General features: G+C 34.4%; 2 protein-coding genes and 1 pseudogene across 6 annotated transcripts; 1 reads left to right on the forward strand and 2 right to left on the reverse strand.

The window, feature by feature from the left end:
* Window positions 1–139,012: 139,012 nt before the first annotated feature.
* On the reverse strand, window positions 139,013–139,404 carry LOC120367766 (developmental pluripotency-associated 5 protein). Its single transcript, XM_039479141.2, has one exon. The coding sequence runs from the start codon at window positions 139,402–139,404 to the stop codon at window positions 139,054–139,056; it is 351 nt and encodes a 116-aa protein (XP_039335075.1). The 3' UTR covers window positions 139,013–139,053.
* A 44,446-nt stretch (window positions 139,405–183,850) lies between these two features.
* Window positions 183,851–974,008, forward strand: FSTL5 (follistatin like 5). 5 transcript variants are annotated; one of them, XM_074396780.1, is made up of 17 exons: window positions 183,852–184,221; window positions 184,567–184,611; window positions 234,999–235,140; window positions 317,888–317,921; window positions 434,730–434,978; window positions 574,100–574,296; window positions 595,303–595,423; window positions 697,830–697,996; window positions 760,152–760,272; window positions 809,946–810,107; window positions 814,718–814,852; window positions 851,154–851,180; window positions 861,444–861,562; window positions 878,435–878,584; window positions 894,630–894,737; window positions 898,922–899,046; window positions 971,470–974,008. In XM_074396780.1, exons 3-17 carry the CDS (start codon window positions 235,015–235,017, stop codon window positions 972,170–972,172), a joined length of 2,544 nt encoding a protein of 847 aa, XP_074252881.1. In that variant the 5' UTR covers window positions 183,852–184,221; window positions 184,567–184,611; window positions 234,999–235,014; the 3' UTR covers window positions 972,173–974,008. The 5 variants fall into 5 exon arrangements, with proteins under 5 accessions (XP_074252882.1, XP_039335041.2, XP_074252881.1 ...); XM_039479105.2 differs by having other exon boundaries at window positions 183,852–184,611; XM_039479106.2 differs by having other exon boundaries at window positions 183,852–184,611; window positions 317,891–317,921.
* A 62,523-nt stretch (window positions 974,009–1,036,531) lies between these two features.
* On the reverse strand, window positions 1,036,532–1,047,227 carry LOC101053531 (glutathione S-transferase Mu 5 pseudogene; annotated as a pseudogene).
* Between the last annotated feature and the right edge of the window lie 86,580 nt (window positions 1,047,228–1,133,807).

Here is a 1,133,807-nt window from a genome sequence, read left to right on the forward strand (position 1 = left end):
AAGACTATCCAATATACTCTACTCTGCAGGCACAACTTCAGGATGGTTAAAATAAAATAAAATAAGGGGAATAAAACAGAACTACGTGAATGTGAATTCACCAAGAAGTGTAAGCCAAATAAGAATGAACCAGTATAAGAACTTTTAGCAGCATGAAATGTCTGAAAGCTTTGACCCAACCAAAGGATCATAATAGCTTTCTAATAGTGGACCTTAATCAAAAAGGAAATTCAGAAATAACAGAAAAATAATTCAAAGTGTGGATTGTAATACAGCTCAATAGGGTTCAAGAGGAAGTTGCAAAACCAACGCAAAGAAACCACAAAAGCAATTCAGGAAACGAACACAGATATCTTAAAAACAAACAAACTGAACTTTTGGAAATGAAGAATTCATTTAAGAAATTTCAAAGTAGAGTTGAAATTTTTAACGATAGACTAGACTGAGCAGGAGAAAGAATTTTAGAGCTTTAAGACTAATCTCTTAAATTAACCTAGTCAGAGGAGCATGGGAGTAAAATAAATAAATAAATAAATAACCTAGTCAGGAAAACAATAAAGAAAACAAAAATTTTAAAGCAATGCCTTCAAGAAATATGGAATGACGTAAAGTAACCAAACCTACAATTTATGGGCATTTCTTGGGGGAAAGAAAAAGTAAGACATTTTCAAAACATATGTAAGAGAGTAATGGATGAAAAGTTTCCTGATCTTGCTAGAGATGTAAATATCAGATATAAGAAATTCAGAAAATACCTGAGAGTTACTATGTCATATAAGCATCACCAAGGAAAATAGTCATCAGACTATCTGATGAGATTTGACTGTGTCTCCACCCAAATCTCATCTTGAATTTCCACATGTTGTAGGAGGGTCCTGGTGGGAGGCAATTGAATCATGAGGGCAGGTCTTTCCCCTGATGTTCTCATGATATGAATGAGTCTCACAAGATCTAATGGAAATATAAGGGAGAATTTCCCTGCGTAACCTCTCTCTCTTTGCCTGCTGCCATCAAGTAAGATGTAACTTGCTCCTCCTTGCTTTCACCGTGATTGTGAGGCCTCCCCAGCCATGTGGAGGTGTAAGTCCACATAAATTGTGTAATTCCAATAAACCTCTTTCTTTTGTAAATTGCCCAGTCTCAGTATGTCTTTATCAGCAGCATGGAAAACGACTAATACAGCATCCAAGGTCTACATGAAAGAATAAGTCTTAAAATAAGATAGAGAGAAGCATCAATCCATTTATAAAAAGAATTCCATCAGACTAACAGTGAACTTTTCAGAAGTCTCACAAACCAGAAGAGTTTGAGAGTTTATATTTAGCTTCCTCCAAGAAAACAAAAATGCCAGACAAGAATTTTATATCCTGCCATACTAAGGTTAAGAAATAAAAATAAGTAAAGTTTCCCCAAACAAACCAATGCAAATGAAAGTCGTCATTACTAGACCAGACCTACAAGAAATGCTCAAAGGAGTTCTAAACATGGAAACAAAAGAAAAATACTTGCTATCATAAAAGAATACATAAGTACAAAGCTAACAGGTCTTATTAAGCAATAACATAAGTGAGATTCCAAGGCAACTAGTTAACAAAACTATCAAAGTAACAAAAATCTCCTATATCATTATTACCCTTAAACGTAATGGTCTAAATCCTCAATGCAATAAATACAGTGTGCTAAATTAGATTTAAAAGCAAGATCTGATGATCACTGACTAAGAGAACTATCTAATAGCCAAAAAAAAAAAAAGTTAGATTCAAAGGAATGAATAAATATATATCATACAAAAGGAAAACAAAAGTGAGCAAGTGTAGTTATTCTCATATAAAATAAAACAGACTTTAAACCAACAACAGTTAAAAAAAAGGACAAACAAGAACATTATGTAATAATAAAGGTTCAATACAATAAGAAGATTTAACTATCCTAAATGTATATGAACCCAACACCAGAGCACCCAGATTCATAAACCAAATACTACTAGACCTATGAAAACAGACTGATAGCAATGTAATAGTGGGAGACTTTAGCACAACACTGACAACATTAAACAGGTCATTCCACAAAAATCAACAAAGAATGTCTGTAATTAAAATGGACTATAAAACAAATGAAACTATTAGATATTTGAAGAACATTTCACCCACAAACTGAAGTAAATGCATTTTTCTCATCTGTCCATGGAACATTAAAAAACTGACCATATGCTTGGCCACAAAGAAAGTTTCAAGAAATTTTGTATGTCTGGTAGAATTTGGCTGTGAACCCATCTGGACCTGGGCTTTTATTGGGTGGTAGGCTCTTAATTGCTGCCTCGACTTCAGACCTTGTTATTGGTCTATTCAGGGTTTTGACTTCTTCCAGGTTTAGGCTTGGGAAGATGCAGGTGTCCAGGAATTTATCCATTTCTTCCAGGTTTACTAGTTTATGTGCATAGAGTTGTTTGTAATAATCTCTGATGATGGTTTGGATTTCTGTGGAATCTGTGGCGATATCACCTTTATCGTTTTTTATTGCATCAATTTGGTTATTCTCTCTTTTCTTTTTTATTAATCTGGCTAGTGGTCTGTCTATTTTGTTAATCTTTTCGAAAAACCAGCTCCTGGATTTATTGATTTTTTGAAGAGTTTTTTGTGTCTCTATTTCCTTCAGTTCTGCTCTGATCTTAGTTATTTCCTGTCTTCTGCTAGGTTTTGAGTTTTTTTGATCTTGCTCCTCTAGCTCTTTCAATTTTGATGATAGGGTGTCAATTTTAGATCTCTCCTTTCTGTTCTTTTGCATTTGCTGAGGAGTGATTTACTGCCAATTATGTGGTCAATTTTAGAGTAGGTGTGATGTGGTGCTGAGAAGAGTTTTGTAAATGTCTATTAGGTTTGCTTGTTCCAGGTCTGAGTTCAGGTCCTGGATATCCTTGTTGTTTTAAAAATCACTAAATCATGCAGTATCTTCTTGGACCACATTGGAATAAAATTAGAAATCCATACCAAGATTAATTGTCAAAACAACACAAGTCCATGGAAACCAAATAGCTTGCTCCTGAATGACTTTTTGGTTTAAAAAAATTAAATGAATGAAAATAGAGACACAACATACTGAAACCTCCAAGATTCAACAAAAACAGTTGAGGAAAACAGCTACGAGGAAAGTTTATACTACTAAACACCTACATCAAAATGAAAGAAAGAACTCAAATTAAGAGCATAGTGTCACATGTCAACACACTCGTAAACTATACCCAAATTTAGAAAAAAAAAATTAACAAAGATCAAAATATAACTAAACAGAATTAAAACAAAAAAATGATATAAAGGATCAACAAAAAAGAAAACCAAATACTGTACATTCTCATACGTGTCCATGAGTACACATGGACATAAAGATGGAAATAATAGATGTTAAGCATTACAAAAGGGGAGAGGGTGGGTAAGGGATGAGTTGAAAAATTGCCTGTTGAGTACAATGTTCAGTATTTGGATGATGGGTACACTTGCAGTCCAATCCCCACCCATATGTAATATACTCATGTAACAAACCTGTATGTGTACTCCTAAATCTAAAATGGAAACAAACAAACAAAAAATATTTTCAGAGTTGGATAGTTTGTGCTTGTTCAGGTAGTAGATAAATTTTATTTAATAGTATAGCTTATATGCTTTCTATTTATATGCACATAAAAATCTGAGACAGTAAAAGTATAGTCTTAAAACATAGAGGGTAGGACTAGAAAATAGTTAAATGATAAATGGTCATCAAGGAAATACAAAATTGATTCTGAATTTGGTTATGTACCCTAGGATTATGTGAAATTTTTCAAATTTTTAGTGTAACATAATGGACTTGGGGACAAAAACTTAACTTCTGAAAACCCAGAACTCAACAGTAAATAGGAAAATGGCCTTACGACTCTTAAATTGAGCTGTTAAGAGATGCCCTATTGAGGCCATTATAGTCACAACATATGTACCCAAAAATTACCTTCCATGTTTGTCAGTTTCACACATTGATGACTCATATTTTAAAATGTGACATTTTAGATAAGTTCTAAACTTCACACACTGTCTCTCAACACTACTCTACACAAGAACATCAGTAACTGGAAAAATTATCCTAGCTATTGTTCAGATCCAGTAGTCACTTCTGATACCAAATATTCTATAATGAACTTAGGTGGTTTGAACCTAAACACCTCTACCTAAATTTCTTACCCTGTAAACTTTTGTCACTTCCTACAGGCAAAGACATTAGTTTCCTCTCCTTTCCAGTTTTCTGATATGTTTATTGTCTGTTTGTTGCAATTCTGTGTCTTCTTATTCAATTCTATTCTTTTTGTATTTACCAATAAAACAATAAATATGTATTAAACATTCATTTCATAATTAATTTTATTAAAGAGCAATTTGTAGAGAATTTATACAACTATTTTTTATTTTATTAGGAAACTATATAAAGTAAAAGGTGTAGATAATAATACAGTGAGCACCTGCATATTAACCAATCAAGTTAATGATAAAATATTACAATCATTAGGTGAAGTTTTCTAAATTTTTCTTCCTCTCTCAAAAAGGACATTACAAACATTACTTTAGTTTTATCATAATTATATACATTTTTCACTTATGAGTCCTATGCATATGAACTATGTAATAATGGAATATTGTTTTGAATGCTCTTGAGACGTAAATAAACTATGTCCTACTCCACTTATAAGTTTGAGATCTTTTCCACTTGTGTATTAATGAGAATTCAATCAAACTAATTTTTTAAATTGTATAAGTCTCTCTTTTATTCATTCTTGTTTTTTATGGCTGCATAGTATTCCATAGTGTATATATGCCACATTTTCTTTGTCTAGTCAATCATTGATGGGCATTTGGGTTGGTTCCAGGTCTTTACTATGGTAAATAGTGCTGCAACAAACATATGTGTGCATGTGTCTTTATAATAGAATGATTTACAATCCTTTGGATATATACCCAATAATGGGGTTGCTGGGTCAAATGGAATTTCTATTTCTAGATCCTGAGGAATTGCCACACTGTCTTCTATAATGGTTGAACTAATTTACACTCCCACCAACAGTGTAAAAGTGTTCCTTTTTCTCCACATCCTCTTCAGCATCTGTTGTCTCCTGATTTTGTAATGATTGCCATTCTAACTGGCATGAGATGGTATCTCAATGTGGTTTTGATTTGCATTTATCTAATGACCGATGATGATGAGCATTTGTTCATATGTTTGTTGCTTGCATATATGTCTTCCTTAGAAATGTGTCTGTTCATATTCTTCACTCACTTTTGAATGGGTTTGTTTGTTTTCTTGTAAATCTGTTTTAGTTCTTTGTAGATTCTGGATATTAGCCCTTTGTCAGATGGGTAGATTGCAAAAATTTTTTCCCATTCTGTTGGTTGCCAGTTCACTCTGATGATTGTTTCTTTTGCTGTGCAGAAGCTCTTAAGTTTAATTAGACCCCATTTGTCTATTCTGGGTTTTGTTGCCAATGCTTTTGGTGTTTTAGTCATGAAGTCCTTGCCCGTGCCTATGTCCTGAATGGTGTTGCCTAGGTTTTCTTCTAGGGTTTTTATGGTGTTAGTTCTTATGTTTAAATCTTTAATCCATCTGGAGTTATTTTTTGTATAAGGTGTAAAGAAGGGATACAGTTTCAGCTTCCTGCATAGGGCTAGCCAGTTTTCCCAACACCATTTATCAAACAGGGATTCCTTTCCCCATTGCTTGATTTTGTCTGGTTTGTCAAGGATGAGATGGTTGTAGATGTGTGGCATTGCTTCCAAGACCTCTGTTCTGTTCTATTGGTCTATATCTCTGTTTTGTTACCACTACCATGCTGTTTTGATTACTGTAGTCTTGTAGGATACTTTGAAGCCAGGTAGCATGATGCCTCCAGCTTTGTTCATTTTGCTTAGGATTGTCTTGGCTATGCAGGCTCTCCTTTGGTTCCATATGAAGTTTAAAGTGTTTTTTTTTTTTTTTTTTTTTCCATTTCTGTGAAGAAGGTCAATGGTAGCTGGATGGGGATAGCATTGAATCTAAAAATTACTTTAGGCAGTATGGCCAGTTTCACAATATTGACACTTCCTAACCATGAGCATGAAATGTGTTTCCACCTGCTTGTGTCCTTTCTTATTTTCTTGCACAGTGGTTTGTAGTACTCCTTAAGAGATCTTTTACATCCTTTGTTAGTTATATTCCTAGGTATTTTATTCTCTTTGTAGCAATTATAAATGGGAGTTCATTCATGATTTGACTCTCTGTTTGTCTGCTGTTGGCGTGCTTGTGATTTCTACACATTGATTTTGTATTCTGGGGCTTTGCCAAAGATGCTTATCAGCCTAAGGAGGTTTTGGGATGAAATGATGGGGTCTTCTAAATATACAATCATGTCATCTGCAAATAGGGACTATTCGACTTCTTCTTTTCCTAATTGAATGCCCTTTATTTCTTTTTCTAGCCTAATTGCTTTGGCTAGAAATTCTAATACTTATCGAATAGGAGTGGTGAGAGAGGGCATCCATGTCTAGTGCCAGTTTTTAAAGAGAATGCTTCTAGTATTTGCCCATTCAGTATGATACTGGCTGTAGGTTTGTTGTAAATAGCTTTTATTATTTTGAGATACATTCCATCAATACCTAGTTTATTGAGAGTTTTTAGCCTAAAGGGCTGTTGTATTTTTTTTTTTTTTTGAGGTCTTCTCTGCATCTATTGAGATAATCACGTGTTTTTTTGTCTTTGGTTCTGTTTATGTGGTGGATTACATTTATAGACTTGCATTTTTGAACCAGCCTTGCATCTCCAGGATGAAGCCTACTTGATCATGATGAATAAGCTTTTTGATGTGCTTTTGGATTTGGTTTGCCAATATTTTATTGAAGATTTTTGCATCAATGTTCATCATGGATACTGCCCTGTAGTTTTCTTTTTTAGTTGTGTCTCTATCAGGATGATGTTGGACTCATAGAAGGAGTTAGGGAGGATTCCCTCTTTTTATATTGTTTGGAATAGTTTCAACAGGAATGGTACCAGCTCCTCTTTGTATGCCTGGTAGAATTCGGCTGTGAACCTGTCTGGACCTAGATTTTTTTCAGTCGGTAGGCCATTAATTGCTGCCTCAACTTCAGCCTTTGTTATTGGTCTATTCAGGGTTTCAACTTTTTCCTGGTTTAGTCTTGGGAGTGTGCAAGTGTCCAGGAATGTATCCATTTCTTCCAGATTTACTGGTTTATGTGCATAGAGCTGTTTGTATTAATCTCTGATGGTAGTTTGCATTTCTGAGGAATCAGTGGTGATATCCCCTTTATCATTTTTTATTGCATCTATTCAATTCTTCTCTCTTTTCTTCTTTATTAGTCTAGCTAGCTGTCTGTCTATTTCGTTGATCTGTTAAAGAAACCAGCTCCTCGATTTATTGATTTTTTTTAAGTGGTTGTTTTTGTCTCTATTTCCTTCAGTTCTGCTTTGATCTTAGTTATTTCTTGTCTTCTGCCTGCTTTTTTTTTTTTTAATCTTGCTCCACTAGCTCTTTCAATTTTGATGATGGATTTTGATTTTAGATCTTTCCTTGTTTCTCATGTGAGCATTTATTGCTCTAAATTTCCCTCTAGACACTGCTTTAAATGTGTCCCATAGGTTCTGTTACACTGTGTCTTCATTCCTGTTGATTTTGAAGAGCATTTTTATTTCTGCCTTCATTTCACTGCTTATCCATTCGTCATTCAGGAGCAAGGTGTTCTGTTTCCATGTGATTGTGTAGTATTGAGTTATTTTCTTAATCCCGAGTTCTAATTTTATCGTGCTATGTTCTGAGAGACTGTTTGTTATGATTTTCATTATTTTGCATTTGCTGAGGAGTGATTTACTTCCAATTATGTGGTCAATTTCAGAGTAAGTATGACACGGTGCTGAGAAGAATGTGTATTATGTGGATTTAGGGTGGAGTGTTCTGTAAATGTCTATTAGGTTCACTTGGTCCAGATCTGCATTCAAGTCCTGGATATCCATGTTGACTTTCTGTCTCATTGATCTGTCCAATATTGTCAGTGGAATGTTAAAGTCCTGTAGGTATTGTTGTGCAGGAGTCTAAGTCTTTTTGTAGGTTGTTAAGAACTTGCTTTATGTATCTGGGTGCTCTTGCATTGGGTTCATATACATTTAGGATGGTTAGCTCTTCTTGTTGCATTGATCCTTTTACCATTATGTAATGACTTTCTTTGTCACTTCTGATCTTTGTTGGTTTAAAGTCCATTTTATCAGAGACTAGGATTTCTAGCCCTGCTTTTTTTTTTTTCTCTCCATTTGCTTGGTAAATCTTCTTCCATCCCTTTATTTTGAGTCTATGTGTGTCTTTGCACATGAGATGGGTCTCCTGAATACAGCACACTGATGGGTCTTGACTTTTTATCCAGTTTGCCAGTCTTGTGTCTTTTTATTAAGGCATTTAGGCCATTTACATTCAATGTTAATATTGTTATGTGTGAATTTGATTCTGCCATTTTGTTACTGGCTGGTTGTTTTTTCCATTAGTTGACATGGTTTCTTCATTGTGTTATTGTTCTTTATCATTTGGTATGTTTTTGCAGTGGCTGGCACTGTTCCTTTCCATGTTTAGTATTTCCTTCAGCAGCTCTTGTAAGGCAGGTCTTATAGGAACAAAATCTCTCAGCAACTGCTTGTCTGTAAAGGATTTTATTTCTCCTTCACTTGTGAAGCTTAGTTTGGCTGGATATAAAACTCTAGTTTGAAAGTTGTTTTCTTTAAGGATGTTGAATATTGGCCCCCACTCCCTTCAAGCTTGCAGGGTTTCTGCCAAGAGATCCATTGTGAGTCTGATGGTCTTTCCTTTGTGAGTGACTTGAGCTTTCTCTCTGGCTGCCCTTAGGTTGTTTTCTTTCATTTCAACCCTGGGGAATCTGACGATTATGTGCCTTTGGATTGCTCTGTTCTCTGTATTTCCTGGATTTGAATATTGGCCTACCTTGTTAGGTTGGGGAAGTCCTCTTGGATAATATTCTGAAGAGTTTTTTCCAACTTGAATTCATTCTCCCTGTCACATTCAAGTACATCGATACAGCATAGATTAGGTTTTCTTCACATAACCCCATAGTTCTTGGAGGCTTTGTTCATTTTTTTTAAAGTCTTTTTTCTCTAATCTTGTTTTCTCATTTTATTTCATTGATTTGATCTTCTATCTCTGATAGCCTTCCTTCTGCTTGATCAGTTTGGCTGTTGAAACTTGTGTATGCCTCATGAAATTCTCGTGCTGTGTTTTTCAGCTCCATCAAGTCGTTTATGTTCTTCTCTAAGCTGGTTATTCTGGTTAGCATTTTATCTAACCTTTTTTCATGGTTCTTAGTTTCTTTTCATTGGGTTAGAATATGGTCTTTTAACTGAGAGAAGTTTGTTATTACCCACCTCTGAAGCCTACTTCTGTCAATTCATCAAATTCATTCTCTGTCTTGTTTTATTCCCTTGATGGTGAGGAGTTGTGATCCCTGGGAGGAGAAGAGGTGTTCTGGTCTTTGATGGTTTCATCCTTTTTGCGCTGGTTTCTTCCCATCTTTGTGGATTTATTTCCTTTTGGTCTTTGAAATTGGTGATTTCTGGAGGAATCTCTGAGTCAACGTCCAGTCTGTTGAGGTTGGAGCAATTTCTTTTTTGGCCTGTAGAGGTGCTGTTTGGCTGTCTCGGATTCAGTCAGGTTGCTGGCTATGCAGTCCTTCCCTAGAGTCTATTTGCAAGTGAGATTAGCCCCACCTACCCAACAGCCTCTCTCTTTCCCTGAACTCAATCTTCCTGGTTGGGTCAAACTGGTGTATTTGCTGCCAACCTCTCTAGCGCATGAGATTCAGTTTGAGTTCTGTGGGAGTGGGGCCTGCCAGACCTTATGGCCTGTTTTCCTGCTCTTTCTGTGGGAAATGTCCATCCCGCTGGCATTAGTCCAAACTTCCACTATCAACTTGCAGCACCTGGCAGGAGCCATTGCTCAGGTCTGTGCTGACAAATTGTGGCACCCGGAGGGAGCCATTCCTCAGATTTTCATCGACAACCCACTGTGCCCCTCAGTCTGGTGGGGCTCTTGTGGACCCTGGGTTGCAGAAGGGATGAGATAAGCACAGGATTCGAATTGGAGTACCAAGGGGGTGAAGTCCCAGATTCTCTGAGCCAGCTGCACATTCCAGGTGGGGACCTGCCGAGCCCTGTCCCAGTTCATACTCCCTGGGTGGCTCTCGCCTTGTGGCTCCTTCCGTGGGCTATTTTCAGTGCCTTATCAGTCCCACCAAAGTGAAACGGCACCTCACTTGGAATCATGAAGTCCTCTAGCCCTCTGCATCTCATTCTCATTTGCTGGGAGCTGCATTCCCATGTTGCCTCCTCTCAGCCATTTTATCAGGCCCCCCCCCCAACTTCTTTCTTATATTAATTGAGTGCACTTAGTAAAATGCATTGCTAATTCTTTCTCTCTTTTTAAATTTACTCAATTGTAATAATTTTTAAGACAGACATTTAGACCATTTCTAATATAGTTTGTCTCTTGTTATTCTTAGATTTCTTTTGTGCTTTCTGTTTACCTGCTTTACCTTCCTGGAAAATATCCATTATCTTAGATTTGACAACTTAAAATGCATGGAATATTTCTAAACTCAAAAGTTAATCACAATGTTTTTCTTCCCCCTGAGTGGCATATATACCTTAGACTCATTTAAATGAGATCACTCATTGCCATTCAAGTGGGTTTTCCAGTATTGAATTCCAATTTTTTGAGTAATTTAGTCATTATTATTATCTTACCTATTATCTGTGTTCAGTTTTTGTCTTATAGAGCATTCTTTAGAGATTATTTGAACAAAAATACATTAATAACAGAGCTCCTGTTCTATTTGTCCAAGCATATCTTCAGCTCATTTCTTGTATCTGAATGATACTTTGGCCAATTCAAATTCCAATTTGCCGGATTTGCTCAGAACTTTGAAAAACTTTGCTGAACTCTAGCTTCAATATTTCTCTTTAAAAGTTTTCTGCACTGAATCATTGTAATTATTCCTGTGCCTCTCTTCTAATTTTATTTTAAATATTTTATCTCTTTGGGGTGTTTAGCATCTTTATTTCAATTTATTTAAGTGTGACTTAGTTTTCTTTATCATATTTGGAATTTGTAAAGGGTCCTGGAGTCTGGCGATATATGCCAGTTTTCCCTTAAATTTTTTCTTCCCTACTCATTTTGGTCGTTTTTTCCCCTAAATTTTCTATTATTTCGTTTCATATTACTTTTGTTTAAAGCTCTCTTAAATTTTTCCCGTTTTTAATTCCTTTATTTTCTATTTTGAAGAAAGCTTTTATATCTATTATCTAATGTACAGAGAAAATTTCAAATAATTTTCTTAATTATCTATTCAGTTATATCTAGACAGGTGCTTAATCCCTGCTATTATTTTTGGAATTTCAATTATTATATGTTTTATATGTATGAATTATATGTCTAATATCTATCGCTTTATATAGTATTTTACTTTATCATATTTTATATATTACTAATGTTTAAAAATTGTTTTATATATTTACCCTTTTCATCTGTAGCCAATATTTTTATTTTCTGGACTTTGACATTCCTAATTCAACTACTTTATGTTTACTCTGACTCTCTTTCGTGGTTTTGTAATTCAGAACTGTGATCTTAATTACAAAACCATGAAAGAGAGTCAGAGGAAACACTGTGATCTTATATTTTGCTGCTTTAATCTGTGGAAATCCTGTGAGGTCCAGTATAGATATTTGCTTGCTTCTATCAGGTGACCTAGGAATTAATTGGTTTCTTATTACATTTTTATGTTAATTTTCTAGCTTTTTACTTGACTGATGACATAGGTCATATAATTTTTCATCCAAAATCCATTTGATCATAGGCTCTGTGATATTGAATTCTGAATAAGACTTCTTTTATTCTTTTTTTCTCACTAGCGTCTCAGGTCAGCATAGACTTACTTGCTTTAATTTTACTTCCTTTTTTTTTTTTTTTTTTTTTTTTTTTTTTTTTTTTTTGCAAACAGGTTTAATTTCTATTTCCCCTTTCACTTATCCAGTAGCTGCTGAGAATCCTAGCTTTGGTTCAAATGGTTCCAAAGCATTGTCTTCCATACCTCTAAGGACATTACATTTTCTGCACAATCCCCAAGAGGCAGTTAAAATATTGTCAACGATTCAGCTCTGTAATTTTAGCTGCTTTTTTACTTTGATCTCTGAGAATTTTACTTCTTTAGATGTTCTACCATCTAAAATAGTGTTTGGCATATGTTTTTAAAAGTTCTGAAGAGTTTGAATACAATCCTAGCTAATACCTGGATCTCTCCTAATGAATTCACTTGCCTGCCAGCTCACTTTACTAGAAATTTTTATTCATTTTAACATATCTTGATTTAGAGTCACAAGAAGAATTTTCATTCATTTTTTCTTTGTAACCTGCTTCCTAATCACTACTTTTACAACTTCTTATTAAATCTGTCTACTTGGAGCCCATCCAAACTTGACAACGTAGCACTATTATTATTAATAATAATACATTCAATGTCTAATATGAATCTAGGTGAAATTAAGTACTTTGCACATACTGATTCACTTAATCCTAGGAAGTAATTACTATTATTATGTTGATTTCAACAATAAAAAATCTGAGCTAAAGTGTAGGTGAGTAAATGATAAATTTAATATTTGAATCTGGGAGATCTGTCTTCAGAGCCCAACCTCACAGCAACTATTCTATGTGATTTACTACTTCACATTCCACATTTTTTGATATCCAAGGTTAATTTGATATTTAGCTTTTCAGTTCATCACTTTCCTTTAAAACCAATTTCTGCCATAATTACATAAATTTCAAAATACACAGGAAAACTCATCAAAAACATAGCGTCCATTGGTATTTTTTCAACAGCAGTAACTTTTACATCTAATTCACTCTATTACACACCTCAAAAATTCTACTCTGAACCTTGGTTGTTTTCTACATTTTCTGGTCTGGAATCATAAACTCTAAACATATTCTGCTATTCTTGTATTGCTTTTAATACCTTATTCACAACAAACCTCACATTTAAGATAAGAGAAATTTGCAAATGGAGAAGATTCATAACCTCTCCTTGCCACAGTTTTCTCATCTGTAAACTAATGCTCCTTCTCCAAATGTTTTATAACCTAAAAAGATAGTATGTGTAAAGCTGTAACATAAATCATAGAGAATACATCTGATTCTGATTAAAGTCCTAAAATGCACTCTTATTAAAGTCCTAACATGCACTAACTTGTCTTTCTAGTACCTTAGCTATGTGTCATTTTACTTCTTTCATTGACCAATTCTGCCTGCCATAATTATTTAGTTTATACAATTATTTAATTTATGTAATTGTAATTATTTACTTTGTATAATTTACTTGTTCATATTCTGCAAATTGCTGACTCTCAGAGAAGTATCACAGTGGGATTGCATAAAAAACAATTGGACCAAATAGTTAATGAACAGAAAATCCTTATTTTTGCAAGCGTTTTTCATACTAGCATGATAAATTTTATATTTATATGTTCTGTGTTTTACTTACTCTAATAAATTATTTGAGGGTTTGGGATTAAAATATAACACATTATAATTTCCTTCACTTAAAATAATGATAAATAACATCCAGTTGATATTTTTTGCAGTATATTTGTTTCCAGGAACAGAGTATTGATTTTAACATATTTGCGTGCATTTTTGAAAATACCAATATTGTAAAGCAAGTCTAGGTTAATAAAATAAATGATCTTGTATCAGACTCTTTGTATAATTTCAAAAAAGGCAATCATGCTTTTTATAACAAACATTTGGAAATTTGACTAGCATAAAACATTTGCCTGGCATGACCATTGTTTTTTTCTTGTAATCAAGTAAATATTTATAGCAAAAATCCCTTATAGTTTAAAAATAGTTTTAAAATCTTTATATTGATAGCATAGAAATACCTGTGTAATTTTAGTCTTTAGTTACATATTTTTAAGGAAAAAAATCAAATTATACCTTTTTCTTGATATTTTGTGGCATACCACAGACCTATTTCAAAACTTTGACCCAAATAATCTGTCAGTTTATATTAATTTGAAAAATAAGGATTAGATTTTATAATTTTCATTTACATATAGTGGGAATTATGAGAGTGCTTTGGGTAACAGGAGGAATGATCAGAGGATTTAAGGCCCTAATATTAATTTATTCACTTATCATGGAATTTTGTTCCCATTTTTATGGAAAGATATTAGCTGGAGTGCATTGTCATGATCTCAGCTCACTGGCCTTGATCTCCCAGGCTTAGGTGATTTTCTGACTTCAGCCTTCCAGTAGCTAAGATTACAGACACATGATATGACACCCAGCACATTTTTTATATTTTTTTTTGTAGAGAGAGAGTTTTGCCATATTGCCCAGGTTGGTCTCCAACTTCTGGATTCAAGCAATCTGTCCACCTCAGCCTCCCCAAGTTCTGAGATTACAGGCATGAACCATTGTTAGCTATTCTTAATACAAAAGGGGGTACGAACAAAATGGAAGTTTTGTACAATATGGAGAAACTGTTTTCATCAATTATCAGGATGCATTTAAATCTACATGTACTCATACTCCAGTTTCACAGCCTACTGAACATAGCAAATCACAACAGAAATTCAGCACTTCAACTCTAATATCCCTTAGATTCCTCTACTGGGGCTAGTAACATCAGCATTCCATCTATCTGTCCATTTATTTATTTATTTGTGACTATGGGAAAACATGATTCTTCACTTTCTAGGGGGTTTTATTTTTCGATATGAGAAAGAGTTAGTTTCATATTTTACTTTTCCCCGAGGAAGAAGCTAGACTGATTAAAATCTTGCCTACAGTATTCTCAAGAATGTCATTTTTTGGTTTGCTCTTCTCACAGTGTTGTACACATACCTAAGGAAATACTTGGTGATTGATATTATTTTTATAAAGTGTGGCTTGTCCCCCATGATTTAAATGCTATAGTGTAGTTCTGTTTTGTTTCTATTGTAACTTAAAATTGGTCAGCAAGTGGTACTTTATTACTGCTGACATGGTAGCAACAATGAAGAAAGGATCCAAACTTTCTGTGTTGTTTTAAATTAATACCTTAAACCCAAAGTTCAGGGAAGTATATATCCTGTTGCAATACAGTAAACTGTATTCAAATGAGAGTTTTATAAAACTGCTAAGAGTGAGTTCACATATTTCTGTACATTTGATCTATTTCTGTCAAAGTTAGAACAGTTTCAAGCTTCTGCTGGTTTTCTGATAATGTGATAAAGTGATATTCAGCTTAATCAGGTCTGTGGCAAGGCAGAGACCCACGTTTATAATTAGATGCTGTTGTTTTTGACTTGCATCTTCTGAGACATCTAACTTGTTTGAAGTCGAATACAATTGCATTCACCTAAAGCATTACTTTTGGATTTTCATCATTTGCAAACCTACACAGTGACCTAGGTGTATAGATATTTCTGGCAGCATGTAAGCTCACCTGTAATTTCTCTTAGTGTGTTGGATACAGGCAAGGCATTAAGATCAGCCTCAATTCATGAATAATTACATTTGTATGTGCTGTCAATTACTGGACTACAATGTCTTGAAGGTGAAGAATTTTTACTGAGTTTTAGGCCCCTAACATCAGATTGTTCAGGGCCCTGAAGATACTTATAAAAAATAATGGCATTTGTTATATATTACAGGACTGATGGCTCTTCAATTGTTCCTTCTTTCAAATTCCTCTCAAGATTTACTTTATTTTAGAAATTGAGACAGGGTGTGGTAGCAGATTTGATTTAGTCTTGACTTCATTTACCACCTGCACATGAATGACTTTTGTATTTATAACTCCACCCAGATATCTCTTCTGAGGTCCATACCTATACAGCCAATAGACTCCATAAACTAATCTCTAGAATATCTCAATAGTTCTAACCAAATTCTATAGCTTCACCATAGCCAAAACTGTAACAATGAATCAGGAACACTGAGAGAATGCTTCTCACTTCAGTGAAGGTATCCTTAGCCAACTAGATTATGAGGTTTCAAGCTAGAAACCTTATAATCTTGATGATGGTCTACTTATAAAATAAGCTGCCTTCATCAAGTCCACTCTATCACATTCATTAAATACCTCTCAAATTAATCAACTTTGTCCCCGTTACAGCCCCACTCCATCAGTTCAAAGTTTCATCAAGGCAGATCTCCTCTTAATGCTAATAACTCCCCAGTTTACGAGGTTTCTACACATATCTTTATGAAACCTAACTAGTTAGGTCACTAAACATGTCTTTATCTGTTTTAACCAATACCATCGTTATACTCATGCATAGAGATCAAATGAAAATGTAAATCTGAGCATGTCGATTTTCTTCCTTTAACTCTCAAAGCTTTCTCATGACCTGGAGAATAAAAACACAAACCTTTATCTTTATTCAAAATTCTACATCATGCCAATTTGGGTGTATTTTCCACATGCTCTCTCTCTTTTTTTTTTTCTTAAATTTACAAAACCCTCTTAGAAGTTTCTCAAAAATGCGGTGACCAGTGCTGTTTCAAGTTTTTACCAATATATATTATTTACCTCCATGGCTGTAATCTATTATTTCTTCCCTTTGGTAATTTTACTTGGCCTTCAGTTCACAGCTCAAGAGGTCTTCATTAAGCTTAGGACTGAAGCAGGTGCTTGAGTTACATGGCCACATAGTTTCTTATGGTTTTCCTTCATAGCTCTCATCATGGTTTACAATTTAAACTTGGCGGTTTTAACCTATTCTGTTTATTATATGTGGATTTAAATTTCCTGTGGCCTGAATTCTATCTGTTGCATCCATCATTGAATATTTGGTTCCAATTAATTGCCTGGAACCAACAAATACATGTTCACTGGTAAATATTTTGTGTGAAAATTTCTTGAACTGTTACTGGCCTGGTATTTGTTCACAGCTACCTATATGCCATAATTTACATAAAATTAAAGACTGCAGTCCTGAAATTGGGATTTTGGACTCCCAAATGACTTACAACATGACGATTATTAGATTACTCACCCATGATTGTGTCGGGTCAGAATATAATAAAATGATTTTCTCTTTCTCTCATATTGTTTTTTCCTAAAGTTGCTGCTTTATCTCCTTTTATATCGGCATGGAACGATATGTGCTTATATGGTTCTGTTAAAGTTATCATTTTACACTTGATCTATTTCTTCTATTTAACTTTCAAAAGAGAAACGTTGTTTCGCAAAGAAGAGAGAAAGAAGACGGGAAATTGAGAAGGAATTTTTTAAATGTGCGCTACAAGTTTTGCATGCTATTACTTGATTAATATTCTTGTGAGATATTCTCCTCGATAATCAGATCCCAAACCAATTTTCTACATGAACTACACAGCAAAGGTCATAGGAAATGTTCTCAAAGCTCTACTTCTATCCCACAGTAGTAAAAGGAGGGCAGTGCATTGTGATGCAGATTTGCTGCCGTGTTCACCCTGGTTCTCCAGCAGGCAGTTTCCAATGAATATCATTATCCTGCTCATAAAGAGAAGCACACCTAGTAATGGTTGAGAAACTACCCATAGTAAGATGAAAAGCCCTCCCAACTAGGAAACCTAACCACCTGACATTTCAATGTTTGGATATTACCAACAGGTTCAAGGAGGCAAGACAATAAGGATATTAGGTTACAGTTTAAGGAATCGGGAAGAAAGAGTTTAGTATTATCTCTGAGAGATGTTGAACTGGGCTTGGTATTTAACAAAGATTATGTATTTGAGAGCAATAATAAAATATGGAAGGCTATGGAAATGTGTACACATTTTAGAAACATTGTCAAAAAAATCTGAAGGGTCTCTCTAAAAGGAATATAGTAAATGAGACACTTTCATGTTATTATGGGCTTTCAAAAAAAATCTTGATGTAAAAATGTATGTATTTTAAACCATTTGATGTATATTCGATGTTTTACTAATTATTTTACTTTCTAAGACATTATTCTGCTATGAAGTGGAGTCTCAAAAATAGATTCAAGTTTAATTTATAAATGATTCTCAATGAAATATATTTGTATAATCTAATGTGTACTAAATAATAAACCTCAAGAATTTTTAAAAAGGAACTTTTGTCATCTCAAGGAAAATAAAATTTAGACTTAAAAGTCTAGGATAATAAAATGCTCTGAAGGATCTTGGTAATCTGTTTGACTTTTGAATGAACAATGAACATGCAAGAGGCAGACTTATCTTGTTTCCATATGATTTCAAGAGATATATCAAGATGGGAAGTCCATATGTAATATTTTGTTATTGCCAGCATTTATTAGGTTTCTATCATTACAAAAGGATATTAATTTTGAAGTAAATATCCTTTACTGATTTTTAAGAAATCGGTGATCACTTATTACTTATTTTAAACTATCACTGAATTGCTGTCTAAAATAATAGTGTATTATTATGACACTTAAAATGTTACAATATTTTGCATGATGATACCGATTATAAACTCTGTACAAAATGTAACATAAAACTACTTGAGGGCTCTGAAGAGTGAATAAACAGATTTTGGAGAAGAGTTAAACCTTACGCAAAGTGAATCACATACATTTGTTTCCTGTTTCAGGACACTGGTGGCTGGGTGGCCAAAACTCCAATAGAGTCAAGCTGTACTTCTGGCTGGAAGAACCAGAGAAAGTAGCCTTGTCACTAAAATGATCCAGAAACCCTGTAAAGGAGAAAGCCACCAAGAAAGAAACTCCAACAAGTTTGCCCAGATTGTACGCATGTGCAGGGTAAACAGAAAGCAGTCTGATTTGAGACCTGAGTTCCTACCTACCAAAGGTATGGCAGAAATTTTGCTCAAATGTAGATTTCACTACAAAAAAAATATCAACTTCCTTCAGAAAAACATAAAACAATTCAGAATACCCACAATGCAACATTCACAAAGTTGAGAATATAATCTAAAATAAACCAACATAAGAAAAGCCGGGTAAGTAGAATCATTATCAAGGGGAAAAAAATAAACAGACTTTAAAATGACCTATGTTGATGTTATGAGACAAGGACTTTAAAGGAGATTCCTGCCATTGAGGAAAACGAATACTGAAAAATATTCCCAAAGAAATAAAAACAATTTAAAATATTTTAATACGGAATATTTTAAATGGAAAAAAAGCAATTTCTAAAATAAAATCTCTAGAGCCAGAGTGTAATGGGAGAAAGAGATGTCAGACAAAAGTTTCAGAAGTTTGAATATAAATTATTTGTGATAATATCATCCAATCTAAAAGCAAGAGAGAAAAATTAATAAAATAGTTGGAGTCCCTGGAACCAGTGAATATTTTGTCTCCTGTAGGTTATGAGAATTTTATTCATTCATCTATAAATGGGCAATTGAAGGGCCAAAAAAAGAGAATTGAACAAATTAAATGTTTCTATAAACATTTGCTGAATATTCCAAGATTTCAACCAAAATAGATTTACAGATTCAAGAAGCTCAACTCAGTCTAAATGGAAATAATTAGGAACACATACACATACATACACATACACCCCAGCAAAACTGAAAACCAACAATTCCTGAAATCAGTTGGAAAAAATAAGGCATGCCAAACATAAAGAAGCAATGATACAGCAAGCGCAGTGGCTTAGGCCTGTAATCCCACCACTTTGGGAGGCCGAGGTGGGTGGATCAACTGAGGTCAGGAGTTCAAGACCAGCGTGGCAACATGGTAAAACCCCATCTTTACCAAAAATAATACATAATTAGCCAAGTGTTGTGGCAGGTTCCTGTAATCCCAGCTACTGGGGAGGCTGAGGCAGGAGAACTGCTTGAACCTAGGAGGCAGGGATCGAGCCACTGCACTCTAGCCTGGGCTACAACAGTTGAAACTCCATCGCAAAAAAAACAAGAACCAATGACTCTGATGATCTCTGAGTTTGCTGAAGAAACTGTGTAGGCCAAAAAAGGGAAAAAATATAAGTTTTAAAAATATATAAATAAAGGGAACTAGGCAGATTCGAATAAACAATGTCTGAGAGAAATTATTGCTACCAGACACACAGTATGAGAAAAAAGTTAAACTTCTTGACACTGAACCAATTATCCCAGAGAAAAGTTATCTTCAGGAGTGACTAATGAACATAACTCTGTGTGTGTGTGTGTGTGTGTGTGTGTGTGTTTGTAGGGAATATATATATATATATATATATATATATATATATATATATATATAATCTAATGAAATGAAACTGTAAATGAAATCTGAAGTGCTCCAGATGAGAGGAACTATCTGTCACTGGTGAAGCCACCCAAATTTATGGAACAGAACCAAGTGGCCATGGGGGTGTTGAGAGAGGAGCAGTTGCAAAGCCTTTGTTCTCAGAAAGGCAGCTTTGGACAAACTTTGTTTTATGCTACTGGGCCAGAACAGTTCTTGTAACCAAAGCTAAGATAAACCAGCAAGAAATCCGCACTCTCCATAGCAAGTTGTTTGGAAGAAACATCTGACAGAGACTTCTGGTTTGGGAATTGGAAACCACCCAATCAGGGCTCAACTATTGTGACTAATTTGAATACTTTATTTGCATAAACAGACCTGATTAAGAACAGTGACAGAAACTTCCTCTATTTAGGCCAGGCTCTTTGTTCTTTGGAGAGCATACTTTCACTTGTCCTGAAGGCTTTGCTTTCTCAATCTGCAGATTTTTTTTTTTGTTTTTTTTGTTTTTGTTTTTTTTTAATAGAAAATATCTCTTTCCTTTTTTCTCCAAAAATCTCAGAATTTCAGACTCTTTTCTTAGCAATCCCAATCAAAATAAAAGCACACTTTCTTAAAGTGACAGGTAAATTCTAAAATTAATATAAAACACATAAACTTACAACTTAAAGAAAGTGAATTTAGAACAGAAGAACGAAGTTGGAGATAAAACATTACGTATGAGTTTAAGATATAAAGTTGTAGTAATCAGGACTCTAGGTTCACAGACTTTTTCTGAAAGAAAGAATATACTTTAGATTTCACAGGTCATCTGTACAGTCACTCACAATTACTCAACTCTGTCATTGTAGCAGGAAAGCAACATAAATATATAAACTAGTAAGCTTATTTTCTGATACAACTTTATTTACAAAAATTGGCAGCAGACCCAATTTGCTTATGGGCTCTAGTTTGCTGCTCTTGATTAAGACTGTGGAATTGACAAAAGGATAGACCTGTATAAGTTGGTGGAAAATGTCCAGACTCCAGAATAGAGCCACTCATATATAGTTAACCAATTTTCAACACAGATGCTAAAGCAATTTATTGGTAAACATTTGGTAGTAATGTCTCTATGTAGTTATATTATCTTTCCCTAAGTAATGGTGTTGAATATCACTTGTCTTTCAAGGACTTTATTGAACTATCTGATCAAATCTTTTTTTTTTTTTTTTTTGGTGAAAATTTAAAGAGACTGACAAGACAAATATCTAATATACATATGGAGCAACTGGAACCCTATACATTGATAGCAGGAATGTAAACTCTTCACTGCTTTAAAAAATGTTTTGGTAATTTCTTAAAATAGTGAACAAATACCTACTGTATAAGCTGGCAATACTACACCTAGCTATTTACCCAAGGGACATAGAAAAAAACTATGTACAGACAAAGACTTGTAAATGAATGTACATAAGATATATATTTATAATAGCCAAACCTGTAAAAATACTTCCATCTCTTGACTGATGAAGGGATAAACCACCTATGTTATATCCATAAGTTGAGTAATACTGAGCAATAAAAAATCAAAGCTCTGAAACAATCACAATACGAATGAATGTCAAAACCATTATGCTGACTGAAAGATGTCAGAGGCATATACATTTCTAGAAAATGTGATGTGACCTAGAGTGACAGAAAGATAATCAGTTCCTTATGACTACACCTAGAAGGAAGGGTGGTTTGTAATGAGACATAAGGGATTTTGTATGGGCATAGTACATGTTCTACATCTTTGTGGTGGTGGTTTTATAGTCATAAACAAAAATAAAATTCTGCACATATTTATCTCAAATGGATGTAGTTTTCATAATGATATATTATTTCTATGCAAATATTGTTTAGGAAGATGTCAATAACATAATTTGATGCAACATAGATACACATGATTGCAATTATTTCTAATGTAGTATTTGAGAGAACTCTTGAGTAGCAATCCAACAATTCATAGTGGAATAAAATTTGTTGTGCTAAATTTGAGAGTCTGGACTTTATTGATTTCATTGGTAAAAAAGAAGCTACATTTGTGTAACAGTCAGTGTGCAGGAAGCAAATCACAGTACAGTCTCCCCAGTGTATGCATGGGGGATTGGTTCTAGGACTCCTCATGAATACCAAAATCTGTGGATCCTCAGTCCCTTATATAAAATGATGCAGTGTTAGCATATAACCTATGCACATTCTCCTATATATTTTAAATCATTTCTAGATTGCTTATACTACCTAATACAATGTAAATGCTATGAAAATAGTAATTACACTATATTATTTAGGAAATAATGGCAAGAGAAGAAAAGTTTGTCCATGTTTAGTACATACACAACTATTCACATTTTTTCCGAATACTTTCGACACAAAGTTAAATTCATAGATGCAGAACCCAGAAACAGAAGTGGTTGACTGTAATTTGGAAAAGGAATATTTACTATAAAGAGTATTTAGCTTGTAACAGGAAATTGGACTATTATTAACTAGTAGCAAGTAATACAGGATTAGCAGTTATACAGAAGGAGCAGTGAGATTCTATAGAACAAGATCTTATAGAACAACAATCTGATGGCAAGAATTTTCTTACCTAGAATGGCAGATAAAGACAATAGAGTACTATGCCACTTGTTTGATAAAACAAATTACAGTTCAATTTTATCTTACATGATAAGTTTATCTTAATTTATTAATAGCCCATCTTAGTTCTTGATATAGTTTGAATATTTATCCCTTCAAAATCTCGTGTTAAAGAAAAACAGACTGTTAATACAGTTATTTATGTGTTATTGCCATAAACAGAACAGATAGATGTTTACTAGCACAACACCTGATTTACAAATTTATGCACAGGTGCCTTGCTTTCTAGTTGTCCTTACTTATAGCTGATTCCATTCTTATAGGCAGCCTTATATTTTTAGTTTTTTATATCAGTTTACTCAGACCAAAAATATGTATCATTCTGTTACATGTTATTTTATGTACTAAAGTAGATGAGTTGTTTGCCTTTCTGGAGTAACAGAATCCTAACTGTCCTCAAGAGATCATCCAATGTAATCTGACATCTTTATATCATAACCTGATTCTACGACATTTCTCACACACAACTCTAGCCTTATTCTGTAATAGTCAAGTCTCCTAAAAAGGCCCCTTAATTTCATTACTCTGCTTTATTTTAAATCTACCCTCTCATATTCTACCTCATGTATGTCTTAGAAATACTCATTTCATGTGCATCAAGATTAATACTTGTCTGAAACATTGGTTATAGCAGTGAATCATTAACAGTATTGTGCCATATATTATAAACCTTGTTTTTTAATTTGATCATTTAAAAGTTCATTCATTCAATAATCTTTTATTTGGAGCCAATTTCCACTTAGGTCTTGTCTTAATAATAGCTATTATGCTTCTTCTTTCATTTATAAAGTACATCTATGAAATGTCATCTATAATATCAAGGTGAGTTCTTTAAGAATGATTTAAAAAATAATACTAAAATAATCTGATCAAACAAAAGGGAATCATGCTAAGCATGCCTTTCACTAGAGAGATAGAACACTTGTTCCTGAGCATACTAGAGAATCATCTCATATGACCTAGAGAACGTCAACAGGAAATATCAGTCAGAATAGTAAATAGAGAACTTGTGGTAAATATAGCAATGTCCTTTGAGTTGAAACTCTTTTTGAGAGTTTCTATGACTTTTCCAGTTCTACTAGACCATCAACTAAATTTGCCACTTGTATATTTAATAAATCTCTGCAAATATGCACACTTAATAAAGATCTAGCAAAAATCACTTCTCTTTTCCAATCTTCAATGTTTTCTTCTCTAAGATAAAAAGGTATAGATAGATGTGATGAAAACTAAACAGTTTAGTGTAGTGATTAATCACTCACAAATATTAATTTAAATAATTGCTAACAATTATCTGCTTTTAGTAACAAACTAAGATTGCCTTTTTGTTGTTGTTGTCATTGTTTTAAATTTATTCATTATATTTTAAGTTCTGGGGCACATGTGCAGATCGTGCTGGTTTGTTACCTAGGTATACAGGTGCTATGGTGGTGGTTTGCTGCATCTATTGCCCTGTCATCTACATTAGGTATTTCTTCTAATGCTATCCCTCCCCAATTCCCCCACCCCCTGCTATTCCTCCCCAAGACCCCCACCCTCCAGGCCCAGGTGTGTAATGTTCCCTTCCCTGTATCCCTGTGTTCTCATTGTTCAACGCCCACTTATGAGTGAAAACATGTGATGTTTGGTTTGCTGTTCTTGTGTCAGTTTGCTGAGGATGATGGTCTCTAGTTTCATCAATGTCCCTACAATGGACATAAACTCATCATTTTTTATGGCTGCATAGTATTCCATGGTGTGTATGTGCCACATTTTCTTTATCCAGTCTATCATTGAGGGGCATTTGGGTTGGTTCCAAGTCTTTGCTATTGTGAACAGTGCCGCAATAAACGTATGTGTCTTTATAACAGAATGATTTATAATCCTTTGAGTATATACCCAGTAATGGGACTCCTGGATCAAGTGGTATTTCTATTTATAGATCCTTAAGGAATTGCCACACTGTCTTCCACAATGATTGAATTACACTCCCACCAACAGTGTAAAAGCATTCCTATTTCTCTGTATCCACTCCAGCATCTGTTGTCTCCTGATGTTTTAATGATCACCATTCTAACTGGTATCTCAATGTCGTTTTGATTTGCATTTCTTTAATGACCAGTGATGATGAGCTTTTTTTCATGTTTGTTGGCTGCATACATATCTTCTTTTGAAAAGTGTCTGTTCATATCCTTTGCCCACTTTTCAATTGGGTTGTTTGTTTTTTTCTTGTAAATCTGTTTTAGTTCTTTGTAGATTCTGGATATTAGCCCTTTGTCAAATGGGTAGATTGCAAAATTTTTTTCCCATTCTCTTGGTTGCCAGTTCACTCTATTGGTAGTTTCTTTTGCTGTGCAGAAGCTCTGCAGTTTAATTAGATCCCATTTGCCTATTTTGGCTTTTGTTACCATTGTTTTTGGTGTTTCAGTCATGAAGTCCTTGTCCATGCCTGTGTTCTAAATGGTATTGCCTAGGTTTTCTTCTAGAATTTTTTTGATGTTAGTTCTCATGTTTAAATCCTCAATCTATCTAGAGTTATTTTTTGTATAAGGTGTAAGGAAGGGATCCAGTTTCAGCTTTCTGCATCTGGCTAGCCAGTTTTCCCAACACCATTTATTAAATAGAGAATCCTTTCCCCATTGCTTGTTTTTGTCTGGTTTTTCAAAGATCATTTGTTCTGAGGCCTTTGTTCTGTTCCATTGGTCTATATCTCTGTTTTGGTACCAGTACTATGCTGTTTTGAGTGCAGTAGCCTTGTAATATAGTTTGAAGTCAGATAGCATGATGCCTCCAGCTTTTTTTGCTTAGGATTGTCTTGGATATGTGGGCTCTTTTTTGATTCCACATGGAGTCTTGCTCTGTTCCTCAGGCTGGAGTGCAGTGGTGCAATCTGGGCTCATTGTAACTTTTGCCTCCCCAGGTTCAAGCAGTTCTGGCTCAGCCTCCCAAGTAGCTGGGATTACAGGTATGTGCCACCACAGCCATCTAATTTTGTTATTATTATTTTTTTTTAGGTAGGAACCATTTTACCATGTTGGCCAGGCTGGTCTGGAACTCCTGACCTCCTGATCCTTCAACTTCAGCCTCCCAAAGTGCTGGGATTATAGGCATGAACCACCACATCCAGTCAGCGTTTTTTTGTTTTGTTTTGTTTTGTTTTTTTAACCATGACTGTTGTGGGTAATGGCAGAGATATGGTAATGGTAAATGAGATTAAATGATAAATGAGAGATAAATAAGGGCAATAGCAAACATATGCAAATTGGGCAAGGTGCAAATAAGAGTAAGTGGGAAAACAATTGGTCTTTAAGATATATTTTTGACAGTTCTGAGGAAACTGTGGGAGTCAGCTTGAATTGCTCTGTTGTTTTGTTTGTTTTGTGTATTTTCTCTGATTTGTAAATAATTATGATTAAAGTCATAGACTTTGAGGAGTTAGAAAAATTCTCTGGATGTATAAAATGAAGGTCATGTTAAGTTGAGCTAAGAAAACTTTACTTAAGTTTAACCAGAGTTTGTCAAAGCTCTCAAATAATTGTGAGCATCCATTATCTTAAATACATAGAGTTAAATATCATAGACCTCTTTTGAGATATTTTATTCTGGAAAACATCTTTCTTCCCTTTTTAAATACATTATTGATGTCATAAGTGATATGGAAAAGGTTAATAGTTACAAATCTATAGATAAGTCATAATTGTGATTTTAGAGAAAAGCATTTTCACATTTACATTAGTTTCTGTGATATTAAGTTGAATTATTTTTATTTTCAAATTAATCATCCAATATAAACCCTGTGATAAAATGTTAACAAATAGGGAAATACATTCATACTTGTTACTAAATAAAGCTAAATATCTTGAGCCTTAACCAAATATTGCTCTTGGGTGATTTGTTTTATTTTCTTTACTTACTAGTTGACAGTCAAAGTTTGGAAATTTTATTGTCTTTCATACTTCTTAAACTAATATTTACCCCTTAGAAAATAATATTATCTCACTTTTTTCATAACAGATGTCATGGGGTTACTACGTGGGTCAGATGACGTATAATTGAGGCAAGAAAGAAATATTATTGGGTAAAACTTGCACATATCATGCTGGGCAGATGTGTATTCAAGTGTGAGCATAATTAAATCTAGAAAAATGACTAATGCATTTACTAAACAGCTATTTAGAGACAGGCATTCATATATCAGGTATTTTTCTGGATGCTGGGAACAAACAGAAAATGAAATACACAAAAATATGTGTCCTTATGGTACCACAAAGGTATTTTACTTTTCTTGGTTTCTAAATCCAAGTTTCCAAGGTAACAGAAAATCAAGAGATTGAGAATAGAAAATCTAAAGGAGTTTTAGAAAATTTAAACCAATTTTATGGAACAAGGATTTACACAAGTTGAGGCAAAAAAAAAAAAAAAATCCAACCCAAATAAACATTACAAGGTAAGTATTACTACAAGACTAAAATTGCTTAGAGTGGGATCAAAGGGAAATGAGTCCTGTTTAAAACAAAGAATAAGGAACTGACGGAGAATAGGAAATGCTCCATAACCTGTACCTTGATCTTATTCTACCAAAGAGAATGACAATTCAGAGTCAAGTGTGGCTTCTCATTAAGCTTCCTAGACAGTTGAAATGGCTATTTGATCTAAGACAAAATGAACCTGGCATATTTAAAAGTAGAATAGGACAAGTTATACACATAGTTTTTGTTTGTTTGTTTGTTTGTTTGTTTATTTTTGAGACAGAGTTTCGATCTTGTTGCCCAGGCTGGAGTACAATGGCAGCATCTCTGCTCACCACGACCTCTGCCTCCCAGGTTCAAGCGACTCACCTGCCTCAGCCTCCCAAGCAGCTGAGGTTACAGGCATGCACCACCTTGCTCAGCTAATTTTGTATTTTTAGTAGAGACCGGGTTTCACCATGTGTTTTAGGCTAGTCTTGAACTCCAGATCTCAGGTGATCTGACTGCCTTGGCCTCCCAAAGTGCTGGGATCACAAGTGTGAGCCACTGCCTCCGGCCTATACATAGTTACTTTAAGCCAACTTTTAAAAATCCATTATTCTGGACAGTGTCTATTTAAGAGAATAAACTTTTGATGTAATTTTAATAATAATTATAGAAAATAGTAGAATTTGTCCAATTTATTTTCTCTTTTAGGCTATAAGTGACAAGGTACTAGGATTTATTTCTGCCTCATGTCAGAGAAGCCTAAAATTGCTAAGAAACAGATTCATTCCTAAATCATCACAGTTAAAGAAGCTCTGCCTTGGAGGTTTCAAGGCAAGGCAAGATTCACTTTGCCCTTCAGATTGTTTCTTTTGTACAAAAATGACATTTTGGTTGGAATTTGTGTTTGACAGCTCTATAATGTAATTTTCCAGGATGTGTTGAAGTGAAACGAAATGTCACTGGCTTCATTCAGTATGTTTTCTGCCTGGTGGAACATACCATTACTGTACTATTTATTTTTACAACCGATGAAAAAATTGATTATTTTGATTTGTGGAGTTCTTTTACACACAATTTTCCAGAAGATAAAGATCATATATTAGCCCCTATAGATGCCCTTGATTACACATTAATTGACTTTGACTGTTAAGAAACTGCCTATGTTAGTTCCATTTTGGCATTACTTACACTAGCAGTCAATAGGTTGTATATTGGATTAGAGTATGTGTGAGCAGTGGGAGAACTCTGTGCAATGATTTAAAGGGTGGTCATGTAAAAGCCATCCAGAAATGTTGAGAATGAAAAAAGGCATTTATAATAGAAAACCAACTCGCGGTTTGAGAGTAGAAGTGAAGTTGAGTCAACTACAAGTGCTGCGTCAAAAACTACAGTCTTGGTCGCATTGCTTCTGGGGCAGAGAAGCGGAGCTAAGGACAACAGTGTTAGAACTACTTAGAGTGTCTTTTTTGTTTTGTTTTTGTTTTTGTTTTTGTTTTAGACCAAAAACTAGACTGAAAAATAAATGGTATATAGGGTTTAAAGTGGTAGAAAAAAGAAGCCCAGACAGACATGAAGGTTTGTTTCTTTGTGGTGGTTATTGTTTTTTGCCACTAGCTACATTGAAATCAGAATTCTAAAGTGAAATTTTGCTTAGCATTTTTTTTTTAAATCATATTAATCAAAGTAACACTTGGGACACTAGAGAACCCATGGCTACTTGGAGAGAGAAAATTACTAGACATTGTTGTCATTTTAAATTTTTTTAAGAGGATATTTTGCTGCTTATCAATATTCTATTCATAAAAGGAGGAAAATCCACCTATTAGCATACAAATTATAATTTTAATCTATCTGCTTATTACACTGAATTTGGGAATAACTCACAGAAAAACCTTTCTTCGTGTAAAAAGAACTTAAAATCATAGTGTTTGTGATTTTAAATTTATAAACTTAATTTTTTATTTGCTTTTGTTTTTCACCAATGCTTTTTGGCATGAAGATATTGTATGGCAATAGCAAATCAGGATGCCACAGTGGTAGATGGGTTGTGCAAGAAAATGGAAATCAGAACAGTGACATAAAAGACCATCATATGATATGACTGATTATTTAACAGAGTGGGAACACAAATACAGGTGTTAGGACAAAGGGTATTGTGAATCAGGAATCTGGGAAATATCCTGTGGACCCAGACTAAACACATTAATTATAATTTTTTCCTCTGTTTTGCTGCCATTCTTCAGGAAGCTTAGGCAGATATGAAAAGCCATTCATGGGAAGTTTTTTAAAAATGAAGTAAACTTAAACTTCTCAGTCTTTTTAAAGAGAATAAAAAACAAACACGTACTTTCCTTGAGTCAAAGCTGGCCTGATCCCTCCTTCAGACTGTTGAGTTATATATGAAACCCTATTCCACGTTGCCCAAACCTGTGAAAGTTATCTGACCTTCCTGCCTTAGCTGTCTCTCCGTGGTGAGCCTTACTCATTTCCAGCAGCTATAGCATTTCTGCTTCCTAGAACTAAGTATCTTTGATGGCCATTAGCATACTTTAGTTTTTCAATTTGATTTTTGACTTGGTTATAGTACATCAAATCTTCTAAAGTGGTCTTTTCGGTTACCCTGATATGATCCCAGGACTACAGTTTTTCTCAATTGATTAGTTCTCTTTATTGTATTCTGCAAGCTAGACTAATCTAACTTGGCTGTATCTGCTACTAATCAACAGTCTACCTCATGTCATTTCCATGAGCATTGAATGAGAATGCAGTTAGGGGCACATCATATTATCTGGTACTGAGATATCTATTAATCTTGGTACAAGACAATATGTTGATTAACACTCTTCCTATAACATAAAAGTTTCATACTAGTACTGTCCATGATAAATCTAATGTGTCACATATGTAAATTTAATTTTTGTTAATAATATTAAAACATATACATAAGTAGGTGAAATCAATTTAATGATGTATTTTTCTTAACTAAACACAGTATATCCAAAATATAATGATTTCAACATTTAATCAATATGAAAAATATTAATGAGCTATTTTACTTGTTTTGGTTAAGTCTTCAAATCCACTGTTTTTTAACACTTAACAGAATATCTCAATTCAGAGCAGCATCATTCCAAGTATTTAAAAGCCAGATGTGATTTGAGGCTGCCATATAACACAGCAGCAAAGTTGTATGGATCTGAATTTCCTGCTATGACCAAATACTCATTTTTTGAATCAGATCACTAAAATGCTGTATCTTTTCAAAGGATTCCTGTCACCCTGAGGTAAAAGTATAAGGACTATATCATTGCAGTCAAAGTTTCACATTAACTGACTCCTGTCAATTTCTTAACTATGATCATCTGTCATTTTTTTAATCTATATTTCTCCAGGAAAACAGCCTTTCTCCCTTCTTTTCAAATAAGTTAAACTTACACCATCTCAGAACCTCAATTTGCTGTTTCTTCTGTTTAGACTAGTCTTTCTTCAGATTTTTATTTACGTAAGCTGCTATTCACATTATTCATGTCTTTGTTAAAATGTCCAATAATTACAGAAGATTTTCACAAAGTACTTCATTTGTAATATCAAATGTCTCTCAGTCCATATCCAATATCCTGCCCTTTCCCACCACTCCCATTAACATTACATTGCATCATTTTTATTCTTTGAACTTTACTCATCACTGGCTTAATTTTTTTTTTAATTTTATTTTTCTATTTCAATAAGTTTCTGGGTAACTGGTGGTGTTTGATTTCCTGAATAAGTTATTTAGTGGTGATTTCTGATATTTTGGTGTGCTCATCACCCAAGAAGTGTACACTGTACCCATTGCAGTCTTTTATCCCTCACCACCCCTACCCTGTCCCTCAGTCCTTAAAGTCCAATGTGCCATTCTTAATGCTTTTGCATCCTCATAGCTTAATTCCCACATATGAGTGAGAACATACAATGTTTGGTTTTCCATTCGTGAGTTACTTCACTTAAAATAAGTCTGCAATTCCGTCCAGGTTGCTGTGAATGCCATCTTTTTCATTTTTTTTTTTTTAATAGCTGAGTAGTATTCCATAGTGTGTGTGTGTATGTGTGTGTGTGTGTGTGTGTGTGTGTGTGTGTGTGTGTGTACAGTCTTGAACAGATTGCTGCTGGGGAAGAAACACGAAGGTAAGGGCAAAAGTATTAGAGCTACATTAGCGTGTCACAAAGATTTGTTTTTGTTTTTTTTCTAGACACGAAACCTGCCTGGAAATTAACAGTTTGTAGGGTTTAACGTGCTAGAATAAAGAGACCCAGAAAGACATGGAAGTTTGTTTCTTCGTGGTTGTTACTGTTGTTTTACTACTAGTTACATTGAAATTAGAATTTTAAAGTGAAATTTTGCTTAACTTTATTATCATATTAATCAAAGTAACATTTGTGACCATAGGGAAACTGTGGCTACATGGAAAGGGGCTATTACTAGACATTGTTGTCATTTTAGAAATTTTTAAGAGGATATTTTGCTGCTTATCAATATTTTATTTATAAAATATATAAATACATACATATGCATATATATGTACATATACATATATGATGTGATATATATAATATATATATATGATACATACATAAACATTTTCTTTATCTGCTCATTGATTGACGGGCATTTGGTCTGATTTCATATTTTTGCACTTCGAAATCGTCCTGCTATAAACACGCATGTGCAAGTATCTTTTTCATGTAATAAATTCTTTTCCTCTAGGTAGATATCTAGTAGTGGGATTCTTGGATCAAACGGTGGTTCTACTTTTAGTTCTCCACACTGCTTTCTACAGTGATTGTGCTAGTTTACATTGCCACCAGCCATGTAGCCCCACAGTAGTTCCCTGTTCCCTGCATCCCCACCAACATCTATTACTTTTTGATTCCTTGATTATGGCCATTCTTGCAGGCATGAAGTGTATCACGTTGTTTTGATTTGTATTTTTCTGACAATTAGTGATGTTGAGCACTTTTCCACATGCTTGTTGGTCATTTGCATATCTTCCTTTGAGAATGTTCTATTCCTGTCCTTAGCCTACTTTTCGATGTGATTGTTTGTTTTATTTGTTACTGATTTGTTTGATTTCTTTGTAGATTCTGGATATTAGTCCTTTGTCAGATGTATAGATTATAAAGACTTTCTCCAACTCTGTGGTTTGTCTGTTAACTCTGCTGATTATTTCTTTTGCTGTGCAAAAGCTTTTAAGTTTAATTATTTCCCATATATTTATGATAACTTTTGTTGCATTTGCTTTTGGGTTCTTGGTCATAATGTCCTTATGTAAACCAATGTCTAGAAGGGTTTTTCCAAAGTTATAGTCTATAATCTTTATGGTTTCAGGTCTTAGATTTAAGTCTTTGATCCATGTTGAGCTGATTTTTGTATAAGATGAGAGATGAGGATCCGGTTTTATTCTCCTGCATCTGGCTTGCCAAGTATCCCAGAATCATTTGTTGAATAGGGTGTCCTTTCCACACTTTACGTTTTTGTTAGTTTTGTCAAAGATCAGTTGGCTGTAAGTATCTGACTTTAGTTCTAGGTTCTCTATTCTGTTTCATTGGCCTATGTGCCTATTTCTTATAACAGCACCATGCAATTTTGGTGACTATGACCTTATAGTACAGTTTGCGGTTGAGTAATGTGATGCCTCCAGATTTTGTTTTTCTTAATCTTGCTTTGGCTATGTGGGCTCTTTTTTGGTTCCATATTAATTTTAGGATTGTTTTTTCTAGTTTTGTAAAGAATGATGGTGATATTTTGATGGAAATTGCATTAAATTTGTAAATTGTTTTTGGCAGTATGATAATTTTTACAATATTGATTCTACCGATCCATGAACATGGGATGTGTCTCCATCCCATGTTTTGTGTTGTCTATATCTTTCAGGAGTGTTTAGTAGTTTTCCTGTAGAGGTCTTTCACATCCTTAGTTAGGAATAATTCTAAGTATTTTATTTTATTGCAGCTATTTAAAAAGGGGTTGAGTTCTTGATTTGATTCTCAGCTTGGTTGCTGTTGGCGTAAAGCAGAGATACTGATTTGTGCACATTAATTTTTTGTCCTTGAAACTGATGAATTAGTTTATCATTTCTAGCAGCCTTTTGGTTAAGTCTTTGGGGTTTTCTTGGTATGCAATCATATCATCAGCAAATTTAGTAACAGTTTGACTTCCTCTTTACCAATATATATGCCCTTTATTTATTTCTCTTGTCTGATTGCTCTGGTTAGGACTTTCAGGACTATTAATATGTTAAACAGAAGTGGTGTAAGTTATTCCTTGTCTTGTTCCACTCTCAAAGGGAATGCTTTCACCTTTTCCCTATTAGTATACTGTTGGTTGTGGGTTTGTCATAGATGGCTTTTATTACCTTAAGGTATGTTCCTTCTATGCCGATTTTGCTGATATTTTCTAATCATAAAGGGATGCTGGATTTTGCCAAATGGTTTTTCTGTGTCTTTTGCGATGATTGTGTGATTTTTGTTTTAAATTCTGTTTAAATATGGTGTATCACATTTATTGACTTATATATGTTAAGCCATACTGCATCCTTAGTATGAACCCCACTTGATCATGGTTGATCATCTTTTTGATATGCTGTTAAATTTGGTTTGCTAGTATTTTGTTGAGGATTTTTTTATATATGTTCATTGGGGATATTGGTCTGTTGTTTTCATTATTGTTACTTTCTTCCCTGGTTTTGTTATTAAAGTGATACTGACTTCATATAATAATTTAGGAAAAAATTCCTCTTTTTGTATCTTGTGTAATGGTATCAATAGAATTGGTACCAATTCTTCTTTGAATGTCAGTTAGAATTCAGCAAATCTGTCTGGTTTTGGGCTATTTTTTTGGCAATTTTTTTATTAGCATTCAGTCTCACTGCTTGTTATTGATCTGTTCAGAGTTTCTATATTTTCCTGTTTAATCTGGGAGAGTTTAATATTTCCAGAAATTTACCCATCTTCTCTATGTTTTATAGTTTATGTGCATAAAGATGTTCGTAGAAGCCCCAAATAATCTCTTGTATTATTGTGGTATCTGTTGTAATATTTTTCTAACTGAGCTTATTTGGATCTTCTCTCTTTTCTTGGTTAATCTCACTAATGGTCCATCAATTTTATTTGTGCCTTCAAATAACCAGCTTTTTGTTTTATTTATATTTTGTGGGTTTTTTTGTTTCAATTTTATTTAGCTCTGCTCTGATCTTCAGTATTTCTTTTCTTCTGCTGGGTTTGGTTTTGGATTGTTCTTGTTTCTCCAGCTCCAGGAAATGTGGCCTTACATTTCTATTTGTGCTCTTTCAGACTTTTTGATGTAGGCATTTATTGCTATGAACTTTCTTCTCAGCACTGCCATTGCTGTATCCCAGGGGTTTTGGTAGGTTGTTTTCCTATTATTGTTCAGTTCAAAGAATTTTTAAACTTTCATTTTGATTTCATTGTTTACCCAGTGATCATAGGAGCAGGTATTTAATTTCTATATATTTGCATGATTGTGAGAGTTCCTTTTGGAGTTGATTTCCAATTTAGTTTCATTGTGGCCTGAGAGAGTACTTAATATAATTTCAGTTTTCTTAAATTTACTGAGACTTATTTTGTGGCCTATCATATGCTCTGTCTTAGAGAATGTTCCATGTGCTGATAAATAAAATGTATATTCTGCAGTTGTTGGGTAAAATGTTCTGTAAATATCTGTTAAGTCCATTTTGTCCTAGGGTGTAGTTTAAGTTCATTGTTTCCTTGTTGACTTGTCTTGATAATCTGTCTTGTGCTTTCAGTAGAGCATTAAAGTCCCCCACTATCACTGTGTTGCCATCTTTCTCATTTCTTAGGTCTAGTAGTTTTATAAATTTGGGGCTCCAGTGTTAGGTGCATGTATATTCAAAATTGTGATATTTTACTGTTAGACTAGTCCTTTTACCATTACATAATGTCCCCCTTTGTCTTTTTTTAACTGCTGTTGCTTTACAATTTGTTTTGTATGATATGAGAAGAGCTATTCATGTTGACTTTTGGTGTCTATTTGCATAGAATATCTTTTTTCACCCATTTACCTTAAGTTTATGTGAGCCCTTATGTGTTAGGTGAGTATCCTGAAAACAGCAGAAACTTGGTTGGAGAATTCTTATCTGTTCTATATATTTTAAGGGGAACATTTAGGCCATTTACATTCAATGTTAAAATTGCGATGTTAGGTAGAATTCTATTCATTATGCTATTGTTTGCCTGAATACCTTGTTTTATATTTAATTTTGTTATTGTTATATGGGTCCTGTGAAATTTATGTTCTAAAGAGGTTCTATTTTTGGTGTGTTCTGAGGATTCACTTCAAGATTTAGAGCTTTTTAACAGTTCTTGTAGTGCTGGCTGGTAGTGACAAATTCTCTCAGCATTTGTTGGTCTGGAAAAGACTGTATCTTGCTTTCACTTATGAAGCTTAGTTTCACTGGATACAAAATTCTTGGCTAATAATTGTCTTTTTTATGGAAGCTAAAAATAGGACTCTGATCCTTTCTAGCTTGTAGGGTTTCCACTGACAAATCTGCTCTTCATATGATAGGTTTTCCTTTATAGGTTATGTGATGCTTTTGCCTCACGAGTTTTAAGATTATTTCCTTCGTCTTGACTTTAGGTAACCTGATAAATATGTACCTAGGTAATGATATTTTTGCAATAAATTTCCCAAGTGTTCTTTGAACTTCTTTTATTTGGTTGATCTCTAGAAGGCTGGGAAAGTCTGTTCAATGATTTCCTTGAATATGTTTTCCAAACTTTTAGATTTATCTTCTTCCTTGTGAACACAAATTATACTTAGGTTTGGATATTTAACATAGCCCCAAACTTCTTGTAGCCTTTGTTCATTTTTTTAAAATTATTTTTTCTTTGCTTTTGACACATTGGGTTAAGTCAGAAGCCTTGTCTTTGAGTTTTGAAGTTCTTTCTTCTGCTTCTTCAATTCTATTGCTGAGACTTTCCAGTGCATTTTGCATTTTTCTAAGTATGTCCTTCGTTGTCAAAAGTTGTGATTTTTTTTGTTTATGCTATTTCACTGAAGAATTTTCCTTTTGTATCCTGTATTATGTTTTTGATTCCTTTAAGTTGCACTTTATGTTTATTTCGTGTCTCCTTAATTAGCTTAATAATCGACCTTCTGAATTCCTTTTCTGTCAGTTTAGAGCTTTTATCTTGGTTTGAATCCATTGCTGGTGAACTGGTATGATCTTTTGGGGATGTTAAAGAAACTTGTTTCCTCATATCACCAGAATTGTTTTTCTGGTTCCTTTTCATCTTGGTAGACTACGTTAAAAGGAAGATCAGACTTCAAGAGCTGCTGTTCAGATTCTTTTGTCCACCGGTACCTCCCTTGATATAGTGCTCTCCATTTTCCCTAGGAATGGAGATTTCTGAGAACCAAACTGTAGGATTGTTTTCGTTCTTGGGTCTAGCCACCCAGCAGGGATACTGGACTCCAGGCTGGTACTGGAGGGTGTCTGCAAAGAGTCCTGTGCTGTAATCCATCTTCATATCTTGCAGCCATGGATACCAACATCTTCTCTGGTGGAGGTTGCAGGGGAGTAAAGGGGACTTTATGAGGAATCCTTGGTTGTGTGTTTGTTTAGTGCACTGGTTTTGTGTTGGTTGACCTCCAACCAGGAGGTAGTGTTTTCAAGAACTCATCAGCTGTGGTCCTATAGAGAGGATGCAAACTTGCTCTAGGAACACTTGGTTAAGTATTCAGGTTTCTCAGGCAGTGAGCAAGGTCATAGATTTCCCAAGAGATTATGACCTTTTTCTTCAGCTACCAGGGCAGGTAGAGAAAGAGCACTAGATGAGGGCAAGGATAGGTGTGTCTGAGCTCAGCCTTTTCTTGGGCAGGGCTTACTGTGGCTACTATGGGGGATGCAGGTGTCATTTTTTTCCCAGTCCGATAGAGTTACTGTCCCAGGGAAATTATGGCTGCCTCTGCTGAGTTATATAGGTCACCAGGGAAGTGGGAGATAGCTGGCAATCACAGGCCTCACTCCACTTTCACTCAGCTCACTGTCCTAAAGGCCGAACTCATTCCTACCATCACTCAGCCCACTGTCCTAAAGGCCGAACTCATTCCTACAATGCCCTCCCAACAGCACCGAGTCTATTTCCAGGTAGCCAGAGACCAGCGCTGAGAACTAGCTCCAGAACACGAGCCTCTCTGTTGAGAAAGCAAGCAGACACACAGTTTTTTGGCATCTCAGGAAGCCTGCAATGGTGATCCTGTTCCTTCAAATGGTCTGTGGATTCTCTTGGCTTTCCTGGTATGTTCCTGTGGTAGTTCTTGGAGCAAAGGTTCATGACATGAATCTCCATATGCTGCTCTGTCCATTCAACTGGGAGCTGCAAGCTAGTCCTGCTTCCTATATGCCATCTTAACCCCTGATTCCACATTTTTTAGATTAAAATTTATATTTCATAAATAAAATTATCGGCTTTGTTTATTGGTGAATATCCAGTACCAGGCATAGAATCTGTCTCACAGTAGGTGCTCAATAATATTTGCAGAGCTGGTGAATAAATTACACAAATACATACACTCTCATACAATATATACATACACATAGACACACATATATATCTTTAAGTAAAACTATAATCTTTAATAAGTGACTTATCTACCTAATGCAGATGTGTACACACATACACACAGACAAAAAAAAATTACACACAAATCTGTGGAGTCTGAAAAACTGTCCTAAAAGCACAATGCCCAAAGGTTAAATAAAGAATGAAAATATGCAAAATGTGTGGCTAAATAGAAACTAGCTAAGTATTAACTTTCTTTCATCACACCGTATTATATAGTAGTTTTTAAAAATATGAGTAAGGTTATCTATCATTTGTACAAAGTGGTAAACAATATTTATTTTTCCATAGATTATTACAAATACTAGAATTTCTGAATCTAAAATGCTTGAGCATGATCTATTTTTTTAAAGAATACATTTGACTGTATTACATATTGAAAAACTATACACTTGAAAGAACACCAATAAGAAAATAAGAAGGCAAGACCTAAACTGGGAGAAATATTTGCATGTTATATATTTTGAGAAATAATTATATCTAGGATATTAATGATTAATAATATCCTAGATAAAAGATTAATGATACAATTAAGTAATAATATTAATTAATTAATATCCTAGTAAAAAGATTAATGATACAATTAAAAATTAGCCCAATATTTGAACAGACATTTCACCACAGAAAATATATGTATATTTAGTAAACACTTGAAAAGATGTTCAACATTATTATTCATTAGGAAAATGTACATTGCAACAAAAATCAGTTATTACTTCATACAACTCAAATGGCCATAATAAAGAGGACAAACAGTAACAAGTGTGGTGCAGAGAAGGAAAAGATGGAACTCATTCTCTTCTTAGGAATGCAATATGGTGCAGCCATTTTGGAATTTCTGATAGTCTTGTAAAAGGTAAAACATATTTAGCATACCACCCCGTGATCTCACTTCTAGGTATCTGCTCAAGAAAGATGAAAGTGTAATCTATACAACCACAAACATGCAAATATTTACAGCCACATTATTGGTAATAGCCAAAAGCTGGAAATAATCCACTAGTACATCAACTGATGAATGCATAAATAAAATGTATGTACTGAATTGAATATTGTCTCCTCAAAAAAATCTATCTTTATTTGGAAACTTAGAATGTGATTTCATTTGGAAATTGGGTCTTGCATATGTAATTACTTAAAATGAAGTCACACATGATTAAAGTAGGCTGTACTCTACTGACTGGTCTCTTCATTAAAAAGAACAAACGTAAGAGACACAGAGGCAAAGAAGGAGAATACCACATGATGATGGAGATGGAGATTGGGGTGATGATTTTGCAAGCCAAGGAACAGCCAAGGATTACCAGGAAGTAGAAGCAGGTAGGAAGGGAAAAAGAAGGATCTTTCCCCTTGGACCATTAAAGAGAGTGTGACTTTGCTGATGCTTTGATTTCAAACATCTAGCTTCCGAAATTTTGAGAGAAAAAACTTCTGCTGTCTTAAGCCCCCAAGTGTTTGGTACATTTTTATGACAGCCCTAGAAAACTAATACAATGAAACACTATTGAGCATAAGGAGGAATACACTATTGATATATAAAAAATTATCGATGAATTTCAAAGTGTTATGCTAATAGAAGCCAGACTCAGGAGATCATGTGTTCCATGGTTCTATTTATATGAAACGTACAGATAGAGGCAGAAAGTGGATTAGTGTTATCCTGGGGTTTCCAGTGAGAAGAGGGATTGTCTACAAATGGTTCAGAAGAAAGCTCTTTGATGTGATGGAAATGTTTTCCAATTAGATTGTTCTGATAATTGTACAACTCTGTAAATTTACTAATAATTGTCAAATAGTATATTTAAATGAGGAAATTTTATTGCATGTCTGTTATACTTCAATAATTTTTTTTTAACAAAAAGAAGAAAAAAATGATGTTGTGAAGAAAGCTGATGGAAACAAAGTAAAATACTTCTAGCCCTCAAGAATGCAAACATTAGCAATGGATTCAGAAAAAAATAAATAAATAAAAAGAATATGAAAATCCACACTTTTTATCCTGGACATAATTTCCTATTTTATTCTTTATCTTTAAAAATATATTTTGCTTTTTATATGCATCCTGTAATAGGTGTAATAGATTGGAGAATTATTTAAAAGCCATTGCATGTCTGAATCTGCTTATGTGTGCACATAACTCTAATTCCAATGATTTCTAGCCCAGAGGCTTCAGGTTCCTGTAGTACATTTAAAAGAATAATGTATATTCTCAAAGTACATTCATATTTCAATAAGCATAATAGGTTATTATAATATAACAAGGTTGTTATAAAGATCACCCTTTACACTTTACTTTTACATGTTCATATACTTTTGCATGCAATTATATTTACTTCATGCTGAGACACTTTTTTGGTGATCTGAGTTTCTATATGATATATGCTATGATTCACAAGAAATTATTAAATTATTACTTGACACATGCTACTGTTCAATCAAATATATCCTTTAGTATGTAATACCTTATATTAGAATAATGATTAGAATTATGATGGTAAATATTTAGAATTAGTTTGTTCTCACATTGCTATAAAGAACTACCTGAGACTGAGTAATTTATAAAGAAAAGAGGTTTAATTGACTCACAGTACTGCAGGCCATATAAAAGCATAGTTGGGAAGCCTCAGGAAACTTGAGATCACAGCAGAAGGGAAAAGGAGAAGTAAGCACATTTTCACATGGTGGCAGGAGAGAGAGAAGGAGTAAAGAGGAAAGGGCTACACACTTCTAAACAGCCAGATCTTGTAAGAACTCTGTCATGGAAACAGCAAAGAGGAAGTCTGCCCTCATGATTCAATCACCCTTCTACCAGGCCCCTCCTTCAACATGTGAGGCTTACAATTCAACATGAGATTTGGGTGGGGACACAGAGGCAAACTAGATCAGTAACCATTGACTCAACTTCTATTCACATATTTTATTTTTCAAGATTTTTCTTATGGAGAAAGAACATATTTTTTTTCATGAGAAAGAAAGATCTCTCAGTGGTCAAGAGCTATCAGAAGTCACATGTCATTTCCAGTGAGTTTCAATGTAAGTTTTATAATTTTTCATTAATACAAATATTTGAAATTGGTTGTTTGTTTGCTTTATTTTGTTTCATGTACTTGATACATTCTTAAACAATCTCCTGTATTCTTCAGAGTGTCAGTTAATAACCACAAAAGGAATGATGGCTATCTGTAGAGGTTTTGCTTACATGTGATAATACTAAATTTAGGAATGTCACTGAATCATTGATGCTTATGCACACAGCATTATTTAATACATCAAGTGTGTTGAACATATACTGAAAGAGAAGAGAATTGATGAGCAATAAATACAGTACTGGCAACATACTTAGAGCAACAAAATTATGGAAACTGCTTATTAATACATTTTAATAAACATAACTGACAGCATATATATTGAATATATATTTTTCAAATGTATGAATGCAAGTAAGGCCCCTGATCATCTGTGTAAATACAATGATTTATAAGCAAGATTTACATAACACAATTTTTTTGGATGAAAATTTGCAAGATTAAAACAAAAATTATACCTTTTTGTGTTCAGTGTTTTATCTGAAAAATGGAAAAACGTTTTCAGGTACAACCAAATTAATATTATATGATTTTGTGTAGGATTTACATAAAAGATGCAAACATGAAGCAATAAATTAAACAATATTTAAATATTCTTCTGAAAAAATTATGAAATGACTTTAATAAAAAGAGAAATAAACAGAGTATTTTAGCCATTTTTATTATTTTGGATAGAGGCCTTCCATTAATTATCTGCTCATTTGCTGGAAAATCTGGAGTATAATAAAATCTTCGACATGTGAGAAGACTGCTCTGAGTGGTAAATGTAAGCCCACATCAAGTCAGCTAGAAAAACAGAAAGAGTTTCCTTCAGGTTATCAGTGTTAAATATGAAGCATGACTTACATAAAATCTCAATATCCTTTGCCTTTCTGTCTTGTCTATATGATAGGCGGCTGCTCTTCAAAACAGCCACTTGATTCTTGCTTACTTTTATCGATCGTCTTCTTCCAATGCAATGTATAAATTGGACCCAAATGCAAACTTCACTCTATCAAGGTATGCCCTTCTTCAACTCTACATCGTATGTATAAAAATACACAATATATATATGCCTGTATTAGGCCAGTGCAGTAAAAATTTAATTCAGTTTTACAAAGATACATATTGGCCACGTAATATTAATATGCTGGCACTGTATACAATTATTTTTAGGAAACTCAATTGTATGACAGCATTTTAAGCATTTCAATCAGAATTCATAGTATTAAATAAAACAAGGTTCTATTGTTTTTTAAAAAAGTGGTTCCTTAAAAACATAAACACAGAATTACCATATTCAGCGATTCCACTTCTGGGCATATATACAAAAGAATTGAAAGCAGGGACTAAAACATATATTTGCACACCAATGTAGATAGTAGCATTAGGCACAATAGCTATAAGGTGAAAACAATTCAAATGTCTATTCCCAAATAAAAAGATATGCAAAATATGATATGTACATATAATTGATTATTATTCATCCTCAGGAAGCATCGCATTTTTCTAATACATGCTACAACACAGATAAAACTTGAGGGCATTATGATAAGTGAAATAAACAAGACACAAAAAGATGTTATGTGATTTCACTTATATGAGGTACCTGCACTAGTCAAATTCATAGAGACAGAGATAACCGTAGTTACCAGTGGCTAGAGGGAGGGAGTATGAGGAATTATTGTTTAGTGGGTACAAAGTGTTAGTGTGCAATGATGAAAAAATCCTGAACATGTATAGTGGTAATGATTGCACACCAATGATAATGTAATGAATATCAGGGAACCGTATGCTTCAAATGGATAAAGTATTACATTGAAAGTTATGAATATTTTACTTCCCCTTCACTTCCTGCTTCTTGGATCCTCCCTACACTAAAATAAGGGATTTTTAAAGATGGAACTCAAATAGCATGAAGGTGAGGTTGTTTTATTGTAGTTAGATGTAGGAAAGATTTAGGTGGGAGGTTTCAAAGTTTTTAGATAACCTGTAGTGAAGCCATGGCTTTCCCCATTCATTTCCTCCACATGTCTCACACTATCTCATCTAAATATAACATAGAATAATACAGGCTGGTTATAATAGAAACTAGAGTCTTAGAACCTTTTCTTGCCCCACAAATTTCATCAGAAAGACCAAACATTTATCATAATATATACTAGATTACCAAACAATTTTTATAACATAGTGATTTTTAAAATTTGTAACTTACGTTGTTACACTTAATATTAAGTAGAACTTAGAGAATATATTTTACCAGATATCATGTTTGTAGAATTTTCACCGATTTTTTAAAAATTTATAAATTATTTCTTACAGTGCAATTTAATGCTGCAGTAGTGAGGGCTATTCTGCACATAATAGCAACACAATTAGAGAACATTACATACAACAGTTTCTATAAACATAGGAAGGCCATTCTGTAAAAGTGTTCTATTAATGAAGCAGAAAGTAGCCACTCAGGAGACTGTGGTAGGAGAATCACTTGAACGCAGGAAGTGGAGGTTGCAGTGAGCTGAGATCACACCACTGCATTCCAGCCTGGGTGACAGAGTGAGATTTCGTCTCAAAAATAAATAAATTAAACAAATAAAGTTGAAATTACAGGTCATGTTTTACTTAGCATAGAAAAATGTAAGGACACTAATATCCATAGAGAAAGAAAATTAATAAAACTACTTGGCAACGTGATTATAGTCTATATATTGCTAATTTGATGTGAATACAGCGTATGTGTCACTTTACTGGGGAGGTCGAGGAGCTACACTTGTTTTTATTCTAGCTGGAGAAGAAGGAGGCAAATGACCAGCTAGCACCAAAGAATTTTAACAAGCACTCTGTGTGTGTGCGTGTGTGTGTGTGTGTGTGTGTGTACAAGAATGAGAAAGAGAGACATTATATTTCTAAATTTATGAAGTTTGGTGTATTCTATTAAAATATATCACTTTAAAGCACACAATGACTTACGGAGGACTTCCAGAAAAGAAAGCAATCATTTCATAATGTCTAAGGTTTCTTCTGGCTCAAAAGTCTGTAACTTCATATCTTTTAATTGAACAACCTTTAGTGTTACATTCTCATTTATATAAATGCAAATATATATATATATATATATATATATATATATATATATGTTACAATAAACTGTTTGGATTCAAGAACAGCTTTCTTAACATAATATTCTAGGTCACTGTTAAATCTTTTTGAATTAAATTATGTGTTCTTTCTCAAACATGGTCAAAAGTATAGCTACTATTTTCAGGAGTTTCTCTATCCTAATGAAACAAACAAACAAAATCCCATAATGAAACGGTTCAAATAAGAAATTTCATCAGACACTGTCAAGGAGACAATGAACTGAGAAAGCTTAAGTAATTAAATAATCATAAATTGTCATCATACAAAATCATTTTTATACACACTTAGATTATAAAAAGTAACTTGAAATTGCATACAGTGAGATCATTCATTAAAGTTGTTTATATTTAATAAGAAATACTTCATTTCACAATGCTTATGCAGTATTGTACGAAGGTAATCTTTCTCAGTTATTTTACTATTATGTGCCTTTCCATTTTTTCAATTTTTAGAAGCTGCAATTTCGAAAATGATTGAGACACAGTAATGCAAGATGTAAGTTAATTAATTCTAAATATTGAATTAGTTCTTTATAAACCTCTTACCATTATTCACGGTGTTATAAATCTAAATCCTCTGCATTTTACTTTCTTGATTTTCTCTATTTTTGCTTTGTCACGCAATGGAATAAACAAGCAAAGGTTTTTAAAAATAGAGGCAACAATTCATCTCTTATTGCTTTATCTTGCTCATGTTCTCCCTCTCCCAGTCCCTAGCAATTACAATACAGCATGTTGTTTATGTTTTGGAACAAAAGATAGTAGTAATAAGCATCATGTATTTCAGTTTTATTGTTAGGAACTCAAGTGTTAAATAGCAAAAACAAACACAGCACATATTCTACAACTGTGTTATGCAACCCCGTTTCATATGCTTTCTCTTTACACTTGCAAATTGTATAAATACAGCCACAGGTATTTTGACAGCTAATTAAATGTGAAGATGTGTGATTATATCTCAGTTAACTACTACTATTTGGTGAATAGTAATAGTACATTTTATCATCTAAAATAAGATGAGATTGGTATAATTTGCATTGAAGTACTTTAAATTCTGCCACTTACAAACCTGATTTGATGATGCTTACAAAAACATTCTAATTGAAATTTCTATCATATACCTATATACACATAGAACCCAAATACAAACATATATATACATGCATGTATGTATGTACCTAGGTATTTATTACTAACTTGATGGCATTTTTTTAGCATATCTCATAAAATGCTACATCTGTGAAAAGCAAATAATGTTAGTTTGGAAATAAATCTGGAAGCCCTGATTTTTTTATTATTTTAGCCTTTCTCTTTTGTAAAATTATTGTAGAAAAAAACATACTGTCAGACTTTTAGAATGCCTAAATCAATGAGAAAAATCTATCATTATTGCTCATTTAGTTCAATAATCTTGGGTTAGACACAGAGACCTTGAGTAATAGTGTGGCCTTCTGAGTTACAATGGAAGATGAGATGGACACATGACCCAAGGTGGTAGAATATTAAAATATCCCCTACAATTAGTCCAAATTCAATAGAATACCTTATGTTTCTGACAGCTTATACTTTTACTGTGGTGTTACATCTTGCATTCGGCTGTAAATTTGATCATAAATTATTTAAAGATGTAGCTAACATAAGGTAATCATACAAAGAAGAGGAAGTGTTTTAAAAAGTAGGGCATCAATCAGGACAATAAAAAATGTATAATATAAATTCCGTATATAAAGTGGGCCACAGATCTCCCTCTAGGTTCTAGAAATCAGTGTGAAATGAGAAACTGAGCAGATTGATAATGTCCAATGACTGTGAAACATACACCAACTGCTCATTTTAAGGTGAGAATTTTTTTTTCGAAGTTATCTATTGAAAAAGACACTTTTAATTAGCAATGCCTTTGACAGCAGGATTACAATCAACATTGTTGCTTTTCTTCTAACTTTTCTCAATAAAATGTTAAGGAGACTCATATTATGTTCAATAAAAAACATTTCAAGAGCAGAAAATCAAACACCGTATATTCTCACTCATAGGCGGGTGTTAAACAATGAGCACACATGGACACAGGGAGGGGAACACTACACACTGGGGTCCATTGAGGGGAAATGGGGGAGGGACAGCGGGGTGGGGAGGTGGGAAGAGATAGCATGGGGAGAAATGGCAGATACAGGTGAGGGGACGGAAGACAGCAAACCACACTGCCATGTGTGTACCTATGCAACAATCTTGCATGTTCTTCACATGTACCCCAAAACCTAAAATGCAATAAAAAAAAAAAAAAACATTTCCAAAGGGCAACCATATGTACATGACAAATCTGAAACTCTCTGTTAGCCTGGTTAAGTTCTGATGTAGACTTTTAGTTTACGTCCATGAAGCATTCCTTAATAACCAGGGCTATTTTTCCAAAATTTCACATCCTTGAGCCCAGTTTTGTTAGTTCTCTGACCTAACGTTGGTTAAGTCACTCCCCAAATGCCTTTGGAAAACTGTCCACGTAACTTGGTGGTTTCTTCCCACCCACCCTGCCTTTCCTCTGGAGAGCAATGATTGGTCTTAACCAGTCAACGTTCACATTCCCTTAGCTAAGAAGGGAGGTGCAGAAGCAGGCATATTTCCAAAACAAAGCCCATGAGACTCTACGGGCTCTGAGGTGCAGAGAGTGTAGGTGTTTTTATTGGGATCTCTTAATGTTTCTTAACACTGAACAATCTTAACACTAAGTAGTAATTTAAAAAGTATTTTACACACTTATTTTATGAGTGTGTATTTTTTTCCAACAGTAGGGCAGATTTTTCTCCTCTTAAAAGTATTATTTCTATTCTATACAGCTGCATTTTAAGGATTCTTTATAACGCTATTACAAATATCTTAAAGTTATTCTTAGACATTTTAACATTTCTTCTTGTCAATAAGTATTATGGTAAACAGCATTCTAAGATGATCACAATTATCTTCTACTTTGTATAATCCTTTCCCACCTGTGCAGCATGTGAATATGATGAGTCATTGTCGTCATGATTTTATTACATTATATGGCAAAAGAGAGATTAACTCAGGAAGGAAGGCCTGACTCATCAGATGAGCCCTTTAAAAGCAGAGTTTTCTCCAGCTGGTCCCAGAAGGGGAAGTCAGACATTTGAAGTATCAGGATTTGGCACTGTGTTGCTGGCTTCAAGATGAAATGGCTCATCAGGTAATGATGAGGAACTGAAAGTGGTTTCTGGCCAAAAGCCAGCAGGAATGCAGGGCCTTTTATAAGTCAACTCTAAGGAGCTGAACTCTGCCAATAAGAGGAATGAGCTTGCACAAGGATCCTGAGCTTTAAATGAGAATGGAGACAGCTGGCGTCTTGATTTTAGTTTGAGCAGGGAAGCCAGCCATTCTCTGCTGGACTAACAAACAGAAGTGTGAACTAATAAGTGGGTGTCATCATTAGCCATAAGGTTTGTGTTAATTTGTTATACAGCAGTAGAAAACCAACACAGGAGTGTTCACCTATTTTAGCTTCGAAGAGGATGTTATGTGTTACTTATTTCCAGGCCCCATTTTTGTGCCCAATTATTTCACTTAATCACCTCATAATGAGCAAAAACAATTAAATTTCTCTTTTTCTAGATTATCAGGTGAAAATAAATAACATCTGCAGGTAAGAATGTGTTTGCCACATGGTCTCACTCACATGTGGGAGCTAAAAATATTTGATCCCATGAAGGTGAAGAGTAGAATGATGATTACCAAAAACTCAGGGGAAAAGGCGAAGAGAGACTGGATGGTGTTAAATTAAACATTACAGTTAGATTACACATTAATCTAATGTTAGATTGAAACATATAGTGAGAAGGAGTAAGTTCTAGTGTTCAGTAACATTGTAGGGTGACCGTAGTTTAAAACATACTGTATATTTCAAAATAGCAAGAAGATTCAAAATATTCCCAACACAAAGCAATAATAAACGTTAACCTTGATAGATACGCTAAATAACAAAGATTTAATCATTACACATTTTACTCATATATCAAAATAGCATATGTAACCCATAGATATGCAAAATTGTTATATAGCAGTCAAAACAAAATACTATATTTGCCTTTTTCATTTTTCCTCCTGTTTAACAATTTTGACGATTATTACAAAATAATGTTACCTCATAAAAATAATTACAGACATTTGTATTATACTGTTGTCATCCTATCTATGGTAGGCTTTTTTTTTTTTTTTTTTCTGGAAGCAACTGAAACTGCTTGAGAGCTTTCTCTGGATACAGAAGTTGAAACAGTCATCATTCAGGGAAGAAGATAAGTATTGGAGATTGTATTATTTTCCTATTGTTTCTATATCAAAGTATTTCAAATGTAGTGGCTTAAACAATAAAACATATTATCTTACACTTATGCAGATGAGAAGCCTGACACAGTCTCACTGGGCTAAAATCAATGTGCTGCAGTATTATGTCTGTTTCCGGATACTATGGGGCTCATCTATTTCACTGTATTTCCAGTTTCTATATGCTGTCCACATTCCTCAGGTCATGCCCTCTGTGCCCCATCTTCAAATCTAGTAACAGTAGATTACGTCCTTTGTACATCACATAACTCTGACCTGACTGTCCACTACTTCTAAGAATCCTGGTAAATAGTTACACTGGACACATTTGCATAATCCAAAATAATCTTCCTAATTTAAAGTAATGTGATTAACAAATTAAATTACATCTGTAATTTTAATTCTCTTCCGTGTAACTTAAAATATTCACAAATTTGAGGGTTATGACTTGAACTTTTTTTGGATTGGTTGTGTGCGTGTGTGTCGGGGGGTGGTATCATTATTCTTCCTAGAAGAAGAATATATCTCAGCTTCCTCGCCACTTACATACACAGCTTTAAGGTGTGATTTACCATTGTGCATAGGGTACAGGTAGGACTGAGCCTCAGTTGCACTTATTCATGTACTCAGTGTTTTCAGAAAGGTGTTTAAGATCTTTCTTTTTTTCACCCCTTATCGGGATTGAAGGATTTGCCTAAGACACTTAGGAAGAGGAGTGGCCTTAGGAGCAAGAATCTTACAGAGGAATTGTAGAACTAGATTACTTACTGATCAAATGATGATGGTGATGGTAATCCCTAATATACATAAGCATCACCATTTATTAAGATTTTTGTGGCAGGGCATGGTGGCTCATGCCTGTAATCCAAGCACTTTGGAGGCCAAGGCAGGTGGAACATCTGAGGTCGGGAGTTCTAGACCAGCCTTACCAACGTGGTGAAACCCAGTCTTTAAAAAGAAAGAAAGAAAGAAAGAAAAGCTAACCCCTTGAGATGTTTAGATTCTCTTCACCCAACCCAGCTTCCCTTAACACCGGGCACAGTGGCTCAAGCCTGTAATCCCAGCACTTTGGGAGGCTGAGGCGGATGGATCATGAGGTCAAGAGATCGAGACCATCCTGGTCAACATGGTGAAACCCCGTCTCTACTAAAAATACAAAAAATTAGCTGGGCATGGGGGCACGTGCCTGAAATCCCAGCTACTCAGGAGGCTGAGGCAGGAGAATTGCCTGAACCCAGGAGGCGGAGGTTGCGGTGAGCAGAGATTGCGCCATTGCACTCCAGCCTGGGTTACAAGAGCAAAACTCCATCTCAAAAAAAAAAAAAAAAAAAAAAAAAAAAAAAAAAAAAGAAGATTTTTGCTTGAGGAGAGGAGTAAAGAAAGAAAGACAGAAGAAGATGGATGCACTATTTTATGCGTAGACTGAGAACTTCACAGTTGTGCAGACTGGTAATTATAAGCATTGAGAAATTGTTTGACAGTTGTTAATGGCCAGGTTTTTAAATTTCAAAGGAAGAAAGTAAGTCTGCAGTCAGCAAACTATCAATCCAGGATTCACTGTGAAAGCTAAAAGGCCATGGCTGCACTGTTTAAAGTGACACTCATCTCCTGCAGGCAGGTGGAAGACTATTTTGGAAATTTGGCCCAGGATTTGATAGTGGAAGTAGTGGAATTATAAAGGAAGCTAAAGTCAAATCTCTGGCAAGATATTCATGCTAACACCTCATAGAAAAGCGGGGAACTCAGAGACTTAGAATTGGTATTTTGTGGAAATTGCTTGAGAATCTTGAACTCACAAATTCTCTGTATGTTCTGAATTAGCAGAAATAGCTCTTTTCCCCCAGCTAGAGGAAGCCTCTCACTGCTTGAAGACTATGCAGTTTTCATCTGAGAAAGATGCCTTGCATGATTATGTTTATCTTTAAGATTTTCCACTGTCTCCCTTCACTATTTCTTCCTTAATGAAGAACGAAGCTTCAGCATCAATAGGCCTAAAGTGCTGTCTCCAGTTATGAGAAAAGAAAACCATTTACCAAAGAGCTAAGGAGTGTGGTTACTAGGTACAGACAGGAACTGCAAGAGAATGCCTGGGTAAGAATCTTGATGGGGCTACACCGAAGAAGGAAGACTGTAAGACTGGAAGAGGGAAAGTTTATCAAGATGGGGCCACTCTCCCATGATGCAAAATTAACTTATTGGCAAGAACTAAAGTATCTGGAATATGTATCTGGAATAACTATTTGAATTTTGGGAAACATTAAGGATTTACAGTAAGTGAGTTGGAGCTGCCAGAATTAAATAGGGGGGTAATAAGGGGTTCAAATGCCTTTGAGATGTGGGAATGTGGAATGAATTTGTTATGTAAGACTAGAGAACCTGGTGACTGAGAATGCAGTTCAAGATAACCCAGAAAGCACTCCTTCACAACAAGACAAGAAATGCACTAGCAAGGGAGGTATTGATATATCTGAGAAACTTCGTGGGGGCTGTCCTCTGTGAACAAAGATTGATGGTATCCTCTGCAGCTTTAGAATAAGTCTACATAATGTCTACCAATATACTAGGATTCTGGGAAAGCAGAAGTTGGGGGTTACTATATAAGCTTGCTAGGTATAAGATGAAGTTAATAAAATAGTAAGCAGCAAGACCAGACTGGCAATCATGCAGGCTTTAACTATAGGCATTACTGACACAACTAAGAGACTATGTTGTTTCTTCTAGTGGCAAAGTAGATAGACATTCAATGAAGTTACTGCTTGACATGAACAACCAGAGAATATGACAGATGAATGAATGTGAAGGAAGTGAATGAAGAGTAAGGGCTGATGTTTAAATGTCATAATAAAAAATCACCATTCATCAAACGTTTTCCAGACTTAAAACATTTTTCAGCCTAAAGTCCATTGATTGAACTGGAACCCAGGTACTCTTGAGGACATATTGATACAAAAATGTCACAGCAAGTATATATAATCACTATTCTTCTAAACTCTCCCCCAAAGGGAGCTAAGCCTATTTTTAAGAGTAGCTGTCCATTGGAAAAGGAATATATTCAGAATTTTCATGGATTATTAGATGCAGAATATGAGTTGACAATGATAACAGAGGGACAAAAATAACACAATGCCCCTTCCCTATAAAATCAGGTGATAGGGTCAATACCCACATCTATCCCACCATAGAGCCTATGGGTATACTAAAACACGTGGTAATTATTTCTCTGGACTCTGATTTTATAATAGGAATATTTGTACTCAGCAACAGATTCCTTGAGTGAGTCCCCTGACCTGTGAACTAAAACCTATCACAATAAAAAAAACGTCTAAGCAGAATAGCAAAAACTGTGATTACTTTCTAACCAAACTAATATTTGGCCATAGTAGAGACTCTGCCCTACACAGGTCATTTGTCTATGTACCAGAGTTGGCCATGATGAGCTGCATATTGTAAGATCCACCATTTCATAAAATAGACAAATAGCATCCATTTCTTGCCAAATGGCACTGGTGTATTCAGAGTAGAAATCAAGCAGGTTCAAAGACATAAGTAAGCTTCAGATATAAGAAGCCCAGATCTCATGATGCCTATCCCTGTTGAACAAATGGATCTATTCTAGTAGTACATGTAGCCTTTGTAGAATTTCCTACAACCAGAAAAAGAGAAGCCTGAGGTTGGTTCTCAATATACCAAAGTGAACTGAAAACTGATTGATGTTTCACTCAGTGTTTTACCTCAAAAGGCTAATTATGAGGAAAAACTTCTCCAAATCTCCCAGCTACACTGTTTGTCATCATCTTTACAGGGAGAGAGGTGTAGTCTAGAAGAAATACATATGTTAACTACTGAAGAGGAGGATGTGCTTTATTAGATTGTCAGGGAACCAAAAGCAAAGAGGTCTGGGAGGAGTTTTGATGATGGACCCATAGAAATTAGCACAAATATCATAAACTTCTGTGTCTCTTATCAGAGTCCATGAGGCATTGCTTTTTCAGCTGTGACAGTATCTAAGTCAGCTTTCAGGCTAGGGAGCCACAGCAAATCCATCACCTTCTGTCAGAAGCAGAGTCTACTGCTGAGTCTTTGATATGATATTTCTTAGAAGACCAATCAGCTCTTGGTGCCAGGTTTATTTTACTATACTTTGTCTATCATGGAGAAAGCAGGAATTCATTTTTACGGAGATATTCTAGATTTAGTTTTTCCTTCTTATCTGGCTTAGGCACTCTATGAAACTCTTAGAGTGCCTTATTTAAAATGTTATATAAAATGTTATATAAAAACACTTTAAATAAAGGTAATAAGACATAAGAAATGTGACAATTGGCTTATGTCATCTGGATTTCTTGATAGATAGACATAATTTCAACTTTCAGATTCAGTGGGTATATGTGCAGGATGGTTACCTGGATATATTGCATGATGCTGAGGTTTTGAGTATGATTGATCCCATAACCCAGGTACTGAGCATAGAACCCAATAGTTTTTAAGTGTATCATTGCTGGCCCCCTCCCCTACTAGTAGTCCCAAGTTTTTATTTCCATCTTTATGGTCATGAGTACCAAATGTTTAGCTTCCAATTTTAAATTCAGTCACTGTGGAAAGCAGTTGTAAGATTTCTTAAAGAACCTAAAACAGAGCTATCATTCAATGCAGTAATCCCATTTCTGGGTATACATGCAAAAGAAAATAATTTTTTTCTGCCAAAAAGATACATTCATTTGCATATTCATTGCAGCACTCTTTATGATAGCAAAGACATGGAATCAAGGTAGGCGCCCATCAATGGTGGATTGGATAAAGAATATGTGGTACATATACACCATGGACCACTATGCAGCCATTAAAACAATAACGAAATAATCCAACATGATGCAGCTGGAGGCCATTATTCTAAGTGAATTGACACAGGAATAGAAAACAAATCTTTCACATCTTTGATTAGATATATTTCTAATATTTTATTTTTGTAACTATGATGAATGGGATTGCACTCTTGATTTTACTCTCAGCGTTAATGTTATTGGTCTATAGAAAGATAAAGAAGTTCAATAAACTAACAACAACAACAACAACAACAACAACAAAAGAATATCCAAATAAACACAACTGGAAATGACAAAGCTGACATTACAACCAATATCATAGACATTCAAAAGGTCCTCAGAAATGACTATGAACCTTTAAGCACACCAATGAGAAAACCTAGAAGAATTGAATGAATTTCTGGAAACACACAATCTTCCAAGATTGAATAAGGAATAAAATGAAACTCTGAACAGAACCAATATCAAGTCCAAAACTGAAACATTAATAGAAAATCTACCAACCAAAGAGAGTCCTAGAGCAGACTTATTCACAGCCATATTCTATAAGATGTGCAAAAGCTAGTACCAATTCTACTGAAACTATTCCAAAAATCAAGGAGGAGGTACTACAGCCCATCTCGTTCTAAGGAGCCAGTATTATCCGGATACTCTCTCTCTCTCTGGAGAGAGATCACCAATGTCTAGTATATGGTGCTATGACTCCAACAACTAAAATATGCTTGTACAGGAAAAATAAATAAAAAGTAGAATTTTTTTGCGTGACCCTCTTAAACATTAATCTCAATAACCCACTTAGAAAAATTATACTAGAGAAGATAGCTGAATCGGAACAGCTCTGGATTGCAGTTCCCAGCGAGAACAATGCAGAGGGTGAGTAATCACTGCATTTCCAAAGGAGTTATTACTGCCCACATACTAGGAGATTCCTGGGCTGAAAAGTGCCACTGTTTTCCAGTATAACTGTTTCAGCTGGTACAGTGGGTCTCCAGACAGAAACTCATACAAATGGGGTGGCCATTGCAACTGGTGCCTGGAATGCCTGGGAGACAGAACTGCCCATTTAACTGAAAAAAGGGGGCTGAAACAAGGAATTGACTTGGTGGGTTCCACCCCCACAAAGACCAGTAACTGAAATGCTCTGGATTGAGAGTTTCACAGCAAGTACAGCTGGAACCAGGACAGTCCAGCTCTGTCAGTGGAAGGGCACCTGCTATTACTGAGGCAGTCCAACACTACAAAGGCAGTCCACCATTACCAAGGCAGTCTGCCATTACTGAGGCAGTCTGCCACTACAGAAGCAATCCACCATTATTGAAGAAGACCACCATTACCAAAGCATTTCTAAATATACCTCTATAAGCAAAACTGCAAGGAAATTCACAAAGCAGCTGGGCAGAGCTCACAGCAGCTCAGTAATGACTCTGCTAGCAAACTATGACTAGACTACCTCCTTACAGGGCAGGGCATCTCTGAAAAAAGGCAGCAGCACATCAGGAACTTATAAATAAAGCCCCACCTTCCTAGGACAGAGCACATGGGAAAAAAAGTGTTTATGAGTTTCATTGCAGCAGACTTAAATGTACCTGTCCAGCAGCTCTGAGATGAACAACAGATCCCACATATCAGCACTTGAGCTTCTATAAAGGTCAGATTGTCTCCCCAAGCAGCTTCCGACCGTCATACATCCAAAGAGACATCGCATGAAAGAGAGCTCAGACAGACATCTGGTGGGTATCCTTCTGTAATGAAGATAACAGAAGAAGAAATTGGCAGCAACCCTTACTGTTCTGCAGCCACTGCAGGTGATCCCCAGATAAGCAGGGTCTGGAGTGGACCTCCATCAGTCCTACAGCAGAGGAGCCTGACTTTTAGAAGAAAAACTAAAAAAAAAAAAAAAAAAAAAAAACAGAAAGAAATAACATCATCATCAACAAAAAGGATGTCAACTTGGAGACCCAATCCAAAAGTCACCAACTACAAAGGACACAGGTAGATAAATCCACAATGATGGAAAGAAATCAGCACAAAAAGAATGAAAACACCAGAAAACAGAATTCCTCCTCTGCTCCAAGTGATCACAACTCCTAACCAGCAAGGAAACAAAGCTGGATGGAGAATAAGTCTGATGAATTACAGAAACAGGCCTCAGAAGGTGGGTAATAACTAACCTCTCTGAGATAAAAGAACATGTTCTAACCCAATGTAAAGAAACTAAAAACCTTGAAAAGAGGTTTGATAAAATACTAATGAGAATAAACAGAATAGAGAAGAGTATAAATGACCTGATGGAGCTGAAAAACACAACACAAGAACTTCCTGAAACATACACATGTTTCAATAGCTGAATCGACCAAGCAGAAGAAAGGATATCAGGGACTGAAGATCAACTCAATGAAATAAAACAAGAAGATTAAAGTAAAAAGAGTAAAAAAAAATGAACAAAGACTCTAAGAAATATGAGATTATGTGAAAACACCTAATCTACATTTGATAGGTGTACCTGAATATGTCAGAGAGAATGAATCCAAGCTGGAAAACACTCTTCAGGATATTATCCAGGAGAACTTCCCCAACCTAGCAAGGCAGGCCAACACTGAAGTCCAGGAAATGCAGATAACATCATAGATATTCCTCAAGAAGAGCAACCTCAAGGCATATAATTGTCACATTCACCAGGGTTGAAATGAAGGAAAAAATGCTAAGGGCAGCCAGAGAGAAAGATCAGGTTACCCACAAAGGGAAGCCCATCAGACTCACAGTGGATCTCTCAGCAGAAACCCCAAGCCAGAAGAGAGTGGGGGCCAATATTCAACATCCTTAAAGAAAATAACTTTCAACTTAGAATTTTGTATCCAGCCAAACTAAGGTCTATACATGAAGTAGAAATAAAATCCTTTAAGGACAAGCAATTGCTGAGAGATTTCATCACCACCAGGCCTGCCTTACAAGAGCTCCTGAAAGTAGCACTAAACATAGAAAGGAACAACCAGTACCAGCCACTGTCAAATGTACCAAATGCTAAAAAGCATTGATACAATGAAGAAACTGTGTCAACTAACTGGCAAAACAACCAGCCAGCATCAAAATGGCAGGATAAAATTCATACACAACAACATTAACCTTAAATGTAAATGGGATAAATGCCCCAATCAAAAGATACAGACTGGCAAATTGGATAAAAAGTCAAAACCCACTGGTGTGCTGTATTTAGGAACCCATCTCACATGCAAGGACACACATAGGCTCAAAATAAAGGGATAGAGGAAAATCAACAAAGCAAATGGAGAGCAAAAAAAAAAAAGCAGGAGTTGCAGTTCTCATCTCTGATAAAATAGATTTTAAACCAACAAAGATCAAAAGAGGCAAAGAAAGGCATTACATAATGGTAAAAGGATCAATGCAACATGAAGAGCTAACAATCTTAAATATATAAGCACCAAATACAGGAGCACCCAGATATGTAAAGCAAGTTTTTAATGACCTACAAAGAAACTTAGACTCCCACACAACAATAGTAGGAGACTTTAACACTGCACCCTCAATATTAGACAGATCAATGAGACAGAAAATTAACAAGGATATACAGGACTTAAACTCAAATCTGAACCAAGCAAACCTAATAGACACCAACAGAACTCTCTACCCCAAAATCCACAGACTATACATTCTTCTCAGTGACACATGGCACCTACTCTAAAATTGACCACATAATTGGAAGTAAATCACTCCTCAGCACATGCAAAAGAACAGAAATCATAGCAAACCATCTCTCAGACCACAGTGTAATCAAATTAGAACTCAGGATTAAGAAACTAACTCAGAACCACACAACTTCAGGGAAATGGAAGAATTGGCTGTTGAATGTTGACTGGATAAACAATGAAATGAAGGCAGAAATAAATATGTTCTTCAAAACCAATGAGAATGAATACACAACATACTAGAATCTCTGGGACAAATTTAAAGCATAGTCTAGAGTGAAATTTATAGGAATAAATGCCCACATGAGAAGCAAGGAAAGATATAAAACTGATGCCCTATCATCAAAATGGAAAGAGCTAGAGGAGCAAGATTAAAAAAAAAAAAAAAAAAAAAAAAAAAAAAAAAAAAAAAAAAAAAAACTCAGAATGCTGGGAAGATGGCCGACTAAGAACAGCTCAGGACTTCAGCTCCCAGTGAAAGTGCAGAGGGTGAGTGGAGCCACATTTCCAGATGAATTTTTATTGCCCACAGACCAGGAGATACCCAGGCAGAGGGGTCACCAACTTCGCTGTTTCAGCTGGTGCAGCTGTTTTGGCCCCCGCAGGGCTGATTTGGCCCGCACAGCTGCTTTGACCACACCCTGTTGCAGTGGTTCTCCGTACAAAAGCCACTGGTCTGGGAGCCCTCTTAGCTGACCATCAGAGCCCTGAGATGGCAGATTTGCCCATTCATCTGAAATAGCGAGCCAGACCAGGAGATTCCTAGGCAAAAACAACCACCAGGAGTCTTGGTGCCGCTGTTTGAGCTGACTCAGTGAGTCGCAGCATGGGAGATCCTGGTGCCTTTTCAACAAGCGACTGGAAGTCTGGGTCATTCAACTTAAAAAATGAAAAAAAGACTCTGAGTCAGGGAGCCAGGTGATCAGGCTCAGTTGGTCCCAGCCTCCACCCCAACAACAACAACAACGACAACAAAAACAGTAATTGAAAATGCTCTGGGTTGAGCATTTCACAGCAAGCACAGCTGAAGCCGGGATGGTCTGGCTCTGTGGGGGAGGGGCATCTGCCATTACTGAGACTCTCCACCACTACGGAGGCAGGCCACCATTGCTGAGGCAACCCGCCACAACAGAGAGAGTCCGCCATAACAGAGGCAGAGTCACCATTGCTGAGGCAGTTCTAACTATGCCCATATAAACAGGACTGCAGGGAAGAGTACAGGGCAGTTGGGCAGAGCCCACAGCAGCTCAGCAAAGCCTCTGCAGGCAGACAGTGACTAGGTGGCTGTTAGCTGGGAGGGGCAGACCTGAAAAAAAAAAAAAAAAAAGGGGCAGTAGTACAACATACACTCATAAAGCCCTAACTCCCTGGGGCAGAGCACCTGGGAACAAAAAGCAGTTTATGAGTTTGGCTGTAGCAGACCTAAACATACCTGCCCAGCAGCTCTGAATGAACAACAGAGCTCACAGCTCAGGACTTAAGCCCCAATAAAAGATAGACTGTCTCCTCAAGTAGCTCCCTGACCCCCACAGATCCAAAGAGTCAACTCATAAAGGAGAGAACGGACTGACATTTGGCGAGCATCCTTCTGGGACAAAGATAACAGAAGAGGAAACTGGCAGCAACTCTTACTGTTCTGCAGCTGCCGCAGGTGATCCCCAGGCAAGCAGGTCCTGGAGAGGACCTCAGCAGTCCTACAGCAGAGGGTCCAGACTGTTAGAAGGAAAGCTTAAAAAAAAAAAAAAAGTGACTTCAGCATCCATGAACTAGAAGCTCACTCAGAGACCCAATCTGAAAGACAGTAACTACAAAGACAACAGGTGGATAAACCCACAAAAATGGGAAGAAACCAGGGCAAAAAGGATGAAAACTCCCGAAACCAAAACACCTCTCCCCCTAAAAGGGATCGCAACTCCTCACCAGCAAGGGAACCAGACCGGATGGAGAAGGAGTGTGATGAAATGACAGAATCAGACTTCAGAAAGTGGGTAGTAAGAAACTACAGTGAGCTAAAAGAACATGTTCTAACCAAATGCAAAGAAACTAGGAACCTTGAAAAAAGAGATTGGACGAAATACTAATTAGAATGGACAACATAGAGAGGAATATAAGTGAATTGATGGAGCTGAAAAACACAACACGAGAACTTTGCGAAGCATGCACAAGTTTCAACAGCCAAATTGACCAAGCAGAAGAAAGAATATCAGAGGTTGAAGATCAACTCAATGAAATAAAAAGAGAAGGCAAGAACAGAGAAAAAAGCGCAAAAAGGAATGAACAAAATATTCAAGAAATGTGGGACTATGTGAAAAGACCTAATCTGCGTTTGATAGGTGTACCTGAATGTGATGAAGAGAATGAATCCAAACTGGAAAATACTCTTCAGGATATTATCCAGGAAAACTTCCCCAACCTAGCAAGGCAGACCAATATTCAAATCCAGGAAATACAGAGAACACCACAAAGATATTCCTCAGAAGAGCAACCCCAAGGCATATAATCGTAAGATTCACCAGGGTTGAAATGAAAGAGAAAATGCTAAGGGCAGCCAGAGAGAAAGGTCTGGTTACCCACAAAGGGAAGCCCATTAGACTCACAGCAGATCTTTCAGCAGACACCCTACAAGCCAGAAGAGATTGGGGGCCAAATTCAACATCCTTAAAGAAAAGAACTTTCAACCCAGAATCTCCTATCCTGCCAGACTAAGCTTCACAATTGAAGGAAAAATAAAATCCTTTGTGAACAAGCAAGTACTCAGAGATTTCATCATCACCAAACCTGCTCTACAAGGACTCCTGAAAGAGGCTCTACAGATACAAAGGAAAAATCATTACCAGCCACTCCAAAAACATACCAAATGGCAAAAGAGCATCAACACAATCAAGAAGCTGCATCAACTAACCAACAAAACAGCCAGGTAGCATCAAAATGACAGTATCAAATTCACACATAACAATACTATTCCTAAATGTAAATGGACTAAATGCCCCAATCAAAAGACACAGACTGGCAAATTGGATAAAAAGCCAAAACCCATCAGTGTGCTGTACCCAGGAAACACATCTTACATACAAGGATACACAAAGGCTCAAAATAAAGGGATGGAGGAAGATCTACCAAGTAAATGGAGAGCAAAAAAAAAAGCAAGAGTTGCAATTCTCATCTCTGATAAAATAGACTTTAAAGCAATAAAGATCAAAAGAGACAAAGAAGGACATTACATAATGGTAAAAGGATCACTGCAACAAGAAGAGCTAACGATCCTGAATATATACACACCCAATACAGGAGCACCCAGATACATAAGGCAAGTTCTTAATGACTTACAAAGAGACTTAGACTCCCACACAATAATAGTGGGAGAGTTTAACACCCCATTGTCAATATTAGACAGATCAACCAGACAGAAAATGAGCAAGGATATCCAGGACCTGAACTCATACGTGGAACAAGCAAACCTAATAGACATTTACAGAACTCTCCACCCCAAATCCACAGAATATACATTCTTCTCAGCACCACACCACACCTACTCTAAAATTGACCACATAATTGGCAATAAATCACTCCTCAGCAAATGCAAAAGAATGGAAATCATAACAAACAGTCTCTCAGACCACAGTGCAATCGAGTTAGAACTCAGAATGCAGAAACTAACTCAGAACTGCACAGCTTCATGGAAACTGAACAACTTGCTTTTGAATGTTGACTGGATAAACAATGAAATGGAGGCAGAAATAAAGATATTCTTCGAAACCAATGAGAACGAAGACACAACATACCAGAATCTCTGGGACACATTTAAAGCAGTCTCTAGAGGAAAATATATAGCAATGAGTGCCCACATGAGAAGAAAGGAGAGATCAATCATCAAAATTGAAAGAGCTAGAGGAGCAAGATCAAAAAAACTCAAAACCTAGCAGAAGACAGGAAATAACTAAGATCAGAGAAGAACTGAAGGAAATAGAGACACAAAAAACTCTTCAAAAAATCAATAAATCCAGGAGCTGGTTTTTTGAAAAGATCAACTAAATAGACAGACCACTAGCCAGATTAATAAAAAAAGAAAAGAGAGAATAACCAAATTGACGCAATAAAAAACGATAAAGGTGATATCACCACAGATTCCACAGAAATCCAAACCATCATCAGAGATTATTACAAACAACTCTATGAACATAAACCAGTACATCTGGAAGAAATGGATAAATTCCTGGGAACTTGCACCCTCCCAAGCCTAAACCAGGAAGTAATTGAAACCCCGAATAGATCAATAATAAGGTCTGAAGTTGAGGCAGCAATTAGTAGCTTACCAACCAAAAAAAAAGCCCAGTTCCACATGGATTCATAGCTGAATTCTACCAGACATACAAATAGAAACTGGTACAACTCCTTCTGAAACTATTCCAAACAATCCAAAAAGAGGGAATCCTTCCCAAATAATTTTATGAGACCAACATCATCCTGATTCTAAAACCCATCAGAGACTCAACAAGAAAAGAAAACTTCAGACCAATATCCATGATGAACATACATGCAAAAATCTTCAATAAAATACTGGCAAACCGATTGCAACAGCACAACAAAAAGTATCCATCACTATCAAGTAGGCTTTATCCCAGAGATGCAAGGCTGATTCAACATATGCACTTCTATAAAGGTAATCCACCACATAAACAGAATGAAAGACAAAAACACTCATGATTATCTCAATAGATGCAAAGAAGGCCTTTGACAAAATTTAACAGGGCTTTGTGCTAAAAACTCTCAATAAACTAGGTATCAACAGAACATATCTCAAAATAATAAGAGCTATTTACAACAAATCCACAACCAGTATCATAATGAATGGGCAAAAAATAGAAGCATTCCCTTTGAAATCTGGCACTAGACAAGGATGCCCTCTCTCACCATTCCTATTCAATGGAGTATTGGAAGGTCTAGCCAGAACAATGAGGCAAGAAAAAGAAATAAAGGTTATTCAAACAGGAAAGGAGGAAGTCAAATTGTCTCTCTTTGCAGATGACATGATTGTATACTTAGAAGACCCCATCATCTCAGCCCAAAATCTCCCAAAACTGATAAGCAACTTCAGCAAAGTCTCAGAATAAAAAATCAATGTAGAAATCACAAGCATTCCTATACACCAATAACAGACTTAAAGAGAACCAAATCAAGAACAAACTGCCATTCACAATTGCTACAAAGATAATAAAATATCTGAGAATACAATTAACAAAGGATGTAAAGGACATCTTCAAGGAGAACTACATACCACTGCTCAAGGAAATAAGAGACGACACAAACGAATGGGAAAATATTCCATGTTCATGGTTAGAAAGAATCAATTTTGTGAAAATGGCCATATGGCCCAAAGTAATTTATAGATTCAACGCTATCCTCATCAAGCTACATATGACACTCTTCACAGAACTGGTAAAAATTACCTTAAACTTCATATGGAACCAAAATAGCCAAGACAATCCTAAGCAAAAGAACAAAGCTGCAGTCATCACATTACCTGACTTCAAACTATACTAGAAGGCTACAGCATGATACTGGTACCAAAACAGAGGTATAGACCAATGGAACAGAACAGAGGCCATGGAGGCAATGCCACACATCTAAAACCATCTGATCTTTGACAAACTGACAAAAACAAGCAATGGGGAAAGGAATCCCTGTTTAATAAATGGTGTTGAGAAAACTGGCTAGCTATGTACAGAAAGCAGAAACTGGACCCCTTTCTGACACCTTACACTAGAATTAACTCCAGATGGATTAAAGACTTAAACATAAGACCTATGGTGTTAACCATTTTTTAATGGTGTTATCCATAAAAACCCTAGAAGAAAACCTAGGCAAAACCATCCAGGACATAGGCATAGGCAAGGACTTCATGACCAAAACACCAAAAGCATTGGCAACAAAAGACAAAATAGATAAATGGAATCTAATTAAAAACAATAAAAGACAAAATAAACAAATGGGATCTAATTAAACTCCAGAGCTTCTGCACACAAATGAAGCAATCATTAGAGTGAATCAGCAACCAACAGAATGGGAAAAAACTTTTGTAATCTACCCATCTGACAAAGGGCTAATATATGAAGAAGCTACAAAGAACTAAAACAGATTTACAAGAAAACAAACAAACAAACCCATTCAAAATTGGATGAAGGCTATGAACAGACACTTCTCAAAAGAAGACATATATGAGTTCAACAAACATATGAAAAAATGCTCATCATCACTGGTCATTAGAGAAATGCAAATCAAAACCCCATTGAGATACCATCTCATGCCAATTAGAATGATGATCATTACAAAATCTGGAGACAACAGATGCTAGAGAGGATGTGGAGAAATAGGAACACTTTTACACTGTTGGTGGGAGTGTAAATTAGTTTAACCATTGTGGAAGACAGTGTGGCAATTCCTCAAGGACCTAGAAATAGAAATTCCATTTGACCCATTACTGGTTATATATCCTTAAGATTATAAATTGTTCTATTATAAAGACACATGCACACATATGTTCATTGCAGCACTGTTTACAATAGCAGACCTGGAACCAATCCAAATGCCCATTGATGATAGACTGGACAAGGAAAACGTGGCACATATATACCATGGAATACTATGCAGCTATAAAAAAACCATGAGTTTGTGTCCTTTATGGAGACATAGATGAATCTAGAAACCATCATTCTCAGCAAACTGACACAAGAACAGAAAATCAAACACTGCATGTTCTCACTCATAGGCAGGTGTTGAATAATGAGAACACATGGACACAAGGAGGGGAGCATGACACACTAGGGTCTCTTGGCGGGGGGAATTAGGGGAGGGACATCGAGGGGTAGGAAGGTTGGGGAGGGATAATATCAGGAGAAATGCCAGATACAGGTGACGGGGGGCGGGGTTGGAGGCAGCAAACCACATTGCCATGTAGGTACCTATGCAACAATCCTGCATGTTCTGCATATGAAACCCAGAACCTAAAGTGCAATTATATATATATAAAATATGTATATGAAGAAAATTTTTTACTGGAATCAAGTTTATTGAAATATATGTTTTGGATTTTTGTTGGGGGATTAGGAGCTGGGGTATAGATGCTTCAATCCTGGAACAGCAGTGGTTGCAGAAGGGTGGGGCAGAAGGTTGGGGGAGAGTGGTAGAAGCCTTCATTCCTGAAAGGAGTGAGGATTTTATCACTGATATTGTTTAGATTTGCTGGTGCATTTTGATAATAAAACTGAGCCAAATATAGATAGTTTATTATTGTTTTTATATTCGATGCAATGCATCTTCTTATTGCCTGAACCTAGAAGTAAACAAAAGCACTCAACATCCTCCACCTTGGTGCACCATTGGTTAGCAGTAAAGTTTCCACTAAAACTTAAGCTAAGATTACCACCTGATCACTTTGCATTTTTTATGCCTCTGGACCAACAGGGATTGAAATCTGTCACTGCAAAGGCAGGAAAAACCAAATGTGAGTTTCATAAGGAGATAGGAGGTGAACTCATAATAGGACCTGGAAGGTCAACTCTAAAATTCAGGGCATTAACTAAGTACATGCCTCCTGGTATTTTGTGTCCAAGATTAGTCATTAACAGGCAAATGCAGCAGCCACAATCTGACAAGCAAACAATAGCCACAGGCCAAATTCCTCAGGGATAGAAGTCTGGTTACTTACAAGGGAAAAATCTACACTAGAAAAAGTCATGATGAGAGTGGAAATCTAAAATGTGTTGTAGAGAAGGGAGATGTTTATAAATTCTGGTTTTTGGAAATAGCTAGATGGATGGTGTCTATAGTTGTAGCTTTTATCTCTAATTCTTCTTTTGTAAGTCTTCTTTTTTCTTTTTCAACTTTTATTTTAGATTCAGAAGGTACTGGTGCCTCTTTGTTACCTGGGTATATTGCATGATGCTGAGGTTTGGGATATCAATAGTCCCAGCATCCACGCTCTGAGTAGAGTGTCCAGCAGTTAGTTTTCAACCCTTGACCCCTCCTTTCCTCACTCTCAGTAGTTTCCAGTGCCTATTATTGGCATCTGTTTTTTCACAAGTACACAATATTTAGCTCCCATTTATAAGTGAGAATATGCAGTATTTGACTTTTGGTTCCTGCATCAATTCACTTAGGATAATGGCCTCCAGCTGCATCCATGTCGCTGAAAATGGCCTGATTTTGTTCTTTCTTATGGCTGCATAGAGTGCAATGGTATATCTGCACCACACTTTCTTTACCTAATTCACCATTGAGGGACACTTAGGTTGATTCTAAGTCTCCTATTGTGAAGAATGCTGCAATGAACATGGAAGTAAACATGTATTTTCAATAGAATTGTTCATTTTGTTTTGGATATACCCAGGAATAAGATTTCTAGGTCAATTGGTACTTCTATTTTAGATTCTGTGAGAATCTCCAGCTGCTTTGAACTGAACTAATTTACATTCTCACCAAAAATGTCTAAGTATTCTCTTTTCTCTGCAGCATTGCCAGCATCCATTGTTTTTTTGACTTTTTAACAGTAGTCATTCTGACTGGTATGAGATGATATCTCACTGTGATTTTCATTTGCCTTTCTCTGATAATTAGTGATGTTGAGCATTTTCTTTTCATGTTTCCTGGCTGCTCGTATGTCTTCTTTTGAGAAGTGCCTGTTTACATTTCATGCCAATTTTTAAAATTTTGTATAATTTTTTTATGTTCCTTATAGATTTGGCATATTAAACCTTTTTTGGATGCATAGTTTGTGAATATTTTCTCCCATTCTGTAAGTCATCTGTTTACTCTTTTGATAGTTTCTTTTTCTGCATAGAAGCTTGTTAGTTTAATTAGGTCCTACTTGTTCGTTTTTGGTTTTGTTGCAATTGCTTTTGAGACCATAGGCATAAATTCTTTCTAAGACTGATGTCCAGAAAGTTGTTTCCTAGGTTTTCTTCTTGGATTTTTATGGCTTGAGGTCTTATATTTAAATCTTTAATTCACCTTATTTGTATATTATGAACAGTAAAGATTCAGTTTTGTTCTTCTGAGTATGATTAGCCAGATATCTCAGAACAATTTATTGAATAGAAAGTCCCTTCTTTATTGCTTATGTTGTTGAGTGTTTTGAAGTTTAGATGGCTGTAAATGTACAGCTTTATTTCTGGGTTCTCTATTCTTTTCCATTGGTCTCTAGGTCTATTTTTGTACCAGTATCATGCTGTTTTGGTTACTGTAGCTTTGTAGTATAGTTTGACATCAGGTAATGTGATGTCTTGGGCTTTGTTCCTTTTGTCTTAAGAGTGCTGGTAAATTATTAATGGATACTGACATATCAGTGATAGAATAAACATATTGTGGGGGCACGAGTGAATCTGAGATATGCAAAAAATGGAATGTAATAGACAGTGTAAAAACTAAACAGTCTCTTTCATGCCTTTTTTTTAATGCAGGCAAATTTAAAGCACAGTCTAGAGTGAAATTTATAGCAATAAATGCCCACATGAAAAGCAAGGAAAGATCTAAAACTGATGCCCTATCATCAAAATTGAAAGAGCTAGAGGAGCAAGATTTAAAAAAAAAAAAAAAAAAAAAAAAAAAAAAAAAACCCTCAAAAGCCAGCAAAGACAAGAAACAACAAAGATCAGAGCAGAAATGAATTAGATAGAGACACAAAAAATCCTTCAACAAATCAATAAATCCAGGAGCTGTTTTTTTTTTTTTAAAGATCAACAATTAGCTGATCTTAAAATAAGGAGATTGTTCCGGATTATCTAAGTAGGCCAAAGTAACTTTAAAGGACTTTAAGGAACGTGGCAGAAGAATGAGTGTCAGAAAGATTAGATGTAAACAAGTCATTCCTCGCTGCCTTTGGGAATGGAACAGGGAGAAAACAAAGAAATGAGGGCAGCCTCAGCAGCTGGAAAAAGGAAGGAATCAATTATCCCCCATAGTATCCCTAATTGGAAACACAGCCTTGCCAATGTCTTGATTGCAGTCCATTAAAACCCATTTTGGACATGCAACCTCCAGAACTGTAAGAGAGTACATTTTTGTTTTCTTGAATAACTAAATTAATGGTAACACCTTATGGCAGCAATAAGAAACTAATACACTAGCCGCTCTTGTAGAACAACTTCTGAGGCTTACAAATATCTCCAATAGGTTCCGTTGGGTAAACTTGCTTATTTCCTTACCCTCTGTTGGCTCCATTCTCTTTGTAGATATATTTCCATTCTGTACTATCGATGTTTTCCAGGGTTATTTTCCAAATAAACTACTTGTCCCTAAACTCATGTCTCAGACGTTATTTCCAGAGGAATTAATCCTAAACCCAAGTTACTGTTTTACTGTCCTTAATGGAACTCTTTCTGTTGTTTCACCCTCAGACTGGTGTTGGCTTTGTGGTGTAGGGTTTCTTTGACTCTTGGTACCAAATATATTCTTACTGAAACAAATTCTTCTTATTTTGTGAGAGATCACAACCTGTGGAATTGGCTGAGTGACAGATGTGTGAGAGAGAGGTCCTGGGAGTTGGCAAAACACAGCTGGTTAAAGTTGGAACTAAATGACTCGAGAATCCAACTGTCTGTCAAGGTGGTAGCCATAGGAGACGTGAAACGTAAAACCAAGATATATCGTATTGTCTACTTATTGTGACTTTCAGTAAAATGCAGTGTGTATTAAATTTCAGTTGACAAAAAAGAGACTCGGGCTGTGTCAGCAGTTCTCCATAATTTGAAAATCCTAAAAATCATTCAAGCAATCCCTAACCATATGGATAAAAAGTACACTGCAATATGGGTAGGAATTTGAAGTCATCTTTATGTTACCAGCTCATATCTGGTCTTGTAGTAAAGCAATAGAAAAATTTTCAGAGAGCAGATCTACAAAATATGAAAGAAAATGTTTTGAAAAGCATGGCAGTGATCATTGTGTTGTTTCCCATTTGATTTTTTCCTTCCCAAATGGGTCTTTTCACTGCAATCATTATGTTCTCTCTTTAACGCAGTGAATGGAGTGTATATTCCAGGGTTAAGATTTGTGTATTGATTACACCTGCCATTGATTCATCAGTTGCTATATCTAGTTATTCATCAGTAAATCTATCTATATGTTATGATAATCATTTTCTAGTTATCAGTCCATTTTTTTTCCTGGAAAATTCATAGACTATTTTAAAATTTTCTTTGCCTGAAGTTGTAGGCAAATATGAATGCTATCCTATTTTTGTTTATAATTTTAGTTATTTCTGTGGAAGTTTCTGTAATGAATAATGATTATGTCAATGACAGAAAAAACATTTGAGGAAGTGGTCGAAAAAGTATGGGGTAAGCAAACTTAACTTTCCCTAACTGTCATTTACTGTACCACATTTAGCAACTGTAGGAACAATACAACATTAACTCTAGAATAAGATGTCAGAGAAAGACAAGAGCTTTTTTGTCAATATCACTTTAATATATATTTTATTTTAGAAAACAATTGTACTATAGAGAGTAGTTGTTCAGTGTTATTCTTCGATTCCAATAGATTACAGGATTCTTTGCTCTAGGCAACAATTATTGAAATTTGTTTCCTTCATGTCTTGTGAGCATGCTTTATTTTACAAGTCTCTTAGTAATGATGAACATTTTTCTTTAAGAAAATTGAAAAACCATAACATAACCTTTTAAATCGTATTTTTAAAAGCCTGGTAGATATATACAGCTTTCTATTACAAATACCATTGTTCAGAATATATTTCTGTGAGTTATACATTAGATTTATGTAAGCATAATTAATTAGTTAGGTATTTTCCTATTTTACACATTAAATTGAGTACTATAGGTGGCATAAAAATGAGGTTTTGTGAATAATATCTTTGTTTACCAAGAATCTAGTTGTTGCCATTTGCTATTGCTTTTAATATATGCTTGTAAAGATTGTTTCATTTTACTATTGCTCAATTAATTAGCTCCTTTAGCTAAAAACATTTCATGTACAAATAAAACATAATATAAAGCCTACACCGCTCTTGTCATTGTTATTCATAACCCTTTCATTTTTCAAACGTTTCCTATTCATGGGCTATTACAGTAATGCCCGTTTCTGAAACCAGGAGGCTATAACTTTCATAAAATGGTAATATATGTAGTGATGATATTTAGAATTCAGATACCTATTACAGTATTGTCATAGACATTGACTATTTTCTAATTAAAATGAGAATCTTAATTACTGTTTCACACTGAGGATGTAAATTTGTACAGTGAGATTGGTGTCTCACTCTGAAAGTTCTGGGTTCTTTAAAAATGTGTTAAGATGACTGTGAAGTGACTGAGAGAAACACTGTCTTAGCTGGTTTTGTACATTAATAGGAGACGTGGCAAACAGCTTAGCAAATAAATATCTTAAATTTTCTGTCTTAATTGACAGGTAGAAGAGAAATAAATAAAACCTACCTTATGTTGATATTATATGTATTTTTTTAAACAGTGTATTTAAAGCTCTGAGTCATACTGCCTGGTATGAAATAGGCAGACAAAATTTGTTCTTTACTTTAAAAAATATTTTAAATTATTGTGGATAGACAACAGTTGTACATATTTATGGAGTACATGTGCTATTTTGATAGATACATATAATATGTAATGATCAAATCAGGGTAATTGTGATATTCAACACTTCAAGATATATTACGATTATGATTATAGTATTACATTATATATATATAATGTATTATTATATATAATGATACATATATGATGTTGCCCAGGCTGGCATGCAATGGTGCAGTCTCAGCTCACTGCAATGTCTGCTCCCCAGGTTCAAGTGATTCTCCTGCCTCAGCCTCCCAAGCAGGTGGGATTATAGGCATGAACCACCACTCCTGGCTAATTTTTGTTTTTTTAGTAGAGATGGGGTTTCACTATGTTGGTCAGACTGGATGGTTTCAATCTCCTAACTTCAGGTGATCCACCCACCTCAGCCTCCCAAAGTGCTGGGATTACAGGAGTAAGTCACTGCACCCAGCCCATATTCTATATTTTATATAGAATATATATTTATTTATTTTATGTAAATATATATAATTTCCTACCACCCTATTCATATTATATATGATAACATAAATGAGTGTTACAGAAAATGACATTTATAAAAGTCTTCTGTTCTCTGACAATAAATTTCTATTACATATTATGGTATTAAGTAGATTATGTATTTACATCTAATATTTTTATATTATATGAAATCAGATATATATCTGATCATAATAAATATGATCTGAGGAAATAAATGAGTTTGGTTTAATAATATTCCCATTTAATAATGGGCCAACCTGCACATGAAATTAAATTTCCCATATATTTTTGTAGATATTTATCCTAAGATGTAATTACCTAACTGCAGATTGCTATGAAAAGAAACAAAAAAAAAATCACTGTACTTTTAAAAAGACTTTTCAAACTGGAAGCTAATATTAATTTAAAGGGAAAAGAATGATAAATACAAGAAAAAATGTATTTTTGTATTTCCAAAAAGAAGAAATTAGAAATCTTCAGATGTCCCCAAGTGGTAGAAAGTATGATTTGTGTTTGTTGTGATGGGGTGCGTGGGGGTTATCTTTTTTTCAAGATGTTATTACTTGAAATGTAAGACGGGGTGACAGAGTTTGTTATTAAAAAAAGTCAGGGAGGACAGCTTTAAAGATTAGATAGTAATAATTTTTGTTCTTAATCTTTAAGTTCAAGAAAACTTTGTGTAAATTAAGTATTATACAAAAATCATAAGCATAAAATTAGACAAACGTGAGACCAGAATGATTTAAGGTGGGGTTGATGTGGTGTCTACTCTTTTTCCAACCGCACATGCCTATCTGCAAACAGAAAAACTGAGACTTAACTGAAATTAGCTGTTTAGAAAGTAGAATGATTATGAATTACTGTGAACATTACAGTAAAAAATAAGTAAATGAGTGTATTATTTTATTACTTTTTCATAAAGATATCTTCCCAATATTTTTGTTGCAGCCCACAAGAGAGAGTCTTTTCCATTATCATATGTTTTGAATGGCTATTTACATCTTTTCAACTTTTTGAAAAGAAACACACACACGCACACAAGACCACAAATTTTCAGGCTTAAGCACTCTTGAATTTCTGTCACGGATTTCTGAGATTATTCTGGCTTGTGTGAATTGAGAATGCTTGTTAACTGGGAAATTTTTCAGATCATGATTTTGCTTTAAATGATAAGACAATAAATCTTGCCTTCTCATCTCATATTCCTGAAAAATGAATTATTCTCTTCCTGTGTACATTGTAAATCTCCAAGCAGAGACAAAATTTCCTTGTTTCATTTGGATGTCTTTGTAGTTCCTTGTTTAGTTTTTAATCACTTGGCGAAATTCTCTCTGAGGATTCTGAAATAGGTTACATTTTGCATTTTTAAGGCCTATGCTTAACTTAGAATGAATGGCAAAATTAAACTAGATTGTCTTTAAAATTTATTCTAGTACTAATTCTGATTTTTATATCATTTTATTGGAATATAAAACAATATGTATTACCATAAACTATTCCGTATTTTTTAATGGTTAAGTAAATGCCTTCTTGTGAAATTATACTGTTCATTAATGTGTTTTTGAGGGGATGCCATCCATTTATCTAAGTTCTAAAAGTAGAAAAATATCATTGCTTAACATCAATGTCATTGGTCACTATCCATGAATACGTTTTCTCAATCTGATACCCCTAATAGAGGATTGCCATCCCACACAGGGGCAAGGAATAGAAATGCTTTTGCCTGCCTATGTTTTCTTCATTGCTGCAGCCACGTTTATATTCTAATGAGTGAAACATTTTGGAAATCCATATCCCACATTCCCATTTGTACATAAAGGAATTAATTAAAACCCAAGAAGTTAAAACATACTCATTTTTTATGCCGTATAATGTGATATTCCTATTGTGTTCACTGTCCTACAGGAATAAAGTAACAGACTGAACAGGAAAGTAGGCACTCAGACTGTTCAAATTCAAACCTTAGCTTTGCTGGTTTACCATTCAGTAACTATCTGTGTGTGGACAAATTACTTATTTCCTTTTTGCTTCAGTTTTCTTATCCACAAACAATGATAATGACAAGATTTACTTCCAAGTGTGTGTATTTCTTCCCCCTGTGAGGAGTAAGTTAATTAATATAATGCACTTAGGCAGTTTCCATGACACAGTAAACATTCAGTAAAAATACAGCTTTAATATCAACCCATTTGCCCTATGGAATTATAAATGTAGATTCCACCTGATAGATGTGAAAAAAAATTGCAGCTTATTTTCTAAACCTAAGCTTGTTTTTCTCATATATCACCCTCACAAACCCCTATTGTAATTGTAATTGTAATTGTAATTGTAATTGTAATTGCAGGGAAAACACAAATAAATAGATGAATGTGTTGTTTTTATTTAACTATAATATTATTTAATTAATATTTTCTTAGTCTTTTCTAACTTCAGATAGACTTATTTAGGTAGCTAAATATCTTTAAAATAGCAGTTTTCTTTTTTATCCACAGATTCTCTTCTTCTTCCCTCTTCTCTCCCCTTCCCTAAATGGCAGGTGAGTATATGAAGCATTTATTCTGGTAGTAAAAGAAAGAGAGAGAGAGGGAGACAGAGAGAGAGAGAGAGAGAGAGAGAGAGAGAGAGAGAGAGACAGAGAGAGAGAAAGAGAGACAGAGAGAGAGAGAGAGAGAGAGAGAGAGAGAGAGAGAGATCCATTCTGATTGTGCAGGATTTTGTACTATTATCTTTTGACAAGTGTCTTACCTGTGGCCATCTCTCTGAATTGTTAGCTGCTAAGGTAAAACTGCTTCCATCTGGTTTTAGAGTGCTGTGTTACACCCACAAGAAAGACCATTGTCTCTTTCCTAGCCCCAGTGTCCCTAGCCATTTACACGTCCACGGGTATTCAGGACATCTTCACATCCTCGTAGAAAGACAACCTGGAACTCCAGATCACACACAAACTATTCAAAACTTTCATCAATCTTATGTTTATGCTTAACTTAAAATAGAGATCATTAGCACAGCCAACACCAACATTCTTGGAGAGGTTTTGCAATCATTTCTATGAGTCAGAAGGCAGAAATGTAGCCTCCCATCCAAGTTCTAACCCAGCTTAGCTTCTGAGATCAGACAAGATTGGGCACATTCAGAGTGGTACGGCATAGACAGAAATGTAGTTAGTCTCAATACATTTTTTCTCTTTTTTTTTTTTTTTGCATTAAAAAAAAGTTTCTGTTCATTTACTCGATCAACTGTGATAACTGTGTTATGCCTGGGGATTGTTTCTATTTCTTTCTTTCTAAAAAAAAATTCATTTATTTTTCTTTAGGTCCATATTATATCTGGCATTTCTCCCCATGTTATCCCTCCCTACCCTCCCCCCTCCCCACTCCCCACTGTCTCTCCCCTACCCCCCCACAACTGCCCCCAGTGTATGATGTTCCAGTGTATGATTGTTCAACATCTACCTATGATTGAGAACATGCGGTGTTTGGATTTCTGTTTTTGTGTCAGTTTGCTGAGAATGATGGTTTCCAGATTCATCTAAGTTTCTACAAAGTACACGAACTCATCGTTTTTTTTATGGCTGCATAGTATTCCATGGTGTATATGTGCCACATTTTCTTTGTCCAGTCTATCATTGAAAGACATTTGGGTTGTTTTTTTTCTCTATTTCTAAAATCATCATTTCCAATGTTTGTGCCCTAGAGGAATGACCAAGAAGTTGGTTGTTGGTGGTGAAGAAATTGACTTCTTTTATTTCTGTAATTCATTTATTTCTTCTTCATGATGTAACTCATATTTATTTTCCCTTTTTGGAAAGTACTTCTCTGTCATCTAGTCCTTTGTTCTTGGGTTGTTAAGACATAGTTTATATTTAATGCCAGAATGGATAATAAACAGGTAAGGACATATCTAAACATAACTTTGACTTCATCATAGTTGTCTCTGAAATAGTCTTCATCTCTAGATGCCTCTGAAACTGTCTTCACTGGGTAATCCATTTTTACATAGCAGGCATGATATCCTATTTATTCTATATCATATATGTCTTTGCAGTCAATTCACTCCTTTCTGTTCATACTGTCATTGCTATGTCACAAATGTGAGTTGGATTTTAACTACAATATTGCACTCACTCTATTGCCACCAATCCACCTTACTTCCAATGTCTCTGCCTACTCAACAATGTGTTTATTAACGTACTTAACACCCTATCATGTACAGCAGGGAAAACTGACACAGTTGCCAATAAGTGCCAGGCTAGTAACATAAATGAGTGTTAGGATCCATGTAGTAGTGAGGAAGGCACACTTTACCTTAGAGATTAAACATCATACAGCCCCATGCTGGAATCTTATGAAAAAAACAGTATTACTTGACTTTCTGATTTTTCAGGATTAAGATTGGCATTCCGATTTTGTTGAAATAATTGCCAATGCTTGAATATTTGAAAAAAATTCAACAATTCTTGAACACCTTTGGTAAGTCAATGAAGTGTCTGTAGCTAAAATTTAGCTCAAGGATAAGCAGTTGTCAAAAATCCAATATACAGCAAAAAGATTGAAACATTTATCCTGCCATCGCAGGCATTATTCCTTCTACTTTGCTTCAATCTACATTTCCAAAACCTCTTTTATCAATTCCTAATATGTATTCTAAACACTATGGTTCAACCCAATCATTTTTTGTTCTCATAATTAGTTGCAGATATATGATATTTACACATCTTAATCTTTTTGTCCATGATGTATTATTCACTGAAGAATTTCCTTTAATAAGGTTGATGTCAATGATTGTCTCCTGATTGCTGTGTTAAACAGCTATTTATCTGTTTTCTTAAGATAATTTTCTAGAAAGCTTTATTATATAACAACATTTACTTGAAGAACAATTAAATGATAACTTCATAGAGGATTAATACACTTTAAGACAGAAACCTGCTGTATTCATCTTTATTTCCAAACTCCCAGATCGCATCATATAGAGAAGAAATGCTCATCCTGATAAAAGGAAGCAGATTCCCTATGATGCTTGAGCATGAAATAAAGATATAGAAGTGCTACCATCCTTAAGAGCCTCAGAGTGAGCCCTAACTTGTTCCAAATGCAAATGCTGAGCCCACCCTTCCCTATCCCCTGTGCAGGGATTAGTTTGCAATTTTTGATAATTTTTTATCATATGTATGCATCACAATTGTTCATTCCCACTGCCAGCACCCTACTTTAGTCCCCAAATGATCTCCCTTATTTCAGTTCATTTTACTTCTAATCTCCTCTACATTAATGTTAGACTACTTAATACTATTTGATGTCTATCTCGATTCTAAAATAATCACTAATGAGACTTGAACTCATTGCTTTTTGACCTTGACCTTGGTCCAAGACTGTATGTAAAAATCTTACAGATTATGGTCTGCACAAAAGCATCTGCCTAAATTGGAATGGGTAAAAGTGCAGCTTAGGGTGGTCATCTGAGAAGAATGACTTTTTCTAATGGGTGTATTCAAAGAGGGTACCTTTATCTAACAACTTGGGCAAGGGTACTAATTATGGTTTATCCATGGGGTAGGACACAGTTACTAAATTTGTATAATGGCATAGCTTGTGCCGAACAGGAGGATCTAGTTTGACAGAATTCCTAGCATTTTATTCACTGACTAGTATCTAATCTCTCCCCTGCCCACCAACTTTTTTTGTTGAGTCATAATCTGTATAAAATGAATGTTATAGATATTAAGTAAAAAATTCAGTGAGTTTGGATCAGGTATAAACAACACTTCAAGATGTACAACGTATCTGCCAACTTGGAAAGTTCCCTTTTACTTCATTTAGTCAATTTATATCTCCCACAGATAATCATTGTTTAAGTCAAAGTTCTCTAGAGGGACAGAGCTAATGTAATACACACACACACACACACACACACACACACAGACGTGTGTGTGTGTATTTGTGTAACAGCATATATGCATATGTATATATACATGTATGTATGTGTGTACATACGTATACACACATGTATACACACATATTTGTATATATGAGTTTATTAAGTATTAACTCACACAATCACAAAGTCCCAAAATAGGCTGTCTGGAGGCTGAGGAGCAAGGATAGCCAGTCAGAGTTCCAAAACTCAAGAACTTAGGATTCCGATGTTTGAGGGCAGTAAGCATCCTGCACAGGGGAATGATATAGGCTAGGAGGCTAAGGCAATCTTTCTCTTCAGATTTTTCTGCCTGCCTAAATTCTAGCCTCACTGGCAGCTGAATAGATGGTACTCACCCAGCTTAAGGGTGGGTCTGCCTTTCCCAGCCCACTGACTCAAATGTTAATCTCCTTTGGCTACATGCCCCCAGGCACCCCCAGGCTCAATACTTTGTATCCTTCAATCCAATCAAGTTGACACTCAGTATTAACCATTGCAAGTTCACCCACTGTAAACTTGAACCCACACATACCTTCTGAGATCATCAAATAAAGACAAAAATAAAGATAATACTTACGCCTAACATAATACAACTATCCTTCCTACAACTAGAAACACACCAATCCCCAACCCAAATTGTCAAGCACATCACTCATGTGAAGAGACCACCAGGCAGACTTTGTGTGAGAAACATGGCTGTTCATTCACCAGGGTGCAGGCAGGCTGAATCCGAAAAGAGAGCACAGGGTGGTGGGATAAGAGTTTGTTTTATAGGTTTGGGATAGGCAGTGCAAAGTTACAGGACTTACAGTTCAGGGGGTGTTATGGGATGCATGATCACAAGGGTAGGGGTTATTTATTAGAAACAGGCATGATTATAAGGGTGGGGGTTAACAGTCGTAAGCAGAGGGAAGAGTGCAGTAAATTACATAGTTACAGGAGTGAGGGTCTGGAGAAACTCAATGTCCAGGGGGATATTTTCACAAGACTGGGCAGGAATAATGACTACGGGTTGCAGAGAGAGAGCAATTAGCTGAGGCAGGAACAAGTTGTTTCACTTCTTTCTGTGGCCACCTGGTTACTTGTGGTTACTTCAGACTTTCTGGCTCCTGGGGACCATCCAGAGGTGTACGTGTGGATCACCAAGGCTGTAATGGCCAGGCTTGGACTTGGAGGCCTGACACAATACTATTACATAAAGTTAACAATACTTAAATGTTGATGGAAGTCAATTAAGCTTATGTTACATGGTAAAGGAGAAAGGAAATAAAATGAAGATCCTTTCTCAGTACAAGTGTATACACGGCCAAACATGTTTTTAACAAAAGAAGGAGGAAATACTCATGACAATTACAGTCTTTGGTTCTGCAGCTGATCAGGTGATCGTAGCTGCTATTGATGGCTCCTTTCTTCTACTACACATTCTTTTTTCCCTTTGTCTTCAGCAAGCACTTCATCATGTCTTGACTTTTTCCCGGTGGAGTGACCCAAACCTTCATTCTTGAAGGGTCTAAGTCATTTGTAGTCCTGCCTAATAGGGCTTTTGTAGTTTCCCATTGACCTTAATTATAGGGCATGGGAATACTGAGAGACATCTTAGTGGATCTCCTGTATTTCATGAGTACTCTTTCTTATCCTGTTGTGGAGTAGTAGACTGATTTCATCTTGATAATCTGGGTGAATCACCCCAGCCAACATGACTTGCTCAAGCCCAATCATGCATGTACCACTTCCATTTGATGATGGGATGCTGCTGTGCATGACCCACTTTATGGCCAGATGGGTCAGAAAGCATTCAGTTCATGATAGGCAGTTCAGGCACAGTGACTTGATGACTCAGAGTCAAACGTTCAGTTTCCACGAAAGCCCAGTAATAGGCCAAGAGCTGTCTCTTGAAAGGACAGCAGCTAGCTGCAGAAGATGGGAGGGGCCTTGCTCCAAAATTCTAGAGGCCTCCACTGTGATTTACCTATAGGGACGTGCCAAAGGCCCCAAACAGTGCCCCTATCTGCCAGGGACACCTCAAGCACCAATGGATCTGCTGGATCATATGGGCCCAAACGGCAAAGCAACTTACACAGCAGCCTGGACCTGTAGAACCTTCTCCTCTTCTGGACCCCACTCAGAACTGGCAGCCTTTCAGGTCACTGAAAAATTGAGCTGGAGTAAGACACCCAAATGAGGAATGTGTTGGCTACAAAATCTAAATAGATCTGATAGGCATTGTGCCTCTTTCTTGGTTGAAGGAGGGGCCAAATGCAGCAACTTTTCCTTTACCTTAGAAGGAATATCTTGCAAGCCCCACATCACCAACCCCTAGAAATTTTACTGAGGTAGAAGGTCCCTGAATTTTAGTCAGATTTATTTCCCATCCCCTGGCACGCAAATGTTTAGTGTGTTTGCTACAGCTTGCTCACTGGATTCAATCAGCATAATATCATCAATGTAATTGCTTCTGGTGGGACTTTGGACAGGAATGAAAAAGGCATTTGCCAAGTCAATGGCTCCATACCAGGTACCAGGAGATGTGTTAATTTGCTCAAGCAATAAAATCACATCTGGTACAGTGGCTTCAATTGGAGTCACCACTTGGTTAAGCTTATGATGATTCACTGTCATTCTTCTATATTCAGCTGTCTTCTGTACAGGCCTAATGTGAGAGTTGAACGGAGATGTCACGGGAATCACCACCCCTGCATCTTTCAAGTCCTTGGTGGTGGCACTAATCTCTGCAATCCCTCCAGGGATGCAATATTGTTTTTGATTTATTATTTTTCTAGGTAGTAGAAGCTCTAATGACTTCCATTTGGCTTTTCTTACCATAGTATCCCTCACCCTACCAGTCAGAGAGCCAATGTGAGGATTCTGCAAGCAGCTAAGTATGTCTATGCAAATTATGCATTCTGGCTTTGGGAAAATGACCACAGGATGCGTTCAGGGACCCATTGAACTCACGGTAAGTCAGACCTGGGCTAAAACTCTATTAATTACTTAACTTTCATAAACCCCTACTTACTGGAGGACTACAATGATGTTTTGGGTCCCCTGGAATCAATTTCAGCTCAGAACCCGCATCCGGTAGTCCCTGAGATGTCTGATCATTTTCCTTTCCCCAATGCACAGTTAACCTGGTAAAACACCAGAGGTGTCCTTGGGGAAGGATGGGAGAAAGATTCACTGCATACATTGTTGGTAGTGTAATGAGATTTTTCCTCAAGGGGGCCTGGCCTCTCCTTCATTCAAGGGGTTCTGGATCTGTAAACTGGCTCAAGTCTGGAAATTGAATAAGGGGCCATGATTCTCTGTTTTATCATTTTAATTAGATTTTTATCCATTCAACTTAGAAGTTTTCTGCTTATATAAATTAAGTAGGAATGCGGTATAGCCTGCCTATCAATATCACTTCAAAGAACATTGTGATTAATTAGCCAATGCCAGAGTTCTACACGAGTCAGACTATTCTAATCAGAATTTGTCTCTGCTGTCCACTACAGTAGCTACACCCACCTTGCCATTGACAGTTGAGTGCTGCCACTTGGCCCCTGCCTCCTTAGGATCCAATTATTCCCATTGTATTTAAATTTTATAGTTGAGTGACTGTGGTTCCCACCATTAGATCTGACATACAGAGAAGAGCAATTACAGGGTTCTTCAAAGACATAGGTGTTGCCCTCACAAATCTATTTTGCAAGGCATTGGTCAAGGGTAATATCTCCTAGACCCTCCCACCTTGAATGAGTAGGTCTAAGGTGACTAATCCACTCTACCATGCCAATTTCCCTAAGTCTTTGGATCCCTTCCTCTACATCAAATCAAGGGAGATCAGACATTTCCATCTCACTCACAGTGGGCCATCTTTTAATCCACATTTCAGCTAACCAAGTAACTAAACTATTAGAACCTTGTTTAACTCCTTGAGCTGCAACATTAAATGCAGAGTCCCTACTTAGTGGGCCCAAATCAATAAATCCAGCCTGATCTAAGTCTACATTCCTTCCACCATCATCCCATACCCTTAATATCCATTACCTTGTCCATTCTCCAGATTTCTCTGTATATAAATTAGAAAACTCAAGCAGTTCTTTTCAAGTGTAGCACATCTTCTCATGGGTTATGCTCTTAACCTCACCTCTAGGGCCTGCTGGAACTTTAGTATAGTTATATGTCTAGGAGCAAGCAGAGGTGTTGGGAGTGGTTCCTGAGGAAAATCCACGTTATCATGCCTGGCAACTGCCTCACAGGAGGCCATCACTGTTGCCTCAGTATTTATCCTGTCTGAGGATTTATCTCCTCAGACAAAGGTGGAAAGGCTGATGGCAGCATGGGGCTGGGAGGGCATGCTGTCACCATGGGGGATGAAGAAGCTGTTCCTTCTGGCAAAAAAATGGTTTGTCATGGTTTACAGACTCGGTGTTGCCAACTTCATCAGGGTCCTCCCACACATCCCATTCCAAGTTGCAGGCTTTCATTCTTTCACAATCAACGCCCTCACTTTAACAGTAGACACCTGGTGAGGCTGGGCGTGTACCTTTCATTGCAAGTCAGCCACTCACATGATAAGAACTTGTGTCTGTTTTTCCACCATTTTAGCTCTTTCTCTACAAGAGATAAGACTCTCATTCAGGGCATTCTTACCAGATTTGAGGCTCGGCATCTGCTTCTGAAGCCAGGAGATAGAATCCTCGAATTCATAATTTTCTTTCATCACTTTGTCCACTGATCTTAGGAGGAACCAACCAGCTTCATTATGCTCCTTGGTTCTCCACATATGGTCAAAAGTACTTTACACAGAGACACTAGCTCCTTGATTCTCAAGAGTGATGAATCAGGAGCATCAAATGCATTTATTTTGTATAACTCTCTAAACAGTTGGCACCAAAAACTATCCGTGTTCCCCATGCTATTAGAAGTAGACTCCTGAGCATTTTGGGGTCTAATCATACTAAACAGCCAACTCCAGAAACCCCAAAACCTAACAAAAGAGCTCCATCCTTAATATTCTGTTTCACTAGAACCACTCCTGGTACCAAAGTCTGAATTAGTCAGGGTTCTCTAGAGGGACAGAACTAATGGAAAAAGATACATATATATATATATATATATATATATATATATATATATATATATATATATAAAGGTGAGCTTATTAAATATTAACTCACACAATCACAAAGTTCCAAAATAGGCCAGCCGCAAGCTGAGGAGCAAAGAGAGCCAGTCCAAGTTCCAAAACTGAAGAACCTGGAGTCACATGTTCGAGGGCAGGAAGCATCCTGCACAGGAAAAAGATGTAGGCGGGAAGGCTAGGCCAGTCTGTCTTTTCAGGTTTTTCTGCCTGCTTAGATTCTAGCCCTGCTGGCAGCTGCTTAGATGGTGCCCACCTAAATTAAGGGTGGGTCTGCCTTTCCCAGCCCACTGACTCAAATGTTAATCTCTTTTGGCAACACACTTCCAGACACACCCAGGATCAATAGTCAAAAAACATTTGTTTTCAGATTGAGGCTCTTATAAACAAAGCTGCTGTAAACATCTGTATGTGAGTCTTTTGTGAACAAGTATTTTCGTTTATTATTAAATGAAATGTATTATACCCAGGAGTGTATTTGCTGGAGTATAGAGCGTGTGTTTGTGTTTTACTATATAAGAATCTGCCCAAAAGTTATTAAGAGTTATTGAACCATTCAATACCCGCACCTACATTGTATCAGAAGTGAAGTCCTCTACATGTTTACTAACATTTGACCTCAGTCTTTTCAATATTAGCCACACTAGTGGGAGTGCCCTTAGAATTATGGTTCTAGCAGTCATTTTCCTGATGATTAAGGACATTATACATCAAAATAGTGTTTTGTAAATTCTAACTTCTTTCTCAGGTATGTATATTACAAATAATTTATTCCATAAAGGGTTTGACTGATTTTATGTAGTATCTTTTGACGGTGAGGAGATTTTAATTAGCATGAAATAAATTTTTCAAATTTGTATTTTACAGTTACTGCTTTTTATGTTTACTCTAAAATATCTTGCCTATGCCAAGGTTGAAAAATATGTTCTTAGGTTTTCTATTACAATTTTTGTGGTTTCAGTTTTGTGTTTAGCATGATGATCTGTCTTGAACAAACTTTGTATATAGCATGAGGCAGAAGTTAAGGTTTTACATATTTTTATTCAACTTTTCCAATACTTTTTTGTTTCTTTGATTTCCTCTTTGTTGTTGTTGTGGTTGAGTGACATCTTCACCTTTGACAAAAATCCTTGGCTTTGAGTGTGTAAGGCTATTTTAGACATTCTGTTTTGTTCCATTGATCTATGTCTGTTTATGCCAATAATGCACTGTTTTATCTACTGTAGGTTCGTGGTAAATTCAAATATGTTATTCCTTTATGAATATGTTAGGTGTTTTTATCTCATTATAAATTGAAGTAACTCAGGAATGGAAAATCAAATACTGTTATGTTCTCACTTATAAGTGAGCGCTTAGCTATGAGGATGCAAAGGCATAAGAATGGTACAGTGGACTCTGGGGACTCAGGGAGGACTCTAAAAAGGGGATGAGGAAGAAAAGATCACACACTGGGTGCAGTATACACTACTCAGATGATGGGTGCACAAACATCTCAGAAACCATCACTAAAGAACTTAACTTTTACATGCATCCAAATACCCCCAAATCTATTGAAATAAAAATTAAAATTAAGGAAAAATGTAGGGTCAATTTGTTAACTTTTACAAAAATAAAACAAAACAAAACTAGAGATATGATTGTTATTACAGTGTATCTATGTATCAATTTGAGGAAAGCTGACCTCTTAATGATGCTTCATAGTCCTTTACATGAATATGGAATATTACTTAAGGCATTTAGATTTTCTTTGAGTTCTCTGACTAGTGTTCAATGATCTGTAGTTTTCCATTTTTGAGTCTGACATATTTTGATATATTTGTTTATAATTATATTCTGTTTCAATTCTATAGTAAATGGTATTATAACTACATAATACTGCACAAAAAATACAGTAAAGAGTATTGTTAATTAAATTTTATTTGTAGCTTTTAAAATAGCTATGCAATTATTATTGTTGTTATTTTCTTGTTTTTGTTATGTTCATATATTGATCTTACATGCTGCTACCCAGATAAATAAACTTATTAAGCTATGTGCCATGGCTCATGCCCGTAATCATACAACTTTGTGAGGCCAGTGCAGGAAGACTGCCTGAGCCCAAGAGTTTTGAGATTATGGAAAGCTGTGATTGCACTATTGCACTCTGGCTTGGATGACAGAGCAAGACATTGTCTCTCTTTTTATTTATTTATTTATTTATTTATTTATTTATTTATTTTCAGATTTTTTTTTTAATTGCATTTTAGGTTCTGGCTTTGGAAGACATTCTCTTAACAAACAACTTATTTGTTGAAATAATTTTTTCTTAATTTTTTCAGGGGGAGTTTTATATAGACTCTTATTATCTGTGAATAAAGACAGTCAAAAACTTTCTTTAGGCCGGGTGCATTGGCTCAAGCCTGTAATCCCAGCACTTTGGGAGGCTGAGGCGGGTGGATCATGAGGTCAAGAGATCGAGACCATCCTGGTCAACATGGTGAAACCCCGTCTCTACTAAAAATACAAAAAAAATTAGCTGGGCATGGCGGCGCGTGCCTGTAATCCCAGCTACTCAGGAGGCTGAGGCAAGAGAATTGCCTGAACCCAGGAGGCGGAGGTTGCGGTGAGCCGAGATCGCGCCATTGCACTCCAGCCTGGGTAACAAGAGCGAAACTCCGTCTCAAAAAAAAAAAAAAAACTTTCTTTAATGGGCTTAATTTTATGATATTCTTAGGGTTGAAGTTGAGTTTCATGTGGCATAAAAGTGGTGGTAACAGACATCTTTGTCTTTTTTCCCTTATAGGGGAGAAAGCATTCTAAAAGCATTCGATATTTCATAATTAAGATGTTGGTGTTAGTTGTTTTTTTTTTTTTTTCCTTTAAATGATACTCTTTATCCAAATGAAGTTGTACAGTTGCATATTGAATGGGAGCAAAGATGGCATTTTCTGCAACTATTGAAAAGTTCACTTGAATTTTCCCTTATATTTGTTAATGTCATAAGTTACTGTGGTTTTCAAGGTTAAAACAAACTTTCATTCCCAAAGTAGACAATACTTGGTCGTGCTGTATATCCCTTTTTATATATTGTGGAGTTTTATTTTGTTGTGTAATTAAGGACTTTTGCCTCCTCGTTTATAAAAAAACTTGACATAAAATTAGTTTCTTCTGGTGTCCTGTTCAAGTTCACACTGGTGTTATATTACCTTCTTAAAATAAGCCTGCAATTGTTCCTGCCACTATTTATCAGAGATTTTGTGTAGAATTAGTATTAGTTTATCCACAAGTAGTTAAAATACCACCAATGAAGCCACTTGGGTCTGAAATTTTCTTCAAGATGAGCCTTTTTTTTTCTTTTGTTCTTGTTTGCTGGCTTCTTTTAATTTATAAATTGAATTTGTTTTATAAATATATCAATTTCAATCACTTATGTTCATATTGATAATTTTTGTTTTCAAGAAAATTTCATATTTCATCTAAGTTGTTAAATGTGTTGGCATAAGATTTTCCTTAAGGTTCTCTTCTTATTCTTTTGTCATATACAGTGTCTCTAGAAAGATTTCTTCTTTCATTCTTAATATTAGAAAGTGGTTTTATTCTCTTTTCTTGAGTAGTGTTTTTTAGGAGGATATGGGTTTTCATCTTTTTAAATAATCATCTTTTTGTTTTATTAATTTTTTCTTCATTTTTCCCTGTTATGTTTCACTGATTTCAATCCTTATCTTCATTTTCTTCATTCTAATTTTTCTGAGTTTAATTTGCTCTTTTTTTCAGAGTCTTAAGATGGAGGCTTAATTAACTTTAGTCTTTTATATTTTTTCTAATATAAGAATTTCATTTAAAACTCTAATAAGACTAAACTCTTTCCTTTAAGCTCTGCCTTACTACATTCTACAAATTTTGGCGTTCTTGTTTAAAATATCTGTCTACTTTGAAATAGTTTCTATTTATCCTCGTGATCTTCTTCTTTGACATTTTATTTATAGAGAAATTTGTGGTTAATTTCCAAATACTAGTGGATTTTTTAGATATTTTATTGTGATTGATTTCTAGTTAACTCTGTTCTCCTCAAAGATTTCAATCTTGTAAAATTTATGGAGGCATATTTAATGGCCTACCATATGGTGGAAATGCTCAAAGTGCACTTGAAAAACATGTCTATTCCATTATTATTGTATGTTATGTTCCATAAGTATCAATTAGATTAAATTTTAGTAGCTAATGTTGTTCAATATCTACATCTCTCCTGAATTTTCTTCTGCTCAGTCTGTCAGTTAATGAGAGAAGGGTGTTAAAATCTGAAATTGTAATTTTGGATTTACTTATTTCAATCTTTAAGTTTTATAGATACGTGTCTCCATTTATTTAGATTTGCTGTTATTATTAACATTTATATTGAGGATTATCTCTGCCCAATGACTACATTTTAATGTTGTAAAATTTTTCTCTTTTTAATCTCAATAATATGTTTAGCTCGAAGTCTATTTTGTCTGACATTAACATCACACCAGCCTTCTCATGTTTATTATTAAGGAATATATTCATCTATAATTGGAAAGTGCTTACCAAAGTGCCTGTTGTGTGGTCAGTGCTATGTAAGTGGGTAAATAAACAAATCCATAATTTCTAATGACAACATTATTCCATATAAAACAGTCTACATGTTAGCCTTTTTATATGCTGTTCTTCCTCAGAAAAGCTATTCCCCTTGCATGAATTGCCCTCCTACTTCTGTGTTTCTTCTATTACCCGTTTTTCATTTTTATTTTTTTTTCTCCCTGAGAAAAGGACAAAATGTAGGCTTTCTCTAAGTTCCTATAGCCCCTGCCACCTCTTTCTCACTTACACTTGTCATTTACTTCCTCATAAAGCAAGTTAGGTTTTCTGTTTCTTTTTATTCACCATTAGGCCATATGCTCTTTTCATGTTAGTCTACACTCTTATTTTACCTGTTACCCTCTTTCCTCATAACAGCTTAGGTAAATGCATTTGTGCTTTGGATCACTTACATTTTAGGGCTTCTCCTAAGAATTGCCATTGGCATGTGGAGAGGGACAGAAAAGTCAGAGAGAACAATATGGCAATGAGTAACTGGAATCAAAGAGGCACATGGGAGGAGAAGAGCTCTGACAGGACCAGCTGCATGTTGCAGAACTTACCTTAGTCTGCTTCTTAGTTTTACGTAGGCTGACTTGGGATAATTTTGATTGAGTAAGCTGTAAAGAATCAAGTATACACAGAATCAGGGCATGGAAAGTCTGGGGCTTTCTACAACTATGTACCTGCTTATTACCATAATGAATATTGATAATAATCATAATAATATCCTATGAAATATATGTCATGTACCAGGCCCTTTCTAAGTGGTTCATATGCATACTGACACTTTAATCTTCATAATAATTGTATCATTTAGTTTTTATTATTCACTTTTTACAGAGGCAGAAACAGACTGCAACAGCAAGTAACTTGCCCAAGAACTCTGAGCTATTAAAATCAAAGCGAGATTTTAAACCAAAGTGACTAGGGTGTGGAATGAATATGCATGAATAGGAGTTGTCTTTCTTCGATTTGTCACAAATATAGCAACAGCATCTCTAATCCTCTAAACCTTCATGAGTGAGGTAGAGAGAGGTTGGTGTAAGAGTTCTCATTTGTCTTGGGTGGCCAAGATGGGCGGCTCATTTGAGGTCAGGAGTTTGAGACCAGCCTGGCCAACATGGTGAAACCCTGTCTCTAGTAAAAATACAAAAGAATTATCCAGGCATGATGGCAGGTACCTGTAATCTCAGCTACTCAGGAGGCTGAGGCAGAAGAATTACTTGACCCGGGAGGTGAAGGTTGCAGTGAGCCGAGATTGGGCCACTGCACTTCAGCCTGGGCGACAGAGCGAGACTCCATCTCAAAAAAGAAAAAAGAGTTTTGATTTCTCCTATTAACCTGCTAATACCTTCACTGTGTCTGTATAGAAGAGATACACCATTAGCCTTTGATCACTACTGCAGGCACATTTTTTAAGATAAAAGATAAATAACAGATGTAAATGACATTTGTGGATTAAAATTCTACAGAGCACAGTTATCTACTCATTATCCCAATGACTAATATACTCCAATGTCTTCATGTGCATTATAAAACACAATAAAATATATAATAGATACATATATCTTCCTTAATAATATTACTACAATTTAAATTCTTCTTTAATGACATGAATAGGGGTACATTTCTGTAAAAGTCAGATTATAGCTCAATAAAGGCCTGTATTATTATTTAAAGAAAAATTAATGAATCATCCAATATAGTATGCAGTGATTTTTTGCATATCTGTTTTTATTTGAATTATTTCTTTCTACCTCTAAAACAAAACCAGTATATCCTACACGCTCTCAGAGTAGATTTCCTCTAGAATGGTAACAAAATATAGCTTAACAAATTATTACTCATAGATAATTTTTCATGATTCTGACATAAGACTGTCCATTACATTTTAAAATGAGCTATTAATAAGAGAAAAATGTAGTATGATAAAAGCAGAAGTTTTGTGTTATCTATTGTTTAACAAGAGCAGGTCTTACAGTTGTATAATATCAAATTCTACCACAAAATGGATCTCCTAAAATGACAGCCTAGTACGACACAGCTTAGAGTTACTACACCTCAAAAGATAAAATTAAAAAAAAAAATGCTCACAAATCCCAAGTACGCGATCCCAGGGTATACTTCATTTTGTTTATGTCTTAAATGGAACATTAAATGCATATCTGCAAAAGAAATCCATAGCACTCAATCTAAGTAAAGACATTTTCTGGGAAGCATTATAAAATTGAATGAAACCTATTGCTGTGAAGTCACCCAGAATGAAATAGCAACTTTAAAAATTTTTATGAAGTTTTCTATTGTATAGCTTGACAAATGGTATATAGGAATGTTTTACTGGTATCCTTCTTTCCTCCCCATGTTCCTGTTTATTCCAAGAAATGTTCCTAGTGCCTCATGAATTGCAGAATAAAATAGTTCACTAAATCATGGACATTTCATTTCTAAATCTTAAGAATAGCTACATATTTATAAATGCATTGGTATCCATAGAGACATAGGTAGTGTAAATGTGTGTTTCTGCTTTATTTCTAAGTTCTGAAACTGAATGTTATCTTTATTAGAACTCAAAGTTAAACAAAATATGTGGGTAGCAGCAAAACAATCTGCAAACTTGTAATTATTCTTTTGAATGTGATTGCTTGTGATTTGAAGAAAAAGTAGGATAAATAATTCTCAAGGTCTAAGGCGATTTTTAGAACTGTTGACTTCGTGCATATTTAGAATCATAAAAAAGTATTTAAGATCTACTTAACTGTCAGTTATGTTCTGTTTATTTTATATGAATACATACCTGTCAGACTCAGGTCTTCAGAATTAGTTTTTAAATACTTTGGTGAAGTAACCTTTAACTTTTATTATAACAGTGTTGCAATACACACATTTCACTGAATTTCTTTCTGCAATGTTTCATTTTCCAAATCTGGATAGCATTTGCTATTTCAAAGATCAAATGGATAGGGATACAAATGGGGAGGTGTCCCCTTTTTTTTGACACACTAACAAAAACCAAACTTAAAAGAATAATAAATATAACTTCCTAATTTCAAGCTTAGTCAATATGTCTATAGAGATAATTTAAGAAAGTAGATTTTATACTGATACTGAAATTTTCTTTGTTAAAACCAAAGATACATGTAATAAAGACTTAAACATAACACCTAAAACCATAAAAACCCAGAAGAAAACCTAGGCAATAGCATTCAGGACATAGGCATGGGCAAAGACTTTATGACCAAAAGCAATGGCAACAAAAGCCAAAATCGACAAATGGGATCTAATTAAACTAAAGAGCTTCTGCACAGCAAAAGACACTATCATCAGAGTGAAGAGGAAACCTACAGAATGGGAGAAAATTTTTGCAGTCTATCCATCTGACAAAGGACTGATATCTAGAATCTACAAAGAATATAAACAAATTTACAAGAAAAAAACAACCCCATCGAAAAGGGTGCAAAGGATACGAACAGAAACTTCTCAAAAGAAGACATTTATGTGACCAACAAACATATGAAAACAAAACTCATCATCTGGTCATTTGATAAATGCAAATCAAAATCACAACGAGACAACATCTCACACTAGCTAGAATGGTGATCATTAAAAGGCCAGGAAACAACAGATGCTGGATAGGATGTGGAGAAATAGGAATGATTTTACATTATTGGTAGGATTGTAAATTAGTTCAACCATTGCGGAAGACAGTGTGGTGATTCCTCAAGGATCTAAAATCAGAAATACTCTTTTACCCAGCAATCTTATTACTGAGTATATACTCAAAGGATTATAAATCATTCTGCTATAAAGACACTTGCACATATATATTTATTGCAGCACTATTCACAATAGCAAAGACTTTAAACCAACCCAAATGTCCAGCAATGAGAGACTGGATAAAGAAATTATGGCACATCTATATCATGAAATATTGTACAGCCCAAAAAAAGGATAAGTTCATGTCCTTTGCAAGGACGTGGAAGAAGCTGGAAACTATCATTCTCAGCAAGCTAACACAAGAACAGAAAACCAAACACTTCATGTTCTCTCTATATTTGGAAGTTGAAAAATGAGAAAACAGGGACACAGGGAGGGGAACATCACACACCAGGGTCTGTCAGGGGGTGGGGTCCAGGGACAGGATAGCATTAGTAGAAATACCTAATGTAGATGACGAGTTGATGGGTGCAGCAAACCACCATGGCACGTGTATACCTATGTAATAAATCTGTGTATTCTGCACATGTATCCAAGAACTTAAAGTATAGTAATAAAAATACTTTAACATTTAATTCAATTGATTATGTTTCTTTTTCCTATTTCTCAACCGTATTGTATATGCTTTGTTTACTTTACATAACTGGTAAACATATTGGAAACTATTAGGAAAAACTCATCTTTTATCCCACTTTCTGTCTTTATTTTCATTATGTTAAAATAAGTATCATTTGTATTTTATATCAAAATAATTTAAAAAAAATATATACAAAAAGCATACCCCTTAAAGCTTCATTAGAAAAATCTTAAATATTTTTTTGTAAGGAAATTGCTAGAAAAAAAAAAAGCCCATTTAAATAGTACAGTTTTTCTAGTTCTGTATGGGATCTCCACCCTCTGATAGTAATGCAATAATTTGATGATTTGTCATCATCTAGTCTCAATACTTAGAGTGGTTATTATATCAGTGATATTATTTCATAACACTACTTGTGTTTTATCATGACATGGCTGTACAATAAATTATAAAAAAAATAGTGGTCAACACACTGATAACAATGCCATCTAAAATCAGCCTGTTTCCTCCTAAAAGTCATTCAGGAGTTCTATCAATGAGAAGCCAACATTGATTTCTCTCGATTCCAGGTCTGTTTAGCAGGTAGTTTGTGTACTTAATTCTTTCTTTATCGGCTATGTCAACACCATCTTTTCTCCCCTTTCTGTCCCTTATATTTATAGTAAAAGACCCCATTGCTTTTTTGTGTTAGAGTTAGTGTTGTCGAATCCAAACAAGTCTTCAGCAACCTCAATTCTTGCCTTCTCAGAAGAAAGAATTTGACTGAGGGGCATAAGGCAGATTGAGAGTTGGAGGCAAGTTTTAGAGCAGGAGTGAGAGTTTATTAAAGAGCTTTAGACCAGGAACCAAAGGAAGTGAAATACGCTTGGAAGAGGGACAAGTAGTCGACGTGAGAGCTCAGGCATACCATTTGACCTCTGACTTGGGGTTTTATATGTTGGCATGCTTTTGTGGGGGTTGCCTCCCTTCTCCCCTATTCTTCCCTTTGCGTGGGCTGTCCTCAAGCACAGTGATCTGTCAGCACTTGGGATGGGCTGCATGCTCAGTGTGTTTACTGAAATTGTGCACATGCTCACTTGAGGCATTCTTCCCTTACCAGTTGAGTGTTTCTGGAGGAAAGTCATACACCAGTGAAACTGCCGTTTTGCCTTTTACTATCCATGGTTGAGCCCAATCACCCAGTTCCTGAGGTCTCATAGGGAAGCTGCTGATCACCAACATGACTTGTTTTCCATCTATTGGGAGACTGCTTTTCCCTGCTGCCCACTGTGACCAATTACTGCTTTAAAGAGGCAGTTTAACAACCACCTGGCCATCCCTTGGTGGTTGCCTGACATTCCTAGTGGACGAGGGGCCATCTCTTGCCCTGCTCATATCTGCCTCATTACTTACGGTAACATTAGAATTTTTTAATAGTTTATTTTTTAATGACTATATCTTTATTTAGCTTGGGGGGGCACCATTTCCATTTTGTTCTCTGGTCAAGAACCCACAATAAAAATATTAACCAATCAGAATCATTCTAGGCAATAGTGCTGGGGTCGGCTCTTGTGCCAGTGAGCCTTTCACAGGAGTGGATGCTCCACCAAGCTCCCAGTGTGGGGAGACCACCCGAAGGGTTTTGTTTTGTTTTGTTTTGTTTTTGATTTCAACTGACCTGATTCCAAACATATTCAGGAGATGCGTAGCCTGCTGTTCCTCTGGAATGTGCGATAAGTGGAGCAGCAACTAACAAAACACAACATAAATCTCATTTCTGAATCCCAGAAGCTTGGAATGATTTTTATCAAATAGAAAACTTCAAAATGATTTAAAACAAAACAAGAAATAAAGCAAAAACTCTCAGAGGATCCCTTGTCAGTAAATAAATGTTACAATACCAATTTTACAGATATGGTATTGGTATTTTTAACTATTTCCTGAAAATGCCATAGAAAATTATGACAATTACTGGTATATAATGATAATACAATTACATAAATTCTTAACTGAGATGAATAATAAAATAGTGTATGTATACAAAGTTACATTAAATGCCAAACTATTAGTTTTCATCCAATATCTAACTGTCTGTGTATTATGATATTGGTCATTGAATATTTTTTCTACTGACAACTTAAAATAATTTTGTAAATCTATAAAGCCTGTCACATATTTTTAAATTGACATCTACAATTTTTCATCATAAGTTTAAGTAGTTGCAATATTTTTTTCTAGCATACTTTGTGTCACATATATGCATTGAATATATTTTTCTTGAAATTGTGAAGCTGCAAATTTATCTTATTCACCTTATAATGTCACAGTGTGATTTAATCGGCAAAGTCAGTGTGTATTGTCAAACAAATCAGCCAAATCAGACTTACTTTCTGTCATGAAAAAAAAAAAATCTGAACTCATTTCAATCCAAATAATCTTCCTAATAGGCTTCCCCTTAAATAATCATCTCATTTCTGAACTATTTCTAATGTACGCCTTATCTTAACTATGTAGATTGAATGAAGTAGGTTACATACGCAGCACAAATGCTTTCTAAAAACTCAAAATTCTTTTGCACTGAGTTGGCTTTTGGTTTTGTGATCTGAAACTTTTGACCCACATAAACTGCATTTGAGCAAGCTTCTGGATGTCTAAAAGAGAAACCTCTTCTTCTGAAAAGTGGGGGAGTTCCTATTGTAAAAAGTGCGAGAGTAAAGAAAATACAAATAGTGAGGTGGACATATTCCCAGCCAGGCAACTTTGAAAGGCAGATTTAAAGTACGGAATCTGGTAATTGATTCTCTTAAGATATGCTGCATATACTCCGGAAAGTTTGTGCATACATCCATGCCTTTGCAAGCCCAAACGCAAGGACCAGTGCATTATAACATATCCAACATATGTTTTACATTTACACTACCACGAGCAATTCTAAGTCTATTTATGTTAACTTCTTCCTTTTCAAATTGTATTTTGTTTTCCCTCTTTTCTAATTATACCCCAAATGTAGCATATTAAAATGACAACTGAGCTTTGCTTACTAAATGGCAAAGTTTTTACTTGTGTAATTTCTTTGAATTATCACACCAACTCTAAGATGCAAAATATGCCACTTTGTAGATAAAGAGTTAGAGAAGTTATGCAACTTAGCAAGTTGCCTAAATTCACAAAGATAGCAAGGGTTGAAGCTAGGATTAAAACTCATATTTGTCTTACGTTAGAAAATATGTACAGTTTGTCCTATTCTTGAATTGATTTTGTTTTAAATAAAATTAAAGTACACCAACAATTTAATCTGAATGTAATTTAAAAATCTTTATATAGTTACAGCTACTATTTTAACAAAACTAAATTTTAATACAAATGTATGTGATGTTAAATAAATTTCTGTATAAAGGTTTTTAAATCTTCAGGAATTGAAGATAAGTCATATTTTAAGGTAAAATTTAATTTGAGTTGCATTTGGATTAGAAATGCCATCCATTTATTATTAATAGAATAACATTGATTATTTTGTGTTTTTTAAGATAATTATTACATATTCTTATTTCCATATCTAAACCGAGGCTCCATTCAACCACAGTACTGTACAAAGCAGGATCATGCACCTTTTCCAGTTGCTGAATGGACGCAAAAGTATAATACCTTTGTAAAATATACTCCATGCTGAATTAGTTAAATTGGTCCATGTATATTGAGTGAAAACAAGATATACTAATGAGAAGAGTTCAGGTGGTTCTGGCACCTCAGTGGCAGATAATTGAAGTGGTGATTTCTAAGGGCTGTGAGTCTAAGTGACTCTATAATTCATGTCCTCTTGCTTATGATATATCAAACACATGTTAGAAGACAGTGTACAGAAGGCTGCTCTGACTATATCCCAGGCTGCCATGTCCTAAGAAACCAGTACCGGTCAAACCTGGCCCTATGTCAATTGGTTTACACAGATTACAGAATCTGATTTCACCTTGAAATTAAATAAAGATAATTATAAACAAAATGGGCCGGGCGCGGTGGCTCAAGCCTGTAATCCCAGCACTTTGGGAGGCCGAGGCGGGTGGATCACGAGGTCGAGAGATCGAGACCATCTTGCTCAACATGGTGAAACCCCATCTCTACTAAAAATACAAAAAATTAGATGGGCATGGTGGCGCGTGCCTGTAATCCCAGTTACTCAGGAGGCTGAGGCAGGAGAATTGCCTGAACCCAGGAGGCGGGGGTTGCGGTGAGCCGAGATCGCGCCATTGCACTCCAGCCTGGGTCACAAGGGCGAAACTCCGTCTCAAAAAAAAAAAAAAAAAAAATGTAGAAGACAAAAAAAAAATGGGAAATGATGTGCTGGTAAATTAAAAATAATGCCCACTCCTACAAAAAAAAAGTCTATTTTTAGTGCTTTACATGGTGTAAATACTCCTATCATAACCAATTTTATGCCAATGAATGTGAAGTTGTTAAGAAATGTAAAGCCACACTCCATTACGTAGCAATTCACTTTTCAGATAACAATGGGGTTAAATGACCTCACCAGCTTCTCAGCGATATAGTGAAATGCTACAGTAAAAAGGAAGTGATGTATTTTGAGTATTTATTTTTTGCATTTAACATCACATATGTAGTTATGATTTTAAAGTTATTTTATTAAATTTTTTTTAAAAAAATTTAAATTGAGAAATAATAAATGTGCATATTCATGGAGTAAACAATGATGTTCTAATGCATATAGTATATAGTAATTGAAATAGGGTAATTAGCATATCTGTCATCAATTTTAATACTTGCTATACTTAACAATCAGCTTGCAAAATTTCTGAAAATTTATCTCTTCTCATGATCAGTATAACTGGCTTCAAAACATCACTGCTTGGTTTATATGTCACAGCATGCATCAGTTTGTCTCCACTTATCTTTCTGGGAAACAGAAAACTTTTTTAAATTTTTTTTGCTAAGAATAGCTCACACATTTCAGAGGGCAGCCTAAAATATGGGTAGGTGGATGAGATATATAGCTTTATTTGTGAGTTGAGACTGACACACATGAATGATACTGAGAACTTCACATTGAATAGATGTGATGTCTTTACCGTTAAGCCCCTTTAATCACATACCCTTTAAATAAGTTGTTGCCAATATAAGAATGATTAACTAGCATACATTGTAAATCAAATAAACTTTCAGCTGAGATAAAATTAAAATCAGTGACAAAATAAACTTTACAAGTTATGTGTCTTTACAGATACTTGAGTACGAATTATATGATTTCCACAATAAGATAATAAATGCAGATGCAGCAGAAATTTCGAGCTCCAATTAAAGAACCACCAAGAAACACTGTTGTTCAGTCAATGCAAAATACAACCAAATACGAAGTGGGAGAGACAACCCTGAAGAAGATACAAAACAGACACCTGAAAATAATGCTATTTAGCATAAACACAAAGAGGATGTAAATATATCAGGAGAAATATTTGTGAAGAGAGCTTCTCTGAAGAAAGTTAGGCCTTGAAGAGTTTCCTTCCATGGGGGGAAATTAGAACTGCTTCTTCTGGACCTTCTGGATAAAGAGGATTTATTGGGACTATTTTGGAGAATGTAATGTGATTCTTAAGAAGTTCTCATCAAAATTCACCAGAGAAACAGAACCAATAGAGAAAGAGGGAGAAACTTCAGAGCAGACCAGTAGGCTGGAGACTCGGGGGAGAATTGATGGTTCAGCTCGATTTCCCAGGTAGGTTGGAGGCAGAATGCTTTCTTCAGAGGAACTCTGATCTCAGTCTTTTTCTCTTTATTTTATTATTTTTATTTTACTTTAAGTTCTGGCATACATGTGCAGAACTCACAGGTTTGTTGCATCGGTATACATGTGCCATAGTGATTTTGCCATACCGACCATCCCATCATCATCCAGGTTTTAAGCCCCACATGCTATTTGTCCTAATGTTCTCCCTCCCCTTGCCTGCTCCCCACAACAGGCCCCAGTGTGTGATGCTCCCCTCTCTGTGTGCACATGTTCTCATTGTTCAACCTCCACTTATCAGTGAGAACACGTGGTGTTTGGTTTTCTGTTCCTGTGTCAGTTGGCTGAGGGTGATGGATTTTAGCTTTATCTATGTCCCTACAAGGGACATAAACTCATTCTTTTTTATGGCTGCATAGTATTCCATGGTGCATATATGTCACATTTTCTTTATCCAGTTTATCATTGATGGGCATTTTGGTTGGTTCCAAGTCTTTGCTATTGTAAATAGTGCTGCAATAAACATACGTGTGCATGTGTCTTTATAGTAGAATGATTTATAATCCTTTGGGTATATCCCAGTAATGGGATTGCTGGGTCAAATGGTATTTCTGGTTCTGGATCCTTGAGAAATCACCACACTGTCTTCTATAATAGTTGAACTAATTTATAATCTCTTTAGGCCTTCAACTGATTGGACAAAGTGCTCCACATTATAAAAGGTAATCTGCTTTCTTCAAAACCCACTATTTAAATGTTAATCTTATTTTAAAGGCAATGTCTGGTCTGATGTTTTATGAAACAACTGGGTCACCTAGTTGAGATAAGACATAACATTAAACATCACAGACCCCAATCAAGAAAATCTTAAAACCAAAGTCTATTGACTATTCTCTCAGCATGTTCAAAGGAGATTTGCATGTATTGGGTACCCTGCTCTTCCATAGTTTATGCCTGGAAAGAATGCAAAGGCATTTGGATATTTTTAAAACAGCAACAAGATATAGTTTTTCATGAGTGGAAGGTCAGCTGAAATTATTTAAAATTGTACCCAAGAGTATCACTTGGAGTGACCATAGGACTTTAACATAATTTCTGGTTAAAGCCAATTATCAGTGGAGCAAGAATTGAAAAGGAGCTGAAAAAGAAAACAAACAAACAAACAAACAATAAACATTGCTGATGTCATCCAGGAACACAAGCCCCTTGAAGGGAAGTGTCAGCTTTACTATTCTGTCAGATCGAAGAATAAATATTGAGTACAGGAAAGAACTGTTTAAGAAGTTCCCTGTTCTTTTCACCTGTTTTGTCGCCCTTACTCTATCCCAAAATGATCAGAGATCATAAGAAACCAAACGAAGGAGGAGGGTTGGAAGCTAAACAGTGTGGAAACTTGACTGACCCAAGCAGTCTTGTAGATTTCTCTTGCCTAAAGCAAGCTCCAGTTGGGTAAGGAGTAGCTACAGCATTACATAAGGTTGAAAATTCTTGAATAGTAAATGCAACTGGACTCTAAGTACTGAATCAGTACCATATTTATGTCTAAAAGCAATTATGTATTGAACAAATGTGACCAGAGAAAGTATGAGACTTCATCCAAGGAAACAGGAAGAATTGGCTGCATTGAAAGGTAGGGCAGGAGACCAGAAAATGCTTTTGGTTTGTATACTGTAAATTGTTTGTTCAAAAAAATAAAAATTTAAATAAGGATGTTTTTCGAAGTGTGATGATGCCATATTATACAATTTACAACTTCATAAAATAACTGATACCGATAAGGAACATGAGATTGGAAAATAGAGCTCTCACAAAAAAAGTTGCAAAGAGCATCCATGAACCTCCCTCACCCATAAATAATGCTGTTTTGTGAAATGATATGTAAAACAATTTTGATATTTAAACCTTTTAAATGATTATTTCTGCTGACTTAATTATATATTAATACTAAATGTTTATGTATTTCTCAAAATATTCATTTGCCCTTTGGTATATGAAAACATAATTTAGTATTTTAAAAAGAATAGTTATGTGTTCTGTACCATAAAAAAATGAGACCAAATAATTTGTAAGAATGCAAAAAGGGATTTTTTTATTGGAAATAACACGGTAAATTGTACTATCTAAAATTTTGCCAATATGCTGTTCTTATCACACTGCACATTTTGCAATGTGAATTGTAATACTTTATAGACAAAATTGCAAACCTTTTGAAAAAAAAGCATAAAATAAAAGAAAAATAGTATTTTAGTGTAAAATATTAATGAAAACAAGGCAATATGATGAAAGAGACCCTATACCCTATATTTCTTATCTTGGAAGAACATTATGGCTTATAATCTTCAATACCTCATATTATAGTTAGTTAACTTTTATATAATATTCTATAACCTAACATAATTGGACACAAAGGAATGTTTATAAATTTCCAAAGAGGAAACATCAACTGCACAGAAAAAATACATGCAAGTTTGAAAGCGTCCCTGAGTTTGAAAATTGTAAATCTTCCTGGACTTTGTCCTTAAAATCATCTTCCAGAATCTCATATGCCCTATCAGGATGTGATTATTCTATCATGCTGGTAAGATAAATGATTCCTATCAGCTTCAGTAAGTTCCTGCCTACCATTCATCTTTTTGATTTCCACCTCCAATGCCAATGTGTGATGTACTCAACAAGCTTAAAATTGGTCAAGGTCACTAAATAAATGGTCTTTGGAGATGAGTGCTGCGATGGACAATCAGATTTTGACAGCTGGCAAATAAAGTACCCCAGACTCCTGGCAAGTGACCACTGTCCAAATAACATTTTCAGGGTGTTAAACTGCTGGAAGACTATCATCAGCTGAAAATCTAATTTTGATCTTAAGGTCATAATTATTACCTTCAGTAGACACTGTTCCTGAGGTATTAGTATGTATCCACATCATAAGTCACACAATATTGAACTGGAATAGAAAACCCGGCATTGTTTTTATGTTATTTCTACCAAGGGCTAGCTGTAATATGCCTTCTTTTATATTTATATATGTGCCTGTTTTTCTTAATAGAGTTTGATGACATATTGATAGTGTATTTGTTCCACTTAGCTAACAAATATTGAGAACTCAATAATTGCACCCAGAGAAAAGGGATCCTTTATATCTCTTGCCATATTGCTCCTGCATACACAAAAAAAGAGGGTTTATCATGGACTGATTACAAGACATTCTGCCAGGGAAAAGATTTGAGTATTAAAACTTTTTTTTTTTTTTTTTCGAGACGGAGTTTCGCTCTTGTTACCCAGGCTGGAGTGCAATGGCGCAATCTCGGCTCACCGCAACCTCCGCCTCCTGAGCTCAGGCCATTCTCCTGCCTCAGCCTCCTGAGAAGCTGGGATTACAGGCACGCATCACCACACCCAGCTAGTTTTTTGTCTTTTTAGTAGAGACGGGGTTTCACCATGTTGACCAGGATGGTCTCGATCTCTCGACCTTGTGATCCACCCTCCTCGGCCTCCCAAAGTGCTGGGATTATAGGCTTGAGCCACCATGCCCGGCTGAGTATTAAAACTTTTAATGGGGCTAGACTATCAGTGTTCATGAAATTGGTTCCATTCACTGTCTTGTTTCTGTATGAGCAAAATTGTGAGTACCAGCACTCACGTGGTAGACTGGGGTGAATTCTCAATATATACATATTTTATTCTCACTTCCAGCATCAAGACATAGACAGAATTTCTTCTGTGATCTGAGAAGGTCTAAAGTGTGCCCTTCAGCCTACTCGGTGGTAGGCATCAAGGACAAAGATGTGCATTCTCATGTCACTAAAGTGTTAATTTCCATTATATGAATTTGTATATTGGTGGTGGTGGGTTATGGATGCACAAAGAAAAATTGACTGTATGGGGTACATGGGTTAGCCATTTTGGTATTTTGGTGTTGAAGTTTGGTACTAGATCCTCAGCTAATGACCTACTATGTTTTCTGCTTTTCTGTTGCTTATTCCCATTCATTTGGGAACAAAATTGTGTTGGGAGGTGACTGGGCCAACTTCAGTTTAGGCATTTCTGAATTTTCTGGCCCTTTAATACTTCATATTATGCTCTTAATTTTATAACTTAATGACAGTTTTGTATTACTTGAACAACATCTATTTTTATATTGAGACCTCTTCCTTAGCTGACAAGAGTTCTTTAACTTCACTAGCTTCACTATAAGGTATATCTTTTTCATGATTTTTACATAAATTAGAAAATAACTTGTCCTGTTATTCTGATTTATAAACCTCAAAGGATGCAACACCTTTTCATCACCATAACAACCAGGAGTCTAATCAGAGAGAATGTTAACCATCTGAAAAACTTTCACCTGTACTTAAAGATATCTGTTGCAGAAGGTTTTCTTTCTTTTCTGTTTTGTTTTTTCTCTTTGTGAGCATCTCGTAATTCCAGCTCAATATCTTAACACTTGTTTTCCTCCTTTGGGTCCAAGATCAATAGCTCAGAAAAATTCTCACAAATACAAATATTTATAACACCTAAGAAAAGTGAAAAAATTCAACGATACAAAGAATACAGGTTTTCTTGGAGTAGATCTATTTATTAATTTAGAAAATCAAAATTGATTGACAAATATAATGCAGAAAAACAATAGCAAAAATATTTTATAGGGTCTTGTGTAACTTCAGTCGATGGTAGTTTTTTCTTTTTTTTACTTTCTTTTTTTATTTTATTTTTTATTTTTTATTTTTTATTGCATTTTAGGTTTTGGGGTACATGTGATGAACATGCAAGATTGTTGCATAGGTACACACATGGCAGTGTGGTTTGCTGCCTTCCGTCCCCTCACCTGTATCTGTCATTTCTCCCCATGCTCTCTCTTCCCACCTCCCGACCCCCCCCGCCCCTCCCCCATTTCCCCCCAACAGACCCCAGTGTGTTGTGTTCCCCTCCCTGTGTCCATGTGTTCTCATTGTTCAACACTCTCCTATGAGTGAGAATATACGGTGTTTGATTTTCTGCTCTTGTGTCAGTTCGCTGAGAATGATGGTTTCCAGGTTCATCCATGTCCCTACAAAGGACGTGAACTCATCGTTTTTGATGGCTGTGTAATATTCCATGGTGTATATGTACCACATTTTCCCTATCCAGTCTATCATCGTTGGGCATTTGGGTTGGTTCCAGGTCTTTGCTATTGTAAACAGTGCTGCAATGAACATTCGTGTGCACGTGTCCTTGTAGTAGAATGATTTATAATCCTTTGGATATGTACCCAGTAATGGGATTGCTGGGTCAAATGGGATTTCTATTTTTAGGTCCTTGAGGAATCGCCACACTGTCTTCCACAATGGTTGAATTAATTTACATTCCCACCAACAGTGTAAAAGTGTTCCTATTTCTCCACATCCTCTCCAGCATCTGTTGTTTCCAGATCCACGGTAGTTTTATGTCACTTGAGTCAAAATTCAGCCATGCCATTTCTAACTAAGCTACATTAACATCTGTTATGCCCAGAATCATGCCAAACTTGAGGACGGAAGAGGTAAAACAGATGAATAGCTATAGTTTTTGGTGTTGGTGATAAAGATATAAACATCGACAGGACATTTAAGTATAATAGGACACTTGCTAAGAGAAAATAGCCAGAGAACAGAACAATTGATACAGCATGAATTATCACGAAAGGCTTCTGTGAAAGTCATCAAACTGAGTGGGTATAATACAGGAAGCAGTTACCTAGCCCAAGAAAGAGAAGGTTGGGAATGAAGGTAAAGAAGAAGGCATTCTAGATACCAATTTTTAAAAAGCTTGCATAAAACACAATGGTATGCATATGGAGTACAGGTAGTTAGGTATGACTTGAGTCTACTCACAAAATACAGTACAGTTTGAGATGCATTTCACAAAAGTAGTTCTTTCATGCCTTAGACATCAAGCTGATGCATAATGCTGTATTAAATGGAATTTTTAAAAAGCCCTAATTATTAAAATATTTTAATATTTGTCATCCCCAAACCTGACAGTAATTTCTTACATAAATTTTTCAATTAGTAAATATAGATCAAAATATTAAGGAGATATGAAAATTGTTTGCAGAAGGTAAAGCTTCATCAACATGTTTTACACATTATACAAAGTAAGCTTGTTGAATTGTTTTAAAAGACAAAATAAGCTAAGTCTTTGGAAAAAATGCTACATGTGGTTTTAGTTTAGCCAAAACATCTGTTAATGTTATAGTATAAGACTATAAGACTGTATAATCTTATAGTCTATATAGTCTGTATCTTATAGTCTAAAACTGTCATGGACTGAAGTTAAACAAGACCCTATAAAAATATTTTTCCCATTGTTTTTCTGCATTATATTTGTCAATCGATTTTGATTTTCTAAATTAATAAATAGATCCACTCCAAGAAAACCTGTATTCTTTGTATCTTCGAATTTTTTCACTTTTCTTAGGTGTTATAAAACATCTGTTAATGTTATATATATGGTCTTTGATCATTACTAATGTAGATATTCACAGTCTATCTTATTTAGCCCCTTTGGGATATAGTAGTGATAAAAGGATACAGTACTATAAAATAAAAATGTACTTTTTAAAAACTAGATGTATTAAGTGAAATCCTCCAAGAAACAGGTTCTGAGGCAATAATTGGCTTAAAGGTGGTTTTGAGGGAGTGGTTTGGGAAAATACCTGTAAGTGAAGGAGAGAAGTAAGATTAGACAGAGGGGGAAGGTGACCTGCAACATACTAGCAGCAAACGCCTCAGGTGAGCTCAATAATAGAATGGTCCTTAGAGGGGTCCTGGTTGTAGGTGAAAGGGCAGGCTTTGTGCCCTCATAACAAGGAGTCTTTGGTTACTAGCTGCCTGAAGACAGCTGCTTTGGTCAAAAAAGAAATTGTGGAAAAATATCTCAGCTGTGAGCCATTAGCAACCAAAGTTATCAGCAAAAAATTTTTTTTTTAAAGTTTCTTATTCATGAATGGGTTACTTGACCAGCTTACCACCAACATGGTACATTTCATCTTTTGGACTACTTGAATCCACTTATTCCAAAGAGTGAGTACACACTATCTGAGAAAATCTCCTCCAGGATTTTCATAATTCTTCCTCTGGAGAAACTTACTAAAGTTAGGTTAGTGTGACAAAACTGTAGTCTGTGCCATTCAAAGTGGCTTCAAGGCCACACGTGATATACAGTGTCTCCTCCCTGTCCTACCCAATTTAGAGTCCCGTAACCCTTGGCTAGCAGTTTTTATGGTTTAGTAGATTTACCTTTCAGAGTAAACCTTCATCTTTGAGGCATCTGAATTTCTGGCAATCATGACTTCTCAAGTGCTGACTGCTGCACTCTTTCATTTACAATCGAATTTGGACAAGGAGTTAAGAAGAGACTATCCAAGAGATTGGCTGGCTGCCAAGTGCCTTCATTCCTGTTGCCTGGGCTACTCCAGCCCTCTCATCTCATGATGATCAGAGTCAATTACCCTAGAAAATTTGATGACTCCTCTTCTTACACACTGATCTCTTGGCACAAGAATCCTGGAATAAAAATGTGGTAGTCACAGCTTAAAATTCAATATGATATTTCTGTATCTCCAGGAATAAGTAAAGTGAATTCCATTCGAAAACCATGGTTTTTAGACCAGAGAGCATAAGTGTGTAGCCGTAGAAGGCACATGTCTCCAAGATGGGTTACTGGAGGGATGGTAATTTTGACTATTTCTGCTTCCAGATCTATGTATTCTATTTATTGGAGACAAAACATAGGTAATTATGATTAAATTAGGGTGTATACCACATCTTAAAGGATAAGAATCCCATCACTGCAGAATTATGTCATCTGCAAACTGGGTCCTCAGATGCACATGTATTCTCTATCAGGCTGGCAAGTTATGATGCAGTGGTGCACAATGTGATACAATTGCCACATTCTATTGTCATATACTCATTCCCTTCCTCTGCTGTGAAGTGAGTATTTTGTTTTAGGTCTAAGTTATGAATTTAGCCTTAACAGTGTTTTATATAGCACTTAATCCTCAGATAATATTATTGAAGGACACACAGGCAGGAAAAACAAACTTATTTCTGCCCTATACAGTATGTATTGATTCCAGTCGAGATGAAATGGTGGCCCTATTGTGGTGTAAAAGAATCAATGTCAGTACTTGTTATAAAGAGGATGGTGGAATTTCTCAAGATATGGTGTTCTAACGATGACACAGCATGGAATCCTCTTGCTGGTAGATTAGATATTCAACAATAGCAGTAAGTGTAACGTTGCTTTGTGGGAACACGGCCTATGCATGAGCCCATCTTGCTTTTAATATCGACACCCTGTCCCCTGACCACTATTATTTCCGGGTGCTATCATTTCCATTGTTATGATATAACCAGTTTTATAGTATTTCCTATCATCTACACAGGACAGCCATCATTGAGTTTCCTAATCATGTATTTGTTCCTTTTACTAACACATTCTCCCATTGCTTCGTAAATGGGATGTAGTTTAGGCTTGACTGCAAACCCACCCAAAATCTCTTGAATTGTAATCCTCATGTGTCAAAGGTAGGACCCTTGGAGGTGGAGGTAATTGGACCATGGGGACATTTTTTCCCATGCTGTTCTCATGATGACTCTGATGAGAGCTGATGATTTTATAAGCATCTAGCACTTACCCTGCTTGCTATCACTCCATTCTGCTGCCCTATATGGAAGGTACCTGCCCCTCCTTTGCCTTCCACTATGAGTAAGTTTCCTGAGGCCTCCCAAGCAATACATAAATTAAACCTCTTTTCTTTGTAAATTACCCAGTCTTGGGCAGTTCTTTAAGGCAGCATGAGAATGGACTAATATAGTAAATTGGGACCAAGAGTGGAGTACTGCTATAAGGATAGTTGACAATGTGGAAGTAACTTTGGAATTAGGTAATAAGCAGAGTTTGGAACAGTTTGGAGGACTCAGGAATGTACAGAAAATGTGGGAAAGTTTGGAACTTCCTAGAGACTTGTTGAATGGCTTTGACCAAAACGCCCATAGTGGTATGGACAATTGAGTCCAGGCTGATGTGATCTCAGATGAAGATGAGGAACTTCTTGGGAACTGGAGTAAAGGTCACGTTTGCTATGCTTTAGAAAAGAGACTGGCAGCATTTTGCCCCTGCCCTAGAGATCTATAGAACTTTGAACTTTAGAGAGAAAATGTAGGGATCTGGTAGAAAAAAAATTTCTAAGCAGCAGAGTGTTCAAAATGTGATTTGGATGCTCTTAAAAGCATTCAGTTTAATGCATTCACAAAGATAGTGTTTGGAATTAGAACTTATGTGTTTGGAAGCAGAGCATAAAAGTTCAGAAAATTTGCAGACTGACAATGTGTTAGAAAAGAAAGCCTGATTTTCTGAGGAAAACTTCAAGAAGGCTGCAAGAATATGCATAAGTTATGAGGAGCCAAATGTTAATCTCCAAGACAATGGGGAAAATGTATCCAGGGCATGTCAGGGGTCTTCACAGCAGCCCCTACTATCATAAGCCCTGAAGCCTAGGAAGAAAATATCATTTTGTGGGCCAGGACCAGGACCTCACTTCTTTGTGCAGCCTTAAGTCTTGGTGACCTGTATTCCAGCCATAGCTAAAAAGGGCCAACGTATAGCTCAGGCCATTGCTTCAGAGGATGCAAGCCCCAAGCTTTGGTGGCTTACATGTGGCATTGGGCCCTGTGGGTGCACAGAAGTTGGGAATTGAGGTTTAGGAGTTTAGAGGATGGAAATGCCTGAATGTCCAGGCGGAAGTTTGCTGCAGGGACAAAGCCCTCATGGAGAACCTGTGTTAGGGGCGTGCAGAAGGAAAATGTGGGATTGGAGCCCCACACAGAGTCCCCACTGGGTACGTGCCTAGTGGAGCTGTGAGAAAAGGGTCACTATATTCCAGATCCCAGAATGGTAAATCCACCAACAGACTGCACCATGCACCTGGAACAGCTGCAGACACTCAACACCAGCCTGTGAAAGCACTGGGAGGGGGGTCTATATCCTTCAAAGTCACAGTGGTGGAACTTCCCAAGGGAGTGAAACTCACCTATTGCATCAGTATGACCTGGATGTGAGACATGGAGACAAAAGATCATTTTAGTGCTGTAAGATTTGACTGCCCACTGGACTTTAGACTTGCATAGGGCCTGTAGCTCCTTTGTTTTGGCCAATGTCTCCCATTTGGAACTGGTATATTTACCTAATGCCTGCACTTCCTTTTCATCTAGGAAATAACTAACTGGTTTTGGATTTTACAAGCTCATAGATGTAAGGGATTTCTCTTCTCTTAGATGAGACTTTGAACTTGAGCTTTTTGGGTTAATGTTGGAATGAGTTAAGATTTTGGGAGACTGTTGAAAAGGTATGATTGTGTTTTGAAATGTGAGGACATGAGATTTGGGAGGGCCAGGGTGAAAATGATGTGGTTTGGCTGTGTTCCCACCCTAATCTCACCTTGAGTTTTAATCCTCATGTGTCAAGGGTGGGATGAGGTAGAGGTAATTGAAAAATGCAGTAGTAGCCCCCATGCTATTCTCATGATAGTGAGTGAGTCTTATGGAGTCTGATGGTTTTATAAGTGTCTAGCACTTCTCCTGCTTGTTCTCACTCCATCTTGCTCCCTTGTGAAGAAAATGCCTGCTTCTCCTTTGCCTTCCACCATGATTTTACATTTATTAAGGCCTCTCCAGCAATGCATTAATTAAACCTGTTCCCTTTATATATTACCCAGTCTTAGGCAGTTCATCACAGCAGTGTGAGAATGAACTAATGCGGGTGTCTTTCTAGATATATTATGAAATGTATTTATTTAGTAGTTTTTCTAGCATTATGTGTTTAAATATTTATACATAAACATGTAGTATAAGTACGTATTTTATGTCCATTTATGTCTTTTGATTTCTTCCTCTACCATCTGTCACAGAGTTCTGCCATTTTTACTTTCCTAGGCACGACCATTACTTCTTCAAGATTTCAAGAGCTATCCTAGAATGTCTGCCACTTCTGGGCTATTGTAACGATGTTAAATACATATCAATGAAGAATGCTACCATATGGATATGCTCTCATTTTATTAATTTTAAATCATAACTTCTTCAATCCAATATCCTCAAAATTCAGTTTAATTTATGTTTCCCTGACTCCTATTCCTACTCCAGCTAGGTTGCACAGGTCTTTTGTATAGAGTCTTTTATCTCTTAACAGAGTCAGCACATCCTCTTACAACCCATCTTCTCATGTAAGGGGATCTGCTAGCCTGTAATGGGAATGAGTAGTCTACTTATGTAGATCCAGAATGTTCAGAGTAGTCTAAGTATTCAAAATTTTAAGTGCATATGTGCTCATGCAAGTTCAGAGCCCCATGCCTTATCAAGCAGGAGCTTGACCTGATATAACAGACTGTTTAGCTTGAGAATTAAAATTTATCTGGTAAAATGCTATCCTAATAATTAAATCTTAGACTTAATCCTCAGTAGTTGTTTTTAACCCTTCAAGGCAATATATAAGAATCTCCTTATATATCACTTAAGCACTTAAAACATCTTCTGCTTTCACTCACATTAAGTTAATATTTAATAACTCTAAGCTTTTTATTGTCCTTCTCCAGTACATCACTAAAACCCACTGAAAGTCATTTAATTTCATAGTTATTATAACTACTATTTCCCTCAATATCCTGAAAGACATGAGTTACTGTACTTCTTAGGGTATTTCCTCCTTATGACATCCTGTATACTGCTAGTGAAAATTTTGACATGAATATAGTTTATTGTGTCAAGAGTACAGCATGCCATAGCACCCACCTTCCACTAGTAAAGAGATCTTCCTGGCTGCATGTGCGGTGGATGATACAACTACAGATCCTATTTTAGAGGGCTACTTAGGATCTGTTTGTTGGAATTCACTCGAGGTAGCTGGCAAAATATTAGGGAAATATTAGGGAAACTTAGAAGATTATAGAAGGCCAAAAGGTTTTAATGGAATAGATGGAATAGACTGAAGGCCAAACGATTTTAATGGAATACGCTGAAGGCAGGCAGCTCCTTACATTAGAATTTTAAGTGATAGGGTAAGATTAAGTAATAAAGCTTCCCCAGGTAAGTCTGTTTGCCCCACATTTCTTTGTCTCTACTCTGTTTACTCATGTAAACTTTGTGCTGGATGGTCCTCTCAGGGGGAGGTCAAAAGGGAATTACTCATTAATGGTGTTTACTTTGGACCCTGGAAGCAAGACCTTTTATTGTTCATAAAACCACTCTTTTAACCATGTTAATTATCCACAAGCATTTTGGTTTTAATAAGGGGACTTAGAACCCCTTATTAAATCTATACTGAATAGATGTGAGGAGGACAAGGAGTTGTGGTCAGTTAGCTGCAATTACTCTCTGAAAGCAGCTGACAGCCATCCCTAGCCCACTCAGATTCTTTGTATTCTAGTGTGTGCAAGTGCATTCATTCATCTGGTCATTGAGTCATGGTCTGCAGTACAGACCTCCACAGGTGGTGATCAATGTCTCAGGTGGTGACCCCAACAGGATACTTGCCACACTGTTTTGATACCAAATGTTTCAAATTGTTTCCAAGAAAATTATGTTTTCACATTTATGAACCAGTAATTTGTGTGGAAGAGAGTTCTATAACCAATAAGACTCACATAAAAATGGGAGAAAAGGACTGGTCAGAGCAAAAAGTATATCTGGAAGACTTTCACAACACATACCAGCCAATTCCACAGGGAGCTCTGGAGCTGGGCTGACTCTTCAGATATTTTCTGAATCAGAGAAAGTCTTTTAACCTTTGTATCAGTGATGCATTTTGATTTCCCACAGAGAGAAGTATAATCTTTGAGGCAGGTCTCTTTCACAAAGATAAATTTCTAGAGAATGGCTAGAATGTGAGTCATCAAAACCAACAGTCTCAAAAGTCGGAAGAAGGAAGACCTAGGTACTGAGAGGTTCTAAGAGTGACATGCTTTCCTACATTAAAGGTTATAGAAAGAACATATTTGAGGAAAGAGAAACTTCTATTTTAGAGAAACATATTGCTTTTTATACTTCCTTATACTTTGTAAGTCATTTTTGGAGTCAGAATGCAAAACATGATTATAATAAATTGCAGTTCATTTATTTGAAAGGTAAAGAGAAAATGATGTCTGGTCCTGAGATTGTGTGAAAATCAGTAGAAAGCAAATTGATTTGCTTAAGAAAAACATATGGCATGCTAAGGTAGAAAACCATCACTCTTTTATTAGTTTATACTTTTATATTTTCTACTTTATACTTATGGCATATTCAAATTAAATTTATAATAGTTCTGAAATATACATAAGGAATGCAGTCAAATATTAAAAACTACCTAACCCATAGGAAATTTTTTTAATAAGAGATTGGTTATCTATACAACTTACAAAAATATTTTATACATGTTTTGGGTCATATAAATGAAACTTATTTAAACTGTACTATTTATAGTTGTTAGCTATTTCCTGAATTGTAAACTCCTTCAGGATAGGATACATGTTAAAATCATCTCTATAGCACGTTCTTTAAAGGCGTGTACTGAGCCATTTTTTATGCTTAAATTTTGATTGAAAGAATGAATAAAATGTGCCATTTTTCTAAATATCAAAGACTGATATCTTCTCTCAAACATAAAAATAGAAAAATATGAATAATACAAAACACAACATGTATGTAGCCATTGAAAAATTATCTAGCAGTACATATTTTAAAATAAATTTGGAAAATCAGGTGAAATATTATACTTCATGTCATCTCAATCAAATTTATTTTTTAAAAATCATGAATACTTCCTAAACAAAATATTTAAGTTGGAAATTAAATGTCTAGGAAAATCTCAGTTATCTGAATGAATAGCATTATTTGCAGATCAACCAGGTGGTTTATCTGCACACTGTCCAACTTGAAGATTGGACAGTGTGCAGTAAGTGTATAATATTTTAAAAGTGTTTTTAGGCACCACTGTTCAGTGAATCTTTTTTATAACAAAAATTATAATAACCTAAGTGTGATACAATATCTATTTATTTTAACAAGGCTAGAAAATAGCATTAAATTTTACCATGTTCCTTATAGTCCTAAGTCCATCACTTCACATTACTTTTTGCTCAGGTTGATGTGTGTGTTCACAGTCATTGCCACACTCCCATTACCATCTTCCCTGTCATTTATCATGAGCATAGGATAGAAAGCCAAGAAGAAACTTAACGTGATGAGGAATATATAAAAGAAATACAGAAAATAAAATGAAGTGGTCCAGATAATATTCTTTGCATAATCTTGTACATTGCAAGTTAGAGAAATAATATTATTTTGGTATTTGTTCCCTTTCTAATATTGTTACATAACTCATATGGGAAATATGCTAATGATACATGAATAAGGAACAAATATGCAGAAATGTATAAATTAGTCAAGTAGATTAAAAGTTATATTTTCATTCCAGTTTCCTTCTCATAATTTATGAAGAAAGTAAAAAGCACAGCATTGTGATTCAACATTTTGTTGAGATTACAATATGGGGAATTTGAGCTACACTTATGTCACTGTCAATTGATGAGACCCATTACCTCAAGAGTCAGTCCTTTCAGTTTATGAACTTCCTACCTGTGTCAAAACTATTTATTGAAAAACTGGAATGTAGAAATATTTTCTGAATATATAAATATATCAGTAGTCTAGTTAACACTGTAAGCTCTTGGGAGTGGTCTATCATCATCAGGAACGTTGAACCCATCTGTCCTCCCAATGAAGTCCTCTCTCTTTCCATACCTTTGGCTATCAATTCACAAAATCATACAAACAACTGCTGCAAAACCAGCGAACTGAAATTGATAGAAAAGAGTAAAATAAGGCAATAAATTATATAGATCCTCTGCTTAGAGTTGACCAAAAAAAAAATGATCAATTATCAGTCCATTCAATTATGAGAAAAAAATCAATTATACCTACATATGAAGGGCATATAAAGAAAGTAAAAAAGATAGAATTGTCTCAATTATATTTAGACTCTCTGTCATCGGTTGCTTGCATGGAAATTGTAACATTGCTGTGTATATTTCAAAACATAAGATTAATCACTAGCTCCTGACCTGAGAGAAGTACATAGTCAATTATATTGCAATTGGGATATAATTAGAACGTACTTGACAATTAGTCCAAAGTCCATTGTGAACCCAAGGCAAAATTGTTGCCAATTTCTTCATCAGGGATTAATAAAAAAGAAATCATTCTAAGTATGCTTTTTCCCTCTAAAATGGAAAAAATACATACTAACAACACTTTGCTGTTAGCCATCCTCCAACAGGATTTGTGAAAGGGAAAGCATTTTTCATTAAATTAAAATTGAGACATTTTGGTCATATTAGATAGGATTACTTAGTTCTTAACAGCTATTTATATCTCCTACATGCCTTGCTGTTTTGCAGTAATGGCAAAGCTGAAAAGTATATTTCCAAGAATCTCTTGCTAGATGTTTTAGATGCAAATTAAGTTTTATTGAGTATAGGAACTTAAAAGGTTTGTAAGATAAAAGAGAAGCCAGCGTCAACTTACTGGTGCTTTGTTTCTTTATTTAGCAAGAAAAGCCAAGACTTTGAGGACATAGAGGTCTCTCTGTTTTAGTGAACGGCCTCATGGATGTGTAAGGCAATGGCGTGAACTCATTTGTAGCTTCCTGATCCTGGTTTTCTTATCCTTAGATCAATAGCATCTGAAGCAGCCATGTGATTCTCGATCATCTAGCCTTTCCAATACTTTATAAAACTGTTGCAGCAACTGCCTTTCTGTGTAAAATACCTAGAGCGGTTTTAACTGTTGGGACAAAGTCTGACTGTTGTTAAGAAATAGAAAGTAGAAATGGGAAATAGAGATTAGTTTGTTCCTTATGTCCAAAGCAATAATAAGACAGAGGTATCAGGAATGTAAACACAAAGAAAAAAGTCTTTCTTCAATGTCCTAGTCTCATCATTTTCCAAAGTGACAACCTATGATTGATGAATTTCCTATGTCAACATTAAATCTGAAATGTCTTAATCTTTGATGAACATTTGGAAATGTTCTCTCACATGACTTCAACATCACATCCCATGAGATCCATTCTCTATGGATCTGCAAAAGAAAGAAGTGGGTTATTTAAAAATTTCAGAGAAAAAATGTATGACATATGTACCACTGAAAATTTATTTTTAATTTTTTTTATTTTTAGTGACTATAGATATATAATAAATAGTTGTACATATTTATGGGATACATGTGACATTTTGATAGAAGTATACAATGTGTAATGATAAAATCAGGGTAACTGAGGTATCCATCACCTTAAGCATTCATCATTTCTTTGTGTTAGGAACATTCCAATTCCATGATTTTTGTTATTTAAAACCATATGATATATTATTTATGTCATATATATATATAAATATATAACAACGTTAATTATATTGACTATAGTTACCATATTGTACTATTCAATAATAGGTCTTACTTAGTCTACCTAATTGTATTTTTTATCCATTAACAATTCCCTGTTTATCTCCTCCTTTCCAGTACCATTTCCATCCTCTGGTAAGCATCAATCTACTGTCTATATTCATGACTTCCTTTTGTTTAGCTAGCACATATGAATGAGAACATACAGTATTTGTCTTTCTATATCCAGCTTCTCTAGGTTAAATTAAGTTTTATTGAAAAACAGGCAATAAAAAATGCTGTCAAGGGTATGGAGAAAGGGGAACCCTAAAACACTTTAAGTGGGAATGTAAATTAGTACAGACGCTATGGAGAACAGTACGGAGATTCCTCAAAAAACTAAAAATGTAACTGCTGTATAATTCAAACATTCTACTGCTGGGTATGTATCAAAAAGAAAGAAAGCATTATATTGAAGAGATGTGTGCATTTTCAGGTTTATTCCTGCACTCTTCACAATAGTAAAGATATGAAATCAACCTAAGTGTTCATCCACAGATAAATGAAACAAGAATATGTGAGATATATATATATATATATATATATATATATATATATATACACATACATATGTGTGTGCATGCTTGTGCATGTGTGTGTATACACACACACACACACACACACACACATGCACAAAGGAATATTATTCAACCATAAAGAATGAAATTCTTTCATTTGCAGCAACATGGATGGGACGGAGAAATCTAATGTTAAGTGAAAATTTTCATTTTTAATGAAAGAAAACAGAAAACATGACATCACTGATTATATTCCTTACTTTATTAACTGAAGAACAAATCAGCACTTTTCAGGGAAATAAACAGAACTGTCAAAGATACGACCCTGATTTGATCATTACATAATGTATATATGAATCAAAACATTACATTATACCTATACAATTATGTGTCAATTAAGAGCAAAATAAAATTTATTTTTAAGAAAACATCATCATAGAAAGTTCTACTCAAATCATTCAGATACAAGCTGATTGATCCTCCACCATTTCAATTTTTTTCAATAACTTCTAAAATATTGTAAAATGCCATATAGGGTTTTATTAGATATCAAATAAATGCTCTGGCCAGAAGGTGATATACATTATTTTTGTTCACAATCTTTGACCAAAACTAGAAAAGGGTATTAACTAAAAGATAAAGAAGCCCCAAGTCCTATCCTTCCATGAGGGAGACACAGCCACAGCAAGAAATATTTGGAAAACATGCAATATAATGCATTAGGCAGTCTGCGAGGCACAGGATCTTTTGCTACTTGAAGTATTTCTTCTATAATTTACTTTAGTGTGGGTCTATTGATGAATTTTCTGTTTTTGTCTGTTTACAGGATATTTTCATTGTTACTAGAGTCCTGAGATGATCCTTCTTTCACCATTTTGAAAATGTTATACTTTGTTTTCTTTGCTTGAGAAATCAGATTCAAGCGAATTCTTTCCAAGGAATTTTATTCTTCCAAGTTTATTTACTCAACGAATTTCAAAGGGTATAAAGCATATGGATACATCTTTGACTCCAATAGAATTAAACTGAAAGGCAGTGACAAAAAGATAGCTAGAAAATATTCAATGCGGGCCGGGCGCGGTGGCTCATGCCTGTAATCCCAGCACTTTGGGAGGCCGAGGTGGGTGGATCATGAGGTCAAGAGACCGAGACCATCCTGGCCAACATGGTGAAACCCTGCCTCTACTAAAAAATACAAAAATTACCTGAGCGTGGTGGCTTGCGCCTGTAGTCTCAGCTACTCGAGAGGCTGAAGCAGGAGAATTTCTTGAACCCAGGAGGAGGAGGTTGCAGTGAGCCGAGATCGCGTCACTGCACTCCAGCGTGGTACCTGGTGACATACAAGATTCTGTCTCAAAAAAAAAAAAAAAAAAAAAAAAAAAAGAAAAGAAAAGAAAAGATTCTAGAAACTAAGCAATATACCCTGATGGGTCAATGAACAAATCACAACCGGTATTAAATAATACTTCGAGGTGAATGTTAATAAAAGTATTTCATTTCAAAACTTGGCTGTGCAGCTGAATAATACTTAATGAAAAGATAATCTCTTTAAATGAGTGTAATAGAAAGCAAGGCTGAAAATCGATGTCCTAAGCTTTCTTCTTTAGAGTTTAGAACAAAAATAGCAAATTAAAGTAAAAGTGTGAAACATAAAATAATAAAGAAAATAGCAGAAATTAATAAAGAAATATACCACAGTTATTAAAATGGTGTTTGAGACTAATAAAATTGACATATCTATAGAAACAAATCAAGAAATGTATAAAGTAGTTATACATAAACTAATATATAAACAGTATTAGTATTTAAAATGTTAGCACTACTAGAACCTACATTTATTTCAATGTTAATAAAATAGTTCTAAAACCAACATTATGAAATAAATTTGAGTAATATAAATACAATGAACACATTCTAAGAAAAACAGTTATAAAACTGACACAAAAATTAAGGCTAAACACACACATACACACACACAGACACACACAGACACACACACACACACACACACACACACACACACACACACACTACCTGATTTCTATCAAAGAAAACTCAAGACTTAAGTGGTATCATGGTGAATGCAACTTGGCTCGCAAGATAAAGGAAGGTCACAAGAATACTTTCAAATCCCTCCCACTCCCCAGACTTTAAGAGGAAAATTGAAATTCACATAAGGATGTTCTAGGACTCAATTGAGAAGCACAGGGTGCTTGGCCAGGCTCCAATACAAGCTGGGTGTTATATTTAAATGTATGTTATTTGGGAGGTATAAATGTATTTCATCACTAGGTTCACATGGAATGAATGCCATTAATAAATATAAATACCTTCTCCAAATTGAAATCAATATTACTAGATAAAAATAACAGCATAATTTCAGAACATTTAAAACTTGATAGGAAATATACTAATACAAGTATGAGGTAGGTATTATTATCATTATTACTATTTAAGTTAAACTTTTCAGCCTTTAATTATTTCATTGACTCTGAGATTAGTACTAGTAATATCCACATTTGATGAGAAAACTGTGTCACTGGAAGGATAGTTAGGACATCCGAGTTTGTAAAGTTCTTAAGTCCCAGAGATATTAATCCCAGATTTGTCAGCCTCCACAGTCAGTGGTCTTACTCTCCATGTCAGCATGCTAACTTACCCACCTACGTTATTGCTTTCCTCAGCTTTCATGATAAGTAGGTACTAACCCCAGTGATTTTTGTCCAGACTCTTGGTAGCCTTCTTTCTAAAGATACACACATAGTCAAGTGTGGTGGCTCACTCCTGTAATCCTAGCACTTTGAGAGGCTCAGGTGGGTAGATCACCTGAGGTCAAGAGTTTGAGACCAGTCTGCCCAACATGGCAAAATCCTGTCTCTACTAAAAATACAAAATTTAGCTGTGCATGGTGGTGCATGCTTGTAACCCTAGCTACTTGGGAGGCTGAGGCAGGAGAATGGCTTGAACCCAGCAGGCAGAAGTTGCAGTGAGCTGACATTGCACCACTGTACTCCAGCCTGGGTGAAAGAGGGAGACTCTCTCTCTCTCTCTCTCTCTCTCTTTCTCTCTCTCTCTCTCTCTCTCTCTCTCTATATATATATATATATATATACACACACACACACAAACACACACATACTTTTTTCTTTCATATATATTTATATATACATATTTTTCCTTTATAAATGTATTTTTTCTTTTCCATCTACTGTGTTATGTAGTAATCCTTGAATATAATAAAATATAACACATTCCTCTTGAATAGTAAGTGATCTATTGCCCACAGACGACCATGTGCATCTCTGTGGTTTAGGTGCAGCCACAAAGGAATCTGATATTTTTGAGGGCAAGTAAAAAACCAGGCATGATATTGTTATTTACAAATACTCTTCATTTCAGCTAATGCAGGTGTGAGGGAGGGTTGTATCACCCTTGTTTTATAAATAAATACATTGAGTTTGACAAAATTAGAAGAATTGCCTAGGGCCACAGCCAGTTACTAACGGAACTAGTATTCAAATCTTCAAAACCTGGTTTAATCCAAGTATTTTTTTCTGCTCTTTGGTTAAATCCAAGTATTTTTTCTACTATTCTATGTCATATATAGAAGGAATATGTATACAAGAGTCAAAACTATTTGCAGATTTTTAAAAAACCAATTTCCTTGGTTTATCTAATGTTATTAATGTCTTTGAGAGAAACAAAACTTACCCCAAGTGCATGCAGAAAGCCATTAGTGACTTTCACAAACCCCGGCTCCTTCACTAGATCATCAGAGTCCAACAGTCCTAATTGCTTTCATTACAAGTTTTGTCACAGCATTGTGTTTATTGCACCAATGGAATCACCTCGTGGCATACTTTCCCTGATAGTATTTTTCTATTTGTAGTTACTTGAATGAAAAGAATAGCCACACAGGAGAGTGCCAATTATTTTTTATTGATCTTTTACTAATATATCCTGCTTTCAGACTAGAGGGAGAACGACTGGATCTGTAAACATCAAACTCACATTATAGTTCTGCATTTTCTTCCAATTAGTGTTTATTTTCCTAAAATTCTGGTGATTCATCTCCCTATTATGCACAGTTTACCAGCATCCCTTTCCTCATTCTAATTTATGATCTAACCATCACCCACTGATACTATTGATACACTATTCCAGGTGTTGGAAATATTTCTCCTCTTTGCTTTATTGGGCATCGAATGAAGTAACAAACCTAAAGGTATTTCCAAATTCTCAGCTTGGGTCAGAGAGGGACTTGCACAAGTCTGCACTAAAGGGAAAGCTAATTTGTATTCCTTTTGTGCTGAGCAATTCTCTGCAGAGTCCTGAACAATCAATTGTATATCACAGCAGTGAGACTAGCAATACTCATCCCATACCTGACATTCACTTGATTATCTCAAAAATGTCCTTGTATCACTTTCTATTGTTGTTGATAAAACATTAGACAAATTGTGTCCCTGTTCTATTTGTTTCATCCTTTTTCTTATTATTTTGATTAAAAATCGGAGATAACTTAAATTTCTCATGTAATTTCCTTCTGCCTTGATTTTCCTCTTCAATATCAATAGCAAACAGTATATTTCCTTTTGTTTGTGAGGTTTTTTATAGCTATAATTAGACTCTGTCTAAACTTGTGGTAATTGTTTAATGTGATATGGAAAAAAAGCATATTATATATATATGTATAATTTACACATTTACATGTAAATAATTTCACTTAGGTGTTTATACTAACTATTTATACTTTGGGTAATTCTTTCATGGGATCATTTATTCTTCCTTTAATTAGGAATGAAAAGGTTGTTAAATTGATAACAAAGTGCAATTATCTTTCTGTGGCCTCTCTTAACATCTGTTTACAGTTATATGTTAATGTATCCTATTTAGATTGAAAAGCTTTTTACTTCTCTTGACAATTTCAAAAAGAAGTTCAATATTATTCATGCAAACGTATATCAATTCATGTTTACACTGAGAAAAAAATTCAAGATTTTACTCTTCAAGAACCATTAATTTTAATGAGATAGATATAGCTAATGTTGTAAATATTCAAATGAAGATGTTTTCCTACTTAAGTATTAAATTACAGAATATTATACAATTTCACAAAATTATCATATAAACTTCTGAACATACGTTAAAATAAACGTTTTAAAAATTATACCATGACTATTAATTTCAAAATGCTACATTTCTGTTTATATGGAAAGTTCAAATAATGAAAACACATGAGAATTGGGAAAAGACATTCATTCATTCATTTAATAGAACTTATTGGACAGTATCATAAGAAGAAAATATTTCCCTGAGAAGACAATTTAACTGTGAAATGTGTAAACAACTTAATATTTTTCAATTGTTGTCATAAGTGATTACATGTATTTTCAAAGAAACACATACATGAGCAAGTAATACCACACAAGAGATTCATGGAAATTTGGCTAGAGTTAATAGTTCAACTATGACAGAGAGAATGTGAACAATGACATTTCAAGCAGGGGGACAAAATCAAAGTCATGTAAAGCACACGGCTGGGTTAGGAATAGGGAAAAAATCTATATTAACTTTCTTGGGTTGCCACAACAATGTACAACAAACTAAGTGGTTTAAAACCACAGAAATTCATTTTATTTTACAGTTCCAGAAGCTAGAATTCTGATATCAAGAAAAATTCTAGGGAAGACTCCTTTCTTGTCCCTCTTAGCTTCTGAAAGTTGCTGGCAATCCTTGGCTTTCCTTGTCTTCCAGAGGTATCACTTTAATTGCTATGTTACACATATAATTGCACATATGATACACATATATGATTAAAGGCCATATGTTAGCATTATTTAATTATATATGTGACTAGGTATACATGTGTATAGTTACATACATTAAATATGGGCTTTAATTAATATATTATGACATATTAATATATCATGTAACTATATGCATGTATATAGTTACCATATATAGCTCCTGCTATCCACCATCCACTTACTTGGTAGCTCAATTTCAGCAGACATGTATAATTTTAGTATACATGTTTCAGTATTGTTACTGAATTTCAGTATACCTGTTTCAATTTCAGTAAACGTGTTCCAGAATTGTTAACCAATATCCCAATATATATATATATATATATATATATATATATATAATTGCTACATGATACATTAATTAAAGCCCACATATTAAATAATATTTAAAGCCCATGTATTAAATATTAAATATGGGCTTTATTAAATATTAAATATGGGCTTTAACAATCTCATAACTATATATAGTTACATAAATAATTACATGTATATATAATTTCCTCAGTCTTCCTCCAATATATTTTTATTGTTCCAGGGTCCCATCCAAAATATTAAATAATATTTGATAGTTAGTTTTCCTTGAGCTGCTCTTAACTGTAATACTTTCTCACACTTTCATTATTTCTTATTACGTTGGCCATCTTGAAGATTGCTGGTAAGGTATTGTGTAGAATAACGTCAGTTAGAATTTTTCTGATGTTTCTTATGATTAGACTGCAGTTACAGGTTTTGAGGAGGAAGACCTCAGAGGTAAATTGCCATTTTCATTGCATCACATCAAAGGTCGATCCTATCAAAACGATGTTCACTGTTATCATTGACTTTGATCACCCTTCTGTGCAGTGTTTGAAAAGTTTGAACACTGTAAAGTTACCAATTTTTCCCCCTCCTGTAAAAACTTTGGGAGAAAGTCCTATACACAGCTACATTTAAGGAAATAGAGTTATGCTGTCCCTCCTTTAGAGCAGAATATCTAGGTGAAATTTACATGTAATTCTTCCATAAGGGACATTTATCTCTTCTCCCCTACTTATTTATCTAACCATTATTTGTATCAATATGGACTCAATTGCAGGTATTTTTGAGAATACCCATGCCTTCTAGCAGTACAACGTGGTGCAGGTTCATCATGTATTTCCTTCCTTAGTCCTAAAATCAACCATTTTGTAAGGAACCTTCATTCCTATTACTTAAGAAGAGTGTTAGAAACCAATTCTTGTAGCTAAGTAAGCTCATCACTATGAAGTGCCATTGCTTTCGGACCCTCTCAGATGACATAGCAACAAAATATATGTGTGTCTACTGATCTGTGTATACACACCTACCAATAAATATATAAATACTGGAATTTATATTAAGCTAAATATGAATTTATATCCATAACCAAATATATTATTTTTGCCACCTAACCCTGTTTTTCTCTAATATCCCAATCTAACAGTAAGAGACCTAGCTCCCACTCTTCACTATCCACTTACTCGATAGTTCAATTTCAGCATACGTGTATAATGGTTTCAGAATTGTTAATCAATATCCAATTGAAAACCGGTTATATTAACTAGGGTACAGACTTCAATCATATTTGAAGGTACTTAGGTTAATACCTTTTTTCTTTGCCCTCTCAGTGAAGTCATTTAATATATTTGTGTATACTTTAATATTTTAATAAAAATGTCTTAAAACAATTATTGAATTCATATACAAAGGCTTTACATTTTTACAGAAAAAAGGAACCCTGGCCATACTTAATAATCATCAATAAGTTAAAATGACTGCCATAATAAAATGATCATGTTTTCTAATGCAAAAGATACTTTTAAACTGTTTCTATAAGATGCTTATTTAGTATTATTTTGAAATTATCTTTGGCAGGGTAAGAAATAATGTTGTAAATACTTTGCTAAGTAGGATTTATCCACATTAATTTTCAAAAATTTTAGAAAAGCAACAGGGATTTAGTATTTATGTTAACATTTTTATACAGTTGTATTTCTAAAGATTTTTACAATCAAAAATGAAATGCCAACTATCTTTAGAAAATCAAACCAATTTGTGATGTCTCCAGGCAAATATCATATCCCGTTTGTTCAGATTACCAGTCAACATTTTGTACAAACTAAACTATCTCAGAATCTTCCGAGATTACACTAGCAAATTTAATTAAAGAATAGTTCCATGTGTACAAAGATCTCTCCTCCTAAACTGTTAGCATAGTCTTAACGTTGAGAGGAGCAACAACTTAATATTGTGACATTTTATATATTTAACCTATCTTCCAAGAGTACTTTGAAACCAAGTATAATAACAATCTATGCACCTGAACACACCATGAAATTTGCTGCCTTTGGTAGCGTAACATTCTTCCTCATCAGTGGCCATCTTTGTTGACATTTTACACTTTTGAAATCCTACTCATTCCCTGAAAAACAACATCTAGGATATGATACTGGGGAATCAAACCAAAATGTAGGAAGAAACATAAAATCACTTCTTTTTATCTGAGAAGATATGTGTCTCAGACCTAGAGTTTTTATAAAATTCCTTGTGATCTTGAGCCCTCTCCTTAATCTCTTTTCTCTCTATTTCTTATTTAAAAGTTTATTTGCTTAGATGTACTTCAGTGAATCCTCTAATTTTAATATATAATTTTCTATAAAAATCACATATGACATTCTCTATCCCTCTAGCCACATCTATAAATTTATATAACATATAGCATGGCTTCCCAGAAGCAATGTACGAAGCAACTGAAAAAATATATAATAATCTGTTTCATTTTAAAAATATTTTTCCTGAAATTTTATCAAAACCTGCAAAGGGACTAATAGTAATTCTGAATATAGATCTAATCATTAATTAAAATCCTATCTATAGCTGAGGCAACCCCGGTAACCAAAATATATCTTACTGGGATGACTCTTCTTTCACCATTATACATACTACTCCGTAAAGGTGTTTGGAAATAACAGGCAAAAGTTTCAGAACAATTTAGTGAGAAGCATCTCAATAAATAATTGAAGATTCTGCTCCCGACACATAAAATTTGCTTTCGAGTCAGCTTTTCACAAACTGTAGTTTGAAAATAGAGTATTTTCACTCTTCAACATTTAACTTCGTAGAAAATAATTATAACACTGTGCTTAGCATCGAGCCTCTTAATTATCTGGTCCATGTCTATAGCTCGAGGCTCACGGCCCCGTCTTCCTTATAGTCATCCATGCTACAGCCCTTGCCAACTGCTCTTGCTGCCCACATGGGATATTCCATCTAATGCGTCTAGTATGCCTTCATGAATGCTATTCTTTCTGAATGCAATTTCCATTTTATTCTATTTTCCGTTTTCTATTTATTTCTGAATATTTAACAGACTGAAGCATTTTGTAAATCTCCCAACTGCTTTGGAGTTTGACATAGCTGTTCATTTCCTGATTCCAAAGTCAAATTTCATGCATAGTTGTATGCACTGCATTTTGTATTGTTGAGTTCCTACATTTCTCCCTTTTGGATGTACTTCCTTTAAGACCAAGGACAATGTCTTATTTTATTTAATAAGAGCAACATTTAACTAAATGGGGTAATCACTCAGTAAATGCCTTCTTACTGAATCAGTGAGAAGTCACTGATAATTTTCTTAAAATATATTTTAAAAGTTCATAATAGGCCTACTGGGTTTATGAATGTACTGATTAGTAATATACCTAATCTTTAAAAGTTAAAACAGACTGCTACATGAAAAGTAAAGGAAATTAACTTCTGATTGAGCTGAATTTGACTGATCTTGGTTATGATCATTATAAGTAGATTGACCTTAAACAAATTGCTTACATTTTATGGGACTTAGTTTTTTTAAAAAAGTTTTAAATAATTGAATGAAAATAGCTATATATCCTATATTATTAAGAGGTTTGAGTAAAATAAAAAATGACATGAGGTCAAGAGATCGAGGCCATCCTGGTCAACAAGGTGAAACTCCATCTCTACTAAAAATACAAAAATTAGCTGGGCATGGTAGTGCACACCTGTAGTCCCAGCTACTCAGGAGGCTTAGGCAGGAGAATTGCTTGAACACAGGAGGCAGAGATTGTGGTGAGCTGAGATCATGCCATTGTACTCCAGCCTGGATAACAACAGCAAAACTCCGTCTCCAAAAAAAAAAAAAAAAGAAAGAAAGAAATATGACAACAGTTCCTCCTATATGCAAGACATACCTCGAATACTACTTATATTCTTCATATGGTTAATTTGAAGTTTAATTATATTCTAAAAGACTTAAGTAATGTATGAGATCTGTACATTAGTCCTAAAATCATAAAATTTTATCAGCCAAACAAATCCTTAGATATTAATTTGTTTTTTTATCTTAAAATTTGATATATCAGAATTTTTGCAAGTTACAGAAATATCACTTTTAAAAAACTTTAACCTTAAATTAGTATAAAACTCTTTAAGTAAATGACCAGAGAAAATCATCAGGCATGTTGGGCATACTTGACTACCAAGAACATAGTAAAGATAATCAGTACTTGTATCCAGGGTAAATTACTACCATTCAAATTTCTACTAGGTTCTAATTAGGTTTATCAAAATTATATGAAAGGTGTAAGTCTAAATGGGCCCTAATTGTATTAAAAAGTGAAAAACTAATGAAAAGATTATTTTCATCGCAGTGAATATCAATATAGCGTGACAGATATCTGCAGTTAGGAGTGACAAATTACATATTATTATACCATAAAATAACCTATTAAAAGTGGTTGATTATTTTGTTAACAGATACATTAAAATATCAGATTTCAAAACTAAATTTATTTTTCTTCCATTGTAGGCTTTTACAATTATAGTCCTAGTAGCACATTGTTGAACAGTTAGTGTCACAATAATTCATGTAGTTAAATATTAAGAGAAAAATAAGTGACAAATATTCAGAAATTGACCTTTGTGTTGTTAACTTAAAAAAATTCTAAACCAATACTTTGGACATGTAAAAGTAATTTAATGACATTAGTAAAATACTAGATATTCTGAAAACCCAATGTCTCTTACGGAGATCATAACATCTATAGCATATGGATACAATCTAACTAAAGCTATAAAGTTACAGTAAATCAAGTTGGAAAGTGTTGATACAAGAAAATTAGTCACTCCCTGATTGACTTCTAGCAGTCTCATGGTTTTAAATACCATCTATACTAGGAGAACTAATAAGTGTACATCTTCAGCGCAAACTTTCTTTTGAATTTTATACTCACATATTAACTGCTTACTTAATATCGTCACCCAGATGCTTTGTCACATTAAAGCAGAACTCACTTTTAAACCTTCTTATCCTACATTCTTCTCAGGTAAGTGGCAATAGTGTCCTTCTAGCAGTTTGGGCCCACTCTTTGGACTCATCTTTGACTCTTCTCTCTGACTGTTCGTACGCAATCCATTAGGAAAGTCTGACAGCTCTGCCTTTAGATGTATTGCTATCCAACCACTTTCCAACCTGGTGACACTATCACTATAGTCAAAGCCACATTATCTTTCCTCTGAATTATTGCATTAATTTTCTAATTGGTTTGCCTTCTTCTGCCTATATTACTCCAGTCCACTCTCAGCACAATAGCCTGGATTATTCTGTTAAATGTAAATTATAATATAACTTCTCTGTTAGATACTGCCTAATCCCACCAGTAACACGTTTTTAGTCAGTATTAGGTTTATCTAGCTTGTTGCAGAAAGGGAAAGTTCCCATCAGAGGAAACGGGGAATCTCAGTAAGACAGGGCTTAAAGGGAGGACCTTATTATAAGTTTCTAAAGAATTGGGAAAGCAGAAGTCTGTTTTGGAGAGATATTGTTAGTAAGCAGGGGCAGTTAGCAATTGGGCAGCTTGGTATAATTGTTCAGAAGGCAAGAACGATGTGAGGCTTTAAAGGAGAAACAGTCACAAATAAGGAAAGCTATGTTGTTGCTGTCATGTAGCCTTGTCTGTGTCCTTTTAGAAACTTTCGTTGATGTCGTGATAAGTAAACAAAGACTGATTACCAGTGGGACTCATTTTCATCTTTTCAGAACTCATGGATGTACCATTTACTCATTTCAGGAAAAAAAGAAAAAAAAAAACAGAAAGAAATAAAACAGTATTATCACAGTGAACTACAAAACCTCATTAAATTTTATCACACCTCTCTGAACTTATTTATTCCTACTACTTTACTCTTTTCTGTACACACTTCTCTTTGTGTGTTTTGTTTCACTTTTTGCTTTTCAACAACCAGGTACATTACTTGCAGGGACTTTACACTTGATCTTCTTCTGCCTAGAATGTTTCTCTTTAAGATACATGAATAGGTTCACTTATTCTCCATCTTCAGATCCTCTCAAAGGTCACCTTCTTAGGGATGCTTTCGTTTTCACGTTGTTTTAACATTGCAAATCTCAACCTGAATATATTCTCTGTCTCACATTTTTGCCATATTTTTTTCTTTAAAAAACTATGCAATCTGGATTGCTATATAGCTTATGTATTTCCTCTGTTTATTGCCTGCTCAATTGTGCTATATGCTAAGTTTTGTGAAGGCATGGATTTTTGTCTGTCTTGCTTGTTGATAAACCTAATGCTTAGAACAGTGCTAAGCACAAAGTAGCTGTTTAGTAAAGATGTGTTGAAAGAAAACAACGACTAGGAAATTTTTTTTCTGTGAGACTTAATCACAATTGTAAATTCAGTAGGCTAAGTTCATTAATTTTCTACATTACTGCCCATGTCTGTGATCATTTGAACAATGGTAGGCCTTTATCAGGATGATATTAATTCTGAAATTAGAAAGTCGAATAGTCCAAATAAATACAAATTTTATAAGTTGCTATAAATTATGCTATAATTCAGTTTTTTATAGTTTTATAGAATTATTTTGGAGATATTTCTGAAAATTTAGAATGAAAAATAGTGCAGCATCTGTGGAAGTATGATAAGGAAAATTTACCCCATAAAAATCCTGACCTAAGAAGACATTAGAAATAAATCTAGATTGCTATGCTTCGGGTTTGGAAATGTTAACATAAGAAATTATCAATTTAATAATAATATTTACTGTGACAATAAATCCAGCATTTTAAATCTGCATATTTTTATATCGTAAAATAAAACAGCTGTCTTGCCTTCTTCAGCATTTCTAGAATGGAACTTCTAAAGTTTTTGCATTTCTTCAGTAATAAGGGTGACTTTGTATTGACAGTGGATGGATGCCTAGAAATATGCTTCAGATTACACTTCAGATTACAGATCAGTCAAGTGTCCCTCAGTAGTTTCAAGACAGGGAAACTGAATAAAGCAGAAAGACAAAGCATCTGATTAGTGGGTTGGAGTTTGAGAAAGATGATATGAGCTTGACATTTGGGGAGGAAATGAGGGTTTGGTCAATTATTTCATCAATCAAGCCTACACAAGAAATAGCCAAGAAAAACATAGGAAACTGAAGCTCACTTAGCTTGGCTGGGTGGTGAACGCATTGATGTGCCAGCAGAGCATTGCATCCTGATTCCGTGAGGAGAGTTTCTCTCTTTCATCCAGGCTGGAGTACAATGGCATGATCTCGGCTGACGGCAGTCTCCGACTCCCAAGTTCAAGCGATTCTCCTGCCTCAGCCTCCTGAGTAGCTGGGATTATAGCCAGCTGCCATCATGCCCAGCTATTTTTTTTTTAATTTTAGTAGAGATGGGGTTTCACCATATTGGCCAGGCTGGTCTCAAACTCCTGACTGCATGATCTGCCCACCTCAGCCTCCAGAAGTGCTGGGATTGCAAGCACGAGCCACTGTGCCTGGGTAAATTTCTAAATACTTAAACATTTTTTAAATGTTATCACAAGACTTAAATGATTGCTCATGAACTTTGGCACACAGATTTAATTCCTTCAGACTTACTGTGTCTGTGTTTTAAAAACTGAATGTGTGCATTTTTACAGTTGGATAACCTCATTTTTTAAATCTTTGACAAATTTGAACATGCCAGAATTTTTAGCCTAAGAACGTATACAGGTAACTCACTAATAAGCCTCATTTGCATTATATCAGACAAAGGAAGGGGGCAAACAAGAGACGGCTAAAAGATGCCCTGGCTTCCCAACTTGCATTACAACAGCTCTGGGAGCATGAGGAGCTGAAATAAAGCCTTTAATATGTCAAATAAAATATCATCTCAGAAAGATCAATGTGAGCAAAATACTCATTAGCAGGAACAAACTCCTAGTGTAAACAGCTTTAAATAGAAAAGGGCATCAAAAAACAAAGAAAGGAAAGTTCAATCACTGTCTTACATGGATCACTATGATTCAAATTTCTTCCTGATCAAAATGGGTAAATTTGTCTTTTAATTTTTTCCTCTCTTTGAAAAATGTATTCACATCAGCAGTTAAAATATGTTTCATTTTCCAAATCCTCTTCATTTTCCAAGGTCAGCAGTTCTTTGATTATAACTTCTTTTTTTCTGACAACTTTATTGAGATACCATTTACGTATTAGAAAATACACTCTTTTAAAGTGTACAATTTACAGAGCTGTGCAGCCATCATCACTATCCAATTTTAGACATGTTCTTTACTCCAGAAAGAAAGTTTATACATAAAAGCGGTCTCTCTCCATTTTTTTTTTTCCTCTCCCAACCGCTGGCAACCACTAATCTATTTTGTCTTGTGAATTTGCCTATTCTAGATTTACCATATAATCGCACCATACGTGTTTTACATGGCTGGTTTCTTTAACTTATAACATTTTCAAGGTTCCTCCTCGAAATGAATCATGGAATGAGTTGGAATGTGTCAGTTCTTAATTTCTTTTTATTGTCAAATACTATTCTATCATATGAATATATCATATTTTGTTTAATCGTTCATAAGTTACAAACATTTGGCTTATTCCACTTTTCAGTAACTGTAAGTCAATATGCTGATTTGAATATTGGTGTACAATGTTTTTGCCTGGGCATATGTTTTCAATTCTCTTGGTTGCCTTCTTAGAGGTAGACTTGCTGGGTAATACGATAACACTATATTTAGCTTTTTGAGTAACGGACACTGTATTTTCCAAAGCGGTTGTGCACTTGACATTCCCATCAGCCATACATGAGGATTAAAATGTTTCCACACCGGTCACAGCACTTGTTGCCTAGTTTTTTTCTTTAAATTCATGGGTGTGAAGTGGTACCTCATTGAAGTTTTGATTGACGTTTCACTAATGACCAAATATATTGAGCATCTTTTCACATGCTTGAAGATTGTTTGTGTATCTACTTTGGAGGAAAGTCTATTTAAACCTTTTGCCCATGTTTGAATTGGTTTGCCTTTTTATTGCTGTGTTGTCATTGTTCTTTAAATATTCCAAGGCTGGGTGTGGTGGCTCATGCCTCCAAGAAAATATTGTCACCACCAGGACAATGTTGAAGAGAAATGATGAAAGCAGGCATCGTTGTATGATTCCTTACTTACATAGTAACACATTCAATATTTCCTATTAAGTAAGCTGTTATCATTGCATGGATTACTCCTATCAAGTTGAAGAAGCTCCCTTACATTCCTGGTTTATTGAGTGTTTCTATCATAAAAAACAGTGTTGAACTTTACTAAATGATTGTTTCTGACTCCGTTGAGATGACGGTGTTGTGTTTGCCATTTATTCTATTCATATGATGCATTACCTTGATTGAGCTTTTATACGTTAAAGCCTGTTAAATTACTGAGATAAATCCTTCTTGCACATGTTATATAATCGTTTTCATAATTCTTTTATATTATGCAATCCAGTCCACTAGTGTTTGGTTGTGGATGTGTGTGTCTATATTTGTATTGGTTACTTGTTTTTAGTTATTGTTTATATTTCTTGAGATGTCTTTTTCCAGTGTAAGGATCCAGGTGAAATTAGCATCATGGAATGAGTTGGAAAGTATTCCTTTCTATTGTGTTTCTGTTTTTGTGAAGCAGTTTGTTAAGGATTTATGTTAGTCTTTAAACATTTGGTAGAAGTTACCAGTGAAGCCATCTGTGCCTGAAATTTTATTTGTGGGGTGTTTTTTTTTTTAATAATTAATTAATTTTAAAAAGTGTATCTTTTTTGAGACAGAGTCTTGCTCTGTCACCCAGGCTGGAGTGCAGTGGAATGATCTCGGCTTGCTGCAACCTCTACTCCTGGATTCAAGCGATTCTCCTGCCTCAGCCTCCCAAGTAGCTGGCACTACAGGCACATGCCACCACACCCAGCTAATTTTTTGTTTTTGTTAGTAGAGATGGGGTTTCACCATGTTAGCCAGGATGGTCTCCATCTCCTGACCTAGTGATTCACCTGCATCAGGCTTCCAAAGTGCTGGGATTACAGGCGTGAGCCACCATGCCCAGCCGAGAAGTTTTTCTTTGTCTAATTGATGCACTCTCTTTATTTGTAGTTGCATTCAGGTTCTTTATCTCTTCCTGAGTCAGTTCTAGAGTGTGGCTTTCTAGGAATTTGTTTGGTTTGTCAAGGTTATTTAGTATGCTGGTATATAATTGTTTATAGCCTTCTGTTATTTATAATCCTTTTAATTTTAATAAAGTCAACAGTGTTGTCCTCTCATTCTTGGTTTTAGTAATTCGAGTCTTCTTTTTTTATTGGTTAGTTCAGCTAAGAGTTAGCTAATTTTTTCTGTTCAAAAAGCAAATTTTGACTTTTGTCAGTTGTCTTTATTATTTTTCTTTTCTCCACTTCATTTTTATAACGTACTTTCTTCCTTCTGCTTGCTTTGAGTTCAGTTTACTGCTCCTTTTCTAGTTTCTAAGGTTGGTTGGTACAGCTGTAAATTCCTTTATAACCCCTTTCTTAACTGCAGCCTATAGGTATATAATATCATGTAGTTTTCCCTCATATAAAATTATTTTTGATATCCTTTGTGTTTATTAAAAATCTATTGATTAAATAGAAGTGTCACAATCATTTTCATATATTTCAAGTTTCTGAACTTCACTTCTATCATTGATTTTAATTCTATTACAGTCAGAAAATAAACTTTGTATGATTTAAACACGTTCCATTTAAATGGCTTTTTAAATATCTAACAATCTGGTCTATCTCTGAGACTGTTTCATGTGTATTTGGGAACAATTTGTATCATGTTGCTTCTAGGTTAATTGTGCCATGGATTTTTGTTAAATCTAGTTGCTTAGTAATGTTGCTCATATTTTCTATTTTCTTGTTATGTTTCTGTCTAGTGTTTCTATCCATTATTGAAAGTGAGGTACTATGGTTTGAATGGGTCCCCATCAAAACTCATTTTGAAACTTGATTTCTAATATGATGGTGTGGGTTAAGTGGGAGGTTTTAGGCTCATGAGGGCGGATCTCACATGAATAGCTCGTTGCTGTTCTCACAACAGTACGTGAGTTCTTGCTCTGGTGAGACTGAATTATTTCTTAGAGAAAAGGGTTCGTTCCTATGAGAGTGGGTTGTTATAAAGTGAGGTTGCTCCTCAGGTTTACCTTTCACATCTATCTGTTTCCTTTTTGGCTTTCTCCACCATGCTATGATGGAGCATGAAAGCCCTTGCTGAAGCTAGGGCCATGACCTTGAACTTCCCAGCCTATAGAACTCTAAGCTAAATATTCATAGTATTTAACATACTCTGTAGGTTTCTAAACCTCTTTTCTTTGTAAATTACCTGGCCACAGGTATTCTAACAACACAAAATGGGCTAAGACATGAAGTATCTAAGTATCTAACTATTATTACTAAATCATGTCTTTCTCTCTTCAATAAAGATTAAAGCTGAAATGACATGTTACTTCATAATGAATCAGAAAAATAAGCAATCATAGATATTGAAATATTACTATACTCCTTTTTGTAGGACCAGGGAACTCTTTTCAGAAATTTTTTGCATGCATTTAAAAAAGTAATTATCTAAATAACATTTGATACAGTTTGTCATTTTAACCCTATATTCATCAGTTTTACAATACACTGACCATATAAATCTATAGCTATTATGGCATAAACCTCATTTATAAAAATCACGTATCTATTTTCAGTATGGCTATTGTAAAAGCATACTATCAAAGAAAAGATACAAAAATCTCAAAACATGTAACAATTTTTATTCAATTAAAAATACATTTTTTAATATTTGCTAGACCTTAATAATCACTTACTAGTCATATTTCTTTCCCAAAACAGCAATTTTTTTTATTCTCACACAAGTAGTTATAAACTTGCAATTTTGAAATCCTCACATTTATAACATTGTCATTCATTCTCATATCCTTTTAAAGAAGTTGTATTATATTTGTCTGTCATAATTTTTCTTCAATTGCTCCACATTGCCTCAAAATAATGAATATATATTAAATGATACATATTACTTGCAACTTCTTTTTAAAAATACTCCAGTGTGATTTTGTAAGTCTAGAGACTTGATCTAATTTAGAAGAATTGGTTCTCTTTTACAACCTCTTTAAAACTGTCAACTTTAGGTCCCACTAATGTATGTTAATTCTACATTTTTTGATTCTTCATATCATTCACTGTAATTGATAATATGGTAACAGTACTGGGGGTGAGAAGTGGAAATACTAGAGTAAATAAGTAGTAAGAATATTGAAAATCTTGTTCCTTGGCCTGTTTCATCCGGACAACTTAGTGGAAATATTTTCAATGAAAAATTGCAGAAAAAAGATGAATAGCTTCACTATTCTACAAGGAAAATGAGTCGAATGAAAAAAATCTTGCAAAACATTGAGATCGTCAGCTTTTTTTTTTTTTTTAACATTTAATGGCTTCAACAAGGCATAAAAGTGTGAGAGTCACACTTAAATTTAAAATAACTAAAAAAATATGTTTCCACATTATTTTTTAGAGTAAAATTTTCTTAGTTCACAATAAAAAGAACAAATCTATTTTGTGATATCTGTTGCATCTATAAAAATAGCTGTATCACTGTTTGGTTGATGGTTTTGATAGACAGGATTTTGTGTTCAAAAACTATCATTATCATACTTGAGAAGCTTGTTCTGAAAGCTGTTTAGCAGAGCTCTCCAAATAGGAAGAGCATTATTTTTTAAAGAATTATGTTAAATGTTTAATGTATCTCAAGTGGCTTACTTATTATCCAGAAAAAAATACTTTATACAGAATAATAATGTTCAGTGATATTTTATTTACTTACCTTTGACACATTAATCCCACTTCTAGCAATGTGTTTTAAAGATATACCTCTAAAATTGCAAAAGTGCAGATGGACATGATTATTCTTTGGTGTACTGTTTTGAATTGCAAAATATGGGAAACATTCTAAATGCTCATTCATAGGAAAATGGTTGTACACACTATGCAACTTTCACACAATGGAGTATTATGCAGCTGTAAAACAGAAAGAGGGAAATTTCTGTGAACTGATATCCAGTGATTTCTTGAATATGCTGTTAAGTGAAAAACAGCAGATCACACACACACAAAATCTATAATCTACTACTCTCCATGTAAGAAAAAAATAGAATGTGAAGAAAACATGTCCATAAACAAGGGGTTTCCATAACTTGGATATTGTGATAATTCTGCAATAAACAAGGGACTACATCTATCTCTTCAAAATCTTGTTTTTTGTTGTTTTTTTTTTTTTTCATATAAAACCAAGTGTGAAATTGTTGGATTATATGGTAATTCTATTTTTTTTTTAAATCATACTGCTTTTCATAGCAAATGCACCATTTTACATTCTCACCAACAGTGTATAAAGTTTCCAATTTCTCCACAGCCTTGCTAACACGTTATCTTTTTCATAGTATGAAAACTAACAGAATCATAGTAACGTTTTACATACACATCACATATTTCAAAAACTAAACAATTTAAACCAACCAGAATATAAGAATTCAAAATGAAATATAATCCCTAACAAATAAACCCAACTTTATATTAAATAAATAAAATATCCACAATGAAGGAGTTGGGAAAGGAGAAAACTAACCCAAGGAACTTTGAAAAATGGGCCTTGAGTGAATGCTTTAAAACTAAAACAAAAAAGAATAATAAATACTGCAATCTATAGGTAAATATGTTCATAGTTCTGAAATAATAATTTGTAATACTAGAATTGAACAAATACATAAATGCATAATTGTAGATAATAAGAATCAGATTTGACAATATCAGGAACTTGCACATTTAAAAAGCAGTATGGGGGCTACAATTCACCCTGTGGCATTAAATTGGTATCCAAAGTGTCAATATGTGGCATGGTTTCAGTAGATCGATTGATAGGCAGACAGACTAGATAACCACATATATATGTGGATACACACACAAGTACAGAAATATAGACATGTGTATACATGTGGGTTAGCATATATACATATAATTCCTATTCTAAACACTGAGATGAATTGGAAGGGATAATTTCTCATAATAAAAGTGATGTGTAAGGGCCATTTCTTGTTTATAAATGCTAGTCTTCAAAAAAGAAATGTGAACATCTTGAAGATGTAATTGATTACAAGCCTGGGGTGGGGGGAACAAGATGAACATGAAATACGTTTCAGTGCCACAAAAAAAAGAAAATACAAGAAAAGAAGAAAGGAAGGCAAATGAAAGAAGGAGGGACAGTGGAAGGAAGTCACTGAAAGACAACAGGAGCTCACCTCAAACCCTTAATGGTCAAAGGTGGAAGAGTTTGACTCTCTAAAATAATTAAATACTGATGGTTTTGGATTATAATCCATAGAATAAAAATCCGTGAGCCCATATACATATACATAATTAATTAAATAAATGCACAGGAGATGGACAGCTCTCAAATGCAGTAGAATTCTGATTACCAAATGTAGAAGAAAACAGAACAATAGAAAATCACTGTTAGGCAAATATCTCAGTAAATAATATTGTAGACAAGGTCAAGTTATGGATACGATTGTCACAGGATTTTTAGGGTGTCACTGCACCAGCCAGGAACTTGTGTGGCTGGCGGTGCCTTCTGCCTGAGTACTGCTTGTACTCACAGGGCTTGTTCCGCCCACTCGGCCCAGCAGGCTACACTCAGTTCATGCTATCCGCCTGGATCTCACACATGCCAAGGGTGAGCCAAGTGCAGAAAATGAGGGGTGTGTGAAAGAGTGAATGTGGGGTCCAGCCACTGCACACAGCCAGGCAGCTGCAGCAGGGTGTGCTGCTCTAGGCATCAGCACAGATGCCAGCTCCATACGAGGCTGCTGCTGGACCAGATGTACTGCACGCCACTTCTGCTGTGGGCATCTGCATCTGGACGAGAGGAATGTGGTAAACACCCAGAAAGCTTGGAGACACCAGGAACCATAGAACCCCAAAGACGGTGTCACAGGCAGGGCTTGGGCAGCCCTTAATTCTGGGCTCCCGGAAGGGCTGCCTCTCTCCCCTCCTCGCTGAAACCCACAACGTGGTGAGTTGGGGTGGGAGGGCATGTCTTAACCCTCTGTTACAGCTCTTTTAGTCCCACCATTTGGCAGGTCCAGAGTTACTGTCCTGTGTCTAGGAAGAATGAGATACTTGGACAACTGGAGGGTAAGCAAGGCTAAGAGGAGCTCCACTGAGCTGCAGAACAGTTCTCAGGAGACCCTACATGGGTAGCTTCTTTCCTCAGGGAGGTCATCCCAACAAGTGTCCAGTGCCAGCTCTTAGTAGAGGGGAGACTGGCAGTGGGCAGCTCTTTTCCACAGGTAGGCCATTCCCACATCTGTGTGGGTTTAGCTGAGTCCGAGTTTTTTGTGGGCTCAGAAAGGAGGCATTGCATGTGGGTTGGTCCATGGGTGACCATGGGTGGAGCCCATTAAAGCACCACAGGTTCTCACTCTGGGCTCTGGACACTACCCAGAACTGGTAGCCCAGTCCCCAGGCTTCAGGCCATTCCCGGCTCGAAGGTGCGGTTTCAATGGGGACCTGCCGTTTTCCAACCAGGAACCTGTCTGCCTCTCACCATCAACATGTCATCCACAGTGTCCAGGCTGTTCACCTGCAGCCCAGCAGACCGGTCCTCAGATTGTCCCCAGCCTCCCTCCCTGAGCTCCTTAGTGCCCAAAGTTTTGGAGGAGTCTGAGGTAGTAGGGCAAACTGCTGGCGTGTCAGTGCTTTCTCGAGTATACACACTCAGTCAGATCACGACAGCACCCAGGCTTGACTTCAACATTTCTCTGAAATCGGAGCAGGCGCTGGGGATGGAGAGGAGCAGGAGCAGGCACTTCTGAGCCTGCAGGGCTGGGGGCTTCTCTGGCTCCCAAGAGCGCAGATTTGCCTGGGTCCGGAGCCACGGCTGGACGGCTGCAGCTGTGCATGGGAGTGCATGTTCCCAACTCCGCCCACTCGGTAGTGGGAGGGACTCCCACCTACTCCCGGCTCCCACTGGCTCCATGCAGTGCACAGACCCAGCCATGCCTCCCCGACTACAGCTGGTGTCCCCACAGCAGCTGCTCCACATGGGCTGCTGCTGCCATCACTAACATTAGCAAGCAAAACTTTCAAGAAAAAACAGCAATTTCCTAACTGTAAAGTATCTCCCTCAAGATATTTGTGAAATCAGTGGAGAAAGCTGGTAACTTTAGAGTGAGGAAATCTAACAAAACTAACTCAACAGATTGATCAAGGTCAACATCACTAGTAACAGCATGTACTGGCATCTTAAACCTCCAGGTATGCTGTACAGGGGTGGTACAACATACTTTTCATGGCATTCCTGTAAAAAATGCAAAACATTCAATGAATTATGAAACAGTGTCAGTGTCAAATAAACCCAAATCAAGGAATGTCCATTGCGAACAAAAGCTTTGAAGTACAAAAGACAAGAAAAGACCGGGGAAATGTTGTAGACTGCCGGAGGTAGTCTATAAGGAATGTGGGATCGTGAGAGAATCCTATAAACAGAAAAAAAAAAAAAAAAAAAAAAAACGAAAAAAATGTTGAAATTTAAACAATGCCTATGTTGGGAAATTAGCATTATTTTAATTCTTGGGTTCTGATCGTAGCACTACGGTGACTTAAGATGTGAATGATAGGGGTAGATTGGTAAAGGATATATGAAGATTCAGCATTGTTACCCCAGTCTTCTGGAAGTCTAAAGTTAATTCGGAATGTAAACCTGAAAACAAAAAGTCATTAAGCTAAATGACACGGCTAAGCCATTGTAAAATAATGGAACTCGGTGGCGGCTGGAAAGGAGGAAAACTTAATCTAGGGAGGAAACTGCCATTTGCCACGTGTACTTGTTGCTGTCTCCAGGTGGCCTAAAGACTTGTCTTTACTGAGGTTTTACCTAAAAGACACAAAATAGCCAGGTAAACCTCCCAAACAGGAGACATATGAGACACTATATAATCAATAAAGATCTACACTTGAAATGGGAATACTGGATAATTTTCCACAGTGCATAAGAACATGGTGATACTTGTCTGTCTCTTCTTTTTTGGTGGGTGGATGGAAAAACAAAATAAAAAAAGGAAAAGGAAAAGAAAACAACATAGAAACAAGGGAAGAAAAGACTTTTTACCTCATGGCCACTCTTATACTAACAGAGAAATAACAAGTTAGAAATTTTTTTTTTTTTTTTTTTTTTTTTTTTTTTTTTTGAGACGGAGTTTCGCTCTCGTTACCCAGGCTGGAGTGCAATGGCGCGATCTCGGCTCACCGCAACCTCCGCCTCCTGGGCTCAGGCAATTCTCCTGCCTCAGCCCCCTAAGTTGCTGGGATCACAGGCACGCACCACCACGCCCAGCTAGTTTTTTGTATTTTTAGTAGAGACGGGGTTTCAACATTTTGACCAGGATGGTCTCGATCTCTCGACCTTGTGATCCACCCGCCTCGGCCTCCCAAAGTGCTGGGATTACAGGCTGAGCCACCGCGCCCAGCCTACAAGTCAGAAATTTAAAGTGGTCTCTGGTTGACACTATCCAAAGCTTAGGTACAACCAAATACTTAAGAAAAATGAGTCCGGAAGAATTATTACAGATAAATGTATAGAGATCACACCAAACAAAACAAAATGAAGCAAAACTCGCAGATGAACTTGAAAGTGAACATTTTTTAATGAAAGTTAGCAGATACACACATAGAATATATCTTAAAATGTGTACAGATATTTAATCTGTTTAAAGACTGGAAAGATAGTATGAAAAGTATTATGAAGGAGGAAACAGATATCGAAAATGACAAGAGAATTAAAAAAAAATAACCAAATAGAACTATATTAAATTGTAGCAGAAATGAAAATAATTACTGGAAATTAGAAACCCAAGAGACTAGATAAACAGGAAGAGAAAATTAGTGAGCTGGTAGAAATTACACAGGAAAAAGGTGATACAATTTATGCATGTTAAAAAAATGAATAAGTGAAAGCCACCAAACATTTTTCACAATATATGAAAAATAATTCTTTAGAATCTCCGGTGTAGTTGTGGCATGCAGTTAAATTAGAGGGCAGAAATCGCAAATGGAGTCCTATTTCTTGTGGTCTACCTCAATAATACAAACGGGAGGTAATAAAGGCAGACATTAGTGTAGTGACCGTGGAGATGGGATGAAGAAAAAGAATGCAAAGCTATTTTGAAAAAGATAGATTAGTACATGATGGTTTTTTGATAAGAGTTTCAGCATTTCCTTCAGATTAATCATCTGTATTAATGAAAGCAGAAAAAACTAGTGGACTTTTTTTGAAACTAAAAATAAACTAAATCATATTAGAGTATATTTTAACAACCAGACTTTTAAGAATGTAATTTGCCTAATTTCACATGATTGTCTTGTTAAAATGCAGATACTACGCCATTTAATTTGATCTCTGCAGCATTTCCAGAATGCATACATAATTTGTTTATTTTTGGAGAAATCGGAAAATCACACATCCCAACAAGGGAAGTTTAAACAATTCAACCATTAAGGTACAAATACTCAAATAAACAGCACTAACACATTGGAGCCGAACAATGTACTCTGGGTGGTGTTGCTTGGAATACTGTTTGGAAACAAGCTTTATTTCTCCATTTGGGAGATAAGGAAAAGCTCCTTTTCCAATCAAAAGTAAAAAGAAAAATTAATTTTCCAAAATCTATTAAGTATGTATTCAGTATAGCTTAAACATTGGTTAATTTCTTTATTGTGGGTTGAAATACAGCAGTTAGGAGGCACCTTTGACAAAGTCTGGTTTATAGACGGTGATGTTGTGATATATGTTGGTTTTCACCCAAGGTTCCTAGTTCATAATTCCCACATCCCTTTACAGTATTTTGATATAATATTGGGTAGGTTTGGCCTCAGGAGCAGGCTTCAGGAAACAGAATCTCTCTCCTGTCATCTATTCACCTGCCCTAAAGCAAGACTTCAATCTTTCCCCACCTTTATGATTGTGAGTCTTAAAACCCTGCCCAGAGAGAGCCCCACATTATACTTCAGAGAGTGGAGGTAAGAAACCCTCATGTCAGAAAGCTTCCATAAAACCCAAGGGAGGCCGGGCATGGTGTCTCACGCCTGTAATCCCAGCACTTTGGTAGCCGAGGCAGGTGGATCACCTGAGGTCAGGAGTTTGAGAGTAGCCTAGCCAACATGGCAAAACCCAATCTCTATTAAAATTACAAAAATTAGTTGGGCTTGGTGGTGCATGTCTGTAATTCCAGCTGTTCAGGAGCCTGAGGCAGGAGAATTCCATCAACCCAGCAGGCAGAAATTGCAGTGAAAACAAAAAAACAAAACAAAACAAAACAAAACAAACTGGGTTTGAAGAGCTTCCAGCGAGGGCGAGGAAACTCCCTACCCTTTCCTTCATATTTGTCCTTCACATCTCTTCATCTGTATCTTTCACATTATCCTTTATAATAACCCAGTAAATATTAAGTGTTTCCCTGGGCTATGAGAGATAGTCCAGCAAATTAATCAAATCCAAAGAGGGGGTTGTGGGAAACCCAACTTGAGCCAGTTGGTCAGAAGTTCCAGAAGCCTTGATTTGAGACTGATGTGGGTGAGCTTGATTTGAGACTGGTGGGGTGAGGAGTCAGTCTTTGGGACTGAGCCCCCAACCTGTGAGATGTGATGTTATCTCCAGGCAGATAATGCCAGCTGGCATGCACTGCTTGGTGGTGGTGAGAAACTGCTCTGGATTTGGTCATAGAAGTCTTCTGTGTAGGTGATTGCTGTGGTTAGTGTGAAAATGGAGGAAAAGCCTGATTAGATGTTTATTCTCCAACCACAGACCTTTTTTTTTTTTTTTTTTTTTTTTTTTTTTACTTACCGATTTAAAACTTTATTGTTCATTTTTAAAATGGGGAAGAAAAACATTTATTGGCAACCATCAAAGATATTCACAAGACTCAGACCCAAGGTAGAGACCCCTAAACAGATGATTTTCCCTCAACTCCTCAGGCTGGAACAGATTTTAAACCAAGCTGGAGACATCACTCCAACGCTGGCCACAAACTAATCTCTACATCCTGGTCTTCATCCTGATTGGAAGCTGGTTCACTTCATCCAAGAGCTTAGTTCGAGGGCATTCATGGCTTCCTCAAGTTTGAGCATCCCTCGCTCCTGGCGCTGGCGGTGCCACTCAGCCATAGACTGGAGCATCCATTTGGCTCGGAGCTTGTATATATAGGAGCCGTAGACCACGACCTCGGTGAAGTCTGGAGACTCCAGAGCCTTCAGCTCGAGCATGGCCTTGCTCACCTGCTCGATGTAAGGGATTCGACATCCGTCCCGGCCGAACATGGCTTCCAGCAGCCGCGTCTGGACCTGGAACACTTCTGGATCTTTCAGGTCTTCAGGAACTTTCACCCACGGCGGGATAGTTCTACGTTCCGCGAGCGTTCCCATCTTACGACCCTCACAAGCAAAACCATGCTCCAGCGCCTTTTTTTTTTTTAACAGGAAATTAATTTTATTTTTAAATCCAAGGGGCCAGAACAAATGAGACACCTACCCTTGGAGGACAAACTGAGGTGGCCAAGGTTGAGGGAGGGGATGACAGCAAGGGGGTGGGGCAGGAACGCGTCCAATCACAGCAGGTGGAGAGGACCGCTTCACTCCGGCGCAGCCTCCATCAAATACCCATTCTCCGGAGCCAGGTAGCTGTCGCCACCCTCAGACTCCATGTACATGTCTCGGCTGTCGTTGCCCAGACCCTCCAGCCCGTTGTCCTGGCCGCCGCCACCCCCACCTCGGGCCTCATCCCTGCCCCGCTCACTGCCTCGCTCCCCCGGCTTGTGCTCGCGGTCACGGTCGAGGTCACGATCCCGGTCCCGGCGCCGCTCACGCTCACTTTCTTAGGATCACACAAATGTGCACACAAATGTAACTTTCTTAGGATCACACAAATAGAAAGGGGTAAAACAAGGATTTAAAAAATCTTAAAATTGCATAAAATTGTACTCTTGTCACTGGATGATATTACCCCTCTGGCAATTTGATCAAATCATAGCTAAGTTTATACTTAGAGAATAAATCTACATTTCATGTTTGTTCTCGTTGTGTTCTGATAGGCTTAAAATGTCAAGCACAATTTCATTTAACTTAATTTAATTTCAAATTTAGAACATAAAAAATTACATAAGCTTTGTAATAACAAAGCCTCTTTTTTTTTTTTTTTTTTTTTTTTTTTTTTTTTTGAGACGGATTTTCGCTCTTGTTACCCAGGCTAGAGTGCAATGGCGCGATCTCGGCTCACCGCAACCTCCGCCTCCTGGGTTCAGGCAATTCTCCTGCCTCAGCCTCCTGAGTAGCTGGGATTACAGGCACGTGCCACCATGCCCAGCTAAATTTTTGTATTTTTAGTAGAGACGGGGTTTCACCATGTTGACCAGGATGGTCTCTATCTCTTGACCTCGTGATCCACCCGCCTCGGCCTCCCAAAGTGCTGGGATTACAGGCTTGAGCCACCGCGCCCGGCCCAACAAAGCCTCTTTTAACACTCTTCAAAGGGGAAGAAAATTAAATGGTTATGCTTTATCAGTGAATTAATATATAGCATCCAAAGTATGGTCATTCAAAATCAGTTCCCAGGCCTGGCCCAGTGGCTCCTGCTTGTAATCCCAGCATTTTGGGAGGTCAAGGAAATAGGATCACCTGAGGTCAGGAGCTCAGGACCAGCGTGGCCAACATGGTGAGACCCCTATCTCTTCAACATATACAAAAAAACTGGCCAGGCATTGGGGGTGGTACATGCTTGTAGTCTCAGCTACTCTGGAGACTGAAGCAGGAAAATCATTTGAACCTGGGAAGAAGCGAGCCCAAATGGTGCCACTGCACTCCAGCTGGGTTGACACAGCAATACTTTGTCTAAAAAAAAAAAAAAATCAGTTCCCGAACTAGCTTTTTTGTTTTATCCAGGGCCAGTAACACTCATGTATTTCACAGTGCATTCATTTGGAATACTTGAACACATCATACACCCTAAAGTTGGAAAATACTTTCACCTATTTCAGTCCTTTTTATATTTGAACTACTTTTTCTTTATCTCTTAGGTCAATTTTCTAAATTTATTCTTTTTCTTGTATTTTGAGGGTACTTGTTAAGAACACATTAAAAAAAGTATTGCATATTATAAATTTATGCCACAATACAAACAAGGAACTGTTGAATAGTAAAAACTATAAGTAACCATAAGCATAAATAATGTTCAGCCTTATTGGTAAACAAAGGAATAAATATTATAACACAAAAACACCAGTTTATACCTACACAAGTGGAAGAAAATTTTAAGTCGTTACGTTGATAAGAACACAGGGAAACCAGCAATGATACTCTGAAATAATACTGGTCAGAGTGTACACTGACATCCCTACTTCAGAAAGCAAATAAGTAATATATGTCCAAAGCTTTAAAATATTGTGTAGTCATTCATAATTATTTTTGGAAAAATAAATAAGGGAAACAAATCATGGTATACCAAAAGGTTAAAAAAAGGTTTATGAAATCTTAAAAAAAAATCCATAGAAACATTATTATTTATTATGTTGTATATGGTTAAGTAGTTAGAAGACAAGAACTGGCCTAGGTGCTAAGGATAAAATGTGAATTAGATAAAGTTCCCATGCTCAGAAGACTAAGAAAATTAAGTAGCAAAATATTGCAAATAGAACAAAGAAATCACAAAAATAAGATGTAACTTTAAAAAATACTCACCCCACAATGGGTTTTGCACATATATCCCTTTCACGTCTTCCTAATACTCAGCTCTAATCAGGCCCCTGATCTCAACATTTTATGTGTTCAGTATAGATCTTTCAAACACATTCACTCAAGAAGTGACAACCTTTAATCTTTTTCTTGGAATATAAGAAAATTGTTTTGAAACATAGTAAGAAACACTTAAACATGAAAAAGCCATTTTTATGCATTTCTTTGAGAAGTTACATGCACACTCATTTTGAGGATTCTTATATAAGCTACTAAAACCTGTGTTTTCTTTTACATTACTAAATAATACTAGAAAATAAGCATTTTTATTTCAAGCATTCCTGAAACTCACTTCATTGTTAATTTTACGAAGGCGACATATTATAGATTTTATATTGTACATATATCATAGAAGTGCTATGTGGACAAAAACAGGCTTTTAGAGACAGGTCCACTTTTTATAATTTCTTTTAAAAGTGTCATTTGTTTTTCAAAGAAATGCAATTTTTTAAAAAAACATTAATATCTAAGATATGTTCAATATAGGCAATCCCCATTTTGTGCAGTAGTAACGAACTGTAAAATGACCAGCAAATTCAAGCCATACAAGTAATCTCAATAAACAATGGAACAAAATATAAATTTTTAATGACCTTTAAATATTTTTCATCAAAATCTTAAAAATTCATATTTTCACTAATGATAAATAAAAATAAATTAATATTCTGTAAATTATTACAAACATTGAGAATTAAAGCATTATTTTTTGTAAAATACTTATAAAGTATAGCATCAACAGTGTTTGCCTTCTTTTCATTGTAAAATGCACCATGAAGCAGATATATTTAATATGCCTAACTTTGTATCAGCTTCCAACACTTTATCTTTTGTCCTTTCAAAGTTGTGAAGTATCTTCCGAAGTTCCCTGAATGTGAAACTTGCCAGTGTGACTTCCTCTGGGACATACTCATCATTTTAATCACCATCACTTTTCTCATAATGTCAACATGATTACCTTGACTAAGTTCCCCTGGCTGCATATCTAGATTTTCTTGAAAAGTAGCACTGCCGAGGTGGGTGGATCATTTGAGATCAGGAGTTCGACACCAGCCTGACCAATATGGTAAAACCCCATGTCTACTAAAAAAACAAAAATTAGTCCTGCCTGGTGGCACTCACCTGTAATCTCAGCTGTTTGGGAGGCTGAGACAGGAGAATTCCTTAAACCCGGGAGGTGGAGGTCGCAGTGAGCTGGGATTGCGCCACTGTACTCCAACCTGAGTGATAGAATGAGATTCTGTCTGAAAAAATAAATGAATGAATGAATAAATAAATAAATAAGCATGGTCTCCACACCCAGGTCTTTCTTTTGTAACTCCTTTTATGTTTGATTCAAATTGCACTACCACTATTATCACTCTTACAATTTTTTAAACTTTTATTTAAAGTTCAAAGGTACATGTGCAGGTTTGTTACATAAATACACTTGTACCATGGGAGTTTGTTATACAGATTATTTCATCACCCAGGTATTAAGCCTAGTACTCATTAGTCATTTTTCCTGATTTATTTTCTCCTCTCACCCCTTATCCTCCCAGAGGCCCCATTGTGTGTTGTTCTCCTCTATATATCTATGTGTTTTCATCCATTTAATTCCCACTTGTAAGTGAAAATAAGCAGTATTTGGGTTTCTGTTCCTACATCAGTTTGCTAAAGATAATGGCCTCCAGATCCTTTTACAGGACTTGATCTCATTCTTTTTATGGCTGCATAGTATTCCATAGTGTATAGGTACCACATTTTCTTTACCCAGTCTATTCATTGATGGGCATTTCATGTATTTTCTATTGTGAATACTGCTGCAATGAACATTTCTGTGTATTTGTTTTATACTAGAATGATTTATATAACTTTTGGTTATAAAAATCACTCAGTATAGGATAGCTGGGTTGAATGGTATTTCTGTCTTTAAGCCTTTAAGGAATCATCACCATACTGTCTTACATAATGGCTGAACTAATTTACACTACTAACAACAGTGTATTATAACTTAAAGTATAATTTAAAAAAGAAAGAAATTGTTGTTTATATATACTATGGAATACTATGCAGCTGTAAAAAGGGCAGAATAATGACGTTTACAGCAACCTGAATGGAATCAGAGATTATTATTCTAAGTGAAATTACTCAGGAATGGAAAACCAAACATCATATGTTCACACTCATAAGTGGGAGCTAAGCTATGAGAATGCAAAGGCATAAGAATTATACAATGGACTTTGGAGACTTGGGGAAAAGGGTGTGAGGGGGTGAGGGATAAAAGAGTACAAACTGGGTACAGTGTATAATGCTCAGCTGATGGGTGCACCAAAATTTTACAAATCACCATTGAAGGATTTACTCATGTGATCAAACACCACCTGTTCCCCAAAAATCTATGGCAATTTAAAAACAGGGGAGAAAATGTTTGTTCATATCCTTTCCCTACTTTTTAATGGGGTTGTTTTCTTATAAATTTGTTTAAGTTTCTTATAGATGCTGGATGTTAGAACTTTGTTGGATGCAGAGCTCTTTAATTAGATCCATTAATAAATTCTTTGCTTTGGTTACTATTGCAATTCACATGGAACCAAAAATGAGCTAGTAGCAAAAGCAATCCCAAGCAAAAAGATCAAAGATGGAGACATCACACTAACCACACTAACTTTAAACTATACTAAAAGTCTATAGTAACCAAAACAGCATGATACTGTTACAAAAACAGATATGTAGACACATGGAACAGAATAGAGAACCTAGAAATAAGACCATACACCTACAACTATATGATCTTTGACTGATATGACAAAAACATGCAATGGAGAAAGGATTCCTGTTTCAATTAATGGTGCTGGGATAACTGGATAGCCATATGCATAATCTGGACCTCTTCCTTACACCATATACAAAAATTAACTAAAGATGAATTAAAGACTCAAATGTTAAACCCAAAACTATAAAAACCCTGGAAGACAACCTAAACAATACCATTTAAGACATAGGCAAGGACAGAATTCATGACAAAGATGCCAGAATTATCACTTTTTTTGTTGTTTTGCTACATTTTCGTCTTTATTGCCAATTCTGTTTTTTATTATCCAATTTTAGGAAACTTTTTTTTTTATTAAGTACGTAGGAGACAACCCAACTACATGCCTTGCTGTCTGAATGAAAACTGAATAACATATGCACAGAGAACAGTCTCCTTAGATTTTGGAAAAAAAAAAGTGGCTCAATTGGTCACAGATTATTATATACATCTATTATTTACTTAGATATTGTGGACTTGAGGAGCTAGCAGAAAATTTTGCACTTTACTCTCTTACTCACAGTTAATAGACCGTGATAACTGAAAATTGAAGCATGTTGTTAAGAACTAGTATTATTTAAACAAACCATGGTAACTAAAATTCATGCAGATCAGAATCATTTAAAGTAAGTGCTGCCTGTAATTTCTAAACAGAAAAGTATATTAGATACAATTAAAATGTTATTTTTGATGAATATTTTCTAATAGGGATTAATAAAAAATATATTTATAAGTCTTGGTGAGATAGTTTTAAACATGTGATCTTGTGTGCCTGTAGATCTTAGAATAGTGATTTCAAACTTTCAGTATAATTAATATTATGTCTTTTGATTGCTTGACTTTTGATGTGAAAAGATTACTGTGATTCCTATCAGTGAAATATTACTAAAAACAACATGGTTTTGACTCTTAAAAATTAAAATCCTTTTTTTTTAAATGAGTTAACGTGACAAAAATGTGTAATCTGTTGCTATTGCATGGAACATTCTGCACATGTTTGTTGAGTTCATTTGGTCAAAAGTACAGTTCAAGCCTAGTTGTAGTAGTTTGAAATACTAATTGATTTTCTTTCTGGATGATCTATCTCTTGCTGAAAGTGAGGTATTAAAATTCCCTAAACTTATTGTTATAGACTATATCTTACTTCAGATTTCTTAATGTTTGCATTATATATATTTGTGTTCTGATGTTGCATTCATATATATTTACAATTGGTAAATCCTTTGGGTGAATTGACCACTTTATCATTATAATAAACTTAAGTATTTTTTGTTTGTTTGTTTTTTGAGACAGAATCTTGCTTTGCCACCCAGGCTGGAGCGCAATGGCTCAATCTTGACTCACTGCAACCTCTGCCTCCTAGGTTCAAGCTATTCTCATGTCTCAGTCTCCCAAGTAGCTAGGATTACAAGCACCTGCCACCACTCCTGGAAAATTTTTGTATGTTTAATAGCGACTGGGTTTCGCTATGTTGGTCAGGTTGGCCTTGAACTTCTGATCTCAGGTGATTCACCTACCTCAGCCTCCCAAAGTGCTGGGATTACAGACTTGAGCCACTGTGCCTAGCTCACCTTAAGTTTTTAGCCTAAATTCCATTTTGTCTGAAATAAATACAGTTCCTCCTATTTTCTTTCGGTTTTTATTTGCATAGAATATTATTTTCAATCCATTTACCCACATTCTGTGTGTGTCCTTGATGGTAAGGTGAGTCTCTTGTAGAAAGCATATAGTTGGTTCCTTTAAAAAAAGAATTCATTCAGCCACTCTATGCCTTTTTATTGGAGAACTTATTTATAGTCAAATAAAAGTTGATAGATAAGTACTGCTAGTGCCATTTTATTAATTGTTTTCTGAATGTTTTGTAGATCCATTGTTTCTCTTTTGCCTTCATTCTTTGTGTAGTATAATGATTTTCTGCAGTGGTAAGATTTATATCTTTTCTGTTTATCTTCTTTGTGTTTTTTTGTGGATATTTATTTGTTTATTAGCCTGAGAATTACATAAAAAAACCTTAGACTTATAACATGGTAGTATACATTGAGAACAAATTAATTTTGATCACATACACAAAATTCACATTTTTACTCATTCTCCTCCCACATTTTAAGACTTGATGTCACAATTTACATTTTAGTATTTATGTATTTTTAAATTTTCCATCCAACAGCAACAAAAAACACATTATTCTCAAGTTAACATGGAATATTCTGTAAGATAGATCATATGTTAGGTCATAAAATAAGTCTTTATAAAGTTTAAGAGGATTGAAATAATATCAAGTATCTTTTTTGACTATAATAACATGAAACTATAAATCAATAACAAGAAAAATTCTGGAATGTTAACAAATATGTAGAAATGAAATAATATGCACCTGAACAACTATTGGGTTAAAGAAGAAATTAAAAGGAAAATTTAAAAAATATTTATCTTGAGCAAATTTATATGGAAACATAGCATACACAAATTTATGTGAATCACAAAAGCAGTTCTAGGATAGAAATTCATAAATGCCTATGATAAAAATGAAGAAATATCTCAAAAAAGCAACCAAATACTATAGGTCAAGAAAGTAAAAAGGGAAGAACAGACTAAACCCATAGTTAGCACAAGCAAAAAAATACAGATCATAGCAGAAATAAGTAAAATAATAATTAGGAAACAATAGAAAAGATCAACAAAACTTAAGTGTTGGCTTTTTTAAAAATCTAAATAATTAATTGCTAAACCCTTAATAGACTAATTAAGAAAAAAAATGAGAGTAGAATCCAAAAATACAATCAGAAGTAAAGGAGGAAATACAGCTGGTAAACACAGAAATACCAAAAAAAAAAAAAAAAAAAAAAAAAAAAAAAAAAAAAAAAAAAAGAGAGAGAGAGAAAGAGAGAGAGGAAGGAAAAATACCATGAACAATTATATGACAACAAATTAAACAATCTAAAAGAAATGGATAAAATTATTAAAAGCTTATAATTCACCAAGACTGAATCACGAAGACACTGGAAATCTGAACAGATCAATAATAAAGAGATTAAATCAGTAATTTAGATTTCTTATCAAAGAAAAGCCCAGAGCCACATGGCTTCAAGAGAGAATTCTATCAAATATTTTAAGAAGAACTAATATTCATTATTCTCAAACTCTTCCAAAATATCAAAGATGAGAATATAATTTCAAACTGATTTTATGGGTCCAGCATTAGCCTGATGCCAAAGCCAGATAAAAGCAGCACAAGAAAATAAAACTACAGGTTAATATCACTGATAAACATATATGTGGAAATCCTCACAAAAAAACGGTAAGATCATACTTAACAGTACATTCAAAGGATCACTCAACATAATTGAGATTTATCTCTGTAATATATGTCTGACAGTCACAGATGAATAAATGTGATTCACCATATTAAAATAAGGAAGGTCAAAACCATATGATTAACTCAGTAGGCATAGGAAAAGTATTTAACAAAATCCAACATCCTTTTATGATAAAAACTCTCACCAAATTATGTATAAAAGGAATGTTCCTAACCACAATAAATAGCATATTTGACAAGCCCATAGCTAAATTTTTACTCAACAGTGAAAAGTTGAAAGGCTTTTCCTCTAAGATCACGAAGAACACAAGGATGCCCACTCTTACCATATTGGTTCAACACACTACTAGAAGTCGTAGATCGAACAATTAGGAAAAACAAAGAAATTAAAGGCATCCAATTAGGAAAAGAAGAAGTGACAATGTGATCTGATATGTACAAAACCCTGAAAATGCCATCAAAAACTGATTTAATGGATTCAGTAAGGTTTAAGGACACAAAATCAACTTTTGAAAATAAGTATCATGACGACATTAACAACAAACTATCTGAAAAAAGCAACAGGAAAGTAATTCCACTTAAAATGACATTAAAATGAATTAAATACTTGGAAGAAAAAGAGGTAAAAAATCTATAAACTTAAAACTATAAAACTTTGATGATAGACATTAAATAAGACATGAGTCAATAGCAAGACATCCTATTTTCATGGATTGAACAGATTAAGATTGTTAAAATGTTCATATTACCTAAGATGATCTATAGATTTAATGCAATCCCTAACCAATTTCCAATGTCATTTTTAAAAGAAATAGTAAAAAAAAATCCTAAATTTTTTATGGAACACAGAAGGCCCTGAATAGCCAAAATAATTATAACCAAAAAGAACAAAGCTGGAGGAGTCACACTATCAGATTTCAAAATATATTACAAAGCTATAGTAATCTAAACATCATGGTACTGGGATAAAAACACATGCATCAAGCAATGGATAAAATAATAAGAACACAGAAATAAACTCACACGCTGTGGTCGAGTGATGTTTGACAAAAGTGCAAAGAGCATGCAATGAGAAAAGTAATGTCTACTCAAAAAAATAGCATTAGGAAAACTGGATATCCATGCACAGAACAATGATAATAAACTCTCATCTCACCCCTTTTACAAAAATCAACTAAAATTGGATTAAGTATTTAATCATAAAATGTAAACCTATAAAATTACAGAAAGAAAACACAGGAAGAAATTTCCATGACATTGATCTGAACAGGAATCTCTTGATTATGACCCGAGAAAGAACAGGCAACCTAAGCCAAAATAGACAAAGGAATCACATCCAACTAAAAGCTTTTTTCACAGCAAATAAAACCAGTAATAGTGTGAAGAAACACCCCACAGATTGAGAGAAAATATTTGTAAATCATACATTGAATAAAGGGTCAAAATTCAAAACATCCAGAGAACTCAAACTACTCAATAATAGGAAAACAAATAACCCCATTAAAAATAGGCAAAGGACGTAAATAGACTTCAAAATGAAGACATGCAAATGGCCAATATATGACAAAAGTTTCAACATCTCTTATCATTGGAGAAATGCAACTTAAAACCATAAAGATATATAATCTAATACTTGTTAGCATAGCTACTAACAAAAACGATGAATGCTAACAAGTATAAAACAATATATTAAAATATTGTTCCATAAATACAATGTTTTGTTTTAAATATAGTAGAATCAAGCCTGTAAAAACGTGTTATAGATTGAGACTTGGGTTAAAAACATACTATGAGTCACAGATAATACTTATAGAGAAAATAGGCTAGCAGAAGGTCAATATAAAAACGCAAAGATATCTTACTAATTTTATTATAACACAAAAAGATGTGCAATTGTCAATAACTGTCATTGTACACTCAGTGGACTTGCAGAAATTAATCCTTTTGGTCTACCTTCTCAGAGATGAGGAAATTTGTCAGCAGGTTATACAGGCTACTGGGGCTAGGCGGTCAGGGTTTAGAAGCTCCCTGTCTGTAGTATTTTCCTGGGAATCACATCTTCCCAGCACTTTTCATGTCTGAGAGAAATTACAGGCTTCAGGGCCTGTGAGAGTGAATCAGTGGCCCTGTGGGATGCATTGACTACATCTTATTCTGGTAGAAGATGGGTGGGGCAGCGGAGTTCCAGCTATTTTTGTAAAAGAGGCACAAACGAGATTGCAAGGCAGACGCAATGGAGAAGTGCCTTCCTTTCTTTTATGTTTTCTGTCCCTGTTAGCATCACTCCAGCATCATCATTTTACCCAGCATCTGGCTTTATTTACAATGCCAAGAACTAGGTTTCCAACAGCTTTCAGAAGTAACATGGTTGATGCTCCCTTTTCCGATGTATAAACCTCTTCTCCAAGGCGTTATGCCTTTGAAATCCTGACTTACCTCAAGAGGATTTAATCACTGAAGTTAAATCTAATCAATATTATAATTTAAATATATTGAAAGCATAGAAACTAATATGTGAGTGTATCTGTTTAGGTTATAAAGTGTGTTAATAGTAAGCTAGACCTTCAACTTCCAAAGGAAAAGATAAAATTAAAAAAAAAAAAAAAACAGAAAGAAATTCAATAAATAACAATATGAACCTATGTAGAGATAGATGTAGGAATTAATAGCAAAACATGAGATTTTTAAAAAAGAAGTAAAATGCTTTTGATAAATTGTAAGTGGAAGGGACGCAGTGGACACACCTTACTGAATTATTTAACAGTTTATAGTAAATATATGTTACAATTTGATAAAAATAAAAATGAAACTATCAATTCAGAAAATCACTTCTATATAATAAAATCCATTACTCCAAGTAACAGGAAACCTAACATTAAATATTATAAACCTTAATCTATTTCCATTACATTCAAGAAAAAGATACTAATAACAGCTCTTACTAATATTTTCAGCACTATTTTGGAGGACTTAACTAGAACTTTAAGAAAAAAACTGTCTAATGTATACATCATGAAAAACAGGAGGTAAAATCTGGTTGTATATTATAACAATGGACTTTTCTAGTCAGTCAGCCAAACAGCAGTCAAAATACAATTGCAAATACTTGTGTATACATCATGGCCAAAGCTGTTAATATTGTCTGCTTTTTCGGAGTGATGTTTTTCGAACCATGCATACTGAATGTAATATACCTTAAAAAAAAGAATATGCTAGGATTTGACATTGACACAGAAGTTATCTTGTACACAAAAAGGCTTGGAAACAGTAGTGGTGATGTGCATTTAACATAGTAAAGCAAGTACTTGTTATTTGAGACATGTTTACAATTTCATTTTCTTGTAAAAGAAAAACACAATGGCTTATGGGATCTGAGAAAAGACATAGAAATACTCAAAGCTATGTTATATTTTTTCATTTAGGTGTGAACAAAAAATTTTCTATTACAAACCATGTAAAAGCACTATGGTTGGAGAAATTGCCAACTCCTTGGAATAGATGAAAATAAATTTGAAGCAATGAAAGGCTGATTTGACCAATTTATATTTTATGTGTGACTCTTATCAAGGAAACAAAATATCGTGTTGTTAGAAATAACCTGCTCATTTTCAACAGAGACTACTTAACTTCCAGCAATACATGATCCAAATGACGAAAAAGCAAAGTTATAATGCAGTCAAAAATGAAATGCAGATAAAACTCTGGTGCACCTCAACACGTGTAAAAAGTATGCATCTAATCCTAAAGATCCCAAAGAGGTCAAGATCATCAGCCCAGGTTGCAAAAACTGTTGCTTCATTGTGATTATATTGTCACATTTAATTTTAAACTGCAGAAGAAGGACATATCCAAAGATTTTACTGTGAGGAGAAAAAAGTTTTTATAAAGACTGAAAAATAAGGGTAGGGTAGATAAATGTAATTAAAAGTAAGCATAGAAAACATAACTTGAACTATATCTATTTAATAATTGCATTTGTAATCAGAAGCAATTGCAAAATTGCTTCTTACAATGAAGACTTCAGACTAAGAAAACTTCAGCATTGACTTCTGGCCAGTATTTCAGGATGTCAAAACGTCCTTGGCCAAACTCTTACAATGGAAAGGAAACAACACTAAAGCCATGTTGTAAAGCCCAGAATCATCCTCTTTTCAAAGCTGGGAAGAGCATTACAAAAATAAAAATAAAAAAGGAAGAAGAAAGGTTAGGTATATTTTATGAACACTTAATACGGAATCTTTCACCATATTATAACAAATCAAATTAAACAATACACAAAAGCATTATACAACATGGTAAAATGGGGTTTATTCAGGAATTGAGTGATATCTTGTAACAAAATATCACTTTCACTTGCTACTTAAAATAACTTTCAACAAGGTAGGAATAGAAAAACACATTCTTAATTTTCCAAAGTACATTTACAAATGTCTTACAACTAACAAAATAAATAATGGTACAGGTTGAATGCTTTCCTCATAAGCTAAAAAAAAAAATGCAGTGATGTTTATCCTCACATCTTATATTTAATGATTAACCAGAAAAGTAGAATGTGTCTGAGTATAAAGAAATTACAGATGACATGGCTGTTTACATAGAAAACCCTAAATTCGTAAACAAATTTGCTACAACTAATAAGTGAGTTTATCAAGTTCTAAGGATACTAAGTCAATATGCAAAAATCAATTACATATGTATATACTAACAACAAACATTTGAAAAATGAAATAGAATAAAGATTATATGCATAGTAGCAAAGCTAAAACATATCCCCACTTAGCTAAAATCTAATATAATATAAGCATAATTTTATACTGAAAACTACAAAATAGTGTTTCAAGAAATTAAATAATACATCAGTAAATGGAGAGAACCAGATTTAGATGTCACCTCAAACTTGCTACACCAGCTTTGTGAATTGAAATTGTCATTCGTTGTTCATGAGAGTGGGATTGTAAAGTCACACACACACACACACACACACACACACACACACACACACACACATACACACTCTTCTGCTATAAGAGCCAGCAATTCTACTCCCTGGTGTTTGTTACAGGTTGAATTGCGTCATTCCAAAAAATGTATGTGAAGGTCCTATCCCCCAGTACTTCAGAATTTCACTTTATTTGGAAGTGTGGTTCATGCAGATGTAATTAGTTAAGGCAAGACAAGGTCCCACCCAAGGAGAGTGTTCCCTTGATCCAATATGACTGATGTCTTTGTAAGACAACTGCTTTCAACAATAAAGCCACACGAGGGAAACGTGATAACAAAGGCAGAGTATGGAGTTAGGCAGCCACACATCAAGGACTGCCAACAATTGCCAGCAAACTATCAGTCGCTAGGGAGAGGCAAGCAAGGATTCCTCTACAGGGTTCCGAGAGGTCATGGCCCAGCTGACAGAACCTCTATTTCAGGCTTCTAGTCTCTAGAAGTATGAGACAATATTTTTATTGTTTTGAACCACCTACTTTGTGGTACTTTGCTGCAATACCCTAGAAAACTAATACAAATATACGTCAAGAAAAAATAAATACACGTCAACAAACAGACTCGAATAAGAATATTTATATCAGCTTTATTCGTGATAACTTTCAGAGGGGAAGCAATATACAGAAGTAATGAACAGAAGAATGGAAAACAAATTCAGATAATAATTCTGCAATTAATACTGACCCATTACTAACAAAGAATGAATTATAAAAATGCTAATCAACATGGGCTAATCTCACAAAGATGGTGATAAAAAGAAGGCAGGCAAAAAGGATTAAATATTGTATGATCTCATTGATATGCATGTCAATACCAGGCCTAAGAAAACTTTCTCACATGGTAAAAGAGGTAGAGCATTAGCACAAATCCCTAATGCATGCAGGGCTTAAAACCTAGAAGACGAATTGATAGGTGCATCAAACCACCATGGTACATGTATCCTATGTTACAAAACTGCATGTTCTGCACATGTATCCCAGAACTTAAAGTAATTTAACAAAAATCTTTTCTGTCTTGAGTGATTCTGCTTCATCTCCCATCCTCCCACTTCCCAATAATTTTCTGCATTTAGCTTTTTGTCTCCTTCACTATACTCACTTCCTCTCCTCCCATCATACCAGCCTCTTCTGTTTCTGAAACTTACTAAACAGACCCTTCCTCAGATCCTCTGCACTCACCATTCTTCTTGCATGGAACCCTTGTTCTCAAGAAATCATGTGGCTTTCTCATTCACAACTTTCATGCGTCTACTGAGATGTTTAATATTCAGGACATCTTCCCTTATTACTCTATCTACAATAATACTTCTTATAACTTTGTTTTTCTCTGCCTGTCACACAATAAGTTCTCAATATTTATTTGAACAACTAAACAAATGAATAAGCTCAGTTGAGTGATTAACTTCTAGAGAAATAGAGAAAATATGTTTAGTTTCCTTCACTTGCTATAAGGTAATCAGCATTTATAAATAACCTTATAGGTTATGATGCTTATTCAGAAACCACAAAGAATCACATGAAAATGGAACAAATTATTTAGTTGTATTCTTTCTTTAAATAAAAAACAGCACCTTCTTGAATGTAGACACATAATTTAGTCCATCAAAATTAAAAGAGCACACCTTATATGAAAATTAAATTGAATTAAAATTCATTAAATAGAAGCCTAAAAAAATGTGTTTGATTTCCCCATACCTGAAGGAAATATATATATATATATATATATATATATATATACACACACACACACACACATACACACACATATGTGTGTATGTGTGTGTGTGTGTATAAAACAACAAAAATTAGCAGGGACAGATATACCAATTATGAATAATTAATCTGATAATTTTGACTACTTTAAGACACTCACTAATTGATAATTTTGTAAATGAAAGCATTAATGGATTTTAAAACACTAAAGTGCTACCAAGCTAAAACTTCTCATTTAATATATGGTTTTACACATTTAAAAATCATTGCTTTGAACTTGCCTCTGTCATACAATTTTAATAACATTGTTTTCAAGAGGATAGCAACATTAATACTACTTACCTCTTATTCTTAGAGCATTGCAACATTGCTAAAAGAAAAAATAAAGAACCCATGATTTGACAAATATATATGTATATACATATCTATGGATATAACTACTATATAAAAGGTGCAGAAGAAGAAATAACTTATTCCTTAAAACATATGATTTGTACTTTTACACTGTTGGTGGAAGTGTAAATTAGTTCAACCACTGTGGAAGACAGTGTGACAAATCCTCAAAGACCTAGAAATAGAAATTCCATTTGACCCAGCAATCCCATTACTGGGTATATATCCAAAGGATTATATATTGTTCTATTATAAATACATATGCACATGTATGTTCATTGCAGCACTCTTTACAGTAGCAAAGACCTGGAACCAACCCAAATGCCCATTGATGATAGACAGGGCAAGGAAAATGTGCCACATATACACCATGGAATACTATGCAGCCATCAAAAACGATGAGTTTGTGTCCTTTGAAGGGACATGGATGAATCTGGAAATCATCATTCTCAGCAAACTGACACAAGAACGGAAAATCAAATATCGCATCTTCTCACTCGTAGGCGAGTGTTGAAAAATGAGAACACATGGATACAGGGAGGGTAGCACTACACACTGGGGTCTGTTGGGGGGAACAGGGGAGGGACAGTGAGGGGTAGGGAGGTTGGGGAGGGATAACATGGGGAGAAATGCCAGATATAGGTGACGGGGGGATGGAGGCAGCAAACCATGCTGCCATGTATGGACCTATGCAACAATTCTGCATGTTCTGCACATGTACCCCAGAACCTAAAGTGCATATATATATATATATGTATATACACATGAGTTGTTTGAGAAAGTGTAAACAGTACATTCAACCTAATTAGAAATAAAGGAAAAAAATGACCATTAAGCACAGAGTAAGAGTGATTAAATTTAAAATACACATCTCAGGATAATATTTTTGTTTGGGGGAATTCTGATTTTAATGTCAATAATAACTGGAAGAATATAGTCTACATGCTTCTTATTTCCAGATTATGTAGAGGAAACTGTGTGTTTGTGTGTGTGTGTGTGTGTGTGTGTGCGTGTGTGTGTGTAATAAGCAGGAGGCTCTTAGCCTAAGGCTGTTGAAACCTTACTTAGGCATATATATATGCACATATATATGTATATAATGAATATACATGGACTTCATCAGTCACAAACAGCCAAGATTCATCCAATCATAGGCATTCAGTTGATCAAACCATACCGAAATTAAACAAATGCTTAGCTATAGCCAATCTGATGAATTGTCTACTTTGCTTTTGTGTTCAGCCTGTAAAGGTTAACTTCTCACCTTGCTAAGTGGAGCTCTCTGAATCTTTTCAGATTCTGAGTGCCATCTGATTCATGAATAATCCTTTGATCAAATTAACTTTGCTAAATTTTATTTGCCTCAAGTTTTCGAATATGTGTGGGTATTTGCACACATATATGCATATGTATATATGCATACACAAACACACATAGACTCAGATTTGAAGAAGTATAGTTTCCTATTAACTTTATGGGTCAAAAAATCATTTAAAGTTTGTAATTATTTGAGTTTAAATGAATTTAGGTTAACCTTACTACCACATACAAATGAGATTTTTTTCTTCACCCATGGACATGACAGTCCTTATCCGTCATAACATTCTCTTTGCCAACTGGTTAAGTATAAGTAGCAAGGTGCATGGACTATGGGTTCAAATCTGAGCTCCATACTGGCTGACCTTGGACAAATTAAAGATTATCTGACCTTAGTTTCTTCACCTGTGTAACTGGAATATACGAATGACCACCAAAAAAGCATTAGATAAATGTTAGTTCTTTTTAGGTTTAATTGTACACCTTTATTATTTTATCAAAATATTGCACTATTATTATTCTTTGTTCTTTTATTTGACTGATAGAAAAATTATATCTTCTTTACTTAGCCCAATGCATAGAAAATGAAACGACTTTGTTTAATGTTAGTCTAATAAATGATTTATCAATTTTTCTGGGTATATTTGTTCTTAACACACAGAAAAATGTCATAATTTGGGCTCTGAATATTAGATACTAAGGACAGTCATCACAGCTCTCAGAAAATTTTGAATTAACATAAAGCTAATGTTTGAATGTAAGGTATGACCTTCCTACTCAGTACTATTCTCAAGCGTCAGGCTTGAAAGTATGATTCCGTGCACACACCAATGTATACCTACCCTGACACATTTCTGCTCTAAGTAAACATTAACTCAAAATAAGAATATGTTAACATCAGCAAAGTGCAGAAAAGGTCATTGCCTTCACAAGTCAAAACTTTTAATTATTATCTTTCCAGATAAATCAAAAAGATTTCTATACATTTCAAAAAACACCAAGAGATCTCCAAAATTAATTAAATCTTATACAATAGACATAAAAATGAGTTGAAATATCAGTAATTTTTTTACATTTGAGTGAAAAATCAACCTATACTAATCAAATCGGTAATAGAATGGACATACGGAAAGCAAAAAGAACACGAATTTTTCTTCAATGTTGTCTGCCCATTTGTAAATCCTATTTTCTATTCAGATAATCAACATGTGTCTTATACAATCCTCTACAACTTAAGTTATGATTCAAGGATCTATGTATGTTTTGTGTGATGAATTCTGTCTAATGTATAAAAGTTGGAAATAAAAGTTAAATGTGTCTTTTTAATTATTTTGTAAGTGAAATCACTAAATGCCCATAATCTTTGACATTCTAAGCAGTCAAGCCAGATTACTTTTAAGCTCCAAGTCATTTCAGTTACTTTTTCTGGTTACTTCAAATTGCACTGAGAATTATCAAACATTAAACTGTCTTGTATGACTTTGCTCCTTGGCTGTTTAAGCAGAAGTTTGGATGGCTATACCTCAGGGATATGGTAGGAAGACTTCCCCAACAAAGCATCTTTAAAGAACCTAATAAACCTGAAATTCTACAGTTCATTAAAAGAAATCATAAGAATGAAACTTTACATTTATGTTTGGATCCAATACTATATTATTATGTACATATTTGTTGTAATGATGATAATTCTGGTTCAGAAAGTATAAGTGTCAAAAATTCTTAGTCTGAAAAGATGTAAGTAGAGAATTCTCATAGATAATTCTAACTAATAAATTTCCAGGGAAGTAGATATTTTTATTACACTAATAGAGTTTTTTGTACTACATTACTTAGTGAAGGTGAGATTTCAAGTATACAGTTTGACCCAAAGGATTTTAGATGTTTTAAAAATAAGATTATAAGGATCTAATTAATATTAAAAGCATCACTAATAAAACTTGTGGTACTGCAGATAGAAGTGGGTTAAAGTTGCTTAGTCACTAAGAGAAAATCCAAACAAATTAATAGTATTCAAAAATGACTGTATACAGTATTCAAATGGTTCAATTATACATTGTTAAGAATATTTTAGAATTTTAAAATATCAAAACATTAGACAAAAAATTATAACTAATTACATTTTTCTTTGGGAAGCAAAGTACATTGTGAATGAATTTTAAAACAGCATTATTTAAACAATATATACAATATATCTTATTTATAATTCTGAATATTTATTTGAGGTAGAATATTCATCATATTATTAATAATAACTTCTACTAAATCAAAAATACTGAATCATTAAAGTTGAACCACAAATAAAAGAATTTAAATAATTAAGCAAACAACAAAATATGTAAAAGTCTCTGTTGCAAATATATAGAATGTAGTATCATTGGAGATTAATGCTCTGGTAATATGTACATCATAAGGCAAAAAAGACTGAAAATAAAATGCTAGAAGTCAAGATTTTTTCTGCTAGATTAAGTATCTAAATGAAGAAACAAACTTGAAATTTAATTTGATAAATTGAAATACAAGAAACAAATTCTTTTTAATTTGATTTTAATCTATGGAGAATGATATCTTAATATAGGCCAGATGAATAATACATTGACTTAAAGTAGATCAAATTTATCTCATTAAAGACCATTTTATATACATGTATTCATAAAATAATTAATTGCTTATAGTTTATGTAGAAGAATATACTTCTGACATATACTGAAACATTCTTGAAGGTAGAGTTCACTTTCTACTTCCTAATCAAGATATAATTTAATATTTCTGAATTGTTCAATAAAGGGGATATCAAATGCCATTTTAAATTATACATTAATCCCTCAAAAAACTAAATTTTTAAATTGTTACAGAAAATGTGATATAAAAATTTAAAAGAAAAATTAGTATTACTTTATGCATATAACACTGTTAAAATAATGATTTTGTGTGTGTGTGATCCAAAATTGTAACAAAAAAAATCAGAATGGTTTATAATGGTATTATGCATGCATTAATCCAAATGTTACTGTTTTATTAATCCAAATTTATATTTATCATTGGTAGAGGGGAAAAGTAAATAATAAAAATTTTCAGAGACTTAGCCAAACAACTATAAGAAACATCTGGATTAATTGGAATTTAACAATGTCAACAGATGTAAAACCACCAAGGTGATGTTTATTGCCAGTATTGTATGTTAAGTGTGGATATTCTGCATATATTTTAGTGACATTGATTAAATAAGATTGTCAGAAACATTGAGTGCCCAATGAGTTCCATGTATTTATATTATCTAATTTTATCATTGAAAATTCTGAAAGCTATCTATCCACAATTAAATGACAAATAAACTGAGGTGAGTAGTCAGGATATATAGTAATTCAGTTTGTCTGAAAAGGACAAATGGAAGTTTTGGAAGAAATCAAGAAGGGTTGCAGGAATGGGTAGAATCCAGGACAATCCTAGTTTACACCTGTTGCCTGAGAGTGATTATTTATCATGCCTCTTTTAGTCTCAACTGTCTCCCAGTTTGAATGACAAATTATATGGTCACTGGAGCAACGGAAAACCATGACAGACTGTTTAGTGGATAATGACATGACGTGGGCAATGCTTTAGAAAGATTAATCTGGAAGAAATGTGTAGAAAGGAATGAAGATAAGAAAGACCTGAAGCAGAGAAACCAATTAAGTGTCTACCTCAATCACCCCAGGAAATGTACTGAAAATCTACACTAGGAGAGGGACAGTAGAAAGGAAAGAAACCTGTATTTGACAAGCTGATCAGAGCAATGTTACAGATATGTAATAAAAAGCTGTTGGATGTTAAATACTTTATTAGAAAGACTGACGAATTCATGCTGATTGCAAGGTTTGAATCCTGAGTAACTGAGATTATCACAATACGCCTTGTGATTGCCCTCTTGGCCTGGAGGTACCTTTTTTTTTTTTTTTTTTTTTTTTTGAGAAAGTGGTTTCAATTATTATGGATTCTGTGACTTAATACTTTTTGGGAAATTATTGCACTTCCAAAACTGAGGTGCCAATATATATTTGTCTTCAGAATTTCTAGCTATGTCACTTATATGCATAGTTGATTTTAAAAACTGTTAATCATGAAAACCCATATTTTCCAAATTTTTTACAAGTGATCATGCTTTCCTGTTTGTGCATATTATTCTGTATAACAACAGCTCACCCTAGCACAAGCAATATTATACAATTTTTAAAAGGTTAATTATAAAGTTGTCTATCATATTGTCCCATAGAATCAACATTCTGTATAATGAAAATTATATGTAATGAATGTCACTTTTCAGCACTTTTTGCCCACCTTCTATGCTTACTATGCTTTTAGATAAAAATATTCTGTGGAAATCTTTCTTAGAGAAATAGAATTTAACTAGACCCCAAAGATTTTTTAAAAGTATATTTTAATTCAAATTACTCTAAATAAACCTCTATGATAGCAATGTAGTAACCAGTTAATAAATAAAACATACTCTAAAAGCTACTGAGAGTGCAGTGGATATTTTTTTCTGCCCCTCCAGGTGCATATCTAGCCATCTCCACTCCACTCTGTGCCTCCCACGGCTGAAACATGAGAGGATGATATCACTGGTTCTTCAGTTGAATTCATCAAGTAGGTGACTCAGAAAGGACATCTGTAAATGGGAGCTGGCAAAGCCAATTTAAGGTACTCTTACCCCCATTCGACTTGACAGGTTTCCTGGACCGGCTGCATCCTTCTGAGTAAAGTGTCACTTCCCTATAATCTTTCTTTTCTGTAGGGACCAGTAACTTTTCCTCATCCCTCTGACCATTCAGACGTCTGTGTTAACAGGTGCTGGCAACCCGGGTGGCAGTGTCTCATGTGCTTTTCCTACATTGTTTGTCTCAGTTTGCTAGGGCTGTCATAACAAAAGAATACACACTGGGTATCTTAAACAATGAAAATGTATTGTGTTAGAGTTCTGGAGACTAGATGTCTGAGATCAAGGTGTTGGCAAGTTAGGTTTCTTTTGAGTCTGTGAGAGAGATCTGGGTCATGCTTCTGATGATTTGCCACCAATCGCTAGAATTTGTTAACTTGTAGACACAGCATCCTACGTTTCAGTTCACATTCACATGGCGTTCTTCTTCTTCCAACATTTTTGAATACAGTAAATTATCCATTTTTAAATCCAGGACATTAAATACTAAATTATTTATTTATTATGTGCAATCTATGTTTAGAACACAGATCATGATATTTTACAGAAGTCCAGATATAAAAGAATTTCCCTTGATTTACATTCCAAATTGCTTAGGCAAATTTTATGAATTTCCAAAACAAAATTTATGCAATTTTGGCATAGAAAAAAGAGCATAGTTTTAACCACACTACTAAAAATTCTTTCATCTTAAAGATGTTTATATTAAATAAATTCCATTTCTCAGTTATTTTTGCATAACCATACAATCATGAACTAATGTGAAGCATCCATGTAATATCAGGGTTACAATGTTTATTGCCTTTCCCATTGTTAAGACATTCATTGCAAATATATTAAACAGAATCAATCATTTAGCAAACATAAAACATGTGCTAACAATGATATAATTTAGTACTTACACTGCAGTAGTCAGATATGAGAAAGAAGGCAATGTCAAGACTTTTGATGGAATATGGTATTTTTCAAAGGGTAAGAAATTGTTTCAGTTAGGTTAAAAATTGGAGAACTTTATCAGAGAGTGGAAGAGGTGACTAAACTGATGGAAATGTGTGTGGAGTAGAATTTGAAGTAAAAGTCATCCTAATGCAAAAATAAATAAATAAATAAATTAATTAAACAAGTTAGCCGCCTCAATGCATAGATACTCTTTTCCATTTTTGCTAATAAGATTTTTTGAGGATTAAATATATGATAATATATGTTATATAATATTGTTCTTCCAAGACATTCAATATCTTAAAAATAAATACTAAATTACATTATAGGTATATATTTAGGAGTATAAAAATATGAAAGAGGGGTTAACTTCAGACTCTGGCCAAAAATGTTGATGCTACACATTGGTTTTTGGCATTATGAAAAAGGAGGGTGTATGCAGCCTAAACATTTTCAGTAATGTAAGAATGTCCTAGTTCTTAGAGGACGTCTATCATTATTTTGCCATTTCCTCTGCCTGCTTGTTTCAATGCCATGCTCAGGGAAACAGGAGAATGAGCATGTGTGAATGCACAGGAGGATATCTCCAGACAACAAGGTTGCGTGAGCAGCAGAGGGGTGCCAAAATGGTCAGAAGTCCATAAAAGTCGTGATTCAATCAGGAGAGACAGATAAATCTACAATCTTGCAGAAAAAGGAAAATATACTGTATAACTTTATGGAGCAAAAGAAAGAAGAAATGAAGATAGTCAAGTTGGAGAATAAGAGAAATTGTATGTTAGACTGAGAAAAAATTAACAGAAGAAATGAATATGAAATTGACAAAACAGAGTCTGGCATGAGGAAGATGATGCTAAACTTTGGATGCATGACTTTTTACTGTCCAGTAATTTAAATTAGGATTTGCCTCGATCTTATAGTTGCCTCTATTGTTCGTAAGTTCTCATACACAGATCCATCAAAACCTTACTTCTATTAGCCTATATTTAGGAATCTGTCTTCAACAGAGCAGAGAACATACCAATGTTATCAGCTTCTTCTTATGAGGTTGAAAATTACTTGTGATCCTCCGATCTACGTGCTGGCAATTCATCACTAATAAGCATATATGTGCCATCTGGAAAAGTTTCTGCTTCAATACAGGTACCTATAAACCTAAACTTTTTTCTTGGAGAAAAAAGATTGTAGCTACCGGTATAGAAGGTCGAAAAATCAAGGGTATTAGATTGAGGCAGGAAGAGGCGAAGCCTAGTTTTGCCCCTTCCTAGACTTTAAAATATCAGTTTGCGTCTCTAAGTTGGGCATAAACTGGAGCATAAACCTCTTTAAAATTATAGGTTAATGAAAACGACACAAAAATTACCATTTTAATCATTTTAATGTGTGATACAGTAGTGTTAATTATATGTAAATTGTTGTGCAACAGATCTTTAAAAGTTTTTCATCTTGAAAATCTGAAACCGTATGCATTGGATAGCAATGCTCCACTTTTCCCTTCCTCCAGCCATTGGCAACCATCATTCTACCTTCTCTTTCTCTGAGATTAAGTCTTTTAGGTACCTCATATAAATGGAGTCATACAGTTTATGTCTGTGAGTGACTTATTTCACTTACTATAATGAAATTCACTTAGTATAACGTCCTCACAGTTCATCCATGCTGTAATATTTGACAGCATTTTTTGTATTTTAAAGGCTGAATAATATTCCATTGTATGTACATACCGTTTTAAAAAATTAATTCATCCATTGATGGATATTGGGTTTACTTCCACCTCTTGCCATTGTGAATATTGCTGTAATAAACCTGATTATACAATTATTTCTTTGAGATCCTGCTTTCAGTTCTTTTCAGTAAATAGTTTAAAATAGAATTGCTGGATAACACAGTCATTCTATTTTTAATTTTTTGAGGAATCTCCATAGTGTTTTTCATAGCAGCTGCACCATTTTACATTTCCGCCAGCAGTGCACAAGGGTTCCAATTCCTCCACACTCTAGCCATCACTTGCCTTTCTCTTTGTCTGCTGTATTCCCAGGGACTCTTACAACATCCGACCCAAAGAAGATTCTCAATACATATTTATCTAATGACTAAAGTGATAAATACATGTGATAATCTAATATATGTGTATATATCAGGCAGATATACACATTTAATTTAGAAGCAAATACATTGGAAATATATTCTTTTTATATTTAGAAAAATGGACTTGAAACACAGTTAAAATTGAATTACTATTCAGTAATCCAACTTTGTCAAGGAATTTTATGAAAGTTTTAAGGTGGAGCGAATGCAGTGAACATTTATGGGAAAAATATGAACTTCTGTAATAGGTGAGGTGGAGTATGTTGAGAATCTTCAGCTCTGGTTTAGTTAGGATTGATTAAATGTTAAAATGATAATGAAACAAGGGAACTGGAACCATTAATTGAACATGAAGACAGGTAATAAGGCAGGTTATCTGAGAACTGAACCTAAGGAATCAGCTTTGTGAAGTCACCTATGATTATTCTGGAACACCTATTACGTAGCTAAGTGAACTTTGTTACTTGATCAGAGTCAGCATAAAACAGTGTACCAGGAGCAGGGCTTGATTTAAAGAAAAATACATAAATGACCAAACAAAACATTGCATTATGTGTGCAGTGAATTGTTGCATATGTCTAAGGCCTCTGATTTTCTTAATGTTTTTCATAAATTTTCTTTACTAGTTAGTCTTGATATTTTATGCTCAAATAGTAAACATAGCCAATAGAACATATTAATCTTCAAGAGGCATTTTAAAATGTGTTATTTCTCTTCGTTTTTAACTTTTAATTTCTTTCTTATACTTCACCGGCTAACAAAACACTTATATTTATTCAGTATAAAATGTCCTCATATAACTATTTTCAGTAATTTAAGCAGCATTCTGTAAAATAAGTGATGCTGTAAAATTCTTTGGACTAAGGTTTTATGAAACAATTTAGTAACACGGTATTGTTACTCATAATTGCTATACACCATTGAGGATAATTTAACCATGATCATTTTTAATGTATCCTGCCTGTATTACATTTGTTCTAAATTCTTTCTCTACAGTAATTACATTACTTTAAGCTCTATTTTTAGGTGAAATAAGTAGTATTTGTACATAATATTTAAATCCTATAGTACAAAATATTTATTTTATTTGCCACTGGTTTACTCAGGTAAAATATTAGGTAGAAATATTAGGCAAAAAACACAATTACTTTGGCACCAACCTATCCTTAAGTTACCCTTGTTTACATCTCTCTCCTACACTTAGCAAGAATAAATATAGACTAAGAGTCTACAAAGTGCTTTACAGAGTAAAGTAAACTGAGACACCTAAGGCCCTGTTAGAAAGTTGAAACGTATAAATCAGTGTGCATTGCTTAGTCTCAGATAACAAATTTTCTAGCCACATTATCCCTAGAACCTGGCATACATTTTTGTAAATGTTTCTAAAATATTAAATTAACTATTTTCAGATAAAATTAGGCATAATTAAAATTCTAGTAATGTTCAGATATTGCTGGATAGAATAGACATTTAAATGATCAGTGAAGATATAGCAGGCTTAAAATAAATTTAACAGATGATAATAGGAGAATTCTCACTGACAAGTTTCTAGAATATTTTAGGGAATGTTATATTAGTGAAACAAATATTCAGATATTCACTCTTTCAGCAGTTTTTTAAGGGGTTTCTCCTACTTGCTGGTTCCTGAGGAGATGAGGATATAGTACTGAACAAAAAATAAGTCCGAACCCTCATTCTAGGACAGACAACAAACATAAATAAGTAGAGAGAGAGCAAAGACATAAATTATAAATACACATGCTTCTAGATTATGTATTTACTGTGAGTCAGAAATTTACAGTACATTATGGATATCAAGCTCATGAATTTTAACTGTTTTCTTGGAGGTGATCACTATCTAGTGATTAGACAGAGGAACTGAAAAAAAAACCTTTTAAGTCAGAATTAACATCATGATTTAATTCTACAGTGCTTAAAAGAAAGTGTCACAATCACTTTGCAGATAGATAAAGTTCCGTGAAAGAAATAGCATTCTATATGCTCTTTAAAAATGGGTAGAATTTAAAAGGCTATATGCTCTTTAAAAAATAGGTAGAATCTTAAAAGGCGAAAAGGCATAGAAAATTAATGCACTGCCAAGTTAATTAAGGTATTTATCCAGTAAATATATATTGATCACTTATATTATGGACAGTTTTCTAAGCATTCAGAATATAGGTGTGAAGAACTTGGGCCTTACATGCAATAAAGTAACATTTGGGTGGGAGAAGACATGATATTGATGAATGAATAAATAATATTAAGTTGGTGTAAAAGTAATTGCAGCTTTTGCCTTTGAAAGTTACGGCAAAAACCAGAATTACTTTTGCCTCAACCACATATAATTTCAGACATTCATGTATGATTATCTGAAGCAGCAGCAGCAACATAATGGTTAAGAATTTGTGGTACGCTGTATTGGCAGGCAGGAAAAGCCACTTCAGAGAACTGAATGCTACCATGTCATCCACAGGGAAGTCTGTGGAAACAATTTTGAAAGAAGAAACATGAAGAATATGTTCAAAGAACAAGAAATACAATGACTGGAACCCAGTGAAGAGACGGAAAGGAATGAAATACGGTATTAAAGACTTGAATACCAGATAGTAAAAGATATGGGAAAATCGTAAATAATAAGAACTTTTGAAATACCCAATGACAAATGAGATGCCAAATTCCAGCAAAGGACATAATTTGACATTTAAAAAATATAGCTGATGTGTAGGAAATAGTTTAATGGAAGGAATAAAGTAAAGAGATCAATTAAATCACTAATATAATAGATGAGTCCATAGAATGGTAGGTTGGACTAAGGTGTGTAACAGTGAGAAAATAAACTTACAAGGTTTAGCAAAATTTGTGCTGCCCAAGTTCAATTGTGTGAGAAGTTAGTTAGGAATTTGGGCAACACCAAGAGATTTTCAGGAGGTTTTATTTTACTTAGTAGACAATAGTAACTCCTTAAATGTTATTTTGTTCTTGGTGATGGAGTTTTCTTGTCGATTTGTTTGTTTGTTTGTTTGTTTTAATTCGGGGGTAATGTGCATTTTTGTTACCCGGGTATGTTGCATAATAGTGGGGATTGGGGCTCAGAGGGTGCACTGGGGCTCACAGGAGGGGTGAGGCTCAGAGGGTGCACTGGGCTCACAGGAGGGGTGAGGCTCAGAGGGTGCACTGGGCTCACAGGAGGGGTGAGGCTCAGAGGGTGCACTGGGCTCACCCGAGAGCTGCCTCCTCACTGCTGTCAGACCCCACAGCAGCTTCCTCTGGAGGCTGTCGCCCACAGGGTGGGCCACGTTAGCCACACCTGACTCCCAGCAAAGGGAGGAGAAGATTGTTAATTTGCTTGATTTATTTTATTTAATTATTTATTTTGAGATGAGGTTTTGCTCTTGTCACCCAGGCTGGAGTACAACAGCACAATCTTGGTTCACTGCAGCCTCCGTCTCCTGGATTCAGGCGACTCTCCTGCCTCACACTCCCAAGCAGCTGGAATTATAGGTGCCCACCACCACACCCAGCTAAATTTTGTTTCTACTTTTAGTAGAGAGGGGGTTTCACCATTAGAGCCAGGCTGGTCTAGAACTCCTGACCTCCAGTGATTGGCCCATCTCGGCCTTCCAAAGTGCTGAAATGACAGGCGTGAGCCACTGCGCCCAGCCTGTTTGCTTGACTTAATGAAAACACACCCAATACCCCTTAGGTACACCTGTGACTGAAGTAAAGCAGTGCAGAAACCTCCTGCCCCATGGAACAGGGCAGAAATCATCAAGCTAGTGCCAGGCTCTGTAGAAAAGCCTGCCATGGAGCCCAGATGATGTATTATCTCACTTCTTTGTTGAAGGCTTTGTTCAAATAAACTTCTGAAATCATACACACACACACACACACACACACACACACACACACACACACACAAAATAGTGGGGATTGGGCTTCTAGTGCACACATTTCCCAAATATTGAGCATTGTATCAATAGTTAATCTTTCAACCCTCAACCTCCTCCAAGTCTCCACCTTCGGAGTATCTAGCGTCTATTATTTTCATCTGCATGTCAGTGTGACCCCATTGTTTAGCTCCCACATATCAGTGAGAAGACGTGGGTTTTTGATTTTCTGCTTCTAAGTTATTTCATTCAGAATCATGGCTCCAGCTCCATCTATGTTGCTGCAAAGGACATAATGTCATTCTTTTCATGGCTACATAGGATTTCCTGGAGTATATAGACCACGTTTTTGTTATCCAATCAACCATTGAAAGACCCTTGGTTTGGTTTTATAACTTTGCTCTTGTGAATACTGCTTTGATAAACATATGAATGCAGGTGTCTTTTTTATACAATAATGTCCTTTGAGTAAACACCCAGTAGTTAGATTGCTGGGTTGAAAGGCAGCAATCTTTTTAGATCCTTGAGATACCTCCATACTGTTTATTTGTAGACGCTGAACAAATCTGCACTTCACCAAAAGTGAACAAGCATTCCCTTTTCTCCACATCCGTGATAATTTCTGTTACTTTTTGTCTTTTGCATTTAATTTGCATTTCTCTGAGGATTAATAATGCTGAACATTTTTTCATGTTTTTGTTGATCACTTGCAATTATTTTGAGAAATTTCTGTTTATGTACTTTGTCCAGCTTTGTTTTGTTTTTTGTTTGTTTGTTTGCTTGCTTTTTTTTGTTTTGTTTTGTTTGAAACAAAGTCTCTCTCTGTTGCCCAAGCTCGAGTGTAGTGGTGTGATCTCAGCTCACTGCAACCTCTACTTATGGAGTTCAAGTGATTCTCCTGACTCAGACTCCCGAGTAGTTGGGACTACAGGCATGTGTCGCCATACCCAACTAATTTTTGTATTTTTAGTAGAAATGGGGTTTCACTATGTTGGCCAGACTGGTCTCAGACTTTTGCTTTGTTCAGTTTTTAATGAGATTGTTTGAATTTTATGCTGAGTTGTTTAAGTTACTTGTAGATTGTAAATATTAGTCCTTTTACGGATGTATCATTTGAATTTTTTTTTCTTTTATTCTGTATTTTGTCTGTTTACTCTGTTAATTATTCCTTTGCTGTGAGGAAACTTTTAAGTTTAATTAAATCCCATTTGTCTATTTCTGGTTTTGTTGCATTTGTTTTTGGGATATTCTTCATAAATTCTTTGTGTAGGCTGATATCCAGAAGAGTTTGTCCTAGGTTTTCTTCTAGGATTTTTATAGTTTTTGGTCTCACGTTTACATCTTTAATCCATCTTGAATTATTCTTTGAATATGATGATAGTGGTCCAGTGTCATTCTTCTTCATATGGATAGCCAGTTTTACCACCACCATTTATTGAATAGGATATCTTCTTCTTGGTTCACCTGTTTTCCATTCTCACTCATCCTACTCCTCCTCGTTATCATCAGAATCTATTTTCCTCCTCTTTCTTCTCTCTTCCCTTCCCAAGACTTCTTCCAATTGTTGTTTAGTTATAATTTCACCACTTAACAAATCCTCCTACTACATAATATAGTCAATACAATAACTCTTGATGTTTTAAAAAAATTTCATGAAAGACATTGTTAACCTTATTAAAGTGAAGTTCCATGGAGTTGTGTGATTCTTTTGAAACTTCAGTGAGCAATTGCTGTTGTTTTTCTTGAATTGTTCTTTGTTTATATATAATGGCGATAATCACTGTCTTTCACGTCTTTATTGTCTTTATAATTACTACTATATTTTTACCTCAGCTCCATATCTCTTATTTCATCTTGTCTTTCTAATCCATCCTCAATGTGCACATTGTCACTCCTCTTTTAAAGGTTATCTTTTGGAACTCTCAAATTCTTGAACTTGTATAATGCACTATATTTAATACATCTATCATTAACTATTGACTCTATGCTGTGAGACCAGTGTGCATTAATGTTCAAGATCCAATAATGAAATTTCTCATGATACCTACCTTCATGGAGATTATAGTTTAGGAAACAGGCTATATGCTTAAATATGTAGTTATAGAATGCAAAAAATATAATTTAGAAAAAAATGAAGGTATAATTGACCATAATGTTTAAATACATAATTAAGCATCCAGAATTTACTTCAGGTATTTTAAAATGTGACATCTAAGCCAAAATGCAAAAAGAAAAAAAAAATACAGTAAGATCTTGAATTTCAATTCTGATAGAAGGAGGTGTCATTCAATAAGAAATGGAATGTAAAAGGAAAAGATTTCAGTAAGGCACATGGGTTCAATTTGGGACATGCTGGGTTGGAGATGCCTGAGAATAATTTTGTTAGATATGCTCAATAAGGCATATGAATCTATAGCACCAAAGAAGGTCAACGAAATATAGGCAGTTGTGAAACAAGAAGAGGAGAATTCTAAGGCAATATGTAGAATGAAATAAGAGTTATGATCCAACCTCTGAGAAACAATGTATCAGAAGGCAGAGGCAAATGTGGAAAGAAAGAGAGAGAGAAAGAAAGAAAGAAAGAAAGAAAGAAAGAAAGAAAGAAAGAAAGAAAGAAAGAAAGAAAGAGAAAGAAAGAAAGAAAGAAAGAAAGAAAGAAAGAGAAAGAAAAAAGAAAAAAGAGAAAGAAAAGAGAAAAGGGGAAAGGAGAGAAAGTAAAGAAAAAAATAAAGAAACAAAACTAAAAATGATCAGGCAATTTAGTCAAAACAGGAGGTGTAATGTCATAGATGTGAAATGAACAAGGTGTTCCAAGACCAGAGTGGACAACAGTGTTAAGTGATTCTGAGAACTCCAGAAAGAACAGGTGTTCTTGAGATTTATTGAAAAAGACCTATTTGACTCTGACTAGAGCAGATTCTAAAGAATGTTTGGAGCAGACACTTTAAAGGGAGAGTACATGGAGAAGTAAATGCAAGAGGAGAAAATGAAAATAATGATCGGAGACAATTTTTAAAAAGAAACTCTTGCTGTTTCTTTGACTCTCTTCATGAACATCATGGAACTTATGTTTTGTATACTGGATGACTTTATAAACCATAAAACCAACTATTCCACACACTATTTCTTTTGAATATTTTCCTGTACCTGCAATGACGTTTTCTCTTTTGTAAAGTAATCCCTTGTTTCTGGAAATAAAATTGGTTGTCTTCCTACTGTTTTTATTATACCTCAACAAAACAACTTTAAAATACAAAGGGTTATAGAGACATACTATGATGGTAAGTGGAAAGAAGTTTCGAATTTGAGAGGCTGCGATTAATTCTGGTGTCTTTCACTTTCTTGATCCTCAACATTGGGTCAGTTAATTAACTTCTCTTCATGCCTTCAACTGTAAACCAATGATAGTAATAATAAAGTCAAAAATCTTAGTGAGTTATAAAATAAATAACAGATTTAAAGGATTTAGCAGTGTTTGATGCCAAATATTTTCTCATTTAAAGCTAGTTTCCGTCTTTGTAACTTTTCTTTGCACTTGAATGAATTTCCTTATGTATCTGCTAAATAGTTTGTCCTAACAATTTAGAACTAGTATAAGTCTTGGAAAAACAGTTGGATTTGACAAAATTGGATCAACTCACTACCTTAAAGAATCAATGGAAAACAGTGTAGAGATTTCTTAAGGAACTAAAAGTAGGACTACCATTTGTGCCACCTATCCCATTACTGGGTATCTACCCAGAGGAAAATAAATCATCATATGAAAAAGGTACTTAAACATGTATGTTTATTGCAGCACAATCTGCAATTGCAAAAATGTGGAGCCAACATAAACGACTGGAAATCAACCAGTGGATAAAAAAATGTGGTGGAGAGAGATCCAAGACAGCCATTTAGCAACAGCTCAGGATTGCAGCTCCCAGTGAAGGTGCAGGGAGTGAGTGAACACCAGACTTCCAGATGAATTTTTATAGCCCATGCACCAGGAGATTCACAGAGGAGGAGCACGACTCTTTTGGCCGGCTTGGCTTTTTTGCCAGCTTTCTGGTGTAGTGGTTCTCAGTGCAGAGTATGCGGGACTGGGTGCCCTTTTGGTTGGCGTTTGGAGCTCTGGGAAGGCAGAGTCACCCATTCAGCTGATTGAAAGGGGGACTGAAGCGGGAAGCCAGACCAGGAGATTCCCAGGCAGAAAAGCCCCACGAATCTCAGTGCTCGCTGTTTCAGCCGCCTGGGACACTGCACGAGAAATTGTGTAGATCCCGGCACTTTTTCAGTGGGCGACTGGGGCACCTGGGAGAGAATCGACCATTCAATTAGGAAAAGAAAAATAGGGGGCTCCGAGGCAGGGAGCCAGGTGATCAGGTTCGGGTGGTCCCACCCCCACAAAAAAACAGCAATTGGAAATGCTGAAGGTTGAGAGTTTCACAGCAAGCACAGCTGTACCTGGGAAGGTCCAGCTCTGTGGGGGAAGGGCATCCACTGAAGGAAAACAAAGAAGCAGAAATAACATCATCACCAACAAGCTGGACGTCCACTCAGAGACCCAATCTGAAAGTCAGCAATTACAAAGATGACAGGTGGATAAATCCACAAAGATGGGAAGAAACCAGTGCAAAAAGGCTGAAAACATCTGAAATCAGAATGCCTCTCCTCCTTCAGATGATCGCAGCTCCTCATCAGCAAGGGAACAAGGCCTGATGCAGAATGAGTGTGATGAATTGTCAGAATCAGGCTTCAAAAGGTAGATAATAAGAAAGTTCTGTGAACTAAAGGAACATGTTCTAACCGAATGCAAGGAAACTAAGAACCTTGAAAAAGGTTTGACAAAATGCTAACAAGAATAGACATTTAGAGAGGAATATAAGTGAATTAATGGACCTGAAAAACACAATACAAGAACTTTGCGAAGTGTGCACAAGTTTTAACAGTCAAATTGACCAAGCAGAAGAAAGGATATCAGAGGTCGAAGACCAACTCAATGAAATAAAATGAGAAGACAAGATTAGAGAAAAAAGGGTAAAAAGGAATGAGCAATGTCTCCAAGAAATATGGGACTATGTGAAAAGACCTAATATACGTTTGATAAGTGTGCCTGAATGTGACAAAGAAAATGAATCCAAGCTGTGAAATATTCTTCAGGATATTATTCAGGAAAACGTTCCCAACCTAGCAAGGCAGGACAATATTCAACTCCAGGTAATACAGAGAACACCACAAAGATATTCCTCTAAAAGAGCAACCCCAAGGCACATAATCGTCAGATTCACCAGGGTTGAAATGAAGGAGAAACTGCTAAGGGCAGCCAGAAAGAAAGGTCAGGTTACCCGCAAAGGGAAGCCCATCAGACTCACAGCAGATCTCTCGGCAGAAACCCTACAAGCAAGAGGAGAGTGGGGGCTAATATTCAACACCCTTAAAGAAAAGAACTTTCAACCCACAATTTCATATCCAGCCAAACTAAGCTTCATAAGTGAAGGAAAAATAAAATCTTTTGTGAACAAGCAAGTACTCAGAGATATCATCACCACCAGATCTGCTTTACAAGAGCTTCTGAAAGAACCACTACACGTAGAAAGGAACAACCGGTATCAGCCATTCCAAAAATATACCAAAAGGTAAAGAACATCAACGTAATGAAGAATCTACATCAGATAATGGGCAAAACAGCCAGCTAGCATTAAATGGCAGTATTAAACTCACATATATTAATATTAATCCTAAATTTAAGTTGACTAAATGCCCGAATCAAAAGACAGAGACAAATTGGATAAAAAGCCAAAACCCATCAGTATGCTGCATCCAGACCCCATCTCACATGCAAGGAAACACAAAGACTCAGAACAAAGGGATGGAGGAAGATTTACCAACCAAATGGAGAGCCAAATAAATAAATAAATAGCCAAAATTGCAATTCTTGCCTCTGATAAAATAGACTTTAAAGCAGCAAAGATCAAAAGAGGCAAAGAAGGACATTACAGAATGGTAAAAGGATCAATGCAACAAGAACTAACGATTCTAAGTATATACGCACCCAATACAGGAGCACCCAGATACATAAGGCAAGTTCTTAATGACATAAAGAGACTTAGACTCCCACACAATAATAGTGGGAGACTAACATCACATTGTCAATATTAGACAGATCAACAAGATAGAAAATCAACAAGGATATCCAAGACTTGAACTCAGACCTGGAACAAGTAACCTTAATAAACATTTACAGAACTCTCCATCCCAAATTCACAAAACATACATTCTTCTCAGTACCGCATCACATCTACTTTAAAAGTGACTACATAATTGGAAGTAAATCACTCCTCCATAATTGCGTAGCATTTCACAGGTTTAAATGAAATATTGGTTGGCTGCTCGTTTGTTATTTTCCTCCCTTATTCCTTCCTGTCTCCATTGTTAAGCACAATTATTGGCATAAAAGAGGTTTTTAATACCCATTTTTAGACTGCATTCTAGCCTAGGCAATAGAGCAAGATTCTCATTCTTTCTCCCTCTTTCTCTTCCTCTTTCTTTCTCTTTCATTCTTTTTTGTCTTTCTTTCTCTTTCTTTCTTTCTTTTTCTTTCTTTCTCCCCCCCCCAAAAAAAAAAAAAAACCCTGTGGCATATATATGTATGTACACACACACACACACACACACACACACACACACACGATGGAATGTTACTCAGCCATACAAATGAATGAATTAATGAATTAATGACCTTAGCAGCAACCTGGATGAGACTGGAGACTATTATTCTAAGTGAAGGAACTCAGGATTGAGAAACCAAACATTGTATGTTTTCACTCATAAGTGGGAGCTAAGCTATGAGGATGCAAAGGCATAAGAATGACACAATAGACTTGGGGGACTCAGGGGGAAAGAGTGGGGATGGGTGAGGAATAAAAGACTACAAATAAGATGCAATGTATACTGCTCAAATGATGAGTGCACCAACATTTCACAAATCACCACTAAAGAACTTACCCATGTAACTAAATACCACCTGTTCCCCAATAATCTATGGAAATAAAAATTTTAAAGAAAAAGCAATGGAGGCTAATTGCTGAAATTCAGTCATCTGGTTAATCACAATATTCAAAAGAGAAGGTAATTCCTTTTTTTCTTTCTCAGTAGATAGAATAGCATAATATGCATTTAACTAGCAGTTGCTCAATCTAGTGGATGGAGGATGGAGTCTGAAAATAGAGAACACACACAGACAATACTCTAAAATCCGTCGTCAGGTATTTGATATCTAGAGCAGTATCCATAAATCATATTAGTCAGTGCTTCAGAATAAATTTTAAAGGCAAAACTTTTGCCTCTTGTAGAAACAACCTTAAGGCTTATCAGACTGGGATGATTTTAGGCATATCACAATAATTGGGTTCTTATTACATAGTACTGTAATGGCTTGGTTGGGTCTTACTATGGTGTTATATATTGTTTACTAATCTCTAATTCCCAGCATATATCTGTCACAGTAGGCACCTGATTTCTATTTGTTGAATAGATAATTGAAGATATACTTGAAAAGAATTAAGTAGGTTCTTATTCTGAGCAAAGATGGGTAAGTGGAAATGAAATTCAGATAACTGAAGGATAGCAAGCCATCACTCAATGTGCAGAGTGAAATTCAGATAATTAGTTCTAGAGTAATGCATCTGGGCCAGAATAACAGAAAAGCTAAGTTGGTACAGAACAATAGAGAGGGATCTTGCAGCAATGACTAAATTTTCAGCTCCAAAGTGACTTGTGTCACTTCCACTTCTAATTGTTTGTACAGAAGTGGACACATGGCTCCACTCAATTGTTAGAGACCACAGAATGTGATTCAAACATGCACAGGAGGAAAGAGCGTAGTTAAAAGATGAGATTTGCTTTATCTAATTCCAGGTAAATATAAAACATAGAGAATAAATAAGCCTTTATCTTAGGAAATCAGTGTGATCTATCATGTAAGAAGCTAGGTAACTCAGAAAATGTGAAACTAAGGCATTGGTGAGGGATTAGTGCATACACAACTATTTCAAAATCAGTTCAGTTGCTGAAACATATGAATTTCTTTAATCAACTTATGCTGTGGCAACAGACTAACTAACCTCAAATCTCAGTGGCCTAAAACAAATTTCAAATCTCAGTGACCTAAAACAATCAATGTTTATTTCTTGCTCATGCTTTGTATCTGTAATGGGTCAGCAAAAGCATCTTGGTTCATGATTGTCCTTCGGGAGCCCACTCTGTCTAAGCAGTCACTATTTCAATTGTTAACAATTACTTTGACAGAGAAAAAGTCACAGGATCTTGCATCAACAGCTAAATTCTCAACCCAAAAGTAACTTGTGTCACTTCCACTCACAATTCTTTGTACAGAAGTGGGCACAGGACTTACTCAACCACTGGAGACCACGGGGCATGATTCAAATATGTGCACAGCAGAGAGTGGCCATGATGTGGTAAGCAGCCGTGATGAATACAAAACAAGTAAATTGTGCAGTGCTAATCTGCTATGTAGAATTGTTTCAAGTTTCTTTTTCAGCAGCGTTTGCCTATTTAAGTTCAAATAATTTCTGCATAATATCAACAAACAACAGCAATGACCATTTGAAAAGTGAGACTTTAAGAAAAGTAACATAAACATGTCTGTTGGGTCCCTTACCATATTTACTCCCAGAGAGTTCTAGTGCCATTCTTGGGTTCAAAAACTGGAGCAGTTACTTTGGATCATATGGTTTAGAAGGATGTTCTATACAGGAAAGGCTAAAAAGCATACAGGAAAATCAGTAGTAATTTCTCACTTTGTCAAACTCTTGTCTTTGCTTCACTTTAAAGATGCATCCCTTTGAACCTGAGATTTTACTAATTTTGACCTGCTATACTTACTCTATATTTCTAATACTTTTCATTTATAACTTACTTATCTTATAATAGAATTTTAGTAATAGAGTTATTAATTTATGTTTGTACATTTTTCACATACAGATGCAAGAACTTAAATTTCAGATTTTTCTCCATCCTTTCTCGTAACTGTGCTTTTTATTTCCTAGCAAGTACCTGTGATACTTTGGAAAGAATCACTTCTCTGTCTGGACAAATATGCAGATTATTTTCATGAGTAACATTATATTTTCTTACACATTATAATATTTCTCAACTTGACTTAGTTATATTCTTTACATCCTTTTAGATTTTGCTATCAAAGATTATAATGTAAAATATGTTACTGTGTGTACTTCTTTTGAAAGCTGAAAGAACAATTATTTTGTCTCTCCTATAAAAATTTAGAAGTGTAAATAAAATGCTGAAGGCAACTAACATGCACAGTGACATATTAGATTCTAAAAAACAATTAACATTCATTTTTAAATGTTGAAATAGCCAATATTGAAACATTTGTAAGACTAACTCCCATTCCTATTTGTTTTATGCATTTGCTTAGTACTTTAAATTCAACAATAGATACTACAGATTTCCAAAATAAATCTATTCATCAGCAGCACGTATTTTAATCACTGTGGGTAAATATATAACTCAAGTTGTGCAAACTGTAATTCTCATATGCAATACTAACATTGGCCAATAGATGCCCTAAGAGCTCTCTTAAACACAAGAACTCTAAGAATGAAGGTTGTCTATTTGAACATCAGCAAGTCTCATGCTTTTTTTTTTTTTCATAGTTCAATTATGAAATAGCACCATAGTTTTAGATTCCAAAGACTTTTAATATTACCGAACTTTAAACTGCCTCCCGACATATGAATTCAATTCTATTAAAGTAACAGAAAAAAAAAGGAAAATTCAGTGATTTGAAAATCTATTCATACAGAGAAGGTAACAATACATCTGATTCATGTAATTGATTATTTCTAATTTTAAAAATTTAGCCAACAATATTATTTATTACTGTGGCACATAAATATAATTCTAGGGTTAATATCACAGAAACAGATAAGATTGAGTTGTAAAGTATTTCTTGAATTAGCCAATACATTTAGGGTTTGCTGCTTTTACTATAATTTCAATCTTTTTTTTTACAGTGTTGCTATTAGCAGAGTGTACTTAGAGTCCTATTAATTGATGATATTTTAAGTATGATTACTACTTCTAGATTTTTTAACATTGAAGTTAATTCATAGAAAACAAATGATACTTAAATATATTTGTTATATAAATCTAGCAAAATGCAACTATGTTCTTATCTCACCAAGTTTAGTTTATAAGGTGTTATATGCGGATTTTTTTTCTAAGCCAAGGAACAAATGATTTACTTACAGGCTTATGTCCATATCTTCCTAATGAGGATATCTTAAATTGTGAAGATACATAGCTCTATAATAACAATTTTTACTTCTTATTTAATTATATTTATAATAATAATAATAATTATTATTATTATTATTTGAGATGTGGTCTTGCTTTGTTACCTAGGCTGAAGTACAGTGACACTATTTTGGCTCACTGCAACCTCTACCTCCCGGGTTTAAAAAGTTTTCCTTCCTCAGCCTCCCGAGTAGCTGGAATTACAGGTGCCTGCCACCACACCTGGCTAATTTTTGTAATCTTTTTAGAGACAGGGTTTCACCATGTTAGCCAGGCTGGCCTAGAACCCCTGACCTTGTGATCTGCCCGCCTTGGCCTACCAAAGTGCTGGGATTACAGGTATGAGCCACTGCACCTGACCCTTATTAATTTTTTCAATCAATTAATCATTTCTATCTATATTTTATAGAGCAATATTTATTGAATCTATTCATATGAGCTTAAGAATTCTGTGTATGGGCCGGGTGCGGTGGCTCAAGCCTGTGATCCCAGCACTTTGGGAGGCCGAGGCGGGTGGATCACGAAGTCGAAAGATCGAGACCATCCTGGTCAACATGGTGAAACCCCGTCACTACTAAAAATACAATAAAACTAGCTGGGTATGGTGGCGCGTGCCTGTAATCCCAGCTACTTAGGAGGCTGAGGCAGGAGAATTGCCTGAAACCAGGAGGCGGAGGTTGCGGTGAGCCGAGATCTCGCCATTGCACTCCAGCCTGGGTAACAAGAGCGAAACTCCGTCTCAAAAAAAAAAAAAAAGAATTCTGTGTATGGACATGTTAATACTTGCTAGCTCTTACTGAAAGTTAATTTCCGTTGTTTACAGACTAGTGTGGGAAAAAAAACAAACATTTTTACCAAGCCAAAACAGAAGGCAAAATACAGCTTGGGAGGAAACTCATAGTAGTATTACTTGGAAACCAGAAAGAGGGTGTCTATAAAGTTGACAACTAAATAAAAGAATACAAAAATGCATGAAGACAAGAATAGTTAACACAAATCCGAGTCTGCTCAATCTGTATGTTAATGTTGATTCCCCATGATGTGGCCATAAAAGGGGCAAGTTTTTCTCCTTAAACTAAGAAGATGAAACTTACAACATTACATGAAGAATCTACATTTTTCATGGAAAATAAAACAGGGCTCATTGTCTTTGCACCTTCAGCATTCAATGCATACTCTGATTCTGCAGTCATCCTTTAAGTGGCCAGTTACTGCAATTCTGAATGCATTTTGACCCAAAATTATTGATTACAATGAGCAAATCTATTATTTAAAGCCAAATCTAGGTTTCTGTATTAAATATGGTAGGTTTTAGCTTTCCTGTTAAGCAACACTTATTAAACCATGTTATATCTTTCTCCAATTAATATTACCTCAATAAATATTGATATCAAACAATTTCTTAAACCTGTAACTTTTATTCATATGATACATTTGTCCTGGTTATGGTAGAATTTGAGAAGCCTATTCACACAGTAAAAACTAATGTTTATATGTGCATTAATTTGATAATTAATGGGGTAGAATAGCAAAGAGTTATAGTCAACTTTTAGCCTGGTATTTCTGAAAAAGTCCTCTACTCCTTTGTGAAATGTGCCATTTTGATGGTGGATTTATAATTACAAATAATATGTTAATGTAGGTACTAGCAAGAAAAGACCTTTCACAGTAGTCTTGATTAAATTTAACGATCTTGTCCAAAGTTACCAAAATGCTTATGCTACAATATATTATAGAGAAGAAAAAATAAACAATACAATCTCAATTTTGACATATATTGAGATTTCAAATAATCCAAATTAAACTAACTGAGACTTAAAATTAAACTGATACAATCTCATGAAAAGTACGTAGTTCATTGTAAATGCTGCTTAGATCAAATACCCGCATATGCATAATGATATAGTGTTAATTTGCAGCTTTATTTATTAGTAGTGAGTTTTAAATTTATATATTTTAATGTTTATTTCCATAATTTTAAGAGAACATATTTGAAAATCCTCCTTAGTATAACCTACCTACACACACACACACACACACACACAAATGTGTTTAAGATCACAGTTTAGAATTAGCTAAGAAATTTAATATAAATGTATTGTATGAACATTTCGTTCAGTAACAACATATTATATTTAGATGTCCTTTAGCCCAGTAGACATACAACTAATAGACATTTTAAATAGAACATTAAAATGAAATAAAACATAGATGAAGAGCCTGAAAGTGCCCAAGGGAGCAACAGATAGAAAGTAGGAAGGTAAGAAAATAATGGAAGTAAAGAAGCATGAAAGAAAAAGGAAACAAAAGTATATATTTCAAATATCAAATATACAAGTCATGTTGTATACGATATATATATGTGTGTATATAAAATTTGGAATCACTATAAAAAGGTTAAAAAGAAGGAGCAGAAATTAGTTTTTGGCCATAGATTGGTTCATAGCAGCTAATGGTTAAATGCAGCATCTACTCTTTAAAAAACTTTATGTACATATGCGTTATCAGGAGAAAGCACAATCATGTATAAGCTCATATTTCAGGGATGTTGAGTTCTCTTAATCATGTTAGTGCTTATGTCGAATCATTTTGCTCTCTTTTATTTAAAAAAAAAAGATTATTTATAGCTATCAGTTTTTTTCTGGCTCTGCTTTATTTTGATCCCCAAAAACTAAGCATGAAAATTACCTAGCAAAAAGTGTATCTTTACTTTTCAAAATAAGCATGTTCTCAATTACTAGCAAACCTTCTCATAATTGATTCAAAAAGAAATATTAACAAAACATACACTGTTGTTTTCTTTATTTATAATTCTAATGTACTACAAATGCATTAAAATAATTATAATTTGAAAAGGAGCTTGTAAAATTTGATGATACTACAGAAGCCCCAAAATATGCACATTCGCAAGACAACATTACAATGTGCTTCATAATTTCTGTGTATTACAGTCTAATATGTTCATGTAAATAACCTAAATTAAAATCCTTCAGTAGATGTTGGTCATCCAGCTTTAAAGAAGTTCTCCTCAAGCATGCTTGCTTAATTTTTAGCCATCTTTTCAGTGCCAATTTGCAACTAAAAATCCATCTAACCACTTTCGCATGCCTTAAATTTTATTGTTGCTTTACAATTACTTTAAATATCCTGAACAGTAACTATATCTGTGACTATATGAGAGATTATTGCAATATGCTTATAAAATAAATGAATGCTTTAACTGGTCTATTTTGCCTTCTTTTAGTTTTAACCTGGGTGGATAAAATTTATTTTTTGACCTCTCTTTGCCTCATAGTTGATCTTAGCCACTCTTCCCCTCTCCCCACCGCCCAACTTAATTACATGAAGATATCATTTTCACAGGCTTAGTAACCAGATGCCAATTTATCCCATTTAGGGGAAAAATTCTTAAGCTTTTAAATTCTAATATAAAATTTTAAATTCTAATATAGAAATTTCTGAAGTTTTGAAGTCTAATATAAAATGACAGAATGACAAGCATATAATGAGTTTTAGAGGCAATGGGATAACCTACATATTTTACAAATGATGAGTGTGATGAAAAGGTTTAAATAACTTGCCCTCAGTCACATTGCCATTTAGGACAGAACAAAACCACGAGTGCCCTAGGAGAATATTCTCAATGCTTTTCTGCATGTTTTCATCTTTGTTCTTGCTTGCCAAAATGGCTCTTTTCCTTTTGTTTTCGTTTCTTTCTTTATTCTGTCTCTCTCTTTTTAAAGACAGTTAAAAAATGAGAAAATGATCTGCCTTTCCTTTCCATCTTTGAAAGGAAGGTTTGTTTTCCAGTTTTATTCCCTCAGGCTTTTCAATAATATTATGACTGCTTTAATTGAATTCATAGCCCAAAACGTTATGATCACTAGAGTAAACTGAAAAATAGTGTCCATTATACAAACAACATAGGTCTTGGTGGAATTTTATAAGCATACATAATGTACTTTACACATTGTTAAAGTGAACTATTAAGATTTCTCTGACATTTTGGCACATTGGCATGAAGCAGACCAGTGTGCTATGTGATGTTCTCAAAAGAAGCATATCATGGGTACGAAAGCCTAAGTTCAAGTTATGCAGTTGGCTCCATTGAAATAATAATTGTGCAACACCCACCTGACCCCACAGATCATCTTCCTGCCCTATCATGGTGTCTGCCACCTTTATTAAAATGACTTTGGGAATTGAAGCACTCTTAATACATTCATGTGTATCTGTGCAAAAAGTCACGGCATTTGACACTTACATATAAATGTAAAATCAGTAACTGTCTGAGAAAACAAAAACATTGCAGATAACCCAAAATGCAGCAATCATAATCAAGGTGTGTTGGAGAAATACTACTGCGGGTTGTACGTTCAGAATAGAAACTGGCAATTTCTGGAATAAAGCCACAGAGAAAGGTTTCTGTGGGTGTGAATCAGGATTAAAAAAAGTTCCTTCCCTCAAGCAAAAACATCATAGCTTTTTTTCCTCTATTTTTTTTTTCTTATTTAAGTCACTAGAAAGAAGGAGTTTAGGGGTATTGGTCCACAAAGTAAATATATCTCCCCAAATAACTTCTTAATATTACAGAAAACAAAATTTATTATTTCTCCTGATGGGGAATAAACAAGTGTATTCATTGGATTGGAGTCTGTGAAAATGCTTGTGAGTGGATCCAGTGCTAGATTATGTCAGATTCCTGGGGTCTGATGACACATATCAGTATATATGCATTCTGGTGGAAAACAATATGTGAATGCTATGAAATTTTTTGAATAAACAACCCTTTTTTATTAAACATGCTTTATCCAACTTAAGAAAATTTAAGCTTAGTTTTAAATATCCACTTCTCTGTACAAATAAGTCATAATAGCTCTAGGTGGGACATGTACATGGAATGTGAATAATCACCCTTCTGGATGATTGATTGCTTCAGTTCACTGAAAGTATTTGTTTATAAGTTTAAGCAATCTGTGGAATTTGGCATGACAGGCCCCCTTTCTCTTGCTTTCAAGGCCTTTAGAGCCTCACTGGGAGAAGAAATATCACATATACTGAGAAAATTGCTAAAGGCTATGTAATGCTTCCAGCATATCCCATCTTTCATAGAACAATTGATATATTAGACATAATAAATATTGCATAACCTTCAGAATTTTGGCAGTGGAAGTAGAAGCTGATAACTTTCACTTTTTATTATTAAATTAATTTTCTTTTAACTCTGGAATCTCCAAGTCTATACAGTTTGAGGATATATTTAAATCATGATAATGAATAGGGAAGGTTCTGTCGGTTTTATAGGAACGCATATGTAGTCTCATATGTACTATGGAGCGCTTTCAGGTTTTCTCCCAGTGCTCAAGCATTTTTTTTTTTTTTTTTTTTTTTTCCAGGCAAGTTTCTGCAGCAGTGACTCCCTCCAGCGGTTCCGTGAATCCAGGGAAGGGAGCAGGAACACCAAATACACAGGCGTTCAAATAACCAAATGGCAGGGAGAGGCAGCAAAGTTTGGCCAGGAAGAGCAAAAGGATCGGAGATGTTTTCAGGGACGGCTGAACAGATTCATTCCATTTCTCCGTCTCCTCCCCACCGCCTCCCTCTCGGTCCTCTCCACGCTCCGCTGCCCCTCTCTCCGCCCCGTCTTCCTTCCAGAGCTGTGCCCGCAGCGATCTCTGGAGTGCGCAGAAACGGCAGTCCCAGCGAAGGCAAAGGCTCCAGCGCCGCCAAAGCGTTTAGTTTCTACTGGACTGGTTGAGAATACATCTTGAAGTCCAAAGATGCCCACGCTGACCTTAAGCCTGGATTTTGTCGCCTCGATTGCCGCAGCTGACCCCAGCAGAAGCCCAGTCAAGGGGGCGGCCCCTCACCTCTCTGCGAGTTGATATGCAAAACAGTTACGTCAGATGGTGGGGGCGGGGCACCCCCGGGTTGAGTGGCAGCAGCTCCTGCCTCGGGAGGAGGAGCGAGAATCAGCCTGGTTCAGTGACTGAGACAAACTGGAGGTGAGAGACGCTGGTACTGTCCACTGTGCTGTCGGTGCTGAATCTGAGACGCGAGCGGACCAGTTGCTCCAGCACTTGGAGGCAACGCCCTCTTGCACCCTCTGTGGGACCCGCTTCGCAAACAGGACCCATATCAACTTGACAAAGGAGTGTGGTATCGGACGTGGGAGAGAGTCCTCTGTTTGCCACCTGGGCGCTCATTCAGGCGTGACTTTGGAGATTTCTGTAGTTTTAGAACAAACTATTTTGTTTTGTTTTGTTTTTCACCCGGCTAAGAGGATCTTTTTAGTTTTTGTTTTCTGGTTTTTTTTTTTTTTTTTTTAATTGTGATTTATATTTCCACAGCGTTTAGGAATCTTTCTGGGGGACTTTTGTGACTGTTAAGATAAGGTAAGAAAAAGAATATTGTTATAAATGATTACAAGCGGGGGAGAAATACAGACTGCTATACAAAAATTCTAAAACAAGTTATACTTATTTTTATAATTTGAAATTGGACTTTTGGCAATGATTGCAAAAATATTTTAGTAATTACTATTATTATTATTACAAAATCAACTGTTAGTGATTATGCACTAAATTCTAGAGGGGAAGTTTGAGAGCTTTGATTTTTTGTGAAGTTAATGTCATCATGTTATGTCTTGCTTTATAAATATAAATATTTTAGAGCAATACTTCCATCAGGGTTCAAGGGATAAGAAGCATTCAAGAAAATCCCCAAATATATAAGAAAATGATGTTAAATAAATCAACCAGCAAGTTGTTTAAAACAAATATAATCTAATAATTATTTGAATGGACTAATCTCTGGTTAATCATCAATATTATTTCCTATATCTAAAGCATAGACTTCAAAGTGAAGAGCTCTTTAAACATTTTTTGGAAGGGAAGAGGTAGAGACAGGAACAATTATATCATGCTGGGTCCATTTACATATGTTGTTATGCAGTAGATCCAAATAAAACTTACGAAACTCAGTCTCTGAGAATTCCACACCCCAAGGTCATGTGTATTTCCAAGTTGGGGGCTGTTTGTTCTGCTATTGACTAGTAAATGTCATCCTCTTGCCACCCCCTCAGGTTAGAGGTGGATATAAATTGGAAGCTCTGATTTAATAATACAGTATTAGTTTGTATTACAGTTGCTTGTGCTGTTGGTAATTGAATGGAACTGGGAAGCATGGGCTGAGAAAATGTCTCACTATTTCAGCAATGTTTAACCTCTTGCATGCTTAACAGAGAGCTTTTCTCTACTTAGAAGATTTTCTTTTGAGGCTATGTTCCTTTTGTCAATTGGCTGTGTGTTCTGGGTGTGTACAGAGAAAGAATTCAGTGTGGAAAACGACTGAACAGTACTTCTCATAGTGAGCAATTATTAAATGATAGAAGTTTATCCTGTGCTCTTTGTATTTCTTATTACTATTCATGACTTTATTTGACAGATGTGATGGTTTGCCTGATAAATGGAATTACGGTCTCTCATTTATGTTATTGAGTGACATTAGATTAAGTATAAATGATTGCTGGAAAAGCATGGGGGTGGGGGTTATTTTCTTTAAATTCCAGAGAGAGAGAGAGTTTAGGTTGCAAGTACACATCCAATATTAATAGGAATGAGTTAAAAATAATGCTGTTTTATAATTAATAAGTATTATTCAACAGATTAGAGCTATGTTTTTCAGCAGGAGTACACTAAGTTAAGTTTAAATATTTGTATATTTCAAAATATCATAAAATATCTACTCTAGTTGCATTAGAGCTACTAGGATGAACTTTAGCTTTAGAATTTCATGATTTAAAGTAAGCCCTCTAGGTAGGTATTTTTCATTTTATTTACTACACATTCCTACAAGAGAGTGATTGCCACAAGAAATGCATATTGTTGCAAATACTAGAGGTCAAATGTAAATCTTTTTAAGTTATTCACATCTTTTACCCTAAACAGATATTCTTTGTAGGATTCATGTCAGTCATGTGATCTTAAACTAAATATTCATACAAATTTTGAAAGCCTGGATTGGGTAGAAAGGCAAAACAGAATATATAAAACTCTGAGCTAGGAAATTTATACAACATAATCTCCTTTAAATACACAAAGAATCGTTCTTTACTATTACAAATTTTGAAATGTTCTTGTTAAAACTAATTATATTGGTATAAATATTTAGACTGTGAAATTTCTAACAGAATTATGGCTTATTTTATTTTCTATTTTATTTATTATCTTGAAACATTAATATATATCTTAATTTTATAGCTTATTTGAAAGGCAGTATAATATGTAAACATAGTATTTATTCAAAATGCATCTGAGTGTGTGTGCATCTGACTTCCGTTTGCACAAAGTTTTCCAAGATATATGTCTTTACTCAAGTATAAACATTTACCTGGAAGTACCAATATCTGGAATTCTTTCAGACGAAATTTAGTGTTTCATCTAACACTAACATAGCTGAACACTAAAGTCAAACTAAGCTACTGGCAATACTAATCAAAGGTTGAGTTGATGAGACAATAAATTTTAAATGTTAGAATCATTTTTTTTTCTGATTTTTCTATACATTTAGCTTTTGTACCTTAGACCTGAAATAAGTTAAACTGGATTCCCACCATAAGTCCAAATTTAGCATATAGGGGACACTATTTAAATGCAGAACAAGATTCCCACTGAAACTAATAAAATTGCCAACTTTAAAGACACTTATGAAAGGTATTCAAATGTGGTGGCCCCTTAGTAAGTCTTTGATCCACAAAGAAATGACCATATTTTGGAGTTACAATGAATTCATGTAAAACATAAAGGACTATTCAGCAACACAACACTGGATGGCTTGTTAAGATATTAACTCATTTCATTACAGACACGTTGCAAATATATGCAGCACTGTTTGCACAGCAATGATGAACTTCTTAAAGTCTATAGAAAATTATTAAAATAATTTAATTACATATTACATGACATACTAGGTTTGTCTTTCTTGTTTCTCAACCTCATAAGGTTCATCAATCGAACAAAAAGAAATTGAGTCAAAAATGAAATTTGTAAATAGATTGTTTCTCCTTACAAATAAGATGAATTCCTGTTTATGTTTTGTGAGATTTAAGATGAGGGTGGATCAATTTGGAGCTTCCGTTATCAAGGCTATATACGCTTTATTTTTCTTTCTTTTTTTTTTTTTTCTTTTTTGGTTTTCCATTTACTAACATGGGCAATAGAGAAATACTGGTCTTAATTACTCTAAAAATTTTGAAAAAACTTTAAAAATATCATTTAAAATAATATTTAAGTAGTTGTTTGCCTACTAATTTATTGATAATTTTCTTTGAATAATGACCATTTAAAAAATAATATTAAAATCTTGTTTATCAATGAGACCTAAAGGTCTTGAATGGCATCTATTAGTCCTTCATACTTGCCCCAAATTGCCATATTATCTCTCACATTTTTTACTACTTAATATATTATGAAGCTCCAAAGACTCTTGTGAAATAATAAGCTAGAAAAAATACTTCCTGTTGTTAGATTAATTCTAACAGTCAAGTGACCAATTATCCTTTACCAAACAGACGTAATCACCTTCTGCTTCAACACCTCCAATGCCTTTTGGGCATAGTCTGCTTAAGGTTAGCTGTAGAATAGCTTGTGGAAATATCCTAATTTTCCAATTAAATCGGTAACCATGCAGAAAAGCAATTGGTCCCTTTGTGTTTTAAATCATCTTAGTATTGAGGAATTAATATTATTATAATGGATGGAATCATGTTTTGATAAACTCAGAGTTCCAATGGGTTTTCTGAAAGGGGATGAATTAAATAATAGTATAAGTATTTGAGACAATTAGAGTGTGTGTGTATGAATATATGTATGTACATATACATTAACACATATATGTATATACACTTCTATATGTAAATTCTACTCTACAGTGAACATGCAAGAGGTATGACCTAGAACATGCAAGTTAAAGACATGCTACTTAATACAAAATAATTTAAATAATAAGCTGTAATACAATATATAACTTTTAGGGGCAAATTTGTCTTTTAATTTCTGTTATTTTTTTATTTTGGCTAGAATGCTTGTGCACATACCAGTTTATTTGGCATGAAAATGACATTTAGAACCTGTGATGCTGATTGGCAAGGAAAAGAACAACCGAAAATGAAAATTTACCAGGAATAAAAAACAAAATGGATGTGTGCATAATGAAGAGTTTATAGCATCACATTAATTATGAGAAAATATGAGTTCTGATGAAGGATTTGAAACTTACTGTCTATAAAAGTAAAACATCAGGTTTACCTCCTACAAATCTTCAGGTAGTAAGCCATACCCCTTTGTGGAACAGAGCCTGGATATCCCTGCACATAACATATTTTTATTCCTTGTTTATTAATGTTTTCATGCATAGATGTGGCGAAATAGGAGAACGATTTCATTCTGAACTTTCTTGGTTTAAAATCAAGTAGTTAATATTAATTTAACGTGGCTTTTCACATCAAATTATGTAACTCTCTAAAGCAAAGTGGTTGTTTACTGAGTTCATTTGCAGGTCAATACATAAAATATTATTTCAACTCATAACTAGTTCACCTCACAACTAACAATTCTAAAGCAAACAATTTAAAAATACGTCTTCATTAAGTTGTATTTAAACATATATTGTAATAGCGAAACTTACTTTACTGATGTATTTTTCTCTGTTAATATAGCACCAAGGTAGCAATTAAGACATACACACAGTAGCAATTAGAACATACACACTTGAACTGTGTTCCCCAAAGATGATGATGAAATGGAAGTAATTTACCGTTGTTAGTTGGACCATGCCCACGAAAAACATTAAGTACTGTTTTACTGTCTCTTGAGTTATTCTTATGTTTTAAAATTCTAAAACCCTAAAAGTAAAAGTCCTTACATGGAAACACAAATGCCTACCTGCCCTCTGCCGCTTTTCTAAGAGCCCCAGCAACGGCTGTGGCTCCACGGTCAGTCAGACTCTGAGCTGCCTCACTTGGGTTTAAAGAGTCTGGGCCTTCATATTTCTTAAGAAAAAGAGCCGGTGGGTTTCTACTAGTAAAAAATATTTATTGCTTCATAATGGAGTGCCTACTGATACTTTGCCATTTGGTCTTTGATCCTGGATTTGCTTTTTCATCTGGGAAGAGGAATAAGATAGACATAGTAACCACTCAAAGTATTAATAGGTATTCATATGTATTTATTGATATCAGGCTATTTTACCCATATTAATTCATGTAACATTTACGTGGCTTTGAAAATATTGATATTATTCTTTTCTTAATTATTCACATTAATTTGAGAAAGCAAAAACTCATATCAGGTCTCCACACCACTGTATCTTGTGGTCACACAACTAGGAATAGGTGACTTAGGAAATCAAACCAAGTTTACAAGCTACACTATACATGTCCAGTACCTCTATTTAAATCAAAAGTCCAATTAGCTATGTCATTTTCAAAACTAAGCTTTTTAACTGTGATAATTTCTTTGCTACATATAAATGTCTCTTATTTCCCAAAGACTATTCCTTAAGTCATTGAAATTATTTTATAGCCTATATTCTTTAGTATATACACTTTAGAATGCATAATACCAAAGACCTTAAAGAGTTTTTCCTCTGTATTTAATGTTATAAAGATGCTACATTAATTGATGTCATAGAATATTCAAAATATTAGCACCACCCAATGTTTCCCTTGGCGCCTCAAACACCATAAGAAACAATAGAATAGAGTAGTTAATGTTTCCTAGGAATTAAAATTGTTTTTCTTGTTTCCCTTAAAAGTCCAGTAGAAGATCAAATTCAAACACTTGGTGAAATTTAGACCATTTTGAGCAATCAGCATTTGTAGTATCAACTGCTATTCACATATAATCCTTAAGATAGACTGGATAGGGAAAATGTGGTACATATACACCATGGAATATTATGCAGCCATCAAAAACGATGAGTTCACATCCTTTGCAGGGACATGGATGAACCTGGAAACCATCATTCTCAGCAAACTGACACAAGAGCAGAAAATCAAACCCCGCATGTTCTCACTCATAGGTGGGTGTTGATCAATGAGAACACATGGACACAGGGAGGGGAGCACTACACATTGGGGTTAGTTGGGGGGAAATGGGGGAGGGACATGGGGGTGAGGAGGTGTGAAGAGATAGCATGGGGAGAAATGACAGATACAGGCGAGGGGACGGAAGGCAGAAAACCACACTGCCATGTGTGTACCTATGCAACAATCTTGCATGTTCTTCACATGTACCCCAAAACCTAAAATGCAATTAAAAAAAAAGATTAGTTAGCTACTAAAATTTTGAATAGTCTATGAGATTAAATCAAGATTAAATAAAATAATCAAAACAAATGTCTAGATTTGAGGCACAATACCAAGGGATTAATCTAAGGTGGGCTCTTGAAGGCTTTGGAAACATTAAATACTTTATTCTATTGTTTCTAATTATATTTGAGGTAAAAGGAAATAGTGGCCACTAGCTGTTGCTCTTTGTTTTCATACGCATTTAGGGTGGCAGAAAGAGAAGAGGTAACTGCTGTTTGCAGTAATTATAACACAGCTTCCAGAGGAGCCAGAAAGTTGCATCAGACTCCCTACTGAATCCTCATTATACAAGTTCTTGTTGTCTTTACTAAATGGATCCCAAAGGAGATAGAAAAGTTTTATTTTGTTAAGAAAGTTTAACTTTAAAATGGAAAGCATATAGGGCCTTTGATTTAATATTTTACATATTGGTTAGCCATAATTAATGTTTCACTTTTGACATGAAGCCTGGCATAAAAGCTTTTAATCTTGAAATTTTTGTGAAATTGTGTATACTATTTGTTGAATTCATTGCTCCTCATTCTCTGTGGAGCCCTGGGAAGTCCATTCACTCTAACAGCTACAATAATCATCTCTTCACAGATATTCTCCAAATCTGTAGCTCTGACCCAGATCTGAAGTCCATTAATGTATTTACAAAGGTGTTTTGGACATTTTAACTCCGATTTCATGGTGACAGCACAAACCCCATGAACTCATGAGCTCATCCCTAACATGATCCCCTATTCTATTTTTTTCTGCCATTCAGTTAATGGCAAATTCTCTTTCAATTTTCTCTGGTCTAAAAATCTACAGATATTTAAAAATTACATCATTCTTCCTATATAATATGCAGCCGGTACACAAGTTTTAACATCCCTCGCTTTATCGTGTAGCTTTATGTGATTCCCAATTCTTTATTTTTTCTCTTATCATTTTGACCTTGACCCAGACTGCCCAAACTGAGACAGAATTATTTTGACATCATTTACACTAGTGTCTCTTATTCCTGTTTCTTCCTGCTGTAATAATAATTAATGAGATAAAATTTCTGGTGATTCATAATATGCCATGGATAGCCTTAAGCATTTATAAAAAGAGTTTCATTTTATATGCAAAGTAGATACAGGAAACCCATCTTTTTTAAAAAAAAGTTAATTTATTTTTCAACTTTCATTTTAGACTCGGGATATATGTGTATGTCTGTTACATAGAGGTTTGGGGTATGAGTTATCCCGTTACCCAGGTACTGAGCATAGTACCCAATAATTACTTTTTCAGCCGTTGCCTCCCTCTTACCTCTCCCCTCTTGTAGTCTCCAGTGTTTGTTATTGTCATCCTTATGTCCATCTGTATACAACATTTAACTCCCACTGATAAGTGAGAACATGGGGTACTTGGTTTTCTGTTCCTGTGTTAATTTGCTTTGGATAATGGTCTTCAGTCACATCCACATTGCTATACAGGACATTATCTTGTCCTTTCTTGTGGCTGCATAGTATTACATGGTATTAATGTACCATATTTTCTTTATCCAGTCTACCACTGATGAACACCTAGGTTGAATTCATGTCTTTACTATAGTGAATGGTGCAGCAATGAGCGTTCCAGTACATGTATATTTTTTGTAGAATGATTAATTTTCTTGTGGCTATATACCCAGTAATTGCATTATTGAGTCAAATTGTAGTTCAGTTTTAAGTTCTTTGAGAAATCTCCAACCTGCTTTCCACAGTGGCTGAAGTAATCTATATGGCGACCAACAGCGTATAAGACTTCACTTCTCTCTGCAGCCTCACCAGTATCCGTTGTTTTCTGACTTAATAATAACCATTCTGACTGGTGTGAGATAGTGTCTTATTGTTGCTTGACTTGCATGTCTCTGATGATTAGTGAACATTTTTTCATGTTTGTGTGTCTTCTGAAACCACATCTTAAGGTGTTGCCCACAGAGCTGAGACTCAGATCAAGTTTTGTCTGAAGTCAACTGCCTAATAAGATCCTAGTCTTTATGCCCTGCTCTTACAGATTTCGTATTTTCTCTGGATTTCTCTTGATAAAAATATGCTTTAAAATGCCACTGTGTTCAGAAATCATCACTAGATCTCTAATTTTTTCATTAAGTTGACACTCTGCTGCTTTAAAGATTCTTCTATTGGCTTCTACAGCCTGTAAGTAGTCAATCTGCTTTTCCATCTACTGGTATGTGAAATGCACATATGCAAAACAAAGAGAAGGTAAAATATAAAGCATAGAGTAGTTCTTTACCTCTATATAAACATAGTGTCCTGTCTGGACCCTTTAACTTTAAGGAATCCCAGTTTGTGTCCAACTCCCTCACATCCTGTCAAATGTTCTTATAGTGTGAGAGCATATTGTGCTCCAGTGTGATTCTCAGAGTTGCTGTACTTTTTGTTGCAGTAAATGTCATGTCGATGTCACCCTGGATCTCACCAAACTGTTCACTTTTTAAAAACATATGTATGTTTTCTGTTGTGAAGTACAAATTATCACAGACTTAGCTACATAAACATTTATTATCTCACAGTTTACATGAACTATAAGTCTGGGTACAGGTTAGCTAGCTCCTCTGCTCAGGGCCTCACCATCAAGGTTTCTGCCTGGGTTTTTACTTGAGGCTCAGGATCATTGGCTGGATTTGTTTCTTTGCAGCTCAGAACTCATGGAGACTTGTGTCTTCAAGGCCAGAAGAAGAATTAATCTGATTGTGTCTATTTCTGACCTCTAACCCCATTTTTAAAGGCTCACTTATCCAGTCAGGCCAAACTAGGCTAATCTCCCTTTGATATACACAAAGTCAACTGATTTGAGACTTAATCTTTAAATCCCTTCCTTTTTGCCATATAATGTGACCACAAGAGCAATAGCACATTACCTTTGCCATGTTCTATTGGCCAAAAGCAAGATATAGGTCCTGCCTATATACAAGGTGAGGTGATTATACAAGAGTATGTCATTGGGATTCATGCAGCATTCTGCCTAATGCACCTGGTTAAAGTTTTACTTAGACCTTAGTCTTTATTGCTTGAATGCCACTGAGCTCTTCTTTCTAACCCTAAATTTATGACCTATAACTGTGTAGTAGACAGTTTGGAGTTGCTTCTGGATTTTTTAATGTGTCGTAGGCTGTTCTTTCTAAATAATCCTTTTATAGGAAGAAGCCTAGAAACTTCTGTGTGTAAAAAAAAATGCATAGTTTAAAAAGTTTAAAATTACTTCATATATACGTAAATTAATTGATTCTCATTGGATTTTATTCTCATTTTATACTCGCTTTTACTACACAATGTTTTGTACATGTAGAACCATAGTAGCTTTATGCTGATGGATTTGGGTAATGGTTTTTGTTATTAGAGTTTGGTAATCTGCTGTGTTTTCCCATTCTTAACTTTGGTCTCTGCCTAACTGAGAACCACACAAAGAATATTTTATTATGACCTTATTGCATGCAACATGGACTATTTTCATGCAAATCAGAAACTTGTATTTAATATTATATGTATACTCCTTAACAGATAATGTAATAATTACATAGAAAGTGAGCATGACATTTTACACTTGCTATTTAGGAAAAGTGCAACAGATGTATTTTAGATTTACTTTTAAAAAATACTTCAACATTTAAAAAAAATGTCATGTTCCAAAGATCTTCAGAAGATTTATGTGCTATGGATAATTTTTTCTTGTTTATGTAGTCTAAAGATTAGTAAATTATTGGGCAATTACTTTTTACTAACGTTAATTATACAGAAAAAGCCATTGCACTTATATCTTTTACATAGAACTAAAAAAATTTCATCTTGACAAAAGCTAAATAAAAATAACTAAGTCATAGATAAATTCAATTTTTATTCTTTTATAGACAGTGCTTTTAACAGTATTATTAAGATTATAGCATTTTAGCTAGGTATGGTGACAAAAGCCTATAATCCCAGCACTTTGGGAGGCCAAGGTGGCCGGATCACCTGAAGTCAGGAGTTCAAGACCAGTCTGGCCAGCATAGTGAAACCCCATCTCTACTAAAAATACAAAAAAAAAAAATTAGCCAGCTGTGGTGGTGGGTACCTGTAATCCCAGCTACTTGGGAGGCTCATACAGGAGAATCATTTGAAACCAGGAGGCAGAGGTTGCAGTGAGCCAAGATTATGCCATTGCACTCCAGCCTGGGCAACAAAAGCAAAATTCAGTCTAAACAAACAAACAAAAAAAGATTCTAGTTATTTTAAGAGAAATAAATTACTTCAATAAATTTATTAAATACCTACTAGTTGCTGGGGTTGAGTAGAGAGAGACAGAGTACCTGCCCTACGCTCTCAATGGCAAGACAGACAATAAGCAAACTAGTAACACCAAAGTAAAATATAATGTCTGGCTTTGATAAGTATTCAGGTAAAAAGTAAAACAGGTAAAGTATTACTAAGGAGTAAGAGTGCTACCTAAGATAGGAATTATCATGTGTTCCAACTTCATGTCATTCTGAGGAACTCATTAAGTAGTTTCTGATTAACGTTAATATTCTTTATCATTCTAAAATGTGTGAATGTTTTATCCATAATAATAACTGAGAAAAGGTGATATTAGTAAGCCCCAGGGACTTTAAGAAAGAGCTTATCATCTAGAAAGAAGTCAATACATTTCAGGTGGGGCAATGTGGACTACTGAATATCTACTCACAAAATCGAACTTTATGATTACATAGTATCGATTCGATATAATGCCATAAAATCCTCTAGAATGAACTTCCATTTGTAAAATTCTATTCGGTCTTAAATGCCAAATTGTTGGCAAAAACCAGAAGACACATATCATGGAAAAAAAAAATTACTTTCTGTGGTTTTCTTGTTAATGAAAATTAGCTTTCATTTTTGTTTGGCACTACAGTGTATTTGAAATATGTTAATTAGATTATTTTCTTTCCACTTTTAAACATACTATACAGAGCACGTTGCAACTAAATTCTTGGAGTTAAAGCTGATTTCTGAGTATAAGTTTAGACCCTTTTAGCATTGTGCAGTTTATTTGTTTAGAACTTCACATTTTTTCATCGAAATTTTAAGTGTTCTAAAATGTATGTTCCTTTAAGGCAATGATTGAGTGAGCTGGTATTTATATCAGTGATTCATTATCCCAGACACTATGGCATTATTAGGGAAAGAGAAATGCTTAGAATGCTTTTTGGGTTTGTGCACATGCTTGAGAAACTACAGTGATGGTTTATTATTATGTAATTGCATTTTCTTTATTCAGATAGTGTGACATTGTTGGACTATGGAAGAAAAAAGCAAAAAAAGTAATAGTAATAAAAGTACATCTACACCTTTAGAAAATAAGTGGAAAAATTAAGTGAACACAATATCTCAATCCCTTGGCAGAATATCAAAAGTTAGTGCACTTACAAAGAAAATAAGACTTGAAAGAAATACATGAATTGTGCCAAAAATTTTCCTGAATTATTTCCTTGGTGAGAATTCTCATAAAGCTATAATTAATTGGGGTAAAAACAATTAAAATCTGAAGAGAAAGTTTCTAGAAAATGCTTTGCATGTACAGTCTACTTATTTGCAATTCATGACAACAACAATTTCAAATTAATACCCTCTGCAACTGTTTATTTTTCAGTCAGTGCCCTGTTTCTCTACATGTCCTGAGGCCTGAGAAAGTCGAAGCCCTTTCATTCAGTTTGTTTCCCTGTCTGTGCACAAATAGTACAATTTAACTGATAATGTCTGTAGTAGGACTGTGTGCCCAGCTGTGAAACCTGCTACAGATGTTAGCACTCTACTGGACTTCTAGTTAATTATACATGTTTTGCTGAACATCTCGCTTAAGTTAAAAATTGTCTAAAAATCAGCAGAGGGAGCTCAAGAAGGCATTAAGGATATTCCGATTCTGACCTTCTAGTGCCACTACGTTTTGCCTCAAAAAATAGTCTTCAGGTAGAGGAAATAAAGGTATTTTTAAGCACAAAATAACCTTTTGAAGTTGCAAAACTCAGAATTGTTTAAATGGAGAAGCCACACTGTCACTTTTAAAATTGCTGTGTCCTATTTATTATTGGCCTTAAATGGATTTGATTTATAAATGGACACTATGGAAATCCTGCTGTGTGATACTCAGGCTTTTACTGCCCCAGTTTTTAGATCTTAACACTGGGTTCTTGATCCAGAAAATAGAATGTGACAAGATGCCGAGTATACAAGAGACTTCTGTGAATCACCAGCAGGCTTAAATTCAACCTGTGGTAGTCATTAGAATACGGCAGGTCATATCCTAAAATTTTGCTGTTTAGTTCAACTGCAATGGACTTAACCATTATTTTTTGCTCTACTTCAGAACCTTTCAAACTTTTAAAACTGGCACAAAGTTAAAGCATATCAGTCTTCAGAAACTGTTAAACAGACAGAATGTTTACAGTTAGCAACTTCACACCAAGAGCCATGTCCCACATTTATATACCTCACATATTTGAAAATAAAAACTATCTCAAGTTATTTTTGATTGGGATGTTGTTATATGATTTTTAAACATCCTGCTTAAAATATAAAACCTATAAATATAAAATTTAAAAACTTTTTCCAATTAAATTTTTTTCTTTTTTTGTTTTTATCAAAGAGTATAATATATGTCTAATGATTCAGTTGAAAACCTCCATTGGAGCATTCTGGAAAAAGAAACAAAACTGTATTTCTAATGATTTGACATAACTTCATCTTGAGAGTGTTATTCATTCCTGATTTCATACTAAATTAATGGATTTCTCCATAATGGCATTTTTGTAATTGGTTGATTTTTTTCTCCATGAAATTTAAATTTAATAACAGTACATGTGATTTACTGAGATTACATGAAGCCAAATTTTAGTACAATTTGCTTATTTGGCATGCCGTTTTTATATAAATGTCTAGTTATCTACAAACTTTGGAAGTGTATGTTTGAAATTAAATTATGCTTTTATTATTATAAAGTTTTCTCAGAAGTTGAATTACGTGGTAAAAATCACATGATCACTTTTAAGTGATAGGAATAGCTATTATCGTATTATTTTTTAGGAGGATTAAATCTAGTAATGGTTGAGATATTATTTAACCATAGTGCTGGGTGTTACAATTTTGTTAAGAGTAAAAATGCACTCTGGATTTTTATTTACATTTACTTATTAGTGAGTGTGACATTTTAATGTTTTTTTCTTGTAGTAATTCTTCTGCTGTAACATTTATTTATATCTTTTGAGTGTTATCTTAAAAGAAACATAGCTTGATTGTAAAGTATCAATGAACATAGATGCCATAGAATAATAATAATTGTGTATTGAACAATTAATGTACTTCAGACACATTTCTAGACACTATTAAGTTATTTTGATAAAAGTTTAGAAGAGCTTTTAAGGTAGAACCAAGCTGAAATCAAGATTTCTGAGAGGTTACAGACTATACTGTCTCAGACAGGAAACACACATGTTTCTCTCTGGCTCAAAAGTCCCCAACGATCTCTGTTCTATATTAAGAACTCTGTGACTTTACTGTTATATTTTCCACGTAAATTGATTATTCTTCAGTGTGTAAAGTCTTCCTTAAAAGTCATTAGGCCCAGTATGTTTTTCTAGGAAGCACTTGGCATTCTCAAGTATGTAAATATTTCTTCCAAATATCTTATCTCTTGAATATCTACGATTCCAAACAAAATATATTATTCTGATATAATCCTGATTATCTAATATTATTTAAGACGTTCTAAACTGTTAGCAAAAACCAAAATTACCACTAATTAAAAACTTTCCTGATTTAGAGGAAAAATAAAACTAATTTTATTAATGTGGTTATATATCTGTTTTTCATTCAAGTCTTACCACTAAAAGGTAGAATAGTGAAACTTCTATTTCAGGCGTACTCCACATGTTTTATCTTAGTAGCAGATGTCAAACTGAACATAGTATTGAAACTGAGTTACAAATTAAGTAAAATCATAAGGTAGCATTTCTACCGGGAACAAAAATATTTTTTCAGAAGCCTGTTATATGTATATTTGTAGCTACATGTATATCTATAAAAATATTTTTTCAGAAGCCTTATATATATATATTTGTATCTATCTATATCTCTATCTATCTGCCTATATATGTAAATACATGTAGATTACAAATACATAGACAAATTGATTGAATCTACATTGACATTTTTATTTTTTGTATTTTCAGAGACAGAGTCTTGCTCTGTTACCCAGGCTGGAGAGTAATGGCATGATCATAGCTCACTGTAGTCTCTACCAACGGGGCTCTAGCAATCCATGAGGGGCTAATCCACATCAGCTTTTCAAGTAGCTGGAACCACAGACATGCAACAACACACAGATCTAATTTTTTTTTTTAATTTTTAGATTTATTTGTGGATGGGGGTCTCTCTATGTTGCCCATGCTGGTCTTGATCTCTAGGCTTGTGAGCCACCACACCTGGCTAAATTTAAAAAAATATATTTTTATATTTTGAAGAGTTTGTGGAGAAGGTCTCTCTATGTTGCCCAGGCTGGTCTTGAACTACTGCCTCAGCCTCTATTACAGGCTTGAGTCATCAAAGTGTTCTGATTACAGGCATAAGCCACTGCACCCAGATACATTGACTTTTAGTGAGTGGGAAGAATCTTCCATATGAGTTTCATTTCAATTAATACTCCCAGATTTGTTGATAATTCTAAACAGATAACATTCAACTACTTTGTTTTTGGGAGTGTTTTCAAAATAACTTTTCAATATTAAAACGCTATGGGCCACAGAGCTATGATCATATGGTAAATGACACACACATACAAAACATTTTGGTTTTGACTTTGCAGTAATTTTCCTCAAGAAAGTTTGGCTAGAGTAATCTAACATCGTTTTGTTTGATTGCTTGCTTGCTTGTTTTATGTATATTCCTTTCAGGCTGCCTACTAAATCTGGTGTTTCTGAAGAATTTACCCATTGAAATCACTATAGCATTTAAAATTCTTTTACAATTATAGATTTTACATTCACTGAAAAATGGTTTGTGTGATCACTTCTTATTGAAATGTAGGTTAATAATGCCTGACCCAAAAATAAAAAGTATAGTGATGAATCACATGCACTTTGGAACATTTCATATCATATTTAGAAGACATTACAAAGTAACTTTACCTGTGTAAGATTAACACAATAATCTTTTTTGGGGAATGAGCTACAAAGACGATAATTTATTATAGATAGTGGACACTCTAATCATGTTTATTTTGAAAATTTGTTTTTGTAATGTATAAATGTATATATACATAATCTTTAAAACTTTTAATTAAATCAATGTTTTTTAGATCCATTAATATGCAGATAAGTACATTTTCAATAAAGCATTATGTTGATATATTAAAATTTGAGGACCCACTAGAATCACAAATATATTTGAGGACCCACTAGAATCGCAGATACAATGATTGAAAATATATTAAAGGTCCAAATTCAAGACATAAAAGGAATTTAGAGTGCCACAATAATTATCACCCTAAAAAATACAAACAGTGGATTTTTTTCTTAGTTTATTTTGGATTGTGTTTAACAAGTTTTTCAATGACAGACTAGTTGAGGTATTCAGAGGGAAGATCTGGTCAACCAGCTTAGAATAGCCTAATTTATTCACCAACTCATGTAACATGGGGAGGTTCAAATGACTTCCATGTTATTGTATTTATTTATTAGTTATAGATATCAAATTTCACTAAATATTGACTAGTGATCTGCCAGATTCAATGTAACTCAGATTGTGGTGTAAGTAAAGATGGATTGGTTGGCTAGGTATAAATGTCTTATTTACCTAAGTAGTCTACATATTTCAAACACTAATTTTTATTTTTTATTTTTTATTTTTTAATTTCTGAGATAGAGTCTGGCTCTGTTGCCCAGGCTGGAGTGAAGTGGTGGGGTCTGAGCTCACGGCAACCTCCCCCTCCTGGGTTCAAGCAATTCTCCTGCCTTAGCCTCCCAAGTAGCTGGGATTACAGGCGCCTGCCACCATGTCCAATCAATTTTTTGTATTTTTAGTAGACACGAGGTTTCACCATGTTGGTCAGGCTGGTCTCGAACTTCTGACATCGTGAAAGGCCCCTCTAGGCCTCCCAAAGCACTGGGATTAGAAGCGTGAGCCAGCGTGCCTGGCCCAAACATTAATTTTATGGATATAAATGAATAAAAAGTAGAAAAACTAAGGAACTAATACAAACAAAAAATGTTTCTGGAAAGCCTCTTCAAAGAAAACACAGTGAACTAATCTCAAGGAGAACTGTTACTTATATAGTATACAAAAAATGTGACTTTTATGAGGATTTATCACTCTATTTTGTATTTTCTTCCTCCCCCCCCACACCCCTTTTTTGAGACAGAGTCTCGCTCTGTCGCCAGGTACCAGGCTGGAGTGCAGTGGCGTGAGCTCGGCTCACTGCAACCTCCACCTCCCGGGTACAAACAATGCTTCTGCCTCAGCATCCCAACTAGCTAGGACTATAGGCATGCACCACCACGCCCAGCTAATTTTTGTATCTTTTTATTTTAGTAGAGACAAGGTTTCACCATGTTGGCCAGGATGGTCTCAATCTCTTGACCTCGTGATCTGCCCACCTCTGCCTCCCAAAGTGCTGTTTATTTTCTTATAGCAATAGAGCCATTGTATAATTCTGTACTGCAAATAAATCTTACAGCTTTTGTTATTGGCCATACTTTAAAAAATCAAGCATGAAAGAATAATTGTAGATATAAAATCCACCTTTTGCCTGTCGTGAAGACAGTTTCTTGATGTTGAACTTGATGGACACTTTTTGAAAAACAGTATTTCTATATTAAGTTAGAGAATGTGAACTAAAGAGAAATAAGAGCTAAATTTAGAAACGAATTTCCAGATAAGAATAATTATAAAAGTTTGAAGAAATAAAAATAAGAAAACAAGTGAAATCATAGTTAAGAAGAGCCTACAGAAACATAACTAAATGCCATGTTAATGCCATGTTATGTCCCGAATGGGATCTTAGGAAAGAAAAGGACATTAGAGCCAGGTGTGGTGGCTCATTCCTGTAATCTCAGTGGTTTGGGAGGCCGAGGTGGGCAGATCACTTGAAGTCAGGAGTTCAAGACCAGCCTGGCCTACATGGTGAAACCTGGTCTCCACCAAAAATACACAAATTAGCCAGGGTGTGGTGGTGTGCACCTGTTGTCCCAACTACTCAGGAGGCTGAGGCAGGAGAATGGCTTGAACCTGTGAGACGGAGGTTGTGGTGAGTCAAGATCCCGTACTCCACAACTGGGCAACAGAGCAAGATTCCCTCTTAACAAAAAAGAAAAGTAAAGAAAGAAAAAAGAAAAAAAAAAAAAGACGTTAGGTAAAACAGAAACTCAGAATAAGGTGTGCCTCAGTTAGTAATAAGGTATTGGCACTGGTTTATTAGGTGTGACAAATGTATCATACTAACATGAGATGTTAACAATAGGATATATGATAACTAATACATTGTATACGTACTGTCTTTGCAACTTTTCTGTAAATCTAAAACTATTATAAAATTTAAAAATGAGTGAGACATAAAAGTATGTTAAAAAAGGCTATTTTAGCTATAGATATAGTGACCAGTTAGTACGGTATTAAGGAATTTACTCTAGAAAGAAAATTTTATATTTGATCCTTCTATTGGAATAGATTCACTCCAAAGTGACATGGATATTTCAGTTAAAAGGGGAAATATTCTTCAGATGGATAGACAAATATATGCATAGATTTATAGATAAATATATAAATACATAGATAGCGACATTATATTTATATAGATATCTCCATTCAAGTGTTAGAAAGAAAACGACGTTGGGTGCTTAATAGGTTTAGCTTTAGGTTACACAAAAATCACTATTATTTCCTTTATATAAGAAAATTCCAAACAAAAAACAAATTAGAAATATAGCAATTAACGAACCAGATTATCCATACACATATACATCATATTTCACCTAATTCTCTTTGTTTTCCTGTATTGGTATCTTACTGTAATATGTATTCACTTTTTTTTATGGATTGTTGTATTTGTCTAATCAATTTTTAAAAGAACCATGATGTTCTTGATGTTTACAACCTCATCACCAAGAAGCACTGCTTTTGTATTTGGTGTCATCAGGCAGAGCTGACAAGGTTGTTTAAAATATTAAGTCAAATTTGACTCCATACTAATCATACACTCGGTATTTGAGTGATTGCAGGCACCATAGCATACTCTGACATGTTTGATTGTAGTGAATGGAATGAAGCTCAAATAGTAACTTAGAAATAAATTTCTGTTTGGAATAGCCTTGTAGGAGAAGAGTTCAAATTAAATCCTCTTAGTGAATTAAAATGCAAATATAAGAAGGCAATCCAATTGAGCTACATCGATAATAGAACATATAACACAAATGGAAATTCCTCCCAAATAATTAAGTTATAGCTATATAAATCACTGAAGTGTGCATTTGAATTTTGTTCCTTGTGTGAATGCTTGAAAGTTCACTAACTTTGGATCACATTAGAAAATTTTTTGTTTATCTCCTGCAGACCAGTCTCTTGGCAGGTTCTTTTCTCCAGTGAGGCCAATGAAGGCTCTTCACTGTTCACTGTTCTTGCTGTGCTACAACTACGGCTTTAAGCTCTGCCAGCAGGTTTTGTTTTAGACCTAATTATGGAAGCTCTTTAATTGGGCCATCGCCCTGGGAAGTTCAATGTCTTGAGCTTCTTCAGTAAATAATTTTGACTCTAAAATGTGCGTTATCATGAGAGCAATAATGTTTGTACTTCATTTATATGATCTTTGCGGGGGTCGGGAAGACTTTAGGGATAGTTTTGCTTGGAACCTGAAAAGATTTTTTTTTTCCTGGTGTGTGTGTGTGTGTGTGTGTGTGTGTGTGTGTGTGTGTGTGTCTGTGTCTGTGTCTGCGTCTGTGTCTGTGTGTATTTAAAGTCACCTTAGCTTTTAGGATTTAGGATTCTAAGCCTTAGGGTCTTAAACAGTTTGTAATGATTTAAAGATCTAGATCCCTTAAAACATGCAGCTTATAACAGTAATGGAGGCCGATTAATATTGCAGTAAAAAGAGATAAACAGGAAATAATATGTTTTGGACATTTAAATTAATAATGATGACAATTTTATGTGCAATTAGCATGGAGTATTAGCAGTGGTGTTCACCACTAAACGTGAAGAATTGCTTTTGGTCTTGGAAAACAATTATTTGCTTTCAGCTTTAAATTATGTAAGAAACACTGATAAGTGATAGTGTACATCCATAAATAAATATTAAAATAAAATAAAATTGAATGAAATTAAATGGAATATATTTAAATTTAAAACACATATTCTAACGCCTAAATATAAATCACAGTAAAGTCAATTATCTTTAAAAATTAGATTTTTATTATTGTAGTTTAATATCTGTGCAAGAAACACAATGACTAAAGTAACCAAAAATTACAGATGTCTAATGATGTAAAATGTACAGATATTTTTGAGTTAATTTGCCTAATGTTATCTATAATTAGATATCAGCATTTTTGAGCAGGAGGTAACTCTCTTAAGGTGCTGCTACACAGCTACAGACATAACATTTAAAGCTTTAAATGACTATGACAATCAGAAATATCCCAAGAATGAAGTAGTTGATTTTATCATTAAATAATAATGGTAGTAATAGTTGTCATTATTTGAGAGCCTAGTGTGCGTCAAAGCAATGCATTAGGTATTAAGCATACACAATCTTGTTTAATTCTTAAAACAGCTTCATATGAAGGAAAGATTACACAGATGAAAACTGAAGTAGAAAGACTAAATAATTTGGTGAAAGTCACATAACTAATGATTGACAGCGTCAAAATAAAATTTATGCAGGTATGCATGTTTATGATTGAGAATGCTTTTTCTTTCATCTTTTACCTTTCAAAAAACATTGGAGTATATCAATAACTATATTACGTCTTCTCTTAGCTACTCAAGGGCATGGGTCCAAGGGTCCTCCATTCTCTTTTCCACTTTATCAGTCTGTTTCACTGTCCTGGATCATTTTTCATTTTTATCAGCATGAAAGAATGGTGCTATTTTTCCTGTCTTTAAACAACAACAACAAAAAAACCTAGCAAAACTCTCTTGAACTCCATATAGAATTCCTTCTTTTTTCTTTATTTTATGCCAAAATAAAGAGCTATCTCTATCCACTGTCTCAGATTTCTCTCTATATATTCTCTCTCAAACTACTAGACCATTTCCCGAATTCTAATAATAATCAACAGATTATTAAATACCTTGGTCTCAGTAATGCTTGAACTATCAGATAAATTGCCATAGTTGAGAGTACTTCCTCATCCTTCAGACATTTCCTTTACTTGCCTTTCAGGACACCACAATCTCATTTCCTCCTGATCCTCAGGCTATCTCAATCTCATTTTCTTTGCAAGATCTTTGCCCCAACGCCAAAGCCGGGTTTCTTAACAAGGTCCCCTAAATTTGGCACCACTGAGATTCTGGGTGGGTAATTCTTTATTGTGGGGGTTGCCATATACATTGCATAATGTTAGGCGGAATTTCTGACCTCTACCCATTAGATACAATAGCACCTTCATTTCCCACTGGAACAACCAAATATTCAGAACAAAATCACCTTTGGTAGAGAACCATTGCTTGTGGTAGTGGAGTACTCTCAAGCTCTTCTTTCTATCTGTGTACACTTCCTCAGTACTCCCAGGCATGGCTTTCAGTACCTGTTATTTGGGACTTGACCTCTCTCTGTACTTCCACATTTGTAAATGGAACTCCTTTCTCTACATATGCATTTGAGGATCTATGAAGCCCGTCAGACTTAAGTATCACAAACCGAACTGGTTATCTTCTGCTCTTCCCGCCACCACCACCAACACGCATGTCTGCAGAATTCTCTGTTTTTCTAAATACTTGTCTTAGTTCATTTGCATTGCCATAAAGGAATACCTGGATAATATAAAGAAATGAGATTTACTTGGCTCATGGCTCTACAGGCTGTAAAAGCAGCACAGTGCCAGCATCTTTTTTTTCTGGGAATTACCTAAGGAAGCTTAACAATCACGGCAGAAGATGAAGACGGAGCAAATGTGTCACACTGCAAAAGAGAGATCAAAAGAGAGGAGGGAGGGAGGTGTCACACCCCTAAGCAATGAACTCTTGAGTGAACTAATATAGCTAGAATTCACTCATTACTCTCATTGAGATTTTTTTTTTTTTTTTTTTGAGATGGAGTCTCACTCTGTCACCCAGGCTGGAGTGCAGTGGCTCAGTCTCGGCTCACTGCAACCTCCACATCCCAAATTCAAATGATTCTCCTGCCTCAACCTCCTAAGTAGCTGGCACTACAGGTGCGTGCCACTACTCCTGGCTAACTTTTTGTATTTTTAGTAAAGACAGAGTTTTATCATGTTAGCCAGGATAGTCTTGATCTCCTGACATTTTGATCCACCCATCTCGGCTTCCCAAAGTGCTGGGATTACAGTCTACAGCCGTCACTGCTATTTAAATCATGTCTACATTATCTCATAATAGAGTCAGGATTTCACCGTGTTGGCCAGGCTGGTCCTGAACTCCTGACTGCAAATGATTCATCAGCCTCAGCTTCCAAAAGTGCTGGGATTACAGGCATAAGCAATGGCACCCAGCCCGAATGGCCGTGCTTTTTTTTTTTTTTTTTTTTTTTTTTTTTTTTTTGAGACGGGGTTTTGCTCTTGTTACCCAGGCTGGAGTGCAATGGCGCGATCTCGGCTCACCGCAACCTCCGCCTCCTGGGTTCAGGCAGTTCTCCTGCCTCAGCCTCCTGAGTAGCTGGGATTACAGGCACGCGCCACCATGCCCAGCTAATTTTTTGTATTTTTAGTAGAGACGGGGTTTCACCATGTTGACCAGGATGGTCTCGATTTCTTGACCTCGTGATCCACCCGCCTCGGCCTCCCAAAGTGCTGAGATTACAGGCTTGAGCCACCGCGCCCGGCAGCTGTTCTTAATAGGTCTAGCTCCATGACCCAGACACCTCATAGCAGGCCCCACCTCTAACATTAGGAATCAGATTTTAATTTCAGATTTGAAGGAGACAAACATCCAAACTATATACTTATGTTAACATCTTGGGGTCATATTAACCATTTTTCTTTCTCCTACTCCTCATTTCAGATTCTTCAGCAATTCTTTAACATCGGAATACATGTAGAAACTGGACATTGTTTTATCACCTCCACTGGTGTTACCTTTAAACAAGTCAGTGCTATTTCTACATTGATTGTATTACTCTTAAGACTAATCTCCTTGCTTTTTATCTATCCTTAAGGTATTATCAACACATCTGTCTGAAAGATCAATCTTATGAAACCTGAGTCAGGCAGTTTCACTCATGTCAGATCCTCCAATGTCTTTCTGTTTTATTTAGAATAAAGCCAATGTTATTAAAATGAACCTCAATGACTTTCTGAAACTGGTCCTCAGCCCTGTTAACTTTCTGACCTCGCTGGATTCTTTCCTTATGATGACTCTGGTAGCTTTCATACATTAGTTTTTACTGTTGTAAAGGACTAGAATTGCCAAGTAGGTAAATGTTCAGCCTTACTAGACAGAGTAAATAGCTTTTTTAAGTGATTGTGCCTATTTACATTCCCATCAGCAGTATGTATTTTTTTGGTTGCTTCCTATTCTCACTAGTACTTTATACTATCATGTCTTTAAAAAAAAAGAAAAAAAGCCGGGCACGGTGGCTCAAGCCTGTAATCCCAGCACTTTGGGAGGCTGAGGCGGATGGATCACGAGGTCAAGAGATCGAGACCATCCTGGTCAACATGGTGAAACCCCGTCTCTACTAAAGATACAAAAAATTAGCTGGGCATGGTGGCACGTGCCTGTAATCCCAGCTACTCAGGAGGCTGAGGCAGGAGAATTGCCTGAGCCCAGGAGGCGGAGGTTGCGGTGAGCCGAGATCGCGCCATTGCACTCCAGCCTGGGTAACAAGAGCGAAACTCCGTCTCAAAAAAAAACAAAACAAAACAAAACAAAACAAAACAAAACAAAAAAAAAAAAAAAGCCAACTGCTTAGAGTGTAACAATACATTTCTAATATTTATTTATTGGCATTTACCTAAAAATAGTGAATGTGAACATATTTCTAGATATCTATGAGTTTTTTTTTTAACATTTTCTTTTCTGCAAAATTTCTACTCATGTCTGTTGTCCATTTCTTCATTGAGCCTCTTGATCTCATCCTGTTGACAAAAATTCTTTGGTGATGACAAAGATAAAGATCTTCCAGTTGTACCATGTCTTTTTACTCTCTTTGTGGCATCCTTTGATTTAGTGGCATTCTTACTTTTGTCACAATATACTTTGCAAGCTATCTTTTATGATGTGTGACTTTTGTTCCTGGAGAATTTCCTCCTTACACACATTTGTAAGGAAATTCTCCTGCATTCTTTTAAAAGTTTCATCATATGGCTTTTCATAGAAGACTAGATTTTATGCCTTGTGTCAGACAGAAATTAATTTTTTTCACACAGCTATTCAATATTCCTTGCACAATTTTTCAATCACATAATTCATCTTTTGACATTTATGTGCAGTCTGTGTAGGAAAAAGATACAATTTTATGTATGCTGCCTCTAACTTTTGCCTAATGTGGTGTATGTGTGTGTATGTATCTGTGTGTGTGTGTGTGTGTGTGTGTGTGTGTGTGTGTATACTCTCATGATATGTCTTGCAATATGGTTTGAAAAATCCTCTCCCTATTCTTTCTTCAGGAATTTCTCAGATGTTCTTGGCCCACCTTTTTCAATTTCCCTTCCAATTGTCCTTGCAATTAAAATCTATTTATCAAATTCTACAAAGAAGTCCATTAAGGTGTATGTGGCCATGAAGATAGAGATAATAGACACTGGGAACTCCAAAATGGTCTACAGAAGTTGGAAGGGAGGGGAGCCTTAAAAATTACCACCTGGTCAAGAAATGACTGTATCTAAATAGTGCTTTTAAGAAGGTTTTGTAACTTTCTTTTTCATGATTACAAGACAAATTTGTTTTATTATGCATAATTTGGAAAATGTACCTACATTTATTTATTTGGGAATTTAAAGTATAAATCTAGATTACAGACCACATTTAAGAATCTCCAAGGCTTCTTAATAGCTGTAGTATTAATCTTTGTAATTAAAGGTGGTAAATTTGGTAAAATTTTTGCTAATTTACTTATAAATCATTATTATTTAATGTTTACTAATATTTTCTATACATATTCTTATTTGCAAAAAAACAAAATGAAAAAACAAAACTTCAGCTGCTCCTACTTGAACAGATTTCCCTCTTTGGATTCCCCTCCCACCATAACAGCGTGGGAGCTTCTCTCTCTCTCTCTCTCTCTCTCTCTCTCTCTCTCTCTCTCTCTGTTTCATAAAAAAAAAAAAAAAAAATTACCACCTGGGTACAATATTTACTGTTTTTCTGATAGGTGCACCAGAAACCTAGACCTCACCATTATGCAATATATCCATGTAATAAACCTGTACATGTACCCTGGAATCTAAAATTTTTAGAAAAGTAAGTGAAAAAATGTGGTAAGAAAAGAAACCTATTAAGATGTTAATTGGAATTGCACTAATTCTATACAACTCAGTTTGAGAAATATTGATACATTTATTATAGAGAGTTATTTCCAAATGTCTCCATTTAAGTAATATTTAATGTTTTCAATAAAATATTAAAATTCTTCCATAAAGGGCTTCTACATATTTTTATTGGCACTCTATTCATTGAAAATACGTAAAATACATTTTCTGATGGAATGTGGTCGTCTGAAGATTTTCTATTGCTTGTTGCATGTCAGATTTTTCTTTCTTCTTTTTTTCACCAAGCCTTACTTATTCTAATAATACAAATATATTTGGGATTTTCTATGTAAAGAAGCACTTCATTAAAATTAAACAAGGTTTTGTCTTAATCTTCTAATTATTACATATTTTATTTTATTATGTTTTTATCTGCACTGATTAGGAATCCAGTACAACCCTAAACAGAATGAGTAATAGCAAACATTTTTCTTTGCTGCTGGCCTTATTAAAATTTATCTCAGTATGATAGTCTTGATATTTTTCTTTTTACTTTAAGAAAAATAGATGTCTTTTTAAAGATTAAGCATGTTCCTTCTATTCTTAGTTTGTTAGGAGTGTTTATCATACACTGACTTTAATTTTATTAAGTGAATAGTATCTGTATGCACTGAGATATGCTCTAGTCTCAGTATCGCTGTCCTTTAATCTGTAAATGTGGTAAATTACAATAGCTACCAAATTAATGAATTCAGCTAATTACCTAATTGAAGTTCTGTAACTCTGAAGAGTTTTCTCGATCATACCGTAATTTCCTCAAAAACTTCTTCAAATTCAGAATACAGCTGGATTGTTGAATGTCATGTTATTTAGTACATTGAAGAGCAAGAAGGCTTATATAGATATAAATATAAGTAATATTATACATATATATATTTTACCTTCTCAGTTATGCTTTCACAATGTTGCTTTTCGGCTGTCTATGACCTCAGTGAAATATTTAAAGCTTGCTGCAGGTCTTATCTTTTGCTTCTATGTCTCACACCCCACCTTCCCACCAGGTCTCTGAGTGCACCTGGGAACATAGGTGTTCCCCTTCTTGCCAGGAGACTGGTCACTGACATGTACTTCACACTTCCGTTACTCCTAACTGAACATGTTATCCTCCCTAAAAGCTTAGGTTATTTGACATTACTTTGTTAATGAATGCATTAGTTTATGATATGCTAGCTATTATATTGCCTTTTGACAGTAATAGAATAGTATCATATAAGTTATAATTAGCAACGCCTCTGGAAAACAAAAGCAATTTTTTTCTGTAAGTTGTGATCGTGTCAGTAGACAGGTTAAATCTCTTTCAAATACTATTTGTTCAAACCTTTTTTTTTTTTCATAAATTTGTGAACAATGCAGATGTCTACTGCCGAAGAAGGACAACTTATTCAATCCATCAGCTAATAAACATTTTTTGTGACAAACTGAACTACACATTGAGGCAAAAATAGCAAAGAACACAGTCTCCTATGAAGAAATCCTAATGTAGATTTCAGATACGATTCCAAATGTTAAAACAGATTTTGGTACACATGTGTGTGTGTGGTATGTGGCCACTAGCCACTTTGTCCATGTGTAGCTGAAATTCCTTGTTCCTAAAGCAAACATTATATTCTAACTATAGTCTCTGTAAATAACCCTCTGGGCCCTGGCATATTGGATGACTAGATGATCTTCGGACTTTTAAGAAGTGGACTTTGCTAAGATGTAACCTAGGAAATGGCCGATAGAGATCTGACATTAATAAACTAATATTAAACGTGCATGTGGAGATATTCTGGTACATATATAAAGTATTTATTTTGTGGAAAATATTATCACTTTTTGTTTATTTCTTGCTCAGAGAGTAATGGTGATGACTACTGATTTATAGCCAAGGTAGGAAAATAGCTGAGAAAACGTTGAAGTATATTTTAAACATGTATTCTCTCTTATTTGGTATGTTCCATTTTTTTCAGTTTTGTTTTACTTAGTATCTACTACAGGTTACTGGGTTGCCTGAAGATATTTATAGCGGTCTATTTCAAAGTTTAATCACAGGTCTACTTATCCCTTAATGTGTTCTTTTAAAAAATAGAAAATTTATTAAATATGTTTAAGAAACTTGGCATATACTACAGCTTCCTCTTGGTGTTTCTGAAACATATTATCATACTGAAAAATGTTTCAGGATTTTCTTTCAATCTCAGTATCTCCAATCCTTATTTAACCATCTAAGTATGTTTTATTTCTATATAAATCCAACTAATACATCACTACTGTTCTGCAGAATAAGCTTTGGATAATACAGTTATAAGTAAGAAATGTATAATTTTGCAATAATACTTTGAATTACTTTCTTTTGGTATATAAATGGCTATATCGACAGGCTAGATTTTCTTACATGGATTTACAGCCTTTTTCTCATGTTTTGGGCTCATTGATCCACTGCTGTGGGGTTCTGTCTAGGTTTTTTCGTTACTACTCCAACCAAGTTCCCATCTTTATTTCAATTAATTTTGCAGGAACCCTTATATCTGCAACTCTCCCAACTCTAAAGATGTAAAATAAAAATTTGACATGCTCTCAGTAAGTAATTTGGTTTTCTGGTGACTTTTCCTCCAAAGTAATTATCACAGCCTTGTGAATCCTTCAGACTGATCTCAATTTTTCTCCTTTTCCTCTGATAGCTGAGTTCTCATCATCCCTTAGGGTCTTGCCCACTTCAGTGTGACTGTTCCTAAAGATCTCACAGCAGGATGTTAAATATGTATGTTGAAATGTTTTGGCACATATTAAAATATTATGTAGAAAATATTTATCATTTCTTATTTATTTCTTGCTGGGGGAATTTTGGGGCCTGGGAGAGAGTGTATTTTTTGACTTAAGACATGTTTTTGAGATGGGTATATCACAGTAGGAAAGTACAGTACTCACTCACATTTCTGAATCCAGGGAGAGAAGATCTCTAAAGGATTTTGATTTAGGAAAGATAATCTATATGGCAACCGGAGTCACAAGAGTGCATGAAAAGCCAGACAGAACGTGAAAGATGAAGGTCTAAAACAGAAACTCACTAGTATAAAATGTGTATAGAGAACAGAAGAAAAAGAAAGAGATTTTGAACATTCTTCTGATAAGTAATAAAAATCCAAAAATTTGATTGCTGTGAAATAAATTCACACATTTTTTTGAGATCAAAGGCTTGATCATTTATTCAACAAAATATCTGGAAAGCCATTTTATCTGCCAGGTACTACACTGGTGCTAGACTACAAATATAAACAATACGGTTACAATCTCTGACCTCATGGAGCTTAAAATACATGATATCCAAATATTTGGGAAAAGTCAAGGCAGATGAGAGAGTATTAAGATGGGGCATTGGTTAACCTTAATAACACTGAGGCTGTAAAGGACCCAGGGAAATAACTTTTTATGGAGCAGAGGTGGAATAAGCCATGTTGAAATTGTTTGAGCTGCAAGGCATTTATTTTAGGTTATATGTATGAAGAAAAGATGGAAATATAACAAACTATGAGCTTTCATTGCTTCTAGACAGTGAGATTACAAGTTATTTTCATTATAGTTTTTCTTCTCTGTATTTTTCTCATGTTTTATAAATGCCTACAATGAAGGTATACCCTTTCTATAAAAAGAAAATATATAATTTATTATGTTATCAAAAGAAAAAAGAAAAACTATTTTATTGAAATGTTTTAATATAAATAAATTGAGATATAACATTATAGGTTAATAGTCTGATAAACATAATGAATTTAACCAGAGTATTCAAACAAATAATAATAATGAGAAAATTTGAGTAAACCCATTTTGAGGACCTCATTGTTGTGATAGGCTCCGTGATGAGCTAATTAAGTGAATAATTGCAGAAACTCCAGTTGTACTATGCTGACAATTCACATCTACCAAACTAAGAGCTGGTAGAAGTTCTTTAAAAGTAGTAATCAAAGCATTGATTTATGTAGTTTCCAAGTTAGTACATGTGAATGCTTTCAAGACGTACAATAGCTTTAGTTCCCACCAGTTTAGCAGCTGACATGCTTATGTGCATGGATCCTCTAGGAAATTGAGGAAACAGTAATAACAATCCTAGTTAACAACAGAAGAGAAGGACTGCCTGGCTGACTGTGTAAGTTTCCTACGTTAACACTGATTATAAACATAAGTGGTGGTAAACACAGCCATTCCATGAGATTGAGCAGCGAGCATTTATGGGAAAATGAGATCAGCAGCTATGATTCCATTCTATTAAAACAACTCCTCCGAGAACTATGTAAGATAATACCTTTGTTGTTCTCTACTCCCTCTAGCAAGTGAATGGGACTATGAAATTACAATCTCCATGAGGTAAATGAGAAAGGGTTAAATTGTTAATTTTGCTTTCAATGGTATTGTACTGTTAAAAAATAATGTATCTTGGAAACCAACGAGTTATTAAGTTGTTTTGTTTTGTTTTGCTTTCTTGATGCCTTTCAGAAGCAAATGAAAATATTTTTGAAATCTTCTCAGGTGGTCTCCCATGTCATTTTACAGAAAATAGTGCGGAATTGCTAGCCTCAAGCTCATCAACCAGCTACACATTAATATGCACCTTCTAATGTATAGGACCTCAGGGGCAGTGAAATCACGTATTTTGAAATTGATTACTTTGAGTTACTCAGTACACCTCTAGGTCCCTCTGACAGAAATTATTCTCCCCCAGTTCACTTCCACTAAGCTTCCACAGGGTGAGATACCCCCATGCTTAAAATATCCAGGATGATTCTTATTCCTCAACATTTTACAGTGCAGTAGCCCAGAGGTGGAGGTGACAGAAAATAAACTAGATATAGTAAAAAGGAAGAATCATGGGAAGTATGAACTAGAAATCAAAGCTTTAAGAAACCATGGAGATCATCCACTCCAGATTTTGAAATTGACAAACACCAAAACAATTTCAGTGATTTACCTAATGTGGCACAAAGTTGAGGCCAAATCACAAGTCCTTCAGCTCTAAAATTAATTGCTCTTCCAATGGGAGCACCATTACCCTAGTCGTTGAGAAAATCAAAGTCGTCACAGAATCCCAGAGAACAGCTGGTGGGCATTGGCTCTCCAGGTAAGAGAGAATCCTGACTGAGAAGAAAGGAAGTTGAATTTCATTAAATGTATGCTAAGATCTCTATCCTTTATCATTATAAAGCTGTTTTCTTAATGTTCTTTAAAAACAGAAACGGAAGAAATGAAGCATCATTTTATGGCTTCAACAATAACACATTTAGGAAGTCTTGTCATTTTATGATAGAATTTTATTTATTCACTTATTAAATATATATCATGAGTCTACCATATGACTGGCACCAGTTGAACCACTCACCTCATGTACAATAAGGGCTATATTTTATATATTTTGTATATTCAAGGTGTCTGAATGTTACCAATTTATATTAAAATGAAATCTTACATAGAATGACAAAGCTAAGCAAAAACAAAATAAAATAAAAAACAAGACTTAGGTAAGAAGAGAAGGAAAGCATTGGAAGTTAAAGAAAAAACCGTTAATTAACAATGACTGCTGCTTCTACTTGATGTGCTGTAAAAATATGAGTAGGAACCAAAAGAGCTGAATGGTAGGGTGACCTTGTAGCATACTGTCTGTGTGACCTTGGAGAAAGTACTCACCTCCTGCAGCCTCACTTGTGCAGTCATATACTGCAGACTGGACTCTTTGTTCCTTTCTCACTTTCAATGCTATTTAGACTCAGAATACTTGTTAAAAGTTTAAATGCATATGAAAGTACTGATTGACTTCCACACTACGACCTTCTGACAATATTAGAATTGCATTACTACCACTTTTTCTGCTAAACTTTGAAGTGATTTTGACGTATTTCTAATAATTAACATAGGTCAGACTTCTAGAAATTAGTTATAATCACCTAATACCGTGTGAAAGTTTACAGTTCCCAGGTTGACAATCTTGAGAGCCAAACAACCTCCTTCTCTAGAAGATAAGATGGAGTTCCTCCTGGAGAGTAGATGACAAAAATTCAAAGAGAAATTCAAATTACCTGCAATTTTCTTGAATGTAGCTTCTTCTTCATGCTCTGAAGATTATTTCACAAAGCAGAGATAGTTTGCACATCTAGGCAATAGGCATAGATGTCTTATTGCCAGACTCTGAGGAGCAATGCGATGTGCAGGTGTTTTTAATGTCACTAACAATTGCATCTCAGGTTAGAAATAATGGATTTTTAAATTCTCGATTGTATAATATTTTGCCTCTGATGGCGCGCTGTAGTGCCTACAATTATTTTCTGACCCCAACCCTATAAATGAGGGTGCTTCTATAGATAACAATTCTGCCCGTCCCTGTAGAAGTAGACAAGAAAACCTAAACTTAAACACTGAAATCACATGGTTTACTTCTTAGATAATGTTCTAAAAATGCTGCATAGTCACCCACAGATAATCTGCTAGACTTTGGTATAGAAGTTTTAATTTAAATGCTTTAAGGTTAATCTATTATTCACCTGACTATAGCAGATAGTCTACAGCAGTGTTTCACAAGTATGAGGCTTGCTCCAACTGTATTGAAATCACCTGTGATCCCTGTTCAAATTGTAGATTCTTGGATCTCATCTAAGACCCCTAGAAACAGAATATCTTTGATCTGGCCTAGGAACTTTGTCAAACACTCCCTGCTCATAATTTTCTTTCCCACCAAAATCTGATAACTGTAAACATGGTATAAGATCTGTTGGTCTATAACAAGGAAAAGAAAAGGCAAGATCAGAAAGCCAGTGAGGTAGAAACTAGCATGGAGCAGTGTCATTGCAGACACCAGTGGGCTCTTACTTTGTAACTGAAGCTTCTGACTCATTCTCATGCTGCTCGTGTCTTTCTCGCCCAGGGAATCTTCTCTCAGTGAGAAGCCCCTGCTGCAGTAGGTACTATCCAATTCCATGGAGTAATTTTATATCATTGTGACATTTGATTACTATAATCTCTGTAAATAGAGTTGAATTGTTTAGCCACATCCTCCAGAGATCCAAAGTATATCTTTAGGAATGTGAATGCAATTTGAAATGAAGGCATCAGATGGCCAATTTTAGAAATGATCAATGAACTTGTTCCTAAGTGGGCAATGGATCCACATATTTTAAATTTTATTTTTTATATTAAGCAAATTTGATATTTTTATACCCACAATCCATAGTTTGTCACCATGTGAGTATAAACAAATACATTCATTCATTTAATATAAAATATGTATAGGGCTGTATTAGTGGCTCATAAATAACAAGATATCCTCCAGTGAGAAATCATGTCCTGTGGACACTCAAATTACTCAGATATCTGAGATTCTAGTTCTATTCAATTTAAGGGTGACTGTATAATAATGTATTTTTGCTTTAAGTACATTCTTAAATCTTCTAAAGGGGTTATGTTACAGCTAACAGAGCAGACAATGATATATAAACCCCTTGGACTACCACGTTTGCAATGAGCATAATTTGTGTTCTAGTTCAAATGATACTTTTACATAGGCTTTCAGTATTTGGGACAGAAAATGTGACTCTCTAAAATAATAGGTGATAAAAAGTATTTTTTTCATTTAATATTATTCGCATATCTAATATGTTGAATGCATTGTTATTGGCCATATTTAATATCTATGTTATTAAAAATATTGATAATGTTACCATTTTAAAACTATATAGTCAGTGTCTATTCCACTGTGATCTAAATCTTTTGTCAATGTGTTCATCTTGGGCCAATCACTGCACATTCCCAAGCCTCTGCTTTTTTTGTTGTTGTTATAAGTTTAATTATTCATATAAGCTATGTAATTTAGAGCCCCGAATAAGATAATCACTCAGAAAATGTTTGCTATTGTCATTATTATTTTGTTTTTACTCTGTGGGGCTTGACATATCTTGAACAGATTTTTCTATAGTTTTCTTTGCCCTGATGCAGGTTTTATAAACACAAAAAAACTAGGAATAAAACAATTGCTTGTACTTGAAGTTTTTTCTTATTTCATATAGACTAGCAGTCATTTGAAAAAATATTGTTATAAGGATAATAAACAATATTTTGTTCACATAGGACATGGATATTTAGCTCATACACCTTCTCACTTTCATAGGAAACACAATATCCTTGTTTGATTGTGCTTGTTTTAAAAGACTATATGCAATTTTCAAACCCATAAACCTATTTATTGTGCAGGTGATAGTAAATGTATAGTTATAATGAAACATTTAATACTGATATTACTAAACCTATGGACTTAGGAATATTCTTCCCTCCTAAGAACGAACTCACATAGACAGTGAAAACAAAACACAAAAAGAAAGATTTCCCACTATCAGACACATGATTTTTTTCCTAAATTCTTCATCAAGTACTCAGGGTTAGCAGAGTACAATCATTTTACAAGACCTTCACTTCGTTGCTTAAAATGGCAGGGTGATTTCAGAAAATGAAAAATGCTCAATATCTGTGTGGACTTTATCCCTCTAGGCTCTTTAGAATTCTATTGCTTTATATTTGTAATCTCACTGTGTTGTCTTCCTAAAATATATTTATAGTGCTAGCATGTTGCTTCTCTAAAAAGGGCACATTTAAAGTCTTGTGATAAGTAAATCTAAAAGAACTGATGGCTCTGTTTGATTAAATCTTTCCTCTCCTTCCTCCATATTACACGTAATTCTGACTACTATCTCTAAAGCTATACAATTTGGAAAATTGTTTTGATTACTTATTCAAATTTAGCATCTGCATAAAACAGATACATATAACAAAATTGTTTAATTTGCATTGAATTACTGTGTAAGACAAATATGAGAGGATTATTTTTTCACTTTGTTTTGTTTTCAATATGGAGCTGTGAGATGCCTTCTCTTATTAATACTGCCATAATATATTTTGCAACAATATTAGAAAGTTTTACCATGATGTAGCAAGGCTTAAGTCCCTTCTCTGGGGCTGATTGTAAACAACGTTCTCTTGATATTTTTGATTATCATGTGTTTCTTGATTACTGTGCTTTAATTAAAAACTTGTTATGCACCATCAAGTATATTTATCAAAGTTTTCTCTCACTTTATCTTTTTGTAAAGAATATGACAATTTGCCGGGCGCGGTGGCTCAAGCCTGTAATCCCAGCGCTTTGGGAGGCTGAGGCGGGTGGATAACGAGGTCAAGAGATCGAGACCATCCTGGTCAACATGGTGAAACCCCGTCTCTACTAAAAATACAAAAAAAAAAAAAAAAAAATTAGCTGGGCATGGTGGCGTGTGCCTGTAATCCCAGCTACTCAGGAGGCTGAGGCAGGAGAATTGCCTGAACCCAGGAGGCGGAGGTTGCGGTGAGCCGAGATCGCGCCATTGCACTCCAGCCTGGGTAACAAGAGCGAAAACTCCGACTCAAAAAAAAAAAATAAAAATAAAAAATAAAAATAAAAAAAATAAAAAAAAAGAATATGACAATTTGCAGACACTTGTTTTGGAGATATTAAATTTCAGATGAGTTTTCTGGGAGATGTGGTTTTAAAGCTTAAAATACAAATGATATGCAGTAGGTTATCACTTTAATATTTGAAGGATTACACTTTAGGTAAGGTGTGAATTTGAACAAAACAAATGAGTTAATTAACCATAAAAATAGGTAGTCTCCAACAGTAAGGTATTATAGCTAAATTTAACTTACAGATAACATACTGCTGCTGTGTGACCAATATTTTTTATATCAAGTCTTTTACGATGCGAGTCATTTTAAGAAAAACATGTAATTTACAAACATCATTGTAGATATATGTATACTAAATAATGAAATAGATAGATCAGGAAAAAGAAAACGCCAATAGCCTTTTTCTACTTTCTTAATTGTTTTTCTACATCTTCTATGATATTGGAATAATCATATGGAGTTATTCTATTAGAATCTGTCTCAGTCCGTTTAGAGTGGTATAACAAAATGGCATAAGCTGGAAGGTTATAAATGTCAGGAATTTATTTCTGCAGTTTGGGAAGCCCAAAATCAATGCAGATCTGTTGTCTGGTGAGGGTCTACTTTGCGGTTTGTAGAAGGTGCCTTCTCCCATGTACTCACATGGTGGACGGGGTTTTAACCATTTTCCATAAGGGCGCTGTTCCCATTTTGAGAGCTCTGCCCCTCATGACCTAATCACCTCCCCCTAAACCCACCTCCTAATATTATCACCTTGCTTGTTAGAATTTCAAAATATGAATTTGTGAGAGACAGAAACATTCAGACCATAGCAGAGACTTTCAGTGAAAACTGGAGTTTTAGAAACTTTATATCTAGATATATTCCTCTACAAATATCTAGAAATATTTCAGACATATTACTAAAGTAATTAGTTATATACAATCAGAGTTCAGTTCATCATGCTGATTCTTCTTATATTTCTGTAAAAAGTGTTTTTGTATTATATATATTCTAAGGTGTCATATAAAATTCTAGTTTTACAGGTTTCATGAATTAGATTTATGTTGATAACAAGTTAAGTTTAGCATATTAATTATTTGTGCTATAGTTTTTGAAAATCCATACAACTAGTGGGATTTTCTTTATAAAGAAATTTAGTAACAATTCCTTTAGTGAATAATTTGAATTATTTATAGGATATATATCCAATAAATTAATGATTTGCCAATATTACCATCAATTTTCTTCACCCAAGGGTTTCAGTTAGTGTATATATAAAATAACCATATGTCAACCCTTGTTTATAAAAGATCCCATTCAGATTAGCATCTTTTTCTTTTCTCTCTTCCAGACTTTCATAGTAAAGTCTCAGTTCTATCCTTAAACTGTATATATATTAGTATTTTCAGTCCAAATTTGCATTTAACGAAACTCATGAATGCATAGAAAATTTACCTCCTTCACTTTTATCATGAATAAAGTTCATGAAAATGCTATCATCTAAGTAACTTCAAAGAAACAAAGGTTGCAAGATATATGTTGTCATAAAAGGACTTAATAATGGTATTTCTGTGAAACAAACAAAAAAGTTTTAATGACTTTTAAGTTTATTTTCTGGGTCTACCCAATAAATAGTTAATACTTGATTCATCCTTGCAAGTCCAAAAGCTACAGATGAATTATGAACATGCCTCAGGTACACCAGCAATTTTGAAACAGAACAAAACAGAATCATTACTTTACTTAGACTTTGAGGCTATAACAAAGCATAAAAGATAAAATAGTAATAAATAAAACACAAAAAGGGAAATGAAAATGGCATAGCTTTGTGGGGATGTACGAGGCGTAACTGGTGAAAGTTAAGAGTTTCCAAGGAAGCAGGAAAGGCAGCCTGGAGATTTTGCTTTTTTGGGAAAATGGAAAAGAAAACATTCCCTTGCAAGTTCTTGGAAGCTGCCACAATCAAACCAGTTCCTCAGTCCAGGCAAAGGGATAGTATTGATTGAGATGGGCTGGTTAATGGTGTGGCTTAGATAAAGCTGTGTGTTGAGAGAGGTGGATGCTTAAAAAAGCATGGTGATCAGGCAAGCTGGCCACTAGGTTGGTGATTCAATCTGCAATGCTCTCAGCATAGTCAGATGGTAGAAGACTAAAGTTGCCTGCATCAGCATGGGAGGTAGACTTAAAAACACAGACAAACACGTACCCTTTGCCAGGCATGCATGCACACACACAATCAACAGATAAATACATAAATGCATATGATTATATTCCAGAAGAAACAAAATTTTGTAAAAACCTGAATTTAAAAAAATGTATAATGTCTAAAAACACAAGAAATTAAAAAATCAAATCAGAAAAAGTTAAATATAAAATAAGCTGATACTTTTAAAAGACAAAATGATGCAAAATCTTGACAAAAATCATCTATAGACATTTAAGTAAAAGTTAAATGGAGAGGCTACACATTGAATTATACACATTAGATTATAAAAGGAAAAAACAATGAATTGTAAATAGTACTGGGAATTTCATCAAAATAATATGCTAGACTCTTAAGAGAAAAAGTAAGTTTAATAAAAAGGGTGTTAAAAGCTACCAAAGAAAAGACACATTGCCTAAACAAGAATGATAATTAGATTAACAGGAAACATCTCATAAAGTTGTAAATGCCACAAAACATTTGAAAGTGTTGGGAGAAAGTTCTAGAATTATTTACATATCTAAAATTATAATAAGGTTATTTCAATTAATAATTCTAATATTGAGGCTAGTCAAAGACAATTTAAGATCCAAAGAACAAGAGATGTTGCCTCTTATTAGCCCATATTGAAATACTATAGATACAGGTTTACTTCAGCAGAAAAGTAACCTATTAGAAAGGTACGGAATCCAAGGAAAAATGGCAATCACAGAAGTGAAGTAACTATCGACTTTAATTGTAATAAAAACTAATTTCTTATCTTTTAAAGGTAGAATTATTTTTCTCATTAATTTCATATGTGTTTGCAAAACATGTTTAAAGCTTAAGAGTTTGTCTTGTTCAAAAGAAAGATAGATTGAATATTTTAGACTCTCTTGGCCTCTACCAAGAGAAAAAAGCAGATATATTGAAAATGTGTACCAACACAATTTAAAGTATGAAAGAAAACAAAATAATTAGAGATATACAATGGTAAACACACACAGGCACGAAAGTACTTGTAGAAATATGTGCAAATATATTAGCATCTTAATAAATGTAAAGAGACTAAGTTTATCTCTTAAAGATGCATTATTGTCATAGTAAGGAACCAACTTCATACACTGCTTAAATAATAGGCACCTAAAGTAAATTCCATGAAGGATTAAAAATAAATGCAAATCAAATATGAATTACAATGTCTGAAGAAGAACTGTATGTGTTCATTCTAAAGTGAATACGGAGGAGAAAAGAGCCAGAGATTTTCTTATTGAATGTCAAGAATCATTACAAAACTCTAGTAGTTAAAAGCTGTGGTACCTGCATAGGAATAGATAATTTAATGGAAACAGAGAGCTTAAAAGCATAGCCACAGATACAGGTCAATCCTACATCTAACCAAAATATAATTATAAATCAGATAATGTTTTCAAAAACCACAGTTTACTTTTTACAAGAATAAAATAAAATATTGTCATCATAATATACCTCAAAATTAATATCAGATCAATTAAAAATTCAAATGAAAAACTTCAGATAAAATTACATAAGATTATTTGTGTAAACTGCCAAGGTAGCTTTTCTCAAACATGACAGTTTTATCATAAACCATTACATAATCCAATGAATTAATAAATTATAATCAAAAGTTTTATAAATTATAAAGTAAACATTTTAAATACAATTAAAATTTCATTTTTATAATATAAAATGTTCAGTAACCAATGTGGATAGAAGGCTGTGCTCTGGGCTAGTGTCCCTATATACTTTATAAGCAATTCTGCTACTTAAGGGTTGGCCTTAGTTATTTTTGTGTTTGTTGTAGGACAGTCAGTGGACTGAATCAAACTTACAGCTTGCTTTTTAAAGAAAAGTAGTGAAATCAAAGAAGCTTTGCTGTATGTTTTGATATATCCTCCATCCAGTGCTCAGTATTATTTTGGCAGCTCTCTGGGTGTTAAAGGCCTCATTTTGCAAGATTCTCTCATTAAAGAGACATTTCTGTCAGCCTCCACCCAGAGGAAGTAATTAATGCTTTCTGTTTCTAGTCCTTTAAGAACAGAAGAAGGGAGATACACTTCACTACCAATCTGGTCCCAACCAGTTGTATTGGGAATTTTATATTAATTACCCAGAGAAGAAGAGAGAATGGAGAATGTTGCTAAAAATTACTGGTGGTCAGGGTTACTGTGGATTTAACAGAATTACAGGGGTTCTGAAGCAGGCCATTAGTGGGTGGTAGGATGATGCCACTAAATATTTGATACCCACCATCAGCCTAGAAATGGCATCTTGATAAAGTTGCATTTCAATTCTAATTATATATTTCTTAAATTCAATGTAATAAATTTAATTAGAGGCATCATTTCAAAAGTTCACTTGTGCAAGATTCTTATCATACTAGTACCAATGTCTTGCCTTTATTATCTGTTAAAAGCATTTGCTTCAAAAGACATATATTTTTAAGTGCTGTTGTAGATATATTTTCTGAACTCATCTGAGTAGTCTACTAGAATAGTTTATGTTGACAGATTATCAAGAATTTTATGACAGCTCATGGTGTAACTGTGCCTGGAACACATTATATATCCAATATGCACTTTTAATTGTTATATTATAAAACACTATGTTACTGCCTTATTTTCACCTTTCTTCATTTTTTTCTTTCAAAATCTGATACAATTTAGTTAAAAAAAAAAACCTTTTATTTTGATACAATTTAGTTTAAAAAAATCTTTTACCTATTGCCTCTTTTTCATACTTGAGACACTGGTCTAAAATAAAATGTAAGTTTTATGTCTCTTGCTGAAAACAAACTCGACTTTTGCTGTGTTATTTACTCATGACTTGGGTTCTGACCACTGGCTATGATAGGCCACATGACCAGATGACATAGTCCAAATAGCTTTAGAGTTTTCTTGCAGGGTTTCAGCGCTTCTTGTCTGCTTTGGTTTATACCGCTAGAAATGTGCTTAAGTCTTCAGTTGACTGAGCTAAAGTTCATCTAAAAGAACAGCTTACTCTGCTTTCCATAAGAAAACATGGAGTTTTTGATTCCAAGAAACTGTGTGAGAATCTTTATGGTGCTGCTAAGTATCATTAACTTTTCTCCTTCGTTCCTCTGCACACCGGGGTGGCCATCTCTCTTCTGGGATCTGTCTGGAAAAGTATCTTGGGTCTCAATGACTTCTGCTAACTGTGGACTATTCTCAGACTCTCCATGGTATTCTAAGAATGGTATTCAGAGAATTCCTCTGAAACTTAGCTGACCCCAATGAATCGGCAAGTTTTCCCTATGGCATTTCAGTTTTAAATACAGAGGAAATTAACTTGTTCCCTGTGCAGCACTTCATTGTTAAACTGTGACAGTTTTTTTTTTTTCTTGTACAATAAATGTAGCTCCAGTTTTAAAGAACACGGGCTGCTGGAGACCTTGGTACGGAACAGGTTGAATTTAAAATCCATCTGACATTGACAAAATTGCAATAATTTTTTTTTAATAGCAAATAAAATCTGTAACATAGTACCTTTGGGATTTTAAGCAAAGTCAGTCCTAAGAGCTGTATTCTTCCTTCATTTACATTTTAAGTGCTCATCAAGGTAGAAGGCAATGAATTCAGAAGACAGAGCCTATAATAATTTTCCGTTTTCTTGAACCAAGGAATGATCTTCAAGGTCATATAATGTATTATTATTTTCAAACTTTTAAAACATCATTTTTCCACATTACACTAGGCAAACTTAGGTTTAGCTTATATACAAAGGAGGGTAATAGGTCTTTCAAACTGGACACATAGGAAATGTGCAATAAAGTACATACATAGTGTTTAGGAGAAAAAGTAAAGCTAGGATCCATGTGATTGGGTAGGTTTAATTGGCGTGATAACATCCAGTTGGTATCTATTTTGAGAAGTAATAAGATATTTTTTCTTAACTTTCAGCTTGTGTTATTATGACATACAGATATTGTTCCTTCAATGTTCATTGAAGATAGTATTGAAAATAAAAATGTAAAAAGTAAACATTATCAGGCTGATTAAATTGTTTTCAGACATTTAACATAGCGAACCTGTAACTTAATGAGTGCAGGTGAGTAAAGGAAAGTGGAAAAAGAAACTACAAAAGCATGACCAGGAAATGAAATGAAGTCATGAGAATATCTGGTGTGTTTGAAGCTACAGGGAGGAAAGATAAGAGCAGTGGTGACCTCCCAGCCGACAGTTTAAGTGGGTTAGTTGGTGGTAGAAGCAGAGTACACTGGATTGAGAATGTTAATGCAAGTGTTAAGAAAATCAGTTTATGAGCCCAGCCACAAGTAGAATCATGTCTTTTGACTTTTAACCTATTGTTCTTTCTACTATAGTATGTCGCTGCTGAGTATTAAAAGTACTTTTTCTGAATTGGTACAGTTTTGAGAAATAAAGTTAGCCCTTGAACGACACGGGGGTTAGGGTGCCAACACCTTGCATGGTCTAAAATTCAAGTATAACTTTTGATTCCCCGCAAAACTTATTAACTATTAATATCCTACTACTAACCAGAAGCCTTAAAACGTAAACACTCATAAATGTAACATAAACAGTCAACTAGCATGTACTTTGTATGTGATATTATTAGATGCTATATTCTTACAATAAAGTTAAATGGAGAAAATAAAATGTTATTTAGAAAATCATAAGGAAGAGAAATACATTTACTATTCATTAAGTGGAATTGGATAATTATAAAGGTCTTCATCATCATCATCTTTACGTTGAGTAACTTGAGGAGGAAGGTGAAGAAGAGAGGTTGGTTTTGCTTTCTCAAGGATGGCAGAACCAGAAGAAAAATTGTGTATAAATGGAACCATGTAGTTCACACCAATGTTGTTCAAAGGTCAATACTGAAGTTACTTTTTTTTTTTTATACTGTCATATATAAGCAAAGCTGATACACAGTAGAAAAGAGCTAAGTGCAGCATACTGGGATATATCACATTATTTTGGCCATATTAGGACAATAATTTTAACCAGTAATTTTACAGTAATTTTACAATTTTATCAGTTTTACAATGATACAGACTTCAGCTTTCAGCAAGGTGGGAGACCAATGGTCCATTCTGTGTGCAAACCAACAAGCTTGTCAAAAACGCTTAAAATATATATGCTCTACTATATATAACTATCTTTTTATATTTAATTATATATATCTATATGTTTATATATCTCTATATCAATAGCTATGTGTGTATTTATATACAAATACAAATTTATATATATATTTATCTATAACTATAAGCATCTCTATGTTAGAACCATAACTGTATATAACTGTACTCTCAGTGAACATCATGGTGAGAAACCAAATGTATGAACAAAAAACTTCAAAACTTCTACTTAAATAAATGATTCTATAAAGATGGTTACTGTGACGTTATTTCAGTTGACTTTAGAAATTCTACTGAATAGTAAAAACAATTTTATTATGTCTCACAGAAATATAGCTGTCAAAACATGCCTTAGACACTAAGCATTTGTACATATGTATTCTTTCTTTCCATAGTGAATGGGTTATAGTCAGGTGTGCTGTAGTATTTTTAAAAATACTATGCTAAGGACAGCTGTATTTTAGACCCACTTTTAATCACAGACATACTGTTAACTTCACTGATTCTCATTGACTTCAAATATTAAAAGGGGTTGGACTATGTTTCTAGCATTGTTTTCATTTCTGTTCTCTTGTGTTCTATGTTGTATCATGTTGTTCTTAAACATTTTGCTTTAAAATGTGTTTTTGTGGACCAGGAGAGTTAATATAACTGCAGAATAGCTTTTCAAGGCATGAATGGTTTTAGACAACAAACATTTACCACATAACATGATTCTAATAATGTGGGACTTTCATAAATATCATTTGTTTAAAGTAGATTATATACATTTTTTGAAACAAAATAATGGAACTAAGAGTAAATACTTTCTCCTAATGCAAACTCAAATTCCTATACATTTTACATCTCAGTATCTCTAAAATGGCAATGCAATTATTTTATTTACATTTAGCCTCAAATTAAGCTGGTGATTGAGAGGTATAATTGATTACAATTTGGAAAGTTTGTTCATCCAAATTAATGACTGAGATGTCACTGAAGGAAAAGTTCCTCCTTTTTAGAGAGGGTAAAATTAAATTAATGGTCATAATTCTTTTTATTTATCACTTAAAATTCTATTCTTATCCCACATACTAAGAATAAAAATGTACTGACCATGTTGTAATCTTTCAATATAGAACATTGCATTGAAAAATGTTGGCTATTTTCCCCATATGGACCAGTAAGACAAATAATTGAAAACTAAAGACTTGGACACTTCATCTCTATAAGCTTTTATCTTTCTTTATGTTAGTCATATATAAGCAATGACACTGAAAATATTTTTGGAGAATTAAATACAATCTGGGGTACTATTCTACTATGTCTGGTGGAATGTATAAGATCTGTTTTTCCTTTGTTGCTCTTCTTTATGAATATACAACATGAAAGGTAGTAATTCCTTGTTTTAGTTGTAAATGGTGCTGGTTATAAAAAGCATTTACACCTAATGCAATGATAGGGAGCATCCATTGCTCTAATGAGGTTAATGTGCTTCTGAATGGAGAAAATCCACTTCTCTGAAAGAGGGAGTCCATTGCTCTTATAAAACTGGACTCTTTGGAGATTGCTTTTTTCCTAAGCAAAATATTAAATTAGAACTCAACCAGAGAGTTCATAGTAGTAGGTGTGAAATTAAAGTGTCTAAATAAATGAAAACAACGGCTATAACAGACTTAGCTGATGGATATAAGAGAAGCCACTCTGGTCCTTCCAATTCCAGTTAAGCTAAGGAGTAAAAACGTTTTCTATCCTTGACAAAGGAAGTTTTTCCAAAAGAACTTCCTATGGAAAGCCTAGTTTTGATCCAAGTGTAAAGGAAATAGCTTTCTGTACTAACTGCAACTTCATTTTTAGACTCACTTCACAGTCAATTCAAACAAATATTTTCAATTATATAAAGAATAATTAAAAACCACTTAATGTATACCTACTATTTCAAATTAATTAATTTTTATTATGAATTTATTCATTCTTTTATTTACCCAAAAATATTTATTACACAAATGTTTAACATAGTTCTGTCTTTATTTTGAGTTAACTTTGTGGTTGGATACAGAGAATAAATAAGCTAGTAGCTGTGTAGCAAAATCAAATGATGAGAAGAGCTGTGACTTCCAGTCATTCCATTTGAATGTTTTATTCATCTATCGTTTTTCCAAATTTACTATTTCACTATTCTTATTTTCCAGAAATATATAACGTATTTTAACTAAACCTGCCTGATGGCATAGTCTTTGGATCTCTTCTCTTCTCTAGCTGCATCCTCTTCCTACCTCACACCTAGATTGGGTGGTTTATACATGCTAAGAACCCAAACAGGTATCTCTAGCCCATATCTCTTTGCTAAACTCCAGGTTCCTATAGTTCAAGGCTTAGTTTATATCTCCATTTGGACTACCAAATGGCATCTCCAAAAAGAAACTGCCATTTGCTCTCTCAAACCTGTTCTTCTCTCTTTCTCTTTTCCAACTTGATAAGTCTCCTCAGAGGAAATAATCTGGTGCAGGCGCTACACTGTATTGGATAGTAATTCCCTTCTTATGGATGGGGCCCAACCAGGGTAATCGGTTTTGCTTACGTTACACAGTAAGACCCAAGGCAGTCTAGAAATCAGTTTTTCTGTCTCGTAGAATTCTAGGATACCAGAAAAGAAAAAATGGCACTAGTGAACATTTACATCTCTTTTCTGCTGCATAATAGAGCAAGAAGTCTATGGCATTTAAGAAACTTGCTAGATTGTGGGCACTAGTTTAAGTGCGCTTTCTTCTACGTCTGTGTAAGAATGACCGCCTTTCTAAAAAGCAGTAGCCAAAGCGCAAGGCGAAGTCACGTAAAGGAGATACATAAAAATTGCAGCGGAGAGCAGAAAGCCTGTGTAATGCCAGGGAAGGTCTCACAAAGAATCGGGTTGGAGTTACCTCTGGAGAGACCCATAGGAGTTTTCTAGGACAGGGTGAGGAGTTTTCCATCACGGGGTTGTGGCAGGATAAGTAAGTTTAGGAGGCCATACTGATGTCTCCCTTGTGTGAAGCCCTGTGGGCTCTTTTCCCTTGCACCTTCCTGCATCAGCTCCTAACTCTTTTACAAGGTAAGTGGTCCTACAGGATACCAGCAGACCCCCAGATGGCTAAAAGTTCCTGATATCTAGCACAGCCTGGGAGAGAGAACAAAAGCCCCTTATTCCTGATGTGGCCTCCCAAGGCTCCAGCCAATTAGCACCAAAAGCCCAAGAAGCTATTAGCTACACATTTTTGCCTGGGGGTGGGAGATGGGTGGCAGAGAAGGCGGTCTTGCATGCACAGTTAAGCTCAAGATTTAACTTACAGTAACTCTTTCCTCATTTTAGTAGTAAAAAGCTCATACTCAGGTGGAAATTTTATATGCTTAATAATACACGCAATGTGTGAGCATGCAGATACTGAGCGCATGAGCCAATTAGAGGTCGGCCTCTGCACACGTTACCTCACCAGTATTTTATGAATATTCGCGTACAGTTTCCATAAAAGGAATTCCTCTTAAGGCACTAGCTGCAGCCTTGCCCTTTGAGCAGTCAGCTAGCTCTGCATCTCACAGTGTACTGCTGCTTTGCAATAAACTTCTCTGCATACTCTCACTTCGAACTCGCTCTCAAAGTCTTTTGGGCCATGAAGTCAAGAACCTGAAATGGCCGGCTCACAACAGAGTGAGAGACAGGTGAGGATACTTGACTTCTCTGCAACATTTGATGATGCTGGAGATTTTGCTTCATCTTAACACTCTTTTCGTTCATAGGCATGCCTTCGTCGTCAAGGACAGTTTTCTTCTCCATCTCAAATGCTGCATTGTATTCTTAAGGCAATGCTTCAGTGGTCTTAGTTTTCCCGAGTGATTAGAAGCGACATTGTGGAGAATATGTAAACAAATCAAAATTCCTCAAATTTGAATCTACTAAATGACGTAATTACTCTAAATCCTGCCCCATAGGCAGCATGGCATGTTTTGCCATAAAGTGAAAATAAAAATGGCTTGATTCAAAGAAAAATATTATCTGTTGAAAAAGAAAGGTCTCTGCCCACCCCCTCACCGTTGTAAAGTCTCACTGTGTTAGATCCGAAGTTAGGCAGATACTTTTTAGATACATATATATTTTATTTTCTTTAACAATGAGGTTGTTTTCTGATGCTTTTCTATGAACGTGGAAGTTATAAGGAAAAGTCATAGAATCATTATTGCACCATCTGTTCCAGCTGGTTTGTTTTAGTCACGTGCTTTTCAGTGTTCTCAGTGAGCTGTCAACAAACTGCCAATTAATTATAAAAACCTAACAGGCTGTCAGAGGTTAGTATACTGAGAAAGTGAGATTACAACACAGTTCATCATGGGATCGATTACTGCTGATTTACAAACAATTTCCAGAACACTTTCTGTAGATAAGTGGACTTTTAAAGATAACATAATGATATCTTTGGATTCTGTATCTAAAGAGAAATAAGAAGATGATCATTATTCTCTGATCATACATCGAGAAGAGCCATTTATTTTTTAATTGAGGTTACTGTTTGATAGTTAGGTAATTGGATTCAATGGGTTTCCTTAGTGATATTTCAATGAAAAAATTACAAGGTAGTTATTTACGAAAGATAAGCACAGAAAATAGTTTTGTTCTTTCTCTGGTCTTTTGGCTGTTGACTCTACACTGCTGAGCTCAAATGCCTATCTGTAATAGAAATCAGAGTTTTCCTAAGGAAAAAAAATTATCTGACTTTTACTATTAGTTCTGTTTAGTGTTATTTGTGATACCAGTAAATCATTCCAGTCATATGATAAATCTTGCTAAGGTAAATAATATATGTATATTTATTTTTGTGTAAGCTTGTATTACTGAGAGATTTTGAACTTGGAAATCTTAGGACTATCAATGGAAACAATTAATTATGGTTAATCATATAAGCAATGTAGAGAGATGTAGGTGAAAACCCCATAAATAAATTGAATATATTGCCTTGAAGATTTGCATGCTGACTTATTTTTATTGACTTTTAGTTAAATGTAAGTCAAATATTTCAAGCTTACTACCTTTGGGCAGATAAAATATTTCAGGATAATGTTGATCTAAGTCTGAATGCATGGAATCTTGGGATCTCACAAGAGGCTTATAAGATTTTTAATTACCTATTAAAAATTAATTGTTAATTTACTCTATATTTTATAGTGCTTGAAATATTTGTAGCCATATAGAATATGTGCATGCGTGTGTGTGTGGTGTGTGTGTGTATGTGTATCCACACACAAAGAGAAAGAGGAAAGGGAAAAAGAGAGAGAGAAAATGAGAAGGAGGGCAGAGAAAGAGAAACTTTAAGTGAGCACTTTAAAGAAATTTCTGACCTCACATGTACCCGCAGTCAGGATGGAAGGAAGTTGTTTTCATGCCTTTTTCTTGCCTCTCCTCATGGACAAACAAAGCAGCAGATGTACTGTGGAAAATATATCTTAACCCGAGCTGGTCCTTTTTGCTCTATTCTTGGGCTCGATCTTGGATTTAATATCTTCTATCCAGATGTCTTATAAACAAATATTTACCTCTTAGAAAAGGATTAGGCTATACATCAAAATGACAAAAAAAAAAGTGGGGGGGAATGGGTTGCAATATTTTGCAAATCAAAATATTTAGTTTGCTCAGGTTAGTTTTCAGAAGCTTTGTAGCACTGGAGGAAATACAATTACATTCAATATTATCAGAATGTAAGGAAATATGATCTTTATTTTATTCTGGAATGCAGAATGACATTTATGCATTCGTATATTGTTTAGCAGGTGCCAGGCTATTTGCTAGGCCCAGGTGATATAATGCTAAATAAAACAAAAATGAAAGCAAACAAATATTGGAAGGCTGAGGCAGGTGGATCCCGAGGTCAGGAGTTCAAGATCAACCTGGCCAAGATTGTAAAATCCCGTCTATATTAAAAATACAAAATTTAGTTGGTCTTGGTGGTGGGTGCCTGTAATCCCAGTTACTTAGGAGGCTGAAGCAGAGAATTGCTTAACCCCGAAGGAGGCGGAAGTTGCACTGAGCCCAGATCGCACCACTGTACTCCAGCCTGGGCGACAGAGCAAGACTCCATCTCAAAAAACAATGCAAAACTGAACAAACAAATAACTGCATTAACAAAGTTTAAAGGAGAAAAAAAGACATATAACCTAATGGAAAAGACCAACATATTTCAAATAATCATGGTTATGATTTATAATTAGATCTCTGAAATGAAGGAAAACTCATCTATGGGAATGAGTAACTAAAACAAGCAACTCAGGGAAGGGATTCTTGAGAGAGATGTTTTGATGTCTGCAAGTTTTCAGGTGACCCATGGGATGGGGGGAAGGGCCATATTTGAAATGAAGAAAATACCTTACAAAAGCCTTATAGCAGAGACTGGCAAAATAAGTTCAAAAAACTTAATGAAGTTTAGTGTTGCTGGAGGTGTTATCTATAGGGAGAGAGAAACACATAGAGCCCAGACACTGGGAACTTATCAGCTAGGTCAGGACTTTTGTTTTTTATCTTCAAAGTACATGAAAATATATGAAAGTTATTAATGAGTGCAATAACGTGATCACTCAGGCTCTCACGTGGAGAATGGATTTAAGATACATGTATAGAAATGTGGAAGGCTAGCAAGGATGTGGTTGGGGCTGTTTTGGTGAGAAGTGTCTTGACAACTGGCAATAGAGTGGGGATGGTCAATTTGAAAGGACAGTCAATTTGAAGTTTGGGAATATATTAGAAGGTAAATATAAAAGAATTTGGTGATTGTTTAATCTAAAGGATAAAGGAAAGATATCAAGGGTGTTTCCTTGGTTTCCAGTTGAAGTACACAGATGAATAAAAATCTGGAAATGTGTGGCGTTATATGAGGGTATGCATACTATGAAGAGCTGCTTTGGAAACATGAAGGTGGAGCTGCTAAGTAATCGAACTATACCAATCTAGAGGTAGAATCTGAAGCAATATATAGGTATAATAAAGACCTGAGATAATGCTGAGGTAACCTGGGCTGAATGAATGAACCAGGAAGATAAGTGGCTAGCAATGAGATTTGATAAACCACAATATTTAATGGCAAAATAAGGCAATAGGCTGGACCTTTCAAAGGACTGAGGAGTTTTTACAAATTCTACAGAAACAGAAGAGACAAGTGTTTTGAACATCAAAGAAAGTGACAATTTCCTCAAAAAAGAAAAAAAGAAAAAAGAAGGAATGACCAACATATGTCTTATATGTCTTGTAAGAACTGGATTAGGTGTGCCCAGTGTAGGGTGTGTATGTGTGTGCGTGCGAGTGCGTGCAAGTGTGTGTGTGTGTGTGTGTGTGTGTATGATTGTGGTGATTAGCCTTGAGAAAGTTAAAAGTCACTTTAATGGCATGATGAAGTCAGAAGCATGACTGAATTAACTAGGGTAAGAAAATTGATAGAATAATATATGTAACTATTCCAGAAATTCAGAAAGTAGAGGAGAGAAATTATCTTAAAATATAGGCCATTTCAGCCTGTCTAAAGATGGAAGAAAATAATTGAGAAAGAGAGTTAAAATTCAGTTAAGAGCCAGACTCAGTGGCTTATGCCTGTCAACCCAGTGCTTTGGGAAGCCAAGGCAGGAGAACCATTCGACACCAGGAGTTCAAGACTAGCCTGGACAAGATAGTGAGATTCTGTCTCTGCAAAGTAAAAATGAAAAATTAACTGGCCCAGATGGCACACACTTGCCATTCAAGCTACTGGGGAGGCTGAGGCAGGAAGGTCATTTATGGTGCCACTACACTCCAGCCTGTGTAACAAAGGGAGGCCCTGTCTGTAAAACAAACCCAAAACACAGCATAGAGCAATGCTAATTAGCTGATTAAGCTTCTCAAGAAGTCAGAATAACAGATTGGCTTCAATCGGAGAAGGAAAAGCTCCTTTGGGTCACAGTAGGGAAGGCGGTGTGTTGACAAAAGTGATAAAGCGGAATATACCTGAACTCAAAGCTTAGATCTGTACGTTTGGAAAAAAGTTAGTATTTATAAAATAATGAGTTTATGGCATTTTACAACTTATTTATATCTGAAAACATAGAGAGGCTGAAGTAGACATAACATTTTTAGTTTAATGTAACTGTAAAGCAATTTTTTAGGAAATGCCTTTTTAAAAATTGAAAAAGTGCATTAACAACTAAATATAATTCACCTGCATAACTTCTGTGGTACTCAGTGAATTTATTAAGTGCTGCCTATCCTAGGCTATCTTATTAATTCCTCATCAGCATTTACCAGTGAATTATAGTAACTATAGGTCTATTAAGATTTATTCATAAAATACACTCAATGAGAAGTTCAAGATTTATATATCCATAATTGTGTTCTGTACAGATAATTAGAAAACTAACTATAATGCAATATTTTCTCTATTTCCCCCTTTTCCTTCAACCTGTTTTTTATCAGCTCTTTTCTTACTACATTTTTTTTTTTTTTTTTTTTGAGACGGAGTTTCGCTCTTCGCTCTTGTTACCCAGGTTGGAGTGCAATGGTGTGATCTCGGCTCACTGCAACCTCCACCTCCTGGGTTCAGGCAATTCTCCTGCCTCAGCCTCCTGAGTAGCTGGGATTACAGGCATGCACCACCATGCTCGGCTAATTTTTTGTATTTTTAGTAGAGATGGGGTTTCACCATGCTGACCAGGTTGGTCTCGATCTTTTGACCTTGTGATCCACCCGCCTCGGCCTCCCAAAGTGCTGGGATTACAGGCTTGAGCCACCGCCCCCGGCCCCTCTTACTACATTTTTATCAGTCCCTATATTTCTTCCCATTTCATATTTTGTATAGCGGAATGAAAAGAAAGTATTTATTGTAATCAAAGGAATAATCAGTATTTGGAGACACTTACTTCTCATTTCAATTGGTAACTACCAGCAAGCTTTGAGTAAATATTTCATGATACATGTTTTTCAATATACAACTTATTTTCTCTGATTACTTGCAATTTTAATTTTGACAGGTGAAAACCAACAAGGATGTTTAAGAGCTGGTCAGTGGTCTTGGTTCTTGGATTCATTTTGCTGGAGTCAGAAGGAAGGCCAACCCAAGAAGGAGGATATGGCCTTAAATCCTATCAGCCTGTAATGCGACTGCGACATAAGGTAGAGTCAGTTTTCTGAATCTGCTTATAGTGCCTGCCAATTATAAACTGAGCTATTAGCTTTCTGGTTTATTATTCACTTAGGAGCACCTATTTCAGAATATGCCTTCAGTAGTTTACATATTATTTTTAAAAGGCATATTTTAATACATGAAACGGCAGTAAATTTGGAAATTTACAGTTTTGAAAACTGACTACTCGACAAAAAATATAGGTGGCCGATTAAAAATATAATTATTAGAATTTACATAAAGTAATATTTATAAATTTATAAAGCTGTACATGTACCAGATAATTTCTATTACTCCCATATTAATTGTGATTGAGAAGATTTTAAACTAAAAAAAGTGTTATGTTTCATGATTAGCCATAAAGATAAACAAAAATATATCTACACCATCTGCAAATATATAGGTTGGCAAATAATTTGCTTCCATTGACATTATTAGAAATTTTAATTCCATCAAAAATCATAATACGGGGTTATCTAATGCTAGACAAATACTCCACTTCTTATGTTAAATGTTTTCAAGTATAAAATAATCTGATATTTAGACATACAATAAATTATAAATATTAAATGCTTACAGTAAATTAAACTAGTGTTTTATTTTAATAGCAGTCCATGATGCTGAAAATAATATTCTCAACTTTTTTATTAAATCACAGAAAATTTTATAACTCACTTTTGAGATTTAAGAAAGTAGAAAAAAACACCAAAAATAACATACTAATCGTAGTAGAAAACTTTATATATTTGTAAAATTTCTTATTCAACGTGTCTATAAGAAAGACATTTGAAATAAACACATATATTTTTCATTGGAATTGAGATATGCATTTTCACTGCATATATTTTTGCTGAAATTCTTTGTAAGTATTATATATTTTGATAAAATAGCCAACCTTTACTGGGCCTTTTGTGTAGCAGACATTAAGCTAACCTCTTCAACATATTATCTGAGTTAATCTTTAAAACAACCTTATGAAGAAGTAACTGTTTTCATCTTATAGAAAATAAATTAAGTCATAGAAAGATGAATAAATTTTCTAAACTCACACATTTATTAAATATATTAATTGGGATAATAGAAGGATAGGTTTGGTAGCCAACAAAAATGGAAGTATAATGTGAAAATACACTTTAGTGTCAAAAAGTATTGTAAAAGATCAATTACATGTGAAAATAAGTAAGTTTTTAAAGTTTCTAGTCTTGACATAGGCAATTGGAGAATTGCCCTTCATCTACTGCCTTTTGTGAGCTAATAATCAGTTTATGCCCATCCAAAGTTTAGAAATAATAACTGCTGTATTAATGTTCTCAGAACACATTATTAATACAGCAATTTGATACACAGTGTTTTGTACTCATTAAATGTTTATTTTGTGCTGTTTGTCTGTTCTAAGTTATGTGTCTTGAAATGAGGAATTATGCTTTTCTTTCATATCCTTTTATTTCTGGTGCCATGAACATAAGAGACACTGTTTAATTAAGTTGATGGCAGAAAAATGACAGGTAGAATGCATGACGATGCTTTTCTGAATGCTCCCTTGCTAAATGTAATACCACAAGTTTTAATGTGTTAGCATGTACCTTTATAAACAAACTATTTTTAATTAAGTTTGAATGCCAAAGAAAAATATATGTGTTGAGATTTAAGAAAACTTTAAAGAAAAAAAATAACACACTGGGTTAAACTTGTTTGAGAAGCACTAATACCTACCAAAAATCATCTAAGTCACCTTCTAATATTTTCTATATCTGCGTGTCTTTACTGCTAAATAGTTAGAAATAATATGTGACTGTTGGCATTCAAAAGCACAGAGACAGAGAATGCCTGGTCATACACAACTTTCAAACAACTTTGGACAGAAATGAGATTAAGTTATGGAAGGCATTTGGTGAATGTGTGTGTCTGTGTGTGTGAGAAAGTGGATATTTGGCTGGAATGACAAGGGATTCTAGGTTGTACACGTCCCTGTAAAAACCCCATCTTATACTTTGTACTTATTGTCAACCCTTACACTCAGACCTCAGAAATTACCTTCTTTTCTCTGACACCTTGAAGATTGTATCAGAGCTTTTATTTTTGTTTGTGCCAATCAAGATTAGGATCCCAGAAATTTCTGGCCTTCCTTTTCCCACTGATTCCTATTATGAACCCATTGGGTCCATATATTACATTATTGGTGAGCCCTTACTAAACCATGATTGAAAACCGAAAGCCATAAGCCTTACCTGTCAATTTCTTTGGTTTATTTTCATCCACAAAACTCGACATCATTTGTCAAGACATCTACTTTACTTATTTTTTAGTTTGTTGGATGTTTTCTTTCATTAGGATGTTAACTACTTTTCATTTTGCCCCAGAACAGGGATAGTATCGAGCAAATGGTACACATTCAATAAATATGTGGTGAATGAATGACTTTATCAGATGGCTATAATAAGACTGAAAACAAGACAACATATATATCATATATACATATATATTTGTATTTATATAATTAATTATTAATTAAAATAAGTAAAATTTATTTTCCTGTGGCTTATCAGAATAAAATCAATAGCACAGTACTTCAAATTTTAAAAGTAAATTGTTTTAATAGCACTATATAAATTAATTTTCTCTTACTCAGTTTATGCCCATCCAAAGTTTAGAAATAATAACTACTGTATTAATGTTCTCAGAACACATTATTAATATAGCAATTTGATACACAGTGTTTTGTACCCATTCAATGTTTATTTTGTGCTATTTGTCTGCTCTAAGTTATGTGTCTTGAAATGAGGAATTATGCTTTTCTTTCATATCCTTTTATTTCTGGTGCCATGAACATAAGAGACACTGTTTTTGATTTTTCAACTATATGGATTAAAGTGCAAAACTGTAAATACTTATATTTTTGTCCGGAAAAGAATGCAAAATCCATTTGGACTAGGTTTTGCTAGTGTTAAATATTATTTATTGACTAGAAAAGTATAAAATGAGTAATACACAAAATAGATCTTCAGATCTGAGAAGCCATATTTTACATTTTTCCTAAAAGAGTTTCAGTACTTGGAATCTGAACAAATGCATGTATAGAACTCATTTTTACCAAATATTTGTGTGCCGGCCATATAATGAATTCAATTTTGGAATCAAAAATGAAAATATGAGACCTATTTGTCAGATTACATTGAAATATTGTAGATACAAATGTAATTGTATGCAGGTATATCATTTACAACTGTATATAAACATAAATGTAATTGAAAATTTGTCTGTATATTGAGATAAAAATGAATGATGCAACAATCTATTATGCTAATTATAGAAATCTTACTTGTAATCCACAGATAAGGAAGGAAGCCGATCACATTTTATCCCATACTCAACAAGCATGTATGGAACATCATGTGTAGAAATTCATTCACAGTCTAGAATTGTAAAATACGATTACCAAGTCCAAATCCCAAAAGTGGATTTTATTTATCATTTTAATTTATTCATTATTTAAAAATAATGAACAAGAGAAAATTAATTTATATAATGTTATTAGAACAATTTAAAAATTTTAAACATTACATACCTACGTCATGCTAGGTGGTTTCATATACACTAATTATTGTAATTTATATAATAATCCTGGGATATAGGGAATATTATTCCTGTTTATTCAGAAAAGTAGAGTAACTTTCTCAAGGACAAGAGAGAACCACAGAACTAATGAGGTCATTAAAGGCAGGTAAAAGCAAAGGTAGGCCAGACATAGAGAAAAAAAAAGAGGCCAGAATAATAAATAAAAAAGATAATACTAAAGCAAAATGTCATTGACCTCAAGGAGAAATACCTTAAGTTCGTTTCATTTATTTCTCTTGTTTCTCCATAAGCACGGCCATAGAATCCCCATATCCATATCCGAAATGAAATGTCTTCTCCTGATGGTTGTTGCAGTCCTCATTTAGGGCAACTCACAATGAAGACTCACTAGGAAGCAATACTTAACCATCTTAATTCCAAGTCTGTGACCCAGAATCTGTGTGTGAGCACAGTGTTGTAACTCTTGATAGCCTTGTGCGTTCCTGAGAAAGTTCCTTGGACACTCCCAGATTTTAAGCTGTCTTTAGAATTAGTGTACTCAGAGCAGCCGCGACGAACTTGAGTTAACATGTCATCAGGCATTCACTATACAGCAGGTACTCTGGTACCATACATTAGGTTACTTAATTATATGAATTACATGGCATAAGTGATGTTATTGCTATTTTGTAAATGCGGAAACTGGAGTTCACAGATATTTACTAATTACTTAATGTCACAGCTGGAAAGCCAGACAGCAGTATTTGGAAATGCACAGTCTAAATAACTTAATAGAGGTTACAGAATGAGTACTTTTGTAGTAATTTGGCCTGTATCCCGTGTATTTCCTGTTCTCCCCGCATTCTGCTCATGTGATAGTAACTCAGGCTTACATGTCTTGGCCCTTTTGTGCTTGGATAGGACCCACGTGTCTAGTTCTGGCCAACGAGCAGAAGTGCCATGCAATGCCTCTGGGCTGAATTGGATCATAATTCACATTGGATCACAGTTGTAAAACCTTCCAGAACTCTCTTTTTTTCTTAAGCATTGCAAACAGCACCTGTTCAAGGTGGGGGCAACTGAAGTATTCCAAACTGCCTAAATAACTACGATGAGTGAAATGTCCTGGCAATTAGAGATGGTCATGGAATAAGAACTGCAGGGAGTTAAATCCCTTTATCTTGTAAATCATTGTGATTTGGAAGTTGTTCGTTATGCCATTAAAACCTTAGCTTTATCTGCAGTCAAGACAGAACTAGTATTTAAGCCCGCATTACAAACGCTATGCTTTTCTTCTTTTTTTTTATTTTTTTATTTTTTTTTATTTTTCAGACAGAGTCTCTGTCATCCAGGCTGGGGTGCAGTGGCGCAACCTCTGCTCACTGCAACCTCTGCATCCTGGGTTCAAGCACTTCTCCTTCCTCAGCCTCCCAAGTAGCTGGGATTAAAGGCAGGCACCACCATGCCTGGCTAAATTTTGTATTTTTAGTAGAGACTGGGTTTCACCATGCTGGACAGGCTGGTCTGGAACTCCTGACCTCAGGTGATCTGCCTGCCTCAGCCTCCCAAAGTACTGGGATTACGGGCGTGAGCCATCGTGTCTGGCTCTGTTCTTCTTTTTCTTTATCATTTTGCCTCCCTGTTTCATTTATCCTATTGGCCTTTTTAAATTCTCATTTCTCCACTTTTCCTTTCTTCTCACTACTTGCTTGATCATAATTTTCTATCCCAATTTAATCACCAGATATATTTATAATGATGTAATATGTATGTATTAATATTTCAGCATATTAACATGTACCTAATTGGTTGCTGGTAAATCCTCTTGAGGTCAGCAGCATAGCTTACAAAGGTTTTTCTTACCTGCGGTGCTGATCACACTGCTACATTGTTTGCTGATGATGATAATCAAAGTCAGGCTTGAGGGGATATCTTATGAGGACAGACAAGAGTGTTCTTTGAGTATACCAAGTGGGACCACTTAAAGTCCTTAAAATGCTTTTATCTCTATCTAACCAGAGACTACTATATCCAAATTTGTAGTGCAGAGCTACCCTTGCAAATCTAAATTGACATATGATTCCCTTACTTACTAAACCAAAATGATTTACTTACTAAATCTGTGAAGGTAGTTACTGAGCAAATAGGGCAAAGAGTGTACATTTAGTAATTCCTGAGAGGGTTGCTATGTACCATGGTACAATATAATTCAAAGGACTCCTTCGTGGGATGTGATTTTTTTTTTCTTAACTTTTGGTATTAAAGGAGTAAGAGATGTGGATTGGTAAAGAGTGGCAGTAGAGAACTCTAGGGAAACAGACAAACATTAAAGAAAACATCAAAACTTTGACTGCTTAGAGGCTGTGAACCTTCAGGCAGACCCAGGAGCATTATTTCCTGACTGAGAAAAAAATTTGCTATCCCTTCTGAAATATGTGATTTTTGGCAGCATTATTCAAGAAAGGTCCTTTGAAATGTTAATGTATTTTGCAGAGGTCAGGAAGCAATTTGGACCACCATCTGAGAGCAAATATGTTCACGGTGAGAGGAGTTAAAAGAATATTAGTTAAAGAATTAATTAACCAAATAGTAAGGATTATACCAATTAATATATTGCTATGTTTATTCTGTATATACCAAAAAGGCTGAATATTGTTGATAAATCTCAGAATTTTTTTCTAATAAAATAAACTATGTTTGAAAAATATATTTTTCCTGACAAATAAGATCTCATTATTAACTAACACCATCCTATCCCTATTTTTGTTATTGTACAAGAACTATTGAAGGATAATTGAAAAAATCAAAGTCCTAGGTTAAGAAGATGAAAGCACACGTAATAGTTCCACATTTTTTGTAAATGGGAAAAATTAATCTAAGAAATACCATTTGAGTTTCAACAAAAATGCTTTTTTAGTCATGTAAGAGGCCTAGGCAAAGCCAAATCACAAAGGTGTTTGTAAAAGTTTCAGTTATGCAAGATGAATAAGTTCTGATATCGAATGTACAGCATGGAGGCTATAGTTAACCTTACTGTATATTTGAAGTTTGTTAATATGGCAGATCTTAAGTGTTCTCACCACACAAGCACACGAAAAGAAAGGAAATAGTAAATATCTGACTTAATGGATATGTTAATTGATGGTGATGATCATTTCACAACGCATGTGAAACATCAAGTTGTACATTTTAAATATATACAATTTTCTGTCAATTTTACTTAATAAATCTGGATGGGGGAGAAAATATTAAAACCAAAATTTTTTCTTTTTTTAAATTAGAAATGCCCTCTACCAGCCGGGCGCGGTGGCTCAAGCCTGTAATCCCAGCACTTTGGGAGGCTGAGGCGGGTGGATCACGAGGTCAAGAGATCGAGACCATCCTGGTCAACATGGTGAAACCCCGTCTCCACTAAAGATACAAAAAATTAGCTGGGCATGGTGGCACGTGCCTGTAATCCCAGCTACTCAGGAGGCTGAGGTAGGAGAATTGCCTGAGCCCAGGAGGCGGAGGTTGCGGTGAGCCGAGATCGCGCCATTGCACTCCAGCCTGGGTAACAAGAGCGAAACTCCGTCTCAAAAAAAAAAAAAAAAAAAAAAAAAGAAATGCCCTCTACCTAGATTTCCAATAGGCTAGATGCTTTTTTATTGTTAAAATTATCATGCTAATTGCCTGAAAGGAACTCTGTATTATAATGATGATTCTGTTGACAAGGGGTAGGTTGTTTATATTTGTTTTTTCTCCTGAGCAACTCTGTCCTCCTTTTATCTTCCAAGCTTTAGTCAGGCAGGGAAAAATCTAAGCAAGTTTGTTTCAGTGAGTGACTGAATAATATCAAGAATTGTGAAAGGTCTGAGATTTTATCCTCTTTGCAAACTCTTAAGATAGCCTGTCACACATAGTTTCATGAATAGTGAGAGAAAACAAAAGACTCCTGGGTCAAAGACAAAGGACAGTTCATTCTTCACAGTAGTAGCAGTAGCCAAGGTGTCATTTGTACTTATTTTGTAAGCCCGGTGTACACAGGGCAATGCAGGTGACACTAGTGACCACTATAGAGTATGTTACCCAAGAAGACCTGTGAGTTGAAGAACACCATGTATGAGCATGTCTGTTCTTTTGCTCTAGAGAAAGACATTTTCTTTATCATAGGGGACAGTATGTGTCATTGCCTTTGTTCCAAATGGCGATACGATTTCTGTCTTACCAGGTGCCAGTACAGTAGCCTTTTGCTTCAGAGAGAGACATTGTCTCTATGTTCCAAGACTTTGTTATACAAGTATCCTTGAACAGAGAGATAGTCCAGAACAGATGGAGGTTAGTATCTCTGCCCACAAGATGTGCAGAAACGTTAATGGAGAACTGGCTACCAGTACACATTAAGAGTACCACTTACTACGTACTCTAGGTCATAATTGCCACTAAATACATTTGTTTAAGGCCAAAGCTAAATGCTGTGTGGACGGAGTTAATCTGAAAACCAGGTACTTGTTTGTAGCTTCATTCTACTTTTTACCTAGTTTTGTCCTTTTAAGAGTTTTAAGAAAATACAAAATTTTGTTGACCTTTGAATGTGTTATTTGCATGTTTATTGCTTCAAAACAACTTTATTTGCTATTCTAGAGAAAACTGGCATTCAATGGACTGAATTGCTTTGCAGGTAAATAAAGGGATATATCTGACTTCTAAAATTCTCAAGATGAAGACCTACTACAGAAAATGGACTTTTGATCTTTGACAATGAATTACCAAAGCAATATTATTATCATAGATCTATAGGTGGTATGCAAAAACAGTTACTCTTTTATACCTCCATGACCCTACATTAAAATATTTAGCTTAAAACTTTAAAAGTAACTTGGCAAAATAGAGCTGCTTTCCTTTGCAAGTTTGAAGTTTTGAAATGCTAAAAATGTGTTGCATCAGCATTCTATTTAAATCTATTCAACACAAATAAGACAAAGTAGGCAAATAAAGTCAAATGTATATAGTATATTAAAGCCAAGCTTGTCAGGAATCCAGAACACTCCAATTATGTGCCAACCTTTAGCACATATGATATTTTCTACCACCCAAATATGAAATTTCAAGTGACCTAAAACACAATACAATACTTTTTCTTACCCTATTCCCTCTCTATATTTACATACATATATATGTTATATATATATATATATATATATATAACTTAATAAAATAGAGCTATATAGAGAGCTCTACTTTATATACATATTATATATATAATTATATATATATATATATATATATATATATAATTTTTCAATAGTTGAAAAACGACATGGATTTATTTTTGTTTCCAGGAAGAGTCACTGACTTTTTACAGATAAAAAACCATCAGAATATTAGGACATAGGTGAGTTAAGTGGGTTACTGTTTATTTATTTATTTTTTTTTCTGTTAGACTTCCAAAGTTTTTACCATTAGATTTCTTTGACCTGTCTCACAATTTTTGTGGAAACAGTAATGCTTAGCTAAAGAAAAACAATCAACACACCCAAATCTACGTTAATTAAGCACTTTGTGCTTCCACCTATTCAAAAAATAAAATATAGGCCTGGTTGTTTTCAAGAGGCCTCTATGTGGATACTCTAAACATGTATATGTAGGAAAAAGGGTTATGAGTTAAAAATAGGTGAATGAAGTAAAGATATGTTTTCTAATCATTGATATTGATCCATTGGCAAGCTGGCATTTGCTGTTACTACTTCAATGTGTGAATTAATGATAAGTTATTTTCTTCATGTTTTATTATGAAAAATTCCATTGTGGCTTCAATTACCAAAGCTCTGTGTCACAAATATAAAGAAATACTCTGGTTTATGAACTTGACATTCAGCATGTTTAAGAGAATAAAAAACATTCAATATATAAGCCACAACTGAAAGGGTTTTATTTGTAACCAGTATTACTTATTGTGTTATTTCTTACCTGAGTTACTTTGCATAAGAACTGAGTATTATAGGACATTAGAAATATTTCTTCTGTTTAAAACAATATATAATACAGATGGGCCAATACATGGTGGCTCATGCCTGTAATCCAAGCTCTTTGGGAGGCTGAGGTGGGTGGATTATTTGAGGTCAGGAGTTTGAGACCAGACTGGCCAAGATGGTGAAACCCAGTCTCTACTAGAAACACAAAAATTAGCTGGGCGTGGTGGCACACGCCTGTAGTCCCAGCTACTTGGGAGGCTGAGGCAGGAGAATTGCTTGAACTCAGGAGGCAGAAGTTGTAGTGAGACGATAGTGTGCCACTGCACTACAGCCTGGCAACAGACTGAGACTCCATCTCAATAATAGTAATAATAATAATAATAATAATTAATAATACAGATGGGAAAACTGAGAGCCTGAGAGGCAGAGATTTTTAAGTTGATAGTGACACAGCCAGGTACTTTTCAGCCGAGAATATAACCCGGAATTTCTGTCTTCCAGAACAGTTGTTTTCCTTTAAGGCTCTCTCCCCAAATTAACACTTTAAGTTCAGCTTTCAGCAATAATAAAAAAAAAATACATTCACTCATTGTTTCAGCAAATATTTGTTAAGTACCTCTACACATGAAGTACTGAATAAAACAGTTCAAATCAAGTTCTTAAATACACTTGCACTGACTGCTATTGAAGCAAACATCTCCAATGAATTGACTGAAAACACACTTCAAAATCTTATTTAGATGTGCAACAGAGAGGTAGTTCTTCAGGGAGAGCCAACGCAAAGTTTGCTTTATAGGAGGTAGTCTACAAGAAAATAAATGCAATTGACTAAGTATGTTTGACAGACTAGGTACAAGAGAAGCATGCTTAGTCTAAGACGTTGAACTAGCCACTTGGCTATCTGAAGGTGATTTTGTGTTTATCACCTGTGTAGGTTAAAACTATGGTCCCTTTCAAAAGTGGGTCTGTCACTCATTATACAATCAGTAAGTAGAAACACTCAGCACTAAATATCTATTACCAACAGGCTGTCAAAATTGTGCTTGCTTATGTTACCAGAAATACCAGCAGTGTGGTTTGTTTTCTCTGGAGTTAAGGCCTCTTTTCTCTTTCTCACTGCTTTTTAAAAAACAAACAAACATTATTTTTAGAAAATTTTAGGTTCACAGCTAAATTGAGCATATTACAAAGAGTCCCTCTATACTCCATCCTCCACCCATGCACAGCCTTCCCATTATCAACATGCTGTAACAGAGTGATACATTTATAGTCAACAAACCTACATTGAATACACGTTATCATCACCCAAAGTCCATCATTGACAATGGGTTCGCCCTTTGTGTTGTATATTCTAGGGATTTGGACAAAAGTATAATGACATGTATCCACCACCATGGTTTCATACATTATAGTTCCACTGCCCTAAATATCCGTACTTTGCCTCTTCATCTTTCATTTTCACCGAATGTTATAGAGTTGGAATCATATAGCATATACCCTTCTGAGATTGTCTTCTCATTTAGTAATATGCATTGAAGTTTCCTCTATGTATTTTCATAGTGCAATAGCTCATTTGCTTTTAGTGCTGAATAATACTCCATTTTCTGAATGTACCACAGTTCGTTTTTACATTCACTACTGAAGGGCATCTTGGTTGCTTCCAGGTTTTGGCAATTATGAATAAAGCTGCTATAAACATCCCCATGCAGATTTTTCTATTGACATACGCTTTCAGCTCTTTTGGATAAAACCAAGGAGCATGATTACTGGATCATATAGTCAACATATGTTTAATTTTGTGAGAAACTGCCAAACTGTATTCTAAAGTGGCTATACAATTTTTCATTCCCACTGGCAATGAATGAGTGTTCCTATTGCTCCGCTATCCTCAACAGCATTTGGTGTTATCAGTATTTTGGATTTGGGCTATCCAAATAGTAGATGATGTAGTTTTAATTTGCAATTCCCTAATGACCTGTGATGTTTAATATCTATGAAAATAGGAAACGATTTTGTCAATCATCTGTCTTTGATGATAGACAATTGACAAATGATTTTGTCAATTGTCTGTCTTTGACGATGATGTCTGTTCAGCTCTTTTGTCCATTTTGTGACTGGGTTATCAGTTTTCTTTTTGTTGTGTTTTTCAGGTTTGTTGCATATTTTGGATAACAGTCTTTTATCAGATATGTCTTTTGTAAATGTTTTTTCTCAAACTGTGGTTTACCTTCTCATTCTTTTGATAGTGTTTATTTCTATTGTAGAAATTTTTAATTTTAATGAAATCTAGATAATTCTTTCATGGACTGTGCCTTTATTGTATTTAAAAGGTCATTACATACCAAAGGTTATTTAGATTTGCTCCTACATTATCTTTTTTTCAGTGGATCATAAATTTATTATGTTTACATTGTTTATCTATATATATTTTTATTGTGTTTTAGGTTTTGGGGTACATGTGAAGAACATGCAAGATTCTTGCATAGGTATATACATGGCAGTGTGGTTTGCTGCCTTCCTTCCCTTCACCTATATCTGGCATTTCTCCCCATGTTATCCCTCCCCACCTCCCAACCTTCTATTATCCCTCCCCTAGTTCTCCCACACAGACACCAGTGTGTGATGCTCCCCTCCCTGTGTCCATGTGTTCTCATTGTTCAATACCCACCTATAAGTGGGAACATGCAGTGTTTGATTTTCTGTTCTCGTGTCAGTTTGCTGAGAATGATGGTTTCCATGTTCATCCATGTTCCTACAAAGGACACAAACTCATCGTTTTTTATGGATGCAGCATAGTATTCTATGGTGTATATGTGCCACATTTTCCCTGTCCAGTCTATCATTGATTTGCATTTGGGTTGGTTCCAGGTCTTTGCTATTGTAAACAGTGCTGCAAGGAACATTCCTGTGCATGTGTCCTTATAATAGAATGATTTATAATCCTTTGGATATATAACCAGCAATGGGATTGCTGGGTCAAATGGAATTTCTATTTCTAGGTCCTTGAGGAATGTCTAGGTCCTGTCTTCCACAATGGTTGAACTAATTTACCCTCCCACTAACAGTGTAAAAGTGTTCCTATTTCTCCACATCCTCTCCAGCATCTCTTGTCTCCAGACTTTTTAATGATCTCCATTCTAACTGGTATGAGATGGTATCTCAATGTAGTTTTGATTTGCATTTCTCTAATGACCAGTGACGATGATCATTTTTTCATATGTTTGTTGGCCTCATATATGTTTTCTTTCGTAAAGTGTCTGTTCATATCCTTCTCCCACTTTTGAATGGTAGATTTTGGATATTAGCCCTTTGTCAGATGGGTAGATTGCAAAAACTTTTTCCTATTTTGTTGGCTGCCGATTCACTCTAATGACTGTTTCTTTTTGCCATGACAGGCATAACTTTGTTATTTAAAAGTTTTTATATTCTATTTTAACAATAAAATTTATAAATGATTTATTTAAGTTAATGCTGAGAATTTCAAATTTGATGCTGTTTTAAACAGTATTTTTATACTATAGTTGGGCATTTTAAACACTTTAATATTTCTTCAATTCAATTATTTTCCTCTTTTCTTAAATACTTTGGATTTATGTAGACACTTAGTGTGATATAGTTAACAATAACTTATTGTGTGTTTCAAAATAGCCCAAAGAAAATATTTAGAATGCTACCACACAAATAAATGATGAATGTTTGAGGTGATGACTATCCTATTTATCTTGATGTGATTATTAAGTGTTGTATGCCCTATCAAACTATCACATGTGCCAGAAATTTATACAATCATGTCTTAATTAAAAACTTGAAAGAGAAGAAAAAAGATCTTCTATTTAATTATCCTTAAGTTGTATAGTTTTGTTTTGCATTTAGTTCTATGATCTATTTAGACTTAATTTTTCTGAAGGATTTAAAGTGTGTGGGTGGATTTTGTTGTTGTTGTTTTTGCATGTAAATGTGCAGTTGCTCCAGAAACATTTGTTGAAAATACTTTCTTTGCTCGGTTGTATTGCTTTTGCAACTTTTTCCAAGATAACATGGTTTTATTTATTTATGGACTCTCATTATGTTCTAATGATATGTTTGTCTGTTTTTTCACCAGTACCAGTCTTATTTATTGTAACTTTATATTATAGTAAGTTTTGAATTTAATATTTCTAGTTCTCTGATCTTCTCTTTCAATATCGAGTTCACTATTTTGGGGGTTTCACCTGTCTAACCTTTGAATAAGTTTAGTGATATCCACAAATAACTTTCTTGAGTTTTGACTGGAATTTCATTGAATCATTTTGTGTTAACTCATTGCATCTGAATCATTGTTCGTTCAGTGGACAGCCCAGATGTTAAATGCATATTCTCTGGGTCTTGAACAACACTGTATATTTTTGTAAAATACATCAATACATAGATGCATGAAGATATAGAATGTTATCATCCCTTCAAACATTTCTCTCAGGCCTTTTCTCTGTCGATCTCTGCTTCCATTTCTTCTAGGGCAATTAATGTTTTGATTTTTTTTTTTTACCATGATATAATTTTGTCTGTTTTAAGATTTTCTTGTAAATGGATCATACCAAATAGCAGATTTATATACTATGTTTTTGACTCAGAGCAATATTGAGATTCATCTATGCTATTTTGATTATCAGTAGTACATTCCTTTTTATATACCTAGTTAGAGGAATACTACCCAGTGTAGATAACAGCACTTTTCGGTTTTTGGTTATTTTCTCTTCAGTTCATTTTACTATGATGGAGACCTGATTGGGATTCTGATAAATAAAGCTGCTCTGAACTCCTCATGCGATATTTTTGTGGTTATTTCAGATTTCCTTGGATCAATACTAGGATTGTATTACTGTTTCATAGTGTAGGCATTTTTTAAAATAAGAAACTACCAGAACTTTTTCTATAGATGTACAATTTCACATTCCGAACAGCATTGTATGAAATTTCCAGGTGGTCTACATTTTTGGCAATATTTGCTGTTTTGGTCTTTTAAATTTCAGACAATCTTGAGAGTGTGTAGTATTATTCATTGTAGTTTTAATTTAGTTTTCTTGTTAATTAGTGATGTTGAGCTTTTTCTTTTGCATTCTGACTTTTCATAAATTTTCCTTTGTGAAGTGTCTACTTGAATCCTTTGCCTATGTTGTAAATTGTTTTTCTTTTTCATTTTTAAGTTGTTGAAGTACTTTATTAATACTACAAAGGATATATAATTATTTTATAGAAATACTTATTTTATATCATTGTAAAATTCTAAGGTAGTTAAAGCTACTGTTTTTCCACTTTAATGTAATTTTATAGAAAACGATGTTGATTATTGACAATAAAAGGGTCATAGTTGGGCAGAAATTTTCAACATTTAATAATAAAATAATTCAAAGTTATAACTTGCCACAGATACATATTATTATATATTTTATTGAAATGCACTTAAATATTACATATATACATATAAACATATATATACACAAATATATATATATATACACACATCATATTTATTTCATTAATGTTTCATTGCTTAAAAAAATAGAAATTTCTCTCATCTGTTGCAGTCAACTTATCAGCCATTCAGGATAATCAGTTACACCCAATTTAAGATTTAAAACAGTATATTCATAATATATTATATGTAGAACTCATTTCTCTGAGAAGATGAACTATACTCAAACTAGAAATTACAAAGATGACATTGAAAAGAGTAAATTAAATCCCTAGGAAAAGCAGTAGTTAAAAAAAGATATAACTGTTGTAATGAGAAAACATCTCTTGCTTTATCATCTTATAGTTTAGATTTTAACAAGTCATAAAAATAAACTATTATTTCATATTAAAGAATAAAACAACAAAGGGTATTCAGTCTTACTGAGTTCTACATTTCTGTCAGTGTAGGTGGGTGGCAGGTGTTAACAGAGATTCAATCATGTTTCACTCATTGCATCAATTTCATTTCATCAACTGAATATTGTTAACTTTAAAAAATTGTTGTGTTAATCCTATAACTTTATTTTTTATTTGTAGTTATATAGGAGATATATATGAATACATTTTAGAACCTATAGTAAGCTTGTTTATACTTACGCAAAATTATTTTGGAAAAAAAATAAAGCTACATCATTTGTCCACAACTATTTTTTTCCTTTGAATGGGGAACACACATTAGCCAAGTTATAGTGATACTAAGGGAAAGCGTTTGTAGGCATCTATGAGTCACTGCACCAGATTTCCAGTTTTCATTCTGTTTTATGTTTAGCTTTAAGGTTACTTGGGTATGCCCAAGAAATAATAAATGAAAGTGCAAGACAAACAGAAGGTTGAGAAGCAAGCCCTCTTGATTGCCTACTCCCACTTCACTTAAAGCATTTCTGATTGTATATCTAATACATAAATAATATATTATTTACATTTATAAATTGTAACTCATCATACATTTTTTTTGGAGGAGAATATTTTGATTCCTTAAGAAAACTTAAGTTATTGAATGATTGGTCTTAAGATTCTGCTGCGGCAACCTAGTGATTTGTGAATTTTGATTTCAAATGGTTTTTAGCTAGTTCCATAAATCAAGTTGGTCTTTGAAGGATTAAGACTGGCATGACAAAATATATTTTTAAAAATTGAGGATGATTCAAGCAAATTAAATATTTGGAGACATTATTTCATTAATTTATAAAACTACTACAAAAGCATCACTGAAATTTAAAGTTGAAATGTAGCTTATCTGGCCACAAGGGTAATATCTTCATTTTACTAGTGAAAACTTTAGGTCATTATATGCATGTGTCTGGGTTGCTACAATCAAGTAGTGGTAGACTTGAAAATAAAACTCTGGTCTTCTAACAAAATGTTGTCGGGGACTTCACACATTAGGGATTTTTTTTTTTCTAATGTATTTGTTTAAAATGCTTGATCGTAGTTCTTACCCATGTAACCTATGTGTATATTTTAAGTACAAACATTTCCACCACTAGCATGTTTCTATCAATTCTACTACAATCAGCTCCTATATATTTTTTCAGAACATAATGTTCTAAATAAATACATGTTCTCCAACAGTAAGTACAATTGCATAAATATATGTTCTCCAAAAGTAAGTACAATAGCATTTAATTCTTCCCATGAAATTTCAGCCATTGTTTAAGTCCATCATTATAATGAAAAACACCCTCTTTAAAAGCATAACTAAAATTGGTTTATGTGCTAGAGTTAAAAACCCGTTGCTCTGCCCAGTGTCCCTCTCTTTGAAAACCTGTTCCTCAAGATTTTATGAATTTTTCTTTTGATTGATACAATAAAGTCCCTTATTCACCTCCCAGGAGTCGCCATTCATTGCTCCAGAGAACATTATTTCTGTGAAATGTTCTACTGAAAAAGGATTCTAATGGCTAAGTCATTTGGAGAAAACTGCATATTATGCTTCTGTGGAAATCTGCAATGCACAAGAGCATATTAAAGTCTGAGAAACATTATAAACTTTGCTTAACCTAGAATTTCCCAACTAAATGGACTATAGAAACTTTTGAACACCTTCTTATATTCTGGGAAACACAATTTGGGAAAATCTGCTCTGGTAGCTTTAAAATTAACTGTTGCTATACATATCAGCAGACTTGGACTCTGTTGAAACCTACAATGTTAAAGATTCTATTAAATATCATTTTATAGTTATAAATAGTGAAGTATAGTAAACTAATTTTTGCTTTTTTATTAATCTAGATGTCAAAGTTTTTTTTTTCTAGTAAGAGAATTTTTTTTTTTTTAAGGATTGTAATATAGAATTTAAATCATGTGTTGGCCATGTATATGAAATGCCATTTCTGAAAATACTGCTGTCAGTACCCAGGCTGTATGAGTAAAGAAAAATGTTGAAATAGAACAATGTTTAAGTTTTAATTGAATTAATTAATTTATTTCCCGCTTCTTCCTCTGAGGCAAAATTGAGGTAATATAGGTATAGTAAAATGCTTAATTGTATACTTCACTCCATATGTAGATTTGAATATATTTACAGTGCCACCACTCAGATGATGACACAAAATGTCTCCTGTAATTCAGAAGTTTACTCTTACCACTTCTGATTAATTGCTATATACTGTTGAAATACCATCTTCTGAAGGCACTTAACCTTATATTTTTCACTATGAATTAGTTTTGCCTTTGAAATTCATATAAACAGAATAAACAGAATCCTACAGTAGGCATTCCTTCACATCTGTTGTTTTATTTTTATTATATTTTTTGCTTAACATTGTCTGAATGTTGCAGAAAACTATTGTTTTTGTTACTCTGCAATGTCCCATTATTCAAAATTCCTTATGCAATTTATTATCCACTCTACTACGGATGGAAATTTGGGTTGTTTCTGGTTTGGCGCTGTTATGACATTCTCGTGTATGCCTTTTGTTGGGTATTATATAGTCATTTCTCTTGGAGTATAGTTTTAGGTCATAAAGCTGACATGTTTAGCTTAAGCAGGTAATTCTTAAGAGTTTAACAAAGTGTTTCTGCCAGCATATTTGTTTCTATAGAATATATCAAAATGATTCTTAATAATAATTTTAATTTTAGTTTTATTTTGTCTACTTAAAAAAGATGAGATGTGAGCAGATGATATATTATTGCTGCTGCAGCCAAATGTTGAGCAAGATGCAGAATGATTTCATGACTGAATGTTTATAATCTAAGTGAAAAATACTAATATTGAGTCTTTAAAATTTCTTATAAATTTATTTTTGAATGTTTTATAAAACGTGAATTAGTATGCAATACCTAATTTAGAGCAAAAGTCATTCTCCAATTGTGAATTTGCCCCAAATAATAAACAAATCACAGAAATTTGTGGTTTAAACTTTTCTTAAAGACATTTCCCTCTTTTGATATGTGAGGAAACTTAGTGATTATCAGTTTAAACTTTTAAAAGCTTTTGTATAAAAAATACACCAAAGATTCTAACATCTAATTATTTTATATAAAAATAGTCTCTTGGATATGGCATTTTATATTTATATTTTTTTAAAAGAAGGAATTTGAACTATCTTTTCTCTCTCCTAACCCCCTTCAGGATTGTCTTCAGTATTGCTTTTTTTGTAAGATTTTCTGGTAATTAATAAAATAATATTTTACTGTGGAAGCATTCATTCCTTCTGGTAGAGAGTATGCCACTGGAAAACATAATAACTTTATCTCAGAGAAATGTTGGGATTTCCCAACAAACATTTCACCTGCTATCTAGTATTTCTTAAGTTAGTTAAAATTTTCCAGAAGTGAAAAATTAGCTCAAGATCTGAGATTAGTATAGCGTTTAAGAAATAAAGGAAGCAAACACGCAAAAATAAGCACTGCCGTGTTTCAGTAGTTCTTTGTATCAGTCGGAACACCAAAGTCTTATTTGGCCATGCTTCTCATTTGCCATTTTAGTTTATCTCAGTGTTTACTGACACTTGATATTCACTTTGTCCTGTATTTTTCTTGTAGTTTCATTATTATTAATTACAGACAATTGCAGAATCTAGGAGTTTATTTAAGTTACCTATGTTTATAAGGTATAAGCCTCTACAGCACTGAAAGACACAGGCTCAGCTATCTTTTGAATTATGTGCTGGTTGTTAGAATTTTTGAGTTTCTAGATAAAGCTAATATAGCTTACTTCTTCTACTTATCAAACATTAGGAAAATGATCTCAAAATGAGTTACTTTCAATGTTGTGTTATTGCTATTCTGAGGACTGTAAGTCGGGTGAAATAATTTCTAGCAGCAAAATGATCATCTGTTGGGAAATTTATCTCTTACCAGTTATAAAAAAGAACAAATACTACTGACTCCCAACAGAAAACTTATATTTAGTATCATCATGGTTAAACATTATGTAAACTTGCAGAAAAATATTTTCTATCAAATTTGTTTATTTTTAATGATTTAAGAATATTTCAAGAAGAAATTCCAGGTGTAAAATGACTCTAAGGGCTTCTAACACCGTGGTTATCAGTCTTGACTAGACATTACTATCACCTGAAAACAAATAAACATGCAGATGCCTGGTACATTCCATTTGAAAACTATATAAGCACTTCTGGAAACAGGAATCTAGCATGGGTATTTATAAAAGTTCCTAGATTATTTTAAAGAGCAGTCCTACTAGGCAATCACTGTATTAATGTACCCTAGAATTGAATATCAAAAAGTTGTAAAAATATTGATTAGTGTTTAAGTGTTTTAAATTTAGAAATATTACAAATTCCATATATAATATGGAATTCTATATTTTATAGAAACTATATATATTCTTCTATAAGGTAATCTATATAAAATATACATATATTATCTTAAATATAAAATATATATATTCTATAGATTACTTTATAGAGGAATATATATAATTTCTCTCAATATATAAATATAACTAAAAAAGGAGTTTCATATAAAAGGAAACCTACTTTGATGAGAGCTCTGTATTGGTCATAACTTTTTGTATGGATTCAGGTGTTGGAAGACCAAAGAAAACAATAGCCCAACAACGTTCAGTAGAGAGAGAATCAACTTGTGGTGCATGAGACAGGGGCCACTGCAATATGTACATTACATTAGCAGAGGACAAACAAATTTATACTCATCAGGTCACAAATGAGGTCTTGGAAAATGGCTCCAACTTTCAGAAAGAGTGTTTGGATCATATCTTTCATTAGCATAACTGTTTGCTAGGTTAACTGGGGAAGGAGGGTGGGAAACTTTTAATGAAGACTTGTTGTGATAAATCCCCTAAAACCCAAGACACTTGTTCATACTAGGTTGGGTCTACTCCTAACTAGGAGAAAATGTGCTAGTTTAAGTCACAACTGACAGTAGTTGAAGATTATGAAGTGAGATACCTATCTGAGGTTTAAATATTTAAAATCTCCCTATACTAATATACATTTATTTAAGTATGTAATAGCATAGAGATTTCAACAGTGTGTAGTGATTAGTCAGGAAAACAGATAATTCATCAAGCAAAAAACTTGAGATAATTGCAGAGTGCAGTTGAGTGTATAGGATGATTCTCAATCTGGTCGTAGAGGGCAGAGTGGCTGAAGTGGTAATTCAGCTGAAACCTGAGAGAAATACTTTTGGAGTTACTAAGAAGAAGAAGTAAATGTATTCTAAGTGGAAGGCAACGTTTATATTCGCAAACCTGAAAATCACTTCAGTATTGTCAGTGATTAAAACTAACATACAGAAGAAGAAGGCAGAAGCAGTAACTCAGTTTAAAAACATGAGGAGCAGAAAGGTGATGGAGGCGGTGTAAACAACAGAACAACTTTTACATCTTATTCTAAGATTGACAAGGAATCTATGGAAAGGTTTTAAGAAAAAGGAATGTAAATATGTTGGTAAATTGTTTTAATACTGATGTGAGATGGTATCTCATTGTTTGTGTGTATGTATGTATATGTAACAGGGATTTTCTGGCTCTGTGACTCTGGTTAGAGTGCAGTGGTGCAATCTCGGCTCACTGCAAACTCCACCTTCCAGGCTCAAGTGATCCATGCCTCAGCCTTCCAAATATATATATATATATATATATATATATACATCTCCAGCATCCAATACATAGCTAGTACACAAATATCTAATCATTAGCCAGGTGTTAAATCACCAGTTTCATTAAGAAGAAATGTTACTGAGATGGATGTGGAAAAGAAAGATAATGACACTTGGTAAAGTATGGGCTGGGACACCCAGAATTCTCTCCTCATCGTGGTAACCCTGCCATGCTCTGTCATTTGTGGGTTGGTTCACTACACAAATGACAGTCTCTTGGATACTAAAATGTAAAGCTTTGGATCTGATACCTTTGAGTTATCTAACTATTATGCTATGAGATTTTATTCTAAACAAATTTCACAATTTAATTTACATCACAAAAGGTCATAGTTACATTAAGTAGGGACTCCTGAGCAAGGTAAAACAAATGTAAATATAGTCAATGTTTTAAAAATTTATAGCACATGAAGCAGGTAATCTCTGAAGTTGAATTTGTTGATAGCCATAGGGCATTGTCAATGTGGGAGCTAGATGTAATATTTAATATTCTTTTCCCTCTCTCCCTTAATATTTAATACATTTAATGTGTTTTTTAATCAGCCATTATTAGAGAGCATTCTTTAAGTATGTAATTTCTCCAGGCACCAGGCTAAATCCAAAACTTCTCTAACCTAGATTAGAAAAAATATACTCTCTGAATGTCTTTATTTACGTAATTTCCATCCCACATATTATTGCTGTTGCATTTGTGTTCTCTCTCATGCTCATCCCCCTTCCTTCCTTCTTCCTATTTTTTCTTTATTTCATTCTCTTCTTCCGTCCTTTATTTTCGCTATTCTTTCTTAAACTTCAATTTTCATAATAAATTTATTTTCTCAATTATGTGTTGACTTAGTATTCCATGGCAACAGTAACAATATACAGGATAGTTATAAAACTTTCAGTTCTGTCTTAATGACTATGTGGTGAGCTATTGTTATTTTTTGATCATCAAGGCTTACATCTCTGTGGGATGCATTGAAAAATTGATGCCATCTAAAATGTTTTTTATTTTTATTACCTTTTTTAAAGCGGAATTTATGGTTTATTTCAAATGTACTTTGTCTGTGAGATTTGCTTTTCCTTTTCTGGTTTCTCTATGTCTTTCATACTGTTTATTGATCTGAGAGCAATAGATTTGTATATTTTTTAAAAGAGCTTAAATCTTTATTTCTATATATTAAACAAACTTCTATCGAACTTCTATTTAGGAAAATAATAAAATTTTAGATTTAGAAAGAAGTTAAAGCTTCTGTAATGTTGAATATTTAAGGAAAATGAAATCAAGCATATCTGATAGTTTGATTAGTATGTGAATCCAAATATGTAAATAATATTTTAAAATTACATATGGTCTTGTGAATATCAAAATGACTATTTGAATATTTAAAAGAGATAACCTTGGTCTGATGATAAACATTTTCTTTTATTTATTGCCATAAATCTTAATTTACTGATGAATCAAATTTGAGAAAATCTATAAAGAAATGCAAGCATTCCTATAAAACACAGCTATTGAGAGAGATGCTGGAACTCTTCTCTGGATTTTCAGTTTTTCATCAACATGACTACCTTTTCTTTGCCAAAATGAAATAAACCAAACTTTAATTATTTTTGAAAAAGGGAATGAAAAAAAAGTAATTCAAATTCCATCTAAATAAAACACTGCAATTTCTTTGAGTAGGACTTACATAAGATTACTTCAATTAATGAAAGTTAGGTTGAGCAAAGAAATATTTAACTATTTATGGGTTTATAATTTTCTGTACTAAACTATAAAGCACAGGAACTTTAATTTTGGTTATGAAGTGTTGTGTAAATATTCTCAATTCTTATAATGACAGAGAGAATAGAGAGGAAAGAGGAGAAAATGTACAGGATTTTCTTCTCTTTATAAATATTTTAAAAATTATTATCCTTAAAAATGATTTTTAAAAATATAGTATATTTAATGGAAAAAGAAAGAAAAGTACCAGTAACGGTTCTCTAATGCTTTGATTACGAAGTTGATTAATCTTCTAACTCTCTGCCCTTCACTTACTGTAAAAATCGTGAGAGCCACTGGAATTTTGGGGCATTTGTGTAATAAGCACAAGTTAAATATTCCATCATCATTCTGCTTTGTAGATAGTTGTTGATACACTCTAACCAAGACTTTCAGAGTTATATATATATATATACACACACACACATATATATATATATATATCTCCATACATATATGTGTACACACACATACACACACACATACATACATACACATACACTTATATTTAAAATACTGGATAGTTGTAGGCAATTGAGAAAGCTTACATATCTGATTTTTGAAAAATAGTTATAATTAAAATTTATTTCACTGAAATTTTCTTATACTAAAACTAAAAAATACTCTCCTGATTATTAAGTACTTTTTAGTGATTTAAATAATTTATATTTATTGGGCACTTGAATTATCTTTGTGATTTTTTTATCACCGGAATTTTATATTTTTTAAGCATGTAACAGTACTTGATAATATTTGAATACATTAACATTTTAGTCCCAGTTATTAGAAAATTTTTAGCAGTCTATTCAATAGCCCCAGAAGATTTTAGTAAATAGAATATTCAGGATGAAAAATGTAAAATATTTGTTGGGACAGAATAAATTCTTTTATGTGTTTAAAAATATTTTGTCCTATTTATATGGGAATGTTGCCTAATTTTTTGTAACAGCTTGTAACAGCTGTTATTTGGTATAGATTTTTTTCCCCTCCCTATACTGGCAATGTGCTAAGGACAAATTACCACTCTAGAATATTTATCCTGGAAGTTATACGATTTAATAATTTACATTTACATTTAAAAGTTTAAACATACATTCTAAGAAATTTGTGATACATTTTGTTATTGTGTTTTTATACTGATATTTGGGTCATGAATCTTTCTTTTTTCCAAATGATTGACTGGTTTTCAAATGTTATTTAGAAATGTGTTTGTTTGTTTTTTTTTTTTTCATCATTTTAAAATGCTATATAATTATAAAATAAATTGCAATATAAACCTGATTCCAGGAGGTGATACTCTGAATACTTAACAATAAGTATAGTATTGACATTGACCAATCAGGATTATTTTGTCTTAATATCAGCTAACAATCAGCTGTACAAAATTCTGGGTGTATAATTTGTAATTTACACCACTGATGCATTTGTTCATTCTAGCATAAGAGCTACAGTTTTATTTATCATAGTTTTATGATATATTTTAATATTTGAATGGGCATATATCATCCCTCTTAATTATTTTTTCTAAATTCATTCTATTTGATACTTTTTTTAACCACAAGTATACATTGATTTAATGTCTATATTATAAAATTATTTATTGTTTCATTACATTAAAGTTATTACCTTGTTCTTCTATCAAATATTTATCTCATATAATGAATTTAATTTTTCCCTTAAAGAAGTAAATATCATTTCAATTAATATTTCCTTTATATTTTTCAGTAATGTTTCATAGTTCTCCTAATATTGATGCTGCCTATTTTGTTGATTTCTAAGAGTTCTACATGTTCTGCTATTATAAATTGATGCTTTGATAATATTTGAAATTATTCCTTGCAAATATATTAAAAGGCCCTGGATTTTGTAAACAGCCAGTGACATAAATTTTCCTATTAAAAAAAATATATATTTTTTCAGTTAAAAATCTTGTTTTCCAGGGAGATCTCTTCCAAAAGAAATGATTTTCTAACTTATTTCATTTTATTTTATTAAGTCTAGGTAATTTTGCAAAAACTTTTGAATGAAAACATGTATTTAACACTAAACTCTGTATTCTTGAAGAGAGAGTCACCATTTTACACCCTAAAGTTGAACTATCTAATTTTTTCATGCTTTGAATAAAGCCATGTACATAGCATTCATCTCTGTGAGAATCAGAGCATAGCATGTGGTAATGATTCTTCATTAGTTTTTATGAATTTAACCTTGTGAAGACTTTCATTACATTTTCTTAGCCATTAATCTAAAACAAACACAAAGTGTTAGTACTTCTATGTTCTCAGCATGTTTCAAATAAAAGTATGGTAAATCAATGTTGTAAAAGATCATGTTCAGCCATTTTGTTCAAAGTATAACAAGGGATAAAATAGTATATTGTCTCTGGAATGAATATTCTTTTTTTTTTTTCTTTTTTCTTTTTTTTTTTTTGAGACAGCATTTCATTCTGTTGCTATGTGCCAGGCTGGAGTGCAGTGGCACAATCTCGGCTCACTGCCACCTCCTGGGTTCAAGTGATTCTCCTGCCTCAGCCTCCCGAGTAGCTGGGACTACAGGCGCAGGCCACCACGCCCAGCTAATTTTTGTATTTTTACTAGAGACAGGGTTTCACCGTGTTGGCCAGGAGAGTCTTGATTCTTGACCTTGTGATTCACCCGCCTTGGCCTCCCAAAGTGCTGGGATTACAGGCCTGAGCCACCGCGCCCAGCGGAATATTCTTACAATAAACTATTTTCCAAACAAATATCTCTCAAAACACTTACCATTGAGTAAGCGCTAAATACTGGCAGCTGCTTTTACTGATACCATTCATTTAGCAAGCTCATAAAATCTCAGTATGAAGTGACGTCAAAATTACCATTTAAATTTGTATTTGATATTAATTTACTTTATAGTATGTATGGAAGTATTTCATCCGTGATTAGTTTCTGAATGCATTCGGATGCCGCTTGAGACTGAACGGGTGAGAGTATTTATATTATAGCCTTGTCTCCAAAAAAAAAAAAAAAAAAAGGTGGGTGGAGAGAGAAAAAAAGTTTTATGTCCTGCCTTAAGTGTCTATAGGTTAAACTTAAAATGATCCTGACATCAGAAGATGTATATGTTTGTATTTAAAATACTGTGATGTAAGAGTTTCTAAAAGTTAATGTACCGATATTTAGAGATTATAAATTCAATAATTTAAAAAACTAAGCACGAAATATGACTAAATGAATTGGGCCTAGTGGATGCTGTGAGAAACTAGAAAACAGAGAAAGATATATACACTTAAATATCTTCATCATCAAAGAATTTGAAAAAAAAATCTGTTTACCCTCAAATTGAACAAAGAATAAATAAAATAAAATCAGGAATAAGGAACTAATAAAGTGAAAGACAATAAAAATTAGTTGAACAGGTAAATAAATCTCAAAACTCTTTTGTTAAATTACTGATAAAATGCATAATCTTCCTCTAAGCCTAACCAATAATATATGTGAACAATAATAGGAAGTATCAGGAAAGAGGAAAATAGTCATAAGCAATTTTTACAGCAATTCAACTGCAGCAATTTGAAAATTTAGACTGAATGTGTAATTTCCTTGAAAAATGCAAACTCTCAAAATCAACCCAGAGGAAAGTGGAAATGTTATTCTACAACTACTGTAGAAGGAATTGGAAAGGAGATTAGAGATCAACACTGATAAAGGCACAAGAATCAGATGGCTCCACAGCTGAGTGTTACGCATCTAAATCCCAAAAATCAGATAATGCCAAAATGATATTAAAATAATTTTATTTTATTTTTTATTTTTTATTATACTTGAAGTTCTGGGGTATATGTGCAGAACATGCAAGTTTGTTACATAGGTACATAGATGCCATGGTGGTTTGCTGCACCTATCAATGCATCATCTACATTAGATATTTCTCCTAATGCTATCCGTCCCCTCCCTGTGTCCCCGTGTTTTTGCTTTTCAATTCCCACTTATGAGTGAGAATATGCAGTGCTTGGTTTTCTGTTCATGTGATAGTGTAACCTGTTTTTTTTTTGGGGGGGGGTGCTGGAGAGGCACAGCTCCCCCAAGAGAATGCTGTGGGTTCTTGGCCTCCAATCTCTTAAAGAATAAGCAATGGGACCACTGTAGGTGCACCATATGCTCACTAAAAGTAAATATCGGACCCAAGAAGTGTTGCAGAAAGGTGCTTTTATTTAGGTAGAGAAAAGAGAAGGAAAGGAGAAGAAGAGAAAGACTTCCATGAAGACTGTGGAAGGGGATTCCAGAGGGGAAATCCCAGAGGGGGCTCCCACCATGTGGGAGGGGATTCCAGACCGCTGGAAATTCAGCATGGGTGAACAAGCTGGTGAATTTATCCTGGGAGAAATTTCCACCTTCCCAAGTTCCTCTGGCCAATGAAAGGAGTTCCTTTAAACTTCTGCTGGGGTGATTGACTCTGTTTCTTCCCATGCACAGAATTCAAACATAAACCATTAAAACTCCTGGATGGAGAGAGATAGGAGGGGGCATGGCCCTGGGAAATTCTTGCCCTTAAAACTATGCCCCCTCATGGACTCAGAGTACATTCCCTCAATAGTTTGCTGAGAATGATGGTTTCCAGCTTCATCTATGTCCCTGCAATGCACATGAACTCATCACTTTTTATGGCTGCATAGTATCCCATGGTGTATATGTGCCAAATTTTCTTTATCCAGTCTATCATTGATGGTCATTTGGGTTGGTTCCAAGTCTTTGCTGTTGTGAACAGTGTTGCAGTAAACATATATGTTCATTTGTCTTTAGAGTAGAATGACTTATAATCCTTCAAATATACATCCAGCAATGAGATTGCTGGGTCAAATAATATTTCTAGTTCTAGATCATTTAGGAATGGCCACACTGTCTCCCACAATGGTTGAACTAATTTACACTCCCACCAACAGTGTAAAAGCATTCCTATTTCTCCATGTCCTCTCCAGCATCTGTTGTTTCCTGACTTTTTAATGAGCAGCATTCTAAATGGCATGAGATGGTCTCTCACTGCAGTTTTCCTTCACATTTCTCTAATGACCAGTTATGGTGAGCTTTTTTTTTTAATGTGTTTCTTGGAGGTATAAATGTTTTCTTTTGAGAAGTGTCTGTTCATATCCTTGTCCAACTTTTTGATGAAGTTGTTTGATCTTTTCTTGTAAATTTGTTTAAGTTATTTGTAAATTCTGGATATTAGCCCTTTGTTAGATGGACAGATGGCAAAAAATTTTCTCCTATTCTGTAGATTGTTCACTTTGATGGTAGTTTCTTTTGCAGTGCAGAAACTCTTTAGTTTAATTAGATCCCATTTGTCAGTTCTAGCTTTTATTGCAATTGTTTCTGGTGTTTTAGTCACAAAGTCTTCGCTCATGTCTATGTACTGAATGGTATTGCCTGGGCTTTCCTCTAGAGTTTTTATGGTTTTAAGTCTTACATTTAAGTATTTTTATATAAGGAGTAATTTCAGTTAATTTTTGTATAAGATGCAAGGAAGGGATTCAGTTTCAGTTTTCTGCATATGACTAGCCAGTTTTTTTCTAGCACCATTTATTAAATAGGGAATCCTTTCTCCATTGCTTGTTTTTGTCAAGTTTGTCAAAGATCAGATGGTTGTAGATGTGTGATGCTATTTCTGAGGCTTCTGTTCTGTTTAATTGGTCTCTATATCTGATTTGGTACCAGTATCATGCTGTTTTAGTTACTGTGGCCTTGTAATATAGTTTATAGTCAGGTAGTATGAAACCTTCAGGTTTGGCTATGTGGGCTCTTGTTTTTTTTGTTCCATATGGAATTTGAATTAACTTTTCCTAATTCTGTAAAGAAAATCAATGGTAGCTTGATGGGGATAACATTGAATCTATAAACTACTTTGGGCAGTATGGTCATTTTCATAATATTGATTCTTCCTATCCACAAGGATGGAAAATTTTTCCATTTGTTTGTGTCCTCTTATTTTCTTGAGCACTGGTTTGTAGTTCTCCTTGAAGAGGTCCTTCACATCCCTTGTAAGTTTTATTCCTAGATATTTTATTCTCTTTTTAGCAATTGTGAATGGGAGTTCACTCATGATTGGCTCTCTGTTGGCCTATTATTGGTGTATAGAAATGCCTGTGATTTTTGCACCATGATTTTGTATCCTGAGATTTTTCTGAAGTAGCTTATCGGCTTAAGGAGATTTGGGGCTGAGATGACAGGGGTCTTCTAAATACACAATCATGTCATCTGCAAATAGAGACAATTCGACCTCCTCTTTTCCTAATTGAATATGCTTTATTTCTTTTTTCTTGCCTGATTTCCCTGGCCAGAACTTCCAATACTATGTTGAATAGGAGTGGTGAGAGAGGGCATCCTTGTCTTGTGCTGGATTTCAAAGGGGATGCTTCTAGGTTTTGCCCCTTTGGTATGATATTGGCTGTGGGTTCGTGATAATAGCTCTTATTATTTTGAGATACATTAACTCAATATCTAGTTTACTGAGAGTTTTCAGCATGACAGGGTGTTGAATTTTATTGAAGGCATTTTCTGCATCGATGAAGATAATCATGTGGTTTTTGTCATTGGTTCTGTTTATGTGATGGAATACGTTTATTGATCTGGGTACGTTGAGCCAGCCTTCTATGCCAGGGATGAAGCTGACTTGATTATGGTGGATAAGCTTTTCGATGTGCTGATGGACTTCTTTTGCATGATTTTATTGAGGATTTTCACCTCGATGTTTATCAGGGAGGTTGGCCTGAATTTTGTTGTTGTTGTTGTTGTGTCTATGCCAGATTTCAGTATAAGAATGTTGCTGGCCTCATAAAATGAGTTAGGAAGGTGTCCCTCTTTTTCCATTGTTTAGAATAGTTTCAGAAGCAATGGTGCCAGATCCTCTTTGTACATCTGGTAGGATTCACCTGTGAGTCTGTCTGGCCCTGGACTTTTTTGGTTGGTAGGCAATTAATTACTGCCTCAATTTTAGAACTTGCTATTGGTCTATTCAGGGATTCAACTTCTTCCTGGTTTAGACTTGAGAGGGTTTATATGTGAGGAATTTATTCATTTATTCTAGATTTTCTAGTTTATTTGTATTGAAATATTTATAGTATTCTCTGATGGTAGTATCTATTTCTGTGGGATCAGTGGTAATATCCCCTTTATCATTTTTCTTTATCTATTTGATTCTTCTCTCTTTTGTTCTTAATTAGTCTGGCTAGCAGTCTATGTATTTTGTCGATCTTTTTAAAAATCCAGCTCCTGGATTCATTAATTTTTTAAAGGGGTTTTTTTTGTGTGTCTCTATCTCCTTTAGTTCTGCTCTGGTCTTAGATTTATTTTCTCTGCTAACTTTTGAATTTGTTTGCTCTTGCTTTTGTGATATTAGGGCTTGACTTTAGATCTTTCCTTCTTTCTCTTGTGGGCATTTATTGCTATAAATTTCTCTCAAAACACCACTTCAGCTGTATCTCAGAGATTTTGGCATATTGTCTCTTTGCTCTTAGTGAAATAAACTATGAAGACAAGATTAGAAAAAAAAAAAAAAAGAATGAAAAGGAATGAACAAAGCCTACAAGAAATAGGGGACTATGTGAAAAGACCAAACCTACATTTGATTGCTGTACCTGAAAGTGATGGGAAGAATGGAATCAACTTGGAAAACACTCTTCAGGACATTCCAGGAGGACTTCCCCAATCTAGCAAGACAAGCTAACATTCATTTTCAGGAAATACAGAGAACACCACAAATATACTCCTTGAGAAGAGCAACCCCAAGACACATAATTGTCAGATTTGCCAAGGTTGAAAGGAAGGGAAATACGTTAAGTGCAGTCAGAGAGAAAGGTCAGGTTACCCACAAAGCGAAGCCCATCAGAATAATAGCAGATCTCTGCAGAAACTTTTCAAGCAGAAGAGAGTGGGGGCTACTAATATTCAACATTGTTAAGAAAAAAAAAAAAAAAAAAACAAAAAAAAACTTCCAATCCAGAATTTCATATCCAGCCAAACTAAGGTTCATAAACAAAGGAAAAAAAAATCCTTTACAAATAAGCAAATGCTGAGGGATTTTTATCACCACCAGGCCTTCCTTACAAGTGCTCCCAAAGGAAGCACTAAACATGGAAAGGAATATCCTGTACCTGCCACTGCAAAAACATACCAATTTGTAAAGACCATTGACACCGTGAAGAAACCACATCAACTAACAGGCAAAATAACCAGTTAGCATCATAATGACAAGATCATATTCACACATGACAATATTACCCTTAAATGCAAATGGACTAAATGCCCTAATCAAAAGACACAGACTGTCAAATTAGATAAATAGTCAAGACCCATTGGTGTGCTGTATTCAGGAGACTCATCTCATGTGCAAAGACACACATAGGCTCAAAATAAAGGGATGGAGTAAGATTTACCAAGCAAATGGAAAGCAAAAAAAGCAGGGGTTGCAATCTGGTCTCTGACAAAACAGACTTTAAACCAACAAAGATCTAAAGAGACAAAGAGGGGCATTACATAGTATTAAAGGGATCAATGCAACAAGAAGAGCTTACTATCCTAAATATATATGGACTCAGTACAGGAGCACCCAGATTCATAAAGCACGTTCTTAGAGACCTACAAAGAGACTTAGACTCCCACACAATAATAGTGGGAGACTTTAACACCCCACTGTCAATATTAGACAGATCAACAGGTCAAAAAATTAACAAGGATACTGAGGACTTGAATTCAGCTCTGGACCAAGCAGACCTAATAGACATCTACAGAACTCTCCACCCCAAATCAACAGAATATACATTCTTCTCAGCACCACAATACATTTATTCTAAAATTGACCACATAAATGGAAATAAAATACTCCTCAACAAATACAAAAGAACAGAAATCATAGCAAACAGTCTCTCAGACCACAATGCAATCAAATTAAATTGCACAAGTACATGTAAACTGAACAACCTGCTCCTAAATGACTACTGGGTAAATAATGAATGAAGGCAGAAATAAATAAGCTCTTTGAAACTAATAATTTTATTTTGAAAAGAGAAGGCAACATTTTTATACTGGTATGAAATACTTAATTTTTACATGTCAGAATCAATGCACATTTAAAACACTATGTGCCCTAGATGATTTTGAAGAACCCATTGGCCACTTGTTTAAGATGTTTTATTTGGATTAAGGACTGATTTTTGGTTATCGAATTCTGTTTAGAAATCTTTGAAGTAGATATTCTTATAAATTTTGTCTGCTTAAGAAGGAGTGTGTGTATGTGTTTGTGTGTGTGTGTGTGTTTGTGTGTGTGTGTGTGTGTGAGAGAGAGAGAGAGAGAGAAAGAGAAAGAGAGAAAGAGAGGTAATTTTGTAATTTTCTTTCTGGTTCTATTTTCCTATTATATACATTCTTTATTTTATAATATCTATGAACAACGTGTCATACTATAGATGAGTTCTTGTTTGCTCAATTGTTATAGTAACTCTATGATGTTGTTAAATGATAACTACAACACTTTTTGCAATGTCCTCCTTAGAACTAAAGGAATAGTCTAACCATTTTTCTATAACTTTATTCCAATGGCCAAAACGTGAGCTCATTCTTATCTATGTCTGTTTTGATTTCGGAGGATGAAGACAAAAGTTTGACTGTGTTTATTATTTTATATATATTGTTTAATTTATCAGGGTTTTGCTCACTAACAGAGAGAATCACTTTGCAAATTGGCCTTTGACTGACCAAATGCCAGGCCAGAAATAAATGAGAATTAAATCATTCTGACCAAAGTTTTGCCTTTGATCTGCTTCATTAGCAAAGGGTCCTCCCCTAGCGGACCTTGAACTCCTAGTTTCACTGTGATCCATTATGTTGTGTCAGTTCTAAAGAGGACTGCTTGTTAAAAGCATTTTGGTGCTACGGACCCTGGAAAACTCTGATTTTGTATAAACCCCAGTATTTCTAGTTTTTGAGGGATTGGTATTATATTAAGAGTGATTAAATATTCATCATTAAATAATTAGAATACTTCTGAAAGTAGAGTTTCTTTAGAAAGCATGGATAAAAATACTCCGTCAAATGAACTTTTCAGCTCAGTCAACTGAATAGTCTATTTGAAACTTGGAAATTTCAATTATTATTTTGGGAAAAAATAAATCCTTAGAGAATAATTTGCATAGAATATTACTTTTTAAACCAACACAGCTTATTAATGCCTAGTTCATGGTAATAATTTTAACCTTCAGCAATTTAAATACACTAGGATCATTTTAGTCCATTTATTTAGGATTTGTCTGTTACAAAACGGTGTTTTAGAAGCACTTACATTTAATCTACCGCACAAAGTTTGTTTCTCAAACTCACATCAAAAACTTTAATAAGAAAAAGAACATGTGAGCAAATTTGAGGGTATGGGGGCTTTTGTCCAGATTCAGTTTCAAAATATTGATACTTAAACTGAAAAGCCACATTGTAGAGACAAGAGAATGAAATCTGAAATACAGCATACAAGAGATTAGTAAAAGTTTAAAAGTTGATTGCTTTGTAACTAATTTTAAGGAAAATTCCAATCTATGGTACATTCATAAATGGCACAGTTTATAAAACTTTACATGAATATCTCTTATTAATCTCTCACTTAGAAATTTCCAGAGCAGTTTTTCTGTCAGTACCTACTGAATAATGGACATTAGATTCTCTCTTTCTTTCTCTGTGTGTGTTTTAATTTGTCATGACACAGTTTTGAGCACAGAAGGGACATACTTTCTTAAAACCCTCTAGCAATCAGCTTATGCCCTTCGGCATGAGGCTTAATTATTCATATCAGTGCTAGGATGCACATTAAATACATTAAGCCAGAATAAATCCTTACACAATTTGTCATAGAAAAGTAAAGGTTATAAAAATATAAGTGAAATTATTTACGACTTTTTTCACTTTGGAAATTACAGGACTTTGAAGTTGCTCTGCTCCTACCTGAATATTTTATCAAATTAAAGGGTTTTTCTTTTTTACCATAATCAAATATTTACATAAGCGAGTTTAAGGGCAATATACATAAATCCATCCTTATATATTTGTTATTGAGTTTTTAAAACTTTTAACACATAAAATATACAGAAAAATCTATAATAGAAATCCACATCATAACCATTTTATAGACATTAACATTTTTTCATGTCTTTCTTTTTGTAAAACATGAAAAAGAAACAGATACAGCTAAAACCTTCCCTCCTTTTCTCTTCTCTTCTCTACTCTGTCTCCAGAAGTCACGTTTCCATAATGATACACCCAGAAGTAGACATGTAGACTTGCTGAGCTATATTACTCATGGGATGCATCTTGAGAGGATATTCATTGCATTAATTTTGTTATATAAATTCAATTTGATATGCTCTAACATGAAAGCTAAATTAGAAAGCTAACCACCACCTACACATCTTATGTAAAACCACAGGAGAAAACTAGATTAATATTTTTCAAATGGTTGATATTTGCATCAGGTATAGAATAGAGGAAAGTGGAAATACAGGGTGTTTCCATACTTTGTAACTTTCAAAGGGATCATAAAGCCATAAAACACCCTTCTTCCACTAACAATTACATGTTAGACAATACCTCAACCACCAGAGTTTTCTTACTGTTGTTACTGATGTTTTCTGCAGTAAATCATACCCAAATTTCTTTCCTGAAATTTGTCCTGAGTGTTTAGTGAGTTTGCTTGTATTTAGTTTTTGTTACCTTCCATCGATATTTATCAATGCATGTAAAAATATCATGAGTTAGTCCAGAGAATTTCTGGAGTTTCAGAGAGATGGCTTGTGCTTGTGACTCAGTTCCCTTATATTTGTAATCAGTTTCCTTATTTACTTCTTGCTTCAATTGCATAAAGGTGTAAAATGGTCAGGTGGCTATTTAAACATCCAGGTCAATGGAAAGTTTCTTTGATTCTCTAAGTGGGAGCATTCCTTCTTTGCATATTAAGTAATAAACCTTGAAGCTGAAGGAAAGATGAGCAAAATTTGACATTAGTTTATTAAGTGTAGCAATGAGACTTATTTCCACGGCTTCTACCACTTCTTTCTGTTTCCTGGTATTCTGGGAGATGGGGGAACAGCATTATGTATTGGTTACCAAATAATAACATCTATCTCATCTTGCATCATGAACTTACAAGTAATTTTTTCCTTCTAGATGGCAACATAACAGAATACTAAATAAATTAAGCCATTACACATATTTGTAAAGTCAGCTGCTTCTAAATATTGAGATTTATGGTAAAACCAGTGAATTTTATTGTCATATAAATTACTTATCTTACCTAAAAATGAGTTATTTGTTCCAGAAGCCATATTTTATGGTATATGTAGCAGTACATTAGGCACTTGGTAAATCCCAAGAAGGAGACAGCTTCAGAAATGTTGCTGACAGGAAAGGTAAATCCATACCCAGATTACTGTCTATTCTAATGTGGAAAATTTCTGCCAACTGCATGATGGAATGTGACCCATGTAATCAACCTGCCCTAGGAATTGGCTGGTCCATCTATGTACAGGTGCTAAATCAAGCATTTAGAGTTGATTTCTGCTGCCAACATAACCAGCATAGTTTTCAGAGATGCTGGTGATCAACTCACCAATGCCTTTATAAAGATTTTACAGTTCAGTCTTTTAAGCTGTTATTAAAAAGTTTGAGTATGTAGTTAACACTGAATCTGTTCTAACTTAACTGTCAACTTGAGTGCTTTATTTAATATTTTGAAATATATTAAGAAAACTTAGAAGTCTCAATATTAATTAATTTAGGGCACTGTTGAGTTTTATTTTGATTAATAAATCAACAAAGGAATCCATTGTTATATTCTGAAACTAGCCTAATAAATTCAGAATGCCATACCTATATTGATAACTATGGTCTAATCTAAAGTTATTTTTCTTCCTCTCTAGTTATTTTTTTTGATTTTCACACACATGTTCTTCTGGGTTTTAGTGATATAAATTACCAAAATTTTACAAGTATTTTGGTGTGTTAGCTACCTCCTCCTTACTCAGAATTTGTATTTTCCCCACAGGCCATGACGGATCTGACACTGAGGGGTAACAATGGGGCAGACCAAGGTGGGCACCCTGGCTCATGCCTGTAATTAATGCCAGCACTTTGGGAGGCCAAGGTGGGCAGATCACAAAGTCAGGAGATCAAGACCATCCTGACTCACATGGTGCCTGTAGTCCCAGCTATTCAGGAGGCTGAGGGAGGAGAATCGCTTGAACCCTGGAGAGGGAGTTTGCAATGAGCCAAGATTGTACCACTGCACTCCAGCCTGGGCAAGAAAGTGAGACTTTGTCTCAAAAAAAATTAAAAAATAAATGGGACAGAACAAATATCAGCATGTGATTGTAAGATAGCTACATTAAGTGAGGTTATTACAGCGTCTTTAAGAGCGACAGAAGTAGTTTGATTAGACATATTACTATAATTTGAATGTGGTCCCCAAAGTTTATGTGTTGGAAACTGGATACACAATGCAGTTTTCTGGGGTGTTTGGGTAATGGGTGCACCACCCTCATGAATGGATCAGTGCAACATCACGGGGGTAAGAGTGGGCTCATTATAACAAGACCAATTTGGCTCCCTCTTCTTTATCCCTGTCACTCTCTTGCCCTTTTGTGTTTTTCTGCTGTGAAAGAACACAGCAATAAGGCCCTTGAAAGATGCCAGCCCCTTGATATTGAACTTCTTAGCCTTCAGAACTCGAAGCCAATGAATATATTTTATTATAAATTACCTAGTTACAGGTATTCAGGTTTTCAACAACACAGAAGGGATTAAGACACATATAAATACAGCTGATTCTACTGGCAATGGAAGTTCTGTATGCTATATCTCAAAGCATCCAATTAGATCCATTCTAATTTTCAGAGACTCATTTTCCCTAAGTGGTACACTAACTCATATTTAAGAGAAATACTAAAGTTATAAATTTAATTTCTGTTCAATTTCAGCAACCTATATGGTTCGATTGTACAAGAGATTTTTTGATACATCAGCCCTGTGTGTCTGCAGAACATAAGACACAGTTTTAGGGCAGTTATAGAATCTATTTAGGCCCGCCATTTGAGCATATGAACCCCTAGCTCATAATTTTCTGTATTACAGTCTCGCTTGAAGCGGCCATTACTCCACCCTCATGTTTGTATTCTTTCTCATGACAGTGTTGGATCCCAGCAGTCACTTTATTCACAGAATTCTTGCCTTCACCGGCACATTATCCCAAATAACCTCAGATGATAATCTATATAATCATTTTTCATTGAGTAATTGTGGGTTTGTCTCACAGCTGAATTACTCAAAGCTTAGAGATCGCAAATCAAACTTTGAAATGAGCTGCCACACACCCATTAAAGCTTTACCTAAAAAATGTAATGCACATTATCTTTATTATACTAAAAATAGAACCAACCTGCACTCTACTTTAGATAGTGCACTGTACAAACATTCTTGACAAGACAGTTTGGGAAAAAGAAGGCAATGAATGTTTTGCTCACAAAATGTGCAAATGTGCATGCAGAAACATCAGAAACACTTGGAGACCTGCGTCCCAACAACAGACTCTGAAAATAGTTGTAGCTATATGATGGTTCTGAACTGGTAGTCCAGTTGTGGCCTCAGATCTTTACTCCTTCAGCTACCTCAATGATTTTGTAAGCATTAGATACTGTATTCAAGTATTGGTGCTTGAGATACCAAGAATAGTTTTCATTTTCTTCCAAATACAGTATATTTCTTAAGTTGGTTTCCCAGAAACAGAAGCTGAGAAAGAGATTTGGGTTCAGGTGTCTTACTGGGAAATACTCTGAGGAAATCACTTTATATAATGAGAGAGGCAGGAGTGTGCAGAGGAAGGAATTAAGTTACAATGCAGTTTCAACAGAGACTCCAGCCAACCCTACGGGGAGTTCTGAAGCTGGGATGATCTTTCCAGAATGACTCAACTGACACAATTGTGACAGCCTTTGTAACTTAGTTTTTAACTGATCACCACTTGTGGCTGTCCCTAAGGAAGATGTTTAGCATCTCTATGGGTGTCTCTTCACTGCCTTGGTGTGATAATGGGACATTATCTCAAAGGAGAAAATTAAGCTTTCTGCTCTAGTATTAGTAATAAATTCATTTGCCTATGTATGATCCAGGATACTGGTGTCCTCTATCAATATCTATGAAACTGTGCAAACTAATTTGATAGTGTTTAAATAGTGTAAATCCTCAGATCCCCCAGTTAACATCAGGAAGCTATTGATGCTCCATCACAGCTGACTCTTATACTCATGAACGTGATGACAAAACACTGGAACATAGCATCTATCTACCCTGCCTCAGATCCTCATAGAGCTGACAACTGGACACTGGAATGCTAATTCAAGCCTCCCCGACCATCTCTAACACTCATTGTTACTACATTGTTTTCTGGCAGCAGTAACATCAGGAAGATGGCCTCTGCCTCAGTGACTCCAAATCTCATGTAAATTCATGTAATTGGAGAAACTCTACTAACATCCACATCCTTGAGGAAAAGGAAGTTTGGGAAGTATGAATTTTACCCTCTGTCTATTCAATGAACAGAATGGACAAGGGGTTGAGAAATTAGGAGGTTGAGAGACGTCATTGATGGCACACATCCTAGGGAGAGCTTTGGCTTTGATTCTGCATGGGGCTTCAGCAGTATATCCAGCTGGCCAAATTGTACATTAATAACTTCTCCTGGCTCTTCCTATTGCATATTTAAAACTACCCTTGTGGACTTGGGTTTGTGGTTATAAGTTATGTTTTTTTTTTATTTTCATTACAGTATTCAATAAATTACATGAGATATTTAACACTTTATTATGAAATGAGCTTTGTGTTAGATGATTTGGCCTAGTTGTAGAATAATGAAAGTGTTCTTAGCACATCTAAGGTAGGCTAGGCTAAGCTATGATGTTTAGTAGGCTAAGGATTCAATATTAAACACATTTTCAATTACAATAGTTTCAACATATGATACATTTATCGGTATATAACTTCATTGTAAAATAAAAAGCATCTATACGTGAGGTAAGGCATATATTATTTAACTTGATTCATCCATCCTATAATGTATACATATATAAAAAATCAAGTTCTACACCCTAAGTATATATAATTTTTATTTGTAAATTAAAGTAATAGAAAAAGAAAGATCTGAGACTTGCTTACAGAAAGTTCATATGATGGTGAAATATAGACTAGACACAAAAATTCCACAGTGTGTGCATAGTAGGAGAAACAATTAATTCTGTTATATTTTTGAAATTTAATGTTAATAATTTTGATAATGTATTTATTAATGTCAATTCAAGAGATGATCATTAAATCCTTGGTACATAGTAACTCTGGTATCCCATTTCAAAACATAGTCTTTAGTGAAAAAATCCTTTTATTGGCTGGGAGAGGTGGCTCACACCAGTAATCCCAGCACTTTGGGAGGCCGAGGCAGGCAAATCAACTGAGGTCAGGAGTTCAAGACCACCCTGACCAACATGGAGAAACCCCATCTCTACTAAAAATACAAAGTTAGTCGGGCATGGTGGTGCATGACTGTAATCCCAGCTACTCAGGAGACTGAGGCAGGAGAATTGCTTGAACTGGGAGGCAGAAGCCCTGGTGAGCCAAGATTGTGCCATTACACTCCTGTCTGGGCAACAAGTGTGAAACTCAATCTCAAAAATAGAAAAAGTTACAAGATTAAAACTAATAAATTTAGGAAGAAACAAATGACTTAAAAAAAAAAAAATAGAAACCTAGCAAGCATTACTAAGAATATCATAATTTAAACAATAATAAATATTCAAAGAAAAATACATATCCATGGTCATAAAAAATAATAAATGTAGCTAACATTAAAAAATAAATTTCTTTCAGAAAAACGGAAATGATAAATCTATAAGTTACTAAGTGGTGAGCAGAATACTTTTGTCTTGGTAATTATTTGGTCACTGGAAGCATAATTTAAAATAACCTAAAACTGGAAAGTGGCTATGTATAACCCAGCTGACTTTGTGAAGGGCTAATTGTGCTGAACTAATTCAATTTCTTTTTATAGTAGAATAAGAGTTTTCATGAACAGTAGAACAACTGAGAGATGTGAAAATACAAGGCAAAAAATAGATTTTTACATGTATTACTTCCACATTGCCAAGCTGAAAAATATAAATTGCACCATATTTAATTTACTTTTAAAATTTATTGGCCTGAGGATGCTAATGACAGCATCTGTATTGCTGTGGGAATCACTTGTGAACAATACAAACATTTTCTTATCAGTGCTACCTTATTTCTGAAAAGAGTACTGCAAGAATGTTCAATGTTATATGCAATTATACCAGAAGAAATAGAATTTCTGATTTAGAATTACTAATGTCCCTACAATTTTATCCATTAAATATTACCCTGACAAAAATTAACTCACTGAAGTGAATTATAATCACTGTAAATGGATATTTTTTATACTTGCTGTTATAGTTAAACATTATCTATGTTCTTTTTAGTCAGAAGAATATTTTTAAAACATAGCTGCTTAAAGCCTACAATTTTCTGCTTCCTGATACATTTATTGATGTAATATTTTTCTATTTTTTGCAAAGATTACAGATATATTAAAAATATGTAATATTTTATGGTATGTTTTTTATTCATACGTTTGACTTTATATGAAAAACTTAACTGTGGTGTTTGCAATTTATCAATCATATAATTTATTTCAAGACACATATCAGTAAGAAACAGATGTTTTCTGAACTGATCAATTTTAAAAGATGCGATTTTTTAAATCAAAATAATATTGTTATATTGAGTTCATACCCATAAAGATATACACACACATACACATGATAGTAAAATTTATTAAAAACATATAGTTCTACAGTGAAACAGATATAATAAGATAATGGGATGTATATATATGTGTGTGTATATATGTCTATATCCATATGCAGATATATAAAAATATTTATTATAAAAATTATATCATGCACATTACAGGCCAACCATTCCAAGTGAAATAAGGTGAGTCACCAAACTGTACACCCCGGGTTGCTGATGGTGTAGGTTTTCTCTGAAGGCTGGCATGCTTGAGACCAGGAAGAGTCAGTGCTTCAGTTCAAGTGCAAAAGCAATAGTCAGTTTCTCAGTTGGAAGGCAGCTGGGCAGGAGAAATTCTCTCACTCAGGGGAAGATCAGCCTTTTTTGTTCTATTGAAGATTTAGTGTTTGCGTGACTGAGAGAATATATTCTCTTCCCAGGTCCACAAGGGGGCATAGTTTTAAGGACAAGAACTTCCCAGCGCCATGCCCCTCTCCCATGCCTCTCCACCTGGGGAGATTTAACAGTTTCTGTTTTAATTTTCTCTGGCTCGGGAAAGAATCAAAAGTCAATCACGCCAGGGGAAGTTTAAAGGAACTCTTTTCATTGGTCGAGCAGCTTGGGGAAGGTGGGAATTCCTTCCAGGTTAAAAGTCCCTGTCTCCCTCATCTGGGAGCATATCCTCCTCTCGGATCCCCTTCCACCCTCATCGAAGCTGCTTTTCCCCTCCTGGATTCCATACTTGGGTCCCCTTCCACATTCTTCGTGGAAGCTCTCTCCCTCTCCTTTTTTTTTTTTTTTTCTCTTTCTTTGCCTAAATAAATCACTTCTATGCAAAAACTCTTTGGGGTCCGATATTTGCTTATGAGCTCACCCACCTTGGTCCCCTCTTCCATTCTTGGGTGAGACACCAAGAGCCAGAAGAGCTAAGCGTTCCTCTGCACCCCAAAACCTAAACACGTGAGGAACACTCACATTAGAGAGAGTAATCTGCTTTACTTGGTCTACAGTTTTAAATGTAAATCTCATTCAAACATACCCTCACAGAAACACCACCCAGACTGATATTTAACTAACTAAAAATTTGGGCACCATGTGACCCAGCCAGTTATACACATAAAATTACACCATCAGACATTTAAAATTTTAAAATTCTAAGTTGGCTATACTGCAATATATCTTAGATTTTAAGTGTTTGCTATTGTATTAGAATGACACTACTTTGTTAATAATGTTTTCACTGAGGGATGCCTGTATTCGTTATCTAACCATAAAATTTGACCCTGTTCAAATAACTGTTCTCATACTTAGAAACAAATTAATGTAGTATATTTATTCATTAAAGTAGTGGTAGATAAATAATTACTTGTCAATTCATTTGTTGAAATGTTTTCCCTTATAGTATTCCTAATAGATTTCAGAAACTTGTTATCTTCCTTTAAAATTACTTTGTTTTATATTTCATTTCACCTTTACAGTTTGGAAAAATAACAAAATGAGAATTCTCTTGATATGATTTTATCTTTGTTCTGTGCGTGTTGGTGGTGGAAAGGAAAGATATATTTTAGTAAATAAACACATTTTGGCTTTTCAGATATGAAAGAAAATTATGAACTCTAATTAGATGTTCCTTTACTAACTGTGTATTGTTTTGTACATGCAACTAATGCCGATTAAACTGACATTCATCAATGGAAAGCAAATAATTATATATACCTGTCATTTGATTTAAACCTCCTTAATATTATCTATTAGTATTCCTTTGAATCAAAGTTTCACTGACCACTTGTGGTAGATATTTATGTTATATCTCAATGACATATCTAATATATAATCAATAATCCCACTTCATCATAACTGATGCCAATTAGCCCCTAATTTTTATGTTAAAAAATCTAATATCAAGAAATTTTCAAATTTCCTATTAATTTCTTCATTGACCCATTCACCATTAAGGAGCATGATGTTTAATTTTCCTGTGTTTGCATATGTATTATACCATTTTCAAATTTTTTATTACTGATTTCTAGTTTTATTCCATTGTGATCTGAGAATGTTTGATATAATTTTGATCTTTTAAAATGTGTTGAAACTTCTGTTGTGACCTAACATATGCTCTTTCCTGGAGAATATTTCATGTGTTGATGAGAAGAATGTATATTCATCAGCTGTTGGATGAAATGTTTTCTAAATGTCTATGAGGTCTTTTTGGTCTATAGCGCAGTTAAGTTGAAGGTTTCTCTGCTGATTATCTCTTCAGGTTGCCTCCTCAATGCTGAATATGGGTTGTTGAAGTCCTAAACTGGTATTGTACTGGAGTCTGTTGCTCCCTTTAGCTCTAATAACATTTTCTTTATGTATCTGGGTGCTTTGGTATTGGGTGCACATATAATTGAAATTGTTATATGCTCTTACTGAATTGATTCCTGTATTATTATATAATACTTTTTTTTTGTCTCCATTTGTGTTCTTTTACTTAAAGTCTATTTTATGTGATATGAGGATAGCTACTCCTACTTGCTTTTGATTTCCATTTGAATGGAATATCTTTTTTTCTTCTCCTCACTTTTAGTCTACGCGTGTCTTTATGGGAAGAGAATTTCTTATAGGCATCATACAGTTGGATCTTGTTTTATTTTATTTCATTTTTTATTCATTCAGCCCAGGCATCCCCAAACTACGGCCGTGGGCCGCATGTGGCCCCCTGAGGCCATTTATCTGGCCCCCCCGTCGCACTTCAGGAAGGGGCACCTCTTTCATTGGTGGTCAGTGAGAGGAGCACAGTATGTGGCAGCCCTCCAACAGTCTGAGGGACAGTGAACTGGCCCCCTGTGTAAAAAGTTTGGGGATGCCTGATTCAGCCTGTCTGCATCCTTTAATAGAAAGAATTTAAAGCATTTCGATTCAAAGTTTTTATTGATAGTTGAAGATGTACATGTTTCATTTTGTTAATTGTTTTCTGGTTGTTTCATATAACCTTTGTTTCTCTTTTCTTGTTTACTTTTATGGGTTGGTGGATTTCTGTAGTTATAAGATTTAGATTACTTTCTCTTGAGTTGCATATCAGCTCTACTAGTGTTACATTTTTGTACGTAACTATGACAGTATATATTATCCTTTTGCTTCTAGATATACAATTCACTTAAAATTGTAGGGTTAGTCTAGTGATGATGAATTTCCTCAGTTTTGTGTGGCTGAGAAAGACTTTACTTATCTTTTATTTCTGGTGGATAGCCTTGCTGGATGTAGAATTCTTGGATCTCAGGTTTTTTTCATTTTACTTTTAGAGTGTGAATACATTATCCCATTCTTTTTTGTCCTATAAGGTTTTTGCAGAGAAATCTAATATTAATCTTTTGGTGATTCCCTTATATTTGAATTTTCAGGCAACTGACTTTCCAAAAAAGGTGCCAAAAACATACATTGGAGAAAGAGCAACCTCTTCAGTAAATGGTCCTAGGAAAACTGGACATATATATGTCAAGGAATAAAACTAGACTTTTATGTCCCACAATATGTAAAAATCAACCCAAAATGAATTAAAGACTTAAATGTAAAGCCCCAAACTATAAAACTAATAGAATAAAGCACAGAGAAAATTCTTCAGGACATTTGTCTGGGTGAAAATTTTAGGAGTAAGACTTGAGATGAACAAGCAAAAACAGACAAACATATCAAACTAATAAGCTTTTGCACAGAAACAATGAATTGACTAAAGAGATCACCTATAAAATGGGAGAAAACACTTGCAAAAGATTTCTCTAATAACAAACTAATACTCCAAATATCCAAGGAACTAAATGCAACAGCAAACAGAAACAACAAACAAACAAAAAAGACCCATTAAAAAGTGGGCAAAGGATAGGCATTTCTTTAACAGAAAACACACAAATTCCAAATGTCACTTATTGGGAAATAAGGAAAATGCAAACCAAAACCAGATGAGATACTGTCTCATGCAAGTTAGAATGACTATTATAAAAATAAATAAATAAATAAATAAATAAATAAGAAATTCTGGTAAAGATGTGCAGAAAAGAAACTCACACAGTGTCAGTGGAAATGTAAGCTAGTACAGCCATTGTGGAAACTATTATGGAGGCTTCTCTAAAAATTAAAATAGGACTATGATGTGATTCATCAGTCTCCTACTAGATATTGACTCAAATAAAAGAAAATTAGTGTATCAAAGAGATATCTGCATTCCCATGTTTATTACAGCAGCATTGACAAAGGCTAAGATACAGATTCAACCAAAGTGTCTGTCAACAGATGAATGAATAACAAAAATGTGACATATATGTGTATTAGAATAATATTTAGCAACAAACAAGAATGAAATCTTGTGAATAGTGGCAACATGGATGAGCCCGGAGGACATTCTAGTAAGTGAAATGAGTCAGACCCAGAAAGGTAAATACCACTTGCTCTAACTCACATAGAGGAGTTTAAAAATTTGAGCTCCTAGAAGTAGAGAGCAGAATTGTGGTTATTAGAGGCTGCAAATGGTCAGGGCAATGGGTGAATAAGGAGAGGTTAGTTAACAAACAAAAAATTACAGCCAGATAGGAGAAATAAGTTTTAGTGTTTTTAAGAGTTGTGAGTTGACTATAGTTAACAATAGTTTATCGTATATTTTAAAATACTTAAAAGAGAGGATTTTAATGTTAATAACAAAAAGAAATGATTCGTATTTAAAGGGTGAGACATGCTAATTACTCTGATTTGGTCACTCCAGAGGAAGTTTGAGAGAACTCCTTTAACTGGATGAGAACATAAATGGGGAGGGAATAACTCAAGTGTTAAAATCTTGCTGTTCCCTCCCTGTATGATGGATTCCTTCTCTGTATCCTCTCGCATGGCAGCATGAGAGCTGTCTCTCTCTCTCTCTCTCTCTCTCTCTCTCTCTCTCTCTCTCTTCTCTCTCTCTCTCTCTCTCTGCCTAATAAATCGCTTCTCCACAAAACTCTTTGGATCCACGATATTTATTCCAACGGCAAACGTACCATGCTTCTGGGGCCTCTTTGCCCATTCTTCCCAGTAGGAGAGGCCAAGGACCTCTTCGGATCTGGGAGCATCTTAGGGAAACCCCCGTCTCCCCGCTCAACATTACTATAATAACAGTGTAGAATTGTGGTTTCCAGGAGGTGGGGGGTGAAGGAAATTGGATATGTTGGCCAAGGAGTATATGATTTCAGTTATGTGATGAACAAGTTCTTGGGATCTAAGGTACAGCATGGATGGTGTACCCATGGGTACAGGTGTATATATGAAATTGGCTCACACAGTTATTAAGGCTGAGATTCTCTAAGATCTGTTGTTGGCAATCTGGAAACTAGAATTGCCGATATGTAGTTCTAGTCTGAAAGTTGGCAGGTTCAAGATCCAAAATAAGCCAATATTTCAGTACCAGTTTGAAGGCAGGAAAAGACCAATATCCTCATTCAAATAGGCAAAAGAAACTAGTTTTTAGCTTTTCTCTTTCATACATGTCTTCAATTAATTGGATGAGGTCCATCTATTTCTCTATAAAGAGAACAATCTGCTTTATTCAGTCAACCATTTCTCACATACACACAGAATATATTTGACTAAATGTTTGGTTACTCCACGGCCCAGTCAAGTTGATACATAAAATGAATCATTGCATATATCATTTTTGATAAAAAGTTTCACATCCCTTCTAGCAAGTAGTCACAGATGCAATTAGCAAAATATCATGCAGATATCCAAAGGCAATTTTTGATAAAAATTCTTATCAGTAAATATTAACACTATTCTACTAAGGTTACAAATGATTTTAAGGATGAGCAGAAATACATATGAGCATAGTAGAAACTGTTGAAGAAACTTAATCGGGAAGACCAAGAGAAGGTAGATGAATATGCCAAAAGAGAAATGGTTGAATAATTAACAGAGAGAAGATACAGAAGGCAACCCCTGGCCAAGAGAAAAAACAGGAGTAAAGTGTAGTTCTTTGTTTGTTAACCTATTTAAAAAAAAATGATCTATACTGAATAAAAGATGGATTTAGAAAGTTTACACGTCTCTGATAGATTACTACAGGAGAGAATAAAACACTTTAAAGGAGAGCTTACTAGTAAGAATTTGTTTTATAAATAGTGAGAATAGCTTAGAAAAGTATTGTGAGATAGGAACCTTTGTTAATTAGAGAGAAATGACTTCAGGAAGCATTATTTTTGCAATTCAAATCACTCAAAATAAGGAGTTTGTTGTATGTGTTAGAGAAGCACAAAAAGTGAATTGTAAGGTAACTTTGATCAAACAATAATAAATCAAGAAGATTTTATGAAGAACAAAACAATGATTTAACTGTCCAAGTCAAATTCAAGATAGCATATTTTTAGTTATAATAATGTATGCTGTTTTTCTTTTAGAATTGATCATATGAATTCGGGAATTTTCACTATTCAATATAAGATCTTAAAAAATAGATTTTACCATGATCTTTTATTTCAGCACAAAGAAATTTAGTTGATACACTACATTGATCAATTCAGGCTATCAATAAAACTTAGGAAGTAATTTAAATAGACCTTTTGAAATTATAATCTAATCACTGTTATATATATGGATAAATATGTGAATTTCTCTTGTAAGAAAAATTTATAAAAACTGCATTGGAAAAGGGCTTTGTCATTTAAAACTATGTATATTTTTGAATAAAAAAATAGAAAACAACTACTGTAAAAATAGTTTAGAATTTCACAGATGTAAAAAAAGACAGAATAGGGAAAATCTAAAGAAATAAGACAATAACAACAGAAGATAATAAACAAGAAATAATTAAAAGGCTAAACCCAGAAGGATTAGGGACCTATAAATGGATTAAATAATGTTAAGATGTCACAATAATCTGAAGAAGTGAACAAGATGTAGAGATAAGATATTCAGAAAACATCTTGAAGGACAAAGGAAAAAAAGCACAATTTAAAATAGTAGCATATAATACAAATAATAAATGAATGAATTATTTGAACCAAAGACAAAAACCATGAATGTTATTAATAAAATACTGGATATATTTCAGAAAACAGAATATTTAATTTATACAGAAATTTGATTTCAGGCCCCTTTATAATGTCTTTGAGAAGAGAATCATATGACTTTTATTATTGTGAGTTTTTTTAATAAAATATAATGAAAAAATTTGAAAATATTGCTTAGAGTGAGCAAAAAAATGTGTGTGTAAAATACGTACTTTAACAATCTTTAGGCAAATTTTATTTCATCTTACACTTTAATTTCAACTGGAAATATGAAAAAGATATTTAAGATAGTATTAATTAATTACAATAATTAAATCAATCCTAAATTGGTTTCTCATTTAGAAGATGTTCTATATGGATATAAAATGAGGATGGGAAATGTCAGGCCTGAGAATATAAATTGTTTCAAGAAGCAATGTAAGAGGGAAGATAAGTAAAGGGTTTATTTGCTACCTCTTCTAAGGCAGGAAGGCAGATACTGTATTGGATAGGAAAGGCTAGAATATTTTAATTCATTATCAGGAAATTCCAGTAGCAATTGACCTAAGCAAAAAGCACCTTAAGTATTCTGAATCTCCCAACAAGTACACAATGTTAGGAATTCCTTTTTCTGTATATACAGATGGCCTGGCTAGTATATATTCATATTCAAAATAAACTATTCAGCTACTATTTAGAAATCCATCCCATGGAAAACTGTAAATTCATAATAAGATACAAACTTGGGGCTGGGCGAGGTGGCTCACTCCTGTAATCCCAGCACTTTGGGAGGCCAATACAGGTGAATCACAAGGTCAAGAGATGGAGACCAGCCTGGCCAACATGGTGAAACTCAGTCTCTACTAAAAATACAAAAAATAGCTGGATGTGGTGGTGCATGCCTGTAATCCCAGGTACTTGGGAGGTTGAGGCAAGAGAATTGTTTGAACTTAGGAGTGGAGGTTGCAGTGAGCTGACACCACGCCGCTGCACTCCAGCCTGGCCACAGAGTGAGACTGTCAAAAAAAAAAAAAGATATGAACTTGGTTTTTATTTTATTAATCTATAATAAAACATCACCAACTTTGTATTAATGTTGCTAATCAGAAGTATTTGTCATATATAAATTATTGTCATATAATATTTGTTATATATAAATTTTGACATGATGGATACAATTCAGATAGTTTGGAAAACATTTCTTAAATAAGTAGTCATTTAGATAATGAAACTAAAGAATAAGCTTTTAAAATTATGAGTCATTTATTTAATACTTTAAACCATATTTATTAAGAGAAATGCTCTTAGTACATGCACCATTTACATTGTTAAATAAAAGAAAGTTAAAAAACAGAAAATTTAAAAATTAAACTTTTAAAAAGCTATCATGAGATAGGAGTTACAGAAAATTGATTTCATATTTAACCATAATTTCATTATGCTAGTAACACTATATCATGTATGTCCATTTGTGCTTAAGCATGCATCATCTTCAAGTAGGGCTGCATTTATGGTTATGTAACTCATGCATTTGCCTGGGACAAATGTGTTTAGAAGTGTAGTGTGCTTTGGTTTTAAACGCCGCTGTCATCATCTTAAGATTCTTAATTTCTGAACAAAATGTGTTATATTTTCATGCTGTACTAAGCCCTGCATGTTATATAGCTGGCCCTATTTCCACAAATATTCCCTTCAGTTATTTCTGAGAGTCATCAGGGTGGGAGTGGGGTCTGCTGCTTTTGCCTTTGCATGAAAGCAGAAATGGAGATACTAAAAGTGTTGTCACTTGATACTCCTAACACCACTTCCAACACTCTGGGTGCCTGAGGCATCTTATCCACTGACCTGGAAAGGAGAGAATGAAACATGTCACCAGTATTCCAAAGGACATCAGAATCTCAGACAGTCGCTCATCAAATAGCTTCTTTAGATTCAACATTAATTTTGTCTTCATCATTCCCTGTCTCCGCTGGCAAGGTTTGGTAGGGAAGTGGCCGTCTTCACATCTCCTCTATTGTCTTAGTGACTCTTTGTCTCTCAACCTATTTAAATTAATGTCACATTCCGAGGTACTGGCTTAGCACTCTGACTCACCTCTTTTGGGGGGCACACAGTTCAATGAATAACACAGCCAACATAAATATAGAAGGAAGAAAGTTAAAACAAATAGTTAAAAATACATTTTGATTGCCGGGCGCGGTGGCTCAAGCCTGTAATCCCAGCACTTTGGGAGGCCGAGGCGGGTGGATCACAAGGTCAAGAGATCGAGACCATCCTTGTCAACATGGTGAAACCCCGTCTCTACTAAAAATACAAAAAATTAGCTGGTCATGGTGGCGCGTGCCTGTAATCCCAGCTACTCAGGAGGCTGAGGCAGGAGAATTGCCTGAACCCAGGAGGCGGAGGTTGCGGTGAGCCGAGATCGCGCCATTGCACTCCAGCCTGGGTAACAAGAGCGAAACTCCGTCTCAAAAAAAAAAAAAAAAAAAAAAAAAATACATTTTGATACCTTATTATGATGAGAACTTGCCCTTATTTTAAAATAAATCATGGGTAAAAAGAAGTAGAGATTAACAAGTACAGAGTCAAATATTTTGTCTTTCTGGTATCTGATTCATAATTTTGATTTTGAGAAGTGGAATTTGGTTATATGGAGAGAAGAATATCTCTTTCAGAAATTTCCCTGTATGAAGATAGTTGTCAATAGAAGAACACTGGTTTTTTTCATGATGTCAAAATGTAGTGCAATATGTTGAAAAATATTTTTAAATAAATCTTTTTCAAAATTTATGTAAAAGGTTATAAACAGGATACATGATATATCACTTGATAGGGTATCTCATAAATTACAAAACAAGCAATAGAAGTAAAATAATAAAAGTTAAAATAATAAAAACCAAGTAACAATTTAGACAAATTCAACAATGTAGTATGAAGAAAGCTAGATCAAAAAACAACCAAAGTAACCAATATCAGAATATGATATGCAGAATATATTATATAGGAACAATATTATAATATGAAAACCGAAGCAAATGACAGTTTTTTTAAAAGTTTTAATTTTTAATTTTGAAGCTTAGACTCATACATTATTAAACTAACTTTATTCTCATCATATAAAGAGAATTCCCTAAAATTATATTAGAGAAATATAATTACCATTTCACAACTCAAAGGAAATATTGTGATTTATGGAAGCTTTACTATGCTATGTTGGTTTTAGTTTTACCAGCTGAGTCACTAATTTGAGTATAAACTTGAGACTGCTATTATTTCTAAAATTTTACAATAATACATCTTAACTACAATTTTTAAGAAAGTTATTGTATCAGATTATGGAAGAAAAAGTGTAGGGATAAGAAAAATGGCAGAACTAAAAATGTGGAACTAATTTAATCCCAAATAAATTCAAACCAATTGATTATATACTTCAATTGTGATGTGTGTTTTTGATTCCTTATTTTAAACATAATTTTGAGATAAATTGTAAGAAAGGGCTCCCATGATGTATTTATTTTTAAGATATTTGCCAGGCGTAGTGGTTCAAGTCTGTAATCCCAGCACTTTGGGAGGCCAAGGCGGGTAGATCACGAGGTCAAGAGATCGAGACCATCCTGTTCAACATGGTGAAACCCCGTCTCTACTAAAAAATACAAAAAAGTAGCTGGGCATGGTGGGGCATGCCTGTAATCCCAGCTACTCAGGAGGCTGAGGCAGGAGAATTGCCTGAACCCAGGAGGCGGAGGTTGCGGTGAGCCGAGATCGCGCCATTGCACTTCAGCCTGGGTAACAAGAGCGAAACTCCGTCTCAAACAAACAAACAAACAAACAAAAAAACACAGGGATATTTTAGAGAGAACATATTGAATCAATTCATTTCTCATCAAGTAGGATCTAAGTTGGCAGTTTAACAAGGTCCCTGGTGATTCTTATGCACACTAACAGTTGACAAATTCTCAAAGATTTTTTCCTGGACCTTTGACCTTTATCCAAAAGTCAGACATCTGTGTGTAAGTTTCTGATCTCATAATTTTCATCTTCCTTGCAGTCCATCTTTTCCCACAGAGTCCGGTTGTATTTTGAGCATGATCCTGCCCTATCTCCCTCATACTTACAAATGTAACGGCTTCTCATTTGTATGAGTTATAGATTATGCTATTTATAGACTATTATTAATATTTCGATACCACTGTGCCTTTGGACTTTTCTTGACCTTTGTGATTGTGCACTGTCTTAGCAGACTACTAAGATATTGCTGTGTTCTGAAATGAAAGAAACGGAACGTGGCTTTCATATCATACTTCAAAATACTGATGATAGTACAGTCTTGATAAACAAAAAACCGATATTATATGTATTTCAATTTTCTTCTCAATTCCCAATAGGATGGTGTAATTTAGAGCCTCAAATCTAACTGAATTATTCCATTGCAATCTAATATTTATTTGCCTCAGAAATAAGTTTAAAATTTGAGTGCTTTAACATAACCACGGTTTTAAAACATAAGAATCTATGCTTTCTACCATGGATGATGTCCTGTGGCTCATATTTCAGTTTCAAGAACTGAAAATTTGACTATCAATAGGTATGATAAATTAGTACATGATTGCTGTGTTTTTTCTCTTTTTCACTTGTGTTGTATCAAAAGTATTAGTCTCTTAACACTTGTTGGGATAGAATAATTTTAGATTATCTCAACTTATTTGATACATACTTAGACTTTCAGAAGCTTCTAATATTGTTTAAAAGATATGCCTGTGGCCCTTTAACTATTAATCATTTTAAATGTTGCGAGATTTCTGCCTTAATTATTAAAGTTTCCTCAATTATTTTGAAATGGTATTTCTTTTCTAAAATTTGAAATTAATTGAATTACACTGGTCCAAGAAAAAAGAATTTGTGAATTTGCATTTCTAATGCAATTATGCTAATGTTTTAGATGTAATAATGAATTATATGATTGAAAGTCTTTAGTTCATTGATTATTTTCCTAATCCTGGGAATAATTTAAATACATTTCATCTTTGATTTAAAGCAAGTAGTATATCCTCCTTGTATTAATTTTGAATTCTAACTCTATTTTAATTGCATGTCAACATAAAAATTTCTAATTGAATAGATCAGTTGCTGCCAGGCGAGTTGGCTCAAGCCTATAATCTTAGCAACTTTGGAAGGCTGAGGCAGGCTTGTCACTTGAAGTCAGAAATTCCAAACCAGCCTGGCCAACAGAGTGAAACCCTGTCTCTACTAAACATATCCAAAATTAGCTGGGCATGGTGATGCCTGCCTGTAATCCCAGCTACTCCAGAGGCTGAGACAGGAGAATTGCTTGAACCTGGGATGTGGAGGTTGCAGTGAGCCGAGACCTCGGCACTGCACTCTAGCCTGAGCAACAGAGCGAGACTTCTTTAAAAAAAAAAAAAAAAAAAAAAAAAAAAAAAAAAGGAATAGATCAGTTGAAAGAAGAAGATTGATCAGAATTATTCTCCCTTTTAAAAATACTGTCAGCACAGGCTAGTATATTTCTTGTCATTTGACATCCTTGCTTTCCCATGTGGCCAAAATATAGGTTTCCAGTTGAAACCTTCTATTCCCATTCCCCTTGTCCCTAACTCTTGGAAATTGTTTGCTTCTTCATCACTGATGTCAAAGAATAGATCATATGGATTCATCTTCTAATATTATACTCATCTTCATATATTTCATTACCCTCACTCACCCTCATAACCATGTACATATATCTTACAAGCCATAGCTGTAAATGGAATCAATTAAGTATGCACACACATGTGCCATTGATTACATACTAAAATTTACTTTTAACACATTACACTATCTTTCAGAATGTTTGTGCGGCATACTATCTTGCCATTGCCCAGTATCCCAGAATTATGGCTTTTTTTTTTCTTTTTTTAGATAGGAGTCTCACTCTTGTCACCCAAGCTGGAGAACAATGGTGTGATCTTGACTCACTGCATGCAACCTCCTCCTCCCAGGTTCAAGTGAATCTCCCACCTCAGCCTCCCAAGTAGCTGGGAGACTACAGGTGTGCACCACCACATCTGGCTAATATTTGTATTTTTAGTACAGATGGGGTTTCACCATGTTGGCCAGGCTGGTCTCGAACTCCTGACCTGAAGTGACCCACCCACCTAGGACTCCCAAAGTTCTGGGATTACAGACATGAGCCACTGCACCCAGCTTAATGATATCTTTCAAATATAAACATGCATTAAATATAAAGGAAAATTAAAACTGACTTTTAAAAAGCCGTGAAAGGAATGCTTAATAAATTCGCAGGTGCATTTTTATTGTCTTTAAGCAAAGTAATGAAAGCAAGGTAAATACACTTATCTTTTCATACTGTACTACGTTATACACAATGCCAAAACTATAAAAACAGAAAATATTAATTCTTAAATCTGTTGAAATGCCTTTAACAGTATGAATGATTGCTAAGTTATCCTTAGATACTGTTTTGTTTTACTTTTAGCTCAGGGGATTTTCATTTCAATGTTGTAATGGCAGGGAAGACGGACAGTTTATCAGAATAGAGCATTCCATGAGTAGAGCTCTTGAGAGGAACCTAGATTAAAAAGGAATGAGCAGAGGGAAAGCTTTTACAATCCTACTCGAAAGCTATGATTTAGTGAAATGAGGTTCCTGGAATTTAAAGATTAGATAAAAATAGAAGCTGCTTGTCAGCTCCTTTCAGCCATGGTGCTAATCGGGCAGATGGGCCACACACTCCAGCTGGGATGTGCCGTCCCCTCAGGACCTGTTTGCAACCTGCTGCATGCACGCCTTTCTGTGTGAAACAGCAGTTTAAATCACACTTCTGTGAAGACACACAAACTCAAATGTCTGCATGTAGCAACACATTCTCTTCTGTGATAATGAAATTCACAACAGATGTCTGAAGTTAAATAATAGTATTTTTATTAGTTTAAGGTTGGAATTTGGCATTTACATATATGCCCTTTTTCCTCACTTTACTATAAAAGATTTCAGATATACAATAATATGTATAAATAATTTAATAAAGCCTGATGAATCCAATAGAAAAGGAAGAAATAAAATATTGACAATGTTGTTTAAGTCTCTCTGTACCTCTTCCCAGTTATATTACTTACCTGACCACTGTTTTAAAAAAAAACTTTTTTGAAGTTTTTGTTAAGCATTCCGTTATATTCTTTATATATTTGATACGTATATAAATATTGATAAAGAATAGTGATTTTGCATATTATATAATTGGAACTTATTTATTGCATATTGATTCCAATAGCTTTAATTAATTTATTTCCTCTATAATATCCCACTTACAAATTTTTTGTTTCTACAATGCTGCTGGGAACAAACATTCTTATACATTTTTTTCAAGTGTAAGGAAATTATCCCAGGCCACACCCTCAAAAGTGGATTTGCTCTCTCAAAGAATATCTGCATTCTAAAATATAGCTATTGTTTATGAATTACTCTAGAAATAGGTTACTGATTTTCTCCAACAAAAATGTTACTCGCCATCTGGTGAAAAGTCTCAGCATTGACTCTAGTTTCTTTCTTGGTCTTGTTCATATATGTAACCCATTTTTCTTACCATTGGATTCTTTGTTTCTAAATTGACTTTTAGTGCTTTATATATTCTGAGAACTAAAACTTTATTAGTGGCATTCATTGCAAATATTTTTTCCCAATGTATGCTTGTCTTTTTACATCATTAATAGATATTTTGATACACATATTTTTCAATTTGGTAACTATCAATATTTCTGCATGGTTTCATTTTTAGTATTTGTTTACTAAATTATTTCTTACTCTTTGGTCATATAGAAGCATATATTATCTTTCAAAAGACTTAAGGGTTTTGTTTTTTATATTTGGATCTTTGAACTAAATGTAATTATTATTCTGTCTTGTGTGCTGCAGAACTCTATTTTATTTTTATCCATATGAATATACAGAAGTTCAAATGCCACATTATATAATCTATTATTTTCCCACTGACTTGCAGTGGCATATTTGTAACTTGCACATGCCATATTATATTTCTTGTGTCTCTATTTTGTTTTAGTAATCCAACTGCCTATCTGTCTATCCGTATTAGTAAAAATAATAGGAAGTGTTAATAGATAGTAGAGTAAATCTCTCTACCTTTTTTTCTTCAAAATTGTTTGATCAATTCTTAGTCATCACACTTCCAAATATTTCAATGAAACAATTAACATTCTGATTGAAATAGATTTAATAAGAATTAAGATGCTTAAAATATTTTCTTACAATTTGTCTCTCTCTTCTCTCTCTCTCTCTCTCTCTCTCTCTCTCTATCTATCTATATATAGCTAGCTAGCTAGCTAGATAGATAGATACAGATATAGATATAGATATAGATATATGGGTCAATAGATACATTTTTAAATGTCTTTCAATACCATTTGTTATAATTTCCATAAAGAATATTTTCACAATGGCATAACAGATAATTTACTAAATTGATTCCTGTATATAGTATTACTATTATGACATTATATTTAGAGTTTTATTAAATATGTACTTTGTATATAAGCATGTAATTGATTTGTGTGTATTGATCAAATTGCTCTTTGAATTATAACACTAATTATGAGAATTGTTAAGGAAACACACATAGTTTTAAATCTTGCAACCTAGCAAAACTCTATATAAAGCAGGAAAAAAAAAGAAGTGGTTTTATTATTGAATAAGCATAAAACAACAATTTCATGCACATCATAGGCAATCCACTAAGACACTGAAAAGGCAGAAATAAAATTTGCCCTTTTCCTTCCCTCCTGCCCCTCCCCTCCCCTCCCCTTCCCTCCCCTCCTCTCCCCTCCCCTCCTCTTCCATTTCTTTCCCTCTTTCTTGCCTCTCGCTCTGTGGCCCAGACTCTAATGCAGTGGTGGGATCTTGGCTTACTGCAACCTCCACCTCCCAGGTTCAAGCAATTCTCCTGCCTCAGCCTCCCAGGTAGCTGGCACTACAGGCGAGTGCCACCACGTCCTGCTAATTTTTGTATGTTTAGTAGATGAGGAGTTTCACTGTCTTGACCAGTCTGGTCTCGAACTCCTACCTCATGATCCACCATTCTCAGCCTCCCGAGGTGCTGGGATTACAGGTGTGAACCACTGTGCCGAGGCAAAATTTACCCTTTTCTATAACCAAGCAGATATAGCCCATCTCACACATGCTGTCCAGAAAAAACAGTAACTAGTTCTCAAGTAATTGGATTTGACAGCACCATTCGTCACAGAGTTAATCCGAAATTCAGTTGGTGATTAACTATGTAACTAATAGGCTTTATTAAAAGGAACAATTAACTTCTTATGTCTTTATGACAAAAGGTAGTTTTGCAAGTTGTAGTGAAGTTACCTCTCCCAGAGACACTGAGATACAGGTACACTCTCTGCCCTGACCATTACATTTCAGAAAAATGTTACCCAAGTCCTTGAAAAAGATACTCCTTTGTCTTCAAGCTGGCAATGGCTTATTTAGCTTTTTTAAAAAGTTGTACACACTTCAAAGAGACACAAAAGGAACTTATGATTAGAGGTTTATATAATAAATGCACTAAGAAAAAGAGAGTGATGAGAAATCTGTTCCCTAATTTTCAACAGAATTAAGCATCTTGTTCTCATTTTTTTTACTTGCTCTTACATTTAAAGTTTAATTCTGCTTTCTATATTGACAAGTATATACTTTCTCAAACAGTTGTAGTGTCATTCATTTTTTTCTCTGTCCTTATATCATTTATTTATTCATTATCATTGTAATATTTGAAATTGTCAGCAAGTTATAACGGAAATATGGATTGAATAACATGAATCCTTGAATTGAATATCATGAATTAAATATGATATTCAATATATCATGAATTGAATCATGAATTGAATATCAGTGAATATCACGGTTTTAAGTGGAATGCATCTAATATTTCATCACAAAGTGTTTTCTGAAGGATTCTATTAACTACTTGACATGTTCTCAATAGAGTACTACTAGTTTGCTAATTTATTTATATTTTTTAGTGAGCAGATACTTATGCATACTTGGGCATATATTAATATGATCAATTTCTTTTTTACGTGGTTAATATTAATTCTAAATTTTCTAATATAAATATATCTTGAATACTTAAAGTTAACATGATATAAGATTGATGTAGATGTGTATACATTTTGTGCTCAAATGTGTGTATTGGTGCATTCATTTTGCTTAGTATTTTATCAATTTTGCATCTATTTTACAAGTAAGTTGATCCATGATATTTCACATTGGGGTTTATTACATTAATACTAAATACTAGACTTATCAAATGAGATGAGGAAAATTTCGCCTTCCTGTTCTTTTCTCTGGAAAAATTCGCATAAAACAGGAACTACTTTTTCAATGATTTATTCAATTACCTTGGGTTTTAGGAATTTATTGAATTTTGGGGTAGAATTTTAAAAGAATGTGGACTTATAAAAAAGATAAAATTATGTAGATAATCTTTATCTTCTGAAGCTGGATTTGATGTTACGTGTATTTTTCTACACTATATTTTTTAAAATAAATTTTAAAATTTATTTGCATATTACTGTTTATAGTATTCTTGCATTAATTTTAAATCTTACCTGTATCTGTGTAAGATAATCTATTCATTTGAAAAATCAATTATCTGTGTCTTCTATTTTTATTTCTTAGTCAACTATACTGGAAACTCATCTACTTTACTATGTTTTTTCAAATAGCTATTTCCTGAATATGTTTATTTTCATTGTATCTTTGTCTTCTATTTTACTGATTTCTGATTTAATCATTGTTTTCTACCAACTTTTATTTTTTGAAGGGAAAGAAAAGTCTGCTTTCTTACTCTAACTTCTTTGGTTAAATTCCTAGATTAATAATTATAAATTTTTCTCCTTAAATAAAATATATAATCAATATATACATTTAATGGCTATTTTATTTTTACCTCATAGGTTTTGATGTGCAGTACAGTAGTCTCTGCTTATTCTCAGTAGGATGTGTTTCAGGACCCCCAGTAGACACCAGAAACCACAGATAGTACTGAACCCTACATATACTATGTTTCTCTGTACACATACATAGGTATACTAAAGTTTAATTTATAAATTAGGTACAACGAGTGATAAACTACAATGACTACTAAAAAAATCATATAGTATAATAAAAGTTATGTGAATGTCACCTCTCTCACTGTTTTTCTCTTTCCTAATAACTAAATATTTTTGGACCATGTTTGAATTCAGGGAAATGAAACCCAAAAGTAAAACTGCTTATAAGAAGGGGGTATTATATTATTAATATTATGTAGTTCTGCTTTCCTCCAATTTTACCAGAAAAAAATTCCACTTATTCATAGGTTAGTTAGAAGTGAGTGTAGAAAATATCCAATTTTGTTTAAAGTTACCATTCATTTTTGAATTAATTGTATTATGTTTACAGACCATATTTTCTATGACACTTGTACTTCGACATCAGTTGAAATCTGGTTTTGGCCTACAACACTAATTCTATAAATATTCCTTGTGTACCTAAAAACAATACTGATTTAATCATTGTATAAAATCTCTAGTGGGCCAGGCGTGGTGGCTCACGCCTGTAATCCCAGCACTTTGGGAGGCCGAGGCAAGCGGATCACGAGGTGAGGAGGAGATTGAGATCGTCCTAGCTAACATGGTGAAACCCGTCTCTACTGAAAAATAAAAAAAAATAAAAAATAAAAAATTATCTGGGCATAGCGTCACACCCCTGTAGTTCCAGCCTCTTGGGAGACTAAGGCAGGAGAATTGCTTTAACCTAGGAGGCGGAGATTGCAGTGAGCCGAGATTGCACCACTGCAGCACTACAGCAGCCTGGGCGACACTGTGAGACTCCAGCTCAAAAAAAACCCAACCAAAAAAAAAAAAAAAAAAAAAATCTTGCAAAATGTGGATTCATAATTCTGTACATTTAAATTTCTGAGTCTAATCAATTTTTTATTTAAACAATTGGAAGTTTGGAAGTTATGCTATTGATTACATACTTTTTAAACTTTTGGGTGAATTAATCATTGATTCTCAATGATTCTGTTGAGAATTTTTTCAAGTTCAGTTGAAAATACTAAACTTTTTAAGAGTTTTTTCATTTTAGTTGCTGTGTATTGAGATTTGCCAGGCAAAAATTCTACTTTTACTTCTAGTTTTGTTTCTTGGGGTTGTTGTTATTCAATTTGTCTGGTTATTTAATTAAATTATTTATTTAATTTTGTAAGCAGTTTAAGGTTAACTTTTAAAGATTTATTATGAAAATCTGTTTGCTAAAGTAGCCAACCTAATTTATTAGCTCTTTACAGAAGAGAAATAGATCAGATGGTAGGTATAGAATTACTTGTTCATTTCATTTATGTGTTTTCTAAATGTTTTTTTCTACATTAATATTTCTACCCATTCCACGTACTTTTATTTAAATGTTTAAAATATATTTTTCTAAGTTTCTAAAATTTAAAATTATACACTATCTTAATATTTTTGAGGCGGTAAAGATCATATATTTACAAGAGTATTCCAAATTGTATTACATTCTTTCTTCTTTCCTGAATCATAAAAAGAATATTAGCCTATTTAAAAACCTACAAATGTTACTCTTTTTATATCATTATTGTCTAGTATTTAAATTGAATTTTATGAGTTTGGATAATGCTAAAATTCTTACATTTGTTTTATTCATTTTTATTTATTTTTTTGTTTGCTTTTCAAATTATCTTTGTATATTCTATTTGCTTTGCTCATTATTTCTTCTTGAGCTCAGATTTTCCTTCTGAGACTGTTTTTCTTTTCCTGAAGTTCTTGGAATTTCCTCTGTTTAAGTTTTGTCAGTTGTAAACTTAGTTTTTCTTTTGAAGAAAATGTCTTCATTTTTCTCTGATCTTTATCATTTAAAAATAATTGTTTAGGTTATACAAAGTTTAAAGTATTTACAGTTAATTTCTGACTGTACTATGAATCCTTTTTTAAACAATATACTGACAGGCATTGTTATTACTTAAAAGATTAATAAAATTCATATATATGTATAAGTTATCATATATATATGTATATATGCAATCTTCACCCTTCCTCTAGTTACTTTAAAAATCTTCTATTTATATTTGTGTTTAGAAGTTTATCCGTAATATGTTTACTAGTAGATACATTTTTATGTTTTGGAATTTATTGTGCCTTCTACATTTTGTCAGTGAAAAAAATTTTAGGTTACTATAGTTTTAGTATTTTATTACTTTATATACATGCATATACACATATGTATTTGGGTGTGTATATAGATAGTTAGAGATAGATGGATAGATAGATAGATAGATAGACATCATCTCATTTAATGATTTTCAGTCTTGTGTGATTTAAAATACCTTTCAATTATTGTTATTTTTTTAATCCAAGACAGAGTGGTGCTCTGTGGCCCAGGCTGGAGTGCAGTGGCAGGATCTGGGCTCACTGCAACCTCTGCCTCCCAGGTTCATGTGATTCTCCTGCCTCAGCCATCCAAGTAGCTGAGATTACAGGTGCCCAGCATCACACTCGGCTAATTTTTGTGTTTTTAGTAGAGACAGGGGTGTTGGCCAGGCCAGTATCAAACTCCTGATCACAAGTAACCCACCCACCTCTGCCTACCAAAGTGTTGGGATTACAGGCATGAGCCACTATGCCCAGATGTTCAAGTTTTATATGTTTCATATTTTTTCCATGCTTTATTCAGATTTGTATTCCAGTTTGCTAATATTTCGCAGCTCAGTGTTTTATAACTCATTAACTGATTAGCTTATTTTCAAACTCATACTCATTCATATAAAAGAATCTCATACATTACACGTGTGTTAGTAATTCTTTATATCTTCTTAAACATATTTAATGCTATCAATTCATATTCTGTTTTCAGGAATCCCAGTATTTGAAATTTGGGGAAGCATAGTTTGTTGTTGAGTCCACTGCCATTCATTCTAATAACTTGTTATGCACACATGTTTTATACATTTGGACTCTGAAAATGTATTTTGTTTATCTCTCTTTGAGAATCTTGTGAGGCATGAGTCCAGAACACAGATTCTCAAACATGAAGTACTTCTCTGCTGCAAAGGACCTTAAGGCATTACTAAAAAAAAGGACCATTTTAACACACATCTTGAGTTTTGTAACTATATCAGCAGTATAAATTTGTACTGCAACCCTTAAGAGGACATACTTATGGTTACAGTTACTCTGAAAAATACTCAGAAAATAAGAAAGTATTTTTTCTATATCTAAAGCACAAATTGAAAATATACATTCCCATGTTGTTTGCATTTGCCAAAAAGTTATTTTTAAACAATTTTATAATCATTTATCTATCTACATCTCCTGTTTGAATTCCAGACACACACAGGTGCCTGTAATAATTAGCCTTTCAAAATTAATATTTTACTTTATTTGTAACTATTTATCAACCAGATTCATCTAATTATTGCTCTTTTCACCATTCCCTATGTAACTCTTCTTCCCATTGTCAACTATATTAATTTGTTTCATGACTTACTTTCATTCGTATTATTATAAAACATATTTTACTGTGCTGTGTGTGTGCTTTTTAACAGCAATTAGGGTGAATAAATTCAAGAGATCTATTATATAACACAATGACTATAGTTAGAAACAATATGTTGTTTACTTGAAAACTAAGACAGATTTTAAGTATACTCACCACAAAAAAGTGTGTGCTTGCATGCTGTTAATTCACATAATATCATCGTTTTTGTCACACCTTTGCTTAATTTTTCGCTCAGCACTGTGTTCTTTTTTTTTTTTTTGTAAATTTCAATATCTCACATTTATTTATTTATTTATTTATTTATTCATTCATTTTGGGGGGATCAGCTCACAGATCCTTTTTTTTAATTTTTAAGTTCAGGGGTACATGTGCAGAATAAGCAGGTTTGGTACATATGTAAATGTGTGTCATGAGAGTATGTTTTACAGGTTATTTAATCATCTGCATATTAAGTTTAATATCAGTTATTTGCCTGATCCTCCCCCTACTCCCACCGTCCACCCTCCAGTAGGCCCCAAGCTCACAAATTGGTTTTTTTTTTCTTTTTTTCTACGAATCTTTTTTTTTTTTTAATTGCATTTTAGGTTTTGGAGTACATGTGAAGAACATGCAAGATTGTTGCATAGGTACACACGTGGCAGCGTGATTTGCTGCCTTCCTCCCCTTCACCTATATCTGGCATTTCTCTGTGTTCTTAAGATCTTTCTGTGTAATTTGATTTTTGCTTCTAATTGTTGAATTCTTCATTGTAACAAATCAATGACCACATGAATTGCCACAGAAAACTCTGATGGTCATACTCACACTGGATCCCTTATGAAACTTACAAGAATTTCTAAGCTTTCATAATAACGAGTTGAAGGGGATTATTTGTATTCAATTGCTCTAGTCTCACGAAAACAGCAGTGTATATTTCACTATTTTCTATTTTCTTGAAAAACTTATAATATAGAAACTGTTTATTTTCTGAATTTCTAACTATATGTATAATATAGAAACTATTTATTTTCTTAAGTCATCTAAAAAAGCATTTGGGTGTGGCCGTCAATGATAGCCATTTAAGGCATTTTTAATTACTATTTCTTTTTCTGTTTGTGTTTTTGTTGTTGTTGTTCAAATTTTACTCACCTATGTAAGTTTTATTTTTCTTCTTGCCCTATTTTAGTATTTTGTATTTTTTCAGTTATTCACTTGGAATAACTAGATTAGACTTACTAGAATGTAATAACTACGCTTTGCATCAAATCTCCGTTGTTTATATTACTGGTTATTTTCATTCTACATTTTGTTTATTATAAAATTCCATTTTTAAAAAAATTTAGACTTGTAAAAATTTTGGCTAGGATATTTTATTAATATTAATGACAAAGTATTATGATTGAAATTTTGTTTATATTTTTATTTCTTTTTGTTCACTATTTCCTTGGTGTCTATCCTTGTTTTTCCTTTGCTAATGTTGTTACTATCTTGCAAACTCTTTTTTTTGTTTTGGTTTTGTTTTTGTTTTTGTTTTTTGTTTTTTTTGAGACAGAGTTTCACTCTTGTTACCCAGGCTGGAGTGCAATGGCGCGATCTCGGCTCACCACAACCTCCGCCTCCTGGGTTCAGGCAATTCTCCTGCCTCAGCCTCCTGAGTAGCTGGGATTACAGGCAGGCGCCACCACGCCCAGCTAATGTTTTGTATTTTTAGTAGAGACGGGGTTTCACCATGTTGACCAGGGTGGTCTCGATCTCTTGACCTCATGATCCACTTGCCTCAGCCTCCCAAAGTGCTGGGATTACAGGCGTGAGCCACCGCGCCCGGCTTCTTGCAAACTCTTAATATCAGATGTATAGTTTATATTCTATAACCTTTCTTGTTTTAGGATAATTAAAGCTATAAATTTCCAACAAATATTGTTGGTTTTTTCAGTGCTCCATGAATTTTATCATGTGGTGCTTTCCTTTGGTTCAATCTAAATATTTCATAATCATATTATGATTTCCTTTTAGGGTTATTGAGCAATATTACTTGGTTTCTGTTTATAGTGTGCTCCTCTCAGCAGCCTATTGATATTTATTCTAATATTACTGAATGATATCCAGTAAAATGATATGTATAATTCCTCCAAAGATTTTTATGAAGCTCTCTTTATGACCTAACACACTCATATTTTTGTTAGTGTGTGTTTAACAGAATGCTATTTTTGTGGTTATTCTTTATATGTTTAGTTGGGTTTTCTGTATGACTTTTTATATTTTAAATAGTTAGAGCTGTTTTCTTTTCATTTGTTTCTATCTCAAGTGATTCTTCTCTTGAACTTTTTGTTTTGTGAGATACCTTGAAGATCACAATATCATTTGTTGATCTACTTGTATATCTATCTACTTATCTCTCCATTAATCCATTTAATTTATATAATTAACATATATTAATTCAGTGTTAAATCTCTTACTAGATGAATATATGTTGATGATGGTTATATCTTCCTGTTTGAATACCTGTTACAGACATATATCCACCCTAATTCTCTTACTATTTATTTATTTAGAGAGGGAGTTTGGCATCCTCACTTATGTTGGAGTGCAGTGGCACGATCTCGGCTCACTGTAACCTCTGCCTCCCCAGTTCAAGTGATTCTTCTGTCTTAGCCTCCCAAACAGGCACCCACCACCATGCCTGGCTAAAATTTTGTATTTTGAATAGAGATGAGGTTTCACTATGTTGTTCAGGCTGCTCTTGATCTCCTGACCTCATGATCTGCCTGCCTTGGCCACCCAAAGTGTTGAAATTACAGGTGGGATTCACACCACCTGGCCACAATAATTTTTAATCAACATTTTATCTGAGATTTTAGTATTGCTATACCAAATTTACTTTGTTTTCTATTTGAACAACACACACACACACACACACACACACACACTCCCGCATACATACATTTTTGTCCTTTTAAGTGTTTCTTTTAGACAACACATTACTAGACCATGTTTTTGACACATAGAAGAGATTTAAATGGTAAATTTAAGTCATTTACAATTATTATTATTATTATTATTACTTAGGCTTTATTTCTCTCCTCTACCATGTATATTTTTACTGTACTCTTATTTTTCCTATTTCCTGCTTTTATTATATAAACCAAATCTCTTCTAGTTAATTTCTAAATACAGTTTGTTTTTATCATTATTATGAATAAAGTTGACAGAAAACTATTTGTATATTCTTTTTTAATTTATTAACTTCATTAATATTTATATCTTTCCATCAAAGGGCAAAGTTTTAGATTAAATTCAAACTCCTTTGTTTTCTACCCCCAAACTCCAAACATGTCTTTCCAGTTCCATTCTTATGTATCTAGTTTCTCTTTCTCTTTCTTTTCTTCTGTTTTTATGCTATTTAAGTAAAATATGCCTGAAGTCATAAAATTCTTTTCTTGTCAAATTCTCCTAGAGGTTTTTGTTTTGTTTTGTTTTGTTTTGTTTTGTTTTTAATAAAGTCTTTTTTCCAGGCATGATTTTCAAGGTAAAAGGCAAAAATGGTTATATAATATTTAAATACTAAGTTATTAAATGTATTAAAGTATTATTAAATTATTCAAATATAAATAGTTCCAAACTATCCTGAATAATTGACAATCCGTATTGAAGCTATTTTTATTTTTTTGTGCCTAAGCGTATTTGTATTATGAAAAGACATATAAATTTGTAACATTTAATTACTAATTTTAAAATATTCAATAGTCATTATACTAATTTTGCTATTAAGAATCTGTTGTCAATATATTTTTTTCTGTATAAGCATTTATTATTTTTCCAGAATTAAATATACATTTAAATTTGTAATTAATCTTTTTAAGTTTTGTTCTATGCAAGTATTTGTGAATTTTTTCTTCTACACTTATTGCCATTTAAAAAACCCTTTCAATTTAGATTGTTTATTTACCTGTGGAAAATTTATTTTTACAACACATTTAACTCTTTTTGTTTTTATGTTTTGATTTTTCTGGAGTTCTTATGAACAGTTAATGGATCTGCTACTTAGAAACCTGTGTCACTTAGCTTTTCTGTTATATCTTCTTTCTTTCTAGAATTATTTGCCTTAATTCAATCTTCTTTTTTACTAATAATTCAGCTTCATTTATCCTATTTAAATCCTATCTCATATGCATTATGTCACCTATCATTTTCTCATGCATGATATTTTCACTTAGATTTTATTTAGTCTTTCTTGTTCTTGTTTTATTTTGCTAAACTCTCTTTCTGAAATATGCTTATCATGCTTATTTTAAAATTATAATTGTTTCGGATGCTTTATATTGTTCATGTTGCCTTTGATTTCTCTTTTCTAGATTGTACTACTGATTGGGCTAGTTATTTTTATCTGCGAGGTCTTGTTTCACAGGAAGATCAGTTATTCTTCCTTTTTATCGGCATGGCAGATATTCAGCCAATGTTCCTTGTTAATCCTAACAATTCAAGAGAAAGGAGCATAAGAGAATACAGAGTTGAGACCCAAAAAGAAAACCAAAGAACCACCTCTGATCTCCCACATGATGCAATTCTCCTACTGAGAAGTTTACCTTTGAACTCTTTCAAACAAACAACATTGTGAAGATGTAATGCTTTTAGTTTCATCCATACACTTCTGGTATTTTGAAATAGGGTAGGTGGAAGAATATGTGAACAAGTATATGTAATCAGCCAGTTCACTCCAGTTGGGGATTCAGGTTACACTAAAATTATCTTGCTAATAGTCGGCTTTCATTTGCAAACATATATGTTACGTTGCTAATGTCTAGAGCATCCACTAATAAAGCATTTAGAGTTGGGAAGATGTTGAGCCAAAAGCAGATCTTCAAAGCTTTCCCTCACACTGGTGTTGAACCACTTCCCATTGTCTATGAAACCACTTGTGAAGATCATTTTATTTATCATAAATTTATCACTGAATTTATGACAATCTCTTTACTTGCATGAAAACCCATGTCTATATTCCCTTTGTTGAATTATTAAACTCATTAATATATATACATACTTTTCAAAGAGTTAGCATATGATCCAAATATACCACTTCAAGTGTTTTAGCATTATGCCAAAATCTCAGTTTCAAAACTTTAATTTGCACTGTCCTAAGACCCTTTGTCTGACCTCACCTTATAGGATATGCTGAGTGAAAAATGTCCACAGTTTCAACATCAGCTGACAGCTTTAATTTTCAGCTATGTCTTTTAATTTGGAACCCCATAACTCCAAAACGATATCTTCTCCAGAATATCTAGTTTATAATATTACCATAAGTCAACAGCTCTAACATTTCCCATCATTTATTATTATTTCTTACTGACATCTTTGCATTCATTTTCTTGATGACTTTATACTTGAAATCAACAAAAGCTCTGGAATAATAATGTACTTACAAATTCAATCAGATTTGTCTCATTTGTGCATATGTATGTGTGTGTATTGTAACGGGGAGGAGTGATGCCAGGGGCTCCGTTCCCTCCCTGTGCTCACCAAAGACGCAATCGGGTGTGTCCAGGTTTTCTTGGGCTCACTTGCCCCAGGAATGCGGAAAAGGCCCTGGAGGCGCGGTTAGCTTACCGTTCAAGTAGATATCAGACCCAAAGAGTTCAGCAGAAAGCAATTATTTAGGCAGAGAGAGAAAGAAGGAGAGAGCGCTCCCACCCTGCCATTGGAGGGGAATCGAAAGGAATATCCCTACAGGGAGAGAGGGAAAAACAGCTCCCAGGCTGTTGTGGGAGGCGATCGCAGAAAGGGGCATCCGGATAGGTAAGGGAGCAGGGGGGTTTTAATCCGGGAGTTATTTCCGCCCCATTCATGCTCTGGTTCAATGAGAGGAGTTCTTTCAAACTTCCGTTGGAGTGATTGATCTTTAATTTTGATAATAGATTGGCTGCCTGGCCAACAATCAAAGGCCCCTCCTCCCAGACTTTGGGCGGCCTTTCTGAACAAAAGAAGCTCACCTGAAATTTCTACCGAGCTCTGGCATGGGAAAGTTAGGCAAAGAACTTTACATTCCCTGTTTGGATGGATGGAGGTATGGCCTGGGAAATTCTTGCCTTTGAAACACAGGCAATTTTCCTTAACACGGTCTCTCAGTATTAAATGTACATGTGCAGTAAGTCAGCATTTTCCTGAAGAGGAAGAAAATAATACTGATAATAGTGAAGATCTCAGATGACTGATTTACTGGTATAATTATATCTTTGTTTATAACATGTACTTGAGTGTTATCAATGTAAATTATTCTAAAATTTTCCTTTTTCTAAATCTTGCATATGTTTTAGTCCTTAGAGCAGATTGTACGTTTTTCCAGGAAATAGACATTTTGTTGTTTGTTTTTTTGATACTGAGTCTTGCTCTGTGGTCCAGATTGGAGACTGTGCCTTATCTGCTACGTCAACCTCTGTTTCCTGGGTTCAAGCGATTCTCCTGCCTCAACCTCCCGAGTAGCTGAAACTACGAGCACATGCCACCACGCCCAGCTAATTTTTATGTTTTTAGTAGAGACAGGTCTTCACTATGTTGGCCAGACTGGTCTCAAACTTCTGACCTCAAGTGATCCGCCTGCCTCAGCCTACTAAAGTGCTGGGATTACAGGCATGAGCCACTCTGCTTGACCAGGAATAGGTTTTAACATGAACAATTGTAAATCGAATTATCCAGGCTGACTGAACTTTTTGTTAAAATTAGTCTGATTTATATGTACCTGACAAAACAGGAATGAAAATCCTGTCAAATAATCTTTTATTTGTTTTAAGGACATAACTATATGGTGATCTCATAGTTTTGTTGTTGTTTGTTTTTGTTTTTTGTTTGTTTTTGAGACAGAATTTTGCTCCTGTTGCCCAGGCTGGAGTGTAGTGGCACAATCTCAGCTCATTACAACCTCCACCTCCTGAGTTCAAGAGATTCTCCTGCCTCAGCATCCTGAATAGCTGGGATTACAAGTGCCCACACCATACCTGGCTAATTTTTGTATTTTTAATAGAGACGGGGTTTCACCACGTTGGCCAGGCTGGTCGAACTCATGACCTTAGGTGATCCACCCACCTAGACTTCCCAAAGTGCTGGGATTACATGTGTGAGCCACTGTGCCCTGCAGAACTCACAATTTTTTAAATGGAAATTTGACTCATGTGTTTGGCTCTACTCACATGAACTCACACTTGCTTAGAAATGCTGCTGTGCATAGCACAATCATTAGCCCCTGGAGAACTCCATGAACCCTCCAGTCGTGAGGGTGTAAGCAGGGAAAGCTAGACCATGATTTTTGGGCACCTCAAAGGAAGTTTAGGTAAAGAACTTAAAAACTGCATGCTACAGGCCGAGCGCAGTGGCTCAAGCCTGTAATTCCAGCACTCTGGGAGGCCGAGGCGGGTGGATCACAAGGTCAAGAGATCGAGACCATCCTGGTCAACATGGTGAAACCCCGTCTCTACCAAAAATACAAAACATTAGCTGGGCATAGTGGCGCATGCCTGTAATCCCAGCTACTCAGAAGGCTGAGGCAGGAGAATTGCCTGAACCCAGGAGGTGGAGGTTGTGGTGAGCCGAGATCGCGCCATTGCACTCCAGCCTGGGTAACAACAAGAGTGAAACTCCGTCTGAAAAAAAAAAAAAAAAAATTGCATGCTACATAGTAAGAATGATATGTGTTTTAATCTTATCATTGTTATTTTTGTTGTTTTCCAACTAATAAAACTAGTCACAACATAATTTCATAGAGCTACAACCGATTCTCTGTCTCTCAGGGTGAGCACTGGTTGAATACCTGTACTGAGTCTCCATGCTATTGACCTAAATTGTGTTTATCTCCTTATGAAGAAGCTTAGTTGCCAGTGCCCAGAGTGTTTTGTGTTAGTCTGGGCTTGCCTGAGGGCATCTGGACATACGTCTTTATATTTTCTATATCACGGAATATAGTTATTTTTGTGCAAAGCATTTTTTTTTTTTTTTTGAGATGGAGTTTTGCTCTTGTTACCCAGGCTGAAGTGCAATGGCGCGATCTCGGCTCACCACAACCTCTGCCTCCTGGGTTCAGGCAATTCTCCTGCCTCAGCCTCCTGAGTAGCTGGGATTACAGGCACGTGCCACCATGCCCAGCTAATTTTTTTGTATTTTTAGTAGAGACGGGGTTTCAACATGTTGACCAGGATGGTCTTGATCTCTCAATCTCGTGATCCACCCGCCTCAGCCTCCGAAAGTGCTGGGATTACAGGCTTGAGCCACCGCGCCCGGCGCAAAGCATATTTTCAATAATAAATGTTATTCATTTGTAATCTGTCCAAAATTTAGATAAGGATACCCTACTCTCAGTTTGGGAATTCACAAACCAAATAATTCGATTTCTATAACATCTCTTACTTACGGACTGTTTGCAGACTTAATAAATTAAAAACCCAGATCTATTAAGGGATAAACATATTATAGAAGAAATTCTAATGTACATGCACACGTCTACATTTTAAATAACTTAAATTCACTAATTCTCATAATCAAATCATTAACTTACAATTTATGTTTCCATTAATTACAAGTCTTTTAATTAGTTATTTATGTTTTAAAAAATTATGATTATTTATCACACTCTAAAAGTACACTGTGAAAACTGTTATAATAATTGGCATGTTTATTTAACTTATTGGCTCTTTACCAAATAGCTTCAGCTGTAATATTTAACTAGGCATAATTTTTCTTCTGGAACTAGAAGAAAACTTTCTTGAATGTATTTTTATATAAGGCTTATGTCTAAAGAAGTTTGCAGTTGGCTATGCTTAACTGTACACAGTTCTTCCCAAACGATGAAAGAGTTTACAACTCTGTGCCTTTGCACAGCTTAATGCTCTTCTCCCCCAGTAAATTGCTTTGCCACCTTTTAATTCTTAGCTCTAGTTACAGTTTCACTTGGAGACTCTCCCTTTGCCCCATAACTCAGCAAATGCAACTGCTCACATTCTTTTTTCCACATCACCCTGTAAGTTCTTTATCATTGTGTTGTAATATCTATTTGTCTTTCCAGATGGAATATGAACTTCAGAGATCAGACATCTATGTTATTTATAGTTAATCCCCATTTTCTAGTGCAGTGCTAGACATGTACTTTCCAAATCAAAAAAAAAAAAAAAAAAAAAAAAAAGAAACCATGTTCAAATAGTGAGTGGTTATTTAGTGTGCCAATAGCCTACTAAAATGATAATATGACAGTAGGAAATTTGACACCTTCCAATGATATTTCAAGTTTCTTTAGACAGAAATAAGATGTACAGGTAGAATACCTAAAAGCTAGTTAGTTAAAATGTGTCTTATGTATATACGAAAAATGCTGTGTCCCTCATTATCATCTTTAAAAAAATCACAAAATATTGTAAAATTAAATAGGTACACGTTTTAAATGTTTCCAAGTTAATTCTTTCACTGGGGAACATTGTCTGAGAATACTAACAAAAATTGTCCAGTTGTTTAATAAATTATTTATTTATTTTATTTTCATTTCAGTTAATAACTGGAGAAGTGGCCTATTAGTGACAAGCCCACCTGTTTTTATTGTACCTTATCTGATTCCCCTTTGCAAATACAGGATTTTTTTTTTTTTCTTTAATGGAAGGTTTGTGGTAGCCTGGTGCTAAGCAAATCTGCTGGTGGTGTTTTTTTAAAAACACCATGTGCTTATTTTATATCACTGTGTCACATTTTGGTAATTCCCACAGTATTTTGAACTTTTTCATTATTATTATATCTGTTCTAGTGATCTGTGACCAGTGATCTTTTAAAAATTTTTACATTTTTAATTATTACAGATACATAATGTTTGTGTATATTTATGGGATACATGTGATATTTTGATAGAAGCATGAAATTATAATGATCAAATCAGGAAGAGAGCTTGATGTTACTACTGTAAATGTTTTGGAGCACCATGAACTGCACTTTTATAATATGCTGAAATTAATTTGTTAATGTGTGTGTTCTGACTGCTCCACCAGACTGACCATTACCATATCTGTCTCCCACTCCTCAGGCCTCCCTATTCCCTGAGATGCATTAATACTACAATTAGGCCAATTAATAACCCTACAATGGCCTCTAAATGTTGAAGTGAAAGGAAGAATTGCATGTCTCTCACTTTAAATCAAAGGCTAGAAATCATTAAGCTTAGTGAGAAAAAAAATAGCAAAAGCCAAGATAGGCTGAAAGCTCAGCCTCTTGCACCCAATATTTAGCCAGGTTGTAAGTATGAAGGAAATGTTCTTGAAGGAAATTAAAAGTGCTACTTTAGTGAATAAATGAATAATGATGCACCAAATATTTAGCCAAGTTGTGAGTACGAAGGAAATGTTCTTGAAGGAAATTAAAGTGCTACTTTAGCGAATGAATGAATAATGTTTCACTAAACAGCTTTATTTCTGATATGAAGAAAGTTTCGGTGGTCTGGATAACAAACAAAAACAAGCACAATCTTCCTCCAAGCCAAAGTGTAATTCAGAGCAAGATTCTCACTCTTTTCAATTCTGTGAAGATTGAGAGAGGCAAGAAAGCTGCAGAAGAAGTTAAGCTAGCAGACGTTGGTTCACATGGCTTAAGGAAAGAAGTTATCTCTGTAACATAACAGTGCAAGGCGAAGCAGCAAGTGCTGATGCAGAAATTGCAGAAAATTATTAAGAAAACCTACGATAGTTAATGATGGTGGCTACACTAAACAAGAGATTTTCAATGTATGTGAAACAGCCTCCTATGGAAAAAATATGCCATTTACCACTTTCTTAGTGAGAAAGATGTCAATGCCTGACTTCAAACCTTCAAAGGACAGGTTTCCTTTCTTGTTAGGGGCTAATGCTGCTGGTGAAGCAGCATTTAAGTTGAAGCAAATGCTCCTTTACCATTCTGAAAACGCTGAGGTCCTTAAGAATGATGCTAAATCACTCTGCTTGTGCTCTATAAATGAAAGAAGAAAAGCTGCATGATAACACACCTGTTTGGAGCATGGTTTACTGAATATTTTCAGCTCGTTGTTGAGAACGACTGCTCAGAAAAAAAAATCCCTTTTAAAATACTACTCTTCTTTCACAATGTACCTGGTCACCCATGAGCTCTGATGTAGATTTACAAGGAGCCTAATGTGCTTTCACGCCTGCTAACAAAACATTCACTCTGTAGTACATGAAGCAAAGAGTAATTTTGACATTCAATTCTTATTATTTAAGAAATATATTTTGTAAAACTTTAGCTGTCATAGACAGTAACTCCTCTGATGAATCTGGATCTGGACAAATTAAATTAAAAATCTTCTGGAAAGGATTCACCATTCCAGATCTCATTAAGAACATTCATGATTCATGGAAGGAGGTCAATATATCAACTTTCAACCATTTTGGTGAAGGTGATTCCAGCCTTAAAGATTATTTTTCATGATTCCACCCTTCAGTGGAGACGGTAAGGAACAAGATAACTAGAATTAGAAGTGAAGCTTGAACATGTGACTAAATTGTCACAATCTTATGGCAAAATTCAAATAGATAAAACATTGCTTCTTTTTGACACTGAATGTTTTGATTGTTAGTATATATGTCATACTTATTGGACTTGAACATACGAGATCTTGGTGAAAAACAAGCAAACAACCACAACAAACTCTCTTATGTTTATAACTACTTCCAAACCATTAGTAATATTTCTCATAATGGGAAATATATTTTCCCATTATTTTCAATTTAGACACACGCAAATTGGCTTCACCTAACTTCTAAATGTAATATCAGAATATGTATGCAATAAAATAAGAATACAGTTTTCTTTTTTTTTTTTTTTTTTGACATGGAGTTTCGCTCTTGCTACCCAGGCTGGAGTGCAATGGCGTGATCTCACTGCAACCTCCGCCTCCTGGGTTCAGGCATTTCTCCTGCCTCAGCCTCCTGAGCAGCTGGGATTACAGGCATGCGCCACCATGCCCAGCTAATTTTTTTGTATTTTTAGTAGAGACAGGGTTTCACGATGTTGACCAAGATGGTCTCAATCTCTTGACCTTGTGATCCGCCCGCCCTGGCTTCCCAAAGTGCTGGGATTACAGGCAATTTTCTGGTGAGTAAATTCTCTTCTAGTTTGATTTTTTTTGTCAAATGTGTGTCATTGATATCTTGCTTATGGTCTTTATAATTTGAGGTAATACTGAGATTATCTCAACCCAATAGCAAGTTATCTCTAGATTTTCTTACTGAAAATCACATAAACAAGAAAATACAATATTAATACACAAAAAGAAGCAACTATAATTTTAGTACTGGAATGAATGACCTTACATCAAAATGTTAAACCAAAAGAGAAGTTAGTTGACAGTTGACTGAGATTCTGAAGCTTTTCCAGGTAGGATTTCAATATATATTCATTAGGCTATTAATAAATCTAATGATATTTCTTACTAACATAAGAAAATTAATTTCATTTCTTCATTAATCATTGAAACACACTACTTGCCCAGCCTTCTTTAGTAACTTAATGATTCCAACTCTGCACTCCTGAACACACTACTTGCTGTCTAGCAATCTTACCATGCACTCTTTTGGATCTGTAACTTTGTCCATGCTATGTCCTCTAGATAAAATGTGCTTTTTCACTTTGCTGTGGAGATAACCTACTTTTTTTTTTTTACAATCTCGTCTTTCTCTGTAAATTCTTCAGTTCCTCACCTTCTCACAGCTCACCTTCAGCTGCCCAAGTTAAGAAAGAATGCATTCCTCTCTTTACTGTACTATCTAGACTTGATACTAATTCCACTATTGAATATCACATTTTATGACATATATTTTGTGTGTGTCTCTGCCTATCCCTCCATCTGAATATTGAATTCTGGGGTTCAAAGAGTCTGTTGAAAAAGAGTCCACTCTTGCAGGGACTAAGACATTGAGGATATGCCAGCTGAGACTGCAGAGTACATTTCCTCATGGGAGATACATTCTAGTGGGAGGAACAGACAATGGACAAACACTTATTATTCTTAGAAGTAGTGACTTCTGTGAAAAATGAAAAAAAATGTTGAAATAATAATGATGGAGGTGCTGTTTAGATAGAATGTTCAGGGAAGGCCTTGTTGAAGACATAAGACTGGATCAGGAACATGGTTCAACTTCTAAGAAAATGTATTTTAAATAAAAGATAATAAAATTTGATTAAACAAAGTAGAACTGAAAATTTGGCTTTATAGTTTACTGATAATATATCTATGATTTCCAGTTTGAGAACACTAGATATAGTGGATTATGACTGACAATATCTCTATTTTTCAGGCATTTTTTATGCCCACCACCTCCCCATTTTCATAATTTAATTGCCACCAGCAAAACACATATTTTTGATAAAGAGTGTGTGTGTGTGTGTGTGTGTGTGTGTGGCTTTGAGAAGGGAAGCTCATATATTCATGAGTATTCAGGTGTCAGAATTGCACAGAATAAATTTATTATGAGATTATTGAAGACTGGATCTACTGAGACAATCTCCTATTCTCAAATTCCACGAATTTCCAGTCCATATCACATAGTAGATCTTTTAAAACACCTCAATATTTTATATTTCTACCATATAGCACATGAGAACAAATATATCATTATTGTTAGTATTCTGATGCAAATTATTACTTTTAAAATCATTTTTAACTGGTAGCATTTGTCTGGAAAGTAATAATTATATCAGATAGAAGGGCAGAGGTCTGAGAAGAAAATTAAACTAGGCAGACTGCTAAAGTTAGTAAGATTTACCTCTATGCATATTTACCACTAAATGTATATTTTTATATACTTTATTTTTATCCATTCACTATTTTCAGTGTTAGGATCTATTGACTATTATTCATGAGTTTGGAAATTACCCACTCACACCTGAGCTTTAAAGTACATATACATAATAACACCTTGGTGAATGATATCATCAGTTTACTTTAGGAAGAACTGTGGATAATGTGGATTGATAGATTACTTTAACTAGAACACACCACTTCTGACTACTGCAGAATTTATTTCTCTCTTTTGCTACTTTGTACATTTTAAGTTTATGGATTCATTTTGGGCTTTATTCAACATACCAGTAAAAGTCTTCTATACATCTGAGTTTTGTCAAATCCCATGAGAAAAATTACTTATTTTAGCATATAGTCAGGCTAAACACAGCTTGAATGTACTTGATTGCACATATTAGTCAAAATAAAATCATAAATAAGTAGTTTGTTTTTCCTCTTGAACTTTATAGTTTCTCAGCTTATGCCACCTATTCAACTAAAGGAAATGCTATATTTGCACAACAGGAAATTTCTTATGAAGACAATAATTTTCCAATATTGCTGCAGTGAGATACAAGAAATTTTCACAGGGATTTTCCTTTCGACTTTGACTTGTTTTTAAAAAGAGTCATGTTAATTGTGTTAATTATCTAGAGTCACATAGTCTTAGTATATGCTTTTTATTAGTTACCAAATGCAAACAAATCACATGAGGATAAGGAGAAACAATAGCAAACTAGATTTTTTTTTCCACATTACTCCCATATGAGGAGAAAAGGATCTTGCCTTATATCTACTTGATATTTTCTACTCCCTTTTTTATTTAAGCAAATTATTTTCATGTACAGTGAAAAGGACTGTGTATACTCTCTCAGAGTCAAATAGTATCCATTTAACTCCTAGGCGGCCCACCCAATTCTATCTGCATGTGCTTCACTCTTCTGTCCCTCCATGTGAAAGGAGGTCTGCAGTATTCTTGGTAATGACCAGAGAGCAAAGGACTAGTGTTATTAATGTAACATCGTATGTAAATACATTTTAAAGAAGATTATTCATGGGTAGTATCTATATGGACTTTATGGCTATCCCTTAAAATAGTTTAAGCTTATAGGACGGAAAGGGAGGACAGCTCATTGATAGTTTAATGTTTATTACCTCAGTGCTGTTACAGTGGAGATGATGCACTTAGCATTTAACATTTAGATGATTTCTCCACTTTCCAGAGAGCATGTGCTTCTCAGTGAGAAGGAAGGAAACAGGTAAATTATGTTGGAAGATATAGTAGCCAGGCATTTTTAGTTTCATCAGGAGAAATCTGTTTTCATGTTATAACATAGCCATCATCAAACCTTAATAACCATTATGTTATAAATCCAAATACTGGATAGAAAATATCCTTAATAATATCTCCTAGTGTGGTAACATTCAGTCCAGTTAGAATACTAGCAACATTGTGTTTTGGAGTTATTTGCTAAACTCGTTTGCTTAGGTGCTTTAGAACCACTTATACCTCATTTGTACAGCTACTGTGTACCCCAATTTGATTTAATTTTACTTTGGTTTAGTTAAGGTGCATTTACTATATTTCTGTTTTAAAATATTTAAGAGACTATATTGTTGACTCATGCGATTATTTTAAATCCTTACTTCTCAGATTGTCTTTGTCATTTTTTTTTTTTTTTTTTTTTTTTTTTTTTGAGTCGGAGTTTTGCTCTTGCTGCCCAGGCTGGAGTGCAATGGCGAGATCTCGGCTCACCGCAACCGCCACCTCCGGGATTCAAACCGTTCTCCTGCCTCAGCCTCCTGAGTAGCTGGGAATACAGGCATGTGCCACCATGCCCAGCTAATTTTGTATTTGTAGTGGAGATGGGGTTGCACTATGTTGGTCAGGCTGGTCTCAACCTCCTGACCTCATCATCTACCCTCCTTGGCCTCCCAAAGTGCTGGGATTACAGGCATGAGCCACCACGCCCAGCTGCCAATCTTTATCATACTGTGTGCTAGAGCTTTTAGTCATCTTACATTACTGGGCTGGATTTCATGAAATATGCTGATGTAATTAATATGCAGCATTTTGGCATTCTTCCAAAAAACAGCACAGTACAATGTAAAACATGAATAGCTTTCAATTGTTTAGCTATAACACATGACTCAATATATTACTTATTTTAAGTCAGGTTCACTTTATTAGAAAAATTTCTGAAAGAATGTTAAAATTAATTTATACATAGAAATATAAACATCCTGCTATTATGAACAAGACCTAACTCTTTCTAATGTAAGAATGTTTTCAAATGAACCATGAATAACAAATGTTTCTGATCACTCATGAATTCTCAAATAATTAAATAATCACTATTTTCTTTATAGTGTTTTCTCATTTAAAGTAAATATTTTAAACATGAAGTTATAGTTGGTAAAAGAAAATTGTGGAAAATCTATATTGCCATTGTGAATAATGTAACATTAAAGCAATAAAAGCAAATTGCAACAGTTTTTATTTATAAATCCTAAATGAGTCTCCAGTGAAAGGAGTTTATACAACTTTGACAGAGATGCAGTTTACCCTTAAGTTTCCTTCTTACTTCGTAAATCTATTGTCATTCTTCCCAGTCTACTAAATTAATTACGAATTTATCTTCTCCAAATTCTTACTTTTTAAATACTTCTTGTTTATAGAATATTTAGGCAGGTTTGAATTGGTAATTTATAATTATATAAAGCTGCGTAGAGAACTTGATTTTAGAAAACAAATAAAATGAAATATTATATCAATAAAAAGCCCATTCAGTTATAGGTAAACTGAGCCTAAGATTGTTACAAATTGATGACAAAATTCAGCTAGGATTGGCTCAACCATGCCAAGCTGTATGTGTGATTCTTCTCACCTACTCTTGCAAAAAGCAATGCCCTTAAAATCTTCTCTGTCTTCTCAAATTTCTGACAAAACACTCAGCTTCCACAATTAGCCAACCACCTTTCCTTCTATTACATAAAGAAAATAAATCATCAGAGATTGAACATGTTTAATTTGTCATATCAAACTTAGATACCTCCTGCATCTATGACTAAGCCTTCCTGTTCCCACCCGTTGTATTACAGAGACTGATCTATCTAAATTTTGCCCCCATTTATATTCTATTACACCCACTCTTTCAATAACCTTATAAAATCAGTCATGCTATCTCTTCCTTTTATCCTAATCCTCTCCATTTCTACTGTGTATCTTTCATCATTTATATATTCTCAAATCTCAGTGATATAAATAATAATATAATATTATAAAACTAAACAAAGTAAAACAAAAAGCAAAAAAAAAAAAAAACAACACACACAAAACCTCTGTGGACTTTAGTTTCCAGATATACACCATAACAGGCTTTTCATTCCTAGTCATGTTTCCATCATGTAATTTTTACCACTTAATACATGTCTCAATCACTCTCCTCTCTTCCTTAAATAACTTGAATTGGACTTTTGATTCCATATGAGCACCAAAAAACATTTTATTTGAAGTCAGTTATTCTATCTATGTTAATATAATGAATAGACATTTTCTTAGACATAATTGTACCTGACTTCCCAGAATAATTGTATACCATTGAAAATTTTCTTCCAAATAATATGTTCCTTGGGATTCCATAATTCTTTGATCTCTTGATTTTTCTCCTATAATTTTTTATGCTTCCATCCTCTTTTGTTGGCTAATTCAACTTTATATTTTTCTTATACATTTTACAATACTCAATTCTAGATTAGTGAGCTTTACTCTATGTTCTAATTTATAAAGTGATAATTTACACACATACTGGTGGCTTAAACCTTTATGCACCTTGTTGAAATATGTCCTATTAGTTTTGTTTACCTACTTTGAATCCTTGCACATATAGCCAAAATAATTTCAAAGTCAACATTTTTAAAAATCATAATAATGAAAATTTGAGGTTGATTATTTCTTAAGAGACAGAGTAACACAACGTGACACTAAGGATGTGCACAACTAGAAGAATGAAGTCACCTGTAACTAAGATGAAAAAGATGGTCAAGGAAGTAAGGGAAGACTAGAAATTCAGTTTGAAACTTCACAGACAGGCTATGTTATTAGAAATCCAATAGGGATGTTGAAAGACAGTTGAATATGTGAGTCTGAAGTTCAATGATGAGGTTTGGTTTAGATATATAAATCCTTAGCAATACAATGAAACTTACGGCTAGGACATTGGACGAGATTGCTAAAAGAGTGAGCTGTATGGAAGAAAGAGAAGACCTCAACGCCTAGGGAACTAGTGCTTAGGAAGTGGGGAAGCAGTAAAGGAGACTCAGGAGGGGTAGCCAGGGCATTGGAAGAAAATCTGAGTGTGGCAGTGCTGCAAGACAGGTGAAGAAGGAATAAGTGTTTCTTCTTGGGCCATATTCTTCATCTTACAGATATTTCCATCCTTCTAGTAGCTCAGACATTTAGAATCATCCTTGTCAGCTCCGTTTCTCACAGTGAAACTTTAATCTATCAGCAAGCCTTGCTCTAAGCAGGTATTCCAAATACGGTGCTACCACATAGTTCTATGTTTTTATCACGAATCACCTGAATTAGTGCAATACCTTCTTTACTGGCCTCCCTGACTTTGTCCTTGCCCTTTACCTACTCTCAAGAGATAGCCAAAGTGATTCTATTTAAATGTAATCCAGATAACTACCCCTGGATAATTACTCCCTGATAAGATATGTATGTATTTTCTCAGCTATCTCAGAGTAAAAACCAAAGTCCTACCAAATGCCCCAAGTGCCAGTCTGTCTGGCCCTTATTACCGCTGGGGCTGTATTTCCTACTAAATTCCCTTCCCTCAATCTAGTCCACATGCAGTGGTCACTTTAATATTTTTGACAAAGCTACATACTCTTGTATGTAACTCAGGACATTTGAAAATTTTTTCTCTGCTAGGACATATTTTTCACACATATATGCTTGGATCATACTTATCTCATTCAGAATTTTATTTAAAAATCAATTTACCACTGTGGCTATACATATAATTGCAGTCACTCCACTCCAACACTGTCACCTTCTGTAGCATATCTTTTCAGAATAAAGTTTATGCAATATGCTCCACGAGGACACAAATTGTTTCTATTTTGTTCATCCCCTATAGTCTCATCACTGGGAACTGTGTCTGGCACATAGAATATGATCCATACGTATTTGGTGAAAGAATGAATGACTAAATGACTGACTGAATGAATGAATTAGAGGAGAGGGAAGGAAAGAGAGATTCTCACTAACAAATACTCTTTTGGAAAACTTAAGCCTGCTAGTTATATAATTATGAAAAACTATTATATTTTTAATACAAGTAACTTACATTTAAATTTTAGTATAAGTGACCAACAGATACTCTAAACAATTAGTAAGAAATGGAACAGAATTCAAATACAGAGGCTGGGTGAGTTACGATGAGATAACTAGAGCACCAAGTTTTAAAGTCCAGCAGAATTGTAACACTAGATTAGCTGATTCAATAAATATACATTTGTCATTATCCATTTTATTCTCAAGATCTAAATCTGGGATTAATGTTAGCAGCAAAATCAGTTCTTTCTATTTTCTTACTCTTGTACCAAAATTTATTGGCATTCATGCAGTTCTGCAATTCAGTTTGTATGTCATTGTCCTTTTCTCTTAGAATCATATTTCAAAGTTATTTTCAGTGTGAGACACTGAAACTTTAGACAGAGTAAACTGTGCTTGCATATTAATTGAGAAGTTAGTGCACAATATCCACTTTAAAACTTGAAAGCAAGCGAATTCTTTTGGGGTTGCCTGGTAACTAATAAGGAGGATGTCAAATTGAGAGACACGTCTGACTGGAGCAGCCTTTTGAATAAATAATAGAATTGTTGTCAACTTTAGCCTTAAGAAGTGAGACGGGGTCCAATTATAAGTTAAACAAAAGAAAAGACCGTTGAAAAGTCTTTTGTATCCTCTTAGTAAAATTTGTCACTATGTTTGTGCATAAATTTATTCCTTCACCAACTTATGATTAATGTAGAGCCATTTTAAGGAAATTCTGAAGGCGTTATTTAATATCCGTTAGAGTTAAATGGAATGGCCTAAGGCAGTTGAGAGGCATGATTATTTATTATTCATTAGTAATTTGTTTATAAATCCATATTCATCTAATTTAGTGATTTCTTAGAGAAATCTATGCCCATGAAGAGTTATCACTACTCCAATAAAATATTTTACATAAGGTGGAGTATGGGGGCTCACCCTTCTAATCTTAGCACTTTGGGAAGCTGAGGCAGGAAGACTGCTTGAGTCCAGAAGATCAAGACCATGTTGGGCTAGGTAAGGAAGCCTCGTCCCTACAAAAAATAAATAAATAAATAAATAAATAAATAATAACCTGGCATAATAATACATGCCTGTAGTCCTAGCTACTTGGGAGACTGAGGTGGGAGATCACTTGATTCTGGGAGGTCGAGGCTACAGTCAACCATGTTTATGCCATTGTACTCCAGCCTGGGCAACAGAGCAAAATGCTCTCTCAAAAAATTACATGCATTTCTTTAAAGGTGAGAATCATGTTCTTGGGAATATGTACAAAAAACACTTTAATAATCCTTCTATAGTGAAACTATATCAAACTGTTGATCAAGTGTTTACTTACATATTTTGACCCATTTTCTGTTTTATTTCCAGCAGGAAAAAAATCAAGAAAGTTCAAGAATCAAAGGTAAGACATGATTTCTTTAAGATAACAATTATATATATATATTCATAAAGGAAAGAAAAAGAGAAGTGATGCCATTTTGAATGAAAAGTTAAAAATGAGAAATTAGTGATCATTTAAAATACTCAGTGTGATTTTTAAAGCCATTTTCAGCCCTTCTAGGATTCTCCAGGGCCACCAAATAGTCTGTGTGGATGTTTTTCATCTTTATATAGTGCTCTTGATAACTCCAACTTTCTTTTGTTTATTCCTTATAGTATGGTGGGTGAATTCCTCCACCAACCTTTGTCCCTAGAGGTTGGTGTTCTGTCACTTCTATGTATTGGCAAATGGATTTCATCAAAATGTGTTTCATGAAGACCCAACTATGTAGTCACTGCCATCTAGTTAATTTTTCACAAAAAGGCTAGAACATATTTATGCATTAAACGTTGGCAATAGCTCTCAGTATGGCATAGGCAACATTATTCTAATGTTGGAAGACTCTTTTCTCTACAGTCACATTCTTAAATTTTGAAGCTTACTCATTGAGATAATAAATTATATAGATTGTCATCTTTCAACAAAAGGCTTCCATTAACTCGTGCTTCTGCTGATCATAATGATGGCACACCACAGACTTTTCTTAGGTTGATTCCTCTAGCCTCTCCATTCAGGTGCTGGCTCTTCTTCATCTACATTTTAGGCTTCCCAAAGGCATTCCAGCCCCAAGCCTGTCAATGGAGTAAAGCACAATTGTCCCGTTTCTTTCCCTCCTTTTTGAATAGAAAGATATGTACTGTTTTTACCTTTTTCAGTGTTCTGCAAAAATTAAAAAAATAAATATGAAGCAGTTATGAAGTTTACATAGTCTTCTGAAATAGGGAAAGGGAAGTAACACTTTGGAGGGTCTCTACAATCTTGCTGATTTATAACAAGTCCAAATAAAATCCTCTCTGCATATTTTCCCACAACTGACTGATTTTACAATATTTTTTTCCATGGTGGTTCATCTGTGTGTCTATATTGCTGAAGAGTAAAAAAAAACACATGCATTTGCATTTTTAAAAAATTTGGCTACATTTATTTTGTTCAAATGAATTATGTAAGACATTTCTTCCAGGGATTCCCAGACTATTTTTGTGCATTTTCAGCAAAATGAAGTATTGTTTGTTATTTTATATGTGAAATTATTATACTTATTTATCCTCAAAGCACTCATATTAACTCCAGGTTTTATACTTTTGTGTTCAAAGGGGAATTTTTACTTCAAGATTTGCTGTATGATGTGCATTTAAATGATATATGCATTTTAAGCTTACTGAGTATGCATCTCTCTTCTTATGAAGGGTTCCAGCGTTTTAGGTGTATCTTAAATCATATTTGTATTCTGTTACAGTAAAAATAAATGTAGTGTAGCTTTCTTCTTGATGCTTTATTGCCTTGGGGTATAAAAATCATATCATCTGAAGTAGTAGAAATTATGTTTCTCCAACTACTATCTAGGCACATGTTTTCTTTTATAATGCAATAAAAATTTCAAGATGATGCTTGTCACTCGTTCACTATTATTAGTTAGCACATGGTTCAGACCTTTCACACACATTGTGGTGTTTAGACTTCTAAGTATATCAGATATACATGTTTACATCATGACTCATTGCTTATTTCTCCTTAGAAGAGCACTACATTTTCCTTGACTATTTATGGGAATCATCTTAAAATGTTATTGTACAAGAATTTAGGAAGGAATTCTCAAAAATGTTTTTAAATGTTAATATGAGGAGATAAAAACCCATTTTGAACCATGAAAGCTGTATCTTACCCATTGGTAGATGACAACAATTCTGAAAATCAAATATTTTATATTCATTCATTACTAATTTTTGAAATGTGAGCTATGTCCTCATTTGAGCTCAATTATCAGCTAGTAATTCTCTGAAGTTCTTAATTGTTAACCTCATTTATCCAAACACGTTTATTACATTGTCAGGAGTGTGTCTCCAGGAAGTCGTAGTCTTATTTTCTTCATTCTGTGCCTATTTCTGCTAATGACAGCAACACCAATGTAATGATATCAGGGCCCTGAACTTCTATTAACACATAAAACATTTGTTAAAGGTAACCTTGCATAAAATTGCATTGAAGATTATAACAGAAAAATGAGGTAGTCTTACAGGTTTGAAAGAAAAGGTCAACTATTAGGCAGCCATGTTTAGTAAAGTATTCTTCAGTCATACAACAGATAAAACATGTTAAAATATTGTATATTAAGTCCTTAAAATGCATTGAGAATGTTATAACCATTAATGTTTTCCTTTGAAGAACATATCTAAAATAAGAAGCGTAATAAATTAGTTCACCCCTAATATTTCTTGGAGAAGTATTTAAATTTATGATTTCTTATATTCAGTTATATTTGAGAGCATCTCTCTGAGTTCTCAGAGAAAATGGTTTGAAATCTAAGAAATTATTGGTTCTACAAAAAACTTACAGATTCTGTCAACTTAATAAAGTTTTTAATTTTCTTTCTTTCTTTTTTTTTTTTTTTTTTTTTTTTTTTTTTTTTTTTTTTTGAGACGGAGTTAAGCTCTTGTTACCCAGGCTGGAGTGCAATGGCGCGATCTCGGCTCACGGCAACCTCCGCCTCCTGGGTTCAGGCAATTCTCCTGCCTCAGGCTCTTGAGTAGCTGATATTACAGGCACACGCCACCATACCCAGCTAATTTTTTGTATTTTTAGTAGAGAGGGGGTTTCACCATGTTAACCAGGATCGTCTCGAACTCTTGACCTCGTGATCCACCCGCCTCGGCCTCCCAGAGTGCTGGGATTACAGGCTTGAGCCACCGCGCCTGGCCAAGTTTTTAATTTTCTAAATCATTTAAAAGGTTTATGACAACCATAATGATAATATCCTTTGTGGAAAGTACTTGTATGATTACACTCTTGAATGCTCCTCAGTATCAGCCTGACCCTTGCTCTGTAAATAAAAGGATGTCAGACTGTCCATCCACTGAAAAAGTTCAGTTGCTTTTATCACACAGTTTTCTCCCCTATCTTTTTAAATGGACACTCTTGCCTTTACGCATTCAGAGGTGATAAAAATAAAGTATGTCTCTTTTTCATTTCCAGTTATATTTTGATTACTTTAAGACTCTCCAATTAAGAGACACGGAGCTCCAAAGTTATCCTAATAACTACTTCCATATATTTTAATAGTTACATTTTGGTAAATATCTATTAGATTTCAGACATTGTACTGAGTTTTCTACATGCATCATCTCATTTTAATCTTCAAATACATATTATTAAATAAAACTTAGCATTGATACATGCCAGCATTTTGAGAAATCATATTCAAAGTACACAGTACAGGCTGGGTATGGTAGCTCATGCCTGTAATCCCAGCACTTTAGGAGGCCAAGGCAGGCAGATCGCTTGAGGTCAGGGGTTTAAGAGCAGCCTGGCCAACACGATGAAACCCAATCTCTATTAAAAAAAAAAAAATAGCAAAGCATGGTGGTGCATGCCTGTAATCAGGAAGCTGAGGAAGGAGAATTGCTTGAAGCCAGGAGGAGGCTGCAGTGAGCAGAGATTGTGTCACTGCACTCCATCCTGGGTATCATAGAGAGACTCTGTCTCTTTAAAAAAAAAAAAAAAAAGGAAGAATTTAGATCAATATTGCCATTTTTGTCCTTTCCTAAAATGGGTCATATTTTATTTAACAAATTACCAATTGTACATTAGGTAAATTTAGCATGCTGTTATTAATGGTGCCTTTTGTTACAAATTTTATTGATAAGAATTTTATTATGTGTTATTTTTCTTTAATCGTGTGTTTACAAATATTGACACTATTGCTGACTTATATACATACTGTTCAGTGATGCATAAATATTGACACTGCTGCAAATTTATATACATACCGTTCAGTGCTTCATAACTTTAAGAAAAAAATTAATGATGATAAACATGTCACAGTAGTGTTCTAAGGAGGTATCTATGACTTATGCCAGGTTGCTTACTAAATACTTATCTTTGAGAAGTGACTTAAGGTCCCTTGATATAATTCTTCTTTTATGGTAAACCCATGATATTAAAAATCCTTTACATATATGACATTCCAAGGCTTATAATTTTACAAGGACATTAAACAATGCTATTATTATAAACATTTATCTTTCAAACCTCTATAATTCTCTATAAGATTAATGTGACAAGTAGTATATCATATATATTGGTGTACGTGAAAAGGGTAAGCCACAAAGCTGTTCCTCCTATAAAGCATATGTTTCTATGTATATGAAACCATAGGACAACATTATGTTAAGATCATACCTAATCAAATTAAAAGTATGTATTTGAGTCAACAAATTAACAATGAAGCCTGAAGTCTACACATACACATACTCTTATATGTACATATGTAGTACTTTCATTAAAAAAAAAAAAATTAATGGACAGCTTGTTTCTAGTTTTATTTTAAACTTTATTTATTTATTTATACTTTAAGTTCTGGAATACATATGCAGAACATGCTGGTTTTTTACGTAGGTATACACGTGCCATGGTGGTTTGCTGCATCCATCAACCTGTCATCTATATTAGGTATTTCTCCTAATGCTATCCCTCCCCTAGGCCCCACCCCCCAACAGGTCCTGGCTTGTGTCCTTCCCCTCTCAGTGTTCTTATTGTTCAATTCTCACTTATGAGTGAGAACATGTGGTATATGGCTGTCTGTTCCTGTGCTAATTTGCTGAGAATGATGGTTTCCGGCTTTATTCATGTCACTTAAAAGGATGTGAACTCAACCTTTTTATGGCTTCATAGTATTTCATAGTGTGTATGTGCCACATTTTCTTTCTACAGTCTACCATTGATGGGCATTTGGGTTGGTTCTAAGTCTTTGCTATTGTCAACAGTACTGCAGTAAACATATGTGTGCAAGAGTCTTTATAGTAGAATGATTTATAGCCCTTTTTGTATATGCCCAGTAATTGGATAACTGGGTCAAATGGTATGTCTAGTTCTAGATCCTTGAGGATTCACCACATTGACTTTCACAATGGTTGAACTAATTTACACTCCCACCAACAGTGTAAAAGCATTCCTATTTGTCCACATCTCCAGAATCTGTTGTTTCCTGACTTTTTAATGATTGCCATTCTGACTGGCATAAGGTGGGACCTAATTGTAGTCTTGATTTGCATTTCTCTAATGACCAGTGACAATGAGCTTTTTTTCATGTTTGTTGGCTGCACATCTTCTTTTGAAAGGTGTCTGTTCATATCCTTTGCCCACTTTTTGATGGGGTTGTTTGTTTTTTTCTTGTAAATTTGTTTAAGATCCTTGTAGATTCTGGTTATTAGCACTTTGTCAGATGGATAGATTGCAAAAATTTTCTCCCATTCTGTAGGTTGTCTGTTCACTCTGATGATAGTTTCTTTTGCTGTGCAGAAGCTCTTTAGTTTAATTAGATCCCATTTGTCAATTTTGACTTTTGTTACCATTGCTTTTGGTATTTGACTTATGAAGTCTTTGCCCATGCCTATGTCCTGAATGGTATTGCCTGGGTTTTCTTCTAGAGTTTTTATGGTTTTAGATCTTATGTTTAAGTATTCAATCCATCTCGAGTTAATTTTTGTTTAAGGTGTAAGGAAAGGGTCCAGTTTCAGTTCTCTGCATATGGCTAGCCAGTTTAACCAACATTATTTATTAAGTAGGGAATCCTTGCCCCACTGCTTGTTTTTTTCAGGTTTGTCAAAGATCAGATGGTTGTAGATTTGTGGCATTATCTCTGAGACCTCTGTTCCATTCCATTGGTTTATATAACTGTTTTGGTACCAGTACCATTCTGTTTTTGTTACTGTAGCCTTGTAGTATAGTTTGAAGTCAGGTAGCATGATGCTTTCAGCTGTTTTCTTTTTACTTAGGATTGTCTTGGCTATATGGGCTCTTTTCTGGTTCCATATGAAACTTAAAGTAGTTTTTTTTCTAATTCTGTAAAAAAGTCATTGGTAGATTGATGAGGATAACATTGAATCTATAAATTACTTTGGGCAATATTACCATTTTCATAATATTGATTCTTCCTATCCATGAGCATGGAATCTTTCTCCATGTGCTTGTACCCTCTCTTATTTGAGCAGGGGTTGGTAGTTCTCCTTGAAAAGGTTCTTCACGTCCCTTGAAAGGTGTATTGCTAGGTATTTTATTCTCTTTGGAGTAACTGTGAATGGGAGTTCACTCATGATTTTGTCTCTGTTTGTCTGTTATTGGTGTGTAGAAATGCATGTGATTTTTACGCACTGATTTTGTATCCTGAGACTGCTGAAGTTGATTATCAGCTTAAGGAGATTTTGGCCTGAGATGATGGGGTCTTCTAATTATACAATCATGTCGTCTGCGAATAGAGACAATTTGACTTCCTATTTTCCTAATTGTATATCCTTTATTTCTTTTTCTTTCCTGATTGCCCCAGCCAGAACTTCCAATTATATGTTGAATAGGAGTGGTGAGAAAGGGTATCCTTGGCTTATGCTGGTTTTCAAAGGGAGTGCTTCCAGCTTTTGCCCATTCAGTATGATATTGGTTGTGGGCTTGTCATAAATAGCACTTATGATTTGAGATGCATTTCCTCAATATCTAGTTTATTGAGAGGTTTTAGCATAAAGGGATGTTGAATTTTCTTGAAGGCCTTTTTTTGCATCTGTTGAGATAATCGTGGTTTTTGTCATTGGCTCTGTTTATGTGATGGATTATATTTATTGATTTGGACATGTCAAAACACCCTTGTATACCAGGGACGAAGCCAACTTGATCATGGTAGATGAGCTTTCTGATGTGCTGCTGGATTTGGTTTGCCACATTTCATTTAGGATTTTCACATTGATGTTCATCAGGAATATTGGCCTGAAATTTTGTTTTTTGTTTTGTCTCTGCCAGGTTTTGATATCAGAATGAGGCTGGCCTCATAAAATAAGTGAGGGTGAAGTCCCTCTTTTTCTATTGCCTGGAATAGTTTCAGAAAGAATTATACTGGATCTTCTTGTATCTCTCGTAGAATTCTGCTGTGGAACTGTCTGATCCTAAGCTTTTTTTTTTTTTTTTTTTTTTTTTTTTTTTGGTAGGTAGGCCGTCAATTACTGCCTCAGTTTCCGAACTCATCACTGGTATATTCAGGGATTCAATTTCATCTTGGTTTAGTCTTAGGAAGGTGTATGTGTCTAGGAATTTATCTATTTCTTTAAGACTTTCTAATTTATTTGTGTAGAGGTGTTTATAGTATTCTTTGATGGTAGTTTTTATTTCTTTGACATCAGTGGTGTTATCCCTTATATTGTTTTTTATTTTGTCTTCTTGATTCTTCTCTCTTCTTCTTATTAGTCTGGGTAGCAATCTATCTATTTTGTTAAGCTTTAAAAGATCCAGCTCCTGGATTCACTGATTTTTCAAAGGGTTTTTTGTGTCACTATCTCCTTCAGTTCTGCTCTGTGCTTAGTTATGTCTTATCTTCTGCTAGCTTTTGAATTTGTTTGCTCTTGCTTCTCTAGGTTTTTTTTTTTTTTTTTAATTGTGATGTTAGAGTGTTAGTTTTAGATCTTCCCACTTTATTCTGTGGGCATGTAGTGCTATAAATTTTCCTCGAAACACTGTTTTAGCTGTGTCCCAGAGAATCTGGTATATTGTGTCTTTGTTCTCATTGGTTTCAAAGATCTTATTTATTTCTGTCTTAATTATTTTATTTACCCCGTGGTCACTGTGTGGCTTTGAGTGAGTTTCTTAATCCTGAGTTCTAATTTGATTGCACTGTGGTCTGAGAGACTGTTTGTTATTATTTCTGTTTGTTGGCATTTGCTGAAGAGTGTGTTACTTCCAACTATGTGGTCAGTTTTAGAATAAGTGCAATATAGTGCCAGAAAAAAATGTATATTCTGTTGATATGGGGTGGAGTGTCTGTAGATGTCTATTAGGTCTGCTTGGTCCACAGCTGAGTTGAAGTCCTGAATATCCTTGTTAATTTTCTGTCTCTTTGATCTGTCCTGTGTTGACAGTGGGGTGTTCAAGTTACCCACTATTATTGTGTGGGAGTGTAAGTTTCTTTGTAGGTGTCTAAGAACTTGCTTTATAAATCCAGGTGCTCCTATATTGTGTGTATATATTAAGATAGTTAGCTCTTCTTGTTGCATTGATCCCTTTACCATTAGGTAATGCCCATCTTTGTCTTTTTTGATCTTTGTTGCTTTAATGTCTGTTTTATCAGAGTCTAGGATTGCAATCTCTGCTTCTTTTGCTTTCCATTTGCTTGAAAAGTCTTCCCCCATCCCTTTATTTTGAGCCTATGTGTCTTTGCACATAAGATGAAGGTCCTGAATACAGCACACTGATGGGTCTTGACTCTTTATCTAATTTGCCAGTCTGTCTCTTTAAATTGAGGCATTTAGCCCATGTACATTTATAGTTAATATTGTTATTTGTGAATGTGATCCTGTCATTATGATGCTAGCTGATTATTTTGTCTGTTAGTTGATGCAGTTTCTTCATAGTGTTGATAGTTGTTACAATTTGGTATGATTTTGCAGTGGCTGGTACTGGTTGTTCCTTTCCAAATTTAGTGTTTCCTTCAGGAGCTTTTGTAAGGCAGGCCTGTTGGTGACAAAATCTCTCAGCATTTTCTTTTCTGTAAAAGCTTTTATTTCTGCTTCAGTTATGAAGCTTAGTTTGGCTACATATGAAATTCTGGGTTGAAATACTTTTCTTTATGATTGTTGAATATTGGCCTACACTCTTTGCTGGCTTGTGGGATTTCTGCAGAGAGATCTGTGATTAGTATGATGGACTTCCTTTTGTGGGTAACCCAACCTTTCTCTCGGGTTGCCCTTAACATTTTTTCCTTCATTTCAACTTTGGTGAATCTTCAACCTTAGTGAATCTGATGATTATGTGTCTTGGAGTTGTTCTTCCTGAGGAGTATCTTTGTGGTGTTCTCTGTATTTCCTGAATTTGAATTTTGGCCTGTCTTGCTAAGTTGGGGAGTTCTCCTGGATAATATTCTGAAGAGTGTTTTCCAGTTTGGTTCCATTCTTCCCATCACTTTCAGGTACATCAATCAAACCTAGGTTTGGTCTTTTCACATAGTCCCATATTTCTTGGAGGTTGTGTTCATTTGCTTTTTTTTTTTTCTAATCTTATTTTCACTCTTTTTTTTTTTTTTTTCATTAAGTTGATCTTTAATCTCTGATTGCTTTTCTTCTCCTTGATCGATTCAGCTATTGATACTTGTGAATGCATAACAAAGTTCTTGTGCTGTGTTTTTCAGCTCCATTAGGTCATTTCTGATTGTTTGCATTTGCTGAAGAGTGTTTTACTTCCAATTATGTGGTCAGTTTTAGAATAAGTGCAGTATAGTGCCAGAAAACATGTATATTCATATGAGACTCTGCATAATTATTGCATGTCTTTATATTTATAAAATATAATATAGCAAGCAGCATAAATAATACCTGAAATGGAGTTTATCACAATCTCATGAAATGCAGTCATTGTATTTTTAGTGAACTACAATACATGAATTGTTAATTAATTTACTTTGTAATGTATTTATTTATTATTTATTTTTTGAGACAGAGTCTCACCTCTTGCCCAGACCGGAGTGCAGTGGTGGGATCTCAGCTCACTTCAACCTTTGCCTCCAGGGTTCAAGTGATTCTCCTGCCTCAGTCTCCCAAGTAACTGGGATTACATATGCGTGCCACCATGCCCAGCTAATTTATGTATTTCTAGTAGAGACAGGGTTTTCCCATGTTGGACAGACTAGTCTCGAACTCCTGACTGCAGGTGATTCACCCTACTCAGCTTCCCACAGCACTGAGATTACAGGCATGAACCACAAAGCTCGGCCAATACATGCATTATTATAAATGTTATGTTTGTTAGTTTGTAGTCCAGAAAGTTATTGTTGAAGTTAATTATTGTTTATAAGATTTATGAAAACTTTTTTCTTCTATTATACTCAATATTATAATTCTCAAGTACCTAGAAGACAAGAAAACTTACACCTTGAAAATATCAATCAAGAGATTGATGATTTATTTTCTTGGTTGTTTTTAGCAAGCAGTAATGCTGAATAAACCTCAGACAAGTTTATTTATGGCAGACTTGTAATAATAATTCTTAAAAAATAATTAAGTGTTGTGAAAGAATGTGAGAGGACAACACATGGTTTATACTATAATTTTTATGTCATAATAATTGCACTATATGAAAACAATTCTATTTTCTCAGATTTCTTTTATTAAAAATTAATTTTCAAAATTAAATGAGGGGGGAATGCATTCTTATGAGTAAGTATTGGTTACCTTACAGCAAAATATCAGTCTCACATATACATAACTTGATAGTGGATGATTAACTGGCAAATCTAATTAGCAATAAGAGAATTTAAAATATTTCAAAATGCTTAACTTTATACTTGACTTAACAATATGAATGCAAATTGTTGAATAATTAATTAATTAAAATGTAATTCTCAATTATGAGCACATTGATTTTCTGATTTTGTTAGCTGGCATCTCTTCCATTTATGAACTTTACTATTTAAAAACTATGTCATGTCTTTATGTGAGTGAGATTTATGTTTTTGTGATAATGTAAGTTTTTGAAATAAAATAGTAACACATTGAATCCAAATTTTGAAAGCCATTACATACTTGAGATAATAATCGCTACTTTGACAAACATCCAAAAGCATAATTTCAGTTCTAATAAACAATTCTATAAACAATAAATAATTAGCAATTGTTAAAAATTAACAATTCTATAAAATGATAACCAGGTCTATAAAATAAAATTAAATCAATTTAAAATCTATTCACTATAAATAATCTAAATTATGCCGTCAAATGCCTCCCTAAATTATTTTCAAGTAATATAGATCTGAAGGTAAGTAGATAACTTTTTTCTGGGTATAAAGATAATATTTATTCTCCATTTAAAAAAAAAACTCATCAAAATAAATTGTTACCATTTAAAATGATGTTTATGCATATCCTTCTGCCACAGGAAGCAGGAAGACAAACATCCTTTAATAATAATCTATTAATCCCATTATTAGCAACCAGGAAAGTTTTCAAAAAGTAACTGGTTATATATCTTACTTATTCTAAGAAGGGCTCAATTCATAATATGCCAAGCACATAATCTTTCTTTCCCAATTTTGCATATATCCTCTGGGTTTCAAAAGGTTACCACCAATAAATTCTCTTATCCAGTGGATCATTCTTCGGCATTTTGGGGTGATTTATTTTGCAGCTCATTTTGCCCACCAGAAGGCAGTGCTATTTAAAAGATAACCACACATTAGTGATCTTGGGGAAATCAACACAGAATAAACTGATTTATTTATTTTTATTAATAATAAATAAATCTACATGAGATATAAAATGAATGGCATTCAGACACTTAAGTAGACTTTTATTTGCATAATCCAATATTGTCTTAACCTACACACTAAGATCTCAATATTGTTCTTTCTTTCAATCACCACAACAAGATTCTTTATTCTAGGCTTAACAGGGAGCTAAATGCTTTCTAGTGGATGTTTTGTTAAAAAAAATAATAAAAATAATAATAATAATAATAATAATAATAATAATAATACATGTAAAGTCACACCTGTAATCCCAGCAGTTTAGTAAGCCAAGGTGGGTGGATCACTTGAGGTCAGGAGGTCCAGAACAGCCTTGCCAACATGATTAAACTTCATTTCTACTAAAAATACAAAAATTAGCTGGGTGTGGTGATAGGTACCTGTAATAGCAGCTACTCCAGAGGCTGAGGCAGTAGAATCGCTTGAACCTGGGAGAAACAGGTTGAAGTGGGCCCAAATCGCGCCATTGCACTCCAGCCTGGGTGACAAGAGCAAAACTCCATCTCAAAAATAAAATACATAAGTTGTCTCCTAAAATAGTTGAATGTCATGTTTCAAGAAATGTCAAGTAATATTAACCAAAATGTTTGACGAATTCATTTACTTGCTTAAAGGAATAACTTCACTTACCTAGAATGGTTAGCCTTTATGAAAGAGTAGCTCTTGAGATGCTCATATGACTATTGTATTTTTTTCTTATGAAAGTCTTTGTTTTATTTGCCAATAAAAATTACACAATTGATGGCCTTTCCTTTTTTGCTTTGTTCAGACACTATAAACACAAAAATTGACTTTGTTAAAGAGATTATATTTGCTTGGATTTTTTAGAACATGTATTTCTTCCTTCTTATCTTAGAACTTAACATTTAGTTAAGTGCCTTTTATGTATTTTATGTTATTTGAAATATTTTTTAGAATTATGATTATAAAAATTTCATATAAAGGTTTGCAATTCTGTAAGTGGTATTATACTCTGTGACTTCTATGATATTAAGCAGATAGATGGTTTTTTCTTGTTTAATTATGATACACTAGTTAATTTAGAGTTTTACCTATTATGCCAAAAAACAAATAATATCCTCTTTAAATAATTGTAAGATATATTTCACAGTCGCAGCTCATTATATGGTAATAACTTTGTTCAATTACTTAGATAATAAGTAATAATGTCATCCTACTAAAATTTATGTCATTGTTTCTTTAACTATTGACGCATGGTATTATTATCCACAGGACACTTGAAATGAGTGGAAATTCTGGTCAAATGTGCTCTGTGCTATTGCAAAATTTCTACATAATTCTTATCCCAGAATTTAGACTCAGAATGCTAGATTCAATTATTTATCCCTCCCCTAGATTTTTAAATCCCCTTTTCTCACCAGTAATATAAATATAATATGCCACAAAGTGCTGTTTAAAGTATTGAAAGTTAACTATATGACCCTTTTGAGCAAAATGCAAAAAAAATCGTGTTTTAAATACATCTGTGATAGAAACATATTTATTAGGTAGTCTCAATTTCATATAATGTTAAAATTAGAGATCAAGCGATGTTGACCTCTGTGTTGGATCATCATTTTACAAAATTTTAAGTTACATTTCACGTATTTTTCAAACTTGAAGATACCTAACCTACTGACATAAGCATTCTCTAGTTGTACTGTCATGTTTATTTTTAGACTAACACTATTCTTATCTTGTTCCTACTATGATGCATGGAGCTCCATAATGAAAATAAATACAGTAGACAGTACTTTGACCATAAACAGATACATAAAAGATATTTTCCTTATTTTAAGGGAATAATGCATTATTCTCTCTTGATGTTATAATAATGGCATATATTTAAATTTAGGGCCCAGGTGCAGTGGCTCACACTTGTAATTTCAGTGTTTTGGGAGGCTGGAGGATTGCTTGAAGCCAGGAATCCAACATCAGCCTGAAAACCATAGTGAGACCTTCTCTCTACAAAAAATAAAAAATAGCCTAGCATGGTGGCATACATGTAGTTTAGTTCCACTAGAGACTGAGGTTGGAGAATCTCTTGACCCCAGAAATTCAAGGCTGTGAGACTGTGTCTCAAAAAAAAAAATTTACAAATTTATGAGGATACATGTGTAGTTTTGTTGCCGGAACAGATTACACAGTGGCCGAGTTGGGGCTTTTAGGGTACCCACCACTCAAATAATGTAAGTTGTGTCCATTAACTAATTTCTTATCATCCTCGCCCCCCGCTCCTCCCATCTTCTAATCCTTCCGAGTCTTTATTGCCTGTCAGTCATTCCATTCTCTACATTCATGTGTACACATTATTTAGCACCTACTCAGGGTGAGAATATGCAATATTTAACTTTCTTTGCTTGGCTTGTTTCACTTAAGATATGACCTCTAGTTCCATCCATCTCTTAATCTTGCCCCTAAAACTCTTCCCAGTGGTTTAGAATCATGGGGATTAAATTTCATGATATAATTTGCATGAATTCATAAAAGGAAAGGACTGTATGTCACCTATTGGTCCAACTTGGGCTTCATAAACATTTTATTTTCTCAGGGATACGAAGCAGCAATGACTTTAATAGGATAACTTACAACACAAGGGAGCCTAAGTTAGGGTTTACCCTAGAAGGTACCATTACTTTTTTCGTTTCTTTATATGGCAATCTTTCTTATTTACCATACAAATTGCTATCCTTTCATGGATAAAGTAGAACATTATTATCTAATATAATTTTTAATAAATTGTTTTAAGTTTCTTTAAAACTCTTGATATGGAGAGTATATGTAAATTGTAAGCAGTGTTAATATAAAATATTAGTATATGAAATGCAATATTATAGGTTGTATATCATGTTTAATATATTATATAAATAATATCTAATTAATACAATTATAGTATGAAGTTATAAGAGATGTGTTTTTTTAATTACTTGTTTACATGTAAAAGGTAGAAATACTGTTTTGTTACATGAATATATTGTATAGTGATGAAATCTGGGCTTTTAGTTTAGTGCAGCCAGTATCCAAATAGTCTACATTATACCCATTAAGTAACTTTTTTTTTTATTGCCCAGAAACAAGAGTCTAGCTCTGTCGCCCAGACTGGAGTGCAGTGGCACGATCTCGGCTCACTGCAACCTTCATGTCACAGGTTCCAAAAATTCTCTTGCCCCAGCCTCCCGAGTAGCTGGGATTACAGGCATCCACTACCACGGCCAGCTAATTTTTGTGTTTTTCAGTAGAGACGGAGTTTCACCATGTTAGCCAGGCTGATCTCAAACTCATGACCTCATGATCTGCCTGCCTCAGCCTCCTAAAGTGCTGGGATTACAGGCATGAGCCAGCGTTCCCTGTGGTAACTTCTTAGCTCTTACTCGGCAACCTTCCATCTTTCAGAATCTCCAGTGTCTACTTTCATAACCCATGTCCATGTGTACACATTATTTAGCTACCACTTTAAGTGAGAACATGCTGCATTTGACTTTCTGTTTCTAAGTTGTTTTCCTGAAGGTAATGGCCTCCAATTCCATTCATCTTGCCATAGAACACATGATTTCATTCTTTCATACTAAGGCTGGGTAGTTTTCCATTGGTTATGATTTATTTGTGTGTGTGTTTGTGTTTTTGTTGTTGTGTGTTACAAAGGTTTCAAAGGAAAACTAATATTTATAAATCTCTTACCATGTTCCACAAACCTATTGTTTATTTCTTCAGCTTATTAAATATTGGAAAATATCTCTGGGAAGGAGGCACAATTTTACACGTAAGGCAAATGAGCCTTGAAGTTTAAGTACTTGCCCAAGATCATGCTGTTAATAAATACTTGATGCTAAATGTAACTAATTGTACTGCTTTTACTTGAGATTGTCATTCTTGAAATTATTCCTATGTGTCCTATTTCAATGCAATACAGTTAAGTCTTTCTATTTTGGGATAGACCTATATATAAAGATATGTTTATTTGCAGTTGCTTAGTAGTAACCAATACAGACTATATTGTATCCATTGCCAGATGGAAAGTTCAGTCTTCTCAAAATTTGAATAAATAGGTTAACAATTTAGATGTCAGGATTCAATTGAAAAATGTATTCATCACAGCAGATAAAAATGCAACAGCTTGAACGATATAAAATGGGAGACAGGCTTAAACTTTTTCTATAATGCAAGCAATAAAATTGCTCTTTGATTTAAACAAACAAAATAATTTTACTCACTTTTCCAGCAATTAAAAAAAATTTTAAAAGTAAAATTAAAGCATGAAAGGACCTTTCATAAGGTGACTGATGATGCAACAATTATTTGGTTCAGTCAGCACAAGTCTCAAGATATTTGCTGAAAAATAAATATTTGAAATATTTTTATCTTTGCTTTTGTTGTTTTCTGTTTTTTTCTTTTAATTAAATACGAAGTAACTTTTTTATGTTTTTTTTTTCTTTCTTAGTTAACTAAGAAGTAACAATATTCATCTGCCTAGTAAAATAGTCAAATAATTCTACCAGGTGATAAATAGTTCAATGGCCTATATTAACACTTGGTTTTGACATTTGCTAGCCATGTGACTATAGGCAAGATATCTAATTAGGCTAAGACTCCATTTTCTCTTCTCTTATTGAGAATCAAACAATAGTCCCCATCTATTGAGACTGTGGTGAGGGTTAACTATGATTTTCTACAGAGGTATTTGAAGCAGTCTTAGTTTCATAGTTAATATTTAATAATTGCTAACTTAAATATTATTACAGTTTACTGAGTTCCTTGATATGTGAACTAAGACCCAGGGAATCATTAAATAACTATTCCAGAATCATTAAATAACTATGAGTTTCCATGGACGGGAGTAGACAGATAGATGTAGCAAGGAGATGAATACTTTCCAACATGGTTATCATTGGTAGCATTAAATCTAATCATCTATTTTAAAAAATATTGAATTTTTTCATATGTTTTTTGGTCCCATATATGTCTTCTTTTGTAAAGTGTCTGTTCATATCCTTTGCTCAAAACTACATTGAGATACCATCTCATGCCAGTTAGAATGGCGATCATTTAAAAAATCTGGAGACAGCTGCTGGAGAGGATGTGGAGAAATAGGAACACTTTTACACTGTTGGTGGGAATGTAGTTAGTTCAACCATTGTGGAAGACAGTGTGGCAATTCCTCAAGGACCTAGAAATAGAAATTCCATTTGACCCAGCAATCCCATTACTGGGTATATATCCAAAGGATTATAAATCTTTCTACTATAAGGACACATGCACACGAATGTTCATTGTAGCACAGTTTACAATAGCAAAGACCTGGAACCAACCCAAATGGCCATCGATGATAGACTGGACAGGGAAAATGTGGCACATATACACCATGGAATATTATGCAGCCATCAAAAACGATGAGTTTGTGTCCTTTGTAGGGACATGGATGGACCTGGAAACCAGCATTCTCAGCAAACTGACACAAGAACAGAAAATCAAACACTGCATGTTTTCTCATAGGTGGGTGTTGAACAATGAGAACACATGGACACAGGGAGGGGAGTACTACACACTGGGGTGTGTTGGGGGAAAAAGGGAGGGACAGTGAGGGGTGGGGAGTTGGGGAGAGATAGTCTGAAGAGAAATGCCAGATATAGGTGAAGGGGAGGAAGGCAGAAAATCACACTGCCATGTGTGTACCTATGCAACAATCTTGCATGTTCTTCACAAGTACCCCAAAACCCAAAATGCAATAAAAATAAATAAATAAAAATATTGAATTTAACTTTCACTAAACAGATTTACTTTGAATTCATTTTGTTCAACAACTTAAGTATTTAAATTTTGTCCATAACGTAAATTTATCTGTGGAGCCTGTGTCCCATGACCCTGGTTAATCAAGGAATGAAACTACAGTGGCATTTATTCAAATAGATAATCATAAATTTTTGGAGATATTTTTGGAAGTTTTTTTTGTGAGGGCCAAATAAGATAATGAATGTGATAATATATGAGACGTTATTTAGCACATTACCCAGAATTTATAAGTATTCAATAAATGCTCATCAAGTTTAAATCAAATTGCAGTTTGTGAATATCTACCTTTATACATGTTAAATTCACAATATTGTTTCTAAGATTTTGTAGAAATAAAATATTATTTTAAAATGTATATATATACTTCTATATTTAAATATATAAAATTTACTTTCCATCTTTTGTAAAGCAAATCATAACACACACACACACACACACACACACACACACAGATATACACACACAGAGAGAAAGAGAACCTGTTTCTTTAATGACAAAACCAAGAAATCCACTTTTCCTATCTTTATAAACATTCTGACTGGTGTCTGCTTCATAAAGGATATTTAGAATATATTTATAAGTGCTGAGTGAAGTAGTAAGATGTGTTTAGGCACAAAATGTCATTATGAAATCATATGTAAGTATTTAATACAACCCATAATGAATTATATAGACTATTTCTAGGTAGAAATGTTATACTTTTTAAAATCAAGATTTATTACATTCCACCACGTTCTATGTTTAAATAATAGCAAATATATTCTGTTTCATTCATCTTTATAATGTATAACCTAGAAAAAGAATGTGGCATAGACTACTGTTAACTTTTTATAACTTTCTACATCTATTGTCACCTATAACATTTCAAGAATTGAAGTTGCAAATCTGGAAGTACACATTTTCATAATTAATTGTAAAATGAGTTAGTATCTAGATCATATGATTAGCTAGAGTTTTAATGGGCAGCCTACATATATTGTGATTAGCGCAAATCGGTTTTATTTCTTAAGCAGCTTCAGGAATTATAAATATATTACCTAAGTTGCATTTCCCTCAATTAAGAAAAAAATGTGTATCATATCACACAAACTACCAAATTTCAGATACAGGGAGAAAAAAAAATCTTTCTATATAGGTGGCTGACAAAATCAGAGGTATAGGCCCAAATAACATGGATAACATTATCAAAGGGCTACAGATCCAACTAGAGGACGTTAATTATTTTATTAGGATAATGTATTTAGTTATCAATGAACTAGTTACTTCGGTCCTACTATAAATAACATATGGACAAATTAGACTTGTAACATTGTTTCCAAAGTTTATAATTAAAACATATTTAGCATGTAATTGATGGGGTTAGTGAAGAAGACAGATCTGTCTAAACTGAAATGCAAAATAGGAAAATACATAACTCCTTTAATATAGAACTATTAACTGTGAAGTCCCAGAAGATAAGGAACTGACTTTGGTCTTATTTAGGGCACAGTGTTTTCTCAAGTTTTCTGGAACTTGAGAAAAAATACTGAGTTAGCAGATGGCACTGATTTTTTTTTTTAATTAAAGAAATGTAGAGCTATTGGACACAAAACACAAATATTATGTAGGCAGACAAAAAAGTTATGATAAGTAGGCTTTACTGCCAAAAATGGTGAAGGGGAAAAGAATCCAAACTAATATTACCAGTAAGCATTTGATAATTATTAAATTGTTACTCTTACACAATATGCTGCAAAATTAAATAATATGTATTCACAAATTCTGAGTATTATCACCAATTAACTATAATATTAGATATCAATAGGGTTTTTGGCAATTTAGTGGAAAACAATATTCTAACAATGTAAAACTTACGCCGTTGGGGTGAAGCTATGCTAACTTGCGTAATCTTGGTTAAGACATTTTTTAACCAGGCCCAACTCTAAAAGTGGTGAGGCCTGAATCAAGAGTACAAATAAGGCACTCCACCTGCCCACACACCTTGTTTTGCCCTATTTCCCTTCTCTTACCCCTAGCCACATGACCTTTCTATTATTTACCCCCTAGGAAAATTATAAACAGGGAAAATCTGAGAAGTGACCTGTGTAGGACCTGGAAGCAGGCACAGGGCTATTGTTAGGGAATTCTGGGGTCTGATTATATTGGGCAAGACCCAGAGGTGGGCAACTCACGGAACTGGACTGAGCCCCATGAGCTGCTTGCCTTGTGAGGAGGGAAACAGACGAAACGGAGCTGGAGGGGTTCTACCAAAGCAAGAAGCTCAAGGCAGAAACCCACAGCACAATCCCCAGCAGCACTGCATTAGGAGGTCGAAGGAGTTGGACAATATGATCGAAGAAAGGTAAAAGGAGTAGGGAAATTTGCATTCAGGTTAGTTTAAATAAGGGATTCTGATTGGAAAAACCATGACTTACATGAGATAAAACTATACTCTGAAAATTTTGAGAGTGTAATAAACTTGTTATCAAACTTTTATGTGTTAGGAAGACGTGCAATCCATTCTGTTGTCTCATTCTCAAACGTATTTTAAAGTTCTGCTGACCCCATTCTCCTCTGATTTTCATATGCTTAGTGATCTGCTGAAACTACAAAAATAAACAAAAACATGAAAACTCAGAAAATGATATGTCTTCCAGTTGAATATTCTGCATTGTTGTTTGAAGATTAGTCTGCTTTAAATTACTTTTCAGTGGAAACCCTGTACTGAATCATAGTACTTTCTACTGTAAATTTAACACATCTTCCTCCTCATGTGATCATCTCATAGGTACCAGATAACATTTATAATAATTTTAGTGTGATGTAATAGAACTCAGAAATATCAGGAATCACTTTAACAGAGAACAAGGCATTTACATTTATTGTAGGGCTTTTATTAGTCAAATAATTTATCTGAAAAAACAAAAACAAATTTAGGTAGAGATGTTGGAAACAATTTGTTTTTATTCTGGTGATTCTGAGAACATGCTGGCAGATAATCTACATGATGATAGCATCAGCCCATCCGTTATACGGTCTGCATACCTCAGGTCCTATGATCATAATTACTGCACGGAGTAACCAGAGGGGTACTTGCAAAGGCTGACTCTAACTTTACTTTTAAACCATGAAACTAAATTATTAAGCCTATTTTAATCTTCAGCGTGATCAACCTCCTTGGAATTTATCAGGACAGTTGTAGGACTTCATATGTTTACAAATCCTTTTTCGATCAAGACTACAGATATACTGATGTTTAGTGTAGATATCTGTCTCCAAAAGCCCCTAAAATTGTTCAGAAAAAAAAAATAATAATAACTTTATCTCTAAGACTACTGCCTCCAAATTTGAAAGTCTAATTCTTTTTGACTTCCCAAATTATGTCCAGTCATGTTGTGAACAGTAATTCATCCAAAATTCCGTATCAGGCGTCCCCAAACTTTCTACACAGGGGCCAGTTCACTGTCTCTCAGACCGTTGGAGGGCCGCCACATACTGTGCTCCTCTCACTGACCACCAGTGAATGAGGTGCCCCTTCCTGAAGTGCTGCGGGGGGGCGGATAAATGACCTCAGGGGGCCGCATGCGGCCCGTGGGCCGTAGTTTGGAGACGCCTGTTCTATATTGATACAGTATAACATAAAGATGCTCAAAAATGCCAAGAACCCAGAGATACTCCAAATATAATTATAAAACTCATTCTTATTTGAAGCCTGGCGAAGCCATCGGAGAAATTTAATAAGACTTAATCCTCATGTAAGTTAAAATCTAAAGACACAAAAGTCCAAAGGAATTATAATTCAAAAATATCCGTGATCAAGCTCCTTTAAGTCTAAAGAAATCAGGTGTTCTCCATTTCGTATCCTGCTCTCCATTCTCATCCTGCGCTAGAGAATACCAGAGCCTGGTTTCAGTGTTGCTGCCTTCAGCAGCTGCAGCCCAGCCAGCTGTTTTCCACGGGGTTGATGTGATTCTCTTACAACCTTAGAATTTGAATTACATCAATACTACATTTTGTGTGCTTCTTTTTCAGAGTCCAAAGATAATCACAGTTTATTCTTATCAAGCAAGTTTTGAAAAGCAGCTTATTTCCAAAACCTAGACAAAGTTATTCCACTCAAAAGTATATTTTTAGAACCCGGAATTTAGTTTTGGCCAAAACCGTAACAGAAACTCAGTGCTATCTGAGCAAATAAGGCTAGAGAATAAGAATATACTTTATTGCAGCCACTTTGGGATGCCAGTAGGTGGATGCCAGTTGCCCAAATTCATGAGCTTTGAGAGTAAGTCAATCGGAAGATTCCCAACAAGAGATTAAGTATGGCAGGGTATTCAGTGTATCTGTGAGTAAAGCAATACCTAATAAACATTCCCTCTTTTCTCAGAGAGTGACTACTGAAACATGAACACCTTATTTTGAAATTGAAGAATGTAGAGTAAAAACAGTCTTGCCAAGTCTTAATTTACATATTTTTTTTTCCTCCTCTTCCAGCATATGAAACTCTTTTAAAGCTCCTGTCTCAACTGAACTTTCCTTAAAAATGGAGGCTTTGAAAAAGCTTTACGTGCTATTTTCTGGCTAGTACAAACACAGAGACTGAAGAGTATAGGAAAAAGTAGAAAGGAGGAGAATGTTGAAGAGCCACAGAGGCGGTGCTCTGCCGACCTGGCCCTCACGGCTTATGACTAGTTAGTTATTTGCTCTCGCAGGACATTTTTAACAAAACTATTATGAAGCTACTTCTTCAGCAAGTAGTCCATCCATTGTAAGGAAGGGAGAAGAATTTATCTAAATTTATCCATCACCCCCCCCTCCCCGCCCATATCCCATTAGTCAAAGCTTGCAATACAGGCACTAGCTTTCCCACACTGCAAAGTCGAGTCTGAGCTCATGCTAAGTTATATCTGTGCTTTAGTGGACAGCGTGTGACGTGGCATGACATGTTACTGGGACATGCCCATGAATATCAGAGAACATGCACATAAACCAGAAACTATTTTGAAAACGGTGGAAACTTTTTTATTTGGCTCCATCACTGAAGGAACAGATAAGCTGTGATTTGAGTCATTCAGCCAGGATTGAAACCAAGAGAGCAGATCTGGAATGACAAGTGAAACTGAATCCATCACACTTCCCTTTGTTCTTGAGTTCTGTGTTTCCGCTACACCAATGTTGCAATGCCTATGACTCTAGTGCCCCTGCCTCCCTTCCTTCATGTGGACTAACACGTATCGCCCCTTCTCAGAATACTGCCTTATTATGGGCTCTTGTTCATATCTGGAAGTTCTCTCTCTGTGGGAAAGTTTTACTCCATTTTTGATTGTAAAATCACTCTAGAAGATTTCTAAATTTACTGAAGCATTCATGCTTCTGAAAGTTTGCACTAGGAACATAGTGAGGGTAATCATTCTGCCATGGTTCTTCAAGCCACTATCGCTCCTCAAATTTTGAATTTTTTTGACCTTGAGTACCATTTCTAGTTGCTATTTTTCATGCAAGAATGGAAAATAACTGTTATTTTCCTACTCTTCTTCTTTTCGTTTTAAAGCCATTAGTAACCTGTTTATAACGTTAGTCTCTTCTATGTAACAAGATAGCTATTTTCTGGATTTAAATGCCTTGCTTCCTTTAACCATCTTATATTTTTATCTAGACTTTTAAAAACAGATTTTAGAGTCAAGATGTTCTGAGACTGTCGAATATATCCATTGTTCAAACAAATCATGTTCACCTTCACTTTCTTGATGTGGATAATCTCACCCTGGAGATAACCACAGCCTGGACTCAGTCTATCCTCATCCCAACTGCCTTTCTGTCATATCCCTTTTTTGTTACGCTTTCATTTATGGTCTCAATTCCACCAATTTATCTAACCTATTCCCTCAAGCACAGGAAATTCTTGAATGGCCAACTAACTATAATGTCATCATCTAAATTAATTTATTATTTTTCAAATCTCTGGTATCTGGATTAACTCCATGAATGCAAGCTAAGTTCTTTCATTATTTCCTTTTTAGCCCTGAATGCAAAGTGAAATTGGAAACATCAAATTTTTGCCTGACAATAATAATTTCAAACCAGCACCTCAGTAATAGTACGTAGCATGCTTTGAGTCCAGCTGCCTTACAGTATAAAAGTCATTCCTTGTAGACAAGCCTGGAAAACACATTGCAAATAACAAATAACTGTTCTGTTCTTTAAAATGTAAGGGGTAGGTATATAGGAGGATGCTCTTTTCCATATGAATGAATTCTTGATTCAGATAAACCCGAGGACTGCAGCCTCTGCAGCCCACAGGTGGTAACTCCTGAGCCTCCCACTTGCCTCCACAGATGCAGGGTGGAGCAAATCAAGCTGCCACAGACTGCCCTGGAGAGCTAGCTCACCCCAGACCTCCATGCCTGGCCCTTTCCTTGTCTGTAAAGGCTCTGTGAGTGCTGTGGCCTTGGCTGCCTTCATACGGTGCATTTTGGTTTCCAAGATCCATGAAGCTCTTGTGTTTGCTTAAATCCAGGATGTTCAGCACCTTTATTAAGGTCAGCACACTTTGGCTAAGGGCTTGTGGTTTGCAGTCATTTTTTTTTTTTTTTTAAGGCCCATGGATAAGTTTTTCAAATGCCACCATTACCAACCGAAGTAAAATAAACAATAATTTAAAAAGTCACCACACATGTTTGATTTAGGCTGTTGACAGCCTTAAATTTATTTACATAATTTAATCTAAACCTCTAAAAAAATAAATAAAAAGTAAGCAAACTAATGCTCCTTACTAATTAATGTCTGAAGTAAAACCATGTGCCATAATCCCAACCGGTAAAACCTACATCGTCAAGGCAGAGAAGAATCTTAGAACAACAAAAAAGGACCTACAGAGAACACGCCTAGCTTCTATTTTTCCTTTCCAAATTCTGCTCTCAGATAACTCCTCCTTTTTCCCTTAGAAAGAATGTGTTGTGCCTTCCTGAGGGCATCTATAAACTATTCTCGTGTTCCTGGATTTTATTTTGCTACATAACAGTCCTTCAAAACTTTCCGTAAAGAAACAAAGTAACCGGGAGCATTCTATGCCACACTAATGTTGTTTCTCCATGTAGAAGGAAACAGCAGGGGAGGAAGAAGGTTCCTCTGTCTAATCTCCACTTCCTGATCTTCAGCACTGTCATTCCCAAAGGCCTGGGTGAACAGGCTGAATATTGAAGTGATCTCGAGAACTGTGTCAACTACAATAGACATTTGTGAAGCTATACTAAAAAATATTTTTTTTCTTTTTTTTTTTTTTAAGACAGAGTTTTGCTCTGTCACCCAGGCGGGAATATGCAGTGCAATATCTTGGCTCATTACAATCTTCACCTCTTAGTTTCAAACAATCCTCCTGCCTCGGTTTCCCAAGTAGTTGGGATTACAGGTGTGTGCCACCACGCCTGGCTAATATTTGTATTTTCAATGTAGACAGGGTTTCAACATGTTGGCCAGGCTGGTCTTGAACTCCTGACCTCATGTTATATGCCCGCCTTGGCCTCTCAAAGTGCTGGGACTACAGGTGAGCCACCACACACAGCTGAGAAGTTGTATTTTACAGAGTAAATTTCATAATGCTATAAGTTTCAAAAATTCTAATTAAATATAGTATAGAGAGAAAACTGAAAAACATAATTTTGCCAAAAAAAGCCTCCTTCAGTATTATAATATTAAGCCTTCAGATATTTCAATATGCATTTCATACGTCTAAATTACTTCCTTATATAATTTAACTAAATACTAAAAAATAAATTAAATCTTTCTATAAGAATTTCAAGTATTGGCAAAGGGGAATATTTTTCTCCCAAAAATCATTTGGCATGGTAGAATTAAAGTCCATATGTTTAGGATTATTTACTTTTACTTAAAATTTTTCTATAGATTTTTTTTTTCTTTTTTCTTTTCTTTTCTTTTTCTTTTTTTTTTTTTTTTTTTTTCTCTTTTTGAGATGGTGTCTTGCTCTGTTGCCAGGCTAGAGTGCAGTGGAGTGATCTTGGCTCACTGCAACCTTTGCCTATCAGGTTCAAGAAATTCTCCTGCCTCAGCCTCCCAAGTAGCTGGGACTACAGGTGTGCACCACCATGCCTAGCTATTTTTTTGTATTTTTAGTAGAGACAGAGTTTCACCATGTTGGCCAGGATGGTCTCGATCTCCTGATCTCATGATCCACCCTCCTCAGCCTCCCAAAGTGCTGGGATTAGAGGTGTGCACCACTGTGCCCAGCTAGATTTTTCTTAATTAAAGAAATAATTTGAATGTTTTGAACTATGTTTGAATTAAAATTTAAGTTATATTATTTCATTTTTAGCTGTAATTTTCTGTTCGGTAAGAATCCATGTTTACTTGAATCATCTATATATTCACTTCAGATATCTAAGGTTATATCAATTCAAAAGAATAAAATTCTAATAACCTGAACAGCTAGAATAGTGATTATTAAAACTTAACAATTTTTACTGCTAAAAAATTATCAAGATTTCTGTGGTAACATGTTGCTCAGAATAAACTATATGTTTTCATTGTCCTCACTTGAAAGGTTACATTTGACTTAATGTCTCATCTCTGTGTGTTGTCCTGTAGGGAACACACACAAAGGGCTTATGAAAGTGGCATTTCATTTTCAGATATAAACCAGGCAGTATATTCCTGGCTTTTACCCTTGGAACATAGTGCATCACATGGAGATTTAGAGCTGTACACGCTTACAGAACATCAAGGCAAGTGCAAAGTACTCGCCTAGGTATAATAAGAATATAAAATTATAAAATATATCACCTGTCCCTCTAGAAGCTTGTGAATTGCTAGATAAGTCAAAAACACACACATAGAGAAATGTAATGACAGAACAAACAAGACTCTAGAGAAGAATAATAAACAGCAGGTTTTAGGAAGACTTTCAAATGAATGAGATTTGATGTAGCACTAGAAAAAAAAATAAAACAACTGAAACCAAGTGTAAGAGTTAAGAGAGTAAAATGATGGCAGGGCTCGGTGGCTCACACCTGTAATCCCAGCACTTTGAAAGGTGGGCAGATCACCTGTAGTGAGGGGCTCAAGACCAGCCTGGTCAACATGGTGAAACCCCATCTCTACTAAAAACAAAAACAAACAAACTAACAAAAAGTGTTTAGCATGGTGGCAGTCGCCTGTAATTCCAGCTACCTGGAAGACCGAGGTAGCAAAATTGCTTGATCCTGGGATGTAGAGTTTTCAGCGAGTCAAGATTATGCCACTGCACTGCATCATGGGCGACAAGAGCAAACCTCCATTTCAAAAAAAAAAAAAAAAAGAGTAAAATGACAAGCACCAGTTCCTTGAGAGGGCTGGACAGAGATGAGTCAGGAAACACAGGAAACGTATGTCTTCAACTTTTAAGAAAAATCGGATTTTTGTTACTGTTAGCCCATATGTTAAACCATATGCTCTGGGTTCTGCTTTTGAAAATCTGATCTTGGGAGTGGGGGCCAATTTGGATTCCAAAAATTCATGTAATATCTTCTGGCATATATGAGCCTGGGAATGGAAATCGTAATAGGTTTGATGAAAAAAGGAGTCGTGACTCAGCAGAAAAATGCTGCTGGATATGTGAGTGTTCCGTAACTCCAAACCCCCAACCTTCCAGAAATCATTGCACCCTGGTTTCACCGCCCTGAACGCTTCTCCTGGTAATCAGAGGCAAATAAAAATAAAAATCAGAGGTGTTCCGCCTTCGTGGGGCATCTATAAACTGTTCTGCTGTTCCTGGATTTTATTTTGTTACATAGCGTTCTTCACAAACTAATTAGCCGTAGCAAAGAATTATCATATAGCCCAGGAATTCAACTCTCAGATAGATACACAAGAGAAATAAAAACATACGTCCACGCAGAAAGTTGTACATAAGTGTTTATAACAGCATTTTCAATTAAGGAAAAAATGGAAACAATGAAAATGTTTTGACTGGTGAATAGTTAAGCATATATGGTGTATGAAGGCAATGGGATAATATTCGGGAAGAGAAAATGAGACTGACACAGGTTGCAACACCGATGAACCTTTTAAACATACAAAGTGAAAGAAACCAGACACATGAGGCCACGTTCTCTTTGGTTTCGTTTATATGAAATGACCAGAATAGGCAAATCTGTAAATATAGAAAATATAACAGGGGTTGCTAGGCCTAGGAATGGTGATATGAGAGACTGTGGTGGAAGAGAGAGACTGCTAATAGGAGTAGGGTGGTTTGGGGGTTATGAAAATGTTCTAAAATTGGACTGTGGTGGTGGTTGTGCAACCCCGTGAATGTCATTTTACACTGTAAAAGGGTGAACTACATGGTATGTGAAATATTTCTTACATGTTCCTCCATCATTTTTTTCTTTTTAGCATGATAATTAAATCGTTACATAGGACAGTACGTCCTATTAGTATTTAACTTCTCTGTGATGTTTAAGAATTAAATGTACCTATAAATTACTTTTCAATAATTTACATCAGTGAGCGTGCTTTTTATTTTATTTTCTCTGCATTATTTTTATTTTATCACCTCAGAGTGCTTTGAGAAATTTCAAATTTTGTAGGTTTACCAATGCACTAGAAAATGGAAAGAAAAGAGTTTGTGATATATTGCCTGACATAACCTTGTTATTTTGAAATAGTGTCTCTTGAACTCCTAAGTTCAGTATGTTGAACTCTATAACAAGCAAATTAGCCTACAAGTAAAAACAAAGCACCAAGAAATCAGTTAGAATCTCTACTTATATTCATAGTGTGTACAAGGGGATAAGAAAATTGTGGAAAGATTAATAGGTTCTATTTTGTTAACAAAACAAACAAAAAAATAAACCAAGAGACTTTAGTTCAAATTGCATGTCAAAATCAAACACCAACAATTGCGTGCTGTATTTTATCTTTATAGTTTGCTGCTACTACACATAATTTGTAGAAAATTGTTCAGAAGTTTATCGAGTTGAAAGATTATTTACATAATGTACATACGAAGAAATACAAAATACTAAATGATGTTGTCTTTATGCATGCATAGAATGACATAGGAATGAAAAATAATAATCCTTATTTTCTTTGTATAGCAGTTTTATTATTTTCATTTTATGCCACCTATTAGCTTCCAGTCTATGAGTTAATGCCTTTAAGTGTTATTAATTATATATTAAGATATATTATTTTCTTTTATATTGTCCACTGGTAATTGAAAGGGCAATCAGAGCTCATATAACCTTGAAATATGAATCCAAGGAGTGCCTTTTGGGGTGGTGTATTTTATGATTGTAGCCTTTTCCATTATGCAGGTTCCTACTGAAACAATTACTATATTCATTTTGAGCTTTTGCCTTTTCATGGAACTGAGGCTTTTCATTAACAATTAAGGTCATCTTCTGGTTCTAAGACCACTCCTTGACCCTGCCCCACATCCTAGCTTGCTATTAATAGTGTCAGCTCTGGTTAACATTTATATCAAAGTTGAGAAGAGATATTACAGTGAAGTGTGAATTAAAGCCTGCTAAAACGCTGCTGCTAAAAATTATACTGGAGCATTAGTACATTTTCCATTTATTTCAACGGGTCACAATAACAAGGCTGCATGCCGCTTTATCCTAAAAGGTGGACAGGGTGTCAGTTCTGATTAGTGTTGAAAAAATGGCATTTCGACAAAGGCTTTGCTGAAAGAGAACACAACTATTACTAACTGGTAGTTTAAATGTATGTAATTATTGGACACTTTTTGTACGACATTAGGAACTACCGTCAATCAAAGGTCAATTTTTAAATTTATTCTTTTTTAATTTTCAACTTAATTTGTCTACACAATTAAGTATCTTTAGGTAAGCTAAATAGTAAGAAGAGAAACATGCTTACATTTTAATTGCTTCTTGAGTAACTAAGCCTGTTTAATTTAAAATACCGTAAAGCAAATTGCTGTCCTAGAGGACTACTATGTACATCAAGCCCAAGTTTAGGAAATTCATACTTCATATTAAATATTTAAAAAGAATGACCTAGAGTCATTTATGCTAAAGGAGATCAGAGTCCAGCAGTTTTATATGTAGTTCATTGTGGTTTTTTTTGATAACGGTGTCTATCTCCTATAACATGGAAAAAAACACTCTCTAATAACTAATTATTTATTCCTGAATAATACGAGCTCAGTGATTGTGTCATTGTTTATGCAGAAAAAGAATAATCAGATTTTGTCAGCTGCTTCAGGAGAATGGTGCATGAATTATAGACCATCTCCAGATTAAAAATTAAATAAGGTGATTTCCCTATTGCATCCTCCTTAATCGAATAAACATCTTCTATTAAATAGCGATCTTTCTTATCAGCATTAGATGGACCTAAATAATCTGAAGTATTAAAAGATACTTTTGGAAATCAGCATGGTAGTAGATCTTAACATGAGCTCCTAACATCTTCTACTATGCCTAAGTCTATGGTTCTTTGGCTTACATTTAACTATTACTATAACTTTGTAGAACACCAGTGTTTTCTTTACTTTATACAGTATGTTTAAGTTTTGTAAAGATGAAGATGAAGATGAAGACATGTTGGAAAGAGATGTTCTCTCATTCATGGTCATCACATTAATCTGGGCAAACAGTTTAAATTTCAGGACGTCTAGCAAAACATATACAGCGACTTTCCATTTATACACAATTTTCATTATACCTTTTCAAATAAATATTTCATTATAGTTTATTTTATAAGAAACAAATCATAAGTACATGCTTTGATAAATGCCATATCAATAAATAAGAATTTTCATACTGTCCCAAGTTCCTCTTATACTCACTAATATTGTCCATTCCCAGTCACTGGAAACTACAAAAGTTAACTACTATCATTACTTTTTTTTTTTTTTTTTTTTGAGATTTCGAGAGGAAGTCTCACTCTATTGCCAGGCTGGAGTGCAGTGGTGGGATTTTGGCTCACTGCAACCTCTGCCTCCCGGTTTCAAGCGATTATCCTGCCTCAACCTCCCTAGTAGCTGGGACTACAGGTGTGTGCCACCACTGCCCGCCTAATTTTTGTGTTTTTGGTAGAGACGGGGTTTTACCAAGCTGCCCAGGATGGTCTCCATCTCTTGACCTCATGATCCATCCCCGTTGGCCTCCCAAAGTGATGGGATTACAGGCGTGAGGCACTGCCAGTTATCACTGTATATATACAAATAATGTAATACAGATTTTTTTCATGCTCAGCTCATCTTTTCATAACTTTTATGTACATATTAGTTTAAGCTGTAGTTTGTTCATTGTGTTTTGCTATTGTGCCGCTGTGGCACAATACATTTACCCATTGTATTGTGCAGCATTTGCCTATCACACAGTAGTCACATCAAATTTTGCTTGTCTTTTGACATTGTACTCTTTCTACTATGGTTTAAAAAAAAAAAACTGGATATCATGAAATATTGTGTTCTGGGTGCTGCATAGTTAATATAATGAAAGACACAATACAAAATTGATTAAATGACATAAAATGTTTTGCACCTAATATTTTTTCTAAAATCAAAGTATGTAAAAAGCTACTGTTTATACATATTTTTATCATACTTTTCTGTTATATTTGTATTTGAAAATTACATTTAATTGATTTTAAAATATTTTGCTGTTATGCTTATACATCATATAATTACTTATAGCCCCTTTATGTTAATAGCTCAACATAGAATGCTAATTACAACTCAACATCTATCTAAAAAATACTAAGCTTTGATCTTTCTTAGCATAAATAACTTTATATCATTCTTTTTAAATATTTAATATGAAGGATGAATTGCCTAAACTTGGGCTTGATTAACATACCACTCCTCTAGGATAGTAATTTGCTTTAAGGTATTTTAAATTAAACAGCTATCTTTTAAAAATTTTCTTTATGATAACTTACATTTTATCAATGTCTAATGAATTCCTGGTAATTGTGGACTTGGCAATAAGTTACAGATGAATGGAGCCACTTTCTGAAATCTCTTAGTTACCAACCATCTAATAAGATTTTGAATATCAGAAAGTCACAGCATCTCAAGGACTAACATGGAGGATGTTAGCAGATGCCTTATGCTAACTAAACAAAATAATAAATGCCTTTTAACTAAACAAAATAATATTTTCTGATCTGATCCGCCAATTTAAAGACTTGAGCAATCCCTGTCCAAAACCGTAAGACTATTTCATTGTTTTGCAAATATTCATGATTTGAAAATACCACAAAACTAGTAAATCTGAAAATGCTTTATATTTTCTTTGTGATATTGAAAAGGGTCCATTGGAACTGATAATTGTCAAAGCAGGAAATACTAATTGGAAAAAAAATGCAAATAAGCCAAAATAAAAGAAATTGTGTTGGTTAATTAAATATTTAGCCATTTAGAGCAATGAGTAATACTGGGAATTTAGAAAATTTGAAATTTTTCTTGTTACTAAATGAATAATAATGCTAATTCTTGACTACTCTTTCCAATGTAGAAATGTAGGAAAGATGTCATTAATTATGAATTTGTTTTGTCTGTATAACAACACATAAAATTTATTTACAAGAAACACAGAAAACATGCATCGCCTATATTCTCACTATAACTCATTTATTTATTTATCATTTCCCTCATATCACAATGCATGCATGTTTATCAGTTCAATTTTCAAAATGAAAGGAAGATGATTATTCTAAAAGCTCTGGTTTTACTTATTTTCTCTTGAATTCACAAATGATCTAGGTCGCGAAGTTTAGAATAAAACAGGGAAAGTCATTTTTTACACTTACTGCAAATGTTATTAACAAACAATAAAGCAGAATGTGTAATAAAATTGTAAGAATCTACCCAAACAAGTATAAAGTACAAATAAATTTAACTTTCGCTTTCAAATTGAGACACTCAGCATCTCATTCTTTTAAATTTCTCTATTACAGTATTTAAAAATAAAAACCTATGTTATCCTTTGATTTATGCAATGAAAGCTGATAACATTTAAGACGCACGTCTAGCTGCTACCAGTTAATTGTACGGTGAGGAGAGAAGGGAGGTAGTGTAATGTGTGTGCATACATACAATTTGATAGCAAAACAGGAAAACAGCCCAACTGGTGGAATGAGAATTTTGTAAATATGTAGTAGCAGAAGAGGCAGTAAACAAAGGAGTAAGAGAGTGGATGTCTGGGTTAAATCAGCTACTTACTAGAGCTATTTCCTTGGAAAGTTGCTGAGGCCATTTATGCGCTGGTGGAGTTGTAAAGAGTGAGTATCCCACAGTGTCATACTGAGGATGAAATATAATGGTATATAAAAAGGGGTCAGAATTGTGCTTGACACATCACCAATATCAATGTACCGTAATTTACCAAAACACATGGAATGAAGGAATCAAAAGAGAAAGAAACATGAGGCTTGCAGTATTCTACCCCCACCGATACATTTTATTTTAATACTTAAAGTTCTGGAGTACATGTGCAGATTGTGCATGATTGTTACCTAGGTATACACATGCCATGGTGGTTTGCTGCATCCATCCCCTCGTCACCTACATTAGGTATTTCTCCTACTGTTATCCCTCCCCAATCTCCCAACCTCCTGCTAGCCCTACTCTGGCCCCCCTATCCCCCAAGAGGCCCTGGTGGGTGATGTTTCCCTCCCTGTGTCCACGTTTTCTCATTGTTCGACACTCACTTATGAGTAAGTACATGCAGTGTTTGTTTTTCTGTTCTTGTGTCAGTTTGCTGAGAATGATGGTTTCCAGTTTTATCTATGTCCCTGCAAAGGACATAAATTCATCCTTTTTTATGGCTGCATAGTATTCCATGGTGTATATGTGCCATATTTTCTTTATCCAATCTATCATTGATGGGCATTCGGGTTGGTTCCAAGTCTTTGCTATTGTAAACAGTGCCACAATGAACATACATGTGCATATGTCTTTGTAATAGAATGATTTATAATCCTTTGGATGTGTACCCAGTAATGGGATTGCTGGGTCAAATAGTATTTCTATTTCCAGACCCTTAAGGAATTGCCACACCATCTTCCACAATGGTTGAACTAATTTACACTCCCACCAACTGTGTAAAAGTGTTTCTATTTCTCCACATCCTCTCCAGCATCTGTTGTCTCCAGATTTTTTAATGATCACCATTCTGACTGGCATGAGATGGTATCTCAATGTGGTTTTGATTTGCATTTCTCTAATGACTAGTGAAGATGAGCATGTTTTCATGTTTGTTGGCCTCATGTATATCTTCTTTTGAAAAGTGTCTGTTCACATTCTTTGCCCACATTTTGATGGGGTTGTTTTTTTTTCTAGTAAATTTGTTTAATTTATTTGTAGATTCTGTATATTAGCTCTTTGTCAGATGGGTAGATTGCAAAAATTTTTTTCCCATTCTGTTGGTTGCCAGTTCACTCTAATGATTGTTTCTTTTGCCATACGGAAGCTCTTAAGTTTAATTACATCCCGTTTGTCTATTTTGGCTTTTACTGCCTTATTTTGGTGTTTTAGTCACGAAATCCTTGCCTATACCTAGGTCCTGAATGTATTGCCTAGGTTTTCTTCTAGGGTTTTTATGGTGTTAGGTCTTATGTTTAAATTTTTAATCCATCTGGAGTTAATTTTTTTATAAAATATAAGAGGTCCGGTTTCAGCTTTCTGCACAAGGCTAGCCAGTTTTCCCAACACCATTTATTATTTATCCCCTTCTCCTTAATCTCTTTCTGAGGCTTTACATTCCTCTTCAACTCTGAATTTTCTTGGGATCCCATTGCCATCTCACTGGTTTCCCCATTTAACTCTCATTCTCTGGCATTCTTATTCAACCACATGGTTTTCTCAACCACCATCTATTCAATAATGCATAAAACAATGCAATAATATAGTTGAGGGAACTATCAAAGAGACAGGATTAGAGAAAACATAACTCATTGAAAGTAAAGTTTACTAAGAAAAAAGGAAAATAAACATGTAAACAGGGGGTGCTATGGGAACATTAAAACTAGGCCATAACCTAGTCAGAGAACGAAATGCTTCCATGTGAAATTTGCATTTAAACTTGTGTCCTAAATAATGAGCAAACGATTGCCTACGGGAACCAGCACTGGGAGTTAGGAATCATTTTTTAGGCAGAGAGAACAACACTTGTGAAAACACAGAGGAAGGAAAAATGGGACACAATGGACAAACAGAAATAGGCCAAGGCAGCTAGGGCAGAGATTTCTAGCAGGGATCCATTACATTATCTGAGAGAGACAGGCACAGCATCCGGCAGGCTATTTTAAGGAGTTTAGACAATTTTCAAGGACAATACAAAACACCTTGACACATCAGTGGAGCGTGGAGCGTGTTTTGAAAAACCTCCCTTAGTGTGTGAATTGGATGGGGTAGGAACAAAATCATGGGGACCAGTTTGGAGGCTGGTATAGAAATCAGTCAATACTTACTGATGTCCACTGTGTGCCAGGCACTGTTGTAGACACTGTAGTTACATACCGATCATTACTACTTTTGTAAAGGTTATTTTATAGTGAAATAAAACTAAAATCTACAATAAAATACCCAAATAGACAAGTTGACTTCAAGTAGTGATGTATCCAGTACAGAAAATAAAAAAATAATTTTATTTAGTAAAAAGTCTGGGAAAGAAAGAAAAAATGTGTGATAGACTAAGGCATGTGGTCTGATGATACCTATTAGACATGATAATGTTTGAGTAGTTCCAAATTATAAGCATCTAGAAGGAGCTGCTGCCAGATATAATGGCAAGAGCAAAAACCCTGAGGCAGGAATAATCTTAACGTGTTCAAAAGATGGAAAGAAGACGCATGTGATTGGATCATTCTGAGTGAAGTGGAGGTTGGTATGAGGTGCAAGAAGTAAGCACAGATGATTATACTTGAGCTGTGGCAGAAACTATAATAGTAAATTGCAGTGGCCAGATTTGAATTTTGGAAGCAGAGACATGGGAGTTAGTAATGGATTGGTTGCAATGTGTGAAAGAAAATAATCAAGAATAGCTATTATACTTTCGACCAGACAATTGAGGAGGACATTTCTCCACTGGCCACACAAAAGGAGGAGAATGTTTAAAGAGAAGAACACGAGTACAGTTTGGGGTGTTTGAAGCTGTGCTGCATGCTACCCATATGAATAGGGAAATTTAATACCTGGGTCTAGAGTTTAGAAAACAATAGAAATACTCATTTCTATAAGGTGAGAACACAATATGGAGAGGTTACTTCACTTGCCCAATTATCAAGTGGTAGAAAAATGATGAAAACAGCATTTTTCTGAGTTATGAATTAGGCCTAATGCTATTAATCCTGATTCTGCTACCTAGATGCTTAGGAAGGCTCCTTTCATCTATTCAGGTTTATCTTCATTTGCCAGATGAGCACAATCATGCGTGAACTACCTATATCTCTATTATTTGTGAGGAAGTAAAAAATGAAGCAATATGGGAAAGAGCCATTTATTCCCATAAAATGTTCAATGAATAAAATATATAACTTGCACATATGGCATTGTATTCAATAGCTTATTTTTGTCCTTAAAGATAATACATTTATGCCACCTATTACATATACATATGTATTTACAATATATATTTACATACAAAAATAACACTACACAGGTCTTTCCTATGGATGGTAATGATACCATTTTTTTCCATTTTCATCCTGTTATTCATTGCAAGTAAAACACTAACCTTGCCTCTCTATTTCTTTCTGCCTGACTGCCTTGCTGTGTTCTTACCTTCCTTCATTTCTTATTTTATTTCTTCCTTCCTATGCCCCCTTCCATTATTTATTTAAGTATTTATTTATTATTACCAACTCTGCTGAGACACCAAAATATAATGATTGAGAACCCCAACTTCAAAGCCAGGCATCTAGGATACATTATGAATGGCCTTTGTTGCTATGACTTGGTTACCCATCTCTTCAGTGGGAATCATACAACCAACCTCATAGCACCACTGGGTAATGGAATGAGTAAAACGCATAGAAAAGCATCTGGCAAACAGAAAATGTAATGGAAATGTACAGGTAATGCATTATTATTCTAGTCAGAAACTATGATAGATATGAATTAAGTTGAGATAAGGAAAATAATAAGTGGCCTCTGCTAATTTGTAACAATCCAGAGTCCGTGGAAGCAAAGTCAGAGTCACAGATGTAAACAAATAACAATAAGAATAAATGTGGTATTTGATGACCAAGGTAGCTAAAATCTGCAGTAACATAGAAGACAGGCTGTTTAATATAATAGGAAAAAAGCTTCACAAAGATAAATATATTTGGGTCTATGTAGTAGATTGCAGCTATTGTTTTATCTGACTCTAGTGGAATCTTTTTGTAAGTACAGAGCTAGAAACTAGTATTCTCCTGTGTGACTAGCATGAAACATAGCCTGAAGCAAACTAGTAATACATTTAATTGTGCATTGTTAGCCATTTGTTCAGTCAATAGAACAGCCAACAAGATATATATAATCTACAATTAAACTAAAAATAATGACTCTAAACAAATAATAGGATAAGATAAGATGTGGACCACCAAGAGGAGTTCCTATCCTGGAGCCCCAGTATGGTAATTAGATTCAGTTCAGGGGGAGCTTAGAAAAAGTAAGGTTAATCTGAGACCTGAAATATAAATGGAAGTTAATTATAGGATTTCAAGCTGGATTTAGGGGAAGACATTTATAGATTTTAAAGTAAATCCCTTTCTGAAATTTTTTTGAAACTCAGTATTTTTGTGTTAGGGTACCAATCTCAGCTATGCAACAAAGCATATATTCACATTAGTTATAAAGGTTGCCCATGAAATCATAAAACATAAATCTCTGAGCTTATAAGAGTCCGTATTTATGTAGAAGGTCTATATTTGGAAGTTTTTCACATAATCAAGTAGGTACAATACTCCTGTGTGAAATGCTAAGCTTTTAACTCAACTAACCAAACAAAACAATGCACTTAAAAAAAAGAAAAAAGTAGACAGGTTCAATCCTACCTTGTAACCTTATAAAATTTAGGACTAAGTTTCCTCTGTATAAGTCTTTGAACCAACATGATGCGTGAAATGAAATTCCTGATTACAAATAGAATTTTAAAGAAAAAGAAGAAAAAAATCATTGTTTGTACTCTGTGTCAAAGCAGCACAGGAACAAGAAGCTTGTGACTTTGGCCCTAATGTGGTGAGAGCACTGCCTTTGACACAAGAAAAAAAAAATCTGGGCTTAAAGAGTGGTACTAATGCTTAGTAAAAACACTATCATTTTTTAATGTACTAAACATGTATACCAAAACTAGTTGAATGTTACACATGTATATACACACTCTCTCTCTCACACACACACAATGCATGCATCCTTAGTAGAAGGCACTTTATGTAGATTATCCAACTGACAACTCACAACATGTAAATCTGCTCACTATCAGACTCTTCATGTACAATGTGGAAAACTAGGTCTCATAGAAACAACGTGATTTGTCTAACATCTAATGGCCAGAAAGTGATTAAGCTGTGATTCAAATTCATGACTGTATGACTCTTAACTACTCTTCAATGATGCCTCCTTTTCACAGTCTTTACTAGGTGCTAAATATCTCCTCAATTTTACTCTCTGCCTCTCCAGATAGATAGACAGACAGATAGATAGATAGACAGATAGGCAGACAGATATAGACATATGATGCTTCTCTATCTGTATAACAGGATATAATACTAATTACCTTATATGACTGTCATAAAAATGGAATGTGATAAAGATATAGAAGACAATATTCAGTTACTGGCACATAGCTGGTAGCTGCTAATTCTTATTTGTTTGTTATTATGAAACCAAATGTTATCAAAATGACAAAAACTACAGGATTTCTTCTTGTCATTGTGCTTGTTTTTTGAAATTTAGTTTAAAATTGTTTGTGCTGGTCCACTTAGTTTAAGATGCATAGTTTTTAATAGATCTGGATCAGTGAGATATCAAATTCCATTTCATATCCATAATTAGATGCTACTTTTAGGAAACCATTTCTGACCCTTAGAGTTTTAATATCTTGGCAAATTTACCAGGCATTCCTTCTTTTCCTCTTTCTTTCCCTCCTTCCCTCCATCTCTTCTTCTGTCTCCCATTTGGTGCTTTCTTATTGTGTGCCAAGGGTTGTAATTCTTATTTTAAGTCTATTTCGCTAACCCATGTAAGTTAGTTTATAATTATGACCTTGCTGTAGAAGATACTAGCATTTCTTTCAATAATAAAACTTCTCAATCCCACCATTAGATTAAGAGGTCATTATCAGAGGTAATTTTGTCAATCACCCAAGAATACTACCTCGGTTTTATCATATTTCGCAGATGTTTAAAGAAATATATATGTAGGAAGTAGCATCTTCAATTTTTAAAGACTGTAAGTGGTTTAATATTCATTCTGCAATTTTAGAGCATAGACTGTTCAACTTTATGGACACCTGCGTCTTTGTGCCTAGCAGGCATGAGTGTAAGCACAGAGTTTTTGGCTGATTTTGCCAGAAATCTAACCTCTTGACATCTTTTCTCCTGACAGCCCTTAAGCAAAAGAACCTCAAATCCAATATATCAGATTAGGCCATCAAAATCCATTTCAATCTTCAATCATTTAGTACAAGCTGACCTTATGATACCCATATAATTCAGGAAAAACTGTTACTTGTGTTTAAAAATCTACTTGTGTTTTACTTGGGAAATCAGAGCTGAATTTGACCTCTGAAGTCTTTTCTAACTTTTGAATAGACTAGACATGACTTTGATGGTTTTCATGTGAATTGTCCGAGAAAGCATGGTGAGGAGTGTGCATTATATATCATGATTTCATGTAGTGCATTAAATTTATAAATTTTATAGATTGTACTTGCATTTTTCATTTCTAAAATTAAGTGATAATTGAAGTATAAATGAAATTTATTGCCTATCATGGTGATCATTTAGCCACATTAAAATATTTAAATGATTATTTACATAAATATAAAATGCACTGCAATTTTTCCAGAAGAAGATGATTCTCTTATTAGACTTTTTTAGACACTGTATTTGCTGAAGAGTACAAATATGTTAGTGACACCATTAAGTGTTTATTATACATAGTTAATTAGAAAGTGATTTACTAACACAAAAGGATATTTAATATCAATTAATATGAATTTGTTCTTATAAATATAAACATATTATTTAAAGATAATATTCCAGTTTCAACTTATAATACAAATTTACACATTACAATTTACAAATTACAATAGTAATTTATAAAGTTTAATTTCAGGATGTTGTTTATTTTCTATCAGTATTTTAAGAAGATGAGATACTTTATAACTTTTGGTTCATATGGTAGAGCATTTATCCACATAATCAGAAACCATCTATTTTTTTAGCAGCATATAATATTTCTCTGATAGCTAATTTCATATTTCTTTCAATGTGGAAGTAAAATGAGTTAATGTCTTCTATAAATCAAAAATAAAATTCTAAGCTCCTCATCCAACTGAATGGATCCTACTCTCGGCCATAGGCCCAGATCCCTGTAGAAACCTGAAAAACTAGTTTAGGCCATGATGGAAGGTACAAAGGTTACACAAACCTTATTAGACCTTCCTCTCTTTAAAGTTTAGGCACAACTAACCAGCATTACATCAAAACAGAGATCTTAAGGCTGACAAAACAATCTCTTTGTAGCAATAAGATACCAAATTCCAACCTGACTCGTGTGTGTGTGTGTGTGTGTGTGTGTGTGTGTGCGCGCGCATGTGTGTGTGTGTGTGTGTGTGTGTGTGTGGATGTTTGTGTGTGTGTTTAACTGCTTCACCATGCAAAGGCAAATAGATGATCAATTCTGTCTATTCAATTTCTTTTGTACAGTAGGAGACATCAATAACCTAACTATTTAAGTTTCCATTTGCATGGTGAATATCTTAGTTAAATTGATTGATTATTGAACCCTAAGCAATTCAATCAAATTCTCTTTCAGTTATGTATGTTAAATACCTATTGTAAAAGAAAAATTGCATTAGACGCTTGTTAAAAATGTCAAGGAAGACTACTTTCCATATTGTTGGAATATGAGTGATGAATATTGAAATAGGGGAGAGACTGGACTCAACTCAAGCCAAAACAAAGTGAGGATTATAAATGCTGAGATCAGTTAAAGACAAAATAAATAAATAAATAAATTTGGGTGATTATTGGATTTTTAAAAATGCATTCATAAATGATATACGTAAGAAATGATGTATCTCACCTGTGAATTAAATTTTCTTATAGTAATAACACGCATTTTGAAACATACGTATATATGTATAAAGAAAAAGTTACAAGAGAGTCTTCCTAAAGGGGGAGGTTGGTCAATGTGATCAGGCCACAGTGTTTGTTAATTGCTGTTTTTTGAAGATAGGCTCCTATCTTCCCCCGGAGACTGAGAGATACGGGTACTATCTTTTTTGATAATTACATTTTAAAAGGATAGTTCCCAGTTCCTTGAGAAAATATCCCTGGCTTGTGGTGGGGTTACAACTCAAAGAAGAAGAGACAGTATTTACAATAAGAGTTATTTAAAGTAAATGCTGTGAAAATAATTTTGGGGGATACATAATTAGGCTGTTTAAAGTTTAGTCAAGCTGAGGGAAACCTTAAGGCATTCTTGGTCACTAAGATGCGTTGAACCTTTTAGAAATTCTAAAGCAGAGTAGACAGAGTCTTTTCCTCTGTGTAGCTTTAGATGAAGTATTGTTACAGGCATAAAACTCTATTTTTTGTATTCTCCTACTTAGTGTCCTTTGAGGCCATCGTGGCTTCAGTCTTGACTGTCAGAAGCTGGTACAGAAGATGGAATTTGTAATCCATCCTCACATTCACACACTTCTATAAATTCATAAACGCAACATGTACACACATATGCACATGCACATTTTATATGAAGACTTAAAACTTGTCATTTGTAGTAAGGTATATTTGATTTGTCTTCACTTGAAAGGAATGTGCCTTGTAAGGTGCATATATACAATAAATCTATTTTAGACAGTATTGCTAAGTATGGAGAAGATAGTCAAGCATTATGCATAGAATTGTCTAGGTTCTTTAAGGAATGATGTTAGTTATGTGTGTGTCCCACGTTTCTTCCTCAGTACTTCATGTAAATAGTTATTTTATCAATTGTGCCCATTTTTACTCTACATCTTAAGATATATTAAAAAAAATAAGAAAAAATCTGCTAAAACATAAAATTTCTGTAAGACAAATTAAGTTGTGTTTAATTAAGTTCTGTGATAAAATTATGTGTCTAGATATATTTATTTTTCCAACCTTTGAGGATCTTATTAGTTCAAATGTTGTTAAAAATTTAATTTAGCAACTTCATTTGCTCCTCACCAAAGTGATAATAAAAAGTTAAATAAAATGTTGTAAAACAATAAAATAAAAACAATATACATCTGTCTGACTCATCCCATGGAAGACTAATTAGCATATGTTTTGACTATATTCACATAAATTTCATTGGAGTGGTGATTTCACACTTCAAATAAAATTGCCCACTAAAATGCAGTACATATTTTCAACTATAAAAAAACTTTTCCCATCATAACATGTATCTCAAGAGAATGAGTTTTGCAGCTTTAAAAATGTTTTCTAATTAGCAATAGATATTACACTTAAAGTACAGATGGATTCCTTATTTATAACCAAATATTCAAGACATGAGAAAATATAACTACATAGAGCAATAACTGTCAGAAGCAAATGAAGTTGGGAGACTTATCAGTCAACTGGGCCTAGTGTTCCAAAATGGGAAAAACGCACACCAGGTGGTGCAAAGCATAACACAACAGAAGGCAGGAAAAATATTAGGCTGCAGGCAAAGGCTGTTGAATGAGGTTAAATATGATCAGTTTTATATTTTAGAAAAAATGCATTGGCAGCAATATATAGAGAGCATGGATTGAATGAGGGCGACAAGACATGCAAGGGGAGCTTATGATAATTATGGATGCCTAAAATTACAGCAATGGCCATGAAGTTTTAGTGGTGGAGGAGTTTTGGGATAGGTGAAGAGTTAGAATTGACAGTGAACCTTTGGTTGTGAGAGGAAAGGAAGTGATGTAGATGACGCACAAGTGCCTGGATATTTGTGATGTGTTGTTTAGGAGAATCCAGGAAGAAAAGCAACTTCTGCAGAGCAGAGTATTTCACTAGTGAGCAACCTTTGTATTAGGTGCTACAGCCACCCACTGGAGTCAGATAGCTCATGGTTAATATGGGACTTTGCCACGTGGAGAATAGATTACCTTGGGCGATTTACTTAATGTCTTCGAATTTCAGTTCCTATTGTAGAATGGAGATTGTAATAGTTAATTCATACAATTATCCAGATTGAATCCATTAACAAAAGTTATCTTTTCCCAGGCACCAGGCTTTACCTCTCTGGTTTGTCTGGGCCTTAGTAAGTAGTTCTGTAACTGCCTTAACTCTAGTGTTCTTTTATCTTGCTAATAAAGTGCTTTGTATTCTTTTAGGTGGCTACTGTGTAAGAGTATGGCCTTTTTAGGACACTGATGGTACTTTCCAAAGAGTAACAGGGTTAAAGTTTCTGATGGGTGATCTGAAGAGTGTGTAGGTCCCCTGAGAGTTCTTTTAGTTAACTCAGAGAAGCAGTATGTTCTCATTAGAAACTGAAAAGAAAATAAATCCAATCATTAAAAAAACCTCATTACATGTTAATAGATACTTTAGGGAAATGTTAATTTATTCAGGGACATATTTGGAGAACAAAAATTAATTATTTATTAATTAACAACTTAGTGACCCGTAATCTAATGTATACTTCTGATGTGATAAAGTATCTATCCTAGAAAAGCACTGACACTGAGTGCGAATTATTGCATTCCTTGGTGCTGACAAGTGCTTAAGGCTGATAAGACCAATCACATTTTTTCTTTTACATACTTAAAGGGTATTTCTTCAGAGATGCTCAGTCACCCAAAGGGTATAGGTAATACATAGAGATTTGACATATTAATATCAAACCAACTCTAACGTTAAACTATCTGGTTTGGAATCTTGATTCAATTGCATCTTCACTGTGTAAAGTTCGGCAAGTTACTGCACTTCTCAGTTTTCTTATTTGTAAAAAGATATAATATCAGATTATCCAATAGAGTAGTTCTAATAACTAATGCTATGGATGTAAAAGCATGCAATAATCTAATTCAACTTGCCTGATATATGACACAAAAACACCATTATTATACTAACACTATCATTTTTTAACTACAAAATAAGCATTTCATTCCACTCTATAAACTTGCATTCTATCAGAGTCAACCTCTCTTAATAACCTGAAATCTGGCTATCCATATGCAGAAGATTGAAGCTGGATCCTTCCTTACACCATGTCCGAAAATCAACTCAAGACGGATTAAAGACTTCAGTGTAAAACCTGAAACTATAAAAACTCTGGAAGACATCCTAGGCAATACAATCCTGGACATAGGAATGGGCAAAGATTTCAAATAACAAAGACACAAAAGTAATCACAACAAAAGCAAAAATTGACAAATGGGATCTAATTAAACTTAAGAGCATCTGCACAGCAAAAGAAACTATCAACAGAGTAAAACAGACAACATACAGAATGGGAGGAAAACTTTTGCAAACTATGCATCTGGCAAAAGTCTAATATACAGCTTGTAGAAGGAACTTAAATGTGTATAGAAGACAAAAACAAAACCCCTCATTAAAAAGTAGGAAAAACAGAGGAACAGACACTTTCAAAAGAAGACATGCTTGCCGCCAACAAGCATATGAACAAAAAGCTCAGTATCACCGATCGTTAGAGAAATGAAAACCAAACTACAGTGAGATATCATCTCATATCTGTCAGAATGGCTATTACTAAATAGTCAAAAATAACAGATGCTAGCAAGCAGGTGGAGAAAAAGGAACACATATATTGTTGGAGGGAGTGTAAATTAGGTCAACCATTGTGGAAAGCAGTATCTTGATTTCTCAAAAAGCTAACAGCAGAACTACCATTTGACCCAGCAATTCCAATACTAGGTACATACCCAGAGGAATATAAATCATTCTACCATAAAGACACATGAAGGAATGTTTATTGCAGCGATATCCACAATAGCAAAGACATGGAATCGACCTAAATGCTTGTCAATGACAGATTGGTTAAAGAAAATGTGGTGCATAGACACCATGGATTACTATGTACCCATAAAAAGTGAGATCGTATCTTTTGCAGGAAGATGGATGGAGTTGGAGGCTATTATCCTTCACAAACTAACCTAGGACAAGAAAACCAAATGCCACATGTTCTCATTTATAAGTGGTAGCTAAATGATGAAAACTCATGAACACAAAGAAGGGAATGACAGATGCTCATCTACTTGAGGTTGAAAGCAGGAAGGAGAGAGAGGAGCAGAAAAGATAACTGTTGGGTACTAGGCTTAATACCTGGGTGATGAAAAAAATCTGTACAGCAAACCCCCAGAGACATATTTGTCTATGTAACAAACCTCCACGTGTACCCAAAGCCCAATATAAAAGTTAAAAAAAAAAGAAAACCTTGAAATCTTTCTGTGAAAATTGTTGATATTTTTAGTCAATCATATCCCACATTAGACAACTATTTTTACACACAGAAACAAATACTTTGACAAAACTGAAAATCAGTTTTGTCAAAGTATTTAACATTCACGTTAATTTTATTGTATTAACCTTCACTTCTCTCTCCCTTAAATCTACACAACAAGCTTACTAGAAAGATATCTTTAATTCAAAAGCCAGGATTTTTAAAACAGTCTTTCTTTGTGAGCCTGTAACAAGGGATAAATCCTATATTTACACTTTAAAAATTTTTGATTTTAATGTGCACCCAAAGCACAAAAGTATATTATATGCATATATAAAAATACAACATGTATCCTATAATCATGTGCAATTATCATATATCCACTAAGAATGTATTGTTTTCCATTTACTGTTGAGTAATTTATCTTACAATTAAAATCATACAAAAGTGTAAATCATACTTTTTAAAAGGACATGCATTTCCAGTTAACTATTATATTTTAACTTTTCAATGATTATATACCCCTATTATATTTCTCATAAATACTGCAAATACTTTATCTTTTTCTTTCTTTATTGATCTTTCGTTATTCCATTAAAATACGAATTTATAAGCCTTGTCATTTTTAAATGAAGTGTGATCTATGAAGGGCCATTTAAAATGAGTTCAGAGTCGGGTGCGGTGGCTTGAGCCTGTAATCCCAGCACTTTGGGAGGGTGAGGCGGGTGGATCACGAGGTCAAGAGATCGAGGCCATCCCGGTCAACATGGTGAAACCCCGTCTCTACTAAAAATACAAAAAATTAGCTGGGCATGGTGGCACGTGCCTGTAATCCCAGCTACTCAGGAGGCTGAGGCAGGAGAATTGCCTGAACCCAGGAGGCGGAGGTTGCGGTGAGCCGAGATCGTGCCATTGCACTCCAGCCTGGGCAACAAGAGCGAAACTCTGTCTCAAAAAAAAAATAAAAAATAAAATAAAATAAAATAAAATAAAATGAGTTCAGTTAGATGACAGCCTCGTGATGTTTTTGATTTGTATACAACCATATCGCTGAATTACTAAAAAGATAAATAAGTATTGACAAACAAATAATTTTTTTAAAAAATTCTCGTTTATATTTGATATTCAGAGCCATATAGTGACCACTCAATATCGAATAAGCATTACGTGTTAATAAACCAAAAGAAAACAAAATTCCCCCTCCACATCCATCCATCCATCCTCCTTGTGCAACCTATTGAAACATATCACTTCTTGCATATCTTTCTTTTGTTTTTGTTTTTTTGAGATGGAGTTTTTGCCCTTGTTGCCCAGGCTGGAGTTCAAGGACGCAGTCTCAGCTCACCGCAACCTCTGCCTCCCAGGTTCGAGCGATTCTCCTCCTCAGCCTGCTGAGTAGCTGGGATTACAGGCATCCACCACTACACACAGCCAATTGTTTGCACTGTTAGTAGAAACGTGATTTCACCGTGTTGATCAGGGTGGTCTCCAACTCCTGACCACAGGGGATCCACCCGCCTCGGCCTTCCAAAGTGCTGGGATTACAGATGTGAGCCACCCTGTGAGCTACCGTGCCCTGCTTCCATTATTTGCATATCTAAAGACCTCTCACACCTTTCAAAACAGAATACTTCCACCTCCTGCTGTCTCTCCCTTCCCAATCAATGGTTACTCCAAATTATATTCAAAGCTGTAGGCTGTCCCCCTGTTTCTGCTTCTACTGCGTTAGTTCAAGCTGATTTTGTCTCGGCCTGGAAGGCTACCTGTATTCCATATAGTTTCCTTGTTCCTGTGCGTTTCTTCCTGGAACTCTTAACCTAGCAGCCAGAACCATTCAGATAAAGTCACTCTGCTCAAACCACTCTCTTTCATGGCTCCTACTTTATCTTGCATGAAAGTTGAAGATGTTAAAATCACTGGCGAGACTCTACAGGACTTGTTCCTGCCTTTTAAATCTCTCTGACCTCAATTAGTACCACTTTCTTTTCATTCACTTTGTTCCTGCCGCGCTGGCTCCTTGTTGCTTCTTGAAAAGGAACACTGCAGGGGGCCTCTTGCTGAGGTTTTTGCACTTGAGGCTACCTCTGCCTGAAAGTCTATTTTCCCAGTTGTCAGCATGGTTTATGCTCTTATATCCTTCATTCCATTCTCAAAGGCCATCTTTTTTGTAAGGTCTACCTATGTATTTAAAATGGAACTCTCTCACTCTCCTAGGACTTCCTATCCTCTGCTTCTGCTTTCTCCTTCATCACGGCCTTATCAACTTCTAACAAACTATATGCAGTACTCCCTCCGGATTTGCAGGGGATTGGCTCCAGGACCCCCGCACGTACCCAAATCCACACATACTCAAGTCCCACAGCTGGCCCTATGGAAACTACGTATATGAAAAACTGCCCCTCTGTGTATATGGGCTTCGCATCCTACCAATACAATATTCATGATCTGTCTTTGAAAAGAATCTCTGTATAAGATAACACACGCAGTTCACACTCATGAGTCTTACACTTTCTCCCTAGAATACTTTTTGGCACATAATAGATCTTTAATGCATATTTTCAAATGAGTTAATAATATGGAGGCTTGATCTGTATTTATATCTTAAAATGTTAGCTAGACAACATGAGTAAAATCTTCCAAGTTACTATCTTCTAGCAGAAATATTTTCCTAACTGAAAGGCGAAAAAGACTAGAAAATAGTCAATGCTGCAATGACCAAAATAACTTGATGATTTTGATTATTTCCTAAGTCTCTAGAAGCTTAGTTCTTTTTGCTTTCAAGTTCAGTCATTTCAGGTATAAAATTGTGTGCATAGTATTACATGACAGCGATTATTCAGTAGGTGTTAGACAAACCAATGAGTTATGTGAACTAATTTACATTAAAATGAAATGCAAAGTTATATGAAATTAAAACATGATATTTCCAGTTTGACTATCTTAATAGTCCTTTCATTTTTATGTCAATGATATTTCTGAATCAATAGTAGTAAAATAAGTGTTAGGAAATTAGTGTTGGGATTTGGTTCATAGCTAGAGAATTGTTTTTTTTTTTTTTTTTAATCCAAGTCTATTATTATTTGCTTATCCAAGTCTATTACTATTCGTCTATTACTATCCTTCTGGTCTATTACTATACCTCTGGGACACCATTGCTAACATCCTGCTAGTAGTTGCTGCGTTTTAATCTCCAGGTGAGTGGAGACAACAAGTTTGGACATGCACACCCAACATCTAACTACAGAGTCATGATTAGGTGTCCACAATTCAATTTAGAATTTTGTGTGTTATATCTCACATATTTCATTTAATAGAAAGAGTTCAGGAGTGAGCTGTTTCAATCTATTTCTAGCTAAAGTTATTAGACTTCGTAGAGAATTAAGCTGAAAATGTTTACCCCAAAACCACCAAAATTATACTTGAAGATAAATGCCAAATATCCTTACACTATAGAGTCTCTGTTCTTATCAAACTATATATTTTCATTTCTAAATGTATGCCTGCTTGTATCTTCTTAATGCGTTTCAATGAAAATAAATTTATATAATGGTAATATAATTTATGTGCATATAAATTAATGCTGTTTATAAGAACAATTGATATATCTTATATTTTTTGTTATGTATTACTATGATTTGATCATTATACATATTATCGGAAAGGTAGTATTCTTTAATAATTTGTTCTTATTTTAAAATGCTTTAAATCTCTTTTAACTTTTTATAAGATTATAAAATTTGCCATTTTATTTGAAGATGCAACAAAATACTTATAAAAAGCTATTGAAATTGAGTATATTTTTCCAGTGTATTTGATTGTCTCACTGTGATATGAGAGGAATCATACAGAAACTGCTTTAATATTGGTTATATTGTCTAATTTTTTAAAACAGAGTGGACTATTCAAAGACCTAGCCCCACTAGTTTAGGTAGAATTCACTAAGCTGTGATGTACCTCAATTTGATCTTATTGTTTAAATTTACGATTAATTTAAAACGCTGGAAATAGATTTCACAAAGTTATTTCCTGTGCATGCAAATTTATTTAACACAAGTTAAAAAACAACTTTATTGATGTATAATTAAATTGTGAATGTTCCAGGGGTTTGGGCAATGTATTCACACATGCAACCACCACCACCACCAATATAATCAAGAGATATGTAAACAGATATCTATATTGTTCTACATACATCTATTCAATTTCATATTTTGGTATATGGTTCTGTGAATTTCAAGGCCTATTTAGTATCCTGTAATCACCACTACAATAAGGTTACTAAAGATCCATCACTGAAAACTGTCCGCTAATTCCTGTCCTTTATAATCAAACCTCCCCAACACAACCTCTGCCAGCCACTCATCATTCTGTCCCTATGCTTTTGCCGAGTATCATATGAGTGGACTCATGTCATATGTAACATTCTGAGAGTGAACTGGCTTCTTTCACTCTACCTAATGCATTTGATATTTCAATAAAGTAGCATTTGTTTTTAATTTATTAAGATGCATACATAAAATTCAGTTTACAATCAGTCATCTTTTTATTTAGGTTTTATCCCGTAGCTTTGTCTGGTATTGAAACATGATAAGTCTATATTCACCAAATATAAAACATGCTATAATTTTTTTGATAACCTTGATTGAAAGTACTAAGATATTTTCATTTTTAAAATCTTAAATAATTAAATCTAAATTGGGTCTTATTTTCCAAAGCTTATTGATTATTAGGCATACAATGGGCTGACCTTTCCTATTCTCCTCTCAGCTTACTCACAGGAGGAAGTTTTTCATGTGCTGGTTTGTCTTTTTGAGAAGTCAATTGCAACCTGAGGCTTTCTTGCCTTGGATCTCCTGAGAAACATTATGGGATACAAGGCCTGTTTATTTCTTCCAAGCTTTTATTGTACTAGCAGAGACTGCCCTTTCCAGATGTCTATTTTATTTCTCAAGTTGTGGAAACTGTTTAAAGGTTAGCAGAATCAAAGATTTAAGTAGAATACATCCTTGGCATAGGGGGCATGAAGGTCATTGCCACATTCCACAAAATGATTACAATTTCCCATCAGACACTTTTTCAATTTGCCCCTCTTGCTATCAGAAAAGTCAATATTTGCATTCTGTTGAATATGGATGACCACTAGTGTTTGAAGAAAGGGCTACTTGATTTATGCACTTCTATGATTATCTTGTTTGCGTTCACAAGAAATTATCTGAAAATCCTCTAATGATTCAAAGACTTGCTGTTACGGGTTATTTCATTATTAGAATTAGTTCTACTGAAACTTTAAATTAGATTGACTTAGCATCTTATATTTCTTAATTTAAAATAAATGACCAGAAAAGGAAAAAAAATAAAATATGTGAGAAATAACTTCTTTGCTCATAAAACATTGGATTATATGTGTAAATATATTTTTAATTTTTTATCATATTTCTGATTTAGTTAATCTCTGAAGTATATGCATTCAAGGATTTTTATCTTCCCTGGGGGTTTCTGATATTTTAATCACATTCAACTAGCTTCAATTGAAAATTGTTTAATGTGGAAATTTTAAACTGATTAACAATTTCCTAGCTTTACTTTGTACAAGAATTTCTTTTCTTTAAAATGTTAGCATCTCTTTGAGAAGTACTGACTGTTGCTGTAATTGTTTTACACATTTTCTCTTTTGCCGTAGTTGTTTTTCTGTATCAACTTTTATTGAATGATCTATTTTCTGTTTTCAATGATTCTGTAACGTTACATACAAAAAAAGATGCTTTCATCACTTCGCCTATCTGTGATTTTCCCATTTTAATCCTCATGTTTTGTGATTTCAAGGCTACAAAAACAAATAAATTTTGCTGAATACCATGGGACAGAAAAACTCTACTTCATCTGAATCCTATTTACCTTGCCAATTTTGCAAAATCAAAGAAAATGCCATAGCTTTTCTAGTATTGGAGATATCGTTCCTCTCCCATTACTTTTCTCTGTTGCTTTTTCAGTGACTTTCTTGGTTCAATCATTTATTCTCTCACAATAAAATCTGTATTTTTTTGTATTTTCAATTTGAAATTTTAAACTGAAAGTAAATTTCTTCACCTCTCTGAGACTCACTTTCTGAGTCTGTAAAATGTATATATGTTTATATATTATATATGTATTTATAACTCCTGATTAACTCCTCAGATAACTCTCAATTAACAATTTATCCATATATAAAAAAATATATATTTATAACTCCTAATATAATTTCTAAGTAACAACTCACTATATATATAAAATTCACTTATAACTTTTCAACTACAGCTACAAGCATGCTCGTAGCTGTAGTTGAAAAGTTTTTCTCCTTTCCCATCATTCTAAAATATCTTCCCTCACTGCCTCACTAACTATTTTTGAAAGCCCACTAAAAGAGATACATTTGTTTGGGTTATGGAAGGGTTTGTGCTGAAAACAAATACAAACAACCACCAAAAGAACAAAACCTCTATAAGCCATAAGAAAGTAAGGCATCTTAAATAATTAAAAAAAAAAAAAAAAAAAAAAAAAAAAAGAAAGAAAGAAAGGGAGTGGGATTATTTTAAAATCTCGTATCTTCCACATGAAAGTAAGTGGATTGGGTTTGGTAAGAAAAAACTAGAGGTAGAGAAAGGGTTAGACGGAGCCTGGAAGGGGAAATGCATGATACGTGTGACTGTTTTGGAATTACTGTATTTAGGGGAAAGCATGGCTTTAGTTCAGAGTACAGTAAGAAAATTATGAATACGACCAATAGGCCTCCCCTTCCGTAGTGGTCAATTTCTCAACTTCTAGTTTTGCATATCATACTTTTAGGATTTAGCTTTCAAGATTTGTGATCGATCTGTGGTGGTTTTCCCTAATTCTCAAGTGCTAATTAAGTATAATCCTTGTTTTCAGCAGTTATCTGAACAGGAATCCCTAACAGCAAGGACTGGAGCTATCAGTGTCAAACATGGTGAACTGTGCCACCCTTTCTCCTAGCTTCTCTGTCTCTAACTCTTTCTGTCTCCTGCTTTTCAGAAAGTTTTAATTCATAAGGTGAAAAAATTGGCCTCCATTCTCCATTCAGTTATCCCATCGAGGAACTAATATTTAAATAATAATGTGCATATATTTGAAATAATTACAAAAGCTCTTTCAAAATGAATTTAATCTATATATTTATTCCTCTATTTTATTATTTGTTATTATTTGAGATACAGTTTTGCCTTGTAGCCCAGGCTAGAGTGCAGTGGCACAATCTTGTCTCACTGCAACCTCTGTTCCCAGGGTTCAACTGATTCTCCTGCCTCAATCTCCTAAGTAACTGGGATTACTGGCATATGCCACCAAGCCCATTTTTTTTTTTTTTTTGTATTTTTAGTAGAGAATTGGTTTTACCATGTTATTCAGGCTATTCTTGAACTCCTGACCTCAAATGATCCACCAGCCTTGGCCTCCCAAAGTGCTGGGATTACAGGGGTGAGCCATGGTGCCTGGCCTATCATTTATTTTTTAAAGAAATATATATTATTTACTATATACCATGTTCTTAAGTAAATACTGAAATTACAATTGTCAATTGACAAGGGTCTCTTTCCCTACCCTCAATACCATTACATTCTGAGAATGAGGTGTGCAGAAATAACAATGTGATTTAATTACTTTAGGTATAAGGGTCTGTGGGAATATCGAAGGAATATAGGAACATTTCTCATGGGCAATACCATATTCCATATATGTCTACATGGAATTTATATATAGCATATAAAAGTTTCATGAAAGGTTCAGCTTAAACAAATTGTGACAGTTACACATGATTACACGGAAGGTGATCAGGGAAAGTAGTTTCATGGGGGACTCCACATTTCAAGGAATGCCATCAAAACAATGTCTGTTTCATACGAATAAGTACATACTATTCAAATTATTAGATATACATGGAATGTAGGCATTTGAATAATGATACATTTTTTAAGTATGTACATGTTCAAGTTTCCTTTATGTAATTTTAATATTATTTAATTTATAAAAAGGAACATGCGTTATCAAAAACTAAGTAGCATTAAGTGTTTAAATATAAGGATAAAGTATAAGTATATATTTAAAGTATAAGCATGCCTGTAAGTATACAGATATTTAAAAAGGCAAATTTAAAATTAAATTCCACTGTATGCATTGAGCTTGTCCTTACTGCAGTGAAACTTGGAGACACTGTATTTTTAAGAAATTTATCTTGTTCAAAAATAGATTTCTTTATGTCGGGAATTGAAATTTGGCGTGATACTGGAACCCAGTTTGGGGATGGGAAGGGGCTCAGCTCCCTCCTGAGTTAGGTGTGCCAAGGTTCTAAGCCTCCCTGTTCCCGGAATGGCGGGAAAGGCGCTGGACGTGTGAGTTGACCATTCCTATAAATACCAGACCGAAAGAGTTGATTAGAAATCGACTTATTAAGTACAGAGAGAAAGAGAAAAAGAGCTCCCAGGTTGCCGTGGAAGGGGAATCCAAAGGGGATATCTGCACAGGTAGAGAGGGAAAGACAGCTCCCATGTTGTTGCAGGAGGGAATCCCAGAGAGAGAAATCCACACAGGCAAGGGGCAGGAGACTTTAATCTCGGGTTTTTCCCGCCCCATTCATGTTCTTGCTCAATGAGAGGAGTTCTTTTAAACTTCTGCTGGAGTGATTGATCTTTGACTTTGATATCAGATTGGCTGCCCATCCCACAACCCTCCCAGAGCTTTTCTGGGTTTTTTAAACAAAGAGGAAGACCTGGAATTTTACCTAGCCCCACGGCGGGAAAGTTAGGCAAAGAACTCTAGGTTCCCAGATGGGGCGCGGATGGAGGCCTGGCGCTGGGAAGCTCTTGCCTTTGAAACCACGCCCCTTGTGGACCCTGGAAGACAGGTTTTTTCCTTAATACAATCCCTCAAAGCTATGTAATATTAATAAATGGAATAATTGTGTAAACCACAAATTTGTCTTATGAGTAACTCAATCTTTCCAAAAAAGTGAATTATGCTTTTGTTAAGTGATGTAACATATTTCAGTGGAGTTTTCATGAAGTTTCATTAAGAATGTTAATGTCCTCAGTAGTGAGACTAAAGAATCTTACAATTTTTTTAAAATTTTGTATTGAGATATAAAACAACCAAATCAACTTTGATGGCATTTTGGCTTGCAAGTAATCTTGGGTAAACATAAGAATTATTCAGAGAGGTGAAACCCCATCTTTACTAAAAATATGAAAATTAGCTGGGCATGGTGGCACACACCTGTAATTCCAGCTACTCTGGAGGCTCAAGCACAAGAATTGCTTGAACTTGGGAAGCAGAGATTGCAGTGAGCCATGATCATGCCACTGCACTCCAGCCTGGGCAACAGAGTGAGATTCTATCTCAAATTATTTGTATATATAATTCAGATAATACATTTAAGAGAGAGAGCAAAGCATAAGAAGAAGAGATTCTAAAACCCATTTCTAGAGATTTTGATTTAGTGGTTCTAACTGGGGCCAGGAATCTCAATTGTAAAAGCTATTCTGGTCATTCTGATATATAGTCAAATTTGTACACTGCTATACTAGTAAACACCTTAAGAATACTGTTACCTTAATTTTAGATATTAAAATAAGCACACATTGATTACCATTAACATCACTGTAATCTTTTTGAAATGGCTGATGATTTGTGAGCTAAAGTAAATTAAAAGTAATGGAACTCTGCTGGGGAGGCTAAGGAAGAAAGATGCTTGAGCTAAGCAGATTAGCCCGGGCAAGAAAGTGAAATTTAGTTTCAAAAAAATAATAAATAATAAAACAGCATTATAGAAACCTGACTTTAAAGTGAATGGAATTATTTCTAGTGTATTTTGTATTTCTTCTTATCGAGATTTATCTGCAACAATTTGAGAGAATAAAATAAATAAATGTATAACATTCATGTAGTGGGTACTGATAAAGTATTTTTAACATGAACACAACATACCATACATAAAATACTCAAAAATATTCACAAAAGTAAATTTAAAGCTACTGCAGAAAACTTATGACAAAAAGAGCAAAGATCTATAGCAGATAAACTTGAAAGCATATAATGCTGATCAATTTCTAGTTTATTTCACTTTATATATTACTCTGTTAGAAAAACATTATTAGTAAGTTTGACAATAGAAATAAAAAAATATAGAGAAACCCATATTTCAAATAGGTACCAAGACATGAAATATAAAATGAAAGTTAAAGTTAAAGCCCCTTTGCAACTGTTAGACTGTTATGTTTTGTAATATTTTAAACATAATTATGAAAGCATGAGGAGAAATAGGTTTATCAGATTAAGTATTTAAAAGATTTAGGATTAGATATTGTCTTCAATAAAAGTAAAAGATAATGGAAGAGAGCAATTTTGTATAAAATATTTTTTCAGGAAAGTTTTTTATTGATATTGACAATTTCATGAAATCCTATGAGCAGACATGGAGTATGTTTCAGGATCTAAAAATTCAACTTAGAAATTCAACACTGGAAACCAAGAAGTGTAATATCATGTTTAGCGGACCCCAAATCATGAGATTTTAACATGAATTATATAATTTTGTGCTATTTGGTTTTCAGAAGTTTTATTTGCATGCCTTAAGGTTATTTTGGTGGGAGACATACTGAAAAACGTATATTCATAAGATATGTCTCAATTTTTTGGATGTATAAATGAATGTCCTGGGCTTTATTTTAATCCTTTGTCATTTTCATGAAATGCATAGATCCTTAAAACTATCTAAGGGAAGACACATATTTCATATTAATGATAAAATAGCAAGCATAAATCTCAAACCACAGACATAAGCTTTAAAAAATACTCCTATATTTTATACTTCGAAGTCACGTTACATTGGGTTAGCAGGAAATACAAGTTGTTCTTGCTTTTTGCCAGCAGTCCATGTTTCTGCTTTTGTCTTTAAAGGCATCTAAACTAACTACATAGCTTGGCTTGTTTACCTTTGGAAACAAAAATCAGGAAGGGAAGAATTTTACAGACAAATTTTGCACTCTTGGCTGCCTCAAAAGTCCATCGGGACAAGTAGGCACAGCTTGCTACCTGCTTGGATAGAAGTCATAAAAGATGGAAAGGAGAGATTTCACACAGGCACACCTCTGACTTGGCAGCAAATTATTCTATCACTTTCTATTGTAGCACTTATAATTGATGTGAGTGGCATGGTTTCCTTAGGAGTTCATCTTCCTTCGGGCTGGAAAAGCCTTCTTGACAGTGTTTTTTTTTTCCTGGTTTGTCCTAATTTGTCAATGTAATACATACAAAAACTGGAACTTTCCTGGATTTCTCTAATTAACTTATCACTTGCTCTAATCTTTGAAGATTAAAATACCAAAATACAGTATTTGGGTTGGATTTGAATATGATAATAATGTAGAAGTTTCCAAAACCAAGGAAATGCAAGGTATATTTTGATGGTAACTAAGTTCAATATATATACAGTATTGTATTCAGTGTCATGATGTAACTAATGTGTTGTAGGCATTATCAAAATCTTACATTACAAAGAATAATACGTATATTTAACAAGATGTCTATGAATATTTTTAGCAAATCGATGAGTGGAAACACTGGTAGTTTCTTTTATAACTTTTCTTAATTTATTATCAAAATAAACCATAGTCAAAAGGACATAATTGCTGTGCATATACATGGACATTATACTTCAGTTTACATATGTTAAGTCAAATATTCAAATATTATTCATGTATTCAAAACTACATAAAAGAGGAATTATTTTACATGTATATAGATGGTGCTTTGTGTTTTCTAAACAAGTAAATATGTAACACAAGTGTGGCCAGGAATATACAAAGAAATTAGTAGAATTCGGCAAAAACACAGGAGTAGGAAAATAATCTGTTTTTCTAAGCTAAACTTTGTTTCCCTTATCTGTAATCATGTGTTGAAGAAAAACATCACTTATGCATAGAAAACCATTCTATTTTCTAATTGCTAAGTGCCTCTTTATCCTTACAACAGACGTTTTTACAGGTTTGGTTTCAATTTCCTGTGAATACTGCCAGCAGGAGGAGGGTCCACAGTAGTTCCTTAAAAAACATTGATCTTAAATAACCCATTAATGAATCGTATCTCTTTCGTGAGGCTCATTCTCACAAGGTGACCTCCTAATCTAGACTGACTTAACAAAGACCAGGTCTCGAAAAGCTGCTATTTCTGTTGTTATACATGAGCCAATGCGTCATATTTGGAAATCATAGCCTAACCCTCAAGTAAATTGCTGTAGCTCAAATTTGGTCTTTAGGACCCACTAGAGCCATAAGCATAACAAACTGGGCTCTAAAATTTCATGAATCGAGAAGTAAGTCAGAATTAATGAACTAGATTTTTTGAGAATTTTATAATAGTTAAAATTTTCCAAAATATCAATTCCCGACAGAAGAAACTTGAATTAATTTAAGGTAACTAAAGTTATTTTTATAAAAATCAATTATAGTCACCATTATTATATAAATATACAATTTAAACATGTAAAGGAAGTATATTAATTTTAGGAGCTTACTGTCAGTATTTATAATACATATGCTGGAATGAATACTAAAATGGAACAAATGTGCTTAAATACTAAAATATTAAGTTGAAGACCAAGTTCAAGACCAAAAAAGGCAGAAATCCAAACTTATATTTCAAAGTACGTTTACAAATTACCTACATTAGCAAAGGATCTGGACTAGCCATGTGCTGTGTGTTGAGAGTGTAATTATATGTCATTATGGATACACAAGAAAGTATAATGCCATTATCACTACAGTAAAAGAGGAAAAGATGGGAGAAATATAGTCAATATACATGTAAAAACTTAAAACTACAAGTATTTTCTGCCAGTTACTGACACCTCCAGAATTAAGGTCATGAAATTGTGAAAATTTTCACATTTCTGTTTGCAGCATATAAAAAGACACGGGGCTTTCCTAGATAATCCCTGGAAGTCTTTTCATTACTCTGCTTTCTTACTGGAAAGTTAGTATAAAATACATGATTACCATTATAATAGCAAAGCGTTTTCATTATCTTTTAATGGATCTAACTTCTGGTAGAGAACGTGAGTTGTGCATGCTAGTGAATTTCAATTGAGAAAGCTAGGATTTTGTATCTGTATTTCAGCAAGGAGGGAGCACATGAAATTTAGTTGTTTGTCTCATCAAGTCTTTTCCTGTACTGGCTTTTCAACAACAGGTATCTTAGAATTATAAAGTGTTCTTTTGCATTTGGCAGGAAAAAGAATAAAGGTTACATATATGCTAAGTTTTGCAAAAATTACTTGAAGAGTGGCTGGACTCAGTGGCTCAGGCCTGTAATCCCAGCACTTTGGGAGGCCAAGGCCGGCGGATCATCAAGATCAGGAGTTTGAGACCAGCTTGGCCAACATGTAAAACCCCATCTCTACTAAAAACGCAAAAAAATAGCCAGATGTAGTCCCCGCTACTTAGGAAGCTAGACAGGAAAATTGCTTGAGCCCAGTAGGTGGAGATTGTGGTGTGCCGAGATCACGCCACTGCATTCCAGCCTAGTGACAAAGTAAAACCCCGTCTCCAAAAAAAGTTACTTGAAGGAAGTACAACTGAGTTATATTTATTATTAAATCTCTTTTATGTGTCCATATGTTTAGGAGAAGAGATTGGTCTCTCTGGGAGATGAATTTTTAGATCAAGTAGAAGATAAAATTACTACCCACTTGCCCTTAATTTCTACATGATATAAATTACAAATGAGAGACAAAAGACTAAATTGAGTATTATATGAATAAAACAAGGAAGAAAGGGAATATGAAAATGTAGAGAGAGAATTACAATAAGCAAAGAAAGAGACAACTGGGAAGAAAAAAAGCTAACTGCTGTGTTTATGAATAAGGGAACCAAAAGAACAGGTGCCAGGGTGTCACAGACACAAATTGTCATTGTCCTTTGGTCTTAAGCAGTTGCTCTTCTCTTCCAGTGTTACTTTTTAAATCCTTCTGTCTCTTGATAATTTACTCAGTTCCATAAGCTCTCTTCCTCCCTCCCTTCCTCCCTCCTCTTCTCTCTCTCTCTTTCTTTTTCTTTCTCTCTCTTCTTTTTTATTTTCTTTCTTCTTTCTTTCTCTCTTTCTCTGTCTTTCTTTCTGTTTTTTATTTTTATTTTTTTAAAATTTTTTGGTGGGAAATGATTTGATAACTTTAGGTCTTTAGAAAGAAAAAGATGCATCATAATGTGGAATTTGCATTGGAGGCATCTGTATTGTCATTATATATATATATATTTCTTAAGTCTGTCAGTCTGTCCCCCAGTAAGACCAAGAAGCAGTCACTCATTACGGAATTGAACATGCATAGAACACATACCTGGATTTTTAAGTACCAGTCCCCACCAAAATGTACCAGAGATAATTGAAAGAATGAGTGATTTCAGATTTGGGCAGGAATACATATACTATTATGACAGAAAGTCAATAAATGCTGAGAAAAAAATAATATCATGTCAAGAGAATATTATAAAGAGTGTTATGGGTACCTGTTGGTATAATTTGATATTATTTACATTTCAAAAAGGATAATGATGAAAATATACTGTAAGATATTGAACAAACTCAACTGTTACCTACAAAAATGAGGAAATGACAGGGAGAGAAAAAGAGAGAGGGACAGAAAGGAATGGGAGGGGGAAGATTTCTTTTTAGGGCAAGCCAATAAATGGAAGGGGGACAATATCAAAAAAATAATTATTTTGCAAACCAGGAGATGATTACTGAAGCAAGTAAATATCAGTATATTTTATATTCAAGTCTTATACATTCTTATGTTATGGCATATACAAAGCACATTTATTTTTCTCTCATATATCCATGGGTCAACTGAGATTGTGATTTATTCCAGGCACAAATTGAATTCAGATCTATGACTCACAATTCTTATTCTTCTTGAACTAGTGTCTATCATATCAAGTCATATTCTTCTTATGGTTAAAGAAAAGAGTGCAGAAGAATAAGCCAGAATGGGCAAGGATATTTCAAGCCTCTGACATCCCATAGACCAAAGTAAGCCACCTTGCCAAGTACAGATCCAAGAAGCAGAAGAAGCAGGAGTAAATACTTACCTCAGGATTTAATACATTAGCGTGATCTAATCTGTATAATAGTCTGAAAGATGTTTTGGACCTTGGGATATTCACATTTAAATTATGACCCATAGATGAGGCATTTGGTTCAGAGAGAAAAATAATGTGTTTATTCCATGAATGTATCTTGCAGTTACTGTTTAAGTGATAAAATCTAGAATAATCAGTGATTAAAACCCTGATATTATATGTCAACTGATATGATACAATATCACTTCTAAAGTAATCTTGCTTAAGAAAGTAATTAACTTTAAATTTAATGATAAGAAAACAACAGGTAAATCTAAAATGTAGAAAATTCTAGAAGACCAATAGCTTTATAATGTTCGGAACACATAATGAAACACGAATGTATTATACTACAGAAACTAAGGAGTCATAATAGTGAAATTTAAGGTGTATTGTTAAATCAACATGAATTTTCTATAGTGTTATAATAATACCATATGTAGAAGACCATCATTATTCTTAAAAGATAAATGATGAAACATTTTGGGGTAAAGTTCATGACATCTGCCGCTTATTTTCAAATAAATTCATAGCATGTGGTAAAATTTAAAACTATTCTTAGGTTGTAAATAAATAAAACAGCATGAATGACTTTTATAATAAAAACAAAGTATATTAATCCGTTTAATTTAAATATTTATTCAACAGAAAAAAGTTATGTATGAATAATCTTAAGGGCCTGGCAAAGGGTTTTCTGGGTTTTTTTGTTTGTTTTATTTTGTTTTTCTTTGCCCATTGAAGTTATTAATATCTTATAATCAATAAATTCACAAGATACATAAGGCATATAAACATATAAGCATACATTTGGATATTTCATGTTATACTTTACTTAAATGAAGCATAAATAATGTTAGGTCTGGAAAATTATTATGATTTATGTATAAATAATAGGAACACTTATAAGCCGTTACTTTCAGTGGCTGTTACATACAAACTGCATTGTACAGGCACAGTAAGTTGCCTCTGGATGTTCTCAATTTAAATGAAGGTGGAAAGGCCAATACTATTAATATCATTTTGATATTGTCAGTACAATGACATGAGTAATAAATGGATTTTTCATGGTTATGACAGCATCAAGATAAATTGCAGATTTTATATGTTAATTTCTTGTGGTAATATAAACAGCTGAATACGCATTCTAAATTATCAGTCCCTGGATTGACATATAGATTAATATAGAATATTGCATCCATGGAACCTTTTGGTCAGTCCACTTTTGCTTTGGTGAATTGTGGCTGATTATAAAGGGATGGTGAGTTCACTTATAACTGGATTTGAATTCCAATTTCTTGTTACTGATTCCATGATGGACTCAAAATAACTTGATAAAATAAATCATTTTTGACAAAATTTTTTTAAATAATAGATTATTTTCAAATTGTAGTAAATATAACAAAATTAACCATTTAAATGAATTTTAAATGTAGAGTTCCAAAGTGTCACTTATATTCATCGTTTTCTTTATAAAATTTGTAAGTATGATAGATGACATTTTCAATTACAAACTTTTGTAACAATTATAAAATTTTGATCTATCATGTCCCATTTCTTCTCAGGGATTGTAATTTCTTCTCAAGGAATATAATTTCTTCTCCGTTTTTAACAATAATATGTCATGAAATGTTTCACAATATCAATGAGTTTTCTTCCCATTACTTTATAACTGTCCTTATCTGAATGAATAAAATAAAGATAGCCATTATAGTCTCCACGGAAAATAGAAAAAATGCTGTGCAGTTCCAAAGACAATTGGTTATCTTGATATCAACAAAGGTTCAATCATAGAAACTTAGTCTTGAATGAATTTATAATTCTCATTTGTATAGAATACTTACCTCTTCTGTTCCAGAGGTCCCGTGGGGTTGACTGGACTCCTAGACTTATAAAACCTAACTGCACCTGATTAGCCTAAAATTACCTGATAAACATTTAAAAACGAATAATACCTATATCCCACACTGAGGAATTTTGATGTTTATTAATTGGGAGAAAGTATATCTTATTTTTCCTCTACTGGCCTTTATGCATATCTTGTATTAATCACTCTTAATACAAGGATCATCAAGGAGAGATCTCATGATGTGATGTAGTGAAGAAAGTAAGATGTAACAGCATTAATTCCCCGTCTCTGTAATCTGTCTTTCTGCCAAAGGAGAGCATACTTATACTCTTAAGTTTCCCACTTGAGATGAAATGTGAGTGGCGATGAAATGCTTAGAGGTAATCTTTAACTGACTCTGACTTGGCCCTTGCCTTTATTTGATTGTTCAATAGTAGTAATGTAATAGGCATAAAACTGTTTTTCATGTATTAACTCCTTTAATCTTATAATCTTATGGTGATATACACAAATACACTTATTTAGTATTGTTTCTATTGCTAGTGAAGAATTATCCACTGCTAATGAAGAAACTGAAGCATAGTTTTGTTGATTTCAATTGTCCATTTGAAATACTTAATTATTCCTTGTATTAACTACCCTTAATGTGCTATCTGCAGTGAAAATGTGTATTATTTCTAGTTTCTCTTACACTTACAATCAAAATATTTAACAGAATGGGGCTAGCATAGAGCTCAGAAATATTTACAGACCTCACAGCTTCATTCAATGCTATTTAAATATACCCATATCGTCTTTCTTTGTTGGGTGAAATCAGTGCAATTAAAACTGTCATGATATACTGTTCACTAAGTAATGCACAAAAACATGAACCACTTTACCAAATACTGACTTCATAGATAGCAAGAGAATCTGAAGAAAAACCCTACCAAAGGAGAATGAAGGGAGACTGGAGAAATAGTTAAGGGCCATGCATGTAAGATTTTTAGGTCATATTAAGAAAATATCAATTCCTGAGAATCAGTGAGAAGCCATTCAAGGAAGTATTTTCAGCAGTACATGCAGTGAAAAAATAGAGGCGGCGGTATGATTGTTTGCATTTTTTATAAACAACTGTGGCTAAATGGTGGTGAATGTTTTAGATGGTTGTCAGAGGAGATGCTATTAAAAAATAGTAGACCATGGGAAAGTGCTGGCACTGTGTTTTCTACTTCTGGTAATAAATTGTCACAAGCCTAGATACTTAGAACACATTTATATGTAACAGATGGGGCAAAGTTTAACTGAGCTCTCTGTTTTGGATCTCTCACATGCCAGGTGTTAACCACGGCTGGGGTTTTATCTGATACTGTAACTGGGAAAGAAGGATCCACTTACCCCCTGACTTGCTTGTTGACAGAATTCAGTTTCCTGAAGGCACAGAAGCCTGTTCCTCTAAGGGCCTTGGTTCTTTGCTGGCTGTCGGCCAGAAGGCATCCTCAGTTCCTTGCCACGTGGGTCACTGCATGCAGCAGCCCACAACATGGGAGCTTGCTTCAGCAGAGCAAGCAGGCTAGAGTCTGCATGCAGCAGCCCACAGCATGGGAGCTTGCTTCAGCAGAGCAAGCAAGATAAAGCCTGCTAGTAGATGGATGTCAGAAAGTTATGGTGTCTCATTATGTTTTCTACATCACATTATTAAAGAATCACATGGGGCCGGTGGCTCACACCTGTAATCCCAGAAATTTAGGAGGCCGAGGCGGGTGGATCACCTGAGGTCAGGAGTTTGAGACTAGCCTGACCAACATGGTAAACCCCCATCTCTATGAAAAGTATAAAAAAGTAGCTGGGCGCAGTGGCAGGTGCCTGTAATCTCAGCTACTTGGGAGGCTGAGGCAGGATAATTGCTTGAACCCAGGAGGTGGAGGTTGCAGCTAGCCCAGATTGTGCTACTGTACTCAGTCTGGGCAACAACAGTGAAACTCCACTGGAAAAAAAAAAAAAAAAACAGGCAGCAACATGTCACAGTTTCTTCGCAAAATTAATGAGAGAAGTGGAGCAGTGGCCAGAAGGAATTATGCAAGTGAATGAATACCAGCAGATAGCTGTCATTAAAGACCATCTTAGAGTCTGTACACCACAGTAACTTTGACTTGGTATGGTTATTGGTGGTGGAAATTTGATAGAGTTTTGAGATAATTAGAAAGTATTATCAACTAGGAAACAGATTGGGTAAGGTAAGAATGAGAGTAATTTCAATACCCTACAATCAATTGGAGAAATGATGTTACAATTTACTAACATAACATCAATATTTATTTATATAACTGTTTGAATTTTGGGGGTATGTTAAAATTAGTATGTCTGAATGTCTTTTGCATTGTGTCAGTTGATAGACCATGATTGATGTCCTTGTGTGCTGACATTTAAGCTCAGGAAATTTATAGTTTTTAAATAATTAACCCATATTACATATTTAAATATTTCCCCAGGAATGTTTAGGTAATTGCAATTCATATTTCATGTTCCTGGTTACCTCCTTGTAGTAATGCCTGGCAATAGATCTGCTTCTTCAGAGGAGAGAACTTCATGTATGAGGATGCATTCTCTGGGATTGTCGGAGAGAGGAAATGTGAATATAATTAAAAGGCGTGAATATAATTAATCTTATATTCACCTAGGATTAGATGAAATGTTTTTGAATTTTTAAAACAAGTTCCGGGAATATTTTAATATGCGATTTGTAATGTAAATTTATGATATTTTAAAGTAGAACCATGTAAAATTTCTAATATATCAACATTTGTGACCTAATGAAAAGGGGCATTTTACAGGGTCTAATGTGATAATACGTTATCAGAGATGACTGTCAATCTGCTAGAAGAATTCTAATCTCAGAACTCTCCATTTATCACATAAAATCTTTAGTCTGTCATATTATATAAATGAAATATTTAAAAAAGCATTGAATATTTGCTATGGCTATTATATGGCGGTAACTAACATCTACATTAGTAGGAAATCATTATTGTTTCCTAATAATGTACATACTCAGCTGAAAAAGTAATTTCTTAGTTAGGAGCCCACTCTCCTTTTATGTAATTGTCTCACGTAAAGAGAGTACACAAATGAAATAGAATCCATACCTGGTATGAACTCTAATTTCTGCATGATTCACTTGAAATTCATTGTTCAAATATAACTGATACAGTTACAGTTGCTTAGAATACAAATTAATCTTCAAACGTCTATTGAATTTTTTTATTTTTGGAATTCAGAGACTATATTCTGAATACTTGTGTACTTTGCCATGGGGATTTTATATCTAACATTCTGTTTTTAATGGCCCTTTTCTTGAACAAGGATTACATTTTTATATTTTTTAGAAAACTTTCTGCATCATAGTCTAACCTCAGAGTTTCTGTACAGGATAGAAAATCTCTGTTTCCCACTGTACAGATGCCTTCTCCATAAGGCAGCATTTTACTTTTTTCTCTTAGTTTAATCTGGACACCAGAGTCTAGAAATTTGTAGTATCGTTTTAAGTAAGGCTTTTTAAAATGTTTATTTTTCAACAGGATTTGATACGCCCTAATGACACTTTTCAGTATTGCATTTCAAATAACTAAATATGGGTCACAAACTGTATTCCTTCCCAGGGTTCTATCCCTCCTAGACCCAAACTCTTACTGATATTCAGAATCAATTAAAGGGTTTCCATATTGCAATAAGTCCCTTATAGTTCTGGAAAATATTATTACTGATATGCCAAGATAAACTTGCTAAATGTAGAATAAGACCTGTGATTTTAAATCCTTAGGGTTTTAAAATCTATCTCTATGTTTTTATTCCTATCTCAGTGATCTTATCATAGGTCCTCATTACCTTCATCTGGACTATTTTAATAGTGTAAACAAGGCTTTAATTTTACTCTTTCTTCCTGAAAGACACCTTCCACATTATTACAAGTGACTTACTGACTCCCCATCAAATCCAGTTGAAATTTTTTCTTTACTTTGTTTCTTTTTTCTTTCTTTCTTTTTTTTTTTTTTTTTTTTTTTTTTGAGGTGAAGTTTTGTTCTTGTTGCCCAGACTAGAGTGCAATGGTGCAATCTTGGCTCACTGCAACCTCCACTTCCTTGGTTCAAGTGATTCTCCTGCATCAGCTTCCAGAGTAGCTGGGATTACAGGCACTCATCACTCACCTCCCTGGCTAATCTGTTGTTGTATTTTTAGTAGAGAAGGGGTTTTACTATACTGGTTAGTCTGGTCTCAAACTCTCGACCTTAGGTGATTCACCCCCCTCCCAAATCACCCAGAACACAAGGGTCTGGTCCTCACCAACCTCTTGAGCTCAAACTCTTTTACTCTCGGCATCGACTTCTACACTACAGAAATGCTAAAATAACTGCATTTTTCAATCACATACCATATCTTTATCTTCTCGAATCTTCATTTCCTCTGCCTATATTATTATCATCCCTCATTTCTTATTCACCTTTTTAAATCCTTTTTTTTTTTTTTAATGATTGGGGTCACAAATCAGTTTCTCTAAAAACATATTCATCCTAAGTTCTGTTTCTTCTGTTTCCCTGCAGCATGCCACAAACATTAGCAGGTTTACTTTTTCTCGTTTGACAGGAAATAAGTGTGTATTATACAACTGGTTGCATTTTGTATCCAGTGGAAGATAGAATGAGTTCATTTTTGTTTTAGTATTTTAATTTTTTTTTATCACTGTATGTTTTTCTTAAGGTCTAACTTCACAGCCAGGGGGATATATGATAACTTGATTTTTTTCTAAAACAAAATACCTAAGTTGATATTTTGATCTCTATATCTTTTCTAACAAATACTGCTATTTATTTTTGCACATCAAATTCTTTTACATGGTTCTATAGACAGATCGCTGCCCTCACCTATAGTGTCTTAATTTTCACTTTTCATTTCTCTAGAAGGCTGAAAATCTGATAAACCAGGTAAAATATGTCATTTTTAACACTTGGGTGGATAAAATAATTTGAGAGATATAGGGAAAGGAAAAAGTAAAGTAATAGAGACAGTATGAATTAAACATATTTGTCTATACTTACTAGAATGTATGACAGAATAGATCAATCAACTAATAACTATTCTATCAAAACTAAATATGGAGGAGTGTGTTTTTCTTTTCTTGTTCTCTGTGCGTGTGTGTGTGTGTGTGTGTGTGTGTGTGTGTGTGTGTGATGGAGTTTCACTCTTGCCCAGGCTGGAGTGCAATGGCAGGACCTCAGCTACTGGCAACCTCGACCTCCTGGGTTCAAGCGATTCTCCTGCGTCAGCCTCCTAAGTAGCTAGGATTACAGGTGGACACCACCACATCCAGCTAATTTTGTATTTTTGATGATGAGGTTTCTCCATGTTGGTCAGGCTGGTCTTGAACTCCTGACCTCACGTGATCCACCTGCCTTGGCCTCCCAAAGTTCTGGCATTACAGGCGTGAGCCACCACTCCCAGCCTATTTTTCTTTTTCACATGTAATTTGGGTATACAGTTCCAAAATATAAAGCCCCTCCAGCTTATACAGCGGAATCCAGTTGATGTGGTATAAACTTGCATGGCAAGGTCGTAAGTTCATGGCTCTTGGAAATTTATTTTATATAGGGAGAGGCCTTGTGTGCGCGTGTGTGTGTTGTGTGTGTGTGTGTGTCTGTGTGTGTCTGTGTCTGTGTGTGTGTGTTTTGGGTGGTAGCAGCAGGTATAATAATCTTTGCTTTCTTAAAGTCTTTTATGACAAGAGATATGTTCCCGTCTTTCTGTTGTTGTTAGAGATGGAGTCTTGCTCCGTCGCCCAAGCTGGGGTGCAATGGTGCAATCTTGGCTCATCCTTCGTTCAAGCAATTCTCCTGCCTCAGTCTCCCAAGTAGCTGGAACTACAGGCACATACCACCACGCTTGGCTAATTTCTTTTGTGTTTTAGTAGAGATGTGGTTTCACCATGTTCCCCAGACTGGTCTTGAACTCCTGAGTTCAGGCAATCCACCCACCTCAGCCTCCCAAAGTGCTAGGATTACAGGAGTGAGCCACCTTGACCAGGCTTTCCTGTCTTTTAATGTCCAAAAGGATGAACAAGCCAAAGCTAAAGTGACCACATTTGGCTCAATATAAACCAGATATTAGCTTTGAATGATCAAAATGCTAGTAACAAGTCTTGGCTGGCAATATGTGATGTTGCTTGTCACAACAGGTGTTCAAACATACGTGGAATGATTGCTTGGTTAGAATACTGTTGAGGAAATTCAAATACATCAAATGAATGGTTGTTTTAGAACATCTCTGGGGTCCCTTTTAAACTCCAGGTTACCAAATTTTTAAAATGTCTTCTTCCCAAATATACAGTTTAAATATTAAAAGGTGGAGTTCTGTCCTAGATTTCTGCTATGAGAAAAATAACATTTTATATTTCTCCATATACGAATGTGCCACATTGCATATAAAAGTAATGCAGTTATTCAATTTATAAATCTCTGCTTTTCAACTCTGTGTGTTTTTATCTCTTTTATAGACATATTTATCTCAAAGATAAATAAGACACTTTTTTTCAAAGAGATTGCATTTATATTGTGCATGTGTGTTTATTTTATCCTCCTAACTAATGAAGACATTTCTCTTTCAAGCATTTTTTTCAAAATTCTTCTGCCAAATACTGAATTTTGCTTGTATTATATCACTTAGAACAAATTTTCTTGAATTTTACATTCAGAACAATATGTTTTACAGATGAGGAAATTGATGTGTGGCATAATTAACTGGTTACCAATAGTTGAAAAGTTAAAAAGTGAAGGACCAGAGTATTTAACAAAGTCAGAAATACACCAAAGCCCTTGTTCTCAACAACTATAGTCTGTTTAAAACAAACAAATAAACAAAGCAAATACACAAGCATTTATTTTCTTTTTGAAATATTCTTAAGCACAGAAGATTTTAAAGACAAACTCTTAGGGGAATTATCTAGTTTATTTTCAACATAAAACATTATCACTTTCAAGATTTGTTTGTAAGTTATATTAAGACATTTCTTAAATATGATGGTTTGAGATTCCTCAGTCAGCATTTTAAATCATTTATTAGCTTGAAAAAAAATAAAAAATATCTTTTTATTTTAAATAAATAATACAGAAGGCTCTTTAAACCTAGTAACCTCAATGATAAATGGCTTTAGAAAGAAAAGCCAATTTATTCTACAAAAACTATCACTCCAAATTAATAATGTCAGAGAATGGTTTTGTCTGGACTTAATTTTCAGAATACTTTTGATATAACACAAAATACAGGTTTTAGGATATGTTTACATCATTTGACAAATCAACAACTTACAAAGTTACTTCATATTATTGAATATTTTTTCTTTTCCTTAAACCTAGGCACTATCCTTTTTAAACTTTCCTCTTCATGAGTTTTTGTTTTGTTCTGCTTATTATTTTTTCTTTTATTTCCATTATTTACTCCTTTTTACTTATTTCATTCCATTCTTTTTATTTTTCTGTTTTTGTGGTTTATTTTTGTTGTCTGTGTTTTGCTGAGGAAAATATTGGTTCTTTTTAGGGTATATGAAAGTAGGCTATTTTCTTGTTTCTAGCTCGGTACAGCTTCCAGATGAGTCAAAGAAAATTTTGTAAGTGGAATTTCTAAACGGTACTTGACAGGGATATGCAAAATGCTCCAACAGCTGTGGCTCTAGCCTGGACAATTTTAAGATGATGTAACAAGGTGACTATCTCAGCTGAACTAAAACTAAAATTTTCATCAAATTGTGATATTTGAGTAATGTTATAAAATAGTATTCCTAAGAGACAGTTTTTTGGTAAAAGATAAACCCAAATCATTTAATTAGTTAACTTTATAGTGAGAGGTTTAGCAAGTTATGTCTAACTTGTGACTAAGTCTGCCTTGTGTAAATTATGTCCACTGTAAAAGTTCTAGACTTTTTTACATTTAAAGTGAACTTGGTCATTAATTTGAGTTAACTAAAGCATTATTTTAGAAAGATGGAATAGATGTACCCAGGTAGAATCATGTGGGTAAGATTAAGGAAGAGTTTCCACCTGTGTTTGCTAGGGCTACCGTAACAAAATACCAATGACTGGGTGACTTAAACAACAGAAATATGCTTTCTCAGAGTTCTGGATGTTTGAAGTGCAAGATGAATGTGTCATCAGGGTTGGTTTCTTCTGAGGGCAGCGAGAGAAGGGTCTGTTTCAGACCTCTCTCCCTGCCCAGCAAATGACCATGTTCTCTCTATGTATTCAGGTCAGGATGATATGTACATTATTTCTTATGTACATTATTGTGTTCAAATATCTTCTCAAAAGAACACCAATCATATAGGATTACCATCCATTCTGTACCTCATATTAACTTTATCACCCCTGTAAAGACCCCATTTCCAAATATAATCACAGTCTCCATCCTGGGTTTTTTTTACTTTACATTTGAGGGATGCAATGCAGCCAATAATATGCTTATTAATAGAAATTTCCTTAAGTGTCCATGAAAGTGTCTTACAGAAGATTTCCTGTGTAATTAATTCATTTAGTGTTTTTTAAATAGCAGTACAGAGTGGGAATTCAGTAAAACTGAGAATAGATATCTAGAGATCAACAAAATTAGGATGCATGGTCTCCAGTTGTAGAGTCCCAAGCCAAGTTTCAGCATGAACTGAAATTTAGGTTCCACAACCTCACTTATTTGCTCATGCCTTAGTAGGAAACTTACTATGAATTAAAGAAAATACATTGTTTTCTTGCAATAATGCTGTTCTTCTTACCATAAGATTTCATTGGAGCCAAGTTGTCTTTGTAGCAATAAGAAAATTATACCTATAAACCCACTTACATATTCTCACACAAAATTGGAATTTATCACACGTATACATGCATACTATAATATGCCAAGTCCCAGCTGTTTTACACATCATCTGTCTTACCTGGGGTAGTGAATAGTCCTTAAGTTTATAAGCTAAGTATGTAGGAACTTTATAAACAATGACAGATGACTCATACTCTACTGATAAATGGTGAAAAAAGAAACACTTCCAAGGCATTTAAGTTGAATTTCTAAAACACTTACCATGGGACACTAGTGGAAAATGACAATCCCTGCCGTCTCCTCGCCCATTAAGTGCCTCAGCCCAGCCCAGCCTGAACCAGTGAACAATATGCCCAGCATTAAGCAAGTTATGATTTATCGTTTTCTGATATATTTAACTATCCTTTCTAAGGATAACAGGAAGAAAATTTAGAAAATAGGATAGCCTTCACAGTAGATTTGTAGGTCACAGTCCTTCCTGGTTCATTTCCACTAGGCATAACACCCATGTGTTAAGACAAATTCCATCAGCTCTTCCTGGAAACTCTGTGCCGCCACATAGTTTACTGAAAGTAAATATTTAAATGAATAAATAATTACATCAAAAGTAGAAGATATGAGACACACACAGATCAATCATCACCCCTTCTGTAGTCCAGACAAAAATTCCGCTTACTTTTCCAAGGTGAAGATATCAAAACCCTTTGAGCCTGTCTTGAATGTCTTCCAAAGTAGGGTTGCTGGATAATATATGTACATAAGATATAGAAGTGGTATAAATATTTGGAGCACTTGCAAGAGTGTCCAGAGAGTGATCATGTGCTAGAGACTCTGAATATAATTTTGAAACAGGTCACGGATATTGAATGGAAGTTTAGGTCAAGTAATAACAGGAGTAGACCTATTGGAGATATAAAAGATATATAGAGATATAAAGGTATAATAAAACTTTGGTATTCGTATGTGCGTTAGAAAAAATATTGAAAACAATTAATGGATGCTTACTAATTATCACTTCCCTTTTAGCTGTAATGATGCTTTAGGGAAATCTTAATCATTTTTTATAAACTCTAGATGCTTGCTTGATAATTAGGTAAGCATTATCTTGCTCTGGAATAAAATAAAGCAATTGAATGATAAACCAACAATTAAGGAGACTCTAATTTGTTATAAAGAAATTATTACAGTTTTCAAGAAGTTCAGGAAAAAGAAAACAAGGAATCGTGACCGTATGTGCTGTAAAATTAGGAAATGCTTTATTCCAAAACGTAACTGCTACATATAGAAGCCAAAAATCATGTTTCATAAATTTCTATTACTATCATGCTGAGACCTTGAAGGCAAACACAGGAAGCTATTAATATTTATAGACTAAGAATGAAGCAAACATTATAAATTAAATATGACCTGTGTTCGTAGAAGAACACCGTAAACTGACCAAAAATCAGATAGTTGATTTCCTGCGGTAACAGAAAAAGAAAAGCCACGGTCTTTAAAATAGTTAACCTTTGATATTAAATCTTCCACTCAGCTATATTAAAAATGCTTGAGATTTTCTTAGATAAATAATAAATAAGTGGTCCCAGGTATTTTTTGCTAAAACTTTGTATTCTTCAACATAATGTAGCTTCATTGTACTATGCGATTTTGAAAGAAAAACTTTTTAACAATCTACATGGTAATTTGTAGACATGTTTCAGGAGCTGCTATTCTGCTCTGTGGAATCTAATGGAGAATTTGATGAATTTATTGTTAATTAAATAATCTAAAACCAGTATCAATGAGCTGAAGTGTGAAGATGTCATTTTCTGCCAGAGGTTAAATCTGACTTGTAATTTTTCACCCCAGGCACATGACTGCCAATCCAGAACAGATTCTCAGAGACAGTCTTAATATTACAATAAAAGCCACCTCAATTTAGTCTTCATTTATTATCCCTGTGATCTCAGGGTCACATCAGAATTCAGTAGAGGCTCAAATCAGTATAAGTGTGAATAGCTAGTATTTAGTGTTCATAAAACCTGAATAAATCTGGAGAAAAAAGGGTATTACTTAAAATTACTTTTTATTATACTATCTGAAATCCTTTGTTCCAGGAATTCATTTCTGTATGTCATCTCAGAATTCATGGAGATATATTCCTAAATGCAACGTACTCTTAAAAGATCACTATTACAATCAGTTTCTGAAGCATTTTAGTATATTCTGAAATTACTCAAATCACTTCTCAATGTATTTTACAATTATACATATATCGGCATGAGCAGGAAAGATGCCTTCTTATATTTTTGGCACAGCACAGTGTCATATTTATACTTATCCAAGGCCATTAATTGATATTTATAAGTATACACATTATGTTGCAAACAGTAATAGTTGGGCAAACTTTTGTAAAAAAGAAATATTTAAGAGCTCTTTGTACTCAATTGCATCAATTACTCAGAAAAGATCAGACTCAAAGAGAATAGTACATAGAAGCATGCAGATTAAATAAATTTTATATTTTTTGTTATTATTTTCTTTTTTATATGAGTGTTCAGGCACAGTCCTGGGTCTCTTTAACTTTGAGCTATATTAGAGGAAAATCACATTATCGTTGAGGGGACCAAGATTATTGTAGTATTTCAGTTGCAGCAATCATTATATACAATAGATAATCTTACAATTGAAGAAACTAGCCAAGAATGCTTTAATTGCTCTGATTTATACTGTTTAAGTTTCAAGACCAACTTCTTAACAATACTAATCTTGTAAGTATATACAATATATGAGGGATTTTTAAATGTATTATTTAAATAAAGAACATTTTTATGTCTTAAGGATGAGTCTATATAAACTTGCTAGAACAAAGGGAAATTATTTCATAGATATTTCGAATCAAATTACAAGAAAGTGAAAACAAAAAAAGCAATAACTATTATCTATGGCATTCTTATTTTGCCAGGTGTTTTGCGTAGTATTTTACTTAAATACTTTTATTTAAATTTAGAGCAAATCTGTGAGATACTGTATACCTTATATATTAGTTGTAAATTTGAGCTAAACAAAATATAGATAGCAAGAGGCATAGCTGGAATTCAAAGTTAGTTCTGACTGCAAATCCTGAACTTAGAGGGCTGGTTGGAAGAATTCTGCTCTGCATATCATGAATCTCTGCAATATAAAAATTTTATATGAATTTTCCCCATCTACAAAAATGAATGTATTTAAATGAATCCTTGCATGTCTTCAGAAATAAAAGTTCTCTAGTTCTAACATGCCTGAAACTTCAATTAGTAATTATATGGTGGTTGAAAGAGTATGAAGAGCTAAGTTAATAAGCTATCTAAGTGGCAAAATTATATTTAATTCATGGTCCCTGCCCTAGAGAAACTTAAAAGACAGGGCATCAACTTACGAAAATTAAATGACAGATCAACACTAAAGATAGTAATAGAAGATGCTATCATACAATGCATATAATTCCATTTTCAAATGAGCAATATGGGCTCATTAATATTCTGAGGAGGTAAAAAAAGGAATCACAGATATATTAGCAGCAACTACAAAAAATACTTTGAGGAGGTATTATTCCTCCCAAGTTCATAAGACATAAATTAGTGTTCCAGAGTGTTACGATAGAAGAAAAGTGATTTGCAGATGTTGCAACAAGAACCGTCTTAGCTAACGTGGCAAGCAGAGGTGATTTTCCAATTCATATAAAAATAACTATACATAGAGAGCTATGCAAGGTTCTGAGATAAAATATTTGAAAAGATAACCAGAACAATATTCTTGTAGAGCTTACAATCTTTTTAGTAATGTTTATATAAATAGTCAAAATGTAAATCTGGACTTTTCTTAATAGTAACATGTTAAACAATACTAGAAATAGTTATTAAATGTGATAGTAGAGTACAAAAATACTTAAATACTTACTTTATTAGACTGTACTCATATTCAACATTTTTTGTGAGTGCCTGGGAGTAAATCGTTATGAAAAAAATATCGTTATTATTATTTTAACTCATCTGTATTTGTTACAACTGTAAGCAGAACATGAACCAAGCACTGCATTTCCATCCACAAGACTGGCTCTGAGTTATTTTTGAACAGCTTATGATATACTTAGGTAGGCTTATAACTGCTCCTCCAAAAAAATACATTCCTTTGAAAAAATGATATTTAACAAATTATAACAGTTATACAACATTATGTGATGTTAATATATTTATAATAATATGGTCAACACACAATATATTTTGTATATGTCAAAATAAGTGGTAGATAACTAATCTGCTTAAATTTAGATAGATTTACCTATTGGGGGCAATAAAACACATTTCAAAATTTTAATAGCTTCTTTCTAAATTTTGTTATCATAACTTAGGTAATGTAATAAATATAAGGACAATAACACAATTCAAATTAACTCAAGTCAGTAGAAATGAGAATCTTTAAATGATTATTCAGGTATTAACTAGGATTTATATTTTTTAAAAAGCTAATTTTCAACTTTCGAGAAGTTGACATTGTTTTTGTTGTTGTTGTTGTTTTTTCCTATGGAGAAATCTATTGCTAACAGCAAGTTTTGGAATAAATGGAGAGTGTCTAATCTGAAATAATTCCAATTTATGAAGCGTTGTTTAATATAGAGAAAATATAAAGAAAGGATGCTCTTCAGAGCTCAATTATATACATATATACATGTATATGTATGCATATTTTTTTCCTTCTAGAATAGTGTGATGTATATCACATTATTTGATTACTAATGATTTCTTTAGGACCAGGTGTACCAGTTCAGTTAGTTATAAGGCAGTGATATTTAAAATTTTAGGATAAACTGGGCATAGGGGTCCTTGCCTACAATCCCACTGTCATAGGTTACTGAGGCGGGAGGATCAGTAGAGGCCAGAAGATGGAGATCAGCCTGGGCAACTTAGGCAGACCTCATCTCTACGAAAACAAACAAACAAAAATTAGCAAAGTATAATGCCACACCTGTAATCCCAGCTACTAGGGAGACTGAGGTGAGAGGATCAGTTGAGACCAGTAGTTCAAGAGTGCAGGGAGAGTGTCATTGCACTCCAGTGTAGGTGAAAAAGAAGACCTCATCTCTTTAAAAAAAAAAAAAAAAAAAAGTAGAAAGGTGTATTATAATCAAAATTATCTCTTCTCAAATTTGCCCTTCTTTTGAGAATAAATAGCTAAATAAAGCAAATTTAAAGCACATATAATCAAAATAGCATAAATTAAAATTCTTAAACAAATGGTTACATTTGTTTAAGAGATATACATTTAGGATGAGAATTTAAATTTAAATATTTTTATATTCACTTACAAAGGAACTACTGCATTTTCTGATTTATTTTCATTGTGGCTCTTGACTCTTCTAAATTTAAACCATGACTCGTTAATTTATTTTTCCCATTTCTATCTGATTTTTTTGAGGTAATTTTTATTTTAAAGAATCTCCTTTGGGTCTCCTTACTGTTTTAATACTGTCAGACTTGTGTTGGTGGAAATAATTAGCTTCTGTCTTGATATAAATAGTAAGTATTGACATTAATATATCAAAACTATAGTTTAAAAATTTGAAATAAAATTTCATAAAACAATAATGATATATATTAAATTTAACATAATTTGGTTTTAGCCAGTTATATAAGTTTTTCTATGTAACAAGCAAACATATTGCATATCAACTAGACGCACCTTAGTAATCTTTAGTTTGGTAAGATTTCTACATATAATTTCATTGGTTAGAATTATATTAAAATGGCTGGGCACGGTGGCTCATGCCTGTAATCCCAGTACCTTGGGATGCCAAGGCAGGTGGATTACCTGAGGTCAGAAGTTCGAGACCAGCCTGACCAACACAGCAAAACCTTGTCCCTATTAAAAATATTTAAAAAGGAAATAGCCTGGCATGGTGGCACACGCCTGTAATCCCAGCTACTTGAGAGGTTAAGACAAGAGAATTACTTGAACCTGGGAGGCAGAGGTTTCAGTGAGCCAAGACAGTGCCATTGCACTCCAGCCTGGGCAACAAGAGAGAAACTTTATTTCAAAACAAGAAAAAAAAAAAGAATTATATTAAAATTCTACTTTTCTCAATCTGTTTATTTTCAGCATAGAAATAAATATTGAAAAAGCAAATAAGCTAATTAAACTGTTAACTTCTAAAGTTATTTTAATTTAATAACATCATATAGTGTGTATCTACCTTATTTTGCTCAAATTGGAGTTTCAACATGGTTTTAGTTTGAGGTCTGAAAATGCTTTGAAATACTTGCTCTATGTTTTGATAAGAATAGGGGAAGCCAGAATTGGTCTTCTGTGCAAGCTGCTCCCAGGATGTAAATTTGAAGCATAGTTCATTCTTTTAGGCAACTAAGACACCACTTAGTGAATTACTGTTTGTATTAAAGGCTAATTCAATAGCACATCTTTGAATTAGCTTTCTCAGATGGCCAATTCTCAACCAATAAATTGTAAAGCACAGAACTCTAGAGGGCAGAAACATTATTAACACAATGTCAAAAAAAAAATCTGTATACCAAGAAATAACTCTAGTCTAAATATATAATACTTCCCACACATATGTTACTTTCATTCATGTAGTTAAAAATTGCTCACATTATTAAATATATTCATTTAAAAGTATGACTAAAGGTCTTGCTATCATTACCTCAATTAACTCTTATTGGAACTTCTGTTACATAAGAGCTCTACATTTTTAACATGAAAATCATTATACATTAATTCATTAGAAACTATTTACTTAAAACATATGTAACTATTTAAGGTAACAAATTACACTGAATGTAGAATGACATTGGCACTATAAAATAACAATAACATCCAAAAATTAGCATATTATACCTATATTAAGACATGAGAAATATGAATCTTAAAGAAATAAATATATTTATTTGAAAGTTATAAAATTTTGCTCACCATAACACAATGAATGTTTTTGTCATCTTTTGTATAATAATGATTTTACAATAATAAAATTTCAAACTCTATTGCAAGACTTATGCATCCAGAGAATAGGGAATATATTCTTTCTCCTAACTGAAGCCACTTAAATAACAGGATAAAGTACTTAAAACATTTCTTTAAGACATTAAGTATCGGGGAACAATGGACACCAATCCCTGAGAAACATGCAGTCATCAATATGGGGCCTATGCTTGCCCCAGATCATTAGTGGAGAAATTTCAGACTGTAACATAGGAAGAATAATCCTAAAAAGAGCAAACAGTCTCCCTGAATTGAAGAGATAGAGCTGAGAGTCTAGGAAAGCCAAGGCTACAGTTCAAAGGACAAAATACTGGAAAGGAGAATACTGCACAGAGAAAAATACTAGACAGTTACAGAAATTATTTCTCAACTCTTCAGCTGAATCTTCAATGTCTTTAAAGATAACAATCTTTTCCTCTGCAATATTTGATCTACTATTAAGCCCTCCATTGCCTTGCACAGTGTAAGCATGTGAGAAAATTTTCAGTAGTATTAGATAGAGTTAGGAATACATTTTCCAGCATCCAGCATAGAATACCTCATAATTCAAAAGGCAAAAGATTGGAGAGAGTACCCAAAAGGGTCTTGCCTCATTAGTGGGCCAAATTTAACGTTGCTCTTGTTCCCATTAAGAAAACTTAAAAAGTAATATACAAAGAGACCAAATTGTTTCTATGCAACTTAATTTCATCCCCTGCCCAAAAACATCCTCAATAAATATTTATAGAAGTACACAAATATGGAGCACTCAAAGAAGTAAAAATTTCAATGCATTCTATCAAATCAAAATTCAGCAGACACGCGAAGAATCAGGAAAGTTACCACACAACGTGAAGAAATACCAGTAATTACAATGAACATAGACATGACAGCAATGAAGAAATTATTAGATATGGACATTAAAGAAATATTATAACTTATTTCACATGTTCAAGAAACTATGGAAAGGATTTAATGTATTTATTAGAAACACAGAAGATATAACTAACACCCCAATTGAACTTCTGCCACTGAAAACCACAACATCTGATATGATAGACACAATGCAAGTATAAACAGCGGATTAGACACTGTAGTAGAAAAAATTGGTAACATTGAAGACATACAACCAGAGACTATCTAAAATGAAGCAAAGATAAAGATAGGAGTGAAAACAGATAGTATCAGTCAGTTGTGGGACAACTTCAAGCAGCTAATACATATGTAAGAGGAGACCTGTGAATTGAAATTAAGGTGGACAGCAAAAATTATTTTTCTAATTTGAAAAAACGATAAATCAACATATCTAGGAAGCTCAACAATCCCCCAAAGCAAGAAAAATCAGGATAGCTGTATATGGATCTCAACAATTACACTTTAAGTTGTAAATTTACCATTTTTAAAAGGCTGTAAAAGCTTTAAATTTTGTATTTTAAGTATGTGTCATTAGACATGTCAATTATCCCCAAATAAAGATAATAAAATAAAAGAAAAAAGAATGAGGATTCTACATAACGCATATCTTAAATACATTATTTAATGGAGAAGGACTCAGTTTGGCTGGTTTAAGATGGCTCTGGCTCTTTCCGCATGTCTGCCTCCTCCCTTCAGCAAGCTGTTTCGGGCATACTTCCATTCTTTAGGAAGCAAGAGTAACAAGAGAACAAGAACTTTTCAAATTTATTTTTCTTTCCTGATTTCTAACATTCTATTAGCCACAGAAAATAACAGATGAGAGACAACACCCCACTTCCAAGGAGAGATGCCAAGAAAAGAATGAACAAAACGTATTATCTATTTTGTGACTGACATTAGAGTACAATTATCATAACTGAGATTTATAAAATGAAAGAATAATAAAAGTTTGTTCAGGAGTCTAATATTTAATTTACATTAATTGAAAATTATGGTGCCATAATTTTGAATTGATAGGTACTTACATGTAGAATATATAAATTATATTTGCTCAAAGAACTAAACATTGAAAAAAAAAAACACTCTGTCTACCCATTCAATCCTAATCATGTATTTTCAGGGTTTTAAATAAATACTGTCATTTTATAGTTCAAGGATAGCTTTATATCTTTTCACATTGGTATATAAAAACTAATTCACTTTTGCTAACATCTGCATGTTTTATATAACTACCCCCTTTTCTATGGATTTCAGCATTAAAAACCATATGCCAATAAATAGCCGATGCTGTGCTAATGGAGCTGACCTATTTTTTCTTTCCATAGCTTTTGAAAAGTACACTTATAAATTTTGTGTATTTAAAATTTTGCAAGGTAGTACCACATCACTCTATTAAAAATACCAACTTAAATGTGCATTATCAATATCTGAGATATTTTAAATATATTTTCTTCAACAGTTACTGTTAAAACTTTCGAAATTTTAGGCAATCTGTTAGGTCAAACATCAGTTTGCATTATTTTGTGCATATCTTTAATAGAGTGTTTCAGCTTTTTTTTCTTTTTTTACATTAACCTGCCTCTCTTCCTCTATCAAGTATTGTCTCAGTGTCATTTGTATCAATTTGCCCCGAGTTATATGCTGTCATTTGTTCGTAGAAATCATTTACATGTTGTATTATGTCATTGCAAAGCGATTGTGGTTTTTGCCATTATTTTTAACATCAAAAACTATAATGACTTTTCACTGACCTAATAGATACTAATCTTTTGTGTCTTTAGTGTGTTGCAAATAATTATCTGTTTTGCAGTATTTGAAGTAAAGAAATAACAAAAATATTTGTAGTCAAATCTCTCAGTATTGTTCTTTTTAATTGTGGGACTTTGGATAAGACTCACTCATTTACAAAAAATGCTTTTTAGTATCTTTACATAACAGGTGTACAGTCATTTTATGTGTCATACATATATTTTTCCATAATTTATTTGTATATATTTTCTTTTGTTCTTATTTCTTAATTGGGCAATCTCTTTATTTACATTTTTAAAGAACCAAACTTTGTTGTAATGCTTATTTTGAAATTCATTTATTGCTATTTCAGCATTTATCCCTTCCTTAGTTCTGCTTTACTTAATTGACAATTTGTAGTAGAAATTCTGCACAAATTTAAAGAAAAATGAGGTTTTTAATTTGAATTTTTATTATAACAAGCAAATCAGGTAATTGGTACAACAGCTTTTGTGACAATCTCCTCTGCCCTCACTTTCTTTCTCTGCCATCAGTAGCATGTGATTCTCATTCTTAAATCTCAGGACTACTGTATGTTTAGGCATTGCTGTGTTCCAAGAATGAAAGAAGGTAAAGAACAAGTGTCAAAAAGCAAAAATTAGAACAAGCAAAAACCAACTCTCTCCATGCCAAAAATGTTTTCTTCTATTTTATTGCTTAAAACTTCTAATCTTGTTATTTTTATGTTAGATATTATTAATCAAACCCAAATCACATGGTCACTGTGACTGCAAGTGTTATAGATGCTGAATACACTAGGCTAGACTCACTTGGGCCTTCCAAAGGAGGTTCTGTTTGCAACAAACAGGAGGGTCATTTTTAACTAGGCTGTTGTCAGGTATCACACTATTATTAAATTTTGATGTATTTTGATGCTTAGTATTTTATTTGTTATAATAAATGCTACGGGTAATAAATTCAAGAGTTCTGCTTAGTATTGAAACATATGAGAAGATGATAAACATTTTTTCTTCTGTGGAGTTTCTGCATCTGTAACTGCATCTATAAGCATTGGATATATTGAGACTGCTTTGCACTGATTTTTGAAACATTCCTACTTTAATTTTTATTTAGCACAAGGTTTATTTAAAACATTTTTGTTTGTTCACATTATACACTTTGAGGTTATTATTTTGTTATTTATTTGCTTTTTTGTTACCTTAAGTTCAAGGACTGTGGTATGGATGAGTACTATTTTCTGGCTTCGTTGAGATTTCCTTTGTGTTTAGGTACATAATCTATTTTTGTTGCTGTTCCTTATAAAGAAAAAAAGGATGTGTATTTTCTGTAGGGGACATTGCTTTTCCCTCAGTTACTCTGTCCCTCTATATACAATTATAGTAATAAATATTACCTATAGAAAATTATATATTCCATAATTTTACTCATAAATTATATCATTTAAGTCATTTTTATGTAAACATGTCACAGAAGTCTTATAAGAGTAAAATCTGGGGGTACAATTTATTGTTTTAAATATTTACATTTCTCAGTAAATTTCCCTCATGCATTTTATTGTGTTTTTCAATGCAAAAACATATGTTTTCATTATGATTTCATTGTATGTTACAACTTTTATCAATGAATTTTGCTTTTTTTCCCATTTAGTATAGGGCCTTAAATTCCACATGATTTTTGACATTATCTGAATTCATTATGACCATCTTCAATTTAGTTTACTATATGGTTATTTATTTTTATTTTACTGAAGACATTTATTAGAGACACATTTTAGTGTTCTGTGTTTAGTGATTTTGGTTCTGACAGATGAATGCAAAGTGTTTGGTATAGGTAAATAAAAGTAGTGATATAAGAAGGAAAGAATAAAGGACAAATTTGCCTTGCTGGAAATCGAAGCCAGGTATAGCACAATGATAGATGATAGATAGATAGGTGATGGATAGATGGATACATATGTACATACATAAATACATAAGTACATACAGGCATACATATGTAGAGTGTAAAGATACATTTTACAAACATACACATATGCACACATACTTCACAGGTATATCCCAATATGCAATGTGTGGTCCGAAGGGATGAGTAGCAATACAAGTCTACAGGGACTAATTTCCAACTAGTTCATAATATTATCTGTGCTAATTATATATAGCAACACACTAAAGGCATTTTGTCCATCATGTTTTGTGGAAATTTTGAAATAGCCTTTTTAAAAAGTTTTAATAGTTTTATATGTATTTTGATTCTTAGTGTGTGAATAGCTTTACTCTCATTTTAAAGAATTATTTATTAAAATTAACTAGGAAAATTCCACTTGTTTTTCTCTCTTCAGAATTTGAATGATACCCTAATCATCAATGCATATTGTAGATCTGTCCCTTAGTGATTTAAATCCTTTTAAAAAAATTCACTTGATACAGTCTCATTTTTTTTGTTTTAAATGTTATTATAGGGTTTATATATAATCATAACTGAATTTTGTAATATATTGCAGTATTTGGCAACAGTATCTTCTAACACATAGCACTTTGTTGAATAATGAACACTTACTCTGCGGTCCATTTAGCATGTAATATCTCAGTATATTATATTGTGTAGTCAATCAAAATTTGTTTCACTTGCATTTCTGTTTTTACACAACAGATATAAATCACTTACTCTTTGGAAAAACCTATTTCAAATTTAAATGTATTTTTTGGAACCTGTTACCAGAATTTACCAAGTTATCTAACTTATAATTATAAAGAAACATTTGAAAGTCATTGAAAAGAAAATTCTCCGTGGGATAATTGCAGGGTCTGAGATACACAAACTGAATCTATTTTGTGCTTTTTGTTCCCTCTGGGTTTAAAATATTTGTTCACATTGAAAAACAGATGTGCTTGCTAACTCTATGGCTAACTGAAATTGTGTAATCTTATTAAAATAATATAAAATGATTATTTGCCTTTACCAAGGAAAAGATAGCCTATCTACTTAAAAGAAGTATGCCAATTTTATGAAATGTGTGACTAATCAGTGAAACAGTTTACATTTGGTTACATAAAACCTATAAAGTAGCAGTCTCTGTTATGTATCTTCTATATGCATAAAACTATTATCTTGTCCATAAAGCAAGTTTTCCTATATTTCATAGCATTTTTTCCAGATTATTTAGGCATAACTCATTACAACTTCATGGAATGTAGAAATAAAATTTAAAGGTATACATTTAAAAGTTGTGTAATATTTATAATATTTCACAGTTCTCTAATCTTATTAAGATTTAGATGAGCTAATTGTAAAGTTAAGCCGACTTTCCGTATTATTCTTGAAGTTGTGTACTGGAGTTGAATTCACAGGCTTGCATGGCATATTGCAGAATACAAATCTTGTAATATAGAGAGCAAACAGATATATTTTAAAAATATTCTCAGAAGGACCTACTTAGATTGCCTGAGATAACTGTTAAGGGGAAAAAAAGAACTAAAATAATCCTTTGATCCAGCCATCTATCTTCAGGGCCTTCAGGAACATAAATGTCTAAAACATTTCTGAGAATTGTGTCTTGTCTTCATGAAGATAAGGAACCTTGCCTTGAGCCAATAGTAGATGATCATACAATTTAATGTATGCTTAGTTCTCCACACACCCATTATATTTGTGTACCTTCTGAATGTTTGTAATGATAAATTTTATATTTTAAGAATAAAATGATATTTCTTAAAATTATGACTATGATGACTAAATTTGAGTTACATAATGATAATTTCAGAAGGAATTAATGTTGAGATTTCATTTACCTGGCCCGACAGAAACTAAAAAGTATCAGTATTCTAATTTTATTTTATTCTTCAGTCTAGCACCATGCTTTGTCATCCTTTACATATTTGTTAAATAAATGAATGCATTTAATTAATTATTGAATTTCAATATTAAGGCAAAACATTAACCATGTTCATTTTCAAAGCCAGGTGGCGTGCCTTCACTACATAACAATGTTGTGAATCCAAAGAAGACATGATTTATTACACGTTTTAACTAGCTATCTGATACCTAAATTAAAGTTTAACTAAAAGTTTCAGACATATCTTGAAGCTTTGGCTAAATTGCAGTATTCTTTATTTATTTTGCTATTATATGATGAGATAAACTATTTTATGCTGAACTCAGATTAGTCCACAACGGTCACCCGAAAACCACTGCATCACATTCCACCTTTCTTTCCCATGTCCTGATTTTTATCTTCTCTCTCACTTTTCATCTCTAGTTCCTTTGAGGCACATTTTTCCTATAAGGTCAAAAATAGAGCTATTGATTGTGTCTGATAAGTGTCAAAAGTTTTTTCTATCAAAAATCGAGAGTATAATAGAGAGTAGAGAACACCTAACAGTCTGATCAAAGCTGGTGAGACAGATGGTGTCACACTAAAAAGAAACATCCATTATTTTACCACTTAAACTCTTAAACTCCCTTAGTTATATTTCTGGAAATCTTTATTTTTTTTCAGAGATTACTTTTAATCATGTTATATCAGGAGAATTATATTTTCATTACCATCACTAAGTAAAGACACGATACCTTGAAGAATATTTCAAGCAAGTAAGCAATCAACAAATTTGTTTGTAGTACATCTAAATCTTCCTCATAAAATGGAAAGCAATTGAGAATTATGTTATGTTAACATATTCATATAAAAATTTCTCCGTATAAAGACATAACAATATATAATATATATTGAGAATATATATTATATATTGAGAATTCTCAATATATAATTGAGAATTATGTTATTATGTTAACATATTCATATAAAAATTTCTCCATATAAAGACATAACAATATATAAAATTTCATCTGTTCAAAGTAGGTAACTTTAAAATCTCAAAGTATATTCAACAATTTTTGCACCAAAGTATCCTAGAAGGCTTTTTAGTCAAAATTAATAGATCTTAATATATTGTGATATTTGACATTTAAAATTTAGTTATACAATTGTGTAAAATGTATTTAATAACTCGAATAATTTAAACATTAATAACTAGGGTAATTTCAAAGCTATATCTTTAGTTCTGGATTAGTTACTATATATTTAGCATCATGCATTACAAATTTCTGCTACTAAGATGTAGAATGTTGCAAAATGATGCTACTTCTTACTCTAATAATGAGAAAAAGACAGATTGTTAAGAAAACTCAGCATAGATTTGTGGATGTAAAAACACCTTAATGAACTTAAATCCTTAAAGAGACAAATTCTTTTCAGTAGAGAAGAGATTTCTGGCTGCTTTTGATCTTGGTGGAATAGATGAAGGAGGAGGAATTCACCAGAGAATAAAGTTAAGAGAATTAAGCTAAAATTAAAACAAAGGCAGTAGTAGGAGTAATAGTAGCAGTGGTAGTAGTGTATTAGTCTGTTCTTATGTGTTCATGAAGACATACCCACGACTGGGTAATTTTTAAAGAAAAAGAGGTTTCATGGACTCACAGTTCCACATGGCTGGGGAGGCCACACAATCATGGTAGGTGATGAAGGAAGAGTGAAGGCACGTCTTACATGGCAGCAGGCAAGACAGCATGTGCAGGAGACCTCCCCTTTATAAAACCATCAGATGTTGTGAGCTTTATTTGGTATTATGAGAACAGCACTTAAAACACCAGCACTGGGTCTCTCCCACAACACGTGGGAATTATGGGAGCTATAATTCAAGATGGCATTTGGGTGGGGACAGAGCCAAACCATATCAAGTAGTAATGATAATAACAATAACAATAATAATAATAATAACAATGGCCACATATTTTCTGGCATGATTGTTTAGAGTCCTGAAGGGTCCCGTCTTCAGACAGATGTGTATCTGCCTGACAACTCTTTCCATATTCTTCATTGAATAATCTGAGCTGTAGCCAGAAGTCCAAAGAACAGAGTAGATGAGTGGATAGAGAGAGCTTCCCTGCGGCACTTAGAGCCTGTCGTAGGCTCAGAACAGGGCAGGATATTTGGGAGGAAGCAAACTGAGCCATTCTGGGCCTTCAGTGGGGTGTGTTTCAGAACACTGAAGGGAGAGCAGAACTCGTGGCAGGTAAACTTTCTGATCCCTAGGAAACAGGAGGCCCGTCTGCCAGAAGTTTTGTCAAAGCAGATGAACTGGAAAGATGCTTGGAGGCACCTGGAACTTTCCAGAGTAGGAAGCACTAAAGTCCCAAGGATAGGGCAGGATGGGAAGGTAGAGAGGAATTTCCTAAGTCTTTTTAAGCTTTCACTGAATCTTGAACGACAGTCCTTCAAAGGGTAGACTCAGAGCAGCAGGACAGAAAAAGAGAGCACCTGAATGCCATCAAATGAAGAACAAGAGTGGAGAGCAAATAGAATTGCTCAGGAACTAAAATGGCTAAGAGTTAAGGCTTCCATGTTAAAACGTTCTAAAGAATGTTGGCAGCTGTGCTGTAAAGCAAAAAGAAATTCTTTGAGTATCGTTAGTACTAAGATCTCAGGTCCTGCTGAAGAGAATGTGCCTCATCAGCACTGAATTCATTTTAACTGAATCAGTAGTCTAGCTCAGAACTATTTCAAAAACAGATGTATTGGCTCAAAAACTCACATGATTGCCCCCAAGAAAGAATGAATGTGCCACCACTGAAGATAATATTATTGATCTCGTTAATTTATAAAAATTTTGAGACACACAAAGGAGACATAAAATTTAACTAATCATTGAGACAAAACAATTAATAGAGGCAAATGTAGAAATATCTTAGAAGTTAGATTTGCCAGGTAATTTAAAATATCTATAATAAATACGACTCGAGTGAGTGGATGAGAAATTAAAGCAGAGAATTCCAATTACTTTTTAAAAATCCAAACAAAAACATTATTAAAAAAAAAAAACTTTTAGCTTGGTCTTATAAGAAACATGAACACAGGAGAGAAAGGACTCCTTAAAATTAAATAATGATAAATAAAAAAGATACAAAGATATAGAAAAATAATAATAATAACTATAAACAATACATTTGAAATCTGTAGAACAAAAAGAAATATTCTACCATATGTAAACTGAAGTTCAAAAAGGAGAAAAGAAGGATAAGACATAATTGCCAAAACTTTTTAAATTTGGGAAAATACAATAAACCATAGAATTAAGAAGTCCAGTAAACCTTCTCTATAGGGAAATAAAAAAGAAAGCCACACTCGGGTATGTTAAAGTAAAACCAAAGATAATCAAAGATAAAGAAAAAAAAATTAAAAGCATATTGTAGACTGAATAGTAGCTCCCCAAAGATGTTTCTATCTGAATTCTTACACCACTGAAGGAACTTTGTGAATGTGATTAAGTGAAGGACATGGAAAGGGAGAGATCATTCTGGATTATCCAAGTGGGCCCAATATGATCACAAAGGCCCTTACAAGGGAACGAGGGAGACAAGAGAATGACAGCCAAAGAAGGAGAAAATGAAATCAGGGAGAAGAACAGAGTATTTCAAGGTGCTGTGCTCCTGCCTTTGAAGGCAGAGAAGGGAACCACGTGCCAAGGAATGCAGGCAACCTTTGAAAGCTGAAAAAAGACAATGAAACAGATTCTCCCCAGGAACCTCCCAGAAGGAACACAGCCCTGCCAATGCCTTGATTTCAGTCTAATGAGACCACTTCAGACTTCTAACCTCCAGAACTGTAGGAGAAGAAATGTGTGCTGTGTTAAGCCATTACCTTTGTGGTGATTTGTCACAGCATCAATGAGAAATTAATATAAGCTGGGAGAGAAAATAGCCACAGGAGATACTGAACATAATTTTTAAAATGGCTAAATTCTTGTCAGAAAGAGTAGAAGTCAGAATATGATGGAATAGCCGGGCGTGGTGGCTCAAGCCTGTAATCCCAGCACTTTGGGAGGCCGAGACGGGTGGATCACAAGGTCGAGAGATCGAGACCATCCTGGTCAACATGGTGAAACCCCGTCTCTACTAAAAATACAAAAAAATTAGCTGGGCATGGTGGCACGTGCCTGTAATCCCAGCTACTCAGGAGATTGAGGCAGGAGAATTGCCTGAACCCAGGAGGCGGAGGTTGCGGTGAGCCGAGATCGTGCCACTGCACTCCAGCCTGGGTAACAAGAGCGAAACTCCGTCTCAAAAAAAAAAAAAAAAAAAAAAAAAAAAAAGAATATGATGGAATAAGATCTTTTAAAGAATAAATAAATTGTAAATGAATACAAATTTAATATTTAAATTCTGTTCTTCTGGCTAGGCATGGTGGCTCTTGCCTATAATCCCAGCACTTTGTGAGGCCGAGGCAGGTGGATCACCTGAGGTCAGGAGTTCAAAACCAATATGGTGAAACTCCATCTCCACTAATAATAGAAAGATCAGCCAGGCATGGTGGCAGATGCCTATGATCCCAGCCACTCTGGAGGCTGAATGTCTTGAACCCAGGAGGTGAAGGTTGCAGTGAGCTGAAATCACACCACTGCACTCCAGCCTGGGCATGAGTGAGATTCTGTCAAAAAGCAAAGAAAGAAAAAAATTCTGTTCATCTGGAATTCAAAGTGTAGCAAAGGTCCCTCAGAAATTGGAAATGAAAACATACAAACGCTTTCAGAACAAGAGCGGAAAAATTTCTCTCCACCTGACTTGCATGATAAGTATTATTAAAATAACAATAAATTTTAAAAGCTGTTTAGAGCCAGTAGCACTACAAAAAAATCCATCATTCTTTTACAATTTTTTTTTTCATTTTTTAGATTCAAGATCTTGCTCTATTGCACACACTGGTGTGTAGTGGTATGATCAAAGCTCACTGCAGCCTCAAACTCCCAAGCTCAAGTGATCCTCCAGCCACAGCCTGTCAAGTATCTGGAACTATAAGTGCACACAACATCACCCAGCTTTCTTTTTATTTTTAAAGTTTCTGTAGAGGCAGGGTCTTGCTATGTTGCCCAGGCTGGCCTTGAACCTTTGAACTCAAACAGTTCTTCCATCTTGGCCTCCCAAAGTTCTGGGGTTACAGGTGTGAGCCACCATTCCCACCATTCTCTGTCTTTCTTGATTAGAAAATAAAATAAGGTAAAATAACACTTAAAATGACTTTAACATCAAATGCCTAAATGCAAGCTAAGAAAAGCTGTGTGAAGATCACTCTATAGAAAATCTAAATAAATAGAAAGGCATGCCAAATCATGGATTTGAAAACTCAATCTTGATAGGTTGCCCTTTTGTTACAAATTGATTATAAATTTATCTGAATTCCAATCAAAATTCTAGAAGACATTTTTTTGGTAGAGCTTTCAATATGATTCTGAAAAACATGGAAATTCAACAGATCTAGACTAGCCCAAAGTATTCCGAAAAAACACCGAAGAGTAAATAAAAGAAAATGATTTAGCCCTTATATTGCCTGACTGCAAAACTTATTACAAAGCTACAGTAATAAAAAAATAGATTTATGTGTGGGAAACAATATGAGAAATCTGAAAATAAAGCTAGACATTCATAACTTTGGGGCAATGCACCAAGCCATCACATGGGAAAAGGAAACTATTTAAAACACATATGCCTGGGGAAGATGATTATAGGGTGAAAAAAAAGAATTCCAACCTTTCAACTTACTCCATGAATAAAAATTAACTCAAGATATATCATAGTCCTGAAACATAAAGTCTGGAATCTTAAAACCTCTAGAAAAAAAGCATAAAATTAGTTTCATGATTTTGACATAGGCAGAGGAATCTTACACAGCACACAAAAAGCAACATCAATTAAAAAAGATAGAATTTTAAAAAACAAAATTTCTGCTCATCAGAAGGGTCTATTGAGGAAATTAATAGGCATAGGCAAACCGCAAGTAGTAACAGAATAAGATGCACATAAACACATGCACATGCACACCACACATATCTGCCAAATGACTATGTAACAAACTTCTAAAATTCAGCATAAAATCATATCTGTCCCAACAAATCTGGACAAAAGGGACTTGAACTGAAACTTTGAAAAATGAAAATTTGAATGTCCATCATTACATTAATAGATGTTCAATATAACTGTTCATCAGGAAAATTAAAATTAACACAACAGTAAGATACCATGCCACATCCACTAGGGTGGCTAAAATGAAAAGTCTAAGATGTAACAGGTGGCACTCACATGTGGGAGTGTAATATAATAAGCCGCTTGGCCGGGCGCGGTGGCTCAAGCCTGTAATCCCAGCACTTTGGGAGGCCGAGGCAGGTGGATCAGGAGGTCGAGAGATCGAGACCATTCTGGTCAACATGGTGAAACCTCGTCTCTACTAAAAATACAAAAAACTAGCTGGGCATGGTGACGCGTGCCTGTAATCCCAGCTACTTAGGAGGCTGAGGCAGGAGAATTGCCTGAGCCCAGGAGGCGGAGGTTGCGGTGAGCCGAGATCGCGCCATTGCACTCCAGCCTGGGCAACAAGAGCGAAACTCCGTCTCAAAAAAAAAATAAATAAATAAAAATAAATATATATATATATATAATAAGCCGCTTTAAATAAAAATTTCAGTTTGACAATGTTTCAGAAAATTAAACATGGACCTATCTTATGACCCAGTAATAATGAAAACATACTTTCACAAAAATATTTGTCCAGGAGTGTTCCTGGCAGCTTTATTCATACTACCCCCATGCAGTAAACAAGTGAAGTAATTGTTAACAGGAGAATGGGTACGCAGATATTGATGTTGTCAACAATGGAATAAGGCTCACTGTGAAAAATGAAAGAGCAGCATGAATGATTGCTAGTTACATGATATTGAATGAAAGGTGCCAGACAAAAAAAAGTACATACTGTGTGATTGATTTCATTAACACAAAGTTCAAAACAGACAAAAGGTTCTATGGTGACAGAAATCAGGGCTGGATTGTAACTTTGTGGTCCCTAGGCACAATTTCCTTGACGGTATCCTTCCCCCAAAGGCAAAATAATAAGAATAAGAATAATTTATGACTTTCAGTATAATGGCAAACATAATTATATTATACATTATAACATAAATGATGTGAATTTGCTCACTAGAGTTTAACATAACTTAATAATTTTGTTAAAGCTTTATGTCTTCTGAATCCATAATACTAGAAATAGTTGGGAGAATTATTGGATCCAGCAATTAATGGATACAAAATTAATCACTATGACTCAAAGTTCACAAGTCACCAGAAAAGACTGGAGACTATACAATTTAGAATCATCACTTTTTAAAAACTTAATGAACGAACAAATGAGACGGACTTATACCGACTGTGACAAAGAAATCTGAAATTGGTTTACTTTATAGTGTACATGAAAAAATATGTGGTGAGTTAATAAAGAAACCAGACAAGTTTGTTTCTTATTTTTTGGGAAAATATATGGCATAAGTTATTTTATGCAAATGAATATGAAATATTGATGGTATTTGTCAGATCCAGTAAAAGATCACTAGAAAAATTTAAATTTATAATTATAGTAAGAAACTTTTCTAAATAATTCGCATTTTTTATTCATGCAAATCTATGGGGTACATGACAAATATTTACATATATATAAATGTGTACTGATCAAGTTGGATATTTAGGGTGTCCATCACCTGAGTACAATACATTTTTTAGGTATAGTCTCCCTACTCTGCTCTCACACATTGAATGTAGTCCTTCCTTTTTTAAAAAAAAAAAAAATTTGAGACAGTCTCACTCTGTTGCCCAGGCTGGAGTGCAGTGGCATGATCTCAGCTCACTGAAACCTCCTCCTCCTGGGTTCAAGCAATTCTCCTGTCTCAGCTTCCTGAGTAGCTGAGACTACAGGCACATGCCACCATACCCAGCTAATTTTTGTATTTTTAGTAGAAACGGGATTTCAACATATTGGTGAGGTTGATCTGAAACTCCTGACCTCAGATGATCCACCTGCCTGAGCCCCCCAAAATGGTGGCATTACAGGTGTGAGCCACCTTGCCCAGCCTCTTTCTTTCTTATTACTCTCACTTTGTACCCTTTAACCGACTTCGCTTCATCAACCCCCTGACTTCCACTCACCCTTCCTCATCTCTATTGTTTATTCCCTGCTTTTATCTGTTAAAATTTTTAAATGTCTTCGGAGCATTCTCGCTCTCTGCTTTTCTCTCCCTCTCTTGCTCACATTTTCCCTGTCTCTCTCTTTTCCTCTTTGAGACCTTCTTTGGAAAGTTTATTTTTTTCATTGTTTTCTCGGACTCTAACTCTTAAGAATTTTGTGCCATCCTGTTCCAGGATTTTCTCATTTCTCTTTGTAGTCTGTGGAATTGGGGAAGGAGAAAACACTGTGGATAGAATTATGCCTCATATAAGAGATTTAAAACGTGCCATTCTATGGTTTGACTGTAAGTAAATTATATCAGGAACAGTTCTAGATCTATATAGAATATAGTATTTGGTTTTAGAAAAGAATAGGACATTGTCATTAATTTGCTAATCAGAAGGCTTCAGCCTTTGTTGAGTTATTTTAATAGCAACAACAAAATATTTCATGCAATATAGCATAAAGTTAACCTAAGTACAAATAAAAGAATCTTCTCAAGTAAACAGTACAGAAAGAGGAGGATGTTGTAGTTCTCTCAACTCTGCAACTGAGCTGTTTGGGAGTTTTCTACATAAATTTCAAGCTGACAGCCTTGTACTTACCTCTAAAAATATTCTCGTTTTCTTCTCTACTTGGTCCCAAGATGGCAAACTAAGAGACAAGTAAATAAGCGTTGAAAATGGAAACCATAAAGGTTTAAAATGGTTTACTTTAATTTTAAAATTTAAAAGTAAAGCTTAGTAATTTCAAGAAAAGTTAGAAATGAAGCTTTTCACAGATTTCTAGGTACAAAATATCAAGTTAAATGTGTGTAAGATATATTATAGAAAATAAAGTGTTAAAAATTGTTTTGTTTTGTTTTGTTTGTTTTGTTTTGTTTGAGACCAAGTTTTACTCTGTCACCCAGGCTGGAGTACAGTGGTTCGATCCCAGCTCACTGAAACCTCCACCTCCCAAGTTCAAGCAATTCCCCTGTCTCAGCCTCCCCAGTAGCTGAGACTAGAGGCGCATGCAACTACTCCCAGTTAATTTTTTTGCATGTTCAGTAGAGACGGAGTTTCACCATGTTGGTTAGGCTGGTGTCAAACTCCTGACCTCAAAGGATCTGCCTGCCTCAGCCTCCCAAAGTGTTGGGATTACAGGCGTTATCCACGGTGTCGGGCCCCCAAAATAAGTTTTTGATTCTGCTGATACAACCTAAACATAGAAATCAGCACTTGGAAATGTATGACCTCTATTTTTTTTGTTCATGATGTAGTAGGATATTTTTATTCTTTCTGTTTGTTTGTTTTTCTTGATATATATATTATTGCACTTTAGGCTCTGGGGTACATGTGCAGGACATGCAGGATTGTTGCATAGGTACATACATGGCAATGTGGTTTGCTGCCTCCATCTCCATTACGTATATCTGGCATTTCTTCCTGTATTATCCCTCCCCAGCCTCCCTACTCCCTGCTGTCCTTCCTCTATTCCCCCACAACAGACCCCAGTGTGTGATGTTTCCCTCCCTGTGTCCATGTGTTCCCATTGTTCAACACTCACCTGTCAGTGAGAACATGTGGTGTTTGTTTTTCTGTTCTTTGTGTCAGTTTGCTGAGAATGATGGTTTCCAGATTCCTCCATGTCCCTACAAAGGACACAAACTCATCGTTTTTTACGGCTGCATAGTATTCCATGGTGTATATGTACCATATTTTCCCTGTCCAGTCTATTATCAATGGGCATTTGGGTTGGTTCCAGGTCTTTGCTATTGTAAACAGTGCCACTATAAACATATGTGTACATGTGTCTTTATAATAGAACAATTTTACTTTGTTATCCAGTGCTGTATTGGCTTGTTGAACTTTGGATTTCTGTGCCAGGCTCCTTTATACTTTTATTGTTTATCCTTTGTCAAGAAAAACTTCAAAATTAAACATTTTTTTCCCCTTGAGCTAGGTAATATTTTCTTTACTAATTATTCACCACTGAATTTTGCATGTTAACATATGACATACCTGTACTATGGAAATTATATGAAGACCCTGATTATTATCTGTTTATGAGGTGTGGACATCTTTCTTACAAAAGATCCTAAATTATGCAAACTTCTAGAGAATTGCAGTTTGCTTTCCTTCCCCTGTATTCTAAAAATCCTCAGGAAGAAATATACTATAGTTTTATATTGTTTGTGTTGTTTTTTCTAATTTCATTGATAAGAATATACAGGGAGTAAAATGCTTTTATTTTTAAAATTTTTTTTCAACTTTTATTTTAGATACATGGTGTACATGTGCAGATAACTTACATGGGTGTATTGCATTCTGGTAGTGAACACAGTACCCAAGAGGTAATTTTTAGATTCTTCTGGTAATTATTTTTATATGATTACATTTATTGTAAACATACATCTTCTTTCGTGCTAGCTCAATAAAGGGATCTAGAAAAAAATCTATGATAACATATCAAATCCTTATATGCAATAAATCCCTAAATTAGTTATAAATAGATTTCTCAACTGTAGCATACAACATATAGCACATGTTTTCACAAAACAACTTTAGAAATTGTAATTAGATCCATGTGGAGCTTAATTCATAAATTATTAGCCTGAAATTTAGTATAAATAGTATTTGTCTGGACAGTGGAAGAAAAGAGTTTGAGACCAGCCTGCCCAACATGGTGAAACCCTGTCTCTGCTAAAAATACAAAAAAATAGCCAGATGTGGTGACACATGCCTGTAATCCCAGCTACTCTGGAGGCTGAGGAAGGAGAATTGCTTGAACCTGGGAGGCGGAGGTTGCAGTGAGCCAAGATCATGCCACTGCACTCCAGCCTCAACAAGAGTGAATCTCCATCTTAAATGCGTGTGTGTGTGTGTGTGTGTGTGTGTGTGTGTGTGTGTGTATTCATATAGCAACTTCTTACAATACAATTTTCTACCCAGTTTATCTTTACAACTCTATGATGGATAATATTATAGCATACTTCCCTGTTTTTTCACATCTTACATATTTTTTGTTCTTCAATTTTCTCCATTATTGCCTTATTTTCTGTTCATTTAATGTTTATAGTGTTTGTTTCTCATTTCCTTTTATGTATATTTTTAGATAGTTTCTTGGTCCTTCCCCTAGCTTTTTTTTTTTTTTTTTGAGACAGAGTTTCGCTCTCGTTACCCAGGCTGGAGTGCAATGGCGCGATCTCGGCTCACCGCAACCTCCGCCTCCTGGGTTCAGGCAATTCTCCTGCCTCAGCCTCCTGAGTAGCTGGGATTACAGGCACACACCACCATGCCCAGCTAATTTTTTGTATTTTTAGTAGAGACGGGGTTTCACCATGTTGACCGGGATGGTCTCGATCTCTCAACCTCGTGATCCACCCGCCTCGGCCTCCCAAAGTGCTGGGATTACAGGCGTGAGCCACCGCGCCCAGCTCCCCTAACTTTTATGATTAAACTCTTACATTTATAACAATCCAATTGAATTAATATTATCATAGACTTAAGTGTATACTAAAACATTTTTTCTTACAACCAAATTCCTCTATTTTTATGTGTTTTCACAAATTGTGTCTTTGGGTGTACATTAATATACATGTAATCTATGATTTACAGTTATTGAGTTTTGCTTTTCATTTAGGTGTAATGAAAAACAAAAAAGGAGCTACTACTACTCTCAGTACTATAATATTGGCTTTGTATTTACCTCTGAAGTTACCTCTACCAGTGTCTCTTTTTTTTTTTTTTTTCTTACTTTTTTCATGTTGCTTAGAATAATTGTCTAGAGTTCTTTTATTTTGCCACAAAGTCTCCCTTTAGCACTTCTCGGAGGGGAGATCTACTAGCATCAAACTCCCACAGCATTTATCTGAAAATGTTTCCTTTCTATTTCATTTTCAAAAGTAGTGTTATCAAATATAGAATTACTGGTGTACATTATTTTTATATCAGCACTTTAAACTTATCTTCCCACTACCTTCTGGCCTCCTCTGGTTTCTGTTTAAAAATCAGCTGTTATTTGTATTGAATTTTTCTTTTATATGACGGGTTGTTTCTGCTTTCAAGATTCTTGCTTTGTCAAAAGTTTATTATAATTGGTCTCAGTGCAGATATTTTTGTGTCCTTCTTAAAGTTCATTGGGTATGTAAATTCATGTATTTTATCAAATTTGGGCAGATTTTGCTTACTGTTTTTCAAAAATTTCCCCCTCTTTTTCTCTCTCTTCTTCTGGGACTACCATTATTGCAGAAGAGTACTTTGATGGCATTCCACAGATCTCTAAGGCTTGTTCGTTTTTCTCAATTTTTAAAAATTTTTGCTCAATGACGTGGATAATTTCAATTGACTTATCTTCAAATATTCTAATTCTGTTTTCTGCTTGCTAAAATCTACTTTTAAAGTCCTGAAACTCTTTCTCAGTTATTGAAAATTTATTAGATGATAGAATTTTTAAGAAATTCTGACTTGAAATAACTGGTAATAATTTTCAGCTATTTTTAGAGCCAGAGTTTCTAAAATCATGGGCTCATATTTTTAGCACCATTGCTGAGCTGAGAAAGGGGGAGTGCTAAGGTAAATAAAAATATAGCAAAGTTTTTCTACCACTTTTAATTTGCCTTTTTCTTGATTTAGTATTCTTTTAGTTTGATAGCATTTTTGGCTATTTTTTGGAGCTATTTAAAGATGATTCTGAACAGTTTATGCTTGACTTCCCGGTGTTTCTGTGGTAAGATAGGCCCATGGAGCTATATTCTATAATAATACTGCTGATCTCATTTTGGACATAGCTTTAAAATAATTCTTTTTGATTCACCGTTATCCTCATGTTAGTGCTTGTTCAATAATTCAGAATGACACTTTATTTTTTGTCCAATGGAACCAAACTCTCTGAACTGGTAATAAGAATTGCTATACTTTGCCCTTTTGTAACAAAAATCAACTCCTCTATAGTCCTCATTATTTGATCATTTTCAAGCCCGAGTTATGAAATGTGTCAGCCAGCTTAATGAGAAAGATTCGAAAGTACATGGGAATCAGCTAAAGGTTATCAAGAAGAAAACACTAAAATAGTGGACTTTAAAACAGAAACTTTAAAACAGAAATAAACTTATTTTAATTATTTGGGACTTAAATAAAGAAAAATATTCAAAAAAAGAGTAAAAAGAAAGTATATTTACAAATATGTCAATATAATTTCAAGTCATAAGTACTGTAATATAAGCAAAAACATACATTTTAATAACTCATTATATATTTGTTCACTGTTCCAATTTAATACATGGAGAGATTCTTAAATTATTTATTCTAAGCAAATCAGAGAAGCTTAATTTTTAAATGAATCTTTCTTACTATTGAATGTTTTTACAGTTTGCTTGATAATATAGAAAATAGTGGCACTTAGCATAATGTAATAATATTTTATCAATGAATTTTGCATTTCTCGTATGGTGTAAATAATGGTATCAGTTAAAAGTGATGATGTAACTAATGGTATAGAAAAGTGATGTGCTACACTCAATACTATTCTCTTTCTCTGTGACTACATTTTCATCTAAATATATTTTTATGTTAATTGCCCTCTTAGCTGAGGACTAAAGCAATAAATATGATTTTTAAATTATTGATTAATAAGCTAACATTAGATGCTGGAAACCTGTTTCATGCCTTATGTCACTAATTAAAAAAAGAAACCTCAAGTTTAAGGATAAATTAACGATAGCCAGTTCTCCATACAGAAAAGTTTAAAATGAAGATAATGCTTATCCATAAGAATACAGCTACTAAATTATTAAAACCAAGTGCTCTGATAAAGTAGAAATCAAAGGCAATCATTTTGATATATAACATACAAATCAATATTTCTTTATGATCCCAAATGCTATAAAGCATACATTGTTTGACCAGCTTATTATATTTCAGTGTTTGAAATTTTACTATTCCAGCCTCCTAATTGTATCTATTTTAATTAAGCATCATACACAAAAGATGAAGGTGTATACCAGTCTTTCATATGACATATTTTTTACAAAATATTTCACATAGAAACAATTTTCTGCCCAATTTTTGGTATTTTAGGAAAATAATTTTTGATGAATATCCATATCTACCTATATGTTTATATATAATTTTTAAATGGCATACATATATAAAACTGTATAATATTTTAAAGTGTAGTATGATTTGATAATACATTTTTATTATGTTGAATAAAATAAGTAAATTAGTATCTGAAGTATTCACTTATGCCCTTAGCAAGATCACCAGAGACTCTCCTAGTTCCTGATGATACAGTTTTTGAATAAAAAGACAGAACTTTGCTCTCTTGTAACAAAGATTTATTGAGTGTCAATAGTAAACAAATATTTAAACTAATAGCTCTACTCACAATGTTTTATGTGTTATGCAGAAAGAACACAGAGTTCTACAAAAGTGCATTGATATTGATGGATCAATATCAATACGGTGGTGAGAGGGATACACTTAATATTAAAGTGATATAAAGAAGCATAGAAAGGAAAAGTACAAAGGAAGATCTCTTAAATGAGAAATCATGTAAGATGAGATCTATATGATGAATGGAAATTAGACAAAGAAACTGGGCATGTTGGTAGAAAGATGAGATAATGTCAGAAGAAAATATCATTAGAATATCTTGAAGTTCAGGAATTTTTCAATAAGTGAGGCGACAGGCAGGGCGGAGTTGTGGACAAGACATTGAAAAGTACAGCATGTATATGGGGAGAAGGAGAGATGCTGATCTTTGCCTTCTAAGTTTGTCATTGCTTAGCTCCAGTGCTCAGGAGCATGCCAGAGCAGAAATATCTCTTTGAGGAGAAAAATATATCTGTGGCTGACTCAGAACCAGGGCATGAAAGGCAGAGCAAGGTTAAGGTCATAATCAGCAGAGCATTATTGTCTGCTCTGGGGCCTTCTAGACTTCCCTGTTGCTGCTGAGAAGTCAGAATCAAATCTAATTCCTAATCCATTTTGTATGATAGAGCACTTTATTTTTCTTTCTGGAAGCTTGTAGCAAATTCTTTTTGTCTTCAATATTTTACAATTTTACAGTGTGTTATGGTATGTGTCTATTCTAATTCATTTTACTGAGCACTGGGTGAAGTCTCTCAAGTTGGCAATTCATGTCCTTCGGTTCTGGGAAATATATTAATAATTTTATTAATTATTTCCTACCATCTGTTTTCCTTCCGTCTCCATCTGCACCTTCTATTATTTGGACTCTGGAATTTTGTAAGTGGTATCTATGATTTTTTACATTTTTTTTCTCCTATCTGTTATATCATTGGTTTTTATAAAGTTTCTTTCTGTTTTTATTTCATAGATTGGCTATTATCTGATTTATCTGAGGATATAAGTTACAGGTTTTGTTCTGTTCGGCTTTTACAGTATTTTTCTCCCTGCATTGACTCATTTCAATTGTTTAAATCTGTTTGATTATTTTAATCTCATCTTTCATGTTCAAGAGTTTACTCACATGCTCAGTTAATGCTGGCTTTTTTTTCTTGATTAAAAAAGGAACTCAGAAATCTGACTTAGTAAAGTTTTTGAAACATCAAATTTCCTCTGAGTCACCTGGGTTAATCATTTTTAGGGAACTCCCAATTTTACATAAAAACATTTTTCAAAGAAGAGTCTGAATAATCTGCCTGATGGCTAAGATTATGGCTTTCAACATTGCTGTGGGGTCTGGTGTGGAATGCACTGGGATAGAGGGCTGATTTTTATGGTATTCAGTTTCTAGTATTCTCCAGATTCCATATAGTTTAGCTGTGTCCTGAAAGAATAAACCTCCAGATTTCTACCAGGGTTGCATAATGGAGGGTATCTGGCAATTTACTGACTTCGCAATAATTTTCAACAGGACTTCATACTTCAGTAACATTGTCATTTTCATTTCCTATGGTACTTGATATTGCTAATTTATCTGAGGAAACTGTGCATAAATAAGGTTTGCAGCTTTACTAACCAGAAAGTTGGGATTCAGCTTGCTCAGTGCCACTAAGTCAGTTCCCACTTATCTATAGTCTTACAAGATTCCAATATTTTGTTGTTGTTTTCTCCAGTTCTATCCATCCATGTAGATGTATTTTTAAATATTTTTTAGTGGTCTCAAAGGATTTAAGAAGATAGCAAAATAATGTCGATTTCTTCAATGTACCATAGTAAATTAGGAGTTCACTTAAGAGGAAAACATATGTATGGTAGCATGTGCACATATATACACACACTTAGATTATATAAATTATAGATATATGTAGATATATGCAAAATAACTTTCATTGTTTTCTTAATTCCTACAACTCCCTAAATTCACAACTCTCTGTTCCATTGAGGGAAGCTCTGTGTCAGGTAAAATAGTGGATCTCAGCTTGCTGCAGTATCTGACTCCTGGGTTCAAGCGATTCTCATGCCTAAGCCTTTTGAATAGCTTGGATTACAGGCCTAAGCCACCAGGCCTGGCTAATTTTTGTATTTTTCGTAGAGTTGGGATTTCACCACGTTGGTCAAGTTGGTCTCAAACTCTTGACCGCAGATGATACTCCTGTCTCAGCCTCCCAAAGTGCTGGGATTATAGGCATCAGTTACCACACCCAGCCTGGTTTTATTTTTAATTAAAGGAATATGATAAGGTCTTCAACTCTATGTGTTTTCATTCTATCCATTTCTCATAAAACAATTTGCGAAGGATGTGTAGATTCATCCTTCCACTGGAAACACAGAGAGGCCAAGGAAGAACATCTGTTATTTAGTCAGAATGGGTAAAAGTTGAATGTGGGAACCATGATAGAGAACAAAAAGACTCTTAGAAGCATTGGAGACATGTGCAAAAGAGGAGGAAAAATCTGATATCCACCAGCTTTAAAAAAAAAAAGTCTTTATATCCTCTAGAAGAGTTCCATGAACAGTTCTGCCAAGATGTCTAATCTTTAATTACCTCTGTCTGGTGTATAAAGAGATCTTTGTCTACGTAACGCTAGGTGTTAATCAAACTTTTTATAATGAAAGTGCATTCAAGGACCGACCACTAACTTCCTTAGATCTATGAGGACGGTCATCAGTAAGAAGATGGAGTTGAAGTAGTATAAATCTATCTTCTCAGAAAGACATCACAAGTGGTTAACCTTTTTGGACATCCATTGTTGAGGATTCCAAATCATTGATGTTGTGTTCCTAATACAGAGAATAAGTTGGTAATAAATATCCTCTTGGAAGCAAAAATAACAGGAATTACTGGTACCCCAAATTTTCTCTCCATACTATCTTGGAATCTCATCCTCCTCTTTACTGACCCCTTATAACTGCCCTGCAACACAAGGGGTCCTGTGCCAAATAGAATCATTAACTAGGACCTGGAGCAGTTCTTGCTTTCTTTACTATACAAGTTAATATTATACAGTGAGCACACAAAATTGCCTGACATCAATGAAATGTAGTTAGGAGATTCAAAAGTAGATTGGTGGTCATAGTTTTCTTAAAGTTACATTATATCATCAGTATGCACAATAATTGAACCACCTAGGTTTAAGTAGAGTTTTTGGCCTGACCTGATAACTTATCGTTTTAAATATTGTTTCAATAATTATTAAATAGCACATAAACCACTGTTTATAACTTCTTTGCAGACTGCCTACTTCTTTGGCTGTTTTTTTTTAGAATGAAATAAATAGAAATTCCATTTGACCCCGTAATGCCATTACTGGGCAAGTACCCAAAGAACTATAAATCATTCTACTGTAAAGACACATGCACACGTGTGTTCCTTGCAGCCATGTATACAATAGCAAAGACCTGGAACCAACCTAAATGCCCATCAATTATAGACTGGACAAAGAAAATGTGTTACATATACACTATGGAATACTACACAGCCATAACAAACGATGAGTTCACGTCCTTTGTAGGGACTTGGATGAATATGGAAGCCATCATTCTCAGCAAACTGACACAAGAACAGAAAACCAAACACTGCATGTTCTCACTCATAGGTGGGTGTTGAACAATGAGAGTACATGGACTCAGGGAGAGGAGCATCACACACTGGGGGCAGTTGGAGGGGTAGAGGAGAGACAGCAGGGGCTGGGGAGGGAGGGGAGAGTGGGGAGGGATAACATGGGGAGAAATGCCAGCTATAGTATGCACCTAAAGTAAAATAAAATAAAATAGCAATAACAGGAGCATCACCGATGTTAATAGCAGACACTGAGGTGCTGATACACACTATTTTATAGTCTGTCATAATGTCTGACAGAAGCTATTATAAGGGATTTGCATACATTGATTCATAAGTATATAAAATCAGTTCTATTAATATCTCTATTTTACAAATGAGAAAACTAAAAAAAAAAAAAAAGAAAGCAAAAAAATCACAAAATTCTAAGATTACACAGCTAGTTACTGATGGAAACAAGCTTCAAACTCAGGCAACAGAAGGTCAGATCCAATGCTCTTAGACACTACTGATCATATGAGGTTTTTAAAAAGTTACGTTTGAGTTATTTCATGACTGAGGGCAGTCCAAATTTCTTGATAAACTATTTAAAAGTCCAGTTTCTATACTTCTCACTCTTCTTTCTATAAATCCTTTCTGTTCTTCTATCACATTCACTAATGTCTTCACCTGTAATTTTATATACAGCGATGTCAAATTAAGACTTTTTGATTTTCTACTGTGCTCAAGTTTTACATTTCCAATTGTCTATAATAAATATATTCTATATTGTCTGCCAGAACCATAAACATTAATAGAACAAAACACAGACAGAATAAGGTAATGGTTCATAGTTCAGAGAAGCATAAGTTTGAAACCTGATTCCATCACTTACTATGCTTAAGCTAGGATATGATAAGAAACTATTTGGAGCTAATTTCTTTTTTATTTGTAATGCAAGAAAGAAATAGCATTTAAGATTATTACAAAGATCAAATGAGGCAAAATGCTTAGGTTAGTATACAAAAATTGTAGTTATTAGCATTAGAAGAGACACTTGTTTGGAAATATGTTCTCTTACTCGCTCTACTTCAATGCTACCACTTAAAGAGCCAACTGCATAGAAAAAGTGAATTCAGTGCTGTTTTTAATGTAAGGAAACATTAAAATAAATAGTAATTCAAAAAATCAGCTAAGAAGAGATGCAGTAAGTTTTGCTAGGTTTCCTTTATTGGGACAACCATACAGATTGGCTTATCGATTTGGGTATTGCAACTCTGAAACCATTTGTAAGGGTAATATAAAAATGCTAGAAAAATTGAGGTTTAGGGGACAAAGATTATTGTGTTTCTGTATTCCTGTGCTTTTGTTTTCTAGCCAATTTCCACCTTCAAAATCTAAATTTTTTTTTTTTTTTTTTTTTTTTTTTTGAGACAGAGTCATGCTCTGTGGCCAGACTGGAGTGCAGTGGTACAATCTCAGCTCACTGCAGCCTTCACCTCCCAGGTTCAAGCGATTCTCTTGCCTCAGCCTCCCAAGTAAAAGGGACTACAGGTTCATTAGCCACCACTCCAAGCTAATTTTTGTATTTTTAGTAGAGACAGGGTTTCACCATGTTGGCCAGGATGGTCTCGATGTCTTGACCTTGTGATCCGCCCACCTCAGCCTCCCAAAGTGCTGGGATTACAGGCGTGAGCCACCGCCACTCCTGGCCCCTAAGTATTTGTTTTAAAAATTAATGATCAAATCTGAGTTCTATCAGGAAACTTTATTTTTTTCTCTCAAAATAGATATTTTTCTTCTACAAAAATTTATATCATCCTGTATCTCTCATGTGACAACTTCTTTTTAACTTATGAAATATTTATGTTTTAAATATCTCACATTATTACTAAATTATAAGACTTCCAAACCTTAGCACGTGACATGTATCTTAGTATCCTTTCCAGTGCTTAGGTGATTGTTTGTCTGTAGAGACTTTTATAACCTCATCATGAGCCAGAAAAGAGAAGGTGGGCAGAGGAAAGGAACAGACAGTCACCACGGTTGACACACCATGAAACAGCAATCCAATGGGCTCCTGTGACTGGGGACTGAAAGGCGTAATCAGAGAAAACCGGCAAAAAGCAGTGATATTCCAATATGTTGGCAGGGTAGGGAGAGTGAGGTGCCAGACTACGTCACACTTTCCAATAGACACCTAATCTGCCATGCATGTCAGCCAACAATGTAAAATGGACAATAAAATAACGATATTATTATCTAAGCAATTTACACAGGATATAAAAGCAAGTGTAGAGATTATCATATGCAAACTAAAATATTTATGAAAAGATAATTTCTTGATGTATCATATTGTTTAGCTTTGTTTATTTTATAACTTGTGGAGAATATATCAGCATCTCGAATGTGACCAAAAGCTAGTGATGGGAAGAACAAACATTTAGAAGTCTAGGAAGAGTTTCAAATAACCAATACCATTAATGAAATGATATTTAAAAATAACTGGGAAACTTTTAGCTTTGAATAAGCAATGAGTTTAAAATATTAATTATATTTTGTAAAGATTACAAATATGCAAAAGTTCTAAATATGAAACAACTTGAACAATCATATTGGCTCATCAGAAAAGTATAAAATAATAAACTAAGTGACATAGTTCGAAAACAAAAGTTATAGAGCTATAGGATATAAATAAATAAATAAATAAGACACAAATATGGATAAATCATAGTGGTCCATAGGCTACATGAGATTTTTTAAATACAAACATATGTGTATTTACATAAATGTGAGTGTGCGTGTGTGTGTGTACTTCTATATTCACATTCCAATAGGAGAGCCACTATTATTAGTTTTGAGACATTTAACTTATGTATATGCAATATAGAGCTTAATTTTCAGACATGAGGAAGGCAGAGAAGTATAAACACTTATGAATAAAAATATGTTAAACCATATCTAACAAACAACTAAAGATCTTGGCAATTTTAAAATTAAAAATAGTCTCTTGTTATGGGTGGAAAGAATAATTTTTTATTTTTATATATTAGAGAACCATCACAAGAGTTCTCTAATGCTCCAGTTGAAAAGAATGTGTTGGACTTAATCCTTCTACTGTAAGTGACAGTAAAATACTAAAAAAACCTGCCAGGCAAGAATTTGAAAAACTATGCTTTGTTTACCCAACTTGAACACTGTTTTTCATACCCAGTCTACAATACATTTTTTTTTTAGTAGCTTCTGTTTTTTATCCATTCAAATACTTCCAGTACACTTGGCAATGAGAACTATTACTCTAAATAGTCTTATAATCCTACTTCTCTACTATCATACTTAAAATGATTGAGTTTTGCTGAAAAATAGCATTGTAACTTGGCACACTGGTACAATTGAAGATGTTTGGACTATACCATTGTGAGTGATGGTATCTTGTCCATAGCCCATTATTTATCTTCTTTGTACTAAAAATGACTATTGTAGAATGTTGTTTCTTTTAACAAATGGCCCGTCTTCCACAAGAGAGAGAATTTACCTCCTGCTACAAAGAAAACATACAACATGGAGATTGAAAACATGTACTTTTAATCAATCAGACCCATCTGACTTTAAGGCTCAAATCTGGCACCCACTTTCTTTGCAGTTCAAAACTTAAAATTTCTGACCACCAGTTTATTCATTTGAAAATGTGAAAATAAGATTTCCATATTGGTATATTGTTAAATTAAATAGTACATGTCAACCACATAAAATGCTCATTAAGCCATAATATCACAATGTTATTACCGTACAGTATTGAATCTCCACTTCTCACAATGCTGTTGACAAAACTGTCTTTATTTATCACCACTCTTAACTCCTTTCCTTTTGCGCAAAACTACCCTCTTTGTCTCTTCTCTTTCCAACTCATACTATATTGCTCCATAAATTGATTGCTTATTGCTGTTCTTGTTTCACTCACACTATTTTCAGGTAGACCAAGGTAGTGGCTTCCTGAGTCCTGTTGTTTCTTTTCTATCCTACATAGAGTCCTTAAAACTATTAAAGACCAGCTACTACTGTCCCACGGACACATCCTTAACACATTGTGCAAGGCTATTATCATCTTCTCTCTAATTCTCTAACATCTTCAACAACATAATCATTATCTCTCCCCTTCGGCAGCATTAGATCAACCTGCTCAGATATTTATACTTTTGCATAAAATATCCTTCATGCATCTGTTTTCCACATGCCTAACTTCTATGTAGTGCCAGACTTTCCTTCTTTAGAATGCTTTCTGGGACTCCTACTAGACAGAGCTAAGTGCCCTTCTTTTGTCATGGTGGCATAATATTTTTGAGTTAGTATTATATTATTTCCCCCTAGCCTTTGTCTAATTCATGCAGCAGATTGACTCTGTATCTTTTGCTCCGGGAAAGGAGCAAAAGACACAGAAGCACATGGAAATTTGAAAAAGCTTGCAATTATTCTAAACACCTAAGCTAGGGGAAATGAACAAATTCAAGGCACAAACAACGTTTTTGGAGAAATTAGTTATGAAATGGATTTAAACCACATCTGTTTGAGCAGAGACGTAGGGCGTTGAAGGAAATGAGTTTATAAGCATAGAGAGAGTGGTATCCATTCTAATTTTTTTTTTAACTATCAAGGAACTTGAGTGATCATGTGCCTAGCAACCAGAATTATATCAGTGATGAGATCTGTGATCTGAACCTGAAGACATTGTGTTTACTTCTTATGCTTTGCTATTTAGAAAACGCTACTAACATTGGTGTAGTCCTTAAAAGAGAAAAAAAGCTTTAAAAGTGACCGATACAGTCTTTTTAAACTACATGGAGGAATAGTGCTTCACATACAGTAATAAGTTGATTCTTAGAAAATAAGGGTCTCACCAATGCAAAGGTTTGTTGAAGAAATTAACGAATTAATCGGTACTTTAAGCCAACCCCAGAGGGGCTTGAGGAGGAAAAAACTGTTAATTATTGACGCTGTTTAGATTTAAGCCAAAGCTAAGAATTTAGTTTTGCTGGAGCTGGCTTATACTGGTTTATGAGAGCAGCCTGCCACATCGCTTCTTAAATTCAGGCTTAGTGATGTCTTATTTGTAGCTTCAAATCAGACTCTATGGGAGTATTTTAAAACACAGAAACCAGAGAATGCTACAAACAGTCCCTTTTGTTACACACTGATCACTACATCACTGATTAGGACTGAGGGCCAGAAAACTCTGGAAGTTAAAAGGATCTTTCCCCAAAACTGATGTTAAGGCAACTGTTATAAACAGAGCTTTAAAAAAAAAACCTGACATTGTTTATAATGCATTAGTTATGAAGAAAATGTGAAGTAGAAATAACCAACCACACATCAAAAAATACAAATTTGAGTGGAAAATGAGACATCATTTAGTCTAGTGCTCTGTAGAAATTCTGACTTTTTCACTTTTTCCTTACTGGATGTTAGAGAGACTGAGGGAAGCCATACCTGGGACTCACTCTCACCCCTGCTTTAATCGGAATGGTGACACTTTTGATTATTTTACATATTGCACTTTTGCATTAGTCTTTTTCTAAGCCATAATTTCCAAGTTTAAACTATGTACACACACATACACACACACACACACACAGCATGCACACTCCTACACACATCTTCTAGAGTAGTATTTAAGATTGTGATTGGGTGTATTGTTCCAGTAATTAAGTTAGTTCACTGGCAACATTTAAAGTCACTTCCAGTTATTTACATTCTACAAAAAATTTTATAAAAATAAATATTACTCAATTGAAAATCCCAGCTTGCTTTTTGGATACTGACAAACTGATTCTAAAGTTTATATGGCAAAGCAAAAGTTTTAGACAATCTGACAGAATATTGAAGGAGAAGAACACAATCAGGCATACTGAACTATCTGACTTTGTTATATACTTTAAAGCTACAATAGTAGCTTTAAAGATACAAGCTTTAAGACAGTATGGCACTGGAGAAAGGAAAGACAAAAAAGAGTGATGGAACAGAGTAGACAAAAAAGAGTGATGGAACAGAATAGAGAGCCCAGAAACAGACCCACACAATTCGCGTTAACTGATGGCTAACAAATAGGCAAAGGTAATTAAATGAAGAAAGGATATTCTTGATGACAAATGATGCTGAAATACTGGATATCCATAAGTAAAGAGAGAAAGAGAGAGAGAGAGAGAGAGAGAGAGAGAGAGAGAGAAAGAGAAAGAAAGAATCTAGTCACAGACCTTACATAATTCAAAAAAGCTAATTCAACTTGAATGACAAATCTAAATGAAATATGCAAAACTATAAAACTCCTAGATGATCTCTTTGGAGGACATCCAGAACGCTGAGTTTGGAGATGAGTTGTACTTAATTATAATTAAAAATTTCTCTGCAAAAATCACCATCATGAGATTGAGAAAACATGCTACAAATTGAAGGAAAATATTTGCAAAGACACATCTGATAACAGACTGGTACACAAAATATACAAATTTTTAAATCTTCGCAATAAAAATGAGTACATACTAAAATCAACACCTCACTGAAGATGATTTGAAAATGATAAACATATGAAAATACACTCAATCAATATTATGTTATTATCATGGAATTGCAAATTAAAACTTCAAAATACCACAGCTACCTAATTGAATGGTAAAAATCCAAAACGTTGCAGAGACCAACTACTGATGAGGGTGTAGAGCAGCAAAAACCTCTCATTCATTCCTTGTGGAAATGCAAAATAGTATAGTCACTTTGAAAGACAGTTTGGTAGTTTCTTGTAAAACTAAATATGTCCTCGCCATCTGATCTATAATAACAATAGTACATTTTGGAATTTACCCAAATGAACAGAAACTCTATGTCTTACACAAAGACCTGTACATAAATTTTTATACCAACTCACTTTATTTATAATGCCAGACCTGAGAAGCAACTAAGATGCCCTTCAACAGGTGAATGGATGAATAAACCATGGTAATCCATAAAATGGGATATTTTTCAGCAGCTAAGAGAAATGAGCTATGAAGCCAGACATAGATATGGAAGTATCTTAAATGCACATCATTAAATGAAATAAGTCAATGAAAAAAGCCTACATATTATATAATTCCAACTTCGATATTCTAGAAAAGACAATATTATTATAGAGTCTTTAAAAATATAAATGATTACCAAGGGTTCTGGGTAACAGAGAGAGAGATTGACCTGAACTCATAATGATCTGGAAAAATTGATTCATGGATTTTAATGATGTACCACCCTAGTGCTGGGTGCTAATGATGGGGAAGGTTGTATGTTTGTGTAGGAAGGGAATATATGGGAACTCTGTGTTTTCCATTCAGTTTGGTTGTAAATATTATGTTGCTTTAAAAAAACAGTCTCTTAATTTAAAAGAGTAAATATTAATGTATTACACTTTATCATAAAGAAAAAATCAATTTTTTAAAGAAATTAAATACATTTTTGCATTTTATTGTTTAGTTTTTTTGAAAATTGAATTTTTCTTTATGAAAACAATAGTTTTAATGACTAACATTTACTTTTTAAATTAATAGACTATTTGGTTTCAATTTTACTCTAAGAGAGGAAAAAAGAAATTAAGCATATTATAAAAAGATAATTGACTAGAGTTGATTTTAAAGTTAAAACAAAAAAAAATTATTTTTCTAGCAGTCACTTATTTTTATAATTATAACAGAAATTACTATATCTTTATTTTTTTTTAAATTATGTTAACCATATTGCTGGACTGACTCTAACAATAAGCATTTTAATCTGAAGCGTGGCTGGACATACCTACTCTTCTATTACAATATTTGATCTTCACTTAAAACTTTTTAATATTCTGTTTAATTTTTTTAATCATTGCATAAAATGCCTTTTTTATTTGAGAATACTCTATCTGCTATTTTAAATATTAATAAGAACTAAGATTTTTTTTAAGTGTCAGGTTTAGTCCAAAGCCTGAACTATTTTAAGTCTCCCAGATGATTTAGCATATGCCTTTCCTCTCATTGCATAGATTTATATTAAATAAAATACTATTTTACTTATGTTAATTGATTTATTTTCTTATTTGTTATCTAAATCAACACCGTTTATAGAGGAGAGTAGCAGCTAACTATTGACCAAAAAAAAAAAAAATACTCTTTTCTGAATGTCACTCAAATAATTTACTGAATTAAAATACTTTAGAACAAATATTTTGTTTCTAATAATCACAAGTCTTAGTTATCCAAAAGGAGACTTTAAAAATCATAAATTCACATGGGGTCTGTTGTCTTTCTGTCTCTATATCTACCAATCTATTTATAATATTAAAGTAATTCTAAGGGAAACAGTGAAATTTATTTGGCTTCTAACCAACTTATCATTTAAATAAGTCCTTTCACTTTTAGTCAAGTGTATAATGATAAGTACTACTCTAATTTTTCAGTGGGATAGATATATTAAGATAAGAGAAATCATTCCTTACAGATGGAACTTAGAAAAAAAAATTAATAATTAGATAAACCTTTGTAGAATTTATTATCAAGATTACACGTTGAGGTTAGAAAGAGTGTTGAGATCGTATCACACTCTGTTCTGCTTCAGAATTATCACACTTTAGTTGAGAACCTCAAGAAATAGTTGTTGCCATATTAGGTACTGATCTCAAATTACTTAACTTCTTGAAATGACATATCGAAAATTGTATCCCCTAGTAAACATTCATTAACATAAAACAGTAACTATAATTTGTATGAATGCAAATTACCTGGATCCCTGGCTTTTATCTACTTATTATTTTCATACTGGACTCTTCTAAAAAAAAAAAAAAAAAAACGAACACCTTGATTGCAGAATTATATAAGAAGCTTGCAGAAATAATGAATTGTCTAAAATAAGATAGAAAAGAAGGGTTCAAACTCACTGAACTACAGAGTATGTGACTGTTGAAAAGGATTGTCCTTCAATAGTGGCACACTGAGCAAACTTTTAGTGAGGAAGCCTTGTTTTGACCAACTTCACAAAGTAGCAGCAGGAAACACACATCCCAATCACTACAGGTCATGAAAAGATCATACTGTGCTCAATCTTCTGTGGGCATTCCAGTATTTACTTGAACTGCCCCTTGCCGTGAAGTTTGTGAGGTTTGAATGGATTTTGTTAGAATTTACAGTGTGCAACAAGAAATTGTATTTTTTATTTAATAGAGAGGCTCACATTTTTTCCATTTGTGGGTAGTAAAACATCATCAAAATATTATACTTCATTCTAAATCAAAATACTTACTTTAATAATATAATTTTGAACTTCTTTCCTTTTTTCTTTTTTGCAGCTGAAAGTAATTCTTATAGAGTGAATGCTTGTAAACATTTTTAAAGTATACTTTGGGAACACACATGCTACAACACTCTCCTAAATGCATTTCCAAAGCCTATCACACTAAGAGCTGTAGAGGCCAGTTATTTATTTAATTCAGTGATTTTAAGTCAGTATGTTCTATGTGACAAATCTGTATAAATGATAATTCAATTCTTAATAACAGTAATAAATACATTTGTTAAGTAGATATTCTATGCCTGGAATTTTTGGTGCATAATTCGACTTAATATTCTTAAGACTCACATGATATTATTATTAGTATAATTATTATTGTTATCATCATTTTATATATTCATGGATGTAATAGTTACTGAGTTCCTACTATGCTCTAGTTAAACGGGAAAACTGAAGCTCAGTGATTTTAACCAACTTGTCTAAAAATTATACTTGCAGTCAAAATACGAATAGAAGATTTTGATTTTAAAACCCAACTTGTTGGTGCAAATATTAGGTTGGTGAAAAATACTTGTGGTTTTGCCATTACTTTCAATGGCAAAAATCCCAAGTATTTTTGCACCATATTAGCATGAATCAAAAAGGAATTCGAAGATTTAGAAGAGTAATTTAGAAAATCAAAGTCAAAACTATTTTGCATTTTGTATAGCTGAGGCTATTTCTAGAGTATGTAAATATGACTTAAATTAGAGAAATATATGATTGTTCAAGGCAGGTGAACTGTAAGTATTCGACATTATAAAGAAAACTTACTAAATATACTCATTGTACATCAGCTTTCATTAGAATTGTGTTTTGCTGAGCATTATTAAATTAAGGGATTATTTGGAGCAGATCAAATCCAGAGATAAATTGCTGGTTACCTCTTATTTTATCACTATAACGTAAGTTCCAAAGGGATCGCAGGCTGGCTGAGGTCACACAGGAGTGTAATGGAAAAGCCAAGGCTCAAGTGCTGTTCTATGACCAAAATCTGTTGTTCTTTTTAACAAACAATTGTGAGTATAATACTTATAGTTGGTATTTTAACATAAAACATTTTTATGAGATAATGAACACCTTAAATAACTTGACACTTTAAATACAACACTAAATTAATATTCCACAATAATATTTAAACGTAGCTAACTCCAAAACGTGGTTCTTCCCTTCCTCTTTCATCATTGTTTTAAATCCAGCATCTGTCTCTATTCCATACCCTGTAAATCTTCTTTTCAGCCATCTAAATTCCTAACCCATTCGTTAAACACAACCTCAATTATTTGTATTACATGGTACATTGTTTGTGAGGTCTCACATGATCACAATCTCCTTTGTGTCCTTAAATGTGCCCCTAAATCTTAGCTTCTCTAAGTAAGCATGTTCACGTCCTATCCTGTGCTCTTTGTAAGCAACTTAAAGGCTTACGTGTCAATGATTGTTCTTTTTATGTATCCTATACCAACCAACATACCATCTTGCTCATAAAAATAACTGTATTTTACTAAAGTTTATTTCAATTTTGATCCACTCTGTATCAGTTGATATGTTAGATACACATATAGACAAGAAAATAAATATATTTTAAGATAATTTCATTCATTATTGAGAATCTGAAAATATCATCTTTAGAATAACAAAGAATTATTTTGCTTTATTGCTTGGTATCTTTAATCTTTTAATATTTTATCTCTTTTTAAATATGAAGGATTTTTGTAATGCTCTAAAGGAATACAAATTATAAAATCTGAACTTGTTAAATATATAATGCTTTTCTGGGAACAAATGCTATTTTATCAATCTATAAGCTACCAGGATATAAGTTCTTGATTAAAATTCATTTAGTGTGTTATCTGACTGAATGTACTTAGAAGAAATCTTTGACACGTTGATCAGATTAAATTGATTTAATCTCAGCTGAAACTTAAGTTTGGCATTAGTCATGGATAATTACTGTCAGAAAGGGTATGTTCTAGCTATTCATTTACATAATATGAGCTTTCTTTGGATTGCATATGAATTAATTAAATTTCCTTTAATTGTAGCAGCTACATGCAACACACAGCTTCTAGCTAGTGTAAAATAGTTCATTAACTTCTCCAAAATGGAGAATATCCTAATACAAATCTCTGAACTAGAGTACAGGCTTTAAGATAAAGGATTTAAGAGAAAATATGGGAAATATTGTGACCAACCTATATATACTAGATATGACACATTATTATAGAGTATTCCCCTAAAAATTGGGAAATTGCAGTGATTCAGAAAGCTACATCAGCTTGTGACTAAAATGTAAAATGATCAAACACTTAAAACATTAACTCATTCTTCAACACTGAAATAAACAAAGCACTCTCTTGAAAAATATTAACTCATTATTTTATAGTGAAAAATGTAAAAAATAAATTATGCAAAATACAACTATGTGAGTCAAATTTCTGTATTATAATGGCAGCCCCATATGGACTCTATACACATTAAATCAACAATTTGCTTAATTAAATACTGGTATAAGGATGGGAAAATATTTTTCTATTTTGAAATCAGTATTTTTCTACTTTGTATTAGTATTTGTGTACCTTATTTTATAGTAATAGTTGATATACTTTTGGACTTCTTTTTTCACACATTAATTTTTTTTTTAAGTTTAGATAAATTTAGCAGAGTTTATTTGCACAAAGAACAATTCAGGAATATGGCAGCACTCAGGACCAGAAGAGGTTCAGAAAGCTCCACCTAGCAATGAGCGCTTACAGGTCAAACACAGAAGCAAAGTAAATAAATGACCTACTTGGCTACCACAAGGCTGCTGTGTTATCTGGGCATGGTGGGATGAAACATTTGTCTTTTTTGGGAGTTCTCTGATAAATTGACTGCATGTGATTGGCTGAAACCTGGTTATTTGCTACAAAATATATTTTAAAAATCAGTTTTGACTTATTTACATACTAATAAGTTATGGTACAGTTTCTTAGGAATTCAAAATAGAGACACAGCTTCAAGCTAATAGACTCCTGCTTATTTAGCATACTGAACATTAGAAAGCAATCATGTAAAAATAGCAAAATTTGCCCAATACCATACCAACCTAGCTAATCAACTGTGTTCATTTTTTTTTCATTTCTTTTCCTAGTATCTTCCAAATAATTGCGTTATTTCATATGGTTTTCATTATAGCATTAATTTACATTTTTTCACCTAAGAGCATTTCATAATTATTCAACTAGTCTTTCTTTTAGTATTCTATATTGTGATAATAAAATAGGATTTCAGCAAGTCAATGCCCTAAAGTTTGATCCTGGAAGCAACAATATCACCATCACCTGGGAACTTGTTAGAAATATAAATCTTGGACTATACTCCTGATATACTGAATCAGAAACTCTGGGGTGAGGTGGAGAAAACATCCGTATATTAACAACATCTCTGGAACATTCTAAGCATACCAAAATTCCAGAACTACTGCATTACGTAAATTTTCCAAAAATTATTTTTGCTATTTATTTTATTTTAATTCTAAGGGTACATGTTCAGCTTTGTTACATAAGTAAATGTGTGTCATGGGAGTATATTATGCAGATGATTTTATCACACAGGTATTAAAATATTTCAGTGAGTTATCAATATTTAAAATAACACTGGAGCTACACTGGAAATATCTTTTCAATAAAATATTTTTCTACTTATTTGTTTTAAATTTCTTGGAATACTTCATCCAGAATTAAAATATTTTATAAAAGAGTGAAATAGTTTGACATTCTTTTACAAGTAGATTTGTTCTAACTTTTACTGCTATCAGAAACTATAAATTGTTTTTTTTTAAAATATGCCATTGGCAGTGTTGATCTTTTTGTGTAATTGTAATTGTGTAAATTTAAATTCCATTTAGAAATCCATGCATATATATGAAAATAAAATTAATGTATGAGTTTCCTTTAAAAAAACAAAATTGATGACTTAAATACATTTCCATTCACATATTTATGACCTTATGAAAACCAGTTTTTGAAGAGTTGATAATAATAATTAGTAACACTTACAAGAAGTTTTATATGTGGCAATTGCAGCCCTTTAATCTTGATAAAACTATTAGGATATGCTATTGTTATCCTTGTTTTACAGATGAAGAAACTGAGTTACATCTGAGTTACAGATATATTAGGCAGCCACCTGAATCCCTGAAGCTTGCAACTAGAATTTAAACTCTGGATCAAAGTCCATATTCTTAATTAGTATGATGCCGTTATGTAGCAATGGTTTAAAGAAACAGCTGAAAATATTAATATATACGAAATACTCAAAAAATTACTATAACTTATGCTTGTGACCTTTCAAATATTTACTTTCTTTTTTTGCAATACATAAGTGTCATTGATGTTAAATATATATACACATGTATGTGTGTGTACATATCTATGTGTATGTATGTGCATGTATATATTCAATTTACTGCCATTTTTTGTTTTCCAGAATTCTCAAAGCTTAATCTGTCTAGAAAAGCAAAAGAAGTTGAAGTTGTTAATTTCAGCCTTAGTACAAGACTGGTGAATCCACTTAGTTTTCTGATGCAAATTGAGTGCATTAGACTAAAAAGAAAATATAGTTCTTGATGATTTGTTGATTTAGTCATGATATGCATCAGTGATTATCAGGTGGCAAAGGTCAAAACAAGAAAGGACCACATATCCAAAAGTTTTCGAGAGACAGTTACTTTTCACTTCTGCCTCTTCACATTCTCCTCACCTTTTCTGCCTTGTATACATACATTTACTTTCTCCTGTCTACCATTCTGTTACTGTAAAAGGTAATGTTTATGAAACATCTATCATGCACCAAGGATGTGCTTTCTGTGGATTATGGCATGTAATGATTTGATCAACTCTAGAGAAGCTCCATACTATTATTCCCATATTACAGATGGGACAGCTTGGGATGGGGAAGGAATTTATCCAAAACATAAAACTAGTAAGTGGTCAAGCCAGGATTTGGTCTCAGGCAGCTTAGCTTCACAGTCCTTGTCATTAAGCACTGCACTCCTCTGGGGAGGAAGAAGGCAGCTCAAGGAGAGGAAAGGAAGAGGGAAAGAATATTGAAAGCATTTTGAGAAAGTTCATGCGTAGTTATTTATATAAGTATCTCCACCACTGAAAATTGAGCCCTGAATACACTATACTATAATTTTCTTAGCACACTTAAATTTTTCTGTTCTGTGAAATGCACATATTATTTGGGCAAATGAACAAAATAATTTTCAACTTTATTTTGATTCTTCAGGATTTATGATTCAGGATGGCCCTTTTGGATCTTGTGAAAACAAGTACTGTGGTTTGGGAAGACACTGTGTTATCAGCAGAGAGACAGGGCGAGCAGAATGTGCCTGCATGGACCTTTGCAAACGTCACTACAAACCTGTGTGTGGATCTGATGGAGAATTTTATGAAAACCACTGTGAAGTGCACAGAGCTGCTTGCCTGAAAAAACAAAAGATTACCATTGTTCACAATGAAGACTGCTTCTTTAAAGGTAAATGCAGGGTGAACCTTGAGTGTCACCCCACTCTGTTTCTTTTCTTTCTCAACTAGTGCCTTTAAGATTAAACTCTAGCCATTTTAAATCAGCAAGGGTCTAAAAAAGAAAAGAAAAATGAAATAAGCTGAAGTACTCCATTAAGTGGCAGTGTGTGGAAAGTTACATGAAAACAATTCTGATACTCAGTTATGAGAATAAAGCTGGCCAAAATATGACTCAAAATTTAATATAGCTTCCAGCATTGCACCATATGGCTTCCCAATCATGGATTATCTTAGGGACATAGGGTGGCCAATTCAGTCCACAGGCCAAATTTACCCAGTAAAAAGCACCTGGAGTGGAATTGAGGGACTAGTGAATGCCAAGCCATGCTGCGATAACATTTCATTACTTCCTGATTAAAAACGGGGGTTTCAGTTTGCACCACATAATTCAAATTATATGGAACCAGTAATTGCCCACTGAAATAAATAACTAGATGAACTCATGCGAAATCTCATTAGTAAATCAGAGGTAACAATAGTTTAAAAAATTTTTAAGTATTAGTATTTACTTTCATGCATTTGAAAATCATTTATTTATAAAAAAATGTACTGAATTCGTAATTTAATACATTATTTTTACATGCTATATAAATAAATCATTGAACATTGAACAGTTTTAACATCATTCATTTATTGTATATTTATTTGTTGTTTACTTGTTCACACTGTTGGAAATACTTTCTTGTTGATACTCATGACTCAGTCTGAAATTCCAGAGTGAAATATATAGAGCTTCCATCAATGATTAATCTGATTTCTAATCTTCAGTCAATGCCAAGTCCCAGTTTCTCAGAATGTTTCTAAAATGTATTTACACTTAAAAACTTGATTTGATATTTTTATTCCTATCTTAAATTTATAGCTGAAAAAATAATTTTATTACACTCCATTCATCTACCTATTAAGGTAAATTGAATATTTAAAAATTATCCTTTTTCACACTTGCTCTAACACAATGATTTCCAACGGGATTTAAAAATGACACATAGAGCTTTTCAGATGCTGCAAGATGCAATACTCTGTTATTGTTGCTGCAAGAAACCCTCTGACACATTTGAAGTAAAAGTAGGATAATTTACTCACCATAGTGTACTGTATGCCTCTTATATACATGTACAGAGAATTTTATGACAGTAGGTTCCCCTTTTTTAACTGAAAGGATAACATATACTTGGATTTTTCAAGTTCAGTTTAGTTCCCTTTTTTATCAAATCTAGGTTACAAAAACTTAATATTTTTACAATATTAGGGAATATTTTTTCTGTCATTTTGACATAATGTAATACAGTGGAAATTACACTATTGCACTGATACATGGCACTATGAAATTATGTACATAATATATATTATGTAACTATTTCAATATTTTAACTTAACATCATATTCTTAAGTTAAGGGTTTGTTCACCTGACTTCCAGATGGAAACACATAATAAATATTATGTGGGGGCCTGGTACGGTGGCTTATGCCTATAATCCCAGCAATTTGGGAGGCCGAGGTGGGCGGATCACCTGAGGTCAGGAGTTCAAGACCAGCCTGGCCAATATGATGCAACCCTGTCTCTACAAAAATACAAAAATTAGCTGGGCATGATGGTGGGTGCCTGTAATCCCAGCTACTTGGGAGTCTGAGGCGGGAGGATCACTTAAACCCAGGAGGCGGAGGTTGCAGTGATCTGAGATTTTGCTACTGCATTCCAGCCTTAGTGACAGAGCAAGAATCCATCTAAATAAATAAATAAATAAAAATAAATAAATAAATATCAGGTGGGAAAGTAGGTTGGTGTATTTAATGTTTTGTTTTGCAGCTGTATGCTTGGGTATCATACCATTGAATATCATCATAGGATGGATGAACAATAGATTGATTTTACTATAAAGTAAACATATACAATAATGGTTTGAGGAATTGTTGTTCTTCAGTCTTATACTAAGCACATTTATTAGATCTATTGTTACTTAAAATACTTTCTCATCAAATGTAGTATTAAAATTTTATTTATAGTGTCTGCATTATTTACTAAGGGTTAGCATATTTTTCAGATCTCAGAAACTATGGGTTTTTTGTATGTTTGTGTACTTAACTTGGTGTTTTGCCTAATATACAAATTCATAACACGACTTTATTTCATCAAAAAGGAGTAAATAATATAAATCAAAACAATAAATTGCCTGTCTTATTACTGTGCATTTGGCCATGTTTTGATTGTAAAAGAATATTCCATAAAGCTGAAGCCTGATATTGTTGTGATCGTTAAAGTTAATTCTGTAATTGTGAACTATATTTTTGTGGAGTTTTAGCAAGCTATATTGCTTGCTACAGTGGCCCAATGGAAGAAGCAAATCAGAATAATAGATTAAATAACTGCAAAACCTTATATTCATTTGGATGTATTTAAAGAAAAAAAAGTTAAAAAACAAAAAATATATTTGCTACTTTTAGATTTTTAAAAGATGATTGTGAAAACCTTAGAATGGGGGTTAAAAAACTATTGGCAAAATCCAGTTCATGATCTGTCTTCTTTTAGTAAAGTTTTATTGAAGCACAGCTACACCCACTGGAGAAGGAGAGCAGAGTAGTTGCAATAGAGATCTTATTGCGTCTAAATGCTAAACATGATGCATTTTTATTACGTGGATCTTTTCAGAAAAAGTTTGTTAACCTCTGATTTAAATGATTACTGATACTTTAAAATTCATTTTAAACATTAGTAATAGATCTTAACTATTATGCATTTTCTTGACTACCTTGATGAATACAGAGACCTACATATGTGGTAAAATTAAGTAGAACTAAATATATGCACAAGTGGTGGAAATAAAACCAGAAACCTTAGCAAGACTCAGAGATAATATTAAAGTCAATATCCTGGTCAGAATATTGTACTATAATATTATAAAATATTACCTTTAAGAGAGAAATAGGGTAAAGATGTGGAATACGTCTGTATTATTTCTGATAAATGCATCTCACAAAATTTTAATTAAATAGTGTTGGAAAATTATCGGAAAATATGTAGAGGTTTTTAAAGAAAGCAAGATTTGCATTATTCTTCACTGATTCGCATCTAAGGAAAGTCATTTGTTTATATCAGATTTATATTTTGCATTTATGTTTAAACTTATTAAAATAATTCATATATGTAGAATCAAGTGCATTGATGCATTGTTTTAAAGTTAAAGTTAAAATCCATATTAAAACATAAATACCCATATTTCCATAGAAAATGTTTTTATATATACTTATATCTGTTTATCCTCTTTCTATTACTTGTGCTACATATTGAAACACCTCTGTGGTAATCTCAGCCTTTTTTATTATTATTGACTTTAAATGTACATATAAATTTACCAAGAATTTTCTTAATGAGTTATTATTTGTAGAATCATAGATGCAATAAACAATATACCTATGAGTATAACATTTTTCTAATGTATTCCTATTCACATTTATTTGATCATAAGATAATAGGCTATAATCAGATATAGAATATTATAGCATTTGTTTATTAGCATCAGATACTTTGTTATGATGCTCAGTGTAACATTAAACATTCTGTTTTTATATAATGCCTAGCTGTTCATTTGTGTGATAAGGCAGTTCTGCCTTAAAGTAATCTCCCTCACAAAGGACTTTCTAACCACAACAATTCACATTATCCCTTAAAGCAAGCACAATTTCTTCTCACCCTGACATCAGATCATTCCCTCATACTACTCAGAGCATAGATGTAAACAGGAGTAAGAAACTCAAGGTATAACCTATGCCAAAATGAACAGGGATTTAAACCTTTTATGCGAGTCAATTGAACAGAAACCCTTCTGCTATTTACTGTGCTGAGAATAAAACTGCCATAAAGGCAAATGTTCTGTGCACTTAAATGTGCATCACAAACAATAACAACTTGAGAAATACGGTTGTCACAGCTATCTGTGTTCTATTAGCATGAGATCTGACATTGTTTCCATTTTTGAGGCATAATCTGAACAGACATTTTTATTACGTACCTAAATTGGTTATTTTACCTGACTTTTCTTCTTCCTTTTTTATTTTTTAGAAAGAATTTGTAGAACTTAGGCTAAAAAACTGGCTGCCAGATATATTTTAAAATATATTAGTAAATGTCATGTGCTAATCCACATGTATTTTTTAAAACAGGGCACCTCTGTAAAGCTTCTGTTTTATACCATTTTAGCAAAAATAGGAATCTGGATAAATATACATACACTAAAAATAATATTCAGATTTTTGTTTGTTTCTTCAGTATTGTTTTTGTCAGTATTAGCCAATTGAAACTGCAGGTTGATGATGAAATTAATAATTCGGAGACTGAAAAATATAAATAAACTTCTTTTGAGGCCAGAACACTGGCCCACAGTATTTCCAGTTCCTCTGAATTCACTTAGTACTCACAACATCAAAACCAATTTTATTAATCCCTTGTTTGGTAGATCGATGTTAAAAATTTGTAATCCAGTGACATGTAACCATATATATTTGATATGTTTACATGCCATTTATAGATATATAGTAGATATATGATAGATGTCTTATATATGTATGATAAAACTAATCTAAAAGAGGTGATTAATACTTAGACTCGTCACTCATTTGGAGATTTAGGGATATTAGACATTAGGACTAGTCGACAAATGTCACCAGAGAGTGGGAAGGTGGAGAGAAGGGGAAATGGAGAGGAAGAGAAGAAAGGCAGACAGGAAGAGGGAGAGGGATAGGCATGATGTGGGTAAGAGAGAATGCCAGCAGGAGTAGTGCCAATGATAATAATAACAACAAATTGAATATTATTTATTTCAAAACACCTTCACAAATGTTATATTACTATTATTTTTTTGTTTTTTTGAGATGGAGTTTCACTCTTGTTGCCCAGGCTGGAGTGCAATGGCACCATCTCGGCTCACCACAACCTCCACCTCCTGAGTTCAAGCGATTCTCCTGTCTCAGCCTCCTGAGTAGCTGGGATTACTGTGATGTGCCACCACGCCCGGCTAATTTTGTATTTATTACTAGAGATGAGGTTTCTCCATGTTGGCCAGGTTGGTCTCGAACTCCCGACCTCAGGTGATCCACCCAACTCAGCCTCCCAAAGTGATGGGATTACTGGCATGAACCACCGTGCCCAACAATATTATATTATTATTATTATTTTTTATTATTTTTTTTTTTGAGACGGAGTTTTTGCTCGTTACCCAGGCTGGAGTGCAATGGCGCAATCTCGGCTCACCACAATCTCCGCCTCCTGGGTTCAGGAAATTCTCCTGCCTCAGCCTCCTGAGTAGCTGGGATTACAGGCACGTGCCACCATGCCCAGCTAATTTTTTGTATTTTGAGTAGAGACGGGGTTTCACCATGTTGACCAGGATGGTCTCGATCTCTTGACCTTGTGATCCACCCGCCTCGGCCTCCCAAAGTGCTGGGATTACAGGCTTGAGCCACCGCGCCCGGCAATATTATATTATTAATTAATCATTGTAACAGCCAATATACTATAGTGAAGGCAACAAACTTACGGTTTTACAAATAGCCTGTTGACATTCTCACAGTAAGTTAACACTGAACTGGGACAGGAACCAAGGACAGAGCTTCTCATTTGGTGCATGTTTTTTTCAAATGTGCCTGCCTAAGGCTACAATATCATAATTATCTCATTTGCCTTAGTTTCTTAATACATTTTACTTTTAATAGTCATTTCTATGTGAATAATTGACATCCTTTAGAAACAATCTATTATCTATGGTGTTTGTGAAGATTAAATCATGCATTTAATGTATTTCTTGGCCATCAGAAGAACACAATAAGAAATTATTATTGGATTTAAGACTAGAACTTTAGTAAATGTACACATTTGAATATAATAAATTTTCAGACTTGAGTCTGTGAAGTTACACATATTCTCTTTTGAATTTATGTTGGGTTATAGTCTTGTATCTGGTCAAATGAATATAGAAATGAGTTTCCAAGATTATAAGAGGCTAATTGGTGGTGGTCAATTTTCTGATGTTAGATAATTATATTTAAAGAAATAAATAACTACAATGAGTTTGGAAATATATTCGTTATTGATTGACATTTGTAAAACTCATTGTCACCTTTCTCACTGATGATTTATTGCAGGTTAATTTTGTTTATCTTTTATGACAAATAAAATATCTATTATATCTATAACTTAATATTATTTTACCACCCCACTGCACCCCCCAAAAAAATTTTAGAGATTATGAAGTGGGTTTGTTATTGCATTTAATTTCTGTCAAATTTTCCCCTGTGATATATACATACAAATTAACTTTAACTTTCAAATACTTAGTCTTATCATGTTTTTAACATTTTTATGCTATATCTTTCTTTTTAGTTTCAAGGTGTGAAATATGCATTTGAGCTTATTATTTTATTTTATGCTTTTTATGGATTTATGCATGTTCCACTAATAGTTATGGGCACAATGAAGTGACAAAAAAAAAAAAGGATATTTTATCAGTTCAAACATCTTTTTTCTTCTACCTTGTCCCTCCTAGAAAACATAAGAATTCTAGGCCGGGCGCGGTGGCTCAAGCCTGTAATCCCAGCACTTTGGGAGGCCGAGGCGGGTGGATCACGAGGTCAAGAGATCGAGACCATCCTGGTCAACATGGTGAAACCCCGTCTCTACTAAAAATACAAAAAATTAGCTGGGCATGGTGGCACGTGCCTGTAATCCCAGCTACTCGGGAGGCTGAGGCAGGAGAATTGCCTGAGCCCAGGAGGCGGAGGTTGCGGTGAGCCGAGATCGCGCCATTGCACTCCAGCCTGGGTAACAAGAGCGAAACTCCGTCTCAAAAAAAAAAAAAATTCTAGGAGATACAATTCATGTTGAGATTTGGGTGAGGACACAGCCAAAGCATATCATTCTGCCTCTGGTCCCTCCAAATCTCATATCCTCACATTTCAACACCAGTTATGCCTTCCCAACAATACCCTGGAGTCTTAACTCATTTCAGCATAAATCCAAAATTCCACAGTCCAAAGTCTCATTTTAGACAAGGCAGGCACCTTCCATCTATAAACCTCTAAGATCAAAAGCAAGCTAGTTACTTCCTAGATACAATAGTGGTACAGGTATTGGGTAAATACAGCCATTCCAAGTGGGAGAAATTGGCCAAATCAAAGGGATTACAGGGCTTATGCAAGTCTGAAATCCAGTGGGGCAGTCACATTTTAAAGCTCCAACATGATGTCCTTTGACTCCAGGTCTCACATCCAGGTCACTCTGCCTTGCTTGGTCTTGGGCAGCTCTGCCCCTGTGGCTTTGCAGGGTACAGATTCCCTCCTGGCTGATTTCATGTGCTAGTGCTGAGTGTCTGTGGCTTCTCCAGGTGTACGGTGCAAGCCGTCAGCTGGATCCACCATTCTAAGATTGGGAGGATGGTGGCCCTCTTCGCATCTCCACTAGGCAGTGCCCCAGTAGAGACTCTGTCTGAAGGCACTGACCCCATATTTTCCTTCCACACTGCCCTAGCAGAAGTTCTCCATGAAGGCTCCGCCCCTTCAGCAAACTTTTTGCTTGGCCATGCAGGCCTTTTCATACATCTTCTGAAATCTAGGCAGAGGTTCCCAAACTTCAGTTCTTGACATCGGTGCACATGCAGGCTAAAGCTTCCAAGGCTTGGGGCTTCTACTTTCTGAAGCCACAACCCAAGCTGTATATTGGCCCCTTTCAGCCATGGCTGGAGTGACTGAGACACAGCAGGGCACCAAGTTCCTAGGCACAACACAGTGACCCTGAACCCAGCCTAGCAAACCACTTTTTCTTCCTGGGCTTCCAGGCCTGTGATGGAAGCAGCTGCTGTGAAGGTCTCTGACATGGCCTGGAGATATTTTCCCATGGCCTTGCAGAATAACATTAGACATCTTGCTACTTACCATATTTCTGCACCTGGCTTGAATTTCTACTAAAAAAATACGTTTTTCTTTTCTACTGCGTTATCAAGCTGCAAATGTTCTACACTCTTATGGTCTGTTTCCCTTTCAAAGTGGAATATTTTTAACAGCACCCAAGTCACCTCTTGAATGATTTGCTGCTTAGAAATGTCTTCCACCAGGTACCCTAAATGATCTCTCTCAAGTTTAGAGTTCCACAAATCTTTAGGGCAGGGGCAAAGTGCCACCCATCTCCTTGCTAAAACATAAAAAAGAGTCACCTTTTCTCCATTTCCCATCAAGTTCCTTATCTCCATCTGAGACCACCTCAGTCTTGACCTTATTGTTGATATCATTATCAGCGTTTTTTCAAAGCCATTCAACAAGTCTCTAGCAGGTTCTGACTTTCTCACATTTTCCTGTCTTCTTCTGAACCCTCCAAACTGTTCCAACCTTTGCATGTTACCCAGTTCCAAAGTTGCTTCCCCATTTTTGGATATCTTTTTAGCAATGCCCTACTCTACAGGTATCCATTTACTGTATGGTTTCATTTTTATGCTACTGATAAAGACATACCTGAGATGGGGAAGGAAAAATGTTTAGTTGGATTTATAGTTCCATATGGCTGGGGAGGCCTCAGAATCATGGCAGAAGTCAAAAGGTACTTTTTACATGCTGGCGGCAAGAGAAAAATGAAGAAGCAAAAACAGAAACCCCTGATAAACCCTTTAGATTTTGTGAGACTTATTCACTATCACGAGAATAGCACTGGAAAGACTGGCTCCCATGATTCAGTCACCTCCCCCTGGGTCCCTCCACAACACATGGGAATTCTGAGAGATACAATTCAAGTTGAGATTTGGGTGGGGTCACAGCCAAACTATATCGACTCCCACAGACACTCTACTTAACATGTTCATTTTCTCAATATCTTCTTGTCAAATGCTGAACGCAATATTTCTATAACTTACAAAATACTGAAAAGTAAAGGACCATTTTTTTCAATATAGTTGATTTTTCTTCTATATGTCTATGCCTAAACATGGTGATAAAAAATATTTTCATTGATTATATTCAGAATATATAATTGAGGATAAAATATTCTAGATAATGCAGTTGAAAATGATTCTCTATTTGTCTGATTTATATTCCACTTCTAACATTCTTTCTGAAGAGCACCCACAGATATATCAGAGAGCATATGAAAACTTATTGATAAAAATTTAAAGCCAAATGGGAAACGTGAAAGCTTTGCATCTTATCATCCAGTAGCTATGTGAAAAAAGTGTTTGGGTGGAATCACATTAAATAAAGGAAATTCTGCACTTTCCCGAATGATGAAAAAAGCATGAGTAATTAGCCATATTGCTCTTTTCACATAGGTTAAGCAAAGCTTAAAGAATGCCTTCAAATCAATTTTTTAAAAATTCAATTCATTTAATGCAGTAATATGCTGATTGTTTGTTTTAGTTTAAGATATCACATCATCTAGCTAGAAATTATTTATCAGCCCTCTGGTTTCAATAAAGCTTCAATCTATTGACTACTATGTGTTCCAGCAAAGCTCCACACATCATGTCTTTCTTGGTGTGCCAGTCACTCTAAGAAATTGTTTTTTTTTTTTAAGTGCCTTTAATCAATATGTGAATTTCTAGTAGCTTATACAATATCTTTGCAAAAGCACCCCTGAAATCTGAACATGAATTTTAATCACATATTTTTCAATGCTTTTTGCCCTTTGCCATACCTGAAGAGCACACAAATGATTGGCAAAGTTCTTGAATAGATTTGCTCTCCAGACCAAGATGAAATAGTCTTCAATACGTAGAAACAACATTGAACTATAATTAGGTTCTAATTTGAATATGTACCGAGAGTAAGATGTTTGGCTCCAGATTTGTTCGAAATTATACACATATAAAATAATTTGTAGAGAAAAGACAATTACAGATTGTTTTGACATAAAACTTTAAGATAATGGTGGAAATAATGTAAATTTTCACTTCGCTTATTTCTAACATAAATCAATAACAACATTAAAAAATCAATAATAATTTTACATAGACATGTAATATAAAAAGTGGTATTGTGGTTGATTCAAATAGCTGATACTCATCTCCACAGATTCTTTCCCAGTTACTGTGATTTGAAGTCTACAGGCAGAAGTGTGGAAATACATTTGTAAGTAACATTTAAAGGATGAGGATACATTAAGAACTATGGCAGAAGCCGGGCGCGGTGGCTCAAGCCTGTAATCCCAGCACTTTGGGAGGCCGAGGCGGGTGGATCACGAGGTCGAGAGATCGAGACCATCCTGGTCAACATGGTGAAACCCCGTCTCTACTAAAAGTGCAAAAAATTAGCTGGGCATGGTGGCACGTGCCTGTAATCCCAGCTACTCAGGAGGCTGAGGCAGGAGAATTGCCTGAGCCCAGGAGGCGGAGGTTGCGGTGAGCCGAGATCGCGCCATTGCACTCCAGCCTGGGTAACAAGGGCGAAACTCCGTCTCAAAAAAAAAAAAAAAAAAAGAACTATGGCAGATTCATAGAAAAAATAAATAAAATGTTATCACTTGCAGACAAGTTAAGTGGAAAAAATTTTCCAAGGCTGGACGTTGCTATGTCTATATTTAGATTATATTAGAATTCATTAGTATAAAGAAGCAAGATGGAAGAAGGAAGGTCAATTAGGGCCTTCCTGTGATTGTCCAAAAGAGATATAGAGGTGATGGTAATTTCAATTAAGATGTCAGAGGTGCCACTGATAAAATGTTGTCAGACTAAGTGACCTAATTTGCCACAGATTAAATATGGAGTTCATGGTAATTAAAGAAACTGGCTAAGCTAACAGAAGATTTGGAGAGCTATTTACTGAAATGCAAAACACTGGAATCTCCTTGTTACTGTATGCAAGAAGTGTATATATACAGGTATATAATAATTGAAGATTAGTTATATTTTAATGTATTTTAGACAAGTAAAAGGGTATGCCATTTGTGGCCAGGTGTGTTGGCTCATGCCTGTAATACCAGCACTCTGAGAGGCTGAGGTGTGTGGATCACAAGGTTGGGAGTTCAAGACCTGCCTGGCCAATATGGTGAAACCCTGTCTCTACTAATAATACAAAAATTAGCCTGGTGTGGTGGCATACGTTTGTAGTCCCAGCTATTCTGGAGGCTGAGGCAGGAGAAGTGCTTGAACCCAGGAGACAGAGGTTGCAGTGAGCAGAGATTGCATAACTGCACTCCAGCCTGGGTAACAGAGTGAGATTTATATATATATATATATATATATATATATATATATATATATATATATATATACAGTTGGCTATTTGGATACAATAGGAGCTATAAGTATGTTAATAAAAAGAAAATGTCAAGGGACTTTATAGCTAAGATGAAGTGAAGAATGAGTGCAGATTGAGGAGAATGAAGAGTTAAGGGTAAAACTCTGGTGTACTTCAACCTTCGGAGGTCATGAAGAAAAGAAGCAAGAAAAGGAGACAAATACGTAGTCACCAGTGACACGGAGAACCAGGAGAATGTAGATACACAGAAGACAAGGAAAAAAAGTCATCAGGAGAACACAGGATTGGGCTGAATTAATTGCTGCTGAAATCAAGTATGATGAGGATTTGAGAAATGAACATTGATTTGGAAAGTTTAAGGCCACGGTTAACTTTTGGTAAAACAGAAAATAAGAGCTAAGGAAATGAGATATCAAGCTCATTAGAGACTTTTTGTTCTAAAAACTTATTCTCATCTCTTCTCCCTTCTGACAATTACACACATATAGTGGATATTCAATATTCAATCTATGTGTGTAGTTGTCTGGAGGGAGAAGTGGATGGGAATAAGGAAACGTGGAAGGAAAAATTATAGGGCAAGAGGGGCAGGGCAATTGCAGGAGCAGAGCCTCGGGAAATGTAGAGAGGATGGGACCCAATACACAAGTGGCAGATTTAGCTTTAAATGAGAGCATGGATTCTTCATTCACTAAACAGAAAGAAAGGAAAACCAAGATTGGATGCAGGTAGCTGAATATTTCATGGTATAAATATGTGTTATGCTCATCCGATTGCTCATATTTTTCTCAATGAAATAAGAAATGAAGCATCAATTGCAAGTAACAGAAGGTTTGAGAAATTTTAAAAGAGAGAAAAAAGAACTATGGGATAAACAGAATAATAATAATAAAAAAAAACTGGTGGCATAATGTAGGAATTCTAGCAGTGCTGAGGGACTATGTGGGATTGCTGTTCACAAATTTAATAGACTTCCATGGTGGTTTTCTTGTCTCCAAATATAGTTAGCTGCTTAGGATAATGTACTGAGTAGTTGAAGAACTGGTTTTAACTAGGAGTTTTATTTTTCCAGGAAGAAAATCTAATTAAAGAAAGGATCCAAAGCCCTATATTTTATCTCTCATAGGGGCAGTATTATTATGTTACGTTCGCTTTATTGTAGAGACCCTAGTATCCAGAGAGCTCCTGGTGGGGATCTTCAGCCTCAGCTTATAAATAGATCAAAATGGACTCCCCAGCCAACTCTACATCCTGGAAATCTTATTACAATTTTTGAGATAACTTCTTTTTTTGTTTGTTTGTTTGCTTTGTTGCAATGGACCCTGAGGTCAGGAGTTTGAGACCAGCCTGCCTAACATGGAGATAACTTAATACTGGCATTCAATGCATATCTGTGCCTCTTAGTTAAAACATTAGTAAGACTCTGCTTAGGCTAGTAAGCCAGGACACACCTTTCCTAGGTATTTGGAAAGCATATAGGCTTACAGTAGCTGTGTAATTTCAGTGAGTTTTCCATTTCCAGTCAATGAGCAGTCACTAAAGTAGGCATAGGACAAATTATAGAAAATTTGTTTACTTATGACAAGAAAAGGCAACTGACAACTCTTGAAAACATGTTATGGATGGGCAGTTACCTTGAAACATTTCTACTCCTATGTCACTTTATTACTAATTCTGTAGGCAAGCCATAAGTATACATTATAGAGACTAGCCATTGTGCTATGGTTAAACTTTGATAAATGAAACTGCTTTGAATTAAGCAAAGTGTATAAAGTTTTGGGAAGCTAAAACTTTTTTACCCAATTTTTCTAAGTTGTGCATATTTTACTTTTGTGTGTGTTTTAATCCATCAGGCTTCTTCCGATCATTGAATATAGATTGACTTAGTCAATGTGATGTTTGCAGTGCCGTTGGTTTTTATTTTATATTTTATAGAAATGTTTCCTAGAAGCAAAAGAAAGTGCTACTTTAAAAATTGAGAAACATGGTGTAATTAATTGAAAGGAAAAATATATCTTAATTTTATAAGTTGATTAATTTTATAAATGCTCAAAGTGCTATATGCTTGTCAAAAAGATTTTAGTTAGTAATTCATGTAATATATCCATAGGGATAAAATATGTGCATATATATATCATGGACAAATAAGTATGAACAATTATAGTATTTTTAGTTGTTCACTGATAATCATGTATTGTAGTGTAATCAGGTGACAGATCTATTGTTAAGGTTCTCTGCAAAGATGAAAATAGAACACAGTCTTAGGTTTTCCAAACTGGTGGAGGTAAGTGGTTAGATAAATCAATTCATGGCCAATGATATGTATTTTTCTCCATTGCAGGAGACTCTCATTCTTTTAGGTTAGATTAACATCTGTCCCTGATATTCAGGGACATTGAAATCATTCTGTCAAAACAAACCTATCTGCCATTTGTAAATGAAACATGTTTCCCATAATATATATGTGCCATGTTATATCTAATCATTATTCACTGACATCCAATTTTTTTGGTTGCCAGTTTATTATTTCTGAGTATGAGGTCCAAATTAAAAGATGGAGCAGGGATCCGTGAGAACCATATATGGCAGCAAATGAGGTACTTACGAAAACAGCATAGATGTTAAAACTCAAAAAGAACGTGTGGAGAATTAATTACACCTTTTGTCATGCACGTTATCCTCCTGCAGCTTTGAAAGATACTGCATATTGTTTTAATAGGTAGGCAGTGTCCTTAAAAAGTCCTCATCATCAACCTTACTAAGTTTATTATGAAAACCTAAAGAGATGCTCTTCATTGACCCCGACTTGCAGATAGTAAGTGAATCAGAAGTTTATGAACACATTTAAAAATCTAGAAAACAAAGTCTGGTGAATGTCAGATTTTGACTGCAGTGAATATTATAAGGAGAAAAACTTTTGGAACTTCACATTTTCATTGTGTCTGTCTGGTCATTGTGCATTTATCTACTCCCAAAGGCAGAATATTAACCACACAGCGGTAGCCTTGAGGTGGAGTTTTTATGTCCCATGAAAACCCATAATGTCTTTTGCATATCATCATATTTACATATTTTCAAAATAAAATCGTGTGTGTTAACTCCCTATGTAAGGCCATCGAAGTGATTCTTGTTTAACTTTTCCTTGTAAAAGGCACATGGACCCATATCTATTGCACTTTTAGTGAAACATAAAAGAGCATGTAAGTTTCTGTACAGTATGTTTTCCATATTTCGAACAATACTATGGCATTTAGCTGTGATGACAGTCTATGAAACGTAAGAGTGGGATTTGGGGATTTAATTACATTTATGTCAAAATTACTTTAAAATCCTAGGGAAAAATATGCCTGAGTAACATAGCACATGTTTTGGCCTTTAAAGATTTTAACAAGTGGAAACATTTACATGACACATTGGCACAATCATCGTAGCTCAAAAATAACTAGCGTATCACACAGCAACAGCTTTGTTCATTAATTCCGTAGTAAGCATGCATACCAACTCCCATATAAATTTGTTACTGCTGTGTCTACATCTACTGGAAGCAGCAGGCATGGAAATAAATTTCATTTAAATATACCTATGAATATATAAAATAAAGAGTATGTCGTGCCCTTTCCATGTAATTCTAATTATTTCAGTAACAGGAATAAAAAAATAAATAAATGGAGAAAGAAACACAAGTCTTATCTAGACATGATCGTATAAGCAATATTTGCTGTATTTGACTCCAGGTCATCATAAATATTTATGAAATTTACTTGCCGATGCTTGTCTTTGTCATTCAAAGGCAAATCCCTCCCTCACTCGACTTCCCCTCTCACCAAATGGGAACCATTTTCTTGGTCTTTTGGACTTCCAAGCAGTAACCCTGACAGAAATACATCCCTTCAGAGTCGTTTTTTTGAAGAGGCTGGGCAAGGATGCTATTTATAACCAAATCTACTGATTCCCTTTTTAAAGAAAAACTCAAGAGCAAACTGTTAAGCACATAAAAAGCAGCCATTTTCACCAATCAAATTGGAGCAACTGGAAGAATGTTAGCGAGCCTGTAGCTATTTTAAAACATTTCTTTTCATCAAACTACTTGCCCGGAATCTTGTTCTGGTCATGCTAATAGTGCCATTGTTCCTGCCGCTGGAGACTGGTTGAATTTCTTTAACCACGGACAACTAGTATTAAAGAAAGAAAGTATGGTTACTATTTCTGATATCAGTGAAGATTCACAAGCTTTGATTCCAACTGGTTTCTTATAATTTTCCTGGGAGACTTAGGTATGTCTTTTTTCTACAGCAATCAAGTCTCTTTTCCACTATTCTATCATAAAATTTATGTCTTTTATTGTCACTCGGGAGTTTGGAAATTTTGATTCTGAGAACTTATCACAGATTGAAGCATATTGGACGTTAACTTCAGAAATCATAAAAATCATAGATTAAAACATTGCTGTTTAAAGGTGGGGCTCTGAGAAGCTTCCAGGCTCAGCCACATACTGGGTCAGAAGAAATCCTTCTCACAAACCTGTCCTCTACCTCTTAGTAGCACTTTGACGTTTCAGTATCCTTTACTGTCAAGCAGTCTCAGTTAGGTCTCTACTGGTCTAATTCACAGAGTTCCTTAGCTTTGAATATCAGTGGCAGAGGCTCTCAACAGGAGGAAACAAGTATTTTGTTTGTTTCTTGATATTTTTTTCTAAGCAAATAAATAAACAAATGAGAGCTATTCACAAAACTTGGTTGTAATTGTTTTGTAAAGTAAAAAGTGGCTCATCATCTGCTTTATAGCAGATATTTTTTGAGGCCATTCAAGGAACTCTTCCTTGAACACAGAACATCTGCAATGTGGTGGTAAAATCTGTAGGTAAGCATAGAAAGTTCAGCTACTTTCAACTAAGCACCAACTATAACACATGAAGTGCATTGCAGATAGAGTCTATTGTTAAGCAAAGACAATATTGTCCAGCATTGTCTGTAAAAATTGTGTATAAATTAAACCATTTTTTAAAAGTTTAAAGAATCTGTAATGTGAAAGAACATCTATCAAATAAAATTATTTAGCCAAATGATAATTTTTCCTAATTTTCTTTAGTATAAAACAAGTTTTTGTATATTATGTTTGTTGAAGCATAGTATCTTCCAACTGTCCATTTATATGATAGGTGTGTAATAATACATTCATTATATTAGGCAAGATATAGGTAATTTGAAAATATACATTTAAAAATAGAAATACACACATACACAGATTTACATGAAACTTTAGCATTTATAGTCATGTGATTAAGTTTTATTTTCCCAAATATTGTAACAAAAGACCAATGACTTTTTAAAAGCCTGGATATCATGTTACACTGATATGTCTTCATACTTGACTGGCAGAGGAATCAATGATTTTAATATTAAATAACAAATTAAATGAAAAGGCACATTTATATTGGTGTTAATACACCAATCATTATTAGTTTTAATATTTTTTCTTTACTAAGTAAACATGTGTACTTATTTTGTAAGTTTATTGTGATTTTTTTCTGTTTTTGTTTTCTAAAAATTTAAATATATTTTATAATCTGAGTTCCGCTGAATATATCTTTAAAATACATAAATCATTTTCATGGAAATTGTATACTACTATACTATAAGTGTACACTATATATAAATTTATGAAATTTATGTATAAATTTTATAAAATTACTTGGAATAAATTTCAATAGTATATTTTCTTATTCTGAAAAAATAAATTAATAAAATAATTTAAATATTAGTTCTTAGCACTGATTAATATTGGATTGGGTTTTGAGACAATAGAACATTCCATTTTTAATTACAAATTCCTAAAACAGTTGAATAAGTGAAATTAGGAATCATTTTAAGAAATTATCCTCTTGACTCCTTAGCTGTTTCAAGTTATAAAATAATCACATGCATGTTTTGTATCTGAAATTTTGTGCTAATATTTATATTTAAAATGCCAAGCCCTGTGGGCTTAAAAGTGAGATTTCTTTTTTTGCCTTGTGAATCTCTACGTCATTAAATCTGAGAATTATGAGAAAAACTATTCTTTAAAGTTTTAGAATTTGAGTCCATAAGAAAAAAATAAGATTTTTCTCTGTATATGGCTATTGTGATTCATTTTAGGATATTCAAGGACATTTTTCTTTTTCCTAATATTTTCTTAACAGATTGGCTTGAGTTTTTCTAGTAGCGCAGTTTTTTCACTTTTACAAGTTTGGCTTTCACTTTCTGCTACAGTTATATAATTGAAACAAGGACTGAAGACTTGAAAAATTATCAGGAGCCCCAGAGGAACACAGTAAGTGTGGCCAACGACATTCGATCTTTGCCTTTCAGTTATAATTGTTCTAGGCATCTTATGCTTTTAGAGAGAGAGAAAAAAAACCTCTCTAAATGTACTTCGGAAAAACCATATAATATCCCTCCAAGGGACTTAATGTCTATAACCAAATACCAAAAAATTCACCATGGGCATAAAAATCCTATGTATGTTCGATTTGCGGAAAAATCTGATGGAACTCCTATAGTCCAGTTTTCTGGCCTTTCTCAGGAATTTTTTTAACAAAATCTAGGGTTTTATACATAAAATTTATCTTATAAGACTGTAATTGTTTAAAAATAATTTACAGAAATTCCAGTATAATTGTAATAAAGAAATTTCATTAAACTATACTTAATTTGGAGCAGGGGTAGAGAAGAAAATCAAGAAGTGGTTTTATGCAGTAATACTTAAAGAAATAAATTTTAAAAAGTGTTTCTTTTTTTAAAATTTCATGGGAGAGAAGTATAATAATGTTCAATAGGAACTAAAAAAAGAATATTTTTAAAGTATTTCTTTGTGCCAGAAATAAATAAAAACTATATTTGAATAGAACACTTGGGGACAGGGATGGTCACATCGATTTCGTCTTTTAAAATGTGCTAAAAGAGATGGCACATAAAATAAGGAGACTGATTGATAAAGGACTTAGTAACTTACCTTAAAAAAAATGAATGGATGGCATGAAAAAATGGTAAAGCCTAGAATTTGACATCCTGTAGGGATAGCACCTACTAAAGAGATAACATTTAAAAAGTCTTGAAAGGATGTTTAATACAATCTACCTTCAACTCTCTCTAGTAAGAGCAGACTTACTGTGCTGATTAATTAGACCTTACCATTCAAACATCTAAAAGCAGTTACCAAAATTGTAATATTGGTGGGCAAGTTAGCAACATAAGATAATAGATATGAGGGTAGGCAAGAATTAAGTACACCCACAAAAGTTTTTATTTTGGAAATTATTTTTAGAAAGGAAAATATTATGCTTTAATCCATTCATTCTCACTTTAACAAGACACACATTCAATGACAAATTTTTAAAAGGAGAATCACTGATTAATTCAAGGTTAGCCCTTTTTCTTTTATTATTAAATGTGTGCATATTCCCTTGACTGATAATGTAAAGCATTATGTATTTTACAAAACTGAACACCTCTCTTCACTACTACAGCAGAAAAGGGAAGACAGTTTGGATAAGGCTGATTATTACTTAAAATCATATCAGTGGGATTCTCTATTTTCAACTTAGTGAATTAACATAAATAAATGCTTATTTGATAGATTAGATATAAGTTTCCACATTAAACTGATTTTGCAAACTGCCTTTTGGGTAGGTACAGTCTTCATTAAAGTAATTCAAAACTAGGCAAAGTATTATTATACATAATTTATAATATAAAGTTGGTAAGTATTTTAAGAAACCAGGAATAACAAAATATCAGAACACATGTAACAAAATATATCTAGGTGAAGAAACTAAAGAAAAAAGATGAAATCTAAAATGTTCCACATGCATATTAATCTTTATTTGGCTTTAATTTTTATAAACAGTCTTACTCTTTTTTTTCTAACTATACAAATACTGCAAGGATTTGAATACTATTTATAAAAGACATACACAATTATGTTACTCTCCTTCTCAAAACACCAAAAGTAAATTTTAATACCTGCAGCAAAATTCATTTTGTTAATGACAGGTTAGAAGGTTTCATGTGATTTGGCCATATGTATATTTTAGATCACTCTCTTATCACTCCCCCCAAGTGCTTATTCTATCTGCATGATACAAATCAGTTTATCTTCCTTTACATCAGTAGTAAAACACCCTCACTCCTACCTGAGGACCTATTTGCTGTATGTAGATGGTTCATCTTCTCACTTCATTCAGTACTCAAATGTCTCTTGTTCGCAGGCTACCCTATTTAAAATACTTTTCTATATGTTCCTTCAAACTTCTTACCAAAAATGTTACTAGTAATTGATGTCTTCTGGTTTGTTTTTGCTTTTTGTTATTTTGGTCCAGATTTCCCATTAAAGTGTAAATTCAGACAGGGCAAGGACATTGTTGCTATAGCTCAGCATCTAGAAATGCAGTAGCAGCTCAGTAAAAATGGGATGATGAATGAATGAATAAACATATGTTTAAAAGTCTATTAAAATGTCTTAAAATATGACTATAAAGGTGGTTTAGAAAAATTTTTCAATGAGTTTACTGAAGAGTTAATTAGTATCTCCAGGTGGATAGCGTAAATAAAAAAAATAATAAAGAGAAAAAAGTTAAACAGTATTGATACAAACACATGTTTTACTATTGTAATAGTCTCTCTACAATAAAGAGTTGGTAAGTATTTTCTAACCAAGTATAACCAAAGAAGTGCCACAAGTCCACTGTTTTGACGTGTCTGAATCTTCTGATGTTTCGAGGTATACTCACAGGCATCTCGGCAATGACTTAATGTCTGCCATTCCTTTTTTTTTTTTTTTTTTTTTTTTTTTTTCCTTGAGACAGAATCTTGCTCTGTTGCCTAGCCTAGAGTGCAGTTGAAATGACACAGTCATGAACTCGGTTCACTACAACTTCCGCCTCCTGGGTTCAAGTGATTCTCCTGCCCCAGTCTCCTGAGTAGTTCGGATTACAGGCATGCACCACCAGGCCTGGCTAATGTTTGTATTTTTAGTAAAGATTTGGTTTCATCATGTTGGTCAGGCTGGTCTCAAACTCTTCACCTCAGTTGATCCATCCACCTCGGCCTTCCATATCTGCCATTCTTATTAACATGCTTCTGTTCTTGCTGAGAACACGAATTACTAGCCACTTTCTTTTTGTTCCTGCTGCTCTTTATGCTTCATTCACTGTATTAGTTTTTCTGTTTCCATGGTGTCTTTTGTTTCCAGCATTACATAGTCGTACAGCTAAAGATTTCTTTCATTTTCTTTTTCCCTTTTTCTTTTATTTATTTATTTTTTTTCTGAGAGGGAGACTTACTCTGTCACCCAGGTTGGCGTGCAATGGCGTGATCATGGCTCACTGCAACCTCTGCCTCCCAGTTCAAGCCGTTGTCTTGACTCAGCCTTCCAGGTAGCTGGTACTGTAAAGGGGCAGCTCCCAGTTCCGAAGAGGTCCTTGGACTTGCTAACCCCAAAGAATGGGGAAAGGGGTCCCAGAGGCGCGGTGACTTTGCCATTCGAATAAATATCGTGGACCCAAAGAGGGTTTTTTTTTTTGAGTCGGAGTTTCGCTCTTGTTACCCAGGCTGGAGTGCAATGGCGCGATCTCGGCTCACCGCAACCTCCGCCTCCTGGGTTCAGGCAATTCTCCTGCCTCAGCCTCCTGAGTAGCTGGGATTACAGGCACGCGCCACCATGCTTGGCTAGTTTTTTTGTATTTTTAGTAGAGACGGGGTTTCACCATGTTGACGAGGATGGTCTCCATTGCTTGACCTCGTGCTCCACCCACCCCGGCCTCCCAAAGTGCTGGGATTACAGGCGACTCAAAGGGTTTTATGGAAAAGCGATTTACTAGACAGAGAGAGAAAAACAGTTCCCAGGCCGTCCTGGGAGGGGACCCAGAGAAGGAATTTCTATTGGTAGGAGCAGCTAGAGTTTTAAACATTGAGTTATTGCAGCCTCCTTGTGTTCTCATCCAGTAAGAGGAGTTCTTTCAGACTTCCTGTGGAGTGACTGATCTTTGACTCTGACACCACATTGGCTGCTTGGTCCACAACTCTGAGTTACAGAGCCTCCTCCTTCCAGAGCTTTCCAGGGTTTGTGTGTGTGTGTGTGTGTGTGTGTGTGTGTGTGTGTGTGTGTGGTGTGTGTGAGACGTGTGACAAAGGAGCCTCACCTGGCTTTCTCTACCTAATCCGTGAGCAGGAATCCCAGACAAAGAACTTTACATTTGAAATCCCTCTGGTTCCTGGATGGAGGCTTGGAGCTGAGAAACTCCTGTCTTTGAAACTACGCCCCTGGTGGACTGGGGAATAGAGGTCCCTGAGGACTACAGTTGCCCACTACCACGCCCGGCTAATTTTTCTGTTTTTAGTAGAGACAGTTTTGCCATGTTGACCAGGCTAGTCCCGATCTCCGGACATCAGGTGAGCTAGCCACCGTGGACTCCCACAATGCTGGTATTGCAAGAGTGAACCACCGTGCTGGGCCAAAGCTCAGATTTTCTAAGTTCACTCTACACCCTGCATTTTGCACTCATGGGCTCAGAGGTTTGACAATACTGCTGGTTACATGTTCACTAAATACAACCTGCTAGGTATAGTTTGCTTTGGTGTTTTCTTCCGAAAGTTCCGGCTGCCCTAGAAGAAGGAGTTCACTTTGTCTTTGATTTACTTACTTGTCAACATACATTGTCTGTTTTTCTCTGTCTCCCTTCTCTCCAAAATGGCATTTCAGGAGATCAGGGCCATTATTTGATTTTTCATCACTATATTCTCAGATCCTAGAACAGCATCTGACACATAATACGTAGTCAGTAAGTAAGCACTAGCTTTATGTGCTATTGAATAGGAACAGAGCAGCTATCTGGAAGTTCAGTAAGCCTGGTGGAAGAACTGGAGGCCTTCTGATGACACTTGTGTGTAAATGTGTTAGTCAGCAGATTTGACATTGTAGGTGACATAAAGTCCAATAGGTTGAGTCAAACAAAGAGTAGGAGAGTTACTGGTGCATGTAATTAATATGACAAGGGGAGAGTACAGCGGGGCACTGCGGCGTATATGATAGTCTGTGAATGTGTCCTCTGTCCACTTTTCTCCTTATTTTCTTTGTTTCTCCTCCGCATCGGCTCTGCCATCAGGATGATATTTTTCTCATGTATCCACAGCATCTCGTGGCTTATCTTTTTTTCATGTCTCTGTCTGCTGGAAAAACTTCTTTTTCACACAAATTCTGATTAGAATCCCATGGTTGACACAGCTGGGTAGCATGTCCATTTCTATTTATTTGCCCACTGACCCCACAGTCCCATCACAGATCTCCTTCAAATATTGATGACGGAGTTACTCTGTTCAAGAGGATACAGTGTAAGAGAGAAGCGTCTTCCCGAAAGAAAACTATAGTGCACTTACCTGCAGGAGGGAGATGGAGACAGAGTAGTGATGAGCATCTCACTAAAGAATATGCACATGCTATCTCTTCAGGTGAGGCGAAGGAAGGCAGAAAACCACACTGCCATATGTGTACCTATGCAACAATCTTGCATGTTCTTCACATGTACCCCAAAACCTAAAATGCAATAAAAAAAAAGAATATGCACAGATGCCCAATACATGTATGAAAGACACTGAAAATTTTTCATTAGGAAATTGCTAATATATAAACGACAACAAAATACCAAAACACACCTAGTAGAATGGCTAAAATAATGATAATAATAATAATAATAATAATAATAATAAACTAACAACCAAATGCTGGTGAGGACACAACACTTTTGCACTTTCTTATGAAGTTAAGCATAATCTTGCTGTATCATCTTACATTCCGGGTTTCACACAATTGAATTGAAAATTTATGTGCACAAAGAAAAAATCTCAAATGTTTATAGCAGTTTTATTCATATTTATCCTAAATTGGAAGCTACCAAGATGTTTTTCCATAGGTGAATGGGTAAATAGACAGTGTTATGTTATTTTTATAAATACATACAGGAACAATATGAACGTTCAAATAAAATATAACTATACTATGTAAGAAATTAATATTTTAAATATATTTATAATATACACATAAATATATAGCATATTAACTGTATTTAACCTTATTTTTATATTAATATAATATTCATAAAACAAATAAATATATGATATGTAAAAATAAGTAAATAATAAAAATAAATGAGCAATAAAATAATAAAATAAACAATAATAAACGATAAAAAATAAAAATAAATGAGCTGTCAAGTCACACATAGACATAGAGAGACCTTAAATGCATATTGGTAAGTGTGAAATAAGCCATCCTGAAAAGACTATAGACTGATTCCAATTATATGACATTTTAGAAAAGGCAAAAGTATTGAGACAGTAAGGAGATCAGTGGATCAGTGGGTCTCAAGCTTTTAGGTAAGGAGATGAATGAACAGCTGAAACATAGAGTAGTGTTAGGGACCTGTAACTATTCTGTGTGATACTGCTATGGCGAATATATCACATTGTACATTTATAAAAATCCATAAGACTAAATGCACAACACAAATAACAGACCTTAACATCAACTACAGACTTTAGATAATAATGTACCATTATCAGCTCATTACTTGTAACAAATTGACCACATTAATTCAAGATGTTAATAATAGGGGAAACTAGAATTTTGTATGTATATAAAACTCTCTGAATTATCTGCTCATATTTTTATATAAAATTATTGTAGGAAATAAATTCTATCAAAGAAAAAGCTCCTCTTTTTAAAAACATAACAAGTTGTAGGTTATATTATATCACAAAGAACTCAGGAATTTTAGTGACCTGAAAGATAGATATAAAAACAGTGACGAACTACTTTCAAAAATGTATGTACCATTGGAATACATAAATCACTTAGTATTCCTCTAATAAACTATTATAAATATGTAAATTAAATTGAATAAAATATATAATTTATTTTTAATAATATTTTTATTTCATAAACAGTATGATTTAGTTTAACTCTGAATATTAAGTTTCTCTTTCATTTAAAAAATATCTAATATTACATACTTTTTATTTTGTAAGAACCTTGTATATTATTTATGTCAATGGAATTTTTAATCACCCAAGGAAAGAAAACTCTACATTTTAGGCTGTGTAAGATAAATAGGTTTGTGTATTTATCTATGCTTTCAAAAAGGAAGTAAAAATGTAGAATATGGATAGGTGTGGTGGCTCATGCCTGTAATCCCAGCACTTTGGGAGGTGGAGGTGGTCAGATCACAAGGTCAGGAGATCGAGACCATCCTGGTCAAGATGGTGAAACTTCATCTCTACTAAAAATACAAAAATTAGCTGGGTGTGGTGGCATGCACCATAGTCTCAGCTACTTGGGAGGCTGAGGCAGAAGAATGGCTTGAACCTGGGAGATACAGACTACAGTGAGCCCGGATAATGCCACTGCACTCCAGCCTGGCGGCAGAGCAAGAATCTGTCTCAAAAAAAAAAAAAAAAAAAAAAAAAAAAACGTAGAAAATAAATATACAAAATAAAATGTATTTTTCATAAGGTCTTAACAGACTAGAAACACCGTCTTTCGGATTTTTATAAGGATTTTTTTCTGTGTAATTATGTAAATGTCTGATTATCTTACTATAAAAAATCTAATAGTTCTTCGTAGGTTTAAGATATTAAAGATTTCCCATGTTATCAGCTTCCATAGCTCCAACACTTATAGATGTATACTGCATCTTATATATTATAATCATTGTTATTTATGGACGAATACAAACTAACTCCTAATATAATATAAAACAAAATGAAGACATGAACTTTTCTCAGTTCCATTAAGCCGCTTTAATACTATCTAGTGTAGGTGTGTGTGTGTGTGGAAGTGGGCGGGACATCTCTCTAGCATTAAAATTAAAAATTTCATCTAAAGTATTAATATACTGATGTAGGTAAATTAAAGAAAGTATGACCTGATAAGCAAGGGTAGCATGATCATTTCTGGAAATAAGACAATTAGTTCAAAGCATAAGAAATCACTAACTGACATATTCACGTGCAGAACAACTAATTCATGTTTTCCATCTTACATGTAATCCACCATTTTTACCATTAATTAAGGAATGAGATACTTCAGAAAGAAAAACAATGAAGGTACAATAAATGTTTATATAGTTATTGACAGTCTTTCTGAGAGTTTAGAAACATTATAGTATTCAGGAGTAATGTCAACATATCAAAAGTATGAAGGCTAAACTGATATTTGATAGGTTAATTACCTAGACATATACTTATTCCATGTAGCAAACATCTATTTCCATGATCACGCTGGTGGAAGAAGAAACTTACTTTTTTGTCCTGTGACTTGGGTAAGGCCCAATATCATCAGATTTCTAACTGGAAATAATATAGGAAGTATATCAATAGATATGCTCCCCTATATTTTTGTCTGTGGTAAAACAGAAAGTGTAAGCTCTGGAATCCCGAATACTAATTTTCAATCCCACCACTACCACCTAGAAACCAGTAGTCCTCTGCTCACTCACTAACACATGCAAAAATACATTGTGATATGCAAAAAAAAAGAATTCTTTTTTTTTTTTTTTTTTTTTTTTGAGGTGGAGTTTCGCTCTTGTTACCCGGGCTGGAGTGCAATGGCGCGATCTTGGCTCACCGCAACCTCTGCCTCCTGGGTTCAGGCAATTCTCCTGCCTCAGCCTCCTGAGTAGCTGGGATTACAGGCACGTGCCACCATGCCCAGCTAATTTTTAGTATTTTTAGTAGAGATGGGGTTTCACCATGTTGACCAGGATGGTCTCGATCTCTTGACCTCGTGATCCACCCACCTCGGACTCCCAGAGTGCTGGGATTACAGGCTTGAGCCACCGCGCCCGGCCGCAAAAAACCAATTCTAATAGTCTTTTGTGAGGATTAGACGCCACATGTATAAATGTTTTTGTTTTTTTTTTTAAATCACAGTGGTTGGCAGAGTTAAATGTACTCTGAAATAAGTTATAATCATTAACATTAATATTTTAATTTCCACTTTTGCTGTGCTATTTCTGCCATGACATATTCATAGCATCACAACTACAACTGCTGTAGATAGGGCCATAGCAAACAACTCCAAAAACTCCGAACCTAACTACAAAAAATCTGAGTATCATGTCAGCTTTATTTTTTCTCCTATCGAAATAGCTCTGGGCTTCAAATCAGAACACTGGCCTCAGTATTTGTCCCTGCTATTTACTAACAGTATGGCAAGTCTTGCAATGTAATTAAGCTCATCAGTTACGTGTGAATCCTAACTATGGTTTAAAAAGTGGTTTTGATTAAAAGTACATTTGCATTCTTTAAATTAATGTTTTCTATAAGGTAGAAAGAACGGTCAAAATAGATTACTTTTTATTTATACAAAAGAAAGGGCATTTCTCATATTATTTGGAAATATAATAATAAAAACCTGTGTAATTAAGTGGTTAAAAGAAGGACACTAGAGTCAGTTTAAATCTGGCTATTGTGCTTCTGCTACTTATTAGCTGTGAAACCTTGGGCAAGTTACCCAAACATCAGTTCTGAATTTTCTTATCTAGAAAATGGATAATGACAATACCTACCCCACAAGGTTGTTGTGTTGATTAAAGGTTCTAAAGAATGTAACTCCCAAAGCGCAGTACCTGTGACATAATAAGTAGCCTATGTATGTTAGCTATTACTATGATTGATTTTTCAAAGCATTGATTTGCTTTTGACAAATATAATATAGCTCAGAGAGTTTTACAAAGTAATGTGCCCATTCTTGAAGAAAATAATTTCCTGTCTTATAGAAGCTTCATGTGCAATATGGGATCTGATAGAAATATGCATCAAATATAACATGTGTATATGTTTCTACATAAAACATTTTGAATGGGCCAGCCATGGTGGTTCACACCTGTAATCCCAGCAGTTTGGGAGGCCAAGGCTGGTGGATCACTTGAAGTCAGGAGTTTGAGACCACCCTGCCTGGCCAACATGGAAAAATCTCGTCTCAAATAAAAATACAAAAATTACCTGGGCATCGTGGCACATGCCTGTAATCCCAGATACTGGACAGGCTGAGGCTGGAGAATCGCTTGAACCTGGGAGGCAGAATTTCCAGTTAGCCAAAATGGTGTCACCGAACTTCAGCCTGGGCAACAAAAGCAAGACTCCATATATATATATATATATATATATATATATATATATATATATATACACACACACACAAATAAACATCTATATATTTTTTGACAGTTTGACCCATAGAATGACCAACAGAGGGTTTTTATTTGTTTGTTCTGCTTTTAGTTTTTCAAATACTACACAGGATTGGTCATTGATGGTGATACTGTAGGTTATGTGAGCACGAACTAAGAAAAACTACATAGTTTGGAACTTGCAAATTTTGTCTTTGCTTTTCTGATGACAATGACTAATACCATTATCATGTAACAGAACGGAAATGAAACTGGAGTCAGAGAGGCCTGACATTAACCCATGCTCCACCTCTTAATGTATGACTTCATTCAAACACTCAAGACTTGTATTTCCTCATCTATGGACGTAATATTAGAGTAGATGAATGATAGTGCCCATTACATTTAAAATTCTAAAATGAGAACTGTATACCAGCCCCCAACGTTGATCATTTTGTAAAACAAACTATAGAAATTTGATAAAAATCATACCTATGTTTCTACAATGGGCAAAATTCCAGGTCTTCAGGCATTCCTTTGGAAATTCTGACTATAAAGCTTGTAGGAGGAAAAACTTGGTTTTACTTGCCAGTCTAAAACGCAGTGAAAATATCTAGGCACCAGGATTGTTGAATCTTTAGGGAAAGAAAAAAAAAAATGTCAGTTGATAAAAACTGCTGATGTCAATTTAGAGCACTGAAAATTCTTAAGGGTGATTTTTAAGGGCTTACTGCCGATACCGCAAACCAGTCAGCAATGTGCTGTGCCCATTTGTTCTGTTTTAATAGACCTTATATAGCTATTTAGGAATTACCCTATTAACAGAGACTGCAATGAATATCTGATGTTCAAAAACCATTTTCAATTACCTGATGAGAAAACAAAAGAGTATGTCTGCTCATTTTTTCTAGGCAAATGACATTTAGTGATTTTTTTTCCTATTGTTCTGTTTCATTGGTAATAGTATGAAACAGTCTGATCATCTCAGTGATGTAGCTGTTAAGAATAATGTGATGGCTTTAGTTTATATTGATGATAACATTAGAAAAATGAAGCAAAGCCACAATCAAAGAATTATGGTAAGATGACAAGTTTAAAATATTAGAATGGAATATAGAATGTGAAAACAATCTTTCTAGTGTTAAAAGCTAATTATGACTTTGAAGTTCCATTATCTGTCTTAAATTTAAAACAACTGCTAAATGGATCATTTCTTTGTTATTTAGCCATTTGAGCTTCTTTTGATAAAGGTCCTTGCCATCCAAATGGAACATAAAGTTTTTATTGGTCCCTAATGATGCCAACTACAGCTGTACAATCATCATTTTAGAGTCCAAGCTCTGTCTGCTCTTAGATCTGTTGTCACTTGATCACAAAAGCAGAAGTATCTTTAAGTATATTTGCTTAACCAGATGGTAAATGGCTGCACAGGGAATGCATCCATCTTTTTTACTGTATGACTAAGTGTTAAAACAGAAATTTTAGCTATGGTGGGAGAACACTCACTTGTATCATTCTAAAAATAGCATTTTTCCTTTATTGCAAGAAGCAGATAGGAACATATAAACTAAGAGAATACAACATTATGGCAAACATTTTTGAAATGTGTATGTCGCTATTCAAATAATACTTAAAAGTTAAAGAAAGCATGGAATAATGTATAAAATATTATTCAATTTCTGACATTTCTTTCAAAAGAGAACCTGAAGAATATTCACTTGCTATATTCTTTACTAATTAAAATAACAATATTTAGAGGTATTTTAATTTCTTATATATAATTAATATTTTATTTTTGTAAAAATTAATAAATCAGATTAAAGTGTGATGTAGAAATTATTGAATTTTTATGGAATACTTTGAGTTATTTTGGGGCTGATTCTTCAAATTTGAAAACCTGTGAAGAAGATTTACAGTGATACAGTCTGCATATATTTGAACTTATAGACTTCTACAAGGTTTACACATTTAGAGAAAGTTGGGATCAAATGTCTTTGGCAAAGAAATTTGGTGGTATTCCTAAAATAGTGAGTGTGAACTGAGAAAAATTATAAAATATAAAATTAACTAACTTATTCTGTTTTATTGAAACTACAACTAATAGAAATATAGTGCATTTGGTAAAAATGACTTCATCTTAAATTATTTTAATAGCTAAAGCAATTTAAACTTAAGTAACCAAATAAGCATTTGGGTTATGTGGGACTGTCACTAAGAAGAAAAGCCAGAGAATGCAGGTTCAAGTTGAAAAGTCAGTAGAAAAAATGAAAGTTATTGACTGTCAAAGCTGGTAGTTGTTCAAATGGTGACATGATTTATATGTGAGAAAACTGTATTGTAAGATACTTGAAACAAGTACAGAATCAGGAAAATATTCTAGATGTATGCATAAACATGGATAGCTAACATTAATTGGAAATGAATTTTTTTTGTATATGAGAGTAAAAAAACTGTCAAAGCAAGTGACTCATATAGACTTCTATGATGGCAAAAAACTTGTTTTGAAGAGAGAGACTAGTATAAGCCTCAATAGTTGTGAAGAAAATGAGTAGGAGGTCTAGAGAACAAAAGGAGAAGAGCCACATCTCTATTTTCTTCTTGATGAGCATTAAAAGGTCTGTAATCGTCCAGACCAACCCATTCATCTTTCTCTAACATTACCTACAGTAATACTTAAAAGTTGGACATAAGGCTGGGAGTGTTGGCTCACACCTGTAATCCCAGCACTTTGGAAGGCTGAGGCAGGCAGATTACCTGAGGTAGGGAGTTTGAGACCCGCCTGACCAACATGGAGAAACCCCATCTTTACTAAAAATTAAAAAAAATTAGCCAGGCATGGTGGCACATGTTTGTAACTCCAGCTACTCAGGAGGCTGAGGGAGGAGAATTGCTTGAACCCAGCAGGTGGATGTTGCAGTGAGGCGAGATCACCCCATTGCACTCCAGTCTGGGTAATAAGAGTGAAACTCCATCTCAAAACAAAAAACAAACAAAAAAAAAAGTTGGACATACTGAGATTCCAAACTGGATAAAGTGTGTAACATGGGTGTACTATGCAATCTTAATGTACTGTTAATTCAATTATAGTTATGACTGGTATAGAGATGAAATATTTGTTTCAAAATTTTCCCCAAAGTAAATAATATTACATTTGTTACTTACTGATTCCTAACTTTACACTAGTAAATGTGATTTAGCCTAAAATTCAAAACATTATAATAGACTAGGTATTGATATCCACATTTTACTTATGAGACATTATTTTATTTAAATTAGATAAGAACACCAGCTGGTATCTAATGAAATGTATATTTGAAACCAGATGAGTAAACCATCTTTGTTTCTTCTACCAGACTATGCTTCTAGCCAACTAAATTGTCTTTCTGACTGTCCAAATAGTCCTGCAAATAGAGTAACATTTGTCTTAAAGGAGAACAAAGGACAGAGCTTTCTTCTGATACTATTCTGGGCATGAAATAGAACAAAAGAAAAGTAAGAAAATAAAATTCTAACATAACGAGTAAATTCTCAGGAATGACATGAAGAAACAATGGGTAAGTTAAAACAGGAGACCTTTAACCAAATGTGACAAATAAGGATCAAAATAGGGAAAATAAATACTTTAGAAGCAGCAAGATGCATAGTCGACAACTGGAAATATAAATAATAATGTAATAATAATTAATGAAGATAAAATCAAATTAATTAAAAGAATTAGGGAAATACAGAATTTTTGACTGACAGTAACATAGGGTTCTAGGGAAAGAAATCAGGGAGAATTTTCCTATGAACTCAGTAATATCAATGCCTTTATTTGAAACTAGTTGCTTTTGAGTTAGAGACAGAATATAATTTTAACATTCAATCAGAAGAGCCACATGGGTAGAAAGAGACAGAGGGACACAGAAGTTGAATAGTAACACGTTTTTAAGACAAGTGTTTTCTTATGGTTTTCATTAACTGAATTTTAAAAATATTTTTACTGGATCCAAAGTATTTCCACATATTTTTCCTCAATTTTCATAATATAACACTACAGATATTAGAGTAGATCCATTATTTTTAAGATGTTTTGTTTTACACTATAATTAATAGAGAAAATGAAATTACACTATTGTCCATCAGATTTGGATTTGTATTAATTTAACATGGATAATTTGATATCATCCTGCATCTAAAATTCAATGTTCCATCAACTCAACATTTAATCATGTATAGCCATTAGGTGCTAACCAAGCAAATTGTGGCAGATGAACTTTCTTTCTTTTATACCTATTGCAGTTTATTGAAACTGATTTTAAAGTCGTTATATAGGCTGATTCATTTACATTCACTGACACAGATAGAAAAGAGGAATAAAAATATAGACGTGCTAATTTTGTAAATCTTACATGATTCAGAACCATATCAGACAGATGGAATCCCCTCCCAATGTCTGCATTATTGGCACTGATTTTCTGATCTTCTAGTGTTTTTCAAAATTATGTTATATTACAAAATATTGTAACATCAATTAAAATGGAAATCACTCAAGTTTTATATTCCTTCTTATAAATACATGTTATGGTATTAGGAGAGAAGCAGTATAAAACATAAAATGTTTATTAGAGAAAAATTTTTATAGGAGGGTGGATAAAGATGGCCTGTATTCTTTGGCTGTTTAACTCACAAGTTTCTATCACGTGTTTCAACTAACTGTACTATAGTTAGGCACATCAGAAACTGGAGAAGCAGCAGTTTATTTACATGCAAGTGAATTTTCTTAGATTTCAAATAAGTTTATAATAATTCGTGTTTTTTTTTTTTTTTTTTTTTTTTTTTTTTTTTTTTGAGACAGAGTTTCACTCTTGTTGCCCAGGCTGGAGTGCAATGGCATGATCTTGGCTCACTGCAACCTCTGCCTCCTGGGTTCAGGTGATTCTCCTGTCTCAGTCTCCTGAATAGTTAGGATTACAGGCATGCACCAGCTTGCCCAGAAGATTTTTGTAATTTTAGTAGAGACGGGGTTTCATCATGTTGGCCAGGCTGGTCTCGAACTCCAGACCTCAGGTGATCCACCCACTCAGCTCTAAAAGTGCTGAGAGTACAGGCGTGAGCCACCACACCAGACCTATTACGTACTTTTACAAGCTGTTCAAGGATAAACATGGATTATCATTACCCTGTACTTCCCATCAATGAAACCATATCCAAGTATCCCACAGTATTTTGATAATATAGAATTTTCTATCATTAAACAAAACCAAATATAGTTTAAAGCAGAATATTCAGGTCTTATCTATCTTGTGGATGCTCACAAACTGCTACTCAAAGCTAGGCTGACTCTAGGATATTTAGATGGCTATTCTAATTGTGGAAGAAAAAATAATATCTTTAAAAAACAATTGTTCATTTTTCTCAGTGATACACAGAGTCACTTAGGTATTTTGTATGCATGCCAATAAATAAATTCCTAATTCCTAATACACTTAATATCATAAATCCAAGTAATAATTTCTAACACAAGAATGACCATCCTCTATTGTTTTGTGAAATAGTTAAAAAATAAAAACATAATATGCTACATATATAGATAATTCATGAAAAAATCCTGAGTTAATTCTTTAACAAGAAAATATGAATCATAGAGTTTTAAAATTAGTATTTATTTTAAATTTAATCATTGAAATTAATCATCACTGTCATGATATTTTAAGTATTATTATTTGGTTAAAGTAATTAAATGAGGAAGAGACAGAATCAAATCATGACTTCCTAAATTATAAAATTTGATTACTGAAATCTAATATATATTAAATATAATTTCAAATTTTTATTACCCATTACCACTAGAATATTCATTATGTTTTAATAAAGATAGCATTTGTATTAGTGAAAATATCAGTGAAATTTCTGATAAAACCCTATCCTGAAAATACTAAGGGTAAAATTGTGAAATAATATATGTGCAATACCAAGTTTATTAGTCAAGTATACTACTTGCTGTAACAAACAATTCCTAAATCAGTCATGATGTAACAGAGCTAAAATGCTATTTTGTGCAGTCCAACATGTGTTTTCCAGGTTTGGGTGGGCTGTATATTGTAGTCAGAGACCCAGGGTTCCTTCATTTGTACCTCTGCTTCAGAGCAAGAACTATGGGTCTTCTCCATTCAGTGAGTGAATGGGCAAGGGAAATGAGGATCACTCCTACAAGGTGGAAGTGGCACACATTACTCTTATCAATTTGCACTGGCCAAAATTCAGTCACATGGCTATACCAAACTTCAAGAGAGGCTGAGAAATGCAGTCTAGTTTTATGCACAGGAGGAAAGGAAATGGGTTTGGGGAAAGTATAGCCTATTTTCACACTGCTACAGAGTTATACACAAGACTGGGTAATTTATAAACAAAAGAGTTTTAATTGACTCACAGTTCCACATGGCTGGGAGGCCTAGGGAAACTTACAATCATAGCAGAAGGGAAAGCAGGCACGTCTTACATGGTGACAGGCAAGAGAGAGCATGTGTAGGAAGTGAAAAGGGAAGAGCCTCATATAAAACCATGGGAATTTGTGATAACTCACTAACACAAGAACAGCATGGGGGAAACTGCCTCCATGATCCAGTCCACCTCCCGTCTGGTCCTTCCCCTGACATGTCGGGACTACAATTCAAGAAGAGATTTAGGTGAGGACACAAAGCCAAACCATATCAGGGAGTCTTAGTTTAGTATCTATTGTAACTGTTACATACTTTCATCTATTTCCCTAGAGAAGAAGTACTCTGACAACTTCCAGTTGGACTTTGAGGAAATCAATGGGTTAATGGGGGAGAAAGAACAAAGAGAAAATAAACTTGAGTCATAATTGTACATAGGACTAGATGAATCCTGATTCTTTGGCAAGTTTTATTTGATCTAGACCTCAGTGTCCTTACTTGTAAAATGAATCAATTATACTGGGTGTGGTCTCTACTGAACATTTTCCTATGGAAGATTAAGTGTAGTTTCTTACAGTTAAGAAGACTAGTCATAAGGAGAAAATGAATTAAATTGTAAGATTGACAGTTGAATAAGAGAAAATATTTGATTAACAAAAGGTATTGCTTATCTATGAATTATACTCATGTATTTTAGGTAGAACAATCATGGGACTAAATCCTAAAAAATATGAATGGAGATGAATTTACAAAAAATTAAAAGATGCTAAAGGTATCATTAAGGATATTGTCGCAAAAGATAAAAATGTCTGAGAAACTTTGAAAATCTAGAATCTATAGAGACTCAGTGGTATGAATATGATAGATAACAGAGGTAGATAGACAAATAGACTGATAGATTATTGATGATAGATAGATGGGGATGGTACAACACAGAGGTTCAAAAACAATAAAAACAATAAATATTTTGCTTTCTAGGTAGTACTAGAAATATGACTGCATTTTAATAAGAAACTTAATAGTGCATATAGCAACATTCTTTTTTTTGTCATTGTTTCTGCTATTGTTATTTTTTGTTATTTTCTGGGCAGAGGTCTCAGTCTTTAACTTATTAGTGCTTACATAACTGGCTGATACCATTGAAACATGCAACATTAATTTAGTTTAAAATACTATCAGTTTTCCCTTCTAATGTGATTTGAGATTTGAGAATTTGTTACACAGACGTTCTTCAGAACCATTAAATATTGCATTTCTTGTGAATTACCGAAGCAGCAGTAGAATGTTAACAGTCGTAAATGTAGCTACTTTAAAGCTTACATTGACCAAGCTTGAAAAATATATTTAAACAGCAAAATTTTTAATCAAGGATTACAATCATTTAGTAGAGGATAGCTTATATCAGGATTGTGTTGACATAGCAGGGATTCTTGAATTGTTATAGAAATATTTGTGATGTATTTTAATATTGTATTTAGTATACGCATTTTCTAAAATGAAGAATGTGCTATTTGTTTTTCTGTATTAGGAATATAGCACATTACAAACCTGGTGGACCTTTCAGAATATACTAAGCTCTCTGATATATGAATTATTAATATTGACTTTTTAATAAAAAATGATAACAATGATATGGAAATGTAACCCTTTGTTGTTGTCTACTTTGTAGTCTACTCAACACTTTGAAAGTACTGACTCCTTTTGTATCCAAATATGATTGAAGAAATATGTCAGATGTTTATCTAATGCCTTTTATTTATTGAAATCAAACACATTTCTTCTAATGTGGAGTTCTTTCCATCAGCTACTCATGAATATGAATTTGTGTGAAAAGTGCTGGACGTCTAGTCTCTGAAAATCACAGTAGTTCACTGAAAAAGACTCGCGTTTAGATCACTTTTTAGAGTATTATGTAAAACTGTGTTCTAAATTCCACATATACTGCAACTTGGTCTCTGTCTACCAGCCCCTTTTCCTATGCAACTGCTATGCATTTCACCTGAAATTCCTACACTTTGAGAAAGCCTTCGCTGACTTCCCAGGTTTGAGTTAACTGCTTTTTCTGTGGATTGTAATGACAGAGGAAGCTGCTCTCTAGGACGTTTTCAAATTGTGTTGTAAGAACCTATTTGCTTGTCTCTCTCCCAAATCACATAGTAACCTCTGTGTAGGGAGGAATTCAATAGTATCGCTCATTGTCTCAGTAGTGTCTGGCCCAAGAACTGGTATGCAATGTTTTTTTTTTTTTTCCTTCTCAATTTTTTCTAACAAATTATTGTTGATTTGTTGAATAAGAGAACAAAAAATAAGGTCTGGTTAAGTCTGCTGTCAGTGAAGTCTGTAGCAGTTACATTATTTTTAATTCCTTCCAATAACTCTTCATATCATTCCTCTAATACAATTTTATCAGTTGTCTATCTAACCAACTCGAATCTAAGGATTCCTGCCAAAGAAAAAACCTACACACGCAATGCTATCTCCCAAATCACATATAAACTCCAAAACAAGGAAAGAAGCAAAGAAAAATAAAATCAATATGCAGGGGCTGGGCACAGTGGCTCTCTCCTGTAATCCGAGCACTTTGGGAGACTGAGGCGGGTGGATTGCTTGAGTATAGGACTTCCAGGCCATCATGGCCAACGTGATGTTGTCTCTATTAAAAAATAAAAAAAAAAATAGCTGAGCATGGTGGCACATGTCTGCAGTCTCAGCTACTCAGGAGGCTGAGGTGGGAGAATCACCTGAGCCTGGGAGGGTGAGGCTGCAGTGAGCCAAGATGTTGCCACTGTACTCCAGCCTGAGCAACTGGTTCAGCCCTGTCTCAACAACAACAAAAAAAATGAAATAAATTTTTTAAAATATGAACATAGTAGGGCTTTTTTGCCATTGTATGTTATACACTTCTTTGTGATGTATACATATATTCATTCTTTAGAATTTAAAATGCAAAGTTAGATTTCCAAACAGACTATCCCATCAAGAATGTATTGAGGAAAGCAATGTCTATCTTTGACAAATATAACTGCCATAATATTAAATTAATTTATTTGTTATAAATTAAAGCTCTAATAGGTTCACATCAACAGTCTGTTTTTATCACAGCAGCTGTCAAACCTAAAGGTAATTTAAAAACAAAAAGAAATTTAAACTCAAACTTTGTAAATAATGATAGTGTGTATCTTTTTTTTTTGCAGAATTATGTGTGTGTATGTGTGTGTGTGTGTGTGTGTGTGTGTGTAGTTTTCATAACATACTAAAAAATAGCACTTAGAAACCTCATAGGAGATAGAGAGGAAGACCTTTGCTAACCTTTTACTGCTGGCAGTATGTTGTTGTCATTTGTAAAGTGCAGGATATAAAGTTGGTAAGGACTCAAGGCAGTGGTGTAGCGAACATTCTAGAGATGTTTAATGGAAACTGGAAAAACAGGTTTGAAAAATGTGGTATTATCTATTTTAAACAATATTTTATTGAAAATGTCTGTTGTTTTGAATTGTCCCATTCTTACAATACACTAGATTTTACATAAGAAATATTTTACCTAAATGAAAGCCCTGTTTAATTAAATGGCATTTTATAAATTGAAGCAAAGCAAATTATTTATTAAATTATTTCTATGATCTTTTATTTCAACAGAATGCAAACAATTTTATTTTGCATTTTGCTCTGTTGTGCATTAAAATTTGTTTCTCAAGAAAGCTACAGTAGTGGAAGAGAGAAGAAAGGGCTACTCAGTTTATAAATTGACATCAGACACATGATGTGGGTCTCTTGCTCGACTTTCACATCCGTTCTCTCATCTAATTTTCAAAACAACTCTACTAGTGCACGTGACATAGCTATAGATGGTGAGAATCACAGAGGTCAAACCTTAACCTAAGTTCCTCATCTAGTCTCAAGTGTGAACTAAAATCCCTACCTGTAGCCTCTAATGTAGCATTCTCTCCTTCTATCTTTCCTTTTATACCAACCTCTTTCTAACGGACATAGATTTTACCCAGATAAGAACAACTGAAAAGACTTAAACATCATAAATTCAACAGGGAGACAAGATAGCGCCATTGCACTCCAGCCTGGGTAACAAGAGCGAAACTCCGACTCAAAAAAAAAAAAAAAAAAGAAAAGAAAAGAAAAGAAAAAAAGAAAAAGTGGCCGGGCACGGTGGCTCACGCCTGTAATCCCAGCACTTTGGGAGGCCGAGGCGGGTGGATCACGAAGTCAAGAGATCGAGACAATCCTGGTCAACATGGTGAAACCCCGTCTCTACTAAAAATACAAAACATTAGCTGGGCATGGTGGCGTGTGCCTGTAATCCCGGCTACTCAGGAGGCTGAGGCAGGAGAATTGCCTGAACCCAGGAGGCGGAGGTTGCGGTGAGCCGAGATCGCGCCATTGCACTCCAGCCTGGGCAACAAGATCGAAACTCCGTCTCAAAAAAAAAAAAAAAAAAAAAAAAAAAAAAAAAAAAAAAAGGAATGTATAAAATTCTGACCCCTAAGCATAACTTCACAGAAAAAACATATTGAATACATTATCAAATATGTAAAATTTTCCTTTAAAAACATTAAACAAATCTCACAGAAAATATTCAAAGAGTTGAGGAATTTTTTTTTTTTTTTTGGAAAGGAACATAGAATAATGTATCCTTGCCTGTCAGAAACCTGTCACCTTTTGAGTCTGCTGCTCTGCTCATAACATCCTTAGATGAATTAAGGGAAATTCTCAGAAAATCAAACACAGAATGTTCACTCATCGGTGGGTATTGAACAACTGGACACAAAGGGGAGGATCCCACATGGGGGTCTGCTGCAGGGGGTCTACAGGAGGGATCGTCGGGGGGCGGGGAGGGTGGAGAAGGGATAACGTGGGGAGAAATGCCAAGTGTAGGTGATGGGGAGATGGAGGCAACAAACCACCTTGCCATGAATGTACCTATGCAACAATCTTGCGTGATCTGCATATGTATCCCAGAATCTAAAGTACCATAAAAATAAAAAGAATGTTTAATCCCTAAAGTATTTTAAACATTTCTTTTTCAATTATACATTGTTTCTGAAGAAAGGGTTTATTACAGAGAAACCAAACATCTGCTTAGACCCCTTCACCAATAACTAATTCTGATTGATGAAATCTAAATTCAATAAATCACACTATATTACAAAAAAAAAAAAAAGGAGATTCTCAGACATGTGAAGCTCTGGTTCTCTGACCTCAGGGAGCTTAATATTTTTCTTCACTTGCACGTTTTTAAACCTATACATTAGTTTTTATATCAGTTTACTTTAGTTATTAGAAATAGAGTAGAAATAGGTTCCTCATAAAATTTTATTTAAAGAAAATGGTAACTTAGACCAGGATTATTAAATCTGAGATTAATCATATTGAAACACTTTTATTATCCCTGAGGGCTGATTTTGCTTTCCCTACTTATTGGAGTACATATCAAGGAAGATTTCATTATATTTGAATTTTAAATTACTTAGCAAAGAACTGCATGAGACTAATGTAAGATTGACAATAAAGACAATTAATGTGACATTAAGAAATGTGATGAATGAAAGACGTAATTTATACATCATTATTACAACAACATACATTATCGATAAGTTAGGCACTTAGAGAATGTTTTGTTAAAGAATGTTTTTGAGTGAATAGGGCTTGTTCTGTGGAACATTCTTCACTCTGTTCAGATCAAAACAAACCCTTACTGACAGTCTCAGCAGGAGTTAAAGAATTTATGGATTAGAAATTACAGTATTACAGGTGTGTACACGTATGCTGTTTTAGAGTTCATTTTTACTTCTTATTTTCAGACCATAATCTTCTGATTTATGAAGGAAAAAAAAAATCAGAGTTCCCTGAATGTCATACGGTTTCCAAACATCTTAAACATATCTAACTCGACACAGAATTAGATTAGATATACGTTTTTCAGCAATGATCACTGAAAATCTGGAATTCACTATTGATCCCAATGAGATAGTACATGGGCATGTGGGAGAAATGTCTTTTGGGGGTAAAATAAATCCAAACTATTCATACATTTCAATGAATCATTTAGCAATTATCCTCCTACATATATCACCAGGGAATTCTACTGCTAATGCCACCGGCTCTACAGTGTAAGGGGTCTGTGGCTCTTTCCTCAGCTGGAAAGACGACTTGAGTTCTGCAAAATAATTATTCCACTGTAAATGGAAATGGAAATGTGGTGTAGAAGAAGAGAATAAAGATAAAATATGTTTTAAAAATCATTTTTATTGTTAGTTTTTAAAATCCATTTCAATGGGACATATTCTAGATGTATTATTCTTATACATCATTTGAAGATTTTATTTTTCCTAAATAAAGAACTTGTCATGGTTATTTTGAATTTATGGATAATATGTAGTTTCTACATGTTTATTTTGGATTCAAAAATAATACCATTAGAATAACCATGTGTAAAATAACAAACAGATAAGAACAGAAATTCTTTCAGTTAAGATAGATGGCAAAAGCTGTTTGAATGTTTCAGTTTTCTAAGTGTTGCAATTTTGCTTTGGTACAACAGATGAAGTTTCCCAATAATCTGCTGTGTAGGGAATTAGTTGAGGATTTGTGGTTTTCAAGTAGTAGGTCAGCAATGATTTGAGAAAATCCTGAATTAAAGAGTAACTATTTAAGATTAAACGGGTGATCAGCTTAAAGTCCATTACTGCTGGCTTGGGTCTTAAAGAAGAAAAAAAAAATGTTACACTGTAGTGCTCACAGAATTTGGAAAAGGGTTGACCAGAGTATAGGAGGAAAGAGGAAATAAAAAAGGAGGGCTTCACTATATTAGATTGAGTATGATTTAATAAATTATTAAAACAATATTTTGATCATTTGCTAAGCCATTATAAATTTCTGTCTTAAACTGCCTCATCAAATAGAATTCTTAACTAATCAGAAGAAAACAGTCTGACCTATTTGGAACTAACCTCAAATATCAGTTTGAGGTCATTTTATAAAATCCACGGGATGCCTGCTGACATGGTTAATAAATATCTTTGAGGGTTAATGCAAATTAACATTTAAGAAATAGAATCAAGGAATCAGGCAAGATAAACAATTCAAATAGAGAAAAAAAGTCGTTTAAGGCCCAAATTCTAAATGATCACAAAGTATTACACTGCACATGCAACTCCTTTGTGACTGTAATGGAGCCAGATGGCCTAAAATAAGGCTGTGTTAGAGAAAGTAGTTATTTTTTTTCCCATAAAAGCAAAACAAAACAGAAGTGCAGTGACCCAAGTCCTTTCTTGTTATTAGTAGAATACACGTTCTTCACTGGAGTTTATAAAGCATCAGGACAATGCTGACTGCTGGAAGCAAAATAATAATCAGCAAGAAAGGTGCTGGAGTTCAAATCTCAATAAAGAAAAATCAGCATTGGTCTAAATCGTGATTTCTAGAATTTAAATATAAATAAGGATAGTTGTTTGTATGCCTATTTTGTTTTATTTTTTAATTGTATTACATGGTGACAGAAGTAATAATTTTGGCATGTGCTTAAAACTATAAGCATATTTCCCAAATACTCTTGCATCCTCAAGTCCTGAAGTTCAGACACAACTATAGCATTTAATTTAAATCCACTCCAAAAAAAGAAAAAAAGAAAAAAGTGTGTGTGTGTATATGTGTGTGTATATATATATGTATATGTTCGAAGAACAAAATGTTGAATTGAAATACAGTTATCAAATTATCAACTAGATTTATTAAAATATTAATATTAAAATATAAACTATATTAATATTAATGTTAAAATATGAAAAAATAAACCAAAATAATTTGTTTTCACAAATGGAATTTCTTGGAATAAAGTTACATTAATCAAGATATCACAAATTACTATATTATGTATGCAATACCTAGAGATGATTCTTTTACATTTACATACAGTAAAATTTACCTTTATTACCCTTCCACTATATAGGTCTATTGAGCTATATTATATGTATATATTTGCATAACAACCATCATATGTAGAATGCAGGGCAGTTCGCTCACTCTCAAAAATATTTCCACTGCTGAGGCTTTATGGTCACATCCTCTCTCTTTTTCTATGTCATGGTAACCACTGATCTGATCTCTGTCCCTACAGTTTGGCCTTGTCCAGAAGTCACATGGATAGAGTCATACAGTATGGGGCCATTTGAAAGTGGTTTCTTTCACTAAGCATAATGCCTCTGAGATTAACTTATAGTATGTGTCTATCAATCATTTGTTTCTTTTCATTGTTGAGTGGTATTTCACTGTGTGAATGTTGTACAGTTTGTTTATCCACTCTTTGGTTGAAGGACAGTTAGGCTGTTTCTCTATTTTGGCTATCAGGAGTAAAACAGCTATAAACATTCATGTACATGGTTTTGTATGGACATAAATTTTTATTTCTCCAAGGTGAATGTCTTGGAATGTTTATGCTAGGTCAAGAAAGTGTATGTTAAGGTCATAATAAGTTTAATTTATTAAGGATCTGCTGAACTGTTTTCCAGAGAGTCTGTACTATTTTCAAGTTCAACAATATAGGACAGTTTGTTTTTTTATAAATAACATATATTATGTAGACAAAAGTCCAGGTTCTATTATATTTCATGTTTATGATTTGTGCTTAATCAGTGTGATAGACTGAATAATGTTAGATTTATTAAAATATTAAATATATTAATATAATACCAAAATATTAAAATGATTTAAAAGCTAAATTATTTTCTTTCAAAATTTAAAAATCAAATTTTATGAAGTTTCATTAATCAAAATATCACAAATTACTATATAATGGAACACCTGAAGATTAAACATTTAAAATTTACATGTAGTAAAATTTACCTCTAACATTTCTTCCACTCCAGTGCCCCCTCTTTGCCCCCCAACTCACAGCCAAATATATCTAGGGCTTAATCCATGGAAAACATGGAATATCTCACAAAAGGGCTTTTGCTGATGTGACTAAGGATCTTTAGAAAGATGCTTACCAATATGATTAACACATCACTTTTAAGCATTAATGCAAATTAACATTTAAGAAATTAAAATCAGAGAATTCAGCTGAGAGAAAAAATTTGGTTGCTCCCATGGAGCTAACAATCTAGTGAGAGAGAATAGATTTAAGGAAATATTATGAATAACTATAACATATGCTGGATAGTGGTAAGTGTAAGCAAGAGTAATGGATAGGGAAACAGCCTAGGATTGGAGGAGGAAGATCATGCTTTTAGTTCTTAAATGATACTTCACATAAAATGACATTGGGCAGACTGAAGTGAGGGATGATAGACATGTCACATACAGGAAAATAAGTTCAAGATATATGGCAGAGAGCTTGAAAAGATTCTGAGGTGGCACCATATTGGATGTATTTGGAGAATAACTACTTGTCCATGTGGAAGAAGAGTGAGGAACGAGAGATTGAATAGAGATGGTATTCCAGAACGGACAGAGACAAGCTCTTGCAGAAATTTACACACTTTGGTATGAAGTTTGGATTTTATTTCTTTACATGAAAGAAAGTCACTGGAATGCTTTGCCTGGGAAAGTATCCCAATGCTTTGCCTGAGAAAGTATTGTGAAGAAATTGAGGCTTTAAAACAATCGTTTGGCTCCTTTGTGATGAGTAATTTGCAGATTGAGACGAGGACTTCGGTTAGCATACAGCGCTCCACCCAAGCCCTCTACAATCTACAGAACAGGAGATCTTTGCCGGGCTGAGAAGCCTCAGCAAGCTGCCTAAACAGGGCAGAACAGTAACTCCAGCCGATACAGTGGCTGTTGGCATAGATCTAGGCAGAAGCAATGGCTGATTCTGAGAAAGCCAAAAAGCCAGCTGGAGGGAGCTACCTGTCCTCCGGTAAGAAGGGAAACTGAATCTGAATGCAGAGAAACAGCCCAAATGGCAGGATGGATCCCCCCCCACCACCCCGCACAAAGCCTAGCTGGCCAAAAAACTCTTACTCCAGAGTTAAGCACCCAGAACATCAGTTAGAGAGCAACCAGGAAGGATCCAGCTTGCTGGGGGGAAGGGCAGCCGCCATTGCAGAAGCTGGCCTAATTTTCCCGAGTACATAAAAGGTGCAGCAGCTCCACTGAATCTATGGTGGTCCAGCATCACCTCTGCAGGCAGACAAAGGAAAGACCACCTCCCCAAGCTGCTACCTGAGATCAAAACTATATAAAATAAACAAGATGGGAAGAAACCAGCCCAAGAAGAATGAAACCATCAAGAACCAGAATGTCTCTCCCCAACCACGAGACCACAACTCCTCACCACCAAGAGAATAAAGCAGACAGAAAACAAATTTGATAAACTGACAGAAGCCGGCTTCAGAAGGTAGGTAATAACAAATTTCTCAGATTTAAAGGAACATGTTCTACACCAATACAAAGAAACTAAAAACCTTGAGAAAAGGTTAGACAAAATGCTAAGTAGAATAACCAGCTTAGAGAAGAACATAAACAACTTTATGGAGCTGAAAAACATAGCACAAACACTTCATGAAGCATATGCAAGTTTCAATAGGCGAATAGATCAAGCAGAAGAAAGGATATCAGAGATTGAAGATCAATTCAATGAAATAAAATGAGAAGGTAAGAAAAGAGAACAGAGTGAAAAGACATGAACAAAGCCTTCAAGAAATATGGGATTATGTGAAAAGACCTAATCTATGCCTGATCGGTGTACTAGAAGATGGCAGGGAGAATGAATCCAAGCTGGAAAACACTCTTGAGAATATTATCCAGGAGAACTTCCCCAACCTAGCAAGGCAGATCAACACTCAAATACAGGAAATACAGAGAACATCACAACAATACTTCTCTAGAAGAGCAACCCCAAGGTACATAATTGTCAGGTTCACCAGGGTTGAAAAGAAGGAAAAAATACTAAGGGTAGCCAGAAAGAAAGGTCCAGTCACCTACAAAGGGAAGTATATCAGGCTCAGAGCAGATCTCTTGGCAGAAACCCTACAAGCCAGAAGAGAGTGAGGGCCAATATTCAATATCCAGACAAACTAAGCTTCATAAGTGATGGAGAAATGAAATCCTTTACAAACAAGCAATTGCTGAGAGATTTTGTCACTACCAGACCTACCCTACAAGAGCTCCTGAAGGAAGCACTAAATGCAGAAAGGAAAAACCAATACCAGCCACTGCAAAAAAGAACCAAATGGTAAAGACCAATGACACAGTGAAGAAATTATGCCAATCAAAGGGCAAAACAACCAACCAGTAATAAAATGGCAGGATCAAATTCACACATAACAATATTAACATTAAATGTAAACAGACTAAATGCCCCAATCAAAAGACACAGACTGGCAAATTGGATAAAAAGCCAAGAACCATCCGTGTGCTGTATTCAGGAGACCCATCTCACATGCAAAGACACACATAGACTCAAAATAAAGGGATGGAAGAAGACTTACCAAGCAAATGAAGAGCAAAAACAAAGCAGGGGTGGGAATCCTAATCTCTGATAAAATGGACTTTAAACAAACAAAAATCAAAAGAGACAAAGAAGGGCATTACATAATGGTAAAAGGATCAATACAACAAGAAGAGTGAACTATTCTAAATGTATATGCACACAATACAGGAGCACTCAGATTCATAAAGCTAGTTCTTAAGGACCTACAAAGAAACTTTGACTCCCACACAATACTAGTGGGAGACTTTAACACCCCACTATCAATACTGGACAGATCAATGAGACAGAAAATCAACAAGGAAATCCAGGCCTTGAATGCAAATCTGGACCAAGTGAACTTAATAGACATATACAGAACTCTTAACCCCAAATCCACAGAATATACATTCTTATTAGCACCACATTGTACTTACTCTAAAATCAATCAAATAATTGGAAGTAAGTCACTCCTCAGCAAATGCAAAAGGATGGAAATCTTAACAAACAGTCTCTCAGACCACAGTGCAATCAAATTAGAGCTCGGTATTAAGAAACTAACTCAAAACTGCATAACTTCATGGAACATGAACAACTTGCTCCTGAATGTCAACTGGATAAACAATGACATGAAGGCAGAAATAAAGATGTTCTTTGAAACCAATGAGAACAAAGACACAACATATCAGAATCTCTGGGATACATTTATAGCAGTGTCTAGAGGGAAATTCAAAGCAATAAATGCCCACATGAGGAGTAAGGAGAGGTCTAAAATTGACACCCTTTCATCAAAATTAAAATAATTAGAGGAGCAAAATCAAAAAACTCAAAAGCTAGCAGAAGACAAGAAATAACTAAGATCAGAGCAGAACTGAAGGAGATAGAGACACAAAAAACCCTTCAAAAAGTCAATAAATCCAGGAGCTGTTTTCTTTAAAAGATCAACAAAATAGACAGACTGCTAGCCAAACTATGAAAAAGAAAGGAGAGAAGAATCAAAGAGATGCAATAAACAATGATAAAGGGGGTAGCACCACAGATTCCACAGAAATACAAACTACCATCAGAGATTACTACAAACAACTCCATGCACACAAACCAGGAAATCTGGAAGAAATGGATAAATTTCTGGACACTTGCACTCTCCCAAGACTAAACCAGAAAGAAGTTGAATCCTTGAATAGACCAATAACAAAGGCTGAAGTTGAGGCAGCAATTAATAACCTACCAACTAAAAAAAACCCCAGGTCCAGATGGGTTTACAGCCAAATTTTACCAGATGTACAAAGAGGAGCCGGTACCATTCCTTCTGAAACTATTCCAAATAATACAAAAAGAAGGAATCCTCCCCAACTCATTTTATGAAACCAGCAGCATCCTAATACCAAAACCAGGTAGAGACGCAACTAACAAAGAAAACTTCAGGCCAGTATCCATGATGAACATCGGCACAAAAATCTTCAATAAGATACTGGCAAACAGAAGGCAACAGCAAAACAAAAAGCTTATTCATCATGATCAAGTAGACTTCATCCTGAGTATGCAAGGCTTGTTCAACACACACGAGTCTATACATGTTATCCATCATATAAACAGAACCACAGACAAAAACCACATGATCATCTCAATAGATGCAGAGAAGGCCTTCGACAAAATTCAACAGCCCTTTATGCTAAAAACCCTCAAAAAACTAGGTATTGAAGTATGTATCACAAAATAATAAAGGTACTTATGACAAACTCACAGCCAATATCATACTGAATGGGAAAAAAACTGGAGGCATTCCCTTTGAAATCTGGCACTAGAAAAGGATGTCCTCTCTCAACACTCCTATTCAGTATACTATTGGAAGCTCTAGCCAGAGCAATCAGGCAAGAAAAGGAAATAAAGGGTATTCACTTAGGAAAAGAGGAAGCCAAATTGTCTCTATTTGCTGATGACTTTATTGTATATTTAGAAAACTCTATCATCTCAGCCCAAAATCTCCTGAAACTGATAAGCAACTTCAGCAAAGTCTCAGGATACGAAATCAATGTTCAGAAATCACAAGCATTCCTATATATCAGTAACAGTAAAACAGAGAGCCAAATTAAAAATGAACTGCCATTTGCAATTGCTACAAAGAGAAGAAAATACCTAGGAATACAACTAAAAAAAGATATAAAGTACCTCTTCAAAAAGAACTACAAACCAGTGCTCATGGAAATAAGAGAGGACACAAACAGATGGGAAAACATTCCATGCTCATGGTTGGGAAGAATCAATATCCTGAAAATGGCCATACAGACCAAAGTAATTTATAGATTCAATACTATCCTACCAAGCTCCCAATGACCTTCCTCACAGAACTGGAAAAAAACAACAACAACAACAACAAAAAAAAACACTTCAAATTTCATATGGAACCAAAAGAGAGCCCGCATAGCCAAGACAATCCTAAGCAAAAAGAACAAAGCCAGAGGCATCATGCTACCTGACTTCAAACTATACTACAAAGTTACGGTAATCAAAATGGCATAATACTAGTACCAAAATAGAGGTATAGACCAATGGAACAGAAAAAAGGCCTGCAATCATCTGATCTTTGACAAATCTGAGAAAAACAAGCAATGGGGGAAGGATTCCCTGTTTATTAAATGGTGGTGTGAAAATTGGCTAGCAATGTACAGAAAGCAGAAACTGGACCCCTTCCTGACACCTTACACTAAAATTAACTCCAGATGGGTTAAAGATTTAAACATAAGACCTAACACCATAAAAACCCTGGAAGAAAACCTAGGCAAAACCATTCAGGACACAGGCAAAGGCAAGCACTTCATGGCTAAAACACCAAAAACAATGGCAACAAAAGCTAAAATAGACAAATGGGATCTAATTAAAGTCCAGAGCTTCTGTAGGGCAAAGGAAACAATCATTAGAGAAAACTGGCAACCATCAGAATGAGAAAAATTTTGGCAATCTACACATCTGACAAAGGGCTATTATCCAGAATCCACAAAGAACTAAAACAGATTTATAAGAAAACAAACAAACAAACAAACAAAACATTCAAAAGTGGGTGAAGGATATGAACAGATACTTTACAAAAGAAGAAATCTATGAGGCCAAAAAACATGAAAAATGCTCATAATCTCTAGTCATTAGAGAAATGTAAATCAAAACCACATTGAAATACCATCTCATGCCAGTTAGAATGGCGATCATTAAAAAATCTGGAGAAAACAGATGCTGGAGAGGATGTGGAGAAATAGGAACACTTTTACACTGTTGGTGAAGTGCAAATAAGTGCAACCATTGCGGAAGACAGTGTGGTGTTTCCTCAAGGACCTAGAAATAAAAATTCCATTTGACCCAGCAATCCCATTACTAGGTATATACCCAAAGGATTATACATTGTTCTATTATAAAGACACATGCACACGTATGTTCATTGTGGCACTATTTACAATAACAAAGACCTGGGACCAACCCAAATGTCCATCAACGATAGACTGAATAAAGAATAGGTGGCACATATACACCTTGGAATACTATGCAGCCATAATAACGATGAGTTTATGTCCTTTGTAGGGACATGGATGAATCTGGAAACCATCATTCTCAGCAAACTGACACAAGAACAGAAAATCAAACACTGCATGTTCTCACTCATAGGTGGGTATTGAGCAATGAGAACACATGGACACAGGGAATGGAATATCACACACTAAGGTTTAAAAAGAACGACTTTCATTTGTGGCTATATGCTGCAGTTGATAAAAAAACAATAGTTCAAATAAAAAACAAATGCCACCTAAAACTGCAAACACTTTTGTAGATCAATCAGATTGCATTAAAAAGCATCAACCAAAAGCAAAGTAAGAGAATTCAAAATTCAAAAAAAAAAAAAAAAAAAAAAAATCTGATGCCCCCAGCATTGGCCAAAGCCTGGTGATGTGGAGCTGTCACCTTGTCAATCAAGTTAGGGGAAAAGTCCATGTAAAAAGGAAAGCAAAGCAAAGAAAGAATGGAGCAACAGAAGAACAAAGCAGGGATTTATTTAAAACAAAATTACACTCCACGGTGTGGGAGTTGACCTGAGCTGTGGCTCAAGGGCTAAGATACAGAATCTTCTTGGGTTCGAATACCCCCTAGAAGTTTCCCATTGGCCACTTCATGCTCACCTCATGAAACTGAAGTGGTAGCCCACAGTCAGTATGATTGTTCCAGACAGCAGCCAACCAGAAGTGAAGTGAAGTTACCAAGGTCACACTCCCGTGCAAACACCTGACTGGTCGCAAAAAGCAATAAGCCAGAGGCTAGGGTGAAGTTAACAAATTTGCAAAGGAAGACTCTACTCGGCAATCAGTCTGATTTGTTAGGGACCGCCAGTTTCCATCTGCCATGCAGAAAAATTCAAAGGGAGTAGCCTCTGGTCCTTTTGTGACTTAAGCGGGGAAAGTTACAGTTTTTCTTTCAATTTAGTTCTAGGAAGTTGGCATGAAACAGCTTTAGGTTCCCTGCCTCCAAATTAAAAAAATATGTATTTTCCAAATACTGAAACAAGAGAAACTGAGTGGGAACAAACAGAATGAGAGAAAAAGTAATCATATTTGCAGATATACAATATCAAATGTAAAATTTTCATATATTTAAAAGGTTTTTAAAGATGTGATAAAAGAACAAAAGTTTGTAGAAATAAACAAGGAGTTCTAAATAAAAAGCCTAGAATTTATAGGTGGTCTGTGTGCGTGTGTGTGTGTGTGTGTGTGTGTGTGTGTGTGTGTGTGTGTATACATATGTATTACTCATAGCAGGAAAATAAGAGAAAAATAATAGACAAATATCACTTTCTGGCTTGAATAATGAATGTGTTCATCAGTTAGCTTTGCCAATTGTGAATCCATGCCTGGGAATTTATGCCTGAAATACATTAATTTGTTTACATTATTTATGAAATGCATACTATCATTAAAATTACAAAAAAAAATTAATGAAGGAATTAGATAACAGATTAAACACAGCTGAAAAGAAGATTTAGCACCTCAAACATGTACCCCAAGGTACTACCCTGAATGTGGCACAAAGAGATGGAAATCATCAAAAATTCTGAGAGAAGACAGAGTAAAAAAGTAAAACAAACTTCTAAAACATTCTGGAAGGAAGCCATGGAGAGCATGAGGAAGATAAAACATTCAGAAGCAAAACGGCTAAATTTTTCCAGAATTTAGGAAAAGCAAGAATTATCAGATTCCAGTAGTGCAATATTCTTCAAAAGAATTAATAAATGAGATTCACCCCAAAACACATGATTGTGAAAATGCAGAAGAAAATATAAAAGTTCTAAAAGCAAAGATATAAAACATATTCACTGAAGTGGAACAGCAATAATTATTAATATGTAGACTAATGTCTCAAGAGTAAAAGTAAAGCTAATTTTGTAAAAACCTTAAGAGAGCTGAGAATATCAAATTAGAACTTGTACCTGGCAGAATTCTTTTTTAAATGGTAAATTTACTTGAAAGGTACAATGTAAGTTTTTCAGCTGTTACATGCACAGATTGGGTAGTGGTGAAGCCAGAACTTTTTCAGCTGTTGGATAACCTAAAAGTTCTGGCTTCACTTTTAGGTTATGAACAGCTGAAAAACTAATATTGCACCTAAAATTTCTGACTTCACCGCTATGTAATCTGGGCATGTAACAAAATTGTGGTTGTACTCAATAAATTTATACAAAAAAGGTAAATTTATTGTTGGTAAATTAGTTAGGCTTGGTGACTGAGAGTGCCTTATTAGGTGTCAATAAAATCTATATTTCCCTGAAAGAGTTATATTGTTATTACAAAGAGAATTGTATTGTTGCATATAGACAAAGTATTCAATTATCTATAACATTAAAAAGTAGCAAATGTTTGAGAGAATATAGATTAATGGTAAACTATATTCACTGCTGTTAGGAGATAAAGTTAAACAACACTGTTAGAACTAAGTTTGTATCATCTAATGCATTTAACTATATTCATACCCAATAACACACAACAGTACCATATCAAAGCATACAGTACAGAGAATAATACCTCCCATATACTAAGAGAAATATACAAGAATGCTTATTCTAACATTGCGTATCATAGCAACAATAATCTAGAAAGAATACAAATGTGATTTCACAATACAAAAGACAAATAAGTTACAATGTAGTCACGCATTTAGAAATCTATACTAAAGTGAAAATGAATGCCCTACAGCCAAATTTAATAAATGAATAAGCAAAAAAGAGATGAACAACAAGACATTTTGTAGCATGATTTCTTTTCCATAAAGTTAAAAATGCAAAATTGAAACATATTTGGTATATTTGTATGGGAGAAAGTATAAATAGAAGCAAGTGAATACAAATAGTTGATAATGCAGGCATTGAGGGGCTTCAAAATATAGGAAATGTTTAAAGTTCTGTTGTTTAAAATAAGTAGTGGACATATGGCAACTAGATTATACCATTACGTATATACTTAAATATCTGTTAGGGAAAATAGGAGGAAGAGAGAAGGGAAGGAAGGAGTGTGGGATGGAGGGAGAGTGGAAGGAAGGAAGGAAAAAGGAGGGAGGGAGGGAAGGAAAGAAGGGAGGGAAGGAAGGAAGGAAGGGAGGGAGGAAGGAAGGAAGGAAATAATTTTATAATTGTAATAAAATTATTAAAATAATTTTATATTTGAGTTGGTAATTTTATATGTGACCCTTTTTTATGTCTATTTCTTTTCTTTTTGAGAGTTAACCCTAAAGGAGATACTGATAGTATGTTCTTTGGCATTTTCTGCATAATATTTTTGCTACTGTTAATTCATCATTGTGGAATCTGCTTACAGACATTTATAAGAATCCCAAGTAACTATTCTTTCATTTTCCCAAAGAGGCCATGTTAGGTGTCTAGGGTCTAGGGCCCCAGCTGACTAGGGCAGGGTAGGGTACCTGACCCAAGGTGAAATAGGCTGCACTTTTTGCTTCTAAGGTTGAGTGTGGCTTTTTTCTCTTAACAATTAGACTCTCAGAAAAATTGAGACGACTGCAAAAATACTCTGGTAAAGCACACATTTTGTCTGTAGCCACAACTAGAATATTTCTGTCTTTAACATTCCTATATGTATTTCTAACACGTTTCAAACATAGTGTGTTCAAAATAGAGTTCTTTTTTTCCCTCTCATTCAAATCTCTCCCATCCTCAGTCTTTCCCTTTTTTTATTTCAGTCAACAAAATAGAATCATCAAAATTCATAAAGTACATACAATTATTGTTTGTCAAATAAAAAACAAAATCCTTATAGTTTCTGTTCCTCGGTTTTTCTCAAATATCAGTCTTTTATTAAATTTTTATTAAACTTTACATGCAAACAGTGGCAGACATCTATCTATTCTTTCTGTTTAATGGCTACTAGGCTGGTCACAGCCCTTTATCTCTCACCGAGCTTCAGCCTGAATTGGTCTTTGACTGTCACTCTTAGTAGTCAATACATTTTGTGTTTCTTATTTGCCACTCTAATCATACATGCTGATAATAGTGCCTGGCACATAGTAAATGTCCCATAGTATTCGCTGAGTTATAAATGCACCGGGGAGTTGAATAGTATAAATATAGCTTTGGGCAGTACTTTCTGGATCAAAACTTTCGGAAAGAAGACTAAAAATGTGATTTTTTTTTTTGAAGATCTCTAGAAAACCGTTAGGCATTTTCAAAGCCACTGCCTTAGGGTGTGAAAGACACTTCTAAAACTCAGTAAATTTTATTTTTCAACTAAGCAATATACTCTGATGCAAACAAAATATGTAGTTGTAAACTTTACAAACAAAATCAGTTTAGTAGTTGAAAAGTTAACTTCAGACTGGGCACAGTGGCTCATGCCTGTAACCCCAGTACTTTGGGAGGCTGAGACAGATAGAGCCCAGGAGTTTGAGACCAACCTCAACAGCATGATGAATCCTCGTCTCTGCCAAAAAATGCAAAACCTAGCTGGATGTGGTGGTGTGTGCCTATAGTCCCAGCTACTCAAGAGGCTGAGGTGGGAGGATCACTGGAGCCCAGGAGGTCAAAGGTGCAGTGAGTGAAGATCACACCGCTTCATTCAGGCCTCGGTGACGAAGCAAGACTCTGTCTCAAAAAAAAAAAAAAAAAAAAAAAAAGTTCATTTTATGGTGTTTTTCAATTAATAGCGTTCATGACTATGCATTTATGAGGTGTCAATTATGTTTCTGCACTTTCTAAGAATCCAATGATAGATTTCATGCAAACACCTTGTGTGATAGATCCTATAATTATATACATTGGGGTACGGGTGAGTTTAGTTTATTCCCTGCTCAAAGTGGTACAGTTAATAGAAGCTGGAGCCATAATTCAAATCTGTTTCTTACTTGTAGCTTCAATACACATATGTTCATTAAATTAACAAATAAATCAGTTTGGAAAAGAAATAATCTGTCTGCAGATGGTCAAATAAGCCTTTGATCAAGTAAGCATTTGTTCAACATTAAAAAGCTGGTTCCTTTCCTTGAAAATGAAGAACATTAGTTCCTATGTATCTCATAATGTGTTCTGAAACATCATGAATAGTATATAGGGTAATATACGTAGGTTTGTGTCATATACAACACAAAATTAGGTAGCTATTGGGTTTACTGGGTTGCTTTTTGAAAATTTTGAGAAATTAGCAATCTTGGCTGCAATACTTCTGATAAAATGTGTGACAAATAAAAGTGTAAAATACTAAAATTTTCACAAATTAGTAATTCATTTATCTATAAAACAAATTCAAAAACTATCTTTAATCTTGAAAATTAAAAGTATGTAAATAAGTTTATGATGCAGTTTTTTACCAAGTGCAAATATATACAGACTGGTTGGCTAATATCTATGTTATATTCTATGTCAACTATGTAAGGTAAAGCTGTATTAATTTCAGTAATCTGTGCTAATAAAGCACATTATACAAATTCTTCATAAAACAAATACACTGAAATAGAGTCCTAAAGTATTTGGTTTTATGAATTAAACAATTGTGCATTACTTAATAGACTGATCAGATATTAATATGATACATATTCAATCATTTTTGACCTGGAAAAAAAATTATGAAAGTAGTATGTGTTTACTGGGTCTGTGGTTTTCAAAGAAGTGGCTATATTTTATAAGATATAAACAAAATTACTGATTTAGATGTATCTACATAAATTAAGGAATCTTTTTGCATCAACAAGCTTTATTCTGTTCCGTATCTGTCATTCCTTTTGGGTCTGTTTTCATTATGCAGAGAATTTGACCCATTTAGTACACTTGATTAGTATCCAGCTGTCTGAGATATTTCCTAGCAGAAAGTCATTTGGGAAAATAAATAAAGAAATTAATATGTATTGAACATTTGTAAGGCACCCAACACTTAGCTTACTCTATTAAATTGAATCCTAATACAACCTTAAGGTATTGGTAACAGTTGTACCTCTGGAAAGGTAAGTGATATTTACTCATTCATTAAGAATTTATTGAGCGTCATTAAGAATTATTGATTGCCAAGTATACGCCAGATTTTACTTATTCTGGAACCTGGAAAACATTGCTGAATAGAAAAAAAAAATCCTGCATTCATGGAGGACACTATGATGTGATATAAAATAGACAGGGTCAAGATTAGAAGCCAAGATTAAAATTAGGGTATTATTCAGATATTTTGAACTTCCACTATAGCATGATACTCTTTTTGTCTTTTGTTCCTCTCTCTTTCTCTCTCTCTCTCTCTCTCTCTCTCTCTCTCTCTCTGTGTGTGTGTGTGTGTGTGTGTGTGTGTGTGTTTGTGTGTGTGTGTGTGTATGTATGTGTGTATGATTGAACAAATAATATTTAATCTTTGTGATGGAAAAAGGAAAATTCTTAAGTAACCTACTCTTGTGAAAAGACAGACACAAAAGCAAAGCAGGAGAACAATTATTTATCATTTATGCGTCACATATATATATCATCTCCTGTGTTATGTACCGGGTGTTGAACAAATTATGCATGTTTTATCTTTGGAGGTTTGTAGTCTAGCAAGGGTGATAGTTCAAAAAGAAACCAACGCAGTCACTTTCTTTGCTGTCTCCACTGCAACAGATTTACCTTGCAGTCTTAAGATGACTGCAGATATTAATCAGAGCTATAGTTGTTCTTCAGTTTCAGTGGGAGAGCAGAAAATGGGGAAAGTGAGATAGGAGGAGGAAAGGAAAGGTAAAGAGATTGAAGGTGGGAGAAGAGTGGTGAAATGAATGAAAGAGGGATTTTACTCTTGAATAAAATTTCTGCATGTAAGTCCGATTATATCAATGTAAGCCACATATACCCTAGACAAATACCTATCTGCAGGAGAATGCCATATGCTAATGTGTTAACACTGGCACAGTGCCTGGGACATTCACAGTTTGTTATTAGGCCAAGGTTTCTCAACATTGACACAATTGATACTTTCAGCCAGATAATTTTTTGTTCTGAAGGGCCTTCCTATGTACTGTGAAATGTGCATCCTACTGTGACCTTTACCTATTAGATGCCAGTAACACTCGTGACAGCTGTGACAACCAGAAAGGTCTTCAGACATAGCTGAATTTTTTCTACAGGGCAAAATGTACCTTTGCTGGAAAACCACTGAAAGTAGCATAATCTCTGTTTAGAGCTGGGGAAGGTGGAATGGGTCCTAGGAGTCAGCCATAATGTCAACAACAGTGTTATTATTCTTATTTTGCTGATAAAGGATCCAATATAGATTAAGATATCCTAACTCCTTTAATGTACTTTCCCTCCTTCATAGTTATTATCACCCACTGAATATTTTGTTTAAACGAATTTGCATACATTACTACATTTTTCTCATAGCCGTTCCCTGAGATAAGCATTTATTTTATTTATTTATTTATTTATTTATTTATTTATTTATTTATTTGTTTGTTTGTTTGTTTATTTATTTATTTATTTGAGACAGAGTCTTATTCTGTTGCCCAGGCTGGAGTGCAGTGGCATGATCTCAGCTCACTGCAACCTCTGCCTCTCGCGGTTCAAGCCATTCTCCCACCTCAGCCTCTCAAGTAGCTGGGATTACAGGCACCCCAAAACATGCCTGGCTAATTTTTTGTATTTTTGTAGAGAGGAAGTGTCACCATGTTGGCAAGGCTGATCTCGAACGCCTGACCTCAGGTGATCCACCTGCCTCTCTCTCCCAAATTGCTGGGACTAGAGGCATGAGCCACCATGCCCGGCCTTTTGTTTTCTTTTCACATTAACGTTATTGCTGCAGGAGATGACAGAATATAAGGCTATGACTTTCTAAATATGCCAGAGAGACGTAAAGAAGATGGTTAAAGGAGATGATAGTTTATGAGACTGGAGGAATAAGAATGGCCCGGAACATATCCAAGAAAGGCACATTAAATATCTGGTCTAGCTTTTACAAATAAACAAAACTGTGAGATAATGTAGCATTGAGAAACTACAATAGTTTAAGTGTCATTGCGCATAAAGTGGTTGGAAGTGACAGAAGATACAACCACTTATTCTAAAAGATTTAGATACAGTCTATGATAAACAGTCGTTGAAAAACTGTGGTCAGAAAAATTAATAGTGGGACAAATTTGTGAAGAAAAGATAACTCTGACAATATTGTGGAGATCAAACTGACAAAGAAGGAGGAGATCACTTGAGACAGACAGATAAGGAAGTTCAGGCAAGGCTGGGTGAAAGATGTGCACTTAAGCTAAAAAAATAGCTTCAAAGGCAAAGTCAAGTTCCGAGAGATTCAGAATATGAGATCTACAAGAGATGTTAGATGATTTGAAGAGAAGGTGACAATCATATTTTTGTCTTGGCTATTTGATTAGTGTAATATTGATAAATGGAAAGCTAAGAAAAATTAGGAAGAAAGATTTAAGAGAGCGTAGGGATTGTAGATGATGAATAGAGGGAAGAAATGGTAGACTAAATTCAACATGTATTTCTATTTCATTTCTAAACTGTGTTTGTTTCTCTAATTTTTTTTAAATCCTGTTTTAGTTAAAATTATGCTATTCAATATTTTTATATTTAATTAAATTCTGAATTGGTTATCTTTATATTTCTGATGCAGCTTTTATCTACATAATGTAGTTGAGAATATCCTATAGATAAATTTGTATCATGCTTCTCTCATTTTTAGTTTTTTACATGTTCATCTATGTTCTTTTTAGACGGATATAACTGAATGTCTTCATAATATTCTATTAAACTGACCTAATTGAATTAAACCGTAGTTATTCAATAATTAATAAAATTCAAATAAAATTTAATATTTTATTTAAAAACTGAAGTGACCGTCTTAGAATGTGAAATATTTTCTCTGTATGTAATTCTTTGGTGAGAATAAGGTCTTATTATTTGCTTTATGGAATCAAAGTTTATGAACATTTAATGCCCCTTTTATGTGTTTCTTTCTTTCTTCCCTAATGGACTTTACTAGATAATTTTGACAAAAGTAATATTTAAGTATGACAATTTACTTTGGATCTTGTCAAACATTAATACAATTATTTTTCATTACCCATATCATATGCAAATAATTATATATGTAACCTTTACATAACTTTGATGTACTTTATTAGGTCTAAACTACAATGTTTTAAGTATTATTGTGGATAAAGTGGCTGGAAGTGACAGAAGTGTGATAATATTCACACACATTTAAAATATTTGCATTTCTTCAGTTTTATATTGCCTATTTATGCTTTTGCTCAAATATCAACTTCCATCACACAGAAAGTGTTTATTAAATTGGTTAGTAATAAATAATTGGAGACACTGATAAATTAAATATATAATACCTTGCATTACTTAAGGCATTAATTTTAAGAGACTATATAGTTTATTTAAAGAAACAATTGTAACTAAAAGACAATTTCAAGATAGTAGGTAAACATGCAAAAATGATAATAGTGTGTAACATGCAATACATATGTGTATGAATATAAAGTATATACACGTATGAAACTGAACTAATTTCATAAAAGTCATCAATAGATAAAGCAGGGAGTTGGAATTTGAAGTGAAATTCCTAATATATCATTCTATTTTTCTTTCTGTTTGAATTAGCAATAAACTTAAATATTTCCTTAGGCAAATATGTGAGAAAGAGAAGTTATTTTACTAGGCAGTTACAAATTACATTTGATGCTGTCTTTCCTGCTTTTCTCTTGTGGAAGAACTTAAAAATAGAGTGAAAATGTTACCTCTTAGTTGCTGCATACAAATAAATAAATGATAAATATCATCATTTATTTCTTTATTTCCTCGAGGGTATGTACTTCCAGATGGGTTCATCTCTTATTAATCTTACAGGGCAGAAAGTAACAATTCTATTTTAGAAAGCTACAGAAAAGAATTTAATATGCAGAAAAATGCATATGTAATACATATATTTTATATTTTAATTTTATCACTAAATTTAATCAGAATAAAGTGTAATTTTATTAAAATTATAATTGTTGTTAAGACTACACTGAATAATTCACTCAGTGTTTGAGTAATATGTGAGGGCTAAAATATTGAAAAGAGTCAGTCTCCATCTTAAGATTAAGAAGTTGATCCTGTAGTAAGAACCTGAGGCAAGTGTTTTGGATTATTGAGTGAAGAATTGAAACCACGCACACACATACATACACACACACACTACAGTTTAGAACACTATGAGACATCCAAATGAAAAACTTAACACATAATGATGCATCAAATCAAATGACCTATGAAATGTCCCAGCAGGCATACAAATTCTACAGACATCTAAGTCTGGAAAGAGGAAAAAAGAAAATTAGGAAAGCGAAGTGTCACAGAAATCAGAGAAGAAAGTTTCACCAAAGAGACAAAAAAAAAAAAAAAAAATTACTGTGTTTAATAAAAATAAATAGATATTTCTGGTAAAGTTCCAGAAAGTAATTCCATAAAAACTGCCCAAATCTTGGGGAATATTTTATTGACAATGTTGGGTCTGGAAATTTTTAAAAGGGAACCATTATTCTGGGGATAAAGTAATAACAGTTCCTAAAATATCTTCCAAATGCGATGTGAGCTAGAAGTAATTCCTTACTCCAGTAGCCAGAAAGAATTTCTGGAAGCACTTAGAATACTTAAAAGAATTTACAGGCCGGGCACGGTGGCTCAAGCCTGTAATCCCAGCACTTTGGGAGGCCGAGGCGGGTGGATCACAAGGTCGAGAGATCGAGACCATCCTGGTCAACATGGTGAAACCCCGTCTCTACTAAACATACAAAAAATTAGCTGGGTGTGGTGGCGCGTGCCTGTAATCCCAGCTACTCAGGAGGCTGAGGCAGGAGAATTGCCTGAACCCAGGGGGCGGAGGTTGCGGTGAGCCGAGATCGCGCCATTGCACTCCAGCCTGGGTAACAAGAGCGAAACTCCGTCACAAAAAAAAAAAAAAAAAAAAAAAAAAAAAGAATTTACACCAGTGAGTAGTTCTGCTTCATCTTTTCCAACTACAATATTTTCTGTGACTTACAAACTTTGTGTAGAATATCTTTGACATAGCTGGCTAGGAAAAAGTCATGCATTAGCTGGAAAGGAAGGTCCATTTCTGTTTACGCATCCAACAGGTTTCAAGCAATAGCAGCAAAGAAAACTAAAGTTTTTTAATTGCTATTCTAGAGATGGTAAATTTTAATATAATATAGGAATATGAGGAGAATATGCAGCCACATAGGTCAAACAAATCTATTTTTTTCACTGTAATTAAAATCAAAGCAGAAGGCTTTTAAGACTTTTGAAAGATTACAGAAATATCTTGTAAAAAAAGCAAATCCAAATATTGTAACATTATAATTACAGGCAGTATTTCATTGGTTCTATGTCTTATCATGATTTTTCTGACATCCCGGTGTATTATAAGTAGAGCTTATTTATTTTCTTTTTTTCTTTTTAAACCATGCCTTTTGCCATGTAAGAACATATATTCACAGGTTCCTGGATTTGAATGTCGACATCTCTAGGGACCAGTGTTCTGCCTGCCACAGGTGTAGGGACACGACCCTATGAATGCTTCTTGAATAGATGGTTTTAAAAAGGAATGAGATTTTTTTTAAATATATATTTTATTGTGTTTTAGGTTTTGGGGTACATGTGAAGAATATACAAGATTGTGGTATAGGTACATACATGGCAATGTGGTTTGCTGCCTCCATTTCCTACACCTATATCTGGCATTTCTCCCCATGTTACCCCCCCAACTCCCTAACCCCTGCTGTTCCTCCCCTCGTTCCCCCCACCACAGACCCCAGTGTGTGATGCTCCCCTCCCTGTGTCCATATGTTCTCATTGTCCAACATCCGCCTATGAGTGAGAACATGTTGTGTTTGATTTTCTGTTCTTGTGTCAGTTTGCTGAGAATGATGGTTTCCAGGTTCATCCATGTCCCTACAAAGGACATGAACTCATCATTTTTTATGGCTGCATAGTTTTCTATGGTGCATATGTGCCACATTTTCCATGTACAGTCTATCATCAATGGGCATTTGGGTTGGTTCCAAGTCTTGTCTATTGTAAACAGTGTTGCAATGAACATACATGTGCATGTGTCCTTATAGTAGAACAATTTATAATCCTTTGGATATATACCCAGTAATGGGATTGCTGGGTCAAATGGAATTTCTATTTCTAGGTCCCTGAAGAATCACCACACTGTCTTCTTTTGTAAAGTGTCTGTTCATATCCTTTGCCAACTTTTGAATGGGCTTCTTTATTTTCTTCTTGTAAATCTCTTTTAGTTCTTTGTAGATTCTGGATATTAGCCCTTTGTCAGAGCTTTCAAAATTATACTGTGGTTATAATGTGATTAATAAATGAGAAAATATAGTATGTGCTTTCATGTACATCATCACATCATCGATTGCCTGATTTTATTTACTTTTATATATCCTTCATGGTGATATGCTTTTTTTTTTTCCTTGAGACCGTCTTGCTCTGTTGCCCAGGCTGGAGTGCAGTAGCTCAGGCTTGGCTCACTACAACCTTCACCTCACAGGTTCAAGTGATTCTCCTGCCTCAGTCTCTCAAGTAGCTGTGATTATAGGTGTTTGCCATCACACCCAGCTAATTTTTATACTTTTAGTAGAGACAGGGTTTCACCATGTTGGCCAGGCTGGTCTCTAACTCCTGACCTCAAGGGATCCAGCTGCCTCGATCTTTCAAAGTCATGGAGTTACAGGAATGAGCCATCACTCCCAGCCATGGTGATATTCTTTTTTTTTTTTTTTTCTTTCTTTTTTTTCTTTTTTTTATTGCATTTTAGGTTTGTGAAGAACATGCAAGATTGTTGCATAGGTACACACATGGCAGTGTGGTTTGCTGCCTTCCCTCCCCTCACCTGTATCTGTCATATCTCCCCATGCTATCTCTTCCGACCTCCCCACCCCCCCCGTTCCTCCCCCATTTTCCCCTAACGGACCCCAGTGTGTAGTGCCCCCCTCCCTGTGTCCATGTGTTCTCATTTTTCAACACCCAGACAGTGTGACAATTCCTCAATGACCTAAAAATAGAAATCCCATTTGACCCAGCAATCCCATTGCTGGGTATATATCCAAAGGATTATAAATCATTCTACTATAAGGACACATGCACACGAATGTTCATTGCAGCACTGTTTACAATAGCCAAGACCTGGAACCAACCCAAATGCCCATTGATGATAGACTGGACAGGGAAAATGTGGTACATATACACCATGGAATGTTACGCAGCCATCAAAAATGATGAGTTCACGTCCTTTGTAGGGACATGGATGAACCTGGAAACCATCATTCTCAGCAAACTGACACAAGAGCAGAGAATCAAACACCACATGTTCTCACTCATAGGCGAGTGTTGAACAATGAGAACACATGGACACAGGGAGGGGAGCACTACACACTGGGGTCCATTGAGGGGTAATGGGGGAGGGACGGGGGGTGGGGAGGTAGGAAGAGATAGCATGGGGAGAAATGACAGATACAGGTGAGGGGAAGGAAGGCAGCAAATCACACCATGGAATATTACACAGCCATCAAAAATGATGAGTTCGTGTCCTTTATAGGGACATGGATGAACCTGGAAACGATCATTTTCAGCAAACTGACACAAGAACAGAAAATCAAACACCGCATAGTCTCACTCATAGGTGATATTCTTAAACCTATGATTTGCTTCAGATTATTCTGAAACTGACTTATACATTGAATGGTAATCTTTGGAACAACAATTAATTTTAAACTGCATGAGGGAAATAAAATGTTTTCCCCATAGTGCTTACAACTATTGCTCTGGGGACTTACTTAGAACTCTTGGTCACTTTTTATCTCTTGACAATCTCTGATTGTTTTCTGTCATTTTGTGGGTCTCTTCTGAGCACTATATATTTTATTGGTGTCTCTTCCTGTCTTTTCACTTGATACCTATAGATGTTCACCGGGGTGGCGGGGGAACTGACACTCTTTTCATGTTACGTTCTATTCTTTGGTCCATTTATATAAATCCATAAGTTTTGTTTTTATCACTCTGCTTTTCCATGTAACTCTGTATATCTCTGATTATTACAACATTTCTTCCTTTACGCTATTCCCCATTGCTAGGTATCTATTCCAAGATAGTTCACTAACATTATAAACATAATACAGTCAAAATTGCACTCATTATTTACTATCATCCATGCTTTTAAAGTAATTTCACTCTAATATTGCAGCAGCTTCCTAACTTTTCTTCTACAGTTAGCTTGGCTCCTCACATTAATAAAAACTGCCTTTAATTTAATCTTTTTGCCCAGCTCTAAACTAAGTGCCACATTTATTTTTATGTTATTTAATCCTCAAGACAACCAGAGAAGATGGTCATTTCAATATCCCCGTTTTACAGATTTATAAGATGAACTCCACACGACTTAATCTAAATGTCTGTAACCACACAGTTGTTTTTTTTTTTCTTTTTTTTTTCCTTTTTTTTTTTTTTTTTTAAAGATGGAGTTCAGCTCTTGTTACCCAGGCTGGAGTGCAATGGCACGATCTCGGCTCACCACAACCTCCGCCTCTTGAGTTCAAGCAATTCTCCTGCCTCAGCCTCCTGAGTAGCTGGAACTACAAGCGTGCACCACCATGCCCAGCTAATTTTTTTGTATTTTTAGTAGAGATGGGGTTTCACCATGTTGACCAGTATGGTCTCGGTCTCTTGACCTAGTGATCCACCCACCTCAGCCTCCCAAAGTGCTGGGATTATAGGCATGAGCCACCGCGCCCAGTCGTCACACAACTTTTAAGAATCAGGGATGTGACTGGAGTCCTGATTTACCTGACTCCAAAGCCGGTGAATAAATTATAAATTTGGCCACCACTACACATTGCTGTGAGAATGAACTTGAAATGTGTTATGTTACTTCCTTCATAACATCTTTCTGTGGCTCCTCTCAAGATACTATTATAACTCCTTGGATTGTGAAGTATTTCAGGATCAAGCTTGATGTGATTTGTTTCTAAAGGATACATTTAAAATAATGGGTCCAATACCAAATGAATCTACAGGATAAATGAAAGTAAACACTAATCTTGGAGCCTTAAGGGGGTTCCAATTAAATAGAACACCTTGAGTTATAACAAATTTCAACAAAAGCAATAAACAACAAGAAAAAACAAGCATTATTTTTTCACTGATAAAATCAAGGTTGGAAGACATGGCTTTAAATGTGTCAGCTTTACAGCCTCAAAATCTCTGACTCCTGAAGTGGTCAGACCCCTCCCAGCAGTCTGAAGTCTTTCCCTAGAAGAAACAAGGCTCCTGGAGAAATGGTTGTTAGCTCACCGGCGGCAGGCCTGCAGCACTCAAGGGAAAGTTAGGTAGAGTTGCAGCTAGGTTATGAAATTATACTTTCCATATTTTCAAACAAGAGAAATAATTATTTCTGGAGTGTGGAACCAATACAAGGGAGGAAGGGTGAGGAAAGTCACTTCTTGTGGCAACCAGGAACTGGAAAACACAAGCTCTTTTGTGCTGTTTACCCAGGTTGACTTTCTGATGCAGATAGTCTTTTTTCTTTGCCCGCCTCATATCCAATCTGTCAATTCTGCTACCACCATGCCTCTCAGTGGTCTCTATTTGTGTGTTGCAACTATTGCAACAAACTGATTCTTCTGCTGTTTTATTTTGCATTTTGTGTTAACTTTCCCCACGACCTCAATAAACACATTCACCCTCCTGCACGTTTTTGATGATAAAACCTCCCTTGCCCAAAACTAAACAAAATGAATACTTTACTGTATATAGTAAAAAGTAGTGGGAGCCCAAGGTCATCTATCTTCTTACTTAAACCTACCTTGGTCATCATGATTATACACTGTTTATATCTAACAAGATCATATACCTATACCTATGCACAACCATCAATTTCCTAACACTACACTGTTTTATTGTTCTTCCTTTATATCTATAACAAAGATAGCTATTACTAGGATTTATTTCTTCACCAAAATATGAATGCTTCAATGTTATAACTGATAGAAAACTGAAAGACTATTTTGTTGCTGAGTAGAAATTTCTGTAGAAAACAAGCCTTCCATATATTAAGTATTATTTTATATTACTTGTAGCCAATTTGATCAAATCAAACTGCAATGTTATCACTGACATTTGATAAGGAGAATATTTTATACTTAATGAAGAACTACCAGTACGTATATATTTTACTCACCCATACATTTACAGCTTATATTTTTTCAGATTGCATTATACCAAAGGTGCATTTGTAAACTCTTCACCTTCTTTCAGGTAACAGACAACTGTTGAGGATTTCCGGGTTCTTTATAATTTCTTTCTCTCTTATAGTGACTTCTTGTAGATCATTCCAGCCTACACTGAATATGGCATCCTCTCCAATATCAAGACTTTGCCTGCCTCATTTTGATAGTGATGTTATTACTACTTTAAAATTGAAACTGTAAAAGCAGCTCAATCTTGTATATTTTACTATAGGAAAACCATTGATTGTCCAATAATTATAGGCTCATAGTCTATCTTTCATATTTACTCATAAATACATAATTATTTATGTTGGTGCTTATTAGATCGTATTTTAACATCTAAAAAGCAACAGTGAAGTACCACAAGTTAATGAAAAAAGTTAAAGGATTATCAAAGATACTTTATCGACATATAATTATAGAGTTTTTAAAATGTTTTTCTACAGTTTATTTATCAAATTGCAAATATTTGCATAACAAATTCATTCCCATTGGGAGTTAATTTGATCTCAATATTACAGTTCCTCCCAAAGAGGGAAACTGAAGTCTCTTGAGTATGCTATGTCAGTTTTACAAGGTGAGGAAAGAGTAATGACATTACATTACTTTTCAGTGAGATGGAATGAACTAAATTTGCATCAAGGGAAAAATGATTTCTTAGCTACAGACACATGCATTGATCAGATTGTCTGTGAGTAGTTTATTCTATGTATTTATATATTTCCTTTTCACCTTGCTGTCAACTATTATTACGCCACATTTATCATCAGAGAATTAAAGTGAAAAAGCAACTTCCAAAGATTGCTAGAAATAAGATGAATCTTACCCAGTAAGATTTGCCTCTCTAGCAAGAGTCAAAAAGGAAGTCAGCCTCTACCTATCAAAAAATATAATGCTAACTGGATTATTTTTAAAACTGAAATTGGTCCACTGGATTTTTGTATCATATTTGAATGAGGATCAATATCTTGTAATTTGAGCGATATCACTCAACTAGCATTTAGAATTTTTTTTTTTTTAAGATGGATCCTCACTCTTTTGCCCAGGCTGGAGTGCAGTGGTGCCATCTCAGCTCATTGCAACTTCCATTTACTGGGTACAAGCGATTCTTCTGCCTCAGCCTCCAGAGTGGCTGGGATTGCAGGCATGCACCACCGCGGCCAGCTGATTTTTGTATTTTTAGTAGAGTCAAAGTTTCACCATGTTGGTCAGGCTGGTCTCAAACTCCTGAGCTCAGGTGATCCACCCTCCTCAGCTTCCCAAAGTGGTGAGATTTTAGATGTGAGCCACCATGCCTGGTTGCATTTAGGATTTCTGACAAGAAAAAAAGATACAATACACTCTAATAGGGCCAGTAAAAGAGATAATATCCATACAAATATTTAATATATGTAGCACACAATTCACTGAATAAAGATATGCAAATTGTGTTTTAACATGTTTTCTTGTAAAGAAACACAACATAGTTTCTTGTAAAGGTATTATCTTTTTGTGAAGTACCATACGATGTGCATTTTGTGTGTGTGTGTGTGTGTGTGTGTGTGTGTGTATGTGTGTGTGACAGAGAGAGAGACAGAGAGGGAAGTGATACATGTCTAATTGACCAACATCCTTCCAAGATTTCTTGGGCTATGAAATTGGTACTTGTATTATAGAGTATACCCCTAGGCATTTACCTGTAACTAATCAACACTTTGTTCAGCTTTTCTTTATGTGGACCAGGTTAAGTATAGTGTTAGAGATGGTTTATAAAAAATAAATAAAGGCAAATATGTATAATAAATATGATATACTTTACTCCCTTCTCAGAGAACCACCAAATAGAATATGAATGCAAAACACTAGAGAAATGATTAAATTAATTTTTATATATCTATAGGACAATTTATTGTAGAGCCCCAGTGTCTATACCTAGATGTGTGTTGCCATTGCCTGCATATAGATTCCTCCTAATTCCGAAGCTAGCCTTTGGTTTTAAGCCTCTGGAAACTTTCTCTGCCCTGGAAGCAGATTGTGAAAAGTTTAAGTCTGACCTATTACCTTTGAATTCTTCAAAGCTTTCCATGTTTTTGTTATAACACCCATGCTCCTTAATATGCCATAGGATGACATTATTATCAGTTCATCTCTCACCCATTCTCACCATTAGCTCTACATTTAAACCAAACAAGATTTTAAATTTCATGCTCTCTTTTACCATTCAGAAAATCATTGCACACATTGCTGTTTTCTCCCTACCATGTCTCTTTCCATTTAATACATTCATTTCATTCTGGAGTTCTTAATTTAATTGTTACCTAATCTTAAAAGCCTTCCTTGAAACCCTACCTTAACCCTCACTCTGAGTCCCACTTCCTTCCAACACGCTCCAGCAGCCCTCTGCATAATATCACTGAATCCATGGGATTCAAGCATCTGCTACCTCACCTGGGTTGCTATACCTCCTTTCTATTTCAAGATAGAAGTAAAGGCAGTGGGGGTGTAGTGATGGTAAGGAACATGTCTGTTTTATTCTTTTTTTTTTTTTTTCCAGCAGTTAGTGCTGTACCTTTTACATAGCTGTGCAGTTTGAATTCACTTTCCAAATATTTGGAAATTGAGCAAGTATTTTTTTTTTTAAATAATGAAAGATGTAGAATGTTGGGAAAAATCATCTATAAAATAGTTCATATTTTAGAGTAAGAGTTATTATCATGGAATTATGTCTCAGAGAGCTTTTAGTAACCAAATGAAAAAATTGGAAAATACACTAAACGTTTAAAGGAGTTTTCTGAAGTCTTTAGAAGTGGATGTAATTCAATAAAATGTGGTTTCCTAAGGCTAACCTGGTGGCGAAATGAATAACAAACCCGAAGAAAAGATCTAGTGCTGAGAAAGGTTTGTAAGTTAGCATTGGTTTAAACCACAGGAGGGTGATAGGATGTGAGAAAGAGTAGAAGTTTCCGTCTATTCCTCTAAGGTTGAAATAAAAGAAGTAGGCAAGTTTGTGACTGTAGGTAACTTTGCAGGCACCACAGCACTAAGTCAAGGGTCTCGTTTTTGATGGACCAAATGCCCCTAAAAGCTGAAGAACTATCATCTGCTAAGGAACTAGGAAACAGTGTTAAGAGAGCTGCCTGGAGAAAGTAGAAATGGGAGAGACCTGACCAGGAACACATTAAGAAGTCTACCGAGACATTTTTCCAATAAAGATGTGAAATCACAAATTGCAAAGCCACTAATTAAGACTTATATGAGATTTTTTTTTCCCCAGCAATATTGAATTATCCCCACAGGCATAGAGAATGCAAGATATGTAAATGTATTACAGAATGGGGTTTAACAAGAGTTCGTGGCTGAAAGGAATTACTAAGGGAGTTAAAACTCTAGGCAAGAGAGCAGCTCCATAGAATGCCAAGGAAAGAGGCAGGAAGGAGTAAAGACAGAAGCAAGAAACACATCTAGAAGTAAAAGACATGGTCATGTACTGAAGTCTCTGTATTCACAGTGCAGAGCTAATATATTGAGAATGGTGCAAGAGTCAGATTTGTGGTCTGAGAAAAAGAATTAGAATTACAATTTCAAAGGTGGAGAAGTTCAAAATAGTATCTTTAGAAGAGGTTAGCTAAAGTGAATTGAAAGTAAGTGTATTTTATGGGATTGTAGGATTGATATCTGTCTCTTCCATCAGATTTTGATTTGCATAATGGAGATTATGCCTGCTTTTGCTCACTATATTATCATCAGTGTCTATCATAGTGCCTAGATATAGAAAGAGCCAAGTATACCTTTCATGAATTTAACGATGCAAATAAGTCAAGGATCTTCAGGGTGATGCCTTAATCCATCCAGGCTGCTATAACAAAATACTAGAGATTAGGTGGCTTATAAACAGCAGAAATGTATTCATCACAGTTCCGGAGGTAGAGAAGCCCAAGATCAGGTGCTAGCATGGGCCTGTTCTGATGAGGGCCCTATTCTGAGTTGCAGACTTTTAACTTCCCATTTTATCTTAACATGGTGGAGGGGATAGGGATCTCTCTGAGACCTCTTTTATTAATATAAGGGCACTAACCCTGTCCATGACGGTTCTTGTCTCATGACCTAATCACTTTCCAAAGGTCCCACCTCCTAATACTATCACCTGTATGGTTAGGATTTCAATATATGAATTTAGGGTGGGAGGCATTGACATTCAGATTTTCACAGTAAGATACTTAAATTGTTGCCCAGAACAACTTTGAATTTGGTAGTTTGACAAAAGTTAGGCTAAAAGCCTCTTCCCCTCAACAGTTAACTGACTAGTAATTAACCAAAATAGGGAAAAGAAAAGGTGATAGAAAAAGATTCTTTATACCACCAAATAAAGGACTGGGGAAAAAAAGAGACAAGACAAGAAAAAAGAATTAGGTACTCAACAAAAATTTACTCTTTCATATTCCTCAAGATCCTGGTAGTGCAAAGAATCTGTGAATAAAACAGACATAGTCTTGGTCCTTCTGCAGTTTTCATAATGGGAATGAAATAATTAAATTAATAAATTAAATATTAAATAATTGAAATTGAGAGAAATTTATTAAAATCTACGCACCTAGGCTTGCAGAGAAATAGTTAATGGAAAGGTAATTATACTGAGTAATGAAGAATGAATAGCAGTTAGCTCCATGAAAAGACTGATGAGTGAGCTGGGAGAGGTAGCATTCCAGGCAGATAAGTGTAATGTAGCAATTAAGAATATTACACATATTGTCATGGATATCATGATGCATATAAACATTTAAAATTAAAAGAAACACAACTAAAGAGCAAAGTTCTGTACTTTGGTATTAGAAAAAAATAATTCCAAATGGATTTAAATACATTTTCACTGAGTTACTCAGACCAAATCACAGAAAATACTGATTTCTTCATTCTTCCCCTCCTATTTTACATACAGTCTGTCAGCAGATACTGTAGTCAACACCTTTAAAATATACATCTGATGTGAAAATCTGATCAATTCTCAGCATTTTCCCCATGATCACCTCTCCAAGTCACTTTCACCTCTCACCTTTACTGTAGCCGTGTCTTTTAACACCACTTTTCTGCTTCCAACTCTACAATCACAATGACCTTGTGAAAGGCAAGTCAAATCATGCCCCTGCTACCTTTGAATATTCCAATGTATGGCTTTCCGATTGCTCTCAGAGTAAATTCCAAACTTCATGCGATAACGAAGGCTATATCTGGCTTCTGTATCTATCTTGCCTCTCCATCATTCCACATTTACTCTGCATTACTCAAACTGGCCTGTTTATTCTTTCCTTCAACGTGCTAACCTCAATCTGGCTTCACAGCCTTGAGTAATGTGCCTAACCCTGTTGCCCCATGCTTTTGCAATTCTTATTTCTTTAATCATTCAGTTTTCTCAACTCATCCATGATTTCCTCTTTACCTCCTACCCAAATCTACTCTCTCACTTCTTGGTTTGACTTCCTTATGATACTTATTACTATATGTATTTACATTATTTATTTACTTGCTTGCCTTGGTTGGTGAATACACATATACATACATACATATTTTATATATTTATAGATGTATGTATACATAAGTATGCAAATAAATGGGCCACTGATATAAACAGAAATACATTTTCTTCTCTGTTAAAATATAAATTTCATAAAGAGAGATAGGCATTTGGCTTTGTTCACTTTTGTATCACTAAGTTGAGAAGAGTATCTAGCTCAAAACATGCCCAATAAATATTTGATGATTGCATATAAGTAAACCATAGTGTTGCTTTAAAATGCCTTTTAAAATATGACAACGTTGATGCTATGTGGACGCTCTCAAAATTATTATTTAATTTTATAATTAAATATATCATTAATATTTCCCTTGAAAAATATCATAGAAAACTATAAACTACCTGTCTGTGATATTTTCCACCCTCATATACAAACACATTTTTCCACTTCTATGTCTTTTCTCGTACTGTTTCTTCTATGTACAATATCAACAAATTAAACCCAAGTGATCTTTTAAGAAAAATTCATATTTCTTTTGGTACATAAGAATTGTCTAATTTTCCAAATTGAATGAAGATCACCATTTCCTCGACTTCAAAATATACTCTTGCTTTTATTAGTAATGAGTACTTGGTATTATTGACATATTGCTAATTGTGGTTTATATTTTATCCCTGTAAGACTATAAGCTCCTGGATGGCATGATGCATATAAACATTTAAGAATAAAAGACACACATCTGAAGAGCAAAGTTTTAAATATCTTGGTTTTATTCCTGTTCCTTATTGCTTTTTCAAATCTAGATGATGTTTCTTCGGTGATTTTTTCCTCTATTCTTTGAACCATTTTCTCCAATTTAGCCAAAATGGTATATACTTTCCTAATATTGGTTGGAAGAAATGTCCAGTAACTGGGATTGCATTTAATTTTGATGTATATATTTTACCAGTTGAAGTGAGAAAGCTAAACGTTATTAAATTAACTTTAGTGCAACATGATTAGTTTCTCTAATGGCACTGTATTACATTCCATATAAAATGGCTGAGTTATCCTATGAATAAGAAAAAAGCCTACAGTTAAACAAGATTCAGAGAAGGTGGGTGTTCTTACCTTTTCTGTAAATTTCAAGTATAGTCTTAGGACCAAATATGATACCTACTTATCTATTTCCTGCACTTCCTATATTTTTGGCTTTCATATAACGAAATCTTAGGAGCAAATTGTTATCTCTCTCTGGATTTTCAATTTAATGAAAAATTCTATGACAAATTGTTATTTAGCATTCGGATTGCAAACAAGAACATTGATATTATACTGGAATAAAATGTGTCTGTTTTATGCTCAAAGAAGTCTGTTTTGTTTCTATGTATTCCTATGGACCTGAATATGTAATTTTCTTCTCTTGTGAAATTTCCAGGGGATACAGAGTAGCTCTGAATGTACCAGTTAGAAAACTGTTTAAAGATACCTTATGGCAGTATTGCCTTATGTTTACATAGCCCAGAGCATAAAACTTTGCTAATCTTAATTTTTATACTTACTGCAATATAATTAATTTACCCCAAATAGCACAATTAGAGCTTAATCAGGCTCTCTTATCTTCAGTATCACCACCTGCAGTCACATTTCTGAGAATATTCTCAATCTTTGTTTCCAAATGGTAGAACTTTATTGTAATAAGCAAAAAAAAAAAAAAAAAAAAAAAAAAAAAAAACCCACAAAAACAACAAAACCCCTCTCAACTGTATTCCTTGGAAGAAATGTGAAGATTGACTTAACCAATATTATTATACATATGCTAATTATGATTAGCTTTATATTTAGAAAACTAATTTTTTAGTATTACTGAAATAACCTTCTGAGTTTGGGTAATATGTTTGTATGAATATTTATATGGCAAATATATGTTTAACCTTAAAATAAACATACATATTATGCAGCACATACTGCATTTTGCATATTATAGTTTATATAGTTCATCCCTTATTATATATTTTGTACATTTCTCATGACTCCTCAATTTTCATGAAGCCAGCTGCTGCTTTGCATAGTAGCTTAACCTACCTTATTTATTCCTGACATTTCTTACTTAGATCACGCTCTCTGACAAAGAATCCACAAAATAATTTTGTTGTTGTTGGATTAACAGCAGTTATCCCCATGGATAATTAAAACTTCATCATTCAGAATGTAATAACATATCTTTTGTTCTTAGGCCGGTGAAGATACAAGTAATTGTTCCAGTGAATGTGAATGCTTACTATGAAAACCTCTGTCAAGAGGAATTATCATGTAGGGACTTCACAGTAGTTGACAATACTCATCGAGATAACTGATGTCACTTTTTCCTGTGTAAGCAGCCTCTATGCCAAGTGCTGACTTTATCTCCTGGAAGACTCACTGCATGGCAGAAGCCCTAAGGACAAAATATATTTTATTGAGCAATGGCTCTCAGTTGGGAAGTGAATGTTAGTCATCTTTTTTTCTTTACTTAATGCGAAGTATAACTGATCAACTCATTACTAGTAGTCCTTCCTAAGATTCCAGTAGAAAGCTTTCCATGTTCCTCCAGGCCAGTCCTATACTCCTCCAACTTTGAGTTCCAGAGTAAGCTTGCCTTTAAAGTTATTACTACAAAGCAATATATATATATATAGGTTATGATCTACATATGTAAACAGATGTTGCTATGATAGTTTTTATTATTTACTATGGTGGTAGATGAATTCTTTTATTCAATCCTGAACTCTAGCCTATGAAACAAAGGTTATCAGCTTTGTTGTACTGGTAAGCAAAGTGAGTCTCAAAACCATAACTTATCTAATTTTGCATAGCAAGTGAGTGGTAGACTCTCGATAGTCTTATCCGATTCCAGAATGCTAATGTCCTCCTGCCTGTTTTCTGTCAGAACCTGGGTAAACCATATTTAATGAATAAGAACATCTGAAATCAATTTCACTGTATTTTTTTCTAATTATGATAAACGGAGTAAATACCTATCCAAGAAAGGTTAACTCTTTTCTCTTGGCTATGCCAATAGTATCAAACTATTAAAGTGTGAAAATTCTAGCAGAAGCAAACATATACCCAAAGAGAAAGCAACAAATAAATGATTAACTTTTAGGGAAATTTAAGACTTTCCTTTTTGAAAGTGAAATGTTCATTTAAAAAAAAAAAAAACAAGTCACTTAACATTTATTTATCTGCATGATCTACATGATTACAGTTTTCATTACAACTTTCCTTTTGGAGAATTACAAATTATACTTAGAAAACAGACAAGCTCAACAAAATAAGACAAATATTTCTATGTAATTCTTAAGGAGGGCTATTAGGAAACCATCTTTGCTCAAGTAAATGATAGAATAATACATAAATGAAAAATGCGAGAGAACAAGACAAGACATTTTTTCCCTTCAACTTTTATTTGAAGTTGAGGGGTACATGTGCAGGTTTTTTACATTGTAAAAGTGTCCCGTGGTGATTTTCTGCACAGATTAAGCCATCACTTTGATATTAAGCCCAGTGTCCATTAGCTATTTTTCTTGATGCTCTTTCTCCTCTCACCCACCCCGACAGACCCCAGCTCTAGCCATGTCCCTCCATAATCTCATTCCTTTTTATGTCTGCATAGTATCCCATGGGGTTTATGTACCACATTTTCTTTATCTAATCTATCGTTGATGGGCATTTGGGTTAATTCTATGTCTTTACCATTGTGAATAGTGCTGTAATGAACATGCACGTGTATGTATCTTCATAATAGAATGATTTATATTCTTTTGAGTATACATGCAGTAATGGGATTGCTGTGTAAAATGGTATTTCTGCCTCTAGATCTTTGAGGAATTACCACACAGTCTTCCACAATGGTTGAACTAATTTACACTCCTAACAACAGTGTTAAAGTGTTCCTTTGTCTTCACAACGTCACCAGCATCAGTTATTTCTGGACTTTATAATAATTGCCATACTGACTGGTATGAGACAGTATGTCACTGTGGTTTTGATTAAGGCAAGAAATCTTAATTTCACCTTGCGACTGTTTGTTTATTATTTGAATTTTTATTATTTGTTTTTCAGTAAATTCCATTATCTTTAAATACACTATTTTAGGTCTTTTAATAGTTGGTAGTCATTTTCCTTTAGAATGTATACGTATGATGTAAAATACATGTACATATTTTATATCTACCTATGTTGAAAGAGTGTATTCAATTAGTAATTTGAAAGGGTGAGGGTCAGTCAGTGCCCTTATTTAACAATATGAGGAATTGTGGTGATCCTTAAAGATAGTCTTCTGGAAGATGGCATAAGTAAACTAATTTACAATGCATTTTCTGATAATGTTATGACTTACAAAAATAACCAAGTTGTCATAAAGAATAATGACTCATTAAATCAAAGTGCAACTAAATTAAATGTGGTAAAATGTGTTTCCGTGTACATTTGTATGTGTAGGGATGAGATCAATTGCGTTTTCCTTTATTCTGTTTTACTTTACATTTAAGACAGTTAACTTACATAACTTTAAGAGAGACCAAAGTTATAAATCATATATTATGCAAATAAAAATATGTTATCTAAATAATAGAAGGAATATCTTTGACTCTAACATTTATTTTCAGAGTTACTATAAAATTTTCTGTTAACAATAAAATATTCTAATAGTGTTTAAAATAACATCTAAAATTAAATTATTTCAGACCTGGCAAAATGTTGTAATAACATTATAAATTATACATACACATATTCATGTATATATTAATATATATGTGTATATGTATATGCATACATGTAGTATATACATATTTATGCATGTATTTTTGTTTCATTTTGGCAGTTTATCATTATGAAAGATACCTGAAATGGTTCCCCAAATTGGTCATATAATTATGTGCACCTGTGTTTGTGTCCTCAGGTAGTTAACCAGACACAACTGAGAGTAAACAACTAAATAGATTATTCTAATAGTGGCACTGTAATGACAACACAGACGCTGAAAAAACCCACATTTAGATTTATGTTGTAAAAATTTTCTGAGAGAGGAGCTTCTATCTTTATATATTTCAATTAAAAGAAAACTACAGTGTCAGGATAGTCAAATTCCAAATCCTGGCTGTGATTATGTATTAGTTAATTACCATGACCAAAGAATTTCAGTTTTCTAAACTTTGTCATGTGTAATTAATAGGAATAATAATTACTAGAGAAGACCAGATTTTGCTTAAGTCATTGTTATCTTTAGAGATATGGGGAAACTGAAACCTTGAAATTCATATCCTTGGTTCTGACCTTGCTTGCAGTCATCTTTGCCTGTTTTTACATTAGTAGATAGATCATAGCTTTTCTTTTATAACTTAACCCTTGAAATTCTGCCAGTTAATGGAGAGAAAAGTCACTTTATTAGATGCACAATCAGCTCCCATCAGGCTTAGAGGGTAATTCCTGTTTGTTAGCTGGTGACAATTGCCAGATACCCCACATCCTGGCAGATGTGTTTGGGACAGAAACATGATTCTTCTCCCCTGGGAGGAATATTGCTAATCCATCCTCTTTGTCCTCACCCAGCAGATGTGCACATGGACATGTACAAGCACATATGTATATTTTGCATGAGACAATTCAAGTATGCTGAAAACTGGATTTCAGTATCTTGTCTTACCGTGCTGAATGGCTACTCCAATAATTAAATGGCTGAATGTTTTAAAAATCCGTAATGGTACACAGTGATACAATCGAAAAATTTTAATTTCTTTCTTTTTTTTTTTTTTTTTTTTTTTTTGAGACGGAGTTTCGCTCTTGTTACCCAGGCTGGAGTGCAATGGTGCGATCTCGGCTCACTGCAACCTCCACCTCCTGGGTTCAGGCAATTCTCCTGCCTCAGCCTCCTGAGTAGTTGGGATTACAGGCACGTGCCACCATGCCCAGCTAATTTTTTTTGTATTTTTAGTAGAGACAGGGTTTCACCATGTTGACCAGGATGGTCTCGATCTCTTGACCTCGTGATCCACCTGCCTCGGCCTCCCAAAGTGCTGGGATTACAGGCGTGAGCCACCGTGCCCGGCCACAAATTTTAATTTCTTTCCCTTTACACCCTGCAACTTTCATTCAACAGTGCTGATTCTAAAAACCCACCGTTACTATTCTGTATAAATTGTAACTTCTCCATTTTCTGGCTAAAATCCCCCTAAACCTTAGCATCCTTTCCCTAAGTTATAGGCTACTATTTAACTCTGTGTTTGCTGGAACTAAGAGTTTGCATGCTGCAAAATACTGATAATTACAGCCTTAAATTCAATAGTACATACTTTCCCAGGCCTTAAACGGTATAAATACTGTACCATCTTTCATGCAAAATTAGCATTTCCTTTGATATCTTGGTGATATCAAGCAATTCCATTTTAATGGAACAAAAGATGTATATATTTTTAAGACATACATGGATTTCCTTGATTTTTGTCATGTTAAGACCTAGAAGATCTAATTTTGACTAGGGATTATCTATGACAGGAGTGGTAATATCAAATAAAATAGCAATATCAACCTCATAATTATTAAAGCAGAAAAGACCTAGTGGTTATAGGTTATATAGGTTAGATGTAAGTAGATTGACAGTGTCACTAGAGACATTAAGACTTTATATTTTTCATAATTAATAGATAGTATGTGTTTGTCTTATATTTTGTCTCTACTTGGAACATTTTTCCTTCTGTAATTTATGTAAAAGAGGTTGTCTAATCTATTCACACGTTGAGTCATTAAATACTGACATTCTTTCTTTAGCAAAGAAGTTGAATTAAAAAGAAAGAGAGAAAATATCCAATAGGATCTGAGAAGTGTGTGTGTGTGTGTGTGTGTGTGTATGCATGCATGCACACATGTATGTGTGTGTGTAGGTCGAGGGCAATGATGAAACATTTAAAGCACTTTGGAGCCATTAATAACCATACTTTAGTGTTTCTCAGTCACAGATACTGTTAATATAGAAGATGTACCAAAGCTTTAGAAGTTATTTTATTCCCTGCAGTTTTAACCCATGTGATTAGCTTCCATGCTATTGTTATGGCTAGCTAACACATAACGTTCAGTGCATTGATAAGGACTCAAATAGGCCAGACCTTGTACCCACTGATACCATGGGATGTGCAAGGAGACAGAAAAGCAAGAAAGACAATCATGCCATTGGTGGTTATTGGTGCTTATTTCTGAAGAAATATTCCAGTTTCTTCTTAGATTTAAAAGTGAGTGGGTCCTCTTTTTAAAGATCTCCCTAAGAAAATTTATTTAATTTTGAAATAATTTTACTTAACATTCATTTAAAAATATTTATCTAGCAACTACTATGTTCAGTAAAGTAAATGATTGACACTAATCTTTTTATAGAAATCATGGTAGATAATAACACTTTTCCCATTTTCTCACTCCTTCCCCAGGGGAGCAATATTTGCCCCTGCCTCACTGATGGAGTTTTTGTAAGATCCCTCAGGTATAGATGGCTGTATTTCCCCACCCTAATGAACTCAGAGTGCCTGTATGACTTATTATGGCCAATTGAATGCAAGCAAAAGTGAGATGTGCATCATGTCTAAGTTGATTAAGAACCAGTTTATGATTCGTCAGGACTTTTCCCATTTTCATGAGAATCAGAAAATTTCCAAGTAGAGGCAGCCACACAGGTTGACTCCTTAAATGACGATTATATGGGGTAGAGTTTGAACCAGCACATTGTGAAAATGTAGCTAGGGCTTTTCTGATTATTTGCACTGCAACAAAAGAAAAATACATGCTTTCCTGATTAATCCATGAAAAAATAATGCTACGTATAATATGCAAATATGCAGCATAATATATTAATTCCTGAAACTTTACATGTTATCATATTAAATATTAAAAACTCTTTAAGCACTGTTTATCAACATCTTTTTAAAAAGATCTTAGAACATTACTTCTTTCTTGTAGTTCTCATGACAAAAAATGAATTTAGGAGACTATTAGTTTAGAAGAGTGATAAAGGACTTAAATCGTGAGAATATAATTTCAAAAACAGTAACCATCTCTCTCCTAAATCAAAGCTAAAACAATCAAGAAATCAGCCTCCTGATACAGGCTGATGATCCTTTCATTGTAACTATTATATTTATGAAAAGCCTAATTATGTCTGAGATCATTTTTATGGATTATTCTTGGAAAATCTGATTTTCCATAAACATTTCCATAAACATTTCTGATAAACAGTTAAGTCATTTTAGTATCCTAAAATTACTGTAAGTTTATAACACTGCAGACGATTACCTTTTCTTCAAACAAGACGTCAAGAAAAACTTTCATGTGCTGTTTGATATGTCTTGGGTTTTTTTTTTTTTTCTTTTTGAGACAGAGTCTTGCTTTTGTTGCACAGGCTGGAGTGCAGTGGTGCTATCTTGGCACACTGCAACCTCCACTTCCCAGGTTCAAGCAATTCTCCTGCCTCAGCCTCCTGAGTAGCTGGAATTACTGAAACACAGCACCACATCTGGCTAATTTTTGTATTTTCAGTAGAGAAGGGATTTCACAATGTTGGCCAGGATAGTCTCAAACTCCTGACCTCATGTGATCTTCCTGCCCTGGCCTCCCAAAGTGCTGGGAGTATAGGCGTGAGCCACCACACCCAGCAGTGAACTGGATTTTTTAAACTAGAGAATGATTTTAATAATTGAGTTTAAAATGTTAAGATTATAGTTACAAATGCTGAAGCAAACTTGGAAGTTATTTTGTGGTTTACTGGAACTCCACCCAAACAGAGAAAGAGGGACAAAAAAGACAAAAACAGAAACAAAAAGCTGGAAGCTCACCTTTTGAAAAAACACCTGCAAGTGATTCTAAAGGTGCCTGGGGCCTAAAAATTCAGTAAATTGTGCATTAGAGAGCCAGCTCCAGAGCTACATTGGCTGGCATTAAGTCTCAGCTCTTCCACTTTATGTGACTTTGAGCAAGTGACTTAACCAACTCATGTATGCTTTCTTATCTGTAAAATAGGGAGGGTAATAGTTTCCTTCTAATAAAATTATTGTATTGTATTCATTAAAAATGCTTAGATAATGCTTTTATATTGAAAACACTGAACAAAAGTTATTTAGTATAATTATAAGATAACCCAGTTTTTCTTTCTCTTTCTGTAAAGTTCCTTTATAAAACTTCGGAGTAAACTTTGTATGGGACATTTGGATTTATTTTACCTTCATATTGATATTTTCTAAAAATTATATTTAATTGATATATCATGTGACTCGAACATGAATAAAAGTAATATAACTGTTCTGACATTAATTATTATTTATTTTTCTCAGTTTTAAAGGCTTTCGTTTTAAGGAGACAATTCTATAATACTATCATGTAGCTCCAAACACTTGAAGTAACAGCAAAGTCTAAGGTAGATTATTGGAACACTGAAGCATCACATGTGGTCTAGGCTTCAGGGTTAAATATATGTTTTGAATTATATTCAAATCAAATAGGTGCATACATTTATGCCTATTTATCAGAAAGATTTACTTTTTTCCTAATCAGCTACAAAAAATATCATATTAGATGCCTAAGTCAGTAACATGTGACTGCATGGTTGTACAGAGAAGTGGTATTGGTCCTGTAGCAGATAATATGTTGGTTCTAATCCTCTGTTCAACTTTGCCAAACCTGTTGACCTAGATAAATGTGAAAACTCCCAGTGCCTCAATTTTCTTATCTGTAAAATGTCAATGACATAAAAACTACTTGGTACAGTGGTTTTAAGAAAAAAAAAATGAAATAATGAAAATAAAATCCTTGGTAGAGTGGATTGTGATTGGTTAACCAGTGTGCATTCTCTTCATAGAAATTTATAGAGTTACCATTCATACAGAAATTTCTCATGTAAACATATAGTATTGTAAATAGTCATTACTAACATTTAGGTACCTGTAAAACTGTATAAATGTCTCAAAAAGTTATCTTAACTAGTAACTCCAAGTAATACATTCAAGAGTTCTTAAGTCATTAATATATTGCCTATTATTTTATAAATGAGAAAAATTTGTAACACAAATCTAAGTACTAAATTGTTGATTATATGATTATAGAATTTTAATGCATGGTAAAATTGCATAATTTTGAATGAAGAAGACACTTTGAAAATACAAACATGTATACAAATAGTTACTTTTTAATATTTCACTTCATTACAGAAAATAATTTAAAAATTACTCAATAATAACATGGTAAAACTGAAATGTTTTGTCCTTTGGTCAGTACAAGCACACACACTTGTACACACAAGCACACACACAATTCACAATTCTTTTTTTTAAGATGGAGTCTTGCTTTGTCTCCCAGGCTTGAGTACAGTGGAATGATCTCAGCTCACCACAAACTGCTCCTGTGGAGTTTAAGCAATTCTCCCACCTCAGCTTCCTGTGTAGTTGGGATCACAGGCACTTGTCACCAGGCCCAGCCAGTTTTTCTATTTTTAGTAGAGACGGGGTTTCACCAAGTTTGCCAGGCTGGTCTTGAACACCTGACCTCAAGTGATCCACCCACCATGGCCTCACAAAGTGCTGGGATTACAGAAGTGGGCCTGGCCCACAATTCACAATTTTTGACATCAGATAAAACACTTAAAGATACCTGCTAAGAATAATATTACAAACTTGTGAAGCAATTAAGTAATGAGTTACATTATAAACTAATATCAAATGAAAATCTAAAGACGCCGGCATTTCTGAAAACGTGTCTTGAGTTTCTTTGTAAATACATTTGAATCCTTAGGCAAATGTTTCCACTATATTCAGGGGTTGTAAATGTGCTGTCTTTGAAGGCAGAACTCCTTCATGTCTGGTGAATAAGATGAGTAATCAACCTTGATAATATCCCTTGCAGTAAGAAATCCAGTTGTCTATTAAACAGTGAGATGGATTTCCCAGTATGATTGTAAACTGGTTCCAAGTACTCTGAAGACTGAAAAACAATATCCATCCCTGTTTTAAGAGCCTGTTACATTTCTGCAAAGGGAGAGACAACATAAGTAGAGAGAAGCAACAGCATTAGTTAAAACAAAACTCAAATGAAAAAACAACAATGTTTATTTGGTTTTAAAGGTATTTAGCAATCAGTTATCAAAATTGAGAAGAGTACATTAATCTAATAGCCAGATGTGAGGGACTCTTCAAGGAGAATTACAAACCACTGCTCAAGGAAATAAGAGAGGAAACAAACAGATGGAAAAGCATTCCATGCTCATGTATAGGAAGAATCAATATCGTGAAAATGGCCATACTGCCCAAAGTAATTTATAGATTCAAAGATATCCCCTTCAAGCTACCATTGATTTTCTTCACAGAATTAGAAAACTACTTTAAATTTTATATGGAACCAAAAAATATCCCGTATAGCCAAGAAAATCCTAAACAAAAAGAGCAAAGTGAGAGACATCACGTTATCACCTAACTTTAGAACAGATGACAAAAAGAATAAGTAGCATAACAGAATTTATCTCAATAATGTGATGGTTATTCAGCCCTGTATTCACAAAAATGTGTAAACAGGGTATTCAGAAAAATGATACTGCTTAGCAAACAATAAAGAACAGGGCCTATATTGCAATAGCTTAACAGTTTAAGAAAGAAATGTTAAATCACAGGAAATAATTTACAAATGTTAAAAATATATAGTGGGGCAAACACAATCAAGTTAGCAAATAGGTATTCTAATTTTTCTCATTTCTTCAAAGTATTAAAAATTATTTATTACCTTAGAGCACCAGTAATTCTGTTGGAGAATTCATGATTAAGATCTCAAAGGATTGTCATGTCTTATAAAATATGTCTATGTTTTATACTAATAATACTTGAACTTCAGAGCAGAGAAAATTATTAGAAGAATTAATAAAATGACTACTTATTGCTTAGAGAAAGAATGTAGTTATTAAGAAGCTATTTCTATTTGCCAAAAATCAATAATAGCATATTGCATATTGTTTCTTTCTGATAGGATGACATTTTGATAGAGAAGATAAATAACCGGCCAGGCGTGGTGGCTCAAGCCTGTAATCCCAGCACTTTGGGAGGCCGAGGCGGGTGGATCACGAGGTCAAGAGATCGAGACCATCCTGGTCAACATGGTGAAACCCCGTCTCTACTAAAAAATACAAAAAATTAGCTGGGCATGGTGGCACGTGCCTGTAATCCCAGCTACTCAGGAGGCTGAGGCAGGAGAATTGCCTGAACCCAGGAGGCGGAGGTTGCAGTGAGCCAGGATCACGCCATTGCATAACGAGAGTGAAACTCCATCTTAAAAAAAAAAAAAAAAAAAAAAAAAAAAAAATCATGAGAAGATAGACTATTTTTAAAGATTTCAGGGACATAGGAACTTGTTACAGGAACATATAATCATTCAATTTAGTGGCATTAATTAGGGGTAAGTTTATAGGTAGACTTAAAACAGATGATAGACTTGAAATAAAATTCATGGTAATTATTAAGTAGTGTAGTATTCAGTAGCATATTTATCTATATAAAGGGATACCAATATTATTTTAGGATAACATGTTTGTGCCTTATTATTGGATCATTTGTAATTTGAAGAATAATCTGAAAGAATGATTATACTGATGTTCATTTTTAGAAGATCGCTCATAGTTTTCTATAACTGTAAAAATGAACTGTAAAGAACAGACGTTTGAAATGATATAACCAAGCATGGGGGCCAACTTGGTACAATCACAGATATGGATTGGAATGAGCCTATAGCATTTATAATGCAAACAGCCTTCTTAATTACACACAGAAAGGTTCACAGACTGTACCTTCAAAATACAATAATCACCGTCACATTGCAGTTCAAATTTAGCCACCTGTTTTTGATTACGAGGTACCAGCTGTCAATTTGCAGCTATTTATATTGATGTCACAAGGTGCCCTCACTCTGCAGGAGTCCTTCAGCTGACACCCTGCAGAAGCTCCGCTAGTGTTTTCCCTAAAGCTCACTGTAAAGACGGCCTCACATCCCTCAATGCCAACACACACTCAAATCTGAACAGACAGGCAGCCCAACTGGGAGCTGATCTTAAGGCCCATAGAGAGGATGCTGAAGCCTCTTCAGCATCAAAAACAGTTGTTAAAGAGCCAACTAATGTAATAAACAATGAAATATTAATTATGCTCTGATTCACTATGCAACTACTGCAGGGGCCACAGTTGTACTTCTAAAATAACTTCTTTAAATAACTTTTAGGATCAGCAATTAACACTACCTAATTAGACACTTAAAACTACCAACGATTTTTATATGTTTATTTATTTTTTAATCTATTTGTTGCCTGTCTTTCTTTGCTTAACTATGAGCTCTGTGAGAGCAGTGGCTTTGCCTGTTCTGTTTAACAATATATTTTTATCTCCTAGAAAGCTGCTCAATAAATATTTGTCAAATAAATAGCACTCCACATGTCCATCTACGGGATTTTGGTTCCAAATATTCTATAAGGAGCCTTAAAGCACATTTTGCACATACCTAATGGAACTGAAGAGTTATTTTACTATCATCATATAAACAACACAAATTCTACTATATTTCCTGTGGCCCTACAAATTTGTATTATCGATATATTTTGTAAAATACTTTTTATGAGACATAGCTAAAAAATTGCAACAATAGCATATGGTTTTCCTTTCCTATTTGATTTAGAATATTTTTAATCAACAAAAGAGGTGAATCAGTTGAATTCTGGAAGGAAAAAAAACTACATGCACTTTGGGCAATATTATGAGAGTTTAAATAAGGAACTGTTTATGGAAGTGTGAACAGAGCCTACTAACAGTAAGGTCCCATTCTCAATTTTAACCCTGAAAAGGCCAGAGAAAGCAGCTGTTATCGGAATACTGAGAAAGAGAGCTCTGAGAAGAACACCCTTGACAGGAAAAGGGTTGTTAGTTCAAGGGATGCAGACACCATCTAGCAATGCTTCCAGGTGTTGTAAGAAGGGGTATCGCTCTCTCTATCTAATTCATAGTCTATCTGTATCTCTCTCTTCTACTTAATCTATCCCCTTACACTCTCCCTCCTCTTTCAATTTCTTGCTTATTTCCTTGAATGCTGAGCTCTACCAGAAATCAAGCAGAAAGGCAGCTTCTTGAAGTCATTCATACAAGCTAAGCAAAGATCTGGAAGGGGCCCCAACTTGGAGCATGAACACATCAATTGCCCAGTTTATCGTGTACTGTAATTTTAGCAATACGTTGAGAGGAATTTACAAAATTTTGTTTACCATATAACACAGATTAGACTAGAGTGAGATTACTTAAGGAGAAATATCCCAGGAGAGACAGAGAAGCAAAAATTAAATTTGATGGTTACCTAAACAGTTCTCACTTTTACTACTGTTCACATCTGCCGATATCAACAGGGTTTGGGACTATTACCTGAGAATTAGTCTTGAGAATGAAAATCTTGCTATTGATGCTTTTCAATATTTATGCAAATAAAATTTTATTATATATTGAGAAATAAGCACTATAATATAACCCTCTAGAGTATAACAGTTGTTTTAGATATGTAAAGCATCCAATCCAATTTCTTCTAAATTTTTCTCGTCTTTCTTTTTAAAATTTTTTTCTTCTCCCCATTTTAATCAAGTAATTTGAAAATATAAATTCCACATTTATCTTCATCCTTTTTACCCTTCATTTCCCAGTCACACCTTGATGCTGTGCTATATGACTTGTGCTCCTGAGAGTAAATGGAATCACTTTCCTTTAGTTCAGCCATATCTGTCAAACACGGTGACATTTTTCACTCATTAGCTAACAGGGTTTCTATAAGAGGTAACACTCGTGAACAATCATAACTGCCAACATTATTAACAGTATTAAAAATCTATAGTCCTTGGCTTTTGTAACATTATAGTTTCCCTGTAAATACATTTTGAACTCTGAAACATTTTTAACAGTCTACCTGTCACTCAAAATTCCAGCCTTTGCTCAATGCATTTCTTTCTACATGCTCTCCTAAATCAAACTCATTCACACTTACGTTTTTCTTTAAATTTTTTTTTGACTTCTGTGAAATTAAATAACAATGACACATACACTACTTTTAAGTGTTTGGTTTTTTTGAATTTTAGCAAATGCATACACTATGTAATCTTCACTCCAATCAAGATATAAAGTATGCCTATCACTCCAGGAAAGTCTTTCATTCCCTTTTTTAGTTAAGCTTCCTTTCTCAGCCAAATATACCACTACTTTTAAAATTTTGATTATTTATAATAAATTTTATTTTTCTGCTTTAGAATTTCACATAAATGGAGCCAATAGTATATATACAGTTTTTGTCAAAAATATTTTATTTTGTATATCATCTGTGAGATTTAAATTATGTTTTGAGTGTTTTAGTAGGTTTTACCCACTTTAATTTTTGACCATTAGTATATTGTATGACTATACCACAAGTTGTTTATCCAGTCACACATTTGTAGACATCGGATTGTTCCCCATTTTAAATAATCAGAAATTAGATCTTTGGCCAAAAAATAGGTCATAATAGTACCTTATATGAAATGTCTATATAGTCTGTATAATGCCTTCATAATGTCTTCTTTCATTTCATCACTAAATATTATTAAATTATGGTCTCTCTCTCTCTTTCTTTCTTTAACCATGTAATGAAATTGATCATGCATTAATGTTTTCAAATAAATAACTTTTGACTTTTAAATAATATTTCATGTTTTCTATTTTTAATGTTTGTTTTTATCATCATTATATCCATTCTTCTTATTTTTATGTCTAGCATCAGAAAATAAAATTACATCATTTACATTAAACCTCTCATTTTCCCTCATATAAATATTTAAATATCCAGTTTCCTCCTATACACAATACTTCAGCTGCATCCTACAGATTTTATCTCCCTTATCATTTAATTTGGAGTTTTCTCGTTTTGCTTTTTTTTTTGACCTGTGTTTTATATTAAAAGTGTTTATAATTATTTAAAAGACTTTCTGTATATTTTATGTTTAATGCTTTCCAATACATTTCCATTGTGATCAGAGAAAGGACTTTCTATGTGATGTCTGGCTTTTAAATTGATTGACATTTGTTTTACAGCTCAGCATAGATTCTTTTGTTGAATATTTCATGTGTTCATAGTTTGTTACACATAGCATTCTTAAAATCTTTAATTTGGTGAAATAGGATATATATATATATGTATCTCCAATTTATATATATGTAGACATTGGCCAGGCTGAGACCTCATATAATATGCCTGCCTCCACCTTTGAAAGTGCTGGGATTCCAGGAGTGAGCCACCATGCCTAGCCTAATATATACATTTTTAACTATAGGTATTTCAGCATCTTGGGGCTTTTTATTTTACTTTATTTTTTTTTTTATTTTAGGTTTTGGGGTACACATGAAGAATATGCAAGATTGTTGCATAGGTACACACATGGCAGTGTGATTTGCTGCCTACCTCCCCATCACCTGTATCTGGCATTTCTCCCCATGCTATCTCTCCCCAACTCCCCACCCCTCGCTGATCCTCTCCTATTTCCCCCCCGACAGACCCCAGTGTATGACGCTCCCCTCCCTGTGACCATGTGTTCTCATTGTTCAACACCCACCTAAGAGTGAGAACATGTAGTGTTTGATTTTCTGTTCTTGGGTCAGTTTGCTGAGAATGATGGTTTCCAGGTTCATCCATGTCCCTACAAAGGACACGAACTCATCGTTTTTGATGGCTGCATAATGTTCCATGGTGTATATGTGCCACATTTTCCCTGTCCAGTCTATCATTGATGGGCATTTGGGTTGGTTCCAGGTCTTTGCTATTGTAAACTGTGCTGCAATGAACATTCGTGTGCATGTGTCTTTATAGTAGAACGACTTATAATCCTTTGTATATATACCCAGTAATGGGATTGCTGGGTCAAATGGAATTTCTGTTTCTAGGTCCTTGAAGAATCACTACACAGTCTTCCACAATGGTTGAACCAATTTACACTCCCACCAACGGTGTAAAAGTGTTCCTATTTCTCCACATCCTCTCCAGCATCTATTGTCTCCAGATTTTTTAATGATTGCCATTCTAACTGGCGTGAGATGCTATCTCAGTGTAGTTTTGAGCAAAGGCTATGAACAGATACTTTACAAAAGAAGACATATATGAGACCAACAAACATATGAAAACATTCAATATTTTTTAAAATAGATGATTAGATTTAACGCTATTTGAGATTTTTATGCTCTTCATATGCCTTTAAATTCTCGATAGTTTGGTTTTCTAAATTCCCCTAAACACTTGTTAGTCAATTTCATGGACTCCTCTGTCTCTTTAATTGTTCTTAAGAAAGCATCTTTCTAATCCCATACTTAGTGCTTTTTCTAAAAATGTACTCTCTCTTTTGATGTCGTCAAATCACTTCTGGATGTTCTAAAGAATTTTTCACTCTTTTTAAACCCCATTTTCAATATAAAGACTTTCTCTATGGCTTCAAATATCACTACATTTTAACCAACTCCTAAATTAAAAATCTGTTCTGAACTTTGAGATTGATGGAGGTCCAACTACATATTTAGTGACTTCAATTGGATGGCACACAGCTGTCTCTAACTCAATACACCCAGGCCTAACTTATTACCATTTCACAAAACTGTTCTTCCTCTTTTTGTTCCTGTCTCAAAGAATGAAGTCAACATCCGCTCAATTATTCAAACCATAAAATAAGGAAATAGTCCAGATTATTTTTAATTATTTTCTGCCCTCTTAAGTATCTTTTCATTTATCTCCTTTTTTACATCTTCATTCTTCTCTATTTTAATATTCAAAAAACTATTTTTAATCCAAAATTTCACAATCTCTGTAATATTCTTCAACAATCTATCTTCAATATTGTTTCCAGAGTGCTCTTTCTCATGTCCAAATTTGGATGTATAATAGCCTTGCTTAAAACAGCTTCCCTAACACAGTTCAAACTCCTTAAAAGATCATGCAAGAGTCTCCATGACCAGCTCATCACCACTGGGCCCCTTTAGCAGCCTCTTCCTGAAGGACACTGTACTGTGTGCTGGTGCAGGAACATTTCTTACTTATAATGAACTCCATGATTTCTTGCAGTTCTTGCTATCTGGAATGATTGTCTCACCTCCCAAAAAATACAACTGTCCTCTCCTATCATACAGCTCCTTCATTTAATTCAGTTTCCATATCATCGGTGAGTTCTTCCCTGACCTTTCCCTGGAAACTTTGTTAGTCACTGTTCATCTGAAGGATCCTTAAGTCTTATAAATGTACACCGCACGTAAAACTATCATAACATTTACCATGCTGTGTGAAAGTGGTTTGTTTATAGGTAAGAATTTTCCATAACCTTCTTTCAACACCCCTCATCTCTGTATTACCTGTCCCTAGAACATAGCAAGAATCTGTTCAGTGAATGCATGGTTTTAACTGGTCAATGTCTCTTATCAATATCTGAATCACTTAATAAGGTTAAAAAGGCCACAAGTCATTATTTTCATTGGTCTTTTGATATAAAGTTTTCAGCAAATTTTCTCTAAAACTCTAAGAATAAAATTCAAAAATTAAAAGTCTTTAAATTTTTCAGAATGCCATATATATGTATATGTAAACTGTTATATATTATTAGGCTGTTCAGAAATGTGATATATTAGAAATACAACAGAAGTTATTTAATGAATGACATTATTTTGAGATATATTTCTAAAAAGTTCTTACTTTTGAAAACTCAAATCTTGTGAAAAAATAGAATAACGACTTTAATTTCAATGGGAATAAATTGAAATTTATTAACTCTCAAATACATTTAATGTAACATTTTGAAACTGGAAATTAAAATCAGTAAGCTGATATGCTTTTATATTTTATATGCTTTTTCTATAACAAAACAGCAAGTCACCTTGGATATTTAAAAACTTTCCATTTAATTTCTAAGTTTTGTATTATTGCCTTCTCAAAAATTCCACAAAAACGCATTCAGCTGATGAAAATGTCAATTTAATAACCAGGTAGATGGTGATTTCTTGTACTATCAGATACATAATTTGAGGTATGTTTTATATGAGAAAAAAATAAAATTTAAATATCCTGAAAACAATTTGCATGATCTCTATTGATTGGATTTTTTTAGAATGACTAAACTACTTGGGAGGCTGAGGCAGGAGAATTGCTTGAACCCAGGAGGTGGAGGTTACAGTGAGTCAAGATTGCAAAAACTGCATTCCAGCCTGAGTGACAGAGCGAGACTCATCTCTCCCCATGACCAAAAAAAAAATGTTTGAAATTAAATTTATTGCATATATTTAAGGTATACAACATGATGTTATAAAATATACATACATGATAAATGGTTACTGTAGTGGAAGGAATTAACATATCCATCCTTTCACATAACTATGAATTTCCCCCTACTCTAATGGCAAAAGCACCTATAATTTACTCATTTACCAAAAATCCCGAATACAAAAATATGTTTTGATGTAAAGACATAAAAGTTTCATTTCAGCTTCTAGGAGAACATTTGAGTTGTGATTTTCAAGTATGCTAAGTATCATAGCTAAATATTATAAATAGGGACCCACATGTCATTTAATACCACAATTAAAATAACAATGGAGAATCCTAGAAGGTCAAGGAGATGGCAATACATTCTAACTCTACACCCTCCACCCCCAGTATATACATATATATATTTTGAGACAGAGTCTGTTCTGTTGCCCAGGCTGAAATGGTGCAGTGGCGTGATCTTGGCTCACTGCAACTTCCACCTCCCAGGTTCAAGTGATTCTCCTGCCTTAGCCTCCTGAGTAGCTGGGGTTACAGATGTGTGCCACCATGCCTGTCTAATTTTTGTTTTTTCAGTAAAGATGGGATTTCACCATGTTGGTCGGGCTGGTCTCGAACTCCTAACCTCATAATCCACCCACCTCAGCCTCCCAAAGTGCTGGGATTACAGATGTGAGCCATCAATTCCTTTTAGTATACTCTGATCAAACAATTTGAAGAAATGCTAGTTTGTTTATCTATTTTTATATATTTTTTTTGTTTTGCTGCAAAATTCTTCAACGTGCTTAATATTATGAGGCAATAGAATAATTCACAAGCATTTCATCAAGGGATACTTTTCATTTAATTTTTTGTTTTGTTAAACAGATAAAATCATGTTCAGCTAGCAATAGTAGTAATACTTATGGTAGACAGAGAATCTGAAGTCCTGAGATGCTAAGTATTTTTCCTAGGCCACAACATAAGTGAACAGAGAAACTAGGATTTTTTCCTTATTCATAATAAAAAGTTCAATAAAAAGTATGCCTGCAAACCTAATTTCATTTTTAATCAAAATCTTTAATTTAAGCTGGGCAATGCAAGTTTGGTCAACTTAAATGTTAAAAAAAAAATAAATAAATAAAAGAGGAAGAAAAAGAAGCATTCATAAAAAATCCAAATATATTTACTGTTAATCCTTACCATCCACATAAAAACTTGGAAATTCCATCATAACAGGAAGTAAAATCTCTGGAATTAGTTGGCAGTCTGTTCATTGACTGTTGAAATGCAGCCTTTTAAAAACATGTCAGGTGTTCCAGCAGTGCAAAAAAAAATGTGTCTGATAGTGATTGGCCAATTGTTTTGTATACCACAAGTGAAGACCTTAAGTAACTAAACATTCTATTTGCATAATACCAAATATGTTTACCTAACAGAAACCCTTTCGAATGTTATTACATTAGCCAGGAAGTCTCTCTCTCTCTCTCTCTCTCTCTCTCTCTCTCTATATATATATATATATATATATATATATATATATATATATTTATCAGTTATTTAAAAAACAGTAAGATCATTCTGAGATTCTATTGGATCTGTTCATTCTAGTATATACATCTTAAAAAATGGTTCTGATTCTAGTCTTTACTTGTTGTAAACTTAAGTCTTGCTCTTTCCTTGCAAACAAAATTGCAAAATGTGTTTGTTCCTTGTCGTTGACGCATACAATCATTAAAGGAAAATTGGCAGGATGTGTCTGAGATTTTGGCTCTGTGATTTGAAGACATTCTGTGTATGCTTGTGTAAAGGCAGGTGGCAAAATGTGAATCCAAAACTATATCCATTATGTTCATTTACTTTACCATTTAGAAAGCACAGATGTTAACTATATAACAAGGTGGTTTTTATTGTAATCACCTGCTGTTAGGGTCCCTCTTGGCATAGTAGCCAGATAGATTCTTGTTTCCTTCTCATTTACAAAGTGTTTGCTATTTGATGGCTCAAAACAAAACTGGAAATTATTTTTTATTCATAAGAAATAATTAAGACAATTTTGAAGTGAAATGATGATAAATTTTAACTGCATACTATTATAGGTAATTGTATACATTAATTATAATATAATATGTGTTGGTTTTTACCTTAGATATCTAGTTTTCCACTGGTTTATTTTTTGATTTGCTATTGTTTAAGCAGAATACCTTCTACACTTGATCTTAGCCAAAAGGCCGAGAAGCGATTAAGCAGAATACCTTCTATTCACTGACAATCTATCTTGGAAAAAAACTGACTTCTTTTTTTTTCTTTTAGCTTTTACCAATAAAAGGAAAAAGTTTAATATTTTTCTACTTTTGCTAATTATTTTAAAACTTTAAGAGCTTTTCCGCTGGAATACTAGATAATATATTTAAATATACACTCAGATGCATGTATTCATATGACATAGACTTTATTTAATCTATATACAGTGTGTGTATAGATATAGATATATTTATATATATAGATAAAATATGGCTGAAGCTCTTTTAACTTTGTCCAACTTTTCCCCTTTGGAAAAATTATATTTCAAATGTCAACTAAATTCACCACCATTGAAACATAAAAAGTATCAGACTAAAAAGTTAATTCCTTGAATAACTTGCTTCTTAACCTGAGACTTAGTCAAAGACAAGACTCCATGTTTTGCTCACAGCCTTTGAAAAAAACTTTAGTGGTTTTATATCTGTCCATAGCAAGAGCACATCAAAATATTTACCTCTATCTCTCTGTTCTTTCTTTGTATGCATACTGCATTTATAAAACATGGTGAAAACTAATAAGCATGTGTTGTATTAATAATATGTAACAAATATTTTAACTTAAAATTAGAGACAAAGTACATACCTTTTTTTCAATTATTCAATTAAAGTGTTTTGACCATCTATTATTTATCAAATATCACTAAATCCTAGTCTAAGTTAATAACATGTGACTCAATTCCCAGAGGAAAAGAAAATGTAATCTAGTAGAACAAAACACAGATTCTAAAATTTTCAGGTACTGTTCTGAAACATCAACAACGTTTTCCTATAATTAAGTAATACCTCCTCCCAAATGTAACACTTTAAAAAATATGAATCTCACTATGATCCGAAAGAACTTATCAGACTACTGAGAGAGGAAAATGACAGATAGAAAGCAGGACTACATTGCAGTTCCCACTGAGACAGACAGAGCAGCATGTGCAGACACATACATCATGAACTTTTACTCCAAGAACTACAGGAACATGCCAGGAAAGCTGAGAGAATCCACAGACCCTTTGAAGAAGTTAGATTGCTCCTGCAGGTCCGAGGAGACAGCCCAAAAACTGAATGCCCAACATGTGAAAGTGAAAGGGGGATTGTCCACCCTTGAACACACACCCTCACTGTGGAACCCAAAGGTCCAGATCACGGAAAAATGATTTGATCTTACCAGGATCTGATACAATTTTAGAGAGCCAAGCAAAATATAGCCATAGAAGATGTGGTGGGAATTGTCCTGTGATTTCTCTTAGTCCCCAAGGAAGCCGTTTCTGACTTTGTCTCACAGAGGTCCTTGGGGAAGGGAACTGGAAAAAGACCCCAGGGAAAAGGAAGCTTCCAGCTGAACCTTGTAACAATTTCAACTCAACTAAAAGATTCCTGGACAGTACTCAGGGGAGGGATAGAATCCAGAGTGCAGCACAGAAGCTGCAGCAGGCGCAGGCAGGGTGGTGCAAAATCTGAAAGCTCTGCTTGCTTTCACAGCTGGGAAGCTGTTAGCCTAGGGCAAGTTCTCAGCATGCCTGGAAACAAACTCTGTGCTGTTCTGGGAGAAAATGATGGGAGTGAGACCAGCCTTTCCGGTGGCGTGAGAGCTGGCCTGTAACTGCCGGCTTTCTTCCACTTCCCTGGTAACCTTCATGGCACAGGAGAAGCAACAAAAATCCCCCTGGGAACATAACTCTATTGGCCTGAGAACCGCACCCCCGTCTTCCACAGCAGCCACAGCAAGCCCTGCCCAAGGAGAGTCTGAGCTCAGACATGCCTAACTCTTCCAGCGCCTGATGATCTTTCTCTACCAGCCCTGGTAGTCCATGACAAAGGGCATATTCTCTGGAAACTCCAAACCCCACCCATCGCCTGATCCTCCCTACGCTACTACAGCTGATGCACTCTTGAAAATGCCACCTCCAATCAGCAGAAAACCAGTGCAATAAACAGAACTACAGCTGAGGAGCCTCACAGAGTTCGCTCCATCCCCTGCCACCTCCACCACAGCAGATGCTGCTGTCTATGGTTGAGACCTGAAGACGGTTCACATGACAGAACGGTGCAGGCAACCCCTGGCACCATCCCTGAGTCTGATAGCGCTGCTGGGTAGATGATCCAGAAGAGAATTAACAGTCACTACATTTCAGCTCTCAGGAAGCCCCACTCCTAGGGGAAGAGGGAGATCACCGCACCGAAGGAGCACGCCGTGGGACAGAAGAATCTTAACAGCAGCCCTTGAATCCCGGGTCTTCCCTCTGACATAGTCTACCCAGCACTACAAGACCTGCTGATAAAAGCTCTAAATCTTGAAACAAATCCTCAAAAATACACTAAAATAGAACCTCCTTCAAGCATAAATCTCATAGGATCTATAAAACAAAAAGACAATGTATAAATTAAAAAAACAAAAAAAACCAAGATATTCATGAAACAAATAGAATGATGACTAGAATAGTACCTCACATCTCAACGTTGAACATACATGGCCTAAATGATCTATTTAAAAGACAAAAAAAAAAATGGCAGAATAGATAAGAATTTACCAACCAAGCACTTGCTGTCTTTGAGACTCACCTGACGCAGAAGGACTCACATAAACTTAAGATTAAGGGGTAGAAAAAGATGTTCTATGCAACTGGACAGCAAAAGTGAACAGGAGTAACTATTCTGACATCAGACAAAACAAACTTGAAAGCAACAGTCATACACAAGACAAAAGGGGCATTACATAGTGATAAAATAACTTGTCCAATAACAACAGTAACAAAACAACAATCCTAAATATGCATGCACCTAACCATTGGAAGTCTCAAATTTATAAAACAACTGCTACTAGATCTAGTAAATGAGACGGATGGGAACACAGTAAGCGGGGGCTTTAATATACCATTGACAACACTAGACAGGTAGTCAACAACAAAAAAAATGGATTTCAACTCTACCCTAGAATGAGCGGACGCCATAGATATTTGTAGAACATTCTACCCAACAACTGCAGAATATGCATTCTATTCATCAACACATGGGATAGACAATGGTCACAAAATAAGCCTCAGTAAATTTAAGAAAACTGAAATGATATCAGGTACTCTCTGAGACCACAGGAGAATAAAATCAGAAATCAATTCCAAAAGGAACCCTGAAAACAGTGCAAACATGTGGAAATTAAATCACCTGCTCCTGAATGATACTTGCATCAATAATGAAACCAAGATGAAAATTTAAAGATTCTTTGAACTGAGCAATCATAGTGACACAGCCTGCCACAACCTCTGGGTTATAGCAAAGATGCTGCTAAGAGGAAAGTTCATAGCTTTAAATGCCTACATCGAAAAGTTTGAAAAAGCACAGACAATCTAGAGCCGTGACTCAAGGAACCAGAGCAACCAAAGCAAACCAAACACAAACCCAGCAGAATAAAAGAAATAATGAAGATCAAAGCAGAACTAAATGAAATTTAAAAAATATATAAAATATAAATGAAACAAAAAGCTGGTTTTTTGAAAAGTGAAACAAAACTGACAGACCATTAGTGAAATAACCCAGGAAGAGAAGAGAGAAAATCCAAAAAGCTGAAATAGAAATGAAACAAGAGATAATGAAACAGTAGACATTTTTAGCTTTCCATGAAAAAAAATTAAAGACTTTAAATTCTGATCATGAAAAACAAATTTATTTCACTAAAAATATTTTCAACTTAGTTATTATTATACATATAACTTCACATATTGAGATAGTAGAAAAGTAAGGTTAATAGTAGATTTTATTACATTAAGCAATTTAATGCATATATGCCATGGACATTAATATTTAGAGTGTTTAAATAGCATTACTTTTGTTTTTTTTTTGGCTTATGAATTTCCTTTTACTTATTATCACAAAAATTAAGCATTTATTAAGCCTCAAGAGAGTGAAGATCAAACTTATTACCTAAGATGCTTTTAAAAGGAAAATAAAATTCCAGCATTTAAAAAAGTCACAATTTACCTAGTAAACCAAATACCTCCAGAAAAACATAATGCAACAACACTTTAAAAAGACACCTATCTGTAGATACAAAAATCATATTGTGAAATGTGTTATAATTACTGAGGAGAGGTTTTTTTTTTTTTTTAAGTATAGAAGTTTCCCCTTAATTCAAAATACATTAAATGTTAGAAGCCTCTTAAAAGGAAAGGAACTGCTCCTTGAATAGTAATCAAAAGTATTATAGAAATAAGAAAAGTTTCCTTGTCCTCCTCGCAGGGTGTGCGATGGGAGCGTGGCTCACTTCTTCAGTACTCAACTGCTCACACCTCTAGGGGAGCATGTAGACAGGATCTGACCCCACAGCGGTCTAGAAGGCTCCTGAAGCCCTAGCGGGCCTGTGTCACAGGGTGCTCTTTCAGTGTCACTCTTAATTTTGCTGTCTGTAGGTGGCTGTGTTAACCAGCCCATTTAGACCCTCTACCTTGTCACAAGGATAGAGGGCTTTCTGTATCCCGGGGTTCTTGCCTGGATCTATGGGAAGAATCAGATCACATATGGGTTTGGAGAATGAGTGCAAGGTATTATTGAGTGGAAGCAGCACTCAGCAGATGGGGGATCCAGGAGAAAGACGCTTTTCCCCTGGAATCGACCTGCCCAGCGGCCTGGGCTCTTCTCCGACTGCCCCAGCCAAACTCAGTATCATACCGTTTCTACCCAGCACTTCCCTTCCCCACTCATGTATCATTTAAAGGGACCGCTATTCCCTTCTCAGAACTTCTGTATCAACAGTACTCTTAAGATTTACAATACAAATTAAGATCCAGTTGTTTGAGAGAATTGCAATAACTAAAGAATGCTTATGATCCCACATATTTTAATCCAAAAATAAACACACATATGTGTGCACACAGGCACACACACACATACATGACTTCACAATCAATTCTCAGGTATATGACTATCAAAATTTAAATCTCCATAAAACTTAAAAATTAAGCTGTGAAAATATTATTAAATACTCAAGAAAAGATTTAAACTGCTAAGAATTGTTGATGGTAGTTTGGCAAAAACCAGAATACAAACCATGAGAATACAGGGTGATTTTTTTTTTAAATTTACCCTGATGAGCCATTAATTTATTTTTCGTTAACTGAACAACGCATTTTAACTTTTCTGCAGCCTCTCCACCAATATAGTGAGACCCTTGAGAGGACAGCTCAAGAACTGACTTTTCTAAGTAGCTTTTGGATTCCAAATTTGTTCTTGGCTTTGTACCTTATCCTCCACATTTTTCCAATTTCATCATTGACTCTGAATGTATCTTATTTTCCTTCTTATGAATAGGCCTTTGCTTTAATTATTCAACTTGTTGCATGTGTTTGACTATTGAACTCTTGGTTATAACAATGACACTCTCTTGTTTTAGCTGTAAGTATTCCACTAATAAAATATCATTATAAATTTGGCCTGTCTTCTTACATGACTACTCATATTTGGATAAACACAAAATTATACCATCATTATGAATAGTTTAGAAGCTTTAAAATTAATCATTGCTAGTATATATGTGATATGTCAATTTACTTACTTGACCTTGTAATATACTTGATAATTAAAATTACTTTATTTTTGTTCGACTCTATGAAAAGTCACGCAAAATGTGTTTACAGTGTTCAGCACTCTACAAGGCCCTCTGAGGGAGAGAAGAGGAGGGAGATGGACATAGATTAATTACGCGAAGTATAAGAAATCACAGGCCGGGCGCGGTGGCTCAAGCCTGTAATCCCAGCACTTTGGAAGGCCGAGGCGGGTGGATCACGAGGTCAAGAGATGGAGACCATCCTGGTCAACATGGTGAAACCCCATCTCTACTAAAAATACAAAAAAAAAATTAGCTGGGCATGGTGGCGCGTGCCTGTAATCCCAGCTACTCAGGAGGCTGAGGCAGGAGAATTGCCTGAACCCAGGAGGCGGAGGTTGCAGTGAGCCGAGATCGCGCCATTGCACTCCAGCCTGGGTAACAAGAGCAAAAACTCCGTCTAAAAAAAAAAAAAAAAAGAAAGAAATCACAAATAACATTGGACAATATTGTGGGTGATAGGAATTCTCCCTTTTCATCAGCCTTTCCATAACTGGACCTGAAGAAATAGTTTGGGGTCCACTAAAATCTGGAGACCAGTTACTGCCCTTTGACTCTTGTCCCAGGCTTTATATCTATTTCTACCGTTTGGATAGGATGATTCATTTTTACTTGGTTTGTCAATTTCTAAAATTGTCTTTTTATCTGATGTCTTTTAGTCTGGGTGAAGTTTTTTTTATGTATTACTCACATTTAATTCCTCAGAAAGAGTTCCTTGAGCTTCAACCCCTTTGTAGAATGGAACCAAGTAAGGTGAATGATATCAATTTGAACTAGCAAATTTGTAAGCCACAAAATAAGTTTTAAAGAAGTTTTTATGTGATTCTGCATAGATGTTACATTGTGTGGTAGGGAATACCAGATATCTACTTCAACAGCCACCTGAATTTGTATATACAAAGATATAAAACTATGAAAATTAAATTTTAAACATTAACATCAGTAATATATTTAAACTTGCTTTTAACCCAATGAAGAAATAAATATGCAATCAACGGCATAGTGCTTGTTAAAATTTAACATTCTATAAAGCTCAAATATGAAACATTTGAATAAGTACTCATCTTCACCTGCACATTAACCAATATCTGCACCTATGTAGGAGTGAGTGACAGCCTCATGGAATAGCATTACCTCAGTTTATTTGCCAGGGTCCAGAGTCAGAGCCCATTCTCAAAGTTCATCTGCCTGGTTTAGCTCTACACTCCAGTGGATTCATATATAAGAAAACAATTCACATTAATCTAGCCCACAGGACTGATGCCAATTTTTTAATGTTCTGTGTGATTAACTCTGTGTTCCATATAAGCTGCTGGTTCAGGAAAAGCATCTGCTTTCAAGACACTATATTTTTTCTTATTTTTAAGTTTTGGTGGGACAGAGGGTGAGAAGACTTTCATTTGCCTTACTTATCCTTATTCAAATTAACACATTTAACAAACTCTCCTTCAATTGCATATGACGTAGTTGCAGCAAAGTCAACAAAATAATGAAATTTAATAATATTTTGAAACTATTATACACATAGAAAATATATTACTAAGAGATATGCTAAATTATTTGCTGAATATACTGTATCTACCGTTTAGCAATGTCTAAACTATAAAATGATTCTCAGGAAATTATTTTTTAATAATACTGAATCTATAACTACCAACTTATGTGGCTAGTTGAATAAAGGATCACTTAAATTAGAATGAAAATTGGCGATAAATAGATCTATGTTTGGTAAAATCAAATTACCAGGATTACAAAATTTTTAAAGTGAGAAAAAACTAAGGCTGTCTGTATTTGCAGAGTGAAAATTCTATACAAATATTTTGCTGTACATAGAATAATATATGATTGAAATGACTATTTTTGTTTTTAGGATATAAATATTTTCATAATTAAATATTGTATCTATCTCCAAGTTGATATCTCATCAATGAAATGAGACAACACACTACTTTCCAGTTATTTAAAAATAAATATCAGCTGTAATAATTTATCACATATTGTGAACAATATGCTGTTGATATCATTCTATTTATAGTATCCAATATTTATAGAACCATAATATGTGTGATCATTTAATAAACTCTATATAATAAATTTGAAATTAAAATTTAAAAATATATTTAAGAGCTTAGAAATGATAATCATTTAGCCTTGAAGTTTAACATAAAGATTTTTAAAATATAAGCTATTAGATATAATCTAAAACTTCTTCAGACAAATAATTTTTAAGATGCTATTTTAACACATTGCATGATGGCAATGAATATTTGCAATGGCTGTCTTTAAATTTAAAAAATAAAATTCAATCAGAATTATATGATGCTAAAAATGTGCAGTTGGCGTGCACTTAGATGCTAGTTATATGTATTATAAACTCACCAAAATCAGAACTATGTCTTCTTTTTGCATTGAGACATTGCACAGTATTGAAATACTATCTCATCATGGAGAATTAATACAGGCCTGTTGTATAAAGTGGATAAAGTATGAAGTATATATTTGGCTCAAACCTCCGCATTTTTTGGCAGCAGGATATGAGATATCATGCTAAATATAGGGAGGCAAAGCCTATTAAGGTTGGAAATGTTTCAATATTTTAATACAGATATTGAAACATTTTAGCTTCAGAAAAACAATGCCATATGTACCAAAAATTCCATTAAATAATGTAAATGTTTCTATTGTACGAGAGTCCATTACAGCCTGAAGGTCATTGTGAGGTGCTTTTTCTAGTTTCCAGTTGTTTTGTAGAAGTGACACTTGAAGCTAAGATGAACTAGCACCTTATATACATTTAAAATAAACGATGCCAGTGTAATCAGTTCAAACCTTTTAATGTCAATAAACACAATAATATATTAAGAACTGAGCTCAAGAACTTCTATTGCAGGGCAGTTTGAACCCTTCCCTGTATTTGTTCCATGAATTGTGGGAGAATAATTTTGTCTGTAATTTAGTTGAAGAAATTTATTTATACTAACTTTACTTGAGACCCAAGGTTTCAGGATTAATTGTTTAATTAGACTTTCATAGAGCAGCAAATGTCCTGATGTTTTATGTACTAGCTAATTTTCTCTCTACTTTCATTTTCTTATCCTTCTCTGTGTCGTTTCTTCCCTTTCTCCTTTCTGTTCATCTTTTTGAATATTTATCCCTTCTTCTACCTTTCTCTTCCCCAAACATTTTACTCTTTCCCTCTCTCACTTACTTTCATTTTTCACGGCATTTGCATTTTCTTCTTTCCTCTCTTCTTTTTTGTTACTAATTCAATTGATGATATGTTTTTAATTTTTGAATTCCTTCATTAACTCTTCATTACACAGAAGCACTTTTCTTTATAAGATAAATTTTCCCTTTTTAATTTAACTAAAATTTGAAAAGCAGGCACACAACTCTGATAAAATACGCTTTGTACTTCATCTTCTTTTCATTTCTAGTTTTTGTTGGCGTTAGAGAATTTCGCCAAGAACATGTTCTTTAATTCCTAATTTCTTGTATAGAATAATAAAATAAACATAATTAAGACTATGCTATCTTCTCTGTACTCTGCTAATGGTAAATGTCAAGGAGCTCATTTAGATAAAATAACTAAGTCAAAGAAATCATTTTCTAGAGATGCTCTGTTTTTTAAATGTAAGCCTGTGACTGTACAGCACACCAGTGCATAACCCACAGCATGTTGACTGTGTAAAAAGGAGAAATGTCAACTAGCAGTCTCACAACAGCCTGAAAGAGCAAGTTAGAATTTAAAGACATTAAACAACTTTTCCATGATCACTACATAATGAAGGGGCTGATTACAAATTCTCCATTATCTCTTTTCATTACAACATGCTGCCTCCAAAAACATTTTATTAACTGTTACATTTTTAAACTATTACCAGGTTAGTATGTTGATTAACTGTGACAATAGAGTTGGGCTTATGTAATTCTAAGGAATCATTCATAGTTTCATGTCCCCATTCCCTTTACTCTGACAGAATTTCAAGAGTCCAGGATGTAATGTATATAAATGTTATCAATGACCTGGAAGAAATTCCTTACTGGCTCTTATTCTTCTAAAACAGAGTTTGCTTGTGGGATTTAATATCTTGTTTGGATAAAATTGTTCCCTTATACCTTAAAGATTTACCTCTATGTCACTCAGTAAATACCTAATCAAGTTCTCAGCATGGGCAGCATAAGGAATAACAAACACTGAGCTAATATTGTTGAAAATATAGCCTACGATAGTGATGAAATGTGCTAAACTGGCATTTCTCTTTGAAAGGCCACTCAGAAAAGATTATCTGAGGAGTCAGTGAGGACAGCCAACAATTGATGGGGCCTTCGTATGTTCCAAATACGACTTTAAAGCCTCAAAATACTATGTTTTAGTCTTAACAGAACCACATGTGGTAGTTTTGTTTGTTTCATTTTTTGTGTGTATGTTTTTTCTTAACTGCAGATGGGCTACTGAGACACAGAGAGGTTGAGCAATTTGTATCAAGTCACATAGCTGAACAGCGGCAGAGATGATATTTCTCCCTAGTCAGTGGCGCTCCAGTGTTCATTTTTCAGCCACTTCTCTGCAGTACCTGCACAGGAGACTGACTCTGTGATCCTGTATGTAAAATGGGGAAGCCTTCACCTACGTGATCCTCTCTTAAAAATTCAGTGTTTTCTTAAAAGGCCTAAAAATTTCTTTAAGAATGTTCGCTTCAGCATTTCCAAATACATTTGTCCCACAAACTATTTTTTAAATGAAACATCTGTTAATATTTTATAGAACTAATGTTGCCTAAAATGCAATTTGGGAGCCAATCTCTACAACCTCTATTGAATTTTCAGCTACATTGCCATTTTATGTACTTTAATATAAAAACAGAAGTTCAGGGATTCTGCGAGAAAAATATGTCTCATTAACATTTATATTATATTCACAGATTTCCCAGCCATTATTGTCAAGTTTTACTTCAACACTTAACCCATTGGTTAGAAATATTTTTTGAGTAGTAGTAAAAGTTGTTTTGGGAATAGCAATCCTCAGAACATTCTATGTATATTCAGTGATGCAGACTTGAGATCCAATTGGAAATGACTGCGTATTTGAGATAAATTCTAGTTTGTATTTAATTCCTAAGATAAATATTTGATGCTAAGGCACATTGAATGTAGTATTAAATATTTAGATGAATTATCGTGCATAAAATTTTCTGAATTAATGAAGAAGAATGGCATCTCAATTCAGTATTGTGTTTTAATGGTTTGATCAATTGAGTCATGATTAATTACATATTTTTTTTCCCAATCGTGTCTATATAATCAGCAAATAGGCTTTTGGGTAAACTATTCACTTGTGATTTCATTTCTGTGGTTTCAGACATATTGTACTCTCTCTATGCAAAATCCACTCCCTTCTCAGTAGAGTCATTTTAAGAGTATCTCTAGCTTTTTTCAGTGAAAGCTGAGTGAGGGAAATTTAGATTCAATTTTGATGTGTGTAGAAAGTCTATCAAAATACTGTTACAATATACAAGTCACTCAATAATTCAAATTCTTGGCCGTCTACATGAAAGGAAAACATTTTAAAATATCATTATAAATTGATCTTATAATTTAATTATCCAGCAAAGAAAAGTCACGTGATTTGTATATTTTTAATTGTCTCTTGCTTTGACTTCCATGAAATTTCACTTCTCTATTCCGCCTTTGGCTCTCTGGTCTGGTTGTTTCTTCCTTGATTTTTTTTTTTTTTTTCCTCTCCTCTCACTTTCCCTTTCAATTAGCAAAATGGTGTTCTCCAATGTAATGCCACACTTCTCATCTCTTCATTTAGCCCGTTTGCTTTTATGTGTATTTATTTATGTTTATTATTTATATCGTCACTACCTTTAATACTGGCAGGAAGTTTGGAGCAGGGGAATCTCCCAGAAAGTTTTGAAAGATTAAAGGAAGAAGGAAATTCATGTGAAACGTTTAAGGCAGGGCTGCACAAATACTTACTTCGTGAGTGCTCTGTGCCTTAAAAAGAGGAGCCATAAAAAACGATGAGCTCATGTCCTCTGTAGGGACATGGATGAACCTGGAAACCATCATTCTCAGCAAACTGACAAAAGAAAAGAAAATCAAACACCACATGGTCTCACTTACAGGCGGGTATTGAACAATGAGAACACATGGACACAGGGAGGGGAGCACTACACACTGGGGTCTGTTGGGTGTTGGGGGGAAATAGGGGAGGGACAGTGGGAGGTGGGGAGTTGGGAAAGGATAACATGGGGAGAAATGCCAGATATAGGTGAAGGGGAGGAAGGCAGCAAACCACATTGCCATGTGTGTACCTATGCAACAGTCTTGCATGTTCTTTCCATGTACCCCAAAACCTAAAAGGCAATTACATATACATATATATATATATATATATATATATATATATATATAAAATAAATTAATATCTAAAAAAAGAGTAGATCTTATTACTGGATGCTCAGATATCTATGTCATCTGATTTTAATAATAATGACTATTTTTTGTTACAGTCACAATATCTGGGTATCTTCTATATGTTCAGTTTATACAAATTCTATTAATTATATAATGATTAATATTATTATAGTTAATTATATAAACTAACTTTAGAACAAAGCTATGAAGTAAGTGTTGTCTTTTACTGAGACTTTAAGTAACATGCCCAAGGTCACACTGGTAGCAGAGCTGAGTTAAATTCATAGTCTATCTCTTCCAGCTGCATAGCCTAACTTTGTAGGAAATGAAAATATTTTATTGCACAAATTACCAAATTAATGTCTCTTTTCAGGAACTTTCACTCACAAGGTGGTCGTCAATTCTCAATTTCCTGTTAAGCATTTCTACAGCTTTCTTCTCAGCTGCTTAAAGTGAATATACTCATTATAGTGGCCATCTTATACGACATTCATTTTCCCCCTCTTGCAGTCTCTAATTATGTTAGTATTTTATTATACTCTTACTCATCACTGACCCTAAAACTTGAAATATTAATAGCATTACACTAATCATTTACTTTTGATGATTATTGTCTGTGTGCCACAACTTAGGCTATATACATCATACATATTATCTCATTCTATCTCACAATACTGTCATGATTTAAGTTTTAATATTTTTCCTATTTTAAAATGCAGTAATTTAGTCTTTCTTGCAAGTAGTCATATTTTTAATGGTTTTTTAAATATACTTGTGATGACATTTCATCACAACTACAGGGTCATATAACCATCATTATAATTAACATCTGAAATTGTTCCTGTCTTAATGAGACTATTTAACTTGTCGAGGCTCACCAATTTGTAAGCAATAAAATTTTGATTCAAACCATGATATCCTGACTTCAGAGCCTATTACTCAGTGACCAAAATATTCTGTGGTATAAGTACTTTTACACTGTGTGTAACTATCATCACCAATCATCTTCAGAACTTTTTCATCTTACTCAACTGAAACGCTAATTTCTCAGTTTCTTCTCCCCATCTATCCTAACTGCAACCATTGCACTTTGTCTTCATGTATGTAAACTATTCTTGGTAGCTTAGATAATTGTAATCATACAGTATTTATGCTTTTGTGACTTGATATTTCACTTCGAATAATGTCATCAAAACTCCTCCATGCTGTAGCATATGTCAGAATTTTCTTCTATCTAAGGCTGAATAATATGCCATTGTATGCATATACCACATTTTGTTTATCCATGGACCCACTTCCACTGATTACCTTTATCTCCTGGCTGTTGTGAATAATGCTACTATAAATGTGGGTGTACAACTATCTCTTTGAAACCCTGTTTTCTTTTCTTTTTTTTTTTTTTTTTTTTTTTTTTTGGAAACACTGTATGACCAGAGGAGAAACTGCTGGATCAAATGGTAATTCTATTTTTAATTTTTTGAGAAACCGTTATACTGTTTTCCATAGCAGTTTCATCATTTTACATTCCCATAGCAGTGTACAATGATTCTAAGGATTCCAATTTCTTCACATCCTAGACAACACTTATCATCCCCCTTTAAAAATAGTGGTCATCCTAATAGAATTCTAATGAGTGTGAGATTATATGTCAATGTGGGTTTGATTTGCATTTCTCTAATGATTAATTTGTTGAACATCTTTTCATATGCTTGCTGGCCATTTGTATGTCTTTTCTAGGGAAATGTGTATTCAAGTCTTTTCTCATTTTTCAAACCAAGTTGTTTAATTTTGTTGTTGTTGAGATGTAAGACTTGCATACGTAGTTTGGATATTAACTCCTCATCAGATAAATTATTTGCAACTATATTCTCCCATTCTGCACACTGTGTTTTCACTCTACTGAGTATGTTCTTTGATGAACACAAGTTTTCTGTTTTGATGAGGTTCATTTTATCTGTTTTAATTTTTTTGCCTGTTTTTGGTGTCATATGCAAGAAATAATTGTCAAGTCCAATTTCATGCGGGTGTTCTCCCATGTTTTCGTCTGAGAATTTTAGTTTTATCTGTTACGTTTAAGTATTTGATTCATTTTATGTTAATTTTTGTTTATGGTAAAGGTAAAGTCAACTTTTTTTTATTAATCCATGAATAGACAAGGGTTATTTTCATATTTTGACAATTGTGAATAATTCTATGAGCAGAAGTGTGCACATATCTGTACAGGGACTCTCTATAGTTCCTGCTTTCATGTTTTTTTGGGGGGTGGTATATGCCTAGAAGTGGAGTTGCTGCATCTTACGGTAATTCTGATTTGATGTTTTTAGAGATCCGTGTGTAATTATTTTTACTTTGCAATCATACATTGGATATCTATTAATCAATCATCTATGTGTCTTATTATTAATTTCTGCCAACAATATTTTAATTTTCTCACAATCTTTCTCTGAAAACTATATCACTTAGTTTTTTTTTTCTACATTGCCCCCAAAATATTTTCTTCTTTACATTTGTTGAAAATTGCCATAATCTGGTCTCAGTATATTATATTTCAGTCAGTTATTTCTCTTCCTTTTCTTCTACTAAGTAACTACCATATCACAAATGTTATTCGTGCTCTTTGCCTGTTGATTTTTCTAATTTCTCTCTGTTCTTTAGCTTCCTGAATTAACTACCTGTCATTTCCAGCATAGTTTATTTAGAATGGTTCAAGACTTCAAGCACTAAAAACATTGTATTTACAACCACCATGTCTTCTTACCCAACCTGTCCACTGACTGGGAAATTTGACCCCAGAGCAATACAAGTATCTATGTCCTTGACTGCAACCAAATGGACATAAATTCCTGCAGTTCAGCATCTGTAAACTTTGGCTCATGGGCTAAATCCAACCAATCATGTATTTTTCTACACAAACATTTTTTGAAGCATAACCATGTTCATTTGTTCATTTATATATTGTCTATGGCTACTATCATGTTAAAATAACAGTTGGGTACTTGCTGCAGGGATCTTTGACCTACCAAATCTAAAATATTTACTATGTAAAATTTACAAAAGAAAAATATTTGCTAAACTCTGCATGCACAGTACTAAAAATACTGCAAGAAATAACATCATAATTTCAGCCACAACTTCAATTTCAATTCTTCCCAGTGCTGATTCTATATTTTCCAGGTCAACGCTATCTCCCATACTTCACAATGACTATTTAAAATGTTCTCTGGGACTGGGAACCATAGCTCAGGCCTATAATCCCAGGAGTTAGGGAGGTTGAGGTGAAATGATTGCTTAAGCCCAGGAGTCTGAGACCAGGCTGGGTGTGTGTGTGTGTATTCTCATGTGTTCTTCAAATAGTCTTAGTAGATGGCCTTGATTGATCATTCAAATTAGTCAATTTTATATCTTTGAAAAAATGATGACCCATTTTTGTAGAGTACCTCTTATTGTAATAAAAGATATTCCTATAGCTCACACTCCCTTTCTCATTGTTTCTGTACTTTATTCATTACTGTATCCATTCATTAACTTTGACTTCTTCCATTCTTCTTCCCATTAATAACCATATTCATTTGTCTATTATAGTTTTAATCTATCTATTTATCTATGAGAACTTTCATGAACCCACCTCTCTTTGCCTGTCAAACTCTCTTTATCTTTTACTTTGTGGGTATCCACTGATTTTATCTATCTTTCTATGTCTATTATTATTATTCTGTCCACAATATTTCAAATTTTTTAACAATTCATTTGGTGAAAGCTGTATTGCTTGATTTCTTTTTTCTCTTCTATGTTGCAAAGAGCATAATTTATTTCCTCATTTTGTAGCCACTGTATTGTGTTTCTACTGACTATCCAGCTCAGGGCTAACTTGAATGTAGGTTTACTTACACCATTTCAAGGCATTTTTAATGTCAACAGTGACTTGCTTATTGCTGTATCTGACAGCCCTTTTCAGTATTTTTCTTCTCATTCTCATAATATTTGCCCTTCATTGTTTTCTTTTACAAACGCTTATCCCATACATTTTTATTTAACATGCATTCTATTTTTCCTCCAATCCCTCTTGATCCTCCTTAGAGTGCTTGAGAAACTATATGACCAACAGTGGTATATCGATGGGAGAAATGGACACACTCCAACATACTCTGCAGAAAGATTATATATAACTTAAAGGGAAGGGTGTTTATCTAGGTGCTATCACAACTTGCTGTCTAACTCAAAGAACTCTCTCAACTTCTCTTTGGCTTGCTTTCTCATTTATAAAATGTTGTTTAATAATTTCACCTATCTCATAATTTTTTTAAAGACCAAGTGAGTTAATGTGCATAAAGTGCTGCAGTATTGCTGTGCATGTAGAAAAGTAGTCCTTCCTTACCCATGGGCATATGTTCCAAGACCCCCAGCAGATGCCAGAAACCTATGTGTACTGTTTTCTTCCTATATGAACATGCCTATGACAAAGTTTAATTTATGGTAAGGTATAGGAAGAGATTAATAAAAGTAACTAAAATAAAATAGAATTGTAACAATATACTATAATAAAAAGTTATGTGTTTGTAATCTGTCTCTCTCTCAGAATATCTTATTGAATGTAATGTTTTTGGACAAGGGATTACCAGGTTAACTGAAACCATGGAAAGTGAAATCATAGCTAAGGGGCGACTACTGTAATAACTATATACTGTAAATGGTAGGATTTGTCTTCAAAGTCTCCCCCTCTGAGCACCTGCAGGTCAATAGATCTTAAAGTTCCCATATTTTATGGTGATAATTCTTTCATCAATAGTTTTATTTAGGTGACATATACTATCTTTAATGGTATTGTGAAAATACTTGTCCTGATGCCCTGAACACAACAAAGCCAAGTTCAAATTCATTGTCTGCCAGTACAAGTTTACCTCATTATTCTGTCATTCTTCCAATTGCCTGAGGAAGGAATCTGGATATCATTCTTGTATTGTTTCTCTGTATCAATGGAGTTATCAAAGTGTGCAACATTTATATGCTACATATTTCTAAGATGCATCTCTTTTGATCTATTACCATAGCCATTCTTCTCTTTTGACAAACATTTCCCTTATTTGAAATACTTAGAGGTTTTCTAACTGCATCTGATTTTATAATCCTGCTTTCTTGGAATAATTTTTTCAGCAAATAATTCTAATCAGAACACATTTTTCTTTAGAATATCTTAAAGTATTACTATTTATTTCTTACTTAATATTTCTTGGAAAGTTTTTTTAGAACTGAGGAACTCATGCAAAAATTGTATTGGGAATATCCTTGGTATAAAGAAAGTAGCTACTGACATTGGAAGAACTTGAACTGTGATTCAGAGACTTTTGGTGAACCAATGGTGAGCTCCTGAAGTGGGTGGTCCTACAGAATTGTCCGGTTTTGAGCACAGGGCATAGGACTTTATTTTCCTTGCTGTATTTACTAGTCATTAAATGCAGGTTGCCTCAAAAGGGCACGTTTTCCAGGATATCCCATCTGTCTTTGGCAACAGATAATTCTTAAAGGTGTAGTTAATGGAAAATATCAGTAGCAGCATTCCCAGGAGCTGAGAAATTGGTGTTTCAGATCTTAAGGATCTATTGGCCAATTGTATCATCCACAACAATTGCAATTTAGATATTTTTCAAAATACTTTAAAGGTCTTAGGAGTTCCTTCATAGTTGCTTACGTTTTCTTCTCCAGGCTTGGCTTCAGGTTAACTGAAAACATAATTAATCTTTTTATCTCAAGAAGCTAAATTCAGTTTTTAAAATTTTCCTTAAGCACATCTCCTCAAAACCCTCCTTATTAAATTTCTATTAATTTTTATTTAAAATATATCAATTCATCCATATGTTAATAATTATAGCATAAATTATTATTATTTTATTATTATTATTATTATTTTTAAGTAGAGACAGGGTTTCACCATGTTGGTCAGGCTGGTCTTGAACTCCTGACCTTGTGATCCACCTGTCTCAGCCTTCCAAAGTGCTGGGATTACAGGCATGAGCCACTGCGCCTGGCTGTTTAACATATATTTTGCATGATTTTTTTTTCAAAGAACGTCAATGTTTCATTGGAGTTTGGAATTAAAATGGAATTGAAGTAACTCAATATTAGGAAGAACAAGATATGAAAATAATTCAGAACACATCTGTGATAGGCAGAAACTGCCCCACACTCCCAAAGGTGTTCTTATCACAATTCTTGGCATCTGTTATTATGTTATATTGCATGGCAAAGAGACATTAAAGAGTTATGGGTAGGGGCCTTAAAAGAGAGAGATTACCCTGAGAGATCAGATTAATCTTTGAGTGAGATTAATCTAATCACAGGATCCCTTAAAAACAAAGAGCTTCTCTTGTTAAAACCAGAGAGATGTGACAGAAGGGAAAGTCACAAATATTTGAAGGATGAGAACGATTTGATGGGCAGATGTTGGTTCTGAGATGTGCCATGTACAAGAACCACAGAGGAGCTAAGGGTCGTCCTCAGAACCACGGAGGAGCTAAGCGTAGTCCCCAGGTAATAGCAAGAAAAAGAGACTTCAGAGCAAAGCAAAAAGACCTCAGTCCTACATTCTCAAAGACTGAATTTGGCTAAAAACTTGAATGAGCTTAGGAGAAGATTGAACCCTAAAGCCCCTAGAAAAATAAAAGTGCATTTTTATTTCAACTTTGTGAAGCTCAAGAGAGAGGATCAGTGCACCAGACTTCTGACTTAAGAAATTGTCAAATAATACAATTGGGTCGTTTTAGACCAAGTTAGCAATAATTTGTAGGGCAGCAATTGGAAACTAATGAACATGTAGTTATTACAATTTTATGTAAATTTTTGGTCACTCTCTTTACGTATAGAAAAACATCTGTTCACACAAAATTTCTTAATTCAGTAAAAGTGATATTCATCACTATGAATATTTTTAATATTTTACAATGGAAAACTTTGAAATTTGACAATTATATTGAGTCAGAACAGAATATATTATCTTCAAAGTATTGTAGATTTATAGATATTAAAGGCAATATAGATTGTATATTATTTGTCCGCAAGAACTTGCAAATGCTTAAATGCCAATTTTTAAATACGGAATCTTTTAGATATAGTCGTAGTATGAGCCTGCACCTTATTATGCTAGAGGATGGATTTTACTCAATTAATAAATCACAAAGCTATGATAGACATTGAGTTAGTATCATGCAGAAAAACAGAATAAACATTTAGGTATTGACATTATGTAGAAATCGTGTAGTACTTTTCTTTTGGTATCACAGCAGCAAATTAATTCACTTTTAAAACTTTAAAACAAGAATACTAAATTCCAGAATCTCCAAAAACACAATACGTGTGTTTTGTATCTTAATTATTTCTGTATTTTCTTATCATAATAATTAGAGAAAATTACTTTTCAAAGACAGTGGATTACTGTTTCAGAAATTATTTTCAAGTGATTGCCATGAAATATATCCAGCTCAACTATCTTCAAGTGCAAAGCTTCAGGAGGCATTCTTTTATTCTATAAAATGGTGAATGCTGTCATTGATACAACATAATAATTTTTTTCAGTCTTGTTATCCACAAATAAATGGAGCTCCTCTGTCAATAGCAGCATAAATATTATTTGTCTTCTATTTTAGCAGCAGTGATACATAAATTGAAGACATTTTGAGGTATAACACCTGCCAACCATTAAATTTTATTTAAAATGCAGCAGAGCATTAACCTAATAACAAATACAATTAATGCTATGGGATTGGGAAGGATAGAATATACAGACTTAGAAAGGCTGCTCCTATAAACTTGCATTATCCTTCTTTCCTTAACCAGATCAATGTGTATGCAAGTAGAACAGAGTTCTACATCACTTTCCCTGAGTGTATTGCCCATCTCATAATTTGCCAGTGTCCTCTGGATTGAATAATTATAAGGGTACTCACTGTGTTAGAGTCAGACAAATACACATGCACACACATATACCCCCATACATATTTCCTTTACATTGATTGGTTAGGCAAATGCTTAGAGCAGTTATAATCAAAGTCCCAGAACTAACTTTCATGGGATACAGTTAACTTTCTTTCATTTCATGACCAATAACTGCACCTATTTGAAACATAACTGAAGCAATGGAAGTATGATGTGGTTTCATCTCAGGTACATGTAAAGGAAAATTCAAATAATCCATTATTTTTTAATGAAGAAAATACTAAAAGAAATAAAAATAGGCTTTTTTTTATTAAAAGAAGAGCGTATAACTATTTTTTAAAAGAATGCAGAGATGTGAGACTTTTCAAAGACTGAATAATTCTACCCACTGTTGTGGCTTGAGTATCATTATAAAGTTAGATTCTAGTCTTAAATACTGTGCAGACAAGGAGAAAGACATAATAATTCCATATCCTGTAGTTTATTTGCTAAGAGAAAGGAAACATAGTAGTAATAGAGACACAACAGGAATCTTTTTTTAATCTGTCTTTCATACATTTCAATCACAACTCATCAGGGGTTCCAGAAACTTGATAGAATGCCCTCTACGTAGAGACCATTTTCTCAAAAACCTTTATATTATTATTATACATATTAGCTAGGTAAAATGCTTACAAATATTTATATACAATACAGAAATTAAATAAAATATTCCATTACACTTTGACAAGAATGTCTCAGTCATATTGAAAATTCTAATTACAGTATTACAGCATTTTTAGGGCTACATAAGACATAAGAGATTTTAAATGTAGGACCTAGAATGTCTGAAAAAGTGAGTTTTGTTTTCCCATTAGGAACATAGAGTGATAAAATAGAATGCTCTCTTGAATTGCAAAGATAATTCTCTCAATTTCTCTAAGGAGGTTTTTCTTTAAAGAAAATCCCACACCACAGGAAAGCATTGAACTGAGAATGGCTTTGCCAGGCCCCATTCATTCTTCTGCAGAATTAATATGCATTGAATAAATAAATAAGCCTAAATAGAACCCCTGCTGTTTGCTAATTATGCTAGATACTAGCCACAAAAAGATTACAGAGAAGAAATATAGTTCATATAGGAAAATATAGTTCACATAGGAAATATGCCGTTTTGTGTTACTCTTTTCCTGAGAGAACCGATTCCCCCAAAGAATAAATGAATGGACAAAAAAAAAAAAAAAAAAAAAAATCAAACATTAAGATGTTTATAAAAACATTTTTTCATACTGAGACTGCAAAATGCTGTTTTAATTTTTTTTTATCTTCATAATATGGCAGGTATAGCACTTCTCACCACCTAATACCAACCACTGTAGCTGCTTAGTGAAATATATTTGCTATCATGTATTATTTTCTTTTCTTTTCTTTTTTTTCTTTTCTTTTTTTTCTTTTCTTTTTTTTTCTTTTCTTTTCTTTTCTTTTCTTTTTTTTTTTTTTGACACAAGTTTCACTCTTGTTACCCAGGCTGGAGTGTTCAGGCAATTCTCCCTCAGCCTCTTGAGTAGCTGGGATTACAGGCACGCACCACCACGCCCAGCTAATTTTTTGTAGTTTTAGTAGAGACAGGGGTTTCTCCATGTTGACCAGGATGGTCTCGATCTCTTGACCTCGTGATCCACCCGCCTCGGCTTCCCAAAGTGCTGGGACTACAGGTGTGAGCCACCGCGGCTGGCCCATGTATCATTATTTTCTAATGGTTACTAATACTTCCAAACTCCCATAGAAAGAAACTGAAATTAATGTATCCATATAGACTACGATAAACTTGTCAACTACTTAATATATGACCAAAATATATTTCACAATATTCATCAATGTGATTATAAGGGATTATGTGGGCTTTTGTAAGAATTAATAAAAATATTTGTTTATGTTAAAGTTATTTATACTTCCTGAAGAACAGTCTAACTACTCACACAGTTCTGAGTTCACATTTTTTAAGGTAACAATTTTTCATGACACTTTCTGAATTAAAACATCACTGAAACTGTTGGTGGGAGTGTAAATTAGTTTAACCATTGTGGAAGACAGTGTGGCAATCCCTCAAGGACCTAGAAATAGAAATTCCATTTCACCCAGCAATCCCATTACTAGGTATATATCCAAAGGATTATAAATCTTTCTACTATAAGGACATATGCACACGAATATTCATTGCAGCACTGTTTACAATAGCAAAGACCTGGAATAAACCCAAATGCCCATCGATGATAAACTGAACAGGGAAAATGTGGCACATATACACCATGGACTATTATGCAGCCATCAAAAACGATGAGTTCGTGTCCTTTGTAGGGACATGGATAAACCTGGAAATCATCATTCTCAGCAAACTGACATGAGCAGAAAATGAAACACCACGTGTTCTCACTCATAGGCAGGTGTTAACAATGAGAACACATGGACACAGGGAGGGGAGCAGCACACACTGGGGTCTGTCAGGGGGAAATAGGGGAGGGACAGCGGGGGGTGGGGAGTTGGTGAAATAGCGTAGGGAGAAATGCCAGATATAGGTGATGGGGAGGAAGGCAGCAAATCACACTGCCATGTGTGTACCTATGCAACAATCTTGCTTGTTCTTCACATGTACCCCAAAACCTAAAATACAATTTAAAAAAAATTACTGAACCTTAATAGAATTGAAATTCCTATATTTCCAATTACTGTTTCAGTCACTTAGCACAGGTAATTTATGAAAATGGCAACCTCACAAAATCTAAATTAAAAGTTAGCTTTACTTAAGAGGTAAAAAAATCAGGGCAATTCTGTCTCAATTGAGAACAAAAGGAGGTCTTTGTATATTCATTTCCATCTGCCAGCTTGAGGAAGATTTTCTCTTTTTAAAGATTCTTTAACAGTTTAAATGTAGACTATATGAAGACTCTGAAATGTCCTTTGACATAAATACTGAAAGGTGAAAATTGGCCAGGCCATGTGGGGAAAGCTGCTGACAGTGGCTGTTGCTCTAGTTCTTATATTCTAAAGGAGGAATTAATTGTCATATCAAAATTTTCTCTCGGTCTTTTCCAGACATGCTTCTCTTCAGTTTGAACTAGTTTTGTGTGACTATATTTATCCCATTACATGAAATTAATCATTAGAGGCAAGATTTGTAATTTAGGTTCTTTCTAACCACCTACTGAAGAATAAGACATTACCTGTTTCCAGATCTTTAGAGATTACGTGTGGAAATTAAACTTAGATCCAAACAGGATGAAGATGGTAAACGAATCTTATCACAGTTTAAAAAGAAAATGTATAGTTAGTGCCTTAAGAAAGGACAACCCTATTTGAACAATGAGATAGCTAAGTGTAATCTTAGCATCTCTGGCATTCTGTACTACATCTGTATGATATGGTAATCTAAATTTGAACAGATGCCCTGCATGTTATGTCAATGTTTGAATTGCTATTATGGCTATGAATCAATATTTCTTTGTAAACATCCTTATTTCAAGTGGCTTGAATCACAACCCTGTGGTTAAATACACAGACTCAAGTTTAACTGCCTGATTTCATAACCTAGCTCCAGCATTCACGAACCGTATCTTTGGTTACTTACTCAATACCCTATTGTCATAGTTTTTACCTTTTCTTAAAAGAAAAGGTAACCATTGTCTCATAAAATGGTAAAGAGGAATAAATGTATTAATGCTCTGCTTGAACATTAATTTTAATTGGCTGTTGTCATTTTCAGGTATACATTAGATCTTGCTTTCTTATTTCTTTTTTGAAGTCAAGCAGGTCATGCAATATACTAAAATGTAGACTAGGTGAATAGGATGTCAAGTGGAAAATAGGGATTAAAAGTAAAATAATTTGAGCCAAAAATCTCTTTGCTTCTACCATCAAAACAACTCAAGCAAAAATCTTTGTTTTTGTTTTTGTTTTTCACATATATTCCCTTTGCAAACATCAGAACATCATAGAAGGATATCTTCAAACTGAATTGATATTACTAATATTAAACTCAAAACAGTTGTAAGTAAAATATTAGCATTTCATTTGATCTTTCACAAATCACTCATCACTAAGTGATGTCTTATGTTTACATTAAAAGGAGACTCTAACGCCTGGGGACACAGAGGGGGCAAACTAGCTATGTGCCATAAACTGCAGTGAGCTCTTAACATATAACTTAATCATTTCAAAAATGCATGAATACAGATTTTGATATCATTGTATTAAAACACCAAGTCATGGAAATATCAAATGACTCCTCCACACTTCACAACCAGTATGTATTACAGTTTCTAAATCTAGGCACCTTTTCTTTTGGTAACTGTGAGCAATCATTTAATAATACATAGTCTTAGTAGCAAACCTAATCTAGGGTTTACCTTTTGATCTTTCAATAGGGTTTTAATGTAACAGCTTCTTACTCCCTCATAATTTTCCTTGGATTTCAAGTGTGTCTAAATCCAACCTCACGTTCCACTTTTCCTTCCATTTCACACCAGTTTAGATATTCTAATATTTTAGGCTTTTTTTTTCTTATTAAATCAGATTATTAAAACAAAACCATTTTGCATTTGGCTCATCTTTAAGATACTTAAATTGTGTTTTTTAGATTTCCAAATGAGTCCTATTACTAGATTATACTGTCAGAAATAAAAACCAGTGGCTGTCAAATTTGAGTGTTAACTTGAAAAGATCGTTAAATCTGGTTGTTGGACCAAATACCAGGAGTTTGTGATTAATTAAGTCTTTATTGGGGCTGAGAATTTGCATTTTAACTATAATGTGAAACACAGATGTAGACCAATATTGTAGATTTTGAAGATACTCTCAATTGCTGTTTTCCTGTGAATACTAAATACTTTTTTTTTTTAAGTATTATAATGGGCATTTTTTTTCTTTTGTATTCTTTAACCCTTGAAAAAAATACTACACTAACAAAAATCTATAAAGATAGGGGTTGATAAACCTTCCATGCTAAGTCTAGTGTTTTGTTTTTTCTACATTGTTTAGTTACATTTCTGTATTTCATAGATAAGAAAGTATGTTGTTGTGGAACAGGAGGCTGTAATAGAATTTGTAAGTTACAATGATTAATATTGTTCACTATCCCTTGGCAAGCTGGAAAGTAGCATAGACTTCTTGGCCAAATTACCTAAATTCAAATTCTAGCTCTACCATTTCTTAAATATATCAACCTATGATTAAATTACTTAATCTACCATTTCTTAAATCTATCGACCTGTGATTAAATTTTGCCATGATTTCTTCATCTGAAATATGGAAATAATAATAGAAATATTCCATTAAGTAGTTTTTGTATATATAGTTTAATATGTGTAAGACACTTAGAGAAATAACTCAAACACAGTGAAAGATAAATGAAGTCTAACATTTAGTTTGATGATGAGATTTGTGCTTTACACAATGTAAATGTTTTGCTTGGCAGGGTTTACTAACTGATAAGATGTGATGGACATAACATTTAGGAGACAAAATAAAATTCAGATTTTGGCTAAAGATATTTTGCATTTCTTTTATTTATTTTAATTCAGTTGCAATATTCCTGGCAGCTTTATAATTGAAATATTTCTAATAGAAAAAGCCTTCAAAAATATCATATTAATGAAGCATCAAATAGACATGAGAAAATGATGTTTTATTCTTAATAGAAATATATTTGAATCCTTTAATAAACAGAGGACTTGTAAAACAGCCTGCAAAATCCACCTTTGTTTGTAAATCAATTTTTAATAGTGGTTCGTGTTAACATTATAATTGAAATATAATCATCAGAATAAATCAATTGTTTGACTGCACATATATTTCAATTTATAATTTTGGAGAATACTAGTCATTTTCTGCAAGAATGGGTAAGAGTACAGTGTTGTAAAGGTAATGTTTTAAGTGATTATAACAAAACTGGTATAAACAAACTAGGAAAATTAAATACTGTACCACATATCATTATGTGGTTTTCAGAATGTTACAGTACCTAATTTATAATAATTGTATTACATGTATGGACATTTAACCCATTTGAGAGTAACATGCTTACTGTGAATCTTCAATAAGCTTTTTGTACCATTACCCAGCTGAATAGAGAGCAGAACATCTTTGCTCAAACAGCCAGTAAACAAAGTCAACCCTCAGCAATCTCAAGCATCTAAAATAAAATAGAAAGAATAGAGTTAGGCAGTATTGCATCCTGTGTTTATGTTCAAACTTAATATAGAAAGGGATGTTGATCCATAAGGTTTAAATCAGAAAAGAAATATTGTTCTAAATATTATTCTAAAGATGAATTAACAATAATATAGAAACTAGATTGACGTTAGCAAGATGCAAAACAAAAGGAGTTGTTTACCAATTCAAAAAGTAATGCTCAAATCAGATGAGATATGAAAGAGTCCTGATGAGTACACAGTAGCAGCGGATGGAGAAGAAATATAACAGATATTAAGAAAGCAAGATAGAAGACCGCCAACTGAAATTAAGTATTACCTTCCTTGCCTTACAACTTCGAAAACTGAGCGTGAAATAATAATTTCATCAAATACTTGTCTACTAATGAATAGAATTTAAAGTAAATTTCTTAAAGATACAAAAGAATAACATGTATTTCTATAATATGTATAATAAAATATGCAATGTATACAGTAAAGTAAGCAAAAAAAAGCACATAAATTTCAAACTGGTTAATAGAAAAATGATGAATTTTTAAAATAAATGAAAAATGAAATAACTCTATATGGAAATAGAACATAAAAAATGGCAAACACAAAGTGCACAAGTAAAAATAATTCCAAAGATATCAATAATCAAAATGAATATAAATTGACTAATTTCATGAATTAAAAGACAGAGAAGCTCAGATGTTAAAAATCTGTTTATGTAGGATCAAGATAATATACTTTATATCAGATCAATATATTCATCATTTTTTTTACCTTACACAATATTCCCCATATTATTCATGTCTTCTTTCACATTTAGACCTCAAACTATAGTCAACCACTGAGAAGATTTCATAAGGAGTCTTGGGATTCCTTCCATTCCTTCCATTATTCAATAAAATTATTTATCTTTCTCTTTACGAGGTAGAATTTGTGCTGACCGCGGAGTTCAGGTGAGGGAAGCTTTCGACTAAGTTAAAAATGGATTTAGAAAATATATGCTTTATCATTTTGGTGGAAGTAGAGTTCTATAGCATATTCTACTCATAATTAAATTCAAAATTGAATGAGTAATTTAAACAAAACATTGTTGAGTTTGGTGTTAAAATAAGGTAGAGGGATACACATTTTAAACTATATCCTCAGGAAAATGATCTAGGAGACAAAATTGATTCTCTAATGAAAGAAAATCTGAATTTGTACTTTTTCCTACACATATGCAGGTTTTCAAAGAAGATTTACATCACAAACATTTCTAAAAGTTTTAGGGAACCAAAGAAGACCCCCAAAAGCCAAAGCAATCAAGAGAAAGAAAAAGCTGGAGGCATCACTCTTTCTAATTTCAAACTGTAGTATAAAGCTTTAGTAATCAAAACAATATGGTACTGGCATAGAAACAGATACACAGACCAATTGAACAGAATAGAGAACTCAGAAATACATTCAAACGTATATGGTCAAATGATAAAGGAGAAAGAATAGTCTCTTCAGTAATAGTGCCAGATAAACTGAATTTCTTCATGCAAAAGAATGAAATTAGGCCCTTATCTTATATGCAAAAATAAACCCATATCTGGGTGGGATGATGAATTATTTATTTGCTTGGTTATAGTATCAATTTCACTGTCTACATGTATATTAAAACATCATGATGCATACATTAAATATATACAATCATTTTTTAAAAGAAAGGAAGAAAAGGGTCCACTGACAGGAAATAAAATCTCGTTTTAACTCATTTCTTTTATATCTCAAGAAAATAATAGGGACTTCCTCTCATGAAGTGCTCAGCCTGTTAGTGTCTGTCTGTTTCATTGGTATTCTTTCTGGTCTTCAAATTACTTAGCCCTTTCAAATACAGATAATTTAGTATGATTTTAAATGAAGGTAGACAATTGAGGGGCAATATAACAAGGGTAGACAGATGAAATACAGTGTAATATATATATATATACACACACACATATATACATATATAATATATATGCATGGTTATATAGATGGACGATTGATGGGTAGATATAGGTATAGTTTCTTCAATAAGCTAGTTATGTTTATGTGAGTACGAAAATATAAATAGATGATATTGAGAGATTAGAGAAAGGTACAATAGTTTATCTTGGTATTTAATTTGTGACTTTTTATTAAAATTTAATTGAGTACAAAATTCAATTAAAGAAACTGCAGATAATATACAAATGAAACATAAATAATTCTTACCATTAACATGTCGTGTTTTAAAAGAAGAGGAACACACGTTCTAAAAATTAAAAGGTAAAGACAGAGAGCGAGAGAGAAAATGTGATTTAGGAATAGAGGTTTAAAAGGAAAAACAAACCATTGCCCTCCGAGCCCACATGAGGAGGGACACTCACTAGTTTGTCCCTGTATGTATACAAGGCATTAAAAGTGAATGAGACCTGGGAGGCAATTCATTGATAAAAGCATATTTTTCTGCAGCTCCTCTAATTTAATTCAGATTTACAATTACTTTATAGGCACAAATAATAAAAAGTCCTAAATGCTCAAGACATGTTTTGCTACATACCTACTAGGTCAGTGTGAATGAGGAAGCAACTAAGAAATCATGGTCTAGATTTAACACCTGAACTAACATCAAGCCTCAGCTTTTCCTCTTATAGGGAAATGACCTGAATCGACTTATTTAAAATCTGAATCAGCGGGTCTCCATCTTGGCTGTACATATAAATCATCTAGAGTGCTTTGAAAAAATGCTGATGGCCAGGCTCCACCACAGATCAATTAAATCAGCATTATGCAGCAGAGGCATTGCTTGTTTTAAAGCTCCTCAGGTGACGATAATGTGAAATACATGCTAAGAACCACTGCTTCTGAGAGACCTATTTTCTCATTCCGTATGCCTTTAAAGCAACTTCAAGCTGTGCCCAAACTACTCTTTGTGGTCTGAATTAACCTGTTTGTCTTACTTTCCTGACCACTCTCACTAGGTGATAGGACTTTCTTGTATATACCAAGTAATGTAATATCCATTTTATCTATTATATTAAAAATGGTTTCTCAGCCAGGTGCTGTGGCTCATGCCTGTAATCCCAGCACTTTGGGAGGCCAAGGTGTGAGGGTCATCTGAGGTCAGAAGTTTGAGACCAGCCTGGCCAACATGGCAAAACCCTGTCTTTACTAAAAATATGAAAATTAGCTGGGTACAATGGTATGCACCTGTAGTCCCAGCTACTCAGGAGGCTGAGGCAGGAGAATCACTTGAACCCGGCAGGTGGAGGTTGCAGTGAGCCCAAATGGCACCACTGCTCTCTAGTCTGGGCAACAGAGCAAGACTCCATCTCAAAAATAAAAAAAAATAAAAAAATGGTTTCCCCAAAGGCAATCTTATTTGACAAAACGTTATTTCAATAAAAAACAAAATTCAAGCCACTCTTTCATTCCTTAAAAAAAAATGAATGACTTTACTAGCATATCAGTGTTACATCAGCCATCCTTTGTTCTGACACTAATATATCCTGAATTTATGTAAACTATTGGTGTCTTACACTGTATTTGAAATGCATTTATATGAACAAAGTTAAAGTGTCACAGAATCATTAGGATGTCACTTCACCAGCCGGAAACCTCTATGGCTGTATTTTGCTCAGGCCTGCTAGGCTTGTTCTGCCCACTTGGCCTGGCATGGTACCGGGTTGGACCCCATACATGCCAAGGGTTAGCCAGGCATGGAGTGGTGATGGGTGTGTGGGTGAATGGGCACAGGGTCTGGCAACTGGACACAGCCAGGCACATAGGCTGCTGCAGCAGAGCAGGCAGCTCCAGGCACTGGTCCAGGTGTTGGCTCTGTGTGAGGCTGTAGCTGGACCAGATGTACTACACATGGCTTCCTCTGAGGGCACATGCATCTGGACAAAGGAAATGCCATAACACCCAGAAGCATGGAGACACCAGGAACTGCAGAAACCCAAAAAGGGTGTCACAACCTTGGTTTACGGAGACCCTAGGTCTGGGCTTCATGAAGGGCCATAGCTCTTCTCTCCTCGTTACCTGAAGCATGACAAGCAGGGGAGAGGATGTTTCAGCCCTGTTTGTGTTATAGCTCTTTTAGTCCCTCCATTAGTGCGTCCCAAGTTCTTGTCCCGTGTTCAGGAAGAGTAAGGTACATAGACAACCAGAGGGTAAGCAAGGCAGAGAGGAGTTTCACTGAGCAGCAGAACAGTTCTCAGATGAGAACAGAGCTAGGTAGCTGTATTCACAAGCACATCATCCGATCGAGTTTGCAGCTTCTGAGGAGAAGAGACCCACAGTAGGTAGGTCTTATATGCAACCAGGCCTCCCTTCCTTTTCTCATGTTTGGCTGAGTCTGGGGTTTTCATGAGCTTCAGAGGGGAGGAAGTATGTGCTGATTGGTCCATTGGAAGCTGTGGGTGGACCAGGAAAAAGCATCATAAGTTCTCACTCTGGTCCTTGAAACCAGCAGCCCAGTCCTCAGGCTTCAGGCTTGGGGTGGGGTTTCACCAGAGACCTGCCCTTTCCACTAGGAGCCTGCCTTTTGCAGCTGTCAACCTGCCATCCATGATGTCCATGCACCCACACTATTCATGCTAAGGGGTGCTTAGAGGCCCATGCCAAGTTGCCCTCAACCTCCCAGTGATCCCTAGCCCTGAACCCTCCTCCTCTAGCTTCTTTCCCTGCTTGTCGGTGGTGTCCAAAACCAAGAGGGGACTGAAGCAGCAGGGGACTGATATGTCAGCACTGCCTTGAAGGTGCACACACTCAGCTAGAGCATGACAGTGCCTAGGTTTGGCCTCAACTTTGCTGTAAAACTAGAGAAGGCACCAGGAGTGGAGAGACACCAGGCAGCAGGAGTTCGCATTTCCAAGCCTACTGGGGATGGTGGACTTCTTTGGGTCCCCAAGAGTGCAGGGATGTGTGGTCTGCAGCTGTGGCTGGGTGGCTGCAGCTGCAGCTATGCCTGGCAGGGTGGGGCTTACAACCTACTATTTTGGAAAAGGCCCTGGTTCCTGCCTGTTCCCAATACCTGCTGCATGTAGCCCTGGCCATGCCTCCCCCACTGCAGCAAATGTTTCTGCAGCTGCTGCCCCAGATGGGCTGTTGCTGCCATCAAAAGGATCTTTTAAATCAAGATATTAATGAAAATAATGCTGTATTGGAATTCAGCATTGAATATATCTATAGCAACATGATTTTCACTCATTCTCAAAAACTGTACTTAACATTTTAGCAAATCAGATCAGACTCCTCCCACCAAAGAATAACCCAGGAATAATTTTAATGAATTTTATGCTGATATCAACCTACGTGCTACCATTGTATAAATCTGAAGTCAGAAGACTGTACCTCACAGCCTGCTGTTGTAAATAAAATATTATTGGAACACAGCCTTGCCCATTGGTTTATGCATGGCTGATGGCTGTTTTGCCCTAGCACAGCAGCTCTGAGGAGTGGTGGAAAAGATGATGTGGGCCAGGAAACCTAACATATTTACCCAATGGTCCTTTACAAAAAGAGTTTACCCAAACTGGCTATAGATTAATTTTGTTTTAATCTGTAATTTAAGATACTAGACTTTACTAATTATCTCAAATTGTTCTTTGCCAATATATCTAATAAAACAAAAAACAAGTTATTTGTGAAACAATTCTATTCCTTATATATTTGAAATGTGTGCAATTGATCTCTTAATGTGTAAATGATCTCTTTTGATCAATTTATTTTCTCTCCATCACCCTCCGTTCATTTTTCACTTCCTATTTTTTATCTTCTATGGTACAATTTTCCTACCTCCCCAATTCTTTGGACTTCTCGAATGCTTGCCATCTTTCCCCAAATTAAGTGCTAAATTTTTCTTTGCTTCTCTGGGACCAAGTTTGGGAAAGATCATTCAAGGATGATTTGAAGGCGATTAAAATGTGATAAGAATGCAGTTCATGCCTCACATAGCTTGCTGTTTTGTCTCTAGATCTGGCAAACTTTCAAAAAGATGCACTCGTGCTAGGGACATGGTCATGAGCCACATACTGAGTACCAGCCCAAATATCATCAGATTTTTAGGGTGCCATGATCAGATAATAGCAGGAATCAGTGGGATCATGTGCTCCTGTCTTTTGAATGTTAGTACAAAATGCATGCTACGAATGAGGAAAAAGTGAAATACAAAAAGAGCACCTTCTTAAATGGGCATGATATTGACTAAATCTGACACTATTTCCATTTAAACTGAGTCTCTAGTTTACTTGTCTATCAATGTTTTCCTTTAATAACTGTTTTAAAGCAGGATGTTCACAGTATTTTCATTACTATTGTAAATGTTGTTAGTTGATCTCTCTACATTAGTTATGCAACACTATGGTAAGGTAATATATATGATCTATAAAACATTAGATGCATCCTCACAAAAAAGCCCCTCATTAGAATTCATAATTAAAAGCTTTCTTCCTAGTGTGAAAATGAAAATGATGAAGCAGGGTTACTATAGCACTATGCACTGTGCAAAGGCACCTGGTCAAGGCAGCATGTAAGTGGGGCTGCAATTCAGGCTGCCCTGTTCTTGCCAATTCAGAAACCCTAGAGGAGGTTTATATTCACTGGGGTGTAACAATGCTATCTTCTTTCCACAAAAGCTGTGCTTACTCCCAAAGTTTTGTACCCAATATTGTGTACAGTCAGGTGGACACCTTTCTTAAGTCACAGTAAGGTGCTGTAAAGTCTTAACTGCCATGTTAGAAGTGCATGACAATTTAAAAATGTTTTGAATCTAACCAGTCAAAACATTATGCCTTCAGGAAACAACAGAAGCCAGATCCTAATTATTTTTGTTTACTTTGTGCCTTGTAAAAATTCCTACTTATTATTTCTCCATCATAACACAAAGTGACAGTGTTTTCTCCTTGAGAGGATGTTGCAATATTAAAAATAATAAGATCCTATTTAACATAAACTGGTAGTATAAGTACACTTGTTTAGAAAGGTGAAAATTAATTCAGTTACTGAGCTCTACTTTCTTGAAGCTTATTTTCTGTAGCAATAGAGAATGGACAAATCAAAACAAAAATGTACTTTATATGCTTTCTATCTGGATTATGTTTTCATTTACAATACTTTGCTGAATTTATTGAAAATATATTCATATTGACCTTTGTGAATTTACTTCTGTACATTTACTTATATATTATATAGGTAAGAGCAGTTTGGCTCTCTATTAGGCCTTTGTTCTTTTCTTTTAAAAAAGAACGATGCATTTAGAGTGTTAAAGAATAATTTTTAAAATAAAATCATGACTAGCATATGGATATAAATGAACACAAGTTAAATATTAAATTAGCTTATTACTTACAAAGAAAGTAGGCAGATGATGTAATCAACTAAAAGAAGGCAAAGAGCCACAAATGTGTATGAAAAAAATGATTGTGGTAATGAACTTCCAAATAGAAATGGACCTGGCTCTTTCAGAGAGTGAGGGAGAGAAAAGTTAATCGAATTTCTTCCATTCAGAATTCATTTGCACACCTATAGACAATAATTTTTTTTATTTCTATCTGTTATCTAAAATTTACAGGGCAATAAAATACCTCAAAGGCAACGGAAGGCTAGAATTAGATAACCTAGGAAGCCATACTCTAAATAATGAATATTTTTAGATGACAATATCTAGTCATCTCTTTGCTACCCCAACCTTTTTTACCGAACATCAGAAATCAGTATATGATCTAAAGAGATTTCAAGTAACACAAAATGACAATCATAAGTTACTGTTATTTTATTTTAATTATGGATCCCAAGAAGAAAAAAAATGTAATTTAAGAAAATAAAATATTACTAAACTATGTATTTTATATTAGTGTACAGATGCAAATATATAAAACATAGTTATGTGAATATTAATCTATGTCATCTTAAAAGAGAGAATATTTTTGTTTCCACTGTTTATAAATAAATAACAAAATCAATACATGAAATAGATAACAATTTGATGTATATGCGAAGGAAATAAATAAAATCAATACATGAAATAAATAAAATTTTGGTGTATACGTGAAGGAAAAATCTAGTTTTTCTGTTTCCACAGGAACCTTTGAAATTCAGGCATTGTTTTGTTTTTATTTTCATTTTTGTTACTTCTAAGACATGGCTTTGACCTGTCACCCAGGCTGGAGTGCAGTAGCACAATCATGTCTCACTGTAATCTCAAACTTCTGGACTCAAGTAATCCTCCCACCTTAGCCTTTTGAGTAGCTAAGACTATAGACACACATCACCACACTCAGCTAATTTTTTTTTTTTTTTTTGAGAGATGGGGACAGGGTCTTACTTTATTGCCCAGGCTGGTCTTGAATTCTTGATCTCAAGGGATCCTCCTGCCTCGGCCTCCCAAAGTGCTGGGTTATAGGCATGAGCCAGAATGCCTGGTGCAGATGTCGTTTCAAAGTGTATTTATGAACTAATTCTTCAACTCACCTGTGAAACTGAGTTAATAACAAAAGCTTTGTCACAGAAGACAAAATATTGCATATTCCAACATGTTATTCTTAAAGAGTTGAACTCATGGAAGTAGGGAGTAGAATAGTGGAATAGTTAGCAGAGGCTGGGTAGAGAAATAAGTTCTGGGATTCCACTGCACAATAAGGTGACCACAGTCAGCAACAATGAATAGTACACTTCAAAATAAGAAGAGAGAATTTTGAATGTTTGCATCATAAGGAAATGACATGTTTTTAAAGTGATGGATTTACTAATTATATCCATCACTGGATATATGATTTGATTTGATCATTACACAATGTATATATGTATTGAAATACACTTGTAAAGATGCATAATTATTATATGTTAATTAGAAACAAATAAAACTTTAAAAAAAGACTCTGCAATTCATTTTCATCTGACAACATATATGGAAAGGATATATACTTAAGTAATTATCTTCTGCTATTTATGCACAAAGTGAAAATTAGAAATTTTACATCTCCCAGCTGACATTAGAAATTTCACACATTTTAAATGATTTTTTTTTCTTAAACACATTTATAAGTTATATGCTTTTCAGTTGCAAAAAAAAAAAGTGACTTGAGAAAGGCAAATTAATGAAAAAGCAGCTATTCATGGTAAAAATTATCTTGACTCTATCTTTGGTAATGTAACTTAAAGACTATTTCTGAACATGTCAATACCATATCAAAGGAGTATATTTCTACATGAATTGTTGCTCCTGTTACTAATGTAACCACAGATTTTGTTCTATGTATGTTCAACAAGCATACAGAGACACTCAAACACATATCCTTGCATATGGTAAATATCAAAATGTCAGCTAGGTTTTACAGAAAACTTTTTTTTACTTCAAAGAAGAGCAACATCTCTTTTTCATCATATTTTTCCAGCTGATTTGCAATATTTATATGATATTTTTCCTCATCAAGAAATAGACTTTAGAACCTAAAATTGAATGTCTAAACCATCTTCATTTATTCTTCCACCAAACTAATCAATGTTTTAGCAGTCTTCTTTTTAAGTAGTCTGTGGAATATTACTCCTTATAAAGTGTGCATGGTCATAATTCTATCATGATGACCTTCACTTCACACTTTACAAATGTTCTCTTTTATTAATCTCATTTACAATCATGCCTTCAACTGTCAAGGACTCATCAATCACTCACAAGTACAATTCAACAAGCATTTCCTTTCTTCTAAGCTACAGAGCTTCAAAGCTATCAAATTCTATTTTCTGTTCTCTTATCAAGATCTCTACCAGGATATTCCACAATTACCTTAAACATCTCATTTGTAAATTAATTTGTCATTTTCATTATATTTACCTACTAAAGATATATTGAATACCATCAATACAAACTGAATTTCTATTGATGCCATCACAGTAACTTAAAGTAGAAAATGTCAAGTATCAATTTACTCTATATCCTACTATTCACTTCTACATTTTCTATTTTCTGAATTTTGTTAAAACATGATGCATATTCGTAAGAAAGTGCACAATTAAATATATATTTGTTTATCTTGCAAATGTGTGAATAAAATGTCAGATATGTAATGTGTAATACTGAGAAATTAATGTTGGCATTTATAATCTTCTAGAAGAAAAGTGATGGACATTGGCAGAGATGTTATACATACCAGCCATTCTTAATACATAGTATATGTATGGATGGTATTTGAAATTTCATAGGAAAATAGAGGTTGCATTATTTGGAAATGTTGCAAAGAATCATCATGAGATGATTGATATATGGTAGAGAATGGCAGATACATGTCTAGCTGAAGAAATCTTCACTTGACCATTTAACTATACACCAGAACCAAGTCTTACTGGAGAACACTGAGTAATTCTTTTTCTGGAGAGACACAGATTGGTAGAATCTCTTGTATTTATTTGGTTGGTCTGGGGACAATTAGGAAGTAAAATGCTAGCATCCAGTCTATGGCTGACTAAAATAGGAACTCTCACAAGACTCTTACAGGACAACATATCTCAAAGATTGGCTGTACTTAAAAGAAGTAATCGGCTGGGCGCCGTAGCTCAAGCCTGTAATCCCAGCACTTTGGGAGGCCGAGGCGGGTGGATCACGAGGTCAAGAGATCGAGACCATCCCGGTCAACATGATGAAACTCCGTCTCTACTAAAAATACAAAAACTTAGCTGCCATGGTGGCGCGTGCCTATAATCGCAGCTACTCAGGAGGCTGAGGCAGGAGAATTGCCTGAACTCAGGAGGTGGAGGTTGTGGTGAGCCGAGATCGTGCCATTACACTGGAGCCTGGGTAACAAGAGTGAAACTCCGTCTCAAAAAAAAAAAAAAAAAGTAATGACAGTTAACATACAGTTCTGACAACCTAAGGGACATGACTTTTTTCAGGTTACATCTATTCAGATTCTTTTATTTATATGTTATTGTGCTGATATCAGATTGAATAAGGCAACTTTGCCCACTTACATACAAGATATTTCTTCCCCAGTGTAACATGCTCTCTCTCTCTCTCTCTATATATATATATATATATATACACCCACTACAATGATTGAGCCTACATAAAAGCATCTAATATAAAATAACAACAATGCTATGAATGTTGATATTATGTTTAATATCACATGCTAGTATTTTAGTATTTACAATTATATAGAATAAATTAGATGTATTTTGGAATTTTTTTTTTTTTTTTTTTTTTTTTTTTTGGTGTTAGATCTGATAGGATAAAGACATGGCCAGAGGTCAATACGCACTGATAAATATATTATCTCTTGTTTGTTTGGTCAAAGAGAATGAAAGTGTAAGGAATATAGATGAATAAACTGTAGAAGAAATCCTGTATTTCATTACCACTTTCACATTTTTTCTTGTGATAAGTGAGAGAAAGAATGCCTGAGATATTGAGGCAAGGCATATATAAACTCTTGACAGATATATTCATTGGTTCAAAAAACAAAATACATTTATGTTCACAGACAGGAATTTTTAACTGCAAACTGGCCAAAAGTCCCAGGGCTTAGGAATACACTTTAGAAGAAAATTAACCTGAACCTCAACCTTTAACTATATATAAGGTGAGCATTAAACTTGATGCTTAAGGAAGAGTGCTATATTCCTATAAAAGTGCATTTTTGGATTTAGTCCAAACCAAGGCACTATGCCTTATGGCTGCTTGATATACATTTCTCATCTAGCTGCGTTACAGTTTTTCTCTATGGCTGTCGTTTATCAAGCTTGCCTTGTAATTTTGTCACCATGTGATTTACAACTTTTGAAGTTATGAGTTACATTGTTAGATGAATAAAAAAACATGAGATTGGAACAGTCTTGTTGAGTCGTCCCTTTCATTATTATTTAGTTGCTCTAATACTTTTTGGAGAAATTTAAAAATCTTATCAACCAAAGGCTCTTTCTGTTCCAGTGTAGATGACAGAGAAAATATGATTTATTATTGAATATGCATGTCAGATTACATGTAGGCAGGCTGTCCTCCTGAGACTGAATCCTGGATAGAATTTCACATAAATTTGCAGAGTAAACAACAGTAAAGCTCTACATTTGTACAAGACAAATGGATGCAACTTGTAGTTTCTGTACTTCGTGAGAAACTTTTGAATTTATTTTTGAGATACGTGATTACCATTCTATGGAGAAATGTTCTGCAGATCTTCATGTAAAGTCGAATGTTGAGTCTATTATTGGGTCTATTGTGTTTTCAAAGATACACTGTGGCAAATGGTATTTACTTCTTGACATCATTATAAAGATTAAATAACTTAAAATCTGTAAAACACCTGGAACACTGCCAGCAATATGATCACTGTGCAAATATTGGGTTAAAATTTTGTTGTATGCCTATGATTTCATAGATGTGGATAGCATATCTTCTATAACATGAATAGAAATAATAACTTTTTCATTGAAAGTCATATATTTGAATGATGTTACAAGTTGGTAAAGAAGATAGATTATTTAGTGTTTAGGAGTACTAAGAGACTTGCTCTTAGTAGAATCACATGCATCTTTAGACTACATTTGCTATAGTCATAGATTCACATTTTTGTAATTTGGTTATTTAAAAAAATATATTTAAGTCAAATTCATAAAAAAGTCAAAAAATATTTAATATGTTTTTACTCCCAAAAGTAATATAAATTCACAGAATTATAAATCAACATTAACAATATTTATAAAGCACAGGCTGCTACAACCAAAACTCTTAAGACCTATGTAGCATAATATATAAGACACAATTGGCATGGTAAGGTGGCTTACACCTGTAATCTCAGAACTTTGGAAGGTCAAGTGGGGTGAATCACTTGAGACCAGGAGTTCAAGGCCAGCTTGGCCAACATGGTGAAACCCTGTCTATACTAAAAAGACAAAAATAAGTCTGGCATGGTGGTGTGTGCCTATAATCCCAGCTACCCAGGAGGCTGAGGCAGAAGAATTGCAGGAATCTGGGAGATGGAAGCTACAGTGAGCTCAGATCAGGCCACTGTCCCCTAGCCTGGGCAAGAGAGTGAGACTCCATCTCAAAAAAAAAAAAAAAATAGCTCAGCATGGTGGCACACACCTGTAATCCCTGCTACTCAGGAGGCTGAGTCATGAGAATTCCTTGAACCCAGGAGTCAGACGTTGCAGTGAGCCAAGATCATGCCACTGCACTCCAGCCAGGGTGACAACAGAGTGAGAATCTGTCAGAGAGGAGGAAGAAGAAGAGGAAGAGGAAGAAGAAGGAGGAGGAGGAGGAGGAGGAGGAGGAGGAGGAGGAGGAGGAGGAGGAGGAGGAGGAGGAGGAGGAGGAGGAGGAGGAGGAGAAGGAGAAGGAGAAGGAGAAGGAGAAGGAGAAGGAGAAGGAGAAGGAGAAGGAGAAGGAGAAGGAGAAGGAGAAGGAGAAGGAGAAGGAGAAGGGGAGAAGGAGAAAAGGAGAAGGAGAAGGAGAAGGAGGAGAAGGAGAAGTAGGACAAAGAAGAAGAAGAGGAAGAAAGAGAAGAAGGACAAGAAGGAGAAGAAGAAGAGAAGGAGGAGGAGGAGGAGGAGGAGAAATAATACACTTACCCTTACATTTTACTGGCCTTGCATGTGACATGCAAATTATTTATAGATAGGTTACCCAGAAAACAAAATTAGGAAAAAAACTTAATTTTCAAACTACTTAACAGCATTAATTTTCATATATTCTATACAAGACATATCTTTTTGTATGAAGTGTATTATATTTTCCTGAGTTTTACTCTAAGGATAATGATTTAAAAGGTTATTAAATTCACCAAGTATTAATGCATTTGACTAGTTATGATTGCTAATATGATAGATAAATTTAAATGGTATTTTCCTGGGGTAAAATAAATTTACGTTTTTTATTTAAGTTTCTACATATTCTAGATCATCAGTTTCACCGTTGTATTGTGCTTTGTTTTATTTTGTTGTGTTTTCTGCCCATGTTCTCTGCATTGTTATGATTTGCTTTTGTGTTTATGAGTGGTGGGAGGGGATGAAGAAAGGAAGTGATAGCTAAGTTGCACAGAAGATCCAACGGTGTTATATTTGATGAATATAATTGGAACCCTCAGAAATATTTTAATTAACATTTTCTGAGGGTTAAAGGAATAAAGTGACCTGGAAACCAGAACATCTTTATTGAAATTCTAATACATAATCACATTTGCTAAACTAAAATATCAAACTAATTACAAGGTGGCATATAATTGACAAGTTACATCCTAAGTAGCAAAGTGTTTAGGGAATTAATTTGTAACTCACAATACTTCCCATTTATTTCCAGTAAGATTGATTCCCAAAATTAATCAGTAAGCATGTCAAATTAATCACATTTTCACTCATTATTTATTTAACTATTCAACAATGCTTACGGCAATATTAAATTAAGCCAAATCAAATTTTATGTGTGTAGAAAGTGAAGGTAGGATAAAGGAACTAAGGTCTTGTAAAATATAATCACTTACAAACTAAAATAATCCCCTCTAAAACAAGAAAGAACTACCATTACACACTTATTAGACTGATGAAAACCCAAAACACTGGCAAAACGAAATCACAGCAAGGATATGGAGCAATAGGAAGTTTTACCCATTGCTTGCTGCAATACAAATGGTAGACCCAGTTTGGAAGAGACTTTGACAGCTTCTTACCAAACTAATTGTGTTCTTACCATATCCTGCAGCAATCATGCTTTTTGGTATTTGTTCAAATGAGTTGAAAACTTAAATCTATACGCAGAAACCTTCACACAGATGTTTATAGCAGCTTTATCCACAATTGACACAACCTAGAAACAACCAAGATGCCTTTCAACAGGTGAATGGATAAACTGTGGTACATCCATACAATGGAATATTATTCAGTTATGAAAATAATTGAGCTATCAAGCCATGAAAAGACATGCTGGAAACATAAATGCATATTACCACATGAAAGAAGCCAATTTGAAAAAATCTACATACTGGATGATTCCAACTATATGACATTCTAGAAAAAGTAAAACTATGGAAAGAATTAAAAGATCAGTGGTTGCCAAGGGTTACAGAAGGAGCGATGAGTAGATGGATCACAGAGGATTTTTAGGATAGTAAAACTATTCTGGAAATGATAATATAATGGTAGGTAAATGTCATTATACAATTGTGAGCGCCTATAGAATGTACACCACCAAGAACTTTAATATGCTTAAAGTAGCATAAGTTGAACTATGGATCTGGAGTGATAATGTTATTCAATATTGGTTCATCGATTGTAACTCTGATGTGGGATGTTAATAGTTGGGAAATATCTGCATGTGTTGGGGGGAAAAGGATACATGTTGGGGGAAAAGGATAATGTTACTCAATATTGGTTCATCGATTGTAACTCTGATGTGGGATGTTAATAGTTGGGGAACATCTGCATGTGTTGGGGGAAAAATTTCTGCTCAATTTTTCTGTCAGCCTTTTACACTAAAAATCAAAATCTTAAAAAAAAAAGTCCCTGTGTTTATGATAATCATGGCTTGTTAAATGTGCTATGTTCAAACGTGGTATGTGTAAGTGTATTTGTGCTAATGAATCCCTAGAACTAGACTAGTACCTGAAACACAGTAAGCTTGCTTTAATATTACATATAACTGTAGTATACTTAAGTAAAGTTCAAATAACACAATACAATTTACACTTTTTTTCTTTTTGAAATATAGGTATATGTTACAGTTTAGTTTTAATGCTGTTTTTTAAAAATTATGTTCACGCTACTTTGAACCAAGATAATTTTGATTTCTTGGTATACATAGTTTCACAACTTATAATTAATATAAATGTGATAGCTTTCCACATTGAATTTGATTTATATATGCATATTAAATAAATCAGCTGAAGTTTTGACACCCTCCTCATGCTTTAAATACAAAAGATTTATCAAAAATTTTTGTGTTTTATTAGCAATTATTGAATAATTCTAGGAAAAATACTTTCTACATACATTAGCTTAATATACAAATGGAACTTACACAAAATAAAAACAGTAAGTTTTTATTCTTTGAGTTTCTAAGATTCCAGCTTATATTGGAATCAAACTAATCAAATTCTTACACTAAATTTCAAAAAAACAAAGCATGGTTTTCTTTTACACTTTTGATTGAATCTTTTGTGTTGAAAGGAATTGGTACGTTTTACTGGAAGATCTGAGGAAAGGATAAAAGTGTAATTTCAAAGAGATAAGAACAAATTGCAGCCTTTACAAAAACATATTATACTAAGAATAATTGGTATAATCTATAATTTTTAGTACTCAAAACTGATGATTGCATTCTCAGATGCATAAGGTGTCCTTGTCCTCAGTTCTGTGTGACTTGGAGAGGCACTGCCAGCTACCCAGGTGCAGGCATTTGGGTGTCAGTGATTCTGCATCCTCGAAGTCCCCACAAGGCCAATGGATTTTTCCAGCCCTTAGGATGACTCTGAGTCAAAAGTCAGCACAGCCCTAGAGACACTGAGTACATGAGAAGGAAGATGCTGTATAGATACCAGTAAATAAGGATTTTTGTCATGTTCACCAGTATATTCTGTCTCTAGAACAGGAATAGCAGAGGAGATTTTGCACTGGTCTCTCAGAGCATGAAGTGAATCTAGGAAAATGTTTCTTTTCTTTAGCTATGCCAATCTCACATTGCCTGTCAATTAACTTAAGAAAATGGTTATATCAAAGTAACCATATAAACAAAAGAAAGAAAACTTCTTTCCTTCCTGTTTGGTGCTATTTTTGGATTTTGGGAAGGGGCACAATTTCTAAATGTCTATTCTTCTTTATTAATCACGCTAGTTCTTTTTGTTTCCTATCAAAAATTATAAAAAGGATAGTACGTTTAACATTTCCAAATTCTCACTTTGTATTTACCTTTTTGTAAATACAAAGTGAGGAATTAGAAATATTAAATATGTGTTACCCTATCCAATCCATTGTAATGTAAAATTTGCACCATTTAGTCACTAGCATTTTTCTTTAAAGCTACTAATTACCTCCAGTTTAAGGACTCCAATGGACATGTTTTGTTTATCTTACTTTTACTCTCAAATGCTTTACATTTCATCATACTCTATTTCTAGAAAAGTTCTTTCCCTTTGGCTTTCTATTAAATACATTCTAATAGTTTACATGTTACCTCTTATATACTACATTTGTGTTTGTGTGTGTGTGTGTGTGTGTGTTCTTTCTCCTTCCGTAATATAAACAGTGATATTGACTAGAGTTTATTATTATATCTGTCTCTCAATTTACAAATTACTCTTGGACAAATTATGGAATCTATATGATATTTAATTTTAATTATTAAATAAAATAGTTGAAAATAAAAGCTCAATTCTGAAAATGAGCAAAGTAAAATTAGTGGATAAAAGGGAGATATGGCACGTATGTAAAAATAAATCTGCCCTTCCTAGCTCTGTTATCTAGAACAAGTTATTTTACATCTTTGTGTCTTTGTTCCTTATCTGTAAAATGGTAGTACTCATACTGATTTTCTTTTTGGGTTGTTGTGAAGATTCAATATGTATAAAATGGCTTAATATATGTAAAGTTTCTAGCACGTAGGAAACTTTCCTTACATGACTTACATGCACTCTATTATTAATAACAGTTATACCTATTTATAACTAAAAAATCTGTGACAGAATTGTTTAAGCTAATAAAGTTTACAAAAATTTAAATAATTGCTTACATTTGTACATATTTACAGAATATGAATGCCTTAACTGCAATGTTTTTATTGTTATTTTATTTGGATTTCCAGCAACTACCCCAATTGCTGTGCTCGAGAAGAAATTTACAGCCGTTTGGGAAATGAAGCGATAGTGAGAGTGTTATGATGATCACACTGATTAGATAAGATCAGAATTAGAGTGGAGCAACCCAAATTCTATCCTTTCCCTAGTTTTAAATATTAGTGAAAGGTTTTCAGTGTTTAATTCCTGTTTTCCATCCACCTTCCTCCAACATTCTGATCTCCCCTTTGCCATTGGTCAAAGGTCAGCCCCCAGTTCCATATGGCAACCACTGGCAGATGATAGAAATGAAGGCAATACAGGTCCAGGGTCATATACAGAAAGCCAAGGAAAGGCTATTGGAATGATGTATAATCCTTTTCAGCATTTTTTCATCACGTATTTTTCTCCTTCCTGATGCACACCTGTGCACTGATAAACATGAGTTCTCTATTTGAAGGCTCCCTTTGTGCTGCTTTCTCAGATACCAAAATTGCTAGCAATGGCTATGGATTTGATTACTTCTCTCTTTTGTCAATGAGTTTCTTGCTATTATGAAAACATATTCTTATGATTATTCTTTAGTGAGAACAGAATGATACAAAATTGACTTAATCTGCAGCACAAAGTTTACATTTTGTTGTGAGAAAGAACTTGTTGACAGGATTGCTAGAAATGAAAAGTGCTGAACAACAATAGTAATTTCACTGTCTTTGAAAAATAGAGACAGTCTATCATCTCTCTGGAAGAGATTGTTTTGTATTTTGTCTCAGAAAAGAAAGAGATTCAAATACTGTTTTGCAGCCCCATGCTTCTGAGACACATATTTAAATATCTTTAGACATTTTCTTTTAAAATTGTAGATGCTCTTAAACCTAATTGTCAAAATTGATCATAATTATAAAGTTAGGATTTTTTTCCTAAAATATGTTATAAAAAATCTCAACTAATATAAAACCTATTATTTTATTTTCAAATTTTATTATGCACTGCATTTTTGTATATTTCATATCCCACTTACTATCAGCAGTATACATACCATTTCAATACACCATTTATAAAGGCATCATCTTGAGGCCATTGAAAGTAATATGATTTTCTCTCACATAAAAAAAATTATGTGAAAATATCAGAGCAATTTATTTATTTATTTATTTATTTATTTATTTATTTATTTATTGAGACGGAGTCTCACTCTGTCACCCAGGTTGCAGTGCAGTGGTGCAATCTCAGTTCACTGCAACTTCTGCCTCCCAGGTTTCAGGGATTCTCCTGCATCAGCCTCCTGAGTAGATGGGATTAGAAGCACCTGCCACCCTACCAAGTCAATTTTTGTATTTTAGTACGTGTGGGGTTTCCATGTTGGCCAGGCTGGTATTGAACTGCTAATCTCAGGTGATCCACCGACCTCAGCCTCCCAAAGTGCTGAAATTACAGACATGAGCCACCATACCCAGATGTTATTTACTTTTGAGAGACAGTAATCCAAGAAATTATTTTCACTAACTATGATGTTCTCAATATTCTGCTGGTTATTACATGGAAAGTGTTAAATACCTGTCATTCAGTCTTGCTTCAGTAAGCTTATGATTTAGCTGTGGAGAGGCAAACTTAATACTTTAAAATAAAAAGTGCAAATATATATCACATTATATGCCAGGGTCTCTAAAAAGAGAAGAATGAATATCAGCACAATAAGAAAACCCTGTTAGAAGAATACTAATATGAACTTAGTGTTATTAAGAAGTCAGAATTAAGAAAATAAATTTATTTTGTTTTTTCGTGAAGCTTCATACTGTTCTTCATAGTGTTTGTACTAATTTACATTCCTACCAGCAGCGTACAGGCAATCCCACTGCTGGATATATGGCCAAAAGATAGGAAATTAGAACATCAAATAGGTATTTGCACTCTCATGTTTATCACAGCACTAGTCACAGTAGTCAAGATACGAATCAACCTAAGTTTTGATCAGCAGATAAATAGATAAAGAAAATATGGTATATATACATAATGGAATCTTATTCAGTCATAAAAATGAATGAAATCTTGATAACTGCAACCACATGCTGGAACTGGAGGATATTAAGTGAAATAAAACAGGCATAAAAAGGCAAATATCACATGTACTCACTCATATGTGAATTAAACTTAAAAAAAAATGAATTTATGGCTATAGAGTAAAATGATGATTACCAGAGCTTGGGAAAGATACTGGTGGGGGTGATGGCGGGAGAATAAAGATGAGTTGATTAGTTGAGTACAGAATACTGTTAGAAGGAATAAGATCTAATGTTCGGTAACAAAACAGGTCAATTGTAGTTAGTCATAATTTATCATATATTTCAAAATAATTAAAAGCTGGATTTGGAAAGTCCCTAAACTAAAAAAAGTCATAAACGGCTGAGATGATAGATATCCCAACTACCCTGATTTTAATCATCGCACATTGTATGCCTGTATCAAAATATCACACATAACCCATACATATGTACAGCCATTATGTATTTGTAATAATTAAATTTTAAAAATAAAATAAATGTAAATATATGTGTATGAATGTAATCAATGCAAATCCAAATGTCTAAAACATATTTCAGATTTAAAATGTGGGATCATTTTTTGGAACTATATAGATATGTTTAAATACAAACTCTAGAACAATTTAATTCTTTGCCTTCAGCAATTCATTTCACCTCCTTGTACCTTATTTTTTACACCTATAAAACATCAATACAGAGATATAGAGTGAGGATAAAAACTAAAACAATAAATTTGGAGGCTGGAGCCAGCTGGAGCTATCATGTTTTTCTATGTCCCTCATAGCATCAATGCCTTCCTCATAAACAAACCACACTGAAATATGTTGTTATCAGATATGATAGAGATAACAGTTTTCTATCTTACCATGGAAATAGCCCATTTTATTTTTCTTGTACAAGTTGTAAATAGTGCAACACTAGAAAAGTAAAAATTATGCACATAGCATGTTATTCATAAAATAGCCTCTTTTATTAATAGACATTAATAAAATAAACGATTTCTTTTCAATAATATTGCTTTGAAAATAACTAGTTCTTTTCTTACAGGAGATAAGTGCAAGACTACTGAATACAGCAAGATGAAAAATATGCTCTTAGATTTACAAAATCAAAAATATATTATGCAAGAAAATGAAAATCCTAATGGCGACGACATATCTCGGAAGAAGCTATTGGTGGACCAAATGTTTAAATATTTTGATGCAGACAGTAATGGACTTGTAGATATTAATGAACTAATTCAGGTATGATTAGTGACTGCATTAACAAACTTACTGAAATATGGCATGCACATTATATTTACTTTTTTCAATTTACTCTATAATGATAAAATGTCTAATTTGAATAATGGAAAAGTATGGAAATAACATTTTTAAAGCAATTTGACTATGTCATCAGCAGTATTAATTTCAAGTAACATTCATATGGTGTTGGACAGATTAAAAAGAGATATCTATTTTTGATAGATACCTATATCTCAAATACCTCAAGAAATTACAAGTTCTCTATCTTATAGAATTTATAATATCTCACCTAATATATTCTGGAGCTCATGCAATGTTTAACTTTCTATAAGTCAATAAAAGCTGATTTATCCAATATTCAAGGGCACTACTGAATGACAACTGAGCATATTTGTAACAAAATGTATATAAATGATTTAAGATAGTTGAATCACTGACATTCCAATATGCCTTCAATAATTAAGGACCAATTACAGAATATTCAATTTGGTTTAGTAGTAGAAAATAAAATAAGGGAGATGGAATTTCTTCAAAACTATACAATGATTTTAGGGAACAATGAAACGAAGATGCCCTGTGAGGCAATAGAACTGTGATGACAGCTCCTATTGATTTTGCTGACTTCTTGATGATCCCTGTAACATATCTTGAGGTGGACTTCACGCCTACCCTTAACAGTGAATATAGGTTTGGGGAGGCACATAGACTATTTTTATAATATCATGTTATTCATTTTTTTCTGGTTAATTTTATGGCTTATTTCCAAAATCAGACACTGTAGAGTACTGGTCTTATTAAACAAGTATTTCTAAGCTTTGCAATAGTGTAACTTAATTTAAAAACTTTATCTCAGAGTAACATTGTAAGCAAATTGATTATAGGTATCATCAGGCAAAGTAATTAAAATTCATATCATTTTTATGATCTTTTCTAATGCAGCCTCTCATTTATCTTATAGTTACTAAGTACTAGGCATTGGAATATAAGGAATTCAGAGTAAAATTGCAAGATATCTTAATTAAGATATCTATGCTGTCATAGACCTCATGATTTATTTTTTCAGAATGAAATTTATACTTTATAGTAATAAGAATAAGTGACTAGTAAATTAAAATAAATGTATAATTTAAGCATGTCACTTTTATCTATGTGTACCTAACATACAGGTATTGTATTTTGAGGGTTTTTACTTTTCATATTTTTATTTTTTATCTACTTTTTAATGATTTTGCTGTTTTAGTTATCATTTATATATCTGTACCACTATAGCCACTGATTTGATTTAAAAAAAAAAAAAAAGAAAAGAAAAGATCAGATCAAATCGTTCTGGTCTGGATTTGGACATCTAAATCTAAAAAAAAAAAGATTGCTGGTCACTGGAGAATGCCAATCCATGGCACTTTACTCATATATGTTTCAAGTTTCTGCCATGTTTTGTATTAGTTTCCTAGGGCTTCCACAACAAAATACCACAAACTGTGTGGCTAAAACAACAAAAATTTATTCTCTCATTTCTGGAAGCTGGAAGTTCAGAATCATGGTGCTGACAGAGACATACTTCTTCTGAACTGGAGGTGGGGGTGAGGGAAGGGTCCTTTCTTGCTTTTTCCAGCTTCAAGTGGCCATAAGACTTCCTCTTGCATTTGTGGTGTAGGGAAATCACTCCAGTCTGCTTCTATAATCACATGTTGTCCTCTCTGTGTGTTTATCTTTGCCTAGTCTTGCCTCTTCTTATAGAACATCAGTCACATTGGATTAAGAATTCACCCTAATCCATTAGGACCTCATCTTATCTAGTTACATTCACAATTATTCAATTCCCAAACAAGATCAAATTCTATGGTACTCGGGCTAAGGTCTTTAAAACTCCTTTGGGAGACACAATTCAACCAGTAAGAAACTTTATTTGCTAGGAAGTTTGGTTTTGTTTCTTCAGCTTTCTCTAATTTCACTTTCATTATGTCTGAAAAGGGTCCTTTCAATTCACATGAAAGTTATGTTGTTGTGAGAGCAGAAAATGTCTTCATAATCTTATTTATGTTTTGGCCAACCAAGAGGTACATGAAAGTAATAGCCTGGGAAGTTTATGTTCACTGACTTCCTTCTGCATGCATCCCAATTACCTACAGAGGGCCATCTTAATTACGTCTGTTTTGGCAATTATGTGTAAGGTTTTAATAAATGTCCATGTGTAGATTTTTGTGTAGAGATAAGCTTTTAACTACTTGGGATAAATACCAAGGAGCATGACTATTTAATCATAAAATAAAAATATGCTTAGTTTGGGAGGAAACTGCCAGAATGTCTTCTGAAGTGGAAATACCATTCTTCATTCCCACTGCACTGCTGATTTCTAGATTCTACACGAAGTGTTTTTCTAAACTGCTGAATCGAAACATAGGTTCAGCTCTCTGAGATGAATGCACACATAGCAAAACAGTTTCACAGATAGCTTGCCTCTAGGTTTGATCACCAGATATTCGGTTTTCTTCCATAGGCCACAGTGGAGTTTGAACTATTTCCTTTTAGATTCTACACAAAGAGTGTTTTGCATTCCCACTGCTGGTGGGAATGCAAAGTGGTATTTCCACTTCAGAAGACATTTTGAGAGCATTCCTATTACTCCACATTCTCATCAGCATTGGTATTGTCAGCATTCTGGATTTCAGCCAGTCTGTTAGATGTGTAATGATACCTCATTGTTTTAATTCTCATTTACCTGATGAGATGATGTGGAACATCTTTTCATATGTTTATTTTCCATCTATGTATCTTCTTTGACAAGGTATCTGCTAAGGTCATTGACTTATTTATTACTTGGGTTATTATTATTATTATACTTTAAAAGTTCTTTTTGTATTCAAGATAAAGTCCTTTATTAGACAAGCCTTTGCAAATATTTTCTCCTAGACTGTAATTTATCTTCTTGTTCACTTGATATTATCTTTTATGTAGCAGAAGTTTATTAAAATTTCAGTGAAGTCCATCTTATCGATTATTTCTTTTATAGACCATACCCTTGCTATTTTATCTAAAAAGGTCCTTGCCATACACAAAGTAATCTAGGTTTTCTCTCATGTTATATTCTAGGAGTTTTATAGCTTTGTGTTTTGAAGTAATGTACATGATTCATTTTAAGTTATTTCTTGTGAAGGATTCAAGGTGTGTATCTATATTTATTTATTTTTACATGTGAATTTATAGTTGTTCCAGCACCATTTGTTGAAATAACTACTTTTGCTTTATTTAATTGCCTTTGTGCTGTTGTCAAAGATCAGTTGACAGAGTTTATGTGGATCTATTTCTAGGCTTCTTATGTTGTCCTATTCATTGGTTTGTTCATTATTTCACCAATAGCACAGGGTCTTGATTACTGTAGCCTTATAGTAAGTCTTAGTCTGGGAGTGTTCATCCTTCAACTATGTTTCTCTTTAACTTTGTGTTGGCCACTTCAGGTGTTTTTGTCCCTCCATATAAACTTTAGAATCAGTTTGTTGAGATCCATGAAACAACTTGCTTAGATTTTAATTGAAGTTGCATTGAATCTATAGATAAAGTTATGAAGAAATGACATCATAACAATATTGAACTACTTATCCATGAACATGGGATTTCTCTCCAATTGTTTAGTTCTTTGATTGTATCCATCACAGTTTTGTAGTTTTCCTCATGTAGATTATATACGTGTGTTATAAGATGTAGTCCTATTCCATTTTGGTGGGTGCTAATGTTAATGGTACTATGATTTTAATTTCAAATTCTGCTTGTTCATTGATGGTATGCAAAAAAGCAATTGATTTCTGTATATTAGCATTTTTATACTGCAAACGTGCTGTAATTGCATATTAGCCCCAGAAGGTTTTGTCTTAGTTAATTTGTATGTTCTACATAGACAATCCTATTATTTTTGAACAAAGACAGTTTTAGTTCTTCCTTTATAATCTGTCTTTCTTTTCTTTTCTTATCTTATGACATTAGCCATCATGAGTACACTGTTGAAGAGGAGTGTTAGAGAGGTTACCCTTGCCATAGTCTTGATTTTTGTACAAAGTTTCAAGTTTCTCACTATTAATTATGATGTTAGCTACAGCTTTTCTGTATATACATATATTCTTTATCAAATTGTGGAAATTCCCCTCTTCTAGTTTCCTGAGGGTTTTTGTCCTGAATGGTTGTTGATTTTTGTCAAGTGCTTATTCAGCATTAATTGATATAATCATGGGATTTTTCTACTTTAGGCTGTTGGTGTGATGGGTTATACTAATTGATTTTTAAATGCTAAAACAATTTGCAACACCACAGAAATACCACTTGCTCTTGGTGTAATATTCTTTTTATACATCATTAGATTCAATTTTCTAATAGTGAGAATTTTTGCATCATTATTGATGAGAGGAGTTGGTCTGAAGTTTATGTTCTCTTGCTATCTTTTTGTCTGTTTTTGAAATTAGTGTAATGCTTTATAGAATGAGTTAGGAAGTATTCCCTCTGCTTCTATCTTCTGAAAGAGATTTTAGAAAATTGATACAAAGTATTTCTTAACTGTTTGATAAAACTAACCAGTAATCCCATCTGTGCCTGTGCTTTCTGTTTTGGAAAGCTAGTAACTAGTAATTCAGTTTCTTTAAGAGACATAAGTCTATTCTGATTGTCTGTTTCTTCTTCTTCTTTTTTTTTTTTTTTTTTTTTTTTTTTTGAGACGGAGTTTCGCTCTTGTTACCCAGGCTGGAGTGGTGCAATGGCGCGATCTCAGCTCACCGCAACCTCTGCCTCCTGGGTTCAGGCAATTCTCCTGCCTCAGCCTCCTGAGTAGCTGGGACTACAGGCACGCGCCACCATGCTCAGCTAATTTTTGTATTTTTAGTAGAGACGGGGTTTCACCGTGTTGACCAGGATGGTCTCGATCTCCTGACCTCGTGATCCACCCGCCTCGGCCTCCCAAAGTGCTGGGATTACAGGCTTGAGCCACCGCACCCGGCCTGTCTGTTTATTCTTATATGAGTTTTAGAAAATATGTCTTTCAATAATTGATTTTATCTAGAATATTACATTTGTGTCATATAGGTGCTCATAGTATTTCTTTATTTTTCTTTCAAGGTTCATAGGACTTTCAGTGATATTCTTCTGCATCCATCCCACACTACACAAATCACTTTTTCTTTTAGCATTATATAATGGAAATGTCAGTATCTCATCCATCAGTAAGAATTCTGAAAAAAGCATAAGGCTTTAATAGAAACCCTGTGAAACACATAAAAAAAATTTCAGATATTTACAGCAAAAATATTTTCTGACTTTTGTGTTTTTAGGTTTCAGGTGCTTTTAGAAAACCTTTGTATTAGATATTATAAACATTAATACATATCATTTTATCTATAAACTTGGAAGTATATAATATCATTATTTAATATTGAATTTTTAACTTCAATAGGTTTTTGGAGACAAGATGGTGTTTGGTTACATAAGTAAGTTATTTACTGGTGATTTCTGAGATTTTGGTGCACCTATCACTGGAGCAGTGTACACTGAACCCCTATGTGTAGTCTTTTATTCCTCACTCCTCCTCCCACCCTTAACCTCTGAGTCTCCAAAGCCCATTGTATCATTCATATGCCTTTGAATCCTCATAGCCTAGCTCCCACTTATGAGTGAGAACACACAATGTTGATGTTTCATTTGTGAGTTATTCTACTTAGAATAATGGTATCCAATTCCATCCAGGTAGCTATGAATGCCATTATTTTCTTCCTTTTTATGGTTGAGTAAGATATATATATATATATATATATATATATATATATATATATAGAGAGAGAGAGAGAGAGAGAGAGAATATATGTATACTATACACACACAAACACACACACACACAAACACACACATACACAACTTAATTTATTTATCCACTCATCAATTGATGGACATTTGGGCTGATTCTTTATTTTTACAATTGCCAATTGTGCTGATATAAACATACTAGTGCAACTATATATTTCATGTGATGACTTCTTTTCTTCTTGGTAGATACCCAGTTGTGGAATTGCTAGATCAAATGGTAGTTCTCCTTTTAGTTATTTCAGGAATTCCCACACTGTTTTCTATAGTGGTTGTCCTAGTTTACATTCCCACCATCAGTGTAAAAGTGTTCTCTTTTACCACATCCACATCAATTTTTTTTTTTTTTTTAAGTTTCGATTATGGCCATTCTTGCAAGAGTAAGGTGGTATCTCATGGTGATTTTGATTTGCATTTCCCTGATCATTAGAGATGTTGAACATTTTTTCATATTTTTTTTTTTTGGCCAATATATCTTCCTTTGAGAATTGCCTATTCATGTCCTTAGCCCACTTTTTGATAATATTTTTGTTTTTGGGGGTTTTTTCTTACTGATTAGCTTGAGTTCCTTGTAGATTCTGGATATTAGTCATTTGTCAAATATACAGATTGCAAAGATTTTTCTCCCACTCTGTAGGTTGTCTTTTAACTCTGTTGATTATTTCTTTTGCTGTACAGAAGCTTTTTAGTTTAATTAAGTCCCATCTATTTATCTTTGTTTCTGTTGCATTTGCTTTTGGGTTCTTGGTCATGAACTCTTTGCCTAAGCCAATGTCTAGAAGGGTTTTCCTGATGTTATCTTCTAGTATTTTCATAGCTACAGGTCTTTGATTTATGTCTTTGATCCACCTTAAGTTGATTTTTGTATAAGGTGAGAGATGAGGATCTAGTGTGATTCTCCTACATGTGGATTCCAATTATCCCAGCACCATCTGTTGAATAGGGTGTTCTTCCCTCACTTTATGTTTTTGTTCACTTTGTCAAAGATCAGTTGGCTGTAAGTATTTGGCTTTATTTCTGAGTTCTCTATTCTGTTTTATTGGTCTGTGTGCCTATTTTTATAGGAGTACAATGCTGTTTTGATAAGTATGGCTTTGTAGTATAGTATGAAATCAGATAGTGTGATGCTTCCAGATTTATTCCTTTTGCTTAATCTTGCTGTGGCTATGCATGCTCTTTTTTGGTTCCATATGAACTTTAGGATTTTTTTTTTTCTAGTTCTGTGAAGAATGACAGAGTTATTTTCATGGGAATTGTATTGGATTTATAGATTGCTTTTGGAAGTATGGTCATTTTCACAAAATTAATTCTACCTATTCTTGAGCAGGAGATGTGTTTCTATTTGTTTGTGTCATCTTTAATTTTTTTCAGTAGAGATTTTTAGTTTTCCTCCTAGATGTGTTTCACCTCCTTGGTTAGGTATATTCTTGAATATTTTCCTTTTAGCAGCTATTATAAAAGGCATTGAGTTTTTGATTTGATTCTCAACTTGGTTGCTGGTGGTGTATAGCAGAGCTACTGATTTGTGTACATTAATTTTGTATCCTGAAACTTTGCTGAATTCATTTATCATTTCCAGGAGCTTTTTGGATGAGTTGTTAAGAGTTTTGTGGTATACCATCATATCACCAACAAACAGCAAAGATTGACTTCCTCTTTACCAATTTGGATGCCCTTTAATATTGAATTTAAAAATAAATTAAATTAGAGTAAAAAGAAAAATGATCTTAATGGTGTCTGATAATAATTTACAAACTATTCCTAGCAAAGAATATAATATATAACTCTGAGTTATAGCCAGTCATAAGTAAACGTTAAAGAATATAATTTGTTCCTGGGTTTTTATAAATGCAGCAGGAAAGCTGGCTGCACACATTCTATACTTAGTCCACATAATGAAGATATATTCTTGAGTTTCTCTTCAAAATTTTCAAGTAAATTAGAACCTAGAGGTCTGTCTTTTTGTTAGAAAAGGAGAATAAAAAATCAGTAGATAAAGGAGGTAGACTCTTTAGAATCACAGTTAGCAGGTTGTCATAGTGAAAAGGTCTGCTAAAATGAACTGACCAGTTATAGAAATAGATCTCATTCAATCCACCCCTTCATCATTCTAGCTTAACAAAATTGTCTATAATTGCACAGTTAGCCTTTCAGTCTGAGACATATTTTTGTGTTTAGAGAATATCTAACATAAAATGCAAATTTATATCAAAGTGAAATTTTAAACTCCCAAAGTGCATGATCCACAGCATCCAGCTGAAATGTTAAACTTTTACAAGAACTGTATTTTATGAAGTTGACAACATTGATGTTAAAACCCTTAGTATCAATTAAACATATGGAAGAGTTAAAACAGGTTATAACAAAAGAGGAAACGTCAACAAAGATTAAGATGGAATATGCATGCATTTCATTTTCAAGACCAAGATAAAATGTTTCAAATGGCAAAGGAGTAGTGGCCCTAAATTGATACAATCCTAAGATATTTATAAAAAGTTATCTTTTTGATGATCATGGCACAGTGGTTAAGAACACTCATTACAAAGCCTGAGTTCAAATCACATCTCTACTACTTTCTAAGTAGTATGTTAATTTACTTAAAGCTTCTGTGTCTTAGTTTCTCTCTATATAAATAGTCATGATAGCAGTACCCAGTACAAAACTTTCATGTGACACTGTTACTATTTAGAACACGTAAGCTTATTGAAAACATCACCAACACATGGAAAGCATGATGTATTTGTTAGTTATAAGTATACTTTCACATCTTTCGTGAAGATGTGGTAGATTATAATAGAGATAAAGGGAAAATATATCCTTGAAATAGTGGATGAGTGACAGATGACTATTTTTTAATGCTTACAGTTGGAAAATGGGTAAGAACAAATCAAATATTGTAAGCAGCCATTATAACCCAGAAATCTGTGTGCACAACTTGATGCTAGTAAAAACTTTAACACTGATTTTATAATAAAATAATTGTCCTGCCATAGAAGAGGAATTTTTTTTCTTATTTCAAGTAATCAGAAAAATAAATGATAGCATGATATTTGTTTTGTTCATCTCACTTAAGGAGCTTATCTACCTGTCTCATATAGCTAGCATAAGTGTTCCTAATCCCCAGGATTCTGTCCTAGAGACAAGTAAACATTGTCATTCTGCAAAAACTGTGATACTGGGCTGTTTCCCCTTATATAACATAGTGTCTATGCCTTTATAGATAAAATGTTAAATTGAACTGAACTTCAAATAAATATCACATATATTGCATTTTGAGATGCTAGTAAATATTATATTAACATATGACCACATATATTAAATTATTAAATACTTAAATTCATGCAGATTTTTCTTGTCCATAAAATTAAGTTTTAAAAATAATGAAAGCATTTTCTTGAACAAGAGAACACACATGTGTGATAAAAGAATAAATTTTCATTATATTTTACAATTTAAATATTTAAAAATTTATAGGTCTTCAGTTACACATGACTATAATCAAGATTCTGTCACTTCTGCTTACGAATTTTTACTTTTTATGGGTACATAGTAGGTGTATATATAAGGGGTATATGAGACACTTTGTTATAAGCATGCAATATATAGTAATTGCATCATGGAAAATGGCATATCCATTACCACAAGCATCTATCCTTTTTGTTACAAATGATTCAATTAAATGCTTCTAGTTGTATAAAGTGTACAATATTAGCATTGTCTATAGTCACTCTGTTGTGCTATAAAATACTACATTTTATTCATTAATTATAAATGTGTTTTTTACCCATTGACCATCTCCACTTCTCACCAACCTACACCCACCACCATTCCCAACATCTGATAACCATCATTCTATGCTCTATTACTGTAAGTTCAATTGTTTTAATTTTTATATCCCACAAATAAGTAAGAATATGTGAATTATGTCTTTCTGTGCCTGGCTTATTTCATGTAAGATAATGACCTCCAGTTCCATCTATGTTGTCGCAAATGATTGGATTTCATTCTTTCTTTCTTTTTTTTTTTTTTTTTTGAGACGGAGTTTCGCTCTTCTTACCCAGGCTGGAGTGCAATGGCGCGATCTCGGCTGAGGCTCACCGCAACCTCTGCCTCCTGGGTTCAGGCAATTCTCCTGCCTCAGCCTCCTGAGTAGCTGGGATTACAGGCACGCGCCACCATGCCCAGCTAATTTTTTGTATTTTTAGTAGAGACGGGGTTTCACCATGTTGACCAGGTTGGTCTCCATCTCTCGACCTTGTGATCCACCCGCCTTGGCCTCCCAAAGTGCTGGGATTACAGGCATGAGCCACCCCGCCCGGCTGGATTTCATTCTTTTTATGGCTGAATACTACTCTGTGGTGTATACATTTTGTTTATCTATTTATCTGTTGATTCCCAATCTTGGCTATTGTTTATAGGGGTTTTTTTTGTTTTGTTTTGTTTTTTTGGTGGAGTCTTTAGGTTTTCTCAATAATAATATTATATCACTTAACAATCAAGGATAATTTGACTTCTTCCTTTCCAAATTTGGATGCCCTTTTATTTCTTTCTCTTTTCTGATTGCTCTAGCTTAAGACTTCCAGAACTATTTTGCAAAGCAGTGATGAAAGTGAGCATCCTTGTCATGTTCTAGACCTTAGAGGAAAAGCTTTCAGCTTTTCTCCATTCAGTGTGATGCTAGCTGTGGGTGTGTTGTATATTTCTTCTATCCCCAGTTTTTTAAGGGTTTTTATCATGAAGCATTGTCGAATTTTATCAAATGCTTTTTCAGCACCAGTTGACATGATTATATGCATTTACCATTCATTCTATTGATATGATGTATTACATTGATTGATTCGTGTAAGTTGAACCAACCTTGCATCACTGGGAAAATCCCACTTGATCATGATGAATGATCTTTTGAAGTTATTGTTGAATTCAGTTTGCTAGTATTTTGTTGATGGTTTTTGCATCAATGTTTATCAGGGATATAGCCTATAGTTTTCCTTTTTTTGATATATCTTTGTCTGACTTTGGAAGCTGGATAATACTGGCATTTTGGAATAAGTTTAGTTTTCCTTCCTCCTCTGTTTTTCAGAATAGTTTCAGTAATATTAGCATTCGTTCTTTAAATGTTTAATAAAATTCAACAGAGAAGCTTGAGTCCCTGTCTTTATTTTTGCTGGAGGTATTTTTATTACAGCTTCGATCTCATTACTTGTTATTAGTCTGTTCCGATAATGGATTTCTTTCTGGTTCATTATTGGTAGGTGATATGTGTCTAGAAGTTTGTCATTTATTCTATGTTTTCCAATTTATTGGTGTATAGTTGCTCATAGAAGCATCTCATGATCCCTTGAATTTCTGTGGCATCTGTTTTATTGTCTAGTTTTTCATCTCTGATTATATTTATTTTGGTTTTCTTTCTTTTTATCTTAGTCTGACCAAAGGTTCATCAATTTTATTTATCTTTTCAAAAGACCAACTTTCTGTTTTGCTGATTATTTTTATTTTCTTTCTTCAATTTCACTAATTTCTGGTGTAATTTTTATATTCTTTTTTCTTCTATTGACTTTGGGTTTGGTTGGCTTTTACTTTTCTTTGAGATGTATTAAGTTCTTTAAGATGCTTTATTAGTTATTTACTTAAAGTTTTTCCACTCTTTTGATGTAGGCCCTGTTGTTTCCTTTGAGTTTTGAAAAAAAATTCATTTGCAAAAAGGCATGAATATTTGATTGAAGATGTAAATGAGAGATAGAGCGTCGTTTTAGCTTACATATTACACAAATCACACATTGAAATACAGTTTAGATTGAGTACTTCCTTCATGTTTTATTTCCTTGTATTGTATAGAATGTGCCTTGCATTCTTTACACCTTGGATATAATGGCTAAGTCTGTTTCTCAGATCTAATTTCTGTACTTTCCCTGGGGCTCCAAATTCCATATTATGCAAAACAATATGATTGTATTTATATCCTCCTAAATTTGTATAACCAAATATATCACATTTCACAGTAACCATCATCTACCTTCCTTGAAAATTAATGGCAAGATATATATTCTATAAGTTGCCATTCATTTTTAAGAAAGGTAGAGTTGATAACAATATCAAGATTAATAGCAATATTTATCATAGCTTCCCTCAGGAGGCATAGATATCTGGAGTTCTAGAGGCTAGTGGAAATGCCTGGTCTCTGTCTTGTGCCATATATTTTACATCTTCAGAGCCAGGTAAAATCCTCATATTTTTCAGCTTCATCAAATGTGTATCATATCCACTTTTAACCTTCTCTTGAGGGTTTCTTCCTCTCCAAAAAAATACAGACTTACATAATAAGATAGAGTGGGGTACTTACCAAATGTGTGTTTTACAGGAATAGAACAGAACTGTTCTCTCTTACATATGTGCCTTAATTACTATCTGAAAAAAGGTAAAGTTTTACACATACTGTTTTTTTTTTTTCTGTTTGTGTGTCTTTGTTTTTCATTGCCTATCTTTACTGAAAATACATAGATGAGAATTTGAATATTTAAATCTGGGTGGCCCTCTTTTTTGTTGTTGTTGTTTAAATCTGTGCTATATTGTCTGAATCCTATTCAGAATGAGGATGTGGAACTCTGAATGGTCCCACTTAATCTATCAGTAACAGACTCTGGTACTAAAAGAAGAGCCAAAAGTCCTTGCTATTCCTGAGGACCATTTGCATGAGGTGTGAAATCTCTACCTTAGCTTTTCCCCTTACAATATAAACAGGTGTCTGAGGTTCATCTTTGTTATCAGGATCTTTGTATTCCTCCTTTTAAGCTATATTCTCCAACAGTAAGAATTCAGCATTCTCTTTGGGGCTGTTGTAAAATCTGAGCTTCAAAAAAGCTTACTTAGTGAAAATTGTGATTGAAAACACTATGCTCTAAATTGACTTAATTTTACAATGTATGTCTCAGAGAATAAATCCTGAAAAGCCTCAATAAACATGTAAAGAAGAAAGAATGGTGGTGAAAAACTTGACCAAAGCATCACAGTATCTCCCATAAGTATTGTATGTATGTCTACTGTGGTCAGGCAGTCAGTCACACAACACATTTGTGATTTTAGGAACATACATTATCCCTAAAACAGACCTGAATGTGTAGTGCTTGAAAGCAAAATTCTGAATGAAATAATCTAAGTTATGGGCATGTTCTTTCTGACAAGCCAACATGTAGAAAAAGTCACTGCAAAAAAGAAAGTTAATGATAATGTCTTATGAAAAGGAGCAGAGAGCTTTTCTGGGTGGTTTATTCACATTGTTACTTAAGTCACTGGGAATGTTGAAAGACTACGGATAAACAGAAATACTAAGAAATAGGGGCTAAATTATGGGGAGAGACTAGGAGAGTCGTGGAACTGAATGACCTGAAATTCAAAAGAATAAGATCTATCTATTATTTATCTATTTCTCTATCATCTATCTATATGCCCATCTATTATCTCACTATATTTCTATTTATCTGGAAAAAGACTTGCTTGAGAAAAACAAATAATCCGAAAGTGCCTATACAGCAGTTATCTGCACCTTTCTTACACTGAAGAACAGATACATGAGAAAAATTATTCACTGATTAAATTTACTAAAATCACTGAACAAATAATTTTGAGGGACAGCCAGATTTTTCTAAAGTCATTTTTCTAAATATGGTGAAGAACATATTTGTATAAGAAATTGAGAACAAAAGAGAGTTTTCTGATCAGAAACAAGAATTTCCAGAGGACATAATGGTGGGTTTCAGTAGGAGAAGCATGGGTTTGGGGCCAGACTGGAAAATGTGCAGAGTACTATGAGGAACCATAGATCTCACTGGGTCACAGAAGTAATCCAGGGTATGAAATACATAAGCATTTCTCCAGAGTATTCCTTAGAAGTTCATGGGCAACTATTTCTGGCATCGTGGTCATGTATATTTGGTTCACAGTGTCAGATGTGGGCAGGCACAGCAGGCTTCTCTTGGTAAAATGGTGGCCTTAGTTTGTCAGCAGCAATCAGAGTACTTGGAATAAAATGGTGGTAACAACATGGAAAATCTGCTTCTTAGGTCTTTCCCCATTTGATGAAATAACACTCATAGGATTTAAGTGAGTGAAGTCATACCCCTGTGATTCTGAGTTTAGATAAGCAGCTGTATTGAGTACATTGATTTAGGTTTTTCCCCACTTAGATTCTGTCATCTAAATAAGCTGATCAACATTAAAAATGCATATTAGGGCTAGCGGGGTGGCTCTTGCCTGTAATCCCAGCACTTGGAGAGGCCTAGGCAGGTGGATCATTAGGTCAGGAATTCGAGACCAGCCTGGCCAAGATGGTAAACCCTGTATCTACTAAAAACACAAAAATTAGCTGGGCACAGTGGCAGGTGTCTGTAATACTAGCTATTTGGGAGGCTGAGGCAGGAGAATCACTTGAACACGGGAGATGGAGGTTGCAGTGAGCTGAGATCATCCCACTGCACTCTAGCCTGGGTGACAGAGCAAGACTCTATCTCAAAAAAAAAAAAATTGTGTATTAGAAAAAATACTTCCCTATGTACACATATGTCAACTCTTTATTAAAATAATGAAAACTACTTATTCACAGGATTTAGATTATTATGTTATACATATTTGACTTAAATGTCATTTACTCAATGACTACCACCTGTGAATATACTTACAGAATTAAATAAAAAGTGAGCATAAATAAGAATGTATATTTTCACGCTTACAAGATGGGCATGCCAATGAGATTTTTGCAGCATTTGTACAAATTAAGTATTTTTCTTTAAAAATTATTAGAAATGTTACATGGTGGAATGAACAGTTAATCTTTACATTCAGTTCATAAAGTCTTTCAAAATAAGGATTTTTAAAAAGGTTCTGATTTAGTGAAAATACTTATTTGCTCTGAGATTTATAATAATCATTTTGTCTCACAGATGAAATGCTGTTTCAGTGGAACAAACTAAATACAAATAAATAAGCCCTTGTATGATAGAAGAGTGAGATTAAGTGAGGATTTCCAGGGAATGCCATGGTAATTAATCCTATTTAACATCAGAGAGTATAAAGCACAACCGTATTTGTCCAGATCATCACCTAGAGCAGAATGGACGACTATTTCATGCATTTAAAAGCCCATAATCCTATCGGTAATACAAAATAAGGGAGTGGAAACCAGGTGTTTGACTTAGAATGACATTGTTAATGCCAGTAGGTGGGTCTTAGTGGTGCTGGCAATTTCCTTGCCAGTAGCTAAAGATTTGAGAATAATAAGGGCAACAATGATCACTTAACAGAAAGATAAAGCCTCTAACTGTTGGTTTATGCCCAGCTCAAAGCTATAATTAAAAATTAGTACTCTCAGTTGTAACTGGAAATGTGAGTAAGTAGTTTCAGTTAGTTTTTAAATGTTGTTCATAATACACACAGGACAACTATAGTATTAACATTTAGGCTTTAAAATCTCAAATATATTTATAGTATCTTTACTTTAGAATGCCAAGGTGCATTTTAAAAATTTGGTATTTGTGTTCAGAAAGTCCTTGTGAGGCACGTGGGACAACTTAAAAGTAAAATACTTTTCTTTCCACCAGTGATTTAATAAAAAGAATAATCTCTGTTCAACTGGTCTTTCAAAAGAATTAAAGTTGACTATTTGATTTTTAGGTGGTGTACCCCTGTAGTCCCAGTTCCCAGGGAGGCTGAGGCAGGAAGGCAGGAGAATCCCTTGATTCTGGGTGAGCCAAGATGGATGGAGCCACTGCACTCCAGCCTGGAGACAGAGTGAGACTCCCTCTTAAAAAAAAAAAAAAAAAAAAAAAAAAAAAGAAGGTTATATGAGTCACTTTAGAAAACCTTAGGTTAAGGTATTTCCATTCAATCTTTTTAAAAAAATACATCTCCGGGCTGGGTGTGATGGCTCACGTCTGTAATCCCAGCACTTTGCGTGGCCGAGGCAGGTGGATCACATGAGGCAGGAGTTGGAGACCAGCCTACCCACCATGGTGAAACCCTGCCTCTCCCCAAAATACAAAAATTAGCCAGTCATGGTGATATGCACCTGTAGTTCCAACTACTCGGGTGGCTGAGGCAGGAGAATTGCTGGAACCCAGAAGGCAAAGGTTGCAGTGATCCGAGATGGTGCCATTGCACTTTAGCCTGGGCAAAAAGAGTGAAACTGTCTCTCTCTCTCTCAAAAAAAAAAAAATACATCTTTTGTAGGATAGCATTTGTTATGTATAATCAAAAACACAAAATGTACAATATTTATTAGTTATTTACTCTCTGCCCTTTTACATGATCTATTGTTTAGAATACTGCTGATAATATGTAATTATCTCACTTAATTAGATTGCATGTTTTCAGTCATCTTCTCTGGAATAAAAACTCTGTGAGAGCAGGGATTGTGTCATTCTTATTAACTCACCTCCAGAACCAGCATGGTTTTTGGCACATGTCGGTTGAAAATAAGGGAAAGGAGAGAGAAAAGAAAGAAAGGAAAAAGAAGAAAGAAAGAAAGTGGGGGAGACAAGAGGCTGTTCAGACCATGTAGTTCAGGAGCCAACTCATATTGAGTGTAAGGGAGAAGCATACATCTAATACCTGGAAATATACATTCTTACTGAAGGAGTATACTTATTTTCTCATGTTTAGTCTTTGAAGTAATGTACATGCTTGCCAAGTAAAGAAATAGTATATATTCCTCTCCTCAACTTGATAAAGAACTCAAACGGGCTTTTTTAATTACAGGAGCACAGGGCACTGAGCATATGACTGCAACATGATTAGTTTGAGAAAAATATTTTAGCAAAGGATGGAGAAGGACTCAATGTCGAAATATGAGTGGTACATTGCTCTGTGAGTTCACAATTGCTATTTCTGACCTGTCCCACCAAACAGAGTAAATAGTGGACATAGAACTGGAAGATCCGACTTTTCTGTCCTTCTCTCCCTTACACCGATAGCTTTATTGCCATGGTTTGCCTTAACATTATCAAAATCAATGCCATGTCTTGTCTATCTTTCATGAAAGTCAGAGTAGTAATCCTGGACTTCCAAATCTTCTTTTAATCCCAGAAATATAACCCCCATACCTCTGTATCCTAGGGAGACAGTACCTTTACATTCAATTGAGGCACATTCAATTTTTCTTCTCACTTTTATATTTTCTTATATCACTTATCATTCTATGGCAACATATATATTTACGACTATATTTCTTTGCTAGCCTTTTACCAGAATATTTTTTCACGTTGAACCAAACCACTGGGGAGCCCAAGATTCATATAAGAAAGATTTTTGTCTATCTTGTTGTCTACTGTGTTTTCAGAGTTTTGGGCAATGCCAGACGCATAGTAGGCAGTCTAAAAGGATTTGTTAAATGGATGATTGAATGTGAAGGTGAACAGTAAAGATAATAAAGCGAATAGTTCATTTTGAAGAGAGTCAGGGGTTTTCTATCGTGTCTTTTGGAACAAAAGAGAATACAGTACCAACACAGTGAGTCATTCCTGATTTGTTACAGGCCTTGTGCAACTCTGACAATTCTATTACACTGAAGTTCAAAATGGACTCTGTACTCAATGCTGTGTGTCTGAACTCCCCGATGCCATACATTCTGCTAATACTTCTATTTTTTCACACTGAACCAAACCACTGGGGAGCCCAAGACTCATATAACTTGACCTCTGATCAGTGAAAAAAAAAAGTGTAAAAGATTTTACTTTTATATCCTTAAGGAGTTTACCAACTTTGGTAAGTTGGGGAAAAATCCTCACCATTTTATCAGAGGTAACAAGTAAAATTTTGATTGGTCCTTTTGACCAATCAAGATGGTAAGAGGGTATCTCATTACCTCTTATACCACCTATTACCTCTCACACTATTTTATAAGAGGTAAAATGGTATAAGAGATAAGAAATGGTATGAGATAATGAAGTATCATAAGATATTTGAATATGATGCATTCAAATATATTCTGTGAATCTGGCCCTGTCATGAATCACTAGTTGAGCAGTAACATGTGCCTTTTGAGAAGTCTACGGTGAGTTTTTGGAATCAGTCTCAAACACTAAATGAAAGAAGGGCAAGGAACTATCAAAGCCCTACAAGTTTGGATCCCCTGAACCAAAGAGTCGTTACTGTAGACTGAGGAAGAAAGTCTACTTGCATAGTTTTTCATACTTTTCTTTTTGACCATCAAGCACTCATGGCTGTAAAGCTATAAAAATTCTGGGTATCTAAACCAATTTTTCCATTCTGATTGAAATGTCCTATAAACACATAAAACTTTATACATTAAATGTGTGCCATTTTTATATCAGTTATAACTCAATAAAGATGTGAAAAAGCAGGAAAGAAGAAAAGTCATAGGAAAGTTCCTCCCTCATTAGTAAAAACCAGAATGTGCCAAAGCTTCCCATCAGGACACATGAAGGAGAGGAATAGTTACTGAGAATCATCTTTTAAGTCAGGTATTTCATTGACCATTTAAATGGGATAAATGAGCAGACAGATATTTGAAATATTCAGAATAAGAAAATGAGTCATCTTTGTCCTATGCATGGATATGCTTCAGTATAGATGATAAGGGCTTAAAAAATAAAAAGTTTATTAGCCAGGACAGGCTTCTCTATGTCACATGCATTAAAATGGCCTGCCCAGCTTAAGTTGTATCATCATGATCAAGTCAAGGTCAATATCAAATGAAAATCAAGCTAGTCTTATGCAAGAGCCAGTGATAAGCATATAGATAGGAGTCCAAAATCCTAGTCTAATACACAAATTTTATAAAATATTAAAACAGAAATAAAAATGAGACAGAAAATGACTAAAGCTTTGCCCCCATCTTTCTGCTCCAACTCTATTTACAAATAAATAAGAGACTGAAAGTCATGAAAATGTCTGAACAAACCCTGATGTCACTGCAGCCTAAATATTACCACAATGCTAACATTCTACCTCTTTAATGAATAGAGGAGTAGAATCGTGCACACTGCCCTTCCTCCCAGTTCCCAGGAAAACTCAAAAGTTATTTTCTATGATCTAACCAATAACAAATGGAGAATGACTGAGAGCCCTGCTGCTTTCTAAATAGAAAAATTGTTTGTTTGTTTGTTTGTTTTCTGAAATGGAGTATCACTCTGTTGCCCAGGCTGGAGTGCAGTGCAGTGGAGAAATCCTCAGCTCACTTCAACCTCTGCCTGCCGGGTTCAAGCAATTCTCCTGCCTCAGCCTCTTGAGTAGCTAAGATTAGCACCACCATGCTTGGCTGGTTTTTGCATTTTTAGTTGACTAGGTTTCGCCATGTTGGCCAGGATGGTTTGGATCTCTTGACCTCCTGATCAGCCTCCTCGGCCTCCCAAAGCACTGGGATTACAAGGTGTGAGCCACCACGCCTGGTCTGTATTATTTATTTATTTATTTATTTATTTAGTTAGTTAGTTAGTTAGTTGGGCTTATAGAAGAGATGGCTTCAGTATTAGGTAATTTTGTTAATCCATTCAACTGGACTGTGCAAAAGCTTAGGGCTTGCTATCTACAATTTCTATTTACACACATCGGTTAAACCAGATAAGCTTTTTGCCTTTTTTCTTCTTCAAGGTAACAAATATTAGCTTAACCAATGTAATTTTAACACTGGTACATACACAAAAATAAAGAACTCACTGCATTGCAAAAGTTATATTTAGCACTGGATGTACTAACATTGCACATCACTGCTTAGCCAGCTAGAGAGGGTGCTGGAGGTTCCAGTGACCCACATGCTTAGCTCCATTTTCAGAGTTATCTCCACAGCCCATCTACACTCAGACATAATGAAACGTTCAACACAGGAGTGTTCCAGAAAAGGTGAAAAAATAGCTCAAAGCATCTGAGACTCTTTAGAAAGTAGCATTACCAATCTGCCTTTGCTGTGCTAAAGAAAGTCCAAGACATTCTGCTCCACCAAAAGAAACAATAATTCATTGTGAGTGTGCAACCATAATATGCACAAGCCAGTGTCTGGAAATCTGCAGAGAATTATTTAAAGAAACAATGCATTATGTAGAAATTATTATTTTTAATGTTAAATGATCACATTTGAGTGATTGCTGTATGTTATGTCTTACACATGACTCTTTCCTGTTGTGTACTTGCGTGTGTGTGTTTGTGTGTAAATGTTCACATTCATTTTCTAATTGAGGAAAACATAAATGATTTGCCAGAAATGACTGAGGTATTGAATGGCATTGACAGGCCCCAAACCTAGAGCCAGCTGACTTTGAAGGCTATGGTTTCTGATTATACGGCACCACCTTTAAAGCAAACAAAAACCACTGTGATACACAGCTTCAAGCAATATAAATCACTGCCTTTGTATGTGAGAGAGTATGAAAGACCATGGACACAGCTTTGCAGCTACCACAGTAGAAATGTCTGAACAATCTTGGGAAGCTCTCTTATATGACAGGCAATAGTCAAAATCAGTGGAGTATCAAAAAGCTGCAGCCGTGGTCTGTAGGACTGAGCACAGACTAGAAAAGTTTGATGAGTTTCTTCACTCACGCTTGGATAGATTTTCATCATCAATCGGTGCATTAATTCTATCTGGCTCTGGGAAACAGTCATTTGGTTAATAGCTCTTTTGTGACCAAAGGAGTTCATGAACAATCCCAAATGACTTAACTTCCAGCTGGGGAGGAGTTTAGGCAGAGGAGAAAAAAGAATCTAACTTCATTACTTTACAAATCATATGAAGAAGAAAGTTGGAACAAACTGTCTCACTATTTTTGTTGGGAAAGACCTCTGTTTTATTTTGACATAGGTCACTAAGACACAGGAGGTGATTTTCATGCAGAAGTATTTCCTTGAGTCAGTATAAATGGAACAAAGAAAATACATGAAATACAAAATGTTCTTTAAATGTTCAGATTTGTTGAGTCCCACTGTGAAACTTTTATATTAGAATGTTTGAAGAAAATTCTAATTACCTATCTTAACATCATAACGTTACATCTTTGAAAAGCTGAAAAATAATTGTTCAGGAACTAAAAACCTGGATTTGTAAAAAATTGAGTTCTTTGCCCTGCTGTAGACATAAAATGATCTATTATGTGATATTACATATAATAAATTATACTATAGAAATGTTAAGACAGATAGATAAAGGTATGGTTATAATTTTCTTGTTAGGTGATAAAACAGGAAGAACTTGGCAAGGATCTTTTTGACTGCACTTTGTATGATCTACTGAAATACGATGATTTTAATGCTGACAAGCACCTGGCTCTTGAAGAATTTTATAAAGCATTCCGTGAGTACAAGATTCATTCTCCAGTTTCCCTTTGTTCTTTTTCCTCTTGCTTTACACAATATGGTCTGTTTGCTTGCTCTCATAGTACAAGCTGTTTCTGAAGAAAAGTGATATAATTTAGTGAATTTGAGTTGTATTGAAACACGAAAAAGCTAAGGGATTGAGTAGTTCTGAAATGAACAGTTAGAAATATTTGATAACCATGAATATCATCAATTCTCATAATTTAAGGTATTAGATTCTTTTTTTTTTTTTTTTTTTGGAGATGGAGTCTCGCTCTGTTGCCACGTTGGAGAGTGCAGTGGTGTGATGTGGGCTCACTGCAACTTCTGCCTCTCAGGTTCAAGTGATTTTCCTGCCTCAGCCTTGCGAGCAGCTGGGACTAGAGGCATGTGTCACCATGGCCGGATATTTTTTGTATTTTTAGTAGAGATGGGGTTTCTCCATATTGACCAGGCTGGTCTCAAACCCCTGACCTTGTGATCCATGTAACTTGGCCTCCCAAAGTGCTGGGATTACAAGCATAAGCCATCGCGTTCAGCTACGACATTGATTTCCAATACTGCTTCCAAGGTTATTTTAGAAGGGGAGCAGCTTCTGACCAGCTGTCACCATGTATCAGATACAATTATTTACACAGTCAAATTTTTTAACTTCACTGGGAAACCAAAATGGGTTAATAAGATGTAGTCTTCAGATTCACTAAATGTGTTTTTTAGAAAAGAGTCATAACGATGACTTGATTAACCAAAATTACTTATTGGGTTATTCTTTAAAAATAATTCAAAGAGGCTGCTAATGGGTGGCTGACACTTGTAATCCCCATACTTTGGGAGGCCATGGTAGGTGGATCACCTGCAATCAGGAGTTCAAGACCAGCCTGCCAACGTGGTGAAAACTTGTCTCTACTAAAATTCAAAAGTTGGCTGAGAGTGGGGGCACATGCCTATAATCACAACTACTGGGGAGGCTAAGGCAAGAGGATAGCTTGAACTTGGGCATGGAGGTTGTGGTGAGCCAAAATGGCACCATTGTTCTGATAAATAATGTTTTACAAGTCAGAAATATAAATAATCATTAAAAAGTTTAATGAATATATAGTAAAATGGATTACATATAAAAGTACTAGGAATTATTGAATTTGAAGAGAAGGAAATCTATGTGGATTTCATTAACTCTTAGAAAATAATATGTGGCCGGCACAGTGATTTACACCTGTAATCCCAGCACTTTGGGAAGCCAAGGAAGGCAAATCACGAGGTTAGGAGATTGAGACCCTGCTGGCTAATATGATGAAACTCTGTCTCTACTAAACATACAAAAAATTAGCCCGGTGTGGTGGCATGCACATGTAGTCCCATCTACTCAGGAGGCTGAGGAAGGAGAATCCCTGGAATCTGGGAGACAGAGGTTGCAGTGAGCCGAGATCATGCCACTGCATGGGTGACAGTGTGAGACTTCATCTCAAAAAAAAAAAAAAAAAAATGAAGAGAAAAGAAAGTAATATATTAAAAATTGTATGGCAATTATTTGTAGTAAATACAATAAATTTAGTGAGTATAGTAATAATTATGTCATTAGGTCAAATTTATGTATAATACAAAAGATCTACATTTTTAATAGTCAATGAGATGTTAGTTGGGTAATGAAATTGCTTGGCAATCAGTAATCATGAAATTACCATTTTCTTTTTAGTTAATCAAAACTATTTCATAACAATGATAAAATGATGTTCACATCATTTAGTGGAATTTTTTTTCTAAGTAATGCTGCAATGACAGGAAATATTTTATATTCTTTGTGATCTCACCAAACAAATTTCTTGTAAAGTATTACATTTTCAATGCTTCATCCTTATTTAAACTAGGCATCAAATTATATAATGGTCCCTCAGAGATAACAGAACTGACCTGTGTGGATTGTATCTGCATTATTGAAAAGATATTTATACTTTAATGAGAATTATAAACACATATCAATTTCCTTCTCTCCCTCTATAAAAATACCTAACTAAATTCACTTAGGTTTTGTGAAGTTTAGTGACAGGCTTTGTAAAATGACATAATTTTAGAAAGTTGGAAAATATGAAGGTATCATGAATAAAAAATGTATAACACTAATGGGAAAAGCAATCTATTAAAAAATCATGTATTATGTACCTTTGTGTATAGAGTGTTGTGATAGTAAAAGCAACTTTCAAAGATAAGCTTCCTTTCCCCTAGGAATATATCATGTCAGACAGACAGTGATCAAAATGACAGATATATTAAGACTAAAAAGGAATCATTTTTTTCCACATTGAGGATGCATTCCTCCACAATTTATAAAAAGAAGCTCAGAGAACTAGAAAAGTCTTAAGTGAATATCCAGAGGGATAAACTAAGGCTGAAGAAGTTAGAAACCTATCATGACCCATTAATTGTCTTCTGGTAGATGCAAAGGTAGACAGATTTCATGAGTTCCAGTTTCTTACTCTTTCTGCCATGGTATAAATGAAAGATAGTACAGGGTAATCTGCAAACAGAAAAAAGCTAATGGTTAAAAACAATAGCAAAATATCAAGAATTATTACATTATTGCCATGTTATTACAGTAGTTATATGATTTTTTTCAAAAATAGTTTTTTCCGTTATGGATTAGACAAATAATTATAATCCTTTACCATAGGTATTGAATGGTCAATTGTTCAACTTTTCTTTGTTAAGTTTTGGTATTACATATAATTTGATTTTTACTAACGTATTTAAAATAAATCCTCATTTTGTGCATCAAGTAGTTCATATCATGCCTTGTTTGATTAACAGACTTGAAAAGCTATTTAATAGGATCCAATAAATAGTAAGTTTAGTGACATGCTTTTGAATAGAGAAAGGAAATACCAAATCCTCTGTTAAGGTGGTAAGGTGGTGTACATCCTTCACCTTGGAATTTCATTGTCATGAGTATATTCAGTAAAGTGTATTCATCTTTCAGTGCAAAGCTTTCTGGTATAATTAAAAATGAGTTAATAGTGCCATATTATATACCAAGGACTAAGTACTTCATTTTCTTCCAATTCAAATTTAATCAAATTGTAACAGTATATATGACTTGCATGGAACAACATACTTCTGATTTAAATCTGTCAGTAAATGTAAGTGATTTGCCATCAGACAAGATTATCATATACTAATTGAGGCATTTAATTTCAGAAATGATGCTCAAATAAATGTCTATATTTACTTAGTTTGGTGACTAAGTTCAAATGAAATAATGAAATGATGTTATATGTTTATTGCTTTTATAAATGAATTACTTTATTTAGATTTTGTAGATAACAAAGAACGGTATAATCAAATACCTAGAGAAAGAATCTTTGTTTTGAAAATGCTTCCCATGTACTTCATTTCCTGAGTTAAATAATAAATTACTTTGACTGTGATACTAAACCTTAAAATTGTGTGAAATTTTATGAGGACTATGAACTTTTAAAAATGTATGAGACATTTTGGTAAATGTGATAGATTTTTGAGATGTTATTAAACTGTTCTAAGATGGAGCTTCCCCAAAATATATACACATATATATGTACTTTAAGAAGTATATATCTTCTTGTGTGTTAAACTTCTAATGTTGTACTATTAAAAATTTCTATTAATTCAACATGCTCTTTATATGTACAAATACCCAAGATAATGTATGTTTCTAGTGTGCATAAACCCTGTTTCTACTAAAAATACAAAAATTAGAATCATTTAAACCCAGGAAGCGGAGGTTGCAGTGAGACAAGATTGCACCACTGCACTCCAGTCTGGGTGACAGAGCAAGACTCCATCAAAACAACAACAACAAAAAAAAATTAAGTTTTTGTAAGCATAATGCATCAACTGTGAACATCATATTGACATTAATTGTATAATAGCTCTGTTCTTCTTTCTTTAAGAGAAGTAACTATCATTCCAAAATTTTCAAATACTAAGAACAGATATTTAAAATCACCTACTCATTAACGTGTATATTCAGAACATCATCACTCTACATGAAACATTTCTTAATGCAGTATAGATTTGATAATGACGTTATGAGGAAAATAAAATTCATTTTCCAGGCAAAGCAGAACTGCCACACTAAAATATTGCTTATTGAAAGCTTCTAATAATTAGAGCAATAAAAATGAATATTACATTACCATTCATAGATATCAGATCATTAGTATATAAAACCTTTGTTAAGAAAAATAGCAGAGTTTAGTGAACAAAATTAAGAATGTTGCAGTAATATAGGCTAAAAGTGATGATGGGGCCAGAACCAAAGAAGGAACAGTAAAAGTGCAGGAATGTGGCCGTATCTGTGCTATGACCTATAAACAAAATTATCCTGAATCGGTGAGTGATTAAACATACATGACAAGGAAAGGATTCGAGTCAAGGATAATGCCCAGATTTCTTGCTTGACTACTAAGGTGAATGATGTTTCTGTTCATTAAATCGAGGGACACAGAGAGAGATACAAGTTTAGGGAAAGACATTGAGTTAAATTTTGGACAGGTTGGTATATATTTTTAAAAAATACAAAACTTCTGGTTGGAGAATATTGTGGTTCGAATAGGGGACCTCATCTAGAAATAAAGATAGGGAATATATAAGTAGAAACTGAATCTCTACCAGGAGGTTGGATCATTCAAGGTGAGCATGAAAAGAGAGAACGAGCAAAAGTAGAGGGCTTGAGAGCCATCTCGGTGGATATCATAGCAAAATACGGTAGGCAGGCATCTTCAACAATAGAAATTTATTGCTTATAGTTCTTGAGATGGGGAAGTCAAAGATCAAGGTATCAGACAACTCAGTGTCTGGTGAAGGCTGTCTTTCTGGCTTGAAAACAAATGTCCATCTTCATGCTGCATTGTCACTGAAGAGAGAGAACACCCTCTGATGTATCATTTTATAAGGACACAAAATATATCAGATTAGGACCCACCTGATGACCTCATTAAAACTTAAAGTTATTTAAGGCCCTATCTCCAAATATAGTCATATTGATTCGAATTAGAATATTAACATGGGAGGTTGGAGGAGACACAATTCGGTCTATACCGGAATTAAAAATGAAATGCACTTTAATAGGTGATATCAAAGCAAGGAACTACCATGACATTTTACTAAGGAAGAATTGAACATTTTTCAAAGCTGAGTACAAGGCAAAAAAAAAAGAGAAGATTCTTCTTCCTTTTTTTTTTTTTTTTTTTTTGAGAGGGAATTTCGAATTTTTCAAAGCTGAGTACAAGGCAAAAAACAGATTTTTCTTCCTTTTTTTTTTTTTTTTTTTTTTTTTGAGAGAGGAAGATTCACTCTTTTGCCCAGGGTGCAGTGCAGTGGTGTTATCTCAGCTCACTACAACCTCATCTTCCAATTTTAAGAGATTCTTCTGCCTCAGGCTCCTGAGTAGCTGAGATTATAGGTGCTTGCCACCACACCCATCTAATTTTTGTATTTTAAGTAGAGACGGGATTTCACCATGTTGGCCAGGCTGATCTTGAGCTCCAGACCTCATCATCTGCCTGCCTTGGCCTCCCAAAGTGCCGAGATTACAGGCATGAGCCATGGCACCTGGCCCAAGAGTGAGCTCTTCTTGGCCACTAGGTTTGGCCATAAGAAATTTACTTGTAACTTTGGTCATGACACTTTCAATGTAGCTGTAGGGGCAGAAACAACAGTGAGATGGTGGAGAGGTTGGATGTAAGGAGACCGAAAAACAATAATGTTAGATAATGAAGCAGAGCACATAAGCATCCATCAAGTATGAATATATTTAGATAAAATCAAAAACAACTAAGATCCTCTATGGTTTTAGAATTTAATATGATGGTAGCCTTTGCAAGAAAGGAAAATGAATGAGATGAAAACATCAGGTCATATATGGTGCTGGAAACATTCCATCTATCTGTCTGTCTATCTATCTATCTATCTATCTATCTATCTATCTATCTATCTATCTGTCTGTCTGTCTGTCTATTTATCTATCTGTCTGACAATCCATCATCTATATTTAACATACATAGTGGTTTCACAGACATCTTTACTTTGTTCAGGTGTACTGCTTTATACATCATAATGTGCCACTATTTTGTATCTCTGCTATTTAAAAAGTAAAACAACAAAGTTTGCCAGGGCAACCGAATTCACCTCTGGCATAGAGCTCATGAATTATTTCTAAAAGACTAAACCTTACATTCAAACACAAAAGCAATGCTAATCCTAAGCTTACTTTGACTTGGGAATCATTGTGTTAGATAATGTTATAGCTACTATAAAATAACCCCATATACACAGATTATTATAATATGAAACCTTGCAGCAAAGGAATCACCTGACATATTTGGAGAATAATTCTTCCGTCACATACTAGCATTACAAAATTAATAATGTGTATTTCAGTTTGTATGGTTATTCCTTTGTTGTTGTTTTTGAGACGAGGTCTCCCTTTGTCACTCAGGTTGAGAGTGTGCTGGCACTGTCATAGCTCACTTCAGCCTTGAGCTCCTGGGCTCAAGCAATCCTACCACTTCAGCTTCCCAAGTAGTTAAGACTACAGGAGTGTGCCACCTCATTTGGCTAATTTATTTATTTATTTTAGTAGATATGGAACCTTGCTATGTTTCCTAGCCTGGTCTCTAACTCTTGCCTTCAAGTGAGCCTCCCAAAGTGCTGGGATTACAAATGTGAGTTTCTGCACGAGGGCTGATTATATAACTTTTTATGTTAAGAGTTTATAGCTATCCCCTGGCTCTTCTTGTAAATACCACTCAGCATTATTTCCTTGCTTTTTACTTTGTGTTGGTGTTGCTATCTGGGTTCTTAGTAAAAGGATTATCCAAAATGATTGCTGAGACACAGCCTATAGACACGTATTCCAAAAGGACAGTTTATTGCTCCTAAACGTAGCAAATTATTTGTATACACCAATTGTAATGGTAGAAGAGAGAGGCAATACAAATTTAAACTGTAATATTTTTAAGTCTTAGGTTTTTCCCATTGTAAATTAACCCTGTCTTTCATTTTGTCCCTGAATCCCCCATTGGTTAGATTACCTTAATGGGTTGCCACTATTGTGCCTTGAGGCATTCTGGCATTCTTCACACTCTGATCTCTAATTTGTACATTTTGTCTTCTAACATAATGATTCATAATCCAAAAAGCAGACACAATTAGTTCAAGTGAAACATTTATTGTATTTATTTATTTAAGTATTTGCTTTTTCATGATAAATATTGATAGAGTAATGCCTCTTCTGACTCAAAGCGTAATTGCAGTACAATAAAATGAGAATTGAACAGTCATTCTTATTCTCCTTATTGTACCGTGCATTGTCAGTCATAACTTAGTGCATCTAACCTAAAATTTATTTCCAGTGATTACACTATAGTAATCTTAGGTAGGGTTTGCCTGAGGATTATGTTTTCAGAGTTTCAAATAATTTCTGTAAATCATTGTTACATTGGCGTTGGCTTTGTACCATTTTTCAGGAACTCCTTGAATTGAACTCTGCATGGTCCTGTGTGTGGTTCTGCAACCCTGTCTGGATGGCGTCCCCATAATGTCCAAAATCTGTGAGCAACCTGAGTCAGTTGCCCTGTGATTTTGTCCGAATTTCTCTAGCAACTTCTGTTCCTTGGCTTTACCCTAAAGGTTGTCAGTTACGCTGCTGCCCAGAGCTGACTGCTTTGAACAGAGTTGCTGCAGCCTGGCGCCAAAGCCTTAGCTCAATTTTAAAGTATCTCAAATTTCCAAACTGTTTCCACTAACGGGATTTAATTTTAAACTAGTCAATTATTGTTCAACAATTTAAGCAATTTGAATGCAATATATCGTGTTCAATTACTAGCTGTTTTCTGAACTCCATTCTCTGGGTTAGCCTGGGAGAAAAGGAATTTTATTTACATTATTCAGTTGAAAGTATCTTAACTGGATTCTGCTCTGCCAAATGATCTTTCAGAAAGGCATTTATCTATCAAATAAATGTCACTATAATATGTAAAATCAAATATTTTTAAAATATAAAATATACATGTTTAAATAATTTTAATATTTCTAACAACTTAAATAATTTAGAAGATAGTATAATACTTACAAAACATTGTTACTGTTTGTTTATATATATTTATATGTTCTAAATACATATTTCATAAATTATAAATGTATATTATAAACATATCATTTTATATTATAAATATATAATATAAATGTATATTTATACCATCACTACCATCACTACCACTTTCATAAAGTTTCATGGATATAACGAGAGAAAACATGAAACTTGAAGTAGATTTCATCAGTTACACACATAAATCATAAAACTTGAGTGTTTAAAGAAAGAATAGTTAAAATCATTGTCTTGCTAAATAAAAAAACAGGAAAAGAAGAAGAAATGAATCAAAACAACAATAATGGGTTTATTAATATTTATAAATTTTAAGTCAAATTTTCAATTATTAAAAATTCTACTAAGTCTTTTTTCTGCTTGCCATACTTCTGTATCCATTTATCTTCTGCTTATTTTTGTGTTGTGCTACTAAAAGTATAAAACAAAAAGTTATATGGAACTAAACAGGGATCAACTTTAATTTCACAATTCAGTTATATCATTCTGAGGCATACGTGTTTGTGTGTGTGTGTGATATAATAAAATATGTGTGTGTATTTTTGTATATAACATATATACACAAATATTTTCTTCTTATTTTTTTTTTCCACACAGGGTCTTACTCTTTCACCCAGGCTGGAATGCAGTGGCACTATCATAGCTCACTGCAGCCTGTACATCCTTGGGTTCAATTGATCCTCCTACCACAGCCTCTTGAGCAGCTGGGACTACAGGCATGTGCCACCACACCCAGCTAATTTTTCTTTTTTTTTTTTTTTTTTTTTTTTGTAAAGGCTGAATCTTGCTATGTTGCCCAGATTTCTCTCAAACTCTGGGGCTCAAGCAATCTGTCTACCTCAGCCTTCCAAAATGCTAGGATTACAGATGTGAGCCATTGCACCTGGCCTACATACACATATATTTTATAAAAATGCAACTGTACTACTTTTATTGGCTCAATATTTGTTTTAATTTTCTTTTAATTAGATAGTGGGAACATATCATCAACAAATAGAGTTTATAATCGTATTTTTGAGATTTTTTTTCAATTTTAACTGATGAATAATTTTTTATATTTATGGAGTATAATGTGATGTTGTGATATATGTATACATTATAGAAAGATTTAATCAAGCTATTTAACATATTTGTCACCTCACCAAATGACCATTTTTTTGTTTAAAAATCTCTTTTAGAAATTTTGAAATAGACGATATATTATTATTAACTTTGGCCACCATGCAATGTAATGGATTACTAAAAGTTATTTCTGCTGTTTAACCAAGACTTTGGAAGATCAACTTCTTCCCTTTTTTATCTCGTCACATTCTCCCGTTTTCCTATCCCTGCCCTAGCCTCTGATAACCATATGTCTCCTCTCTGTTTCTATGAGATGGACCTTTTAAGATTCTACATATAAGTCAGATTATACAGTAACTGTTTTAAATACAAATGAATATCGTCTTTTAATGGCTGCCATTGTTTGAAAGTATGATAATCTTCAAAATTATAAAGGTAATACTCTATTTATTATCGTTTTCAAGTTATCACTTTTATCCTTGGAGAAACACTGTCTATTGAAACATAATACAAACAAAAAATGCTGGCCATCCTAATAATTTGAAATTTTCTAGCAGTCCCCTTTAAAAAAAACCAGGGAAAATTGATTTTAATAACATTTTATTTAATTGAACATGTCCAAAATATTATTATAATATCAATATGAGCATTAAGTTCATATTATTCATTCTTTTTTTCTTACCAAGTCTTTGAAATCAGGGCTATATTTTACATTATTACAGTACAGGATATCTCAATTTGGATAAGCCAAATGTTCAATAGCCACATGCAGTTAATTACTGGCTACCGTCTTGGACAGTGCAATATCAGAGTGTCAATGAATAACAATTTCTCCATCTAAAATGTTATTCCAATTATTTTTAAATATGAATTTAAGTGCACATTACACTTTTACATAAATAGCATGGTGTGAACTTTGTATTAATATTTATTTTTTCAGAAATTCAGAAAATTATAGACTAAAATGAGTATAATTTCATCTAAGGGACAGCTTATTTATATATATTCTCAACATAAATAGAATGTTTATTTTAGAAAGGGTTACATTAAATCTATTTATCATATTGTATTTTTTAGATTCAGACAAGTGTTTGTCACATGTGTATATGATGTAATGGTGGGGATGGGGCTTCTAGTGTACTCGTCACCCAAGGGGAAGATTTTACCAAATAAGTAATTTTTCAACTCTCACTCCCCTCCCACCCTCCCTTTTTTGGGGTCCCCTGAGTCTATCTTTCTCTTTATGTCCATGTGTACCCATTATTTAGTTCCCACTTATGAATTAGAACATGTGATACTTGGTTTTCTGCGTCTGTGTTAGTTTGCTTGGATAATGGCATCCAGCTCCTTCCATATTGCTGCAAAGGACTTTATTTTATTCTTTTTAATGAAATACGTCATAGTATTTCATGGTGCACATGTACCATATTGTTTTAAATCCACTCAACCATTGGAGGACACTTAGGGTGACTCATGACTTTGCTACTGTGAATAATACTGCAATAAACATAAGAATGCAGGTGTCTTTTTTATATGTGATTTCCTTTCTATTCAGTAGAGAGATATCCAGTATTGGGGTAGTGGGATTGATGGCAGGAATGATAGTTCTATTTTTAGTTCTTTGAAGTATCTCCATACTGCTTTCCATAGTGGCTGAACTAATTTACATCCCCACCAACACTGTGGAAGTGTTCCGTTTTCTCTGCATTTGTGCCAACAACTGTTGTTTTTTTGACTTTTTTGTAATAGCCATTCTGACTGCTGTAAAATGATATTTAATTATGGTTTTAATTGGCATTTATCTGATGCTTAGTGATGTTAGACATTTTTTCATGTTTTTTTTTTTTTTTTTTGCCACTTGCTTGTCTTTTTCTGAGAAACATTTCTTCATGTCCTTTGCCCAGTTCAATAAAATATATTTGATTTCACCATCGAGAAGTGTTTTTCAAATGCTGTTATTGATGGTCATTGAAATTATAAATCTATCCATAGTTAGTACCTTAAAAATAGCTGTTCTAATTTTTAAAATAATCTTATTTTAGTAACTAATGACTCACGTCTTTCCCTTACTTCAAAGAAATACACCAATCATGTAAGTCTATTGATGTGAGATACTGTTATGCCTGAGAAAAAAATTATTTCCCCTCTGCATTATTTCAGTCCAGCAATTAACAGTGAAACAGCTTGTAGGAAGCTTGTGCAACCTTATATACCACGGATTAATGTTTCACATTCAATGTTTTGAAGTTTTACAAATAGCTCCAGAATATTGTTACCTCTGAGAATTCTGGGAAAATTACTATGATACATGGATCATAAGAATTATATAAAGGTTTGGAAAATGCTAAAACACTTTTTCAGGGTCATCATAATGAAAATAAATATGTGTACATATTTACGTTTGAAAAGGTACGTGCAAAATACCTTAAGTCTTTTTTTTTTTTTTTTTTTTTTTTTTTTAAGATGGGGTTTCACCATGTTGGACAGGCTGGTCTCAAACTCCTGACCTCTAGTGATCTACCCACCTCAGCCTCCCAAAATGCTGAGATTACAAGTGTGAGTCAACATGCCTGGCCCTAACAAGTCTTATTGTACTTCAGTGCATGATATTTTTTGTGGCAATTCCTTTCATAGGTATTTCAAAAACGGTAACAAATTTGCTTTTAACACATTTAAAAGGATGAGTGTAAATTGTTAACACACATCCATCTTTATACTTAAACACAAGTAATTAGTTTGATGATGATTAGCTATTTATTCCACGCATGCCTAATACTGTTTAGTACGCATCAATCTTTTGTTTTATTCTGTTTTGTCAAATAATAAAGTTTAATTTCTTAAGGATTTTCTTTATACACTCTCTTTTTAATTTATAATCTATGTCTATGTAGTGTAATTGGGTGTAAATTTCTAGCACCATCTACCATTGTTGTCACCCTTAGTAAATTTGTAAATAATTTTTATTTGATATAAAGTATATTTATGTTAAATTTCTGATATATATCTGCTATATCTTTAGGTGACAGTTAAAAATAGATGGAAGTTAAACAAACAACAAAAATGGACACAAAGTGTCTACACTAAGTGTTGTGTGCCTGCCTGAGTGAGGATTTCGTTAGAGCCTCAGTGCTGTATATCACCTGCAATGCACCATTGTAAAATGTGTTCTTCCTAATGGAAATTGCTGCTATAAAAAGGAAGGAAACTGCAGTAAACTTGTTACTAATCATTCAAGTAAAGTAAAGAGAGTCTTGTTGTTGCTGACCATCTGGGGCAAACAAAAAGCATCTATGATGTTTAAGGCTTTATAGAAGTTGCAGATTACAAATCACATTGAAAGGATATGCACATTTATAGGTACTGTCTAGAGAACATCACAAGATTACCCTCGTTCTTTTCAGTGTTGCTTAATTAACATTAACGATAATAACACTTTATTGAATAAACAAGTAAATTAGATATCTTAGTATATGGTATATTGTATTTGTCTATTGCAAAAGAAGGAAACTTTTCAAATAAATAATGCTTAATATTATGTTGGAAAGGTGTGGGAGGAGGAGAGACAGAGAGGAAATAGAGAAGGAAAAAGAGAGCTTGAAGAGAGAAGAAAGCCAGACAAAGAATAATAAATGTGGTATATTTTATGTATCTTGTAGTTTAAAATTTATCAGCTGTTCAATGATCCACTTTTGTAATTTTATCCATTTAAATTAATATTTCAAGTCACGTTTAATTTTATAGTCAAAAATCAGCATTTGTTATATTCTTATTACATGTCATATTATGACATATTATTAAGGCTAGTTACTACAGATATAAAGATGGATAATAAACTCTTTCTCTTCTTTGGAAGTTAAACAGTAAAAGGCAATTTCAACATAATATCTCAAGAGACAATGAAAAAGGAACACCCACAGGGACGGATTCTAAGCAAAGATAACTTTTAAATTACATATGTCCCTGAATAAGAGTCCCTGGGGACAAGGTTCAAGAAGCCAGGTGCTTTTCTGCTAATGGGAGCCCAGCAGCAAAGCCTCATGTGTGGGAAATTGTAAGCCTTTGGGAGACTGAGGGAGACAAAGTGCAAGCTAGAAATTAGTGAAAAAAGAGGCTCAGGAGGGAGGGACTAGAGCTCGAAACTTACTGAACACAGTCATGAGAAACTAGATAATTCGTGCAGGTGTAGGGAAGACACTGACAGTGTGATACAGGGATTGTCATTTACATTTGAGAGATCATTTATGAAACAGTGCAAAATGCCTTAAGAAATAAGATGAGAAGCGGAAACAACTGTAGATCAGTGCAGTCAGTGGTATTTTGGGGTTAATGATTACATTTTCAAGAACTGTGCAATCATGTTGATGTCATATTAGTAACCTGAAATTGGCCCATGGTGGGAACCTTTACAGCACAGATATTGTCAAATGCTACAATCGACCCCCTTACCCCAACACATTACCACCACGGCTTAGAGAGATGGCTTGTAAACATTCACCAGGGCACTACTACCTCAGGCTGCAATTCTCTAAGTGATAAGTTTTGAGGGATTGAACAAGGGCAATTGGGTAAATAAGAAGTTATGGACTGAAGGAATATTTAGGAGAAAAAATTCAACACAACTGGTGATGGAGATGGCTAACAATTTCTAGAAAAGAGTGTTAGAATATTTACATTGCACAATCCCAAATAAATTCAAAGTTAGTAATAATTCTGTCAACAAGTTGGTTGTGACTTTTGAGAAGACATCTAAAGAAGTTGGTAACAATTCTTACTTTGCCGAACTTCAAATTAAAAAAAAAAAATTCACGCTATCCCCAGAATGCTATTTAGCAATGTATTATAGCAGAAATAATTTATATATGTGATGGGATAGATTTTGGTAGATAAACTAATTTCTGATGAATTTTTTAAAAACTTTTTGAGCTACTCAAGGATAAAAAATTGAACTCGTCAAAAGTTTTAAAGTTAAAATTTAACATTTTTTTCTTACTGATGCAAAACTTAGATTGAAAGAATATCAATGTTAGCCAAGCAAACTAAATATTCAAACCTGTAGTCATGTTTAATGGTGTAGGTACAACTCATATTTCCATTCACATAATTCATTTTATTATAATCATATTTTATAAGAACTGTCTATATTAGCATGCTGAAAATGACATAGGTGATGGCTCGACTTTCTTTATGATTTCATCTTTGCTAGGATATGTGAAGTGGTAACACTTCTAAGATCAGGAATTTATCTTATGGGTACAATGAGTGCGTTTTCTTTGTTTGTTTGTTTGTTTGTTCGTTTGCTTATAGTTTGACACATTTTCTATAGAAAGAATATTATTATTGTGAAGTTCCATTAAAAGTCTAGATTATTTTCCTGCTGTTTGTAGACATTTTATATTCAACCAAAATATGTAATTAAATATTTTAATGCCTTTTAAATATATTTAAACAACTGGTGTTATTAAATATTTTAATGCCTTTTAAATACATTTAAACAACCGGCGAAAATGCTATATACACCACTGTCTATATATTGCACTGTTGTCATCACCCCATACTAAACAAATTTATCCTAATATCGCATTAGAAAAAAGATTTTGTATTAGCACTGTGTTTCTGGTGTTTATATCTAAGAAAGTACCACATTTTCATATATAGTTACAGATGCACAAAATAAACAATGCCAGTAAAAGGTTTTCATATGAGAGCACACTGTCTCTTTCATCTGTGTTTTCTAATTCTTTGGGATATATTAACATTTTTAAATGTTGATTTCAAACTGAACTCATTAAGTTATTACTTGCTGAAATTTTAGAATTTTTAAAGGCGATTTTCATACTTTATGGCGATAGTGGGATTTATCAGCTTCAATCAAGATTATTCCCCCAAAGCCAGTCTATATAGACTCTTTTTTTTTTTCTTTATTGGCCTTTTTAGAAAAGTATTTTTTTTCTCCAGAAACTATTCACTTTTGCTTCTTGATCTGATAAAGCAGAATGAATTGATGTGAGATTTCCTATTCCTAAAACTCATTTTCAAATTTGTATTACGTGACCTTTATCATTTTTCAATGCATAGACAGCCACTGAAAAACCACTAATACCTGAAAGCATTAAAATTTGGCTGTGTATTATGTAACTGTCACCACAGAAACAAAATATCAGTTCGGAAATTGTCTTCACATTTGCATGATAATGTAATTCTAAAAGTGTTAGTTTAAACCAAAAAAAGTTTTCTGAACAATTTTATGAGGCTTTTCTTCTGACTTTAGCTGAGACACGATTTCAGGGTGTTGAGAACTGATTTATGCCAATTTGATCATGAAAAGCCATGAAGTTCCTTTCAATGACTATCAGGGACTTTAGAGAGTTAGCAGTGGATGAATTCCTTGTCACATCCCCAACAGAAATTACTTCCGCTGCCAGGTGGTATTTTCTGAATATTTATATATGGTAGAATTAGGTTTAAGAATTGGCTTTCTCATTTACCACACCTTCATGAATGTATAGACATAAAATTAGGGAAAGAACTGTACCACTCTTGCAGCTAAGCCGTTTTATAACAAGTTATAGAAAATATAATTCAACATTGTAACAATGTGGGGAAAGGCACAACTCATCTCAGCTTTGGCTTTATCAGTTCATTGGGCCCTGAAAGCTATATACAGCAGTTGAATGCATAATTAAATCATATTCATAAATTTGTGGTGCAGATAGATTTCTCAAGTTAGCTGGACAGAGGCCTCAGAGAGTGTTACTGTCCAAAAAAGTTGTCATAGTGATGTGCTCATTCCTTATGCATCCCTGACCATACACACTTTTAGTATTCTTGTCTGCAGTGTGTACAAAGCATCTATCTTTGAAAAAATAGGATGATTAAAAAAAACACCTTGTATTTTTCATGTTCCTATAATAGTGTTAGAATTTGCAACTGGTTGAGCATAACTGATTAAATGTTTCTGAACTTGTCAGCAATCTAGCAAGTAAACTCACATACTGAATTCTACTAGAAGGAAGAGTGTAAGCATATTTGAATCTAAAAATTCTGCTACATTTTGTTTGAAATAGGTTTCAGCTAAAACACGATCACAGATGCAACTGCATAATTCTTACTGTTGAAAACTTGTGAAGCTTATTATACTCATCTCTCAGCTTAAAATGATCTGTGAATATATAATTTTATAACCAAAATGTATTTATATTATTTTAAAATTTGTAAGCATTTCTGATCTGTGCCAATTTTTTTATTTGTAAGCAGTTTATGGAGAAAGAAGTGCAAATTTGGCAAATTTAAAATATATCTGCAAGACTTCATATTGTTAAAATGTCAATACTGTTCAATGTATTCTACAGATTAAATGTAATCTCTATCAATATTCTAATAGTGTTATTCAGAAATAGAAAAAAAAGTTCATATGGATTATCATGAAATCCTAAGTAGCCAAAACAATCTTAATAAAAGAAAAGCAAAGGTGGATAAGATCTCGTTCTTCCTTATTTTAAAATTTAGTACAAAGCCACTGAAATCAAAACAGTATGGTACTGGCACTAAAACACATGTAAACCAATGAAATGGAATAGAAAAAATATTCTAGAAGTAAACCTTTCTATAAATTGTCTAATAATTTTCGAAAATGTTCCAAAACCATTCAATGGAGAAAGAGCAGTCTTTTCAGCAACTAGTGCTGGGAAAACTGAATATCCATTTGCCCCAGAACAAAAACAAAACCCTCAAAAATAGAACAATGACCCAAAAGTAAGAGCTGAAACTATAAAACTCAGGAGAAAACATAGGAGGAACTCTTCACAACATCTAATTTGGTAATGTTTTATGGGATATAACAACAAAAACACAGGTAACAAAATACATAGATGCATTAGATTTCATCAAAATTAAAAACTTCAATGCATCAAAGAACACTATCAACAGAGTGAAAAGACCACCCAAGGAATGGTAGAAAACTGCAGATCATCTACATAACAGATTAATATAAAAATTGGCAAAGTACTTGAATAGACACTTTTTCAAAGATATGCAAATATCTAAATATCTTCATTTTACATACTTAAAGATGTATTAATATATTTATTTCTTTCTTTTATTGAGATGGACTCTCCCTCTGTTACCAAGCTGGAGTGCAGTGGCATGACCTTGGCTCACTGCAACCTTCACTTCAAGGATTCAAGCCATTCTCCTGCCTCAGCATCCAAAATAGCTAGGACTACAGGGACATGGCACCATGCCCAGCTAATTTTTGTATTTTTAGTAGAGACAGGGTTTCACCATGTTGGCTAGGATGATTTCAATCCCTTGACCTTGTGATCCACCCCCCTCGGCCTCCTAAAGTGCTGGGATTACAGGTGTGAGCCACAGCACCCAGCCCAATATATTCTTTTAATGTGCTTTTTGATCATCTACCCAAGAAGATAGCCATTGGCTTTATTTTGATTTTTTCTCTTTCTGCAAAAGCACCATTAGGATATTTTAGAATATTTGAAATAGGTTTCAGCTAAAATATGACTGCCATGCAACTGCATAATGTTTCATGGTGAAAAGTTACAAAAGTTATTATACTCATCTGTCAGTCTCTACAATCCATCCTTGGCCCACTGGACAAGCCCTTGGGTTCTCTTCTGGCACTTCACTGCCATTTGTTTAAACCTAAATTCAGTTTGCCACATGTTGAAGACTACTCTTATTCTGTGTTTCTAATTGAGAGCATTACATTACCCTATACCCAGTTGCTATAGCAATAGTAAAATTTTTAAAAATTATCTCCCTTGCCTTCATTTCTGGAAGAATGAAAAATACATCTTGAATATTTTCCCTAAACAATTGAAAAACTTGTCCCTTCTCTTTGTCCTCAATATGAGTCCTCATAATTGAGCCCACCATCATTTCTAGATAACAGTGCAGCTTTGTGCATGATCCCGCTGCATTCATTTTTGTTGACTCAATCCAGTCCCTTTACAGAGCCCCAAGAATTTCCTTTCTAAAATGCAAAGCTCAACCTGAAATCATTTCAATGGTCCTTCAGTTCTCTCAGGATATCAAGTGCACCCTCCCTAAAAAGTTTCTCTCTCAAATAACTAGTACTTCATGTATTTACTAAGTTGTTTTGTTTTGCATTTTTTTTTTTTTTTTTTTTTTTTTTGCTCACAAATTACAATCTTACCATTTTGGCCTATTATCCAAAACACCACATTCCTTCCGCTTTTTGGTCTTTGTACCTGCTATTTACTCACCTTAAGTCATAAAACTAGCACACACTTTTAAGACACATTCTTCCTTCCGGTTTCACTTCCTTTCCAGTCTCTAGGCTGCATTTAATGGACTTTTTAGATATTCTTATTAAAAAATCATACTTCTCCACTCTAACACTTACCACAGTCTTTTGCAATTTTCTGTGTATTTTGCTGCATTCTTCATTAGCTTGGAGTAGTCCTTTGATCTGGAATGCAATCTGTATTCACTCTCAGTTGCTGTCGTAATAAATTTCTACCTTGGCTTAAAACAGCACAGAGTTATTAACTTAGGGAACTTTAAATCAGAAATAAGACACAGGTCTTCCTGGGAAAAAATCAAGGAGTCAGTACCAGGGCTGCATTCCTTTGGGAAGTCCCAGAGGAGAGTTTTTGTTCTTTCTTTTTTGAGCTTCTAGAGGCCACCCCAGAATTAATTGGCTCACCCCTCTGCCTTTAAAACCAGTAACATTTTGCCAGATCTTCCTAACACCACTATCTTTCTTGTTCTCTTCCTCCTGCTGCCCTCTTCCACTTATAAGGACACTTATGATTACATTTGACCAACCTAAATAATCCAGAATAATTTCTCCATCTGAAGGTCAGTTAATTAGCAGTCTTAATTCTATCTGGTAAATTTAATTCTCCTTTGGCATGTAACTGCCATTACAAAGATTCTGGGATTCAATGAGGACATCTTCTGGTAGGGGTCCTTATTCTTCCTACCTCCCTGCTATGACCTGAATGTGTTTGTCTTCAGATTCATATGTTGATACTTGATCATCAGTGTAATGACAATAGGAGGCAGGGCTTTTGAAAGGTAATTAGGTCATGAGGCAGAACCCCCATGAATGGGATTAGTGCCCTTATTAAGGAAGTCCCAGAGAGCTGCTTTGCCTCTGTCATCATGTGAGAAGATACTGAAAACGAACATCTAAACCAGGAAGTGGGCCTGCACCAGACACTGAATATGTCAGGACTTTGATCTTGGAATTTCCAGCCCCCAGAATTTTGGGAAATAAATTTCTGTTGTTTATAAGCTTCCCCATTTATGACGTTTTGTTACAGCAGCCCAACAGACTAAGACATATGCTATCTGAGTACATAATACAATCCAAATGCATATTTTATGAATGAAACAATAATCGATCACTGAATTCCAAAATATATCAAATTTATAAGTGTAAAGCTTAAAGTTTGTTCAATACCTATGAAAATTATTGCACAGATATAGGTTTACCATGTGTCAGTACAATGTGGTATAGTATAAATAACATGGAAATTCAATGCAAGAGACATATTTTTGTCTCAAATATGCTTCTCACCATTCTTTCTTTGAAGGGTTTATTTCTTGAAGAATCATGTTTTGTTTGGAGACTTGCTTTGTTTTTTTCTTCCATAACATGGAGGTTGAAATAGGGTCCAATATACTTATCTCATAAAAATACACTACTCAAATTAGATAGTATATAAAAATTCTTCTTAAACCTCCATAAACAATTAGAATATCATCAATCAAATACTAAAAGCAATACTATACTATTGTAGGCTGGGCATGGTGGCTCAAGCCTGTAATCTTAGCACTTTGGGAGAGCAAGGTGGGCAGATCACTTGACATCAGGAGTTCAAGACCAGACTGCCTACCATGGTGAAACCTCATTTCTCCTATTAATACAAAAATTAGCAGGGGATGGTGGCACAGGTCTGTACTTCCAGTCACTGGGGAGACTGAGGTAGGAGACTTGCTTGAACCAGGGAAGCAGAGGTTGCAGTGAGCCGAGATCATGCCACTGCCCTCCAACCTGGGCAACAAGAGCAAAACTTCCTCTCAATAAATAAATAAATAAATAAAGTGATACTATACTATTTTGAACACATGTATTACTGTCTAGGATTATTTATTCTCAAATTATTTTTTGAACTTAAATATAAGGATGCTTTATGTCTTAGAATAGTCTAAAAAAAATCAGATACTATCTCAACAATTTTTTTTTTACTTCTATGGAGTCCATTTATGCCCAATTTTTAAAAAACAAGTGTATTCATCTGGCTAATGATGTTTTAAACTTGCTAGATACAACAAAATAGAGATACCTTTTACGTATTTCAGTCTACTGCCATTCCTGCCCTTTTTGCGCTGTTCACTAGACATCTTACTTTTGGCCAGATCTAGGGTGTTTACCTCTGCCTTTGGGTTCTCATTCTGGTGTGTTCCTAGAGTTGCCCTGGGCACCAAGGAGTCCCCAGTTCTTGCCTTCTGCTGTATACAACTGGTTCCCATAGAAGACAACTTTGTCCAAATATCTGATTCAGTGTGTAGAAAGCATGCGGTTCTACAAACGTTCTAAAATTGCAGAACATTTTAGTGATAAAGAGACATAAGCAAATAATATTAATTTGCTAGGGTTGTGCCACAACGTCCCACAGACTGGGTGGCATAAACAACAGAAACTTATTATCTCACAACTCTAGAGGCTAGAAATTCAAAATAAAGGTGGGTTCCTTCTGAGGGGCGAGTGAAGGATCTGCTCCAGGCATCTTTCCTTGGCTTGTAGTTCGCCATCTTCATGTTCACCTGGCGTTCTCCTGATACGTGTGTCAAGTTTCTGTGTCCAAAGTTCCCCTTTTTATAAGGAAATCGGTTATATTGGATTTAGGCCCACCACCTTAATGACTTCAACTTAACGAATTACTTCTGCAACAACGCTGTTTCAAGGAAGGTCACATTCTAAAATATTGGGGATTCGAATTTCAACATATGAATTTGGGGAGGGAAATGGTTAAACACATAACACAAGTATTCACATCAGATATATTTTTAATAACTGAAACATGAAGTATGTGTACGAAAATAAGATGAAACAATTGTTGGAGTTTTTCTTCACAAATACTGTCTTATAAAAAATTTGGCCAAGAATATTTTTCTTTGTACATTTTAGAAATAATAGAGTACTTGAAAAGATCTTGATCACAGTCAGTATAATTAAAGAATTGTGCAAGTGGTTTAACCAAAATATGGAAATATGTGAGAATCGTTAGAAGAAACAGTGGAAATGCTTTGAAGTGTTATCAAAAAATATGTGAATAATCAAAGGTTTATTTTGTAGTATAATATTTTGTTAGACCAAACAGTTTTGTTTTCCTGTGCAATTTTCTAAGTATGTGAAGCATTTTTGAGTTTGATCAGCACCAATTAATGTCGTTACCTTTCAGCTAGGTGTCTCTTCTATATCTTTATTTGTTTTGAAAAGCTTTGACATAATTCAAGCTACAGTTTTATCACAGTTTATTTTATTAATTATCTTTGTATCTGGGTCATTTTTAATGCCAGCATTTCTACTTTTTATTTTACTCTTATTTATATAATGCAATTTTTCAATTGCTTTTTGAGTGTTTTATTTGAAAGAATAATGAAATTCCTTTCTCTATGACCCTTCTTGATCTTCTTATTTTGTCATTGAGAAAAATTATTACTACTTATATGATGAGCTATTATTTTACAATTATGAGCCAAATCATGTATATTGGGAAGGCTTTCTAAGCTCCTTAAGACAGAACCATAAGATGATGCATTGTTAGGATTATTTATAGGTTAATGGCTACTTCTCAGTGCAGGAACTTTGTTTAATGAGCCATCTCCATATTATTTTCTTCAGGTAAAATGACACTCTGAAGAAAATTAAGTGTTTCCCAGAAAATGTGGTTTATTAATAATAAAATAATATCTATTCCTACTCAGTGCAAGAAGAGAAAATGTGTAACATAATTATTATCAGATAATAGCCATCCTCTTTAAGCTATTGTATACATAATCACTCAGAGAAAAAAAACAGTAACAAATGAATGTCCTTATTTTTATACATGGTCTTAATTTATATGATCGTCCTGCTCATTCTATCTTCAAAAGCCTTAAAATCCTGAAAAGTGTTGGTCTGAATTTTTAGATTCTCAAAATGAGTATAAATGGTTATATTGAAATACATATATGACCATTTAAAAAATTTAAGTTATAAATCCTATTATTTAGTAGTTGAGACTCAGAAAGGACTGAAAATTGCTCCCTCCCACCACCTTTTTTTCTTTATCTCTAACATCTACACATAAATATGGGTCAACAGTGGAAGTTATCCAACATAAGGGATTAAAAGTTGATGGTATTTCTCAGTTTGGAAATGATTTACATACATAGATTTTGCTTATTTGGAAATTAAACTGTATTTAATTGTTGATTTTCCTTCACCCTTTAAATTTAATATGAAATATGCCAAAAATAATGCTCAAGAGCTTCTTCATACTTGTGCTCAACTCATGAAAAATGGGCACAAAAGGTAGTAAATTGAAATTAATATATATTTTGAAATGTGTGTTATTGTTGCAGAATAAAGTTATGAAGTAGCACAGTTGATTTAAAGATCACCTATGTGATCTTCTTCCCCACATTATGTGATCCTTCCTAGTATTTCTGCTTGATTTTATAGGATAAAATTTCCTTTTCAGCTCATCACTACAGTATCATGTATATTTCTCAGTAGGAGACCACAATGATTGACTGTAGGGTCAGATTTTATTTCCTTTTCCTCTCAATTCTCCTCATTTTCCATAAAGCTAAACCACACTGCTTTATGGACATGTCAGATATTGATAAAGGGTTAGGTTTACTAAAGGGAACTATGCATAGAAACAGAAAAAGCAAAAACTGGAACTTTAAATTTGGCATTCCCATAAACCAAAGCCAAGGTACCCAGAGTCAACAATACATTATTTCATGGCTTTCCCTGGTCATTACCCTTCCTTGCTCTTCCTGTTTTCGAATTGATGTCTCTCTGGGAAGTTTCCTCGTTCTTCTGAGATCCATTTTGTTAATCTTCACTGTACATTTGGCAATCTACATTTCACTGATCCAGAGTAAATATGGATGTGGCAAATCCAAGTTACTTAGAGTATTGCTCATTAATTTGTGGTACAGATATGATTATTTATTATTTACAACTTTCAGGAGTAGCACACCCTAGATACACATGCAGACTCACATATCCACAGACATCTCCCGCAAGTGCAATATAACCCCATACAGAGGAATCTGTTTTTAACTGCCTCTGATTAATCTGCAGGACAGATTTTCTGATTCTCCCTCTTCAGATTATGCAGCCCTCTCACCTGACTCTCTAGAAATATTAAAAGAGCTCTCAGAATGACAGTTCCCAAGCTACATACCAGGAAAAAATAGAAAATCCATTTGCATGATCATTCTTATTTCTATTTTGTCCTGGAGGGCAATGTGAAGTCACTTTTCCAGTTACATTTGATCATCCAACACTAAAATATCATCTACAAGGTTTAGAAAGGCAATAAAATATTTGTATTTTATGTAGTGCAAAATCTGTTGGATGGCATTAATAGAGCCAAAACTACTTATTATGTGGTAGATTCACTTCATTAAATAGCTGTTTGGGGAGCTTCATTTTAATACTACATTCAAATTTAAAGTAAATTTATGTAATAATACTGCATTTTCATAAGCAAGAAAACTTAATAATGTGGATTTTTATTAATACAAAATGGTAATAAAACAGTGAGCTAGATGACACAGTAAACTATCTTCTAAAGAGTCATATAGCATTAAACATTCATTTTGGTAATTGTAAGAAAATAACATTCTGTAATCAAATGTGCGGTTACAAATATTGGGAAAGGATTCAATTTTAAATGTTAAAATATGTTAAATATCGTAAATAAAGTCACATGTCCTCATCTAATAAGCTGAGCGAGAGAACTGAGATCCCCACTTTAACAATTGTAGAAGTTTGACCTCTGTAATTCCTGAACATGAAATAGAGCAGCCCCTGAACAGTTTTATCTCACATTACACTGATCTTTTTCCTCTTCTTCTTTCTTTCTCTTTGTCTCTATCTGTTTTTCATAAAGTTGTTTTGAATAATCTATCCTATTTGAAAATAACATAGTTTTAAGAAAAAAGTAATGTATAACCTGCCCTTTTTATAAGAATCAATATATAACACGGTGTAAATTCTCACTTTATTACATAGTATACTGGGGAGACTGTATATTTAGTTAAAGGTAAGCACAAACTAACTGCAATCTCTAAGTGTTCATAAACCAGTAGTTTAAAAATATCTTCTGATTTCTTTACTGAAGTTATACATGCATTAATAACGAATGAAAGTATTTATACTATATAAATAATAAATTCCAAATAAAATGTAAAATTTTCTTAATTAAAACATGCCTGGCATTAAGTGATTCAATTAGACCTCAGCTAACTGATCTTAGATCATAACGAAAAACAGGATAACCTCCTGATTTTTAAAATTATGTATTTAGCTTCATTTATCTAGGTTTAATTTTGATAGACTAACTACCTGTCAAGGAAAAGCCTCTGGGAAGAATAAGAGCGGCTAAAGCTCAAGTTGATCACCAAATGTCAATGCTTAATCAATCATGACTCAATAATGAAGTCTACATAAACCCTCAAAAGCACAGGGTTCAGGGAGCTTATGAACAGTAAGACACTGAAGGTTCCTGGGTAGTGGTGTGCTTGGGAAGGCATAGAAACTTCATGCACCTGTGCATCTGCATACTTTGTAATATTCCCTATAATAAACTGATAAGTGTTAAATAAGTTTTTTCCCTATATTGTATGAGCTTTTCTAGCAAATTAATTGAATCCTAAAAGAGGATTATGAGAACCCTGATTTATAGCCCGTAAGTTAAAACAATGTGGGGCTTGTGACTGGCAATGGAGAGTTGAGGGCCAGTGTTGGGAAATGAGTCTTCAACTTGTGAGCTCTGCCGCTGTCTCCAAGTAGGAAGTGTCAGAAATGAATTGAATTGGAAGATACCTGGCTGGTGGGTTCCTAGAATTGCTGGCGCTCTTGGTGCATGGGGAAAAGCCCCCAGACAGTTGGTCACAGAGGTCTCCTGTGTTGATCGTTGTGGTGTGACAGAGGGGAAACACAGTTTGTTGCAGTTTTGTTTTGTTTTATTTTACTTTTGTTGTTATTCCATTTAGACTCAAAGAATCAAAAGGAATTTAGCTAATGGATAATAAAACAACCACATTGATTTGAGGTAGACATTAGTTTATATTCTTAAGCTGTCTAATTAGCTGTTATGAAAAACTTGAACCAAAACACCACCTACATTGATATCAGTATTAAAATGATTTAAAAAATTAAGGCCTAGAGATAAGAGACAGTTTTCCAAGGTTTCAGGAAGTGTTAGTGTCAGCCAGTGAAACTTGATTACAGCTGTCTAGACATTAAACTCATGCTTTACTTTGATACTACAATATTGCTTCAATGTAGCATATATTTTACCTGTCTCAATTGTAAATTATAAAAACTAGAACTGCTTTAAAAATATTTTATTTCCGTTTGTAAAGAAACTTTCTATTTGGGGCTACACTTTTTGTATCTAAATTTTACTTTTATTTTTATTTTATTTTTTTTTTACTAAAAAATCCAATTAGTACTCACAAAACTGACATTTATAAAAATGCTCATGTGCAGTGTAATGTTTAAAAGAAAAATTATTTCCCACCTATTAAAATGCTTTTGTATTAGCATTATTCACTTCCCAAAGCTCTTTTCGTATTCTCCTGTTGAATAGGAATTGTAACTTAGTAAATAGATCAAATATGTAATTCAAAAATATTAATGCATTTTAATGAAGGGAGGAAATGAAGAAAGAAGAAAATTCTGTATATTTACTTTTTATGTTTGAGTGACCTTGAGACAGTCATTTAAACAAACTGGAAATCACAATCCTAATCTCCAAATATATGGTTTAGACTAGATAACTCCTCCAACTCCTTGCTTTTCAAAAAGATGTACCAAGTTAATTATATACAAAAGAATATAAACAAATATTTAATAAGTTTTAATTACAAAAGTAAGTAAATACAGTTAAAATATTTTATAATTTTACTCAAGTAATAAATATAAAGATAATTTTAATATATCAACATCCATTACTGATATAAAATGTCAGCAAACTTAGGAGGAAACTTCTTAACTTGTTAAAAGACAACAGTGCAAGACTTTAGCAATTATTATACTTGAAGCTGACAAGCTTGATACTTTCTTTCTATGACTGAGAAGAAAGCATCTGCTCTCTTCATGTGTATTCAGCACCACAAAAATTTATACAGGCTGGATGGGGTAGATCACCCCTGTAATCCCAGCACCTTGGGAGGCCAAAGGTGGATGGATCACAAGGTCAGCAATTCAAGACCAGCCTGACCAACACGGTGAAATGCTGTCTCTACTAAAAATACAAAATATTAGCTGGGAATGGTGGCACGTGCCTGCAATCCCAGCTACTTGGAAGGCTATGGCAGGAAAATTGCTTGATCTGGGAGCCGGGAGATGAAGGTTGCAGTGGGCTGAGATGACAGCACTTCATTCCAGCCTGGGCTTCAGAGTGAGATTACATCTAAAAACAAACAAACAAACAAACAACAACAACAAAATATATATATATATATATATATATATATATATATATATATATATATATATACACACAGTACAAAAGGTTTGTTAGTGCAATAATAAGGCAGTGAAAAAGGACATGAAAAGCATATAGATTCAAAATTAAGCAAAAATGTTTTTATTTGAAAATAAATGCTATTATTCCAACAAATCTATAAAAGAAAAAAGCTACTAGAACTTATAAATTCTGCAAGAGCACAGAATTTTATTAATTTATTAATATTAATAATTTTATTAATTTTATTAATATTAATAAAAACATCAATTGATTTCTATAAACTGTCAACAAACAACTAGAAATTAATTTAAAAAAAATACCAACAAGAGCACAACAAATCTTTACAATAGCAACAAAAATAGGAAAGATATTAGGACGAATCTGACCAATGATAGGTAAAACCTGTGCAGTACAAAGGACAATTTTTATGAGAGAAATTAATGAAAAAATAAATGGAGAAGTACATTATGTTCAGGAAACAAAAGACTCAATATTATTAAGATATCAATTCTACCAAAATTAATCTATGGATAGTTACAATTCCATAAAACCTCAGGATGCTTTTCAGCAAAAAACAGCAATCTAACTATAAAATTACATAGAAATAAAGAGTATATAAAATAGCCAAAGCTCTATTTTTTAAAAAAAAGAAAAGCTGAAGAATTAATATCGAATTTTAAAACATTACAAAACTATAGTAATAAAAACAGTGTGGTATGTACATGAAGATAGACATATAAAATAATTGAAGAAACTAGAAAATCATAAAAAATCAAATAAGGTCAGTTGATTTTGACAGAAGTGTGAAGGCTATACAACGAGGAAGGAGCAATCTTTTCAACGAGCAATCCTGGCACAAGTGAATATGCATAGACAAAAGAAACAAATCCTTACATCACATCACAAACTAAAAGTCACGCAAAGGAAATTATAAAACTAAATTTAAGAACTAAAAAAATAAAATTTTCAAAGAAAACATAGAATACACTTTTGCTTGCTTTGTTTTTTGGCTAAACTTTAATGTATATAAAAACCACTAACTTTAGGCAACAAAAATCATTCAAATATTTCATATCGAAATTAAAACTTGTTTATTGGAAAGTATCATTATAAAAGGGAAAAGATTCCCTACAGAATGGGGAATCTTTTTCAAACAATATACCCAAGAAAATATGTTATTTAAAAAGGATAAAGAATTATTCCATCCAATAATAGTAGAACAAAAACACTTAATTTTAGGAATGAGCAAAAAAATTTTTTTTTCTAAAGAAGCTATTCATAATAAATGTACATAGGACAAAGTTCTCAACACCCTTATGTATTAAATAAATGAAAATTAAAACCACAATGAGCTATAGAATCTTACTAAGTGACATATTGCCTATACCTGTTATTGGCAAAGACATGAAGCAACTGAAATTATTATGCACTGCTGAAGAGCGTAAATTGGAATAACTGCTTTGGAAGCCAGGTAGTTTCCCAATAGTTCAGTATAGAACTGCCACATGACACAGCCAATGCACTCTTAGGATAATAAAAGAAAAAGAAAGATGAAAAATGAAAGTAAATGTCAAACAAAATGTTTATAGCAATTTAATTTGTTTTAGTCAAAAACTGGAAATAGCTCAAATGCTCCCCAGCTGATAAATGGATAAACAGATTGTGGTGTATCTTTACAACAGAAAGCAACTTGGCAATAAAAAGGAATCAACTACTGATGCACGTAACAAAACGGATTAATCAAAAGTATTACACTGAGTACAAAAGGCCAGATCAAAATTACCACATACTAGATTCTATTCGTAAAAATTCTGAAAGTAAAATGCAAAGCAATCTATAGTAATTGAGAAAGAGTCAATGTTTGCATTAGTCTACTCTCACAGTGCTGTAAAGAACTACCTGAGACTGGGTTTATGAAGAAAAGAGGTTCTAATTCATTCATGGTTCTGCAGCCTGTACAGGAAGGGTAGCTGAGAAACCTCAGAAAACTTATAATCATGGTGAAAGGTGAAGGAAAACTAGTACATCTTACCATGGCAGAACAGAAGAGAGAGTAAAGGGGGAGGTGCCACACACTTCGAAACCATCAGATGTTGTGATATCTTACCCACGATCACAAGAACAGCAAGGGGGAACTGCCCCCATGTTCCAATCATCTCCCCCCACCAGGCGCCTCCCCCGACACATGGAGATCACAATTCAAAATGAGATTTGGGTGAAGACATAGAGCCACACCACATCAGTATTTGTCTGGGAAGCGGGTGAGGTTGGGGATAAATTGTGCAAGGAAAGAATATCAAGGGACACAAAAAGCCTTGGAGTGACAGATTTATCATCTTGAGTGTGGTGATGTTTCGTGGATATGTGTACACGCCAAGACTTGTCAACTCAGGCATTTAAATATGTGCAATTTCGCCTGCATCACTTTTTTACCTTAAAGGGGCAAAATAGATATTTTAATTAAAAACAGAGAAAACCTCATTTGATGGTGACTGGTAACTGTAAGTGTTTTAAAGATTTACAATAAAAACACGTAACCTTAAATATTAATTTAAAGATTTATATTTATTGCTTTTGCATGGGCACCAACAATCTGTTTTTGTTTGTTTTAAGGATAGATACATCCCAATGAATTAACAATTTTTGGTCTTTTGATAAAAGAATATTCGTGTTTTTATTAACAATTTCCATTTTGTACACATTTAGCACACATGAGATACTTGTATTTCAATGTTTATCTGTAAATCTAAACTTCTTTCAAACCTCTATGGTTTCCATATTCAAGTGCAAGCAAGAACATGTAGATTACTGTTGAATCTAAATATATGATTACTAGACCCTGCATTCTGGGTAGCAGACACTGAATCATTTCAGTGAAAGGACTAGATTTGTGAGAATCTGGCTAAAAAGGGAAATGAAAAGTCAACAATTGAACATAGATTCTAACAGCAGCAAATTTTCTGTATTAGAGGCCATTTACTGTGGATACCATTGCAGGAAAATCTTCATATGTTCAATGAATTTTTGTGAAGCATTATTTAAAATACATTGTAAACAAATAAAAATAAAAAATAATTTAAACAAATAATTCTTTGTTAAAATAAATTTAAAAGATGAAATATCTTCTTATATAATTTATTTTGATCAAATAATACTTCCTATTTCATATGTGTTGTAAATGGGTTCAGAAGAATACTGTATTACTGAAGTGTCTCCAAAAAGCTCATATTTGTAGTTACTCTGATACTATATTTTATTACCAGAGTTTCAAAATAGATGCTCACTAATCCTCAAAAGAAAATTAATTTCATACAAAGCTCTTCTGTCATATGATTCAACATGCAAACATGCTTAAATATACACAGAAAAGAGTTGAAGCCACAAAACACAGAAACTTAGACACAAGATTGTCATGAAATAAAATCATTCATCTTTAAAAAATGAATAAAACACACAACATAAGCACTTCTAATGAATGCTATTTAGAATGTTCTAGGCTGAAATTTACCTATGTTCTTACAAAAAATATACATATACAGACTATATGTTTATAATACTAAATTACTACAGCTTTATATTTGCACATAGATGGAAGTAGTGATCAGCATTGCCTAGCATGTAGTACACTGATTGAGTCTAGCTACAGTTTGTCTCCTTGAATCCTCTGTTGTACAGAAGAGCATATAACCCCCCCTCCATCTTTGCCATCTTTCTCTACCTGAAATTCCTTGGAGTTCAGTTTTAATCATAACCAACTGTTATTGCCCATCTTCATCATAAGCACCTGTGGAAATCAATGAACAGTTGTACGAAGAAGGGTCAGATTTTGCTTGCTTCATTTCAAAGCTGAGGGAGATAATGTCTTTCTTATTTTTCAATAGATTTTCATAATTCAGAATTGTTTTTGATTAAAATATCTACTTTTGTTCTTCCTTCCAAATCTTTAAACCAATGAAAAGAATAAAAAGGAGACAGAAATCATATATCACTGAATAGGATGAAGTGCTAATTGCCATCTTTTTTAAGACTGCTGGGCTAGAAAGATTGGGTATGAGGTCAGAGTCATTCAGAAGCATGTGTTTAAAAACCCATAAAGCTTAAAACTGGACCTGATTGTCATCATAAAATATTCTCATCTGCTTATGCATCTTGGTCCCGCACGCTTCCAAACTCACATAAAAACTGATGGGAAGAAGAAAGTATGACAATTATTTTATGGGTGTCATTGAGGGACTTCTAATAATGGAGGTTGTGGGCTAGATTATGCTCTGAAACTTTCTCAAAGGTAAATTTTAAAAAATTGTTTTTGCTTAGGATTGTCTTGTCTATGTGGGCTTTCTTGTGATCCCATATGAAGTTTAAAGTGTTTTTTTTTTCCAGTTTTGTGAAGAAGGTCATTGGTAGCTTGATGGGGATAGTGTTCAATATATGAATTACTTTGGGCAGTATGGCCATTTTCATGACACTGATTCTTCCTAACCATGAGCATGGAATGTTTTTCCATCTGCTGTGTCCTCTCTTATTTTGTTGAGCAGTGGTTTGTACTTCTCCTTGCAGAGGTCCTTTACATCCTTTGTTAGTTGTATTCCTAGGTATTTTATTTTCTTTGTAGCAATTGTGAATGAGGGTTCCCTTTTGATTTTGCTCTCTGCTCATGACTGAAATACCAAAAGCAATGGCAACAAAAGCCAAGATAGACAAATTAAAATTCAGAGCTTCAGTACAGCAAAAGAAACCATCATTAGGGTGAACCGGCAACCAACAGAATGGGAAAAAAATTTGCAGTCTACCCATCTGACAAAGGGCTAATATCCAGAATCTACAAAGAACTAAAACAGATATACAAGAAAAAAAAAAAACCCAATTCAAAAGTGGGTGAAGGATATGAACAGACACTTTACAAAAGAAAACATATATGAGGCCAACTAACATATGAAAAAATGCTCGTCATCACTGGTCATTAGAGAAATGCAAATCAAAACCACATTGAGATGCCATCTCATGCCAGTTAGAATGGCGATCATTAAAAAATCTGGAGACAACAGATGCTGGAGAGGATGCGAAGAAATAGGAACACTCTTACACAGTTGGTGGGAGTGTAAATTAGTTCAACCATTGTGGGAGATACTGTGGTGGTTTCTCAAGGATCTAGAAATAGAAATTCCATTTGGCCCAGCAATTCCACTATTGGGTATATACCCAAAGAATGATAAATCGTTCTACTATAAAGACACATGCACACATATGTTCATTGTAGCCCTGTGTACAATAGCAAAGACCTGGAACCAACCCAAATGCACATCAATGATAGACTGGACAAAAAAATGTAGCACAGCCCTAAAAAACGATGAGTTCATTTCCTTTGTAGGGACATGGATGAATCTGGAAACCATCATTCTCAGCAAACTGAAACAAGAACGGAAAGCCAAACAACACATGTTCTCACTCATAGGTGGGTGTTGAACAATGAGAACATGTGGACTCAGGGAGAGGAGCATCACACACTGGAGGCAGTTAGGAGGGTAGGGGAGAGACAGCAGGGGGTGGGGAGGGTTGGGATGGATAAAATGGGGAGAAATTCTGGATATATTCAAAGTGGGAATAGAGGCAGCAAACCACCTGGTTGCGTATATTCCTATGCAACCACCCTGCATGACCTGCACATGTACCCCAGAACCTAAAGTAAATTTTTTTTTTAAAAAAATATGTTATTCTGGCCACACTCTCTAAAAGGATATCTTGAATTGGAGGGGAAGCAACAAGGGTTCTGTGTTACTGGAAGTAAAATCACAGAAAATAACAAATAAATACATATGCTACTCTTTGAATGAGAGCCAAGAGTAAGTCAGGCTCAGCTGGCCTCAGGAAAAGTTAGCCTCTGTGTCAGTGCTTCCAAAAAGTAATTGTGGATGCAGCCTGCTTTCGTGATGGATTTCCAGGGCTTTTGAGGCCATTCTCAGATTGGCAATAGGGTACCTGCATATGGCAACCATTAATGTGTTGTAGCAGTGGCAAGGTTAACTTCAGGTGGTAGCGGCACCTTTAATCTCATAATGTTAAAAAAGACTTATAAAATAAGATCTGTTAATTTGAAAATTTTCATTGGGAGATCTGAAAGCACATGATGTGCCATCGCATGCCTCTCATATTCTACTCACAGAGAGGTTCTCCAAGTCTTTATTGCATTGTCACATCTTAATTACACTTAAAATTTTAGTTTTATTATATAAAACTAAATATTATGTATTTATTATATAGTTTATATAGGAAATAGCTTTTGCCTGGTATACATTACTATACTGCATATTCAGTATTAGATGGTTGAATATTGATTATATTCCTTGTCATATATATATGTGCGTGTGTGTATGTGTGTGTGTGTGTGTGTGTGTATGTGATTAGATGAATTGTCATGTATGTTCCCTCAAATGGTCCTATAAACATTTTAGCTCAAAATAAATCAACATTATCATCATCACTCCATGCTGACATTATTTCCTTAGTTCCTCTATTAGGCAACCACTGATATTCCAGCCCCAAATCTTTGCACAGCTCATAATATCTTTCTCCCCTTACCTTTTACAGTTAGTTATCAACGGTAAAATTTGACTTAGCTAAATATCACTCCAAATGACTCCATTTCCATCTACATGTTTGCCAGCTGGCTAGATTTTGAGTGTTTTTGTGTTGATCATTAAAAACACTCCATGATAATATTTCTGTTTCAAGGATTCTCAACTTAATTTCTGTTCTTTAAGCTGCTAACCCATAGATATTTTTAAACTTCAAAACTGTTATTACTCTTTATAAATCTCTCCATGGATCTCTATGACTCTAGGAATAAAGCTCAGACTTCTTATCATCTGAATTCTGCTTACCTTTGGAACATCATTTTGTTTTCTTTCTCATTTATAACACTTTCCATCCTCATAAATTTTGATTCGCCACCCTTGACTTTACCATGTTTTTTGGTCGTTTGTTTGACACAGAATCTCACTCTGTTGCCCAAGCTGGAATGCAATGTTACGACCTTGGCTCATTGCATGTTTTGTTTTATTCTGTGGTTTTAAGAAAGTCACTCTTAAACACTCTTTCTTCTCCTTCCTCTAGTCCCACTTAGTGCAAAACTAAGACGCCGCCTCTCCAGAAAACTTTCTCTTATATTTACACTTTTTATTTGTTGCGATTTCCCTACTGCTACGTTAAGGGCAAATAGAGGCATTTAATGCAGACGTGGGCAATGGGAGGGGTGTAAGTGTATAAAGGTATATGTTTTCTTATAGTTTCCTAATGTAAGAAAATACAGCTTATATTAGGAAAATTGGCACCAAATTCCATGTAGAAATTCAAGGTTAGGGTCAGGGATTACAGCTGGTCAGGGAATACACGAAAACTGTGAGAAGCCTCTTCAGCAATTTTGCAGGTTGGCCATTCAGTAAATGACGAAGGTGGAGTGGTGTTTGGCAGATTGGCCAGCTTCTCTCTACTCAACGATTTGCTTCCCTTTTAAAACCACTGAAGCAGAATTGTATCTGTCTGCCTGGGAATATAGAAATGTATCTGATTCTTGTTGAATCTAAATTAGAAGTAAAGCAATTCATAATGTCCTTGCTCTCTCATTTTGGCTCCCTACTTGTGAAGGACTAAACAATTTGAATCATTTTAGAATATGTTCAAAGAATAACGAAAGGCAACTATTATCTCAAACAATTAAGACTAGTGATATACATAAGGAAGTCAGTTGTCAAAAAATGTGTATAACATCAAGCAACAGCGGGATTCTGCACCTGGGTAAATGTTCAGCCATGGCAATTTTCACATTTGATGCAGCACAAAAGAAATATATTTCTTTCCCAGTTCAGCATCAAAATCAGCAAGTGATACCGCTGACCATCAGAATATCTCTTTAAAATGTCTCATTTTTCTGGAAGTTTTAAAGTAAGCCTTGCATATGCAATTTTAAAAATTACACTTTGATTGCATTTTAATGCTTTTCTTTATCAGTAGACAATGCAAATTACATAATTTTTTTTTGTTGTGGTTTGGCGTGATATCTTCTTAGAGCATTGAGTGACTCTTGATAGGTTAGACTACCTTAATCAGTAATAACTCTACCTTAATCTGCAAAACTATGAAGTTATCAGCCTCCAGAAAATATATATATATATATATATATATATATATATATTTAGTAAAGTTATCAGTAATTATGTATTTTCAAATAATGTACTTTTAACATTTCTTATAGTGAAAGGAATTACCATATGTTTTAGTCTTTGTAAAAATAATGGCATTTTACATAATTGCCCTACGTGATACAAGCACAGTTAAAATCTCTGTAAACATTTTCTTCCAGCTCATTTTGTATGCATAATACACATGTGATCTTATTTCAGAACTAGGTTTACAGTATTGAGTTGCATTCTAATTTTTTACAAAGATTGTCACATCAACATTTTTCATGTATAATATGGTTTTTTGGTCGAATTCATTTTAGAAGCAGAATAGCTTAGTGCAGTGTGGACCCAGATAGCTTGTGTTTCCATTTTCATTCTGCTCCTCACCATCTTTTTCACCATAGCTAAGTTCCTTAACCAATTAACATTCTTCTTTTTTAGCTGTGAAATGGGGATTATATTACATTTTGCCATTACTTTTAATGGCAAAAACTGCAGTTACTTTTGCAACAACCTAATAATACCTCCTACCACATAATGTTGTAATGGAAAATAAATGAGTAAATGTATCAGGTTTTGAGAACATTGCACAGTGCACTCAGCAACCATTATCATTATTTCCATAATTGAGATTGTCTTTCTCTTTGAATATCAAGATGACTCCTAGGATTAAATAATTGACTATTTTACATTTATTAGTCAAAATGATGATTTGTCTTTTTACAAACGCAGTGAATGACAATCTAAAAATGATTGCTGTCACTGATGCTTATAAGTAAAATACAATTTTTTCAAAAAACATGTTTATGTTAATTTTATAGAATATGTTTATATATTTCATATTTTATTTATGTTTTTAATTTTCCCTTGCAAGTAACTTTTAATATAGCAAATATTTTCAATTTTATACTTGCATTTAACTATTTTTTAAAATTGACAGTATTTAAAGACAGGCAAGTTATAATATTGCCAAACTTCATTTATTTTTTAAAATATTAGTAACGATATGCACATTGTACAAATATCAATAATACTGAAGAATTTGTAGAGTCAATAGTAATGAAGAGTTTGGCCCTTATCCCTTTTTCCTAAAACACAATTCATCTTCCTGGAGGCATCCAATTGCAAGCCATTTAAGTAAATTTTCAGAGTTATTCTTTTTTTTTTTTTTTGAGACAGGTTAGAGTGCAGTGGCATGATCTTGGCTCACTGCAACCTCTACCTACCTGTTTCAAGAGATTCTCCTGTCTCAGCCTCCAGAGTAGCTAAGACTACAGGCACATGCCAGCACGCTCAGCTATTTTTTGTGTTTCATCATGTTGGCCCGGATGGTTTCGAACTCCTGATCTTGTGATCCACCTGACTCGGTCTCCCAAAGTGCTGGGACTACAGATGTGAGCCACCACACCTATCCATTTTTCAGAGTTATTCTAAACACATCACAAGCACTTATGAATTATGAGCATATGAAATATATGGATTTATATCTTTTTTGCATTAACTGTATTGTTGAGCTGTTCTAGATGAAATCTTATGTTTCTTCCTCACTTAAAAATGTTCAGTATTCCTTTGCACAAATGACTAAGCATTTAATTTAGATTTATGCCATTTAGCAAGGGTATATCTTTAAAAAGGTTTTGTAACAAGGACATTTAATTGGTATTTTTCTTGAATAAATGTATATGTGTGATTGCCTTAAATGTGCAAGTATAAAATCAGACGTCACAGGCATAGTATGTACATTCTTCAAAGCAGTCCAGAGAAGTCTTTAGAATGATTCATAATTTTATTTATTCATATTATATATTCCTTCATATCCATGTCCAAATATTTTGTATATTTTGTGAATGTTTCGTTTATATGTCTTTTTAGTCACTTTTACATTTATTTAGACTAGAATAAGATGGACTTTTTTGATCTATGTACACGTCTATTAGCTCCAAGAGACCTTTTTTGCTATTAATAATTGCATTAATTGCTAACAATGCTATTTTTATTTTTCTGGTGTTGGCTCAGGAGCATGAAGAATATTTAAGACCTGTTATCTTTATCTATCACCTCTCTTCATTTGCATTTTCTTTTAGTTTTTTCTAAATATTCAGAAACACTTTTTTTTCATTTTTCCCCAACATCATTTATTTGATTTTTGCATTATCAAATCTATTATTGTGCCTTGCATGCAGTTTTTAATCTACTAATAAGATTTAGCTTTTTCTGTGATCCTTTCTTTCTATGACCTTATTCATTTTAATCTCATCTGTTTGTACTGTCATTTTACCTTTTTATCCTTTCAAAAAGACTTTATGCTTCTTACGGCTTTCAACTTTTCATAGTTTTAATACTAATTTAAATTTCATTGAACATCTGAAACAGTAAGATTTTTTTTTTGTAGAATTATTTTCAAATGCATGTTTCTTCTTCTTGGAAATCATTTCCCACTTATTAAATACCTTTTTTTTTCAAATTTGGTGTTGGTTTCCTATCAGGTTTCATACTTCAGTTTACTCTTCTTAATGAAAACATCTGTCTAGATATCAGTCCTGTGCAATGACACTGGATAGTGTTAGTTTTCACTTTCAAATCAGGGTGTATACACTGATCTTCACAGCTTTAAGCATGATTCTCAGTTTGCTGGCATTGTTCCAGTTCTGAAGCCATTCCATCTCTGAGGATGCAATGCACATTTAATATTCCTTTCCCCGAATTCTTATTTAATGCATTTTAATGTATGTTTCATAAGAGAATATAGAAATATGAATGGGGAGCAAAGGAAAATAAAGTGTAAATATTCAGGTTGCTCTAAAGATGTTGTGTCCTGCCTAATACTCTGTTTAGTGCAGATTGTTGACGTCCCTGAGAACAGAATGTGGGGGTAGAACCAATTGCTTATTTTTAAAAAAGCCTAAGTTGTCCACTGATGGTGTTTGTTTGTTTTTTGTCAAGGATAATCAATTTATAGCTGGTGAAAAATTCCTCTATATTCTGACAACAACTTTCTTATTAGTGTAAGTTTGAGTTGGCTAATTTTATCTTTACAAGTATTTTAGTGGATGGAGGAAGTGTCTAATCAAATCAATTTATAAAGCCTGACTTTTAGCTAAATCTCCTTATAGATATCCATATATTCCCTCATTTCCTCACAAGTAGCACTTCAGCAGGCAAAAAATATGCCTTAAACATACACATTAATCATAAAAATGCATTCTTATTTCAGAAATGTACTTTCTGGCTGGCCCCTTAGATGACTTGGCCTTGCCGATTTCTGCTCTTTTAAAATTGTATATCATATAGAAAGAAATGTAGCTGGTCCCCTGTAAATGTAAGAGTGACATTATAAAAAACCACATATAGCTTTTACTGAGTACTTTTAATAAAGACATACTTTAACAATAGTTATTTAAGGTCCAGAAGTCTCAGTGGCATTTTTAGCGGCCCAAACGTATTATCATGCCTTCATGAACCTTCTAGTGACATTTAGCGTATTTAGTTTCAAAAGGTAATCAATCATGCCCTATGAGATATGCCATTTAAAAATAGTTTGGCTAAGAATATAATTCAATATATTTAAGAGAATAAAAGCTGTGAGAATGATTCAAATGGAAATTGTCTAGATGAAGGAAATAGCTGGTTAAGTGCCACGGGGTTAGTTCTGCATATAGATAGATCAGCAGTGCCATCATAAGGAAATATATCATTGCAATTTACATACATCAGAATATTCAAAGTGCTAGAAACTACAGGTAGAAAAAATTGCCTAAAATAAGTGAACTGAAAGGAGATATGGGAAATGTAAGCTGAGCATCAAATGAGATTTATCTGTAGTGTAGGAGAAAAAATTATTTGAAATTCAGTAATTTGATAGCCAAAGAGAACCTGGAAATAAACAGTCTGAAAAGATTTAGATGACCTGACTATTCATTTTGAATCAGATCCATGTTGTGAATTAATTAAAACTTACTGACAAATTTTGAATAGTATTCATCATTAAAACAAATAGATGCAAGAGGCTTTTTTACAAGAGAAGACAGAATTTTGCCTAGGAAAATGTTTGCATTTGCATTTAATTCCCCAGCTGTGTTTTCACATCATTGAGAGGATGAAAATAAAGTAATATTAACATTTCTGGGAACTAATCCCAGACACACGCATAATCCTTAAGGCAAGGATATAGAAGCTAGGCATGTCATTCCAGAGAGAAATGAAAGAAGACATCTTAAAAGTCTCTTTTTTCATTTGTATTTGCATTCATGTTATGTGTAAGAAGATGTTATCATTCTTCTATTATAATTTAATTCACCAGATATCCTTTGTGTCTTTTTACAATTTCAATTACTTTGACCCCTGGCTCACCACTACAATGATACCTGGTTAATGCTTCTTTAAACTATCCCTTTGCAAACTATTTTAAAATTCACTCAATAATTTCTTGTATAATCTTTACCAAAGAAAGCGTTCAAAGAATTTCTATTAAGTTAAGTAGCTTTATTCCAAAGAAACGCTTGCCTATATGGCATAGTGCCTTTAATCTGTTTCTCACTTCATTTTTCTGATACAATGTGACTTGTGTCCTAGCCCATGAGGTCAAGGTTTTCAAAATTTGATCCCTGGAGGTCTTGCATTACAGGGGAATAACTAGGAAGTTGACATAGGAAGGGAGGGAACCTGGCTTGTGGGGTTCGGGCCCCTACTTTCTGCCTCAACCTGAGCAGTTCGGCATTTTTTGAAACCCCTTTTTCATGTATGATTGACATTCAGAAAACTGTAAATATGTAACATATACAACTTAATGAGTTTGGAGATAAGTATATATATGTGAAACCATTGCGATAATCAATTTCATTAACATATTTAATCAACTCCATAAATGTTTGCCCAGAAGACTTTATCTGTCTGTATTTATTCATGTATTTTTAAAACTTTTTGTGGTAGAAACATTTGACATGAGATCTATCCTCTTAGAAAACTACTGAGTATACAGTATTGCTTTGTTAACTGCAGGTGTTACGCTGTACAGTACATCTCCAGGACTTGCTCATCTTGCATAACTTAAATGTTGTATCCTTTGACCAGTATCTGCTTGTTTCTCGTCTCAATCCCTGGCAATCATTATTCTACTTTCTGCTTCTGTGAGTTTGACTATTTTGGGTTCCTCTTACAAATGGTATTATGTAGTATTTGCCCTTGTGTGTCTTGCATATTTAATGTAGCATAATGGCCTCTGGAATAATCTATTTTGTGGCAAATGATGGAATTTATTTATTTATTAGTGCTGAATAATATTCCATTGTAAGAATATACAGTATTTTCTTTATTTTTACTTGTCTGTAAATGATGGACATTTATGTTGTCTCCATGTCTTGGCTATAGTGAATAATGCCACAATGAACAAGAGAGTACAGTTTTCTTTACAAGATCCTGATTTCAATTCCTTGGATATATACTGAGGAGCGGGATTGCTAGATCGTATAGTAGTTCTATTTTAAATTTTTTGAGTAATCTCCTTGCTTTTTCCTAATGACTACACCAATTTACAGTCCTACCAATGGTGTAAAAATGTTTCCTGTTCTCCATATCTTTGCCAACACTCACTATCTTTTTTAAAAAATATAATGCTATCATAACAGGTATAAGGTGATATCTCATTATAGTTTAGATTTGCATTTCCATGATGATTAATGATGACAAGCATTTTATTCATATATCTGTAGGCTCTTTGTATTTCTTTAGATAAATGTCTATTTGTCTTTTTCCCTTTTTTATTGGATTTTTTTTTGCTATTGTGTTGTAGGGGTTTAGTATATATATTGGATATTAACCTTTTATCAACTTCGGGTTTGCAAATATTTTATTCTATTATTTAGGTTGCCTTTTTCTATTGTTAATTCTTTCCCTTGCTGAGCAAAACTTTTTAGTTTCATGTAACTCCACTTGTCTATTGTTGTTTTGTTGCCTATGCTTTTGGTATAAGAGCCAATAAAGTTTTGCCAAGATCAAACTCAGTAAAGTTTTTTCCCATGTTTTCTTCAAGGAGTTTTAAAGTTTCAAGTCTTATGTTTAAGTCTTTCTCTAAATTTTTAGTTGCTTTTTGTGTATTGCATAAGATAAATTTGTAAAGGGTCTCCAAAACATTGTTAGAAGAAATAAACAAATTTAGTACAGGTGCAGGCAACAAAATCAACATACAAAAATTATTTTATTGTAATACACTGACAACAAACTTTGTGAAAAGGAAATTAAGAAAACAATCCCCTTTACATGGCATAAAAAAATAAACTTAATAAAGGTGGTGAAGGACTTGTACACTAAAAACTAAAAAATATTGATGAAAGAAATCCAAGTGGACACACATAAATGGAAAGGTATCATATGCTCATGAATTGGAAAAATCAATATTGTTAAAATGGCCATACACCAAAAGTGATCTACAGATTCAGTGAAATTTCTATAAAAATACAAATGTCATTTTTTTACAGAAATAAAAAACACATTTCTAAAAACTTCCTGAATCGCCAAAACAACTTTAAGCAAGAGCAAAGCTGAAGGTATCATATACCCTAATTTAAAATGCATTTCAGGCCAGGCACAGTGGCTCCTGCCAGTAATCCCAGCATTTTACAAGGCCAAAGTGGGCAGGTAATGAGGTCAGGAGATTAGACCATCCTGGCTAACACAGTGAAACCTCATCTCTATTAAAAATACAAACAAGTAGCTGGGTGTGGTGGCATGTACCTGTAATCCCAGCTACTTGGAAGGCAGAGGCATGAGAATTGCTTGAACCTGGGAGGTGGAGGTTACAGTGAGCCACAATGGCATCACTGCACTCCAACTTGTGCAACAGAGTGAGATTCCACCTCAAAAAAAAAAAAAAAAAAAAAATCATTTCAAACCTACAGTAATCAACACAGTATGGTCTTGGAATAAACCCAGGCATATAGGCCAATTAAATAAAATAGAAATCTCTGAAATAAACCCATAAAGTTGTAGATAACTAAACTTCAACAAAGCTGCCAAGAATATACAGGAAGAAAACATAGTGTCTTCAATAAATGTTGTTGTGAAAACAAGATGTCTGCATGCAAATGAATGAAATTGACTCATGCCATTTACATCAATCAACTCAGGTTTTAACCATTTAAAATTTCAGAACTTTGTTTGATGAAACTATAGATGAAAGTCTATGCATTAATAATTTATATCAATATATCCTAACTGTAACTAATGCGTTTCTAGTGATTTCCAAAGAACTTTGAAGAGTTTGGGCTTATTTTTCTAATTTAAAGCAAAAATTGTGAACTTTAATTTGTTTATCAAGTAAACATCTGTTTAGTTAAAATAAGTATGCAATGATTCAGATCTTTCTTAACATTTTTGTTTTGTTTAGTATAGTTGCTGTGGTGTTAATGCATTACCATGTTCTAATTGATAGATACATATGGTAAAACCTATACTTTAGTGAAACTCCATGGTTTATATTAAAATATTTATTTTAGGCCAGGTGTGGTGGCTCACCCCTGTAACCCCAGCACTTTGGAATATTGAAGCAGGTGGGTTAAGAAAGTCAGGAGATAGAGACCATTTTGGCTAACACAGTGAAACCCCATCTTGACTACAAATACAGAAACTTAGCCTGGTGTGGTGGCATCAGCTACTTGGGAGACTGAGGCAGGAGACTTGCCTGAACCCAGGAGGTAGAGGTTGCAGTGAGCAGAGATCCCACCATTGCACTCCAGCCTGGGTGACAGAGTGAGACTACGTCTCAAAAGAAGAAAGTGTATTTCTTATATTCTCCATCTCTCCATGATTTAAAATAAAAATTGATATAAAACAATTTAATGAATAATATAAAAATGCTAATAATTCTACCAAATTGCCCCAAGATGCTGTTCATAAATTAGTAAAAATCATTAAGCTAAATTAATTCTTTACTTAGTATATAAAACTGTCTCTTAGACTTCTAACATTACTCATAATAAAATGAGAATACAGCGAAGATAATTTCTAATTTCTTTTCAATTATTTAATTATAAATTAGTCCAACCAACTATATGTAAAGAAAAGCACTTTAAAATGGCAGAGAGAATTCTCCAAAAGTATATTATTATTTACATATAAGATATGAACATTATTATAAAAGTATGCTAGTTGAATTTTATAGACACAAGATGAAATCTTTTCAAATATTAGATGATAAACATAGATTATTTTTTCTTTTTGATTCTGTAACATACAGTAAGAGACTGCACACATGACCGAATGAATATTTCCCTTAGCTAACTGATTTACTGCATCATTTGTGTTACATTATCAAATATGTGATTTTAATATCTATAGCCTACTGTATAAGAAAAAAATGACATATCTTTAAACTTGTAAATATTCTATTATTTATTAATTTAAAAAACTTTAGCTATAAAAATCATATATTTTCTTATAATTACATGTTTATCAAAAAATGAAGTGATTTTATATCATTTCATGCTAATATTTTGGTTGATAATGAAAACACATTTTTAACTTTATGTTAAGAACAAAAAAGATTGAGTTATTTTTCACATAAAAGTTTACATAACCCACATCTAGCTGATTACAAGAAATATATTCTTCCATCAAGTGGACTCTTTTGCACAGTTCAAAGACCCCAAAGATTCAGTCCTCTCAAGAGGTCAATCTTGTTTATTTGACCCTACTGGGATTCAGATGTGAGGATGACAAAAATTTCTTTATTTATGGAAGGGGTAGGATTTTTCATGCTATGGCAGTTGAATCCCAGGCCCTAACTACTGTGGCATACCCCAGAGTTGCTAAAGCCCACTGCCTCTGGAAACTCCAAATTAACATAGACATGCTACTGATAGGGAAATCAGCTATAGGTTCACCTAATGAAAAGGAGATGACCTTTCCTGTTGATCTACTCAGCTGTGGGAGCTCCACAATGTAAGTACTCCACCCACTCTAAATATTTGCTCAGGAAATAAAAATCTCGAAAGAAAATATAATCTGCATACCTGTAGATTTGCCAGTTTCCCTTAATAAAAAGACCATTGATCTTTCCGTTTGAATTAAGAACATTTGGGTCATGTCATGTCACTACATTTGTGTCTTAATCAAGAATCACTGCCTACCAAAAACAATTCTCTAAAACAAAGGGAAAGTCTGTCTCCCTCGAAAATGAATAAAAATCCCAGATAAAAGCAAATAATAGTTTCATATTTAACCTAGGAGTTTTTCTCTTTTCTAACCATAAAAATTTTCAAGCCATTTTTAAGTCTATAATGAATGTACTACACAGATATTTTTATCTAACCACTTCTTTCTAACTCCAATGCCCTGATCTCACTAAAATCAAAATTATTTCTTTTCTAGACTTTAGCAATCATCTCTTTCATTCATTTTTTGATCAAATATTATATTTCAGGCACTGTCCAGGTTTATTCTTGGCACTGAGGGTAAAAGAGTAAATAAAATATATGAAGTCTCACATTCAACTGGAGGGTAGAGAGAGTGAAATAAACAAATAATCATGTAAAAATGTGGAAATAATACAAAAAGTAATCAAGTAAGGGATTTGAAGTGATGGAAAATGTTATTATTTATTCATTTATTTATTTTTGAAACAGTCGTGCTGTATCACCCAGGCTGGAATGCAGTGGCATGATCTTGGCTCACTGCAACCTCTGCCTCTTGGGTTCAAGTGATTCTCCTGCTTCAGCCTTCCTAGTAGCTGAGACTACAGATGCACAACTCCACACTGGCTATTTTTTGTATTTTTAATATAGATGGGGTTTTGCCACGTTGACCAGGCTACGCTTGAACTCCCGACATCAAGTGATCTGTTCACCTCGGCATCCCAAAGTGTTTTGATTACAGGCATGAGCTACTGCACCTGGCTGGGAGTGCTATTTTATATAAAGGAATTAGGAAAGGTCTGTCAGAGGTGGAGCAAACAAGAGAGTTGAATGCTGTCAAAGAAGCCATACACACATCTAGCATGTGTGAAGAGGAGACAGCATTATCAGATAAAGAGAAGAACAAGTATGAAACCCCTATGGCAGGGGTGTATTCCTTGGAATGAAGGATCTGCATTGAGATGGAGACCAGTGAGCCAAGGAAGGTGGTGGGGAAATTTTGTCAGAGAGGTGGCCAAGGCATAATGTTACCTAAAACTGTTGCCACGGTTTTGCTGAGTGTAATGAGCCGATTATTTACTTGTTTTGTGGAATTTATTTGGCTGCAACATAAAGAATGCAGTCCATGGAATAGGGAGAGAGTAAGAATGTCACTGACAAAGCAAATGCTAGTTTGGGCACTAATCTAGGCTAGAGATTATTCAGATTTTTATTTCAAAGGCAGAACATACTTTTTATTGGAAAATCAAGGATGACTCTTAGAATTTTGCTCTGTTCAGATGAACATAACTTCTGTACATGAGGGGAGGCTTAGGAAGGGGCAAGTTTTGTATCTTTTCTGTTTAGATGCCTGTCAGCATCTAAGTGGAGATACTGAGATGGAACTTGGTTGCAAGAGTTAGAAGTTTAGAAGAGGAATTGGCATTGCAAATGTAAGTTCAAAACCACTAACTTTATGGTTGATAAACCATAGAACAGGAGAAAGTGGAGGATGGAGAGCTCACATGGATATTCTCAGACGTGAGTGATGCTTTTCTCCACTGTCTAAAAGTCAGGAAAATGAAAAACACCCAGCAAAGAATATAGAATAGGTGACCACAGAAATTGGAAACAAAACCACAGGCTGTGTCATTTAAGAAGCCAAATAGAGTATATTATTAAAGAGAGAATGATTTACTATTATCAAACATTTGGGCATTAGAAAAATCTGGTTTGACTTCTGAACTATGTGAAATTGCCTTTTTGTATATGAAATAATGGGCATACGTCAACAGCACTACACCTTAACATGCTTTCTGCCCTTTGGTTTCTACTTTCAAATGGAGTGTCAAACCTGTATGTCCGGTAAATGTTTCACAAGTCATAGTTTTTCAGTGCTTTTCTCTTCTTTTCTCTCACTACCCTCCTCCTTAAAACATGTGTTTCTCTATCATAGCAATTCTTGCTCTATTCATAATATAGCCTCTATTAGTATTTTAAATAGTCAAAAATTATTAGTAGTACAAACATTCTCTATAGTTTTTCTCATATAAAATAGTCCTGCCCTAAATTGAGTAAAACTTTAAAGTTTAGTATTCATTAACTTCCAACTTTGAAAGAAAAAAGTGTATATTAAGATTGATATTGACAGCCATAGTTTTTATACCTAGTACATATTGGATAGAGAAAATAACCCCAGGCTTTTATAAAAAAAAATCTCAATTACCCTAAAACCAAGCTGCACCTCTTGCTTCTGTAATCAAACCTGTGCAAAGTCAAGTTTATTTCTGTCTGTGCAAAAATTGTGGCTTGTATGGAAAAAAAATGCTATAAAATAGAGCTGGTGTTTTTCTGCTTTCTTTCTAAAAGAGATTGGTTAGTATGTAAAGGTGACATTGAGATAATCATAAATGTAAACAGATGACAGTGTCAGGCTGAAAGTAGGAAGCAAGGATCCAGTTAGCAGCACAGCAAATCCAGCTTAGAGTGAACATTCATTACAAGAGACAGGCTAATGGATTAGATTTGTTAAAGGATTAGGAGATTTGAATCCCATTTTTAAAATTATTTTTCTCTTATTCGCAATAGCTTTCTCTGTGTACGTTATTTCTGGAACGTTTGATGTCTGAACATTAAGTAGAAAATAGAAGCAGAATTAAGTAAGATGGAGTTCACTTTTAACTGAAACAAACAAAACTCACAATACTCTGAGGTGCATACTGGTTCTGAGTAAATGGAATATGAATTTCAGGTTTTGATTTACATTTTCCTTGTGTGAGAAAATGTGTCAGGAAGTGACATCAGATCATTTTCCACACTTTAATGAGTTTCTGCTTGTCCTCTGAGTCGTCTAGCCAGATGGAAGGCTCCTGAGACAGCTCTTCCCAAAGAGTGTTTTGAGGAAGGAAACAATTCAAACAGAAAAAGCTATTAGCTAACTAGTAAACAGTGAAAGAAAATTTAAAATAATGAGATGGCTTCAAATATCTATATATACAATATGTTTTTAAAAGTGGCAGCACAAGTTTCACACAGTTATGGGTAAAGAATATTCATTGAGAGTGTAAATGACATATTTTTGAGGAACAATATGATAATAGATGTCAAAGACTTATAATGTAAACACTTTACAATTAAAAGTCTAAGTGGAAAAAATATAAAATAATCCAAATTTTATCATTAATGAAGTAGTTAAAATATAGAAACCTATGAAGCTAAGAAAAATGAAAATGTAATCACAGAAAAATATGCCTATTTTGTAAGAAAAAAATAAATTATAAAGCATCATATAGAGAATAATGTAATTAATACAAAACCCTAAATATATGCAGTTACCTGTAGGGGTGTGTGTGTGTGTGTGTGTGTGTGTGTGTGTGTGTCTGTGTGCACCCACATGTGTGATTTTGAGTGGATAATAAATGTTTTGTCATTATTGTGTGATTTCAGGTAATATTTTTTTCATTCCTTTTGTGGAGCATGTACTGTTTTTCCACTCTGAAAATAGTTAAAATGTGTTCTGTGAAAGAACATTTTATGATTATATGTCATACAATAACACCTTCTTAGAAAGTTATGGTGAATATTAGCTTTTCAAAGTAAAGTCACACAGTACAAAACCCATTTGATCTTGTGTTATCCAAATTTTTCCTGTTACTTAACTAGGAAACTCCTTGTAACTTACAACTGTCTTTCCTGAGTATGGTCTGGGAAACACTCTCCTGGACACCTCCCTTGTTTATGCAATGCCCAGCACGTTTCCCAGCAAAGTTATCAACAGCATGTGTGTATTTGTAAAATATGTTTTAGTATTTTGTTTTTCTGTCATGTTATTAACTGTGATTATTGACAATTTTTTTTTTTTTTTTTTTTTTTTTTTTTTGGTAGCAAGACTAGAAAGGAGACATTCTTTTAAATCACAAAGTTGTTTAGGAAGAGCTTGGACTTACCACCTGTACCTGAATTAATTATGCACTAAACCTCTAAATACTTATTTTATCTGGACACGGCAACTGTGTTTGTCTGTTTGTGTTGCTATAAAGGAATACCTGAGACTGGGCAATTTATAAAGAAAGGAGGTTCTGCAGGTGGTATAATTAACATGGAACCAGCATCTGCTTGTCTTCTGATAAGGCATTAGAAAGCTTACAATCACGGTGGAAGGTGAAGGAGGAAACCGCGTATCACATGCGAGAGAGGGAACAAGAAAGAGAGGAGTGAGTGGTCAACCTCTTTTAAACAATGAGATCTCCAGTGAACTCATAGAGTGAGAAATATTCAGTAATGTGAGGACAGTGCCAAGTCATTCATAAGAGATCTGCCCCTGGGAGCCAAACCCCTTCTAGGCCCACCTCCAATATTGAAGGAGAAGGAGAAAACATCCAAACCATATCAGTAACTGTACATCATTTGAAAACAGTATTTTCTTTTTTTTTTTTTTCTTTTTTTTTTTTGAGATGGAGTTTCGCTCTTGTTACCCAGGCTGGAGTGCAATGGCGCGATCTCGGCTCACTGCAACCTCCGCCTCCTGGGTTCAGGCAATTCTCCTGTCTCAGCCTCCTGAGTAGCTCGGATTACAGGCATGTGCCACCATGCCCAGCTACTTTTTTGTATTTTTAGTAGAGACGGGGTTTCACCATGTTGACCAGGATGGTCTCGATCTCTTGACCTCGTGATTCACCCGCCTCGGCCTCCCAAAGTGCTGGGATTACAGGCTTGAGCCACCACGCCCGGCCGAAAACAGTATTTTCTAGGTGTTTAAATATCAATACAGGCATCTGGTTGGCACTGATTATCTGATTTTGTCATTCAAACCCTCAGTCTTGATTTACATCTGTAGAAGACCTCCTTTATTTTGTGAATGTGGTACTTTGTTTTAACAGAGTTGCTACTAGGAGGGTTAACCCAACGGTCAAATTTGATCTAGATGAATTTCACACTGTTTACTAGCACTAATTGTTTTCTACATAACAACAGGTCTTATTTCTATGTTATTTATTCTTTTTAAACACATATCAATATTTAATTTGCATAAAATTTAATTCACCCATTTAAAGTGTACAAATTCAATGATTTTTAGTTTATTCAGGGTTGTGCATCTATTCCTACAACTAATTTTAGATCATTTCTACCTTCCAAAATCGAGATGACTTGCACATTGACAGTCACTCCCCATCCACCTCAACCTTTGGTTGGTGGTGAAAAAAACACACATTTTTTTCTTATACTTGATCTTTGGAGGAATGCACTAAGCCTTTCAAAGTAAGCATGCTGCTAGCTGTTGATTATCCATACATGACCTTTGTCAGCTTTAGGAAGTTCCTCTCTATTCCTGGTTGTTGATTATTTTTATTACAAAGATTTTGGATTATGAAAGATGCTTATTTGGCATCTACAGAGATGGCTCCAGTACTTTTATTTTTTATTTTATTGATATGATACACTATATGTTAATTGCTTTTAAGCCATTGACCCAATCTCAGATTCATGGGATGAATCCCACTTTTTCATATCATGTAGCCCTCTTTATATATTTCTGATATTAGTTTGTTTGTATGTTGTTGAGGATTTTTATATGAATATTCATAAGGGCTATTGTTACTAAATTTTCTTTTTCTTGTGTTGTCTTTGAATAGCTTTGATATCTGGGTAATGCTGACTTTGTAGAAAGAGTTAAAAAGAGTTTCTAAAGAATTGGTGGTGATTATTCAAACTGTTTGATGGAAGTTTTTAGTAAATATTTAGTAAAACCATCCTGGGCTTTTTACTGTATGGAGTTTTTATATTACTAATTTAATTCCTTTGCTTTTGATGTTTGAAGCATTGGTAAATAGTTCTACATATGTAAATATTTTGCTGTTATTCCATGTCACTTTTCAATGAAATATTGTCCTAATAGTTGGGTTATGTTGTTAATGAAATGATCCCAAACCACAAGACTAATTTTGAGAGCATAAATTAGAATCTTGAACTGAATTACTCTGAAATATGCTATTAACTGATCAGTTGAAACAATCTGGTTCATTCAGATTTACCTTCTAAGTGATCTCCTAAAAAGTCACTAAGTGTTCATTTTCTTATTTAACTCTAAAAATCACTTTTGTTAGAAAAAGATAAATATTTATAAACCACTTTTAATCTATGAAAATATTTAAATGACATATATTTAAAGGAAGAATAAAAGAAGAGAACATCTCAGTATTAACAAATATCCTGTAAAAGCTTTCACTAATTTTCCTTTCAAGATTGTTAGGTTATCCTTTTAGAAAAGCATTCCATTGGTGATTGGGCATTTAGTTTCCATCCTTCTTTCTATCATTTATTAATTCTGCAAGCTTGGATGATTCAGTAACATTTTTATATATAAACTCTATTCTCAATAAGAATGAAAATATTGAGGATAAATTATTTCTGCATCTAAAGTGAAATAATTTTGTTGAATAATAAATGACTTAAAATTATGAAATTTTCTTTCTTTTTACCTATAAAAGGAAATTATTATCGACTGCTTTTCTTTTTAAAGGATACAGACTGTGGCTTCTTCCTCCTTACTATAAAAGCTAATAGACAAGTTCTAACGCTAATGCGTTTGCCAAATGTTTTTATAGATAATGCGGTTAAGTCTCAACAGGTGCCAGTGACATAAGATACATATTTTTTACTTGTCCCTCCTTGTTTCCCTGTTTGAATCCAAATTAAACTCAACTTACTGGCATAAAGTTAGTGGTGTATGCTAGGTAGCTCCATAAACTTATCAAAAAAGTAAAAAAGTATACTCTTTCTCTTTCTCTCTCTCTCTCTGTGTGTGTGTATATGTGTGTGTGTGTATGTATATATGTGTGTGTGTGTGTGTATATATGTGTGTGTGTATATGTGTATGTATATATGTGTGTGTGTATATGTGTGTGTGTGTATGTATATGTGTATATATATATATATATAATTTTTTTTCCCCCTTTGGAGATAAGCTCCCAGACTGGAATTTGGTCGCATGCAGTCTTGACCTCCCTGGACTGAAGTGATCCTCCCAAGTTTACTTATATTACAATAAAATTATCATTATAGTAACTGTTTTAAAATATTTTATAATGATGAAGTCTTTTCTATACCTTTTAACTTTTGGTATTCATAGTAACTCTGTACAGAAGATTGGTGAAACAGATACTATCTTTAATATTTTTTAGATGAGCAAATTGAAATTTAAAAAGGAGAATTTCATCAAATTACAAAGTACAGAGTAGTGCCGGCAGTAGGCAGTTGACCTGGAATTCAGACCAAGTTCTTTTGTATTTAAGTAAAAAGGAAAAAAAAAAGACATTTCCTTAATGGTTATCTAACATTGTGCTTATTCTCCTTTACAATTTGAACTCAGGCCACTTTAAAACACAGATATTTCGTATAAAACGCCAAGGACATATTTTTTCCCTGATTTCCTAAAAGACTTCTCATTTCTTTTAAATTCAAAATCAATGTTACTGTCAGCTTTTGTTTGCATTTTCTTTTTAGGAAAAAAACATTTCCCAAATCTCCTCATGAAAATAAATATGTCATCTCTAATCAGTTGTCATAACCAGTTTAGTTCATTTTAAGGTTTCCTTAATGTCTACTTAAAATAGACTAATTTGTGTTGACATAGTTGACAATACAAATATATAAGCGTATATGTACATTTATAAACATAGAGTTGCAAATATGAATAATATTATGGTATCTGAGGAGTATATAAACTATTTGGAAAGATGATTTCAAAATAATATAATTTCAAAATGAAAACAATATTTGAAGTATTGTAATAAATACACAAATAAGATGCTATTAGAGAATACAGATGGGTAAACCCAATCTGGAGTCCACGGGAGGCTTTTTCAAGTAATAGATGTTAGGGTTTGAAAAATAAATCATATCTGGATTTCAGGAATAAAAATGAGTAAGGCAGACAAGGAAAGTGCCAGAGGGAATATTGTGAGCAAAACACAGAGGAATGAATGTCTAGTAGCTCATGATAAGAAAAACGATAGTCTCAAACCTGAGAAAGATAATGTGGAGTGGGTCTCTGTTGTCTCAGTTTTAACAGTCCCTTCTAGGAAGTAGGCAGCATTTCTGAAAATAGAGTGAAGCAACTGACTGATGGACTTAATCTGTAAACTGCTTAGGTAACCATCAACTGTAATGAGCCTAATACTCTTAACTAGGTGCTCTATTTTTTGTGTGTGCTACTTTACTAGTGTTTTTAAATCATCCTTTTTTTTTTTCTATGAAAAGTTCTTTATCAGAAAAATCAAATTGACTGACCTTTCTTGGAAGGGGGTCCCTTATTGCAAGTTTGTGATAAAACTTTGACAAGAACTAGTAATCAATTCTCTTAAGAATTTAACATCCCCATAGTGTGTTTGAAGAGTTAATTTAGAAAGTTTATTTTGCCAGGGTCGAGAACACACACCTGTGATACAGTCTCAGGAGGTCCCGACAACATGTGGCCAAGTTAGTCAGATCACTGCTTTCTTCTACACATTTTAAGAAGACATGAGACATCAGTCAACATATGCAAGATGAACATTGGTTCGATCTGGAAAGACAGGACAACTCCAAACAAATGCAGGAAGACCCAAAGCAGAGAGGGGGCTTCTGGGCCACAGTAAGATAAAAGACAAATCGTGGCATTTTTGTGAGTTTCTGATTAGCCTCTCCAAAGGAGGCAATCAGATACGCATTCGTCTCAGTGAGCAGAGGGGTGGCTTTGAGATTGGTCCTAGCAGTTCCCAGCTTGACTTTTCTCTAGCTTAGTGATTTTGGAGGGCAGGGGAAGATTTATTTTTTCACTCACAAGAGATTGTTAATAAGTAATAGGTAGAGCTGGGATCTTTATGGTAGAATATGCTTAAAAATTATATGTTGGATAAAACAAAGTTTATTTTCGGTGAAAATTTGTGTTTTTAATGCACAAAGGTAATACTACATTTCCATATTCAAAGAAAAGGATGAAATATACATGGAATAAAGGTAGAGGTAGATTACAGTATACATTATAAGTCCCAATATTATAGCAGGTAACTGAGAAATTAAGAAATTTTATGACTGTCTGTTCTATAGACTCGTCAATGGAATATTAAAAATTGTATATCACCTCTCCTATATGTTGTTTAGCAACATTGGGCCTGAGATTTTCAGAATCAATTTCATGGCTGGAAAGCAGAGTAATTGCCAAATGTGAGTCATGGTCCCATAAGGCAATTCGTAGAAAGGCTGTTATTATAAAGGTCTACATATATGGAGGGGATAAAACTACATAAAAGGAAACAGAGAGAGCAAGCAAGTTTTTTGCTTCAAGAGGATTTACCTGAGCTCAAGGGTAATTTTGAATCTCAAGAATTGGATGATAACGCTCGTCACTTAAAGACCGCCAGGAACAAACATTGGGTCAACGAAAATGTGTTAATTTGATGCCACAAGGAAGACCATAGAAAAACTATGTAGCATCTATGTTAAAGGGAGAGAGGCATGCGTGGTGAAGTTTGGACTTAGATTGACAGATTCTGAGAACAGCTTGGGAGAAGCAGAGATCAACTATTGCAAGTTTGCTAGTGCTGTTGTAACAAAATGTCACAGACTGGGTGGTTAAAATAAGAGATATGAATTTTCTCAAAGCTCTGGAGGCTAGACATCCAAAATCAAGGTGTCAACAGGTTTGGTTTCTCCTGAGGCCTCTCTCCTTCGCTTGCAGTTGGCCCTCTCTTTCTGGGTCCTTACATGGTCTTTTCTCTATGTGTGCATGTATCTGGCATCTTTTTTTAATGTCATAATCTCCTCCTCTAATAAGGACATCAACCAGATGGATTAGAGCCCACCCTAATGGCTCCTTTCAACTGAATTACCTGTTTCAAAGCCTTTTCTCCAAATACAGTGGCATTTATGTGCAGTGGAGATTAGGATCTTAACATATAAATTTTGTAGGGGACACAATTCAGTCCATTGCACTCTGTATCAGTTGTTTATCCCAGTAGGGGGAGGATAAGTGGGGCTCAGCTTTGTGCTGGGTAATATCATAAAGGATAGGAGGATCAGCAATTATCAAAGTCAATAATTTTTTTTAAGGAAAACGAGAACACTAAAGTGCATCTGGGGACATATATGCTATTACAGGGGAAATCACTCAGTAAAAGGTAGAAACTTATATAGCATTCTATAGCTGTGGCAACCTGGGGAAAACTTGTTTGTTAGCTTTGGAGCTAGTCATATCTGCTATTATCACAATGATCGTAGCCTGAAGACCAGGTAGTAAAAACATGCTCAGTTTCCTCTAAAGTGACACCCTGGTGTGGCAGCCCTTGTTGGAGGATGACTGTATGGCTGGCTGGTAATAGATAAAGGGCCATTAATGCATCACTCTCTGTGGAAATTTCCTAAGACTCTCCATAACTATGCTTAAGACAGAGATATTAGAGTTAGAAGAGGTATCTTCGAAGAGATTTCAAATGAACTAAATTGATCTGGTAATAATTTTAAAAAGTGGTTATCAAAATGCAATGTTTGATTACACTTATCATCATCTTCATGCAGACCTGAACTTTCATTTGATTCAAAAATTTTTAACTTTTGCTGTGGTTTTACTTACAACTTGGGTGTCATAAAACAATTAATTTTGATGACATAAAGTAGTTTGTATTTCATTTTGTAAATCAAGAATGTTGTGGTCATTTTTTTAAAGATCCCATTAATGCTATCCATGTCAGAACATATTTGTACCCCTTTGGAATGTGTTTAAATGTGTACTAAAGAAGTACATAATAAGATATAATATGAAAGCCACATAATATCTTATAAAATACATCACTGTAATGAAGTATATTAACATATTTGTATGTAGGTAATGCATGGATGTATATAAATCTAATAACACACCATTGCAACTGACTATATGAAGAATCAAAACATAAGTAAAACCATTTTTGAGCTGTTTCATGACCTTTTGTTTTTGAATACACAATCAGTTTGAATGTGACATCTGAATAAACCACTTAACAACTATTTAAGTCAAATCAGTAGTCCTCTAGCTATACGTACTTTTGACAAAATCTTTAACATACTTTAAATAATAAGGAGCATTTGCTTAGAACATTACCATTGGTTAGGATGAATGGTTGTTACATAAATACAGATATTATTTAATAAATTGGTCATAAAAGTCACACTTCCTTTTACGTAAAACTTGTTCTGACTTTATACTAGATTATAAAATTGTAATTTACTGGTCCTTCTCAATTCTTATAACCAGATATTACGATAGTTCTGTTTTCTATTTAGAAAAAAACAGTTTCCTGAGTTTTACTCGTAAAAGTTACTTTGGAAAGATGTTTTAACATATATTTACTATTTTTCTAAGTGATAATAACATTTAAGAGAATGCAAAATATTAATTTCAATGAGTATCAAGTATCTTTGTCATCCACATGAATGAAAATGAGGCCCCCCTGGCCGGGTGCAGTGGCTCAAGCCTGTAATCCCAGCACTTTGGGAGGCCGAGGTGGGTGGATCACGAGGTCAAGAGATCGAGACCATCGTGGTCAACATGGTGAAACCACATAACTACTAAAAAATCTGAAAAAATTAGCTTGGCATGGTGGCACGTGCCTGTAATCCCAGCTACTCAGGAGGCTGAGGCGGGAGAATTGCCTGAACCCAGGAGGCAGAGGTTGCGGTGAGCCGAGATCGCACCATTGCACTCCAGCCTTCCAGCCTGGGTAACAAGAGCGAAACTCCGTCTCAAAAAAAAAAAAAAAAAAGAAAATGAGGCCCTTGAGAACAGATATTATTGCTTAAAGTACACATTATTTTTTTTCTTTCTTCATACTTGAATGCGTCAAAGTGCATCAAATTACACACTGGCATAGGGTAAAATATTCATTAAATGTGAAGCATAGGCTATGGACTGAAGAATATTTTGTGTGGGTTTAAATGCTGATTGCTTTAAAAATTATATTCTAAAGAGACAAAAGAGTACAAGCTTAATTCAGCTTTAATTTCAGATATAAAGAATATTATTAGTTTAGACATATTAGTTTAGAATTTTAGTATTAGTTTTGGGAAAACTGTGAGCCAGGATAAGAAGAAAAATGAGAAGCTCCAAACTACATTATTATTATGAAAACATGTAATTGAAACATATTTTGAGTAGAAATCTTTCTGTCTTAATGATTTTGTAATTTGAAAATAGTATATACATTATAAAAATACAGACATAAAAATATACCAATTAACATAAATGTATATCATTGTTCTCTACAGAAATTCAGTATAATTTTTTGAGAGCATCATTCTGAATTCTTAGGTTGTCTTTATTTCTGCTGCAGATAAGAAAAATTTACTCTATGCCAGGCACAGTGGTTCATGCCTGTAATCCCAGCACTTTAGGATGCCCAGGCGGGTGGATTGTTTGAGCCTAGGAATTTGAGACCACCCTGGGCAAGCAGAGCAAATCATCATCTCTACTGAAAATTCCAAACTTAGCCAGTCTCCTAATCTGGTCTCAAAATAAATAAATCAATAACAATTTTTCAAAAAAATATATAAATAAATAAATTTACTTTCATCCCCCCTCCCACCAAAATGAAAATATTTGACATGTGGGCATAGAACTCATTTTTAACACTTCATTTTATATTATTATTATCATTTCTAGGGATAGAGGAATTACAGCATAGTGTTGATGAACACAGACTCAGGAACTGGACTACCAGGATTTGAATTATGGCTTCAGCATACATTAGATGTATGTGACTCTGGGCAAGAAATTTTACCTCTCTGTGCCATAGTTTCTCTATGGTAGAATGAGCATAAATGTAGACCACCTTGTCAGCATTATTTTAAGAATTAGATATATTGATTTACGTAAACATTAGAATAGTGACTAGCAGATAGTAAGCAATATCTACTCATGAACTATTAAGTTAATACTTTTTGCTCATGCAACAAGAACTGTGTTGTCAATGTTCATGAAAATAATCCATAAAGTGCCAATGACTGCTCTTAGAAACTGGAAAAATAATTTAAGAACTGGAACACTTAACCAGATAACAGAAATCCAGTGATAATGACTCTACTACACATTTGGAATGTTGGTAGATTTTGATATTTTAAAAACAGCATGGACTATAAAAAAGAGTAATACTGGATCTTTGTTGTTTTTTTTCATTTCCTGTTCTAGATTTTGAATCATTCTTTGCCCCTATCAACTCTGGCATCAGATACAGGCCACAAGTCCCACAAAAACAATAAATGATAACACAGTAGCAGTGCTCTCAGGATACTAGTCTAGGATGAATAATGCAAAACTAATGCTACTCTAACATTTAACAATTTGTATTTTATGCTCAATTAAAAAATGGCCAAAATTACATTATCATTGTAATTACTAAATGAAAGTTAATTAATGTGTGTCTTATAGGTTATCTTTATATTAAATAATGAGAAGCTGTACCTGAAAATAGCCTGCAAATCATACAGCAAATTCCAAGGTATCACAACACACTGTGAAACACAGTGGGCTTTTTCTAGAAAACACAAGGAACGAAAGTTGTAGAAAGCAGAACACAGGCTGATTTTGTAGTGTCTTTGAGCCGAAAAGACTACGAATCCATGTGACTAGTGAAAAATAATACATGTTCAATGTTCAGCAAATTTTGAATATTATGTAATTGATAGTGAAAATATTTCTATAGCCATTTGCATGAAATCTTTTTATGTATACGTAATAGGTTTACAAAAAGGTATAATTTAATATGAAAAGTTTAAAAAATAATAGTTTTGAGTTTTATGACTGCAGATTTCAAAATTTTATAGGTTAAAAGAATCAAATAAATCATGATTCCCTTATTCTAAAAATAAAGAAATTTATCAAATATTAAATAAGTCAAAGTCATGCAGCTAGTTAATTGAAGGCCCAGGAATTAAAATTGTTTCCCTTTCATTTCTCTATGCCTCACACTTTTCACTTTTTTAAATTGCTGGTAATTAAATTCTTCATCAAATGATTTCTCCTCTTCTTTGGATTCACTCTCTCTTACCCTCCACCTTCTGCCAAACTTTCATTATTTCTGTGAATTTCAAATTTTAGGTTTGATTATCAGCTGTCCTTTCTCCACACTGCTTTCAAAACAGCTCCTCACATAAACTCACTCAGCATTTTTCAAGAATGCAATATATCATCATTGACTATAGTCACAATTCAATGTAATAGTTGTCTTGAACTTATTCCTCCTATCCTCCTATCCAGCTGTAGTTCTGCATCATTCAACATTTCCCCAACTCACCCCCAGCCACTCCAGTCTCTCGTAACCTCCATTCTGCTCTGTATTTCTATTAGATCAACTTTTTTAACTTCAACATATGAGTGAAAACATGTGGTATTTGTCTTTCTGAGTCTGATTTATTTTACTTAACACAATGTCCTTCAAGTTCGTACACATTATAGCAAATGACAGGGTTTCATTCTTTTTATGGATGAATAGTATGCCATTGTGTATTGATATCACAATTTCTTTATTAATCATCCATTGGCAGGCACTTAGGTTGATTCTGTAACTTATCTACTGTGATCAGTGATACAATAAACATGGGAATGCAGATATGTCTTTGAAATGTTATTCCATAATGTAGATATACTTTAAAACTTTATGTTGTACACAATAAACATATACAATTGTCTTTGCCAATTTAAAAATAAATAAATACATTTGGAAAAATAAATCCCCAAAAGAATATTACAGAAGATGGTGAAGTACAAATCTCAAGGAAATATTTCCTCCCCTGAATAGGATAGTGAGTTGACAAGAATTGTCAGAATCAACTGTCTCACAACTCCAGAGTCTAATCAAACAGTCCTAGTGAACAGGGCAGGGCTTGACAAAGAAAAAGTCTGGTAAATTTTGAGAAATTTTGATATTTCCAATAGTAGTTTCCATCCCCATTCCTCAGTCCCAAGACAGGCAACCCTGAGGATGGCATTGCATATTCTGGGTGTGACTCACAGGGGCCTAGGTGGGCAACAGTACATTGTGTTATGGAGATCTGAGTTGTGTGTTGATAGGGCCTTTGTTTGGTGGTGCAGAGGTTAACTTAATGACTTCCTAGGCAGCATTTGTAATAAAATAAAGGGCATCCAAATTGGTGAAGTGGACATCAAACTGTTGCTGTTTGTTGATTATATGATTGTTTACCTAGAAAACCATAAAGACTCTTCCAGAAAGCTCCTAGAATTAATAAAATAATTCAGCAAAATTTCAGGATACAAAATTAATGTACACAAATCAGTAGCTCTTCTATATGCCAACAGCAACCAAGCTGAGAATGAAATTCAGAGCTCAACCCATTTTATAATAGCTGCAAAAAAATATAAAATAGTTAGGAATATACCTAACCAAGGAGGTGAAAGATCTTTGCAGAGGAAACTATAAAAAACTGCTGAAAGAAATCAGATGTCACAAACAATGCAATCACATTTGATGTACATGGGTGAGTAGAATCAATATTGTGAAAATGACCATACTGTCAATAGCAATCCACAAATTCAATGCAATTCTCATCAGAATACCACCATCATTCTTCACAGAATTGGAAAAAGCAACATTACTAATGATCGGGGAAATGTGAATCAAAACTGCCATGTGATACCACCTAACTTCTTCAAGAATGGCCATAATCAAAAACTCATAAAACATACAACACACCAACAATAGATGTTGGTGAAGTCATTATATGAAAAAGGTATTTGCACATGCATGTTTATAGCAGCACAATTTGTAATTGCAAAATCTTTGAACCAACCCAAATGCCCCTGAATGTATAAAGAAACTGTGATATATATCCACCATGGAATACTATTCAGCCATAAAAAGGAATGAATTAATGGCCTTCATATCGACCTGGATGAGATTGGAGACTGCTATTCTAAGTGAAGTAACTCAGGAATGAAAAACCAAACATCGTGTGTTTTCACTCATAAGAGGAGCTAAGCTATGAAGATGCAAAGACATAAGAATGACACAATGGACTTTGGAGACTCAGGAGAAAACGTTGGGAAGGGAGTGAGGGATAAAAGACTACAAATAGGGTGCAGTGTATGCTTCTCAGGTGATGGGTGCACCAAAATCTCACAAAAATCACCACTAACAACCTTACTCATGTAAACAAATACCACCTGTTCCTTGATGACATATGGAAATAAAAGAAAAAAGGAAAAGGAAAATAATAATTTAAAAAGGTAAATAGATGATTAAATTAAAAACAAAGAATTTAAAGGGAATAAAACACATTTAAAAATTTTTTTAATTGGAGTCATGCATTTAAGAAAATCTCTGTCAGATTCACTCGTTTACTGAAGTGATAATTGAATAAAGACTTTCATTATTATATGCGACAGGGAATACACCTTTTTGCCAAAAAAAAAAAAAAAAAAAAAAAAAAAAAAAAAAAGAAAGAAAGAAAGAAAAGAAAACAGAAGGGCATTTAGAAAAAAAAAAAAAAAAAAAAAAAAAAAAAACTAAGCAAATGAACAACTGCAGTCATTAACAGTAACACCAGGAATCTGTAGGAAAAGACAAAAATCTGATTTCCAGAGATACCATATTTCAAAAAAATACTTTGTGCCTGTTAAAATTATAAAATTAAGGTGCATCCACAGAGAAAAAACAACAACAACAACAATCATCTTTGAAAAAGCCTAGATATTGAATTTATTAGCTCAAGACTATAACATTCTTAACTATGCTAAAGCTAACCGTGAATAAATATTCCCAAAGAGTTTAAGAAAACTATGGAAATATAAATAATGAAAAGCAAGGTATAATGTAAGAATAAGTAGAGCATATCAATAACAAACAGAAATTATAAAAAAGGAAACAGTAGTTTCAAAATACAATACCTGAAAATAAAAACTTACCAGAGTGCTTTAGTAGCAGATTTGAGCTGGCAGAAGAAAAATACAATATTCACTGGGAAACAGAAAGAAAATAACAAAGCCTAAGGTACCTACCATCAGGTGTATCAAAGTAAGATCTGTAGGAATTGTGGAAAGAGAAGAAAAGATAAAGGGGCAGAAAACATTATTTCTTTCTCTATATAGTTCTAAATACTTATCTTTAAAAAGAAAATTCCCAATTGCTTTCCACATTAAGCAAGCAGAAAAAGTAAAAATAAAAACTAATAGACCTAAAATCAGCAGAAGCAAGGAAATAAAGATTAGAGAAGAGATAATAGCAACAGAAAGCAAATAAACCTAAAAGTTTGTTCTTTGAAAAGATTAATAAATTTGACAAACTTTTAGCTAGACTGAGAAGAAAAGAAAGAAGCAAATAACTAAAATAAATAAAAATGGAGACATTACCACAAAACCTTTACACAGATTAAAAGGATTACAAGAAAATAGCCCTGGCCCGGTGGCTCTTTAATCCCAGCACTTTGGGAGGCCAAGTTGGGTGGTCAAGAGATCAAGACCTCAACATTCTTTCATCAACAGAGCAGACAATCTAGATGAAATGAACAAATTTTTGGAAACACACAAATTACTAGAACTGACTCAAGAGGAAACAAAATTCTAATAGCTCTGTAAGAAGAAAATATATTGAGTCAGTAATCATAAATCCATCAGAAAATAAATGCCAACACCAGATGCTTTCATTGTTGAATTCTCCCAAACTTTAATAGAAAAATACTCCCCAACCTTAAAAGAAAAATTATCACCAACCCTACTCAAAATCTTAGAAAAATATAAGAGGAAACATCATAACATTTTCTATAAGAATAGAATTATTTTGATACAAAAGCCAGATAAAGATATCAAAAGAAAGGACAACTACAAGTTAACATTCCTTATGAACAAAGGCATGGAAATCTTTAAGAAAATGCCAGCAAACCAAATTCATAGCACGTCTGTATACCACGCACAAGTGGAATTTATTCCAGGAATCCAGAGATGGTCAAGGTTTGTTAAAACTGCCATGGCAAAATATCATGTACTGAGTGATAAGCAAACAAACAAAAAATTATCTCACAGTTCTGGAGGCCAGATGTCTAATATTAAGATACAAGTGTCTGCGTGTGTGTAATCCCAGCACATTGGGATGGTGACGTGGGCAGATCATGTGGTCTGAGGTTGAGACCACCCTGGCCAACATGGTGAAACCCTGTTTTACTAAAAATGCAAAAATTAAGTAGGCGTGGTGGCACATACCTGTAATCCCAGCTACTAGGAAGATTGAGGCAAAAGAATAGCTTGAACTCAGGAGGCAGAGGTTCCAGTGAGCCGAGATCACCTGATGACAGAGTGAGACTCCGTCTCAGAAAAATTAAGATACAAACAGTATTGATTTCCCCTGAGGCCTCTCAACTTCATGTACAGGTGATTGCCTTCTTGATGCCTCCTCATAGGGTTGTCCCCCTAGACACATCCACCCAGAGTGTCTTTCTGTGTGTCTTAATATTTCCTTTTTATAAGTACACCAATCGGGGCACATTCTAATAAGTCACTTTAAGCTACTTTTATAAAGGCACTATTTCCAAAACCTGTTTTATTCTGAGGTACTAAGGGTTAGTGCTCAAACCTATTAACTTTGAGGGGACATAATTTAACCCAAAAAAGGTGATACAGGTAAAAGAATAAATCAATGTTATCTGCTGTACTAGTAGAATTAAGGGAAAATACTCATACACACACACACACACACACACACACACACACACACACACACAATCTCCATATCTCAATAGACATGGAAAAAGCATTTGATAAAAGTCAACACACTATTATGATAAAAATACCCAGCAAAATAAGAAAGAATGAGAACTACCTTAATGTGATAAAGAATATTTTTGAGAATTCTGCAGTTAACATCATATTCAATGTGAAAGAGTATAAGTTTTTCTGCTAATTTCAGAAAAAAGATTATTATGCCCACTTTCACCACTGCTAGTCAACATCATACTGGAAGTCCTACATAAAAACAGTTAGTCAAGAAAAAAAAATTAACTATTCCTCTATTTTCAAGTGATTTGATTATATTATTTTGTATATATATGTATATTTTGAATATACTTGTGTATATGAATACATATATACAGTCCAAAGAATACACACACACACACACACACACACACACACAGACACACACACACACACATAAAACTGCTAGGGATAATTAACAAATTTAGCATAGATGCAGGATAAAAGATCAACAGACAGAAATTAGTGGCGCTTCTATACCCCACTAATCAGCAATCCACAAAGGAAATATAATAACTCCATTTATGATAGTATCTAAAAGAATAAAATATCTAGGAAATAATTTTATTCAAGGATTTAAAAGGCTTGTATACTGATAACTACAAAATACTGCCAATAGAAATTAAAGGTATAGGTAAATGGAAACAATATCCACTGTTCATAAATAGGAAAACTTCAATATTATTAAAATGGCAATAGTGTCCAAACTAATCTGCAGATTTAATGGAATTGCTATCAAAATCTCAATGTCCTTTTTTTCTCCAGAAAATTATTCAAATTCATATGGAATGTCAACATTCCACCATTAGCCAATTTAATATTAAAAAGAAAAGCAAATTGGGAAGATTCACGTCTCCATTTCAAAACTGCTAAAATAAAACAATCAAGTGTGGCACTGGTAAAAAAAAAATAAGAAGAAAGTAGAGCAATGCAATAGTATCAAAAGTTAAGAATGAAGTGAAATAGTTATGGCCAACTGATTTTAAACATGTGAGCCATAAGTATTCAATAAGAGAAATAATTGTGTCAATTAACATTTCTGGGACAACTGGATAGGGACATGTGGATGAATGAAGTTGAATACCCTATCTAATATTCAAAATTTGACTTAAAATGAATGAATGAACTGAATAATAAAGTTAAATCTATAGAAATATTAGAAGAAAATATAGGGGCAAGTATTCGTGACCCTAAATTTCACAATGCATTATTTGATTTGGCATAAAAAGCATGAATGATAAAAGAAAAAAATAGATAAATTGGAATTTAATAGACTGAGTAAAGAAAATGCGGTACATAAGCAACAGGGAATACTACGCAGCCACATAAAAGAATAAAATCATGTACTTTGTAGGGACAAGGATAGAGCTAGAGGCCTTAATTCTTAGCAGACTGATCCAGGAACAGAAACCCAAATACTGAATGTTCTCACTTATAAGTGGGAGATAATGATGAGAACACATGGAGACAGAGGGAACAACACACACTGGGCTTTTCATAGAGTAGAGGGTGAGAAGAGGGAGACGATCAGAAAAAAATAACTATTAGGTACTAAACTTAACACTTGGGCAAGGAAGTAATCTCTACAACAAACACCCATGACACAATTTTACCTGTGTAACAAATCTGGACTTGTGCCCCTGAACTTAAAATAAAAGTTAAAAAAAAAAAAAAAGAAAATAAAAAGTCCTTTAATGACCCAGTGTTTGTAAGACAATCTGCAGAAAGAGAAAATTATTTACAAATCATATGTCTGATGAGAGTTTTGTATCTAGACTGTGTAAAGAACTCCTGCAGCTCAACAACAGAAAGACAAGTTATCAAATGTATACATGGGCAAGTGACTTGAATACTTGAATAGACCTTTACCCAAAGAATATATGCAAATAGTCAACACGCATATAAAAATATATTTAACATCATTTGCTATTAAAGTTCAATTCAAAACCAAAATAATGTACAACTTCACAAGATGGTCAATTTTGTATTTTACCTCAACAAAAATAAAATAAAATTATCTAATTACATTTTAAAAATAAGAACAAAACATAATATAACAAGTATAGATAGGAGGTAGAAAATTGAACCCTATTGCTAGTGGTAAAGTGAAATGGTGCCATCGCTGTGGGAAAAATTTTGGTAGTTTGTTAAACATCGATTTAGCATTATGCACTAGCATTCAGTTTCTACTCCAAATAATTAAAAACATGAGCTCAGGCCAGTCGTGGTGGTTCACTCCTGTAATTCCAGCGCTTTGGGAGGCCAAGGTAGGCAGATCACGATGTCAAGATTTCTAGACCAGGCTGGCCAACATAGTGAAACAGCCAGAAATGTTGGTGCACATCTGTAGTCCCAGCTACTCGGGAGGCTGAGGCAGGAGAATCACTTGAACCTGGGAGGTGAGGTTGTGGTGATCTATTGCGCCACTGCACTTCAGCCCCAGAAACACAGTGAGACTCCATCTTTTAAGAAAAAAAAAGGAGCTCAAGTAAATGCTTGCTTACATATATTCCAGCCAAAACTTGGATGTAACGCAAATATCCATCAGTGAATGGAAAAAGGAATTGTGGTTTATGTGCATAGTGCAATATTATCCATCCATGAAAACAAATGAAATTCTGATACATATTAAAACTTGGATGAATCTCAAAAATATAAGTGAAACAACACAGACAAAAAGGTTATATATTGAATCATTTTTTTACATGGAATATCCAAAATAGGCAAATCGATAGAGACATAAAGCTGATTAGTAGTTGCCAGGAGATGAGGGAATTGGAAAATAAGAATTCATTGCTTAATGGATACAGCATGTTCTTCCAAGATTATGCAGAATTTTTGAAACCAGAGTAAGGTGGTAGTTGCACAACATTGTGAATATACTTAACGCACTAAGATGTGTAATTTAAGATCATAAATTATATGTTACATGGATTTAACCTCAGTTAAAAAAAATCCTCTAAAATGGTGCTGTCAAATGAAACTATACTGCAAGCCACAAGTGTGATTTTTGATTTTCTAGTAGCCATGTTAAAAATGCAAAACAGAATGTATGAGATTAAATTTAAAATGCATTTTACTGAAACTGACATATCAAAAATTACTTAGTATAAGCATAATAGTTTAAATAAGATTTTTATATTTTGTATTGTCTATTAAATTAATTATTTATTTTATATTCACAGCACATCACAATTCAAACCAACCACATTTCAAATGCTCAGTGATCACATACGGCTATTGCCTACTGTTCTGGAATATGCAACAATAGAAACTAAAAGCCCTTTCTGTGGAACTGAGCAAAAGTCATCCCCTTATGAAGAAAAAAATACTTTCTCTTATAGAGTTTGTTTTGTATAGAGTTTATTAAACATGGGGAAAATACTCATCAGTCCTTCTATCCCAGGAATGTGAAGAAGGCTTTCTTTTCTTTCTTTCTTTCTTTTTTTACCTTTTAACAGCAGTACATTTATTTCAATTTTAACTTGTTTGAACTTATGTGATCATCATTTACTACATGTTTCTATTGTGTAACTTATATTTTAATCAAACATTTTTTTTCCTACTCACAATAGCATCTCCCTCTTTCCATAGTCTTCATTTACAAACTACCAAAAAGGATATTGTATAAGCAGAATATACACAGCTGTGTATGAAACATAAACGCTTCCCAACAAAACTTAGTGCTGCATGAAATGAAGTAATTCATGACTTCAAGTAATTTGTTTATTTTGAAATTAACTAACCATAATAGGGCTAATAAATCAGTAAAAAACAAGGGCAGAAAAAGTCAATTACTATTTGCAAATGATGTAATTGCATATTTAGAAAACCAAAATTCCCAATTAAAAAGGATTATAATTGAGAAGACTGTTGGTTTCAAGGGGAATGAACAAGTGTAGTATTCCTGATTCTGGCAATACACATTAGAAAACAAAATGAAAGATGCCATTTATTGTATAAAGAATATAGTTCAATATTTTCTATTAACTTATTCATAAAAACACATTAACTATAACAGGAAATTTAAAATTCTGTGGAATTTTAAGCATATAGTCATATTTCTATAAATGAAAAACCATAACCTACTTTTTAAAGATACAGTGAAAATAAATGGCCCTAATCTCTTTGCCAATCTTCCTTTCCAGAGGTGTAGTATATCTCTTTTTCCATTGAGTAAGGGCTGGCCCCGTGACTGCCTCTGACCCACAAAATGTGATAGAAATGATTCTGTATAGCTAATGCCAAGCCTTTAGAGAACTACAGTTTTTGTTTTCATCTATTTTGTGTTGTTATAGCAGAGTATCACAGACTGGGCCAGGAGGCATTGGTGGCTCATGCCTGTAATTCCAGCACTTTGACAGGCCAAGGCAGGATCACTTCAAGCCAGGAGCCTGAGACCAGCCTGGGCAGCAAAACGAGATTCCATCTCTATAAAAATTAAAAACGTTATCTGGGTGTGGTGGTGCTCACCTGTAGTCCCAGCTACCGCAGAGGCTGAGGTAGGAGGATCACTTGAGCCAAGGAACTATAGGTTGCAGTGAGCAGTGATCACTCCACTGCATTCCAGGATGGGTGAAAGAGAGGGAAACTCTGTCTCTGAAAATGAAACAAAACAAAAACAAAAATCACACATTGGGTGATTTATAAATTTATAAAGAAATTAATTTCTCACAATTTAGGAGGCTGGAGAAGATCAAGATGCCAGCCTCTCCTTAGTGCCTTCTTACTGTGTCGTCACATGGCAGAAGAGCAGAAAAGAAGGAACCCACTTCCCTAAGCCTTTCCAAAGCAGGATTAATTCATTAATGAGAGCAGAGCCACCTCCCATTAAGCCCCACCTTCCAGCACTGTTCCATTGTGGATTAAATTTTCAACATGTGAGTTTTGGGGAACACATTCAAACCAGAGCATTTTCCTTCTGTTGATATTCTCCTTCTTGCAAGATAAGCAAGGTGTAAGAAGTCCAAATACTAAGAGATCACTCTGTTGTGAGGAAGACCAAGGTAGAGAGAATGGCTCAGTGGAAGAGCACTGAGGTGACACACATGCCCCCATTAAGATGTGAGTGAGGGCTGAGCCCCCTGGCTCATGCCTGTAATCCCAGCACTTTGGGAGGCCAAGGCAGACAGATCAGGAGGTCAAGAGATTGAGACCATCTTGGCAAACATGGTGAAACCCCGTCTTTAATAAAATACAAAAATTAGCTGGGCGTGGTAGTGGGTGCCTGTAATCTCAGCTACTTGAGAGGCTGAGGCAGGAGAATCTCTTGAACCAGGGAGTCAGAGGTTGCAGTGAGCTGAGAACAAGCCACTGCACTACTGCTTGGGCAACAGAGTGAGGCTTCACCTCAAAAAAAAAAAAAAAAAAAAAAAAAAAGTGAGTGAGGCTTTCCTACACATTCCAGCCTAGTGCCTTTAACAACAGAATGCAACAAAGTGAAAAAGTTTAAAGTGAAATAATTGCCTAATTGAATTGAGGCAGAAATGCTCACCTATACATTCATGAGTGAATATGTTTGTCTCCTCAAGTCACAAGTTTTAAGGTAGTTTGTTATGCAAAATATATAATGAATTTAAAAAGATATATTTTTGTCAATTAAAAAATAAATATATAAAAATACCTGAATTAGAATAATAAAAATATTTTAACAGGACAATAAAGTAATTAAAGGAAATATTATAAAGATGGATCTTATCTGAGAAGAGCACCAATGGACTATATCCTGAAGTACATGTGTTAAGTGGATTGCATTTTACTAAATATGACTGATAGCATAAACGAATGACAAAATTATTTGTGACATTTATAGCAGATAAATAAATGTCACTAGACATTGTAATTAAATCATCATGAATATAATAAATATTATTTAACCATTATTATATCTCTGAAAATACAATTTAAAGTAATGCACAATTTTTCACTTAATTGTAAAAAAGTGTGTGTGTTTATCTGTGTATGCAAGTCTGTTGTTTTGTGATAATACACACTGTTGGCAGGAGCCAGAGAAACACAGGAACTTTGTCCAATTGTTAAATTAAAAAGTTGAATTCATTTTAGCAAGTCAAATCTCAGATATAAATTAAATTATAATTTTGGCACAAAATTTGTTTCACATATTAAATGTTTAGGAATTGTAATGTATAAAATAATTTTATTTTAAAAGTTTGCAAATTGCACACAAGTTACCATTTAGTTAGAATAAGATGCAATGGAGATGGAAATGAGAAAAATGCCAAAAATATGATATTGATTAAGCAAATTATAAATATTTTGCCTCTACAGAAGGTAATACAATGCAGTTATCAAAAGAGGACAAAGAACTATCACAATGATACAAACATATGTCAAAGAAGAAAGAGGGATCCCTCCCTAAATCATTCTACAAAGCCAGTATCACCCTAATACCAAAACTAGGAGAAGACATAACCACAAAAGAAAACTACAGACCAATATCCTTGTTGAATATAGATGCTAATATTCTTAACAAAATAATAGCTAAACAAATCCAAAAACATATCAAAAAGATAATCCATCATGATCAAATGGGTTTCATATCAGGGATACAGGGACTGTTTAACATACACAAGTCAATAAATGTGACAAACCACATAAACATATTAAAAACAAAAATTACATGACCATCTCAATAGATGCAGAAAAAACATTTGACAAAATCCAGCATTTCTTTATGATTAAAACTCTCAGCAAAATTGGCATACAAGGGACACACCTCAATGTAATAAAAGCCAACTATGGCAAACACACAGCCAACATAATACTGAATGGGGAATGGTTGAAAGCATTCCCTCTGAGTACTGGAACACTCTCACCACTTCTCACCAGTCCTCACCACTTCTCAACACTCTTGCCACTCTCACCACTCCTCTTCAACGTATTACTGGAAGTCCTAGCCAGAACAATCAGACAAAAGAAAGAAAGAAGGGGTATGCAAATTGGTAAAGAGGAAGTAAAACTGTCCTTGTTTGCTGATGATATGACTGTTTCCAAAAAAACCCTAAGGACTCTTCCAAGAAGCTCATAGGACTGACAAAATAATTCAGCCAAGTTTCCAGATACTAAGTTAATGTACACAAATCAGTATCTCTTCTATATACTAAGGGCAACCAAGCTGAGAATCAAAACAAGAACTCAACCCCTTTTACAATAGGTGCAAGAAAAAAAAAATGCATTTCCCGTCAAAATACTACCGTTCTTCCAGACCTAGGGAAAAAGCATCCTAAAATTCATATGGAACCAAAAAAGTGCCTGCATAAACAAAGCACAACTAAACAAAAAGAACATATCTGGAGATACCACATTACCTAATTTCAAACTGTACTATAAGGTCACAGTCACCAAAACAGCATGGTACTGGTACAAAAATAGGCATAAAGACCAATGGAACACAATAGAGAACCCAGTAATAAACCCAAATACTTACTGTCAACTGATCTCCGACAAAGCAAACAAAAACATAAAAAGGGAAAGGACGTTTTCAACAAATCGTGCTGGGATAATTGCCAAGCCACATGTAGAAGAATGGAATTGGACCTTCATCTTTCACCTTATACAAAAATCAACTCAAGCTAAGTTAAGAACTTAAACCTAAAACCTGCAACTATAAAAATTCTAGAAGATAACATTGGAAAGACCCTTCTAGACAATGTCTTTGGCAAGGATTTCATGTCCAACCAAATGCAATAAAACCAAATATAAATTGCTGGGACCTAATTATACTAAAGACCTTTTGCATGGCAAAAGCAACAGTCAGTACAGTAAACAGACAACCCACAAAGTGGTAGAAAATCTTTGCAAACCATATATATGACAAAGGACTAATACCCAGAAGCTGTAAGAAACTCAAACAAACCAACAAGAGAAAAAACAAACAATACCATCAAAAAGTGGGCTAAGGACATGAATAGAGTATTCTCAAAAAAAGATATGCAAATAAACAACAAACATATGAAAAAATGCTCAGCATCACCAATGATCAGGGAAATGCAAATCAAAGCCACAATGTGACACCATCTAACTCTTGCAAGAACCACCATAATCAAAAAGTAATAGATGTTGGTGTGGATGTAGTAAATAGGGAACACTTCTACATTGCTGATGGGAATGTAAGTTAGTACAACCACTATGGAAAACGGTGTGGAGATTCCTTAAAGAATTAAAACTTGAACTACCATTGGAGCCAGTAATCCCACTACTGGGTATCTACCCAGGGGAAAAGAAGCAATTTTACAACAAAAAATACTTGGACATGCATATTGATAGCAACACAATTCACAATTGCAAAAACGTGGAACCAACCCAAAGGCCCATCAATCAACGAGTGGATAAAGAAACTGTGGTATGTATATACCATGGAATACTACTCAGCCATAAAAAGAAATTAATTAATAACATTCACAGCAACCTGGATGAGACTATTATTCTAAGTGAAGTAACTGAGGAATGAAAAAACAAACGACGTATGTTTTCAGTCATTTAAGCAATAGCCAAGCTAGAGGATTCAAAGGCATAAGAATGATACAAAGGACTTTGGAGACTCAGAGGGAAACACTGGAAAAAGGGTGAGGGCTAAAGACTACCAACTGGGTGCAATGTATACTGCCTGGGTGATGGTTGCACTAAAATCTCGCAAATCACTGCCAAAGTACTTACTCATGTAACCAAACACCACCTGTTCCCCATTAACCTGTAGAAATAAAAATAGTTAATAAGAAAAAAGTTACTAACCTGTAGATAAAATGTTACTCATGTAATTTTTATGTTATATGGATACATAGAATAATATAATAATTTGTACACACACATACATTTAGCAGAATTTAGATTATTTTTATAATTATTCTATATATATTAAAATATTTCAGTAGAGTATTATGGATGACCATTCTTAAATGTAGTTTTATTTTTCTGTCTTTTTCTCAAATAATATAAAAATTCTATACAGATTATATTTAATTTGTAATATTATTAAAATTCTAATGTGAAAAGCAATAAATTTGATTAACACTGTCCTTAGGGAAAAATAAATAATGCCAATGCAAAAATCACACATATATATCATATATTATGTATTACATATTTTATATGTGTTACTATCCAATCATACACCACGTAACAATGTTTTGGTAAAAGATGGACTGCATAGACGAAGGTGGTTCCTCAAGATTACAACAGAGCCAAAAGATTTCTAGCCCCTAGCTGTGTATCGTAATGCATTACTTATGTGTTTGTGGGGATACTTTTATAAATAAACCTACTGGAAGACAGTGTGGCGATTTCTCAAGGACCTAAAAATAGAAATCCCATTTGACCCAGCAATCCCATTACTGGGTATATATCCAAAGGATTATAAATCATTCTACTACAAGGACACATGCACACGAATGTTCATTGCAGCACTGTTTACAATAGCAAAGACCTGGAACCAACCCAAATGCCCAACGATGATAGACTGGATAGGGAAAATGTGGTACATATACACCATGGAATATTACACAGCCATCAAAAACGATGAGTTCACGTCCTTTGTAGGGACATGGATGAACCTGGAAACCATCATTCTCAGCAAACTGACACAAGAGCAGAAAATCAAACACCGTATATTCTCACTCATAGGTGGGTGTTGAACAATGAGAACACATGGACACAGGGAGGGGAGCACTAAACACTGGGGTCCGTTGGGGGGAAATGGGGGAGGGGCGGGGGGTGGGGAGGTGGGAAGAGATAGCATGGGGAGAAATGACAGATACAGGTGAGGGGACGGAAGGCAGCAAACCACACTACCAAGTGTATACCTATGCAACAATCTTGCATGTTCATCACATGTACCCCAAAACCTAAAAAGCAATAATAAAAAAAGAAAAAAAAATAAACCTACTGTGCTGCCCATCACATAAAATAATAGCACATACAATTATGTACAGTACATAACACTTAATATAGATAATAAATAACCATATTACTGATTTATGAACTTACAATACTTACTACTGATTTGTGTATTTGCTATATTTTTATAGTAAAAATATACTGATTTATGTATTATATTATTGATTTATGTATTTACTATACTTTCCATATTTATTTTAGACTGTACTTCTTCTGCTTATTAAAAAAAGAAAAGTTAACTGTAAAACAGCCTCTGCCAGGTCTTTTAGGTTGTATTTCAGAAGAGGGCATTGTTATCCTAGGAGATGACAGCTCTGTATCAGTTTTTGCCCTAGAAGACCTTCCAGTGGGACAAGATATGAACATGGAAGATGGAGATGGTGATGATGTTCCTCTTCCTATGTAGCCCAAGGCTAATGTGTGTGTTTGTTTCTTCTTTTTTAACAAAAAGTTTTCTGAATTTTAAAAATAAGAATAAAACATTTTATAATTATAAAAATGCTTATAGGTTAAAGATATAAGGAAAGAAATATGGTTTTGCAGCTGTACAATGTATTTATCTTTTAAGTTTTGTTATTATAAAAGAGGCAACAAGTTTTTAAAAATGTAAAAGTTCACAAAGTGCAAAGTTACAGTAAGATAAGGTTAATTTATTAATGAAGAAAGACATTTTTATTAACTTTGTGTAACTTAAGTGTACAGCGGTTATAAAATCTATGGTAGTATACAGGAATGTCCTAGGCCTTCACATACACTTACCACTCACTCACTGACTTACCCAGAGCAACCTTCTGTCTGGCAAGCTCCATTCATAGTGAATTTCCCATACAAGTGCACCACCTTTTAATATTTTAAACCATTTTTGTATTGCGCCTTTTCTATGTCTAGAAATATTTCAATACACAAATACTGTCCATTATGCTACAATTGTTCACAATAGTACTCATTACCATAACATGCTATGCCAGATGGTAGCTTAGTGGTAATAGGCGGTACCAACTACTGTAGGTGTGTAGTAGTCTGTACCATCTAGGTTTGTGTAAGTATACTCTGTGATGTTCACACAAAGATGAAATTACCTAAAGTTGCATTTCTCAGAAAGTGTCACTGTCATTAAGTGATATGTGACTAAATAGAACTACTTCCTGCAAGTATGTTTCTTTTGTAAAGCAATTTGACAACATATACCTAGTTTTAAGATATTCTAAAACTGAACCTTTCAATTTACCTATTTTATTAAATTAAATTCAGGTGAGATAAATGAGGGGAAAATACAGTTAGGAGCATATACATTATTTTATTGTATTTATTGAACTAAAAGATAAATATTTAAATAAATTATATATATTCCTTACAGTATGTTCCAGGTATTTTTTAATGATGATTATGAATAAGATTTCAATGTTTGTGTAAATCCTTATTATTTCCAGGGCTATTGTGAAACTGGCATGGGTAGATCTTGCAGTATCTCTCTCACTGCCTGTTGCTGTTGGTCAGTGTCAATGCCATATTCATTGTGAAATATGTTTAGTAGATCCCTAATTACAATCATGGAAAATAACCACAAACATACTTGAAAACTACACACATCCATCCACTTAAAAACAGCTAAAAAAAAATTGACAAAATGCTAATTATGTCGACTAACTTCTTTCTTAATTAGATTTTATATTTCTCAAATTTTCAGTGGTGTAGTTTTTTGTTTTTTATCTTTCTTTTATAACAGAGAAAACAAAAGAAACCAAAAAGCCAATGGTGATCTAAGGGGTTTGTTTTCAATTAGAGTATTTAAACATATTTAGTTTAATAATTTCTGTTTTATAAGATTATTTTCAAATCAGGCACTCACATGCACACACAGAGGCTGTTTTTCTCCGTTCACGTGACCCGGGATTAAATTTATCTGCTTCGTTAATTGATTTCCATAGTAACTCTCTCATGTAATGGAACTTTTGCTTTGACTCTGTAATTCAGTTTGATTTCTAGACTGCATCTTCACATCATTACCTTTTGCAGTGTTACACATCACTGAACTGAATGATTTATTGTGTTTTCCTTTAATGCCAGAAAGGAACTTACAAACTATAAAGAATAGAAAACATAGAATTTGTTCGAATCTTGCTATTTTCAGTCTTTTAATGTGCCATATATTTTTAGGCCTCATAATGCTACAGTTAGTGTTCTGAAATGTTTACTTAATCTTTCATAAATTTGTTACTTGACAAATTTTTTCCAGACATTTTCTCACAGGGAAAATTTAGAAGACCATACAAAAAATATATTTTACTGTAATTATTTCCCTAAAATATTCCTTCTGTAATAGAAATAAAAAATAAAACCCTTAAAATAAGAGCAAACCCTTAAGAAAGGTGGCATAATTCATATCATTTCTTCAATGAATGTGTATACCACATTCTTATTCTTCCAAAGAAATCTAGCAGAGGGAGAAAGACAAAAACATACAATTAAAAAAGAGAAAGTTGTTGCCACTTTATCTCAAGTGCTTTGGAATAATGCTTTATGAAACAGATCAAATAATGAGTCAATCTAACCTTGGTAGACCTAAAGCTGAATGTGGAGATGGACATGTTGAAGGAGTGAGGAAATGAGTAAGGGAAATAATAAAGAATAACTTAGATTGAGACAAAATGACTAGGTGGTCCAAGATCGATCTCATTAAAGTGGATTCGGAGCTCAGGATTCAATGTAACAAGCAAAACATATGACATTGTGCTTTGTATACTGTTAAATCAAATTAATTTGAATTTAAAAGCACTAGGTACCTAAACTGACACTTGGGTTATATTCATTTTTAACATAGTATTTTTTCCATAAACAAATGATTATGTAAAGAAAAGTATTTAAAGTCAAAATTGTATCTTTTAATTACCTTTGATATAATAATGGATTTGACTTTACATCATGAAATTATGCTGTGATTCAAAGATAATTGGAAGAATACAATTCAGAATAAAAGTGCAAATGTTTGAGACCCAATTTAATATTGTTTTGCACTTTTTGGAATATAAGCTTGGTGAGGGCATGACCCTTCGCCATTTCAAAAAATGTATTCCACACACTGGAAGAGTACCTAGCACATAGTATGTGATCAATTAACATTGTCAACTGAATGAAGAAATCATATTGGTTTATTATTTTTATTCTCTCAATGAGATGTTTGTCTCAGACTTTATCTAATTCACATAGGTTATTTTCTATGTATTCAATAATTATCTGTTAACAATTATACTGCATACCAAGTACGCATTTTCAATTAATCCTCTTTTTGCATATTATTATTTCTGTACCTGTATTCTACTATATTTCCCCCCTTTTCTAAAACAAGAGCCAACATAGCATGGAAATAACTAGCACATATTCATGGGGACGGAATGGTAAGTGTGGAATTTGAATCCCAGCTTTACCACTTAATAGTTATGTGACTTTAAGTAAGTTACATACTTTTTTCCTGCTTCAGTGTCCCTAATATTCAAATAGAATAATAATCTTAATTCATATGATTTTTGATTATTAAATAAGTCAAAACCTGCAAAGCATAAAAAAGGATAAATAGCTTATAGTAGGTACTCAGTGTATGATAGCTATCATTGTCATTTCTGAACATGATGTTTCAATGAAACTCTTTATTCCTATACATTAATTTCCAGTGCTTTTACAATATTTATTTTTCTTAAGTTTTACTCTATAAGTTTTCCAATTTTACATCATCCATGATTCTCCCCTTATAATTTTATAACCTTGAAAAATTACTTAAGGTCTCTAGATCTAATTCTCCATCAATAACATAGGGATAATAAGAGTACCTGCTTCAATATTTACTGAAGTGTTCAATACTAAGATAAAGAATTTAATACATCTAGCAAATACGTAGTGTTTAATGCATTTTAGGTATTATAATTATTATTGTTTGTTTTTCACGATATTGCCATTTGATAAAAATGGACCCTAGGTATTGAGTTAAAAAGATATTAATATCACTTCATATGCTAGAACTAATGTTTTATTTAGCTTTTACTTCACTTTTAGGTATCAAAATTCTCTCCTAAAATAATCCACAGTAAATCTCCAAATGATGTTCTCTTAACAATACTCTTCAGCTTGTTTCTTTCTCTTGGCGTTCCTTCTGTGTATTACCTTACGTTTATCTAAATTAAATCTCATCCTGTATGTCTGCTTTCCCATTTCTCACTTTTCATCATGCTGAAACTTTCTCCACCTTCCCTGAGTTTGCAGTTTACTTTGAAAATATATCTGCAGCTGTGATAAATGCATACTTTTATTTCCGTTGATCAAAAGTTATGATAGAGCTCTCTCTAAATCCAACTTGACTCATTTAATTGTAATATTCTCTTTCTATATTTTCCGTGATTTATTTGTGTAGGTTCTACTATCAACAGCAGTAATAATAAAGATGAAAACAAAACTTGAAAGAATATGGGCCTTTACAACCACAAAGATTATTTCACTCTTCTTTTGTCTCATTTCTCTAAGCCAAAAGGTCAAAAAAAAAAAAAAATGCTGACACTATTCTATTTTCCCTGAAGAAGAAAGAAGCATACCTTTAATTAATTTAATTGATTTCTATGAGGGTGGACTGAGTGAGCTTGATCACTGGGGTTTATTTCCAAGTGTGTGGAATATATATATATATATATATTCCAAGTGTGTGTATATATATATACATACATATATATATACACACACACATATATATACACACATACACACATATATTAGTACATTTATATATTATATAATAAGTACACTATATGTTATATTAGACTATATAATATAATAAACATTTATTTGTATAATACATTAAATCATCGCATTCATCTCAGATATTTATATTTACCAACATGCTTATGAAAAACTAAGTTTTGGTTTTTTTTTTTTTATCATTCAATTGCAATCTTCTTTTGAGGGGTTAATATTTTTAATTAATTTATGTTTTAATTTACAAATAAAAATTATATGTGTAGTGTGCAGCATGATATTTAGACTATGTATACATTGTGATATGGCAAAATTAACCTAATAGATATATGCATTAATTCACATTTTTTGTGGTGAGATTGGGGAGTTGTTGGTCAAAAAGTACAAAATTTCAGTTAGACAGGAGAAATAAGTTCAAAAGATCTATTTATTGTACAACATGATAATTGTAGTTAATAACAATGTAATGTATACTTGAAAATTCCTAAAGAGTACATTTTAATTGCAGTCTTCTTAATCTTGAGAAAACTAAAGTGCAAACTGAAATGTCAGCTGTAGAGAAGGTGAGCACCCTTTTAGTTCACACACTGAAGTAACATGGACCAGAGTTTGATTTTGATGTTCTTGAAACTTTGCAGATATTTTACATCCTGTGGTTATCCGATAGTACTAATATGATCACGAAGAGAGCGAATAAGGTTTCTAAATATATGATACATAACAAGCAGACACTAATAATTGTTAATTAAACTACGACCATCAAAAAAGGATAAAAGCAACATATTATGAAGTGCTACCTGTTGATTTCAATCTTAGATCATGTATTTTTCTCTGAGATGCAATGCTTTGTTTATTCTTGTTTTGTTTTATTCTAACTTCTTCTTTCTCTTTGTCTCTAACTGCCTCTTTCTGGCTCACTCTCTTTCTCTCTGGCTTTCTTACTGTCTCATTGTATTCTTTCTTTACTTGGAAATATATGTGAATTAAATGCTATAAATGAGAAACATTTCTCAAAAAATGCATTCTGTAGTTTCAAAAGAGTCTTTTGTAATTTTATGATCAAAATTCAGTATCAGTTATATATAAATCCCCTAAGTGGAAGTCCATTTTTTATTTTAAATTATTTTTTAACATTTATTAAATTGTATTGTACATGAAAAAAGGGAATTGTACATACACATTTATTTAGTAAAAAAGTATTGCTATTTTTAACAGTTTATTAATTTTTTTTGAAAATACTGCTACCTTAATATATTTTTAATATTAAAAATGTTCTAAATGTTTAATGTTGAAATTAATGAGTGGAATAGAAGGTGATTGAATTAATGTTTGGATATTCTTAGAAACCCTGAAAATAACCTTAAAAACTGCACTGATCTCAAGGAAAGCAATTATTTTTTGTATATTATTTTCTGTGTTTGTGTGTGTGTGTGTGTGTGTGTGTGTGTGTGTGTGTGTGTTTTCCAAATACTGATGTGAAAAATTTTAAGTTTGTTTTAAGCAGATAAGGTGTCATGTCATAAGATTGGAATTACTTGGATTGGTAATGTTCAGTAGTTTCATTATGTTAATAACTTTCATTTGTGGAATGCCTACTAAACATCCCATATTAATTAATCAAGATTTCTATGATATAGCTATTACCATTACCTTTACTTTCCAGATACTGAAACTTAGATTCTGTAACTAGCAATTGATACAATTCAAATACGGAATCATACTAGCAGGCAGCTTGCATTTATCTAATTTGATTTGCTTCCTATAATTATATCATACAAATTAGTTTATATTGGGTAATATGCCACATTCCAAGGTAATATCTCATTTGTTATAATAATTCATGCAATTAAAACCCAGTACATCCTTTGTAATATTTTTTCTACAAATATATGACTTATTATCCATATAAGACATACATTAACAATTTTTAGAAAATTTCTATCAGGTGGTATCTCATTAGCATAATTTATATTATGATTCCAGGTTTAAATTTAAAAAAATATTTTCCTTTAAAGCACATTACAGAACTATTTCTTAGCAATGTATTAAAATCGAATTATAAAGCATACCTTCAGGAGAAAAATACAGTTTCTTGTCTAACTAGAATTTTAGTAATCGAACTTTGAGAAAATTAATGCATCCAAATTTATGCCTTCATGATAATACAAAAATTCTTTGTCTCTTGAAAACTACTAAATGTGAATTTTGATAAATACGAAAATGAATTACGTGAAAGTAATTTTTCTGAACTCAGTATGTTGTTAGGTTGTTATTTTGACAAAATGGTGAACTTAGCATCTGAGTTATATAATATTAAATTGATAATTAAGCAATACTAGATAAATATTGTGTCTTGTGTGTTCATTTGTATTATGATTTTCAAAATAAATAGAATACTAGTTGATATGCATTTATTAGTAGAAAACATGATGTTACACATTTTATAGCCCTAATTCAAAGATAAAATAGCAAATCTCTCTAATTATCATTTTATAGAAAGAATAACACTAATGAAATATGTTCTCACATAATTTTGTGTCATATTTCCTAATGAGAATAAGTAGTTAAATAATTACTGATCAATTTTTATGTGTTTCAGTTTTTATTAAAGTGATTCAAAGCATTCCTATTTAAAGTCATACCTATCTGGTGAGTTGAAATGCTTATGAAGGACCCTGCTTTATCTATAATCTTGTTATTCACCTTTATATCTATTGATATGCTGTTAGTCCAGTAACATATCTCAACTGAGTCAATCCAGAGTATAAAGCCAACTCATATACTGATCCTTAAGACCTCTGTGTGGAAGAGAAGGTCTCTATTCCCAATGGAGCCCCAGAAGTGTGGGAACATTACACGTGAAAACCCAGGAGAGTAGTCTCAGGGACAGAATTTATATGCAACTCTGTGCTGAACAGAGTAGGATGTCTTGACTGAAAAGCATCTTCTGCATTTCTCTTTCTGCCTACTGCATATTGACTGCCTTTATTACATTTTTCCTGGTACTGTTAAGTTACAGACCTTAACTCCTAGCATGGTGACTTTGTACCTCTTAAATGTATAATGCCCCAATCAAACAAGCCGATTACCCTTTACAGTGTGGCATATACATATGACTGCAGTGCCATGCCTCAGTGGGACTGGAGAACATCCAAAATATGTTGATAGACTATGCAGTTCTGACTGTTGAGTCTTTGAGCATTTTTCTTCTTTTCTGCCAAGAAGGAATGCAAATATAAAAGTGATGCAGACAATGTATTATTTTTAGTATGTTTTACATCAAATACCAGGGCAGCAATGGAAAAAAGAAATCAATGGGTGATGTGATTCTCCACAAGACATTTTCTCTGTCTTTTATTATGTACACAACTTGCATTGAATCTGCTGTATCAAAACTTCTTTATTTTTCCTTTCATTTCTATTCTTTCCCACTTAGGCTTTCTTTGCAAATATTTTCTTTTCGTTACAATGTAAATGCTGTAAAACATTACATTTTAGCTTCTTACATATATATGGATACATATTTGTGTTTTTACTATATTTATATATATGTATTTGTGCTTGTAAAGCTTCTTATTAAAATATATGTTTTTAAGTATACTAACAAAATAGTTTTTTAAAACCAGCTCTATTAATCTGTTAAAATCTGTACTGCTTTTCTTTTGCAGTAACTCCTCTGTTTTCTTTAATGGTGTGCTGAATAGTACCTAGCCTAAATAAAGTCAGTCTTATTAACAATTTTACATGTAATACAGTGTTTGATCATGTCTTAAAATGGTCTTAATTTTAAATGAGACAGATTACAAAGTTTAGAATGCTTTTTTATTGACATTTTATGAATTCACGTTGAAATATTCTATTAATTCTACATGTACTGTAATATTTAAAACAAATTATAAACATTTTTATTACTAACAATTTAATATGAATATAAAAATATTTCCTTAAAAGTAATCATTAAAAAATGTAAACAAATTCTATCTGGTAAACTAAATTACATACTTCATATCACAAAATTAATTAACACAAACTTAGGCATAAATATAAAAACAGTGACACATGACACTAGAACTATACTTTAAGATTTATTTATTACAAAAAGAAATTAATAGAGTGTAGGAGGCTAGCATAGATCTGCCTGTGGGTTTTACCCATTCATTAGTCTACTTAACTGAAAATAACTGATTTGTTTTTCGTAAAAGGCCGTAACTAGTTTAGATGATTGTTACTCAAGGATCACTAAAATCCTTTTGGATTTGTCTCAATAGTTTCTTTAAGGAGGAAATGTATTTAATTTTTCTCCTAAATACAGTTAGGCAAATTACTTCAAATGATCAGGATATATTACCATAATAAACTATTTACAAAACTGAGAAACTTACTACAACTATTGAATTACATAAAAGTTCGGAACTTTTACATATTAAAAAAAAACCAACACAAATTGTCAATTCCCAAATCAATTGTTCTGAACTTTATTCTAAACAATCTAATGTCCTGTAGAAAATCTGAGATAGGTACAGACAGAATCCTGTGAATTATACTGTATATAAATATATTTTCAATCCATATAATTTAAATCCAGTACATTATTAATAGCAATAAACGTACAGAGCATTTTTACCACTGTGTTAACGCTATTCTTGTTCACATCTGTTGTTTTAATAAGATAAATTGCCAAAAATCTGAGTTCTCAGGCATTTGTATAGCATTTAATTTCATGGAAATCTTCCAATTGTACTGTAGTACATAGCATTTTTAAAGACCTGCAGTTTCGAGGCAGTAATATTTTTTAAAATTATGTCTAAAAGATACTAAGGGAAGTACATATTTAAAGTAATTAAAAGTCTATTCATTTGCAGAAAAGATGCATTCCTGGCTGCATAAGTGATATAAAATGATTACTGCATGACAATAATTGTAGGCTTAAGACATTTTTAGTTTTTAATTTCAAAAATTACATTAAATCAATAAATATCTTACATTTTTATTAGTTTTTGGGGTTTTTAAAAATTTCTTAGCTAAAATAAAGAAAAGATGTTAAGTCTGTGGCCTTTTATTTTGGGACAGGTGAAAATTTGGAGAGTGTAATTTATATTTTTCTTCAATGCTATGTCTTTAGAATTATAAACTGTAAATAAATATTACTGGTCATCTCATTAATACTTTGTAAACTCTCTCTTAAGCATGAATGAAATGAGTGCTGGAGAAATGCAAAATTTGGAGATTATTACAGCAAAAAAAAAAAAAAAAAGGAAAAAACCTGATTTCTAATTGTGTTTGTTATTGGCACTTATTGACGTCAGGCTCCTGTGCTCCTACAGAGACTGAGATAGGGGCATTATCTTCTTTGATGACTCTCAGCACTTTGAGAAAAATCATCTTGGATCCTAAACTGTTAAGAAGATGGATGAAGATTTTTATCTTAAACGGGCACAGAAAGTATTTATAGTTGCAAATTTTGTAAACTAAATACCCAGGGAGGTCAGAGGAGCAAATCTGTCTGAAGTTGAGTCAGGCAGAGGGAAACATTTAGGGAGTTTTGGTCAGATCCAAGTCTTCTAAGAAAGAAAGTGGTGGCAAAGAGTTCACAACAATTATTTGGTAGGTTTCCTTCTCAAAAGCATTTCTCTCTAAGCATTTTGCTAGTTAAAGACATATTTGGATTAAAATGATCCCCATTAAAATGTAAATACTCTCTTGGAGAATCAAACTTGTTCGCAGATTAGTACTGTGAATGATTTACGTGGGATAATCAGATTGCTTTCCTTTGGCTGAGAATGTGCTCTGGGAATTTGTATTTTGATTGGATATTAAGAAGAGAGAAGGAATGATAATTCTTTTGCATGACAGATTTAGGAAATCAGACCTGGTAGGCTGCGACCATCAGGGACATTGTATTTGGACAAGACAAACATGACTTTCTTTTTTCATGTTGTTTTGGATTCTGGGTGTAGCAACTACTATAGTTGTAGAAATTCATCCTGTGTCGTCATTTGCAGAAGGCTCAAATATATATATATTTTTAAGTAGTGGAGTAGTTTCTGAACTCACTCATATATAAATGAGAGCAATTTTCATGCACTGTCTATGTAATTAGCTTAGGTTTAGTCTTCTGAACCAAGAGAATGAGCAGAAATAAACAGATCACATTTTTAAAACTTGCACGTCTAAGGAATGTTAAAGCAGCAAAGTAATGTTTCAGTGAATAGGCAACTTTGCGTAAAAACCAGAGAGTAAATATTTTAGGCTTTGCATACCATAGGTCTTAGTAGCAACTGCTCAACTCTGCATATATAGAGCTGAAAGCAGTCATAGACAGCAAAAGAGGCTAGCTAGACAGTAAGAAATAGGTATGGCTGTGTTCCAGCACAATTTTATTTTCATAAAGAGGTGCCAGAACAGATTTGGTCCATGGGCATAGTTTGTCGATTCTAAGTCCATAGGAACATTTGTTGATGTACAGGAAGTTCTAATATGCCTAATTCTTTCATGGTCTACCTGAGTTAGTGCTCTAGTTGCACACATATGGTGATATGCACAATGCAAAAAGGAGACTAAGAATCTGTCAATAAACTTGAAAGTGACAAGAAAAGAAAGGCTCTCTAGACAGAAATGTCTTTAGAGTTGAAAAGGGCAATTCATTAGCTGATTAGAGCTTGACTGCCTTGAGAATAGCCGACTCCCTTTTTGGTAATTTTCTCTTCATCAATCTTGTGAAGCTTTTGACCTGTGCATTAGAAGGAAGATTCCCAGACTCACAGCTGACAGTCGTTACTAAACCCGATGCTTTTCCCATTGTAAGTGAATAAATTGGTATTCCAGTATAAACAAAGGTATCCTGTGATTTTGATTAGCTGAGTTAATCCCCTGTAGCTTAATTAATTCTGGATGAATTGTTAAATGTGTTTCTAGATTTGCATAGCTAAGGCCCTGTCTTTGGACCCTGTGAAGAACTGCCAAAATGAACAGCCAGTGTTCAATTCCCCATATTTTACATGTATTTGCTGCAAACCACTAAAGGAACACTCACTGTAAAACTTCATAGTGAAGAAAAATTCTGTGGATCCTAGTTTCAGTTTTATCAGTAACAGCAGTGTGTTATTAGGCAACTAACAATCTCTTTTAGCTGAATTGTTTTAATTAGGCAAACAATATTAAAGTCTTTCTTAGTCTGAAAGGCTCAAATTCTACTACACCACATGAAGGGATTAGTTCATTAATTTAGCTCTGACTGACTGCAATCTAAAACATAGTGAAAAAATGTTCAATTTATTAAAGGCAGAGCAAATAATGTGTCATTTGATTGACTCCAACATTAATTTCCCGGGGTTTCCTTGAGATAAGTTGAAGAAATGAACACAGGTTAACATTCTTCTCTTACATCTGTAATAGCTTTTCAACATGGCACTGAACACATTTGTTAACATATGGGAAATGGTTATTGATTAACTGATTGCTTCACCCCCACTAGCAAATGAAAATTCACAGTGAACTCTTCTGATTAGATTCTTTCCTTCATGTGTATATCCAATTGCTCTCCCCAGTCTACCACACAGAATTTCATTAGTAAGAGAAAATATTGAAACTTAAAAAAATATGTTAAAGCTGGTAAGTTAATTCTGTATTTCATGCATTCAGTATTTTACAAGTCTAGAATATAATGTCAATTTTTTTTCAAATCAAATATGGTATTTACATCAATAAATTATAGAGGAAAAATGCCTAATTTTTTAAATATTTCATTGATTTTTTGTAAGGAAAAGAGTGATTATCTTTATGTTTGATATCTTGTTTCTTGTGTACATATATTTAAATATAACCTTAAGGACACTTAGTTTTTATGTGATAATATAACTAAATTATAAACATCTTATGATCTATCTTACCTAAATGGCCTTAGTTTTCCTCTTGTTATTAATTAGTATCTATGAAAATAAAGCCAATATTATTTTGTGTACATAAAATAGGGTAATCACCAAACCTAAGATCCTTTAGTTTTCTCCTATGATCATCCAGGATTTTTATAGTTTTTTGTTTAATATTTAGGTCTGTGATGTACATTCAGTTAGTTTCTCTGAATGCATAGGGCTTTTGTCTAGTGTCATATTTTTTTAATGTGAATGTCCATTTGTTCTAGAACAATTTGTTTAAAATGTTACTTTTCCACCTTGCATTGTCATTTCTCTTTGTCAGATATCAGTTAATTATATTTATTTGGATCTATTTCTGGCCTCTCTATTCTGTCCCATGATCTACTTGTCTATTCTTTCACCAGTACCACACTGTCTTGATTATTGTAGCTTTATAATAACTCTTGGAGTCAGGTACTATCAGACCTCTAACATTGTTTTTCTCCTACAACATTCGGTCGTCTTGGTCTTTCACCTTTCTATACAACTTAGGATCAGTTTGTTGATAGTCACAAAATGACTTGCTGGAATTGAATTAAATTTATAGATGAAGTAGAGAAAAGCTAAAATCTTGATAATACTGAGTTTTGGTTTTCATGAGCATGGATTATCTCTTTATTTACTTCTTTAATAAATTTATCAGAATTTTAAATATTTTCTTATATATATATCTTGTATATGTTTTGTTTTCCTCGTTAGCTTGTTGATATGACAGGTAAATTTAATTGATTTTTAAATGTTGACTCAGTCTTGCATACCTGAGACAAATACTGAAGTGTCATGTTGTATAATTTTTGTTGTTGTTGTTGTTGTTCGAGAGAGAGTCTCTCTGTGTCACCCAGGCTGGAGTGCAGTGGTGAGATCTTGGCTCACTGCAACCTCCGCCTCTTGGGTTCAAGCGATTCTCCTGCCTTAGCCTCCTAAGGAGCTGGGACTACAGTCACCTGCCACCATGCTCAGCTAATTTCTTTTGTATTTTTAGTAGAGATGGGGCTTCACTATGTTGGCCAGGCTGTTCTTGAACTCCTGACTTTGTCATCCATCTGCCTTGGCCTCCCAAAGTGCTGGGAGTAGAGGCGTGAGCCACCACTGTGCCTGGCCTGTATAATTATTTTCATATGTTACCAGATTCTATTTGCTAATATTATGTTGAGGATTTTTGTATCTATGCAAAAATAGAAGGGATATTTTTCTGCAGCTTTCTTTTCTTGTAATGCTTTTGTCTGGTTTTGATATTAGATAATAATGACCTCGTATGATGAAAAAGTATTTCTTTTACTATCTTATGAAAGAGAGTGTAGAGGATTGATAAAATTTCTTCCTTGAAATGTTTGGTAGAATTCATCAATGAATCCATCTGGGCTTGCTACTTTTTGCTTGGGAAGGGTGATTAGTAAGTAATGCAATTTCTTTTATAAGTATAGGCCTATCCAGATTGCCTGTTTCTGCTTGAATGAGTTTTAGCAGATTGTGTCTTACAAAGAATTTGTTCATTTGATCTAGGTTATCAAATTTGTGGGAGCAGAATTTTTTGTGTAATTTGTATTATCCTTTAAATGTCTATGGGATTTGTAATAATACTGTGTTTTATATCTGATGTTAGTAATGTTTATCCTGTTTCTTTTTTTCTGAGTTACTCTGAATTGAGGGTTATTGGTTTTATCTTTCAAATAACCAACTTTTTTTCATAGATTTTTCTATATTGATTTTTTGTTTTCAATTTTATTTTTTCCTATTCTAATATTTATTCTTTCTTTTTACATCCATACTTTCGATTTAATTTGATTTTTTTTGATTTCCTAAAGTAAAAGCTTAGATTATTGATTTTCAGTCTTTCCTCTTTTCTAATATATGTATTAAATGCCTGAATCTTTTTAAAATGATTGTTTTCTCTCTTCTCACCTATTATAATCAAGAACTTGAAGTGCTTCCTCTTTGCATTTTTCATCTCTAATGTGTTGAGAATGTTTGCATCATGATCACAAGATGGCTAATAAAGCTTAAATTATCTCCTCCTCACATGAGAGTGAGGGACTGTGTTATAGAAGCTTCTCTCCTGGGTCTGCAAGGGACATGGTTTCAAAGGAAGGAGTTTCCCCACTCCACACCTCCATCTGGGAATCAGAGGGGTTTCAAATGTAAAGTTCTTTGTCTGGGTTTGCCCCTGCGTGTGGACTAGGTGGAGAAAGCCAGGTGAGGTTCCTTTGTCCCAAAAAATTCTAGGAAACCTCCAGTAATAGAGGACAGGGCTCTATTACTCAGAGTTGTGGATCACATAGCCAATCTGGTATCAGAGTCAAAGATCAATCACTCCAGAGAAAGTTTGAAAGAACTCCTCTCATTGGACAAGAACACGAATGGGGCAGGAGTAACTCAAGGGTTAAACCTCCAGCTGTTCCTACCTATAGGGATTCCTTGTCTGGCTCCCCTCCCAGGACAGCATGGGAGCTTTCTCTCTCTCTCTCTCTCTCTCTCTCTCTCTCTCTCTAATAAATCACTTTTCTGCAAACTCCTTTGGGTCCACTATATTTATAGGGTAAGCTCAGCATGCCTCCAGGATCCTTTCCCAATTCTTCAGGGTTAGCAAGGCCAAGAACCTATGTTGTCTAGTGGTTAGCATTTGGTGCCTGTCACCCAGACAGCCCAGGTTCAACTCTCAGTGTGGGAGTTGGGCAATCCAGGTGAAATTTTGCTCAGTTAACAAGAACATCACAGGTAGAAAAATCAAAATCAAAATCAGAATCAGAATCAGTATCTACTTCACAGGGCAGTTATGAAGATTCAATGAATCACTTTGAACAATGCCTAGCGAATAATATGTATTAAGTTAATGCTGACAATTATTTCTTTTACCTTTGTCCTACAAGGAGTAAATCAGTTGTAAAGAGATTTTAAACTTAATATAATAAATCTTGCAATGTCAATACCTTACTATTCCAAGATATATGCTTATAATGTTAATATCATTCTGTTGTCTTTATACACAATTTTTTCCAAATCATAAAGTTAAAATTAACTTGACTACTTTGAGGGGCCACCCAATTCTCTCTGTTAGTACAGTTTTTGTTAGGTCAGGTTTCACATAGAATTTATTCTGCATAATAAAGAATTGTTTTCCAAGTTGTGTGTGTCACACATATCATTGAACAAGTAGACTGATCCTTTACTTATTTTACTTCAAAATTCAAACGTATATAATTCATTTGAAAGAGAAAAATGTAATGAAATAGAATAAATCCCTTTAAAGATAATTGTACATTTATAAGACCACGAAAAGAATATCAGTTATGAATTAAAAAAGAAAATGAGATTCCTGCATGTTGTGAGAGGGACCCAGAGGGAGGTAATTGAATCCTGGAGGCTGGTCTTTCCCTTGTTATTCTCATGATAGTGAATAAGTCTCACAAGATCTGAAGGGTTTATCAGGGGTTTCCGCTTCTGCTTCTTCCTCATTTCTCTCTTGTGCTGCCATGTAAGAAGGGCCTTTTGCCTCCCACCATTATTCTATCCATGCCCTGCCCAGCCATGTGGAACTGTAAATCCAGTTAAGCCTCTTTTTCTTCACAGTCTCAGTTATGTCTTTATCAGCAGCATGAAAACTAATATGGTAAACTGGTATGAGTAGAGTGGGGCATTGCTAAAAAGATACTTAAACATGTAGAAGCAACTTTTGTACTAGGTATCAGGCAGAAGTTGAAACAGTTTGGAAGGCTCGGAAGAAGACAGGAAAATGTGGGAAAGTCTGTAACCTCCTAGAGACTTGTTGAATGGCTTTGACAAAAATGCTGATGGCGATATGAACACAATAATGTCCAGACTGAGGTGGTCTCAGATGGAGATGAGGCAGTTGTTGGGAACCGGAGCAAAGGTCACTCTTGTTATGCTTTAGGAAGGAGACTGGCAGGATTTTTCCCCTGCCCTAGAGATTTCTGAAACTTTGAACTTGGGAGAGATGAGTTAGAAAATCTTGCAGACGAAATTTCTAAGCAGTAAAGCATTCAAAAGGCTACTTGGGTGCTGTGAAAAGTATTCTCTTTTAAAAGGGAAACAGAGCATAAAGGTTAATAGAAGCCCATTTTCTGGGGAGAAACTCAAGCTGGCTGCAACATTTGCATACAGAGCAAGGAGATTAATATTAATCCCCAACGCAATTTGGAAAATGTCTCCAGACCATGTCAGAGATCTTCACTGCAGCCCCTCCCATCACAGGGCCAGAGCCCAGGAGGAACAAATGGTCTCCTGGGCTGGGCCCAGAATTCCTGTCCTGTGTGCAGGGTAGGGACTTGGTGCCCTGTGTCCCACTCACTCCATGGTTGAAAGGTGAAAATATACAGCGTGGACTGTGGCTTCAGAGAGTGGAAGCTGCCCTGGCAGTTTCCACATGGAGTTGAGCCTGTGGGTGCACAGAAGTCAAGAACTGGGGTTGAGGAACTTCCGTCTAGATTTCAATGGATGTATGGAAATATCTGGTTACCCAGGCAAAAGTTTGGTGCAGGGGCAGGGCCCTCATGAGTAACCTCTGCTAGGGCAGTGTGGAAGGGCCATGTGGGCTTGGAGCCCCTACAGAGAGTCCCGACTGGGGCACTGCCTGGTGAAGCTATGAGAAGAGGGTCAGTATCCTTGAGAACCCAAAATGGTAGATCCACTGAGAGCTTGCAACATGCACCTGGAAAAGCCACAGACATTCAGTGCCAGACTGTGAAACCAGCTGGGAGGGAGGCTGTACACCTGCAAAGCCACAGGGGCTTAGCTTCCCAAGAGCATGGGAACCCACCTCTGGCATCAGTGTGACATGGAAATGAGACCTGGAGTCAAAGGAGATCATTTTGGAGCTTTAAAATGTGACTGTCTCACTGAATTTTGGATTTGTATGGCCATGTAACCCCTTTGCTTTGGCCAATATCTCCCATTTTGAATGACTCCATTTACTCAATACCTGCACCCTCACTGTATCTAGGAAGTAACTAGCTTATTTTGGTTTTAAAGGGTCATAGGAGGAAGATACTGGCCTTGTCTCGGATGAGACTTTGGACTGTGGACTTTTGGGGTAATGATGAAATTAGTTAAGACTTATGGGGACTGTTGGGAAGGCATGATTTGTTTTGAAATGTTAGGACATGAGATTTAGAGAGGCCAGAGGAGGAACGATATGATTTGGCTGTGTCCCCATTAGAATCTCAATTTGAATTGTATCTCCCAGAATTCTCATATGTTGTAGGAGGGACCCAGGCAGAGGTAATTGCATCACGGGGGTTGGTCTTTCCTGTGCTATTCTCGTGGTAGTGACTAAGTCTCATGAGATGTGATGGGTTTATCAGAGGATTCCGCTTTTGCTTCTTCCTCATTTTTCTATTGTGGCTGCCATGTAAGAAGTGCCTTTCACCTCCCGCCATGATTCTGAGGCCTCCCCAGTAAGTTCAATTAAACCTCTTTTTCTTTCCAGTCTTGAGGATGTCATTATCATCAGCTTGAAAACGGACTAATACAGTGACTCAGTGTGAATTAGTATAGTTTTTTTTGTTTGCTTTGCTTGAAATTTGATGTGCTTTTTCAATCTGTTGATTGGAGTCTTTTACATTTATGGAAAACCGTCAGCTGCTATTTCTTCAAATACTACTTCTCCATTTTGTCTGTTTTCTCATTCTGGTATTCAAAAGAACTCTGGTTTCATTAACCTTATCTGGTTTTTGCTTTTTATTCTGTAAAGTTTCTTTTAATCTCTTTTCTAGTTTACTGTTTCTCTTTTTAGCTGTGTGTAATCTGACCTTAAGTACATACATTTAATTATTAATTTTACTTAGGATACTTTTTACTTTTATAATTTCTACCTGATGTCACAAACTCGTAATGTTCATAGTTCTATTTTTTTGGTCAACATTTCTAATTTCTAACCTGGAATGTTTTTTCATAAACATAATACATTTTACAATCTTACTGGATTACTTTTACTGCTATGTGTTGCTTCTGCTCCTTCTCATCATGCATTCTTCTCTTTTGGTGGGCCACATAATAGTTTATAATTTTCTGGTTATTGTAAATGCAGAGTTGTTTATAAGAAGGATTGGATGAATGTAATGATATTAGCTTACTCAACAGAGAAATTTTTTTAAGACATCTAGATAAGTGCTGCAGTTCATGCATTCAGGTGCAGATTGTGGCACCTTAAAGTCCTAGCACAGAGATGGACACACTCCATTATTTTCCCTATCCCATATGCCTGGAAAGCAATAAGCAACATAAGAACATCTAAGTATCTCTGGTATCCATTCAAAATGAAAAAATACTCAGCTGAATGTGTGATTCCAGGTGTAATCTCATCTCTGAGTTACAGTTCTCTTCAGAACATAGACTGAGCAATTTCTCACTATCCTGTTATTTCTCTAATGCTTTTAAGATTACATTATTTGTGTGACATGGTCAAAGCCACATAAAACTGCATACCTCAACCACACCTCATCTTTCTGTTGAAAGTGCTCTCTGTAATCCTGATGTGACAGGTAAGCAGTCCAAACCCATGCCATCTTGGCCCCTGTGACTTGTAATGAGTAAATAAGGTCTGTAATTTCCACCCTACCCAGGCAATGTGTAAACTAACCCTTATATTGACGTCTGTGAACCACTGAAGTAACAATCGGAATGCCCGAAGCCACTCACCCTCACCCCCATCCAGGAGGTGGTTTACAGAATGTACAAAGTCCACTGAGCTTCAGAATGTCCAAAGCCCCGCACCCCCACCCTTGCCCAGGAGGTGGTTTATGGCCATAAAAGGTCTTGACACCCTCCTTTCGGCCATGGGTTAGAGAGACGAGTCCTCTGTGGCCACAGGCAATAAGCGACCCTCTGAATTGGCTTACTTTTGTCTCAGTGTTGATGCTGTGCTCACTCGGTTGCAATATTTGAAGGCCCAGTGAGATTTTTCATCCTGAAAAACCCTCAGAGCCTCACCCTGGCGTCTGTTCCCCTCCCCGGGGACCCCAAGGGGAGGCACCCCCTGAGACGTTCCAGGGCCCCAGGATTCCGACCCCTTGGCGACTGGGTGACTGCATGACTGACATTTACCCAGAATTCCTCAGGGTCTCCGGAACTTCCGGAGGTAAGTCAGGTCCGGAAATCGGAGGACGGGTCCGTCAGGCGCCTGGGTCAGGAGACTGGACAGGGTCGTTAATCTCTGACTAGGCAAAGCCTACCGTGAGTCGTCCCTGGAGGCTCGGGTAGTTTAGTTTTCGGTTGTCTTCCATAGCCTCCGTGTGAGTGTGAGAGTGAAAGTGTGTGTGTGTAGTCCCACGGCCGGCAGGCTACCGGGCTTGTGCGGGCCTTCACCTGCGGTTCCACGGGGACGTCATAGGGCACAAGGGTGAATCCCCCTCGCGGTGACCACGCCCAGCGTTTCTATGGGTAAGCTTTAGCCAAGAAACTCTGAAACATCCCTCCGGGGACTTGGCAGGGCAGGCATCAGACTAATCTCCCTCAGGGGCACCCACCCTGTGTCCGGCTATCTTTCATGTGGTCTGTCTTTATTGTAAGTCCTCGAGTTTCCTGAGGCAGTTACTAGCTGATATACAGTGGTTTAGACCTGTTACTTTTGAGGTGGATAATATTCTCCATCGCTCAAGTGACTCCTGACTTCAAGGAACTCTAACTGAGTTTACACCCCTGGAAATAATTCTGTTCTCTTTCCTTTTCTTCTTCTTATTCTATCATTGAGGCCTCATTCTTCCTCTTTCTCATGTCCAAGAGAAAATTCTGCCCCTGATGATTTGGGTGTAGTGTTTTCTCTGTCTTAGGGAATCAAACCTTATATAAAAAACTCTTTGCCCATTTAGGGTCAAAAAAAAAAAAAAGAGAGACAGAGAGACAAAAGGGAGAGAGACAGACAGAGGGGAGAGAAGAGAGAGAGACAGAGGAAGTAGGAAGAAAAAGAGGCAGAGAAGAAAAAAGAGAGAGGGAGCGAGAAAAGAGAGAGATAGGGAGGGGAATTTAATGCTTTTTAGGGTCCCTGTGTCAAGGCGACCAAAAGCCTCAGGGGTGGGGAACTAGCAGCCGGCCCAGCTGCTGCAAGCTCTGTTTTAAGCTGATGCAAAAAGCTTTTTTTTTTTCTCTGCCGGCCGCCAGCCCGGCCTGCTTTCAGGCAGGCAACACTGCCTCAGGGTGCAGTATTTGCATCCAAAATATGGCTTAAGAAAGCTTTCTGCCTGCCTTTAATGCAAGTGGCCTGTTAGGACAGTGGTGAAGGTATAGAACCTGTAACTGCAAGTTTGATGTTTCAAATCCTTGCTGGGGCTAGTTTTAAATGGAGGGAAACCTCTTAGAGAAATTTAGGAGCTGAAGGCTAGATTGGATTTTATGTTTTGTATAATTTGTCTTGATTAGAATTAGCTCTCTCTAGAGCAGAACTCTTCCATCTGAATTGGTGGAAAAAAAAAAAACAAAAAACAGATGGGGTCTTCTGGTTCCCAGCCCTGCACCCCCCTCCAGTGCATGACAGCCAATTTCAAGGCTAGATTTTCAGGCCAATATGGGGTAAAACTAACCCCCAAAAAGCTGCGCACCCTGTGTAAATTGGAGTGGCCATCGTTTGCGGTGGGGTGGCCAGACTCCAGGACATATAATCCCGAGGTGACCCATGCTGTATGGAAGGTGGTGACAGGCTCCCCTGGGCACCCAGATCAGTTTCCATACAATGACCAGTGGCTAGGCTTAGTTCAACAGCCCCCCTCTTGGCTTAAACGCTGCATAAAGCATGCTGGGTTACAAGTTATGCTGGCAGAACCTAAGGGAGTCCCTTCTGCGCCAGTCAGACTTCCCTCCCCAGCGGAGAATCAGGAATTACCTCCACCCTACTCAAGGCCCTCTGAACCAGGGCCTCAGCACCCAGCAGACAGTAACCAACCCTTGTCCCCCCTGCACACCCGCAGCGGGGCCCCACACCCACCAGCAGTCCTTCCTCTCCGAGAGGCGCCCCCAATGGGAGAAGACAATCGGTGTCGCCCATTCTTTGTTCACATCCCCTTCTTGTCAAGTGACATGTAACTGGAAGGTAATAGAAATTAAAGAGGGCTGAAACATCAAGTGCTGGAACAAGCTTTATTAAGAGCAATGGAAAAGCTGCCGGGCTGCACCCAAAATTGGCGCGCAGCACCCGTGGTGTGGCAAAAGGGATTTTTATAGCCTGCAAGCAGGTAGATGCATCCAGTGTGAGGGGCTGTGCAGGAGGGGAGGTGCTGGGGACTGCTGAGTTTAATAGTTCCCAGGGTGGGGGGCGGTGGTTCATGCTGGAGAACTGCTAAGATGGTGAGAGGCGGAGGGTTAGGGACCTGCTCAGATGGAAAGTTCCCCGGGAGAGGGTTGTGCTGGGAGGCTGGGGAACTTGGGGCGGTGGCGGGGTTTTAAAATGGAGTAAGTTCTGTAAGAAGGCTCACCATCTTCCCTTCTTTGAGAAACCCTAGGCCAGGCGTCCCCAAACTTTTTACACAGGGGGCCAGTTCATTGTCTCTCAGACCGTTGGAGGGCCGCCACATACTGTGCTCCTCTCACTGACCACCAGTGAAAGAGGTGCCCCTTCCCGAAGTGCGGCAGGGGGCCAGATAAATGGCCTCAGGGGGCCGAATGCGGCCCGCGGGCCGTAGTTTGGGGATGCCTGCCCTAGGCTTTGACAGGGCTCTTGGAATCTGTACTCCAGACTCATTGCCCCACTTGGAACAGCTGCTAACAATTACTACTGATTCTGTTCACCACAGAGAAAAGAGGCAGAATTAGACAGGAAGCTCTGAAAGCCATCACAGGTCCAGGGGGAGGAACAGTAGAAGAGAACCAGGACCGAATTGAAGAGGTTTTTCCCTCTACCTGACCCCAGTGGGACCTCAACACCTCGGGGGGTCACCCGGGTCTGGACACTTTTCACCGGTATCTTTTAATGGGGGTTAAGAGGGTGCTCCTGGAGCCATATAAGACAAAAAAGTTACTAAGGCTGTAATAGCAGCCCTTCAGAAGACACGAGTCATTTCACGAGGGCACGGAGCCTTGTAAAAGGGCCTCCGGGGTCCCTGGCCCCCATTAGGAAGAAACCAATGTGCGTACTGTAAAAAAGAGAAATATTAGAAAAAATGAGTGCCCCGAGAGAAAAAGATTAGTAACTGCTTAGGAAAAGCCACGGAGGACTATCCTCAATTTAAACAGTCAGGATTAACAGGGCCGGGGCTCTTATTTGTGAAGTACCCTGGAGCCCAGGGTTACTTTAAAGATTGGAAGCAAACCTATCAGTCTTTTCATAGACAGCAGGGCGGCCCACTCCGTCCTTACATAGCCTCTGGGACCACTGTCCAGTAAAACAGTCATCCAGGGGGCCACAGGAAAGACCATCACCAGTTCATGGACCACAAATTGAGTCATTGACTTAAAAAACAGCAACGTTACCCATTCCTTCTTAGTTTTGCCAGAGTTTCCGTACCCACTCCCAGGACGGGACATACTTCACAAACTTCAAGCAAATATTTCTTTCTGTGAGAGTTCAAGCTTGCTTCTCAATTCCTCTTCCCTTGGCTTTAAGGCCACCTCAGCAAATCCTCATCACCTGTGCTCTGTCAGATAAGTATCTTGCTGGAAGCTTTATCCTCAGAGGCAAATCAACCATCAACATTAGACCTCCTCCGCCAGTTCCAAGAAAATGTACAGGGAGTGTGGGTTAAGACAAATTCCTCAGGCTTGGCAAGTCGCCATACCCCACTTGTGGTCCAGCTATTGGCAACGTCAACTCCAGTCCAGAATCCGGAGGAGGTACTGTATACTGATGGCAACAGCTTCATGGTAAATGGAGTCAGTCCTTACAGGCGCTCCAGTCTGCTCAATCCCAGGTACACCAGCTCATTAAGGACACCTGTCCCACGCCATTGGACCTCGAAGACCAACCGACACACCACTTCCAGCCTGGAAACTCTGTCCTTGTTAAAATATTCACCACCTCCGGCCTTACCCTCAGTTGAAAGGGACCCTACGTGGTTATCCTGACAACACCCACCACACTCAAGGTGGACAGACTAACAGCCTGGATTCATCACACCCACATCAAGACTGCCCCAGCGGAAGAACAATGGAGTGTCAAACACTCATCTGCTGGTTCACTAAAGCTAAGAATTGTGCGCTCTTTGCTGTCACCACCCTCGCCACCCTAATCTGTGCTTTAAATCCCTATAGCAAACCCCTCTTAGAACAAACAAACAATACTAACTTACTGGAGGAATTGATGATTTAATTCCTGTAAATAAAACAAGGGGAAGAATGTGACATGGTAAAAGCCCCATAAAACTGCATACCTAAACCATACCTCGGCTTTCTGTTGAAACTGCTCTCTGTAACCCTGATGTGACAGGCAAGCAGTCCAAACCCATGCCATCTTGGCCCCTGCGACTTGTAATAAGTAACTAAGGTCTGTAATTTCCACCTTACGCAGACAATGTGTAAACTAATCCTTATCTTGACTTCTGTGAACCACCTAAGTAACAATCGGAATATCCAAAGCCCCTCACCCCCACACCTGCCCAGGAGGTGGCTTATGGGCATAAAAGGTCTTGACACCCTCCTTTTGGGGCCATGGGTTAGAGAAACTGGAGTCCTCTGTGGCCGCCAGCAATAAATGACCCTCTGAATTGGATTATTTTTGTCTCAGTAGTGATTTTGTGCTCACTAGCTTACAACATTTGTATTTGGTTCATACTGTTTATGTGCCTGTTTGCTGCAGTTTCACTTCTTCTATGAATATGTTAGTCCAATTTATATAGTCTCTTGTTACCAAAACAAATTTTCTGGAACATTGTTTTAATTTTATAAGACCAATGATAATAAAAGCATATAATATTTAACAGGTAGATATTTAGTCTCAAAGATTCTAGGCATTTTATCATAATAAATTTGTATATATATTGGCATGTCTAAATTATGCAAGAATTAACATTTATTTTGAAATCACCTATTTCTTGACAAAAAATGCCATTAGAATTTCCCTGTTAGTTAAAAACCTTGTTATTAAGTAATGTGGTTATCTTAATATGAGAATAATTAACTTACTCCATTTATGGTTTCTAAGTGATTTTCTTTTTTTGATCTATTTCTGACTTAATATTATATTACTATCTGCATTTAATTAGCAGTTTCTTAACTGAAGTAGAGAAAGGTAAAGTGCTTGTTATTAGGAAATGTTACTGGCAAAATTTATTCTAGGCTTCATTTTTATAATAGGAATTATAGGTGTGATCAGGATAATAAGATTATGAGTCTAGTGTTTAAACAGATTTAATGAAATATTTAACATAAGTCTGTAAGTCTATAGTTAGGGACTTCAAAGATGTCTATATTTTGAAGAGCAGAATCTTGATTGTGAAAAGCTTACTCTTCTTACGATTTTAAAAGAAACCTTTAATCAAAGTTTCTAAAGTCACCCTTTTTAAACTAGTATTTCACAAATATTCATAATATTTGTTTTTTTCTATATGTAAATTACATATTAAGTCTTTGAGGACTTGCCATACTGTCTTCTACAATGGTTGTACTAATTTACACTCCCACTGACCCAACAATCCCATTACTGTGTATATATCCCAAACAGTATTAATTCTCCTCTTATAAAGACACATGCACATGAATGTTCATAGCAGCACTGTTCACAATAGCAAAGACATTGAATCAGCCTAAAAGCCCATCAGTGATAGACTGGATAAAGAAAATGTGGTACATGTACATTATGGAATACTATGAAACCATAAAAAAGAACAAGATCGTGTTCTTTGCAGGGACATGGATGGAGCTGGAGGCCATAATATTTAGCAGATTAATGCAAGAACAGAAAACCTACTACCACATGTTCTCACTTATAAGTGGGAGCTAAATGATGAGAACACGTGGACACATAGATGGGAACAACGCATACTGGGGCCTATTGGAGCATGGAGGGTGGGAGGAAGGAGAGGATCAGGAAAAGTAACTAACGGATACTAGGCTTAATACCTGGGTGATGAAATAATCTGCACAACAAATCCCCATGACACACATCAATTTATGTAACAAACCCACACATGTATCCCTGAGCTTAAAATAAAACTTAAAAAAAATTGCATCATGTTTTTACCCAAATGTATTTTACTACTGGTAGGACCTAGTTACCATTGAAATAAATGCCTCATAAATAACCACTAGTCATGTTGAAAGTTGTACTTAACTATGCTTTTCTCTTTGTGTTCAGATTCTTCTAGCAGCCACTTCAAATTTTTTATTCCTTTAAAGCAGGCTCTTAATTTTTCTCTAAGCCAGGCTGTAGAAATGAGAAAGCATAGAGGATTCACAGTGGGAAACTTTTACTTGCTTCTTAACTTCTCTTTGTAATCAAAAGCAAAAGCTGGATTAAAAAGGTAGTAATTGTCCTCATAATGTGAGATCAGAAAAAAAAATCATTAAAATTCTGCCTTAAATACTTGAGAAGGCTTCCAACAGGAGGCAAAATTTATAGACAAAAAAAATATTGAAGCGTGTCAAAACACTCAGTACTAACTGTTATACTTTGAATATAAGTGTTTACCTTTTGTTGGGCACCAGTTGACTCTCAACACATAATACATGTAGAGATCATTAGAACAGAAAGGATGCAGAGGGGTATAAACTGGTTGGTGCTATTTGTTGCAAAGATAGTTTCCGTACATAACTAGCATAAGCTGTTTGCAGAAAGAATGCGATAAAATGAAATGTCATTATTAATATATATCCAAGAAAACATGGATTAACCATAGTTCTGAAAATATTCTTTTCAATATTTTGTTCCAAAATTCTTTAAAGTAGCAACTATAGTCACTAAAATGTACACACACACTCAGAGACAATATACAATAATAGATACAAAAATCATTTTTATATTAAATTACAGCTTGATTCATAGTTATTGTTTCAAGTAGTAATGCATTTCTAGAAGTAATGATCATGTATCTACAAAACTTATAATTTGGGAATTTTACTCAATATTAAAGCATTCTTGATATAATTTAAAAATAAAAATTGTTAATATTTTTAATTTGTTTAATTAAATCTGTGCTAATCTGTGCTTCTTAATGACTATCACAAGACAACTAAAGATGGGCATGGCAATTCTGTAGCTAAAATAAATTGTGCTGAAAAATTTATTTCAGGAAAAGTCCACTGGATTTCGAGTTGTAACCGGTTAACATAATTGGTTTGGTGTATTTTTTCTGTACAACATAGTAGAGGCAAGGTGAAACATAAAATGTGAAATATGCAGAAAACAAATCTAAGAAATTATCAAATATGTAGTTATTTAAAAATATGTTTTACCAAGAAAAATATTTAAAATCATTTTAAAATGTAGCCATAAAATTAAAAAATAAGTTTTCTGTGCATGTTAATATTCCTAGTGAATAGTAATTCTTTATTCTAATTACACATCTTCTAAAAAAATACATTTTAGAAAGATTGCCCACATAATGTTATGCCAAATCTCGGCATTTATTCTAAGATGATTATATTATCTAATTACCATTGTAATGTATAACTATAAAAAGCACAACCAATTCAAATGGCCTGGGACCTAATAACAGATGCGGAAGGTTAGTGAAGAGATTCCAGGGTAACTTAGTAGCAATTGTATTTCTAAATGGCAGAATAGCCAATGTTCGCATGCTATTTTTAGAACCAGATGTCCCATTTTCTCCTCTATAATTTAATGAGGAACTAGAAGCTGAAATTCAGGAATGTAAATGGGAAATTATTAATAATTCTTACATGATACTCTACACGATGCTATTACTTTTATAATGTTCTCACTTTCTGTAAGTTTGTATCATTAAACAAAGACACAAATACTGTCTGCAGATTTCAACTTTCAGTGTTTCTATTTAATTGAATAATGTTTTACTTATTTATGTATATGTCTCTATAAGAGTGTATGTGTGTGTTTATGTTTCTGTGTGGTTTTGCATGTGTACACATATATGATATATGATAGAGACATGTCATATGCATAATGTAAAACAGACTGTAAATATCCCCTGTCTTCTTTTTTTTGAGATGAAGTCTCACTGCAATGCCCAGGCTGGAGTGTAGTGGCATGATCTTGGCTCACTGAAAACTCCATCTCTCTGGCTCAAGAGATCCTCCTGCCTCAGCCTCCTGAGTAGCTGGGACTGCAGGCTTGCGTCACCATGCCTTGCTAATTTTTGTATCTTCAGTAGAGATGAGGTTTCACCATGTTGGCCAGGCTGGAACTCCTGACCTCAAGTGATCCACCCACCTCGGCCTCCAAAAGTGCTGGAATTATAGGCTTGAGCCAGTGTGCCCAGCCTTTCCTATGTTCTTATTACTCAGGAAGCATTGAAATAAAGGGAATATGGATAAATGTAATTCAAGGTTAGACTGTTTACACAAAGGAATGGACGAGATGTTTGTGACCCGTTTTTATCTGATTATCTGTCTCTATTTTGGGTGATGCAACAAACCAAAGAATAAGTTTGGGCTGAGCTCTTCTCTAGTAGGATTATCCAATTGCAAGATCATTTCTGTTCACTTTGACAACACAAAATACTGATAATTTTAATAAGTGTGACTTTAGGTTTAAAGATTAGATACAATGTAACAGAATATATTTCTGTTTCCTGTAATCAGATAACGAGGTGTCAGCCAGTGATAACACTGCAGATTATGCAACATTTAACACGTGTGTGTGTGTGTGTGTGTGTGTGTGTTGAGGGGGTGATGGATTATATGTTTAATCCAGGCCTTAATCCAAATGCATAAACCATGTTTGGCATTGCAACTTGTGATGGTACCAAAAACCAAATAACTCTTTATTGGATATTTACATTATTTCACTCCTCTATGTTGATATTTAAGTCAGAATAGTCATTTGAGTTATTTCTAACGTGGTCAAGATTGAACAAAGTCAAAAGCAAGATTCACGTCATAATGTAGAAAACTTCATGTCTGTGAATGCCAGCAGGAGACCAAAGGGCAGTTTTTACATGGATGCAGAATTGGTAGATGTTATCCTAGTCTTCTCTCATGGTAATTGACAATGACACAGTTGATAATTCTCCTAGTTGGTAAGAATTGTCTGAAAACCAAAAGGAAAGCCAGATCCAGATTTCAATAATGTTGTCTAGCAACAGACAGAAATGTGTACGTTGGCAGAAATTTTGAGCAGTAATATTTACACTGGTCAGTTTAAATATTATATTTAATTTTAAAATTTACGAATGATGAAATAATTCAATACCAATGTGATCTGAAAAAGAGAGCTGATAGAATTTTACTTAATTGCTGTTTGGTCAGTGAACTTCAGATTTTCACTTCAACTTCCCAAACAAATCTTATTCCTTCGGAGTCAATATGTTTCCCAGCATAAAGATGCATTTTACCCAGTCCACTGTGCTAGTGTTCTCTGAAGCCAGCCAGCGCTGATCTCACCTCACCTACAATATAAATCTATCAGTGAATAAACAGCATCATTTTTATTCCAGTGCCGATGACACACTACGTGTCATTTTGGCAGTTAAATAATTTATCTCTCTTTTGGGTGCAATCTGCCAGGCTTATTATAACTCTACTTCTGATATTCATTTCATGCTTAATAGTTCTTTGCCTCATGAGGATGCTTGTCAATCAATTAAATTGAAATGTCATTCTGACCTTTTATTGGAAAGAATTTTCTCTTTTTTCATTTCATCACAAGCTTTTTTCCCTTTTATTCAAATTAAAAGCCTTAATTACTAGTATTCAGAAACTTTATACCACTTAACCTTACAAAACTATATGGGTTATCAACATTACTGACACTGTATCTTTATCTTTACAGAGGTGATCCAATTGAGTCTGCCAGAAGATCAGAAACTAAGCATCACTGCAGCAACTGTGGGACAAAGCGCCGTTCTGAGCTGTGCCATTCAAGGAACCCTGAGACCTCCCATCATTTGGAAAAGGAACAATATTATTCTAAATACTTTAGATTTGGAAGACATCAATGTAAGTACATAAATAGAGTTGCTTTATAATGTATATATTTCACGTGATCTACTCTAGACTTGTGATGTCTGGGGAGCTTAATGAATATTGGATGTAGACTAAAAGAGAATTATTGGAACATTGCTACTTACTGAGAGGTGCACTATAGGTCCTTTGGAATTACCAAAATTATTTGTATTGGTGTGGTAAAAAGGTTATATGGCAATATATTGGTGAGAAAATAAATTGGTACAAAATCGTTACAGAAAATATCTATTAAGTTTTAACATGTGAATATTCTTATCCTATAAATCCACATCTAGGATTTATTCCTATTAATAAACCTATATGTGTATTCAAGTAGATATGTATGAAATTGTTCACCTTCACAATTTTGTAAAAGGAAAAATTAGAATGCCATCAATAGGAAATATGATTGTATGAGTGTATGTGTGTTTGTATGTAATAGGAATGTACAGCCATTAGAAATCAGTGAGGAGGATTTATATGTGCTAACATTAAAATATATTATTTATATATGTTTATATTTAAAATATCCTATTATCTTACAGAATGCTTCTATGCATCTAAAAATATATGTTGTTAATTTATAGAAAATTTGTAAAACTATTTCTATGAAACAATTCAGTGTTGGTTTTAAGGATAGGGATAGGATCAGGATAGAATTAGTCTTACTTCCAAGAGATATTCTTTGTCACTTTTTGCATTTCTAACGTTTGCATATATTGATTTTAAATAAGAAAGAATTTTAAAAACTAATACTTGGCATAGTTACTTATTAATAATGTTCTAACACCTATGAAACACATTCTAGAAAGATCACAGATTTGTGTGACTGGAATCAGGGTCGTGGCTTTCACTGAAATAATTACAATAAGTACAGGAATACAATACTCTGATTGGACAGTCTGGGGTCATGTGTTCACTGGGCCGAGATGGACTATACCAACTCCCATGAAGTCATCTATGTTATTATTGAGTAAGAGCTGGATACTTTCTCAATAGATGAGTAGGTCAAGAAAAAAAAAAAAAAAAGCTCTCAGAAGCTGTTGTACGCTATTAGTCTTGGTTAATCATCTCTAGAAATGTTTTTATGTCAAAGGTCTGACTCTCAGAATATCTGTAATTATCAACAATCTTTATTTAACACTCTTAGGCTTAAGGTTGAGAAACAGTCTTTAGCTTGTGACAAATCGGAAGACATTAAAAGCGCTTTTTGCTTTCAGTATGTCATAATGTATTCGAAACAAGAAATATTAAGCAAAGCAAATATACATTTTCCCAGCATGAAAGAACATGTTTTTCTACTCAGGTTCAGTTTAAGAAATTAAGAATTTAAAATCAATAAAGTACAGCTTCGAAAGTGCAACAAAAAGCAAAACCAACTCAAGGGCAATCATCTGTTCCTTCCATGCTATCTGTTTCAAGGGAGCATCGAAATGTGAACACTATCTTACAAGATGAGAAGTAAAAATTATGTGCTTATAGGGTATCTGTGGAAATCAGGTGGGGCAATCCCTTACCTTAGTGATTTTGAAGTGTCACGTTCTCTTTCATATTTTTTAACATCACTCAAAAAAGCCACACCTTTCCTCTTATTCTTTGCTGCTTCCTAAAGAAACCCTAAAACACAGGCCTGAGATCCAAGCCCAAACTCCTAATTGTTACATCTTCCTAATATTTTTGCTTTATGTTCTAGAATATATCAAAAACACAGAGCTTCTTCAACTTTTATCATTTTTTATTTTGATGGAGCTTTTCTAAGTTTGCATATATGTGGAAACTTGTCTCAAATACTATCTAGAGAATAATGCTTAATTCTCTAAGAAACTAAGAACATTGAACTATCTCAGGAGCATTTAAGCTACTTTGAGAGACAACTTGCGGATTTGCTTAATGGGTTGTCATTTCTACACTCTATCTTTTATTTTTTACTGCCATCCATACTCTTAAACTTCCCACTATTGTTTTTAATAAACCTAATATATTCAAGGGTACCGTGGTCTGAAAACCACAAAAATAAATATTAGCTCATTTAAATAATTTTCAGAATAACTTGAAAGTATATGCTATAAGTGATATTCTCTGGACAACTTGAAAAGTGGACTTTATTGTTGTTGTTGTGGTTGTTTTTTGAGATGGAATCTCGCTTTGCCTCCCAGGCTGGAGTGCAGTAGCAGGATCTCAGCTCACTGCAACTTCCACCTCCTGAGTAGCTGGGATTACAGATGTGTGCCATCACACCCAGCAAATTTTTGTATTTTTGGTAGACATGGGTTTTGACCATGTTGGCCAGGCTAGTCTCAAATTTCTGATGTTGTCATCAGCACTCCTTGGCCTACAAAGTGCTGGAATTACAGGTGTGATCCACTGTGCCTGGCCAAAAGTGGATACATCTTTGTACATGGATCTGAGAAATCATTTCATTTCCATCCTAATACTTCACTTTGTTTCAGAAATTCAAAAATTTCTCGAAAAATGATCACTGGATAAGTCAGGTCTCTAAAATATATATAAATATTAAGTAAGTTCTTGTATCAATAGATTTATTTTTATTGGATAAACTTTATAGAACAGATACATTTTGAGAATTTTAAAAACGTTTTCAATATTTAGAAAGTTTCAGTTTCATTTTGAGTCCTATTTAGTTAAGCTGAACAAACATTCCCAATCTATAGTGTACATAGAACTATCAGCCTCTCAAAATTAAAACAGCAAAGTACAAAGATTTCTTTCACAGAGGAATATTTATTCAATTTTCCAATATATTCCTAGTGTTTTGTTTACGTACTATAATATCAACAGTCAAATTATCAAAATAACTATATAATGTGATAAATGTTGTAAAATTTCACTGTGTTTTGTTCGATATTTATGCTTAGAATCTGTGAATAAGGGCTTTACTATGTAAATAAACAACATATGTATTTATTTATTCATTTTTCAGCACTGTCTAGTGGATATTTGATGTGTTTTCTGGTTACCCAGCACCTTTGGAACAGACCTTTAGTGTTTTGCAGTTCTTACCCCATTAGTTTTGCTGTCAGAGTTGGAAACAAAAAATCTTACTTGCTTAGTCCTCCTTGTAGTTAGGGAGTAGATATATAAATAAGGATCTAACAAAGAAACCAATGAACAAGATTCTATTTCATGAATAAGAACAGGAAAATGCAGGTGTTTTACAAAATGTATACTCCCCACCATTCTTCCTGTGACAGAGGACAACAGTGACAAAAGCTCTGGAGTTGTCCAGTGCTTAGCTACAATGGGGTCTCCAATAGGCCAGCTTCAATATGTGGCTTGGACATCTTTGCTGGCATTTTAGAACCCAAGCTTGATGCTCTGCTCCCTTGAATGTTCTATGAGCTTCCTAATAGCCTTTATTAAATTTCTTGCCTGCTTGAAACTAGCTGGGATGGGTTCTGTTGTTTGCCATTAAGAATGTGGTCCAATTAATTTGAGATTTAATTACATTTAGAAACATCTATAATTCTATTTGTGTAAAATGAATTTTTCATTGTTAGATATGGATTTCTTATGTGTGAATAGACTTTCAAAAAGGTCATATGTCAGTCAGTTTATATACCTTATAAGTACATTATCTATTTGTACAAAAATTGATTTAATTCCCATTAAATTATATAAAGTTAAATTAATAAGTGCGTTTCATGTCAAAAGAAAGCAATGACAATTTGCAATATCCTTTTTGACTTCTAATATGTTTATTAGGTAGGATTAAATATATAGTCACCTAGACAATACAAAAATACACTCTGATTGCAAACAATTAAAATAATATAGATATATTTTAAAAACATAACTGCCACTCATTTTTATATCCCCTCATTTTTATATTTGCCATATTTAATTAAAAATATTTTCATGTAATTCTTGAGTGTAGAAGAAATCCCATGTGCATACATTTACTCCTTTCATGCATTTCATATATGATTTTATTTCTTTAATTGGATGGGTTAATATTACTTCATTATCTCATTACCTCATTATCTCACTAGTCCTAAGAAAAACAACTCCATTAAGCAGGGATTTTTGCCCATTTACATGGGTGAACTTCTTTTTTTTTTTTTTTTTTTTTGGTCCTGTAAATGGTCTTTTTCGTTGCCCAGGCTGGCTTGCAGTGGTAGAATCACTGTGCGCTTGAACTTCTGGGCTCAAGTGATCCTCCCACCTCAGCTTCCCAAGTAGCTAGGAAAACAGAAGTGAGCCACTGAACCTAGCTATTTTAAAATTTTTTTGTGGAGATGGCTTCTAGGTTGCCCAGGCTGGTCTTAATATCCTAGCCTCAAGTGGTCCTCCTGCCTTGGCGTCTCAAAGCTCTGGATTTACAGGCATAAGCCACCATGTCTGGCCTAAAAATTTATGATAAAAGAGATAGAGGTACGTAACTGTTTAGCCAAGGTTACTGAACTAAATGGCATTACATGCTAGAATTTTTACATATCCTCAAGATTAGGAGTTTAACTACTGTGTACAAGTGAGGCAATCACAGTTTTATGGTGCTCTTTGGAAAATACATCCCAAATAATTCTAACTTTTATATGCTACAGCTAGATTTGCTATACTGTGCTATTATGTGTGGGTCTGATTGATGTTCAATTGATATTTTAAGGTTTTCATTTTGTCTCTTTTATATGTTGCATCATATGCATAAAAGCATACCAGCAAACTACAGGAGCCAGTATGACACTGGTTTACAACAAGGGCTATAGATTCAAACTATCTGGATTCCAATTAATCTTCAGTCACTTTGGAATGATGTGATCTCAAGAAAATTATTTAAACTCTCTGTGCCTCAGCACCCTTATCTGTAAAATGAAGATAACAATAGAATTAATTCATTTTTTGATGAGAATTAATGAGATAAAACACTTTAAATCTGTTAACATTGTATGAGGAACATTGCAAGTTTTATATGAAACTACATCTGCATTTTCTCTTTCTTTTCCTTTCTTCCCCTCCCTGCCCCTTTCTTCTCTTCCTCCTTATATATTATTCAAGGAGTTACAGATGCCATTAACCTACCTTAAACAATAGGAATTGACTATTAGGTTACGTATAATACCAAGAAAGATGGGAAATTCACAGGAAATGCTGGAACCAAATTTTATCTAGTTATAGTAGTCACTGGAAATAGAGAAATGGAAGAATTTCTTTTATTTTTAAATTCAAAGAAGGTTTGGGGATCATGCTACCTTTTCTCTTGATTAGCAATCTTTTAATAATCCCTGCTCTAAAAATCTGCCATTGTATTCACTCAGCTGAATGAATCTGCCTGTATTTCTGTTCTGAATCCTCTGTATGCCCACATTTCTAAAAAAGCAAAATGCCTTATTTTGATTTGGTTCTTGGTTTGTGAGTTCCTTTGGTATAGGAAACTGAATTAAGGAAGCTGAGGTGAGCATAATGACTAAGATATAGTATTGAGAGAAACCTGAAGAGAAATTAAAATAGAATTGGTTGTCAGGATTGGCAGTCAGGTGTGAAAGACGAAGAGAAGCTGAAATGTGGAACTGTTTTGGATGTGTTCACATGACCAAAAAAGTTGTCGGTGAGGAGTTGCATAGCAGAATTTGTTTTGCTTTGTTTGTTTTTACTTGAGAGAAATTAGGTCTAAAAATTTTAGACATTACTATCTGCATTGTATTTCTAATATCTATAGTTGCTCACCATTCAGTAACTTATGTACAGTCTAGTCTAAATTCAATATGTAAATCAAATTATGTCATATTAAAGTAGATTTCAATTTTAGTTTTGCCACTTCTTAGTTACATGTCTACAATGGATTTGTAAAAGAAATTTAAACTTTACTTTATTCCTTTGTAATAAGGAAGTTGTCATAAAATTTAATGTTATACTGTGTGTTCAATAAAATATATGTTATTTCTTCTGTCTCTGTCAATTAGCAGTTTGATTCAATATGGCATTGTTGATCATGTTTAATACTAAATATAAGCTCCAAAAAAATTTCTTTGTAGAAAATGTTACGTGATTTATATTAATATAGCTCAACCACTTTACAGGTAGGGTTGCTAGACAAAATACAGAACTCCCAAGTAAATCTGAATTTCATATGTACCATAAATATTTTTATTGTATTATACACTCTTACAATAATCATTCGTGCTTATCTGAAATTCAACATTAATTGAATTCTTCGAATGCTATATTTTATCAGTTTGGCACTCTATTTACATGAAACTCAAATTGATTACTATATATTTTAAGCAACTTTCCTACAAATAATAATATGGCTTATACCACTGAGATCTAATGTTTGAACTGTCAAGATATCATGTGAATTTTATCTGTTACCTTAGTACATTTGTATTGTTTTCTTATTGATCCTCTTAGAATTTTCTTCTCTCCATCTAACTAAATTGTGTTATTATTAGTTTCCAGCATTGAGTAGAATAGATTGGAGGAAAAATAAGTTAAAGTTATAGGACTTTATTATTTATAAAACATACTGTATTCGGCTGTCATGATTTTTGCTCCATAAAGTATCCAGATCTCAATCACTTATTTCTTTCTCTAGCATTCCAAGACCATAGCTTCCATCCACAAGATAATCTCAGGGTTCAAGCGGGCTTCTGGAGCCCCAGCTATCAACTATATTCTATCCATCTGTATTCCAGTTCCGTAGCAGTACCAAGCAGGTGAAAGATAAAGGATGCTTACTGTTGCTGTTAAAAAGAATCTTCCTTGATATCCCATAATCCAGGAAGACTCTATTTATTTAAAGGTCTCTGGCATGCAATAACTACAAAAATCATAGCAGTGAGGCTAGTAAATATACTCATTTAGCTAGGCACACTACTTACCATTCTGTTACGAAGGAAGAACAGAAGAATGGATATTTAGTGACAACAAGCAATGTTTACTACTATTTACAAGACCATCAAAGAGAGTATAAACTGTCTCATACACACACACACACACACACACACACACACACACACACACATATATGTATTTTGCTTTTCTGAATTGATTAAATATCATTATCTAATGTATTTCAAATCTAAGCAACTCAGCATACCATTTTTATACCTTTGGTAAACTGAACCAGCCTTCAGTTTGTTTGTTGTTTGTTTTGCTTTTATAGGCCTTTTCTTAAATAAGCCTTATTTGTTTGTTTATTGACATTCAGATTGATGTGTTTTTATGCTAAACTTTTTTTTTTTTTTTTTTTTTTTGGTAAGGACTGAGTTTATTTCTGCTGTCAAGGAAGAAAAATACAACAGGTTTTATGAGAACCTCGACTGTCTAAAAAAGAAGTATAAACATCAGTTTCATAAACAGTTTGAGAAAAGGAATTGGCAGACATACTAATTTAAAATTAAAATTCTGAGTCCACATGTAAATTATAAGATGCTGAATTATCTTTCTCATTAGATCGGTTTTAAGATTTTTAATTAGATCAAATTTTTGCCTCTAGTCATCTGAACATCTGGTTCAGATGTTCTGTTGTGTAGTTGTTTGGGCTGTTAACAGGTCAATATAGTTTGCATTAGAAATTTTGTTCTTTGCATATCTGACTCTAGTAGCTATTTTTTGAGCTGCTCTCATCAGCCTGGACCTATTGATGTCTTTGTGTTTATTGAAATTTTCCAAAAGTTGTAGAATATCCCCACTATTGCTAGAAGAACATGTTCTTCTTAGCTTTTGTCCATAAAACCTACTGTTATATGCACATTCAGGAGACAATTAGTAAATGAAAAAGATGTGGCATGTATGAATTTAGACCCCAACTTTCCAAAAAATCATGTCTCTAATACCATAAGACAGGCATCTTCTTAGTATTGCTACCAGAACCTAAATTTGGTGCCCGTCAGTGCATAGACTGTATATGTCAAAGGAGGAGCATTGGCAATTTTGTATTCAGAGTTTTGCATTATTTTTCTTAAAGAGCACCAAGCCCAAATTGTGTAAACATGAAACCTGACAAATCTTGGATTTATTCTTATCTTACAGCAAATTTGTGCATTAGGTGTCATTTTTAGAACCATGAGGATCAGTAATCATGAAAGAAGCGCTAGAGATGTTTTTCTCCCCAATTCACTTCTTCTTTTTTAAAAATTGAGGCAAAAACACTTAACATAAGCTCTACCTTTTATGAAATGAGAAAAGTTTCCTTGTCCCCCTTCCAGGGCATGCGGTGGAGTGTGGCTCACTTCTTCAGTGCCCCACTGCTCAGATCTCTAAGGGAGCATACTGATGGGCAGGCTGTGGGATTCTATCCTCATGGCAGTGTCCAGGGGTGAATGCTTACAGCTGAAGCCCCACTGGGATTGTATTACAGGGGGCTCTTTTCGTTTTGCAGTCTATAGGCATCCTGTGGTAACCAGCTCAGCTGGACCCTCTACCTTGTCATAAGGACAGAGGACTTTCTGTATCCCGAGGTTTTTGCCTTGGTATACAAGAATAATCGGATCACACATGGGCTTGGAGAATGAGTGCAGGTTTTATTGAGTGGAAATAACTCTCAGCAGATTGGGGAGCCAGAAGGGAGATGGTTTTCCCCTGGAGTCAGGCTGCTTGGCGGCCTGGGCTCTCCTCCAACTGCTGGAGCAAAACTCTGTCCTTCTGCCAGTCGGTGGCCTGCACTGTGCCCGGGCCTGCTAGTGTGCAGGTGCCTGTCAGTGTGTTTCTCTCAACGTCCAGCTGCCTGTGTGTCTGCCTGCTAGGGAATTGGGGGTTTTTATGAGCACAGGATGCGGGTGTGACAGGCCGGATGGTTTTGGGAAATGCAGCATTTGGGCAAAAAAACAAAAATGGCTGTCCTCACGTAGGTCCGTAGGGGTGGAGCCCTGGCCGGGACCCAAACCCTCCTCTACACAGCACTTCCCTTTCTTCTCGCTTTCCGTATCATTTAAAGGACCACGTTTTTTCAGTTGGACACAGGGAGGGGAGCATCACACACTGGGGTCTGTCAGGGGGAAAAAGGGAGGAACAGCAGTGGGTGGGGAGTTGGGGAGAGATGACATGGGGAGAAATTGCAGATATCTGTGAGGGGGAGGAAGGCAGCAAATCACACTGCCATGTGTGTACCTATGCAACAATCTTGCATGTTCTTCCCATGTACGCCAAAACCTAAAATGCAATTTAAAAATTTTTGTAAGTGGACCACATTTTTCTCTTCTCAGCACTCCCATATAATTAACACGTTTTGAAGTGCACAACACAGTATGTCAACGATCAGCATGATGTTTTATAGCAGATCTCTAAAACTTATTTATTTTGCATTGCTGAGACTTTATACACTTTAAGAACAACTCCCTGTTTCCCCTTCCTGCAGCCCCTGGAAACCGCCATTCTACTCTCTGTTTCTATGCCTTTGACCTTTTTCGATTTCTCATATAAGTGGAATCATGAAGTATTTATTTTCTATAACTGGATAATTACCTTCAGCATTATTTCCTTCATGTTGATCTATATTGTTACTTAGGACAAGACATTCTCTTCATTTTTAAGACAGAATTATTTTATTATATATATTATATCCATTCATCTGTTGATGGACACTTATGTTATCTCCTTTCTTGACTATGGTGGATAATGCTACAATAACGTGTGTGTAGCTATCTCTTTGAGTTAATGATTTCAATTATTATAAATATACTGCAAGTGGGATTGTTGTATTATATAATAGTTCCATTTGTTAATATTTTGAGGAAACTCCATTATGTTTTCTATAGTGGATACACAAATTTACATTCCTAACAGTGTGCATATCCTTGAAAACACACACACACACACACACACACACACACGATAGCAAGTATTTTATATTTATAGACAGACAGATATTTCTCCTAACGTGAGGTGATATCACACTGTGCTTGGGACTTAAGTTCCCCTGATGACTAGTGATGTTGAACATTTTTTCAAACACCTGTTGGAAATGTGTTTGTCTTTTTTAGAAAAATGTCTATTCAATTCTCTTACTCTTTTTAAATTTTTTTGTGTGTGTATGTGTGTGTGTGTGTGTGTGTGTGTCTGTTGTTGAAACACAGAAAAGGTATTTGACAGAATGTAATGCTTTCACCATAAAAACTCTAAGCAAACTAAGTATAGAGGGAATTAACAAAATAAAATCACATATAAAAATCCTACCCCAAGCCAGGCGCGGTGGCTCATGCCTGTAATCCTAGCACTTTGGGAGGCTGAGGTGGACGGATCACCTGAGGTCAGGAGTTCAAGACCAGCCTGACCAGTATGGTGAAACTCTGTCTTTAAAAAAAAATACTACCCCTAACATGGTACTCGATGTTGAAAAATACAGCTATTCTTCTACGAGCAGAAACAGGGCAAGAATGCAAGTCTCAACACTTCTATTCAACATAGACTGGAAGTTTTAGTCAGAACAATTAGGCAAGTAAAAGAATTAAAAGGCATCTAAATTATAAAGGAAAAAGTAAAATTATGTATGTTTGCAGAAGACATGATCATATGTGTAGAAAACCCTAAAACTACACTTACATCTCCCCAACACATTAGAGGTAATAAATGCATTTAGTCAAGTTGAAAGATACCAAATTAACATATCTCAGTTGTTGATTTGAGTGAATCTATTCAATAACAATAAATCATCTAAAAAGAAATCAGGAAAATAATTCAATTTATAATAGAATTAAAAAAAATACTTAGGAATAATCTCAACCAGAGAAGTGAAAGACTTAAACATTTTTAAAAAAATTAAAAAACATAAGAAGACACAAATAAATGGAAAGACATTCCATGTTCAGTGAATGGAAAACTTAATATTATTAAAATGTTCATATTATTCAAAGCAGTGTACAGAACCAGTTTAATCTTTACCAAAATCTTAATGGGATTTTTTTTTTACAGAAATAAAAGCAAGAATCCTGAAATTTATATGGAACCACAAAGGACCCTGACTAGCTGAAGTAATATTAAGAATAAAACAAAACTAGAGTAGTTTATTTTCTTACTTAAAAACTTACTACTAAGCCACAGTAATTAAAACAGCATGGCACCAGCATAAAGACAGATATATATTGACATATGGAACAAAATACAGGGTCTATGCATGGATGTTCAATTGATCTTCTAGAAGGATGCCAAAAATACACACTAGATAAAATATCATTTCTTTAACTTATTGAGAGAACTGGATATGCACATGCAAAAGAGTCTTGTTGGACTTCTGTCTTCCACCTTATACAAAAGTCAGCTCAAAATGAAATGAATACCTAAATAAAGATCTGTCACTATAAAATTCCTAAATGAAAACACAGCCTGGGGGAATGCTCATGGCATTGGTCTTGGCAGCGGTTTCTTGAATATGATGCCAAAAGTACAGACAACAAAAGCAAAAATAGGTAAGTGAGAGTACAGCAAACTGAACAGTTTCTGCATAGCAAAGGAAACAATCAATAGCGCATACCACTCAATTGAAAATAATAAATAAAAATACTAATAATAAAAACAATAGTAACCTGGTTAAAAGATGATCATTTGTAAGGGAATTCTCTTTCTGCAACTTATTTGGAGTGGCTCATAGCATATACGGTTGATCTCTATTAAAAGCAAAGTATTCTGTTAAAAAGAAAAACACAGAGAGATAATAAACAATTGAAAGTATAATTTCAATTCAACCAGAATTCAATTGCAGGTGAGGCAGCTCACCATATTATTTTCTTGTTTGTAAAAAAGTAGATTTTCTCTAGTACGTAGCCAGAAAAATTAGCAATGGGCGGAAACATAACAAAACATAATAACTAAAATTTTCATGATCTATATGAATTTTGAAGGTCATTACATTCTTAATATCTTATTATTATATTATTCTTTTATTTTATTCATAAAAAAGATTTCCAAATATGTGCTCTACTTCAAAATTATAAGTCATATACTCAAGTCATAACTAGATTTCAGAGACTGAGAGATTTTAATAGTTGAGGCTCTTAACTGAACGACTGAACTTTAATATTTAAAGCCATGTAAAAATACAACTTTTCTCCTTTAAAGTATAAATTTAAAGTCTGTACACATACATACATTCATACATGTACATATATATATATATATATATATATATATATATGAAAGGGCTATTTTTGTCCTTTAGGCTATTCATTGCTGACAGAACCCAAATTTTATAGCACTGATAAAAATAATACACAAAATTGTTTTTTAACATTTTAGAAACCTAGCATGTTATTTTTTAATATAGTGTGTATTAGAGGACACCATCAAACTCAAATATTTAAAAATATAGCTGTTGACTTTTTTCTTCTCGAGGCTATAAATAAAGTACTTCTTATTCCACTTCAACTAAAATTGTAGAAATTTAATATTTTTTAATAGAATACAACATTTACCATATAAAATTTATAACTGATTCATTTTTAATATAGGCCTGAGGACATTGTGGCTCTTAAAATCCAAGTGAAAGCAGAGAATAGTTATGATTCAAAAGCTTCTAAGCCAAATAAAGCAGGGAGTACTGGCATGGCTGAGGAAGTTGGATTTCTTTCACAAATTTAAAACAAGCAGCATGCATTAATTTGCTGCCAAAATACGGAAAATTAATGCACGTTTTGTAGGTTCAATAGTAATTATTAAATAAGATAAATGGCATGTAATCATAAATATTGTCTAACAGTACACTGTTTTAAAATGAATATTCTTTCTAAATTACTTTTTTTTCCTGGGGATTTATTAGAGTTCTGGGTATTTTAATTCACTTCTCAAATAAGTCTTAAAATCAGTAATTTAAAATGTATTTTTAAAAGTCTTTATTCATATTGTTTTAGAACTTACTGGTAAAGATAACAATATATAAAAACACAATGTCCATGTGTAAGTGAGTGGCAGAAATATTTACAAAGGAGTTTGTGGTGTACCTGGTAATTTTAAGTTTCATTTCTAAAATTATTTTTAAATATTATTTACATTCAAAAGGAATATTAATATAGAAACATAATTTTACCATGACTTTCTTTTCTTTAAATAAGAATTTTGGCTAAATGACTCTATATATTTATTTTTAAATGTATGAAGCATGAGTTTTTATTTATTTTTTGCATATCCTTCTGAACTCATGGCTGCAACTGCTATGTTTACCCTGAGAAATTCCAAAGTTAAGTCTCACTTGCAATTTGTCTTTTTAGTCTCAATTTTTCATCTGAATATGCAAAATTCTTAGAAATATTTTTATCTTCAAACCTATGCTAGCAGTATTTCCTAGTTAACATCCACATAGCTGGAAAACTCAGTCTGGCCAGGTTTTAACCCTCATTTTTTCCTCATATCTAATCTGTCACAAAACCTTGTGAATTTAACTTTTTCATTTATCTCAAATTCTTTATGTCCTCTCATTTCCCCTGTAGCTGTCTTAGTTTAAGGCCTGTCATTTCTCACCTTCAAACTTTATCCTTGCCTACTGCAACTGCTTCTTCACTTCGAACCTGCACTTCATATCATAGCCAGAGAAATCTTCATAAAATTTACATGCGACCATTTCACTTTTCCCTTGAAAATCCCTTAATGGCTTCTTGTAGCGTTCTGAAAAAAAAATTAAAATCTTTAGCTTATTCCAGAAAACTTATTTCTCTGTTAATTCTTCCTAATATTCTCCCATATTCACTCTTTACTGCAAGCTCTTCGTAACACAAGCTGTTCTCTGATTGTGTTGTTTTATTACTGCTGTTCTTGAACACATTCTTCTCTCTCTCTCTAATGAAAAACCTTCTCTTGTTTTTATCTACCTAAATGCAGCATGTCATTTAAAAGTAAACAAATGCCTCTTGTGCCTGTACTTGCTCTTTTTTTTAAGTTATTTCTCCAAAAACTAGAGTACTTGTTGCATCAGAATGAAACTATTACTGTTCTCTCTTTTCTTCTCTGGACTAGAAATTCTGTGCAAAGAACTTTTACCAATTCAACTTTGTGTCACGATGTTTGCACTGTACTCACACATAGTGGGTACTCAGTATTTTTTAAATGCACAAATAACAAGTCATGTAGTGATGGTTCTTATATTTGAAATTATGCATGGTTGAATTGTTTTGAATTACCTTATTTAAAATTTTGTTGATTTTATTTTCTTATGGTAGCCACGTGCAGAATTATCAATCAACTGATGTTTATTGGCAATCAGTCATTTAAACCTAGCACAGATCAACAATTTCTAGATTCAATTTCTTTAATAACAGTTTTCATTAGGCGTATTGATTTTTTGCTACATTTTCAATTTAATCTCCCATCATATGCAATAAAGTAGGCAAGAAAAAGATGAGGGGAAATACATACATGATCATTGTTTAATCGTCATGCATTTAACAAATATTGATTTAACTGCTACGCTTTTCTAGGCATTCAGTTAAATACTAAAGATAAATTGTAAGAGATATCATTCCAGTCTTCAAAATCTTACTGATTGAAAACTAAAAAAATAGAAAGAAGAAAAAACAACTCCATTACATTTAATAATGCAATATAAAACAGTTTCAGAAATATTTACACTATATAATAACCAGAAAAGGAAATCAAATATAATTGCTGAAGACCAAAGTACACTTCTAAGAACACACTGGTCTTTCAGTTTAGGTGATAGCAAGGTGAAAGAGTGTAATAGATCATTGTTCCTGGTAAGGAAACCACAGACTTGAGAGAGCTTGGTACATTCAGTGAAGTTCAAAGTCCATTCTTATGTCTAAGCATAAAGTACTATTGTGAACAAGAATAGGCTTGAATATGAGAACTAAACTCATTTTTGAATCTGAATATTGAACTGTTCATTTATATTTAAAACATATAACACAATAACAGCATTTAATGAATACTTAATGCTTTTCAAGCATTGTAAATTATCATTTAAAAAATATTAACTCATGTATTTAGCAAAACAGGACTTATATAAACCAACATTTCTACGTCCATACACAAGGGGAATGTTTAAATTGAGTTTTTCCAATTTTTAAATTGTGGTTGAATACACATAACATAAAAATATACTGCTTTTTTTTTTTTTTTTTTTTTTTTTTTTTTTTTTTTTTTTGCGATGGAGTTTCTGTCTTGTTGCCCAGTGCAGTGGTGCAATCTTGGCTTACCACAATCTCTGCCTTCCAGGTTCAAGTTAGTCTCCTGCCTCAGCCTCCAGAGTAGCTGGGACTACAGGCATGTGCCAACATGCTTGGTTAATTTTGTATTTTTAGTAGAGACTGGGTTTCTCCATGTTGGTCAGGCTGGTCTGGAACTCCTGACCTCAGGTGATCTACCCACCTCAGCCTCCCAATGTGCTGGAATTACAGGCATGAGCCACTGTGCCTGGCCCACTTCATTTTAAGTATGAGGGACAGTGGTATTAAACACATCCGTAATGCTACACAACCATCTCCAGCATTCATCTCCATAATTCTTTCCATCTTGTAAAACTGAAGCTCTATACCAAGGAAACACGAATGCCCCATTCTTCCTCTTCATGCTGCTTTCTGTCTGATTTTTCTTACTCTAAGTAGTTCATGTAAGTAAAATGATAAAGTATTTATTTTTTCGTTCTTATTTCACTTAGCAGAATATCTTCAAGACTCATCCCTTGTCTTATCAAATATAAATATTTAATTGTATTTCCTTATTGGATTGAAATTTTATTAAAATGTAATTTTCTTCCTTAAATATTGTAATGGTTTAAAATTTAATTTCTATTTTGTCTGATATTAGCATAGCCATATTGCTGTATTTTGGTTACTATTAGCATATCTTCTTTCTTCTTTTCATTTCAATATATTTGTATCTTTCTAAAGTGAGTCTCTTGTAGAAATCTCATGTAGTTATCATGATTTTATACATTTTGCCAATGTTGTCTTTTGATTGGAAAGTTTAATTCATTGCCATTTAAAGTAATACTTACATGGTGAAGGGGTACAAATTTTATTTGAGCAAGGTAAGTTCTGGAAATCGTTTTTGTGCATTACCAGAACAATATGCTTATAATAGACAATGTTGTATTGTATACATAAAATTTGCTAAGAGTGTCTTAGAAAAATTTAAGAGGTCTTATGTGATCTCACCACACACACACACACACACACACACACACACACACACTCACACACCCACAAAATGTAAGGTAATGGCTATGTTAGTTAACTTGACTGTGGCAAATATTTCACAATGTATACATATATAAAATCATCAAGCTGCATACCTTAAACATATACAATTTTTATTTTTCAACTATATCTTTGTAAAGTTGAAAACAATTACTGGTGAGGAAAAACTTTATTTCTCATTTTTCTATTCGTTTTCCATATGCCTTAGAGCTTTTTTTATGTCATTTCTTGCATTATTATCTTTTTTGTGCGTAGTTGATATTTTGTAGTGAGAAATTTTAATTCTTTTCTCATTTTCTTTTACATATATTCTATAGTATTTCCTTGTGGATACCATAGGAATTCCATTTAACATTATCAACTTAAACCACACTAATTTGAATTTTACCAACTTTAATAACTTCAAAATTCTACTCCTTTAACAGCTCCACCTACACTTTTAGTTGTCAATATCATAAAATCACATCTTTTTATATTGTGTACCACAAAATATAAACTCATACTTAATTCAAATTAATTAGTCTCAATAAGTTATATAGAAAAAGAAATGTGCAGTTACAAATGAAAGTTGTAATAATTTGGCTTTTATCATGTAGAAATTAAAAAGTGGAGCTACAGTGCACTATTACAACAAAACTAGCTTTTATAATTGTCCTTCCATTTATCTTTATTAAGATCCTTATTTCTTTATATAGATTTCAGTTACGGTCTAGTAAACTTTCATTTCACCCTGCAGAGCTCCCTTAAGTATTTTTAGCAGGACAGAACAGATCTCAAATTTCCTCAGATTTTGTTTATGTGAGGATAACTTAATTCTTCTTTAATTTGAAGGAGCTAAGCCAGAAATAGGCTTATTACTTGGCAGATTATTTCCTTTAGCACTCTGAATATATTAACTTACCATGTTCTGACCTTCAGAATTTCTGATTAAAAATACTGCGAACAATTATAGTAAGGATCTCTTGTATGTAATGCATTGCTGCTCTCCTTCTGCTTTCAAAATTCTCTCTTTCTTTTGGCTCCTGAAGGTTTGATTGTAATGTGTTTTGGTGTGTGACCCTTTGAGTTCATCTTATTTGGAGTATGTTGAGACTCTTGGATGTTTAGATTCATGTCGTTTATTAAACTGAGGGAGTTTTCAGCCATTATCTTTCAAATATTTTCTCTTCTTCTTCCTCTTCTTCTTTTGAAGATTCCACAATTCATATGCTGAAACTCTTGATGGTATTCTACAAATCACGTAGGCTTGGTTCACTTTTGTTCAATTATTTTTCTTTCTGTTCTTGAGGCTCGGTGATTACTGCTGTCTTACGTTCAGGTTCGCTGATTCTTTTTTCTTGCTGTTACAATCTGGATTTGAATACTATTAGTGAACTTTGCATTTTAGTTACTGTATTTTTAGCTCCAGAATTTCTTTCTGGTTTCTATTTAAGTTTCTTAATTCTTTGTGGATGTTCATTTGCACATGCTTTTCTTGACATTCTTCACATCTTTCTTAGGTCTTTGAGAATCTAGAAAACAATTGTCTGAAATCTTTGTTGCATAGATCTGATATCAGGTCTTCTTCAGGGATATTTTCTGTTGATTTACTAGTTTCCTTTGAATGAGCCAGGCTTTCCCATTTCTTCATATGCGTGCTATATTTTTATAGAAAACTACACAGTTGAATCTAATACTGTATGTAACTCAAAATCAGATGCTTTTTCTTCCCTGGAATTTTCTTCTTGTTGATGTATTTATTTATTGTTTTAGTTTGTATTTATTGTTGTAGGCTATCTGTGTGAAAAGATCTGTCTGAGATGTAAGATTGAATTTCTAAGAATTTTTCTGAGCCTGTACATTCTTCTAGGCACATCCAGTCTCTTTCTAGTTTTCTCTGTATTTAAGCTTCCTTTGAAAATTCTTATCTTTAAAGTCTGGTTCCAAAAAGGTGAAGAAGGAAACAATGAAGGAAGCAGGGAGGAAAAGGGCACTGAACCTTTAAATCCTCTGCAAGTTACTTTAGCTGAGGAAGGGGAGCTTGCAACATGGAGCAAACCGTGGCCACCCACTTCATCATCTGAACCTGTGGGATCAGAAGCAGCAGAGTACAAAGCCCCATATTTCAATGACAGGATCCCCTTTCCTAACCATGGCTCCTGCAAGCTGTGTGAAAGCTGCTCCCAGAAGCCGCGCTCAGCTGCCGGCCAGGGAATGGGGGGCTGCTGTGACAGTAATAGCTGAAATTGATGGAAATTCATCTCAGATTACCTTCCAAGCCTTCCACAGACTCTAGAATTTAAAAACAGTTACATCAGGCAAAGGCTGTCAGTGCAGTTATTATCTAGGTGTAGAGTCAGGTTCCTGGTGCTTTGTACTCCACCATCGTCTCAAAATTCACTTAAATTGATTTTTAACTCTGTAACTACAGTAATAATTTATGTTTTTTGTAGCATATCTTCCTCCGGATACCTGGGTCATATATGTAATTAAATTAAGCAACACCTATATTAAGAAACTTTTCAGTTCCATAGCACAGAAGAGCAAGAACCACGGAAAGAATACTTAGCTTATGCAAAGTGATCTTGCCAGTCCCATCAAGTATATAATCATCATTTCACAATAGACTTTTCATTACCCTTTAATTACAGTTAGCTTTCTGCCTCACATTTTTAATAGTGCCTAGATTGTCAGAGATATATCTGCTCCAAAGTTACTTTTTTTTCAGAACTAAGAGGAAAATTATAGTGCTTTAGTTGCTTAACAACCAACCACCAGAATTCAAAATGTTAAAATTTTCTTACATGATTAAAGGCACAAGATATTATGAATAATATTTAATATAGAAAGACAACCAATTACTTTATGTTTGATTCTTATTTGCCTTATCTTGCCCCTTTTGGTACAGTTTTACTCTAAATAGTTTCACCGATTTTTATGTTCTTTAACAGTATCCATATACACCATTAACAGTATAATTCTGAGTATTCAATACTTTAGGGACAGAAATTTAAAAATATTAGAGGTGATTAATCAGAAGAGAAAATAAATTATTTAGTGATATCCAATTTTACCTTTCCTTCAAGGATATTTTTTTTCTGTCAATTAGCAGAGTTTTAGAATACAATGGATGCTATCATATCTTTTCTTCCTAACTAGATATGTTATTAAAATTACATGAGGGAACAAAAACACAAATAACAGAAAAAATGATTTGTTTCCCTCTTAAGGAATTTGTTGATGCAGAGGTATATGAAATCAAAGTTGGATTAGAAACATGTTTGTTGGCAACTGTTTGCAAATGACGGCTTTTTACTCCTGAAAATGAATTGTATTTATGGTGGATATGCCTAGTAAACATTCTCCAATTATAGCCAATGTTCAAGTATCTTTATACTGACATTATCATGATAAATAACATTTCTTTCAGTGGAGAAAATGCAATATGATTTTGTTACAACTTTTATCTAAGCATAATGAATCAGTAGTGGTTCATAAGAAAAATAATCATCCCTCTCTTATTTCTATTCTACCATGCTGTAGTTAACGCTAATGAGTTAACTTGAATGGATGTTTTCAACAACTTTATCAATGACCTTTTGCAAAGAGTCAACAGATATGTATGAGTTTAGGATGTGGGAAATATTTTGTGTTATGTGATGTTAGATTTACTAAATGGATTTTTAAAAAATTTGTCATAAGAACAACTCCAACATCAAAAATGAAGCTAATCTTCAGTGGATTGACATTCTGTGTAGGAGGAAGATACGATTTTTAAGAGAAAATTTGAGCAAACATAGTTTAAATGACAAGATTTTTTTCAGCTTTATTGAGGTATAAATGACAAATAAAAATTGTAGTATACATTTATGGCATACAATGTGATAGCTTGTTACACATAAACATTGTGAAAAGTTTATCACATGAAGCAATTAACGTATCTATTACCTTACGGAGTTACCATCTTGTGTGTGTGTGTGTGATGATAGTAATTAGGTTATTTTATTTACAATTTCAAATATACAATAAAACATTATTACCTATAGTCTGTTCATTAGATCTCAATAATTTAATCATTCTGTGTTATAGCAACTTTGAACCCTTGAACCACATCTTCCCATTTTTCTCATTCCCAGATCCCGACAACCACTATTTTACTCTCTCTGATTATTGGTTCAGCTTTTTCACATTCTACATGTGTAAAATCATGGGATATTTGTCTTTCTGTATCTGGCTTATTACTCTTAGCATAATGTCTTCCTTGTTCATGGATATTGTCACAAATGGCAGAGGCTTCCTGTTTTTTTAAGACTGGGAAACATCGTTTAGTATTTATACAATTTTTTTTTATCTATTTGTCAGTTGATGGATATTTTGTTGGTTTCCATATCTTACCTATTGTGACTAATGCTGTAATAAATATTGAGGGTGCAGATATCTTGGTAACATACTGATTTCACTTCCTTTGGCTACAAATTCAGTAGTTAGATTGCTGGATGATTGATTTATAGCTTATGTTTGAGCAAATAGAGCACTATTTTTGGCTAATGCCTTGGAGTTAATAGCTCTACATAATGTCCCTTTCTTTCTTAAGGAAAGGAGGTCTTGATACTTGAAGGTTTGTCATTATCTCTCCTACACACTTGAAATGTTAGTAAGAAAACATTACCACTTGGAAATGAGCAAATGGGTGACAAAGCTTTCAAAGTCATATTGTAGCATTGTCTAATATTCCCATTCAGAAATTGTCCAGGGAAATAGCTTTGTTTGAACGTTAACTTTTGATTAGGGCACAAATTTTGTGATTAAGAATGTTGATTTGTGTATATGTTGCCTAACAAATATTTGAATGATTTCTATCCTATAGAAAAAACAATTCTGAAATAATTGTTACATTGCTCTGTAGGACATTAACTAGCTTTGTGTTTAACATAACAAACTTATTTTAGCATGTCTTTCTCAAATCAAATACATCTTTGCTCCTCAAAAAGACTTAGAACTAGCTTTATTATCTTGCTATGGTTCTTATTAATGAATTAAATAAACCATTGTCTCATGCTCATTTTATATTTGTCTCACATTTGTGTTTTTACTGTTTTAAAATTTCACTACAACAATGGTTTCAACTTCATACATCTATAGTTACAACAGTCTAGGATGATATTTTAAAATATATACTTTATGCTTCCTGTAATTTGACTGAATAAAAGGGGAAGCTAGGCTAGGCTGCGTGAGGTGGCTCATGCCTGTAACCCCAGCAATTTGGGAGGCTGAGGAGGGCAGATGACGAGGTCAAGAGATAGAGACCATCCTGGCCAACAAGGTGAAATCCTGTCTTTACTAAAAATACAAAAATTAGCCTGGTGTGGTGGCACGAACCTGTAGTCCCAGCTACTTGGGCAGTTGAGGCAGGAGAATCACTTGAACCGGGAGATGGAGGTTGCAGTGAACCGAGATCATGCCACTGCACTCCAGCCTGGCGACAGAGTGAGACTCCGTCTCAAAAACAAAAAACACAATAGGGGAACCTATATATCCAGTAATAAAATTAAGTATTAGGAACAGTTTTGAAGGGTGCTAAATATTTTTACTATTTTAACGCATTTGGAGACTTCAGTGTGATCCCTGGCCTAAAAGAGACATGCACCCGTAAACTACCTATGTTAAAAACACTGTGATATCATTTCTTAGATAACAGCATGTTAGCAAAATGACCAATCATTCTAAATAACGACCTTCTTCTAAGGAAAACAAAATTTATTCCAGCAACTTCCCTTAGAGACTTATGAAAAAGAAACTATATTAAATGAAACATGCATCTTTAGGATAAAACCAGGTAAGTAGTGAAAATTTAATAAGATTTAGTTTTTCATCCCTCAAAGGACTTTCACTCTTCTTTGGTCCTCATTTAAATTCCCTTCTTCATTTTCTAAGACTGTAACCCATTACATTTGAATACTTTATTAATGAAAATACTAAAAAATCAACTTGTAAACAAATTAGAAAAAGGTATGTATAACTCCAATACATACTTTGCAGAAATATGTAATATTTACCTTCTAACTAAAAAATGCAGAAATAGATATGAAACTCTTTCTTTAAACTCAGACTATTAATTTTAGAGAATATATATTTTCTTCACATAAATTCACAGAGTTAAATGCACAAGCTATAACTACTGAACAGTTAACCCAATACACTTGCATTTATAAAAAGTTATTTGTGGTCAGATTATTTACTTAGAAAGACATGTTATTGGCCATTAAATAATTTTATTTTTAGGACTTTGAGAAACTGCACAGCAATGTCTAAATGTATTATTGCCCCATGTTAACTTGAATCCATTTTTCTCTTAAAAAATTTACTTCTGCACAGTGGGAAAGTCATTCAATTGAAAACGCTTGTCAAAGTTGGAGCTGATCTTTCTATATGCTAAGATAAATTTTGCATGAACCAAATATAGCTTCATTGTTCTTCTAAATGGAAGTAACTTTAAATGAGAAACAGTAAGAAAATACTTTACCTGAGTTCTCACATAAATAATATGCTAAAATTTATTGTAAAGTGTTCTTTAATTACTAAATTTATTTAGGCACTTGTGCAAATTTGAAACTATTTTTCTTAAATGAATAATAAAGATGTAGTTTAAATCTTTTAGTTTACTATTAGTATCGTCCAGTCAAAATTTCGTAGTAATTTGTGTGTCAAAGGAGGTTCTATGGCACCCTGAATAATAGTCATATTACTAAATAAATTTAATAACATAGCATCAAGTGGCAAATTAGTGTTATGTGTCACATGAATTATTTTAATTAATAAATTTATTTATTTATTATTTATTTTGAGACAGAGTCTCATTATTTCACCCAGTGTAAAGGGAAGTGGTAAAATCTAGGCTCACTGCAACCTCTGCCCGCTGTATTCAAGTGATTCTTTTGTCTCAGCCTCCTGAGTAACTTCTATAATTACAGGTGCCTGCCACCATTCCTGGATAATTTTTGTATTGTTAGTAGAGATGGGGTTTTGCCATGTTGCCCAGGCTGGTCTTGAACTCTTGTCCTCAGATTATCCATTTGCCTTTGCCTCCCAAAATGCAGGATTACAGGCGTGGGCCACCGCATCCGGCCACATGAAATATGAATAGAAGGAATGATTATGAACTGGTGGACTAAAAAGTTGAATGGAGAAATTCAAACTTTATTCTTGAAAGACAAGAGGTAGAATAACTCTAAAGGAATATGGGAAAACTCTAATTGTAGGGACTTTATTATGAAGGTAGAAATGGGCAAATGTTATTCATAGGGCATAGAATCATACAATTACATTGCTGTAGTGGCTTTTGGTATAAGGAACCAGTGAAGAATAAGTTTTCTTGAACCTAAATCAATACAAAAAAAAATTCCTGGTACATTTAATTAATTAGTATGGCATATACTGAATTAATTTGCTTATATTTTGCTTGATTGTTTATTATTGAACACATATATTATGAGAATATTGGAAAAATGCAGAAGAGCATTTGCATTGGATTCCTGTTAAGAAAACGATAAAAGTGATAAGAAAGAATTTCTGTGACAAGTTCACATAAAGCAAAGTTCTGTCAACAGATGAGGACGAAAGCAGACACAAAATACAAGTAAATATTTTGGGGCCATGTGACAAAAAATGATGGTATCATTGGTAGAAAACAAGAATTGTTTTAGTTGGTTTTCTTTTGGAATGATAGTATAGTTTTTATATGCATATGTTGACTTTGTGGTGATTGAATGAACTGTGTATAGTTCGAAGTCATGATATTTTTTATTCATCTTTGTAGAGACATATCAATATTTAAAGTTATTGCTATATCCAGTCACCACCATTAAATCTTTTCCTGATCCTTCACATTTCCAGTTCCAATTGTGGTTTTGAAATTACTACTGTTCAGTGCCGGTTTTGTCCTAGGAAATTCACATGTACCATCTATTATACTTATGATGAGAAGGTTATTGCTGCCTCTGTTTCACAAACAAGAAAGGCTCATAAAGCACATAATTTCAAGAGCTTGAGCTGACCTGGAGAGAGCTGTATTGCCAGGTGCTGTAGTAGCTGATGGAAACCACAAACCAAAATGAAAGGAACTGTCAAGACTGTGATCACTTAGCATGAAAATATGAGCCAGAGGCTAAATGAGACCTGACACTAACTCACTCCACAGTTCATTTTCCCACATGAAACAGCACCTGCCAAGGGTCAGCTGGATTAGCACAAAAATGGTGAATCACCTTACTGCACAGTGAAGCTTAACAAAAAGGCTTTGCAGTTTTATGGACCTGGAGCAGGGGGTGGGGAGGGAAGGGGAGGAAGAAGTAAGGGTTAGGAAATAAAAATACTAAAACCTAGTAGAGAGAAGTGTCTCCTAATTCTCCCCCATTCCCCCACTAAAAGGCCCCAGCTGAGCTGTCTAAAGAAAGACTCTGTCATAGGCCCCTGGGCTAGGAATGAAGATATGCAGAAGACAATGGCCGGCCAGCACTTCCTGAGCCTCTGACTGCAAGTCTCATGATAGACTGCAATGCACTGGCTTTGCACCAACTCTGCTGTACAGAGGATAGATTTCCCCTCTGATACCTGCCAGGTAAAGCCTCTGTAATTTCCTGTAGTCATGCCTAATGGTTCACGCACGAGTATTTGTCCAGAAACCCAACTTTTCAGTAATTTCATTGTGAACTGACTGGGCCAAAAACATATATAGGTATGGCTTGGGAAAAAAAAAATCCCATTTTCTTCCCTTCAAGATGCTTCTCATTAAAAACATTTTATGGGCAGGGGGCTGTGGCTCAACGCCTGTAATCTCAGCACTTTGGGAGGTCAAGGCAAGTGGATCACCTGAGGTCAGAAGTTCAGGACCAGCCTGGCCAACATGGCGAAGCCCTATCTCTACTAAAAAATACAAAATTTAGCTGGAGTAGTGGTGCCTGCTTGTAATCACAGCTACTCTGGAGGCCGAGACAAGAGAACTGCTTGAACCCCGAAGGTGGAAGTTGCAGTCAGCTGAGATCGCGCCATTACGCTGCAGCCTGGGCGATGAGAGAAACTCTATCTCAAAAATAAAATAAAATAAAATAAAATAAAATAAAAAATTATGTAATTTTATTTATTTTCATTTAGTCTCTTGTGTTTTTACTGTTTCTTACTAATAAAATATATGTTTGGAAATGTTCATTGCAACTTGAAACAGAAAACAGAACTGAGGTAGAGTAGTTTGTAGTAGCAGGTCACTTAAAACATGAAGGAAGCAGAAACAGCTTGTGATGAGACTTCTGTTGGACAGCCACAGTGTTCTGCTGCCTGTGTGTACCATGAAAACCACTGCTCTTCAGGGACAAAACTAACTTAGTTTTAACCAGTAATTGATATCGTTTCTTTCTGCTTTGTCTAACATGTATCTATAGATGTGTTGCTGTAGCTCCTTCACCAAATTCCAGGCTCTTTGAGAAATTGTACCCCTATAATAAATACCAAAATTATACCTGTATAGAAGGTTTTTAATAAATATTGTTGAGTTGAATATGCTAACCAGTTAATAAAATATATAGACCTTTATTATTCCTGAAGATCAGTGATTTTCATGGTACAGCCAGGCAGCAGACTTTCATGGCTCTCCATCAGCAGTCTGAATCTTGACATTAGAAATGAGCAAGTGAAACATTGTGATCAAGGGAATAAGATTGGCAAGGCCAACCTGATAGGAAGTAAAGAGGAATAAATTACCAATTAGTAGTGGAGGGTTCAGATTGAGATGCATTGTAGAATTCTAACCTAAATTTCATTGGGATTTAATGTTACACTTAAGGAGCTAAAGTGATTTCAGATGTCCTTTTTGGCACCTCTCTGCACATTAAAAGTAATATGACTATCATTCATCTTTGGTTAATCTGAGTAAGTAAAATAATTATGCTCTGATCTTATATTTTATATATTAATTTATAGACATAATGTTTAAAATGGAGATGCAATTTGTGTGTTTCCTTTAAGCAGATTTTATCAATGCTATCATATTTCTTGTTGGAGTGTAACATTTCCATCTAAAAAGACTTTTAGACTAATCAGGATCCCACTGATACTTTAAATTTTTCATTTTTTTCTTTCTTTTTAAAATAATTTTCTACAACTAGAATAATCTATATAAGTAAAAGAAATTATAAATTTTTCAATTAAGTTAATGTAAAAATGTTAGAAACTTATGGGGAAGAGCATTAGCATTTTTGAGTACTTACCACAAGCCAGACACAGTGCGAATGTGCTATATTAATTTGTTCATTTAACCATCATACAAATGTTGTATGGAGAGGGACATCTTTCTCCATTTACGTCTGAGAAAACTGAGGCTCAGGGACTTACATAACCAAAGGAAATCAAGAGATAAAGCAATAATTAAAAGCTAGATGTTTTGGTTCCAAATTGTACTATTTTTTCTGTGTGGGAATGTTTCCATTCATGGCTAATTCTTTTATGTATATTGGGTTTAAATTAAAAATGAGTTATATTGGCATATGTTACCATCATAAAACTCTGCCAAAGTCTATATCTGTATGACCAGGGCAATATAAATAAAAATTATTCTTATAATAACTTTGTATCAGATGTAAAATTATATGATTTTTAATATACAGACTAGAATGCTTTTATTTTAGTCACCTTTCATTTTAATACTCCAGAAAAATATTTCATGATATTCAAAACTATTATATAAAAAATTATCTGGTTGTATACTACTTTTGTCTTATGCAATATAGTAATAGGTATAAATATACAGTGAATTATTAAAGTTAATACATAATAAACTATTAAGATTTTCTGAGGTTCTGTACTTTTGAACAAAGGTGTCCAACAAAAACACATTTTCTAGACTTATAGGCATACTTTGGAGATCTTGAAGGTTTGGTTATAGGCCATTGCAATAAAGCAAATATTGCAATGAAGAGAGTCACACAAATTATTTTGGTTTCCCAGTGCATATAAAAAGTTATATTTATACTACAATGTATTCTATTAAGTGTATTAAGTGTAATCGAATTATGTATAAAATATAAATATACATACCTAAATTAAAAGTATGTTATTTCTAAAAATGGCTGACAATTATCAGAGCCTTCAGCAAGTCATATTCTTTTTGCTGGTGGAGGGTCTTCTCTCAGTATTGATAGCTGCTGACTGAGCAGAGTGGTAAAAGCTGAAAATTGTGGTGATCGTAGCAATTTCTTAAAACAAGACAGCAATGAAGTTTGCTGCATCAATGGATCCTTTTTGAAAGATTTCTCTGCAGCATATAATACTGTTTCATAGTAGAGTATTTTACACACAGTAGAATGTCTTTAAAAATTGGAGTCAATTATCTTAAAGCCTTTATCAACTAAATTTACATAATCTTCTAAATCATTTTTCATATTAAACAATTTTCACAGCATCTTCCCCAGTAGATTGCATCTCAGGAAAACTCTTTGTTTGCTTATCCATAAGAAGCAATTAATCTGTTCAAGTTTTATCATGCGATTGTAGCAACTCATTCACATCTTCAGGCTCCACTTCTCTTTCTAGTTTTGGTATTTGCACCATATCTGTAAGTCTTGAAGCCATCCATGAGGATTAGATTCAACTTCTTCCAAACTATTGTTAATATAAATATTTGACCTCTTGGTATAAATCATGAATGTTCTTAATGACATCAAGAATGGTGAATCCTTTCCAAGAAGTTTTCAATTTATCATGCCCAGATGTTTCTGTGGCAGCTGTAGCCTTACAAAAATGTGTTTCTTAAATGACGAGACTAGAAAAGAGAAGTTATTTTTGATCCATGTGTTGCAGAATGAATGTGGTGATAGCAATCATAAAAGCAAGATTCATATCCTTGCACGTCTCCATCAGAGGTCCTTGTTGACTAGGTGCATTGTCAATGAGCAATAATATTTTGGAAGGAAACTTTTTTTATTTTTTTATGAGCAGTATGTTTCAACAGTGAGCTTAAAATATTAAGTAAGCCATGCTTAAGCAGGCGTGCTATGATCCAGGCTTGTTGTTTCATTTAAGAACCACAGAGTAGATTCAGAGTAAGTCTTAGGGACTTGGGGTTCTCAGAATAATAAATAAGCATTGGGTTCAATTCAAAGTCACCAAGTTCATTAGCCCTTAACAAGAGAATCATTGTTGTTGTTGTTTTTTTAATACTTTAAAGACAGACATTGTCTTCTCTCTAATTACAAGAGTCCTAAATGGCATTTTCTTCCAACATAAGACTGCTTTGTCTACGTTAAAAATATTTTGGATAGTGTAGCTAGCTTCATCAAGGCTCTTAGCTAGTTCTTCTGGATAACTTCCTGCAGCTTCTACATCAGCACTAGCATCACCATGCACTTTTATATTAAGGAGGTGGCTTTTTTCTTTAAACTGCATGAACCACTCTCTTTCTTACAGAAGAAAGAGTCATAATTTTCTTCTGTGCTTTCTTGTTTCTCAGCCTCCATAAAATTGAAGTGATTTAGAGCCTTTCTCTGGATGAGTTTTGGCTTAAGGGAATGTTGTATGTGGTTTGATCTTCTATCCAGACCACTCCAACTTTCCCTATATTATCAATAAGTCTGTTTTGCTTTGTTATTTCACGTGTGTTTACTGAAATTGTGCTTTTAATTTCCTTCAATATCTTTCCATTTAAAACTTAGATGTTTGTCACAAGAACCCTAGCTTTTGACCTGTTACGGCTTTCAACATGCCTCCCCTAGTTACTTTAATCATTTCTAGTTTTTGATTTAAAATGAGAGATGTGTGACTCATCCTTTCACTTGAACACTTAGAGGTCATTGTAAGGCTATTGTTGGCCTACTTTTGAAACTGTTGTGTCTTAGGGCATTGGGAGGCCTGAGGAGAGTGAGAGAGACGAAGGACTGGCCATTTGGTGGACCACACATTTATCAGTTAAGAACACACACAATAGCCGGGCGCAGTGGCTCAAGCCTGTAATCTCAGCACTTTGGGAGGCCGAGGTGGGTGGATCACGAGGTCAAGAGATCGAGACCATCCTGGTCAACATAGTGAAACCCCGTCTCTCTAAAAATACGAAAAAATCAGCTGGGCATGGTGGTGTGTGCCTGTAATCCCAGCTACGCAGGAGGCTGAGGCAGGAGAATTGCCTGAGCCCAGGAGGCCGAGGTTGCGGTGAGCTGAGATCGAGCCATTGCACTCCAGCCTGGGTAACGAGCGAAACTCCATCTCAAAAAAAAAAAAAAAAAAAAAAAAAAAAAGAAAAGAAAAAAAAAGAACATACACAATATTTATTAATTGTTTACCATCTTTCATGCATGCAGTTCATGGCAACTGAAAATAACAACAATAGTAACATCAAAGATAACTGATCACAATCACCGTAATATAACAATAAAAAGTTTGAAATATTGTGAGACTTACCAAAATGTGGCACAGGGACATGAACTAAGCACACACTGTTGGAAAAATGGTGCCTGTAAACTTGCTCAAGACAGAGTTACCAGAACTTTTTTGTTTGTAAAAAAAAATGCAATATGTGTAAAGCATAATAAAGCAAAGTAGCCTTACTGTGAAATACTGATATTAAACTAGTACATATAAAAATATTGACAATTTATTGACTGTAAATTTTCAAGTGATTAAAGGGAACTTCTTGAGTGTCATTGTTCCATATGACAGATATTTTGTTCTATTATTCCATAGAGAAAAATACTGTATACTGTTAACCATCATGGAATCCTAGAATAGCAGACTGGTATTTCCTAATACAAAACCTAGTTCCGCTGCTGTTAATGCTGGCCAAAATGGTTCTCAAGAAACAGTTTACATATTGCTCACTATAACAACTCCTTCTTTGCTGCTTCCGGTAGGACTTCTGAATAGAATTCTGGAACTAAAGTTTAGCATAGAGCAAATAAATCCAAATTCAACAGTATCTACAAAACACATACTAATTGATAAATATTAAAACATATGCACTAAAATGCAAAAACAGATAGGAAAATACTTATTTTAATCTTAAAATAATATCGTTCTTTCTTTTTCTAGAGGCTTAACTTATTGCAGAGTAGTAGATAATACTTCATGTTCCAAACAACATAAGGATTTCTATTTTGAAATAGAGTCTTTTAAGATTTTCAATATAAGGAGCAGACAAACTTTTATACATGAGTGTAAATAATAAATTTACACTCATGTATAAAAGTTTTTAGCATTATAATTAAAAAACATACATCTATAATCTGAAGCTCTATAATGTAAAGCAACTTTTTAATAAATTTATATTTTGAATGATAAATATACATTTAATCAAAATTGTCAAATTCTAAGTTTACATAATTTTATGTGTTCTCAAATTATCCCCTGAATTATTATTCAGAAGATATCCTAAACTCTAATTCTTAAAACAAATTACATTATTATCTGTGGATACATACATAAAGGGAAAAAATAAAATATCAAGAAAAAGTGATTGTCTTTGGTTTTTGGAATCAGAAGTCATTTAGGTTTTCAAATTTAATATGTAGTTCTATGATATAAGAAATTTGAAGAATAAAGCAAAGTTAAGGCAGTACAGCGTAGAGGTCGACACTGTAGGCAAGTAAAATTCAGACTGAATTAAGTGGCTGTTGTTATTCTTCACTATTTCAAATGCAGTTTCTTACTTGATTATAGCTATCTTATCTCTTTTCTGGAAGCATTTTCCTCCTTTTGTCTTTATCTTATGAAAAATAGTACCTAAATGGTATAGGAAATTTTTACTTTCATATATTCATTAATCTGGTCTTTTAAACTTTGCCTTGGAAATTGAACTGCTTAAGAACTATCTTAATGTAATTAAAAAATATGAAATTACCAGATGTATAAGCAAGTCCTGGAAGTTTTATGATGTCAAATACTTCAAATATGTCAAATTAAAACGTTTTGAATAAAAAATGCAAGATATTTCACATAACTCTTCTCTGAAGTATAGATGCTAAAACAGTAGGCTTTATAAGTAGAAATGAAAAGATATTTATCACTGATTTGAAGTATCATATCATGCCAGAAATAGTTTTAGATAGTAAATACAGCATCATAAGTTTTTTTTCTTTGATAAGCAATGTGTCACAGGAAAAAAAATTTACTGATAAAATCTAAACCTAAAACTAATCTAGAGTAAAATATTATAAAAAATTAAGTAGGGAATGGCTTCATTGCAAATATATCACTTCATTGTATAATAAAATCCTGAGAAACAAGAAAATTATTTAACCAATGTGAAAATTATAAATAATATTGACAAAAATCAAAAAATATTTTATAGAGAACAAATGTAATATTGCTTAAAATAATTAAAATACAGGATAATTTATGTAATCTAATTCAACATAAATGTTGAAATAAAAATTGCAGTGGACATGAGTTTATAAATAGTGATAATATCTGCCAATACTAATATGGTTGTTTCTTGCACGTCTCTATATTTTTATTTATTTTCCTTGACTTACTATACCACCTGGAAAAGCCGGTACCATATTGAATGAAAGTGATAGTAAGGGAAACTTTTCTTTTTTTACATATCTCAAAAGTAAGATTTCAGAGTTTATCCCTGAAGTATGATATATACTTTAGATGTTTTGAATATACCTGTTAGCAGATAAAAGATGCTTATTTTATTCTGAGTGTGCTAGAATGTTACCATCAATGATTCTTGTCTATCAAAAGTGTATTATTTTCCAGCAGTTATTGAGATAGTTTGACTTTTCTAGTCTTTCACTGTGTTTAATTATTTTTATAATATAAGGCAAACTTGGTTTCCTGGATAAAACGAAAGAGCCTCAGATCTGTTCCCAGTTTTATTTATAGAATATTCTGATGTCCTTCACAGAAATGTCAACCATCACAATATGGGGAGTGGATAGTACAAATTATACTACTAAAATACATACATGTATACTCTAGTGTAATGTGGGGTATAACTGAAATTAATTCTTAATAAAATTATTTTCTAAACTTTTGGCCAGCTTTTTATTTTATAATATATGGAATTACGTAACAGATTATATCAATTAAACAACATAATCAAATGATTTGCCTTCATCTGTTAGAGTAGCCAATTCATTCTCTTAACTTAGAATATGAAATTGTACAGTTTTCAAGGATAAACTAACTTTTCATCCCTAGGTAACTCCAGTTGGTCCTAATACAGTACTCTCTCTCTCTCTCTCTCTCTCTCTCTCTCTCTCTCTCTCTCTATATATATATATATATATATATATATATATAACTTACATGTTTTGGTGCTTTCAATTGCTAGTATTTTATTAATGACTTTTTTCTGTATTCAGACGAGTTATTCATGAAAGTCTATAATTTTCTATTGTAGTAATGTGTTTGTTATGTTTTTATATCAAGGTTTTACTGGATTCATATGTTCAGAGGGGACCTTTTTTCCTGTTGTACAAAAAAGTTGTGTAAAATTGATATGAATCAATACCTTAACTTTTATAGGATTCACCAGTGTAAACATCTGAAATTTTTGTGGTGAAACATTTTTATAATAAATACAATTTAAGAGATAAAAGACTGTTAAGATTTGGTATTTAATTACGTTTATTGTTTGAACTTGAACTTTTCAAACAATTTGTCCATTTTTCTAAATTCCTGTTCACAAATTTATTAATGTAGCAGTGCTTATACCCTGAATTCATTATCACTTCTAATGTTTTTAGGATATGTAGTAATAGCATCTATCTGAATTCTGATTCTAGCTTTTTTTTTTTTTTTTTTTTTTTTTTTTGATAGGGAGTTTTGCTCTTGTTGCCCAGGCTGGAGTGCAGTGGTGTGATCTTGGCTCACTGCAACCTCTACCTCCTGGGTTAAATGATTCTCCTGATTCAGTCTCCCTAGTAGCTGGGAATACAGGGATGCAACACTGCAACTGGCTTTTTTTAAAAAATATTTTTAGTACAGATGAAGTCTCACCACATCGACCATGTTGGTCTCAAACTCCTGACCTCAGGTGATCCACCTGTCTTGGCCTCAAAACGTGCTAGGATTACAGGTGTGAGCCACTGCTCCGGGCCGGATATTGATAATTCTAATTGTCTTTTTTGTTTCCTTTATGAATCTTATGGAAGTTTATCAATTTTAATAATCTTTTCAAGTAAATAAATTTTGCTTTGTTAACTTTCTGTCTTTATTTTGTTGGTTTCTTTTATTTTCATTGTTATTTTTCCTTCTATTTATCACAGATTTAATTTGCTGATTTGTTCTAAAACTTTCTTGAGATGAGATCTTAGCTAATTCAAGTTAAATTTATCTTGCTTTCCTGTAAACCATTTAAATTTATATGTACCATATTAGCTGCTGCCCAAGTATTTTAAAATCTTACATTTCAATGATTATTTAATTTGAAATATTTTCTAACTTCACTTATAGTTGATTTCTTTTTTGGCCAACTGTGTGTGTGTGTGTGTGTGTGTGTGTGTGTGTGTGTGTGTGTGTGTTTAATCTTACATCCCCATAGCCCTAATATTTAGAGATTTTTCAGATAGGTTTCTGGAAATGATTTTTCATTGAATTCTTCGGCGATCAGACAATTCCTTTTGCAAGATTTTTGTTTTAACTTACTGGAATTGTTTTATAGCCTCCATATGGTACATCTTGTGAATGTCCCATGTGACTTTCAAAGAGTGTGTATTCCCCAGTTTTGGGATATGTTATTGGTCATACTGGTTGAGAGTGTCATTCAGGTATTTTATATTTCTACTGTGTGTAATTTTTTTTCTTTTCCTCCTTTACTTGTGTTATTCTAGAGGGAAGAGTGATACCAATCACTGATTATGATTGTGAATCTATCTATCCCTCAGATGCTGGAAGTTTTTTGCTTCATATATCTTTAATCTCTATTATTAAAGGTTTTCATATATGTGTAATGTGAAATCATTACGTCTTTGTGTTATATTCACCATTTTAATATTTTAATTCATATTTACTTACTTATTTCTCATTTTGAGTACCGTTATTCATTTCTGGAGATCTAAGTTATCACTTGGTGTCATGCGCTTCATCCTGAAGAACACTGTTAGCATTTCTTACAGTGCGGGCCAGCTGACAGTAAACTCTGTTTCATCTAAACATGTCTTTATTTTACCTTCATTGGCAACAAATATTTTCATTGGATATGTAACCCTGTCATCACAGTTTTGTTTTCCTTTCTATGCATGATTTAAAGATGCCATTTCATTGTTCTCGGGTCTTTTTTGTTTCTCCCTAATGGGAATGTGGTGGTCAGTCTTATAGTCACTTTTATATCCTTCTGGGTGCTTTACATATTTTCTCTTCATCCTTTAATTTCAGCAGTTTCATTATGAAGTGCCTAGGTATGATTTTCTTACTGTTTATCAAGTTTCCATTTTCTTCACCTTCTTAGATCTATGAGTTGATATCTTCCTTGAAACTTGAAACCAAGAATTATTTTTTTAATCTCTGTTTTCTCTTTTTGTCCTTTAGTATTATAATTACATACGTTTTGTCACTTTAATATTTTTCCTCCGGTCTCCAGCACCCTATTAACTTTTCCTTTATTTATTTATTTATTTATTTATTTATTTATTTATTGAGACGGAGTTTCCTTCTGTCACCCAGGCTGGAGTGCAGTGATGCAATCTCTGCTCACTACAACCTCTGCCTCCTGGGTTCAAGTAATTCTCTGCCTCAGCCTCCCAAGTAGCTGGGATTGCAGGCGCCCACCACCCCCCCAGCTCATTTTTTTGGTATTTTTAGTAGAGATGGGTTTCACCGTATTGACTAGGCTGGTCTTGAACTCCTGATTCGTGATCAACCTGCCTCGACTTCCCAAAATACTGGGATTAGAGGCGTGAGACACGGTGCCCAGCCCCTATTAACTTTTCTTTAATACTTTCTCTCCCTGTAAGAATAATTTATTTGTGCATAATTTCTATTTATCTACCTTGATTTACTGACATATATTTGTGACAGCACCAATCTTATGCTAAGTACGTCCAAAGATATTTAAGTTCCCTGATTGACTTTTTAGCTCTAGAATTATCTAGCTATATAAGAGTTTATATGTATATATATATATGAATTTTTATAGTTATGAGTTTAAACATATACATATATATATTCAGCTGAATCATCCCTCTGTTCTTTATGACTATATTTCCTTTAAGTCCCTGAACCTATTTATAATACTCTATTTAAAGTCTTTTGGTACTGATTGTAATAACTAAATCATCAAAGGTTAAGTTTTTATTGATAGATATTTTGTTCTTTTTCTCCTGAGTTTGCACACATTTTCTTGTTTGCGTGTCTGATTGATTTTTAATTGAGTACTAGACAATAAGAACATACATTACGGTTACTCTGGTTATGTTTTTAAATTTTATCTAATGTTAAACAGGATGTGCAGGTTTGTTACATAGGTGAACATGTGTCATGGTGGTTTGCTGCACCTATCAACTTGTCGCTGAGCTATTAAGCCCTGCATGCCATAGCTATTTATCCTGGTGTTCTTCAACCCACTCCACCCCACTCTCGCCCCCCAAAAGACCACAGTGTGTGTTGTTCCCCTCTGTATTAGTCAGAGTTCTCTAGAAGGACAGGACAAATGGGATAGATATATATTAAATGGAGAGTTTATTCAGCAACATTGACTCACACGATCACAAGGTGAAGTCTCATAATGGACCACCTGCATGCTGAGGAACAAGGAAGCCAGTCTGAGTCCCAAAACCTCAAAAGTAGGGAAGCTGACAGTGCAGCCTTCAGTCTGCGGCCAAAGGTCCAAGAATCCAAAAGATGAAGAATCTGGAGTCCAGTGTTGGAAGGCAGGAAGCATCCAAAACAAGAGAAAGATGTAGGCTGGAGGACTAAGCCAATCTAGTGTTTCCACATTCCTCAGCACTTCAGAAGGCTGAGGTGGGTAGATCACCTGAGTTCAGGAGTTTGAGACCAGCCTGGACAACACAGTGAAACCCTGTCAGTCAGAAAAATACAAAAAAATTAGCTGGGTGTGGTGGCGGGTACCTGTATTCCCAGCTACTTGGGAGACGGAGGCAGGAAAATCGCTTGAACCTGGGAGGCAGAGGTTGCAGTGAGCCGAGATTGTGCCATTGCACTACAGCCTGGGCAACAAGAGCAAAACGTCATAAAAAAAAAAAAAAAGAAAGGAAAAAAAAGAAGAAAGAGAAAAGAAAAGAAACACAAAAAAAGAGCAAGTGTTGCTTTTTTGTAAATCATATTACTAGGAAAAATTAAATAATGTGTTGCTGAGTAGCAAGTAGAATCCAAATAATTTTAAAGGGTGTGGCATAATAAAATAACTTTTGACAGAAGAAAAATGAATTTTGTTACATTTTTAAAATAGATGGTTACATTGGCCTGTTAAAGAGTCATATTTTATGGAAAATATTGATGGTGTCAGAAATATGATAGTGTAAATACAGCAACCCTGTGAAAAAAAGAATACTTGTGCATTGGTTCTAAGGTTTATTTTATCTATCAAGGAGAATTCAATCTTATTGTCATTTTAGCGTTTAACATTTAACCTTAACATTTCACATTGTGCTACAGAGGGTGATATGCTTACCATGAAACAATTCATGTTTTTGTGGGAAATAAAACCCTTTAAATCTTTTTTATGTTTAAAGATTTTAATAATTAAGGGGAAAAAACATATAATTTTTTAACCTAGATATAGTTATACCATTTGATAAGTGCAGTTTTTGTGTGTGTGGCCGTGTGTGTGTGTGTGTGGCCGTGTGTGTGTGTGTGTGTGTGTGTGTGTGTGTGTAGACTTGTACATAAATCTGGAGGAAAAGCCAGGCACAGGTGGTTCACGCCTGTAATTCCAGTACTTTGGGAGGCTGAGGAGGGTGGATTGCCTGAGGTCAGGGGTTCAAGACTGGCCTGGCCAACATAGTGAAATCCCATCTTTACTAAACATACAAAAATTAGCCAGGCGTGGTGGCAGGTGCCTGTAATCTCAGCTACTCAGGAGGCTGAGGCAGGAGAATCACTTGAACATGGGTGGCAGAGGTTGCAATGAGCAGTATCATGCCACTGCACTGCAATCTGGGCAACAAGAGTGAAACTTTATCTCAAAAAATATATATATATCTGGAGGAAGAAGTATATAATTATTTAGGAGCCCTTTATTTCTTTATGTACTCTGCCTGATCACTTTATTTTTGTTGATTGATTACAGTTTCTATTATCTCAATAACTTTTTCTATTTGAGGCTCCATAAGAGATAGCAATAGATAATGGAGTGTTCATACATTAAAGTTAAATTCTTCTTTCTTTCAATGTTTTGAACTATCAAAAAGTGGTTTATTAGTTTTTTAAATATTGTGAATACTTAACCCCTGAGAATAAAATCATTTTAATTACAATGTTTTGTGTAGTGGTTGGAATATAATAATAACTTGCTATCAGCGTATAGGTAGAAAATGTTAATGAGCACAGAGAGTTGAATACAATTGTATATTGTATAATTGCAAATTGTAAATGATAGTGATTACTTACAATGTACTGGAGGCATCATGTGCGTATATCATGCAACATAACATTTTTCTTCATAATAATCAATGAAGTAAATTAATTTTTGAAACATAAACAATAAGTATACTGTATATGAATTCCAGTTCTTTCTAAGGTTGTTCTAATTTCAGAATCCTTGACATTTTTGTCACTCAGCTAAATTACCTTTCATACTTCTGATTTAATGAAGGTCTATTTTGTGACAGGCAGTATATTAGAAGACTTACTAACTGCAACTTATTTATTTAAAGTGAAGGAAGTTTTATTAACCTTATTTCAAAGATAAGGAAACATATTCAAAGAGCTCAACTTATCTTCTCAGAATCATACAACTGTTAAACATCAGGTATTTGGTTCATACTAGAACAAGATTGAGAATTTTATCAGAATTCATACAGAACACATAATCTTTAATATTCATACTAATCAAATCAATTTTTGTAATTCTGAGATACAATAATTATTTAAAAAGATCATTAATATATGACAGAAGAGTTTAGAACTGTCTAAGATGAAACTGCACTGTGAACTCCCTACTTTAGGGAAATTAAATAAATTGTAAAAGAAACTATTTTAAATAGAAATAACTTACTCTAAGCCAATCATTTTTATTATTTACATCCTCAGAAATTTTGTATCTTCAAACATAAAAAGTATTTGGACATGTGATATCTAGTGATTAAAAAAACATGATTTAATTAGTCACTGATGTATATAATTAAGCTATATTAGAAGTTCACTTTGCATACTTTGCTTCAAAGTGTTTAGCAGAAAATAAATATGTCAAACATGACTTTTAGAGTTAGTTACATTTTTTTGCTTTCATATAATTATAAATTTAGTCAGTTAGAGAAGAAATATGTTCCAGAAATTTTACACAAGAAACAAAATCCATAATTAATGATTTAAAAGATGCTGAGGAAATATGTTCTTTAAAGATGAGGTGAATAGATTTGAAATGTCAATGAGACTTTTTCATTTAGGTTTACACAAGTGTTTTCTTACAGTGATTAGTATTTGAAGAAGTCATTGGGGATTTTTGTCTTCTGTCTCCCGGTGTCCTTGTCCTGCACTCCCATTCTACATTATCTAAGTACCCTCTTCCTGACTGTCTAACTATGATCAGCCTTACCAACTATTAAGTACTTATCATATGATTAAGCTATCATTGTTAAATGTTGGAAGCATTATACGAGGTGCTGCATTAGTGAATTATCACGTATTAGTCCTAGTTTCCAAGAAATGCTGTGATTATCTTTGGGGTTCATTACATATTAGTCACCCTCTGACAGGGCTAAAAGATCTGTTACTATCTAATTTAGTTCAAAGCTTGTTTGATTCCAGCATTCAGCCTAAGATACAGCTGTTAAAGTTGTAACAAAAGAACACTAATATACCATTATATTACATTCATATTCACAGACACGTTTGTCTTTTGTTTCTTTGTTTTTGTTTTTGTTTTTTGAGATATACTCTCGCTCTCCTGGCCAAACTGGAGTGCAGTGGCAGGATCTCAGCTCATCTCAATCTTTGCCTCTTGGGTTCAAGTGATTCTCCTGCCTCAGCCTTCTAAGTAGCTGGGATTACAGGTTTGCACCACCATGCCTGGCTAATTGTTGTATTTTTAGGTTTTTTCGTTTGTTTGTTTGTTTTTCAGTTGACAGGTTTTCACCACGTTGGCCAGGCTGGTCATGAACTCCTGACCACAGATGATCCACCCGCCTTGGCCCCCCAAAGTGCTGGGATTACAAGCTTGAGCCACATGCCTGGCCACACATTTGTAGTTTATGAAAATTAAGTCATTTATTCTTGTAACATAATTGATACCCCTGACATCCCTATTTTATAGAAGATAATTCTGAGAAAAGAATCACATCATTGTTTGTATTGTGTATGTGTATCCTACTTCAGTACTGTTCCCCACAATTCCCAATCCCTAGCCTTCATGTCAACCAGCTTGTCAGTCCAGAAAAGAATTTTCTTCTGACGTTTTATAGCGTCACATGGCTTCACTGAAGTAATATGCTAATGAGGGAACTTGGCCTTCATACTTTTCATCCCCAAGTGAATTGCATGACTTTTTGTCTCTGTTAAAATCATTTAGAAGATTATATCACAACTCTATTTTAATGTGTTAATGGAGGCTAACGAATGTCAGAGCACAATAGTTGAATTTAGTAGTATGGACTTAAAGCACCAAACTAATTTATTTTAATCACAGAACAGTTGTGTTGAAATGCAAAAGTACAAAAATTTGACTTCTCTAGCCCTCTAAACTGCCACTATATTTTCCTTGAGTGAACAATACCAGAATGAATACTTTGGTATAAATCTTGGTTACTCTATTACTTTGCTATTAAACTACATTGCATTACCCTGAAAGTTAATAGGGATAACTTTTTATTTATTCGTATGAGTACAATACTTCCAATCATTAACTCAAAATTAATTTTCCTCTATATTTTATTTTATTGCTTTCCTCATTCTAAAGTAATGTTAAAATTGAACTTTGTTCTTTGAATGACTATTTTCTTCACATTTTGCAATTAGTTGAAATTCTGCAATATAAATTGTTAATTATTATAAAGAACACAATGTGAAGAAACTCTTTTCTCTCTTGGCTTCACACACATGGCTACTTTTATTTCTGTTCAGTGTTGCTCCTTAGCCCTCTCTTTTGCCAGTGGATCCTCAGCTAACAACCTCTGGATTTTGAAGGCTTTGGCCGTAACCCTCTTCACTTCCTCAAATGAACTTATCTAGCCCTGAATTAAGCGCACATGACATTCACAGTTTTAACTACATCAGCTCTGACCTTTTCCTTTGCTCCCTTTGGGGCTTTGAGTTTGGAGGACCTTTTCCTGGTCTTTGCTTTCTGACTCCTCCCATGTTGCTTTCTTTCCAACATTTATATTTCTGTTAGAAAGTAAGTTACCTCCTGGTAGAGGGAACTTTTATAAGCATTGCATCTAAAGTAACATTTCTATCCTATTTTTTTTCCCTACCGTAATTGTTACACTACAAAATTAGCATTCCTATGTGTTCACTGTCTGATGCTCCTCCCTGGAATTATGCCTCCTGATGAGGGCAACTCATTGGTTAGTAGATTCACTTCTATATACACAGTGCCTTGAATAGTGTTTATTCCCAAATATGTATTATGTAAATATTTATGAATTGATGTTAAAATTTCATGCATAAATGAAAATATGTATCACATTGCTAAATTTTAACTATTTAGTAGTAAGGCTTTGCTATAAGAGTATATGTAGAAGGCTATAAAATAATATTTTTTAGGTGTGTGCACAATAGATGAATGAAGAAATATAACAAAAATAAAAATATCTCAATTTTCTTGATAAATTAATGTTAAAATTGCATGCAAAAACAGGCCTTCGTGTAATAAATGACATAATCTACTGATTCAGAAAGTTACATATATACATCTTTCTTTTCTTTTCCTCACTTCCTCTGAGACCTTGGGCAAATTCTGCAGATTTTCTATGTCTCAGTTTATTTTCTGATACAATAAAGAATGCTGAATTAAGTACTATTGCCACTAATTATGTATCCATCTTCTGTAAGCTTAAACTTTAATTGTGGTGCCCATTTTATCTTATGAATGAGATAAGGGGCTGTGAAAAGTAGATATAATAGCCTTGGGAATCTAGATCTAGCAGAGTCTATTTTTTTGTTGTAACTACACCTGAAATTACCAGATATAAAGTATGGCACATAAAATCTCCGCAGAAAAAACTTCATCTACAACCAAAATATCAATAAAATAAATTAAAAAGGAAATCTATTTAAGTATGTTAACAATTTCATATCAAATGTGTCAGCAGGCTGCCTTATCATTTCAAGAAAGAAATTTGCAGCAGAGTCCTAGTTTCCAGTTCCGACATCTCTCCATTTGATTTCTAATTTAGTTTTCCACAGGAGAGGGAAAGTGTTGCCTGTACTGAAACAATGCTCCCCTCTTTCTTGTTTAGCCCAATCCTGCAATAGATCTTCGAAACCTGGGTTTTATATATTGGCCTTGGTCATAGGATAGCCTCAGTATTCTCAAATTTAAAGCAAAGTTAACCTGTAACTTTGCTATAGCAAAGGGATAGAATCAGTTTCCTTCTTAGGCCACCTACACCCTCTGGGAATGCAAAAGCGAGATAATTGATTTTCAGTGTTATACATGGTGTGCCGTTTTTGACTAAGTCATCTTTATCACTGTTGCCAGCTGAAAGATTCTATAATAAAGACTATAGTTTTGTGATTACAGCATGCTTAATTTTTACACATACAACAGGCACTTTACAAGTGTGTGCAACATGATTGATTATATATATACAATCTAAAAGAAGTAAAGCCAACATTCAATTTTTAAAACCTCATATTGTTATCCTTTACTAGCAAGAAGAGTTTCAATAATCCAGTATACAATTTCTCTAGTACAGTATTAGCAGTTTCAAATTTACCCTATTGAAATTTAAAAATTTTAACTGGCACACATACTACTCAGATAAAATGAATAAAGTGGTTATTCCAAAGTATAAACTGCGAAATTTATATTAATATCAGAAGAGTACATTAGGAGATAATTTTTCCTGGGTCCCTCATGTTCTTGCATGTTTGATGAGCAGAGCATTGACAATTTTAGTTCTGGAATATATTTACAAGAATATATGTGTAGCAAATAGTCTTTGAAAACAGAAATAGTATCTCCCTATGGAACAGAGGACAGCTTTCTTTACTGTCTGCAGCAGTCACCTGAGCTACTTTGCACTGACCCAATGGGACTTAGAGAACAAAAGGAATGATGCCAGTATGAAGCTCATGACACTTGCTGTACCTTGTCTCTCATCCATGAATCTTGTATCTTCTTCCAGTATTCATGAAACTGTGTCAGGATGAATTATTAACTTAAAATATGAAAAAGTATTAGTCATTCATAGTTCTTGACAACTTAAATGGATTTACTCTAGAAAAGCAATCATGTGAGATAGAATTGAATTTAATTTGATAATCATGTCTAAATAAAATTTTTGCTACATAATCCATTGAAATAAATAATTTAAGTGTTTATATATATTTTTTGGTTTGGAAACTGGAAAGCTCAGCATGGTATTAGATAATAATACAAATAATTACACAAACATCTACGGAGGTGTTATCCAAGGAAGTTTGATAAACCTAAATGGCAAAACTTAATGATATATCACTTAGTAGTAAATCAAGTCAAAGATAAAAATCGACTTGTTTTCAGCATTATGTATGTTTTAAATGTTTTTAAAACTACTTTTTCCAACTAAATCCCTGTGAGCTAAAGCAATAAGATGTTATAATTAATATATTGATTAATTCATTTAAATGCCCATTGAACACAGCATATGCACCAGGCATTGTGCTGCATGCTGAGGATAACACAGTGAACTAAACAGCATCCACCTTCATGTATTAGGTCTTTAATATAGACAATTAACAGATAATCACACAAAATTTAAAAGTTGTTAATAATTACATTAAAAGTAGAATAAAATTATAGGTTAGTATGATAAAATATACAAAGGGGACCTAATTTATGTTATGCAATGGGCGATTTAAAGTAGTATCACAAGAACATAGAAGATATTCTGGAAAGTATATACCAGGAAATAGGTGTGAAAACTTCAATGTGGAAAAGACTGTGGCCAGTTGAAAGATCTGACAGAGACCACTTTGAATGGAGCCTATTTGCAGGAGAAAAGTCTAGGGAAGTCATCAGATACGTTTTTTAATGTGAAATTTAAAACTCTTATATGACATTTCTATTATTACACCATATATCCTCTTTTCTCTTACAAATGTTAAGCTAAGGTAAAATATTTGTTACAGATATTCACATTATTGTAGATTATACTGTATTTACTCTAGAAATCAATTATATCCTTTTTTGAAGATTCAGTCATGTTTCTACTGTATCATTTTCTGTAATTTTAGAAATGTGTAGAGAATTTTCAAATTATAAAGTATAATAACTTATTTACATTTACTCTTTTTACACATTTTTCTTAAAAGAAGGTGTCTGAGCCTGCTTATTTCACTGGCAAAAAGACAAGAAATAGTCCTGTCATGAGGAAGGAAGAATATCCACTTTCACTTATCAAAGAACTCCAGAACATCTTAAATTTACCAATTAAATTAAAGAAAACATGTTGACCATTGCTACCGAGGTGAACTGTTAGAAGCAATTATAAAATGGTACTCCTTTTTACCTTAACAAGTTGATTCCCATTTAGAAATTATAGTGTATGCAAAATTAGATGTGTGGATATTCAAGCAATTTATTCCCTCTGATTTAGAGACTTCAGCTTGGCATTTTATTTTAATTTACAAAGAATTTTCCAAAATATTATTTAATTTGCTCTTAATATCTACTTGTGAGGTAGGGTGAGCAGATGTTTTAATTCCCATTGGGCATATTAGGAAATTGAAACCTAGAGAAAGGTAAGAAATTTGCCCAATTTCTTAAAATGACTCAGTACCAAAGTTGTGTTTCAGATCCAAGTCTTTATTTCCAAATACTTGATAAACTAAATACTTGCATTTAAATTATTATACAGGTAACAAAAGCAACAACAGCACTTCTTTGGGAAGCATAGTTTAGATGGAAAAAATATTATGTATGCGTGGTTATACAATATCATCCACTATAGCTGTAGGAAGCAGAAAGAATGAATAGGAAAATAAGTATTTAAAGATGACAATCAGCATCCGGTGAATACTCTAGAGAACTTTTGTTTGACATAAGCATACATCGAACTGGTGAGTGGACTGATTTAAGATTAGAATCAGGACAAGAACCAGCTTGCTTTATTCCAATTCTCAAACCAGTTCTATCCTTCTCTTTGTGATTAGTTAAAAGAAAACTATCTGCTCCCATAGGACATCTGAAAATATAGCCATACAATCTTTATTAGAGACCAGAAAGAACAGGTGCCTGATGGGGCACGGTGGCTCACACCTGTAATCCCAGCTCTTTGGGAGGTCGAATTGGGTGGATGACCAAGACCAGACATTAAGCCCATCCTGAAAAACATGGTGAAATCCCATTTCTACTGAAAATACAAAAATTAGCCAGGCATGGTGGTGCGTGCCTAAAGTCCCAACTACTTGGGAGCCTAAGACAGGAGAATCTCTTGAACCCGGGGAAGAGAAGGTTGCAGTGAGTGCGGATCTTGCCACTACACTCCAGCCTGGTGACAGAGCAAGACTCCATCTCAAAAAAAAAAAAAAAAAAAAAAAAAAAAAAAAAAAAAGTACCCAACAAACATTTCCTGAAAAAAAGCAAATTGTCTTAGAGAAAGTTTTTAATGCTCTAGATTTTTTAAACTTTTAGCTATTTTTATTACAGAAACAGGCATAGCATACATATGAAAAGAAGCCGTTGCTTTATCGTATGATATATATGTCAGCTGTCGTGTGTTGCAATTAACACAGCAAAACCCCCAATTCTCTCCTGACTTAAGGCAGCTGGGTCAACAACTGTAGTATCATCTAGCTGCACACAGAAAAAAATTATAAAATTTAGCAATATATTTCTCATACATAGCATATTTATGAACTAATCATCGAGTCTTAAGTTTTTTTTCTACATTTTCATAATAATGGAGAACATGGACAGTACAGTTTTCTGCAGCTATTTATCATTATTACCTAATTGATAGTCATAAAATTCATTATATTACTAATAACAACTTGTGGGTTAGTGCACTCTTTGTAAAACCAACTGTCATTATGTATATGTTATTGAATTATCACCTTTTTTGTTGTAAAACATTTCTGAATAACCTTCAAATCATTTCATTTAACCCTTGCAAACTCTCCTAATGAGGAAATTGAATAACTAATATTATTCTTTAACTCTTATTTTTAAACCAAGCATGTCGTTTGGTAGACTCAACATTTATAGAATTTTAAATGTGAACTTTTATCTCTTCCCATATAACCCTAAAAGTTTATGGTACATGATAGTCTGTATTTTGGTTGTAACGCAATTTAGATTCACAATCTCCCATTGCCAGTGTGAAGAAAAATGTTCTCCAGATAGTCAGAAATGCAATTGACCATCTCATATTAGAATATCAGTATTTTTTTTTTTGGTTCTTCATTCAATTTTCCAATGCGATGACTCCTGTAAATTGCTCTGAACATTATTTCTTAAGAAAGCAAAACAATTTTAATATAAACTAATTTTTAAGAAGTAATGATGTGAGAAAAAAACTCAGCTCAAGGTAATGTATTCTTGTTACAAATATGACACATTACTTCAAAATTTAGTGAATTAAAATCACAGATAATCATTATTTCTGGAAAATTTGGGGGTCAGCTTACAGGTTCTGCTGATCTGGACTGAACTTCACTGATCTTGGTTGGGTTTACTCATTTACTCTTACCTAAACTGATGGGTAGCATATAAGCCAACTAGTCTTGGATGGCCTCAGCTGAGATATTTTCCCTGGACTCCAGGTGGTGTCTCACCTTCCAGTAAGCTTGTCTGTTCTCATGTTGATGGCAAGGATCCAAGAGAGAGCAGGCCATGCCATGCAGTGATAGAACAAGAAGAAATGCACACTTTTCTTTTTCCAAATCTCTGCTTGCATTACATTGCTAATAGCACTTCAGCCAGATAAATTAACACAGCACAGCACATAGTCAAAAAAAAAAAGGCCAGAAAGTTACAGAGCAAAGGACATGGTTTAGAAAAGCAATTAAGACCATCAGTGAAATCAATCTACCACAAAAGGCAATTCATTTGTTCACAACACTGTTCAAAAGACTTATTTTCAAAGACAGGAAATGATTCTCCACTGAAGGGTGAAGACATTTCAATTTTCAGTCATTTGGGGAAGAATTGGATCTCCAAGGAGTAACTTTCATGCAAGGACAAGAATTTTGTAATGAAATAGAGATTATTTGTTTTTTACCAGAGTATAATTAATAATCGTGGAGGCAGTTTCCTCGTAGCATTTATTATGGCAATGGTGTTCACTTCCAGGCTAAAAACTGAGAATCGCTAAGAAGTTTTGGGGAAAAGTATTTTGAATGCTTTCTAAGTGTTAACTTGAATGCTTGCAAGTGTTAATAATCTTCCATTTCTTTTTAACAAACATTTATTTAAGATTTACATATATTTAGAGCTTAGAAATAAAATTATATGTAATTAAATCATTGCAATTAAATAGGCAATTACAGCATAATTATGTGTGTCAACATGGCTCAGTTCATGGATACTGTGGAAGGCTATGTTCTATGGGATATTTTACTTCACAAGTTTTTATTTAAGTATAAAAACAATAGAGTCACATGGATAAATGAAATTTCACAAATTGAAAACACTCATGTAATCAGCTCTGGCATACTTCTGAATTTATTTTCTATATGCTAATCCCTTTTCTTTTCCTTCTTATTGGTGGGTGAGTAGGATATAAATGAGTACAGAGCAAGACATGTGGCCCACAGTAGACCACATAGTTGACCATCTGTTTTCTTAACCTGGCGTTTTCCCATCCATATATTAAAAAATTTAGCTACTGGTTATAATGCATTGACTCTGTGCTCTAAATCACCCTGAAATAACTCCTATGAAATATGTAAGTATAGATTCTGTAAATATTTCACCTGCTTAACTATGGATGAGGAAAGGGGTTTCTTGTTCTGGTTCTGCTGTGTTCTTTTAGGCAGAACTAAATGAACACACGCCGTCTTTCTGAATGCTCAGGCTCCTGCAGAACATGAAACTTAGGCGTCCCTAGATCCAACAGTGCTTGATAAATAGCAGCTAACAGCAGTCCCCATGGGCAGATTTTCCCGGTAACACCATGAGTGGCTTCTCAGTGGAGAGTTTCCAACATGGCACCTCCCATTGAAAATGTCCTCCCAGGCCTGGCGCAGTGGCTCATGCCTGTAATCCCAGCACTTTGGGGGGCCGAGGTGGGCAGATCATGAGATCAGGAGGTCGAGACCATCCTGACCATGGTGAAACCCCGCCTCTACTAAAATACAAAAAATTAGCCGGGCTGGTGGCCTGTGCCTGTAATCCAGCAGGTGAATCGCTTGAACCCGGGAGGCGGAGGTTGCAGTGAGACGAGATCATGTTACTGCACTCCAGCCTGGTGAAAGAGCTGGAGTCACAACACAAAACAGCAAAACAAAAGGCTTCCTGTACCCCCATGGGTGGTTTTGTAACCCTGGTGAGTTTCTCTGCTGTCCAGTGAGTCATAGATATGCTCACTCTGAGGCCAGAAACGGTGGCTCACACATCTAATCCCAGCACTTTGGAGGTGGAGATGAGTGGGTCATGAGGTCAGGAGTTCAAGACCAGCCTGGTCAAGATGGTGAAACCTCATCTCTACTAAAAATACAACAAATATCTGCGTGTGGTGGCGGGAGCCTGTAATCCCAGCTACTCGGGAGGCTGAGTCAGATAACTGCTTGAACTGGGGAAGCAGAGGTTGCAGTGAGCTAAGATCGCACCACTGCACTCCAGCCTGTGCTACAGAGCAAGACCTTGTCTCAAAGAAAAAAAATAAAAAGAAGAAGAAGAAGTCTGCATCTCAATAGTGCTAGAGAAGAGTCTGTTCCTTGGGGGTACTACGCCATTCCAAGGGGTAGTGGTTTGCCATATATCTGTTTTTTTATATATTTTTTAGAGTACCCTTCACTCTTTAGTAGATAATTTTCCATTACTCCAATTCCCTGTTATAGTTAACAATTTATTTTTATTTAAAATTTCCATGTCCAAGTTACTGTGTGATTTTTATCTTCTGATCCATTCCTAAATGATGTGCTTGCTTTATTCAGGACCCCAGAGTTCTTCTGATTCAAAACCGATGATCCATGATAACAGTGCTAAGAGTACTTTTCTGCATAATAATGTATTTATAATTTATTCTATGACCATTAAAATATCTATTAAGAGAACTGAATATTAAAATCAACCCAAGAACATGCTGAAAAGATGATTAGCAAAATGCCATAGAAAAAATAATGAGAAATTAAATTATTGAAGCACAAATATCAAGAATTGGTTAGTTTTATTATTTGAAGGTATAACGACATCAGAATCTGATTATTTTTAAAATTGCATTTATTTGTTAGTAACCTATTCCTGCACAATTAATTGATTGATTGATTGATTTTAACAAAGGCTATAGATGACCAAGTGGTCCAATTTCTTTTTGCCAGGTAAAAAAATACATTGTACTGGAGGAAATGACATTATTGACTCACATCCTGATTTTTCTTAATCTTTGGGGCATATCGTTGCTTCTTCTAAATTGTAAGCAATATTTTTTTCAGTTACGTTGACTCCTTTACTTTGGTTGTTGTCTAGGAGACATTCTATCTCTTGAACGCCGTTCAGGATTCTCTGCTCTGATCCATGTTGCATGTAGTACACAACTTAAGTGCAGTTCTCTCATTCTTTCCTACACTGAAAAATATTTTTAAAAATATATGTATTGTCTTAGCTTGAGATGTAAAATGAAATAACACAGACTCCGTGGCTTTAATAACAGAACTTTATTTTCTCTCAGTTATGGAGGCTGGAAATCTCAGATTAGGATGCCATCATATTAAGATTCTGGGGAGGGTTCTTTTCCTGGATGGCAGACAGCCACCTTTTCTTTGTGTTTTCACATGGCCTTTTCTTGGTGCATACAAGTAAAGCAAGAGAGAGAGAGAGAGAGAGAGAGAGAGAGAGAGAGAGAGAGAGAGGAGGGAAGACTGAGCTCTTCCTCTTGTTATAAAACCACTACCAATTCTATTTGATTGGGATACCATCCTTATTTATTTTTATTTTTATTTTTATTTTTTTTTTTGAGACAGAGTTTCGCTCTTGTTACCCAGGCTGGAGTGCAATGGCGTGATCTCGGCTCACCGCAACCTCTGCCTCCTGGGTTCAGGCAATTCTCCTGCTTCAGCCTCCTGAGTAGCTGGGATTACAGGCACGTGCCACCATGCCCAGCTAATTTTTTTGTATTTTTAGTAGGGACGAGGTTTCACCATGTTGACCAGGATGGTCTCGATCTCTCGACCTCGTGATCCACCCGCCTCGGCCTCCCTAAGTGCTGGGATTACAGGCTTGAGCCACTGCTCCCAGCACCATCCTTGTTTTTAAATGTAATGCTGTAATGCTATTGCACACTTAATAAACTATAATACAGTGGAACCATAACTTTTTATACGTGCTTTTTACTGGGAAACCAAAAAAAATTGCGTGGCTCTCGTTATTGACATATTCACTTGATTGCAATGGTCTAATACTGCAACTACAATAAATCCAAGGTACGTCAATGTGTGTGTGAATAATTACTATTTATTTTCATATACTGTTCCACATGAAGTAACATGTCAGCTCCTTAAAACTCTGTACCCTCAAATACTCCCTCTCATCTTTTTTCTATTGTTGTTATTTATGCATTTTACTTGCACATTGATATAAGTAAACAACTATCTTTTTTGTTTAATATGGTAAATTATAAATATACCAAAAATAGAAAGTTGTTATTTATTTGTACACATCCAACTGTCTTTCTGGTATTACATTCCTTCTTCCTGAAGAGTTCTCTGTAGGATTTCTTGCAATGCAAATCTGCTGTTAATGAATTCTCAGTTTTTGACTGAACAAAATTTTATTTTTTCTCATACCACAAAGGTACCTTTGCTGTATATAACATTCCGGACTGACAGTCGCTTAATTCCCTCCACCCCCTGCTTCATCCATACCCTAGCAGTTTCAATATGTCAATCTTTATTGTGTTATGACTTTCATAACTTCTGATAAGAAGCCTGCTGTAATTTTTACATTTGCCCTTCTGTATGTAACATGTGTCTTTTTTTCTGGAAATCAAGCATTTCTCTTTGTCTTTGGTCTTCTGTAGTATAAAAGCATTTCCGGCTTTTTAAAATATTAATTATTTTGTAGAATATTCATGACCATTCATTGTCAAGTATTTGAATCTCTATTTTCCCTCTTTTGGTGATTCCCATTGTACCTATTTTAAATTGATATTGACTGATTTTTCTTGGGTACCCTGTTCTATTTTTTCCCTTACTAATTTGCCCTTTGTGTTTCGGTTTCAATAACGTCCACTGACCTATATTCAGGTTCACTGAGTCTTTTCTTGAATGTGTCAGGACTATTGATGAGTCTTCCAAGGCCACCGATGCATTAATCTTCTCTCTCTCTCTTTCTTTCTCTCTCTCAATTTCTGTGTGTGTACATGTGCATTTCTGTGTGTGTGTGTGTGTGTGTGTGTGTGTGTGTGTGTGTGTCTTATTTATTTATAGCATGTTCTTCAACACTTTTTTGCTTTTTTCCATTTCTTTCCTACCATTACCCATCCATTCATGGATTTCTTCAGGTCTTTCTACCAGAAACATTAACATATTAATCATAGCTATTTTAAATTCCTGTTCTAATTTTTTTCAAAAACAGAATTATATTTGAGACTCATTCCATTGACTGTTTTGTCTCTTAGCCTATTATTTCTTCTTTCCTTTTTGTGTGTCTCATAATTTTTAGTTGAAATATGTATATTATTCTGTGCAAGGTAGTGGTGAACAAGCTTAAAGTACTTATGCTTGAAAGTAGGCATACCTCTTTTTCTGAGAAATTTTTATTGAGAAGTTAAGCTTGTTTCAGTTTTGTTAGCCACCATGATTACAATGTATTTATTCCTTTAGACTTTGTGCTTATGGTGGGATCTGGATTAATTGATCGAATTCTTGATTGTACCTGGTCCGTGATGAATTTCAAGTGTTCCCTGTGAGCCTACACCCAAGAGAAGTTGTTGCTTCATGCTCTTGTTCCTCTACCAGTGGCAGTTTGCTGTGGCTTGTTTCTTGATTCTTTGTTCTTCGCTAGCATGGGTAGGGAGGGACAAAGCGGTATTATACATTTTTTCACTCAGTATCAACCTTAGGTAGTTATATGCCTTTAAGCCTTTTGAGCAGAATTTTCTCAGTGGTCTACCTGTTCACCTTGGTAAAAGATTGTTAATTTGCTGGAACAAGGGGGATCTTTTACCTTTTTCAAAATTCAGTGAGTTTTCACCTGTATTTTGAAAGGGACAGGATTGGCTGCCCTTTTTTGTTGCTGTTGTTGTTTTGTTTATTTGTTGTTTGTGTTTTGTTTTGTTTTTGAGACCAAGTCTCCCTCTTCTCCTCCAGGCTGGAGTGCAATAGCGTGATCTGGGCTCACTGCAACTCCCACCTCCCAGGTTAAACTAATTCTCTTCCCTCGAAATCCTGAGTAGCTGGGATTACAGGTGCCCACCACCATGTCTGGCTAATTTTTTGTGTGTGTTTTTCATAGAGATGGTGTTTCGCCATTTTGGCCAGGTTGGTCTCGAACTCCTAACCCCAGATGATCTGCCTGATTTGGCCTCCCAGAACTGCTGGGATTACACGTGTGAGCCACAGCGCCAGGACCCTCACTGCTTTTTTGTTTGTTTGTTTGTTTGTTTGTTTTTGTTTTTTGTTTTTTGTTTTTGAGACAGAGTCTCTCTCTGTTGTTCAAGCTGGAGTGCAGTGGCATGATCTTGGCTCACTGCAACCTCTGCCTCAGCCTCCTGAGTAGCTGGGATTACAAGCATGTGCCACCACAGCTGGCTAATTGTTGTATTTTAGTAAAGACGGTGTTTCATCATGTTGGTCAGGCTGGTCTCAAAACTCCTGAGCTTGTGGCTTGTGATCTGCCTGTCTCGGCCTCCCAAAGTGTTGGCATTACAGGTGTGAGCCACCACACCTGGCCTTTTTTATATATATAGCAATTTAAGACTTCATGTCACTAGGGGGAAGGACGTAGGTAAGAACTGGGTTTGTTGTTTTGTTTAGTTTTTCACCTCAGCAGCAGCTGTTACTCCACACCAGGCCTGTTATCATGAGGAATGCCTCTCCTGCCTCCAGTCTTTCTGAAGAGCAAACTGTGTGGTCCATGAAGAAGACACTGCAAAGGTTACTAATCTCGATGTCTGTGCTCCCAGGGTTTTATACTCTCACAATTTGTGCAAGTTCAGCTTTTAAGCTATTTTTAAAAAATCAGTTGATATTTTTGGTACCTGCCTGCATGGTACCTTGTTTTCTTCCAATGCTCTAGTGTAGGTGAATAATTGCTGGTGTCTTATCTCTTTCTAGAGGCTCAGGGGTCCTCAGATTTAAGATAGTCAATTGATCTGCAAAGTTAGCACTCAGATGGACTCCAGAAAGAAATTATTGTGTAGATTATTTAGCTTCATCTCATTGTTTGGAGAGCAACTCTTTCCATTTATGTCCAAAGATAAAGCCAGAATTTTGGAATGTGTATTAGTTTACTAAGGATACAAGAGTTACTAGAATTTTAGGTTCTTTGAGCCATTTGGTTATGAATACTTTTGTTGAAACCAAAATAAACTTATATTTGCTTTCGAAACATGACATAATATCGTTTTAAACCTAAACGGGATTTTTTTTAAAATTAATTTTTAAGAAGTGCAATCCAAGTTGATTTAGGAAAGAAGAAACTGGGATATTCTGCGTATACATAGGGGAAGTTACTTACTTTGAGATACTTCTTTAAAGCTTTGTTTGATTTTTTTTTTTTCTAAATCAATTTGTAATGCATTTCAGTATTAAATAAACCCAAGGGTTTATATAGGTCACTTACAATTAAAACAGCAAGATGATACATCCAGACTTGACAGCCATTTACAAAATATGCCATTACCAATGAATCTGAAGTCCCCTGTACACTGCTCTTCGTTACAGTCTCCTTCTTCTCCTGTGCATATGACTCCTACCATGAATTACATACTAACCCTTTCTTTGCTGTTCTTTATATTTTTACCATAAATATATACATGCCTAAGACATAGAGTATGTTTTTGACTGTTCTTGAACGTTGCATAAAGGGAAGCATACTGTTTTTGTGTATGTGTGTATTTACTGACATTGTGTTTCGGGATTCATTCATGCTGCTATCTGTAGCTATGTACGTGTGGAATTTCAGAATGTGAAATGTCGAGCTAGATGACCTAGTTTTGAATTCTGTACTGTGAACTTAATAACCTTCATAGGGAAATTACTTAAACTTTCTGAAATTTTTTTCTTTATGTGTAAAATATGGTATTGTCAGTACATAGATAATATAGATAGGAGTGTTTCAAGGTTATATGGGTGGTCTTGAAGTTTTAAAACACCTACATTTTGGAGAAAGAATACAAATTATAAATAACAGTTAACTATGTAAATGGATGTTTATTTCCAAAGAGAAAATAAATTACAGCAAATCGTAAATATATTTGCAAATTTTACAGAAATATGTGGCCATGTATACCCATTGCAGAGCTGCTGTCGGATCTTTGGAAAGGTTTTGTCCAAGTGTGGCATTTTTAATAAACTTGGACGTTATTAGCTTCATGGCAAATCTGACTCTGCATATATTTAAAACACTTGGAATAGTGGTTTTCTGCATATATTTAAAACAGTTGGAATAGTGGTTTTATTGAAGTAGTATTTTTATTACTCACCATGATTGTGTTGAATGATTAATCTGTTGTACTTAGGGTTATTTTCCAGATTTTTACTATTAAAAATGGTGCTATAAACATCACAATAGTAAAATTTCTGTGTGCACATTCATATGTTTGAGTTGTAGAATACACTCATATTTCACCTTATATTTTACAGATTAGTTTTGGCAAGTTACTGTTTCATTACCAGTCTATGAGACTTTTCACAGACTGTAATGTCAGACAGCACTTGGGATTCAGCATTTTAGTTTTGCAAATCAAATAGATGTTTAAAAGGTGTCTTTGATGTTGCAGTAAATTTAATTGTAATGATTTTTTAGTAGTGATACTGAATATCTTTTTATAAATATAAGCGATATTTTCGATTTCATTTTCAGAACATGTCTTTTTACATCTTCATTTTCTTTTTTTAATTGAGTTTTTAGTCTTTTTTTTTCCCCCTTTGTCAGTTACAGATAATGGGTTTCTTTGTCCAGTTATGGCTTGTATTTTCATTGTCTTTGTAATGTATTTTTACAAATATGGATTCTTCATTTTGACAGGGCTTAACTTTTAAATTTCTTTTTAAATGATTTCTTCATTTTGTCTCTCAATTTAAGATGTCATCCAATATCCAAATGCCTAATATTATGAAGACACTTTCTTACATTTGATACTAAAATATTTAAAGTTCTGTCTTTTACATAGGTGTACTGTTTCGTTTGCTCTTGAGTTTCGTATATGCTGTGAGATAGAAGTCCAGTTTAGAATTTTCTATATGGCTAACCTTATCCAGTTGCTTCAGCCCTGTGTGCTTAATAGACTATACAGAAACTTAAGTTTCTGTATAACCATATGAGGTTAGACCATACAATTTAGAACTATAAGGAGGAACATAATATGAAAAAGAAGGTGAACTTACATTGAAAATTTACCGTTTTATGACAGATGAAACTTAGATTGGAGTAATCTAAACATTAAAAAACCTGTGGCTGAAAATGGACCTCAAGCTCAGCTGTTATGTTCTGATATGATCAATACCTGATGTTTCCTGCCTTGGACATTCTAATTAATCAGTGCTCAACATCTGTAGGTTATTAAATGTTTTCTTACTCCTACATAATTGATTATAATAAATTGGTAGTTGCCATAAAAATTTTCACAATTTTACATATGTTGTTTTTTTCAAAGTTCCCATTTCCACTACCTTTAAAAAAATATAAGCAATCAACTCAACAAAATAAATGATTTTGTGTTTTTTCCTATAAACTCTTTCTGGACATCAATGCCTAAGGCAACTCTGTAATGGTGTAGAGGCTCATAAAGATTTAATCGCTGAGGAAATATTTATGGAGTGTCCATTGGCAGCAATATTATAAAGGTGTAACAGGGGTTCAGAATAAGTGCAAGATTTTGTCCCTGAATTCAGAGTGTCTGTTCTAAGGCCGTAACTCACAACCATGGCTGAGCCCCAACATCACACATTTCATTTGATCCATTTAAGATTAGAAAACTGCTGAGAAAAAAGATCAGAAATGCTGTATCAGGATGGAGGTAAAGAGTAGGTTTGATATATGTTTATACATATAACAAAACTCAAAGCGTAATTTTGAGGCTTGGTTTAAATTAATGGAGCTTCTAGAAAAAAAAGAGGATGTGTTAAGAATTATATAACAAGAACAGCTAAATTTCACAGTTCGTTGGGACGCTAATCAGAGACCCCCTCACCTTGTTTGGTGACCTCAGCCAAGTTACTCAATATCAGTACATTTTAGTTTTCTTCTCTGCAAAATGGGGTTAAGGATGGGACCTTTTTGCAAAGTTGTTTAAAGGATAAAATTTCATGTTTCATTTAAATTGTTTAGCATAGCATTCGACGTATTTACATAATCAATAAATATTATTTATTTTAAACATACTGAAATATACTGTTTTATTTTAAATATATTGAAAATACACTTTATGCTTTATTCAAACTGAAAAGAGGGTATTAGTTAAAGTCTAGCTCATTTAAACAGCTGTCTGAAAAGGTGTTTATAAAATTGTATATTAAAGAAAATTTTGGCTGGAATATTTTAATTCCTTTTAGAGGAAAGAGATAAAAACATGAACCAACAAATAGAGTTTATAAATGGTAATGATAATTTAGATATGGTAATTTAGAAAGAAGAGCATTCTAACTAAAAGAGATTTGGTGTTATGGAATAACACATATTTTAATAAAACACTTTAAAAGCTGTAGTCTTGGATAATTTTTACATCACTGGATGACGGAATCTTGATTATAGTAGAAAGGAAAGACTATACTGTGTAGGTAGTTACGTAGAATGTGTGGAAAAGTTGTTTACTTCAGGTTTTAAGGAGATTTTAAAAGAATTACCTGAAAATATACATTACAAGGTTAATATACAGTTTGGCATATTTGAATATAAACATAATCAGAAGTGCCATCTACATATATTCAGAATTTTCACTATTGTTTTTAATTACTCTTATCCAGTGAAAGAATTCTTTGTTGTGACCTGGTCTCCATGATATTTTCTGGTTGGAATGAGTTTTACATGTGGTTTCCCTGCGTTTATGTCTATATTATGCAGACTAGATATCTTGGTGTTTTATTTCCAGTCATCAATAATGATTTTTTTGCTCAGAATCTTTCTAAAAATATTTTAACTCTAAACTTTCTCAACTGATTTCTGCAAAAGTTTGGCTTTCCCTCATTCTACTCTACAAATGTCAAATATCTGTTTACTATTCACATCGTATACAGCCTTTTGTCTTTTTATTCAGCATTTCAGTTCCCTAACAGTGTTCTCTCTGTATGAGCCATGTCTTTAATGGTAGCCTGTGGTGAAGCCTGGAGTTATATTACCACGTTTATATCACATAGTTCCTTTCTTGTTGAGGATCAAGCTCCAAATCCTCTCCTATCGTGTAGCTCATAAGGCTTTCTCTCATTAAATCAGCGAGGGTGGCACCATGACAGTTTCCTCTGGGAGTTGTAGAAATGTGGTATGATTGATCTTATATAATATGATATTGAGGATTTATATTTTACTGAGAGTTATTAAGGAAATATTCAGTTAAACAGTATGATAGCCAGAGTATACAGTACATGTTTCCCCTTCCTTCTCCCCATTTTTTTCTTCTCATCTCTTCTTCCTTGACTTTCTCATCCTCTTTCTCCTCTTCTCCTCTTCCTCAATTTTTTTCTTCTCTCCTCTGATCATTTTTTGTTTTCTCTGTCAGAAGATTTTCATCATTTTCAAGGCCAGGTTCAATAGTTCCATAATAATTTTCTCATTTTCAATAAATCTATAGTGGGTATCAGTTTGAGGGAAGCTATTTTTAATAGAAATTCACCTAGCATAAATAATGTCAGAAATATATAAGATACGCTTTTGGAGTACTAGTACGTGAACATCGGTAAGTCAGTGAATACTATCATATTTTAAATAAATAAATATTTTTTAAAAATCAGAATTTATAGAGAAAACAGTTTCTTTACCAAAAGATGCTAACACAATTAGTTACATTTTACAAAAATGAAGATAAATGCTCGCTTTATATAGATACATATATATAAAATTTTAAAACTGAGCAACACATTAAAAGTTTAGAAATAAACATAAAAAATTCTAAACCCAAAATTAAAATTGGAAAGAGGCAATGAACTAAAACCTGTTATAGGGTAAATCCTGAGAGTAAATATATGAGAAAAAAATCTTTAAGACTATTTCTATTCAAAATTTGTCGATTACATCTTAAAACAAAATTTCCGTTCCAGCGCCCTCATATCTTCATTCTCTATAGCTGAGAAAAGAAAGAAATACAGAGGTTGAAATGTTTTGCAATGTTGTCTTTTGACTCGAACTTCAGTGGATCTGCTCAGCCTTTCTTGCATGGCACATGTACTCTCACTGTATTTCCAGCCTCTTTTCTTCAAACTTAGTATTGCATTTGACCTCTTTGTTTTGAGCATTTTGTTTCAAATTTCCTCTTTGTTCTCTTTTTTTGTCTTTCTCCCTATTTCAACTTATGATTGACAAGGAAGGCAGTGTGGTGTGGGAACATGACACACAGAATCTAGAGTAAGCCTACTTGGTTTCCAATCCTAACTCCACTAATTAGAGGCCAAGTGGAACTAGGAGCTTACTTGACATCATAGCATCCCTGGTTATAAAAGGTAGAATTTTAATAGATCTTGTTTTACAGGTTTAATATACAGATGAAATGCATCCATTTTTGTGAAGTATTTACAGTAGTGTCTGCGTACAGATGACTGCTATATAAATAAAGATTAAATGCATTGAGTTTTGTCATTAATATTTTGCATAGATAATCTATGGTTAATTAGCTTTCTGTACAGCTTGCAATGTTTTGAAATCCAAGATTGTTTCTTCTTCATATAAACATGTCAATTATTCTTTCTTTTTTTATTACTAATTTTTTTATACTTAGTGAAGGTTTCATTAACTAAGAATATATATAGTTTTATTATGATGTACTTAATTTTTGTATGTAAGTATTCCACATAGATTTTATTTTAACAACAGCTTTACTGTCGTATACTCCACAAACCATAAAATTAACCTATTTAAAATGTGCAATTCAGTGCTTTGTAGTATATTCCAAAATTGTGCAGCCATCATGGTCATCAAAGTTTAGAATATTTTAATTCTTCCAAAAAGGACTTCAGACTCATTAGCAGTTATTTCCCACTCCCCCATTCCCTCAGTCCCTGGTTACCACAAATCTATCTTCTACGACTATGGATGTGGTCATTCTGTACATATCATATAATTAGATTTGTACAATTTGTGGCCTCTTTATCTGGCTTCTTCCACTTAGCATATTATTTTCAAGATTCAAGCAAAGGTCCTAAGACTGAAAAAAAGGTTTATTCATGTTGCAATGTATATCAGTACTTTATTCCTTTATATTGCCAAATAATATTTCATTGTATAGATAGACTCCATTTTATTTATCCATTCATCCATTGATAGACATTTAGGTTGTTTTCCCTTTTCGCCTTTCATGCACATTTGCATACAGTTAGTATTGGACATGTATTCAGTTCCTTTGGGTATGTACACAAAAATGAATTGCTAGTCTTAGATAACTTTGCTTAATTTTTTCAGGAGTGGCCAAACTGTTATCCAAAGCAGAGGCACCATTTGATATTCGCACTAGCAATGTATGAAGGTTCCAAATTTTCCACATTTTCTTCAATACTTGTAATTGTCTCTTTTTTATTTAAGCCAATGTAGAGCATATGAAGTAGTATCTCACTGAGGTCTTTATTTGCATATCCTTAGAAACTAGTAATGCTGAACATGCTTATATGTGCTTATTATTCGTTTCTAAATCTTTTGAGAAGTGTCCATTTGAATCCTCTAGCCATTATTTGAATTAGACTATTTGTTTTTGTTTTGTTTGTTTTTTTGAGATGGAGTCTCACTCTGTCACCCAGGCTGGAGTGCAGTGGCTCACTGCAGCCTCCATCTCTCAGGTTCAATCAATTCTCATGCCTCAGCCTCCCCAGTAGCTGAGAATACAGGCATGCACCACCATACCCTGTTAATTTTTGTATTTTTTGTAGAGATGGAGTTTCCCCATGTTGGCCAGTCTGGTCTCATACTCCTGACCTCATGTGATGCACCTGCCTCAGCTTCTGAAAGTGCTGGGATTACAGGTGTGACTATCATGCCCAGCCTTACTATTTACTTTTTGATTGTTGAATTGTAATAACTCTTTATATATTCAGAATAGAAGATACCTATCAGATAAATTTTCTTCAAATATTTTCTCTATTCTATAGGGCATCTCTTCTTTCTTGATAAGGTCTTTTATTGATAATGTCTTTTGAGGAGCAAAATATTTTAATTTTTGTTGAATTTACCTGTTTTCCTTTGGTATGTTCTGCGTGGCCACTAAAATCTTTGCTCAGCTATCTTAGCAGTGATCTAATGATTGAGCAGGAATTTAATTAAATGCTTTACATCAGTAAATCTCCCAGGCTTTATTGAGGTTCTCTATCTCTGTTTTGTGTCACACTGTGAGTGTTCATATATAATTCCCAACTCTTCCTTAGCCTTCAATTTCTGCTTGTGTAGAACCATATGAGATGAGGCAGTAGGTATTCACACATTTCTTTTGAGCATGCACACAGTCCTGCACATTTGTATGGCCCACTAGACTCCTAGGAATATGTGGAACTCTTCAAATTTCTCTACAGAGATCCCATTTCTCAGGTTTATTTTGTAATGCTTTTTAGTCAGACTATTGTTATCTACAACAAATATCTCTGTTGCAGGAAGTTGGAAAATTGTAATGTTTTTTTCTTTCAACAGAGGCTTTAGGGGACAGGCACAGTAGCTGATGGCTGTAATCACACACTTTGGGTGGCTGAGGCAGGCAGGTCACTTGGAGCCAGCCTGTCCAACATGGTGAAAATCTGTCTCTACTAAATATTCAAAAATTAGCCAGGCATGATGACGTGCACCTATGGTCCCAGCAACTTGGGTTGGCTGAGGCAGGAGAATTTATTGAACTCAAGACTCAGTTTAGGGAGAGGGCTTTTTACACAGAGTGAGCTTTAAGTCTTGCACGAATAAAAACTCATGAAAATGTAAGTTTTCAAAGACCTGCTGGATCTATCCAACAAGGACAATTTTCTGAGGATGAGGCCTTGGAGAGCTTAAGACCTGATCTTTTCTTTCCAGTGTCTTCTAGGATGATGAGTTTCATACCTGGTATAGTTTCAGGCTGCCAGTTCAAGGCCAACATGCAGCTGTGGAGAGGTGTTGAGGAAGTAAAGTTAAAATGCTTCACACATTTTGCCATTCAGGATAAGACAAAGCTACTTTTTGAATAAATACTCTGTGGGCTATTGTGAGCATTTCTCTATTAACAGAATTCTGAAAACCAAATTGATTTTGGCAATTTTTGCCAGAATAGTCATTACTTTAATGGAAGAGAAAATTTTCTGGTCTTTGTTGTTCTGGAGGTGCTCCACAGATTTGATTTTGAGAGTGAAGGTGTTTTTCCTTTCTTTTTTTCCAAAATGCATTTGTCTTCCCTGTCTCAAAGTAGTATGGTTATTTTATTCGAATGTGTTGATGATATCTGGGCTTGCAAAATAAATGTTATTCTATGATCTGTCTCTAAATGTTATCACTGAGATCACACTGCTTTAATAATTATTTTTATTGGTAAGTATATAATTAAATAATAAAAGAGTATTGGATAACTACCTGTGTGAAGAATGCAGTTAGCAGGTATTTGTTTTAGCTATAAATAAGAAAACACATTATAGCTGTGCTATTCTTTTTTATTTTTAAATACTTACTTATTTGTTTATTTATTTATTTATTTTGAGACAGTCTCACTCTGTCGCCCAGGCTGGAGTGCAGTGGCTCGTTCTCAGCTCACTGCAACCTCTGCGTCACAGGTTCAAGCAATTCTCCTACCTCAGCCTCCCAAGAAGCTGGGGCTACAGGTCCTGCCACCACACCCAGCTAATTTTCATATTTTTAGTTGAGACATGTCTTCACCATGTTGGCCAGGCTGGTCTTGAAACTGCTGATCTCAAGTGATCTGCCTGCCTCTGCCTTTGAAGGTGCTGGGATTGCAGGTGTGAGTCACTGTGCCCGGCCTGTATTAAACTTAAAAATGGGAACTAAATTAGAACACATATGTGGAAATTAAGTTACTTTATATATTGAAAATGCATTTCAAATAAATATTTAAAAGCTATATTTATGAGTGATATTATGCTTTTTAAGCAAAATAAATTGTTAGAAAATTATAATTATAGATCCTTTACATTTACACACCCAACAATGCTCATTTTGATGATTTTAAAACATATTTGAGTTTATTAGTTTTGCACCTAAATGCACATTTTAAAAAGTGAAATTGTTACAACTAACTTTAAATGCAAAGTTTTATTATATTTTACCTTTTTTTTAATAGGACTTTGGAGATGATGGGTCCTTGTATATTACTAAGGTTACCACAACTCACATGGGCAATTACACCTGCTATGCAGATGGCTATGAACAAGTCCGTCAGACTCACATCTTCCAAGTGAATGGTAAGAAGTGATTTTTGTTATCCTCGCTATTCGAAAAACACTGCAAAGGAAGACGTCAATATTTTAAGATTTTATAAGGTACTAATAATATTTCAAGTTTTGAGACTTAACTGAAAATATCAAAGTTTTTTTAAGTAAAAAATAAGATGTGCAAAGTAACAAAATTCCCAAGTGAATAAACACTATAAATTGGTACTTTATTTTCATTATCATAAAATATTAGAGTAACTCATTGTAATTGAAAAATTAAAACACAAGAAATTTACATTATTTTTAGTTTGGAATATTAACAATTACAGAAGCATGGATTATAGAAACAAAATTTAAACAGATCATCTAGTTAATTGTTTGTATTGATTAGTTTAATAGCTTATCACTCCTACAATCAGAACTTTTCTTTATTTCTGATTTAATTCAAATTTTAATTATGTACTTGAATACAGGATCGCATATATGATTTATTAGTAAATATTTCATTTTCATAATTTACTGTAACATGTTAGTCTACGATTTATAAAAAGGAGGCAGAAACTTACTTGGCATTCTGTAGGAACAGCAGGAAACTGACAGATAATAAGCTTGCAGAGGTAGCCTGGGGCAGAGCCCATGGAGCCCTGTGGACCTAGGTAAATATGTGGATTTCCATTATCAGTGTAAGGGGAAGCTATCGAAGTGTTTGGTATATGGAGTAGCATATTCTGATTTGTTTTAAAATAAATGGATAATTTAAAAATTATTTTAGTGTCCAAGTAAGAGATAGTGGTAGCTCAAAATGTAGTCTTAACAGTGGAGTTATAAAGAAGTGGTCACATTTAGAATATATTTTGAAAGTAATTCTGTCAGTATCAGTGAGGAATAGCATGTGAGTGTGAGAGACTGTGAAAATATGAGCCTGAGGAATTTGAAGGAAGCAGTTGGCTATAGGAGTGGGGCATTTACTGCTTTGAAGAAGGAACACACTTTGAGATCCGGTGCGATTCAATTTTGGCATGTTAACTTAAATACAATTATTGATGGAAATGACAAGTATTCAAGTGAGAAACATGAAAGCTCAGTCATATGTTCAGATAATAACAATGTATATAAATTGCATTTACAGTCATAAGTCTGAGCCTAATGAGGTCTCTTTAGAAATGAGCATATATGGATATGAAGTCAGAGGAATGACTTAAAAGTCAGAGGAATGAGCCTTGGATCTGAGGTTAACAAGCAGAAAAGACCGAGAATGAAGACTCTGTGATGAGACATATGTGTCCTGGAAATCAATTAACAGAACATGCCCAAAAGTTTGAAAATATTGGGTGATCTGATTTGACTATTGTTGACATTCAAGGGAAGCAGATCTAGTTCTTGGTTTCTTGTGAAAATCCAGTCAGCATCTAGACACGATCAAGTCTTTGAACCCAGTTGTGTGTGTGTGTGTGTGTGTGTGTTTGAAACAGAGTCTTGCTCTGTCACCAGGTGCCAGGCTGGTGTGCAGTGGTGCAATCTCGGCTCACTGCAACTTCTGCCTCCCGGGTTCAAGCAATTCTCCTGCCTCAGCCTCCTGAGTAACTGGGCCAACAGGAGTGCACCACCAGGCCCAGCTAATTTTTGTATTTTTAGTGGAGACGGGGTTTCACCATGTTGGCCAGGATGATCTCTATCTCTTGACCTCGTGATCCACCCTCAGCCTCCCAAAGTGCTGGATTACAGGTGTGAGCCACCGCGCCTGGCCTTGAACCCAGTTTTCAATGAAATCAGGGAAGAAAGCAGGCAAGATTCTAAGTAGATTCATGCTGTTCCCAGTGGCCTCAGATGTTTGGAGATGGACTTTCATATATTCAGCAATTGTACCTGATACATGATCTTGAGAGGGTAGGACAAATCTGTTCTGAGACTGCTCCTCTGGATGTAGATGCTGCATCCTTGGGGAAATTGTTCTTGGACCTCTGCCCCTCACCTTCTGTTTTGTGGTGAGTGCTTACTGACTGCTTGCGCATTCAACAAGATTAATGCCCTGCTTTTTTTCTTTTCTTTTCCTTTTTAGCATTAGGGATAGAGAGTCTCCAATTTCATTTTTGGCTGACAATTAATTATGTCTTTTATTTCTTATCTTCACTCCCAGTCCTAGTTTTTCCATGTAAGAGTTCTTAGTAGATTTTAGAGTGTATGTTGCATGTTCCCTACCTGTATCAGAATGACAAAAACAAAAAAGATCGCAAGCACAGAACCTGGCCTTCACCAGCATTCTCAGGAAGTCTGATTTGAAATCTGCATTTTGCAAAGCTTCCCAGGAAAGTGTGATACATGGTAAAGTGTGACAACTATTCTAAACGGCTGCTCTTCAGGAGCTGCTACTCCTCACTCATGTCTGATGTAGGTTTCTTACATAACTTACTTATTTGCCATGCTCCAGCTGGGAAACCTAGGAAGGAGATTTTCAGTCAAACTGTGGACTTTCATGTTGCAAGATTGCACTGAGCAGCATTGGTGAAAGGCGGCTTCCCTATTTCATCTCCTCCTGTGAATGAACTGCTTACTCTCTGATCTCAGGTTTTTCTGAAGATAGAATATGGGAATAAAGAAATAATGAGGTCTCAGAAACAGAGTGCCCCCTATCAGCCTTACCTTTATGAATTAATCAAGAGGAATTCAATATTAGTAGTGATTGCTTGTGCTAAAGTCTAATGCTTTTTCTTTTCTAGGTACAAGGGTCCGTGAACCAATATCTCACAGGTTGCAAAAGTACTTTTTTTCCATTACATGGCACAACATTAAAACTGCTCTGACTTTCTTGGTATAAAGGTTTTCAGGAAGGGATGGGTTTTGTGGAGAAAAACAATGATATTATCATTGCTGAGAAGGCAAACAAGATGAGGAGTATAATTTAAGCACTAGCTTTCAGTATTTGTGTGCAATTATTAACCTTTCCAAGACCAGCTTTTGCCAAGTATTGGCAATAAAACTATGATTATAGTCAATTCAAGAGAGAATGGAAAGTGGAAAAATGAACACTTCTATAATTAACTCTTTTAAAGGAGAACATTTGCTGAAAGTAAAGGGAGAACTTTGCAGTAGCTGCAAAGCGCCTGCATTCAAGGAAGCGAAAATTATAAAAGACATAGATATGATCATCTTTTATGCTGATGGGAATAATCTAGTAAAGATGAAAAACATATAATTTATAAGGCCAAAAGGATAATTATAGTAACACATCAATTAAATTTAAAATTGATGTGATCTAATTCACAGAAGAAGGGACTGTGTTTGGAAGATGAATAGTTCATCCGTTGAAACAGGGAGAAAGACAAACCGGGAAAAGATCCACCGTCTAGGAGGATGAGGATATCCTTTTTGCACTAACGAAATTTTCTTCAGGGAAATGAATAATACCAATGGTTGAAAGTGAAGACTTTCTAATAGCTTTAGTGGTTCGAGGAGGGGAAGAGATGTAAAATAATTATCTTGCAATGCAGGAGGGGAATGAAATAGCAATATGTAGTTGGTATGTAGGGAAGAGCTTGGAGTATTCATGACATATGTTTTCCCTCTGTTGTGGCTGACTATAAAGTGGCCATGAGAGGAAAAACAGATTTTGATTTAGCGAGTGTTTTGTTTGTCAGGCGAGTAAGTGGGAGATGGTAAGGAGTGAAGAAGTTAAATAAGTTTACAAGGGAGTGATTAGGGTAGACCAGACACTAAGTGTGAGATAAGGACACAAGTGAAGACATGATAAATGTGACATGAAAATTTACTGGCATTGGCAAGTTGGTCAAATGTTACTAGGATGAGGTGCTAGAGAGGAAGATATGCAATACCCTCACTCAGAGCAGCTGGCAATTTCTGTTTATAAAAAAAATGTTTCTAGTTAATGGAATGTGGGGACCACTGAGGTTTGCTAGGGTTTTAAGCAGCCCAAACATTCTAAATCTAATTTGCCAGTTCAACCTTTAACCACAGGAGAAATAAGATATAAAATAGCACTGATTTATCAAATTCAGCTATCATTGAGCAAAAACTTGTTCTACCGCATTTATATCAACAAGGGAAGACAGTAAGTGTGTTTCAACATCTATTTTGCTTTTATTTTTAACAGTGAGGGATTGCCTTTAACTGCTATAACACAGACCCAAAAGGACAGAGGCTCAAAGGAGATACAAGTGTATTTTTCTAACACTTAAAATAAGCCAAGATGGGGCAGTTTGGGGATGGAAGATCTATGTGATCATCAATATCATAAGCTTCCCCTATTATGATTAGCATGTAGTTTCTACCCATTTTGAAATCCTGTGATGGGATTTCAAAATGGGTGGAAATTCTGTAGACCTTTCAACAGGAAAACTGGAAGTAGGAGGAAGGGGGAAGTCACACCTGACACGTGAGAAAGTACTTTTTAAAAAGTTTTAATGAAAGCACCAGTGATAGCTTCCATTGATGCTCCCTAAATGCAAAGACATGGTACAATGTATTTCTCTGACTTTGATGTATAGCCACCCACAACAATATAAAGACTATGTTAATTAGAAGAAAGTGGGAAATAAATATTGAATAGGTAACTAGCCACCTTATTTACAAAGTTTCTGATGTTTCAAAATATTTTGCCAAACAAAAATAGAATGATGACATTTTATAATAACATATCTAGAAATGGTGGGATAAGTTACAAAACCACAGCCCTGAAATTGGTGCTATCTCTTTTTTGGTGTATTGATTTCCTTTGGTTTTATGGTATTTTGTATTTGGAATAAAAACTTTAACCACCTTTTTTTTTTAATGTAACAAAGTATAGTAAACTTGGGATTACTCAAGTGTTATAAGTTAGTAACAAAAACAGTAGATGGGAATGAGGAACAACACTGGCTAAAATACAATGAAAATGCAAGAAAATGCAAATTATCTACCAAACAGCACATTTATGGATTTCAATAAATCCCTCAAACTGGTTTAACTCATCTTAAACTTTTTGTTCACTTTTAGAAAAGGTTAAAAAATCTTTAGAAAATCCTGTTTTCAGAATTTAAAATATCTTAACAGTTTGTTAATTCTTAATAAAAATAAAATATGTCATTGATTACCATGACAAGCCCTGAAAATATCACAAGCTATTGGAATTTGTAAAAGAGTATTTTTGAGGTTCAGAGTCTATTTAAATATCCTAGGGCATAAGCCAAATAAAAGTATATCTATAGCCCTGTTCCTTTTCAAACAATGTAAAATTAGATTATTGAAATATGAAAGTGCTCTGTGTCATTGTCTGGAAAAACATTATGTATAAATCAAAGTAGCTTAACTGTACCAGTGGATTTTATTTCATTCTTTTCTTTCTCTTTTTACATAAAGCAAATCGGTTTTAGATATTAAGCTTATGATACAGAATGTTTGAAATTTTCAAAAGTCATCAGCGTTTACACTCCCCTCTGGGCAGAAAGCTTGTCCGTATTCATAGTAAAGCTATATGTACACTGTTACTTCTCTCTCATTCAAATTATTTAAGTCCTCAGACATAATATTATGTGGAGTTTTTTCTACTGAAATAAAAAAATCTTCATAAAATGGTTGTTATTTGTTGGTTTTATAAGCTGTCTATATAGAACACCCCTATTTTTCTCCTTCAAAGTTGGGAAACATCTGTAAGAAAGACACAGCAGCCAGATAAACAGATACAAAGTGTGACCTTTATTACTGACAAAGCTATTATTTAGAAAACCAGATTAAGTCTTGGGCAACAATAGCTTTCTTTCTTGCATCATAGAATTCAGCTTCCTCATCTAGTCATAGGCAACATTGAAATCTCTGCGCTGGGTGTGTTAAACCTTCCTAGCTAAGCTTGGCCACAGTGCAGAGGAAAATAAAACCTGTCTGTAAACAGTGAGATCTAAAAAGCAGGAAGTAAGAGCTCTCCTTCACCCTCTCTTCTCCTCCCACTATGAGATTAATAAAGGATGAGCGATTAAAAAACTAGAGGGTTACTCTTGCTCAGTGATTGTCAAACTGTGGTTCATGCAGAAGGAGCAACAGCAAACTGTTTTGAAGACAAATTTTCAGGGATCATCTATGCCTACTGAGTCACAAGCTCTAAGTATGGCATAGAACATCATGTGTTCTAACAAACCTTCTGGGTCATCCTGAAGATAAAGTTTGAGAACTACTATTCTGTCAGTTTCCCTCCTAAAAAAAATAATAGGTAGGAATATATTTTCCTTCTTCATATCAGTCAATTCTTTATTCTTCCAATTTTGCGTTAAAACTTTCAGTTGTCTGTCATCTAGGAGATAGGCTCTTGCTTGGGGGATGGTATCAGCCATGTATCATTTAGCCTTTTCCCTCATGAGGGCCCCCAGCAGACAGTATTCATGTCTTGCTCAATAGCCCAGGCGGGCTCCCTGATCTATGGTGAATGTCCCTTGATAGCTTCTTACTGCAAAAGCTAATCCCTCTGCCACACCATGGTTCCTTAATATTCTATTTATTAGGTAGGATGGTGCAAAAGTAATTGCTTTTTTTTTTTTTTTTTTTTTTTTTGGACAGTCTCACTCTGTTGCCATCTGGGCTGGAGTGCAGTAGCACGCGATCTCAGCTCACTGCAATCTCCACCTCCCGGGTTCACGCGATTCTCCTGCCTCAGCCTCCCGAGTAGCTGGGACTAAAGGCACCTGTAACTACGTCTAGCTAATATTTTGCATGTTTCACCATGTTGGTCTCGAACTCCTGACCTCATGATTCGCCTGCCTCCCAAAGCGCTGAGATTACAGGCGTGAGCCACCACTCCCTGACCTGTCCTCACTTTTAATGGCGAAACTGCAATTACTTTTGCTCTAACCTAATTGCACGAGAATCTTTATCAGCTACACTGAAGGCAGCCCTAATATGCCAGGGATTTGATGTCCCCAGTGACCATCATTAACCAAACAGGGACGCAAATCAGTGGGTAAGAAGCACAGCCGCCCACTCACTCAATGGGAAGGTCCTGAGGTGCATGCAACATTTTTCAAGGGATCCACACTAGAATCCAGTCCCTTTTCTTTTTTTCCATAGTGATGAATCTCATGCATGTATCCCCTTTTTTCTCTGACTTTTTATTGCTGTTTTCATTTCCACTGTCTAACTTTTCCCTCTTTCACACTTGTGCCTCCTGGGATCACTTCTTAAATCAAAACTAGTTGAACCCATGTCTTTTCTCAGAGCTGCTTTGGGAGATACTCGTATTTTAAATAAATTCACTTAATAACAATTGCTGCTCTATTGTAACCTCCTCTAAGAACTACTAATGGACACTATGTTTGTTTACAGAAGGCTTTGAACTATAATAGAACAGTACATTAATTCATTAACTTCAAAGCCTCAAAATTTCCTTCATATATTGTTTCTCACATTAAATTATGTTGAGTTACAATAGAGTTCTTCAAACGCTCTGTGATTAAATTAAATCATGATGTCAAGATACTTCAATTATTGAATGGCAAGAATATAGACATGCTCAAAAATAAATATATAAATGTTCCAATTATTAAATTTCCAGAAAGAAATAAAACTGAAGTGATAAAGTTCCAAAAAAATTGTTCCTAAGTAATTAATATCCAAAATTAAAATTTCTGTCCTTATAATTTAAAGTCTAAAGAAAGTCCAAAAGTTTAAAGTACATGCAAAGTTGGAAGAACCGAGTTTTTCCCTGATCTTTATTTTGGTCACTTTCGGGGAAATGAGGTTCTTGAAAATCTATGGCTTGGGGATAACTCAAACATTTACATCCAGGGCTTATTCTCACTGGGTGTTGCCATTCATTGTCAAATTAACACATCTTTTTTTTTTTTTTTTTTTTTTTTTTTTTGAGAGAGAGTCTCGTTCCATCGTCCAGGCTGGAGTGTAGTGGCATGATCTCTATTCATTGCAACCTCTGCCTACCAGGTTCAAGCGATTCTCCTGTTTCAGCCTCCTGAATAGTTGCAATCACAGGTGCCTGACACCATGCCCAGCTAATTTTTGTATTTTAAGGGAGAGGGGGTTTTACCATGTTGGCCAGGCTGGTCTTGAACTTCTGACCTCAAGCGATCCACCCACCTTGACCTCCCAAAGTGTTGGGATTAGACATGAACCACCACGTGGGGCCACATCCATTTTTTATTCTGTATTTCTTTTTATATTGGATTTGTTGTTATTTCACATAACATTTAGAATTCCATTTTATCTCTACTACTGATTTATTTGTTATACCTTTTTAAAAACATTTTTGTTAGGTGCTATAAGCCACACTTAACAATATGAAACTTAATTTATTTTCATGTATTTCTAAATAATGTTTACCACCTCATGTATAAAGTAAAAGCCTTAAAATAGCACACCTAGATCTCTCCCCTTTGTATCTGCTATAAGGATATTATTGAACACTTAACTTCTACATGTGTTATAAAACACACAATGTGTTGTTCCATTTTTGGTTTAAACGTTAAATATTTTTCAAAGAGGTTTTAAAAATAAGCAAGAGAACAAAACATCTGCATTTCTGATTCTCTTCATTTTTTCATGTAAAACTGAATTTCTGAATTTGCCTTTACCCTAATAAATATGCTTTAATAACTTGAAGTTCAGGTCTGCTCCTGATACATTTTTCTTGTCCATTGTTTGTGTGAAGTTATTTTATTTTTTAATTGAATAATAATTATTTTGGATATTATATTTTATGTAGACAGGTTTCGGTTTTTACTTTTCTTTTAACAATTTACAGATGTTCTATTGTCTTCTGGCTTGCACCTGCCTGGTTTCTAACAGGACATTTGTTATATTTCTAGTCTTTTTTTGTTTATCTGACTGCTTTTAAGATTTTTCTCTTTATCATTGGAGATCAGGATTTTATATATGGCAAGCCTTGGTTAGCTTTTCTTTACTTGGATTTTTTTCTGTTAGAGATAACTCAACCACTTGGACTTTGGGATATATATTTTTAAAAATATTTGAATAAACATTTGGCCATTATTTTTTTCAAATAGATTTCAGCTTTTGCCATCTCTTTGAACTCAAATTATAGGTACATGTGTCTGCTAGACATTTTACCATAAATCATTGAGTTCTGTTCCTTTTTTTCTCTGTGTCTCTTCAACATTTGTACTCACTGTACTTCACCTTAGATAGTTTTTATGCTTTGATTTTAAGGTGACAATTTTTTTCTTTTGTCTGTATGTCTAATCAACTGTTAATCTCAACCAGAGTTTGTTTTTCCTAAATTTATTTTAGATATTATATTTTTCAAACATATAACTTCTACTTAAAAAAATAATTTTCAGTTATTCTTTCATTGTATTTGTGTTTTCCTTTAAACATTTAAACCTATGTATATTGGTTAATTAAAATCCTTGCTTGCAAATTTTATCATGTCTGGAAATTATCATCTCTTTCTATTCACTGACATTTTTCTTGCATGAGCTATATTTTTTCACTCCTTCTTACATCTGTTAATTGTTTTATTGAATGCAAACATTGTTGAGTATAGATTTGCCAATTTTTTTGAGAAGTGTTGAATTTTGTTTAGGGATCAATTTAATCTTTTTAAAACTTTAAAAAAGAAAAAAACAGACAACTATATTTGAGTCTGTCTAGAGAGCCCTTACAGTAGGATTTATTTCACTCTCCTTATAATATGCATTATGAGGTGTTCTGTGAAGTGTCCGCAACCTGCTTTTTCAGTTAAGTTTCTCCACTCTGGTTAATCTAACTCATGTGACACCTATCCTTGTGTAAGCTCTTGTGGCTTTTAAACATAAGTTTCCTGATCGTAGTTGTTTCCTTAATCATAAAATTTTGCCTGATTTTGAATAATTTCATCCTAGGTGTTGAGCCAAAGCCCCAGCAGACCTGTATTTAGATTCCTGTAGCTATTTCTCTGCAGGGTTCTCTATGCTTCTCTAGAAATTGCAGCTGACAACTTTTAGTGAATTCCAACCTCTTTTACCCTTAGTTCAGTGAGACCCTTCTGTTCAATCATTCTGCATCAATCTCAATGAATGCCGCCAAGAAGAAAGCCAAGACAATTATACACGTTATATATATCTATATCTATATCTATATATAGATATATAGATATATATAGATATAGATGTAGATATAGATATTTCTCTCTTCTTTCAGGGATTGCTATTTTCTGCTACTCATTTTCCAATGTTTTGTAATAATTATTTTATATTTGTTCTATTTACCTATGGCAGATAGCTTACAGGTTTTAAGTTATAAGTATTCCACCATAACCTCCATCATGTCAATTATTCTTAAAAGCCTTAAAGCTGTATGGGATAAAGGAAAGTTTTCTTAAGATCCTCATTTGTGACTGGGTGCAGTGGCTCATGCCTATAATCCCAGCACTTTGGGAGGCCGAGGCAGGTGGATGACCTGAGGTCGGGAGGTCGAGACCAGCCTAACCAACATGGAGAAACAGTATCTCTACTAAAAATGCAAAAGAATTAGCCAGGCATGGTGGTGCATGCCTGTAATTCCAGCTACTCAGCAGACTGAGGCAGGAGAATCACTTGAACTTAAGAGGCAGAGGTTGCGCTGAGCCGAGATCTTGCCATTGCACTCCAGCCTTGGCAACAAGAGTAAAAATCTGTCTCAAAAAGAAAAACAAAAAGCAAAAAACTCTCATTTGTAAAAAGTTCTGAAAGTTAGTAGACATGGCTAATATTGGCAATATCTGCTCTATAGCCAATAAATTTATAAATTTTAAGTAATACCTATTTTGTTCTCTGAGTCTAGTACATAATTTTGCCAAAAAACCACAGCATATGCTCAGTAGTACACGAAAGGAGAATAAAACCCTCCTCTTAAAAGAAGAGTTATTTGTGCTAAAATACAGTTTTCCTATAGCAATGGAATAAATTTAAATAACTTATATGAATGGATCATAACTTCTCATGGAAAGGTTAATTTCATCACTGTGTATTTGTGATCAACCAAATAAATCTTGATAGATTTCCTCAGTAATTGAAGCTCAATATTAGCCAACTTATGGCCACCTACCTAAAGATTACCTTCCTCAGACCTCTGTGAACCTTTGTTCTGTGACAAATTTTTGGCCAATAATTATAAAGGTAACTATTGCTTTTCATATCTTAATTATGGTAATAAAAGAAAAGATATATGTCATCTATTCCTCTTTCTGTTTGTTGAAAAATGAGTGTGATGTTGATAGTTGGAGGAGTTATTTTCAATTTGAAAAAGGAAAGTCGAGGATGTAAGAAATGGGTCAAGTTTCTGTTTTCTACATATGGCTAGCCAGTTCTCCCAGCACCATTTATTAAATAGGTACTTCTTTCCCCGTTGCTTGCTTTCATAAAGTTCGTTGAAAATCAGATGTTTATTGGTGTGTGGTGTTATTTCTGAGGTTTCTGTTCTGTTCCATTGCTCTATATATCTGTTTTGGTACCAGTACCATGCTGTTTTGGTTACTGTATCCTTGTAGTATAGTTTGAAGTCAGATAGCATGATGCTTCCAGCTTTGTTATTTCTACTTAGGATTGTCTTGGCTATACAGGCTCTTTTTTGGTTCCATATAAAATTTAAAGTATTTTTTTTCTAGTTCTGTGAAGAAAGTCAATGGTAGCCTGATGAGAGTAACATTGAATCTGTAAATTACTTTGGACAGTATGGCCATTTTCATGATACTGATTCTTCCTATTTATCAGCATGGAATTTTTTCCCATTTGTTTGTGTCCTCTCTTAGTTCTTTGAGCACTGATTTGTAGTTTTCCTTGAAGAGATCCTTCATGTCCCTTTAAGTTGTATTCCTAGGTATTTTATTCTCTCTGAAGCAATTGTGAATGGGATTTCACTCATGATTTGGCTCTCTACCTATTTTTGGTATATAGAAATGCTTGTGATTTTTGCAGATTAATTTTGTATCCTGAGACATTGCTGAAGTTTCTTATCAGCTTCAGGAGTTTTGGGGCTGAGATGATGGGGTTTTCAAAATATACAATCATGTAATCTGCAAACAGAGACAATTTGTCAAACTTTCTTCCTATTTGAATATCCTTCATTTCTTGCTCTTGCCTGATTAACTCAAGATGGATTAAATACTTAAATGTAAAACCCAAAAACATAAAAACTCTACAAGAAAATCTAGACAATACCATTCAGGACCTAGGCATGGGCAAAAATTTTATGATAAAAACACCAAAAGCAACTGCAACAAAAGCCAAATTTGACAAATGTGATCTAATTAAACTAAAGAATTACTGTACAGCAAAATAAACTATCATCAGAGTGAACAGGCAACCTACAGAATGGAAGAAAATTTTTGCAATCTACCCATCTGACAAAGGTCTAATATTCAGAACATGCAAAGAATTTTTAAAATTAAAAAAAAAAGCCATAAAAACGTGGATCAAGTATACGAATAGACACTTCTCAAAAGAAGACATTTATGCAGTGAACAAACATATGAAGAAAGCTCATCATTGCTGGTCATTAGAGAAATGCAAATCAAAGCCACAATAAGGCACTATCTCACACCAGTCAGAATGGTGATTATTAAAAACTCAGGAAACAACGGATTCTGGTAAGGCTGTGGAGAAATAGGAATGGTTTTACACTGTTGATGGGAGTGTAAATTAATTGTTCAACCATTGTGGAGGTCAGTATGGTGATTCCTCAAGGATCTAAAACCAGATATATCATTTGACCAAGCAATATCATTACTGTGTATATACCCAAAGGATTATAAATCATTCTACTGTAAGGGCATGTGCACATGTATGTTTACTGCAGTACTATTTACAGTAGCAAAGACTTGGAACCAACTCAAATGCTGATCAATGATAGACTGGATCAAGAAAATGTGGCACATATATACCGTAGGATACTATGCAGCCATAAAAAAGAATGAGTTGATGTCCTTTTCAGGGACATGAATGAAGCTGGAAGCCATCATTCTCAGCAAACTAATACAAGAACAGAAAAAACAAAGACCACATTTTCTCACTTTTAAGTGGAAGTTGAATAATGAGAACACATAGACACAAGAAGGGGAACATCACGTACTAGGACCTGTCAAGGGCATGGAGGCAAGGGGAAGGAGAGGATTAGGACAAATATCTAATGAATGCAGGGCTTGAAACCTAGATGATGAGTTGATGGTTGCAGAAAACCATGCTGGTACACGTATAACTATGTATCAAACCTGCATGTTCTGCACATGTATGTAAAAACTTAAAGTAAAATTTAAAATATATATTTTTTAAAAAATAAAGAAAGTCATATTTTGTAGCAGAAGGAAAAGATAGAAGGTACCTGGGTATGGCCAGGTGAATAGTCTCTCCAAAAGATATCCACATCATAATTCTTGGAGCATGTGAATGTTATCTTATATGGCAAAGGTTGGGGGGAGGGACTTGCATATATAATTAGGTTAAGGATCCCGAGATGGGACAATTATCCAGGTAGGTGCTAAATATAAGGGTCCTTACCAGAAGAAGGCAGGAAAGTAAAAGAGGAAGCAGGATTTGTGATAACAGAACAAGGAGTTGGAGTGATTTGACGAATAAGTCATCAGCTAGGAAATGCAGACATCTTCAAGAAGCCAGAAATTGCATTTTGTATATGGATTATCCCTTGGAGCTCCAGACAGAACTAACTGTGCCCACAACTTGACTTTAGTTCAGTGAAACTGATTTTGGTCTTCTGGCCTCCAGAACATAAGAGAATACATTTGTGTTGCCTTAAGCCATTAAATTTGTGATCTTTTCTTCTTCTCTTTTCTTTCTTTCCTTCTCTTTTTTATTTTATTTTCTCTGTTTTTTGAGACAGGGTTTCAATCTCTTGCCTAGGCTGGAATCAAGGGCAGTGGTGCAATCAGGGCTCACTGCAAGCTCCATTTCCTGGGCACAAGCAATCCTCCCACCTCAGCCTCCTAGATAGCAGGGACTACAGGCATGCGCCACCACACTCAGCTAATTTTTGTATTTTTAGTAGAGACACGTTTTTCCCATGTCCAACGGGCTGGTCTCAAACTCCTTGACTCAAGCAATTTGCTTGACTCAGCTTCCCAAAGTGCTGGGATTACAGGCGTGAGCCATCATGCCTGACCAAATTTGTGAAATTTCTTACAGCAGCATTAAAAAACAAATACACTAAGTTATATAATTGGATCTAATTACTGAACTGTCCTCTGACCATCTAGGAGGACTGGTTTACTTACCCCTTGTTTAGGCCACCCTACTAGGGGTCTCTTTGTTATGATAGCTTCCCCCATACCCAAATCATCAAGCCACCACATCACTTTATGATTATATATCAGGATTTATGTCTTTTTAATGCACTGTGTTTTCGGTTACTTTATTCTAGCAGTTTAAACCATATCCTACCTTTATTTGTCAAATTTATTTCTCATTTCTCTTACAGTCCGATTTGGGTTGGTAGAGGAATTCTGTTTCATGCAGTCACCCAGGGATGCAGACATCTTCTCTCTTGAGGTCAGAGTATCACACCAGACAATTCTATTCCACGTTCTTGCTCTAGTCAGTGCACTACTTGTTACCTGGACATGAGACAATGTATAGAAACTATGAGTAAGCTTTAAAAATTTTGCCAGAAAGTTTATGTTGCTATGGTATATGTAAGTAATCTCTTATTTTCTGATAACTACAAAAATTAGTGGGAAAATAGATTCCCACCACAGATCATTTTAGTATCACTTCCCTAAAGCCTTGGAGGCCTTCACTGAGTCTTCTGGGTCTGTTTGGAAGACAATGGAAGAGTGTGAAGGAAGGTGTGCGAGGTTTTGCAGGGAAGGCCTTGCACAGCCAACACTTTGCCTACTTGTTAGGGGTCATAATCACTGCATCATTCTTTTTCTCTCCCTCTTTTTATTTATTTATTTATTTATTTATTTATTTATTTATTTATTTGAGACAGAGTCTTGCTCTGTCACCCAGACTGGAGTGCAGTGGCACAATCTTGGACTCACTGCAACATCTGCCTGCTGAGTTCAAGCAGTTCTCCAGCCTCAGCCTCCCCAGTAGCCACGATTACAGGCGTGCACCACCACACCTGCTAATTTTTGTGTTTTTAGTAGAGGCAAGGTTTTACCGTACTGGTCAGGCTGATCTCAATGGTTTCAAACTTTTGACCTCTGGTGATCCATCTGCCTCAGGCCTCCCAAAATGCTGGGATTACAGGTGTAAGCCACTCTGCCTGGTCCATAATCAGTGCATTCGACTGCAAGAGAGCTAGTTGTGTACTTAAAAAAGAAGAGGGGATATGCTTATTGTGTCTCTAACCTAATTTTGTCACAAGATCACAATGCTCAGAGGCTCTGGGTAAGAAAAAATTATGCACAGAGTTACTGCTCTGAGAAAACATTTATGACACTCGTGGTGCCTCTTGGGAACAGAACCACAACAGAATTACCTGTGTTTATGGAACGTAGTCCACGGGATCCCACCAAAGTTCCACATTGTTTCAGTTGCCATATGTTCTGTAGCTGGTTCTAAATCTAAAACTGAGATTCTTGTTTCTGAAGACTGCATCCTCCAGGGGATCCTGCTGACCTATACCTCACCACGGAGTCCTCCATTTATAAAGGCTCTCAATCTTGTGCAGTATTTTTGTTACATCTTCCCCCTCCTTTTAATCCTCTATTTTCCTTAATTGTTCCATTCTTTGTTTTGGGAGAAGTCAGCCATTTTCTAACAGTTTACTCTGCTTTTTTATTTGGACTTTTTTGTTTTTTTCCTTTGGGAAGGCGGTATGCTGAAAATTTGTCTTCATTCCTTTTTACTTCCCTGTTTTCTGGCCCAAACATTTTTGTTCTCATGTATTCTTCTCTATATTTTTCTATGAGGTCTGTCACAGTGAGAGATATGGAAATATGGTCTCTGTCTGCCAAAACCATCCACCGTTCAATTATTTTCCACATTTTCCTTAGTGATTTGGCTGATCGCACCTGAGGGCTTTTCTCCCATTAGAGCAACATCTAACGTATGTCTTGACATAATCCATTGCTTTCTTCTCCAGATTCCTTTTACTATGTTTCATCTTGGTGGAGTCTTCCCTTGGAGTCTTAACTCCATAGATTTCCTGGTCATGTGCCTTTAGATCCAGAGGATAGCTGCATGTTCACCTGCAACAACTGTTATTTTGAAATACATTTAGAGATGCCATGAGAATTGTAGTGTTCTTTGTCTTTATTATACAATGTTATACACAGTTATTATAAACACTTGATAGAGATATCTGAATTTTAAGTAGAGGAGGGATGTGACGTGACCTCATAAGCATGAAGTTGGAGACACAGTAAGCTAAGAATTATTGATCAATAATTGATCTTCTCAATTAGCTTTCTGTATCTCCAACTTCATGCTTATGAGGTCAAGTCACGTCCCTCCTCTACTTAAAATCCCATTGGCTCCCAGTGTCTCTCAGATTAAAAACCAGTCTTTAGGCCGGGCGCAGTGACTCAAGCCTGTAATCCCAGCACTTTGGGAGGCCGAGGCGGGTGGATCAGGAGGTCAAGAGATCGAGACCATACTGGTCAACATGGTGAAACCCCGTCTCTACTAAAAATACAAAAAATTAGCTGGGCATGGTGGCATGTGCCTGTAATCCCAGCTACTCAGGAGGCCGATACAGGAGAATTGCCTGAGCCCAGGAGGCGGAGGTTGCGGTGAGCCGAGATCGCACCATTGCACTCCAGCCTGGGTAACAAGAGCGAAACTCCGTCTCAAAAAAAAAAAAAAAAAAAAAACAGTCTTTAAATTCCCTAAATAACCATAAATGTTCTGACTTATCAGTATTTATGATATCTTCCTACCCTACTTCTCGTTCCTTTGCAGAACAAAAGTGTAGTTCAGCTGCATTCAGTGTGCACTTCCTTTTGAAACTTATACATAACAAGTGTTTGCACCTGGCTATTTCCCCTGCCCAAAAGATTCTTCGCCAGATCTCCACAAGTCTCTTTCAAACTCTTTCAATTCTGTTTAAATGTCACATTCTCAGTGAAGCTTACCCAGACTACACTATTTAAAATTTTAATTACACTCCCACCCCCCTCTTCACTCACTCTTCTTCACAGCACAGTTTTTTTACCTTCTACAAAATTGCACACAGCCTAACATATTCTTTATACACTATTTTTCTTCCTGTACTAATGTCTTTGAAATAAGGATACATTCCACTATATTGTTTCAAAAAAAAAAAAAAAAGGGGGGATCTGTTAAAGAGACAGCATTTTTTTCTCTGTGGCATATAAATAAGGTTTTAGATTCAATTAGATAAAGTAAACTACTTATTTAATATATCAACAGATTTTTAGGAGTCCACTTTCACTAGAGATTTTTTCTTTCTCTTTCTCTCTCTTGTTGCTTTTAGGTATGTAGAACAGTGACTTGCACATAATTCTGATGCAAATACTTGCCGAATAAATGCACATGAGTAGATGAATAGATGTTTCTCATTATTTCCTGGTTCTAGATAGTTTGACATATCCACTCTTTCTACTCCCTGAGATTTTTCACGTTCTGTTGTTACATTGCTAGACCCTACCTAAGGCTTTATTCGCTAGACGATTAAGCATTTCCTCATTTTCTAAGGGCACTATCCTTAAAATAATTTAGTCCTTGGAGCCACTCTGTGGGGGGTGTGTGTGTGTGTGTGTGTGTGTGTGTGTGTGTGTGTGTGTTGGACTTAAATATCTTATTTTTCTTTTCATATCTGGCTGTTATGTCCTTCAAGATGTCCTCTTAAATAAACCTTATCCAGCATAATCAGTCTTTCTGTATTTTGCCTTCATTTTCTGCTACTTATATTGTGATGGAAAATCAAAGGTATATAGTTTCAAATCACTTCAGTTGTATCTTGAGCAAACCCAATGCTTAGAGACAGTGGAGGAACAGAAAGGTAATTACCATCTTATTCTTTAAGTTGGCAACCCATTCTTTGAATTGTTTCTCTACCCAACCCTTGAAATTGATTTCTCTGAAATAAGATACGATTTTCTTGGTGTAATAGTTTGAGACATTCCTTGGATTTATGGTAGCCTTCACAACTTCTATGATGTAATTTTGGTATTTGAAATAGGTAACCCTGGGGCCCAGATCTTAGATTCCAAGAAATGCTTATAGCAGCTATGGCTTTTTACTTTGTATTTGTTCATTAATGGCTCATGCTTGTAATCCTAGCACTCTGGGAGGTCAAGAGGAATGTCGAGGCTGGTTTAAGACTAATCTGGGTAACAGAGTGAGATCTTATGTCTACTAATTTTTTTTTAAAAAAAAGATCCAGGCATGCTAATGCACACCTGTGTTTCTATAGTGCCAGCTACTAAGGAGGCTGAGGTGCCAGGATTGCTTGAGCCCAAGAGGTTGAGGGTGTAATGAGCCATGATCATGCCACTGCACTCCAGCCTAAGTGACAGAGCAAGACCTTGTATCAAAAAAGTAAACTAAATTAATAAAATATAATACAATATATGTTATTTCTTTGGGTGACAACACATTGTAGACAGACATGATAAGAAAATGCACACATAACAGAATTGGGATACTTGTTACCTTTGAATAAGCCTCTCTTTATAGAAAGTTAACCCTGCAAGAGTCTTTCTATATAACTAAAGGTAGTACAAGGAATTTTGTTAGTGAGTTTTTCGGTTTAATACTACTTATTATCGCTGCTATAGCTTACTATAGCTGCTATTATCCATATTTGTGCTTTGTATTACTAATGGAAATTAGCTGCCTATGCATTAGGTAAACAAAAAAAGAAAAACTGCTTAGAAACCTGGTTAAGAAACATAGCAGAAGCCACTTACTGATATATAAGATGACCTATCTCTGCCTTAACCTTGATTTTTATACCAGACCAAACTTGATCTATGTAATTCAAAGCTGAATACTGAGAGCTCCTATGTAAGGTGACCTGCTTCCTAATGTCTGTATGTGTTAGACACAGCTCTGCCTGCACAAACACGGCTATTCATTGAGGGGGAAAAGTCATCCAGTAGCATAACATTGAATTATGTCATATTTAATAAAGCTTAACATTCAAAGACACCTGCTGAGGCTGCAGCATATAAATGCTAACTTCTCTACTATAAAAAAGATCAGACCTAAGGCATATACCATCAGGGCTAAGTTGCCTGCTGGAGCCCTCTCAAAATCTTTGATTCCTCCTGGTGTCACTATGTCAACTACACTTTATTCTTTGTAAATTTCTCAACAGTTCTCAAAGCATCAGATGTTGTGCATATAAGAGATCAGTAAATTAACACCACTCTCTTCTTCCTCCTGATCCTTGTCTTCAGAACCACTTAAGAGAAAGATGTGGCTGGGCGCAGTGGCTCAAGCCTGTAATCCCAGCACTTTGGGAGGCCTAGGCAGGCGGATCACGAGGTCAAGAGATTGAGACCATCCTGACCAACATGGTGAAACCTCGTCTCTACTAAAAATACAAAAATTAGCTCGGCATGGTGGCATGTGCCTGTAATCCCTGCTACTTGGGAGGCTGAGGCAGGAGAATTTCTTGAACCCGGAGGCGGAGGTTGCAGTGAACCGAGATTGTGCCACTGCACTCCAGCCTGGCACCTGGCGACAAAGTGAGACTCTGTCTCAAAAAAAAAAAAAAAAAAAAAAAAAAAAAAGAGAGAGAGAGAGAAAGATGCAATAGTGATTGATATAAAGGACAAAATATTACCTACGTTATGGGTAAAGCTGCCTAGAGAAGGTGATTAAGATATATGTCAAATATGGACCAGAATTTACCAAGTCATGGGCATTGCTAGGCAATCATAGACTTCAGTGCACAGAGACAGAGCCAATGCTCCTGATCTCATATTGCCAAGAGAACAGAACAGAATGCATCCTCTTTTCAGGCAGATCCAACACATGAGAAAGGATGAGCTCAATGTGCTTAAACTTTCTCAAAACATACCAAGACGATGATTCTTCCCTCTTCCTCCTTTGACCAAATGGGAAGATCATTTTAGAAATTAAGTAGCAATAAAACAACATCATTTGTAAGGGTTGAGGAAAGAAAATCCTCTACATGAATCAAATACATGTATAGATTCTCTTGCTTATAGGAATAAATCTCAGATAGGTGACTCATCTCAGTTACTATTATTTTGTATTCATCTATGATTGACTTGGACTTGCATTCATTCAGCCAGAATTTTTACACAGATAATTTGAATGTTTTTGATATTACAAAATTATTTTCTTCGTAAAATTATCATCCGGTTATATCTACACACATATTTAAATTAGCATGGCATGGTTTACTAGAGTAGGAGTGATATATCATAGACTACTTCTGTGTATACAAGTACCAGGTAATGTTACAAAACACTCTTGAGGTAGCCAGCACTTAAAAACAGTATAATGACTAATTAATGTAATGACACTTATAACAAGAGAGTGGAAAGAAGGTTAATATGATAATGAGGCTTACTTGATCTTAAAGATTTAACATGAGGACACTCTCAAGATAGCTTAATTAGATTTTAAGCACCTTTTTCAATTTGCATGTGTGCTTGTTAATCCATATGTTTTAAAAATAAATTTTACTTCATTTAAATTAATTTATCTAATATCTTTCTCTGTGTTGTTTTACTATTAGTCATGGTTATTTCTCAAATCTTTGTGTATAATTTATGATTGTTTCTTCTATATCATGTTTAAATTGTAGTTCAATTTAAAATAGTACAGTGACATTTCTAAAGTTCAAAAAAATAGATGGTTATAACAAGTTATGACTGGAATTCTCCCATCTTTATATTATTTAGCATGCTTTATTGAATCATGTAATATATAGCAAATTTGATTTCGTTCATTGACATCTGTGGCATTTTTGAACTTGACCAAATGGGAAGAATGTTTTAGAAATTAACAATAAAACAGAGCATCATATGTAATAGTAATTTGGGAAATAATATGCTGCCTCTGGTGCCCTGGGAAAATACAGAATACACATAGACTTTTATGAGTTCTCCAAATTAATACCTCTTTTTTTTTTTTTTTTTTTTTTTTTTTTTTTGAGATACAGGCTCTCTTTGTTGCCCAGGCTGGAATGCAGTGGCCCAATCTCAGCTCACTGCAACCTCTGCCTACCCAGTTCAAGCAATTCTCCCACCTCAGCCTCCCAAGGAGCTGGGACTACAGGTGTGCACCACCATGCCCAGCTAATTGTTAGTATTTTGTATTTTTAGTAGAGATAGGATTTCACTGTGTTAGCCAGGATGGTCTCAATCTCCTCATCTTGTGATCTGTCTGCCTTGGCCTCTCAAATTGCTGGGATTAGGCATGAGCCACTGTGCCTGGCTCAGATTAATACCCTTTAATGCCTTTCTTATACTTATGAGTAATTATTATAATTCATTTCCTAGATTTTTGCTATTTGCTCCCTCCATGAGATATGAAAATACGTTTGTCATCATTAGAGAAATGCAAATCAAAACCTAAATGAGATAGCATCTCACACCAGTTAGAATGGCCTTTGTTAAAAAGTCTGAAAACAATAGATGAGGGCAAACCTGTGGAGACAGGAATATTTACATGCCGCTGATGGGAATGTAAATTAGTACAGCCACTGTGGAGAACAGTTTGGTGATTTCTCAGAGAACTAAAACTTGAACTACCGTTCAATCCAGAGATTTCATTACTAGGTATATACTCAAGAGAAAATAAATTGTTCTATCGAAATACATATGCAGCCCTGTGTTCATTACAGTGCTATTCACAATAGTAAAAACTGGGAGTCAATCTAGGTGCCCATCAACTCTGTATTGGATAAAGAAACTGCGATACATATATGTACTGTAGTACGTGGAATGCTCTGTAGCCGTAGAAAAAGGGAGGGCATGTTTTCTGCAGCAACAAAGATGCAGCCAGAGGCAATTTATCATAAGTGAACTAAGGCTGAAACAGAAAACTGAACACTTCATGTCCTCGCTGATGAGCGGGAGCTAAACTTTGGGTACATCTGGACATAAAGATGGCAACAAAAGACACTGGGGAGTACAAAAGGTGAGGAGAAGGATGGCGTTGGGGCTGAAAAATTACCTATTGGAGTCTATGCCCACTATCTGTGAGATGGATTCATTCCTAACCCTAACCTCTCTGCAGCTCGTAATATACACTTGTAACAAAACTGCACATTTACCCTTTGAACCTATAATGAAAGTTTAAAAAATAAATAAATAAAAATACATTTAATTATTTACTTTAAAATAAAATTTAATGAAAATGATCCAGGAACTTTTTCAATGCAGTTTGCTCTTCTAATGCATTATTTTATTTATTTGTTTGTTTGTGTATTTATTTTTATTTCCATAGCTTTGGGGATAGAAATGGGTTTTGGTTACATAGATGAATTGTCTAGTGATAAAGTGGGTTTTGAGGTTGCCCATCACACCAATAGTTTACACTGTACCCTATAGGCAATTTTTCACCCCTTACCACTCTCCCATGCTCCCTTCTGAATCTCCAGTGTCCATTATACCACTCTGATGCTACTGTATACCCACAGCTTAGGTTCCACTTCTAAGTAAGAACATGTATGTGTTCTCCATTTCTGAGTTACTTCACTTAGGATAGTTGCCTACAGTTCCATCCAAGTTGCTGCAAAAGACATTATTATTATTTTTTTTTTATAGTTGAGGAGAATTACATGGTACATATATATATATATATATATATATATATATATATATATATATGACTTTTTTTAAATCTACTCATTGGTTGATGGGGACTTAGATTGGTTCCATATTTTTGCAATTGTGAATTATATTATGAGGAACATATGTGTGCAGATGTCTTGTTTATGTGATGACCTGTTTATATGATGATATCTAGGAGTGGGATTGCTGGGTTGAACAACAGATCCACGTTTAGTTCTTTGAGAAATCACCACAGTTTTCCATAGATGTTGTAGTAATGTACATTCCTACCAACAGTGTATAAGCATTACCTTTCCACTGCATTTGTGCCAACATCTATTTTTTTTTTTTTGACTTTTTAATAATGGCCATTCTGACCAGGCTTACTGTCTCATTGTGGTCTTAATTCCCATTTCCTTGATGATTAGCGATGTTGAACATTTTAAAATACATGTTTGTTGGCCATTTGTATGTCTTTTTAATAAAATGTCTGTTCACATCATTTTCCCACTTTTTAATGGATGAGATTTGTTTCTTCTGGCCAGTTTGAGCTTCTTGTAAATTCTGAGTATTAATCCTTTGTCAGATGTCTAGTTTATGAACACTTCCTCCCATTTTGTAGGTTGTCTATGTACTCCATTGATTATTTCTTTTGCTATTACAGCACGTTAGTTCTTAAAGTTTATCAGGGCACAAGCATTGGCATGTGTGTGTGTCTCACTTTCTCTGGCCTAAGTCAGATTTTTTTTTTTTTTTTTTTTTTTTTTTGAGATGGAGTCTTGCTCTGTCACCCAGGCTGAAATACAATGGCATGGTCTTGGCTCACTGCAACCTCCGCCTCGCTGATTCAAGCAGCTCTCCTGCCTCAGCCTCCCAAGTAGCTGGGATTACAGGTGTCTGCCACCAAGCCTGGCTAACTTTTGTATTTTTAGTAGAGATGGGGTTTCACCATCTCTTCTTGGCCAGCCTGGTCTCAAACTTCTGACCTCATGCTCTGCCTGCCTCAGCCGCCCGAAGTGCTGGGATTACAGGTATGAGCCACCGTGCCCAGCAGTCAGATCATTTTTTGAAATTCCAATTTATGTTCCATGTTTTAACTCAAGATGCCAGTGAACATTGTAGGTCACAATAATGTATTCCACCTCAGACATCATACATTACTAAATACTTTTCAAGTAGTAGTAATTAATTTGATAATTATGTCACCTTTATCAGGGTTTTCATGTATATGTAGTCTTAATAATTAGGTATCCAATGAATAATAGCCATATCTCATAAATTCTTTGTTTTATCCCACAGGTTTAATTTTGTGAATAGTAGATAATAAATAAATTTTTAATGATCTACTTTATTTATTAAACTGGAATTAAAAAAATAAATATACTGAAATGATTAATTAAATGGTTTGTGGATAGGTGAAAATTGGCCATTCTATATGAAACCATTGCATTTATATCCTTTTTTTTTTTTTTTTTTTTTTTTTTTTGAGACGGAGTTTCGCTCGTTACCCAGGCTGGAGTGCAATGGCACGATCTCGGCTCACCGCAACCTCTGCCTCCTAGATTCAGGCAATTCTCCCATCTCAGCCTCCTGAGTAGCTGGGATTACAGGCACGCACCACCATGCCCAGCTAATTTTTTGTATTTTTAGTAGAGACGGGGTTTCACCTTGTTGACCAAGATGGTCTCTATCTCTTGACCTTGTGATCCACCCTCCTCGGCCTCCCTAAGTGCTGGGATTACAGGCTTGAGCCACCGCGCCCGGCTATATCTTAAGTTATATTATGCTCACAAGAAGGCAATCAGCACTCAGACTAACTTTGTAACAGATTAAGTTACCAATTAAATGTTCTTGTGCCATAGCAAAGATATCATTCTGACCCACATAGGATTTTTGAAATTTGAGGTTTCAGATAAATCCAGAAAGCTGTGTGTACAGTGCAAAAGGAAAACAGCCTGAAAAGATACCAAGATTTCATTTCTGGTCTGCTTAAATTTTATTTTAATAATCAAGATTGCCACTCAGATAAGATAAATAATTATATATGAGGATCACGAAGAAAAATGTGTTAATGCAAATAGCATTTTCCCTCAAAAACCTATGTAAGTATTTATTGCAATATATTTACTGAGATTATATTAAATTTAAGTGGATTTCAATTTATTCGACGTTTACTAGGCAACCTACTTCTAAGAGTTTAGTGTCAATCAAAGCATTCATATTAATCAAATGCAAAAAGATGTTGTTCTTATGGTTAATTATAATAAATAGGATGATGATGATGGTGATAGGCAATGTATGTCAAATGAATCCCAGAAATCTGTATAGATTTGAGGGATCTGATTGGTTTGCTGTTAACGAAGAAGTCTGAGAGGCACTTACAAATTCTTTGCTTTTGGCCCCACATTTCCACATAACACAAATCATTTTAAGTAAACTTTGCCAGAGGGTAAGTAGAAGGTTCCATATACTGTGGCTTCTATGATAGTGATTTGGGAGTGTGTTTTATAACAAAATACATAAAATTTTGTCCATCATATAGTTTTATAAAGTATTATCAATAAAAAATATATCATTTGTGACTATCAGTGTTCTATCACTGTTACAGATAATTTATGCTATTAATTTGGAAATTTACTCCAGTTCATTTTTTTTTTATTTAACACCACTGAATTTTTAGAATAAAAACAAATAATATACAAGCAGAATGCCCAGTGAAAATACTGCTTCTGACACCTGCAATAGACATCTTCCCTACAAATGTTATTCTGAGTTAGAATGCCTTAAATAATAATAATATAATAATATGTCCTAGAAAGTAAAAAGTCCGTAAATAGTAAAAATGCATTTTAGAGTAATTATCATGTTGTATTAATGAAAGATGAAAGATTATAAATATCATTTGAAAGTGAATATTTACAGGTGATACATTATATTTCAAGGAAATAATAGTTTATTGAAAGCAAGTTTTCACATTGAAAAATTAATAAATTAAATTAATCATATGATTTAATTAAATAAATTATATTAGTTATCAATTGATATATTTCAGCAAATATCTTGTTATATTTTAACAAGTATGGTAAATAGTAGTGCCATCTATTGATAAAACTAAAAACAACAGTTTCTTCTTAAGTAAAGAAAACTTAACACTTTTATATTTATAGGAATACAATTCCAAAGCTAATGATTCCTTATTGTTCTGATTATGATTATTTTATTATGTGATCAGGTTAAATACTGGAACTGTGTTTAAAATATGTGTGTACATGCATGTGTGTATATATATATGTATACATGCATATATACGTATATATGATTTATAATTTGACATTTCTGATAGCACACATTAAGTATTGTTGTAGGTTTAATTAGGCTGGCTGTGATATAGCTGAATAATGTAAGTTTGAATACAAATATATTATTCACTCTGAAGAGAATTAATATCAAATGCTTATAAAAAGTCTAGGCAATAAATACTACTGTGATGGATGAGGGATATAGTTTTATTTTTATTCCTTTTATTTTAATATGCAGATAATATCTTAACATATAGGTATTTGCATATCTTCTTTTTAGTACCCTACTAAGATAATTTTTTTGGTCTTGTTTTTTCTTTTAATTTTGGCTTAATTACATATAATAATGTGCTACTACTTAGAAAACTTTCAAATCAGGTTGGCACTTGGAACCAATTTAGATTATAGTAATGTTATTCTCAATAATTTCTAAATTATACCATAACTTTGCCAAATTTTCCATGGTATACCTGAGAAGAACAATCTGTGCACTGTCTGGCCAGATTGTTGGGGAGAAATAGGGCTACAGAAAAGACAGGAGTAGACAGCAGTGGTAACATCCATTGACTCCTGAGGTGTGATTAGATTATCTGCTGAATGGACAAGTAAGCCATAGCATTAATAGGTACCATGGAGGAAGCAGTAAGATTGATCAGAGCAGATATAATAATAAAGAAGCACAGCCTAAGTGGTGAGGCACAAAAATGGAAGCTGAGATGAGATTAGAGCCAACCTTCATATTATGATGGTGACTATGAGAATTAAAAAGGTTGTCAAGATCTCATTCATTCACTTACACATCTGTAATTTATTTATTTTCTAGCATACATATATTTATTATTATACATTATACTCGATGCTGAGGATCCGATAATGAACAAATATTATTATACTTGACCTTACATACTAGTAGATTCCACAGCCATGTATTCAACCAGCTAAGATTCTGAAATAGTTTTTTAAAAATGGAAGGTTGTACCTGTACTAAATATGCACAGACATTTTTCTTGTCATTATTCCCTAAACAATATAGTATAGCAACTATTTACATAGCATTTACTTTGTATTAAGTATTATAAGTAATCTAGAGATGAGTTTAAATATATGAGAGGATGTACATAGGTTATATGCAAATACTATACCATTTTATATCAGGGACTTGAGCATACATGGATTTTGGTGTTGAAAGTGGAGGAGTCTAGAACCAATTTCCCATGGATACCAAGGAATGACTTTATCTTCTTCAAGGAGCTTACTATAATCCTTGCTGCTATCCCATCCTCCTATATATTTGAGTAGAAACTACCCTTTCCTCAAAAAACTTTGCTACCTTCGGTAAGATATTATAAACAATACAGACCTTTATGGTAAGCAATAATATCAGTGAGACTTACAGGTTTCCAAAGTACACAACCTGCACAGCCATGAGTGACGATTGTGCTTGGAAATGAGTAGGAGAAAGACAAAAGTACAGCTGACCAGACATTGGGACTCAGAGGAGACAGACAAAGGGAACAGCTACCCAGAGTCTCCAGCATAATTTGTTGAAAATACTGTTCCTTTCCCCATTAAATGGTCCTGGCACCCTTGTCAAATATCATTTAAGTGTACAGACAATCATTTAAGTATATTGAGGGAATTTATGAGATTAGGGTTGTTTCCACCAGAGGATGCAGCCTATACAAAAACTTAGCATCAAAGAAAAGTAAGAGAGCAGAGACAAGAGGCAAGGCATAGTATGGAATACAGACTGCAATAGAGCCAAAGGAAAAGGATTAAAAGATGAAAACTATATGGTCATCTCAGAAGACAAAAAAGAAGAAGAAGAAAAAAGACAAAATCCAACTCACTTTCATGACTTAAAAAATGCAACAAACTAAGAAATCAAGTTTCTCAACCCGATAAGAAACATCAACAAAAAACCCGCACATTTTAACTGAAGACTTCAGGTGAAAGACTGGAAGTTTCCCTCCTAACATCAGTAATAAGACAAGGATATTTGCTCTCACCAACTCTAGTGAACATTTTACTGGTGGTTCTAGCTGGAACAGTTAGGTGAGAGAAAGAAATAAAGGGCATCCAAATAGGAGAGGACAAAGTAAAACTTTATGTATTTGCAGATGACATGACATTTTATAAAGAAAATACTAAGAAATCTAAACACAAAGAAACTACTAGAATTAACAAATGAGTCAGAAATTTTGCAGAATACATACAGAAAGCAATTGAAATTTTAATAGCTGAAACAATGTAAAAGATAAAGCTGAAGGACTCACACATTCTGATTTCAAAAGCTACTAAAAGCTACAATCGTCAAAACAGTATGATACTGTCATAAAAATAATGGTGTGACTAGAAATGAATCATTAAATATATACTTAAATGATATTTGACAAGGGTGCCAGGACTATTTAATGGGTAAACAAGCAGTATTTTCAACAAATTATCCTGGATACTCTGTATAGTCAAATGCAAAATAATGAAATCGGACCATTTTCTAACACCATTAAAAATTAAAAATTAAAAATTAAAAATTAAAATGAATCAGAGACCTAAATGTAGGACCAAAACACTGCAACTTTTAGAAAAAAAACAGCACCACCACCAACAAAAACAAACCAAAACAACAACAGAAAAAAACAGGACAAACTTTGTGGTATTGAAATTGGTAACGATTTCTTGGATATGACACTAAAGGCATGAGCAATAAAAGAAAAACTAGAAAAGTTAGGCTAATTGGACTGCATGAAAATATACATTTTTTGCATCAAATGACATTACTAATAGATTTAAAAGAATACCCACAGAATGGGAGAAAATATTTGCAAATCATTTTTCTGTTAAGAGATTAATTCCCCGAATGTAGAGAGAACTCCTAAAACTCCACCACCAAAACAGATAAATAACCTGATGCCAAAATGCTACTCGAATAGATATTTCTACAAAGAAGATAGAAAAATGGCCAATAAGTACACGGAAAGATTTCCAACATCACTAATGATTAGGAATATGTAAATCAAAACCACGATGAGAATCCTCACATCTGTTATGATGACCACTATCAAACAAATGCACAAAACCTAGAAAATAACAAATGCTGAGAATGTGGAGAATTTGAAACTCTTATCACTATAAGTCGGAATGTAAAATGTTAGTGCTGCTCTGGAAAACAGTATATTCGTTTCTGCAGAAATTAGCAACAGCCATATAATTCAGCATTTCCATTTTTTTGGTATATAGCCAAAACTATTCAAAATGAGATCTCAAAGTAATATTTTTACACCCATGTTCATAACAGCATTATTTACAAGAGCTAAAATATGAAAACAATCCAAGTTGTTGTTGATATATAAATGGAGAAGTAAAATTGTAGCAAGTCCATAAAATAAGTTTCCAGTTAGGGTGAGTCATGTTTAATAGTGTTCACAGTTTGGATGGCAGAAAAAAAGCAAAAGCCACTTTAGAATGCTGCAACACAGTCACTATGTGACCTTGTAACCCACTCATATTGCTGCTAATCTAGGGCTCATGTTGTTATATCATTCAGTTGCACACTCTTGTTCCATACCAACAACACGCTCCTTAGCTTTGCAGCAATGTGTATGGGCTAGAGGATCACATAGTGACAGTGCCCCAGCATTCAAAGTGACTTTAACTTTTCTTTTGCCTCCAAACTTTAAGCAAAATTAAATATGACCCACCCTAACTGGAAACGTAGAAGAAAAAGAATTCTGGGGAATATCGTTCAGCCTGGCCAAGTTGAGACATTTACAAGCCACTATTATTTTTTGCTTTTTCTTCACACTAATGAAAACATACTGCACACATTTTTCTTCGTTTTCTTGCTTTGTTTTTATTTATTTTTATTTTTTTGAGCTATAGTTTCCACCCTATTAAATTCGCCTTTAAAGTGCACAATTTAGTGTTTTTTTGAATAGCCTCGGTTTTACAATCATCATCACTATCTTAACTTGACAACATTTTCACCAACCCAAAAAATAACCCTCAGCCAATTTACAGCCACAGAGCATTCATCTCAAACCATGCAGTTCCTGGAAGTCACTAATCTGCTCTCTCTTTCTGTAGATTTAACTAGTCTCTCACTTTCCATTGATCTTCTCATTTGACTGCCAGCTCTGTGAACTTCAAGCTCCCAATCAGACAGGAAGATAAGAATCTTACAGAGATACCTTTTAAATCTCGTAGAGTAGAATTTTATAAGGTCAAATTCCTATAATAAATTATCTATCTTTCTATCTGTCTATCATCTATCTATCTGAAATACAGTCAAACACTTCATAACAATGTTTCTGTCAATGATGAACCACATGTAAGATAGTGGTCTTGTAAGACTACAATGGAGCTGAAATCTTCCTACTCCCTAGGTATGTCGTAGATATTGTAATGTCACCACTTTTGTAATGTCACCGTGCAATACATTACTCACATTTGTAGTGATACCGGTGTAAAAATTCTGCTGTGCTGCCAGTAATATAAATATATATCACATACAATTATGTGTACTACGTAATGCTTGAAAATAATAATAAATGACTATATTACTGGTTCATGTTTACTATACATTTTAGTGTTATTTTAGAGTATATTTCCTCTAGTTATTAAAAAAATGTTAATGTTAAAACAACTTCAGGCAGGTCATTCAGTAGGTATTCTGGAACGTGTCATTGTTATCACAGGAGATGACAACTCCATATGTGTTATTGACCTTGAAGGCCTTCTCGTGAGATAAGATGTAGAGATGGAAGACAATGATAACCTTAAGGTTATATCACTATATTTTCTGTATGCTTCCTATGTTTCAATATGCTTAGACACACAAATACCATTATGTTATAATTGCTTATGGCATTCAGTGCAGTAATATGCTGGCCAAGTTTGTAGCCTGGAATCAACAGGCTATACCATATAGCCTAGGTGTATAGTAGGCTGTGGCATGTGTATTTGTGTAAGTCAACTCTATGATGGGCACACAAGGAAATTTCCTAAGGACATATTCTCGAAAATCATCACCGTATTTAAGGGACACATGACCAAACTTTAAGTTGTACCTCTATAAAACTTATATGCTCCCATATAACACATATGCACATTTGTTTCTCAAATATGAGCTAATTCTTGGTAAGTTACTCAGGATTTTTTTTCATTTAAGATATCTTAGATGTATTTTTGAGCAACATATGCAATATATGTAACTTATCTCATTGTTTTTAATTGATTAATAATATTTCACAGTATGATAGTATGGTAATCTATTCACCAATTTTAATATTGATGATTGAGATTGCACAAGTTACTGTTCTACACAATTGTGTACAGAATCATGCTTGTACTTACATACTGGCGATTTCATTTCTTTTAGCTGGATCAAAGAAGAATCACCACATTAAATATCACATGCATTTAAAGTTGGATAGATAATGCTATATTGCTATGCTATAATTTTGTAGCAATTTATTCTCCCAATATTAAGAAATGTGTGGAAGTCCATTTTCCACAAATTCACCCCAAATACTTTGTATTAATCTTTCTTAATTTTGAAAAATGGTTCCTCATCAAAACAAGTAATTTCACTATTACTTGAGTATGTTTTCATGTACTCAGCCATTTTGATTTATTCTTTGAATTGATTGCTCATAGCCCTTGCTCACTTTTCTTTTTTTTTCTTTCTTTTTTCTTTTTTTTTTTTTTTTTTTTTTTTTTTGAGGCGGAGTTTCGCTCTCGTTACCCAGGCCGGAGTGCAATGGTGCGATCTCGGCTCACCGCAACCTCTGTCTCCTGGGTTCAAGCAATTCTCCTGCCTCAGCCTCCCGAGTAGCTGGGACTACAGGCATGCACCACCATGCCCAGCTAATTTTTTTTTTTTTTTGTATTTTTAGTGGAGATGGGGTTTCACCATGTTGACCAGGATGGTTTCGATCTCTTGACTTCGTGATCACCCGCCTCGGCCTCCCAAAGTGCTGGGATTATAGGCATGAGCCACCGTGCCCGGCCACTTTTCTTTTAATATATAGTAACACTTATTCAAGTGGAAAAATGTACAATGATCCTTTTTTTCACAAATTTTACATGTTATCTAATCAATTTCTGTTAAATAACTACAATGCACAATAATTTTATTTAATGCCACATTTCAAACATTTATATTGTCCTACCGAATTTCTTGTCTTACTAAAGAAATATTAACCCCTATATTCAAAATTATACGAATGCATACCTAAACAATGAATTCTGATTGTTTATTTTACTTTTACACAATTTTATTTAGAATTAGATGACAATCTAATTTGCAATCTATTTGCCAGTGAGATTTATAACATTTTTTCACACTATGTTAAAAACCTAATTTTATCTCTCTCTCTGGCTTTTTTTTTTTTTTCTTTTTAAGACAGAGTCTCTCTCTGTCACCCAGGCAGGAGTGCAGTGGTGCAATCTTGGTTCACGGCAACCGCCACCTCCCAGGTTCAAGTGATTCTCCTGCCTCAGCCTCCTGAGTTGCTAGGGTTACAGGTGGAAACTACCAAATGTGGCTAATTTTTGTATTTTTAGCAGAGACGAGGTTTCACCATGTTGGCCATTCTGGTCTTGAATTCCTGACCTCAAGTGATCCTCCCACCTCAGCCTAAGTTCAGGTGTACATGTGCAGATCTGTTACGGAGGTAAACTTGTATCGTAGGATTTGTTGTAGAGATTATTTTCAACCAGGTATCAAGCTTATTACCCATTAGTTGTTTTTCCTGATTTTTTTTCCTCCCACCCTCCACCGTCCAATAGGCCCCATAGCCTGTTGTTCCCTTCTATGTGTCCATGTATTCCTACCACTAAGTTCCCACTTACACATGAGAACATGCATTATGTAATGTTCTGTTCCTGCATTCGTTTGCTAAGGATAATGGCCAACTATTTCCTACATACTACTGGTGAATAAAACAATATATTCTACATAATTTGATATTCTTTTTTCATCACACTTACATGTAATATTTTAATAATCATTATAATATTTTTATCATATATCTTATGTGTTCACTTTTATTTTCTGTTTTATATACACACTACGATATGTTTATACATGAAATAATTTTACAAGCATACAAACTGCATCCGTTTCTGGTATCAGTTCTATTTACTCCATGGATCTGTATCATATTTTTGGTTAACATAGTTTTAAAGTAAGTCTTGGAATCCCTAACAACAAATGTATTCAAACTATTCATTCTATCAGTTATTAAGTAGTTTCCCCACATGTATTCTTGTTTCAGAATAAAATGTAGGCAAGAAGAGAGAAAAAGGGAAGAAGTGAAGAAGGAGGGAGGAAGGGGAAAAGGAAAATAAAGAAACAAAGGGAAAAGGAAGGAAAGATAGACACTATTCCAACATAAATTGCGTTAAACTTATCACTTAAGAAAGTGTACATTATTTTAAATTAAGACATATTCCAATTTAGAAACATCAGTGGATTTATTCTTTTCTTTAATTTTTTTTCTTTCTTTTTTTCTTTGAAATGGAGTCTTGCTCTGTAGCCCAGGCTGGAGTGCAGTGGCTCAATCTCAGCTCACTGCAACCTCTGCCTCCTGGGTCCAGGTTCAAGCAATTATCCTACCTCAGCCTCCCAAGTAGCTGGGATTACAGACACAAGCCACCATGCCCAGCTAATTTTTGTATTTTTTAGTAGAGACAGGGTTTCACCATATTGGCCAGTTTGGACTTGAACTCCTGACCTCTTGGTCTGCCTGCCTCGGCCTCCCAATATGCCGGGATTACAGGCATGAGGCACCACGCCTGGTCCCATTATTTTATTTTCTAAGTCCTTTATTATAATTACAGTTTTTAAAAATTGTAATATAGATCTTTCTTGCTATTTTTTTCTTGAACTTTTATTTTGCTTTTAATGGAAAATGTGTGTTTTATATATACTTATAGATAATGAAGTCCGTGAACCCTAATTTGCTTTTAGTTAAAATGCTTTTAGATTTTGGTCTTCTGAGTTTCAGAGGTAAGCCATCATATCATCTGCGAATAAAGTCTTTAAATTCTATTATATAATATTTATATTTTTAAACTTCAAAGCAATTTTGAATAACAGTGAATATCACTGGTAGGTCATAACCCTATTTTGTCTTGTTTTGATGTTAAAAATAGTTTCTTTTTTAAGCTTTTATTTTAAGTTCAGAGGCAAAAGTGCAGCTCTGTTATACAGGTAAAGGGCATCATGAAGGTGTGTAGTGCAGATTATTTCATCACCCAGGTATTAAGCCTAGTACCTAGTTATTTTTCCTGGCCCTCTCTCTCCCTCCGTCTACCCATCAAGAGGCCTCAGTTTGTTTTGTTTCCCTGTATGTGTTCCTTTGCTTTGATCATTAGCTCCCACCTATAAGTGAGAACATACAGTACTTGGATTTCTGTTCCTGTATTAGTTTGCTAAGGATAATGGCCTTCAGCTCCAGCCATGTTCCTGCAAAGAACATAATCTCATTCTTTTTTTATGGCTGTGTGGTATTCCATGTTACAAATATACTGCATTTTCTTTATCCAATCTATCATTGATGGACATTTAGATTGATTCCATACCTTTGCTATTGTGAATAGCACTGCAATGAATATATACATGCATGTTTATTTATAATAGGATGATTTATATACATTTGGGTGTATACCCAGTAAAGGGATTGGTGTGTCAAATGGTATTTCTGTTTTTAGCTGTTTGAGGAATCACCCAGTGTCTTCCACAATAACTGAACTAATTTACACTCCCAACAACAGTGTATAAGTATTCCTTCACCACAACCTCCTCAGCATCTGTTATTTGACTTTTTAATAGCAGTCACTCTGACTTGTATAAGATGGGATCTCATTGTGGATTTATTTGCATTTCCCTAATGATCATTCATGTTCACTTTTTTTTTCATATGATTGTTGGCCACATGTATGTTCTTTTAAGAAGTGTCTGTTCATCTCCTTTGCCCACTCTTTAATGATTTTTTTTTCCTTTAAGTGTCCTTTATTTTATTAGTTAGTATTTTAAAACTAAGCATTATAAAATATAGCTTGATTCCCTTTATATGTAATTTAGAATTTTTAAGAATGGTAGCTGATTTTTTTCAGATACTTTTCAGAGCCAACTATTATGAAATTCAACAAAACCCCACTCTTATTCAGACAAAACATGATTTTAAAAATGAATAACATGAGAGCACTGGTATAATAGCCATCCAGACATCTCTCTATCTTTACTGTATCTCATGTATACTGATTGAGTTAACATCTTTATTTTTGCTTAATTCTTAATTAGTTCATTTGTTAAATTCTTTTTAAAGCATATATTAAAATCCTCACCATTGTTACAGTTTCAATCAGAAATCCTTTAGCTTTTATATTTTGCTTAGGAAGTTTTATTCTATTCATTGGGCACATACTAGCTTTTGCTTTATATGTCCTTCATGAGTTATTTACAATTGAAAAATGTTTTTCTTTATTTTTTCCAATAGCTAAGAATAAATAAAACTTTAGCAAATATAAATATATTTCCATATTAAAGGGTTAAGCCTGGTTATTTCCAAATCTGTGGTAGAGGAAGATAATATTTTATGAACTGTATATAATGTATTTGTAACAAATGTGAGATGCTTTGAGAAATCAATAACACAGACATAATAAAAAGAAAAAAGTGATAACCAACATAAATAATTTCTACTTTTCAGCATTGTTTTAATGACTTTTCTACAAGCATGATTTCTCTTTTATTTTTCAACTATCCTTTGAGATTATTGGCTATTATGCTGACTTTATGATTGTTTATTCAGATCCAGAAAGCTTAGGAAGTTTGCAAGTGCACATGACTGAGCTTTCTGAGACTAAATGTCCTAAGTTTTCTGAGCTTTGAACCTCCAACCTTTATTGGTCTGGTTTCATGTGATCCATGATTTTAGATGAAGCAAAGACACACACCGATCTTTGTCTCATGTCTCTATAAGATGATGAAAATACCAGGTTTTGATTAGGGAAAATTAACTATGTCATTGTCTGTCAAGTTAGGGAATATTGTAAACATTTTTAATTTTACTAAGTGTAAAATAACAGCATAACTCTCCTCTATTCAGAGTTAGCCAGTTTAGTATGCTTGTCATAAAGTATTTTATAGATTTGAGGACTTAAGATTAAAAATTCTAGCATACTTAAAAAATGAGAACAAATTACATAATAATTTGTGTAAATAAGGTACAGACATATTTTATCTTTGTTTAGCAAGTTTTAGGCTTATTATGATTTATACACGATTATTAAGACTGCTCTTTTATTTGTAGTTTTGTAATATAAAGATTTCTTTTGAAAGTTGTTTGTTAAAGTATGAAGTGATGATACTCAAACATGAGTTACTATTGCTTTATTTTAGAGTACTTTACCAAAAATTAATTATCTACATGACTTTATTAAATTAATTTTATAGATCTGTATTACACTACAACTTCCAAGTAAAAGTAGGTTTCATTTACAATTCCCAATATGAAGCTCATTCTGAAATTAGAAAATTATATTTATAACTCTCAGTGTGTCAGTTTATATAAAAATTGTTCTAAGAAAAATTAGGTAGTTTTTAAAGAAATTATTTAATATTGACAAAATGAACTTAATCCAGGATTTTATATATATATATATATATATATATATATATATATATATATACATAATTATTTACAGAGAATTAAAAAGTAACTAAGTTTGTCATTCTTAGCATATGGATGACTATAACGAACTAAGTCTTAGATTTTTCTTTTTGGCTTTTTTACATATATTAAACACAGTAACACTTCTTAAGTAAAATTATCTAATATTAGTAATTTTTATCTCCTACTCTATTGAAAAGATCTTCAACAATGTTGTCATGAATTCATTTCTATCTCCATAGCATTTTATATTTTAAAGTCTTGTCATATTATTTTCCTCATAATGTTCACTTTACACATGAGTAAAAAAGTACTCACAGAGATGGAGTTAGTCTCCTAAAATCTCATAGCTAGTCGGTTACAGGTTGTAATAAAAAACTTCCTCTTGAGTAATTCTGTTTAATGTATGGCATGTTAAATTTTATAGTATTACGTGTTGCTAAAGTTCTGTTTCTTACACGAATGGTGGTAGAAGACAGACAAGGTAGAGAACTAGCTGTAAAAAAAGTTATAAACAAAAGCTTCGAGAATCATATATATTTTGCAACACATTTCAATATAATATTGAAAGACAAATGTTTTCTTTATGTTTAAGCCCTAATGCGATGTTTTTATTACCTTTTAGTTGCAAAAATGTCTATTTACAGGGCATATATATATGTATACATATATATATATATATATATACACACACACACACATATATAAATACATGCGTGTGTATACACACACAAACACACACACACACACTTCCCATTCAGGTGCAAATGTGAGTGAAAAGAGCTGAGAATATGTTTAATCTGTTTAAAATGTGTTTAGATACAGTCTTGAATAAAACTCTTCCTACACTGTATTTAGATAGGGTTTACGTTTACGCCTGGAACATTAAACCTGTTTGGAATATGTCATGCTTCCACTTCCCTCTCTCTAGTCCTGATAGACATTACTGATCAATTACAGTTTTCTTTCCTGTTGAACCAGTTCCTGGGATTAAGCAAGTTCAATTCTCATCTCTAAGAAGTTCATTTCTACTAATCAGTTGGTATTGACAAGTGAAATTAAACACATTTTTTATTCCTCTTACTAAGTCTTAGACATTCTGTGCAACTGGCCAAAAAAAATCCTCATATTTTTAAAAACAGCAAAACTTGTGAGTAGACACCTAACATTTGCATGCTGACTCATGCCTAGCAATCGGCTGGGAATTTACCAGAGTGTTTCCTTTAATCCATTTAATCCTCAGAAGTGTTTTAAATTTTACAAATGGAGAAATCAAGACTCGGAAATGGAATATTTTATCTCTTACAGCATAGCAGAAAGTGTTAGAGATGCATTCAAATTTTCTGCTTAGTAGGAGGTTACTGTAACATGTCAGCTACACAACTCCTGCCTCAAATAATCATTTTGAGAATTCCTGATCTCTAAATTAGATATACATTAAATAAAATTAAAATCTATCAAAAAGAAACCAGCATCTAGCATATGCCGGCTATATTTTTTCTCATTTATTTTTTCTTTTATTTAGATTAAGAGAGACAACACTTTATGTATATTATAATCTTAAACACTTTTGTTATATTTTCTTTTGTGTTTCAGACACCATTTCTTAAAATGATGGCTTTTTAGACTTTGAAATTGGGGATTAAAAAGGCCACTAACTTTAAGGATTAGTAGACTACATCTAAGTTAATTACACAAGGGTGAACTGTCTCTTTCAAAGTAGGTTAAAGAGTTGTAATTTCTTACAATGATATAGGATAAACAGGAAGACCTAATTAAAAAAACTCACCAAAGTTTATGATCCTAAGAATGTTATTATTAATTTATATTTTGCCTTCAACATTTGTTGCATCCTCTACACTTTCATGAAGACTGCAATAATGTGATCAGAGAGTTTCGTAATATTGACAAGAGGCAATGTGAAAGTCATGAATATAAAAAGACTGCTTTGGGACAAAGTTAAAGAGAAATTGATGGCTTTAATAATGTCAGAGACAAAAGGCATTGGACAAGCTCAGTAGTATTTAAAATATTTATTAAACCGAGTCTGTAATTTTTCATAGGAAAGTTGCTTTAATGACAAAGGAAGTCATAATACAAACAGAACAATCCAGCTGCCGCTGTGAGTCAGCACTACTTCAGAGACATTTATATTCTTACCCTCAAGCTTTCTTAGAACCTTTTCTAACAGTTGCAGCTGTGTGAATAATTTGTGGAAGAGCCATGATAGAATTCTTCAAGAGAATACAAGATAATAGCATCAGGAAAAAAAAATAGCCAGTGCTTAGTTGTTTACATACCAGTGACCTGACAATTCACCTTAAATTCATTTTTGTTTTCAGTTAGAATGAAGTCACTGTATTGGGTCAGTGATCTCTGCCTCTTGGCTAAATTCAGGCTTCGAAAACAGTGAGGTTATACTGTCTCCATACTTTCTGGCAGTAATGTAGAAACTTCTAAAGAAAGATCAGAGTATGAAAATATGAAGAATAAGAAAAAAAAATAAGATTTAGCCTTACAGAGATCTTTTTTTAAATCACATTAGAATCTTTCTAATATTGGATTAGAAGTATTATTACATTAAATGAATTCTATTAGCTCCTTCCTAATATAGAGAGAAGTACTGTTCTAATCTAATGCAGTTAAGTTATGGGCCTTTGAGAAATATATCTATCTACCCTTCCTTTATTTTCCCACTATCATCATGAAACACATAATGGTTTTGTGATGATGAATGTTTACAAGGATTCCATACAAACATGAAAGTTTCCAGAAAGAAAAACCTGTGTGAATGTAAATATATTTTATTTTATTAAGTTTCTTCCATTTTCCATTTCTATTTTTTAAGTGTCAGAACCTCACCTTAATTTCTAAATCTGTATAATGTTAAAATGTACTAGTCTTATGTATTCTTAGAGCAATTGGTCATGGGCATACAGTGCGTGTCTGATTATTTGCATTTGATGCACTAAAAACCATTAGATAAACTAAATTAAGTGTTATTAGATTTGTTTGATTTATTTAAATGGTGATATCATTTTTAAACTGAGCAATAGTTCAGGTTCCTTGAAAAGTTAGAGATGCCTTATTAATACTGCTCTGAAATACTCTAAATGCACTAATTTATTTGATCTTCACTTTTTAAATATAATTTATTCTAGGATCTCTAATATGCCTTATGTATTATAGCTCATAATCTAATTCATAATTTAATGACTGTGGATGCCATGTAGTCAAATTCTAGTAGATACTTTTATGAAGACATATATTTTATTATTAGGACCAGATGAAACAATTTAAGCTAAGATTGCATTTTTTTAGTGCTCCACTTGGCTAATTTCAACTTGAACCTATCACTCACTGGATGTATAATATAGACAAGACAGCAAGGGAGAAGTAGACAAGGTTACCAGCACAATGTACTGTGCTCAGAAGTTTCTCAGTGAATAGCTATATATTATTATCTTCAAACTCAAAAATAAATCAAATTTTATACCTTACCTAATTTTTGAATAAAATATATACATTTGCATCCTGTTGTATCTCCTTCCATTTTAGGTAGTAGAATTTTATTTGATTATGTTTTTGTAGAATAAATTTCAATAAGAAATGTCAATGTTTTATGTTTCTATATCAATATATACACAAAATTATATTGTTTGACATGGATATTATATGATCATATTGGGTATTATTATATAAAACCAATCAGTTTAAACTATGTAAGTCAAAGGCATTTCCTGAGCTGTATTAAAGACATCAAATATCATTTGGAATTATTTAGTATATAGAAGCTTATCTTTAAATATCACCTTTTTCATAAAATGTTAGGAGCCTATTTATAGCTTTTCATGGTAGTCCATGCACATTGGATCCTAAATCTAACATGAAAACACTTTGGTGGTCTCTATCAATTTCTTTTTTTCATGCATTGCCAATAGAAAAAAAAAAAAAAGACAAGTTTATAGAGTGCACTTCCTAACTAAAAATGGCCGTAACAAATGGTTTGAAATGTTCTCTGGAGGATTATAGACTTTTTAATTCAGACTGCCATCAATCCTCATTTATATTTCATAATATGTATCCTGGGAAAAGTAAGCTACTTTTAAATGTGTAGCTTGTAACTGAGGTTAAACAGTTGCTATGCCAATCACTTATCCTTCAATTCTATGTGAGGTAAGAGACACTTTTCAGAAAATCACTTAACACCAATAAACTGAGACACATGTTAATTACATAAAGATATTCTTTTTTCATACATATATACAATCTATGTGAGAATTAAAGTTATATATGACAAAAGTTATTATTCATCAGTTTTCTTTCTGTGCCTTCATAAGTACATCAATAAAATAGAAGCAGCCAGGAATGAAGGAAGAAATTGAACATCTTTTTTTTTTTTTTTTTTAGTAGTAGAAAATGTATTATTTTATTCAACAGGAGGAAAGATAAAACATTCTTATGTACCTAACAATTTTCTAAAAGTCTACCTTCATTTTTGTTCTTTCTTCTGTACTTAGTGCTGCTTACGGCTTGGACATTGCTTTTCAAACCAATATTAAATAAAATACTGCCTTAAAACAAAATGAATGACCTGGTACTAAGCAAAGATACAGGTTTTTGCACTCTATAGAAAGGAACTTGGCAGAGCTAGAGTCCATCAGATTTCCCATACAGTATTGAGAATGGGGCCATAGCAGTTAATAAGCAGAAATTCACACATGGAAGCACCAAGAGTCTCAGAGCGAGATGCAGGATACTGAAATCAAGGAGCAGAGCTCAGTTAATAACCTGATGGGATTCTGGTATCATGAAAAGAAAAATAGGGCTATCAGTCAAAACGGCTCCTTAAGTTTTATGGAACAGACTTTTTAGTATTAACCAGCTTTCATTGATCCAATCTACTTTGTAAGTAGATAAACCAATGGTGTCTTCAGAGTAACTCAGGCTTCTGACACATGTACTATGACAGAACTTCATTGCATGAGGATATTAAAGGAAATGTGCCCATAAAAACTAGTCTAAGAAGTCTATTTACCTACAATGCATTCTGTGGTTCTCAGAATCTATTTATCACATATATGAGAAAGAATTCTTCCAAAAATAAAAGAAAGTTTTAAACTTACTGTCTATCCCAAAGTGTGAACATCCTATGTCATTTATGCTTCTCTTCTAAATTATCTATCAAACAACAAATAAAGCCATTTGCAAAGGTTTTGGGAGAGTCCCAGTGACGGCTACTGTGAAGATAAATGGTTAATGTCTGCTCTCCCAGATGCTCAGTTAATTACTGTAATAGAAAACATCTTGGCTGGGCACGGTGGCTCAAGCCTGTAATCCCAGCACTTTGGGAGGCCGAGGCGGGTGGATCACGAGGTCGAGAGATCAAGACCATCCTGGTCAACATGGTGAAACCCTGTCTCTACTAAAAATACAAAAAAATTAGCTGGGCATGGTGGTGCGTGCCTGTAATCCGAACTACTCAGGAGGCTGAGGCAGTAGAATTGCCTGAACCCAGGAGGCGAAGGTTGCTGTGAGCCGAGATCGCGCCATTGCCCTCCAGCCTGGATAACAAGAGCGAGACTGCGTCTCAAAAAAAAAAAAAAAAAATCTTGAGGGAAAACACTGCATACAGTTATTAGCAATTAACCCACAACTCTAAAAAAATATGTTAAAAGGTTTCCTTTGGGGAGTATGAGTGACAGTATAAGTGATAAGTGGCCCATATAATATGTATATTTTCCAATATGAATAATGTGGCATCTATTGCTCTTATTGAGATGATTGGTGTGCTTCCTTCCAAACTAATTCTCAAACAGACTTAGGCTGACTAAATTTGTGATATTTCCAGAGTATAGCTGGGAAAGGGAACTAATAGGCAGTAGGGAGGTAGGCTGTAGTCCTGATGTGGTGGCTTTAGTCTCTTAGTTTGCACTACTTTTATAGTTTTCGTAAATCTGGAAGATTGGAACTTATTCAATAGTCAATGAAATTTGTATATACAATGGATCCTTCAGACACTACAAAATAAAAGTGGTGAGATTAACTTTGCATTGTATTTGAATCACCAAATAGAGTCTCAGTTTGGTTTTGGACCTCGTAGTTTTTATTGGCATCCTGATGGCTGAAATAAAAGGATATCAGGTATTTCAAAATACATGCATTAACCAGAGAGTGGATGGTCTAGGTGAACAAAACTTTTATGTCCTGTTCTTGTTTTTGATAAGATATCTCCTGCAGAAACTTCTTTGACAGACTAAATAGCAAATGCTAAACTGTAAATGTGAGAATGGAATAACTGTGATAAACCTGCAACATAGATCCTGTGGAACACTTCCTCATGGTCTTCACTGCATCAGTCACTCAGCTCCATAAAGGAATTTAATGATTAAGGCAAAACCTCTTCTCTCAAAGAGCCTATTATTAATCATCTACAGCATATCATATATTGCTGTATAATAAATATTGTTTTACAATATATATTGCTTTACAATATACAACTCTTTGTATTTTTATAATTCGGTTTGATTTTCAAAACCTTAAAATATGGTACAATATTTATTTTATATATAAGAAAAAAGACTCAAAAATGTTTGAAAATGAACTTGAGATCGTGTAACTATTACACGATCAGAATGAAGACTCAAAATCTTCATTTGTCTCAGTCTAAATGTCTTTAAATGACAACAAATAAATGTATTTTTATTAGCAGGAAATTTTCAAAATCTGAGGTCCAGAACTCACTTGAGGAACACTTTCATAAAAACAATATGCATCTTAAATATTAAGTACCATTCTCCTCAATTAAGAAAATTCAGCTGTCCAGAACAATTAGCTTTCAATGGGAATAGATTTAATATTTGTGTTGGAGATAGCATGTTAATTTTTCTTGGAAAGAACAGTATGCTTTTGGATATTGGAATGAAAATGTCTAAACCATTTGCCCTAATATATCTAAATCTCAACTAACCTCAAAACTTTATATAGAATGATTATTTGAAAATTATACAACATCATTGCATAATTTCTGAATCATTTCCCACAAAGCTTAGTACATTATAATGGCAATTATAGTGTTCTTGGAATTCTTGACACTTGTAGATAATCGATACATATACGTTTACTCAATGAATGCAGGATTTCTTTCACAGCGTTTTGCTGGTAAATGGGGTAATTCACTGTCCATACATTGCATGTGACATTTATCAAACTACCTATGACATAACTAATCACTGGAAAATGTAAAATACTCAGCATCATGCATATATTGTAAATGTCTCCTCCACAGCCACATTCACTACACTGCCTGTCATACTCCCCTAAACACTTCAAAATATGATTCATTTCCTTTAAAGCACTTTGTGTTGACAACTCCCTTTTTTTATGTAACTACCACACCTCTTTCAACTCTACTACAGGATATAAAGTGTTCTGTTACAATTATTGTTTTCCAGTTTTCATTATTGAGCAGCACATACTTTGAGAGTATGAGACATGTCTTGTCCATCTATGTCAATTAACAGTTTACAGTTTATCACATGTATTAAGTAATCAATATATGACTAATTCAAGAGTATTTCATAAGTGGTACAATATTTAGATCATTTCTACAAAGATCGGTTTTATCAATTTTGTGGAACAGGAATGGAAATGAAAAAGCATTTGATGGCTAAAATTAATATAATGGTAACTAAAGGCAATAATAACTAAAGGTACCATGGACATTGTTTATTACTCCTCTGATTTTAGTCTTATTTCATTTTTATCAATAACATTTTAAATAATGTTTCGGAACATTTTCTCAAAGGGTTTCAGGGCCATATGTTAAATACATTTATAGCTAGTTAATGTATTTTTGCTTTATTAAATTTAAAACATTTGAAACATTTTGTTACTGATATTTACAAATATGCAAACTCGTATCATGCAAACTTACCAAATTAACTTATCACAATTTGTCTAAATAATCTTTTGTATTTTAATTTACTCTGTGCCATCTACAAATGCTTAAGATAACTCAGCATAATGAAGAAAATATTTTCTTGTTTTCTAAAAGTAAATGACTTTCCTGCAATTATGGAAAAGATCATACAATTTTACTTCTTTAAAATGTTAATATAGTGAATTAAATTCAATTGTTTTTTGAATGTCTATAATTAACCAATGTGTTATGGTATATTACTATTTTAGTGTTCTGATATATTTTGGTTGTTAGTATTTCGTATGGGAATTTTCATCGATTTTGAATGACACTGATCACTAATTGTTCTTTCTTCTAAAGTCTTGCCACATTTTGGCATTAAGTTTATGTCGACCTCATAAAACGAAGCTGGGGATTTTATTAGTTATCTCTGCTGCATAATAAATTAGTGGAAACATTAGTGGCTTAAAACAACAAACATGTATGTCCTTTGAGCTAGTAGGAAAATCGAGATATGCAATCATTAATACAAAAATGAGATAATCAAATAATTTGAGAACAGCTCTGCTAGGTGATACTGGCATAAGATCTTTTCTGAGATTTCAGTCAACATGTTGCTCAGAGCTATAGTCATCTGAAAGCTTGATTGAGGCTGGTGTATCTCCTTCCAAGGTTACTCACTCACATAGCTATTAGCAGAAGGACTTAGTTTTTTCTGGCTGTTGTCATGGGCCCTCTCGCTGACCCTTAGCATATAAGCATTCCCCTCAGATTGATTAAGTGTCTTATGACATGGCAGTTGAATTCTGCAGGAGCAAGAGAACAATGAGAATATTGCAATACCTTTTATGACCTAACGTTGAAGATTTTGCACCATTACTTTGCCACAGCTCTGTGCATTAACAGTACATCATTAAATCCAGCCCACAGGTCCCATGTGTAAAGTGATGAACATTAGTCTCTACCTTTTGAAGACACAAGTGTTAAAAATTGATAGAGATATTTTAGCAGTACCAAAGAGCTGCCTCCAACCCCATTTTATTCTCTAGAAGAGTTTGTATAATATTGGTATTATTTTTTACTTTATTTTGGGAAAGTTCTGTTTTCTTTGATTAAAAGTTTTTAAATATATTAAATTTATTTAAATGTTATAAGACTTTTTAGATTTTGTATGACATTTTATGTGGTTCTGCTAGATGCTTGTGTTTCCAGAAATCTGTTTATTTTATTTAAAGTTATTTGTTGGCATAAAACTGTCTATAATTTGTTCTCTTTAGTTTGTACCATTTCTGTAAGAACTCAGTTCTCAATCTGACTTTCTTGGTTTGCCATTTTGTTGTTTGGAGTTGCTTTTAATGACTTTTCTTTTCTTCTTTGGTATTATATAGTTTTACTGTAATGTCTATACATAATCTTTTTTTAAGGAAGTTCATCATCTGTGGGCTTTTGGAATCACTGGTTTGATGTCTTACACAGATCTGACAATATCACAATGGTTACCTCTCCAAATATTGCTCTCTTCTTTTACTTCAGTTAAATATATGTAAGATACTCTTAATCTGTTCTGTATGCACTTACTCTCTCATCTGTATTTTCTGTATTTTATAACTCTGTGCTTTATTTTGGATATGATTTTTTTTCTGTCTTATCTTTCTATTAGTTCTTTTTGTTCTTCAGGTGTATCTAATCTGGGTTAAATATAAATAGTTTATAATTTCATTTTTGTCATTTAAAAATATAGCATTTCTAGTTCATTTTAATTACAACATAATGTTTTATAGCTTCCAAACTTTTTTATGTTTAGCTATCAACTCTTTAAACACAGTAAGCATGCATGAGTAATAACTCCAGTTACCAGAGTTTTGTGGCTCTTTAAAAGTTGGCTGTTGTTTTTATTCTTACTGGTTAAGTTTGTATATTTTGAGGAAAGCCTTGAGATATTGTGCTGCATTCAGCAAACTTGATTTAATAAACCATTTTAGAAATTATTTGAAATCCGAAGAAAATATGTTAAGAGAGTTATTTCATCCATAACTGCCAGGTACTGGGGTACTAGAGAGCCTGCAATGAATCTTTGGACATTTTGTGGCCACTTGAATTCAGTGTAACTAGTGACGCAGTATAGAGAAAACGAGTTACTACTCCATGGTCTCCAGACAAAATTATTGTGGGCCACAATACTAAGCCCATTTACTTTAGCTGAGACTGACTCCCAGAATCAGCTGATTCCCAGATATTAGCATGTATTTGGAAACCATAAATAAATACATAATCCTGGCTTTCCAGAAGTTTTCGGGTCTGGTAAGGTAGAAGACATAAATCAAACCTCTCAAGATGTCTTATTTTTTAAATTACACACACACACACACACACACACACACACACACACACACAGGCACACACATCTATGTATGTATATACACAGGAGAGAGAGACAGAAATAAAATGCCTTTGATCGGTAATCAACTCTGACTTCAGAATCTCCACCTGGTTTGGGAAATATTCTTGAGGAAGAAACAGCTGTAGTTCACTTCCATGAGCTTTAAAGTTTCTTCTGTACTCATTCTGCCATTCCTCATTATATCCCTAAGTTACTCATGTTTTCTGAAAATGCTTCCTGCAAACTTTTCCAGGGTTTTAAGTTCTAGTCAAGAAAATAATTGATCAGAATCAATCTGATTTTTCAACGTTACTAGAAACAGAAAGTTATCAATTGATCCACGTCTTACTTTTAATTATTGTGTCTTTCCATAATTATGCCCAATATTGTACTTAAGACATTTTAATACCAATGATTTTATATATATATATATATATATATATATATATATATATATATATATACATACATATATACATGTATATGTAATGGCAAAATGTTTGAGATTTTATTCAATACTAGTTAATTCAGTGAGAAATTTTTATAAAGAAAATTATTTTACTTAATCAAAGTGCAATTATCAAATCAAGAAATGTTACATTAGTAGCATCTCAATACCTAATACAGGGAGCATATTTAAATTTTGTCAATTCTGTTAGTAATATACTTTATAGCTCATTTTTTCTGGTCCAAGACCCAATATTTATTTGCATGTTTCATTTATTTCTTATAAATCATCTCTTTTAGTCTAGAGTGTTTCATTGGCTACTCTTTGCCTTCCCTTTCTTTTTTATTCAGATAAAATCCACATGCCATTTATCTGTGTCCAAATGTACCATTCAGTAGCTTAAAACATATTTACAAGATTATGTAACCATCACCAATACCTAAGCCCCTAGAAGAACATTTTTATCACTTCCAAAATAAACTTTATATCCATTAAGCAGTCATATCCCATTCCTCCCTTTTCTCAGTCCCTAGCAATGACCAATATGCTTTCTGTGTCCATGGATTTGCCCATTCTGGATGTTTTATATATGGGTTAATATAATACGTAGACATTTGTGTCAGATTCCTCTCACTTAGCTCAAAACCTCCAGTATTCATATTGTAGAATGCATTAGCATTTTCCTCATTTTATTGCATGGCTACATCATTTTATATTCTCACCAGCAATGGCCAAGAGTTCCAGTTTCTCCATGTACTCAACAACATGTTATTTCTGAGTTTTGTTTATTTGTTTAAATAGCCATTCTAGAGGGTGTAAAGTGGTATCATATAGTGGTTTTGATTTATATTTCCCTTTTTTGATTTTTTTTAAATGTTTGAGTATTTACTTGTGCTTATTAGCCATTTATATGTCTCTAGCAGAGAAATAACTATTCAATTTATTTGTCCCCAATTTTAATTAAGATGTTGGCTTTTTAGTTGCTGATTTTTAACAGTTCTTTATATGTTATGGATACTGTCAGAATTTGCAAATATCTTTTCCTGTCTTGTGAGTTGTATTTATACTTTTTTTTTTTGATAGTGTCCTTTGATGCACCACAAAATCTAATATATTTATTTTGCTTTTATTGTTGCTTGTGCTTTGGAGTCATATCTAGAAGAAACCATTGTCCACTCCTAGATCAGAAACATTTACTCCATGTTTTCTTCTGAAAGTTTATTGTTTTAGCTCCTACATTTAGAGCTTTGATTCATTTTGAATTCAATTTTATGTATGGTATAAGGTAGGAGTTCAGGTTTATTTTCTTCCTTGTGGTTTTCCAATTGCCCCAGAATGATTGAAAAGAAAAATTGACCATCAATGTATGTGTATATTTCTGCACTCTCAACTCTATTCCATCCTTGTGTCACTATTGCACTCCTTTAATTACTGTAGCTTCATTAAATGTTTTGAAATCAGCAGGTATAACCCCTCCACCTTCATACTTTTTCAAGATTTTTTTTTTTTTTTTTTGGCTACTTGGAGGTCTCCTGTAATTTCATATTTATCTGAGGATTAGCTCTTTCATTTCTCAAAAAAAAAATGCAGTTAGAACTTTGGTAAGAATTACATTGTACCTTTGTCTTTCCTTTATTTGCCTTTGTCAATTTAAGAGTATGATCAGTCTTTACCAAAAAAATGTACTGTCTTACCAATCAATTCGTTCAATCCAGGAATATAAGATGGCTCCCTATTTTCTTCTTTAAATTCTTTCAACAAAGTTTCATAGTACTTAATATGAAAGTTTTGCATTTCTTTGGTGAACTTTATACCTAATTTTTTGATACTATTGTAAATGGAATTATTAAATTCCCAACATGCTGTAATAATAAAAAGACATTTTCCTTCCATTATATATTCATTTATTTATTTATATAACCGAATTTATGTTTTCATTTAATTCTTTATACTCTCTTGTAATTACTAATTATTTCAGTGCACAAATTGTACCATCTTTAGCAAATTAGAGTATCTTTAAACTGGTTTCTAAATTCTTTTAGTATGTCTAGTATGTCTCATCATTCTTTGAGGACTTCCGTAGTTTCTGAAACAACATATTCCAAGCTTGTCTTATATTTTCCCTAGCAAAATCCCAAAATAGTTTTTGTCCAGGTAACACTGGTATATTTCAGTGTGTAATGTTATTTGGAAACTATGTAGAATTGTATAGCATCATTAAAATACATGATTTATTATTTCTCTTATTGCAATTTTGTTTCTTTTGGAAAATTAAATACAAAATATGAATCACTAATTCACTTTCTCTTTCATTTCTTCCCTTAGTTCCTCCAGTCATCCGGGTATATCCAGAGAGCCAGGCTAGAGAGCCTGGGGTAACTGCGAGTCTTAGGTGCCATGCAGAGGGCATTCCAAACCCTCAGCTTGGCTGGTTGAAGAATGGAATTGATATTACACCAAAGCTGTCAAAACAACTCACGCTTCAAGGTGCTTTTTACTTGCATTTATTTCTCTTAAATGACCATGTTGAAGATTTATACTAAAATTTATAACGTTATTTGGAAAAAAAGAGAAAAATGAGTGTTGGTGGCAACAGAATGTCACAAGTATGAAAAAAATGCTTATATCTAAGAAATTATATGAGAAAGAGTCTTTTAACATTTTAATGTTTTTAATAATAGTCTGTCATAATGATGAATGATGTCATTATTTTGGTGATAGGTAAAATTATTAAATTATGTATCTTTAAAATACTTGTCCTGTGAATTATAGCAGTTATGCTGAACAGAATAATTAGATATCTTCATAGAAATTCATTTCCGAAGTTACTTTAAAAATATTTTAATAATATATTAAATATGTATTATAGAGGATTTTAATACAGAATTTTTTAGTGAATTTTTTAGCATATTTTGTAAATGAAAGAAAAAAATATCAGAAAGTTACATGTTTTCCATTTACATTTTTTAAAGTTTGTATTACAGTCTAGTATATAAAATATTTTACATATTCTAATGTGTAGACACAAATACATTATAATAGATAAAAACATTCCCAAATATGTGGAAAATAAAACTGGACAAGATTTGTAAGGTCAAATAATTTGAATAGTCCAAAAGCAATTACAAATAACATATTGATTATACTATCAGAAAAAAAAAGCAAAAATCTTTTTTTCATTGTTAGGGGTAGCACACAACACTCGTTTTACTGGAGTATCTTCTGCAGAAAATTACATTTCTTATTTTGTGACTTTAAATTTTTTAAATTTATACTATTAAACACAAATATATTTTATCACTTTATTACATAGAGTTTATTATTCTGCTTTAATAGTGGATATATTTAATCATTATACATTTTTAAATACAACTTTTTAAAACTTTTACTTATTTTGAAGTCAATAGAGACATGTCTGTCAAAGTGTCCTTAAACTTTAAAAACTTTAATCATGGAAATCACTAATGTGTTTATGTAGCTCAGACACATTTACACATGTATCTACTGATTACATCAAGAGGTCTTTAATCTGAGAAGAAAAATTCTGTCTAATTAACATAAATGAAATGAACAAAAGTCTAAATAGCTTCTGATTTTGTCTCTTGCTCATTTAATAGCAGTAAACCATATTATAAAAGTGTATAGGATTTTTGCTTTCAGGTATATACATGACAACAAATTTTTGAAGTTGTAACACTCCAGACTCAACATTTAAAAAGAGAAGGTGCTTGCAAAGAAATTACTGTTAATTTTTAAGACAGGAAAAAATAGTTAAAGTTTTGAGAGAATATTGCAAAAAATATAAGGAAGGAAGGGAGGCTAACTGAAGAGATCAATCTAGGTACGTGGGGTATAAAACTCCATGTGGTTTAATAACTACTTAATTATCTACTTACTCATCAGAGGCTCCTTTGGTGTTTGTGTGTGAAGTCAAAGTCCAGGAACTAATTTAATGTGTATGACAATGGTTGGGATAATATATTAATTAGAGAGTGAAAGAAAGAAAGTTTAGTCTCTTTCTATTATTTTCTTCCCTTACCTGTTAATAAAATATTTGTGCCTTCCAAAAGCACAAATTAACAGGCAAGGGAAGAAAGTAATAGAGACTAAAATTCATCAAGAGGCAGGAGACTAGTATGGAAAAAGAGCAAGTTAAAATTAGTTTGACAATGGCAAATGCATAGAAAGTTTATTGTTATTGCAAAAGTTATTGATAAGTGTTTACTTCAGGTGATCAGCTTGTTCTTATGACATTTAGAAAAACAGTATTGGTAACAAGCAGTTTTCAGTGGGTTTAGAAATGAAAAGGAGACAAGGAATACACAAATCTTCTTTGGCCAGATTTTGAAAGGAGAAAAAAAAAAAAAAATAAGGCAGCAGCTTCTGATCGGGAGGCTTAGGACTAATGGAGTTATTTCTTCTTGGATAATTTATCAATCTTGAGAAAATAGCAGTAGGGAGGAATGAGAAGAATGAAGGATGCGGGAAGAGTCATAGAAATCAATAAGAAATAAGGGAGATTTGCCTTGGAAAGAAACAGAAAATTTCCTGTGAGAAGTAAATCCAGGTGAAACTACAAACAGGAAGTTTCGAGGTCACTTTCTGATCACTTCTATTTACCTCACGATTGAAAGATCAAGATCACTTGCTGAGAGTCAAGTCAGTATTATGATGGGAAACATCAAACAAAGTATATAAAGATTTGAAGTAAAAGTAGAGGCGGATATGAAAGGCATCTAACTGTAAAGGTCAAGTGAAATGAATAGCAAGTAGTTTTGAATGTCCTAGGAATTGAAAACTGTGAACTTGAAAATCATAAACTTGCTTATGCAATAGTCTCATAACTCACAAAGACCTAGCTTCAAGTACACCAGGTGCAGAGATAGGTTAGCTTATTCTAGTTCTAGAGGTTAGTAAGGCAGATGTGTCAGGATGGTAAATAGACAAAGGGATTGGTAGTTCTGGCAATAGAGTGGTAACATCTAAGAATACTAGATTACAAAAGAAGGGAAGGAAAGACAATGGGACATATTGGTTAGGAGAACATGTAAAAATGTTAGCAGACAATATTTACAGAAAGAAAAAGTTTATTTGGTGCTTTGAAACAAAGCCTAGAGAATTTAGACTGTTAGGTGTGTGGATCCTGAAAAAATAGTATGATTTTGGAGGAGGCCATATTTTATGCAAAATAAGAAGGTGAAGCAAATCTAAATACGTTGTTTACTACCTATCTTTTAGAGTAGGTTCCTGTAAACTAAGACTCATAGACCATATCTAAATAGCTGTCTGTTTTTGTAAGTAAAGGTATTTTTTGTTTGTTTTTGCTTTTGTTTTGGTTGGTGGTTAGTTTTTAGAATACAGTGGCACTCACTTATTGTGTGACTGCTTTAATGCTGCTAAGGCAGAGATGAGTAGTTGCCACAGAAACTATGTGACCCACAAAGCCTAAATTATTTACACCTGGCCTTTTGCAACAAAATGAAAACCTGCCAACCTCTTTTTTGGAGTAGCGACTCTCGACGAGTGATGAGGGGAATAAGGGTGTGTAGTATGCATTTGCAAATCAAGAAAGAAGTTCAAGTTATTCTCTCTAAAACATTCACATCAACTACCTCTCCATATCCCACATCCCCTGAGAGCTAATGGTTCCTAGCAATGGCAACCAAGCTGTTTTCTCATTGGCTTTCTACCCTTTTTTCCACAAACAACCACACTGATTACGTTGTCTTTTACCTGTTGCAGATAGTCATGTCCCATTCTACTGCATGTGTGGTTTTTGTGACTAAACAACGTGGATCACACAGACACGAATATGCACACAAACACTCACACAGCATACACAGGCATGCACACACACATCCACGGAGAAAGGAAATAGAAGGAAAACAAAGAAAAAGAAAAGAAAGAGAAACTTAAACAAATGACTATACTAAATACTCAGCTTTAGAGCAAGATAGGTCGAGTTCAGCTTTTACATTTACAGTCAAATGACATGCTCAATTTCTTTCTATACTCCCTGATTCCTCACCTAATAAGTATTATCTGAGATATTGAGTGATAATATATGTGAAAGATCCTAGAATCTTGCCAATATATAGTAAATGGTTGATTATACCCCTATTTTTCACATTGGAGAATCCTAGCTTAAAAATTATCTCACGAAGATGTAAAACTTGGATTAATCACACCCTTAACTCTTTGTTTATACATTCTATATCAACTTCTATATTTTCCATGCTTATATTACATATAGTTCTGACAAGAGACTGAAACTTTTGAATAGAAGTCATGTGTGATTACCTTTCCGTCCTCTTTACCTAATAATAACAGATATACAATAAGAACTCAATAAGCTGGATTGGGTCAGGCATGTTGGCTCATGCCTGTAATTCTAGCACTTTGGGAGGCTGAGGCAGGCTGATTGCTTGAGGTCAGGAGTTCTCGACCAGCCTGGACAACATGGTGAAATGCTGTCTGTACTGAAATACAAAATAAATTAGTCAACTGTGGTGGCATGTGCCTGTAGTCCTAGCTACTCAGGAGGCTGAGGCAGGAGAAATGCTTGAGCATGGGAGGCGGTGGTTGCAGTGCACACCAGGCTGGGAGATGGAGCCAGACTTCGTCTCAAAAAAATAAAAGATAAAGCTTGATGAATGGCAATAGTAAACCCGCATAATATTGCTCAATTAATTATGAAAACATCTTTCATATATATTTACCTGCAAATTAATCACATTGCTATTATCAGATTTCTATAAAGCTTAGGGGCATGTAAGTTCTGAATATTTTAAGTAAATACATAAATGAAATTATGCTTACATTATGAAATACCTCATATTCAATGTAGAATATAGGGAATGGTACAAAACATAAAATATGCATTCAATATAGAGTATTGGGCTCTCTATTACAGAATGAGAGCACGATTTATGAACACTTGAAGGCTTCTGGAATCATTTGGCAGGCCTTCAAAGTATGGAAGTAAGAAGGAAAACGGTTTAATTAGGACAAGTCAAGAGAACTGTTTGTTTAATCAGAAAGCACTGTGCCAAAACTCAAAGTGTAGTTTACAAGTTGCATTTCCCTTCTTTTTTCAGCAAATGGCAGTGAGGTTCACATAAGCAACGTGCGCTATGAAGACACTGGAGCATACACTTGTATCGCAAAGAATGAAGCAGGAGTGGATGAAGATATCTCTTCTCTTTTTGTGGAAGACTCTGCTAGAAAGACCCGTATGTATTGAACTGCCCCCCATCATGCACCCACCATACTCAACATACATTTTTACAGCTTTTTTTAAAAAAAGTAAAGGCACCAGAAAACTATGAATTGCACAATGCATTATAACAAATAGATTTTATATGTAGGAAGAATAGAAATCTTGAAATACTCAAAGCAGATTCAAAGATGAAAAAAAAAAGTTGGGAAATTTTGATTACAACACTAGATTTTATGTTTTTTGCAAGTGTACATATGGTGTTTCAGGTCCTGTCTTCCCATTTGCTCTTGGAGGAATTTATATCTCTGGCAAAATCCCTCTCCTCAATTAACTGTGGGGAATTCAAAGCCCCCAGATGTATCCAAGGTGTATCTTATAGGTGGAATAAATTACTGTATTTCTTTTCCTGTCAGTTACATTGCAGCCACTGGATTAAGATCTGTACAGCATCCTTCTCTACAGAAGGTTCAGTGGTAACTGCCACTCCAAGGCACTCACTGCCCCTGACACAAAAGTACACTGTTGCTGACCGTGGGTTAGTACTAAACATCCTTTGTCATCATCATGGTTCATGTTGCCTGCTGGTCTCCTGAAGTTATGCCCAAAATGTCTTGTTCTCTTGTATTTTATTAATTACTTGGCAAAAGGGATACAGAAAGGGTGGGGATGCTGAGGATGGATTACTTTTCATGATAGCTGGATTGTTTGGATCTCAAACTACCATCATAGCACTTATCAAGTACATTCTCTGTAAGCAAACAAATAGGCTTTATCTTCCCTTGCTCCACACATGCCACAGTGTGGCTGTTTGGGGATAGTGTCTGGGTGTTTGTGAAATGACTATTTCCTTTACTCTCTGCTCTTCAGTATGACCTGTTACGCTGCCATTAATATATGTTTTGCAAGAGTCTGATATTCTTGGACCCTCTAATTTGACAGGCCCATTTCTCTGAATCCAGTGTTTGAACAAGGTTAAAGCATTTACTCAGGCAGGAGTCTTCCCATTCCTGCTTAAGTCATTGAGTGCATATTGACATGAGAGGATCCACTGAGAAAGGAGGACCATACCTGGGTTCCAACTACTAACATAGTATTATCTTCATTTTATCTGGTTAGGGCAACCATCAGTACAAAGAAATGTTAAAAAAAAAAAAAAGTCCTTAGGTAGAAAACAGAAAAAAAAAAAAAAAGCTGGATTTAATCCATAAGATTACCATAAGATCTACCGTAATTCCTTTACTCTATTCCCTTTATGTAATACAGCCAGCACTAATTTGTAGTTCACTTTCTGTTAAAAATTAATTTTAGGTGACAAGTAATTAAAAATATTTGTTTTCTTTGCCCTTATGATGATGTTTATAAAACAAATTTTAATATCAACTCTATTTACTTACTTTCTTTCAATGTTTGTCATGTACCTTTTAGTATATTTCCCTCATTACAACAGTAAAACACCTAGCCAAAGCTTCTTTAATCTGTAAATCATACAACCTTTTAGTGTGTAAATTCTAGGAAAATTTAAGGGGAAGATTTAACAGGATTAAATTTTCAATCTTGTTGAAGTAAAAGTGCCCATGTAAAAAATAATAATGCGTATGATTAAAATCAGGACAATGCTAAGTAAGTAAACCAAGTAGAATATTAGTAACTCCAGAAAGATACAAACTGCAAAAGTAATAATATCTACTTGATAGAAGACAGTTTCTCTTGGGATACTTCCTAATAGTTAAATGCTAGAATCCTGTGTAACAAAAGAAAACCAAAATCACATGGGTGTCACATTAGTGAAAATCACTGCCTTTTGTAACCCCTGTCTTAAGGATTGTGGATCTGGGTTCTTTTCTAGTAATTTCAGGGAAAGAGACCAATACTAGTTATACATGGCACATTTGCATTTTGGAGTGCTAGATATTTTCTTTATTTTTTAATTTTATTTTTTCAATAATTCCAAATTTTATTATAAAGAAGACATGTCCAGGTTTGTTACATAGTTATATTGCTTGATGCTGAGGTTTGGGGTGCAAATGATCACATCATCCAGGTAGTGAGCACAGTATCCAACATGTTGTCTTTCAGCCCATGCCTCCTTCCAGACCTTGCTTCTTTAGGAGTCCCCAGTGTCTATTTTCCCATCTTTATGCCTATGTGTATTCAATGTTTAGCTCCTACTTGTAAGTGAGAACATGTGGTTTTTGGTTTTCTCTTCTTACATTAATTCACTTAGGATAATGGCCTCCAGCTTCATTCATGTTGTTGCAAAGGATAGGATTTCATTCTTCTTTATGGCTGCATAGTATTCCATGATGTGTACGTACCACATTTTCTTTACCCAGCCCACCATTGATAGGTAACTAGATTGATTCTGCATCTTTGCTATAGTAAATGGTGCTGCAACAAACATGCAAGTGCAAATGTCTTTTCAGTGGAATGATTTATTTTCCTTTGGATATAAACTCAGAAATGGGACTGCTGGGTCAAATGGTATGTCTATGTAAAGTTCTTTGAGAAATCTCCAAACTACTTTTCACAGTGTCTGAACAAGTTTGCCCTCTCACCAACAGGATATAAGCATTCTCTTTTCTCCATAGCCTTGCCAAGATCTACTATTTTTTTAACTTTTTAATAGTAGCCATTCCGACTGATGCGAGATGCTATCTCATGGCAGTTTTGATTTGCATTTCTCTGATGATTAGTGATGTGGAGCATTTTTCATGTTTGCTGACTATTTGTATGGCTTCTTTCGAGAAATGTCTATACTTACGCCTTGCCCATTTTTTAAATTGGATTATTTGTTTTTGGCTTGTTGATTTAAGTACCTCATAGATTCTGGATATTAGACTTTTATTGCATGCATACTTTACATATATTTTCTCCCATTTTGTACACGGTTTACTTTGTTGGTAATTTCTTTTGCTATACAGAAGCTTTTTAGTTTAATTAGGTACTTTTGTCAATTATTGTTTTTGTTGTGATTGCATTTGGGGACTGAGCCATAAATTCTCTGCCAAAGCCAATGTTGAGAAGGGTATTTCCTACCTTTACTTTTAGGATGTTTATAATTTAAGGTCTTAGATGAAAATCTTTAACCTATCTTGAGTTAATTTGTGTGTATAGTAAGAGGTCTTAGTAGTTTCATTCTTCTGCATGTGGCTAGCCAGTTATCCCAGGACCATTTATTGAAAAGGCAGTCTTATCCCTGTTGCTTGTTTTTGTCTGTTTTGTCAAAGATAAGATGGCTGTAAGTGTATGGATTTATTTCTGGGGTGTATATTTCATTCCATTGCTCTATGTTTGTTTTTATATCAATACAATGCTGTTTTGGATACTGTAGCCCTGTAGTATAGTATGAAGTCCGGTAATGTGATGCCCATGGCTTTGTTCTTTTTGCTTAGGATCGTATTGGCTACTTGTGCTCTCTTTCGGCTCCAAATTAATTTGAAAGTAGATTTTTCTAATATAGCAAGATATGACATTGGCATTTTGGTAGGGACATCTTTTAATCTATAAATTGCTTTATATAGTGTGGCCGTTTTGATAAGATTGATTCTTCCAGTGCATGAGCATAAGACACTTTTCCATTCATTTGTGTCACCTCTGATTTCTTTTGTCAGTGTTTTGCAGTTATACTTGTAGAGATCTTTCACATCATTGGTTAAATAATTCCTAGATATTATATATAATTTTAGCTATTATAAATGGAACTGTGTTTTCAATTTGCTTCTCAACTAGAATGGTATAGGTATATAAAAATGTTGCTGGGTTTTGCATGTTCTCACTCATAAGTGGTTGTTGAACAATGAGAACACATGGACACAGGGAGGAGAACATCACACACTGGGGTCTGTTGTGGGGGTAGGGACCTATGGGAGCGATAGCAGGGGGTAGGGAGGTTGGGGAGGGATGACATTAGGAGAAATACCTAATGTAGGTGACGGAGGGGGATGGAGGCAGCAAACCACCATGCATGTGTATACCTATGTAACAATCCTGCAAGATCTGCATGTTTACTCCAGAACTTAAAGTATACTAATCAAAAAAAGCAAATGTTGCTGGTTTTTGTACATTGATTTTGTATCCCGAAACTTTACTGAATTTGTCAGTTCCATGAGACTTTTTGCAGAGTCATTAGGGTTTTTTATGTATAGGACCATATTCCCAGAGAAGAGAGATACTATGACTTTTCCCTTTCCTATTTGGACGCTTTCTATTTCTTTCTCTTGCCTAATTGCTCTGAGTAGGACTTCCAGTACTATGTTGAATAGGAGTAGTAGTGAGAGTGAGCATTCTTATCTTGTTCCAGTTCTCAAGAGAAATGCTTCCAGCTTTTGCTCATTCAGTATGACATTGGCTGTGGGTTTGTCATAGGTGGTTCTAATTATTTTGAGTTATGTTCCTTTGATGCCTATTCTGTTGAGGTTTTACCAACAAAAATATTAATGAATATTGGAATTTATCAAAGGCTTTTCCTACCTCTATTGGTCTTTGTTTTTAATTCATTTATATGGTGAACCACCCTTGAATTTAGGAATAAAGCATATTTGATCATGATGAATTAACCTTTATGTGCCTGCCACTGGACTCAGTTTGCTAGTACTTTATTGAGGATTTCTGTATCTGTGTTCATCGGGGATATTATACTGAAGTTTTATTTGTTGTTGTTGTGTTTCTGCCAGATTTAGGTATCAGGATGATACTGGCTTCAAAGAATAAGTTAAAGAGAAGGCTCTCTTCCTCAATTGTTTTGATTGCTTTCAGTAGAATTGGTATCAGCACTTTTTTGTATGTCTGGTAGAATTAGGCTGTTCATCCTTCTGGTCTGGGGCTCTTTTTGGTTAGTACATTTTTTTTTTAATTTTTTTTTTATTTTTTACATATTTAATTACCCTGGAATTCATAGAGATCTTAATTGGTCAGTACATTTTTTATTACTTACTTACTCAATTTCCAGACTTACTGGTCTGCACAGGTTTTCACTTTCCTTCTTGTTCAATCTTGAAGTGTTACGTGTTTCCAGGAATTTATACATTCCGTCTCGATTTTCTGATTCGTGTGCATAGAAGTGTTCATAATGGTCTCAGGGGATCTTTTGTATTTCTGAGGGATCATTTGTAATGTCATCTTTGTCATTGGTCATTGCAATCAAATCATTTGGATCTTCTCCCCCGCCTCCTTTTTTTTTTGGTTAATCTAGCTAGTGGTCAAACATTTTTATTCTTCCAAAAAAACAAACTCTTGCTTTCATTAATCTTTTGTATGGGCTTTTAGTTCCATACAAAAGATTAGTTCCCTGTTTTGCCCAGTTCTTCTCTGATTCTAGTTATTTTCTTCTAATAGCTTTGGAAGTGGTTTGCCCTCGTTTTTGTTTTTGTTTTTGTTTTTTCTGGTTCCTCTAAGTCTGATGTCAGATTGCTAATTTGAGGTCTATTTAACCTCTTGATGCAGATGTTTAGCACTCTAAACTTTTCTCTTAACACTACTTAACCTGCATCCCAAAAATTTTAAATCGTGTCTCTGTTTTCATTAATTTCCAAGATTCTATTTATTTGTGCCTTGATTTTATTCACTCAAGAGTTATTCAGAAGCAAGTTGTTTAACGGCTTGTATTTGTGTTGTTTTGAGAAATCTTCTTGGTATTGACTTCTATTTTCATTGTAATGTGGTTTGAGAGAGTGCTTGATATTATTTTTATTCTTTTTTGAATTTATCAAGACTGTATATGACCAAGCATGTGGTCAATCTATGTGCAAAAGAGAAGAATGTATATTCTGGGGTTACTCAGTGGAGTATTCCATAGCTGTTTATTAGGTCTCATTGGTTAGCTGTCAATTTTAAGTCCATAATTTCTTTTGTCAGTTTTCCGTTGCAATGATCTGTCTAATGCTGTCAGTGGCAGGTTGAAGTCCTCCACTATTATTATGCGTCTGGAAATATATTTTCAAAACTGCCAAAGGAACCAATTACAGACCCATCAGTATTAAATATACTCTTCTTATTTGCACATATTAAGAAATTATTAATTTATATAAATAAACCAAAATAATTTCAGAGATTGTTGTTAGTAGTGACAAAATATGATTTTATTTTGGTAGAATACAATATTTAAATGAAAAAGCAGACTGTTGTAACAGAAGATATGTATTTTGCAAAATGGAATGTATTGGAATACATGCCAATGGAATGGTTGGAATCACATGATACCTCTTCTATTTGGGGCTACTACGTGACCTGTCTGAGCTTTAGTTTTCTTATCTTCAATATGAAATAAAAACCAATACACCAAGAGATTTCTGTTTAGATATCATGTATAAAGCACTTATACATATGTGTGAGACATAAAGTATGTCTTCCTCTGACTCATGTTTGTTTTATAAAAATAATTTCTAATTGCTTGCTAAAAACACTGACAAAAATCTGTTTCTCAAAAGCCTAGAAAACCTAATAATTGCTAGAAATCAGTTTTCTAATGATGCATATAGATGTTGATAACATAGCTATAGGTAGATACGAGTATATGGGTATGTAGGGGCATTCATTGTTATGCATTCAACTATGAAATATTACCTCTCTTCAAATTTAAAAAATGGCCTCCACTGTTTGGAATATGCATTCTGTTATTCAGCATACATATTAAGATACTTTTTTAAAAAGTCAAAATCTTTTTCCAGAGTTCACTTTTGTCACAAAGCAGAAGCTACACTTTAGTCTCCCTTTACATTGAGTCAATTTATATTTGTATTATATTTTGAGAAACATTCTATAATGCACTTTTCTTCTGTTTTTGAAAGATGCAGAGAAAAATGGTATTGAATCCTATGTAAACAGTAATAAAAATGGGGAAAGATTTGTAACTCTGGGGGTAAACAACATAACAAATACTTACTTTGTTTGGAAACAGTAATCATCCAGCTATTTTCTTCATAATAGAGAGCTCATAGTAGTATTAATCACATTTTTTTCCTACACTACTCTTGCCAGAAATATGATACTATTGAGAGAACAATTCATGCAAAGCATCATATGGCTAAGGAGTTTGTGTTTTGCTTCTACCCTAATCTTTGAAGTGGGAAACTTTGATTTACAGTGTCTAACTTTGTCAACAAATATCACTGGAAATTTTCTCATGTGAGAAATTGAACTACAAAAAAAAATATGTGCTTCAAAATAATATACTCTACAGTTACATTAGGAATAGGTTTTCATAACTAAGATTTAATGGAGTGATATGCAGGGAGGATTTAAATGCAAAGAACAGTAAAAGTGGACTATAGGGGATTGTATGGGGCTCACAACAGGGAGTAGGAGAAGATATAAATTATGTGAAGGGATTTAGAGAGAGGTAACATAATTTATTTGAAAATATCTTGTACATAGCATAAGTACTTGACACATTTTCATTCCCAAGGGAAGTCAATTTCCAGATAATAATGATTCATCCTCAATATGAAGGTAAATAAAAAATGGTGTGAACACAGCTTCTATAGAAAGCGTTTAAGCTACTGGGTGCATTAAGTGCCAAGAACAGATTGACTCACACCTTGCTATGATTTTAGTAAGGAATATGATTAATCCAGCTGTTCTAGAGTATTAGAATATGTCTAAATATATTATAACAGAATTTTGTAGTCTAAATATAATACACTATAATGCTATATGCACCTTTTTAAAATTATTGTCATAAACTGTTAAAAATATTACCTTATTGCAATAATTCTTCAGAATTAGCTCCAGTAAGTTAACATTAGTTGGCTGTATATCTAAAAAAGTTAATATTTTGATGGTTCATAATTTATTATAAAATAAAACAATTTGAAGATTTTTAAAAACCGCATTTCTAATGGCTAACGTCTACTAGATTATTTGAATAAACAGAAACATAATATTTATGTAAGTTAATAATTATTAAAAGAAATAAGTGTAATTGATAATACTGAGATTTAGCAATATTGTAAAATCCAGCTATTTGTTTCCAACTATCTTGAAAAAAAAATTTTGAAAAACATAAATGCTTATGAGGTACCTTCCTATTTTAGAAGTAAAAGAAAGGGTCTTAAGATAGATTACAACATGGTCTTTTTACTTATAAAGATAGTGTGAATATGACTATTGTAAACTTTAGAAGTAGAATTGATTCGGGTAACATAAGCAGATTAATTACCCTCTTTTGTCTTCATTTACATTCTTTTTCTATGGAATGGAGAAAATACTTGAAAAAGAAGTGCATAGATTTAATGAGATCACTTACGAAGGATCTTATAAATCTCTACAGAGGATACAAAGATAATATAAATAGTTGAATAATATTGTCTATGAAGTGCTACAAATGAAGCCAAATGCAAAAGTAATTATTTCTAAACTCAACCAATATTATGTGCAGCAGTCATCGGGTTAATAATTGCTTTGTTTTTGTTTTTTTTTTACATGCAATAGCTGTGAGATAGGTAGAATAATAACGTATAGAGAAAATCCCTAAAGATAAGGTGCAAACATCACAGCCCGAGTAAGATTTCCTTCTATTAGTCATGAGCTAAAAGCTAGAGTCAAATAGAACCAAATAAAAACAAATATTTATGGAAAAAATAAGTCAATGAATAAAAAATATTAATTTTCATATATTTTATTAAATATAATTCAATAGATGAGATATACCAATTATAATTTAAAGCAGAATGAACAATTCATATTTCTTTTTGAAAAGGGTCAAATTATTTAATATTTGATATGGACATTTATATAGCAATAGCTTATCATGAAATAAAATGCCCTTAAAGAGTCATATCAAGGTTAACCATGCTTGATAAGAATTTATTATTTTATAAGCTTTCATTATTTATAATAAAATCCAATATTTATGCTTCTCAATTTGGCCAATGACATTGTCACATACTTGAGGTAACTTGTTCTATAAATCTTTTCATCTTTTGACCCAGAACCTACTGAAAATATCTGCCTTGCAATTTCTATATCTGAAGACTATATTTTTAAAATAATATCCTTCAATATCAGTCATTAAATAGATCTGTTTCTAACATGTTGCCCTTTTTTGCACAAAAGCAGAAATTTGTTATCTAAGAAGATGCTATGTGATCTGATTGCCACAAATTAATAGGTTTTCAGCAACCATAAACTATTGGGCATCTTTATTGTCTACACTACAAAATAAGAGGTAAAACTTTCTTATTTTGATCTATTGCCTAAATTTTCTCTGCAAGGCATTATATACCTTTAATGCACCTCCTATCACATATTACACAATGCCAACATCACTGATTTATTTAAGGATAAGTGATTATGATGATGAAATTTTATTTATCTGATTTTAGGCATGTAGACTAAATACACTTACATATAGTGATAGTGCTGAGTATACAATTTCTATGAACTTTAAAAATATTTACATACTAGCATTGTATTGGTTGTGTTCAGGAGAAAATGTTAGGACTCTTTTTAGAGAGATTTTACAATTCCAAAGGCTTTACACGTAGTTAATCTTTACCAAATAACTGTGTTCTTAAGTTTAACAAAGGTAGAATTACCATCACTTCATGATTCTTAGTGTCCTCTGTCGTAGGAATTCAATCAGATAATGACATAAACGTGCAAAGAGTTAGCAAAACAAATTTATCTTTGAAATGCCCAGGCTCTGGGGTAAGGGACTGAAGTGAGGTATTTTCTCAAAGTTTTGTGAAATCTACTTTATGCTATATATTTTTATTAACTGTGTGCCAACAGCCCAGATTATACATCTGTGTATCCTATTGTCCTCTGTTTATGCAAATATCTGGATTCTGATAAAGTCTGATTGTGGCTGAGTAAGGCAGGAAGAGTAAGTCATTCAGTTTGATTACTGTTTTTTCTCCTTATTTGTTTTATATCCCAACTTTATGTGCATTTTGTATTTATGTTAAATACAAAATGTTGTTAAATATGAAATTTCTTAAAGGATACTTTTCTATCTCATGCAGTCAAATTATATTCCCATTTCATTATCTGTCCCCTAAATTGATGTACTCTTTGATACATATGGTTATACTCAACTCTGCTATAACGAATAATACATAATAATACATCCTTTGGAAACACTCTACAATAGTGAAATTTTAATAGAATCGGATTATTAATGAATAAAATGTTTCTACTTTTATTTCAAACATGCCCTAATAGGTCAAAACGTGTTTGAAAATATAATTTCTTAATATAAAATAAGGATTTTGTGTGTGTATAATATACATAGTTCAGCCATTATTGTACAAGTTATATTTATACTTATGTTAATGTCAGAATGTAATTTCAGATTTATGTTTAACAATGCAGAATAAAACACCAGAGGACCCCGTATAATTAAGATTAAGAAATTGTAATATTAAAAATTTGCCTAAAGTTATTGTCAACACAAATAACTGACAGAAACTAGTTATCATAAATAAATTAAGTCAAGCCCTCAAGAACTAGCCTATAGGTTTAAGAAGGCATTTCAGAGACAAGGAAAAATGAAGTATCACTATATATTATGTAAAGATACTAATCCTCAATAATTGTAAAAAAAACAAAACCTTAAAATCATAGAGAAATACCTAAAATAAAAGAGAAATGATATTTCACATCCACTATAATACCAAAAGTTAAAAAGTTGCATATTACCAAGACTTGGTGAGATATGAAAAATTAGGAATTGTTATACATTGCCAGCAGTAGTATTAGTTTTACTGCCCTTTGGAAAGCATTTTGGCATTATCTGTTAGAGTTAATTTTGCCTGTACCTTTAGAGCCAGCACCCTCCCACATTAGAGGAGCATTGAATTCCCATACATCCAGAAACTGTTTAGGAAGAATCTCCCATGGATTGAATATTTTGCTATAATTTTTTTTCTTTGAATTGAACATTTGTATTGAACCAAACTGACTTAATTTAAAGCATACACTTTGAAATGTCTACAATTTGACTTCTATAATTCAAATTTGTGTGAAGCTAGTTACCTTGCAAAGTATGTGAATACCACGAGAATATTACCCCAGACTTAACCATTTATTTCTTAATTGTACATTAGAAAAGAGACATTTACAAAATTTGGAAGGTGACTAAGAGCTTTCATTTTTAGGAGAATAAAAATTCTGCAGCAAACAATAGGTATGTTGATACATGCTTTCACCTTTTAAGTATTTCTTGAGGAACAAAGAAACAAATATTGCTAGCATGTGGTCAACACTGAATACATCAATTCTCTATTTTCAAAAAGTCTGAAGTCCTTCTTTCAGAAAGTTGTGTGCAGGTGGGAATGAAGGGCAATAATAATACATGTTAAACTTAAGAACACAGTTATTTGGTAAAGGATTAACTGCCTTTGGAATTGAAAAATCTCAAAGAGAGTCCTAACATTTTCTCCTGAAGGCAACCAATGCAATGTTAGTCTGCTGTTAATATGCACATGAGCAGAGCGTGATGAGACTGCAGACACAGAAACAAGTAGTCTCTATTGAGGTGATGAACATTGAGCTCATCTTTGATGGCTGTGGTGACATTTCCATAGCTGGAGACTTAACAGAACATCAAACCTAAGTAAGAGTCAGGAAATATTAATACATGGTGGGTTTGGTTAACTTTATAAAAATATTTACAATACTAGGTGAGAATGTATTGTGATGTAGAATCCGATTAAGAAAGACATTGCAGTGTAATTTAAAAAAGCCAAATTAGAAAAGACATAAAAGCTGTATTTTGTCTGTCAATGAAAAGAGTCAAACTTGGTAAAATATTTGTACAGATTTATTCTGATCTAAATATGATTAACCACGGCTGTGACACAGCCCTCAGGAAGAACTGAGAACATGTGTCCCGGGTAGTCAGGGTACAGCTTGGTTTTATACATTTTGGGAAGGCATGAGACATCAATCAAATACATTCAAGAAATACATTAATTTGGTCCAGAAAGGCAGGACAATTCAAAGTAGGGGTGTGTGTGGGAGGTGGGTTTCGAGGCTATATAGGTAAATTTAAACATTTTCTGGTTGTTGGATGAATTTGTCTTCAGACCTGGGATCAATAGAAAGGGCTGTCTTGATTGCGATAAGAAGTTGTAGAGACCAAAGTTTTACTATGCAGATGAAGACTTTAGCTAGCAGGCTTCAGAAAGAATAGGCCGTAAAATGTTTCTTATCAGACTTAAAGTCTGTGTTGAGTTAATGCCAGACAGGTATAATGAGACATGAGACATGTTCCATCCCCACTTCCCATCATGGCCTGAAACAGCCTTTTAGGTTATTATTATTATTATTATTTTTCTTTTTTGAGACAGAGCTTTTTGCTCTTGTTGCTCAGGCTGGAGTATAGTGGCGTGATCTTGGCTCATCACAACCTCGCAACGTCCACCTTCCGGGTTCAAGCAATTTTCCTGCCTCAGCCTCCCGAGTAGCTAGGACTACAGGCATGTGCCACCATGTGCTAACTTTAAATTTTTAGTAGAGACGGGATTTCTCCATGTTGGTTAGGGTGGTCTCGAACTCCCGACCTAAGGTGATCCGCCCTCCTCAGCTTCCCAAAGTCCTAGGATTACAGGCGTGAGCCACCATGCCCGGCCCTTATGGTTACATTTTAAGAGTCCTGACTGAGGAGGAAGTCCATTAAGATGGTTAGGGTTGGGGACCTTAGAATTTTATTTTTGGTTTACACTTCAAAGGTAAAAGTTGTTTTCTACAAATTTATTATTAATGTTTATCCTGGAGATACCACAATAAGCATTTTTATTCTGGATTTTCTGTTTCATATATAGTAGGCATTTGAATGTTTTATTTATTACCAAGGTAGATTTAATCCAAATTCCAATTCCCAGAAAAGTTTATAAAACAAATTGTCTTGTAGTTTTACCATTTAATCTTAAGGGGAAATATCTAATGTGGAAACTCATTACACCACGCTGCTGGAACTCATTTAATATAGGTATTCAATTATCTTCATTTATCCATCTATTGAATATTATTTTTCATAATACAATTTCCTAAAAGATAATATTACTTGGCTTGTCAGCCTATGTGAACTTCTAGAAATAAAACGAGTGCATTCACAAAATATTATTTTTCATAGTGTGTAATGATATCAAAATAAAGACTAAATTATGCCTTGAGCCTCTGTATGCCTATGAAATGATAAGAATTAAATTGGAGTGAAACTGACACTGGAAAGAACTTCTTATAATAGAAAATAATCTGTTGTCCATTTTTCATGCCTTTGTGGTTCACTGAGCATCCTTTCCTTCATGCCTATATATACATAAGATTGGTACAGATTTGGTCAGAAAGACAATTTTTCCTGCAGAGCCTTACCTGAAAATATTTTATGTAGTACTTAAAAGAAGTAGATGTTCTGCTTGTCAACTTGCTTTTAGAAAATTACCATCTTACTGACTACACCCTATTTGATTACTCTCATATTTTTTAACACATGCTTGCTTTATTTTGCTTTATTTGTTTGTTTATTTATTTACTATTTGAGATGAAGTCTTGCTCTTGTCTGGAGTGCAATGGCACCATCTCAGCTCACTGCAAACCCTGCCTCTCGAGTTCAAGCGATTCTCCTGCTTCAGCCTCCTAAGTAGCTGGGATTACAGGTGCCTGCCACCATGCTCAGCTAATTTTTGTATTGTTAGTAGAGATGGGGTTTCACCATGTTGACCAGGCTGGTCTCAAATTCCTGACCTCAGGTGATCTGCCAGACTTGGCCTCTCAAAGTGCTGGGATTATAGGTTTGAGCTACCTCACCCAGTCTATTTTACTTTTTCATATTAAGCTTTTATAGAACTTGATTAGAGATGTTTGTAAAAGTGAAATTTTAGTGGCTCCAATGTTCTAAAATACTTGACAATATCTAGCACATAATGAGGGCTCAATAAATGTTTCTTCTAATTATCATTATTGTTATTATTTCAGGTTGATGATTGTTAGATTTAAAATTTTCATAGTGGATAAAAATTATTCAAATGGGCAAAAATAATAGCACAATATTCTAGATATAGGGCTATTTAAGAAAAGATAATAAATGAGATATTTTATATTTATATTTAATATTAAAATACATTAAATTCAAATATTTTAGGAATTGCTTATACTTTTATTAGTAGTATGGCAATCAACTATTTGACTGTTTCTTCTTGAATCTAGGTATAATTTTACCCTTCAGAGAAGCTACATTCCATTTTTGAATATCATATTCACATGAAACATTTCATTTTCAAGCTTGAAAAGAATTCTCCAGGAGCATTAAGATCTATAGTTTTGTTTAAATCTGATCATTTTTCTTTGCTGTCTGTCTTGTAAAGTATGGGAAAGATAAGTTTCCAAAAATGTTATTAAATATATATATATACACACAATATATATTGTATTCGCTATATCTTTATTAGCAGAATATATTTTTTGGTAAAATGTATATTTTATTAGTAAAATATATATCTATTTTATTTACATTATATGTGTGTGTGTGTATATATATATATATATATATATATATATATATGAGGAAAAGCCTTTTTATATCCTATTCTCAAAGTCTTGCTTGACCACATCTTATTTTGAACAGTGAGCAGTAATTAAAGTTTACATGTGTGTGAAGCCTCTGTGATATCAGAAGGTGTCAGTTGGAAATGCTCTCACATTTCAGTGCCCATGTTCATTCTTAGCACAGCCACAGTTGGCTACACTGCTGCTACTTGGCCTAATTTTCTTGCTAGCCCTGTCACTTCTCTGCTGAGCATCTTCGACCCCATTCTCTTTCTCTCTGTGCCAATAACTGCAGCTGCTATCTGCTGTTTGTTCTGCCCTTGTTTCCGTGTTGACAATGGGAGGGAGAACAGCTGGCATTGCTCTCTCTTATTAATATATTACCATATTGTATGGGGGTGGGAACTGAAATGAAGGGGAGAGAGAGGGAAGGTAGGTCTAGGGAAGAACAAGCGTATTTGTCATATTCCAGCATGTGTTTGTCTATTGTAACAATTTGGATTAGTGAGACAGCCCCTAACTGGAGCAATAAGGTTTCAAAGAAAGAAGACAAGAAGTGATAAAATAATGTGGACAGTGACTCCAAATTCATAATCTTAAGTTTGTAGTTCTGGAGCAGCGGTTTTTCTTTAACCAGCCTTAGATATTGATGTTACTTTTCTATGCTTTAATTTTTCCTTCTAAGCTAAGAAGAAAAATTGTGGTTCTCAAACTCATTTACAGGCACTTAAAAATATTAAGGACAACTCAACAGAGAAGACTTAAGGCTTCTGACAAAATAGAGATTTAAAATCAGATAGTATTATGACCAGAGGATTTAATGTATTAATATTAATGTAAGACACATGTGAGTTATCACAGGAAATAAAACACTGTGGGTGACTTGAGACGTTTTTCTAATTTCAATATTTTCCTTTCTCTTTAAATATATTGAACTGATTCTTAATTTGTAATATTCAAATCACCACGAATTTCACTTAATTCATCTAGTAAGATAGGTAAATTATACTAACTAGAAGCCTATCCATAATTTTTTTTTTTTTTTTTTTTTTTTTGAGACAGAGTCTTGCTCTGTTGCCGGACCAGAGGGCAATGGCACAATCTCAGCTCACTGCAACCTCTGCTTCCCAGGCTCAAGCGATTCCCCTGCCTCAGTCTCCCAAGTAGCTGGGACTGTAGGTGTGTGCCACCATGCCTGGCTAATTTTTTATTGTTTAATAGAGATGGGGTTTCACCATGTTGGGCAGGATGGCCTGGATCTCCTGACCTTGTGATCCCCTCACCTTGATCTCCCAAAGTGCTGGGATTACAGGAGAGGGCCACCCTTCCAGGCCTCCATCAGATACTATAAGTGGTAACACTGAAGAGTTGGGATCAAAACATCTAGCGCTTATTATGACATTTTAAGCATAAGCTGCCACTCTGTCCCCACTAATGCAAGTAAAGCAAAGAGATTAATGTTTCTTGAGTAAGTGCTACTTTCAAAATTTAATCACAGAGAAGGAAAAAATATCCAAGGATAAATGAATCAGAGATACCCCAGGCTAAAGATGAGTTGGCCAGTGACAGGTCATCCAATTCAACAGAATGATTTAACAAATAAATAAAATGGCCAGCAAATTAATTCTAAAATTAATCAATTTTTTGGGGACCACCAGGATACATTTTAATTCAACATCCTAAGTTTTGCTATGTTTAAACTTTGATTATTTATGAAATAATTTGTTTTGCAATTCTCCACTTTTTGATATCAGAATTCTTACTGCATAATGCAGATTTCTGGATTCTCTATCACAAACTTGTTCAAGAACTAGGATCTATATAAAGTAATTTAAAGAAAATTTCAGTTCTAGAGTTAGTTATTCCTTTGTTCTAACCACATATAATTAGTTGATATGGCAGAGTATAGGATGTCTTTACGCCTATGCCTTTAAAGATAAGCCAATTTACTTGAATTATAAACTATATATTTACCCAGAATGCCTAAATAGCAGGATATATAATGCATCTAATGTTTTCAGTTATAATTTATAATTTCCCTCACAAAATATCTAGCAATCTTTATCTCGATAATAACTATTGTTTTAAAGTAGTCCATTTCCTTCAGAGATGGGCTATTTTATTTTATATTGTAAATACAATTATATTTATATGTTAAGCTTACATATACTATTTGTTTCAAATACTATTAAATAAATGTTAAACAGTGAGAAGCTCAGAGTATGTAGTAGTAATATAACTATTAGAAATTATGACCTTTAAAAATTATGTGGCATATTACAGCAACTTTAAAGAAAGCTTTAAAGCTTTACCATATTATTTTTTTCTTCAACATATGCTGATTAGTATCTAAGTAGTCTTATACTTCTCTAATGATTCTGTTCTCTGCAATGATAAGGAGAGTTCTCATATGGCCCCAACTAAAGATTAGACATACTTTTTTTTGCAATGTTTTACTTTGGATACTTTTTTATTAATTTAGCTTTATGTTTATGATCATCTTGAGTTCCACCTAGAATATATATGGCTGCATAGCCAACATCTATTGCACAACTGATTGTGTGCCAGGCACTTAATATACATTATATTAATTTTATTTTTAAATTGTCTTACTATCCCTATGGTATATTTTCTAAATGAAGAAGTTAAACCAAAAGAAGTAACTTGGCTTGCCACATAATTAAAATGATACAGTATGAGTGATTCAGAAGGCAATCTTTCTTCCCTATTTATCTGGAGCTAATCACTCACAGTACTTTTATTATGTCACTGTTTATCATTTATCATATAAAAGTCACACTCATTGGTGTGAAAATTATCAAAATCAAGTCCCTTTCTGAGAGTGGTAAGCTTAGAATGTCAATATAATGAGAAACTAAGGTGTTGCCAATCTGGCTAGGAGGATGTTAGCTAGAAAAGTTTTTTCAAAGGTTATGTTTTCTTATTAGCAATCTCTTACTCGTAGACTACGGTGTTCAAGATTGAATAGTGACCATTATCTCTTCAACACAGACTCTTGTAATCTCTTCCCGCACTGAAACAGTAAATGTCTCTGTCACACATAAAACAGGGTGGAGGTGAAGGTGAATGTCTTCTGACGCCAGGTCATAAAGGGCATTATGGCCTCTGCTTTGATTTTTTGGATCACTCATTCTGGAGGAAACTCATCGACAGAATGTGAGGACACTTAAGCAGCCCCCGGCGGAAGCCCAGGGAGTAAAGAACTGAGGCCTCCTACTAACAATCAGCACCAAATTGCCAGTCATGTAAATGAACCCCTTTGGAAGTGGATCTTCCAGTCCGAGACAAGCCTTCAGATGAATGGAACCTCATGAAATACCCTGACCCAGAACCCTCCCAGCCAAGCTACATTTACGGTGGTCATAAATGTTTTTTGTTGTTTTAAGCCACTAAGTTTGAGACAGTTTGTTACATACCGTGATATAACCACTGAGTATTTTATGTTTACTTGGTTTGGATTGGAAGGAAAGATGGATGTTGTTTTTATTTATTTAATTTGTGTGTGGTGAATTTAATCTTTTGACTTAGCAACAATTCTTACCTTGACTTGGCTTCAATCAGACTAATTTGATTGTCAGGAGTAGACTTACATTGTTTGATTAAGTTATCAATTATGTTAAAAGGAAGGTGAACTTTAAACTGGCAATGTGAAGCAGTCAGAGATGCATCCACATTCCAAACCCAGAAACCTGCATTACACAGTCAACTTCTGGCTTTTCTTGCCTCTTTCCTGGGTTGCATGGGCTCTTCAGTGTTGTACCTTCCTGAGTCACAGGTTATCGTAGCCCTCACTATACCACCTTACGGTGCCTTTTGCTATGCATTCTTAAAGCTCTCGTTCTCTCTGATCTCTGCTTTTCTAGTGTCATTTCTTGATTCCAGTTACCTTCCAAAAGAATCTGATTATCCCATTTCATCGCTTTATAAAAATTAAGGCCGGTTTTCTGGCTGGTTTCTGTATTACATGCCCTAATGTAAGCTGGGCACTACAGCCTAATCAGCTAATGTTAGCCCTAGGTTGGAACTCTATGTGGTCACAGAGGGAAAGCATCTTCAATTAATTTCCAAAGAATGATAGGTTTATTTGAGAGTGGCTTTGAATTTGGGATATGGCAGGCAATGTTCTTGACATATCTAATGTTGTTTCTAGCCTAAAAATAGCATAGTTTAAATGTCTCAGTTCATTCTCCATATGTGTAGTCAAAGAAATTTCAACTGCCGTAGCACTAACCATCCATGTTTACAGATTCATTTTACTTCTAAGGTTGCCCTTTTTAATCTGCCTGCTGAATTTAGGTCAGTTTCTTAAATCTAAAAGGAAAGCAGTCAATAAGACATCTACTTTAAATGTTATCCTTACATAAATTCACTTTATCAAAAATTTGCAGTGGTGAAACCCTTAAACTTTCAGACAAGGAGAAGGCCAAAAAAAAAAAAAAAAAGAAGAAAGAAAAAGAAAACTATTTAAATTAAAATTCAGGCAATTTACACATGAATAACCACTAGCTATGGAAATAGCTCTTCAGTAGTACAGCATGCTGTTAGGTAAGTATTTTATTGCTGTTGCTTATACAGTATCATTCAGCTCTCCACATAAATTTCTTTATATAGATAGCATATTTAATACAAGATCTATCACTTTGAAAATAAATGTAAGATCCTAATATATAAAATAAGGCAATTTACTAAAGGGCACTAATAAAGGTTTCAGCTTCTCCTTTCAGGTATGTATTCCATTGAGCCACATTTTCAATATAAGGTGTATATTATCTTAAAAAAAAAAAAAAACTTTGCATTTCAGTTATGTAGTGAATACATATTAAATTAAGTGATATATAACTTTGAGGTTTCTGTTGTTTAATTATGAATAAAAGATATCAAAACAGATAATTTTTATTGTATATTGAGTGCATTAGGTGTTCACAGGACTCCATGTGTGAAGGGAAAATTTACTTAGTCCAAAGTCTTGGTTACAGACAGACTAACTATTGTTTAAAAATTAAGCTGGATAAGCCAGGCATGGTAGCTCACACCTGTAATTACAACACTTTGGGAGGCCAAGGTGGGCAGATCATCTGAGGTAAAGAGTTCAAGACCAGCCTGGCTAGCATAGTGAAACCCCATCTCTATGAAAAATACAAAAATTAGCTGGGTATGGTGGTGTGCACGTGTAATCCCTGCTACTCAGGAGGCTGAGGCACAAGAATCACTTGAACCTGGGACGTGAAGGTTGCATTGAGCAGAGGCTGAGCCACTGCACTCTAGCCTAGGTGACAGAGCGTGAGTCTTAAAAGATGACTGGAGGAAAAAACTAGGTGGAAAATTCTGGTAAGGATGTCTCTTAAAATAAAGAGATTGAAAGAGACTTGATGTTTGGAATGTGAGTTGAAAATGACAAGGACATATCATGGAAGCTCCTATGTGCTATACTAAGTCATTGAGAAAAAAATACGTGTGCGTGTATATATATATACATATATATATATACATATATATATACTGTATATAATAAATTCATCATACATATATACTTTGTGTATATATACACAAACAAATACTAAGGATGTTGAGAAAAAAATGTAAATATACGTATTTACATATAATAAACTCACACAGACACACACACACACACATATATATTTATACATGTATATATATATATCACAGTAGTGACATATTTAAGCCTGAATTTATTATATGCAGCTATTTATATTATATGAAGGATAAATTAAGGTGGTGAAACAAAGTCATTTCAATATAAGCAGCTGTTAAAAATGTCAAATATATATATATGGCACTACGCTAATATAAATAAGGAGCTGAGGACATAAGCAGAAGGTAAAAGTTTTCTCTAAATATTTGCAAATATATTCAATATCACTGATAACCAAACATATATATAAATATATAATACATTTTCTTTTTAATTTATGTATATGATCTGTGTGTGTATATATTCACATTTGGTAAGCTGTGCACATAGTCATACACATGCACATATGCATACAATAATAGTTCACCTGAAGTGTTTGAGATTAATAATTTCACAGATTGCTAGTGGTGCTGGTAATGATTTTTTAGAAATCACCCTGGCATATATTAAGTCTTTTAAATATTCTTATACCTCTTTCAGGAACATATGCTACTGGAAATAAGTACATAGCAGGAGGGTCATCACAGTAATCATCTACACAAACACATACACATTCACCTGTATAACTGATAAAAGTCCATGGTATTTATTGAGCTTTTATTATTTATCCTAGCCTCTGATATTGGTACTAGGTTAGAATTTAATAAAGAAGTAAATCATAATGTTTTTGAAAGGCAGAAATTCATACGATGAAACAGTGTTTGAAACATTGTATAGAGACTAGATTAGACATGTTATAACAAATAAAGAAAAAGAATGAAAACATATTTATATATCATATATTTATACATTTTATCAGATACATTTCCACATATGTAGGCACTTATAAGAAAATCAGAAAATGAAAAGACATAAAAAATATATGATATGCCTGTAATCACAGCATTTTGGGAGGCTGAGGCAGGTGAATCACCTGAGGTCAGGAGTTCGAGACTAGCCTGACCAACATGGTGAAACCAGGTCTCTACTAAAAATGAAAAATAAAATAAAATTTTAAAAAAAGAGTGGCATGGTGGTAGACACCTGCAATCCCAGCTACTCAGGTGGCTGAGGCAGGAGAATCTCTTGAACCCAATAGGCAGAGGTTGCAGTGAGCTGAGACCGTACCATTGCACTCCATCCTGGGCAACAGAGGGAGACTCCATCTCAAAACAACCCCAAAAACAAGCAAACAAAAAGATAATGTATTATTATACCAGGGCAATTAAATTCCAGGTATATTTTAATTTAATGCACATTCTAACTTTGTACATAAAACAGAATATATTTTAAACAGACAATAACAATATACATAATGTTTAAGTTAAGTAATTTCAGAATACATTTTATCTAGATAGTATTCATTATCTTCATTAGAAATAGTTTATATTCCCATCTAGCTTATCTTTCATGGCTGTTACACTTGATTTGCTACAGTTTTTATATTCTAGTAAACCCTCAATAGTCTATGCTTTTAGGTTATTGTAAACAATGTAACAAAATCACATATTGGATTTTATTCTAACAGAAGAAGAATATAGATATTGGATATTTATTTTGTATCTTGCTAAATAACTGATCGGTCTTATGAACTTTGTTTGTACTTTTACTTTAATCTTTTGTGACTCATTTTACCTTCAAATTTTGATTGTCTTCTATTTATAATATTTATGCAATTTATATTTGTTTCTTAGATTAATGAATTGATCAACCAATCAAAAAGTAATTTTAAATAATAATCACAATTCAATATTTTGATTCTCATTTATTCATCTATGTTTAAAATTTTACTTTTATAGACTTAGTGGATACAAATGCAGTTTTGTTACATGGATCTATTGCCTAGTGGCAAAGTCTAGGCTTTTAGTATAACTATCACCTGAATAATAAACATTGTGCCCAACATGTCATTTTTCATTCCTCACCCACTCTCCACCCTCCCACTGATTTCTAGGATTTCTTTCTTTATGTGCATGTGTACCCACTTTCCAGCTCTCATTTTAAGCGAGAAAATTCAATATTTGAATTTCTGTTTCTGGGTTATTTTATTTAGAAGACTGGCCTGTGGTTCTGTCGACATTACTGCAAAAGACATGATTTCATTCCTTTTTATGGCTGAGTAGTAGTCCATGGTGTGTGTGTGTGTGTGTGTGTGTATGTGTGCGTGTGTGTGTGTTTGTGTAATGCTTTCTTTATCCAATCATCCATTGATGGTCACTTATTTATTATTCTGGTGTTTTTTAAATTAATTTATATATCCCTCTATTCTTAGTTTATTAGCTCACTAAGAGAATTTATATTATACTTAGTAATATGTGATGTATTTTAACAGATTGCATTTTTGTTTGGTTAAATTATATTGATGGTCCTTAATTGACAAACTAATGTGATGTGTTAAATTAATCTATTTTTGTTAAAATTTTAAGTTCAGGGGTACATGTTCAGATTTGTTACATAGGTAAATGTGTGTCATGGGGGTTTGTTGTACAGATTATTCATCATGCAAGTATTAACCTAGTGCCCATGAGTTACTTTTCTTGATACTCTCCCTCCAACCATCCGCCACCCTCCAATATGCCCCAGTGTGTTCTCTTTTATGCGTCCATGTGTTCTCACCACTTAGCTCCCTTATAAGCGAGAACATGTGGTATTTCTTTTTATGTTTCCACATTAGTTTGCTAAGTATAATGGCCTTCAGCTCCATCCAAGTTCCTGCAAATGACATGATCTCATTCTTTTTTATGGCTGCAAAGTATTCCATGGTGTATTTAGTCCACATTTTCTTTACCCAATCTACCACTGATGGACATTTAGGAAGTAACGAGCTCGCTTTTGATTTTACAGCTTCATAGGTGGAAGGGATTTGCCTTTTCACAGATAAGACTATGGACTGTGGACTTTGAGTTAATATTGAAATAAGATGTGTGGGACTGTTGGGAAGGTATGATTGGTTTTGAAATATGAGTACACAAGATTTGAGGGATCAAAGTTAAAGAATCATAGGAATATACCTAAACATATAAAAATTTTGCAAACCCATAATTTTTATGATGAAACAAATACATTTTATCATCATTTATGAAGAAAATCCTTGTCTTTGCTATTGTGCATAGTGCTGCAACGAATATATGCATACATGTGTCTTTATAATAGAATGATTTATATATATTTGGGTATATACCCAGTAATGGGATTGCTACGTCAAATGGTATTTCTGATTTTGGGGACTTTAATGAATCTCTCAGTGTCTTCTACAATGGCTGAACTAATTTACACTCCCTCCAACAGTATATAAGCATTCCTTTTTCTCCACAACCTTGTCAGTATCCATTATTACATTTTTTTTTTTTCTTTTTAGTAGTAGCCACTCTGACTCTGACTGGTCTGAGATAGTAATTCATTGTGACTTTGATTTGCATTTCTCTAATGATGAGTGATGTTGAGCTTTTTTTTTCACGATCGTCGGCTGCATGTATATCTTTTTTTAAAAAAGTGTCTGTTTTGGTCATTTGCCCACTTTTTCTTTTTTTTTTTTTTTTTTTAGGTGGAGTTTCACTCTTGTTACCCAGGCTGGAGTGCAATGGCGCGACCGCAACCTCCGCCTCCTGGGTTCAGGCAATTCTTCTGCCTCAGCCTCCTGAGTAGCTGGAATTACAGGCACGTGCCACCATGCCCAGCTGATTTTTTGTATTTTTGGTAGAGATAGGGTTTCATCATGTTGACCAGGATGGTCTCGATCTCTTGACCTTGTGATCCACCCGCCTTGGCCTCCCAAAGTGCTGAGATTACAGGCTTGAGCCACCGCGCCCAGCCATTTGCCTACTTTTTAATGGGTTTCTTTTTTTCTGGTAAATTTGTTTAGGTTCCTTACAGTTGCTAGATATTAGATCTTTGTCACATGCAGAGTTTGCAAATATTTTCTCCCATTCTGTGGGTTGTCTGTTTACTCTGTTGGTAATTTATTTTGCTGTGCAGATACTCTTTAGTTTAATTAGATCCCATTTGTCAATGTTTGCTTTTGTTGTCTTCATCATGAAATATTTATTTGTTCCTATGTCCAAAATGGTATTGCCTAGATTGTCTTCCAGGGATTTTGCAATTTTGGGTTTTACATTTAAGTATTTAATTTATCTTGAATTGATTTTGCAAATAGTATGAGGAAGGGATTTACTTTCAATCTTCTGGTTATGACTAGCCAGTTATTCCAGCACCATTTATTCAATAGGAAGTCCTTTCACCATGGGTTGTTTTTGGCAGCTTTGTCAAATACCAGATGGTTGTAGGTGTGTGGCCTTATTTCTAGGCTCTCTATCATGATCCATTAGTCTCTGTGTCTGTTTTTGCATAAGTACCATGCTGTTTTGGTTATTATAGTCTTGTAGTATATATTGAAGTTGGGTAGCATGATTCTTCCAGTTTTGTTTTGTTTTGTTTTGTTTTGTTTTGTTTTGTTTTGTTTTGTTTAGGATTGCCTTGGGTATTTGAACTTTTTTGATTCCATGTGAATTTTAAAATAGTTTATTTTTCTAGTTTTGTGAAGAATGTCACTGGTAGTTTGATAGAAATGGCATTGAATTTATAAATTGCTTTGGGCAGTATGGCCACATTAACAATTTGATTCTTCCTATTGATGAGTATGGAATGTTTTTCCATTTGTTTGTGTTGTCTCTGATTTCTCTGAGCAGTGTTTTACAGTTCTCATTGTAGACATCTTTCACCTCCCTAGTTAGCTGTATTCCTAGGTATTTGTTTTTCCTTCTGTGGCAATTGTGAATAAAATTGTATTCCTGATATGGCTCTTACCTTGACTGTTGTGCATTGATTTTGTATCCTGAGACTTCGCTCATGTTGTTTATCAACTGAAAGAGTGTTGGGCTGAAAGCATGGGGTATTCTCGATATAGGATCATGTCCTCAGCAAACAGGGATAATTCGAGTTCCTCTCTCCCTATTTGAATGCCATTTCTTTCTTTCTCTTGCCTCATTGCTCTGGGCAAATTTTGCAATAAATACTATGTTCAATAGAATGATGAGAGAGAGTATCCTTGTCTTGTACCAGTTTTCGAGAAGAATGATTGCAGCATGTTCCCTTGCAGTGGGATGTTGGCTGTGGGTTTCTAATAGGTGGGTCTTATTATTTGAGGTACACTTCTTCAATATCAAGCTTATTGAGAGTTTTTAACAGGAAGCCTTTCTGCATCTAGTGATATAATCATGAGTTTTATATTTTTAATTTTGTTGTTTACTGAATAACATTTATTGATTTGCATATGTTGAACCAAACTTAGGTCCCTTGGATAAAACCTTCTGGATCATGGTGGATTACCTTTTTGATGTGCTACTGGATTCAGTTTGCCAGTATTTTGTTGAGGATTTCATAATCAATGACCATCAGGAATATTGGCCTGAAGTTTTCTTTTTATGCCTGGGGGTCTCTGCCAGGTTTTGGTGTCAGGATGATTCTGGCCTCATAGAATGAGTTAAAGAGTAGAGCACCCATCCTCAATTTTTGAAATAGCTTCAGTAGGAATGGTATTAGCTTTGCTTCATACATTGGGTACAATTTGTACACTGGGTGAATTCCTCAGGTCCCAGGCTTTTTCTTGGTTGGGAGCCTATTTATTACTGATTCTGTATTGGAGCTTGTTGTCTGTTCAGGGATTCAGTTTCTTCCTGGTTCAGTCTTGGGAGGGTGTAGGTGTCCAGGAATTTATTCATTCCTTCTAGATTTTCCAGTTTGTGTGTGTAGAGATGTTCATAATGTTCTCTGATTGTTACATGTATTTTTCTGGGGTCAGTGGTCATATTCCTTTGTCATTTCTAGTTGTGCTTCTTTTGAATCTTCTCTCTTTTCTTCTTCATTATTCTAGACAGAGGACTATCTGTTTTATTAATTTTTCTCCAAAAACAACTCTTGGATTCATTGATCTTTTGAATGTTGTGTGTGTGTGTGTGTGTGTGTGTGTGAGTGTGTGTGTGTGTGTGTCTACTTCTTTAAGGTCACCTCTAATTTTGGTTATTTATTGTATTTTGCTAGCTTTGGGTTTGTTAGCTCTTGGTTTTCTAGTTCTGTTAGTTGTGATGTTAGGTTAGTAAATTGAGATTTATTTGGACATTTAGTGCTATAAATTTTCCTCAATGCTGCTTTAGCTGTGTTTGAGATTCTGGTATATTGTATCTTTGTTATAATTAGTTTCAAAGAACTTCTTTTTTCCTCTCTTACTTTCATTATTTACTCCGAAGTCATTCATGAGCAGTTTACTTAATTTTCATGAGATTGTACGGTTTTGAGTGATTTTCTTGGTCTTGATTTCCATATATTAGTTAATTTCTTAACTTTCTGTTAAATAATTGTTTCATTCCAGAATAATTTTTGTCTGTAATCAGATTTTTAATATTCTGGTGAATTTTGCTGGCATTTTATTTATAATTTTGGTAATTAGTAAAATTGTACTATAATTCCTTTTCTATTCTGATATTATGAGGTACTTACATCAAAATTGCTGACTTTATAAACCAAATAGGGGTGTTTTATCTTTAACTATACTCTAACAATATATTCCAATACATTTGGAATATTATGATTCATGAACATTAATAAATACTCAGGATAAAAACCTTAGTCCCTAGAATATTTTGGAAGAAAATTATTTTTAAAAATATTTCAATCAGTACCATGGTTATTTCTATTTAAGTTTCCTCATGTTCAGTTTGGAAATTTGTGTTTCCTTGGATTTTTAAATAATATCCACATTATCAAATTCATTAATGTAAAACTATTTTAACTATCATCCTTTCTTGCTTCCTTCCCCTGACTTTCTCCTTCCCTCTGTCCTCCTGGCATTCTTTCTCTTCCTCCTCATCCTCCTCCTGTTTCTCTTTCTCTGTCTCTCTGTCTCTCACTCTCAATCTCTCTTTTGTTTGGCTCAATAGTGCTTCAATTCAGTCCATGCATTGTCCTTTTTCTAAAACCCTTTGGGCCTGCATGGTTAATTTTTGTTGTTGTTGTTGTTGTTGTTGTTGTTGTGTTTTATATAAATCGTGGTTATATTTAGTTTTTACAAATATTCAATTTATTGATGGATTTTGTGGGTTTAAAGGTTTGCATATTTGTGTCTTTATTTTGTTGTCTGAAAATGCAGAAACAATCGCTGATTATTGGAACATATTTACAGAGTAGAGCTAGGCTTCAAGGCTTTTTATTTTGTAGTTCACTTTGTGGTCACCCTTGAACATCTGTTAATAAAATTGGAAAATGCTTTTTGTTTGTGTAGGAAACATTCATTACAAATACAGTAATTCAATCTTGATAATTGTATTTTTAAAACTTTGTCTTTTTTAAAATTATTTTTCAAATACTGAGAGTAATATGTTAATGAAACAGTCCTTGGGCCGGGCGTGGTGGCTCATGCCTGTAATCCACCACTTTGGGAGCCCAAGGCAGGTGGATCACAAGGTAAGGGGTTTGAGACCAGCTTGACCAATATGGTGAAACCCTGTCTCTACTAAAAATACAAAATTTAGCTAGGTGTGGTGGCATGTACCTGTAATCCCAGCTACTCAGGAGGCAGGAGAATCGCTTGAACCTGGGATGCAAAGGTTGCAGTGAGCCAAGATCATGACATTCCACTCTAGCCTGGACAACAGAGCAAGACTCTGTCTCAAAAAACAAACAAACAAACAAAAAAAGCAAACAAAAAACCCCAACAACAGACTGCAATTGTGGATTTATTAATTTTACATCCAACCTTAAGAGTTTCTGTCTCCTAATTTAATACAGTGTTTTAGCTTATATATTTTTAAATGCAATATGAAGTGCCTTGAATTTTATCTTATCTGATATTAGTATTACAAGTTCTGTACTTTTTTTGGATTTATTCCTACATGACTGCCAATCTTAAAAATGTTTCTATCCATAGTTTTAATGTCCTTACTCATTGAAAATAGTGATGCTTTAATATGCCACTAGAATTTTTCACATGCTTTTTTTTATATCTGGAAATTGAATCATAACCTTCACTTAGTTTGTTCTTACTCATTTCTCAGACATCAACTTGATCATAATTGGAGAAGTTTCCTCAGTTTAAGGATGTCTAATCTACCCAATAAATACATTCACATTACTCTGTTTCTCTCTTCTAATACACACTAAATTCATAACTTTAAACATTTTTCTGTCACCGTTTGATTATTTTTTATCACCCCAATTAGAATATAGGCTTCATGAACACAGAGATTGCCTGTTCTAACCTATGTGCGGTAGTGCTGCATACATCTAACAATTGTTAGGTAATCAATTGGTACTTACCAAGTGAGTGGATGGAGATAAAAGGAAATATCATGCTTAGTTATTTTTTTACAGGCCAGGGAAAGAATTATAAGACTAATCATAGTTAAACCTTTCCTAAAACTACCAAAAAAATCAATTTCTTTTGCATTGTGTATGCAGACTGCCTTGAGTTAATCATGAATAAATTCTCCAGCTTTATCTTTTTAAACCAGTCTTACCCTCCAAATATACCAAATTACTTGACACATTCTCTCAGTATGTTCTGATGCTTCTGGTTGATATACCTTAAATGTATTTTCTTTTTTTCTTATCTATGGAATAACTTCTCTAGCCCCCTACACTACATAGTACTCTTGTAAGCTTTGGTAATACTACATTTCTTGTGGAGACTTTAGGTTCTGGGGTACAGGTACAGATCATGCAGGATTGTTGCATAGGTACACACATGGCAATGTGGCTTTCTGCCTCCATCCCCCCTTCACCTACATCTGGCATTTCTCCACGTTATCCCCAAACTTCCCACCCCTCCACTGTCTCTCCCTTGGCTGCTCACAACAGACCCCAGTGTGTAGTTCTCCCCTCCCTGTGTCCCTGTATTCTTATTGTTCATCACCCGCCTATGAGTGAGAACATGTGGTGTCTGCTTTTCTGTTCCTGTGTCAGTTTGCTGAGAATGATGGTTACGAGATTCATCCATGTCCCTACAAAGGACACAAACTCATCATTTTTTATGGCTGCATAGTATTCAATGGTGTATATGTTCCACATTTTCCTTATCCAGTCCATCGTCGATGGGCATTTGGGTTGGTTCCAGGTCTTTGCTATTGTAAACAATTTTGCTATGACCGTACATGCGCATGTGTCTTTATAGTAGAATGATTTATAATCCTTTGGGAATATATCCGGTAACGGGATTGCTGGGTCAAATGGAATTTCTATTTCTAGGTCCTTGAGGAAGGGCCACACTGTCTTCCACAATGGTTGAACTAGTTTACATGCCCACCAACTGTGTAAAAGTGTTCCTATTTCTCCACATCCTCTCCAGTATCTGTTGTCTCTGGATTTTTTAATGATTGCCATTCTAACTGGTGTGAGATGGTATCTCAATGTAGTTTTGATTTGCATTTCTCTAATAATCAGTGACGATGAGCATTTCTTTATCAGTTTGTTGGCCTTATAAATATCTTCTTTTGAAAAGTGTCTGTTCATATACTTCCCTGACTTTCGGATGGGTTTTTTTTTTTTTTTTTTTTTTTCTTTTAAATCTGTTTTAGTTCTTTGTAGATACTGGATATTAGCCATTTGTCAGATGGGTAGATTGCAGAATTTTTTCCCATTCTCTTGATTGCCAGTTCACTCTAATGATTGTTTATTTTGCTGTACAGAATCTCTGGAGTTTAATTAGGTCCCATTTGTCTATTTTGGCTTTTGTTGCCGATGCTTTTAGTGGTTTAGTCATGAAGTCATTGCCTATGTTCTGAATGATTTTGCCTTGGTTTTCTTCTAGGGTTTTTATGGTGTTAGGACTTACGTTTAAGTCTTTAATCCATCTGTGGTTAATTTTAGTGTACGGTGTCAGGAAGGGGTCCAGTTTCTGCTTTCTTCCCACTGCTAGCCAGTTTTCCTAACATCATTTATTAAACAGTGAATCCTTTCCCCATTGCTTGTTTTTGTCAGGTTTGTTCAAAGATCAGATGGTTTTGGATGTGTAGTGTTGCCTCCAGGGCCTCTGTTCTGTTCCATTGGTCTATATCTCTGTTTTGGTACCAATACCATGCTGTTTTGATTACTGTAGACTTGTAATATAGTTTGAAATTAGGTAGCATGATGCCTCAGCTTTGTTCTTTTTGCTTAGGATTGTCTTGGCTATGCAGGCTGTCTTTGGATTCCACACGAAGTTTAAGGTGGTTTTTTCCAGTTCTGTGAAGAAGGTCATTGGTAGCTTGATCGGGATAGTATTAATTCTATAAATTACTTTGGGCAGTATGGCCATTTTCATGATATTGATTCTTCCTAACCATGAGCCTGGAATGTTTCTCCATCTGTTTGTGTCCTTTCTTATTTTGTTGAGTAGTGTTTTGTAGTTCTCCTGAAGAGGTCCTTTACATCCTTTGTTAGTTGTACTCCTAGATATTTTACTCTCTTCGTAGCAATTGTGAACGAGAGTTTGCTCATTATTTAGCTCTCTGTTAGTCAGTTATTGGTGTATAGAAATGCTTGTGATTTTTGCACATTGATTTTGTATCCTGAGACTTTGCTGAAGTTGCTTATCAGTTTAAGGAGATTTGGGGGTGAGATAATAGGGTCTTCTAAATATACAATCATGTCATCTGCAAACAGAAATAATCTGACTTCCTCTTTTCCTAATTGAATATGCTTTATTTTTTTTCTTGCCTAATTGCTCTGGCTAGAACTTCCAATACTATATTGAATAGGAGTGGTGAGAGAGGGCATCCTTGTCTACTGCCGGATTTCAAAGGAAATGCTTACAGTTTTTGCCCATTCAGTATGACATTGGCTGTAGGTTTTTCATACATAGCTTTTATTGTTTTGAGATATGTTCCTTTGATACCTAGTTATTCAGAATTTTTAGCATAAAGGGCTGTTGATTTTTGTCAAAGGCCTTCTCTGCATCTATTGAGATAATCAAGTGGTTTTTGTCTTTGGTTTTGTTTATGTGGTGAATTATATTTATAGGCTTGCATATGTTGAACCAGCCTTGCATTACAGAATGAAGCCTGCTTGATCATGATGGAAAGCTTTTTGATGTGCTGCTGCAATCAGTTTGCCAGTATTTTATTGAAGATATTTGCATCTATGTTCATCGTGGATATTGGCCTGAAGTTCTATTTTTGTTGAGTTTCTGCTGAGTTTTGGTATCAGGATGGTGTTGATCTCATAAATAATTTGGGAAGGATTCACTCCTTTTGTATTGTTTGAAATAGTTTTGGAAGGAGTGGTACCAGCTCTTCTTTGTACATCTGGTAGAATTCAGCTGTGAACCTGTCTGGACCTGGGCTCTTTTTGGTTGGTAGGCTATTAATTGCTTCCTTAACTTCAGCCCTTGTTATTGGTCTATTCAAGGTTTCAACTTCTTCCTGGTTTAGGCTTTAGGGAGTGTGCAAGTGTCCAGAAATTTATCCATTTCTTCCAGGTTTAGTGGTTTATATGCACAGTGTTGTTTGTAGTAATCTCTGATTATAGTTTGTATTTCTGTGGAATCAGTGGTGATATCTCCTTTATTGTTTTTATTGCATCTATTTGACTCTTCTTCATTTTCTTTTTTATTAATCTTTCTAGTGGTCTATTTTGTTGATCTTTTCAAAAAGCCAGCTCCAGGATGTATTGATTTTTTGAAGGGATTTTTGTGTCTCTATCTCCTTCAGTTCTGCTCTGATCTTAGTTATTTCTTGTCTTCTGCTAGCTTTTGAGTTTTTTTGATCTTGCTCTTCTAGCTCTTTCAATTTTGATGATAGGGTGTCAATATTAGATCTTTCCTCACTTCTCATGTGGGTGTTTAGTGCTATAAATTTCATCTAGACACTGCTTTAAATATGTACCAGAGATTCTGGTATGTTGTGTCTTAATTCTCATTGGTTTGAAAGAACAACTTTATTTCTGCCTTTGTTTCATTGTTTATCTAGTCTATATTCGGGGGCCAGTTGTTCAGTTTCTATGAAGCGGTGTGGTTCTGAGTTAGTTTATTAATTCTGAGTTCTAATTTGATTGCCCTGTTTTCTCAGAGATTGTTTGTTATGATTTCCATCTTTTGCATTTGCTGAGGAGTCATTTACTTGCAATTATGTGGTCATTTTTAGAATAGGTCCAATGCAGTGCTGAGAACAACGTATATGCTGTGGATTTGGTGTGACGATTTCTGTAGATGTCATTAGGTCTGCTTGATCCAGCTCTGGGTTCAAGTCATGGATATCCTTTTTAATTTTCTGTCTCGTTGATCTGCCTAATATTGACAGTAGAATGTTAAAGTCTCCCACTATTATTGTGTGGGAGTCTAAGTCTCTTTGCAGTTCATTAAGAACCTGCTTTATGTATCTGGGTGCTCCTGTATTGGGGGCGTATATATTTAGGATCATCAGCACTTCTTGATGCATTGATCCTTTTACCATTGTGTAATGCCCTTCTTTGTCTCTTTTGATCTTTGTTAGTTTAAAGTTCGTTTTATCAGAGACTAGGATTGCAACTCTTGCTTTATGTGCTCTCCATTTGCTTGATAGTCTTCCTCCATCCCTTTATTTTTAGCCTATGTGTGTCCTTGCATGTGAGATGGGTTTCTTGAATACAGCACATCGATGGGTCTTGACATTTTATCCAATAAACCAGTCTGTGTCTTTTGATTGGGGACATTTAGTCCATTTACATTTAATGTTAATATTGTTATGTGTGAATGTGATCCTGCCATTTTGATGCTAGCTGGATGTTTTGCCTGTAAGTTGACACATTTTCTTAATTGTTTTGACAGTCTTTACCATTTGGTACATTTTTAGAGTGGCTGGTACTGGTTTTTCCTTCCCTTGTTTACTGCTTCTTTCTGGAGCTCTTATAACACAGGCCTGTTGGTGACAAAATCTCTCAGCAATTGCTTGCCCATAAAGGATTTTCTTTCTCCTTCATTTATGAAGCTTAGTTTGGCTGGATATGAAATTCTACATTGAAAATTCTTTTCTTTAAGGATTTTGAATATTGGCCTCCACTTTCTTCTGGCTTGTAGGGTTTCTGCAGAGAGATCCACTGTGAGTCTGATGGGCTTCCCTTTGTGGATAACCCGATCTTTCTCTCTGGCTGCCCTTAGCATATTTTCCTTCATTTCAACGCTGGTGAATCTGATGATCATGTGCCTTGGGGTTGCTCTTCTTGATAAATATCTTTGTGGTGTTCCCAGTATTTCCGGGACTTGAATGTTGGCCTGCCTTGCTAGTCTGGGGAAGTTCTCCTGGATAATTTCCTGAAGAGTGTTTTCCAGCTTGGATTCATTCTCTCTGTCAAATTCAGATATACCTATCAAATATAGATTAGGTCTTTTCACATAATCCCATATTTCTTGGAGGCTTTGTTCATTTCTTTTCACTCTTTTTTCTCTATTCTTGCCTTCTGGTTTTATTTCCTTGAGCTGATCTTCAATTTCTGATTTTCTTTCTTCTGCCTGGTTGATTTGGCTATTGAAACTTGTGTATGCTTTCTGAAATTCTCCTGCTGTGTTTTTCAGCTCCATGAAGTTGTTTATATTCTTCTTAAGGTGTTCATTCTAGCTAGCATTTTCCCTAACCATCTTAGTTTCTTTGCATTGGGTTAGCTCATGTTCTTTTAGCTCTTAGAAGATTATTGCCCACCTTCTGAAGCCTTTTTCTGTCAATTCATCAGATTCATTCTCCATCCATCTTTGATCCCTAGCTGGTAAGGAGTTGTGATCCCTTGGAGGAGGAGAGGTGTTCTCATTTTTGGTGTTTTTGTCCTTTTTAAACTGCTTTCTTCCCTATTCCTGGCTTTATCTACCTGTGGTCTTTGTAGTTGGTGACTTTCAGATAGGGGTCTCTGAGTGAACATCCTTTTTATTGATGATGAAGTTATTTCTGTGTCTTAGTTTTCCCTCTAACAGTCAGGCCTCTCTGCTACAGGACTCCTGGAGGTCCACTTCAGACCCTGCTTGCCTGGGGATCACCCACAGGAGCTGCAGAACAGTAAGGGCTGCTGCCGGTTTTTTCTTCTGTTATCTTTGTCCCAGAAGGATACCTGCCAGATGTCAGCCTGAGCACTCTTTTATGAGGGATCTCTTTGGTTATGTGGGGATTGGGGTTGGCGGGGTGGGGGTGGGGCTGCTTCAGGAGACACTCTGTCCCTTATAGGAGTTCAAGTGCTTAGCTGTGAGCTCTGTTGTTCTGTTCAGAGCTGCTGGGCAGATATGTTTTATTCTGCTGCAGCAGAACTCATAACTGCCTCATTTCCCAGGTGCTGTGTCCTAGGATTGTCAGCTTTATTTATAAGTTTCCATCATGCTGCTGCTTTTTTTCATAAATGCCCTGCCCCACATGAAGCAATCTAGTCACAGTCTGCCAGCAGTGGTGTTGCTGAGCTGCCACCAGCTCTGCCCAGCTGCTATGTGAACTACCTCAGTAGTGGCGGAATGCCCCAGTAGTGGTAATCACCCTTTCCCCTACTGAGCTGGACCATCCTGTGTCCAGTTGTGTTTGCCACAAAACGGTCAATCCAGAGCATGCAGATTGCTTATTTTGTAGGGATGGTAAACACTGAGCCAGATTACCTGGCTCCCTTTCTCTGCCTCCTCCCTTTCAGTAGAATGAGTGGTCTGTCTCCCAGGCATTCCAGGAGCCAGTTGAAATGGCCACGCAGATTTGTGTGAGTTTCTGTGTGCCAAACCAGCACCAGCTGAAACTGCCATGCTGAAAACTCGTGGTGCTTTTTGGCCTGGGAATCTCCTGGTCTGTGGGCAGTGAAAATTTGTGTGGAAATGTGGTGAGCACTCACACTCTGCGTTGTTCTTGGTGGGAACTGTACTCCGGAGCTGTTTCTCTTTGGTCATCTTGGATCCTCCCCGCTGTTTTCATGGTTCTCTTTCCTCCTATGTCTATATCCTCTCCTTGAGAGCAAGATTTGTCATTTTATTATTTTATAACATATTTACTTGACAAAGATTGAATATGTTTAAGATGAAAAGGTGATGTATATATTATGTAATAATTATCACGATCTATTAACACATCCGTCATCACCCACATTGTACATTACATGTCCAGAACTTACTCATCTTATCATTGAAAGTTAAACTTTTTTCATATTTGTTCAAAGTGCACTGCAGGCAGAAGACCAACAGCACAAATTGTGTTACAGGAATGCACATATAATGTATTTATATATGAATAAATATTATTAAGGAACTTAAAAACTAAAAATTGCAAATGTTTACCATTAATAATTTATTTTTTTAAAGAAATACAGCAGATGCTGAAAACTTCATGATTCAGGTCTTAAGCTGAAGTGAGGAGTGCTACACTCCATTCTTGCCTCTGAAACATACACATGTGGGTTCAGTTGAAAAAACAAATGATTAAGTTATAATGTAGTCAAAATACTGAAAGTAATTTGCTGTGTATGAGACTTTCTATTAGTTACACTTCTATGATTTTGCTTTAAGAACATATAAAGTTATTGTAACTTTGAATTATTAAAGAAGCAAGCATTTCCTTGAGAATAGTTTCAACTGGATTTTTTTCTTAATTTCTATCTTAATATATTAGTTCTTGAGTCTCTATATAATATTTTTAAAATCTATTGTTCAAGAACAATTCAGTATGTATTAAAATAAGCAAAGTATACTTACATCTATTTTCTGTATGTTTTAAAACAGTAAAAAATTATACTACTTAAAAATAGGCCAATTTGGTGTTTAAGATCTTGGATTTTCAAGAACTCTTCTTGTTCAGGAATATTTCATATTATTTAGGAACATCATATATTGTGATTATTGCAAAATTTAAGAGTATAACTTTTTCTATTAGTAACTTAAACTGTCAGCCTAATAGTTTTAACTACCAATGCTTGCTCTAAAAATACATATTTTAATTAAATTAACTTAAACTTCCTAATCTTTTCAATGAAGAGTAAAATGTTCTTTAACAAAATCTGTATTACAAATAAGAATTGGCTATATTAAAAAATGTACAAAGCATTATTAGCTAATTCCAACATGCTATTGTTCTGTTAAAGCAGCTCATTGAATTAACTGTCACTATGTTTATATACACATTCTATCACGGAGATTTTGACCTCTTTAATGATATTCATACACTATATAGCAAAAGCTCTCTTTACTTATTTTCTTTTTCTGCTCTTTCTTTTCAACATGCTGCAGTAGCTAACATATTATGGAGAGAAGAAGGTACTAAATCGAATTGTTTTTATATTGTTGTGACAATTTTGCTTGATTATTAGATTTGTTGATTATCTTTTGTATGCTAACTAGCTTCTTTTTCATTCTGATCCAATGTTTTAATCGATTGTATTTCAATATTCTTGAGTAAGCCTGTTACCATTACATATATATCACTTCTCATCAATGATTAATTATTGATATATAGCCAGAAAGTTTCATTGCAATATATTGAAATGTTTTAAGAGTATAAAATTATGTCAAAGAAATAAAAGCAATCTCAGTTAAACATAATTTACATAATAACTCTGATTAAGTCAGAGTAAGAATATTTATAAAAACCATGCCTTATCAAGGGGATATAGTAAATTATTTTAAAATGTGGGTTACAAACTTGAAGGATCTGGATTCGAATGTGATCTTCAAGTTTACAAACAATAAGGTAAGTTACCCTGAACAATCTTCTTATACCAAAAAGGAGCGTAGTAGTTGTTAATACTCAGTAGGGTTGTTATCAGTTCTTTAGTTATCATCAGCTTTCAATAAACAGTAACAGTTTTTATATATTATTGCGATTTTTATTGGTTTTCCTCATTTAGCCACAAAGGCTGGGAAGAATATGTGTGCTCAGGTGCTTAAATAGTCCATCAATTGTGGTTAAATGAAATTCTTAGGAGAAAAATATTTAAGAGTCATCATCTGTTCTCAGTACACAATGGCCAAAACTTGCCTTCACAACCCACCCTAGACAACATTTCTCTCCCCTGATTAGAGCTTCCTGTAGGAACCCAAGTCACTGTGCCCTGTGACAGCCAGTCTCATAACCACAAGTAATTCTGGAATTTAGCCATCTCAATTTTGTGCTCAGGGATCAGCGCACTTATTTTTTTCTCTCTTAGAACTTGTTGCTCCTTAACTCTTTTGCAGGAGCTCCGTTAACACCTGGTTTTATTAAAGAAGTTCTGGTGTAACTGTATCCTCTATTTTTATTCCACTTCAAATATTTCACCTTTAAATGTATCTAATTCTGTTGTTATTGAAATTAGCCTTGACATATCAGTATTTATTTATTTATTTTGAGATGGGAGTTTCACTCTTGTTGCCCAGGCTGGAGTGCAATGGCGTGATCTTGACTCACTGCAGCTTACACTTCCCAGGTACAAATGATTTTCTTGCCTCAGCCTCTCCAGTAGCTGGGTTTACAGGTGTGAGCCACCATGCCCGTATAATTTTTGTACTTTTAGTAGAGACCAAGTTTTGCCATGGGGGCCAGGCTGGTCACATACTCCTGACCTTAAGTGATCTTCCTGCCTCAGCCACCCAAAGTGCCGGGGTTACAGGCGTAAGCCACCACAACAGGCCCACATATCTGTTAAACAACATTTCATTATACTGTCTTCCCTCTGGGCAAGATTTCTCTGGGCATTTAAAAATATTGGTTTTATTTTCTCATTGTAATGGAAGGAATAACACCTAATGAGTCAGAGATCAAGTACTACAGATCTGGCTCTGATGGTTAATTGCTGGGAAAATTTGGATGAGTTATTTTACCTTGCTAAGCCAGATGCTTCCAATACAATACTTGAAATAGAGATGGCACTCACCTCACCAATCTGTGCTATGTAAATCAACTTAAAGTATGTGGAACTACTCTTTCTTGTATATTAACTTTGATAACCACCATGGATATTATTATAGTAATTTTAATATATAATAATAACAATTCTCAAGACCACTCTCAAAAATATAGAAGCTTTTAGATTAATTAAAATCATGATGAAATTCATTATATAAAACCAAATTATTTCCTATTTAAAAATGTATTGTCAGTTTTTGGAACTTCATAACCTCAGTAATCATTCTCCATTAAGAATACTGTTATTATGCTTTATGATTTCATTCAACACATAAAATGTGCTTGACAAAAATAGATATTGGTACAATTTATAAGATACTCTTAAGTCACATAAAACAAGTGTCTTCAGGAAATTATTAAAGTCCTTTTTTCTGTATACAGTTATCATAAGAGTACTTTATTGTTTCCTCTAATAGATAACATTTTAAAAATAGATTTAAAAAGAAAGCATATTTGACTTTTATTAGTAGACATCTGTAACTTATTTTTATAATGCCACAATTATTGACAAGGCATTACAATAAAAATGATTGAATGTTCTAATAGTAATAATGGTGACCAGAGATAATAGAGTGGCTTGAGGAATCACTGAACCTCATCATTGAGTATAAGTATTACATACAAATAACTAAAATTATAGGTAACTAATTTGCTAAGGAAATTGTCTCTTCATTTTAAAAATTTAGAATAAAACAAATATGAGCCTCATATTTCAGAGATCCACTTTTATCTTCATTCTACCAGTGTTTTTTATTTATATATTTACCTCTTTACTATAGCCAAGAAAAATCTGTCTCAGAGAGAACCAATTATAGAACCTTGGAATGTAGGCCATTTAAGGCCAATAATGGCAAGATTTAAAATGATAATTCCTCCCATAATGCCATTTAACTCATCTACAAATGTTAAACCTATGTTATTTTGATATATACTAATAATTATAAAATTATTTTTTAAAATATGAGCATCAGAATCTAGTTTAGTGAAAAGTTTATAATCCAAATAAATTCAACTGAATTTAATATGCATAATCTTACCAATCGCATCAATATATAAACTTGGAATGCAATGTCCTCTACCTCTCTGGGTTTCATTTTTAGTTCTTTTCTACATATCTTTATATTTTATAGGAGTGTCAAAAGACAGTGTTAATAGAGGAAATATCTCACTCATTTGTTGTCAAATATTTTAAAGATCCTGTTAAATTAAAACACTTTGAAAATATTGGAAATTCATAGATGAATAAGATCTAATATGTGCTCTAAAGAAACTTTCAATCTAGAAGATTCAAGCCTAAACCTTTCTTACTGACAAGTAGTTTTACAATATATTAAATAATACACATAAAAATACATGTATTAATATGTATTTCTACAAATATATTAAAATAGTATGATTGTTTTTTATTTTCATTATATTTAAGGTATTTATAATTAAATATAATTTAATAAAGTATTTTTTAATGTCCATTTTGTGGGCAATTAGTTTATGTTATAAGATCTAAGTTTATAACATATGTTTTAGATCATATGGGCACTGAATTATACAAATTTAAATCATTTAATTCATTGAAGGATTTGTATAAACTTGACATATGCTAGTTTCAGTCTCCAAGGAGAGATGTGGGATGAGTCGGTGTATAACATGGCATTTTTAAAATTTGTTAGTTCATGAATTATTTTGATAAATATCATTCAGATCAATATTGAGTAGAACATAACATACCTAGTGAAATACTGGTTTCATATGATATTTGAATAATTTAGAAGCAGAAAAAAATTCATATTTAGAAAAATTGTCTTTTTTATTCCTTGTAAAATGTATGTATCTATTCACACAAAAACATGTTATAGAAACATTTAAAATAAATCAGCATTTAGTTGGGTTAACACCAAACCAAAAAAAAAAAAAAAAAAAAGAAATGCAGCTAAATTATACCACAAAATTTATATATTACATTACACTTCATGAATAGTTTCATGATCTGTAGTATGAGGTTTCCAATGTCATCTAGTTGGGGGAAAACAGATTGAAAAACAGTCCAGCTTAGCTTCGTCAGCCTAAAATTATTTAAAATTTTATTAGCCACAAAAAATGTACACTGCCAGGGAAGTTGGGAAATACAGAACATACAGCTACTAAGTGTGATTCAAAAACCTCTAGTATAACTATTTTTTACAGAAAAGAATAAAAGACTACAAACTAGGTTCAGTGCATATTGCTCGGGAGAAGGGTGCACCAAAATCTCACAAACCCCTGCTAAAGAACTTACTCATGTAACCAAGCACCACCTGTTCCCCAAAGACCTATGGAAATAAAAAAATTAAAAATAATACTATATCAAAAGGTTATTGAAATAATACTTAAAATGAAAAAGATCAGGGTGCGGTGGATGACACCTATAATCCCGGCAGTTTGGGAGACCAAAGAGGGAGGATTGCTTGAGGCCAGATTTTGAGAACAGCCTAGGCAACATAGCAAAAATCTGCCTTTACAAAATATTTTAAAAAACAAAAAATTAGCTGAGAGTGATGGCTCATGTCTGTAGTCCCAGCTACTCAGAAGACTGTGGTGGAAGGATTGCTGGAACTCTGAAATTCAAGGCTGCAGTGATCACTCCACTGCCCTCTATGCCACCCACACCACTGTCCAAACTGGGGAACAAAGGAATATCTTGGCTCAAAAATAACAGAACCTAAAAAAGTAATAATATAAAATAATGAAAAAGACATTCAGAGAATAAGTCTTCTGAATACATGAGATTTAGTCACAGTATGGGGAGAGGGGAAGACTATACTTTCTGATGACTATTACATGATGCCAATTAAATCACAATCAATCTGCTGTTATTTCCACTGGCCAGTTCACTAACCCATCTGCTGAAAGCTTGTCAGTTTAAGCTTTTTAAATCATTTTACAACTTTTTTAATCAAAAATGTGATACTGCAAGAGATATCCATTCGCAGCAATGTTTATGTAAGTGCACATGTACGTAAGGTATATAATGATATTGGCTTAAATAATATATATGAATACATGATACACATATGTGTGCATAGATGTAATTATGGATGATTTCAACTAGTGTCATTTATAATGCAAACAAGTATTCTATTACATTATAACATTTGCCCTGCTAATTACTGTGTGAAGTTAATAAAGCAGATTTCCATTCAGTTTTTTTCAGTACATCTTTGGAAATTAAGGAGATGGTATACTTGCTCAAAAGGACTGGTTTTAGAAAAACGATACTCTGGCCAATATAGATAGTGGTCAGATGGTACCCACTTCCTGGATTAACAGGGCATACATAAAGAGATTGACACACTCACTCCCAGAAAAGAATGAAAGAATAAGCAAGTCTTGTTCAAGTTGCGCATAATATAAAGACTTTATTGATGTGCAATGGTATGGTTTTACTCAATGTACAAAGATGATTTTAGCTCCAAAGTCAGGATATAGTGAATGAGAGCATTCATGAACCAAATATCTATCCCCGCTGAGTTATTCCGTGAGAAATGCAATGCAGACAATCTAGTCTTGCCTTTATTATTTTTTACCTAAAGAGGGGAGATTTCTTCTGTATTTCAAAACTATGCATAACTTTAGGATCACTTGAAAGTGAAAAGGATAATATCAACGAATGACGGATTTTGTATAAAAGCATAATTTATTGAAGTACCTTTGATTAGCTACCAAATCACTACATCATAGTTTTAACTTCTAATTGACTATAGTATGAATATGAAAGTAATGACAGTAAGCCAGAGGAAAAATACCATCACAATAAAATCGTTATCATGCACATAAATATGCATCTGATAATCAGAAATTAATCAAATTGTATTGCTAATATACATTACATAGTATATATCCACTGTATATACTTAGTAGTATAACTATATTTCACAGTACACTACTGTTCTTGAGTGGTTCCCATTTCCAAAGGATTAAGATAGGAATGTGCATTACATTTATTTTTTTCTCAGTTCATTTCATGTACTTCAGGGTACAATATTGATTAGAAAATCCTCTGAGAAATACTTCTGTCTTATGAGACGGCAGGAGTAATTCTTGCTTATGTCTTTTCTGTGTATAGAAAGAAAAAGCAAAAAGAAAGCTCTTAAGGAACAAACAAATTATGGATAACTTCTAGAGTCACTATATTCTGTTAGATTAACAATCAACCCCCCAAAGAGAAAGTGTTTGTGTCTGCCTTCACCAGAGCCTGAAAAAGGAAGAAGAAGAAGAAGAAAAAAAAAAAACAATCTGCACACATTCCCAATCTTTACTGTGACGAAAGTGCTAGGATCTTTCATTGAAGTCAGCAGTGTTTGCAATATACTTCACCACAATGCATTCATGAAGAGAGAAGTAAGGATCACCACTACTGAAACTTTCTGAGACTCAATCTTTTTACACACTGACATATTGAGAACTTAAAGACCTTTGTGTTTGTGTTTGTGTGTTGAGAGGGGAGGAATATTTCTATCTACTAATATTTAGTATCAGAAATGCAAATAGAAAATTTTTAAATATGCATTTATTAACTTGTTAAAATAGCCCTAATAAACCCGTTACATGGAGCTATAAACAGCATATAATCTTCTTAAAGCTACGTTTTCAAAATAAATAAATAAATAAATAAAAGGTAGTACACCATTTACGTTTTGCAAATCCTTTAACTTTCTGGCTTAATAGAAGATGTTGGCTTCTTACATCTGCTTCTGCATTGAATTGTTGTGATATCTCACGTAACATTATACTTCATGTAGCCTGTTGAAAACTAAATCCTACATTTAAAAAAATATAAGAATAAATGTGAGTGACATCTTAGGTGAATTAGGAAAACAGTTTGGGCTTGGTAGACTCCCTAAAAGGGTCAAATTCAATAAATGCTTTACTAGAAAATAAAGTTGATCTTTTAGCTGGCTTAGGTATTCTGGGAAAAAAGAAAATATTTTATATCATAGAAAATTAAAATTTAGCAGCATATTCCACAGCATGGGTTTGAGGAAAAATGAGAATCGTAATCAAATTCTGGTTATATATCATGTCATCATTCGCTTTTTCGGTAGTGTTTCTTGAATAGATATCTGTTAAAAAAATAAATAAATAAAGGTACAATTTCTTTGAAATCTTACTGTGTGCGAGTTAAAACGCTGCTAAATATTTTACATTCTCTACCTAATTTAAATCTTACAACAGCTTCCTGACATAGTATAATTATTATCTTTAAATTCAATATGGGGAAATTATCACACAGTCTAATTAACATTCTCATGGTAAAAGAGTAAGTGCTATAGCTATGATTTGCCCCTGATCTGTCTGAATGCAGATAATGAAATTCATCATCTCTTTTTGTTATAGATCCTCATCCCTACACTTGTCAAGAAATATAATATATATAAACTTAGTCGTTAGTAAGAGTATATACAAACATATACATATATATGTGTGTGTGTGTATATATATATATATACTGATAAAGCTAATGAATGTCCCAAATGAAATGTGCATATGTCTTCAGTTTCCAATATCTCCTTCATTATGTAAGTTACTTTACCTTTTGCTGAGTATACTCTTAATAAATTTATATGTTCACAATGTCAAAGCAGCATATTGAAAGAGAAACACATCAGGTCATATGTTCAGATCATAAATTCTGCTGCAAAAATCTAAATAAAACTCTTGAGGAAGAAAATATGCCTTGCAAACAAGTAAATGGCAAAATATCTAGTCTTGTGAATGTGGAAGACTCACAGCATTAAAGGTATTGGAAAAGTTATTTTATAAGCTGAGTTATCAACATATAGGCATTTATTTTATAATTGCTATTTTCACTAATCTAGTTGTATAGAGTAATTTGTTGGCATTACTGTTTCATAAGCCCTAAGAAAGAAAAGAGTCAAATAAAAAATTGAAGAGTCAAATAAAAAAACTAAATCTTGAGTAATAATATATGTATTCCCTCAATAACTTGTCACCTGAAAAGTAGTTTATGTTTTGTAAAAATGTTGGTCTGTAATTCATATTTTAAAAGTAAGAAAATATACTCTGGAACTTGAAAGAGTGATTTGGATGGATTAAGTGATATTTAGTAGAAAATACAGTTCACAAATTCCACCAGTGCAACATATCATAGTGGAATCCTGCTGACTCTTTTCTGTGTAGAATATAGTAAAATAACCTAATAAAAGTATGCATAGCAGTAAAGGAAGGAAATATTTCAAAAAACATGACAAACAGTCTGGACTTAAAGTAGTCGTCAGACCCAAACACATTCAAATTCATAATTGTAAAACAGTATTTTGGCAAAGTTAAAGAAAGGTAGTCCCATTCCCTGAAAAATGTTAAGAGCTTAGTAATAAAAATCAAACATGGTATGTAATAGGCACAAATGAAAATCAGACACCACATTATGGCTTTGTTATGTTCATAAGTTTCAACAACGGTATTCAGAAACCAATAATGTTAAATTGATAGTTATTGATGTAAAGCATACATCGATCTTATGTTAATGTTTACATGGAGGCTTTGCTGATACAAATCAAAAAACATTTGCAAAAATACTTATGTGCTTTGCTTCAGCTTTCTCTTTTGTGCATGTAATATTTATATTTCTTTAAGCACAACTATGATTATAAACAATAGCTGACAACTACTAAATTTTTTATTAAAAAACATGCCTTGAGTTTAATTCTTGCCACTTCTGCTACTACTGTTCAGGAATATTCCATCTTTATGTATTGCTCTCTGGAATGACAATGGATAATTATAAAGATTGTATCTTTAAAATTGAAGTACTGAGAATTATTTATAAAATAATAAGCTGCATCAAACCACCTGTAGTAAAGTATATATTACTATAAATAATTTCATGTACTAAAAGAAAAATTGTATATACACCGTGTATAAACACTTATAAAGTAATAGTGTGTATACATTTTTCTCTAAATCTTTGGAATATATGGATACATAATTATATGGGGAAAATGATGACTTTTTATTCCCTAGGAACATATATATTATATGGCTAAATATAACTTAAGCTCAATAAACATTTTTTTTTACCAATCAATAAACTTTTTTTGTGATTCTCAATGGATGTAAGACCCAGGCTGGATCTTGCTGGAGCTCACAATTGAAAAAATTAATTATGCTTAGAAAATTATTTTTTGTATTTAAATAAATTATCTTTCTCTTCACAAATGCTTTTAGAATGTAAACACTGTAAGCCACAATAGTTTGACTTTCCAAACAATCAAGATTTTAATATTATTGCTATCTTTTAAAGAGGACATGCTATCACTGAATTATGCAAGATATAATTATATAGAATAAATCTGACTCTGTAAGCCAATACAACAGGACAAAAGAGCTATATAGGCGAGGTTCAGAAAAGGAAGGATTATAAGAGCTCAGGGCTGGCCACATTGGAATGGGGAGAAGCGGAAAAAACAAAGAGAACAGGTGTTCACGAGTATGTAGATGTTCCCTAGGCTCAAGCTTTGGTTAAGCTACACAGGTCCCGAACTAGCCTTCTGTACCCATTAGCCATGGATTTAGAAAGTGGTGGAAGATGGGCTTGGTGTGGTGGCTCAAGCCTGTAATCCCAACTCCTTGGGAGGCCAAGGTGGGCAGATCATGAGGTCAGGAGATCGAGGCCATCCTGGCTAACACGGTGAAACTCTGTCTCTACTAAAAATATAAAAATTTTTTCCAGTGTGGTGGCACATGCCTGTAGTTCCAAATACTTGGGAGGCTGACACAGAATAATCACTTGAACCTGGAAGTCAGAGGTTGCAGTGAGCTGAGATCGTGCCACTACACTCCAGCCTGGTGACAGCGTGATTTCATCTCATTAAAAAAAAAAAAAAAAAAAAAAAAAAAAAAAAAAAAGCTGGGGGGGATGAATTTAAATTTCTGAGATACCGCACACTCAGATCTATAGTGTGAAAAAGAAATATTAAATTAAGATTTTAACATTAAATTAAGATTTAAACATTAAGATTTTTCAAAGACCTTTAAATAATTTGTTTTAAGGTATAGAAATAGACCTCCCAAACTGACAATATTAAAACTAATATGTAAGATCTCTACTTAGAATTATTTTAGCAAAAATTAGTTTCAGAAAATATAGATAATACATATTCTACAAAATCTAGGACATTTGATCTTTTTCTTCCTAAAAATCTTCTTATAAACTAAACTCCTGCAAAGAATGAATTTAAACTTTTCCTAGTGAACTCTAAAAAAAATAGTAAAATACATTTGATTCTTCAAAACGTGCTTTTATTCCTTAATAACACCTACATTAAGTGGGGAAGGTATCCAATATAATCTATACATCAAGAGTTTATCTTCCTATTTATAATTGTTACAAACCGTGAAACACTTATTGAATTATTTTAAAGAAACCACTACATTGCTGCTCAGGAAGAATGAAGTATAATGTCTGCATAATAAAACAAAGTGGTGTGGGTATACAGTAAAGGTCCCGTATGATTTGCTTTAATAACATTACACAACTTCTCAAATGGGTCTCTTGCTACAGATACAAGAGGCACTGATTTTTTGTTGTAAAGACTTATGATAATTATGTTTTGAACATTTAAATGTGTTTTTATCCTAAGGTCTGGGAATTGGGAACATGTTCTATGTTTTTTATGAAGATGGAATCAAAGTGATACAACCCATAGAATGTGAATTTCAGAGGCACATTAAACCTAGTGAAAAGCTCCTTGGATTTCAGGCAAGTATCTAAATGTTTCCTTTAAAGTTTCATCTATTAATTTTGTTAAGTAGAATTATATTTTGGAAGTATAACAAAACCTGTACACATATGAGACTTGGAAGAAAATTATGAAACTCATGATATTTAGTATAATTCTTTGCAGGTTTTATATCTGAGGAGGAAAATAATAGATTATGTATTCTTAAGTATTTGTTTGTAATTAAAATGAAGGTAAGAAAAGTGAAATGCTAGGGACGAACACAACATGCAATAGCTTTGCCCACTCTGCAATTTAGAATATCTCCTATATTTGTAGGTAATGTGATGCTTGCTTTAAGAAAATTAAAAAAAAAAAAAAACTACTATAGACAATCTGGTGGGAAGTTGGTGTATATTATATGCATTATAAATGTAAAACCACTTTTATTCTTTATCTCATTCTTCAGGTGGTTTTAATTGAATGAACAATTCAGATGAATAAGGGAAAATATCAATTTTTTTCAACTTCTCATTTCAGCCTATCAGTAGGTGATGTTGCTGTCATATACTAATATATGGAGACAATAATTTATACCTTAAATCTGTGCCTTGGAATGCAAAGAAGAAAAAAAAAATTATTAGAGAAGATAAGATAGGTCAGTTTACTCCTAGATTTTCTGTAGGACAAAGAAATATAATGTCCTTTCATTTAAAACTATTTCAGCCATAGGCTAAATGATTAAGTAATATTCTTACCATTTTGGTTAGGTTATAACTTAATTATATGTACAAAAAGTCTTGAATTGCACATGCAAATTTATTTTATTTTTTTAAGTCGTGTCTTGCTCTGTCACCCAGGCTGGAGTGCAATAGCACTATCTTGTCTCACTGCAACCTCCACCTCCTGGGTTTAAGCAATTCTCCTGCCTTAGCCTTTCTCATAGCTGGGATTATGGGCACATGCCACTACGTTTGGCTAATTTTGTATTTTTAATAGAGATGGGGTTTCACCATATTGGCTAGGCTGATCTCAAACTCCTGACCTCATGATCCACCTTCCTTGGCCTCCCAAAGTGCTGGGATTACACTGTGCCTGAATCTATTTTCTTTTATGATCTTACATTATTAATACTAAATCAGTCTTTGAGTAAGTTGTGTTTGTCTGCATATATGTGTGTAATACGTAAGTAGATGAATAAAACCAAATTACTGCTGATAAAACAAATAAGTTAAGCCACATTCTTATTTTTACGAAAAATATTCTGAATGAGAAATGTAGACTAACATGCAGATATAGGTAGTGTCATGTCAAATATAAATATTGTTATTTAGATCAGAGCAAAATAATTTTATAGGAGACTGTATCTCTCTGATTTCTACAGGACTAGCAGTTTTGCAGCTAATGACACACGTCTTGTTTATATCACAGAATTCAAAACTTCAATTACTAATACTAATAAGATAGGCTGTGAGATCCATACTATTCATCACAAAACTATCACTTCAAGAATCTGATTTGCAAATTTAGAGACAAAGAATGTTATTCCTGCACCACATGTGTGCTGTTTCAGGGTATCAGTAAATGCTTCATTACTGCATGACTTAAGTCTTAAAAAGCATGATTTTCCAGAACATTTCTTGACAGCTCTGGGTGAGTTAATTTAATCCCTTGGAATCTCAAGTTGAAAAAACAAGCAAAAATATGATGTGACAGTTTTGCAACATGCCAGGGCAACAAATATATGAGCATTATTTACCTGAATTTATCACGTTTGAAACTTTACAATACTCAGATGTTCTTCTAAAACAACTAAAGAAAAATAACATAGAATTGGGTGTATTTATTTCTCTATGTATACACATATTATCTCTCTATGTATCCAAATAAGTATGTATAATTATTTCTCTCTCTATGTATACATATATGCATATATACATGCAGAGAAGACATAGAGATGTAGGACAAAGCAATGTGATGTATACAGCTCTCTGTGTATACTTGTGTATTTATGTATATATACATAGAGAAATATACATAATATATTAATACAGAGAAAAATTGCATATACAAACTATGTATAATTTTCTGATAAAAATGAATTATTAGAGAGAAAATAGTAATCAAATATCAATGGTGATAACTTTAACTTATTTTCTTCAACCAATCAACCCTTATCCACAAGCATACACCAACAGCGACAAAACAGGGATAATTAGTTACTAGTAACTAATCTGCTACATCAGATTTCTAATGTCACAGCCCCTGGAAATCTACAGTCATCTTACATGTGAGATCAATATTATTCTAGAATGTGAAGTTATTATAGAAACATATACTTCAAAATCAAAATACATGCAAGGATAGAAAGTTTGCATTCCTATGCTATATTAAAAAGTTTATAAAGCCTTCTGTACTTTCATGGAAGAGTAATGAAAAGAGTAAAAAGAAAAGCATGTTTGCATTTTTAAGAAGGGAGGAAACTATCAAATAGTGTTTTGGCTTTAAAAACATTTATGACACTTTTACTGCATTGGATGCTGAAATTAAAATACAGCTCAAAATTTAAGCTGACCAACATTTTGTAAAGCACCAAGAATAATATAAATAAAGGAAATTGCTATAACTAAATTCTGCTTATTATTTTTAAATACAGAATATATGGATAATCACTCATGACATAAAAGAAAGATACTTCTTATGTAATACTTATATGTCACATGTATGAAAAAGACTAGAGTAGATTAAACTCATTTTATATTACTCTTGTCATTTTTCATTCTTTAATGTAAAATAAGCTTAAATAATTGGAATATATATACACAAATACGGTCATGTATATATAAGTATACAGCAATAGTATTTTGAAAAGCACATTGATCATCTTCTGCTTTGAGAATAAGTGTTCAACTATATCATTTTTACATAAAGTTAATATTTTCTGCATTTAAAAACAAGATAGATGGCAATTTCAGAGTGTGGAAGCTATTCGGTGCCTCATTCTCTTAAGAATTTTGTAGGGACACGGATGAACCTGGAAACCATCATTCTCAGCAAACTGATCACAAGAACAGAAAATCAAGCACTGCATGTTCTCACTCATAGGCGGGTGTTGAACAATGAGAACACATGGACACAGGGAGGGGAGCATCACACATTGAGGTCTGTGGGGAAGAATTAGGAGAGGGACAGCAGGGGGTGGGGAGTTGGGGAGGGATGACATTAGGAGAAATGCCAGATATAGGTGATGGGGAGGAAGGTAGCAAACCACATTGCCGTGTATGTACCTATGCAACAATCCTGCATCTTCTTCACATGTTCACATGTACTCCAAAACCTAAAACACAATAATACGTATGTATATATATATATATATATATATATATATATATATATATATATAAAATTATACAGTAATTTCAGGAGAAATTTGTTGAATATTGTGCAATAAGAAAATATTTCTCTAGAGAAATAGAATCCATTTAGGCTCTCCATTTCTATCTCTATCTGTCTCTACCTCTACTGCTACCACTACGTCTACCTCTACATTTCTCTCTCACTGGTTTGATCTCTATCACTGTCTCTATCTCTATTTTTTCTCGGTGTCTCTCCTAAATAGAGAGTTTTATTTTAAGGAACTGGCTCACATAATTACAGGTGGTATATGTCAAGTCCAAAATTTGTAGGCTTAGCCAGCCAGCAGGAAATTCAGATAAGAGTTGATGTTGTAGTCTTAAGTCCAAAACCTACTGGTCAGGCCATCAGTCTGGAAACCTACACGGAGTTGATGTTGTAGTCTTGAATCTAAAATCGAAGAGCAGGCTGGAAACTCAAGCAGGATTTCTATATTGAAGTCTTAAGGTAGAATTTATTCTTTTTGAGAAAACCTTAGTCTTTTCTCTTAAGTTTTTAAACTGATTAAATGAGGCCCATGAACAGTATGGAGGGTAATCTATTTACTGAAAGTCAACTAATTATAAATGCTAATCACCTCCACAAGCATCTTCACAGCAACATCTAAACTAGTGTTTGGCCAAACAACTGGGCACCATAGTCTAGCCATGCTGACATATAAATCAATCGTCACATCTTCCTATCTCTTGTAGTCAAGGATTAAGTTTGATTAGTGTTTGTATTCTCAGCATGCTCAGTATAAGTCCTACATATGACAGGCCAAGAAACATTTGCTAAATGAATTTAACAAAAATTCTATTTATTTGAGCCTTAGTTATTCATTGTTTTATGCATTCTCCAAGTTTAAAGATGTATACATCTAATTCTCTTTTCATCTTAATATTTCTCCTTAATTTACAATTGCCACTAAACAGTGTTCTTCTTTCAATGTGTTTGTGAAAAAAGCTTCATAAAGTAATTTATCTTTGAATTGTTTCAGGGTGACTATAACCTCATGGGTCTATTAATTCAGGAACACATAATGAAAAGTTCCTGTGCAAATGCACTATGTATGAGTTTTTAGTACGGAAAAAAAAGCTAATATAGTTGATTTTAGAAGATAGATTTCTTGAATACCAGTGGTGGAAATGTGTCTTTTGGAATCATTTTTCCCATGAAAAGGGATTAAATGTAAATACGATATTTTTCAAATTCATGGTTGACATTAAGGGAGAGTAGCTGTGTACTTCCCCAATATAACTCATAGATCAATAAAGTTTAGATAAGACCTGATATATTTAGAATATAGAATCAAATCTCTCAGAAAATGGTATTTGCTTGCTGTAAATAAAAACTCAATTTTAGTGTAATGTCAGATTACATTAGATTTCAGCTTTTGATAGTGAGTTGGTGAGGATATATACAACAAACTTTTAGTTATTTTTTCATATTTTTTCCATCTTTTATTTAGCTTTACTAGATATGACTATGTGTATATTTATCCTAGTTGTACACATGATTTCATCTTGACACCTAGGGTATGAACTTCAAGCAAATAAAATTCTATTTCAGACTTAGGGATTCAGAACTCAAACTGAAAAGGAGTTTGGAAAAATGCTAAACTTACAGGCTCAAAAACAAGCTTTCCCAAGATTACAAACTTTGTTACTCTTCCGGTTTTCGACTACTGTTCCATCCTTTTCTATCATTCTTCTATTCTTTGATACTTTTTCATTCAGTCACCTTCTTTGTTTGTTATAGATCAAGCTGCTGCTCTTCATATATACCAAGGTGTTAACTTAGTATTTAATGAATACTAAAATAACTTTAAAGAGAACCACATGTCTTATTATGCATATGCGTTATATTGTGGAACCTGAAAGATCTACTACCTACTTTTTGTTGTTGTGATCCTCCTGTCTCAGCCTCATGGGTAGCTGAAATTACAAGTGCAAGCCACTGCACCTGATTAATTTTTTAAAAATTTTTTGTAGAGATGGGGCATCAAAAGTTTGCCCAGGCTAGTTTCTAATTCTTGGACTCAAGAGAATCTCCTGACTTAACCTCTGAAAACTCTGGTATTATAGCCATAAGCCACCGCATCCAGGCTATTCCTGTTTTTAATGCTAACTTAAAAGATACGGAACTGTAGAACCGAACTCACTACAGTATACTTTAAACAGGGAGTTTGTTGTAAGTCTCCTCTAAAATGTTTGTAATCCAGGTTTGGAGTTTCCACATACCAAAATTATTTTACCTTTATAAAATACTGTTACTAGTTTGTTAGAAAAGAATTCTTCATAGGATCAGGTTGTTTGTAATGTCCAGAATACTTGCGTTTCAAGAAACTGAAACTGAGATTAGAAATTGGGAACGTCAGTGGTCCACATTTCTTTCTCTGCCGTTGTTGCCCTTTATTTCAAGCAAAGCAGCCTTCAGGGAGTCCATCAAACACCTTGTTCTGTTTCTAGTCCAATTATACGTCTGCAAACTTGGTCCTTAAAAATATTCCTTCTACAAGCCCCTTTACATGATGCAGACAATTAATTTCCCTGTGAAGCCAGTGAGTATCCTTTTGAATACAACACCACCTTCTTTCAGAAAGTCAATCAGAATGTTTCCCCTCATTTCTTTTTCTCAGGGTGTCTGTATTCAAACATGGCTTAACTTCCAGAGTGTTACAGAATGATAAAAATGTGAGCTTTTGTCCCTTTGTGGTTGCAATGATATCCTACAAAGAGCTTCCTGAAGAGAGGAATGTAAACTACTTCTAACTATTCCTTAGAAAATTATTCTCTAGACTTAAAAAGGAATAAATTCAAGAAATTGATGCTTGCCATTATAGATATAAAGAGGTCTTATAAAGGTTCCTTAATAATCACACTGTTTTATAATTTTCACTTTGTATTTCTGTTAAGCTTTAATATGTATGCCTAAAATTGGGGGGAACAACAGTAGGAAAGATTATAAATGCAATGGAGTTGCATAGATTTATTAAGTGGGCCAAGCAGCTATGAGGTCCTTTCAAGAGATTATGGATAAGAACTAGCCAAGGTATTTGAAGGGATGTGATTACAATGGTGTGTGTCTCAGACAATCCATCGATGACATTTTTATACAACTAATAAGAACTCACTTATACACATACAAAAGTGCATTCCACACACTTTACAAATAAATGTATTTAAGGTTATTTAGATTTTTCAGTAGAAACTTCTTAAATTGAAGATTTTGACAAAAATTATTGATACAAGTATCTTTCTGCATCAAAACCTTTTAGCTGAGATTTACAAAATCACACAAATGTATCATATTAGATGTGTCTTTCCATCTAAGATTTATTTTAATACAAAAATACCTAATTTTTCAAGGTAATATATTTGCATGACAAGTGTAAAATAAAACAAAATATCTTATTATAAAATACAATAGATTTTTCCTTCGTGTCTCCCTATGTCTAGTGCTAGCTCATACAATCAATTGCTACGTTTAATCACTAAAAAAGGTACTCAGCGATGATATTTCTTAAATTATCAATATTAAATAGTATCTAATAGTGTTCCTCTATAAAAGAAAATAATTTTGCTTATATAATTCTAATATTTTTTCTTTCTAAATATATTGAAAATTACATAATTATTTTAGCATACTCATGGATTAAATTGATAATTTTAATAATTATTTCAATCTTTAGCTTTATTTTTCTCAACTTTTATAAAAATTTTCATTTAACTATAAGTTTCTGAACACTGGCTTCATTTCTTATTGTTTACCTTTGATATTTCAACAATAATTCTCACAATTTCAATTTAACAGTTCAATTTCAATTTCAGTTTCAATTGAAGACATCAATTTCTTTGAATTTTTTTCTATGTTTTAAAAAAGTCACAAATGCATTTGGGAGGCAGTGAAGAAAGGAAAGCACACTACAGGAAATTGTGTTTCAATTTTACTTTACTAAATGTTTGTATTGGTAAATATTAAAGAATAACTCCTCAGTATTTAGAAATACATTTACATTTATCCATGTACTACAAAATTGTTTTATATACTATGTTGTCTACATGGAAATCAAGAAAGAATTATATAATAATTCTACAATGAATGAAATTACAATGAAATAATAAGAATTACAATGAAAATAACTTAAACTTCAGAATTAACACTCATATTTTAAGTACTTAAGTTGCCAAGTTATTGCCCATTATAACTCATTTTTTCCAGCCTAGTCATTTCAACTAGAATTCATATAAAATGTCTTTTGTAAACTAGAATTTTTATTTCAACAAATTTCACGTCTCTGTTTTCTTATATGAATAAAACAAATATAATGTATATTTTGAAATAACTAATACTTATGAAATGAAGCATCAGGCAGAGAAAATAAATTCTACAAGATAGGACTGAAGTACCAAAAAAAATCTGTTTTAATTTCTATGGCCATGTTTTGAAAGCTACATTAACAAAATATTCCAAACACCCTCTTTTCAAAGTTTAATAAAAAGAATGGATACCTATTGTTAGAAAACTTGTACAGGAAGATATGTACTTTTGGCATTTAAAATAAATATTTTATTGATTTTTAATGATAAAAATTTATTAATCAACAGCTGGTGGTCAGTTAACTTCATGTATTATAAGGTAATTATTTTTTTAGTTTTATTTTTTCCCCTCATTAACCAACCTACCAATTGTGCTGTGTAACACAACTTAAACAAAGAATATCAAGACTGCTATACAATTTAAATAATCATTATATTTGAGAAAAATTAAACACATCGAATTCTTTAATTTCAACTATTTATATTAGGTATAAATTTGTATGATCCATAAACCCTCAGGGTTCATACAATTTACATTTACAGATACCTATCTAGTAATTGTCCTATTTCTCTAAGGCTTTAATGTTAGCTTTCAATTCCAATACCTTTTTGTCAAACTCTATTTATTGTTATTTTGAACTAACTCTAGAACTTTTGTCTTGATATTTAATGTGGTTTTCCTACTATTCAAATGTATGCCTTTCCAAACAGACGATAAATGCCTGCCTTTCCTGTTCTCAGTGTCTACTGGCCCCTGGACCTTCCCACTGGCTAGGATTGCAGCTCCTTTACAATAATTATAAAAACCGGAAAAGCAACCATCTACTCCTGCATTCACAAAGCATCTAGAGTTTGTTTTTCATGTTCTGTAAGCATCTGAAATCTGACATCAAACAGTTGTATTTTTTCAACCAGCTATTCTTACCTAATTCAACATTTTATAAATAATTATAACATTCTACATTTAAGCAGAGTTGAAATAATTCAAATAAACTGGTCTTTCAGTTTAATGAAAACATTGACAAAATTCTGATTTAATTCTCTCAGTTTTTGGATAAATGAGAAAGATCAAGTGATTTGCTCAGTCACAGAACTGCCAAACGCCAGATAGAAAGACTAAAATTCTTCTTGTCTTATATGCAATACTCATGCCACATTTAAAGTAGCTCTCTAAATCTCTTGAACATGCACAGCAAACTTCCCTCCAAAACATTTGGTAATATTTAAAAAAAGTTTACGTTAAAAATATGTAGACTGTTACAGTTTTTGTCAAACGTGGTAAATTGATAATTTTCTATATGAAAATAAAAGGTAACTTATTGATCACTTGACCTTTTCAAATATCATTTTATTTACTTCTCACAATAACTCCATGTGATAGGTATTATTATTATTATACCCAATTTACCAATGAGATAACAAGGCTCAACAGGGGAACTTGCACAGATGATGTAAGTGCACCCTTGGACATTACTTTGAGATCTCTTTGGCCTCAAAGCCTATTTAAACTATTTTTAACCTCTGTAATACACTATCTATACAGAGAAAACAATGCTCAGTTGATGATAGCATAGTGTCATAAACTTTTTACTTTGATTGTATTGCTGAAAAATATCACATATGAAAAGAAAACATAGAAATTTCTGTAATGTAGCCTTTGAACCTTTGATGTCCTAAAGCAAAATCATGCTACGAGACAGTATGTCAATGTAGCACAAACTAGGCAAATATAGTCCTCAAGTTACCATGACTACCTATGTTCTGACTAATATGAGAAAGACTACTTATGATATTTATAAATAAAATTGCAAATCGAATGGGATAAATTGAATATATCTCATTTTAGAAAAAACAGATGTATTGCTTTGGTTATAAGCAGTAATCTCAGTTAAATATTGATGAAAATATTTTATCCTCAGTGCTTTAAAAAATGGTCAAATTAGGAGGCTATTCAATGCTACTAAATTGTTTAATGTATTTTTGTAAGATTGATTTTTCACAATATTGCAAACAATATTGAAAGGAACACTTTATCTAGCATATTCACACATAGCTCAGCCTTGATCATATTTGTATAAAGATACATATTTCTACATGACTATAAATATATCCTAGGAATCCAAACCTCAATATTCTAATTCAGTACAAAAGAAATCTTGTTGTATTTGCCTTGATTTATGACAAACTAAAAAAAAAATCATCATTCAGAATAATTATTTATATTCCTTGCATTTGATAAACTGAATATTAATTCTCCAAGTATTACATTATTCACTTTTAAAATTTACAGCAATAGACTCAGATTGTGACAGCTTCAGTTAAAAATATATACTTAAAAGAAACACTGAAAGAAAGAAAGAGAGGGAGTTGGAATAAAAAGCATAAAATAAATGCTTCCTAAGCTCTGTGAGAGGAAAAAAAAAAAATCACTGATTTTTGCTTGGTCTGTTTTTCTCTTGTAAAACCAGTGGGTAGTTTTCATCTCATGAAATCCTCCAGGCAAATTTGATAATACCCAAACTGCTTTAAATACTGTTAAAGTAGATAGGTCTACTGGTCACATACAGGGATATTATGGCAATGTCAAATTGCTGTAAAAGGTTCTAAATGGTTACTTTCAATTTCTATACAATCCCCAGCTAGGTAGCAAAGGCTATGCCAACTGGTAGCAGTTTACAGACCGCATTTTGATTAGTAATGCTCTAGAACTCAGTTCTCAATGATTCTGCATGACATTGCATAGTGGTTAACATCATGACTGAGTAATATGCACCACTTCTTGACTAATTTTTTGGCTATTATAAGTGACAGTTAAACACATATTTACCAAGCAAATATTGTACCTTCAGCATTATTTTTAGGAAATGTAGAAATGCAGGAATAGCAAAGGCTAACATTTTAAATGGAAATATAATATATGGTTCATTGCCAAATTACGTGTCACCAAATATAAATTCTGTGAAATTTCAGACAAGAAGAAAATCAGTGAAACCCCTAGAAGTTAGGAATGAATTATGTAGGTGTTGGAAATTTGGCTGCCAAATACAGATTGAAAATAATTTGACTAAATAAAGTATGTGGGGTACTTTTCAATAGCTGTGGAAAATCATTGTTTTTCATAAAATATTAAGTAGAATGTTCTAGCTAATAGACAGGACATTTGTTGATGAACGATGGATGTAACAAATATACATTTGTAATTAATTAAAATTCATACCAAAATTTATTATCTTTTTTACAAAAGACGGGGAAGAATAATTAAAAGAAACTGTAGAAAACAGAAAAGATTGTGTTGGCAGCTCTTTCTCTTCCCTATGATGCAATGTTATGCATTATTTGTAGCAGGAAGGAGCCAAGACAGTGGTTAATTTACACACATTGGCAGCCCAGAGAATATCCTAATTCAATTTTCAACAACAGCAAGTGGGTAAGGACTCTCTGCCTGTCTTAGGAACTTGATTGGTAGAGAAACATAAAAGTAAAACAATGCAAAACTACTAAAATATGTTCATTTTTTGTAACTACTAACTAGATCAGTGAGAGAACCAGGCCTGCAGGGTTTCCACAAGTTTTCAGACTTAAATGCCTTTGTTTATTGATACATTAAGACACCAAACTCTCTCTCTCTCCTCCTTTGTCTTGACATCTGTGTTTTTTTTTCAGTACTTGTCTAGCAGTGTTCACATAACAAACACGGGTAGATCTACAAGGATCCCTAATTCAGAACCCAAGTTAAATGTATACATCTTAGGTCACCATATTTAGCGCATTTGTATTTCTGCATTCTTCATAATATCAGTGACAGTTTGTTTTTATTCACATAAATTACAGAATGCATTGGTAATCCAAATTATACAGAGAAGCAGATATTATCTTTATATCCGAGAAAACCCTGTCTCATTAGCATGTTTTATTGATTTGTTGTTGTTGATGTCGTTGTTTGAGACGGAGTCTCGCTCTGTCGCCCAGGCTGGAGTGCAGTGGCACCATCTCAGCTCACTGCAACCTATGCCTCCCAGGTTCAAGCAATGCTCCTGCCTTGGCTCCAGAGTACCTGGGATTACAGGCATGTTCCACCACATCTGGCTAATTTTTGTATTTCTATTTTTAGCAGAGAGAGTTTCACCATGTTGGCCAGGCTGGTATTGAACTCCTGACCTCAAGTGATCTGCCTGCCTCAGCCTCCCAAAATGCTGGGATTACAGGCCTGAGCCATCACACCCAGCCTCATTAGTGTTTCAATTAGTGAGTCTTTCAGTGATTTAATTCCCTATCTTCCAAAGTCCATACTTTCACTCCTTTTTTCTAAAAGACAAGACATTTAACATATAAACTATAATTATCTTCAATATATAAGTTCAGAATATTTTTGTTGTGAATTTTACCTTGTTACTTTACTATCCAATAGTCTCCTATTTTATAGAACTACTCTGTTTTTAGAACGTTTGTAATACAAATCACTCTTTCTTTATGTTCAGATATGCAAGTATTTTATCCTTTGGTTTATTTCTTTATTTAAGTTTTGGATCAACTTTAAGATATTACACTTTTTTGTTTTATATTATCTCTGTCTTTGAAACTGCCTGTTCAATGATTTTTCTAGAAGGAGACAGAGGAGGAAAGCCTGGTGAGTGACAAAGCCATAGCTTAGTGTCTGGGTGCTACCTGACCATGACAGTAATTAGGCAATCAGAATGGATGAGTTTTCAGAGGAATTTAATGTAAAGGAAATAGAGCAAAGAACTGAAGTCTGAGCCTTGGCTTTTCTGAAGCCACAACCAGGGAACTGAAGATAAAGAAGCCACCACACACGGAAAGAATTTAAATAACAGGACAGAAAATGATAACTAAGGTCAGAATGTATGCTAAAGTGGCATCAGCAACATTTTTATTTGGTAAACGGCCAGATAGTAAGTAAATATCTTAGACTTTTCAGTACCTATGTCTGTCATTATAACATGAAATATGCCATAATATTTAAATGAATAGGTATAGTTGGGTTACAATACATTTTTATTTCTGTAAATATAAATCTCATATAATGTTTACTTGTCATGAAATTGTACTTCTTTTTCTATTTTTTCAACCATTAAATGATAAAACATTCCTAGTTTCTGGATCATACCAAATTAGGCAGTGGGCCAAATTTGATCTGGGCAACCATTATTTGCGTATCTCTGCCTTGCAAGTATGAAAGAACATTTTATGACAACTCAAGTGTCTGAAACAACTAAATGCAGCAGAAATTATGAGCAATTTGAGAGTAAGCATTCTCTCATATTTATGTTTTTATTTATTTATTTATTTATTTTTGAGATGGAGTTTCGCTCTTGTTACCCAGGCTGGAGTGCAATGGCGCAATCTCGGCTCACCGCAACCTCCGCCTCCTGGGTTCAGGCAATTCTCCTGCCTCAGCCTCCTGAGTAGCTGGGATTATAGGCACGCGCCACCATGCCCAGCTAATTTTTTGTATTTTTAGTAGAGACGGGGTTTCACCATGTTGACCAGGTTGGTCTCAATCTCTCGACCTTGTGATCCACCCGCCTCGGCCTCCCAAAGTGCTGGGATTACAGGCTTGAGCCGCCGTGCCCGGCTGTTTTTATTTTCAAACATAACTTTGCATAATATTCTTCACATAGCAAGCTCTCAATAAATGCTTTCCAATGGGAAGTGAAGAGAAATAATTGGGAAATTCTGAGACCAATGATGACTTTGAAAACAACTCTTTTAAAAGATATAATGCCATGAAAGCCAGTTTGAAGTGTGGTCACTTTAAACTGAAAAGTCAGGAAATGGAAGTAAGGTTCCAGAAAGCTTGTTCAAAAGTCTGAAGATAATTATATTGATGATTGGAATGGAAAGATTAATTCAATTGAAGCTGTTTTATGGAGTGTTTCTTAAATTTATAGGGCAATGTTAATGTTTGAATACTTGAATGTTTTGAGTTACAACAGAAATTTAGGGCAGGTCCTTCTGAAAGCAAGGAGTAGTGAACACATCTTTTAAGATTAAATAGAAGCATGAGAGGAGGAAGTTCTGACAGCAACTTGTTGAGGTGGAAGCAAGGAAAATAGAGGTGTTTATGAGACAGAGTTTTCTTTTCCAAGAATGAAGCGGGATAACCTGAGAAGAAGAGTAAGAAAAAAGGAAAGAAGGAGAACAAGAAGGAAGGAAAGATTGGGATTTAAAGATTTTAGGGCAAAGTACTTTTAACAGGTAATTAGTATAATAAATAAAAATGGCAAAGTCTTAGTAGAAGACCAGTGTATCTATGTTTGATTTACTTTAGCTTAGTAAGGCATATATTAGTCACATAACCGTAATTGCTAATTAAAATTTATACCATCAGTAGTGATATAACTCGTACTCCGGAACATTTGGGAAAGTATAATACATATATAGGAAATATGTGATTAAATATGGAAAAGACCCAAAAGAAATAAATTCTAATTATAAATTAGAATAGTCTTTTCCTGACTCTCATCTCTATTAGCTCTAATATCTTATTAATTCTGTTCATTCTAAATGTTAGTATACATTTCTGTAAAAAGTGATTTAATAATATTCTTTGATATAATCCCTGGCAGTTTTCCTCATTAGTATGTATTATCTTAATGTTATTTTTCATCTCTGGATTTCTTTTTGTCTTCTAAAAAGAAGACATTGTATCTCTAATTTATGTTATAAACATTCCTCTACTATTTTCTTCCATAGAAATAAATATTGATCTAAGAAAATAAAAGAGTTCTACTCTAAAGTGAGAAATAATATAATATAATCAGAAATCATAGCATAAACCAAAGCAAAGAAAATCCAGGATGACTGTCAGGAAGCTTTTAATGGCTTTGTAAAAATGATTTTAAGTCTGGTCAAGGATGTTTTATGGGGACAGCATACAAATAGAAAATAATTCCCAGCAGAGCAGTTTATTTTACTGTTGAATAGTTCTGCAGCAAACAAAGGGGTGGAAATCGTTCGTGGTTCAGCAGTTGTTTGGCTGACAGTTATGTGTCAGGTTACTCACACTTTTCATTACTTTGGCAGGTTTTACACAATGGCGAAGAATTTGTAAACAATTTCCCTGTACTCAGAACCTTTCACCAACCTTAGTTCCTACTTTTTTCCCACTTCTTATTGTCTCTCAAGTACATATTTTATCTAGTGTTTGTTTCTTGCAAAATGGATTCTTGTCCTTGACATTCAGTATGTTTCTGAAGAAAAGCTTGACATAGAAAACAATGTGTCAGTAGGAATTGGTGAATGAAAGTGCAATACTACATTCTAAGTATGTAGTGAAGACAGACTTCTGTCTCCAGGTTTGGGCTACCACCTTAAGAGTGCCTTGAACTTGACCAGGCGCGGTGGCTCACACTTATAATCCCAGCACTTTTTAAGGCCGAGGCGAGCAGATCACGATGTCATGAGTTCAAGACCAGCCTGGCCAACATATTGAAACCCCATCTCTACAAAAAAAGAAAATACACCAAAAAAGAAAATATGGTGATGCGCATCCATAAGCCAGCAAGATTAAAAAAAAAAAAATGCCTTGGACTTTATGCAGGTTGACCTCACGAGTGGTCACCTGTAATGGCCATGGTACTTAGAGTTAATTTCATAACTCCAGGACTACCTGAATCAGCATAAATTGTGTGCTTAATTTTCAGTTTTCTCACTTATGTCGTAGAAGCTTAGGACAATCTGTGCCATTTAGAGGAGAACACTATTATTTTATGCTCCTAAACCATGCAATATTGAACCAGATCTTAAAAATTAATGGACACTCCAGAGCCTTCCTGAATTAGAGCTGACATTTGGAGAAATAAACAGTAGGCAACACACTGGATGTCTCATTAGAAAGTGTGTTGGTATTCACATTAATTTCCAAATTTTATGCAAGAAGGAAATCCAACCTATAATGGTTATGGAGCCTGAGAAGGGTTACATTTTTAGTTGTTAAATATGGTTACTCAATGTCAAATGTGGTGTATCTGCCATCAGTAATCTTTAAAAACAAATGCTTAGTGATATTGATAATGAAAGTGTGGTTGATTTTGTATTATGATTATTAAATACATATGATGAATGATATCTGCTGAAAAACTAATGTTTTTATAAAGAGATTAGAAAATAGTGCTATTCTAAATTAGCTTAGGGATAATAACTGGATATACAAATAAATGAAATTAGACATTAGATATTAATTATCAGACAAAAATTCAAATGAAATACTGGAATAATTGTTTATCATTATACCGTTATTATATAAACAACTGTTTCTTATTGTACATATATTTTATGTATATTTTAAGCAGTAGCTCTCATTAGTGGTTTTTCTAACCATAACAGAACAGTTAATAAAAAAAAACTGAAAACACTTACTACATTTTTACTTATGCTGTGACTCCCAGCATAAATCATAAGGTCTGGTGTATCTCTTCCATAATCATTTTTTGGCAATGTGAAGGAAAAGATGAAATAGAGGAGTTATTTTGGCCTCATTTATTGTCATCTAACACAAAGTGTGGAATCTTCAACCAGAAGGCAGTTCTAGGACAAGGAAGCAGAATAAAAGCTTTGGGAATATTGAAATATGTTATAAAATTTGACCTTGACTGAAAAATAAAATAACCATTGTGAATAACTACCTTATTATAATTTATCCAAGCTTCTGATTTACTACAAATTAAAAGACCCCTGCAGTCATATCCAGAGGATTATATGACACTTGACAAAACTATGAATTTCCATGGGGACAGCCACCAATGTTCTGAAAAGCTCTAAATATACTTTAATGTGACCTTTATTCTGTTAAAGAAACTTGAGACTGGAAAAATTTGGGGAAAAACATTGAACTTTTTGAAATTGCTGAGTTATAACCAAAAGGAAAACTGGGAGAACTATAAAAACTGGAGAACTACATTTTACTAGAAAAATAAGTAATTAAGAACATAAAATTTATTTTAAAGGAATCTTATTTACATTGCTTTCTATACATATTTAATGAACTGAAATATGTTCTGTTAAACTTTATATATATATATATATATGTGTGTGTATATATATAAATATATATATATATTTATAAAACATTTGATGCTGAAACTAGTTAATTATGAAACATTAATTTTAGCCATGATATTGTCATGTATGTGTTATAATTGAAGATATACATTTCATTTTCTCTTTTCAAAATTACAGGATGAAGTCTGTCCCAAAGCTGAGGGAGATGAAGTTCAGAGGTGTGTGTGGGCATCAGCTGTTAATGTCAAAGACAAGTTCATTTATGTTACACAGCCAACTTTGGACAGAGTCCTCATTGTTGATGTGCAGTCCCAAAAAGTTGTTCAGGTATGAATAATCACTACTTTTGAAAAAGTAAATCTCTAAAAAAGATTTATATTAATGCAGTAATCTTTAACTTGATTGTCACTGATAATGTGTTTCCTTACTTGAATAACTATAAAATGTATGGATTTTCTGCAAACTCTTCTCTCATTCTGTTTCTTAAGCCTAATGAATTCAGGAAATTATTTAATTTTTTTGTTTTCAAAAATTAGATCCATGAACACATCATAATATTAACAGCCTAACTTCACATAAATCTATCTTTCAGCTGCTTATTCTATCTAGAGCAAGCAAGGCACAGTCAGAGTAGGCAGAGGCCAATTAAGACATTCCTGCTTATTATTCCAGAACCAGAACTGACGCCTTCTTATTTTATTATTAACAAAGACCAAGACAATCGTAGGCTTCACTAGATCACAGTAACCTAGCAGAATTCTCTAGATAGGAGTAAAATAAGTAATATATAAATAGGTTAGAGATAAAGAAAGCGATCTCTAATAAATGTTGTCATGGTCATGTTTTCACAATTCTCTGAATTCATACTTCAAGTTTGAGCCACTAACTGTTGCAGCCCATGCTCTTTACCTGAAATCAGTTGCACAACAACCAAGGTGAAGGGCAAGGTTGGTGTCTAGTCAGGATGGGTTTAGAGTCTAGTCCCTAATTATTTTCATCCTTTGCTTCTCAGCTCAGAGGAAATTAAGTTAAATAGCTTTATGAGATATGTATAACCTGTTAAATGGGAATATTAAATATATACATCTTATGAAGTTATTTTAAGGATTACATGAATGATGCATGTAAAGCATTTATGGTAGGACTTGGCATATGGAAGTGCTATATTCCTGTTTCCTATCAAAATTTCTAGGGAAACTGGACCCAAAACATTCCTCACATTTACAGAGAATGTTTTGAGTCAGTATTGGTTTGAAATTTACCCTCTAATTTTGATTTCTGTCTAGAACGATAAAAAGTGTTAAGAAGTTCAAAAAGTGTTAAGTAGTCAAAGTAGGACTACCCATTCTAAAAGTCAGTAACTGCTTCACTTGAATCCATCCGTCCATCCATCCATCCATCCATCCATCTGTCCATCCATCCATCTGTCCATCCATTCGTCCATCAGTCCCTTCATCCCTCAATCCATCCATCCATTTATTTGCTCATCTAGCATTTCATCCATGTATTCTGTATTTATTTAATAATTGCTTGTTATGTGTTTCTTTTTTCATAAATACAAAACTGAAAAACATTTCTGCTAAGAAGTTCGGGTACTTCCAGGTTTACAAATTGACAGTAGATAACTGGCATAATGGTTCAATTTCTAATATGAGAATGAGCACTACAATCATGAGTAAAAGGATGAATAGCTATTCTAATAGAACACCCTAAGGCCGTGAGGGTAACACATTTATTATGAATATACATTCTATTGTGTATATTCTATTCTTATATTTATTGTGAGAAAAAAATTGTACATTTTATTTCTTTTGTTTCTGATTTTTGAGACTGTTGGATTTTAACTGGTTTGGCTTTTTATTTCAGCCATAACATAGGCCAACACAAATTACAAACATTCAGTTTGGGATTATCAAAACTCCTTGTTGGTGGATTAAGATTATAAATACATTTCAAAAATAATCAGGCTAGTTTTTAAATTGAGTTTTCAACTAGAGAACTACACTCACTGAATACAAATTATCTACTTGATGTTCAAAAGTGGAAAAAGCTAACATCAATTATTATTCATATAATTCCACTGTCAAATAAGGGTGACACATTTAAAATTAACAGAAAATATTAATAATAAAATGTTCAAATGCTATGATAATAATTGCATAAACTGTATTATTTTTCAAAATGCCTATCATTACTATGAAATACTAGGGGAATTTAAAAGACTTCACAAAATACTAAAGCAGATAATAATAATATTGTGATACAATCATGATTGTGGAGATTTTTCAGCTTAGTATCTAACACATTTTTATAAGTTGATAAATTGGGGACAGTCCAAATGGGTTCTCCTTATGACCATGTTATTATAATAATTATTATTTGCATTAATCCTTCTAGATATTACCTATTTGGCGGAAATCATTATGTAGATTTCTATTACCACATATAACCATTGGCTGGTTTTGAACATTATATAAACAGATATATATGATATTCCCTATCTGAATCTGGCTTTATTTTACATTATGATTGCAAAATCATTTTGTTTGTAGCTGTTGCTAGTGTAATTATTTTATTGGTGTGGAGAAATATATTACAAATAATTCTTATAGTTTGTGGATTCTATATTTGCAGTTACCTTCCTACTTGCTTAAATTTATTCATAACCATGTCATTTCATGGTCATTTGTGGGCATACCTAGGTGTGGCAAAAACTTTTAGTACTAAATATACACATTTCTAGCTGAATTTGAACAAGAAGATATTCTGACTTCTTGTTTTAACTTTCATACTCTAAATGAATATCCTTTTCATGCTCAGTTTAGCACCTTTTAAAAAGAATTGGTGCTTTTGACAATTTTGCTGTTTAAAATGGCCTCCACACATAGTGTTGAAGTGCTCTCTAGAGTTCCAAATACATGAAGGTTGTGATGTGCCTAATGGCAAGGTTTGTTCAGGCATGAGTAGTAATGTTGTTGGCCATGAGTTCCACCTTTCTCAATCAATGATGTATATTAAATAAGTTGTTTTTATACAGATACATACATATAACAAGATTATGAATTGATTGATTGATTGATTAAAATAACGTGAACAGAAGCTCAAGATAACATAACTCTTCATTTCCTTTAGGAAATCAGTATTCAGTAATTTGTTGTTAGTGATGATTTATAGAGAAACTGTCATAAATAATTATAATTTACTGTATGTGAGTACTAGACTTATATTTATCCATTCTACTGCTAACAGATACTTAAGATGTATATAAATTTGTACTATTGCGAATAGTATAACTTGCTACAATTTTGTGCACTTTATTTTTGTGTGTAAAATTATACAATTCTTTGGATATATAGGTATATATGAGTTAAAATGTGGAATCAAATATTACATGTGAGTTTATGTGAGTGTGTATGCATGTTAAGCTATCCAAGGTGCATACTTTTCCAAGTTATTATATTATATTTTCATTTCCAAAAATAGCATAGGTGACTAATAGTAGTGAATTTCTATAAATTCCTGCTAAATTTTAATTAATATCATATTTAATCTACTGATAAAATTAGGGAGATGTGAAATGTTTACACAATTCAGACTTTTTCTGTAGTTCTACATTGATGATCATTTTGTTTGTTATAATTTTGTTTTCAACTTTTATAATAGTATTACTTGAATAGATTATTAAAATTAAAAAAAGCCAAAATATATCTTCTAAAAATTAAAATTAATTATTAAAATTAAGATTGCTATGTATACATTAAGCAATAGTTTAAATAAAAGAGGAGACTAATTAAATAAGTTAAGAGAATTACAAATAATGTAGTAACTCAAATAATGCAGTGTATTGTGGAAAAGAGAAGGAGAATATAAATGGGAAATTAAGATATCAAGTCAGGACTAACATATGTGTAATAATGTTTCCTAAAATAGATAATAGAAAAGTAAAAAGTTAATATTTAGGTACAGATAAGTAATAATTGCATAAAGTGTAATAAACTATAATAATTTATATAACATAAAAAATATAGAACCACTTATGTCAATTCTCAGATTCAAGAAGACAATGAAACTCAAATGAAAAAATGTATATATTATTTTAAAAGGCAGTAATTTATCTGCCTTTTTAACAACTTCCTTTTGCTTTCTGGTTGTGTTACTTCAAAAGGGAAGATCTTAAAAAGGCAGGTAAATTACTATGAGATGGTAGCAAATTCCCAGTAGAAATAATGAACACCAAAATATAGTAAAATATTACAAAAAGACTAAGTGGAAATTTAAAAAAATAATTATAAAACTAGGGCATGATTTGTTTATTGTGTCAGACAGACAAAAACATAGACTTTATTACCAATGTAAATGGAAACAACATGGAAACAAATTGTTTACTTCAGGAATCAAAAAAATTAGCTGTAAATTTGATCTGATAGTCAGCAAGGAAATTGGTAAACATATGATCAATTAAAATATTAACTGTTGACAACAACAAAAACAGGGGCAGCTTGCACACGGAATGCAGGAGCCAGGTGAGCAAAAAGAACCTGTCCTTTATTTTGGGGTATCTGTTCTTTGATTGTTGATTGACACTTCTAATTACAGAGCAATAGCAGAGGTGGGTGAACATTGTTGTTACACCTTGTGCATTGTTGCAAGTTTCTCTTCCTTAGGCAAAAGTTACTTCCAGGAAATTTAAAGGGCTAATGTTCTTTTATAATCTTCTTTCATTTTTCTCTAGTTCTTCTTTTTAGAACCAGGCATTAAATACGAGTTTATTCAAAAACAACTGCATGTAAGAGAAAAAATAGAATGTGACAAATTGGTAAACTGAGCCTACAGAAAGGCTCAGAAAAATACCTAAGAAGAATTTAAGATTACATTAGGTTGAACCTTGGCATGGAGACAGCCTACAATGGTAAATAAAAGCAAAAATTGCAATTAAAAAAATGCAAACTCAAGGAAGGGGAAGAATCTGATTTCTAGTGTTATCACAATCATTAGATTTGAATCCCTAGTCTTAAAAAAAAGAAAGTCATAATGCATAGAAAGAAACAGGAAAGTATGGTCATTTAAAAAAACAGAAATGAATCAACAGAATGTATTCCTGAAGAAGACTGGATTTAAGAGGCAGATTTTAAAGACATTAAAACAACTATTTAAAGATGCTCAAAGCACTAAAGATATAAAGGAAGTTGAGGAAATAATGTACAAACAAAATGAAAATATTAGTAAAGAATTTTAAAAACTTAAAAAATTTGAAAGTTGACACGTGCAATAATTGAAATGAAAAATTTGCTAGAAGTATTCCAAAGCAGACTTCAGCAGACAGAAAAATCAACAAACTTGAAGATAGGACAATGAAATCATTGAGTCTGAGGACCAGAAAGAAAAGCAATTGAAGAGGAGTGAACCAAGTCTAAGGAACTTATGAGATTTAGTCAAGAGTACTAACATACACACTTTGGCAGTCCCAGAAGGATAAGAAAGAGAGACATGACCAAGAGAATATGTGGGGAAATACTGGCTAAAATCTTTCCAGATTGATGAAAAACATGAATATAAACATCCATGAAGATCAACAAAGTCCAAGTAAGATAAACAGTAGTGACCAACATCAAGACACATTAGAATTATACTTCCAAAAGCCAGAATCAAAGAAAGAATCATGAAAGCAGTTAAGAGGGAAGGAACTCAATACATGCTGCGTATCTTCAATAAGATTTTTAAACAGATTTATTACTAGAAACTATGGAGGCCAGAAGGCAGTAGATCAATATATTCAAAGTACTACAAGCCAAAAAACAAAAAAAAGTCAATCAAGAATCCTGTATTCCTTAAAAATTATCCTTCAAAAGTGAGGTAGAAATTAAGACATTGCCAGATACACAATAGCTGAGTTTGTTTGTTGTAATTAGACTTGTCCTCTAATAAATGTTCAAGGTAGTCCTGCAAAGTAAATTCAACAAACAAATGAACAAACAAAAACACTAGACAGGCCAGGTGCAGTGGCTGATGCCTGTAATCCAAGCGCTTTGAGAGATCGAGGCAGGTGGATCATGAGGTCAGAAGATTGAGACCATCCTGCCCAACACAGCGAAACCCTGCCTCTACTAAAAATACAAAAATTAGCTGTGCATGGTGTCATGCACCTGTAGTCCTAGCTACTTAGGAAGCTGAGGCAAGAGAATCATTTGAACCCGAGAGACAGAGGTTGAGGTTACAACAGACAATCTCGGCACACTGCACTCAAGCCTGGTGACAGAGTGAGACTCTGTCTCAAAAACAAACAAACAAAAATACTAGAAACAAAAAGGGAAACAATTTATTAATAAAAAATTAAATACAGAAAGCAGATTTAAAAATTATAAACATGTATATACTTAATACCAAATTATCAAAAGGTACGAAGCAGAAACTGGCAGAATTAGAAAAAGAAATAGAGAGTTCCATAATGATAATTGAACGCAGCAAAACCCACTGCCAGTAATTGATAGAAATACCAGACACAAGATAATAAAGGGAGTAGAGGACTTATCACAATAAACCAACAGATCTAACAGATATATACAGAATACTCTAACCAATGACAACAGCATATACTATATATTTTTCTCTCAAGTACTCACGGAATGTTTTCCAGGATAGACCATATGTTAGGCCAGAAATTAAGTCTCAATAGATTTTAAAAGTTAGATAAAATAAAAATTATCTAAGCATAATGGTGTAAAGTTAGAAGTCCATAATAAAAGTAAAATTGGAAACTTTTTTAAATTGTGGAAGTTAAAACAACCTTAAACAACTAATCAAAAAAAGTTATGAGGAAATAAAAAAGTTATGAGGAAAATTAGAAAATGCTTAGAGGCAAATGAAAATAAAAGCATAACAGACCAACACTTATGGAACACTGGAAAACAGTGCTGAAGGAAGCGGGGAGAGTGGAATCTAGGATGATAAATACTTACATTAAAAAAAAAAAAAAACAAGACATATCCTCAAATCAACAACCTATCTTTACAACTTAAAAAACTGAAAGAAAAAGAACTAAAGTCAGAGCTAGCAGAAGGAAAGAACTGATAAAAATTAGAAAGGAGATAAAATAGAGAATAGAGGAAACCATTGAAACCAAAACTTAATTCTTTAAAAAGACCAAGAAAATTGAAAAAAATGTTAGCTAGATGGGATAAGAAAAAAAAAATAGATTTTAATTTATAAAGTCAGAAATGAAAGTGGGGACATTACTATTATACCAATGCTACAGACATGCAAAGTATTATGAGAAAGTATCATGAAAAATTGTATGTTGTCAAATTGGATAACGTAGATAAAATGTACTAATTTAGGGACACTCAAAATGCAGTGAGACTAATGAAAGAAGAAATATATACACAGTCTTACAGAGAATAAAATCAACTAAGAAATTATTAAGTTAAAATCTTGCTAGTAAAATTTAAAAAGACCTTGAGAGGTCAAATTAAAGAGAAAATATAAGTTAATGACATGAAACCCAAGACAAAATCAATAAAAAATGATTTTATGACTGACCAAATGAACTGATTTATGAATACCAAAACAAAAAACGATTCTCTTGTTAATGTAAAAATGTGTATCTTCATTAACTAAGCAGTTGATTGCCTGTGCCTGTTTTTTCTTTCTACATGCTCTGGGAATAAGAGGACATTCCCAACTATCCTGAGGAATAGGCTTGCTGACAGCAAACTAAAAAGCCAGTGTAGACCTGGTGCTATAATCAAGTTTTTCTAATAGTCACTGTATATTCTCATATATTCTACTATCAAAGACAAATCCTAACCTTCTCTTGATACATTCTGTCCAATGTCACTGTTTATCAGCCTTATTGCCTGATTTTCTATAGCTGCCCTCTATTAGAAGAACAGTCAGAAGCAAAAACAATATGTCAAATATGTTCCTATTGTTAAAAAAAAAAAAAAAAAAAAAGTAGGCACTTAATCCTGGAAGCAAAACACAGAGACAGTAGTATGTAGTGGATGTGGCTCACTCAACTCTGGAGAGGTATATGATATGGTTGATTATTACCTTTCTATAATTATAAAAAAAGGTGTTTTCAATTATGAGAGCTATTAAATACCTTGCTAGAAAGCAGGAGAGTAAAATAAGAACTGCAATTATTTGGGCCATTCTAGACAAACTATTCTATGGAAATTCAGTGATCACCTGAGTGTATGGAATGAAACTTCCTGTACAGGGTACATCTCTGTAGTATTCTTTCTGAGAGGGAAAGTACTTTTTGAGGCATGTTGTTGACTGCAAATATCAACCTCAAGTATTATGCATTTATACACCACTAAAATACATACATTTCTCTTTTAAAAATTTACCTAAGCTCTCTTTTTTGAAACTATGTATAATTTTAGCCTGTGCACTTCTTTAGATAATGAGTTCCATAACTCTACTACCTGCTGGGTGAAATAACTCATCTTTATATTTGTCTTAATATTACCTCAGCAGTATGTGAATTTTAGTCTTCAAAGTACATGCTTAAAGTTGAGTTATAAATATACTAATGACTCTATTTTTATACTTGAAAATAATTCATCTTTTAGAATTTGAAATTTTCTGGAGGATTTTTCTGATTTAAAACAATGACAAAAATACTGACTTCTGTTTTATAGACTAATAATCCTAGTAACTTAAGTGTGTAAAGATATCACACACTTACATTTATAGTGAACTGCAAAGTACAAATTTAATTTTATAAAAAATAAAGCATCAGTTCTCAATTTGACCACTTTTATCAACTGAACCCAGATTCAAAGTTAGGTTTTTTCATGCCCAAATGATATTTTAATTCCTTACTGTATGATGTGCCTTTATTTACTTATTTTTTTCTAATCTGAGTATATTATACAGAGGCAATGAATAATACTACTTATTATCAAAATTTAGTTAATTATCTCCCAAACATTATTAAAAAATGCTATATATTATACATAGTATGGATATAGAGATGAGACAGTGAAGTCCAAAAATTAAAATACCTTCTTGAAAACAGTAACAATAAAGAAAATAGTGTTAAACTTATTGAAATTTAAACTTTGAAGTTTCCTTTTTCAATCCAATTAAACTGAGTACCTGGTATTTCATGCTATGCTCATCTATGAAATGATATTTTCTGATTTTTGCATGTATTTGACTGTGTGGACTGGTATTAAATGTGTATTTGGGGACTAAATATTCTTTAAAATGTAAGCTATATATTACATATATTATTATTAAAATGACAAGTATTTTCATGACAATATGAGATTTTACAAACTTTATAATAAATTATTATCATTAGGATATCATTGGTATATTTGTTTTCAGCAAATAAATGAATATAATTTTTATCTGCAGCTAAAAAAGTGAAGGTCACCTTTTTTTAATGGAATCTATAAACTTGGTGTTGCTTTAAATGTCAGACTGTTTCAATTATTGCTTTTCTCACCATTAAAGTTTTCGTAAGAATGTCATACAGATGATGTTTTGTAGTATTAGCTAGTAAACAACTGACCTCATTTTGTCGTCTATGGAGAAAGATCAAGTTTTGCTTGCATGCAGAAGGGGCTTATTGTAACACCTCAGGAGTATTCTTAAGTATCATCAGCAGTCTCCTCCAGCCATTAGAGTATTATCTTGAGAACTGCATCATTATTTTAAATTAGGTTCACTTAATTAGCCAGCTGGTACTTTCCTTGTCAGACTGATAAACAAGCTGTGCTTCACTGTTCCTTCATGTCAAGAACAAACCACAAGTTCTGTGTATCTTTGCTGCTATTGTCAGTATTTCATATTTAGAAGTTGATACAACTGATCCTTGACTACGATGTCATCTGTTTTAAATTTGTTGTATATGCACCCCCTCAAGAAAATTGATAAATTTTTTAATACTATGCATGTTGGGATTGTGAGGGAGTTAAGCTTAGATAGCAACAAAAGAAATTTAAAAATTTCATATTGTAAATAATTGTGTATCCTTCGACAATGTTTTTAAAATGGTAAAGAAAAAATGTTTTTATCTGTGTGTGTATAAAGCTACAACAAATAAAAGCATTTTATTATTACACTGTATATTTTATGTTAACATATTTTACAAAGCAGTAAGGTAAAAAATTTATTCATCATGACAATATTACACTGAAAACAGTACTTGTATAAGAAACTAAGAAATCTAGATTCTAGAACTCCAATATATAAACCACTACTATCCATTTAGAATAATTTTAAAAATTATTTGAACCTTTTTTGAAAATGTTTAATAATTCAATAAAACTGTAGAAGAGGGATTGTTTATTAATAACCTCCATATCACACGGCTAAGCAGAGGCTACTGTATCAACATTTATTGTAGTGATTATTATGTAGGAGAGAAATTCCCAACTTATAATTGGAAGCTACCACTTAAATAAAATCTTACAGTATCATTCAATAGATGCAAACTTCTCTCCTTTGTTCTATTATGATGGAGATTTGAATGGCCAGGTATAAGTAAGTCTCATTTCCATAGGCTTCTCAACAGTGTGAAAACAACTTTTCTAGCAAAATAAATACGGGTAGTCAAGTGTAAATTATACTGGTGATTGTGGTGGCACGTGGCTGTAGCTACTTGGGAGGCTGAGGTGGGAGGATTGCTTGTGCCCAGAAGGTGGAGGCCAGCCAGGGCAACTAGGAAGACTCATCTTTATTTTTTTTAATATAAATTACAGTAAGCAATAAATAAGCATTATATAGGTTAATTTTTGAAATAAAATATGAGCACATAACCAATGCTTTTTCTAATTACATATTCCTGAATATTGCATTTACTTCATGTCATTTTTCCTAAATTAAATGGATGGTGACTGCATAAACAGAAAGTGTGCACATCAATGGTCTCCAAAGTGCACCATGTGAAACCCAAAGAACTTACAGGTGACTAGTTATGGGAACATAATCCATGAGATCTGTTTACATTTTTTAAATCTTAAAAAAAAGCATATTTCATTTAACAAAAAGTTAATATATGGATCAATATTGAAGATCTAAAGTTAACTGTATGTTGGATGGTCAGATAACATATAGTGAACCCTAGTTTCTTGAGAGGAAAGTGGGAATTTTACAATATGAAGGGATCAACATTGGTAATCTTAGTCTTCTGTTTACTTTTACCTGTCTGTATAAAGGGGATAACAATAGTGCATACTTCAACAAAAAGATTGTTATGAAAATTAAATATTTACAATTGGTGTATCATACAAATAAAGTATCTGTAAAATACCTCATTAAAAGAGCTAGGTTGTATAAGCCTGGTGCAGGAGAATAATTATTTTTGTTAAATAAAATAATAATATCAATTTCAACATCAGAGGAGAAAATATTTTTAAGAAAATAATAATAAAATGATCTTAATAATAGTAACTAGTTGCCATGCTACCCAATTTTGCAACTTTTTACAATTAAGCAGACTTAGAAGTTTATTAATTATACATTGAGAATAGTATGTCACAAAGTATTATTCTAAGAGCATGGTTTATATCATTGACCTAAACAAACACAAAAAGATTAACTTCTGGGAGCACAGAATCTATTAGATGGAGGCATACAAAAAGAAATGAATATACCAAAGTATAAATTATGTGATGTACAAGACGGTAAATGCTTTTGGAAAACATAAAACCACCGAACAAGGACAGGAGGGCTTGGGAAAGTTGAGAAGGGTAGTTGTTGGGGAAGAAAGGTTTGATTATTAAATAGGGTGATACAACTGGCCATGCTGAGAAAGTGAATTATGAGCAGAGATGTTGAGGAATTAGTCACTGGGATTCCAGGCAAGAACTTTTCAGGGAAAGAGCCTCCAAAAGGCAGGAGCATGGCTGACATATTGGATGAACAGTGAAGGAGGCCAGGAGATTCTGTGTCAGAGATATCAAGGAGGGTGTAGTAGGTGACAAGGCTGAAGACTGCGGAGGTGTCAGCTCAGGTAAGGCCAGGTAGTCATTGTAAGGACTTTTGGCTTTCACTCTAAAAGAAATTAGAAGATTCTACAAATTTCAAGAGTATCCTAGCAGGTCTTTTGTAAAATCCAACACACATTTTATCCCTTTCAATAACTGATGGCTTTGAGCTGATGACTGTCATGGCTTGTCTGATGCTTAAAGAATGAAAAAAGGCCATGCTTGGTGCCTCACGCCTGTAATTCCAGCACTTTGGGAGGCCCAGGCAGATGGATCATGAGGTCAGGAGGTCAGGAGGTGGAGACCATCCTGGCTAACACCATGAAACCCCATCTCTACCATAAACACACAAAAAAAATTAGCCGAGCGAGGTGGCACATGCCTGTATTCCTGGATACTTGGGAGGCTAAGCAAGGAGAATCACTTGAACCAGGGAGGTGGAGATTGCAGCGAGCCAAGGTCACATCACTGCATTCCAGCCTGCATGACAGAGCGAGACTCCATCTCAAAAGAAAAAAGAAAAAGAAAAAAATCACCGAGACAAATCTGTGAGAAAGACTGAGGAGTATAAAGTTAAAAGTTAGACACCACAGACACCATAGGATAATGATAATGATGACTGTGTTTCTGGGGATAGCAGAGACAGTACAAAGGGATCATCATTTAGAAGGTAGATTCAGTTGCCTTTCCTGAGGATGTGAAGTGTGGGAGGAAGACTGTGGTTAAAGATGACAATCTTTCAATCCTTTGTGTAACATGTGGAGAACCATTTCAAATTTTTTGTGACATAGAAGTTCAGAAGTTGTCTTGTGGCGAAAACAAAATTTTGTGTCAAAAATATTGCCTTTCTGTTCTACAAACAGCAATTGGTCTACATTTACTGATTCTTTAAAGACCGTTTCAATAGCATCCTAGCAGGTATTTTGTAAAATCCAACACATAATTTATTCCCTTGCTAAAGCTGATGGTATTAATAGTAACATACTTGCTTTTTTGACTAAAACTTGGGTCATAGAACCATCTTCCTGAAGATACTCATTTGGGAATATTTTTATCCTTACTATATGAGTCTACTGACATAGAAAATCGCATAAATGTTTCTTGTGTAAAATGTGTTATATCATACTTAAATATAGATAAATTTTCTTAAAAATTATGATTTTTCCAAATAATGTTACATTATATTTCTTTATTTTGTTCTTATCTTTTTCAGTTCTGGTGAACTTTTATAACCAGACAGCAAAATAACTGCATTTAGTACAAAACTTTTGAAATGCTGAAACAAAATGTTCACAGCTTTTGGAGATCATTGAGCAGACATTTTTCAAAGTCTGAAGTTATTTTGAAAATTGATTGATATTTTTCTCCTCCAAATACACATATCCTAATTTATGTGAAGGCAATTCATCATGAACTGCCTTCTGACACTTCCTGTAAAATATTCCCATAATTTAACTTTTAAAAATATTCTTTCTTTCCACTCATAAAAATATTTATTCTTTAAGGCTCAATCAAAGCCTTACCTCTTCTCCTTATATTTTATGCTGCATTGTACTTTTTCCTCTGAGCTTTCATAGTGCTTGGTCCTTATTTTTATTTTATGACACATCAAGTTGTTTTAAGTGCTGTTTTCACCCTCTAGTCTATAATTTCTTCAAGGACAGAAATGGATTTATTTTCTCTTGTAGGTCTCAGTTCTTTCACTTATTAAAGAAAGAAATTGCACTATCTAAACTTAAAACATTGTGATGCTATAGTCACTAAAATATCTAGCTCAATTAGTGTTTCTAATGATAATAGTAGCAGTATGAATGGTATTTCCATGGTGCTTAATATTCACCAGGCACACCCTAAGCAGTTTACTGTCTCACCTAATACTCACAATAACCCTTTGAAGTAGATATTATTACAGTCTCCGTTTTATTGTAGAGGAAACTGAGCCACAGAAAAATTTAGTAACTTCCCAAGGTAATATTATTATTGTTGCAGTCATTATTAATTTAAGTGAAAGAGTTAAAGTTAGAAACTGGCTTAAGAATACATGCTCAGAAACATGATCTATACTGACTTTCAGTGATTCTCCACTAGGATTGTATTGCTTCTAGAGATGACGGCATGTATTTGAGCCCTTTGGATTTCTTTTTAATCTCCAATACAGAAAAAAGACCCAAAAGGATGTTTTTTATACGTGAGGCATAAATAAAAAAGCAACATATCCACACATTCCCAGAATAAGCAACCAACTAAGAGGGAGTGTCTTTCACATGCGGTAAGGTTCTCACACTGGAATGTAACACAAGCTCTCAGATCTCAGCTGTCCTGATTATTGGCTGATGACCACCAAGACTGATCCTCACTTTCCTTATCCCATTAAATGTGGTTGCTAGCATAACCTATGGTTTGTAGTGTTTTTCTATAAGATAATACTTATGAAAGGTCTGGTGAAAGGAAAAGCAACTTGTGAGAGCTGGCACACTGGAAATTTTCACTCAAATTGTTCACAGATCCTTATAGTTACTTACAGACCTTTAATATATTCTTACAATTAAATAACAATGAGATCATTTTTATTGTCGCTTTTCTCATTTGTGTTAAGCTATTTTATCTTAACATTTTAAAGATCTAAATATTATTTCACTTAAAGCTGCATGCAAAATAGGCTATTACATTCACACGTAGATCAAGTTTAACATATAAAAATAAAATATGAAAAATCAAAAGATTCTTAGGGCTTTGTCATTAGTGTAGTAATTGATTATGGGTTTTTAGGACTATATACGCTTTGAAATTATTGATTAGTACATGAAAAAAATTAAATGAAACATCTGGCTTTCAAACACAATTAACAAAATTCAGATTAACTATTCCTTAAGCAATAAAACTACTTAATTACCTAAATAAAATCAAGTCTGGGAATAGCTGTTCTATGTTTGTTTAGCAACTCAAGTTTATAAAGTATTCAGTTTCCTTTTATTTTTCTCCTCTGTGCCCTCAAAGTGTTGGGCTTTCCTCTTAACCTAATAGCTTCATGGCCACAAAATGACTTTGGAAACTAGAGGTTTAATATCCCCACAGGACTGCGCACCCTTTTAGAAATCACGCACCCTTTTAATATTTACATACAAAAAAAATAGATTATGCAATGTGACCACTCCTAGCCTATGAAGAGGCCAGAAAACTCAATATCAATCAAAATGATAGAAAAGTAGTCAATACCTTGGATCCGTGGTGCTTGCCAAGTGGGCTACCTTTCCTGAGGACATTGCTGCCCATCTGATTCCAAAACAGTATACTGGCTCTCTTATCCAGGAAAAAAGGGGTAAAGGCTCTAGTATAAAAATGTTTAAGTGGATTTCCTCAAAATCCAGTAATTACTTCAGTAATCCAAGAATATTGAGAATTTTAAATAGGCAAAATGAAGGGCATTATTTTAGAAAAGAGATGCCTTAGTAAGACTTAATTGCTAACATTTAATTTAAAATATGAATTTCCATGTTTCCAATCACAACTATAGTTTACCTAATACACTGAAAAGAACATTGAATTATGGATAAGTACTTAGAAAATTTTCTAAGGCTATTTAATAGAGCCTTGGGAAGAAAGCTTTCACTGTTAGATAAAGTTTGTTTTATTAGATACAATTTGTTTTATGTTATATAATCAGAAAATATGTAAGTACCTACTCCTGGAAATTAATTTTAAATGTTTTTAGCTTGTAATATGAATAGAATAAAATGAAGGTGAATGAAGTAGCTTCCTGGTATCAATTTGTTTTCTGAGAATTTTTTTTAAGTAAATGCTAAATATTAGCAGGAAAAAAAAAAAACATTTTCAAACCAAGTGTAGTGCAAAAAACAAAAAATAAAAAACAAGAAGCAGCATTCATTTTTCTTCTGTGGTTTTGAGTTTCTCATTAAAGAAACTTAATTAGCTAATCATTCCTTAGAGTTACAGCCATATATCAGATTGCTGGCATTTTAACATTATAGATAGTGAAATTCCATAACCAGAATTGGGATAAAATAAGTCTAATTGTGTAAACATAGTTCCCACCTGAATTCAACATTTAACTAAAATGAATATATTAATCTTTCTATCTTGAATTTCTAAATAGCTTATCTTAACCTCACAATGTACATAGGTAATGCATGAACTTAAGGCTATGTACAGTTGTGCAAATGATAAACAAAATGTTTATCATGTACATGATAATTGTGATCATGATAATTATATATGATAAAATATGATGATTTAGAAAGGTCATATTAAAGTATGAGATTTCCAAATTGATCAAATAAGAGCTTAGGAAACGATATATTTGGCAAACTAAATTTTTAATCTGACATCTCAATTAGAATCTTCTTTCTGGCCAGCTTTTAACTAATAGTTTAGTCTAAAACATTTCTTTCCATTCCTATTTATTGAAGGCGGTGAGCACAGACCCTGTCCCAGTTAAATTACACTATGACAAATCGCATGATCAGGTCTGGGTGCTAAGCTGGGGTACCTTGGAGAAGACGTCACCAACACTACAGGTAAGTGCATCTCAGTATACTTGAGAAAACAATGATCTTGAAAGCTTTCAACATTTTGCTGGATATTCGTGATCATTTAACAATGATAATTTTCCATCTGAGGACTATAGCTTTAATCATAACTAGATAGGCAAAGAAAAGGGCAAAATAGTTGACACTCAACTACTTTCAGATTGGGAGAAATCATAGCTTATATGTATTAGATGGCACATTAATATGCCAAAAGAATAACCTATAATAACAAAGTTGATGACATTAGAGGGGGAAACAAAGTCATAATTTACCATTAAACAATTTTGGCGTGTGTGATAGAGACAAAGAGAATTCAACAGCAAAGTCCTCAAAACCATCTCCATTTTTCTCTAATCCGATAATATTTTATTATCTGAGCACATGCTTCTTTCTAAAGGAAGAATAGTGGTGTTATTCTTATGGATTTTGCCTGTGCCTTGAAGTTGTTTATGTGAGAACTTCACAGATAGAGAAAAAAAAATCTGCATTTTGATCATGATCCTTTCAAACAGTCTTTAGACTTTTATAATTACAAGTTTAAGCAGAAAGAGAAAGGGAATGGGAAGGAGTGTTTGGCCCTGGAAATGAGTTTTATACTACAATATTTTTCAAGATGCTTTGCAATTTTGCTACTGCCTTGAATATCCCTTTCTTAACAAAACCCCAAATTATTAACTTTTGGGCATTTTAAAATAAATTCTGTTAAATAAAATAGTTACATTTTTAATCAGTTGTCACTACCAAGATTTTAACGTTTCTGAGTTATTTTCAATATTTCCAATATTTAACTTACAAGTGAAATTTTTATTTAAATAGAATGTTTTCATATAGCTAGTATAATGATGGATCATTTTGTATTCACTAGAAATGTGTGTCATATGAAACATTGAAACTATATTATAGTATTTCAGTTATTTATTTTGCAAATGAATCCACTCTCAAAACATGAGGTCATAAAATTGAAGGATGACACACAATTCTGTGAGTTGACTACCTGGGCAGCTCTGCTGACGTGACCTGGGAGCACTCATGGACTCCAGTTACTTGATAACTTGGCTAGAGGTAGAAATTTCAGAATGGCCTCACCCTCATGTCTATCACATGGTGTTAGTGCTCAGCCGGATGCCTTGTGTCCCTTGCATGTGACACTCATCCTGCATCTTCACAGCATAATGATTTCAGGTTACAAACGTGGAAGCTACAAAAGCAGGTTAGGTATGGGCTTCCAAATTCACATAAAGCCATTTTTGCCACATCCTATTGATTGAAGCAAGTCATGTTGCCTGCCCAGATTCAAGAGGATGGAGTGACAGAGCCAATCTATTGATGGAAAAAAATACAATCTTCATAATGGGCAACTTTTAGAATGATCTATCACAATATAGTAATAGGTGTTTGTTATTTGAGATTTTGTATTTAAGTATACTCTTGATAAGATAAATAAAACAGGTCAATATATATGATTTTTTAGAAAATCATCTTATAAATTATTTTAATATACTATTAACTTTAAGATCAGCATAGCTTAAAAGTTTACACTTTTTTCATGTCTTTTATAATAAAAAAGCTGCATATATTTTTAATATACAATTTTCTTCAGAATTGATACCTTCCTCTCACCTTTGAACCATGCTACTTGGATAGATTAACAACCTTCCCAGTGTTACAATTCTGCCACAAAATAATTTAGACAAATTCCTTTGATATTATACAGAGAAAAAAGCTTTATAGAGCTATTCTTCCCACACATTATCCAGTTATCTAAAAATAGGTTGTTTGTTTTTCTCTGGATGCTTAATAAAAATATTTTGTGCTAATAGAATATAGTAAATTTTAAAAATATTGGCTGGATGGGAGTGGTAGGTAAGTGTCACAACTGAAAATATAAAATGAAGTGTAGGAATTAAGAAGTATTCTTTACAAAGGTATATACAAGAAGCTTTATTTACATAAAGTTTATGTGTGTACGTGTTATATGAATATAGATATAAGATTGATTAAATAGATGATTGATGGATAGATAGATAGATAGATAGATAGATAGATAGATAGATAGATAGGCAAACAATATGATAGGAAACACACGGTCTCTGGATCAGAGAACAGACCATGTCTCACTCGTGAGGCATATTAGTGTTTATGCCCCAGCCCAAATAGACTTTGTGTCACATGGAGAAACTAATGCTACCATGTGTGTCCAGCAAAGTTGCATTAAAGGAGAGGGACCCTGGAATTATAAGTCTCTGAGGTTTTTAAGCTGCTAACATATCAGTCTTTCCTCTGTCTGGAGAGATAATGATCATTACTCTAGAATATATGAAAATCTTCCCCTGGAAGAGGAGGAGTAGGTCAATTCCCTGGAACATCAGCAAATGGTTCAAAAGAGATAATTCTCTAAATTTCTCATGAGCAAGATACTATCACTAGTCTCCAAGACATTTTTGGCTATGCCATCAGCCTTAAATCAAGTTTGCCAATGCTCTTTGCTGTGAAAGACCTTACACTGCAGAAATGTCAAAATATTCATGGATAATTGTCTCCCAAAAGATTATCAGGAAACATTCATAAAGGAAATGGAAGTTAAGATATGTTTCCTTTGGAGAAACTGAATTCACAAAATCAAAAATATGGGCAAAACCTCATTTTGGCTCTAGTGTTTCCCATGCCATAATGTTAAAAGATTAGGCTGGAAAAGAAATTAGTGCTAGTTTGCAAAGGCTATGAAGTAATTTTTTTTTTTTTTTTTTTTGCCCTAATGCAGTATATCTTCTAATGGTACCCACTGACCCTTGAAGCATGATCTCAAGGATCAGAAAATTCTATTTACCTTTTTTCTTTGTGCTTTAACTTTTTAATTATAATTTAATCCATACGTCTTTGTCAAATATGGAAGCCAAATATGTATTTTCTGAGGTATTTATAATTGGTAAAGACTGTCAGAATTTTAGATATATGACAATATTTTCCAATTAGTGTCCTCAGATGGATTCTCAACTATTCATCATAATTTGTTTTATTTTTTAAAGTCACATGTGTCTTATAAACCTTTTGAAATACTGTTTTAAAAATTATGATTCTGTAATCCACAAATTTCATAATTGTTGTATAATTAATGTCCTATCAAATGCACAGTAATTAGAGAGGAAGAAATTCCCAAGAAATAACTTGAAATAAAAGCCTTCCATTTTGCTGCTGTTCAGGAATTCGGCCCCAGCCAGGTGGAATTCCGATGGAACTCAATGAAAGTATATTCATTTAAATGAAGAAAAATGAGCCTTTAAGAAAAACAAACTCTAAAAATAAAAACAATTAAATAAAATTTTGTCATAGAAACCAAAGGAAAAGTTTTAGTCTTGAGGGACAACCACTAATTAACACTTAGTCAATAATTTAGAAAGTTACTTTGGTGACCATAAGTAGAAAGTATTTAAAAGGGGATAAATCCAAGCAGGAAAAAAGCCCTTTAATAGGCTACCACAGCAGTGGTTGTGCAGTGGGAATCATGAAAGTTTATGGGTGCAAACAGATCTGAAGAACGAACTAATAGCATTTGTTAACTAATGGAATAGGAGAAATCAACTAGTTTAAATGTAGTGACCTTTTCTTTAAAAAACCATAAAAGTTTGAAAATCAATTTATTATAAAAGATGAAATCTCTTTTATTAAGACACTTAAACAGTTATTTTTCAATGATAGGAGGAAAAATTTTTAAATATGGTTTTATGTTGTCTAAGATTTTTAAAATTTTAAATGTTTCACATAATTTATTTTGAAGTTTCCAGAACTATGTTGCTAGTTATGTTACCCTGGAGAAATTGTGTTCTGATATTTCACTTTATCTGTATGTTTGCATTTATCTTTCTCATTATAAGGAGATTAGGAGTTTTATAATGCAGAAGTTGCTTATATACATATTTATTTCATATTTTAAGCTGAAATTGTTCAAGACATATATTTTTCTATTTTTTTCTTTCTAGAAACAAACATTTCTTTATTGAAAACAAGCAATACAATCTCAGAACTGGAATTTGGATAATAATATATTAATTTTGAGGATGGCATAAAGCCTATGTGGCAATTTTTGCCAGAATCATTTATCTCTAAATAACATTAAAGCTTATACTATTAGGTGACTGCATTGTTGAGGGCTAACCAAGGTGTGTTCTGTGTAGGTAATTACCCTGGCCAGTGGGAGTGCACCTCACCACACGATCCACACCCAACCAGTGGGAAAGCAATTTGACAGAGTGGACGATTTTTTCATTCCCACCACAACACTCATTATCACCCATATGAGGTAAGTGCTAAGTTGAGTGATCAACTTTTTAAAGATTTCTCTCCAATTTTAATAGAAAGCCATGTGGAATCGTAAATAATTTAGTTATAAAACAAATACACATGTACAATTGGACTTGCTTTAGCTTTGTCATATCGGCTTACTGAACCTTTGTTTATCAACATTAATAATGATTTTCCCATAAAGTGTTTATCTTTATGCCTAATAGAGATGTGAATTTGTGAAAATACAGTTTTATTTTTGGAAATCACTTTAACAATGTTTTTTCAAATTGTCATTAAGATTTCTCTTACTGGGCTCTTGCAAAATGCTGGCATTGTCCCCCAAAATAAATAATTGGAAGGATAAAATCACTTCTCAAGAGGAGAGAATGTTAGTTGGAACTTGGTATCATAAAGCAGCCACAGTCAGAAATATATTCAATATAAATATTTTGTTCACTATCATGTTATTTATTGGTCATTTTGAAATTGATATAAAAATGTATTAGGAAATACAAGAAGTTGAAATGAAATGTTTGAGGTCTGCACTTTGAGAAATAGTGTGTTTTATCTCTTGATGTGTTTACAAGAGGTCAAAAAGTAATGTTAACTTCTAGTGCTATAACTACAAAGCTTTATAAAAGAAGTTTAAATGCTAAAATGAGGAGAAGATTGGCATATTGTGATATTTACTATTATATATCTTTAGCATTTATTGAGACAATTTAAAAATATTTGCTTAGCAATATTAAAAATGAATCTGAACCAAAGACCCTCCTTTCTCTCAAGTGAATTCTGATATGTGGGAACTGCTCTAGCTATGTTTTAGGTGCCATTATCAGATTATGTGCGTATTTGTCCTTATATTAAATTAAATATTATATCATCTAAAAAGTGCAGTTTTGAGACTTAAGAAAGACAGCAAAATTCAACTTTGCAAAAATCAAAAGGAGGATTAATAAATCAGAATTGTAACTCATAGTCAAAATTAGAATAAATTATTCATGGCATAGCCAAGTATATTTTCAAAGTTTGATATGTTTGTCAATCACTTACCCATTATTTTCAGAATGCCTGTTAGGTGCTCAGCAATAAAATGTTTAAATAACATAATGTGCAGGCTGGGCAGGGTGGCTCACCCCCGTAATTCCAGCATTTGGGGAGGCTAAAGAGGGGGCATAGCTTGAGTATAGGAGTTTGAACCCAGCCTGGGCGACATGGGAAAACTCTGTCTCTACTAAAATTACAAAAAATAATGGGCATGGTGGCACACGCCTGTAGTCCCAGCTACTCACAAGGCTGAGGCAGGAGGATCGCTTGATCCTGAGAGGTGGAGGTTACAGTGAGCTTAGATCACAGCTTGTGCTGCAGCCTTGGTGACAGAGCAAGATAGTGTCCAAAAAAAAAAAATTATTATACATTTTTATGGAAAATAAATTATTGAAACTACAGAATATCTGAAGAAAATAATAGTTTTTAGGTTCTGAGGGTAATAGCTCAGGGACTTAAAAAATCAGAGTTGAACTAAATTGGTACCACTTGAAATTATATCTAAAGAATATATGAAATTTTTATACATATTTGACAAGGATAAAATTTCATTTAATTGGCATTGGGTGTTGTGACTAATAAATATTCCTTTGTTATTAATTGTTATTAACAATTAATCAATAATTAAATATGTAATCTTTGTGTTTGTTTATTCCACTTGCCTATTTCCTATTATTGTATTTAATATGCTATTCGACTTTATTTTTTAAAAATCTACTGTTAATACAATTTCTTTGAGAAAAATTATAGTGTCTATGACACTACTAAATACAATTGTTTATAGCTGGGAGTGTTTTCACTCTATAATATGTGAAGTGATCATTATGTTAAAATACTTACTGGAGGCAAGAGTATAGACTGGTTGCATGCAGTAAGTGTTATGTGTAATTCTGTATTTTTAGATATAATTTATATGTTGTCAGAGCATAGCATCTCTTCAGGTTCTAAATGACTACCTCAGAGCTGGAATTGGAGCTAATATTAATTCAGAAAACATCTAAATATTGTGAACAACTATAAGGCACAAATTTCTATTAGTTAGTTCTATATAATATGAAAAAGGCTGAAAAGTATAACAGAGGTTTTTTTTTTTAAAGAATCTTTATATTCCTTTGAAGAATGTGCAGTGAAATGCATGGGTATTTTGTCAGTACTTTATTTATATGTATTTAATTTAGTAAAAGTAATTTAGTAAGAATAAAAATCAAATTATAGCAATTCTACCTGCATATAGAATCCCATTTTAATGAACATGAATGATCATCAAATTTCTTAGTGCATTTCAAAGTAATTGCTCATTTTACTACAGTGAATGTGAGGGGTAAAAATTAACATACGTTTTCAAAAATAAACTGTTAACTACGTAGGGTATTTTTAACATAATGAGGATTTATTCCATATCAGGAACACTTGAGCGATGGATATGGTCTCCTACCAATTTAATATAGTATATTTCTTTTCTTTTATTTATTTATTTATTTTGAGATGAAGTCTCGATCTGTAGCCCAGGCTGGAGTGCAATGACATGATCTCGGCTTACTGCAACCTCTGCCTCCTGGGTTCAGGCAATTCTCCTGCCTCAGCCTCCTTAGTAGCTGGGATTACAGGAGTGTGCCACCACGTCCAGCTAATTTTTGTATTTTTAGTAGAGACAGGGTTTCACCTTGTTGACCAGGATGGTCTTGATCTATCGACCTCATGATCCACCCGCCTTGGCCTCCCAAAGTGCTGGGATTACAGTAATGAGCCACCGTGCCCAGCTCATATAGTATATTTCTAAGCAAATTCAGCATGTATTTAAATATGTTTGCTGAGATTGAATTGTTACAATTTGCATTTTTCAGAATTTGACACTACTTTCTGACTGTTGGATTCAGTAGATATTTCCACGCCAGGCAGAGAGTCTGAAACATATGTGTTGAATTAATATTAGTTTTCTTTCTCTGACTCTCCATCACATTAATCTGCTTCTCTCTCATGCTGGTACACTTATTTCAAATAATTTATATCTTCGGTGTCTGAAAAGCTTCTGGACAAGTGTCAGGCTTTTATATTCTTAGTGTCCAAAAACCACTGTGTTTCTCATAGGAATAGAAGAGGGAAGAAAATGCTACACTATTTCCTAAACCAGATTATATGATAATGAGGGAAGAACTGTGTTTCCTATATATGGATTTCTCAGCATCCAAAGCATTATCAGCGTTACACACAGGCTGTGTTCACAGCACACAAATTGTGTGGAACCAATAAACTACAGTATTGATAATTTACATCTGCTTTCAGACAGATCTAAGCCGGAATATCCCAGCGACGCCATTTGCCATTGATTCTGGTGACCTTAGCCAATTTCCTTCATTTCTTTCTAAGGACTGGTAAAAAATAATGCTTGAGTATTCAGCTGCTAACTAGTTGTTGTCCAGACTTCATAATCTCCACGGGGACGCTGGCTCCCCTGTGATTATTTATGATTTTCCTAAAAGTCTTTGTTTTCCCTGCCTGATTTTGTCTAATTTTCCCCCAGTTTTTCTGTTTCTGTGCCTGGAATTTTCAGGCTTCTTTAATCTAGTCTTTAAGCATATCAGATAAGCATGTGGTGTCATACAGTAAATAATGACTGAGGAATTTAAGAATACCATTTAAGACACATTTTCAACTTGAAGTTAGTAAATAATTTTCTTTAAAAAATTTAAACTTCAGCAAGAAGTTAATAAATGATGGTAACCATAGTTCTGAAGTGGAAGAGATTTGTAGGGCAAAAGGAGTATATTTTGGAATGACATAAGAAATATAAAATTGTTACAGGAAGAATTTCAATTTAGATTTTTATTTTTATAAATAAAAATATACAGATAGGTAAAATTAGAAGAGAAAGTTAAAAATGAAGATGAATGTAATTCTCATAACAGTCAATTATGTCTAATTTAATAAAATTTGAAATAATACATTGCCTTTTAAAATCAACTGTAAACAAATATAAAACAATGTTTCATTATTCTACATGTAATTTGTATCCAAAGAAATAAGCTATACAACTTAGTTGTCATATTAAATTGAAATTACAATATCATTGCATGTAAATAGATACATTTGAATAATATAACTCTACTATTGTTAATTTTTTTTAATTATATGGCTAACTAATAGGAGATTTGGTGAAACAGTTTTCACAATGCTTGTGTTAAACTTCAAAACAAGTAATTCTCATAAAGCATGAGGATTTACATAATCAATTGTTTTACTTTTGCTGCCATTGTGAAGAAAGAACAATTTAAGTATCAGTTTCTTATATGTGAACATTGTAGCTTGCTGTACAGGTACAACTAAAATCTGCATAATAAATTAGTATCAATAGTTTTGGCAGTTACATTATGTTTTTTTCATAAGTAAAGACTCTAGAAAGGTGAGGAGAAATGAGAAAAGAAGGGGAGAAGCTCAGAAGATGGCAAATATTAGGCAATAAATAATTTCCATGGAGTTTTTCCATAGAACCTCCCTCAAAAAAATCTCCATTAATTCTTCCTGAGAATTATTTCTTTGGGATAGAAGGGGATGAAAGTGAGAACTATGGCCGGGCATGGTGACTCACGCCTGTAATCCTAGCACTTTGGGAGGCCGATGCAGACAGATCACCTGAGGTTGGGAGTTCGAGGCCAGCCTGACCAACATGGAGAAACCCCGTCTCTACTAAAAATACAAAAAATTAGTCAGGCATCGTGGCACATACCTGTATTCCCAGCCACTCAAGAGACTAAGGCAGGAGAATCGCTTGAACCTGCGAGTTGGAGGTTGCAGTGAGCTGAGATGGCGCCATTGCATTCCAGCCTGGGCAACACGAGCAAAACTCCATCTCAAAAAAGAAAAGAAAAAGAAAGAAAGTGAGAACTACGTGGAGGCCAATGTGGTGCAGAGCAAGGAAATGTAATAAATCTGAGTGCCAGCTACCAGGAAGTGTAATCTACCACAAATGCAAGAATTAGCAGAAGTCTTTCCTAGAGCTTTTGATGTAGCACAAATAAAACGTGTTGGCAGGAGAGTAACAGCAAGATATTTTCTCCTAGATTGCAAGAGAACAGCTAACATTTGGGTTATTTGGTGTTATAAGTAGAAATCCTTTAAAGTTCTCACTGACTAAAAGAATATCTTTGGTACAATTTGAAACAAGTGCAATTTGATGGAAAAAAAAAAAAAAAGATGTATTATAACCTGCCCTTTGAAGCACCTGCAAATCATTCCTTTCCCATTTCTTCTCCTGTCTCTCCCAGTTAGAATTCAAGTAGAAACAAATTTAATCCAATCTAGCTGAAACATGCTGATGTCAAATGGCACAGAAGGCACTTAGAGTGAATTCAAGGAGATGATTTATGATTTATACATTCACTCCAGGACTAGTCCTGTGGGAAGTAAGGGAAGGCAGAAACTTGGGTGATGCTATTTGAGATGTCTTGAAAGGCTTAGCTACTCTTCAAACCATCCCCCATTGTTATATATTATAACAATATAATTGATTATATTGTTTAGAATTTCAAACCCCTGCTTTCATTTTTTGGGGTTGTATTTCTATAGAAATCAATCTTTAAGTTGCTCTTATTTCTTGAGAGGAAAATGCAGCAGTTAGGAAATTGATACACTTATTATTGCCATTTTTGTTTAGGGGTTGATTGGTTGATTATGTAGTGCCTTAAAATGAATGTATGTGTATGGTATGTATGTGTATGTGAATGGTGTGTATGTACATGTGCATGTATGTGTATTTATTTCAGTCACTGATTATATGATAAGCAATAAGATGAATAGATATATTTGTAAATCACACTGACAGGGAGACTTTAAGCAACAGGCATTTATGTAAAATCCTAGAAATGCCAGTTCCCACAACTTTTTCCTCCTCTGTTTGCTTACTTCATTTGGCATGACTTGACCTGCGAAATGAAACAAGCAAACAAACCACTAGTGTTCAAACAGTTTCCTTATAATATCCCTTCCCTCCCCAGCACCACATCCCAAGATGATGTTGGTTTGGAATTGAGGAATTCCAGAAGTCGACCTCACTGCTACTCTTTAATTTGAATGAGTTGGAAGGAACAAGGGTAGCTGGAAGGCATTCCTTTAGGATCCTCAACAGTGAAATAAGTGCTAAGAGTGTAAGAGTACTTGGAGCTAAATGGGGTAGTAAGGGGGTTAAGGATTTATCTCGTTTCCAATCTGTAATAATCCCTGCACAGCCAATGGCTATGGCTCTACTACAACGATGAAGTAAGATGAGAGAATAAGTAGCGGATACTGCTTCAGCAGTCTGGAGAGTGGGCTATAGCACTCCTTTTCTGTAATAAATTACAGTAAGGAAATGATTAAGAAGGGATTGAGTTTGATATATGTTTCCTTAAAGCTCCTCCACGGAAAAAATAAACATTCTGTGAAAGTGAAAGTGAAAGTATATCATTCTCCCCCATATTTTATCAAATCCGTTAGAGCAAAAATTATATATATGGGTAACCATATATCAAGACAACTCATCTATGACTTGATTCATAGATCAGGTGTATGGAGACACAATTTTAGCACTAAAATGCTTTGGATACATTGAAATCCTAGCACAGCAAAAACTGAAAATACCTGTCGTTCCACGGCGTTTAGAGAAAAGTAAAATCTTGAGATGATAAGCTGCAATTAAAATTGTTTCAAAAAATGTTTTGTAGATGAAAATCTCACAAAAGTCACCATTCAGTGAGGTATGTTTTAACTCCATTCATCCTGATATGCATCCTGATATGCATGCTTCCACAAAGAGAAACTAACAAAGAATTCCAAATATCCCAAGAGCCAACTCTGTCTATACCCTCTCAAATAGTGAATATTGAAATATATATGCATAAGTTCTGAAATTGCGACCTTCCCTTTTCAGTTTCTCTTACCTTCTTTACACCCCCTCTCCACTCCACACAAAGACAAATTCTGTATTTGTAGAACCTATTATCTCATGGGAAACCTACTTCCCCAGAGCTACTGCACTATCTGAAAACAAAAGATATTCAAAAATTGTCAAAATAAGTATACACATATACTTTTATATATGCTTATGTGTATACATATGCAAACCATTGCTAGCAAACCTCCCAACATTCTTCCATGGGTGCAAAGCTTTGTCTACATAAACACTGGGTAACTTTCTTCATCTTATTTATAATGATGTAAGCACACAATACTCTTTCAGCTTTGATCTATAATTCTACTCTTTCTTTTTCATTATGGTTACCTGGTTTGCTTTTATTTTAAGCGTTTCAGCTTTCTTAGGCATATTAGTATAGACCACACATTGAATGTAAAATGCTTATGTAAAATAAACAGAGTGTCATTTAGTTTGTTACCTTTATTATTTCTTGAGTTAGAGGACCCTATCTGCTTCCCTTCTTGGTCTCTGTTCCGGGTTAACTGTGCTCTGCTCTGACACTTTTAAGAAAGGAGTCTTGAGTCCAAAGTGGATGAACAAAATAGACTTGCACCTCTTTTCACAGAATCTTTTATTAGACATGTTACTAGCATATATTTGCTATGTAATATTTTTGGCGTATGGGTGAATGAGATTGGATTTAAAGAACAAGTTATTTTTAATATACATATATGTGATTATTTTAAAAAGGAAGAGTTTGTACATGCATTATTGATAGACCCTAAGCTCTAAAATTTAATAAAGATGCTAAACGGACTTATTCTACAACAATTTTTAGTGAAGAAGTCAATGGAGCACTAATGGCACATAATTTAGAAACACTCCACATTGCCGATTTGACTCTTGCATTTTATTATGCAAAGTAAAATAGCTCTTGCTTCTTCTCTCAGAGGTCCTTATGATAACTTATCAAAGTGTTCAACAAAACAAGATTGTCCACCACACTGGATCCAGTATTCTCCTAAGAGACAACTGTGGCATACATATATAAGCAAATATATATGCATATATAGGTTTTTTTTTTCCTTTCATACATATGATTTTGGGGTTTACTGATAATGGTAAATCACACTTACTTTACCCTAAACAAGTCAGTTACATGGTTGCAGAGATTACTCTGTTTGCTCATTAGTAAAAACACTCCCAAATAGGAATTAAAATGCATAAAGAAATATGTCAAAAGTTAAGATACAATGTAATGAGTATACCACAAGGGATGGGCAGAGCTCATTGTGAGAATTTAAGCATTTTCTTACATGAATGTGTACATTGCATGATGTATTAATATATATATTTAATACAGTAGACTACAATATTATTAATCAAGCATATATAGCATTAGCTAGCTCTTACAAAGTTTTGGTAAAGAAAAAGACAATGTACACTGAGGTTTTTAATTCTTTGCTGCATTAAGTGGATATATTATTTTTCTGTCAAAGGAAAATGGCACATGATAAATTTTATCATAGCATTTGTTTTATGCATTTATGAAATTTTTCTTGATGTAATAGTGATAAAATGATGAAACTTCAAATATAGGAGTATATAACTTAACAGAAACCCTTAAATTAAAGCATTCTCCTGTGGTTCAACAAGCCAACACCATTAAATAAATAATTGATCTTGAGAATGCATACATAAAATAATGATAAAACATTTGGAAATGTTCTTTGCATACGGTTAAATGCTTATTTTATATACACATCAGTTTTTTTATTTTGTTTGATCATTAAAGTTAATTTAAATGTAAAATTAGTGCTGGTGGTTTTGGAGGCTGTCTTTGGGTGGGCACCAGTGGTGGCACTGATATGCTCAATCTTCACAATGATATGAAGCTGTAAAAATTGTTCATTGTGAATCCAACTGAGTTAATACTTTGTATCATTTTAGTTGAGTTGTAAATCTGCTGTTCTATCTTCCCTATAGCTATCCATGTATAATAAAGAAATTACTGGTTATTTTGAGTCAAACAAATAATATTCAGACATTCACATTCTTTTTATTATTTAAATTTTATTTTATTTTATTCAGGTGTGATTACTTGTTCACATTTACTTTTTCCAGTATAATGTTTTATTTCTTGCTTTTCCTTATGAACAAGAAATAATTCAGTAAGATGTAAGGTTTTAAGGTTCTTTAAGATATGGTTCAAACGAAAATGAAGTACATGAAAATGATGACATGGAGCTTTAAAAATGAACGATAACAGGGAAATCCTGGAAATTAGTAGATATGTGGAGAAACTGTATTATATTTAAATTGTCATCTATCATGGATGAAAATGATGTTGATAATCCTTTTGATACTTCTACCACTAATAGATCAATTTTAACAGATAAATTTGAAATTGATCTGTTTTAACATCTTTTAATATTTTAAAATACTTAAAAACAGTTTTTGGACTAACACAATATTCAGTTTACAGAGGAAGAATAAATAATATTTATTCTTTTATTTTTATTTTTATTTATTTATTTTTTTTGAGACGGAGTTTTCGCTCTTTTTACCCAGGCTGGAGTGCAATGGCACGATCTTGGCTCACCGCAACCTCCGCCTCCTGGGTTCAGGCAATTCTCCTGCCTCAGCCTCCTGAGTAGCTGGGATTACAGGCACGTGCCACCATGCCCAGTTAATTTTTGTATTTTTAGTAGAGATGGAGTTTCACCATATTGACCAGGATGGTCTCGATCTCTTGACCTTGTGATCCACTCGCCTTGGCCTCCCAAAGTGCTGGAATTACAGGCTTGAGCCACCGCGCCCGGCCAATAATATTTATTCTTATTAATAAATTCACTGTTAAAATTTCAAATTCATTAGGAAAGCCTGTTTTCTTGTAAAACATAAAAAAGTTCAATTTTTATTTTAAGTCTATAATGTAAATAATTGAAAGATATTAACCTTTTTATTATGGTAAATAGAGTAATTTTATGTCATATACAGAAATAAGTCAAGAATTTGAATTTTAGTAAGAAATAAACAGATGACAATTTTAAAGAAAAGTGAACCAGATATATGAGAAACTTACTGAAAGAGGCACTATACTACCATTTATTCATATAGTCCAACATAGAGTTTCAGTAATAATTTCTAACTTGTCTTTTCTCCTGTGCACAGTAATCATTTAAAGTGTTTCTCTATATTTTCTTTACTTTAATATCAAATTTAAAGTCTGAATTTATAAATCTAGTTCAAGTTTACCATACCACTTCCATGCCTTCAGGTTATATTGCTCAATTGTAGATTTTGTATTTATTGCTAGGGTTATTATATATGTTAATATTAATTAACAAACATTGAGTACTCACTCTATGCCAGATTCTGAGCTAAGCAATTTTTATGCTCTGTCTCATTTAAAACTAGCAGCAACATAAATTTTTATTCCTATTCTACAAAAGTGAATCATTTCATATGTATTGGAACAAGCTATAAACTCAGTTCAGTCCAAATTTGGAGTTGCCACTCAATACATTATACAATTCAAGTTATTTCCTCATTCTCAAGGTAAAACCTAATGACTGATGTACTGTACAAGTCATCCCAAGCCAACCTTAGCAACACTCCCTGTTCTCCCATTTATGTGCTTTTACTACAACAAAACTCGACTCCTCACAACAGATCTACACTGTATGTCTGTACTTATCTGTATTCACTTGCAGAAAACTTTGTTTCTTTATTCTCTGCCTGATATTAATAAATCCTTCCAGGTCTACCTTAAAGCCACCGTTTATAAAATTTGTTGAAATATCCCTAATTGAAGTCCTCTTGGCATTTGAAATTTTCATTATTTTTCATTTGTATGAGATGCATGCAGAAGCAAGAATTTGAGAGCACACGGACCTAGGCTGGAAACCAGATTTCGGCTCCTTTGAGACCTTTAACACAGTATTTAATATCTCTTAGATCAGTTTAATTTTCCTCTTCCAAAGGTAAATGATTTCAGAAGGGAGAGAGAAAAATATAGTGTTGTGCCAGTAGCCCCTGCAGACCCTGCAGTAATTTTTGCTGTCTGCTCATGTCTAGCTTCATAAAGTCTGTTCATTAATCTGTTCCTCTCCAGTCTCACAGACACAGCCCTAAGCTGAGGCCCCTTACCTCTCAACTTCTAAACACAATTAACTCTTTCCTGTTTTCCATATTTATCATTTTCTCTATATTTCGCTTCACCAAACAGAACCACTTGATTCCTCTCTCTAGGTTATATCTAGAATGATATAATACTCCAATGGAAAGACAAAAAAATGATGGACTTCCTGTCACTTACAGATTATGTCCTAGCTACATTGAAGCTCCCTCCTTCACCAGCCTTACGTCCTAATGTTGATCTGCACACATTATATGGTCCAGGCAAGAAGAATCTGAGTAGCTTTCATACTTTCCTGCTTTCACATAATCACTCGTTTTCTCTAAAACGCCCTTTCCAATTCTGAGTTAGATCATCTTAGTTGTTAGCAATCTGCTAGCCAAACTCAATTATCACTTTTATTCATACAACTTTTCCTGCTCCTCTGGTCATTTAAGATTGGCAGCTGTTGAACAATGAGAACGCATGGACACAGGGAGGGGAGCACCACACACTGGGGTCTGTGAGGGGGAACTAGGGGAGGGACAGCAGGAGGTGGGGAGTTGGGGAGGGAAAACATGGGGAGAAATGCCAGATATAGGTGAAGGGGAGGAAGGCAGCAAACCATACTGCCATGTGTGTACCTATGCAACAATCTTACATGTTCTTCACATGTACCCCAAAACCTAAAATGCAATTAAAGAAAAAGATAGCAATCTCCTCAGAAGTTACTTCTTGTTGAAGGCATTCAGCCTTACCTCAGTTATGAACACACTTCGTTTATTTAATAAGATTGCATTAAACACCAACTTTTCAAATACCAGACACAATTCCGGACTCCAATAGGAAATGGCATACAGATTTTCTCTTATTTTGCTACAGTGCTATATAAATATTACTATAGTTTAATAAATGTTTAAAAATGAAGATTTTCCTTAAACTCATAATTTGGAGTGATAAGGATATAGATCCAAATTCATGTTCTGCCACTTACTATAGTGTGATTCCAGATCAATTAAATGAAATAAACTTAAAAAAATTAATCTGCTAAGGATTCACCCTCCCTCTTTGCAGGTCTGTGTCTTTTGCATAAGTTTTTTCATTTATCAAATGAAGGAGAGCTCCTGACACAGTCCTAGGCAAATTTGCCCTTGAGTTCTCTATAACCACAATGAGTAGTTCAGGGATGGGCATGCCCTCCATTCAGAAACCATGTTACAATGAGACTTTTGCTGGGACTTTTGGAAAGAGACTTGCTTTTTTTGTGTTTACCACCCTAGACTCTCAAAATACGGCAGTCACAGCATTTGAAGCCTGACTTTGAAGCTAATATTGAAAATTCAGGAGCCATTTTTTTCCTCCAGATTAAAAAAAAAAAAGTTATGATTACATTAGTGTAGACAAAAATTCAGCTATGATTTAGCCAGTCCTAACTCCAGAATTTCTACCTGTGAGCCCCCAAATTCCATTTGGCTTTAAAAAGTTTGGAATTAATTTTCTATCATTTAGAAAAGAAGATAATAGTTTTTCTGATTTCTAAAGCATGAGTATTATCCACTTCACATTAGTTTGGTTTGATTGCATCCTCTTGTAGAGTTACTGGCACAAAATGAGTGATTAACAAATGCTACTTTCTTTTTCCCAATGGAAAAAGAAATGAATTGTTGTTGTAGTATTTCCTATAGTGGTTATAATAATTAGCACTCAGTGAATTTTCATGGAAAAATAATGCACTTAGGAAAGTTTCTCTGAATATCTGGCTACCATGGTAATTCTTCATAAACGAAAATTTACACTGAACCAAGTCCCAATTTTTATCTTACTGAAAACTTCTCCATGGGCTTAGGTGTTGAGGACAGAGAACTGCCAGTTATCAGCCACTTGCATAACACCATATAACGGTAACTCATTTTGAAGATATTTGTGGCACTTGAGTTACTTCAAAAGTAACAATTAAACTAACATATTGCCACTTTTAGAGGTTTTCTCAGTGTCTTTTAAATTATAACAGTTATTGATGGGGCCACTGGTTTAATTTATCTGGGCATTTATCTCTATGGCATATCCAAATTCACATTTTCTTTAAATGCTTTTAAAAGGTAAACTAAGGTACAATAAAATATTTAGAGTTTATTTAGGAAGCACCAAACTGAAGGTGGTTTTTGGCCTCTGGTGAGGGAACCCAAAGGACCCTTTTATAGGGTGAACTGGAAGCAAAGCAAAGCAAATACTTGATTGGTTACAATGTTTAGTTACTGTTTTAGTTTATCCCATTGAAAGTCCCTAGTTATATAACTATAAATAAGTTAGTAGCTTCTGAAATTACTTGGTTAAACTGAAGTTTCACTTTTCTTTAATATAAGAAAGGATTTACAAGAACTAGTTCAAGTTAAGTTTCTCTTATGTTAGTTAATAGCCCAAGTTAAGTTGTACTTATGACTGCAAAAGGTCAAGGTTGCCTTCACGGATTAACTGTCCAGGGTCTGCACAGGAGATTCACCATTTTATTTTAACAGTGCTATCAAGAAGAGAAAGTTCACTAGGGCTTTCCTCAAAGGGAAACATTTTATTTCATTTAGGATTTGATTGAAACTTACGATTCACAAAACTGTGAACCCTGGGAATAATAAAATTCTTCTACAGTTTAGAAAACCTATTTTTTTCTCAGGTAGATTTTATTTTAAACCTTCTAAATTGCTTGTTCAAAATTTGTCTTTTGCACAATTCTGAAGAAGCCCTAGAGACTTTACTCAGTGAAATTTTCTCTGGTTCAAAGCAATGCATATTGGAGCAAATATTTCATTAGGCTTCTCAGTTTTTATTTAGTATTAACTTCGTTTACAGAAATGATTGTTGGGTGAAGTTTATAAGTTGGAATCTCAACGACCTCAAGGCTGATATTTCTGCACAAACTATAATGCTGTTTTTTTTTAATTGAACGTTATTGAATTGTAACAATAAAAAATAATATCATCTAAAGTTGATATTAAATATCCTTATTAAGTAATGTATAAAGCTCAGGAAGTCTTGTTTGTTCATCTTAATTTGGAGTTTCAATATTGGTGTTGTAGAGGAAGCAAATCAGAGTTGTCAGCAAACAAAACATGGAAGATATTCAAAATGTAGGACAGTTTTTGTTTGTCTGTTTGTCAGTCATGAGCAATGATGATTCAAACAACTCTTAGGGTGTGCCTTAGCTCCCCTGAGTGCCTTATGTAATACCAGAAATATTTCGAGGAAAAACATCCTGTAACAAAGATGATATAGAAGATTTCTAAATAAATGACTATTAAATGGAATGCTGGAGGATTTTTCTAAATGTCAGTAATCAAATAATGAACCTGTATGCTTATTACCTTATATGTATCAGGCAGGTAAATGTTTAGACACTCAAAATTTATTAGGCAATTTAATAAGAATATCAATATGTATGCAAAGTAAATTAGTAATGGATCTCACAATGATTTCTATTATGTTCAATGGGTGCCACTGGTCTAAAATGTAAATGTCAATCTTATAGTGTAATTTACCTCAACCCGTTGAGTAAATACACCATCAGGGGCTAAAATCGTAGCTGTCATGGAGACTTTTCTTTCTTCAAGGCCAAAATGAAAAATGTAGTGAAAACAAGGATGTCTAAAATAAGAAGTCATTGACATGTGATATCTAGCAAATCCAGAAGCAGATCAATGTCAGAAACAGAATGACCAATTAGGCATCATAGTAGGTATTCATTAGGAAAGTCAGAAAAGCATGAGGAAAGCAAGACAGAACCACATTTTTCTGGAAAATGAAATTGTTCGAGACTTTCTGTAGATGTAAAACAGCTGTGCCCAACCCTTTGAATGCAGGGCTTCTCTGTTTATCTGTTTCTTGTGGTGAATATCACAAAAATTATGTGCAGACCTTTTTTTTGTAGTTCATTAGCTGTCATTAGTGTTAGTGTATTTTATGTGTGCCCCAAGACAATGCTTCTTCTTCCATTATGGCCCAGGAAAGCCAAAAGTTTAGACATCGTGGTGTAGGAGAAAAAAAATACTTCATCAAGTCCAGATATGCAATGTTGCTTTCATTATATTCTGTACAAAAATTAATGAAATAAAGCTCTGTATGTTGGTGAGTACCTTACATGTTTAATGGTGATATGCTCATTTTTAGTGCCTTTTGTGGAGCATTAAGGCTATTCTTTTTTCTGCTCAAAAGGGAAAAACAAATAGTAATGTTTCATTGTGTGTTGACCTGGAAAGTCATCTTAATCTTCTCCATAACTCTTACAATATTATCGGATTGTTTGGAATTATCTACTTCTGTCAGACACTGCAACTTCTGAAAATGGCAATACTCTTATCATCAATTACCTATGGAAAATGTGCCTGACCAGGGGATGAGAAAATGCCTAACTCAGACCCTGCTCACTTTGGCGAATTATGTGGGGAGCTACCTGAAACAATTCTTAGACGTACAAAAAGTACCTCTATAACTTGATGTCTATATAACTTACTTTTGAGTAAAAAAAATTGAAAGTGTCAGTTGATTTCAAATTACCCTGTATATATATATATATATATATATATATATATATATATATATATATGTATGTATTTGTAGAAAGGCACACACACACACATATGAACATATGAATATATGTGTATGTGTATGTATAAGAATGTAAGAGTGTCCCTTACAGCTGTCAATGTGTTTAAATATATATATATAAAAACCTGTAATCACCTATCTATCTATCTGTCTGCCTGTCTTTCTGTCTGTCTCTATTTGCGTATGTGATTGTGTGTGCCTATGTGTGTGTATTAAACAATCGGGGCTTGTCTTAAGCAAATGTATACCAAATTGTCAAAGATTCTAATTCTTGGTGTTTATTACCTATCAATTGTCAGATATTTTTCGTATCACTTCACAAATAACTAGTCATAATTATGTGCTTTATGAATAATAACAACCATATCATACTACTTTACTTTATAAATTAGAAAACAGACTCACAGATAAATTAAAATGATTCACACAAGAATATATGGTTGTTGAATCGTGGAGCTGGGAAACAAACCATAGTGTGGCTGGACTGCTGCACGTCAGTCTTCCAAGGCACTTCAGCCCGCTGTTGGCACCGCTGTCTCCAACTCACTCACCCACAAACACCAAACATACACACTCCCCACCATTTAAAATTGGATTCTCTTTGTTTACACAGCCATCATTTGTTTGTTTGTTCTGTGGAGGCATGTTGAAACTATTATCTGGTCAGATATATTTCTGAAACTTGCTTAAAGGATGGGCTTTTGAGATATGTCTATTGTTAATGTGCAATGAATTCTATGTCATTTTACAAGACACTGATTGAATAAAATTATATTGATTATCCATTTAATAATAATTCAGTAGTTGCTATGTTCCGGCATTTTCAATGCTTATATTATTTCCAGGAGAAAATAAGCATGCTCATTCATTATTTTCAGTATCATCTAAGAGTGTCCCTTACAGCTGTCAATGTGTTTTTTTTTTCAAAAAACTATAATCATCAGTATTTAATATTTATACTCACTGTCATATAATATTAGGATAGACTGTAGAAGGGATATAACCTATGCTCACATTTTTACCATAAGGTAAAATAATAACTATAAAATATATTTTCATCTCTAATTTGTTATATCAAAATACCTTGTTTGTCTCTTTCAAAATGTTACTTCATATATAGTAGTTTGTAAAAAAAATTAATCATTTGGAGTATTCTAGTTACTTCATTACATTTGGTTCATTGATTTAATTTTACTTCTGAATCCTTGTACGGTATTGATGTACTTTAATTCAATTCAATTATATTTTGTTCATTCATATTTATGTGGTGTAGAACTCAAAATAATTATGGGTGTTCTTTAGAATTGTATAAATACTTTCACCATGAGACACTGTAAAAACATCATTCCTTAGCTGTATAGGAAGCTAACTGGACAGTTTATTTTTTATCATCAGTACGAAATAAAAGGGGAAATTAAAAGACAACATATAAAAGATTTTAGGTAACATCCTTTTGTTGAGTGCAATATTCATTTTCACTATGAGTGCATCTAGTACAATGAGCTGCTCACTTATTCTAAGTAGCAATTGTTATTTTCTCTCTAGTACATTAAGCACATAAAAGAAGAAAATAGTAAGAATAAGATTTGGCCCACTTATAGATAAATAGGAAAACCTGAAATGGCCAGATGGGCTCATAGGCAGAGAATCACTTCAGATGGTTCAACATTATCTCACTTTTATACACAGCTATTTAAGTGAAATTTCCTTACATTTATAGCCTTTACCCAGTATATTTCTTCACCCTTCTTGCCTTTAATGAAATCCATTATTCTTATTGAAGGCTTCTTAGGCACATATGCCTGGTATTCTTTTCTAAACAACTTTGACTTTTTGGGAATGAGGGGAGGAATTGTTTGCCTTGCCCACTTTTGCCTACACTGTCATTTATGGATAATCCTCACCGGCATGAGAAAAAGACAAAAGCATCCTCTTTAGAGGGGTAAGTCTTCCTGTCTAAATTGTATCACTCCCAAGTCTTCTTACTTGTTACCTCACAGCATCAAAGCCACCCCTTTTATGTAAATCCTATTGACAAAGTCATGAACTTCCTTTTTCTCTATGCCAAGCCTTGCCAAGTGACTTCTGCTTCCATGTGGAAAATCCATCCACCATCTCACTTCTCACATTCAGATTACCAAATGCTAACAATTCTATCACCAACATGTATATTTTAATTTGTCACATTTCCTTATTGCTCATATTGCATTTGTAATTAAGTAATTGCTTCAAATATGATAAAGTACCCATTCTCTTTAAAAGAAATTAAAAAAAAAATACTTTCATGGGATTAAGACCTTTTATGACCTCACTGTTTTCTTTCCTTTCTTTTTTCCCTGCCCTCACCAGCTGCCACTCCTACTATCAAACTCACAGTGATCTTCTGTCAAACTGCTGACAGTGTCTCTTTCACGCCAAGCTCTCTTAGGCTTCAATGTCTCTTCTCTCCTCATTTCCTCTGTTGAAACTATTCCAATCCCTCCAATTTCCATCATGGTAGAATTATGTGCAAGCTTTTATAATAGTAAATTCATTTTTGATTTTTTTCACACATTTGTCTTCATCATGAGAATAAGGCCTTTAATAACAAAATTATAATCATTGTATTGTTACTCCCAATGCATAGTTTATTGCCTGGCATATGGTACAAATTCAGAGTGTTAAGTGAAGGAATTACTGAATATACTCAGTAGAAGTTACTTGCTAACTTCTTTGAAACTTTCTCCTTAATCTTAAAATTACTTAAGATTTTCTTTTATTTTCCCTACTTCAAGCAAGAGCTGATAATCCTAATTACTCTAAATGACATAAATTTTCCAAAGTTCTGACAGGCTCAATCTGACCATCTGTGGGCATCGATGGGACACAGGCATAGAGGAAAGGTCCGATACAGATATTACATATACCTATACTGTAATGAAGACTGCCCCTCATTATTAAAGTAGTTTAACACATAAACAGAGTTGGATGCATTATGTTGTGTTATCATAGAGGTATCATTGAGACACTTCATAGAGAAGTGAAGGTGGACCCATTCTGGAGAAGTCAGAAGAAATGTGGCCTGCACAATGATGCACAAGATGGATGTTGAAAAAATGGAGGAAAGTAAAGCTTGGCACGTGAAAGTGTCAAGGGAGAGTTTGCCAAGAAAATGGAATATTAATTCACCACTAAACACTCAGGAATGATTACGGTTTTCTCACATCAGGCAGGCAAGCAAGCAATAGCCAAAACCTTCCTACAAGTTAGGAGAAACCAGGAGAGTATGTAAGTCTCCTGGGAAGGAGAGGAAGAAAAATCTGTTTAGATTTTTACTGTATTTAAAGGCTACCATGAGTAGTTGGGTACTTTTGTGGGGACTTGAAAGCTAGGAAAATTACCCCTCCAACTGGAAGCATTCCGCTGTGTCCCCTGCCTGAATTGGTGACTACACAGAGATCTCTTATGTATTTGACCTCCTTTAAAAGAAAAAGTATTTTTTGCTCCATTCTCTTAGAAAATTTGTACTATATGACGACTACAAAACTTTGCACAGTAAGAGATTTGTCAGCCAATCAAGGCAAGAAATGTGAGGAAACTTATAGGTAGAGAAAATAACACGGCCAGGTGCTCATGCCTGTAATCCCAGCCCTTTGGGAAGTCAAGGTGGGTGGATAACAAGGTCAGGAGTCAGATACCTGCCTGGCCAATATGGTGAAACTCCATCTCTACTAAATACAAAACAAACAACAAAAAAGAAAATAACACATATAAAGCCTGGTTTAAATGAAAAAGCATGGTGCACTTTATAATAAAATGAAATTAACTTAAAAAAATGTTTTGGTTTGGCCGGGCGTGGTGGCTCATTCCTGTAATCCCAGCACTTTGGGAGTTTGAGGTGGGTAGATCACCAGGTCCAGAGATTGAGACCATCCCGGCCACCATGGTGAAATCCCATCTCTACTAAACACACACACACATACACACACAGAATTAACCGGACGTGATGGTGTGTGCCAGTAGTTCCAGATACTCAGAAGGCTGAGGCAGGAGAATTGCTTGAAACTGGAAAGAGGAGGTTGCAGTGAGCTGGGATCGCACCACTGCACTCCAGCCTGGCAATAGAGTGAGGCTCTGCCTCAGAAAATGTTCTGGTTCTTTACAGGGATGTCCAATTGTTTCTTTATGGTAGAATTATAAGTGCTACTTTTATTGAAAAATCTGACTAGTGTTTCTGAGAGTTGCCGAGGGATCGTCTGGTTTTGATGGCTTACTATGAAGACTCAACTCCTTTTAAAAAAAAATTTAATTTTTGTGAATGTTTTATATATATATGGAGTTATACGTATAATCTGGATTACATGAGATATTTTGATATGGGCCTGCAATGCATAATAATCACATCAGGGTAAATGGAGTTTTCATCAACTCAAGCATTTGTTCTTTTCTCTGTTACAAACAATCCAACTGTACTATTCTAGTTAATTTTAAATTTGCAAGAAATGATTGTTAACTGTAGTCACCCCGTTCTGCCATCAAATACTAGATTTTATTCATTCTCTCTAACTATATTTTTGTATCCACTAACCATCCACACTTCTCTCCATTCCCCTCCCCAGTGGCACTTTTCAGCTTCTGGTAACCATTATTCTAGTCTCTATCTGGATTAGCTTAATTGTTTGAAATTTTAGCTCCCATAAGTTAAGTGAGAACATGTGATATTTGTCTTTCTGTGCCTGTCTCATTTTAGTTAAGGTAATGACCTTGTGTTATATCCATGTTGTGGTAAATCAGAGAATCTCATTTTTTTGAATAGCTGATCAATACTTCATTGGTATATATACATTTTCTTTATCCATTTATCTGATGATAGGCTTCCCAAATCTTGGTCATTGTGAACAGTGTTGAAAAAAAATATAGAAGTGTAGATTTCGCTTCAAAATACTGATTTCTTTTCTTTTGCATATATAGCTAGCAACGGGATTTCTGGATAATATGGTAACTCTACTTTTAATTATTTTGAGGGACTTCCAAACTATTCCCCACAGTGGATTTTCTAATATGCATTGCCACTATCTGTTCCAAGGGTTCCCTTTTCTTTCCATACTCACCAATTTTAGTTGGTGAACAAAAGCCATTTTACCTGAAGGGAGATAATATTTTATTGTAGTGTTGATCTGTATTTCTTTGATGATCAATGTTAGCACCTGTTATACTCTATTATACTCCTATTTGCCATTTGTATGTCTTCTTTTGAGAAATACGTATTTACATCTTTTGCCCGGTTAGTTTTCACCGGATTATTAGATATTTTTCTTATAGAGTTTTTGAGGATTCTTATATATTCTGGTTATTAATCCCTTGTCAGATGGTAGTTTGCAAATATTTTCTCCCATTCAACGCATTGTCTCTTCACTTTGTTGATTGTTTCTTTGCTGTGCAGGAGCTTTTTAATTTGATGTGATCCCATTTGTTCATTTTTGTGTTGATTACCTGTGCTTATTGGATACAAAATATTTTTGCCTAGTCCAATGTCCTGGACAGTTTCCTCTTTGTTTTTTTGTAGTACTTTTATATTTTAAGGTCTTATATTTAAATCTTTAATCCATTTTGATATGATTATTATATATGGCAAGAGATGGGGTCTAGTTTTATTCTTCTGCATATGGATATCCAGTTTTTCCAGCACCATTTATTGAAGAAACTGTCCTTTCCCGAATGTATATTCTTGGCAACTTGTTGAAAATGACTTCACTACGTATATGTGTATGGATTTGTTTCTGGATTCTCTAATCTGTTCCATTGGTCTCTGTGTCTGTTTTATGCCAGTACCATACTGTTTTGGTTACTATAGCACTGTAGTATAATTTGAAGTCAGGTAATGTGACTCCTCCAGTTTTGTTCTCTTTGCTCAGGATTGCTTTGGCTATTCTGGGACTTTTGTGTTTCCATATAAATTTTAGGATGTTTTTGTATTTCTGAGAAGAATGTCATTGGTATTTTTATAGTGATTGCATTGAATCTATAGAGTGCTTTAGGTAGTTTGAACATTTAAAAGATATTGATTCTTTCAATTCAAGAATGTGGACTTTCTTTTTATTTTTTTATTTTTTGTCCTCTTTAATTTCTTTCATCAGTGCTTACAGTTTTCATTGTTGAGATCCTTCATTAATTCCTAGCTATTTAATTTTATTTTAGCTATTACACATGGGATAATTTTCTTGATTTCTTTTTCAGATTGTTTGCTGTCAGCACATAAAAATGCTACTGATTTTGTATGCTAATTTTTTATCCTGCAACTTTACAGAATTTGTTTATCAGCTCTAATCATTTGCTGTAGAATCTTTAGGTTTACCAAATATAAGATTATATTGTGGGCAAACAAGAATAATTTGACTTTTTACTTTTCAATTTGGATGCCCTTTATTTTTCTCTCTTGTCTGATTGCTTTAGCCAGAAATTCCAGTATTGTACTGAATAATAGTGGTGAAAGTGGGCATCCCTGTCTTGTTTGAACTCTTAGACGAAAGTTTTAAATGTTTCCCACTCAGTATGATACTACCTGTGGTTCTCTTGTATGTGGCTTTTATTATTTTAAGGTATGTTCCTTCTATACCAAGTTTTTTGAGTTTTTTTAAACCATAAAGGGATATAGAATTTTATCAAGAGCTTTGTCTGCATCAATTATAATGATCATAAGGTTTTTATGCTTCATTCTGTGAACATGATGTATCACGCTGATTGATTTACATATGTCAAACCATCAGTGCATTTCTGGGATAAATCACACTTGGTCATGTTGAATAATTTTAAAATGTATTATTGAACTTAGTTTGCTCATATTTACTGAGGATTTTTACATCAATGTTCATAAGGGATATTAGCATATAGGTTTTTTTAATGTGCCTTTGTCTGGTTTTGGTAACAGGGTGATGCTGGTCTTATAGAATAGGTTTAGAATTATTTTCTTGTCTTTTGATTGGAATAGTTTGAGTATGGTTCTTATTCATTTTTTACATCTTTGGTAAAATTCAACAGTGAAGCCATCACGTCCCGAGCTTTTCTTTTCTCAAAGGCTATTTGATACAACTTTAATCTTATTACTTGTTATTGGTATGCTCAGGTTTGAATTTATTCATTGTTCAATTTTGGTAGATTGTATGCATCTAGAAATGTATTTATTTCCTTTAAATTTTCTAATATATTGTCATATAGTTGCTCACAGTAGCCTCCCATGATCCTTTGAATTTCTGTGATATCAGTTCTAATATCTGCTTTTAAAAAAAAAATCTCTGGTTGTATTTATTTGAGTCTTATCCTTTTTTCCTTGTCTGGCTAAAAATTTGTTAGTTGTATTTATATTTTGAAAAAATAAATTTTTCATTTCATTGATCTTTTGTATTTTTGTTTCATTTTATTTCTGCTCTGATCTTTATTATTTCTATTCTACTAATTTTGGATTAAGTTTTCCTCATCTGGGCTATTCATACCCAGCCTTCTTGGGAAGGCTTTCCACATATTAGGAGGTACTTCTGTGTTGTAATCTAAGTTTTTGTTCTCTGCAGCTATATCTGCATTAGAGGGCACCCCAAGCTCAGTAACACTGTGGCTTCTACAAATTCAGGAAGGTACTGCCTTGATGGTCTTAGATAAGGTCCAGAAGACTTATCTGATTACATGGCAGAGCCTCTTTCTTCCTTACATTCACCCAAAGTCTTTCTGTGCTGAACTCAATGGAGCTGTAGGGAAGTGTGACACAAACACCCCTGTGACCAAGCTTATTTAGGACCCTAGGCCCCTTTAACCCATGGGGGTGAGATTTGTGGAAACTCAAGTTCTGACCCCTATGAAAACTCAAGTTATGACCCCTGGGATAGATGAAATGCTGGGCTAAATGCTCCCTCCATGGGTTCCATCTGAAGTCTTCTTGCTGTTAAGGTTTCTGCTCTGACAGAACGGCACTGAGTTCCAGTGTGAAGTCCTAAAACCACTGTAGTTTCCTTTCCCAAGAACACCGATTCTCTCTCTGTGCCATGTGGCTGCTGTTACAGGATGAGGGAGGAGCTACACCCGAATACAAGACTGTCTTTTCTATCTCTCCTCTTGATTGCCTCAGTTAGTGATATGAAGTTAAAAATAGGTAGTGTGATCACTCATCTGACTTTTGGCTTTTATTATGAAGGTGACATTTTGTGTTGATAGCTGTTCAGTTCGGTGTTCCTGTAGGGAGGACACTTGATAAAGTCTTCTATTCAGCCATCTTGCTCTGCCTCCTCAACTTCATGATTAAAAGTAATTTGTTGTTTCTGTTGAGAGTTTGTCACATTCATAATATGACTTATTGTTATTGGACGTTGTCTTTATGTATCATATATATGTGTGTGTGTGTGTTTTATTCTGAGTCAATTAAGAAGCAGGCACCAAGCAGATTACAAGCAGTTTATTTAGGGAAACACCTTTTTGAGGAAAAATGGAGAAGGAGCAGAGTAAGTCTGGGGGCGTTGTCTGACCATGGTGAAGGTCTGACCCTGAGTGAAAATGATGGTAACAAAGAAAGTTAATTTGGGTGAAGGCATCTTAGACTGAAATAGAGTCTAAGGAATGCTTAGCAATGCTGCTGGAAGCTCCAGAGCCAAAGTCCTCATGCAGTGAATCCTCACATCATCTCTACTTTAGTGTCAGCACTAGATTCAGTCACTGGCTCAGAGCAGCTTGTGAAAAACATGGTTATTTTACAAATCCAGCTATAGGTTTCAAAGCAAAGATGTGGGGTCCTTGTCAAATTAAGCTCCCCAGAGTAGAAGATCTGATGGGCTCATTCCACGTGGCTGACCTAGCATAAAACGTGGCTGCTACAGAAGTTAATATTCAGCAGAAGTTTAATAAAATAAATTTAGTTACACTGAATTAAAAGTGAGAATAGAAAGGGGAACCCTTTCCTATGGAAATTTATTAAGATCTGGATAAAACTGTAAAGCTAACTTCTATTATGAAACATTAGCTTCTAATGTAGGAGTCCTCTAACTCTAGCTAACTTCTATTTTGTATGCTTATAATATCTGCATATTAGTAACACTTGATTTTCTGTATTAGATATTATATTATTTACATTTTCAGCTCAATGATTCATTTAGACCATTAAAATCTGTTGTCACAGTATTGATATAATTTATATTTAAATGATCTTTGGTAAGAAATATGTCTATTTTAGTAAACCATATTTTGCTGTTTTCTCTGAGATAGTTGGCAAATGTTTTAAGTGTGGCTAGAGACCATTAGGTAAAGAAACATTACATAAAATTATTTTAAAGTCCCTCATAGCAAGAGATCACACAAAGTAAGGTTGCTTTACTTTTCTTCACAATTACTAGGGAGATTGAGGTAGGAGAATTGCTTGAATCCAAGAGGCGGAGGTTGCAGTGAGCCAGATCACGTCACTGCACTCCGGCCTGGGTGACAGAGTGAGACTCCATCTCCAAAAAAAAAGAGAGTCATCTTCTATTAGATGATTTGTTCCCTCAAGCTTAGAGAGGAGGTGGGGGAAGGGGCAGAAGTGGAGGCTGAATAATTTCTGTTCCAAAATACTCTTCTTCATACCTGCTTACAAGCCCTGTCTTTTGTTTAAATTCACCCTGAATTCTGTCTGTTACTTCTAGGAACGTTTCCAGATTTCTCCTGTACCATTGCCTAGCTGCAGTTATACTATGCTGACTCTTTCTTATATTCTCAACACTTACTATAATTAATGCTATTGCAACGTTTATCATATTGTTTACCTTTGTACTTGTCTAGATACTAAGATTCTAGATGTTAGGTATTAGAATTTGTTAACTGTTCACACAGTGAAATACTTAGCAGACAATTATTGTTAAGTAAGTGCTATTTGCATAGCTACATATAGTTAATTAATTCAAAAATTTAATCATTATATATAATGATTAATATGCAGATACAAAAATATTTATAAACTACATAGCATAAATACTAGTAAGCAAGTAGTTTGGATTGAGATATCAGTTAGAAGATGTTCATTTTTTATCATTAAGCATTTTTTCAACCCTTTTTAAAGTTTAGAATCTTTGATAAACTAATATTTCCTTTTTTTCTGTGTACCGATTTAAAATTAAAAAAAAAAAAATCCTTACAGCATCTTTAAGCTCTATCCTTGACCACCTTATTCCTGAGAGAGGGAAGAAAAGAGAACAGAATTAGGGAACATAGGATCTAATCTAAACTCTTCAATAAGTGAGCTGTGTGATTTCAGGTATATCCTTTAATCTTACTGGGTTTCAAGGTTTTCATCTGTAAAGTGAAGGGATTGAACCAGATCATCTGCAAAGTCACTCCAGCTCCAAAGCAAACTGTAGGGTCTTAAGATTGCCTCAGACCAGAACATCCGGCTTTCTGTGCTATTCTTCTCTTTAATATCTTGTGGTAGTGCACAAGAACTCCTAAGTGTTAATCATTCTCTTAAAGATGGCAAAAATTCTTCAGGATAGGAATCTTCTGGGCAAAAAAAATAGCTACAAAAATGTGGTACATGAATCATTCAAAAATCTACTATACCTATCACATAGCTCTATTCACCATACTGCCAAGTGTTCCCTTAGGTATAAATAAATCCGAGGCTCTATAAAAGCTGTTCTGTTGACATCCTACCAGAAACCGACACACCCATATTCTTTGGATCTGGTGTCTAACATACCTCAATATCACTGATTGGTAAATATGGAAAACTTGTACATTAAATCAAGATGGTATATTTTCTGGATTATATATATATTTTTTCCTAGCTCTCAAATTTTCTCTAACTTTAGTGTCGGCCTCTAAAAGCTTTCAACAGCATGTAATCATTTTTTTAAATTTTAAAATTGAAGCTCATTTGCAGTGTGTTATTTGCAAAGATCCAAAGTAGTGTTCTACCACATTCTGACAATTTCTGTGAAAGACAAAATTACAACCAATTTATTTATATATAGATTTAATGGCTTTCATTTGCCATTCATGAATTGAGGCTGGCTCCATCCAACAGAATGTAATGAGAGCTCACACTGGGCCGTGGCAAAACAGTGAATTTTGTAAGGTGGGAACAAGAGAACAGAACAGTAGAAAAAAGCCAATTGGTTAACATTCAGTTATTTGAGTTTGCTTTTTTTTGTAAGGGTTAAAGCAGAGAGGACTCCCTTATTACGCTGACTCTGGTAGAATGAAATCTTCTGTTTGGGGGAAAAATTGGTTGGTTTTGAAATCAAACTACTTCTATAAAGTTTGAATTTGATTTTCTGACATTTAGCATAAGTGACTCCATTTTCATTTGTACTGGTCTGCGGGGACCTCGTACAGGATATCAGTCCAAACTAATGGCCTCCCAGAATTTTTCTTTAACATTTCCAATCTCTACACTTAGGGTCTGGTCATTTGCAAAATCTTACCAGCTTAATGAGTTTTAGAGAAAAATAAAAGAGAAGCAACATTCCCTTTCTTTAGAAAAAATGCAAAAAGAGATAGATGAGGGAATGTTACAAAGGAGGAAACGGAGATGTAAGCTTTTATTTAAATAAACAAAAATGCAAGTCTTCTACAGGAAACATTTCAAAAATTCTCTTCCTGCTCCTCAAAAAATAAAACCTTAAGAAAAGTAAACTAGTTGCCTGCAAAACACTATATCATGGAACACTATACCCTATGTTCCCACTAACAGTAAATGATTATTTTAATGAAATGAACAATATATATTCAAAGACAAAATAATTATATTAAAACCACTTCAAGAATTACTCGAGGCAGGAGAATTGCCTGACCCCAGGAGGCGGAGGTTGCGGTGAGCCGAGATCGCGCCGAGCCGAGATCGCGCCGAGCCGAGATCGCGCCATTGCACTCCAGCCTGGGTAACAAGGGCGAAACTCCGTCTCAAAAAAAAAAAAAAAAAAAAAAAAAGAATTACTCTTATTACATGGATAATCTGAGAAACCTTACAAGGTCAGCACAAGCCTATTTCCCCTTCCCACTATAATGTTACGCAATATGAAATACGAGAAAAGATCAAGCCTTGTCCGCTGCCTTAAGCCACTTTCAAGTTGGCTTTGGATGAACTGCTGTTATTTCATTTGCAGGACTAACACATCACCCTGGAAGACGGTATTTTCATTATGGCCTATATCTGTCCAATTATCTCAGTAATGGAATGCATATGCTTTCTTTCGCTAATGTCTCATTCTTGGGAAATTCAAGCTAATACCGAATGAAAGATATAGTAGGTCTAAACAAATAAAGTCCTTAATTAACTTTTTTAAAAAGGAAAATAATGAGCTATTATGTCAAAAAAAAAAAAAAAAGAAAGAAAAAGAAAAGAAAAGCAACGAAGGAAACTGGAATGCGTTAAGAGAATTATCCACTTTCAAAAAACATAAAAAAAATAAAAATCTAAAAATTCAAACACATATAGTCAGTGAAGGCAATTGAGAAGATTTTTCTCTTTAAAGACTCAGTCAGTTGTTTCTTTTGATAGCCAGAATTTCTGAGATAAATCACAATACATTCTACTAAAAATTACTCTTCACGTGATATTTTAAAAGAATATTTCCAGGAAACCTTTAAAGAAGGGTCATAATATTTTATACTCAACTCAACACTCACTGTTTTTATTTACGTTTTTACTAGTCAAGACATGAAAACAACTTTCCATATGAAGGAAATGGTGATTGTCCCATTTCCCTCATATGGGAAGTTGTCCGTTTAAAATCAGTTTCTTGTAAAGAAATGGAGTTTTAAGCCTCATCAATTTTTAAGCATAAAGGAAGTACTTGACATACTGCAGTGAAAAAAAGTTACAGTCTCTCATTATTAATTCACAGATCAGCTGTTCAAGCAAAATTGTTTCTGAATTTATAGCAAACTAAAAGAAGCATAAAAATTATTTCTTCCTTGTGGTCTCCATAAACAGCTTTAACAGGTACTAGGTAATAAGTGCAATATAAATGCCTTTCCAAATAGATAAGTGAAGCTGTGATCGGATTGTATTATGCTGTAATGTGTTTTCAGTCCATAGGTTCATTCCAAGGCAATGCTGACTTCTTTTGTATTCTCTTTTCCTAAGGAAGAAATGTGATGCATTATGGTATGATTTAGCTCAGAAGAATAAAGCAAACTCCCTAGGGTACTTTGAAGAGTAGTATTTAGGTGTCCTGCCGGGAATGCTTAAAGCAGTTGCTATTTTTGTTGTTGCTGCACACAGTCCTCTAGAAGAAAGCAAGGGTTAGCAATATAGACAGCCCTAAGGTCCAGCATAGTGTCAGGTTCTCTGAGATATGCTAGTATTTCCATACTTTTACGTTAGATCCCTTGGGCACCATCCTCACCTTCTCTATGATTATTTCAAAACTTCCTAGTTACCGAAATATTCAAAGGGAATCAAAATAAGAAACTGGTTCTGGACTTTTAAAAAGATTCTCAGTAGCTCAGGAGAAAAAAATTGTTTTTTGTTCAAGATTATCATGACTCTCTTTAGAATATCAATAGTCGTAATAGTAGATGCTCTTTACCTAGAAAGATATTTAAAGATATTTTCTTAACACACACAGACACACACATTATTTCATGCTAGACAATCTACTGGGTATTGAATTTATAACATTTAAAGTGTTCTTGACAATGTTTTACAACGGAAATTTATAGATATCAATAGAGAATGAAATATGGAAATTACGCAATGCCAACTATATTAGTGTGGCTTCTCTAGAGAAACAGAATCAATACCATATATACAATACCGTATACATATCATGGCCTATATAATATACATAAGTCTCTCCATATATTCATGTATTCAATACATGAAAATATATGAGCCATATATAATATATATAGCACATATAAGGCATTGAATATATGAATATATGAAGAGATTTATTATAAGGTATTGGCTCATGCAATTATGAAGGCTGAAAAGTCACACAATCTGCTGTCTACAAGCTGGAGACTGAGAGAAGTTGGTGGTACAGTTGAAGGCCTGAGAGCTGGAAAGCTGAAGGTGTAGGTTCCAGCCATTTTCTAAAGATTTGAGAATCACGAGCATTTACGGCAGTAGAAAACCAGTGCCCCAGCTCATGCAGTCAGGCTGGAAGCAAATTTAAGCCTCCTCCTCCTTTTCATTCTATTCAAGCCCTCAACAGATTGGACAATGCCCACCCACATTAGGGAGAGCCATCTGCCTTACCCAGTCCACCGATTCAAATGTGAATCTTTCAGAAACACTCACAGACATACCCAGAAATAATATTCAATTAGATATCTGGGCATCCTGTGTTCCAGTCAAGTCAACACATAAAATTAACCATCACAGGTCCTCTCCTTTTCAACTTGGCTTCCATACACATCTCCTCAAACCATAATCTCCAAATAAAGACAGTAGCAAAGTTCCAACCAAAATGATAAAATTATTTTGTGTACAACTATCTATCTCTTACCTAGAAGAAGAGATAATGTCTTTGACACATGCACATTATTTTGTGCTGGGCTATCTACTGAGTTCTTTATTTATAATAGTTGCAGTGTTCATAATAATCCTTTACATCAGAAATTTATAGATATTAATAGTGAAATATGGAAATTATGTAATGACAACTATATTAATCTGATTTCTCTAGAGAAACAAAACCAACACTATGTGTATATATATATATATATATATATATATATACACACATACACACTATATATATGTTACAGCCTATATAATATATAATACATCTCTTCACATATTTATATATTCAATATTCATATATTCAATACATGAAAGTATATATGCCATATATAATATTATGTATATGGCATATATATGATATTGAATACATTCAAAATGAATGGTATTCATATATTCAACACATGAAAATATATATGCCATATATAATGTTGTATATGTGGCACATATATGGGATTGAATATATGAGTATATGAAGAGATTTATTATCAGGTATTGGCTTTTACTCTTCCCCTTGATATTCTTTAACTCAAATACTGTGATATAAAATCAACAATACTTAAATACTTAATACTGTAATAAAGTCAGTCTATCTTATGTTGCATGATAAGGAAATAAGAGAGAAAAGAAAATAACTTTCTCTTTAAATCAAAAGTTATTTAAAGACATTTGCTTAACACACACACACACCCCTTACATACAGACACACTTTCATAACAAGCTAAGGTGGAGATACTTGTGACAATTAATAGTCCTTGTTTTTGTAACTGATTGCATGGCCGTAGCTAGTATTTATAACTGCCTTCTTCCACTACTCATTGTGTTTCCCCTTTGCCTTCAGTAAGCAGCTTAGCTGGTTGTGGTTCTGTACCTGGTGGGGTTACCCAAACTTTGATTCCTGGAGAGTCTGTATCATTAGTGGTCCTACCGGGACTGACTTGTAGTTTTACTTTTACCTTAATCATAGGATACTGTAATACTAAGAGATGCCCCAAGGGGTCCTGTTTGTTCCAGACATGCTCTTCCTTACCTCTATTGCAGAATAGGAGTTTCCTGTTGGTAGTCAAAATCAATTACCTCAGCCAGTACCATAACTCTCTTATTTGCCTCTTGATTCGGAGGAATGAGAAACTCAACCTGGCCCTTGTGATAGTTTCAACTTCCTCTTCAGTGGAATGATTGTTGTGTCTTCTGGCAGAAGCATTCCTCCCTCTGAAATTAAGACCTCTAGGCCAGCCCAGCATACAGTTGCAGAAATAGGAAATTCTGCTAATGGATCACTGGGTATAATAGTGACTGGGGCCGCTCCTGTTTCTACCCCTTGGTTCCTGAACCTATGAATCTGAGTTTTAGAGTTAGATGAGTTTGGAGAGACAGGGCCGGTTGCATTTTATTCTGAGTGAGGGGAAAGCCACTGGAAGCTTTGATCAGAGATGCGATGGAATCTGATTTTCATTAGAAAAGTGTCAAAGTGTCATTGTCTGGTGTGGAGATTAGATTCTCAGAACACAGCGTTTGGCAAACTGTTTGTAAGGTAATGTAGATGCTGAAATCTAAGGACAAGACCTCAGGGCAGTGATTCCTCAAGGACATGATAGTCAGAAATAATATTCTGAAAACATACCTGTTTTCTTTAAGAGTATTTTCTTCCTTTTTTCTTTTCTTTTTTTTTGGCTGGTGCTTTGTCTGCTTATCCCATTACATATTTTAATGTCCTTATTTAAAAAATGCTATGCAGAAATACATATGTAATTGTTAGGAAAATCATGTTTGTATCAACTATTTGGCAAATACATATGATTTAAATGGAATAAAAATGACTTAAATGATTACAAAGGCTGAATAAATGATAAAGAGAACCTAAATTATAAAAAAAAAATATGACTAGTGCCAGAAGAAAAACTATATCTTCAACTCCATTGGTAAAAAACAGCAACTGAAGATCTTAAGTCTGTTCTTCTTTTGAGGGATTATGTGTGTATTATAGGTTATCCTGGAAGCTCTACATTAAATAGATTGAAATGATGATTGAGAAGTGTGTTTAAGATGTTTAGGAAGCTGTTTTAGGAATAATGCATGAGCTGATGAGTGACTCTTACATAAAAGCTCTGTGTTAGACACTACGACTACTGCAGATGGGCTAGCCAAAGACTTACATCTCAAGGAGCTTAAAAACAAGAATGAAATACATCTTCGCTATACACATTTCACTTATATAATGCAAGGCAGCTTGTATTTGTTATTACAGACTATGTTAACTATTTTGTTCCCAATATTTGAATGGGTTTTATCCTTTCTTTATCTAACTAACATTTTTCAATACAGTACGTCCTTACCATTATGAATAGGTTCTTGGAAATTGTGACTTTAAACTAAATGACATGTAAATTAATGACATAAAGCCAGTTCTACCATAGACAAATTAATATAAACATCACCAATCTTCTAAATAAAAACCCAAGACAATTTCAATAATAAACATTGAATTAAATGTGAGCTATACATAAAGATTAATAGAAAAGAGCAATATAATTATTTATCCAACTTTTGGTGAATTAGTGAGTGATCACTGTCAAAATGGTGGTGGGTTAAATCAAAAAATAAATATTTGCAGAGCAAAAATTATAAGGAGCACCATTTCTCACCTTGCAGTCAAAAACAAGCAGTAAAAAATATGGTGGGTTTGCTGAATGCTTTTGTACTGTATCATTTGTTGTCATGCATTTGTATAAATATCATCTGCTTTACAAATTGTTATTTGTCAATAATTTATATGCATTCATTTATTTATTTTCTAACCCACTTATTCAAGTTCAGGGTCATGGTGGACAGAGCTTATCCTGGCAGCTTGGAGTGCAGTGGAAGAACCAGCCATGGGCAGGATGTCATCCCATGGCAGGGACACTTGCACACATGCTCCCACACTCACACTTACACTGGTGGCATATAAACACACCAGTGAACCTAATGTATGCATCACTGGGTTGTAGGACTTGAGTTTTAAAGCCACCCAGACATTGGGAGCACTTGTAAGCTTCACATAGTCAGTGGTCCTTGCTGGGAATTAATTTTTTTCTCATCAATGTCACAATGAAATAATATTGAACTAAACAACATTATTCAAGGACCCGCTGTACTTAATTTCCTCCAAAAAGACTTTCATAATCTCCATCGGTCTGTGTAAATTGTTCATTCTCCAGTGGAACTTCATGACTAATCATAACACCAAGTACATGATACTACAGTAATTTATGCATCCATTCCATTAGCATCCCTTTTAAGCATTTAACAAACGAATGTGGACGTATGTACAAGATGCTGTTTTATTTGTGTTATGTGATGTAACCAATTTTATCTTTACAAGACCCCTGTAAGTGAACGTTATTATTATTGTCATCTTACAGATGAGGAAACCAGATCTCTAAGGGATACATAGTTAGTGTTTGGTAGGATTTGAAGGCAGGTAACCTGGCCCCTGGGCCCAATTCTTAATTCTTAATCAACTGTAAATTCCTCAAGCATAATGACATTGCACATACAATGATGTATTTCTAGTATCTAGGCTAGTTTTTAAACAGTAGACTATGAAAAGAGGAAATTCTAAAAGCCAAGAAAGGATAAAACTTACTAAATAAAATAGTAAGTTTATAAGTGTAAGATGACATTACTGCAAATTAGTACAAAATAACACACAGAAATTATTTTATGGATGGCATGATTACAGGAGGGAGGAGCACAGTCAGTGTGCATTAGCATGAAGAGTTTTTGGTTGTTGTGCAAAATTAGCTAGAGTTAAAGCAAACAAAAACAGTTAAATATCTATCTCATATGATACTTCAGAATGAGGCTACTATTGAAATACAAAATAGTGTTATTTATGCTTGTTAAATAAACAACATAATAAAGAGGTTTTTGAATGCAGAGAATTTAGTATAGCATATTAAATATTAAAGGTAGAGATGAGGTTCTTTTAGAATATGATCAATTTATTTATACAGAGAAGAAAAAGCACCAATATAGGGTAATGGTTTCATGCAGAATATTTTTAAAACTTACAGAAATTAATTCAGAAAAATGTGGTGATGGGTTAACACATTGCATGTAACTGGAGCTATCATGATGGCAGAGCAAGTAAAGATTTCATTCATATTCAAAATTGCCAAATAGTAGGGAAAGAAAATCTTGAATATAAATAAAAACAACAAACAGAAAAAGCTTGTGAAAGATATATAATGACAATTTTAAAGTTGTTAATGGCACAAAGAAATTTAAAAATTAAATGAAAGATCACTGGCTCTGTCAATTGTCTAAACAAAATTGATTATTCTAATAAGCCATGGCAATCTGACAATACTTTTAATCTTTCATACTCATCATAGGAAAAGAAAAGCATTTGGTGACCTGTCTATCGCACGGAGTTTTTAAAATATTTATCTTGAGATAATAATGATAAAATTATGTGTTGCACTAGATCATTGTGCTTTAGGGAAAACACTTGCCATTCCATCTATATAGGTTGATGAATTGGCCTCAAAATCTCATCAACAAATAAAGGCGTGGAATTAGACTTAAAGTAAACATTGTCTTATATATTGACTGTGCTAAGCAGAAATATTTCACCACATGACATTTTTTTAAAAAATCTGAGTGTTGTGAATAAAGAAGTGATCTGCACAGGCTATCATCATGCACTTACCCACTGTAGACATAAATTAAAGAATAGTGTCAAATAGCAGCTCTTGTGTTTTGAAATGCTATATATATATGTGTGTGTGTATATATATATGCACATATATGTATACACACACACACACACACACACACACACATATATATATATATATATATATATATATATACACACACACATATATATGTATATCCCCTATAATATAACATATCTCTTTTTGAGTAGGTAAAAGATAAGAAATTATTTTCAAGCCAAGTAGCTAAGTGAACCTCAAAAGAGTCTGAGGCAAGAGAATCGCTTGAACCCAGGAGGTGGAGTTGCAGTGGGCCGAAATTGTACCATTGCATTCCAGGCTGGGTAACAGTGGGAAGCTCCACCTCAAAAAAGAAAAGGAAATAGTGAAGAGACAAAAAATACCGGCCCAAGGGGAAAACATGTAACTCTTACATATATTTGTGCCTTATTTACTCAGTGAAATGATATAAATTTTTGCAAAGAATATGCTAGTGAGTGTTATTTGCATTTTTATGATTTTAGTGTATTTTCTTGACACCATACAATTATTCTTTTCTTTTATTATTATTATTGTTTTTTAATTGTACTTAGGTTCTGGAGTACACCTGCAGATCATGCAGGATTGTTGCATAGGTACAAACATGGCATTGTGGTTTTCTGCCTCCATCGCCCCCGTCACCTACATCTGGCATTTCTCCCCATGTTATCCCTCCCTGACCTCCCCACCCCACTGCTGTCCCTCCCTTGGCCCCCTGCAATAGACCCCAGTGTGTGATGCTCTCCTCCCTGCCTCCCTGTGTCCCTGTGTTCTCATTGTTCAACATCCGCCTATGAGTGAGAACATGTGGTGTTTGATTTTCTGTTCTTGTGTCAGTTTGCTGAGAATGATGGTTTCCATATTCATCCATGTCCTTACAAATGACACGAACTCATCATTTTTTATGGCTGTATAGTATTCCATGGTGTATATGTGCCACACTTTCCTTGTCCAGTCTATTGTCAATGGACATTTGGGTTGGTTCCAGGTCTGCTATTGTAAGCAGTGCCACTATGAACATACATGTGCATATGTCTTTATAATAGAATGATTTATAATCCTTTGGGTATATACCCAGTAATGGGATTGCTGGGTCAAATGGAATTTCTATTTCTAGGTCCCTTGAGGAAGTGCCACACTGTCTTCCACAATGGTTGAACTAGCTTACTCTCCTGCCAACAGTGTAAAAGTGTTCCCATTTTTCCACATCCTCTCCAACATCTGATGTCTCCAGATTTTTTAATGGTTGCCATTCTAACTGGCATGAGATGGTATCTCAATGTGGTTTTGATTTGTATTTCTCTAATGACCAGTGATGCTGAGCATTTTTTCATATGTTTTTTGGTCTTACGTATGTCTTCTTTTGAAAAATGTCTGTGCATATCTTTCTCCAATTTTTTTGATGGGTTTGTTTTTTTCTTGTAAATCTGTTTTCATTTTTGTAGATTCTGGATATTAGCCCTTTGTCAGTTGGGTAGATTGCAAAAATTTTTTCCCATTCTGTTGGTTGCTGGTTCACTCTAATGATTGTTTCTTCTGCTGTACAGAAGTGCTGGAGTTCAATTAGGTCTCATTTGTCTATTTTGGCTTTTGTTGCTAATGTTTTTGGTGGTTTAGTCATGAAGTCCTTGCCTATGCCTATGTCCTGAATGGTTTTACCTAGATTTTCTCCTAGGATTTTTATAGAGTTAGGTCTTATGTTTAAGTCTTTAATCCATCTGAAGTCAATTTTAGTGTAAGGTGTCAGGAAGGGGTCTGGTTTCTGCTTTCTGCACACTGCTAGCCAGTCTTCCCAACACCATTTACTAAACAGGGAATCCTTTCCCCATTGCTTGTTTTTGTCAGCTTTGTCAAAGATCAGATGGTTGTGAATATGTGGTGTTGCGTCCAAGGCCTCTGTTCTGTTCCATTGGTCTATATCTCTGTTTTGGTACCAGTATAATGCTTTTTGATTACTGTAGCTTTGTAGTATAGTTTGAAATCAGGTAGCATGATGTATCTGGCTTTGCTCTTTTTGCTTAGGATTGTCTTGGCTATGCGGGGTCCCTTTTGGTTCCATAAGAAGTTTAAGGTTTTTTCCAATTCTGTAAAGAAGGTCATTGGTAGCTTGATAGGGATTTCATTGAATCTATTAATTACTTTGGGCAGTATGGCCATTTTCATGATATTGATTCTTCCTAATCATGAGCATGAAATGTTTCTCCATCTGTTTGTGTCTTCTCTTATTTCATTGAGCAGTGGTTTGTAGTTCTCCTTGAAGAAGTCCTTGACATCCTTTGTTAGTTTTATTCCTAGGTAGTTTATTCTCTTTGTAGCAATTGTGAATGGGAGTTTGCTCATGAATTGGCTCTCTGTTAGTCTGTTATTGGTATGTAAAAATGCTTGTGATTTTTGCACATTGATTTTGTGCCCTGAGACTTTGCTTAAGTTGCTTATCAGTTTAAGGAGATTTTGGGGTGAGATGAGAAGGTCTTCTAAATATACAATCATGTCATCTGCAAATAGAGACAATTTGACTTTCTCTTTTCTTAATTGAATACTCTTTATTTCTTTTTCTTACCTGATTTTCTGGCTAAAACTTCCAATACTATATTGAATAGGAGTGGTGAGCAAGGGCATCCTTGTCTAGTGCCAGATTTCAAAGGGAATGCTTCCAGTTTTTTGCCCTTTCAGTATGATACTGGCTGTAGGTTTATTGTAAATAGTTTTTATTATTTTGAGCTATGTTCCTTAGATACCTATTTTATTGAGAGTTTTTAGCATAAAGGGCTGTCAAATTTTGTCAAAGGCCTTCTCTGCATCTATTGAGATAATCATGTGATTTTTGTCTTTGGTTCCGTCTATGTAGTGGATTACGTTTATAGACTTGCATATGTTGAACCAGCCTTACATTCCCAGAATGAAGCCTACTTGATTGTGATGGATAAGTTTTTGATGTGCTGTTGCAATCAGTTTGCTAGTATTTTATTAAGATTTTTGTATCTGTGTTCATCATGGATATTGGCCTGATGTTTTCTTTTTTTGTTTAGTCTCTGCCTGGTTTTGGTATCAGGATGGCGTTGGTCTCATAAAATGATTTGGAAAGGATTCCCTCTTTTTTTTGTTTGTAATAGTTTCAGAAGGAATGGTACCAGTTCCTGTTTGTATGTCTGGTGGTATTCAGCTAGGAACCTGTCTGGACTTGGACTTTTTTTGATTGACAGGCTAATAATTGCTGCCTCAACTTAGCCCTTGTTATTGGTCTATTCGAGGTTTCAACTTCTTTCTGGTTTAGGCTAGGGAGGATGCAAGTGTCCAGGAATTTATCCATTTCTTCCAGGTTTACTGGTTTATGTGCATAGAGTTGTTTGTTGCAATCTCTGATTGTAGTTTGTATTTCTGTGGAGTCAGCGGTGATATCCCCTTTATCTTTTTTTATTGCATTTATTTGATTCTTTTCACTTTTCTTTTTTATTAAGCTGGCTAGTGGTTTATTTTGTTGATCTTTTCAAAAAACCAGCTCCTGGATTTATTGATTTTTTGAAGGATATTTTGTGTCTTTATCTCCTTCAGTTGTTCTCTGATCTTAGTAAATTTCTTGTATTCTGCTAGCTTTTGAGTTTTTTTTTTTTTTTTTTTTTTGAACTTGCTCTTCTAGCCCTTTCAATGTTGACAATATAGTGTTGATTTTAGATCTTTCCTTGCTTCTCTGGTGGGCATCTATTGCTATAAATTTCCCTCTAGACACTGCTTTAAATGAGTCCCAGAGATTTCAGTACATTGTGTCTTAATTCTCATTGGTTTCAAAGAACATGTTTATTTCTGTCTTCATTTCATTGTTTGTCCAGTCAACATTCAGGAGCCAGTAGTTCAGTTTCCATGAAGTTGTTCGGTTCTGAGTTAGTTTCTTAATTCTGAGTTCTAATTTGATTGCCTTGCGGTCTGAGAGACTGTTTCTAATGATTTCTGTTCTTTTGCATTTGCTGAGGAGTGATTTACTTCCAATAATGTGGTCAATTTTAGAGTAGGTACCATGCGGTGCTAAGAAGAATGTATATTCTGTGGATTTTGGGCAGAGATTTCTGTAGATATCTGCTATGTCTGCTTGGTCCAGATCTGAGTTGAAGTCCTGGATATCCTTGTTAATTTTCTGTCTCGTTGATCTGCCTAACAGTGACAGTGGAGTGTTAAAGTCTCCCATTATTATTGTATGGGAGTCTAAGTTTCTTAGTAGGTCATTAAGAACTTGCCTTATGTACCTGGGTGCTCCTGTATTGGGTGGGAATATATTTAGGATTGTTAGTTCTTCCTGATTCATTGATCCTTTTACCATTATGTAATGCCCTTCTTTGTCTTTTTTAATCTTTATTGGTTTAAAGCCTATTTTATCAGAGACTAGGATTGCAACTCCTGCTTTTCTTTGTTCTCCATTTGCTTGGTAGATCTTCCTCCATCCCTTTACTTTGAGCCTATGTATGTCCTTGCATATGAGACGGGTTTCCTGAATACAGCACAGCAATGGGATTTGACTTTTTATCCAATTTACCAGTCTGTGTCTTTTGATTGGGGCATTTAAGGTTGTTATTATTGCTATGTGCGAATTTGATCCTACCATTTTGATGCTAGCTGGATGTTCTGTCCATTAGTTGACACATTTTCTTCATTGCGTCTATGGTCTTTACCATTTGGTATGTTTTGGAGTGGGTGGTACTGGTTGTTCCTTTCCTTGTTTAGTGCTTCTTTCAGGAGCTCTTGTAAGGCAGGCCTGGTGTGACAAAATCTCTCAGCTATTGCTTTTCCATAAGGATTTTCTTTTTCCTTCGCTTATGAAGTTTAGTTTAACTGTATGTGAAATTCTATTTGAAAGTTCTTTTCTTTAAGGATGTTGAATATTGGTCCCACTCTCTTCTGGCTTGTAGGGTTTCTGCTGAGAGATCTGCTGTGAGTCTGATGGGCTTCCCATTATGGGTAATCCAACCTTTCTTTTTGGCTGCCCTTAGCATTTTTTCCTTCATTTCGACCCTGGTGAATCTGATTATTATGTGCCTTTGGGTTGCTCTTCTTGGGGAATATCTTTGTGGTGTTCTATTTCCTGGACTTGAAGCTTGGCCTGCCTTACTAGGTAGGGGAAATTCTCCTGGATAATATCCTGAAGAGTGTTTTCCAGCTTGGATTAATTCTTTCCATCACATTCAGGTACATCTGTCAAAGGTACATTAGGTCTTTTCACATAATCCCATTTTTTTGGAGGCTTTCTTCATTTCTTTTCACTCTTTTTTCTCTATTCCTGCCTTCTTGTTTAATTTCATTGAGTTGATCTTCAATCTCTGATATCCTTTCTTCTGCTTGGTCAATTAGGCTATTGAAACTTGTATATGTTTCATGAAGTTCTCGTGCTGTGTTTTTCAGCTCCATCAGTTGGTTTATATTCTTCTCTAAGATGTTTATTCTAGTTAGCATCTCATCTAACCTTTTCTCTAGGTTCTTAGTTTCTTTGCATTGGGTTAGCACATGTTCTTTTAGCTCTGAGAAGTTTATTGTTACCCACCTTCTGAAGCCCGTTTCTGTCAATTCATTAGATTCCTTCTCCATCCTTCCTTGAACCCTAGCTGGTGAGGAAGGAATCGTGATCCCTTGGAAGACTAGAAGCATTCTGGTTTTGGTGTTTTCTTCATTTTTGCACTGGTTTGTTCCCATCTTAGTGGCTTTATCTACCTGTGGTCTTTGTAGTTGGTGACTTTCAGATGAGATATCTGAGTGGATGTCCTTTTTGTTGATGTTGAAGCTATTTCTTTCTGCTTCTTAGTTTTCCTTCTAACAGTCAGGCTCCTCTGCTGCAGGACTGCTGGACATCCATTCCAGACCCTGCTTGCCTGGGGATTACCTGCAAGGGCTACAGAACAGCAAGGGTTGCCACCAATTTCTTTCTCTGCTATCCTCGTCGCAGAAGGGTACCCAGCAGATGTTGTCCTGAGCTCTGCTTTATGAGATGTCTCTGTGAGTTAAATGAGGGTCAGGGAGTTGCTTGAGAAGACAGTCTGTCCCTTATAGGAGCTCAAGTGCTGTGCTGGTAGCTTGGCTGTCCCATGCAGAGATGCTGGGCAGGTACCTTTAAGTCTGCTGCAGTTAAACTCATAACCACCTCTTTTCCCAGGTACTCTGTCCTAGGAAAGTTAGTTTTATTTGTAAGTTCTTGTCACGCTGCTGCCTTTTTTCATAGCTGTCCTACCCTGCCAGGCGTAGTCTAGTTACACCTTGCATCAGGACTGTGTGGATGGATAAAAAGTCAGGAAACTGAAATATGCTGTAGACATAAAAATCACTTCATCAGGTACATAACTTCCTTTGAATATATTTTTCTATTATCCACCCATGCTAGGCAGCTACTAAACTTAATGCAATTTTTATTAAAGCAAAATCTTCATTTGAATTTATCTTCTTTTTTTTTTTTTTTTTTTTTTTTTTTTTTTTTTTTGAGACGGAGTTTCGCTCTTGTTACCCAGGCTGGAGTGCAATGGCGCGATCTCGGCTCACCGCAACCTCCGCCTCCTGGGTTCAGGCAATTCTCCTGCCTCAGCCTCCTGAGTAGCTGGGATTACAGGCACACGCCACCATGCCCAGCTAATTTTTTGTATTTTTAGTAGAGACGGGGTTTCACCATGTTGACCAGGATGGTCTCGATCTCTCGACCTCGTGATCCACCCGCCTCGGCCTCCCAAAGTGCTGGGATTACAGGCTTGAGCCACCGCGCCCGGCTGAATTTATCTTCTTGAATTTCTCTTCTTGCCAGCAGAGGTGTTACTGAGCTGCCACAGGCTTTGCTCAGCTGCTGTGTGAACTGCCTCAGTTGTGGTGGATGCCCTTCTCCCACTGAGCTGAACCATCCTGGGTTCAGCTGTGCTTGCTGTGAAACTCTCAATCCGGGACATGCTTATTTTGTGAGGGTGGTACCTGCCGAGCCAGATCGCCTGGCTCCCTGTCTCAGCTCCCTCCCTTTCAGTTGAATGGGCAGCTCTGTCTCCAAGGCATTCCACACATCATTCAAAAGGGCCACCCAGTCTTATGTGAGTTTTTGTGCACAGACCTGGCACCAGCTGAAACTGCCATGCTGAAAACTCGTGGTGCTTTTCTGCTCTGGAATCAATCTCCTGGTCTGTGGGTAGTGAAAACTGTTTAGAAATGCAGTGAGTTCTCACTCTCTGCTCTGTTCTTGCTGAGAACTGCACTCCAGAGCTGCTCCACCCCCCATACAATTATTCTTAATGATAATAGCTATAACTTACTAGGCACCTCCAGTATATCAGATTTCAACCATATTTTTCCCTAATTTTCACTGGTTATGCATTATTAGAAAGGAATCAAAGAAACATTATGAAGAAAGAAACAAAGAAAAACACTAAAGTTCAGATAAAGTCACTTATTCAACATGTCACAAACTAAGACATACAAGACCAATACTCAAAGCCAGATCTAACTCCAGAACATGTATTTGCACCAAAGAATCATTAGAAACCTGAATCAGAATATTCTCTTTTGACATTAGAATTCATATTATTATTTTAAAAAAAGAAAATAGTAAGCCTTAATTTTTTTCCAAATGCAGAAGAAAATGAACCCCCAGTTAATTTGCTTTTGGGGTTGCTGGTTTGTTGGTGTTATTCTTATCTTTTATGTTTTTCTGAATTCTTCCTTGCTCTTGTTGCTTCTCTTCCTGTAATTTTTTAACCTTTTTAATGGGTTTAAATGATAAATATTAGACATTCATCTAGTTTGGACCTACATTGATTTTCCTTTGTAAATTGTTAAGGATAAAATGATTCAGGACACCTGACTGATGTTCTGATGATAAATAAATGGCCTCTTTTAACTACATGCTAAAATTCCACCAATGATTCTAGAGCCATGACCCTCTGATGCTGTTAGACTCAGAAGTTCTCTAAAGGTGCACATTTTAATGTTTTTAACTTATTTCAGGTAAATGATCTTAATTGTATGTATAATGTTTTGTCTCATTTTATATCTGCTCCTAAATGACTATTATGGTCTTCTGTGGATGATTATTTAATCTATTAATTAAAATTAAGGGTAGATTGAAGATGTGATAAAACTACTATTCAAATATGCCACAAGAGAGAGAAAGTATTCTATATCATCAGTGTTATTCTGAGACAGAATTGAACATTGATTTCTACTTGTTTTTGCTATGAATTATTTTCAACTTAATCATCAGTTAATATTTACAATTAAATTATTTATTTTAATATTTTTATATTGAAGTGAAATTTACCTAAAACAAAATTAAGCCTTTTATTTATTTTTATTTCAACATTTTATTTTAGATACAAGGGGTATATCTGCAGCAGGTGTTTTACATGGGAATATTGGGTGATACAGACATTTGGAGAATGGGATCCTTTTACTGTAGTTAGCATGATAACCAATACGTAGTTTTTCTACCCCATTTTCTTTGCCCTCCACCCTCTAGTGTTCTTCAGTGCGTATTGCTACTGTATTTACATCCATGTGAAATGCTTAGTTACCACTTATAGGTGAGAACATGCAGTATTTGGTTTTCTGTTTCTATATTAATTTGCTTTGGATTATGACTTCCAGCTGCACCTATGCTGCTACAAAGAACATGATTTCTATGTATTTTATGGCTGTGTGGTATCCATAGTATCCATGTACCACATTTTCTTTATCCAATCTATAATTGATGAACACCTGGGTAGTTTTCTTGTCTTTGTTGCTATAAAAAGCACAGTGTAAACATATAAGTGCATGTCTTTTTGGTATAATGATTGATTTATTTTCTTTTTTTATATATACTTTAAGTTCTGGGGTACATGTGCAGATCGTGTAGGATTGTTACATAGGTATACAAATGCCATGATGGTTTGCTGCATCCATCACCTCAGTCACCAACATTAGGTATTTCTCCTAATGTTAGCCCTCCCCAATGCCCCCACCCCCTGCTATCCCTCCCTTAGATCCCCTACTCCCCAGCAGGCCTGGGGTGTGATGTTCCCCTGCTTGTGTCCATGTGTTCTCATTGCTCAACACCACTTATGAGTGAGAACATATGTGGTGTCTGTTTTTCTGCTCTTGTGTCAGTTTGCTGAGAATGATGGTTTCCAGGTTCATTCATGTCCCTTCAAAGGACATGAACTCATCCTTTTTTATTGCTGCATAGTATTCTATGGTGTATATGTGCCACATTTTCTTTATCCAGTCTCTATCATTGATGAGCATGTGGGTTGGTTCCAAGTCTTTGCTATTGTAAACAGTGCTGCAATGAGTATATGCGTGCATGTTTCTTTATAATAGAATGATTTATAATCCTTTGGGTATATACTCATCAATGGGATTGCTGGGTCAAATGGTATTTCTATTTCTAGATCCTTGAGGAATCACCACACTGTCTTCCACAATGGTTGAACTAACTTACACTCACATCAACAGTGTAAAAGCGTTCCTATTTCTTCACATCCTCTGCAGCATCTGTTGTCTCCTGGTTTTTTAATAATCACCATTCTAACTGGCATTAGATAGTATCTTAACGTGGTTTTGATTTGCATTTCTCTAATGACCTGTAATGATGAACATTTTTTCATATGTTTATTGGATGCATAAATGTCTTCTTCATAAATGTCTTCTTTTGAGAACTATCTGTTCATATCCTTTGCCCACTTTTGAATGAGTTTGTTTTATTTTTTCTTGTAAATTTGTTTAAGTTTTTTATAGATTCTAGATATTAGCTCTTTGTCAGATGGGTAGATTTGCAATTCTTTTGGGTGCTGGTTCACCCTAATGATTGTTTCTTTTGCTGTGCAGAAGCTCTTAAATTTAATTAAATCCCATTTGTCTATTTTGGCTTTTGCCATTGCTTTTGGTGTTTTAGTCATGAAATCCTTGCCTATGCCTATGTCCTGAATAGTTCTGCCTAGATTTTCTAGGGTTTTTATGGTGTTAGGTCTTATGTTTAAGTCTTTAACCCATCTGGAGTTAATTTTACTGTAAGATGTCAGGAAGGGGTCCAGTTTCTACTTTCCACACACTGCTAGCCAGTCTTCCCAACACAATTATTAAACAGGGAATCCTTTCCCCAGTGCTTTTTTTTTTTTTTTTTTTTTTTTTTGGTCAGGTTTGTCAAAGATCAGATGGTTGTAGATGTGTGGTGCTGCCTCCGAGGGCTCTGTTCTGTTCCATTGGTCTATAGCTCTGTTTTGGTACCAGTACTATGCTGCTTTGATTACTGTAGGCCTGTAGTACAGTTTGAAGTCAGGTAGTGTGATGCCTCCAACTTTGTTTTTTTATTTCACTTAGTATTATCTTGGCTATGCAGGCTGCTTTTTGCTTGTATATGAACTTTAAGGTGTTTTTTTCCAGTTCTGTGAAGAAGGTCAATGGTAGCTTGATGGGGATAGCATTGAATCTATAAATTACTTTGGGCAGTATGACCATTTTCATGATATTGATTCTTCCTAACCATGTTCATGGAATGTTTTTCCATCCATTTGGGTCCTCTCTTATTTCATTGAGCAGTGGTTTGTAGCACTCCTTGGAGAGGTCCTTCACATCCTCTGTTAGTTGTATTCCTAGATATTTTATTCTTTTTTTTAGCAATTGTGAATGGGAGTTTGCTCATGATTTCACTCTGTTTGTCTGTTATTGGTGTTTAGGTATGCTTGTGAATTTTGCATATTGACTTTGTATCCTGAGACTTTGCTGAAGTTGCTTATCAGCTGAAGATTTTGAGCTGAGATGATGGGATCTTGTAAATATACAATCATGTTGTCTGCAGACAGGGACAATTTGACCTCCTCTTTTCCTAGTTGAATATCCTTTATTTCTTTTTCTTGACTGATTGTTCTAGCCAGAACTTCTAATCCTATGTTGAATAGGAGTGGTGAGAGAGGGCACCCTTGTCTTGTAAATATACAATCATGTCATCTGTAAACAGGGACAATTTGACTTCCTCTTTTCCTAATTTAATATCCTTTATTTCTTTTTCTTGCCTGATTGCTCTGACCATAACTTCTAATCTTATGTTGAACAGGAGTGGCGAGAGAGGGCACCCTTGTCTTGTGCCAGTGTTCAAAGGGAATGCCTCCAAGTTTTCCCCATTCAGTATGATATTGGCTGTAGATTTGTCATAAATAGCTTTTATTATTTTGATATATGCTCCATCAATACCTAGTTTATTGAGAGTTTTAGCATAAAGTCTGTTAAATTTTGTCAAGGGACCTTTCTGCATCTGTTGAAATAATCATGTGGTTTTTGTCTTCGGTTCTGTTCATGTGATGGATGACGTTTACAGATTTGTATGTTGAAACAGCCTTGCATCCTTGGGATGAAGCCAACTTGATCATGATGGTTAAGCTTTTTTATGTTCTGTTTGAATTCCTTTTGCCAGTATTTTACTGAAGATTTTCACATCAGTGTTCATCGTGGACACTGACTTGAAATTTTCTTTTTTAGTTGTGTCTCTGGCAGGTGTTGGTTTCAGGATTATGTTGGTCTCATAAAATATGTTAGGTAGGATTTCCTCTTTTTGTACTGTTTGGAATAGTTTCAGAAGGAATGGTAGAAGCTCCTCTTTGTACCTCTAGTAGAATTCAGCTACGAACTCATCTGGTCCTGGACTTTTTTTGGTTGATAGACTATTAATTGCTTCCTCAACTTAAGACTTATTATTGTTCTATTCGGGGATTTAATTTCTTCCCGGTTTACTCTTGGGAGGGTGTAAGTGTCCAGAAATACATCCATTTCTTCTAGATTTACTGATTTATGTGCGTAGATGTGTTTGTAGTAATCTCTGGTGGGAGTTTGTATTTCTGTGGAATTGGTGGTGATATCCCCTTTATCAATTTTCATTGCATCTATTTGATTCTTCTCTTTTCTTTTATTAGTCTGGCTAGAAAACAGTCTCTCAGATCACAGTGTAACCAAATTAGAACTCGGGATTAAGAAACTCACTCAAAACCACACAACTACATGGAAACGGAACAACCTGCTCCTGAATGACTACTGGATAAACAATGAAATTAAGGCAGAAATAAAGATGTTCTTCAAAACCAATGAGAATGAAGACACAATGTACCGGAATCTCTGGGACACATTTAAAGCAGTGTCTAGAGTGAAATTTACAGCACTAAATGTCCATGTGAGAGCGAGGAAAGATCTAAAATTGATACCCTAAAGTCACAATTAAAATAACTAGAGGAGAAAGATCAAATAAATTTAAAGGCTAGCAGAAGACAAGAAATAACTAAGATCAGAGCAGAACTGAAGGATATAGAAACACCAAAAACCCTTCAAAAAAATCAATGAATCCAAGAGCTGGTTTTTTGATTGATTTTCTTTTGAGTTTATGCCTAGTAATGGGATTTCTGGATTAAATGGCATCTCTGTTTTAAGTCTTTTGAGAAATTGCCATACTGCTTTCTACAGTGGCTGGACTAATTTACATTCCCATAATAATTGTATAAGCTTGCCTTTTTCTCCACAATCTTGGCTTTTTAGTAATAACCATTCTGACTGATGTTAGATGGTATCTCATTATGGTTTTGATATGCATTTCTGTGAAGATTAATGATGCTGAATAATTTTTTCATATGCTTTTTGGCCACTTATGTCTTTTTTTTTGAGAAGTGTCTATTTATGTCCTTTGCCCATTTTTAAATTATTATTATTATTATTTTGCCTGTCAATTTAAGTTCTGTATAGATTCTGAATATTAGGCCTTTGTCAGATGCATAGGTTGAAAAGATCTTCTCCTAATCTGTAGGTTATCTATTTATTCTATTGATAGTTTCTTTTGCTGTGCAGAAGCTGTTTCGTTTAAAAAGGTCCCATTTGTTTGTTTTTGTTTTATTGCAATTGCTTTTGGAGACTTAGCCAAAAATTTTTGCCAAGGCCAGTGCTGAGAAGAGTATTTCCTAGATTGTCTTCCAGGATTTTTATAATTTGAGAACTTACATTTAAATCTTTGATCTATTTTGAATTAACTTTTGTATATGGTAAAAGTTAGAGACCCAGCTTCAATCTTCTGCATATGGCTAGTCAGTTATCCCAGCACTGTATATTGAATAGGGAGTCCCTTCCACATTGCTTTTTTGTTTTCTTCACCTTGTTGAAGATCAGATGATCATAGGAGTGTGGGTTTGTTTCTGAGTTTTCTGTTCTTTTCCATTAATCTATTTGTCTGTTTTAGTGCTGCTACCAAACTATTCTGGTTACTGTGGTTTTACCATATAGTGTTAAGTCAGGTAGTGTGATGCCTCCAAGATTGTTCTTTTGCTTAGGATTGCTTTGGCTATTTGGGCTTTTTGGTTCCTTATGAATTTTAGTTTATTTCTAATTCTGTGAAGACTGATATTGATAGTTTGATTGGAATAGCATTGCATTTGTAAATTGCTTTGGGTAGTATGGCCATTCTTATGACATTGATTCTTCCCATCCATGAGCATGCAATGTGTTTCCATTTATTTGTGCCATCTCTGATTTCTTTCCACGGTGTTTCTAGTTCTCTTTGTAGAGGTCTTTCACCTTATTTAGCTGTATACCTAGATTTAATTCCATTTTGGCGATTGTATGTGGAACTGTGTTCTTGATTTCACTCTCAGCCTGGATGTTGTTAGTTTATGGAAATTACACTGATTTTTGTACATTGATTTTTTTATCCTGAAACCTTACTAGATTGTTTATCAATTCTACCTTTTAGCAGAGATGTTAGAATTTTCTATGTGTAGAATCGCATTACCAGTGAAGAGAGATAGTTTGAATTCCTTTCCTATTTGGATGCCCTTTATTCCTTTCTTTTCTTTCTCTTGATTGATTGTTCTAACTAGGAATTCTAGTATTATTTTAAATGAGAGTGGTGACAGTGGGCATTCTTGTCTTGTTCCAGTTCTCAAAAGGGATGGTTTGAGCTTTTGCCCATTCAGTATGATAATGGCTGTGGCTTTGTCATAAATGGCTCTTTATTATTTCTAGATATGTTCCTTTGGTGCCTAGTCTATCGAGGGTTTTTAGTCATGCAGGTATGTTGGATCTTATTGAAAGCTTCCTCTGCATCTATTGAGTTGACCATATGGTTCCTGCTTTTGATTCTGTTTATGTGATATATCACTTATTTATTTGCATATGTTGAATTAGTCTTGCATGCCAGGAATAAAGCCTACTTGATCATAGTGTATTAACTTTTTAATGTGCTACTGGATTTTATTTGCTGTTATTTTGTTGAGGATTTTTGCATCTATATTCATCAGGGATATTGGTCTTAAATTTTAATGTTTTGCTTTGTCTCTGCCAGATTTTGGTATCAGGCTGATGCTGGCTTCATAGAATAAGTTAGAAAGGAACCCCCTCATTTTCAATTATTTGAAAAAGTTTTAGTAGGAATGGTATGGCATCAGTTCTTTTTTGTGTGCCTGGTAGAATTTGGCTGTGAATCTGTCTGGTCAGGGGCTTCTTTTCTGGTTGACAGATTATTTTCTACTGATTTAATTTGAGAAGTTGATATTGATCTATTCAGGATTTCAGTCTCTTCCTGGTTCAATCTTGGGAGATTGTCTACTTCTGGGAATGTATTTCTTCTAGATATTCTGTGCATAGAGTTGTTGATAGTAGTCTCTGAGGATCTTTTGTAATTCTGTGGGATCAGTTGCAATATCATCTTTGTCATTTCTGATTTTGTTTATTTGGATCTTCTCTTTACTTCTTTGTTAATCTAGATAAAGTTCTATCCGTCTTATTATTATTTTTTTTGAACAATCAACCCTTGGGTTCATTCATCTTTCATACAAATTTTTGCATTTCCATTTCATTAAGTTATTCTCTAATTTTAGTTATTTCTTTTCTTTCGCTAGGTTGGGCTGGTTGACTTTTTTCTTTTTCTCCTCATTTCTTTAAGTGCAAAATTGTATTGTTAATTTTAGAGCTTTCTAACTTCTTACTGAAGATATTTTAAAGCCATAAGCTTGTTTAATTTCTATATTTTATGTAGTTTTGAGAGATCTTCTTGGTATTGTTTCTGTTTTTATTTCATTGTGGTCCAAGAGTGCAATGCTTGCTACAATTTCCATTGTTTTGAATTTATGGAGTCTTGCTTTATAACTGAGTATTTTGTTGATCTTAGAATAGGTTCCTTGCACAGATGAGAAAAAAAATGTATAGTCTATGATGATTGGGTGGAGTGTTCTGTATATGTCTACTAGGTTCAGTTGGTCAAGTGTCAAGGTTAAGTACAGAGTTCATTAGTTTTTTGCCTTGGGATCTATCTAATCCTGAGTGGGGTGTTCAAGTCTCCCACTATTATCATGTGGTTCACTAATTTTTTTCATAGGCAAAGAATAACTTATTGTATAAATCTGGGTGTCCCAATGTTGGTGCATATATTTTTTTGGATAGTTATGGCTTTCTGATGGTTTTTATCATTATGTAATGTCCTTAACTATTATTCTTAATTTTATTGGTTAAAAGTCTATTTTATCTGATATAAGAATAGCAACTCTGGATTTTTTTGTTTGTTTGTTTTCTGTTTCCATGGTAGATCTTACTCCACACTTTTACTTTGAGACCGTGGGTAACATTAGATGTGAAATGGGTCTCTTGAAGAAAGCAGATGGTTAGATCTTTTTATGCAACCTGCTACACTCTATCTTTTAAATGGGGAGTTAGGATTCAAAGTTAAAGTTGATATGCGATTTTGATCCTCTCATGGTGTTGTTAGCTGTTATTTAAAATATAGATGTGATTGTGTAGTTGCTTAATAGTGCCTGTGGGCCATGTGTTGAAGTTTGCTTTTGTGGTAACAGGTTTGTTCTTTTGAATCCATGTTTAGCAAGCTCCTGAGGACCTCTTTTAAGCCTGGTTTAGTTAAAACATATTCCCTCAGCATTTGCTGTCAGGGAAATGTTTTATTTCTCCCTCAGTTAAGAAGCTTAGTTTGGTAAGATGTGAAATTCTTCAATGAAATTTATTTCCTTTGAAAACACTGTAAATAGCCCCGCAGTCTCTTCTAGCTTATAACAATTTTGTTGAATGGTCTGCTGCTAGCCGGATAGGGTTCTCTATGTAGGTCTCCTGACCTTTCTCTCTAGCAACCTTTAAGATTTTTTTATTTTGCATTGGCCTTGGTGAATCTCATGGCTATGTGCTTTGGAAATAGTCATCTTGTGTAGTATCTGGTTGGGATTCTCTGTATTCTTTAGATTTGCAGGTTGACCTCTCTAGTGAGATTAGGGGAATTTTCATAAACTATATCCTCAAATATAAGTTGTTTATTTTTCTCCTACTCTCTCAAGAATGCTGATGTGTCATGGATATGACATGTAAGAGACATGGAAATGGTCTCTTCACAAAGTCCCATGTTTCTCAGAGGTTTGCTCAACTTTATTAATTCTTTTTACTTTAATTTTGTCTGACTAAGTTGATTTCACAAACTAGTCTTCAAGCTTGAAGATTCTTTCCTCAACTTCTGCTGCTAATACTTCTGATTGCATTATTCAATTCTTGTAGTGAATTTCTTAGCCCAAAAAGCTCAGTTTGGATACTTCTTACAATGAGAATTTTGTCTTTTAGCTCTTGAATTATTTTACTGTATTGATTGGCTTCCTTGGACTGAGTTTTAACTTTTTCTTTGATCTCAATGAGTTTTTCTGCAATCCAGATTCTGAATTCCATATATGTCATTTTAGACAATTCAGAATAGTTAAGAATTATTTCTGGGGAGCTAGTAGATTCATTTGGAGATAAGGGTATACTTTGGCTCTGAATTGCCAGCATTCTTGTGCTGATATTTTCTCATTTGAGAGGACTGTTATTTCTTTAATTATGGTATAAATTGAGTGTCATCTTTTGACTTGAGCTCTGGATGTTTTTAGAGTACTGAAGCACTGTACAGGGTCTTCATTGATGGTAGAATTCTTGCTCTTGGTTTTGAATGAGAGAGAATTAGTAAAGAGATTTTTGGTGTTGAATTAGGCTATGATCCAATAAGTGCTGATCGAGAGCAATGGGCAGTAGATAGGTTCTTACTCTGTCACATGGTTCCTTTGCATGTCTCTGCATTTGAAGTTGTGTCCTGTGGTGTGAGGAGAAGAGAGGTGATCCTCTCACCATGTCTGTTCATGGGCCTTGAGAAAGCTACCTCCAATGCCACACTGTTACAAAACAACACTGTGGAGGGAGTGACAGTTAGGTTCCACACCAGCCCACAAACCTGTATGACTCAGTTCTCTCAGTTTTCTGAGAGTGAGGCCTCTTCTTTCATTCAAATGTCAGCTAGGCCCTTCTTAGCTATAGCCCACAGCTCTGGTGTACTAGGACCTCCTCATGGTTATCCCCTCTGGTTGCTTGAGACTGGATTCTTTATGTGATGTGAAATATGAAGGGTTCCCATGCTATTGGAACACATTCAGGTGGAGCAAAGCACTCAGGCTGGGCAATAGAGGCTGAACTATGTACATGCTATTGAGGCAGCCAGATCCCAGGGAAGGGTGGAAGGTAGGTGGGTCTGTGGGATAGATGTATCCCAGTCCCCTGGGGAAGCAGGTCCTACTTTCTCTACTTTCTCCATAGAGATTAGCTGGGTCCAGAGCCTCTCAGAGGTAGATGGTTAGCCCTGGCAGGTGGCCACTAATGGTCAGGCTCTGCTAGAGCTGACAGCTCTAAAGGAGACAATTCTGTCTCCTCATCTAATCTCCAGGGAAATGCCCTTACCAGTTTATACCTCTATGGTGGTGTGGAGTCCCAGCAGCTAGGAATCCAGAGATCCACAGTGAGGGTAGGCAGTTCTTCATTTCCTTCACTCATCCCTTTGCAAAGCACTGTTGGAGAGGGGAACTAGCCATATTGTTGAGGCCTTTCATGCTAGATTTCCAGCTTCCTTCCTCTTCAGGATTGGTGACTGCATCTCTTCCCCAACCGCATTTGGTGTTCTCTCTCTAAAGATCTGTTCAAATTATGTTTGTGTAGTTGAAATCTCTCTCTCTCTCTATTTTTTTTTTTTTTTTTTTTTTTTTGTGGGAGCAGCACTTCCTGGCTGCATCTACTTGGCCATCTTGTTAAATAAAATAATGTACCTGGTAGACCATCATGTGGTCATCTTCTCCAAAAAGATCTAGAGAGCATTGTTGCTAAGCCTAAAATCCAAAATCAAAATGTTTCAAGTATACAATTCATGACAATAATACATTGACAGTATTAGGCAACCATCATCTCTCTCTAGTTTCTAAATGTTTTGATTACCTCCAAAGGAGAACCTATATCAGATTACCAATTACTTCCCATTCCTCTTGCCCCAGTTCCAGGATTTACTACAAAAAAAGACAGTACTGGAGGAGAAAGGAGGAAAGATATAACATTAGACATATGAAAAACATTAAATATAAATCAATTGAACACTATAATAGGCAGATATGCACTTATTCTGGAACCTTAAGAAACATAGATATTAACAAATTGATTAAAATTAAACACACTATCCACTCCGTTCTATGTATAATAGACTGACATTAGATTTAAAAACACAAATAGGTTGAACAGAAAAAGATGGAAAAAGATATTCCATGCAAATAGTAACCACAAAAAAGATGGTATGGTTATGCTAATACCAGACAAAATAGATTTTAAGTCAAAACTGTTAAAGAGTCCTAAAATATGTGAGGCAAATATTGACAGCATTGAAAAGTGAAATAGACAGTTCAACAGGAATAGAGACTTCAATACTCTTATTTTTGATATTAGATCAAAAAACCAGACTGATTTTTAATAAAGAAAAATGAGACTTTAATGACACTATAATCTAATCAGAACTTACAGACATATTTGAAAAATTTCATCCCTCAAACAGCATTTTGGCTTGATTAACTCCAAAGGAGAACCTGTATTACTTCCAAAGGAGAACTTAATACCTCCAAAGGAGAGCTTATACATTTTTTTTTCAAGAAAATACAGAACATTCTCCAGGATAAAACATTTATTAAGCCATACAGCAAGTCTTAATAAATTTTAAAACATTGAAATTACACAAAGTATCTTCTTAATAAACAATGGAATAAAAATAGAAATCACTATCAGAAAAAAAGCTGGAAAATTCAAAAATACATAGAAATTAACACACTCTAAGCAAAAAGTGAGTCAAATAACAAATCAGAAGGAAGTTTGAAAATACTTCTAGGCAAATGAAAACAAAAACATGGTATAAAAAAACTAAAACACAATAATATTGCCTATCTTGTTTTACCTGTGTAATTACATTTACATGTGTCTTTATATATTCATGTTACTTTACATGAATTATATAAGTTTGGGAGTTTCTGTTTTATAGGATTTTGTCCAAAGTCTATCTAATGTCTTTTCACTTGAGTCTGTGGGACAGTTTTAAGAATTTCTTATGTGATAAGTCTAGTAATGTGAATTCTCTCAATTTTAAAAAATCTAAGAATGTCTTGATTTCACCTCAATTTTTTGAAGGATGGTTTTGTGAGATATAGAATTCTTGGTTGACAGACCTTTTTTTTCAGCACTTTGAAACTAGCATCTCGTTTTCTGGACGTCATGGCTTCTGATGATAACTATGTTGTTAATCTTATTTAGGATCTTTTGTTCATGACGAGTCACTTCTTTCACGGTGCTTTGGTGATTCTCTCTTTTTCTTTAACAATTTGGGTACAAAATGTTATCATGTGGATCTCTTTGCATTTATTCTTCTTTGAATGTTTGTAGTTATTTGACGTATAAATTCATGTACTTTATTAAAGTTGTACAACATCCAGAAAAAAAATGTCCAAATTATGGACAACATCCAGAAAAAAAATGTTGTTGAGAATGTTGGGCTTTATTTCTTGAAGTACACTTTCCGTGATCTCTCCTCTCTCTTTGGAAAACTACATAACTGGTATTTTGATACACTTGTAAGTGTCTCATAGGTCTTTTAGGCTCCATTTGTTTTTCTTCTTCCTGGTCTTCAGAGTAATTTCATTTACCTCTGCAAATTTGCTGATTCTTTCTTCTGTGTACTCCTATCTGCTACTGAAAACTTCCAGTAAATATTTCATCGAAGTTATTATAATTTTCAGCTCCAGAATTTTTGATTTACTCATTTTTATATGTATGATTCTTTGTTAATTTTTACTTGTTTATAAATCATTCTCCTAGTTTCCTTTAGTTTAGTTTGTTCTTTGATCCATGCTTGCCTTGAGCTCTATGAGCAAATTTTTTTGTTGTTGTTTGTTTGTTTTGTTTTGTTTTTGAGACAAAGTTTTACTCTTGTTGTCCAGGTCAGAGTGCAGTTGTGCAACCTCAGCTCACTGCAAATTCCACCTTCTGAGTTCAAGCGATTCTCTTGCCTCAGCCTCCCAAGTAGTTGGGAATACAGGTGCGTGCCACAATGCCCTGTTAATTTTTTCATATTTTTAGTAAAGACGAGATTTCACCATGTTGTTCAGGTTGGCCTGTAGCTCCTGACCTCAGGTGATCCACCCACCTTGGCCTCCCAAAATGCTGGGATTACAAGTGTGAGCCACTACACCCAGCTGTGAGCAAAGTTTTAATTGGCTGAGTTAAAGTTTTTGTGTAGTTATTCCAATGTTTGCTCTTCCTCAGAAAGTTTGTGTTCATTTCCTTTTTTTTTTTTTCTGGATGTTGTCCATAGTTTCTTATTTATTTATATATTGCATAACATTTTGTTTTAAACTCCAGCTTGTGGTTTAACAAAGATTTTCTAAATACCTGAAAGCCAACAAATAAATACATACATACATAAATAAAACAAACAAACAAACGTCTGGTCTGCTGGCCAACACAGGATTGAACCTATGTTGAGGCACTCTTTCCACTGTTAGTGGTAAACTTAAAACTCTTCCTTAGCCTTTACTTCCTATTTACATGAGTCTGCAGGATATTGGTAGCTAAAAGCTTAGAATCTTCTAGGTCTCACTGAACATGTGTCCTGCCTTACTTATCTGGGATCTGCACTATACATTAAGAATTTTCAAAGTTTTCATTTTTTAAAATAATCCTCTCCTGAGAATTTTCTGTCAGGGCTTCCAATATGTCTACTGATTGGCCCAATTGTAATCAATTGACTCAGGCTTCAATAGCTTTTTCATTTGCCTCTTGATATTTTTCATTAACACCCTCTGCTTAGCTGTTTCTCCTCATTAAGAGAGTTTTCTTGTGGTGAGCAAAACAAAGGCAAGCACCTTGCATTAGTACTTCAGGGAACTTTAAGACTAGTAAAAATGCACAAACACAGTCACTTGGCAACAAGTTCCACTCTGCTAACTCTGCAATCAGGTAACCACACTGGGAATGTGGGCTTCTATTTTCGAGACTGCTACCACTTAGGAAGAGGAATGAGGCAAGGCTAGGTTAAGTTGAAATGCCACAGAGTTCACTTAATGTGCTTAATTAGACTTTTTCTTGACTCGTATAGGCTTTGCTGCTGTAAATCTTTGACGACTTTCCCAGGCTCCAAAGTTGACTCTGGCAGTCTTTATTACATTTTTGTGGAGGACAGATCCTTGGAATTTACTTCCAAATTGTTTTTGCTGATGGCATTTAGTGAAATCCGTATTTTTTTTTTTATTTAAAATGGAATGAGTAGTGATGTCATTTGCTTTAACCATCTTCTAGGCATATGATTTTTCCAATAACTAGACCACTGGAAAATGCTATGGCACCAACATAGGTTATACCTATCCCTCTTGCTGAAGAAGACATTTGTGCAATTTCCTATTATAAATCCTGTGTTATTTTTCTTATAAGAGAACAAAAGGTGGAATAAATTCTATTTTCAAACATAGATTAATAATAGAATAAAAGCAGAAAAATTTCTGGTGAACACTATAGGAAGAAAATGCAGAAAACTAGCCTACATTGGACACATTTCCATAGTGATAAAGTAGGTCATATCTACTGGATTAATCAGTAGTTCTTTAAATTTTTAAAAGCCTTTTCAGACTTTTTAATTTTTTAAAAGTTTCTCTTGTTTTTCATTAAAAAAAAATCTGTGTTAGTCTTGTGAAGGCTGCAAGAAATTCTAGTGCCTAAGAAGTTTGTAAATCAGGAAATCCTCTAGGAAGAATAGGAAAAATGGTAGTGATTTTTATGATGTTTAAGTATTTAAAGCTTTGAGTCAATATTTTGACTGTTGTTAATTATTATTAATAGTTCTGGGAAGTTACTAATTACGATTTTGATTGGAAATTACTAATTACTATTTTGATGTTTTCAGAAAAACAAATTGGGTTCAAAGAAGAGCTAAATCACTTGCCTATGATTGCATGGTAGATGGCCTAAGTGGGATTTGAATCCACATTTTCAAAGCTGTATAAAAGATCGTGCAACTGCTATAAAAGTGGTAGCAGATCAGACCCAGTCCAACAACCTAATATTGCACGGGGATTATATAGTGTATGTACAGCCAACACAAGGAAGAACACTAGTTGACATATAAGCAAAGAGAATCTGAGTAATTTCCTCACAGGAACAAACCTTACTGAATACCATCACTCAAATAAAAAGAAATTACATAATCTGTAGATGCTATAAATATATTCTGAAAAGAAAACAAGATGTGGCATTTTTTCAAAATGCATTGCTCAGCTCCTAATATTTTGAGTATTATACAGAAGAGTTCAGCTGTGTAGATTCTTCAAGGGAAGAATTAATCCAAAGTGATTAATAATTTACATTATGAATATTTCAGATTTTTAGTGATAATTAACATTCATTTTATTTGAAATAATTCTAAAAATATCTTTTGCACATAAATTTTTAAATGATGCCATTTTGTTACAAGTCATGCATTTTCTGAAATGTGTGTGTTTGTGTTTCATTTTCTTTTCCGCCAGGCTTCCATCAAAAGTATTAGCTAGAACCCTGCAGCTAGATCGTTCTAGTAAGAGTTCCTTTATGCCTTTCATCTACACTTAATTGACTGATGGTCATATAGAGATGTGAAAACCACTTTACAAATACCTAGGATAAATGAAAATATCAAATCTCATAATTATAAGAAATTTAAAATCAATTAGCAAAATAAGAAATATCTATCATTATTAAGTGATAAATTAATTAACATTAATTACATATTTTAAACATGTAACAGCAATATAATTTCCATCCAAGTGAATTGCAACCAATTTTCAGTTTGGTATTATAAACAATCTATATAAGTTCTTTTCCATTTGTAGAAATTTTATTATTTAAAACACTGAGATATTTAAAACTAATTTATTATCGGAATATTCTTGAATTTAGCATAATCCATTATACAAACAAAATCTAAACCAATGCAATGATGATATTGAGGCAGACTTACAACATAAGTATCATCAACATACTTTAGCTTTCTGCTTCTACTTTCTTCCTCATAAAAGTTCTCCACGTTTCTCCATACATCACTGTGTCAATTAAAAAAGTAGTCATCAGAGAAAAAATACTAAATTTAATAAGATTCAGTTTTCAAGTAGAATGGATGAAGTAGTTATAATATTCAACTACTTCAGTCTTGTTTGTCCTCACCTCTGTATTTTGTGTGCTTAGTTCAATCTCTAAAATAACTATACCTTTTCAGAAAATTGCAGCAAAACCACATTCAATATTAAATTCCAAAGTTCAGTCACTAAATTGCACATGATAAAATTAAAAATGGAAATAATCAAATATTGTTGAAAATGAGAGTCAAGATAATTATCAAAGGTGTCATTTTGAGTACAGAAGTTGTGAAAAATAATTAGTTAATGCTGGGTTGAAATTCAAAATAGATTTTCAAGGAGAGAATAGTTTAGGGAACTATAAAAAATTATCTCTGATTAACAATAGAATAGTATCTTAAGAAAATAAATAATTTATTCCAATTTTACTATAGAAGGTGTTTCCCCATGTACACTTCTATTTACTAAAATAATACCTGCAAGCATTTTATCCTGGAAAACTTTTAGTGTCATTGTACTACAAAAAATACTTGCTGATATTATATAATAGATTATAATGCTGTCATTGTTTCTCTATCTAATATTTAGTTACTATGCCTTTTCTTATACTATTTACTTATAGTTGTATTATTCCCCTCATTGATTCAATTATACTGTAAGGAATCTTTTTATTTATAAATATTTCTATTAAGTTTTATATCTAAACATATCCTGGTATTTTGTAAATGATTCACCACGTATATCTTGAACCTATAGTTCCTTGAAGATGGATTTTATATGGATGAATCTTTTTACCAAAGCATCAAGTACTGTCTGTATATATATATGTGGATTCTTAGAAACGCATGTTCATTCAAGTTTAAAACGATGAGCAATTATGAGAATTATCTGAAATTTATCTAGACCTCATATATTTTTATCTGCTCATCCAATTATGTATCTATGTATATATTTTTTGTTAGTACAAAAGCAATTTATGTCCACTGAGCAAAGAATGCAAACATAAACCAGACAAGTTAAAATGCAGTTGACCCTTGAATAATATAAGTTTGAACATTGGTTCACTTATACACTGATGTTTTTTCAATAAATATATTGAAATTTGTTTTGGAGATTTGGACAATTTGAAAAAAATTCTCAGACCAACCAAGTAAGAAGAAATGAAATAAAAGTTATATAGAATATGAAGCACATATTTAGATACTAGTCTATTTTACTATTTACTATTATTAAATATATGCAAATCTACTATAATAAGTTAAAATGTATCCAGACTTATGCACAGAATCACTTGCCATTCACAGTCCAGAGAAATGTAAACAAACCAATATTCAATATTAAATAACGAAGGCATAAAATTAACTGTAGTTCATACTGTACTATTTAACAGCCACCTCCTACTGCTCTTGCAGTGAGCTTAAGTGTTGGGAGTACCCTCTTAAAATGCAATCTTCTCCACTCTACGTGAGCATTTCATCTTCTCTAGTAAATTTCGTATCACAGTAAACAATGATCACTCACCCACAGTGTTCAAATATTTTTTACCATGTTCCATGCAATGCCATAAACTTTGAATAACACTGAGTCACATACAAAGTACCACTAAGTGATGTGGAAGTCCTCCCAAGGATCATAATAAAGTCATGACATTAAAAGAAAAAGTTCATTTGCTTGATATGTACTGTAGATTCAGGTCTATAGCCATGGTTGCCTGCCATTTTAGACAGACTATTCATGTTGTAAACAGATAATGCAAACTTATGGCAATAAAAAAATATAGTACAGTAATGTAAATTTATTTTCTCTTCCTTATGATTTTCTAAATAACATTTTCTTTCCTCTAGCTTCCTTTATTTTAAGAATAAAGGATATAACTTATGTAACATACAAAATATGTGTTAATTGAATGTTTGTATTAATAAGGCTTCAGATCAACAGTAGGTTATTAGTAATTACATTTTTGGGGAGGGAAAAGTTATAATCAGGTTTTTGACCATGCATGGCATCAGTGCCACTATCCCCTACGTTGTTCAAAGGTCAACTGTAAAACATAACGAAACAATTTTAATTCAGTTTTCCACAACCACAGTTAACCTCTGAGCATGTTTCTCTTTCGTCCATGCATAGACTTTGCTTATTTTATTTTTAATACCATTCATACACTATTTTATATAATTTATTGAGTCTTAAATATGTTTAAGAAACATCCTTGCGCGCCGGGCGCGGTGGCTCAAGCCTGTAATCCCAGCACTTTGGGAGGCCGAGGCGGGTGGATCACGAGGTCGAGAGATCGAGACCATCCTGGTCAACATGGTGAAACCCCGTCTCTACTAAAAGTGCAAAAAATTAGCTGGGCATGGTGGCACGTGCCTGTAATCCCAGCTACTCAGGAGGCTGAGGCAGGAGAATTGCCTGAACCCAGGAGGCGGATGTTGCGGTGAGCCGAGATTGCGCCATTGCACTCCAGCCTGGGTAACAAGGGAGAAACTCTGTCTCAAAAAAAAAAAAAAAAGAAAAAAGAAAAAAAGAAACATCCTTGCAATATGTGTATTCTATTGCACCAAGTGGCTATATCATTTGTCATTTCCATAAATCTTCATTTATATCTGGGCTTTGGAATTGCCTAAAATGTTTCCTACCACACATAATAATAAGAATGTACTTGTGCATAAAGTTTTATACATATTTATTATTATTTCCTGAGAATACTTGACCAGGAAGCGAGTCAGTATCACAAGCGGCAGACATATGTGGAAGAACTTTCATGCTAATTACTAATTATTTTGTACATACGAGTTACACTGCCATTAGGAATAGAAGAAAGTGTCAATTCCATTGAGCACTCTTTAAAATTATGTTCTTCTAATTTGTGAAATTAAAATGATATCTAACTGATACAATTTCATTTAGTTAAAAAAATAATTAAGTTGAAAAGTTGAATATTTTCTACCATTCAAGTACTAACCAGATCTGACCCTGCTTAGCTTCCAAGATCAGACAAGATTGGGTGCATTCAGGGGTTGAATATTTTTTTTTATATATTTTGATGCATAGAAGTGCTAGCCAACCCATGCAAAAGTATATATGGTAATAAGTAAAAGTTTATTGTTATAAGGGCTCCTAGCACTTTAGGAGAATGGGGCAGGTTGTTGAGTAATCTCTGATTATTTACTGAAGAAATTACATAAAAGAGCATTAAAATATGTAGTATTTTTGTATCTGGAATTAAATTAAAAATGAATAATTTTGGAGATATCTCTGTGTCAATACTAATACACTATCATTTTTACAAGCGTAGTGTGGAATTTCATTTGATGGAAAGTTCATAGTTTAAGCATTTCTCTATTATTTTAAATTTGAATATTTCTACATTTTCTTGTTGCAACCAGTGCTGCAATAAATATCCTTGTGCGTGCTACTTTGTGGTCACTTATAAGCATTTATTAAGGGGAAATACTGATATACATTATTGCTTTTTCAAAGCAGAGTCACAACTTAACTTTTATGAAATAATGCCAAATTATTATCTAGAAAACCTAAAACAATTGTTTCTACCAATAGTATATGAGATATTATATTTGTTCACATCTTTACCAGTTTCAGATCTTAACACACTTTATTGTTGCTAATTAATTGGTGAAAATAAATATATCTTCTTAGAGGTTTAATTTACATTCAACTAATTGTTTATAAGGTTGTGAATCTTCTGATGTTTATAGATCGTTAATTCCTCCCCTATATGAGTACTAGTCGTTTTTTGTTACATTTTCTTTTCAGTTCTTTTCTTCTTTTGACTATTAATAATTCATTTTATAGTCAGAATATTGACGTTTTCTGTCATATTTTCTCTCATGTGTTTGTTTGTAATAGTCACCTTTATCAAGCTTTATGCTTTTAATTTATATGACATTTATCTGGCTTTAAAAAGCCTCTCCTAGCCAGGCGCGGTGGCTCAAGCCTGTAATCCCAGCACTTTGGGAGGCTGAGGCTGGTGGATCACAAGGTCAAGAGATCGAGACTATCCTGCTCAACATGGTGAAACTCCGTCTCTACTAAAAATACAAAAAATTAGCTGGGCATGGTGGCGCGTGCCTGTAGTCCCAGCTACTCAGGTGGCTGAGGCAGGAGAATTGCCTGAACCCAGGAGGCGGAGGTTGCGGTGAGCTGAGACCGCGCCATTGCACTCCAGCCTGGGTAACAAGAGTGAAAACTCCTTCTAAAAAAAAAAAAAAAAAAAAAAGAATAATAAGCAAGCAAATGAAATAAAGAAAGAGATGGAGTTTCACCGTGTTGGCCAGGCTTGTCTTGAACTTGACCTCAGGTGATCTGCCCACCTTGATCTCTCAAAGTGCTAGGATTACAGGCATGAGTCACCACACTTGTGTCTTACTTATTTTCTTTCAATTCTACATTTTGAAGAAATATTCTTGTTGCTTCGTACATATTTAGTCTACTGTTTTATAATCATCTATAGAAATCCATAGTTTGGCCTACCGTATTTTACCTAAATTCATCATGTGTGCGTTCATGTAACTTCGGTCACTTTTGGATTGGTTGGTGGCTGAGCTCAGCTAAGATACCTAGGACGGGTAGACTTCTCTTTGTGTGTCTGTGTGTGTGTTTTGTTTTGCTTTGTTTTGTTTTTAATCATCAGTGATGCTATACAACATTCTTTGAAAAGTGACTACGGTACTCTAAGAGTAAATCCCTAAGTGATCAAGTCTCTGCATCCCTCCTGTTTATGTCCCATGGGCATAAACAGAGTCAGTGTGGGAGAGAACTACCCAAAGGCATTGATACTGGCTGGTAGGATTAGTTGGAGACCATTATTATAACAATTTAGCATTTCAGGCAGTAGTTCAACTGTTTGTTTCTCTCTTTAGGTACCTTTATATTGACTCGATTTTATTGAATAGTCCATTACTTTCCACTTGCAGCCTATAAATATGTAGTATATTTGAATGTTCTGTTTATTTCATTGGTCTTTCTCTTTCTTCATAAATAAATTATTCACTGTTTTCCTTATAGAACCTGTATAATATGTATGAATATGCAGGAGAATAAATCTCCCACAATTTTTCTTCTCAAAATTTATTGACTCTTTTTTAGTAGGGTTTTCATAAACTTTATAGTAAGTTTACCAGGTTAAACAGCATTAGTGTTTTAGATTTTAGAATCATCCAATCTAATTGCAAAATGTTAATATTTTGAAAGCATATGTTAAATTTATAGATTGAATTTTAACATATTTTAAAGGAATACGATGGATCTCTACTTATTTTAGTCATATTTAATTGTAATATAAAGAAAAATGTATTTCTGTTTCTGAGTGTTTATAGATATTTTACCTTTCTAGTTGCTAATATTAGTCAGTCATTTTTCTCATTCTCTCTCAATTAGTTTTTGTATATATAAAATATTAATATCTGAATATTATTTTGTGCCCCTTGACATTTTGAATGATTCCATTTTAACAGTAGGTTTATAGTTGATTTTCTAGCATTACCTATACTCTATTATATCATCTTTGCCCCCTCTTTGCAATTTCTAATCTGCTAAAAATCTTCATATTTTATTGTTTTAATGGTTAGTATTATATTTTTAGTTCTAAAATATAATTTTGATAATAGCCTTTGACCTGGAGAATTAGTTCATTTTAAGGTTTTCAGAATGCTCGCTTCTAGAATCTGTTTGTGACTTAAATCCTTTCAGGATTTATTTCTTGTCTTTGATTCAAAATTTGGTATTTACAAAAAGGCTATTCTTAAATCAATAATAGTTAAATAAATCCAATCATTAATTGAATAGCTCAAATAAAACATAGGAGTCAAAGTCTAAAATGCTTCCAAATGTTTATTTAGAGGTAATTTGGAGACTTTAAAAACAAAACACAACTTTGACCTTATTTTCCCTAATTTACACATACCCTGAAACATGCAAACCAAAAGATAAACTTTCTAAAAAAATAGCAGATCCAGGTAAATTTCTAAACATATATTACAAACTATTTTATGTAGATTATATAGTCTGGTAAGCAATAATTACTCATGCACTTTTAGTGTCTCTGAAAAAAATGTTAATGGTAATAGGAAAATAATGCAGCAACTATTATTGATCATGTGTGTAACCTTTACTACATGGTGATTAAAATTACATGTATTTTACCTATAATTAAATGTTAAGAACCATTTTCTAAAACTTTACCAGAATTAAGAGAATATTACCTAAATATTCATTTCAGGTAAAAAGTTAAAAAAAAAATCTATGTTCTTCAACTTGCAAAGTTGATACAGTTTTTCTTTATCAGTTGTCTAACGATCCCAATTAGAAACTAAATACACATGTTACAATTCTCATTCCATGTAGCTCTATACATTCACTAGCCTTGAGTTTTTCAGACTCTTTAGCTAAGGAAATCTGTTTTGCATTTCATCCCCATGTGCACTTTCCACTCCTCTCCACCTTGCCCTCCATCCCAAAAGCCTCGCTCATTTGGTTACGGGTTGGCTTGGAAAATGAGAGGTCTGACTGGAGATTACAAGAACTGGGACCAGAGTCTTAGCCCCTGCCATAAGCTCCTTGTTTGCTCACTTGCAGAGAGCAGTGGTTTCCTCAGATCAGAGTTCACAGCTCCTCACAAAGCACACATTTGCAAATAGCTCCTTTCTTCCAGGACTAGCAGTGATAACAGCTTCATTGTTCTCTCCTCATATTACTGCACTATCCCTTGTGGTCAGTTGACATGTCTCTGCAAATAGTCACCTTGTTGTGCTGTCTTGATTTATTCCAATTAGAATTTGCCCTTTTCTTCTGGGATCTAGACCAATATAAACTCTCTCTTCAAATAAAAGCCAAATATAACAAAAATGTAATTTATTAGTTGAAGTCAGGATGTAGCTACATCCATCCCTTCTCCCATCTTTGAAGAGATTCCAGAAACACTCTGAAACTTTTCCCTGAAAGTCAGGGCATAGGAATAGAAGCACCCTGCTGCTTGACTGTAGTCTACCTTAAGGATAGAGACCATTTATTTTCTCTCCGTTTCTTTCATAGTATTTTATACAGTGTATACGCATAGTAGATTATGAATAATTATTGAATTTGGTCATAGGGTATCTAGAATCCAACTCATGCAAAAACTGCTTCTTCATAAAACTTTTCTTTCACTTACTATTTCTGCCTTGCATGTTTAAAATGGACACGTTGATAATATTTTTTGACTGATTAATAGACCTTAAAACTGGTTTTGCTTTTCTTTTTTTGAGGCAGAGTCTCACTCTGTCCTGCAGGCTGGAGTGCAGTGGCTTGATCTTGGCTCACTGCAACCTCCAGCTCCCGGGTTCAAGTGATCCTCCCTTATCAGCATCACAAGTAGCCAGGACTACAGGTGCATGCTACCATGCCTGGCTAACTTTTGTATTTTTAGTAGAGAGGGGGTTTCACCATGTTGACCAGGCTGGTCTTGAATACCTGGCCTCAAGGGATCCACCTGTCTTGGCCTCCTAGTGTGCTGAGATTACAGGCATGAGCCACAGGGCCTAGCCTTGCTTTTGCCTTTGTTTCATCTTACTTTTCTGTTTCTACCACTGTACTTTATAAACATTTTCTCACTCTTCTAATTGCTTACTCTGTTTCTGCTATGCCACCTCTGAATCTATCAACTTCTACGTAAAACACACTTTAATCAGAAAAATGAGTGATTCCAGGGAGGCTACTCTTTTCAGAGTTTCAGGTTGTTTTTTCAATCCCAAAGTAGGAGGAACAACCAATTATATAAAATATCACCTTAAAACACGGTAGTCAGTTTTGTGTCCTAAGCTCTTAATCGCCTCAAAAAGAGATAGAGGGCTTTAATATCTGAAATACAATCTACAATATATGTGATGTACGTAGATTTTAGCAGGGCACAGTGGTTTATTTCTATAATCTCAGCACACTGGGAGGCCAAGGTGGGAGGATCCCTTCCATCCAGGAGTTCAAGGCTAGCCTTGGCAACACAGCAAGATCCATCTCTACAAAAAATAAGAAGATTATCAAGGCATGCTGGTATATGCCTCTAGTCCCAGCTATTCAGAAATCTGAGGCAGTGACTCCCTTGATCCCAGGAGTCAGAGGCTACAGTTACTTAAGATAAGGCCACTGCACTCCAGCCTGGGCAACAGAGTAAAACTTTTTTTTCAAAAAATAAATAAATAAAATCTAAAATTTAAAAATCGGATTTTGTCGTATGTACCAATTACTCACTAGAGGTGATAGACCTTTCTACTGCAATACCAATTTTGTTAAGCAATTAGACATTCTGAATGTTCTATAATTAAATTATGCATTTAAGTTTTGATTTTGCCTAGAACAATTAGACTCCCTACATATCAGAATAAATAGAACACTGAAAGAAAATGAGGACTTCCATATTCAGAAGCACATTCTACTTTTTTAATGAAAAATTCTAAAAGGAAAATTTAAGAAAGAAGTAATGTAGCAAAAATGTGTAATGTAGAATTTCTATAAGGTACTTATAGAAGTACATTCTGTGCTTTGGAAACAGAAAACTTCAAAATGCTGTAGTTTCTCAAAAACATCTAAGCATTAGGACCATTGAGAAACTGTCCTTTCTCTCGTAATAAATCTTTACTAAATGTGGCAATTCTGTCTCTCTCTGCTTCCCTTCTCCCAAACCTGAATGTGACCACTGTTTGTAAACAAATTTGTTTTACTGAACTATTTATGTGATGATGTTCAGATAAAAACTAAATCTTCTGGTACTTGAGTAAGAAGAGGAAGAGTATTCAATCTTTTCTTACAAGGGTTGGTGTGGGATAATGGAAAATAACTAAATATAAATTCCTTTATATTTATTCATAAACAAATGAATGATAACTCATGTCAGATTTATGGTTTATGTCCATGAAAATACTGTGTCAGCTGTAGCGTAATGGAAGATATCATTGAAACAGCATATTGTATGTGTGGGTTTACATATTAATATGCATATGGAAAAAATTATGATTATAGTATCTTAAATGTTCAGCATTTTTTACCTTTCAGTTAGAAAAGCATGACATTTATAATCTCATAAGAAAAGCTAGATATTAATAATCCTATCCACACTTATTTATGAAACACTAACCACTTCATCATGTGTTTTGGGTTTAAGCCTTCACAAGTAAAATTTCCATCATACAAGTTCCTATGGCTGGTCAAATTCTGTGATTCTGGAAATTTTTTTCAAAGAATATGGCTTGAATAATTGGGACATCAGAACAGCTTTCAAAATGCTTTTGTTTTAGATGTGAGTTGCAACACTATTGGTGTTTATAACAGGATAGAGTGTCTGGCTAACTCATTCCTCAAATACAACCAGTCACCACTCATTAATTTTCATTTGCAACCATTAATGTGCATGCAAAGACTGGTTTTGAAATCTGAGGTGGTGTAGGTGATGGGGTTTGAGGAAGACGATCATGTAGGAATGGAGAGGAAGTATTTGGTCCTTTCCCAGCTATTTGTATGGAGGTTGAGCCACAGTGGTTAAACACTGAAAATCAGCAGTAAGAAGAACAGTTGAGATGACAAGTCCAAGGACTCTGGAGGTGGTTCATGCTGTGTTAAGACCCAGGAGACACAAAAATTGTTATTGTGCAAATCTTACAGAGTTCTTTACTTACGAGCTTTAGTGGATCTGGGACCATATGAGGACATTGCTCTTGGTGATGACCATAACAAATTTACACAAGAATTGCTTGCAATCATGAGATTTCTTCAGTAGCATCTCAGGTGATTAATTTGAAAAGAGAATAGGAACACTGTAACATGGCAAGTGCTCAGGTAACAGTGACTGGAATCCTGTTTTATGAGACTGTGTGATCAGGGACTGAGCAAAGTACATGGGAAACTATTCATTATTCAATTGCAACGACCGCTGACTGGATTTTTGGGATGTGGAGACCTTCAAGCACTGACTCTATCAGGCTTTGCGGTGTTTCAACCATGCATCTCAAAACTGTTCTCTTCCTTCCTCTGCCAAATAACTTCCCTTACAAGTCTCTTGAATTGCCATAACATAAACTCTGACTATGACTCTCCATATCCATAGATATCGAGGTCCTAAAGTAAGCCAGAACATTTTTTGTGACTTTCAGCAAATATTCTCGAGTAAGCCCAGGATCTATTTCAAATCTCATCATCTGTGCAGAGCTCAGGTTCACCTAGTCCACCACAGCCTACTCCTCTATGTTCTCAGTAAGTTCTGAAGCAGTGCCTCTAATGAAGGTGGAGGTGGAGTGAGCTAGACTGTCTTCATTTTTAACAATGTGAGATATTTGGTGATAAACCAATATGTGGACTGGACATAAACACTGTTGGCACAAGTGAGAGCAAGAATAAAAACATGTATTTTTGTTGTCAATCTGATCTCTCTCACATATATGAATGGAAAATTATAGCCACACTGGGGTAACACTATTTATTTTTAATACTGTGCAAATATTAGCTGCACAAAAAAATATAATAGGTTTGTTTTGTTTTTCTCATCGGTTATAATAATCTGTTGTCCCATAGAAAATGTTTTATGTGGTTAATAATTGGAAAATAAGGTTATTCAAGTTGTAAAGGACTAGCACTTTCTATTTATTGAGAATCTACTGCATGTCTGGTTATATACATGCATTTACTATCATCCTCAGAGAAGGTAGTATTTTTATCCTTTTCCTGCTGATGAGGAAATTGGAACTCCTGGAAGTCAAGGACTTTACATAAGGTCACATTTATGTAAGGTCTATTATTTTGAAAATCCAGATCATGAAAATAAGTTAGCTTGAAATGAAAGCCCTTACTTCATCCAAATCATTTCAGAATATTAGCCTAAATCATAAAAGCAATAATTAAAGTTGAGGCCTTTATGAACTTTATAATAAACCACATTGATTAGACATTCAGAAACAGAAAACGATTTGGAAGTAAAAAGTTACTATAACTCTTTTCACCAAATTTGACAGTCCACACAACGCTATGCAGAGAGCCCATACTTTCCTAGGGGCATTAATTTCTCAGAAAAAGCAGTGATTTTAAGAGGCAATTTTAACTCTCTTATTTCTCAGTCTGCAACTTTCTGTATACATTCTGACAAATACTAGAAAAACTATGTTAGACCTAACACTGTGCAGGATTTTATTATACTAAGCAGCATGAAAGTTGAGAGCCTCGTAAATATTAATCAGAGACTAATGAACAGTGGGAGACTTCTGAATATCAATCTGTACTAGGGGAAATTTTGAATTAGAGACACCACTTCCTAACCAATAAATCAGTGGTGAAAAATTGCAGGCATTCTCATGCATCTGCTTATGTAGCTATATCTCTAGCCCTAAAGGAGATACAATGCAGATGCCAGAATAGATGTAATTTTATCACCCCTCATGGATCTTCTGCATTTTTAACTGGACCATTTTTTAAATCTTTAATTACTTCCAAAAGTAGCTGGATTTTATCACAGACAACTTGAGTACATTTGATAGTATCAAAGTTAAAATTGTTCAGGAGTAAAGAGAGCTTGTCTCATTCTTCCTCATTAGCATTCAGAAATCTAGCCCAAAGGAACTAGAAGACTCAAGGTTAAGAGGAGAGCTGAAATGCCAAATCTTGTTTGGCTTATTGCTTTTATTCAATGAACGTATCACGGCTTTTCCTCTGGGCTCATGTACAATTTATAACAAAAAAGATGTTTTTCACCATAATTCATGATTTTCAAATAATACCAATATATTTACCCACCTATATATCCTTAACGGTGGTCCATTAATAGAAAAATATTTTATTTTTGTTTATAGTAAATGGAGTTATTTTATCAGACAAATCTGAGATTACATAGTGATACTTAAGATGTTTATGATTTTTTGATGCAGAGACAGAAATATGGGACTCAGTTGACAGTTTGAAGATTTTTTTTATACATTAATATTCAGATAGGATTTTAAAAATACTACACTATGCTTATGTACCAGGCATTAATATTTAAATGAAAATATTTATAAGTAATTATCAACAGTGTGAATGTTTCTTTATACGATCATAATCAAGACTAAAAATTTATCCTGAATGGGTGCGGTATGAGCTGTATTTACTGAAAAGACACAAACACATTTATTAAGGACAGGATAGATAAAAAGCTAGCAAGTAAGCTGCCAGTGGTGGGCATGATTCAGAGATACACTCAAAATATTATTTTCAAATATGTTGCTTTTTGCCATTTCAAATATATGGAACAAGAAATAGTTATTAAATTAGATAATAGAATAGCAGAATACGAAAATCAAGTTGTTTCTTGGCTCACCGCAACCTCTGCCTCCCGGGTTCAGGCAATTCTCCTGCCTCAGCCTCCTGAGTAGCTGGGATTACAGGCACGTGCCACCATGCCCAGCTAATTTTTTGTATTTTTAGTAGAGATGGGGTTTCACCATGTTGACCAGGATGGTCTTGATCTCTTGACCTCGTGATCCACTCGCCTCGGCCTCCCAAAGTGCTGGGATTACAGGCTTGAGCCACCGCTTCTGGCGTCGAGTATCAAGTTTTATTCACTAGCCCTGTTTCACTTTGTTACCACTCAAAATCTGTAGACTTACTGGAGACAGGGAGAGTTATGTTGATCTCCAATACACTCCTAGTGTCTTGAATTTACTAGTTGTTTAACAAATATTTAAGAAAGCTTTATAAATATTGCAAATTATCTTTCATATAGAAGAATTTGTACTTCTCCAATGACAACAAATAATCTCATCATAAATTTTAAATATAGCTAAAAGGATAATATGGTTTGTCAACCACATTTAAGGTAAGAAGAATGAAAGCAATTCCAATTTTGTGTCTATTTTTGTAAATCATCTGTGCTTAGGCACTCCTTTTCCTCTGCAATTGCAAAATGGGACTGATTTTTGAAAATATTTATTTTATTTTTCTATGATATTTAATGTATAAGTTTATTTATATTTTTGAGCTTACTAAATGCTTACATTTGACATTTTAAGGAGATATTACCCAAATTGCACCATATTTTGTACTATGTGTGGAAATTGTCATTTTTTTTACAGAAATAAAACTATACGTGATAATTAGTGTAAAGATAATTACACAGGTGATGATAATGTAATTGGCTACCTTTAGAGTTTTTGTTTTGCTTTATCTTGATACTTATAATAAGGTCATTTCATTGTTTTACTTATGAACACAGTGAATGGAAAAATATTTCTCTATTTTTATTTTTATGAGCTTTTAGAACTATTATGAGGTGACTTAATCAATATTGTAAATTAAAACATAAATAAAAGTCCTTTACAATTCCGTTGACCAAATCTACTTTGGATATAATTTTGTTTAATAGTTTCTATTTCATTGTGTCTTGTTTAACTTACTTTTGCTAGAAAGCTCCCTGTGTTCTAGGTGAGTTTAAAACTATATTTATACTTGTACAGGTATCTCTGATAATTATTAGCCAACATTTAGCACATATGCTTTGAAAAGTACTGAAATAACTTAAGGCCAACAAAACAAACAAACGAAAATTGTTTAATTGGCCTTAATATAAAAATAAAGTTCTTCCTTATTCATTATAGGATAATAAATAAAATGCAGGCATATCATGAAAAATAACAATATAAACATGGAAAGGTTGAAAAATGTTCTACTTAAATTTATCTAAATAATGATGAGTGTCACATTTATTTAATGGTCAAAAGACAATATAAGAAGTAAATGAAATGAATGAAACTGATATATTTTCAAGCCTTTTACTCTTGTTGGGTTTGGCAATAGTTAACCAAGTTTATTTAAGATCAGATGGTTTACAGACTTTTGAAATAATGTATACTTCTTCCCCTCTATGTTAAAAGAAAAATTTGTTGCTGCAATTAACTAGATGTATTGCTTTTAATTATTTTTCTTTCTACGGCATGAGTTATAATGATTTGGATGTAATGAAAGAATGACCTAGAGAAAGAAGGAGAGTGGCACAAGCTAAACATTAATTCTAGCACAGTTGTAACACAAATTTCTGCCTTGCCTGACAATTAGATCCTGGGCTTGCAATGGACCTTTCCACCTGTATACCGTTTTTTCTTAAGGTAAAAACTCCATTGTTTTTCCTGTCTAACTCAGATTTTTTTTTTTCAGATTTGGATTTATTCTTCATAAAGATGAAGCTGCACTACAAAAAATTGATCTTGAAACCATGTCATACATCAAGACAATTAACTTGAAGGACTATAAGTGTGTTCCTCAGTCCCTGGCTTATACACACTTGGGAGGCTACTACTTCGTGGGCTGCAAACCTGACAGCACCGGGGCAGTTCCCCCACAGGTCATGGTGGACGGTGTAACTGACTCAGTCATTGGATTCAATAGCGATGTGACGGGCACCCCGTATGTTTCTCCAGATGGCCACTACCTTGTCAGCATTAATGACGTGAAAGGTCTTGTAAGGGTTCAATATATCACCATCAGAGGAGAAATACAGGAGGCTTTTGATATTCACACAAATCTGCACATATCTGACCTAGCATTTCAGCCATCCTTTACTGAAGCCCACCAATATAACATCTACGGTAGTTCAAGCACACAAACTGATGTCCTCTTTGTAGAGCTCTCTTCTGGGAAGGTCAAGATGATAAAGAGTCTCAAGGAACCACTCAAGGCAGAGGAATGGCCGTGGAGCCGGAAAAACAGGCAAATCCAGGACAGTGGCTTGTTCGGTCAATATCTGATGACACCTTCCAAGGACTCTCTCTTTATACTAGATGGACGACTCAATAAATTAAACTGTGAGATCACTGAAGTAGAGAAAGGAAATACAGTCATTTGGGTTGGAGATGCCTAAAAGCCCTGTGATACAATTATTGAATGAAGAGTTTTACAATGCATTGCACTTAATCCACTGTTTAAATTTGCAACTTAACTTTCCAAGTTTATATCCTAGCCAAACAAAATTTACTTGGTTGGCCCAAATAAAGTAAATTGTTTTTGACTAAGACCTACACAATTATTAATATTGGTTAATTAGAAATATTTACCGCAATATTTAATGAGAAATCACATGAGTCACAAGAATCAAATGTGTAATTATGCTTTAAACAATAAAATAGGATGTAAATCATTTAAAAAACTAAACTGCAGGGAATTTCAGATAACTTAAGCATTATTTTATTTTGAGGGTAGTTTATTTTTTTTCTCTGTCCTTTTGGTATGATTAAACAAGAAATAAAACGTGTTGTGGAACCCTAAAATTCTTAATTCAAAACATTCGGTCCTGTCCACTGTTTATAATATTTTGTGCCTTGAAGGGAATGTCACAGGAGGAAAAAGAAGACTAAAACCTGCATACTAAATGCCCTCATAACTATAAATCTCTTGTTGTTAGAAAACATCTCTTGAGCCAGATCCTGCCGTCAGTCTTTTGTCTAACCCTCAATGAAGTATCAGTTGAAGGCATATGTTGGCCTTAGGTTGTATGCAGGTATCAATCTCTACTTGACATTTAATGTATAGTCTGCAGCATGCTATAGAAAATGGGGAGGAAGGGAGAAAAAATAATTACAATCAAAATATTTGCTATCTACTCATTTTGCTATCAATCACTAGAGTGCATTATATTTTTAATGCAAGTTTGTCTGGGATGTCAACTGCCTACAGATGTTTATTACTAGCAGAATAGACTCTTTCTTAATAGATAGTTTCATGTAGCCCAATATTGCATCATCAGGAGCTTTAGGTTCTAAAAAAAAGAAACATTTACCTTGGACTGCTAAAGTAAGCCAAATAAGAGAAATTAACACCTAGGAAAAAGAAAACTGGCAATAGAATTGATGAGGTATTAGTTGCTTAGAAGAATTAGTAATATAAGTTGAGATTAAAGGGGTAGCCCCACAGTGGTAAGTAAAGATATACTTCTCCATCGATTTTGCTATTTAAATATAATGTATCAAAAACCTTTATTCCAAATAATTTCCCCAAATGATTTCTTTAATTCATCTCCTATGTAATCCTAAAAGCACCTTCTCACTATGTGCTCTAATTTGAAACTTAACTAATCCTCCTACCTGAGACACTGTAGAGAAGTAAAAATTGTTGCTTCTATTCTGATTTAAGAGGAATCGAGAAGGCCAGCTTCAGCAGCTTAAAACTAGAGGGCTGATTTATTAAAATGAGCAGATAATTATCCAGGCTTAAAGTAATAGCATACATGTTTTGAAAATCTTCATACCTATTTTTGTTTTTCTTGTTGCAAAAATGTTAACGGGCTGTTGAAATGACCTCTGTTTACTTAAGGTAATCCAATAAGGTCTTTTTTAAATATACAAATTTTACTCAAGTTTAAATTGTGTAAAACTGCTTAGAAACCTGAAATTTTATAGTGTCTAATATCTTACGTGTATATAGCATCCTGAGCTGTGTGATACAGTGGATTTCTTCTTAGCTGAAACATCATGCGAGGTAGATTTAATAAACAACAAAAATCAGCTTATGTTTCTACTTATCGAATCTGCTTTACTTTTTCGCAGTTTTCTTCCTTGTGAACATGAATCATATAAAATGTCTGTGACTTAATGATTTAATATAAGTGTCGCATACATTCCTCTTTTGTAGCTTATATCATGTGGATGCTCTGTCTGTAGACATTGCTTGATAAAAGGAGAATAAACCTCTTACGTTTTAACCCTTGAGAGTTCAGTCATTGATTTAATATGCATAAAGTTTTTTAAAAAATTCTCCCAATGCTTCAGATATAGTGTAGCACTCTACATTATTCTTAAAGTGATGAGATCAGGTGACGGTAAAGTAAACTGAGATCAATCAAGGAAAAAGAAGTTAGTTTGCCTTTTTATAAAAAATCTAAATTGAATATCCCTTTATTATTCAATGTTTACAGCAAGGCATGGATTCATGACATGATGTCTTTTTCTATAGAATCCCTTCTTTTCTTGTGTATTCATTAAAAATATTGAACTGGAATATCAAAATTATACTCAGAAGAGTATGCTTTTCTTTCCATAACCTTACAGCATTAATCATACAAATATTGAGTCACTTTTTAAATACATTCTGATTGTTAAAATACTGATATTTGTGAGCTTTAAAAAATCAGATGAACATTTATGCTACAATTATATCAGAAATAGATGTTTCTTTCTTCAAAGATAGAGTAAAAGGTTGAGTAAGTAATAGGATACAGGGTATGATTCTATGCACAAACTGATTAAAGTGTACTGTTAAACAGTCTTATCAGCACTGATGTGGGTGTGTGCAAAAAGTGAAAGTGAAGAAAAACTAGGATAAAATGATGAGTAAACTGCTTTAAAAGGAAGCTGTAACCCCAAAGTGTAGATTGTTAACAGACAAAAGAAAAAAAAAATGAAATTATAGCAATGACAGGCATGGAATGAGTAAAGGTATGAAAGCAAGAATGAAAATACAATGTAGGGAGGTCATTGAGCAAAACTGAAAAAGAAAATAAATGATTTATTTTAAAATTGTTTATATAAGTAAGACAAAGTAGGCTGTAAACAGCTTTTAAGGGATAAAGGTGAGGATTGAAACTAGTTAAAAAATTTGGAATTAATCCAAATTTTTGTATCAATATTATAATTTCTTTACTGCTTCTGTAGATACTGAAAAACTAATTTCTAAAAAAAAAGAAATGATAGTGAAAACAATATTTTTTAAAATTTATGCTCTTTTTGTTGGATTTAAAATTTAACTGAAGAATAATGAAATTGGAGGAAATGGAATTACTTAGGTGACTTTTGCAAAAACATGAGTTTATGACCTTTAATGCATGACAATTACATTGAAAGCAAATTTTTTAAAATAAGTCCCATTAAGGAACCATATATGAAATAGCAACTGAATAAATATGGATCACAAAAGAAACAAAAATGATGAGACTAAAATTTGACACCATTGATAGAAATAAAAAAGCCATAAAGGAGAACTGAATTCAGGTGACAGAATGAAGATCTGGATAAGAAACAAATTAAATGGAAATACAGGGCAATGGATATACTCCCAGGGAAATGTCATAATATACAGCAAATAATACAATTTTTAGGAGTCATTCTAACTTCTGGCTAATTATATCCATGTAAAGTTGAAGCACTTAAAAAAAATTGTGATTTAGGACCGAATTATCCTTCTGATTCTCACTCATAAGTTATTCTCAGAATTTTCTTTTATGAAATTAATTCATTTGAATTTTACTAATCAAGATTTTTACATGATAAAATAATGTTTAATAATACCTGACAACTTATTATATTGTGCAAATATTTAAAGACAGAAAAAAGTTAAGAACATTATTGATATTCAAGAAAACATCTTTATATGATGTTTTCACTATTTATGTAAACTAGTAAAATGAAATAAAAATGTACAAACCAAATTTGCAATTTAAAAAACTCGTATTTTCACATGCTGCATTTACCATGTTCCTTTATGAATGAGCAAAGAGAACAAATGAAGCACCTACCAAATATGTACTTTCACTTTCTTTCAATCACAGTCTAATATCATTTACCTCTCCTGAGAAACTTCAGAGGCAGAAATATATTCTGAAATTCCTGCTATGGAAATTCTCATCTGCTGTCTTAAGTCATGATAAATTTTCCCCTCTTTCTAGAAGACTAAATCTTCGCCATATGAGCATAGCTTTTTTTTTTTTTTTTTTTGCCTTTAATAAATTGCATAGTCCTGTTAGCAAATGGAAAAGCACTTAGCTTTTCAGTAATATTCAGCAGCAAAATGAAACTGTCTCTGGTTTTTAGTGGATACTGCATAGCTATTTTACAGTAATTTACAGCTAGTTGGTGAAGTGGAAAAGTTTTAACAGTTGATCTTTTATACTAGAGTTTACCAATAATATTCTCAATATTTTGGGACTTGTTTTCAATGCTAAAATTAAGTTTGGCTGAAATTGACAAACAACATACCAAAATATCAAACATACTCTGTTTTGATGTTTTGTAAATGTGTTGAAAGACTGTCTCTAAATACACATTATCCTCCTTTTTAGAAGAAGAATCAAAATCACCTCAGTGTCAAAAGAATATTTATATTTCAATTGGAAAAAATGTCCATGTTATTTAAGTAGGCATTCAGTTATTCAAATATTCAATAATTATTCAAGTATTCATTATTCAAGATCCTTTTTGTATTTCCATTATAATGAACAGTGTTATTTTACACCTGGATCCATACACTTGTTCAAAGTTACAAAATCTAAATAAAATATCTCATGATTATCAAGGCAGGTATGTGAAAACAAATAGCTCTTTAAAAATGATTAAATATGGCTAGTCGGTGTCCCACACCTGTAATCCCTGCACTTGGAAGGCCAAGGTAGGCAGATCACAAAGTCAAAAGATTGAGACCATCTTGGCCAACATGGCAAAACCTGGTCTCTACTAAAACTACAAACATTAGCTGGGAGTGGTGGCACACACCTGTGGTCCCAGCTACTCAGGAGAATCGCTTGAACCCAGATGGCAGAGGTTGCAGTGAGTTGAAATTGTACCACTGCACTCCAGCCTGGCAACAGAGCAAGACTCCATCTCAAAAGAAAAAAAAAAAATAGATATTACTTATTCTGCTATGACTGCTCACTCACCTGCTTTTAAACTACTTTTGCTCATTTTCTGTCCTTTCAGAACTATTAACAAAGGCTAGCCAAAAAAAATCAACATTTGATCTTACAAAGTATAATTTATCACTTTCTCTTTATTAATAAACATTATCTTCAAACATGAATTTTTCTATAGGGTAATTGTTATAAGTTGAGCAAAAGTGAAGATATTGATAAGTTACTAACACATAACATGTTAATTTTACAGCATTTTTAAAAGTTGCTTGCTGATAGAAGTATCATTTTTATTTTGTCTATTTTGGTACAAATCTACCATATACCATGCACTTTTCCACTCTGCAGGAGGTAAACACCTCACCGTGTGTGTGTGCATGTGTGTGTGTGTGTGTGTGTGTGTTTTAATTTGAGCGTATGAAAGTTAAAGTACACCTAGGCACATTGGAGAATGAACTTTTAACATTCAAACATATTAGTATTTTGGAATGACAGTTAAACTTAGAACCATGATAGTGAGTCACATAAAGATTATTATAATATAGGATTCCTGTATAAATTTACAGAATGATTATGGATCACAGAATCTCACATCTCTCATAGCATTCAAAGAGATAAAAATATAGACTCCTTCTCTCCAAGATGGCTAAATAGACACAACTCCAGTGCACAACACCCAGTGAAAGAGACACAGAAATCTAGAAACCTTCTAGCTCCAACCGAGGTACCACATGCATTTCAGTGGGTCTGGTCTGACGGTGAGCAAAGCTCATGCAGGGCAGACCGACATAGGGATATGTGCTGCTTCATCCAGAAAGTACATCTGACCAGCGAGCTGGAGGCTCCCCCTCTTGCACTCAGGTCCAGATACAGTGCTTCCTCCAAAGCCTCAGCAATACACAGAACAGGTGGACACCAGGAATTATAAGCATGGAGTTGAATAATAATCCTGGATGGTGTCCCAGATTGGAGCACAGACCTAAAGAGATGCATAAGCACAAAAAGGTGGCCAGGAGGGCCTGCAGACATGGAGCTACTGCCCCCTCTCCCCACTCGGAGAGAGAGGGAGCTGTAAGCAGGAGCAGCTGGGTAGGCCCCTATCCCAGGACTGGAGAGGAGGAAGCTGAAAGGCGGAGATGGCTTCCTGCAGGCTGGGTACATCCCTACCTTCTCCCACAAATCCCAGAGAACTGAAGCTCTGACTCTAGCCAATTGCACAGCCGGTGCCACAGTCTGAGCTGAACCCTGAATGATCCAGCCCAGTGGAGGATAGGCATGACCCACCATTTGAGAGGTGGGACCGGGCTACATGTTTTAACAAAACATACAGAAAGCCTACACAGCAATGGGACTGCATTCTTGACCACCCAGCAGCACCATCAGGTCAGTGGAAGAGGCAGGCCTAAATCCCCAGTGTAAACTAAAGAGACCCAGGAAGTATCCCTAGTAACCTGAAGGACGCCTAGAAACCCAGTCCCGCCTTGACAAGCAGACATGCAACCCCATCAAGCATCTCACAACCAGGTAAATCCACAAAGATGAAAAAAAAAAAAAAAAAAAAAAAAACAGGGCAAAAAAGATGAAACCATCAAACCAGAACACCTCTTCTCCTTCAAGGGATCACAACTCCTCAACAACACAGGAACACAACATGACTGAGAAAGAGTGAGCCAAATTGACAGAAACAGGCTTCAGAAGGTGGATAATAAACTTTTCTGAGCTAAAGGAACATGTTCTAACTCAATGCAGAGAAACCGAAAACCTTGAAAAAGGGTTAGAAGAAATGCTAATGAGGACAACCATCTTAGAGAAGAACATAAACAACTTGATGGAATTGAAAAACACAGCATGAGAACTACGTGAAGCAAACACAAGTTTTAACAGCTGAATCAATCAAGCAGAAGAAAGGATATCAGAGATTGAAGATCAACTCAATGAAATAAAAAGAGAAGGCAAGACAAGAGAAAAAAAAAGTGAAAAGAAATGAACAAAGTCTCCAAGAAATATGAGATTATGTGAAAAGACCTAATCTACACTTGATTGGTGCACCTGAATATGACAAGGAGAATGAATCCAAGCTAGAAAACATGCTCCAGGATATTATCCAGGAGAACTTCCCAAGCATAGCAAGGCAGTCCAACATTCAAATTCAATAAATAAAGAGAACTCCACAAAGATATTCCTCAAGAAGAGCAAACCCAAGGCACATAATCATCAGAATCACCAGGGTTGAAATGAAGGAAAAAATTTTAAGGGCAGCCAGAGAGAATGGTCAGGTAATCCACAGAGGGAAGCCAATCAGACTCACAGCAGATCTCTCGGCAGAAACCCTACAAGCCAGAGGAGAGTGGTGACCAATATTCAACATCGTTAAAGAAAAGAACTTTCAACTCAGAATCTCATATCCAGTCAAACTAAGCTTTGTAAGTGAAGGAGAAATAAAATCCTTTATGGACAAGTAATTACTGAGAGATTTCATCACCACCAGACCTGCCCTATAGGAGTTTCTGAAAGAAACACAAAGCACAGACAGGAACAAGTACCAGTCACTGCAAAAGCAAACCAGTTGGCAAAGAACAAAAATGCAAAGAAGAAAATGAATCAACTAACAGGAAAGAAGACTAGCCAGTAACAAAATGGCAGGATCAGATTCACACATAACAATATTAACATTGAATGTAAATGGCCTAAATGCCCCAATCAAAAGACATAGATGGACAAACTGGATAAAAAGTCAAGGCCCATCTGTGTGCTGTATTCAGGAAACCCATCTCACATACAAAGACACATATACACTTAAAATAAAGGGACAGAAGAAGATCTACAAAGCAAATGGAGGACAAAAAAAAGCAGGGGATGCAATCCTAATCTCCGATAAAATGGACTTTAAACCAACAAAGATCAAAAGAGACAAAGCAGAATACCACATAATAGTAAAAGGATCAATTCAACAAGAAGAGCTAACTATCCTAAATATATATGCACCCAACACAGGAGCACCCAGATACATAAAGCAAGTTCTTAACGACCTAAAATGAGATTCAGGCTCCCACACAATAATAGTGGGAGACTTCAATACTCCACTGTCAATAAAACATATCAATGTGACAGAAAATTAACAAGGACATCCAGAACTTGAATGCAGAGCTGGACCGAGCAAACATAATAGATATATACAGAATGCTGCACCCCAAATCCACAGTATATACATTCTTCTCAGCACCACATTGCACTAACTCTAAAACTGACCACATCATTGGAAGCAAATCACTCCGAAGCAAATGCAAAAGAACAGAAATAATAACAAACAGTCTATCAGACCACAGCACAATCAGACTAGAACTCAGGATTAAGAAACACACTCAAACCCACACAACCACTTGGAAACTGAACAACTTGCCTCTGAGTGTTGACTGGATAAACAATGAAATGAAGGCAGAAATAAAGATGTTCTTCAAAACCAACCAGAACAAAGACACAGCTTACCAGAATCTCTGGGACACCTTTAAAGCAGTGTCAAGAGGGAAATTTATAGTAATAAATGCCCACATGAGAAACAAGGAAATACCTAAAATTGACACCCTATCATCAAAATTGAAAGTGCTAGAGGAGGAAGAAAAAAAAAAACCCTCAAAAGCTAACAGAAGACAATAAATAAGATCGGAGAAGAACTGAAGGAGATCGAGACACAAAAATCCCTTTAAAAAAAATCAATAAATCCAGGAGCTGGTTTTTTAAAAAGATCAACAAAATAGACAGACTTCTAGCCAGATTAATAAAAAAGAAAAGGGAGAAGAATCAAATAGATGCAATAAAAAACGATAATGGAGATATCACCACTGATCCCGCAGAAATACAAATTACCATCAGAGATTACTACAAACAGCTCTATGCACATAAACCAGTAAACTGTGAAGAAACTGATAAATTCCTAGACACTTGTACTCTACCAAGACTAACCAGGAGGAAACTGAAACCCTGAATAGACCAATAACAAGGGCTGAAGTAGAGGCAGTAATCAATAGCTTACCAACAAAAAAAAGTCCAGGTCCAAATGGGTTCACAGCCGAATTCTACCAGTTGTACAAAGAGGAGCTGGTTTCATTGCTTCTGAAACTGTATCAAACAATACAACAGGAGGGAATCCTTCCAAACTCATCGTATGAGACCAACATCATCCTGACACCAAAACCAGGCAGAGACTGAATGATCAACTAAAAAAGAGAACTTCAGGCCAATATCTATGATGAACATCAACACAAAAATCTTCAATAAAATACTGGCAAACAGATTGCAACAGCACATCAAGAAGCTTATCCATCACGATCATGTAGGCTTCATCCCAAGAATGCAAGGCTGGTTCAACTTATGCAAATCTATAAACGTAATCCATCACATAAACAGAACCAAAGACAAACACCACATGATTATTTCAATAGATGCAGAGAAGGCCTTCAACAAAATTCAACAGCCCTTTATACTAAAACCTCTCAATAAACCAGCTATCGACAGAATGTATCATAAAATGATAAAGGCTATGTATGGCAAACCTACAACCAATATCATACCAAATAGTCAAAAGCTGGAAGCATTCCCTTTGAAATCAGGCACTAGACAAGGATGCTCTCTCTCACCACTCCTATTCAATATAGTATTGGAAGTTCTAGCCAGAGCAATCCGACAAGAAAAATAAATAAAGTGTATTCAACTAGGACAGGAAGAAGTCACACTGCCTCATCATTTAAAGATGAGATGATTGTATATCTTCAAGGCCCCATTGTCTCAGCCCAAAATTTTCTCAAACTGATAAGCAACTTCAGCAAAGTCTCAGGATACAAAATCAGTGTGCATAAATCACAAGCATTCCTATATATCATTAACAGACAAACAGAAAGCCAAATCAAGGATGAACTCCCATCACAACTGCTATAAAGAGAATAAAATACCTAGGAATACAACTAACAAAGGATGTAAAGGACCTTTTTAAGAGAACTACAAACCACTGCTCAATGAAATAAGAGAGGGCACAAACAGATGGAAAAACATTCCATGCTCATGGTTAGGAAGAATTAATATTGTGAAAATGGCCATATTGCCAAAAATAATCTATAGATTCAATGCTATCCCCATAGAGCTACCAATGATCCTCTTCACAGAACTGGAAAGGACCTCTTTAAACTTCATATGGAATCACAAGATAGCCCACATAGCCAAGACAATCCTGAGCAAAAAGAACAAAGCCAGAAGCATCACACTGCCAGATTTCAAACTATACTACAAGGCTACATTAATCAAAACAGCATGGTACTGGTACCAAAACAGAGACATAGACCAATGTAACAGAACAGAGGCCCCAAAAGCAATAGCACACATCTACAATCATCCAATCTTTGACAAACCTGACAAAAACAAGAAACAGGGAAAGGACTCCATGTTTAATAAATGGTGCTGGGAAAACTGGCTAGCAGTGTGCAGAAAACAGAAACTGGACCCCTACCTGTCACCTTACACTAAAATTAACTCCAGATGAATTAAAGATTTAAACATAAAACCTAAAACCATAAAAACACTGAAGAAAACACAGGCAAAACCATTCAGGACATAGGCATAGGCAAGGACTTCATGATTGAAACATCAAAAGCAATGGCAACAAAAGCCAAGATAAGCAAATGGGATCTAACTAAAATTAAGAGTTTCTGTACAGCAAAAGGAACCATCATTAGAGTGAACCAGCAACCAACAGAATGGAAAATTTTTTTTGCAATCTACCCATCTGACAAAGAGCTAATAACCAGAATCTACAAAGAACTAAAACAGATATACAAGAAAAAAATAAACAACCCCATGAACAGACACTTTTAAAAACAGAACATATATGAGGGCAACAAATATATGAAAAAATGCTCATCATCACTGGTCATTAGAGAAATGCAAATCAAAACCACATTGAGATACCATCTCACTCCAGTTAGAATGGCGATCATTAAAATATCTGGAGACAACAGATGCTGGAGAGGATGTGGAGAAATAGGAACACTTTTACACTGTTGGTGGGAGTGTAAATTAATTCAACCATTGTGGAAGACAGTGTGGCAATTCCTCAAGGATCTAGAACTAGAAATCCCATTTGACCCAGCAATCCCATTACTGGGTATATACCCAAAGAACTATAAATCATTCTGCTATAAAACACATGCACACCTATGTTCATTACAGTCCTCTGTACCATAGCAAAGACCTGGAACCAACCCAAATGCCCATCACTGATAGACTGGACAAAGAAAATGTGGTACATATACATAATAAAAAACTGGACAAAGAAAATGTGGTACATATACATAATAAAATATGAGCTTGTGCCCTTTGTGGGGACTTGGATGTATCTGGAAACCATCATTCTCAGCAAACTGACACAAGAACAGAAAGCCAAACACTGCATGTTCTCACTCAGAGGTGGGTGTTGGATAATGAGAACACGTGGACTCAGGGAGAGGAACATCACACACTGGGGGCAGTTGGCGGGGTAGGGGAGAAACAGTGGAGGGTGTGGGTGGGGAGGCTGGGGAGGGCTAACATGGGGAGAAATGCCAGATATAGTATTCACTTAAAGTAAAATAAAAATAAAAATATATAGACTCCCAAGATATAGGGAGAAATCAGAGAAACACAAAATCAGTGGGCCTTGGGTCTGGAGATTCTATAAGATCAAGTAAATTAGGATGTGTCATTATGTACAGACTCTGAATAATGTAATAGCTCCAATAAACAAATATACATATACATACATATGTACATGCATTAAATTGCTTCTGTGATATATTTCACAAGTACTAAATACATTTTAAATCAATTACAATCACAAATTCAATAAGGGGAAACTATAGAAAACAGTCTCAATTCATTGGAATAAAATGAGAAAAATTTCAATTACCAAACAATTAATATGTAGGTAAACAAATCCATAAGCATGTATATGTAAAACTATTCACAAGTAGCCTTTAAAGATTAAATCAGATTGAAATCTGTATAATCTACAGATTCTCTAAATAATGATGCTAACATTATGCTGCAGAAATAATATGGAAATCATTACATTGCTTAGAAAGAACAAAGCTGCAAAGTCACCACCATATACACACACTCTGGCAGAAAAAGCTAGAAAATCCACAAAATCATATTGTTACTTGAATCTATTAGACAGCTGGGTTTACAAGTTCACCAAGTAAACTAATTTCCAATGAGGGACACATAATAATTCCCCCCTTGCTATAGCACAGGGGAAAGACGTGGCCTACATAAATGCATGTAGAAAGAAATCAGCTCACATTTTAATCGCTTCTTTAAGGAAATGTGTAGATTTGCTTCTCAGTTTGGAAAGACTGGGGGCCTCAGACACAGGAAGAGTTTATACTCATAAAATGTTTTCCACAGATCTTCACCATGTGTTTAGAAAAAGGCAGGGTGAAAGACCAGAAATAGCTGGCTTCATTGGTAGTGTGGTGAGCAAGTGGGGATCATCTGCTTTGGGGAGATGGGCCTTGTCCCCTTGCCCTTACTCTTCTGCCCTAAGAAGCAAAAATGTTAAGTAGCTAAGGCAGGGGCAGGCATCTTTCTCACCGCCAGGGAACAGGGACCGGTCCATTGCTTCTAGAAGGAGTAAAAGCAAAACCTGTTGCCTCTGATGAGGGGATGGCAAATACTCATCTTCATCTGCAAAACACAGGTCAATATATTGCTGCCAAAAGACTGTAAGACTTTCACTGCTGCGGGAGGAGCAGTGAAATATTTCTAGTGAAATGTGGGGGAAAGTACAGCACTTACTTTTAAAGAGATACACTTTAATAACACTTTTTTACTAAGACTGATTTGTCTGACATTAACAGAGCTACTCCGGCTTTCTTACCGATGCTTTTTGCACATTTTGTTTCCTTTCTTTATTATCTATTTGGATTTTTCAATCTGAAATTTATCTCCTTTAAACACCATATATTTGGATCTCTCTTTTTACTCTCATCAGTCTATATTTGTATTTTGATTGTATTGTTTACCCCATTTGCATTAAACGTATTATTGCTATAGTTGGATTTAAATCTTCTGTGCTAATTTTTAAAGGTCTCATGTGTTTCCTGCTTTCGATCCCTCATTTACTACTTCCTTTTCAATTAAGTGAATATTTCCTATGGTAACATTTCAATTCCTTTAATGATATTTTCACTTTTTAAAAATTGTTTTTGTAGTTGTTGCTCTGGGGCTTACCATATAAATTTTAACTTACTAGAATGAGCTTCAGATTTGTACTAACTAAATTCCAGGTAGATGCAGAAATGTCAGTCCTCTGGAACTCTCACTACTGTTTCCTTATTTTGTGCTATTTTGGTTATATTTGAAAAATGCCTAATATTATTACTTTATATAATCTTGTGTTTTTTTAAATGAGAAAAAAAGGAGAAGTACATATATTTATTATTACAAAAATGTTCTTATTTACTATTTCTGTTTCTCTTTATAGGTGTCGGTGGATTTAATGCTACCCTTTTCTCATTGCAATACAGGGACCTCCTTTTTGCTTTTATTGTCAAATACATTGCATAACTATATGTGGTAGGTCTGCAATAAAACAAATTATTTTAAAACAAATTATCTCTTATCAGTGAAAAAGAAAAAAGGAGAAGAGGTAGGCATTTATAATGTCTTAATTATGTAATTATAATTGGTGCTTTGTCTATTGTGTCTAATGTGCTTTGTGTCTATTGGTGCTTTGTCAAAAAAAAAAAAGTCTATTGTGCACCTGTGTGTGTGTGTGTGTGTGTGTGTATGTATATATAAATATTTCCTATGTTCACCAAAGAAATTTATTTAGCATTCTTGTTAGGTGGATTTGCTATCAAGAAATTCTCTAAATGTTTGTTTCTCTGGTAAGATCTTCATTTCACCTTCATTTATGAAAGCTGAGTTTTCCAGATGTTAGATTTTTGATTGAATTTTTTTCTTTTAGCAACTTGAATATGTCATCCCATTATCTGTTACACTTCATGGGTTTTTTATGATAACATGCTAAAATTATTACTGAGATTCTTATAAATGTGATGTGCTAATCTCTTGCTGCCTTTAAAATTGTCTATTTGGCCAGGCATGGTACCTCATGCCTGTAAGCCCAGCATGTTGGAAGGCCAAGGTGGGTGGATCCTTTGAGGTCAGGACTTTGATGCCAGCTTGTACAACGTAGAGAAACCCTGTCTCTATTAAAAATGAGAAAAATAGGCAGGTGATAGTGGTGCATGCCTGTAATCCCAGCTGCTTGGAAGCTGAGGCAGGAGAATTGCTTGAGCCTGGGAGTAGGAGGTTGCTGGTGACCTGAGACTGCGCCACTGCACTCCAGTATGGATGACAGAATGAGAACCTGTCTCAAAAAAAAAAAAGAAAGAAAGAAAAAGAAAAAAAGGAAAAAAAAAGTCTATTTGTTTTTGTCTTTTAATATTTTTACTATGACATGTCTGGGTTTTGATTTCCTCTAGTTTATGTAACTGGGGATTATTGAGCATTTTCAATGTTTAGAATATTATTTTATATTAAGTTTGAGGACTTGTCAGATATTATAAATTTTAGTAAGTTTTCTGTTACTTTCCCTTTCACTTTTTCCTCTTCATGTCAATTGATTTTATGTGTGTTAGTATGATTAGCAGTACCCCACGTTTATCTGAAGCTTAGTGCATTTTAAAAATAATTCTATCCTTTGTAGACTTTTTATCCATCTACCTTCAAGGGCATCATTCTGTTTTCTACCAGTCCAAATCTTCTGCTTAACCATTCTAGTAAAATTTTATTTTTCTTTGATTTTCAAACCCAGAATTCTATTTTTTTATATCAATTCTACCTTTTTACTGATATTATCTTTTTGATAAGCCATTGACATCTTGTCTTCCTTTAGTGTTTAAAGGATTTCAATTAATTATTTGAACATATTTATAATGACTTATTTGAAATATTATTAAATGTAGCAACTGGATCCTTTGAAAGGTTTTTGGGGGTTCCTGGTATTTTACCTTGTGTGGGGCACATTTTTTTTGTTGTTGTCGTTTCTTTGCATGTAGCAAATTTTTTGTTAAAATCAGATCATTTTGGATAAGACATTGTAGCAACTCTGAATATTCTCTCTCCCTAAGCTTTTTGTTATTATTGCATTCCTGTTTATTTGTTTAGTGGCTTAGCTGGACTACTGTAGTGAAATATAATTCCCACACAGTGTGAAACCTTGATATCACACCTCAGTGTGCACAGCACTGGGCATGTGTATAATAATCCTGTGATGACATTGGTCTGCCTGTTTCACATAATACACACCTGTTTGTCTCCACTAATTGCTGACTGAATTTGTTATTGGTATCAATAATTCTATGATTATTCCAGATGTTTTTATTATCTGGGAAACAAGTTTCTCCACAGTATGTTGCAGTTAAATTCAGACTCCTTTGCAGGCACCATTTTAGTCTCTGCCCTACAGATGTGTCCTGACCTTGCTTTTTTTTGTTGTCTCTTTTTCTGGTTATGTCTGGCAAACTGGCTGCCCTAAGATTAAATCCCTATGTTGCCCACATACAGAATAATCTGAGGTTCCTCAGTGTTTTTATAAGAATAATCTCTTGCCTTTTTTTTTTCTTACTTCTCCCTCTGTTACTATCATCTGCAAAATATCTGGACCACAGCTCTTGAGCTGGTGGTGAAGATTATTGCCCTCTACTCTTGAAGTGCCACTCTAGCTTTATGAGTAGGACAAGATGGGAGATGGATAGTCTCCATTTTTCTGGGCTAGCTTCTCTAATTCTAAAACCTTCTTAAAATGGTCTAGGCTGGGCTCAGTGTCTCACGTCTGTACTCTCAAAACTTTGGGAGGCCAAAGTGGGTGGATCAGCTGAGGTCAGGAGTTCAAGACCAGCCTGGCCAACTTGATAAAACACTCTCTACTAAAAATATAAAAAAGAAAAAAAAAATGTTGGACATGGTGGCAAGCACCTGTAATCCCAGCTATTGCAGAGGTTGAGGCAGGATAATTGTTTGAACCCAGGAAGCAGAGGTTGCAATGAGCCAAGATGGTGTCACTGCACTCCAGCCTGGATGACAGAGTGAGACTCTGTCTCAAAAAAAAAAAAAAAAAAAAAAAAAAAAAAAAAAAAAAAAAAAAATTCTACATGGAGCTACATGATGTAGCACCCTGTTAGTTCTCCTAACACCGGATCATCTTTCTTTACCTTTTCTCCCTCACTCATTTCTTTCCAGTCATATGACTTCCCTTCTCTTCTCTTAAAGGAACATACGTACTCTTGACTCGGGCATTTATATTTGCTGTTTCTTCCACTGCAAATACACATTCCTCAGACATCCTCATGAATGGTCTCTTTACCTTCTTCAAGTGTCTGCCTACCAATGAGAATTCCTGATTACCTAATGCAAAGTTGGAAATCACCTTCCACAATATCCAAAATATGGCTATTCAACCATGCTGCTTATGCATTTCCATATTTTGTAGACATTTAATATGTTATAGGTTTAATTATATTTGTTTATTACCTACATCACCCCATTCAACACATACAAATAATGCAATTTAGTAAGAAAGGATTTTTGTCTGTTTTATTTAAACCACATCCACAACAAGGCTCTGACTGTAGGAGATAGATATTAGGCAGTCACTAAATACATGAGAGATGATTGAATTGCTATTTTTTTCAACTTTTGCCTTTTTTTGTCCTCTATGTTTAACTTTTTAAGATTCTCAAATCATGGCAAATTACATGCCTTGAATGTTATTAAACTCTGATAATTAAAAGTAGAGACATTCAGGCAGGTGTTTTCTATTTAATATTCCCTAATTCTCTAAGGTATTAGAGCTAATAGACAGATAATGAATATTTGAATAGATAATGTCTTTTAAAAATATTTGCCATTTCAATGGAAATGTAATTGCTTATGTAAACACGATGTTTGTTATGTTAAAAATTAATCTCTTTCATATATTATTAAACTCTAAACTAATATACACAGTCTTTTAGTTATTTATAGAGGCAGCATGTTCTTTACATACTAGCCTTACCACAAGAAACATGCTTATATTAAAGAATATTGCATTTATGGTGTCCTATAGGAATATGGGGTGATAATTCATCTTTATGTTTTCAGAGTAATTCATCAAATAAAAAATATGCCATTCAATGCTGAAAGTAACTATAATTTTATTTAAACTTTTTTAAGATTGATGAATTTCTGCTTTCTACACTGATATAACATACTTTATTTTTGAATTGTTTTAGCTCTAATGTATTATGTATAAATTGTACATTGTGTTATCTAACTCTATCCAATCTCTCCATCTATTATTGACCAATTTTCTATTTTTGCTAAATTATTAGTTATACTTATTTGTACTGAGAATCACCAACACAAAAATCATACTGCTTTAGAGACAATTATAATGGAAAAATAAACATATTTATTATGGTTGTAGTGTTGATGTAAATAATTTAGAGTTTTTTTGAATTATCTCAGAAACTTTTTAAGTTAAATTTTTGCTCTCTGAAACATTTACTATTGTCCTAAGATTTTTGTTTATAAACCCATTATTTTTATCTATTCTTTTAATTTGTAAAAATCAAGTGTACCTATGTTTATTTGTCAAAATCTGGGAAAAATATACATAAAACAGAAGATTGTGGGAAAAATGAGCAAAGTATGAAGGAAGGTCACTTATAGAAATTAAGGTAAGTAAATTTAAATTTCCAACTATAATATTATAAAATTTTAAAATAAGCATTGCTAATGGAATAAGGTATTTCATTGTTAATAGAATGAGGTAGTAATTTGATTAATAAAAGGTCCAAGTGACAATATCAGGTGCCCTGCTACTTCATTATTAAACCAGCAGTACTAGTGCTATTGAAAGAGCTTCTAGCAAGTTATTCTGTGCTTTGGAGTATATTCACATCATCTTCTGCCAGAAAGATTTCTTTAAATAAAGAGTGGCTGATTCTTTGCTACAGGGTGTAAGTAGAGACTAAACACTTGACCATGTTGGACAAACTTAGCATTTGACTTCAACTGTATATCATGAAACCAGTAGTACATGATAATGTTGAATCATAAAACAAGATGTTGGCAGCAGCTCATTTGAAGAGCAGAGCATCTGTGTGAGTCTAGACAAACCGAAAATGCTGGTACCATGACTAACCACACTACAGCTTACTTGAAAGCTGGACGTTAATGAAAGGAGAGGAAATTCAAGAATACCAGTGCCTATAATCCAGGTTCGGTGTTCTGCTCTTCAAACATGAGTGTCAGCCAGGGAAAAGTGGGTCCCTTTCCCCACCTTTCCTACCAGAGCAGAAGCCAGATATTTTTCCTAGGAGGACAAGCAGGTTGTAAGAGCAGAGATCTCCAAAATTAGCCTTAAAAGAGCAGAGTATTTGAAATGAAGTATGAAGAAATGTAAGCTTAATGGCATTCCTGAAAACTACAAAGATTTTGGTTGTGAGCAATTAAGTGAAGGCTGATAGCTTCATGACAGCAACAAGGTAAATTGTAGGCCAATTTACCGGAGACAATCAAGGAAAGAGACATGAAGAAGACTCCGGGTGTCACAGTAAACCACAAACATGGGCATCAAATACCATACTTGCAGTAGAGCCAGCATTTAATTTGACCACACTGTGGAGTAGCTTGTACTACAAGGCATTGTTGAAAATAATAGCAAATTCAATAAACTGTCAGTGGAGCCTAACAACTGGATGCTATATCAATACACACACACACACACACACACACACACACACACACACACGCACACAGAGAGAGAGAGAGAAAGAGAGAGAGAGAGAGAGAGAGAGAGAGAGAGAGACAGCTTAACAGAATTCATGCAAAGAAATAGTCAAAGAGAGCCCTGCTCGAACCAACCTCATTCCGTAATGGTTGTAAGAATACCAAAGGCCACACCAACTGAGTAGTGATATTAAAGGCCTAATGGTATGGGAGGAGTATATTTCACTACAATAATCCAGCTAAATCACTAAGCAAATAAGCAAGCCAGCAACAATAAGCTCTGTTTAGGGGTATTCAGATTTTCCAAAATAAGTTGTCTACCGTATACTGCTTTTAATAAATAAATAAATAAATTGGAAATGCCAAAAAAAGCAAGTAGCAGAACTGCTTGTGAGAGAGCCCAGCTGTTGCATTGAACAGAAAGGATTCCAAAGCAGTCATTATAAATATGTTCAAGAAACTAAAGGAAAAAAATGCTTAATGAAATAAAGGAAAGTATGATGACAATGTCTTATGAAAGTGTTGCCAGGATTTGGGGTGCAGGGGAGTACTCAGCTTGCTCCCCCATGGGCTGTTCTTCCAGGCTCTTGGCACCTCACTCACCCAAGAATGGGGGAGGGGACCATGCAGGTGAGGTGTGCTCACAAGTAAATATCAGACCCCAAAGAGGTTTTGCAGAAAGTGATTTATTTAGGCAGAGAAAGAGAAAAAGGAGAGAGAAAAAGATGAGAGAGAGAAATCTTCTGTGAAGATTGTGGAAGGAGATCCAGATATGAAATTCAACAGGGTGTGGAAAAGGGGAACTTTTAACCTGGGAGGAATTCTCTCCTCTTCCAAGCCCTTTGACCTATGAAAGGAGTTGCTTTAGACTTTCGATAGAGTGATTGACTTTGATTATTTTCACGAGCCCCTGAAAATTTAAACAAGGACCTCTAATCCGCGGATGGAGAGAGAGGAGTGAGATATGGCATTGGGAAGTTCTGGGCCTTGAAACTATGCCCCTTCATGGACCCGGGAAGAGAATACATTCCCTCAAAAGGAGACCATGAATAAAGAGATGGAAATTAAAAAGGAAACAAAGTGAAATTATGAAGATTATTAAGCTGAAAAAATATAGAAACTGGAAAGAAAAATTCATTAGAGAGACTCAACAGTACATCAACATTGACAGAAGATAAACTGAATGAACTTGAAAATTGACACATAATGATTATTTGATGTAAAGACAAGACAAAAGAGAATAAAGACCTATGGACAGAGGCTAATATAAATGTAGAGCCTCATTAAGCATGCCAAAATGTATAAAGGGAGTACAGAAAAATAAGAAGATTTGAAGAAATAATGGTGGAAAATTTTATAAATTTTATAGAAAATATTAACATTTACATCCAAGAAGCTCAATAAAAATAAAATAAATGCCAAGATATCCACACCTAGGCATGTCATAGTAAAAATGTTAAAATCAAATGATTAAGAGAAAATCATCATAACAGAAAGAGAGAAATGATTGTTAGTTGTATGTATACCAACAGGATTAACAGTGGATGCATCATCATATACAGTAGAGGCCATATAGCAGTGGAATGACATACTGAAAGAAAATAACTTTTAACCCTTAATTTTATATCCAGCAAAACTATCTTTTTAAAGAAACGCAAAATAAGATTCTCAGAGAAACAAAACAGAATGTATTGCTTTCAGGCTTGATAGAAAATAAATTCTAAAAGCTCTTTAATCTAAAAGTATAGGACCTCAAATAGTAATTTGAATCTGTATTTTTTAAAAGGCTGGTAATGGTTATTATGTAATTATAAAAGACAATCTAAATATATATGCCTTCTCCTTTCTCACATTTAAAACACAATTTCACATATAATAGGCTTGTAATTTTATTTTTAGTTCAATAATATAAAGAGGTGTAATATACAACAGAAAAATATGTTGTATAAGCTTTATTGGAATAAAGAAGTGATAACAACTTATAACTGAAAATTACCTTTCATGACAAAAATATTTGAATTTTTCAGTATGAAAAACAGAACGTACGAATAACTCATGGTTTACATAATATTTAATGGTAAATTATTTAATGCTTTAAACCTAATATTAGGAATAACAAAAGGATGTTCACTTTTGCCACATTGTAATGAATGTTCTAGCCAAAGTAACTAGGCAAAAAATAAAAATACATTAAATTGTACAAATCAATACTTAAATACATTATTGTTGAAATTTATTTTTTATTTTCATTTTTATTTTTTAAAACAGAGTCTCACAGTGTCATCCATACTGAGTGCATGGCCTGATCACAGTCCACTTCCTGGACTCAAGTGATCTGCCCAACTCAGACTCCTGAGTAGCTGGGACCACAGGTATGCACTACCATGCCCAGCTAATTTTTTAAGAAAAAATTTGTATAGCCAGCCTTGCATGTTGGGAATGAAGCTGACTTGCTCATGTTAGAAGTTTTTTGATGTGCTGCTGGATCTAGTTTGCCAGTATTTTATTGAGGATTTTTGCATTGATGCTCATCAGGGATATTGACTATCATTCTTAGCAAACTAACACAGGAACTAAAAACCAAATACCACATGTTCTCACTTATAAGTGGGAGCTAAATGATGAGAACTCATGAATACAAATAAAAGAACATCAGACACTGGGTCCTACTTGAGGGTGGAGGGCAAGAGGAAAGAGAGAAGCAGAAAAAATAACTATTAGGTACTAGGCTTAGTACCTGGGTGACAAAATAAACTGTACAAGCTTGCGTGACACAAGTTTACCTAGATAACAAACCTGGATGTGTACCCCTGAACCTAAAATAAAAGGTTTTAAAAGAAAAAAAAAAATTGAATTTGTAATTTTAAAAATCCTGAAAAAGCAATCGCCAATCTCCAGAACAAATTGTTTTCACTAGAAAATTCTACCAAATATTCAAAGGATTAACAACAAATTTACATAATGTCTTTCACTATGCAATAATGCATAATATCTTCTGCTGCCTCCATTTTATGAGAGATTAGACTTATCCTTGAACCAAAATCAAAGGCAAAGGAAAGCAAAATGAAACAACAATGAAAACGTTCAGAACAAAATCTGGCATGAATTTAAATCTCAACTTTTAATTTTTATTTTTTTGCCTTTTCAACCCAGCAACGTACACAAAGAATAATACATTATGATTTAGTGGGCTTTATTCCATAGACAGGACAGGTTCAGAATGTAAAAGTCAATCAAATGTAATTATGCAAATAATCATATTAATTTATGTAGACAAAAATGGACACAATTTCTCATCCATTTCTCATAAATCTCAATACAAGCTCTGACCATAATTTAATAAAGAGCATCTACAAAATTCCTATAGATGACATTAAACAAGTGGTAAAAGTCTTAATGCCTTATCTCTTAACAGTGAAAAAAGCAAGGATGTCTGCTCTTACCTTCTCAGTCAGCATATTATTGAAAGTTTTGTTATTATTATTATTATTATACTTTAAGTTCTGGGGTACATGTGTAGATCTTGCAGGATTGTTACATAAGTATACACATGCCGTGGTGGTTTCTTGCATACATCCCCCCATCATCTACATTAGGTATTTCTCCTAATGCTATCCTTCCTCAATATCCCCACCTGCTGCTATCCTTCCCTAGTTTCCCATTCTCCAACAGATTCCAGTGTGTGTTGTTTCCCTCCCTGTGTCCATGTGTTCTCATTGTTCAACACTACATATGAATGAGAACATGTGGTGTTTGATTTTCTGTTCTTGTGTCAGTTTGCTGAGAATGATGGTTTCCAGATTCATATATGTTCCTGTAAAGGACATGAACTCATACTTTTCATGGCTGCATAGTATACTATGGTGTATATATGCCACATTTTCTTTATCCAGTCTATCACTGATGGGCATGTGGGTTGGTTCCAAGCCTTTGCTATTGTAAACAGTGCCGGAATGAATATACATGTGCATATGTCTTTATAATAAAATGATTTATAATCCTTTGGGTATATACCCAGGAATGGGATTGCTGGGTCATATAGTATGTCTATTTCTAGATCCTTGAGGAATAGCCACACTGTCTTCCACAATGGTTGAACTAATTTACACTCCCACCAACAGTGTAAAAGTGTTCCTATTTCTCCAAATCCTCTCCAGCATCTGTTGTCTCCTATTTTTTAATGACCACCATTCTAACTGGCATTAGATGGTACGTGATTTGGCCACATAAATGTCTTCTTTTGAAAAGTGTCTGTTCATATTCTTCGTCCACTTTTGAATGAGTTTGTTTGCTTTTCTCTTGTAAATCTGTTTTAGTTTGTTGTAAATTCTGGATATTAACCCTTTGTCAGATGAGTACATTGCAAACATTTTTCGTGCTCTGTTGGTTGCTGGTTCACTCTAATGATTCTTTCTTTTGCTGTTTATAAGCTCTGGAGTTTAATCAGATCCCATTTTTCTATTTTGGCTTTTGTTGTCAATGTCTTTGGTGTTTTAGTCATGAAGTCCTTGCCTATGTCTGTGTCCCGAATGATTTAGCCTAGGTTTTCTTCTAGAGTTTTTTATGGTGTTAGGCCTTATGAATAAGTCTTTGATCCATCTGGAGTTAATTTTAGTGTAATGTGTCAGGAAGGGGTCCAGTTTCTGCTTTCTGCACATGGCTAGCCAGTTTTCCTAACACCATGTATTAAACAGGGAATCCTTTCCCCAATGCTTGTTTTTGTCATGTTTGTCAAAGATCAGATGTTTGTAGATGTGTGGCATTGTCTCTGAGGCCTCTGTTCTGTTTCATTGATCTGTATCTCTGCTTTGCTACAAGTATCATGCTGTTTCCATTACTGTAGGCTTCTAGTATAGTTTGAAGTCAGGCAGTGTGGTGCCTCCAGCTTTGTTTCTTTTGCTTAGAATTGACTTTGCTATGCATGCTCTCTTTTGATTCCACATGAAGTTTAAGGTAGTTTTGTCCAGTTCTGTGAAGATGGTCATAGGTAGCTTGACGGGGATAGCATTGAATCTATAAATTACTTCGGACAGTTTGGGCATTTTAACAGTATTGATTCTTCCTAACCATGAGCATGGAATGTTTTTCTCTCTGTTTGTGTCCTCTCTTATTTCCTAGAGCAGTGGTTCATAGTTCTCCTTGAAGAGATCCTTTACATTACTTGTTAGTTCTATTCCTAGGTATTTTATTCTCTTTGTAGTAATTGTGAATGGCAGTTCGTTCTTGATTTGGCTCTCTTTAAGTCTGTTATTTGTGTATAGGAATGCTTGTGATAGTTGCACATTGATTTTGTATCCTAAGACTTTGCTGAAGTTGCTTATCAGTTTCAGGAGACTTTGGGCTGAGATGATGGGGTCTTGTAAATACACAATCATGTCATCTGCAAATAGAGACAATTCGACTTCCTCTTTTCCTAATTGAATACACTTTATTTCTTTTTCTTGCCTGATTGCTCTCGCTGGAACTTCTATAGGAGTTCTAGAAGAATACTATAGAATACTATAGGATACTATAGGACACTTCTATAGAATACTATATGAGTAGTGAGAGAGGGCATCCTTGTCTAGTGCCAGATTCCAAAGGGAATGCTTCCAGTTTTTACCTGTTCACTATGATATTGGCTGTGGATTTTTCATAAATAGTTTTTATTATTCTGAGATACATTCCATTGATACCTATTTTCTTGAGAGGTTTTAGCATAAACAGCTGTTGAATTTTGTCAAAGGTCTTCTCTGCATCTATTGAGATAATCATGTAGTTTTTGTCTTTGGTTCTGTTTATGTGGTGAATTACGTTTATAGACTTGCGTATGTTGAACCAGCCTTGCATCCCCCAGATGAAGCCTACTTGATTGTGATAGATTAGCTGTTTGATGCGCTGTTGCACTTGATTCACCAATATTTTATTTAAGATTTTTGCATCTATGTTCATCAAGGATATTAGCTTGAAGTTTCCTTCCTTGCTGAGTCTCTGCCGGGCTTTGGTATCATCATGATGTTGGTCTCCTAAAATGATTTGGGAAAGATTCCCTCTCTTTGGATTGTTTGGAATTGTTTCAGAAGAAAAAGAAAGAAAGAAAAAAGAAAAACACATGAAAAGCACAATAAGATATCAGTATATACCTCCTCCCTCTCCGAATGACTAAATTTAAAGATGGTGATAACACCACAAATACTGTCAACAATGTGTCTAAACTAGGCAACTCATACATTAATAGTTTGGATGTAAAATTGTACAGTAACCTCAGAAAAGAGTTTGACAGTTACTTTAAAGACTAAAGGTAGTCTTAACATATGACCCATGAATTGAATTGCACTGTTGGCAAATATCCCAGACAACTGAAAGTTTTTTACATACCATCATTTATACATAAACATTCATAGCAGCCTTGTTCATATTTGCCAAAAACAGGAAACTCTTAAAATGTTTTTCAGTGTATGAATGGTTAAACAAACAGTGGAACATCTAAATCATGGAATCCTCCTCAGCAATATAAAGGAACAAACTATTGAGACACACAACTTGGACGAACTTCATGAAAATTGAAATGAATGAAGAAAGCCAATTACAAAATGATACATATTGCATGATTCCATTTATACATTTGTTAAGTTACAGAATGATAGAGACAGGGACAGAATGGTGGTTACTTGGTTGGGGCAGGGTGGGGAGGAGGACATGGGTACAAAGGAAATAGCATGTGGAAGTTCTGTGACAGTGCTGTTAAGTGTCCTGATTAATGGTGAGCACGTGCAGCTATCCATGTAATCAAGTTTCACAGAGCTACATGAGCGTGCACACACACATACACACGAGCTCATGGATAACTGCTGAAATTTGAATAAACTCCATAATTTGAATTTCTAATAATTTCCTGGTTTTGATAGTGTACTATCCTATGCTAGATGTTAACACTGATGGAGGCTTGGTGAAGAGTACACAGGTCATTACCACATGTATCTTACAAATCCAAGTCTATACCTTAAAATGAAATATTTTTAACATTTTATATTTATATTGAAATAGAGTACTATATTTATATTGATATCAGGGTTTTCCTGTTTGTTGATTGATTGTTTGTTTGTTGATTGTTTGTTTGAGATTGAGTCTGGCTCTGTTGTCTTGGCTGGTGTGCAGTGGGCGTGATCTTGGCACACTGCCATCTTTGCCTCCCAGGTTCAAGGGATTCTCCTGCCTCAGCCTCCCAAGTAGCTGGGATTACAGGTGCCAACCACCATGCCTGGCTAATTTCTGTATTTTTAGTAGGGATGACATTTTACTATGTTGACCATGCTGGTCTCCAAATACTGACCTCAAATGATCGACCCACCTTGGCCTCCCAAAGTGCTGGGATTACAGGCCTGAGCTGCTGCACCCGACCTAATGTCAGTTTTTATGAATGATATGAATAAATAACATACTTGCTAATTATGGCAAATCTTTTTTATGATTAAGTTACAGTTTCTTATTTTGTGATTTAACTCTGGATGTGTGTCCCCATGTGGAAATACATACATGTATATTTATATTTTCATATACACATGTGCACATAAACACACATCCATATATATATATATATATGAAAGTTTATAAGAAATTTTGTAAGTAACTCTTATGGGTTGAATTTTCTCCCCTCAAAAAGATGTGTAAATTTCTAATCCCCAGTACCTCAGAATATGATCTTATTTGAAAATAGGGTCATTGAAGGTGTAGTTTGTTAAGATAAAGTCATACTAGTGTGATGGGCCCTTGGTCCAGTATGACTGGTGTCCTTATAAACCAGAGATGAAGAGATATAGACAGAAGAGAAAAGAAGACCATGTGACAAGGCCATTTAATCACAGGGGTGCAATTAAAGTGTGACAGCTGCAAGCCCAAAAATGCCAAAGATTGCTGAGACCTACTGGAAACTAGGAAGAGGTATAGAATAAATTCTCCCCTACAGGTTTCAGAGGCAGCACGGGTCTGCTAACACCTTCATCTGAGATTTCCATCCTCCAGAACTATGAGACTGCATTTCTGTTGTTTTAAGCTCCTCAGTTGTGTTATTTTGCTACAGCAGCCCTAGTAAACCAGTGTAACAACATATCATAAATAATCAACTAATACAGGCTAGATCACTTCTAAGCAGGATTATGGGACTATCCTGGGAGCAACAGAAACAAAGTCAAACAGTTGCTGCGATATTACATTATTTTAAAATCATGTTTATGTGAAATCCTATGTGGAAATCAAATATAGGAGGTTCAAGGAACATGCGGAAATACTTCATACGTTGAGATGAGTACGGAATCCAAAGCAGCAGTCACTGGCAAACCAAATCTAAGAGCTGTAATGCTCACAATTGCCTTTTGCACTGATGGGAAAGCTCTGTGCTTTCCTTACCCTGTATTTAGCCAACTCCACTGCAGTCACTGGAAATTTGAAATGGCGGTTAATGTGAGTGAGGAAAGGAATTTTTAATTTTATTTAATTAATTTAAAATTTCGTTTCACTTACATGACACTAGTGTCTACCATACTGAACAGAAGGAGGCTTTTCAAGCTTCTAGGTTGAAAACCTTTAATTTCGTGGAAGCTCTTCATCTACCACATAGGATATATGACTTCTAATTCAGTCTATTCTTACCTTTTCCTATCTGTGTAAAGCTGATTAGGCTATAATCCCCTCAGAATTATGTGCTTATCCTTGAAATATATTAGGACACTTTAAGATCCCATGTTTCCACGTATCATCTCACCTCCCACTGTCTCCGTTTTGTATGCATGTCTGCTGTTTTGCTGAAGGTACTAGTCTCCCCAGTCTCAGTTGGAACATATCAACAATGCTTTTCAACACAAATCAAACTGTAGCCCAGGGGACTGAAGTACGAGGTTTTCTCATTGCGTGGAAGCTGTGCTCCCTTAGAAGTGGTGATTTCCTAAATCAATTGATTGAATCATCAGAGGTATAAATGCTTTTTCTCTGACACAGCCACCATCCTCTGAGAAGCTGACAGGCAGTGGGTGGCTACAAGTTGTCTGACAAGACAGATTTGCAGTGCCAGGCTCAAGTGACAGGATTATATAGAGCAAAACACTTAAAAGAAAATCAAATTAGTGTCACTGCACCTGCTCTTAAAAACCAGAGGAAGAATTTCCTAATGTTACCTGTTTTACAGAAGATTTAACGATGTAACAACGCTAGCTTCCTTTGTTTTCACAGATTAAGAGAGGCCTTATTTGATCTGCCAGGATGTATGTTTTGCTGAGAATGTTTCTTGGGATTCAGTTCAATTAAATTAATAAATGCGTGACTACTCTGAATCAGATAACGCGAACTACCAGGGGATAAAGACGAATGAGATACTCCTGTCCATGAGAAGTTACTAATCCAGAAAGGAATAAACAACCAAATTAAGCAAATATTTTTCAACTGTTGTTTGATGACATTTTTAACTGTATCAGTTTAGTCATTTATATTTGTGTTTTGCAACACTGTTAATTTGGGTACTTGATAGGAAGGTATTATATGAGTGTGATTTTACTGTGCTTTATAGAGTGAAGCTTTCCCCAAATTAATAAATATTTACTATAGGAATGATGGGCATTTCCTATATTAGCAACCAGACGCTTGTAGCAGAAGTGCTCTCAATTTCCTTAGCTACATCGATCCTCTCATCTTCAAATTCTCCTTTTTCTGTGCTACTACTTTTGTTCTCTTGTTCATTCACTTATGAAATATGTATTGAGTAGATATTGTTAGGTCTGCTCTACGTGCTGGTTATATAGGAACAAAACACATGTGGCTGGTTATATGAGAACCAAAGACCTGCCTTTAACAGAACTTACTTTCTAGTGGGTATTGGGCTAAGGAGACAGGAGGAGAAACTTCCTGTTATTCTTCTCTCTTAACTCTTTCACGTTGACTCCCTCCCTCACCCCCAGCGCTCTTCGTAGTGGTTTCAAAAGTTGTGCTTCATCCAATTCCGATTTCTGCTTTCTGTGCTTTGTTATCTACCCCTCGCCAGGTGATTCTATCCTCCTTCTTCTATTAATCAGTGCACAGGGCTCCCGGAGGAGAGGGAAAGAGGAAGAGAGACATATATATTCACAAATGTACTGCTGTTAAGTTAAAACATAGAGAAGGGACGACATTTCACAAAGCTAGCCTTGGCGCTTTTTTCCAGTCACTAATAATCTCTTTATGAAGATTGTCATGCCACTGTCAATTCAACTTAGAGTCACTAAGTGTCTTCTAAATGCAAATGTAATAGTCACAGTTTATTAGAATCATTACACACTAATATGACTTTCCACCTTTTACTGAATTTTTAGCAATCGCAGCACAAATGTGTCATCACAAACCAATTCGATAAATATATGGCTGAGTCTGGATGGTTTATCTGAGCATCCTGGAAATCTGATGTAATTCTTATGTTATTACTTCCTTAAGCAGATGAGAATTTTTAAGTTTTAGAATTTCATACCATGATTTCTCCGTTTTTTTTTTCTCTCTCTCTATTTTGTAGAGACAGGGTCTTTCACTATGTTGCCCAAGTTGGTCTCAAACTCCTGGCCTCAGGGATCCTCCTGCCTCAAACTCTCAAAGTACAGGGATCACAGGGTGAGCCACCATGCCTGATCAAACGTTATATTTAATAATTCTCAACATTCCTTGTCTTTACAAGACCAAGTACCACTATTTCTTGTGAAGAATAATGATTGTCTGTGTCACATATCTTGACTGCACTAACTTATGCATGTATGGTTTAGATGAAATTGCCGTGGAAACTCTAGACCATTTAGACCAACTCTCAGTAGAAAAATTCCAGGGTGAGAAAGGGAATGGAGGTGGGGAAGAAGAATGTAATGCTTTGTTGGGCTGATGATCTCCCTTGACTCAGATATTAAGATATATCGTGACAAGTAGGATTCCCAATGGAGTATGACTATTACACTCATCTCTTAGCAGTCTGCCTCATTAGACTACATTAGAATTTTAAAAAGAATGAATTATTGCATTCCCCTCGTTACTGGTAGCTGCTCCAGAGAAGATTGAGACAACATAGTTTGCACAAATGCCATGGAAGAGACTTCTGGTTCTGTGGCTTATGCTGTTGTTTCTAAATTGTGAGACAAGGCACTTACTTTAACAGTTGACAGATACAGGGCTTGTAGTAGTGAAAGGTCAAAGTGACGAAGAGAAAGTTACAAATGTTTAGCATGATATCTGCTCCAAGTGGCATGGTGATTATTATACGACAGTCATGTAGAAATTACAACTAAATGCTAAAATCTTGCTGATATATAGTGTGCCTGCCCCTCTCTGATTTAAGTGGGAAGATTAATAGAAACCCCTCTGATCTTTCTGACTTCAGGTAAAAGTAGTGAAAATTTTTAACTGTGTTGACTTTCGGATTGACCTCAGAAAATATGACTCCAAATTGAAGGAACAGTATATACTAAAGTTTGAGGCATAAGAATAATAGCAAACACTTATGATTTTATGTTTCTAGGCTCTTTATTACATATTTTACATGTTTTAATCGTTTTAATGTTCACAAAGACTCTATGAAGTACATACTATTAAAGCTCACTTTACCAATTAAAAAAAATAAAGCACAGAGAGATTAAAGAATTTGGCCAAAGTCACACAGGTAACAATAAGTGGAGCTGGAATTTGAATCTAGGATGTCTGGTTCCAGAGTCCATGCTTTTAATTATGAGAGAAGTAGAAGTTCAGCAAGCCAGAGGAGTAGACCATACTGTCATCGATCCTGCTAACGCTCGCTTTTCCACTCTATTACAAAAGATAATTAGAAGGTTTACATTTATTTGGGGGAAAAACGCAAAATACCTTAGCATGTCATTCTAGCAATAGGAGAATTCTACTTCAATGGTAATAGTCATTATCATTAATGGCAACAGTCATTATTTAATGATAATAACACTATGAGGAGGAGTAGTTTGTCAGGAGATATCATGGCAATCACAACCTGTACTCTGACAAATTGTATTGATGACTTAATGCACAAAGAGAAATGATTTTTCAATTTGCAAAGACACATGACCTGCTAAGATAGACTATTACAGATAAAAGAAAAAAAAAAGGTTCTTTTGATATCTGTCCTCACTTTTATCAAGAAGTAAAATGATTTGGACTTTGGTGAACTCATATATTTAAAGTGGGTATAATTTAAGGACATATGTGTCAAGTTAGAAAAGGATGTTCTGAAGATGTTAATAAATTTCATATTTGTTCTGTGACATTTTAAGTGTCAACCACAAAGAGTTACACAGAGACAGAAGCCTCTGAAAAAACTGTCAGAAGTTTCTCTGCAGCACCCATAGGTTTTGGACACAGTGATTATACTTGTCATTTATTCCCTTTTTGAAAGATAATTATTAGCCTGCAGCTTGGCACTGGGCGAGACTCATCTCATTACTCAAGAATATAAAATAACTGTATGAAAAGAGGCCCCAAGACTGTACTTGGTGACGTCTAAAATGCATTTAAACAAGGATGTTGCTACGCAACAGAGCTAATTGTTTACATGGAAGGAGTACATGAAATAATATGATAAAAAGGGCAGAGGAAAGATCCAGAAGTTCTAAGAAAGTGTAGGTGGATACCTGATCTTGGCACCCATGACTCCTTATCTTTCCAGATGCTGTGGCCTGCAGAGATGACCCACACGGAATACATCATGAGCACTTGTCCTCCAGTATCCACCGTGTGAAATAAGAATATGATAAAGCAGGAGGCCAGTAAAGTCAGGATTATTTCGCTGGCTCCCTGTCTACTGCACCACCATGACATGCTTCAATGACTCCATCAAAGTATATAACTTAAGCCAGAAAGGCTTCTCCATTCAGCTCTCTCTTAAATTCCGCTAAACGCACCTTGCCTGGCTCCTATAGGCCCCTTGTTAGTGACAGCGCCCTAATGTTGCGACGGCTAAAGAACTGTCCCATCTCTTCAAGCTGTTTTTAAACGCTGCCCACGCGTTTTTGAATGGTGCAAATTTTTCTCTATTTGTTTCTTATCAGTATCCTGGCTGATATTGCAAATGGATTAGGAAGTAGCTCAAGGAAAATGACAAGTCAAGATGGGATTCCGGGTTGCTGTTCTTCATCTCAACAGAAATAATAGCGTTCTTAAAGGGCAATGACAAATAAACATCCCCAAAACATTGGTCAATTTTATTATCAGCAAGTGCTTTTATGCAATTTACCAAATAAAATAGATGCCTCAAAAAAAAGACATCATATTCATTCCAAGATGTTAATCATCTTAGCTATATCATTGAAGTACTTATATATCAAATCGAAAAGCATAATTTTAATACATCTATTTATTATTATTGTTTGATTGTGTTGTATTGTGCAGTCTTTTTTTCCTCACAGTTTTACTATTTTTTTCTTTTGTAATATGGCTCATCCTTTCTTCAGTTATCATTGAGAATTCATGCTACTCCCGAGCCTTCCTACTTTGCCCCAGATATTTTTTCTCTCCTTGTGTCTACTGCTGAATTCCCTGTGTGGACTATACTCATAAATAACAGTGATAAATTTAGTCATAAAATAAAATCATTCGAATATCTTGAAGTTATACACACAGCAATAGTCAAAGCCCTTACATAGTATGTTGAACAGTGACGACCAATAATCTTCAAGTCCTAATCTCTGGAATTTCTTAACATTACCTTATTTGAAAAAGAAAATATGCCTTTGGAAATGTAATTAATAATCTTAACTTGAAGAGATAATCCTATTAACTGGATGAGTCCTAAATGCACTCACAAGTGTCCTAATAAAATAGAGTCAGAGGGATATTTTACACAGAGAAACACAAAGGAGGAGGTAATTTGAGATTGCCCAGGAACACAGGGCAGCAGCAGAAGATGGAAAAAACAGAGAACTGACTTTCCCTTAGAGCGTGCTGAGGGAAGGCAGTCCTCTCATATTTCACTCTTCTAGACTCTGCAACCTTCAGAAAGTAAATTTCTTTTTTAAGCCACCACGTTTGAGGTTATTCAGTAAAGCAGCCACAGGAAACTAATCTGTCCTTATTATGTGTTAAGTACTGTTCTGTGCACTGTTTATGCATGAAATAAGGCACTCACAAAAACCCTATGAGGTACGTGGTACGTTTAGGACTCTTTTACTACAGAGAAGTTAAGAAAGTTGTCCAAAGTCACAGTACCGACAAGCAGCCGAGATGGGGTTCGGGGAGTCTTGCTCCAGAGCCTGCGCTTCTAAACCCTGCATCACATTGTTTCATAACGAAAGCAGGTGGACAAGCTCAGCCTTTCTAACGACCACAGTCAAACAGTGGAGCAAACCTTGCTTTAACTATCAGGAAACTTTAGTTTTTGTATCATGCTGATGACCCTGGTGAATCACTTCATTTTAGGTTATAAAATGAGAACATGAACTGCTGCTTACTACTGGCCAAATATTTTTCAACTCTTCAATCTTGTAAAATATTTGCTTCCCTTTTTGCATATTGGGGGATTCTACTTTCCCATATATTTTTAGGTATCAGTCTTAAACGTTTATTTTCTTTGTTACCTGCATTTATATTTGTGCTTACTTTGTCTGTTCAAGGCTTTTCCAATAAATAGTATTTCACCTCCTTCTCTCTCATAGTGAAGAATCAGAAAATTTTTTTCCAATGCACATACAAAACCCATTCCTGATGAACATACAAACTTCCTAATTTTCATCAAAAAGCAATATTATAAATCTCTGCAACTATTTAACAAGAAAATATCACTGATTTTTTTTAATGCCATGACATTCACCATTTAAAAAAACCTAAAATAGAAGAAAATTGCATAAAGTTTGTTGACTTTATGCCCCCTGATATAGCATGGTGATTAAAAGGAGTGAATGATCAAAGAGTAAACCAATCATCTCTACATAAGTGAACCACTTTTTTTTTTTTTTTTTTTTTTGAGACAGAGTCTCACTCTGTTGCCCAGGCTAGAGTGCAGTGGAGCCATCTTGACTCACTGCAGCCTCTGCTTTCTGGGTTCAAGCAATTCTCCTGCCTCAGCCTCCTGAGTAACTAGAATTACAAGCATGTGCCACCATGCCCAGCTTATTTTTGTATTTCTAGTACTGATGGGGTTTCACCATGTTGGCCAGGCTAGTCTTGAACTCCTGACCTCAGCCAATCCACCCAACTTGGCCTCCCAAAGTGCTGGGATTACAAGGGTGAACCACTGTGCCCAGCCCAACATTAGCACTATTTTAGCCGATTAGAATTACCAGTCCCAGAACTTCAAGAGAATCAGAAACGTATGTGATAAGAATTAAAAGCCTCTTTGGCATTTTTATTTTTGTTCTATTTTGACCTTTTGATGGGGTAGCATAAACCACATGTTAAATTACAAATGGATAGTTATGAAAGATATTTTTGGTAGTATATTTTTCTTCTTTCTAGTTACGATGGCATCATTAATTGTGATATCCTCTTTCAGAATGCTAATGTAGACCCAGTCAATGAGAGGCAAATTATTCTGTTTTAAATATTTTGCAATCTCAATAATTTCATCAAAACTCTAAGAAGTTAATTTCAGGTGAAAAGTCTCGCTATTTTGTAAATAGACTATGCTCTATATTTGTAAAAAGTTTTTCTTTTTCTCTGAACTATACCACAATTTTGTCAGCATCTTCACATCTCCATTCCTCAAGCTTTCTCAAGATAGCCTTTTCCTTTTCTTAATGTCAAAGTAATATTCACTTGATATGTCTCCCAAATATGGTGATAACTAAGGACTTATTCAAATATTTTAGGTTGTCCTTGATGTTTTTTTATATTTGTGGGTTTGTGGGGTTTTTTTTGTTTTTGTTTTGTTTTTGTTTTTTGTTTTTTGTTTTTTTTGAGATGGAATATCACTCTGTCATCCAGGCTGGAGTGTGGTGGTGTGATCTCAGCTCACTGCACCCTCTGCCTCCCAGGTTCAAGCAATTCTCCTGCCTCAGTCTCCTGAGGAGCTGGGATTACAGGTGCCCGCCACCATGCCCAGCTAATGATGTTTTTATATTTCTATTAGTTGTACTAGACTCTAAATTATTGCATTTGTTGAATTAACTACCTCTAATTTCTGAATTACCACAAATTTGAGCAGGTTTGACTAAAGCTTTCATATTAATTCATTCTCACACTGCTATAAAGAACTACCTGAGACTGGGTAATTTCTAAAGGAAAGAGGTTTAATTGGCTCATTCTGCAGGCTGGGGAGGCCTCAGGAAACTTATAATGGCAGAGGGCAAAGTGGAAGCAGGAATGTCTTAACATGGCTGGAGCAGAGGCAAGAGAGAGAAGGGAGAGGTGCTACACACTTTTAAACAACCAGAACTCATAATACCTCACACACTAACACCAGAACAGCACCAGAAGGGAAATCTTCTCCCATGATCTAATCACCTCCCAGCAGGCCCCACTTCCAACATTGGGGATTACAATTTGACATGAGATTTGTGTAGGGACACAGACCCAAACCATAGCAGGCTTGAAACATGAAATGAGATGGTTACAAAGCCGGGCAATACTTCATGATATTTAGAATTAAGTAGTAGACATCTCTGTCCTTTATGAACCATAAACATCATGATTTCCTAAGATCATACTTTATATGACAATATGACAGAACTAATATTTATAGAGGTATCCCGTCACTCCTTAGAGCACAGTACACTGGACTTTGGTACTGGGAGCAGACATAGTTAGAAATGATAATATTAGAACTTTGAGTTTTGAAATGAGTTATCTCTTTCCAATAGGTTTAAAGCATTAATATTCTCTTCAAAATGTGTGCTGGCAATACATTTGTGGTAGAAATTTACTTTACATTTTTTTAAAAAATTGTGAATGTTTATGAATACATAGTAGATATATATATTTATGAGATACAGACTTACAATGTATAATAATCATGTCAGGGTAAATGGGTATCTGTCACTTCATTCCCTTGTGTTACGAAGGTTCCATTCTTTTAGTTACTTTAAAATATACAATAATTTATTGTTGATTATAGTCACCCTTTTATGCTGTCACATATTAGATTTTATTCATTCTATCTGATGATATTTTTCTACCAATTAACCATCCCCACTTTTCCCCTTTTTCCCATCTACCCTTCCCAGCCTCTGGTAACCATCATTCTACTCTTTATCTCCATGTGTTCAATGGAAAATTATTCAACAGCAAAAACAAAAATGAGATCCTGTCATTTAAAACAAAATGGATGGAACTGGAGGATGTTACGTTAAGTGAAATAAGTCAAGCACAGAGAGACAGTCTTCACAAATTCTCACTTATCTGTGGGAGCTAGAAATTAAAACAATTAAGTATATTATGTAACTTTTTACCATTGAAATCTGGCAATTTACAACTAGACTATTTTTACTATACATTTGTTTTCTGTTTCTAACATAGGATAGTTACTCATATTAATTTTGTAAATCATCACATAAAATTTACATATTTCATTTACTGATTAATTGCCTTCGTATGCATTGGCTATTATATCTTCATCATGGAATTCTTAACAATCAGGGAATATAACAATAAATTGGAGCCCTGTTTTCTAACAGTTTACACTCTTGGTGATGAGAAATTGAAGACAGACGTTTAATCCTAAGAAACGATGTCCAGAGTGCTCTAATAGCTATGTAAATAAAATTCTGTGAGTGGCATAGAAGAGGTAGTGATTAAAGGCCTTATAATTAAACAGCACCCTGTAGATTTCTTGGCACTGTCACATGCATTTGTTTATTTAATTCTTACTACAATCCAATGATGTAGTCAATGTAAATATTACTTTTAACACCTTACAAGGAAAAAAAAATGCTGTGTTCGAAGTGGCAAGACTCTGGTGACAGAATCGTATTGAATATCTTCTGATTCCTAATAAAATATTTGTTTATACTTTTAGGTTACCTATCCTAGTTTATCTTCAATATCTTTATTTAAAGCAGTAGAATACTAATGTTAGTTCAAATAAAATAAGGTTCAGTATTACCCTTGGTCATGTGAATATTTACAAGCAGAAAACAAATGATCCAAGGTAAGCATTCTATTTAGAAAGTGTCAGTAAGCACTAGGTACATAGCGTTGTGCAGCTACTGTAAGTTTAAAGAGAAGAAAAAAAGGACGCTGGATCTCCAGAACAATATTAGAATAAAATCTGTCCTGGATAGTTTCAACGTGTGTCTGCCTGAAGGCAAGGAACCAAGGAACTAGAGCAGATGATCTCTGATATAGTTTGGCTGTGTACCCACCCAAATCTCATCTTTACTATAGTTCCCATGATCCCCATATGTCATGGAGGGACCAAGTGGGAGGTAACTGAATAACGGGGTGGTTACCTCCATGCTGTTCCTGGGATAGTGAGCTCTCATGAGATCTGACAGTGTCCTAAGGGGTTATCCCCGCATTTTGCTCTGCACTTCCTCTTGCTGCCACCATGTGAAGTAGGGCATGTTTGCTTCCCCTTCTACAATGATTGGAAGTTTCCTGAGGCCTCCCCAACCCTGGGGAACTGTGAGTCAATTAAACCTCTTTTCTTCATAAATTACCCAGTCTTGGGTATGTCCTTATAGCAGTGTGAGAATAAACTAATGCAATCTCCTAGGATCCTTTCTAACTCATTCTGTTATTCCTTTCCTCTGGTACCTTATTCAGGCCCTGTAAGTATTTTTTGGCATCGGGTGCATAATTTCTTTTAGGCACTTGGGTTCTATTTTGAACATTACTCATGCATTGTGGTGCTAATGTTCTTCTCTAAGTGCCTAATTCACTCTCAGGCAGGGACTTGAGTCCACAGAAGATTAAACTTGTGACTAAAACCTTTTAGATTCATTCTGATGTTGGAGCGACAGTAAGTTTTTTTTTTTTTTTAAAGTAACTAAAAGAAATCTGTAAAAAATAATAAAAAGAAAGGAGTAAGCTATAACCAAAAGTTTATAATTTTTATTACAGTCTAGAATTTTTAAAAGTGGTGATTAAACAGAATAAAGTTATATTATGTATAAACCAATATAAAAGCAATGAATATTAAAAATTTACATCTACTTTAAAGTTGTTTAACATATATTGACTTATTAAAGAGAAATTCACAATCCACAAGAACAAAGAAAAAGCTTTTAAAAATGCCACAAATGGAGATTTTAGAGAAACATCTTAACATAAAGAATGAAAATTAAAGGTCAAAATGTATAACTTGGAAAGGACATTGTGAGTAGAATAGGAATGGTTTGAACAGTGACTTTGAGAAATTTTCAATACAAGCCTTATGACATAAAAGAAACTTTTGTAAAAGAAAATGGTCAAAAGATAATAATGGTGTTTGTAACTCAAAAATAGTGTTTGTATCCTGGATTTGTAGCCACAGGATATGTGAGATATAATCATGATAATATAAGATTGAGGATAGACACGTTTTTGTTTTGATAACATATTTACCAAATACTTTGGATTATATGATATTGCAAATGGTTTCACAATAAGAACTGTAGATGTTTAAAATAAAGATTCTGCGCTAGATAAGGCACATTAGGGAAGTGTAAATTTAGTATTCCAAAAGAAATAATCTAATGAGGTTATGGCTTTTGTAATAGCAAAATGAAAGTTTAAAAATAGTAAGGCACTTACATACAAAGAGTTTAACATTAATAGTGAAGATTACTAATAAATGTTTATTACACACATTTTAGGAGGAAATGGTTATGAAATCTATTCCATAATAATTAACATAAGAACTGAATATTTTGATTTATCAAGCAAAAACTAACCTAGATAGTATAAAATAACTTAAAGTTTCATCTTTAGATGTTAGGATCACCACAGCATCAAATTTAGGATTAGAAGATGTATGTTATATGAGAAAAAGAAAAAAAATAGAGCAGAGTGAGAAATCTAAGAGTCTTGAGAAGAGGTGTAGATGTGATGCCTGGTGCTGTATAAAATAGGGCTTGGCTGAGAAAGTGTACTTTTAACCATGCCTTGAATGAGGTAAAATCTTTTGGCTAGCGGATGTCTTCCAAAAGGTTATTCCAGGCAGAGTGAAGAGTTAGAAGCAGATCCTAGGGCAGGGTTTTGCCTGGTGGTTTTATGAAGTTTAAAAAAGGCTGAGATTGGAGTAAAGAAGATAATAGAAGGATATTTCTGAAAGTTAATAAAGGTCAGTATCAGTCTGCTTTTGCTGCCATAATAAAATACCACATACTAGGTGCATTTAACAACAGAAATATATATTCTCACAGGTCTGGAGGCTGGGAGTCTGAGATCAGGGTGCCAGTATGGTCCAGTTCTGCTGAGGGCCCTCTTCCTGAATTACAGTCAGCCACTGTCTCATTCTATCTCCACATGGCAGAAAAGTGACAGAGCAAGCTCTAGGATGATTTTTCCTATAAGGGCACTAATCCCATCATGCGGGCCACACCCTCATGATTTCATCCAAACCTAATTATCTACCAAAGGCCCCTTCTCCAAATACCATCACATTGGGGTTTGGGCCTTAACATATGCATTTGTGGGGAGGAGGGCACAGTTCAGTCCACAGCATGTTTACACCTTGCATGGCACTCATGTTGAGGGGTTGGTTTTCATTATGAGAGAAGGGGAAAGTCATTGCCTGATTCTGTTTAGAGATGAGACCAGATCTGCATCACATTGTATAGGATTGCTGCAGCATCAATCTTAAAAACACTACAGGGGCAAGAGAAGAACCCCTAGTTATTGCAGCAATCCAGATTTGACAGGACAATGACTTAGACCAGGGTTGAGAGACTAAGAAGTTAAGGGAGAGAGAGAAATCACTGAAATATGAAATCTAGATGATAACCAGATTTCCTGGTGGATGTGGTAGGTGAGAGGAGCATCAGGAAGGACTATGATTTTTCTAACCAATAAATAGGAAAGTTGGCATTATCATCAGCAAGGAATGGGAAGGCTAAGCTAAGGAAGGATAGAATAGGGCAGGCTTGGAAGAAAACAGTTAAGAGTTAACTAGTAGATTCATTGAGTATTAGATGTGTATTTGATATAGAAGTTAGGGATATAAATGTGTAAATTAGTCAATTTTCAATCATGTTTAAATTCATGGAGCTACATGAGATCACCAAGAGAATGTTTACAAATGAAAAAAGAAGGATACTAGGACTTAAAATGGTCTTGAGAAAAATAGAACCAGAGTAAGAGAAGCGACATAGATGAACAATAATTGAATATAATATTACAATCGCTATTTTAAGAATGACTATCAGTGGCAGTAAATATGCTAAACATGCTTAATGTGTGGTAGAAGATTCTTATGAAGAGCTGACAGTGTGATTTATCAATGTAGATACTGTTGGTTCCCCAGAGTAGAACATTTTTGGTGCAGAGCTGAGTTTGAAAGCCTGATTATATTGTATTTAAGAGGGAATGAGAAGAAAACTGGAGTCAGAAAGTTGATCAGGAATAGCCAAGCAGTGAAATGGAGTAGTGGCTACCACTAGCAAATTTTTAGTATTTTCCTAAACATGGAGAAATAACATTATGTAAATTAGCTGCTTAGGAAGAGAGTATTGTGTTTTATCATTGCAATTAGAAGAGAAAAAGCAAAATTGCTAGAGGCATATCCTTGAGAACACGAGTGCAGATAGGATCCAGAACACGGTGGAAGAAGCCAAATACTGAAAGGAAAATAGAGTATATGTACAGGTGCTGAAAGTGTGGCAGAAGTCTGAAATTTCTCTTCTTAAAGTTTCAGTTTTCTAGGAAAAGTAATGAGGGAATGCATTCTTTTCTAGGGTCCAGAAAGGCAGTGTAGTTTCAAAGGCAAGAACTTCCCAGCCCCATACCTCCACCCAGGTCTCCATTCAGGAGACTAGGGGTCTTTGTTTAACTTTTGCATGCTCAGTGGGGAAGTGGGGAATCAAAGGTCAATCACTCCAGCAGAAGTTTAAAGGAACTCCTTTCATATGCCAGAAAAGTTAAATGGGCAAAATGGGCAGGAATATCTACCAGGGTAAAAGTCCACTTCTCCCACATCCAGGTGGACTCCATTTCTGGATCCTCTTCTACGACCTCATGGGAGCTGCGCGCTCTCTCTCTCTCTCTCTCTCTCTCTCTCTCTCTCTCTCTCTCCTTTTTCTCTCTGTGCCTAAATAAATCACTTTCTACAAAAACTCTTTGGTGACTGATATTTATTTAAATGAGCCTCTGTGCCAGGTGGGGTCCACCCTCCCATTCTTGGGTGAGTGAGGGACCAATGGCCTGGAAGAACACATCCTGGCAGAGGAGCAGAGCCTCCCCCACACCCCGGAACCCAATCTCAGTAGCAATTGAAATAATTAACAAAATGTGAGGATCAGGAAAAGGATCTTGGTTTCACGTAAGCCTTATGCATAGAAAAGGTAATTTTGAGTAAGATCTTAATAATATTTTGAATAAGTATAAAATAAAAATCAATTAGCCATATATAAATACTGTCTACAAGATACACAAATACAATGAATAGAATGTAACCTAAAGGGGAAAGTTGGCAATTGATAGATGAAATAATGTTTAAAAAACAGTAGGGACTGATTGCAATGAACACATATGAACTCAAAACTAACTCCACTTCCCAGCTAGGAATTATTTATTTATATAATACATAAAATATTATTATTATTATTATTATTATTATTATTATTATTATTTGAGATGGAGTCTCGCCCTGTTCCCCAGGCTGGAGTGCAAAGGGGTGACCTTGGCTCACAGCAACCTCCGCCTCCCCGGTTCAAGTGATTCTCCTGCCTCGACCTCCCATTAGCTGAGATTACAGGTGTGCACCCACATGCCCTGCTAATTTTTGTATTTTTAGTAGAGATGGGGTTTCACCGTGTTGGGCAGGCTGATCTCAAACTCCTGACCAGCCTGCCTGATACTCCTAAAGTGCTGGGATTACAGGCGTGAGCCACCGTGCCCTGCCAGAAGGCAATTTTGTTTTTGAAACATTAGTTGAGATGTGGGTTGAACTTGAGTGTAGACAGTGGGGTTGAATCTGAGTAGAGACAACGACTTTTTAATGCTTTTTAAAACTAAATCCACAGCTGAATGAGCAAAGAAGCAATATAGTGGATAGAAAAGAGAATGTTGAAAAATCTTGTTACCGTTATTAAGGTTATGGAAGTCTGTTGTATTGAATTAAAATTTCCTCATTTAACAAAGTAATTAGATTAGAGAAATATTTTTCTAGGGTCTGACCTCTCAGTCTTTAAGTTTCATAATGATATTAACTTATGTTTTTCATTATTTATCATTATAAATGGGAAATTAGGCACAAAAATCATAAAAGTATTTTATAAGTGTTGCAATTGCCAATATACACATGCAGGGTGCTATATGTTTTAGAACTGTCTATTTCGGAGTGAAACAGCACAAGCACAATAAAGACTATACCTTACCTTCCAGGCTTTTCATCTATTATTTCCTAAAGCACTCTTTTTTTGAGGACATCAGCCTAGGGAAACTGCAAGTGTCTATACTCCCACAAATTTCTCTTTTAAGTATTTCAAACGACAGTCTCTAAACCACCTATTTCTGAAAATTGAGGCTTCTGAAACTTTGAAACTCCAACCTTTATCAAAAATTCAACATGATGGATCTCCAACAATAGCAGCAACATTTTATTGAGCACCCATTGTTGCTCAACCACTGCCTTTGATGTTTGACTCGCTAGGATGACTAAGACCACACTTGTATGGCACACATAATAGCCTGTGAAGTGCAGGGAAAGCGAATACTTGGCGATTCCTGAATGCCAAGAGAAGGAGATGGAAACTAGATTGAGAAAAGAAATACCTCATGACAGCTTCAAGTAGAAGACAGCCCTTGAGTTTGAAGCTAGCAATTAAGAGGAAAATGGAAAGAATCTCAGGCACCAGGAGGAGTAGAGATGACGAGATTGATGAAAAAGATCGGGTTATAGTTTTAAAATTGCAAGAAATTTGAGCTGGGTTCAGATTGGAGTATCTGTGAGGACAGTAATAGAAAAGTTGAATGAAATACAGGTAACTGAACTGTATTCGATGTGAAATGTGAGAATTATTGTAGAAATACATTTCAGATAGTAATTGCACACACACACACAAATATACACACTTTCTATGAGTCAGAGACAGGTAAATAATGATATTCACTATTTAACATTGATACACTGTTTAAAAAAAAATCCCTACCTAAAAAAATGCTTATGAGTAATTTTGTATATGAGAACTTCCTCAGTATTTGTGATATTCTTTACTATCACTTTACCACTTTCAGCATGTAAAAACAGAAAAATACGGGAAAGTGGAAAAAAAAACAGGCATCAGAGGCAGAGTGATCAGAATTTGAATCTCATTTCATTTTGCATTTTCTACTTAGGATATATCTAGGAAAATTGACTATTTCCTTGGAATAGTATAAATTATTTCAGTAAATCTTTCACTAATCTGTGTTGTATTATTTACCTAGTAATATTACTGATTTGGGGGCTTTTTTGAGATGGAGTCTTGCTCTGTCGCCCAGGCTGTAGTGCAGTGGTACTATCTCGGCTGACTGCAAACTCCATCTTCTGGGTTCAAGCAGTTCTCTTGCCTCAGCTCCTGAGTAACTGGGATTACAGGCATGTGCCACCATGCCTAGCTAATTTTTGTATTTTTAGTACAGACGGAGTTTCACCATGTTGGTCAAGCTGGTCTCAATTTCCTCACCTCACGATCCACCTGTCTCAGCCTCTCAAACTGCTGGGATTACAGGTGTGAGCCATCACACCCAGCCAGTATTACTGAACTTAAGCCAAAACCAAAGCAAATACTACCTGAAATAATTTTAAAAATTCCTGACCTCATGATCCACCCATCTCAGCCTCCCAAAGTGCTGGGATACAGGTGTGAGCCATCACACCCAGACAATATTACTGAATTTAAGCCAAAATCAAAGCAAATAATACCTGAAATAATTTAAGCTTATAGGAAATAAATATGACTGAGGCCAAGGCAACCAACTAGAAGCAGCTAGCATGCACCACTCTCACAGAGAAGAATGAACTGGACAAGTAAATCCAGCACCTTCAGCTGGAACATCCAGGTACACACATTTGGACTAATCAAGAAAACAACTCGATCAATGGAGAACAGAGAAAAGTAAGGCAGGGCAACAGTCCACTGGGGAATATCATATAGCTGGCGAACATCCCTCACCAAAGGAAGCAGTGAGTGAATGTGGGACCCTGGGAACCCACGCTTCTCCCATGGATATTTGCAACTCTGGTTAGGCATTCCCGTCATGAACCCACTCCACCAGGGCCTTTCATCTGACACACAGAGCTACATGGAGTCTCAGCAGAGCAGCTATGCAGGAACGCTCAGAGACCTGAGAGCCAAGCTTTCCATGCTTCCCAGCAAAAGCAGCTGCAACTCTGGCAAAGTGTACACAGCCCTAGGAAAGGGGCTGAATCCATGGGCCTGATTAGCAACAGTCTGCAGGCACTGCTTCCTGGGCACCTCACAGAATAAGGTGCCATGGAACTCCAGCCATTCACCCATAGCAGCATTGCATTTCTCTGATTTGGAGCTCCCAGGGGGAGGTGCAGGCTGCCATTTTTGTTATTTGGCCAACTTAGTTATTCTAGCCTTTGGGCTTTGGAGAGTTCAAGGCAATCGAGGGCTGAAGTGGCTCCCAGCACGACACAGCTGCTCTATGAAAATGTTGCTAGGCTGTTTTTCAAAGTAGATCCTTGATCCCATTCCTCCTCACTAGGTAGGACCTCTGAACCAGGATCTTCAGCCATCCCAGTTGATGTTCTCCAGCCTATGAAGATTTCAAATCTTCCTGGCACAGAGCTCCCAGAAGGAGAGGTAGCCACTGTCTTTGCTGTCTGGGTGACTTAGCCATTCTGGCCTTCTCGTTTTGGAGAGTCTAAGGCAACCAGGTACTGAAGCAGACCCCCCAGAGCAGCTCAGTGCAGCTGCTCTACAAAAACGTGGCCAGATTGCTTTTATAAGTGAATCTCTGATCCTGTTTCTCATCACCAAGTGGGATTTCACAACTCGGGTCTCTAGTAAATCCTACTGGTGTTCTCCAGCTGACAGAAATTTCAAACCTTCCTGGGATGGAGCTCCCAGGTGAAGGGGCAGGTGGCCATCTTTGTCGTTTGGGTGACTTATCCATTCCACCTTTTGGCAACCAGGGGCTGGAGTGGATCCCCAGCAAAGTATAGTGACTCTACCAAAACATGGTCACACTGAATTTTTAAGTGGGTCTCCAATGCCATTACCCCTTTCTGAGCAGGACCTCCCAACCAGGGTCTCCACCCACCTTCGACAGGTACATTTGGGAAGGCAATAGGTCTGTACCTCCCTGGGATGGAGCTCCCAGTGGGAGGGACAAGTGCCATCTTTTCACAGCCTTCACTGTTGATACTTCAAGGTACTTGAAAATCCAAGGGGACTAGGGACTGAAGCAGAACCCTAGCATACCACAGCAGCCCTAGGGGAAAGTGGCCCAACTGTTACGTGGGGGCCCATTCTTGTATCTTTTCACCAGTCAGGTCCTCTAGGCCTGGACTTCCAGCCACCTTCCAGCAGAGCTATAAAGCCAATAGCAGCTCTGTAACTCAATCAACAAAATCCCCAGGGTCAACTAAAAGCCTGTCTGCCACTGCCTCTGCAGTGGAACTGCCCTTGCTAGCCCCAGACTAACAAAAGAGCAAAGATTCTAAGTGCTTTATCCACACCAAGCTTCAGACAACCCAAGAAAATTAGTTCCAGGGCTTCCATCTATCCCCCAATCTTTGTCACCAGGCAAGGAACCTCCAGCGTAGGTCCACAGCAGAGAACCTTTGCTCTGCGCTGAGTACACTGAGCAATTGCTGGCCTGCATCTCTCTGGGGTAGAGCCCCCAGGAGACAAGAAAAAAACCCTTGGCCACAGCACTACTAAGATTCCTCGCTCTGCTGCCTCCAAGTTGGAGAAGAGCATAAACCCTGAGATTATCCCAGAGCTGTAGTGAGCAGCCCAGAAGTGCCAAGCTGCCAGCTATAGGCAGTATTCAAGGGAGTGAGGGACCCACAATTTCAGAGCATTGAGAGGGAACACAATTGAAACTGCAAGGAAACATAAGGGAGCCACACAACTAAGCAAGTGTCTACCAACTAACCAATATACCTACATGCCACCTACTGGATCATACTCCAAAGATCTGACACCAGAAATATATTACTAACATATCCCCTCTAAAGCCAAAGAGGTCAGCTTTAAATAAATACCCTGCACAAAGCTTTGGTCCTGTGAAAATGCCCAGAAAAGAAATCTATTGACTGTACTTAATCTACACTGCAGTTAATGGAACACTCACATGCAGGGATGAGTAAGAACCCACACAAGAACTCCAGTAACTCAACTGGCCTGTATCGTATATCCTCCAAATAACCACACCAGTTTGTTGGCAAGAATTCTTAACTGGACTGAGCTGATTGAAATTGCAGGAATGAAACTCAGAATATGGATAGAAATGAAGATAATTGAGATTCAGGAGAATGGTGAAACCCAATCAAAGGAAAATAAGAATCACAATAAAACCATACAGAAGCCAAAGGATGAAATAGCCAGAAGAGAAAAGAGCCGAATGAGTCTGACAGAGTTAAATAACACAAGAATTTCACAACACAATCACAAGTCTTAATAGCAGAAGAGACCAAGTGAAGGAAATAATCTTAGAACTTGAAGACTGGCTCTCTGAAATAAAACAGTCAGACAAAAATAAATAAAAAAGCATTAAAAGGAATGAACAAAACCTCTGAGAAGTGTGTGATTACATAGGAGCCAGAATTGTGAATCACTGGCATCCCTGAAAACGAGGCGAAAAAAGCAAACAACATAGAAAACATATTTCAAGATATCATCCATGAAAACATCCCTAACTTTTCTAGAGAGGCCAGCAGTCAAATTCAGAAAATATAGAGAATTACTACAAGATTATACACAAGAAGATCACATCCAGGACATAATTATCAGATTTTCCAAGGTCAAAATGAAAGGAACTATGCTAAATGCAGCTAGAGAAAAGGCAGGTCACCCTCAAAGGAAAACCCATTAGGCTAACAGTGTACCTCTCAGCTAAACCCCAACAAGCCCGAAGTGATTGGGGCCCTAGACCATTAACCCTAGGCCATTAACCTTAGCAAACTAACACAGGAACAGAAATCTAAGTACCACGTGTTCTCACTTACAAATGGGAGCTGAATGATGAGAACCCATGAATACAAAGAAGGGAACCAAAGACACTGAGGTGTATTTGAAGGTGGAGGATGGGAGGAGGGAGTGGATCGGGAAACATAACTATCAGAGAGTAGGCCTAATACCTGGGTGACAAAGTAATCTCTACAACAAATACCTGTGGCATGAGTTTACCTAAATAACAAACCTTCACATGTACCCACGAACCTGAAATAGAAGTTAAAAAAGAAAATAAATATGATTATGTGCCTGCATATCCTATATATGAGTTATTTACAAAGAAAAACATTTGATAAGTGTGATAAAATGATATGCTAGTTGTAAGGCAGTGTAACCCATTAATAATTTAAAATAGGTAAGCTGAATTCAATATATGTATGTGTATCTGTGTATATTCAAGAGACTACACGCTATTCTCACTTGTATTATGTCAACCAGAAATCATAACAGAAAATATTTCCTCTCCTTCACATTAACTAGGATGGAAGGGAGTGGAGAAAAATTGGAAAAAAAAATATGATTATGGAAACATATCCAAGAGTCAAATGTTATATTTCAAACACTTTTTCCAGGAATAAACATTAAAGGTTTAAAGTGCATTATCACATTTCCCTTAACTCATCATTTATATTTGTACACTTATTAATGAAGAACTTGTCTAAGAAACATAGTCATGTTCATTTCTAATTAGCTCCCACAGGAATGGTTTTGAGTGGATAGCACATACGTTTTATTTCGGGCATTTTGAGAGACATGGGAGTATTACATCATAGATTTCCTCAAGCAGCACATTCTCTAGTTGAGGGAGAAACACAGAGTGACTGAAAATCTACAAAACAAACCATTCTGTAATTTAGTCCTTGGGAACTATAAAATAACCAAGTATTAGAATGGTGGAGGAGGTGCATGTTAACCTGGACTTTAGTGACATTGGCATTTGAACAGGTAGAGCACAGAACCAAGTACTTCAATCAAGTAGTGGGTCACAAGGAATCTGGTCTGAATATTGACTAGGAAGGGTGGATCTATTAGGAAAGTGGGTCTACAGCAAGGAGAACTTTAAAAGATTAGGCCAGGCACGGTGGGTGGCTCACGCCTGTAGTCCCAGCACTTTGGGAGGCCGAGGCAGGTGGATCATGAGATCAGGAGTTCAATCCCAGCCTGGCCAACAAGGTGAAACCCCGTCTCTACTAAAAATACGAAAATTAGCTGTGTGTGGTGGCATGTGCCTGTAATCTCAGCTACTCGGGAGGCTGAGGCAGGAGAATTGCTTGAACCGGGACCCAAGAGGTGGAGGGTGCAGTGAGCAGAGATGGCGCCATTGCACTGGAGCCTGGGCTATAGACTAAGACACTGTCTCCAAAAATATAAAAAAGAAAAGAAAAAAGACTAGCTGACAAGTTTAGATTAAATGTAATAGAAAACACTGGGGCAGATTACGGTGTGTGAGGAAATGTCTTTAGAAATTCAGTGTGTTTTCCCGGCAATGCTATTCAGTATGGATTGAGGCAGGAATCAGAGTCCAGGCAAAAAGCTGTCTCTTAAAAAAAAAAAAAAAAATCTAAGCCCATTATGATTTTTAGCAGTCATCTAGGAGCATATAGTTTGAGAGACTGGCAGTTCTTATATAAACACAATTTTTTTGGTCTCTACTTCCGAGTTTACAGGATATTGTTTTTCCTTCTTATTGCTTACCTCTAACAATGTTTACTTCACTTCGCTACAGCTTTGCTATTTTAACTCTGCCTGTCTCAAGTTTTATTCTCAGATTGTAAGCTTCAGGGCAAAGACTATCAACTTTTCATTTTCCACAACGTTCAGTGCACTGTATTCCAGCGATAATAATAATAAAAAAGAAAGAATGAAAGAAAGAAAGAAAACAAGAGAGCAAGAAAGAAACAGAAGAGGTAAACTAAATGAAAACTGAATTTCACCTTCCAAGGCATCACAAATCATTCCTTTTTACACATATTAAAATTTTTTAAAAAATGTATTTTAATTCATGAATGTAAAAATAAATTTTGTTTACTGCTATCAATAAAGTAAAATGTTATTTTTATTGGGAAATTTAATGCATGCCCCATAAAGAAAAGCAGAAACACAGTGAAAGAAGGATCTCCAGAGATAGACTTTCCAACTGAATTTGGAGAGTATGTTTTAACCAAAACAGATGGATGAAAAGCTAAAAATAAAGAAAGGAAATAAAGATTTTCTTGCAAAATGACTAGATCTGTGTAGGTTTATAATTTGTCATTCTTCCACCTCTTAATAAATTGTACATATCCATTAGCAGCTCATTGCAGTAAGACAGATTTAAACAACAGTATGTTTTGCCACACAGAATGTGTTGCTACTTTTATGATTCCAAAATGTACTGCGCCCTCAGAACTGCAAATGTTGTCATATTAAAGCACTTGTCATTTGGATTTGCTGAAACAATAGCTTTTGCCAGAATTTGCTCTTTCTGGAAATGATTGCCTTTTAGGAGTTCTCAAAAATAGATTTATTAGCTTTCACACTGAATAAACAACCATGAGTTTGCTATGCAGATCAGCCCCAGAAGCTGTTATGGAGGATATATTTCCAACTTTTATGGCAACATCTTTTACTTTTATGTTCTACCCTCTCTCAAATTGATAAATTGAGTTTTGTTTAAAAAATACAAGAAAATGTAACAGAATGAAGCAGAACAAATTCTTTCGTTTTTTTTTTATAAACCCAACTCTTGGAGTTCTTGGACTTTAATGTACACAAAATTTTACAGGAACAGAAGTTTTTGTTATAATATTGCTAGAAATGGAGATTCAACAGGGATGGATTGAGGCAAATGTAGAAATTAGTAACAGACAAGAATTTAAACATCATTTAGGAAATGTAACTTCCTCTTCCCGCTGGTTTTTGTTTGTTTTTCTTTTGAGGGTCTCAGTTGCTCTTCTTAAAAAATAAGTGAGCATATAAAAAATTTATATTTTGGAAGATCATGCTGTTTTGTCAATTAAAATATTATTACATTTCATGGAATAAAAATTCATTTACAATATAGGGAAAATGTTAGATACATAGAGAAAAGAAGAGGGAATCAGTGAGAGAAAGAAACAAGGCTAGAGATAGAGGAAAAAAGAGATTTCTAGGACCACGGTAACTGATTTTCACTCTGAAAGAGAAAAGGCCTATTAACTCTAGCGATGATTACATGTCACACTAGATAAAAATGCAGGTAATGCAGTTATTAACGAATCACATTGTGATACTATATGTAAATAGGTTCCGCATCTATACCTGTTCACACTTTTTTTTTAAATAACTAGGAGTCAGATAACTCCATGTGGGAGCACATGTGATATTTCCCTTTCATGTACTGTGTTGTCGTAACCACCTTCTCGGGGGCATATCTCTGTTCTGAAACAGAAAGACTGTCCATGACTAGATATTGATGGATATTTTATATTTCTCTGCAGTATCTTTTCCTCAAAGAATAATGTAGCACACTCATATAACTATTTTCCATATTTTTAGTTGAAAATGTTTCAATTAAAACAAAGAAAGCAGTATCCTGTGATTAGAATCAGATTGGCAAAGTTGAGATTTTTTAAAATGTATTTTCTCTGATCTCTGTTTTAGCATGCATCGTAACAATAGTTAATCTGAACTAAATGTTCATCGTCAGAGAAGTCTCTGACAGGAGGATCTATACAGAAAATGGAGAAATATGAAAAGTTTTCTTTAACCTGAATTATTTGGACCCAATCATAAAGGATTAAGAAAATTGTCTAAATGAAACAAACATAGCGTTCATAGTTAATCTGCAGACATTTTCTATAAGTAGTATGAAAACTATCTATGCCTTTGGTATTTGCCTTCACATTTCTTCTGAAAACATATGGGACTGGTGAAATGAGGGGTAGGATGTTGGAGGAAGCATTTTCACACTTCCTTTGACCTGAGGCACTCTCTTCTCCAGAAGTGTGAAATAGTAATACATGGGTTAGTTCTACCCATCAGTAAACCAAGCATAAGGAAAAAATAATGATAAATTTATACTTTCTGTATTTTTGAGCAAACCCTAGTTTACAGAAATTTTCTGCATGTGTTTTAGAATATAATATTTTTTCTAGTTTGTATTTCTTCAAGCTATGTAAGTCTAGGGTACAGTATAAATAACAATAATAAAATTAGTTGACACTCATTTAGTAATTGTCATATGACAATTCCACTTTCTAAGCATTTTATATTAACGCACTTAACTTTATAATAATCTTTGAGTTATATACTTTCAAAATCTCCATTTAGAAATAAGGAAACTAAGGCACAAGGAGTTTGAGTAATTTATTCAAAATCCCAGGAATAGCAAATGACAAAGCCAATCCTGTCCCCCTGTCCAGTGTTGTTAAGTCAGATGGTTCAGCAAGGATGGACTTAAAATTGGAGATTAACAGGCATGAGGGATCACCATCAACACCCGCTATACTCTAACACACACAAATGCACACAGACACATCCTCTCTCTCTTATCTTTCTCTCTCTCCTCTCACCTATCTCTCCACTATGTCACAATAATTTGCTATCTTGATAACTGAAAATGGAGTCACTCACGTCCAGTAGCATTTTAAGACCACTGTAAAGTTGTTTACCCATGAACATGCATGTAATAGACTGAGCTGATGCACTTGCAGCTGCCTGGTATCGTCCTAGACCTGAAATGAACCCACAGCCAGTGCAAGGTGGCTGAGATCGTAACAGGTCCATCTAGGGGGATTATAAAACAGCCAGGACCTGGCTGTGTTTGTGATGAACTCCTCAGACATGGCTTTGGTGTGTTACTTTCCTTTTATAACTGCCTATGTGTGTGGAGCACAAGTTTCATGATTGGTGACGTGTAAATGCCTCTCAATAAACTAGATTCACACATTGCTAATTGGCTACTGAGTCATTCTGAAACCTCCAGTGTTTGGGATCAGCATATCAAGCCCTCAGGAACATAATCAACATAACACATACTATCTCTCTATTCGTATGAGTTAATATGGGTGGTAATACTTAATTTCTTTTGAATCTTGGACACAGGTTCAGATTTTTAAAATAAGCTGGCATGGAAAGGTAAGGAGTTGATGCAAGGACGGTAGATACCTGCATGATTTTGATTGATGGAGAATTGCACTTTTGAAATCTATTGGCAGGTTCTGAGTACGAGTAATATTGGTCAGAACCCAGGAGACCAAAGACCACACAGAAATGAGCATGTGGGCATGCTACATATCCTTTCTAGCTGCCATGGGCCTTGGCACTGTGAGCAGTAAGGTCGTTCCCGTTACTTAGTTGTTATTCTCAGCCAGGATGTAAGGAGCATTTGCATTTGTTTATACCAATAATTATTCAAAATGCCATGAAACATCAAATTTACACAAGGTACTTAAATTAGGAGTTCTAACATTAAAGAGAAAGAATTGTGTCACATGCCTGTAATTCCAGCTATCAGGGAGACTATGGAAGGGGGATCTCTTGAACCCAGGAGTTCGAGGCTACAGTGAGCTATGATCGGGCCACTGCACGACATGTTTCCCCATGAACATGCGTGTAATAGACTGAGCTGATACACTTGCAGCTGCCTGATATCATCCTGGACCTGAAACAAACAGAACAAGGCACTGTCTGTAAAAATAAAATAAATGAAATAAAATAAAATAAAATAAAATAAAATAAAATAAATGAAATAAAATAATAAAATAAAATAAAATAAAATAAAAACGGATCAAGAGAGTTTATCAACCGGGAGGCTGGTAGGAAAGACAGAAACCCTACTATATTTGAAATGCAGGAATTTTGCAGGGAATTGGTTATACAGGTGCTGAATAAGCTAAATGAGTAAAAAAGAAAACCCTGAGGTAAGTCAGAGATAATAACTTCAAAGAGAGTCTATCACCTTTAAATCTGGGGGAGTAAAGAGAAGAAGTTAGGATTGTCAATGCAGACTGTGGAAAGAGTGATCCTGCAGAGCTGAAGATCAGACTTCTAAGGAACACGTGTGAGCCGATTGCTGCTAGTTCCAGGAGAGGTTTCAAGGATGCCGGGGCTGGAGAGCAAAAGGGATCTGGAGGCAGAACTAACTGCTAGTGCTGGGGTGGACTGCTTCCATTCAGGTGATGGTGACCAGAAGAGAAAGCACACAGGAAAGAAAAACATCTTTCTTTAGTTTGCCTTATAGTTTCTTCCTTGTGCTACCATCTATTGTCAGAAGGTAATAAGAAGGCAGTTGCAATGAGAAATGTTTGCAGAGCTTCAAACTCAGGATCAATCGTAAGGTAGATTAGCAGGGTAGATTTGATGTAATAAGACACTAGCTTAATAACCAGGAAAATAGGCCAGTAGGTGTTAAACTTCATTATAACTCAGATTTCTTATTCATGAACTTTGGAATTTAATGGCATCCACCTGAAAGTGATATTATAAATGTTTAATAAACACCTATATTCTTAGAGCAGTAATGGTATATAGTAAGTGCCCAATAAATGTTAACTATTAAAATATTTTTTATTGAATTATCTAAAATACACGAAGTGGTGAGAGAGTGAGACAGTTAAGAAAGAAAAAAAAGTTTTAACTTACTCTGTGGAGAAGGAATAGAAGAGTATTAAGATTCTAAGCAAACACAAAATTTTATCTGACAATGCCTGTAGTGAGGTAATTAACCATCTTCCTACCTGTGAGTATTAAGCTAAGTCATCAGACAAATCAAATATGTGAAATTGGTTAAGAAAACATTTCTTAGGTATTGTTAGTTACTGAAGATTCTGTTAAACTCCAGGACGAATACTTACATAATATTACTATTCAAGTGACAAGTTACCAACTGTGCCTCTGATTATTTCTGTTAATTAAAGTTTGAAGGTGGACTGGACATTATGCTTAACAAATATTATATCATAGATAAGAGTGTTATACATAATATCAACCCTGTTTTCAAATACTGCCAAGTTCTTAATTAGAAAAAGTAATATTTTTTTAATATTTTGCATTGATGGTCTACTCTAGAATCATGGAGAAAAACAAAACAAAACAGAACATTCCTGTTCAACTGTCACACATATCTGGAATAAGCATGTGGCTTACAAATATGATAAGCCACAACTACAAAAAAAAAAAGCCAAGAGGTTTTACTAAAAACATTAAGCCATATTTAAAATAAGTACTTTAAAATAAAATATTTAATGTCCCCAGAATAAGCAGGAAAGGCAACTGATCTTTATTATGTCTTACATACTATATAAATTACTGCATTTAATAAGCATAACCACCTTATAGAATAAGTGTTATTCCAATTTACAGATTTTATAAAATTGAAAAAAATTTCCAGGGTAATTATTTTTAAGTGACAGAAATATTTATAAACAAAATTGGTTATCCTCTAGTTTACCATGTTGTTGATGTTAGATCATACTTTAATATATTTTATATCCCCAATCAATAAATGTTACTTTAAGAAAGTAAGTCACTAAAAGTCTTGGCTATTGAAACTAAATTTTTCGAGCCTTAAAGTCACACGATAGGCAGCTAAAACCAAGGAAGCTGTAAACTGTGTCTGATTACAGATTAATCTCTCTTCCTTATCTGTATCATCCTGTAAAACGTAAATGTCTGAAAGGCTCCCTTCCTTCTACATGCTTTGCCTTCATCACAGATTAAACTCTCTCTTCTCACAAGATAACTTCATACCTATCACATTGTCTTAAGGTGAACTGTTAAATGCACTCTATAAACTGGAAAGAGAATGAAAACCAGCTGTGAACAAATGAAAACAAGCGGTAGAGAAAAGAAAATGAACTGCAACTAATTAGCTGCAATCCTAAACCAGCCATGTCCAGGAAATGCTGTAATCCTGTTAAACTCCTTTGTCTTCTACCTATATAAGCAATAATTAACTTTTAACTTTGGGGCACTGACCCCATTTTGTTGGAGTTTTTACCTCCTGGGTAGCCATTCCAGGGCTTTATTTGCATTAACTCTTTAGAACTGGATTCTGACCCTTTTTATTATTTCAGGTTGACAACTTGAAAGTGTATTAATTTTCTATGAATTAATATCCAGAGGAATTTTAAAAATTTCAGTTTCATTGTATTAGTCTATTTTATGTTGTTATCAAGGAATTACCTGAGACTGGGTAGTAGACCAAGAAAAGAGATTTAGTTGGTTTATGTTTCTACAGACTGTACAGAAAGCATGATACCACCATCTGCTACCACTAAGGCCTCAGGAAGCTTCCAATCATCACAGAACACAAAAGGGGAGCAAGTGTGTCACATGGTGAGAGGGAACAAAAAGCACTATGTTCTCTTAAACAACCAGCTTTCCTGTGAACTAATAGAGTCAGAACACACTTGTCACCAAGGGTTGGCCACAAACCATTCATCAGGGATTCATTGTGATGAACCACATACCTCCCAGTAGGACCTTTTCCCAACATGAAGGGGTCACATTTCAACATGAGATCTGGAGGGGACAAACGTTCTAATCATATTTGTTTTTTAGAATGCATTTCTCTTTTTGGGAAGCTATGCCATCTAACACAAAGCTAAGTAAACAATAGTACTGTTTAATTTTTAATATAGATAGTGTATTGTCAGATAGTCTAGAGATCAGTTTTTACCAAAATCTCTTAATAAGTAGTCTGCTTATGAAGAAGAATTTGAATTAAATATAAAATATAGATTGCATTTGATATATACTAAAGAGGGGAACATTCAATGAGTTCTTGTTAATTTGTTTGCAACTAAATCTTTTGAAGTATAGAGATCCTTATGTTAAGTCTGAACAACTTTTATAGTGTTTTTCATACATATTGGAGGCAGGTGGAGACTGGTGAATGACACTCATACTCCTTGGCCATATCCTGGATCAACTGAGAGACACATATACCATCAGTTTGATTACAGAGGGGAAAAAAAATGAGCAGAATTGTCTGGGCTATATGAGGTCTGCAGGCCCAGAGAGACATGAGTATGAGACTTCAGTCATGATCCTGGTACCCATGCCATGGGCAATTGTTAAAGGCATTTTCTTCCTGACAAGCTTCTCACCCATTATCTTCACATTCCTGGAATTTGTGATACAAAGAAAGTAGAGTCAGTCAATAGCTTATGTTATTTTAATGTAAATTCTTGGCAAACAACTCAGGAACTGCATTGGCTTTGCTTTTAAAAATCTACCTGTGACTGCCACTAATGAGAGTGTATCTTCACAGCAATTTGAATCTATGACCCCTGGCTATAATTCTCAGGACTGGCCCACAGAAACTCTCTACTTGCTGGGCACGGTGGCTCAGGGCTGTAACCCCAGCACTTTGGGAGGCCAAGGTGGGCAGATCACGAGGTCAGGAGTTTGAGGCCAGCCTGGTTAACATGGTGAAACCCCATCTGTACTAAAAATACAAAAATTAGCTGGACATGCTGGTGGGTGCCTGTAAACCCAGCTACTTGGGAGGCAGAGGCAGGAGACTCATTTGAACTCAGGAGGTGGAAGTCGCAGTGAGCCGAGATCATGTCATTGGACTCCAACCTGGGCAACAGGAAAAGAATCCGCAAGAAAACAAACAAACAAATAAATTCCCTATTTACATTAATTTTGCCTCAGCTTCCTTGAGTTAGGTCAACATATGTGGTGTAAGTCAACAGGATTCACAGAGACTCCTCGTGAACATCTTGTGTCTCCCTGACAGTGTGGCTTGGTACCAGCAGGAACTCTCCGTCCTCAAAAGTCCCGTGAGTTGTTTTGAGTGAGTTATCCTGAATTTGGACCTCGCACTCTGGCTGAAGGTCTAGACTTTATTTGGACTGTTTTTCAAACCCTCTATTTCCTTTCAGTTTCTGTCTTTGAGGAGAGAGAATTAGGGAAAGATCTCCGCAGAGAACTGCTTCTGTTTCCATCTTAGTCTCACAGCAGAGGTTCAAGTCAAAAGATTAGCAATAGGTACTGTTGATTTCATTTTATACAGCCTCCTTTTATGACTATAGCTGTTTTCTATCGCTGGAAAATTCAGACTTAGTCTTTAATTCGTGACCTATTCCTGTTAGTTCCTAACTGAAAGGTGTACCCTGTTTTTTGCTCTTCTAGACAGGTGTAACACGGGGTCATATGTCCCATGCTTTGAGCACTGTGTTATCACTTGGCAGTTAGAGACAGTCTGAGACATGTCACACTTAAACCCGAAATACATTCCCAGCCTTGATCGCTTTTCCAAAATTAAGGAAAAATCAAGCCTCAAAATCTGAACACTCCTTTTAGAAACACCAGATGGATTTATGCATACCACTTAGAAGGCAACCTCTTGTAAATATGTAGGAAAACGGGCCTACCTAACCTGGACAGTCATAATCAGTAGTAGCCAAAATAGGGATCCCCTAAAATATTTAAAATAATTCATTTGCATGCATAATTGGAAAAAAAAAAAAAAAACAAGCTGTTTTAGAACCAGAATAATTAAAAGAGAGACCTACTTCTTGTTTGTCCTGGCTGAAATCCAGTAAGTTGAGATTTGAAAAGACTTCTTTTTAGAGCACTATGGCCAGAGGTCGGCTTAATTAAAAGTTGATCTTTAAAAGATATATATTGAATATATAAATATAGATTTCTAAATATATTTATATATCCATATAGATAAATAGCCTCAAAATATCAATTTGTAATACATATGTTTACTTAAGTAGTGAGAAAAATGCCAGGATCCCAAGAAGGCTTTAAATATATTCAAGGCCTTCTTAAATACATTCTTGGTAAACAACTCAGGAACTATCTTTTATTTCTTTAAAAATCTACTTGTCACTGCCCCTAATCAGAGTGTTTGTGCATGGCAACTTGAATCCACAGTCTCTGGCTGCAGTCCTCAAGCTTGGCCCCAAGCTTTATTCTATCATCTTATTTTTTGAGATAGAGTCTCACTTTGTCACCCAAGCTGAAGTGCAGTGGCACTATTACAGCACACTGCAGCCTCAACCTCAGGGATCCTGCCACCTCAGCCTCCTGAGTAGCTGGAATTATAGGTGTGCACCCCCATGCCTAGCTAATTTTTGTATTTTTTGTAGAGAAGGGGGTTTCACCATCTTGCTCAAGCTGTTCTCGATCTCCTGGACTCAAATGATTTACTCAACTCATCCTGCCAAAATTTGTACATAACAAGCCAGAGCTACTATGCCAGGCCTGATATTTTCTTATCCATAAAAGCAACAAGGACACTGGCAAAAAAAAAAAAAAAAAATCAAAAACAAAATCAGTTTTTTCAGATTCAGGAAATTAGCCAAAAACTTTCAGCAATCTGGTAAGCATTCATTTAAGAAAAAAAGCCGAATAAAAAAAAGAAAACTAGCTTTGTGATATTTTAACTTATCTTCATCCCAACTTCCCCTTCTCCTCTCTGATCACCTTGATAAATCAACGGAACACAGTCACAGTAAAAGCCAGTCACCTGGCATCCACTAGAGGTTATAAAATTGGATTGGAGTCTCTTCAAAATCGCATTTTAAGAGATTTTAAAAACGATTTTATATGTCTAGCATTCTCTAGAAAATGGAATTCACAAACTGGCTTTATTTAAACTGTCTGAGACTTTTCTCGTGCTAACAAGCTGGCAGCAATATGGCAGCTGCCCAAGGTGGTGAATAACAAGAAGGAAAACAATAGGCTAGCCAACATGTTTAAAAGAAATGCACAAGAAATTGAGTGTAAGAATCGCTGACTGCTCTGGGACTCAACCAACTGGGAGTATCTCTGGGTAGACAGAGTCCATGAATGTAATTGAACAGTCTGTGCAGTTGTGGGTGAGTATGGCAAAGGCGAAGACTCTTGCTTTCATGGACAAAATAGCCCTAGTGCTGGATCCCATGGCCCCTCCTCCAGATGTTCCAGTTAGCCCCACCGCCATCATCTTTGATAGGAGATCACTGACATTTAGAAAGGTGTTTTACTCCTTCACTGACAAACTCCAGTTGCAGTAACTCATCGGGTCTAAATTAGTAAGGTTGGGACACCTGGTATAACAGAAATTTCTATTGCTAGAGAAATGTTCATTTGTAATATACAGTGACATAGTTATCAGATGTTTACCTGCAGGATTCAGCAAAGATGGCATGCAATAGTTGATCAAGTTCGAGATAATGGTAACTGTCTAGAATAGGCAAACCAAGAAATCTGGCAAGATACAGGTCACCTGGGCTACCTATCCTGTAGAAGAGAGAGAAGAAATGTTTGATTTATTCTTTTCCCTCAGAGGTGAGCTCTTCAGTGTAAATGTGCTCGTACCCTTTCAGCTGGGGGTGGGGGAGAATTCTCCCCACTGACTCTGACATGGGCAATCTGTCCTATACCATTGGTAATGATAGAACTCTTGAACTAACCTCCAGGATGGCAAATTTGTGAAATTAGACTTACATCCTCTTAAGTACTGCACAGTAAAATGTTCTGTTTTATGTATTTGTCCCATGGGGCAATACTTGGTAAAGTGGAAGGGTCACATGAAGGAAAATGCTTAACAAAGGCATTTCAATATACTTACAGTAGTTTAAATTTTTGATTACACAGCCTATTCTAAATAGCAAAGGACTTCAAGTGGATGGTCTTTATTTTTGTGGTCCTTGCAGACAAAAACCTATGTCTTGCACCAGGGATACAAATGAAGAAGACATTCATTGTCTCCCACCTTATAGACAAAAACTTGTGCCTTGCAACTGGGGGATAAATAAAGGAGTTCATTGTCTACCACCTATTGCTTTTTAATGTCCATCCCAATTTCCCTTTGGTTTGAGTCTTCAGCAAAGGGTCAAAGGGGATCAGAAGGCCTTACAGGGTACTCCATGGAGACTGATATATCAATAATTGTAAAAGAATGATGCAGGAGTCAGGTGCAGTGGCTCATGCCTGTAATCCCAGCACTTTGGGAGGCTGAGGCGGGTGGATCACGAGGTCAAGAGATCGAGACCATCCTGGTCAACATGGTGAAACCCCATCTCTACTAAAAGTGCAAAACATTAGCGGGGCATGGTGGCGTGTGCCTATAATCCCAGCTACTCAGGAGGCTGAGGCAGGAGAATTGCCTGAACCCAGGAGACGGAGGTTGCAGTGAGCCGAGATCGCGCCATTGCACTCCAGCCTGGGTAACAAGAGTGAAACTCCGTCTCAAAAAAAAAAAAAAAAAAATGATGTAGGAAATGAGGAACAGGGATGACAGCCTGATCAAATAAGGGGCATGAATAAGAATAGCCTTCTCAGGGAATCCCTGCATTGAGATCCAAGGATGCTAGCTTGAGATGTGTAGTTCAGGCCCTGGTTATCTCATTCCCTCTCATCAGCAGCTTAAAGCCTGCCCTCTAATTTTCCATTAAAACGTTTATACTTATGGCTTGGAGTTAAGACGGAACATGTAGAATTCATGGTATAGCCCCTGATTGCTTCCAATGTTGTGTAGCTTGAGCTGCAGATCTAGGGCCAATATCAGATAATAATATGCTCAGGAAACCTGAATAGGCAATAAATGTGTCTTGTAGGATGTGGAGAATTTGGCCTCAGTCAGAGGAATATAGAAGGTTGACTATGCCAATTCTGGAAAATTTGTCAGCTACAGTAAGATGCAATGAAATTCTCTGGATGGGATTCAGGAGCCAACATGATCTATCTTTGAAGAATTCCCTGGTCCATTGGCTGAAGTCATTTCTTCCTTGGACTGTATCTTTAGCTTTATCTAGGTTTGCCAGGCGGGACTGGTTTTTCATGCTAGTTCAGCATCTTCTGATGACAGTATCAATGTCTGTGTATGTATGCTTAGTCTAGGACATTGTCAGAATTTCCATGGCTTCTCTCTCATGGATCTGGCAGGTATGGTTCTAAAGGTGTACTGCAGCCCATTACACATATAGGCAAATTGATCCTGATCATTTAAGTGCAGAGAGATGTCAAAAAAAAAATGCATTTGTAATATCAGTGACTGCATACCAAGTTCTCTCAGTGTGGACAAAACCTCTATAGAGTCACAATACCAAGTGCTGCCAGTGCCAAAGGCAAGATGATAACGTTGAACAGCTAAAATCAATGGTGGGTCTCCAGATACTCTAAGCATTGCACGAAGGCCAGACAGGTCTATGGAATGGAGAATAAAGTAGATAAAATGAGATAATTTGATATCAGAAGCACTGGAGTAGATTATTAGTGGTAGTATTTTTATTACACATTAGTTGTGTATGACTATGTTTTACCCCAATTTAATAATTTATATCTCATTATTATTTTAAATCAATGAAAACTCTGCTGATGTTAATGATAAACTTGTGGTTTGAACTTTAAGAGTAAGTTATTTCTCTTTCTGGGAATAAAGTAGTGGACATTTGAATTGGGTTACTTTAATCTGTAATGATTGTGCTCATGCTGGAAGATACAGGATTTTTATTTATTTATTGTTTTGAGACAGAGTCTCATTCTGTTTCCCGGCTGGAGTACAATGGTGTGATCTGGGCTCACTGGAATCTCCACCTCCAGAGTTCAAGTGATTCTCCTGTCTCAGTCTCCTGAGTAGCTGGGACTACCGGTGTGTGCCACCATGCCCAGCTAATTTTTCTATTTTTGGTAGAGATGGGGTTTAACCATGTTGGCCAGGATTGTCTTCATCTCTTGATCTCGTGATCCACCTGCCTCGGCCTCCCAAAGTGCTGGGATTACAGGCATGAGCCGCTGTGCCTGGCCAATACAGTGGTATTTATACAACACAGCAGCAAACTAAGCAGTTGGGGAACAAGATGTGCTTCTGTAAGGTCATAGTGCACAACTAAACAAAATAAAGAGTGAGCATTATTATTAAAATTTCACTAGTGAAAGTGACATCTTTTTCGGATCAGCAGAAGTATTTTTCAAATACATGAGAATTTTTGGTGACTTATTCTTAAACTGAAATCTATTTGTCAGATATAAACCAACCTATTAGCCAATGAAACAACAACAAACTCAAATGATATTTACTCCTTGATAATTAAAGGGTTAAACATATATATGTATATATAGCATTCTCATACACATTCATATCCATATGCTAACATATCCATGGTCACACTACTCACACGCAGAAAAGCAATCATACTCATTAACACAGACTCAACAGTCAAATGTTCACAGAGATACATACATGCTATGTCTCATAGGGAAGTAAAATGAATGAGAATTACTGAAAAGTTAGATTATTATTGAAAATATGCTTATTTACATAACATTTTTTTCTATAAAAAGCCACCACATAGATACAATATCACATATGGAATGAAGTAAAGGAAGACTTCTTACAAGGTTTTTTCAATAGACTTACAATGGTTTAAATTTTTTATTACACAGCCTATTCTAAATAGCAAGCGGTCAAATATACAAAGAATGAAATAGAAAACAAAGTATCTTGAGGGATGAATGATAGTACTTCTAACTGCAGATATTATATTTCAGAGGTATTTTTGGCCTGATGTACAACTAGGTAAGAGGAATACTGATATCCTCAATGGCATAATCTTTTATATAAAGTAAACTGTAATAGTCAAATTTTACTACAACCCATTTAAAATAAATAAATATTATAATAATCCTTTCAGACACCTCATTCAATTTCTTTCATAGAAACATATTTGCTTCTAAGAGGGTTTTTATTTGCAGCATACCTCAAGAAGGTATATAAACAATGCATAAAGTACAAAAGTTAGAAAAATATGCAGCCTGTTTAGACAATAAACGCATGATACATTAGTAAGCTCTATGTTATAGCTACATCGGAAAACATTGATTAGGATGAAAAAGCATTTACTCTGATTTAAAACAAGAACAGATGTGACATATCTATTGTTACTGGAACAACTGTTACTAAACACAAAACTATTTGCTTTGTCAATTTTTAATGTATGAGGGGAAAAGTACTGGGTATAAAGAAATCACAGACTGGAATAATCAAACACAAAGACAAGTAAAAAGGAAGTAAATACCAAAGTGGAAGAAAATTTCAGAATGTTCAAAAACATTTTCAAATCTGGTTTACTTTAATAAAACTCGGTATAAATTGATGTAAGAAAAATGATACACTAAAGACTCTTTCTAGTCACTGTAACTAGAATATCACACCCAAATGGCCCAAGCCAGTGGTCAAACATGAGAGCTTAGAGACATCTCTCCCACATGGCAGGCTGGGCTTTCCCATCACTTTTTTTCGATGGACCATTCAGGCATTTGCCTGTGAATTTAGAGTGACCCGTACCCTGTTATATACATGTATATTTCTAGTTATATACTGCTAGCTGCCATGAGTATTTTCTGTCTTTTCTTTCTCTGCCTGACTTTTCACTCCTGCCTCACATGACCTGGGGATAGAGGCCTATCTTTCTGATAATTACGCCCTCCCTCCCCAAGATAAGTAAAAATCTTGGAACTTGCTTATTGTGATGATGTACAGTATCGAATTTGTGTCTTCCATCTGAACAACTTGGGGAGACCCCAAGCTGAATTTTCCCTGGACTTATGAAAAGAGGAGACAAGATAAGGCTCCTCATGCCAGAACTATGGTCAGGAAGGTGTAAGCTGGTTATGGGTCAGCAGAAGCTATAAACACATCTGCCAGTATAAACAAGTTACTTGGTCACGGACCCACTGGTCACTAGTTACCCAATTAGGCATTAGACTGTCTACTTGATAAAAAAAAAAAAAAAAAAAAATTATCCCACATAAGGCACACAGTAAACACTCATATCCAGTTCTCTTTTATTTTCTGTCTGGGCAGGGTTGCCAGTTACTCTGGTAATGGAACCCCAATTTGGTGGGGTGCCCTCAAAACATCTAAGTACTGAGATAATTTGTGTGAGGCAAATGAAAGGATAACTGTCTCGCCATCAGTATCATTCTGACTTCAAGTAGCTTGCTGTTGGGAAAGAAGTTCCATGTGAGTTCCCTAATGATAATAACAAGAGAGCGATTAGAGAATTAAGAAAGACAAAATCCTAGAGGCCTTCTTCCGTAGCTAAGACCACACTAGAAAACTGTGGAGAGTCTGAGATTTTACTCTCTTTGTAAGTTAACAAGTGGCCTGTCAGTTTTATATGCATATACTAAGAAAAACTAAGAAATCTGAGTCACAGACAAAGACCAGATTTTTTTTTTTTTTTCATGGTTAAGGCTTTATTGAGCATCACACAGAACTGGGTATGGAGACCCAGCAAAGGGAGGGTCTTGAGGACAATGCTGGGGAGCTCTGGGATCAACCTGGCTTCTCAAAGAAGAGACAAGCACTGATAGGAAAAGCAGTCAGGCTAGCGTTAGTGCAGGAAAAGGGAGATGTTAGGAGAGGGAATTTGATGGAGGAGAGTGGGGAGCTGAAGTTTTAAAGAGCCTCAATTCAGGGAGGGATCATGTTAGAGGAAAGGAAGACGGTGAAGCCTCGGGGAAGAGAAGACAGTTGAAAGAAGGAAAAAGGAAGAAGGCTGGCCAGGGTGTTGGGCTGTTTTCCAGCGTTCTCCCCAGGCAGGAGGGGCGGCTCCTTCCTCCCATCTTCTGGCAACCCGGGGCCTTATTTGCCATTCCATGTAGCTGACTTTCCAAACAAAGCACCTTGGATGAATCTGCTGGACTTCATGCAGGCAGATATCTTCTTCAGACCCTCATATCGGGAGATGAAGTCCTTCAGGTTGGGGAAGGTGTCCAGACAGCTGGGCTCAAATATACGGTTCGGGTCCAGGGTGTCATAGGTTAGGAAATCCACAAAGGTAATCTCGTCTCCTGCAAACCATGGCCGCTGCCCCAGAAACTCTGAGTAGAACTTTAACGTTTCAGGGAGTTCCTCCAAGCGCTTTGGCTTCAGTTTCTCAAATTCTGGGTCATAGCAGATCATGACCAGCTGTGTCCGGTGGTCCATGGTCTGGTTCTCCAAAATGTCCACCCGAATTTTCTCCTCTTCTGTCTCCCACACAGGTTGGGCTCACGGGCAATGTAGTGCAGGATGGCACTGCTCTGGGTGATCTTGTGAGCCCCATCAATCAAGGAGGGCAGACTGGGAAAGTCCAGGCCCAGCTTGAATTTTTCTTTCAGCCACTGGCTTCTGTCACAGGAGTGTCCTCCAACGTGTACTTCTTTTCCTCGTAGCTCATGATAAAAGCAGCAAACAGAGCAATATCTTGCACTGGTTTCCTGAGTTCCAATTTCTACACAGTGACCCACTGAGGAACAAGTGACACCCATGTATGCAGTGCGGTACATAAGAGAAGAGGAACTCAGAAATTAGGAAACCTAACAGTCTGCTCATGTTTTTCTCCAATGAGATAGTGAGACTTTATCTACTCTGAGAGGTAAACAAGGATATTTTACTGTCCTGGAAAGGTTGCTGGTAGACATTCTCTATCTTGGTTCTGCTGATCATGAAGCAAATGCCTTCTGATCTGGAAGAAGACATTATGTCTAGCTTCCGAGGAAGAATTTCAATGCCCTTTGTTCATTGGAGCCAAGCCATGAAATATTCATAAAGTATTGTCTCCCAAAACAGATAGAAGTTGAATTGGCTAAAAAAAAAAAAAAAAACTGTAAAACATCTTCAGATGGAAGATATCCTTTGAATGAAAATATTCAGTAATGCAAGACAGAAATGTATCTATTCAATTCATATAATGATGGTATCCTCAGCTGGGTTATCTCATAGAAGAAAAAGAGAGGTAGCTGGAGCATGCAGAAGTCAGAACAGAAGGAGGGTTGATGCTTGCACCGAGGATTCTGTCTTGGTCTGATGTCTCATTTATTTTATATAATTTCAGATATGACTACACTGAATATGGAATGATGGTAAACATCAGGTACAAATGTCTTAATGTCTAGTATGAATTGAACACAACTTTCTGCAGTTTGAAATAAAATTAAGATTAAGAGACACAATTAAAATCTTTCACGTAGGGTTGTAACTTGGTATCTGGTAGTTGATCATGAGGTTCTTTTTTTTTTTTTCGAGATGGAATCTTGCTCTGTCACCGGGCTGGAGGGCAGTGGTGCAATCTCGGATCACTGCAACCTCTGCCTCCTGGGTTCAAGCAATTCTTCCACCTCAGCTTTCCCAGTAGCTGGGACCACAGGCATGTGCCACCATGCCCAGCTAATTTTTGTATTTTTAGTAGAGACAGGGTTTCACTATGTTGGCCAGGATGGTCTTGATCTCTTGACCTCATGATCCACCCGCCTCCACCTCCCAAAGTTCTGGGATTACAGGTGTCAGCCACCACGCCTGGCCCAATCATGAGGTTCTTGAGGCAAAAATTATATATCTCTCAAGGCCTATTAGATAACATGCCATTAAATGGAGACTTCATTGTCAATAAAGTTGCTGCCTCTGAGTGATGAAAATGTGTTATTGTCAGTGAAATCCATGAGCACAATGTCACTGCCAGGTTCTTATGCCACACAACATGCTTCCTGAATATAAAGGACACTGTCATACAACAATGGAAAGAAGGATATGATGCTGGCAAAAGCCCTGTGGGAAGAGGAGGCATATTCTTATCTGGAATATTTTTCCATCTCTGTAGGAGGACAGTAATGTTCATACATGATGAGAGAGGGTCAGTATAATGCACTTCATACCAGGTTGCCCTCTGGCACCCTATCAGAAGCTCAGTGGTGGATTGTGTTCTTAGAAAATTGTGCATTCATTCAATAGCATTGGTAGATAAAAGAATCTCCTGCAAGGAAAATGTTTGTCACTGGTCCCTGATAAAACCTCCATTCCTGCCATAAAAGTCATGTTATTTATGGCGAGTCCTCTTGCAGGTAATTAAAGCCAAGAGAGTCTTCTCCACATGAGATGTCTTCTGATGGACAATTATATGTGACACAAATATCCACATGACCTGCCTAATCGAAGATACCCATCAGTATACCTTTTCTCAGACATTTTGCCACCAAGTTTTCAGTTTTGTTCTTTCAAATTTCTGTCCAATTAATTATTGGATCTACACTAATAGGCAATGGCTCTTTGATAATAGATATTGAAATTAATATTTGGCAAGTTTTTGCTTTTAACTCAGTCACTGCATTAAACATTTTCTTGTAATACTATAGTTTATCTTCGTAAGTGTTCCAAGGGAATTGATTTTTCCTTTTATAGAAGAGAAAATTGAGGCTCGAGATAATCAAATATTTTACTAAGGCCTCACATTTAATAAATGGTAGAAAAAGAATTTGAATCAACTTCTGACTCAAAGTCTCACCTTTCTTCTATAACCACCTGCCTTCGAGTGCGTTGAAAACTGACCCATTAAAATTCTTTTTGAGAGTGCATGTGTATATGTGCATGTATTCTGGTATACACGGAAGCAGGCTTATACATATTAAATACATTAATAACTTGTCCTTCGGTTGTAGTATCTTTCTGCTGGCATTGTTATTTTGTTTAAATTTTATCTTAGGAAATAAAAAACTATCTGTCTAATTACTCTAATATTTCTTTTTTATCTTAGACTCTGACTGGCCTACCCAAGAGTCAAAAATAGAAAAATAATTTAAAAATGAAAAATAAGGAATTGTAAGTGCAGAGCCAGGGCTAAATGCAACTGTTGAGGTCTAAGAATTTGAATGAGTCGAAGTCTGTTTTGATGTACAGTTAATCTGAGCACTATTGACTCTTGATTTATTCTCCTTAATTCACCATTGCATGACCGTTACTACTTGCCCAAGTCCAATGAGACAGAACACTCAAACATACAATTTACAAGTGGGTTTATTACTTACAGATTGTCAGCAACAGGCAACAGAAGGATTCTGGGCGAGTTGATCACCCACAGCTCAGGAAAGCTGCCCAGGCAGATGGAGTCTTGTCTACAAATTTCTCACTTGCACCACAGCTAAGGAACCCTGGAAAGCATCCTCCCTGGCTTTTATACTGTATTAGTCCATTCTTGTATTGTTATAAAGAAATACCTGAGACTGGGCAATTCATAAAAAATAGAGGTTTAATTGGCTCACAGCTCCACAGGCTGTGCAGGAAGCATGGATGAGGAGGCCTCAGGAAACTCACAGGCATGTCTTACATGGTAGGAACAGAGGCGAGAGAGAGAGAGAGAGAGAGAGAGAGCAAGCAAGCAAAGTGGGAGGTGCTACACACCACTCTGGTACTAAACAACTTGATCTCCTGAGAACTCACTCACTATCATGAGAACAGCACCAAGGAGATGGTATCAAACCATTCATGAGAAACACCTCCTCGATCCAGTCACCTTCCAGGAGGCCCGACTTCCAATGCTGAAAATTACAATTCGACATGAAATTTAGTTGAGGACACAGATCCAAACCACATCTTATACCAAGGGGCAATATGACTCACTGGACTGAAGCACTGAAAAACATCTTGTTTTGGGAGCAGCTGAAACACCACCTGAACTGTTTTGACCACTCCCTATCTCAAGGTGTTGCATTCCCAGCACATTCTACAGTTATTCTTAAGAACTTTAAGTGAGAAAGGGAAAAGCACTAGATTGGTACAAGGCCATCTGGAGAAATGTCCTGAAATAACCGTCTTTTCATTCGCTAAACAAATATATATTAACATAGGTGTTCATAATATGTACCGTATTTGTAACAGGCCAGGAGCAAACATCTATACACCTTCTGAGTTTGTGCCCTCAGTGAACTTACAATCATATATAAAAAGCTTTTAATAGTAACAAAATACTCTGTGGCTTTTCTGAGCTGTTAATATATCAGCAATAATCAGCAATAGAAAACTACATGAACTTATGTTTTGGAGGCTCTTAATTGTTCTGCAAAATACTAATTTTAGTACCACATCAAAAATAAAATTAACATACATGCTCTTCCAGCCAAAATCATATTTAGATCTCCAAAGATGTACTGGTAGATTGTATTAAGATCTGTTCATGTGGCCAGGTGCAGTGGCTCACCCCTGTAAATCCCAGAATTTTGGGAGGCTAAGGCGGGTGGATCATAAGTTCAAGAGATTGAGACCATCCTGGCCAACATGGTGAAATGTCATCTCTACTAAAATACAAAAATCAGCTGGGTGTGGTGGTGCATGCCTGTAGTCCCAGCTAGGGAGGCTGAGGCAGGAGAATCACTTAAACCTGGGAGGTAGAGGTTGCAGTGAGCTGAGATTGCACCACTGCACTCCAGCCTGGTGACAAAGTGAGACTCCATCCAAAAAAAGCTGTTTATCTTCTTGGGATATATGATCTTTTGGTTATATAGTACTCCGTGTAACTCCTGGAACAAAAGAAAATCAAGATTTTTCTTTTCTTTAGTCTCCTCCCTGGTGACTTCTCTATACCATTTGCTCCTACCTTCTTTCTTGAGAAAACCCTACTCAATTTTAAAGTGTCAAGTTAAAAACTCCTTGGCACAACACATCCACCCCCAGCACAGTAGTCAGGCCCTTAACACTTCCACCTTGTAGTCTTCCTTTTCTCCCCTTGTATATTTTAAGTTCTAGTAGATGCAATTCATTTGAGGTCACCATTCAGTATTCTGAAAATTTCACACTGATCCCATCTCTTTAATAGGCAAAAATAAACTAAGTAACATGGAGGCAGAAGCCTTATAGTTAAATTAATGAAAACGAGTTGTCCATACAGTGAGCATGTACCCATAAATGTCACCCAATAGAATGACTTTGTCACAGAAAGTGCTATTATCTTCTCCCGTTTCCTCTTAATTGCTCTTCTCACCCACAATGGTGAACTTTTATAAAAGGTAGAGAATAATTTCTTTTGATTGTTGCAAGGGGTTTTTCTTTCTTTGCCATTTCATTATTTGTAACACCAAATATGACTGATGAGCAATCTTCTAATTACTCCGGGCCATACATGAAAACTTTAAAATTATCTAGATATGTTATATCTAAATTGTGCGATACTCTAATTCAACACCCCTCAAAAAATATTTTCTTATCTTACCAAAACCAAAAGTGTTCATGTAATAATTTTGTATACTTGTCTATGATAAAAAGGAAAAAAAAAATCATAGCAGAGTCATTTACCACATGATATAATACATTAAGCAAATGGTATGAAACACTTTGAGAATGGAGACAGAAAAAAAGTTTTCTGATAGGGTGAGTTTATTCCATTCCTGCCTGAATATTAGCTATCTTTATGATCATTATTAAGTTTTTGACAGGTCATATATCTTCACACTTAAATTGTTAACACTCCTTTTAGACACTGTTCTTTCATATACAATTTTCCTTCAGCAAAGACTGAATTTCTCCTATATTTTGCTCTTTTCCCTTCAAGCTATGTGTTCACCATCTTTAAGATTCAGATTCAATCACATCCTTATAAAACGTTATTTTCTCGAAGGTTGATTTGGTCTTACAACTAATATTTATGGGTTATCAAATATGTGACAAGTATTTTGCTTCATCTCAAGGATATAAATACAAATAATGCAGACTGTGTACTAAAGGAACAAAGAAATAGTAATCATAATGCCATATGCTAAATTCAGTGGCAGGCTCAATATAAGACAGAAACAGAACAAAGTAAAAAAGAAACCTCATTCTGTCTTATGGCACAAGCAATATCTTCCTCATATTTATGTGCCCAGCTTTACACAACTGTTGATGAATAGAGATGTGTTTAATAAAAACAGGAAATGAAAACTGTATCAGCTAAGGTCCTGAAAGAGTGTCAGGATTACTTATAAAAGATACTGCAGAGAAGGCCTTTGTAATGAATAGATTTAAAATTAGGTGATCTCTGGATATTTATAATTGTAACAATATACAGTTCCATTGCAGAATTAAACTTTTGCAGGTAAGTTCATTTTCATTTTAATTCCTACATTGAAAATTGTCTGACAACTTTTGTGTACAAAGGTGTCGCTAATCAGATCTCCATAAATATTCTCAAAGCTTATAATTGCCTTAGGAGTAGTAAAAAAATACAAAAGTCATTAGACACTTTGCCTTTATAAGATTTGTCACTACGTGTTTAGAACTAGAAGACCAAATAAAGGTAGAGTATAGTTAATGAGAGCTGTGGTTTCAATATGTCCCTTAAGAGAATGTGTGGGAAACTTAATCTCAAATGCAGCAGTATTAGACAGTGGGGCCTAATGAGAGGTGATTAGGCCGTGAGGGTATACTGAATGGATTCATGCTCTTATTAAGACGATAGGGTCTTTACAAAAGGAAAAGTTTGCCTTTTCTTTTGCCTTTCCTTCCCTCTCACACTCTCTTTTTCTTCTGCCTTCTGCTATGAAACAGTGAGGCTTGTCAGGTGACAACCTCTTTGTCTTGCAATTCCAGACTTCTGAAATGTGAGCTAATATGTTTCTATTCATTGCAAATGACTTGATCTCAAGTATTCTGCTATGGCAGCACAGAACGGACTGAAAGCATTGCCTCTCACTCAAACGCTCTCAAAAATCCTTGCAAGTCAAAAGTTAATCTATTGTGAAGCTGTAGCTCAAAAGTTATCTCTGCCATAATATGTTTTCAGAGATTTCAATCTTATTTGATCTTAGTTTTCTGCATTATCAGTACAAAGTATAGGAGATGCTGTAGATTATAAACATGCTCAATATCAATGTATTTTTGCGAAGTGCGCTGTGTTCCTGTAGCTATCTTCTGCTACAATGGAAGCTTCTTGAGGACAGGTTCAATTTGATTGGGTTTCCTCCTCTCCAATAATTTCTCATATAGGTTTATATTTTTGGGAGTAAAATAATTATAATTTATTTGGTACAGAATAACATATATCCTCATTTAAAGTGATATTCAGACCATCTCAGAAACACAACACTAAATATGAAAATAAAAACCATAATAATAAAAATATTGAATGTTATTAATAAAGTCACAGATTCAGAAAACAAATGTATGGAGAGTGTCCATAAGCAAAAACGGAGACTTTTGAATAGAAAGAAATCGTCATGATGATACTGTTTCACTCAACTCCACCAGCTCTCACTGTCACTTGACAAAATGAGGCTCAGCAAAGAAGAAAGTCCTCAACAAAAGCACTCAACATGGTTAGCACTTGGACGTATGTCTTTTCATTCTATGTTGACTTTTTTTCTATTATACAAAATCAAGACTGAGAGAAGACATAAAAGAACTATTACTCTATAGTTTAGGCAATAAGTAATAGCTTATGCCCAAAAGAAAAATGAATGTTTATAACATTGGTAAGAAAAACATTAGTGGATGAATATTTAATAGTAGTTTATCAATTTATGATAGGGTTATTTGGACATCATTATAACTTCAGAATTTAGTAACATCTTATAAATACAAAATTTATAATTATGGAAAAAACTGATGGATTATTCTAAATTTAATATAGCCATTTTTAAAATTTATGGTATTTTTCAGAATGTATAATTCAAAGACAGAAAGAATAGGAAACATTTTGTAGTGAAATATAATAAAACTATATTGATGATAGTAGTTCTCAAAGCAATAAGTTTCAATTACTAAGCCTTGAAGTTAGATATGAGCAAAGTACAAAGTGTGACATACAGCTTTCTAACTCTTATTTTTCATTTTAAAATATAGTAAACATTCTTAATATTCAAATTTTATACCAGTTTTTAAAAGTACAATATTTATTTCCTGAATATTATATAATCTTCCAATCTTTTATAATCAGACACAGTGTGTTTATATACTATTATTTTTAAAAATTAGACTTACTAAAATATGCAACTTAATAGGCAACTCTATTGATGAGATATAAATAACTAGTTATCTACCTCCTATATAGAGATCTCTTGTCATTCATGAGGGATAGAGATTATAGAAATTTCCATGGAAGATAAAACTGAGAAATGTTATTATTTAAGTACATATTATAGATGGAGGATCCCCAAACACAGAAATACAGTACTTGAAAAAGCATATTTTGATAATAGCAAATACATAATGATACCCACTAAAGCAATAAATAATTCATGAAATATTGTAGGACCACATCAAATAAATAAATATTAATAGTAAAATCTTTCTCCAGTATTTTGAAAGAGAACCTTCAAACAATGAGAGCCAGTACAGTTCTGCCTAAACTAATATTAATATAGCCACATTATATAGGATACATTATATTTAAACTCTTAAATGTTTTCACAGTGATATTAAATAGATCTGTGTATGATATGACAAAATTAATTGATGTATTAAACATAATATCAGTGCTGTGCATGCATAGTTTATTTCATGACATGTAATTCAAATATGTATAAGACTATTTTTGCTTTCCTTTAATTACTAGATTGCAAATCAAAATACTTGTTAGCATTTGCTACAGTGGGAACTTCACTATTTTTCTCCATTCCATTAATGTCTTTTAGTATGAGGACTTTCTAAACATATATATTGTACCACCACTACATTTACCAAGTGTCTTAACCTGTTCCTAATGCTATAACAGAATACCATAGAATGTATAATTTATAAATAGTAGAAATTTATTTCTCCAGCTCTGGAGGCTGGGAAGTACATAATCAAAGCACCAGTAGATTCTATATGGGGCGAGGGCTACTCTTCTTCCAAGACTGTACATTCCTGCTGCTTTTCACATGGCAGAAAAAATGGGAGGTCTAACAGTTCTCCAAACCGTCTTTATAAAGGCATTAATTCCATCTTTGAGGGCAGAGCCAAGACCACCCTTGCCAAGAGACCCCTCCTCTTTATCACCTTGAAGTTTAAGTTCCAGCATCTGAATTTTGGAGAAACACTTACATTCAAACCATAACACGAAGTACTCAGTTGCCTTGTTCATTTTAATTATCATCTCACAGGATAAAAAGAAAAAAAAACCTGCACTTCCACTGATTTACCCTGGAAGCTATTATTTGTAAAAATAAATAAATCTACATAACATTTATAGTAGATCATCCTGAACTAAAGTTTAATAGATAACATGTATGCTGATTGCTATGTTACAGTGTGCATCCAAAGCTAGCATGTTTGAGGGTTGATAGTAGTAAATAACACTTGCTGGTAATATTTAATGTCTCCAGCAGTACAACTGTAAATAGTTAGAAATACATAATTTCATACTACATCTTAAAAGATGTATTTGGTCATCTTTGATATTTTCAGTGATCTAAGGACAGAGGAATGAGAAACAGTATTAAATTTAGAAGCAAAGTATTTCAGTTGCGTGCATTTTATAATGTTGATTTTGAAGATGTCAAAAATATTGCATTCTAATATAACATATTGTGTTCAGTTTTTATGTTGTTCTCTATGCTCTTGGTGTACCCATTTCTGGTGCTTAGTTATTTTAAGTCAAGATCAATTTCTGAGTTCCAGAGCAGCTATAAAATAATTCTGTTTAGCACAGCCACAGTACTAATACGTAATTCTTCTTAATACATCCAAAACTTAATTTCAACTCCTGTTTTCTCTAATTCAATAAGTAATATCATGCCAGAAACCAGAACATCTTAATTAATTACATCCCACTGTGAGCATATTCATCCATCAATCATGAAATAAACAACCTTATCTTATTAGTAATTCCTCCAACTCTAGAATATGGCTACTTTCCTTTTCATCAAATATTCTTATCTTACTTCAGACAGAAATTCTCCTGCATAAAAATGTTTCACACATTTTGTATTCTGAATTCAGACTTAATTCATTATATTGTTTTATTCGGGCTGCAGTAACAGAATATCATTGTCTGAGTGGATTATAAACAAAAGAAATTAGCTCTCAAAGATCAGGGAGACTGGGAAGTCCAAGATAATGTGCTAGCAGATTGATTATCTGGTGAAGGCCAGCTTCCTGTCCCTAAAGGCCATTTTTTTTTTCACGTGTCCTAACAGGGTGGAAGCAGTAAGGAAGCTCTCTAGAGTTTGTTTATTTATTTATTTATTTATTTATTTATTTATTTATTTATTTATTTTAATAAGAGCACTAAACTGATCTAATCACCTTCCAAAGGCTCTACCTCCAAATGCATCCCATTGAGTGTTAGGATTTCAACATAAGAATTTGGGAGAGACGTAAACATTCAGTCTACAACACACATTTTAATCCACTGCAAAGCAAGTTTACCATGCACTGATTTCTGGCTTGTCTGAGTTCAGTGAGACAGAACACTCACATGCAACAAGTTATATGAAGCCAATTTATTTCTTACCGATAGGGCAGTAAGGGATAAAATAATCTTGGGATCCATCATCAACTGGTCCCCCAAGGCTCCAAAAACATTCCCAGTGTAAACAGAGTTTGTCAAACATATCACATATGACACTCCAGCCATAGATGCGAAATCTGCACAAGTGCCCAGTAGTGAGGAAGGAGTTAACTTTCAAAATGGGTATGTCTTCTGGCTGCCTCAGGCAATTTACGTGTTTAAGTCTAAGAGGCTTGTGCACCCCATTGGCAGTTTTCTTTTGCCACAGACTCTAATCTGCAGGCATGCGGATTGCAGTCATCTATAATTGTATTGGGTTAGCAGCCTCTAAAAGTTTTAAAGGGAGTACCTGGACCATGGCTTGTTGAATGCTTTCAAGGCTTGCTGCTGCAAAGACCCCCATCCAAAGTTGGTGGTGCTCTTGGTAATCCTGACAAAGGGGACCAGAGGAACAGTTAAGTGAAGTATGTGCTGGGGCCAGTACCCAAAGGGGCCTCCCAGCTATTGGACCTCCCTTTTATTAGTGTATGCTGCCAGAGTTAAACATTTTATTTGACTGTATCTAAAATATTTTCGTCTTCCTGTCCACATAGTCTTGGCATTCACTCTGCAAAAACAATTGTCAGTCTCCGTGGCCTGAAGATATCTTTGACTAGCCCAACTGTGCTGTTACGCAATGACAGAGTCGTTTGTATCAAGTCCTGAGTTAACAAAGTAATGTCCTTTTCTCCATTTAATACAGAGTACTGCTTTTGTTGAATAACCCTTTGAGTAACTCAGATGGAAAACAGGCATGGGTTTGCTCTGCTATGATGGCTCAAATTCTTACATGTTAGGGGCACTCAGGTGGCATTGATGTTCTATGCCACCAGCAACCAAAATGTTAATGCCTATAATGCAGTCAGCATCAGGGACTGGGAACACATGGTAACTGACACCTGAAATAGCTTTACCTACTGGCAGATAAGGACCACAAGCTGATAAATATGACGGGTCACATGTTTTTCCCCAAACTTCCAGATGTCATTTAATTTTAATTTTTTTCTCAAAGGAGACCTAGATATAGTGTCGCATGGGTTCCCATATATAAGAACCACAGAAAAGTCTTTATCCCTCTCCTTTTCCCTTGACAAGAGTTCATGGTCCCCACCAGGGAATGCATTCATGGAAGACAATTTTTCTATAGACTGGAGAGGGGACGATTGTTTTGGGGTAATTAAACAAATTACTTTTATTGTGCACTTTATTTCTATTATTATTACCTTGCTGTGTCCACACCCAAATCTCATCTTGAATTGTAGCTCCCTTAATTCTCTCATGTTATGGGAGGGACCCAGTGGGAGATAAGTGAATCATGGGAGAATTTTCCCCCACACCATTCTTGTGTTAGTAGATAAGTGTCATAAGATCTCATAGTTTTATAAGGGGACATCTCTTTCTGTTGGCTCTCATTCTCTCCTCTTGTCTGCCACCATGCGAGATGTGCCTTTCACCTTGTGCCATGATTGTGAGGCCTCCACAGGAACATGGAACTGTGAGTCCATTCAAACCTCTTTCTTTTGTAAATTACCCAGTCTTGGATATGCCTTTATTAGCAGCTTGAAAACAGAGGAATACACTTTTAATATATAATGATGTAAATATGTAACTCATCATAATGTAGATTCAGCTTTCCCACAACTAGATGGTCCCAGATCATCAGGCATTAGATTCCTGTGAGAAGTGTGCAATCTCCCTCATACCCGCAGTTCACAACAAAGTTCACACTCATATGAGAATGTAATTCTGCTGCTGATGTAACAGGAGACAGCTTAGGCAGTAATGCAAGCGATGGAGAGCAGGCGTAAATAGAGATGAAGCTTTGCTCTCTCCCGCTGTTCTCTCACCTCCTGCTGTGTGGCCCAGTTTCTAATAGGCCATTGACCAGTTTCTGGCCCAGGGATTGGGGACTGCTGATATAGCTTATTGCTCCTAGGCTACAAATCAGTACAGCATGTACTGTAGTGAGTACTATAGGCAATTGTAATACAGTGGGGAGTATTTGTGAATCCAAACATATCTAAATAGAGAAATGCTACAGTAAAAATATGGTATCAAATATTGAAAATGGTACACATGTGTAGGGCACTTGCTGTGAATAGAGCCTGTAGGACTAGAAGTCGCTGTGGCTGTGCCAGTGAGTGAGTGCTGAGTGAGTGTGAAGGCTTAGGACCTCACTGTGCACTACTACAGTCTTCAAAAACACTGGACACTTAGTTTACATTAAATTAATAAACAATATTTTTTCCTTTCTTTAATAATAGATTCACCTTAAGCTGACTGTAACATTTCTTTTACTTTATACACTTTTTAAGTTTTTTAAATTTTTTTTACTTTTGTTGTGACACTTAGCTTAAACCACAGTCACATTGTACATTGTACAGCTATAAAAAAAGATTTTTCTCCCTTTATATCTTTATTCTGTAAGATTTTTTCTATTTTTATTTACTTATTTTTTTAACTAAGACACATTAGCTTCTTCCTCCACAGAGTCAGGATCATCAATATCACTGTTTTCATCTCCACATCTCACTCCAATGGAAGGTCTACTTGCCCCACGGGCAGTAACAACCATGGAGCTGTCATCTCTATGAGCATAACACCTTCTTCTGGAATGCCTTCTGAACGATCTGCCTGAGGCTCTCTTACTGTAATATTTTCTTTAAAAAAATAGAAGTATACTAAAAAATAATGATTAAAAGGCATAGTATCATAAGTAAGTAAATTAGCAACATAATCATTTATTATAAATGCAAAGTATTACATACAGTACATAATTTTATGTGCTATACTTTTTTTTTTTTTAGATGGAGTTTTGTTCTTCTCACCCAGGCTGGAGTGCAATGGTACAATCTTGACTCACTGCAACCTCTGCCTCCCAAGTTCAAATGATTATCCTGCCTCAGCCTCCCGAGTAGCTGGGATTACAAGCACCTGCCACTTCACCCAGCTAACTTTTTCTTTTTTTGTATGTTTAATAGAGATGAGGTTTCACCACGTTGGCCAGGTTGGTCTTGAACTCCAGACCTCCGGTGATCCGCCCACCTCTGCCTCCCAAAATGCTGGGATTACAGTGTGAGCCACAGCACCCAGCTATGTGCTATACTTTTGTACAACTGGCCGCACAGTGGGTTTGTTCACACCAGCATCACCACAAATGTGTGATAATGTATTGCACTACAATGATGTTATGATGGCGATGATGTCGTCACTAGGCAAAAGAAATTTTTCATCTGTATGATAATCTTATGGGACCACCATCATTTATACGGTCTGTTAATAATCAAAACATCATTATGTGGTGCATGACTGCACCTGTCTAAGTTCTTATGTACCATAAGTTTCTTTATGACAAGATTTTTGTCTTACTCACTGGTATATCTCCAGTACTAGCTAAGTATCACATATAAATGGTTTCTCGGAGCTATTTGTTTAATTGAGTGAATTAACTTGAGATAATCTGTGAAATAACAAACTGACTAAACTTATAAATAAGAGGTTTATGTACAAATTATATGACTTGCATAAATTATATTGTTACGTGACCTATGTCTACCAGATAAGGTAAAGCTGGAAGATTGCAAATAAACTCACATATTTATAAAGGTTTATTTTAAACAAGAATTATAATTTGTTACGGATTAATTTATTTTTTGAATCCTACAAAGTCTAAAATGGGTATTTCTCTGAATGATGATTTGAAGAACAAGAAAATACCATCTTTTAGGCCCATCATCTTCAACATGTGGCTTTTAAAGTTGTTATGCTTATCTAATTCAGTTGGCAGGGAAGAAAAATCATGAAGAATATACACAGAAAGTTTTGTTGTTCTTGTTGTTGTTGTTTAGATGAAGTCTTGCTCTGTTGCCTTGGCTGGAGTGCAGTTGTGTGATCTAGGCTCACTGGAACCTCTGCCTCCTAGGTTCAGGTAATTCTCTGCCTCAGCCTCCTGAGTAGCTGGGATTACAGGCGCCCACCACTGCACCCAGATACTTTTTTATATATTTTTAGTAGAGATAGTGTTTCACCATGTTGGCCTGGCTGGTCTTGAACTTCTGACCTCGTGATTCACCCACCTTGGCCTCCCAAAGTGCTCGGATTACAGGCATGAGCCACCGCACCCAGCCACACAGGAAGTTTTTAAAAGCCAGTTCTAGGAGTGGTTCACATCAATTCTGCTTATAGTCTATGTTCTGTAAAATAATTACATCCAAACAGTAAGGAGGCCAGCATATATACTGTTACTGGATCTCCAAGAAGAGGTTAGGTTTGGTAAACACATATCTTGTCTTAGCAACAGTCAACCTATCTAGTATTTTCAGAAAAGATAAACCAAACTTCTGTCTAATTATTGCACTCAACTCAGTGTTCAAGATCTCTAGGTAATTCACTTGATATCGATGGGCCCCTTATTGTTTGATAACCTAAAAACCAAAAGACATTTTGCCTATCTGCTTACGTGTCTCATATTACATCTGTACACTTCTACAAAGGAGAAGTGGATGAATAACCTTGATAAAATGTCCCAGTTGGCAAAGTGGAGAATGAAAAACACACCGAAATCATTTTTCCAAAATAATAATAAAACGTTGTAGTCCAGACGTTATAGGAACTCCTACTTCAATGGAGAAACACCTTAATCAAACACTGTCCTTATTTTCCTGCTTCATGCATTGTTCTTTGACTTTTTTTTTTTCTCAGATATTCCTTCTTGTTTGTTACCCTCTATAGTTATATCTGAAGTGAGTGTAATTTGGAAGAAAAATCAGCTGTCTGATAGAGTCTTTAGAGTGCTCTTCTTATTTGTGCAGCTCTGAACAGCAAGGGTTGAAGAAAAAATGTCAAAGAGGTTTTTTTTTGTTTTTTTTTTTTTTTTTTTTTTTAATATATATACTTGATTTGTTGTTTCTTTGACAAAACAATTCTCTCAAAAAAGAAAAAAAGTAGTATGTTTCTGATCTGTTTGCTGCAGGCATTTCAAGGTGTCAGTAAAATCCAACAAAATTTTCTTCATGCATAATTCTCATGTCTACTCAATTTATTTGATTCTTAAACCTTACGCTTTTCTTCCCAATTAATTGTGGCTGATTTGTGGCAGGAAGAAAAATGTTCAGGTGGAACAGTATTAACTTCAAAGACATTTTTCTAAGGATTAAGGCACTTCTTCAACTGAGGTTTATTTTTATGGTTTCATTATTTTATTTTATTTTATTGTTGAGATGGAGTTTCACTCTGGTTTTCCAGGCTGAAGTGCAATGGTGCCATCTTGGTTCACTGCAACCTCCACCTCCCAGGTTCAAGCAATTCTCCTGCCTCAGCCCCCCAGGTAGCTGGGATTACAGTCACCCATCACCACACCTGACTAATTTTGCATATTTTAGTAAGAGACGGGGTTTCATCATGTTAGCCAGGCCAGTCTTGAACTTCTGACCTCAGGTGATCAGCCTTTGTGACCTCCCAAAGTGCTGGGATTACAGGCATGAGCCACCACATCCAGCCTATGTTTTTATCATTAAGTCTTTTTCTGTCTCCTATCTTCTTCTTTTTTTTTTTTTTTTTTTTTGAGTTGGAGTTTCACTCTTGTTACCCAGGCTGGAGTGCAATGGTGCGATCTCGGCTCATCGCAACCTCCACCTCCTGGGTTCAGGCAATTCTCCTGCCTCAGCCTCCTGAGTAGCTGGGATTACAGGCACGCACCACCATGCCCAGCTAATTTTTTGTATTTTTTAGTAGAGACAGGGTTTCACCGTGTTGACCAGGATGGTCTCGATTTCTTGACCTCGTGATCCACCCTCCTCGGCCTCCCAAAGTGCTGGGATTACAGGCTTGAGCCACCGCGCCGGCCTCCTGTCTTCTTAATTGGAGCCAGAAGTGGCTGGTGGCTTTCCCAGTTCCATAAATTTATTTATTTTCATATTCTCTCTATTCTTATCTAGATTTGAAAACCAGTCAATTCTTGCATGATCTCATCTCTTTTCATATTTTAGCTAAAAGCTGCCAATCATAGCTAATATACAGAGTATTTGGTTGAAGCTCCTCTTTCTAAAGTCACGTTCAGTAGGGCAAGTAGTCTGTTTTCAAAATTTTCAAAATCTTTATGGGTGACAGTTTTACTGGATATTTTGGTCATTGTTTGACAGAGATCTTGAGCATTACAACGTGCAAGATCTATTTTCTTACCCATGTCCTACAACCACTGGGCCAATCTCATATCCTTTGGGTGCTATAAAGGCAGCAAGACATTTCCAGTTACTAATTTTATTATAAGGCATGTAGTGCTAGTTGCTATACTTAATAAATGTACGTAGGAATCAAACAGGGGAGAAGTTCATTCATCACACAGGTAAATTCCAAATCTAGTGTTTCTAACTGGCTTGTGTCTCACGGTGGATTTACAGATCTGGGTTTCTTCATTTTTAAGCTCTACATTTCAGCATGTGGGCTTTTGTGAATATTGGCTTATATCCAGAGGAAAGGAAAAATAAAACACAAAGAATTCTGTGGAGGAACTTTCACAGGTCAAGCTGAGAGGTAATGTCCAAAAATTGACATTCTGTTGCTTAATCACAGTTCAATACTATCCACAAAATCAGTGTAATATTCTAGCTGTGGATAGAGAAAGAAGAATAAACAGTTTGTATCAATTTTCACAGCAGTCCCTTATTTAATAACATAGTTTTTAATATCTGGAGACAGGGGATTCCACCTTTTTCATAACACTTTTTGTGTGTTATAGTGGGGGCTAAAGCCTGAAAGTTTGGAAAGTTATTTTTATGCTATAGAATTGATGCTATTTTATATGGCTGCTCTCTGACAGGAAAACTAGTAACTTGGAATATTTGGATAAGTGCTGATAGATATAAATTACATCCTTCAGCAAGAAAGTGTTCCAGGAGAATCAACATACTTCTCTTACGTGGTTTTACATTAAAACACATCAATTCGTCTGGATATTTTATTCCAGAAAAAATATTTAAAGCAGTAACTAAGGAGAAAAGTGGCATAATTTTGGATAAATCATACTCAAATTTATTTAAGAACTACTTCTGTCTTATATATGGAGGTGTTTTGCTAAATTGGAGATAGACTGAGAAGTTCTAGACTTTGACTGAAATGAGTGATGGAAAAAAAGTGTGTTGAATATTGTAACATACGTCATGCAAAACTTTAAACTTTTTTGATTATATATTTCTCAAAGCTGCAAGGTGGGCATGACATGGGAAGGATTAATTTAGAAGAATATTTTGGGCCGGGCGCGGTGGCTCAAGCCTGTAATCCCAGCACTTTGGGAGGCCAAGGCGGGTGGATCACGAGGTCAAGAGATCGAGACCATCCTGGTGAACACGGTGAAACCCCGTCTCTACTAAAAATACAAAACATTAGCCGGGCATGGTGGCACGTGCCTGTAATCCCAGCTACTCAGGAGGCTGAGGCAGGAGAATTGCCTGAACCCAGGAGGCGGAGGTTGCGGTGAGCCGAGATCGTGCCATTGCACTCCAGCCCGCGTAACAAGAGCGAAACTCCGTCTCAAAAAAAAAAAAAAAAAAAAAAAAGAAGAATATTTTGCAGACAAACACATTTAATTAAAACTTTTTGGTTCTGAAATGTATCCTTCCTCCAACTCTGTATCTGGGTAATAACATGACTATGCACATTAAAATTTACATAAATATGTTTATGCTTCAGAGCTTTTCATTTACTTTTATTATTACTCATTATAATTTTCAAATCATATCATCTAGCAAACCTTTTTAAATTAAAAAATAAGCCATGGCAAGTGATTGTGTTTTCTGGTTCTCAAAATAATATACAAAGGAGAATAGTTTTAACCATAATTAACTTCAGGTTGCCAAGAGAGTAAGAGATAATTACTTTGTATTGTTTATATTCCTTTTCATATATGCTATATTTTAAATTCAATTTTATCTAGGCAGTTTTATTAGAATAAATATGGTTAGTATGCAATCACAGTTTTTAAAGTTTAAATTTCCTTTAAATAGATTTACATTTAAAATCTATTTTGAATTTAATTAGGGGATAGAATGAACACCTTGTCATTATAACAGTTTCTATTGTTATTTCCAAGTTGGGAAATGAGTGATTATTAGAAACTTGATTGTTTATAGGCCAAATAAGGTTACATAGTCAACTGCTTCCTGCTTTCGTGTTTTTAAAGTTAGCTTTTATTGGCACTTGGAAAGAACATGACGATGAAAATTAAAGTCATAAATGTAAGCCCTGTAGAATTCAGAACTCTTGAAAATAACACGATATATCAGAACTAGCTGAGAACAGAGGAAGTAAACTCTTCCTTAGAGTGTCTTTAAATTGAAGGGAAACAAATACATAAACAAGATAATGTGTTCCAGGTCACATAAAGGATTCTAATGTTTTGCTACTTTAGAAACATTTGAGGATCTCTAATATTTTTTAAAAGGGTCCATCATTTTGCAACCTGAATATAAACCATCTTAGAGCTGAATTTTGTCCGGTAGCCATCTTCCCTAAAATTTATCTTTTTTCTTTTACAAAACAGAAATAACTAGAACGATCTCATGGTTAGAAATCTGCAATAATGGTACCAATTTTGCCAGTCTAGGCATTAAAAGGCTATTGACCTCAAACCGTACTTTATTCTACCCCTTAGTCGTTTTACCATTCTTTTTAAAACATGTAGTGTTTGCTATTTGCAGGCCTACAGGCATTTAGAAGCTCCGTTTAACTGGCGTTTTGTGACATTTTTCAGAGTCTACAGCAATGTATCTTTGTGTCTCCTTCTGAAAGTTTACACAGCTGAAATTGTTAATTTTCTTTAGCAAAGTCGCTCTGTCAGCAGGCTTATCCTTGGATTGTTTAGAATGTCATACCAATAAACAATCTTTAGTCAGTTGTGCTTTCAGTGTCTAAGACTTAAATGACTCAATAGATGTCATATTAAATCTAATAGTTAGCATGCCTTATTGTAAAATATCTAAATGAGGGTGAAAAGGAAGGCTTTTGTACTACACAATCTTGATCACTGTCAAATGATGCCCAGAGTTCAACCATCCAGTGGTGATTTTCATATTAATTGATCTCCCAGCATTTCTTAACAACTTCCCTGTAATACATATCCAAAAAGGAAAAATAAGGGATTGAATGTAACAAGATTATATCTTGCACTAAGATTTTTTCTTAATTCTTTCTATATTGATTGATAGCAGTTGTATATTGATTTGTAGATCATATCTATAAAACCTAATTGTATCATGCTATTGTATCACATTTAACTAATTGTATCATACTAAATTTTATCATATTTGACCACATCCTAAATACAAACAAAGGACTTCATGTCTTGCTCTATAAAATAAGAGTTTTCTCCATAATTTAGGAAGAAAAGCTGAAGCAATGTGAGAACACAAACTTTGCTAATTTTAAGAAAATAAAAGAAATAAAAACAGGGATTCATGATAGATTTCATATTTAAATTGAAGTACACGTGTTTCTCTGAATGCCACAATTAGACAAAACATATCCTATGGAATTTTACCTTGCTTCATATAAAAGGGTTCTTTATCATTGCACTGTGTCGTAGATATTAGTGTATAAGAGTAAAAAATGATTAATTAAAAATAAGATGTTCATAATAGAACAGCCATGATAAAGAATAGATGTTTATTGATTTTTTTATTCTAAGTTAGACTATTTTAAAACATCTCTGTTGTTGACAATGGTTTCTAAATAGTAGATACACACACACAATTGTTGGGAACCCAGGCTAAGCTGATGCGATTGGAACAAGAAGTTGCATCAGCCCTCCCCGCCAAAAGCAAGTTGCATCAGCCCTCCCCGCCAAAGCCATTCTTCGCGCCTCTTGTCCCTTCTTTTCTCATCCACGATAGGCTCGCCCGGGTTCCTGTCTGTTGCTCTGCAGGACAGAGCACACAATGTACAATGTAATATAATGTATGCAATATAATATGTGTTATTATTGTAAGTAGGTGCATATTTTCATACTGACACATTCACATGCACAATGAAACGTAATAGATATGAAAATATCTAAAGATCCCTTAGTGAATATTGACAGAAAGAGCAACCCACAACAATTGTATATTGAGACATGATGAACACTTTTTTTGAGGCAGTAAGTCCCTGATTTTAACTGTAATAGAACTGGCAATATATTTCACCCTAAGGAATGGAATATTTGTAGTCGGCAGAAAAATAACATCCCTCTTCTCCAGATGTTTATATCTATTCTCTAGAACCTGTGAAATGTTCTAGAGGCAAAGGGGAATTATGGTTGCATGCACAGTTAAATTTGCTCATCAGTTTATCACAAAATACAGAAGTTATTCTCGATTATCTGCTGAGCTCCCCGCAATCACAGGGGACTTCAAAGTGAAAGAGAGTATTGGAATTAAAAACAAGAGCTGTCAGTTTGCTGTCTTTTAAGATGAAATAATGAGTCTGCAAGTGAAGGAATACATGCCATCTCTAAATGATGGAATAGGCAAGGAATCAAATTCTCTTCCAGATCCTCCAGAAGGAACTCAGTCCTATGAATGCCTTCATATTAGTCCAGTGAGACCTATTTCAGAATTCTGACTCATAGACTTTAAGATAACAAATTGTATTGGCTACTAAACTCACGGTAACTTATCACAACAGCAACAGAAAATGAATACTCATCTGGACACTTTTCCACTCAAAAATTTCAAAGTCCTGCTCTATTGAAACATTTGTGGTCATGCTATTTAATTTTCTCAATAATATATTGTAAGGTCAAAAAATATCAAAATGTATTAATTTTTTGAGCCATTGCAGATGAATCAATTACTTATCATCTATACCTAGGATTTACACACACACACACACACACACACACACACACACACAATTATCTAACCTTCAGTTAGCCTTGTTATTTTTATCTAGAAACTGATAGTTTGTAATCCTTTTTTTAAATAAAGACCATCATTTGAAGTGAAGTTATATACAATATTATACTGTATTAACAATTGAAACTTTTTTACATTTCACATGCTTATATTCCAGGTTTGTCCTATACACATTCTATGCCTTAGATTTTCTAACAATGATGCTTTAAATTTATTTATACCTCCTTTGCCTAAAAGAAGATCCTGCAGGCTGGTGTGGTGGCTCACGCTTGTAATACCAGCACTTTGGGAGGCCAAGGTGGGCAGATCATGAGGTCAGAAGTTCAAGACCAGCCTGGCCAACATGGTGAAACCCTGTCTCTACTAAAAATACATAAATAGCCAGATGTGGCGGTGCGCACTTGTAATCCCAGCTATTCGGGAGGCTGACACAGGAGAAAATCACTTGAGCCCAGAGGGTGGAATTTGTGATGAGTCAAGATCGCACCACTGCACTCCAGCCTGGGCAGCAGAGCAAGGCTCTGTCTCAAAGAAAAAAATAAAAGATCCTACAGTACAATGCCATTAACTTAATCAATGTATTCAATTAAAAAATAGTAGTGTTAAGAATGAAAACACAGGCAGTCTGGATCCAGAGTCTGATTGACTCTCCAAAGCCTTAAAAACCATATTATCAAGCAGTTACTGTGACAATGTTGTATAACAAACAATCTTTAAGCTCAATGGCACACAACAGCAAATACCTATTTTTCTTGCGTATCAATCTGTCAGTTGGCTACCGTTTAATCTCTGCTGGACTTCTTTGATCTTAGCTAGACTCAAGATATTCTTCACTGCAGGTACCAACAGTTAGCTAGAGCATATTCTTTTCATAGAAGGTGGTAGAAGCCCAGGTGACTGAGTCCAACAACACCCGTTTTGAAACCTCTGTTTAGATCACATCTATTAATATTTTATTTTCCAAGCAAGTTACATAGTCAATGGTGTGGTAATATGTACTCTGCCTGTTCTACTGAGAGCTACTGTAAAGCTAAGTGGCAAAACAATGTTAATGTATAATACATTATGGAGAGGGAGTGAAGGATCGAAAACAATTATTAAATTTATTATTAAGTCTCCCATTAACTCTATTTTCACTTCTGACATTTTTAACTGTGTGTTATTCTCTGCAGTTCTCTTTTTAAAACATAAGCTTTCATTTTAGTCACAAAAAAAGAGTTTTAAGCTGAACACTTGAAAAATACCAATTCTGAGGTTGTCCTTACTCAAGTCTCAAAGGAGTATAAAAGCTCAAAAGTGTTTTATTGTTAGACTTCTCACAGGAGTCAGGTAGGAGCAATTGATCTTTCTATTACATATTTGCAATGAGCCAGAAGGAAAGTACCCTTTATCTTTCTATCTCTTATCAGTTTTTAAATAAAAGTTGACAGCTGTTAGAATGTATTTATTTACATTAAATTTCCTTCTATACTGAGGTTTATATATGCTATTCATTTTATACTTAATTCTGTTAAACAATTAATTTTCAACATAAGTGCTATTTTGAAAAGCCAACACAGAAGAGAGTCAACTATTTTTGAAGTGAACCTTAGTTATGCAACAACCTAATTTTAGCCTGGCCATTTGAAACTTAGTTCTTCTTGTAATCATCTCTAGTCATAGAATAATAAAACAATAGGCCGGGCATGATGGCTCATGCCTGTAATTCCAACACTTTGGAAGGTCAAGGCGGCCAGATCACAAGGTTAAGAGATCAAGACCATCCTGGCCAATATGGTGAAACACAGTCTCTACTAAAAATACAAAAATTAGCTGTGTATGGTTTCACACACCTGTAGTTCTACCTACAGCTACTTGGGAGGCTGAGGCATGAGAATCGCTTGAAGCTGGGAGGTGGAGGTTGCAGTAACTGAGATTGTGCCACTGCACTCCAGCTTAGCAACAGAGTGAGACTCCATCTCAAAAAAATAAAAACAATAAAAAAATAAATAAAATTTTGTACATGAAAATGTTGTGAGAACTTTTCTAGGTTGTATGTTAATCAAATTTTATTTACTTACAGTTTTTGTAAATTTTCTAAATTTTTACATCAATTTATATATGTCATTTTTCTCATAAAATGTTTTAAAAATATAAATGAAATTTAATCATGTGACTAGCATTTCTTACGTATTTTACCATATAAAATATAGTCAATAAATTTACTGTTTAATTTTCCAGACTTGCTTAATATTTCCTTACATGTTAAATAGAATTTTGCTTTTTATTTTTGAGACAGATTTTCACTCCTGTTACCCAGGCTGGAGTGCAATGGCACACTCTCGGCTCACTGAAACCTCCGCCACCTGGGTTCAAGCAATTTTCCCACCTCAACCTCCTGAGTAGCTGGTACTACAGGTGTGCGCCACCATGCCCAGCTAATTTTTGTATTTTTTAGTAAAGACAAGGTTTCACCATGTTGACCAGGATGGTCTCAATCTCTTGACCTCGTGATCCACCTGCCTCAGCCTTCCAAAGTGCTGGTATTACAGGAATGAGCCACTGCGCCCGGCTTGCTTTTTTTCTTAAAGTGGAAACACTTAGTGAAAATACCTTTCTAACTCTGAATGTCTGTTATCTCAAAGAGAACTCAATTGTAACCCCAACTTCTAAACTGTAACTTAGAAACAGAAGTGGAAATATATAATTCTCAGTGAGAAATAAATATTCAAGCTAGACTATTTTCTAGTATATGCTTTCTAAGGATATTTTTAGTATGTGGTTGGAAGAACAGCATATGTTTCCATGAGAATGTATTATAATAATTTTATTTAACTACAGAAAAGAATTTTTTTCCTAACGTTCATTAGAGACAGAAAGAATAGCAAGATATCTGCTCAGTAAATGTTCATAATTGATTATTTGATTTAAATGTTTATTTATATTAATATTATCTATGAGGCCCTGCTAAGCATGCAAATTTAGAAGACCCACGAATGTATTTGAGTGTTATTTTAGTTGTCCTATATTGCAACTTAAGCATGATACTGTGTATTTTTTATTTAGTTCACTGTCTAGGTTTCTTATAGGAAGAGTGATATTAAATTTGACATCATATGTGCAGAAAAAAAAGTGTTTCAGACAGTTAGGCCCTGAGCAAAAATAAAGTCCCCTTAGGAAAACACTCAGTGTGACAATTTGAGAGCTCTACTTCTTGTTTATCCTAAAAACTATCTGAGAGATTTTCTTTCCCTAGTCATATTTAACTCGTATAGGTGTTATGATGGACATTCCCAAATACTCAATGAAGCAAGCTGTTTGAGTTTATTTCATCCCAGTAATCCTTTCTTAGACACCAGAATTATGATAGGCTGAGCTCTTTTGGGTTTATATGAAAGCTCTCAAAAATATCCTGTGTTGGCTACTACTATATATTATGAAAACAAATGTTAATGTTCACAAATTGTAGTAGACAAGACACAGTGCTAGCATGTTGTCAAATAGATTGTATCTAAACATTAGTTTTTCTATGTGAATTTTATTTTTATTTCAGAATGGCATTGGTGCTTGTAATAATCAAGACTTTCAAATATTATAGGTGTGAATGTAATGGTAACACCAGTGGGAACAATAGAAAATAATCTTTTATATGTAGATAATCCTAGAAAATCTAACACAATTGATCATGAAAATAAGAATCTATTACATCTGGTTTATAAATAAAGTCATCCTAAATAAGATGAAAATTACAAAAGATCAAAAGAATTTGGAAATACATGCATTTATACACACACACACACAAACACACACACACACACATTTTATATCAGTCTCAAGTCTGTGCATGTTGTATAGGGTTATATAAACAACACTTGAGGTAGATCCCATCATAAGTTTTGTTTTGTTTGTTTTTTGTTTCTTACCAAGAAAAATGATGGCACAAAGAAGTTAAAATAAGATTACCCAAGGTCAAAATTTATCGTTGTTGAGGTTTGTCTTAAATTGAGGCTGCTGGTCCTCTAAATTGTATCTGCTACACAATGTTGCCTCTCATTAAAAGAGAACTCAAGGCCGAGGTGGGTGGATCACGAGGTCAAGAGATCGAGATCATCCTCGTCAACATGGTGAAACCCCGTCTCTACTAAAAATATGAAACATCAGCTGGGCATGGTGGCGCGTGCCTGTAATCTCAGCTACTCAGGAGACTGAGGCAGGAGAATTGCCTGAACCCAGGAGGCGGAGGTTGTGGTGAGCCAAGATCGCGCCATTGCACTCCAGCCTGGGTAACAAGAGTGAAACTCCGTCTCAAAAAAAAAAGAACTCAAAACTGGTATTTAAAACAATTTTCATTCTTGTCCAATGTTTTGTCTATATTAAAAAAAAAAAAGAGGTCAAATGATAAGTACTGTTTTTTTTTTTGTTTTGTTTGTTTGCTTGTGTTGGAGTCTCACTCTGTCACCAGGCTGGAGTGCAGTGGTGTGATCTTGGCTGACTGCAACCTCTACCTCCTGGGTCCAAGAAATTCTCCTGCCTCAGACTCCTGAGTAGCTGGGACTACAGGTGTATGCCACCATACCCAGGTAATTTTTACATTTTTAGTAGAGATGGGGTTTCATCATGTTGGACAGTATGCTCTTCATCTCCTGACTTCGTGGTCTGCCCACCTCAGCCTCCCAAAGTGCTGGGATTGTAGGCATGAGCCACCACGCCCAGCCTGTTTTGTTTTTTAAATAGGAGAAAAGGCATATACGTTTTTTAACATTTACACATGGGAGGCTTCAAAATGCAGATCCAAATTCTCAGTGAGTTATAGATTCTTATGTAGCATTTTGAAGTTACAGAAAGAATGGGTGGCTTGAATATACAGTTATCCTGTGATGCTAAGTAAGTTATGCATGTTAAAACACATGAAAAATTTCTATAAAAATTAACTTAATAATGAAAAATTTAAATTTAAACCATATGTCAATGGTACTTAACATACAATGGTACTTACCAGGGTTTGGCAGGGTGGGAAGGATGGAAAGATGTTAATCAAAGAGTTTCAGCTAAACTGGAGTAATAAATTCTGAATATCCATAGCACAGCATGATGACTATCATTAATAAAAATGTGAAATTGAAAATTAATAACATACTAGATTTTATTTTGTTTATTTATTTATTTATTCATTTTTGAGATGGAGTTCTCACTCTGTTGCCCAGGCCGGATTGCAGTGGCACGATCTCTGCTCACTGCCGCCTTCACCTCCCTAGTTTAAGCAATTCTCCTGCCTCAGCCTCCCAAGTGGCTGAGATTACAGGAGTACACCACCACGTCTGGCTAATTTTTGTATCTTTAGTACAGATGAGGTTTCACCATGTTGGCCAGGCTGGTCTCGAACTCCTGACCTCAAGTGATCCAACCACCTTGGCCTCCCAAAGTGCTGGGATTACAAGCATGGGCTACCAGACTACATTTGAAATGATATTACCACACACACACACACAAAATGGTAAGCATGTTGGGAAATGGATATGTTAATTATAGTAGTTCAATGCAATCATTTCACAAGGTACAGCTGTATCAAAACATATTGTGCCCCATAAACACATGCAATACAAAAGTAAAAATGAATAAATATAAAACTGCTCTGCACAGTAAAAACAAAAACAAATAAGCATTCCACATTGTCATTACCCACAAGCAGAGACTTTTTATGTTAAAGTTATGATATGTTAAAAAAACTGAAAATTATAAATCAACATCCTCAAGTTATTGTTCATATTTTTTCAGGATACTTCCAGTTGATATATAGCGATTGCAAAGTACAGTCTTTCAAGTTTGTTTTAGCAACTTTACTTTAAACTCTAGGATTCACCTTAGTAGCCCTTGCTATGATGTGAGCTGGAATGATTTGCCGGTGATTGATGTGGATCCTCACTGAGCATCCTGCTGTCAAAGCCTCTTGAAGAAGACCATTCAAAATAGCTGTCTAAACTACAGAAGCATTGCCTGTAAAAGATTCCACATATTGATTGTTGAAACTCTGAAGAATTTATTCATCACATCAGTTTTGTTCTTGAAATGCTTGTTTGCTATAGATTTTTATTTAGAATCCATGAGGCTTCTCTTTAAAAAGTAACAAACCAGCAACCCACTGATCAATGAGCAACTTTATTTTTATTGAAATCTTTCATTTGCAAGTGCTTGACTTATTTATTTACTTCTTGGTTTTTGGTATGGTGTTTGAAAGTTAGTTTCACTTATATGACTCACCTGTCTACATTGCTTCCATTTTGCATAAGATATTTGCAAGTAATATGGTTTATGTTCTTGCCATCTGAGTTGCTTAAGGACAGCACCAATGGGGGGAAATGCAGTTATAGCATTATGAGAATCAGGTGAAGGAAGATCAAAGCAAATATAGAAAGCAAATCTGTAAAGCAAAATCTGTAAACATATCGTTTGCATTTAAGACTCTAGTTCCCACCCTCACTTCATCCTACCAAGGCAATTCTGACATTTTAAGTAGCTCTAAGACTCCAGCTTTTCAATATGAACTGCTCATAACTTTCTTTTAAATGTATTAACCTAGTTTCTTAAACATTAATGATCTCAAAGATAGCTTATGGTATAAAAGTAATCTAGAGATATAAATTTAGTACTGAATAACTGTTTCTCAAAAGGATTATTACTGGTTTTCTTTTCCTAGCTGTCTTCAACATGACGTTTTAAAAAGTTTTAGTACTGCTTATATTAAGCAACGCATCCTTGTAAACAATTTTATAGCTGGGATAAGGTACCACTCCTCAAGCTATCTGTGACTATTATTCCTTTCTGCCTTATTCTTCATAAACTATCACACATTTCACAGTTCAGTTGAAATGCAAGACTTCAGTCCTTTATAAGGTGATTCACTGTGGACTTTTAGATCTATCTACTGAAAACTTCTGCTAACACAATCACCATTATATTTGACAACATATTTTGTGAAAAAACAATCTTCTCTCATCAAAAAAAAGAAGCAAACATTTCAATAATGGAAATAAAAAATAATCTTGTAATTTATGTAACTAAATTATAAAGCAATAAGTAAATGCCTAACAATATAAAAGAATAGAGTATATTAATTTATTCAACCATTTATTTAATAAATATGTAGGATCACCTACTTAGTTCTAGCACATTTCTTAGCGGTGAAGATACAGTATACAACAAGATTAAGTCACTCCAGATCCTATAACATTTAAATAACTGTGTGTTGGGATAAAACAGGCAAAAACAAGGAATTATATTAAATCTGGTGAAAGGTGCTATAAAGAGAATATAAATGAAGTCGTATAGATTGACTTTTTGGATAAAGATCTTGTGCAGACCTATCTTAGGAAGGGACATATATGAACAGAATTAACCTATGAAAGTGGACCAAATATGTAAAGAGTTTAGTATATAGGATTCTAGATAAATGAAACAGCACATAAAAATGGCAGAGAAAATGCATCTGATACCAGCAGCAGATAATTCATCTGATATGGCAAAAATGGCAGCAGAAAATGCATCTGATACCAACTGAGTTTGAAGAGTGAAGAGAGGTTGGCAGGACCCAGAGCATTCAGTGAATTTATAAACTCTATGTGTGGATGTGCACGTGTGTGTTTCTGTGTGTAGAGAGATTTTTTGTAATATTATTTTTGCAATTAATTGTTTTATTAAAATCCAACAAATATTTAGAATATTAGTGTTAATAACATGTTCAAGTTATTTACTGTTTCCTCCACATCAAAGGTATAATGTACAAAGATGAGATTTTTTTCCTTTTGAAATAATGAAAATGGACATTTATTTAGTATATACTAGTTGCTAGTGGCTAGTGTTCTAAATCGTTTTACATTTTTCAATTTACTCACCATTCATGAAAACTCTGATACAGCCATTATTATTACTCATTGAAGACATAAGAAAAAAAACTACACAGAAGATTTAGTAATTCACCTAGTTACCTCTGGAAGTAGAAAAGACAAAATGTGAAACCCGCCTGTCTGGCTCCAGTGTTGCCACTCACTCTCCTTTACTGTGTCTTTCTCTTTCCCCATTTTTAATGAATATACATAAAAAAGAATGCATAAAATGCCTAGAATGTATAAAATGTCTAGAAATATTTTGAAACTTAATAATAAAATAAATACCAATAGCAACCACCAACCTTGATTGCAATGTTACTATTACAATCAAGGTTTTCATTGGCTGTGTTCTAAAATAATTCTCCCTCTTGAGAAAGACAATCACTACCCAGAAATTCATTTACCATCTATTATTTCATAGTGTTATAGTATATTTACGTATCTATACTAACTTCAAAGTTTTATACAGTCGATTATTATTTCAATTTAATTATGCATACTGACTGTGACTTGAGTTTTTCATTGAATAACTCCTTTAAAGTTCATATATCTTGATGAATATGATGGCAGTTCATTACTTTTAACTGTTGAATATTTAATTGTATGAATTTCTAAAACCTGACTTGTACATTAAAATATCAGTATACATTCGATTTTTTTGTTGTGTTTTATTTCTAGAAGTAAAGCTATTATGTGCATTCTTATATGTATCTACTGGTACAGACATGTATGAATATTTCTAGAAATGAAATTGCATATATTGAACTTCACAGGGTAATCCCTAATTGTTTTCTAGTGTTTGTTTCCATTCATATTCCACTGAGAGTGTTGTTTTAGCCATTATTAATACTTGATGTTTCTCCAAGTTATTAGTTTTGAGGCTTACTATTTTGTTTTTCAATCTGGTAAGTATGAAATGGTATTCAATTGTGTATTTAGTTTCTATTTTTCATGTTTATAATGATAATGACATTTCATAAAATCTTTATCAACTAGTTTTATAGCCGGGCGCGGTGGCTCAAGCCTGTAATTCCAGCACTTTGGGAGGCTGAGGCGGGTGGATCACGAGGTTGAGAGATCGAGACCAACCTGGTCAACATGGTGAAACCCCGTCTCTACTAAAAATACAAAAATTAGCTGGGCATGGTGGCGTGTGCCTATAATCCCAGCTACTCAGGAGGCTGAGGCAGGAGAATTGCCTGAACCCAGGAGGCGGAGGTTGCGGTGAGCCGAGAGTGTGCCATTGCACTCCAGCCTGGGTAACAAGAGCGAAACTCCGTCTCAAAAAAAAAAAAAAAAAAAAACAAAAAACTAGTTTTATTTTTTCTTCTGGGAAATATTCAAACAAGATTTTACCCCAGTATTTTGTCATAGTGCTTGTGTCTCTTACTGATAGGCGCACTGCATGTTCTGAACACTGAAACGTTTCTGACTGTATGCAAAGCAAATGTTTTCTACCAGTTTTTCCCTTTCTGTTTATCCCTTATGTTGTTATTTTTAATTGTAGAAAGACACTCTTGATTAAAAAGTAGTCAAATTTATCATCATTTATTTTTGTGATGTGAACATTCTGTTTTATTAAGACATTTTTAGAGAAGATTTAGGTTCAGAGCCAAAGAGCAAGGTACAGAGATTTCCCATATACCCTTTACCTTACCATTATTAACATGCCCCACCAGAGTGTCCATTCGTACAATTGATGATCCTATACTGACACACCATAATTACCCAAAGCCCATAGTTTACATTAGGATTCACTCTTGATGTTGTACATTCTATGAGTTTGGATATAAGCAAATTGCATGTATCCAACATTATACTACCATTATACTATACAATCAGAGCACTTTCACTGCCCTATACATCCTCTGTGCTCTGCCTGTTGAGCATTCTCAACACCCTAAACCCTTGGAATGACTGATCTTTTATTCTCTTCACGATTTTGGCTTTAACGTAATACCACATAGTGGGAATCACACAGCATGTAGTCTTTTCAGACTGGCTTATCTTGATAATATGCATTTATGAATCCTTCATGTCTTTTTGTGGTTTGATATCTTATTTCATTCTAGTGCTGAATAATATTTTATTGTTTAATGCACCATAGTTTGTTTATTCATTCACCTACTGAAGTAATCTTAGTTGCTTCCAAGTTTTGATCATTGTAAATAAAGATGATATAAACATCTGTGTGTGGATTTTTGTGTGGACATAACTTTTTACCTTCTTTAGGTAAAAACCAAACAGTATGATTGCTGGATCATATTGTCAGAGTATGTTTATTTTTGTTATAAATTGACAAACTGTCTTCCAAAGGGGCTATATAGTTTTGCATTTCCTCCAGCAATGAATGAGGGTTTCTTCACAACCTTGCCAGCACTTGTTGTTATTAATGTTTCAGATTTTGACCATTCTAATAGGTGCAATATCTGAGGTGGAATGTACCATTCCTCTTGATACAGTCTCTCGGGGCTTTCCTTGGCTAGGGGAGTTGAGTTGAATCCCCCGACCCCTTGTGCTTCCCAGGTGAAACTACATTCCATCACTTTGGCTGGCCCTCCATAGTCCGAATGAGATGAACCAGGTACCTCAGTTGGAAATGCAGAAATCACCCACCTTCTGCATGGATCTCGCTGGGAGCCACAGACCGGAGCTGTTCCTATTCGGCCCTGTTACCAGGAAGTCTGAATTTTCTTTTTACTTTTCATCTTTGAAGTTTCTAAGTTCTCAAACTTGGACTCTTTACTCAGGTATGCTTAGTCTACTAGTAAGTCCATCAAAGGCATCTTTTGTTTCTGTTACAATGCTTTTGATCTCTAGCATATCGTTTTGATTTTTCTTAGTATTTCCACCTCTATTATATTGCTCATCTGTTATCTCAGCTGTCTATCCATTATACACAGTCTAAGCATATTAATTATAGTTGTTTTCAATATCCAGGCTCATAACTCCAACATCTCTATCCTGTCTGGTTCTGATGCTTGCTCTGTCTCTTTCATTTTTTTTTTTTTCCTTTTGTCATGTCGTGTAATTTTTTCTTGTTAGCCAGATGTGCTGTACTACATAAAAGGAACTAATGCAAATAGGCCTTTAGTAATGTGGTGGTAAGCTGAAGGGGTAGGGAAAGCATTCCCCCTGAACTGTTAACTTCACACATGTTTCTCAGGTTTTTCTCTCTCCCTGGAGCTGGGCCAGTATAGCTAGAATGGCTGGAGTTGGGTTTTTAATCATATGCAGAAAGTTACAGCTGAATAGAGTTGGGCATTTTCCTTCCTGAGATCAGTCTCTCATAATATCCCAGCAGGTTAGACTCTGGTTAATTTGTCTCCTCCAAGGGCAAGCCATGCTAGGAATAACACAGTGCTCTTAAGTATTTCTGCCATGGTGCCTGTAATCCCTGCAATTTAGGAGGCTGAGATGGGGGATCACTTGAGGTCAGGAGTTTGAGACCAGCATGGCCTACATGGTGAAACTGTCTTTGCTAAAAATAAATAAATAAATAAAAATTAGCTAGGCAGGGTGGCAGGTGCCTGTAATTCCAGCTAGTCAGGAGGCTGAGGCAGGAGAATCACTTGAACCCATGAGGCGGAGGTTGTGGTGAGCTGAGATCATGCCACTCACTGCACACTAGGCCGGGCAATAGAACAAGATTCATCTCAAAAAGAAAAAAAAGAACTAAATTGCCTCTTGCTTCTCGCCCCAACCAGAAGCAAGAGGCAATCTAGTCTGTCACTCTCATTTTGGGGGACAGTGGTTTGTCCTGTGTCCTCTCTTCCTCATGACTCCAAGGGGAGTATTGATTTTTCAATGTGGTCATCTCTTTACTTGTTGTTAGGACAGCTGTTGACATGCAACCACCTTACATGTAAAACTGCAAAATGGAAGTCTAATGGTGTGCATTAAGTTTTAAAAAAAATTCTTCCACAGTCTTCCATAGACTTTTTTTTTTAATTTCCTTTTTTTTTTTTTTTTTTTTAGATGGAGTTTCGCTCTTGTTACCCAGGCTGGAGTGCAATGGCACGACCTCGGCTCACCGCAACCTTCGCCTCCTGGGTTCAGGCGATTCTCCTGCCTCAGCCTCCTGAGTAGCTGAGATTACAAGCACGCGCCACCACGTCCAGCTAATGTTTTGTGTTTTTAGTAGAGACGGGGTTTCACCATGTTGACCAGGATGGTCTCGATCTCTTGGCATTGTGATCCACCCACCTCAGCCTCCCAAAGTGCTGGGATTACAGGATTGAGCCACCACACCCGGCTTTTTTTTTTTTAATACTTTAAGTTCTGGGGTACATGTACAGATCATGCAGTTTTGTTACATAGTTATACACATCCCATGGTGGTTTGCTGCATCCATCCCCCATCATCAATATTAGGTGTTTCTCCTAGTGTTATCTCTCCCTAATCCCTCCAACCCCTGCTATCCCTCCTCTAGCCTCCTCAACCCCCAACAGGCCCCAGTGTGTGATGTTCCCTTCCTGGTATCCATGTGTTCTCACTGTTCAATACCACTTGTGAGTGAGAACATGCAGCGTTTGGTTTTCTGGTTTTGTGTCAGTTTGCTGAGAATGATGCTTTCCAGATTCATTCATGTCCCTTCAAAGGATGTGAATTCATCCTTTTTTATGGCTGTATAGTAGTCCATGGTGTATATGTGCCACATTTTCTTTATCTAGGCTATCATTGATGGGCATTTGGGTTGGTTCCAAGTATTTGCTATTGTAAACAGTGCCATAATAAACATACAGGTGCATGTGTCTTTATAATAGAATGCTTTAAAATCCTTTGTGTATATGCCCAGTAATGGTATTTCTGGGTCAAATGGTATATCTATTTCTAGATCCATGAGAAATTGCCACACTAACTTCAACAATGGTTGAACTTATTTACTCTCCCACCAACAATAAAAAAGGGTTCCTATTTCTCCACATCCTCTCCAGCATCTGTTGTCTCCAGATTTTTTAATGATCATCATTCTAACTGTTGTGGGATGGTATCTCAATGTGGTTTTGATTTGCATTTTTCTAATGACCAGTGATGATGAGCATTTTTTTCATGTTTGTTGGCTGCATAAATGTCTTCTTTTGAGAAGTGTCTATTGATATCCTTTGCCCAGGTTTTGATGGTGGTATTTGTTTTCGTTTTTTTTTCCTTGCAAATTTGTTTAAGTTCTTTGTTGGTTCTGGATATTAGCCTTTTGTCAGAGGAATAGATCACAAAAAATTTTCCCATTGTGTTAGTTGCTGGTTCACTCTCATGATAGTTTCTTTCTCTGTGCAGAAGCTCTTTAGTTTAATTAGATCCCATTTTTCTATTTTGGCTTTTGTTGCCATTGTTTTTGGTGTTTTGGTCATTATGTCTTTGCATATGCCTATGGTTCTGAATGGTATTGCCTATGTTTTCTTCTAGGATTTTTATGATGTTAGGTCTTATGTTTTATCTTTAATACATCTGGAGTTAATTTTTGTATAAGGGGTAAGGAAGGGGTCCAGTTTCTGCTTTCTACTTATGGCTAGCCAGTTTTCCCAACACCATTTATTAAATAGGGAATCCTTTCCCCATTGCTTGTTTTTGTCAGGTTTGTCAAAGATCAGATGGTTGTATATGTGTGGTGTTACTTCTGAGGTATCTGTTCTGTTTCATTGGTCTATATCTCTGTTTTTGTACCATTACCATGCTGTTTTGATTACTGTAGCTTTATAGTATAGTTTGAAATCAGGTAGTGTTCTGTTTCCAGCTTTACTATTTTTGCTTAGGATTGTCTTGGCTATGTGGGCTTTCTTTTGGTTCCATATGAAGTTAATGTGATTTTTTCCAATTCTGTGAAGAAAGTCATTGGTAGTTTGATACAGGAATACCCAGATACATAAAGAAAGTTCTTAATGACTTATGAAGAGACTTAGACTCCCACACAATAATCATGGGAGACTTTAGCACTCCACTGTCAATATTAGACATATCAACAAGACAGAAAATTAACAAGGATATCCAGGACTTGAACTCAGATCTAGACAAAGCAAACCTAATAGACATCTGCAGAGCTCTCCACCCCAAATCCACAAAAGATGCATTCTTCTCATCACCTCATCACACTTACTGCAAAATTGACCACATAATTTGAAGTAAATCACTCCTAAGCAAATGCAAAAGAATGGAAAACATAACAGTCTCTCGGATCATAGTGCAATCAAATTAGAACTCAGGATTAAGAAACTCACTCAAAACCGCACAAGTACATGGAAACTGAACAACCTGCTCCTGAATGACTACTGGATAGATAATGAAATGAAGGCAGAAATAAAGAACTTTCTAAACCAATGAGAACAAAGACACAATGTACCAGAATCTCTGGGACACATTTAAAGCAGTGTCTTGAGGGAAATTTATAGCACTAAATGCCCACATTAGGAGTGAGGAAAGATAAAAATTCCAGAGACTTTTTAAAAAGTCATTTAATAATATTGTCATTTGGAGGAAATTTAAAAATTTTTAAACTTTTTACAATTAACAAAATTTGTTTCCTATGTTTATGTTCTTAATCACCTCCATATTATTAATACTTAGTGCCTATGAAGTGGGATAAAATGTAAGAAGGAATTTAAGTGCATTAAATACAATAAGAAAGGAAATATAAATTACATTAATAAACAGTGGCTGTATTATTTGGATGAGTTAATGGTTATTTTATGAGATAGCAAAAAATACATCAGGGAGCTAAGTGCGATTGTAGTTTTGGGTTTTTATGTAAGATGGAGAGATACAACTTTTTATTTTGAATGTTTTGACCAGTCTGCATTGTAATTAGAAGTCTTTAAGAAGAATAAAATAACTCTACACGTTTCTCGTGAAAACAAATTAAAAGAGAGAAAAATCAAGGGACTATTCCAAAATTCAGAAAAGAAAAAAAAAAAAAAAAAACTAAAATTAACAGTGAAATTTGAGAGAGAGAAAACAAGGGAGCAGTTTTTGAGTAAGTGAGGAAGTAAAGATCCAAAGCGAATGTGATTGTATACTAGTAGTAAGAGACACAATAAAATAGTGTATATTTACTAGGATTATAAGTTGTGTAACCAGAAGAATAGAGTAAATTAAAGCAAGGGCCAAGGTTATTTCCTGGAGTGTTTTGTGGTTAATATGAAGAGAAAGAAAGGAGAATGGTGGAAGAATGTCAAAGAGTTAACCACAGATAAATGACATGATTGTCAACTATCCAGGGCAGTTTCTAGGTGGTATCTAAATAGTATAGTATATAGGGCAGAATTGTTAACCGTGATGAAAATTTTAGACATCTGTATGCTAATTATCTTGTTTTTCTTAAAAACATTGAGGTAGCAATTTTCAGTTCTTTAAAAATAGTTTTAAAGTTGTAATAGTAGTTAAGATAAAAATATTTCTGTGGTTAACATAGCAAAAGTTCAAGGAGGTGCTCCCACCATAGGACCCCTTATAGCATTTAATACATAGCACACATAAGGCAGGGTTATAAAATGCAGCATTATACAATCCATGAGAACCATTTGTTACTGAACAATTAATAATCAATCTGAGAATATTAATTTATAGAATCATAGTTTGGTTGTATCAATGTCTATAAGTAAGAATAGAAAAGAATTAATAGCTGGTAAAACCACATCTAGGTAGGCTATGAAGGACACAATTGATCAATGATTAGCTATCATTGCGAGAGAGAAGATGAGAGTAAAAATAAATCTTGAGTTAGATAAATAGAGCCTTTATTTTTTCAGAAAAGGGTTTCACAATAAGTAGAATGCTCTGATCTAAAAAAAAAAATGCAAACATTTATTTTATATAAACGCATAAGTAAGACTAGCAGGAAATTTATGGGAGAAGAAGGCAAGTGTGGGTGGTGACCAGGTGGTAAGTCAGAGTGCATCAGAAGGAACTGTTTCTCTGTGTGATTGGCTGACTGTAAGAATGAGCTGCTGAGAGGAGTATTCTGCACCATAATGTTTTGCTGCTTGCACAATCCTGGGAGCAAACCAAAGTTTAAGAGCACATGGGTCTGGAGAAGGCTGATTGCAGTCTAGTCAAGGCCAAGCTCAGTGGGTAAGTATAGGCAGTTGTGGGAACTGAAGTAGCAGGTGATAGAGACTGGTGACAGAAGATTGTATTTAGGGAGGATATGTGCCCAGTCTGAGGCCTTGAAAGTGAAACCAAATAATGAAGCCCATGGAGGGTACAACTTTGAGTGAGGAAGACAAAAATTTCTGTTTCCTAATTCAAATTTTCAGAATCCAAAATCCTTATATATAGAATGAGTGGCAGTACTCACATATGAATTTCAATTTCTTGCTTACTATTTAATACTTTAGATTTCTATCACGCTGAATTCATCTCAAAAGGTTTCTAACATAGATCCAGAGAAATTTCAACCATAATTGAAATAAGTTAATATATAATTATAATAAAAGTTATTACATATATATGTTTATATATTTATAGTTTTTATCTATAGTATAAATTAGCTCAGGAAAATGCAAAGTATGTGATTTCTATAGAACTAAGGAAATGATAACACAATTTATAAACATGAAGAGATTATCCCAATATTCAAGAATATATGTTAAGGAGTTATTGATTTTAAAGTTAGTGATCTATTGTTTGAAAACTGTAGAATTAAAAATTATAGAAATACATGAACTATATACATTATTTACTGTATTAGACTTTAGATTTGATAGTTATTTGAATTTATTTTTAATAAAATTTGTTTAAATTCTCTCTAGATTTGGACATAAATATTTTAGCTTTTGAAATTGTAAAACTGTGATACTAGAAATATTATTATCTATACACTGAACTAAAATGCTGTGTATAAGTTCACTGCTGTGTTCATACTTCAAATTTCCTTTTCTGTTCAGCCTCTTCAACTTCATTTACATTCAAAGTGTAGTGAAGACGCATGTTATAGTAATCTTCAATTCAGCAAAAACTCAATTCAAACTCTTTGTTCTATTAATGCTTATTGAACTTATCTCTTTGCTAATGTGCTATTTTAATCTTACCGATGTCCTGTAATACAAAATTTGTAATTTGCACATCTGTATGAGTTTCACACAGTCATATATTTATTTGATCCATGAAATATCCCTTCAAATAAATACAATCAGATAGTCAAACAAGGCAACGAAATAAGCTATATGGGGTCAACTTCTCTCAAAAAGAAAAAAAAAATCAAAGAAGTTCTTACTGACAAAAAGAAAATGGTCATGTTTATCAAGATAAATTATCATTCTAATGGGAATACTTTATTTAAAATGGGTAGAACAGAATATACCAGAGTGTTACTTTTTCTCATTGTATAATGAATTGAAATCACAATATGCAGATCTAAACCTAGCAAGCCTTTTTCTGGGGTGAGAATAAGTGGTCAGATTGAAATATAAAGAGTATTCCATTTGGAGAAAACCAGCATCTGAGAAGGAGTTTCAGTAATGTAATGCAAGACCTTCCTGAAATGGCAATTAAAAAAAAAAGTGTAACTGTGTATGAATGGTAAAATAAGAAGAGTTTGGATAGAAGTTGTATTGTGAAATACCGTATTTTATTTTGAACTCAATAGGTATTAGTGTTTTGGGTGAGAATGGGTAAATATTGACTGCATTTTTTAACAAGATAGACATGTTAACAAAGGAAGAATTTGGAATTATTTACTGAATCAAAAGGAATGAGTGTGATTATACAGACCTGAAGATAAATTTTTAAAGTGCAGACACATAATGAACTGACCTGAACAAGAGTTGTTTGGGATTTGAGTGAAGGAATAATTTAAATGAATGTATACAGAAAAAATATACACATACAGGAAAGAGGGTGATGTTTATTTAGCAACTACTATATGTTTATTGTTTTGCAAATAACTTTGTACCTTATCATGCCAAATTTTCAAAAAAAATGCATCTTGCTAGGTATTATGATGTCCATTTTAAATACTAGGAAATCGAGATAGAATACACATATGGGTACCAAGGGGACAAGGAGTGGATTCTGATACTTGGTTTAATGTGTCAGTTTGGCTTGGCCATACTGCCCAGAAATTTGGTCAAACACTAATTCGTGTGTTGCTGGGAAAGTATTTTGTAGATGTGGTTAACATCTACAGTCAGTTGACTTTCAGTAAAAAATATTCTTTAAAATGTAGGTAAACCTCATTCAATCAGTTGAAAGAGCTTAAGAGCAAACTTGGGGATTTTTAAAGAAGAAAAAAATTCTTCCTGTAACATAGCTCTTGCTAGAGAATTTTCAGCCACCTGAACTGCATGCATATTTTTGATTCACCCACTTCCAAAATTATATAAGCCAGTTCACTGTAATAAATCTTTTCACATGCACATGCACAGAAATACACATGGACATTTTTTTAACTGGCTTTATATCTTTGAATAACCAGATAACCTTGACTTATACAATGACTTTCTAGCCAGAAAAATTAAGAAAGATAAAAAGAAATAAAAGATATTCATATTTGAAAGAAAGTAAACCCTGTCTCTGCTTGCAAATACATGGTGCTATGTAGAGAAAATTCTAAGGAATCCACTAAAAGAATTAGAAATAATAAATAAATTCAACAAGATAGGAGAATACAGGATCAATATACAAAAATCAATGATATTTCTGTGCCCTTGCAATGAATATTCCTAAAAAGGAATTAAGAGAAGATTATCCATTAATTAATTAATTTTTTTTTAAATTTTTTATTGTTTTGAGACAGAGCCTCACTCTGTTGCCCAGGCTGGAGTGTAGTGGCGCAATCTCAACTCACTGTAATCTCCACCTCAGGGCAATTATCCCACCTCAGCCTCCTGAGTAGCTGGAATTACGGGTACTTGCCACCATGCCCGGCTAATTTTTGTATTTTTAGTAGGGACAGTGTTTCACCATATTGGTCACGCTGGTCTTGGACTCCTGACCTCAGGTGATCCTCCTGCCTTGGCCTCCCAAAGTCTGGGATTACAGGTGTGAGCCACCATACCCAGCTTAATTTATTTATTTTTATTTTATTTATTTTGAGATGGAGTCTTTCTCTGTCATCCAGGCTGGAGTACAGTGGTGCTATCTCAGCTCACTGCAACCTCTGCCACCCAGGTTCAAGAGATTCTCCTGCCTCAGCCTCCTGAGTAGCCAGGATTATAGGCATTCACAACCATGCCCTGCTATTTTTTTTAATTTTTAGTAAAGACGTGTTTCAGCATCTTGGTGAGGCTGGTCTTGAACTCCTGACCTCATGATCCACACATCTCATCCTCCCAAAGTGCTGGGATTACAGGGGTGAGCCACTGAATCCAGCCAGAAAAAAATTTAATTTACAAAAATATCAAATGAAATAAAACACTTGGGTTTAAACTTAACAAAAGAAGTGGAATGTTTATTCTTTGAACACTAAAAGTTTTGTTGAAAAACATAAAAGAGTTCTAAATAAATGGAATAAAATTCCATATTCACAGATCAGAGGACTTAATATGGTAAAGATGGTGATACTAGCAAATTGATCTGTAGAGTCAGTGAAATCTCTAATAGTCTCAAATGATTTTATTATCTTTGCATTATAACATCAATTTTTCCGTAAGTTAAAATATGTTCTATAAAATAAAGTGTATTTTTTAAAATAATCCTTTTTTTTGGAGACGAGTCTCACCTGTGGACATGGCTGGAGTGCAGTGGTGCGATCTAAGTTCACTGCAACCTCTTCCTCCTGAGTTCATGCAATTCTCTTGCCTCAGTCTCCCAAGTAGCTGGAACTACAGGTGTGCACCACGATGCCCAGCTAATTTTTTTTATTTTTAGTAGAGACAGGGTTTCACCATTTGGCCAGGATGGTCTCAATCTCTTGACCCTTTGATCCACCCACCTCAGCTTCCCAAAGTGCTAGGATTACAGGCGTGAGCCACCGTGCCCAGCCAAAATATCCTTTTTCAAGAATAATATTTGTATGCGGCTACTAGAATTTAAAATTCATACATAGCTCACATTGTATTGGATCAAAAAAGAGATTAAGAACAAATGAAATACCTAAACATTTATGGCTTTCTGCATAAGATGTCAACTTGAGAGCCTGTGGTTTTAGGTTAAGCCAGAGATGGCTTAACTGATTAATGGAAAGAATCCGGCAAAAACATTTTTAACAAATGTTTTTTTCTTACATGGCTTAAGCCTTCCAAAGTTAGGAAAAACACACACATACACACACACACACACACACACACACACACACACACACAAAGTATTGATAATGGATTCTAAAATATGCAAAAGCCCACAATTTGGAATTTACTTAAGGAATAATTTAATTGCTTAATATAATATACTCTCTTCTTTTTAATAATTGTGTGATTAAAATGTATTGTCCAATAACCAACTCTTTCCAAATGTTAGACCTACTAAAGATTAGAACGTTATTTATTTTAGGATTCACTGTTAATATCTGGTTACCTAGTAAATGAAAAAAAAAATCCCTTGAGGTTAGCAATTTTTAGGACTCTAATTTAGAATTTCTTTTCTTCAGTAAATTACTAATCAGTTCTGACTTACAAAGGGCAGAAATATGACAATATATTTTCTCTGTCAGGTAATTTTTGGTTCACATGCTGAACAACTTGAAATGGTTTGCGCTGTATGGTATCTTCCCTTCAAAGGATTTAAATTTCCTTATATTTGTGGTACAAGAGCTTTAGAGGACAGAAATATTAATCATAACACTTTTATTGTGTATATATTTTATTCATCCAGTCGGCAAATATGAGTGGGCAAAAATTCATGGTGTTTGGTAAATGATTTATCTGCTTAATTTTGACAACAAATGAGACTCATTAACGGTAATGAGTCTGGTAGTATGACCCTTGAATTCTGAATTAAACTTCCTCCCATTTATTACAGAAGCTTGCTTCTTTTTTTCTTTTGTACTGCTGACATTTCTTTCTATTCACTCTTTTCTAAAATATCTTTTACTGTAATCCATATTATCAAAATTTTCCCTTCAAATTCAAAGTATCATAACTTTTGTCTTATTTTCTCAGCCAAGCTTCCCTATATATTAGAATAAATTTGTCTCGGAGTAAATTCAAAAAGCAATGAATGTAATCAAGTAATTTTAAATAACTCTTTCCTCTTATCAGTACCCCGACGTGGGTCTAAGTTTTAGATGTGTGACAATAGTTTGCTATACACATTTACGTCAGGCACTTTGAATGCTACATTCTCAAATTCATCCAGTTAGAAAAATGGGACTTAAAAAACAAGTTGTTTCAACTTTCAGTGTCACCTCTTTAGTAAATGTACCGAAGTAAAAAAATTATATGGTATCTACATTTATGGTGTATGTTTGGAAATACGATACAGTGTGAGAATGAGAAGATGTACATTAAACTAACTGGTTCTTTGCTATAATCAAGAAATGTAGCAGTATGCTACATTTTCAACCATTTGTGCTGCCAAATGTTTTCACTCAAAGCTTACGTCATACTCAAAGCTCTATACCAGTAATTTTCAGAAGAGAGAAAGGGCAAGAACTTGCAATGTATCACATAACACTCGCCAGATAATGTAAGTAAGGTCCCTGAGTTTAGAAAGTTCCGCAGGTTATTCTGACATGCAGCTAGTGGGTTTTTGTTGAGGATCACGTTTCAGAAGTGACCATAGGAAATTTGACCACAAGAAGTTTCATGAGTTTATATTTGCTCAGGTGATTTCTTTTTATTTTAAAAAGTCTTTTCTGTCAGCCAGGTCACATTGATGTTACTTACGATGCCTGCCAGTGAAGCAATCTTCTGCTGTCTTTGGTGCAAGACTGTACTTAGGGAGCAAATACATGTATAAGTTTAAAAAATAAATAACAGGCATAGACCACGCTTAGACCAGGACACAGAGATGTCGGAGGGGATCAGGGACCATAGGCCAGTTACAATGTAGGGACAAGTTTGTATGAATATTCCTCTCATCTTCTCTTTAGAATCCACCCTAACACTTGCCCCTTCACCAAAATTTACTGTTGGGAAATCATCCTAGCCATAGAGTGGGAAGGATGGAGAGTGGGAAGAAGGGAAGCTAGTATTTGCGGAGTGTTTATTATGCTCTAGGCACTGTGCTATCGCCTTTCACATATATCGTTTTGGCATCTCAACCACATCTAAACTGCTTCCCATGAACGAAAAGAATACCGAATTTCATCAGGCGATCACATGCCCTGATTTTTACTTTAGAAAGCAATGCCAAAGGGGATGTCTGTACTTAGACTCATAGGAATACAGGACTTTAGAGTTGAAGTGGGTTATGTAGCTTTTTCAGTTTATCCCACCCACTTCATGGAAGAGTTGATGTCAGACTTCATAAAAGAATAACCAAGATCATACAGACAGTTAGGGATGGAACCCAAAACAGATTTTTGTCTCATTATCCTATACCTTGTATTCTCCAACCATACCCGACTCCTCCTCAAGTAAAACTTATTATTAGATTATCCCAGAGTCCAAATTACAGGTTGTATTACATTATCCAAATTACATTGTATTAACAGTATATTTCCTTATATGGCATTCGTGTCATTTTTTTTAATCATTTTACATAATGATAAAAAAGTAGATTAAAGAAAAACATGTTTTCTGAATTTTACCATTAAGTTTAAACTAGGTTAAATTTAGATTTAAAGACTCACATTCAGGAGTATCTATTTCCCATTATACACCACACTAGGGCAATAATTTTAATCAACTTTTCTTTTTTTTTCTGTAATATATTCCAAGTATATAGCTTTTTGAAAGGAGGCTAAATGTTTCATTTTTATTAAAGATAATTTCATGCTTTAAAATTTTTAAATGAGAGTTTATTATATTGAATTTCAAATAAAATCGTTTTAAACTTGAATATAATCGTAAGAAAACAATTTATTAAGTTGGCATTATCTTTTGAAGCATCTTTTCTTAATTAAGTTAATGAGATCTGGGCTTTTCGGACTTACTGAACTATAGAATTTCAGAACTATAATCATACATAATTTTTCTCATTTATTGAATTTTATTTTTTGTTCATTTATTCATCCTGCTCTGTGCAGAGTAGGGCTCTCATAGAAAGTGCACCCACAGTTAGCCAATATATTGAATTTTTAAGAATGAGAAAGAAGTACCAAGAAAATAGAATTAAAAATGGTTATTTTTAATTGTGCAAAATATTTATGTGGTAATTGAACATTCATGTGGAACTAATAAGCATTTGCTTATTTTGTCTTTTTTTTAAATAAATGTACTTGGTTTTTAAGGTTTTACTTATTATTGATATGTCAGCAAAATCAATTCTTAGTATGCCAAATACAGCTTTAACTTAAACACAAGTAGCACACATTATCATTGACTTCAGTTAATACATCATAGGGGATTTTCTTCTCAAAGGAAAAAAAAAATGTGTAAAGAAAGAAGGTATTACACACAAGGACATCTAACGCTTCTTTATCCTGTGTTTTTGATCTATGTAAAACTTCCAGAAAGGCTATTTATATTGAAATAATAGGACAGGGAAATTTGTTGAGAAATCGACAACAGTAAAAAGAGTGTGTGTTGCGGAACAGCTTGGCATGTCCTTTTAATCAATATTTCTTTTGCTCCTAGAACGTGGAATAGTCTGATACTCTCTGTTGATAATTATTTAGCTTCCCTATAAACTTCTGATTGTTCAGAATAAAAAGCTGCACATCCAGAAAAACGTCTAAATAAGTTGTTAAATGCTTGAAAGCTGCTTATCCTGCTCTGAAAGAGTGTAAGATTTATGAGGTCTGCAGAGTGTGACAGAAAAGAAAAACTGAAATGTTTCCATCATGTGTAGCAGAGAAAAGCTGAGCTTTCAGACTATTGTGTTAACAGAAGGGGAGAGAGAGGTGCTAAAGCAGATGAGATGGAGTGGCAAAAGGACTGATCACTGTGACCTGACTAAGGAGGCCCTGACCCGCAGAAACACAGGGCACTTCAGAGCCCGCTGCATCCAAGAGGCCATGCTTAACTCTGCCTGGGTTTGGACAGCCCTGGAGAGCTGAAGAGACCCATTAAGTTGGTTGAGAAATAGAGGGAGAACACAGATGATACGCAATTTTTGAAAGAATACAGGTAATAGTGGACCAGTCTGCTTAGAATAGGGCCACTGCTGAAGAAACACAATTTGTGGGGAGGGCCTGACCAAAAACAAACAAACAAAAAATGATAGAAGGTGAGAGCTTCAACCAGCTTGCCTTTGATTGGTGAAGTGTCAGAATTTGAGCACACAAGTGCTGAACAGAGAAATCCAGGCTGCTAGAAATCCAGTTACAAAGATGCAGCAACATGATAGTGAAAGGGGTAGTGGGGAAAGACGGAAGGAAAAGGCGGTGGACCAGGGAGGGCTTTTCCACACACCAAACACCAGGGCTTCAGGGAGACTAACCGCATAGCCTATCAGCGGCTATGTACCAGACGTCAGTGTTTTGAGTATCTTGCTCAGGATATGGTCAGATGAAGTCTTTAGTTGATAAACATTATTGATTTAAACTGAGGGAAGCAAGAGAGTAAGGCAAGTGAGGGCATCGTATGGTGTGTAGAAACAAGCTTATCAACAATATCAAATGAGTCATTAATACTAAACGTAAGTAAAGCACAATGGTAAAAACTACAGATAATGGACAAATGATTGATTTTAAATATGTTATACCAATTTTTTCCTTATTTACAATTGCAGAATCAAAAATATCTACATATTTTTAGGGGGTGAGAGGTACTATCACATTACTTTTATATAACTGCAAATGTAATTGTTGAAAGTCACACGTAATTATTGCTCAAGAGTGTTCCAGTAGGTTTGTCCATATCTAATCTTACTTATAGGATAAATAAGTCATAGGTGATTTGGGAAAATTGAGGGAAAGTAACATAAGACTTCAGACAAGCCGCATTGTTTATGTTCTTAGGTTACTTTGATATGTGAAATGTACTACTGTGCAGTCACTCTCTTACAGCCCAACAGGACACTTTTCCCCTCAGTGAAGCACATATTATGCCAAAATATTTATAATTTAGTTTCTCTTGTGGTTGTTGATTAGGATTCCAGTTGATATCTGTGTGACCTAGTAGTGATTCAAAGAGGCTCATGTGTGCCTGTAAAAGTTTAATGTAAGAAACCAGTGTAAGAATACCCTTCAGGTATTTCAATCAGCAACAAGTTAATAGAGGAAGCGTTTGGTTACAATATTGGTTGAAAGATGGGGAGGCCAGATGGTGAGAAATATTCAGGTATGGCTATCACCATTGCGTCTCCTATGTTTGGCTCACAACTATGAAACTTGTGGCTAAATACAAAAATGTGGAATCAGCTACAAAAATTCATATATGCCAGATCTTACTTGCTAGACTGTTTTAAGCTTCACTTTCTTTCAAATTTCATGAGAGTATTCCTTATTTACAAAATTTAAATAGATATTGAACTCTACCTGCAAAGGACAGTGACAAATGCAGCGTTAGTCTTCCAACTTCTGTGATGAAACAGAGGAGATAGAGAGTGGGAAATGCATATGTAAACTGCCAGTTATTTTCAAACAGTATGCAGCAACACATGTAAAATTGTATTTTGAGAGAGACATCCATTATGATCAGTTCACGTCTGAGTCAGCTAAGTGTCAATGAACCAGTTGGTTAGCAATGACCAATAAATACATCAAAATTATTTTGAAATGGTTGATTAGTTCCACTTGGATAAGAGATTTTGTATTTTAACAACAAAAGGATTGCTTTAAATTGTACTTCAGAATTCAATGCAAATTCTAAAATAATCTGTAATAACACAATAAGTAAGATATAATTTAAAAGGTTAATACGGAGGGATATATATTATAAATATTTTTTTCTAACAATATTCTTCTTTTGTTCAATTGCTCATTTCTCGTTATCAAGAACTATTCCAGTGTTGTAGTGAAAGATAGCTAACTAGAGGCAATGCCCTATTCTGTACCAATTTCGTGTTGTGTCATTCAATCCATGGAATCTGTATTGTCCTCCTAGGCTAGTCATTTTCTCCTCAGGCAATGAAAGTTAAAAGTGTGTCATTCCAGACCTGGCATGGTGGCTTATGCCTGTAGGAGGTGGCAGGTGGGTCACCTGAGGTCAGGAGTTCAAGAGCAGCCTGGCCAACATGGTGAAACCCCATATCTACTAAAAAATACAAAACATTAGCTGGGCATGGTGGTGGGAACCTGTAATCCCAGCTACTTGGGAGGCTGAGGCAGGAGAATCACTTGAACCCAGAAGATGGAGGTTGCAGTGAGCCAAGATCGACACTGAGGCCTGGGCAACAGAGCCGGACTCCATCTCAAAAGAAAAAAAAAGAGTGTGTCATTGCAGTCCCTTTTGTATCCTCTATGCACCAATTTCTTTAAACTGTAAGAAGTACTTCTTTTCTTTAGTTTTTGTATGACTACTCTAGCTTTCATCTATCTCAGTCTTTTTGCATTTGTTCATTCATTCTTTATGTTTTACTGCTATATACAAGACACTTTTCTCTGTCTAGTCAGGAAAACTGCACTTCTCTTATCATTTCTATTTTGTGTGTGTGTGACATTGCCTTTCCTGGAGTCAGTTTTTATGAACAACACTTCCATAGTCACAGTCAAAAGCTGTACATATATAAACACCAAGATTTTGATCAAAATGGATTGTCTTTAGTCAAGTGAAAATGTTGTCTGTGTCTCTACTCAATATGTGCTTTTTTTGCCAGCATTGCCGAAGGTTGTACACTCTCTTTGGTTTATTTTCGTCTCTCAAGGTTGGTTTTAGACAACTTGATATTCAAACCTTGGTCATGTTTTGGGTTCTGTTGATTTGATTAAGCTGGAACTATGTTTTTCAGAATCTCTTTCCCTGTATGGTTCTAGGTTAAAGTTGGCTAAAAGCAAAGTGTACATAAGATTTGGAAAATGGAGAGAAGCAGGAGTCATTGTTCTCTGAAGGTTGTCACGCACCCATGGGTTCCAACTTCTTGTTCTCCTCAGTTTTCCTTTCTAATTGCATTGACCAACAGGGCTCCACACCCATGCCACATGCTTAGCCATGGACCCACAGAGATGACAACCACACAGAGCAGCCTCTTCTTGTAGATCTCACCATGAGGTTTTCTTTCTCAGTCCCACATTTGTGCCTGGACATGCTTGTCCTTTAAGATTAATTGATTAGCAATTTCTCTGTTTCTTTAATTTCCCTTCCAGCCTTTTGCTGCTCCAGCCACTTCCATAAAAGTTGAAATTTATCTAGTGAATCTCTCATCCATAATACTCAGAATGACTCTGATTCCTTGATTGAATCCTAACTGAAATATCTGGTTGTAGAAATTTTGTATTAAGACCTTAGCATATCTTATTTTTTCCCCAAACTATATGGCTGAACTGTACAATCCTTACCAGTTTAGATGCAATTGCTAAAAGCATTTTTCTAATGACTCCCTATTTCCATTGTGCTATAAGCTTTCTTGAAAAATTAGTGCTTAAGTCCAATTGGCTTTTCACCTTTTCTCTAAAAACGTTTTGAAAAAGTCAATTCATTCTAATGCCATAGTCAGCCATTGAAAGGAAATATCTGAGAAGACTGGCCTTCCTGGAAACATTGCCTTATTTTCTTTGTGGTTTCTTTTATTTCTTTTCTTTTTCCCTCCTCTAATCTATTTTCTTGAATCCATCTCCAATTGAATTGAAGAATAAGAAATAAGAATTCTATGCAAAAGCACTTAGATAGAACACAAACTGGCACATGGTAAATCCTCATTAAAAGTTTTTATTTATACATATACTTATGCTGACTTCCCATTGCTGTTGACACAGTTTATTTTTAGCCAACAAAAGCAGTTAAATTTTTACAGCCTACTTCCTGAAAAATTTCTACACCAATACATCAAGGAAACAATAAAATAATATTATCTACATGTTCATTGTAGCAATATCGATATTTAAGAATATCAGTGTGCCAGGGCTGCATTTGCTAACTGAAATTAGCAATAAATATTCTAAAATTACAACAAATATTCCAAGTACATTTGATCCAGAGATTATGCTCTTTTCCAAGTGAGTAGAAGAAATACAAACGTGTTCCGCGTAATTGTAACATAGAGATATCAAAGTGTAGTAATAAAGTATATCACCAAGCTCATATTAGTATTCAGTAAATATTAAACAGTCAATCAAGGACTTATGTTATGTTTTTAAAAGAAAATACCACAAACACCATAAAAATGGAATGTTGATGTCTAATTGTCATTTCCACTCATTTGCTGAAATGCTGTAAACCTGCCATATCTCACATGCAAAGCCACTGAAAGGAGGTTAAAGACAGATGTGGTTACCAACTACTTTTATTACCATCTGAGAAGAGTGCTTTGGAAAATTTTTGATCAGAGAAATCCAGTAAATATAAAATTTACCTTTTATATGCTACTTAAAAAAAAAAAAGAGTGCATTTACACAGATTTCCTCAAGATGTTCAAAAAGAGTGATGTATCTTTTAGGGCCAAAAGTTTTGTTTCTCCATAAATTCACAAGATGTTCTTACCAAAATAGATGAGATACAGTGGTATTCTTCATGTGGAAACATAGATTATGACCAACCAAGATGAGTGATAATTGGCTAATTACATGTTTAAAAATTTGTGTCTGACATAGATATGACTTAACAATGACAGCTTGGGAGCACCATCTTTAGAATCAAAACAAACAAAAAAATACTATCATGGCTTCTTGGCTCATGTTCCTGGAATTCCACATATAAATTTAATTCCTCTTATATTACTCTGTGATTTTTCTTTATAAGTGCCAAAATCCTGAGCCAATGTTGTTTACACAAATAGAGTATATTTTGAGCTACATAAACTGAAACCTCTAGGAGACTTCTGGCTTGAAGGATAGCTAAATTTTAGTCAGAATCTTGGGATCAGATCTAGGTTTATCTTTTTGTTCATACATTTGCCAAAAAAAAAAAAAAAAAGAGGACTGCATTACACAATAACAAAGGAAAAATTAATTATTTTGTGTCTTTATCCAATTTTATTCCTACCCTCGAGAAAATTACTGTGACCAGGTATACTACATGCTTTCTAGGCCATGCTTTAACCACTGGTACCTGGTGGGGCTGGGGGAGGAGAAGGATCAGCTCAGATGAATGTTATTTCTTATAAATAACCTATACTTAGAATTCATGCTATTAGACAAATTAGAACATAATCACCTTTAAGATGTTTTATTTCCCATAAAGCTTAAATGTTAAATATCTCCATAATTAGGAACAATGCAGTATTTAAAATATATAAAGGAGAAATATTTCAAGGAGGAGGCATATAACAAGGAATGGTTATTATAGAAAGTTATTCAGATAATGTAATATGAATTTGATTTATAATTATAATACCAAGTGCTTTCTGAAAAAAATACACAGATTAGTATTCTGGATTTGGAAATACATATTTTTCACCTCTGAACCATTTCAAAAAAATGAATTTCTCTAGGCACAAATTGTGAAGGCAATCTTAAAAGACTATTTAAAAATTTACTTAAATTTTTTAAATGTCATTTGAACCCATCTATTTTATTTAATTTTCGAAGAAGCATGGGCCAGGTAACTCTTCAATGATAAGCATCACTATTCTTCCTTCAGCAACCATCATATTTCATTCAGAGACCAAAAGCATTAACCCCTTAGCTGGAGTTAAGATTTATTATTCAACAGTTCTCTCAAAACACCGTATGAAGGGGAAATTCTTAGTTGTTGGTTATTTTTCCTCAAAATGGAAATAAATAAAGAAAACATTTATTGGAATATTTGCAGAATGAAATTATCTGGTTCAAATATTTTGGTTCCAGCTTCACTTTGTTCTGTTGCAATGAAAGAAAGTAACTTCCTGATTTAGCTTGGGAAAAAACAACGAGCTTATTATCTGAATGCTCATTAATTTTTCAGCAAGGAGTTAGAGAAAAATCTTATGCTTATTTATCTCTACTCTGTGAACACCCAGTAAAAGGAATGTTTTTATGATAATCTTTCATAGGGCTTCTGTGAATATGAAGTTAGCTATGAAGTGATTTACTGTCTACTAACTTCAGATTCTGAATCTTTGTATTTTGTTAATGGAATTGATAAGAAAAATGGATCTCCACTCGCTTTGCTTTCCTATTTCCTTCTCACTTCACCTTGGCAGAGATTTATCTGTAGGCAGGAAGAGGAGTCAGGTATACGAACTGCATGGCATTTATCTCCCTCTGAGGTCGCTGTAGTGTATGCCTTTTCTTCTGTAATGAGAACACAGTGGATTGATCATAGATGCATGACAGTGAATGAGTGCTGGTGGTGATGCTATTGTTTTTTCACAAGCTGTATAAAGTCTGTGGAAAAAAATATAATTATCTCTGTTAGATACTAAAAACCAAAGTGGCTTAATTTTTATTTGAAAATATACATAAACTCAGTTAAGTGACTATAATAACTATGTTCTATATATTGAAACATCCCAAACCACCTTTTAATTAACTAAGTCATTGAAAACAAGGTTTAAAAGAAAGTGTGATCTTAAAATAAACATACTGATAAATCACATTTTGCCTTAAAAATATTGATTTTCATTTTGGATGAGGACACTTCTGGATTAGCTAGTAGAATATGAAAGAAAACAGTAAAGGATGAAGCTTCCAGAAGTTACCTCAAAATTCTCTTTCTCATTTTGCAATCTCCATTATTACTTTCTCAATACATTTATTCCTTACCAACCACAAGATCTAAAACATACGGTCTACTGAATTTTCTATTTTGCTTCCTTTCTGCACTATTAGTAAATAAATTAAACTTTTCTCTACATATATAAAAAAGTAGGCCTCTTTTATGTTGTTATGTTTAATAATTTACTCCAGGTGTCCCCAAACTACAGCCCACAGGCCACATGCGGCCCCCTGAGGCCATTTATCCGGCCCCCGCCACACTTCAGGAAGGGACACCTCTTTCAATGGTGGTCAGTGAGAGGAGCACAGTATGTGGCGGCCCTCCAATGGTCTGAGGGACAGTGAACTGGCCCCCTGTGTAAATAGTTTGGAGACGCCTGACTCCCTTTGCTTTAGAATTCGGAAAAAAAAAAAAAAACTAAGAACAGCTCTCAATAATAATGTGTAAATGATTACCATAAAATTAAGTATCTCTGTTTTTATCTCATTCAGTATTTTATATTTAAAATGCCATTGACAGAAATGTTTGAACTGGAAACACAAATATTATTTATTCTTGGAATATTTTAAAATATTATCAGATAACGATAAGCTGAAATCACACACATTTATGATTATTAAGATTAATGATAGTAAATGCCTTTCAAAACATGTGTTTTTAAATGTCATGAAAAATATAAATATGCAATGTAAACCATATTATATGTATATACATGAATCTAAATGATACACATACTTAGAAGCCTTGGAAGAAAAAGAAATGAGAATAGGTTTTAAAATTAAAATAACCTTTAATTTTCCTTCATAAGTATTTTACAGATATTATAGTAAGGATATGTGACTTTTAGAATAAAATGTAACAATTTTTAACCATTCTTGGAACAAGTGCATTAAAACTACAAAAAAATTAGAATTACTTTCCTTTTTCCTCTGTTTCCATGTTTTCTTTATAATAGACCAAATTAGAATTACTTTCCTTTTTCCTCTGTTTCCATGTTTTCTTTATAATAGACCTTATATATCACTAAAATGCAGTGTGTTGATTTTAAGAGGAAAAAGAAGATAAGAAGTTTAAATCAGCAATAATGTCAACTCACTTGTCTGAAACAAGTTTCTATATACCAAATATGGTGATACTACATTTTTTAGTTTTAACAATATTATTAAGAATACTTCCTGATACTTCCCCACAGTAGTGTTTCTTTTACTTTATTTTCTCAAAGCAATGTATGGTATCTACATTACACTGATTTTTAAAACTATGTCTTTGTGTTACATGCATAGAATATGTAATGATCAAGTCAGGTATTTAAGATATCCATCACCGTGTACATTTATCATTTCTATGTGTTGATACCATTTGAAGTCCTCACTTCTAGCTGTTTTGAAATTTATAATACATTGTTGTTAACTATAGTCATCCTACTCCGCTATTCAACATTAGAATTTCTTGCTTCTACTTAACTGTATGTTTGTACCCATTAATCAACCTCTCTTTATCACACCCTGATACGGTTTGGCTGTGTCCCCACCCAAATCTCATCTTGAATTGTATGTAGCTCCCATAATCCCCATGTACAATGGGAGGCACCCAGTTGGAGGTAGTTGAATCATGGGAGCAGGTTTTTCCCATGCAGTTCTCGTGATAGTGAATAAGTCTCATAAGATCTGATGGTTTTGTAAAGGGCAGTTCCCCTGCCCATGCTCTCTTGCCTGCCTCCATGTAAGATGGGACTTTGCTCCTCCTTCGTCTTCCACCATGAATGTGAGGCCTCCCTAGCCCTGAACTGTGAGTCCCTTAAATCTCTCTCCTTTTCTTCATAAGTTACCCAGTCTTGCAAATGCCCAAATAGCAGTGTGAGAATGGACTAGTACAGTACATTGGTACTAAGAGGAGTGTGGGTACTGCTGTAAAGATACCCAAAAAATGTGGAAGCAACTTTGGAGCTGAGTAACATACAGAGGCTGGAACCGTTTGAAGGGCTCAGAGAAGACAGGAAAATGTGGGCAAGTTTGGAACTTCCTAGAGACTTGGAGGGATCAGAAGACAGGAAGGAGTGAGAAAGTTTATAACTTCCTAGAGTCTTGTTGGATGGGTTTGACTGAAATGGTGATAGTGATACGGACAGTAAAGTCCAGGATGAGGTGGTCTCAGATGGAAATGAAAAACCTGTCAAGAACTGGAATATAGGTTATTCTTGCTATGTAAAGAGACTGGCAGCATTTTGCCTCTGCCCTAGAGATCTGTGGAACTTTGAAATTAAGAGAGGTGATTTAGGGTATCTGGTGGAAGAAATTTCTAAGTAATAAGCATTCAAGTGAGAGAAGAGCATAAAAGTTTAGAGAATTTGCAGCCTGATGATGCAACGAAAAGAAAAACTGTTTTCAGCTGGGCACAGTGTTTCATGCCTATAATTCCAGCACTTTGAAAGGCAGAGGTGGGCAGATCACCTGAGATCAGGAGTTTGAGACTAGCCTGGCCAACTAGTGAAACCTCATCTCTATTAAAAATACAAAAATTAGCCAGGTGTGGTTGCATGTGCCTGTCATCCCAGCTACACAGGATCCTGAGGCAGGAAAATCACTTGAACTTGGGAGTCGGAGGTTTCAGTGGCTGAGATTATGCCATTGCACTCCATCCTGGGTGACAGAGCAAGACTTCATCTCAAAAAAAGATGGGGAGGGGAAGAAAAACTCATTTTCTGGGGAGAAATTTATATAAGTATCAAGGCCTCAAATGTTAATCACTAATACAATGGAGAAAATGTTCCAGGGCATGTCCAAGATCTTAATGGCAGCCCCTTTCATCACAGGGCCACAGGCCTAGAAGGGAAAAAATGGTTTTTCAGGAGGAATCTAGGGCATCCCTGCTCTATACAGCCTCAGGATATGGTACACTGCATCCCAGCTGTTTCAGCTCCAGCCATGGCTAAAAGGGGCCAAAGTACAACTCAAGTTTCAGAGGATGCAAGCCCCAAGCATTGGCAGCTTTCACATGGTGTTGAACCTACAGATGCACAGAAGTCAAGAACTGAGGTTTGTGAACCTCTGCCTATATTTCAAAGGATGTATGGAAGTGCCTGGATGTCCAGGTAGAAGTTTGCTTCAAAAGCAGGACCCTCATAAAGAACCTCTGCTAGGGTAGTGTCCAAGGGAAATGTGGGGTTGGAGCGCCCACACAGAGTCTCCCCTGGGACACTCCTTAGTGGAGCTGTGGTAAGAGGGCCTCTGCTCTCCAGACCCCAGAATGGTAGATGCACTGACAGCATGCACCATGTTCCTGGAAAAACCACGGACACTCAACATAAGCCTGCAAAATCACCTGGAAGGTGAATACATATATATTCACATACATACTGTGAGTGGAAAATATCTTGGACCCCCAAAATCATAAGCTAAAGGGAAAATTCAAGCTGGGAACACCTGGGGCAAACCTGACTCTTATTTTATTTAAAGTCAATCTCTGCTCACTGAGATAAGTGCATATCCTGTCTGATTGTCTCCTTGGAAAGGCTAATTAGAAACTCAAAAGAATGCAACCATTTATCTCTCACCTATCTGTGACTCAGAAGCTTCAAGTTGTCCCACTTTCACTTCAAGTGGTCCCACCTTAACGGACCAAAACAATGTTTATTGTACATATGTTGATTGATGCCGCATGTCTCCCTAAAATAGAGAAAACCAAGCTGTGCTCTGATCGCCTTGGGCACGTGTTGTCAAGACCTCCTGAGGTTGTATCACAGATGTGTGTCTTCAACCTTGGCAAAATAAATTTTCTAAATTAACTGAGACCTGTTTCAAATTTTGGGGGTTCACAATACAAACATATACAATATATGCATAGAACATATCATGCATTTAGAATTAATGTGAGTTATTACCAGCCACTAAACTTTGGTTACCAACTCATTTCAAATTCTATGCAAATTCTTCACAGGCACCAAGATTAAAATGAGAAAATAAGGTATACAAAAGCTTAATTACAAATCTGAATGACTTTTAAAATTTGAATAGAACAAATTTTAGTCAGTGACCCTATGCACAAATGCTAACTCAAACAAGGATTATGTCTACCATACGGGAATTAGACATCAAGAAATGGATGGATTTTCCATCAGGAAAAGAATGCTAAATGGCATAATAGCATGTGAAATACACTGAGAATGGACAAGTAGATATGTGATGTTCAGATGTTTAATTTACAGCATGCTGTAATTTTTAGTTGGATATACAAGGTGAAAATGTTGATGAGGATTTTAAATTATCTAAACTGATTATTGTGGACATTTTAATCTAAATCTTATTTTATGAGAGATCTAATAATAGATAGTAAAGATTAGGTAAATTTTCCGAAGCCATGTTTCTAGCTGATGCCATACATAGGACTAGAAACTTGTTTTCAGGACAGCTTGTGCAATTTTCCATGTGCTATATTCAATTTAATTTGAATAAGGTGAGGTAAGTTGCAGCCTAGAGAATAATCCTTCACAATAAGTGAGTTGCTGAATCTATATTAATAATGATGGATTTCTGAAGTTTAATAAGGTATCTAATTACTTAATGCTGAGAATTATATTTTTGTACTGGTGATGGAGCAACATGTAGTGGAAAGCTAATGGGTTTGAAACCTAGCAAACTGTAATAGGAAACTTGATTATACTACTGAACATTAGTGTGACCTTGAGTGAGTTAGTAAGAGTCCCTGAACGTCAGTTTAGTCTGAAAATGAGCATGGTAATTCTTTTCAAGCAAGATAGTTGTGCATACTAAATGGGACACAAAAGAAGGATGCTTAATACTTCTTGGCAGACATTCCATAAATGTCTGTTTTTCTCCTGCTTTTCTTACTTTCTATATATTTGGTGATTCAGTCATACATTTGTTTATTCCTATATGCCAAACATTTCAATAGATTTTATGGGTATGAACACACATAAAATGTAGCTTCTGTCTTCCTGGAAACTATATTCTATGTTTTGATTCTTATTATATGTTTTCTCCAATTAATCAATCTATAGAGAGATTTTCTGAGTTTTCTTTTTTTCCCCCCCACTGCTGATAATAATTATAAACTTAACCTTTGCTGTAACTTGAGACAATTAGAGAAAAGGCAGTAGAAATAAATTAATACAACTGAATTTTAAAAATTAGCCAGTTAGGTATAATTTAACCCTCTTAAGAATATAAATTTTTGTGCTTTTTTCTTGTAAAAGTAGATGTTATAATGCTAAATATTGTTTTATATGACTGAATTATATAAATACAAAAATGAATTGAAGGTTGTAATAACATTCACAAATAATTGAAAATAGAAATAACCTGAATTCAAATGAATTTTATAATTTCTTTATACTCAGTGACTTAAGTATAAATATTTACAAATATAATTCAACTCAGTATCTACAGAGTCTCTCACTGTCTCTTTATTTTTCTCTTAATTTATTTCTCTGTATTCACATTTCCTTGTTTGCATCTGATCTATTCTGTATGAACCTAAAGACCTCTCTTATTTTTATTTTTTTTTTTATTGCACTTTAGGTTTTGGGATACATGTGAAGAACATGCAAGATTGTTGCATAGGTACACACATGGCAGCGTGTTTTGCTCTTTTTTTTGCTATATCTTATTTCAAGAGCTTTTATGCTTGTTTATGTTTCCTTTTATCTTTCTGTTTCTCTCAGTTTTCTGCTCTCTTTGTATCTTATGCCACATACAACTGAATATTTGTTCCTGATTAACTTGCTTACTGTTCTGGTACCCTTCCTGTCCTTTCCTTTTCTTATCTCTGCATTAGCTAACAAGTACTGATAATAGCGACAAATAATGGCTGCCCCATATCAAGCATTTACTAAGTGGAACACAGCTAAGAACAGATAAAAAAATAATATAAATTGTGTATTATTTATTTCCCCACTTTAGAGTTCTAAAACCAGAGCTTAGTGAGGAAAGTCAATCGCTTAATTGTAGAGAAAGAATAAGCAAGAAAGTGATGATCTGACAGTGTCATTTTGTAATATTCAACACTACTCCTGAGTTTCATACCAGATTAATTACAAATTTCATTTGATTTATTCTACCTTCATTCATATAAAAGTCAGTATCTAAAGTTTATTATGCTTTACCTTAAAAATAGTTATAAAATAACTTTTAAAATAGATGTTCTTGGGCCGGGCGCGGTGGCTCAAGCCTGTAATCCCAGCACTTTGGGAGGCCGAGGCGGGTGGATCACGAGGTCAAGAGATCGAGACCAGCCTGGTCAACATGGTGAAACCCCGTCTCTACTAAAAATACAAAAAATTAGCTGGGCATGGTGGCATGTGCCTGTAATCCCAGCTACTCAGGAGGCTGAGGCAGGAGAATTGCCTGAACCCAGGAGGCGGAGGTTGCGGTGAGCCAAGATCGTGCCATTGCACTCCAGCCTGGGTTAACAAGAGCGAAACTCCGTCTCAAAAAAAAAAAAAAAAAAAAAAAATAGATGTTCTTAATAGTCACTTACACGCAAAAACATAATTTTCATTGTATTCCCTAGGTAATGGGAAATAAAATAAATATCAAAGAAGGAGAGAAAAAGTGGAGATGAAAAATGAAATCAGAGAAATACTGGTATCGGAGAAGAGAGGAAATATACAAAAAGTAAGTTGCCCAGAAAAAAACAAGTGTGTATGTCAGTATTTCAGCAGTGAAATGAAGTATTTTGCTAGTGGATGAGGCAGGCGAGCAGTATCTGAAATCCTCAAATTAAGCCAAGGTAGATGCAAAGGAGATAATGTGGTCGTGACTTAGTAGTTACTCTTGACTTCTATATGAAACAAACGCAAATTCTGTTTGGAGGACAGAATCTGAAAATTAGAGCCAGAATTTCCACTTATAAGATCAGCCTATTAAGAGTTCATAACCAAAGGGTGTCAAGGAGTCAAGGACGGACCATTAGTGAGAATTAGTAGAACGCAAACAGTATAATCAGTCCTCCAAAGATTTCAGACATCAGCATTATCAGTGACCATAAATTAGCATTTAGAATGAATGTTTCTAAGGAACAATGTAAAAGAAGAAATATTATTGTAAAATGAAATTACTAATAACAATGAGAAAGAATAGAAAGCACAAGAAAGATTTGGTAAAAAGTCAGAAAGATATTATTTTAAAAATTTGAAAAAGGCATTGAATGAGTTAAAGAATAGATTTCAGAGAGCTGACGATAGGTTTAGAGAAATGAAAAGAAAATGTGAAGAAGTTATATGGAAGGTACTCCAGGAATACTAGACAATTGAAAATATGAAATAAATCATAAGGAGTATTTAGAAAGCCTTGCATTTTCTACTCTGAGTTCCAGAAAGAGAAAACAGGAAGATGATAAGGCAAATAATTAATGATTGAGGAATTTCCAGACTCAACATAAGGCGTTAATAACTAATACAAAAATCACAATTTGTACCGAGCAGGATGAATGAAAATAAATTTGTGTCTAGTGAAACTGTAGAAAGGCCAAAAATAAATGTAAGATTATGAAAGCACTTAGAAAAAAGACAGATAATCTACGGTGGGATAATGGATTACTGGCTGAATATTTGGGAAATATGACAAAGGAAGACAGAAGATAATTTTTACTCTAAGTGAAATGAGAATACTAGAAATGTATATAGAGTAAGCTATCTTTCAATTAAATGAGAAAAATAAAGACACATAAAAAGAGGAAAATAAAACTATAAGCAATTATCAGTAATAGATCTATGTTAAAGAAGTTTTCTTAGTAATAAAATACACTATAAAGGAGGCTGATATACTGGAAGGAAAGGTAAACAGAGTTGTTGGTTAACCTGTAACTAAATTTAAATAGACAAGTAGAGTACTAGTAGTAGCAATAACAATGTTTTAACTATGGCAATAAATACTAAATCAAAATATTGAAAATAGCGCTTAGGTTGGGTGATGGATACAGAGAAACTATTACTACTTCAAAGGGTAGTAATTGTTATGCCTTAGACCCTATTCAGTTCTAAATTATGGAGTAATAATCAAATAGATGGAAATAATATGTTTTTCCTGTATCATAGTTAGAACAAAAGATTTTTAAAAGCACACACTCAATTCAATTTAGAATAAGAATACAGAGAGAAAGGAAAGGAGGGATGGTAGGTGAGAGAAAGAGAGAATAGAACATGTGGAAAATAGCAAATAATAATCCAATAGATATCAAATAATACTCAAAGACATACTTCCAATGGAAATTTTAAACAAAATCAACTAAATACTATTGTAACATGTATACCCTAAACACAAGACCATGAGAATGTGTAAAAACAAAGTCATAAAAAAGAAATGAAAATGCCAACTATATAAAAGTAGGATACCTATGCAAATATCTGGCAATATAAACTTAAACTAAAAAGCATTACTCTTGACATAGAAAATTCGTATATAATGATAAAAGTTCAATTAGCCTGAAAAAATCAATGGCCAAATTATTTTCTCATCTCTGGTAAAATAGCTTTGAATCATTAATTTCCCCCTACCCCAAGAATTATTATTATGGGAAATATTGCCATGATCCATGCATGTAAATGAGAAAAATATACACTTAATTTTCACTGACTTTCTTCAGTTATGAATATGAGCAACAAACACCATTATTTGCAGTGCTTGTGACTTTGTTAACTGGAAAATCAGATATTAATATCATAATAAAGTCAAAGATATCACTACTTCAAAATGTAGCAGATACTAGATTGTGTTACTTAATGCATTGCAAATGAAGCATATACCTTACATATAAAAGATATTTTTAAACATACATTTTAATACTGCCTTTATTTCAGTCTCACACATTTTATTTTGTGAATATAAGAATGTTATTCTGAAGTAGTCCATGGGATTATCCAGACTCTAAAATTTGAAGGATAGTCTGTGACCTAAAACAAAAACAAAAAACTAAGAATCTTGCCTTACAATTTTAGACAGTGAATTTGAGCAAAATCAGCAAAACTGATTATAAACCACCAGATAGAAAGGAAGAAAACATATCAGATAAAAGGGATCTGATGGAGAAATTACCAGAAAATTTCGAAGAGGTAAGCAAATATTATCAGTTTAACAATAAATATTTAAAAGCCCAGTGGTTTTTAACATGTAGTCCTGATGTAATGTGGCAAAGCCTGAGATTAACAGGGCTCTGATGACCTCCATCCTGCTCACCCCACTTCATCAGCTTTGTCTGTTCTGAATTATCTACTATGATGGTGCTTATAATTCTATTTGAAAAAACATAGTAAAGATCTGCTGCCAAAAATAACTTTAAACTAATGTTGGAGTTAACAAATAAAATACCTTAAGAAAGCCTAATAGTGGAAAAAGAGAGAGAATTGAAGGCTTTCTTATACTTTTTCTGACATTTGCCTAGTTTTGCAAATTTAGGCTTGTGTATTTGACAGTTAAGAACTGTTGATTTTGCCATATATTTTACACATTTTAGTTATCGTTAGAATATGTTAAATAAAACTATATCAACAACAACAACAACAAACTAGATGTAGGTGTGTGGGTTGCATGTATAGGAGACCCTTTACCCATTCACACACAGGCTGTAGGCAGTGTTCCAGGCATTGAGAATATAGTAGTGAATCACATGGACAAATACTCCTGGTTTAAAGGAGCATAGATTCTGCTGGAGGGAAATACAACATAAGAAAATCAATAAGTATGATGTGTTTATGTGCTATGGAGAATAAAAGGAGAGATATGAAGTGGGATTGCAATTTTTAACAAGTGACCAGAGAAGGCCATATTGAAAAATGAATATTGAGTAACCCTAAGAAACTTGACAGGAATTGGCATTTGGATTTCTGTGTGGGGAGTGGGAGATCATTAATTACAGAAAACAATGAGGAGCAGGACCTGAAAGAGGGGACATGGCTATAACTGTAAGGAGGCCAACGGAGCGGGAGACCAGTAAGCAAGGCAAAGAGGAGTAGAAGATGATGTCAGATAGAGGTGAATTAAGAGTCAGGTCATGTAGAATTTTATAGGTGCTCGTAAGAACTTTGAAGTTACTTGGGATGAGATGAGAAGACTTTGGAAATTTCTGAACCAAAGCCTTACCTAATCTGACATGTTTTATGGGTCACTGTTAACCCCTATGTTGCAAATGAAAGCTTAAGCATTGTTAACTAAAATAAAATATTTTCTTAAAGCCATCAACATTCAAATAAAATATTTTAAAATAAAATAACTTGGTAGAATTAAATGATTTTATTAAAATACTATTCTAAGATGGTATTTTTGTTTGAAAGGACTCTTAACTTCATTTATATCACCAGAATCTCCCAAATGACTTATTTTCTGTTTGTTAGTATTAACTATGTTACATACCTGTAGCATTATTTATAAACTTTCTGCCAATTATCGTAGGTTTGAATCTTATATCACAAAATCAGTTGTACAAAATGAATGACATTTATTTCATTTTCTTTTAGTCAAAATAATCTCCCTTTTAGTTCTCATCCCACCAAAGATGTGAAAATTTTAACTGTATTCATTTTACAGGATTTTTTTTCTCTCCCAGATGGACACATTTAGTTTCCCTAGCATAGATTGCTCTCTGTTCTAGGTGAGAAATCTTTCTCTCTCTCTCTCCACCCCCTCCCATCTATTTTTCTCATCTCTCTCTCCCGCCTCATTCTCCTCATTCACATTTTTTTCTTTTGCACACTGATACTACTGACTGCAGAAAGAAGTTTTTTCTTTAGACATCAAAGCCATTCACAAAGCAAAGGGAAGACAGGAAAAGTGATAACTTATAATGTAAAGATATATTGTCATTCTTAATGTCTTAATTAACCACATAATTATTTGAATATATTTCTTACTTATTTCATTGATCATGTATGGGGATAATTTTATCCTTGACTTTTAACACATTACTGATTTAAGAGATTAAGGACTGCTCATTTATTGAGCTTAGTTTAACAAAATAATAAAATCCAACATTTTGTTCTATTCAGTGGTTCCCAATAAATCTGTTTTAACAAAGCGGAGATATTGCAGCAGTTTTTTAAAAATGCATGTGTGCATAAAAGGATATTTATAGGCTGAATTAATATTCTTACATTTAGAATTTAATATACACTATTATTTTTAAGGTGCTGTTTTATGTATTAATAAAATAAATTATTGATATTGTGATTGTTAAAATAAAATTCACTTAAAAACATGTTTTGGAAAGCTGTCACTCTCAGGTATTACACTTCAATATTCTTTGGTGCCAAAGGGTTGGTTTTAGAGTTATATTCTGGTTTCATACACAGGTTTAATTATATTAGATCTTCTTACCTTAGCTTGAGTGCTTAGACTCTAAAACCTTTAAGCATGGTTTGCATTTGACACTGATGTAAATTGTTTCTAGGATCTCCTTCTAGCAACTCTATTTACATAGCAAACCCCTGTTAGAAGCAACTAGGCTAATTAAGGAAACAGACTTAATTTTCTTTTCAATTTCTGAATTAGTATAAGATTCAGGTGTTATTACTACTAAATGTCTCTTCTTGTTACTGAATAAGAAAGAGAAACAAAGAATAGACTTGTGACATCTTTAGATGTAAGTGTACTATATACTAATGATCAAATTTTATCATGTGAAAGAAGGTAATATTAACTTATCCTTTGTTAAAGGGAAATAAAATAAAATATAAAATATCTTAGCATTTATTTTCTACTTGGTAAGATTTTTTAAAATAATGATAGATGTGGTTTATAAATCAGTCACACTTGTAGAAAATTGTCTTTCACACCAACTGATTTGAAGAAATTTGTAGCCGTTATCATAGATCATAATTTTTTTGCATTTAAAATAGAAAATTAAAAACTTTTCAGTGATTTTATAATACATTGTTTTCTTTAGAGACAAATTAATTTACTATGTAGATGAATGGATTGCTGATGTTCTGAATACCTTACCTTCTTTGCTTTAGAAGTTAGAAGTCTTATGTAGCCAGATTTTAGTCTCAATATTGTCTCATCAACAGGAAAATGGTCATTTGGTTTCTAAGTTCTTTCAAGGCACCTATTCTGTCTCCAAAAACAGTACTTAATTAATAAGGGGATTTTAAGTTCAGAAGTTAACCAAAACCAATTTTTCTTTAAGGATGAATGCTTTAGCATGGCCATAATAGCAGGCAATCTAGCATATTGTCTCTGTTAGAGAATCCTTGCCCAAAGTCAACACAGTCTCTCCGGATAACTGTTTTTTTGGGGAGGCAGGCAAATCACACAGGTTCAGGAAGTCAAAGGGGAATCACACTAGGCAGATAAGCCAAGGTGCATGGGAAAGCATGATTAGTCCCATCACGAAGTTCATCCGGTTTCATGGCTTGCACGACCATGCCTTCAACCACGGGTGGCACATTTAACAAGGTGAAGGATCCAGAAACCAAGGAGAGGAAACAGTCAGAAAACGTCCCCTGTCTTCTCCTCGGTTCTGGGTCATATGGAAAGGAAGAAGGCTAAGAGGACACTTTTATTTTTACTTTGTTTTCTAGATGGATAACAGATTATCTTCAGGTTGCACCCCTCTGAAGTGCACTCTTACACAGGAACTTCCTTATCCTCAGGACACTGAAGAGGTAAGTGACTCAGTTGCTTTTGCACAAGGGCATGACATTCTTACTACACCTTTGCAAGTGTTGTAAGATCAATGCAGCTTTTTTCACAATCATATTGGGTAGGCGCAGAGGGAATTGTCCCCTAAAATTAAAAAAACAACTTCCAGGGGAACCTTCTAAAAGTCCTTCTTATTTGGGGCCCCCTCAAGTTCCATTCTCATTAAAGAACGTTAGGCAAATAAGGGAAAATTTAGGCTGATTTTTCTAAAGACCCTAATAGGTATATAGAAGCTTTCCAAAATTTATCTCAGCTGTTTAACCTCACATAAAGGGATGTTATGTTGCTCCTAAATCATAATTGCAGCCAGAAAGCAGGCAGTTCTGCAAAACAGTAAAGAATCTTGGAGCCACACCAAATATCTCCTATAATACACCAAAAGAAGAAAAAGCATATAGGAAAAGAAAAAAAAATAGCAGAAACATCATTCCTAAGAGGAAGGGAAGCAATATTTGGTAAACAACCCTGATTGAAATCCCAATAGCCCAGAACATAAACAGAAAAGGAAGCACTTTTTAAGTGTTCTCAATTACTAGAAACTGTGTATAATAGACCAAAAGCCAAATAAGGATCCTGTAGCCTTTATGGAAAGGATAAGAAAGAAACTAATGGAGCATACCTACTTATCCCCTGATTCAGTCAAAGAACAGCTCATGATGAAGGACAAGTTTATTATACAGGCAGCTCCCAATATTATAAGGAAGCTACAGGACCAGAAAGCACCTTAAAGTATCTCCTGAAAGTGGCCACTTTGGTCTTTTATAATAGGGATGAGGAGGGCCCCAAAGGAAAGACAGAGGACCCAGAAGAACAAAGCCTCTGGTAGCAGCTTTGCAGGCTTGCAAAGTCCAGGATCCGCAAGGTGCATTTGCTAGTTGCTTTCGGTGTGGCAGGCCAGGATGTTTTAAAAAGGTATGCTCACGCAGTAAGACAATAGCCCCTCAACCCTGTCCAGCCTGTGGTGGAAACCTCTGGGTACTGAACTGTCCCCAGAGACAGAAGTCACCAGGTTCAGAACCAGTCTCTCAGGTGATTCCATGATTCCATGATTCAAGCTGGGGCTTGAATCTCAGGTGATTCAAGCCCCAGCTCCAGTGGCTCAAACTGCCATTACAGCACAGAATCCCTTTGTGATTCTGGAAATTAAAGAAGGAAAAGTAAACCTTCTTCTAAACACTGAAGCCAGTCTCTCTCTTTTTCTCTTCTCTAACCCAGGCATCCCCTCTTTCTATAGCATGGCTGTAAGGAGCACCTCAGGAAAAACTTTTATCCAATATGTTTCTCAACCTTAGTTGGAGTTAAAAGTTGCAGTTATTTACACATGCTTCCAGGTCATGGTCATGATATTACCACTAGTCATCAAAGCCTCCGAGTTAGCCCTGGGACATAATTTAGCTGTTTATACGCCACGTAAGGCGGCAAGATGGCTGTCCTCTAGGGGGAGCTCTTAACTAACAAACAGATGGTAAAGCAAGACTGTTCATAAGGTGGGATCAGCAGTGGTTGCTCTAAATAACATCTCTCCCCAGACGCAAGCACTCAATTAGCTGAGCTAGCAGCTCGTACAAAAGCATTTAAATCAAGCAAGGGAAAGGTAGCTAACTCCAAGTATGCTTTCTTAATTCTCTATGTTCATGCTGCCATTTAAAGGGAGAAGCAATTTTTTTTTTTTTTTTTTTTTTTTTTTTTTAACCACTGAAAAATTCCCGTAAAATAGTACCAGGAAATTAACAGGTTATTGTCCTCAGTTTTTCTTCCATGAGAAATAGCAAGGATATGTTGTAAGGAACATCAAACAGATAAGGTAGCTGAAGGAAATAGATTAGCTAATCAGGCAGCTAAGTCAGAGGGGGAAAAAAACCTCAAAGCGTTAACACACTTCACACCCCTTCTAATCTAGGAAGACTCCCTAAGAAAAATTAAACCTCAGTATTCCCTTGCAAAAATAAAATGGGCCACTAGTCAAGGGCATTTTTTTCAGCCCTTAGGATGGCTACAGTCAAGATGACAAACTATTTGCCAGTCTTCAGCCAATGGAAAGTCCTTAAAATCCTTCACCAAGCTTTTCCCTTGGGAAAGGATAAAACTTCAGTATGCTCAGAGATTGTTTACAGGCAGGAAACCTCTAAATTGGTAATCATTTTACTCAGTCCCACCCCTACCTCACCAAATATCAAATATTGTTTCTACCCTTTTCTCTCAAATTCACCACCAAATATTAATATTTCCTTTTAATGCATGTTTACAGGGATATTTTTACATAAACATGGGACTACATGTGTAACTTTCTAAATCGCCAAGGGAAAACGTTATATCTTGGCAAGTAAAGTTTTAGACAAAAATTGTTTACGACACCACTCTTGTGGAAATTATTATAGTCACCCTATTATTTGCACTATGGCACCTACAATGTGAAATTCTGCTTGTAAAATTCTTATTAGTATAATATTTTGCCTGATTGTTATCCTTACAACAGGATTAATAACTGCAGAAAAATTGTCATCCAGATTGTTTTGCCTATAGCAGAATTTACTTATAACATAGTTACTAATAACAAATAAGCAAAAAAGTTTTACCATCATTAAATTTAATAAGACTTTTTGCTGAAGGTTGGTAATATAATGCACTCTTCGCTATGAAAAAGCAGTTATAAAGAAAGAAATTTTACATAAGGAAAAGTTTCATGTGGTAAATAAACTTGTCCTAAAAAGAAATGACTGCTTGTTTAAAGAATAGCTAATTTTAAAAAGTCAAAAAGTTTAAGTATGTTGGAAAAGGGTCTATACCAGTCATAAAATAATTTAATAATTAAAGAATAGGAATTGTCATAATTACTGCTAAAGTTATTTTAGCCACACAATAATGTATCTCTCCCAATCATATTACAAGTTATAAAAATGGCCTAAACCTAAAGTTACTCTCTCATGGCAAGCCAAGGGAAAATGTATGGTTTTCTCTAGAAAAATGTTACTTTTATATTAACATTTCTGGTAATGTACAGCAGCATCCAGCAGAGGCACATCAGTAGTGCAATCCATTGGTATAACAACATGTCAAACTGTCAGTTATAGAGTAAAGGACCCCCACTAGTGGTGGTAATATTAATGCTCATATTCAAACACTGTATTTTAAACCTTCTTGTAAAATTTATCTCTTTTCACCTAGAAGTAATCAAACTCCAAACGGTGCTATGAGCAGAGCCACACATGGACATAGCATTATTCTGAGAACCCTTACATCAACCTCAGAGGGCACAACTTCAATTCCCCCACAAATGCCTCCTTTCAGCAGGAAGCAGCCAGAAAGAATTGTCGTTCAGCACCCCCTAAGAGTAATTAAGTTTACTTCTCTTTGAGGAGGGATTAATACAGGAATTATTAAGAAATTGTTTTAGGCAGCTAGATAGGGTAAAGATTCTTGGTGGAAACTAACAGAAAGGTGGATTAAAAAGCCAGGACAACAATCTTTGATATTCAAAGGCCAGAAAATAGAAACTGGGTCTACCCAACATGGTGATTGCCACCATCTTCTCCTTGTTACCAGGTGTGCCAAGTGTCATGGCCCCCACATAACACCACGTGTTCAAAACATCCCGAGGACCCACATTTGCATATTAAACGGCTAAGATAAGAGGGCTATGTTAATGACACACCGACACACTGGGTCAAACAAATCCTCTGGGCCCTATGCAGAAGGAGGTGTTGTCTGGAGGAGGTGTCTGGCAGGTTAATGCCAGCAGGAAACAGGGTACTAGCTAGAAAGGGGTAGGTCCCTGGTGAAGCCCCACCTTCAATTCAAGGATGGCCTTAAGCCTGGGGGATGAGCTGTCAGTTCCATATACCTGACTTAGGTCTTATGGTGCTTTTTCTGAGCCTGCCCATGGCTGCCTATGGACCAATCAGCAGACACTTCCTTTCCTCTGAAGCCCATAAAAACCCTGGACTCAGCCAGATTTGGGCCAGCACCAAACAACCTGCTTGTGGAGAGGAGATTCTCATTGTGGGTCTCTTCTGAGCTGTTCTATGGCTCAATAAAGCACCTTTTCACCTTGTTCAGCCTCTATTTTTCTGTATACCTTATTCTTCCTGAAGGCAGGGCAAGAACTCAATACCACGGAATAGCAGGGCTGAAGGAGCTGTAATAAAAATCGGGCTGAAACACATCCCTTGCTCTCAATGTTGCAGGCAATGAGAAGGAGAGAAGAGAGAAGGAAAGAAGAGCTGTACCCCTTTGGGAAGCCCAGACCTAGGAGCTCTCCAAGTCAGTTCTGTGACTCCCTCTTTTAGGTTCTGTGGCTTCTGTTGTCTCCAAGCTTCTAGGTGCCACTGTGTTCTCCAGACTAACCATACAAGCTTATTGCAGTACACCTGGTCCAACCACAGCCTTGCAAGGAGCTGGCACCCATGCTGATGCCTGGAGCTTCCTGCCCCACTGCAGCCAGTGTGCCTGGCTGTGTGCAGTGACTGGACCCCATGCTCGCTCACTCAGATACCCCTCACCATTCCTTGCCTGGCTCACCCTCGGCAGGTGTGGGATCCAGGTGAGTAGCATGGGTCAAACAAAGCCTGCCAGGCTGAGTGGGCAGAATGAGCTTAATGGGCCTGAGTGAAACCTGGGCAAAGGTACTACTGGCCACAGAGGTTTCCGGCCAGAAAAGTGACACCCCAAGAATCCTGTGACAAATACAATTGAATTTATATTATTGGAATCTTGGAATTGCTTGAATGTATAAATCATGTTTTCATCATTTATGGAGCTTTCTGATTGTTTCTTACTCTACTGTCTCTTTCTCTCTCTGCTCTTCTTATGTCACAAGTATTTTGTATGTTGGTATGTGTTGTGGTATCCCTCAGACCTCTGAGGCTCTGCCCACTTTCTTCATTCTTGTTTCTCTTTGCTCCGCAGACTGAATAAATTCTATTGACTTATTTTTTAATTGTTCTAATTCTTTTTTTAAGTAAATGAAATCTGCTGTTGAGTCATTCTTAGGATGATTTTAAACTTCAATTAATATACTTCCTAAATTCAGAATTGTTTTTTGGGTTCTTTTTCGAAATTTCTGTCTTTTTATTGATACTTTATATTTGATGAGATGTCAATCTCATGCTTTAGTCATTTAGATATGATTCTCTTTAGTTATTTAAATGTATTTAAAGTAGCTAATTTAAAATCTTTATCTAGTAAGTCCAATACCTGTTATTCCTTAGTGTTAGCTTCTATTGACAGCTTTGCTTTACTGGCATGGGGTATAATTTAATGCTTTAAAAAAAAAAATTAAAAACATTCATATAGAAAACTGCATCTTTTAGATAATGTAAATTGAATTGTAAGCCTAGATATCAGACTCCTTTTCCTTTCCTAGGTTTTATTGGTGGAAGTGATTTTCTTATTATTTTTCTGGTTTGTTTGTTTAGTAACAACCCTGAAAAGAGTCTATTAAATCTATTTTCCTTGACATTTATGGCTACTAAAGTCTCTGTTTATTTAGCTTGATAATTAAGTAATGTTTTGGACAGAGATTTTCCTAAATGGCTTGAATCATTAAGTCTCCCAGTGTTTGCCAAAGTCCTCTCTTTCTGGTGTTAGTCATGTGTTCAATGCACTTGTGAGCAGCTTTTTACTCTGCTTTAGGCTTCATTTCCTGTTTGCATTGAATCTCACAATCAGATAGGAGTGAGGTATTATTGCATACTTTGGGCTTTTCTGAGCATGCGCACTGTCAAACAAACCTTTTAGGTCTCTAGGAAAATGAAGAGGTTTCAAAGTCACTGTGAACAACTTATTTCTCATATATTTCTTATAAGTGTTTTGAATTTTTTTTATTTGTCCCAACTGGCATCATTGCATTTGTCACCTGCAATGTTAAATATTTGAAAATAATTTTTCAGCAACTTCTTGGGCAATAGAATATTTTTTTATTAAGCAAGCTCAGAATAGAATCTAATAACAATCAGCTATAGAAATGAGACTTTGACAAGGTGTTCCCAAATGCCAAAAAGTAAAAAAAAATTTAGGTAGGGATTTTGGGATGAGCTACATACTAGCGTTTCCCCCATCCAATGGCTACTACGTTGCTAGATTTTATAGCTTCATGGTTTGGAGGCTGCCATTTTAAAGTCTTCTATGTACCTGGGGAGAGGTAGATGGGAAAAGGGGAAGTTAATATGTTCCAAAATCACTGGTTTTACAATATTTGTTTTTGAATAAGCATATCTCAAATTATCACAAGCTTTTGTTTAATTTCGGAGTTTTGAAAAAAAAAGTATGATTTTTATACTGTTGACAGTTTTGTGATGCCTTTTTGAGTATGTGAATTTTTGAAGGATCTTCTGCCACTCTGTAAGTTTTGCCTTTCTACTTACTCTTTTATTAGTGCTTGGAGGCTGAGTAATTTTTGTTTGTGGAAAAGTAATGCCTTCAGGCATTCTCTCTATATTAATATTTCTTAAGACATTCTCTCTATGTTAAAATTTAGACAGAGTTTTATTTTTTTCCCTAAAAAAATTAAGAGTTTAATTCTAACACTAACTTCTCAGGTCTCCACCCAAATAATTATTTATCAAAATGTACTTCTTATATAAGAAAAACAATACACTTATTTACAATATGAAATAATCTGTCATTCACATATGTGTATATTCATTCACAAATTTATTGTAAACAGACACTTATTGAACAAACAAAATTTTCTAGACACTGGAAAAACCATGGTGAATATATTATTACATCATTACACTAATGAATTTTACATATTTCCCTTCCTTTGCTTAACTTCTGTCTTCAATGTAACTGAAAGACCTGGATATGCCCTCTTTCATTTTTAATTCTGAAATTGAAACAGTTTAAAGCATAAAATTCACACACATTTTCAGTAGCTAAATATATACTACACAGGAAGTATTGTCTTTGTTAAGACTATTTCCTATGACAGTATCTCTTAAAGCTGAATAAAGTATGACTTCTTTCTAAGAAAATAATTAAATTATTGTAAACTCCCAGTCTTTCACATATTTATTAAAATATAAATATAATAATACTTTTAGTACTTTTAAAACCTAGATATGATCTCTTATGCTTATATTTTCTATGAAGCTATACAATCAAATCACATTTACAAATTAAATATTGACACATCTATACAAACAAAAATTCTAATTAGCAAATTAATGTTCTGAATGAGGTGCTGAGGCTTAGTTCCTGAGAGAGGCTTAATTATGATATTAATGTCAACAGAATGAGAAGTTCTTTTGAATTTGTCATTTCTAGATTTATGAGTGATGTGTCAGGAATAAAGTCTCCTGCTGTTTACAAAATTTGAAACTATTTTTGAAATTTAATGTGTACAAGATGATGATATCACTGAGATTTCACTTGACATGAAAACATTTTTTAAGTCACATCTTCAAAGTTCAATTTGCATTCACTCTTTCAGATTAAAGTAGAACTACTTGTCACCAAAGCATTAATAAATAGCACACCAAATGCTGACTCCAAAATTAAATGGTGATGCGCAGTTATAACAGAAATTATCAGCTGATCCAAAATATAACAAATACTGAAAATAAAGTGTGTTCTTCTCCATGTGGCATGAAACACTATTAAGCTTTTTAAAAGAATGAGCTAGATTTTTATTCACTGACCTTGAATGAGACACAATAAATATTATGAAGTGAAAACCTAATATTAAATAATATTCTTTTATTTAATAAATTGTATGATAATATAATACTCTAGATAATATACTAAACATTATATACTCTCTATATTTTATTGTAAATACATGGGTATTATGTATAAAAGAGAAATTTTCTATATAAACATATATATTACAAATACCTGAAAGAATAAACTTCTAATTGGTTAACTATTTTTGCTATTAGTAAATGAGAATAAGTGGGGGAGGTGAAAAATTCCTGTTCCTTATTATTTTGTACATTTTATATAAAAAGATTTTTATCTGTAAAATATAAATATATGTTATACAGAGAAAACATATATTTTACTTCTGTGGAACTGGGAGATTTAGAATAGTAATTCGATAAAATTTTTATAAATGTAAATTGACAAAATTAAGTCCCCAGTAATTGTTTAGATAATAGCAGTAATGAGTTTTGTGTTAAATCAACCTGAATACATAATGACACCCAGAATTTTCAATTCCTTTTAAAGTTAGGCTATAAATAAACACAGTTGAAGTTTATTTTAGACTTCTAGTATGACACTATTGATACAGACAGGAGGCAGGGAGATATTGGGTTGAAGAAGGCAGTTCCTCATCAAAGGCCCCACTGTCAAGCCTAGAAACCCACAGGCCTAAATGGGAACAGACATTTATGTATTTGCACCCCATTGTTGCCTTTTGGCCGGCCGCACTTCCCTATCCTGTACCTGTGTAAACCTCAAACTCCAGCCTCCATGAACAGAAGAGCAGAAAAGCAGAGGAGTAGAAAAATGGCAGAGCAGAAGGGTGGTGCCACAGAGAAGAGAAGGAGTGTTGGAATATCAAGAGGAGCTGGGCTGGGGATAGACTGGAGATCCACCACAGGATGGCCGAACTCTAGCGGAAGATCATCTTTCCACTCTATCTCCTTTCTAGCTCCCCATCCATCCTTCTGGGAGCCAAATCCATCTAGCAATACAATTCCCAGCATTTACAATCCTTTAATTTGTCTGTCTGGCCTTATTGTTTCTATACATCAGACAAGAACTGGGTACCAAGAGGGCACTGAGCTGATTAACATTTAAGCCCTCTGCAGATAGCAGAACAAAGAGCGCTGTAACACACACACCTGGGCTTTGAGAGTCACCGGCACCCACCCCTAGACACTAGCATGGCTTGCTCCAGCTCCTTCACCTACCTGTGTCTTTCCCCTCCTGTAGAGGGTTTGAGTGTGCAGTGGCCTAACAGACAAGCCACACCCCTGTTGCATGTGCTGTGACGGGGTCATGGAACTCTCTCATTTCACTATAGAACACTAAGTATGTGGTTTGGAAATTTGAGCATGTAAGCAATTTCAGGTAAAATAAAAAGCATTCCATACAAATAGATTTATTCAAAACCCTCAACTTCTCACACCACAATACACCATTTCATGAAAAACCAGTTGTTTTACAAAAAACAGGTAAAGTCACCTATTTAGTATTTTATTATTAATACTGGTTAATTCTATTACCAACCAGATTCTTTTGTTGCAGAGAGATGTCCTAACTTAAGCCAACAACTTTTTTTTCATGTTCATAAAGGTATGGGATATCTTAATATAATATAACTCAAGCGTAGGTAACTTCTTGCATGTGCCTTTTTTTTTTTTTTCTGGCACATAGTCTCGCTCTAACACCAGGCACCAGGCTGGAGTGCAGTCTTGGCTCACCGCAACCTCTGCCTCCCGGGTTCAAGCAATTCTCCTGCCTCAGCCTCCCAAGTAGCTGGGACTACAGGTGCACACCACCACACCCAGCTAATTTTTGTATTTTTTTTAGTAGAGAAGGGGTTTCACCATGTTGGCTAGGATGGTCTCAATCTCTTGAGCTCATGATCCGCCTGCCTCGGCTTCCCAAAGTGCTGGGATTACAGGCGTGAGCCACCACAACTGGCTTGCCTGTGAGTTTTTTTTTTTTTTAGCAATGTTCATTTTTGCATGTTTGTTATTTCTTGAAAGAAAGTAAAATCCTACCCTTTTAGTAAGTAAATTGAGAACCTAAGTATATTCTACATATTTCACATAAACTAATGGTTAAATAATTTTTATATTATGCCCAGCCAATAGAATCTTGTTAACCATTAAAAACATTTTTAAATGACATTAAATAATAGAGAAAATGGCTTATAGTATAATAGGAATGCAAAGCAGAATCCAAAAATTATATACGATAAACCTCAGTTGAATGTTAAAATTAGATGCATAAATATATGTGTATACATAAAAAAAGAGCCAGATTTACAAGTTGCCTCTAATTATAGGTGAATTTTTAAAATGTACTTTTCTTAATTTTCCAAATTTTTATCACAAATATTCATAATTCGTATGGTCATAAAAAAATAAATATTATTCAAACAGAAAAAAATGTACTGTGTTTTTTATCTTAAAACAATGATTTACAATATTTATATAATAATATAAATATTAATTATATCCGTGTGCATATAGAATAGCTACATTATTTGTACATTATTTGCACATAAATTTGATACAAACAGGAATTCAACAATGATTTTATCATATATCATACATCACTAAGGGATATAGTATATCCCTTAAACAAAGGGATATATCTAATCTTTAGTATTAAACAAAATTATCTTATGAAAATGATTAGCACTGTTTATATGGTAATATTTTTCAGGGAAACAATAATAACACTTTGAAAAATAATTATAAATATTAATTGATCTTATTTACAAAAAATGTTCAAAACTGTAGTGATAGTATTTAAATATTTCCCAAGTGCATTTACTGTATTTCTTTACTTTTGATATCTCTGTAATTCTTTACTTAGGTTTAAGAATATACGCTTTTCCTAAAAGGACATAATTAGATAAATATGTAGCTAAACCACGATAGAAATCTCATTAGTTAGGTATGATAAATATAATATAGGACTTCTTTTCACATTTAAAAATGATACCTGAAAGCGAGCCTTTTATCTTTCTACAATTTATAAAATTACAAAGGTGGTAAAGAGCATTACCTTCTGGCAGGAAAGGAATATTAACAACCTTGGGATCTCAGAAAGACAGAATATACCTTTATAGTTACGGATACCACAGGTAAAACATGGGTGAGTTAGATTCAAAGGTTCTTGGTTTCTGATCCTTGCAGAGAAGATGATATGGGAAATGAAATACTTCTGACTTTTTGAAATAAATTACAACCCTAGAGACTTTAGAAGACTGTGTAGGTTTCAGTTTTCTTAACCAGAAAATAAGAATGGCTTTGTCCACAAATCATTATCTCTTGACAAGTAAGTGTTGACATATATTTAACATATTTTGTTATATCTATGCAAATAAACCTGGCCAATGAAAAATTAATGGTATTGAATTCCAAACATTTCAATATCAACTTCTGTGCCTTAGGAGCAGAGGTTTGATCACAAGACAAAACTGGGGAACCCAAACTGACATTTTGTTAAACTGCCTTCAGGAATAAATATAAATGTAATTTTCTAGACTTTATAAAGTATGGAATACATTTTACCCTGAGATAAACAAACAAACAGTATAATATCTTAAGCATTTTTGATAAAGTATGGGTTACTTTGTACCCTGAGATAAACAGTGTAATAGTTGAAGCATTTTCTTTCCGTTGCTGACTAGGAAGTGAGAAAACAAACACAGAAGCGAACTCCTTTATCCCTGGGCTGTGCAATGCTGATTTTGGAAGATATGTTACATTCTATGAAGATATGGAAATTATATGAGAGTCTATTTTCCATAACTGGTATTAACATGCCAACTCTGGTAATTTTGCAGTTTCTTCTGTCTTAAAATGCTTTGTGTGTGTGTGTGTGTGTGTGTGTGTGTGTGTGTGTGTTTCATTCGATGAGCGAATCTTTCTGAGGTCTGACTTCCTTGCAAAGTAACCCTTGGGCACGTGCATTTTTTCTTGTTCTAGTGCTTTTGTTGTTGAATCTTGCTTTCCTGTGGGTCAATTTACATACAGCTACTCTGATATGAAACATGAGGTCTTAGGATCAGAAGACAGCCTGTTTATTACTTTCAGCACATCTTAGCACTGGTTCCCCTAGCTCCATTTTCCACAGGGTAATGAGGTAAAAGCATGATGTTACCTCATGCATGCAGTGGGATTGTGCTGCCGGAGAATGATGATGGAATTATGAGACTTGGAGCATATACTAAGTGGTGGTTGGCACACTGATCCTTCTCTTCTCTCGGGAGAGAGAAACAGTGGCACATAAACAAATCTCTATGGAGGGGAGAAAGCTATCTGGTATCATTACCCTGCATTGTAAACAGATGGGTGGAAAAAAGTCTCTAACTGTCTTCAGGAAAAAAAAAACCAAAAAACAAAAAACAAAAACAAACAAACAAAAACAACAACAACAACAACAACAACAAAACCACCAAAACCAAAAAAACACTGTTTTTCCTGGACCAAACCGTGGGTCGGGCTGCTTATTCTCTTGGCCCAATAACAAGATGCAGATGAACTGAAAAAGAACAGCGTGTTTATTTCTGTAACCAGGTCCAGGGAGAAGGCCTGGAAAATATTGCCAGACAAACTCAAAATTCCTAACTTTCCAGAGCTTATATACCGTCTAAGCTATGTGTTTACGTGCAAGTGTGATTCATCTAAAGACATAAGTAATTAATTTCTTTTTATCTGTAACTAAGATCTGAGTCCTCAAGACCTTCCTCTGAAGCCTCAGTAAAGTTACTTAATCTAAATGTGTACAGTAGCTGGGGTGATTACTTTTACCTTGTTTCCTGCGAAATCATGCAAGTTTGGGGAGTTCCTTCAGACTCCCAATAAACACTGTTTGTGGAGGTCTGGGGAGTTTCTTCAGACTCCCAATAAAACGTGTTTAATCCTAAACAGGTCCTATTAAGGATTTCTTCATTATCTTGTCATGTTTCAAAGCCCAGAAATGGCCTAGGGAAAACTCTTGGTGGGTTTTTGTTACATTTTTGATATGGAGTCTTGCTCTGTTGCCCACGCTGGGGTGCAGTGGCGTGATCTCGGCTCACTGCAACCTCCACCTCCCCAGTTCAAGTGATTCTTCTGCCTCAGCCTCCTGAGTAGCTAGGATTACAGGTGCAGGCCACCACGACTGGCTAACTTTTTGGTATTTTAGTAGAAACGGGTTTTCACCATGTTAACCAGAATGGTCTCAATCTCCTGACTCCATTATGTGCTGGCCTCAGCCTCCCAAAAGTGCCGGAATTACAGGTGGGAGCTCTATCAGCTTTTAATATTTAGCTTAACCACTCAGTCAGTGCTGAAACAGTTGTCATTGAGGCCTGCCAGTTCAGCCATTAGAGAATCCTGACCTGCCGGGCTATCTCTAGCATTCAAAGCATTTTTTTTCTATTGAATCGGCTTTCAACTGTGTTTGCTTGTCTTCTTTAATAAACAGAGTGGATGATGCTGGAATTTTATGTTTTATCAGATGAAAATATCCATAAACAATTATCTTCATTAGTTTGACAACTAGATGTCTGTATGTACAAAACTATGAAGAACAAGTCATTAAAATGGGAGAGAAAGATTTAGGTTTTGTCTTAGATTCAGAAAAAAAAATATTTCAAGAATGTTATTATCAATAAAAGTGAATTTCTCTATCAGTCCACTGTCTATATATAGAAATAATAATTGTTAGTGTTCAAACTGGATGTACCATTTGGCCTTATAAGACAGTAGAGATGTATATCTGAGTGTTAGTGTGATTTGAATACAAAGAAAAATAATGATAACTTTTGGGTTATTCTTATTTTTCCAACATCTTAGTTCTCTTAAGAAAGATCCTGCAAAGTTGACCACATCTAAAAAGCATACATAAATATTTGATAACGTATTTTATAAATGAATTTACTTTCATTATTTCATAGTAAAATAATCACTTAGGGGAAACGATTGGTCATTTATATGAATTGCTTTTCTATGTTAATTATATATTGTGATGGCAGAAATATATGAACATGCTCATAATACTTGACTGTAGTGACATTCATGATGAAAATTCCTGTTGTACCTTTGTGTGAACAATTGGTAAATACAATTTTATATTATTAGCACAGAGCAAAGTATAGTTCTAGTGTCTCATTTAAGATACTACCCTTCTGTTATCTGGCTGTTTGTGACCCCTTCCAAATTCAGATGTTGAAATCCTAACCCTTGAGATGATGTTTTTAGAATGTAGGGCCTTTGGAAGGTGATTAGGTCTTGAGGATTCCATTCTCACGGAATTCTTATAAAACAGCCTCCTGACAGGCCCCACCCATTTTCCATTATGTGAGTACTTACCTAGGGGATGGCCATCTAGAACCAGGAAACAGACCTTCACCAGACAATGAATCTACCTGCCCCTCAATCTGAGGATGCCCCACCTCCAAAATGGTTAAGAAATCAGTGTTTATATTGATAAGCCACCTGTTCTGTAGTGCTTTGAAGAGACCAATACAAATGTCTTCTGCCCTATACAAAATATTTTTAAGGATGTTGCTTCCCTTATTTAGCAATGTGAATAAGACCATTTTTCAGAATATGCATGTGAATGTGAATTTAAGTGAAATTCCTTGAAGTCTGACAGGGGATAATCAACGTGATTGTGAATAAATTGCTTATGTCAAGCAAGCTGCTGAGGGATAACTCAGTTCTCTCAGGATTTTTTAAAGTAATCCCAAATAAAACTTGCACCTTTCTTTCAATGTTAGATACGTAAAAATCTTGCTGAGTGATGAATATCATGGCTCCTTGGGTTTTTGCACCTGCTTTGAAAGGATAGTTAAGGCTCAAATAAAATTATTGTAGGCACTTGAAGTTTCTCACCTGTGAAAGACAAAAAGCTCTATCAAGTGAGAGTCCTTTGAGACCACTATAAAAGATTCATCTGCAAATAATCTCAAGTACTTAAGGGAGAACTTTCAAAGGAAAGTGTTTGATACTTGAATTTTTTTTGTATTAATATAGCAATTGTGAGAACAAATGATTTTTGCTTCTTAGGTAAGTTTTTGGGAAGTCACACTTCTGAAAAGATAATGAACATCTTTTAAAAGTCTTACATCTCAATAAAAGTTGTAGGTCAGTTAAAACGAAGATTAAAGAAGAAACATTTAGATTTGAAAACGTTTAGATGGATAGAAATTTATTGTAAAAGGTCATTATTTTGAGTGCTTAATAGAAGTCTGAGCTTTCGGACGATTTACACTCTAACTCTCTTAATGCCAAGCATCTGTTTTATATTTATTAAATCTCAACCTTAGTCCTATTTTTATTCAATCTCAACCTTATCCTATTTTTATTCAATCTCAACCTTATCTTGTTTTTCAGACTAGTTTTCTCTAACACAGGAACTCTAGTTTCCATGTATGTGCTATTTAGCACCATTTATTTATTTATTTATTTATTCTGTTTGTTTGTTTTTGAGACCGAGTCTCAGTCTGTCACCAGGCTGGAGTGCAGTGGCGTAACCTCGGCTCACTGAAATCTCTGCCCCACCCCGCCCCGAGTTCAAGCAATTCTCCTGCTTCAGCCTCTGGAGTAGCTGGGACTACAGGCATGCACCACCACGACCAGCTAATTTTTTGTTTTTAGTAGAGACGGGGTTTCACCATATTGCCCAGGCTGGTTGCCAGCTCCTGAGCTCAGGCAGCACCAACTTTGGTCTCCCAAAGTGCTGGGATTACAGTTGTGAACCACCGCTCCCGGCCACTACCCCTTATTTATTTGTAGGACTTATTAACACTGAATAATTAAATGCATAGTTATCTGCTTACTGTTTCTCCTCCCGAAAAACTAGTTCCATGATATTATAAACCTTTATTTTCCACTGCTTTCTTTGAAGTGCCAGTGACTTCTCTTTAGATAGAATTCCCAAGAAATCTTACATTGAGAATAAGTAGTTATATCATCACACATAAATTAACCTATAAGGAAAGAGATCCAGCAAAGTCATTAGAAATGAAGAAAGTGATAGTCCTAAAAAACTGTCATTTTTACAGTGATGGTGGGTGACTAGACTTTTATTACCTTGAGGAAGAATAAAATTTCTCATTTTTCTTTGTGCTTTTAACATATTTTAAATAAGTGCATGCCCTGAACACAAAGTACCTAATCAGTATTGACAAAATTAATGAATAAATAAATTTATGCTAATTATCTTTCTTATCCAGGCCACGGAGATGCTGATAGCACAGGGAAGGGTCAAAAATATCTTATCCATAAATTCTGACTTAGTGATATTGAGGAAAAAGAATAATAGTCATAAAATAAGCCCTAACCCTCTTTCCATTAGTGTACTTTTACCTTGATAATGTACAATTGTAAATGGGTACTTACTAAGTTTGTATTTGCGATGTGTCAATAATTATACTCCTACTGGAAAAACATTTTAAGTCAGAACCATTATAGTATCTAAATTACTGGCACAAGCCAGTAAGATATATTTTTCTATAGTTAGATTATTATATTTACAGGAAAAGGTTTGAAAATAACAAATGTTTTAAAAATTGTATTAGTCCAAGACCCATGTAGATAAGATAATAGACCAAGTTTTACTTACTAAAATGATCCTGTAAAAGAAACTATACTCCAGACACCCTGATTAGATTAAGGCTACTCAAGATGCATTTTATTCAATGATTACAGATTGTGCTTTATTTTTAGTTACTTTATTAGAAGGCTAATCTCATTTACTCTACATCAGTTTTTCCAATTTGCATTATTGGGAGGCAGTCTTTACTTGTTATTGGTTCCCTTATGTTATTCCCTGTGTACTGATTAAAATCTCTACAGCTTTAAATTAGGAAGCACGAATATATGCCCATACACATGCGTGCGCACACACACACACACACACACACACACACAAACACACACACAGCAAAAATCTATGAAGTCAACACATCACATGTTTCATCCTAATGTTTTGACTGGACATATGTTCCTTTATTTTGGTTTATTTGTGTTCCTATAGAGTTGTGTGAAAATCTGTTAATTCAATCTGTCAGTCATCAATTGCACACCTGTTAATGTATAGTCTTATTGTAGTGACTATATTTCAAACACAGCAAGCACGGCTGAATTTTACTTTTCTTCATAATGCTTTTTACTTTGCATTTACAATTGATTCTGCAGTGGTATTATTTCTTAGGCAAACAAGAGACTATTGTGAATGTAAAGACAGTGTTTTTCACTTCCAACCGAAGTATCAAAATCAAGTTTGCTTTTAGAAGGTTATAAATGAGGCATTACTTCACTGCTTTGTGTTTCACGTCTTAAAAGTTTTACTTACCAGTTCACTAATACTGTTATTACTGACACAGTAGGTATTATATGTATCTGCTACTATCATGTATTCATTACTGCTGCACAAACACTTTCTAAATAAGAATGTGTCTCTACAATGTGTGAACTTGTTTCAAATAAAATAATTAAGCTAGCAAATTCTAAACATTCCCTACTGATTATTAACACCCAGTTCTAAATTCTAATCAACTTTCAGTTACCTCTAGTGATGGAAAAACAAAAACATCAAATAACTAAGAGTCTATAGGCTATCACATTTAATTTTGAAATGGGGCAACTGGTTCATGAAAACTAGTGATTAAACAGTTTTGGAATCAAAAACAAAGAGTAAAATGTTTTTTATTTGGGTCATGTGAATAAAGTAAGTGGCTTATAGAATTTTTCACTTCGCTCAAGGATTATTTCCTATAATTCAGCCAACATCTAAGAAAAATCTTTTTCCAGAGTTGTTGTCACCTATAAATCGATGACCTATTTTAAACGCATGTAACTTGCAAATTTAAGGAATTATGTTTACTGCCTATCCTTATTCTCTGCTTATAATATTAACTGGACTTATATAAGTATAATAATAACAATAGTAGTAAACATTTATCTAAAATGAAGCAGTACTGTTTCTAATAATTATTTTATTAATTTTCACCACACTACTCAGTGGAAGTACAACAGTGCTGAAGTCAGGAGGATGCCTTAGTAATACGCAGAAATACACAGTGGGCTTCCCTTTGCTACTATCTTCTGAAATACAAGCCCACAAGCAAAGCACATACTAACTACCTAATGAGGAACAGTCATACAGGTGGTTTATTTTTTTAATTAAGTCATTGTATCTGTTACATAACACATAAATGGAGTAAAATTCTAAATGCTAGACAAGTTTACTAAATGAAGAGTATTTAAGCATAAGGAAAATTCCCTTCAGTTTCAGTTATTTATGACACAGAGTAAATTTGTGATTTTGTGTTAGCATGTATGATTTCCTGCTGTCAGGTATCTGCAGATACAGGGCTGATCATAATTTACTCTTTAACCATATTTTCTCACCAACAGGCAGCTTCATACAAATATGGCATGTCTTAAGGATTTTGCATTTATTCTAACTTTTCCAGCACCTTCGTCATGGTAAACGTGTCCAAGAAAGCTCATGTTAATCCTTGGACCATGTTCCCATTGCTTTAAAAAGGGGTGGATATTTTTCTTTTCAAGATGTGCTGCCTCCTTAAAAAAATTTTCTGCCACACATTCCTGAAATCTGAACCTGTAGGGGTTGTCTTTAGCCTCCCTGAAGCCCTCTGTCATCTTGTTTTATTAAGGATGGATTTTGTATATCACTCTCTCACATTCCCTGTGGTATTTGACGATTTATGAGAGAATCAGACATTTCCCATTTATACTCTACAATGTAACTACTATAAATAAAGTGGTTTGTTGTTGTTGTTATTTCATACTGAGTCAAAATAAGTGGGTCAGTGCATTGAGATTGAGCCTAAAAATAAAAATAAAATCAATGTGTATGTATGGTGCAGAAAAGTATTCATAAATATTTAGATTTTTCTTACAGCAACATTAACTTCAAATATGTATACTAGGAATATCTAACCAGATAAATAGGTGGTTGAGAAGACTTGCTGTGTTTTAGAACAGAGAAGGCCCAGAGATGATTCATAGGAGGTCCCAATTAGGTGTAACTATGTTATTTTTATTAATGTATAGTGTATAATTTTGTCCCTCAATAACAAATAATTATTGTCTAGATATTTTGTATGGTATTGTCAAGGTAACATTGGGAATATCAAAGTAAAAATATGCAGTCTTTTATCTTTAGGAGCCTGCAATTAGTAGGAAAGGTGAGCTGGTTTTTAAGGCTGAAATTTCTAGTCTTTAAAACAGAAAAAAAGGATACATTGTTGCATGGATTTTGAGTACAGAGAGAATGCTTTTATTAAAGAGTTGGTTCTTGAAGATAGGACTTATTCAACAAGAAAGAGTGAAAATATTCCAGAAGAAGAAGCAGCATGGGTGGTGAGAAAACACATGGTGCCCATATAAAAAGAGAGAAAATGCATTTCGCTGAAGCCTTGAAAATACAAAAGATTTTAGTTGAATAGAGGTTTTAATAGTTCTTTAGAAACCCTTGAATACCAGGCAAAGTGGTTTTATTTCTTTTCCTTAGGCAATGCAAAAACAATGCTATAACATACAAAGATAGTTTTTATTAATGAGGAGATTTGAATGGATGACTTATTTGAACAATTTTAAGTTTCCAAAATATTTGTGTTTCTATTCCAAAACTTTTGAAACAAAATAGACATGGAAACATCTTAAGTGTATGTTTTTTTCTGCTCACAAGATAACTTCTACATAGGCATAATTTTAGGAAATATAGTTTACTCTGGTTTTCATGTGTCAATGAGGGAAATATTATATATTTTGACCCTGTTGCTAAATTGCTGTCCACTATGGAAAGATAAGTATGGAAAACGTAAGGTTTTCTTCCCTTCGTGCCTTCATTAGGAATTCAATGAGTAATTAGCAAATTAACAATGCTAAAATGAAGCTAACAAAACTCAAATTTTGGGGCTTTCACTTTCATGAGATTTTTCCAAAGCTTATGGAAGGGCTCGGGGATATTTGTTCATCAAGTTCTGTATTTTGTAAAACTTTCAAAGTAAGATTTTGAATACAATTACTAAAAACTACGACCTCTTAATTGTTTGTCTTACCATCCGTCACTTTTTTCCTCATACTGGCTGATACTAGACAAAAACATGGGCACCTTTGAGTTCAGCTAGGGACACAAATTCTTTATTGAGTCCTTGACGACTTGAGGAATCTTCTCTTTTCAGTTTAGTGGAATGTATTTCTAGGACTTACAGAGTATGGCTGGTCATTCCCATTTTAGGAATTACTCTACAAGCTACTGAATTATCCCACATTGTGACACAGGACCAAAGGAAAAAATTACACCATGCAAATGTAATCTATAGCTCAAGCATCCAAAATTATTTGGACAGCACAGAAGAAAAAAAAAAAGTAGACATATGAACCCAGAAATTATTTTGTCAAAAAAATGCTCTAATTGTGAAATCTATAAATTGTAAGTGTAGTAGTCAGTTCACTGACCCTTAGTTTCCTTCTGAAACTATTCCAAATAATCCAAAAAGAGGGAATCCTTCATAAATTTTTAAGGGCTGCAAAACGATTCCATGTAATTCTGTGATAATGGATACATGTCATTATGCCTTTGACAAAACCCATGGAACTGTACAACACAAAAAGTGAACCCTAACACCAGTTATGAACTTTCATAATAATGTATCAGTATTTGTATATGAATTGAAACAAATATACGACATTAATAAGAGTTAATAATAATGGGAGAAATTGGGTAGGCAGAAAGAGTTTATGGAAATACTAGGTATTTCCAATTATTGTGTAAATGTAAAACTGCCCCCAGAGATAAAGTCTGTCAATTAAAAACATAGTAAATGCAAAAAATATGATTTACTCTATCGATGTTTTTTTCTGTTTCAGCAGGAGTCACAGCTGGTCATAGTCTACTGCATCCTGCTCATAAGTAGGTTAAAAGAGGTCTCAAATAAGTGGAATTTTAAAGTAATACTTGAATAAGTTATCCTATGGAAGACTTTCAGGGCTTGCTCTCTGCAAACTAAATGGCTCATGGACAAGTACTGCATAAGCACTCTTCACAGAATGAGAATAGACATCTGGAGCACCTGAGTGTTTCACTGTTAAAACACTTATTGCACAATGTAGCTGGCAAAATGACTTCTGCTAATTTCACTCAGTGAATGGAGCATTAGGCCATGAGTCTGTCCAGTTGTGTGTTGAATATTTGAATTCTGTTCTGGCTACAGAATATGTCCCACAGGGAAAATATTTAACAGTAGTAAGCCATAGTATTTGTAATATACTTTAGTTTTTAGAACCATTTTAGATGTACAGAAAAAATTGAGAAAAAAATATAGTCAGTTCTCATATGCCCTGTACAAAGCCTTCCCTATTAACTTCTTATATTACTGGAGTACATTTATTATAATTATTTAACCAATATTGATACATTATCATCGTTATATTCCATGTTTATTCATGTATCCTTAGTTCTTACTTAATGTTTTCTTATTGCTCATCAACTGCATCCAGGATACATTGCTCTTAAGTTGTCCTGGCTTCTTGAGTTCCTCTTGGATTTGACACCTTCTCAAACATTCACAGTAATTTTTGATCTTAACAGTTTTGAAGATCACTGATGAGATATTTTGTAGGAATATGCTTTATTGCAGTTTCTCTGATGCTTTTCTGGTGATTATACCAAGATTAGAGGTTTTGTGAGGAAGTTAGCAGAGGTAAAGTTTCATTTTCATCAAATATCCAGGGTGCGCTTTACCAACATTATTTGATTGTTGACATTGAGCTTGATCACCTGGCTGAAATAGTGTTTCTTAAGTTTCCTCACTGTAAAGTTATGTTTTCTTCCACCCTCGCCATTTTCATATTTACTCTTCAGAAGAAAGTCAGTATATACGGTGTGCAGATAAGGAGTGGAGAATTATGCTTTATCTTTTTGAGGGCAATTGTTTATCTACATAACTATTTGGAACTATTTGGAATTCTTTCATAAGAGATTTGCCTTTCCTCCCTCATTTATTTGTTTTGAAGTGATTTGTTACATTGGTATGGAGTCATAGATATTTATTTTATAATTTAGGTTATAATCCTATTCAACTACTTTATTTTTTTATCAAATTGTTAACAGCAGTTACTATTGGAAGCACTTCGGTTGTCTGCTGTGCCACTTTTAACACACTCCATTCAATGCATTTTATTTTTGTTTTTGAGCACTTTCTTTCTTTCTGGCACTACCAGATTCTCTAGGCTCATTTTGAATGTTTCCAGTTCTACTTCAAAAATCAGTCATTTCTCCAAGGAGACCTAGCATCTTTCATTGAAGAATGTTATTGTAAACAAAGATCTGGGTGCTGAGTTTGCTTGTTACTCCTGGGGTGTCATTTCTTTTAAGTCATCCATAGCATTTTTTATATCAGTAACAAAAAAGATATCCTGAATTATGTTACTATAAAAATTATATAGCAGTCAAAGGAAAAAAACAAGATCGAATCCAAGGAGAAAACAAAATGGGAATATGTGAAAAACAAAGTTTATAGGAAGTTCAGTAGTTCATGAATTGGTAGCTGGTGAGTTGATTTGTATATTCAATACTTAGTTGGTTTTGCTTATCCTAAATATAGAAAACTGTAGCAATCTTTGGACACTGTGACATAAAGATAACACACCTAGAATTAGAGAATTCTTTTACGAACAATGTTTCTAAGATGACCAATTTTTGCTGATAATTGTTTCTGGATATCCAAGAACAGAATTACATATAACTTGGAATTCTAAAAGTCTATCAAATTCTTCTAATTATTGGATTTTAATGCTTATTTTTGACCTACAATATCTGCTTTAAAATAAGAATGCCTCTGCTCTCTGAAATTTTTATGATCTTTCCAATTACTTTTTTTTTTTTCTTTGAGATTGGGTCTGGCTCTGTTGTCCAGGCTGGAGTGCAGTGGGCCGATCTTGGCTCACTGCAAACTCTGTCACTCGGGTTCAGGCAATTCTCCTGCTTCAGCATTCCAAATAGCTGGGAATACAAGCACACACCACCATGCCCATTTACTTTTTGTATTTACAGTAGAAATGGGTTTTCACCATGTTGTCTAGGATGATCTTGATCCCCTGATCTTGTGATCTGCCCACTTTGGCCTCCCAAAGTGCTGGGATTATAGGAATGAGCCACCAAGCCTAGCCTCTAATCACTTTTAAGGCATAGCTATTGTGGTAAATTGATCAGAAATGTACTTAAGAAATGAGTAACTTACACACTAATTTAGAAAATAAAGCAACATGGAATAACTTCTTTTGAATTACATACTACATAACAATTATTTTCAATTACTAACTATAATTAATTTTAGGAAAAAAATACAAAAAAATTTTTAAAGCTTCATTCGAATAATTTGGTATAAATAAGAAATTATATCTTCATTATTATAATTTCTAAATCTGCAAACCATAAAAATTAAGAAAAATAAAAACCCACAATTGGATAACAACTCAATAGAAAATCAAAGATACCTAAAAGTACATATTCTAAAATTAGTAACTGCGTTAAAAACAGAATTTACAGTTTAAGAATAAATTAGCAGACGAATGAACACTTCAAACAAAACATACCATAATAATGTGATCCAGAAATAATAGACTTATTTGTAAAATTTGATCAAAAATATTATTCACAATAGTTCAACGCATAAGTCATCATGATAGGTATTAACTGTAACTTCTTATTGAATATTTACTTAACAGTTAACGTGGCAAGTAAGTGATGCCAAATAATAATTTTTGAGTAAAATTATATTTTAAAAGTATTGTTATGCTCTTAAGAAAAAAAATAATTAATTTCACTTAATTAATTTTGCTGAAAAATTTGTTTCTCAAATAATAAAAATGGGGCAACAAAACAGAAATGTCAATATGTCCACTAAAGATTAAAATATCAAATTTTGGAGCATCCTGTATTCAGAGCTGTACATAGGTCAACACAAAATCTATTTGAGTTCAGTTTATCTGAAGTGATATTCCTCATTTGGAATAATTTATGAACTTTTTTAGAGTTTTGGGGTATTATTTGTTTCATCTGATTATTTTGTTGAAGTACTCTAGAAACATGATATTCAGATGAGTACCTTAGATACTGGTATTCTAGAAACAAAATATTCAGATGAAGCCAAATATATTAAAATAAAAAGAAAATTGAATTGCATTTCTCTTAAGGATTTTAATATGAGACCTCTGTGAGTCAATACTAGAATATAACTAAATAAGGATTATGGTGAACTGATATGGTTTGGCTCTGTGTCCCTACCCAAATCTCATGTCAAATTATAATCCCCATGTGTATGGGAGAGGGGCCTGGTGTGAGGTGACTGAATCATGGACGTGGACTTTCTCCTTGCTTTTCTCATTGGAATGAGTGATTTCCCATAAGCCTGATGTTTTAAAAGTGTGTGGCAGTTCCCTCTTCTCTATATATATCCTGCCACCATGTAAGATGTGCCTTGCTTCCCCTTTGCTTCTGCCATGATTGTAAGTTTCCTGAGGCCTCTCCACCCATGCAGAGCTATGAGTCAATTAATCTTTTTTTTTTTTTTTAAATATAAATTACCCTGTCTCAGATAGTTCTTTATAGCAGTATGAAAAAAAACCAACACAGAAAATTGGTACCAGAAGATTTTGGCACTGCTATCAGGATATCTTCAAATGTGGAAGCAACTTTGGAACTGGGTAATGAGCAGAAGTTGGAGCAGTTTAGAGGGCTCAGAAGAAGAGAGGAAGATGTGGGAAAGTTTGGAATTTTCTGGAGACTTGTTGAGTGGTTTGACCAAAATGCTTATACTGATATGTACAGTGAAGTCCAGGCTGAGGTGGTTTCAAATGGAGATTAGGAACTTATTGGGAACTGGAGTAAAGGTCACCCTTGCTATGTTTTAGTCATGAGACTGGTGGCATTTTGCTCCTGCCGTGGAAATCTGTGGAACTTTAACTTGAGAGAGACAATTTAGAGTATCTGGTGGAAGAAATTTCTAAGCAGCAAAGTGTTCAGGATGTGTCCTAGCTGTTTCCTTTTTAGTGCACAAAGTCAGGTGCACTCACTAATAGATGGTCTGAAAGTGGAACTTATATTTGAAAAAGTAACAGATCCTAAAAGTTTGGAAAATTTGCAGCCCAGCCATGTGGTAGGGAAAAAAAAAAAGGAAACATTTTCTAGGGAGAAATTGAAGGCTGCAGAAATTTGCATAAGTAATGAGGAGATGAGTATTAATCACCAAGACAATGAAGAAGATGCCTTCAGGGCATTTCAGAGCCTTTATGGCAGCCCCTCCCATCACAGGCCTGCAGGCCTAAAAAGAAAAAAAAAATGGTTTCCTGGGCTTGGCCCAGGGCCCCACTCTTCTGCACCACCTCAGGATATGACATTCTGTGTCCCAGCCACTCCAGCTCCAGCTTTGGCTAAAAGGGGATATTTCTTCAGAGGGTTCAAGCCCGTAAACTTCAGCTGTTTCAATGTGGTGTTGGGCCCATGTGTTTTCTGTGCAGAAGACAAGAGTTGAGATTTAGGAGTGTATTCCTAGATTTCAGAGGATGTATAGAAATGCCTGGATGACTAGGAAGAAGTCTGCTGCAGGGGCAGAGCCCTCATGAAGAACATCTACTAGGAAAGTGTGAAAAAGAAATATTGAGCTGGATCCCCCAACACAGAGTTTCCTCTGGGGCACTGCATAGTGGAGCTGTGAGAGGAGAGTCACCATTCTCCAGACCTCAGAATGGTAGATCTACTGACAGTTTGCATTGTGTACCTGGAAAAGGGGGAGGCACTCAACACCAGTCCACGAAAGCAGCTGTTGGGGAGAGGCTGCAGAGCCACAGGGCAGAGCTGTACAAGACCTTGGGAGCCGCCTACCCCTTGCATCAGTGTGCCCTGGATGTGAGACATGGAATCAAAGGAGATTAATCTGGAACTTTAAGACTTAGTGACTTCCCTGTTGTTTCAGACTTGCATGGGTCTTGTGGCCCCTTTGTTTTGGACAATTTCTTCTTTTTGAAATGTGAGCATTTACCCAATGTCTCTGCCCTCATTATATCTTGGAAGTAACTAAATCATTTTTGATTTTATAGACTCATAGGCAGAAGAAACTTGCTTGATTCACATGAGACTTTGGACATGGACTTTTGAGTTAATGGTGAGTTAATTACATCTCAAATTGTAATTCCATGTTGTGGGAAGGGCCCAGCTGGAGGTATTTGAATCACGAGGGCAGACCTCCCACTTGCTATTTTCATAATAGTTAGTGAATTCTCATTAAAGCTGATGGTTTAAAAATGTGTGGTATTTCCCCTTCTTTCTCTCCTGCAACCACATAAAATGTGCCTTGCTTCCCCTTCACCTTCCACCATGATTCTAAGTTTCCTGAGGCCTCCCCAGCCATACAGAACTGTGAGTCAATTAAACTCCTTTCCTTTATAAATTACCCAGTTTCAGGTAGTTCTTTATAGCAGTGTTAAAGCAGGCTTATACATGAATCAATCTATCTTAAATATTTTAAAGAATAAAATGAAAATGTGGAATGATAGTGGAACAAATCATTAAGAAAAGATGCAACAATTTCAGATTTGAATGAATTGAAACCACATTCATCAGTAAAACTTATAGGCAGAGACAATTTCATTCAAAATATTACATGGTATTTTTAAAATAATATTTTCCTAGAACCCATGAAATTGTTAGGTATTTGTATTATGCAAATGTTAAAATGCAAATACAGAACCTCTTTTATGATTTTCATTCTTAAACATTGAAAAGAAGAAATATTTTCCCATGAAAATTGCTCTAGAAATTTCTGAAAGGTGATCTCAGCTGTTGTTTGCAACTGCCACTAATTCAAGTTTTCATTTAAAATAATGTCCTCTATTAATCTCTGGATGTAATGAATAACCAATTTAGTTACTGACTTAGAATGCTTTCCTTTTAGCATATAAAATTTATATGCAATATATGTGAAATGTTCATTTCTCCTCTAATTTTTCAAAGACTATAGGCATTTAAATACATATTTAGTCTTTTTTTGTCATCAGTTCACTCAAACATGCTTCTTTTTTTTCTTCAGATCTTATTACTACATATAATACATAAGGTCTATGGGTGTGGGCTTTACAGTGGACTAGGGAAAAGTGTTTTCTTAGACTACCTACAGACAAAGGAGAGTTGTTTTCATAGTACTTAGAATTATAGTCAACATCTATAATAAAGACAATTATATTTGCTGAGAATATATTTTATTGGCAGCAGTTTCGTAGAGCCATATGGGTAGCTTTATTTTCTTCTTGGCTTCAGCTACATTTGTTTCCCTTTTCCCCATAAGATTGCCTTAGATGTCTTACTTATAATGTTTTAAGCAGTCTCAAGTCCAATGAGCTATTGCAACACTATGGCCTTGACAATAACTAAAAGTTTTCTCACCATGGAATGGTAGGTAAGTGTGAATATGTATTCATGATCTAATGAATCTATAATCATGTTTATGTACCAGCTGTTTGCTTTTTCTCAGCTGCAGTGAATTTTCTCTTGCTTTTTATTAACTTTCTTGGAAAAAGAAAAGAAAAAATTTCCAGGCTATGAAAGGAGTCTTTTGAAAATATAGAGTTCTGACAAAATAACTTTTCAAATATATATTCACCATGATGAAACTCAATATTCAATATTCTGTGTTTATAAGACACATCTATGATATTTATTTTAATATTCTAACTTAGATGAAAATTTTAGTAAACATACAATATGACTACAAATAAAACTGATGATCATAAGGTGCATTAATCATCTTGTATTTTCTGTCACATCTCACAATCAAAGACTTCCAAGATCAATCTTGCTTCAACAGGTTCTACATTTTCTTTGTTCGTTTTTCACTGAGTCTACTTCTCTAATTTTCGGATCTCAACATAATAGTTTCATAAAACTCCTAATGTCTTAGTTGAATTTGCCAAAGATGCTGAATAAATACATTAAATGTCTTCAGAATTTAAATGGCATGGAAAATAAAAAGAGGATGCTAATTCTTTAGTAAGCTATTTTGAAGATTAAGAAAAAAATCATATAACCTTCAAATTGAAACCCATATGACACTTATATGCTAGTTATTAACTGTATGTAGATACAGGTAAAATTTGCTTATATTCCCGTCTAGCCCAGATGTTGTGGAAATGTCATCTACTTAACCCAGGTTTCAGTAAATTCTTGAATCCTAACATTTTCATGGCTGCCTCAGCCTGTAAAACTATAATGACTTAATCAAGATATCTAGCCACATCAAGAATATTGTGAATTCAGTAGATGGCCCTTATGATTTCACAGGCATAGTATAGTGTACACCAAATGACTATCTCCTTGTTTCCTGGTAAGTAAAATACTCTTCTAAATCCAACATCAAAAATAAGAAGTGGTTCTAAGGTCTTCATTAATTAATTATTTAACAAGTGCTCATGAACACCTGCTAAGAGAGATACTTTACTAGATCCTGAGAATTTAGCTGTAAAAACAGAATAGTTAATTATTTTTCCTTATGAGATTATGTAATCTACTGCATAGTTGCAATGAGCAGATTAATAACAATTTTCTACAGCTTGAGCACATGCTGGAAACATATCACCTACCCAAATAACTTCCTTTACACAAAACAAATACAATTAGCATATGATTACATAATTTTATTTATTTTGTTACAAATATTATGAAGAGAGAAGGGCTGATAATTTTGAATATTGGCAAATTGTTCATTGATTTGGTTATTCTTATTTTAAACTAATTTATTAATGCAGTTAGTTTTCTAAATGAATAACCTAAATTTCTTGATTGTGTAATATATTTATATAATTCTCATTTTTAAATCAAGACAAGAATTTAAAATTACAGGTGAAATATATAATGAATATTCAGTTATTAGTATTTGCATTCTAATAGTCTAATTTTATTTAAATTTCTGATTATTTACTTAGAATAGATTTCTACAGAGGAAATTTTAAAATATTTAACACAATGCTAATTTGCTATAAAATATAACTTTTTAAAATATGGTTGTACTAGAATTGTATAGTGATGCCCATCTTATGACTTGTACCCTCTTATTTATATCATAATTTAACATTTTTGTCAAACTTGAACAAAAATAAGAATTCCAGGTAATTTTTAAAAGTTAAAAATTATTTGATTGCTGGTATGGATAAAAATATTTTTGTATGCTATGAAATGTATTTATTATTTAGTATATTACCTTCACTGTTATTATCAATGCAATATATTCACATTTTTAAAAAGAAAAAAAAATATCATTAAGAAAAAGGAGCCATTTTCCCTCACTGTCGTCATCTACCAATTCCTACTACTGTTTCCCAGGCAAGATCCCTTGACTCTTTTTGGTTATTCTTCTGTCACTTACCACTACATAAATACTTAATATGCTTTCTCACATATGTTTAATTTATGAATTTCAGATAACAGCTATTACTTTACTCTGACAATATATGAGAACTTTGCTCATTTATTTGACTTTACACCCGAACATCTTCCCACTGTACGCATATCCCTGTTTTAATTACTCTATCTGCTGCATTGATTTTCTTAAATAGTCTGGCAAACATATTTATTCTGTTTCATATCACTTGACTTCCTATTGATGAAGTCACTATAAACCTTACCCTCTCTTAAGGTGCTTCCACCCCTTGATAGCTGCAGTCTCTATTATAATGCTATATTTTCCAGGTTAATGATTTACATTCTGTCCTTTAAACACTGCAGGGCAATATCCTTAGTTTTCATCTAAAGATAGGAAAACATAATCAAGAGGTTAATTATTATATTTGTGCAAAAGTTTTCACTATGAAACATACCAATACACTTTAGAAATAAACCTTATATACTATTTTAATGTAATAATTTAGATTATTTTTTCATGAAATACATGCCTTTATAATAACCAATTATTTTCACAAACTGTCTAACTAATGAAGTCCTATTGAGTCTTCTTAATTGGTTATAATTTCCCTCTCTTCACCTTCAAGTTTTCTGCACCACTGTCGTTTTGTATTATTAGTCAATCACCTGCCATTCTGTGGAGCATTTCTAGCATGGAACCGCTCTTTATAGAACCCCAGTCTTCCCTTTGCTCATTTATTTCTTCCATTGCTGCAACATATCCTTAAAACTTCCCTGAAACAGGTTGGTAGGATGTGAATGTTTGAGTCCATTTAAGTCTTGAATAATGCACTCGTTTTACCCATAGAGTTGATTGATCATTTTGTTATGTATAACATTTTAAGTTATAATAGTGATGAAAATACCTAACATTTATTGAGTACTTGCTGTTTTTTAGGTACTAACCTAATTGTCTCACATGTGTTTACACACTTAACCTTCAAAACAACCTTATGGATTGGGTGCTGTTATTGATAGGAGTGTAAGAACTATAAATGCAATGTTTCAGTAACTCGGTGAAAGTCACACAGCTAATAAATGGTGCATTCAAACACTGGCAGTGTCCTTCCAGAAACACATCTGCTAAGCATTATACTGGCTTGTCTCTGCTTTTAGAAGTCTTAGTACCCATCCCAGGCAGAGGCCAGTAAGGGAAAGCTGAAAGGAGAACTTCACTTGAATGGGCCCTTCCTTGACAATGGCCATACAAAAGTATGTGTTCATATGGCCAAGTATTTCTGCATGATTTGAAAAGGTAATATCTATATCTATATCTTTATCTCTCTCTCTCTCTCTCTCTCTCTCTCTCTCTATATATATATATATATATATATATATATTTAAGACCTATATTTAAAATATATGTTCAAGATCATATATTTAAGAATTTTATGTGTTGCTACTCTCTTAATATGTTTTAAACTTCATTGTAAATCTGACAAAAACAAAAAAACATGCACTCTCCAGTAAAAATCACAGTAAGGAAATCTAATGCTCTAAAAGACATGAAGAAGCTCCAAAATGAGAGAAACCAAACCCTAGTATATCCGTAATTAAAGCAATTTAAACCGAAGTGCATATGACCAAACATGATACAGATTTTAATTCTATTTTGCACGTAGTATAAACCCATAAGATATTTTATGTGAGTGAATTAAACGGTCAAATTTTTATTCAGAAAACTCACTTTGAAAGTATAATAAAGATTAAATATGGTGAAAATTAAATAATAAATATATTTATTGCTAATTGAAATAGGCCTAAACCTCAAATAAAGCAATGTAAATGGGAATGGAGAGGAAAAACAAAGGAAAAACAGTTCGAGATCCATTGCACAGGTAGATACAACAGCAATTAATAGATTGAATAAAGGCAGTTGGGGTGTCAGGAAAAGTCAGTAAGTTACATAAGCTTCCTGCTTGATTAACGAAGTGAACAGCTGTATTATTTTGCAAAATCTATCACGAAGGAGAAGCAAGTTTGATAGAAAAAGTGATGTATTCATTTTTGTCATGGATTATCAGAGGTTCGTACTGGCAGAGACATACAACCCCATTTTTCTAAATTCTCTGTAACCTTCTTTCTTTGATAGAGCCAGAGGAGTTGATTTAGCAGCATAAACCAACTTATTTTCCATCAACATAGTTATTCATACATAGGTTTTCCAACCCAAGATGTAAAGTTTTTTTCAAACTGTACTATACAATCTTGCCAGAGCAGATCCAATTTGGGAAAAGAAATGTTTCTTTTATCCAAATTTAGCTTTCTTCTCTCTGTTCGTCTCTTTTTATTAATACTTCTAAGCTCGCAATGTTCTTTCTCAAAGTTTAGAATTTATTATAAAAGAGATAAAATGTCAGAATATTCATTGTAGCTGTTAAGATGGTGCTGAAAATAATTTCGATAACATTTTTCACTGTTTTCTTATTTTTACCGGAAGCTTCTGTCTCTTTCTCCATTGATATTTTTAAGATCTTCTGTTAGTCTTTGACATTCTACAGATTTTTGCAGTATGTTTGAGGATACTTCAGATTTCTAGCTTGTTTGAAATATGTTCTTCTTGTGTCTAAGGGTTTATAATTTCCATCAGTTTTTGGTCATTAACTCTTCAGAGATTTAATAGCCCATATTTGTTTTTTCTAATTTCTTTTATTGAAACTTTTCCAAAGTTTTTCACCTTTGTTCTTATCATTGTCTAAAGTTTTTTGTGCATATTTCTGCATTCTCAGTACTTTTCAAATCTATTTTACAACTTACATATTTCCTTTAAATTGAGTGTAATCTGATATTTAAACTTAATATTCATCAAAAATAATGTGGTAGAAAAGAATTAAAATAACAAAACTAAATTGTTTTAGCAAATATATACACTTTTGTAAATACAACCACAATTAAGATGTAAAATATTTATTGTCTCAGATTTCCCTTGTCCCATTTGCAGTGACTTTCATGCCTGACCCAAGACCTCCACTATTGTGCTTGAGTTGTCTTCTCTCTAGTTTAATATAAATGAGTCATAACTATATGTTCATTTGCGTCTGGATTGTTTTTATTCAGCAAGATGATTTTCAAGTCTGTCTATGTTGTTGCAAATATCAATAACAGATTTCTTTGTATCTCAGAGTAGTATTCCATTACAGGAATATTTGTTTGACCGTTCATTAATTAATGGACATGTACATTCTGCTAACTGCAATAGAAGCTGGTGTAAATCTTTGAGTTAATATATGTTTTCATTTTTCTTAGGCAAATATGTGGAAGTTGACCTGTTGTGTAATAAAATAAGTGCATTTTAAATTTCCTGAGAAACTTCCAAACTGCTTTTCAAATTGCCAATGTCATTTTACATTAAAATCATCAAAGTATTGGTCCCAGTTTCTCTGAATTCCTGCCATCGTTGAGTACTTTTGGTCTTTTTAATTGTGCCTATTCTATTCAATAAGTAGTGACATCACAT

This window comes from Saimiri boliviensis, chromosome 3 (genome assembly GCF_048565385.1).
Source record: "Saimiri boliviensis isolate mSaiBol1 chromosome 3, mSaiBol1.pri, whole genome shotgun sequence".
NCBI lineage: Eukaryota > Metazoa > Chordata > Mammalia > Primates > Cebidae > Saimiri > Saimiri boliviensis.

Bases quoted from the DNA above. Each gene is read 5' to 3' on its own strand.
- FSTL5 (XM_039479105.2), top strand. From the start codon at position 235,015: ATGTTTAAGAGCTGGTCAGTGGTCTTGGTTCTTGGATTCATTTTGCTG. The intron at 235,141-317,887 runs GTAGAGTCAGTT...TTTTATTTCCAG, and splicing joins TAATGCGACTGCGACATAAG to CAGGAAAAAAATCAAGAAAG. The intron at 595,424-697,829 runs GTGAGTACAAGA...TTATCTTTACAG, and splicing joins AGAATTTTATAAAGCATTCC to AGGTGATCCAATTGAGTCTG.
- LOC120367766 (XM_039479141.2), bottom strand. From the start codon at position 139,404: ATGGGAACGCTCGCGGAACGTAGAACTATCCCGCCGTGGGTGAAAGTT.